This window comes from Rhinolophus hipposideros, assembly GCF_964194185.1.
Source record: "Rhinolophus hipposideros genome assembly, chromosome: 6".
Classification (NCBI taxonomy): Eukaryota; Metazoa; Chordata; class Mammalia; order Chiroptera; family Rhinolophidae; genus Rhinolophus; species Rhinolophus hipposideros.
Window position 1 is genome coordinate 96,923,463 of NC_138052.1, and position 829,505 is coordinate 97,752,967.

The 829,505-nt window shown below is 48.9% G+C and overlaps 4 protein-coding genes and 1 pseudogene across 12 annotated transcripts in view; 2 read left to right on the forward strand and 3 right to left on the reverse strand.

Moving 5' to 3' along the window:
* The first annotated feature begins 37,841 nt into the window (after positions 1-37,841).
* On the forward strand, positions 37,842-38,072 carry LOC308499069 (heat shock factor-binding protein 1-like; annotated as a pseudogene). Its single transcript has one exon. The product of its transcript is annotated as a heat shock factor-binding protein 1-like (transcript).
* A 130,099-nt stretch (positions 38,073-168,171) lies between these two features.
* AGAP1 (ArfGAP with GTPase domain, ankyrin repeat and PH domain 1) lies at positions 168,172-689,611 on the forward strand. 6 transcript variants are annotated; one of them, XM_081051870.1, is made up of 20 exons: positions 168,172-168,669; positions 344,546-344,604; positions 351,985-352,072; positions 352,763-352,774; positions 373,221-373,306; positions 375,926-376,067; positions 380,657-380,791; positions 421,089-421,216; positions 422,379-422,534; positions 429,386-429,478; positions 491,997-492,101; positions 511,948-512,116; positions 530,382-530,540; positions 565,666-565,827; positions 599,453-599,527; positions 616,520-616,674; positions 620,222-620,312; positions 623,700-623,922; positions 678,817-679,072; positions 681,702-689,611. In XM_081051870.1, the coding sequence occupies exons 1-20, from the start codon at positions 168,507-168,509 to the stop codon at positions 681,903-681,905; spliced, it is 2,661 nt and encodes an 886-aa protein (XP_080907996.1). In that variant the 5' UTR covers positions 168,172-168,506; the 3' UTR covers positions 681,906-689,611. The 6 variants fall into 6 exon arrangements, with proteins under 6 accessions (XP_080907996.1, XP_080907997.1, XP_080907998.1 ...); XM_081051871.1 differs by lacking the exon at positions 352,763-352,774; XM_081051872.1 differs by lacking the exons at positions 352,763-352,774; positions 599,453-599,527.
* Positions 689,612-714,409: 24,798 nt separating this feature from the next.
* On the reverse strand, positions 714,410-717,506 carry GBX2 (gastrulation brain homeobox 2). 2 transcript variants are annotated; one of them, XM_081051925.1, is made up of 2 exons: positions 716,607-717,506; positions 714,410-715,587 (listed from the first exon to the last, which is right to left on the reverse strand). In XM_081051925.1, the coding sequence occupies exons 1-2, from the start codon at positions 717,124-717,126 to the stop codon at positions 715,064-715,066; spliced, it is 1,044 nt and encodes a 347-aa protein (XP_080908051.1). In that variant the 5' UTR covers positions 717,127-717,506; the 3' UTR covers positions 714,410-715,063. The 2 variants fall into 2 exon arrangements, with proteins under 2 accessions (XP_080908051.1, XP_080908052.1); XM_081051926.1 differs by having other exon boundaries at positions 715,343-715,633.
* A 17,007-nt stretch (positions 717,507-734,513) lies between these two features.
* Positions 734,514-790,998, reverse strand: ASB18 (ankyrin repeat and SOCS box containing 18; the record flags this gene model as incomplete). The annotated part of the gene is given in 8 exon segments (XM_081051927.1): positions 734,514-735,836; positions 736,600-736,713; positions 753,277-753,364; positions 753,366-753,677; positions 771,330-771,462; positions 771,465-771,596; positions 775,023-775,145; positions 790,794-790,998. Coding segments are annotated over 8 exon segments (1,293 nt in total). The 3' UTR covers positions 734,514-735,650.
* A 32,020-nt stretch (positions 790,999-823,018) lies between these two features.
* The window catches only part of DRC11 (dynein regulatory complex subunit 11), a 133,028-nt gene continuing 126,541 nt past the window's right edge, over positions 823,019-829,505 (reverse strand). For both annotated transcript variants that reach the window (XM_081051929.1, XM_081051928.1), the window contains 2 exons: positions 826,703-826,941; positions 823,019-823,644 (listed from right to left, as the gene is read on the reverse strand). In XM_081051929.1, the coding sequence (XP_080908055.1) occupies positions 823,516-823,644; positions 826,703-826,941 (368 nt within the window). In that variant the 3' untranslated portion in view covers positions 823,019-823,515. The remainder of the gene's footprint in view (positions 823,645-826,702; positions 826,942-829,505) is intronic.

An 829,505-nucleotide genomic window follows, 5' to 3' on the forward strand; every position in this document is an offset into this window, starting at 1 on the left:
AGCTCACAGGATCCCTGTGGAAAGAAGAGAGCGTGTGAGGTACCTCTTACACAGCTCGAGCACAGTGAGGGCTCAGTGGCCTGGGCTCCTGTTCTTAGAATGTTCCTGCGGCCACGTGTCTCTCTTTACTATACATAGTAGCCTCTCAGCCAGCTACCATTGTGTGGAGAGAAACTATATCTTTATCCTATCGTACAAACTATATTTTACAAAAGCCTTTTTTTAAAAATTTTGCAATCAGGTCATGGACCCCCGAGGCCTGCTCCTGTTCTCTGGGTGTCTGTGTGACCCAGTAAAAAGCCCCTTCTTCAAGGAGTTAACCAGATCTGAGTAGGCCAACTACAAGCAGATGTACCCTGAATCTCCCCTCTACCTGCTTCCCCAGGGAAGGAAATAACGTCGTTTGCACGATTGCTCATTGTGTCTGTCATGAGGCTCTGAGAGGTCACGTGACTTGTTTTAAGCAGCAGAGCCAGAGATGATGAGCCTGGATCTGGGGCTCCGGGTTTGAAAGTTGGTACCATTTCATCGCTGGCAGCACACAATTAGCAGGATATTTCAGACACTGTGTGTGGGGGTTGGTGGAGGGGAGACAATTAGGGGGAAGCGTGCTTTCATGCACAAAGAATGGGATCATAAACTGGTGTGTTTTTTGGTGAAAAGTGATTAGGCAATATGCTACACGGGCCTTAAGAATGGCCACGATCTTTGTCTAATTTCACTTGCAAGGATCTGTAAAGGGACTCAATCAGAGATACAGTCAAAGCTTTAAATGTAAGGTTGTTTATTTCAGCTTTATTTATAAAAGCCGAAATTTAAAAGAATTTAAACTTAAAGGGTGGAACTTACTGAAAAATTATAATACATCCCTTTATGAAGCCATCAAAATCCATGTTTCAGTGGCACGAGAAATTGCTCAGGAGGTAATGTTAAGTGAAAAAAAGGACATAAAACTATACTCAGTATATCATATATATATATATATATATATATATATATATATATATATATATATATCAGGTATATGGAAATAGTATATTATAAATAAGGAAACAAAAATTTTAAGAATAATTCTATCTGGCTAAAAACATCATTGGTGATTTACAGTATTTACTAAAATCTCTACAATGAGATTTTGTACAAATATCTGCAATATTCTCTAGTGCACATTTTATTTTATTTAGTTTAATATTTATTTCCCCCCAGCTTCTGTGAGATATATTTGACATATAAATTATGCAAGTTTAAGGTGTACAACATGATAAATTGATACATATGTGTTTCAAAATGATTACAGCATAAGGTTAATTGACACATCCATCACCTCACATAGCTTCTATTTTTTTTTCCCAGTGAGAACATTTCAGATTTACTTTCTTACCAACTTTCAAGTACACAATTCAGTATTGTTAACTATAGTAACCATGCTGTATATATTAGACCCCAGAATGTACTCATCTTCTAACTGGCAATTTGTGCCCTCTGACCAATATTTCCCCCATTTGCCCCACCCCCTGCCCCCACCAACCACTATTCTACTCTGGGTTCCAGTACATATTAATGTATTGAATAAAAATGAACATATATAGCAATGAATCTAAATGGTTTGGGGGATTCCAAGAATAAAAAGAAAATGGTCTAATAAGATTAGATGAGAAGCAAAACTAAATAAATAAATCTGATGGACTCACAACAAAATGACCACAGAGGATGGAAAAGAGCAGGAAAGCAAAAATAAAAAAGGCAGCCCTCTAATATTAATATAAGACAACGCTGACACCTACTCAGATGCACTGTGAGAAACCTTGTCATTTAACACGAATGAATTATGGAATTAATCAGGGAAGGCTGGCTGTCCTCAGACCTGTACTTAGGTCAGTGTGGTGGACAGAACCTAGAGTCCCGGAAAATTAGTTGTGAATTTGAGTTTCTGCCATTAAACTGCTGTTGGTCATAGGAGTTTGGGAACCGCGGTCTCTCTCTCTGCGCCATTTTCTTCATCCCTAACAGCAGAAATACCATGAGGGACCTCACCATGCTGCCGTGGAATTCAATGAAGTGTTCGTGAACACTAGCATAATAATGTGTATAAATAGCTGCTCGATCAATTTCCTTTTCATTTCCTGTGCTGAATAGCATAGCAACAAAATATGCAAAGGAAAATTTATTAGACATACAAGGAAAATTGACAGCGATACAATTGTTGTGTGAGATTGTAACTCACTGTTGTCCAAATTCAGACAACGGCAGGCACCACAAACTGTTATCTTGGGATCATGAGTGACACAAAGGGTTTTGGAAACCATACAGCAGCACAAGAGTGTTGGTTATTTTCAAGACGTAAAATAATGTTTGTGGGAAGTGATTATATTTTTTCCAAGGTCATAAAGAAAGTCTCAATGCATTTTAAAGAAGTATAAATCTTACAATCCATATTTATGACTGCAACATAATATCTAGTATTAGTCATTTATATTTACGCCAGAGAAGCTCCATGCCCTGTAACATTTTCAGGAGCTCTCCTGAATAGTACTTATCTATAACAAATGACATAAAGAACTTGATTTGGAAAATAAAACACTACATATTGAAATAAAATTATAATGATAAATGAAAATGCCTTCAAAATGTAATTGCCTGTACATTTTGGATGCAGGATTAATTGATGGGCTCTGATGTATCAGGTTGGTGCAAAAGTAAGTGCGGTTTAAAAGGTCAAAAACAATTGCAAAAACAGCAATTACTTTTGCACCAACCTAATAATAAAAAAATAGGGGAGGGGGAGGATGGTAGATGAGGGTAAAGGAGATACAATATATGGTGATGGAAGGAGAACTGACTCTGGGTGGTGAACACACAGTGGGATTTATAGATGATGTCATACAGAATTGTACACCTGAAATCTATGTAACTTTACTAACAATTGTCACCCCAATAAACTTTAATTTTAGGAAAAGTCACAAAAGAGACATTCAAAAGATTTGGTAATTAAAATTGTTTAAAATGTATAATGAGGACAGGGTGAAATAAAATATCCCCAGAAAATATCCAGGGTCTAATCACAGAAACTGATTAGACAAAAATGTTAAATCCCACAGATAAGTGGACAAAGGATTTCAACCCACAGAGCATATTTTATTATTGGCTTGTATGTATTAGGTGGGAAGCTAAATAGGAATATTTAATGAAATACCAATATGTCCTCCTATGTCCTCCATATATGCTGGACGTCGCTCTCAGTAAGCATGGACATATTAACTTGTTTCACCCTCACAATCACCCTCGGAGACAGAATGTTGGGAATGAGTCACCCGGAGGTGAAAGAGCTCACCCCCAGTCACAGCCAGGAAGGGGCAAAGCCAGGGTGTCCTCTCCCTTGGTCACGGTACTACCTACAGCTCCAGGGTCCAGCGAGAAGCAGAAGCTGAGCGCATGCAGATGTGGACGTGGCGGGATTCATCGTGGTGAAAATACAGAAACCACCGACAATGTGGGAATGCTGAAATGACTCCACGACACCTGAAGAATGTTATACCGTCCTTAAATTTGTAATTGAACCAACTTTGGGCAACTTGAAATATATAATGTTAAGTGAAAAGAACATAAATTTCATGCATGCTACTTTGCCATGATGTAAAACACCCACGCAGGTAGACTAGGAGGGAAGGATGCGTAGAAAGTGGAAACCGGTTACAAATAGTCCCCATGGAACGTCAAATGAGAGTAGGGGTGGGAGAGGACGAGTTCACGTCGTTGGAGAACTGTGCATGTCCCCCAATACAGCAGCCCCCTCACTGGAGGGGCGCTCCGGGCCCATCCACGCCTTTGCAGCCGCCTGTACTCCATGCTTCAGTCTCCTCACTCCTTCTGGGAGGACATCTGGGCACCACATGGCCATGCTCCATGTCTCCACAGCAGCCCACTTCCCCCACTTTGCGAGGCAGACTTCTTCTCTCGCTTGCAACTCCCAGAAGACCCTTGAGGGTGTGGACGGACCTTCTGCGACATGCAGCCCTAGATCCTGACAGGCAGCCGGGCTCAGGGCATGTTTGGTGAAGAACTCAAAGTTGTAATAGAGCCATCGCGTCTCTCAGAAAATGCCAATTTTCCTCCTGAGAATACCAATGCCGGATTTCTTAAGTTTGGCATTCCAAAGCATCATAAATGGGAAGATCGTTGGGGAATCTTCCCTATTGGAAGGGACTGTAAGACCGTGTGTGCCTGTTCAACTGAGATGTCACATAATTAATTTTTCATCTTCATTCCAAGAGCTCCATTATAATGACAACACCTTTAAAACTTGCATGTTCTTCTGAATGACAAATTTCAATATAAAACACTGAAGAAAATTTGTGTGTTCTTTCAAATGGCCCCGAGAGTGAGGTATTTATTTATCCCACTGACCCAGGCGGGATGGAGGTGCCGTTGCCCGGGGTTGCCTAAGACGGTCCAGCGATAAAGTCCCCTCTTTAGGGTCCACTGAATGACATTTAGGAAGAACATGGAAGGGCGAATTTAGCACAATCCTGAGATGCTCCTCGCTCCCAGGAGAGCAACCAAATCAGTGCTTTGTCATTTTCACAGCGCTGCCGCTGGTCAGCTCGTTGTCTGTTCCCACCCTCTGAAGTCTTAGAGCTGCGTTCACCTTATTTGATTTGGGCTCTAAGGATGCTGAGAGCGGCAGACACCGATCTCGGCTCACCCACCCCCCCTCCTCTCTTTTCCTCTCAGCGTGTGTGGAGAAGAGGCTTCCACGATGTCACTGTCGCCTGTCCGGCCAGCTGGGCCTGGGCCAGAATGCAGGTTGCTTCCTGCAAACCCCCTTGGGGTCTGTCTGATCCGAACAGACGTTCACTCTGCCCTAAGCCAGCACCCCTCCCAGCTTCTGCTACGTGCCAGGTCCTGGAACAGGTTGTCCTGACCTGGTCAAGCATGTAAGCAATGTCCATACCTGGAAGCGTTCACGTACCTACCTGTGACTATGCCCCCCTCACCCTGTGCCTGCCAAGCCGTGCAGGGCTCCCTTTCATCTTGTAGTCGTGCAAGGCACGCCTGGATGGAAGTTTCCCCGAAGAAACTCCATTGATTACCAGACTGGGGTGACCGGCCTCTTTCTCCAGTCTTTCCCTGCCCTCCGCGTGCAGGGGTAGACTTTCAGAGTCGGGGCTTTTCCCTGGGTCTGCACAAACAGCATATCTCCTAAGCTGAGTGTGTATGAGGATGGCAATTTTATAGACGGAGGAAATGAAGGTGAGGAAGTTTAAGGAAGATTCTTAAGATGACACAACAGTGAATGGGAAAGCCGGGGCTTGAAATCAGCAGCCCTTAGCACGACCACTAAGGACACTGAGCCCCTAAGGCAGCGGGTCTCAAAGTGGGGTCCCCGGACAAGCGGCATCCAGTCATTGCGGAGCTGGTCAGGGATGAGACTCTCCGCCCCTCCTCTCGGTTCTGCACCAGAACCTCTGGGCGGAACCCAGCCATCTGTATTCATGCAAGCCCTGGGGTGATTTTGGTGCTCTCACCCCCACGTGTGCGTACACACACGTACACGTACACACACGTACACATATGAACAGGGCTGGCAACTGGTGACGGGAGGGCTCAAAGCCACCTTCTATTTCCATACCATGCTCTCAATCCCTCCCTAACATCGAATCGCTTGGAGAGTTAAAAGCAATTAGTCAACAACAAAAGACACAAAGAAACACACAAAAAACACACTGTCCTGAGCCCACCCCAGAACAATTGGTAAGACTCTTGGGGGGAGGGATGCCAGGCAGTGTCTTTGTTCAGAGCTTTCCAGATGCCAAACAGCTGCTTCCCAGACTGTCTTATCATCCTTGGCAATCGGTTTGTATCCAAGAGCCAGGCCCTAAGAAGTGAACTGGAGGTTGGGGCGGGGAAGATGTTGGCGGTGGGGGCACTGTAGGGCTCAGCCTTCACTGTCAGGGGATTTCCACGTTTGTCCTCTACGTGTTGGAGCCCTAAGATAACAGGAAGTGCTCACCTCTAGGCTGCACCTCGGCTGATCAGTGCCTCCAGGAGGATCTGCTGGTCTCCTCCCCCAGGGACGTGGCAGTGGTCACGTGCGGAATAAGCCTGGTGTCCCAGTTCCTGCCGACACCTGCCCTAGGGCATGGGGCTGTGGTGTAAGTCAGGCGGCTCCCCGCTGCTCCTGTTCTCTCTTCCTTCAAGCTATCTTTGGGGGTTTATGCCACTTTTCTTGTTTCAGTGGTATTTTAGGAAAAAGGGTTACTCCCTGCTGTGTTACGCCTGACACTTCTAACCAGGACTCAGTACAAAACTTCCTAACAGCACCCTCCTTCGTCGCGGTTTCGTGTCCACACACACTCCTCCAACTCTTCCGAGAAGCGGCCCCCTCTTTTAAACGGGGCCCTTCTTTTGTTCTGTTTTCCCCAAACACTGAAGAGTTATTTCTAAGTTCAAGTGAAATTCACATAACATAGTTAAACATTTAAACGTGAACAACTCAGTGACGTTTAGTCCATTCACAATGTTATGAAACCATGACCTCTATCTAGTCCCAAAACATTTTCATCTCCCTAAAAGGGAACTCTGTACCCACTAAACATTTGCTCCCCATCCCTCTGCCCCAGCCCCCGGCCACCACCAAGCTAGGCCTTAGGTCTTTAAGGGATTATTTTAAGAATACTGAGCTTACTCTGTTTTCTCTAGTTTTCACCTGAGTGTAGTCAGAGCTCACTGCACTCCGGGAGGTGAGTAATACTATTGTGTTAGAGAGAGAGAGACATTTATTTTAAGCAATTGCCACATGTGATAGTGGAGCTTGGCAAGTCCACAGCCTGATGGGTAGGCCAGCCAGCTGACTCCGGGTAGAGTTCTAGTTCAAGTTCAAAGGCCGTCTGCTGACAGAATTCTTCCCTGATCAGGGGAGGTCAATGTTTGTTCTACTCAGGCCTTCAACTGATTGCACACGGCCCAGCTACATGACAGAGGATGATTTGCTTTACTCATATCCCACAAACTTAAATATGATTGTCATCCAAAAAACATCCTCACAGAAAGATCCAGATCAATGTTTGACCAAATATCTAGAGACCCTGGCCCAGTCATACAATTAACCATCGTGACTGCGAATCGTGACGATGCAGAAGTGAGAAAACAGAGTTACAGGGAGGGTAAGTCGCCAGCCCCTGGGAGATGGAGGCTGTCTGAGCCCAGGCTCTCACCCCACGCTCCGCCATCTGTCGCTGCACCAATCTTAAGGACACTGCAAGGCTAGGACCTCAGCTGACACCTCTCCCTGATGGCTCCTCCCTGGGAAAGACGTGTGCCAGTGGAGGTGTGCTGTCCCTCCATCTTCATGGTCTCGCTCTGCCTCCCTTCCTTTCTGTCTCTGTCATGGAGGATTTCTTCCAGGCTGTTGGGCAGCCGGGAACTTGTGGGAGCTCCTCTGAGAGTAGCTGGGGGCCTCCCGTCAGAGGCGTTTCTGGGTTCTACCTGTCCTCACAGGCTCCTCCTGTCAGCACTGCGTGGCCCCTGCCTGCCTGCCCTTCTGGCTGCCTCCCTCGGCCTGTGCTCTACCACTCGGCCGTGGCTCTTCTCTCCCCACACATCTATGCATGTACGGGCCTCAAAATGTTCCACGGAATTTGCTAGAATAAACACGTGCTAACCTTCCAGGCTGCTGGAAATTACTGTGGAAGGAAGACCCTGAGGCTGTTTATTCGAGTATGCAAGAAAAGTCACTTTTATTTCCTAACAGTAAGCACTGGGACAATGCGAGGTGTGTGGGGGGGAGGGTGGGGGGTACCACAGTACCATGGCAAGGTGAGGGCCTCGCAGTCATCTCATTGTGTCCAGTAACTCTCCCAGGCCTACAGTGCCTTCTTTGCCAAATCCCAGCCAGGCAGCCTCGCACCCACGTGCCCTCACCACCCGCCTCTGAGGTCAGCCACATCTGAGTCACTGATGAGGAACCCAGCCTACACTTCCTGGCTAACAGAGCCTGGGACCTCGGTCCCCTCTCCCCAGTCTCTTGGTATTGCCTCTGGTCTGGACAACCCTCTCTCTGCATCTCCCCCAAGGCACATGGTGTCCCTTCATGTCCTGCAGGACGCCCACCCTCAATGTCCATCACTGCCAAAGCATTTGGACATAATCATCAGGACATCCTGCCCCCAGCCTGCTCTGAGGCTGGGACACTCCACAGCTGCCGTCGGCTAAAAGGGCAGAGGGTCTAAAGAAATCCGGGGGAGGAAAGACCGCAGTGTGCATCTCAAAAAAATTTCTGCCGACCTGAGAAATGCCCTTATGGAACTTTCCTGGGATCTTTTCACAACGGCCTCTAGAACCAAGAAGAATTTCGATGGGACCCACCACTACGACTTAAACTCCATTTCCCAAAACCTTGATGTCTCACTTTGAAAACAACACGAGGCAACTGTCACAAGGACTCAGTTTGTCACATGCTTCCTCTACAGTTCAGGGCATTTCCCAATTAATAAAAGCAACGGTGGCGAGAAGGAAACAAAACTAAAAATGGAGAGCTAAACGGAGCCTTGGAGATCCTCGAGCCTGATTTCCTGTTATGGGTGAAATCAAGGGCCTGAAAAATGACATTATTTGTCCGGGCCATCAGTAAGTTAGAAGACACGCCCCAGCTGGCAGCCCACTCCTGTCCCAGGCACCAGCCTTCTCAGTGGGCCCAACGCCCAGGCCTCAGGGAGAAGCTGTCTCATCAAGCACAGCGGCTGTCTGCACGCCCGCTGGTGACAAGAAGCAGAGAAGAGCCCATGCTGGTGGAACAAACAGCAACTTTTTCCGGTGCCCAACAGCAAGTGTTACAGAAGGACATTTCCAGACATGAATATAAGCGTTCACAACATAGAATGCTTTTCAAAATCAAATTTTACAAATGCCAGTCCATGAGGCGATAATACTGGGTTTTCAGAAAAAGAGGAAACCATAATGGCTGAGCATTCCTGCTCTCTTTGAAAAACCACAAAAACTTCAACAGGAACAAATGTGACAGAAGACGGCTTCCTGCCAAACATGGGAAGGGAGAGCTGCGGGTCTTCCTTCCATAACTGGACAGATCCTTCACCGGAAGTGAAAGATGCCTCACTGGAGAACAGGCTGTTCCCACGGTCACAAAACACACGCATTTCCAAGAGACATGGGGTGACCCGTCAGCCTTCAGCTTATGTAATAACGCAACTCAGTGTTGATGGGGACTTTGCAACAAAGGGTAATCAAAAATGAGAACACAGTTGAATATAATGGCAGCCCAAGAACAACACACTTAGTTTTGACAATAAACAAATGACAACAAGAAATGACATTTATTTATTAAAAACTAAATAGAGTTTGGTTTTCTCTTATTTTTTAAATTAAATTTAGTCTAGTAGGAGATTTAAAATATCTCAGAAGCCACAAATGTACTTCTAGCTCCTTACTGGGTTGGTTTCGATTGCAGCCAAGCTGTCTCTGCCACCATCTCAGCCATGGTTTTAGCTGCTGTTGGAGACAGGAACCTATGTCACAGTCCTCGTGGCTGAGTAGCACCAGCTTCCTCCATCCCTACAGCTGATGAGCTCAATTTACAACCTCCTTACAATGGCCAAAGGAGACCCAAAGGAGTTTTTGGTAACTGGCTTATAAAACGGGTCAGATAAATTAGAAATAAACACAAAGACTGACTCCAGGAACCACAACTTTTGGACAAAAGGAAGGAAAGATGCCATATTGCATGGACACTCTAATTATATCTCACTTTTTTTTTCTCTGCACTCCTTTTTTTCACATCAACAGTAAGTATGATTGCTAAAATGTTCTGGAAATACAGTGATAACAACGCAGCTTTTAAATAATGACAATAGTTAAGAGAATTTCAAGGGCATTCAGGTTGGACTATAATCTTAAAGAGCCCTCTTCTGAGCACAGGGTTTAATGTTCCACCCTTGGGAAAAAATAAATAAAAACAGGTTAGACCAGTTCACCAAATCGAGTGTCTAAATCTTTATTGAAGGAAGAATGCCATCATATAGCCATTCAACATGGAACAATACTAGATTAAAGAAGAAAAACGATTATCTGAACTGATATAGAAAAAGTATTCAGTGGTGCTCAATAACTATTAATGAAAAAATAGTTGTTAGCAAACTGGGAGGAGTGAAATTCCACAGCTTGATAAAGTTTAATACCCAATACTTGCAGCCAATCTTATAGTCCAGATGGAGAAACTGACACATACCTTGTAAGACTGGGAACAACACAAGAATACCCATTATTACGAGTACTGTTGAAGATACTGTCAGACATCCTGGCCAACAGTAAAAGGAAAGAAAATGAATAAAGAATATAGGAATTAAAGAGGAAGAGACAAAACCATCATCATTTACAAACTGAACGATAACTTACCTAGAAAAACTAATGAGCTCCACAGACAACGTATTAAAACTCAAAACTATTATTCATCAAGTTTTCGGTTACAAGATCAACCTACAGTAGCATTTCTCTACGTCAGTACTAATAACAAAAAATGTCATAAAAGTAATAACCCATTCACCAGAACAATACATTCTTAAGTATGTGGAAATTAGCTTACCCAGTAATACAAAAGTTTTCTGTGGTGAAACTTCAAAGTTATGATGAAGGACATAAGCAGATCTGACTAAATGGAGGTGCTGTATACTTTTGGAAGAAATGATTCAGTATTATGAGGATGTCAATTATTACCAAACTATTACATAAATTTACTACAATCCCAATCAAAACTTAATTTTTTTTTTTTTTTAGAAACTCAGTAACTTACTCAAAAATATACGGAGAAAAATGAAACTCCACAAATATTTACAGAAAAACAAATAGAGGATTTGCCTCACCAGATAGTAGGACATACTTCAAGGTCTTAGGAAAGTGGCCTTGGCCATAGACTGGACAAACAGATGAGTGGGACAGAAGGGAGAGCTCAGAAAAACAGTGCATTGTGGGAATTTAATGTGTGTTAATGGCATATGTCCATGGAGAAAGGACAAATCAGTAGCAGATATTTTGAGAAAACTGGCTCTCTATATGAAGAAAACTCAATTTGATGCTTACACCAAACCACGTGAAAATGGGTTCTATTCAGATGAAAAACCAAATGTGACAGGTAAAATTATACAGTTATTAGAATAAAGTGTAGCAGAACATTAGTGTGATCTGGGTTAGGAAATTACTTATGAGACAAAATTCCAAGAGTCCAAGTCACATGGCAAACCTGACAAATTTGTGTACATTAAAATGAAGGGTTTCTATTCAAGGGTACAATGGGCAAAGTTATTAGACAGATGACATAATTGTAATGCCTAAAACTGACAAAGGATAGAATATACACAGAATTCTTACAAATCCACCAGGAATATGTGGCAATAAACAACTAAATGGCAAAAATATATGAACAAGCAAATTATGGGGAGAAAACTCAGAATCAAACAAGCATATGAGTATGGTTGCTCAGATTCATTAACCTGAGTCAGAAAAATGCAAGCGAAAACAACTGTACGAAATCACTCTACAATTATAGATGAGCACAACCTAAAGACTGAAAAACATAGAGTCCCTTATATACCGCTGAAGGGCGGTAGGTGGATAGGCCATTGCAAATAATCTGTCATTATATGGTCAAATTAGACGAGAGCAGAAATGAGGCAGAAATCCTGTGCCTCAAGGAAACCCTGACATGGGCATAAGGACGCATGCATAAAGATGTTTATTATGTTGTTGTTTATGGGGTGGAGAATTGGAGACACCCCAGTGTCCATGACCAGGAGAGAGAAATAAAAAATGTGGTGTATGTACCCTCTGGCATATTATGGAGCAGCTAGAAGAATGTTTACTAATACAGGTGGATCTCAAAAACACTGTTCTTAGTGAAAAGTTAATAAGCACAATGAAATGTGTATGAACTATATCACATTTACATACATTACATGTAATATTTTACATATGTTAGTTTTGAATACCATTTAAATACCTTTAAATGTATTAAAATACACTCACAGAGTCCATCTTCTAGTATATTCTGATTAGATGGTTTCACATTACACACCAGCACCTTCATCCCACTTAGTAAAACTAAATAAGTTGAACAAAATATTAAAAGTGTTTATTTGAAGAACAATCAGAAGAATGGAACGAAGAGAGGTGAACCCAGCATTTGGGTTGCATTTGCTCTTTTCCAAAAGGAAAGAATGAGGGACCACTCCTTTTCAGTGAGAGCTGGAAGCTGAGAATCCAAGCAAAGCTTCTAGCTGTCTCTCTTGCTTGGATGGATAAAAAGTGGTGTTCTGGACCTAACAACAGGGTGGGGCCCTTGTAAACACACAAAGCTTTCAATGGGACCCTGAGGACAGCACGCTAGGAAACAGACTGGCCCACAGAAGTCCTGCCAGCCAGCAGTGAACCAGCCTAACGCTGCAACCAGCTGAGGTGACCTGCCTGCAGTGAAGCCCCGGCCTTCCAGAGACAGAAAAAGCACTCTTAGAAGATAACAGCACTCACTAGGAGCTTAAGAATACTATTTATTTTTCCCCTAGAAAAGGTCTGCCTACAATCCTTTCTCTCCGATTTGATTATCGGAATACATCTTTATTTTGTCATTATTTTTCAAGGATTTTTATAATCATATTTGAAGAGACTCTACTTACACTTGACCTTGACACCATGTCCTTTATGTTTGGTGACAATAGTTAACAATAATGTATTGTATCCTTGAAATTTGCTGAGAGACTAGATATTAGGTGTTCTTAAAACACACACACACACATTAGTAACTATGTGAAGCAATGGATATATTAATTAGCTTGATTGTGAGGATCATTCCACAATGTTTATGTATATCAAAACATCACATTGGACACTTTAAATATATACTTTTATTTGTTATTTATACCAGATAAAGATGGGGAAAAATTCATTCAGCTACACACTCAGGATGGTTGCAACAACAGACAGGAGGAAGATAACACAATCTGCACACAGACATTGGAGCAGTATCTAGAATATATTAATACATTTTAAATAGCTCTAACTACTCAATTTGAAAATAAATCAAAAACTCAAGAGCAAAAAGGAATAAAATAGAAACACATTTCATGGGAGGGAAAATGCAGTCAAGTACAAGACTATAAAAGCATAAAAAGATGTTCAACTTTATTTAAAAAAAATGCACCCAAACAAAATCGTACCTTTTTCAGGAATTTAAATCGTTATGGGTTGAATTGTGTCCCTTACAATCCGTATGTTGAAATTGTAATCCCCCAGTGCCTCCGAGGGCGACTATATGTGGAGATAGAGTCTTTGAGGAGGTGATTAAGTTAAAAATGAGGTCACTAGCGTGGGCCCCAATCTGCTGTGACTGGTTTGCTTGTAAGAAGAGATGAGGACACAGCCACACAGAGAAAGATGACATAACAAGAGGGAAGAGATGGCCATTACAGGCCAACGGAGAGACCGCAGAAGTCACCACTTCTGCCACCTCTTGATCTCAGACTTACAGCCTCAAAAACATAACTTTTTGTTCTTTACACCCCTGTGTCTGTGGTGCTTTATTCCAGGAGGCCTAGCACACCAACAGACATATGAACAAGAACATAGACATTAAACACATTACCATGGTTGCCGTTCAGAGGATGGAAATTCAAAATAGACATAAAAGAATGATGAAAGAGGCACCTTGCATATGGATTGATATACAAAACGTGCCCTGAGCTGAGAAGGGTTATTAACTCGACCCTCTTGCTGTGAGGTTAAAAACCAAAAAGAAATGAAATGATAAACCGAAGCCCTCACAGTATTCACACAAAACAATGCCAGACATGACATTTTTTGCCATGGCAAGTCTGGCGAAATGTTGATACTTGTCGAAGGTAAATGATGGGTGCATTTTTGGCTTTCGTATTTGCACGTTTTCAGCTCTACTGAGGTACGAATGACAGATAAAATGGTAGATGTTTAAAGTGTACAACGTGGACTGTCCTCCAGTCCTGGCCCTGAGGCCACACACCTCAGTCTGCCCCCCCACGTGCCTCCAACGGCCCCGGAGTCACCGTCCCTCCACCGGAGCCCAGGGAAGGAAGCAAAACGTAATGACAGCTGTTCATGAAAACATTCTCCTGAGGTTCCAGTGTGTACCGGCATCACAGAATCAGAGGCAGGCTCGGCAGTCACTGGGCCACAGAGCTCACAACGTCCCCTGGAGGGACATCTGGGCCACTTCTTCCCACTGAGGGCTTTGGTCAGGGGAGTTCAGCTGTCCTACACAGTCACCATACCTGTTCTCACTACACAGGGCACACCGAAGGTGAGCTTCTTAAACACAAAGTAAATGAGAACCAAGAACCCCGTCCTAATAAAGCTTTCTAAAATAGTTCAAATAAATAAATACATAAATAAAGTGTACAACGTGATGATTTGATACCTGTGCACCCTGCATTGAATTACACACCAGCACCTCAAATATTTACTTTTTTTTTTTTTTTGGTGAGAACATTTAAGTTGTACTCTCTTAGTAAATTTCAATTATACAATGCAGTGTTAACAGCTATGGTCACCACCGTAATTATGCTTTTTTTTTTTTAATGTCCAGAACAAGATTTTTTAAAAAGAAAAATCAATTCGTTAAAACTAGAGCCAGAGTTCCAGGGCTGCCTCCTCAGGGAAGCCATCTCTGATTTGTAGGCCCGGTCAGGGCCTCCGAAAAGGCTCTCATCTCACGCTGCACTCACCCTTTGGGGCAGAGACCTGAAGAACAATCAGTTAGGAAGCAAAGGTCAGAGCTCTCAATGTTCTGGAGTGTTCCAAAAGGTGATCCCCACTGACACAGAGGGTGCACCCATGTGGACATGGCACAGGGCTGGGAAGCGGGTGGGAGATGCTCAAACACAAGGCAGAGAAGCCATGGGCATGGGAGAGGTGAGCCAGGGGAGTCAGGGCACTGCCCTGAGGAGGGGCACAGCCACCAGTAAGCCAAGTGGGCCCACTGCCCTTGGGGTCCCAAACAGGTGTGTGCACAGAAGCCCAAGCAGACACTCTTGAGAGGCAAAAGCAGAGGCTGGCAGAAGAGGCAGGAGTTACTGCTGTTCCTGTACAGGTTCTGGAAAGAAAGCAAAGCATATTTATTTCCCATGCTTAAAATAGCAGCTGCACAGTTTACAAAAGTTTAACAATACAGGAAAAGAATAAAGGAGAACACTCTCCTCCAAGTTACCCGCAGACAAGGCTGGCCAGAACATTCCCTCCAGTCTTACGTGTGCTCCTGGGAACCTATGGGTGATCCTGCAGGCTATTCTGTAACCCTACTTTAAACACATAAAACAGCAACATAAGCATCTTTCCAAATCCTTGTCATTCTAAGATCAACATGTGAGAAAACCAAGGTTTGCTTTGGGAAAAAAAAAAGAGGCTGATGAACAGAACTAGACACTAATTTTAAATATAACCCGTAGGCTTCTTCAGTGGAGGCACGCATGAATCTCAAAGGTCAAACCCAACAACAAGGACACTGAGCGCCGTGGGACATTCTATGTTTGCAAAAAGGGAATGGCAAATATATCCACTAAATTAAGAGGTAATGTTAAGGCTAGAGGAGACCTTTTAAAAATCCCAAATTTTCCATTTATATGTGTTCAAATCTTTCAGAACTCCTTAAGAAAATGAAATAAATAAAATTCTATTTAAAAAGTAAATTTGGAAGTTTGAGAATAAAGGCAGACAATTTTCTTGGGATAAAGAAAGCAGTTTCTCAGATACTGAACATTGAGCCTTAGAATCAGAATTTCAAAGAGCAGAGACTCAGAGAATGACTTATGCATGAAGGAAAAGTGCTGTGAAAATGCAAATTATGTTTCAATATTAACCTGCTCGTATCAGTCTCTTATTTACTTGTCAAAATATCTTCCACAAGGAAGAGGTTTGATGCATTGGCGGGTTAAATGTGACAGAATTGGTGAAGGTGAAGTCAGTGCTTTAATCACGCTACAGCCGTTGAGTAAATTTACTCTCTTATGACAGATGGAATTTACAACTGGAAGTTAATCAATGCAATTCCTCACATCAAGTCTCTTAACAAATGCAGTTTCTAGAATATTCCTACACAGCCTTAAGTTTATAATTGCTCTCCTTTAGAAGACAAGGATTAATGCAAACCTCAAACTACGACACAGAGTTCCTTGCCCCTTTTGTTAAGCAGACTCAGAAATGTTTTTAAAGACAGAGAACAAAAGTACTCATTTCATTTAAATTTCACGGTTTATTTTTATGTTCTCTCGCTTCCCTTATTTGCTAAGCCAGGCAATGTTGCCAACCAAAAGCTCCACATTCTCCGAAGCATACGTGTAAATAGGTCATGAGCAGCTTCTTCTTAAGTTCTGTGGACACTCACGGCTGTGTTTATACAACTTTTTGACGAGGGTCAAGTACAGTTTTGGGGGCTGATGAGCGTCTCACCCATGGACAAATATGACGCTGACATCCAAAGGCAATGGAACAAGCCCACTGAGCCTTTGATTCTACCATTTCATCTCTTAGCTGGTCACTTCTCTGCTTACTCAACTTCTCTCTTTCCCTCTTCTTTCCCCTCAGTCTTTTGCAAATTTTTGCTTCATTTTCTCTTCCTCATCTACTCTGCCATTTCCTTCTCTTCCTCCCCTGTGTGTCTCTGGCGGGAGAGCAATCAGTGGACTGGCCCAGTCAGTGACACTAAATGTCTAGAAAGGTTACAGTCAGTTCTCATTATGCGTAATAGTTATGGTCCATGACGTGGCCACAAACACGGAGTCAGTGACTCTTGAACCGTTGCTCCTGGGGAAAATACAGGATTAGCTTCCGGTGAGCCTCTGGCCACAACTTTTTTGTCAACCGATCAATACACGACCTTGTTATGTGTGTTTCTGTTGAAAGACACCTTATTTAACGATACGTTGATTCCTTAACGTTGCACTCACAGCCTGCAGTGCTGTAACTCACGCCTGAGCAAGGCTCATCTAACACGTATTTTCTCCATGAGACACATGACTGCCTCCTTGCACTCAGGAACACTAGACAGCTGTTCAGCGTGACATGCGGGGCCACTTAAAACAGAAAGCACCACCAGAAAGCACCAAAATGTGTCACCTTGTTCTACCTCAGCTGGGACGGTGGCAATTGGGGTCACAAAGAAATTTTAACAGGTCAGCAAATTTGCAAATCCGGAATCTTCAAATAATGAGAATCAGCTGTATTTTATTTTTCCTCTTTGGTCTCAGCCATTTTATTCGCAAAACATCTTGGGAGAGAAGGTAGCAGGGGAGGTATTGGCTGGTTTTCCACTGCACGAGGGGTTGGGACGGGGCGTCCGAGCTGGGAGCAGGGAGAGCAGTGTCGCCCACCCCTTCCCTCTCTTCCTGTGGCAGCCCCCCTTCGTGACAGAACTGGTTTTCCCCACTCCAACCCCATGTTTCCATTGAGCATAGATTTGCTGCACACAAGGCCAGCCCAGAGGGGGGCGCCTGATGGCCCCAGGGAAGGAAAGCCACTGTTTTGTCAGGACAATAAGGACATTGTGAGCCTGCATCCCTATCAGCCGTCACCCAGGAAAATGGAGCCAGGAGATGGGAGAGCGAGAAGAACAAAGAAAGCCACCTAGCCTGATACCTAGCAGGGCTGAGCCTCTGACTGTGTCTGAGGTCAGTTAACTCTTAGACGCCCCAATAAATGCATGTTTCTTTCTTGAAGTAAATTTGAGTTGGATTTCTGCCACTTGGGATAAACCAAAACGCCCTCATTTGCACGCAGGGCTGGACAAATTGGAATTCACTGGGTTAGATGGTCCTTATGATTCTCTTTATACTTTTATTTTCTTTCTCTTTTTTCTCATAGTCGCCTTCTCTCTTTTACACCTTCATGACATGCAGAATTTAATTCATTCTTTGCCATGTTTCTTCAACCGTTTCATGTTTTTTTTCTTATTTTGAAAAGCAGAAGGATAAATGATTTCTTAAAGCATTAAAATATGAAACTGATTTCTCCTTATAAGTGATAATTGATCCCCCTCCCCTACCCTGCCATAGGTGACTGGCCTCTAATTTTTAAACAGGCTTATGGCAGATAGCTACCCAACTGATTTAAAAAGAACAACAATATCAAGCTCTAAGGTGCAATTAGGGTGGGCTCCAGGCACGCCCGGGGCCCCTCCAGGGAAAGCTTGACTTCAGGGCTGCTTTCCTGGTTGGCTGCTGACGCACTTCCTGCAACTTTCATTCCGAGGTGCCGCTGCCACAGCCTCTGTGTGTCTCTCTGATATGGGAGCCCTGACCCAACCCTCAGAACTTGGCAGCGCCTGGCAGCTCCTGTTTCCCCCTGAGCCGTCGAGAGATTGCTCCTCTGTCGGAGTGGAGAGTCACTGTCATGCAGGGTCTCAGCTCCCGCTCCCCGCACAAGAACGCAGGACACGGTGAGGCCAAAAAGGAACACCCTCGGAACCACAGGTAGGGAAGTCATACCACTATGGTCTCACTGGAGGCTGGGTTGGAGACACAGGGAGCAGAAGCCACACGATCCGCAATCCGCCCTCCGCTTCTCTGCCAACCAACCCACCAACCCCTTGCTAACTGTAATCCACGACTGCTTGCTCAGCCACTGCTGTTATATCAGTGGCCAATGGGTAACTAGTCACACCTGATGGCCATTTACTACCTGAGCCAGCACTTTCCACGTGAGGCCGACAGCCTGGAAACTGCTCTTTGGGACTCTGTCCCCATAGCCATCTCTTTCAAATCGCTCCATCATTTTTAAAATGAGACTTTTTCTCATCCACAGAGGCTACTTGACATCATCATTTTGACCTGGAAGGCTCTGTGCTTCTCAGAAGGTGCAAGCAGTGAGCCTGACTTACACTTTTCCTTTTTTATTCTCTGATCTGCTCCTCACCAACGGAGAACAATAGCAACCACTTGCTGAGTTCAAACTCCGTATGTGGCATTTTAGATACATTAACCCAGTTAATTATCACAAAACCCATAAGGAGCAGGTATGTCTTTCATCCTTGACAGACTAAGACCCTGAAACTCAGAGAGGTTAAGTGCCTTGCCCAGGGTCACACTGCTCAGAGATGCTGGAGCCAGGATTCAGCCTGTCGGGCTGCACAGCGTACAGGTTCCGACCAGCCGCTGCTGTGGAGTCCGGGGAGAGCGACTGCGCCCCTGCCTTGAGAGAAGCGGATGGAGCAGTTTTAGAAGGCTGCAAAGAATTATTCTCCCAGTTGCAAGTTTCCTCTCAAAGAGGGAGGGTCCTGAACTCTCCCCAGAAAAAGCAAGTGGTCCTTGTTTTCCCCCCAACTCGGCAGCCTGGATCACTGTTCCAGAAGCCAAAGCCACGTGTTCACGTGCTCAGAGAGGTCTGTTTTCACTTTGTGCAGCAGGCAGAGATGGGACTTATGGGCACGAGCAAGGGGGCTTGGGAGGCAGGGGAGCGGGAAGAGCGTGTGAACCTGGGCTGTCTGGCACAGATGCCACTGGCCACAGGGGCTACAGAGCACATGACAGGTGGCAAGTCCAAGTTGAGCTGTGCTGTCAGTGTGACACACACACCAGGTCTCAAAGACAGCGTGAAAACGAGAGTGTCACATAGCTCACGGATCATTTCTGTGTAGTGACTATATGCTGAAATGGTAACACATCAGGTACATTGGATTAAATAAAATACATTATTAAGGTGAATTCCACCTGTTTTAATGTGGCTATAAATAAATTTTAAACGACATATGTGGCCCCACTTGTGGCTCACGTTTCTAGTGGACAGACCGGACCAGACAGGTGAACGTACTAAAGCAAGTTAGCATGGCCACTGCCAGAACCTGACAAGCCTGAGAGGGTTACGCTCAGTAGGAAGAGAAAAATGCAGAAGAAAAAAATCCCTCAGGATAGAATGGATGTTGTAAGGAAATCCTTACATTTCCTAGTGTTAAATTTATGATGCTCAATTATAAATAATATAACGATTAAGAATCTGTCGCAAGTTAGAACGAAATGCATGATTGACTTTGGGGCCTAATTAGAGCTATAAGATAATTGGATCGGTGCAGTAGCCTTGAAGCTGGCACTCCGAGACGGTCCCTGTGGGTCAGGCCTCCAGCAGGCAGAGCGGGCCTGGCCTCCGTGGGCCGGTGGGTTTGGCCAGCGGGAGACACTGCAGGGGCAAAGGGCAGGAGGAGAGAGAGTCCCTGCTTCTCTCGGCCCCGCCTGCTGGCCTGTGGGTTGGAGTGGCTGTGTCCCCCTCCCCAACACTCCAGATGGCCAGACAGCCAAAGCCTTCATACAGAAGGCTGATGTACCCCTTTATGCCCAACCAAGCCCCTGCTCCATGACCCCCACTAGTGCCCTCTCTCCACCCCAGATTCTCCCTCCCTCTCACCGTCAAAACTGTGCTATCTCTTCCTCCGTATCATCTTTATGTGTTCAAATATCATCACAACGAAGACAGTGTTTCCGAATCCAAGTAGATGTCTTATTCTGCGGAATCAGTATATTTTATTTCAACCAACAGAATTCTACATTATATATATTCTCAACTAGGCATGAATTCATCCCAAATCTCAGAACCATAATGTAACCTAATGTATTTTACGCAACACACGTCTCTCCTTGTCAGTAGCTGGGAGCGGGATAGGGTGGAGCGTGTGACAGGGAGAGCTAGGAGGGGAACATTTTGACATGTCTGGCCCCCCTCCAACCCCGGAACAGCCCCTGATAGCTGCGGCTCTTCTGTGAGCTTCATGGAGCCCTGTCTAACCCAGTACCTTGTACCAGTCATTTCAACCCAACAAGAATGGAACATTGGACACATATGGATGTGTCCACATATGGATGACTTCTTTTATATCAGATATCGTATTAGTTTGATCAGGCTGTCAGAACAAAACACCACAGACCGGGTGACTTAAACAACAGAAATTGATTTTCTCACAGATCTGAGGCTGAAAGTCCAAGATCAAGGTGCCCACCAGGTTGGTTTCTGTCAAGACCTCTCCCTGGGCATGCAGCCTTCTCACTGTGTCCTCACACGGGCTTTCCTCTGTGCCCACGTGCCTGGTGTCTCTGTCCAAATCTCCTCTTCTTGTAAGGACACCAGTCAGAATGGATTGGGGCCCACTCTAACAGCCTCATTTTAACTTAATTCGTCCCCAAAAGACCCTCTCTCCAAATACAGTCATGTTCTGAGGTCCTGGGGGACTTCAATGCATGAATTTTGTGCGGACCCAATTCTGTCCGTGATAGATATGATGTCATCGTCCGCTGTGGCTTCCAATACTGCTTGTGCTCCCTTCTAATTGTATTTCCATGGGCAAATGGACTCCTCTCCCTGAACCTCAGACCCCTCCTCTTCCAAATGCAAGCAGTGACCGCCCTCCCTCAAGGTCTGGAGAGAATTAAATGACTCGTGGGCGAGGTGACCAGCACAGTGAGTGGCACACAGTAAGTGCTCAGGTCACGTAAGTTCCAGTCCCTTCGACACTTTCCTCCCCTTCTCTGCACCTGCAGATGGGAGCCCCGCCTTGAACTTGGTGAGCGTTCGCTGTAATGACCGTGGCAGGCTGCTGTGGTGCACACACTCTCCTCCAGCTCTCTGGGTACCCGATGACCCCGTCAGCTTCTGAGATCCCGCTCCAGGACTGCGGAACTTGAGAGGCAGGTCGCTACACTTTGTTATGGTAGGAAACCTACAGATGCATTCTGGGTTTAAGGAGGAAAAGATAGGCATTATTTTAATGTCAAGTTACAAAATGCTGGATACTAAAACTTTTGCCTACTCAGAAGGCACTGAAGGGTCACAGAGATATTTCTAGTTGCTTTTTTTCTTTTCTTTTTTTGATTTTCCATTTCTCAGCTCCTATTTTTAAGGTGACTTTTCTATGTTTTAATTTTGTTCTTTTTTTCTTGGCTAAATATATTTCCACAAATAACATATTTTCACTTAGCAGTTAATGTTTATCATCATTATTTGCATCCATCCCCTGCTTTTGTAAATTGAGAAATGAGATTTTTTTTTTCCAACTGGTTAAAAATCACTTTAAAACTTCATTTCAACTACAATTTTTTTCATTGTTGCCCTATTTTCTCCATCCTCCTCTTTGCTTTCAGTTTACTTCAAATGGACAGAGGACGTGGAGAAAAAGCAAAATAGCATTTGACAAATACCACTTTCTCCTCTACCCTTAACTAGTGAATGGCATCATCGACAAAGGTGTGTTCGCTTCTCAGATCTTGTTACTCCATTTGGGGTATTCCACCTCACTGCCTCACTTTAACAAATCCATTCTGCCTGCGCTCATGAGAGCTTCGTGTTCAATGCACTTCTTTTTAAGTGTCCCACTCGCAGGTGCGTCAGCCTTCTTGTTCCTGCATATGTGAACCCAATTTTGGTGATTGCTAAATGGATCCATCTGCTAAATGACCCCCCAGTCTCTCCAGTGGCACCCACGAAAGACGCACTAGTAACACTTATACGAGGGAATGCTGATTCACGCATCTGGTGGAGTTTTGTTCTAGTTGTCTACAAAATGCCTCACTCTCCAACTTAAACTGATGTTTTTCTTTACCACAGAGTCTATCAATAACCCATTCTGCTTTCACGATCAAATATTCTCAACGTTTTAAGGTGTATGGCACCTTACTTTTCCTTCAGAAAGAGAGAGAAAACAGTATTAGACTAAGAATGGAAAAACTCAGCTTGGAAATCAAAATCTCTTTGTAGGACTGGGTAAATCCACACAAGAGAACTGAAAAATCGGATATTGGGAATTTTGCCCGCGACTTGAACCGTTTTGTGTCTGCTAATGTGGAATTTGGAGGATGTGGTACCAAGTTCATAGGTAGTTTATGTTGGGCCACTAGGCAAGATGGGGGAGTGTCCTCACAATATCCAACGTGGATCTATACACTGCATGCCAAAGATTTGCACTATATTTGGGACAGTCAAAATTCATTAAGTGGATGGATGGATGAATGAATGAATGAATGAATGAATGAATGAATAACATGGTACAACAAGAATGATTATATTCTCTTATGTATGTGGCCTGCGCCTCCATCTGACAGTATCCTGTCTTATCTCTCTTTGAGAAGTGAAGAAACTGAGACCCAAAGAGGTTATATGGATTGGCTAATATCCCCCTGTGGTAAGGCTCTATTTCTGACCCCCTGATGTTCTTTTTCAACAACATTCCCATGTAATACAGAATTGTACACCTGAAATCTATGTAACTTGACTAACAATTGTCACCCCAATAAACTTTAATTAAAAAAAACACACAACAACACCATTCCGTTCCAAGTTGCCTTGCATGATGGATGGGGTGTTAACAGAACATATACCCCTAGATCTCTCATTGAGTGACACATCTGGGACAGAGACTCTTACTCCATCTGTACTGACTTTTTCTCATCCATACAATGGAAAAAGGAAGACTGCTGTACAAGCTACCCCACTAAAGACGGGGAGAGGGGTCCTCAGATGAAACTGTGGGTAGGATTTGAAAAAGTAAACTGACATTAAATACCAGTGACGGACATTTTACTAACCCTTTCTTCTTTTGTGTCAACTGAAAGCTACTTAAGATGATCTTTCTTTCATAACTTTGGTATAATTGGGTATTTGTTAGGAAAACTTTCTCCTGGATGTCTCTGAATTCTTCGTTTCATGTTAAAAATCCTGGGTGATGGAAAGAATGTGGGTTGACCAAGAATATTGATTCTAAAAGGGATCGTAGCATAACCTGGCACACCAGAGAAATTACAAAACAAAAAATGTGGGTGGCCGTGACATCACCACAACCCCAGTGGCCAGCCACAGAGACATAAAGAATCTCAGAGGAAGTTATATTTTGGTTACAGGCAACCACAAGGAACTTGCTATCACAAGTTGCCACATGGTTGTAATTCATCTGCTAAGAACCAGGTTTTCTTCCGGCCTGTCCAAAATCTATGTTCTCCTTTGAGTGTGTGTGAAATGAGATTATCTATTTATGCATTATTCTTACAATTCTAGAAGAATGGAGTACATGAGAGGCATATGCTTTACTTCATTCCCAAGCCTTTAGATTCCTTTGTCTTGGCTCACTGCTGTCAACTTCTCAGCTTAAAAAGCTTAAATCCTTCCATGAGAATTGGGTGGCCCCTGCACCCACTCCTCACCCATTTGATTGGCAAAATTTCACAAGTTGGACAATACCTTCTTTTGGCAAAGTCACAGGAGATAGACATTCTCTCATACATTGCTGGTGGGAATGCAAACATGGTGTGATCTTTTAAAGGAATTTAGTGATATCCAAAAAAATCTACCCGTGAATGTATCCCTAGACCCCACAATCCCTAGGAATTTATCCTAAGGATATTAGGAACTTACCCTAATTTACCTCCAACAATATGAAAATACAAATGTACAAGATTACTTCCTCCTCAAAGCATTGCTTATAATTGCAAGCTACTGGAAACTACCAAAATACCCAAGCAAGGGAATCTACTGACCAAGGAAATTTATTCAGTGAACTCTGGCACATACATACAATGGAATATTATGCAGCTGTAAAAAGAATGAGGTACATGCAGCTATTTCCTTGCTTTGTCAGCTGAGAGGGCCTAGAAGCGATGCCACTCCAGGAGCTATGAGCACAGTTATTGCCCAGATCTGGGTTTCTGATGTCATTCTCCAATAAAGGGAACCAGGGCTCCTTGCAGAAATGGCTGATTCTAGGGCTGGAGCAGGAAACACACAAGGCAAATCTGGAACATCTTATAGTGCTAGAAAGTAATGAACTACTTGAAAAAACCACATACAACCTTATGTCAAAGGGACAATGGAGCCACTGAAAGAGCTCCCAATGAGCAAAGCTGGAGCAATTTGAACAATAAAATATAGTACTATTGGATTATAACCCAGTATAAAATTAATATCCATGAATCTATACTGGTATAAATAAATGATTCAATAAATAAATAAATTGGAGAGAATAGACAAATTTCCCATAGAGATGAATTCTAAATAATTATGTAATTAAATACTCTGTCCTTAAGGTGGGGGGCTCATAATCCCCCACTCCTTAAGTACGGATCATGCAGGTGACTTCCTTCTAAAGAGTGCACTATTAAGAGGGGGGAAAGAGTAATTGTGCAGTGGAGAAACCTGAAACACTACTGCAAGCCAGGAAATCAAGGTCAACATCATCAATAACAAGTCATGTTGATGGCGTGTAGCTTTGATTTGATGTGAAAAGAATAGCACTTTGTCTCCAGTTTCCTCCCACTCGTAACCCCAGCCTACTCATGAGAAAAACATCAGAAAAATGACAATTGGGATATTCTATAAAATACCTGACCAGTACTTCTCAACACTGTCATGCTCACCCCAGCCAAGAGGATCATAAAGAGACATGATAAGTAAATGTAATATGGTGTCCTAGATGGGACCGTGGAGAAGAAAAAGGACAGCAAATAAAAACTCAGGAAGTCTGAATCAAATATGTACATTAGTTAATAACAAATATCAATATTGGGTCATTAATTATAATGAATGTACTATTCTAATGTAAAATGTTAATAATAATAGAGGAAATTGGGTGTGAGATATATGGGAACTCTCTGTATTATCTTTATAATTTTTATGTAAATCTACACAATTCTAAAGCATAAAGTTTATTTTTTTAAAAAAGTCCAAAATCTTAAAAAATAATAATAACGAGGAAGCTCTCTATGAACTGATATGGAGGGATTTCTGGAAGATGGGTGGGGGAGAGGGAAATTTACAACACTAAACACCAACATTCGAAAAGAAAAACGTTTCAAATCACGCTCAGCCTCCAGCTTAAGAAAGTAAAAATACGAAAAAGAACAAATTAAACAACCCTAGTAATAAATATCAGAGAGAAATCAAAGAAACAAACAAACAAAAACAGAAAAAAATAGAGAAAAATCAATTACATCAAAGCTGCTTCTTCAACAATATCAATAAAATTGCTAAACCTCTCGACAGATTGCTCAGAGGAAAAAAGAGAGAAGCCACAATTTACCAATAATAGTAATGAGCAAGGTGACACCACTACAGATTTTACAGATATTAAACGCATAATGATGGAATATTACGAACAGATTTATTTCCTATTAAATATTCTACGCAAAATTACCCTCCCCTCATCCCTCAGTTCTATCTCCAAATGAAACAAGTAAGGCTGAAAATACAGGAGAGTGTGAAGGAATTGCTAACACTGTTTTCAGACGTGGCCCTTATGCCTTTAGGCTCTGAGTTACCAGGTAGACTAACTCCGCCTCTTTCTGTGCTGGTGAAAATCCAGAATGATGGACCGCCTTTCACACATGACAGGGTGGCAGAGACGGTGGGTGGGCCCACCTGACATCCATACCCGCCCCCTTCTCCCCGCCTGCCTTTCCTATAGAGGCCACACGCAAGGCTGGCTTCACAGGAGTTGGATCACAGAGGGATGTGCTCTCAGAAGGGGGCCCAGCCTGGGGTTTAATTCTCTGTGGTCGTCAACGTAAAATTCTCAATCATTATTCTCTTTGAATTTGTATTGTATGAGTGAAGTCCCTTGGGACAACGGAGCATGCATACACTGGAGGACTTAGAGCCTGGGCTCACCTCCCCTACCCTCCATGGCAACGAGTTCTCAGCCACCTTCTCCCCTGACCTCAGTGTCTGCAACGGGGGTGGGGGGGGGGCAGGGGGAGGGTCAGCAGGTATGCCTCATGCGCTGAGTCAGGAGAGAGCCTGGGCACTGGGGGATGTCAGCACTTTCTTCCTCATCATCCCCATCTCACAACATTAAATAGCAAATAAAGAACACCATGGCAGATAGAAACTGCAGAAGAAAGGAAAAGCTTTCCTTTTGCTTTTTGAACAAGAGGCTCCGGATTTTCATTTGACGTGGGGTCCTGCAAATCATGTGACAAGCCCTGGCCCTGAGCGCCAGGAACTCTATGTCCTAGCCCCCCTCACAACTCAGAGGCGACTGTCAGATGAAACACAGCCAACTCACGGGTCTAGCTCCCTAGGAGCTAGAAATGTTTGTCTTACCCATTGTTCATTTCCCAATATAGAACAAAAGGCAGGTGTTCAGTAAAACTGGATAAAATTAACTAATTAAAACACCTGATATACATCATTATGTGCTGATTGTATTATTCAAGTGCTTGCATTGTTTTTTCTATTTGATCCATCGAATCATGGGGATGATGTGCAATTATCTTCTAGTAAAGTTTGCTTCAGGCTGTCCTTTTCATTTTCATAACACTTTCTGTATTAGATAGCTGTTTCCAGTACATACAGGTTTACAAGACAGATGCTTTGGTTATCTTTCATTAATATAAAATCTCTAATCTTTTTTTTTTTTTAATTAATTTCATTGGGGTGACAATTGTTAGTAAATTTACATAGATTTCAGGTGTACAATTCTGTATTACATCGTCTATAAATCCCATTGTGTGTTCACCACCCAGAGTCAGTTCTCCTTCCATCACCATATATTTGATCCCCCTTACCCTCATCACCCACCCCCGACCCCCTTACCCTCTGGTAACCACTAAATTATTGTCTGTGTCTATGAGTTTTTGTTTCTCATTTGTTTGTCTTGTTCTTTTTGGTTTATATACCACATATCAGTGAAGTCATAGGGTTCTCTGCTTTTTCTGTCTGACTTGTTTCACTTAGCATTATTCTCTCGAGATCCATCCATGTTGTCACAAATGTTCCTATATCATCTTTCCTTAACGCCAAATAGTATTCCATTGTGTATATGTACCACAACTTCTTTATCCATTCATCTATCGAAGGACATTTTGGTTGTTTCCATGTCTTGGCCACCATAAACAAAGCTGCAATGAACATTGGCGTACACGTGTCTCTATAGAGAAATGCTTTTATATTTTTGGGGTAGATACCCAGGAGAGCGATTGCTGGGTCATATGGTAATTCTATTCGTAATTTTTTGAGGAACCTCCACACTGCCCTCCATAGCGGCTGCACCAGTCTGCATTCCCACCAACAGTGTATGAGAGTTCCTTTTTCTCCACAGCCTCTCCAACACTTGTTACTATTTGTTTTGTTGATGAAAGCCATTCTGACTGGGGTGAGGTGATATCTCATTGTGGTTTTCATTTGCATTTCTCTGATGAAAATCTCTAATCTTTTAATTATTTTTACATCAAATTCTGCTTGATACTAATATTGCACTTTATATTTACATACACATACACGTCCTCGTGTATGTATTTAGTTCATATATATTTGCCCGTTCATTATTGGTGACTTCTTGTGACTTTGCTGAATCTCTTATTAATATTGTATAGCTGATGGATCCCTTGTTAATATTATATAGCTGAATTTTAGTTTTTTTGTACCCAGTGTGAAAATCTTTGTCTTTCAACAACGCAATTTATCTAATTTGGATTTATTATGGACACACTTTTGTGTATTTCCTGTTCACCAGATTTAAAAAATTTTTCTTTTTCTTTTTTTTCTGACTTTTGATGAATTGTTCAAGTTTTTATATGGAACTTTGTTTGTTGTTTCTATAGTTCTATGAAAGTGTTAGGTCCTATATGTGTTCTCTGACTTAATTTTTTACAAATTTGTATATAAAATCCATCTTTTTCTTTTACGTCAATAATTAAATATCAACAACTTCCTCTCTTCAAACAAGAGACCTTTATCATACTTTTGCTCCCTCATTTTCTCCTCCTACCACCCTCTTTGCCTGCTCTATCCCCAGGTTCTATGGAAATCATGTGATTTTTTTTTTTTTACTTCAGGACTGACATTTCTTTATTAAGAACCCTTTTTTAAACATTGAATTAACTGTCATCATTATAATATTGAAAATTTTAAAGATATTTATCAATTAGATCAGTGTCTTTGTTCTCACTGATTCTTTTATAGTCTATCTCCCCTTTGTGGTATTTTTATTCCGATTTATTTTTCATTCTGCTTTACTACTTACTTGAAGAATATTTTTATAATGAGCAACTGTGGTATTATTTTCTGAGTCCTTAAATATTTCAAAATAACTGTGCCTTTTATGTGAACAATAATGAGTTTGGGAATAAAATTCCAAGGTCACAACTTTTTCCTTAAAACCCTATAAAAATCACTGTCTTTTCATTTTGAATTACAATTGAGAAGCTTAACAAAATTTTACATCTTTCAGTCTAAATAATCTCTTTTCCCCCCCTAACTGAAATCAAGTAGGATTATCTGTCCATATTTGAAAGGCACACATGTCACAAAGATATGGCAAAGTGGATGGCTTAGTCATTCTTTGATGATTGTTATTATTTTTTTAATGTTTTGAGAGACTTTTCCCACTTATTCTCCTAATCATTAATTTGAATAGTACCCTACACTCTATTGATTTTCTCCTGCTTTCATTGGAAGAATGTGCACCCACAATCTCTCCCTGTTTTCTCATCTTCCTCCGTGAAAGACTAAATGGATCTGTATAGGTTACCTGCGTAGACGTCATCCGCAGTGCTGCAGATCAATGTACAATCTTACTCGGCAGTGAGGCAGATGGTTAGGGCTCACCTGTGGGGATGCCCTGTAAGGGGTCAGTTGGAAGAGATCGGCCAAGAGAAAGCTTACCTTTCTGAATGCGTGGGTGGGCTGGGGAGAGAATATCAAAATGTGCTGCTATGGAACAAAAAGGTAGGTGTTTCTCAGGCGCAGACGGGGTATCAAGGTCCCAGCTGCTACTTATGCCAAGTTGGCGAAGTCTAGGAGGTGAATGGAAATATCAGCAGCTTATTTTATGCAGGGATTTTGAGGAACTCTAGAAAACTTTTTCCTATTCTTGGCCACCCATTCTTGCAGCCTCCAATGGTGGCTGTATAGGTGTCTGGTCCACTTACAGCTAGATTTTCAGGAGACTGAGTTAAGATGGTGCCCATCCTTTTCTCTCCCTTGGGTGTGCTTATGGAAACCATGGTCAGCAGAAGCAACTGCGCTTCTTTTCCTCCTGACCCCACTTCCCCTTCCGTTATTGAGCGAAATGTTCACAGAAAAATAGTAACAATATTGTCTGTCTCCAGTGTGGGACTTTGAACTTGTTCTCAAACTGAATCTCAGTCTCCCCATCGAACCTCCACCGCCTCATCCTTGCTAATAGGCTTGGTGCTCCTGGACTGGAGGTTCTCTAAGGATATGTCCCTCCATTTTTAGGCAGGTCCTACTTGGTTTGGGTGCCTTCTGTCTTTTCAGAACACATTTATTTTTCCATGTCACTCATTTCATCATTGGGTAACTGATGGATGCTTCCAATCTGATGACAAGTGTCTAGCACATATGCTGCAACCCTCCAGTCCTGTACCTTTGACAGACATCACTAATCAATCAAAGCTTGTTTGGCCTAAATCTAAATGTGGACCTGACGCTATTCTCCGTCTTCCATTGCTGAGATAAATTACCACAAACTTAATAGTTTAAACAGCATCAATATCTTAGCTTATAATTCTGTAGGTCTGAAATCCAACCCAGGTCTCATTGGACTAAAATCTCGGTGGCGTCAGGGCTGTGTTTCATTTGGAGACTGTAGGGTGGCTCCTTGCTTATTGTGATTGTTGGCAGAATTCAGTTCCATGCTGTTGTAAGGCTGAAGCTTCCACTTCCCAGCTGTTAGCTGGGGGCCACCTTTAGCAACTAGAGGTCTCTCTCAACGTCTTGCACATAACCCCCTACATCTTGGAACCCACATCAAGATGTCATGTGCTTCTTATGCTGACCCAACTTTCTTCCACTTTTAAGGACTCATATGATCACATCGGGCCCACAGGGATAATCTGGAATATTCTGTCCATCTCGTCTTCATTTTAATCACATCTGTAAAACAGCTGTTGCTCTATTCACAGGTTCCAGGGGACTAGGATGTAGACAACTTTTGGGAACCATTATTCTGTTTACTACACAGACCAAATCCATATCCTTTTTTTTCATTCCCTTTTTATTTTTCATCTTTATTGAAGGATTGCCTTTGTCCATTTGGACCGCTGTCGCAAAATACTGGACACCTTATAAACAATACAAATTTATTCCTCAGAGTTCTAGAGGCTGGAAGGCTGAGGCCAGGGTGCCAGCACAGTCAGGTGAGGGCCATCTTGCAGGTCACAGACTTCTCCTTGTGTCCTCACATGGCAGAAGGAGGCAGGAGAGCTCTCTCTGTGTCTTCTCCTAAGGGCACTAATCCCATTCACGAGGGCTCCACCCTCGTGATACCCTCCTAATACCATCACCTGGGCAGTTAGGATCTCAACTTTTGATTTTTGGCGGGGACACATTCAGACTATAGCAGGTATAACTGACAAATAAAGACGTATATATTTAAGGCATATGATGCAATGTTTTACCATACGTATACTTTGTGAAATAATCACCAGCATCAAGCTAATTAACATATCCACCACCTCACAAACTTACCACGTTTGCTTTTGTGGTCAGAGCACTTCAGATCAAATTTCAAATGTACAATACAGTGTTGTTACCTGTATTCGCAGGGTTGAACAGGGTTGATCTCTAGGACTAACTCATTCTGCGTAACTGAACTTTGTACCCCTTGGCCAACACCTCCCATTTCCCTGGCCCCCCATCTCTAACAACCATTGTTCCACTCTCTGCTTCTGTGCATTTGGATTCCATGGAGAAGTGACATCGTGCAGTATTTCTCTTTCTACAAGGAATGTTATTCAGCCTTAAACAAAGAAGGAAATCCTTCGTCAAAGGGTACAAAGTTGCAGTCGTGAGGGATGAATAAGTCTAGCGAGCTACGTACCGTACGACGACTACAGCTAATAATGCTGGACTGAAGACTGGCAATTTGCTAAGAGAGTAGATTTCCACTCGTCACACACACACAAATGGTAACAGTGAGGTGCTATGTTAATTAGCTTGACTGTAGTACTCATTTCACGGTGCAGATGTGTGTGTATATCAAATCAGGGTGTACACTTGGAGTAGATACAATTTTTATTTAAAAAATAAAACAAAAAGAAGGAAATCCTGGCACTTGCAACAGTATAGATGGACTTGGGGGACGCTGTGCTAAGTGAAATAAGTGAAATTAGTCAATCCTTTTCAAATTGCACACCAGGCGGTCCCTGCAAATTAACTGATGCTGGAGCTTCAAATAAGTCCATTGGACACTTTGGGAACACAGAGATGGGTACCTTCTCACCAGCACCCCCCATCCAGCGTGAACTTTCAGATGTTGATCCTTTCTGGAGCAAATTGTAGGAAGATTGGCACCACCAAGAAAGAGGATGGTTCTTAAACGGCCGTGGTGGCCTGCACAGTGTCTTTCCACGTGATGTCTGAGCCTCCCTGATTATTCCCACTGTGACTGGCAGCATCCGACTCCCACAGCGCCAGCTGCAGCTGCCCAGCTCCACTGACACCGCGTGACTCTAAGCCATCTGGGGATTCAGAGACCGCAACTACCTGACATCGAAATAACCCATCAGCTTCAAACAATAACAAGCATAACAATTATAAACAAAGCAGCTGTTTGAACCAACGATGCGTTTTTTTATCCTTTAACTGGTGTTGCATCCACTGACAACTCTAGAAAGAGGCTTCACACATAAAGGACGCGAGTCAAATAATGGATTTTTTGTGCTGGGAACGACTCCATGGGTCAGGGTGATTGACGCCTCCATGGGTCTCGGGTAGGCAAGGATGTAATTAAGAAGCCAGCTCATGCGGGCTGACAAATCCCCCTCTGACTTTAGAACATTGATGCATGGAATACATTTCATTCTTGGCATTTTAACCAACTTCCGAATTAACCATTTCCTTCAGTTGCCCTCTTTTTCAGTGTTTGCATTTTCCTTGCATTTCTAGACATGAGTTCCAGCAGTGCTATTACTTAGGCCTTAATGGGTTATCTATTAAGGGATTACCTGTAACCGTTATTAATCTGTTTGAAAATTTATGTCTTTAATTTATTTGTTGTTTAACAAAACAAAACCTGGGCAGGATTTAGACAAATCAAAAAATTCAGGAAGTTGCAGTGAAAGGCAACAAATTCCTGCTGTGCTCCTCTCTCCCTAACCCTTGCTCCAGAGGCAACACCATTTAACTATTTGCCCTTTTCTTCTGGATGGTTGTCCCATGGATCCAAATACTATGTGCGTGCTGCGCAGTTACCTGCTTTTCATTTGCTGTTGGCTTTCTGTTACAATGTATCTCATTTAGTCAACACCCCCCTCCCTCCACCCAGTATCATCACATCACTATTTTTAGTCACTTTCACAACGTTACCCCCCAATAAACTTCTTCCACTCCTCATTCTGTTTCAATGTCTGCTTCCCAAGGACCCAATTAATACAGTGACACCAAGAGTATCTGAGGAAACAGGCAGTAAGGTGGGGTCTGAAGAGGATGATTCAATATCGCAAAGATCTCAGTTCTCCCAACTTTCATTTATAAATATCAAAATTCCAATACAACTATCAACAAGTAGTTTTAGGAGCCTAGAAAAGTTGACACTGATGTTCAAGTAGAAAATAAAACATGCAAGAATAGCTAAGGAAACAGGGAAGAAAAAAATCTACGACAGGGTCTAGCTGTTCCAGATATGAAAACGTTCTACAAGGCCTCTGTAAGGAAAACAGTGTAGACTAGATCATGACTAGGTAGACAGACAGGTGGAATAGAATAAAACATCCAGAAACAGTCTCAAGTACATACGGAAATTTAGTGTGTGGTAAAGATAGAATTTCAAATCACCAGAGCAAAGACAAACTTTTTAATGGTGCTAGGGCAATAGGTGACCATTTGGGAAAAGATAAAATTAGGTCCACACCTCACATAGTACACAAGAATCAACTCCAAAGGGATCAGATATTTAAATGTAAAAACTCAAAGCCATTAGATGTGAACATGGGTGAATTCTCTTTAACCTTAGGGTAGAGAAAGGCTTTCCAATTATGACACAGTGGAAAAGCAATAAAAGTAAGGAGTGATAAACTTGATTCCATATTTAAAAAAAATCTTTTGCACAGAAAAAAATCACCATAAATAAAGCTAATAGACAAATGACAATTGAGGGATATATTCACAACTTATATCAGGGACAAAGGAAAAGATCACTAATATAAAGAATTCTAAAAATGAGAGGAAAGTGACCAAAAATCAGGTAGAAAAATGGGCAAAAAACATGAGCAGACAATTTACAAGAAGACAAAAGTGGTCAACAAATATAAAAATATTTTCAATTTCACTCATAATAAGAGAAATGCAAATTAAAACTACATTGAGATCCAATTTCTCACCTGTTAGATTGACAGAAATTCAATGACAAAGTATAACAGTACACTGAATTGTCAAAACTATGAGAAAACAGTCTTCTCCCACGTTGCTGCTCAGAATGCAATTAGGTATAACCCTTAGGAGAGGAATTTGGCAATTTCTAACAACACTGCATATGTGTTTACCTTGCAATCTATTGAGCTGACATATGAAGACAAGTTTGTTCATTCCACTGTTTGTAATGAGAATCTAGACGCCCGACCTAAGAGAGTGGATGAATGAACGATGGTACACCTACATCATAGAGCACTGGCAGCTATACAAAAAAAATGACAGAGCTCTCCACAAAATGGAGAGGGACTTCTGGGAGACATTATTCAGGTTAAAATGTTGGGGGACAAAGTGCATAAGGGGGCTATGCTACCATCTGTGTAGGAAAGAAAGGGGAGAATAAGAGAATATACATGTATCTGTGCATTTGTGCAAAAAAAGACACAGAAAGGATAGACCAGAAACTAATGGTGTTCATTGCCTCCAGACAACAGGGTGGAAAGGATGGGGAAGAAAATATGCCTTAAGTTATTTCTGACTTTTGGAACCATATTAATGCTTCATATACTTAAAATCTATTATAATGGGAAAAGCAAAACTAACAATGAAGGACAAACAGAAACAAATGAACTTAAGTATTATGTGATTTCAAATGAATAATGTAACCACAACGAAGGATGAGGAGGGAGAACAAACCCAAATAACATTTCAACACAGGATTTGACTCTATATCCTTGGGCTAGAAACAGAAAGAACAGTAAACAAATATTGAACTCTAGCTATGAGGTGTGTTTTGCTCAGTAGTATGGGTTAGCACTTCTGAAATTATATGTTCTAGCATTGAGGGAATAAGTAAATACATGTTGAATCATAAGAGACAGACTTCTCATTATCTGAACAGGAAATTTAAAATATGGAAAGAAGAAAAGTTAGAGTGAAACCTGAAGTGATGTATTGGAGGTATCATATGGACACATGGTTTTAAAGATGATAGATGATAGATAGATAGATAGATAGATAGATAGATAGATAGATAGATAGATAGATAGGAGATGATAGATAGATAGATAGATAGATAGATAGATAGATAGATAGATAGATAGATAGATAGATGATAGATATGATAGATATAGATAGATGGTAAATAGAGAATAAATAGATAGATAAGTGGATGGATGGATGAGTAGATATTGATATGTATTTGTTTTCTGCTCAGTCAGTCTGCTGAAATAATGTAGAAGCAATGATACCAAGTGGTAATAAATCAAACCTATTACTCAAATCTTGGGTTCTAAACACCATTCCCCAATAAAAAGAACCAAAGATTTGTTTGTTTGTTTGTTTGTTTGTTTGATTGAGAAATGACTGGTTTCCGTTCTGAAGATGAAAAACACCTTGGAAAAGAACCTGGAACATCTTTAGTCTGAAGACAAAGATTGCTCAAAGAATAATGGGAACATGCCAAAAGGACATAGGACCATCTTGAAAGCACTCTCACTAGCTAAATACTGGACAATTTGGGCATCAAAACAAATAATAATAAAATACTGACAGATACAAACAAAGGGAGAAAAAAGATATCTTCCTTACAGTGAAATACCAACTAATACATGTAAAAGGCATCATGAAATTAGAAAAATCACCATTTGGCAACCATCAGAATAAATACTGATTCAAGATGGAACTGGTGACTTGATTAAGCATTTATCATGGTAGCGATGGTATGGGAACACTGCCTAACCCGATGAGAGAGAAGATGACTCATAGGGCAGCTACAAGATCAGGAAGTCTCCTTCACTGTGAAAACCCAAATTGGGGTAGAGCGTAGGCCCAATGGCTGATCAGACAACAGGAGGTTTATTTGTTCCCTGCACAATCCATTTCTCTTTAGGCTTATCGTCAGGCAAAGAGGATACTGATACCCTCCAGGTCAGAGGGAGCTGTGGGGAGGTGCTTGGCTGGGAGCTACCAGGCCAGTAGAAACGTTTTGCTGCTTTATGTGACAGCCTGGGTAGCAAGCTGACACAGAGTGGGGCAGTGTTTTCTGCAAACCAGTGGGTCGCTGGTGCTTAAGCAGTCCCCGGATTATTATGCTCCCACCCCTTGGAAATAGCCGCTGGGATTCATTAGCTCCAACAGCATCGCCTCTGCAAGAAGCAGGCAATCATAATTCTCAAATGGCAGGCTGTGATGCAAGTCCCTGCCTGCAGAGGGTCTCCTGTGAATTGCAGCATTTTTATTACATTGAATGCTGCTTGTCACCGTTCAAATGAAACATATCGAGACAGTCCTTGGGGTGAGCACCATATGGTGAGGCCTCCCTGTCCCCGAGTGACACTAGGAGAATAATGACATTCTTCCAGATCTGACTCGATCATTTTAATCACGGACCGTAAGTGCCCCTGCTGCTAATCTCAGCTCTGGGCTTCCCGGTTCCTGAAGTCGGCCTAGTAGGGAATTCAATTAATGAGCCACCCGGCAGAATAAGTTACTCAGTCGTTACAACTGGGAAAACAGATTCGCAGCAAAGAGAAATGGAAATTGTAGGTTTCCACTCAACCCCTTTGTGTAGGGAGAATGGGGCTTTTGTTTTGTTTCGATTGTCAAGTCAAAATTTCCACTTTCTTGTCTATTCACTGGTTACCATCTGTTTAGCTAAAGGGCTGTGAAGATGCTAATCCCATGTTTAGTTTTAGGGAATGTTTATGTGCCTGCCTCGCCATCCAGAGTTTTCTTGGCGTGCTTTTCAGAGAGGAGAGAAAACCACATAAGACATGTGCGACAACAATGCTTTCTTTCTGGACTGTAGAAACAAAAGTAATTCAAAATTCAAACTTTGTGCTTTAATTTAATATTAATATAATTTAGAGGTAGCCTCCAAACAGATTTTCTATTATTTAATGTTCGGAACCCCTTTATCTCAATATTGGTTCAAACTGCTTATTTTACAAGTGTGATTGATTTCAGTAAAAGCAAAAATGCTCTGTTTTTCTTCGTCTCTCTTTTAGATGAACATGTACACTTCTTGGAAGAGTTACATAACCACATTGGAGAAAACAGAAAATACTGTCTACAGCCCCCACGTCAGAAAACAAAGGTTTGGTGTCTCTTAGAACTATTTTGCCCCAGTCTGTTGTTTGCCTTTTTATTTTTGCATTTTTCTCTGCTCACAATTTTCCATTTCTATCATACAGATATGTTGGTTTCTTTTATCACTTGTAAGCTTAAGAAGTCATTCCTCCTTTACAGTAGTCAATTTTAATTTCTTATCGCTTTTTTATTATTTTTTAACTCTTTAATCCATTTAGAAGTTACTTTGGTGAAAGGTGAGTTCTGTTGTTTTGTTTTGCTTTGTTTTGTTTTGTTTTCCCCTGAAAGGAAGCAGGGGAATCACCCGGTTCCATACATGTCCCCCCCTGCCCTGATGGAGTGTAAGTGATAGTCTCATCTGAGACATCACTGCCGAGCAGGAAACCTGGGAGATGGCTGAGACTGACGCCAGGACGATGCAGAATCTCCCTTCGGTGTGACAGATATTCCTGCAAGCGATGCAGGATAAGCTTCAGACCACGTCTGACCAGATCACAGGAAGAACTGGTGACAAGAGCAGTGGCATCGATGACCTGGAGAAAAACATTGCAGACCTCGCGGCACAGGCAGGGGAGGGAGAACTGGAAGGTGACAACAAGACACCGGCCACACAGAAGAGTTGAAGATTGCTAATTTACACTGAAATCTGGAACACCATTTTTACAAGCCCAGAGAAGACAGAATGGCTTTTTGCAATGAATTACTCTTTACAGACAGGTTTTATGTATAAAGCACGCATTCTTCTTATCACATTTCACTACTTTATAGATGATGTTTCTCCTTCCAGTTTCTTAAACACAGCAACTTCACATCTTGGACCTTGGTCAGTTGTACTATTAAAAATTAAACATGAAAACTTTGGTGGTTCCTGCATAAAGTTGTGAAATTTTTTGGTGTGTTTTTGTAGTCATTTTTTTCTACCATTCCTTTTGTAATAGTTGCTGTTTGATAAAAGTTGCTGTGTAATTTTTTTATTAGACAAATAGCAAATACTTTAATTATTTTTCAAAAATCCTCCATGTCACCTAGAATACAGACCAAAGCAGTGTTTTTAGGTATGGGATATGTTGTCTCCAGAACCAGAAGCTTACCAGGTGTTACGCTTCCTTCTTTTTGAAAAAGAATGCAAGATGTAGCAATTTGCTTCCTGCTTTGGAGGGGATTCTGAATGTGCCCCTGACTACTGAAGCCCTAAAACCTATCCCGAAGTACCAGGTCCCTGCACCTTCCCTGCACCTTCACAGCGTTTCCCTGCCACCCCTGGAGCCCACGCATCTTACCAAGGCGTCCAGCACACCAGCCACCTCTTGCTCATTGGCCCATCATGCCCGACGGAATGGATTGATGTGATGTGCTCCAGGAGGGGCAGAGGGGACAAAGCTCTTTGATCCAAGTTGTGATAGTGGTCAGGAGAGTCACTACAGCTCCTGGGAAAACCTGTGAATGCATATTATTGTCCCTCACAGGTGAATAGGAATGGCATGGATCCTTTTCCTGACTGAGACAGAGAAGAACACATTCGCCAAATCGGTGGTTGTATGTCACGTACCAACTGTTTAACCTACTCCAGCAACAATGCCATGTCTAACCAGCAGCTGAACTGGGCCTATGATTGGGTGAAATGGCAGGAGTCTGGGGTTACCCTCCAGGTCCATCGGTACCCACATCCATGCTGCAGGAGCCAGACTGGTAAATGAAATGGGATTATGATTGGGATCAGTACCTGCATTCTCGGTCTCTGATGGCGGCACTAATGGCCCCTATTCTTCCCCCCACACCCCAGAGGATGTGATGTTATTTCTTATTTATTATCTTGGGCTGGAGAGAGAAGGCATTTTCAGGGGCTTCCTCTTAACCATCTCACTATGATAACAATCGTTCCATGAACCAGTGAACCAATATGGAGGTTCTTCCAACTATGAAATATATAAGTCCCAATTATATAATGGGGAACTTGGGAGGTGACCACCAGATGGATTCACCAAACCACTTGACACATTCTAAGTAGGACTTTGGCCAGGATGTCATTTTTTATTCTGTCCCCCCATATGCCCTCATTATAACAGGGATCATGGGGACACTTTGGGTCTCTGAGTATGCATGTCAACACAAACTCTTTTACTGAAAATACTGAAAAAGTCCTGGTATTCTCCTTTCTGCAGTATCTAGACACTTGAATAAATGGCCATATTCCCTCTGGGGAAAGACGGAGGGAATTGTTAAAGCATATAGTTGTAATAATGTTGGGGGGTCCTTATTTCTGGGAACCTGGGGAAGTCTTCAATCAATGGGTTCCAAGTCTGAACCCTGGTTCAGGTCCAAGGGTTTTGACTTCTTATTGGAGTGACCTCCCTTAGCCTCCTGCTCATTTGTTCCCGCTTTTGATTTTATATGTGAAACACACCACTGTTGGAGGCCCATCTGTTTTTCCCCTAGGGTGCCATGTTTTATTAAATATTAAATACAATTCTTTGCAGGTCGTGTCCCTTGCTGTCACTCCAACTTTGCTGGTTGTTTTCATAATCGTGGCCATCTGGCTTCTCATGGTTAGGAGCTGGCCCCTGGTGTCCATTGCTTTAGGGCCTCCAGTGACCCTAAAATCACTATCAATGAGTCAAGCTCGGTGACAGCCTCTCCTACTACTAGGCTTGGCTTAAGGTGGCTTCAAAGAGAAACCAATGGCCCACATGGGACAAAGGGGAAATGCCTAAATTGTCCTGACAGGTGGCAAACGAAGGGATTAGAAGGCTCAGGACAGTGGAAATGCTGGAGTGGAGCAACCTGGGACTTGAACTTCTTAGGATGTTCAAGGGATATGGGGCCCCTCTCACCACACGCTCCTGATGGCTGTAATGAACAGCATGTCCCCAGCCCTTCCCGTGGAACATGGAACATATCCTCTCGTGAATCTTCTGGCCTTTGCCAACCCAATAGGAAACTCTGGAGCAAGGACTGCCCATTAGGCAAGTCCTAGCTTGGGCAGGACTCATGTCGGCCAGGTTCTTATATCCGGATCATGCTCTCTCAATGGCTGGAGGCTGGTCAAGAATGTGGTCTCTTCTCCAATGCGGAGGCAGGTCCAGAAAGCACCAACTGCTGGAGGCCAGCAGCTACATGGCAAGTTTTTTCCTGAAGGAAGATTAAAGCAACACACCTCCACGGTTCATATACCCTGGTACTATTATAGGTGTTTTCATAATTATCTGTATGCTTTTTATGATTTTCTTCTGTTTCAAAGAACTGCATTACTTTCATAGTCACAAAAACATAAATATATTTTATAAACATTAATTGATCGATTTGACACTTTTCTCACTATACCTCGTGGTCGTTGATGACCTTTTAAAAGGCAGAGTTGCAATAATGGAAGGCAGGTGAAAGGAAATTAGGCAGTATTGTGTATCAATTCCCTGATCAGTAACATGGCTACTAAATCGCTTCCTCATAGAGTTTTTATGATGACTCATGAGACACCCTGCATTACCTTCCAGTGCCACGACTAACACATGGGGGTTTTGCAGTGTGGGGGTCACAGCACTTGGGCATCTGAACGAGAGGAGATTGGGGCATTGTGTAGGAGGCATCCACCATGACAACAGGCAAAGATGAAAGGGAGGGCACATGAACGGAGCTGAGTTCATGAGGAATTGAAGTTGGATTAAGAATGATCTCTGCAGGAACCTCTAGAAAAATGAAAACATATGAACTGCAGAAAATAATCATTATTATCACAGAACCAAATTTCCCTGGTGGTGGGGTGGTGAAGCCTCTAAAATTCTCATTACTGTCCATCCTGCTCTCCCTGGGAAGGGACATCAGCCATTACTACCCTGGTTCTATAAACAGGTCAACCATGGGAGAAATGCCAAGTTATTTGCTTAAGAACACATGGTAAATAAGCTCCTGTATTTCTTCTATGGAAAAATGGAAATAATACTAGTTTGTCTTGGGAAAATGAATGAAAAATAGAAGCTATGTTTCCTTTCTGCCTGTGTAGCCAGGAATCTTAATGCCAAATTCAGCGCCCAGTTATAGTAAATGATTCATCTCAGATCCTTTTCCTCCTGTTAGATATATTTCCTGATTTATTTCTAGGTATTTTGTTTTGCTTTATGAGTTTTAACTCTTAAGATGCCATGAATTTAATGGAAGTAGAAGTATAATTTTTAAATATTAAGAAAAAAAATCCTGTCTTGTGGAACCAACGTGAAGATTGATGAGTTAATATTTACACAGAGCTTTAAGAACATTGGTGAGTAGTATTTCTTTAATACAGAGTCATAACCAGAAGCATTATAATAACCTCTTCCATTCTGGAAGCTAGAATGCTCTTATTTACTCATTAATTCCCAGTTAAGGAAAGCATGGCTTACAGCTGTCACATTTTTCTGAAGCAAATTACGTTTCCTTAGAAACCTACCAATGGGCTCTACACAAAGCACAACAGTGAGGGAAGAGCAATCGGGGACTTTGGAGAGTTTGTTTCTCATCTAAGCTTTGTGGTGACCTACCCACGGGAGTATCACCAAGGCTCTCCTCTCCCCAGGCCTGTCTCCTCACCTGAAACAAGTTGGATGGTGAGTCTTAACCAGTTTGGGGTCACGAGTTCTGAGACAACCTGATGAAAGCCATGGACCTCCTCCCAAAAAGAATGTAATATACATTTATGGACAGTTTCAGGGGGTTGTGGAATGAGGGAAACCCACTCTAGAGTCCTTGCTAAAGAGCCCCTCTTAGATCTCTGCCAGCTCTTAACTTTTATATGGTGAAGGTGCCTCTTAGGAAGAGGGAAAAAATGAGGACGTACTAAGCTGCCATATTCCCCTAAAGTGCAGCTGTCCTTTCCACACCTCTCCTGGGTCTCTGATCAGATAAGACTATGGGAAAAGAACGGCTACAGTGCCAGTAGAAAAAAGGCTGTTGGGTATGGCCAGATACTGGGCATACTTTACATTTTTTTCTGAGACCACAAATATTTCCATGCTTTGAAATTGTTTTTCCTTTTTCCTGATGTGAGCTTAAATTTTTTCCCCCATAACTCATGCCCACTTAACATTCTAATCACTTTGATCTTCATATCTAAGACTTTCCGGTGATCATCAACCCTGGTTCTATGATTGAGTCATTAACTCAATGAATCCAAAAGGTGCTTATTGGGGAAATTTTAGCCCATTGATTTATGTCCATTCTTTACGTATAGCAATGTAATTCCTTTTATGCAGTTCACACAAGGACACCTTGATTCTCTAAGGGAACGTGTCTAATTAGACACTCCTGCACCAAAACACAAAACACTGGAACCCAAGGGCTGTGCTCTGGGCTGAGGCTCCCCTCATTGGTGAGATCCTGAGATTTGTTCTCCTAACCTCCTCTCTAGGCAAGATGGACGACCCATTCCTGGCCTCCTGTGCCCTCTGTGGGACGTTCCCTCTCCAATTTTGCTGTTTCACCATCAATAATTCAGAGGCAGAGGCCCCTCCCTCTGCCGTGTGTCCTGGCTCAGCCGTGTTTACATTAGTTGGGCTAGCGTTATACCCTGGACAGACATGACCCTAAATCTCTTGAGGTTTCAACAGTGAGAATTCTGTGGGTTTCAAATATCAGAAACCCAACCCAAAGTAGTATAAGCAAAAAGGGGGATATATTTAAAGAATTCTAAGGTGTCTCAAGGACTCAAAAGGAAGAGTCTATCTAGACTTCAGAAACGAATCTTGGGGGGAAAACTGCAGTCTCAGAGTCTCTCTCCATCTCTTGTCACTCTACCCAGCTCCCTTCTCCTCTTTAGTCCACATGACAGAAACCACAGTTGCATGTCTGAACACCAGACACCTGAAGAAGGCTGAATTCTCTGTCTCAGTCCCAGGTCCAAAACCCCACAACGCACTCTTGCCCATGTTGAGCCAGGTGCCCGGAGAAGATCCAGCCCACGGCAGCCAGTGGGCGGGGTCATGGAGTTCCATCAGGGCAGCTCCCGTGGGGAGCAGGAAGTGCAATGGAAGACAGATGAGCAAAGTTCCCACAGAGGTGGGGATTGTGCTGGGGGGGGGGGGAACTCCTCTCTCCTTTCCTCCTGCTCTTCAGGTCCTATAATCACTAACTCTGCGTTCTAAAGAACGCAGGGTTATAAATATTATTTATAAATATATATATATAACTATCTTAAAAGAGGCTTAATTCTCCCCAAAACTTTTTTTTTTTTATTAGGGCATCCCCATACAGACTACGTAACAGGCACTACTTGGAAAATTGAAGTTTCAATACCTCTTGGCAATAATACTTTTGCCTGTGTTCACAACCAGAGCGCCCCAAGGACTGGACCCTGCCACCTGGGCCCATTCTTCTCCCCCCAGCTCACCACGCTCACCTGGAAGTAGCAGTTTGGCAAAGATCGGGAATGATGGAATGATGGAATTCACAAAATCGGTGAAAGGAACAACTTCAAAGGATACACTCAGAAACTGGCACAGGTAGGGCCTTCCCGGCAGTCGTTCATGCTGAGTAGATCCTGCACTTCATGTTGTCCCCGCTCCTGTCCCAGTGCATATATTAGCTGATGGCCATCTGTACCTATGGCCACCATCACCATCACTCAGTGAGCAGCATTGTCCTAAAAACGGAAACATGTTCAATGCCACTCCAACTTCTGCTCTAGAAAACCAAGTTGCTTAAGGCCATCTACGATTGCTCTCAGTCATGCCCTTGAGAAGTCTGATCAAGAGAGTTTCCACACACTCTCAGTCATGCCCTTGAAAAGTCTGATCAAGAGAGTTTCCACACACAGCCTTCTCTAATCCTTCTGGAAAAGACCTTCGAGGAAGGTAGACCTTCCCCTGGCATCTCTGGCCCCCAGGAGACCTCCGGGTGGTGGTCAGGGGAACCATGATGCTGCTGATGTTATGTATGACCATTTGCATGTATTTCTCTATGAAGTGCTTTGCTTTCTGCAGATTCTCAGTGATTCGGAAGTCGAGAGAGATTTCAAATGGCTATTTTCTGGAAAGAGCTAAACCTGATCCTGCCTTGGCTTTCTTCTGATTTCACCGAAACCATCGAGACTTCATGTTGCCAGCCAGGGCCAGAGGCGGGGGACTCACTGAAGAGCCAAGCTGTGGGGGCAGTTCTCTGAGGGAAACAAGGCCATCCACACACTTCGGCCTTGAAGAGCTATGAAGAGTGGACCGGGAGCCCAAGAAACTTGGCAACCTTTTCCAGTCTGTACCCTCTCCCCTAGTGTCCTCATCAACGCCAGCCCACAGATTCAACCACGACTTCTAGGTAAGCTGAATCCAAAGCCTGGATCCGCCCCTTCCTCCTGCCTGACCTGCATTTGAACTTGGGCAGTCAGTAGTTACCACAAACCCATATGAGTTAGAGAGAGCAGGAAACGCCACACACTTTGGGGAGGAGCGTGTGCTACTGGTTCCTGCCTGTATCACCTGGTCACCAGCACACCTGGCAAGCCGGAATCTTCCCGAGCCTCTGTGTCCTTACGCAGGGATGGGGGTGAGGGCACTGCCCTGCCAGCTTGTGTGAGTACCGAAGACCATGGCCAGTGCTTTGCTCAAAACTGAAATCAGACTCTTCCCCTTCAAAATAGACTCCACCCAGGATCCTCATTTGTAAAAATCTCATCTCTTCACGAATTCATTCGCCAGGCCCTGTGCTCAGTGCTATGGATAGGGTGTTGGACCAACAACCATGGCGACCCTGGCCAAGTGTAGGGACAAAGCCCCCAAAAAGCAGTTTCCAGGCTCTCGGCCTCACATAGAAAGGTGCTGGCTCGGGTAGTAAATGGCCATCAACTGTGATCAGATGCCAGCAGCTGTGGCTAGTTGGCCGTCAGCTGTAACCCGTAAGCCACTGGCCACTAATATAACGGCTGTGGCTCCGCTAGCAGAAGAATGGGGGCTGGCAAGTACGGACTGCTGTTAGGCAGATTATGCAGATCCTGCTTCCTGTGTCTCCAGCCCAGCCGCCAGCGAGAATATATTGGTTTGACTCCCCTATCTATGGATCCGTGGGTGTTCCTTTTTGGCCTCACCATGTCCTGCGTTCTTATGTGGGGAGCGGGAGAAGAGACCCTGCCGGACGCCCTGCACGACACCAAGCTTCAGTTGTACGAGAACAACTACAAATGAGTAACAGACTCACAAATGAAATAACACAAATGGAGTGAAGTGTTTTAAAGGAAGCAAGGGCCTAAAATAGGGGAGCACGGGAATACCTCTTCAGGAAGACTGGCTGGGAAGCCTCTCTAAGGGAACAGGCATGATATTGAGTTGAGTTAAAGACGGGAGTGAAGCAGCCATTGGAAGAGAAAGAGACAGTCCAGAGGAAACAGCAGGGACCTGAGAGGCAGGAAGAAATAAACACTTTTAAGAAACTGAAAAAGACCCATGTAGGCAAAGAGAAAGTGCCATGAGACGAAGCTGCAAGCAGGTGTGCAGATCCGGCCAGGCCCCATCCAGGTGCAAGGGGAAAGCCCTCCGGGAGGGCAGTGCCACGGGGAGGAGTCAGTTTTCAGTTCCTTCTGTGTTCAGTTCCCTTTGCACTGGGTGGAAAATGATTGGCACAAGCCAGCGTGGCAGCAGGGAGACAGGCTGCTGAAGTGGTCCAGGTGACAAACAGGGGCAGCTGGGCTTGTCCAGGGGTGAGGCTGGGCAGAAAGCCTGGCTCCCACCCCTCTTTCCTCCCTCACATCCTATTACCTTTCCTTTAAAACGTATCTCCTGATGATACTTTCTTCCCAGTCCCACAGCTGCCAGCCTGCTCTCAATGAGAGAAAAAGAGAGAGAGAGATGAGAGATGATGATAGAAGATGATAGATGATAGAAAGAGAGAGAGAGAGAGGGAGAAAGAGAGAGAGAGAGAGAGAGAGAGAGATAACTTTGGGGAGCATAATCTAGTTTCAAAGGCATCTTTCCACCGTGCAAAACTTTCTCGAACCCACTGCTCTCAGCATTTCACTGCACACCACTGCCAAACTCCTTTTCTCCAAAGATGACATCTGCAGGGGTTCTATGGGATAAGTGAAGAGGATTTCCTTCCTTCTCTTTTATTCTTCAGTTCCGGTGTGAAGCCCTGAGATATTATATAGCAGATAAGAAAATAAACAGAACTACTTGCTTGTTCCCAGTGTGGAAAGCTGCTAATAAAACAGTAATCTCTCAGTTCCACAGCAGAAAGCAGCGGGAGGAAAAGTCAGCATTATTAGCTGAAGCCACCTTTCCTCAGCCCGGAAGTGGGAAGCTTGAAAGGTTTTCAGCTGACGGTCGGCTCTTTCAGCATTCCAAAGAAATACCCAACACTCTGACTTGTCCATTCCCACGATGGATAAATAGTCTTGTGGCACAAGTATGTGAGTTACATTAAAAACTTAGGCTCAAACAAAAGCCCACGTTCTTTAATTATAAAACTTTCTTGGTGAATCTCCAAAAGTAACTTCTCACAGCATCCTAAATTTAGGTATTTTTTAAATATCTCCCAACCCAATTTGCTCCACTCAATCTACATTTTCCTGGAGTTCTAGTGAAACACCAATTTAGAAAATTAGTTAACTAATTTAAATGTAATTAGTCAACTAATTTAACTACAACCCTACAAGTTAAATTAGGTTGAACATGAAGTTTTCCAGAGTTTTCACTTCCTGTCTTCTTGGCTACACAAGGCCAGTCTCTCTGGTAACGGGCGCTTGTCTTTAGCTCCATTAGCTGTCCCCCCAAACACTGGGCTCTGTGCAATACTCAAAAATTAGCTTGGTTTTCTTAAGAAGTGATGTATGAAGAGTGAGTGTGTGATTACCAAACTCAGGTCATGTTCATGTAAAGTGAGACTTGGGCACCTCCACCAGGGTGTGCTAATCAAAACAGAGAACACTGGACTCTGTCAACTCCAAAGGTAAGCCCAGAACAGTAAGCGCAGCCTTTTAGCCTGATGAGGGCGCCCTGTTGCTGTTGGCCTTGCTGGTCAGTAACAGCCATCTTCCCAACTCTCATCTTCCACCTTCCCTTGGGTCCAGGGCTGGCAAGGGTCTGTGCAGGGCTGCTGTGCGGTCTGCTCCCTTTAGCAGAGGGACATGGGTCAGCTACTGCTTTCCTGTGGACCCTGCAGAGCTGGTATCATCCGTGCTGTTGAAGCTCCTGGCAGGATTTGCAGAGACTGGCTTTGGACCACAAGTGTCTAGGACAGAAGTGGCTCCCTGTGGCTGCAGTGTGCTTCATCCAGCTTATAACTGCTCACAGGAGCCAATTAGTGAAATTTCAGGACTTTTGCAAGTCAGTTGTTAAACCACTGGTAGCTTGAAATCAGCCACAGTGTGATATTTACACCACAGAAATGGGCAAATGTTTAAAATATGGGCTTTGGATTTTTGTTTTGCTTGTTTTGTTTTCCCATAGAGCCAGTTGTTATATTTATGAGCATGCCACTGGGGCTGGGTCATTTCTTGGCTACCAGGAGAACCAGACACATAGTTCTTGATTGCTTTCCAGGTTACTGGAGAGCCCATGAAGATGATGCTGACGGGGATCAGATTTCCCAGAAGAAAGCGTGGTTGAAGCCAGAGGTTAATCAGAGATATTCCTCCACTTGGCCTCAAAAACATGAGTCACTTCTGTTGCCTTTCACGGAGTCAAATTGCATAACAGATGTCTGGGACAGCTTGGGAGAGTGCATCTTAGTTTTCTTTCATCTTCAATATTGCTTCTCTGGGAATCTGTGGGATGACCTTGGAAGAAAAGGTAAAGTTGAAGTAAGTGGCTAATAAGCCCACTCTGTATTCCATTTCCTGGGAAAGAGGTGAGTTTCTGGGTAAATGTTCAATGACTTCCAACATTTATAGCAGGACAGGATGGTGTGAAAATGCATTAAAGGTAGATACACTGTGCAGTAAATACTTTCTCCGTAGCAGATGCTGTCAGTGATCTCCCCACCCCCACCCATGCCCTTAAGCCTTACCATTGCAATAAAGGCTGTTCTGCTTCCAACCCGAGCCACTGCATCTCTTTGCCTAAGGGCTTTCTGCTGGAGAATTAAAGCCCCCAGGAGACAACCCTTAATGAAAGACTGAGGAGTAAGTTTTTCAATACTCCACAGGAGTTAGTGTGTCAATAACCCAGCACCTAGATTGGAATGACTCTGAGGCATGTTTCATGATGTCGTCCAAAGTTCCTCAGTGATTTAAGGTCCAGTGTCCTGTGCAGTATTTGGCTTAATAATGCACTGTTTCTTGGGTTTCCTCCCTTCCCCATCTCACTTCTCCATTTGCTACTAGGTGCCTAGCGTTACCTCTCAAGTAAACCAGAGGCTGAAGTCCTTGCCCCACCCAGAGCCTGCATCCAGGGAAGATGGACTAGACAGTCCTCTCTTTCAAAGGAACTTTAGTCACCCGGGGCCTGATCAGGTGTGTACCCTGATCTCGCAAAGGAACCAGACCTACTCCAAGACCCAGTGACCAGAGATGCTCCTCCGGCATCAGAACATAGAGCTGGACATCTGCTCCATCACTTACATGGGAATTAAATCCAACTGAGCCTTCCTCCTATTCTAGAGCCCTTAACCAATTATCATAGGGAGCTGAAGACTGAGTAGAGAGTGTGTGTCTGATGGACTTTTTCAAAGGTTTCATTATGGATATTTTCAAGCATATACAAAATTTGAGCAAATAGGATAATGAACTCTTTTGTTCTCATCACCTAACTTCAATAATTATCGAAATAATGGCTAATCCCCTTTCATTTATACCCTTTTTGCGGGAATTATTCTAAGAATAATTCCCTTTTTGCGGGATTATTCTAAGATTAATCATAGATATCACGTTATTTCATCTGTATATATTTCAGTAGGTATCTGATAAACAGATAAAGTCTCATAAAAGGTAGCAACGTAAGAGCATCTACTGAAACATACTATAAACATCATACTTAATGACAAAGGACTGAAATTTTTCTTTAAGATCAGGAACAAGACAAGGATTTCTCTTTTGACACTTCTACTCAACATGATACTGGAGGTTCTAGACAGGGCAGTTAAGCAAGAAAAAGAAACAAAAATCATACAGATTGGAAAGAAAGAAGTAAAATTATCTTTATTTAAGGTAAATAATATGATCTTGTATATAGAAAAATCATAAGGAATTGACCCAAAAACTGTTAGAGCTAATAAATAAATTCAGCAATGTTTCAGGATACAAGATCGATATTAAAAACCAATTCTATTTCTCTACACTGGTAATTCTAAAATGAAATTATGGAAGGCAATCCCATTTACAAAGCAGCAAAAAACTAAAATGCTCAAGAATAAATTTAATAAAATAAGTGCAAAACTTGAACATCAAAAACTATAAAACAGTATTGCAAGAAATTAAAGAGACTGAAATAAATAGAAAAACATCTCATGTTCATGGATTGTAAGACTTAATATTATTTAGATGGCAACACTCCCCAAATGATCTACAGATTCAATGAAATCCTTATTAAAATCCCAAATTCCTCCTTGGCAAAAATAGACAAGTTGATCCTAAAGTTCATATGGAAACACAAGGACCCAGGGTACCCAAAACAATCTTTAACAATAAGGACAAAGTTAAAGGACACTTACTTCCCATTTTTAAAACTTACTACAAAATAATCAAAACAGTGTGGTACTGGCATAAAGATAGACATAACGATCAATAGAGTAGAAATGAGAATCTGGGGGGAAAAAGTTCCATATGCACATGGTTTATTGAATTTTTTTTTTTACAAGGGTGTCAACACAATTCAATGAGGAAAGAGTGGCCTTTTCAACAAATGATGCTGGAAAAACTGGATATCTACATGCGAAAGAGTGAAGTTGGTCTCCTATCTCATACATACCGTGTTTCCCCGAAAATACGACCTAGCCAGAAAATCAGCCAGACAATGATGAATCTTTTGGAGCAAAAATTAATGTAAGACCCAGTATTATATTTATATTATATTATATTATATTATATTATATTATATTATATTATATTATACCCGGTCTTATATTATAATAAAATAAGATAGGGTCTTATATTAATTTTTGCTCCAAAAGACGCATTAGAGCTGGTTGTCCAGCCAGGTCTTATTTTCAGGGAAACCTGGTATAAAAATATTAACTCAAAATATGCGTAGATTATAGACTACTTATAATATTTATAATGTAAGAGCTAAAACTATAAAACTCTTAGAAGAAAGTACAGGAGTAAATCTTCTTGACTTTCAGGCAGGCAAAGTCTTCTTAGATATGACACCAAACACATACTCAACCAAAGAAAAAAGCAGATAAATTGGACTTTATCAAAATTAAAAATTTGCATGCTTCAAAGCGCACTATCAAGAAAGAGAAAAGACAGCCCACAGAATAGGAGAAAATATCAGCAAATCAAATATCTGTAAAAGGTCTAATCTCCAGAATATATATATATATGTATACATATATATAAAGAACTCTTACAACACTAGTAAAAATGGACAAAGAATTTGAATAGACAAGTTTCCGAGGAAGATATACAACCGGCCAATAAGCACTTGAAAAAAAAAATGCTCAATTTCATTAGTCATTAAGAAAATGCCTGTCAAAAATAAGATGCCACTTCACATCCACTAGATGGCTATAATCAAAAAGGTAAATAATAACAAGTGTTGGTAAAAAGTGGAGAAATTAGAACGCTCATACATTGTTGGAGAGACTATCAAATGGTGACGCTGCGGTGGAAAACATTTTGGAAGTTTCTTATAAGGTTCGGCATAGAGTTATCATTTGACCCAGCAATTCCATTGCGAGGTCTACACCTGTGAGAATAGCAAACACTCATCCACGCAGAAACTTGTGCACGGATGTTCACAACATCATTACTTATAACAGCTACAATATGGAAACAACCCAAATATCCACCAAATGATGAGTGAAGGAACAAAATGTGGTATGCTCACACAATGGAATATTCTTCAGCCACAGAAAAGAACGAAATACTGACAGAAGCTACAAAATCAATGAACTTCGTTATGTTAAGTGAAAGAAACCAATCAAAAAGATCAAATCGTATGGTATTCCAGTTATACGAAATGTCCAGAATAGGCAAATCCACAGAAATGGAAAGTAGACTGTTGGGACGGGGGAAGTGGGGGGATGGAGAGTGACTGGAAATGGGCTGTGGGGTTTTTTTGGTGGTGGGGGAATGATAAAAATGTTCTATAATTAGATTGTGGTGATGGTTACACAATTGTGTGAATTTACTGAAAAACATTAAATTGTACACTTTAAATGGGTGGATCTTATGGTACGTGATTATATATCAATAAAACTGTTTCAAACAGTTTTGAATGGTTTTAAACAACCTACTTGGAATGAGGCTCTTCCTGGAAAGAGGGTCAAAGAATGACGGATTCATGGCTGGCTCTGAAGACAGAGGAGGCTGTGTGAGGAGGCACAGGGCAGCCTCCAGGAACAGAAATCAGACAGCAAAGAAACGGAACTCAGTCCTACAACCACAGGAATTAAATGTGGCCAGCAACCTGAATGATCCTAGGAGTGGATTCTTCTCCGGAGCCTCTGGAGAGGAACACAGCTGGAACGGCATCTTGATTTCAGCCTTGCAAGCACCCAGCCAGGCCACTCCCAGACCTCTGACCTACAAAGCTAGAAGCTGATAAATGAGTGTGTTTTAAGCTGCTAAGTTTGTGACAAGTTGTCCTGCAGCAATAGAAAACGAACACCACCTTCTGTTTATGGCATGGATTTTTTCTTCTTCTTCAAATATGTCCCTGCTCTTTGCCCATAAACTTGTAAACTGAAAATTTTTACAAAGGTGAAGCAGATCAGCTCAAAAAAAAGAAAAATGAAGAGATGTTGAGGGGTTATCTACAACATTTAATACTTCGAAAAGCTATAAAAGGACGCTAAAGAGAAATAGAATTGATTTCAAAAGCAAAAATATTAATGATTAGAAGTTTTATAATTAAATGGTAAAGGACAAGGTAGTAAAATGCAATTTAAATATTTTACTGGCCAATATAAAAATAGTAAATCTATGTTATGATAAAAATCAAATAGGAAATATTCTCAAGAGTAATGTAACAAACCAAAAGGCCATTTAAAAAATTGTTTTAAAACTTTGAAAAGTAATTTTTAAAACTTTAAAGGCTCAAAAATGGGCATTAAACATTATAAGAGAAAAGAAATGATTAAAATTTAAAAGCAGGACCATTTTAAAGGGAAGAACAGAAATTCTAAAACTTCTTCATTCAAAAACAATCAGAAGTGAAGTGAAAGAAACAAGCCTGTATACTCAAAATCATGAAATAGCAATAAAATAGTACAACATGCTCCCGAGACCATGTAAGACTCAGGTCATCGAAACCTAAAATTCCAGGAAGGTGCAGGAAGCAGATGAAGGGATGAGGCACCTGGCAGGGAGCCCCAGGCTATCACGAGTGACGGCCGGCAGGACACTGAGTCCCAAAGCCTTGCCCATTGCTCGGGACCCAACACAGCGTGGCTTCCCTGAAGCCTTCCCGGGCTCATGACCTCTCTCTGCCCTACCACCCTGGTGCTGGTAGTGGGCTGAGTCATGTCCGCCCCAAAGTTCAGGGACATCCGTAACCTCGGAATGTGACCTTATTCAGAATTAGAGTCTGCGCAGTTCTCGTTAGTAAGTGAGGGTATACGGGACTAGGGTTAGGCCCATATAGCCTGCCGTCCTTACAAGAAGAGAGGACACACACACACACACACACACACACACACACACACACACACACACGGAAGAAGGCCATGTGAAGACAGAGGCTGAGGTGAGAGTGACGTATCCACACGCCAAGGAACGCCATGCGGTTGCTGGCAGCCCCCAGGAGCTGGACGAGGCATGGAGGGGATTCTCCCGCAGAGCTCCAGAAGGATCCAGCGCTGCCAACATCTTGATTTCAGACTTCTGCCCCCAGGGCTATGAGAGAATAAATGTCTGTTGTATTAAGTCACCCCGTTTGTGGCCCTTGGTCGGGGCAGCCCTGAGAGGCTAATAGGGTACTTATTACCTAATTTCCCCTATGAACTATCCACAGTGCCTGATTCATTTTTGGGGGGAGGAGAGGGTCATTTGAGGACTATCAAATGCCGCATGTTTAGGGATGCCCTGGGCCCCGTGCCAGGACCACAGCAGTCAGTGAAGACATTCTGAGCCTCCCCGGGCCTCCAGCAAGCTCCTCATGCGGTCCCTGCCACCATTCGGTGCCCCAGGAGGCTCTGGGCAATGAGCAAGCAGATAACATGAGTTTCCAGGTGGGCTCCAGGGTCTTCTCCATGACCAGTGTGGGCCAGGGTCTCAGAGCAGACGTCCTTCCTCTGTTAGCGCCTCCAGGGCAGGAGGTTGTGACCCCACTCGGGCACCTGAGGCCTCTTCCCAAGAACCTTCAGGTCAGAGCTCGACAATCTGCAGGAGAGAAGGTAATACAGCAAGAAAAATTAACAATTTCTGAAGTGAGTCCAACATCTCAAACTTAACCCTAACCAAAGCACTAGCCAGCCCACATGACTGTATATCGCCTTGCTTTTTGAGAGGAAAAGTGCCACGAGTCACAGGTACAGTTCCATGTCCCAGGGGACCAGGGGGTTGTCAGCACTCACACAGTGTGCTCGTGCCTGTCCCCCAAGACAGGTGCTGCGGTGCTTAGAGCAGTGCTCTTGGCAACAAATTCCAGACGGACAACTCTAGACAGGAGTGCTTAACGGCTGTGACGGGAACAGGAGGACGTGTTTAATTCTTGGTGGCAGACCACAAATCTTGTCCCTCGGTGAAACCCGCAACCTTCTGAGGTTTCACTCAATTACGGTGACTTGCTGCCTGGTTGGTTCACTGACATTTCCACCTAAGAATATGAGTGCTGGAAATATGAGGGCTTGGAGGGCATCTCATCCAGGCCACACATCCCGCAGACATTCTAGAAGAGCACTCTTTTCTTTCTGTGGTGGGACTTCCTTCCCTGAAAAGACATATGCCTCAGACTCAGCAAATCCTATCTGTCAAGTACTGTCATTCATAGACAGAAAACAAATTCCTCTCATGTGGATGTCTGTGGTAGATCCAAGGTGACGACAGATTCTCTGACGCTTCTCCCATTGAGAAAGAGGAGGAGGAGGAGATGTACATCCCCTCCCTTGAATCTAGGTGGACACCATGACTGCTTGACCGATAGACTGTTGTGACAGAAGTCGCCCTGTGTCATTTTCAGGGCTCAGGCTTTAAGAGATTGATGGCTTCCACTTCCTGTCTCTTACAACACCTACTGCTGGATTCCAGCCTCCTGGCTGTGAGAAGCTTGAGCCACATGGAGAGGCCATATATAGACCCTCTGGGACAGCCCCAGCCTAACTATCAGGTGACAACCAGCATCAACTGCCAACTATGTGAATGCGCCATCTTGGATGTACAGTTGAGCTTTTACATACTTCCAGCTCCAGCCACGAAGACAGCAACTTCATGAGAGAACCCCACCACGAACTGCCCCGTTGAACCCAGTCAGCCCACAGAAACACAGTAGATAATAACAGCTCGGCATTTGGAGCCACTAAGTTTTGGGGTGGGTTGTCATGTAGCAACAGGTAACCAGAACAAGGGCTGGTCTGTACGCCCTTCATCCTAGACTCTCAGTACTCGAAACAGTCTTGGGAGCCTCACTTCATTCAACAAATATTCATTGAGTATTTTCTGTGGTCCAAGAAATGTTCCAGGCACTCAAGATTCAGCAATGAACAGAATAAACAAGGTCCCTGTTCTCATGGAATTTATCGTCTAGCATGGAGGAGAGGGGGAGAGAAAATATCAGGTAAAGTGCTGTACGGGGAATTAAAATAAAGAAACAAATGTGACCTAGAATTTTTTTTCTTTTATGATATTAATATTGCTACTTTCCAGCTATAAGCTACTAGCTTCTTTCTGTTAATATTCATCTGGTGTATCTTTTGCGATCTCTTTAATTTTAACCTTTTTTTGTCAGCTTATGTTTCCCTCTTGTAAACATTACATATTTATTTGGATTACGCATCTTTTAATAGTTGCATTCATGCGTTTATGTTTGTTGTAATTATTTACATATTTCGTCCATATTGTTTTCTCTTTTTTTTAACAGCTTTTTCTTTTACCCTCAATAAGTGAATCACCTCTACAACACCTTTTCTAAATTTTTCTCCAAGCCCAGTTTCTGCTTAAACATCTTCAGCCTCTGATGTACCTGTTAGATACTAGATTGGTAAATAACAAAATTCCCCTTAATTTCCACCCAGTGGTCTTCATGTTCTATCCACACAGAGCATATCTTTGAGCTATCTTTGACCTGACTACATTGCAAATACTCTACCGTGTTTCCCCAAAAATAAGACCTACCCGGACAATCAGCTCTAATGCGTCTTTTAGAGAAAAAATTAATGTAAGACCCGGTCTTATTTTACTATAATATAAGACCAGGTATAATATAATATAAATATAAATAATATAATATAATATAAATATAAATAATATAAAGAATAGAATAGAATAGAATAGAATAGAATAGAATAGAATAGAATAGAATAGAATAGAATAGAATAGAATAGAATAGAATACTGGGTTTTATATTAATTTTTGCTCCAAAAGATGCATTAGAGCTGATTGTCTGGCTAGATCTTATTTTCGGGGAAACACAGTAATATGTCCAGCATGCAAGGGATACCTTCCAGGACACCCATGGATGCCTGAGACCATGGATAGTATCAAATCCCAAGTCCTCTGTTTGTCATACCCCTGTTCTTCCACCCTTTCCCCAGGACATAATTTCAAGAACCAGTGTGGTTCCATTGTGCTAAAGCGTGGTGCCCACATCTGACGGAATTAGTCCTAGAGTAATCTGATACATCTCAAGAAAAACAAGACCATTTCATCCCTCATTTAGACAAAACACTCTCATTGCAGGTTTGCACTGACCCTTGGGAGCTGAGGTATGTGGTCGACCCCCAGCAAACTCACTGCCAACCAAAGTTTCTACGTCATTTCCCTGCTGTGAGGCCACATCTCCTCCGTCTTATGTTTTATGGCTGAATTGTCTTAATGTAAGTACCAGGCTGCACAATTATTCCCAATCAGATGTACGTTGTTTGAGTCAGGCCACTGGGCTGTCAAGATATTTTTGGATTTCTCCCAACATCGTAGCACCCACAGAAGATGTTTTCTTTGTTCAGATTTTTCTCTCTGCAATTCCCAGCCCTGGTCCAATAAGTCTTTATTTTCCTTGTCTTATTTACTGGAAATACAGTCATACCTGTCGGCAGTTTGTGGAGGACAGTTGAGGCAGAGGATAGAAAGCTACCCCCAAAGAACTTGCTCCTAAACTCTCTCTCTGAGCTCAGGTAGTAAAACTCTCATGTAATGGGTGTGATCAGCCATCTGTGGGAATGAACTGACAGGGTGCTAATGTGTGACAGAAAAGTTTAAGGACAGTAAAAAGGCAAACCATGGGAAATCTCAGGAAGGCAGAATTGCATTGTGATTGGCGTGTAATGAGCAGAAATCTACTCATTTGTATCATTGTCTGTTTGTGTAAAGGGTGGGTCAACAGTGGTAGTATTCAAAAAAATAGAGACTCTTAGGAGCAAATGTGACAGGCATCCTGGATTTGACCATGTACGGGCTAAATTTAGTTCCTTCAAAATTCATATGTTGAAGTCCTATAACCCCTAGCATCTCAGATGGGACTTTAGATGAAGATAGGGTCTTTAAAGTTGTTAAGTTGAAATGAGGTTATTAGAATGGATCCTAATCCAGTATGATTTGTGTCCTTATGAGAAAAGGAAATTTGGACACACACACACACAAAGGGAAAACCATGTGAAAATACAGGGAGAAGATGGCCATCTACGCACCACGGAGAGAGGCCTCAAAAGAAACACTTGCCGACACCTTGATCTCAGACCTCCAGCCTCCACAACTGTGAGACAGTAAATTTCTGTTTTAAGCCACCCAGTCCATGGTACTTTGTTACAGCAGCCCAAGCTGACTAATACAACTGATAACAATGGTTGGCAAGGCCACCCCATGCAGCAGAGACCCGGGCCACCTTTCTAAGATCAACCAGCTTTCTTGTGCTGACTCTGTGCTCCCAAGGAAACGTGTTCTGTGACTTGCCTGTGGTCTCAAGCATGTACTTCACGGGCACATTTCTCCTGACACTTAGCAAACCAGCAGATGGTTTGTTAACATATGCATGCATGCGTACATATATGTCACACTGCACACCTACACACTATAGCTCCGCAGAGAAACATGGGCCAAATCGAGTTTCTGAAAATGCAACGTTAAAAACCAGGCCCTTGGAACAAGACAAGATTCTGCCATTTTGTGGGACTGGCCAGGTAGCCAATGGTAATGCTCATGTAATACTTCTCTCTTATCACCTACGTCCTTGGAAATGCAACACCAATGCAATCTAGAAGTTTTGTTTGTTTACTTTTCAACAGCAGAAAGATGTAACAATTTAAAAATTCGGACAGGCCTAGAGGAAGCTGACAGGGAGGGTCTGTGACAGGTGAAATGTGAAGAGTCAGCCTCAACATCGGGGCCCAGACTGAATCCTCCCAAGGACGGCATATAATGGGCCCAGTCTTGTAGTCACAAGACTTCTGGGGAGGGGGACAGTCTCAGACATTTGGATTCTTTGTTTTGCACAATGAGTTATGGATACATTTGAGATCGGAATGGAGGTCTGACACTTTCCCACTGGCTTCTCTTGGCCTCTAGGTGCTAGCAAGAAAGGTCATATGACCAGGAAGTTGCCACCGCCAGCTCAGGGCCTGGTGTCAGAGCCCTCAAGAAACTTAAGGTACTCTGTAAAACTTTGGGGTCCCCATCTGGGCTCCTTCCCCCCAAGACCATTCAAGGGTTTTCAGCTCTCCCCCATGGTCCGTAGGGCCCCACAGGATCTGGCTCTGACACCGCACCACCTCACCTCACAGCGCTTTCCCTGCAGGCCCAGCCACATGGCCTCCACCCCACCATGGACCGTTCCCCTGAGGGCCTGCAGGTGGCTGCCCACCTCCAGCGTCCTTCTCAGGGTAATTCCTCCTGCCTACGGAAGCCTTCCTGGTGAGATCAGGTTCCTCAGTCACAGGCTGAGGGAGGCCCCAAGCTCCATTCTGTCAGAACTAGCTCCACACTCTGTCTTTAAATACTCATCTGGGTGACAGGTCAATGACCAGCTCCCTCACTAGACACTGAAAACGGGGACAAAATCAGAGTCACACTCCACCAACACTGGCTGAATGACAGAACCAAAAAATCATTCCTCACTGTAGGCTCTGGAGTAAAAGAATTGGAAGCAGACATTTGACACTTACTTTAGATGCAATTCTCACAGGATTCTTCTCTTTTTCCCCCAGACGACTGTGGTTAGCGGCATCAAACTCGCCATCCAACAGTAGGGGTAGGACATTCAGAGGCAGGGGTAAGTGACAGCTGCAAAACTCATGCTAATAGCCTGACAGAAACAAATATATATATATTCAAATGAACCAAAAGAGACAAAATGATTCTTTTGAGGGTTTAAGATTATCACTGGAAACACAGCACAATTTGGGTGAAGTAAAGGTGCTCGTCCTTGCACTGAATGGCCAGTGGCGGCCATTTTTCTTGAAGGTCAAATTATTGTCCATGTATTCTCATCTTAAAGACAAAGACAACCTATGCAGTGCATTCTGGGTGGATTTCCACCTCGAAGCATCACTGTGCTTTGGTGCTTTAGTGATCTAGTACAAGAATTGGCAGACTCTTTCTTTTAGGGCTGTACCACCTCTATTATAATAACTCAACTCTACCATTGTGGCACGAAAGCAGCCATAAACAACACTCAGCAAATGACCATGGTTGTGTTCCAATAAAACTCTGTTTACAAAATTCATCTGTGGGCCAGATTGGGCCCCTGGCTATGCAGATTTCATATCTATATATGAATATTCATATTATGGGACATGTCATTTACCAGCAATGTCAGTTGAGAGAGAAAAGGGATATCTTAGACTCGGACCTTCAAGTGTTAAATGGTTGAACTGTCATCTCATCGTAGCCTTGGGATGGCCCCTGAACCTCTGCACTCTGCTGGAGTTGGGGTGAGATCGGCAGATTCCCCTCTGTGCCCCGGATCGCACCCCTGTCCAGAACTACCAGGTCATTGTGGGGTCTTCCCCAGTCATGCAGATGAGAATGTACGCACTGCCCTGTCTGTCCCCTCCCGGAGGAAGCCCTGGAACAATGAATGGTGTTATTAATGAGTCTCGCTGCCTAAAGAGCACTTCTTATTAAAGCCAATACCCTCCGTCAAACAAAAGAAACTTGTTTAGCCACTCTAACTGTGGGCATTAATCTAAGTGAAACCTCATTGCACAGAAGTAGTGACATAAAATACTCCTGCACAAATTCTTCATATTTATCTTTGCATCCTCCAGCTAAGTTTTTGTCATCTGCCGGGCTAAGCCCTCCTCCTCTTCCATTTTTCCCCTCTTTAAACTTCGAGAGCATTGCCAAGACTAAACTTAACACCAGTTAATTAACCATAAATTAATTGCCACCCTAAGTAGTCAGTGCTGGAAATGACTCCAGTGGCCATTAAATTTACACTTTAGTAAAGCTCATCGAAGGCTGTGTTTACAAGAGGCTGAGACTTGAACTGCCATGAGCACAGGAGAGCTGTTAGGTGGGGCTCTCCTCTCATGCTCCCAGCGTGAAGAGGCAGAGGAGAAATCTGGGCCATGACAACAGAGAAAACATCACCCAGGGAAAAGTGCAAGGAGGAGAGATTTTCTCTTAAAGAACACAGACCATAGCTTTGGGATTCCAGAATAGCTAGGTCATTGAGTCCTCACTGCACTGTGATTTCTGAGTAGTTAATCTTGGTCTGGGTTTTCCTGAATATCTATACTTCCAAAAGGACATATGGAGAAAAGAAAAGTAGGACTATTTGGTGCAATGTGGGGAATGGTACGGAGGAGAACAATTTCACATGCTCGTTAATCAGCTCTTGTCACAATGAGGCAATAAAATAGGTCAAGCCTATGTGTTTAAAAGAAATTTTGGGTCATCCTAAGGCCTTTAATTATGAGGTTAAATATGTTATAAATTTAAAAATTAAAATGAAATCCAATCACTGGGGCCTCTCTGAAGCACGAAGACTCAGAGGGCTTGCAAAACGAAAGCTGCTTCTGCCGGTTTCATTAACCCCAGCATCACATTTGGAAAGAAATCAAGATTTTTTACCCCAGAAATATTTAGAGGAAAATCCCAAAGAAAGACTAAAGTTGAAAAGAGGAAAAAAATGTAACGTTTCGCTTCCATCTGGGAAGTAGAACGCTGGAAAAAGCATTACTCCTACCATAAGGATGAGAAAAAGCAGAATAAATTACATCATAACATGTTTTGACTTATCAGAGATCTGAGGTTGCAGCAACCAGGTATCCTGAAATCCAAAGAAATGAAGGTAGCTAGCTCCAAGGTGGGGCGCAAGCAGCTGCTCGCCTGGAGCATGAAAGGGGAGCTGAGACCATGTAAGCAGGCAAGGTGAATTCAGCTACAATTCTAAGGAATTGCAAAAGGTTGAGTATGGGCTTGCATTAGAAGATAGAGCCTCAGCAGACACAAGGAGAATTAGCACTCACTTACAGGATCTTTTCCATAGACTTCTGGAAAATGCTTACAAAAAGAGCCAGGGATTGGGGAAAAGATAGAGATAAGCTTCCTCAGTGGTACAGGCCTAGAGGAAGGGAGCGGCCACAAATGCAGAAAAAGCACGTGGACCCTACTCCACTGGGACCCCACCTGGACCCTACTCCCCTGGGAACAAAAGTCTTACACCTCTGGGGGACAGACAGCAAGCCCTACCTCCCACCGAGCACAAGAGAAAACCCACTGGGAGTTTTCTCTAGGAGCAGGGTAAAAATACAAACCCTCTCCTCCTGGGGTGGGGAAGAGAACAGGTCTAGGTCCAGAGTCCTATACAAATACCACTGAAGGACTTTCCGACAAACATTGCACCAAAGACAGAAGGCAGAGTTTGGCTACTCTAGGGAGGAGGGACTATATCACTTAGAAAGCCACAGACTAAAGACAGTGGCACATAGGCCAGCCTGAGACTGAGGCTTGACCAGGCCAACAGAAAACACAAGCACTCCAACCACCCAGCTACCAAGCACCAAGTAACAAGAAGCAAGAGTCTACCACTGAGAGAGGGGCAAGAGCACAGAGAGAGACCCTGTCTGTAACAGAGGCACGCAGAGAAAGCCTAAAGCTGAATGTGAAGAAGGAACATTGAGAAATATCCTCTAGCACCCCAGGTCCCTCCATAAGTATAAGGTAGCACAAGAGGAATTCAGTGAGGGTGGTGGTGCACCGAACATAGCCACAGCAGCAAGAAAACCCAAACCCAGTGCAGCTCCTGACAAGGGACTCAACCCCACCCTCACAGAGCAGGTAAGAGAAAGAACTTGTTCACTCCAGGCATAATAGTATTTACTTCAACCTCTAGTGTTCTACTCATGATGTCCAGAATTAACACAAAAATTCTGAGATACCAAAAATCAAGAAGAAGCAATCTTCTTCCAAGAGGCAAAGAAATCAACAAAACTAGACCCAAAGGTGACCCATGTGTCATTAGTATTGGACAGGGAATTTAAAATAAGTATGATTATTAAATCAAATCTTTAGTGGAAAAGGTTGACAAAAAGTATGAACAGATGAAGATTTCAACAGAAAGATGGAAATTATAATCCCCCCCCCACCAAAAAGAAAAATAAAAAGGTAGGAAAAAATATACCATGGTAGCAGAAATAAAGAATGCCTTTGCCAGGCTCATCAGTAAACCTGACACAGCTAAGTACAGAATCAGCAAATTTAAAGACAGATCAATAGAAACTATCTATTTGGCATACAAGAAGAAAATAAAATGTAGGAAAATAAAAAGAACAGATTATTGAAGAGTTATGAAACAATATACAGTGTGCTTACATATATGTAATTGCAATCCCAGCAGGGTAAAAGAGAGAAAACAAGGCAAAAGGAATATATGAAGAGAAAATAGCAGATAATTTTCCAAAAATAATTAGATTTTAAACCACAAGAATTTTAGAGAGCCCCAAGCAGTCTCACTTTCTTCTCTCATAAACTACTGGATCATATTTATGGAATAATGCAGAAGGGAGGATATGCTGATACTCAAGCTGCTTAGTGTATGGGCTGAAGCCCAGGACCCAAAACAGGGAGCCTGGAAGTCCACAACTGTTACTGGAAATGCCTGAATGTTAAACAAGTCTTTTCATGAAACATATAAAAACAACTCAAGGGAAATTTCAAGGGTAAAAGACATTATCTTTCAACCAGTAAGTGCTGGGTCAAAACTCTGGAAAAAGTTCATAACTGCAAAACATAAGTGTTTATACATTCAACAATTATTTTCTGTTTTTTCTGTGTCAGATTTGATAAGTTGTCTCATTATAATAATTTCTCCATTTCATTTAAAGCTGTTGAACTTATTATTTAGAAAAATGTAATAAAAATATGGTATCATAATATCTTCTTATTATCCAATAAATAACAGGATATGTAGTAATTTCCCCCTTTGTTATTTTTAATATGGGTAATGATATTTTATTTCTTTTTATGCTCAGTCTTGCTACAAGTATATCAATTTATAAATATTTCCAAATATCTAACATTTGACTTTGTTGTTTTTTTTCTCAGTTATGAGTCTATGTTCTATTTCACTGATTTCTATCTTTACCCCTATTATTCCCTTCCTTCTTTCTTTCTTTGGTTTTAATTTGCTCTTATGTTTACATTTTCTTATGATGAAAGCTTAGAAAATTGATTTTTAAATATTCTTCTAAATTTACTTATACCGTGTTTCCCTCAAAATAAGACCTAACTGGAAAATAAGCATGATTTTTCAGGATGACATCCCCTGAACATAAGCCCTAATGTATCTTCTGGAGCAAAAATTAATATAAGACCCAGTCTTATTTTGGGGGAAACATGGTACTGTGCTATAAAATTCCCTCTTCTTTAGTTGTATCTCACAAATTTGATATGCTGTATTTTCATTATTATTCATTTTGAAATGTATATATTTAAAAATTTCCGTGACAATTTCTTTTTCAATCCATGGTTTATATAAGTGTGTTGATGAATTTACAAATTTTTAGAAAATTATTAGTTTTGTTATTGATAACATTCTATTCTACTTCAATCCTTGAATATTTATGGATATCTATTTTGTGTCAAAGCATATGGTTTATTTTGGTGAGTGTTCCATCTGCATTTGAAAAAAATCTTTATTCTGTAGTTATTGAACGCAGAGTTCTATAAATATAAACCAGGTAAAATTGGTTAATAGTGTTGTTCAAATCTTTCATATTCATAATGAGTTTTTTTCAGCTTATTCCATAAGTTACTGAGTGGTGTTTTAGTATCTTTAACTATCATTTCTGATGTATCCGTTTTTTCTTGAAGTTACATAAATTTTCTTACATATTTTGTAGCAGTTATTAAGCGCATACATGTTTTTATTACTATGCCTTAAATTGACCCTTTTTCATTAAGTAATGTCCTTTATTTCTGCTGATACTCATTGTCTTGAAATTGACCTTGATATTAATATACCCACTCTAGCTTTTTTGTGCTTAGTGACTGCATATGATCTTTTTCCATCCTTTTTGTCCCCATGTATCTCTCTTCACATCTAAAGTAATTTGTTTTTTAAAACATATAAATGGGTCTTCATTTTGTTCCAATTTGATAATCTCCATCTTTTATTTGATTATTTGCCTTATATATACTTGATGTAATGATTGATATAACTGGGTTGAAATCTATAATCTTGCTTTCTATTTCATACTTTTCTTTCTCTTTTTGTGCATTATTTTGTGTTAAGTATTTTCTGAAAGTTATTCCACCTTATCTTCCCTCTTTAGGAGGTTCTGTTGCTTCTCCAACTTTCTACCACCAGCCCCTCACTTTCCAGCCCATCCCTCAATTTCTGCAGACTAGGCACTCAGCAGTCCCATGAGAGTGAATAAGTGGGCAAGGAGAATTAACCTGCATTTGGGTCTCCTCCTGATTTCTATCCACGTGACCAGCCCACATGGCCCTAAAAATGCCTCTGGGTTCTTCCCACCCCAGAAAATGTCCTCTGTCTGCTTTGCTCAGACAATCGCCCTCAGAGCGGGAAGTGTCTGCTGATCGCACTTCCCTCAGGAGCGAGTTGTCCTTGTGTGGAATTTGTTTCTTTGCACTTCTTTGCATGACAGTTCTTAGATGGTGCAAGAGATACTCTGTTATGATATCTTTATCCTAACTTGAAAAACAAACTCCCACTTAACAAACCTATGTCAATAAATTATGTACCAGACCTTATGCCCCTTGTTCAGGACACAGTGGTGAATAAGAGATATGATCAAAACTCCAGACCAGAATGTCAGAATGCCACAGCAGTGTTTCCAGAAGACCTGAAAACAGTAAGAAGAACTGTTAGTTTCCAGAGCACCGAGTGATTTGTGCTAGAAGTGTGGGTAATTTTTAACATGCATTCAATGCTATTTTTATTATTTCCTTCCTAATTACCTATTCTTTGTCAACCTTAATCTTACCACCTGTGCAAGAGTGTAAAACTTTGCATACTTCTCCACTTTATTTTACCCATACCCCTGTTGCCCTTAAAAACCACAATTAAAGCCAACCCAACAATCTTACTCTTTATAACATTCAGATTGATGTTGAAAATAATAAACAGTAAATTTGTAAAATATTAACAACAAACCCCATTTCTGGGCAATTTTGCCTCTCTAAACCTATCATTCAACTGGCTTTGCATTTCTTCACTGTCAAATAAAATAAGACAGATCAACTGACAGCTAATATTTACATCATTGCCACTAAATAATTTGTAGGAGGGTAGAAATGCCCAGTGGCTTACACATTAAGTAAAACTCCTCACAGCAGTGCCTACACAATGCTAAGCATGCAGCTGTAAATTGAAAGCTTCAGTCTGTTTGCTTTGTGGGACCTAACTATGCAAATGCTTTGGCTGTTTCTGTAGAATCAATGGAACCTTCTGTCGTAGTCAATTACCCAGAAAACCCTCCCAGACCAGTAGTACCCAACACCGCTTTCACGGCTCCCACAGAGCACTCGATTTGGCATTGCGAATCTCGTTTTCATCTAGGTCTGCCGTTAATGAGTCATACGTCCTGGGCAAGCTACTTCCCCTCACTCAGGTTTCCATTCCTCATCTGTAAAACAAGGAGGTTGGGCTAGTGAAATATCTTGGTACCTGCCACCTATCACATCCCACATCCTTGGTAAGTGGCCATTAGTTGTTTTGGAAATATGCATGCTCATTCTGGGGGGGCTCAAGGCCAAGTTGTGAAACGGGAGAGCTTGTCTCTGGCTTTTCCAGCTCAGCGACTCTCCCCTGTCTCCACCCTGGAGCCTCTTTCCCACCATAACCTCTTCGATCATTTGCACCAAGGTCAAAGCACTGGCAACAATTAAACCTTCACCCAGCCTCAGGTTTGAAAAGGAAAGTAGAAGAAACTAGTGAGCAGTGTTAGACTTGGGCTGGGAAACCAGAAGTACCTGGGGTTCACATCCTGTTTCCAGCTGACTCAGGAAAATGGCACGCATGTTGTGCATACGTCCTAGGACTTCTATGAGGATTAACTGAGAAAATGTTTAAAGAGTCCACAGAACTACAGTTGACATTTAATAAGGACTCCGCAAATGTTAAATATTGGTATTGTTGTCCCTCCTGAGCAGGAATTGATCAAAATACTAAGATAATAAAATTATTAATATTTCTAATTACTAACAGAAATATTAAGATAATAAAATTCAGTTATTTGATAGTTTGAACTGTAATTCAGAAAATATTCATTGTTTTCCTTCACTCTGTAGATGGAATATAGTGCCCTGCCCAGCTGGGGTTGAACTTGGTTATGGGACTTCCTGTGGCCAATAAAATTTTAATGGATCCATGTTTTCTTGATCTGGCTTCATCTCTAGGCCTATGATCTCTGCCAGAAGAACATGCCATGGGTAGCCATTACCCATTTAGCCGGCGAACCAGAATGGCACGTGTGGAACCGACCTGAGCTCAGCTTACAATCTGAAGCCCAGTTATGTTGCAATGAACCCATGAGGGTAAAGGTAAATTATTGCTGTTTTAAGCTGCTGTGTTCTGGGGTTGTTTATTACACAGCATTATTATGGAAATAGCTGACTGATACATGCTGCAATGATGTCATTGGGGGTCAAAGCCTGGAAATAAGGGAAACCTTTCAGATGTCAATCATGCTTCCTGTGCTGCTTGTTTCCATGCAGTCACTTCCTTCTAGTGCTCTGTGCTTGGGGTTCCCCGACCCTGCTCTGAAAAATCTTCACAGAGTACCTCTCTGCCAGGTCCTAGGAATACAATACAAACAACATTATCCTTGCCTTCTTGCTGTCTAATGAGGGCCATGGATAGGTTAACAACAAATAACAATTTCATGGGCTGAGGACTCTGATGGAAAAATGTCAGACTGCTGTGGAACTGAAAAGAAGGGACAGTTGACCCAGGTTATGGGATCAGAGAAGGTGGCAAAGTACAAACTGAAACCAAAAGATTGAGTAGGAGTGACTAGGCAAACAGTGGACAAACGATGATGTAACAGGGCCCCATCCAGCGAAAGCCCGTGTTTCAAAATGGGGTTCTTGTCCCAAGTCCCTGTTTTTCTTCCCTGGTGGGCTGGGTGAAACCACAGAGAAGCCTCAAGATAGGGTTTGTCTCAGTCTCCCTGGGGAGCTGTTTGGAAATACCCATGCTGGGGCCCACTTCTGGAAATCCTGACTTAGCAATCTTGGAAATGGCTTGCTCTGTAAATAAGTTCTCAGACCGCTAATGCTCACCCAGTTTGGGAATCACAGAGGAGCTGTTTTCTCCATCTTTCCTTTCTCCTGGGTGCCACCCTGCTGCCACGTGCCAGGATGCCTAGAAGAGGCACCCCTTAACACCTATCACACCAGGGCAGCTCCAGGGGAAGAAAGAGCCTCCTGGAGGGCCGTGGGGGCAGCGGGCAGTGACCTCTGCTCTTCCCACTGAGAAGTCCCAGCAGCAATGACTAGAAGTTTCCATAGCTGTTGAATTCCGTGTCCACAAGATGATTTGTAGCTGGGGCCTGTGGGCCCTGCACACAGAATCTAGCAACAGAGAGTCTGCACAGAAATGACCTTGGTTTGCACTGAGGGTGTGGAAGATTCTGAATCTAGAAATTTGATATCCTGCTGCTTCTGAGTGTTTAAACCCAGATTTTCAAATGGAACATAAATTGTGGCAATTTACTCAAACATATTCCTAGAAGCCAAAGAGTTTAACTAAATCTTTATGAAGCTGACGGTACTGGGCTCTGTCCCACCTGTGTGAGAACTGTCTCTCCCCACCCCACCCTCAGGCCACACACTCCCACTCACACACATGCGTACACACACTCATACTCACACATCCACACACTTTCCCATCCACACAGCTGCGGAATCGGAGGAAGCAGTGCAGGCCAGGGCCACGACTGGGCTCCAGCAAATGCAGCATTGGTTCAGACTGTTGCCCTGTCACAACGGACCATCTGGCAGGGCTGCACAGGGACACAGAGTTTCTGACCCAGCGCCAGCTCACACAGCCTCCTCTGTGATCATCTTTTCTCTCGAAGAGAAAATCATTCGACTCTGTATTGAAAATCTAATTTCCTGTCAGAGCAGTCTGACTTCCGGGAGAAGCAAGGGAGGTGAGGGAGGTGCTGGCTGTACGTGGTGTGTTGTGATGTGCAGTGTGCGTGTGCTTAGCTTGGTGCGTGTGTGGTGGTGTGTGTCTTGTGCCATGTGTGTGCTGGGTGGTGTGGTATGAAGTGTGTGTGTCCTTGTGGTGTGGTGTGTGCAGGGGTGTGTGTGTGTGTGCATGGGGTGTGTGTGTGAGTGTGTGTGGACACATGGTCACAACAGCATCCTGAGCAGCAGTGCAATGACTAAGAAGGAAATTTCCCCCTAAATTCCTAGTTTCCAGGTTTCCCCCACTTTTCAAGTCTTCTGAATGAATACCATTTTCCCAGCTTGGACCTGACTCAAAGGTAAATTTCTTTTTTGGAAATAGAGCTTATCCAATCAATCCACTTCTGAGCAACATCAGCAAATTCAGTTTTAGAGCAGAAGAAAGTTCAAGATTTCCCATCAGCTTCTATGAACAATTAGATTCCGAAAGTCACAACAGCTCCCTTTCACACAAGGAGCCCCCTTCCTTCCCTGGAGAGGAACTGCATAACTGGGCTGGTCGGGGCATGCCCGGACCCTCAAGCGCTCTTGCTTCAGACCTTCCTGTGGGTCAAAGAGCCAGTGCAGAATATTCCTCCTCCCCGACAAACTGGTTTCCTTGGCAGGTTGTCTTCGGAGGCCCATAATCAGAAGACCCTTGAAAGCAAAGTCCAGAAATGGAGACGAGGCGTGAATGCGCTCCCCGGCCTGGGGCCAGAGGCAGCGGACATGAAGGCCGTGCCCCAGGGACCAACGACCGTGGAGCCACCAGCCTTTCCCTTCTGAGTGTCCCTTTGCACCTGCTCCCCTTTGGGCAGAGCAAGGAGGGGGCAGGTAGAAGCAGGGGTGATGGTGGCCTCTTTATTGGGGTCTCCTCCAAGAAAGAAAAAGCAGAGCTGTCTCTGGGCAAAATGTCTGGGGAGGTGGCTGATGATGGTTGACAGCCCCCCAAACAGCCCAGCAGCTACCTCATCGCCTCTGCTGCAGTTTGCTGAGCCCTCCAGATCCACTCTCTACCTTTCCTTTCCCTCCCTCTGCCTCAGAGGTGGGCCAGTGTGGACCACCTGAACAGGACCATTGCTTCTGGATTCTGGTGGGCTTGGCCAGCGGAGAGCCCAGGCAGGAGGGGCAGAGTGAGTTGGGGTGGTCCCCCTGCTCCCTTGAATGGAGTCTCCACTGGCTGGCTGCCTGCCCCATCTGCTGACCCAAGACCTGAACTTATGGAAAGGGTCCTGTCCCACTCCTGTCCTCTGCCCCTCAGGCGTGGGAGAGATCACAGCACCCAGACAGACACACCCTGTATCTTTCCCAAACCTTGTGCAATGTCCCTCATTCAACTCTCCTCAAACGACCTGTGTGCGCCATCTAGGTCTTCTCAGGACTCCACGGATACCCCCAGGTTAGACAAACACCTCCTCTGTCAGTTCTCCACCATTACATTTTTGTGTCATCCAAGCTTAGGAAAAACATGCTTAGTGAACGAAGTCACACGTGCACCACCTACTAAATCTTCAAGGTGGCTTGTCGTATCATACCTCTCACCCTGGCTGCCACCTCCCCAGCTAACATCAGTGCTAGTGTCTCCAGGCAGTTGTGCCCAGAGGCCACATTTCCTTTCTGCTTTGTCCTTGGTCCCCTGACCATCCTCCTCCAGGACCTTACTGCTCTGCCTTCTGGAATCTTTGTTCCATTAAAACATCATCAGAGCTCGTCGGAAGTAACTCCCGCCCTGACCTACACAACAGGGACCAAAACCCCAATGTCCCCTCTCGTAAGGCCAACTCCCAAACTTCTAGTGGTCTCCCCAATTCTAGACTTCATCACTAAGCTTCAATCCTTTTCCCACAAAGTCTCACTTTTCCATTTATTGTTTGGGAAACCTGAACAAGGTAAGCTCTTGAGGGTGGTGGGTCACCCTCCCTTTCACTCCGACCAGGTGACTCAGACACCCCAACCAGGGAGCTCCAAAATAGTCATCATTCTGCTTCTAAAGGACTAGCCAGGACACGAGGAAGGAATAATGAAAAGAAAGTATGTCATCAACAGATTCTAGACAGTGTCAGTTCCGCCAAGAACAGGGAACGAGACAGATACTTCAGTTTGAGAAAGAGATTGGTGGCTTCAACTAACCATCTTGTGCTGATTCTAGACCGTCCTTATGAATTTGATTCCAAGCAAATACATTTCTTTTTATTTAGGATGGTGTTGCATTGAAGAACATCTGAAAATAAGAGAAAAGAACAAAAGTTTCTGGCTTTGTTACCATGACTGAAACCTGCTATGACTTATTGTACTATTATCGATAAAATAAGGCCTTGCCGTAGGTCACCTGTTTTTCTCCATTTTGTAGAAAGTTGATACCTAGGAAGATAAGATTGTAATGTAGAGAAATACAGGGGATGACCTTGCCCCTGGCCATCTGGACTCGGTCATCAGAAGACCGCTAACGAGTAAGGGCAGACATGGGACCTAAGATCATGTCACATGTGTTAGTGGCTCCAGCCTGATGGGGCGCTCAGTGGTCAGCATGTGTCATGGGCTCATCTGCTCCCTCTGTCTGCCCAGCTTGGTCCTGATGGACTCTATTCAATTTCAGATACTCCTGAGTGGCTCCAGAGGTCCAGGGCACGTGAGTAAGCACCATTCGGGCAAGGACGGGGCATCCTGAAAATCATGGCGGGGAGGTCACTTGACCAGTGAGGAAACCTAGCTGTCTGCCCAACGTTGACCTCTCATCCCCACTTCCTCCTCTGCTCATCATTAGATTTAGAGCTACAGGGTCACTTTTCTAGTACTGTTTTTCTGTTTGGGTGGAAGGAGAAGCAAGTAATATTAATAGTTACCACTTGTGAGCACTTGTTACAGGCCAGAGACTGTGTGAGGGCCTTGCCTCCGCAGCTCACAGAAATCCCATGAGAGAGGTATCTTGGGAAGTTGATACTCACACAAGGTATGGGACTCTTACAAGATCACACAGCTAGTGACACAGCTGGAAACCACACGAAGGTCTTCACCACTTACAGGTCTACAGACACAATCCCCAGGAATTTTAAGGGTGTCCTGTAGCATTCACTTGGTCATTGCTCATTTGACAAATATTTCTTTCAGCCCTGCACTCTGTACTGCATGGTGCACATAAGTACACAGGTCGTGTGTGGTAAGCGTGTGGGTCGAGAGGCAGGACAGACCACTGCAGCTGGGTGATTAGGGAGCAGGGATAGAGGAGATAGAAAGTAGACGTGCAAGCAGAAGATCACGGGCCTCCCCCATGGCGGGGATACTGAGCCACATGGTGGGGGGGGAGGCGCATCCAGGAGCTCTCAGCTCCCAGCGTGGCCAGAGGCGGTGTGTGTGGAGCAGGACACTGAATAGACTGGGGAGAAGTAAACCATCATCGGATCCCTACTAACCTGAGAAATGTGAATTTTGTTGTGCTGGCAAGAAATTTTTGAGCCAAGGAAATGACATAATCTGAGCAATGATTTAGGTGTGTGAGTCAGACGGGAGAGGGGTCAGAGAGGGGCAGGTAGATGGGTAAAAGAAGACGCAACTGCCCAGAAGAGACATAGTAAGCATCCTATCCACAGCCAGCCACAGCAGGGCAACTGAAAAGGAGGAAGAACTTCTGTACCGATGGAAAGGATTTGAGAGGATACGGGACTCCCAGAAGTGGGAGGGAGGCAGAGGGGGTACAAGCAGAGCCCACTAAGAGAGGAGGAGTGTCATCAAAGTTTCTTGAGGTGGAGGGGGCCACAGGCAGAAGGAACTGCAGAATAAATAGAAAAACCATTCGACCTAGACATGGAGTCCTATGACAGGTGCGACTCCACTGATGGTAGAACCAGAAAGGTAAATGAGAGGTCCATGGATGGGAATAAGCAGCATGGAGCATAGCTGCCTGACAATGGGACACAATGCTTAGGAAGCATGAGGGGGTAAAGGGGTCCAAGAAATTGGAAAGTGACAAGGGTTGCACATTGTCTGTCACGGAGGCAAAAGGAAAGGAGGAGCTCAAGAAAAGGGGCTGGAAACTGAGTCAAGTGCTATAAAGAAGCCGAGAGGACAGGCGCTAATCATAGACTGTTGGCTTCCATAGATGTGTTTTCTGTGCCAATCAGGTCATGGCTTTCTTGAGTGTAGAAACCATGTGTTAGTCTCCTTGGTAACCTGCCATACACAATAAGTTTATGCAGGGTAGTTACTAAGTAAAACATGTAGGATCAGAAAGTCATCGCCCATTCTCTTATATTCTCCCATCCAGCCAGCATAACAGAAGAAACACTAAAATACTGCTGGAAATGAAAGGACTCACAATTACTTTCCTGAAAAGTCAAGATCATGTGGCCAACAGACACCAGAGAGTGGAATGACGTGGGGGGGAGGGCCAATCACCTGCCTCCATGCAACACATAGGGTGGCAAAGTCTGTGGGAAGAGCAAGTGAGGGCCATCCCCACCTCCCCACTCTTATCCTAGAAAACTCAAATCATTTGGACCTGAAGGGGCGATAAGGACAGATGGACAGTTAAGGGTGAAAAGATGGCAACGTGAGGGACATGCTGATCCAGCCCCACAGCCAACCCAAGCACCTGGAAACAGCCTAAAGCCTGCTCCCCGAGGCTGCAAGAGGCAGGGATGACCCTCAGGAGACAGCAGAGACATAGTGGGGTGCCCACCAGGCACATTTGGAGGAGGCTCCAACCTCTGCCTCCGGGAGGGCAGGTTCCCAGGAGCACAGCTGCCCCTCTCTCCTGTGGCTCTGCCCCTTCCTTAGAAAACACGATTGGCAGCTTATTCAGTCAAGGAGAAATGCAGTCTAAATATTTCCCTTTCCCTCTTGACAGTCGTAAGTAAACGATGAGAACAGTGACCTAAACAGTTTCCGATGGAGCCCATCTCAGCCACAAATCCCAAACAAGTGTCAACAGAGAGAAAATGATCACTGAGCATATTAAAAGATTTGCCAGTTCCTAAGGGAAGATCAAATCAATCAAATTCAAGCCCAGTAGAGGAGTTACCGTAAGTAGAACGAAATATTTTAAACTCTATAGTCTCAGGATGATCAGAAAGGAATTTACGTCCTTAAAAAATCAAAGCAGGCTATGGTGGGGAAAAAAAAACTTTTTTTTTTTTTAAAGACCCACTGCAAATCCAGAGGAGACCAAGGTGGAAAATACAATAATAGAACATTTACTTCGTGTCCATAAAGGGTGGCTGGTCTATTGCAGGAAGAAAATGGTGACCTAACAGAGCAGAGGAAAACAATGCTTCCAGAACTATAAAGAAAATACAAGATGGGAACTGAGAGATTAATTCGTGCCTGTACACTCATGTCACAAATTCTCACTGAGCACCTGTTCTGTACCCAACTCTGAGCTGGGTGCTGTCATGCATCAGGGAGCGAAGGAGACGCAGACCCCTGTCACTGAGGGGCTAGCATCCCCGCTGACAGACCAGAGAGAGGCTGGAAGACACTGAATGCTACAGAAAAGGGGAAAGTGGGGCAGGTAAAAGGGAGGGGAGTCTGGGGATGAGGGAGGCAGTCGTCTAAAGAGTGGCCGGAGTGCGCCCAATGGAGAAGCTGCTATTTGAGCAAAGACTGGCAGGAGGGTCCCAGCATAGGGATATTTGGGCAGGGGCATCCCAGGCAGAGGGGACAGGTGCAGAGGCCCCAGGATGGCATGCCAAGGCACACAAAGGGGAGCATGGTGGCTGATCAGGCCCGGAGGTAATGGGTGGGCACGTATGTTGGGCCTTAAAGGCCATTATGAGAGTTTTGGCTCCTATTCTAATGAGATGGGAAATGGGAAACCACATCTCTGAGATAATTTTTGAGCAGAGGAGTGACATGGCCACATTTAACTTTAAAAGGATCACTCTGTCTACTCTGTTGGGACAGGCAGGAGATGGGGACTCAGGGATGTGGTGGCAAGGAGCTCAGTCACAGAGGAGAAAGAGCCATAACATAAAATAACAAAGGGGTCCTGAAAGAGGGTCAGTTTCTGGATAAATTCTGAAGCTAATCCAGTGCCAATAGGATTTCCTCCTGGTTTTGATGTGGGGAGCGACAGAAAGAGAGAAAGGAAGGCAGATTCTAAGATTTTTGGCAGGAGCTACTGGAAGCCTGACATTGCCATCAGCTGAGACAGGAGGGAGCCCGGGGAGCAGGCCTGGGAAGGGCCCAGGAAGTCAGACTGAAACAACAGCTTGGAAATGTCTGCTGGATGTCCGCGTGGGAAAGTCAAGTTAGACGCCTGGAATTCAGGAGGGAAGTCAAGACTAAAGCTGTACCTCTGAGAGTCTTGGCCTCAAGATAAAGCTCAGCAAAGACACACCTGGGCTGCGTCAGGAAGGCTGCATTCTGAACGGAGCTGCGTGGCTCTGTTCTCCTCAGTCATGACACAGAACCCACAAATGTGTCATGTGCAACCTGGTGGGCTCTGGGGAATTTCATTTACAGTCTCCTTTGAATCACATACTGCCACGTGCTTACAAAAACAATTATATACTATGTAAAATGTGTAAAATACCCACAGCATCACCTCACTGCAAGCGTGACCCCTGCGATCTACCCCCCTAACTGCATCTCAGATCAATCTGTGTCCAGACGTCTGGTGTCCTGGGAACAAAGAAGTTAGTTCTTCATTTTAGTCAGCCAACCAGCTGTTGAAACCGCAGAAAATTTCAGAAAAATCTATCAGTTAGTGATTAGTGACAAAGAGAACTACAAAAATATCAGGATGTGGGAAGGAAGGTGCTAAAAATGGAACACTGCTATCAAGTTATACAAGACATGATACATGCTGGGTGGTTTTTCTCCAAGGCCCTTTGTTTGTGAACGAGGATGGACACCCCTGTGAGGGTCAGGAGGGACACCACTACTGCTGGGTAAGGACGTGTTCTGGATGAAATTTATGCAAACGCAACTCAGGCCCAGGAGATGGGCCAAGCTTGAGCACCCACCACATGCTGGAAACTGTGGAGCACTACAGACATGAAATAAAACCTGGCCCCTGTTCTCCCATTTCCACCCCCCACCCTTCCACCCCCAGCTGCCCTCTGATCTTTTATCAACTTCTCCAAGAGGAGTCCTACCCATCCCCTGTTACCCCTTCCAGTGGGGGAAGAAAGGCAAAAAGGAGAATTACACAGACCCTCCTTCTGCACTTCGCCCTTCCTCCCTCCCACTTCTCCCATATAAATCCCGCAAAAAAAGGAACCACTGGATGGCCCTATTGACCTTGAAGCCTACTCACTCTCAGGGGAAGGTAAGTGACAGTGTCCTCCAAGAGCAGTGCAAGCCATTACGAACAAAAGCAGGGGGTCTGTACCCTCCCGCCCCACCGGGGGGACATTTGGCAACGTCCGGAGACATTGTCCGTTATCTCAACAGTGGGTACAGAGTGCTACTAGTGGGTCATCTAGTGGACGGAGGCCAGAGATGCTGCTAAACCTCCTACAATACACGGAACAGTTACCACAACAAAGATGACTCAGTCCAAAATGTCAATACGTGGTACCACAGGTGAGAAACTTGGGTCCAAAGGGATGAAGCCAGATGACATGGCGAGATCAAGGCAAAGCCTTCACTATCTCTGGGGGGAAATTTAAACAAATGCTGTATTTACTCATGGTGTAGTCAGCAGCACTGCTTCTATGTGTTTTATTTCCTTCTACCTTGATAGTTTGACATTGGGAAAGCAGAGGTTAATGTGAATGGAAGACACGAGGGGCTGGCAGGTGTGTGTGTGTGTTTCTTAACCTCGCTGCACGACTGCTCTAAATTTTTACACAGATCTTCTGCCTGATCAACTTCCGTATCATCTCCTCTCACACCAGAACTGGAAATGATTCTGCTACCAGAACACAGCACTTTCTGAGATTGGTACCTTGAGGGTATTTAAAAGGAAAACGGTAATGAAAGCTAGCCAATGGCATGCCTTAAAGGATTAGTAGAAATATAGCCTCGCGTTGTACATAGAGTAATGGGTAAAGAAATTGGCTGGACATTTTAATCAGATGTCAAGCTTGGTTTTTTGTTGAGTGTTTTATTACTTCCTTAATAAATGAAAATCTAAACTGAAGTAGATATAAAGTCAGAATTAATTGTTACACTGAAACTGCCTTCTAGGTTCAAAGGGCGGGTCTCTGTGAAGCCCCTCCCTGCCAAGCCATGAATAACGTAGTAAAATGTTAAGAGAGCCTTTGACTGTGGACTTTGTTTCTCCTTGTTCTTCTTGCGGCCACCAGAGCAGCTCAGTGTCATTGTTCAGACTCTAAGGGTTACACCACACGCCTGGTGGTTTGAGGATTTTTTTTTAGCCTTGTGGGTTGTGTGCATTTGGTGTTTGTTTCTTGATTTTGCCGGCCTGTAGGAAAAGGCATGACTAGAAACACGAAAGGAAATGATTTCCTTTTGCGTTGTCGGTGTAAGTGCAATGTCTCCATAAGCTTTACTTAATTTATTTTCCATGGCTCTCTCTTACAAAGAAGTTGGAATGAGGTCCCACAAGGAGACTGCTTTAACCTCATGCAGGTGGATATAACACCATCCCAGACACACAGTAAGTGCTGGAGGAGACACCCCACTGAGATAATGTGGTCTGGCTTCCAGAAGCTCTGTGCTTCTTCTTTCAGACTTGTATCTCTGAGTCCCTGAGTAATTGACAGCTTTCCACTTCATCTTAAACCCGGTGGGTCTGAAGCAGGCCGAGGAAATCAGCAGGGCATCCAGACGCAGAAAAGATTGAAGATGACTCACTCATTGGTCATGAGCGACACAGACAGGTGCTTCACAGAGAGAAATTTTACTAGTAAGAGTCCTAATTTCACAACGCACGAGACAAATTCGTTGTAATTTAATGTTTGTCTTTGGCATTGCCTTAAGGGGCTGAGACTATATTGTTGGCAATGGAAGTGGTAAAGGGGGACTCAACATTTCCTACTTGGCAGAATGGGAACTCCCGAGGGAAAAGAGGAAAAAGACTGCTGCTGAGTCTATTGGGTGGCAGACCCTATAGAAAGCACCTCACAGATGTGCCCCCTCTGGCCCCAACAGCGGTCTGCGGTGTGCACTGTCTGTAAATTAAGAGCACGAGGCTCAGAGAGGCCATGCAGCCTGAAAACCCTGATTAATACACCTGGCTTGGGGCAATACAAACATAGGAGACCCTCCAATCTTTCAGGTTCAGCTCAGCTGGAAATATCTGTCCCGTTACTGGACCTACAAGAGACAGAATCCGACACCGAAAAGGATTTAGCTTTCTGATAAGCTGCTTCACCTCATTCACTGTTCTTCGAAAACATAATATGGCCAGCCAGAAGTGTTTTAAAAATAAATCTTAAATAGGCTGTCATAGGGAGCAAAACAGGCTGCCCTGAGCCGGCAGGTCTAAAGACCTCCGTTTAGCATTTAAGTGGCTGTGCAGGCTGGGCACGCCCACAGACAGGAAACGTCTAGTCTCTTCCCAAATCTTGAGACTTGCTCTCGAAATCTGTGCATCTGAGAAGTGGAAAGAACACTTCTGCATCAGAGTCCATCCATTTCCTTACTCCGACATCACGCCTGACAATGATTTCCACCCTCAGGCGTGCATGCACTCAGTTCAACCCTCCTCATTTAGTTCACCCATAAACGCAATAAGAATAAGAATAACAAACATCAAAAAATTTCTTTTAAGCTTGGGGCTGCCATGATTAACTGTAAGGATGGACCAGTCTGCCCAAAGCTGCCTTGTTTTCCTAGCATTTATTCTAAACAATAGGACCAATTTGCATGGCAGTTGCACGATATTTGCATTAGTGGGCAAGTGTATTTGCAATCTATAGACCAGACCGTCAGGAGCCAGCAGTGATACAAGTGGGTTTCGTCCTTCCTCTCCCCTCTCAAGTAAATGTGGCAAATACCTGTTTCCAAACCTCCAATCCTTTGCCCCAATTCTTCTCGTTCTTTTGTTAACTAGGTTTTTGGAAGGATTTGTTTGGTTGGTGTTTGTTGGGGACGGCTATTTGATGGTTTGGGCTTGTTTTATTTCGTTTTGTAAGAGTACAATGACAAAAAATACCAAAAGATATAAAGTAGGAAGGTCAAGTTCCCATCCCCCCTGCCTCTGGTCCTAGTAGCTACCAACTCCCCTTCACCTCCTCGCCTGGTGCGTGCGGCTCATGTCCCTATTCACCTAGGAGTGATGCCTGGTCTTCCTGAAGTTCCTCCAAGCCCTGGGCTTCAGGACTTCAGTTGCCTCAGAATCACCTAGAACAACCCACACTGGTGATTTTAAATTTTCTGGCAGCCATGCTGAAAGAGTAAAAGGAAGGAGGTACAAACTTTAATAATGTATTTTAGTTAACTCAGTATATTCAAAATATTATTACTTCAACTACTTTCATATGAGCGATATGAAAATAAGGTAACGCAGCCTCTGACCTCGTTTTTTTTTTTTCTCTCTCATTTTTTCATACTAGGTGCAAGTGTATCCTACCAGCCACATTTAAAGTGTTCAACTGACACAGTGACAATAGTTGCTGCCACTGCCACTCAGGACAGTGCAGGCCTGGAAGGCTTATTCAAACACAGGTCACTGGCCCCACCCTAGAGTTTCTGGGTCGGGGGGTCTGCGTGGGGTCTGAGAACCTGAGTATCTGTCCAGCTCTCGGGTGACACTGGCCCAGGGACTACTCAATGCTGCATTAGAGACAACACAAGGAGGAAAAACAATTCTGTGAAACCAGGAGCATTTGCTATCATTATCCACAAATGAGATGAGGCTCCTAGAATCACTAAGCTTCAGTGGACAGAGGCCAGGTGGACGGGGGTGCCGACGCCAATGCCCGTGGCTGGCACCCCCCCCCAATGCAGGGCCCCCCCCCTCATGCCCTGTGCTGTCTGGGCCACCACATGGGGTGATGTGATGACTCTCAGCTCTGGCTCCAGGGTGAGGCTTCTTTACAAGACAAGACAGCTATTTCCGCGCTGTCTCGGGACAAGAAGTGCTTTTGAGAGTAACAAGTCCTGGTCGCCATGAACAGGGGACCAGCATCCTATGCCAGCCACATGTCTGGGCGCCTGCTCAAGACATACACACTTCCGTCTGCGTGACACCACGGCTACCTTTGGGCCAGGGGTGAGACAAGTGCTCCCACGCCATGGAAAGAGGTGTCTGTGCAGGTCTATGTTCTAGATACGGCGGCCGTTGCTGTCAGTGTTAAAGAAAGGTGGGCAGGGGAAATCGGGTGGCAGCTGTCTGTTCTTTGAGTGATTTCCTCTCTCCAAATAAGGAGATGAAAACCACTCTGCATGAGAGAAAACTGTAGGAAAGGCCTGATGGGGTTTCGAACACTCGAAGCCTTGTCTTTTGTGAGAGGCCTTAGCCCTGGCCTGTGTGCCCGAAGCTGAGCGAAGAGACGGGGGCAGTTAAAGGGGAGAGCGGTTTCAGCATGACCTCCAAAGTCGGACAGCGGGAATGGACGTTGCCCCCACTTCCCAGCTGTCGGCCCTGAGCCACGTCCTTGGCTGCTCTCTAAGTCTTAGTGACTGTCTGCAACCTGAGGAGAGTGGTAGCATTTACCTCCAACCTTTGCTGTAGGCTAAGTGGAATAATCCCTGCTGGGTGCTGCGCGAGCATACGACTGGGCCAGAGGGGAGCTATGTACGGAGGCATGTGGGGTCCGTAAGAGCTGAAAGTTGGACAGAAGGAGGTGTCCTGCAAGCTACACGTTGTGACCCCAAGCTCTTCCCACTCCTCAGACAGGCATGTGTGTAACCGAGGGCATCCAAAGCAGACCCAGAAGACACGGGAGGTCCAGATGAGTCAGAGGATGACAGGACCAGGATCACAGAACCAGGGTAAGGCCTCCTGGGGAAGAAGGGAGGGGATCGTCATGGCCCCTCCTCCTTCTCTCACCCCCACTTCCCTCCCAAGTGGTGCTATGGAGAGTGGGGCTGAAGCCCAGGGGCAGCCTTTGTCTGAGGAGGAAGGGTAGGGTCAGGGGCTAAGGAGGAAAATCCCCAAGGGCTGGAAGCGCCAGGCTCCAGACCCAAGGTCAAGGTGTCCTTTACATTGAGGTTTCCTTCTGGCTTGTCTGCTTGGCCTCGCCAGCCAGGACCGGAGATCAGATTCTGGGCAGAAACCTGCCCTACAACAAAACAAACGTGTTTGGTTCTAGCGATCTCGTGGCAGATTTCCCAGATCCTAGTGGGGCATTAGGCAGATGGCCGGGCCGTGTGGAGGAGACGAAGGCAGCATAAGCCCCTGTTGGCACCAAACCCCCACCACTGGGCCTCTTCAGGGGTTTCACCAAGTCTGTGTGTCCTCTGACAGGTGCTGCATGGTGGCTGGAGCCTGCAGCGGACGAGGGATGGACTAGAGCTGCGCTGTCCAGTACGGCGACCACTAGCCCTAGGGGGCTGTGGAGCCCTGGCAGATGGCTCGGCCACCATGTGCTGCAAGAGTCAAAGGCAAACCAGATTTGGTGATTTGGTAGGAAGAAAAGGATGTCAACGTTAATACTTTTATATTGATTACCTTCTCAAATGATGACATTTTTGATATATAATGTGTTACCTATGTAATACATAATTGTATATTATCTATAATACGATATAATTTTATTATACATTATAATATATAATAAATGTGTTGTATTATATAATTATATATAAAGTATATAAAAGTATATAATAAAGAAATGAATTTCACCTGTTTAGATTTCTTTGGGACTGTGGCTATCGGAAACTGAAAACGACCAACCGACGTGGCTCACATTTGAAGTTCATGTGATGTTGCTATTGGACGACGCTGGCCTGGAAGATAGTTAAACGTGATCATTGCTCTTATGGCAGCATGTCCCCAAAATCTGTTTCTGAGACTGTGGGTCCCAGAGGGTGTTCCCCCAAAAAGTCAGGTAAGTTTGGCAAGTGCCATCTCTGCTTCTTCCCTCCTTCGAGGACAACACGTGCACATATGTCATAGGTCAGGACCCTGACGTCCTGGAAGGAGAAGACCCGTTTAGCCCAGCACCTCCTGAATAATAAATTGAATTTTCCGTTCTGTGCATGGACATCCACAGAACCAGTGTTCCCTGGGACAGACTTTGAGAACGTTTTGCCAACACAGCACAGGGAACACACCCACTTAGCAGGACAGCAGCTGAAGACTGGGTGCCAAAGCCATGTCAGAACTTAGGAGGCTCTGAGGGAAAGATGTGGAGACACTAAAAATTCTGCGTTCTGGGTCAGAGTGGAATTGAGGTCCGCAGAAGGACTGAGGAGAGGAGGGCAGGGACTCCATCTCGTCAATCCTGACTGAGTCATCTGTGTCTTAATCTCAGCCTGCTTTTTCACAGACAAGAAAATCACGTTAGGAGGGAGCGAGAATAAAATTCTATGCTAAAAACATTCACCTATGTGTTCACAGGGCTCCCAAGTGTGAATATTTTCACTAACTTAGTAAAATATTTGCCCTCAGAGGCCAAGAATCTGCAGTTCAGATGGTTTGCCTCTGAAATCGTCAACCAGCTGTAGGAAAGTTAGCAACATTCCACTCTCCACTGTCCTTGTGATGGGGGCTTGTTTGGGGGAGGGGACTTTAAAAGGATCAGCAAGAGGCCTGCCATTAACACCACCAGCTGCTTCCCTGACAGAGGGACAGCAGCCACCTCCATCCCGGTCACCCTGTAGTGGCTTTTTTGTCCTGGGAAGAATCACTTGAGTGACCTTTCTTACACCCTGGAAATAATGTCATTAGCCAGCCATGGCCTTGGGGAAGGGGTGGCCGGCAGGACCATTTCTGGTGGCTCTTAAGGTCCTGAGACCTGGGCCTCTTCTCTCTGACACGAAGACAGTCGCCTGTCACAGCATCTGCCGGACCAGGTGCTGCCTCCTCTCAGGAGCCCCTGTCACACTGACAGTGCTGATTTCAATGACACCTTCCGGACACCATGGACAGAAACCAGTTAGGGATGTCCTCTGCCCACCATGGTCTGTCCACAAGCTGCCACAGCACCCGACCTCTGCCTGAATAGGAGACTCGGCAATGCTGGGAGTGGCTGAGACCCAGGGAGTGTCCCAGAGAGTCAGAGTGGCTGTCACCCAGTGACTGAGAGTGGATGACCCAGGCCTCCCTGTGACCCCCTGTGAGTCCTGCCAAGACCACCAGGCTGGGGGAGGTTCTGAAGCTTTCTCCATGCCGTGGAACAAAAGTTACAAGGCCATAGTTAAAGTCCAACTTTAACATCCTCCTTCCCTCTTTGGGATGCCAAACATAAGTTCTTCATAACGTGTCCATGGAGACATGGGGTGGGAGGAAAAGGGGACAGGGGAGAGCGGGAGGGAAGTAGGACATCTAAATAAATTTTCCCGTTTGAAGCACCCGAATTCTGGGATGTACTATTTGACCTCAGTTCGGATCTACAGTATATAATCGGAAACACATGACAAGCTAGAGATTACTTGCTTAAGAACAATGTTCCTGATTTATTAGTCTCATTGGTCCTGTTAGAAGGTGAAAGCGTATACCCCAGGGTCTCCCTTAGCACCCACCAGAGGCTCACCAGCAGGAAGAAGTTCCAAGGGTTTGGGGTGTCCTTGGGGGGGGTGTCACGGTGGGGAAGGGGTCTGGGCTAGCAGGGAAGAGCTGACCCTGGAAGATTCCCCCCCCTACCGCCCCAGAGCAGGGCGTGGGAGTGTAAAATAAAGCCAGCTGGACCCACCAAGCAGGGCAGGGCCTGGGATGTGGGGGCCCTGCTGGGCCAGGGCCAGGCACGCCACAGGAGGCAGGCCCACTTCCTCCACCTATACGGGGTGGCAGGAGCACCGGCAGCCGAAAGCAGGGTCCCCTGGGAGGGCTGGCTTCTCAGCTTCCCTCTCCAAGGTCTAGAAGCAGAACCGGCCACTCAGCAAAGGAAGCCCCGACATTCTCGGACAACACGGTGGGGGTAGGGGTGGGGGTGCAGTAGAAGACTTCCTCAATCTTCAGGGCGAGTAGGACTATAATTATTTGCCTTGACTGATGTCCCTGGGCAGATAATACAGGACGTTCCCTTTAATTCAAGGAGGTTCCCCCAGGCGGCGGCCTGTGTCCACTTTCCCCCACAATGCCCTCTTCTCTTGCTGTCCATCAGCCGTTGGCCTGAGCAGTGGGAGCGTTGGCCGTTGGCTGATGGAAGCTGCAGCATTTTCCTCCTGAACCACAGCCCTGTCTGTGGCCTGAGCTCCCAGTGGGTGACAAAGTCCAGGAGGGTCTCAGTGGTCAGAGAGCTGGCCAGGCTGCTCAAGTGAAAGTTGTGCCTGAGCACTTAGGGCCAACACCCACGCACCCACCCACCGAGGCATGGTCAGCCTGGCCTGCACAGCCCTGCACTGGGGCAGCCACCCCCAAATGCACTTAGAACCCCTTGCTTTAGAACCAGATGAGAGTGCAACTGAATGAATGAAAGTTTAAACCCAGCACCAAGTCTACCTTTGGTGTGATTAGGATTGATGGCCAGGTTGGGAATGGGGAGGGAGCAGGGAAGGGCTGGAATACAGCAAAGCACGCTCACACCTGTGCTTCCAGGTAGAGCCTTTCGCTCCACCCCACTTCCCACTGCACAGTCCTCCTGGATGCCTTATCTGCTCCAACCAGGCCCCACGCTCTTGCTCCTGTGCCCAGAAGGGTGAGGCGCTCCTCACTGCCTGGGTACGGACGGCTTCCTGGCCACCTAGCCAGGAGCCGACCTGGGACAGGGGCCATTCCGCGGCCTGCGGAGCTACCAGCAAGCTGGCCGTGGAGGCCGGGACCTGGCTCTGCGAACCCAGGGCTCTGCACGTTCTCTGTGTGCTACCAGGACCTCAGCGTTTCCTCACCTCGCAGCTCTCCTCGCCGTGGGAGGGGCTACATAAACAGAATCATTAGCACAAAGAGCTAATTAGCCAGCCAAGTGCTGGGTAAGGGTTCCGCCGTGTTGTTATTTTCAGTCAGGGGGTTTCCATCGTGATGCCAGGCGTCATTAGAGCAGGCTGTGTCAGCTTTAACGAGGCAGCTCATTCTGTCCAAGGCTGCACATTAGCACCTGTCCTAGGTGGGGTTTCCGTGGGCGGGAGTCATTACGCTCACGGGAGGGAATGGGGGCAGGTCCGCAGGGGCCAAGATCTTACAACTCGTCCACACAGGCCCGGTACCGCCTCCCCCCACATCCACCCGCAGCCCATTTTCCTGCTCTTTGTAACAAAGCTCTTGCCAAGAGTTGTCCATATGCCTCAGGGCCTTACCCTCCATTCACTCTTCACCCCACTCCACCAAGGTCTTCTCCCCACCACTCACCCAACCTGCTCCAGGTCACCTACCACGTCCCATTGCCAAGTCCACTGGCCAGTTGACTCCTAAATGTGTTTGTCCTGCCCCAGTGTCATCCCTGAGCTTTCTTCTATGTGTGTCCAAAGCCCACTCCTGATCTCTGCTTGGATGTCTCATAACCCTCTCAAACTTACCCTGTCTGAGCTGAAGTCTTGTTTTAGCTCCTCACAATCACTCCTCCACCAGCCCAGCTGGAGCCATCAGGACAAACCCATCCAGCAGCCCAGAGCCATCAGGACAAAGCCATCTAGCAGCCCAGCCAGAGCCATCAGGACAAACCCATCAATTAGTTGGATCAGACCAAAGCAACCACCTCTGTCTAGACTCTCTTCCCTCACTCCCCTCGTCCAACCCATCAGCATATCGTGTCAGCTCCACCTTCAAAATACATCCAGAATAGGGCCAATCCTCACCTCCACCACCAGCATCCCCGTCCAGAGCACCCTACCCTCCCCAGGACTGGCAATACCTTCAAGTGGATTCACTCTCTCTCTGCACTGCCCCTGCCATCTCTTTTCAACTTAAATTGGACCTGGCCCTTCCCCGCTCAAAAGTTGGTCTCCTCATCTGTAAAACGGCTTTGTCTGTGTCAGCTCTGAAAAGTCTGAAGCTTCTCATTCCATGCCTGGGTCCTGTCCCTTCAAAGTGTCGGGGGAAAGTAGGCGGCAGAGACTACAGAGGGACCTCAAGATTTCTAAGTTTCGGCTTGACAAGCTGGTGACAGCAGCACACCCGCATGGAAACACACGGGTGCGCGTTGGTTATAAAACCACGAGATGTCTTAGTGAGGACATGGCGAGAGAGAGAGAGAGAGAGAGAGAGAGAGAGAGAGAGAGAGAGAGAGAGAGAGGGAGAGAGAGAGAGAGAGAGAGATGAGCGGGTCCCCTGGGGAAACATTCATTCTCCTCTTTGTATGTCTGCCAGAAGGTGAGGCGTGCCAAGAGAGTTGAGGTGTGGATAATGGGCTGGGATTCTTACGTATTTACCATTTATGAAGGCATTTGGAATAAGACAACTGACGAAGGAAAACGTGCTTGATGACATGTCAGAGGAAACATCTCGGGAAAATCTAGATACCACCACAAGGAAAGGCATCTGTCAATATCCACCGCTAAATCAGAAAATCCTGTTTCCATTTTTGGAGCTCTGTAATAGATGCGTTTCTCAGGCTTCACCATCACTTGTTGGCTTTGGTTTTTGCAAAGAAAAGGAGCAGCAAACTCAATCTGTAAGAATTTGCATGAAAGCAAGAGAAAATGAATTTCGCTAACATAGGTCCTTGCTCATTTCATGAAGAAGAGACAGACTGTTGTCATGAAGAGCTCCAAAATCATGGTTTAAACATCCCGGGAGCTCCGGTGTGGGTTCCAAGTAAAGTGAATTATCACGTTTTCAAGAGTCATCAGCTATGGGAACCAGAGGGAGGCTGACACAAGGTGAATAGTTTACAACAAGCCACTCGCCTGTCAGCTCAAACGTTTGTAAATAAAGATGGGAAATAAAATCTGGCTGTGCCTTTTCACACGTACGCAGAGCCCAGGGGCCGAGACCAAGTCCGTGATGTCTCTTAGGGACACATAATCAGCCCTGTAAAAGTTAGGAAGCTCTTCCCAACCTCCCTTTACAGAGGCCCAGTCTCACCAAGCATGCACCTTCCCCATCCTGCTCAGCTTCCTGTGCTGCCCTCATGCACCTGGTAGTGACTTTTCCCATCCGTCTTGGGCCAGCGTCTCCAGAGCCCCTGCCATCTCCCAGGCAGCATTCAGTAGCCACTGCAGAAGTGGTACCATGCCCTCCTACCCTCCCATCCCCACCCCCAAGGAAGAAGGAGGTATAGTCTCTAGAGTTGGGGAGCTCACCCCAGACCAGGAGTGGAGGCAGGGCAGCCTGTGTTTCTCGTGGCAGAAAGGGCTGAGATACAAAAGAAGAACCAACAGAATACAACGGGGGGGTGGGGGAGGGCTAGAGGAAGGGAAGTTTCCATTCCATTCCTGCGAGGCAGAGGTGACTTGTGGGAGACGGCCTCGGGACTGTGCAGGGGTGTGAATGCAGGGAGAAGGAGGGGCTCCCAGGAAGCTGGCCAACATGTGCAGCAGCAAGGGGCGGGGAAGCACTTTCAGGGAGCACCGGGTGTCTGGTCTGGCTGCTGGGCAGCGCAAGGCGCAGGACAAGACAGGAGAGGAGGAAGCGTTTCGAGCAGGCCTGTACCAGAGCAGGGAAGGCCCTGAAGGGCTCGCGTAGAGCTTGAACTTGATTCAGAGTCGAAAGGCCTTGTCGTCTTGGAGACGCCTATCCGAGCTTCACACAGCTGCTGTCCCCAGGGAGGGAAACCCAGACACTCCAGAGAACCCAGCCTTTTGGCTTCAGTGTTATTGTCACACTTGGGGGTTCACCCTGACCCCAGCTTGGGGGCATGGAGTTGCTTCTTCGAGCCCAAATGAGCAGAGATGGGTCTCTGTCCTCCAGGCTGTAAACGGAACGTATTTTACGAGTTCACCAAACCCTTTGGCCTTTTTATGTCTCATGTCAGACTCAAGGGGAAGCTACAGTCCCTCACTCTCCTCAGTAACTGCACATTCTCACAAAAGGGTGGGTCCAGCCATGGGTGTCCTATGTCCCTCCTAATTCCCCAGGACTCTAGGTCGGGGCACGACCCCGGGAATGGGAGCGGATACTATCATAAGCGATTTATCTTCCCCAACAGCAAATTGTTAGCTTGTACTCGACTAACCTGTGCTACTCGGTCAAAATAATCAAGTAAGTAAAGGTAGCAATTTAGAGATTCTGTTGCCATTGCTATGCTTCATATTGTCACTGAAATGAAACCCAAAGCAAGAAGCAGTTGCAGAGCATGCCGTGGTAGGCACAGGTGGCCACCGTGAGGTGTAACGGCGGTGCCACCCGCAGATCCCCTTGGCCCTGCTCACTGCGTCTAACGCCCTGACTCTGGGTCCTTTGCTTCCAAACTTGTTGACTGACCAGTTTCCTCTTGTTCCACTCAGTTTCGCCGGCAGGATGGATGGCTCCCTCATGAACATCTCAGCTCTAGCAGAACTCCAACCTGGTTTCCACAGTTCTACCTCCCAGAGTTCCAGGGGAGGATAAAACAGCCCCAGGTCAGAGCTTACCAGAGGCCCACTTGGGCCTCTCCTGCAGACTCTAAACTGCCTCCCCGCGCACCTGCAAAGGCTTTCTTTGTCCTCTGCCAGCCCCAGCCAGCTCAGCACAGCACCTGCTCTGCCCAGGGCTTCCCAGAGGCAGCTCTTTACACCTCACCTGGTGTGGCAGCCTCGTTCTCACCTGCAGAAGGAGTTTAAAATGCAGATCTCCAGGCCCATAAGTTGTATGCGTTGGAGGCTGGGAATCATTTCATTCAGAAGCAGCCCCGCGGATTCTGATGACAGGCCAATCCTGTGAGCACCAGCCATGCCGTGGGTCCTGCTCCACGTTCCGTGCCCTGCGGCATCCCTACCAAACACCAGTCACCCCATCCTCACGTCTTCAGCACACGTGTCCTGTGGACAGGGGCTGTGCTCCGTGCAGAGGGCGTGGGGGGGAATTTATGAGAAATTAACAAGACACACCTTCTACAAAGAAGCTCATTGTCAACTTCAAATAACAGAAATATGAATGAATCATTGCCATACACAGTGAACAGGTCTCCGTCAAAACGATTATCAAAGTGCCACTGGAGCAGAGCAAAGGAGAGAGAGGCTAATTCTGCCTGAAGGTCAAGGTGACGCCCAGGGCTGCATCTTGAAGGTCCAGAGAACCAAGCAGGTAAAGAGAGGAGTCACTCACCACGCCGACCCATTCTCTGCTGTACTATCATGTTTCTGGGTTACAAGGAAAGCCACTTTAAGGACGCCCCACAGCCTTAAAATGGCTTATAAATTCAATCTCCTATTTTTGCATATTTAGGTTGCTTCTGATTTTTTCCTATTCTAAACATATAGCAATCTTGCAGAATTAAAAATAGTGTTTCCCGCAGGAAAATTCCACAACATGCAACTACCCGGTCAGAATGTTTAACATTTAACTTTTAACCTGTTTTTTCTTAATCTGTATCAATTGGAAGGTAAAAATATAATGATTACTTTCATTTTCATTATTAAAAATATTAATAAGGATGCGCTTTTAAAAATATTGGCACGTTTTAATTCTGTATTTGAGAATTGTTCTTGTCCTTTGATCATTTGTTTATTGAAGTATTTGTCTTTTTCTTATTGATTTCAAAGAATTTTAAAATCTTGTAGGAAGTTATTGACCCTTTACTACATATAACACATAATATATAGTTAACACTTTTTTAAATTTGTTATTTATCTCTTACTTTTGAATATAATGTGTTTGGGGATGCCAAAGTCTTCTTTTGGATAGTAAAGTCTACGAATATTTGGCTTTATGAGTTCTGCTTTGCACAGGCGTATCTCATTGCGAAATTATCTTCTAATTGCCATGTATTTAATAGCTTCTGCCATGTTTTCCCATATAGTATGTCCATCATTGCATATTGTAATCAAATACTGACTGACTCTACTCCTAGTAGGCCCTTTTTAGTGCGCCCAATTTTTTGTCGCTATGTAGGAAGCTCGAGTTGCTCCCAGGGACCCTTTCTCCTACAAATAGGAGAAACCGGCTCCTGACTTACAAATAGGTTCAAGTGCAAGTCAAATTCAAACGTGCCTTCTACTGGCAACGACAACTGTCATCAGAGAGCACGTGCTTCTACCAGTCGAGTAGACATCTGTTTTCTTTCTGTGATGAAGTCTTGCCGTTTAGTCACTGTTCAGGTCAAAGCAGCAAGAAATCAAGAAAATGTCATGAAATCAGGGACGAGTCCTTGTTTGATACCTAACCAAAAAGGCCACGGTCGTCAGAGCAGCCTCCCCTTCCTTCTTAACTAAGCGTCGGTTTCTTTCACTCTCAGTTCCCAAGTCACTGAAAGAGCTTTCCCGAAGGTCCCAATGACCAAATGTGGCCAAGGCGTCTCTGCAGGAGTATTGACTTCTGCTGTCCCATCGTACCTCCTTGAGACCCTGTGTGGACAGAGTGAGGAGTGCAGTTTCCAAGCTCTCGGCCTCACAATAGAAAGGTGCTGGCTCAGGTAGTAAATGGCCATCAACTGTGATTGGATGGCCATCAGCTGTGGCTAGTTGGCCGTCAGCTGTAACCAGTGAGCCATTGGCCACTAATATAACTGCCGTGGCTACGCTAGCAGGAAATGGGGGCTAGCAAGAAGATGGTGGCTGAGCTGGCAAGCGTGGATTGCAGTTAGGACGGCGGATTGCAGCTAGCAAGTGGGATTGGTTGGCAGAGAAGCGGATGGCGCGTTGCGGATCGTGTGGCCCCTGCTTCCTGTGTCTCCAACCCACTCGCCAGTGAGACTATAGTGGTATGACTCCCCTATCTATGGCTCCGTGAGTGTTCCTTTTTGGCCTCACCATATCCTGTGTTCTTGTGTGGGGAGTGGGACTAGAGACCTCGCATGCCATCCTGCATGACAGACCCTCTCCCTCTTAGATTTTGAGACCTGCTCCTGCTGGATTACCCACTGCCCCTTGGACCCCTCTTTGAAGGCCTTCTTCATCCATTTTCCCAGTTGTCCTCAAAGGGTGCTCCCTGAGCCAGCAGCACCCACTGGTAGCTTGCTAGAAATGCAAATCCTTAGGCCCCACACCAGACACGGAGTCAGAAATTCCCGGTTTGGAGTCCACACATAGTAACGTTTAGAAACCATTGCTCTCCATGATGTCATCCAAACCTCCAACCATTTTCTCCAGGCCAAACGTGTCTCGTGAGCTCTAGATCCACAAACTCAATGCCCCGCAGGACGCCTCCTTTTCTGACGTCTACCAGGCCCCTGGACGCCACATGTCAAAATCATATCATCCTTTTCTGCTCCCAGCCCTCCCCTGCGGCTCCCACCTCCATCACTGCTTTTCTCCATGAACAGCACCTGCGTACACCTCACTTCCTTCCAGTCTCTGCTCAGAGCTCACCTTCTCAGGACTCCTGCCCATCACTGCTCCTGAATGCCACCTGCCACTCCCCTCGCTCCCCGGCCCCCTTCCCCTGCCTACTGTTTTTCCCTGTAGCACTTACCACTGTCTACATATGTTCTTATTCATTATGTTTACTGTTTATTGTCTGTCTAGAATGGAGAGATCTTTGCATGTCTTGTTCACTGCTTATCCCACGCATCCAGAACAATGCCTGACATATGGGAGCCACTCGTTAAATATTTAAACAAATGAATCCGTCCGATTCAGTCCACTTCCACCAAATTTTTATTGTTGTTAAGTCAGATTTAGAAAGATGAGTAAGACATGACTTCGTGAGTTTCACAATATACAACTGAATGGAAAAGGCAGATGTAGAACACTGTGCTTAGTATGACTGCCTTTATTTGCAACGTGTGTACACAGACGCTACCTGGGCACAGCCAGAGGGTGGTGTCCTGGAGCAAAGTCACCAAGTCATCGGAACTAGCTGTCTCTGGTGATCTCATTCACACCTCTACCTCGTGCCTTCAGGTGTCAAACTCCACCTCCCCACTGGGCACCATGGATTCCTCATGGATTCCTAACTGCCAGACTCCGACGAAATGTTCAGTTATTTCCAGAATCTCAGTGCTTGTTCTTGCTGCCTGTTTTGGAAACGCTGCACACTGGGTTTCTGGGGTATTCTCTCTCAGTTCTCTTCCTTCCCCTTGGTGTTTCCACCCCATCCCGCCTTCATCATCACTCACCTGCAGCAACCTCGAATGCTTATCTTTCCTGGGACTCACCCACTCCTTATGATCTCCCTGGAAAAGCCCACCCATTCCCCAGGGAAAGTCCACTCTCAGGGGCCCTCCTGGCTTCACCCCACCCAACTGGGTCATCCTGGGACTTTGGAGCTGCAGCCTTACACACCAAATTCCTGGTTGCACCTTCCCACCTGACACCCCCAATCCACAGGCACTTAAGAAAAACATCACAAAGATGAAAATAATCCTTTTCAGGGTTTTCCCGACTATTCTAGCTCATTTGTTCTCCCAATGAACTTTATAATCAACTAGTTTGACTCCAGGAAAGAAAATATAGTTGTTTTAATTGAGATTATATTACATGTATCAATGAATATATAAAATTTTCACGTTTAAGTTGTTGAATTTTCTAGTGAAGCACACGTGTATCTTTCCATTTACTGAAGTTCAGTTTCTGTCTTTTTCAGGAGGGTTTTATATCTTTCTTCAGGCAGGTTTTAGGCATATCTTAAGCTTATTCTGCTATTTTATTTACTTTTTTTGCTGTCATAAATTGGGTCTTCTTCTGATTATATCTCTTGTATTGTTTGCATATAGAAAGGGATTGATATTTATACAGTAATTGCATAAGTGAAGGCTTTACTCAGTTCTCTTTTTCACAGCTTTTCCATCAAGTAGTCTGTGTTTTCCAGATATATAAGCATATCATTTACAAATAGAGATAGCATAGTTTTCTCTTCCAGCACTAATGCCTTTTATTGCTTTCCTTTGTCAAAGTGCCACAGTCAATAATTTCAACACATTGTTAATAGTGATAGTGAGTATCTTGTCTTATGGGTCCATTTTAATGCGAAATCCTCTAGTGTTTTCTGATTAAGTAAGGTGCCAGCTTGGGGGCTGAGATATATACATTTTTAACACATTAAGAAAGTATCCACCAATTCCTGTTTTATTGAATGTGTATTGCCTTTTGTCAAATGCTTTGTTTTTGTTTTGTGCTCCTTTGGAGATGATACATTTGCTTTTCAACCATCTGAACACGTCATTTTCTTCTCCCCTGAGCTGCTGCTTTTCTTTTTTATGCAAATGATGGTTTTGTTATTAAATGTATTGGGGTGACATTGGTTAATAAAATTATATAGGTTTCGAGTGTGCAATTCTATAATACATCATCTAAACAGTGCATTGTGTGTTCACCACCCAAAGTCAAATCTCCTTCTGTCACCAAATATTTGACCCCCTTTACCCTCTTCTACTTCCCCCCTGCCCTCTTGCCCTCTGGTAACCACTAAACTATTGTCTGTGTCTATGAGCTGCTCCTTTCCGGAAAAGTCTTATTTCAGTGAATGGCATCACCTTACACCCAGGTACCTAAACCAGAATATACCCAATTCTCCCCCTTCTCCCTCCCTTTACAGAGTCTGTCACATCCTGTGTCCTGGTGTTTTCTATCTCCTCAATTTTTTTCATTGAAGTGAAATTCACATACCCATTTTGAAGTGTACAATTCAGTGGCATTTAGCACATTCACTTGTTGTGCACCCACCGCCTCTCTCTAGCCTCTAAGCTTTTCCACCACACCAGAAAACACTGGGTACCCACAAAGGAATCGCTCCTCATTCCCCCTTCTCCATTCCCTGGTAACCGCTCATCAGCTTTCTGTCTCCATGGATTTGCCTGTTCTGGAAATATCATATAAAAAGAATGATGCGACCTGTGGTTTTTTGTGACTGGCTTCTTTCACACAGCATAATGTTTGCAATACCCGTCCAAGCTGTGGAATGTCTCAGTACTTCTGAATTTTTATTGTTCCCTGTCTTTCCCTCCTTACCACCACTGCTCGACTTTCAGGCTCTATTGTCTCTTCTGTTTGAACAGCCTCCCACGTGAGCTCCCTGCCTCTCCAACCATCTTTTCTTCTGCAGCCAAAGTGATCACGCCTGATACCAACACATACTGCTCCCCACTTCAGCCAACCATCCTTCCTTCAAGCTTCCCACCTAGGTCTACTCAAGTTAAAACGCTTCCTCCGCTGCTCTTTCTCCTCTCCCTTATTTCCTTGTTCACATTCATTCTAATTACTCTAACATTTAAAACACCACTCCTCACGGGCATTGCAGCCAAACAGGGAACCACCTCGAAGCCCATCCACGAGGCAGGCTTGGTGTAATGATGTCACATCCACAGGATGGAATATGATCATCGTGCTGTTGTTAAAAGGAATGAGGCAAAGAGAAACTGACCTCAGGACCTTCCTGGTATGGTGCGCCGAGAACAACACAGCGTCACTTACACAGTGTTCCTGCCAGAAATGAACTTTCTGGTACCAATCCGACAAACTCCTACTGAGGGACGTGCTACCAGACAGCTGGCCTGTACCCCTCAGAAGACGTCCGTGCCGTGGAATACAGAGAAAGGGTGAGCAACGATTCCAGATTAAAGAGCTTAAAGAGACGTGACAGCCAAATGAAAGGAGTGACCCTGGACTGATTCCTGAGTCAGAAAAATAAATTGCAGTTAAGAACATTGTTGGGGCAGCTGGTGGGATGTGAATATGCATGGTGTGTTAGACAGTGTTGTGACACAGAGGCTGAATTCCCTTAAAGTGTTTTGTACACTACGTGTGTAAGGGAATGCCCTTTGTCCGGAGTTACACACTGAAGTATTTAGTGGTAAAAGATGATGACGTCCCTAACTTAGTCCAAATATCTGCAATAACGACTGAGAGAGAGAGAGAGAGAGAGAGAGAGAGAGAGAGAGAGAGAGAGAGAGCAAAGGTGGTGAAATGGTAACAATCGGTGAAACTGGGTAATGGGAATATAGAAATGCCTGGCATTGTTTTTACAACTTTTCTGTAACCTTGAAATTTTTCAAAATACAAAGTGAAGAAAACTTAAGTAAGTCACCATAAGCTGGCATGGGAATGCCCTGGCACCCTAATGCCCTGTTACCTCTCAGAATACATTTATGAACTCAACACGGAAGTCTGGGAAGCTGCACAAAACCCACACAGTGGACACAGCGACCACTGCCCGGGACAGTCCTGGCTTCCACCACGTGTCCTGGGACGCAACGCTTTCCCTGTCACGCATGTCCCTTTATGAATGACAAATCACATGGTCACCAACCTGTAGGAATGAGTTGAAGGGAATGGAGGGTTTTGCTTTTTCACTTCATTCCAGTCTGGAGAATTTCAATTTTTAAAGAGTTAACATCCATTATTTTTTACTGAAATATTCTTTTAAAAACTCTAAATAATTCATCTCTTTCAAATTCTCCCTATCTGTAGGACTGTGCTAAGTTATTCATCAAAAAATATCAAACCTACAAAATACATGCAGTTTCAATAATCATTAATGCAACCTGAAAATTAAACCAGCAAGATATCGTTTTCATCAGTCAGGCTGATAAAAATTAGGTACACTCGAGATGGCATTAGCAAAAAACGGGAGGGGGCCTGGCCTTCTCACACACTGCTGCTGGGAAAACAAATTAGCTCAGCCATTTGGGAGAGTAGTTGTAATATCTATCCTAATGAATGTGTGCACATTACAATGCAACAATTTACCTTCAGTCCTATTTCCTAGAGAACCTCTAGGCACAAAGAGACAAGGACGAGAGTGTTTGTTGTCGCTTTGTCTGCAGCAGAGAATGGTGGAAGCAGTACCCATCAGGGCAGGAACAGGTGAACGAAATAAATGCAGCTCTGGAAGGTTCAGCTGCTAAAAGACCTCTACAAGCACCAGGCCTCTATATGGCAAGACGCATAGATTCAAAACTTAAGACTGAGTGAGAAAAACAAGATACAGAGTGACAAGAACAAGTTTATGCCATGTGTATGAATTGTTTAAAAACACAGAAACTATACTAGATGCTCTCCCTATATGCACATATGTATTTAAATTGTTTTTAAATGGAACAGAGGAATATGTACCAAGCTCGTGAGAGTATTGGCTTTGGGGAAAATGAGAAGGAGGTGAAATTAAAGTGGGGAGCGGGAAAATGTGATAGGTATATAGACATTAGCTGTCTCTGTCATGTTTTAATTTTTAAATTAAAAATTGGAAAATATGTCAAGATATTAACAGTTGTTAATTCTAGATGGTGCAAAAATGAGGGCATAATTCTAAAATGTTCAGTTTTTTCTCAAAATAATATGAAGATTTAAAGATATGTAAAAGAATAAGTATTTTCACAATATTCTTACACCACCAGGGTGGTGGAGGTGGGGGGTGAGGGGCTGTCCTTGACAACATGGGAATAAAGCTCATGCCCCCAGAAAAAACTCAGTAACTCAACAGCCACTTGATTCGAAGGCATAACATGTAACTGGAGTATTGAAGAGTCTAGACAGAGCAGCCCACAGACGTGGAGGGGATCTGAACTAGCCAGACACACAACCCATATGTGGGATTGATTCATGCTGTCATTTTTTCACTTGCCAACACGATCTGGAGAGAAATCAGGGCAGCCACACAAATGCATCGCTTTGGATCCCAACTTCCTCTTTGCATTAGTGAATAATGAAGTGGGAAGGAAGAAGTAAGTCTTGTCTCTGTGATGGAAAAGCCAATCTACTTATTTCACGTGAGAGGGACAAAATCCAATAAAGCTTCATGCTGCGGGCCAGCAAAGCTCTAGGTATATGCAGTGTACACTAGGCAGTAATAGCTCTCGGACTAGTGTTCATCAGAATCACCTGGGAAATATTGAAAATTCACATTCCTGGGCACCACCCTCAGCAGTTCTGATTCAACAGGAATGAGGTGAGGCTTACCACCTGTGTCTTTAACAAACTTCCCCCAAATGATTCAGATTTATGCCATCGGTGGAACACAATGTGAAGAAGCATGGAAAAGATTTCTGATTAGGGATTAGCATCCTCCACTCAACAACAGCTGTCGTTGGTTAGTTGGTTGGTTGGTGCTTGGTTGGTTGGCGAGTGGATGGTTAGTTGGTTGATTAGTGGTTGATTGCTTGGTTGTTGGTTGGCTGGTTGGTTGGTTGGTTGGTTAGTTTGGTGATTGGTATGATGTTTGGTGGACTAGAGTGTTTGTTTTCTCAAGACTATGGCCAGAATTTCTGCCCATTCTCTCCCATTTGGTTCCTGCTCACCACATTACAAATTTGGGATTTTCAGTGGACACTCCATTCTACCCTTGTCTTTTACATCAGAATAAGGTCTCAGATAGTTAACACCGGAGGAGCAGCTTAAAGTCAGATCTTTTCCTCAAATCCATCTGTTCTAGAAACCTGTCCCGAGTTATCTTAGGACCAAAGAACAAGCCTAGCACTTCAATCTTTGTCTTTTGAGTGAAATTCCTCCTAAGTTGCTAGAAAGATGATGTGTGTAATTGCAGTGTAAAGAATACTTCTTGGGCAAAGTCTTTGTGATGGTTAGTTTTATGTATCAACTTGACTGGGCCACAAGTGCCCAGACACTTGGTCAAACATTGAATGTGTCTGTAAGAGTGTTTCTGGATTCGATTAACATTTGAATCAGCAGACAGAGTAAGCGATTGCCTCCCCTAGTGGGTGGACCCCATCCAATCAGTTGAAGGTCTGAACAGAACAAAAAGATTTTGTCCTCCCATGAGTAAGGGGGAATTCCTCCTGCATGACTGCCTTTGAGTTGGGACATCATGTTTTTTTGGTTTTTGTTTTTTTTTTTTTCCTTTGGACTTGAACTGGAACATTGGTTCTTTCTGGATTTCAAGTTTGCCAGCCTTTGGACAGGAACCATCAGCTCTCTTGGTTCTCAGACTTTCAGACTCAGACCAGAACCACACCATCCGCTCTCCTGGGTCTCCAGCTTGTTGATTGCAAATCCTGGGACTTGTCAGCCTCCGTGATCATGTGAGCCAATTTCTTATGATAGATGATATAGATATAGATATATAGGTGCATATAGATAAATATAAAGATATATATAAAGATATGTATCTATTAATAGATGATAGATAGATAGATAGATAGATAGATAGATAGATAGGTGATAGATAGATCCTATCATGGTTTTTCTGGAGAACCCTCACTGATACAAGGAGCAATACAAACGAATACGCTCAGTTTACAGACCAGAGATCCGTGGTCTAGAGAAGCGAACTTGGCAAAGCGCACACAGGTTGTGTCGGGGCCAGGATTCAGGACCCGAACGCCTCCAACAGACCACGGACTGGTACCTGCATGCCCACCAGCATGCCATGCTGCGCTCCTTCCCTCATCTGCTTGTTTCCTTTGTCATGGCTATGAGCTCAGGTGATCACTGAAACAATTGACTAAAAATGCCAGCCGCCCTGGGGACAGCATGTAAATTTATTAAATGGCAAAGAGGGCCCCACACATGGAGATTGCCTGATGTTCTCCAGCTGTCAGTGGCTTCTCCCACTGTGTACAACTCTGGGGCTTCTGGAAGCACATGCCAGGGATCTCCTGCCTTATGTAGACACTTGGTTCCCATGTCTTCTTCCATTGCCTGTGTGTCCTTCTGCCAGTCAACCACCTTTCACAGTGACCATTATGCACCGGCTATTTAGTTAGAAAAGAAAAGGTCCCCAAGTCTCGATGATGAGGGGCTGAGTTTCTACCACGTGGATCTCTGCAAGATGTGTCATGCTAAAGCCCAGGAGAAGGGTTCGGAGCCGGGGCCATTATACTGAGACCCACTTCCTGTCACATCCCAACAAAAGTTACTGAGGAGTCCCCAGGGCCACGGAAAAGCTAGCATTTGTCCTTTGAAGCTGCTGGCTGCACACATGTCCAGGTGCCAGTTGATTTGCATGGCTAGGGCTGGACACCTGGCTGACATGGGCTGGCGGTGCTGGGTGGACACCATAGAAGACCCAGACCGTTCAGAACAGGCCATGTGAGGAGTGACAGATCACAAAGAGGAACCACAGCTGGGAAGAGGGAGGGTGAAGGAGGCCAGGCCAGACAAGGTGTAGGGCTGTCCGCGGACGGTAATCTGGAAAGCAATCTCTTTCGTGTTGTGTGCGGAACCAGATCGAACTCCCCAAAGGGGCAGAATTTCCAGGTGGGTAAACACTTAGGACACAGAACAGAGAAGGGACATTGTCGGCCAGGGGAACAACCATGGAACTTGGAAAAAAGATTTGCCAAGTGCTGCAGCTTGGCTGGCACGTTGCTTGAACTATTCAAGTTTTGATTTCTTCATCTGTGGAATGGGCTAATGGTACCTATCCATGTCATGGTTGTCAGAATGAAATAAGAACATTTGTTTTGTAAACTAGTGTCACATTGTATCCACTGATGTCAGAGTCTGATTGTCTGGGCCATGGTAGTGTTTGGGAAGAGTTTGTTGATTCCTGACATTTTTTTAGCGAGGGCTATTATGTACTTGATGTAACTTAATCCTGTAACCATCCCATGAGGTGAACGATGGGTCTCCTGTTACAGTGGAAGGGTCTCTGAGAGCTTTGGGAACACTTCATGTAAACTCTGGTCCTCACCAGGACACAATCAGTGCTGGCAGGTTCCCACTCTTACCCCTCGCTATGGAGCTCTGCTTAGAATCCTGTTTTCTGTCTCAACCTCCCCCTTGGGGAGGTGTGAAAGGAAACCAGCCCTGGCCCCAGGGGATCTGCACACAGAGGGCATTTTTGTGCATGGTCGAGACTGGACATGACCAGCGTGACAATCAGGGCTCAGGACATGCGACTCTCCCTCTCCCACCTGATCCTCTCGCCTAATCTTGGCCAGGGCCTGCTCTGTGTTCCCTTCTCTGCTTTCCCAGCCATTGTGCCAGGCCTGGCGGAAGAGAGGCTGCCCGAGGCGTCCCGCAGCCTGGAATGTATAATGAAGTCACCAGCCTGCGAAAGAAAAGGCCTCTGTTTCTATGGGTGATGGGGCTCGATTCCGGGATCTGCATTATGCAGCTCTGATCCTCAGAAAGAAAGTGGTGACTGTTAGGGGTGTCATCTGGCCTGGCAGCGCTGAGAGGGGAGAGGGGATGTTTCATTTCTGCTCTGTGAGTTCCCTTATGCCCTCTGAATGGCTCTGTGGCGACATGACCACACGATGCCCCATTGCTTTTCTGCCAGGATGGTATATGCCACCCGGAAGGAAGAGCCCCAACTTGCACTGTACCCCCAGCCATGCAAACCACTAGCGGCAGGGCAGAGGGGCTGTGGGCAGAGGGGCTCCTGGAGGCCACCCAGCCCACGGTGTCTCTCACTTCAGACCCAGACGACATGCTGTCATCTGCAGTGAAGACCAGAGACATCACCCTGTCTCTGGTCTTGGAGATGAGGCCACAGGAGCTGGCGCAGTAAGTTGGGGTGATGACCATTATGACAGCCAGTGAGGATCCAATGCCACATCCACCAGGCGAAGCCAGAGTCGGGGCCAGGCCCGCTATCCGGTTAGCACAGAGCAGACGGCCATCCCGGCAGGCAAGAGGGACTGAGAACCCACGCACCAAACCAAGGCCAGCCCACAGCAGCGGCACAAAGCAGAGGTGTCCGGCCAAGGAGCACGAGGTCTGCCTTGTTCAGTTTCTCAAATGGACCAACGTGAGTCTGTTCCATTTGTCAGAATCATAGCATGAGTCTGTTCCTTCAGAATCCTGGTTCTCGCCCTAACCAATCGAAAAAGAAGCTCCAAAGCTCTGGCCCAGGAACCTGCATTGTGAGAAGCACTCCTGCACACACACGCACTGCCAACCATCTCCTACCTGTCCATCAGGGCATAGCCGAGTTGTGGGCGTATATTTCTCTAATTGTTGCAAGTCTAATAGATTTCAAGTGAGGTCTCACTGTGGTTTTATTAATAATTTGAATTTCTCCTTTTACAAAGGAGTCGGAGTATCTCTTCATATGACTGTTGTTCTTTGAGTTTTCTCTTCTATAAATGACGAGCTCCTTTCTTATACTTGTTGATTTGCAGTATTTCTTCATGTATTTGCTTTTCAGTTTTAGACATTATAAATGTCTTCTCTGACCTTTATATATTGTTAACTTTACAGTGCATTTTTAACAACTTAATTGAGATATAAATCACTATACTATACAATCCACCCAATTAAAGTATACAATCCAATGTTTTTTAGTACATTCAGAGTTGTGTAACCATCATCCCCATCAGTTTTAGTAACATATCCATCATCCCCAAAAGAAGCCATATACCTAAGAGTGGTCCCCCCCCATTACCCATCTCCACACTCTCCCCAGGCACACCAGCTACAAGCAACCTACTTTCTGTATCTATTTTGGACATTTCATATAAAGAGAATCACACAATATGTGGTCTTTTGTGACTGGTTCCTTTCACTTAGCCGAATGTTTTCAGGGTTTACTTGTGTTGTTGCTGGTTTCAGTACTTCATTCTTTATTGCCGAATAATATCCCATTGTGTGGCTATGTCACGTGTGTTTATCCATTCATTAGGTAATGGACATTTGGGTTGTTTCCACTTACTGGCTATTTTGAGTAATGCTGCTATGAACATTTATGTGTGCAAATTGTGTGTGGTCATATGTTTTTACTTCTCTTGGATGTATACCTAAGAGTGGAATAGAGTGGTAATTCTATGTTTAACCTTTTCAGGAACTGCTAAACGGTTTTCCACAGTGGCTGCCTCATTTTACATTCCTACTAGCAATGCCTGACGGTTCCAGTTTCTCCACATTCTTACCCACAGTTACATCTCTCCTTTCCATTACATCTATTCTGGTAGGTGTGAAGTGGTACCTCATTGTTTTATTTGCCTTTCCCGAAGGGCGAATGGTGTTGAGCGTCTTTGCATGTACTTGGCCATTTGTGTCTCTTTTTTGGAAAAATGTCTATTCAGCTCTGTTGTCATTTTTACGTCCCGTGATTTATCTTTTTAATCATTGAATTGTACCAGTTCAGTGTACTTTTTGAACAACAAAAGATAAACCCTTAATTTGATGTAATCACATCAGGTTTGGTTTTGTTTTGGCTTTGTTTTCGCTTGCAGTTTGTGGTGTTCATGTTTTGTTTAAGAAGTGCTTCCCCTCCCTAGGCCACAGGGATGGACACACACACACACACACACCTTAATAGTTTACCTTCCACGTTTAGGCCCCACTAGATTCCATCTTCGCATGTGGTGTGCATGGTAATCTCTCATTGTTCTCCAGAGTTAGCTGGCCCGGTTTCCCAGCACCATTTATGAAACAACCTGTACTTCCCCGATGAGTTATGGTGCCACCTTTCTCATAGATTAGGTTTCCATATACACCCACGTCTGTCTCTGAGCTCCTTATCTTGTTTCTTTGGTCTATTCTGCTCCTTTTGTCTCTTTGTTCTCGCGCTAATTCCACACTGTTTTAACCAGCCAGGCCTCTTTTGAAGGCTGCAGGGCTCTGTCCCCATGACAGGTGGGGGAAATCCCTGAAAAGTATCCCCTCTTCTCCATCAGTACCTCCATAATTATTTGCGTTGGAGTGCCTGTAGGACTTTGATCATTTGGGCACCCTCCAATTTTCTAGGTACCCCATAATATAGCCCAGGAGAAACCGCTGCAAGTTCAGGGTTGATGTTCTCCTAATAAGAGCCCTTTTGACTGGGCTCCTGGTTTTCATGAGCCACATCTGCCATCAAACTGCCAGGTTCCTGAGTCATTTCTTAGGGACTCTGTAAAGCATGACTGTACTAACTACAGCCTTGAGAGAGCAACCCTGGTTTCAGCATATCTATGTCCATGCCCTTCTCCCATGAACCTGACACCTGAGGTCCTGGGGCCCCAGCACTGTGGATAATGAAAGGGTAGGGCCACGTACGCAGAGTCTGGATGCCGATGGATGCTTGGGAGCGAGCTGCCATCGTCTGTCTTTTCTAGATGAGATATCCAGGTACGAGGACGTACCTGCCTGGGCAGTTCGGCATAACTCACTACCTCTCAGGCCTCAAGCTGCTAAACTATTGCACACTACGATTGTCCAACATTGTACAATTTCAGAAGAACATTTCCTTCTGTGCCTTCTGATAAAGTATTCAAGACCCCACAGTGTTTGCTCCATTTTGAAGATGGAGAAACTGAGGTGCAGAGGTGACCTGTGGTCAATCGTCCATGATCCCACAGCCCATGAGTGTGGACGGACCGGGAAAAGACCTCAGCTCTGCTCACCTACACAGCATGATTGTTAGTCTGCTGTGGCAGCCATGACAAAATACCGCAGGTGTGTGGCTTAAACAACAGAAGTGTATTTCTCACAGTTCTGGAGGCTCAAAATTCTAGCTCAAGGTCCAAATGAGACCCTATTCCTGACTTGCAGGTGGCCACTTGGGCCTCACATGGCTTTTCCTCTGAGGGTGCATGGAGAGGAAGAGAACACGCACTCCTGGGTCTCCTCTTATACGGACGCACCCTATCCAATCAGGGACCCACCCTTATGGCGTCGTTTCACCTAAATTACCTCTAAGAGTCCATCTTCAAATACAGTCACCCGGGTGGTGAGGGCTTCACATTTGAATTTTGGAGAGGGGACACAATTCTGTCCACAGCTCTGCTGTAACAAATTACCACAAACTTGGTGGCTTAAAACAGCCCTGCAGTTCTGGGCCGCCGAAGTCTACAATCAAGCTTTCAACAGCACTGCAATCCTTCTGGAAGCTTCAAGATCAACTCCGTTTCCTTGCGTTTTCCAGCTTCTGGGGGCTGCCGGTGTTCCTTGGCTCATGGCTCCTTCCTTGCTTCATCCCAACACTCAATCCGTCATCACGTCTCCCACTCCTGACTCTGATTTCCTGCCTCCCTCGTATAAAGACCTTGTCATGACATTGAGCATTCAGATAATCCAAGATAATATTCTCCTCATTAGATCCTTAACGTAATCATACCGGCAAAGCCCTTTTGCCATGTAAGGTGACAGGATTACGGTGAGGACCTCTTTGGGGGCCATTGCTCAGTTTCCCCCATTGACTTTACCCCTCTGGACCACAGATGTCTCTTCTGTAACATGAGGAAGTAGAACGAGAAAACCTCTAAGACCTTCTCCCGCTGTGGCGTGTGGTCAGCCGCGCTCAGAAGAGCATTTCTGATTTGCTGCACGTAATGTCTCCTGCCAGCCATGCTTCACTAGCGTGGTGCACAAATGAGGTTACATCCCTGTTAGGTCACAGTTTTTCCTTGCACAATCTCCGTACTGTCTTACAATACTTCTGTGTCAACACTTTTGCTCATCAATGTTATTTTTCCAATTTTAGGAAAACTTCATAATGAATACATTTTACTCAAATATTTGACAATAATCCACATTTTTGGAATGTATGATTTTCCCCCCCCGCAGGCATTGATTAGAATGTATGTGCATTCATTAATTCACTCCACAAATGCTTGCTCCCATTTGTGCACCAAGCACTATGCCAGGTTGTGCAGACGCCCACCAGTCAACATGGGGATGTAAGGAAACACTGGGTAAGGATTTAGGACACTGGCTGTGCCCGTCAGGGACCTGGCAGGAGACAGTTCAAATGAAGAGACTCTGGTGAAAGGGTTTCTTGCCTAGCCCAGAGGTGTGGGCAGGGCTACAGGACCACACAAGAGATGGTGGAGGACCCAGGGACGTGCCACGGTGGGCACTGTTACCATCCCCAAGGCCACAGGGACAAGGGGAGACAGGTGAGAGCTGGAACCCAGAGGAGGGAGCTGTCGTCGTGAAAGGCCAGAGCTACTGTCAGAGACAGGATGTCATAATAGGGAGTGGGTGGCCACAAACACCCAAGTCTCTCCATCCTGCCCTCTCATCTTAGGCCATTGCCTCCCATTGGCCAAACCCAACCAGAAGCCAGCGGGAAGGGCGTTCAGGAGATGCAACTATGGGGGTCGGTCTCCAGGGCCACAGAGAGAGCAGAGAAATGCAGAGAATGGATCCCGCTTGGGCGGGGGCGGGGGGGGGGGGGGAACCGGGAGGAGCCAGCCTTCCTGCTTCTTGCCTAGTTCTGCCACCAAATAATTTGCTTCCTGGGGAAGTCCTTCACTCATTCTAGGTTTTATTTTCCTCACCTAAAAATGAACCAGAGAACCAAAATGCACCTGTTAAAGGGTGATCTCTGCCATCTACTTCAACTATAAAAGTCTATGGTTTAACATACAGACATAAAAATAGCAATATATCGATACATGGTATATATTCAACACACCACCGAGTCATATGTTTGTTTTCTGTAAATAGATGAAGTAGTGTGATGACGTGGTTTTCTAGGCACCCCACATATAAACATATCGACCGGCTTTCCCTCGGTACACATAATTCAAAGCTGGCTTCCACAGAGTTCGGAGGAAAATCAACAGACGAGAGTGGATCCTAGCATTTGGCCTGATTTCTTTGGGGGTGAAGGGAGTGTGATGCTTCAACTTCCTTGAGATTTGAATCTTTACATGGACAGCTGTCATAAAAAATAATGAAACGCGTGAAGCCAACATACTCTAACACAGCCTTCTCTCCTTCCTGGCTATAAATTCCCTGACAAGACAGACAGTTAGTAATGCCCACACAGCTTTGCCAAGCACGAAGGCTGTATCAGTAGCTTGTGCCTCCCAGGGGAGAGGGGATGAAATGAAGCAAGCCTCTCCATTCGTGTCCCAGATATGGCAGTGACTGACGGTCACTAGCACAAAGCTATTTCAATCTGGGTTGTCATCTAATAATACCTTTGAACAGAAAGAGACAGCCATCAGCAACTAATAAAAATACTGTGAGGCATTCAGAGAGCGTAACGGAAACCAGCTTTCCGCTGTTTGATGACATCCTTAGTTGTTAACCCTCTGGCCCTTCGCTCAGAACTGCTGCCCTTGAAAAAAGCCATCTCCCAGCCTCGTGCCATTGGGACATCTTCCCTGTCATAGCAACAGCGATTCTTCATGCCGCCCCTGGTGCCATGGCCAGGTTTTGAGATAGAGTTACCAGAGCAAAAAAATAGCAAGTGCTTGAAAGAGGTTGGTTGTTCGTTCAAAAATGAATGCGTGCACAGAAATTTCTGGAAGGACGCATGGGCAACAGTCTATTCCCCTGGGAGATAGCAGAAGTTCCGCTGGGAAGGCGAATCAAAGCCCTGGGGTAGGAGGACAAGTTGTACCTCATCATATATCCTTTAGTTCTGTCTAAATTTGTGACATGTGCGTTTACTAGGTTTTTTTATTAGAAACACTCCCCTAAGACTCCCCTAAGACTTTCAGCCTCTCTACAAACTCTGATCCTCAGATTTCAATGAGGATTATTTGCCACCAAATGGTTTCCAGAGAATCTGTGATGTGTTTGCACATATCGCACCACCCTGGAGAAGGTCTGATGAATGAGTTCACTTAGGATTCATAGAATCAAAATAAATAAAGGCAAAAGGCTGTAAAACACCCTAGAAGGGCCATGCTGAAGTGCACTGACAGGCACAGCTAAAGGGATCTCAGATTGCTTAGCTTAGAGTGGTAACTGATGCCATCCAAGTAAGTGGGCAGCTCCTGCAATCAGTTCGCCGAATGGGTGAATGGGTGCTTCTCCTGCAAGAGAGAATGTTATTGTGGGCAACCTGGCTGCAGCCAGTTCTTCCTACCTAATGTGACATTTCTGCTGGTAGAGTCCTTTCAGTCTCAAGGCCTCCTATCAGCCCCTAATTTTTCCCCACAGAGTGGAAAGACAGCAGAGGCAGCCTTTGAAAGCCTGCACTAGTCTTAGGTTTAAATATGTCAGGCACTCACTCCACTGTATTATTCCTCAGGGGTGCGCCCCATGGGTGGAATTTAAGCGTGCAGAAAGCCACAAATTTGGAGCTATTCCACCCTGACCATTTAACGTGTGGACCTAAGGCCCTGACGACATGGGCTCTGAGGTCCTTCTTGATCTTAAGTTTCAGGTTCCAGTGGCTCTCTCTGTTTCATTCCCGCACCAACAGCCTGAGTCCATCCTCTTTTCCAAGCTCTCCGACTCCAGCTCCTGTCCTAACTCTGGAATTTGACCATGTTCTCTCCCCAGTTTCAGATGCTGCCACTCCTTGGAGCAAAAGGTCTGGGCCACTTGTGTCCCCCGAGCTCCAGCTAAGCTGACCATGAAAAATTTAGTGGAAGTAAATCTGAATTTTTAAGTAAATCCAATGAGCAATGACATTTGGGGGTGGGGGGAATGACCAAAAAACTGTTGCAAAACCATCTTTGTGGTACACAAAAATTACCAACACTCAACATATCATGGATTATCGACAGAACTAGTGTGTCAACCAAATGATCGTATTGACCAATTTTCTTTCTCCCGAACTGCTCTCAGACAAACTGTGCTGTACTCTATCGTTTGCTACCCTGTCCCAAACAGGTCTTCACTCAACTTTGTCATGTCACGCTGCCATCCGGGACACTGCCTCCCCGACCAACCCAGTATCTCCTTCCACACCTTTCCCACGAAGCACCATGGAGGGCAACATGAACCAGTAATAGGGAACACTCCATTCGTTTCAGGAGAACCTGCAGGCCACTTGGTAAAGGGTCAAAGCCTTCCATAAACTCATGGCCACTGAACTCCATTAACAGAAGACCACGTGAGCAAAACACCTGGAATGGCTCCCCTCCTAACCCATCTATGCCCATCCCACCTCACGCTGGTGTAAGAATACCTGAATCCATTCCTTCCCGGGGTCTACTTCTTCCTGCAACTCTTTTCCAGCCCCTTAATAAAAGCTCTGTTTAAGCCAACACTCAGTTCCTCTATGCCCAACACCCAAACTCCCCCACTGTTCAATGAGTTACTTAATTCCTCTCATTTGGGAACTTTAACCAAACTCTCTCTTTTAGAGTTCTAAAGGTGGCCACTGAGGTACCACGAGACCTGGGACATACCTCCCATGCAAGGTCACACAAAGAACACCTTCAAAGGTCACTACAAACCTTTCCCAATTTGGAGGGCAGGTCTCAGATTCAGGATTTTTCTGGAATCACATGAAGAACAGCCCCATAGATCATTGCCATCTAATACAGTGCTCTTCCCCTCTGGTTTGTGGTTTCTATCTAGGTTTGGAATCTCTCTATATAAATTGAAAGCTAGAGAGTAAATGTCATAGAGAAAGAGAGAAAGGGAGACAGAAAATGACATTATTGGAGTATCTGTGTCATAGAATTTCAGACATATAAATAAAACATCATCGTCCAACTGCTGCCAGATGGGCAAATTCTCTCTCCAGCAGCCTCTGCTTGAAGATCTGGGAAGGCAGGCACCCCTTTCCCGTTTTAACACTACCTCTGCTTTGATTCTTCATGTCTTCCTTGCTTTTTTCTTTTAACATTCAAAATGCCAGCATTTTCCATTGCAGTGTTTTCCCTCCTCCCTTTAACAGACATCTTTTTTTATTAACTATTGATCCCTTTTATACCCTTACTGTTTATTTCTACATCTAAGTGGAATTACTGGAGAGTATTTTACTGGTTAGCTACAAAAGCCTCCTAGCTTAGGCAGAGGGGAGAATTCTGGGAAGAGGGATAATTCATGTACTGGCAGGAGGGACTCACCAACCCAGGCATGGAAGAGTCAGGGAGCAGCTGAAACCATAGAAACCAGGACTTGGGTGCCATGTGTCTTTCTCAGTCTTCTCGCATCTCGGCCTCTTTCTGTTTCTCAGCCTTATGCCCTCTTACTCTGGCTGCTTTCCCCATGTGGCTGGAAATATGGAAACAGCACCGATCAAGCTGGACATCTTGTGTCGCCCATGGGTGCAGTGTGGAAAGTCCTAGGGTGCTATGCTGCACGGCCTGGATTGGGTCAGGTGCTCATGTGGGGCTCAGACTGTGAGTCAGTGCTTGTTAGCTCTTGGACCTGACTCCTCCAACCTTAGGAACTCAAACCCACCCACACAGTGGAAGGAAGTGCTATCACCGGGACAGAGCTGGATGGGCAGAACAAACCCGTAGGATGTCCCCGACAGACGTGCACATTTTCTGTAACAGCAGGAATAGCTATGACCACACTAGGAAACATTGGCTGGCTAAGATTCCTGCTGTAGACAACAATCACTTCCACCTGAATTGTCTGCATCTAGAATTATGCACGGAGGCTTTTTATAGGGTAGGAGGCAGAAGAATGGCCCTCAAAGATGTCCACATTCTAATCCCTAGAAGCTGGCACTGTCACCATGCAAGGCAAAAGGGAATTAAGATTGCTTATCAATTGACCTTAAAATAGGAAGGTTATCCTGGATTATCTGAGTAGGTCTGATAGGATCACCAGGATTCTTAAATGTGAAAGAAGGAAGCGAGAGAGTCAGGGTCAGAGCGATGTGATCCTATGAGACATACGCCCCTGGACACTGCTGGCTTTGAAGACAGAAGACGACGCCAGCGGCCTCCAGGACCTGGAAAGGGCAAGAAAGTGGGTTTTCCTCTAGAGGCTTCAGGAGGAACTCAGTCCCGCCAACCCCTGATTTTATCCAGTGAGACCTGTTTTGCACTCCTGACCTCTGGAAATGTAAGATTGAAAAAACAAATAAAAACCATGTTGTTTTAAACCACTGAGTCTGTGATCGTTTGTTACAGCAGCTATAGGAAACGAATACAGCAACACAGCAAATAAAAGAGAAGGAAAAGTAGTGGGATCGCTGTTCCCTTCTTGTAGCCCATGCCCCTTGAACTAGGTTTGAGGCCCTGTGTTTAGAGAGTTGGGCTGGTTGCTGATAGAACTGCTTTTATGAAAGAACCCTGTGAGCCTCAAAACTTAGGGACCACATGACAAAGGGTGGCAATGACCTTTGGGAATGCAATTCCACGCTTGGTGCACAAAGAACCATCAGCTTTGGAAACGTCTAGAGGCGGCAGCCTTGGCATAGGTATGTCTCTTACCATGAGGAAAACCATCAGCTAAGGGAGTGGAGACCTCACTAGAGAAGAAGCCAACAGGTGGCGGTCAGAGCAGAACAAATTCTCAGGGAGCCCTTCTATGAAGCCAGTCCAAGCATCCAGATTAGAACCAGTGGAACCATCTTTTCTTTGTACGGTCCCATTGGATCTGCTCAGCTCAATAGGACACAGACACCAGCCAGACAGGAAGCTGGGGGTATCCCAAGACAGTCTTGACCCTCGCCCTGGCTTTCTGTCCTTATTAGGACCCCGATCTCATGCTGGACTCCTACACCCCTGTTGTCATCATCTCGGTTTCAATGCTGTCTCCCCACATTGACACATGGAGTTGAAGTGCTTGCACACCCTATCTTTGGGTTCTAGGCTTTCTCCAGTGTTGTCTCAAGTGAGAATCTCTCCCCTCCCCGATACAGTTCCCGGTCCTCGGACACTTGATTGGTCGCCTAGGCTGACAAGTTCAGACCTCCCATAAAACAGGTATTTGGAGTAACGAGTGGGCTTTGACCCAAGTACTGGCCTTGTTCCTGAAGCCAGTAATGGAGAAGAATTCCCTCAAATCCAAAACAATCCATTCTTTTTCTCCTTCTCTAGCAATGATTGAAATCATAAAAATGGCTGATTTTAATTTGGTACATTCATCAGTATTTCTAAACTGTCGTGAACTAATTCCAACCCTCTCCTGCAGAGACATAGATTAAAATATATCTCTGTCATTTACAACAGTTAATCCTTTCTTGAATCCAATGCTCCAAAGCTAAACCTGGCTTTGTCCCATCAGCACCAATTACTGACAAAAAAATTTGATGCTGGCTGAGAATAAATATTTCAGTTCATTTTTGCAACTGCTCTCCTCTGCCATTTTTAATGGAGGTCGTCGCCCAACGATTTCCATTTTGATGGTGAGACTTAAAGATTCGTGAGCGTCTGCCTTGTGTCAACCTCTGTGCCACCTGTGTTCCTATGTGATATTTATTTCCCACCTCCATTGTTGCTAACCCCTCTCACTGACTTTCCAAAAGACAAAGTAGACATTCTCTCCTGGTAGGGTACCATGAACTTTGCCTGGATCACTTCCAATCTGAAGGAAAGAGTGTTCTCCTAGTCATTATAGTAGTGTGACATTTTCTTCCACCCATCAATCACTGCTCAGTAGATTTCTATTAGAAACTTGACGTTTCTTAGCAACTCCCTAGCAACAAAAGCTTACCTGAAATTGTATACCGGCTTTCCAGAAATTGTTTTCTAAAAGGACTCATTCCTTCCCAACATTTTTACCCTCAAGGAAATTATTTCTCTTTATTACTTTTCCTGATCACAAAAGCAATACAAACTTGCTTTAGAAATTTCAAGCAGTACACAGATAATGAAAGTAAAAATTTCTGGCTGATACTACTCTCCTCCCTGTCCCCAACCTCATCAAGGAAAATCTGCCAACAAACATTATTAAACAAGGTTGGTTTATTGTTGGTTTTGTTGGTATTCAATAGAGTTTAAGTTATTTTCATGGGCAATAAGTAGCAAAACAACTTTTAGGTGTCAAAAATAGAAAATGGCTTCCCTTTCTTGTTAAGAAGGTTACTATGGGAATGCCTGAGTTCTAGGCCGTTTTGTTGTTGTTTTCTTTACTCTCCTAAACAATAAATGTTCCCTTTACCCTCAATTTCAACTTTTTTACCCACCAGAAATTTTACTTAATGAGAATAGATCAGAATGAGACTGATGAAGGCATAGACTGCATTGAAAGACTGAATTAGTTTGCTCAATCCAATAAGCGTTACAGAGTGAGGCATAAAGACTAAAATAAATTAATGTGAAGGACAAAGATGGTGTGGGTGTGCAACAGCTCTCATGCCCAGAAGATGAGCTGGAATCTTCTGTACCTGCAATTAGCAAGCTGCTTTTTAAATATGATTGAGGATCTAACCTGTGCAATTCAAGTTAGAAGGAAAATTAAGTTATGGCAACCTCGCACGCATCCTAAAACAGTGCAGAGTTGTTCGCTTTCTAACTGTGGGAAGCCTGAGCTAGAACAATTTCATACTGACTGGCACTGAGGGAATTTGTATAACATATGAGAGTCTGGTCTTTGTCTTTAGGAGAGCTGAGCGTTTTAACTCCCGTTCTCCATATCTCAAATAAGTCAATGTCGTAAAATAATGTCCTTTATCCTGCATGGCAGACAAAAGATTGAAATAATGCTTAAATTATCATCGATTTCTCAAAAGAAAGAAAAAAACCTGCATTGTTATAGCTATTCATTTATTCAAGAAATATTATTAAGAACAAATTCTTGTATTAAATCTGTCACCCAGATGTGTGAGAATAATATATCCATAAAGCATGAATCTTACACAAAAAAAGAAAAGAAGAATAAATTCTTGATCAAACCTTTTGCTAGACTTTGAAGATTCCAAGATTAATAAGAGCCAAGTAAACAGTAATACCACCATGCTATAATGATTGAGAGTATTTGCAAGGGCAGTGAATATATAGTAAAAAGGGTATGTATACAAATGTCAAGTATATTAAGGAACATTTTCTCATTGGGAACAGCTACAAGTTCCTCTTCAAATTACCCACTTAACAATTTTTTCATTTAAAAACAAAACAAAACAAAAAAAACCTTGATTTGTGTGTTAGTTTCCCAGGGCTGCTGTAACAAACGACCACAAACTAAGTGACTGAAACAACAGTAGTTTCTTCTCTCACGGTTCTGAAAGATGACGTCCAAAGTCAAGGCGTCAGTGAGGCCCTGCTCTCGCCAACGTTTCTGGGGAAGAATGCTTCCTCGCCTCTTCTAGAAATCCTGGCATTCCTTGACTTGTACAGGTGTCACTCCACTCTCTGTCTCCTTCACATGGCTTTCTCTCCTGTGTGTCGAAATCCCCCTCTTCTTATAGGTAAAACAGTCAAACTGGAGTTAGGGCCCACCCTAATCCAAAATAACCTCATTTTAGCTTAATAACAGCTGCAAACACCCTATTTCCAAATAAGGTCACATTCACAGGTTCCGGTGGACATTAATTTGGGGGGAACACCATTCAACCCAGTACAATTTGTAGCTGTTTAGAAGGGAGCATTTGTTTCAAATTGCCACCTGAACTTCATATTCAAATAATCCTGAGATCCCTTTTTGACTGGCTGTTTAATTGGGAGCCTTTCTCACACACATAAATACCTCCAGAGTAAAGAGCATCCATTCAAAGTCAACTAGTTCTTAGAAGGAACCTACGCTCTGAAAATAGGATGTTGGAAGAGAGGCGACCTCTCCTCCCAAGCTTCGTTTTGATCTTAGGGTGACCAACCATCTCATTCGTCTGGGATGTTCCAGTTTTAGTACCGAGAGTCCTGCATCCCAGGAACCCCACACTCAGTTTCCTGAGCTGTAAGATGAGAAAAATAATCTATGACTCCTGGAGTCACAGGATGGCTATGAAGTATGTTTACTACGGGCAAATTGGGACATCAAGCCTACGCAAAGGCAACACAACTTTGAGAAAATCAAGACATTTCTGGAATGTGAGCAGCACTGCGAAATACCCACCCTACATACGTCTCTGTTCCTGAAGCATGCTTATGTCCAGTTAGCTAACTAACCGGGTGGACTGGGACCTTGGTGCGAGTATCAACACGTAGTCCACCCTCAATAGGTCTGTGTTTACTGGGTGCCCGGATGCCTGTGACAGCAGTGTCATATGACTGCAGCATGTCTAACTGCCCAAGAAACCAAAGCTCTGGGGCCCTGTCTTTACAGGCAACAAGCACCGTCTCAGGCCTAGAATGTTCCCATATCTAAGCTTCTTTTCCTTGGGATCTTAAAGGCAAAGTTTGAAACTCCCCTCAGTGCAAAGCCCGCAGGAGGAAGGAGCCCTCTAATTATAACCTGTTGGCTTGGAAGACTTGCCCGGGGCTCGTTACCATGAAAGGTGCCGAGGGAGCGGAGCAGAGGAGGACTGAGGGCCACCAGCCCCGAGCCACACAACTTATTTACACAGAGTCTTTCAGTACAGAGTCTAATATGATACGTGAAGCATGTAAACATGGCCTGCTCGCCTTGAAGGAGGCGCAACAGTCTAGGTCCCAGGGACGAAAGAGAATAAATGGGATTTTTACCTCAAATCCTGGCTCCGGCCCTCATTTTATACCTTGAGACAGACAAGTCACTTAATCTCTTTAGGCCTCAGTGTCCTGAGCTGTAAGATGAGAAAAATAATCCATGCCTCCCGGAGTCACAGGATGGCTATGAAGTATGTTTAGTGCCGCAAGTCTTGAAAGCACAATTTAAATACAGCGTATTATTATGAGAAAAGCATGGAAGGGACTTTATTCACTCTGCAGCCTGCCTGGGATGGCATATCAGCATCACGATGTAAGAAATTCAATTGCACGGCTTCCAACCTGCATTACAGTTCTGAAATTGTAGATTCCTTCTTTAGATTAAAATCACCCTTGTAATACCTATACCGTGTTTAAGACTGGATCCACACGCAGTTTTATATTAAGAAAGAAATACCCCTGTATGCTTTTTGTAAACATTTCAGGTAGGATACACTACAGATAAACTTTGACCAAAAAAAGAAATCTTTTCCTGTTCTCACCCTGTGCCCACCCCAAAACTACATTATTACTCTTAGTAGCCGGATATGTACTGCTGGCAACTCGAACAATTTTTTAAGTAATGTGCAGGATTCCTTATGTGAGGGGCCATGGGCACTGCAACGCCTTCTCTAGCTACCTCGTGTTCGAGGAGCTGTGGGGTTTGGACATGAAATTACAGACATCCTCATACAACCTCTCTGGGTTTTGTTGCTTTTTCTGCAAGTCGTGGCAGTGTGAGATGAAGGGACTGTGAGCCACGGCCCTCGGTGTGGTTGTGAGGACACATGTGACACCTAACGGTCTGGGCCTGGGACTCATTATTCTCTGAGGGACAGAGTTGAGGATGCCGGTGTGTCCTCCCCATGCCCTAAACATGCAGTGTGTTTATGCTGAAATTGTGTGGAAAACAGCGTGGGACTTCTCAACATGCAGAGGTCATCACTCCCAAGAAAGAACCTCCTGGCTAAAAGACGCCACAAAAAAAAAAAAAAGAAAGAAAGAAAAAAAAGAGACTCACACAAATGCTCTATCCCAGCCTCCAGAAAGATAAAGCAGGGCTCCCAAATGGACCATATACTAGAAACCCCATAACACGGTCCTAAGTCACCCCTCTCCTAGCTGGACCCCTGACCAGGAGTGAGCGGCTTCAGACATTGCTTTTCAATGTACCTATTCTCTCCCTCTCCCTCACTCCCTCCTTTCCTTCCTTCCTTCCTTCCTTCCTTCCTTCTGAACCAGTAGCACTTCCTTTAAACAAAATGTTATATGGGAGCCCGCTATTGCATTCTTCCTTCCCAATCCCCCGTCTGGGAAGCTCTCTTTCTTAAGAACAGAAATCTTGTTGGCTTCACTCACCAACTTGAAGTTGAGAGTTGGCCAATATTTATAAGAAAAAGGGCTGTTTGCCTTGGAAATATTTCAGTCCATAGAACCTGAGGGACCCAAAGTCTCTGCCAGGGACCCATGAGATCTGGGGACCAGACACCGCTGCGACAAAGACAGAGGGGAGGAGTGGCAATGGGGATATGGAGAGGAGCTGACGCAGGGAAACGAAGAGGACGGCAGGTCCCTGGGAGGCTGCATCTGGGTCTGGGGCCCCAAGCCCCTGGGAGAAGCCATGCTTCCACTCGCCTCTCTCTGCCACATGTGCCCATGGTCAGCTTACAGTCAGATTTTCTTTCTGGGAGTGAATTAAAACCACATGCCTTTCCAGATTTAGGGCATAACCAAGGGCTTACTGGTGAAAACTGAGAAGCCCAATTGCTCTGTGAACACCCAGGGGACACAGTTTTCAAACCACTAACTGGGGCCTCCAGGCCCCAAATCCCGCACAGCTCCCCACTCCAGAGGCCAGGGCACAGTGAGAATCAGGGGTCCCACCTGGTGGACCAGAGTCCCCTAGGAGACTTTTGTGAAGGATACTACGAAAGGAAGGGAGAAGTGGAGGCCCCGGTGGCACAGCTAGGGGGAGGATTACTTCTGCTTATCAGGTTATGCCCTCCTACGCTCTGAATTTTTTTTTTTACCATAAGCAGGTATTATTAATTTTATAATATAAAGATTAGCGTAAAACAATTCTCTCGCCTAGACATTAAATTGTAGGAACTAAATCCACTGAGAGTTAGGATGCTGTAATCGGCTATGTATGCCTTGCTTGCTCAGAGGGTTCTCTGTAAGTAAGAAGCCACTTTAGAGTCACCTGAGTGCCAAGCTGGCCATGCAATGAAAACCAAGCCTTTGGATATTGGCCATCAGCCCTCCAAGGTCACATTAGTGAAACGTGATATGAAGAGTTTACAATCTTCATTGCATTGGAGGTAATGTCTTGCTTGGGGGAGGAGGGATTTGGAGGGTGGGGGGTGGATAACCCTTGAGGAATATCAAAGTCCCTGAATTTGTCAGGATAGGCTCAGCTATGCTGCAATAACAAATAACCCTCAAGGAAGGTGGATTTCTCACAAAGCAGGTTGGGCAGCCCACTGACTTCTGTGGCTTCCAAGGTTGCTATGGCAGGGGGAGAAAGAACTGGAGAATCTGGAGGGAGGTTCTGAAAGTCACCCTTGGAGTAGCTCACACTTGTGCCCACATCCTGAGCTGGAACTCAATTATAGCTTAACTTCCAGGAAAGGCAGAGGAGAAGAGGAGCGTCTGGCAGTCACTAACTGTCACAGCCCAGGTCCCCTGATGTGTGTTATGACATTTGTACCTGCTAATGTCCTTGTGAAGTAAAAAGGGAAGGCGTTGTTATCCCCTTTAGGAGACAAAGAGATGGACTGTTTTTCAGCATCACAAAGCCAAGGGGAGGGACTTTCGTGATACTTAAGCTGCACCATGAGCGCAGCTTGGTGCCGGGGGCTTGAGGTGTGTGACCTTATGTAAGCCTCATAGGTAGGCACTGTTCTCCCCATCTTACAGCTGGGGATGCATGGTCCGAGGTGGGTAGGTCCTCCAGGTCAACAACTGCCGAGGACAGAGTTCTCAGGTGAGCCCAGGTCCTCAGAGTCCAAGAGGCAGCCTCTCCCCTCTCAGTCACCTTGGGTGGCCTGTGCAGCCCTCAGCCCCAGTTCCCAGCCAATCCTCATAGAGAAGAAGGAAGGCCCAGCCCTACCCATGGGAGGGCCAGCATTGTTTTCCTTCTCCCAGGTTATCTGTCCCTGGCCCCCTTCCTTCATCACTGAGCAGGAGCTGGCCCCAGTTTCTAATTCAAACTCAAGTTCCCGGGCTCATCTCTGGATCCCATCCAGCCTCAGGGCCTGAAAGCCTATAGAGATCTACCAGACCACCCCACTCCACACCCCTTGCCCCCTCCCCCAGATCCTGGGCCCTGCAGGCCCATCCTCCAGCTCCAAGTACCAAAGCCTCGTCTCCCTCAGACTCAGCCCTGCAGAACAGCAGGGCTGGCGTTCTATATCGTGGGTGTGGTTTATACCTCATAACCGCCTCAGCCCGGGGTTCCAGGGAACCAGCCGCAGACACATGTGGACATGGTCAAAGGACCCCTTCTCCTCCTGCTCTCTTGCTGACTAGATATCGCACCCAACTCCTGCCCCCCACCCAGTCCTCTGTGGGTGATGCAGGCCACCTCGCACATTGTCAGGAGGTCTGAGGTCCTAACACCCCTGTCTTTCCCAGGACCCTGCCTACGGTACTGCACCTGCTAGAGCCCACCACCTCCACATGTCGGGGGAACCTCCACTTTTCCAAGTATTGCCTACAAAATATTTCATATGCAATGCAGGGGGTTATAAATTGCTAGGGAAACAAAGTACCTTTTTTCAGGAAATGCAGCTGAGTATAAAAGAGTTTAGGGACATTCTGGTGTGCTTGTGGGGAGGGGCTAAAACTGTCTGCATGGAGAGGACCCTACTGTTTTGTCTGCCCAGCAGCCCCTTCCATCTGCTGGAACGAAACCTCCCCCACTTTGTCCACCTGCATGGCCCAGTGGGAACACCCAGGTTCCTATATCGCGATTCGGGGAAGCTGACCCACGCCAGGCCGAGGAGCTCCTGGTGAGGGAGGGAGACCCTGACAACCCATCAGTGCGCTTCACTTCTGATATTGAAGAGGATACTTTTAACCTGAAGCCTACTGTGATTAAGTCTAGTGTATAATGTAGTTTGGAAGTGAGACTTTCCACGTCAGCCTGCCTCTTGTCTTAAATGGAGCCGAGGCCAATGTGGGAGCTGTTGGGGTGCCATTTTGAACATGTGTTGAGTAGGACACAGAGATGGCCCTTCCACAGCAGAGGGAAGACTGACGCAAAAACTGGGGCAAGGAGAGACCGGCGTGCTCGGGAGTGGTCCTTGAGGGTCCCACCGATCTCCTGGGTCTGCTTCCACGCTACGCCGAGACACAATAGCCTCCAGATCTTGAATTCACACAGGCCTCTATGTCTTTAAAATGAATTTCACTTTGTGCGTAAGCAGCTCACATGACTTTCTGCGCTTTGCAGCCAAAATTCCTAAGTAATACAAACTATAATTGAGAAAGACTAGCATTGATCAGTTAGCAATCAGAATTTTCCATTGATACACTCAAGAATATGTATAGAATGCATCTAAATTGTGAACAAATTAATTTGGCAGCCAGGCGAAACTTCCTTCAAATTATTTACTATTCTGACCACGCTTTCTTGGAATTGGCAAACAAATTATTAAATCAATTTTCTTTATTGTTGGCAAGTCAAAATACACTGGTAGCACAAGGTAAGTTGCTACTTTTAAGGTAATTGCCTTTGACTTTCTGGCATTCTTGATTTCTAGCAGAATCTGTCAGTTTTTCTCAGCTCTGGGTGGCCAAGTCTCCAGTTTCCTAAATTTCAAACCAGGGTGTGTTTGTTTTTTTAAGCACAATGGGAACATGTGTACCTGATCACTTGCCGAAAATATAACAGGAAGGAGAAAATTGGCTACAAAGAAACTCAGTAAATAACCCCTTTGCTTCCCCTCCCCTCCACTCCCCCTGCCATGTGTGTTTATGGAAGCTGTTTGTGTGGGCACCTGCAGCTCCACTCCACTTACATTCACCGCCCCCCTGCTGTCTGCCAGGCCTATGCCAGCTACTGGGAACTCGGCTCCCCGAGAGCCTCATGGGGTCATCGTGCAGACGGACAGGAAGCCAGGAACCACAATACCACATGACAGGTCCAAAAGGAACACAGTCTTTGGGTTCACAGAGGAGAGAGAGTAAGGTGACTGCCAGGTTGATCAGGAAAACCACAGAGAAGTGTAGGCATGGGGAGCAGAGCCCTGATGGTAGAAGAGTAGGTCTGCCAAGCAGACAGGCGTAGGCAGAGCATTCCATGAAGAGAAAGGGGTAAGTAGAGGCATGGAGCTGAGGGGCACCTGGTGACAAGAAACTGGTAGGAGACCCGTCCCCTCAATGAAATAGCGCCCATGTTCTACGAGGACAGGAAGTAGAAATACCTTTCCTCATTTTTTTCTTATTTTCTTTCTCTCATTTTCTTTCATTCATCTTCCTTTTTTGTTTAATAACAGCTTTATTGATATATAATTTATGTACCATACAATTCACCTATTTACATGTGCGGTTCAATGGGTTTAGTACCTTCACAATGTTGCATAACCATCTCCACTAATTTTAAAATACTCGGTCATCTCCATAAGAAATTCCATGCTCATTAGAAGTCACTCCCTCTCCTGCCCAGCACCTGGAAACCACTAACCTACTCCTGTCTGTATAGATTTGCTTTTCGGGACATTTTGTAAAAACGGAATTATACAATATGTAGTCTTTTGTGACTGGCTTGTTTCACTTTGCATAATGCTGTCGAAGTTTACCCCTGTTGTAGCATGAATCAGTACTTAATTCCCTTTTATTGTTAATCAATACTCCATTGTATGAATGTACACAGTTTTTATCCGTCCATCTGTTGATGGACATTTAGATTATTTTCACTTTCTGGCTGTTATGAATAATACTTCTATGAACACTCACATACAAGTTTTTGTGTGGACATACTTTTTTATTTCTCTTGGGCATACACCTAGAAGTAGAAATGCTGGGTCCTATGGTTAACATTTTGAGGAACTGTCAGATTCCTTTCCAAAGCAGAGGTTCCACTTTGCATTCACAGTTTTTTTCTTTTTTTTACATTCCCTTAAGTTTTTTCCATGTATTTGCCAACAGTTATTATTTTCTGTCTTTTTGATTGCAGCCATCCCAGTGGGTATAAAATGCTCTCTCACCTGGTTTGTGCTTGTATTCCCCTAAAGATTAATGATATTGTGTATCTTCTCTGTTTTTATTTTATTTTTTTTAGAGTTCTTACTTAAAGCTCAGTAAATGCCTGACTGCTTGACTTAAGAAGTGACATGAGGGCAGTCAGTTTGCTCAGTGGTTAGAGCACAGCGCTCATAACACTAAGGTTGCCGGTTCGATTTCGACATGGGCCAGTGAGCTGCGCCCTCCACTAGATTTAAGACAATGACTTAAATCTGCGCCCCCGCCCCCCACAACTAGATTGAAAACGACTTGGAGCTGATGGGCCCTGGAGAGACACACTGTTCCCCAATATTCCCCAATAAAAATTTAAAAAAAAAAGTGATAAGAAGAAGCCGAGGGATATCACTTTAGATTGGCTGGATAAAGTGCTGCCTGACCCAGAAAGAACGTAGGCATCGATCACAGCTATCAGGTGGGAAAGGAGCCACTTCCGCCATGGACAGGTGGAAGCTCTGAAAACCCATCGTTGGTTAAGTCCTGGTGTTGAAGAGGGTATTTTAATCTGAATTTTACCATGATTAAATACATTTGTATATGTGCAATGTGTTGGAAGGCTCTTTAATGTATGACTTAGAAATCAGATAAACCCATTTTATTCTCTGTTCTGTCACTCATTAATTGTGTGGCTCTGGGCAAGTTCTATACCCTCAGCTTCCTGAATCCAGAATCTAGAATCCAGCTTCTAGTCAGGCAAATTATATGAGGCTCAGCTTCCTTGTATGTCATATGGGAAAACAAATACCTACCTTCTAGGCTTAGCATGAAAATTAAGTTAAATAATATATTAAAAGAACCCGTCACCTAATGCGTTGGTGGTCACCTAATAAATTTTGCTTCCTTTCTCTTTCTCCTAATACTTGACTGGGGGCAGTTTCTCAGTAGGACATTGTCATGAATTCCATAACTGTTCATGTTTCATAACAACGACAAAATGCTCCCTGGGTCTAGGAGAGGAGTTTCTCACTGCATTTGCTCTGTTGTTTGGCAAGGGATCTGGGCGCCTGATGCCATCAGCTAACACTCCTGCACCTCCTCCTAGCCTGGTTCTCAGCAGCTGGGCAAGTTCAAAGAAACATCTGATTATATTTTCCCCTGACCTTAAGGACCTCAAACTCTCAGTGTTGACAACACAAGGAATTGGCAAGATGGTTCAAATGGTACAGAGAAAATGTGCTGCGTACCCAGGAGAGAGATTCCAGGAGGCTGAGTTCTCTGGAAGGTCATAAAGAAGTTGGTCCCTAATCAAAGGTGGAAAGAGGAGCAAGACTTGGTTGGTTGAAGAGGACGGGCATCACTTTCTCCAAAGAGGAACTGGTACGTGAGCCAGGCCTAGGCTGAAAGGGTATCTGGGGAGTGACGGGAAGGGAGTGAAATTTTGGTTGAGCAGAATTCACATGGAACTGAGTATAAAATCTAGTGGTGAGAAAGGGACTCTTGGAATTCCTGCTATTCCACACATATGACTTTGGTTAATTAAATGTGATCATTAGAGATCCTTCCATGGCTGCTGTCAGCATTCCCAATGACTGTCTCATGGTTTGAATAAGTTTTTTCATCTTTAGTCAACTCACAGACAAATGGAATCAGCACTGTGTTACCAATACATCAACTCCTCCCTACCCCAGGCATACTGAGCAGGGTGAGGGGATAAGGCAGAGTCCCCACAGAGTTGGTCATGGATTCAGGGCCTGCCAATATCCTTTATCCTGCCAGGGCAGGCTCCTTGTTGAGAACTATGTCCCTTTTGTTCCACTCACCTCCTCTCTGGCAGCCCCCTGGCACTAGCTGGGTGTTTCTTACTTTCCTGGCTGCTGGCTGTCAAATAACAGTCTAAAAGATGTATACCTTTAGGGGCGGCTGGATAGCTCAGTGGGTTAGAGCACGAGTTCTGAACAACAGGGTTGCCAGTTTGATTCCCACATGGGCCAGTGAGCTGCGCCCTCCACAACAAGATTGAAGGACAACGACTTGGAGCTGATGGGCCATGGAGAAACACAGTGTTCCCCAGTATTCCCCAATAAAATATTTTTTTAAAAAAAAAAGATGTGGCTCTCATACTAATGCCACATCTCTCTTTGGCCCTATAAAAATAAATAAATAAAAGATGTATACCTTTTGAGCAAGATGGCAGAGTAGAAAATGCTGTGCTCACCTCCTACAATGACCACCTCAAAAGTACAACTAACCTATAAACTAACCATCGAGAATCACCTGAAATCTTGCTGAAGCCCTACAACTAAGGGCACACAAAAGAAGCCACCCAGAGACTAGTAGGAGGGGCAGAAACGTGTGTGACCATTAAAAATTGGGAGGGAGATCTCGGTTGTAGAGGTCCCCCACACGACACCAGGCTCCCCGACCCAGAGTTCCAGTGTGGGCAAGAGAAGTCCCCATAGTTTCTGGCTGTGAAACCCAGCAGAGATTGTGACGGAGTAGGACAGAGGGCAGCTACAGTCCCAGGTGTTCCTTTTAAAGAGCCCATGCATGGATTTATTTGCTGATGGACTGGCTGGGGCAGCAGCTTGGAAGGCGAAATGGACGTACAGGGAGGAACTGAGTTGTCAGGCTTCAGGATGAGGGCTGGAGGGGCAGCTCTCTCCCAGACGGAGGAGCTGGTGGGAGCCACTGTTTCTTTGTTGAGCCCTCCCCCCTTTCCAGTGTACAGATGCAGGCAGCCACCATATCTGAGTCTCTGATTATTTGCCACGCTCTGGTGATTCTGGAACCCTGCCTCCCCCCCCCCAACTTTCAGGCACACCTAAACCATTTGCAGCGGCTTTTTCATACAAACCACCTGCCGTGGTTCATGCTGCAGACTTTCCTACAGACCAAATACAAGTATATGTACACAAGTCTATATATTTATACTACACACACACACACACACACACACACAATATGTGTAATGAACTGAATGCTTGTGTCCCTTCCCCCTCCCCCAAATTCATATGTTGAAGCCCTAATCCCCCGTGTGATGGTATTTGGAGATGAGGCCTTTGGGAGGTGATTAGGAATAAGTGAGGTCATGGGGGTGGGACCCCCATGGTGCAATTATAGACACCAGAGTTCTCAATCCCTCCCCACTTTCACAAGAAGAGGACATGTGAGCTCACAGCGAGGTGGCACCTACCCACGAGCCAAAGAAAAGGCTTCAGAATGAAACCCACCTTGTGGGCACCTTGATCCTGGACTTCCAGACTCCAGAACTGTGAGAAATCTCAATGTTTAAAGCCACCCTGTCTATGGCATCGTGTTATGACAGCCCCAGATGACTAAGATAATATACATACAAAAATATTTACTTCTTGGCAGAACTCCTGACGTAGTTCTCCATTACAATTATGCAAAACACAGAATGTTGCTCTTTATAAATAGTTTATTGGCTTTTAAAGCCACAGTTCATTTTTTTAATTGTTTTCCAAGAAACCCATTTGCCATATGGTAAAGACCCCTCCTGACAGTGCAGCATCAAGTGAACTAATTTCAACATTATCATCTTGGCTCCCTGTTTCTGGAGTCTTCCAGGTTTTCCAAGGTGTGAGAGAACACAAATGCCTTACAAATTTTTGTTGAGCTCTTACTCTGTGTAAAGCACTGTGCTTATACTTATCTATATGTACGACTACTTTAATATTTAATGTTTTTCATTTTGGTATTTTTCAATATTAAGCTAACATCCAAAATACAATCTTAATGTTGTAACTTAGGATGCACACTTTTCCAAATAGCATAAATGTTTGAGTCTCTTTGCTGCCCAACAGATCAGAGAAATGTTGAGCAGGACCAGCTTATTTCCTGTGGGGAAATTTGACATCAGGTAGGAAGGAGGGGTGGTAGAACCAAGTGTCCTCTTTAAAGCTATTGATGTAAAAGATCATTGTTCCACAGGCACTGCATGTTATTCCAGTGTGCACGACATTATTTGCCAACATCGAACATGCCTTATTGTTTGGCTCCATTTTGAACGTAAGCCACTTTATCAGGCTACACACAGGTCACATGTTACTTTTCCAAGACACAAGTGTGTTAGCAGATATGCTTGTCTGTGAGGTGTGCGACACTGAACCTCAATAGAAAACTCTTCAGCCTAACGTGTTGCACATAAGAGATTCATAAATGGCCTCCATAGCTGTGTTATTGAAAAACTGAAAAATTACATAATTAAGCACTCCAGTGGCTTGAGAATTTTAGGGTACCGAGCACTGGTCAAACCTTCCCTTTCACATACGTGCTGGGCCAAGACAGTCTCACTAAGGCCCATGGGACCTGGGCCTCATCAGGGCCGCCCTTCACCCTGCCTGACTTCAGAATCTCTGTCTTGTTCCCTCACTACTCTGCCCTCTCCACCAGAGTGTTAGAACCCAGAGGAAATGAGAGACTCAAAATGTCAGCAGTGAAAGGGACCTCCGGGTCACTCATCCAACCCTTTTATGGATGAGGATATTGAATTGCACAGGCATAAAGTGACCTGCCAAGGTCATTCAGTGAGATAGAGGCAGAGCCCGGGATTGCATCCAGTCTCCGGACTTCTAGGCTATTGCCCTTCCCCCATCCCAGGTGGCCTCGTAGCAACTGGCATCGTTCCCTTCGTGGTGTGTCACAGGAGATGGGAGGCCATCGGGCTAAGCCCAGGCTGCCCTCCGTGTCCCAGCGCTTGTGCTACTGTCACTTCTGACTGCAGCCGACCTGGCTGGGGCATCTACTGCGTGAAGCTCCCTTTAGCCAAGAACTGTGTTAGTCACTTAATTAAATGGGAGGACAGGCGTCACCCTTGCCCCTCAATTATTTTAATGCATCCTGTTCCCAGGGCGTGTGAACACCTCCTCCCGCCCCCTGTTCCACCCAGCGCCCGCCCACACCCACCTCTCCAGAGAGGAATTACTGTACAAATTTGAGCTGCTTGCCCAGTAAGAAGGCAAGTTTCAGAACAGGGGTGGGGCGGGAGGGTGCAGCAATTGAAGAAAAAAAAAGAAAAGAAAGAAAAAGAGAAAGATGCTTTTGCTGCATCACAGGAGCTGGCACTCACAGATGCGTGGTCTGGGCAACCATCGCAGTGCCGCCCTTGAAGGAGGTGTTGAAAGAGAAATGAGAACATTTCCCTCTGGCTCTCTAGGTTCATCAAACACTCAATTAGCACCTACTGGGTGCAAGTCCCCAGCTCTGAGCTCTGAGGAGAAAATAAAAGATAAAGGCACATGATGGCTGGCTTCAAAAGAGCATGCAGTTTGGAAGAGGAAGAAAACATGTATTCAAGTAAGGTGTGTTAAGTCATGGGAGACAGAAAGCATCCCCGTGCCAGACCAGCGACAGGGCCCACATTTTACCTGCAGGGTGGGGGGGTCCCATGTCTGTGAGAGCAGGACAAGGTCCCGTGTCCCCGGAACACACAGAACCCACATGGGGTGCTGGGCTGTGTGCTGTGCCCTCACCAAAATGCTCTCTTGTGGGGCTGGTATAGCTGAGGGCTCTCTTTTGGGGTCAGATTCAGGGTCTCTGGGATGTCCTAAAGCCCCGTCTGCATAGGAAGCCTTAATTCCATGAAGAGGACCTCTTGGAAGGACTCAGAGCTCAGGTTAGATCACCTGCCTTTAGGTGGAGACGCTCCCAGTCTAGACAGCAGCAGGAGGAGGAGACAGGTACCTCACAGTAAGTCCTGGGTCGGACACTTCAGGAAAGAAGGGAGCTCACTGCCCACAGGAAGTCAGAAGGTGGCCTGGTGTCCTACCAGCCAACCTGGCGTCCAGGGCTCTTTGCAGACACCCAGTCTGCCCTGCCCACCCAGTGCCCAGTGCCCAGGGAAATGGCTTCTGATGGCCCCTCCCACTCACAGACTTGTCTTTGTCCTCCTTTGCTGACTCGAACGGCACACCTGACTTACTCCAAATCCCTCCGACGACCTGGTGATTCACTTCCCCACATGTGCCCTCCTCCCCCCTCCCTAATCTGGCTCCTGGTGCCTTCCCTTCCCGACCAGGATTCCCCGAAGAGGCACCACCTGGGCCACCACCGTGGAGCTCTCACCCCATCTGGCCCAGGTCTCAGGGTCCCAGCCTCTAAAAACGCCCATTGGATTGAGCCAGCAGCAAGCCAGAGTGGCCAAATGGAGCTGAACAGAGGAGTGGCAGCAGCTGCCAAGCAGGAGTGGAGACCACAGAGTCTTAGAAGAGCAGATGTGGCTGCACCATCGGGGGAAGGGCAGGGGGGTCCTGATGACAGCAGCTGTGGCAATGGGGTGATGGGGTCTGGACCAAGGCGGGACCATTGCAGCAGAGTTCTAATGACCTGGGCCCGACCCGCAGGACAGCCTGCTCTGTCCTGAGGATGAGCGGGGGACACAGAACATCCCACAGGGAAGGAGGGGTCATCCCAGAGAGGACTCTCCCACGACAGCTAGAAGACACACCTTGGACCCATGTCTGCAGCCAGAATCGCCTCAGCACAAGAGGAAGCGAGAGATTCTGGGCCTCGTCCAGACCATTGTTTCTCAAACATTATTTTTGTCCCTGACCCATAAATAAAAAATACATTTTACACTGACCCATTATATATACATATTCACACACACACACACACACACACACACACACGAAACAAGAGTTCCATAAAACGTTAGTTATTCTTAGTACAATGCACTCTGACATTTTCTCTATTCTATTTCATTGTTTTAAAGCAGATCGTAACCCTCCAAATTGGTGTCATGCCCCCCTAGCAGGTCAGGGCCCATAATGTGAACAGTAGAGCCGAGTGTCAGGTGCCTTGTGAGGTAGGAGAACCAATAACTGGAGGCCAGATGGAGGTGGGGGTTTAGGGGGTTGTAGACCTGGAAGGGGGCTCAGGCCAAACCCAGCTTTTATGGCGTGGAGGTTCTTGATGGCCCAGAAAGAATGCAATTCAAAAACCAAGGGTGACGGCTTTTCCTCCAGGGTTTCCATCTAGAGGAGAGACAGAGACAGACAGAGAGACAGAGACAGAGAGTCAGAGAGAGAAGGTAACCACTGTTGCTAACAAACCAGAGAAGAATGTGGGCATATATCCTCACATATGACTTTCCATGTATCAAATAATGGCCTGTAAACTAAACACGACGAAGACATTTTAGTACATTCACCTTGTAAGGGCACTGCAAATTATTTAAGTGTCACACATTCATGAATACTTGCAGAATATGAACACATTTGGCTTAGCAATAGGGGTAGGGATAATTCACACATACTGCAATGCATGCATGTTTACAATTATTCAAAAACTTTCAGGCCAAAAAGAAAGGCTGAGGAAACATATACCACACACAGAAAGAATAACCAAACAGCCGACAACTTTCTAAATGTATAAGGACAAAGCTCAAATAACGAATGCATAATGCAAAAGTGTGAATAACTGTAATTACAATGAGAAAGAATAAACTGAGAACCTCAACAACCTGAATGTCTATCACAGGTATCAAGCTGAGGGAAAGAAGTCATGTAACCAGATTACGTACTGGATGGCCCATTTATATGAAATCTGGGGTAGCCAAAATGAACCAGCAGTGATGGAAACCGGCTCAATGGTTACCAGGAGGGGTGGGGGTGCTGGGGTGGAGACTGATCGCAAAATGGTACAATGGAATTTTTTGGGTGATAGAAATAGTCCACAGTTTGATTGGGATGGTGGTTATATGGATAATACACTTATCAAAATTCATAAAATTGTACATTAAAAATGAATGCATTTTGTTCTATGTAAATTAGACCTTAACAAAGTTGATTTTTAAAAAAAAATAGCTAAAATTAGTCAGCATGCCCAGTTGCAGATAACATTATAATGTACTGATACGAAAAAAGAAAAGGAAAACCTGCCTCCAAATAGGAATCTTGATAATCCACACGTACATGGGCTGGGTAGAAATTGCCAACTCCCCATGGCAGCCAGTTTTCTGAGAAACCAGCTCAGTGAAGTAACCAACACATGCTAGTAACATCAGTTCCAGCTTATGAACACTGACTTGGAGAAGCTGGTGACAACTCACTAGCAAGAACACTCGGTCACAAGTGAAATGTCAGAGCCTGGATTTGTGCACCGCAGCCCACAAGATAACAGAGGAACTATCCTCTGGGGGTCCATCTGAGGCCCACAGTGGACCCTCCCACCCTCCAGGGTTGAGAACCACTAGGCACCCATGATCCTCCACTGTGAAGATGGTGTTTCAGGCCAGTCACACGTGCCGTCAGTCTCCGTGACGCATGACAGAGCAAATGGTTTTCTGTACGGCCTCTTCACGTACCTCCAGTCCATACTGAGCTGTCCTCAGCAGACACCCACTAACCTGCGTGTGACCGGTCTTTATGTAACCTGGCAGGCACACAACTTTCTATCTCACCTGAAGGCTGTCTGCTCTGCCTCACAGAGGAGAAGGGCAAGGGGACCAGTGTCCAGCGGGATGTTCTCTCCCAGATAGGCGCTGCCATCCTATTTCTCCACCAGGAAAGTGCAGCCCAGGCCAACAGATGGCCCCAGCCTTCCCCTGTTTTCTCTCTGCACATAATTAACCCTGGATCACAATGGAGACTGGAGTGGGTGGCCCAAGTCAGTGCAGTCAGACAGAGAAGGGGAAGAAAGTGTATGTGGAAAATCAGGTGACTTGTGCCCAGGTTCCTCCTTTACTATGTTTGGACACACAGGTAGAAAGGGAGGGCCACAAACTGGAGGTCTAAACACTTACAAGTTATACTTTAAGCTGTATTTAAAATATGGCCTCATCCCTTGCCCCCCAGAAACTTCAGCTTGCTCCCCTAGAATTGACCTTGTGACCTGGAAGTGAAACGAGGCCTAAGTCAGAGTATGGATCAGCTGGGCTGAGCCCAGGACTCCTGGGTGATGACAGGACCTGCGCAGTCACATGCCCTAGCAAATTAATCGAACTCAAGGAGGATGACGTTGGAACCTCCAATATACAAGCCAGCCTGTCAGACGCAGAGGTGCCAACCCAGATTTGCGATTGGTGCCTGAAATTGGGGGGTGGGAGAAGGACAGTCTTGTGGGGCTGAGCCCTCAAGCTGTGGAATTGGATGCTATCTCCAGGTAGAGCACATCAGAATTCAGTTAAATTGTAGGACACCCTGCTGGTGTCTGAGAATTGCTTGAATGTGTAGGGGGAAATCCACACACTGGAACTGGAGTCAGAATAGTAACTGTAGAAGTAAATTAACTGATATGAAAATTAATCATGATGTGTTGATAAGGAAAAAAGCAGATTATAAAATAGTATGAATGGAGGACAGATCCTAGATGGTGGAGTAGATAAACGCTATGTCTGCTTCTTTCCGTGAACACATTAAAATTACAACTAAATTATAGAACAATCAACCTGGAGAACCATCTGAAGTCTAGCTGAACAGAAATTTTATAACAAAGGATATAAAGAAGCCACGTTGAGACTGGTAGGAGGGGCAGAGACGCAAAACGGGTCGAAAACCTCCGTGTGGCAGTTGAGAATAAGGAGGGATCCATCAGCCATGGACGTTTCCCCCCAGAGGAGCAAGGGACCCCAGCCCCACACCAGCCTCCTCAGCCCAGAGTATTGGTGCCAGGAAGAGGAGCCCTCACAACATTTGGCTGTGAAAAACAGTGGGGATTCCAACCATCTGAGTGGCACGGAAGGCTGCAGGAAACTCAGACATCCTCTTAAACAGCCCAAGCACAGACTGACTTCTAGGCACTGACCTTGGGCTCCAACGGAGGGACGGTGACTCGGGGGGCATCAGAGACACATGGGGGGCAGGCTGAAGTGCATGGCTTCAGGTAATGGCTGGAGGACAGTCGCCATTTTCCATGTGGGGTTCTCCTTCCAGGTTGCTAGCAGGCAGGTGCCATCTTTGCTGTGTTGAGCCCGGCCTCACAGGCCAAATCTGAATCTGATTGGTCTGGTGAGCTCCACTGCTCCACTCTGCTAACTCACTGAGATCCCACCCCATCCAATTCCCTCAACACCTGAGCCACTTTCTCACCAAGCAGCCAGCACCACCCACATTGCACTTTCTTGGAAAACTATCAGAGTCTCCGGGCCCCAGGTGGGTGGTGATTGGCCTAAGTGTGCTCTAAGACTTTTGCTTAGTAGCTTCAAGCTCAGCGCTTGCACCAAACCAGAGTCTACATTAACCTGGTGACCACAATGCTTCCCACTGTAGTGACTCCCTGAGACTCTGCTTCATCCAACTCGCATACTGCATGAGGCTCTATCGGTGGCTGAACTTTAAGGGAACTGGCAACTGGCAGCAGACCTCCGTGAATGGTGGCAGCTGTCCTCAGTACACAGTGTGGCCTCTCCCACATGCCTCCAACTTTAGCACAGGCAGCGAACAACTGTGGATCACTTTGTATCAGGTAGCCCCTGGCCAGTTACAGGCAGTGGGTGACCTGGGCCTGCACCAGAGCCCCTCCCAAGAGACCCAGACCAAAATACTTGGAGATTGGCTTCAGGCCACAACAGAGCACTACCCAATTAGCCACACAAGTGGCACACACAAAGCGTGGTTTCAACAGGCACCAGAGCCCACTGGGGCAAACCCCACTCTGCACAGCAGCCTGTAAGCTGTGGACATGGTGAAAACACAAAGCAAATCGACTTGAAGGCCAATCCCACCCACAGAAGAGCCAGAGCAATCAAGGCTCAACTATAACAGGAGGACACATACAACCCACACCTGGGACACTCCTGGAGCACCCAGAGCAGGTGACCAGGGAGACAGTGCCAGGGCACCACAGGGCACCTACTACACAAGGCCACCCAGCCGAGACTGGGAGAAATAGAAGATCTACCATATACACAGAAACAAACACAGAGAGACAGCCAAAATGAGGAAACAAAGAAATCCATCCCAAATAAAAGAACAGGAAAAAAACTCCAGAAAAAGAACTAAATGAAATGGAGGCAAGCAACCTACCAGAGTTCAAAACAATGGTTATAAGGATACTCAAGGAACTTAGTGAGAACTTCAACAGAGAGATAGCAAACATAAAAAAGGACATAGAAACCATGAAAAAAAAGTCAGAAGTGACGAATACAATAACTGAAATGAATGAACTAGAGGGAATCACCAGCAGACTAGATGAAACAGAGGATCAAATCAGTGATTTGGAAGACAAAGTAGCAGAAAACACCCAATCAGAACAGCAAAAATATTCCAAAAAACGAGGAGTTTGAGACCTCTGGGACAATATCAAGCATAACAACATTTGCAGTATAGGGGTACCAGAAAGAGAAGAGACAAAGCAGGGTATTAAAACACTATTTAAAGAAATAATGACTGAAAACTTTCCTAACCTGGAAAAGGAAATAGACATACAAGTCCAGGAAACACAGTATCCCGAACAAGATGAACCCAAAGAGGCCCGCACCAAAACACATTATAATTAGAATGGCAAAAGTTAAAGACAAAGAGAGAGTCCTGAAAGCAGCAAGAGAAAGGCGACTAGTAATTTATAAGGGAACTCCCATAAGATTGTCAGCTGATTTCTTAACAGAGACTTTGCAGATCAGAAGGGATTGTCACAAAATATTCAAAATGATGAAAAGCAAGGACCTACATCCAAGACTACTCTACCCAGCAAGGCTATCATTTAGAATCGGAGGACAGATAAAGAGCTTCTCAGACAAGAAAAAGCTAAAGGAGTTGATCACCATCACACCAGTATTACAAGGAATGCAAGAGGACTTCTTTAAGATGGAAAAAAAAAAGATCAAAATTATGAATAACAAAATTGCAATAGCTACATATCTGCCAATAATTACTTTCAATGTCAATGGAGTAAGTGCTCCAATCAAAAGACATAGGGTGGCTGAATGGATAAGAAAAGAAAACCCTTACAATATGCTGCCTTCAAGTGACTCACTTCAGATCGAAAGACACACAGATGGAAAGTAAAAGGATGGAAAAAGTTATTTCATGAAAATGGAAACGAAAAACACAAACAAACGACAATACTTATACCAGACAAAATAGACTTTAAAACGGAGGCTATAACAAGAGACAAAAAAAGACCCAGTAATCCCACTTCTGGGTATGTATCTGAAGAAACCAAAATGCCACTTTGAGGGGACATGTGCACCCATATGTTCATTGCAGCATTGTTTACAACGGCCAAGATGTGGAGGCAGCCTGGGTGTCTGTCGATGGAGGAATGGATAAAGAGGAGGTGGTACATATATGCAACGGAATATTGCTCAGCGATGGAAGGGAATGGGTCCTTGCCATCTGCGGCAGCATGGATGGAGGAGGGTATGTGCTGAGTGGAGTGTCCAGACAGAGAAAGACAGATGCAATGTGATTTCGCTTACATATGGACTCTAAAGAAGAAAATAAGCAAACAAAGCAGAAACAAACTCGTAGATACAGAGAACATTTTGATGGTTGCCCGAAGGGGTTGGAGATATAGGTGAGAAAAGGTGAAGGGATTAAGAAGTACAGATTGGTAGTTATAAAATAGTCATGGGGATATAAAGAACAGGGACTATAGTCAATGATATGGTAATAACTATGTATCGTGCCAGGTGGGCACTAGACTAGTCAGGGTGGGTATTAGACTAGTAACTTCTTAAATTATCTAAATGTCTAACCACTATGTCGTCCACCTGAAAGTAATATAAAATAATGCTGAATGTCAATTGTAATTAAAATGTAATTGTATGTATGATTGATTCATACAAAACGTAGAGAAAATTCTGAAAGGATACATAGCAAATCCTTCAGTGTGGTTACTTTTGGGATTTACAAGTATTTTTCCCACTTTTTCTCCTGGTTTATCTGTAGCTTCTGATAGCTCAGTAATTAACATACATTACTGGTATAAAAAAGAAATACAAAATTTTCAAATTGAGCTTTCATTTAGTAAGAAATTCTGGCTTATGAGCCAACTCTCAAGCATGACTCCTCCAGGCTCCTTCAACACACTTGAGTGGTTGCAAGCGTCTGACTATTTTTGTGTTATGATAGCATATCAACTTCTAGATGTGTTGATTTCTGAAGAAAGAAAACAGATCAGTACCTTGAGATAGACGACGAGTGACCAGCAGGTGTTTCCCTCCACAAAGGAAAAGCCTAAATATAGAAAATTCGACTGTGAGAATGGACTCATGCAGTTCCGTGATGTGAATGTCAGCAGGTTTTCTTCCTGTGCTTCAAGCATGCTGCATGTGGAGTGGAGCTGTTTGCTGGATGTCCGGATATAAAGTCGTTTCCCACTCTGGACTCAGCTGGCTGCCTGTTTCTGGGTCATTTGGCACTCGTTTGCCCACACCAGCCTGTTGGAAGGAGCCCAAGGCAAAGACCACAGTGGTTCAGGGCACAAAAGCAACCTTTGCCAGGAACAACACGCAGGCCACTGTGACTTCACAGGATGGAACTCGACCCAAGGAGGCAGTCTCTCTCCCCTGAGACATAGAGAACACAACGGAGAAAAAGGAAACTTGCCCAGGACCCATGAAGACTTTCCTGGAACTTATAAAACAACTTCCAAAGTTAGAAGGGACATACTTCAACTGTGTGTCGTACTCCCAAATGAAAATCGAATCACAGCCCAGAATACAATCTCCAATGTGACTTTGAAATGCTTCCTTGTACATTCTTGAGTTTTTTAGCAGGTTTAAGTGTTTATAGGGGAAATAATTTTGTAATTATAAAAAAAAAAGGTTGAAGTTCAGCCCTAAATAGTACACCATTGTTTAATTAAGAAGAATTTTCAGTTTCCATTCCAAAGGGAAATGTTCTAAGCTTTGCGCTAAACCCTGTTGGCTAAGTTAGGCAGAATCTGAAGCACTTAGGTTTGCCTATAGAGAAGGAATAGAAACTAATTTCTATTAGTTTCTAGGAAAGGAGGAAGGAGGGAGAAGACTGATTCCAGGCAGAGAAACCCGTTGGGTAAACGCCCTAAGGTGGAAGGTCATATGGCCTTTCAGAGGAAATGCATGATTCCATCCTACATCAAAAACCTCTGTTACAAAAGCAAAGTGTGGTGTGAAATACACAACGGAACTCGGTGTCCACTGGATGTCTCATTTGGCTAAAAGCAGAGCCTCTGAAAATGTCTCAGCGTGCTTTAATACCCAGCTCGCGGCCTAGATAGTAACCAGGCTCTAAGAAGAACTGACACTGCTAATAACAAGCTACAAGGAGGAGCTCATGGGTGCTGTGGACCCAATGGGCCCCGGGAGACAGGCCATCATGGCCTTCGTGACAACCAGGCAGGGGACAGTGTACTAAGCCAGGTCCACGGCTGAGCTAAGCTTCGGGACTGTAGCAAGGACAAATGGGTAAGGCACTTCAGAGGTTTTTTAATGTTGACCAGGACAAGATAAAGCACTGTAGGAAACCATCCCCCATATTGACATTGGTCAATTAATCAACAGTCTTGGGGTGTAATTTTTCAACAGCCAGACATGATGTATGAACTATAATCCAGGACATATTGTGAGCTTTTCACCCCACTGATATCATGAAAATTTTAAGAACCTCGAGGAATGTCCACGGAATTCCATGTTCTACTCCTCTGCTCCTCCAAACTCCCAACCAAAAAGGCCTTCTTGTGTAAGTGACACGACCTGTTTGAAGTGAACCCTTGCTGGTTTCCAGTGACCACCTCACAAACAACCCTTTAACAGTGAGATCTTCCATTTTTCAGGAAACATAGTAAATTCTCCATAATCATAGAGCCCTTCTCTTTTTATTTACCACTTGGTAAACAGCCACTGTCATCTCTTTGTCTGAACACTGCCTGTCAACTCTCCCTGCCTCTCCCCCAGGGCTGTCCCCCCATTCTCTCACAACTAAAGGGTTTGTGCTTGGCACCTCGGAGAATCTCCAGGACCCTGCTTTATCGCTGTGGCAAGTCTATTTTTGATCGATCATGTCTCCTGCCCTAACAAGGTTGAAATAGTTGAATAATTGGAACAGCCTGTCTCGTCTGGAGTCATTGGGAATATTCAGCGGGATAATGCTCGAGAGTCGCCTGGCACCTAGTATGACTAAGCATCAGGCATAAATGATGGCTGCAACAGAAACCAAACTGCTAGTGTAGAACCGAGACAAGCAATGCCAGCTCAGGACCATGCTTCCTCTCTCCCACTCCCTCACCCCCAGCTTCCGCAAGGGAAGGACTCTTGTTTGCAGTGTCTTGAAGAGAAAAACAAAGGAAGCCAATGAGACAAAACTGATTCCACAATGTGGGACTAGAAAAAGAGGGGGACGAGAAATGGAGACAGAAAAGGCCAACTGTCTGAAAGGAGCCAATTTGGAAATTAGGAATCGAACATAGGAGAAAGCCAAGATTTTAGGAAAGATCCATCTTCACTTGAGGGGGACAGCTTGCAGGGGCCAAGGAAAGTGTTGACAAGGTCATCCATGCTTTCGAAAACTTTGTGGAAGTAGGATGTCTTAAGAGCAGTTGGTTACGACCACTTTCTCTCCACTCTCCTTCCTCTCCATCTGCTTCTGCTCGTGCCTATGGCATTAGAGTGGAATGGGCACTTTGGAGATCTGACGGAAAGGAAGTTTCCTCATTGGGGTTTAATGGACATCTTTATCTGGTTCGTGGTTACATAGTTTGTGGTATGTCTAGCCAGCTCAGCATAGGAATGGCTGTCAGGAATAGTCCTATAGCCTGCCCCGCGACTCCCCTGATGAAAGGACCTGGTGGCCACCTTGTGACGTAAAGCTATCCTTGGGTTCCCAGCATCACAAGTATGTGTGTAGAGAAGCAAAAATAAGTTGAAAGGAAGAAGCCAGTAGCTAGACTGTGGGAAATCCTCCCAATCAGTACATGTATAACATTGGAAGCTAAGGATTCAGTTCTCGCAGATTCCTAGTGACGTGGAATTCCTCTCCCACCAGGAATGCACCCAGAATGCAGCACATACAGCTCTCAGTGGGCCGTATTTTTTTATTTTGCTATGGGAATTGTGTAAACAGAATTGATCAGAATAAGGTGCACTAACCTGTAGCACTAATACAAACAGATATTCTGGTTAAGTTGGTGTCTCCTGGGTTTCTCCATTTAAATTCTTGGTAGTGGATAAGAAGACTAGGGGAGGTACTCTGAGACTATGCAAACTTTATTTTTCCTCAGATTCCTTCCCAGCATCAGTGCTCTTGCCTGCAACAATTATTACTAAGGTGTTTGCTTAATGGGCGTTCTCCATTTCCCTCCTTTTGTCTTTATTTAGTATTTAAAATTCTATTTTGAGGAAGGGCTATCTTTCTCCCCCATGTATTTTCTTATTTATTTATTCGATTATTTACTTAATACCAGTATGAACTCAGGATGGCTTTTTGTTTTGTTCTATGTGTTAAAATTTAATACTATCATTACTTAGTTTGTTGCTCAAACATTTCAGATTTGGCCACTTGGGGTTCCTTCACGGTCGTTTCCTGTGTTCTTTAGACAAGCTCCCATCTTTTTTTGAGCATTTCCTTACTTTCTGGCACCACAAGATATTCTAGGCTCATCTTGTATTTTTGCTGCCCCGGTGCTGGGATCAGCCCGTTTCCCTGGTTACTTTCATTGGAGAATGGTGTTTAGAGACCAAGATATGGGCACAGGTGTACTCATGGTTCCTGGGGTGTTATTGCTTCTAGGCTCTCAGCTAAGAAATATATGTATATATAGTAACCCATGTGTATACACACATTTATGTTTCTCTATACCTATCTTCTCTCTCTTTCTGTCTCTCTGTCTCTCTCTCTCTCTCGCTCTAAAATCATGAGTTTATACTAATACCTCTAATCCCAATTCAAGACCACAGGGCTCATTTTAGCCTTCTCTAGGTAAATACATGGGAAAGGCTACCAGCATCATGGAAATGACAGCAAAACCAATTTTCCAGAACCACCCCCCAGTTCATCCTGTACCCCTGAGGCTCATGGAGGTACCTCAGGGGTACACATCACGAGAACCTTCTGCAGTGTCATAGCTTAAAATGGATGTAGGGGCTCAGCCTTCAGGACCAATAAGTAAACCACACTTGCCCTGTGTTTTGATCGCAAAGCCAAGGACACAAAAGAGAATTAAAATGGTCTAATGACTATTGTCCTTTCTCCAAGTGTTATGGCTACCGAAGGTTCCGATAAATTAAGACGTTTATACTATGCTGAATTTTATTTCTAAAATTACCCTTGTTGACATTGGACCTCTGCCAATGTCACAGCAAGTAACTGCATTTCGGGTGAAAGAGATGCATGTCATTTGAGTTAACACTTAAGGGCATGTGGGAATCCCAGCGCTCAGATACTCACGTAATGTGGTGTCTCTTGCGTATTGTGAACCAATGTAGGCTTCGCAGTGACGACCCCAAGGCAGAGGGGAAACTCCAAAAGGCAGCCCACTTCTCTTCCTCCTTAATAGTAGTCACATTTAGAAGCTTTTCCATTGCTGCACTCGTTCCCGTGAGAGGAATTTTCCCTAAACACTCTGCTTCCTTGTCCTACCTCTTACTTTTCCCAAGGGAACTGGAGGCAGTGACCCACTTGGGAAGTCAGGGAAAGAACAGGCATGCACGGTCAGCCCACCCCCGCCTGGCAGCACAAAGCAGAGGTTCTGATGGACTCCTCCCAGCCCCAAGTTTTCCGGGTCCAGAATCACACCTGTGCACATGTGCTGTTCCGTGCCGTTGCCTGTGTTTGAGCTGGTAGGTCTCATTCTAAGCCTGCTGTTGCTGCACACCTAAGCCATGATCTGGCCCGGGAGAGCTTGGGGGTGGCAAAAGACACAAGTCCCTCGAGGCTTCAGTGAGAACAGGCCTTGCAGGTTTGGATATTGACAGTTTCATGCAGATTTAAGACAGTCCAGGTGAGATTTGACCTCGGTCAAATCGTTGGTCAAAACAGCTCTGGGCTGTTTTGTTTTTCAGTAGGAAGGACAGCAGGCCCTGACCTTGAGCAAGCACATATTACCACACCTTAGCAAGTGCTCCCAGGCTGTGACAACCTTAGCAAACCTGGGGTCAGGGAGGGGTAATGAGCCACAGAGAGCAGCCCAGGGCCTGAGAAGGGGCCTTAGGAAAGGTGCGCCCCACCAGGACAAGCAGGTGCATTAGCCAAACATAAGCTGCACGGGAGACTGTGGGCTGCCCGCTGCTATGGCTTAACCTTGAGCTATACAGACGAAGCTGACATTTAAACTTGTAGAACAGCGTGACTAGTGAGGCCACGGCTGGAGGAGACCTCCTTGACCTTGATTTTGTGTTTTTAAGCTGCAAGGCAGCTGAGTTCTGCACCCACCGTGAGAATTAGCTCTTGCTTTAGCACATGGGGGCCAAGCCTGGCGAGATGGGCAGTGATAGATTCATGTCACATGCCCGGCCAACAAGAAAGCCAGAGGGACTAAGCCTTAATCACGTGGCTCCACACAGGGCCGACGGGGGCTCTGGACATGTTCATTACAAAAAAAATAAGTTTTCGATTTCAGAGACCTGAACCGGCTCACCTTCAGGTGGATTTCTAGTAATAAACACGTAAAAACAAATAGGAATCTTTAGGCTTATAGCAGAACAGGGGTGTGGAAAAATAAAAATAAATAAGGCAGATTGGGAGGATTACACTGGACAGCGAGAGATTTCTTAAAGAGACAGGAGAAAGGGTAGGGGTGTAGCAGACCTCCAAAGCAGTATGGAAGGAATAACAACAGATCTAAGATCCAAGAAAGACAGATAGAAACAGGAAAGAAGACACACCCAGGTCTAACGCTCTTAGAATGAGGAAGACGTTGTGCAACACAAACTTGGTTGTTAACAGATCAGAAAGTGAGGGAGTCCGAAACCTAACAGGTCTGCCCTCTCAGAAGCTCTGCTGGGAAGACCTCTTTTCCTGGGGGGTGGGGAGGGGATCACCATTAATTGTTGGACAGATATTCTAAGCGGTTACAGAAAGTTTGAACGATTCAAGAGAGGGCCACCCAGACCTGCGTGAAACACTCCACGCAGCTTCCCGAGGTGTGTTTCAAGGTGACACAGTTGATGTGGTACCAGTACATCCTGCACTGTGAGAAGAAGCCTCAGGAACGAGGATTCTACGAGAAGGTCCCGCCAACATGCCCCGAGCCGGGAGGACAGTAATAGATCGAGTCCAGGCCTGGCTGAAAAGCCCGTCTGCTGGAAGAATGTCCCGTGGTGGAATGATCCCCCTTAAGAAGGGAGATGAGGACCCTTTGAATAGTGGATGGTTGTCACAGGCCTAGAGCATTTTAATTTCGTTTTCCTCACTCCGGCAGCTTCACAAGGCAGCGTGTGGAGCAATATGTTTGCAAAACAAAAGCCATGAGGAAATAGAAGAGAAAGCACCCAGAGTAACCCAACACGCGTGAGTGAAGGAGAAGGTGGCTTTCAGAAAGGGCTCAAACTACTAGAAACTCGAGAGCCCTCAGGGGGAGTAGGACAGCAGAAGGGAGCCCAGCACCAAACGCTGCGAGGCCAGGCCCCTAAAGGGACTCTCAGTGGAGCAGCCCAGAACGGGGGCTAAAGTACCAAATCCCCAAAGCAGAGGTTTCCTTACGTCGAATGGGCCCAGGAAAGTGTCTTACACAATCAAAGTCTGAGCTCTTCCAGAAGGCAACGATGGGCGTCTCATGTGTGCAGGTGGAGTCCCCTGACGAGGGGAACACAGCACCATGATAACGTCATGATGGCAGGTTTCTCTCAGTCAAGTTTAAGTCAGAGGTCAAGGACTTGAGCCAAGTGTCCCAGACTGGTGGGCATAGGGGGGTGGTGAAAGCCAGGTTGTCTCCACCCTCACCCTTTGTTTGCGTGCAAGGCTGGGCACTGGCCTACCTCACTAAGGTGGGGGTGTGACCAGGGTGCTCTGACATCCCTATCTTGTTAAGTCTTGGACTCTTCCAAAGAGGCACACCCAGAGACCCAGGCAACCTGCTGAGGCCTAAGCCAGCCTCTCAGCTTGGCTGCACATTTGAATCTCCAAAGGATTCTTGAAAAAGTACTGATGCCCGGGTCTCCAGAGATGCTGAAGGAACAGGTGTGGGCGGTGGCTTGGGTGCTGGGAGTTATACACACTTTCCCGGTGTCGTGGGACAAAAATCTCTGTCCACCCAGAACCCCAGAAAGTAACCTATTTGAGAATGGGATCTTTGCAGACGAAATTAGTGAAAAATCAAGATGAGAGCACACTGGATGAGGGTGGGCCCTAAGTCCAATGGGAGTGTCCTTGTAAGAGACAAAAAAGGAGCACAGAGAAGTCAGTGTGAAGTCAGAGGCAGAGATTGGAGGGACGGGTTCACAAGGAACAGCCCAGCTTTCCAGCAAGAGCCAGAAGCTCGGAGAAGGCCTGGGATGGGCTCCCCTCCAGAGCCTCCTGAAGGAACCAACCCCAACAACACCTTGATTTTCAACTTCTAGCCTCCAAAGCTGCGAGAGGATCCATTTCTGTGGTTTTCAGGCCCTCAATTTGAGGTACTTTGTTACGGCAGCCGCAGGAAACTAACGCACCAGCTGACTGTGCTGTGTGGTGAGGCTGGCGACCCTCACACTTTCCAGTGGGAGACAGGCCGGTGGCACAAAGAACCCTTGGTCTGCCCACACACCCCGTCAAGAATGTCTGTGGCTGAGCCCGGAGGTCTCAGAAACCCCGGAACTTGATTTTCGGTCTTTAATTTCTTTGACTTTTAACTCACAAAGGCAAGAAAAAATGTAATTCCAACTTAGATTCCTTTGGACTTGCACTTCTTTGAAGTGTAACTTGCAAGGGACCTAATTGTTCTGATTTTATTTTATCCCCAGAAACTTCTTAACGAAGAAAGGATTTCTATTCAAATATGTGGCAACTTACTACTGTCTCTTCATTTTGGGAGGATTTTTAGGATGTCATTTGATCCCACTGCAGAACCTCTGCGAGACAACGCCAAATAATATGGCCAGGTATAATTTGAGAGGGGAAACAGAAGACGGAGTGAGTGTGTGTGTGGCCTTGGGGAAAGCATGACCTTGAGTTGATTTAACTCTGTGTTCCTACTGATGTCGGAGCTGTTTGGGAGCAGAGTCTGCACCGTTCTCCAAGTTCCTGAGAGAATCCATAAAAGACGATGCCTGGGGCCGGCCCGGTGACTCAGGCAGTTGGAGCTCCATGCTCCTAACTCCGAAGGCTGCCGGTTCGATTCCCACATGGGCCAGTGGGCTCTCAACCACGAGGTTGCCGGTTCGATTCCTTGAGTCCCGCAAGGGATGGTGGGCTGCACCCCCTGCAACTAAGATTGAACACGGCACCTTGAGCTAAGCTGCCGCTGAGCTCCTAGATGGCTCAGTTGGTTGGAGCACGTCCTCTCAACCACAAGGTTGCCGGTTCCTGCTGCAACTAGCAGCGGCAACTGGACCTGGAGCTGAGCTGCGCCCTCCACAACTAAGACTAAAAGGACAACAACTTGACTTGGAAAAAAAAGGCCTGGAAGTACACACTGTTCCCCAATATAGTCCTATTTCCCTTATCCAATAAAATCTTATAAAAAAAAAAAAGATGATGTCTGGCTTGGGGACAACATTGTGCTAACGTGGGGGAAAACCTGCCCTGACAAACTGCTGATCTCCTCCTCTGAGACCTGGGGCTTGCCCATGGTTGCCCGTTGGCCCAACAGGTAAGCCCCGTGGGGGAAAAGGACAGTAAGCTGGGAGCACAGCAGCCACCCCTCTGGCCTATTAAAGAGGGGTTTCCCCAGAACACTCCAGACCTCAGCCTTAGAGCAAGCTCTCTGTAGCCAATGGCACCAGTCGTTGCTGCTCCACTGCATGTGACGGATGAAGCCGCCCACCAGGAGTCTGTGCCCTGAGAGCCTGCCTTCCCCCGCTCTCCCCACCCAGACCAGCGTGGTAGGATGGTAAAACGTGCCAGCTGGGCACAGACTCTGTCCCTCTCCAGCCTGTGCCAAGTCTCTACTGCAGGCAGAGAGCTGGCAGACCGTGTCCTGAACCTGGCTTAGTCCGTCATCAAGGTGATATGAGCTCTCTATCTGCTGGTTGTTTTGTCTTAGTTTACTGTTATTGAGAAATCAGGACAGAGAGAAGTGCCATTTACGGACCCTAAAAACAAATACTACCGACCTTCACTGAGGGCTGGCCCTGTGCTCGGCTCTGTGCTGGGACATTGCAAGACTGTCAGCATTGCGTTGAGCTGAGTTTTCACTACTGCTCTGGGAGGGAGGCAATCTGTCATCACCATTGCGCAGATAAGTACACTGAGGCACAGAGAGGCGAGCTGATACCCCCCCATGGCGAATGGGAGAGCCGAGCTGGGAACCCAGTAGTCTGACCCCAGTTGATGAGCGAAAAGCACATGTGGAGAGTACTAACACTATTTTAGTGTATGTATTGTAGCTCTCTAACACATGAGAGTGTGACATACACACCCATAAGTATGTACAAGTACGTATATTCACTCACATGTGAGTATATATGAATATATGTATATCAGCATATGTACGCTCACAAGTCTTTTGATACATATATACCATCTTTAGTAAATATATGCGTGCATATATGTGTGTGTCTGGCAATTTCCCTTGCAAGAATTTATTCTAAGAAATGGTCAAAGAGCTGTAGAAACATATACATAAAAGGCTGTTTAATGCAGCGTCGTTATAATAACAGAAAATGAAAACAACTTGAATATCCAAAACAATAGTGGATTGATTACATACATTACAACAGAGTCATCCAACAGTGAAAGGGTTGTTTAAAGGAAAACAAATAAGACAAACAGCAGTCGTAAGATTTGGAATTTGGAAAGCAGGCTGATGAGTTGATAATGCCCTCGCAGAGCTGAGAAAACTTAAGCAGGGAATGAGAAGGCTAAGAACCAAAGTGTACAATCCCCAAAAGGTTTGGGAATTGGGGGCACCAGGTGTATCTAGAAGTGGGGTGAGTTGGGAGTATAGAGCTCAAACGACGAGAAACAGGTAAGGAAATATTTCTTCCCCACGCTGCAAAGCCCAGAAGTAGACCCTCTGAAGAGAGAAAAGCAAAAGAGCCCAGGCTTCATGCAGGGCAGGGCCCCTACTGAGGACCGGAAGTTAAGTGTGTGTTTACATTCTGGGCGTGGAAACCCTAGTGTCGTTTCTCTGACAGCTCTCAGGGGCCACAGGCACTCAGCTCCAGGAAGGACGCTGGAGCCGGCTCCCTGGAAAAGGCCTAACGGTATCAGTATGGGGAACACCCCACCTAATGTCCAGCCACTGGAGGAGATGGACAAGGCCGGGAGACTGGGATCTGGTTTTGCAAAGGGAATAAAGAGGTGACTCTGGAAGAAAAGCTACTGGCGCTTGTGTGGCTCTTGGTTCACATCTGCCACCCTGACCACCAACATGGGCCCGTGTGAAGTTCCCAAAATGAACATGATGAGAGCCAGGAGGAGATGGGACAGATGGAATGTTCCATAAACACTGGTGGAAATTACCCCATATCTAGAGACACAGCCCAGAGTCATGCTGCCAGGGAGCAAAGACAAGAGCAAAGCCGTTGGTCTGTCAGCACAGGAAACAGCATGGGTATTGGTGACAAAGCATCAGAATTAAAGGGACCAGAATTCAGAAGAAACGTGGCCGGTGAGTGCTTTCACAGGAACATTCCTTTCAGATCGCAGAAGGAAATGAATACACCAAGGGGACATGTCCCATAACTCAAGTGGACCAAAGGTCAATGGATTGGAAGAAATTGAGATTTGTGCAGAAGAGATTTTTAAAGAGATTCTTACTAGTTCAATTACTATTTGTGACCCCCTGCTTTTGTTTTCTATGCATCAGTTTGGGGGTTTTGTGACCAAATGAAGACAACAGATTATAATCACTGGTCTGCCATTAGTACCCACGAGTGTTTTCCTAGTGCACTGGGGAAGAGGTGGTTATGCATGAGCCAGCTAGCATCACCAGGAAAGCTGGCCAAGCAGCGCTTAGCTTCAGAGATTTCCCCAGGACTCTCACAGTAAGAATTCAACCAGCGGAAGCCAGGGTTAGGGGGTGCCGGGGATGGAATCGTGTCCCCCCAAAAGATAGACTGATAGTCCTAAGCCCTGTACCTGTGAATGTGACTTTATTTGGAAACAGGGTCTTTGTAAATGTGATGAAGAAGTAAGTTAAGATGAGCTCATCCTAGAGTAAAGCTACATAGACCCTTTACCCAATGTGACTGGTGTCCTTATAAGAAGAGGACAAGAGATACAGAGAGACACACAGGAGAACACATGGTGTCGAGAAGCTGAAATGGGAGCAGTGCGTCCACAAACCAAGGGACACCAAGGATTGCTGGCAGTGCTAAGAGACGCTTGGGACAAATTTAACCTCTGAGTCCCCCTATTCCCCCCCCCCCCACCAAGAAGGAACCAACCCTGCTGACTGCTGTCCTCCATAACTGCAAGAGAACGAATTTCTATTGTTTGAAGACCTCCAGTTTGTGGCACTCTGCTTCAGCTCAGAGGTACACCCAACACTGGACGAAAATCCCCATCTGCTGACCCTCTTCCTTCCACCTACCTCTCTTCACTTGGGGGCTTGTTATCAATGTTCTTCAAGGGATGTGGGCCACGCCAAACAATTGCTCTACTTGAGAGAAAATGCAGAAACACGTGGATTTAGAGAATTTAATATAAATGGAGCCATGCTCAGGTGTTCCAGCATTGACGAAGCGGTCTGGACATCTCCAGGCATAGATGATGATGATGATGATGATGATGATGATGATGATGATGATGATGATGATTGATACTTAAATACAAGACCAAAAGCCCTCTGACCTGATTTTCAAAGCTCAATATCGGCACAGAGGAAAATAAGCCTTTGTTTTTCATTCGTGAGGAAAATGTCTCTGTTCACAAGCAGCGGAAGAATATGAATGTGGAACCTGATGATACCTATTTCCCAAAGCCCTAGCTCTGACTCTCAGCGGCGTTCTACTGGTTTTCAATAAATGACATTTAGGCCCATCATGGACATGTGGTCCCTAAATAGCCACAGCTCTGTGGAATTTGTGCACCGGGGAGCACAAATTGGGTCCTCCTTAAATTTCTTCTTAATTGGATGCCTCTTATCTGGACGCAGCACAAGTTCTGCCTGTTCCCCTGGGGAGACCCTATAGCTATGCAGACATTGAGGCGACCATCTCTGCTGCCTGTACCCGGACTCCTCAGGCTGGCTCCCACCCAGCTGCCGATCCACAGGTCGCACTCCTGCCGTCACCTGCTCACAGCACACAGGGAACTGGACTGGAGGGGGCTAAGTCAGCTTCCCAGTAGCTGAAAAGAACTTCAAAATAGGTCTGAGTACCTGCCAACCTTTTCTTATTTCTCTTTTTATTTTACTGTTTTCCTAGTAGGTTGTTCTAAAGAAAATCTTAGAAGCTCTGAGAAAAGAACTAGGATATGATAAAAGGATGAGACGGAGAAGAAAAAGGAATTGGAGCAGATACCCAAACAGTGGAAGGAGGTGTTCTGTGCCATGCATGTGATTTCTTTTCTCTGTTGTCTGAGCCTTTCAGGGACAGGCCCATTCCTGAGAACAATAGGAAATAAATAAGTTCAGGGTCAAATGCAGAGCTTGGAGACATGTCCATGGGACTTCTCCTGCGTTGCTGAGTAGGCCCTGCCATCCTCAAGGCTTCTCCATAAGCAGGCTGTCTAGGCAAAGATGAGAGCTTATTGAAGATAACTGACAGGAATCGTCAACTGTGGGGGCAGGGTAGGGGGCCTAGGTGTTTTCCACAATTCCCACCGCCAGCCTCAACAGGCTCCAGGAGCACTCGCCCTAGAGACTGTGAGTGCCTGTGCTTATTCCCACCTGAATGGTGGCTGAGCTGCAGAACCTTGGCAATCCTGCGGCACTGGGCTAGAGCTTCGATGGGAGGGCTTCGGGGAACTGTGATCTGCTCCCCCATGGAGGGCTGTGACGGTGGGGATTTCTGGGGCCTAGCAATGGCAGGGCTAGGACAGAGGGCAGCCATACTGTTGCACAGACCCCCAATTTGGTGTGACACAAATGCATGAGTTTTCTTAGGGTAAAGTGGATGTTGAAACGATGGCCGGAAAGAGTCAACTTTATGGGCACCCACCCTTCGAGGCCTTGGAGACCTCAGCTGTGAGAGGCTGTGGGGTGGAGCCCTGGGGCAGGAGCTGAGGAAAGTTGCAATAAATCAGCAAAGAGCAGGTTCTCCAAAGAGCTGATACCTGGAGTGCGGCAAAGAACCAGCATTTGGACGCCTGTCATGACCAAGAGCTTCCACAGACAAGAGAGAGCTGAAAAGAACACCTGCAACCTGGAAGCATGTTTGCTCCTTTCTGCTCGTCCCTTCTGCCCTGACCAGGAAGTCTCAGACAGGAGGGGTGAGTAGAAGAATCTCTCCCCTCCAGGCTTGAGCTGGAGGAAATCGGCAAACCCTGGATATGAGATGGAAGCTTTGATCATTTAATTCTCGGCAGGGAATCACTATTACCTACACGAGCCTGTGACAGCTGAGAAGACCAAACAGCGGTGCTCTGCCCGGAAGGGTCAAGGGGGGATGGGGGGGTGGGGGGGAGCAGCGTGGGCTGGCCAGACCGTGCAATAGGACTGGAAGCACCACAGTGAAGACCGTTCGACGGATGCTCTTAGGGTTCACCCACTCCACATACTGTAGTTACAAACCTAAGAAATCATATGTCTTGGGTGAGCTAACTCCCAACTACTGGCCCCTTCTCAATGGTGGTACCAGAAATTCCACAACAATTTGTCTTTATTATTATAAAGCCAGAGAGCTTCTCTCCTGGGAAATGCACATCACTCTGGAAAGGACCCCTCCTGCTCTCATGTGGGAGGCTTTGACCCAGTCCTTCCTGTGAGTGAGATGGGGAGGGTGTGGGGAAGCTCAGGCTCGGTGAGGAGTAACTGCGGCTGAGATGGAAAGGCCTGGAATAGGTGCCGGTGCCCACACTGAACCTCTGCCCCACTGGCCTCCAGCTGGCTCCCATGAAACCCTGGAAAAATCTGTGTGTGTGCATTTCAGTTCTTAAAAATCACACATGTCCATCCTCCCACTGTTTTTCTACGTTTTCAGCCATCACTGTTAGCTTGGATATTAAATGTTAACTATTGAAGTGAAAAATAGAATGCGATAGAGAAATGTAGGAAATAACAAGGAAAGAATCTTCTGTGCAAAAGCGAAGGAGGGGAAGCTTCTGTTAAGTAACCCTAAGGCGCTGACCTACTGTAACTAGAGGAGCTCTAAAAGCTCTTTGCAGATGTGAAGCTTCCGGATAATCAATGGAACCCAGCAGAGTGTCCAAAAATAGACTCCAGTGCATACAGGAATGGAGCATATGACAACGGGGTCATTTCAACCCCAGGGGAAAAGACAGGTTTAGGGGAGAATATTGGGACAACTGGTTAGGCATTTAGAGGGAAGAGGAGAAGTGGTCCTTACTGTCGTCTTAATACCAAAATAAATTCTAGACGTGTGGTTTACAACACAGTAGCCGCTAGCCCATGTGTGGCTATTTAACCTGAGCTACTTAAAGTTAAATAAAAGTAAGTACTCATCAGCCACATTTCAAGGGCTCAAAAACCACCTGTAGCTGGTGATTACCATATTGGACAACACAAAACACATCCATCATCACAGAAAATTCTATTGAACAAAGCTGCTCTAAATGGTTCAAATGTTTAAATGTAACAACTTACCCTATTAAAGCACCAGGAGAAAACTAAACACAAATGTAAAAGTTTTGGAATGGAGAAGTATCTAAAATCAACTTTAAAACCTAGAAACCAGAGAAAAATTGTTCAAATCATGAAGTAAAAATTAAAATTTTCTCTGTATGAAAAATAACCTCATAACCAAAGTTTCACATTGTGAAAACCCAGGGGAGGACTTATAACCCATAAGCAGATAAAGAACTAAGTTCCTTAACAAAATAAGAGAAAGACAAATACCCTACAGAAAAAAATGTGCCAGGTGGCAGGCTTTTCATAGAACCAAAGATATAAATGGCGCACAAATATATGAAAAGATGCTTGACTTCACTTATAATTAAGGAAATGCAAATTAAATGATGATATCATTATTAAACAATGAAAGAAGCTACTTTTCAAACATCATTGGCAAAAATTTTAAAGTGTGCATGCATCATGAGCTAGAGTGTGGAAAATTTGGTGGGTTCATACAGTGTTGGTAGAAGAATAAACTAGGACCACCTCTGGAAGCAGTTTGTCAGCAGAAATCTAAATCTATAATGCATATTACTTTTGACCCAGTATTTTCATCATTAAGAATTTATCCTACCAATAACCTTGCAAATGTGCACAAAGTTATGTGCATAAAGTAGCCACTTGTAGCATTATTTGTTTCAGCAAAACAAATGAAAAAATCTGCATGTCTATTAAAAGACCTAGTTAAATAAATCATGTTATAGTCATATGGTGTGATACCATGCACCCATTCCAAACATATATGCTGATAAATAAAGATCCCCAAGACATACAATTAAGTGGAAAATGTAAGGCTAGAATAGTGCACGGTATGATCCTAGCTTGGTTTCATTTTAAGATGTAGAGCATATACACATAGATTCTGCATATATCCAGATATGTGTACACACAGGGGTCACACATGGCTCCTTATAATTAGTCCCAATGAGTACCCTGGTGGGTGGGGGCATAGTTTTGTTTTTCTCTTTAGAACTTTTGTGCTTTTTGTTCTTCACACATGCATTCACTTGTTTACATTAGAAAGGAAATATTTTCAAAAATTGATAAGGTGCTGTATAAACGGAAAATGGTCATCACTTCCTGCCTAAATTTAATGCCAAAAGGATAGCACACGCCGAGTCAGGTAGACAAAGGGACTAGAATGAGCTTAGGTGCTAGAAGATGAAACTCGGCCCAACACACATTGAAAGCAGGACGGGGGAAGCCGCAGCACCCTGTCCTGATGTCTCGATGTCAAAACGCCAGGCCAGGTATCACCTAACTCCAGCCACTAGATACTTGGTGAGAGGACCCAGCTCTGACTCATAGAAAGATCTGGTTCCAGGGAATTTTGTCATCAAGAACAAATCATGTGACACCCCTGTGAGAGAAACAGCTGGCCAGTGTAAAGCAGTGGTAAACTGACGCTGGTCTTGGCTTAGGGCTTCTCAGAGGTTTTCCTATTAACCAGAGGTGAACTCAGGTGCGAGGCTCATGGAAAGGTGCAGAGCAGGCTGTCAGAGACGGCTGTGACAGTTTACCCCGCTGTGGAGGGCGCGGTTCCGGTGACAAGTGGGTGTTCCCTTCTGTTATAGAATACAGCCCCCGGGACCTTGTCACAGAAGACCTCTTGAGGTCTGAAAACTCAGCTCAGAGCAGACACACACGCCGAAAGGAGGCGCTGCTCAGGGTGTAAGCTGACAAGTGCAAGCCTTGTTTTGGGCCCCGTAGAAACAATGGAACTTCAAGGATCAGGGAAAATGTTTACATTTTTCAAATTCCCTAACATCCCACTACCCAAAGTCAACTCATTTTATTTTGGCATTTTCTCTTCCTATCTTCCTTCACATAGATACGCATTTTTCACGTTTCTAACTAACACATACACAAAATGTAGCATTTTGCCTTTTTAAACCATATAAAAGAAAACATGTTTTCCACATCTCTACGTAGTGGTCCTGCATATGATTTCAATGCCCCATAGTTCACCCAATTGACACGCTGCTTCTGTTGTTGGCTAACTCCACATCATCGGGGACTTCTGATACAATGACCTGAAAGCTATTACTCCAACGAGCATCTTCAGGGTATAGAGTATTTTCCTCCTGTTAAATTACTTCCTAAAAATACTCAGGTCTGAAGTTACAAGACCGAAGACATAAACATTTTTGTAACAGACTGCCACGTTGCTTTCTAGCCGGTGATAATAGTATTCAGTGCCTACGAGTTGCAGAGATGAATGGATCTGACAAGAGTAGACACACAAAGCCAGGAAAATAGGAGCTGTCTTTGTGAGCTGGGCTGCTATACCAAAATACGATGGACTGGGTGGCTTAAAGAACAGGAACTTATTTCTTACTTGTCCAGCGGCTGGAAGTCCAAGGTCAGAGTGCCAGCATTGTTGGGTCCTGGTGTGAGCTCTCTTCCTAGCTTAAGGATGGCTGCCTTCTCACTGTGACCTCACATGACAAGAGACAGAGAGAGAGAGAGAGAGAGAGAGAGAGAGAGAGAGAGAGAGAGAGCAACCTCTTCTCATAAGGCCCCCAATCCTATCAGATTAGGACCCCATCCTTATGGCCTTATTTAACCTTAATTACTTCCTAAAAGCCCCATCTCTAAACACAGTCACACTAGGGGTTAGGGCTTCAACATATGAATTTAGGGGACACAGCTCAGTCCATACAGCAGCCTTGCCCACTAGGGAAGGTCCTGGACCACCTGAGCCCAAGGACCACCTCAGCCACTTCTCTGGGAAAAATCAGAATGTGATGTGTGAAAAAGGAATATGAGTTTGGGGGGAAGTCAACAAATCAGAGGGGTGGCAAAGGCCAGATTTCCATATTGAAACCTGGAAACTGCCCCCAACCTGGTTTGTTTGTAATCGACAACCTTCCCTAAGTATGAGCTCAGCCAAAACAAATTGGGAATGAGGCTCTTACTCTCTAGATCTGAACCTGCCACTCAACAATCCGCTCTCAGGTTCGCCTACCTCCAATCTTGTCAGCCCTTCAGTTGACCTGATGCCACCGCCAGGACCTCCCCAGCTTCCATGGGATCCCGGGGAAGGTCATGAAGACAGGTACATTTGGTTAGAGAACCTGTGAAAGCATTTCTGCCTCCAGACATCTTCAGCAGCTTGGTGACAGGTGACACAAGAGCTCAGGCTGAGCTCAAAGGAGTGACTTTCAAAGAGATGGGTACATATTGCATCACTTTTCCAAAATCCTCCCAGTTCAGCCCCCATTCCCCATCCCATCACCACGACGAGACATCCCATGTAAGCAGGGGCGGGTCCTTTGGAGGCAAGATGGAGAAGCGTGCCTATAATTGTGTTCCTTCCCACATCGTGTTCCCTGTAGGACCTTTGCTATACCCTGGCCAGTCGGCACTGGACAGCCCCACGTGGTTCAACACTTAGGCCATAGGGCTTCTTCCTGAAAGGACCTGGGTTCCCTCAAGACCAGAACTGGCAGATGGGGTTGCTGAGCAAGCATGGCGAGACTAGGAGCCCTGTTCTTACTCCACCTACACACGTGTACCTGTGGGCGGACCCGCGAGTATTGCTGCTTGTTTCCCCCTCCCCCGCACTAGTCTGAGCACCTCCCATCTGAAATGTAAAAAACCCACGTCCGGATTCAGTGCATGTGCAAGTCAGGTAGGTTTTCCCGATTTCCCGTGGAAAGAAAAGAACGCCACATACTTTTTAAACATCACATGTCATGTAGTAAAATTTCATGAAACGTCCCCATTAGTCATGTTGTTTTTCTCTCTAGGCTTTATACCAGTCTACCTATCACTGGATCTCTCCCTCTCCCCATCTCTTGCCACAGAGCCTCAAAAAATCACCATTATCGGCCGAGGCTTTTCAGCTCTCTGCTTCTATAAACATTTACTCACTCTCTTCAAAGCAAATAAACGACCCTGTCATTTGCTAAAACTTGATCAGCTTCTTCCCCTCAAGCCTGTCCCTGGAGCTTCAGTTCATCGTGCCCACGAAGGTCAAGGTCACAGGGCCGTTCAGGTAATGAACACCTGAAAGGAAGGGGGAAAGGAAGACGGAAATCTGGCCCAAACCCTTGGGCCAAAGACACTGAAGCCGCCGTGAAGTGTAACTTACCTTAAGTCCGCTGGAGCACACACTTTAAGTGAATTAGTGATGAGAAAGTATTTACTTACCTCTGTTCCCTCTGACTGCTCAGAAGGAAGTGACTTTCCTATTTCATTTACTGTGGTGTCCCAAATCTGTGGGTGCTCAGTAAACATTTGTTGACAGATTAACTGGCCCCATTTTTAAGCTAACCCCCAACTTAGCCTATGAATGTATATGAGGACACAAGACAATTAAGTTCTGGAGCTTATCCTAGAAAAAGTGCTACGTACCTCATTGCTGAATATCACTACGGTCACCTTTGAAGTGCTCCACTTGAGAAGCTATGCACCGATGCCAGCACTTAGTCCATCCTTCAAAGCAATTTTGAAACTTTTTCTGGAATGGCCGTCAGCGCTGTCATCGTATTACCCTTGATGTCCTGAATGTCATTCAATGTCTTCCTTTCAATATTTCCTGTATCTTCGGATAAAGAAAGAAGTCACTGGGGGCCAGGTAAGGTAAGTAAGTAAGGAGGGTATTCCAATACAGTTATTTGTTTACTGGCTAAAAACTCCCTCATAGTGCCTTGTGAGCTGGTGCCGTATTTTGATGCAAGAGCCATGAATTGTTGGCAAAATATTCAGGCTGTTTTTATCTAACTTTATCACGCAGCCTTTTCAGCACTTCCAAATAGTAAACTTGGTGAACTGTTTGTCCAGTTGGTACAAATTCATAATGAATAATCCCTCTGATATCAGAAAACGTTAGCAACATCATTGCAACAAGTTTGCAAACTTAACTGTCAGACCTGGTAGTTTTGGAAAATAAAAAGATTGCAAAGCACATATTTAACCTAAATTCAGGTGTATTTTGAGTTTGAGAACAAATGTAATTTTTTTTTACAAGCAAACATTGTAATTGCAGGTGTGTCAACAAAATTAGTAACTGATGGTACTGATAAGATTGCTGGTGGGGTCAATATCCGGGAACATAATCATAAAACTGTGTACTAGGTGTTGGGGGGGGGGGCTCCGTTTTACAGGAGAGGAAACCAGGGGCTGAAGAGGAGGACGAACGCACCCATACAGCTGCAATGGCAGGGGCAGAATTTGAATCAAGTGGACTGGTCCCTGAAAGTTCTGCTTCTGGTTAGATCTCGTGGGTCTTGGCAGAGGGCAGTGGACCAGACAATTTGCACTACGGCTGCCTCTGCCATTGACCTGTGGGTGACTGGAGGCTAGCTTTACGCCTGTTTTAGCTCATCCGTAAACAAGAGCCACCTGAAGGCGCTGTGCACAGGTGTGGCGTGCTGACATCACACGCAAGGGCTGGTCGGGCCCATCGTTGTTTCCAGGAAGGGAGGTGTGGCCGAGAGCGAGCCAGGCTGTGGTCCCATCCGCTGGCAAACAGAGGCGGGTGACCTGCCAAGGCGCAGAATTGCTGCCAGAAGTCAAGGAGCATGAAGTTCTCCTCCAGGTCTGGGGAAAAGCAGTGGCTAGAATGCCCACCTCGACCCACCTGGGGCATTTGCCCAATAAACCGGGGAGTAACTTTGTGCTTGCAATAACCAGGGAAGGCAGTGCAGGATCACGGCACACACTGGGCCTCAGAGTCCCGGAGAAATGCCTTTTCAGCAAAAGAAATGGGGATTGCATTCATTTCTAAGAAACTTTTAGAAACTGCTTTGGTTTGCAGGAATACGTTGGGCTTCCTAAACTAGCGCTGTGGTCCAAAATGTTTTAGAGAGAAATTTCATAGCAAGGATTAAAAAAGCAACAACAAAAATATTTCCACTAACAGCTACGTAAGTTGTAAGGCCGAATTCCTGTACCATCCTGGTTAACCAGAGATTTTCGGTGGGCAGGTCCCGTGCAGCCCGGCTATTCAACCTGCGATGGGCAGATGAGACCAATGGCTTCCCCTGGAACTTGTAGGAGGTGCCGCATCTCAGGCTCTACCTGAGACCTCCTGAGTTGGAACCTGCATTTTTAATGAATTCCAGGTGATTAGTGTTCACATGAGAGTTTGAGAACGCTAACCTACAGGCGCTCTGGTCCATCTGACATTTTTCAAGTTAGGAAACAGAAGTCCAGGGAAGGAAGTCCTACTCCAGGTGACAGGAAGTTGGTGCCAGGGGAGCCCCACCTGAGGCACCACTGCTATTCCTTCTTCTACCTGGACACCTCCTCCCCAGTGCTGAGACCCTCTTCCCTTCCTGTAGCCCCAGAGATGGTCGGAGGCTGGACAGCTGAGGGGCCTCCTGCAGCAGCAAACTGCCGGGGACACAAAACACCCCTGCAGAAGAACCGAGGTGGGGAACACAGGTCCCAGAATCCCTGCAGGGGCTGCACAGTGTCTGGAGAAGGATGTGGAGAACGTGGCGGGTGCATTTCCCTTCGCTGTAGCCTCACCTCCCACACACACAGATGGATTTTCTCTGTGGGAACCTTGGGTTCTTTGGTTTCCCTGTGAGAACCTGAGGGCTTCCTGGAGCACAGGAATGTGCTAAGTTTGAAATGTCAGGGAACTGACGCCTCCGAGAACAGCCCTTAACCAATGAATTGGTGGACAAATACCTCGCTTCCCTGCTGGTTGGGGGCAGGGACCACTGTGGGCTAAATCTTATGCAGTCTCTTAGCAGACCCTGGGGGGCTGAGCCCCAGCTGCCAACAGCAGAACCCTTCTCAGGAGCCCGCCCTAAATGGGCTTCCTCTTCCTTATCTCGCTTCCCAACATGCCTTCTGAAGTTTCCTCGGGCACCTCCCAAATCAAGTCCTCATCTCAAAGTTGGCTTCTGAAGAAATCCAACTGAACTGGGGAGCGAGAAGCCCAGAGACGGTCATCACACTGCATTCTAAGGAAGGTGGTTTCCAGCTCCTTCCAGAGCTTTAGTTTTGCTGAGTGGGTGTTGCAGGTTTGGGACAGAGCTGAACTGCCATAAAGAATAGAGACAAGGGCTGGCTCAAGATATCCCCAAGGCACCTATTTAAATAAAAAATTTTTTTTACCCTCCTAGGGAAGCCTAGCTTTGCATCTACATACGTTAAATATTTAGCAAATATTGGTTTGGAGGGGGGTCAAATTGTTATCCTTCCAAGCCACTCACCAAGCTCTGTCCAGCTTTGTGTGATGATCAGTAAGCTCATCTTTGTTCCTGTCACGCAGGGGACCCTGCTCGCTGCGCCATTTGTCGTGCAAGGTCTCTGCTCCCGTTCCCCGCCCAAGAACGCAGGACACGGTAAGGCCAAAAAGGCACACCCACGGAGCCATAAGTAGGGGAGTCAAACCAATATATTCTCGCTGGCGGCTGGACTGGAGACACAGGAAGCAGGATCTACATAATCTGCCTAACAGCAGTCCGCGCTTGCCAGCCACCATCTTCTTGCTAGCCCCCATTCCTTTCCTGCTAGCGTAGCCACAGCAGTTATATTAGTGGCCAATGGCTTACGGGTTACAGCTGACGGCCAACTAGCCACAGATGCTGGCCATCTGATCACAGTTGATGGCCATTTACTACCCGAGCCAGCACCTTTCTATTGTGAGGCCGAGAGCCTGGAAACTGCTTTTTGGGGCTTTGTCCCCACAGTTCCATAACTGCTTCAAATATTTGGTTGCTACAACATAACCAATAAAATTTAGAAATGAGTTGCCAAACGTTGATGTATACTGTTGGCATAGTCATAAAACTCCTATTTCTTTGCTCCCGTGGGGGTCAAAATAAAAGGCTCTGTATTTACATTGTTGCCCCTTTACTATGTCCTCGGAGGTCGCCCACAGGGCCAGCTGTCGCTACCAGCAGGATTAAGGACTCCCTGACTTTGGTCCAGACCTTTCCTGTGATTTCCCATGTTCTGGTATTACTAGAGGTTTGCTGTTACAGCAACATCTTCTAGAGGCCCCACCCAACCTAGGCAGACCCCTCCAACACTAATGCAGGGCTCTGCACACTCTCTGCAAAGGGCCTGGCAGTCAACAGTTTGGGCTTCACAGACCAGTGTGGTCTCTGCCATAACTACTCAACTCTGTAGCGTGAGAGCAGCCAGAGATGACACACACACCAATGGGCGTGGGAGTGTTCTGATAACATTTTATGGAGACACTGAAATTTGAATTTTGTATAACTTCCACATGTTGTGAAATAGTCATCTTTTAACTTTTCAAAAAACAGTTAAAATGTAAAAAATAATTCTTATCTCAGAGACCACACAGAAACAGGCCATGGGGAAGGTTTGATGAACAGATTGTAGTTTGCCAGCTGCCAATCTCGTGTTCTGATAGGCTCTCTGGATTCTGGGTGAAGGGAAGGAGGGAAAAGAAATAGAATTGGAGAGAGGTGTCAAAGAGAAAAGCAAAGGAGGGTCTTATTCACCAATCCCCCCTCTGCCCACATCCTCCCTTTGCTCTGCTTCTTGCTATGGTGAGCAGAGCAAAAAGTCCCCCAGTATATGATAAGGAAGGAGTGTCATGGGCCTAGAAAATATTTAAATACCTGGAAAGTGTTTGGAAGCCCTATACCTACACTTGCGTTTCAATTTCTCCCAAAATGAAGCTATTATAATAGGAAACCTCATATACAGAGGATGCCAAAAAAATGTACACACATTTTAAGAAAGGAAAAAACTCTATTAAAATTACGCTGATGGTAACCACTTTGAGCACCTCTTGTAATTGCAGAAGTCAAACGTGACTTGTATTCATCTTCTGTTATCGGTATATATTGAGCATTACAATTTTAATACAGTTTTTTCCTTTCTTAAAATATGTATACATTTTTGGGGGCACCCTCTGTGTTAAGAGAAAAGGGGAGCTTTTATGCAAAGGGAACCAAGGTGAGGGGGCAGAGATGGGAAAGCCCAGTGAAGTGATGCCCCAGCCCAGTGCTAGTGGGTTTGGGGGGAGGGGTGGCTTCAAGGAACACCGTTTGACAACCTCTGTTCTAAGGAAAGGAGGAGGCTAGTCCAAACAATTGGCGGCTGTTCCTTTTCCAAAAGCGGTTTCTGTTCCTGGCACATCTGCGGAAAGTTGGCCAGTGTGCTGTATACCAAGTGTGCCCTGGGTCCCAGCCGGGCTCGTGCCAGGGCCTCCTCTGCAGGGCACGCTCTCACTCTGGGCAGAGTGTGACGGAAACCACACACGGGAAGGGAAGGCATTCTTGTTAGCCAGCACGTTTTGCTGGGTGGGTTACAGCTTAGCAAAGCATCCATTCACAGTCCAAAAGCAGTACCTAAGTGAGAACAGGAGAGGAGAGCAAGGTTGGGACTGGGGAAAATGATCTTCAGTTACACAGGAAACTGTACAGTGACCACGCACATGGGTCCAGATATGTAATGGGCTTGTCTTCCATATCACAGAAGACGTCCCTGTGATCGCGCTGATGAATCATTCCATTGTGTTTTTAGAAGTAGAAGGGACCCCCGCTTAGGATGAAAGGCAGTTGTGATTACACTTAGAAAATCGACAATGGAGCTTTAAATCCTGGGTGTGTCACTTCTGGCTGCAACCTTGGACAAATCACCTCCCTTACCTGCTGAGCAAGGTCTTTGAAGGTTAAATGAGATAAGGTTGAAAGGTGTTGGGCTAAGTGTGGGGACAGAGCCAGGTGTGCTCTCGGCCTCATGTGGAAAGATGCTGGCTCAGGTAGTAAATGGCCATCAACTGTGATTGGATGGCCATCAGCTGTGGCTAGTTGGCCATCGGCTGTGACCAGTGAGCCATTGGCCACTAATATAACTGCTGTGGCTACACTAGCAGAAAAATGGGTGCTAGCAAGAAGATGGTGGCTGAGCTAGCAAGAGCGGATTGCAGTTAGCAAGTGGGTTGGTTGGTTGGCAGAAAAGCGGATGGCAGATTGTAAATCGTGTGGCTCCTGCTTCCTGTGTCTCCAACCCAGCCGCCAGTGAGACTAGTGGTGTGACTCTTCTACCTATGGCTCCGTGGGTGTTCCTTTTTGGCCTAGCCATATCCTGCGTTCCTATGTGGGGAGCGGGACCACAGACTCCGCATGCTGCCCCGCATGACACTAAGTACTTCACAATTTGATAAATATTTACACTAAATCTATATTTGGAAACCAAGTGACAATTGAAGAATAGAACAGCAATATTTTTTGGTTGTTGTCTGTACATTCAGAGGGTACATCAAAAGGAACAGTTTACCAAATGTAGTAAATCTGAAAGTTTAACAAAACCCCGAAAGATATTGTAGCAGATAATCTAATAAACAAACAAAAAGCTCAGGGCATAGATGTTTTCAAAACTATATGATAACTATGATGAGAAAACAATAAACTCAGTAAACATTACAGAGACCCTCCTTTTAGCGGCCTTATTCTAATTAATTAAACCAAGTTCTAATTATTACTTGGTTTTGTCATGATCTGGGAGGTGATTGTGTGGACAAAACCCCAAAAAACAGTTTCCAGGCTCTCGGCCTCACATAGAAAGGTGCTGGCTCGGGTAGTAAATGGCCATCAACTGTGATCAGATGCCAGCAGCTGTGGCTAGTTGGCCGTCAGCTGTAACCCGTAGGCCATTGGCCACTAATATAACGGCTGTGGCTACGCTAGCAGAAAAGGAATGGGGGCTAGCAAGAAGATGGTGGCTGGCAAGCGCGGACTGCTGCTAGGCAGATTATGTAGATCCTGCTTCCTGTGTCTCCAGCCCAGCCGCCAGCGAGAATATATTGGTTTGACTCCCCTATCTATGGCTCCGTGGGTGTTCCTTTTTGGCCTTACCGTGTCCTGCGTTCTTGGGCGGGGAGCGGGAGCTGAGACCCTGCACGACAAATGGCGCAGCGAGCAGGGTCTCCCGCGTGACACATGGCGTAGTCGGCAGGATACAGTGCTGGCCAAAGCTTTCCGAAGGGCAGTGGAGCAGTTTGTGCCTATGAAAGCTCAGTCTGAGGAAGACCAGGAGGAGCAGCTGCCGGAGAGCTCGATTCCCGTGGAGGGGTGGAAAGATGTGGATGGTTCCCCAACCAGCAGAGGCCGGAGAAAGTGGAGAAAGCGGAGAAAGCGAAGGTTGTTGCCGCCCTGTGGGCCGGGAACTGCTTGCTGAGGCAGCCCAGATGCAGGACTTTTAGTCCAAGGAGGAAACGCTTGCTGAGTCCTCCATGGGAGATGAGGGTGAGGTCAAGGTCTTCCCTCACCCCCAGGACAGCCCTGGCGAATGACTATGGACTATGGGGAATTGCCTTCTATCCCTAATTTATTGGACGCTTGACTGTTTGGGAACATACCACCATGTAGTGGGACTGGTTTGATGTTTGCTTTTGTGTCTTGACTGGCCGCCATTGATAATATGTAAGCACCTTGATGTGAGCCGCTGTTGTTCCAGCACGGTACCCCGAGAGGCCCAGAGAGAGAGTGGCAGTGCCCTGAGAGCCCTGGCTGAGTCCAGGAAGTCTGGCTGTGTCCAGAGAGAGTGGCAGTGCCCTGAGAGCCCTGGCTGTGTCCAGGAAGTCTGGCTGTGTCCAGAGAGAGTGGCAGTGCCCTGAGGCCCTGGCTGTGTCCAGGAAGTCTGGCTGTGTCCAGAGAGAGTGGCAGTGCCCTGAAGCCCTGGCTGTGTCCAGGAAGGCTGGCTGTGTCCAGAGAGAGTGGCAGTGCCCTGAGAAACTCTGGCTGTGCCCGGGGAGACTGGTGGTACCCTAAGAAGCCCAGGAAGTCTGGCTGTGCCCAGAAGTACTGTGGTGGTGCCCTGAGAAAACCTGGCTGTGCCCGGGGAGACTGGTGGTACCCTAAGAAGCCCAGGAAGTCTGGCTGTGCCCAGAAGTACTGGGGTGGTGCCCTGAGAAACCCTGGCTGTGCCCGGGGAGACTGGTGGTACCCTAAGAAGCCCAGGAAGTCTGGCTGTGCCCAGAAGTACTGGGGTGGTGCCCTGAGAAACCCTGGCTGTGCCCGGGGAGACTGGTGGTACCTTAAGAAGCCCAGGAAGTCTGGCTGTGCCCAGAAGTACTGGTGGTGTCCTGAGAAACCCTGGCTGTGCCCAGAGAGCCTGGCTGTGTTCAGGATAGTGCATTCACCTCCAGGCTCCTTGCACAGGGCCCCTCGCAGAAGACGCTTGTTGCGTAGATTGTGAGGCGAGACCCTGTAGGGGTGGAGTGTGTGGACAAAACCCCAAAAAACAGTTTCCAGGCTCTCGGCCTCACATAGAAAGGTGCTGGCTCGGGTAGTAAATGGCCATCAACTGTGATCAGATGCCAGCAGCTGTGGCTAGTTGGCCGTCAGCTGTAACCCGTAGGCCATTGGCCACTAATATAACGGCTGTGGCTACGCTAGCAGAAAAGGAATGGGGGCTAGCAAGAAGATGGTGGCTGGCAAGCGCGGACTGCTGCTAGGCAGATTATGTAGCTCCTGCTTCCTGTGTCTCCAGCCCAGACGCCAGCGAGAATATATTGGTTTGACTCCCCTATCTATGGCTCCGTGGGTGTTCCTTTTTGGCCTTACCGTGTCCTGCGTTCTTGGGCGGGGAGCGGGAGCTGAGACCCTGCACGACAGTGATTATAAAATTTCAGAAGTCTCTGGAAACTACTCATTTGCATCTGATTTCTCACTGTCTAATTTGTTCATCAGCCAAAGCTATGTGTATGAAACCAGCTTTTTCATCAGCTCACAGAATGTGTAGAAGCAAATTAATCTTCCATTTTATGAGAGAAGGATTCATACACTCAGAATTATCCTGCATTTTGTCCTTGCTACACAGAGGAAATGATTTACGCAATTGTGTTAGTGTGTGTCTCTCGAAACACCCACTTTAAAAACAGCTGCCAATCCCAGGTCTGTGTGCAAATGACAGATGCATTTCACACCCCAGTAGCTGACGTGAACATGGGCCAGTGTTCTCATGGCACGTGCAGAAGAAGGCTCGAGGAGGTTGCTAGGACTGTAGGAGTCTCTGCCTTTTACCTTCATTTGGAAAAGAGAAAGGAACAGCACCTGGCTCCGCAGAAACGTTCTAAGGCTACAGCTGTTGTGTGGCCATTCCCACCAGGCAAGGGGCGGGGTGTGTCCACTACACAGCACTGGGGCGTGCGCCACCCTCTGCTCTGGGTTGCCTGACACCTCCAGCCTGCGGGGTCTGCAGCCATGTTGAGTCCCCCACCCCCGGCCCCCGTGTGGGTTCAGGACTTGGTAGCTTTCACAGGCTCAGTTCTGCTCCTGGATTGTTTCAAACAAATAGTGCAGGTTGGGAAAGTGACTTCATCGGTAGGGCTTCAGTTTTCTCGTTGGTATATGAAAGGACTCTGAAGTCCCTCCATAGCATCAATTCTGTGACACTCTGGGACGACAGCCTTCTCTCCAGCACAAATCTTAGGAGCCTAACCCTGGCCTGAAAGCCGACTGACCTCAGTGGAACAGAGCGTCCCTCTGACGTGCCACTAAAAGGACTTGCTTGGTCCAGCAATCCCACCTCTGGGTATAAGCCCCCAAAGAACCGAAAGCAGCGTCTCCAGGAGACATTGGTACACCCGTTGTGGGGACAGAGCCCCAGAAAGCAGTTTCCAGGCTCTCGGCCTCATGTGGAGAGGTGCTGGCTCGGATAGTGGATGGCTGTCAGCTGTGGCTGGTTTAGCCATCAGCTGTAGCCATCAAGCCATTGGTCACTGATATAACTGCCTCGGCTATGGAGGGGAGCCGAGGAGAGTGAAGGAGGAGACTGAAGGAGAGTAAGGAGAGTCGAGGACAGTTGGTCGGTTGGCAGCAAAGCGGACAGCAGATCGCACGTCGTGTAAACCCAGCCTCCAGTGAGACCATAGCGGTATGACTTCCCTACCTATGGCTCCGTGGGTGTTCCTTTTTGGCCTCACCATGTCCTGCGTTCTTATGTGGGGAGCGGGAACAGAGACCCCGCAGGCCGCCCCGCCGGACACCCCGCACGACACCCGTGTTCGAAACATCCTAAGTGTCCATCAACAGATGGATGGGTAAACAAAATGTGTCATATGTGAAATCTAATTCAGCCCTGAAAATAAAGGAAATTCTGACACATGCCGCAACATTGATAAACCTAGAGGACATTATGCCAAGCGAATAAGCCAGTCAAAAAAGACAAATACTGTATGATTCCACTTGCAGGAGGTCCCTAGAATGATCAAATTTGTAGAGACAGAAAGTCCGAGGGGGATTGCCAGAAGCTGCTGGAAGGGGGAATGGGTGTTGTTGATTAATGGGTATATTGTTTCAGTTTTGCAAGATGGGAAGAGTTCTGGAGTTTGGATGCACAACAATGTGAATATACTTAATACTATTGAACTATACACTTAAAAATGGTTAATGTGGTTGTGGGGACAGAGCCAGGAGAGCAGTTTCCAGGCTCTCGGCCTCATGTGGAAAGGTGCTGGCTCAGGTAGTAAATGGCCATCAACTGTGACTGCATGGCCATCAGCTGTGGCTAGTTGGCCGTCAGCTGTAACCAGTGAGCCATTGGCCACTAATATAACTGCTGTGGCTACGCTAGCAGAGAATGGGGGCTAGCAAGAAGATGGTGGCTGATCTGGCAAGAGCGGATTGCAGTTAGCACGGCGGATTGCAGCTAGTAAGTGAGGTTGGTTGGCAGAGAAGTGGATGGCGGGTTGTGGATTTTGTGGCTCCTGCTTCCTGTGTCTCCAACCCAGCCACCAGCGAGACTATAGTGGTATGACTCCCCTACCTATGGCTCCATGGGTGTTCCTTTTTGGCCTCACCATATCCTGTGTTCTTATGTGGGAAGCGGGAGCTGAGACCCCGCAAGCCGCCTGTGGGGACAGAGCCCCAGAGAGCAGTTTCCAGGCTCTCAGCCTCATGTGGAGAGGTGCTGGCTCGGATAGTACATGGCCGTCAGCTGTGGCTGGTTGGCCATCAGCTGTAGCCATTGAGCCATTGGCCACTGATATAACTGCCGTGGCTACGGAGGGGAGCCGAGGAGAGTGAAGGAGGAGACTGGAGGAGAGTCGAGGAGAGTTGGACAGCAGGTCGTACGTCGTGTAAACCCAGCTGCCAGCGAGACTATAGTGGTGTGACTCCCCTACCTATGGCTCCGTGGGTGTTCCTTTTTGGCCTCACCATGTCCTGCGTTCTTATGTGGGGAGCAGGAGCTGAGACCCCGCCGGACGGACGCCCCGCACGACACCGCCCCACATGACAATGATACATTTTGTGTCATGTGTATTTTTTTTTTTTTACAGTTTTTAAAAAAGGACTTGCCTTAGAAGACCCTAACCCTCTCCCTGGGCTGGACACCCAATCTTGCCAGCTCTGTCTTGGCCTTAAAATGGGGATGGGTTTGGGGGGGCGGGGCTGTGTCTGTGACCTTGGATAGGAAAACATTTACATCTTTAATGTATTTGAAGCTCTAATTCAAATGCAGTATTTCCTTCCTTCATGAATGTAAACAACAGACCACAGAAGTATTAGCAGCATCTGAGGCTTTGTCACCAAGAGAAATCAGACAAGTTCCCATCACATTCCAATTACAAATATCTTAAAATATTGTTTATAAGTAATCCAAAATTATGGTAGTGAGTAGACCGACTACCTGTGAAAACGCTACCTTACATGGCAAAAGGGGTTCGGTAGGTGCGATTAAATTAAAAATCCTGAGTTGGGGAGATGATCCTGGATCACCCAGGTGGGCTCAATGACATCACAAGGTCCTTTTAAGAGGCAGGCAGGAGGGTCCAAGAGAGCTTTGAAGATGCTGTGCTGCTGGCTTTGAAAATGGAGGAAAAGGCCCCAAGCCGAGGGATCCAATTAGCCTCTAGAAATTTGAAAGCAAGGAAACAGATTCCCTTCTAGAGCCTCCAGAATGAACACAGCCCTGCTGACACCTCGATTTTAGCCCCCTGAGACCCATGTCAGACTTCTGTCTTCCAGAACTGTGAGATAAAGAGTTGTTGTGAGCCACTAAATTTGTGTTAATTTGTTACAGCAGCTCTAGGAAGTTGATACAACCGGGAGGTTCAGAATAGTTTTGCTGAGTAAAGACTCCCAGAGGAAAGGCAGGATGAGGGTTTTGCTTCTATGCTTGTCTTCTGAGAAATAGTAACTCTTCTCTGTCTTTATTCAACAACAAAGCTCACAGAACAGAACTCACTCCACCTATACAGTGATATCTATTCTGTTCTATCCTATCCTATTTATTGATAAGATTGAACGCAACCTATTCAAGTTTCATGGCCCATAGAATTCATCTCTGCGTAACCATTCCTCTTTAATAAGAAAATATGGCGATGGACATTTTTTGGCCCCTTGGGTTTTTATCCAAAGCGGTAAAGTGAGCGTTATAAAGCATCATGGTTTGGGGCAAATTTCATCCTGGCAATTCAAGATTGCTGAGACTGTGAGGGGAAGTGCAATTGTCTGCAGGAGAAAAGAAGGGCCTGTGAGGAAAGACGAGTGAGGGCTCTCCAGGCAGCCATTAACCGAGGAATTTCTGAGAAAAGTCCAGTCCAGTGTTCAGTGTTAATTTGCCTCCATCTCTTCTGAGCCCTGACATCCGCTGCCCCACCTTCTGTTACCCCTAAAGCTTTGTAAGTGTCTTTAAGAAACACTCTCATTTTAGTGACACTTGGCAAAATAAAACTTGGAGTCCATACAGAAATCTTCCGCATTTTCAGTGGGATAGTGAAAATCTTGGTTGAAGCTCATATGTAGTCCATTAATTTTAAGGATATTCAATAAATGTGAAAACCTTTTAAAAATGACCTTAAGCTAACAACAGTACTACCGCTCATTTTGTTTACTTTGCACATGAAGATATTCCTTTAATCTTACAAATGAACACTGGCTGACCTAAAAGTATAAGTGGAAAGGAAGCATTTAGAAATTGTGTTCACCTGTTTCTGTCTTTCATCACTTTGGGTCATGTCTGTGGGGCACTGTGGTGAGATTCTGAACATGTTAGTGAGAGGTGACTTATCACTTTACACAAAGCTCGTGAGTTCCCAATGGATACCCGGCCCCAGGGCGTGTGGGTGGGTCCAAGGCTGATTCTGGTAACCCAATGTTTCCTTTGAAGATTCTTCTCCTTACAAGTGTAGGTTCAAATGCAACTACCATTATATTAACACCCCCAAAGAGTAAACGGTAAGTGCATATCGGACAATGGCAGCATTTATTAATGTGTTATAGGCAGAATAGTGTCCCCTAGCCCTCAAAGATGTCCATGTCCCAATACCTGGAACCTGTGGATGCATTACCTTCCATAGCAAAGGGGAATTAAAATTGCAGATGGAATAAAGGTTACTAATCAGATGAGCTTGAAATGGGAAAATCATCCTGGATTATCTGGGTGGGGTCAATATGATCACAAAGGTTCTGAAAAGTGGGGAAAGCAACTGCAGGAAGGGTCAGAGTGATGTGATGTGAGAAAAAACTCACCTCACCTTTGCAGGCTGTGAAATAGGAGAAAAGTGTCACAAGTCAAGGAGAGCAGGTGGCCTCAAGAAGCTGAAAAAGGCAAGGGAAGGGATCTTACACAGAGCTTACAAAAAGGAATGCGTCTGTCTCCTGATCCTGGAGAGACCCGTGTCAGACTTCTGACCCACACAACTACAGGGTAATACATTTGTGCTATTAACACCACTAAGTTTATGGCAGCAAAAGTAATAATAGGGTCTCAGGAAGAAGATGAGTCATGGCCATCAGATAAAGGCTCCCTGGAGAAGACCAGCAAAGCCAGTGTGGGAACTGGGCTGTCTCTCAAGGGGTCTCTTATTCATGGTAAACGCTCGATAAATGATGAATCAAGAAACAAAGATGTCTCTCTCACACATAGCACGACTCTCATGTTTTCACAAGGTTCAAGGATCCCCTCTCTATTAGTACCTATTACTGTAGAACAAATTATTACAAAACACAGTGACTTAAAACATTAATCATTTACTATCATTCATAGTTTCTATGAGTCAGGAAGTCAGATAAGGCACAGAGGGGACAGTGTGGCTCACTCTACTATGTGCAGGGCTCCAGCTCTTAAGACTTGAAGCTTGGAATCTGGAATCATCTGCAGGATCTTTTATTCACACACAGTCTGCCCCAGAGGCTTGCGCTTCCTCACAACGTGGTGGTCAAGAGACTCTTGGTAGGTGTGTGAGAAGGAGCTTGAGACATGTTGGATTTAAATTGCCAGGGGCATAGAAGAGATGCTGAGGAGGCCGTTACATATGTTATCCGGGGGTGAGGCCTGGGCTGGAGATATAAATTTGAGTTCCATTAACCTGTGTATGATATCCAAAGCCAAAAAACAGAGATATGGCATATAAAAAAGAGAAGAGGCCCAAGGAGTCCCCTGGGGCTTTCCATATTTAGAGATTATGGAAGTAAGAAGGAATCACTCAAGGGACTGAGAAGCCAGGAAGGTAGGAGGAAAGCCTGGAGAGCACATTGTCACAGCAGCCAAGAGGAGGGTTCTCAGGGAGGGGGAATGATGGAGGGCTGCGGATAGGCTAAGGAAAACGAGGCCACTTGCAGACATCTCAGTTATTGCAATTACTTATGACCATTGAAAGCCAGAAGCATCTCGCGGATGGAGTGAAGAACTCGGCCTAATTGTGCCAGGGACTCTGCTGGGAGCTGGGCGTGGGGAGCAGGGTGTGACAAGGCCCACAGTACTGAAGATGGTGGGCACATTCACCTGGAGAATTGGGAACGCAGAAACTGTAACCCAGCCAGGCCGGCTACCTGGTGCATACGCCAGACACAGGCTGCACGGGACCAGGTGGAGCCTCAGGTGGCTTTACTCAGGGTTGCCAGGCCCGGGACTTCTGTTTCTTACAGATGGGTGGGGGCGGGGCTCGGCGGTGCGCGCAGACCAGGCACGTGGGCGACCGGTCCCGGCCTCAGAACTGTGCGGGGAGCCCTCCGCGCGGGGGTTGTGCGGTGCGGGGCAGCTGCGCGGGGCCTGTGCGGTGCGGGGAGCCCTCCGCGCGGGGCTGTGCGGTGCGGAGCAGCTGCGCGGGGCTGTGCGGTGCGGGGCAGCTGCGCGGGGCCTGTGCGGTGCGGGCAGCTGCGCGGGGCCTGTGCGGTGCGGGGCAGCTGCGCGGGGCCTGTGCGGTGCGGGGAGCCCTCCGCGCGGGGGTTGTGCGGTGCGGGGCAGCTGCGCGGGGCCTGTGCGGTGCGGGGAGCCCTCCGCGCGGGGCTGTGCGGTGCGGGGCAGCTGCGCGGGGCCTGTGCGGTGCGGGGCAGCTGCGCGGGGCTGTGCGGTGCGGGGCAGCTGCGCGGGGCCTGTGCGGTGCGGGGCAGCTGCGCGGGGCTGTGCGGTGCGGGGCAGCTGCGCGGGGCCTGTGCGGTGCGGTGCGGGGCAGCTGCGCGGGGCCTGTGCGGTGCGGGGCAGCTGCGCGGGGCTGTGCGGTGCGGGGCAGCTGCGCGGGGCCTGTGCGGTGCGGTGCGGGGCAGCTGCGCGGGGCCTGTGCGGTGCGGGGCAGCTGCGCGGGGCCTGTGCGGTGCGGGGCAGCTGCGCGGGGCTGTGCGGTGCGGGGCAGCTGCGCGGGGCCTGTGCGGTGCGGTGCGGGGCAGCTGCGCGGGGCCTGTGCGGTGCGGGGCAGCTGCGCGGGGCTGTGCGGTGCGGGGCAGCTGCGCGGGGCCTGTGCGGTGCGGTGCGGGGCAGCTGCGCGGGGCCTGTGCGGTGCGGGGCAGCTGCGCGGGGCTGTGCGGTGCGGGGCAGCTGCGCGGGGCCTGTGCGGTGCGGTGCGGGGCAGCTGCGCGGGGCCTGTGCGGTGCGGGGCAGCTGCGCGGGGCCTGTGCGGTGCGGGGCAGCTGCGCGGGGCTGTGCGGTGCGGGGCAGCTGCGCGGGGCCTGTGCGGTGCGGTGCGGGGCAGCTGCGCGGGGCCTGTGCGGTGCGGGGCAGCTGCGCGGGGCTGTGCGGTGCGGGGCAGCTGCGCGGGGCCTGTGCGGTGCGGTGCGGGGCAGCTGCGCGGGGCCTGTGCGGTGCGGGGCAGCTGCGCGGGGCCTGTGCGGTGCGGGGCAGCTGCGCGGGGCTGTGCGGTGCGGGGCAGCTGCGCGGGGCCCCGGGGCTGCCAGGGGCCACGCCGCGCTCGGGCAGCGCTCGGGAGGCTACGGCCTGAGGGCCACCTCTGTCCCCCCCCGGACCCCCCCTTTAAGGAGGATGATGCTCGGGAAACCTCCGTGGTACTTCATCGCACCGAGCGCGCATCCTTATCTAAACTTCACTTTACTCGTGGACTCAACACCCACGCCCCCGAGGGAGCACGCAGGTCACTGTCGGAAAAGGAGGCTGAAAGTTAAAAATGGTGGGGAGGGAAGCCAACCAAGTGCCATCGGGGGACACTGGCGAGTCGCCGTCTCACGCCAGCCACTTGGAAACCACAAAACCGCGGGCCGGCGGGGTCGCGCAGCGCCTCCCGGGCCCGAGGGGCGGCGCGGGGGCCGGCGGAGAGGACGGGGGCAGGCGCCCCAACGCGCCGGAGGCGGGCGGGCGGGCGGACAGTCCTGCTCCCCGGTCCCCCGGCCCCGGCTGCGCGCCTGGCCACGAGCCCGCGCGCCCGCACAGCGTCGTCCCCGCGGGGAGCCGACGCGGCGCGGACTACAAGTCCCAGGAAGCCCCGCGGCCGGCGGGGCGGGGCCTGGCGCCATTCCCCGGGATCCGGCGCGCTGGGAAGCGCCGCGGAGCACGCAGCGGCCGGAGGGCGGGCAGCGCACGGGGGGCGGGGCGAGGCGGGGGCGGGGCCGACGTGGGCCGGAGTGCTGCGTGCCGGGGAGGGGGCCGGCCGGGCTGGCGGCGCGGGGAGCGGGCTCGGCGGCTGGCGCGGCGCCTGCGGCTCGGTCCCGGCTCGGCGGGCGGCGCTCGGCAGGCTCAGCGCGGGGCCCCGGCGCGCCGGGCAGGCAGCTCGCAGCGCGCGGACCCACAGCGCGGCCGGGCGCCCGGAGCGGCGCGGCCACTGCCCGGGGGCCGGCCCTGGGCCCCGGAGCTCGGAGCGCGGCGGCCGCCGGGGCGTTAATGGCTGCTCGCAGGGGCAGCGCCTAGGCTGGACGCGGCTGCGGCGCGGGGAGGCGCCCGGGCGAGCCTCCGGGGGGCCGGGCGGCGCGCTCCATGGGGGCCCGCTGAGCCGGCGCGCGTCCCGGCCATGCACTGAGCCCGCGGGCCGCCCGCGCCCGCTCCGCCCGCTCCTTTCTTCTCGCGCCCCCTCCGCCCGCAGCCGCGGGCCCGGCTCCCCGGGGGCTGCGGCGCCCCGGGCTCGGCGGCCCGCGGGCCCCGGGGCGCTGGGCGGCGGGCGGCGCACCATGAACTACCAGCAGCAGCTGGCCAACTCGGCGGCCATCCGGGCCGAGATCCAGCGCTTCGAGTCGGTGCACCCCAACATCTACTCCATCTACGAGCTGCTGGAGCGCGTGGAGGAGCCGGCGCTGCAGAACCAGATCCGAGAGCACGTCATCGCCATCGAAGGTGAGGCCCGGGCCCCGCGGGCTGGCGGAGCTCGCGGGGCAGCTCGGCCGTGCGCGCGTGCGTGCGTGGGGCCCCCCGCGCCGGGCGGGCGCTGCGGGCGGGAACCCGGGCGGGAACCCGGGCGGGAACCCGGGCGGGAACCCGGGCGGGGGGCGGCCGAGCCTGTCCTGCGAGACGGCGCTGTGCTGCGCTCGTGGCCTGGGCCGCCCGAGGGACCCGGCCCAGCCCGGGCCCGGGGGCAGCTGCAAAGGCTGGCGCCGCCGGAGCCGTGACAGGTCACCAGGCCGGGCCGAGCGTCCCGCTGGACGTGGGAGACGGGGTTTGAGACGTGCTGCTGCTGCGCCCAGGCTCTGGCCGGCCGGTGTGGGCGGGGCGCGGCCCCCGCGGCGTGACTTTGCTCGGTGCTGGGCGCAGTGCGGGCCGCCAGCTGAGCCCGTGCAGAGGGGGAGCTCCTGCTGCGGGTCGCGTGGTGCAGGTCCACCTGCTCCGTGCAAAGGCTGGCCCCCGTAGAGTGCTTTCCAGCAAAAGTCCCGGGCGAACTAGAATCACTCTGCCGGGAGGGCGGGGGCCCCGGCGGCCTCGGGGGCTCCCTTTCGCTCGCCTGGAGGCCACCCCCTCTTCCTGCGCGTTGGATGAGATTGTGAGCCCGCAGGAAAGGGGCAGCGCCGTGTCTCCGCTGGGCTGCTGTTCTCTCGGGATTGCCGGTGGCTCTTACTGTTCTGCTCCTGGGCTCCCGCATCGTCTCCCTGCTGTATCCATTTGGTCCTGCCAAGATTCACCTGGGTGACCAGGTGGGCTGCAACCTGGAACGTGGAGTTACACTCAGCCCCAGTCAGTCAGCAAGCAGTCTTTCCCCTCTCGTCACTGTTGGCCAGGGATGGCGGAAGGCTCACGGGTGGCTTGTCTGTAATGCAGAGCCGCCCTAACCAAAGGCCACTAGGGCCGCTGTTGAGGAACATTGAGAACATTCCAAGGCCTGGCAGGAGCGTGTCCAAAAGCCCGGCCGTAGGCAGTCGCCCACCTCCTCTCCATCTGTGAGTGACGGGGCATTGGCCACAGGAAGGCTTTGCTCTGGCGCCCTGCAATCTGCACTTCTAACCCCAGAGTGTCTTGCTTTGACGCTTGGCCAGTCAGGTGGAGACGGTGAATGTTTGGTACTGATGGTGCTCTCGGCAGCCCCGTGGACTTGACCAGTGGCCTGGCCAGGCTGCCGACTGGCCACTGTATCCGTAGGGGGCTGTTCATTCCCGGGCAGGGTATGAACAGCGCTCCAGCCGTCTGTGGGGCTTGGCTCTCAGGGCACCAGGCGCCCTCTTGGCAACTGAAGATGCTTCCAGACTTCTTGAGAGGCAGGGGCTCTGGTGTGCCTCTGACAAGACGAGAGGGAGACCATGACGGTGGGGTGGTGCTGCAGGAAAGTTCTCTGGGGCCTGAGCTCAGCCCTGTTGCCATCAAAGTGGAGGGGCGCTGTGCCTGTCTCACTGTCTGCAGCTCTCTGGCAGCACCCGCAGGAGTCTGATGAAACACTTCGAAAGCCAGTGCCAGGTATTGAACACACCTGGCTGAGAGCACCTCGTTGCTGTGCAGAGACCGCTGGCTGAGGGTGATTCATGAGGCACCTGGCATTCATTTCCCATTCTGGAAGTCCAGCTCTGGGGTCTCGAGCACTTCCAGCAAAGCAATTTGACTTTCTAGCAAGAGGATGTGGTTTTTGTGTTTCTTTAAAAAAAAAAAATGTGGTTCCCAGAGGATGGTTTTTGGTAGCTTGTTGTCTACCTTTATGATGGGAGACTTCTTGCTGGAATCCTTGTTATTTTTAGTAAGACTGAGAATCAGCGGAGGAATCCTGCTTGGTACTTTGATGATGTTATGATTTTTCTGTTAAAAAAAAAGGGATGTCTATAGTATTATTACATCAGAGCTGTTCATTTAACCAGGCTTAAGAATCATTCACGTGTGCTTCTGTTTGCAGTATCAACAATGATACCACTTTTCATTTGTGTAGAACTTCAGAAACACGCTTGCGTGCGTCAATCTCATTGTGTGGCTGTACCAGCCCTGTGAGAGAGTGTGAGCGAGCTTCATTTCCATTTTGCAGAAGATGAAGGTTCTGGGAGGGAAATGACCTCCTGAACGTTCCTGAGGTGGTTCCGAGTTTGGTCTGAACCGAAGGATCATTTGCATGGAGAGCCCAGCTCTGCAGCCTCCCAGAGCACCCCACACTGGCCCTTTTCGTGAACTGTAGGTTCCTGTGTTCCACGGAAGTGTTCTCCCCCCCGGTGCCCGTTCTCAGATATGGTGAGGAAATGGAGAGCTTTGCTCTATGGTGACATGGCAACATTTTTTTGTATGAGGAGAGAGAACCATGCAGAAACAATGTGGTGTGTTGTGTGGGGTGTCCACTCACGCTGAACCCAAGCGCATGCGGGGGAACACGACTGCAGATGTATTGGGGGGGACCCAGTGGGACAAAGAGGCGCGGGGGAGCATCACAGTGACTTAAGAAACACGTATCTGCCCTGCCTGTGCGCCACGGGGGTCAGGTGCCACAGCGGCAAAATGTCAGTCATTCCAAACTATAAATAGAACCACTTCCAATCAGGAAAGGATGTGCACCTCAGGGCACGTAGTTTAAAAATCACCTGTCCCACCAAACGGAGACAACAGTGTGCATTTTGGAGACTGTTCCCGCTGGGCTCCGCCCCTCCCCCCACGTGGGCATCCGAGACAGTGAAGTGAAACTTACAAAGCTTTGTGATCGCGTCACGGGAGCGCCTTTCCGTGTTATGAGAAAGTCTGAAGATGCGTTTTCTCATGTTGGCATGCTGTGCCAGCCAGCATTTGGCTGTGCTGTAGTTTATTTAACATTTCCCTCTTGTCCGGGAGCTCCAGGAGCTTTTGCTGTTGGAAGGAGTGACCTTGTGAGACGACGCTGTTCAGGCTGATGCTCAGCGGCAGAGGGATTTGGGGTGGGCCTGGCTGGGAAACATCTCTAATGACATGGACTCGGCAGTGTATGTTTCGGTTGAAAGAGCTCACTGAGACCCTCACTGAGAAATACGCGTGGGTCTGTGACCGTTTCTAATGTGATTTGGTTCTCAGTCTTGTTTTAAAACGTTACCTTGTGCCCCCCCCCAAAAAAAAATCTTTTTAAATCTTGATTTCAGATTTCGGTAGATTTATTTTTCTCCCCAAATCTCTCGAGTTTGAGGAAGCATTGCTGATGGTTTTCAGATTGCTGGAGTGTCCCATGGGGGTGTGGCATGCTGTGACATGCAGCCCCCTGGCACGGGTGTTCTTCGTGCCCTGAAAAGAGGCTGGGAGTGGCCTGCCTCCAGTGCGAACAGCTTGGCTAGGTTTCCCCTTCAGTTCTCCTTGAAAAAGCCTGTCTGGGGTTGATGGGGTTGAGGAAAATGAGTCAACTGCCTTATTAAATAAAGCTGTTCTTTTAGGGGCAAAGCCTCTGTTGGCAATTGCACATTGCGATTCCACTTGGCAGTGGCAGAACTGTGGTGCCAGTGATAACCCGGCCAGCAGGGCAGCGCTTGAGCCCCCAGCCGGCTTTTGTGCTAACACCCTCACCAGGCGGCCGGTCAGCAGGATCGAAGCTCCCCACTGGCCCCACCCGTGGTTTGTATGGCTTCCTCTGAGGGCTCCAGGTAGGTCACAATGGTCTGGTCCTTGGCAGGAGAGGTCTGCCCGGCACCCCTGGTAAGGGCCGTTTCACAGAGGTTCCAGGGCTGGGCCCCCCATTTGGGGGACCTGGGCAGATGAGGCAGGGGGCCCACACTTCCTCCCATGATGTAGCTCCTTTGTTCAGCATTTGTGCTCTGTAGAGTGCTCAGTTCATTCTGTGGCAGTCCCGTGACCTAGATGCCACCTCTGACATCCGGAAGGCATAGGACATGCCCGAGAGAGGTGGGCTGGGCAGATCCGACCTCGGTGATGGCTCTCTAGCTCGGTTGGAGATAGAAATAGAGCTTGTGGTTATTCATAGTCCCCACAAGCCCTGCGTGCGTGCCGTCCTAAGCATGTGTCATGTGTTCCCTTCATCCAAGATGGGAAGGGTTTGAAAACTGCAAATACCCGGAAGTATCATGTTCTCTATGGAGTCCTTGTCACGGCAGGACTTTTGCAGGACTTTTGCAAGTGTGTTCCCGCTCGGAAATGTATCTCCTCTGGGAGTTGCAGGTGCGTGTGTTCAGGGAGCACATTTCTTCTGCCACAGATGAGCTCAGTTTCCCTTTGCCACTACCGACTGTAGGCGTGATATTTCAAAGTGTAATCAACAGTGTATCAAAAGGTAGGGGCCTGTTTGTTATTGATACAGATGCCACAGTCTCCTTCTGCAAGACAATTCTCACTTGGCTGCTCATCGCTTCCAGGTTGGATCTCACGCCTTAATGGCCGTGTCTGACCCAGGGACAGTCCTGGTGTCCCTTCCAGTCTGGCTGATGTCAGCATCTTTCCCGGCCTCTCGCAGTCAAAACGAAGGTCTGCCTCCCCCGTGCCCTCCGCTGCCTGCAGCTCCTGTCCTTCCACCACTCCAGCCTGGAAGGCCGGGAGCTCTTGGAGGGCACAAGTTACGTCCTGGTCATTGCTCATCTCCTCTGTGATTCCAGGGGTCCTGTCTGGTCCTTGCAGGATGGCCAGGAGTTGTTTGTTGACTTGCCAGAGACGCGAACATTTTTCTCTGGAGTTTGGGTGCTTTTGCGCCTCCTGGGGTCGTGTAAAGTGTCGCTCCTCTGGCAGGTGTCAGGGCATTTGACACCTGTCACAGAGCACAGGTTTAGGGCTGCGCACCTTTTGGGGCTGGTGGGTTAGTTAGGGGGGAGACCTAATGCCGTGTGGTGCCTGTGGTGCAAAGGAGATTTTCTTTCGTGTACGTAGTGGAAGACAACGACGATCTGCTTGCTGACTCCTGGCGAAGTTTTCAACCCGACTGTGTGCAGAACCGTGCTTCTTTATGCTGCGCGTCAGCGAATTTCAGACAGGATCGGTTTCGTTGATGGAGACGAATGAGTGACAGACTGGGTGGCCGACATAGTGTCCTCAGTACTACTGAGAGCACTGGTTCTCAGATCACATGGGGGTGGGGGATATGGGGAAGCACATGCTGACCCCGACCCCCGAGAACGTGCTGTGCTACCAGGTTTCCAGCGGCTGCCAATGCTCTGGTCCAGGGAAGCACTTGGAGAAGCCTGGCCGTGGGTGGCCGGAGCCCCCTGACCGGGGCGGGTCCTCTGGGCCAGTGCTCTCATGCAGGCGGCCTGCTCTCACCTGGCCGGCCTGCAGGCTGCAGGGGAGGGCCAGCAGCCCAGGGAGTTGCTCGGGGTCACACAGTGTAAACGTAGTACAGGAGGGATTTAAACCCAGGTCCCAGTGGGTTCCTGTTAGTGTTCGCTCTACCTCCACGCCACTGAGCGCCCTGTGAGGGGAAGTGGTCAGCGCCTTGGGGAGCCCGAGGGAGTAGGACCAGCGGATGTCCCGTTTCCTTCTCGGGGACCTTCCTCCTTTCCGTTGGAGATGGTTGATTCTTAGTGTGGTCTCCGGTACAGTTCGACGGGGCTCTGCACAATTCACTTGGTCGCATAGTTGAGCAGATGATGCAGTTGGAAGTTACGTTGCTGTTTTAGAGCTGAAGGAGCATTTCTGCGAGTGGGGAGCTGGGTGTCACTGGCAGCTTGAAAGGGCTGTGAGAGGAGCCAGGAGGGAGAAGCAGTGACGGGAACCTGCAAAACAAAACCTGTGGCCCTGTTACTACCACCGCTGTTTTCTGTCTAAACCAGACTTTTTATTTTGTTAAGACTAAGATCCCTTATTTTGCAGCCTTTTTTCCTGTGTACCCTGCAGGTGTTTATAGTTTGTGAGTCTGGCTCTGGCTTGTTTTAACTACTGATTTGGTCTTGTTTCGTGTTTCTCAACTTTCAAACAAACCCGTGCCCCCACCCTCACCCCCTCCCTCAGCTCCACCCCCTTCCCAACACACCAGATCCCTTGAGTCTTTCGCTTAAGTGATTGACTTTGGCAAAGCAGATCAGGCTTAGTTATTTTTAAAGTCCAGGGTTCGGGGTTCTGATCTGGTGCTTAGCTACATAATTCCTTCCTTTTGTTAAGTACCTTTTTCTCTGAGAAGCAGAATGCACTCTGCAGATGTCAGCCTCTAATCTCTGCAGCATCTGCTATTTCGGTACGGGGTATGAGTGCGAGGCTTTGTGGGTGCTGTAGTGAGCTGGCCTCCCAGGGGCCTGGAGGGGCCGGCAGGGATAGTGCAGAAAGTCTGCCACACGGCTGCGTGGTGTGACTTTCCCGACGCAGTCAGGACCCACCCAGGGCGAGGCTGGCACCTCCTGTGGTCCTCCATCTCGCTGACCAGGGCCAAGAGGGGTGTCTTGGTTGCTTCTGGGGCCTGGGGAGGGAAGGAGAACAAATACCACCCCTGCCAGAAGAGGCTCTTAATGGACCCTTTGAATAACCAGCCAAATAGCTTGTCTGTGTGCGAGGCTGGGAGATATTCCATAAAGAGCAGACTAAATATAGGCTTGAGGGTGGGGCCCCGGGACCCGAGGGGGCTGTCATCGCTCCGATATTGTTTCTTCCAGGGGTAGTCAGAACTTGCCACCAGCCCGGAACAGGTGGCCACCCTGAGCTCTCTGGGAACAGATTGGTGTTTTGTTTAACCAGGGGCTCATTTGCAAATTTCACACTTCTCCCGCTGTTTGATGGGGACTGTCTTTTTTGGGCTGCAGTGTTGGAGTATTTGTACAGTGTTTCTACACAAGCAACTGTCTAATCTTTAAAACTGCTCATGCCGTCTGGTTGTCATTAGCATCATGGTTAGAAGCTGCTTTCTTTTCTTTTTTCTTTCTTTTTTTTAGAGGGTGGGAAATGCTTTTCATGGTTCTGGGAGAAGAATTCCAAATAATTCTGGGCCATGCTCACAAACGATTTATGTTTGGTCTTAGAAATGTCAACATCGAGCAGGCTCTGGCATATAGAAGCATGTTGATTTCAGCTTCGGATCAGGGCTTCCCCAAAGCGACTGTTACCGTGTTCTTAGGTAATAGTCCTAAGGGAGAACAGCACCTTTAGGATGTGAAGTTGGTTTTAATTCAGTGAGGTGTAGTTGGTACTGGGTGTACTAACCATACTGAGGACACTTGAAGGGATGAGACTGTTTTGTGATGAACGCCTAGGCAAGATCCACCTTAGTTTTCTGAGTTTTTGCTTCTTACATACTCTCCCTGCCAGGGCAGACGGTGGGCTTCACAAGGTTTGTTGTCACGGGGAAGGATACTTGCAAGCTGTTGCAATGCAGTAGAAATTTGGGGGGAGCTGGTTGCCCTGATATTCTGCTGCATGTTTCCAGTTGTCCTTTTCTGTGAGGGGAGAATTGGTATATTTTCCAGGGAGGGCACTTCTGGAAACCCGTCCACCCACCCTTTGCTGTTTTGATAGATGTGCGGTGCTGCTGTGGGCAGTGATTTCAGTCTCCTCTTCTGACATGCTCCTGTGAGTGCAGGCTGGCAACCTGATTTCAAGCAAACAAACAAACAAACAAGCAAACACGCGAACAAAGGATCATTGTTTTGATTTTAGCTTTGCCTGCATCTCTGATTTTCCATGTATTCTTATTTGGAGTTTGGGATTGGTGGGAATGAGACCACTTAACTTGCTCATTTTTGTGAACACCCTTTTTGGCCATAGAACTTAAATACAGGCAGACAGGACGTTTCCACAGGCTGAGGGCTGTGTGTGAGCAGTGTCCAGATCAAGAACCAGAAGGGGCTGCGCGGGGAGACCCATCACAGTGCGTTCATTAGAGGTGGTTGCCTTTGTTTACCCAGCTGTTTGACCGTTGATGGGCGTTTGGGTCATGTGTGCGGCAGTGTACCTACTGCGGCTGTGCATGGTCCCGTCTGTGCCTTTTTGTTTTTTGCTGCCCAGGTGTCCCCGTCGTGTTGCGTGTCCGCCGGGGAGCGCAGTGCTTGCTGCGTCTTGTTAACCTTTCCTCCCTGGGCTTGACTCAACTATCCTAACACTGCCATCAGGCTGGCGCCGTGTGGAGAGACCTTGCCCTGCTGTTCAAGGTCTAGTTCCTGCCACTCACGTGGCTCTGTCACTGCTTCCTCCTTCCTTTGATTTACATTCTTTCCATTATTTGTTAACAAATGTTTAAGTGGCTAATACACACATATTTCCCCTGCACTGTTTTAGACATTAGGTTTTCCAAATGCAGGATTTTCTACAGACGGTTAATTCCTTGTTAGTTGAATAATTCCAGCTTTCTAGGTGGAGCTAGGTGAGTGAAGTCCTTTACCAGGAAGTACTTCCCTTCACAACGGGGAGGGTTCCCTTCCCCGGGATCAGGCCGGTCCCTTCTCTCCTGGCTCCTGGGAGACCTCCTTCCCCGATGGGATACTCTTTCTGGCACCGCCTGGAGTCCTTCTCACCACCTGGGGCCTGGGTTTTAGGCAGCCTTTCCACCTGGGTGGGTATTTGAAAGGAAACTCATTTGCTACTTTTGGCCTGAACTGTTCTGTGGTCTTAATAGTTACATATTAGCGCAGTTCAGTTTCTGTTGTTTGTAGCAATTATGCGAAGACACAAAAGAAAAAAGAAGCTAAGTGCTGCCAACTCTGTTATTCTCAACGGGGGGTTATTTTCTTTGTTGGTTCTGTAGAGTCCTGGGAACGGCCTGTCCCCTCCACAAAGGCCACGCTGGCTCGGAGGCCAGGAGCTTATAGGGACCCCACCAAGGGGGGGAGGGGAGTGTGCATGTGCCAACTTCTCCAGTGGCTTTACAAAACGCAAATATTTACTTTGAGGGATGGGAGTAGGCGGGCCATGTTTATCTTTACTTTGTTTAGTATGGGAAGTGGTTCACATGAGAATCCCTAGGCAAGATGTTATCAGGACCGTCCCCAGGCGAAGCCGGTGTTGGGGCGGGGGCGGGCAGATGTGGCCACCTGCGCCTTTCTCCCAGCTAGCGCCCTGCAGGTCTAGCCCAGGACCCCACAGCCTTAGAGACAACTGGGCGCTGCTGGGGACCTGGGCGGCAAGCAGTAGTGGGGGCTTTCCAGGCCCCTGGGTAGCAGGAGTGCAGCCTCCAGACTGAATCTCTCCAGTCGGCTGAGAACGGGAGGGAGGGGAGGATGGGAGGAGGGAGTAGAGCCTGTGGGCCCCAGAGAGCAGCCGGGCGCTCGGTATTGGGCAGGGGCAGGTTCTTGAGGATGGACCCTCATTTAGGGAGGGAGGGGCAGTGTGCTCAGCTGTTGCCAATGGGCTAGGAATGGGGGGGCTGTGGTCATGGGGAGCTTCAGCTCAGAGCATTGTGAGGGCAGGCGGGGGACCAGGCAGTGCGAAAGCAGACGCGCCTCTAAGGGGGACACAGGGCAGCCTGAGGTTGCCTGTGAGTCTCAGGGTGGAGGAGTGCGCGAGGGACGGAGGTTTGGTACTGGGAACGCAGGAGTGGGCGGCTTGTGGGGACGGTCCCATCGCAGATGCCCCAGGTTTAGGTGGGCGGGAGTGCCAGCCACACGGGGTGGTCACGGCAGTGGTAAAGGTGGGCCCTGTCCTTGAAGCACAGGCTTGGATGTGGAGGTTCAGGGCCACGCCCGCTGGCACAGGGGCGGAGAGGCAGGCATCTGGAATGTGCTGCAGCCTCTTCCTCTGCGGGGTCTGTGACAGTGTCTGAGGTACACAGCCGTCTTGGCAGTCGGGCGGGTGTGCTTCACTCCCCAGGGGCTGAATCTGTCCGCGGGGCGCGAAGGTGATCCAGCCGCTCCCAGACCCTGTGCTGTGGTGGCCCCCGCGGGCCCCCTTGCCTGGCCGGGTGGTCTCCTGGGTGCTGTGCCTTTTGCAGAGCAATGCAGAGCACAGGCCAATGATGCTTGGTTGACGTCTGTGTATTTGTCTCTGTATCTGTAGTTACCTGTCTGTCTATTGGGGGTGTGTACTTTTTACTCAGGGAGTTTAATCCATGGGCTGGTAGGGCCAGGTGCTGGACCACAGAGGTGAGCTGGCCATTGGCTGTGCGAGGCCAGGGCCGGTGGGCGAGCAGAGGAGAGGGTGTACACAGAAGGCCCAGGAGGAAGCCCTGTCCGAGCTCCCGAAGATGGGGAGCTGACGACATTTAGGGGGTCACTGGCAGGCGCCATGTCGTCTTGCCTCAGCAGGAGGCCTTGGAAAACTCATTTCTGCTCAAAGAAATCCCACTGTCTTCACACAAAAAAGTCAGTTTCCAGTTTTCACTAAGGTAATTTCATTTTTACCCAGATGTCTCAGTCTGTACTTGCCTTTCTGGTCATCCTGTGCTGGGGAGTAAGAAAGTTATAGATCTTTTTCTGCCTGCAGCCTTAATCTCGAGTCCCTCCCTCCCCATCAGCGCCACCAGTGCTGTCCTTAACCTCCCAGCTTACCCAAAGACCCGGGCACTGGGTTCCGTGCTTTTCTCCAGAGTCTGGAGGCCCCGTGGGGCCCGTGAGCTGGGTCAGGACTTCATGGCACTGCTGCTTTTCCTGGGAGCGGTTCCGAGCTCCACACTTAGGAGGGAGCCTGCGTTTTTCCCTAGGATCCCAGCTTCTCCTTCTGGTGGAATGCAGGTTGAAGTGGCACTCTCGGACTTTTCAGTCTGTCTGCGGATTGCCTGCTTGGAGATCAAAGGCACTCTGGTTTGTCTGTCTGTGAAGGCCTGGCTGGCCTTCCCCCACGGGACAGAAGCTTTGGGACAGAAGCTTTGGGGCACTGTGTGTTGGGCGGGTGGGGTGGGGCAACAACGGACTGCTCCCCTGAGGGAACCCCCACCCACCTGTGGGCTTGGGGGCCCTTCTAGTTCTGCCCAGGGGAGGGGGTGTCCCACAGTCTAGGGCCTGGGTTTAGTGAAGCAAGACGTCTCACTACTAAAAGATGACATTTGGCTCCAACTTGAGGTCGATCTTTTTCTCAACATTTTCTGATAAAATTGTCAAACACAGAAGAGTTGAAAGAATGTTTAGAGCGAACCCTTCTACACCCATCGGCTTGACTCTCCACTCGACAGCGTTTGGTCTCTCTCCATCCACCCAGAGGAACATTGAGCCAGCACTTTCTATAGAATGCGAAGTTTCCCAAGGCCGCTGTGACTTTGGCATGGAATCCAGTGGATTTCTGGAAACAGCATCGTGGCTTCAGGTTCCAGGTGCAGTGTTGGCACAGCGGGGCACGTGCTTATTAAGTGGGGGTCGAATGCAAGGGTGCCTCGTTCTGCAGGGGGAGCGGCTAACTTGTGCTTTGGAAGACAGCTTTCTGTCGTGTTAATCTTGATGCAGTTCAAACTTGGACGCAAAGGGAGACTTTGAATTGAACTCTGGCTGGAATAATGTAGCGGAGCTCGCATGTGTGTATGTCGGGGGGAGGGCAGCCCCTCTTTGGGCCGCAGTAGTTTTGGGGTGAGGGGGTGGCACAATGTCCTCTGTGTCCCAGGACTTTGGTGTTAGGAGCAGCCGATGTACTGAGACAGAATTCAGGCATTTTCTTGTTGGACTGTGTTATATACGGTGACAGCTGCCTGGAAGCAGAATGGTGGAGGACCCCCGCCTCGACTACTGTGTGTCCTGTAGGGGGCAGACAACCCTGGCCTGGGGAGCCAAGACAGGCTGCTGCCATGCAACCTTTGAGAAATGCGGGTGTCCCTCTGGGCCTCAGTTTCAGAGGCTCGAATCCATGGGGTTAAACTTTGATCTCAGGGTTCCTCCTGTCTCCAGAGTGACTGCCATTGTCCCATCCATTGCTCCTCAATCCCTGAACTGACTTGATCTGGCGAAGGTGCGGATGGGAGGGTGAGGAGAAGTCTTGGTCCAACGAGGACAGATTGTCTTAGGGCATTGTGTTCAGTTGCTTCACCCACAGTCCTCTTCCCCCAACAAACTGAAATTCTGCTCGATAGAGTAATATCCAAAAAAGGGAAGGAAACGTGTTGTATGTGTGTACGTAACCCACGTAGTAGGTGGGTGGTCTAGCACTTGTGTGCCGGTGTGACATGTGCACACGTGTCCCAGGCCTCACCTGAGTGTGGGCAGCGTCTGCAGAAGGACCATCTTCTCTGCCATATCCTGCCCCGTCCGGGCTCAGTGACAGACAGTAAAAAGCAGGTGTGAACTGTGCGTAACCCCGGTGGTGGAGTGCCATTGTCACTGTGTGGGCACATGGTGGGCGCTCAGGGACAAAGCAGGAGTCTGTACCTGTGGATGGAAGGTGTTCAGGCAACCCTACAAGTCTAGTTCAGCTGTCAGTCATGAGGTGCAGGGAGGAGCCTCCAAATTGGACTCATCTGCAGGCTGCCCCGGGAGCCGAGTTAGGCATGATGCCGGGCTCTGCGGTGTTCACTACAGCGTTCTCTACAGCGTTCACTACAGTGTTCTCTACAGCGTTCACTACAGCGTTCACTACAGCGTTCTCTACAGCGTTCACTACAGCGTTCTCTACAGCGTTCTCTACAGCGTTCACTACAGCGTTCACTACAGCGTTCTCTACAGCGTTCACTACAGTGTTCTCTACAGCGTTCACTACAGCGTTCACTACAGCGTTCTCTACAGCGTTCACTACAGCGTTCTCTACAGCGTTCACTACAGCGTTCACTACAGCGTTCTCTACAGCGTTCTCTACAGCGTTCTCTACAGTCTTCTCTACTGCGTTCACTACAGCGTTCACTACAGCGTTCTCTACAGCGTTCACTACAGCGTTCTCTGCAGCGTTCACTACAGCGTTCACTACAGCGTTCACTACAGCGTTCTCTACAGCGTTCACTACAGCGTTCTCTACAGTGTTCACTACAGCGTTCACTACAGCGTTCTCTACAGCGTTCACTACAGCGTTCACTACAGCGTTCTCTACAGCGTTCACTACAGCGTTCACTACAGCGTTCTCTACAGCGTTCACTACAGCGTTCTCTACAGCGTTCACTACAGCGTTCACTACAGCGTTCTCTACAGCGTTCACTACAGCGTTCACTACAGCGTTCTCTACAGCGTTCACTACAGCGTTCACTACAGCGTTCTCTACAGCGTTCACTACAGCGTTCTCTACAGCGTTCACTAGTGTTCACTACAGTGTTCACTACAGCGTTCACTACAGCGTTCTCTACAGCGTTCACTACAGTGTTCTCTACAGCGTTCACTACAGCGTTCTCTACAGCGTTCACTACAGCGTTCACTACAGCGTTCACTACAGCGTTCACTACAGCGTTCTCTACAGCGTTCACTACAGCGTTCACTACAGCGTTCTCTACAGCGTTCACTACAGCGTTCACTACAGCGTTCTCTACAGCGTTCACTACAGCGTTCACTACAGCGTTCACTACAGCGTTCACTACAGCGTTCACTACAGCGTTCTCTACAGCGTTCTCTACAGCGTTCTCTACAGCGTTCACTACAGCGTTCTCTACAGCGTTCTCTACAGCGTTCACTACAGCGTTCACTACAGCGTTCTCTACAGCGTTCACTACAGCGTTCTCTACAGCGTTCACTACAGCGTTCACTACAGCGTTCTCTACAGCGTTCTCTACAGCGTTCACTACAGCGTTCACTAGAGCATTCACTACAGCGTTCACGACAGCGTTCTCTACAGCGTTCACGACAGTGTTCTCTACAGCGTTCACGACAGTGTTCACTACAGCGTTCACGACAGTGTTCTCTACAGCGTTCACGACAGTGTTCTCTACAGCGTTCACTACAGTGTTCTCTACAGCGTTCACTACAGTGTTCTCTACAGTGTTCACTACAGTGTTCTCTACAGCGTTCACTACAGTGTTCTCTACAGCGTTCACTACAGCGTTCTCTACAGCGTTCACTACAGTGTTCTCTACAGCGCCCAACTAGGCCCCAAGGGGGCACGTCTTCTGGGTTGTGCTGTGCCAGCGAGCACCTCCCCTTGCCCTGGCCTTAGTCCCAGCCTCCTGCTCATCCGACCCCCTGCAGCTCTCCCCACATCCTGCCCGGAGCTGGCCTGTGAGCACAGGGCATTGGCAGGGACTGAATCAGCAGTTTCCTTCCCCCATCGTCTCTGCAGTCTTCACCACAGCACTGTGCTGCTGTCCCTTGTCTCGGAGGGCATCTCTGTGACGCGCAGGCTGTCACGGGCCAGCGGGACCGCATAGTCTCCTGGACGGCAGGGCGCTAGCTTCCAGCCCATATTTCCATTTTAATGAGCCAATGGGTCTAAAATCTCCTGCCAGAGCCCTGGCCTTCATCTCCATTTTGTGGGGAGGCTTTTAGGTGAGGGGAATTTATGTCCAAATATAGTGCAGTTGTCACCTCTTTAAATGCAGCTGGGGATTGAATTTCTAAAAGGTTGGTGAGTCTTTCTCCCACAGACTCACTGCCTCACGATTACCCATCCTCCCCGGAGGAGAAAGTTTAACTTTTTGGCTTTCTCTAAGTATTAAAAGGCCTCTTACTCCCGAGCCTTGTCTTTAATGCCACTTCCGAGGGACGCAGGGCGTCTGTCGTGGCCACCCCACCTGGCCGACTCCCTGTTCATCACCCACCCACCTACCCACCCAGCCCTGCCACTTCTCTCTTTCCATCATAGAAGCTTAATGCGATTTATAGATACGTGTGTTTGGATGTGTTTGGATGTCTTTTCCCCCAAGGGCAGGAGCTTGGGGGTCTTCTGTTTTATCCCTAAAGCAGCAGCCTTTGCAGTTGTTTGTTAACAGGGTGGAGGCGGGTGGTGGGTGGGGTTTATGCCTGCTAGTGCCGGGGGGACACAGTTCTCACACTTCTCTATCCTGTTGCACACACATGTTCCTTCTTAAAACGAGCCCTACCTAAGAATTTTGTAGGAAGGTACAGTGCAAAGCTAATTGCAGTGAACTTTTCCAGAAACTTGTGTTGGGAAGATATATTTTCCATGGTTACTCTTACCTTGGCTCTTGTTACATAACTCCTGTTAGATTCATATTCCGGGTTTTTAAAGCTTTGGTTCCAATATTTAAACACACATAACTAAAACTGTGGTGACTACGACGTTGCCTTTTGGGGTTTTCTGGACATAAAACAGGACTTTTAATCAGAAACTTGAGTTTACTCATATTTGACCACGAGTTTGTCTGTTGGTTTGAAAATATGATGTCCCTGGGAACATTCTTGCTTAGGAGCTGTCAGAAGTCGTGTCCACAGGAGCAGGGCCACCGAGACTGGAAGCCACCGATGGAAGCCCAGCCTTTCCTCTTGTTTTCCTCGACCAAGCCTGTGCTGATGTTAACTCTGCAAAGATGGGAAGAAGTGAGGTTTGGGGTGGGCAGGGAGCTGAATGGGCAGAGACCTTGGCCATCTGCTGAGGGAGCTGCTAGAGTCTGTTTTCTTGCTTTTTTCTCGACGTGTTATCATCTCGGTGCGATTCCAGCCTTTTGTCTGAGCGGGAAGGAAGCTGGAGCAGCCTCTTGCTGATTCTCTGCCTAAAGCCGCCGGGCAGCCGGGTCACACTCACCAGGCCACACTCACACACGCCGACTGACACTTTGGGGCCGAGTCCTTCCTCTGGTCTCCCTGCCCTTTCCTTGGGGTTATTGCCATCATGTGTGGTGGTGGTTTTTTCTGTGGAGCTTCTGTTTCTGGAGAGCCCCCGGGAAGCAGCTGTCCGGACCATGTCACGTGGTCGGGAGGTGGCCAGCTACTGGGCGGGCCTGTGTGCCCGCTGCCTCAGGAGCCATAGCACCCTGCGCCCTGCTGTGGTTCTGTCTCATATTTGGTTATGAATTTTAGGAAGAGCGGATGTCAGCGGATACCTTAAATGCCACGTGCTGTGAGGGCCAGTCAGCGAGAGGCAGTGGGGCCAGGTGAGGCGCGCAGAGGAGTCTGGGTGGGCCTGGGCAGGCTTGGGTTTGCCTTGTAAATGGCACCATTGCCTGGAGGCATCTCTGACAGCTGCTCCTGCTCCAAATTCCAGAAATTTCTATTGAACATTTCATGAACACTCTCCTAGATTCTTCCCTTCCCCTCACTTAATAAAATAAGAATAGCACCAACTGTTTATTGTGTGTGTGCCATCTGTGGGACCCTGTGTCAAGGGCTTAATATGCTTTCTGTCATTTTATCCCGGTCACCCTAGGACAGAGGACGTAGAACCCCCATTTCACAGGTCGAGAGCTAGAGATTAAAGCCTTGCCCAAATCCACCCACACCTGGAGGTGGCTGAGCCAGGATTCAGACTCGGGAGTTGCTCACACAGGCCACTGGGTTTGAAGTTTCAGTAAAGGAGAAAGGACCCTCTCAGGTCAGCCCAAGTTCAGCAGAGGTGCCGAGGGAATTCTCTGTTGTGCGCACCGCTCCTGCACATTGCGATTTGTGATTCGTGGCTCCCATCGACACTCAGCCTTTTACTCACCGAGGGTGTAAAGAACCTAACGGCTGCTGGTTCCCTGCTGCCCCACAGCGGAGGCTGGGTGGTCCTGGGACGCTCCATCTGGCGGCGGTGATTCCGTGAGGAGGACACTCGGGGGCAAGCTGGCGGCCTATGATTACAGGCTCACGGCTGGGAGGAGGGAGAATTTCCAGAGTGTGCCTTTGAAAATCCCCCCTCCCCCTAGTTCAGAAAATCTGCAATACCTTTATCTGGGCTGGCTGAAAGGATAGCTCTTAAATGTAAGCCACGTGAATCATGTGACATTTTAATACTGGAGATACTCGCAAGCAGTTAATTTTTAACATGTATAAATAGAAATTACTTTTCCTCTGAGCTGTCATTAGCGTAATAGGGAGACATTGATGCCCTGGGAATCACAGTGATCCGCCTGAGGTCACGCCAAGCACAGTGGCAGGGCCGCAAGTGGCAGAGTCCAGGGCACAGCAGCAGAGCCAGCTTTCCTCTTGGGGAGCTCGGAAGGTGCTGTGCTTTCTGTCACAGGCGTGGGGCGGTGGGTCAGATGGCACTGTCCGTCTTTCAGATGGGGGCACCAGGGATGGAGAGAACGGCCGAGCCACCCAGAGTCGCCCTGTACTTGACTTTGCAGGACGGTGCCTCTGCTTCCTGTCCAGTGCTGTGTCCACTGCATTCTTTCCAATGGCGTTGGGTGGCAGTCTGGATTCTTCCTCCGTTTTAGGCCAGCCTGGCCTTGCAGGCGTGGCTTAGTCACGCTGCCCCACCTGTGCAGGGAGCTGACCACAGCACCTGCCGGTGGCCCCGGGCTCAGGGCGGGACGATGGGCCTGGGACCTGGGTGGTGGAGAAGGAGTGGCGCTGGCCATGTTCCTCTCTGGCTCCAGGCACTGGCACAGTGTACAGGTGTGTGCAGCGCTACCTGAGAGCCCCCACCCGAGCAGTCCTCACCTGCTTAGGCAGGACTCACCTGTGTAGTCGTCTGTGACCCTCCGGTGACAACCCGTGCTGTTACCATCAGAATAGTTGGTGAATGTGACAGCTGCTGTGTTCTTTCTGCTGTCATTTTATTCTACAACTTTGCAGAGGTACGATTATGTAGAGAAACTGCGTGTTGAAAGTTGATGGTTTGATGATTTTGGCAGAGGTGTACACTGAACGTGCCCGTCTCCCAGATGTGTCCTACCCGCTCTGTGACCCACCCCGCCTGCCGCCCCGTCTGCTGTCTGGCGCTGTGGATGAGCTCACATTTTCTGGAATCTGAGAGAGACAGAGTCACGCAGCGACGGACCCTTGCTCTGGCTCCGCTCAGCCTGTGCGATGCTTTGACTCTCCGGCACGGCCTCGTGTGCTCTGCTCCCTGCCGAGCCGTGTTCCGCCGTGGGCGCTGCCTTACATGTTCTCCTGTGGGTGGATACCCACCGAGTTGTGTCCAGGGCGTGGCTTGTATTAGCTGCTGGGAGCACCCACGCGCGGTGCTTCCTGTGGGCGGTGCTTCCATTTCCCTCGGGTAAGTGCCTAGGAGTGGCTGAGGTGCGCTGGTGTACAGTCAGCTGTATGAAAACCTGCCAGGCTGTTTTCCACGTTGGTCGCCTGGTTTTCCCCTCCTGCCTGCAGTGTGCGAGGCTCTGCTTTGGGTTCCAGCCCACAGGCTGCTGGCAGTGACTGGGGAGGGGTGGGGGGTAGCTCCTGTCCTTAGAAAGAGGGTTTGGTGTCCATGTCTCGTGGGCTGGGAGGCGTTTTGTACTGATGGGGGCAGGGGTGGGAAAGAGGTGACCCCTGTTCTGGCCTTGACGAGCCCACGGGAGAAGGAGCTGTGATTACACTCGTCCACGTTGGTGAATATCACACCTGTTCTGACTCTTACAAAGTGACTGAAAATTACAGCTCTCTGGGTGACCTCAGAGCGTCGGTGAGGAGCTCCTCCGCGCAGGTGCGGGCAGGAGGTGGCAGGAGGACGTTCCTCCACGGTGCTGGTGACCGCTGGCCTTAGGTCCCCGCTCGTAAATCCCCGCGTTTGGCCAAGATCAGTGGTTCTGAACAAACGGATTGGGCCAGTTTTGCTCCCAGAGGACGTTGGGCAGTGTCTGGAGAAATTGGTGTTTGTCACCACTTTGGGGAGGGAGGTGTAACTGGCACGTGGTAGGAGGGGACCGGGGACCCTGCTGAAGAGCCCGCAGTGCCCAGGTCTGACCAGGCCCTCAGGATGGGGGCCGTGGGGGCTGCAGGAGCCTGTCAGCAACCTTTCCCAGTTGTCTGGGAAACTGGCTCCGCAGTGGGGCGGTGACTCTCTGTCTGGCCTCCTCCAGTTGCTGCAGGAGACACGCTGCACCCAGCTCTGTGTGACTGGCAGCCGGGCAGCCTGTGCCCAGGCCCGTCTTAACGAGCTGCTTTGATTCTTAACCTCGGCGAGGCTCAGTGAATCTACTCACTGTTCTCTGGCTGAGAGGAAACCTCCGCAAAACTTGGCTGTGTGAATCCTTTTGACAACTCCACTTTCTGGAGCGTTCCCCTGGCAGTTCTTTTACTTATGGGGTGGGGAGAAAACCTCTTGTAAATCGTGGATTTTGCTCCTCAAAGCTGCTCATAGATGTGCTCATGGCGCAGTTCGGTGTGTGGAGAGACAGCGGTCCACGTCCACGCCCACGCCCGCGATCACTTCCTACCCACACGCCCTATCAGCGAAGTGTTGGAGAGCTGCCTTTTTCTTGGTCGGGAGTTGGGGAACCAGTTTTCTTTTGGGGGAAGAATACCAAGGGTGGGAATTGCTGGTTTTGCTGACGTGGAACAAGAAGGTAACCGTGTGCTTCCCCATTCCTGCCTCGCTTTCTCTGTCAGGCTGGGCCACGTGAGTGCTGTTGGCAGAGAGCTCTGAACTGGAGGGAGACCCTGGCCCCCCGGGTCCCTCGAGGGCCACAGAACTTTCACGCAGCCAGAGGACCTTTGCCTCCCTGTCCAGGAGGTTCAGATACACGAGTGAAATATTACTAAGTACTGGTCAAAGGAAAAATATTACCAGAAAAACGCGCTGTGCTGGTAACGAGAGGGGCAGCTGGCTGGCCCGGGCCCTCGGCCGAGCTGTAAGGTTCTCGGTGATAGCACTGCTTAGAGCGGGGCGCTCCTGGCTCGGCTCAGTGTCATCCCAGGTCAGCTGTGGTCCCTTCTCTTCAAATCTCGTTTGCAGTTTTATTGGGCCTGTTTATGCTTTTCTAGTTCCGGTGTGGTGTCACTAGCTTTTTCTTGATACCAAACTGTCTTAAAGGTTTGGAATCACGAAATTGACCATATGTCCTGTGTCACCTCGTCCCCACCCCCGCGTTCACAACAGTGCATTGCTGCTGTATTACTGGAGCTGTTTGCGAGTGTGACCGTCCCTCGTACACACTGACGCGGTGGGGTCAAAAGGTGCGGTGAATGTTTAAATTAAAAAATATGTTACAGTAAATGACGCACTAATCCACCAATCCCCCTCAGAATACTCCCCCTCGCTTCAAACGCACGTATCCCATCGTTCTGGCCACTTTCTGAAGCAGCTCTGGAAGTCCTCTTTCCTGAGTGTCTTTACTTCATCCTCCATCATGACGGCGCTCCGTGTCACACGTCGCTTCTGGTTTTTGGCAATTTCTGTCAAAACATTACAGTGTGTCCTCATCCACCTTACTCACTGGATCTGGCACCATGTGACTTCTGTCTCTCCCCCAAAGTCAAAATGACTCAGGACATCGAGGCAGCCATGACAGCACAACTAAAGACAGTCACAAAAGAGGACTTCCAGAACTGCTTCAGAAAGCAGCAAGAACGATGGGATAAGTGTGTTTGAAGCGAGGGGGAGGATTTTGAGGGGGATTAATGGCATTGTATCCTCTACTGTAGTAAATTTTTAAAAATTTAAACACTCGCCGTGTGTTTTAGTCAGACGTCATACGCAGGTGTGTTCTCGCCTCCCCAGCACCTCTCTGGCTGGTGGCCTACCTGGGGGCCTGACCTTAGGGCCGGAAGCCTCGAGAGCAGTGGGTCTCAAACCTCAGCCTGCCTCAGAGTCCTGTGGTCAGTGTGACGACAGGTTGGGCAGTTAGGAGGTTCGCGTGGCTTGGGGCTTGTCTCTGAGAAGCTCCCAGGTGCAGCTGCTGCTCCCACGGCTGGGTTGGGTGCCACACGTTGGCGACGGCTGCTCCAGGGTCTCCCAAACCTGGGGTCATGACATGAGCCGTGAGGGAAGGAATCTGAGATGTGGGCACTTCCTGTGGGCACATCTGTGTTGGTGGCCGAGGACCTAATAGGGCCGGGAAGCCTCAGTGCGGATTTGCTGTCATGTGACATCCGTGAGTTAGGTCCATTCACTAGGCCTTTCTCAGGCAAAAAAAACCAAAAGGCCCAATGACGTACAACCGCCCGCCTTAATCCTTCCTGAGAGTTACTGAGCTCTTCCAAGTAAGTGGTTTTACAGCAACTCAGCTTTTAATGGTGGGAGCGCCGCTAGGATCCCGTCAGGGTGTTTTATGCTCAGCGCCCAGGCTGTGCCCTTCCCCTGCCTCTTTGCCGTGTGTAACAAGCATGTGTTTATATTTACGTGATTCAGCACAAGCAGTCCTGACACGTCTCTGCCAGGTGTGTGCCAGCAGGCTGTGCACCTGTGCACACGCCTGTCCCAGGACGCTGACGTGGGAATTCGTGTTTGGCAGCTTGGCTCACCTACAAGTAGATTCCAGAACAAATCTGGCCAGGCCTTGCCCTGCTGGAAAGCTGTAATGGCTCAGCAGGGTTTCAGGACGGAGTTGAAATTCCAGGCCTCACCCCTGAACCTTTTTAGAAGAAGTCACGGGGCAAATAAAGAAACAGAAATGGCCTTCCTTCGCCGAGCACCCAGGGCCCTTTGCGGTGGGCCTGCCTGATCACGGCCCTCCCTATGGGGACCTTCACTGCTGGTTGTGCCCTGGTGGTCTGGGCCTGCCTGGAGCTGTGCCTCTCTTTCCTTAACCCCACTGATACCTGCACTACTCATCTCAGGTGTCACCGCTCCCTGGAGGCCATTCAGACAGTGCCTGATGGCGATGCCAGGCATGTGGCTGGTTTGTCTAGTTGTGGGCTCACCCATCTCTCCAGCCTGGGCTCAAGGTGCTCAGGGACTGTGGTCTGGGCACCAGACCCCGTATCTTAGGACCACGGGTGGTGAGAGAGTGGAAGGACCAAGCTGGGGCCTTGGAGACACGGTCCCTCGATGGGCCTGTGTGTCGCAAGAAGGACCATGTCTGGTGCGCCACACATTCAGGGATTCAGGCATGCCCCAGGAGAGACCCAGGGCCATGGTGATCGGTCGGCGAGGCTGTGTGCCCAGGAGTTTGAGGTTGCCATGGCTGCCATTTTGGGAATTGTCTTCAGAGGTTAGGGCACTAAAAAATACCCTCCTAAATGTAGGTAGTCTTTGCCCTAAGCAGGCGGTCTTTGCCCTCAGAACACTCAGGATTTGCTTGCTCTTAGAGTTGGGAGGATGGTTGTTACATTGGTCTGTTTGGATTGTTGGTTGAAAACGTTAGAATCCCATCCTAGCTTAAGTCAACATGGAATTTGCCAGAAGGGTGTCTGATGACTGCGTGGCCAGCCTGAGAACCAGGCAGGGGGAATGGATGGAGTCAGGGCCTCTGGAGGGTCCAGGGAGCAGGCCATGCATGTCACTGTGTCGGCAGGGCGCCACCCTTCTCTCCACGGACACCACTGGGGTTTCCTGTTTTCCAGAGCGTCTCAGTGGCTCAGAGCCAGACACCCCTTGGTCACATTGATTGACAGCTCCATCAGGGTTTCAGGACAGAAGAGGAGCGGGCCCTCAAGGGCTAATGAGACGCTGTCTCCAAAAGGCAGGGCGTTGATGCCGAGCAGGCAGGAGCAGTGCCCGTCCAGCCCCCTGGAGAACAGGCACTGGCTGTCCTGTCAGCACGAGACGCTCCTGGTGAGTCATGGGCACGGTTTCGTGCGTCTGCCCAAGTCCACTGTTTCCTGTAATTCTGCAGGAAAGCCTCTGGTTGCACCAGACATTTTGCAGTGTTTGAAAGAGGAGGTGACAGGTTCATTGCTGACTTTTGACACAGGTGCTAACCTTTAAGATGCGCAAATAAGCAGCTTCAAACATTTTGAATTACTCTTTGCGAATGTGAAGGATGGAGATGAAGCGTACAGGGAGCTGGGGAATGCCAGAGGACAGGGTTGCCTCGTCCGTCGCCGTGGAAGTGAGATGCTCCTTAAGTGGGGTGTCTGAGTGTCCCGGCGGCTTGGGGGCCTCCCGGAGCTGGCCACGTTGCTGGGCTGCGTGTGGGCTTGGTGGACAGTCGTCCTGTGGGGCCTGGGGGGGGGCTGGGTTCTTGCCGCTGCTCCCACAGACCAGGTGGTTCCCACGGTTACATCTTCCCTCCCCCAGGACTCACGGCACCCCATTTACGAGCATGTCTGGCAGTAATCCATGCTCAGGGAACCCTTGGGGAAGGAATGCCCTTCCTGAATGTTCTCTGCTCCCCACTCCTGGAAACAGACAAAGCAGAGATGCTGTGCTCTTCCCATCTGTCATGCATGGGGTAGGCTGTTTAAACCCTCCTTGTGGCAGTTTCTGCTCGTTGTGTCACCGTTGATCGAGGGGCATACACTGTAGTGTTTAAGGAGCATTTTTGAATGAAATGTGGTGCTGCTGCTTTCATCCGAGCTCTGTGCCATCGGGAGGTCATTTGAATGCTGAGCCTGAGTGTCCTACGTCACTCGGAGGGAGGACTCCACGTGTCAGCGCTGGCACCCTCCGGCCAGTGCGAGGTCCTGCTCTTCCCGCTGGCCTTACACTGGCCTCCTGTCACACCGGGAGACCTTAGGGCGGGTGTTTGTCTGGCGGACGCACATTCCTTCTGCTCCCTCAGGAGATTTGATCTTCACCATATTCTGGGGTTCAGTGGAGTGGGTGCTCAGCTTGTGAAGTAACTGTGTGGGGCTGCCCCCCACCTTTGTGTCGCTGCAGTGGCTTCACCCTCTGGAACGTGGTTCACCCCAAAGTCGGCCATGCAGGTGCTGTTGATGGACAGCTGCAGGCTGAGCACCCTTGGTGCTGCAGGGTAAGACCCGACTGGCCGAGGACGCAGTGGGTGCTGGAGGGGTTTGGCGTCTGCATCAGTCTGCTGAGCTGTCCTAACAATCTGCCGCAGCCCGGGGAGCTTAAGCAACATTTACTCTCACCGCTCTGGAGGCAGTAAGTCCGACATCGGGTGTCGGCAGGCTCGGTTTCTCCCTGATTGTGGACGGACCCTGTCCCCCTATGGTCTCAGGGCCTCGTCTGTGTGTGCACCCCTGGTGTCTGTCGTCGTAGAGGGGTGCCAGGCCTATTGGATTAGGGGCCCACCTAATGACTTCAACTTTGATTTCCTTCTTAAAGACCCTGTGACAGATACAGCCACATTGGGGGTTAGGACTTGAGTGTATAAATTTTGGGGTGACACAACTCAGTCCATCGCAGTGCCCTTCCCGGCCCCTGTGTCCCCCGCACATGATTCCCGAGGATTTGCTGTTGATGGGGCATGAGGGTGTTTACCCGCTCGGCTCTGGGCTCTGGGCAGGGCTGTGTCAGGCAGACGCCGCTGTGTGGTGGTGCTTCAGCCGCGACATCCAGAGTGAGTGGAACCAGGGGACAGTGAGTTTCTGAACTCGAACCGATTTATTTCCTATCTTTATTATAATTTACTCTTATGGTATATTTTATAATATCTTTACATTAGGCATAACGTATATAATTATACTTATAATATCTATGTTTTTATACGTTTAATTTTATCTTAATTGAGGTGGAGACTTAAGTTTTGCTGGGAAAAAGTAATGAGGTTATTGTTTTATAAAACTATGAAAAAAAGTGTGTTTAGAGCAAAGCATTGTTTTTCTTTTAAATTATGAAAAATCAGAAGATTTGGTTACAAAGAGAAACCAAATGAAAAGCAGAAACGATTGCTGGCAGTGAGGCCGCCTCCCGGGTCCGCATGGTCCTGTCCCGTCAGCGGATGTGTAGATGCAGGGCCAGCCGGGCCTGCCATCCGGGGCCGGAGCAGGGAGCCCACCCGTCGCCCATGCCAACCGCCCGCTCGGCCCAGAAATGACGTCAAAAGAAGAGGGAAGGGCTGACCGTCTTTGCCTTGCCTGAAGACCTGTGTCCTGCCGCATTCCTGTCACCACATTTCTTTTTGTGGCTCTGGTATTTGATCCGGGCAGAAACAACCTAAATGTATATACCGGTCAGTTGATTGAGTTGTATTAGGAGTCCTCAGACCCAGCTTTGGGCAGTCTGAAGACTCTGGCTCTTCCTTCACCTAATGACAGTGATCTTTGAATGCTTTTTAAAACGGGTTTCAATACAGAATGTTAAAGGTGACAGAAGTGCAGTGAGCTCTCAGCCCAAACCGCTCGCCTCCAATGGTGTCTGGTGTCTGTCAAGACTGTCTCTGGCCGCCCCTCCCCCCCACTGGCTTCCTGGACTTGACTTTGACCTCCCGTCTGACACAGAAGGCAGGGCGGCCCTTGCGGGTCAGCCTGTGTCAGCTGCCCTGCAGTTTTCTTTGGGAGTGGTGCTCAGTTTTCAGAATGTCTCTTCCGCTGGTGTCCCTGCTCTAGCACAGTGACAACGTCCAGTGCTGAGCGCTTTGATGGGAAAGCAACACACACAAGCCAAGAACAAAAATGAGTGATGATGTTTTTGAATCTTCAAAATAATGTGATTTCTGTATCTTAAACCTGCCTACCGGTAACCATACTCCTTCAGTTCATCTCGTTTCCGGGCTGCTGACTCTGGTAGCACCTTTTAAGTCTTATTTATTTTTTTAAATAATTTTTGAAAATTAGTTTCAGGTATACAAAAAAGTAATGATGAGACATTTACCCCCTCACAAAGTGATCACCCCAACAAGTGTGCTACCCCTCTGCCACCGCACGTGGCTGTTACAGTACCGCTGACTGTTCCCTAGGCCGTACTTCACGTCCTGTGCGTATATATACTGGGGGTGCCGAAGAATGTAGACACATGACTTGTATTCGTCTTTTGTTATCGGTATATATTATTATAATTTTAATACAGTTTTAATCTTTTTTAAAATGTGTCTACATTTTTTTGGCACCCTCTATATATATCGGGGGTGCCAAAAAAATGTATACAGTGGACACTTTGGTCAACGTTGCTCAAGCAGTAGTCGCTGTCATCAGAAGTGTCTGGACGCTGATGGGAACCACTTTGAGCACCTCTTGTAATTGCAGAAGTCAAACGTGACTTGCATTCATCTTCTGTTATCGGTCTATATTGAGTATTACAATTTTAATAGTTTTTCTTTCTTAAAATTGTATACATTTTTTTGGCACCCTCTGTACTTTAATTGTAGTTGACATTCAATATTATTTTATATTAGTTTCAGGTCTATAGTATGATAAAACTTTTTTTTTTTTTAATATTATGAACTGCCCTCCTCATCTTTTTAAAATATTTTTTATTTTATTGGGGAATGTTGGGGAACAGTGTGTCTCTCCAGGGCCCGTCAGCTCCAAGCCATTGTCCTTCAATCTATTTGTGGAGGGCGCAGCTCAGCTCCAAGTCCAGTCGCCGTTTTCAATCTTTAGTTGCAGGGGGCGCAGCCCACCATCCCATGTGGGAATTGAACCGGCAACCCTGTTCTTGAGAGCTCGCGCTCTAACCAACGGAGCCATCCGGCCGCCCCTGGTAGCACCTTTTTAATGCATGCTTCTCTTGCAGCTGAGGGGTCTCCTGCCCTTGGGAAGGTCCCCTGCCTTCGGGCCCCATCTGCAGCCGTAGCAGCGGGAGGCCATGGCCAGGTGGCCCCCTGCCGTTGCTGCTCAGAACAACAGAATTGTCAGAGCAGAAACCTTGACGTGTTTGAAACTGGTACTGTTAATGATAGCAATGTGTAGATTATGTGATGTGAACTGTGTTAATTAGCTTACGTTTATTAATTGGCTTCATCCTCACAGCAACTCAAAGATAGAAATATAATTCCTAATGTACAGATGTGGAAACTTGGGACTAAGAGTGCTGAATGCTGAGCAGTTCATCCCTCCGCTCCCCCACACCCCCCAGGAGAAGGTCTGATGATATCGAATTAGGGGTGTGTGTGTGTGTGTTCCATGTGTGTCTGTGTTGTGTGTATGGTGAGTGAAGGCAGAAACAGTTTAAGCTTGATCTTCTTGAGGTATTAGTTTCTAAAACTTAACAAAAAATGCAAATATGTAAGACGTATACAGAGTAGCATAATTACTTCCCAGACCCCGGTCAGCCAGCTTCAGTAATGATCCGCCCTGGCCAGTCTCGTTTCCCGGGTGCACCCTGCCTCCTGCCAACATATTGAAACAAGTCCAAGGCACCCGGTCGTTTCATCCGCAAGCGTGTCGGTCTCTGTCTCCAAAGGATGAGGATTCGGAACTAAAAGCACACGTGACCACATGACCACATCACGCTGAGACCACGGCAGTTCCTTCTTATCACCACATCCCAACTCGCCATGGTCTCAGGAGTGTCACAGTTAGCTTTTCTTCAGTGTGTTTGAATCAGGACCCAGGTAACGTCCACACATTGCAGTTGGTTGGTACGTCTTCTGACTCTCACTGTGTTGGCTCCGTAGCCGTCTTCTCGTCTCCCCAGGGAATGCGTTTGTTACTGAAGCGGGGCTGGTGTCTTGTGCCATTTCCTCCGTCTGGATGTTTTTGACTGCCTCCTGTGGCATTATCTGACATGCTCCTGTCTGCCTCTGGGTTTCCCTGTAAGCTGGTGGTTCGGGGGGCTTGTTTCGGTTCCGGGTCTGGTTTGGTTTGGCTGGGTGTCCTCAGGAGGACATGCGTCTGGTTGTCTTTCTGTGGGCGTCAGCAGCCACTGGTGATGTTGTCTGGAGCGTGTGTGCTTGGGAGCTGCCAGACGAAGCCTGCGATGCTGCCCCCCATTCTTTCTGGGCTGCTGGGAGGCTCTCAGGAAGAAGGCGTTTCTTTCTCTGTGCAGGTCTAGTCTTGGCCCAGCCCTGGGGCATGGTGATTGCCAGTGCACGTCGGGGAGAGAGCAGTTTCCCGTGAGCCCGATTTTCCAGTGCCTGAGCCGCGCTGTGGACGTGCGGTGGTATTGCTGGGAGCGGTTCCTGGGAGCCGTGTCCCGGGTCCTGCCGCCACACCAGGATCTGAGGAGCATTTCATGCCACCCGAGGAAGAACAGCAGTTGTTTCTCCAGGCGCAGAGCAGGCCCTCCTGGGTGTCTGCAGGGAAGGGGCCCCGTGGTGCAGACCGGGAAGTGGCAGACAGTGGCTGCAGGGCCCCCGCCCCCCGCAGTGTCACCTCAGCAGGCTGTGGGCTTGTGTCCCGCTTTCCCCATCCTCCATCCAGGTGATGCCGCCCATTGCCTGAGCTGTGTGGTGAGTGTTGAAAGGGGCGTCACACAAGCAAGGGCCTGGCTCCGTGTAGACACTGATTAATCAGTGTTTCCAATTTACACCGTTACCATAGTTGTCATGGAGACACCATTGTCACATTACTGTTGGCTGAACTCGACATCCCTACGGCCAGTGCTGCAGACCTGGACCCACGACACCCACGGATGCTGGTTCTGATTAGAAGAGTGGGCTGCGCGCTGCGCGCTGGTGTGAGGCCGGGCGGCATTGGCTGGCAATGTAACCTTCCGTCTTGTCTTTGGCTGTCCAGTTTGGCAATAAAAGTTCAGGGTGGTTAGGAAACTACAGGCTTGTGGAAATAAAAGTATACATTTGTATCAAGGCTCGGGCAGTGGTGGAAAATCTTGAGCCTTTCAGCCGAGCACTAGCGCGAGGAGAGGATGCAGGGGGACAGTGGCTCGTCGCCGAGGGCACCACCGAATTCCGACCACGTGTCTCACCCCACCCACCCGCTGTATGGTGAGACCTTCTCCCAGGGGATTAGAGGCTGTGCACGTTCCCTATCCCTTCCAGTACACGTTCTCCTCACCCTAAGCCTGGAAATGGAGGGTTGTACCTGAGAGCCGGCCGAGCAAGGTCCCGCTCTGAGGGAGGAGAGATCGTGCCTCCAGAAGAGATGGCCGCACGTCAGCCTCATCTGGCTCGTCCTGGACTCAGCGTAATGGGAGGGAGGACCTCTTCAGGGAACCAGGCATCTCTTGGGCTCTCGAGTCTTGGATTTTGCTGGCTCACTGAGTATCAAATCCTAGATAAACAAATTCTGTGCGCACGTTTTAGGTAAACGGTCTCTGTTGCAAGGTAGGGTTTTTCATAAAAAAAAACACACAAAAGCTTTAAACTGTATCATGTCTTCCTCCTTAGTCTGCATATTGTGAAAGTCACCTGAAAACGTCAGGGTTAAATTTCTTACGGTGGGTAGATGGAGCGGACGTGAAATGCCGCAAAGAAAATTGAGATTGCTCATTCTCACTTTCCTTTTGGGGGGGTAACTGTTGAATGTTAAATTTGTATTTTACGTCGTCTCCTTTGGACTTGAGATACTGATGAGATAGCTCTTCAGCAAATGTCTGCAGTACATGGTGGAGAGCTGGCTTATCAGGTGGGTGGACGGAGTGGGGCCTGTGTCACGGTGGCTGGGGAGCGCCCGTGAGTGCAGAGGCATACCTGCCTCCTCTCAGTAGGGGTGCACCTGTGCACCCTCTGTGATGGGTGTTCATGGCGCGGGAGCACCCGGGAAGGAGGGCCTCCTGGAGCACAGGTGTCCTGGCCGTCTTCTCCCAGGGGATGGTTTGGGCAGGGCTGCTGCCTTTTCTTATAATTCATCTTTGTTGACTTGGAAACTGGGAGTTAGATGTGTATTTTTGCAGCAAGAAAATCGTTTGACAATGTAGAATGTCCCTCTTATAATCCTGTTACATAAAACGATTTACATTTTTAAAAAAGCGTCTTGTGAGTAAGTTAGGGTAACAAGGAATGAATTATTTGGAGAAGGGGAAAAAAAACCCTAAAAATAAAAGAAGCTTACAAGCAGTAGGAGTTTTACAAGGTTGACTGTGCATAAATTAAAATCAAAAGGAGATACCAGGAGGGCGTGAACTGCGGGATGATGGGCAAAAGGCCATCACCATCCTCAGGCTGGAAATTGGAGGCACTGTTGCGCCTTTAGATTGCGAATAAGTATGATACACAATAAACCTAGAAGTTAAAGGGACACTTTTTCTCTCAAATCGTAAGTGAATGTGGGTGAATTCTGGTAGCAATTGTCAAAAAAAAAAAAGAAAAGAAAAAGAAAAAAATGCAGGCAACTTCCACTTGTGAAATGAAACGCTGGAACTGAGACAGTGGATTTGGGGAAGCAGTTCTCTGCAAACCTTTGGGGTGGTGGTGGGCTCCTCTTGGGTTTCTTCTGAAATGGAAACACTTTCCAACTTGGAGTCTTCCATGAAACTCTATCAAGTAAAAGTGAAACAGTAGTTCTTCTGTATCAACTTAGTACTTTGTTCATGGCTGTAACTGTCACTAGGAATAGACATGGGAGGGGAGGTTGTAAAATCCCCATCAAACAGGAAATGGCGTGTGGTGTGCGATTAGAGGAGGAGGGTGCAAGTTGTCAGTAAGCCATCTCCCCGGCACGAGTGTCAGCGGGGCCTGTGGCTTGTTTCGCATTTAAAGTGACCGTAATCGGGAAATTACCACATCGGGAAATGCCTGAAAAATAGCCGTCCTATTATTTTTTTCTGACTCTTGCTTTAAACATCTATAATTTGTGTTCATTGTAGGGTTCGTTAGAGACAGGGAAAAAAGCCCATAACCTACCACTTCAGCGGGCACCGTTTACCTGTGTGTCATTTTTGCATGTGTTGTTCGGATGTTCTTTGCTTGCTCCTGTTCACGTCTTAGAACAGAGGCTCGCATGATGCGGAAAGCGCGTAGTACCCTGCTCTTCACAGCTCACCATGGAACTGGAATTCTTCACCAGTTTGCACCTCCATCACCGTGCAAGGGAGTGGCTATTTTGTAACCAGCCACACTTTGTTGGGCATTTAAGTTGCTCCTGAGTTTGCACTATCCTAAATAAAGCAATAAAGGATGTTTTCATAATAACCACACTGAGTGCTTCTTCGTGATGTTGTCCTGGGTAGGTAATTGATCTGGCAAAATTTTCTTCAATGAAAGCAACATATTGATTCATCGACTCCAGAAAGTTTGTACCAGTTTACTCTCCAGCATGGAGAACAGACCCCCATCCTCCGCCCCCCTGGCAAGACCCCCCTCTCAGGGGCATCGCATGTTTGAGGGAAGTGTCGCAATGGGGTCGCCTTTCCCAGTCGCCCGCCTGCTGACTTAATTCTTTCACGCCAGCAAGCCCCAGGGACAAACTGCCACCTGCGCTTTCAGGACCCCTCCCCTGGCCACCTGCCCCCTCCACTGGTGCTTTTTATTTCTTAGGCTCATAAGAATAGTAATTATGGGCTCTTGGCTGACTGCAGGTCTGGAATTAGATTGTGAGGTGGAGAAGTGCCCCCCACACTGGGGAAAGTAGCAGCAGAGTATGTGTGGGAGTTGCCTAGGGAGGGATGGCTGAGCTTGTCATTGTCGTGTCATCGGTGAAAGATTGGCTTCTCCACACACACTGTTTGCCCCGCTTACTTCCCACAGGAACTCCGGGAGAACATGCCTTGCCGCCCTCTTCCTGTGAGCTGCGGTGTGTACAGACGTGCTCATGTGTGATCGCTGGCTTGGATCACACAGTTTGGCTGTTGGTTACTGGATTGTCCTTCCTACTCTGTATTTTTCCCTTTCCTTCCTTGTCTGCAGACCGATTGCTTCCGAGGGCTACAAAACACCCAGTTCTCTTGTCAGGGAATGGAGAGTGGCCCCAGGCCTTCTGTGGCCTCGTAAGATTTCTAGTGGCATTGTGAGAAAGCCTCTGTCACCGTCCATTGTCACAAAGTGCCTTGTCATAATTGGCAACGTCAGAAGTAGAGGTTGCGTGGTGAAGGAGAGAAGTGAGGCTGGGCTGGCCCCCACTCCCACTCCCACTCCCGCTCCTGCATGGCCGTTCCGCGGTAATTGGGCCGCGCAAAGGCTGAGTGCGCCTTCCTGGGTGATGGGCTGGGGCTGGTAATACTTGTCTGTCCGGGCCGGGACACTTCAAGTAAGGGGCAGCCTCTCAGCCCTAAGCCTCAGTGTGGCCTTGGGCTCAAGTAGGGCAGGGGAGGCAGAAATCAGCACCCAGGTACTAGGAAGAGGGGGTCTGGGCAGCCCGTGTCTCATGCCTCTTACCTGTGTCCAGACGTTTATCAGCCACCCCCTGATGTGGACAGAGCGGGAGGTCTTGAAGGTTTTGTTGAAGGAAGGGTGGTAAGTGGGCGTTAGTTATAAAGTCCCTGTGATAGTAAACCCACCCGTGCTGCAGGGGGTGTGGGGGTCCCAAAGATGCAGTGACATAAAACCCGGTTGTTGCCAGGTGGCTGACTGACCCTGGTTCTCTGCCCAGTGTCGCCTCTGAACTGTGAGCAGGGGCCTCAACCCCGAGAAGGCTGGGCTCCAGGCAGGTACTTGTCTAGGTTTTAGGCTTTCAAACAGGAAAGAGAAAACAGGAGGAACAGGCGCGCTGATCACAAAAAGCAGAATTTGCAGAAAATGAATTCAGTGCTCTTTTTTGAATATCAATGTGTTACCATGCTCAATATAGAAAATGTGGGAGACTAGAGAGAAGAAGAAGAAAAATCACCCATAAGTCTTCCATCTGGAGGCAGCTACCCTTTCTTTGGGGCGGTTTTCTGTTTTTCCCACCTAAGTGTTTTATGAGGGTTGGTATACAAGGTCGGACAAGTTCACAAACTTGTTGCAACAATGTTGCTCACCTTTTTTGATATCAGAGGGATTATTCATTATGAATTTGTACCAACTGGACAAACAGTAACCAAGTTTACTATTTGGAAGTGCTGAAAAGGCTGCATGAAAAAGTTAGACAACCTGAACTTTTCACCAACAATTCATGGTTCTTGCATCACGACAATGCACCAGCTCACACGGCTCTGTCTGTGAGGGAGTTTTTAGCCAGTAAACAAATAACTGTATTGGAACATCCTCCCTCCTCACCTGATCTGGCCCCCAATGACTTCTTTCTTTACCTGAAGATAAAGGAAATATTGAAAGGAAGACATTTTGATGACATTCAGGACATCAAGGGTAATACGACGACAGCTCTGAGGGCCATTCCAGAAAAAGAGTTCCAAAATTGCTTTGAAGGGTGGACTAGGTGCTGGCGTCAGTGCATAACTTCCCAAGGGGAGTACTTTGGGGTGACCATAGTGATATTCAGCAATGAGGTACGTAGCACTTTATCTAGGGTGAGTTCGCGAACGTAATTGTCAGGCCTTGTGTGTGACATACACAATTTTTTCTTAAATCTTTGTGACAGTGACGTTTTCCTGGGTTTTCACCTTTCCATCAATGGTCTTTTTTTTTTTGTGGCTGCAGGATATGTAATCATATGGATGTATTGGAATTGACTCATCCCAAACTAGATGATTTTAATAAAAGCAAAAACTTCTTTACATGAGAGGGTGGCTTCAAATAGAGAAAAAAATGACGAAAGTTGATGTTTTAAACCAGATGAAAAGAGAACCAAGAACCCCTGCCTCAGTTTACCTGTGCACAGTATGTCCTCCGGCCGTTCCCTCCTGGAGCTGCTGAATGACAGTCATGACCCTTGGCATCAATTTTGAGCAGCCTGGTCCCCCTGCCACCCATTGCCTGTTTTACAAGTTGGCAAACATGGGGGTGACGCTCCTTGGTTTGGTGGTGTCATTGGGGCTTCACACGTCACGGTGGTGTTTGCAGGGAACGAAGGAAGAAGCATGTACTGCTATTGATTTTAGAAAGGAAGAAAGTGTATGCGGTGCCAGTGTGGGGAGAGTGGGGGGACACAAAGGGTCGTGACCAGGCTCATAACCGTCCAGGATGAGTGGGGTTACAGCCCGACTCGGGATGTTTTTGTTTAAAAAGAATTAGTTTTCAGTCTAGTAATAGTCCATTAAAACCCAGAAATGGTCCAGTTCATTAAAAACCACAGTCAAGCACGTTCTGATGAAAGAGGTCTTGACTTTCTTTTTAGAATTAATGACAATCCAAATGTTTGTGGCAGGCAGGAAATCCAGCGGATTTTAATCAGAAATTATGTAAGAAAGCTTAATGACTAATTTTTCTGGATCAGACAAATGGAGAGTGGTCTTAGGGAAATGTGTACCTCCATCACTCATTAGTTTACTGTATTATCACTACCATTGTGTAGAAGCCTCACGGATAATTAGAAATTGGGTGACATTTTGTTCTTAGGACCAAAACGAAGATTGTGCTTGGCACATTGAGCGAAATTATGTTCTGGCTGAGGTTAAACACGTGGCAAGTATCCTCTAGTTTTTAAAATCATCAGCCAGGCTTTATTATGTTTTGTGGTCTTTGTTCTTTTCTCTTTTGCTCCAAAGAACAGGAACACTCAGAAAATGGTCCTGGGAAGCCAGCGCGAGCTCGGCGTTGGGATTTTCTCACGTGCGGGAACTGTTAGCTCTGTCCCACGGCTTCACGACCCATCAGGCTGGCATTTTTGTCTCCATACTGTGTCAGTGTCAAGGCCATTTGCCTTTTTCGATGAATGCTTGAGACGTAATCTAATCAGAAGTTGATTTGTGCACACACATTCATGTTTAAATTCTGTTACTTAGTCTGATTTTGCATGCCCACTGCAGATGGTTTCCTTAACCCCCTGGGATGCCCTGTGCCTGTTTCCTGATCCAGTAACACGGGGACAGTGCTGGGACGTCCTCAGAGCAGTCCTGGGAAATTCCTCTCTGGCCGTGCTCGCAGCGGCCCCCGGCACGGGTCACTGCCCAGCGATGGTGGCGGCTTCTCTTCCTCTCATTTGTCAGGCGCCAGGACATTTTGTTTTAACCTCATGCTGCCTAGTGCTGGGTTCCTCGGGTGAGTCATCATTTGTAGCATTGACCTTTTCTCCAAAACAGTATGCTGAAAGCCTGGCAGTGACGTTGGGAAGCAGATGCCAGCCTCCGGGGAGCAACCCACGGATACCTTTCCCTGCCCAATTCCCCATCCTCCTCCGCTAGGATTCGGGCAGCGAGTCTGGAGATGGAGAAGGACCAGCCTCCCAGGTGAACACATTTCCACCCTGGCAGATGGCTTTTGGGGCAGGGCGGCAGGGGGACGAGGCCACTGCGTCCGAATCCTGGTCCTGGCTGGAGGGCGTGCATGTGGGGGAGGGTGTGTGGGCCCACTTCTTCTGCACCAGTCATTGCACCACGTGCACAGGCACGTGAACTTCCAGGTAGGACTGCGTTCAAGACACAGACAGACTGTGTGACGAGCAAGTGCACTGAAGAGGGTGTGCGGGTCGCGGGCGCTCGCCCTCCCTTGTCAGTTACTCCTGAGTGCAATTTGAAGTTGGCCGCCCAGCCCCAGTCCAGGCGCGGCTGGAATTGATCTCAGGACAGCGTTGTGCGTTTAAACGGCACATGAAATGACTGCCTCTGCTCTTGATCTTCCCCTCCTTCTGTTCTTCGCTGCTGGTAGTGAGGCGAGGTGTCCTGGAAAAAGGTTTGCTCAAAGACCCCGGGGGCTGGGGCCGGGCTGGGCCTGGCGCCCCTTGGTGAGGCCTCGGCCCGGAGCTCTAGGCCTTTCATGCGTTTTGCTGCCTGAGGCTCACACTTTCATTCCAACAGAAAAGGCTTTTTTCTGCCTCTAACAAAACTTGCATTTTCATGCCTAATAAGTGAGCGTGTGTGACACACAGTGAACTCAGAGAGTTGAATGTGGAGACAGGTTCCGTGGGGGGACGTTGCCTGTCTGCACATCCGGCAGGCAGCGGGGCCGGGTTCCAGAACCTTCTCCGCGTGGGGCCGTGTTCGGAGCCCCAGGCCCTGGCCTCTGGGAGCCCTCCAGGATCTGACCGCAGTGGCCTTCCTGGCTTGCCCTGCTGCACTCAGGGCTCTGATCCCCGTCGCTGGCTTGTTTGGAAGGAGCTTCACCGTTTAAAGCCTGAGTTTGTACATCACTTGGCATTTCCCCTTGTTGGTGATTTTTGTCCCTTGAAGAAGAATTCACCTGCGTTTCCATTAGTGGATGTCCTAATAATCTTTCAAGGACAGATGAAACATTCACTTTTCTATTAAAATGCTTTCCTTTTGGCCCCCCGGGGGTGGGGGTGTCTCCCTTCTTTAGGGCTCTGTGTTGTTTTTTTATGGCACAAACACATGGTATTCGGTGTATATGTGTGCGCATGAGCGGGTGTGCACAGGCGTGCACGTGGGTACATGTGAGTGTGTGTTAGTGTGCACACGTGGGCATGGGTGTGTGTGTGGGTGTGCACGTGGGTTCGTGTCCCCAGGGCACCTGCACCACCCTGGCCCTCCTGGCCCCCTGCACTGAGCACCTCGGTGCTTGGTACTGAGCAGACGTGTGTGATGAACAGCTGAGCTCCACCCGAGAGGAGAGGAGAGCGTCACACATGTGGTTTTAGACGGTGTGGCCGGTTGATGCAGTGTGTCAGCTTCTCTCCGCCCCCAGTGGCTTTGTTTTCCTCCCTGTTCTGCGCTCGTCTATCCCTGCCAACAAGACAGACTCATAGCTCCCTGCTTGTCCGATGCGGGCAGGGACCACAGCCTAACTCGTTCGTTTGTTCACTCACTCGCTCGCTCACTCACTCGCTTGCTCGCTCGCTCGCTCACTCACTCACTCATTCATCGTTCAGCAGGTTGAGTGGTTCCCAGGTGCCAGACCCCTGCCAGGCAGTGAGGAGCCAACAGTGAACAAAACGGGCACAAGCTCACCTTCCTGGCGCCAGCACACGTGGGGAGATGGAGGGTACAGACCAGCAGGATCAAGTGAAACACTAGTGAAACGTGACAAGGAATGAGTTCAGCGGGGAAAGGGTGTGAGTGTGTGGGGTGGGGGTGGGGAAGGTGGGGAAGGCAGGGCTGAGAAGGGGCATCTGACCGCACACCTGCTGACCGCAGAGCTGGAGGAAGGAGTGGAAGGGTGGACATGTCCGGATGGGGTGGCGGGAGCTTCGGGGCAGCGCCCCGTGGTGGGAGGGCCCTGCGGGTTTTAGGGGGGGGGCGGGGCAGAGGCCGGAGGGGGGCCTGTGAGGCTGAGTGGGAGCAGGGAGCCGATGGCCTCTGACCTTCGGAGCATGGAAGAGGGTAGCACTGCAGTTACGTCCAGCTCAGGCACATCTCAGCTCCCCCGTTTGTGGCCACGTGTAAAACAGGAGAAACCTTAGGAACGCACAGCTCTCCGTCTGAATACTACCGTTTGATTCTGACGGTCATTTCCAATATTGACATGGCTGAACCTGCAGGGGCTTTCAGGTTCAAATTATTGAACTCTGAATCCAGTCCAATAATTCTCAGCAACTGCGATACCATTGGCTGCGAGTCATGGATGCTTTAAGGCCAGTGTCACTCACTGAGTGACCTGGGGACTCACGGCTAGGAGTCACTAGTATGTTTTGGTTTTTCTTTTGCCCTCCTTTTTCTTACATTACATCCGCCACATTGAAAATTTTGCACCTCTGTCACCAGGAAAACGGGCATGCTTTCCCCTTAAATAGCAGGCCCGAAGACTTTTCTAATATTTTGTACTGGCCACACTCAGTGGTTCAGGTTTGCTCTTAATTCATGTTTTCTGTGGCTGCTAACACACCCAATATAGTCATAATTGTTGCACATTCAAGATAAAAGCCAAGTGTCCAGCTTATATCTTGTTCTCCCAGGACAAATCAGAGGCAACTCTAAAGCCTAATCCACATTGTGGTGTTGTTGAAAAGAAAAGAGGGTTATAGGCTTGTTTGGAGCCTTTCAGAGTTTGTGGTCGTACAGATTGGGTGTTCCTTACTTATAATGTAAAGTCTGAATCTCCAGGGCAGGGACAAGATCAGTTTTTGGCGGAAGCACATTGTTCCTTATTTTTATGTGACAAGCATTGCTTGTTCCCAGAATGCAGTGGGTTATACTCACACAGTCTGAGGATGAGCAGTCTCTCTCCCAGGCTTTAGAGGAAGAGCTTCAGCGTGTGTGTGTGTGCACGCACCTCTGCACAGAGGGTGGGGAGGGGTTGCTCCTGAGCCCGGGGTCCCATTCTCTGGAAGTTCTCTGCGCACAGGATTCCATATGCCTTGCCGTCTGTCACCTTGTTGAGCGCACGGCGCAGATTGTCACGTGGGGTCCTTAACACTGCAGGAGCCGCCCTCTGCCTCTGGTCCAGACTGAACCATCTCAGGCCATTGGGTTTTCTTTCCCACCTTCTCATCAGACGGTTCCCTCTTCTGGACGCCTTTTCCCTGGGAAGGACATTTTTGGAGTGTGTTGTCCGAGGTAGGACTTAGAATTCCAGAGCAGGACAGAATACCCAGTGGGAGAGAATTGAGTTACCATAAGGAGAAAACAAGAGGAAAGATGTTTTTAAAGCTTACTATTACTTTATTGCAGCATTTTATACCATTTATTTTCCTGGTGGGAAGAGAGGCAGAAAGCAAAACCTGGTCTTGGTTGTGTGTCGCCTACTTTGTACATTGTTTTTTGTTCACCGCAAAGCAGCTGCATTTTTTTTTTAAGTTTCAGGTGTACAAAGCAATATAATAGTTAGACATTTACCCCGCTCACAAAGTGATAAGCCCCCTCCCCCATGCAGCTGCATTCTTACGAGCCCTTTCTTACACGCCATAAACTTCCAGGCGATGTAAGGAAGGGCAGTGAGCTGGTGCGTCCATCCGCCTTTTTCTCGTTGGAAGTGCTGACCTGTGGTCTGGAGGCCCTGGGGCCTTGCCACCCGTGTACCTGCTCCTGGGGAACCGTATTAGGAATGGCTCCCTGTGTCTGAAATAGACGGTGCGTTGGATGGTCTCTGCTTAAGTGAAACCACTGAGCATAAGCACTAACAGTGCTTTGGGATCCTAGAATGTGCTCCGTAGCTGATGTCCTAGGGATTTTTCTAACCTACCCCCACACTCATCCTGAGATACGGGGTGGGTCCCGATCTCGTTCCTGCCCGGAGCTACCTGCCTCGCGGGCTCTGTCCTTGTAAGGATGCCATGCTACCTCCTTCTTGGAGAGAGGTTAGTTTTTGTGCTGCACGTAGATTTGTACTTTTCCCCTCCACCCTCCATCCCATGTTTCCTCTATCAGGCGGCAGGGAGGACACTTAGAGGGGAGGTGGCCCCAGAGGTACTCAGCTGTGGGGCAAAAGGAATTGAAATACACCTCATCTTCAGTTCTCCTTCCATGAGTCATTTGTTTCTGTGAAGGGAAGCTGAGGTCAGAGATGCCTCGCGTGCTGTGGGGCCTGGGTGGGGTGCGTGTGAGCGTTCTGGGTGCCCGAGGTGGGGATGTGAGACAGTGGCGAGGAGAGAAAATGAAAAGGAAAGTGGGTTTCCTTTCCATTAGGGCTTGGGCACTGGAAATAGGGCTTTTAGTGCGGGCAGAGAAGCACCTGCCGCCTGCACTGGGGGTCCCCCTGGTCCTCCCGGGGCCCCATTCAGACTGACAGGGCTGGGGCCCTGCAGTCCTGCCGGGAGAGTGGGGAGCAGGCAGGGGACAAATGGAAGCAGGTGAGGACACTTCCTTTCGCACTGTCCTCCCTCTCTGTCCTTTTCTCTATCTTTGTTGAGGAGAAAATATTTTTATTTCATAAGACCAAAAGAGAAAAGAGCCCGGTTATCAGGAAAACAAAAGAAGTGATGTTTTCTCAAGATCCCAGAAAGCCTCTGCTTATTCTCCTGGGGGCACTTTCTTTGGAGGGGAGGAGCAGAGCGGAAATCTCTGCAGAACCTGCTTAGGGTGTCCGGGAGAGAGCAGGTGGTGAGCAAATCTTTGATGAATTAAAATGGGGCGAAGAGAGCATAATGAAGGGACGAACGAAAGTCCAGGAGGACACGGAGTTATCTACGAAGACAGTTTATCCACGTCACGCCCCAAGCCGGGGCAGCATAGAAAGTGAGGAGGCGGCCCTTCAGGGCTGGTGGGTAGAGTTCATGGTGAAGTAAACGACTTCTGGTATTTCAGGGGCATAGAAGTCAAAAGTTGCAGATTTGGAGGGAGGCTGGCTACCATTTTTCACCCAACGTGGTTCTTTATATTGTCATTCAGTTGCTTGGGCAAAGCCTGGATACATACAGACTTGAAGAGAATTTATTTTTTAAAAAAGTGATATTAATATTTGCTTATGGGCAAAAAAAGGAGTATAAATACCAACGTAATTATAGTTAATGTTCTTTGGAATATTCCAGAAAATCGCTGCGCTTGTAGAGGCGTGTACCTCTTATCGTTCTCTGTTTAACAGGAACTGCTGGACAGGCTCCTGCATCCAGGGACTCCCCACAAGGAACATGCACAGGGTCAGGGATCGCACGGTGGTGGCAGCAGCGCCCCCCACACAGGCCCGGCTGCAGACACACAGGGACCTTTCAACTCGCCCACATGCCTCTTCTCGTCTGAACACCCCCCCACCCCCGCACACACATGTAACTACTGTCCTCTATTTCCTGTTCATGATTCCCTTTTATTTACAGTTTTACCATTTAATATATGTATCCCTAAAATATGTGTTGCTCCATTTTGCCTGTTTTTGTAAATTGTACGTGAATGGAACTTATCTGTCTGTGAGTCTGGGACTTGCTTTTGTGGCTACACGTCATTTTGGTTATTGAGTTGTGATAATATGTGTCCGTGGTGTGTTTGTTTTCACTGGTGCATAGTAGTCCGTTTTACGAATCACACAGTATGACCCGTAGTGGTTTAATGGATGCCTCATTCCCCCCTGCAGACGCTGGGTATTAGCTGACATTTAAAGTGGATGAGGACCCAGGTTATGAATGAGCAGTCTGTCCTAGGGATGAAGGCCATACCCTCTGTGGAAGCCGAGGTACTGCTGCTCGCCAGGCTGCAGCTACCGATTTGCAGGCCTTGTATCTTCCACTTTCAGGCCCGACGTGCCGCACGGCCAGTCTGCAGAGCAGGGCCCAGGCAGTGAGTGCACTTCGCGCAGTGGGTCCCTGCAGGCCAGCTGTCAGAGAGCCCGAGGTCCGGCGTTGGAAGCCAGAGCTCAGGGCTCCATCCTGAGCAGAAGGATCAGGACTCGGTTCACGGCCCTGACCTTCAGGGAGCCCTTCTCTGTGTGGACACGTGGGAGCGGAAGTGAATCCTTAGATGGAAAGGAAGCAATTGATGGAGCACGTTTCCTCCTGGGTCTGAGCCGGTGCTGCGGCTCTCAGATCAAAAGCGGCCGTCAGCTCCCAGCCTCTACCACTAAGAAGCAAAATCTCCTTTTCTTTCTGATAATACCCGGTCGCTCTTAAAAAAAAAAAAAAAAAAAAAGCACAAAAAAAGAAAACCAAACAAAAAAAATACCTAAAACAAAGAAACAAGCAAAACATCAAACAATACCAGGGAAACCCCCATCCGCGAGTCCTCCTCACCTGCCTGGTACTGATACATGACTTGGATGTGTCCATTCAGATTTTTAAAAATGCTTATAAAACTGTCTAGATTTTATACATGAGACGGTCTTAGAAAGAAAACTGATTTTCTTTGAAACTGTTACAAAACAGTTTGCCCCTGTGCTGTACCTTCCTATGCACATGTGAATGCACGTGCACCTTTTTTGCTGAACCATCTGAGGACACACACGATTGCTTCAGCACTAAATACTGCCACAGCCTCTCCTGAAAACGAGGGCGTTCTCCTCGGTGACCACTGACTGCGGACCGTTAATTCAGTACCGCTCTCTACTGTGCTGCTCTCATTGACAACTCCCAGTTGTCCCAATAATAGCCAAAGTGGCTTTTAAAAAAGGCCCAGACTTTTATTTTCCCCTGTGTGAGCTGGGCCACCAGAATAGGGGAAGCAAAATACAGTTGGGATTCTATTCTTCATATTCGAGATGTGGGGAGGTTCTGATGGAGGCCTCCCTGTTTACCAGTTGGCTGAGGGCTGCCTTTTCTCCGGGACCTGGTGGGCAAGTTGAGGCACTGTCGTTCCCTGGCCAGTATGGCCCTTCCCTGGCGCCATGTGGGGCAGGCTGGACGCTGAGGGGGAGGGCCACGAGCTCAGTGTCACCGGCAGGTTCTGTGTGAGGAGGTGACCGAGCAGGGGCAGCGTGTACTGTAAGAAATACAGTAAGAAATACAGGCCGGCCTGAGGTACTGGGTGTTCAGTTCCCGACAGCAATAAAACGATTATCATATTGCAATAAAGCGAATCCCACGAGTGTTTTGGTTTCCCAGTGCATATAAAAGTTATGTTTATACTATACTGTAGTCTGTTAAGTGTGCAATAGCACTGTCTTAACAAAAATGTACCTGCCTTAATTAAAAAGTACTTTATTGCTAAAAAAGGCTAACCATCATCTGAACCTGTTGGAAAAATGGCACTGATAGCCTTTCTCAAAGCAGGGTTGCCACAAACCATCAATTTGTTACAAAAACGACAATGCAGTATCTGATCTGAGAAGCACAGTAAAGCCAAGTGCAGTAAAGGAAGTTGCCCCGGTGCCTCCAGGCGGGAAATGGCTATTCTTTGGGACACAAAGTGTCCACTGGATTGCTATTGTGTTTCTAGTCCTGCGGAGCATGCTTAGTAGGATTTGGTTAAATCCCAGTCTGGATTTTTGGTCGGCATGTCCTGTCACGGTGTGTGGGAAGATTATTGGTGTCCCATCGTAACTAGGAGGTGAAGGGCCTGTCCGAGCACCCGGGGGAGAAGTTGGCCGCAGGAGGTTGGACTGGGCTCCTGGGCAAGGGCTCTGGCTGCCTGCGGGTGTTTTGGGGTGTCACTCAGGCCTGGAGCTCTGCCCTGGGGCCTTGACGGCATGAAGGCACCAGCAAGCCTGTCCTTTTGCGGGTGTTTGTACCTCCTGGAGCTCTGCCCTGCAGGCCCGGAGGCCGGGGTGAAACCATACCCTTTAGCAAGAAGCCGTCTCCGAGACTGACCTGGCGCTGGGCTGCCCTCTTTCTGCTTTCCCTTGAAAGTTGAACCCCTCCCGTCTGAAGTGCCTCCCAGGCTTTGCTTGGAAAGGTCGCTTTTCCTGCTTTGGAAACAAAGTATATCTCTTAACTACCAACCATCTGCAGAGGGTGTAGACCAGGTTACAACAGAGAAGGACCCAGAACAGGGCCACCCTGGAGAGAAGGCACAGCCAGGCTGTGCCCCAGGATGGGCGCACCTAACTCCTGCCACACCTCCCACGGAGAGGCACCCGTTCTGGGCCGTGGCTTCCTCTTGGGTGGGGTCAGTTGGCACTATTTGACATTTTGTTTCCAAACAGATTGAGCAAGAGAAGATAGCCATTTTCCGTAACTTTTTCAGAAGTTTCTGGAGCACTTTCCAGCCGGCTGGGTGCTCCTGGGAAGAGAGAGAACTCTCCTCAGGGAAGCATCCATCAGTTCTGTCTGTGATGGCAGAACCTATTTTTCTGACCAGCTCCTATTTGGATCCGTCAGTTCCTGTGACAACTATGGTTAATTCATTTTCCTGCCGCCACCCCTGGCCGAATAATCGCAGATGTGACCACAGCTGCGGGCGCCCGCAGGGAGCTGGGTCTCCTGCATTTGCGGGCACGGCAGTGGGAGCTGGGGTGGGGGGGCCTCCGAGCCCTCACCTGTCCTAACAGGTGGACCTTGGGGCGTCCAGTGGCAGCGCTACCCTCTGAAGTGTAGACTCAGGCGGGACATCACAGGACAGATCTCAAGACGGTGCCCCTCCGAGGGCTTGGCACTGTTTCTCCCTGCTGCCTGGACGTGGCCGTTCCTGTGTCTACCGCCCATGCTGGTGACACTGCGGCTTAAATTAGGCTGGCGCCCCGGTCCTGCTCCGCTCCTCGTGTGCTGGCTGCCCTGTCACTTCCCCCTCCCCCATCCAAGGAAGCACGTTTGAATGCAGAGTGACTGGGAGTGACTTTTTATAAGACCAACCACCTGCAATGTGCTTGGATGCTCACAGACATTTAACTTGTGAAGGGCCGTCCTTCACTGCTAGCATTCCTGCACACTGGCACTGTTTTCGGCGTGAGAAGGAAGTGAGAGCCGAAATGACTTTAACCAACAGCGCTGTTATTAAGACGCCCTTTGAACCCAGGTGGGTCGCTGGGATGGGGTTTGGGAGTGTCCGTGCCGTTGAGAGGAGAGTCATGTTTCCCCCTAACAGACCGTGGTCTAAACAAACAAGACAGGGGCCATAATCAGTGTGAGCAAGGGACTGGGGACTGGTGTCTTCTCAGAGGACTGATTGCTCCGATGGGGCTTTCTCTGGCTTTAGGAACTTGACGGGAGTGGGTGCAGAGATCTCCGGTCCAGGGGTCCAGGCGGTGGCCCCGCAGGCAGACCTGGTGGACAGAACAAAGCCAGCAGGGATGACTGCAGTGCTTTTGTGAAAAATGTGTGAGCACCGTGGGGGACTTGTGTTTTCTTACAGGTTCCCCGTTCCACAGGGACCCACTTTCCCCTCTGGAGGGGTCTGTTCAGTTTCTATTATGTAAGCAGTGGAAGGAAAGGCTGCTCATTGGGGCTTACCCAGCCTCCTTGGGGGTAGAAACAGGGCTTCTTCCTGTAGTCAGGGAGGCTGGAAATAGGCTTTGTTCCCTGGAAGTCAACTTTCAAGCGTGGAGGTTGACCACATGAGTCCCTCCCCCAGCAATTACTGGTGAGGTAACCCAGACTCTGTCACCCACCAGAGAGGGACAGTGTGTGCCTAGCTGGGTGGGGGTGGCGGGGCCTGCTGGACACCCCCTGCGAGCGTGCACACACACACGTGTGTGCACACACGCTCACACACGGACACGCCCATGCACACATGTGCACACGCGCACACACACATGCACACACACATGCACACACGTGTGCACACACACACGTGCACACACGCACACGCGCAGTGGATACCTAAACAACAAATGCTCCTTCTCACAGGAGGCCCTCCACTCGAGGCCCTCTCACCATGTTAACTGTCAAACTTGAATTTCCAGTTGATTCAACTGTAGAATGTATCTTCCCGCTGGAATGTTGACTTTAGGGAACTGTTTGTCCCAGGTTTCAGAATTGCTTTGTTTCCTCCTGGGTAACACTGGTCCAGGGTCGTATTACCTCTTCTCAATGGGCTTGTATTCTGTGGGTGGAAGTTTTTAATAGTTTCCTTTTCAGATGTTGGCTTGTGTTAAGCAATATTCTAATGAGGTGAGCTGTCATGTGAACATTGGATGTGTCTTTCATACCCTACGTGGTAGAATTCGACTTTTCCTCCCCAGCCCCTTGCTCACGCTGGTTATGGCCGCTGTCTTGTTTGTTTAGACCACGGTCTGTTAGGGGGAAACATGACTCTCTCCTCCCAAAGGCGCGGACACTCCCAAACCTGATCCCAGTGACCCACCTGGGTTCAAAGGGCGTGTTAGTAACAGCGCTGTTGGTTAAAGTCATTTCGGTTCTTACTTCCTTCTCACGCCGAAAACAGTGTCAGTGTGCAAGAATGCTAGTGAAACACACCTTAGTACAACTGTACAACCTAAGGGTGAATATTTGGCTTTTGAAAGCAGGGGATGCTTAGAGCCGGGCTCTGAGCTCCAGGAGAAACAGTGTCCGTGGAGCTGCCATCCTGCAGGGCCAACGATGAAACCTTAGAAGCTTATTCAGAGGAAATTTGAGTCTGGGCTGAAACCTACCTGGGTCTCTTGCAACTGCAGATAATGAAGGGGGGAAATAGTAGCTGGTTTACTGCGTCTGACACATGGTCAGATTTCGTCAGACTCAGTAGCTGTTCCCTGAAGCCCCCGACTCCCTGAAGGTGTTGTGCTGTTAGGCTGCAGCTGGGCGTGTGCCCCTGCTGGTTGGTGCGCTGCCTGCGGCTCTCCCTGAGGAGTGTGTGTACCAGCCCACCTGCCCCTCCAGGAGGTGGGCCCTGACCGCCCTGGCCTCCTCTCCCTCAGTGACACTCTTTTAGGGCCCTGTTGCATGTCTCTTAATGATGGACAGACTGGACTCTACTTTGGCTCCACGGGTCTGAAGGTACTTGGGGTCCAGGCCCACCTTTTCCACACCCTGTTATTTGCCAAAGCACCAAGTGTTGGCTGGCATTTGCTGAATACTTGTGGGACACAGAACATGACGGCAGTAGGTCTTCTGATAGGGGGGGTCAGGCAGGGCCCAGAAGGAGACCCACCAACCCGGGAGGATGGGGTGGGCACAGATGGCAGAGCAAACCCGTGCCTGTTGCTTCAACGACACGAGCTGCCTGTAATCCCTTTACACCATGCATTTTATTTCCACAGGGGTACAGAGGGGTTTTGGGGAGGTGACAGAAACCCTAGATATTACAAAAAATCCTAGATTTTGTCACAAGGCTGCAGCACATAAACAAATACACAGTAATCCTGTGTTATTAAAATTTCATAGGGGAGAACGATTAGGAAAAAAATTCTGAAAAGGTCTTTTCAGATGGGTAATAGTGAAAACTACCTTGGGAAACACTGCCGTATTTCAGGTGAGATTCTCACTTCCAGACCCTTGTTCATGGGTCCTCTCCGCCTGGAGGTCCACCTCCCACCCCCAGGGCTTGGCTGGCCCCTCCTCGTTCTTTAAGATCAAGGCCCGTCTTTGCCTTCTGGAGGGAACAGTTTCCACACGGATGTCTGTGACGGGAGGGGTCAGAGGGCAGAGACTCAGGGTCGTGGGATTACCGTGTTTCCCTGAAAATAACTTTTGGAGCATTAAGTTTTGCTCCAAAAGACGCATTCGGGCTTATTTTCAGGGGATGTCGTCCTGAAAAATCATGCTAGGGCTTATTTTCCGGTGAGGTCTATTTTCGGGGAAACACGGTAGCCGTCACCAGCGCAGGCCCAGCCAGTCCAGGCTGTCCCCCAACAAGTCAGTTGATTTCATGCCCTCATGTGTGGCTATCACTCATCCCAGCCATGCAGTCTGCTGCACGGCGCCTCGTCCCAGGATTCCTGACAGCGCCCTGGGCAGCCACCACCGGGGGGTAAGGTGGGGTGGGGCGTCCCCTTCCCAGGGAGGCCCGTGTTCACTATTCACATCTGGCACCGCAGCAGGACCGTTGGGTGGGCGGCCAGCTTTCCAGGGTGTGGATTTGGAGGGAGTAAAGGTCAGGACCTTTAGCAGGTGTGGCTGCAGGGGGAGGAGCCATTCAGGGTACCTGTAAGCACAGGTGACATTTCTAAGTGGAGTCCTCTGTGCTCCGCAACAGAAGTAGTGTTTCCTCTTGAAAATGGCTTAACTGAGGTCCCCTTGAAGTATGAAAAGACCTCAGCTTAGGGTTCAGGAGCCGCTGTGCTTTCCACCTCCCACCCCAACGGGTGGGGCCCCAGCCAAGGTCGAACCCCTGGGCACACAGAGGCTTTTCTCCACTGAGTCACTTCTGGCCAGAAACTCGGGGAAACCTATTTGTAACATCAAGTCACTGCAGCAGACCTGCAGAAGGACTCCAGGGGAGTGGTCTTGAAAAATAGAAAGGTGTAGTGAAGATAGTAGGCTTTGGGGAGAAGGAAGAGGGAGCCTGTCAAGAAGCACATCAGTTGGCAGGTAATTAGAACCTGGTCAGCATCTCGTTCTCATGAGCATGGTCTGCCCGCTGCTGTTTATGCAGAAGCAGACTGGCCTGTTTAGCTGCTTCTCAGCATCTGTTCGAGTTCTTATGTGAAGTTTGCATGCAGCTGGGGCCCTTGATTAGCTCTGGGGTGGGGGGAGCGGGGCTCCATCTGTAGGGCACCCTGGGTCCACTTGGAGCTTTCCTGGTAAGGAAAGAACACCAAGGCCAGGCTGCCATAGCACCGCCCTTTCACCAGAAGCCCCTTGCCGTGGCACGTGGCCTGCTGCTTCCGGGCCTCTGAGGACCCCACCAGGTAGCGAGGGAGAGAAGAGCGGTCCATTTATTGGCCTCTGGTTGGAGGTTCCAGGGGCCTCGCAAAGGCCTTGATGCCACTTGGAGCTGTTGAGTTTGTCAAACAAACTTTCTCTCCAGCCACTAAAACTGTGGAGAGATCTGGGGAGGAGGTTTCCCACAGGGAGCAGTTGCTTTCTCAGCAGCTGAAACCCAGCACGAGTCCTGGCGAGGTCAGATGGCATGAAGTGGTCCAGGGCCCCTGGTGCCCCCAGGCAGACCTACCGGGCTCTGTGGTTCTTTTTTCCAGATGGATCCTTTCCATAGGGCTCTGGGTTAGGGAGCAAAGCATTTCTTAAAGGAGCCAGAGGTTTGTCTGCTCTGTCCTGACCCCTGGCTGTCCCCATCCGTCTGTGATGGATGCAGAGAGCCTGCTGCTGTCCTCTGTGGGCCCTTCTGCCTGCACGGCAGGTCTGCCCGGCTGAGAACCAGGGGGGCAGGGGCCCGAGGAACGGGCTCCCCGGGCACTTGTGCTTTGGGTCTCCGTCTCACGCCTCTCTGCATGAAGCAACCCCCAGTCCAGTGCCTGAGGCCTGGCTGCGTGCACAGGGAGACGCTTGTATGTTCCCAGGTGGCCTGTGTCTTCTGGGGGGGGGGGCACACAAGCGCCCTGGCGCATGCTACAGGCGCAGCCAGGGCTGGACGGGGGCCAGCGGGCTCGCCGCCGCAAGCGGAAGAGGCTTTTTCCATGTGTCCCCGTCCATCAGCCCCAGTTGTTGTGCAGCAGGAAGACAGCCGTGTCCGGGGGCTGCGCTGTGCAAGCGCGGCTCAGTGCTCGCATCTCGTCATCGGGTCACCTGCACAGCTCAGGAGGAAGCTGGCCCACAGCACGTGTTGGAACTCCTGCTCGTGTCTTGGCAGCCTGGCTCTGTGTGAAGCCACGGTTGGCTGAAGAGCTCAGGAGAAGAGAACTGGGGGTCGCCGCCCGTGTCTTGAGTGTCTGAGGGTAAAAGCTACTTGGCACGTGGCATGCCCTGTGTCTGAGGCTGTCCTGTGGCTGATGTCACTGCAGGTTTAGACAGGTGACTGGCCGCGTGGTTGATGGGTTGTGTTATTGCATATTTGGGCACCTACTCTGTGCGACATACCAGCGTGAGGCTAGGTCCGCAGACTGAGGAGCAAGCCTGGCCCCCACCTTCCTTGAGTTCTGTCTGTGGGCTGAGTGTGCCGGCTCATTGTCAGAGCTCTGAGGGGATGGTGACAGGTGACAGGCTGCAGCCTTGTGCTGGAAGGAGACAGGTGGACTGAGAATGAAGGGGCGGTACGTGCTGGTGGGAGACGGCCTGGGGGCCGGGCCTGTCACCGGCTGCCGCCCAGCAGAGGTGGCCCTGGCTCCCCAGTCGCCTCCTGGTGAGGTTGGCGTCCTAGGGGGCTCTTTCTGGCAGCCCATCCATTGGCCTCCCACTGCAGGAACAGGACTGTATCCCCTAGTCGCTGTGTCCTTGGCCTACACGTCCTGCATCCTGGGACTTAGCTGCCCACAGCCCGCACCAATCTCTCCCCGGCTGCCCAACCTTCCTGGATGGGACATGCTCAGGGGGCCGCCCTCAGCCCCTCACATAGATGAGCCACGTGGGAAACTGAGGTGACACAGCTCTGGGAAAGGCTTCAGCAGAGAGGCCATGAGTGCCCACAGCCTGCCCTCGGCACTCAGACTGTGCCTGGGCCCGAGAGTGACAGCTGCCCTGGGGGGCAGAGCCTTCTGCAAAGCTCAGGGGGAGCCTGTTCTCAGTGCGGGTGGCTCCTCCCTCCCTGTGCTTGCGTGGCCGTGCGTGTGTGCGTTCCTGCGAGTGTGGAAGCTGACGTAAATGGATACAAACCCAAGGTGTTAATTTATCACCTGCCTTAGAAAGTGCAGGAGGCTGAACATCAACGTTGTTCTCTACCGGGCCACAGGTGAGGCGTCTAGAAATGGATTTTGGTTGTCTGACTGAGCACTGCTGCCTAATGTCTCAATACACTTACCGCCCTGTGAGTGAGTTTCCAGAAGTTCTCTTTGGCTGACTCCCCGACACCCGCTTGTGTGCCGCTTTGCTGTACCGTGGGGGGAACATAGAAGTCAGCTATTGAACCGAAGGGTTTGTTTTGGATCTGGGTTTGATAATTTTCCAGGGACACTGAGCATTTAGCAGGTACTATTATCACATCACGCCTGGGCTTTCTGGAGATTGAGGGTGGACGTAGAAGGGCCATCCTGGGTGTCCCAGCCAGTGGGGATGGGAGGCGGCGGGGATCTGGGATCTGTCTGCCTCTGGGTGGGAAGGACCAACCCGGAGCCTGCTGGTCTGGTTGCCTGGTCAGCGAGGTCTGCTTTTTTCCTGGCTGTGAGCAGAGGTGGAAGGCCAAGGGGCCCATGCGTTCCTGGGCCTGTGAGGGGGAGCACTGAAGACGTCTCCTGCTCAGGGATGAGGGGAAGGTGGGCACGCACACCGGGCCTCCGCCCCTCCTGGTCATTCACTAATGTTTTTTTTTATTTTGGGAGCTTGTTGTTTGCAGGGTGGCCACTTTTCTTCAGGGCTGCAAAGCCTTTCTGTTGACTGTAGTTGGGAAGACCCATGATGGAATTGTTGGAATGAGCAGGTCACCCCTCAGAAACAGGGTACAGGGAGAGGCGTGGGGCCATTCTGACTTGGAGAATGGAATGGAGCCTGAACTCAAGCCAAAGGTTCTGTCTTTAGAGAACTAATGGAAAATGGAAAACGAGAAATGATGGTGATGATGGTGGTGATGATGGTGATGGTCATGGTGACGGTGATGGTGATGATGGTGGTGATGGTTATGGAGACGGTGATGGTAACGGTCATGGTGCTGATGGTGGTGATGGTGATGTCAGTGAGCATTTATTGGCTTTTTCTCTGTGCCAAGAACTCTAAATGCTTAAGCTGAAGGAGCCCACTTTATCCTCTGATCCTATACTAGAATTTTCCTTGCTTTCCAGATGAGGAAGCTGAGGCACAGAGGCTTCTCAAACTTGCCATAAGCCACAGGATAATGGGGGAGACCAGAGCCCACCCGGACTGTCTGACCCCAGAGTGCCACCTAACGGCCTGCTCCCACGTGCCATGTGCACTGGGGTGTGTGTGTGTGTTGGGGTCCCCACCGTAGCTGTAGCTGCAGTCACCACTGTCGCTCTGATTTGCAGTTGACTAGTGATGCCTGAGTGACATCTGAGGTCCACGTTGGGCTTCCTTGAGCCCTTCCTCCTGCGAATGAGAGTTGGTCCTGGCCGGGTTAGCTCACCTGCTGGAGAGATGCTAGGTGTGGCCTGAGGGCCTGTAGAGGCAGACGTGCTTGGTGCCGAGTCCTAGCCTCACCCCTTTGCTGACCTTGGACTTGGTGTTTGGCCGATCTGATCCTCAGACCCCGTCTGTGTGTGGAGGGAGAGCTGTGTGTACCCAGTAGGGCTGCCTCGCGGAGGCATGAGGCTGTGTGTGTGAGCGTGCGTGGTATGTGCGTGTGCGTGTGCGCTGATGGCCCAGGACTGCCCCCCCTCCCCGGCTCTGCCCTCCTCTCACTGGGAACACAGCCCTTTAGACACAGGTTGTCTTATTCCCCACTTGAGGACTTACCTCTTACTTAGTTCTGTGTTGTCCTCATTGCCTGTTTACGTCAGATGACTTTAGCTTCTTGTCTCCTTATGGAAATCACTTTCCATCCCCTGAAAATCCTTTCTGTAACTCTTCTTTGTTCCCCATGAAAACATGTCTCCTGCTGGTCTGACAGGTTCTGTACTTCGTGGGCCCTCTGTGTGTCTCCCTCTCGGCCTCGGTTTCCCTCCTTCTCAGTGCCTGTAATGCCTGTGATGGAGTCTAACAATAAACAAGACCAGGAAAACCATGTGTTGAAATCTGACCTCTCCAGCCCTTGAAAACACTCAGAGCCCTTCCAGAAAGTTTTCACGTCTCCACCGACTTCCTTTCTCTTTCTGCGTCACGTCACCGCAGCTCCCCTCTGCCTTAGTCCTGCGGAGAGCCCGGCCCGCTGTCCTCACACCGAGTTCCAGGAAGCTCGTCTGGTTTCCCCATAGGAACGAGGCTACGTCCCGAGGATCAGGGCTGCATTCCTCACAGCACAGGCAGCTGCCGAAGCTCTGCGGAGAGAGGCGGCAGCTTTCACCCCTGTGGTTTGTAATCATGACGTGACGCTCTCGGCCACGAATACACTGTGCAGGGGGGTTCCCCAGGTTCCCCAGCGTACGGCAGGTTCGGCACATACAGAACTGAGCTCCGGGAAACCCTTACCGACTATAGCCTCAAACAGATCTGCTCGTAATTGGAAAACAGTTTAGTACACGTTTCATTGAAGCTGGGTTTTCTTTGTTCGTTTGTTTTGTTTTGTTTTTTTAATTATTTGCCAGTTTAGAATTGGTGAGAGTCGGATTACGGGGTGATTTGCGTGTCCTGTGACTGAAAGTTGTCCGGGGAAGTGAGCACTGTTGTCTTGTTTTGCGTCCTTGCGCCCTCCCTCTGTGTGGCGAGCAAACGTTCCTGTGCAGCGAGCTGCCGTCAGATGGATGGGCGTTCTCGGGTCACGCTGGGTGGTTATGCCGGGCCAGCGTCTCTCATTGTAGTGTTATTCTCTAATAAGATTTTACATCCGTTTTTCATTATGAGTGCTATGTGCTCACTGTACACAGAATTAGGTAGCACAGAACTTACAGAGGTAAGTCCCCAGGTAGCTTACCTTTCTTGGAGAGCCTTCCAGAAATGTCCTGTGCCCATGGAATCCAATATATAACTTTTTACTTAAAAAACAACAACCACTTTATTGAAATATAATTCACGTACCATAAAATTCAGCCCTTTAAAGTGTACAGTTCCGTGGTTTTTAGTTATCAGTCACAGGGTCTGTGACCATCACCACTATCTCATCTCAGAACATTTTTGTCACCCCAGAAAGAACGTTGTACCCATTAGCAGATTCTCTTAATTTCTCCTCCTCCCCGACCCCAGCAACCTTTAGTTTCTGTCTCCATGGATTTGCTTATTCTGGACATTTCATGTAAATACAATATGGTGGCCTTTTGTGTCTGGCTTCTCTCTCTTAGCATAATGCTTTCAAGGTCCATCCCCGCTGTGCCCTGTGTCAGTCCCTTTTTAAGACTGAATTCCTATCTACCTGTATGATCTCTACGTGTGCATCTCGGTATCTGTTTTCCATGCTTCACATGTTGGTGACCCAGGCATCGGAGGGTGGACTCTTGCGTTGCCCCCACATTTTGGCTTTTGTAAGTTCCCACCAACAACGCCTGAGGGTTCCAGTTTCTCACGTCCTGTCACTCCTCCTCACTGTGTTTTTGATTTTAGCCGTCTTAGTGGGTGTGAAGTGGTATCTCATTTGTGTTTGGATTCGCATTTCCCTTATGACTAGTGGGTGGAGCAGTTTTCATGTGTGCATTAGCCACTTTCGTATCTTCTTAGGAGAAGTGCCTCTCCAGATCTTTTGCCCATATTTTAATTGGGTTGTCTTTTTATTGAGTTGTAAGAGTTACTTTTATATTCCGGATAGGAGGCTCTTATCAGGTCTACGAATTGCAAATATATTCTCCCATTTTATGGGTTGTCTTTTATGGTAGAGTTCTTTGATGTACAGAAGTTTTTAGTGAAGTTCAGTTGATCCGATTTTGGGTGGGCTTTTGGTGTCGTATGTCAGAAAGCCCTGCCCACTCCAAGGTCATGAAGACTTACCGCTATGTTTTTTTTTTTTTTTTAATTAATTTTATTGTGGTGACAATTGTTAGTAAATTTACATAGATTTCAGGTGTACAATTCTGTATTATATCGTCTATAAATCCCATTGTGTGTTCACCACCCAGAGTCAGTTCTCCTTCCATCACCATATATTTGATCCCCTTTACCCTCATCACCCACCCCCCACCCCCTTACCCTCTGGTAACCACTGAATTATTGTCTGTGTCTATGAGTTTTTGTTTCTCATTTGTTTGTCTTGTTCTTTTTGGTTTATATACCACATATCAGTGAAATCATAGGGTTCTCTGCTTTTTCTGTCTGACTTATTTCACTTAGCATTATTCTCTCGAGATCCATCCATGTTGTCACAAATGCTCCTATATCATCTTTCCTTAACGCCGAATAGTATTCCATTGTGTATATGTACCACAACTTCTTTATCCATTCATCTATCGAAGGACATTTTGGTTGTTTCCATGTCTTGGCCACCGTAAACAAAGCTGCAATGAACATTGGCGTACACGTGTCTCTATAGAGAAATGCTTTTATATTTTTGGGGTAGATACCCAGGAGAGCGATTGCTGGGTCATATGGTAATTCTATTCGTAATTTCTTGAGGAACCTCCACACTGCCTTCCATAGCGGCTGCACCAGTCTGCATTCCCACCAACAGTGTATGAGGGTTCCTTTTTCTCCACAGCCTCTCCAACACTTGTTACTATTTGTCTTGTTGATGAAAGCCATTCTGACTGGGGTGAGGTGATATCTCATTGTGGTTTTCATTTGCATTTCTCTGATGATTAGCGATGTTGAGCATTTTTTTATATGTCTATTTGCCATTTGTATATCCTCTTTGGAGAAATGTCTCTTCAGGTCCTCTGTCCATTTTTCAATTGGGTTGTTTGTTTTTTTGTTGTTGAGTTTCATGAGTTCCTTGTATATTTTGGATATTAGCCCCTTATCAGAGGAACTGTTTGCGAAAATCTTCTCCCATTCAGTTGGTTGCCTCATTATTTTGTCAATAGTTTCTTTTGCTGTGCAGAAGCTTTTCAGTTTCATATAATCCCATTTGTTTATTTTAGTTTTTACTTCCATTGCCTTTGGAGTCAAATTCATAAAATGCTCTTTGAACCCAAGGTCCATAAGTTTAGTACCTATGTTTTCTTCAATGCAGTTTATTGTGTCAGGTCTTATGCTTAAGTCTTTGATCCATTTTGAATTAATTTTGGTACATGGTGACAGATAGCAGTCCAGTTTCATTCTTTTGCACGTAGCTATCCAATTCTGCCAGCACCATTTATTGAAGAGGCTGTCTTTCGTCCATTGTATGTTTTTAGCTTCTTTGTCAAAAATTATCTGTCCATATTTATGTGGTTTTATTTCTGGGTTCTCAATTCTATTCCATTGGTCTATGTGTCTGTTTTTCTGCCAATACCAAGCTGTTTTGATTATTGTAGCCCTGTAGTACAAGGAAAAATCAGGGAGTGTGATACCTCCAGTATTGTTCTTTTTTTTTAATATTGCTTTGGCTATTCGGGGTCTTTTGTGGTTCCAAACAAATCTGATGATTTTTTGTTCTATTTCTTTAAAAAATGTCATTGGGATTTTGATGGGGATTGCATTAAATCTGTATATGGCTTTGGGTAATATGGCCATTTTAACTATGTTGATTCTTCCAATCCATGAGCACGGAATGTCTTTCCATTTCTTTGTGTCTTCTTCAATTTCTTTCAAAAATGTCTTATAGTTTTCAGCATATAGGTCCTTCACATCCTTGGTTAAGTTTATTCCTAGGTATTTTATTCTTTTTGCTGCAATTGCAAAAGGAATTGTTTTTTCTATCTCTTTTTCTGAGATTTCATTGTTGGTATATAGGAAAGCAATGGACTTTTGTACGTTGATTTTGTAGCCAGCAACTTTACTGTATTCATTGATTGTTTCTAATAGCTTTTTGGTGGAGTCTTTAGGGTTTTCTATATATAGCATCATGTCATCTGCAAAGAGTGACAATTTAACTTCTTCATTCCCAATTTGGATGCCTTTTATTTCTTTCTCTTGCCTGATAGCTCTGGCGAGGACTTCCAACACTATGTTGAAAAGCAGAGGTGATAGGGGACAACCTTGTCGTGTTCCTGAACGTAGAGCAAAGGGCTTCAGCTTTTCACCATTAATTATGAGATTAGCTGAGGGCTTGTCGTATATGGCCTTTATTATGTTGAGGTATTTTCCTTCTATACCAATTTTATTAAGTGTTTTAATCATAAATGGATGTTGTATCTTATCAAATGCTTTTTCTGCATCAATTGATAGAATCATATGATTTTTGTCCTTTATTTTGTTTATGTGCTGTATCACATTGATGGATTTGCGAATGTTGAACCATCCTTGTGCCCCGGGGATGAACCCCACTTGGTCGTGATGAATAATCTTTTTAATGCATTGTTGTATTCGATTTGCTAGAATTTTGTTTAGGATTTTAGCATCTGTATTCATCAGAGATATAGGTCTGTAGTTTTCTTTTTTTGTGTTGTCCTTACCAGGTTTTGGTATCAGGGTAATGTTGGCCTCATAAAATGAGTTAGGGAGTACTGACTCTTCTTCAATTTTTTGGAAGAGTTTGAGCAGGATTGGTATTAGATCCTCTTTGAAGGTTTGGTAGAATTCACTGGTGAAGCCATCTGGTCCAGGACTTTTGATTTTGGGAAGGTTTTTGATGACTGATTCAATTTCGTTACTGGTGATCGGCCTGTTAAGATTTTCCAGTTCTTCATGATTCAGCCTTGGAAGGCTATATGTTTCTAAGAACTTGTCCATTTCTTCTAAGTTATTAAATTTGGTGGCATATAGTCCTTCATAGTATTCTTGGATAATCCTTTGTATTTCTGTGGTGTCCGTGATAACTTCCCCTTTTTCATTTCTGATTTTGTTAATTAGTGTCTTCTCTCTTTTTATCTTAGTGAGTCTAGCCAAGGGTTTGTCGATTTTGTTAATCTTTTCAAAGAACCAGCTTTTTGTCACATTAATTTTTTCTATTGTCTTTTTGTTCTCTATTTCATTTAGTTCTGCTCTGATTTTTGTTATTTCCTTTCTTCTGCTGACCTTGGGTTTCGCTTGTTCTTCTTTTTCTAGTTTTTTAAGGTGTAACATGAGATTATTTATTTGGGATTTTTCTTGTTTCTTGAGATAGGCCTGTAATGATATAAATTTCCCTCTTAAAACTGCTTTCGCGGCATCCCAAAAATTTTGGTAGGATGTATTTTCATTGTCATTTGTTTCTATGTATCTTTTGAGCTCTCCTCTAATTTCTTCTTTGACCCAGTCGTTCTTTAAAAGTATGTTGTTTAATCTCCATGTATTTGTGTTTTTTCCTGCTTTCTTTTTGCAGTTGATATCCAATTTCAAAGCTTTGTGATCAGAGAATATGCTTGGTATGATTTCAATCTTCTTAAATTTGCTGAGGCTGATTTTGTGTCCCAATATATGGTCTATCCTTGAGAATGTTCCATGTACACTAGAAAAGAATGTATAGTCTGATGTTTTAGGACGAAGTGCTCTATATATGTCAATTATGTCCAATTCATCTAATGTGTCATTTAGGGCTGCGATTTCGTTATTTATCTTCTGTTTGGATGATCTATCCATAGCTGTCAATGATGTATTTAAGTCCCCTAGTATAATTGTGTTTTGGTCAATTTCTCCCTTTAGTTCTGTTAGTAGTTGCTTGGTATATTTCGGTGCTCCCTGATTGGGGGCATAAATATTGATGACTGTTATGTCTTCTTGTTGTATAGTCCCCTTTACCATTATGAAATGTCCATCTTTGTCTCTTGTTATCTTTTTCACCCTGAAGTCTGTTTCATCGGAAATCATTATGGCTACGCCTGATTTTCTCTGGGTACCATTTGCTTGGAGTGTCAATTTCCACCCTTTCACTTTGAGTCTATGCTTGTCCTTGTGGCTGAGATGTGTCTCTTGTAGGCAGCATATGGTTGGGTTTAGTTTTTTGATCCAATCTGCTACTCTGTGTCTCTTTATTGGTGAGTTCAGTCCATTTACATTTAGGGTGATTATTGATATGTGAGGATTTCCTGTCATTCTGTCTTTAGTTTTCTGGTAAGGCTGTGTCTCCATTGTTTCTTTGCCTTTTTGTTGTTGCCTGTTATTTCTGTGTGGTGGTATTCTATGATGTTTCCCTCTGTTTCTTCTTTTATTACAGTATATATTTCAGATTTGGATATTTTTTGAGTGGTTACCCTTGAGTTTATGTAAAAGAAAGTTTGATATTTAGAGTATTCCAGTTTCTTCAGTACGCTTACTTTCTCTATTCCCATATTCCAGTTCAGGCCTTTACGCTCCCCCTTTTTATGTTTCGGTTGCCACAAGTTGTCCCTGTTGATGGTGGTCTAATAGCCTCCTTTAGCATTTCTTGTAGTGCAGGTCGTGTATTAGAAAATTCCCTCAGCTTCTGGATGTCTGGAAAGGTCTTTATTCCTGCTTCATATCTAAAGGAGATCTTTGCTGGATATATTATTCTTGGCTCATGATTTCTCTCTTTCAATAGTTTGAATATTTGGTTCCATTCCCTCCTAGCTTGTAGAGTTTCTGCTGAAAAATCTGATGATAATCTAATGGGCTTTCCTTTGTAAGTTACCGTCTTCTTTTCCCTGGCTGCCTTGAGGATTCTTTCTTTGTCATTGATTTTAGACAGCTTCAATACAATGTGCCTTGGTGAAGGCCTGTTGGGATTGAGGTAATTAGGTGTTCTATTTGCTTCTTGGATTCGAGGATCCAGTTCTGTCCACAAGTTTGGGAAGTTCTCATCGACGATTTGTTTGAATATATTCTCTGTTCCCTTCCCTCTTTCTTCTCCTTCTGGTATGCCCATTATTCTTATATTGCTCTTTCTGATGGAGTCAGAAAGTTCTTGTAGAGTTCTTTCATTTTTTTGAAGTCTCAAGTCTCTTTCTTCTTCCCTCTGTGTAAATTCCAGGTTCCTATCTTCGATGTCACTGATTCTTTCCTCCATCTGGTCCACTCTACTACCTAAGCTGGATATTTTATTGTTAATTTCTTCTATTGAGTTCTTAATCTCCAGAAATTCTATTTGGTTCTTTTTCAAGATTTCAATCTCTTTTGTAAAATGCTCATGGTGTTCTTTGATTGTGTTTCTGAGTTCATTAAACTGCCTTTCTGTGTTTTCTTGCATCTCGTTCAGTTTTTTCAGAATTGCGATCTTGAATTCTCTGTCATTTAAATCACAAAGGTCCATATCTCTAAGTTCCTTTTCTGGAGACTTTTCACTTTCTTTCTGAGCTATCTTGTTGCCTTGGTTATTCATGGCAATCACTGATTTACTATTTCTCTTCCTAGACATCTACAGGAGTGTCTTCTGCAACAGGTTGATAGGTATGCGAAGAGCTTTTGGCGTTCCAAAGCTCTTTCTGCACCAGATTCAGAGCCCGTTTGTTTCAGCAGTTCTGTTTACTCCTGCAGGGATCCGCCCAGATAGGTGGGGCCAGGGGCGGGGTGAGTTGTGAGAGGTGGCCCAGAGCAATGGCGGCGACCACCACCACAGCCAGTCCTGCTTCCACAGCTCCCTCCCCTTTGCTGGAACTAGTTGAGCTGCGAATCTGTGTCTGCGGTCCACAGTTCTCAGAGCAGCAAATATTCTGTCCTTTGGTCCGACACTGCTACTTTATCGCTTCTAGCACCGGGCAGGTGGGGGCGGGGCGAGCTCTGGGAGGGTAGGGAGGGGGCGGCTAGTCTCCGTGCCTAAGGCTTCCGTTCTCCGCTCGGCAGTGAGGGCTTAAACCACCGACTTCAGCCCTCTTCCCTCAGTCTTTGCTCCGAGGTCTGCCGTGAGCTAGCGTTGGGTTCAGCGGTTTAGTATGCTGCCCCCTCCGCCCTGTGGGCCGTAAGCGGAGCCCTAGCAGTCCGAGTCCTTCCCTCTCCCGCAGCGGCGGTAGTTCCGGGAGCAGCGGGCTCCCAGCACTGAGCTAGGTCTGTGTCCTGCGCCCGCGCGGCTCCGTCTCCGCACTTCTCCTCTCCCTCCTCCCCCGCTCGCGCGATTCACCCACCTGGAGGTGAATTCAGTAGTCGGCCTCTTCGTCTTGCCTGTCTGCTGTGCAAGGAGTCCTTTGTGGAGTTATTGTTGTCCGATTCGTTGTAAATTCCAGGGGAGCGTTACAGAGGCTCACCTCACGCCGCCATTTTTCTCCTCTCTCTGACCGCTATGTTTTCTTCTGAGAGTCTTGTGACTCTACTGCTTACATGTAGGCGTCTGACCTATTTTGAGTTACTTTTTGCATGTGGTGTGAGAAAGGGGTAATACTTCACTTTCAAAAAGAAAAATGGAATCCTGGAAGTACTGTTGTGCAGTTTGCTGCTATCCCGTGACGCTGTGTGTTTCTCCAACAAACTGGCTAATACTGTGACATTGTCAAAACTCAATCATGATGAAATATTTGAGCTTAAAGACTGGGGTGTGTATAGTGTTAAATTTTTGCATGTAAAAATGATGTCAGGTGTTCTCTCTCCTTAAAGGAAATTGTGTTAATTTAAGGCTGTTGTTCACCATGATGGAAAGTGAATCCTTTACGTGTCTGTTATACTAGTTGGAATCAAAACGCTTCCTTTATTTCCTCGGACCATAACAGGCAAGCAGTGGTCACATCGCAGCGTAGTATGGCCACCACGGTGACTACAGTGGTGACTACAGTGCATGAGTGTTTCGTTGCTGTGGGGTTGAAGGGATGGTGGGTTTCTTATTCCACGGCTACTCACTCACCGTGGGGAGGGCCAGTTGAAACTGCATCTTTTTGTGCATTTTGGAGTGGATCACCTCGTTCTTGAGTGGCATGGATCCCACGGGCCCCCACCCCCATCCCCAGCACGGTGGGGGTGTTTTCAGTCCTGCTTTTTTTCCTAGAAACCCTCCTTGCCTGCAGCTTCTGTTGTGAAAATCATCAGTCCTGCTCGGGGTCCAATCTGGCTTTGCTTCTTCTTAACTGGTGACCTTGCACAAGTCACCGTGCCTCTACTTTCCCACCTGTAAAGTGGGGAGGGCAGTCGTGCACTTTGTTAGCTCCCGGGGCTGCTGTGGAGATGCCCCACGTGAGTGCATGTACAGAGCCTGGTGGCTCCTGCCTGCCCTCGCCGTGCTTCCCAGCTCCAGACCCTGCAGTGTCCCCGGCCTCAGGGTGGCAGTTCTTTCTGTCCTGCCCCTTTTTCCTCTGTGTCTGGTTATGTTGTTGCCCCCCACCCCCCAGCCCTCCCCTCCCCCCGGAATCTGTCCCCTGCCCTCATCCTCTGGGCAGTGGCCTCCGTCCACACGTGCCCTGACTCTAGCCCAGGCGACCTCAGGGGCCCCCGAGAAGGGTCCCCAGCCCTGCCAGTCCTTCCGATTTCCTCTTCCACGTGAGCACAGACTGGGATACACCAGCTCCCGTGGAGGAAATTAATGCATTAATTGGATCCAGGGTCTTCGACAAACACTGTTGTATTTTTGCAGTTGGATGGGAAGTTGTAGTGTGTAAGTCTCTGTGTGAATTATAACCCTGAGGACTGAGATGGGTATAATCAAGTCCTCATCCTGTTCTTGGGAAGGCGATGTTTTGGTTTCTGGGTAACTTCTAGAAATGTGCTGTATTCTCTTGATTCTAGATTCTTTTCTGTATGGCTTGGGATGGGGGTCCTGCATGGAGAGAGGGTGTAGGAAACTAGCATTTATTGTCTGGTGTCAGGCACTGGGCCAGCTGCTGAAAAGTGTTATATGATTTAATCCTTGTCACGGCCCCTGTGAGTGGGAGGTGGATCCCTCTCTTATAGATAAGGAAACTGAGGCTGGGACGTGTTGGGGAGCTCGCTCCAGGTCACAGGGCTGTAAGGAGAAGTGGGTGGTCTTCTGGGTCTCTGGCTCCCAAACCCATGCTCTGTGGGTTTGAATGTGCCCATGGGTGTGTCACTGCTGGAGCGTGGGACTCCCGTTAGGGCAGGTGATACCCTGAGAAGCCAGGAGGTCTCTCTGGGCGACTGCCTTTCATCCTGCAAACTTTTGTCAGCCCACCTGACCTTTGAAAATGTATTGATGATCATGGCTCTGGCCCGTATCCATTGAATCTAAAAGTGGTCCAGCTACTAATGACCAAGGTGTGACATAAGATGCTTTTTTTTGAACCAATGAACCAGGTTTAAATTACCAGGTTTAAGCCTTGCTCTGAGCAGTCAGACTTTTGGGGGGCGGGGGATGCTGTTTCTATTCCTGAGCATTATTTTCCACCGAAATTGATCTTGTCTGACGCGCAGTAGTCCGAGGAGACCTCCTGGTGCCTCACATGGGCAAAGCGTTTTAGTCCATTTGCACAGGCTGAATACCTGAGACCAGCTTTCTGCAAATTCTGCACAAGTATGAGTGCTTTTGAGGACACCTTCAAGTGCTGCTCCTGAACTTGGGGTTCCTGCCTCATTCATCCAGTTAGCACGTTCAGGGCCTGCCTGCTCAGCCAGACTGGGGCCGGGTGTCAGCCTGGACCCTCACCCAGCGCGTGGCGTTAGCCCTGCCAGGCCCCGTGTGCCCTTTCCCAGTATTTTAAACGGAGGTGGTGGAGCCCCACTGAGCTTGGCCATAACTGTTGTAAGGAGTTAAGGACGTGCGTTGAACAGGTTCATCTTTTTACTGCTTTTTGGCGTTTTTTTCGTGTGCCCAACTCGTGCCTCTCTAACGTAACTGATGGTGTGACACGTGGGAGGGATTCTTCAAAGGAACTAATAACCAGGCATTCGTGTATGCAAATGCTATTGCAAAGCCACCCTTTTCTTAATTGTTTGTGATGAAAATGTTCTTAAAACGCCTTTGTTAAGTGTAACTGTCAAAGTTTCCCGTGGTACTGATTATTTATAAATGTTCCAAGGATCTGTTGCCACAGGACTATTTATTGTAATGCTTTATTATGAAAAATTTCAAGCCCACACAAAGCTTGAAGGGGTTTTACAGTGACGGCTCTTACACCCACTTCCCGGAATCCCACGGTGAACCCGGCTTTATCCCGTATGTGTCCGTCCCTGACTTATTCTGATCCCTCACGCTGTCAGTTGCCGACTGCCGGACCTGCGCCTGCGCGGCACCCGTTAGAAACTCGAGCTCCGTGTTGGCTCCCGGTTGATTTTTCTTTTGAGATAAGTGTTCACAGACAACGAAATGCACAGATCGTACGGCTGCCATTCAATGAGTTTTGACAACCTTTTCATTGTGTGAAATAGAGGACAAGGTGGGGAGTGTGGCAGGAGCAGGCGCCTCGCCCCCGTGTCTCCCATTTGTGTTTTGCCAGCTGTACCCAGCTGCTCGCAGCGCGTCTGCTGGAGGGGACACGAGTGGACCTAGAATGCCCCCGAGAGGGCCCTGGGGCAGCCGTAGCTGAGTACCACGCACTGGGTGGCTTCAAACACGTGAGATGTGTCCTCCCACAGTTCTGTGCTCAGACGTGTAAACCCACGGGGTCGGCAGGGCCAGGCTCCCGGAAGCTCTAGGAGACGCTCCTTCCTCCTCCTCCCGTGTCCGGCGTCCCTCGGCTGGTCGCTGCATCTCCAGTCTCTGGCCTTCTTCCCCGGGTGTATCTTCCAGGTGGAGGTGGATTTTGGGGGCAGAGTAGGAAACGAGCATTTATTGTCTGGTGTCAGGCCCTCGGCCAGCTGCTTAAAAGTGTTACATGCTTTAATCCTTGTCACGGCCCCTGTGAGTGGGTGGCGGTATCCCTCTCTTACAGATCAGGAAACTGAGGTTGGGACGAGCTGGGGAGCTCACTCCAGGTCACAGGGCTGTAAAGAGAAGTGGGCAGTCCGTACAGGTCTCGGGCTCTCAAACCCATGCTCCGTGGCCCTCATAAACCTCTTCATGGGGCACAACGTGTGTTGCTGCTGGTGCGCGCCCCCCAAAAGCATTCTATGTCACATCTTGGTCATGAGATTCGATGGATACGGGCCAGGGCCCGCTCATCAATACATTTTAAAAGGTCATGTGGGCTGACCACAGTTTGCAGGATGAAAGGCAGTCGCCCAGGGGAAGAGCTCCTGAATTCTCGGGGAATCACCTGCCCCGCAGGCCCGAGCCTGGTTTTGTGGGCGGCCTGGACCTCCCCTTCAGATTCCCCCTAAGGGGAGGAGGGGTCCCTGCTGCCAGTGTGCCCACCTCCGGCCATCCCGCAGCTGTGCCGAGGGTGTGCACAGAGCTGAATGTGGGGGCTGGAATCTCTGCTGGAAGGATGTGTGGAAGTGGAGATCCTGGAAAAGGGGGGAAACGGTCTATTTCTTGGGAGAAGGCCTGCCTTGCTGTCAGTCTGTCTGTCCCAAGAGCAGTTGTGAGCCGTGGCTCCCTCCCTTGGTGGGCGGCCAGGCGCTGGGTACCGTTTAGCCAGGTCATCTGCCCTTTGTCTTGTCTTTGGTCTTTATCTCTGAGCGCTGCCCTCCCTCTAGTCGGCTGGCGCTACGGGAGGTCCCACGTCCCTCTGTCTGCGCCTTTGCTTGGCCTGTGCTCTCCTGCTGCCTCCTTCTGCCTGGGCCTCTTGCCGGCAGGGACCTCGCTCTCTTGTACCGGAGCCACGTGTCCTCGGGTCGGTCTTCCGCCAGTAAACAGCCTGGGAGCTCTCCACGCTGTTTGCAAACTTATAGCCATAGCCTCCTCCCCCCATAGCATACTGTGGGACTGTTAAACTGTTCGAGTTGTCCTCCAGAAATGCGGGGTTGGGGAGAAGGGGGCCCTCAGGGAGGGAGGAGAGGAGAGGTACATCCCATGGGGCAGGCCAGAGGACGCCTGCCTGGGGCGTGGTGGAGGGTGCAAGTTGTTGACGTGGGGGTGACTGAGGAAGCTGTGAGGAAGGGGAAAAGAGAAGGCCAGTGATGGGGCTGGGCGGGGACAGGGAGGGTGACAGTGGTCTCCAAGTGGGGGGAGTTGTGCAGAGAAGGGATGTGTACATTCTTTGTTACTACGGGGAGGCCTTGGGCCAAGAGCTGAAAAATTTCCGGAAGGTGGTTTTGCAGCCAGTGTCCTTGCTGGTATTCTAGAAATGCTGGCTGGACGCCCTCTGGGAGGTTGTCCCAGCGTGTGTTGGGGGTGGGGGTGGATGACATAGCCCATGCCGTTCCATCTCTGGTGCTCTGACTCAGTGGGGATTTTCATATTGACCTGGCAGTGGTTCTAGTGCCATCGGGGCCCCCAGACGGTGTCCTGAAAGGGGCCATTCAAAGGCACAAGCTGTCACATCGAGGCCCATGTAGAATTCACCCCTGACTGGGTCTGTGGAGTTCCACCCACTTCAGTGAGGGTGAAGGGGTTACAGATGACACGCAGGTCTGCGCTTACGGAATCAGAGCTGCTGTCCATTGGCTGCCTGCAGCGCTGTGTGCTGGGCGCGCTGCTGAGCCTGCCCCGCTCTCTGTGTGGTTGGCACAGCAGCCCACGGAGAGCGAGTTCATCTTGTTTTTGCTGCCAGGGAAGCTGAGGCTCACGGGCAAGGTTAAGGCTGTTGGTGCTGGGCACGGGCTGGGCACCCAGGGCATGTATGTGGTGAGGGCTGGCACGGCGTGGCGGAGCCGGAGATAGGAGTTCCGTGTGTCCACTGCGGAAGAGCATGTGCATTCTTCCACTGTCACTGAGCAGACACGGGAGCAAACCGTGTGTCCACGTGTGCGTTTCCTGTGGCTCCTATAACAAACTGTGCTGCATGCATGGCTGTAAACCACCCACGGTTCTTCTCAGAGTTCTGGGGGTCAGAAGTCTTACGTGTGTCCACGAGGCTGCATTCTTTCTGGAAGCTCTGTGGGAGCACCCATTTCCATGCCTTTTCCAGTTTCTAGAGGCTGCCCACGTTCCGTGGCTCCTGGCGCTTCCTCCAGCGTCAGCCTCTCTGACCCTCGGCTCCATCGTCACACTACCCTCCGTCTGACTCTGACTCTGCCGCTTCCCTCATATCAGGACCTTGCGCTGCACTGGGTGAACCAGACTACCTGTGCTCAGCTACTTGCTCACACCTGCAAAGCCCCACTTGCTATCTGTGTAAGGTGACATGTCCGCCGGTTCAGGGGACCAGGAAGTCCATTGCAGTGTCCGTCACACGGTGAGAAGGCTCTCAGAGCAGTAACATGACCGCTCTGGATGTTGTCTTGGGCCAAGCACCCCTTCAGGTATGTTCTCATTTAATCTCCACAGCAACCTTCCAAAGTCGACTGTTACTCAGTTTTACCGATGGGGAAACTGAGGCTGGGATTGTCTGGGGCCTGCACGTAGTAATGGGGAGAATGGAAAGAGAGCCCAGTGTCTATGCGTCTGAGCCCAGGGTTCCGCCCCCCTCCATCAGAGCAGTCTGCGAGGAAGCCCTGTGCCCGCGTTCAGGAAACCTGAAGGAGGGAGGGCCACCAGAACGGGTGTACCTGCGTAGCAGGTGTGTGCCAGGTGAGAGGTGTACTCGCGTAGCAGGTGTGTGCTCAGGTGAGAGGTGTACCCGCGTAGCAGGTGTGTGCCAGGTGAGAGGTGTCCCACATAGCAGGTGTGTGCCAGGTGAGAGGTGTCCCACATAGCAGGTGTGTGCCAGGTGAGAGGTGTACCCGCGTAGCAGGTGTGTGCTCAGGTGAGAGGTGTACCCGCGTAGCAGGTGTGTGCTCAGGTGAGAGGTGTACCCGCGTAGCAGGTGTGTGCCAGGTGAGAGGTGTACCCGCGTAGCAGGTGTGTGCCAGGTGAGAGGTGTACCCGCGTAGCAGGTGTGTGCCAGGTGAGAGGTGTACCCGCGTAGCAGGTGTGTGCCAGGTGAGAGGTGTACCCGCGTAGCAGGTGTGTGCCAGGTGAGAGGTGTACCCGCGTAGCAGGTGTGTGCCAGGTGAGAGGTGTACCCGCGTAGCAGGTGTGTGCCAGGTGAGAGGTGTACCCGCGTAGCAGGTGTGTGCTCAGGTGAGAGGTGTACCCGCGTAGCAGGTGTGTGCTCAGGTGAGAGGTGTACCCGCGTAGCAGGTGTGTGCCAGGTGAGAGGTGTCCCACATAGCAGGTGTGTGCCAGGTGAGAGGTGTACCCGCGTAGCAGGTGTGTGCCAGGTGAGAGGTGTACCCGCGTAGCAGGTGTGTGCCAGGTGAGAGGTGTACCCGCGTAGCAGGTGTGTGCCAGGTGAGAAGTGTACCCGCGTAGGTAGCAGGTGTGTGCCAGGTGAGAGGTGTACCCGCGTAGCAGGTGTGTGCCAGGTGAGAGGTGTACCCGCGTAGCAGGTGTGTGCCAGGTGAGAGGTGTACCCGCGTAGCAGGTGTGTGCCAGGTGAGAGGTGTACCCGCGTAGCAGGTGTGTGCCAGGTGAGAGGTGTACCCGCGTAGCAGGTGTGTGCCAGGTGAGAGGTGTACCCGCGTAGCAGGTGTGTGCTCAGGTGAGAGGTGTACCCGCGTAGATAGCAGGTGTGTGCCAGGTGAGAGGTGTACCCGCGTAGCAGGTGTGTGCCAGGTGAGAGGTGTACCCGCGTAGCAGGTGTGTGCTCAGGTGAGAGGTGTACCCGCGTAGCAGGTGTGTGCCAGGTGAGAGGTGTACCCGCGTAGCAGGTGTGTGCCAGGTGAGAGGTGTACCCGCGTAGCAGGTGTGTGCCAGGTGAGAGGTGTACCCGCGTAGCAGGTGTGTGCCAGGTGAGAGGTGTACCCGCGTAACAGGTGTGTGCCAGGTGAGAGGTGTACCCGCGTAGCAGGTGTGTGCCAGGTGAGAGGTGTACCCGCGTAGCAGGTGTGTGCCAGGTGAGAGGTGTACCCGCGTAGCAGGTGTGTGCCAGGTGAGAGGTGTACCCGCGTAGCAGGTGTGTGCTCAGGTGAGAGGTGTACCCGCGTAGCAGGTGTGTGCCAGGTGAGAGGTGTACCCGCGTAGCAGGTGTGTGCCAGGTGAGAGGTGTACCCGCGTAGCAGGTGTGTGCCAGGTGAGAGGTGTACCCGCGTAGCAGGTGTGTGCCAGGTGAGAGGTGTACCCGCGTAGCAGGTGTGTGCTCAGGTGAGAGGTGTACCCGCGTAGCAGGTGTGTGCTCAGGTGAGAGGTGTACCCGCGTAGCAGGTGTGTGCCAGGTGAGAGGTGTACCCGCGTAGCAGGTGTGTGCCAGGTGAGAGGTGTACCCGCGTAGCAGGTGTGTGCTCAGGTGAGAGGTGTACCCGCGTAGCAGGTGTGTGCCAGGTGAGAGGTGTACCCGTGTAGCAGGTGTGTGCTCAGGTGAGAGGTGTACCCACGTAGCAGGTGTGTGCCAGGTGAGAGGTGTACCCGCGTAGCAGGTGTGTGCCAGGTGAGAGGTGTACCCGCGTAGCAGGTGTGTGCCAGGTGAGAGGTGTACCCGCGTAGCAGGTGTGTGCCAGGTGAGAGGTGTACCTGCATTGCAGGTGTGTGCTCAGGTGAGAGGTGTACCCGCGTAGCAGGTGTGTGCTGTGCTCAGGTGAGAGGGTTTGCAGTCTCCCCTTAGCTGGGCTCTTCTCGGCCTCACTGGTCAGGGGACATGCAGGTCTCCCTCCTCTTGTTGGTTCAGAGACTGACCCATGTGTAATGTTCATTACTCAGGCCACTGGGGGCCAGAATTTCCATTGATAATCAGCATCCAAAAGTGGACACTCATTTTTCAGTGCTCTCTTTACCTCCTCAATGGGAACAGTATAAATTTAAAGTGTTTATACAATGAAACATTCAAACCAAAACTGTGTATCTACGGGAAACAATGCTGTTTGTGGCTTATGATGAAAAATGTTTAGGGAACCTGGCTTCTTGTCTTTGCTTCTCTCTGTACCTTTTCCCTTTCCCTCCTTCTGTCTGTTTCTTTCATATTTTCGCTCTTTAGAGAGAAAGCCAGTGGGCGCTCCTTGTCATTTCGTGCAGAAAGTGTCTGCAGGCCCCCCTGCCCCCAGCCTGGGCTTTACCTGCTGGGCTGAGCCTGCTTCGGAGGGGTTGTTAGGCTCCGATTCTTCCTGGAGCAGCAGTGGGTGCCCTTGTGCTGGTGGAGAAGGCGCATCTGCCCCCACAGGCAACTGCCCCGCATACCAGCCCACCCCATCTGGGAGCCATGGGTGTCTGGGGCCTCCTTCCAAAGCAAGAGCAGCTTTATTAAGCCTGGTGTCCCTCTTACTGGCCAACAGAATGTCAAAGCCACATCTCTATCTTAAAATGTACAAGAAAGTCTTTTTTAAAAAAATTTTTATTTATTCAAGTGTGTTTTTCCAGGACCCATCAGCTCCAAGTCAAGTAGTTGTTTCAAGAGTCTCAAAAAGGGGACAAAGACTTGCAAATAAACTCGGGACCCTTTCATGTGGGAAGCACGATACATATATGTAAGCAACCCCCTCGTTCCTGCCTGTCTTTGCAAAGCCTTACGATGTCTATACCTTCTGTCTATACCTGCATCCTCCTGTAGCCAGCCTCCGGGGGCTACATTTAAATTACATGAGAAATTCAGTTCCTCGGTCGCACCACTCAGTTTAGTGTCCAGTGGCCCCGTGTTACTGGTGGCTGCCGTCTTGGAAAGAGAAGGTAAGAAACGTTTCCATTCTTGCACAGTTCTGTTGGCCGGTCTGGCCGAGGTTAACATCTTAGCCACCTGTACTTCCTTTCTATATAAACCAATTTCCTGGGCCCTCTTCCAATATTTATTTTACTTGGAAAACTCGTGTGTGTTACAGGGAAATTGTGAATCTTTGTTTTAAAGGCAGCTCTTCTAAAAGACAGAAGGACAGATTGGCCTAAAGGAAGGAGGCCGAGCCAGCCCTGTGGTAGTGAGAGTGTCAGCGCTCAGGCAAGGAGAAGGGACCCCTCTTCTTACCCCCACCCCGTCCTGGGAGTCCAGACGTCCATGGTCTGCTCTGCACAGACACCTGTCACTTCACTGATTTCAGGCATGCTAACAAGGACCTACTGTGTGCCAACAATGTGCCAGAGGCTGAGGCTTCGTAGGTGAACGAGACCCAAGGCCAGCTCCGTGGGGGCTCCCAGGGCTTGGAGGCGGGCGGCGAGCTGAGGCTCTTCCCAGTATTCCTTTGGGAGCAGGAACAGAGACAGAATAAATACGCAACGAGAAAGTGCTGGCTGCCTGTAGAGTCTTATCTACCCTCCTTCCTCCCCCCCCTACCAGTCCCCGTCTTTAAAGTGGTCTCGCACACGTTTACTTGAACGGCATACTTTTAAAAAGGAACTTGTCTTCATCGAGTCGTCCAAAAACATTCAACTTAATTTCCATAGGAAAAAAAACGCCTTATTTAAATTCCTGTTTAATCAATTTGTGTAATGTTTAATCAAATGATGTTATTACAGGTCCTCTTATTAAAACGCCCATTTAATTGATTTGTGTAATATTTAATTAAGTGATGTAATTACCGTTGTGAGTGCAGCTGTGGGTACAAGGAGGCTGGAAACCACGCTGCAGGCTCCCGTCTTGTCTGCGGGTGGGTGGAGTGCGCCCCGCCTTAGCCCCGCGTGGGTGGATGCGGCAGGTGTGTTTCAGCAGGGAGACAAGGCCCACTTCAGCTGGAGGGTCGGCTCGCGTGGTTGGACCAGGTAGCTGTTACTGTACGGAAACTGCATTTCTGAAGTCCAGATTCTTCCTTGGGCCCCCTCAGTGGGACCGGCCAGCTCGGAGGCTGGGGGCACTGTGTCACACAGCCGAAGCCATCTCCAGGCAGGGTCATCTGGCCGGTCGGCATTCTGTGCAGCTTTCCTCCACGCTGGTGTCGCCTCTTCATTGAGCCCAGCCCTTCCCACATTGGCCAGGAGTCCCCTGGCTTCCCCAGACCTTGACTCTGGCTTCCCATGAACACAGGCCCCAGGCCCCTTGGCTTTCTGCTCACTGTTGAGCACGGGGAGCCAGGCCTCCAGGGACATCTCCCAGCCGTCATAGTCCACTTGATAACGCTGAGCCCCCTGTTCAGTCCGTGTGTCAATGAGTGCGGAAGCCCGACGCGTGCGGGGCTGCAGAGCCTCTTTCCGTTTCTTAGACATGACTGATGATCGATCATTTGGATAATCTGGAAACACCTGTTAAATCTCCAACCCCGCACCAGGCATTAAAATCTGAACAGAAAGTTAAAAATGTTTCCTCACCTTAATGGAAGGACCTCATTGTATGTGTTAAACATAACAAAAAAAATTTTTTTTCTTTGCTAAACACATAAATTGTTTAACAAAATATAATTAGCGAAAGTATATTTGATGGAGTAAATTACAGCCACTCACGAAAAGCCCTTCGTGGCAGTGTACTTTCTCATTTTAATAGCAGATTATATACCTTGAAATCTCTTTAAAAACTTCCCACCACTGAAGACTTTGGTTTCCTTGATTTGGAAGTTCTCATCGGGCTATTCAGAAGTGAAGAATCATTCTTTTAGGTCCATTTTGGTGCAGCAGTGGCCAAACAGCCATGCACGTGGCCCTTGTAGGGGCAGGCCTTGTATCAGGAGCAGCAGTGGGCCAAGGGGGCAGGAGGAAAAGGACAAGCAGAAGAAAAGGAATGAAATCAAACAAGACCAAATGACGAATTTAGAATGTTTTCTGAGATCTTTACTTTAGAATTTCAGTATTTGGTAAGTGACTTAGAGAGTGGAGTTGGATTCAGTGTTTGTGTTTTCCCAATTGCTCAGTAGTTGCCCGGTTGTAGCGAGCTGTAATCGAGTGTTTCCTAAATTGGTGTTACATGCGATGTTTGTTGATTACGGTTGTTTATGTTTCAGTGCGTGTTAGAAGGAAATCAACAGCTTGAGCTCATCAGTAATACTGCTTTGGATAAACCTAAGGTATAAAAGATGTGACGTTGATTGAAAGAGAGTAAGTGATGGATGGCATCGGTGGTAACTGAAGGTAGCAGAAACGAGGGTGGAACGTGATGCTGGACGTTTGCAAAGCAGATCCTAGGACACAGTCAAGGCGGAACCTTGTAAGAGCCAATTTGATTATAAGCTGTTGAAGAAAATAGTAGCAAAAATACCACCTAGTCCTAAAGCTCTGTCGTCCCCTTGTCACGTCTCTGGCTTAGTGAGCAGTGCGCCCACCGCGCCGGCAGCCCCGGTGTGCGGCCACGGTGGTCCACACGCCGGTTGCAGCCTCAGCTCCGCTCCGTCATCCCCGAGAAAGAGCTGCCTTGGGGAGGGGGCATAAATGCACAGATGTGCATATTTAATGTTACAGAATTTCCCTTTGTTGAAAAGGTTCTTTTCAGTTTTTTCTTTTAAATGTAGATTTATCTTGATTTTGCTGTGTTTCTGGTGTCCTTTTTCTTCCTGTAAAAAAAAAATAAAAATAACTTCTTTCCTGAGATTGGGGCGGAAAGTCTTTTGAATGATCTCCTGTTGATTTCAGAGAAAGCATTCCCTCCCTTATTTCTGTTTTCTTGTCAGAAGCACAGATGTGGAAGAGTAGCATTTTTTATTAGGCAGCCGTACCCTCACAGGGCTTCTCGGGAGCCTTTCTTCTGTCCTGGGGACCCAGACTTCCTGGGTTGTTGCTGCCCAGCCCGCGGTCGCCCTGGAACGGCAGGGATGAGCTGCGGGTGACAGCGTCTCCCTAAGGCTTGCTGCGTGGCCGTCTGGGTGCCACTAGGGCTCCTGGGACCCAGCCACCCTGCTTGACCTTGGCTGTGGCTGTTTCTGATGGACGGTGCTCCCAGCCACACCCCACTGTGGGGAGAGGCCAGGCAGGCACAGTCCTCGGGACTAAGCGGGGATGCAGGAGTGGTGGCCCTGGAGAATGTGAGTGGGCAGCTGGGCCAGGGGTGACAGTGGTGGCGAGCTGGGTGACCGGAAGGTGTTCTGCAAGGGCCCAGCCAGTGCTAGGGACAGGGTTGGTTGCCACCTTCGAGCGCTCGGTGCTTAGATGCAAAAGGCCTTCAGGCGAGGGTTCTATAAAGGAAACAAGTAGAAAAACTGGTCAAGGCTGGCAGAATAGGGAAAGGTTGAGTGAAGCCAGAAGACTTTCTGGTTCTTGCCTTGTGCTGGTCGGAGGGCCAGTAGCCCACCGCTGCCCATTCCAGAGGATCTGAGAGATGCGTCATGAGCCTTCGAGAAATGAGCCGGTGAAACCCACCCCAGGGACCTGTTCGCAGCCAGTGGTGCATGTGTGTAGGTGGGGGCCAGAAGGGTCACTCACCCATGTAGGGTGGGCCCTTTCGTCTGAAAGAACGGAGACTTTAAAGTTCTGCAGCTGGTAGCACCTCTCTGTGGGCAAGGCTGCACCGCTTTTAACATTTTGTGCGCTCGCACACGCGCTCCTGGTCATCGGAGATTCAAGAGAGAGAAAAGGAGCTGGGAATTCGCTAAGGGAGAAACACACGGGTGAGAGCATTCTTCCCTCCCTGTTGAAAGCTGTCTTGTTCCCCAGGGGTGGAGGGGTGTAATTGGGGAGCTGGCTCCCCTCTCCCACGAAAGCACACACTGTGGCAGCCAGGTGTGGGGTGCGCGGGGCCGGGGCTGGGTGCAGACAAGCAGAACCCCGTATCCAGCTCAGGTGCAGTCGCGGGGGGTCAAGAACTTAAACACATGTCCTGGATGAGACAGAGGATGTGGCTTCTGGGGTTAGCATTTTTGTGTTTTAGGAATACACAGGAGATAATGGGTTGAGATGATTAAATTGTTGATGGAGTGAGGTGGGTGGAGAGACCCGAGGGGCCACCTGTCCAGAATTCTACTAGTATTTCTCCCTCTTCGTGTTGATTTTTTGTCTCTTTAGTGGTTGTCACTTATGGATTCCTTATTGTTCCTGATGAAATAGAGCAAAAGGGCTTCTGACGAAAATCAAGAATTCCTGCCCTCCCCTCACTTCCCCGATTCTGTTCCCCTGAAACAGACTTATACCTGTCCTGCTCGTTGCTCTTCTGGTGGCTGACCGCTGTGAGAATCCTTCCAGAAAACATCAGTTCCTTCAGGGCCAAGGAGTAAACAAGTGGGCCCTGACAGCTCTCAGGGCTAATTACATTAGTGGGTACAAGAAGAAATATATCTGGTCTTTGTCCCGAGTTCCTGGCACAGAGCTCCTAAGATGCTGGGAATTCCCTGAGTGACAGGAGTCACTTTTGTTGTTCATGATGAGCTCCTTTGGATCGCACTTGAGTTCGTGCTGACAAGGTGACTTGGTGTGGGCCCCTGCATAGCCCCAGGATGGGGATGGTCACCCAAAGACCAAGTAATTAGAGCTGGAACCTTCACCCGGACCCCTGAGCTCCAGGAGGGGAGGGGGCTGGAGATGGAGGCTGAGGTCTGTACAGACTCCTGAGCAGTGAGCCTCCAGGTTGCCGAGCAGCCTGTGGTGCTGGGAGGGGGGTATGCCCAGAGGGCGCGGAAGCCCCACGTACCCCATCCCCTGCCCTGCACATCTGTGTGGCCGGCTGTCAGTACCTTCATCATAAACTGGTCAGAGTAAGGAAGCTGCTCCTGAGCTCTGTGGGCCGTTCTCGCAAATTATCAAACCCATGGCGGGGGAGATGAGACCCCCAATTTCCGTGTGTTTGGTCAGGAGGATGGGAGGCGTCTGACGGGTTCGTACTGGTGTCTGAGGTGGGGGCGCTCTTGTGAGACGGGACCCCTAACCTGTGTGGTCTGATGCTCAGTCCGTGAGGGTAGTTAGCGTCAGATTTCAGGGGAATCGTGGACACTTGGTGTCCGAGGAGATGGAGAAATGGTTGCTGATGTGGAAGAAACCCACACATTTGATGTCAGAGCTGTTGTGTGGAGGCAAAACGTCTCAGTGAGTGATGCCTAGACAGGGAAGACCGGGAACTCGGGATCAGGACATTGCCTTGTGCCTCAGTGTGACCGTCGGGTCCTATGAAGCTCTCCTGGTGGAGCCGTGCGCCCCTACAGGTGGCTAACTCAGCCCCTTAGGTGACAGGTAGAGACACTGACCCACAGCACTTGAAGGACTTGTTCAGGCCGCAGAGCTGGCCCTGGTCCCCAGACAGCTCTAATGGACTGTCATGTTACTCCTTCCCCTGCACGCATGAATGTAACAGAAGAAAAGGAAACGGGCACGGGAGGAAAGTCAAGGTCAAATGGTATTCATGGACCAGCTTAATTTTACCGGAAAATAAGACCGAGCCCGACCATGAGCTCTAATGTGTCTTTTGGAGCAAAAATTAATATAAGATCCAGTCTTATTTTACTATAAGACCAGGTATAATATAATATAATACAGTATAATATAATACATTATAATACAATATAATGTAACATAAGACCAGGTCTTATATTAATTTTTGCTCCAAAAGACGCATTAGAGCTGATGGTCCAGCTAGGTCTTTTTTTCAGGGAAACACGGTAGAAGGTTTTAAATACATTTTTATATGTATTTATTATTTAATAGGGTCATATACATTTAGGGGTGACTTCCTGTCCATTCTGTGCCATCCTGCCAAGTGCAGGAGAAACCACTGTACATGGACCCCTCCTCCTTTTTAGGTTTGGGAATGCCACTTAAATCTGTGTCTTAGCAGACAGCCCGCTTTATTCCTGTGGGTGCGCGAGGGTCTTCTCGGAAGCTTTGTAGCTGAATCTACCTCATTTCCCTCTTGACTTCCAGTCTTTTAAAACAATGTTCCCTGAAAAGAGTGTTTTGCTCTTGATGTGTTAAAAAAGGAAAATCCACAACTGAAAGGCCTCAGGAGCACTTCTCCTTTGTAATTCAGTCTTCATGGCATTCATGTAAAAATAGAAACGGGCGTTTTGTTTCCCAACGTGCCTGACTCAGCCAGGGGCATTACCAAGGCCAAAGTTAAGACATGACATGTAGTTAATGTCCATGTCACTGGGTTTTCCTGCCCGACTCCTCCCCCTACCCCGCACCCCAACAACTGATGGAAGTTCTTTACCTTTTGGGGTCTGAGCTACAGAAAGATTCACAGGCCTGAACCCAGCAGCTTGCAGACGATTCTGGGGCCTTCATAGACCCCAGGGACCTCTGAGTCAAGACGCTTGTCCCGTTGTGTCTCACGTGTCAGCTTGGCTGTGGACGCAGAAGGCAAGGCAGCCTTCCAGGATCCCGTCTGCGGGGAAGGCACCGCTCGCACCCTGAGGGTCCGACGTGGTCAGCGTCCAGAATCGCTCCGCAGTGACGATGCAGCATTCGGGGCAGGGAGGATGGACAGTGTTCACACAGCAGTTTCCCGGCACTCCGCTCCCACTTCCGAGCTGGTGGATTCCGGCTGGAACCAAACATGGTTCTGAGCCAGATAGAGGCAATTCGAGGTCACACTCACAATTTCACCGAAGAGGTTTCTCCTGTAGCTGCATGAAGGCCGGCGGACGACGGAGGTTTGGTGTACCCCGCTGTGGACTGAGGTGTGTCCCCCCAAAGCCATATGTTGAAGCCCTGACCTCCAGCGTGAGGGTATTAGGAGGTGGGGCATTTGGGAGGCGATTCGGGTTAGCCGATGTCAAGAGGGTGGGGCCCCCATGATGGAATTAGCGCCCTCACAAGGAAAGACTCTGGGGATCGCTTTTTCTCCATCATGTGAGGACCCAGCATGAAGGCGTGTGTCCTCTAGCCAGGTAGCGACTGTCACCAGGAAGCAAATTGGCCGTCACCTTGATCGAGGACTTCCAGCCTCAAGAGCTGTGAGAAGTAAATGTCTGTTATTTAAGCCAGAGGAGGAGGCAGAGGAGAGAGGGCCGCTGGGTGCTGGGGCTCCCCTCCCCCCCAGAGGACTGCCAGCCCTGCTGCGGGAGCACTGTCAGTTGTGGCCCCTTCAGGAAGATGCGCCTCCTCAAGGGCCAGTCCTTCTGGGCCCTCTGCCCTTGACGACTCTGCCTGGGCATGAAGGTTGGGCCGTTTCAGCCCCTCCTGGATGACACCGACAGGACTCCCCCTGGGGCTGACCAAGCCGTCCTTGGGCCTCTTTCTTCTCTCCCCTTGCTGCTTCCTGCTATCCGTCCACAGATCTCCTCTCCCATTTGTACCCTGAATGCAGACTCCACCTCCGTGTCTTCCCTGAGGAAAGAATTGATACTGTGTTGAAATCTGGGACTTTCTTGAGATCCCTTACCACCTCTGTCCAGTGGAAACAGAAGGCTTTCAAGCTCTCTAGTAGCCACAGAAAGCCGTGAAAAGAAACAGGTGAAATTAATTTTACTGATACGTTTTGTTTACTGCAGCACGTCCATTACGGAGGGATGTCATGCTTGCATTGCTGTGGGATTGTTTGGTCACCGCGCGTTGCACATTCGAAGTGCCACATTCGAAGTGCCTCCTAATCCCCGTGGCCGGTGGCCTCCGTGCCGAACAGCATGGCCTTGGACTTCTGATTTGGACTTTAGATTTGGCCCAGAGCCTTTGCCAGAAGAGACGCTGCCGCTCGCTATATGCCTACCTGGAGCGGAGTCTGTTTGTTCGGAAATCATCTGAAGCTCTCGTGTCACTTGCTGGGGTCGGTGGTGGCCTAGGGTCCTTGCCGCTGACAGCGTGGCTATGTGGCTGGGGGGCAGGCAGGCGATTGGCTCCCCTGCCCCCCACCCCTTTATTTCTGTGTGGCAGTTAACTTGAGCACTCTGAACACTCACTGAGTGGGGAGTGTGTGGCGAGTGTATTGTCACCCTGCGATGGCTCGATGGCTCGGCCAGCTGAACCATAAACAAAAGGGCCTTCAGCAGGGGCACATCTACCCCGCCTCTAGGAGGGCGCGTGGGCTGGCTATTTCTGAAATGCAACTCCCTTTCAGGCCTGCACAAAGCCTCATGTCTGCAGGCCTGAGACCTGACTGATTGCCTTTGTACTGACTGAAAAACCGAAACCCAGGCCTGCTCTGAATAGGGCTGTTTGCTGAGGCTTCTTTTGCAGAGGGGACAGATTCGCAGGGGCCTGGCCCGCACCTGAGACCATCGCGGGCTTCTGCCGTGGTGGTGACCTTGTGAGCGGCAGGTCACTGTTGTGTGGGCTGGGGCTCTGCAGGACTCCTGGGGCCTGGGGCCTGCTGGGCAGCACCCCCACGTCGTACTCTCCTGTCCTCACTCCTGGGGTCTTAGTGAGAAATCAGTGACCTGGGGAGACCTTGAAATGGCTGATGAGCACAGAACATGAATGCGCTACTGCCACTGAAGTCTACACTTAGAAAGGGTCGCAGTGGTCAGTTTTATGGATGTTTTTACCACAATTTGAAGATTAGCATGTACTGTTTAAATAAGTATTTGTGTTCAAGCCCAATTCGTTTTCAGTGTAGGGTCAAAATTATACATATGTAGTCTATTTATATTTGTCATCATTCAAAAAATTCAAATCACGCATCTATTTATGTTTACATATAGGTATGTAAGTTACTTCCGTTTCTTGTCCTCTGATAGTCTGAGTCTTAGAAGAACGAAGGCTTTTATTACTACTGGCTAAAGTCAAAAGGCCCCCAATTTAATACTCTTGGAAAGGATATCAGAAAACAAAGTGGTCACCGTGGCACAGCTTTCCTCTTGTCACGGTGGCGTGGTCATTCTCACGTCGTTTCCGTAATGAAGCTTCTATGTGAGGGCCAGTCTGCTCAGCGAGGACATCAGAAATGAAAGGTGTCCTCTAGTCCCACTCGCTGGCCTGTGGTGGCCCGGCCCCATTTCTCCTTGCGGGAAGCATCTTGGAAGCCCCTGAACGTCTTACTGGGATGTCAGACAGGGAGCGTTTGGGACAGTCGGACCGCTGTCTCTCGAGGCAGCCCTGGTCACTTCCTGAAGGGCTGTCAGCGAAGCCTTTGCCCATTGGTTGGTCCCTCCTGGTGAGACGCGCCCCCCTCCCCATCTCACGTCACAAACCTTTTCCTTTAAAAGCCTTCTTCCTTGGGCACGTCACTCCTCTTGGGACTCGGGACAGCCTTAGGTGTCGGTTGTCAGGCTCCCAGCCCGTGAAGTGGCCTGTTGTGTTTTTAATTATTGAGGTACACAGAACACACATACTTAAAAAGGAAGCATTTTAAAGTGAATACTTCAGTGGCATTTAGTACATTCTCAGTATTGTACCATCAGCACCTCTGTCTAGTTCCACAGCAATTTCTTTGACCCCAAGGAAACCCCGTGCCCACTAGCTGTCACTCCTCTCCCCCCACTCCCCCCAGCTCTTAGCAGCCGCCACACTTCTCTCTGTGGTTTTGCCTGTTCCGGTCGTCTCATGTAAGTGGACTCGTACAACCTGTAGACCTCTGCGTCTGGCTTCTGTCAGCATCACGTGGTTGAGGCTCCTCCATGTCGTGGCGAGGGTCAGCGCTTCGTTCGTTCTTGTCCACTCAGCTGTTGCTGAGCATGGGTGGTTTCCACCTTCTGGCTGTTGTGAATAGAGCTGCTGGGTTACACATTTGTATTTGTATTTGCTCGCGTTACCTGTTTTCAGTTCCTCCGGGAATATACTTAGGAGCTGAATTGTTGGGTCATATGGTAATTCTTCATCTAACTTTTCATGACACCACCAAACTTCTCCCCCAGCCCCCACCCCTTTTTTTAAATCAGTGGTGAGAATGTCTGCATGCTGGCCGCTGGCCGTTGTGGGTTGGTCTGTTTCCTCCTTTTTTGCCTCCGTCGCAGTGGCTTTTCGGAGGTGCCAGGTAGAGACGGTCATTAGGCAGGTGTTCTCTTGGGCACCATCAGATGAATGCAGGGTGCTTTCACTCTTAGACTAAATGACTCTTGCGTATAAAGAAGAGGTACTTGTGTGCGCATGTTTCTGGGCATCCTCTGGTCCCAGAATCCTTTCGGTGTGTCGTTCATCTAGGATTGTTTTATTACCAGTGAAGGCTGTCTCTTTGTGTTTACTTCTTTTTGCCTTCTTTGGCCTCTGATGTTTTAACAGTCGTATTTCGGTGGTACCCAACAGTGAATAAAACCAGACAGTTCACGTACGGGGTGGAAGGACAGCATCCAGAGAGAACCTTTGCTTCAGCCTCTGTGTGAGAGGTATCTCCCCGTGTCTGAGCAATGGGTTCTCTGCTGTGATCTCCGGGTAATGGGGCCCCGATTACGGTGAATAATAGGCACTAACTGCTGTGTTCCCGTGACTGTCCAGTTCACACAGCACTTGTACACGTATTGGTACATGATCTGATCCTTATAACGGAGTGAGCTTTCCTTACCAAGAAACTCAGACAGCTTGGGACTTTGGGTTGCACACCGTAAGCAGAGGTGCCGAGACTTTACAGCATATTTTTTGAGCGCAGATTTATACAGAATTTGATTGTGAAGTTCAATGGTTGTGCCATTCTGTTTCTAATGGACTGAGTGTGGAATTGATGGACATATATTAATTGAAGCCATTTAAAAAGAAAGAAACCCAGTGAGGGTATCACGTGATATCCTGAAGTCAGAGGGACATCCTGAAGCTTGACGATTGGTGTCAGAACTTGAAATACGAAGGAAACCGTGGGACGTGGTTGTTTGAAGAGCTCACAGGAAGGTTTTACTTTTCCCTGTTCACCCTGGGGGAGTGCCACGGCCTCGGTGTTGATGTTCTTCAAGAACCTGGTATACTAATGCAGAGAAGCCTCTAGAAGACGTGAGCTGTTCGTCCCGTCCAGGGAGACAGCCCAGCAGCGGGCGGCGTGGTGGGTGTGACGCTGAATTTCGAGGCAGGAGTCGGGAGATGATGCCAGGGGTGCCCACCCTGTAGGAGGAGAACAGACACCTGGTCCCCAGATGTGGCCCCAGAGCTCCTGTCTGTGGTTTCAGCACATTGTGGTCTCAGCGTGAGCCTGACGTTTGGCGGGCACTTTCCACGCCTGGGTGGTGCTGTTCCCAGAGGCACTGTGATTGGTGGCAGGTGGGGATGTCACACCATGGCCCTCCGTGCCCGAGGCCAGGATTGCCACATGTTCCCTGTGTGCTGGACAGGCCCGTACAGTGCAGAACCGACTTGCCCCAGATGCCAGTTGTGGCCCTTTGGGAAACAGCTGTCTCCTTAGACATCACGGCAGCTCGTGGACTGACAAAGCCCTCAGAGGTCAGGCATGGGGATGGGTGTGCAACCAGTGCTCGGTTTCAGGGGGCAAGCTGAGATTAAAGGGACACCGGCGTTGGGGCTTCTCAGATACAAGCGGCGACGCCTTTTGGAAGGACGTATAAATTTCCCCACGTGATGGCCTGACTGCGCCCAGGGTGAGTCAGAGGTGACGGGGAGCCTGAGTTTGTCTCACCCGTTCCTGTCAGCAGGGGCCTGGGGTCCCGTCCTTCCGCCCAGCTTCTCAGGAGTTGCAGCATTCTGTTTCGGTCCTGATTTTCCTTTCTAACACGAAATGACCTCAGGCAGCAGCTTCGGCAAGAATTGAAAGAACTTTTTTTTTGATAGGATGTGTTTCTGGAATGGGGCGGGACATTTAAAAGAGGTTTCCATTCATTTATAATGGTTGCTAGGATTTGGCTCAGAACCTGTTGGGTGCCCTTATTTTTTTTTAAAGTTGAAATGAGTCCCTAGTAAACTGGCCATCTCCAGACTCACTTGTGCATTTTCCAGAATAATCCTCATTTCCCCTTGATTCATACAGGTAAAAGGCCAAAGCTAAGGGCCCTGCGACCACTGCAGGGGCCAGAGTTAGGGGGGCCGCCTGCCCCAGCCTGGGCACCCGACGTTCACCCTGAGCCTCAACATTACAAGGCGACGGCCATGGCGATCTTGCTGAAGAAATGTGTTTGGACCCTTGTGACTTTTTTTCAGGCCGTGGTTTTCTGCCATGAAGAGGGCAGAGCAGGGTGTCATGCTGACTTCCGGTCTGTGAAAGGAGAGAGGATGGCTCATGCCATCCTGGGGAGGCTGGGGGATCATAGGTAGGATTGCAGGAAGGACTTAAAGCGATCTGATAGAAATGTGGGTGCATTTTTGCTGAATATATTTTTTCCTTCCTGAAAACTCAATGTTAAAAGCAACAGGTACATTCAGATCTATGACACACCAGGTTTTCACCACTGGCTTCCACCGCTGTCTCAAGCTCTGCTGTGGGGTCAGCTCTTCGTTTTGTGCAGACCCCAAGCCTGTCTCATCGTTTCTGTTTAATTGGAGAGTAAGTATCTTGCGATTGCAAGGTGAGCGGCTGGAAGCTGGAACCCTGCTGCATGGGTTTGTACAAACCAAAGCTAAGTGGAGACAGTTACATTCTAAGGTTACCAGTTGCAGTGACACTGAAGGCTGCATGTGCTTAGACAGGTTCTTGAGCACAGATTAGATGTGGGGCAGGAGGGAAGGGGGCTCAGGAGCTTAGCTAATCAGCTACTCAGATAACAGGCTGGGGAAGTGGGGCTGGAAAGAAATGCCTCCTGGAAAAACTAGTCAGGATTTTAGCTGACTTTCAGTTCAGTGTGCGTCAGCATACAGCGTGCGGGCGTACGTACACACACACACACTCATGAGCTGGGGTGGGCTGAACCCTCATGCCATCTATAGGGGCGCATTATCTGGAAGGGAGAGCTGACCACTGCTCTCACTGCAGGCTGCACAACCTGTTAACCTCTGCTTGACCTCTGCACATGTAACCAGAAGGGCACCGAGCAGTGGGCTTAGCTGATCCGCCCCACGGCTGTGCACTGGAAGGGAGAAGGGAGTCAGCTTGGGGAGAGGCTGTGTGCAGGGTGGACAGTGGACAGTGACGTCCCCAGTGTTGAGATTGTCCTGTGGGAGAGACTTGGAGGGCAGGTTCTGTGTGACGCGTGAGACAGGCCACGATTCAGAAGAGAATGGGCTCCAGCAGGCACAGCCCTGACGTTGGCATGGAGCCAGCTCTCCACGAGTCCTGGCTGAGGCCGACTCCCGAGGATGCTGTGCCCGGGACCGCAGGCCCCAAGCCCTCCCAGGCTGGGGGTAGCCCATGCGTCTCCCGTCCTAGCCTCAGAGCCTTCCGCTTTGTTGTCACGTGGGGTATGAAGGACCCGTGTACACGTTTATCCTCTTCCTGTAGAGGACGGGTTTTATAGGTGAATAAAACATCACTAGGAGACGTGACAGACTTGTTCCATCAGAGAACACGTGGCTTGGGGGCAGGTCACGTCCTTCCCATGCCCTGAGGACAGGAGGGGATGGCCAGCAAGGGAGGGCCTGCGACGGCGGCTTCTTGGACACGTGTTTCGCTGGAGCTCCTCCGTGTGCAACGTGAAGAATTCCCGCGAGAGGGATTGCGTGTGCTGACCGCCCGCTGGTGTTAGCAGGGCGAGGCTGTAGTCCTGTGACTGAGATTAGGACACATGCACGCTGCTTAGCTTATCATCAGTTAAGTGGCGTGCAGGTTACGGAGGAAAGGGTCACTAAATCCTCATGGAATGGATGAGTCGCTGGCTTGAATGGAGTAATTTCTGAACTGTTCAAAGACCAGGAGAAGGTCTTCCCCCGGTGTAAACATGGTGGTAATAATAGAACCACTTTTATTTCACTTGTTGACTGAGCAAACAACCTTTTATCTCATTGTGGGCAGAGTGCTGGACTAGGGACCAGTGGGTGGAAAAGTAGGAAAGAGTTTTCAGTTGAAGGAGGAGCCGAGTCTTGCCTTTTAAAACAGATGGAGCTCCAGACAGCTGGAGAAAGGAAGAAAATCGGAGACAGCAGCTTTCTTTTAGGTCTGCAGCTTCTTTGTAATCATCATACGTGTAAGGTTGGGGTTCTGAGCTCACCCCGCGCCTGGCCTTCTTTGAAGGAGTGGAAAGCCGTCGTTTCCTTTGTGGCACCGTGATCTGTTTCACTGAAGAGGGTGCAGGAGTCTGGGGGCTTGTCAGTGAACCTGCCCGAGGCCACTGTGGTGGGGGTGGGAAGCCAGCAGGAAACACCTGGTCCTGCCCCCCACCCCTCCCCAGCCTCCCGGGACTGGAGGTTTGGTCATTTTTCGGTGGCATCAGGAACTTTCATTCGGCTGGGCAAGTTCTGTCCCACCACTGTTTAATGAAAATTGTTACGGCCAAGGGATGTTGTCAAGATTCTCAAGTTACGGATAAAATATAGATGAAAGTGAGAACTAGGGTTTCTTCTCCTGCCGCCTCTTGTCTACGATCGACCCCCCTGCCCCAGTTCTTTAATACCAGGCCCACCCCTCTCCCAGCACCTTCCCCGTCCCTGAGGCCGAGATGTGCAAACCTCTTTAGAACCCACGACTCATGTGAGTATTGGTCTCGCCTGGCCTCTGATCTGGTCTTGTCTGGCCTCTGACACTTAATTCCTCCGTGTATTAAACTGATTAAATAATCATTGGCTTTTAGTAGAACTGTTAACAGTCTTCAAGCAGTCGATTTAAGGAGTTAATACTCCATTCAAATTCCTAAATTCCTTTTGGGGAAAATTTCTGGATTTCCTCAAATTCACAGTGACACCGTAGTTATTTTTCTGTTCCGTTTAAATCCGTTTTTACTTGGAGATTATTAGTGTAAATTATAGATCAGGAATACCACAAATGTCATTACTGAAATTTATCAACGGGCTCTGCAGACACAGCTGGACTCCTTTACAGAGTATGTTGTTATTACTGTCGGGACCCTTTAAAGAACCTTCCAGCGGGGGGTAGGGTGGGAGGGGAGGGTCCCAAGTGGCTTGTTTTCCCAGCTTATTTCCGAATTTTCACCAGCCCCTAAGTTATCAGCACTTTGGATTTTGTGCTGTTCTTTTTGTTGAGCTTATGTGTTTGTTCCCATGTTGAAGTACATCTGTGTTTCCTTTACCTTGAATGTATCTGTCTTGGTCTGTACGGGCTGCTGTGCCAAAAATACCATAGACTGGATGGCTTAAACAATAAATATCTCTTTTTCATGATTCTGGAGTCTGGAAGGCCAAGGTCAGGGCACCAGCAGACTCAGTGTCTGCAGGGAGCCTGCTTCCTGCTGTCTCCTCATTGTGTCCTGGCACAGGTGGTGGCAGAGGCCGGGGAGCTCCCTGGCGCCACCTGTATAAGGTCACTAACCCCGTTCATCAGGGCTCCACCCTCACGACCCTGTCACCTCCCACAGGCCCCCCCCCCACCACTGCCTTGGGGTTAGGTTTCAACATAGGAGCTTTTCTGGGACACAGTTCTGTCTGTAGCAATACCTCTGCCCGGTGATCCAAGTGTACCTTTTTCTCTAGGAGGACCCAGAAGTGCCCTTCCTGGGCCCCCCGTGGCCCCAGGCCTCAAGGCTTCTGGAAGGAGGAGGAAGGCACAGGCGGGGTACACTCCCGGGGGAGTGACACTGAGTTCCAGGGAGTCCAGGGAATGAGAGAAGTGTGACCTCTTAGGAGGAGGTTTTTGGAAAGATTAGGAACTATCTTTCCTTTTCTCTTACTGTTACCATCTACCCCAGTTTTCACTCAAACGTAACCTTTTTTTAAAACTAGTTATTACAGTTTTTCTTATTATACAAACATAAGTAGGAAGCGCCCCGAACCTCTGCTCCCAAAGGTCAGTGTTCCTACCTTTTCGGTGCACATCCTTTACGCTTTTCCGGGGGTGTGCTGCTTCCTGCGTGTTTGCGCACACCGGCGGTGAGGTCCCTGGGGTCCAGGTTGGGCGTTGGAGCTGGTGACAAATGACCATGGGCAAGATGGGGCATGAGGCTGGTCGTGGAAGAAGACGAGAGGTGAGCTGAGAGAGGAGTGTGGGGAACACAGAGCCTGGCCAAGAAGCTAAGTATGACTTTAATAAAAGGACCTATCTTATTTTGGGGTAAAATGCGAAGAAAGGGGCAGACCCCGCATGGGATGGCATCCGAGTGCTGTCTCGTCCCCCCCGGGGATGTTGTGCCCCCTCTGGCTCCCTGGGAGGTGATGCTGGAGACAGTGGTCAGGTCACGTAGGGTCTCCCTGAAGGTCATCGGAAAAGCCACACACAGCACCCACCGCCACCACCACAGCCCGTCCATCAAATCTAAACGTAACGAAACGCACCCCCATAGGCCACGCCTTCGGAGATCAGATTAAACTTTCCATACAGAGCAGAAGGAAGGGACTAACTTGATGAGATGGAATTGAGTAGGAAGTAACGTGAGGTTTGGGCTCAGAGTTCTTCACTAGTTTTTCCTTAGTCGCTGTGGGTCGGGAAGAGCACAGGAGCCTCATTTGTGCACCATATGTTTACGTCAGGTCTGAGGTGGGAATCTAGTTCCCTGACCACCTGGTGAATTGACGTGGCTTTGATTGTGAGGGGTCCAGGCCCAGCAGGATGGATAGCTGTCCCCAGGGAGGGTCAGTGAGATGGCCAGGAGCTGTGCTGGTCATCTGTGCCTGGGAGCAAAGGAAGTGTCGTCCTCCACAGCTCAGAGCCCTGGGAGGGGACATTTAGTGTGGACACCACACTCTTGCAGGAGACAAAGCATACCTTCTAGAATGAGCAGGATGGTGAAGGAAGGGGCCTTGCCACTGTGTCGCAGAGCGAGGGGACCTTAATCTGGGCGAAGACCCTGTCTCCCAGTGATTTTGGAGAAGAGGCCGGTTCTAGGCTGATGGGGCGGAGTGAACACAATGGTGGGTTTCTGGCTGGGGGCGCCGATTCGCAGAGGGTTCTCCAGATGAAGGAGTCTTGGATCTTGTCCATGAAGAGTGTGGTCAGTGATTCCAAGCGGACCCCTCCTGTTACGGGTGAGACCTGCTGGGAGGGGTGGGGATGGGTGGGCGTTGAATTCCAGTGGCCGTATCAGAGTTGTGAGATGATGGGAAAGGAGAACCTCGGCTCTCCTAGGAGCCCTGGTGGCCACAGGTGGACCACAGAGCAAGTGTGGGTCGGGTGACCATGCGAAGTCTGAATTTGGCTGAGGTTGCTCAGGGGCGATGGCCAGAAAACTGTGCCTCTCGGGGTCGAAGACACTCGGTGGACTGTTTTCCTGGACAAGAGAAGACCAGGTGGGAAATAGAAGATAGAGTGGGTGTAACTTATTCTGCACTACCTCCAAGAATATCAGTGTCCCGGAAGGGAATCGTTTATCTCTACATAAGGACAGGCTCTCTGACCACCCCAACCAATGATGACCAGATGAACAGGTGTTGGGACTATGGCAGGGAAAGTGGCCTTGAGGACCTCTGAGCTTCCATAACAGGCCTTAGGTGACCCATCCTGCTTCAGGGCCCTCTTCACCTGGCCAGGTGTGTGATGGCTGGAAAATGATGGAGTACAGGTTGGGGTCTGCAGTGTGTTGATGTCAGCGGCTCGCAGCCCGCGGGGTGCATTGGAACTACCTGCTTGTGGCTCCTGAGCAGGGTCCAGAATGGCCGCCTTCACAGGGCTCTCGCTGACGGAGGCGACTCAGTGGGTGAACGTGGGCCGTCCTTGGACGTGGAGGATGGTGTCCCCTCTCCAGCCCCTCCAGACAGGCCCTGGGATGAGACCGGTCAGACTCAAAGAAATAGCTGCATTTCAAAAGCAAGGTTTAAAATTAGTTTGAGAATGAGTTACAGGGACATTCATGAACTTCCACAGGGGCCGGGGAGAATTTGTTTTTAATTGTTTTATAGCATTTTTCCAACTGGACTTACATTTTTAATGTTTCTGATGAACTTTGAATTTTGAAGACTTTTGCTGTGTTTTAGTGGATGATGTCTGCTACCTGGATCCCATAAATACGTTTTCCTGTGTATATAGTGATATATTTTATATATACACCATGTGTTCTTGACTTTGAATTTTTCAGAAAATGTATATTCAAATAATGTAAGACAGCATGATCGCTAAATAGGAAAAATGATGGACTGATAGCTAGGTTAATTTATAAAACATTATAAATAGATAAAAATTATTAAAAATTTAGTTTTATTTGTAGAATCACATGCAGTAAAAACATACATTTTAAAACGATGTGAAGGAAATGCAGATTGAGATACTTAAATGGAAACCTGGGATTTTTTGGTTCTCCAGTGTGCTTTTAGTATTTGAGATTCTTCCTGGAGACAGAATCAATTACACATTCTTACATATGCTTTAAGATGGTGCCCCCTTCTGGTGAATAAAATGATTCTAATGCTATCCGAGCATGTTCTCAATAGCCAGTAGGCATTCTGATTTTTTTCCCCCTGCCTGTTTAAATATTATTTTTATTATTAAACCTGTAAAAGAAAGCTGGGATCAGCAGTGGTTTCTCTTCCTCTATCTCCCTCCTGCTCCATGAGATGCAGGAATAACTTCCCGATGTCTCCACTGTTCTGATATTTTAAATGAGCATATTTCCCTTTAGCTCACTGTTCACTGGCCTTCCTTCCGCCGATACCGGAGCACTTCTGTGTCCTGACATTGTATGAGATTTAGCACTTTGGCTAGTTTAAAGAAAACTGAGACTACGAGGCGGAGTTTTCCAGATTACTGTTTTCTAAATGATATCAACGTAACTATAAGAACATTGAAAGACTGTTTAAAGAAATTCACTCTCATCGTATCCAGAGGAGGTGGCTAGCGTCAGGACACCCAAGGTGAGCAGTGATGATGAGAAAGAGAGACACCTGTGTGCCGGGACCCCTACGGGGGAATGGCCCAGGTGACACAGGTGTGGAGCCCGGGGGACTCTATTCAGGCCTGAAGCGCCTGCTCTGATTTCCCCAGGCAGGGGGTCTCGGGGAGTAGGGGGCAGCCCTGAGCAAGTGCCCGGAAGAGGGGTGAAGGGGGCTGTGCCGTCAGAAGGCTGGGGGGCCCTCAGCATGGTTATGACGCCTTGTAAACAGCTGCTGAACTAACTCAAGTATTTTTTTTCAGCATCAGAAAACCCCACACACAACTGTGGGTCTCTTCACGAATTCCAACAGCAGACACGTCTTAGAAAAGCAGGCTTCCCGGGAGGGAGCGTGCCCTGGGGAAGGCCAGAAAAGGTGAAATTAACCTGCAGCACGCATGTCCAGTGTAAACACGGACATCTCAGAACGAAATGTTACTGAAGTCCAGAATTCAGGTTCGCTGTTGTCTTAATTTGCCTGCTCAAATTCTTTCAGTTTGGTTAAATACATGGAGCATTTTATATTATGTTGTTACTTGTAAGAAAGGAAGGAAGCAATGCTGTGAAGATCCCTCCGTGCCAGTAGTTTTAACACAGAAGCCTGGACTTTTCTGTCACTCGTTTTCAGCAGCCACCAGTAGGTGGAGTGAGAAGTGTAAACAGAGGAGAGGGACCATCCTGCCGCGTGGTGTTGGTGTACACCCATTGCTCCGTGGAGCTCAGGAATAAATGCCCTGCTGACACAGCTGAGATGGGGACAGCCGAGGGAGTATGTGAAACTGACCAAACCTAGCTGTGGTCCGCAATGTGAATTGTCTATTTTAGAATGTTTCTGTTGTCCTTGAAAATGAAGAAAAACTTATCCATGTATTTGCCTTGCTAAGAAGAACTATTTAAGAATAAATCAACACAAACTAGGGTGGCTTAAAACATTACGGCGAACACCAGGTCAAAATGTTTTCTTTTCAGAAGGAAGCGATGGTGTGCGGCCTTGCGTACGTCGTACACTGGTTGACAGGCATTTGTCACACGAGCTCTGTCACTGGAGACCGTCGCTCATGTAAATGCAGTGCTTTGCCCCAGTGGCTTGCTGCGCTCTCGTCGGGAGAGGGCTGCCTGTGTTCCTTGGGAATTGCCCATAATCACGCTTTGCTCTCATGTCAAACCTACCGCGAGTAGCACAGCCCTCCATGGACACTGTAAACAATCCCAGGTCTATGCGAGGGGCTTAAACAGGAAGTCGGAGGACCCAGCCTCAAGTGTTTATTCACGCTTATTCAACAGGTGCTCACACTGGAAGGGGGGAGAGGAGGCTCATTCCAATGGCCACGGATGGGCTTGCAGTCTGGAAACAGCCTCCTGGGGATCCCGGACTAGAACCACGGGCCTGGAGGGGGCAGCAGGGAGAGCTGCTCGAACACCAGTGCTAGGGTCACCTGGCACCTTGGCCCCTGCAGGTTCAGAGTCAGCGGGTCTGGGCGGGGCCTGAGAGTCTCTTTCTGATGGGCTCCCAGGTAATGCCTCTGCTGTAGGTGCCTGGTCCGGGAGAGGCAGGAGAGGCAGAGGTGGTGTGTGCCCCTCTGAAGCCCTTGGCTAGCAGGAGTGCCGTGTCATCATCGTATGGCTGCATTTGACGGGATTGTAGAAGTAGTTATTAATTGTTAAATTGATTTTTAGAATTTTAGATCTTGAGGAAACTTTGGAGATCAGCTCTAACTCTTCCCCTGCCCACTCCAGTCCTAGAGACAGGAAAAGCAGTGTTTCGTAAGAGCAGAGCTATGAACAGAATCATGTCTCTCCCAGAATCCATATGTGGAGGCCCTGCCCCACACTGTGATGGCAGCTGGAGGTGGGCCTGAGGTTAGGAGGGCGATGCCCCCATCATGGGATTTGTGCTCATCAGTGTGAGACCAGAGAGCTTGCTCCCTTCCTCCCTCCACCTGTGAGGACACAGCGAGATGGTGGCCATGTGGAAGACAGAAAGAAAGCTCTCCCCTCAAACAGAACCGCTGGCACCTTGATCTTGGGCTTCCAGCCTCCAGAACTGTGACTTTCTCTTGTCCCGGCCAAGTCTGTGGGATTTTGCTGTAGTTGCCCGAGCTGAGGAGCCCAGCAGACAGAGGGCATGGGGAGTGAGAGAATCAGGGCTGGAGGCCTTCTGTTGGGAATGACGCCCCTCCCGACCCCGTGCGTCAGGGCCAGGGGCCACTCCCACGGTTGGCCACCAGCCCAGAGCTGGGACACAATGTAGTGGCATTGGAGGGAGCGCAGCAACCAGAGATGAAGGTGGGGCTCGCTTCCTCCAGGGACTTGGCCCCGGCCCTGCCCCTGAGAATGGTCCAGGCGTCTGGCGTTTATCCTGACCACCCGGCTGGCAGGTGCCCCTTAGTTTGCTGCTGTTTTGGTTCCTCTTCCTTTCCTCCTTGTGGGGTGGTGACTCCGTCTCTGGGATGAGGGCCCGAACCCCAGAACAGTCGGTCCTGCTTCAGCTCTGAACCACGTACAGACTGCTCGCAGAGGGAATGTTCCTGCGCTCCCACAGTGGTGGCTGGACAGTGCGCTGCCCAAAACGACTCTTCACTTGATACTCATCACTCTTGGATAATACGACTAGCTAGTCAAAATTACTAAGCTAAATGCAGGGACGTGACAAGGAACCACTTTCAGTGTGCCAGGTGGCGTGCTTTTTCTGTCACCCAGTCGCCCCGGGTCTGACTGCTGCAGGTAGTGGGGTGGCCCGGGGCTATGCATTTGATTGTGTCCCCTTCGGCTGCGAGACATCTTAGTTCCTCACCTATGTCTGTGGGCCTCGTGGCAAAGTCTAGTTTTTTTAGGATCATTAAGTTTTGTAGATTTTAATCAAAAAGAAAGCACACGTATGCCCTGAACGCCGCTGAGACCCAGCCCGCTAGTGGCGTTCTGGGAAACGGTTCAGGTGCAGTCCGTGCTGGCCAATCCATTGGCTGGTAAGATAAAGGCACCATGTTTGGAAGGGAAAGTTGTGGGGAACTTGGATTTGTCAGAGACCTTGCATTTGAGCAGACAGAGCTGCACGCAGGTGAGGCCCTTGGCTAGTGATGTCCGAAACCCCAGCAGGTGATGGGGGCCTTGAGGGGAGGTGTCACCCTGGCGGACGTGACGTCGGGAGCCCTCTGCCTTGTTCAGGGAGTACAGAGCTTCGCTGTTGGGTGGCCCTTAAGGCAGGCAGGTCTGGTGGCCCAGGGAGGGGGGGTGACACTCGTCAGAGCACCCTCCTGGACCCTAGAGAGTTATTCTCCCTTTGTGAGCCTCAGCCCCCCCAAGGGGGGCGGTTGGTTATTTCTCATCTACGGGCAGACATGAGCTCGGGCCCATTCCTCTCACTTGCTGTGGGCACCAGCATCGCGCCTTTATTTAAAAAGCACGCAGAAGACAAATTCTTCATTCACTGGTCTAAACATTTGGGGCTGCGGATGGGCTCAGCGGTGTGGCTGGTGGGTACAGTGAGTGGGAGCCTCTCCTTTTGTGACCTCTCCCCGAGTGCTGGCATACGCAGCTGAACTCATTGTTTTCTTCGAGGCAGGTAAACGTGTTTATTGGATGCCTGTAGTAAATCAGTTTGAAATGCTTCCTCTCCGTTTTTCTTGTGGATAACATAAAGCCCAAATGGAAACTTCCAGCCACTTCTCGAGAGCACCCCCGTTTGCTGTAGCCGGTTATGCCGAGAGCCCGCGCCGGTGTATGTTTTGTGCAGGGGTGTGAATTGGAGTTGCAGTGTGGTGGCGGCCGGTATGTGTATTTTCTCTCTCCTTGTCCCAACTTTGCCCGGGAGGAATTGGGTGACAGGGAAGGAGGGGGTGGGGGCCAGGAGGCAGGGAGGTGGTCTCTGCCTTTTGCCCTGGAGGGGTGGGCAGGGAGGTGGCACTGCTGGTGCACTGGAGACGACCACAGGGGCGTGTGCTTGCATTGGTCAGCCAGAGTGAAGGGTGGCAGTTGGTGATACCATCGCCAGTGTAGGCGGTGACAGCAGAGCCCCACGAGGCTTTGCTCCATGGCTACAAGACTAAATAGAAACAACATTCTCTGCAAGTCAGGCTTTGTACATTCTGGTCCCTCGGCTTTGGAAAACTGCCCATAACTCTGAGCCCTTGCTCACGTGCCTCCGGAACCTTCTGGAAATGGCTTTGAGAGCCACTCACCAGCTCCAAGACAGAAACCTGCAAAAAACCCCCAAACAATCCCATTAGAAAATGGGCAAAGGACTTGAATAGGCATTTTCCCAAAGAAGGCATGCACAAGGCTCCGAGGTGGATGAAGAGATACTCAGTGTCACTCGTCACCAGGAAAGTGCCCGTCAGCATTTTATTGGATCACAGCCACCCCCTTTGCTCCCGCGTCCTCCATGGCTGCTTTCAGGCCATACTGGCTGAGTTGAGAGGTTGTGGCAGAGACCTGCCCACACCGTCGGTTGTGTCTCTTGGTCCGAGAAACCTAAAGCTGGCGCTTGCCAGGGCTACTGCAGCCCCGTCCCCCGACCTTCTCGCCTGCCGCCCCCGGCTCCCTCTGCAAGCCCCTGACCTCTTGGCCCTCCCTCCCACCTGCCAGCCTCGGGGCCTTCGGTGCAGCTGTGTCCTCTGCCTGGCGTGCCCTCCCTCTCCAGTTTTTCACTTCCCTCAAGTCCTAGCTCAGATCTCAGCTTCTCAGTGGGGCCCCCCTGGTCAGCGCCGCGATGGGGCCTCCACCCGCCCTACAGGCCGTCAGGCCCTCTTGTTCCATTTTTGTCTTCCAGAGCAGTAATCAGCGTCTGACATGCTTCTGATCCCTGTCTTTATTTCTAGCCTGTCCTCCACCACTGACTGGACGCCCCGAGGATAGGGGTCTGTGTCTCTCTGGGCTCTGAGGAGGACCCAGCAGTTTGTAGTGCTCAGGTCGTGTTTGTCGAATGACTGCATGTGAAACAGACATTGTGCAACTTAGGTGCTCAGGACAGGAGGTGCATGTCAGAGAGAGAATGAATGCTCTGGCCTGTAGCATAGCGTAGGCCAGAGAAGGCAGTTTGGGTGGGCGGCCTCTTTTGTGTATAAAACACACACTGGATTCTGTAAGTATGAAACTCGCAATGATTTTGTCTTAAACGAGTAAAACTATGTTTATTTATTTTACTTCACAGTGAAAGAAAATATCATTTCCTCTTCACAGTGAGAGTCTCTCCGCATGTGTGACATATTTTCTCAGAGCTGCAAAGTCCAGGTGTAAACATTTTGCCTGTTTGGGGGTGAGGTAGGGGTAGGGCGGAATCTGAGCACTGGAATTCTTGAGGGTGAACCAGCTTAGTTTGATCCCAGTTTGTGAGAAGGGTTTCCCAGCTGCAGGTCAGATGCAGCTGCCCCCGCCCAGCACACGTTCCCATCGGATGGCGCGCTGTGGTTCTGCTGGCTGCTTGCAGCGTTCCCCAGGTCACGGCCACGTGCCAGCGCTCGTTCCCCATGTTCATTTTTCTGTTGCTTTTGGAAAGTTTACTATTAATAGATCCCTTATCTAAGAGTCTAGATAAAAAAACTGCTGCATAGCAGTTGGATCTTGTTAAAAAGCTCTCTAGCCGTGCAATTCGTTTGTTCATGTTTGTATTTTAAGATAAATATAATCATTGCCCTCAGAATTGAGGCCCCCTCCAGCTATATAACTTGGCATCAGGAATAGAATTTTAAAAATTTGTTTGGGACTTATCATTCTTTCTCAAATTAGTATATTGCTCATCACTTTACCCTTTATGCCTTTTTTTTTCCCCGCTTGTTTCGGGTAGCACATTTATATTTCTTCTGACAAATAATATTAAGTAATAATGAAAAATGATAAGCGTGGCTAACATTGGTTGAGTGCTTTCCATGTTCCAGGAACCACGCTGTACATTTCAGGTTCATCTTCATTAATATGTGTTAACCCCATTTTAAAGATGAGGAAAGTTGAGCTCGGGGAATTTATAGCTAGCTGACCCATGGCTGCACCACTCATTCCCAATGGAGCTGAATTTTGCCGCAAGCGCTCTCTCATCCTAAGTCTGCTCTTAACCTTGCCACTCATCATTTAGCACGATAGCATTTCGCACCATCTTGTTTGTACCACTGTTCGTCGTGTTCTCCCTGCCTTGCTGCCAAGTGACATGTGGGTGTGTAACAGGTGGAAGCACCAGTCAGGACAGCCTGAGGGAAAACATAAGGAGACCAACCTTTGAGAAAGAGTAAGTACATTTAAAAACGGGTTTTCTGCGTTTGAAATGGGGGGGCTCTGAAGAGGCTGCTCTCTGCAAATGACCAGCTCTACCTGCTCACACATTTTTGTCGTGCAACAGTTCTCCTTAACCAGCAATGAGTTGATGACTCTAGGATTTCAGCCACAGATCTGCCTGGTGGAGGAAGTGGTGCCTGTCCGCCGTCGCCTGTGTTACCATGGCAACACGCACACTGCATCCTCTTCCTCCCACAGCTTCAGTTTGGTGGTTCCTGGAACGCCGCTTGTTTCAGACGTGAAGATGTGTTTGCCGGCTGGAGTTCTGATCTTTTCCACTTTTGAGAATTTTCTAGACTTCCTGTAATAAGCATGCGTTTCATAAAGAAAACAATCAAGCAAGCAAATGTGTTTATATGTCTGCAGAGAAGAATTCTCTAGATACTGGCAACTATTCATAGTTTCCCCAAATTGACCATTGTCCAGGCCTTTTTAGGTGTAAACTGAGGCTTCTGCTGCGGCCAGTCGCCCGCTTGCTGTCAGTCACGCTGGGCATTACTGCCCTGATGTGTTTGCAGCTGCCCGAGCACGCCCCGTCTGTTAACCTCTGGTGCGGGAGGCAGGATGGAGGTTTGCTGTTCTCCGCCACACCCACGCTCGCTCGAGCCCGAGAGCTGATGATGCGCTCGTTTTCAGTGGAGGCAAAACTGGTTTGCACCAGGCGAACATAATTCCCCCCTCGGCCCTCCGTCCTCCAGCACACTGGGCGTGGGCGCAGAGCAGCCGTACTGCTGGGGACGCGGCTCCCCACGGTTCTGAGTCCAGGCCTGCTCTGAGGAAACTGTCTGCGGGGCTGATGTCTCGTATCCAGAAGGAGGTGTTTTTTTCAAAACACGTAATTGGGTATCCCAGTGAATCCTGCATATCGCCAAAGCAATCGGGGAATCATGGCAGAAGCAGATGTTGGTGCCATGCGGTTTGTAAGCAAGAAGCAGCACTTCCTCTGGGAGATGATAGTGATTCACTAACCTCTTCCACACGTGTCATCTCATTCGCCCACCGAGGCTGGGGTGGGTACTCAATTCTGTTTGCATGCTGTGGGTGACGAAACAGGGTCAGGTGGCTGAGGGACTTTTCCCAGGTTCCCAAGGAGCAGAGTTGGAGCCAAAATGAGTTCCTGTGTCTGCAAGCCTAGAGCCACCTCTCCCCAATCCCAGGCTGTCCCCAGCCATGCAGGGGAGGGTCCCGTGTGGAGATTTTATAGAAGACCAAAGCATGACTCAGCCAATTGATGCTTGGGTTCCAGTTGTTCCGCTTTGTTCTGAAAGCGGTGTGCATGGTCAGCTGTACCTTCTTACTCCTGAAACCCAGTAGTTCTGTGGCAAGCCGGCTGCTGTTACATGCAGCTGTATTTTCCCTTCAGTGCTCTCGCAGGAATAAGGTGACACACAGAGCCCAGGGCAGGAGAGACACGGTCTGGGGTCGGGAGCACTCACTGGGAGCCTGCCTGTTCACCCCAGGGCCACTGAGAACGCTCCAGGGCCCCTCTCATCCAGCACACTGGGGTGGGGGACAGCTTGGAGGCTCCCCAGAATGCTGCGAAGATCGGGGGCGGGGGGTATTGGGGAGGGGCTGCTGCTGTGCTCCTGGGGCTGGGATCGCAGGCTCCAGGACACCGTGGGGGGACATTCTTTCAGGTTGTGTTAGTATTTTAGAATCTTTAAAGGACAGATAATACCTAGATGTTGTGTTTTACCAAAACAAATATTGTTCTTTTGAAAATATGTTGGACAAAAACTCACCCAGACCTCCTCCTCAGACTCAGAAATGCACTGAGTGGGCGCCATGGACTCCCAGATGCGCTTTGCAGGGCGCCCTGGTGTGGAGGGTGGCAGTGGGGGTCGGGGCTGAGACTCCGCCTCCTGCACACCCACTGGGTAGCTCTTATTTCTGGTGTCACAGCAGACTGCTCCAGAATGCCGCCTTGTTGGGCCTCGGTTACTCCTCTGCCTGGTGCACATCTGGGTCCCTTCTTACACTCACAGGGAAACAGTGCTGGCCAGCAGTGCTGGAGACTGTCGGAACCAGAGCTGGCTGACTGTATTCTGGAAAATTCCATGTGTGTGTTTTTCCCTTGTAATCTGACTCTGGGAAGAGACTCGCTGATTGGAGTTGCCAGCTGAGAGGGCTTGGCAGGGATTCCGCAGGGTGTGGTCCTCGGGAGGTGGCACTGTCCCAGGCAGGGCACCAGAGATGCTCAGGGAGGGGCAGTCAGGCCCACCGCCTTGCCCGCCGCCCAGGGTGGGGCTGGGCCTTATGCGCCTGTCCCTGTGTGTCCGGTCCTGCCATCTGGATGAATGGGGAGGGCATGGGGGACTTAATGGTTAGATGGCTCCTTCCTCCAAGGTCACAGACCCAGAAACAGTGGAGCCGGAATAGGAATGAGGGTCCCTGATTCCTTGGACTCTGCTGCCTCGCAGCTGCCAAACAAAAAGCTATTTTCATTTTGCTTACTTATTTTTAGTGGGAGAGAGAGGAGCAATTTTCCATGAGCTGTAACTGATGGAAGACCTTGAGGTCAGTCTGACGGAGGCCTGGGGGAAGCAGGGGACAACAGGAAAGGCAGTGTTAGAACCTACGGGAAGGTTTGCTCTGGCATGACCCATCCTGAGTCATTAAACCTCTTCTTCTCTTTGCTTTCTGGGTAACCCTCTGACTACTCACATTGAGAGTAATAATAGTAGAGGTAGTAGTAAGGGTAATAATAATAATAATAAGAATAAGAATAAGAATAGAAATAGAAGAGCAATTTAAGGGACCAACTGCAGAGAAAGGAAGCAATGGTTAAGTCCTGCGTAGAAGTGATTCAGCGCAGAACTTTGTCATTTTGAAGTATGCTTATTACCCAGGGCTTGGTGGTTTCTTTTCCTTCGTTCTTCTGGTGGTTTTCTTTCTTGATGTGTGGGGAGATTCGTGGCCAGGTCTCGGTGAAGCAGCTGTCTAAGCACTTTTTTCTTGATCACTGATTGTAATCCTAAAACAGGCTGTGGGAACATAGGAGAGGAAGAGAAAAGTTGAAGTGCCCAGTGGTGCTTGGAAGAACACAATGACGTGCCCAAGGGGGCAGTAAAGCAGAGAGTGAAGGGGGATTAGGGCCGGGGAATGAGCAGGAGCCCCCAGGGGCTGATTGGTTTACTGTTATGTGAGGTTTAGCAAAACGACAATAAGTAGAGGCTGGGGGCTGGCGAGGGCGGTGGAGAAAGAAAGCACGAAGGGGATCAGTAGGGATGGGCCAGGCCATGCTGCGGTGACGAGCAGTCCCGGGCAGCCCAGATGTGCACGTGCAGTGTGGCCAGGCACAGGGGCTGTGGTCCATCTCAGTCAGGCGGGGGCCCAGGCTGGTAGAGGCGTCCTCTGTGGGCCACAGAACATTCCTAGTTCTGTGCCGGGGAAAGAGCTCTTGGGGGTGAGGGTGGGGGGTGGGGGGATCTGTTTGCAGTTAGATATTCTTGCTCAGAAGTGACACGGGTCACTTTTTCTCAGAACTCGTTGGCCAGGACTGGTCAGTGTTCCCACAGGCCCACAGCGGGCCAGGAAGTACGGTGGGAGGGTGTGCAAGTGTTTGGGGCTGCAGCAGGATTGCAGATGCCACTACTGGCTCCGTGTTTCAGAGGTGGGTAGGTGGAGTCTTGCCAGCGAGGTGCATGAGTCAGGTCACTGGGCTGGGGACAGGAATTGATTGGCCGACCACCTTAGAGGAACTGAATATCTGTTTCAGGGACAGTTCGGCACTATTTATAAGGATGGTCCGCACCTCCTTATAAATTATAAAACATTAATCTAGGGTTTTCATATGACCTGGAGACTCATGGGTACATGGTAGCAGGCTCCAAAGTCTGGACTGTCAGCTCTTCAGCTTTGGCCTGGTGTTGGGGTGAACAGGTGAGTGGATTTCAACTTGCAGCCACCTGATTACTTCACAGCCATTCTTACCTGACAGTGCTCTGAAGTCAGGAGGCGTGTCTTCTTGCAGTATGATCTTCCACATTACAAAAACGAGTTGTGGACATGCTTTGCCTGTGTGTTTAGAGTTCCTTAGTGTAGTTTCCTGGCTGCATTACTCAGGTACCGACATTTTGAAATTGTTGGCTAAGGGTAGTGGGAATAATTCTTCCAGCCAACTGCTCTCCGCTCATCCAGTTGTTCACCCAACAGCTCCTGCTGGTGCTGTGCCAAACCCTGAGGGTGCATGAGCTGCACAAGCCCACACGTGGTCCTCCGAGAACCCGCAGGGGCGGGCCGTGGGCGCTGGTCCTCAGAGAACCTGCAGGGGCGGGCCGTGGGCATTGGTCCTCGGAGAACCCGCAGGGGCGGGCCGTGGGCGCTGGTCCTCGGAGAACCCGCAGGGGCGGGCCGTGGGCGCTGGTCCTCGGAGAACCCGCAGGGGCGGGCCGTGGGCGCTGGTCCTCGGAGAACCCGCAGGGGCGGGCCGTGGGCGCTGGTCCTCCGAGAACCCGCAGGGGCGGGCCGTGGGCGCTGGTCCTCGGAGAACCCGCAGGGGCGGGCCGTGGGCGCTGGTCCTCGGAGAACCCGCAGGGGCGGGCCGTGGGCGCTGGTCCTCGGAGAACCCGCAGGGGCGGGCCGTGGGCGCTGGTCCTCGGAGAACCCGCAGGGGCGGGCCGTGGGCGCTGGTCCTCGGAGAACCCGCAGGGGCGGGCCGTGGGCGCTGGTCCTCGGAGAACCCGCAGGGGCGGGCCGTGGGCGCTGGTCCTCGGAGAACCCGCAGGGGCGGGCCGTGGGCGCTGGTCCTCGGAGAACCCGCAGGGGCGGGCCGTGGGCGCTGGTCCTCGGAGAACCCGCAGGGGCGGGCCGTGGGCGCTGGTCCTCGGAGAACCCGCAGGGGCGGGCCGTGGGCGCTGGTCCTCCGAGAACCCGCAGGGGCGGCCGTGGTACAGGTAGACCAGCAGGCGGGGAAGGGAGTGTTACACCAGCAGTTCATTATCATTCCTGCCTGTGCGTCGTTCCCATCGGATCCCCTCCTTTGTTCCGTGGCCTGATGGTTTGGAGCTGGACATGGAGCTCGCCGAGTACATGATTCTCATGAGGGTTGGATGGATCAGCAAGGGAGAGGCCGGTTTGGGCTGAACTCCATGGGACCACTGGTTGGTTTCCCCAGTAGCCTGACAATGGTACTGACACTCCCCGTGCCCTGCTCTGCTGCGTGACTCATGCACATTGCGCTAGATGTCTCTGTGCCCCACGTCCTGTCATGGAAAAGCGGGAGTGATCCAGGGCTTCAGAGTCGGGAAGAGTAACGGCAGGAACTGAAATGCCCTCAGTTCTTAGGCGGGAAGAGGCCTGACAACGTGTCACTGTAGCTGGCTGGGCAGCAGGGCTGGGAAAGGAAGCTTGAACGCTCACACTTTCTTGCTTTTTGGGAAAAGAAAACAGAAAAAGCAATGCCCAAGAACCAGTCTCTTTGCAAGATGAGGGGTCTCTGAGCCCTGCTGTGTCCCCAGGGGGCTTTGAGGGGAGCAGTGGCCGCTCTGGGCCCTCTGGTCTCCAGTGGGAACTTGAGAGGTGAACACTGTATCAGCATCAGAGATGAAAACATTGGCCTATAGTAATGTATTTAAGAACAACTCACTCATGTAGAAATGTTGGCATAGCCTAATTCTGGGTTAGGAAGGAAGTTGCTTTTCATTTAAAGACAGTTGCAAATGCTCAGTTGTGTCAGCATCGGTGACATTCGGGAGGCGTGGCCCTGGCCACCGGACCCACGTGGGCTGCGTCTGCCCCTCCTTCCCAAGCCTGCTGCTCTCCTGCTCGGACCCAGGGCAGGCCCCAGGCCTGGTCTCAGGCCCGTCTCTGCAGCTGGAGGGCTGGCCCAGGGAGGCCCACACTCCCTCCGCTGTGGGTCTGGCGGTTCCTGATGCCTCTTCTGTTTACCACTCTGTTTCTAAACCGTGGTTTCCTCTGTCTCCACCGATGGTGTCCGCTTCTTACATGACATAAAGAGCCGTCTTCCGTGTTACAAAATGCTCTGTAATCAGAATTGAAACAGACTTGTAAACATACAGGCTCCTCCGGCCAGGTGTCATCACTGCGAAGGCCTTCGCCCCGCGGTGCCCCTCCTGCATTCTGGGCTCCCTGACCCCGTGCAAGGCTGACGCGTGGCGTTCATGGTCACAGACCGACAGGGTGGCCAGCTTGTCCCCACGTTTGGCAGAAGCTCCAACCAGGCTCCCGCTCCTGCTCTGTGCCACACTAGCCGATAAACCAGTCGTGCTCTGTGCTCCGCTTCCCAGCCTTTCTGGTCCATCACGCAGGGCCTGCTGTGTCTCGGCGCAGGCTGCAGTAACAGGGTACCGCACACAGAGGGCTTCACCCACGCAGATTTCTCAGGGTGCCAGCTGGGCACATGCTCGTGCGGCCTCTCTCCCTGGCCTGCAGAGGGCGCCCTCTCGCTTTGTCCTCCCTCACCTGGTGGGGAGAGGAGCAGGCACCTGGTGGCTCGCTTTATAAGGGCATGGATGCCATCGTGGGGCCCACCCTCGTGACCTCACGTAACCCTAACCCCCTGCCAAAGGCCCCACCTCCAGATACCCTTACACTGAGGGTTAGGGCTCCAACTCAGTGGATTTTGGAAGCACATTTCGATCCTTGTCACATGCTCCACTCACATGCTCTCTGAGATGCACATTGTGTTCCTGGGGTTCCCTGCCCTGGAGCGGGGGCCTCAGGGGTGCTCTGAAACAGGGCTGCAGGTGTACGGTGGTTCAGAAAATGCTTGTGGGCCCCCCTTCCTGCCATGACCCCCTACCCCTCCCACCCTTCTCATCCTTCTGCTGCTGCCCAGTTTCTTTTCAGCTATCTCCTGCCTGGAATCTTTCTCTCCCAGCATCTCAGAGGACTGCTTGGTGGGATGGTTGACTGACTAGCGAGGGTTTCTTCCCAAGGACTGTATTATGGATGGAAACCCAGCATCGCCCTCTGCTGCCAGCAGGCCACTTCCTTCCCTGTGGCCCTGTGGCCCTGTCAGCTCCCCCATGCTGGGCCCCTGCTGGGTTGATGCTGACCTTCCACTGCTCTGAGGGCCGGGCTCTGGCTCTTGCTTCATTTTGCCAGCTCAGGGGCCACCTCTTCCATGCTGCTCCCAGAGCACCTTCTCAGCAGCTGACATGTCACTTTGGTTTGGTGCCCTGATGACCCATGAAACGCTCTCGGGTCAAAGAGTGCCCCTTTCCAATTGCAACCCCTTTGAGGTCAGGATGCTTCCACTGATTGAAAGTCCAAAACCGTGATCCTGTTTCCATGTCACGGTCATTCTCACTACAGCCTTGGTGTTGCCATGATGCCTAAGTATCTCTAAGGAACTGACCTTTGCAGGAGCGGTTTGTCAGGAGCTGGCGGCATGTGCACGTGATAACCCTGGCGTGCGTGGGGTGTTTTGAAGCCGTGATTTTTGTGCCTGTGTAGAAAACTGGGGTGCTCAGGCCTCAAATACGGACGGGGTAATCCGAGAATCCCTCTGTGAATGTGTTCTCTGAACAAGAGTCCAAGGCTGGCTGGGTCTCCCCACGGATAAGCAGGGGACAGCCTGTTAAAGAGGACGACTGTGCGTACGTCACAGTTAGAGTAAAGAATGCACAATTGAGTTTGTGCCACAGTGTAGAGTTGGTGTAAATGTCTTCATGGTTTTAAAGAGCACTCACTAATTGTGATTTGAACTTCATCGCAGGAATTTTCACACCAGTATGTTGACACGTTAGGCAAAGAAATCCGTCAGTGTTCTGGCCCAGTGTTAGAAGGTTCTGTAGCATGTTTGTGGGTCCGTCCTTCGGAAACCACGCCTCAGGCCTCTGCTGAGGAACCCCGGGCACAGCGGCTCTGCTCGCAGCGCTTCGGCGGTGTGGGTGTGAATAAACGATGTAAAATGATTCTGGCCTGCAGCCTGCAGTCTCTCTGGAGGACAGACACACTTTCTTTTCTCATCGTCATCGTAAGCCGAGCCCCATTTCAGGAGATGGTTTTCCAGATTGCTGTTGTTTCGTGCTCTCTCTTTTCCCACGGAGGCCCATGGCCTTGCTGCTCCAGTGTGTGTGGGGCGGGCTCGCTGTGCTGGAGGGAGGCTTGTACAGCTTGATCCCCGGCACTGGGTCCTGCCCCCCGGGTCGGCAAATGCTTGTTCATTGATCGCACCTTTCACGGCTGGAGCGGGTGCCGCTGGACAGAGGTCTGTTTCAAGCGGGGTCCAGATGCACCTTCTTCCACAAGCGGCCTGTGCGTAATCCCGGGCCAGGGCTACAGTCAATAATGCCTGTCAGCTGGGGCTCGTGCCGCTGGTAATGAGCTCTCAGGGGCCATACGTCGGGGACCTGCCTGCGCCCCTCCAGATGATCTGTGCACTGGGCTTGGCCCCTGTGTGCATTCACACTGACAAACATGCTCAGTCGCTAATTGCGCTCAGGTGCTGAGGGAATGAGCAGGGCTCTTTGTGGCTTTCCCTCCACTCTTGAGAACTTGCCACTCGGTGACATCAGTGTAAGAAGAGTTGCGGTTTCGGGGGACAGAATTTGGGAGTTCCCGGCCAGCACATCCAGGGGCACGTGGGGTCTGGTGGCCGTTGTGCGTTGGGTGCCAGAGAGCCAGGCTCAGTGACCTCTCCGGGTGTGTGTGCGTGGCAGGTGCCTGCCTCCACATGGTCCTTCCAGCCACACCGAGCTTGTGTGGACGCACACGCCAGCATCTCTGGGTTCCAGCTTCTGCCTCCACGCGAGACTTAGCGCGGTGGTTGTGGTGTCCTTCCCTCTTTCAAGTGTCGCGCTTCGCGGAGTATGGCTGGGGTGTCACATACCTGTTCATGTGCAGTTAGGTGGCACTGGCCCCATTTCCCAAGGGGTGGTGAGCAAATAAATGTAAGCTGCATTGAAATAGTTTTACACTTAATATTCTTCATATGAGATTTTGAGGCCAACTGTCCTAGGGACGTACGTGCTTGAATAATTGGGCAACTTATTTTATAAGAAAACGGATTCTGCCTTGTGATCTGAACTTGTTCACGTTTAATGCGTAAGTTGAAATCCCTTTCCTCCAGGCCTCTCAGCTTCCCTTAATGAGAAGTGTTACGTCACTTGATAGAAACGGTGCCTCCGGAAACTACCAGAACACCCTGTTTCTCCTGAACGAGATGGCGGCCGGGGAAAGAATTTTATCTGAACACAAACGCTGTCTCGGTCCTGGACGGTCCCTTGTCTCCTGCTCTCCTGTAAAAACTACTAGAAACTATAAGGAAAAGGAAAAAAGAGGAAACTGTATCACAAGTAAATAGAACCACTTTATTGCTTATTACTCCAGGTGACCTACTGATGAAGTTGTTTAGAATAGCTGGTAATTACTTTAAAATCCCGCTTTGTGAACATGCCCCATTGGCACAGCCCTCCCCGAGCTGCTTCTCCTGCGGTGGGGACAGGCGATAATTAATAGCGAATTAGCATATTTCAGCACTGGCCTAGTCCTCTGGCGTCCTTGCCCGTCTGCTGTGTAGGGAGCCCCGGTGACACCTGGTCTGCGGTGGCCCATAAGTGTTCTTTGTCATTTAGGAATGTATGGAAGAGTTCCAATCTTTGGTATGATTTTCTTCTTACATTTACCTTCCTCGTGTGTGTGTGTGTGTGTGTGTGTGTGTGTGTGTGTGTATGTGTGTACACACACGTGTATATATATAAATATACACACATATATAGTGATCAAGCAATAGGGTGAATGTTTAAGTAAAAAAAACTCATTACAGTAAAAGACACGTTGCCATTAATCCCCCTCAAAATCCTCCCCCTCACTTCGAACACACTTATCCCATCATTCTTGCCACTTTCTGAAGCAGTTCTGGAAGTCCTCTTTCGTGAGTGTCTTTAGTTGTGCTGTCATGGCTGCCTCGATGTCCTGAGTCATTTTGACTTTGACTCTGAGTCATTTTGAGAGCCAGAAGTCATAGTGCCAAATCCAGTGAATAAGGTGGATGAGGACACACCTTAATGGTTTTATTTGACAGAAATTGCCAAAAACCAGAAGTGATGTGTGACACGGAGTGTTGTCCTGATGGAGGATGATTTACAGCACACTTTAAAATACACCTTCTCTCAACTGTAGCTCACACCCGACTGCACCGAGCTGAAACTTGTCACTCACTGTTACTAAGGTTTGATGCGCCTCTTCCCATATTGAAGATCCCTGCCTTTCCGTGGGATGGCACTCGGCAGCAGCATTCACCGTATGTTTTGTTCACAACGAAAAAGGCTCCATGTCACCCATCGCTTCTGATACGGCAACTTTTGTGAAATAAAAACATTACGGTGTGTCCTCCTCCCCCTTATTCACCAGATCTGGCGCCGTGAGACTTCTGGCTCTTCCCCAAAGTCAAAATGACCATGAAAGGTAAACATTTTGAATCAATTCAGGCTGGAGTCACCCCAGTAACCGTGAAATTAGCAGTGTGATCAGTGCTGCTAGAGAGAAGGTGGCTGGTGCTGGGCTCAGGCGCCAGGGCAGGGCTTCTGACGAGGAGGTAGTTTGCTCGCCAGCTGCTGCTTGCTCTGCGCTCTCCGGGGTGGGGGTGGGTGGCGGTGGGCATGAGTCTCATCCCAGAATGGGTACAGCATGTGCCAAGGCCCTGTGGTGGGAGGGGTGCATTTGAGGAAGTAGGAGAAGGCTGCTGCAGCCCAGAGAAGAGAGGATGGAAGAAGCATGGAGCAGAGGGTAGGGGTTTTGCTCTTCGTAACGTCTGGGAACAGTGAGGGCCCTTTCACTTACAGCAGAAGTAGTGAGGGTCCTTACAGGAATGTGGGTCCCCCGTCCTCCCCTCCTGGGCAGCCTGGCTTGGGATTCGGGATGTGTCAGGCCCGGGGGCAGACATAGGTGTCCCGGAGGCTGGGGAAGGGTCGAGATCAGCTTCGTCAGTGTTCACCGTGAGCTCTTTTGTGCGGAATAGAACAAAACACTGCGTGCCGTGACTAGCTGTCTTTCTCCATTTTCTTTTCCTCTTAGGAATAAATTCGAGTGTGTCGCTGTTAATTGTTGAGCTCAGATGTTTTCTGTTAGAGCACGTGCCGTATGTGATACTCTTACCACCGACTCCGTTCACCCGGCCGCAGTCATCCAGGCCAGCTCCCAGAGCCCCACAGCCAAGTACCTTCTGCCTAACGGGCAGTGTGCTCGAATCGAGAATCCCACGCGAGCGAGGCGAGTGGTTCTTTTGTTGGGTTGTTTTTCTCATGAAGCGCGAATGGTTGTAGCATTCTCTGTGAGGAGCACGAGATGTGTGGCCTGTGCTACTTCATCTGTCAGAGGCAGGCGGTGTCACCTCCATGGTCCAGCTGTGGAGAGCAGTGTCCAGGGCTCAGTTTAGTCAACCAGGGTCACGTGACTGGGCCTCAGCCAACAGACGTCACAGGGCGTCTTGACCACAACGTCCATCCTTTTCCTGCTTGTCCTGTCTTTTAACTGACCCTGCAGAGCTTGCCAGTACCCTTAAAATTGGAGCCATCTAAAGTGACCTAAAATTGGAACGATTCTATTCTTTACTCATAGCCTGAGAAATGTTGTCAAAGCATTCTCTCTCTAGTGGTTCTCGGCAGAGAATTTATTCCATTTTGCCTAAATGTATCTGTAAACTTGGATCAAATGTATGTTTGGCATGGCTCTCATGTCTGAGCCACTGTAGCCTATTTTTTATGCCAACGGAAGGTATTTCAAGGCAGTGGGGTTAGCTGTGCCCTGGTCCCCCGATAACACAGGATAACTGTGCAAGCTGCCTCCCTCCGGGAGCTGCGTTATTGTGAAACTAGGTCAAGTTAGGGTTTTTCTGTTTTTGCCTATAGCCATTCCAAAGGCAGAATCCTTTCCTCAAAAAGCAAATCTTGAAAGTCGTATAGTCTTGGGATGGCCATCAGAAAAAAATGAAAAGAAATGGAAAGAAAGAGGTTTGCCCTGACCATATCTTCTGAACATCACAAACACTTTAAGCAAAATTAAAAGGCAAATAAGTAAACTGGGGGAAATATTTACAGCATATGACAAAGGATTGCCTTTTATATGTAGAGTTCTTACAAAACAGTAAGAAAAAGAAATTCCTCAACAAAAGGAACCAGATACAGATTCACAAAAAAAGAAATAAAGGGGCAAATAAGATGTAAATATATTTAGTTTTATCAATTAAAGAAGAACAATGAAACTGATGAGGTGACCTTTTCAAACCTCGTTAAGTATAATCATAAACACAGGTAGAGACCCCGTGTTGACAAACGGATGTGGAAATGGGTCCCTGTCAGTCTGTCCTGGTGGCCGTAACAAAATACCACAGGCTGGGTGGCTCCTGAACAACAGAAATGTACTGCACACATTTCTGGAGGCTGGCGGGCTGAGATCGGTGCTGGCGTGGTTGGGTGAGGGCTGTCCACAGGCCTCAGACTTCTCATATCCTCATGTGACGCGGGGGCGAGGGGTTGCTCCGAGGTCTCCCTCACAAGGGCACTAACCCTGTTCCCTGAGGGCGCTGCCCTCATGACCTAATCACCCTGCACAGGCCCCATCTTTTAATGCCTCCACCCTGGGGCTTAGATGTCAACCTACAAATTTGGGGGATACATATTCAGACCATAGCGGCCCTCTTTTTCATTAGTGGAAGGAATGTCAAGTGGAACAGCCCTTCTGGAAAAAAAATTGACAAAATGTAATAAAAGCCTTAAAATTGTATGTGGCCTTTGACCTAGCAATTTCACTTCTGCCTATCAACCCTCAACCCTGGGTGAATTCAACCCATTAAATAGAACACACATGTGAGGGCTTATGGCTTCTACTTGGGGGTCTCACCCTGCCCATCTGTGGTTAACTTGGGTAGACCTTTCATAAATGTTTCTGCCCTGAGCAGGTTTTTAAAAATTAATAGTAAAAAGAACAATTCTGAACATATAACTTAAAAAAAACAACCCTTTGCAGCTTAACAAAAGCTTGAGAAAGAAGCCTTTCTTGTTGCATCATTGAGGCGGGGGGAGGGGGGAATCATATTGTGTAAGTTTTAAATTATGTTATTATTAACTTCCCTAGAGATGCTTGTAACATGAACAAATGTGAATCTTTATTTTTTTTTTTAACTTCGAATGAATTAAAAAGTCAGAGTCCCAGCAGTTCTCCAGGGATTGGGCAGGGCTCCCATTTACAAATTTGTAATGAAGGGAAACATTTGTTGTCATTTTTGGCGTGCTGAAGAGGCCTTTGCAGGGGATGGCAACTTTAATTTTAGGGATTAATTGTAATGTAGGAAAAAATTTTGTCATGTGAATAGATGAGGAACACCCGTCAAAAGAATCATTTGTAAAAACTAGGTTAAAATGTCCAGAGACTTGGATTTTGTTCTGTCTAAGGCACAGAGTGACTCTCTGTACAGGCATTATTGAAACGCTAGCGTTTAAGAGGAAGGGTAGGACAGTGGTGGAAATAATGAGCCCTCCTCCCCAATCCATTGGCCGTGTGCTCACCGCTGCTTTCGTGGTTGTTAAGAACATTAGCTTTGAGTTACAGTTTCTGATCTGTGACCCAGCTGAAGGTTTGGGCAGAAACATTTTTTTTTCCATTCCCATAAAATTAACTTATTTTCCAATTACAGTTGACATACAATATTATATTAGTTTCAGGTGTACAACAGCGATTGCACTTTTATATACCACATGAAGGGATCACCCCCATAAGTCTTGTACCCATCTGACACGATACATGGTTATTATGATATTATTGACTGTATTTCCTGTGCAATACTCTACACTCCCGAGATTTTTTTTTGTATTTTTGTATTTTTTATTGGTTTCAGGGGTACAAAGCAACGTAATAGACATTTACCCTCCTCACAAAGTGATAACCCCCCAATCTAGCCCTGTGACATTCTGCATGGCTGTTATAGTTCCATTGACTCTACTCCCTGTGCTGTCCTCCACATCCTGTGAATATATGTAATAGTTGACACTCAGTATTATTCCATGTCAGCTTCATCTACATGGTCCATGAAGTGGTCTCCCTAATAAGACAAGTGCCCTTCCTGCATGGTCTTTACAACGTTGTTGGTTACATTCCCCATACTGTATGTCCCATCTCTGTGACCATTTTATGACTACTAATTTGTACTTTCTAATCCCTTCATCTTCTCCCCCTTCCCCACCCCACTCATATTTACCTTCAAGAAGTTTGTGGGGTTTTTTAACTCTGTGGAGTCAGACTTTTATTAAGTGAGTGGATACAGTGACCAGTTGTAGGATATGAATGAGTTCACTTTTATGTTTAAATACTGAGGCAGTGGTTTGGGGAATTGACTCTCCTTTGTGGTGGTGGGGGGCTGGGAGTGGGGGAAGGGAGTTCAGTGACAGGAGATAAGTAGCCACCATTTCGTGACCTGTCTAATTTTGAGAAAGCGCTTGGAAAGTTCGAGTCGTTATCTAACCCCCAACGCACCGTTCGGGCTTGTGTAAATTCGGTCTCGTGGAAGCACACAAGTTTTGCTCCCCCACCATTACTGCAGTTGTGACCTGTGACCCGTGGGTACCTGGGACTATTGACTGCAGTTTGGTCGCCACCCAGAGCTCCAGACTCACAGGGTCTAATAATTTCTGTCTCGTCACTGCTGCACCAGGGGGCTGAAAGCTTCCAGTAGGTTCCGTGGGTGATTGTTTTGGGGCAGTTGGCCTTTGTGGGCTCCACACCTATGCGGAGGAGCCAGTACATTTTGTTGTGGGGTACCTGGTCTGCTCTTGTCCTTTAAGCCCCTATCTGTCCTGTTTAATTGGATTTCCTGCCGTCCTTTCCGAACTTTTACTTTCCTGTAGATTTATTTTACGTCGATGCACAAATATTCAGGCACAAATGAACAAGTTTCCAATTAAGGATTTATAGACTAACAGGGCTTAAATTATCTTAGCTTTCTTTTTCATTAATAAGATCCATCACGGAGCTTATATTTAGTTGACATACCATAAAAGCTTGAAATTAGAAGACTTTTAATAGTGACTATTAGTCACTATTATTAATAAGCTTTTGATAGTAATATTTACATTTTATCAAGGCTTGGTTAAGTGGCATGTATGGCCTCATTTAATCCTATTCAAAAAAAAAAAAAGAAACTTGGGACAGTAAGCTTAAATATGATAGAATAATGGTCCCCAAAGACGTCCATGTCCTAATCCTGAAACCTGTGACTACGTGACTTTAGACAGTAAGTTGAACTTTGCAGGTGAGATGAAGTTAGGGCCCTGCAGTGGGGAAATGATCCGGGGTGACCCAGGCGGGACCATTGTAATCACAAGGGTCTTTGCAAGAGGGAAGCAGAAGGGTCAGAGTCAGAATAGGAGATGTGAGGAGAAAAGCGAAGTGGGGTGATGGAGCTAGGGTTTCCAGGCGGGAATTCCCGCTCGTCCTCAGGAATTGTTTTCGCTTTCCTGTTCCCGAATCCTGAGAAAAGTTGGTCGGGAAATCGGGAAAATTGGCTCCTTGAACCCACTAATACCACAATGGGACATAAACGTACTACTCACAGTGTGTCTCTTAGACATTTTTCCTATTTATCGCTAGGGTTTCTGGGTGGGAATTTCCACCCGTTCTAGGGAATTTTTTTGCTTTTCTGTTCCCGAATCACGAGAAAATTTAGTCAGGAAATTGGGAAAATCGGCTCCTTGAACCCAGGTGGTTGGTAGTATCGGTCGTCACTTTGTGGCAACGATTCATCGTGTTGAACAGAAATCTCGGGATTGGGGAATGGGAAAGCGAAAAAAATTCCTGAGAATGGGCGGGAATTCCTGCCTGGAAACCTTAGATGGAGCCACAAGCCAAGAAACAGGGGCGGCCTCTAGATGCTGGAAAGGCAGGGAAATGGGTTCTCCCCGAGCGCTTCCAGACAGCACACAGCCCTGCCAACACCTTGATTTCAGGCAAAACTGAGTTTGGATGTAACGTATGAAACCTGTGTTGCTTTAAGCCACTAAGTTTGTTCTGCCTTTTGCACTGAAAGAAACCTAGGCTCAGAGAAGTTAAGTAATTTGCTCAGGGTCATGCAGCTAGTCGCGTGGTGTAGGGGACTCCAACCTGGGACTGTTTGACCCTGGGATGTAGAGCTCAGTCTCCATAGCCCTCTGCTGCCCGCGGCCTGGATGAGAGGAAAGGCGCTGTGCGGACGCAGTCTTCACTCAGTTACCTGTCCTCCTCTCTGCCAGCCCGTGCTCTGTAGCACCCTCCTTCTCCAGCGCGCCCTGGGCTGCGTGATGGATGCGCTCCTCTCACCTGTGTGCCCGCATGCGCCCAGGGTGCTGACCTTGTGCCTGGGCTCATGGCACAGAGCCAGGTAAGCGTGATCGGAGGCGGCTGTGGGACAGCTCAGTGCTGGTCCCTGCTGTGCCTTCTCTAACTCATCTGCGGTGGCTCCTGCATGTGGACTCACCAGAGTCAGCCTTGACCCCTTGGAAACCAGGCCTGTAACACTGGGAGCTGCGGCCAGGACACGCGGGCAGTTCCGTGACCACTCACATCAGCCTTAGGGCTTGTTTGGACCGTGACAGTCAATGCTTATTGAGCACATGCATGGACCAGGCTCTGTTCTTAGCGCTAACTCTTCTACCCCGAACCTGGTACACGTGTGATCCAGGAAGGGCACACATGTTGCTTCTTGCACACACATACTGGAGAATCATTGCAGGAAGTAAATTGTGATGTTTCTAGTGTCTTATGCCAGTCAGCTTTGCTTCAAGGAAGAGGGCACCGGTCTCGGTGGGCCGGGCCTCATGCTCCCGGGTCTTCCCACTGCACCCCGGGGGAGGGGGGATACCGTGTTTCCCCGAAAATAAGACCTACCTGGACAATCAGCTCTGATGCATCTTTTGGAGTAAAACTTGATATAAGACCCAGACTTATTTCAATATAAGACCGGGTCTTATGACATGACATGACATAACACCGGGTCTTAATATTAAGCTTTGCTCCAAAAGACGCATGAGAGCTGATCGTCTGGCTAGGTCTTATTTTCGGGGAAACATGGTATGAGCCTTTAGCAAGTCATAAACGTTTTGCTGGTAAAGGGTCTTCCCTTCAATTTATAAAAAGCACAGTATCTGCAGACACAGGAAAGTGAGGTCTGTCATGTATTGTAGGGTTGAGCTCATTTTCCTGTTGCTCGCTCCATGTTCTCTGGGCGCCAGAGCGCTGTGTGGTGTTTTCACACCAATGGGCCTTTCCTTTGGACTTTCTATACAGCTGCAGCAACAATGCATCTGGACGGATGGCCGGCTCTGGGGAGCTGGGTGCTTCTGCAGGCTGACCTCTGCTTGTTGATGCTGGATGCTGGACACACACATCACAGAAATAGGCCCGTGGGTGGAGCCATGCACACAGCCAGCTTTGCTTTGCCTCGTGCCAGCTTGTGTCAACGTTAGCAAAACATGTTTGGGGATGGAAAATTAGTTAATTTGGAAATGACGGGTAATTAGACTTCGCTTGTGCTGCACGTGGGAGCTTTGAGAGTTTCTGCTTCAAAGGCTCGGGGTGTCATGAGCCATCCTCCTGGGTCAGGACCTTGGTCTCAGCCCCTAGTTGGTGGCTTTTGTGTTCCCATCCCAGTCATGCTGGGCCCCCACACTGGTGTCCACGGGCCAGCGAGGGACCGGGGCCTTCCCACAGGGCTGGGCGGGAATGGGAGGCTGGGATGCCGTGCTGTAGGCCTGTGATGGACGAGCTTGCACTTCTGGAAGCCTCCCAGCGACACATTTGGGGCATATTTCTTGACTTCTGGCTCTTCACCCCGCCCCTCGCTTTAGGCATTTTCTCTGAATGGATGACAGCTTTCTGCCACCCTAAGTCAGTACTTTCTACATTCAATTTTTTTTAAAGTATTGTACTGTTTTCAGTATTTATGAAACACTTAGTATTTGTAATATGACAAAAGGTCATAGCTAATAAGGTAGAGTACCCAAGAGGAATATTTTGTTTCCGTTTGGAAGATGATTCCAGTGGGAGCTGCCTCATGGCTAAGTGAGGTCACACCAAGTGTGTCCATAAGCGGGACACCGTCGCTAATTACTAACAGAAGAACACGGAGACGTGGCCAGCCCACTCGGGAACTCGTGGCCAAATACCAGTTCTGCAGCTGCCACCCCACGGGAATTTTTGCTGAAAGGAAACCTCTTAACCATTGAGAGAGCCTTGTATCTTAATTGTTGGAAGTATTAGATGGTTCAAATACTAAAGTCCTGAGACAAGGCCATATGGATGTCATTACACATCTCCCTGATTTCCAGCGTTACCACATTTGCCTGTTTTATATTGTGTGTGTTTATGCGCCCACACAGGTCCGTACTGGGCACCACTATGGCGTCATCTCCCGTCCTTGCAAAGAGGAGGAGGGGGCGGGGACCCTTCACGCGGCCTCACTCCTGCTGCCTGTGTGAAGCTGCTGTTGGACAGAGGACGTGAGGCCAGACCACTGCCATGGGCTGTGCCTGGTGTCGGGTGACACTGGGCAGGGAGCCCCCGGGCACCGGGGCTGGAGAGCAGGTGCGCTGTGGCAGACAGGGAGCCTGGGGGCGCGGTCTGGGCAGAGGGGCCAGAAGGTGGATGTGCCCAGGGGCTTGAAAGTTCAGGACCTCTGAGGGAAGCCGGACCCAGGCTGGGCTGGGCGGATGGACGAGCCTCCTCGGATCTGCTAAGCGACATACGGTTCGAGCAGACTTGGGGAGGAAGGCGGGACACAGCCGGTGAGAGTGCTGTGGCCGCAGCCAGACGACGTGGCCCATGAGAAGAACAGGAGGGACACACAGGAGGAACGTCTCCAGGCGTGGGGACCAACTGGCGAGAGTGGGGACCGCGGTTGCGGATCTGACGTGAGAAGACTTTATGGAAGGCAGGAAATGACCATCACTTGGCGGAATGTAATGACACCTTATTAATCAAAACCACCTTCTGAAGCAGATACTAACTATCTCATCACTTTCTGTGGGATATTTCATTGAGTTTTTTATTAGGAAAGTAACATGAATATGAAACTTCAAAGCAGAGAACCTCAGAGAGACTTTGTGCCAATAAAACACATGTTGGAAGAAAAGTTATTTTTTGAATACCCAGAGTCCTGTCACATGCCCTCGTTAATATTTTGGTGGAATTTCTCCTAAACATTTTTCTGTACGCTATTATTTCTTAAAGACGTTCGCGGTCGGGTTTTGTAGCCTGACGGCGTAAGCGGTCCCCATGTCACGTGACAACACATCAGCGCCATGCGTGTGACTGTGAACTGGGTAACAGATTAGGGCATGTCTGGGGGAGTCGCACCTGGTTGTGCCTCGATTTTCACAGTCATTCGTGATGCTCGTGCCCTGTCACTGCCCTGGGGCACCACCGCTCAGGTGCGGGTCCCTGTGTCCTTCTTCCCAGCACCGCCGCCTTCCCCTGCTGCTGCCATGGCAACGCTCGCCCCCACCCCGTCTCCTCTCTGGTTCCTCCTCCCTCCTCCTAATTATTGGAACCGAGGCCTGAGCCTGCCCCAGCTTGGTGCTGGGCTGCATAATGCATGAACCGAGTGACAGCCCATGCGGAGCCTGATGAAAACAAAGAGCCCGCCTCTGCGAGATGGGCAGATTGTGGAAACATATTGTGAACACGGTCTCTGCTAACTCAGGCTCGTGTCATAAACTGTGTCTTTGGCCTGTCATAAAATATTTTGACAGGGCCCACAGTCTTGCTCCTTCCTATGCAAATGTGTCGGCAGTGCCTTGATACCAGGGTGACGCTCCAGGAAAAACCCACCCACGGGGCGACTGTCGTCAGGGCTCATCACTCCTGCAAATAAACACGCTGAGGAGATGCTGTGTTTCGTTCTGATGTGTAAATAGCCGACTTGATGGTTCTGATGCTGTCACACTGGGGGCAGCGAAAGGGTGTCCCCGAGAGACTCGCAGAGGTTGCTTTAAGAGCGTTAAACTGAAAAATCCGTGCATGGAGCAAGGGCAGATGATGGACTGGCCAACTGACCAGCCAGGCTGTGGGACGTAGCCAGGGAAGGCTGGGTGAGGGAGAGCTGCCCGCCGCCACTGCTGGCCGAGTGTGCCCGAGGACCAAACCCTGTGCCTGTCGTGGCAGGCCTGCCCGCCAAAGGTTTGAGGCCTCCTGGAGCACCCTTCCTGGGGGATATGTGCCCCCATCCTGCGTCCTTCAGGAGGGGCAGTGATCCTGGGGTGACAGCAAAGCCTCGGGGGCAGCCTCCCTGCGCCTGGCTTCTTTGTGAACCTGGGCAAGTGACTTAACCTCTCTGTGCCTCAGTGTCCTCAGCAGGAAGGGGTGGGGGTGGTACTATCTATAAAACATGGTTGTAGGGAACATTCAGTGAGGGGCGCATGGAAGAACGCTGGGAGATAATGTGGCAGATGGGAAATGCTAATGAAGTTCAGGTGGTCGTTAGTCGGGCCCTGAACTGTGGTGCCCAAATAAAGTGCCCTCGCTGTTGGGTGTGGCCAGGCCCCTGAGGTGCAGCAGGAGGTGTGTGGCAGCTTCTGGAGGACCTCATTACAAGGGAGCAGGTGGGTGCCTGGGCCCCCTCCTGCTGCTCCCCCTGTGTCGCCTGCATGCATTCTTACCGGGCGACGAGGGCTGCATGGAATTGGAAGGGGTCCAGGTTTATGGAGTCCCCAGCCCCCTGGGACAGCCCAGCTGGAGATTTCGTTCATGTGAGAAGGAAATTACCTTTCTGTCTTGTTTAAGCCATTGTTATTTGAGGTTTTCAGTTATGTGTGGCCAAATGATCTGAATTCATGCATGGTGAAAATATGTTACCTACCAGACCCGAGAGATTAGCCACCCCTGCAGTAAAAGGTCTTAGGGTGAATTAAACTGGCTTTCCGGCTTCAGATCTCTCCGCCTGACCTGTGTTCCCAGGAAGACTGCCTGGCTGCAGCAAGCCCCACCACAGGCTGTGCCCTGGATGTGGGGAATTGTTCGGGGCGCCCCCAGCTTGCCTCTGTGCCCCTGAGGAGAGCCTCCCTAACCATCTCCATGACAGTTGCAACAGCTTGACCTTGGCTGACGTGATGGGCTGTGGTGAACTGGCAAATCCTAAATACACATGGGGCTGTCCGGTGACCATCTGCCAAGGGCCGCATTTCACGGGGTTGGTTTTCCGAGCTAGAATCGGACAGGCATATCCAGGTCTTGGCTGCTTCCGTTTTCCTAGTTCTACCAACCTTCTCTCGGGGGTCAAGGCTCTGTTGTCTCTCCTGCTGCTTAGGTGCTGTCGTTTCTGCTGCTGGACAGCACCTGCCATTTAATGAGGAGACAGGAAAGCCAGCAGTCGCCTGCTTGTCTGCCCACTCTTGCTTTGGTGGTGCCCGGTGGCATGTTGGTGTCGGTTCATAAAGCGTGCTCTGGTGCTTTGATTTTCCTCTTTACATGGGACACAGTTGTTTCAGAGAAAGGTGCTGAAGCTTAGCTGCTGGAAAACAAACACGGCGACACAGCAGCATTGGAAGTCCTCGCTGACCCTAGCCCGGCAGGAGGGTGTCTCTGTTTCCTTAAAAATCTGAAGTGTGCAGGCTTAGCCCCTCACCCTGGGTCGGCGTGGTGGGCTCCTGGGTTCTGCTTTGGATGAGTCCCTCCCTCCAAAGCTTCAGCCTGGTTTCCTGATTTTCTCAAAGCCTGGACTTGCTGGACCCACGCGTATGGGCCGACCGGTGGGGCCCAGGGCAGCCTCTGTGGCTTTAAGACGAATGTGGGGCTTTTCACTCTATTTTTCCCACAATTACATCTCTCTCTCTTGAATTTCTTCTTTGAGTCCTGGTAATAATGGATTGTATGTGTTCCGAAATCCATGCCTGAGGTTTGCATGGGTGCATTGCTGGATGAAAGTTGGACTTTTGAGAGCGCTGGGTGTAAACAAGGTAACTTTGTGTTTACATTTCATCTCCGCAGCCTTAGGGGCCTTAAGCCAGCAGCACTGGCGACATCATTGTGATAATTACATACCTCGGGCCTAGTGCCATTTGAAGCCCCCGAGAGCCTGGACTTGGGAAGGTTCCCTCGAGCTCGTTTACAACTTCTCACGGGAATGGAAGGCCCAGACCCTGCCCCTCAGAAAGTTATTTCTTCTGTCAAAACCGAATCTCAGCCTAAGAATTAAACCCATTTTATTCGATTCGCCACCTTGAGCCCACTTCTGCCCAGGACGCTGTGGGTCGTCAGAGAAAAGCGGACACTTGGTGGGGGGGCGTCTGGGGACTCATCTCTCTTGTATTTGTGTCAGCGAGGCCTTCTTTCAGCATTTCTATTCGGGGAGGTTTGAGTCCCCTCTTTCGGTGGCTTTCCCCTCGTCAGTTTCTCTACATTCCCACTTCAGTTGTGCAATCGAAACTGAGAGAGCTGGTTTTTATTTTGGTCAAAATAAAGTCTCTTCAAAGTGTTGAAAAGAGCATTGGCTTTTCAGGGAGGGTTGCCTTTACGTTCCACGAGGGAGCCTGCGTTTTGGCTGCGTTCTGGCTCGTCGCTGGGGGCACTGCACCTACTGGTTGGATAAGAGAGTGGATGGAGCAGACAGCCCCCTGCCCACCCCACCGCCTCGGCCCACATCCCTCTGAATTGGCAGTGACAGTGGCCGCTGTGTGTTGTGAGGTCTGCATGGGTGATCTCTGGCACTTCCTCAGCCTCTGAAGCAGGGACGTTTCTTTCCCGAGGGGGAATCTTGTACCACCTGCTCCCCCAGGATCTGTGGCCGGGAGGCTCCTGTCCTGAGTTTGAATCCTCACGTCACAGCCCAGCTGTGTGGCCGTGGGGACGTCCTTGAACTTCTCTGAGCCTCTGCTTCCTGGTCTGTAAGTGGGAATGAGGACACCTGCCCACGGTTTTCTGAGGAAGGAGGTGACATATAGTAAGTTCTCAAGTAAAGTTGATGGGGTCTGCGACTCTAAGTGGAGCTAGCGTAACGAAACCAGTGTTACCGCAGGCTCGTTCATATAAACAAGTCGAGCTCCTCCGGCATCTCATGGACCATGTAACGAAACCACGCTATTCGAGGCCCTGCTGTGCTCCCCTGACCAGGCTGTGTCACCGCCAAGCTCCCTGTAAATGCGGGGTGTTTCTTCATTTCTCCTTCTGTCTAACAGGACTCCACTCTCACCCTGCGTGGTAACAGGCCCACCCAGGACAATAAGGTGCTCTGAAAATTTGGTAGAGCTTTTAGATACGTACATAGGTTTCTTTCTTTCTCCCATCATTCAGAGAATTCCAATTTCTCTGGAATTTAACTTAAAATGTTTTGGCAACAGTGAGTTAAGTCACTGAGAAATAAGGAGGCAGACACTTGGGTTTTATTTTTGAAAGAACTGACTTATCCACGGTAGGTGTAGAAGTTAGTTACCTGTGGACCCCTTCCGGGAGCTGTCTCCCTTCACCAAAGCCGTGTGGGCCCCAGGGAGCCGCTGTTCCCTGGAAGTGTAGTGTGTGAGGCGGGGAAGCCCCAAGCACGTTGTCCTGGGTATGACACCCGTTTTCCATGCTGGGTTTTAACATCTCTTCTTGCAGAGAATAAGGCTGGTGCTGAAATTTTCCTCCACTTCAGTGAGCGCCTTGGGTCTTTTCCCCCTGGGTCATCTTTCTAGGACTTGGGCCATGTGCAGAGGGACAGGGTGGATCCTGTGCGCCGTGGTTTCTGGGGTGACTGCTAACGAAGGAGCACCCACCTTGCCGAGGTTCTCTGGGCTCGCTGTACTGGAAAGGGATGTAATGTCCGCTTGCGAGCCCTCCGGGTACGTTGTCAGGGATGAAAGAGGACTTGTCCGTCCTCACGGAGGCCCAGGCACCCACTCCTCGACAGCCCTGGCCTCTAGGACCCCCCACATCAGGACTCAGCCAGACCAAATGAATCCTTGTATCACCACTTGCTGTGGGTTGAATTGTGCCCCCTCAAAATCCTCATGTTGAAGTCCTAGCTCCCGGGACCCAAGGATGTGACCTTATTTGGAAATGGGGGTGCTGGAGATATAATTAGTTAGGCTGAGGTTACGCTGGAGTAGGGTGCACCCCACTCCAGTGTGACTGGGGTCCTCATGAAGAGGGGACGTTTGGAGACCAACCTGCACACAGAGAGAAGGCTGTGTGAGGATGAAGGCAGGCCTCTCCAATCTCTCCAGCCAGAAGCTGGGAGAGGCTGGGAGCAGATTCTCCCTCCTGGCCTCAGAAGGACCAGCCCTGCCGGAACTTTGAGTTTACATTTCTGGTCTCCAGGACTTTAAGACCATACATTTCTGCTGCTTCAGCCGCCCGGCCTGTGGCTTAAACACAGCAGCCCTAGGAAACTAAAACGCCAGCTGACTCCCTGTGTGACCCAGGGCGTTGTGTGAGGCATTTGCGCTTGAGCTCAGTTTCTTTGTCTGTAAAGTGAGCGAGAGACCTGCGTGTAGGGCTGTCTGGTGCACTGCACATGGTGGCTGTTCCGAAAGTACACAGGGACTCAAACAATGAAGAAAACTGGAGCGGGGGCCGCGAAAAGTAGTCACTAGTGTACAGTGAACGTCAGCACGATGTGTGGAGATGTTCACATTACTGTGTTCAGTCAAAACAAGTTACGAAGTAGTAGGTTGGCTATTATCTCAATTTGGTTAAAAAAAAAAAAGTTAAAATCTCCTCTGTTTTCCCAGATAAGAGAGCAGAAGGAAAACACCAGCGTTACTTCAGCTGCCTGTGAGGGCAGAGTAGTGTCACTAGCTCTGATTTCCAGGGCTGGGGGAAGAAGAGCGTTATGCTCAGCGTGTCCTGGAGGCCAGCGCTTCTCTCTCTCCCTGGTAGAGAACAGGCTGGGCAAGCAGAGACTGGAAGAGGGGAGACCACTCGGGAAGCTTGGAACAATCCCAGAGAAGGAAGGGGTCGGCCTAGGGCAGCGTTTTCCAACTTCAGCACTGCTGGCATTTTGAGCTGCATAACTTTGTTCTGGGGGAGCAGGGGGGACGCTGCCCTGTGCATGGTGGGGTGTCTCATAGCCTCCCTGGCCTTGTGACCCAGTAGATGCCAGCAGTAACCCCTGGCCAAACAACAAAAGCGTGTCCAGACAGTTCAGATCAGATGGCCCCTGTGGGGCGAAATGGCTCCTTGAGACCATTGCCTGAGGGCGTGGCAGTGGGGATGACGGGAAGGAGACAGGCTGCAGAGGCTTAGGGGCTTGACTGCATTTGCTGGGTGCAGGTCTGCAGGGTGGGAGTAAGGCTTGGGGAAGGAACTGGGCAGATCATGGGGGCGCTCAGGCTGGAGGCACGGGGATGAGTTCCGCTTCAGTTCTGTCGTTGTCGTGGGGATAGTGAGCGGTGTTGTCCAGAAAGTCGTTCGCCCGTGGCCCTCAAGCTCCGATGTGAGCAGGGGTGTCCACTAGAAGGTTATCCAGAGACAAGCAGCAGCCTTGGGTGCTTGGGTGGTCCGGGAGGTTGGCCCGGGATGGCGCTCTGGGGAGCCCCAGTGTTCCCAGTGTGGGGAGAGGAAGAGGAGGCCCAGAGGGGATTTATTTTTCCAGCCAGAGCTGTTGCTCAGGGGCCGCTGGGCGGTGAGGAGGAGGCCTCGGGCAGCTGTGGGAACATCGTGGGTGGGACTTTCCCCGTCATCCACTTAGTCCCCCCAGACGATTGGTCAGGCGGCTGCTGTGTGTCTGGGTGTCCAGGGGGTGCGTTTCTGTCTGAGGAAGAATCACGGGGAGTCTCTGTCACTCTTAGAGGACAGCAGAGCTTGGCTGGCTGCATCTCTGCCTGTCAGACCACAAGCAGTGTGTCTTGTCCTGCATTGGCCGGCCATCCATTTCTGCCTCTCAGAGCGGTGGGAAACACTCAAGGGCAGGTCAGACTGTCCTAGGACTTGGTTTTTGGATTATTTGCAAGGTCTCGTGGGATCTAGGAATGGATCGTGTCCTCAGGAGTAGACAGTTTGCCCTCTTGGAAACTGGCATCTTTATAGTTGTGATTTGTCCATTACGGGGTTCAGACACTCCTAGTCGCCCAAGAGCATTTCTAGTTTTCTTTGATCCGAGGATCAGCACTGGTTTGTGGTGTCCCCTTAGTGGGTCGTTACCAGCCTCCAGGGCCACCTGATTCCGTTTCTCTGGTCACATGCACTTCTTCCCTCCCATGGGGTACTAACCCCCACCCCCGCCCCCACCAGGTGGCCGGTTGTAGGCAGCCATGGCAGCCAGGGACTCCCAGGGGGACAGGGACATCATGCTGTGAGAGCCTGAGATACTGGGACATTTTCTGCCTCTGTTGGATTCAGGCTGGCCGGTGTCCCGAGTCTGCCTACTGTGCGCTTACAAAGGAAAAATGATTCCTAATGGCCAGTATGGCCCCAGGCCAGGAGGGAAGGTGCTGTTCTCCCCCGAGAGTTCAGGGGTCAGGAGAGGCCAGCTCTACGCAGGGCCCAGGGTTGTCTTCCAGAAATGGAACACACCGCATGTTACCTCCCAAATCCTGAGTCCCCCATCCCAGAACTCAGAAGCAAGGAGACCCTAAACTCCACATATCATTTTCCCCAGTGGTGGGCGACAGGCTCAGCCTAATCAGAGACGGTAAGGAGTTCCTGTTTCCTGGTTGTGTGCTGGCTGTTCCAGTCCATAAACAGCCGTGGTCTGTAATTAAGCTTCTAATGGAATGACTGCACCAGCGGCGGAAGTGGAACAGGCTGCTGCTATCTTTCACCCTCGTGTCAGCTCTCTCCTACCTGCCGCTGGTTTATTGCCCTGTTGTCTTTTGAGAATGCCTTGGGGGCAAATTGTAAAGAGCAGTGGCAGGCGAACCCTTTGAACATCATGGTTGGTTAGCCTGTCCGTACAGTGAGGCTGGGGGCCGATTCTTTCCTTCCCACTTGAAGGAGACTTGTCAGAAGTTTGGTGGATTGGAGACACGGGTGCTGGTCAGTTTCCACAAAGCAGTTCTGTCTGCCTCTGTGTTTTCCTGCCCAGTGACAATGTCTCCAGCTCGGCCTTTTTGTCACAACCGCCTGTCTCCCGTGCCTACACTAGTTCTTTGGACCTCTGGGAGTTTCATTCCGGTTTGTGATTGGAGGGTATTTCCCATAATCCACCCAAACCACACACTCTGCCCACCAGCCAGTTGCAGACATCGAGTCAGGCAGACCTACACATGACCCACAGCAGTGAATGATGGGCGTTTTGAACTTCAGAAAAAAACGAAATAAACAAAAAAACCCTCTAATCTTATACATACAGTTCAGGCAAGTGGAACTATACAGAGATATGTGTATGTCCCCAAAATGTGGAATCCTTTTTTTCTTTTTTTAAATATGCCCTGGTTGTGTTTTAGGGAAACTTGTAATTAGAAAAGAAATGCGTGTGTGTGTGCGCGTGTGCGTGTGTGATACCTGCCTTTGTATTCCAAGGTAGCAATGGAAGCAGCACTTTGGTAAACGTCAGAAATTTGGAGGCGCCGAGCCGGCTGTGTCACTGGTTCTCTGGACCCCTCCATTCCTGCACTCCTGGCAACAGACTTGTCCCCTCACAAAGCTGCTTCTACTGTTTGTCCAAAGGCTTTACTTCACTCTCATACTTTCCATGACATTGTCTTCTAAATGGAAAAGCTACACATTTCACAAGGGACGTTATTGCTCCACTCTGATGTTACTGCACTGCAGGAAATACTCGCAAACGGACCGTTCCCCAAGTCTGATGTCACCAGCCTGACACCCTACCTGTGTTCATTTCCCGTGTCCTCCAAACCTGCTCTTCTGTGCAGAGATGAGCTTCATGCCGTGCTTCTGAGCAGCTGGCATCAGTGTCCCTACCCTACACTGCCACTCACCTTCAGGCCGTCCGAGCAGTGCTGCGAAGTCCTCCCAGCCGCACCTCCGTCTGTCTGTCCGTCCTCGTGCCCTGTACGGGAGCGTTTGGTGGTTCACCACTGATGGGCCGTTTCTTCAGTCGTCTTCCAGCACCTTGTGTTTTACCTCAGCCCGAAGCCCTCCTGAAGTGGCTTCACGCGTGTCCCTGTGTTTTCACGTGAATCCCAGAGGTTCCTCCCAACGTGCCCCCTGCTCTGTGCTCCTTCCCTCCCAGCTCAGCCTTCCTCTTACCAGCCGACCATCTCCTGAGTCCTGGGAGCTCCTTGCATATGAAATGGGACTTCTTTCTGTGTGTCCCTCTCCTCACTGAGGGTGGGGGCGCATTCAGTGGGGAGGGGCGCTTTACAGGGAATCGGGAGGCTGGGCCTTGGGCAGCCCACATACACTGACTGACCGAAGAGAGGCTGGCCTCAAGCTCCTGAGACGCCTTCCGCGTCTGTCTGCGGGGACTGTCCCCAGTAGGCCCGCCGGGAGAGCCTTCGCACAGCCGAGGCATCTGGACAGACATTTGCTGTTGCTTTTGCCAAGTCTGCAGTGGACGGTCGTGCCCGAACTTGTCCTCCCCTCCCTCCATGTGTCCTAACAGCTGTCGGCAGCGCGTCCGCAGGGGCCAGCTGTCCAAAGGCAGACCCGCCCTGGAACAGGCGGGCTCGGGCCTCCGGGTGGCTGGCCCAGTGGGAGGTGAGCTGGTGGTGTTGCAGCAGTGGGTCCTCCGCTTCAGGACGTCACGGGTGGTGGATGGCTCCCGTTAGCAGGACGCACAGACATAGCTCTTGCTTTTAGAAGAGAAAAGGGATGTGAGGGTCAGATGTGGCTTCACAGCGATTCCCTCGGGAGGATGGGGAGGACAGAGTTGGATCAGTCTGTAGCGACCATCTTCCCACTGCCTCCTGCTGCAGAAGGGGAAACTGAGGCATGAGGAATTGGTGCTGCGGACTTGTGGTTTCTTGGAACTTTGAAAGATTTCCCCCGCGTTATCCTTTAATTGTGTTTGTCAGGGTGGAGTGATGGTGGTGACACGGAGGAAAGGAAGAACCTGGAAAAGGCTGTGTGGCAGATACCCAGAACATCTCCCCGGGAATGCTAAGACTACCTGACCCGGAAGGGGTCCTGGAGGGCACGTTATCCTGCGCATCCGTCGGAGCACAACTCAGTTTCCGTTTGGACTAAGAAGCCAGACGCTGAGAAGCACAGTGTGGAAACGTAACTTAGAAACAGACTCTGTACAAAACGACTGATCTTCCCTGTTATGCCATCTCTTAGTAAGGTCCCCGGTTTCTGAGTCAGCTGATGCCCAGTGGGTTTTCCTGCGTCCCATGGTCTTCCTCTGAGAGAGAACTGATTATCTAATCGAAGGAAGCAGACGGCAGAGCCTGTGGTGTGTGCGGCCCTCGCTTTGTGCCTGTGGTGAAGGAGGCCTGGAGGTCTGGAATGAGCAGGAAGGTGGCCCCCGCCAGCCCGAGGGGGTGCACTCTGTGGCACAGCAGCCTCCACGCTCGGGAAGCGGGGTGCTCATTGAGCCTTGGAAGGGCAGCCTTGGAGATGTCATCGGATTACTTGAGCTGCTTCTGCTGCAGGTGGGTGGGAAGGACCGGATGAATCCTGGGAGGCCAGACAAGAGGTTCGGAGAAGACAGTCTGGAAGGACCCTTGCATTTCTTCCTGATGAAGTAATTCCGAGGAGCAGTGGGAAGGAGGGAGTGAGCACACTGCCAAGGCGTGTCATTCCCACTCCGCTGTCATGTGGCGGCCTCACGGACCCGTGTGTCCCCGTGGGGACTTCTCAGAGAGTTCATTGTTGATGTTTATCTCTTGTCTGTGCCGGTGCTTACTCAGGCGTTTCCAAGGAGTCTACACTCTGAAACCACAGAGGACACCCATTTAGTGGAGAGGAGCTCATCATCACTGTCTGCTCTGGAGTAAACAGGCTGCTTGTACAATCTTAATCCCCCGCATTGGGGATCAGTTGCAGTCTGTCACGTGGAGGGGATCGTTCATACGGCCACGTTGAATAAGCACGAGGCACCGCGGGGTCAGACCTGCAGACACGCGAGGTGATCGAGGAGCAGGGGTGGCTAACGGGCTCTGGGATTGGAGACAGGACAGAAATGCAGCACAGCAAGCGGTGGTGGTGAGGTTCCGCCACGTGCTGTCACAAGCACTGGTTCACAGCTGTCTGCTGACTGAGAACCCAACGTTTGGTGTTTTGACTTATACAGAAGTATTTCTGAGAGTGTTTCAGCATTGCTGTCTTTTAAGAAGGAACCCGTGTGAGTGTCATGGGGCAGCGCCGAGCACGGGAGGAGACCCCTGATCTTAGACCCTTCTGCTGCCTCTGTGCAAATTACAGTTGGAAAACAACGACCTGTTTGTACAACGAAAGGGAGGCTCACATGACTGTTTAGGAGTACGCTCACGAAGAGAGATTTATTAGCCAGCGGAAGAGAGGTTAGGTGGGCAAGGTCGTCCTGGACCTGGAAGGTGAATTCTGACAATGAACCGCGGCCCACGACACCGAGGGCAGCCTTTCATTCGCTTGTTAAGGTGCTCGGGCTGCGTTTGGTCACTGCTGCATGCAAATGAGTTTTGTAATTTATCATCTTGACAATAGATTGCAGTCTGTCCTGCCGTTAGAGGGTTTACATGGGTTGCTGAGCTGGGAGAAATCTTTCCCTGAGGGCACCTGAGGAACAGGAAGTCTCAGCACCCACAGAGGCCTTTGAACTTGCTTTACAGATGTTTTCTGTTGAGAAATCACCTTTAGAGAAATCCTAGTATTAACATGATAGAATTTTAGTTCTGGAATGAACTTCCACCATGGTTTTAATTCCATCTCACCACTTTTCTTATTGTCCAGGCTTGAGGCTGACCAGTGCGGGGTGAGGAGGCAAGTGGAGCCTGCGGGTCCCCCTTTCTTATCCTTACGGGGACCACACAGCCACTCACGTCCCCGTCCGTCTGGATTATAGTAGACTCTTGCCAGTTCAGACAAATTTGAGTTTTTAGTTAATGTGCCCTCCCCCTCAATACAGTCAGAAAAGGTCAGCAGTACTGGGGTGACTTACATTAACACAGGTGACTTTTCATCTAGAGAACCCCCCGCCCCTTAGAAAGCTGCACAGGGTTGTGGGCTAGTATGGAAAAGGCTTTGGCTGTGGGTGTGTTGTCATGTCTGTGCGATGCCACTGCCATCTCTGTCTCTGTCTTCTAGCAACTTCTAGTTAGCCTCCAGGCCCCGTCCCCTGCCCCCCGCATCGATCCTGGCTTGGTTTCTTTTCTTTCCTCTGGTTGGCTGTTGTTTAGGTTGGGTCCTGAAATTGACAGTGCACTTGTCCCTGCCTCAAGGCCAGTGACAGGCCGCTGGTGGGACAGCTCCAGCCCCTTGTCCCATGGAGAGCCGCGTAATAAGGACCTGTGAAGAGCTGGCAGAAGACAATTTCAAACTTGCTAAAATTAACGTGCCTGAAGTCAGAGGTTCCAGAGGCGGGTGGTGAGGTGATCTCTCCCTCTGGGTGATTCTTCCCGTGGAAAGGTTTTCCCCTTATAATATGATTTCAGCCACAGCTTGAAAAGTGCTCCCTCCTGGTCGGGATCATGCCCTCTTGTCACTGTGATTGCCATAAAGCTTAAGCCACACCAGGGCAGGAACAAAGGCCACTCACTCAGTGCTGGAGCTGTGGGGCATTAGCTGGGCTCCGGGGATGTGAGAAGCAGAGCACCCCATGCTAAAGCCGGAAGGAAGAAAGAACGTGTTGGTTTGTGCCCAGCAGCTCCGTTCAGAACACCCCTCCCTCTTAACTGGTTTTCCTTCTCTTCTGTCAAGAGCAGGGTTTGGGAGTCAGTCTGACCTGGCTCCAGATTTCTGCCGCCCCACCCCAAACCCCCACTGTGACTGAGCGCCTCCCCTCTAAGCCTCTAGATTTTTATTTGGAAAAAGGAGAGGGAAACTTGCTGGGAACTAAATGCAATCACACCTAACATGTACGCGTCCAGATGTCTGCTGTGTTCTGAGCACCTGACCACCATTAACTTTGATTAGGGTTGTTTTCGATCCCAGCTGTGATCTTGGAGGACAGAAGGATGGTGTGACTTTTGTGAGGGCCCCAAAGGAGGGTGTTAGACATTTCTCAGAGGCTTTTTAAAAAAGCCCTGAACTTGACATGCCTTGGAATTTAGTTGTATTGCTGTTTAGCGGGGATGGTGGGCGCCTTGGTGGAGGTGGGTATGGTCACGGGGCCAAGAGCTGGGGTGGGGGCGGGACCTTCGTGGGGCTGAGGGAATGTCTGTCTAATCTAAGTTGGGTAGTGAGTCTAGCGATGTTTATTTTTCTATTACAAAATAAGGCTTCGTGACATTTTGGGTGCAGCTCTGACTTTGCTTCCAGAAGACTGTAAATTTTCCATTATTCCATCGTTGACTTGTCATACTTTAAAAGCCTCTCACACTTGTATAAGTCTTTTAAACATGTGTTACTTTGATGATTTTTTAATGTGAGGCACTGTTCTTCCAAAATTGGGGGGAAAAAAGGAAGGGTGGGGAAAAAGAGACCATTTGGTTTTTTCCTAGAGCAGTCATTTGGAGACATTTGAGGAAAGTGTTTAAACGTCGCTGTTATACCCAAAATGTCAGACAAGATACTGACACTCTTGTGCCCCAGAACATTGTTTTGGCTACTTGTGTACAAATGCATGGAGGCATCTAGAAGTTTCTGGAGACAGTTTCCTGGGCCCAGGAAATCCCTGGACCCAGGGATTCTGATTCAGTGGGTCAGGGGTGGAGCTGGAGAGTCTGCATTTCTACCCCCCAGGCCTAGTTCTGTGGGGGTGTTGCCGGGCCACATGGGAGGAGTGCTGCCCTGGTGGGGGGGGCACATGTATTTAAAGGCTGCTGTGCCACGCACAGTGTGGCAGGTGTCACTGATTGTAGGATCTGGGCAGAACCAAGAGGTCGATGAAAATGAAATAGATTAGATTTCTAATGCTTCCTTCCTAAGCATTAGAAATACTTTGACTCTTCTGTTAGATCGTGGGCTGGCTCCACTTATTATTTATTCTGGAGTGCCTTTACATCACAGTAGTAGCCTTTTAATTCCCAGTTCCGGTTAATTTATGGAGTTTCTGAGGCAACATAATTCAGTAAATCAAACTGGATAACTATGCTGGTGGGCAATGAGAAAGATGTCATTTTGATTGGAAGGTGATGTTTGGATGGAAAGATGAAAATATGCACCGAAAAAGATGAAAATATCAGACCTAGGTGGAGTGAAGAGATTGTGAAGAAGCCCCTTGCTGCTCTGAGTGCTGTGTGGCTTTGTGGGTTTGGGGGTTTATGCATTCACTTACCTTCCCTGTGCTATTTCCCCACCCATCCATCCATTCTTCCTTCCACTCATCCATCCTATCCATCCATCCATCCATCCATCCATCTTCCTTCCTTCCATCCATCCATCCATCCATCCATCCATCCATCTTCCTTCCATCCATCCATCCATCCATCCATCCGTCCGTCCATCCATCCATCCATTTTCCATCCATCCATCCATCCATCCATCCATCCATCTTCCATCCATCCATCCATCCATCCATCCTTCCACCCATCCATCCATCCATCCACCATTCATCTATCTCCATTCACCCATCCATCCATCCATCCATCCATCCATCCATCCATCCATCCATCCATTGTATGCTAGTTTTCCATGGCACTGCTAGGCACTGGCGATACAGCAGAAAAGAACAACATAAAACTCTGTGCACTCATGCTGGGTGTTCTTGCAAGTGGGCTTGTCCTCCCTTCCTCCTGCCTCCTGCTCTGAATTATCCCTGGCAGATTTCAAGTTGAGCAAACTCAATTTGAAAAAAGGTACCAGTTCTCAGAATAGAAAAAGAGTGGTTCCTGTGTATGACAAACCTGTGAGCTTGGCTTCCATTGGAGTTAAAAGTCTAGAAAGACTTATTAGAGGAATGTTTTGTGGAAAGAGCCTCAGAAGGGTCCCACCCTCTGTGGCTGTTGGCAGTGTGAAGAGTCAGTCACGACAGACACCTCTTGTCTGTGGATAAGATGGGAACCCACTCCGTGGGTCATAGCAAGTGGGAGGGAAATCTGCTACCATTCAGAAAACTATGCTCCAAAATCTACATCAACAGTACTCTTAAAAGTCTTTGTTTTTGATGTATTCTGACCCCCATTTTGACAAGTCAAAGGAAACATATTTGCTGTGAATGATGCAGACAACTGGCTATCCCTGCTGTCTAAAAAGCTCATAGAAATTGATTACAAAAACATAAAGATTCCCACAGGTAAATGGATAAAAACCAATAAATCTGAGATGCCATTATTTGAACAAATAAGCAAAGATTAAAACCACTGATGACAGTGACATTGAAGTATCCATTCCTGTGACCATAACATGGATGTGGGGTGGCTGTTATCAGAGGAAGGCTGTGTGTCCATGTAGGGAGGGGCGGGCAGCAGGGAACCCTCCACATGGTGATGGTGGGAATTGAACGCATTCATTCTCTCTAGAAAGCATTTTGGAAGTATGACTGGATAAAGGGCTCGTACACTGTGACCCAGAAATTATGCTTCTAGGAATGTCAGCTAAAGAAATAGTTTTACAGTGATTGATGGGTTGATGTATATTTCTACCCTGTCTTCTCCAGAAAGGATATAAAGCAGCCTACAGTGACAGGCGGGTGTTGAAAGGCAAGACACCATCTGAGGAAAGGTCTTCTGTCCATGAAAGGCAGAGTTGCATTACAGTGGCTTCTAGTATGAAATCCTTAGCGTTTGGGGGGCACCATTTTTTGTTTTTTGAACTCAGATTTTTAATGGTTATTTAACTGGGAGAGAAATACAGAATGGTGCTAAACATGGATCAAAGGAAGTATGCTTACCTTCATTTTAAAATGTACCTGGGCTGGGCTAGAGACGAGCTGACCAGCTTTCCAGATGGCAGTAGGAAAAGATCTGTGCTGCGTTCCCTAACTGACATGTTATTAGCTTGTGGCTCGAGGACCAGCCCGCTCTACCCCCAGCGGCCAGGCCCTGGCTTCCGTGTTAATCAGAGGACAGCATCCAGGCCCTCTGGCCACCCTGCAGCCTCTGTGCGTCAGGGGCCGAGGTTCTGCCCTCCCAGTCCAAGGCCCTCCCTGGGCCCCTCTGTGTGCCCTGAGACCCACACTCCTGCACTCTCCTCATTGGTTCATGCAACCTCAACAGACTGCCCTCAGCAAGTTACCTGGTCACGTGCCTGTGAGGTGACCACAGGCTTGCACTTGGAGCGGAGAGTGCTCTACTGGGGGCTGGGCGGGAATGTGCGTGGGCGGGGGTGTGCGTGTGGACGGGTATTGCAGGGTATTGCGTGTGGGCAGGAGTATGCATGTGAACGAACGCGGGAGACCCCAGGCATTGCTGAAACCTCAGGGAAGAGGGAGTTGAGTGCTGGAGATGAAAAGTATTAGAGAGATCTATATCCATTGTTCCACTGATCAGCAAGTGTGCAGGCGGCACCGCACAGAGAGGGAAAAGGGTGGCTTTGCAGTCAGCTGACCTGGCTCCAGGTCCCTCACGGCCACTCGCCAGCTCGCTGGCCGTGGGCAAGTCACGTGACCGCTCAAAGCCAGTTTCCTCCTATGAAAAGAAAATAATACCCAACTGCTATGTGGGTCACCCTCTTACTTTTCTACTTAAGGGAGAGGGGTACAGATTCACTGGGCTCTTCTCCCTGACTTGCCCCAACTTTGTTTATTATTAGATGGATTAAGTAGTGAAGGGGAAACTCTCCAAGAAAGATTTGAAGGCAGTCGGCTTGAGCAGACCACAGGCCGATATAAGGATAGATTTTAAATATCATTTATATTTTGCTCAGAGCACCAACAAACTTGTTGAAAACCAGCCTAAATCAAAGTTTAAGAATTAAACATAGCCTTCCTATTTAAAGCAATACATGTCAGTTTTAGAAAATACAGATAAAGAACCAGAAGAAAAAAATCGTACAGTTACTGAGAGAGTATCATCAGTTTCTTAGCTGCTTATTTCATTCTGGGCTGTGATGAGTGATGAAAGGCAGTGGAGGGATTTTATTCATAACTGTATATTTAGTGTAATGCGCCCCTCCCCCCTCTCTTTGTAGCCTGTGAAATGTGACAGGAACGCCAATTGATTCTTCTCTGCTCAATAATGTGTTCATTGCGGTGGTATTTCCTGGACAGCTGAGGTTGCTTAACTGTGGAACTACAATAGCGAGATGAAGGAAGCAGATTTTCCAAGTGAATATTTTAACACATGATGGATTGAAAAGGGACACCATATTCTCCGTCACGGACAGAGCTGCCTGAATGATGACAAGAGGAGTTCTAATAGGTACATCACTGTCCCGACATGGAGACTAGAGAAGAGTGGTTTGCCCAATGGAAGGTCATCCGCAGAGGTCCTTGTGTGGGTTTAATGGAGATGAAGTGATCTCAGGACTGTGACACATTTAAAGTGACATGAACTAGATATCGGTAGTCGGTAGTACCCCTGGCCGGCCCTGGAACTGACATGCTCTAATCTTAGCCCATAGGACTTTTTAAAGACCTCTTCTCTTCCCATATGACAGGGCATGATAATTTCATCTAAAACGTCTCCATCTGGGTCTGTGCTTTATTTTCATGGAGGCAAGTGGGCTCAAGAAAATTAGAATAAACATTTCCGACACACTCTATCAGAATCTCCAAAGTACTTCTCAGGGCTAAATGTAGACCAAGTTTAAACATTTATAAGGAGTAAGAAGTGCATTTTCAATCCGAACGTGCTCTCTTTGTCACTATAATTTGCATTCTTGTAGGAAGCCCAGCAAAGTTGGAAAGAGAATGACTTTCGGATTGAATCATACAGTTTCAAACAAAGCTCTCTCATGAATAAAGAATATTAATTACTGTACCCAGAGTAATTCCCCAGCTTTTGTTGTTGTTGTTGTTGAGCTGTGTGTTAACAGAAACATTTGTTATTCCATACAAGGTCAGCATAGATTTAAAAGCAGACATGCGCTTTGAAAATTTATTCATGCTGGAATTGAGAACGTGGAATTAATTACATGTACAGAAGCTGGAAGGTGGCAGGGTCATTGCCTCCATTTCTCTTCCTTAAAGCACTTCCTTCCATTGGGGTGTCACGCTTTGCTGTGGGTGGGGCACATGCATTCTTCAGGGGCGTGTTAATAAACCGAGGAGGTGGAAATGGTAATAGGCATAAAACTAGAAGGTGACGTCCTGAATTTGTTCCAGGTCATTTTACTGCTAATGACGCCCAGGGACCGTTTTCAGAGTCTCTGCATCAAACCTGACCAGCTCAGGCTCCTGGCCCATCTTCACGTCAGGGCCTCTCTCCTGTGCTCCTTTTCCCTTTATCTTCCTTTATTTACCCTCACACACAGGATTTACACACACAGGATTGTACCCCCTCACCCCCAATTTCCAAAGTGCAGCTGGTAAGAAAAACAGACCAGTGCCGAGTGCTTTTCTCTGACCAACCGGTAATAATTAAAGTGTTTCTCAGGCCAGGCCGTGTGTGACTCCGCCCCAAGCAGAGCAGGGACAGGTGCGAGAGACCGTGTCAGGTGCCACTGTACAGTGGGGCAGGTTGTCTCCAGTAAGCACATACGTATGACGGACATTTTAACACATTTCAGAAAGTATGCTGTATTCATGCTGGAGTGTATTCGGTGGGGATTGCCAGGCTCCCTTCTTTACCCCAGTGAGGCTCGTCCTGGGTGCCGTGGGGGCGTCGCTGTGGGAATGAGATCCCGGTGTTTGATCTGAACGTTTAGAGATGAGGGGGGACCATGCCGACTGCGGCCAGGCAGGTGCTGCTTTGACACTTTGGATGACAAGGAGCAGGGCTGGCTCTCGCGGGCACGTGGAGAAGCAGCCTGCCCCGGAAGGCCGTCCACTTCCCTGAAGTCCTTCTCTGCCAGGATGGGTGCGCTGTCCGTTACCCCAAGACTGTGGCCCCCATACCCCGCCCTGGGGCACGGGTGGGGCGGGGCGCTCCTGCGATGATTGCTGAAGAGGAGACTATTGCTGTCATTTACCCGGGTGCCTTATTGCCACCGTGGGACGGACATTTGGGTTTAAAGAAGATACACCTTTTCTGTTTTTAGGGCTGTATTAAAAAACAACAAAGAGGAGCAAGAAACCATGGCTTCAAGCCTCACATCTTGATTTCCATGAGGTTAAGCATGCAGATTTTACCGTAACAGCCACACAGAAGAAGCAGATACACTCCATCCAGCTCCGTGCTGGGGGTCTTTCATTGAAATTGCTGACCACAAACACGGATTCTGGTTTAAATTTGAGCGAGACACTCCTGGCTTTAAATGAATCCCATGACAGATTCCATTGACAGGCAGGAAGGAGCGAGTCCAGGGTCACCCCCGACACGTGTGCGGTGACTTTTCCTAGTTTCCCGCAGAAGGTGCCCCGGAGACTCTAAGGGGAAGGGACTCTTCTTCTTCCAGGGGGGAGAGGCCCAGTTTCACCCTCAGGCCCGGGAGCTGGTCTCTCTCAGACCTGCTTTTCTCACCAGCTGGTGACTTACTCCATGAGGGGCCCAGGGGCCCAGCTGTGCTTTGCAGGGCCTAGTGGGTATCCAGCTTGCTTTGCGTTTGCACTGAGAACAGTGCCTTTCGTAAATCCCAGTGTGACTGGTACACACTGAATGCTCCCTGACTTTAAGAAGTATTTGCTGCCCATGGTGGCAGCTGTGTTGAGCTGAGTTGTGTCCCCCAGAATTCATCTGTTGAAGTCCTAGCTCCCAGCACCTCAGAACGTGACTGTGTTGGGCGGTGCTGTCTTTACAGAGGTCAGGAAGTTCACATTAGGTCGCTGGGATGGACCCTGATCCAGTCTGACTGGTGTCCTTAGGAGAGGAGGAGGTCAGGACACACACACACACGGGGGGTGACCACGTGAGGACACGGAGAGGACACATCTACACGCCACGGAGCGAGGCCTCAGAAGAAACCAGCCCTGCCGGCACCTTGATCTCAGTGAGAAAAGAAACTGCTGGTTAAGCGCCCCAGTTTGAGGTACATGGTCGTGGAACCCCCGCTGGGTTTCGAACATTATAATGAACTTGAAAATGTTGGTCTTGATAGTCAAGGTCATCAGATCTGGGTGTACCCAGTTAAATAGTTACGGAAACGTTTCCTTTACACTTTTCTTTAGCTCTTTTGTGGTGGTTTTTGCTGCTTCGTGCACACTTTTTTCTATTAGTGAAATGCCTTGTTACAAGAGATGTGATTTTGCTTTAGAAATAACGCTGCTAACGTTCCCCTTTGGGGTTTGAGTCGATCAACCTGCAGAGAATCTGAGAAATGCGCGATTCCCTAATGGCCAAGCCTAGGTACTGGTCTCTTCCGATCTGGAATGTGTCTGATGGGAAGAATTTATGGCTTTATCAGTGAGTATTCCGCTTTAGGGAAGGAGGGGTACAATTGACTGACTTCCCTGCTGCCCTCCAGGGTCAAGGGCCAGGGTTGTGGTAGAGGACAGGTGAGAGGGCACTGGGGTCACACTGGGTGGTGGCAGGGGTGAGCTCCCAGGAGGAGGTGGGCTCAACATAGTCTGGGCAGTGGGTGTGGCATCTGGGGCCACGTTGGTTTTTGGGGAGAGCTGTCCTGGAGTCTCACGTGGAGGCTGAAGCCAGCTTGTAGCCAGTGGGGGGTGGGGTCGGGGTGGGCGTGAGGGGAGGCTTTTGCTCAGCCTTTCCAGGGACTCTAGAAGGAAAGGGGAGTCTAGAGGGTGGCTTTGGGGGATAATCCTAACCTCAGGGCTGCTACCTTGTGCTTTGAGATTCGAATGAAATGGGAGCCTGTTTTATCCCATCTGCCTCGAATGTTCAGTGCCCCATCCCTTGGATTTGGGGTGAGTGGGGTGTATATGTGTTTAACTACCTTTTTTGCTTACCTGCTCCCAAGTCCTGACCACTTGCTCTCCTCCTTTTCCCTCCCCACCCTCCCCCCAACCCCCTACTGGATCAGCAGCTGGGGTAAGTGAGGCTGTCTTGCAAAGGTCTTGCATTGTTTTCTCCCTTTCACCCAACTTCCACACAGGCCTCCTTCTGCAAATCCCCGCAGGGCTCCCCATGGTGCTTTGCTGAGAGTCGGATGAGGTTGGCGCTGGGGCGGGGGGCAAGGATTGCTGGGCTCCGTCCAGCTCCACCCTCTACTGGGAGACCCAGGGCACCTGTTCAGCCTCCCTGTGACTTGCTTTCCCTAACTTTAAAACAGGGGTAATAATAGTGTCTGCCTCACGGGTTTTGGGGGAAGGAAGTGGATGAACTGAACTAACATCTGTGAGGTGCTCCATCCAGCTGAGCCCCCGTGGTGCCGTCCTGGAGCCTTGGCCTGCGTCTCTGTTGGTGGGGGTGGGTGGGTGGGCCTGTGCTGCAAGTCTTGGCAGAGGGGCTGGAAGGGCTGGCTTGGGGTGGACCTGCCTCCTGCTCATGGCCTGGTGTCTTTTAAGTCCAGGTAAAGCTGCCGAGTAGGTGGTGGCCCCACAGGGCTAGGGCGTTTGAGTCCTGGGAGTCTTCAGTGTACCTTCTTAGATCCTGTCCGACAGGGAATGGGTGAACTGCAAGTGCGTTGCATGCACGGCTCTCACAGAATGGCTGCACCATGACTGTCACAGCGAGATCTGCCTCTGCCAGGCTGCGGAGGGGGTGGGAGGGGGTGGGAGCAGCCCCGGGCCCTGCCTGGCCCCTTGCCTTGGTGTTTGACGACAGCCTGTGAGTGCAGGAAAGTCGCAGGGGACTGGTGTGCGACTACGGGGAGTCTCCAGAGCTTCCTTTCCTGGAAGGCCTTCTCAGGGGTTCGATTTCCTTGGGCTTGAACTCTTCATTCCCCAGAGCAGTCTTCCTGGGAAAAAGTCCTTCTGCATGAACATTCTGTTGCCAAGTGTTACCTTTTTCACCTCGGTTTCCAATGACAGCTGTTCCTTCTCCGGAATTCTTTGCAGGTGGGGCAGAGGGGGGTGGGCGTGGCGGGGTGGGGGCTTTGCACACACAGTGCCCAGCAGCCACGTGTGGCTTCATCTGACTGTGACGTCTGCACAGGGTCCCACTGCAGCTCCTGACAGCTACCCTGAATGTGCCCTTTGAAGAATGAAAACCATTATTTTGAGAACTTCTGAAGTACCAGGCACTAAGCTATTTGCATTATCTCTGGGGTAGGGCCCATTGTTACCCTCCCTTTAACTGGTTCTAAGTTATTTCAAGTGTTCTGTTTCTTCCTGGGTATTCTAAGCACCTGGACCAAGGGCATTTCGTCCTATCTCAGTACTCTGCCGGGAGCCCTGGCCCACTAAAGCTTGGTGAACACCTCATCCCGGGTCAGCTGGGAGCTCGCCAATCAGCACCTGTCGCCTTTCCCACAGTGGGCGTGGCCCAGGTCCAGGCCAGAGGGGTGGGCGGGGAAGGAGCTGCCCTGCCAGGGACCCCTCCGGAGAGGGCTTTCCTGAGGTTCCAGACACTCTCCACCCTCCCACCCCCTTCCCTGAAATGAAGCAACTGCTGTAGGGCAGGTTCTCCGCAGGCAGTCACACTGTGGGAACCCCCAGCTCCCCAGGCATCTTTTCCACCGAGGGAGGGGCATGCTTTCCCGGGGGTGGGGTGGGGGGGCGCCACCCAAGATCAGCTGCAGCTGAGGTGCTTTGTGGCCTGGGAAGAAATGAATCACCTTCTTCTCAGTGTCTTTCCCTAACCACTGGAGACTTCACAGATAAACTTGAAGAGGGTAGGGGACCGATGTGTGGTGTAGCAGTGTAAATGTGTGTGGGGGGGGAGCATGTCAAGCAAGTCAGCTGAACCCTGCTGTTACTTGTAACGTGACGGAGGCACTGCTGCTGCCTTCCAGAATTAATTTTGGGTCAGCCACCTGGATTGATAAAGTTAACCATCTGGCAGCATGTGTTAAGGAGAACACGGGCAAGGCTGGATTTAGAGATAAAGTTGGGTCCTGTGTGAAGGACCTTGGTCTTCTGGGGGAGGTGCTTATGTAAATTGCAGGCAGCAGAAGAGCTGGATGATTGACACTGATAAGGGAAAGGCCCAGGTGTTCACAGGCAGGTGTGTGGCCCGCGGGAATTCCCGAGCCCAGGTCCCTGTGACAAGTAGGATTTAGCTGCTGCTGCAGTGTCCCCAGCAGGAGGCAGTGGTGACACTGAGCGTGGTGTGTTGGGTGACAAGTGGGGTGCAGAACCCTGGGACACAGCAGACAACACACGTTCGTTCTGAGCACTGGGGCAGAAGCTTCATAAACATCATCAGATATTTTAGCTGCCACGCTTTATTTAGGTTTATTTAGATAACATATAACCTATCCCCCCCCCCCCGCCCTCTGCAGTCCCAGACGATCAAGGTTACTTTGGTGAAGTCACGTGTGTTTCCATCATTCTGGCCTAGGAGCCCAGTCCCTTAGCCCCTCCGTGCAGCAGGGCTGGGTGGGGGCTGGGTGGGGCTGGGATGCCAGCAAAGGAGTGGTGGGGTTCTCTGGGGGTCTGAGCGGAACTGTGACCCCCCCCCCCATTGCTCTGGGAGTCCACGGAAGGATGAAGAGGTGGGAATAGAGGCAGGAAGGAGACTGGCCTGTCCCGGAGTTGGGAGGTGAGTGGTAGAGGCCGGAGGGCATGCAGGTGGAGGAGACGCTTTGGTTTCCTGGTTTTCCTGTTTTTGTTTTCATTAAATGGGAGATGATGGAGTATTTTCTGTGCTGGTCCCAGGAGAGGCGCTGACTGTGACTGGTGGCACCAGCTCTGTAAGGGAGAGAGGGGTGCTGTTGGGAGGCCCCCGTGAAGCCGCCCCCAATGCACTTTCCTCGGAGGACATGGTGCTGTGCTGTTTTCAGGGATGGCAGCCAGCCTGGATCGCTGGAGTGGGCTAGCGGGTGCCCAGGGCTGCTGTGAGGCCTGCGGGATGCAGGTGTGGGGCTCGGGGAGCAGATGGGGTGCTCCGGCACACACGTGCGTCTCCTGGAGGCGTGGACGGCCGGGTGGGGCCCGGTTCCCAGCTGGTGCTGCTGGTCCCCGGACCCAGGGTGAGGTCTCAGGTGGCAGGGGCAGTCAGAGTAGTGGATGGAGGAGACAGTGAGATGCCCAGTGGCCTTTCCTGCATAGAGAAGGGTCTGGAGGATTGGGCAGGAGAGGGTGTGTTAAAATGAGCCTCCGGACAGCTGCAGTGGAAGTTCTGGAAAGGAAGGATGGCCAGTGCGCACGTAAGAAACGTCTAGACCTGTAAAGAATTTTTATAAGATTTTATTTGAGCCAAACTGACAACAATTGCTGGGAAGCAAGCTCTCACATTCTCTTGAGAAGGACAGTTCTGCAGTTTCTTTATGCATTAGAAGTTGGGGGTGGGGTGGGGAGGAAGAATCCATGAAGGTGGGAGAAAGCAAGGTGGGGATTAGATTATAGGATAATTAACAAGATTATGTGCTCTCTCCAGGGTAGTTTTGCTTTGAGGGGTCTGAAAGGTATTGCAAAGGTCAACCTTTTACTAAAGAAGTTACCTGCCCGGGCGTGACTGCCCACCATGACCCGCCCAGTTAGGGATTTGTGATCTGGTCACCCTCTGAGGTCACTTTCCTTAGAACCCCTTTTTCATCCGCACCAGCATGGAAGGTTGTGGGTAGAGAATGGGTGGTTGGAGGCCAGGATGGCAGTGCTGGGTTAGGTCAAGGGCGTGGCCATGGGGGGGCCTAGGAGCCAGGTGAAGGAGGACACCCCTGGAGTGGGCCAGGCGGGGGACCTGGCCCCACAGGGGCGCTGAACTCCCCTTGTCCCCTCCTTTGGGTGGAGTGGCTGTGAGGGAGTGATGACAGGAAACACGGGACCCAAGGGGATGGCACAGGAATCCAGAGCCAGGTCAGAAGTAATACCTTAGATGGTCAGGAACTTCGTCGTTTAAAAGTTTCCAGGGAGCCTTTGATGCGCTGCCAGGCGTGCCCAGAGCCAGGTGGGTGAGGTGTCATGAGCCTTTATTTTCCAGACTGGGGAAGTTTTATGTTGGTTTGTAACCGGCCAGCTCGTCTTCAGCAGCCCTCCTGGAAACAGAGGTGACGTTGGAGGGGAGTGAAGACTCTGAGTGCTGGAAATTCTGTGGCAAGTTTATCTGCTTCCACTTCCATCCTGGGTGATTCTGTCATTGGTGGTGATTCTTTTAAAGGAGGCAGGCAGAGCACAGCAGGTGACCAGGTGAAGGAGCCCAGCAGCTGCCCAGCCCACGTCCTCACCCGTCCTCTTCTGCCGCGGGACCCCTCCCCATGCTCCTTGCTTGCTGGTTGCTGATGACCAGTGCGGGGCCAGCGGATGAGAATACACAGCTGTTTTATTTCATTTTATTGTGTCAGAACTGATTCTCATGACCCACTTCTCTCCCCAGAGCTCTAATGGCGATTGTGACTGCCCGGGGAAGGGGGTGACTGCTGCCACCAGCCACCACCCGTGCTGTGTCCATCCTCCCAGCCTAGGGCACACTGAGCTGGTGACATAGTGGTTCAGAAAGGCTGGAGGTGGTCACGTGTCTCCCACTGCTAATGGGTGGGGGCAGGGGGCTTTGGGCTTTGAACAGGCTTCTTAGTCCTGTTGCTTTCGACATTGAGAGAAAAAAATCTATCAAACCTTCAAGTTCCCTGAGCACAGATAAAAGATTTCCAGTTATCTCTGCAGCTAAGTCCCACATGGGCTGCACAGGCGATAACTCTGATAAAGCAGGCTTTCCTTGATGGTGATGTTTGCGACAGTACTGATCAAAATTCCCAGGGACTCCATTCTTATTTTCATGGAAGTCTTGGATTTGACAAATCATTGGGGTCAGTGGCTCTGAAAACAAGCTCGGCAAGCACCCGATGTTGTCACACATCTTTAGGTAGCTGTGTGGATGTGGAGCTCTGGGGGGCAGCTGGGGGAGGGGTGTCCAGAGCAGACTTCCCTGCGTTTCGCGGCAGCGTCTGTATGGAGACAGTCGTGCAGGTGTTACTATTTGAGGGGTCCCTTCCGGGGAGTCCTGCAGAGGAAAACGTTACCAGGTGGGCCTGGCCGGGGTGCACTTGAAGGCTGGGAAGATTAGCCACTTGGTAGGAGTGTTTTGGTTTTTCTCCTCCCAAATTCCAGAGCTTCCTTGCAGCTGTCCCGGGACAGGTGCAAAGTGTGTGTTGCCCGTAAATCCTTCTGATTCCTCAACTCAGTGTCCACAGAGAGCTGGAGGCTGGATGGAGGAAAAGGGGAGGGAGCCGGGGACCGCTGCCTTTGTCCCACCAAGGCAGTCGTGTTTGTATTTGTGTCCCTAAAGTGACCGTTAATAGATGTGGTTTTAATGTTATCTGTAGTCAGCTTTGCCTGACATGGAGCAAGCAAGAAACAAGAAACGTCGGACATTTTCCTGTGTTTCCGAGTGAGGCTCTACTGTATCTGACACTTACTGGGTCAGCTTAAAAATCAGGACTTCTTCTCACTGGGCTACTGCCGGATCTGCAGTTTCAGTTTGGGTTTAGATACTTCCTTTTGGCTCACTGTAGCATGGCTGTGCGGAGGAGAGAACAGCGGCGGGACCCTCTCTCCTGTCCCCACGGTGGCCTCAGGCAGGTGGCGTCCCTTGGAGGCAGCATCTTTACTGAAAAAATGGGTTGGGTTAAGGTCACCTTGTTGCTATAGTTTAAACCGCTGTTGCCATTTGCAGAGGATGGAGTGATGTCCCCCTGACCTCGTGCAAGCGTGACATAGGAGGGGACAGTGTGATAGGACAGCTGCAGCCCGGGGTCCATGGGCCTGTCCAGTCCTGGGCTCAGTCCCTGCAGGGGCTCCTGGTGGCACTCATGGAAGGCCACAGTGAGCTTAGCTGAGGACACCTGCACGTTCTCTGGGCTCTGTTTCCCACCAGGGGCTCATGGTCACCGCCTTCACACATCTTCCTTAGGCTGTTTTCTAATGAAAAATAATCCGCTGCTGTAGATTTTAAGTAATCAGTTGTTGGCAAAAGTTAACCTTTTTCTTCCTAGCGTTTTAATCACGTCCATGGTACTTATTGAAACTCATTGTAACTGATGATGTGTCAATCACAGAATGAGGCCCTATAATGGCCTGATCGATAACTACTGCTGTTCTCCCTATTTGGGGAGGAATTCCTGGAAACAGTTGCTTCTCTTCTTATAGGGAGACCTTCTGGAGCTTTTTGTTAAGATATTTAGTGGCAGGATTCAAGGAATGGTTGAATTAATAAAACGGTAAAATGAAAACTTGGTAAGACATAGGAACACGCAGCCCCTTTCCATCTGTGTCTTGCCTGTCCCTTTGCAGCAGTGCTTCTCCACTGGTGGCATTTTGCCCCCCAGGAGACAGCTGGCAACATCTGCCCCTTTTTTGGTTGTCATGACTGAGGGAGGGGTCTACCGGCATCTGAACATTCTCTGTGCACGGGACCAAGCCCACAACGAGGCCTCAGCGCTGAGCTGGAGACACTGCTCCGGGTGGAAGCCTGATACCACCTCCCTTGTGGAAGCCTTGTGGTTTTTGTGTGTGTGTGTGTGTGTGTGTGTGTTTCGATGGGAAATAATAATTTTCTGCCTTCCTCTTACCTGCCTTTTTTATATAACACTTTTTTCTGGGTGTTGCTTATTTGTGACCCTTGTCGATCTCTGGCCATTACCCCCTTCCCCCCCCCCCCCCCCCCCCGCACTCCCCACCAGTGAGCAGAGTGCTCTGGGCGTGGTTACCGCACTCCATGCCACTGTTTACCTGTGGACAATGGAAGACACGAAAGCAGGGGGGCCTCTTGCTGAAATGTTGGAGGTCCGCCAAATGTCAGGCCGCTTTCCTGATAGGCCCTGTGCATGAAATGCTCTGCAAGGAAAGGGGGTCAGCATCAGCCATTGTCAGCATCTGCCATTGATCGGGCCTGCGACCTCTGTGGGCGGGACACTGAGCTGGACTCAGGGTACCCCTGGGGGTGGGTCTCCCCCTCCTCGTCTGCCCAGCGCCCCACCGCAGAGGCGCCCAGCTCCCCTGGCAGACCTGCCCGACTCAGATCCGTGGATGCCTCTGGACGAAGGCAGACTGCGGACAGCTTTCTGAGTTTGGGTCACACAAACTGGGCTTTGATAAGCAGTACTGGCCGGTGTCCTAACCTCGTGGCTGGCGCGTGCTGGTGTTACCCGTGGAGGTTACAACTGAAGAGTGTGCAGCACAGGTGCTGCCTTACGGGCCTGCGTGTCCACACACATCACCCTGTCCCCCGGCCCCGTGGGCAGCGATTGCACTGTGTCCCCCCTGAGGACAAGCAGGCAGGCTGTGGGTGCTCAGAGGGCCTGCAGGGGTGTTTCCTCCCGCTGGCTCCCCACGCCCTGCACCAGAACGCACACTCGTCCTCCTGTGGGTCCGAGGTGAGGGTCAGGGTCTTAGCTCGTTCACTGTTCCACTTTTAACCTTCAGCTTCTGAAATGAGCGAGAAGGGCCCCTGGTGAGTTCAGCCCGGGCAGGGTTGATGGCAGACTTGTCTGTCTGTGGGGGTTCAGCGGCCTGGTGGCTCTGAGACCAGAGACCATTCCTCCTGGAATGATCTTACTTGGGCCTCACGCCAAAAGGTAAAACATGAAATTGTTAGTAAAACATAAATGTCTTTCTTGGCTGCTTGCACGTATCTGTCTGTCAACCTGCTGCCAGAAAATAGCCTTTAAGTGGCTGTGATCTGGTGGGGGGCTCAGGGGCCGGGGCAAACTCAGGGGCTGGCCGCTTTCTGTTGCCCACAGATGTGGTTCTGCTAAGATCCTCTAAACGTGATTACTAACTGGCGAGTTCTGTTATTTGGAAAGTCAGCTTGTGTAGCAGATGGCTCTGCTGATGACCAGCGGTTTCCTGCTTTCCTTAAATAAGGCTTATCAGCTCTAGTAACGCTTGCGAAATAATATTCTCGTGGAGGATGTTTAATGTGTAGGCAGCTAGAAATGGCACAGGACAGGGAAGTGGTGGGAGGGTGGCCAGAGCTCATAGACTCGGAGCTGGGAGAGCCCAGCCAGCTGCCAGGGTGATGACGGGCAGAGGTAGGGCTGTCCCCCTTTCCTGGACCCCTCTGCCCTCCTGCCCTCTCAGAGGCCCTGCACCACGGAAGCTTTGCTTGCCTGCTCTTGGGTTTGCATGTGGTGAGATCAACACCAGGCATTTTTTTTAAAGCCAAAATGGTGATAGGTCATGGAAAAATTCAAGAAAGATGGTCCAGAGGGGCCAGTTTAAAAGGCAACAGGAAAATAAAGCATAATGCCACCTGAACATACGTAGGACGATTATTTAAAGGCAGGTCTGGATTTGTAAAGGGATTTCGATTTCGGAGTGACAGGTTCTGTCTGAGCCGGATTCTTTGCATCGGAAGAGCCCACGTATCCAGGGCAGCGGGGAGAGGCGAGTCTCCAGGTTTTTCAGCCCAAACAGTCGCGGCTACTGTGAAATCATTGTGTTTCACGTGGAAGATCAATGCTTCCTTGCCAGGCAGAAGGCACTGAAATACAGTGAACACACTGGGCTCTGGCTGGAAGAGGTTCCCTCTTTCAGCATCTTCTAAGATTCAGAGTCATCTAAGGTGGATTGAATGGAATCGTCTACTCTGCAGGCGGCATCCTCCGGTGGCTAAGTGTAAAACCTGGGCTGGATTCTCGACAACCAAGCAGTCGTTGGAAGACACCAACAGTAATATTTGAGCTCTATAGGAATGCCTTTTTTTTTTTTTTTTTTTACCTTGGTTGCTATGAATGCCTCAGATAACAGGATATATGTATATATCACTTACGGGCCAGCTAATTTCATATTAAAATTCATCTCAATATTTGGAAGTTGTCATGGTCTCAAATAGTGGGAACGGCCCCCAAGCCAAGTTAGGAACGAACTGGGTTCTGGTCTCACCATTGCTGAGTGGGAGTTTCTCCACGTACAAGCGGGGTTGACCTGTAAGGCTGTCTAGCTGCAGCTGTGAATTGTTAGACTTTTGCCAAATCTGAGTGGTGCTGATCTGTCCGCGGGCTAGGCCCTGCTTTGTCACCAATGCAGTGTCTCCTGGTGTTTTTATGTTAAGTCATTTGGCCTTGAAAACGGCATCATTTTTTATGAGTGTTTCAATTTTTTGAGGATGGAGACCCTACCTTCTCACTGCTTAGTGTTGCAGTGGGTGCCCAATATATCTGATGGATAAACGAACACATAGAAAAATGAATGAATGCAAACTTACTGAGATGTTGAACGATCAGTTTTGTCTGATGGATGTCAGTTCACTACTTGTCACACATTTGTTTCTCTCTTCGTAGCCAACAAAGCAGAATGCTGACACTAAGACAAAGGAATGACATTGTAGCCTGGGAATGAGTGCATGCAGTGACCCCATCAATGAGCTGTGTAACCTTGGGGAAAGCATCCCCCCCCCACACACACACACGTCCCCTAAGCTGATGGGCGCTGGAAACCTCATTCTGTTAAGATGCTTATAGCCTGGCTACCATTCTAGAAGTTGATCAGAAGTTGGGTCTTATCAGATGGCTTTTTATTGAAACTCAGAAGGTGAGTCCCATCTGTCCTGGGGTCCCCATTTTTGCAGTGCGGGTGTATCAGACGCACTGCTCCCGAAATCTTGGGTGCCGCAGCAAGTGGATAGAGCTTCAGGCTCTATTGGTGGCGGAGAGCCAATGAGGCTGCTCAAATGTGTTTTCAAGTGTTTTTTAAAATAGTTTAATTTTCAGAGGCTTTTTAGGTTCTTTCTAGGTTCATAGCGGTGCTGAACAGGAGGCATTATACAAAGATTTCCGTGTCCCCTCACCCCATACATGCAGAGCCCACCCTACTGACAGCATCCCCACCAGGGGGCTACATTTGTTACAGTTGATGAACCCATATTGACACGTCAGTATCCCCCCAAGTCCATAATTTACATTAGGGTTCATTCTTGGTGTTGTACATTCTGTGGGTTTAGACAAACGTATCCATCGTTACAGGATCACACAGTGTTTTTCCTACCCTAAAAATCCTCTGTGCTTTAAAGTAGCTTTAAAACAAATAAATTGAAGCAACTAGCAGTTTTTCTGATGTACCTCATTACATCTGAATGTGTAGTTTCGCTCTGAGGTATAAGTGCAGGTTTTTGAGGTCATAACCTCCTTCATAAGACACCTCAGGACTCATCTTTATATCCTTTCAGTGCGATGAACACACTAGGTGCCCATAATTACTTGTTAAAAGATGAGCGAAGGGGAAAGTGTCACTTGCAGACAGTCCTGGAATCCCAGGGCCCGCCAGGCCAGGAGGGCTGTGCCTGGAGGGCTGTCCCTGGAGGGCTGTGCCTGGAGGGCTGTCCCTGGAGTGGCCTGTGCACCACGTCTAGGCCTCTGCCAGGTCGTGTGAGCATCGCGTTTGATTAGTGGATGTTGTATTAATGACATTTTCCTTTTGAAACTGAAACATCTCTGTTCAGGACTGATAGTCTGATCAGCTACGTATGGGCACTGCTGCGGCAGGCAGGTAAGCACGATCTGCAAAGCCAAGAGATGGCAAGTGGGGGGTGTGATGAAAGAGAAACTCAGCCATCGGTACCCACCATGACTACTTAGTGCTTACACAGAATGCCTGGCGCTCGGTCGCGTAGCTACTTTAGTTCTCACAAGAGTACTGAGAGTTTAGGTAGTTTTCTTCATCCCCTTTTTACAGGTGTAAAAACCGAGGTGGCTAGGAAGTGCACAGACCTCACTGGGACAGGCATGATTTCTTCCTTCCTTCTCTTAACCACTGTGTTCTCCTGCCTCTTGTTCAGGGAGCAAGGGCCTACCTGTCCCAAGCCTTTCCCCACACATTGGGAAAATCTTTAGGAGTGAAACTGCAAGTCCTTCAGTTGGAGGGCCGGGGTGCAAACCACATGGCCATGTCCCTGAGTTGCCATCCTCCTCCCTTGTTCCTCTGTGTTCCCTCCTTCCTGGGAGTGCCAGTGTTCCTGTGTGAAGTTAGTGGGTAACAAGTCCCTAAGATATCTTTTTTTGAACAAGTCATTTGTTTCAGTCCTGCTCCCCTTCAAACGCCATGGTTAGAAGAGGTGCTTCATAAACCCACAGCAGGTGGAGGGGCCCCTTCTTTTGCTCGTTTTTGCAGTAAAAGTCCGGAGCCTTGGTGCCTGATTAGGGTTCAGACAGGGACCAGGCTGTCCCGCGGAGCCTCCAATCCGCGCACCGGCGATCCAACCCGGCGCTTCGGCCTGCCCGCCGGCCGCGCTCCCGCGGCCCTGCGCTCCCGGGACTCGGCCGCGGGGCTGGGCGCGCCCCCGTGGTCCCCGCGTCGCCCTCTCCTGCCCGCCCCGCCCCGCCCCGGCGCGCATTTCCATTTTAAACCGCCGCCCGCCGGTCCCACAGCCCAGGCCGGCGCTGCTGCCCGCGCGTCCCGGGCCCGGACTGAGCAGAAAAGGCCCGAAGATGCGCGCGGGCCGGCGCCGTAGACAATGAGGCCGCGGGCGCCGCCGCCCGCCCCGGGCCCTGCGCGCCCCCTCGGCCGCACCTGCCGGCGAGACCCCGCCTGCGCCTGACGGCCCTCCGCCCCCGCCGCCGGGCGCCCGGGCCCGCACCCCGCACTCGGGCCCGCACCCCGCACTCGGGCTGGAGCTGAGGCGGGGCCGCCGCGGCGCGCGGGGGGCGTGGGCCCCCTCCCGGCGCGCTCGCCCTCGCCCTCGCCGCCTCGCCCTCGCCCTCGCCCGGCGACCGCCCGAGCACGCGGCCCGCCGGATGCGGCGTGGCCCCAGCGGGCGGCGCTGCGGCCGCGGCCCCGGACGCCATGTACCTGCTGGACGGCGGCGGCGAGCCCGCCTCTCCGCCTGCGGACGCGATGCCGCGCGGGACGCCCCCGCGGAGGACAGTCTACCGCATTTCCGTGACCATGGTCAGGAAGGAGCAGCTGGCAGCCCCGGGCGGCGCCGAGCTGCGCCCCGCGCGGAGGCTCCGGCCCGCGCGCTCCCGGGACGCGCCGGGGCGCCTGGCGGAGGAGGCGGCGGAGGAGGCGGGCGCTGAGGCCCCGGAGGGCCCCCGGCCGCGCGCCGGCCACGTCCGCACCTTCCGCACCCGCAGCACCGGGCAGCTGGAGCTCGGGCGCTTTCGGCCGTGCGCACGCGGCCCGCCGCCCGCGGACCTGGCCGGCAGCTCCCCGGCCGTGCAGCCGGAGCCCAGCTCGCCCGCGCCGCGCAGCCCCGACGTGGAGGGCGCCCGGGCCGCACCCCTGCGGCGGAGCCTCAGCTTCAGGCACTGGAGTGGGTCGGAGGCGCCGCGGGACCGGGGCCTGGGCCGCGGGCGGCGGCACAGCAGCTCCGGGAACCTGGCCTGCGCGCCGGCTGGCGAGGCCACGGCCGGCCCCTGCGCCCTCCCCGAGCCCGCGGCCGCCGCGCAGCCCGCCTCGGAGAAGCGCAACACCCTGGATGTGGGCGAGGTGCTGAGCAAGAGCGACGCGCTCTCGGACCTGGAGCGCTGGGCGCGCAGCAAGAGCAAGAACCGCACGCTGGACAACAGCGACCTGCAGCGGCTGGAGCGCGCGCGGGCTGCGGCCGCCGGCCCCGGCCCCGGCCCGGCCTCCGAGCGCCGGCTGCTGCGCTTTTTCAGCGGCATCTTCGCGCGCAGGGACGGCGCGCTCCCCGGAGGGCCCTCCCCGCGGAGCGGCCCCTTGTGGCCACGCGGCTACTTCAGCCTGCGGCGCGCCCCGACCGACGCGCACTCCTCCAGCGCGGAGAGCATCGACGGGTCCCCGCGCAGAGGTGGGCGGCGCGGGCGAGGTGCGCGGGGCCATGGTGGGAGCCGGTCCGCCGCGCCGCGCAGCGGGTCGGCCCTGCAGAGCGCGCTGGGACTGGGGGCCAGCTAGGGGACCTGCCTTCCCAAGTCCCCAGCCACGCTGGATGTGGACTCGGGTACTGCGGGCGGTGCCCCCGGTAGTACTGCGGCGCTGTGCGCGTCGTGGACCGCCCGTTCCTGGGTGTGTGTGGCCTCAGCCATTGTGAGCCTGTGGGGGAGAGAGGACCTCGCAAGGGTGCCTTTCTCCTGCCGGTGCCGGCGCAGCCTTCGCCATCGGCAGGCCCCGGAGCTGGTCTCCGCGCCCCACTGGCAGTAATAGCGGTGGGCCGCTCCGGGGAGCCAGGCCGCGGGCCCGAAGCCCTCCAGCAGGTGGTTGGTGCAGGGCTGGCGGGGAGAAGCAGCGTTCATCCCCGCTCATTTCTTCCTCCACCCCCAAGCCTCGTCTCGCTGTAGGCGCCACCGTGATACGGTACTGTGGGTGCTGTGATGTGGCCTCGGCTGATTTGCTCCGGTCACCTATTGCAGTCCTGGTAAGGACCACTCATCCGAGTAGTCAGGGCTGTAGGCCGCTGTCCCCAGGCGTCACGGCCAAGTGGCATCTTTTGAGGAGAGGGTTGTTTCCTGGTCGTGTGTCCTAGCACACGGGCAGGGAAGTCACAACCCGCAGGCTGTGCTGACATCTTGGTTCTCTGTTCTCTTTTGCCTTCTGACACGGACCTTGCAGGGCAGGTTCCCCAGGCAGATGTCATAGTATTCTCTTGCACAGATCAGGTAGCTTCTGGGGCTATTTGGGGCTCAGAATCCCCTGGAACCTGCACAGCACAGACTCCATCTCCCCACTTGCCTGGGCAGCGCCAAAGGAAGAGGCTGGGGTGGGCGGTGAGGCCAGAATGTTACACCTTCCTGGAGGGGCCAGGAGAGGATGTGTAAGGATGTCGTCCCCATGCATTTCACCACTGAAAAATCATTCGTGATGTCCCTTATGCTGCTGACCACAACTCTGGTGGAACTGCTAGAGATGAGAGTGGTTGCAGTGTGGCCTTTGATTAGACTGTCAACTGCTGATTGCCGCCCCTGGAGAGAGAGGATCCCGCCCCGCCCTCCCCTGGTTACCTGACTGCCTGGGGTACACATTAAAACCACCCAACTCAGAGAAATTGCTCTCGCTTTACTTTTAAGGTGAACTGAAGACAAACGATGTCATGTTCTGATAGGCTTCTCCCGATTCTCCAAATGTGAGAGAATATTTGAAACCAAGCAATTGTATGTGCAGTCGTGTTAGAATCTGATTTTTTTTTCTTAGTGAGGATGCAATATAAAGTTACCTGTTGCCAGGCGGGCATCAGTTTAACTTGCTGTACACATCTTGTGTTTCGGCCTGCCTTGGAATCCTTGCTTTAGAAGACACCATGTTTGACTCCAGCCATTAACCCATCCCTTTCTGCATTCTCTGAAAATATTAACGATGTGAATTACGTGGTTAAAACAGTTGGTTTGTGTGAAGTTGCTACTTCCGTCATTTGCGTTCAGTGGAAGTTCCGATACGCGGGTCCTAGTTCTCCCTCTAATAGCAGGCTTGCATCTTTGTTCTCATGAGCTTTGTAGAAAGTAATAATTAGCCGCCCCTTCCAGACAAGTACGCATCATGGGGGTGGGGAGGACTGTCCATTGTGGGACCTACTAAAAGCATTTGGCATTTTGGGTTTCCTGGCAGTCAAGTGGATTGATAGGTTTGGAATAGTAAAGGTGTGGAGTGCGTTGGAATTTTTATCAATAGGGCAGAAGATCATACTAATAGTAATGATTGCAGTAGTGCTTGGTTGGTTTGTCCCTGGCGGCCATTCCGTCTCAGGGTGGGGTTGCTTCTGTCTGAGACATAGCACCAGCATTTGGGTTGTGCAGAAACACTGCATGTTACTGACCTACCTGAGTTACGGCGCTCAGCCAGAACTGCAGGCCGCTATTCCCAGGCTCTAGGTAATCACAAAACGCGCTGCCTCTTACACCTGCCTTTGGTTAAAATGCCCGACATATCATGGTTCTAAGATATTTCTAAGGCCAGTGTCCTTACAAGTAAAAGGCGAAGCCCCCTGTGGCTTTTAGATCTTCTCATTTTATTATATACTTTCCCACTTTATATACATTTGCTTCCTGTGACATAGATTTTTCAGAATTTAGGTGCTGTTTAAATAAGGTTTTGAATTTAGGGTAAAATTCTCTAAAGTAACACTCTGACGTGGTGGAACATGGGCTCAGTTTCCCTGTAAATGTCCGTAGGGCGAAGGCCCACAAGCCTTGCCCAAAGCGAGGGGCCAGGTGGGTGCGCAGAACCCCCACGCGTGTACCTGAACACGGCCTGTGAGGTCCCACAGCTCCCTATAATCAGACACCAGTACTATGTAGCCAAGTCCGAGCTACTCACACTCAGTGCGATAAATACATTTTGTCACCAATAGTCTGCTAGACATTTGAGAATAAAGCTTCCATTTTTGGCTTTTATAAGTGCAGATAAGCTATGGTGAACCTGTGGCACGATATATAGTGAGGAGCAGCACAAGCTTTCTTTAAATCTTGGCTGCAGTGTATTCAAATTTGAAGTTGATTTCAAGTCTACAGGAAATTAGAAAAGACTTATCATCGGGCAGGCTTTCCTTTTGTTAACATGCTTTCAGCTATTACATTTTTGAATTAACGATAGAAAAATAACTTTAAAGGACTGTCTAAGTAATTACTCCTTAAATAGTTGAAATGGTTTACTTGGCCTCTTAGAGTTACGTGTTTAGTCTTAGACAAAGTACCGATGCTATGGTTAGAGCCTTATTTTAAAACACACACAGGCTCCCACATCACGGCGCTGTGGTTTTCCTGTATTCTTAACTCAAGGCGTCGTGGTGGAAGGCTTGAGGCACCCGCCTTTGTGGGATGACGCTCATGTACTTTGTAATCCCTGTCGGTTCTCATCTGTTTAGGCTCTGCCTCTCCCCGCTCACCCCCCTCCACAGTCACTTCCTAGAGACCCCTGGCAACTCCCTCCCTGTAAGGTTCGTAACTATTACAGAGCCCCAGAACAGTTCAGGGAAGCCCTGTGTCAGCTCAAGGGCATGTTCCTGTCACCTGATGTATATGTATTAGGGCAGTCTGTTGACACAAGTATAATTTAATACAAAGAAAGATCAAATAATAAAAGATTAATGCCATTGGAGGTGTCACTTTCTGGCACCTGCTGTCTGCATCTCAGCCAGCCTAACACTCCTTGGACCCAGCCATTGGCAGTGCCAGGCCACAGCGGCCCTGTCTCCAGGGGGTTCTGTTGCTGTTGGGAGGATTGATTACAGCAATAAAGTGATTCCTTCATCGCCCTGACTGAGGTTACTAGCTTTTTAGATTAGTAATTTACAACTGATTTTCGATAGCACGGTTTTATGAGTGCCTTTGTTCTTTAATGTCTGATTCCTTTGATTTGTATCACTCAATTTTTGTAGCATGATAGACTTTTATATAGTTTTAAAAATTTCAAGTGGAGGAAGCAGCAATTAAATAAAATTACTGAAATAACTTGATACTTTATTTTTTGAACTTGATTTGTTACTGAAAAGGACATACTGAGTTTTAAAGAAACAATGTAACTCAGCTTCTCCTCTGAAACATTTTGAACTAATTACATACTCAGTGTTTAGGAATTCACTTGCTTTTTATAAGTGACTCCAGATAACAATTTAGGACACCCAGTTGTTTTGGAAGGAGGTTGAATTGCCGTCCTGGAGACAGAGCAGATCATTTGGGCTTCCGGGTACCTGCAGAGCTGCCCCAAGGTCAGCTACGGCCCCTCCATGTTTCATTTTCTCAAGTTGGAGCCCATGTTTCAGCGGGATCACCTGTTAGTATCTTTCTTCGTGTCAGCCTGGGTCTGGAATACCCTGTTGCCAAAAGAATGTCCAGAAATGCATGCGCTAGGGGGTCCTCCACTTTTAACATAGGCCCGTTGCAGCAATCTGGCTGGTTATACAATTAACAGGTAGCTTTCGTTTGGAAGTGTAAGACCCAGCTATAAAGCGGTGATACTTCTCCCCTCCCCTTCTTTCCCCTCCTTTCCCCTCCTTTCCTTCCCCCCCTCCTTTCTGTCTGTTCTCTTGTTTTTCTATTGCATTAGCAAGCCTTCATTCAGTTTCCATGATGGGCTCTGCCCTGGGAGTGAGGAGCAGAGCGCAGTTCCTGTATTCCGAGGCCAGTGACGAAGTTCCTGGGACACTTAAGGGAAGGAAGGGCTGAGTGTGTTTCTCCACACAGCACATCTGCACGAGCAGTAATCTCAGTGTGTGATAATCACCTCGTTTCCATGTCTGCCACTTCTGATTGGAAGTCCCTCCCGGACGTGAAACCTGTGTTACTCCTCTTTATACTGCCGTTAAGAGCGCTGTGCTTGGCATGTAGACTTTGGATAAATGTTTGTGGAGGGAATGGATGAGAGGACGAGGGGATACAAAAGGCAGCAGATGTCCATGAGCAGGAGAAGAAGTTAACGAAGGATTCACAGAGGGATAAAACAGTTTGGGTCTTGCAGGATCAGTAGGAGTTTACCAGGTGGCATAGAGAAGATTCTCTACCAGCAAGGTTTCTGTAGCCAACTCTCAAGACATCATTCCCGTCCCCAGATCTATATGATTCATGCCAACATCAGCATTGAAAAGGGTGTTAGGTTTACTTAATGAGCTTTCTGAAAAAATATTTTTTGGAGCGAGGTTTCTTCTGTTTTTGATAGTAAATCTCCTTTAGGCTTTTTTTCCCCCTATAATGATCTGAAATCATTATATCAATTTAAAATGATGTTGCAATGGGCAAAATCATGAAAAAAGGAAAGGTTTTGTTTATTGAGGATGGTGATTGAGATGAAGTACGTATGGCCGCAGTTAAACCCCCAAGTGACGGGTAGAAGCGGAATTAAGATCAGCCGGTGAGCGGAAAGAAGGGAGATGTTTGTCTTTGCATCGTTCCCAGAGAAGTGCCATCTGCCCGCCACTGTTTGTTCTAGGTTTTGTTCTGCCCCAATTGGTGTTGATGGTGGCTGTTTCTGGGAGCCAGCCTTGGAAGTCTTTCTTGTGTGTTTCACCTGATACAGGCATTCGCATCTGTCTGTTCCCTTTTCTCCTGTTAATTTACTTAGGACGTTTACTGTAGATGCTCCTAAAAATTTAAAAAAGAAGAAGAAAGGAAATGTTAGTGCATGCCTATTCATTTGGCTGGTTTTAATTGAAACTTGGCCCTTGGCCCTTTGTTTTCTTATAATTTCCTGTTATTTTCATTTTTGTGTTTGGCTTTTGGTTCCAACATCACTAATGGATGTGAAGACTGAGAAAGTTTATGAAAAAATGCTTTCGTGGGTTAGAAGATGGGAAGACCTCACTCATTCGGTACCACGGTGGGCCAGCCAGAGGCGTGTGAAGGGGTCACCTTATCCAAGCAATGAAGATAGTTTTAAGAGGTGCATTTCTGATGGTGGGAGTGAAAGGGAAAATGAGGGTTATGTTCTCCAACAGCCCTTGTTGGGGATAGTACACGGCGAGGAATCTGTTGGTGGTGTGATCATTAGCTGTAAGGTTTTACAGGACGTAGGGAGCCGGTCTGGGTCAGCACGCAGGGCCTCTCCGTTTATTCAGTGGATGGTCTTTGGGTACCAGTAGGATACAAGTTCCTTTGAGTGGATGTCCATTCGTGTGAGATGGTTGTCAAAAGGAATTTTACTCCCCCTCATGCTCTGTGCCTGTCGTTGCAAGGGCGTCTTTCCGCCGTTCTGCTGCCTGGCGGACACTTGAGAATTGACTCCGTAAACAATGCCTCCAGCTTTTCTGAAGCAGCCCCTGCTCTCTCGTTCTGACACCAGATCAGAATTACTCAGATGCCACTTTTTCAGTTGATGGAGGTGGGAAGGTGGCGGGAATTTATCTCCTGTGTACCTTCCTGCTCCAATTAGCAAGGGCTTTAAAAACCACACAAAAACCAGACGGTCTGTGACATACGAGAAGCAGGACGTGGACTTAGGTATGCAGGTTTGTCACTTGCCTTCCTGCACCCTGAGTCGTGCTACCTTAGAAACCGGCAGAGTTGGTAACCTGTGGTGTGGCAGACCCGGTAAACTGGTCTTGCTGTCACACAGCTCATGGATTGCTCCAGGATCTGCATTGTTCGGGTTATTTTAGTTCCTGAGCTGGAATCCCAATCCTCTGAAGAGCAGATGCCTAATCTGCTCTGGGGGGGATTCCAGAAGCCAAGTTCGTTCAAGGCACTGGGGACTTTTCAGGAGAAGTAGAAGAAGGAGAAGGCTGGAAGCACGGAGGCTTGCTCCCCACGGTTGGAGAAGTAGACGTAAGGAGGACCCAGTACTGCTTAGTGAGATGCGTAGAGAGGGATTTTGACTCAAAATTCGGAAGTCACTCCTCACGAGCTGCGCCACACTTCGGAGTCGCCCGCCTCCTTATACGGAGACTACGTCGCTGGAGGCTTTCAGGCAAGGCTAGTCGGGATTGTGGGAGGGACGCTGTGTGTGTCATCTGGGGCATAGAAGGGATGGTCTTTACGTTCCATCCTGGTGTTTAAGTTCGAGAGTCCTTTCAGGATCCAGCACGTGGATGGTTTTGCACCAGTGTGCAGCCCCTCTCAGTATGCAGCTTTCTCCCGGACTCAGGAAGGGGAGCTGCTTCCGTCTGTCATTCCTTTGGCCTGTCCTCTTGCCTGTTCCACTTGTGGCTCCTGCTTTCTCCTGCCGGCCAATCTGAGACTCAGTGAGAGTTCTGCCCGCCAGCAGAAGCCATCTGCTGCCTTCCCCACTGCCACCCCAGGAGCTGCCCCATAGCTGCTGCTCCGGGCTCGTCTGGGGCCATGGAGCCTCTCACAGTCCTGAGGCCATTTGTCCTTTTGGCATCAAGGTGGGCGATGTCCGAGAGTGATCTTACTCTGATTCTCTCGCAGCCTGTGCTGCTTTCTTGCTTTCTCTTAGTGCCTTCACTCAAAACTGACTGCAGGTGTGAGAGGAGCACAGTGATGGTGGCAGGAAAGAACGTTCTGTGTGTGGCGGGAGGCTTGCACGTTGCCACGGGGAGGGAGCGCAGTGTCTTCAGTCAGTGGAGGAGGGCGCGTCTTGGCTGAGACACTCAGTCAGGCTAGCTAGCGAGGCTGCCGCGTCCTTGCAGTGCCCTGGGCCCGCCTCTGCCTCGTTTGTTTGAAAAGCCTTCCAGTACCGCTAGCTGCCACCTTTCTGATTCTCAGGAAGGCCAGAAAGGACTGAACGCAGGTACTGAACTCTGCCACCCACCAGCAGGTCTTTGCTTTGGAGTGATTACTGTCATGTGTTGCAAAAGATCCAAAGACAGAAAAGGTAAACTGTGTGGACGTGCTTGAGTTGATGTGCTGTGAGCTGGACGTCTGCCCCGGTGGGGCAGAGCCACTCCTGAAGCTACAAGTTTTAAGTTCACCCCGTACTTTGTTTTTCCTGCGTCGCCCTATATTTTCCCGTGATCTTCAGCGTACTGCTTCTCTTTTAGTTTTCAATTGCAGTTGACGTTCAATGTTACCTTAGTTTCAGGTGTACAGCATAGTGATGAGACGTTTGTATAACTTAACGAAGTGATGCCCTGATGAGTCTAGTGCCCACCGGGCAGCACCCGTCATTATTGCAGCATTATTTACTGTATTCCCCTGCATCCCGGGACTGTTTCGTAACTACCAAAAACCACACATTTTTGCTCCTTTGACTCTCACTCTTTTGAAATTGTTGACCACTGTACCTTAAAATTATACATAGAGAAACAGTCATCTTTTTTCTTTGGTCTAATTCCTCCTCCCTTCTTTAATGTAACAAGAAGAGTGACTGTTCCTTGCAACGTATGGATTCCCCGCATTCCTGATAGCAGCCATTTATTTCAGAACATATTCTGAGGGCTGCGTGCGAACACTGCCCTTCGTAGCCCCTGCTCGCGCTTCCCTCCTGGATGGACAGCAGCCAGGGCGGGGCCTGGAAAGCAGCGGTGTGTCCCGGGACAGCGGGCTGCTGTAGGGAACAGTGACGAGCACTCCTGGGGATGCCTTGCAGCCTCCAGAGCAATCAGCATCGACACGGCCTATTGACCACATTGATTCAGCGAAGTCAGTTAATAAAGGTCCTTGGGGCACCCCACATTGTCTCCAAATATTTAGGGTTTCTAGAAGATGATACAGATGATAGAATTGTACCTGCGTTGGTCTCAACACAACACTTTGACTCTTGAATATAAAGTACAGTGGTTCCCCCTTATCTGCAGGGGGTACGTTCCAAGACCCCCAGTCAATGCCTGACACCTCAAATAGTACCTTGCCCTACATGTACTATGTTTTTCCTCTACATACATACCTAGAATAAAGTTCAGTTTACAAACTAGGCACAGTAAGACATGAGCAACAGTAACTAATAATAAAGTAGAACAGTTGTAACAATCCGCTGTAATCAAGTTATCTGACTGGAGTCTGTCTGTCCGTCTTTCTCTTATAACCTGTCTGATGACCCAGACGCCTACAAAGTGGCTGATGGGCAGGGAGCATGAACAGCGTGGAGACGTGGTACAAAGGGAGGATTCATGTCCTCGGCAGGCAAGAGATTTCATTACGCTACTCAGAACGCCGTGCAATTTAAAACTTAGGAAGTGTTTACTTCTGGGATTTTCTATTTAATATTTTCAGAGTGGGGTTGACCTTGGTATCTGAAGCCGGGGTAAGTGAAACCGTGGATAAGGGGGATGACGTTTGGATAAAAGTGCTGGGGTTTGACTGTTTAAGATTATGTCACAGAACTTGTCCCTCACTGGTGCCAGGAAGTAACTAGTGAGAGGCATGTCAGGTTTACATGCAAGAGGTCAGAGGGCGGGGAGCTGGCCCCAAGGCCAGACTTCCTCTTGGGGGCCCTCACCCCAAGACCGAGGAGTGGAAATTAAATATCTACTCACATAAGATTGAGAAAACCCGCTGTGTCACTGGAAAGGGGCTTACGTATTTAAGGAACTGGGCAACTCTGAGCAGGATTTGAGGCTTTGCTCTGGCTGTGGGGGGAGCGTCGGGCCTGAGCCCGCGGGAGTCTGAGCATGAATGCTGGTGTGCAGAGCGGTCTCCTCCGGAAGCGGCAGGTGAGGAATTGCCTTTGGGCCTGGCCATTCGGACGGGCCCCCCACCCCTACCCTCCGCCCCCATGCTTGTTCTGTGGTTCTCTCCCTCGGCCAGTGAAAGAGGATCCGTGTAGAGAGGCCACGAGGGGAAGGCTCTCCCTGTGTCTGCATGGGAGCAGGGAGCTGGCGCCCAGCACAGGCGCCCACGGCCCACGTCTCACGGTGCCGGAAATGTTTGTTCCGGCGGCTCTGCCGTCTTTAGGAAGAGCACGTGGCCTAGTGGGAAGTGTGGCCCCTACAGGCCCTGCTTGGAAGCCGATCCTGCCAGTTACGGGGTCCCCCTGGGGGGCTTCCCTGCGCCCACTTGGGCTGACATTGGGCTGGAGCACCAGGGGAGATGCCGCGTCCACGGCCACGATCCCAATGCAGCCAGCTAGGCTTTCGGTCCTTTCAGCCGGTAGCTGAAAATGTGTGCTCCCTTTACACTCACTTGACCCTTCCAGGTGCCTGCCCGGGTAGAAGGCACACGGAGCGGAAGAGTTATTTCAAACGTAGTGCTTTTGTCCTAAGCTCACTTCCGCCCCGCAGCTTAACTGCCCTGGCCGTCCCTCCCCCAAGACTGACCCACAGACACATAGGTCTCAAGGTTCCGACGCAAGCGGGTGTTGAGAGCTCTGGAGCCTGAAAGTGTAACATAGTTACCCGCCTGTTGGCGTGGACCAGTGCTCAGTTAGTGGTGCGTCCTGACTGATGAGTGACTGGCTTTTAAGAGGAGACCATGAATAGGTAGGTGAGCTGGTGCAGAATGAAGAGTGCGGGTGCACTGTGTTGTTCTCCACAGAGGGGCACATCACATCATCGCGTCCGACAGAGGGTCTAGCTTAGTTTGCACGTTTCCACCAGGCTGTTACTTGTTTTCATATAGGAAGAGCAGTAAACACGGGTGAGGGCCCTCGAGGGGCCACGGTTTCAAGCGCTCACAGCCGACCGCTTCTTTCCAGGGTGGTCACACAGCCCCTGCTCTGTGGCTGAGAAGAAGGCGTTTTGAATAACCACCTTCTTGATGCTTTCCCGGCTCGCTCCCTTCTTCCTGATGAGTCCCGTCTACCTCAGGTGGGTGGGCTGGTACCAGCCTCTCCGGGCCTCAGTCTCCCCTGTGTCTGATGAAGGGATGAACCTTCGCCCTAGAAGTGAACACAGTTCTCAACACAAGAATCTGGAGGTGTTTGCTCTCAAATACCCCGAGTATTGGCATTCCCAGGGCAGTTAGTTTTGCACACTGTGGGTGATTTTCATGGCATTTTCCTTTTCTTTAAAGTCTTAAGATAGATATTGGTCCCCAGAAGGAAACTGAGTTCTCAAGTTCCTCAGGTCATGATCTCGGGTTTACTGTCCTTAGGTGGCACATGGTGACAATACCTTTTACGTATACTCAGGGATTTCATCCCCAGGCCAGCCTTTGAAACGTGACTTTGATTCCTCGTAAATGTACCTTTGGGGCAGTCATAGGATGTGTATAACTAATACCACATAAATCCTAAAAACGTCATTCATGTAGGTACCAGGTTAAAATGGTCAAGGTAAGAAACGCCCAAACCTGTAGAGAATTTTGTAAGAGTTCGCTTGAACCAAACTGACGCCATGCTGGTGAGCCAGATCTCAAAATGCTCTGGAGAATGAGTTTCCCAGTTTCTTTTATGTATTTGCGACTAAGGAGGGAACATAAAGTAAGGAAGATAGCCTGAAGGTGGGAGAAGCCAGGCGGGGGTTGGATTCCAGGATAGTTAACCAGAGTGCGTGCTCTCCGGAGGGTGGTGGTGGCTTATTTCTAAGGTGTGTTAACCTGCGTGCACAGGAACAATAGACCGACTTGCTTAAGGCAAAGATAACCTTTTACTAAAGAACTTCTGTGCCTGGGGTGTGAGTACCGTCCGTGACCCGTGACCCGCCCAGTTAGGAGCTGATGATCGGAGCGCCCTGTGGTGAGGTGACTTTCCACAGGACCCCCCCTTTTTTTTTTTTTTTTTTTTCTTTTACAGAGTCCATTTCGGGTGAGTTTCCAAACTGAGATGTGCTTCGTGCCTGTCAGTTATGATGGAATAAAACAGGCAGATAAAACTGTCTTTTATGCCTGCTCACCAGCGTTTGAAACAGATTGTTTACATGACCTGTCAGCTTTGCGTTTTGTCTGTTTCCAAAACGAACAGGAGTGTTCTCTCCATTCACAGGTCGTGCTGAAGGATTTACTGGGCTATTCGCAGGCTCTGAGGGAAGTCAGGACACTTTAAATCCTTAAGCATCTCTTGAGGGGAGAGCACACGTGCTGGGAGCCCCGGCTCTCGGAGGTGGGGGGATGGACCAGGATTTCCCCTCCGAACCTCAGGTCTGACCTGTCAGTCTAGTCGTAGCCAATGTGCTCCGCACGTGTCAGGCTCCTCTGTGGTTTGTGGGCGTGTGGGAGCACGTTCCCTCCAGTCTCCCATTCTTCCGGGCATCAGTGGGGGTGTCATCAGTGCAACGGCCTTTCACGTCGCCAGCCCCTGTGCTTCCAGAATGCTTCTGGAACTTTCTGCTTCCCTCTGGAGCCCTGCAGGTGCGGCCTGTTTTCAGGAAGAGCAGGTCCCAGCTCACCAGACGCCAGGCCCTGCTGGTGCCTGTTGTTGGAGCGTTTCCAGTTTCCGGGCAGTGTGGAAGTGGGGGTTGGGGGTGCTTCCTTGGTGGAGATTGTTGTCATGCTCATGGGCACACTCGTGCCCATTCTGACCGACACAGGGAGCCCCTGCTGCTGAAATGAAATTGTCCTTCATCTCAGGGGACACCCTTCCTCCTCAGCGCCCAGCAGCCAGTCACAGCCTTCCCCGTGGACAGAAGGAGCTCGGGGCGCAGGGTGATCGCCAGCTCCAGGAGCCGAGGGCTGAGTGGTCCCGAGGTCCTGGGAGCCCCTTCCACCACACTGCTATTTGAGGAAAAGACGGTGCCTGCTTTTAGACTGGCTGTGTCGCTGGGTCACAGTAAGGCCGCCCCACCACCTTTGCTTGTCAGGCGGGGTGCTGCTGGGAGCCCCTGCCTATGTCCATTCCTTGGTTCCAGCAACAACCTGTGAAGTAAATTACTGTCCCATAAGTCAGCTGGATGAGTCTGCTCTCCATAGAGATACCTACTGGAGAGCTAGAGACCCAGTGATAGAGGGACGAGGGGGTGAGCTCCAGGGCCCCTGTCGGCCCCCGCCACCTGGCAAGTCCCAGGTGGGGTCTCCCCTAACCTGCAGCCTCCCTTTCAAACCCCGGTAATGGAAGGCCTGCAGCATTTCCCCTGGGCTGCGGTGTCCGTTTCAGAGCAGTCATAGACTTAGGACGTTGGTGCGTGCTGCCGGCATGCGTGTGTCGGGTCCTGCGTGCGAGACTCGCAGGCAGGGCTGAGGCCGGGCTGTCTGAGCAGGTGGGCAGTGAGCTGCTGCCTTGTACCCGGCCTGGGGGCTCCGGAGTCAGGTACCAGCTGCCAGCTTTGGTCCTTTGCTTCCGGGCTGTGTCGAGCTCTTAAGGACATTAAGTGCCACTGACACTGTTTTTAAAAAATGCTTCTTTGATTTATTTTCCCTGGAATAATTTTATCTGACGGTAAACTTATCTGACGGCTGCGTATGTTTGACGAAAATCCGATTACAGTAAGTGCATGGGAGCCACTGCCTGTCATTTGTCACTGGACACATGTCCCTTTCCCAGTCACCATGGGTCCAAAGGTGCTTCTCTTACCCCTTTCTTGTGTGGGGAGGGGCCTGACTCACACATGGGGCCACTTTCACTGAAATGTGTTCAGAGGACACATTTCTAAAACGAATGAGCCTGGAAATTTAGACTAGAAGGGACTTTGACCCCCCCCCCCCCCCCATCCACCCTTTTGAAGGTGAAAGCAGCACGGGGGATGGCCAGGGACCTCCCTCCCTCTCAGCCTGCAGGCCTGGCTTAACGGTTACATTTTCTTACAAAGCCCAAATTGGAGAGTTTGATATTGTATCGTTTGAAACACTTAGGTTGGGGGGGTTAGTTTAAAATAAAAGTGATACCCAAGAAGCAAAATGTGGCTTATTCTTAGGTCCTTGACTTGGACGGTGAGCAGCGTCAAGGCACATCCTCAGTTGTCGCTTCTGTCCCAGGAGTGGTGCTTGGCTGGGCAGCCGTTCCCGCTGGGCAGACGCAGGTCCGCTTGGGGTGGTACCTGGGTCTTGGATTTTTGTTGCTCCTGCAGTATCTTTGGTTGAAGTGATGGTGTTTGTCTTTGCTCGTGATTTTTTTCCCCTCCAGTCCCGTCTTGTATTGGTTTTGAGAAGTTCAAGTCAGTGGTTTTATTTTCCGAGTTCTAAATCTAGCCGTGCAAGCTCATGAAGTCTGGGCCTGAGGGTTTGGCACAGATTCCTGGCTGCTATTTTAAATATGCCAGAAGCCTCCTTGGAAGGCATTCCCGGTTTTTCTCTGATTAGGCTCTGGGCTTGGGATCTCAGAGCACCCACTTACAGTGCCAGAGTATTAGGGTGGGGTTGTTCTGAGAGGTTCTGCCCCTCCCGCCAGATTTTACTGCTGAGGCCCAGGGCCGTCCACCCCTTTCTGAGGAGCCTGGGCTCTGGGGCGCTAGACTGGTGCCGTCTTTCCTCCTGGCACGTGCTGCTGGTCCACGTGCCCGCCTGGCCAAGGGTGCGTCGTGGAAAGGCCAGCCTTTACAGATGGACGCTGTCCATCTAGGGAGGGGAAGGGGGTCCCTTTTAAATGCTGTGGTGCCAGTGACATACTCTCAGAGGTGGGACTGTTTACGCACTTCCATTGTAATAAGCAAAAGTAAACCCATCTTCAAAAGCTGCTTAGACCACAACTCAAAGATAATCATGTGAGATGTGGCACATCCCGCTGGGGCTCGGAGGGGTCTGATCACCTTTGAGTCACCCCTTCCTCCTCCCTGCCCTGCCACGCAGCAGCCACACCGGGTCTCAAGCAGATAAGCGTGGTCATTCGTGGGGGTGACCCCAGCAAGGTCACCTGTGGGCAGGACTCCAGGGGACGGCAGAGGAAGGCCGTTACCTGTCGCTGGGGGCTCACATCTGCGGAGCCCTCAAGGGGAGGGGGGCGCCTTGCCCTGGGACCCGTGTCTCACTTCCCTCCCGTGTCCTCAGTGTGGCCTCAGTTGTGGTGCCCCTGCCCCACCTGCCCTCAGTCGCTCGCTGGCATGCATCACTAACCGCGCTTGGGGACAGCGGCCGATGACATCCAGGGAACTCAGAGGCAAGGCGGAGATGCGAAAGTCAGTTTCCTAGAAATAAACACGCAGTGTATGTGAGAATTTTCAAAGCGGTGAGCACCCTCAGGATAGCTAGGCAGCCAGCTATCTAGCTGCGAGATAGACTGGGTTTCCAGCGTCCGTATAGCTTTCCTCAGAGGGTGTACACCGGTGACACAGAGTCAGGTCAGACAGCGGGCCAGCAGAATGAGCCCGGCAGTGGGTATCCCTCCCGGGGCCTTCTGTAGAAGACGTTCTGTGTGTGCAGAGCCAGAACCTGCGGGCCCGCCTGGCAGGCCCCACATCAGGCGCCACGTGGGGTCTGGTCCCCTTGTGCCCACTGATCATTAGGGTAGGTGTGGACACCGCGTGGAGGTGACCACGCCCCCACCTGCTCTTCTGCCCCCCCCCCCCATACCTGACCATGACATCCGACATCCACCTTCCACCTGCCCCTCAGCGGGGTACCTGTCGTTCTCTTCCAGCATCTGGTCCCTCAGCTGTACCGGGAATGCCCACCTGACCTGGGCTCCAAGCCACACCCTTCCCCCCCAAGTTCTTCCCAGCTGCTCGGGGTCCAGGTCCCAGAACTTGAATGGCAGCACTGCAGAGACCCCTTCCTGAGGGACACTCCCCCCAGGCAGCCTTCCCGCTCACCCTTGACCACAGTACCCTGTGCTTCCTGCCCAGCGTAATCAGTCTGTCCTTAGGAACCTCTCGTGGGCTCATTCCCTTTAGTCCTGTGCTTCTCGAGGGTGAGAATCAGGTTGGTGTTGGTGGTGGATGATTTGTGGTGCGGGGCCTGACTCCAGAGCTCCGGGTGAATTACTGAGTCAGGGAGTGAACTGTAGGCACTGCTGTGGCGGGGGTGTCAGGGAACGGGCAGGGTGCCGTGAAGGGGACACGTACCGGGATGTGGGGCTCAGATGTACACGCTCAGCAGGTGGGCGGGGCCTTGTGGTCTGGGCGCCTTCCTGGTGGGGGCTCTGAGCAATCACTCCCGGGTGTGGGGGGGAGAGAGCACCTCAACTGTGTGTGGGGGAGAGCATCTCACCTGTGTGTGTGTGGGGGGAGAGAGCGCCTCACCTGTGTGTGGGGGGGGGTTGAGAGTGCCTCACCTGTGTATATAAATCCCATGTCTATCATTTTACTATTACCCGGACCTTGTAATTTCAGAATCAAGTAAGATTTTCTGACATTCGTAGTCTGGGGAATAAGAAATACAGAAATAACGGGGACCTTTTTCTTGTGTTTCCTCCCTAATTATGCTTTTTGATGCTTAGACATTGAGACTGGTCTCTAAAAGCTTCTTAGTTTGTCACCTTGGTCACCGCATGGGTGGGTCATCTCACAGTAGTACTCCTATCTGAGGAAGTAGTTTTATCACCTTCCGTGTACCTGCCCATGGTAAAGAATTAAAACAGGACCGAAGTCAGTGTAAGAGGGAAGAAGAACCACCCCCACCCCAACGCCGCTCCCCATCCCCCCACACACACCTGAGAGCTAGGCACCGCCCGCACATTAGTTGCAGGAGTCCAGATGACCTTCTTTGCAGCTGTTTACATGCTGTCTGACTAATTAATTAATTACCTGGTATACAGCTGTGGGCTCAGGTGACACGTTCTGTAACCCAGTGTATTATACGTAATTCAGAACGGGGCTTTTCCACACACAGCCAGATTTTGTTCAGGGTGTGGTATTTTACGGGGTGTCGATTTGAGCTGATCAGGGCACAGGGTCAGGTGCAGTAGGGGGTACCGCGCAGCGGGAAGGAGATAAGAGGTAGGTCATACCTCAGGCAGGTGGCACCAAGAGAGCCCGTGTGGGCGTAGGACTGAGGGAGCACCAAGCCCAGGGGCCATAGGAGACAGCAGGGAATGGTGGTCCTGCCCGGAGCTGCAGGAGAAGTGACCGGGTGGTTCTCAGAGGCCATGGGCATCGTGGGGCTGCGGTGCCCACGGTATTTGTGACAGTCCCCTGCACCTCCACGTGGACTTCAGGTTTTAGTCCCTTTCTCTGCAACCACTGGAAATTCTTTCATGCTGGGAACGGGGGCTGAGCGGTGCTTGCATGCAGGGGGGGGGGGCGGGTGCCAGGACTACAGTGCGGTGATGGGCGCTGCCCTGACCAGAGGGGAGGGAGTTTGCACACTTGTTTTGTTTTGAACTTTGGAATCCATTGCTCAGACCCATGCTAACCCTGAATGACAGTGACAGTGGGGGACCTACAGTCACGTGAGGTCCTGGAGTGGACAGTGGACATTTAGGTATGACGACGAGGCAGGCCCTTCCCTTTGCAGCCTGCCTGGCCGTCTCCTGGACATGAGGCCAGGCCCACGCCCACAGAGAGGGGAGGTGGGTCCATGATACCAGGACCGTAATTGTGATTAGATTTGCTGGGCATTACAAGCTAATGGGCAGTATTACTCTCATCATGTAATGCAGCCACAAAATTGGCAGTGGCACCGTGAAATCTGCCCATTTCCTGTGCACGGGCTGCAGACCTATTTGTGGGGCGATATTGCTCTCGCTAACTCCCAAGATGAGCCCTGCCCCAACCCTACATAGAGAATTACCCCAACTTCTTTTTCTTTTGATTTGTTGTTACCTCCATTAAGCCAAGGGCTGTTTACCTGAAGGTCATTATGAAGCCCCGGGTGGGACCCAGGGCTTTTGAAACTTCCCTCTGGGTCAGCCTGGGCCTGTTCAGTTGGGAGAAGCTGAGACTGCCCCAGGCCCCAGCCGGCTGCCGTCTGCATGGGAGGGTGTTCATAGAAGAGAAGATTCTGGGTCGTGAGAGCCAGAAGGGACCAGGTTTTAGAGATAAAGGGAGTGGGGTCCAAAGAGCCCAAGCGCCGTGCTCACAGTTGCCTGCTGCGCAGAGCGTGGACTTGAAGCAGGCCTTCCCACCTGCAGCCTCGGGGGGCTGGTTATTAACTGTCTCTGTTTCCCGTCGTGAGTCCTCACGAAGCACCTTGAGGAGAGGCCGACCACGGGAGCACTCACCTGCCACCACGACTCCTTGCAGTCCCGGTGGAGAGATGGACAGGTGCTGGTGGCACACACTGGGCTCCTGTGCTTTCCGCCCTGCTGTTGGGGGAGCGTGACCCTGGCGCGAGGACCACGCGCCTCCCCTTCCCCACCCACCTCTTGCTGGCTGTTCTGGCTGAAATTCAGGGGCGGTAGGGAAAGAGTTACTTCTGATTGCTTGTTCTGTAGTCTTCTGGATTCATCATCCTCTGGTATCAGGCCATCTCTTATTATAAACATTAATTGCACCATGAATTTAAAATATTACCAACTGTTGACAATTCTTTATGGAATTAAAACTGTCAGGTCCAATTATATCCAGCACAGGACTGACAGAAATTCAGCAAATGAATTGTAAATATCTAAGTCTTCTCTCCTGTTTAATTCAGTGTTTCTTTTAATCAGGAGATTTTGTTCTTGATTCTTTCACTCTGTCTTAACTTCCACAAATAAAGTGGTTGTCGCCTTACCTTCAGCATCTAGGCTGCACAGTAGAAATGACCTTTTAATATATACGGCCACTCAGACTGCAAAAGGAAGAACAGCTGTCCACTCTTTCATTTCAGAATCATGGCTGTGAATTTAACCTATCGATTTGTTTTCTCTGGCAATGTCTGATTCGGACGTTTTCATAAACTGTCCTTACTTCTTCAGCTTTTCACTTTCAAGGACTCTGCAATTTGGTGTTAGATGTTACAGCGTTTTAAAGAATCCTTCAAGTCTGTTTACAGTTTTACGTCACGTAACATGTAGGGTTCTGCTGTTGGTCTGAGACGACCACATTCTTTAGTTTCTTAGAAGTTCCAGGAGCCACCGGCAGGAGCCCGTGGGTCCCTGGCCATGGCAAGTGGCTCTTTAGTGGTGGAGCCACGACGCGGTGTGTTCCTAGGGTCATTGTCTCAAGGACATTTCCGTGTAGCAGCTCGGTGTGGAAGGTGGCTTTATTAGCCCATAATTAGTAATCACACCAGCCATGATTTTAAATACTCGTGCATTGTCCCACTTTATAGAAACTTTCCAAGGCCCAGCCGTTCAGTCGAATGTGCACTCTGTGTTCAGTCCCTGTGCTGGGTCTCTAACAGGCTCCCGCTGGCAGTGCCCTGGGGCGCAGACCGGAGAGTGACATGCGCCTGTCCCCGAGGCTGGTCTGGAGGCCGGTCTGGAGGCCGGGGGGGATGGAGGCAGTCTGGGCATCCCACAAGCCCTGACCCCTGGCTTCTACGGGAAGGAAGGAGAGAGAGGACCCTGGGCAGGTGAGGCTCGCCAGGACTCCGCGCTCAGAACTGTGCCCTCCTTTCCCCCATAGCTTTCCTCACTTTGTGGGGGGGCAGGTGGCAGGTGTTGGGGTGAGGCTGTGGGGAGGCGTCCTGCGTACTCAAGCAGTGTCTTTGGTTTGGGATGTCTTGGTGTGTGTAGAAAGCTGAAATAGAAAATACGGTTTCGGTCGCAGTGGTTTAGCAGGGGAAATTGGGGCGGAATTTTCATAGCACGGTAGCTTTCAATTCTACTACAGTATATTTAAAGGTGAATGTACTTTTCCCCAAAAGTTTTGTTACCCCCTTTGAATGCCCATTGCCCATGGGATCCCCAAGCACTTGATTGAGTCTTTCCTTCTTTGTAAACCCCCTAGAGCATTTCTTGGCCAAAATCTACTCTTTAGAGCCATGAAATGTCCTTCCGGAAGTGAATGACCACGTCCAGGTTGCATTCTGCCACCATAAGGGTTAACACAATAGAAATGCAGTCTTTGTTTTAATGCTGGTGCTTTCATCACATGAAAGGCGCGCGTTCTGTCTCCTTTACCGTAGTGAGCAGACAAGGCTTTATGAGGACTGCAGTTCAGTTCCTCCGTCATCTCCAAATGGTGGTGTCCAAACTCACCCCCAGGCTCTGGAGGTTTGGGAGCTAAAACTGGAGGTGACACCCTGGTGAAGGAAGGAAGCAGCAAGATGTGAGGCTTTGCGCCAGGTGCCACGGGAGCAGCGGGGAGTAGCTTAGCGGTCTGCCCACGCTCTGCCCACGCTGGTCTTCTCAGGGCTTCAGTGGTGAGAGAGGGCCCCCGGTTGGCACTTGGAGATGGAGCTGTGCCCTGTGCACGTGAAAATGCTCGTGTCCTGTCTCTTAGGTTATAAGAGCTGGGGTCTTAGGGTTCTCCTGCCTGGGGGTCCAAAGCCTGCCCTGGAAAGACATTTGCAGCAAGACCCATTATCACCCTGGCTTTACGAGCCAGGAAACAGAAAGCAGATGGAACCAGGCCGCAGGTTTTGGGAGTGCTGCGTTATTTATGGATTAATTATACTGAAGCAGCACCAGCTAACGACATGCACATCCTCCTGAAGGAAACAACAGAAGCTGTCAGCGCTGCTGGAAGAGGCCTTTGAAGGTACTTGTCCTGTGCCCCTCCAGGCTGGAGGCAGGCCCCTGCATTTGTTACCATGCAGAAGGTCCGGCTGCTCGCCCCACGAAAGCCAAAATTCGAGAGGCGACTTTGGTGGAAAGGAAAACAGGTTTATTCCAAAATGCCAGCATTAAGGGAAGACAGTGGACTCCCTGTCACAAAGGCTGCCTTCCCCTCTCAATACCGCCAAAGGTTTTATAGACATACAGGGAGGGGCAAAGGAAGGAGAAATTGGCCAGGCCACCTCAGGAAAAGGCCCTTCCTAGAGGCTGGTCGGCCCCAGAGTCAGGAATGAACCCCACACAGATACAAAAAAGCCCCCCAAGTTACTGGACTAGGTGTGTACACTGGTCCGAAGTAAACAGAACCCGTGGGACTGGTGCAGAGGAAATGCACAGTGAGCAGTCCTCGAGGTTTGGTGGGAGGGGAGGGAAACAAAACGGGGTGGGGGAATCTTTCAAAAAGTCCCAAGTCAAATCAAATTTCATCAGAGGTTTAAATTTCAAAAAGAGAAGCTATAGGGTCACCGTTACATTTTCACATTTTGAAGGAGGAAAGGAAAATCATGCTCTCTCTCCATTCTCATTCTCAAATCCTCTACCCCTACTTTCCTTATCCTCAGACCCATGTCTTTTTCACACACCCAGCACAGCAGTGGTGTTCTCGGAGAGGTCTGGAACCAGGTGTGGTGTGAAGCATTTGGGGACACTGTTAAGGAAAATGTAGGGAAAAGGGGTCACCCATCCTCTAAAAGCTTAAATCCCCCAGAGCTCGCCTGCGCTGGCCACACTTGCTGAGTGTGGGGGGTGGGGTGGAGAATTCTTTTGGGGAGAAGAGAATGCTCTGCTTAGAGCTGGTAGTGTTGAGAAGGACTCTGAGTCGCGTCAGGATTCGGGAACGGTGCTTGGCATTTAGGCCCTGGCGTGGTGTTTGGCGCACGTCCCCCTGTACCCCTGTACGCGCACCTTGTGAATGGCGGCGGGCGGGGCTGTGGGGATGTCAGGGTGGGAAACTGTCTTGTTTGTGGATCTTTGAGGCCCCTGAAAAACAACTTGAACTTCCAGGGAAGCCTAAAACAAATCTGGTATCCCAAGGGTTTATGCTTTATTCCATTTGTTTTAGAGATTTGAGGATTTTTAAGTAAGAAATTAAATTATACCGTGGCAGACTGTGCCAGTGAGCTTCTGTTGAGTCCTGCAGTTGAGAGTCATCAACTTATTATGTCTGAACCAGCTTGCGGGGTGGCTCTTTCCTGCTGCCTCGAAATGGATTTCTTTATTTTATTAGGACATGCATTTCCTGCCGCAGCACAGAAACGGAGCCGCAGCAGGAGTCGCGGTCTCCGCTCTGTGGACGCGCTTTCTGTTTCCCATCGTGGTTTTCGTTTATATTTTGGGATTACGGATGCTTTAAACTGAAAATAAATGCTCCTGCTTTTGTTGCTAAAAAGAATTTTTTAAAGAAAATGCTTGTGAAATGTAAGGTTTCACGTAAACGTCTCAATCCCCAAGATAATAGGTTCTTTTAAAAATTTCACCTGCAATTTCAGGCTCCCTTTTTTACCCTCGTGTATAATTTCGTGAGGTTTGTCTGGAACCTGTATTTGTGGTCACTGGAGCCAAACGGGATTGGGAAGGAAAGACCGGAAAGCCATTCTAATTGTGGCCACATGCTGTGCTCCTGGTTGCTAATTTGGAAGTCCATCGCCCCGCTGGGGAGTGAGCCCAGGAGCCAGAGGACGGCTGGCTTCATATCCTGAAGATGAGCTTGGGCTCCCTTGTCTGATGAAGGGCGCTGAGTCCCTGAGGAAGGGACGCGGTGCCAGCTGTGGAAGTGGAGGCCTGTCCTGTGCAGACGCTGAGCTGCCCTGGCTGGTCCCCAGGTGCCACTGGCTCACAGGTGGTGCAGGTGCAGGAGGGGGCACGCCGTCGTCTCCGTTCAAGTCCCTGGGAGGTTTCTCGGTTTACCCGAGTCCTCTTCTCAGTCCCTTTGATCTTGTTGGTTTTTGCTAAGATAGAATGGACAGAGGTGTTTCCAAGGATTATTTTGGAACTCTGCAGAATTTCTGACACACGCCTGTCATCACGCCATGATCCTGTTTTCAGTGCACACGCATGTCCTTCAGTGCGCACTTTGACCTACAAAACAGCAGTTCCCTGGGGTTCAGTGACTATAAATTGGCCTGGGATTGAAACCTACCGATGTTACTTTTTGGGGGTTTCATTCCCTTTGAAGTCCATGGGTTGCTTTGAACTGCAGTAGCTGACAGTTGGGGTTTGATTGCTTAATCAAGGCTTTTCGGGTCACATGTTGTTTTGTACTCACCTGTGGCCCATTGTCCCCTGTGGCCCCGGTACAGGCAGTGAACTCAGTAGCGTGTGTGCACCCCAGTGGCTGCAGCACCCAGGAAATGGATTTCCAGAAGCCTTGCTCTTTAATCACTCCCCAGAAGCAATGGAGGGCTCCCATAGCAGGTGGGTGGGCCGTTTGCAGGTGATGTGCGACACCATCCATCCCGCGTGTCCTCTCTGAGTAGGAGGGAAATACAGGTACTTGCGTTTTACCAGCACAGAAACTGAGTGTCAAGAGACCCGGAAATTTACTGAGGTCGCGGTCAGCCTGTGACTCCCGGCTCCCGGCATCGAGTTCCCTCTGCCTCCTCTGGGTCTCTGTGGGGACAGAGCCCTGGAGAGCAGTTTCCAGGCTCTCGGCCTCACGTGGAAAGGTGCTGGCTCGGGTAGTAGATGGCTGTCGGCTGTGGCTGGTTGGCCGTCAGCTGTAGCCGGTTGTCCAATTGGCCACTAATATAACTGCCGCAGCTGCACTGGGGAGGGGGAGTCGGTCGGTTAGCAGCAAAGCAGACAGCAGGTCGCACGTTGTGTAAACCCAGCCTCCAGTGAGACCATAGTGGTGTGACTCCCCTACCTATGGCTCTGTGGCTGTTCCTTTTTGGCCTCACCATGTCCTGCGTTCTTATGTGCGGAGCGGGAGCAGAGACCCCGCCGGACACTCCTCACGACACATGGTGCAGCGAGCAGGGTCTCCCGCATGACAGTCTCCCTCTGCTGTGGGCCGCGACGTCAGGACGAGTCGGGCCAGGTGGGAGAAGCGGAGCTCCCATCATCCCCGGTCTGAATCCCTGATGTCGTCAGAATTTTACATTTTGCAACATCTGCTTAGCAAATTTTGAAACATGGAAGGAATAAGGGAGGGTAAAGAAATCCTTCGGGGAGCTTGTTAGAAATGCAGGCTCTGCAGTTCTAAGAGGGTGAGTGTGGGCAGCCAATTTCCCCAAGTGTCCCAGGTGAGCACACTGTGAGAAACACACAGGTAAAGAGGGAGGGGTTAAAAGCTGCCTTGCTTGCAGGACCTTCTGGAAGTGACCCCCCTCTCTAGCCATACTTGGGGAGGGTGGGGGCAGTGAGAGCCTGGAACGCAGCAGGTGATTGATCAGGAGATGTGTGTCCCCAGTATGACAAGTTCAATCACAAGACTCCAAAGAAATGTTGTATCGTTTTCTCTGCCTGCCTCATTCCGTAGGTCCAGGGTCACCGTTCCTCGTTACATAGACAATCGGAAAGTCATGTGACGTGGGTGGTGTTCTGTCCAAGGCACTTTTCTTTGTTACCGAAATCATTGTCTGTAAACCAAATTACTTGGGATGGAGACGTTGTGTTGTTTGCCTGCATTGTGCAGACTTGATTGCATCTTATAAAGAAGACTTGTGCTTTTACTCATTGTAATTTCTGTGCTCCTGCAAAGTCTTTCACAGTCTTGTTTGGAGAGAAGGGATGTTAGTGTCTACGGAAGGGTCAGGACAGGCAGATCAGGAGAAAAGAAAACATCCCCTTTTATTGGAGTTTTAATACCAGAGATGCTAATAAAATTGTCCATCCAACTAATTAGTTTAACTGAAAGGGACTCTTCTGCCAGGAGTTCCTGATTGTCCTTCCCTGGTGCTTGTTTTTCTCCTGAAATGAGCAACAAGGAAGTCACTACGGCTTTGATGCTTTTCTGCGTGTCACAGTCCAGGCTCTGGGGAGAGGGACATAATGAAGGGGTGATGTCACTGCTGGATCTCAACCCCAGCGTTGCTGGTTATTTCTGGAACCAGGAGGTTATTGTCGTCTGTAGTTGTCTTCATGCTCGCCAGTTTAAATAAACTCGGAGATTCTGGAGGAAAATGCTTCAAGGACAGGGGACAATTTTTTCAGCTACTTTGCAAAATCCTATTGGTTTCATGACTTGAATTTTGGGCTTTTGATACTTCAGGTGAAGAGAGTGGAAGAGTCAGTGCTGTGATAATGTTATACAAAATGATACAGGAGCGCAGAGGGTAAAGCGGAGCCTTGCTATCTCGCATGGAATTAACTATTTTGTCTGCAGGCTGGACTGTTTCTTCACTGGGCTTCGTAGTAATTAGGCATTAGGTGATTAATCCACGGTCCCTGGAGGCAGTAGGAGCTAATTAAGCAGCTAGCAGTCAGGCCTGTGTCCCCCACCCACCCCAGGCCTCCTGGCTTCTGCTCTTTGGTCCAAGAGGCTTTTGCAGAAAGGAACATTTCCGGCTTTCAAATTGGAGCGCATATTTTGTGTGGCGTCTAATGAGGATCTTAACTTTCCTGGGTAGATTTGTGGTTCTGCATGCGAGTGTTTTTGAAAATGGACCTAGAGCGGCATCCCTATGTTTATTAGCAAGTGGAGAATGAAGGGACTTTATGGTCGGGATGGGTTTTAAGGAAGTCTGGGATAAGAAATGAAACCGTTTACCCAGGAGTGGACACACAAACAACCAGCCGATGGCTCTGTTTTGGTTTTGTTGTGTTTTGGTTTTGTTCCGCAGCCCGCTGCCCCAGCTGGTCTCAGGTCTGGGCTCCTGTCATCTGTCAGTGTCAGTGGGTAATTGTGTTCCTTGGGGTCCAGAGTCTTGTCCTTGTGGCCGAGACGTGGCTGGTCTGGGGCTGATGGTGGCCCTGGAAGGGGAGGTTCAGAGAAGCAGCTTGTGTGCTGGGAGAGGGTCTTCCCTCTGACATAAGCCTGGAGTCCTTTGTAGCTGTGTCTCTTTTGAAAAAGAGCAGGAAAGGGACTTGGGCAAAGTCTGGGGGCAAGAGCTTGAGACGCTTTCAAGAGACCTGTGAAGCGTTCGGTCTGCGTGTCCTCTGGAGCGCGTCCACTCTGTTTCAAAGACAGCCGAGTGCAGGCGATTGTGTTAGAATTCTGGGGTGCCATTGGGCGACAGACCAGGGCCGGGGGCCGGGAGGGCGGGGCAGCTTTGGAGGCCAGGCTCCTTTCGGACCGTGGCTCTTAGTTACGAGTCTTAGCCCGTCTCATGGGAAGCTGGCTGCCTTGCCCACGCCCTGCGATCAGCAGACCCCAGCCCAGCTCGCTGGCTCGCCCTGCCCCTTAACAGGAGGGAGCGGAGTGAGGCAGGTGGGTGCAGGGTGCCTTGGCCGCCATACACCTTTCTGAGGTTGTAGAAGAAGGGCGTGGGGGACAGCAGCAAGTGGGGCAGAGGGCGTCTACGTGGAGGAGAGCGGGGACGTCTGCAGAGTGTGGTGAAGGGGTTTTCCACTGTTTGTCTTTTGTTTCCAAAGCAGACATGTTCAGAATTCTTTTAAGAAGTCCAAAGTCACACCCACTACTCGACGTAAGAGCACGAGTGTTTGGGGGTGAACACAGCACGACAGCCCCGTGGGCCTGCTTAGGTGTGCCACCTGCAGGGAACCGGGTGCCAGGCCCTGGCCACGCTCACCGTATCCTCCTCACCCGGCAGGGCAGGAACTGGCTTCATTCCGGCAGTGTTGTCTGTCTCCATGTGTATTAACGTATTCGTCAACCCAGGAACCCATTCGGTCAAGAGTATCAGACACCAAAATGGGAGTGAAACGTTGTGGTGTGAACACGTCCACGTCTCAGCTGTCCTCCCCAGCCTGGAATAACAGAGGCCAGCGACCTCCCCACCCGGCAGTGCTGGGGGAGGGCCACGCAAAGCACACACTTACTTTTATTTAATTGCATATTTAAAAAGACTGTTAGGACTAACGAAAGCTGATGATAAAAATAGACAGATCAGCAAAAGCAAACAAACACAACCTGCTCAAGGCACCATAAAGGGATGACCCAGACGTGTGGAATTGCGCTTTTCTTACTGCTCGGCACCCTTTGTCCAGACCCTGGCAGCTGGACCTCGCAAGTGCCATCTTGGTGGCTTCGTGATCCCGCGTCAGGACAGTGGCGTTTGTGGTCACAAAGCATTTCCATACGCTGGGGCTCGCTGGACTTACGTTAACACGGGGTAAGATTAGGAAGGTTTACTGCTGGCATCACATTTCATGATTTAGAATTCCTTTTCTTAAGAACCCAAATAATGATAATACGCCACGATTATGAACGGTGGGCCCTTAGCAGGTGACAGCGGGGGTAGGTGCGTTTTCCTTAAACTCCAGATGCTTTGGTCATCGCCTCCCAATAAGTAGGGCTAAGAAAGAATCCCCATCTAATTGCTCGCCTTTTCCTTTCCACCCCCGTGTGCAGTGACTGGTTTTCCACTTCTTGGAGTCACCGCCCCCTGTGTCCTCATGCCTCGTCCCTGTGGGTCTGTTTTGACCATTGCCTGCAGGGTCATGTGTTTCCTCTGACCGCCTTCAGATTCCTGTTCAAGAAGCTAGGAGTTTGGGAGAGTTAGTCCTGCTAAACGTTCCTCATTGCTTTATGTTCCCTGACCTTGGGGTTCTTTGAGAGGTTTTTTTTTCATATTATTTCAAGCTAAATAATAGAATGTCATTTGAAATGGTGCCATGTCAATGGTAAGAAATGATGAAGTGGGTTCTTTTCCTAAACTGTGTTAGGACTCGTGCGCGGCCGCAGCAGCCAGGCCCTGCTGACCGGCCCGCAGGGAGGACGGCGGAAGGAGCTGCAGTGTCTTGGCAGGCCAGATGCCATCGATGGCGGCCGGCTGTGTGTGACGTGAGCATCTCAAGTTCAGTGGCGTGGAGCCAGTGCGTGGATGCGTCTGCTCACTGTCCTGCTCCAAGTGGGGGAGTTGGGTGGGGCGCAGAATGGCCTCTTCTGAAATGACACCCATCTTCTGTGGCTTCTGGTTCTCACTGGTGCAGGGACATACACGTGTGCACACACACTCCCAGGGGGGTTCCGAAGCGTGTTTATTCTTCACGCGTGGCTGCACGGTGAACGTGAAATGGGGCGGCCAGCCTGTTCTGGCCCCCGCCCCGTTCACCCTGCGATGAACTCTTCCAGGTACGGGCTGCGCCTCGTTTGTCTCTGTGGCCCCACTTAGCATCGTGTCCAGCCCACAGAGGTCCCGATAGAAGAGTTGGATAAAGGAGTGTCCTGGATGGACGTCTTCTGCTAATCTTGCGTCGTTTTTCATTTAGCCTCGTCTGAGGCAGCATTCCATTCTGACGGGGGCAGCAACGGAGGTAATGAAAGGTTTTTAAACAAATGGCTTTGAATGGGAGAGGAGTTTTTTTTGTCAGTTAAGTCAGGCATTTATTTTATTAATCTAGTTGCCATGAACACCAATGTGTTCTATTTGAGTAAGGAAATATTTGCAAGTAAAAAGGTGCTACACACGCTTCCAGTGTTTATATAATCAGGCGTCCTTGTTTAATGGAGACCTGCTTAATTTATAATGAACTTTTAATATTTGTTGTGATAAACATCAGCTTTTGGTGGTGTGTGTTTAAAAAGCAGCATTGCCTTAATGAATTGAGCTGATTTTAATTCCTACTTTACCCGTTTTGTTTCACCACTAAGGTTCATATTAAAGAACTGTATTAAGTTTTTACGTGCCAAATAGTATAAAGTTTGAAAGGTACTGAAAGACCATGAAAAGAAAGTCTGAGTACCCTTATCCCTAAGCCGCCTGGTTCCCTAACCCCACATCAGCAACTGTTAAGTGTTTGATCCTGCCCCAGATGTTCTCAGCCTGCCAGCTCACGTGTGTATTTTATCCACGTGCACGTGCACACAGACACGCACACCCTCACATACCTTGGGGATAGTGGTTATCGCTTCGGAAGTTGAGACTTCACGTGTTGTTTTTCTGGCCTGTAGGATTCCGTGATGGGGACGTGTGCACATCCACACACCACCAGTGTTGGGTGTCACACATACAGCCATCTCGGGGCATTTCGTGTCGAGGGGATCACTGTCATTTATTCTCCTGTCTTCCCTAGATCATTGGGGTCACGCCACAGGTCCTATAAGCCACATTCTCAGTTCCTGAGAGAGCAGTGGATGACAGGAAATAAGTGTTTTGCAACTTAATTAGTGATGCTGTTTCTGGTAACGATGTTACTTACATTTGCCGTGGTCAGGCTCCCTGCTCGTGCCAGCCACATTTATCTGTTTGCTGGTGATGTCCTGTCTTGAGCACGTTAGGGTGGTGCTTGGCTGACCAAAGAGGGGGTGTTCAGGTGCACAACGCCACGTGCACCCCAATGTTGAGCCCCAGCGTGCTCACTTCAGTAGGAGCAGTGGCTCGGATCGTCACGTTTGCGAACGTCTTCTGAGCTCCTGCAGGTGCACGTCTGCCCACCTGCCGGGCGTTCGGTTCCCCCGGGTCCAGCCTGTGATGCCGAGCGCTGACCCCCACTCTTTCAGCGCAGGTGTCAGGTTCCCCGAGGCGTCTCTATCAGCCTTGCCTCTCTCCGCTCCGCTATGGCCACCGTGTTGTCCTGACCCCTCGTCCCATCCTTTCCTCCAGCACCAGAGCCCCTGGTGGCCCGTCCCACCCGAGCGTCGGTGGACCTCTGCCTCTGTCCTTGCAGGGCCAGCGGTGTCCGCTTTGTCACGTGGCTGCCCGCCCACCCGCCCCCGTGTGACCGTGGGTCGCGTGCCCCCTGCGTCTGTCTACGTTTCTTGGCTTCCCTCGCCCTACCCCAGCGGAACTGCACGGCCCTGGCTGCCATTCCCACAGCCGTCCACGTGAATACCATGCATCTGTGTGAAACTGATGGCGTTTCTTGACTTTTAGGCATTTTGTGAGTCACTTACTTATGTGTGGACATAACGTAGAGTGGTCAAATTCCTGAATTTGTGGAAAATACAGAGCACGTATGTCCCATTAGGCAGGAGAGGTGTTTACTGTCCACTCATGGTGGCTGCCACAGCTGTCACACTCTGGTGTTGTGGGGGCCTCTTGATGAGAAGTGGCACACGTGGAAGTCAGGCCATTGGGTCGTCTGTGTCGAGTGGGCCCACGTCCCCCTGCGCACACGGGGGTGAGAGGCACAGACGGCTGGGCAGGGGAGTGTGCAGACCAGGTGGGGGCTGGGCTCCCCAGTGGCTGGGGACCCCTTGTCTGTGTGATATCCTAAAGGGTGCTGACGGGATCTTCAGTGTCTGATATGTTTGTGTGGAACCAAACTCCAACAAAACTCTGAACCATAGACTGCGGTGTTGTCAACATTTGGATTTCCAAAATCCAGCCGTCATCTACCATCACTTGGTTGGTGTGATTTCAGACAAGTGACTGTTTCAGTGAAAAACCGAAAGGCGAAAAGTTGACGGGCTGGCTGAGGGTCATTCCTGGGAAAGCCAGGAGCCGCCTGAATCTTCACACTTGCAAACGTGTGCAGTCAGAAGGGTCTCCACGCCCCTGGGGAGGGACCTGTGGGGCTGGCAGGAGCCTGGCTCTCCAGGCAGCGTGTGCCATAAGGTCAGGGGACAGAACACAGACTAGGAATCAGAACCGCCCCGTGAACCCAGGCAGCCTCAGCTTCTGTGGGGGGGAGGTGACAGGAGGAGGTGGCCTGCGCCGTCTGCAGTGAGCTTGTGTGTGGAAAGCCGCACGCGTGGGCCCTTTGACCGCGCATGGCAGCCACTCCTCGTCTAACTCTCTGTTCCCTTCCTGTGTTGCAGACGCCTTTGTGAACAGCCAGGAATGGACGTTAAGTCGGTCTGTCCCGGAGCTCAAAGTGGTGAGTGCTTCCCGTGGCCTTGGCACGTGTCTTTCCTCCCCTGCAGGACCTGGGGCGGGAGAGGGGTGGCCTGGGCTCCGTGGCCGGCAGGGTGGCCTGTGAGACACCCAGGCCTGCATCCCGAAGGGCTTGCTCATCCCTGGGGACCAGAGGTGGAGCCTGCCTCTGGGTGTCCCTGGAAGGGCCAGGTGTAGCTGGCAGTTTGGGGCCCACGCGTGCTGGAGCCCTGAGCGTGCCTGTGGTGGTGACATTGGATGGCCAGCCAGAGCCGTGTGTGTGCAGGGCAGAACCCACCCTTTGCTGGCTCTGTCTGTTTCTGATTCTCACTCACCCGTGTGCACACACACACACACACACAGAGAACCATGGCTTTATTTATTCTTTATGGAATATCATGGAAGGTTTCTATAATGATCCATCAAGGTTTGGAATTCATCATTAAAAAATGTGACTATTTTTATTGCATTACAAATTAGTGGCATAAAATTAAAAGAACTTTGTTTTTATTATAAACCTTAAATATTCTTTCAGTGGGATTATTTGAAGCTTCAAATCAGCTTCTAAAAACTGACTTGGGTCTCGAGCACCAGCCCACTACGCGCCCACACCACACTCAGGATGAAGGAAGGTGACACGTAACTTTCAAGTAGACATGTTCTTTGTTAGGAAGTCAGGGGCGTTTGAGGGATGTATTTGTATATGTGTGTGTATGGTTACACGTGCGCGTGTATGTGTGTGTAAACTTCTGAAATGATGGGCTCCGACTGGAAGATGAAAGCGGTCCAAGGCTCCGCTGAGGAGGTTTGGCTGCAGCCTGGGCCTGCTCAGGTCTCCCGAGCTCCGTACCGGTCAGCAGCTGCAGCCTGTCTGCCCAGTGATCCCACGCGCCCGTGGACCCCTCTTCCCACTGGTTGGACATGGGACAGGCTTCTCATTCCTGAGCTGCCCAGCTTGCACACTAAGGAACACCCAGATTCCGAAGAGAGCGTATACAATTTCTGAGGATGTGACTTTTGTCACCAGGAAAAGGGATGCTTTTTTAAAACCAGGACCATACGTGGGAAGGCCTCCTGACATTGGGAGGCGTGGCCCCTCCTGGTCCTGCCCTGTCACGTCTGGCACGCCTGTCCCCGCTGCCATCACGGGGTGTTGCCGGCTGGGCCTTCTCCTCCCCCCTCGTTCTTCCCACCAGAGTGCTGAGCCTGCTCCGGGCCCCTGCCAGCGGGTTTCTTCTCTCACGGGTGACAGAGGCTCCGTCAGTCCCCGTGCCTGTTTCAGAAGCCTGGGTTCTGCAGGATTGATGTTGAAATTGCCACCTTCCGCTGTCTGTACTGTCACCACTGTGCCTGGCATGGTGTGAACCCGGCAGGACACATTCCTGTGAAACGGCTGCTGCCAAGCTGGCTCTGTCATCACCAGGAATGTTTCACAAAGGTTGGCCAGTTTCACATACGCCCTCGTGAGACCAACGTGCCATGTGGTTTCCGCAGTCGGCCTAAAGCACCGGAATGCTGTTCGGGGACCGCGAGGACGGACTACGCTTTGAAAGCGCTTGCTCTGGACAGGGCGTGTTGGGAGTGTCTCATTCAGTCCTGACAGCCTCCCCAGGAGCTGGGTACTGTTACTGTCCCCACTCCATGGGCAGGAGCTGGAGCTGCTGATGCATGAAGACGTTGCCCAGGGAGCTGCAGCCGGACGCGCGGAGCGGGGATTCAGACCCAGACCGTGTCTTCTGTCTACACCAGCACTGCCTGGAGGACTTCCACACACGCTCTGCGTCTTCGCTGTCCAGTGTGGTGGCCACTGGCCCCTGTGCCTGGAGCACTGAAGTGTGGCTGGTGGGAATAAAGGGCTGAATTTGAACATTGTGTTTAATTAATTTAAATTGAAGTAGCCACCGCCGCCATGCTTCTGACCGTGCTACAGACTGACTGTGCTCACCGAGTGTATTGAACCGTCTGGCATAGACCGGGTTGGGTGGTTAAAGGTGTGGGGCTCCTGCCAGAGCCCGTGTGTGCACGCCAGCGTGGCCGAGGACACCCGTACCGGAGCCTTGTTTTGTGCTGGCGTTCCAGCGGCCTGTAGTCGCCTGCACTGACTGCCCGGGTTGTCGGAGGTCATGACCTTCAAAGGCGGCGTGGGCTCCTGTTCCCAAATACACTCCCTGAACGTGGGCTGGAGTTTGCCACGGGGGCTGACTCAGAAGTGTGAGAGACTGCAGGTGTGTGGAAGGAGCTCCCTTCTTCTCTCCGTGCTGTCCCCTCACCTGCGTGTGGACAGCCCAGCAGGACCGCTGGCTCCTCCCGAAGTGCAGGCCGCCGGCCGCTCATCCCCTCGGCCACTTCAGCAGCTGCTTTCCTGGCTAAGGAGCTGTCAGCGTGCACAGAAAGTGTCCCTTGTCCAGCCTCTGTGTGTCCATAGGCCTGCAATTGTCTCCTGCCCTCGTCCGAAGCCCGCACAGGTGGCCCGTTAGGTCAGTGCCTGCGGAAGCCCTGACTGTTTCACAAACGCAGCGATGAAGTGACATAATGGCAAGGCTCTAATGGGCTCTTTATGTCCTATTTTGCAAGAAAGCTTCTGGAGTCTGTCCAAGGAAAGAAATGTCAATGTTTGCTTTCTTGTCACGAGTGGTGGTACCATGCCTTGTGCATTCTGTGGTGGTGTTACGGTCGGGCAGTCGGTGACCAGTAGCTTTTGGTGCCACAGTGGCTGCCAGCGGCGGCTGCTCTCATTGTGCCCAGCAGGCAGCACACGCTCAGTGCTGCTCTCTGGGCAGAAAGAACAGATACCTTCGCCTTCTTGCCTGGAGACAGGGGCTTAGGCAGCTACTAGTCACATCCTATTTGTGGGGTTCCATTGCATTCCCACCTGGGATTTTTACTGTGAGCCTTGATTTCCTTTTCAGCAAATCACATGTTTAGCAGGTAAGTGGTGGAGTTTAGGGACGGTCAGGAAGTCAGTTTAAAAAGATCCGGTGCTCTTTCTCCTCTCGTCATGTGGTGACGTCAGGTTCTGACTGTGACCACTCGTGGCCCTGCCCAGAGGGTGAAGGGCCGGTGGTGACGACGTGTGTCCACCTCAAATCCAGGGGTCTGTAGATTTCAGGACACCCTCAGCCATGTTGCCTTGTTTCCCCCAACAAAGCCTGGAGACCCAGCCTGAGCAGTTCAGGGGGCCTCATGGGGCTTTCCCTCTTCCTAAGTTGTTTTATTTCCTCTGCGCAGGTGCCTGTGTTTCAAGTTAAAATAATGCCCCTCATGTGCGAAAACAAACCCGGCAAAACCCCACCCCGCCCCTCCTCATCCCGTCCCCGGGATTGATTGACTTGCCCTTTCTAAGGGCTGAGCTCTGCTTTGCACAGCGTTGGTGTGAGAAGGAAGGGACGCTGCCAGGCGGAACAGTGTTTGATTTTGAGCATTTGCCTCCTCGGGAAAGAGAAAGTCTAATCTTAATTAAAAATTTCATTCTGTGCCATGATGTTTTGGATTTTCTCAGCATGAAGCTGACAAACAGCAGGTGCCCTTGAGCAAAAGAATAATTAATAGGTGAAAATTCTCGCCTACAGAGGCCCAAGGTAAAAAGCAGACAGAAGTCAAATCAGGAAGGGAAACAACTTTATTTGGGGCCTGTCCACAGTCTGGCTTTGAGCCGTAGTAGTGAAGCTTCTCGTTTATACTCACTAGCTTTGGAGTTGTGCATTCACACATTCTTTCATTTAACCACTGTTGCTGAGAGTCTGCCTTGTGCTGGGTGCCGTGCTGGGACACACAGGTCCCAGGGACAAATGGCACACAGTCCCGGCTCTTGGAGAGTCAGACCCACACAGTGATGTTGGTCAGATAAAGAGGGAAGTCATGAGACAGCATTGGAAGGAGGAGGCTCAGGCGCGTTGACGAGAGGCCCCCAGTGGGAGCTGTGGTTTTAGGAGGTCTTCTTGGAGGAGGTGACAGCTCATTGCTGACCCATGAGTAGGAGTAGTATGTCGGGCAGTGAGTGATGTGGAAAGATCTAGGTGTCTGGAGACAGCAAGACCTGTTAGGATATGGTCTGGGTGAGAGCAGGATGGGTTAGGAGATACAGAAAGGTCAAATTTTAACTTATTTTTTAGTTTTGTGCGAAATTTGTTCTCTCCCATGTTTGCTCCAATTACTGATGTCATCATCCGTTTATCCAACTAGCCAGTCTCCTTCCCTCACACCCTCCCATCCATCAATTTACACATACAAAATATTTTGGGGGGTCCTCAAATTTTAAGAGTATAAAGGGGTCCTGAAACCAAAACGCTTGCGAATCAGTGATCTGGAGTATTCCACAAACTGTAATAGCGGTCGTCCCTGGGGGTAGAATTGTAAGGAACTTTCACTTTCTAGGTTCAAGATATAGTGAATAAAAAAGCTGGTCATGTTCTTTATATTGTCTCATGTTCTCAGGCATATTTTACTTATTACAAATAATTTTAGAGATTTATAACATACACTGTAATTACATTTTTTAAAATTTAAGCATAGGAAAGTCTTAAAGAATATACCCCAACCATTAATTAACTAATGGTGAGTCCATGACTGCAGATAATGGGGGGTTTTTCCTCTGTGCTTTTTAGTATTTTACACTTTTATTTACAAAGCAAATATAATAATAATAAATACTTTCCCCAAAAGTCGAATAAAACATTCATGTCCAAAAATCAAAGCAAGCTCACCCCTCCAAAAAAATAAAAGAAGTGCGTAGCCATAAGAACGCAGGCACAAACTGTTCCGTCTGTTCTCCAGCCCCGCCCACTGAGACACACAGGCTGAGGGAAGGCTGTGGCCCCCTGTACAGAGCCAGGCCGCGCGCCCTCACAGAAGTCCGCCAGGATGAAGAGATGTCCCCCCGACTAAGCTCCGCCTTCCCTCCCCATCCCAGGTTGTCGCCCTGCCAGGGTGTAATGTTCAAGCCACATGTTGGCGTACTTGGCGTTTCCTTTGGTCTTGATGCTCCTGAGCTTTCTGCATATTACTGCACAGTTGAGACTAAGAAGCATTAAAAGGTTCAGTTAGGAAGGGACCTGAACCTTCGTGACATTTTTACCCATTACAAAACATACTTCAAACAGACACGCCTGAAAAGCCACCCCTAAGTGCGGAAATCCCTGGATGTTCCCCAGGCTGCCCTCCATGGTAACAAGCCCATTCCAACCACGTCAGTCTTTCTGCAGTGACAAGCTTCAAGTTGTCGGCCTACTCCCTTCATCTATCTATCCATCATCCATCCATCCATCTATCCATCCTCCCTCCGTCCCTCTGTCATCCATCCATCCATCCATCCTCCCTCCCTCCATCATCCATCCATCCGTCTATCCATCCTCCCTTCCTCCCTCCCTCCATCATCCATCCATCCATCCATCCATCCATCCTCCCTCCCCTCCATCATTCATCCATCCATCTATCCATCCTCCCTCTTTTCCTCCATCCTTCCATCCGTCATCCATCCATCCTCCATCCATTTATCCATCTATCCTCCCTCCCTCCCTCCATCCATACCCCCATATTCACCAGGCACTTTGTTGGGGTAGGAACCTGGTAAGTGTAGGGATTCAGAGGTGTGTCCTTGCTGGCCTTGTGAGGAAGGGAGGGGTGCCCAGCTGAAAGAGTGGGTGAGCATTAGTGTTGTGACCTGTGTGTCGACAGACAAGCTGTGTGCCCGGATTGGGAGGGAGGCAATTCCATATAGTTCTTCAAACACTTGGGCTTTGGCCTGGGCAGTGGAAGTGGTCTCAGGAGCATGAAATAAGGCAGTAAGCATGAAGAAGGTAATGTCAGAGTCCCTCTGGTTTTCTCGGGGTGAAGCGGGGGAGCTCACCAACAGGGACATGAACTAACAACCTCCCACGCCCCAGCAGACAACACAGGCTACCCCTGTGTTTGTGAAGGTGCTTCAAAGTGCGAGCCAGGGTCCCTGACATCTGGGAATGGAGGGAAATGGGGACGGCTTCTGGTATCTGGTGTGAGGGGCGGGTGGGGTCATAGAGGCTGGTAAGCAGGTTGGGGAGAGAATGGCAAGAACTGGCCAGGCTAAGGTGCCAGTACCGGTCGCTGTAGCTGCTGCATTGTACCTGGAAGAGTGGCGGGGTTGAGGGCGCTGGAGAACAAGATTCTGGAATTAGCAGCTTCCTGGGCGTAGGTGGGATGTGACCAGGCATACATGGGGGCGTTAGAGTTGAGGAACTAGCAGAAGATCTAGGAGAATCTGAGCTCTAGGGAAGGAGCCCACGTACACTGAGGGGGTTTGGGGAGGACAGAAAGTTTGAAGGAAGAGAACCTCGTCTACAGCTTCTGTTGCTGGGGCTGGGTCAGGAGCAAGAGAAAGGCTAGGGGTTGCAGCGATAGAAGTCATTGGTGACCTTGGGGGCAGTGTCCTTGTAGCGACCGGAAGCAGGTTCAGCCTCGAGCCTGAGGCTGGTGGCCAAGCACAGAGGGCAGGCTCCTCCTTGGGTGGACCTATACCCAGGGCGGGTCTCTTGTTTTCTTAAAGAATTGATCTGACGGCACCCACACAGACAGGAAAGTTCTAGTGGGGAAGGAAGAGATTAAAATAGAGGGAGACGTTCTTTATAAGCAGCTTCTCAGAGAAGATAAAGGGGGAATGAGCCCAGGTGAGGGACGCTTCCTGAGGGGCCTCACGTCCAGGTGTCTCAGCCATGGTGACGGGAGCCTTTTCTGAGCAAGTGCCCACCCGTTCAGCCTCCTCTCACTGGTGAGGGCTGTGCCCCTCTCATCACCCTGACTCTTCGCGGTCATTTTTAACATGGCTCTGTCCCTTTCTCAGCCCTGCTGCATGGAGCCTGCGTTCCAGAGAAGCAGCTTACTCTCCTCCTCCGGCCACTACCGGCCTCACCCTCAGTCCCTCCCCCACACCGTCGCCTCCCGGTACAGTTGTGTTCACACAGTCCAGCCGGCTCCAGACTCCTACCCAAAGCCCCAAAGGAATGCACCGGAATGTCCTCTGCATTTCCATATTACCCTCCAGCCACCGTGTCCCATTTAACCCACTGTACCTTGCTAGGGTATGAGGGGTTCATGATAAATGATGGGCTGGCTGACACACCCTTTCCTGATGTCCCCACTGCACACGGTGTCTGGAAGAATGCCATCACTGCTGTGTGTGGGGACAGTGTCCACCCCCTCAGAGCCGTAGAGGCTTATGAGAAGGGGAGGCGGTAATGAAGGTGCTGGGGTCCCGTTTCCTCCAGCAGGAGGATCCCATGAGCCCAGTTTTGACCGTCCAGCTAATGTGTAGTTGTGATTTTGTTGGGACTCACTGAATGTTTTGCCTGCTTTTGCACATCGATGAGTAGCCTGACGTCGTGATATGTAACGGCCGTCCATTGCTTTGTTTCAGGGGATCGTGGGCAATCTGGCCAGCGGCAAGTCGGCGCTGGTGCACCGCTACCTGACCGGCACGTACGTCCAGGAAGAGTCTCCCGAAGGTACGTCGGGGGGCGGGCAGCCTCGGGCCTTAGCATTTCAGATTTGTGCTGTAGCCTATTCTAAATCGTTACTGTGATGTGTCACATGTCTAAGTACTAAACTAGCAGGCCGTAGAAATCCTAAGGGATAGTGTTTCCTGCATAGTGTTTTAGCCGACCGATTATATGCCATGTGCCTTTGGGAGCAGCAGTAGAACCATGAAATGAGGTTGAACTTAGTTCTTCCCCGATAGTTCTGGCCTGTCACATGTTAATCCAGTGTTAGTCCTTGAAATACGGCTCAGACATTGATCTCGATATTGAGTTTATACCTAATTTGTATGTCCTGTGACTCAGTCATACATACGAGCCTTTCAGATCACCGACCGCTCTATGCTTGAGTATGTTTTCCCCTTATATTGCATTATAAACATTTGATAATCATTTTGCGTGAGAAGACATTTCATGTGCCATTAGGTTTTCACTTCTTCAGTTAACATATCCATAATGTTGTGGGTTTTTTTCTGCTTTAAGTAAAATTATGATAGTAATACCCATTCAGCCCCCTCCCCGTGTTCCCTAATTCAGGTATAGTTCACACGCAATTTTTCTAAATTATATTTTCTCTCCGTATAACCTTTCAAAATCCAACTCTGAGACACTGAATTTCTGGTTCCTTCTTTTTCTTACTGGCTGTTCCATTCTTTGCAGATATGGATGCAGGTAACTATACATTTCCTTCATGGCAGCGCTTGTCTTGTTTGAAGAGAAGAGGCACAGCTTCGTACTGTACTGTCGTCCCTTCCCTCGGTGTTCTGTGTCTCATCCTCTTTTGTTTCATTTTATCTTTTTTTGTAAGTTAAACATTTCACCCTGTTGTGTCCCTTAGACGTGTTTTTAGAAGTAGTCCTAAGTAGCTTCCTGTGTTTCCTGTAACACCTGTTCTAGTGTTTAACTTTTGTCCCGGATACTGTGGAACTGTTCAGAAAAGTACAGAGGGATGAAATTCTGTGGCATCTTTGCTTGGGCTCTGCCATTAATTTGCAGACGTTTCCACACATATAACAGCCCTGTGGTGGTCACGTCAGGGAGAGGCCTACGTTTTGCATTACCCATCCTGAGAGGGCAACCTTGGAAGATCAGAGGTTAATGCAAAGTCTTGAGTGGGGTCCAGTGAGCTGGCGCCTGGCCATCCAATGGAAAGTGTGTGCAGGTGCTAGAACGTTGTGTGGTTTAGACAGGTGAGGAAGTGAAGAGTCTCTCTAACTTCTTTCCTGGGATCTGTACCTGGGCCATTGCTGGTGTATTTGTCTCTTTGTGTCTGAGCGTGGCTTTTAGCCATAGTCATTTTGATTTCCCTAGAGGGTCCTTTAGAGATTTTTTTCTTGAGTTTTCTACTGATTCCTCAGGACTAGCTATTATATAGCTTGATGCCATGAGCTGTTGAGGACCTGGGTAACGTGACTGCAGGTGAAGTGATCACCTCTTCAAGTAATCTGCCTGCATCCTTCCCCCACCCCCCGTGGACTTTCCGATTCCAGTTGGGTCCTGAGGTTCTGTGGTCTGGGCCCCAGATTTTGTCGCAAGGCTCTGCCTTCTCTCACGTTTGGTTCCGCTGTGTGGTGTGGTTGGTGCGGGATTCGCTGGTTGTCTCACTCAGGGGCACCTCTCCCTCCTTCTCTAGTGCCATCTGCCATTTTCCCTTTGCGTCTTCAGTTTGTCCCATCGCATTTGGACCTGACTGATGTCTTTGCAACCGGCCTTATATTTTGATTAGCACGAAGGCATTTCTCTTGAATGTTCGTTCATACAACAGCGTAAAAATTACACCCTGTGGGGGGACCTAAACTGTGGTCTCTAATAGCCCAACTTCTCTGATTTTTTCAAATAACCCATTTTACGCCACCGAATTTTGTGGTATCGCATTACAGTTTTAAAAATTTGTGATTTTTTTTTTTTAAGTGCAGAAAAGCCAACACAAGTACCCGCCTTTATCTGCAGAGTGGAGACATGTCCTCCCTCTGTGGGTCTGTCCCAAGGCCTCCTGGGTCAGGGGAATGACTGTCCAGTCTTTGTCTCAACTTCAGGAGCTCAGCTGGCCACCTGTCCTCTCACCGATTGCAGGTCAAGGGGACTGGGTGCCGGGAGCTCAGAGCGGCACCCCACCCAGGTGCCTCCCATGGGCTCCAGGTGCTAAAAGAATCGTGAATACAGGTAGTGCCTTGTACCTGGAAGCCCGTCAGCCCCTCGAATCCCTGTTTCCTGGGGTCAGCCACCCATGCCTGCCTAGAACGGGCAGGTGTCCACATCTTAAGGAGAGCAGGGAACTGATCCCCACATCCTGTCTCAAAACACCAGTAGGGAGGAATCGTCGTTGGTTGTTTATGAAAGAAAAGGAATTTACAGCGGGATTGCTCGCTGTCTTGCTACGCTGAAGTGTTTTCTCACTGTCAGGGAGCCTATAGCAACAAGTGATTTCCATTCTTGTCGAATGTGTTCATGCCAGTCGCCTACGTGTGCTTTATCGAGAAGCTTTACATACAGAATGCTCTGGAGTTAAGTTTACGCTCTGTGTGGTGGCCCAGGTTTATGGAGAGCGTGGGGCAGTGGGACTCCTGTCCTGGTCGTGGAGGCAGGAGGTGAAGACATGATTGTACAACCCCCCCCCCATCACTGTGTAGACAGAAGGTCAGGTTAGACCACAGGTGACGGAAGCCTGTGGGTGCCAGGCCGAGGGGATTGGACTTTGAGTGAGCTGTGCACCCTTCCCATTTCTTGGTGTTGCTACCTTATAATTTTTCCTCCTTTCCTCTTACAACTGCTGGAGTGATCGGCTGCCTCTGGCTCCAGGAGGGCAGCGGCTTTCAGTGAAAGGCATGTTGTCGCTGGCGAGGCTGTGTGACCGCCCGCCACACCGCTCATTGGAGCTCCCTGCTCTCCTCACGTCTGTATGGGTCTTTTGATTTAGTTAATGTGTAAATGTCCCTTAGCGTTCCTCTGACTCATGGCAGGGATCTTTAGATTGCTGGGAGGGTTAAGGTGGCAAGGGACTTCCTGTGTCCAGAAGAGTTCATTCTCGTTGCCCCCCCCTCCTGACCCCCCCTCCTGACCCCCCCCCCGACCCCCAGTAGAAAACTCTGATGCAGGATGGTCTCCCAGCCTTCACCTGAGCGCACTTTCCATCAGATGGGCTTTAGCTGGATCTTAGAGGATAACATTTGTTGTGTTTCAGTGGTGTGATACATTTTGGTGGATATTCTTATAGGAAAAAGAGCTGACTCACACAATTTAGATAATTTTAAACATGCAGTTTAAAGGAGGGATGGATGTAAATATTATGTGTGTTTTTGAATGAGTGAATTAGCAATGCAAAAGTGGGTAACTCAGCAGGGAGCCTGGGATGCAATGAGAGTGACCCAAAGAGTAAAATTCTTGTGCCGGCCAATACCCTCTCCAGGGAGTGAGAGAGAGAGTGACGTATATGCATTTTCAGTCGTAGGACTGCAGTAACAAATTGCCACAAACTTGGTGGCTTGTAACAACAGATGGAGGCCAGAGGTGGCACAGGGTGGTGACAGGGCTGTTCCGTGCCTCTTCTCGCTGCTGGTGGCGACTGGAGCCCAGCCTCTGACTCTGTCATCCCGGAAGGACACAGAAACCCCCTTGGCCTTCTCCTGTGCCTGTGTCCCGAGTTCCCTCTCCTCACGAGGGCACCGGTCACTGGGTCAGGGCCCACCTGCTCCAGTGCGACCTCATCTTAACTTGATTGTATCTGCAAAGACCCTGTTTCCAAACGAGGCCACCTCAGGTACTGGCGTGTCTTTTGTGGGACAGAATTCAGCCCACAGCCGTGTGTATAGGATACGCACACGATGCTGAAACAGTAGCTGTACTCAGAACTGGTGACGGTGCCCCGGGACTTCTGGTGACAAAAGTGCAATGGGCTGCTCCACACCTCCCTGTGATGTTAACGGCCGATATTCTAGAACTTCACAAAGATGAATTGGTTTACATGTGACCTTCACAGGTCTGATGGGAATTTCACAGCTGTCACTTACTCTCAGTAAAGAGAATCAGATGAAAATGACTGCTTGGCCATTAGTGTCCTATTAATGGCTGCTAATTAGAATTGTGAATGACGTTTGGTGTATAATTTGAGTTTCTACCTCATGTGTTTCGGGTCTTAATAGTCACTGCATCTCATCACATCCTGTGTGACCGCCACTTAATTTTTAACTCTCTCCCTTCAGAAAAAGGAGACAAAAGCAGGCCATCCAGTATTATGTGAGAATTTGAAACAAGGACCTGCCCTGAGACACATCACCCCTTGCGGGCCAGGATTTATGTGTCCTGCAGAGAGTTTCGAGTCATTGCTTGAAACCTCGTTCCTGTGACATTGCTCTCGGCTGTTCCTCTCCGCCCTCACACCGCGGGCCATGCTGAGCTGTGCAGAGCAGCTCACAGGAAAGGACCTTGGGCCCAGAAAAGCCAAAACCCAGCAGTGCCTTCCTGTTGGCAGTAACGGGGAAGGAACCACTTGCTCTCTGAGATGAACCTAAACCATCTGGTGCAGTGAGCGGAAGATTGTAAGGTTGGTGGCAACAAACGTAGAAATATCCAGAGATCTTCCTTCCTCTGATTATAAAACTAACTGCTCTCAGCTAATTTTTATAAGAACTTTAGGCTTCTGAATAAGGTCAAAGTGCCTGGATGAAGTCATGCTGAGAGCCTCTTTCATTTAAATCGGGAATAAACCCTCGTTCTGGTGTGGAAGGGGTGGAAGCCGGGCTGGCACCTGCCTCCCAGGGAGCAAGGGTCAGCGGTGTCATTACCTGTTGCAGCCACAGGAAGGGATTTGCTGAGAAGGGCCTTCGCCTGTGTGACTTAGGAGCCACTGCAAGTGACATTCCTGGTTCCTCATGAGCTGTAGTTCTCAGGGACTCATTCCTTAGGTGGAAGAATCCTCAGCCTCTCGCAGGCTCTTAATCAACTCACATTTGTGGGCAGAAAGCTCTCAGGCCATGGCCATGCCGAACCTGTGTCGGCCGGCAGCCAGCCAGTGAGTGTCTGGCCGAGAGCCTGGTAGTGGGGGACATGCCGCCTCTCACCTCCAGGAGGCTGGTACCGTCCTCTCAGCAGTGACGTGAGAGCCGTCCCTGTGCTTTCCCGTTACTCCCTGTGACTGAACATGTATGGCCACACCAGCAGCTTCCCACAGCTGGCTCTTCACTCCTTCTCCCCAAAATGGAGAATATGGATTTACTGCTAGGAATTCTGGCCCTGCATCACTGGACAGATACAACAAGTGAAGACAGTCCGAGGAGCACAGGCAAAGAATTAAAGGTGGGTCTTCCAGTAGGAATTGGTTGGAGGAGAGATAGAGGAAGCCAGCGTCCTCCCAGAGGGGAATTTCTCCTTTTGGAATCATCTGAAACAGATAAGGGATATGGAAGAAACCTGAATGTTTCCTAATTAAGAAAAGTTCCAGGAGAAAATATTAGATACTAGGAGTGATTATAACTATTAGGCAAGGAAAGAGAAAATGGTTGAGATAATAAGGCTGACAGTTTATATCACTGAAGATAGGAAATTAGACTCTTTGAACATAAGTAATAGGAAATTCCAAAATGTGCTTTTGTTTTGTGTCTGAGTAGTAGGAAAGTATACTGGGTGCCTTCCAGCTCTTAAATCTCCGCAGTCTTGTTTCTGGGGTTATATCAGATACATGGAGTTTGGTAAAGACCTGGAGCTTTCCTCAGAAGGAGTGAACAGGTCCCCATTCCAGGGAGAGATCTGGAAATGCATGGCATGTTCCTTAATGATCCAGGGAAGTGATGATGGATGGTGTGGAAGGTGGAGTGGTCTCAGGCTTGGAGGCCGGCGATGACAAGATGAAGCAAGGGGGTGTATGGGGAGCTGGGGCGTCTTGCCAAGTGGAGCCTGGCATGTGGGACTTCAGGGTTGGAGGGGCCACCTCCCCTACACCACGGCCCCAGTCCCCGTCCTGCCTGGACTCTTGAGGGTCCCCAAGAACTACCTTGTGGGGACAGAGCCAGGAGTGCAGCTTCCAGGCTCTCGGCCTCACGTGGAAAGGTGCTGGCTCAGGTAGTAAATGGCCATTAACTGTGATTGGATGGTCATCAGCTGTGGCTAGTTGGCCATCGGCTGTAACCAGTGAGCCATTGGCCACTAATATAACTGTTGTGGCTATGCTAGCAACAAATGGAAGCTAGCAAGAAGATGGTGGCTGAGCCTGCAAGAGCGGATTGCAGTTAGGACAGCGGGTTGCAGGTTGTGTGGCTCCAGCCTCCAGTGAGACTATAGTGGCACTACTCCCCTACTTATGGCTCCGTGGGTGTTCCTTTTTGGCCTCACCATATCCTGTGTTCTTGTGCGGGGAGTGGGAGCAGAGAGCCCTCCTGCCACCCTGCATGACATACCTTCTGGAAGCTTTGAGCCCAGGGACATTGAAACGTGGGCTTCTGTCATGCAGGGACTCTGGTCCCGCTCCCCACAGAAGAACGCAGGACATGGTGAAGCCAAAAAGGAACACCCACGGAGCCATAGATAGGGGAGTCACACCACTATAGTCTCGCTGGCGGCTGGGTTGGAGACACAGGAAGCAGGAACCACACTGTCCGCAACCCGCAATCCGCCATGCTAACTGTAGTCTGCTCTTGCAGGCTCAGCCACCATCTTCTTGCTAGACCCCATTTTCTGCTAGCGTAGCCACAGCAGTTATATTAGTGGCCAATGGCTCACTGGTTACAGCTGACGGCCAACTAGCCACAGCTGATGGCCATCCAATCACAGTTGATGGCTGTTTACTTCCTGAGCCAGCACCTTTCCACGTGAGGCCGAGAGCCTGGAAACCACTCCTGGCTCCGTCCCCACAGCTTCCCAACGTGTCTCAGCAGCTCATTGCTCTTGTAATCTTGGGCAGGTTGCCATCCTCGTGAACTTAAGCATATTCTTCTCTGCTTCACAATTGGTGCAGGGCCCATAGAAGGGTGTGGAAGCCTCTGCGTTAACCCCTGGCTCAGTGACTCATACCTGGGCACTGTGGGTCCCTGCTCCTTCACCTTCCTGCGCCAAGTGGTCAGCCCAGCCCCCTCAGCTGTTCCCAGGAGTGAAGTCCGGTGCTCGCATCCTGCTCTCTGATCAGGCTCCAGTCTTCTGTTCCTTGATCACGCCCAGGCCAGGCTGTGCAGTGCCTGAGGCTTTCCGTCACCAGTGCTCTCACTTGGAGCTCAGAGGCGGTGTCATCGAAACTAGAGTCCTGTGCGAGTGGCCTGGGACCCAATGATGTGATTTGGAAACTAGAGAAAAGAGGAGAATTGAAAGTGGGCTGACCACCCCGCTCAGGTTTTTCTGGATTGGGCTGAGTTCTGTGAGGTCTTTCTCACACGTGGACGCATGTCAGGAGCTTCTCTGGTGGTAGGAACAGGCTCTATGCACAGTGACAGTTCCCGTGGGTGGGCCAGCAGGTGACCACGCCTTGTCCTGCCGGTGTTCTGAGTCTCACTGCTGTCCTGCCTGATTGAATGGCCCTGGGGTTTCCACTGTGGACCTGCCCTGCTTGTTCCTAGCTGCCGATGTCACGTGCTGGTGGACAGTTCTGGTGGTCACATCTGCTGGCTGTCAGGTCAGCTGGCTGCCCCTACGTTAGTCTTGCCTTTTCCCTTCAGGCCTCGGCCTGGAATTGCTTTCTAACAGATGTATCTGTCTCAGGCAGTAAGTGTGTTCTCAGGAGCACATGTCTCTTAAATAGTTTTTTAATGAATGTTTACTTCGTTTCTTAGAAACAGACCATGTGGTAAACTTTACTTGGGCCCGTTTTCTGGGACACATGAAATGCATTTAAGCTGTCAGTTCCAGAAACCCTTTCCAAATCAAATAAAAAAAATGTTTGTCAGCTACCACTGCTCAGCAGATGTTAGGGCTTATTTCTAAACACGTTCATGGGTGCTGTTTAATGTTCCAATGGAAAAAAAATTTGTAAACTCTAATAGAATTTGAGTAGTTTTGAAATCCAGCCATTTAAATTTTTCAACATAATTTTACTGTTACTTGCAACCAAATGATTATAAATATGTGATAATTTTTTTAACGAGTATTATCTGGAAGCCTTATATTGGGAGCCAACTGGTAGGTTGGTTTAATAGATAAAACAGACATCATTTCAGCCATCTCCAATTATCTCAGATACTAAGCCAGTGTCTAACCATGGAAATGTCATTGGCCCATCTCATGTAGTCATATTGATAACAGTGAGCGAAGTCTGCCGTCCTCACACGGCAGCCGTGCAGGAACAGGTGGTACCGTCTACACAAGGTGAAGTACTGAAATATTACCAGCACTCCCAAGGAATGAAAGAGAAGCACGTGGTACCTTATTTTGAACCAGAAAAAGAAAGCTGTAAAATTCGAATAAGGAGGTTGTCATGTTATTGGCATTGATGAAATTGGCAGTACAAAATGTGTTTTTGAGTTGGTTGGAACTCAGAACACATATTCGTCCCATATTGTTCTAATTAAGTCGACAAGAAACCGTGGACCCACTGCGCCCTGGGCACTGGGCCTGCGGTTGGGCGTGCATTCCAGAGAGAGGAGGCTGCTGGGTACATAACTGATTCATGGCAGTGATTTACACCTGGCCAAGTGAGACTCTGAGCGCTCGGAAGAGGACGTGCTGGTCTCTGCTGGGAAGAGCCCAGGTCCCCGCGGCAGCCCACAGGCGCTCGCCGATGTCCTTGGACTCACAGAGTCCCCAAAATAGCATGTGCGTGCTGTAGGCACCACTGCTTCCCTGACGCCTCGTGACACTGGAAGTTGTTTCAAAAGCCATGTCTTTCATCGGAAGAAGGAGACGAGGGTCTGACACGTTTCACATCTGCAATTACCACATCATTTTTCCTAGAGAAATTGTTAACCCCTAAGGTGTGCTTTAAAACTTGAAATGCTTGACCTTTTCATTGCAAGTTAGAAAATCGCCATTGGCTCTGTCACAGCTGGGTCACCATCGGGCGTGGACCCGTTGGTCCATGGCTGCTCCGCCCCACGACCTCTGGCCCTGACGCCGCCATCTTGTGGCAGCCGGCCCCAGTCCAGGGACCCAGATGGCAGCCGGCCAGACCCCCGCTCACCCGGGCCGCGGCTGCCTCTGATCTGATCGGGGTCAGTGTTCGTTGCAAGACTAGCCTTTCTTGGTTGGAAAGGATAGAGGACTTACTTAAATGAGCTTAGCTAGAAAAGAGGGGTGTCGTTAACTGGCATGCTGGGAGCAGCTAAGGGGATGGATTTCGCTGTGGAAAGACCCTAATCTGCTGATCCGTGTAGCTCAGGAGGACGCTGCCTCTCCCACTTCCTGGCCCTGCTGGGCGTCCTGCTCTCAGCTAGGTCTCCCTGCCTGGTGGCAATGGTCCTTAGTGCCCACAGGAGATGGGAGGAAGAACTGAAGGTTTTTCCTTTTAAAAACAGCGCCACCACATACAAAAGAAAAACCAGCTCTTGTGCTGTTTGGGGACTTGAATGGGCCGGGTGTGTAGAAAGTGTGAAGAGTGTGTGTGGGAGATTGCGGGGGGATTGGTAACAGAAACCAGGTCACAGCATGTCTTCACCTCTGTACACGAACACGAGGGGACCAGCGTTTAGGTGAATGAGGAAGGGAGGTGTGCAGCCTGGTCAGGAAGGAGGGATGTGTGTGGGGCCTGTCCAGACCCAGGTGTGGTGTCACTGCACAATCTGAGTGGATCAGGCTGGCTGGCGTGCGTGTCTCCCACCAGGGCCCAGGGGCGGGGACAGCAGCCCCCAGGGGGAATGGCTGACAGAAGGATTCTGGAGGGAGTCAGGGCCGCCGCACCTCTGGGCTCCTGCCAGGTCATTCCACGAGTGCTGGCTTTGGAGAAGGGACACCAGAGGACAAGTGGGAAGAGCCCTCACACCCTCTGGGTGTTGGAACTAACTCGCATGGTGGTGGGAACCCACCCACCACTGAACCATCCTCAGCCCCACAGGAGTGGTGCTGCTTGTTAGGTCTGAGAAACTCCGGTGCAAGGCGTGTTCAGGGCCATAGGCCCTGGCACCTTGTTCCACTTGGGTGGGAGCCTGGCAGTGCACAGGTGGCAGATGCCAGCTAAGCTGCTTCTAAGATGTTCCAGATGCAGGAGCTCCTGGGCCTTCCAGGGTCGGCTTCTGCCTGAGAGGCAGTGATACATGTATGTGCACACACACACACACACAGGAGGACACCCTGGGCAGTCCTGTCTCTGGCTCGCACTGGACGCCAGGCTTTGCTCCAGGGCTTGGTGGTTCCCGCTCAGAGGGTGCCAGTTCTCCAGGGTGTGCTTGGGAACCAAAGTCTTCTCTAGGATGGAGGCAGAAACCTAGAGACAAAACCTGCTGAACTCCCATTAAAGTACTTACACTGTTTCCATCGGAAAGGACCAGAGTCCCCCGACAGAAAGTGGACAGGGACGGGCTGATGCTTGCATCAGCCAGAGAAATGTCAAAGGGGACACTGCCTGTCCCACCGGGATGTCACCTGCCTGGGCTATGACTGCCCAGGAGTGAAGAAGGGTTGTTGGCATTTCTAAAGGTTTGTAAAAACAAATAAACAAAAACCCAACAGAAACAAAGAAGAATGCGGCCCCCAGTGCCCAGCATGTTGATTACCTGGTCCTTCGCAGAGATGGTTGGCTGACCGGCCTCTGCAGCCTGTGAAAACAGCATGGGGGGCTGAGATGCGTAGGATTTCTTGGTTTCTCCGTACGGTCAATTCTACCAGCAACCACCCTTTTCTAGTTTCTTGAAACAAACAACCTGATTTATATTTAGAGATTTTGTGTGAACGATTTCTAGGTAGTACTTTCATGTGTTCAGTTCTAAAATTGCACACGAGAATAAGTTTACATGACAAATTTGTTTTTTAATAAAAGGTTATTTTCACATGGGAAACACTAGCTTAGAGCAGTGACATATGAGGGACCCAGAAACCATTTGCCCGAGTGTTGGTAGCGGGATAACCCTCCCTCCGGCTTCTGTTTGGTGCTTACCTGCTCACTCCCACACGTTTGCACACTCCTGCCCGTGACTGGACATCTCAGGCCCCGGGGGGTGTGACTTGCCAGGAAGCCTTGTTTAAATACTCGAGGTGAGGAGGGAAGCTCTCTCTCCCGAATCTGCAGTGCTTCTTGTAATTGTACCTTTTTTTAGTGCTTAAAATAAATGTGCAGAATACTAAAAATAAAACCAACAAATAAGCTTAGGTACATTTTCTCCCAGAGAAACAAATATGCGTGACTAAATATATTTTATTAATTTACCACCCAAGCTGTTTCCAGATAGTAGTAGATGCTGGAACATCAAAGTACAAACTCAGCAGTGGGTGTTGGAATATTTCCAGTAAACAACTTGCTTCTCTGGCTGTAAATTAGATTTTCTTGGGGGAGGGCATCATTATATGACTATTTTCTCCTTCTGAGTGGTGACTGAAACCCAGCCCCCACTGCCCCGTCCTCTCAGGGTTGCAGGGCACAGGCTGCGTCTGCGCATGGTGCCAGCCCCTGGTCCCCCGCCCAGCCAGCTCGCCTTATCAGCTTCCTTTTCCGCCCACTGCCCTTGACAATAATAAGCTCCATGAGGGCAGAGGTTCTGTCGTGTTCATTCTGTTGGTGGCACCAGCACTGTGCTTGGCACATAAGGGGACTTGCTACTGTGTTTCCCCGAAAATAAGACCTAGCTGGACCATTAGCTCTAATGCGTCTTTTGGATCAAAAATTAATATAAGACCCGGTCTTATGTAAGACCTGGTATTATTATATTACATTATGTTACATCACGTTACGTTACATTACATTACATTACATTACATTACATTACATTACATTACATCATATCCGGTCTTGTAAAGACCGGGTCTCTATTAAAATGGGACCGGGTCTTATTTTAATTTTTGCTCCAAAAAACACATTAGAGCTGATGGTCTGGCTAGGTCTTATTTTTGGGGGAACACAGTAAATACTGGTTGAGCAGTGGTTCAGAATCCCAGGATTTTGTTGGGAGGTAACACGGGGAAATTGGCGGTGAGGCCCTTACAGTTGAAGAAAAGGAAGAAAAGGAAGAAGGCACATGGGAATACTCGTACAAATACAAAGTGTGTCATTAGTTGGGTATAAATTCCCTTGGGTTATTTTATCACTCGCTTACACGGGGGTCCCCGCTCTGAGACCGAAAGCATGTGCACCTGGGTAAGATAGTGGGGCTCTGCCACAGGGGACGTCCCTGTATTGTCTTCCTGGGGTGCCCTGCGCAGCTCGGCCACGACTTGCTATTTCATAAGCTGCTCTGACTTGGGGAAAAGGAAGTGTTATCCTGAATCTTCCAGAAAACGTGGAATTAGGATAAAAGCCTGGAGATGTGGGCCTGAGGTTGACCCTTGGAAAGGTCGTTGAGTTATGGGGGAAAGTACTGAGTTGTGTGGAGGGCAGTGTGTTAGCTTTGTGGGGGTTTGGTTCTAACTTCCAAACACTGCTTCGCAGGAAAGTCTGAGTGTGTGGAGCCAGGACCACGTAGTGGGTCTGGGGACTCCGAGCCCAAGGCCAAGTACCTGAGATTCTGCAGCCTTTGCTACAGGCATCATTTTGTTGGGGGTAAGGTTAGTTTACTGCAATTTTAGTGTTTTTTTCTAGGGGGGTGTAATAAAACAGAAAAGTGACATTAGATGCTGATGACTAAAGACTGTCCAGGTAAACCAGCCTGCACACCTGGCCAGTTCTGTCTTTATTTCAGCCTTCAAATGACATTACGTGGAGGAGAGAGCTCTTAATAGGTTTTGTGTGTTAAACTGCTCATTTTACTACTCGCGTTATTATTCTGTATAACTATTGAACTGTCATGCTGAGACGTAAGGAAATTGAATGTAACTATTGGTAAACAAACCACTTCCTCTAACATTAGTTTCCAACTTCTTTTTGAGCAGCGATATCATATTTGTAAAGACGGCTTATGTAGGTCCCTAGAACAGGACAGCGCTTCATTCATAAAACCTGTGCACCTTCTAGTTTGTAAATGTCTGCCCCATTGCTTACGGAAGACCACACTGGCGCTGTTTCTGAGGACACGCAGTAGGGCCTTAGGCTCTCCCACTTCAGTGTCATCTGCTGTTTCAGCCTGTTAATTTCGGTTTTGTTTGCTTGACGTCAAAAGTGCTTGAGCTACACAAGTTAGTGATGCTTTTAAAATAAATGCACAAGCTGTTTTCAATTTCAAGGTACTCTTCCAGTAAATAGTAGGTTGGTCCAAAGGTAATCACGGTTTTTACAATTATTTTTAACCTTTTAAACCGCAGTTACTTTTGCACCAACCTAATAGCTCCAACAGTGTTCAAGTAGTAAGAATAATGGGACTTTGAAAATTGCAAGTTGAATTCTTAAAAGCAGCTGCTCTCACTCTGCAAACAGTTTCAGATAGTAGTTCCCCTAAGGCTAAGAGGGGACCATTGAATGTGCTGTGGGGACCCTCGGTGTGCTTGATTTTGCTTCCCAGACTTGTGTCACGCACAGAAAGCCACCACCACGCATGTGCCGGCTGGTCACTCCTGGGAAGGGGGGACGTCGCGGGGTGCTTGTCTGCAGTTTGTGGGGTTTTTAAAAGGCCAGTGCGAAGTGGTACGTTTCGCAGCGTTCCAGAAGGTGGGTTCTGTGTTTGCATAAGAGTGTACCTGACACGGCCCCGTCCGTGTGTTCTTGGTCTCTTTGTTGAGTGTATAACTTACTCTCCAGGGCAGGCTGGTTGGTTACTGCGATACAGTTTCCAAAACAGTGACACACGTGTAAGAACTGCTTACATCAGCCATTTCCAGAATCCCTGGAGGTGCGCCCCCTGGAAGCCCCTTTGCACCCCTGCTGTGTGGTGAGGCCTGCAGCCTTGGCGGGCTCGCCGTTTGTCTCCAGGGCCGCAGTTTGCTCACCATGAAAGTGATGAGAGTTTCTGTCACCTTTTCGGGAATATCGTGTTGATCAGCAGATTCAGATCTTTTCTGCGTTTCAGGAAACTTCCTTTGTGTTTTTACCCCTGAATAGTCTTTTCGTTCTTGTGTGGGGGATTTGTTGTCAGGCATCCCATTTGTCCTTTTGTTCCGTTCATTTGTCTGTCTTCCTGTCAATTAGCTTCTCTCTAAATACTTCATCCCTGTCTCTTCCATCTCATTGACTGTTTATTTCCAGCCATTCCTCAGTGTCAGAAACTCGGCTTTCAACAGTGTCTCTTCGGTTCCATTTTTCACCTTGTATTCATTCCCTCCAAAATGTTCTGGGTCCGCCGTTCTAGAGGTTTCCATCTCATCTCACACTGTTGGCAAGTTCTCATCCCTGGAGTTCTTGTCTTTCTGAATGACTGTGCTTGAGTCTGGGAGGGGATCAGTGGGAAGGGGTTTCCTTCTGCTTTTTGAGTTTTGTTTTCTTCTCCACCAGCTGTGTTTCCGCATGCTCCCTTCCTGCCGCCGCCTCCTCACTTCCGCTTTTTCCCCCTGGTGGTATCTGTGCATGATGTTCTTATCGTTTCTCCAGCTTTTCTCTCCTTGGGCATCTGCCCAGACCTTTGTCTGCTGAGACGGATGCTGTCTGGGCTGTGCCCTGGGACCCCTGCACGGCTCGGGTCGGGTCACTCACACTGGCTGGGGCCACAGGCAGATCTTAGCGGCTGGCTCTGGCCAAGGCTTCTGTCTCACTCAGTCCCAGTCAGAAATGGGGTGTGGGGAGCTCCCCATCACCCGGTTTCCTGTGGCAGGAGAAAGGGGTGGAGGCGACGCCCTAACCTTGAGTGTGCTGGACCAGATGATGGGACAGACCCCTCCGCCCACATTCGCGTTTGCCAGACCTCAGTCACCCATCGCAGTCACCCACGCAGGGAAGGGCTGGGGCCCCAGGACCTGAGGCTGGGTGCGCTTTTCCTGAATCCCAGCACCAAATGAGTCCATCGAGCCCTACCCCTGACCCTGTCCTCCGAGGGGTCACTTCTTCCAGTTCTTCCTCCACACTTTGTTGTCTACTACGGGGTGTGGTCTTAGGAGCCCCTCTTCCTTTCTAAGGCCAGTGTTTATGAAGCTATGCCCCTTTTCTGGGTGGATGGGGAAATTTTCTTCCGTTTTGGTTTTTACTTTTCCCCTCATTTTACTAGGAAAGAAGGAAAGGAAATTCAATTATTAGTGACATGCAAATCTGCTGCCTCAACCTGGAACTTGGACCTGTTTCCTCATCTTCCTTTTTTACTTGGATGAGGATGAAATGAAATCATCAGAGGTCCTGGCCGGTACATTGAGACCTCACTTCACCCCCGTCACAGCCCCGCATGTTTCACCCGTGGAAATACTCAGCAGTCACCAATAGGTCCTTACCGTTAGTACTTTTTTATAGCAGTTACTTTATTTAAAAGAAACATTAAATTAAATTTTTTTAAAAAGAATTGGCAGAGCAAATGAAATCTGATTCGGTTAACTTTTGTAAACTGACATGTTACAAATAAAACTTTTTTCCCAGTTTAAAAATAATATGTGGCCCAGAATTCCTTTTAAATGTCACAATACAAAAACTTCTTCAAACCCTCAATGTTAATAAGTTACTGACCTCAGTATTTTTATCAACGTTAAAAGAACAAAATTAATTTTTAAAATGTCTGGAACATTTGTGATTAAACATTTTTTGTATCCTCCTAAGGAGAAATAAGAATCACAGACCTTTTCACTGTGCCCCCCTCATTCCACTTGTGTTAAACAATTAGGAAACAATAAAATCTGCAGCTCCTCTTTCTATTTTATCATGAGGCTGAGTGAGGAAGAAGAAACTTTTAGGCAAATATTCAAAACGTTTTCACGGCCGAGACTCTCTAAACTGTGACTGTAGGAGACACAGAACCCTGGTGCGGGCAGGCCTGAGGCCAGCAGGGCTGATTGACAGATCAGAGGCTAGAATAACGCCCCGCCCCTTTTCTTAGGGAAAAGGGAAATCGTTCGCTGTGCAAATGCAGTTTGAAACTCAAGGCTAATTTTCATCCCTTTGTTTATGCATGGAAGAGTAAAGATGAATATCAACAGTAAAAAAAAACAGAAACAAAGGGATAGGCAAGTGCGTTTCTTTTTAGTTTCCTAACAACTGGGATGAGTTTTGGAGCTGAAGACAACCCCTTGTGGAGCGGAGAGTGGGGTGAGGAAAAGTCAGGGCCCCCAGTGTTCTCCATGTCGGCCCCGTGGGCGCCAGGCGATGACGCGGAGGCTGCGTGGCTCATGTGTGGCCGTGGGTGTGAAGGTAGAGCTTGTCTTCGCAGAAACTCACCCCGAGGAGCGGAGGGTAAGAGTCAGCACACCTGGATTTGCGTCTGAGCCCTGCCGCGTGCTGGCTGTGGGAGTCATGGTCGGCGTTGGGACTTGCTGTCCTCCCAGTAGATTTGGACGTTGGTGGTGGTCATTGCATCACACGGCGGAGTGAGGAATGATGGAGATGGTGGAAGGAAAGTGCTGTGTTACCCGTAAAGTACTGTAAGGCTGCGGCTGTTACTTTCTATTGCTTCGAGAACTGTTACTACGTTCGTAGCTTTCAGTCCAATTAGCCGAAATGTTAGAAACAAAAATGTCAAACATCTGTGGCAATGTTGACTCCCAATAAAACTTTTTTATATTTTTTTATTTTTGGAATAGGAAAATTTAGTTTGCTCTCCCTGCCCCCCGCCCCACCCCCAAAGCAGAAATGATAACACAGGTGGGACACTGATTCCTCTCTGTGTGTGGACTGCCCTGGTATTTAAGAGGGCTCCGTCGTAGCTGTAGCCTACCTAGCTGGGGTTTAAATAGTAGAAGGAACTTGGCTGTTTTACTAACTCAGCATCCCAAGTTTAAAACTGGTTCCCATGGCAGGAGACCAGGACTCAGGATAGTGACCTGGAAACCTTTAGAATAATTGGTTATGGAGTGTAAAGGATAGTAGTACCCTTTAGTCTTTATAAAAGATGTTTTAAAAAACCAACAAAAAAGGAAGTACCCTTTTCCTGCTGGGTACTGTTCCCCACGCATGTGTGTCTGCACCCCTGTTCTAAATGGATATATTCAGTGCCACCTCTCACCCAGTTTTGGAAGAAATGACTCACTGAAGAGTAACCGGGGCAGCCCTCTCGGAACCCTGAAAGCTGGGAACGTGCCTTTGCGTGAACCAGAGATGTACTAAATTGCACATGCGGTTGAGTTCAGACAGGAAGAGCCGACCTCAGGTGAGGTGAAAGCACTTGCTTCTGCTGTCCCGTGAAACGCAAGGAAATCAAGCCCGGGAGTGATGCTTAGCTCTTTCCAGCACCTTTCTCTACCTGTTGGCTGAATTGTTAACATGGTATCTGTTGTCCACCTTCAGTGACCTCACCACACCTTTGGGAGGCATAGATTTAGTGAGAGGGGGGCCTCCGTTTTCCCTTCTCATCTAAGGGACAGAGCCCTGGTGTCACCATAGCCAACGAACAGGCAGCTGTGTGCGGGGCTCTGGCTCCAGAGTCGGCTTGTCCCCGTCTGCCGTGCCCCCTGCACACCTGTATGCAGGTGTGCTGAGCTGAGCACAGGTTGATGGCTTCTAGGATAGAGGTCAGGGGACACTTTCTAAAAATAAAATGATCCCTGAATTTAATGTTATGTAATAATAATTGGCAGCCAGAGAAGGATGGACACCATTCATGTAACAAATTTATCGTGTGCCCTGGGCCAGGCTGCTAGGGATCCAAAGTTGGGTGAAATAGACCTACAGGGAAATAATTGGAAATCGGATTATAAAATAGGCATTTTCAAAACCTACGTTAAAAATGAAACTGGATGTAGAGTTTGGTGGTGCCCTCTAAGATTTTGGTTGAAAATGATGTTAGCTGGGGGGAGATGAAGGGTCTGACTTAAAAATAGCCTGAGCGGTGGCCCTGCTGCATGTGAGGCCAGCTGGGTGCCACGCACGCTTTCATCCTAAGGCTTCCCCTTGGTGTCTCTAAAGTTAACTGCAGAAAACGAATTTTAAAGTCTTATTTTACTGACCTGCTGGCCGATGTTTCTCCGGTCCCCAACTGTCACATTCCAGTTGAACGTGTGGCAGTCAGCAGGACTTTATTTTTTATATATAACTCTCACAACCTGGGGCTTAAGCAGCTGGCTGAATTTTATCTAATTATTAAACCTCTGGGTTCATGGCAAGTAGATATGAGTATTTAATTTTGTTTCCTGATGTACGTATACTACCAGACAAAAAACACACAAGCCAATTGCAATTGCCTGATGTTTGCATTAGTGTAAAATATTGAAAGTACATACTAATTCTGTATGGGGGTGGAGGGGAGATGTAAAGTGATTTTAGAATGGGAAGGGGCCTTCCAGATGGAGGTGATGAAAAGGAGGTCTGGAGGCCTTGCTTTGGGTTGCAAAGCCTGAGACCATAGCAGGGCAAAAGGAGATGGGCAGGGGAGGAGGTAGGGTTCAGGGAGCCCAGTGCTTCCCCAGGAAACCTTTCTTGACTTCAGTCTTGTGGTCCAATCATTCAGAAGCATAGCTTGCTGACGTGACTACAGAAACATACTAAAGGAAGTGAGTGAAAGAATAGATGTGGAAGTCACCCAACGAGTGCTTACCATGTTAGGACGTGCCAAGGCACAGATGCTTGACAGGAGAATGGTCATGAGCCCAGTGTCATTCCAGGAGAGCTAGGGGGTGCTGCCCACCAGGCTCTGTTCCCCAGAGAGGTCTGGGGGACTAGAACTCCTGTGGGCCCAGGGACAGGCTCTGCTCTCCCCTCCTGCTTAGGAGACCACCCAGACTAGTGAGCAGTCACACGCGTGTGAGCAGTGTGCCCGGGTGGACCCTCGTGGAGGTTCAGTCTGAGTCCACCTAGCAAGGGCCTCCGTGTGCACTCGGGGCCTGACATGTCCCATGAGTGTGTTTGGGAAGCCGCTGGTGTCATAGGGCTGAGCAGGGGCTGGGGAGTGAGAGGGGAGTGTTGGCTCAAGAAGAGTGTGTATCATACCAGCATGGTGGCAGGATCCCTCTAGTTGTGGGGTGCCTTGGAGGAAGGTGGGGCTGGGGCTGGACGCAGGGGTGGCAGGAAACTTAATAATGACAAACTCAGTGAATAATGACAGCAGGGACGGAGAGGGAAAGGCGATTTGAGAACGTTGTTTTGGAGGTAAGCTAAACGCAGAGGGAGGGCAAGAGGTGGAGGAGGGAGGGAGAGGAGCGAGCGCACACACTCTAGGTGAATGTACCGAGCAAGAACAGGAACTTGTAATCAGAGGTTGTGTTAATTTCCAGGGCTGCAAACACCACAGACTGGTGGCTCAAACCATAGACATGTATTGTCTCTTAGTCCTGGAGGCCAGACGCCCAAGAATCAGGTCTTGGCAGGGCTGGTCAGGGCAGCACCAGGGTCTGCATGGAGCTGGCCCAGCGTCCTAGTGGGGCTGGGTCACCGGGGGGCGGGTGAGGGCTTCTGTTGTGCGCTGGCTGTTTCCTCGCTCGCAGTTACCACAGCCCCACCAGAAGGGGTGTTATCGCCTCTTACCTACGAGGAGCCAGCGATTTGGGGACCAAAAGGCATTTTCCGTGGCTGGAAGTGGCAGGTGTTGTCTGAATTCGGTGGGCAGGCAGTCTGTGAGGTTCCCGTTGGATGGATGTGTTTTCTTCTGACCTTCTCTGCAGGCTGTGCCCTTTTTTTGGTGTTGGCGAAGGGGATCGAAATGCGAGTTTGTTTTGTTTCAATGTTAGAAAGTTTTCTTCGGTTTTTATTATTGAGCAGACAGTACCCAATAAAGCAGGTGCATTTTACGTGTCACATCATGCCCAGGAAGAAGCGTGAGAGTGGGAGTGGGTGTGTGTGCACTCAGGTCACTTCCCCACTGCCCACTCCGGCCTCACACAGCCGCACCCCATCTTCAGGCCTCGGACACTGCTCAGGGTTGGGGTGGGACCCCAGTTTCTACCTCACCGGTGCTGGAATGACCCAGACCCCCGACTTTGGGATGGAAGGTCCCTAGCGGCAGGGAGGCCACAGGTGGGAACCAGATGTGGCTCCGGGTGGCAGAGTGCTGACACGCAGGCTCTGAGCCGGTGGGGAGCTCCGCCAGCGTGGTTCTCCACCGTCCGCTTAATTGAGGTTTAGATGGCGTTTCTGGAAGGCGTCTGTGCCAAGGAGCTGAAAATGAGGGCAGGTACTGATGCGTTCCTCGCTCAGAAACGGAATTCAGAAGCCCAGTGCGCGTTACCTGGAGTGGACTCAGAGCCCAGACGATTGGACGGTGGTTTGTCTTTGGAGACACACAGGAGCCCAGAGTGGCCATCTGTCCCGCATCCGGGAGAGGCGGGCGGCATGCACAGGGCGGTCGCGTGCCCCTTCCCCCCCTCCCCAGCGTGCGAGGGGCCCAGATGTCCAAGGACAGCCCTGGCCCCCTCCGGTGGCACTCCCGGCCCTCTGTCCAGCAGGGGTCCCTGGTGGCTTCTCACTAACCGAACATGGTTCTAACGCCTCTCAGCCAGCTGCACTGCTCTGTCTCTCGTGCGCGGAGACGCCATCCAGTAGTTTGTCTAACCGTGTGTAGTAGTTCCGCATCCTTCCCTCACCTGTGAACTGTGACTGCGGAAACACCATCCCCATGATGTTCTGTGTTCCCACCAAGAACTGGGTTTCTCTTGAGGAGGATACAGGTCCTCGACCCTTGAATTTGTCTGCGTGCTGCAGACTAGGCACCGGCAGGCCTGAGAAATTCGTTTCACTTTTGCAAACTGAACTAGAGAATGACAATTTCCGTGTTCTCTGTTTCTGAACTCTGTGGATCAGTGTTCCCAGTGAGTGAGAATTCCTCAATTGATGCACAAAGCCGACATTAAAATTCCACCTTCTCAGCCATAAGTCGTCCTGGCATTGCATGGGAGGCTGTGTATTCTAGAAATGAGCATGGGTTCTTAAAGATACATACTTAAGTCTGAGTTCAGTAGTTCTTTTCAAATCCAGTGGTTGCTGGAGGCAGATCCGAAACCTGCTCCTAAATGCTCAGAGCTGCCTCCAGGGCGACAGCTTAGGGTGTATTTTTCCACAAGCGAAGCCCACGTCTGTCTGCCCTCCTCACACTCTGTCTTTCTTGTGTAACGAGATTTTTTGTGTGTGTGGCAGGTGGCAGATTCAAGAAAGAGATTGTTGTTGACGGACAAAGTTACCTGCTGCTGATTAGAGATGAAGGGGGTCCCCCAGAGGCACAGGTGAGTATTACATGCCAACAACGAGGAGCCTTTCACCTTCTTTCCTGGTTAGGGTTCTTTCTGATTCCTCAAGTTCGATGTGGCTTTAGAAGTCTGTCAAGTAGGCTCAAGAAAAGGTGATAGAGGAGCCCCATGACAGCGTTTTCTGTGGTTGAGGCTTTTCTCATCTCTAAGATACTAAATGTGTTGCTCCTTCTGACCAAATCCCAGAGGAAGTACGGGCTGTGGGACTTTTCACTTTCCATGTTTTTAAGAAGGAAGGGAAAGTAGAATCTGCACCAGTTTGTCAACTCAGTGGAATCGACATCTGGAAATTTCTGTAGTCTTCCCCACCACCCTCACGCCACACCACCATGCTGCTCACCGGGGTTCTCGACTCAAGTCCGTCCCCCCTGAAAACCAGTAGGCAGCATACATAGTGTGATTTCTTTGAAAGTTCCTTGAAAGATACACGATCTGGAAATAAAAAACCATGAGTGTGATTTACTTACTCTCCTGTTTAGTATTTTACTCACATACTTTATTAGCTAAACACCTAATTGTGAGCTGAATCTAGTAACACGGGGTGAGTGCCCACCCTCCGTGAGTCAGCTCGTTTGCATAATTCTCCAGATGCCCCCGGGGGAGGGTCCTTCCAGCATTCCTCTCAGATGCCCTAAGGTCTCACCCAAGGTTGCACGAGGTGATGGGGCACAAACCCAGGTGGTCTGCCTGCCGATGACACCAACACTGGGGGCAGGTAGAGCCAGGACCCCAGAAGGTGTCCGTCTGGGCCTCTGGCCATGAGAAAGTGTTCACCCCATTTCTTTGAGGACCAGTCCTTCATTCAGGCCACACTTCCTTCAGAAGCCTTTAGCCTAGACCTTACCCTGAAGATTCCTACTTTGGAGGGTACCAAGATGGAGCCTTTCAAAATGGTGGACAGGGTTTTATACAAAATCAGGCAGAGTGATTTTTTTTTTTTCAAAGAAAAACAGTTTTCAAGTTACCTTTCCTAGACGTGTGTGAGCACGATCTCTGTTCTCATTATTTCAGATCATTTCATGTAGTCTACTCAAAGATAATAGCTTCATGGATGAAATCACAAGACTTTGTGTGGCCACTAGTGTCATTTTAGGGTACTGCGAAAATTCTGCTAATTAACAGGATGTTTTTGGTGGAGGGCAATTGGTGGGGAAGCCATTGGGGTGGGGGTATTTTATGGAACGCACCGCCCCCCGCCCCTGCTAGGTGCTGGGCAGACAGGGTGCACCCTTGGGAGAATGAGGCATGGTTTACATTTCCTCTGCAGGAGGTTCGGACGGTCGTCAGCTTCAGTGTAGGGCGATAAGGGTTGGTCCTGGGGGCCAGGCGTTCTTGAGGGGCTCACCCGCTGAGGAAGCTGACTTCTCCCCACTTCTTGGAAGAGAAAGGGAAAACATACCTCATGGTAGAGAAGGAAAGATGCCTCTGTTGGCCTGGGTCCCTGGGCTCTCTGGAGGGACATCAGGTTTTCCCTGTCCCGTCTCAGGGTTCTTTTACCCTCAGTTCTTGTTCTCACTTTATTTTATATTTAACATTTGAACTTTGGGTTTATTTGCATTTTATCATATCAGATTTTCACATGTAACTGAATACACTCTTCATATCTGTGGAAGTCAGCTTACCCCACCCAAAATTTCCCCAGATATATCAGAGCTGAGGCCTTGTTATCTAGGAGCTGCTGCCTCTTTTAGAGACAGCAAACAGGGTATTATTATTATTATTACTATTATTGTTGAATCATTCATCTTCATTTGGAAAGAGAAGCGTGTTTGGTGCCAGAATGACCCAGCCTTGATTCTACTGTTGGAATTCGTGTGACCCTGGGGAGCAGGTGAGCTCCAGGGACCCTCCGCTCCCTAGATGGTTCTGAGTGTTACATGAGATAATAATGCCTGACTGCATGGGGTTATCTGCCAGAAAGTGGATTTGGTGTAGGTTCAACTGGATGTAGGTGAAACAAGAATGAAATGGCAAGAGTCAGGCCGATGTGAGGTTTTAATGTTTCCCCCTAATTTTTGCTAATTTTGTTAATTCCGCTAACTAAGTGATGATACCCTCGCGGGGCACTGTAGGAATTCAGTGGCAGCTGATCTTTGCAAACACCTCTTCTGACAGGGGACTCGGCCGTCGGGGGTTGGGGGACAGAAGGACTTCTGAGCTGGCTGTGGGAGCCCAGGGGAGGAGCCCCGATCTCAGAGGCTCCGGCAAGCCTTCCTGGGAGGCTGTGCAGGGGAGTGTAGTGTGAAGCAGAAAGCTTCAGGCTCCCTCAGTCTCCAGACTGGCCCTGTACCTCCTGTTGGCAGGACTGCACTTGGCTCCCATGGGGAAGTGTGGACAGTGAGCGTCCTCTGGAGACAGCAGTGGCCCGGTGGGAAGTGGGGGTGGTCCCAGTCCAGCTGAGTTGTGCTCGGGATGGGGAGGATGTTAGCGATGCCTCAGCACCAGCACCGTGTGACGACAGACGTCAGCCGTCACTTGCCTGACTGAAGGGCGTCGGCCAGCGCGCGGCCTGTGCTCGTGAAGATGCCGCAGCCCTTCTCCCCGTGGGTCTCCTCACCCGCTTCCCTCCTCTCTCTGCCCTGCTTGTCTCCCCAGTTTGCCATGTGGGTGGACGCTGTCATATTTGTCTTCAGCTTGGAGGACGAGATTAGTTTCCAGACCGTCTACCACTACTACAGTCGGATGGCCAACTACCGGAACACGAGCGAGATTCCTCTGGTTCTCGTGGGCACCCAGGGTGAGTGGTGTCTGCCTGCGGACTGTCAAGGGCTCCAGCGGTGCAGCCCTGAGCACATTCGTGGCCCCTGTTTTCGGTGGGGAGGAATTTGAAAGTGGTTGACAGAAGAAATCATTTCCTACTGAAGGCTCACTTTTTACAGTGAAAATCTGTGAAAATTGAAATTGCCGCATTTCCTGAGTTGATGCTACGGAGAAATCACTTGTCAGCCACCTTAAAACCTCTCTCTCTCCCTCTCTCTCTCACACACACACACGTGCACCCTAAGTGCTTTAGAAAATATAACATCTATTTTCTATATAGGACATCTTAATTTCTCTGTTATGTAAAACAATTTATAAGTATCTAAAAGGTTGTTTAACTTTCATTGCACCTTTAAAACAATACTGATTTCTGACATGTAGCAGTTTTGCTTTATTCTGCTGTGTTTGTTAATGTCTTATGACCTATGTCTTATGTTTAATCTAGCAGGTCCCTCCAAGAGTGTAGAATCATACCCTATGAGCACATTTCTTATTTTTCTTGGTCACTTAAAACTTGGTCTCTTAGCAAAGTGTCATCACTTAGTACCCTTGTTCTTGTTCACAGACCCACTGATGTCTTCCACTGGGGTCTAACTAAGTGTCACATAGAACATTTTAAAAATCAGGTGAAGGTTAACCTTCAAACTGCTTTGTCAGAGATATAGGTAACTTGAAAAATAATCATGTCAAGAAAAATTGGATTATACTATTTTGTTGTTGTTCATCTGCTGTTTTTTGTTAATTCTTTTAGAATTAGCACATCGTGTGCCCTTCCATGCCTGGCTAAGACTTTTCTAAATGAGGAATTAGCTGTGTTGAACAGCCAGGAACAGTCAGCTGTATGTACTGTATGTACAACGCCTGGTAGAACACAGCTCGGGCAGGGAGGAAACCCTGGGAAGCCCAGTTCATGGAGTGGGTATGAGTGTTGGGAGGAACAAAGCTGCATGGCATAAACTAAACACATTTTCTCATTGTGCTAGATGTGAAATGTTAGAGTTGGGTTTTCATGGAGAGCATGACACACACACACACACACACACACACACACATATACACACACACACACACACACACACAGCCACACACAGCCACACACAGCCACCCCCTCTCCCACCTCCCGTGTTTTTAGCACACATGGAATGGCCAGTGATCTCCAGAGGGACACGTAGCCCTAAAACCAAATAGAAGAGATTCTTTGTGCCTAGAGCACCCTCTGGTGGTTTCCAGAAACAAGGGCACACCAGTAGAAAGTGCTAGGTCTTGTTCTAATGCATAGAATGGGCATGTTTGAGCTGGGGTCTTGAAAGTAATGTTTTCGAGCGGGTCGCTCCCCCGGAGCAGACCTGCTTAGAGCTTCCTCAGTAGGAAGCGATTCATCTGCAGTGAGTGCCCCTTCCTGCCGGCCCGTCCAAGGTGGTTCTGAGCAAAGTCAGAGGCCGCGCGTGTCGGCGTCTCCTGATGAGCTGCTTATGAGTTGAGTTCAGGGCTTTGTATTTGGGACGCGGAATGCCTTTGTGCTGTAGACTCACTGTGCTAAGGAGCAGGTCAGTTTTAGTCAGGCCAGAAGGTTGTTTTGAGCAATTTGTTATCTTGCATACCAGGGTTCTGGGTAGTCAGGAGTGGAGTGGAGTGTCCGAGGCCCAGGCATCGGGGCCATGCAGACCGGCCAGCGTCACTGCCTCCTGGCTGTGTGACCTTGACTGCTGCCTCCTGGCTCTGGCCGGGGTTAAACAGAGAATCTGTGCAAGGCACTCAGTGTCCATGGGCTAACAGTGGCGATGACGTGGCAGCTGTGTTCCTTGTATTTCAGTAAACGGGCAGTTTTAGTGGAGTCCTGCTTGGGATGCTGGAAGCAGGTCTCTGTGCTTCGGCCCTGGCAGAGAAGCCTGGCCCTGAGTGTTTCCCGCCCCGGCTTAAAGAGGGCTCGCCCACGCCTCCCACTGGACGGTGTGCATGTCAGCCCAGGAGGGCTGTGGACAGCCCCAGAGAGGCTTGCGGAAGCCCCGAGTGGAAGACCCCACCCCTTTTCATTTCCCGGGAAGCATCCCGGGAAGGAGCACGGTGGGAGGAGGTGTCCTGAGATGCTCTTCATACTCAGCACAGCCACGCCCCGAATGTACAGGGCAGGAAGGAGCATTACCAGGTAGGGACGTGCATCAGCAGAGGGCAGCCCCGTGCTTAGCCAGACCTCGACTTCCCAGAGTGCCCTAGACGCCCCGATGGCAGGAAGGTGGGGTAAGGGGAGGCTTCTGCAGGGTTCCACTCTTAGCTGCGGGAGGCCTCCCCATGTGAGGCCTGCGTGTTTGTCATGCTTTCTTTTTTGCACGGGTTTGGTGGAATGCCAGGAGGAGTCAGGTCCCAGACCGGAATCTGAAGTTCCCGCCCAGGTGGCTGGTATGTGACCTCAAGGTAGGAAGTGAGGGATAAGAAAAGAGGAAGAATTAACGGCATTCCTTAAGATCCCGGCGGGTGGTAGGACCTCAACCAGAAGTGGGCGGACACTCTGAGGACATGTCCCCTCTCTGGGGACAGTCAGGGAGCTCTGAGTATTCCTAAGTAGAGAAGACATTTGTGAACGAGGTGACTGAGACATTTGCTTAAACAGTTCTGTTTTTGAGGCTTGTGGAGTAAATGGATTTGAGGGAGAAGTACGAGCTCTAACAGTTACGTGTCGTTACGATAGAATGAAAAATGACACAGGATAGACTGAAATGCAGAGCTCGAGTCGACCAGGCCCGTTTCTGGCAGTGATGGTGCAGATGAGATGGAACGAAAACAGCGTGGGCATCCCTCCCAAGGATGGAGGGGCTGTGCAATGTTTGGGGGCCCCAGGGCAGGATAATTTTAAAGCTGGATTCATGCTCTGTGGCCTGTATTTTCCAAATTATTCAAGAGCACTGAAAACTTAAGGATTTCTAACTTTATTTTCTTAAAAGATGCTTACACCTGAAAAAAATACTTCTTTTCCTTCAGTGTGGTGAAATCCAAGTCATATTTATTAATCTGTAAGACAAGAACGCAGGATGAGCCATTCTTTGAAAAAAGCCTCTACTAGTAGGCCTTGGCAGCGAAGCTCCTGGAACTAGTCCTGAATCAGTTGGTTTCCCTCGGAGTAATTAAGGCTATCAGGTCAAACTTATTCCATAGAGTGAAAAAAATAAAATAGGGATCAAGGAAAGAAAAAGAGAAAGAGGGGGAGAAAATGACTAATTTTCATTTATTTTTATATATCATTTAAAATTATTTCATTATAAAAATTTCATTAAATTATATTTATTGAAATATATTTCAATATATAGTTATAAATTTTATTATTTATGATTCCCTCAAGATACCACTTTTTTATTTTAAAAGAACGGGTGTCAGATGCACTTCCTGTGCAGACATAGAACTGGAAAGGCTGCCGCTGTCTGGTGTCACTTATGTTATGCGACTGTGAGAGGAGCAGAGGGCATCCCACTGGTGGGTTTTGGTTTAAAGAGCTGTTGGGAGTTTTCTGTAGCAGAAGAGCTTTCAAACTCCCTGAGAAGATTTCACGTTAGGAAACGTCCTTGAAAATGCCCGCTGGCTCACACGTAAGCACAGCGGCCGTTGACATCTTGGCCCTTTCTCCATTCGTGTGCCGGGCACGAGGGTGGCACTCGTAACTCATCGGTAACGGAATGAGTGGAGTGTGGTATCATCAAGGCTCAGCTGAAAGGGGCTGATGGATTGAGACTAATGACTGGTGCCTGACACCCCGTCCTTGCTGCTCAAAAGCCCCCATCAGTACCCAGCTCCTGTGGGAGGCGGGGGCTTCTGTGAGGACTGGGGTTGGCTCGCTCACCTCCGGCTCCTGCCCACGCCCTTCGCCCTTCCTAAATACACCAGGCACTCGCTTGCGCAGCCGCTCACCCCAGCACCCCACCTCCCACAGGCGAGGCTCCCCTGCAAACCACACCGAGTACACCGACCTCCTCACCGCACCCCTGCTGGACTCTGCTCCCATCACCATCCTAAATTCATAGCCATCTCTCGTTTCTGTTCTTGATTTTCTGCCTCCCTCCTCAGCCGACCTGCTGTCCCCCATGAGAACTCGGATTTTCACCTGTCGTGTTTGCTGGGGTGTCTGTGCCTAGACCTGGACCAGACCCAAGGGGGCTCGTGAACGAGTACTGAGCGGGTACATGGCCACCCCTGGAGGAGTCATGCTGCAGAGTAGGATACACTTAGTAGGGTGCTTTGTGCACCCAAGGTCGCCTGCAAACAGTGACCCTGGGGTTTGTTTCCCTTCTTAAAATATCTTCTTCTGGGGCCACATCTAACTCTTACTTCTTCCTCTGGTCTTTCTGGGCGTCCTATTCCATTTCAGAAACGAGATCCTCTGAAACATTTCTACTAATGAAGACCATTCCAGCATTTGAGGTTATGATTTTGGGGGTAGACTGTGTTTTCAAAACTCCAGGTTCTCAAAAGAATTACGTCAGTGCCAGTAGGATTTAAGCTCCTCGGAGATCTTTGGGGGGGGAGGAATCAGCGTGGCTCGTGGTCACCCCGTGGTGCCTCTGCGTTTGTCTGTTCCAGATGCCATCAGCTCCACGAACCCACGGGTCATCGACGACGCCAGGGCGAGGAAGCTGTCCAGCGACCTGAAGAGGTGCACCTACTATGAGACGTGTGCCACATACGGGCTGAATGTGGAGAGGGTCTTTCAGGACGGTAAATACTCGCTGCTGTGAACGGCGCGGCTTTCCCACTGCAGGGCCCTTGCCCCACGCAGGGCGGGCGCGTCGCTTATGCGAGGCGTGGCTGTCAAAGCCGAGCACTGCGTGCGAGAGGTGACTCGGTGCCACTCAGAACAGCGTGTTCACAGGCTGCCACTGCTCTCCTGCAGCAGCTCTGGGTCCCGTGTGACCTCTGGGTACAGCATGAAAAGTTTCTCAAACCGTTGCTTTCGCACCCGATGTGTCACATTTAAAACACGTGCGCCATTTCTTCTACGCTGTGGGTGACCGTTCCTAATTCAAGCCCATCTCTTTAAAAAGGTTTAAATAGTTCACCTTAGACTTTGAGGAGAATAAGCTGAAAGAAGAGAGAGACTCAAGTTTGCGGGGGGAAGTCATCACACACTGGGACACACAGCTGGGAGCTGGCACGGGCACGTGGGCTTGTCTTTATGTGAGTTCGTTCCTTATTGAACACCCACTGCAGGAACAGCCACACGTCACATGGGAAGTTCTCCTGGAGGAGCGTGAGGTTCCCCGGGGGCGGGGGCGGGGATGAAACGTTCACACAGGTAACCGTAATGCCACATGTCGGTCGGGGAGAGGGGCGGTGACGGCAGTGGAGAGCTGGGAGGGAAGGTGGTCTCTAGCCTGGCGGGGTCAGCACTGTCTGGGGTAAAGTGACTCTCATAGCATTGACCTGGGACGAAGGTGCTGCGGGCAGCAGGTCCCGTTTCTGATGGGCATCGTGGGGAGTCAACCCCAGGCCCCTCCCCTGCTGGGTTAGACCCGCAGCGACACGCCCACGTCTGGCCTTGGTGCCACCCGGGTGATGGGGCAGAGCAGGCGGCCAGGCGGCCCCGAGGTCCTGCAGACCTGCTGCGCCCCGGCCATGGCGAACACTCGCTAATATTGTTATAGTGGGAGCAGTCATCAGAGGGCTGTTGTACCCCTCAAACCGGGGGATGGAGCTTTTCTTTTAAATATCCACATTAGTTCTCTGATGAAATGGTTAAGAAGTCCACACTGTAGCATTTTATTAAATTTCAAGGACCGTCCCTCACCTCTCCGTGGGCCTTCTCGGGCCACCCCATGGACCGGTGGGTGGCAACCCCCACTTAAATCCAGTGGTTACAGCTCCACGAACGTTAGTGAGACGGAAGAACCAGGCCAGGAGGCATGTGGCGTCTTCAGAGTTCTGTCAGGGCAAGGTCGCCGTTTGCCATTGAGTAGCCCCGACGCCCCTGAAAGTTAAAGCGAAGGCTGAGCGATGAAGCGTCCCCACACTAGAGCCCACCGGCCAGAGCTGGCCAGCCGCCTGTTTCTGTGGACAGGCTTCTCTGGCCACAGCCGTGCTGCTCACAGGCTGCAGGACATGCAGGCTGGGCCGCTCTTGGATTTCACCGCAGAGCTGAGTCGTCACACTAGGGACCCTGTGGGCCCCAAGGGCGAGAGTGTGGCTCTCTGGCCTTCACAGAAAGTTCACTGATCCCTGAGGTACACGTTCAGTGGCACAGAGGCATCTATTCTCCGCAATTATCGTGTTACTCATCCATTTATAACTAAATGAACTCGTCTTACCGAGTTGGTTCATACAGGCATGCCATGGTTACGATGCCCAGCGTCCAGAATGGGGCAGGCGGTGGTCAGGTGATGGCCACGTGCCGGAAGCACTCCTGCCACCCCCAGGTCGGAGCCCTGGCCCAGGCACATGGGAGGGGCCTTTCTGAATGTCACCATGTTAATATAAACTATTGAAGTGTGGGCGTTGCTGTGGGCGTTCACAGGCTACCGCCTCAGTGATTGACAGGTGAAGCTCATTACACTGTTCGTGTGGTTTCCACAGGGTTGGGAGGTTCTTGGTCCGTCTCACTTCTTATTTTAGAAGCAGCACGCTCCCAGTAAGTATTTGGATTGTATAGACTCCGCACAGGAAATAATCCCCGCGGCACACAGTTGTGACTGTTACCGAATCCTGCACACTTTCGTTGTTAGTGGTCAGAGCAGTTGCTAACCGCGTGGGAACTGTATACTCAGTACTTAGAAGTCATTCGCGAGGCTACTCCATGTTAATCCCCAGGGGAAGGAAATGAACATGTCAGCTTGAGAGTGAAAGACAGCGAGGCTCAGAGAAGCCCGTAACTTGGCCAAAGGCGCCGCAGCTGCCCTGGGCCCCCGTCGGGACACCCTGGAGCCTGGGTCCTGAGCACCCCCCCGGGGCACGCCGGGCAGACGGCACGTCCAGCATGCAGGCCCCCCCCCACCACCACCATGGACTCAGTTTATTCTGATCTCTTTGCACGTCCTGGCTTCCTTCATGCCCTTGCACTTTCCTTTATTCCCCTGCAGTTGGCTTTGGAAGTTGTGAACTCAAGTCTCTTCTCAAGTACTTCTGAACTTCTCACCTTACGGTGTCCATGTCTGGGGCTTGTTTTGCGGTGACAGTGGCGTCTGCTGGCCGTATGATGAGCACAGTGACCTGTGTCAGAGCACAGGCTCATGCAGCCTGAGGAGGAGGGAGAGTCAGTTCTTTGTTTTCACATTTTATGGAATCGAGCCAAGGGAGCCCCTAAGTATTTTGGGGGGGTATAGTTTATGATTTTTTTAAACTATGGTATCTGACTTGTATGTGATAAGACTGTAAAGGTCCTGGGTACCTAAGGAAGCGTCGTTTCCCTTCACACAGAATGAGGAGTGGGACCTCATGGAGGGAGAACAATTGCTTTAATTTTCCCCGATTGGACTCTGTCTGCTCCTTCACTCTGTCCCTCTCTCTCGTAGAAAGAGCTGATACAGATTGATCTGAATTGTAAGCAGTTTCATTTTGTAGATGGGTTCTCTTATGCACCGCGGTGTCAGTTGTTTTGTGTGCAGAATTTAATACTCTTGTACGTATATCCTAAACCGTAGTCATTTGTTGAATTCCTAAAGTGTCCTGTTACGAATATTAAGGCAGACTCCCCAATAAAGTTTTGACCTCTTACCTTCTTAAGCTTCTGTTTATAGGACAGTAGGAAACCCTACGTACAAGACCCATAAAGACCAAGATGCAGCTAAGTTACAAATAACAGATCTGTCCCTTTCATTCTCTGCTGATTTCTGCCATGTGTTATTTGTCGAGGATAATTGGATACTTGCGTGATTTCATATGGGAGACCTTTCATTCTACGATAGAGCTGCATTATTTATACTAACAGAAACAATTTAGTTTTAGGTACATGTGGGTGGGAAAGCTGGGCGTTGAAAGGCTGTGTCTGTCGGTTACCAGTGCTGCGAGTATGTCCTGTCCTGGAGGGTGGGCGTCTGTCTGACAGCACCCCCAGTTCTAGGAAGCTCCATGTCACACACCCCCCCCACACCTGCCTGGGGATGGCTCACCGGGGCCGGGATACCCCGTGTGAAGGGCTGAGCCGGGAGGGAGAGGTCCCATGACTTGTCCAAGGTCATGCAGTACGCCCGGCGCCTTAGTTTGCTTTCCATCCTTTGCTTCCACAGATGGAAATCCTGATGGACAAAGAGTCCATTGCACGTGAAACGTCTGCGCCCCTTGGTCCTCGGTACAGGAGTGTCCAGCTCAAGGGTGGCAGTACAGTGAGGCCAGGCGGTACAGCCTGACTGCGTGCATTAGAGCATTGTGAAGTGAAGCAGTCTTGTGGGCTTTCTCTCCTGAGGGCGCCATCACCTTGAACCATTTGGTCTTGCTGATGCCACAGTCTTTTGTTTGTGCTGTTAAAGGTGTGTCAGTCTGGCCGAGTTCATTCTTTCCTGGAACAGCTTAATTTTTATCGTGGGGTGGCCTATTATTTTTGTTCTTGTTTTTTTCCGTTATTATGTTAGAGATTAGATTGGAGCCAATTTATTTTTATTTTTTTCCCCTAAGGGTGTGCCTTCAAAAATAAAATTTTTCACATTTAAAAGCAATCCAAATATATGTGTGCGTTTGGCATTTAATACATGTCGAAAGGTGAACTGAGGAGTCATTGAGTGTCTGTTATACACGAGGTCTGACAATTAAGTTTGCGAACTTGTTGTACTAACCTTTTTTTTCTAATATCAGAGGGATTATTCATTATGAATTTGTACCAACTGGACAAACAGTTAACCAAGTTTACTACTTGGCAGTGCTGAAAAGGCTGCGTGAAAAAGTCAGACGACCTGTGCTTTTCACCAACAATTCATGGCTCTTACGTCACGACAACGCACCAGCTCACAGCACTGTCTGCGAGGGAGTTTTTAGCCAGTAAAATAACTATGGGAACACCCTCCCTACTCACCCGATCTGGCCCCCAATGACTTCTTTCTTTACCCAAAGATAAAGGAAATATGGAAAGGAAGACATTTTGATGACATTCAGGACATCAAGGGTAATACGACAACAGCTCTGATGGCTATTCCAGAAAAAGAGTTCCAACATTGCTTTGAAGGGTGGACTAGGCGCTGGCGTCGGTGCATAGCTTCCCAAGGGGAGTGCTTTTGGGTGACCGTAGTGACATTCAGCAATGAGGGATGCAGCACTTTGTCTAGGATGAGTTTGCGAACTTAATTGTCAAGCCTTGTGTATTTTTAATCATTTGTGACGATTAATTTATTTCACAGTTTAAAGGCTTACGATGGGAGACAGTAGGTCTTTACTAGGCCGGAATGACAGACAGCCGGGAGCCACCTTCGCAAAGTCCCATCATGCAGCTGGTGTCAGGCCAGTGGGTTCTTTTCTGCCCCTGGTTTCACTGTACATCCCGTCACGGTGCCCGTCACGGTCACTGCATCCATCCCCCCCCACTGCCCTCTGCACGGGAAGGTTGTCCATGCGCGCACCCCCAGGACTGATGGGCAGTTTGCGTTAAGACGGGGCGGCAAGAAAGGTTTAGCTGCTTAAATTACACTTTATTATGGGGTTTAGTATTTTAAAGCTTTCTAAGAACAGTGCCTGTGTAAGGATTGAGTAGCACTTCCATGGAGCTGCTACGGTGGGGAGATGAAGAGAAATGCTCAAGTTCATTGGTGAGCCCCACACGGCCGGCTCGTTCCTGGTTGGGCAGCTGCCCTGCTGTCATCAGTAACCACAGTGTCATTGCTTGGTGGCTTCTAACACGGTCTCGTCCCATTGGAATGACCATCTGCACGTTGCCTCCACTGGCCCATGGCGCGTCGTCTCTCACTAAATTGGAGAAGCATGCCTGGTGTTCACAGGATGTAGGCTTTGGATTGAGTCTGTAGGGGGCAGGGTGTGTAGTTTGCTGGGTCTTTCTCTTTGTGCTGTAGCCCTGGTTTGTGTTTGGGTGGGAACGTGCATAACTGATTTATAATGATTATTTTTATACACAAACATGCCAATACCCTTTGTTATGTGCCTTTGCAAATTGAGCTTATTTCTTAACCAAAGAAGCTTTTTTACCTGTAACAAAGTTAAACCACAAATTGAAATAATGATTTAATACCAGAACGAAAAGACAGACTTTCAGTGTAGGAAACCGTATTTTTAGAGGTTAAAGGAAAAAAAAGCCAAAAAGAAAAACAAAGCTTGAGTTAATATTTTTAGGGGAAAAATTAGTTTGAGGTAAAAAATTCTTACCCTTGAGAAGCTGCAGTCGTGTTACGAAGGGAGCCCAGCGTCCGGCACGTTGACCTGTGCCCAGCCAGACCTTCGGAACACATGTAACAATCAGCAGCGTGTTCAGCTGACGTGGAACTGGGAAGTGACGACAGCAGGCGTTTCCAGCGCTGATTGGAGGATTTGATTGTGGAATCCAAGTGTTTTTCAATATTATTATTATTTAGTCACAAGTAAAAAACCCGCTTCTTTCTTGTTTGCAGACCTTTGTGAAGAAGTTGCGCTCTGTAAGAGTTTATTTCTTGTCCTTTGAGCTGTTCAGTGGACATGGAGGCCAGACTTTTAAAGAGGCGATGATCTCCTTAGAGTATCAGTTGAGCTGCTGAAAATCACCCATACGAAACGGAAATTGTTGCAGGGGTACTGGGTACATGGCCAGTGTGGTCCCTTCTCCGCAGACGGCAGCTGCCGGCCCTAAGGAGCGTGGACTCGGTGTGAGAGTTGATAACCCCGCCTCCAGGTGATGCCCCCGGTAGAAGGAGCGGTTTCAAGGAAAGGCGTTTCTGTTCTTTGAAAACTAACCTGAGAAGAAGTCACCTTAGTCTTCATCAAGACTGCTGTTATTACAAATGGCGCGGACAACAAACAGCCTCACCTCATAAGGCTGGGGAGCAGTGTGTTCCTGGAGGCTTTGCTCTCTGCCAGTCTCTTACCCCAAGTCCGCAATCTTTCGCGCTGTGCTTCTCCTACTGGAGATGGTAAGTGGGCGCCAATGCTCGTGTTGCCTGGAAATGCCCGAACTAAGTCTCACGCCACCGACACGAGACCATTAAGCAGTGAGGGAAGGCGCTCGGTTCTGATTTCTGTGTGGAGGCGCCTATCTTTTGCTCGCGGAATTACTTTTATCAATGACATAGAAAATGGTTATTTTAATACTTTCCTGCACTGCGGCAGCGAGGCTGTGTTTTGCCCCAGGATTCCTCCTAATGACCTTAGCCAGCTTGAATTAGCTTGATGTATCATTAACGCATACAAATAAATGGCTTTTCTTTTTGTTCAGAGTGCCGCGGCATTCTATGCTTTCTAACGTTCTTTAAAATGATTAAGCAGCGATGTACTGTTTGACCTCTGTCACCCTCCGCAGAGCCTCTGATCAAAAGAATACGGAAACGTTACTTAACTGGGTTGTGAGACGTCGTTAGGCTCCGTAGCTGATGTTTCCAAGTTCTTTGTCACTTTTTTCCCTTATAGAACATGGATGTGGCTAGATCTTAACCTTCCCTCATCGAAGAACTATCCACTAACTGCTAGGTTAGCAGCCCCCAAATGTTCAGTGCATGAAACATAAGGAAAAGGTATCCTCCAGGAGGCTGACTTTTTAGCCTTGAAATCTTTGACACGAGAAAAGGATAGCTTTACCCCAGGGACTGTTTTGTTGTTGCTGCTATTTACGGGGTGGGCCTGGCCTGCTGTTGGCTCCACGAGTATGTGGGGAGTCAGGCTTGGAGCAGGTGGTAGACATCCCCAAAGGACAGGCCCCAGAATCGGGAGGTGGTTTGTGTATTGAGTGTGGAGCCATTGGAGGTTTTGTGAAGAAGACTGTGACACAGTGACAGCCTTCTCTCTCTTCCCTGATTCAGGCTAAAGTAAACGATGAGGAGCGGAGTGCAAACGTGTTTGTCTAAAAGAAAACTAGACTGTAAAAGCCTTGATGAGGAAGTCGGAATTTGTGAGATTTGCCAAAGAAAAGAGAGGTGACTTTTTTAAAGGATGTGAAATGTGGAAATAAAAACCACCCATAGCGTCTCCACCCAGTGGCTGTTACTGTTGAGGCCTGGGTGTGTGTGTGTGTAAATGGATTATCGGGCATTGTAACATTTTATATCTTGCCTGCTGACATGGATACGTTTTGTACAATATAATTTCCGATTAGACATTTAATGTTTTTTCCCCTGTATTTATTTATTTGTTTTAGGATCAGTGGGAGACTCTTGACCTGAAGCTTATCTCCATCCTTAATCATTTCTTTAGGATACGCTGTAGCACTCTGACTGCTGGGCCAATGAGCTGCGTCGCTTTTCCACTTTTGGTCCTTGCTGTCCTGTGGCCTCCAAGGGAGTCTGTCCCGACTCATGTTTCCTCCACAGGTGTCCCTTTTCTGCACTCTGGCCGCACTGGACATTTTCATTTTAAAAACTTTTCACATACAGACAAAATAGTCATAACTTCTAGTGTGCTAAATATTATTCTCAGTCGATCTGTCCCTTACTATGAAAATAAGCCCATCTTACACAGACAGTTGTTTTGTTAAGAGGTAGCAGTCAGCCTCTTGGGCGGGAAGAGTTCTGGCATGTTGAAGGTGACATGGGGACCAGGTGGCCCCTGCTACGTTTGCAGATGTGCCCTGTCGGGTGTGTCAGGCAGGTCCTCTGAGGCTGGAGCACCCCAGCTCCCCAGAGGGCAGACGGCACAGAGGCCGGTCCCCAGTCCCTATGTGGCTGTGACCTTGGCGGTTAGCTCGGTGCCAAAATGGCCTGTCCTCGAGCTTTTGTCAGTCCCTTCAAGAAACGGTGTTATCAGCATGCTGCCCGTGTCACATGGATCTAGGTACCTTCTGAGGGGCACAGAGAGGAAGTGACCCTCCCAGGTCCTTGAGTCTGGACCTCCCCTTGGCTTTGTGTCATGGCAGCACTGAAGGGCCCGAGAAGCCCAGCAGACCAGTGGGAGCTCCAGGGAAGGGCTGTGCCTCCCTGCTCGCAGAACAGGTGTGTGGTGGCTGCAGCTTAGGTGTGTCTTTTCTCTGCTGTGTTCTGTCCTAGAAGGGGATCCTGGAGTTGGTCAGGACTAGTGTCTTCCAGACGCTCAAAGCTCACCCCCCACTTTTGATGTCATAAATATCTTATTTTACTATTAAATGTTTAAAATGTCACAATTTGGGAAACTCACACAAATCACTCCTGTGAAAATTAAGGAATTAAATCCTGAGCATTTGTTCATTTTTTTTCCACCATGTCCCGAGTTTGCTTGCTGCACAGGCGTCTGTACCCTGGAAGGTGTGAAATTCTGAACACTGATGTGTCATCTAACTGCTAGGAGGTGCTCCCGTCCCTGCACCAAGATTCCGTTATTAAATGAGACACCCAGGTGTCTTCTGCATTTACATTCATTTCTTGCCTGACCTACAGACTTGCGGAGTTTCCGATGGGGAGGACGCGAGGCCCTGGCCAGCTGTGCCCCGCAGTGCAGATGAGCTGGCAGGGCCGCGAGGCCGTCCCCTGAGTCTTATCAGTAGCAAGTGAGAAGCCAGAAGTTAGGACTGTGTCTCTTAGCAGTACATGTTTACCTTTGTTCTGTAAATGGTATACTTAAAAGCCGTTGCTTGCATTTTAAAACCTGGTAGTAAACAAAAATGCTCCATTAAGTTATAATTACGTTTAATAAAATGTAAGCCGTCTCAGTACTCACGGTTTGGAGGTGAAATGCAATACTGTAATCAACATATAAATTACTTCCCAAAAGCTGTTTGATAGAAACTCACCCAGGCTGTTTTCTCCATGTAACAGACTGTGGATAACAGAACACTGTGACACGGTCTCTGAGATTCAGTGAAAATAGTATGAAAAGGAAGGAGGGTTTGCTTTCAAGAACTCGGTTTTGTAGTTTAGTAAAACGCCACTAGGGGGCACCAATGGCGTGCATAAGGATAATTCTCTCTGGCCTAGTTTTCCCTTTTGCTGTTACTGTGGAGAATACAGACGGACTAAAACCACTGGTTTGAGAGATCATTTAGACCTGTAATAAGATGCACTCCGTAAAGCGTAAGTTACCGGGTCAGCAGCACACGAATGCAGAAGTAAAAAACTTCAGCTCATTGGAATGGGGAGATCAAAATTAAAAAGATGAAATGATACATTCTATTTAACTACCAATCCCTTCTACCTTTTTGCCGTGCATGTAACTTTAGAGAAGAAACAAAATTTGGCAAAAGATATGCTTTTCTTAGAACGGAGTAACCAAATTTATTATTTAATCTTTTGTTTTTAATAATTTTTTATTTTTCAATTACAGTGGACATGCACTATACTGGGGGTGCCAAAAAATGTGTACACGTGACTTGTATTCATCTTTTGTTATTGGTATATATTGAGTATTACAACTTTAATACAGTTTTTTCCTTTCTGAAAATATGTATATACATATATTTTGGCACCCTTTATTATTTTTAGGTGTACAACATAGGGATTAGACATTTGTATAACTTAGAAGTGCTCAATCCAATAAATTTAGTACCCACCTGACACTATACATAGTTATTACCATCTCATTGACTATATTCCCTATGCTGCACTTTACATCCCCATGACTGTTTTGTAACTACCACTTTGTACTTCTTAATCCCTCCCCCATTTTCACCTAACCCCCTAAAGCTCCTCCCATCAGACAACCATTACTTATCAATGAGTCTATTTTTATTCTGCTTGTTCGTTTATTTTGTTCTTTAGATTCCACATATAAGTGAAATCATACGCTATTTGTCTTTCTCTGTTTAACTTACTTCACTCAGCATAATACTCCCTAGGTCCATCCATGTTGTTGCAAGATGACAAGATTTCATTCTTTTTTATGGCTGAGTAATATTCCATTGTATGTGTGTATTACCTCTTCTTCATCCAGTCGTCTACTGATGGACACTGAGGTTGCTTCCCCATCTTGGCCATTGTAAATAATGCTGCAATGAACATATATATGCATAGTCATGTGTCTTTTCAAATTAGTGTTTAGGATTTCTATGTATAAATACCCAGGAGTGGAATCACTGAGTGGTTCTTTGTATCTTGTTATAGCCTTTGTTTTAAAGTCTATTTTGTCTGGTATAAATATTACTAACCCAGCTTTTTTTTTTTTTTTCTCATTTTCATGGAATATTTTTATCCATTCGTTTACTTTTCAGTCTGTGTGTGTTTTTTTGTCTGAAGTGAGTCTCTTGTAGGCAGAATATGTAAGAGTCTTGTTTTCCTATCCTTTCAGCCATCCTATGTCTTTTGATTGGAGTATTTCACCCATTTGCATTTAAAGTAATTGTTGATTGATATGTAGTTATTGCCATTTTATTACTCATATTTTTTACTTTTTTCTTAAAGAAGTCCCTTTAACATTTCTTGTAATACTGGTTTGGTGGTGATGAACTCCTTTAGCTTTTTCTTGTCTGGGACGCTCTTAATCTGTCCTTCGGTTCTAAATCGTAGCTTAGCTGTAGAATAATCTTGGTTGTAGGTCCTTCCTTTTCATTACTGAATATTTTGTGCCAATCCCTTCTGGCCTGCAAAGTTTCTGTTGAGAAATCAGATGATAGTCCTACGGGGGCTCCCTTGTAGGTAACTGCTTTTTCTCTTGCTGCTTTTAAGATTCTCCCTTTATCTTTAACCTTTGGCATTTTAATTATGATGTGTCTTGGTGTGAGCCTCTTTGGGTTCATCTTGTTTGGGACTCTCTGCACTTCCTGGGCTTGTATGTCTGTTTCCTTTGCCAGGTTAGGGAAGTTTTCAGTCATTATTTCTTCAGATAGGTTGTCACAGTTCCTTGCTCTCCCTCTCCTCCTCTGGTCCCCTATGATGCAAATGGTGTTATGTTTGATGTTGTTCCAGAGGCCCCTTAACTATCCTCCTTTGGGGATTCTTTTTCTTTTTGCTGTTCTGATTGGGTGTTTTCTGCTTCTTGCTAAATCGCTGATTTGAGCCTCTCCTTCATCTAATCTGTTGATTCCCTCTAATATATCTTTCATTTCAGTTGTTGTAGTCTTTATTTCTAACTGGTTCTTTTTATGTTTTCTTCCTCCATTTTTATGTTTCTCATCTCTTTGTTGAAGTTCTCCCTGAGATCATTGAGCATCTTTATAACCAGTGTTTTGAACTCCACATCTGGTAGATTGCTTGTCTCCATTTTGCTTAGTTCTTTTTCTGGAGGTTTGTTTTGTTCTTTTATTTGGGGCATATTTCTTTGTCTCCCCATTTTGGCTGCTTCCTTCCTTGTGTTTGTTTTTCTGTATTAGGTAGGGCTGCTGTGTATTCTGGTCTTAGTAGAGTAGCCCTGTGTAGTAGGTGTGCTGTGGGACCCAGTGGTACAGTCTCCCTGGTCACCAGATCCAGGTGCTCCAGCTGTGTCCCTTGTGTGGGTTGTGTGTGCCCTCCTATTGTAGTCGAATCTTGGTTGCTGTTTGCATGTCATTTGGAGGGATTGACCCTCAGGCTGACTGGTTATGAGGACTGGCCGTGTCTACAGAGGAGGAGCTGTGGTGCAGGGGCCGACCCTATGGAGCAGAATTTGCTTTAGCAGGGCTCTGCTGCCTGCCCTGTCAGCCCTTTGGGTGTGTCATTTGTGGAGGTGGTTAGGTGGTGCTCTGGTGTGGTCTGAAGCTGGCCACCGAGTGTGTTGGTTCTGGGTCCTCGTGGCGGGGGGGCCAAGGTCAACCACTGCCTGTGCCCTGCCTAGAGCCACTTGGTCTGAGCTACAAAGGGATCTTCAGATAGTTGCCATTTGTGCTGAGCCTGGAGCCAAGGCTGGCTGCTGCTGGTGCCAGGCTTGGAGGATCTTTAGCAAGAGGTACGGGGTATGATGCTATTTGGGGTGTGTGAAACTGCGAGATTTTAGGAAATTTCTCAGCATGAACCAGAACAGACTGTTTGAATGGAAAAGCCACTGGAAGCAGCTTAGGTTGGCCTGCAAGTTGGATGGGGTGGGGTCTCCGCTAATCATCCAGGGCAGGGAGAACAGTGTTAACCAGGTTGGTGGAGACTCACATATGCGCCGACCTTTGCCTGCACGTGCACACTATGGGGGAAGGTGTCAAACAAAGGAACAGTGTCTTCTGTCAGCACTTCTATCTGGGGGAAAGCTGCCCTTCCAGCCCTTGCTCTGAAGCCAGACAATTCATTTCTTCCCTGGATGTCCCTGGCACCTTTCGAGCTGCTGTCCCAGCACTGGACCTCAGAGCAAGTGAGTCCGTCAGTGAGTAAATCTGTGCACGGGCCCTTTAAGAGGAGCCCCTGGGACTGCAGCCGCCCTTGTCTCACTCAGCTGCAATCTGCTGGTTTTCACAGCCAGAAGTCGTGGGGACTTCTCTCCCAGCACTGGGACCCTGGGCTGGGGGGCCTGGTGTGGGGCTGGGACCCCTCACTACTCGGGGAGACCTCTGCAGCTGAGCTATCCCTCCCAATTTTTAATGGTCAGCAAGTGGGTTTGGGACCAGCTCATTCTGCATCTCTGCCCCTCCTACCAGTCTCCACTTGGCTTTTTACACGTATGTCTACAGTTCATATATGTTCTGTTCAGCAGGAGTTCAGGTGATTCTCAGTGATGGTGGTTCTGTAGTTTAGTTGTAGTTTTGAAGTGGTCGTAGGTTGTAGTTGGTGGGCACAGCGTTTACCTACATCACCATCTTGACTGGAAGCCTGTTGTTCTGTGTCAAGTGACCAAGAGCTCCGTTGGCCTGCGCGACAGCCCAGGCTTCTCACGTGAGCACCTGCACCCTCGGCAGGTAGAGCACAGGCCTCTCCTGACACGAGGCTGCGCAGCGTGGCTGTGTGGCCTTGCGGTGGAGACACGACCACCAGCCTCTGTGTCCAGCTGTCGCCCCTTCCTGTAGGGGGACCCCTGGGCTCCTCTCTGCAGCCTGGTGGTAGTTGGAAACGAGGAGGCAGATGACAGAGTCTGGCCGACGTTCCTGGGCACGGGGAAGGGGTCTGATCCGTGTTTGGGAATGGAGATGCTGTTTCTGCAGAGGCGCAGCGTGACTGAGAGTGGTGAGGTGCTCACGGTGCCCGGTCACCTGCTGGTGCAGAGCGCCCTTTGGAGAGTCAGCGGTGCTTGTTCTCCATGTGCTCAGGTGGGTGGGGGCCGTGGGGGACGGAGGAGCCTGTGGTGCGTACGTTTGCCTGCGTTCAGTCTTCTAGTTTCTTGAGGGTTTTGTGGTAACTTTCTCCTTTATTCGTCCATTTTACCCCTCAGGTTGAGTGAGGACTTCTCACTGCTTTTGTTCCCATCTACTTATTTCTTGCTTTTACGCTGCATTTTCTCTCCCTACGTAATTTCCATTAGAAATTATAGCATCTCCAATCAGACAGTTCTCAATTTCTTTATTTGGAAAATGGGCCTGGTTACGCATGTGTAACAAATGAGAAACATCAAATCACAGGCTCTTCTGTACAAATGAAGTTTCCTTTATCAGATTCCTTACAGACAGTGCTTAGGATTCATAAGGAAGCACCTATAGTTTGGAGCATTCTACAGTTTTCAGTCCTCGGAATAGTGGAAACATGGCAGAGGATTGTGAGCGAGGACTGCGGTTAGGTAATTTCATCGGAATGAAGAGGAACGTCTGCCGTGGGAGGGCAGCTTCCATAGACTAGTCTTTCGGTGCCAAAGAAGAATGTTTTCCCAGCCCCTGCGAAGGAGAACTTCAGCAAGGGACCCCCTGCAGGTAGAGCTGTGGCCTAAGTTCTGGGTGTTTCCGTTGAATTCAGTAACCACTTAGCCGCATTAAGCTACTGGCAAGGCACCGAGGTGAGTCCACAGGACGCGCAGAAAGTGAGGACTGCTCTGGTGAGGCTCGGGGCAGCCGCTGCGGATGGGTCTGTGTTGTCAGAGCTGCACGAGCAAGTTGTTAGGGAAGAAGAAAAGCACGCTGTGAAAATACAGTACGAGAAACACCTCATAGGTATGACCCTGATTACAGACCTCAGCGCGTAGCCTCAGGATCAAGTACTTCAGAATCAATGTGAGTGAAAATTTCCCCAAAATCAGATTAGGATCGTAATGCTGGATCGCTTCCTGGATATTTTTTCTCCTGGGCACGTCCCACCTCTGGGCTCTCTGTGTTGGCCTCTTGGGGTTCCCGCCTGTGCCTTTAGGTGCTACGAGGAGGCCCCCCTGCCTTTGTTTTCTGCCCTTTCTCCTTGGCAGCCTCTTTCCCCAAGTAGTTATTAAAGAAATGTACAGTTGTTCTAGTTCACGCTGTTGTGTCATGTGAGGACACTGAGGAAGCCCTTGAAGAAATGCTACACAAAGGACATCTTTGAACATAAGATACAATTGACGTAATCACTATAAATTATGATGGCTAAAATAAGGAGGCAGCGTTCAGGAAAGCCAGTCAAATGACTAAAGGGACAGCTCCGTGTGCCACCGCTGACCTGGTCAGGTACTAGTGGGGAAGTGCGAGCAGAAGCTCAGTGGTGGTGCTTTTTCTGTAGTTTTGATAACTGGTCAGGGTGTATGAAGCAGAGGCAACTTGGTTTGTACTTGAGTCCTGCACTGGGAGGCCTTACCCTCAGCGGCTAAAATGTTGTCATATCCTTTCCATGGAGTTTTGCTTCTCACAGTTATGGTTCACGTCCGTTTCTGTTAAAATATACATTTATGTATATTTCATATACCGGGGAGCCAAAACATTGTATACAAGTGGACACTTTGGTCAACGTTGCTCAAGCAGTAGTTCGCGGTAATCAGAAGTGTCTGGACGCTGATGGGAACCACTTTGAGCACCTCTTGTAATTGCAGGAGTCATACATGACTTGTATTCTTCTTTTGTTATCAGTATATATTGAGTATTACAATTTTAATAGTTTTCCTTTCTTAAAATGTGTATACATTGTTTTGGCACACTCTGCCTTATCTACTTACATATACTTAAACAAATACATTTCTCCTAATTAGAATAAAACCCATTTGTAAAAATACAGAAAACGATAAAGAAGCCAATTAAAATCAGCTGTGATCCCACCTTCTCGTAAACTTTTTATCGGGCTGATAATTGGCTTCCAGGTAGACTTTGCCGCAAGACGACAGGTCCATCCTCAGAAGGCAATCTGTCTTCTTGATGTGTAGTTTCTCATGGGAAATACAGGGATTGACATCATTTAATACATACGCTGCACAAAAATTACAAAGGACCAAAGATGCTCTTTTCAACCCCCTGCCCCCTTTTCTTGGCAAATTACCAAACTAAGCCAGATTTTATAGAGATTCATTCCCAAATCTCATGTCAATTTACCCAAATATAAGCTCTTCTAAAAGATTAAATAGAAACTTAAAGAACAAGTCTTAGGACACTCACCATCATTCAGAATCGTATTAAAACTAGTACATTGAAAAGCTGGTAGATATGCGGGAAAAATGCCTTTGGTGGGTTATCACAGTGCTGGGAAAATCAGTCTCCAAGTGACAGATTCCAAAGCTGAGGAACGTGAGCCATGGCTGAGGTGGTGTGGGGGGCTGGGAAGTGGGCCCCCAAACACATGCACGTCCTAATCCCTGGGACCTGCAAGTAGTACCTTACATGGCAAATGGGGGTCTTTGCAGCTGTGATGAGGTTCAGACGGGCAGATGGTTTTGGGTGCCCTGGGTGACCTGCCTGCAGTCACCTGTGTCCTTATATGAGGGGCAGAGATGTGACCCCACATGGAGGAGAGGGCGATGTGAAGAGGGGCAGAGAGATCTGCAGATTGGCTGCAAGCCAGGGGATGCTGGCGGCCACCGGCGGCCAGGCCACGCAAGACTCGGATGTCCCCTAGAGCTCCTGGAGAGTGCACTGTGATGTCAGCCCCGTGACAGATCTTGGACTCAGCCTCTAGAATCGTGAGAGAATAAATTCCTGTTGTGTCAGGCCGCCAGGTTTGTGGGAACTTGTTAGAGCAGCCCCAGGAAGCTTCTGTGTAGGGAAAGGGGCGAGGTGACTCAGGGAGGTCCCAGGAGAAACCCCGTCCCCCGTTGTGCCCAAGGTGGAGAAGGGCGAGGAGAGGGAGCCCAGACTCCCACTGTGCACTGCAGGCCTGAAAGCTGCTGCACCGCCAGGAGCCCAGGGGACCCGCCACACGCCAGCAGCCAGGGTGACCGCAGGCTTATAAGGGGTGTATGACAGCAGAAGCAGCTTTTCAAGTCTGGCCGAGGGTAAGGAGAAAGCAGGTCTCTGATCAGTGGCAGCGGAAGGTGGGGGGAAGGAGGGTAGGCGGCAGCTGGAGAGCTGGGATCTGCACCGCCTTCTTTGTCTGCCCAGAGGAGTGAGCCCGGGCCCATCAAGGTCAGGGCTGGAGGAGGGGCGGTCAGACTGCTGGCCGTCTTCCTGCAGTTCTGGTCCCTCATCTGAGGACTTAAATCTTGTGCGGTCCTGCACCCCCACTCCATCTTCCTGCCTCTCACCAGTGACCTTTCCTAAATCTAGTGCTCCCCTGTTGACCTTGACATGCGCCCTTCCTGGAAACTGTCACACCTGTGCGTTCCCCACTCCACCACCACAGCACACCTGCTCTTCCTCCTCTGGGTTTCTCCTGCCCAGCCTTCCAGTGATGGAATTTACTGACTGCCAATGGCCTCCGCATTTCTCCCTCTGCAGTCATCACAAACAGAATCCAAATTCATGTCACTGATTCAATATTTATATTTTATGCGTGAGGAACCGAGTTAGGTGCTTTTGCTATGCAGCGGTGAGAAGCACGGCGGGCAGACCAACCCCCAGTGTTGGCACGTGATGACCTACCCCCCCCCCCAGCAAGGATTCGCTGAGTACCGCGTGACACGGGGTTCTTATGCACAGCCCAGAGGTGACCACCAGAGTATGTACCCTCCAGCCCACGTGTCCCTGACCATCTAGTGTGGGTGCTGGCCTTGCATTACATGTCCAAGCCTCTCACCTGGGTACCTGCCCCAACTCGCCTTTTCAGAGCACGAAAAAAAAACATTTAAAATCATGCAGCTGATTCGACAAAGTGTGTAGACCATTAGAAAAATATTTGAGTATGACTAGCAGTCAGAATTTGTTCTCATTTTAGCTCTGTTGTGTTTTGTATTTTCTTATTCAGCCTTTCTGAAAATAAGTGCAATGGAAATGAAAGCAGATTCAACACAAACTGCAAAACTCCGGTGGAATTATTTAACGGTTCTATTTAGAAGGTAGTTGAAGTAAATGTAATGCCCCAGAACCCAGATGTTTCTTATAAGTTTGCTAATGACAAGACAAGCTGAGCCATTGCAAATGACGTGACACACTGAGAGAATGCCATTTCTCTTGATGCACTTGTGATTTAATTCTGTAAAGACAGCTGCTATTGAACAGCTACTGGCTGATAGGCACGTGAGTCCAATAGATATTGAATCGTAATCTCAGCTGTTGCTGAGTCAGTTACCAGGACACCATCACTCCTGGGTGGCCCGTGGATAAAGGCTGGGCCGGAGGGCAGAGCTCTGGGCCCACCTCTGTCTTATACGTGGATCAGCATCTCGCTTCCTCAGTTTACCCAGCTGGGAATGGAGTACCCTCCCATTATTACCGACTTCTAGTACTGCCCTTAGTAAGCGGACGCATCTATAGCTTGCTGGGAGGGCTTAGGGCTTCGCACGAAATCCCCACCTGTTAGGAAAGCCGCGGGAGGCCTCGGGGTGGCGTGATGCCAGCAAAGAGCAGAGCGGTCGCCCTGCGTTGTCCGTTGGCAGAGACTAGAGACAGCCGCGAGCAGAGCCGCAGCGGCCTCCCTCAGGAGCTGGCCTCCCAGAGCTGTGGACTCTGCCCTCTGGGAGGCCGCACAGCCCACTGGCCCGTGAGCCCCTCACCTGCCCTGTAGCAGTGTTGAAATGGCTCTGTCCTATCCGGTGCCATCCAGATGTGGGACAAAAGCACTAAGTCTTCTGTAGCCACCTTTTCCCTCTGTTCTGGAAGGAGATGATTAACACTAACTCATTAAAAATGGTTCTCAAGGACCCATTCAGTGCGGTGTGTGACTAATCGCGTCTCCCCGTCACAGTGCCCCTGAGAGCACCGGGTGGGTCTCCTGGGGGAGTTTACTTACTAATTAGCCGAGTTCTGGTTTATTTTTCTGTCTTCACACCTCAAAACATATTAATGCCGTCTTGAAAACATGACTAAAATTCATTGAAGAGACTCTCTTCCTGTTTGGAGATGAACACCTCTTGAATCTCACTTGCCGGTCAGTTCAGTCGGTGTCCTTTTCTCTAGAACCCTTCGCGAAACTAGACGGCGTCAGTAGCTAGTAGTCACTACTCCAAAGCTGAGCTCCTTCGTCTTGCTCACCTGGATACACTGTCCTGCAATGAAACACCAGATCCTGGAACTGCTTCGCAGTGAGTCCTGAAGAGGCAATTCCGGTAACAGACAGCTTTTCTCTAGACATGACTCTTTCCCCTCAGAATGTGGCTAATGAAGAAGCCCCGTCTGCAAAATCGTAGAACAGAACCAGCAGCTGCCTCGTCCCCCACAGCCCGTCGGCGTGCTTGGTGTGGTCCCCGTTCCGTGGATGAGAAGGGAGGTGTCTGCAGGGGACAGGGGGTCCTGTGACGACTGTGGATGGTGCTGACGAGGTGAACACACTTGCGGTTTTACAAGAGGACAGTGTCTGCGGGATGAAATGCTTCCGTCCCATCCCTTCAGTCCCTCTCCCGAAATCAGCTTGGATTTGGACACACGTAGGCTCATGGGAAACGAAGAGTCACCAATGAAAAGCTTCAAGGCTGCAGCCTGAACACTGCTGATGGTGAAGCGATCAGGTTTGAGAAATGCAGCGTTTAAAATGGAAATAACGCCAGTGCTCCGAAGTCAAACCTGGTTTAAATGCAGTAATTAAAACAGTCGTTAGGCAGCTCCCAATTACCTTCGTTACAGCGGCCGCCATTGTCTCTGGAGGTGCTTAGATTCCAATCAGCTTTCAAATGAACTTATTTTGGTATTTTCAGTGAAGTCTCAGAGTTGAAAACAGATGTAGTTCTGGAGTAATTACTAGCCGTTTTTCATCCTGTGAGAGAGAATTCAGGTGAGAGCTGTGTGCAGCAGGAGAGAAACCCCAGTGAGTGCTGGACCCTTAGCGCACTGCCCGTTCACCCACATCTCCCAGCTCGCCACGGGGCCACCAAAGCGAGGTCACTGTGCATGGAACAGTGTCACCCTGGGGAAGTCTGCTGAGAGTCCAGCTTGTCTTTTCGTAACGGGATTGCCTTTGTGTAGATTCTGGGAAAGACTGAGAGGAAGCCGAAGCCGTCGTGATAAGAATAAGACGGCTGGGTACAACGCCAGTGTTGGGAGGGGGCTGCGGGCTGTGTCGTCTGCCGGCAGAGCGGGTGTGGGAGCCCACAGGTGCTGCCAGCTGTGCAGGCCCGGGCCGTGACGGGCAGTGACCCAGCATGAATGCGGCCCGGCCCACACTGACCAACCCGCTGGGCAGAGCTGTAGGGGGAGGGCGGTCACTCTCTGTGGGAGGGGATTTGCATTGATGTCCCTTCATTTGAGGTGCCCTGATGTGGTATGTCATGAGAGCGCTTTAAACCACTAAGATGTAATTTTATAGGAGAGTAGAAACTGTTCTCGATAATCACAGATGTAATGACATTCTTTCTGTTGAGACAAGGAAATTGTCATCTTCAGGGGCTCATGGCAGAACAGGACTCATTTGCATAGAAAGCTTCACACTGTCCTTTCCTCTGTCACCGTCCGCCTGGATTTCTCCGTGGCCAGGAAGGAAATGCCTAATGAATTTCCGACGCTGAGAAGTGTCGAGACTGAAGGGTTAAAGCCGGCGTGCTCACCGGCTGCTCCGCCAAGGTTTCTGGGGGTGAGGCGCCTGTCAGAGCCTGCACGGTCTTGCGTTCTAGTCTATGCGATTCATTGAGACGCTAGTGTCCGGGAAGTGTTTCACAGATAAGAAAACGTGGAGAACGAGTTTTAGGAATTTGCGGCAGTTTTCTTCAAGGAGGCTTTTATGCTCTCCTGCCAACACAGCTTCATTTGCAGGCAGCCTGTTGGTTCATTTGAAGCCTAAGTTTCCCGGGCCGGGCGCGCCGCGTGCGTGGACTAAATGCCATCCTCTGCAAGTCCTGCAGTGTCTCTTCAGTGCCGTGGGGAAGCATGGCCACGGGCATCACGTTGCTGAGCGCACTGAGCCTTTTGGTTTGAATCCGTCCCAGACGTGAGACGTGCAAGCTTTACAAGGGCAGGGAGTGGCGATGTGTCTAAATTCTGGTCCCGGTGCCGGGTGTAGTGAGGTCGGGGAAGAAGGAGCGCGACACAGGGGGAAGCGGGGGCTGGTTTGTAAGCAGCGTACGGTGAGGGTCTCCATCCAGCCCATCGGCCTCGCCCCCACTGCCCTCTCCGAAGCCCAGGCCTCCGAGCGTCTCACCAAGACCGCTGGCAGCTTCCTGCCTTCTCCTCCGAGCAGCGACGGGGTCCTGCTCCGGGCTCTGTTCCACTGTGTTCCAGGCTCTTCTAGAACAGCCACGTACGTTCTTTCCTGCTCCAAGTCTTTGGCGATCACCATGGTGGTTTCCAAACTTGACTGTAGCTGTGGGCCCCTGCCCAGGAAGGGTTCCTGAGATGAAGGCTGGGATGAGGTATGTAGGGGGCAGTGAGGGGAGCCTGGGTTCCTGACCACTGATGGCTGCATGCTCAGGCCTCTCCCGCACTCAGGCACAGACACACAGGCCCCTCCCTGAGTGTCACCGTCACCAGTGTCACGGGCTGTGTGGGAAAAGCCTGTTCCAAAAAGGAACATGGCGAAGTATTTAGGTCTGGGTGAAATGGTACCCGCGGCTTAGTTGGTTCATTTAACAAATACAGAAGTCAAACAGATCTGACAAAGTGTTTGCATTCGTTGGAGGTAGTATGTGGCTTTATAGGTGTTCATTGTACTAGTTGTCACCTGTCTCCATGTGCTTGAAAATGTTCGTAATAAAGTGGGGTTTTGTGAGGGGGGAGGGGAGGCTTGACTCCGCCCTGGGCTGGTTTTCCTCCTTACCTGTCCCCTCTGATGGGGACTTCGTGTTTAACCGAAGCTTCTCGTTTCTGCCAGCGGAGCGTTCTTTTCTGAGCTCGAGACGGGGTCATCAGCTATCTTCTTGACATGTCCTATTGGGTGTTGTAGAGGCACGTGTTGCTCAGCTCGTGCCCTGTCCAGCCCGGGGCCAGTGCGTCTGTCCGCCACTCGGGTCAGACAGCTGAGGCCCGATCTGACCTCTCCGCCTTCCTCCCCGAGTCCAGTAGCCACCAAGTTTTGTTGGTGTGACCACTGCCCCCAGTGCTGTGGCCGAGCCACCCCGCCTCCCACCATGGGTACTGTCTCTAGTTTCCACTGTGTAGGTGTCTCCCGATTTCCCCCTCCAGCCCTTCTCCCAGTGCACCCAGGGTGCCCGGTCAGCCAGCTGAACCGCCGACTGCCGTCCTGCCTCGTGACCTGGGGGAGTGCCCGGCTCCTCAGCTGGTAAACGGAGTGACACGTTAGTCACGGCCCAGTGCTCAGCACGGGTCCTGACAGAGGAAGGGCTCCGAGCTCCACAGTGGTGCTCTCGCTGGCGTGCGTGCCGCCCACCTGGCCTGCACGCCCCAGGACCGCGGCCCCGCGTCGGCTCAAATCAGTGTCCCCAGCACGCGTTACCTCCATCATCCTCATCACCAGCACGTCAGGGGCCCTCACTGCGTGAGTCAAGCACGTTCCGATGGCTCCACGTTCATCAAATGACTTAACGTATACCTTTTTTAAAATTGCGTTTCGCTTTATTGCCTCACAGATGAGGCTTTTTTTGTTTTTTTGTGTGTTTTATAACTTGAAGGCAAGACCCTCCACCAGCAAAAAGATTACAGCGCACGGTGTTCTGGAACTTAACCCCCAGTGTCTCCGAGTCTGCCTGCCTTGCGACCTGCCCCCCAGCCCTGCTCCCCCTTAAGCTTATGGAGATAAGGAAACTGAGGCTCATAATGGCCAGGTCACTGTCAACAGGCCATAAAGTGCAGAGCTGAGAAGGGAACCCCGGCAGTCTTGCTCCTGCACCCATGCCCTTCCCTGTGGCACTTACCACCTCTGTTGTGGCAAATATTTACCGCAATTCTAAATGGAGCAAAGAACTCAGGGACCTGAGAAGTCGTCACTAGAGGACTTGAAAAAGGAAACTCTTTAGGAACTGATGAACTGAGTGGTTTATTTTCAGATAACCGCTCCGCGGGGATACAGTTCACGTACCATCCAAGTTACCTATCAGACTGTTTTTCATTTTGAGCTTTGTGTCTTGGCTTGGCTTTCTGCCTCGGCTCTTGGGGGCTTTGCAGTCTGAAAACAATTTGTGATTAATGTCGTCTCCTCTTCCTATCGTGGAGTAAATCGTTCTCATCATAGCGCATTCTCCCGAACCTCCTTCAGTAGCATGTTTGGCTGCCCTGGAATGTATCAAACCGCAGCCGTTCCTGAGGTTCTCGCTCAGAAATGCTCAGGACGGAGCCCAAGCTGCTCGGAAAGGTCGGGTAAGTTGCAGCAGCGCCCACTGGACACTAGAGGGCAGGGCCGTCACGGCCAGGTTTCCTTCAGGTGAGATAATCAACGTGGGAGCCTTGCGGACTGAATGTGGGAAGTTAATGTGCCGCATCAATTTTAATTTGAGAGCTACAATTAATTAAATTAGCATACAGTGGCTGTGGTCGGAAGCCAGAAGCTCACGGCAGAAGCATGGTCAGCTATTGAAACAGCACTATCCAAAGGTGCGAGCCCTTGAGCGGCTGGCTTTGCAACAAATGGGGCCAAAGTGGCAGCGCTACTCTGTTCATAAAGGTTGTTCCTTGCAGACGAATAGCTTCACTGGTCTCGTGTCCTTAAGGAGTGGACTACACAGTCCCATTAGAGAAAACGTGACAAAGCTCTTCATCTGAGGCTCGGAACGTTGGTATCCCCCTGTCAGCCTTTTTAAGGTCTCAGCAAAGCAGGTGACAGGTGCCTCTGGAGGGGCTGTGCCTCCCAACGCCTGTGGCTGCCGCCTCTTAACAGTTGTGCCCAATTTTATTTCTAGAAGATAGTTTTGTGGGTTTTTTTCCCTTTTACAGCTTTAAAAAATAAGTTGAGGAATTTAGGTCTTAAAAAAAAAAATTAATCGCTATAGGTAACCGCCACGGATATTATTGGCAGATGCAGCAAAAAATATATTTCCCCAGAAAATTGGATTTTGCCCATAAAACTTAGTAATACTAATAAAGACAGCTCATTACCAGTTTTAAGCCAAATAAGCAAACCCAAAGAGATGAGCTGCCAGTGTGGATGTTGGTGGTTTTTTCTGGTTTTGAGACGTGTAAATGAGCTTCAGTGTAGCGAGCGTACCCCACGTTTTCTCACCTTACTCCTGCCCCTCCGACGGTGGGTCGAGCTGCCCGTGCCACATAATTTACAGTCGTGTGGCAAGGTATGTTTATGTTTAAGCTGCGCGACGGTGTAGCTAATGAGAAAGAAGAAATTTATGGTCCTGGGTGATTGACAGAATTACTGCCCCGGCATTAATTGAAATCTGAGGGATCACAGCTGCGTGGGCCTAAGTTGGTGGGGGGGGGAATGACTTCAAGTCAAGGAAAAGTTTCCGATTTGCTTCTGAGTGTCTTTAAGATCACTTCCCTGCTGACAGTATGATCGGCATAGAGCCCTGTTCCTGCCAGGGCTCAGGCAATCCCACGGAGATGACGACGGTATTTGCTTTGTCACCTCCCTATGGTAGGTGGTTCTAAGTGCGGGGGGGCGGGTGGGGGGAGAATGGAACACTGTGGCGTTTCTTAAATGGCTTTAAAATTTTACATGTATGATAATAAAATTCTGTGGCTTCTCTCTGCTAAATAGCCTCTAGACTATTTAAGATGGGGGGTCAGGGGTTGGGGTGATAATGGCGGAGCCAAGCTTATGGTATTCGTGATTTTCGTAAAATTTCCACTGGCTGTACTTAATCTGGGATGTCTAAAGTCATCTCGTGGGCCTTTCCTTACCTGTCATCTTTAAATGTACCATTCTTATGGAAGCTCAGTCTTGGGAAAATGTCTAAATTTTCCCATTAAGTGCTTAAAAAGTAATAAAACTAAAGTCATTAGGCTTCACTCATCAGAGCTCTATCAGGAGGGATATTCTTTGGTGCAATAAATCTGACCGAGGGTCCGACATTCATACCCCTGGATTCATTCCCTGGAAATGGACGTTTGAAGGTAAATTGCTTAAGTAGGGCCGTTTAAATTTTTAATACAATCTTATTGTAACTGTTAGCACATGATTAAAGTGCAAAGGGGCCTTGTATGTTTGGTAAGATTTATCATAAACGCTCTGTGATGCCTTTTCTGGGCTGAGTTACAGATGTTATGACAGTAAGACGCGTGTAAGGCCAGAGAGGCACAAAGGAAGAGCCGAGTCCTTACGGGAGACTGAGCCCTGCTCTCCGGAGGCAGCCGTCTTTGCAGTGGACGCTTGGCCATTCCTGTGCTCACAGAAGCTTCATTACGCCAGGCAGTGGGTCCAGCGCTCCCTTGAGCCGCGACACAGCCACCCGAACAGTCGTGAAAATACACAGAGCACTTTTCTGTTCCCATCACCAGTTTGCTTTGGAGGGGTGTACATTGGTCTTCTCGTGGATGTGTCTTTCCCTCGTGGAATGCCTCTCGTTTGTAAGGACTTCCTTTTGGAGGCTCGGGGAGGCTTCACGCCACAGGTTGGTGAATCCTGGCAGCTGTGACACTTCCCTTACTTTCTAGCCAGTGACACAGTGCGATCCCTTGGACTGCCACTGTTCGGCTGTTGTGGATTTGTTGTTGTGAGGCCTGGGACTGGCGTGCAGGGCAGCTCTGCAGTGCAGGGCACAGGGGGAGCTGGGCAGGGTGCCCTCCGGACGGGGCTGGAGCTCAGGGTGCGTCATCATCATCTGCGCCGTGAGCGTTGACTCCCACGGTGGAAGGCCAGCTGCAGCTACCACACAGGCACCCTCGTTTTGTCGCACCCCCCTTTTTCTCGCGCTTCACGGATGTGGTTTTCACAAACTGAAGGCACGACCCTCCACCAGCAAAAGACTGTGAGTCGCGTTATGGCAGGTTCTGGAATCCGCGTCCGCGGTAGCTCCCAGCTCTGCCCCGTCCGCAACCTCGGTTTTTCTAGTTTTGCCCATCAAAAGGGGAATCTGTTGTAAGGACAAAGGCCATACGTACCTTTATTACCTTTCTCATTTATATTGTTATTTTTATTTTTATGTTTTAATTTTTTTTGGAGGAAGGAAATAAATGCCCGGATTTTCTAAACTTTCTTTGACAATGTCCTCACTTAGCGTACTAAATCTCCTGGGCTGTCACTTGCCCTTTCCTTATCGTGTCTCATCCACAGATGTACTTTGAGTGTCCTCAGTGAACCCAGAGTGTCCTTTTCGAGTTACTTTCCCTAATTCTTGAGATAGATGCTGATGATTTAGGTTATTAGCCAGCAGAACCTGAGTTCCTCTGTCTGTCTATGTTGGGTTTTTTTCCTCAAGATGAATTTCCAAAGGCTTCACTAGAAAAGCATATGTAGACAGATATGGTGTGTGTAAATTAAATGTGGTAGAAGTTAATAAAAGTCACAACCAGTTCCTTCTTTCTCTTTATCGCCCTGGCATGATGTTGGAACACAGTCCTGCATGATTTTCAGTTTTCCACGTTGCAGTAGCCGAAAGGTGTGGGCTTGGAGCTGGGTCTTCTCCTTGTGGTCTTAAGAGCAGCTATGCGCTGGCAGGGATGGAAGAGGCTGTCTTCAGCTGCTACCTGCAGAAAATTGTGTGGGTTTTTTTAGTTTTTAACCTTTATTGAGGTACAAACGGTAACTTGCTGTGACCTGCTGGGTGTGTGTGTGTATGTGTGTGGCTTGAGGTGTGAGTAGTCTGTGATTCTGTGGCTTGTTTCCAAAGTATGCACCATGGATTTGAGTTTGGACAGTGGTATCACCAAGGGCAGCATTCCTCAGGTCTCTGTTAATGAAGGATATTTTTCTTCGAATGGATGAAAGTGAGACTTGTGGGTAAAGACGGAAGGGTTTTGAACTTAAGGTGTAAAGAGTCATTGTAACCTTTTATTTACAGCTAACGTGTATACCCCAGGTCCAATAACTTTAGAAATAGGTTTAGTGTTCTACAGCTGTGGGTCCTTTGTTCTTTCTCACCCTTGGCAGGTCAGGGACAGTACGTACCTAGGAGAGCGCCATCTTCTCCTAGGGCCTGTGAAGTGGCAGCAGAGGACTGATGGGTTCACGGAGAGAGAGAGAGAAACTGCTGTCCCTCTCACCATGTGATTGTGTCTCTCTGCCGGTGATGAAGTGAGTTTGAAAACTCGTTGCGGGTGTGTCTGCAGAACACGGTGTTGAGTGAAAAGAGGCGTATGTCTAGAAGAGTAAAAAATGAATGACTCCGTGTACATGCAGTTCTACAACAGGCAAAGGTCATCAGGTTTAAGAAAGAACGGAGAATGGTTTTGAGGGAGTGAGAGCGAGAGAATGATGGGGGAGGGGTGGGGACACAAGGGACTCCTTAAAGGATGGATATGTTTCGAACTCTCGTAAGGGATTTCGGGTACATGACATTTGTCAGAACTCATGGAAGGGTGCAGCTGAGATTTTGGCATTTCACAGTATGGACATTTGTTCCCAAAAAAGGACCCTTAAACAGCTAACGAGTGAACATTAATTATGCCCATGCTGAGATGTGTAGGGGTGAACTAATGTCTGCAACGTATTTAAAATGCAACAAAAATGAGATGATGGATGGGTGGATATGTAATAAAGCAAGTTTAGCAACATGTTACAATGATAAAATCTGAGGGTCTCTCAGATTCTTTCAACTTCTTGCGCACGTTTAAAAATTTGCATTATAATAATTCAGGAAGAAATCAGAACAGTTGTTAATCCCTTTAAAATATCACTGTAGGTATTTTACACTAGATAGGTCTATGTAAACTAAATTTAATGCCGAGTACTTTCTCACTAACAGGTGGAGGTGTGCAGTATTGTTATGAGCGCTAACTTTTTTTTAAATGAGGCTTTCCGGGATTAAAATGCATGCATGCTGCTTTTTAAGAATTTCAGTAATTCATAGACACTGGCAGGAACAGATAGGGGCAGTTTGACTTCGTCACCATTACTAAACTACAGCTGATTACACATTGAAAATCAATCAGTATTCTCTACTGTATTCTCATTAACACTTACACATTATTAGTCACTAACGTGAAATCTTGATCGCCATGACCTCAGGTATTCTAAATGTAAATAAAATTAGATTTGGATCTCGTTTAATTACCCAAGGTGCTGTAGTCATTACCATGGCAATTGATAAACTTAATTTCTTGATAAAGAAAAAAACATCAGAAAGCTTCTCTGCACTATATGCTTAACTCTTTAGTAGCCATGATGTATGGAAAAGAATGATCTCAAATTCTATATTAATTACCTAGAATGATGTATCATTTTTGTATTTGGGCCCTCAAATTGATATAACTTAAATGTCTAATATCGCTATAATATCACAAAAGGTGACACTTACTCAAAGGACTTTTATATAATTTGAAGAGGTGGGTTTCTGGGTGGTGGTGCTGCTTAAATAATAATAATTGGTGGGTGGCGGGGACAGCATTACAGTGGCTTACTGCACAAAGGCCTGCAGAAGACCAAGTGGAAATCTGTTTTGTCATCTCATCCTTCTTCCTAATTGCATCACAATACATTGTATAATTCACCCTGTGTGTCACTGTCACTTCTTCAGAGGCCTCTCATACCAGGGGCCACCGCTGCTGACTCGTTATCAGCAGAACCCGGGAACAGAGGGATAATTTTCTCAGGTTCCAGCCAAGACGTCTTCTCCCCACCTGAAGAAGAAAATGTCTTTTTTATGGAGATTGTTGTAAGAATAATTATTTCTGGATATGGGGAAACAGCTATGATAGATAAGTCCATTTTTCTTGAAAGTTACAAGCTGTCTGAAGGAGATGGTGCTTGTGACAAATGGGATTAGAGAAGCTTCTCCCTTTTTTCTGTACGCATGTGTGTATAATGGTAAACTAGAAGCAAATCGTTCCTGGTAAATTTGGTTAACCAGTATTAATCAAACTATTAATTTTTTTAAAAAGAAGACCAATGATTGTCCTTGCCTGTATTTGTCTCGAGGTTCCTGATTTCATAATCTACCGTGGCCTTTTTATGTCTTATATAGTCTCTTATTTTGGGCCCTTTTCGTCTCCGAGTCCTCATTTCTCTGCATCTCCTGTGTTTAAATTCTCGTGCGGTTTCTTTAGCTTCGGTAATTTACCTCGGTCACTCTCGTGCGCTTCTCCTCTTTGTGTGGTATCTTTTCCGTGTTTTAAAATCCTCGCTGCAGGTCCTTTTTTCCTGTCAGTTCTTCCTTTGTGGCGGATGAGTCGTCTTGCGCCGGCATCACCACATTAATTGGGTTTATCCTTGGTCTTTCTTTCACGTCACTGGTACACTGTGTTAGTGTATTTTGTGACCCGTAATGGGCCCTTTTAAAAAAAACACCATGGGTCCAAAAGGTGAATCCTCTGGCCTTCCTGGTGCAGACAGACTGGGGGAGCCTCCCCGTTATACATGCAAGAGTTCCGGAGTGAGCATCACCTTCAGGGGGTGTCAGAAACACTTCTGCTCCGGAATCATCAGCTTCCTCTGCAAGACAGCCTGACGACGTGAGAAGAAGTGACAGGCTCATTTTTCCCTTCTTTGTTTAAGCCATTTATCTTTCAGACCCTCGCCTGCCATCTAAATTGTATTGCCAATTTATTGGGATAGGCACCAGCCTCATCTTGAAAGATGCTGATTTGCATCCAACTTGAGAATAAGTGAGAGAGAAAGTTAATCACGTCTGGGCCTCTTGAGCAGATCTGCGCTGGGTCTAATTGTAGCAGCGGAAATGCCTTCTAATCAGAGTCCGTCGTCAGCTCCGTGCTACCCGGGACCTGGGTGAGAATGTCATGGTTCCGTCCTCCAGAACGCGTCCCTCTTTGAAAGGTCTTAAATGTATGCTTTTGGCACATTTTCTACCTTTCTGATGACCCGAAGCCATGTTAGCTGCTTTTAAACTTTGCTGACTTGTATTAATGATTATTTATTCAATTAAGTGGAATCATAATAACGAATGCTAGGTGGGCATTGGATGAAATGATGGATACTCAGCCTGAAAATCTGATTGTAGCATTGTAAGAGAAGAGTAAATCTCCCTCACTGCCGAGCTGGCCAGGTCCTGAAGGAGAAGTCCTTTGTCCATAAGCCTCAGGTGACCAGCGGGCACTCTGGCTCCTGTCCGGATCTCAGCACCTGTCAGAGGCACCGCTCCTGCCACCTTGAGCCTTGCTCTGGTGATGCCCGGAGGTCAGCTGCTCCGGACCCCGAGCTCCTCAGCCTTCCGGCCGGTGGTCAGCAGCAGCCTTCTCACTTGGAGTTTTCACCTTCTCAGACGCCTCACCTTCTCCTGCTTCCGAACTGAGCTGACGGGTCACGGGAGCCCTTTGCTGCTGCTTCTGTGCCACACAAACACACCCCCCACCCCACCCCCACCCCCGGTTCCCGTGTCCTGAGAACCTGCACTCACCCTGCAGTCAGCACTGCCTGCCCGCCCCTCACACGCTTCACACGTTTTATGCCTCACTAGCCATGCTCCTACATTTCTCCTGCTTTTATTGATTCTTCAGTATCTGGGCAGTATTCGTAATTTCTCCATATTTCCCTCTTGAAAATGAGTCCTGTTTCATTTGTATCATAAATACGTGCTTTCTTCAGGGCACTGTTAATATACCCACCACTTGTCACTCAGTGGGCACACCGGGTGCTGAGGAGCCGAGAGGTTTGGGGGTTCTAGGCCAAGATGGACGGGTGCTTGGGACCTTGGTAAAGGAGGTCATGGGAATTGTGTGGAGCGTCTTCCACGGGCGCTCTGACAGGGAGGCCATGAGGTGTGCTTCGCTTCCCAGGCACTCCGGCCACGCTTTCTCAGTGGCAGGGCCATAGGTGTGTCTGGCTCCCACGATGCCCCGTGGCACATGTTCCATGCTCCATGATGAGAGGAAAGAATAAATAGCGAGTGAGTGAGAGGTACCATAAAGCCTGGTAAAGGTGGACGCTGACACATGAAAGGAGAGCAGCCAACTCCACACAGTAAATAGCATGGGCAGACTTGTGGTGTGGCCGTGGACGTCCTGGGGCCCTCCTGGGTCATTGTCATCGATGCTGTACCCTCGGGGGCCTCCTGACCTCACCTGTGCCCGAGGGGTGAGGTTCACTCTTGCGTGTGAGTGATTGGGCAGAGGGGTGGCCGGGTGCCTCCTTCCTCCCCTTTGTTCCCCGCGAGAGTCACCACTCAGGATCCAGGCAGTGTAGGCTGGCACAAGTGTATCCCGGCGGGGATAGGGGTGCGGGCTGGGACTTGTCAGCAATGCAAGGCTGTCCCAGAGGGTGCCCTGTTATCTGGGCACTCACCAAGCATGATGCCACATGATTGTGTCCCTTCTAACCCTCTCGTCCTAAGGTCCTGGACAGCCAGCCAGAGACAGAATACGTCCTTCAGGCAGCAGGTGGACCTGGGTGGAGAAACCCCTCATCCCTGAGCATAGTGAAGGCTGGAGGAGTGGAAGGTTTTAAATGAGCGAAGTGTGCCGGCAGGAAAACCAGCCAGCTGCCCGCACAGTGAGGGCGGGGGAGGGGCAAGGTCCTGAACGAGGACGCTGGTGGGATGTGAGGTGGAGAAGGCATGGCTGTGCGTGTCGTGCTGAGGGGAGACCGACAGCACGTGTGAGCGGAGGGTCCCCCAGGATGTCCAAGCTGACCCTCCATGGGGCATCCTCTGGGTGCCCGGGCCAGTGGAGCCTGTGCTGCCATCCTAGAGGGGACTCTGGGCCGTTTGGGACACCTTCCTTTTTCCCTAGGGGAGAAATGCTGATTGAAGCTGTGTGGAGCCCCAGCAGCCATGGTCAGACAGGTAGAGGACACCTGACAGTGTGCTGTTGGTGTAGACAGACCTGTTTGTCAGAGGAGTGAGTGTTTGCAGCCCTGGGGGTCTGGACACAGGGTCCCCGTGTCCTTCAGGGGCCCAGAACCCCAGCAGGCGCCCAGCTTCATGGCTCCCATTCCCTCCAGCCCCTGTTGGGAGCAGCTCTGGCACTCACACACCCGCGTGGCAGCTCCACTTTGGAACATAATTTTAAGAGACAACCATCCTGTGAAGAAACATGTAAGAGACGGACATGCATTTTTCACCGGATGACTTGGTGTCCTCCTTGCCACAAATAATAACTTGATACCAGCATTGGGTACACGTGTAAAAAATGTCAACTAGACCATATTTATTTCAGCATGAGGGTGTTTTTTTAATTTTACTTTCTTTTACTTTCTCTGAAAGGGAAAGGGAAATCCAGCTGCCTTGGACATGGTACAAATTTCCCCTCACTCTCAAATTCTGAAATGAATGTCAGTAGCCATGACTTTGCTCCCGTCCTGAAGGTAACTGTTTATTACAGTCGGCATTTAAGCCCCCAATTAATAGGAGCAATTAAGCAATAGCTTCATTTCCTGCAAATTAACAACCCTAATAGGTAACTGTGACATAAATGAAGATAAATTTGTTTTAATACAACGAGATAAAAAGAATACAGACAAGAACAGAATCTCAGATGAAGAATTCAGACTTCGTCACTTGGTAGAAAACTTGAAAGCTTCACTGAAAGTAAAGCAAGTTTGGGTTTTTAACCAAAGCAAGTTTGGATTTTTAACCATGGCCTGTCTTGGTTTCGAGGTGTTGTTGTTTTTCTTGGCCAGAGCCCGTCGTTAGGTTTTCACCGACCGAGAACCCAAAAGCCAGCACACAGAAGAGTGTTTCCTTTTTACCCCCCACGCCCCAAAGTAATTGTCTGACCTGCTCGGTTAGAGGAGACCTTTTCTTTCTTGTTAATATTTCTTATAATGAGCAAACTAACATGATGGCTTGTAGTTTGTTTCATTGAAACATGGACGGATCAGGCTAGACCTGTTTACAACGATGAACGCTGTGTCCGAGGGAAGGATGGCGTGGAGTGGGACAGGTCGGCTTCTGAGCGGACCCTTGAGTGATTTTGAAGGGGGTGGCAAGCCCGGTGGAAGCCTCGTTAGAACAAGGATTGCGTGTGCCTCATGGTGGCCATTGTTCTGACGGGAACGTCTAACATAGTTGGAGATCGGGGTCCACGCTGTCTTTTGGTGGCTTTGAATCCTCAGACGACACATAGTCAGCCTAGAATTCTGTGCCTTGCGGAAATAGTAATGAGTTCTAAGGGCGGAGTCACAGGTTGTAGATAGGAGAGGCTCAAACAGAATAGCTCGGTGCCTCTTTAAGCATGGGAGCCGCCTGAGGCCCGACCCTGCAGCTCTGTCACAGCACCCCCACCCCCGTCTCCAGTGTCCAGACAGGTGCCCTGCGTTCTCCAGGCCACACTGGGTGTCCTTCCAAAGGTGGGTCTTGTCACTTGCCGTTGAATAGGTTTGATGACCTTCTGTCGCCTGAAGGATAAAGTCCACACTTGTCACTCTTCTTTGCATGAGATCCTTAAAATGTGTTGCCACTTGTCCTTTTCAGCTTCTTCTCCCCTCACCTTCTCATGACGTCCTCACCCATCCCCACTGTTGATTTTCCTGTTTAATCATTCAGCCATTTGGCCCGTGCTTGTTGAGTGTCAGGTACACGTCCGCCCTAGGAAGGTGAATAAAACATGGTATGTGTCGTTTCCGGAATAGACTGGAGGTCCATGGGATTGGCGCGTCGTCTGGAACGTGAGCTGACTCTGCTTTCCCGCTGGCAGCACCGTTTGGCAGGGTCTCCACAGGCTCGTAGGTGTCAGGCCGGGCTGTGGGTGGGTCCCTGTAGTTCCCTAATTGTCATTGAGCTTCAAACAACCCAGGAGACCTTCAAGAATGTCTCTTTTTTCATTTTATTAGTTTTTTCTGACAGAGCTTCCTCTATTCTCAGAACTTAAGATCAGACGAAAACAAATCTGGGGGATGGGTATAGGTCAACACCAGGCACAGAATATATCCCCTTTCACTACATTAACTTGGAGATTTTCATGGTGAGATAATCTCCACTTCTGATTTCCTTTCATTCCTGAGTCACAGATTCAGAACTACATAGATAATTTGGTAATTAATTTCTTCTTAATTAGTAAGATAGTTTAATGATCACTCAACTGTAATTTAAAACTGAGTTGAGACATTAGGGGATCTTTTATTTGTTGCTGGGAGATTTACAGTCCCTGGTGGCTTCCATTATTTATGGGCATTCTGGGGCCAAGCCCCCCCCCCCCCCCCCCCCAGTGCTAAGGGCGCAGCCTTTCAGGGAATGGTGCAGAAATGCTCCTCTGGGCGACAGCACCGGGGGAAGGTGAAACATGCCAGGACTCCCAGCCTGAGGCTGTGCTTCTAAAATATTTTTGTGGAGTAAACTGAGAGTCTCAAGCTAGTTGCTGTTTATAAATGTGTCTGTTATAAACAGACATGAGCCTAACACGTTATTAGATGTGCCGTGCATATTCACATGCATCTCTCTCCCTGCCTACCCAGAATTGTGCCTCTTCCACCCGACCCTGTGCTCGCCTCAGCGTGCTCTGCACAGCTTGTTGCAGTAGCTGAAGAATGATCTGCTTTTCTCCAGTGTGGCTTGGTTTATACCAAGTGGCTATTTGGCGTCTCATGCTGGCTCTTCAATGCCAGTGAGGTCTCCACACTTCCACAGTGCCACCCTTAGCTGCGGCCCCCGTTTCTCCCCTCTCCCGTGAGTCCTCTGCCCCCAACACAGCCTGAGCTGTGCGTGGGGCTCAGCGAGAGCTCTGCTCGTTCCAGAGGATGCTGGGCTGCTCCCAGTCGTGCTAGCATAGCGGACGTTGATACTGTAAAGGATGGAGAAACATAGAATGTCAGAAAGCAGGTCATTGATTACATAAGTCTCCTCCATCTGCAGCGAACTGGGGTGAGGGGAGGGAACGCGCAGGCCAGTTTGGGGCCTGGTCAGAAAGCCTCTGGTCCCAGCAGCCCTGCACAGAGAGGGCTGGGTTGCAGGATCTGATGAGTAAATGATGAGTGAAGACAGGAGGGTGGGGGAAGAGGGGCCATTCCGTGGCCTTGTCTCTGCTGTGGAAATCAACCCTATGGGTGGGGGGGTGTGGGCTGCAGAGGAATTGGCTCCTGGAGCTTCTGGATGCTGCTGAGGTTAGAGACCAGGTGGTACCTCTCTTCCCCTGCCGCCTTCCCTACCTTTGCTGGGCTCACAGGTGGCACTGCAAAAGTTCTTGTTAATTGATTAATTGAAGTAAATCATTTCAACCACAGAGGATGTTTTTGCTGATTAAATTTAATAGCATTTTTTGGACTGTGCCCAAAATGTCATAATCATTAATGAAATTAACAGGCTTAATGTAAGTGCTTCATTTTGGATGTTGCGGATCCCAGGTGTTATAACGCAAGAGAAGGCCCAGAGACAGCCCCTGGCCGCCCGCAGAGAGCAGGGGGCCCAGAACCTGGCGTGGGGGATCGCGTGTCTGGTTTGGGCTGTTTATTACACAGCCGTTTATTGAGCAGTTTCTATACTAGGGATTCAGGGTAGAGCTGCCACCTTCACGAAGGCCCTGGCTGCGTGTGTGTGTGCACATGTGTGCATGTGTGTAGACGTGTCCTTGCACACACAGTAGTGTTTAGTCAAGGTGTGGATGGGACACGGGGCTGAGCACCTTGAGCCTGTGGGTATGGGGTGCGGGGCCCCCAGGGAAGAATCTGGATGGTTAGCAGGGGAGAGGGGGTGCCCAGATGGGGGCTCTGAGAAGGGGCTGGCCGCGGGGAGACGGCGAGGCCTGTCGGTGCCGTGACCACCGCGCTGAGTCCCGCCTGGCGGAGGTGGGGCGGTGAGTGCCCGGGGGTGACGAGGCCCCGGAAGTGAAGTGTTGGGTTCAGAAGAGGCATCTTAGTCCTGCCTGGGGCTCTGGACCAGTAAAGAAGTAAGACCAGAGGCCCTGGAAGGTCAAATGATTACTTTTTTATTAGTAGACCTGCACTGGAAAATGAAGCTTGTCCGGGCTTCCTTTTGCGGAAACCAGAATCACACAGACGAGCCCGCCAGGTTCCAGGTGGCAAGGGAGCCCGCACTCTCGCTGTGCCCTGGACACCCAGGCCCCCAGTGAGGGATTCAGCAGGGACAGACAGCTTCTCCTAAACTCCCAGGCAGATGAGCCGCTTCTCAGTGGGTCGGCCCACTTCCAGGAGGCCCTGTGGGGAGGCCCGGCGTGGGAGGGCACGGGCAGGCGTGGAGAGCCCCGCCATCGCCAACGAAAGAGCCCGTTTTGCTGAAGAATTTTAGCTTGGGTGTCTGGATGGCAACAGGAGCTCGTGAATAAGTGGAACGATTTGCCTGGAAAAGGTCTCCCTGCATTGTTCCTTGGGCTGCAGTGAACGGAACTGCTGTGGGAGCCATTTCTGTCACCGGCCATGGAAGCGTGAGGTCTTGGATTTAAGGCCGTGGCAGTGAAGGTGAGGTTAAGAGAAATTCTGGTGGTACAATCGGTAATCTGTTCTGTCTCCGTTCTCCATGCGTGGGGGTGGGGTACAGTCGAGAGTTAGAAGATCTGGAGAAGCAGGTTTGCTGGGAGAGGGCGAGGCTCGGGTCGGGCCACGTGGACGTCTCTCTCGCATCATGGGGAGATGGCAGGTGCCACTTGGAGACATGCTTCTAGAACACGAAGGCTCAGGCTGTGTATATGAGGGGAGCCATCGGCACTGAGGGGGAGAGATTGCCCAGGGGGAGCGTGTGGAGATAAAAGAGGGCCAAAGAAGGAAGCCAGGAGCGCCCATACTAAGGGCCAGTGAAGGAGGAAGAGAGAGAAGTTCCAAACGGGAGGAAACCAGGGAAGTGGTTGAGGATTAAACGGAACCGCATGCTGCCCACAGGTCAGCTGAGATACGATCTGGCTGCTAGACGGTCACCAGGGACCTCGGCAAGGGTGGCTTCTGCCGGGGGGCGGAGGTGGGGGCCATGCTGCAGTGCTCAGGAGAACGCGAAGGCATGGCGGGGAAAGTCTCCCTGCTTTCAAGAAGGCTGATGGTGACAGTGGAGTTAGAAGCGGCATTGGCCGAGCATCTCCTGGTGCCCGTCACAGGCCGGGCCCTTTTATGTGGAGAAGGTGAGTACAGCAGAGGGACACACAGCCCTTCCTGGGGGAGGGAGGGTGGAGCTCCGTGGGGGTAGCTGGCAGGGAGGGTGTTTCGCGGACCCAGGCTGACTGCTGGAATCCCCTCTGCTTTGTGTCCTCATCTGTGAGGGCTGGGTTAACGGATGGGGCCTGTTGTCACATGTAAGCAACACACAGGAAGAGGAGGGAGCCCGCCCAGCACACGGTCCAGACGCGTGTGACAGGCGGGGCCTGGCTCTCCTGTCGAGCCCAGGTGATACTCTCTTCCTCGTCTAAAGCGGGTGATGGGAAAACAACAGAAATCGGGCATTAGGCCAGGATTTAGTGAGATCTTATTTAGGAGCTGAGAGTCTTCTTTTTACCATTAATTAAATGGTGCCACTTAATCATCTATCCAAGAGAAAACTTGAAATTTGTGGAGAAAGTAAAAATATAACTTACTTTTCCTGTTGCTTAATTGCTTAAATAAACTTCTTTTTCATTGAAGAATGGGAATACCTATATGAAAGTATACTTACGGGTTCGGCTTTAAAAATGATCTGACTCATCACCCAGGTCAAGAAGAGGCCCTTACCAGCCTCCAGGAGCCGCCATGCCCTCCCGCGGGCACTGCTGATTGGCTTGCGTGGTTGTGAAGTTTATACAGTGTAATTACAGATCCAGTAGAAAGGGCTAATTAAAGGGTATTTGTTATGTATTATCCTAATAACATTTCAAAATTGGGGAGGAAGTGACTTTCAAAACAACAGGGAGCATTAGTATTGAACTATCAGGAGGTGAAATTGGTGAGTGTCTGGGGAAAGAGTAGACGTGGTCAGTCTCTGCTGAAGACCCCATTTCAGACTGAGGTGTGTAATAGCTCAGGGGCTACTCTAAAGGCAAGTATGAGAAATCATCACAGCTCAGTGATAAAGATTTTATATTCTTTTAAGTAACCTCAAGCACTTGTGTTTCTGTTTTATTTCTTCCTTCACGTGTATTTTTATAAAATATGTAACATTCATTTGTTGAATGATCAAATGTAGACAAAAATCAGTGGTTGTAAAAATTGTCCTGCCAGTTAGGGTAATATTCTGGGGTAATATTCGTGTTTTAAATCTATTAACATTTAAATGTTCTAATATCATGAGTAGTTCATGATTATAGTTACAAGAGAACAGTGCCTTCCCCGTCTCCCCCCCATTCTATTTCCTTTGAGCTATTTTTGAGGAGGGGGCTCATCCACTCGGGGCACCCCAGCTCTTCCGCCTAGAGGCCCTTGTGAATTCACCCTGACTTTTCACAAGTCATTTGAGAGATGGACCGAGCTACTCTTAGATGGCAGTGGTCACTTCAGCTTGGGCACACCCAAGCAGTTCATCTAGAAAAGTCTTAAAATGAGGCAGCTCGAAACACTGCCGCTCCCACACCCCTGGCTCCCAGGACTTACAGCAGTGACAACAGCAGCATTAGCAACTTGTGCCTCACAGGGCCAATAAGTTTCATCTTCCCTGTGGAGAAGGTGGCCCAAATTTACAAAACAGTCACGTGGTCTCCCCCTTTTCCTCTCCTGGTCTTCTTCCTGATTAAGTCACATACTGTGGTCGTCCCTCACTAAGCTTTCCCTACTTTTGTGGGTCATCCTTTCATCATAAAGCAGTCTGTATATTTTAGACAACATTTTCCTAAATCATTTCCTTTCTTCTATTTGTGTGTAGACAGAACAATATCACGGGGAAATAAAACAAATGTGAAGAAAGTTCTAATAAGGTTTTAAAAAATGCTACCATTTATTAGAAGTTGTGACTTCAATTTTTGGAAGTAAATGTGGTAGAAGAATAATTCCATGGACAGAATTTTAGTACTTAACATGTGGGCCATGCTTTGTACAACGCTGCCTGTTGTTCAGCGAGAGGCTTTTAATGCAAAAGTGTTCTTTTTGCACTTGAACTTGCTTTCTGGCCTCCAAGAAGGAAGGATGGAACGTTCATTCTCATCTACAGTTTCATAAAGTGATTTCAATAATGTATTTGACTTAGTTTCTCATATCTCCTCTTTGTGTAGAAAACATTTATAGGAAATGTCTGCCGAGCTCTCCAAACAGCCTAGCCCTGTTTAATTCTGACATTTGTGCTTTTCCAATGAGCTTTAAGATCAAAGTCAGTCTGGTCGTCCAAATGAATAGTAATTTTGAGGCTGGCAGTAAAATAAAAGTGCATTAGAGTTGATAATCAAACACGCCCTTTTGCACTCTTCCCCCCCCAAAAAAAACAAGTAAATTGGCAATCACCCAAAAAATCATGATTTTAAGTAAATTTACTTTTGGTCTTTGGTATTTCAGTTCACCCCCATGACACATGTTTTGCAGCTGTTGGAATCTGATCTTAAATTTTATATTTGCGTTCACATAATGATTTATAAAATATTCTAATACACGTCTTCAAAGACCCTAGATCAATACGCCAATGGTTTCGAGATGACAGAGTGCCGCGATATTCCTCTGTAATTTAAACATGATTAGCTGATGAAGGTTATGATCGATACACTACGGGAAGATAAATTAATTGATACCATCCTTTCAGGATGATAAGAGGCCTCGTGGAGGTGGGCTGTAGCTAATGAAGCTGCGGCTTCCACTCTGGGAGCCGTTTTTTATAGATTGCATTTTCACTTCATCATATTTATACTATCATTCATTTACATGAAAGCCATCAGCTGTGGACAGGCCAGTTCCTTATTAAAATTGTGTTCATTTGGAAAAGAAACTCCGTGGACGCTCCTTCTATATTATAACCTATTGGTGGGGACAGTGATGTGTTCCTTTGCATGGGTGTCGAAAAATAACAACTCTGTGGGCAAAAGACAAGGATTGAATATCATTGGGCTTAATTACAGCTGGTCCCCAAAGACACACATCTAGTCAAATAAAAGCTGTAGTTATTCTGTAGTGACACCTACCGGTGTAGGAAGAGCTTTCTAATTGTTGACTTCCTTTCCAATTAAATCCAATATGCTTTATCAGCTAGACTGGTTGCCAAGGGAGGTTATGGCTGGTTGAATTTAGATTTGTATTGATTAAGAAACTTCTAATGTGTGTAGCAATATATTTAAATAAAAAAAGTCTTTGATATAATTACATGTCCTTGAATATAATTCTATGCAGTAGCTTGTAAAGTTAAGAGTAATTCTTTAGGCTTTGCAAAAAAAAAAAAATAAATAGATTTTTAATTTTCAGAGGGATTTGGTTAAATTACCCTGTCTTATTTAGGATTATTTTTGCTGGAAGTAACTGGAAAAGTATATTATTAGAATGATTTAAACAAGATAGGTGCATATTTTCTGTTTTACATTCAAGGCTTCTGAGGGGGTCTGTGCAGGGCTGTTGAGCCAGAGGCTGGGATCCCTCTCGCTCATGTCCCACCAGGACGGCATCTGTCCCCAGGGTGACGTGCGCTTTGTAAGCTGCAAGAGGGACTGAGACTTCGGAAAACATGGCCGCAGGGTCCTGTCTCCAGGAAGAGCCCTGGGCAATGCAGCATGCCCTCCTGCTGTCACCCCCTCGGCCAGGGCTTACTGGCGGGGCCACATTCTGGCACATTTAAACGGAGCAGAGGAGGCTCCATTCTGGTTGTCCCGTGCCCAGCTAACAACCAGGAAATCTGTTTCTGTGGGGATGGTGGAATAGAGGGACAAGCAGGGGTCCCTGCCACGTTCTCTGCACCTGGGAACCAGCTTCACGTTGATGTCTTTTGTCTCCCTGTCCACTAGTTGCTCAGAAGATTGTTGCCACAAGGAAGAAGCAGCAGCTGTCCATCGGGCCCTGCAAGTCGCTCCCCAACTCTCCCAGCCACTCGTCCGTCTGCTCCGCCCAGGTGTCTGCCGTGCACATTAGCCAGGTACGCTGGGCTCAGGACAGGGGAGACTGAAAGGCACGGCAGAGCCAAGGAGGACGTGCCGGTCCAACACGTGTCCTCCGCCTGGTTTAAGGTGGATTTTCTTCTTCTTTTCCAAAACTTGATAAAGAACAGCATGTTGGCAACTGCCTTAACATTTCCTTCACAAACCGCTGTGGCCCGTGGTTTTGGGCACTGGTTAACGTTGCCCATCGTCGGGCTGCCTGTGTGAGGAGGCATGCTGGCTCGAGCCGGGCGGTGAGGTGTGCGCTTCTGCCTTGGCTGTTGATTTACAGGAGCTGCCTTGGTGTCTGTTCTGTGTGCTCGCAGGCTGACCAGTGCTGGGTGGCTCTCGGCAGCGCGTCCCCAGGATGCTGACACCTGGTAGCAGCCCTCCGTTATAATCACCATGACCCTTAGGCCCTCTCAGAACTGTCTTACCGTAGAAACACTTGGCCAATTATTTACTTGGAAGCAAACAACATAATTGTCACTTTGAAGAACCTATCCTAAAAAAACCCATTAAGAAAACCATAGGCTTGTTTTTCCTGCGCTTGTATTTTGATTAACATTCCCTGGACAGGCGTTATATTGGCACTTTTTGAAAGGATACAGGAAGGTTTGGTGCCATGCTTCCCGTTTCCTTGGGGGGTCGGGAAATAGCGCCTGTACAGTGGAGGCCTGTAGGCTGTTCCTGTCACTGAGGCATCTGTGGTTTCCTGAGAGTCTTGAAATGCCTTCCAGATGCATTCACATTTGCAAAACATCCTTTTCAAAATGGGGGTTGTGGTCCGACTGCACAAAACAGTGGCCTTTCTGCGTCAAATCGAGAGCAATGAAGGAGCCATAGGACCAGTGTAGTTCCGCCAGCTCCTTCATTTTCAGAGAAGATACAAACAGTGACATGGTCACTCAGAAGAATTTTTAAGTGAAATGATGGAGACTTCTCTTTCTTAAGTCACTTTTCATAGACAAAGTGACTCTGAGGGGACCGGTATGTCCTAGAATCCACGTGTACTCGGTACCAGTACAGCCGGCAGAACCAGAGCAGCTGCCTGGCCTGTCGTGCAGACACCTCTTTGGGGTGACTGTGACCCCGCCCACAGCGTAGCCTTAGGTTCCTGGAGTGTGTCCTTAATGAAATCGTGGTTTTCCGTCGTTACAGACAAGCAACGGAGGTGGGAGTTTAAGCGACTACTCCTCCTCCGTCCCCTCGACGCCAAGCACCAGCCAGAAAGAACTGCGAATCGACGTGCCCCCCACTGCCAACACGCCCACGCCCGTCCGCAAGCAGTCCAAGCGCCGCTCCAACCTTTTCACCGTGAGTGTCCACCCCGGAAAGAAATCAGTGTGATTTCGAAGAATTTCACGTCTTCGCGATCTGGCCACCAGATGGTTTGGTGATATTTATAGAATCCAAACTAAATTAATGAGAACAGTATTGCTTTCTGTGAAAGTCTGAGACAGTTGTGAGATGCAAAGATTTGGATGTTGAGTAAAATGGGAATTTTTCAGTGTGCGGGGAGTTCTGAGAAATGTGTCAAAAATGAAGAGTGAGGGGTCTACATAAAGCTGTCTATTGTCTTGTGACTTTTTTTGGTCTCTAGCTAGAGACTGGTCACATTTGGGTACAAGGAGATGACAAAACTCTGCCCAAATCCCCAGACATGTGCCTCTGGCCGTTCCGATGAGATGCGGGAGCCACGTCCACCCACAGACCCTCTATCCCCAGCCTGGTGCCTGAGGACTTACCACGAGGGTTTCAGAGGCTCGCTGGCTCAGGGTTCTCTACCTGGGCTTTTCTTCAGAGTCATCTGTGGAGCGTTTTAAAACCAGGTCAGCCCTCGGCACTCAGGCTTATGAACTTGGACTCTGCATGGGGCCCAGGCATGGGTGGTTTTCCAAACCTCCCTGGGATGCAGAGGCCCCCTGAACCACAGAGGACACGGACGTGTGTGTCCTCACCCGGCCCTTGCGCACAGCAGACACATTACCAATCAATCGTGGAAAGCGGTGCAGTTGAGCCCAGAACTCCAGGCAGAGTGACTGGAGTCATTTGACTGAAGAACATTTTCCCTTCCGGGACTAGGTCTGCGCATTACAAAATATGCTTTTAAACCAGTAGTTCTCAGTCTGTGTTTTTGCTCCCCTGGGGATGTTTGGAAATTTCTGGAGAAATTCTGACTTGTGACCACTGGGGGGTGGGGGAGTGGTACTACAGGCACCCAGTCGTGGGTGGCAGACAGAGATGCTGGCAAACATCTGCAGTGCACAGGGCGGCCCCACGCAAAGAATGGGCAGCTCTGATGCCAGTGAGGCCCTGTTTGAAGCAATTCGACTTCCCTTTTGGTTGATGACTGCTGACTGGGATGCGAAACGGTCCAAGCTCAGTAGTTCTGGTCTTGAGCTAAAGGAGGACACTACAGGGGAGGCCGGGAGTCTGTGATCTGATCTGTGGCCCTCGTGCGGGGATGGCGTTCATGATGTATGCGCTGCCAAGGGCCCGACCCCTGTCCCTGCCCCACCGTGTTCGTGGCGGTTTTCCCACTGGGCACTCATGACTGCCAAGTCTGTAGCCCACAGCACAGCCCCTGCTCCAGTGTCCCCCTTCATTTACTGTTTGCCCTGCACCACCAGAGTCCTGGCAGACACTGCTGCTGGGGGCACAGAGTGAGGACCAGACAGAGCGGCCTCAGACCCCCGCCTCCACTGCCAGCGGCTGTTTGACTTTGGGCGTGTTACTTAACCTCTCTGAGCTGAAAACAGCAGCTGTTGCAGTGGGGCTGCTGGGAAGATTTCCTGTGGGGGCAGAGTCTTTGTGGCATTGCTTTCATTTCTTTCCCACCACCGCTGACGTTATGAAATTATTTCTGACAACACAAAGGAGAAGAATTTGTAGGGCACTGGATAGACTGGGAGGGAGGCATTTAGGTTTCTGCAGAACACAGGTGAATATCTGAGATGCTTCAATTTGGTACATGAATAGGGGGTCTTGCTGTGACACTTCTTCACACGTAGCAAGAGTAGTGACCGTCACCTAAATAAATAGCACTGCCTGGCTGTGTCCAACCCGGCAGCACTTCCATACACTGGTTCGGGGACTTTGGGTTGAGGAAGTATCAGCTCGCCGAACAGCCGCACCTCACTCCTGACTCAGCGTACTTGAGAAACCAGTTGTCAGGTGCCGGGGGAGGGAACACCAGCGTGGTGGGGAGGAGTGACGGCTTTGGACATGGACCAGAGTCTTTTGCATTTTTGCCACTTCTGCCGGGGCATGGTGAGAGGAGAGGGCACCCAGGCTTGGGACACTGTCCCGGGGCTGCGTTTACTGCTCACTGGCTTTGGTTTCTGTTCTAAGGCAGGAGATGAGAAGTTGGGAAGTACTTTGAAAAGCAAGGCTTTTCCTAAGGAGAGCCCCAGCGTGTGCCCACCCCACAGGTGCAGGGCAGTGCTGGCCTTGGGTTGTGACAGAAATGGTATCCCAGACTCCGCCCCGGGGGAAACTGACAATGGAGAAAACCTGAAGGCAGGAAGAATCAAACTAATAGTAGCTCAGTAACAGTATTCCCTTACCCTGTGCTGTCTCCGATCTGGTCATGCTTCATGTCCGTCAGGAGTCGTCATTGCCAAAGTCAGCCACATTCAAGGGAAAATGGGTTAGAGAGAAAACGGTGGGGGGGGGGGGTTCTGCGTGCTCAGAGGAGAGCAGAGAATGCAGGGATGGGGCCTCGTCCCACGTTTTCACACCACACACACGTGTGCGAGCTGGCACAGGTCTTCTGGAAGAGCAGGGAACCCCAGCTGCCCAGGCCAGGTGCGGCGGGGGCCGGAGCCAATAAAAACATCCTTCTGGCGACTGAATTATGGTGTCGACTATGTCATAATTAATGTACCTGATAATACGATAGCCTGCCTATTAATAGCCTGCCTATTAAGCTGTGTATGATCATGCTTGTTCTTTCTCTTTAAATGTTGGAAAACAGTTGGAGAGTGAACCATTTTAGAAATTGAATCCAGCTGCACAACTGTTACTAGCGGGAAAAGAAATTTGGGGTCACAGAAGGAAACATAATGGGTTTCCTTCATGTCGTTTAAGGAGAAGACAGTGAAAATCCCAGGAAGGACCTGTGTGTTGGTCATTACTGGGTTTGACAATGAACAAAACGGTGGTGGTGGTGGTGGTGGTGGTGGCAGCAGGAATGCGCAAGTATTTTTAAGTTGAAGATCTTGGAAACAGCAACTCCACTAGATGTCAGTGTCATCCAGGGAATGGAAAGAAGGCAAATTAATTTTGAAATTGTAGCAATTAAGAAACTAAACTCTCATTGTTACCAATTTACACCTATTCTGATAGAGGTAACATTTCATAGCTTCTTCATCCCTGGCGATTGTTGGTAATTATGGGCTTCAGTTGGCTGAAAGTGTGTAGCAGGAGCACAGATATGCCGTGTGCCGGACAGTCTTCATGAATAAAGGTCCATGCTGACTGGGGCTGTAACACCCTGGTGAAGGCACACTGTCCACCGCTTTCATTAGACCACCCCACAGGCCAGTTAATTAAATAGTACACCATCGTTTTTCAAATACCATGCTTATAAATATGATAAAGTAGACCTGTAATGTACATTTTACAGTCATGTTTTACTGTCCTGGATGTTTGTGTTTGCATATATACATATTTTTAAACAGAAATAAATCACATGCACTTTTTACAAAATTATACAAACTTAAAATCTCTTCCGTAGGAGCAAATTATGCGTTATGTGTATGTTATAGGGATTATACTTTACTAATCAAAAAGTAAATTGTATTTTATTTTGCTTATTTCTTTGGGGGGAAAATCATTATTTTGAGAAGAGAAATATTAAAAGGCTACATCCATTCAGTTCTTGGTTTCGTAACGTGGGTTCTTGGAACAGTTAGTTTAGTAGCCACGATTTACATGTGGCTACAATGTTTCGTTAGAAGGTATATCCAAACATAGGGGAATAAAAAGCACTTGGATCTACTCACCATGCAGCTCGTCAAGCAAGCATTCTGTGGCTACTGCCGCTGCTGCTGCTTCAAGAAACAAACACACCCCAGGTAACAGCTGGAGCCTGCTCGGTGTGTCTCCCCGGGACACCCCCTTCCTCCCTGTCCAGGGTCCAGCACTGCCTTCACTTTGGGGCTTGTCGTCTGTGTCCGTTTCAGTCGTACTCTGCTGGGTGTCCGTAATTGGACATCGCATTGCTTTGCCTTGCTTCAGGCTTTATCGTAACAGTGTCCCTTACGTGGGATTTTGCCAAGCTGACCGTATAACGCTGACACCGCTGAACAGAGCCGAACCTGCCCTGTAACCAGAGACTGTGAAGACACTCCCCAGCTCATCACAGCCTGCTGTAAAAGGAAGGCATCAGCACTGACAGTGTGAAAAGAACGGGCTGAATGGGGTTTTGTGTTTTGTAGAGGAGGAGAGTGTGGGTCCTATTGCAGCCTCTGACTTACTCACTGGTCACGGGGGGGTGGGGGTAGCAGGTGTCGCTTGATAGTGAGGGCTCTTGGCAGCGACGCTTCCTGTCCCTGGAGCAGGTAGTCGGGGGGGGGCTCCTTTCGTGGCTTCCTTCGTCACACAGGAGAAAGTGAAACATTTTTGTGCAGAAGGAGGTGGTCCTTAGATCCTCCTAACCGCCCTTTCCTCATATTCAGTGTTGGCGGAGGCTAAGCAGCCCTTCTTCCGGCTTGCCACCGACCTTCTGGGGTGGGTGTGATACAGTCTCGTTAGGTTTCTTGTTGTGCGTGTCAGGCGGGACATGGCAGAGTCACTGCTGACACATGCAGCGGGGACCAGGAGCTGCTTTGTATGTGGTGGTTTCACGGAGCCATCCCCGTAGCAACACGAGCATGTGCTCCCACTGATGTGGTCTCGGCGTCTGCAGAAACATTGGAGCCCTTCCTGGGAATTGATGTGTGCTGCAGTGTTTTCTGTGCAACGGGTTTGTTTCCGTTTCGTGGTTGGATTTCGATCTTACTGAGCATAGTACAGCCTGTTGTAGAAAGAGGAATCGTGGGAATCAGAGAGAGCAAGCCCCTTTGCCGTCCAGCTTGCTGCTGCTGCTCTTTTTGACGTCTTAGTTGTAAGAGGACTCTCACCAAGATGGTAGCGTCGGGGAATTTTTGTTTCTACATTGGCAGTGATTCAGTCTTGTTCATCTAAGAGTGTGTGATCAAACACTGAGTTTACCGGGTTTCCCTCAAAATAAGACCTAACCGGAAAATAAGCCCTAGCATGATTTTTTAGGAGGACATCCCCGGAACATAAGCCCTAATGCGTCTTTTGGAGCAAACATTAATATAAGGCCCGGCCTTATTTTCAGGGAAACACGGTAGTTCCTTCCTAATAGTCCTGCTTCTCCCAGAATCTGGAAATTCTGCTCAGAGTGACTCTGGGGACAGATGTGCAGCCTTGAGGAAGATGTTAATTTTTTGTGTGTTTGTTTTGTTAATTATTCTGGTTAATAGAGACTAATGAAGATGGGTTTCCAAATTCAGAAATTTAGAATTCATGAAATTCCCAGAGTCCCTTTAATGATCTCTGTGGATTTAAATTTTTTTAAAACGTTATCACTGTGCGCTTTGAATCTTATTTAACAAATAGAAACCTCAAGTTCCAGCTTTCCCATGAGCTGAGATGTGGAAAAAAGAGAATTTAGGATTATCACATGGCTCTTACTATACATTATTAATTAAAGAACTAATTAGAGAAAAGTGAATCCCTAACCCCTAGCTAAAATTCATGACGAAGAATTGATAAATATTCCCATTTCCCTTCTAGCCCACGGGGTAACCCTGACGTGTTGTATTCTTCTGCAACTTTCTATTTGGTGCTTGTTTTCTCTTCTAAGGTCTCATTACAAGCTTCTACGTCCTAAAGGAAAAAAGTGTGCAGTGCCTGGTATAAGTGTTCCCTGTGTCAGCTCTTATAATCGCCGCGGAAGATTCTAAGGGCCCATTGAAGTGTCGCCTCAGAGTATATCGTGGGAACTTTTCTATGATATTGCCCCCTTTAATACTGACAAATAAAATAAAATCAGCTGCTCCGTCTCACACCCCTTTGAAACTGGATTTCATTAGCTTTTCATCGCAGCACTGGACACCACAAAGTCTGTTCATTTCATATATCATCTCAGATTTGAAAAGCACATGAAAATGTTTCTCCATTTTCAATATTGCGTGAGTAATGTTCCCATTGAAAAGTAATGGAGTGAAGTTGTCACTTGTCAGCACAGTTATTAAGGAGGACGAGTCTCAGATCTTTCTCTCATAATAAAATAAATCTGTCAGAAAATCATTGTGCTCACACTTCCTCATGCCATCAAGAGATGGAGACTCGAGCTGCGGTGCTCCTTCAATGTCCCCAGGTCCTGGTGGCCTTCAGGTGTGGCTTCCCGGCTGGGGCATCCCCAGCTCCTGGGCCGTGCACGTAATGTCAGCAGTACGGCCGGGAAAACTCTTCCAGAAACTTGACAAACCTAGCTGCTCATTTTCCCGAGTCCTGACGTTTTGTCAAAAAAGATATTCTCAGCTTTTTTCCCCCCGCTGCTTGTTTTTTGCGGTATTGTACACAGTTTGAATTGGTACAGTTTGAATTTGCTGTTTTCTAATCATCTAGCAGCAATAAAAAGAAACATCAACAACACCTTGCTAGGAAACAAGGGTGTAGCGTTACATCACACAGCTGAGTCGGTAATAGAATTTTTTAAATCCTTCAGACGTTAATTAAATATATACGTTTATGTCGCAGGTTTCCCAAACAGGCATCCGAGAGCCCTTTTCTCCTCGGCTGGATTAACTGCAGCTTTAGAATGTGTTTTCCTGTTGGGCGTTACTTTCCTATATGGTCCATTGGTTCCTAGTAATTGAATTTTGAACTCTGTGAAAAAGAATGAAAAGATAATTTTGCGGGGGAAAAGTGTAGAAGATTCTTTGTGAGGTGACAGGTCTGTGGCAGTGAACAGCCCCAGGGCCTGCCCGGGGAGGCGGGGAGGTGCGTGTGGCTTTGTGTACACGTGCACTGGCCGTGGCCGCGGCCTTGCCATAACGTGTTTGCAGAAGCAGTGCCCGTCAGGCAGACCCCCTGCCATCTGTAAGCTGCAGCCCTTACCAAATGCTAACTTTGTTTTCGTTTTGCAGTCTCGGAAAGGGAGTGACCCAGACAAAGAGAAGAAAGGCCTGGAGAGCCGAGCGGACAGCATCGGGAGCGGTCGAGCCATCCCAATTAAGCAGGTACACGCTGCCCCCCTTCCCCCGTCCCTGTGCTGGAGACACACCTCGCTCTCCGTGCTCTGATGCCGCTCGTGCGCCAAGGTTTGTTTGATGTGCTGTGTTGATGAATGGAGAAGTCACTCACTTGACATCAATTAGAAGAGGGTCCTGTGTGTATTAAAATAGGATCATTAGAATAAGAAGAGGGAAATGTGGCAACAGGTCTAATGAAGTAGTCTGCCCGCCTGCATATGGAGTGCGCTTCGAGGCTGAGCTGGCTTCAAAGGCTGCTTTTGTCGCTTGGCTTTGATTGGGCCGCTGGCCGCCAGTCGACAGGGGTAAATCAGATCTCCGTACAAGAGCCCCTTGTGATCACAGGAACAGCCCGACGTGGCCCTAATTTGCTCGCACAGACGGACCTCTGAACACTGTTTCAGGCTCGTTTGTAACAACGAGGCAATTAGTTGTGATAATCATAGCCGGTGTGTCAGCTGTGTGCTCTTGTTTGTAATTTGCTAATGAAGGAATTGTAACTTTGATTAGGTTCAGTTTCATTTAGGCCTTATTATATAAAGGAACATTTACAGCTGTAATGTGGGGCCTTAATTAAACTTCCTCATTACACAACGGGACTTGAATCCCAGCATTTGTTTTGGCCTGGGTTGCCAGCCCGAGGTAGCTTTGCATTAGCCCAGGATCCAGACACCAGATTATTTGCTGTCGCAAGTAAAACGGGCATTCACGTGACATTTTTTGCTGTTATATTTACAAGAAAAAAATAAAAGTAACGAGTTCGACCTGGCACCGTGGTTTCTGGAAATGTCGTCTTCTAGTTCGTAAAAGAAGGCCATTTCATTTAGAGTGCATTCTGCTTCAGAGATGGAAATAAAACCTGTGGGCAGGATAACCGCTCTCCCTCTTGTGGGCACCGCTGTGACTGATTTGTCCCTCTGGGTGATCACTCTTTGCCATCTTCTGTGGGTACCGAGATGGTTTTACACATCCTTCAGGCACTTGTGTTGGCACTGGCCACCCTTAAAGAGCTAGAGTCTTTCTGCAGATACAGTTGACCCACTGAAACAAGCAGGAATGCAGCTGTAGCTGGGGGTCCCAGCTTTCGCTTGGCAGCATGGGGAGGGACGGGTCAGAGAGTGTGCTTAGAAGGGCATCAAGTGGGCACCAGAGCAGGGAGCCCACAGGGTTTCTTACACAACACGTCGAGATACTGCGTGCACTTGCCTGGGCACCCTTTAGAGAAATCCTCTTCCATCCTCTGCTGGTGGGCGATGTCTTCACTAACCGTGTCTTTACTGGCGAGGTCCACGCACATAGTGGCTTATTCTTTCTTTGTGCATTTATTTATAAGGCAACTCTCTACATCAGGTAATTTTAACATGTAATTTTTATGCTATTGATGCTGTTTCTACTAGAATTATAGAAATTATTTTACTCTTCCTTTCATTTAAAAAATCGGTCCTGGGACATTTCCTTTTGGGGAATATATTAATACTAGACTGTTTCCTTAATTCTCATCTACTGTTGACAAGAGTCGGGGTGCTGGAGTTGGGCGGGCCCTGGTGTAATTGGAGCCTTGCCTCGGTGTGCACTTGCTCACACGGGGAAGGGACTCACTGCACAGGCGAGGTGTCCCGTCTGTGTGCAGACGGGAGTGCCCTCAGGCGGAAAATGAGCTTCGTCCAGTCCGTAGAAGGCTTTTCGTTGTGAACATGCAGCCGAATCTTGTCGAAACCTTAGTGAAGGTCTGATGTCCTGGTGAGACGTCGCAGGGGACACGCACAGCTCCTGTCCGTCTCTGTCCTCACGTGTGTGTGGCCACACATGAGCTCCTTCCACGCCTGGCACGTACGTCCCCCTGTGGCCGGATGTTCCAGGCCTCAGATGCCGCATCTGTCAAATGGGGCGGATGCGAGTCCCGCGAAACCCTGGGATGTGGAGATTCCAGAGAGATTTATTTACTTACTTGTTTTTAAATTCCGGGAAATCTGGATTTTCCAATTAGTCATGCTCAGCACCTTTGTCGCTCAGATCGATGTGGATTTATAGACAGTTGTATGGATTTATCTCACACACACGTGTGCCCATGTTTATAAAGGAGCTGAGATCGTTAGAGACAGTCTGAGTTCTTAACCCTCCCAGTGTGATGACTTCAACTCAGAGAAATAAATGAGAGGATTGCGAAGAAGGAGCCCGATGGGGCAGGGCTTGCCCGGCACGCCCGAGACACTTGGCAGACCTGTGCCGAAGAAACCAACAATTAAATGAGTGCTTGTTACTTGTTCAGTGCTTCTCATGTAAGTATCCCATTGCTTCCCCAGCGTCGCCAGCTGTGTTTTCCTCATTGCAAATTAAACCCGGGTAGGCTGAGTGATCCAGGCAGCTTAGGAGGCCGTGGAGCCAGACATGAGACCCAGGCCCTTCTCGCTCGGCCGGCACCCTTGTGCTCCACTATCTTGGCAAAAAGCCTTCAGAAGGCTTAGAGGGCAAAGTTACGTGTTTAAGATGCGTGAACCCTGACCTCAGGCAAAAGACCTTCCGCGCGGTGTCGAGAAACTTCTAAGACCGAACCTGTGGCACGTTTCTCCAGGGAAACCTTACGCATGTGCTCTCGTGGGGGAGGAGTCATTTCCTCCCATGGGGACTCACCAGCAGCGGACACTCAGCCCGTGGTCACAGCCTGGTCTGCGTGTTGGGGCCCCTCAGCCGCGCTCATGGGCCCTTTGCCTAACTGCCGGGGAACCTTAGGCCGCTGGCCATGCACTGGGCTGGGGCTGGCCGGTGAGTGTGACTGCTGCAGTCTCTTCCCCCCTCCCAGGGACCCTGTAAGGGATGGTTTAGGACTCAGGCGAGGCCGTCTTCAGTGCGCTCTGCGACCTGACTCGCCGTTTTACAGATTGTACATGTTCCCGTGAGTTATGATAACCATGTTTCACTCACATTTTACAGCTCGTTCCTTGTAAGGACAGATGCTTCTTCCCGCAGCGTGGGAGCGAGTCCCGTCGCAACAGGCAGTGGTTTCATCTCTTCCCTTTTTTCCCCCCGTTAAAGACTTTTCATCAAGCATATGACTTATTTTCTGCAAAATAACTTCATTTCTTGAGGACCTGGGCCCACCTCCCCTTTTTCTGTCCTTTCTGCGGCCTTAGAGGAGATTTGGTTCAGACAGTTTTGCTGCTGCTTTTGTTACTAATAAGATGAGGTCTATTCGAATAAAAATTAAAAAGCAGAGCAAGAAAAATAGAAAGCCAGAGGCCCGGCTCAGTGGCGAGTGGGCTTGTCATGTATTAATTTTTCATTGCTGTGGAGAGTTGTACACACATAATCACTTGATTGCAGTGGGAGTTAGGGAGCTCCTACGGTGTCATTTGCATAAATCTTGTTAAGTCAATGGCAGTTAATGAAGTACAAATGAGCCCGGAGAAGGTGACATGCAAATCGTTGGTGGCAGATGGGAGGTCTGTTTGGGGGACGGCAGCTGTGTGCTCTCCTTTCTTTCTTTCCCCTCCGCGTGTGTTAATCTCTATATTATGGTACAGCTCGGCAGCCCTGGCCCTGGCCCGGCCCCCTTCCCCACAGACTGCTGGCCGGAGGGGGCCCTCTCCTCTCCTCCCGGTGTCCCCGCTCGCTCACTCTGCAGAAACGGGCCGAATGGCCTTCCCTCCCAAGCCTCACAGTCTAACATACACTAGGGTGTATTGGAAATTTTTAAATCTTGATCAGTGTGTCTTGTCTTGCTTACACAATTGAAAATACATACGTATTTTTTTATTTGGTGAGGACAAATAAGAAAACTCATTGAATCTTTCCAGGCAGGATGTTGTCTCCTGGAAGATTCCAAAGAGTGAAAATGAGTCCAAAAAAAAAAATACTGTCTTTGCTTTAGTGTGCTTGTTTGGGAGTCTGTTCCTCCCCTCCAGACAGGCCAGCGGCATTGATCCAGTCATTTCCCCCCGTCCCACCTTCCTAGTTGGGCCATAGGGTCACTAAGGAATGGGAGACCCAGGAAGTGTCGGGGACCACCGTGTAAGTCAGCTGCAGCACAGACCCCTCACCGACCATGCAGCCCCCTCAGAAGGACCCCCACAGGCTGTCTCAGTCACGACGGATGTGTCCCTTGCCCGGCGGTTTGTTTTTTAAAGATGCAAGAGCTAGCAGGACTCCCAGTGAGCTTTCAGAGTCTTATGGGCACAGCACTGCCCCCGCTTACTGCTTTTGGAAGTTTTTTTATTTGTTTCATCAAGTGGTTGCTCATTTCAGAGAAACAAGTCTCCATCAACATTGAAGAAATTCAGGCAAAGAGCTGTGTGCGGGCAGATGTGAGCTGTGGTGACATCTGCGTTGGGCACTGGGGGTCGTCCACTCTGGGTTTACTCTGCCTCATCGAGCCAGGGCACGCTTTCTGGGAACTTGGGCCCACGCGGTGCTGCTGGAGGCCTGCTTGCTTTCGTGGTGCTCCATGAGGTACCGCGTGGCTTCACTAGACTTCAAAAAATCTTAATTTTGACCATGAACTGTATGTCGTGGTCACCCCTAAAGTAGACAGCCAGTCAGAGTAGAGATACTTCAGCAGCCACCTGGACTGCAGGAAAACCTTCCCCAAGGCGTCAGAGGAAGAGCCAGCTGAGTAGAACCTTCCGGTAGCACGCCGCCATCAGGCCTAAGAGCTGTTTGGGAGCAGTGCGCAGTTTTGATTCTCAGTTGGGTAGAAAGAAGCAGCTGTCAATGAAGTGAAAGGAACCTCTGGTATTAACCCCCTTGGCCAGCCTGCCACGGGCCCCGACCTGTGGTGTCTGGTACCTGGGATCCACACGAGAGGGTGGGCTGTGTGGTGTAGACAGAATGAAAACCACCTAAGGACACTTCAACATCTGAAAGTTGGCACCGTTCACAGCCAGTTGCTTGATTGCTCAGCCGTCGTGTGCTTTCATGGAGGAAACAAAATCGAAGACTCGATTGAAACTTGAGAGAGATGGGAAGAAAAAGAAAGGGCTGCCATGCCCTTCCGCTCAGAACACAGGAAGAGTGAATTCTGCAGGTTCCTGCATCTGCAGAGATATCGTGGCTATGTGTGACCACAGAGGAAACAAGGTGAGCAGAAGGTGCCCTGAGAATATGCTGTTCACCCATGTGGCAAATCTGCCCGGCCCGGGCATTGGGAGCCCATTTACTTCCCCAGAAGCGGATAATTGACTGACATGGCCCCAGTGCCCTGAAAGCTAATTTACCTCACTTGGGTGAACAACTTTCTGAGAGCATTGAGTCCAGCCTGCTGCACGCCAGGCTCAGCCAGTTACAGTTACTCATTTAATGGGTCAGGTGGGTGCGTCACGTGCTTTTAATTTGACTCCTCACATCTCCTACGGTGGTTGGCAGAACAGTTCAGATTATCGGGATGCCTATGTAGTAATTCAGTCATCTGTCTTTGAATGAATAGGGCACCCCCTCCCCCACCCCTGACCCTATGGCAGTGTAAGTGGATGGCCATATGATCTGTGCAAAATGCTTAAAGAGACTGTGTGAACCACAATGCAAAATCCATCACTTATATGTAAGTCTGAAACAGTTTAAAATAATACTACTTTCCTTGGGCCATTCCCTAGGGCTGCAGGAGGTGATACAAAGTAACATAATGCTGAAGAGCTTGATACAATGTAAACTGCCAGCAACATCGTATTTTTCCAAGAGGGGAAGTTCACTTTAAGATACAGTGTGTCCCTCTGACTAAGTGATGCATTTCAGCAAAATGTTGTTCATTTTCTTTAAAAGTTCAACAGTGATGGCGAAACGCAATTCCTTATGAGCTCAGAAACATAAACTCATGTACAAATAGAGGAATGTTTTTCAAAGCTAACGTTGGCATGTGTCACCAGAATTTAGTTTTGTCTTGATGAATAAGAAGATACTTGGTTTGGGCATTATTTCCTGTCAGACTCAGACAGCTTGTAACAATCATATGCTCATTCTGTGTAGACACACCTTGGGGGTTGGGGAAACAGAAGATGTCTACCACCCAGGCCACGCTTAGATGAGCAGTGACGACCCCAACCTGTGGCCTCCAGCACTAGTGGGTGAGGGTTGCAAAGGAGCCCCAGGAGCAACAGAATGGTGGATTCTACTAAGCTGGAAAGGTGATGACAAGGGACAGGGACATGAAGTAGAGGGACAATCCCACTGGACTTTGAGGTAGAGTAGGAGGTAGCCAGAGGCGGAAGGGGTGTGGAATGATCACAGCAATGGGAAGGAGGGGTGCGGGAGGGGAACCTGAAAATACGGCAGTGTCCAGGTGCCAAGGACTGTGGCTGCCCTTTGAAGAGATATAGAGGGGGTGGTGATGTCCCCCCTCAGCTGAGGGGGCTCATGATGTTTCCACAAGGCGACAGTGTGAGGGTGTGAGGTTTATGGTAGCACTGAGCTGCTCTGTGTGTCCTCACAATGTCCTTTCCTCTGTGTGTTCACTCCTGGTGTCTTCCTGTTCTTATGAGACCACCATTTATCAGATTGGGGCCCCACCCATATGACCTCACTTAACCTTAATTACCACCTTAAAGGCCCTACCTCTAAAGCCCCATTGGGGGTTAGAGCTTAAACATGAATTTGGGGGGAACACAGTTCAGCCCATGACACATAGCTGGTGAAGAATAGCAGAGCTGGGGGGGGGGGTCTGTGACCCCCGGGGCCATCTGTGACCTTTGTTCCCTCTAGGTGTTCTTCTGCCTTAGGCCTTTCGGGTGTTAACAAGGGAAAGCCAATTTATTCCTTTGATTCCTACTGAGAATCAAAAGAACCTATTTTACGAGGCCCTGTGTATAGGATAGGAAACATACAAGATTCAAACCATTCTGATTTGAGAATTTTCAACTTAAATCCTCCTAAGTTGCACTACATTAATACTTGAAATAAGACTGTTTCTAGAATGTATCCTACGAAGCATCTAACTCCCCTATGCAGTATGATACATAACTGTTAAGATATTTTACTCCTGGTCAGTGAAGACCCTTCAGATTGGTTTTGAAAAGAAAAACGAAGCACCGGTAATCAGCCACCGTGATTTCATTGGGTCCTTTCCTGTGGTAAAATTATCCTAAACAATTGTGTCACTTTAATCACATGAACTCCTTTAATTGTCCGCCAACCTATAACAGCCTACTGCTGACCACAGAGGAGGAGTCTGAGGCTGGGGGAGGTTAAGTCATGTGGTGAAGGTTCCAGAGCTAATAAATGGTAGAGCTGGAATTCAAACCCAGCAGTGCTCTAGAACATGTTTCTAGAACAGTCTTGCCTGTCCCATTTGTCCTTGATTTAATCTTTGCTTAGGTTACCATCTTTTCTAAAACAGATAAAAAAAACCAAGTGAGTGCTGTACTTACTTCTCATCGGGTTCCAGCACGACAGTGTTTTATGTGGGGACCATCCTTGAAAGCACGTGCTATCTGGCACGTAGACTGGCCGTGGTCCTCATGCTACAGCCTGTGTCAGGGTCACCTACAGGCACAGGGGTTGACCATGAGGTCAGGGCTGGCTCACATGGGGTCATTTTGGGCTCCTTCCCTCTTTACATACATGTGGCTCCCAACTTTGGGTGGTTCTGGTCCTTTTCATCTGTGCTTGTCACAGTCTGCCCATCTTCAGGGCCCATGTCACATGCCTTCTGTTCCAGGAACATTTACCTGGTCCCCAAGGAGATGTGGTGTCTTCCCCTCCTCCCTGCCCTGACCCCTCATCAGGTCTTGGGCGCTTGCTGCCATCTTCTCTGTATGGACATATGTGTCCTCCACACGACTCCTTGTCCACTTGCTTCCAGAGAGTACACACTCTCAGGTGGTGGTTCTCTCCTGCAGGGTCTACAGGGCAGGGCAGGAAGCTAGGCTAGTAGTGGTAGTTGTGGTCGTCGTGGTAGTAGTAGTGGTAGTGGTAGTAATGGTGTAGTAGTAATGGTGCAGTAGTAATGGTGGTATAGTAGTAATGGTGCAGTAGTAATGGTGGTATAGTAGTAATGGTGCAGTAGTAATGGTGGTATAGTAGTAATGGTGCAGTAGTAATGGTGCAGTAGTAATGGTGGTATAGTAGTAATGGTGCAGTAGTAATGGTGGTATAGTAGTAATGGTGCAGTAGTAATGGTGGTATAGTAGTAATGGTGGTATAGTAGTAATGGTGCAGTAGTAATGGTGGTATAGTAGTAATGGTGCAGTAGTAATGGTGCAGTAGTAATGGTGCAGTAGTAATGGTGGTATAGTAGTAATGGTGCAGTAGTAATGGTGGTATAGTAGTAATGGTGCAGTAGTAATGGTGGTATAGTAGTAATGGTGGTATAGTAGTAATGGTGCAGTAGTAATGGTGGTATAGTAGTAATGGTGCAGTAGTAATGGTGGTATAGTAGTAATGGTGCAGTAGTAATGGTGGTATAGTAGTAATGGTGCAGTAGTAATGGTGCAGTAGTAATGGTGCAGTAGTAATGGTGGTATAGTAGTAATGGTGCAGTAGTAATGGTGGTATAGTAGTAATGGTGCAGTAGTAATGGTGGTATAGTAGTAATGGTGCAGTAGTAATGGTGGTATAGTAGTAATGGTGCAGTAGTAATGGTGGTATAGTAGTAATGGTGCAGTAGTAATGGTGTAGTAGTAGTAGTTGTTGTAGTAATAGTCTATTTAGTAGGGCAATAGTATAAAATGTTTTTCTTTCCCCAAAACAAATTTTATGTTTAAAAATATGTGTGTGTGTGTGTATGAAGTTGCACTCTATATTAACTTATATTTTAATGTACAGAATACTAATTAAGTCAACATTTTTCAAATTTACCTCTTTCGTGTCGACCCCCTATTTACGTGAAACACAAAAGGTATGTCTTTTAATCTTCAAAGAATAAAGCCTTTGTCAATGAACAAAATCATTTCAGAAAACTGGTTTCTTCTAAAACTGCTCTTCAATATTCATGCAGAAGAAATTTCATCTAAACAAATGTCTTCATTATGTCATTTTGTTTATAGGAATTGTTTATATCAAACCCGCAAATTTTAGTAATGCTGGACTGTGTTTGTAATTGCCAAATTTCTACCCCACTAGTCAATCCATGTCAGCCAAAGTCATGAATGCAATTAGTGCCAAAAAAAAAAGAATGCTTGTCATCAAGAAGTTCTTGTATAGAAAAATAATTTATATTTTTTTTGGTATGCATAAAAATTAATTTCATAGAGAAGTATGAATATACAGGTTTACAAACACACAAGTGGGGACAGGAGTAACACAGCAGAGGTTGGAAATGAGAATCAAAAGAAGTCGATAGACATGGATGGATGTTTGGCCTTCCTTTGTTCACATCTCAAGTATTGGAAAATTAAAACAAGGAGTTACCCTTTTATACTTAGGTTTATAATTAACAAAAGATGATAAAATTCTACTCTTACCTAAAATTAGGGGGTAACACTTTTAGAAATGCCTTGCCGTGTTGCTAAAAGATGGCCCAGTCCTCCCCAGGGGATAATAGCAGTAGGTAAAAGACATAAAAAATTTTATTCACTTTGTCCCAATAATCTCTCGCCTAGCAATTTATCCCAAGGGAATAATTCTTTAGGAGAATGGGGAAAAAACCTTCAGTGTACAAAAACGTTCATAGCCGAGTTATTTATAATATTAAAACCGTGGGACTGCCAGTTTCCAGCAAGCAAGGAGTTAAATTAGTGATTGTCAAGTGAGCAGTATTAGGACACAGACGTGGCCAGGTGGGAGACTTGCAGAGGTGTGAAGCGTGTCTGTAAAATAAGTGGAAGCACAAAACACATCATTAGAACCTGAAACTATGTGTACGTTGGGTCTCTGAAACTGGATGAATAGGACACAGACAAGTGTAACTGGGGTGGGAGTAATGGAGAATTTAAAAATGTTAACTTGTGTTGTGAAATAATTTTAAACTTGAGGAAAAGTTGCACAAAGTTCCCATATGCCCTTTACCTGGCTCCCCCTGGTGTGATCAGTTGACAACACCGTGGTACAGCCATCAGACCAGAAATGGGCAGGGGGTGACACAGCTCTCATGCAGACCCTGTCCCACGTCCATTGGGATCCAGTCTAGTTTCCCTCTGGGCGCTGAGTCGCGTCAGCTCCACCCCGAGACGGTTCCTTGGTCTTTGTATGTCCAGTGACCTTGACAATGTGTAGAAACACTGATGTGTCTCTCAGTTTACACTGTCTTCTCCGGAATAGTCTGAGGTTATGCCTTTGGGGCAGGAACCCCCCAGAAGTGTTGTGTCCTTCTCAGTGTCCTCAGCAGGGAGCACATGGCACCCACATTGTCTTATTATTGGCGACATCAGCCTTGGTCATTTGGTGGAGGTGGGGTCTGCCGGGTTGCTCCACGGGAAGTTATTTTTCCCCTTGGAAGGTATCACTGGATATCTGGGGGAGATACCTGGCCACTGCTGATATTCTGTAACAACATTTTATTGACACAAATTGTATTCAGCAATACGTAAGTTTTTAAAAATGATGAGAGTTTCCTTTTGACAAATGTGCATAGTCTGAAAGTCCCCTGGGTACTGTGTGTGCGTGTGTATGTGCACACGTGTGTGTGCATAGAAGTAGAGAGAAGCGTATATTTCCCTCTTATATTAGGTGAGTCAGAAGTCTAAGTACGTTGAAATGTCTCTTCTGGTCAAGGGAATTTCAAGAGCAGTTCTTACATGTTAACTAGTGACATTGAAGTACTCCTCAGCCTTTGGACACAGTATTAGGTGCAACTCAGAAGTATTTCATAGTCAGAAGACAACTAAGATTGCTCCAGTGTTACTTTTCTGTTCGCTCTGCATTGATCTGCTGGGTGAAAACAGGCACTTAAATGCCTGTTTAGCTCCTCCTGTGTTGGAGGGAAGGGACACCCGGGGACCGTTTTGAAACTTGCTGGGAAGAAGCTGGAGGAGATGGGTGAGGAGGAGCTGTGAGTGTGGGGGGGATGAGTGAACCTGGTGAGAGCGGGTGGCGGTTCCCAAACTCAGCTGACCGGAAGCTGTGGGCCTTGGTGGTGGGCACACGGTGTCTTCTCAGCAAACCCCAAGGAATGAAGAATAGATGTCGGTTTCTTTCACTTAAAAGCACTTTGGTCTGTTTATCAAACAGCACATGTGCAATGAGTGCCGCTGTCGTCCAGCTATTGCACTCGGTGTAAAGTAGGAAGGAAGCTTCCGGAAGGCCCTGCCATACTCCACAGTCTCGTTTGGATTTGGTCTCAGATCTTTTTTTTTTTTTGCATGAAAATTGAAATTCTACTCAGGAGCTTGCTTTTTTTTTTTCTTAATTTATCTCAGAATAAAAAATATATATGTATGTATTTATGTAATAGTGACATATACTAATTCAATATATTATCAATAAGACTTATTTTTTCCTGTGAGCTTTCCATTTTGCCCCAGTAACCACATGCTGTCGTTGTGTCCATTACAGAATTACAGTGTAATGGACACAAAACACAGTTTTAAAGCTGGAAGGGACCCTGACATATAGGGAAGTCCCGGGAAGGTTAATGACTTGCCCAGGGTCACAGGAACCAGGACCATCGTTTTTACTCCAGTGCTTTACTACTTTCAACATCAAGGGCATTTTCTTCTTCCTTGGGTTTTTTAAAAAAACAGAAATAACAAATAATGTTTGAAGATGTTCTGATCGTATTATAACCAGACCTCTTTTCCTAAGTGAAATCCTTACGTTGCATACTGTTTGGTCTAGTTACAAAATGAGGGAGAGAATGAATAAAAACCATTACGTTTGAAAAGACCTGGTTCCCGAGGGTGAAGAAACAGCGTGGGGCATTCCTTTGCCCAGCGGGCTCCCTGATCCCCCAGCAAACCCTGTGAGCCTCATGGCGTCATTCTTTCCATTTTAGAGATGAGAACGCTGAGGCTCTCATTGCCTGACTTCAGGAAGCCAGTAACAGGCAGAGATAAGATTCAAACCCAAGTCTGTCCCTTTCCAAAACCCGTGGTCTTCATTCACTTTGCTGTTCTTTCAGTGTAACTTCATTGGTTATCTGAAAAATGTAGGCACAGGTCCACCCCAGGGACTGCTCAGAGCAGACGTGTTTCCAAAATAGCCCCAGTGCTGAGGGGTCTTCAGTTGGTGGCATCTGCGCTCCGTGGTACAGCCAGACCTGCGAGGTCGCCGTCCCTGGAATGCAGGACCCCTCAAGTGTATTATTCCACAGCAGTTGTTTGTAATTGCAGTATCTGGAGTTCACTGTGGTTTTAATTAGTTGATTACTAGTTCTTTAAAATGTACTGTACTCACTGTGGGTCTTGCAAATTGGTAACTGGTAGCTACCAGTCTAATTAAATATTTTAGAGCACTTGGCTGCTGTAGCACTGAAGTGTGAAGAAATAATGTTGTATAGCCAATCGAAAAGAGGTCCTTGTAAACTCATTTACAGCGGCAGTGTTAGGACCATCAGAGATGCTTATTGCAGGAGAAATTAAAGACACAATTTTGTGCTAAGAGGCAATGTAGAAATTAGTTCCTGAATTACTTGTTAATTGATTTGGTAATTCCCTCGGGTCTGCATGCTCTTTTTCTCCCCCCTTTTTGTTGTTGCATTCAGTTAACAGTGACTCTTCCCGGAGCAATAAAAATATTTTTCACACTTAGATTAGGTCCGCTCTTACATCAGACTGCCCCCATTCATATTTGCAGAATCAAATATGTGTATGTGTCGGCCTTAGATACAGCACGTACATTGTTGCTTTATGAGCGCTCATCAAGCTATCCAGTTGGTTCATGGGACTGGATCGTTTCAGCAAAAGGAAAGCATGTTTCTATGTCTCTGTCTGACAGAGGTGCCCTGATTTTTATTTTTTTTTGTCATAATGGAAACCCTCCTTTTATTATCAACCGAGGAGGAGATTCGGGTGGCTTGATTTATGAAAGTCTTTTCTTTTTGTTTGCAATTCAGCAAGAATAACCATGCAAAAGACCATTTGTAGAAACGTGCAAATTGCTCCTAGAAATGATAATGGAAGAAAATGAGACCGGGTCCTCCGCCTTGAAATTGAGTGTGGATCAGAGAGGAGCGCTGAGAGCCAGGGGCTGATGGGAGCCTCTGGGGCCTGCTTGCTTGTCCCTTCCCTTCCTGCTGGCTGACAAACGGGAAGTGACATTGGGCTTGTCGCGTGTTTGTGCTGCAGAGCAGGAGGAGGCAGAAACTGCTGTCCTTCTGGATTTTCGAAAGGAGAGCTGACTGTCATTTTGGACAGCTGCTTGCATGGTGTCGTCGGAGTCATTGCACAGAACACATTTTCAGTATTTTGTGGACTGTGCTTATGGCCCCAAAAGCAATTTAAAAGACTTTTTAAAAAATAGTATCATTACATTAATTTTAGGTCAATCTGTCATTTTTTTCTGTTGCCCTCCCCCACGATTACCTAGTGTATAAATATCATGACGCTTTTGCTACGTTCAGGGCAACTGTTGTTTATTTCAATGGCAACAAAAATGGTAATGTATGGTAATGCTTCATGTTCCCTTAGGAAAAGCTTGCAATTAGCATTGTCTCTATTACAAAGTATAAGTTAGGGCGAGAACTGCTTCTTCATAGACTTGACACAATTATCCTCCTAGTTACCAAGTTAAGTGTGTTTGCATGTTGGCCAGTGTATAGAGAAGCGTAATGTTGAATCGGAAATGCAGAAGCCAGGCCAGTTTTCGGTGCTTGCTCCCGGGAAGAGAGCGTTTGCTAAGGTGTGCTGACGCGGTGTGCCGCCCTTGAGGAAAACGAGCAGGTGTGGGAATGGTTGGCTCAAGGACCCGGAGAAGGAACCCGCCACGTGTTCCTTACTCCAGGTACAGTCCTTCCAGCTGCCCCCAAATGGCATTGCTGGCAGTTTCTTCATTATCTGGGTTTGTTAGGGACCCGTAAAGCCCAGCCACTGTCTGCTGAGAGATGTGCTCGGGCAGACGTGGTATAAGAGAAAGCTGTGTGTGTCCCAGGTCTCATCATCATAAACTTTGGGTTTATTATTTGTAAATCCACCTCCTCCGCTCGCTTCCCCGTTCCTTATTTCAAGTATCTTGTCACAGTAGGCTGCCCTGAAAGTTGTGTCACACAAGTTCCTGTGGAGACAGGTACCTACGTGTCTTTCACAGCACTTTCCTCTGCCTGTTAATTCGGAAAGACCAAAATTTAGCTTAGCCTGGGAAGCAAACCCTGACAGATCAATCTGCCTTCAGTTTGCGGATAACTCAGGTGGTGGGTCCCTGGTTGGAGAATTCAGCACCCATCCCATTACTGGCCTAAGGGAGGGGTGAGAGGAGGTGGGTTTTACAGCCCTGGGCGGGTTTATAGTCTTGCTTATGCTTCTCCCCAAATTGCAGAGGACAGGAAATATGTCCCCTTGAGGGATTAGAAGGACATAGCCGTAAACATTTTATTTTAACAATATATGTGACTTTCATCTACTGCTCCATGAGCATATCAGGTATCAGTTAAATTACTGACTGTGTCCCTAAGTGTCTGATGGAGATTGGCCCCCACCAGGGCTCACCTGGCCTGTGCTATGGTTGTGAGTGCTTTGCGAATGCCCGCCCCTGTTGCTGAGGGCTCTGTCCTGCCCCCCGCCCCTCTGGGCTGAGACCCAAGGGTGCGTCTCCTGGCACACAAGGCTGAGGGTGTCGGAGCAGGAGGTGACAGCTGGCAGTGAGACCCAAGGTGATGAATATTTCTCTTTGATATTTCTCATATTTCTGCACTTTAATGACTATTTCTCCTAATACTTGTACTAATAATTTTTAATGGATCACACTGAGTAGGTGACATTTTGATACATTAATGAGCCTTATCAATGACTTTTAAAAGTTCTTTAGTCTGCCAGGATACTTTGCCACGGCCCCTGCTGGAGGGGCAGTGGCCAGAGCCGTGAGCCCTCCCTCTGCCCTCTGAGCAGTAAACAGCGGGTGTCCCGCCGGCTGCAAGGATACTGTTCCTCCCTCACTAAATCATGTCCGCGCGTTGGATCACACTTTCAAGGTGTGCCATGGAGGGCCAGCTGGGAACTACCGTGTGTGGGGGAGGACAGGCCACAAAGACACTTCCAGGGGTTGGAAATGCTGGAGGTTTGCAGCAAGGAGGCCTGGCAGATTCCTGCTGCATGCGGGCGGCTCAGACACTGAAGCTCGAGCCGCCCCTGTGGGTGCTGACGACTCGCACAGGAAGGTGGCACGTTTCGACAGAACTGACACAAGTATCCCAAGGAAAGCTTAGCGTCCACAGCAATCCTGCATTTTGCTTTCCTGGGGACGTATTTTCTGGTTTGTCCTCAGCTTTCTGGAAAATAATGGGCTCAACATGGACTCTTTCTTGGGCACAAGGCTTGATAGAAGAGGAAATCTTTTGACAACAACAAAGTAAGAGCTAGCCTATGTTGACTATTGCTGTGTACCCGAGCCCTAACATGTAAACCCCTTGAAGTCAGGACTTTTTTCTTTTTTAATTTCTTTGGCCGCTGGTGTGTCCCAAGCCCCTGGAGCAGTGGACTCTCAATAAATATGTATTGAGTGAAAAAAAATCTCAGTTCTCACACCCACCTTATGGGGATATTAGTGTAATCCCCATTTTACAGACAGAACAAATACTCAGAGAAGTTAATCCACTTGCTCAATGTCACACAGCTTAGGAGAATGCTGAGGTTTATGCCTTAGGTAGGACTCGCCATGAGTCACATTTCTTCGGGAAGAATCCAGGGAGGTGCTGTGAAGAATTTCCCAGTGGGGTGTGTGCCTTAACTGATAAACTTCTGGTGCTGGAAGTCTAGAGGACAATCCAGGGTAGAATTTAGGCACAAATTTACTTTGACCACATGTTGCCCCAAGAGTGGAAGGTCAAAGAGAGAATCCTAGGAGCATTCCATCACCTGGCGTTTCCCAAAGTGCATTCCAAGACTGTCAATTCCATTCATTATGTAGGTGTCACCAGGTGTCACTGGGTGACACGTTGACTTGCTGGGTCACACAAGGATTGCAGGTTTCATGGCACCTTTACTGTTCTGCTAAGTGGTGGAACCTCCAAGAAAGAGCATGTGTCCTCTCTTGTGAAAGACGTCTCGCGGGACACTGTCACTCTTCAATTTGGGGACCAGGTGTCCAAGGAAATGGAGTGGGTAGGGCCTACATGGCATCTCTCTTTTGTTCCTGTCGCCTCTTGACCCTGGAGCACAGGGTGGGCAGGGAGGGGTGGCACCAGGACTGTCTCTGCAACCTGAGTTCAAGGGCTTGTTGTGCCACGTGGCCTGAAGCAGAATCTGGCCATCCTTGGCTAATGTCCCAGGACCTGTGCCCTCTGCAGCACCCCTGCTGCTGGCCTGGCTGTCACCGATGGTGGGTTTTATTCCCTGGAGAGGGAGAATGGACCTCCATGATCTGCGTCCGAATTCCATTTATTGGTCAAGGATTTATTTTCTCTGTGTCCATTATATCATGGAGGCCGCATTAGCAAGTCTGTTACCTTGATTTCCAAAAGCAGAAGTCTTTTCACGATGGAAACATTATGCCGTGTTCACCAAGGTTGCACTTGAATAAGAACTCTGAGACCTTGTGAGCAAGAAAGGGCCACAGTTGGACGTCTGAGTTAATTTGAACCCAATAGGTATTTGATTGTTTCTGGAGAATTCATCAACATTCCAGGTGGACCCAGTTTTGTAGTTTTTCTACATTTCTGAGAAAATTAATCACGACGTTAGCTTTTTATATATTGCGAAGAGATTTTTGTAATGTTGATGAAAAGTGTTTTTTAATATTTCTGACTGTATTTCTGCATCTTTTTTTTTGCGGGAAAGTGTTTCACTTACATGAGGGTTTGGTCTGCTAGCACGAGGGGAAGTCCTAGCGCTTAGTAGCCGCCTGCGCTGGGCTGTGGAGCAGGCGCAGGGTGCACAGGGGCTCCCGTGGGCCCTGAGGCGTCTCAGTGCAGTGGGCGGGAAGGCCTGAGCTGGAAAGTGCTGGCAGAGAGCCGGGACACCCTCTTGTAGGAGGGGAGGGCAGAGGAGGAGGGCACCATGGGCAGGGGTGGGGGCAGGCAGAGGGCTTTGGGAAAAGACAGGCGGTGTAAAGTGCCAGGCACACCTGGTGTGAAGTGCCAGGCACCCCTGGTGTGAAGTGCCAGGCACCCCTGGTGTGAACTGCCAGGCACCCCTGGTGTGAACTGCCAGGCACCCCTGGACACTGTCTGGAGACAGGAAGACGGACTGGAGACAGGACTGTATGATGCCGAGCCCGGACGGCAGGCAGGGGACTTCCTGGTTCTGACGACACAGGCAGAGGGCCGAGGCGAGAAGGGGTTCCCACTGGTCCGACTCCGGAAACAGCAGTGAGAATGGAGCAGGGAGACTTGGGGCGGGAAGGACGTGGCCCTGGAGCGTTTCTCGATGACACCTGGTGGGCGGGACTGGAGTTGGCCATTTTGGTGGCCATGGCAGCTCGGTTTACTCGGTATAAATAAACTTTATTTAGCACAGTTATTAATACTTAATATTTAGCAGTTTAAATTTTTCTTTACACTTCGGTAACGTCTGTAAAGCAATCCACGCTGTCAGTCAGTGAGCCGTAACTCGGGTCAGAGCAAGCCCGGTGGGTTTTCTGATGAGAAGGTGTGTGGAAGCAGTCAGATGTGTTATCACCTTTCTCTCAAAGTGGTCATTTCAGTGGCATCTGCCAGTTCAGAAAGCCACTGAGAAGGAGTGTCCTTTCCTTGGGGACGTTCCCAGGTCAGCAGCTGTTATGCCGAAAGTGCTTTATTGGAGACCTTGGGGGTCGAGGGGACAGGGGTTCCTGGATGGAGAGAGCGGGTGGTGATGAGGGTTCGCCCAGGAAGTGCCACTGGCCCCCAGCAGGCTCACCTCAGCCTCCCACGCTGCTCCCCAAACGACTTACCTCACAGCAGGTTGTAAAGGCGTTGACAAAACGTGCTCCTTGGAAATTTTTAGTCGCTTCTCTTACATCCGGTGTTGTGTAACAGTCTGGTCCTGTCCGCCTCTCAGTGAGGGCAGCAGCCGGCGCTTAAGGGGTCAGTCCTAGCTGTGCACAGATTAATAGGAGAGGTGGGGCGCTGTGTCCTCACGGGCGGGTCCCCGCTAGTGAGTCGTGAAGTGTTTCCCTGCGGGTGGATCTCTCTCACTTACAGGATGTCCCTTGGCGCAGCAACAGCCCCCCAGGACTCCCGGCGGGGTGCCACCAAGACACTCCTTGTGGTGATGGAAGCGCTGCTTCACACCCAGGACTTGAACGCGCTGGGCCCTCTGCGTTCTCTCTTCTTCCTCCTCTTCCTGGTACATTTGTTACAGTCGACGAACCAAATCGACACGTTAATCGCCCAAGTCCCTAGTTTACCTGGGCTTTCCGTCTCGGAGTTACACATCCTGTGGGTTAGGACAGATGTAGACTGGCAGGCACCCATCATTCGTATCATACCGAACAGTTCCACTGCCCCCAAATCCTCGGTGCTGCCCACTCACCCCTCCTTTCTACTGTTGCCATACTTTTGCCTTTTCCAGGCTGTCATACAGTTGGAATCATGAAATCTGGCCTGCTTAGTTGGCTTCTTCCTCTGAGTGGTGTGCATGTCACATTCCCCCATGTCTTTTCATGACTTACTAGTTCATGTCTTTTTCGCATTAATCAATATCCCACTGTATGGACGTACCGCAGTGAATCCATCACCTATGGAAGCACGTCTTGGTTGCTTCCAACTTTGGGCATTTCGAATAAAGCTGCCATAAACATTTCTGTGCAGGTTTTTATGTGAACATAAATTTTTCAGTTTCTTTGGGTAAATACCAAGAAGCGTGACTGCTAGGTGGTATGATGAGAATAGTTTTACTTTTGTCAGAAACCGCCAAACCGTCTCCCACAAAGGCTGCTCCCTGTTGCACCCCCCCAGCCGTGCCTGAGTGTTCCTGCTCCTCCTCGTCCTCACCAGCATTGGGTGTTGTCAGTGCCCCAGATTTGGGCCTTTCGGACAGCTGTGTAGTGGCGCCTTGTTGTCATTTGCTATTCCCTAGTGACCTGCGATGCCGGGCGTCTTTCCACATACTTGCCTACCATCTGTACGTCATCTTCAGTGAGGTTTCTGTTCAAATTTTTCACTGTGGTTGTTTCCTTAGTGTTGATTTTAAGAGTTCTTTCTCTGTTTTAGATAAGAGTCATTTGTCAGATGTGTCCTTTGCAAATGCCTTCTCCCAGCCTGTGGCTCATCTTCTCAGTGTCTTCATCTCCCCTCTTTCCACTTCTAATGATTGTCCTTTCGTGCTCGCCGTGGCATTTTTAATGCGCCCTTCCATTTTGATCTTGGGCTTGTTTAGTTTGCCTGTAATGTTTCGTTAGCATTTTCTTTGCAGTTTGGTAGAATTCCTGCATGCATTTCAACCATCATATGTTGTAGGTAAATGCGTCCTCAAAATCATTAACTCTTGATTACATAATTGCTCAGAAGCATCTCTAATTCTTACAGGTACTTTATACACTGTATTAATTAAGAATGGGTGACACATTTTACAGGTCACATATTGTAGACAATTCCAGTTAATAAGCATTCAGAGATGTGTAAAGTTCTTATGGATAATAATCCTCCCTGTCCTGTGTCAGTGTGGACATCTGTGATTAACAGCTGGGGAAGTGGTCAATCACCTGTTTGCTTCTGGGGTCATCGGCTGGAGTAACCATGGGCAGACTAAGCCCTGCAGGGCCTTGGGCTAGGGTATCCACCTCCTGGATAAGAAGGCCTGGGAGCAGCCAGCCCACAACTCAGGTCAGTTGCGGGTGGGGCCGCGTGGGCTGCTCTCCCCCATCTCATGGGCATAGGAAGGGAAGCTGCCCTCTGCACAAGGCATCGAGCACCCACCCTGCCCCCAGCACTGACCCAGACTGCCTCTGGCTCTGAGACCATGTCACATCTAACTCCCGAGGCACTTACTTCATCACTGGAAGCGAGGACTGGAGGGGCGAATGGGCCGGGGAACATAGCAGTGAGAACAAGGGAGCCAGAGAGCAGGTGTCGGGAGGAAGGATGGAAGGGCTGCTGCAGGACCCGCGAGAAGTCAGCAGGCAGGCTGCTGGGTGCAGGGTTCTTAAATGGGGCAGTGCTGCAAGAGGACCCTCGGCCTGCAGCCAGGGCGAAGGTGCTGGCAGGAGCACAGCATGAGGCGCGCTGAGTCCTGGGAGGCCAGAAAATGTCAGCTGGGGTGCGGTGGTTGCTGGGCAGGGCTTGGTGCTTTAAGGAAGACCAGGGGTGCCTGGGGGAGGGGAGGAGAAGAGCTCCCGAACATGGTGAGGGGAGCTGCAAGTGGCCAGAATGGGAAGGAAGGAAAGGGCTAAATGGAATTGTTTTCTAAACTACCAAAAAAAAAATAATGCTCATTGTAGCAAAAAGAGAAAAAAGTCAGCCATTGTGTAATTGTAGTTGCATTTTCTAGGATTCCTGTTCAAGTTCCCTTTCTCTGGAACCCTTTTCTAACCCACCTCCCCTCCCTGAGGTCCCCCTCACACCCCATCGCCTGTGCTCACAGGCCCTGTCCTCTCACCCTGGCCCCCTCAGAGCACTGATGTCATCCTGGTTGGTCCCCCGGCTCTGGGTTCCGTGAGGGAAGAAATCTTGACTCTTGGTTACAGTTAATGTCATAATAGATTTACAATAAATATTTCTTGAGTGAAAGAACAACTAAATGGAAAAATAGCTGGTGTGTCTTTAAATCTATTTATAAAGTGAGACCGCACTGCACAGGCCATTGGGAAGTGCTCTGGTTGCAGCCCTTGAGCCCCCGGGGCGTCACGGTTGGCGCTGTCTGCACAGGTGCCTTGGAACTCCGAGTTACTGTCTGGGGGGTGGGGGCAGCGGGCGCGGGGCCTCAGGGAGCCAGACCTGCTGTGTCCCCCTCCCTGGTTTCCCAGGGTACCTTTCTAGTCGAAGATTTGCTTAATCGAAGGGCACAGGAATTTTAAGGCTTTGGAGGTATATTTCCAAGTGGTTTTCTACACAAAATATTGAAATTCACTCTTTTACAAGTGATATTTCTACACACTTTAGTCTACATTTGGGTATTGTGTGTGTGTGTGTGTGTGTGTGTGTGTGTGTGTGTACACACACATATGTACGTGTTTTTTAATCTTAGTGAGTTTTATAGGTTAGAATTGCATCCTATTTTTAAAAAACAAACTGCCTTTACTATTACCAGTTTTTAAAAATATTTTTATTGGCTCCTTGCATTTTCTGTGTGAAGCGTCTGTTTAAATGTGGCTCAGGTTTCTGTTGACATCTTCATTCCTGGCCTGTTAATCTCATCATCAAGCTTATTAGCCACTTGCTTTTATATACGTGACGCAGTTCCCTCAGTGACGTTTTGCCGTCATTGTCATTTACCATCATTGTTTGCATTCAGAAATTCAAAAAATGCTGTAGTTGAATCTTATGCATTTTGAATTTTCCTCCTTCGTTAATTGTGCCTTCAGGGTCGCCTCTCCTTCCAGCTCCTCAGTAACTTCATCCTTTTACTGTTTAGCTGTTGGAGTCTTCCAGGCTGCTAACCTTTCGCAGATCGGGGAGTGTATCCATTCCCTACCGACCTGAAGGCCAGCGCCACCACGTCCTGTCAGCGGCGGTGTCTCGGGACGCAGCTGCCCAGGCCACACCCCATCAAGTTCTTTGTGCAGGTTTGGGCGAAGCTTTGAAATCCCGCAGGAGAGGTCCCGCAGGAGGAGGCACTCTTACGGGGTGGGGAGGAGTGGCTTGACCCTGGGGAGGGATGCCTGTGCTGCGCCCCCCCTTCCTTCTGTCCCCAGTTACCAGGGAAGGCTATTGGTTTTCCATAGGGGTGAGATGAAGAGCACGTTCAGTAGAGAATGTGAGACAATAAAAATGACACTAACAGCCAGCGGTGATGGAGAGCTTGTGATAGGCCAGACACTGTTGACAATTTGCTTATACTGTCCTGTGGTCCTTGAGGCCTGTGGTAGAGAGAAGCCCTAGGTCCTGGGCGGAGGTGGTGTCACTTGCCCAGGGTCCCCCAGCTCATAAGCACTGGGCCAGGGCACCCAGGGGGCCAGACTGTGAGCACACGCTGTGCAAGTGGCCACGGTGACAGGGACATATGAAGCCAGGGATTAGACCACAGGGTGATCTAGGCTCCTGGCCAGGACCCCGTCCCTGGGACCATGACCTTCTAGTGTCTTCACAGCTTGATTGAAATGATCACGTCTGGGCCAGGCCCCGAAACCTGGTGTCTAGGAGTCTGGTGGCTGAGCTCTGCGGCTCTCCAGGCGGGGGTGAGAGTGGCCTTGTCCACGGAGGCAGCAGCCTGTGCCCCCAGGGTCCCTGAAGGCCTCGTCCCCAGGGGCAGTGGAGAGAGGCCCCAAGTGCTGACCTCCCCAGGCAGCCTGCCTGGGCACCCCTCCTGGTGGTACCTGCGTGTGAGACGAGTGGTCGCTGTGTCCTGAGGGGCAGATACTAGTCGGTCCAGCCGAAGGAGGAGGCCCTGCTGATGCCTGGATGTTGAGGCTTCAGAAAGGACTGGTTTTTTAAACACATCCCTTTGCTTTTTAAAATGAGTTCATTCCAGAGACATCAGCAGTTTGATTCTCACATTACGCTTCTGTCCGTGTTTAACATGCCAGGATGTAGTTAGAGCAAGTACCTACGTAAGTTCACTTTGGCCACATCTGAATGTTGTGATGGTCATAAACGTCCCCACAAACCTTTTCCCAGCTGTTTGAACATGTTTCGGACTCTGCTGGCCACAACACATAGTAAGAAATATGTCTTATGTTGCGACACAGTTTGTGTACAGATGTGCGCACATATGTGTGTACACACACGTGTGTAATTGAAATGAAAGTTCTGTGCAGGAATACTTACTAAAGTGTGTTGCACTCCCTCCTAGTCTCTTCTCTCTTTTCTTTAAGTGCTCGTTGCAACCCACCAACGTGATTTCACCCGCTAATTGTCATGACTCCCATTTTGTAAAGCGCCTTCCTGGGAACACTGGCTGCTGCACCACTGTTTGTGTGTTACCTGTCATCCCAGGTCGGCTGTGAAGTCGGAGAGCCCTGGGGAAGCCCTGAGGCGTCGGCGAGGTAGCCATGCTCACAGCGACGTCTGACTGGCGTTTGGCACAGCCCCAGACGAGCTGCCGAGCTGGGTAAGGGCGCTGAGCGGAGCCAGGCCACCGAGCCCCAGAGGATGGAGTCCCCACATTTCTCCAGGCCGAACCCATCACGACAACTCCAGATACAGTTGTCGTAGATACAACTGTAGTTGTCCAGATACACACGTTCTGCCGGCCTTGAAAAAATGTTTGACCTGGAATGCCAGTTTGGCGGGGGGCGGCGGGAGGGGGGAGGGGTTCCTGTCTGCTCGCGTTGGCATTCGTTCTTGCCTGTTATTCATCTCACAGACTATTAAGGAGGAGGTCCCCACGAGAGGATAGGAAAATGCCATGTAAATGAAAGGTCACCCCAGAACGAAAGCTCTGAAATCAGGCAGGCCGTTGGCGAGAAGGCTGGTGTGGAGGGATGTTCCACTCTCGGGACGTGGGCTGAAAGCTGAGGGTCTGCTTCAGGGACGGGCGCGGCTCCTCCATCATCAGAGAGCCCGTCGGAATCCCTCCCGGCACCTTCAGAATCGTTTGTGTGCTGTTGTGAGAGTGTTTGATTCACTAATTGTGAGGGGCAGCAGTTTTTCAGAAAATACATCAGGAAGAGACCCGCTCAGAACCTTGGTGTCACCTACCTGCCACCTCCCACGTCCCCACCCTCCAACCATGGCCATTCTTCAGTCCTCAACTGGAAATGCCTCACACATCCATCCCGCCCAGCCCTTCTTCTCACGCCCCCTCGCTCCTGGATGGCAGGACAGCCTCCCTGAAGGGACAGCCGACCCCCACCCCCGAAATGTTCCCCCTCCACCCATGTCCCTCAGTGAGGCCAGAGGCAGCTTTCAGAAAATGCCAGTTAGCTTGTGTCATCCCTGAGCTTAGACTCTTCAATGGCTCCCCACTGCCTGCTCCAAGATGTCCAGAGCCCTTGGCAGGCCGGGAGCCCTCCCCCACCCCCGCCCTGGTCTGGCTTCAGTCAGACTCGTAGTACCCAGCCACCCCTGAAAGGTTTTTGGTTTCCAAACACAGTGTGTGTGGTGACTCCTCCTCTTCCACAGATGTTCTTCAGCTCATGGCGTGCCGTCTTCTTCTACCCTCTCTGTCTCCTAAACGTCTCGCCTTAAAATGCTGCTCATACGCCGGCCCGGTGGCTCAGGCGGTGGGAGCCCCAGGCTCCTAACTCCGAAGGCTGCCGGTTCGATTCCCACATGGGCCACTGGGCTCTCAACCACAAGGTTGCCAGTTCAATTCCTCGAGTCCCACAAGGGATGGTGGGCAGCAGCCCCTGCAACTAAGATTGAACACGGCACCTTGAGCTGAGCTGCCTCCTGGATGGCTCAGGTGGTTGGAGCGCGTCCTCTCAACCACAAGGTTGCCGGTTCGACTCCCACAAGGGATGGTGGGCTGTGCCCCCTGCAACTAGGGCAACTGGACCTGGAGCTGAGCTGCGCCCTCCACAACTAAGACTGAAAGGACAACAACTCGACTTGGGAAAAAGTCCTGGAAATACACACTGTTCCCCAATAAAGTCCTGTTCCCCTTCCCCAATAAAAATAAATCTTTTAAAAATGCTGCCCTTAGAAGCCGCTCTCCCTTGAGTTGTCTGAAGCAGGGCTGCCTCCTCCCCAGGGTCCTCGTAGCACTTTGTCGGCTTCTCTATTACGTCACCTGGCATGTTCTGTCAGCCTTGTCTCGTGGGAGAGGGGAAGTCGTGCATATGCGGCCCTGCCGATGGACAGTGAGTTCCTGGAGACTCCGGGTCCTCGGCTTCTCGCCCTGCTGGCCCGTTGAAAAGTCACTTCTCATTGGCGGAAAGTGAAACGTTGTTAGTAACCAGTCTGTGTGGGGGATACGGTAGAAAGCAATGACCAAGCTGCCACATCTCAGGAAGAGAGAGGAGGGGCTGAGGCCGCGGCTGTCACTGCGATTAGTGATACATTGTAAAGAAAGACATTTTGGGGATTCCGCCATATTTTGTGTGGCTGCCAACAAAACGTTGACAGTTGTATTGTGGTTAATAAATTCATTTAGATTTATAAGCATTGTTTACAGAACCTGTTTGCCTGCTGAAACTCTAACAGCATCTGTTCCTTCTTACTAATTAACTGCTAATTACGAATGAGCTTTGTGTGTTTGTCAGTGTAACTGGCTCATGCATTTTGTAAGGAACATTAACAAATTGATTTACATAGTAGTGGCAGAGCAATCAGAAGAGTAAACTGAACAGCAAGCCGCGAAAGCCCTTTAGCCGCTTTCCTTCGGAAAGCCAACTTTTGACACTGTAAATATTGTCAGTTTCCTGTTACCCTCCTTGGTTGGTGAAGGTACAGTGATTAAAAGTAGTATCGAATGAGTAGTAGTCCAATTAGAGTGCTGGGGACGGAGACCCCAAAGAGTCCAGTGTGCAGCCGTTGGGGAGAAGACCCAAATAAGTGGTCCCATGGGAAACATGTCCTGGGGGGGGGGGGTTAGTGGGAATGCTGAGATTGCCTCAAAACGCTGTCACTTACGTAATGCTTCCCGGGATAATAGCACAGTAAACGTTTCAGCCTGCAGGCTGCAGGGCACTTGGCCAGAAATTTGAAATCTGTTGTCCATCACCCTTTTGTCTCCTCTTGGTTTCTCAGATTTCGAACTCCGTTGACGCTTGTCATGTTTTTAAGAGCAGGCATTTAAAATTAACCAGTTTCCATGGGTGATTCCAGAAGTTCAGGGCTCATCGACTTTGCAGGGAGATGATGAAGGCAGCCAGCCCCCTGCCTCGCGAGGCAGCCTCTTTGCGTCCTAACAGCTCCCGAAGAATCAAGCCCCTGGGGTTTCCTCTAAAGCTGCCTCCTGGGTTAGGACTAAGGGACAGAGAAATAGAACCAGGCAGGAGAGATATGAGCACAAAAAGAAGGGAAGGAATGTGGTACCCGGTGAACGTTTATTTTCATGGTTACCTCTACAAATATTTCAGATTGCGTCTGTTAAACTGCAGGTCATGAACTGACGGGCAGATGGAGACTGAGTTCAAGGGTTTTGAGAATGGGTTAAATATGGTGACAGTGTTACATTAAAAAAACGTGCTAGTAAGTGTTTACTGAAATGGAACGTCTAATATGAAGGACCAAAGCACAGTGCTGGCACAAGCCTTGAAACGGGCCTTCAGAAGCTGGACTGCAGGAAGGTGCAGAGATCTGAGCTTTTCAGAATGAGACCGTATGAACCCGTTGTGCACCTGGGGCAAACCCCCAACCCTCTTTGAACCTCAGTTAACTCATTTGTAGAATGGGAATGATCCACCAGTCCTCCAGGGTTGTTGGGTGGATTCATGAGATCATAGATAGCCTCTGTCCAGCAAGTGGCACATAATAACAGCTCAGGAAATGGTGGTTATCATCTCTGAATTTGTATAAAAGTAAACATATGTCAACACCATATATTCAACTTTATTAGATCATAGTAATTGCCTCTGGGAGGAGAGTTTCCTTTTTCACCAATAAATGTATTACTCTTAATTGTAGATAAATTTTAAAGATTTTAGCGAGCATGAAAATGGTAGCTGGGAGTGGCGTACAAGCATATAGAGACTTTTAGGATGGAGCAGCAAAGTTCTTACAAAGCTTAATGTGTGTGTCACACGTTTAAGTGTCACTGAGACACCTGATGAATGTCATTTAAATAGCACTCCTTATGAAGACCAAGCTGCCGCTGGTGACGGTTTGCCTCCAAACTAATTTTGCTAAAAAGGGAGGAAGACATGATTTGCTGTGACATTTCATACAGTAGAAGGAAGAATTGGAGCCAAGCTTTCTGAAGTATTCTTTCTTTCTTTCTTGCAATTTTTCCCGTGCATGAGTATTTAGAAAACTAACGTAATTCAAAATAGTTGGCTCCAAAATATTATGAGATGATTAAAGTAACTACAAATGATTTCAGGCAGCAGTTGCTGACCATGTATGTGTTCACCTCCATCACTAGTTACAAAAAGAAACTGGTTTGAATGAGATACAGTCTATCCTCCGAAACTCACAAAGTAGCAAGAAAGCCAGGCTTGTCTCTGTGACCATCGTAGGTATCAGACTCTGCTAGTTGCTGCAACAGAAAGTTCCAGGGGAACCAGAGGGGAGCATTCAGCCTGGCTCTGCGTTCTTCCTGCTCAGTGTTTAGCTTTTCAGTGTTTGCCATAGATGACCTTTTGTGAACAGAAAGTCTTTTGCTCTGAGAGGCTAAAATTGGTTAAATATTTAAAAAAAAAACAAAAAAAAACATAAATTAGAAGCAAACATAATTTTCTGGAGACTTACAATGAAAATCCAGTTTCTTAGACTTTCTGATAAAATTTGCCATTCAGAAATGTAAGTTTGAAATAGAAAGCCATTCTTGAAGCTACCGACAACAAACAACATTTATTCAAGAGACACGTTGTTGATATTTTAGTATTTAGCAAATTAACCGTGTTGAATATTTAATGTGACAGGTCTAGCTGTCAAAAGACATGCATATGGCTTTTCTCTCCCCAAGGGACTGACGTCTGCATTTAGTGTGAAGCAACCTTTTGTGGGAAAAGCTTATACACAATAGGCTGAGTTTGAAATAAAGTGTCTGAGAACGCAGACACTTGTAAATATTGTACAAGGGACTGCAGAAGGCCTTTGGGCCGTGGTCCTCAGTCTTGGAAGGACATTTGTGCACGTCTGTGCACACACGTGCAGACACGTCCCCTCCATCCGCCGAGAGTCAGATCCATTTGGGTTGAGTCTGGTTCCCGATCTCTTGGTGATTGTCAGCCAAAGATTGTTCCTTAGAGTTACCTGGAGACCTCACACACCCAGCACAGCCTAATGTTGGAGGAGCCACAGCCCAGCGTTGTGAACGGGCTCTCGTGAGGAGGGGAGGCTTGTTTCCAGTCAGTTCTCCCAGCTCACCTCCACCCCCATTAGGAATCAATACTTTAGGGGAGCCTTAGGGGAAGATAAAGTAGGCTGCTGTTGCCTCCTGTTCGGGAGTCCTAGGAAAGGCGTATCTGTACCTTCACACATGAAATGGTTCCTTATTTGCAGATTCTCATCATTTGAAAGATATTTTTGTAGTTTGATTTCCACTCAGAAATAGATGTCACCAGCACAGGATGAGAGAAACTTATAAAGAATTATGAACTTCTTTTTTAAATGAGAAAGTCAATGAAGGGCGGCAGCATAACCAGAAAAGGGGAAAATTAAAATCTGAAATAATTTATGAGCAAAATAATTTTCCAGCCAAGACTGTATTAGCTGTTTACTCAGAACGTTGGAGAGGAATGTTTGTAATCAGAGCCTCTTGTGATCTTTGGGGACTCGCTGTCTCCCTGCAGCCTGAGGTTTCAGGTTTCTCCCTCCTGGACTTAGGTCAACATCAGGCACATTCCCAGAGGTGACACACCTGTTGACGACCAGCTTTTCGTGACAGTAAGCTATCCAGTGGCAATGATTCTGATGGCTTTCACCATTGTGATACCACTTAAGGAAACAAATGGCTTAGAGACACAGCACCTGCTACTTACGTGGGGAGAGAGGAAACACAGCTGTTCTTCTGCCATATTGTCACCTTTGCCAGAAGGAGTTGGGAACACTCCCTCTCTCTGGTCTCTTTCTCAGCTCCTTTTCTAGCTCCTGCCTTTGGAAGCTTTGCCACGTGATGGGTCAAAACTCAACATTCATCGGCCCAGGTGTTACTTGCAGTATGCAGACTTGGTGGACTTAAGCGTTGTCATTCGGGCTGCAGGATGGAGTCTGTTAGAGGGCACAGGAGCCCTGTGAGGGAAAGGCAGGCACAGCAGTGCTCCAAGTGAGAACCTGGTGGAGTCATGAAGGTCATGGCTGCAGGAGTGGAGGGGAAAGGCCACGTCTGGGAGGCTTGATGGGAATAGAATCGACAGGACTCTGGTTGGTTGGCTGTAGAGGGTGAGGGAGAAAGAAGAGGAGGGACTGACACTGAGATTTCTGGCTTGGCCACCCTCATAGAAGTCGCTCCAGGCCCGAGGGCACGCATGGGGCAGGAGGCATGGGACCACGGGAAAAGCAGCAAGTGTGGATTTTCGACGCCCTAAATTTTAGGAACCAGTGGAATAGCCAGAGCAAGCATGTCGTGGACGTTCTTATAGATGAGGGCAGTCTGCCTAACGGTGTATGTTTGGGGATCATCAAGACAGAAATGGCGATTGGAGACACAAGTTTATCTGAGGTCAAAGAATCTCAGGTGAGAACAGAGGGCTAGGATGGCATCTGAGGGACACGGGTGTTACAAGAAAGGGCAGGGAAAGAAGAGCCCTTAGAGAAAACTAAAAATAGCACCAGAACAGCGAGGAAAAAACTGAGAGACTGCTCTTGTACGGGAAAAAGAAGTTGGCTTTTTAAAGAGGGAGATAGGATAGGAAAAGGACTAGGAAATATCCGTTGGCTTGGGGGCAAGGTCTTCAATGACCTCGTACGTGATGGAGAGGAAGCCGATGACGGGCTGTGGAATAACGAGCAGGGGGGGAAGGTGCTGGATGGTGAGTGTGCGTAACACTTCCAGGGAGCCTGCCTATGCGGGAAAAGAGGTCCTGAAGTTACCGGTGAATGTGTAATAATACACGATGCGGTAACGCTGTGTTCCTGCTCAGAAGAGAAGTTACCACCAGTCTCACTCGTCAAGAAACCTTGACTAGATATGCACTGATTTTCAGAACAGTCACTTGCTTACCATTTAGCAGTTTATAAGTAATTCCCCGTGTTTACCAAGGACTGATGCCATGCTAGGGTCTGTGAGGTGGCTTCACGTGTGTGAACGCCTGGGCCTTCCCGCAGGCCCGGTCCTTCCACACGACGCTGGATTTCTGTCGTCTTCTACCGTTGCTGAAAGAATAAATTATTTCCAGCATCCAGCCCTGCTCACAGACTCATCCTGGTATCATTTCCTCATGATCTCCTGTCTCCTCACCCCATACCCACCCTTCTCAAAGAGCTGTGGGTGCCACTTCCTTCTGTTAACCATCTGTGAAGTCTTACCTTCACATTCATCCGTGTGGTGAAGAACTTGGAGCCAGCATTAGGAAATGGCTCTGTATCTAAGAGGAATCTGGGGTCACCACTCGAGGATGAGAACACCTACTTGTTCCTCCTCCTACAAGGTGCCACTTGTGTGGCTGAGGTCCCCTCCCGGAAGCACGCTCTCACACCTCCGCGGGGCCTGGAGTTGGGCTTTCCTCCCGTTCTCTAACGTCCGGAGCAAAGACTACCTACCTGTCCTAGAGCACAGAATCCACGCCCACTCGCGGGCCACGGCAGCTTGACCATGTCTTAGCCCAGAGAATCGCTTGCTCCATGGCCCAGACCACGTGCTGTGGCGACAGCTCTTTAGAGGTCGATTCGGGGGTTGAGAATGTGGGTGGGGAGATGCCTCTTATTCCTACCAACCCCGAATGAAATCTGATGTCGCCTCCAGGTATGTGCGTAGGCAACAGCCCTCCTGTGACTTGTCACCCACATTTCACCTCCCGTGGCAGTTGTCACTGATCATGTGATGGGTTGCTTTCCACTCTCACTGTTTGGGAGTGTGGGAGGTTTGCCACGTGCCGCTGGATCTCACGTGGGTGTTAAAGACACATTGTTTACCACAGACTTTTTTAAAAACATATTTTGGTTACTGTACTTCAGTTTAGTCAGTTGTTTTGTGTTCCTGTGAATTTAAAAAGACATCGTTCTTAGAAGGGATTGTTTGGGAAGCACCAAGGACTCACCCTGGCAAACCTCCCTGTGGATTCGTGTTTTCCTAGCCTGTCAGTTCTGTAAACTGAAAATGTTCTCATCACATGCGTAGGCTTCTGTATAAAATTGAGGATACAGGTCTTCAAAATTCACGGGAATGCTTGTTGCCTGATATCCCTCCCCCTTCCCGGTTGTCACCTTGGAGCCCCACGAGTAGGAATCTGTCATGTGCGAGTAGGAATCTGTCATGTGCGTGCTAATGCCCCGGTCCCCACACCCACCCCCACCCCAGCACCAGTCAGCTCCCTCCGTCCTGTTGCAGCAGCGTCGCCGGGAGACTTGTGCTCTCCGCTCCATCCTCCCAGGCTCCAGGGTCTCACGGCCCCACTGTCCCCTCTTTCTCACCCAGACTTTCTCCCTCGGGCTCCTCTCCGTCCACTCTTCCTGTCCCCACTGGACTCTCTCCCTCCTCTCCCTGGGGACTCTGTACAGTCGCTCCTCCTGCCCTCGCCAGCACTTCCTCATGCTCTGCTGCTCGGGCCCCACTCTCCTCGTGGAACTGTACTGTCTACGCCCGGAGTGACTGCCATTTCCACAGAGCCACGCCCCCTTCTGCTCTGGGTTCCTGCACCTCGCGCCTCCCCCCCTTGTACAACCTCTGGGTCCCTGCCTGTGCCAGAGTCACGTCCCGCGCGCTGTGGCTCAGCACACTTATCGTCCCTGGGCTTCCAGCTCTTGCGCCTCTCGGCTCTGGTTTTAGGCCGACCAGCTCCATAGCTGTCTGGGACCTTTTCGATCTCGTAAGTACACTTCCGGGTGGGACCTCCCCGCCCGACCTCAAGATGTCAGTGGACTTGGGCTGCCTGTGGCCAAATGAATAAAAATGTTCAATGCAGGAGTTGCAAGCAGAGCGCGGTGGGGCCAAGCAGGCACTTCTTATGAGTGTGTTCGGGGAGTGGGGCTGTGGGTTTGCTTCACCAGGAAGGCAGCTCCCTCTGCCAGAGGCAGCCGTCACTTCCACGCCACTCTTACTCTGTGAGCCGCATTCCCAGATGGTGCTGGGTTTTAAAGGAAGCCAGGAGTTGGGGTTTGCATCTCAAATCTTGTCATTTTCAAATGGTGGCAGCTGATTTCAGAAAGCATTAAGTACTTGTCACACTAACGTGACCACATCTGGGAGCTGGAAGTGGGGCCCTCACCCCACCTTCCCAGGACGCATCTCAGCTCAGGTTCCAGGCCTGGCTTGCCCTGCCTCTGTCCCAGCCGGTGTCCCACCCACGCCACCACCATGTCACCTGCCTGTGTGCTGTCTCCCCTGCCCCCCCATCTTTGCACACAGTGTTCCCTGACCATCCCTCCTCCCCCTGGCTCGTCCTGCTGGCCCATGACCCGTCAGCGCTGCCTCCCCTCAGCAGCCCTCCTGGCTTTCCTCTCCCCAGCCTGGGCGGGGGCCTCTTTCTGTGCACACGCACGTCATCACACCTGTCACACCGGGTCCGGATGACTGACGGTTATCCTTTCCACCCCACCCACCCTACATGGTGCTTCTTGTGTGGGAGTCAATTACAGCCTATTGTTTGGGGTGTCCCCAGGCCTGGCAGCTGGGCTCTGCTGTCCAGCAGTTGACAAGGCAAGTTACCTGGACAGGAGCAGAAACGTGCCCCGGGAGCGAGTGCAGGGGTGACCCCACGCCCCCAGCCACACCCTGAGTCAGAGATGTTCATGATGTTTCACCCGGAGCCAAACCAGGCTCGGCATCCACTCCCCGAAGGCAGGTGTTCACAGACGCGGACACAGAAACAGGCTGCACCCCCGTCCTTAGCCATGGGGTCACCTCCAGCCCTACAATCTACAATGACCGTTTCTTCTTACTCTTCCTTCCCTGAGCCCTGAGTCTGCTTGTCTGTCTGAGGGACAGTCATGGCATCACCATGTGGGAGCGTGGGACTGCCCCAGGCCCTTCCCTGCCGGCTGCTGGATAGTCGCCCTGTCCTGCCCACGTTTCGTCCTGAATACCTGGCCAGTCTGCCCTCTTCAGGGCGCTGCTCCCTTGTCCTGGCCCAGCCCTCGTGCTCCTGGGGACCTGGTCTGAGCACTCACCCTGCGCCTTCACGTGGCTTCCTGCCCACTCACCTGCCCACCTGGCCAACTGCAGAAGAGAGTTCCCGCGGCAGGCCTGCCTGCTGTCCTTGGAAAGCCTGCTTGCGAGGTGGCCCTTGGTTGGCATCTGGAACTTGCATTTGGGGAGGGTTCCCAGCATTCACTGGCTGATAAAAGCGGCTCAGTGTGCCTAAACTGTACGAACAGTGCGGTATAGCCTGAACACCTGCTCTCCTCCTGGGAGTCTGGGATTTGGGTACGTGCCGGGCAGAGCGTGACCACGTGACCAGCCCCCAGTAAGCCCCTGGGTGCTGAGCCCTTTGTGAGCTTCCCCGGTAGACAGCACTTCACACGTGTTGTCACAGCTCCCTGGGGGAGGACTTCAGCATGTTCTCCGTGACACCACTGGGCGAGGACTCCTGGAAGCTTGTCCCTGGCGCCCCCCGGCCTTCATCCCACGGACCCTTTCCCTTGGCTGACTGTGATTTGTGTCCTTTCGCTGCAACAAACCACAGCTGTGAATACGACTGTGCCGCTTCTTGAGTCCTAGCGAGTCATCTACCTGGGGGTGGCTGGGGGCCCCCAGCACTCCACGTCTGTTCTAGAAATCCTTCTTTCAGTGTGTGCTCTTACTTCCCATCAGACTTACTTCCCATCACACCTGCCACGTTTGGTTGAGATTGTGTAGGTGTGTTTCTCTCCAGAAGCCGATGAGCTTGAAAGAGGCACCCTCCGAAACGGTTTACTGGACAGTGGGAAGACAGGGTCTAGGACTCAGGAGAAAGGAGATTGGAAGAAAGCCATTTGTTTGTAAGTTCTTACCCCGGAGTTTATAGACGCCCCTGAAACCGCGATGGAGTGTAGAGTTGGCAGGTCCTTCTCCTCAGAAAAGGGTCCACACGTTTCCAAGGGCCGTGCCCCCCCCCCACCCCACTGGTAAGAGCTACAGAACGGTCGACATCCCCTTTGAACATGATGAGCAAAGTGGAGAAGGTGGCAGAGGCCTCCGTGTGGGTCACACAGGCAGACCGAGGGCCCGGGCTCGGCAGAGTCTGAACCCAGAGGCTGAAACCAGGAGCATCTCGTGGACATTGGGGTTTGCAAGTGGGTGTAAGAAGGGGGCTGGTGTAGACAGAATCGGAAACTAGGGAAGAAAAGACAGTTCCGATCAGAAAAAAAAAAAAACAAAAAAAAACGTTGCTTTAGAAAGGAAACTAGAGCTGAGGGAGACTTGGTCGTGTTTTTTGTTTGTTTTTCTCACGAGTTTGGCCATTCTGGCTTTTTATACTGTCCCCAAATTCAGAGCCCTTTTTCCATCCATGTGATTCTTGCTTTGGGTTTTGTCAAAGAAGATTGGTCCCCGGCAGAAACAGCCTTGTTGGAGTATGTATACATACTCTGTGTTAAATTCGTAAGTAATGTGAACTCTTCATAAATTATTTAACTTGAAGCTCATTCTCTATAGAAAATTACATCTCTGAAAAGCTATGACAGGGTTAAAATGAATCAAATTTATCGTAAAACTGTTTTAGTCACAGTAATTTAAGCTGTCATTTTATCAAACAAGAAACATTCCCAGTGTTTTTGAGCATTCATAACTTAAGTAGCACAGCCAGCACCCCTAAAGAGATGGTTTCTGCCATTCCAGTTAGGTCCCTGTGTCCTAAGATGGGTGCCTGTCGGGGGTTCGTTTGCCACGACAGTGACTTTTCTCCACGGCACCTGACCTGTGGTGTCTCGTCTGAAGGTGCAGCCTGCGCCGACCTCCCTACAGCTCTCCTTCTCGTTTCTTCTTTTACACCATCAAAACGAGCAGTTGGACTTTATGGGGTGTCCTGGAAAGTTACTGCCCATTGCAGGCGTTTACAGCCCTGCAGTTTCATAGTCTGGTCAGTACCCTGGGGGTCGGGGTGAGGGGCTAAAACCTTTGACATAAAATAATTTCTGGCCGATCCTCCGACCTGCCCGTTTCTGTTCCTCTCTCAGAGTTGCCCACCGGTGTTGGGCTTCTTCAGGGTAGGACCACATCATCACACTCAGACGTCCCTCCGCGGCACAGCACCGGATGGAGTCTGCACCTGGTGAGTGGATAAGGGACAAAGTCACCCTCACAGGCAAGTAGCGTCCTTCTAATACTGGAGCTGTCGCCCTGCCTGGGCTGTATTAGGATGCAGCTCAGACAAAGAGGAAAGGCATGGTTGACTCAACAGAGATTTGGATTTAGCAGCGAGGGGAGATAATTGACCCTGAAAAGCAGACTCCATTGATTGTGATGGCCATGGTGACATCATTACTGGTGAGAATAGCACTGAGTAGGTAGTTCACCTGTAAGGTGCTCTTTTGTGTGTTGAAATGTACCATCAGCCCGCAGCACGCAGGTAACGTTTTCTTGGCCCTCATAACAACAAGGGTGAGGGAGACCGAGATGCACCTTGACCATTTATTTCTTTAACTTTCTCCCCCAGCCTGTAAATATTTGGAGGGCTTTCTCTCGTCTGGCTCTTGGTGCTTTTCCAGTGTTGGGGAAGGCTTTTGAAGTTGTGTCCTCAGCTGCTTTCTCCCCTGGAGTCCAGGGCCTTTCCCCCACAGCGCCTGGGGCCTTTCTCCCCCAGTGGACCCAGCTCTCCATTCATGTGTGTGCTGTGGAGGTATCCTGGCTGTGTTGTTCCTTAAAGCTCTAAGTAAAAATGACTTTGTTCCGTGGCGGTATGTTAAATTGGCTGGTTAATTCTGGTGTTATTTACCCTGTAATTCATTAGTTTCACCCCACCATTGGCAGCTGACAGGCTGTAATTTCACGCCTTGCAATAAAAGATGTCTCATAATCTGCTTCATTTAGCAGCAAGAGAATTTAATGAAATTAACTGCAGTCCTAATTATGCCGGTGAATACTAAAGACCGCTATCAAGTTTCCTCAGAAAAAGGACGAGGTCCACCTCGAGGAGTCAGAATATCGTTTTCTGGGAAAAGTTGCCAATGTCTTCCTTCTGTTGGCCAACCCGGGCCCCTTGTGACGCCACGTATGACTATAATTAACTGGTTTTGTCCTGTCTCCCCCAGTCTTCATTGTTTGCAATTGAATTTGAAAGCGATTCCTCCCGTGGAGGGGTGCTGATGGTGTAAATAAGCTGACAAGCAGCTTTCCATCCGCGGCCCTTCCTCCTGTGCTGGTCCGCGGCTTAGGTATGTGTGACGTCACAGCTGGGGGGCATGTTTTCAGTGTGTAGCTCTGCAAGGGTTCCTGAGGACCCCCAACCAGCACCCTCCTCTACCCTGCCTGAGCAAAGCTCAGCCTCTGTACCTGGGACTTATCTCTGCTCCCAGGATGCCAGCCAGGAAGGAGAGACGCTGCCCACCGCAGGCTCTTACCTGTCGCCACCCCCCCCTTCTCCAGCACCAGTGTCTTTCCCCCCTCCCTGCCCCTGGGGGAGAAGATGTGCTGTTGGCCCCCATGCAGGCCGTGTCACTCCGTGAAGTACTCTGCCTCTCTGAGTACCTCTCCTTTCTTGCCTTGCCTCTCACTCCCCCCCTTCTTCCCTGGCACTTCCTCTTGGGTCCAGGACAACAAAGGGAAAGGAAGTGAGTTGTGCTAATGCTCTGGGAAATCTGGGCTCCCTCATCCCCACCTGCCGTCTCGTGCCGGCAGCAGCACCTCTTTCCAATGCGCGGATGATGCAGGCATGGGGCGGGTTAGTGACGTGGTCTGAAGGAAACACTGTGCGCAGGAGCCAAAGGGGCAGAGTCTGAGGGAGGAGGAAGCCCTTCTGACCTGCACAGAGCTATTTGCATTCATCCATGAGAAAGTCGGTTTTATTTAAATACAATAGAAATATCAGTGGCCGCAAGAGATTAACTGCTGCCTCTTTTCCTAATCTTACTTTACAAATTGGTGACGTTTCTCCAGTTCTAAAAATTACTACATGCCCCGGGGCCGTGACCTGGCTTCCTAGGGCCCCCAGCACCTGTGTGTTGTGAGCTCTGCAGAAGTCTCCACGTCACAGATTAGCATGTGTAGCCGTTGGCAGAGAAGTTGTTCTCAACAGCTTTCATTTCAGAGTCCACATGTGGAAAATGATGGTGCAGTGTTTCTTTTTTACTTGAAGCCGCTGGCGGGGAGGGCTTTGTAAGGAAACACTGGGACAACTGTGAATAGCTGCTGTGTATTCTTGAAAAGACAGTTGCTTGGCAAAGAATATTCGTGTTCGTGATCACGCTGAGTCTCCACGCTGCCCGTACACGATTGGCCTTAGTCCACCACGGACGTTCTAGCCTTGAACAGATGACGGTGGCCCTGCAGAGTCAGGCAGCCCCATGGCCTGCACATAGCCCGCTCGTGTCACACCCCTTCCAGGGCATCTTTGTGTTTTCAGGTCTGCACCCATCTGGGGGTCCGTGGTCTGCTATGGACAGTGGGTAACTGACCTGCCTGCGCCTGTTTAGCGAGTCTGTACTTAGTATCGCTGGGCCCGCAGCCCAGCTCTTCCACCTCGCGCTGTGACACTCCCAGGCAGGTTTTGGCTGGATTGGCCTTTACAGGAATCTCCCCTGTCCAGCCTACCTGGTCACTAGGTGTCCTCCCACCTGGCTAGCCTTGGGCCTGCCTGCCTCTGCAGCGTCACTGAGCTCGCGGCCTGGCCTGGAGCCAGTGGGGACTCTGGATGTGTCGTCAGCGTCCTCTGGGTGCTCCTGCTGTCCTTCTCAGCCCGGCGTGGGGGAAGGGGCTTTGCAAACTGGGGTTTGGGCTGGGAGGTGGCAGCGGTGAGCCAGCACCCACGCGGGGCCAACTCCTGGGAGTTGCAGGGGAAGCTCCACCCACACCCACACCCACACCCACACCCCAACACCGTCCACACATGCACCACATGGGACCCCGGGGACAAAGCTCGTTTTGGAGATGTTTGAGGCCAGGTGTGCTGTCTGCTCTCATCCCTGCCTTGCCAGCAGCAGCCTTCAGTTCCCACACCTCGGGGCATTGGCACCTGGGGCCAGGACGCCGGGGCCAGGGTACGGTGCTCTGACCTGCGTGCAGCACCGGAGCCGCCTGAGAGGCCTCCGGGAAATACCGGTGCAGGAGCATGTGAACAGATGAAAGGAGGAAGGGGCTGAGCAATGCCTCCTGATGGCGCTCCAAAAAATCATCCCTGTGATGCGAAAGCCCGGGGCTCAAACAGGAGCCTCCTGGTAAGAAAAGAAAGCGCCCCGAGTGTTTGGGTGCACAGCCAGCACGTGTCATCTGCAGTCGCCAGAGGTAATTTTGGCGACGAGCAGTAAGGAAACCTGAAGTATTTCTCTCCCAGACCCTCCCAGCTTATTAAAAGAACTTATAGACATGAAAATACATTAAAGTGGGCAAAGCAGAGAGGGTGAAAGAGATTAACAACCTCCGCTGAATAGAGCCTACTGATGAGACGGGTCTGCGGCTGCCGCCGGCTCTGAAACAAGGTGTCGGGGACGGAAAAGAAGGTCAGGCCTGTCCAGGATTTCGGGGGGAAATGGGAATTTAAATTTAAAAATCATCAATGCCTGCGCGTGTTCGTTTCCTCCCTTTTCCCGATTGGGGAGATTTGACTCGGAAAGAAGGAAAACTGTTTTGCAGCCAATTACCCAATTTCTGCACCCAAATTAAAAGACCCACTTAACATGCAGCAGAGGCGAGAGAAGCTGTGGATGGGGCGTGTGTACGTAATATCTATTGTCTGCTGTCTGCGTGTTGCGTATTAATGCCAGGGCCCAGGGTGGTGGGCTGCAGCGGCCTGGGCTGGAAGGCGGGGACACTCGGACCCTCCCAGCCTTTGACAAGCACCTGACAGGTATGGGTGCCTTTGGGGAGATCCTTTTAGGAAATAGGGTGTTGGAGAGTCTTAAATTGAAGCAAGTATGCTTTGTGTGTGTGTGTCTGCGAGGGAAAGTTAACCGTCAGTCAAGTTTTATCTCTTAATGAATAGAGACTGCTGAAGTAAGGGTTAGGTAATTGAGTTTATAATTAATTAGCCATAACCCTCATCAGATAAAGCAGTTGTGAGGAGTTTTTTGTTTTTTTTTTATCTCCTTTCTCTCCCCAGGGCCTGCCCTTCTTTGTCCTTGCACTGACAACCAGCACTTATCGCAGCCCAGGCCAGCGAAGCCCCGGCCGTCAGCCCTCCCCCGGCCGGCCAGCGCCAAGGGGTGGTCAGCCTGGCTTGCATTGTGCTGGAGGCCCGCAGTCAGCCCAGCTGTCTGGGCCGTGATGAATTAGCGGTGGGAGTGAACGCAGAGGTGCACTGCAGATCGGCCAATAGCTCGCAGGCCGCTGCTGTCTGTCCCCACTTCACCGCAGCTCTGATCTTTGACACTTCCCAACAAAGAGGTTACAGAAGGCAGAGAAGGAAAATGGAGTGCTCCCCGGAAAGTTGGGCCACTTACAAAAGAGCCGTAATTTCTATAGCGGGCGATTCACTCCACAAAAGAAAGAAATCGATGAGAGCGAATACTCTTTCTTTGATTTAAAAAAATAAAATAAAAACCCTGTTTTGGAGCTTTGCATGTTTGGGGGGCGGGGCGGGTACAAGCCACGGTGAAAATGGAAGGCGTCAAAATCAGAGGTCGTGTAAAGGACCTGTTTTCACTGCATTTCACAGACTGCGTGGGGAGGAAAATCTGCCCCCTTCTCTGTTTAAAGATTGAAGCCCCTGTGATTTGCCCAGGTGAAGCGGCGAACTTTTTAAGGAACATAGCGTGACTTGTGGCCGCTTATGGTACGGAGTCAGAAAAGTTCTGGACTTGGATTGTCAAGTTCCTTCTGATTTGAGCTGTCTCTCTAATTAACCCCCAGGCAGGTACAGATAAATCTCTCCATACTGCTGGGATGACGCAAATACGAGGATGGACTCTTTCATTCTGCAGTTGCTCTGTTTTCGACAGACTAGGCCACAGTTCTGTGTTTCTTTGTTAGCAAGACCAGGTATCACGTTTCAAGACCTAATGGCAATTATTTGGGACTCCAAAGCCAGAATGTTTTATCAGGCAATATGACTGGATAATGATTTTGAACGTTAATGAAAATTTAATCAGACCGAATATATTATTCAGCCTCATTTAGGGAGTAAAGTACGATAAGTGCATTTACAAGTGCTGAAATTTATAGAACAAACGAGTTCAGTTTTGAGCGGAGTGAAACAAGAAAGCCACAGACTGATGTATTGTGATGGGAGAAAGGATGATTGGCAGTTTGTGTTGACTTTGGTTAGAAATAAATGTAGAGTGCTTTCAGAATTAATTTGGGAAATAACATTATTAATAAAAATTCCTAGTAAGTGCCATCTGCCTTCATCAGCTTCCACTATGGAAATACTACCTAATGACTCCATTTTTTTAATGAAGCAAATAGAGTAAATATGCCAGTTGTGGGCTTTCTTTGGAAAAGAAGAAGGAGTTAGATGAGTGGGCTCATGGAATGATTGAGACTGAGCTGTGGAACTCAAGTCACTCCGCTAGAGAAAGTGGTACCGCCCGATTTATCGAGCAGGCACTCCCCCCACTTAGCCTTGCCTTATCTTCCAGAAGTCTTGGGGTCATCTCCAGCAAACCTGTGAAGACCAATATGACCAAGTCTTTCCAAGTCCTGTCACAGCTGAGATGGTTTAGGCCGTCTGTTGTTCGAGGCCGACAGATCGAGATTGTGGCATGGAGCAGACCACGTGCCCCCTTCTGCTTCCAGTGGACTTATCCCCGGGGCCCCATCGGCAAACCACGGGGCACGGAGCTGAGAGGGTGCACCCACCCCCTTTTCTCCCGTCCTCCTCTCCCCTCAGGAGGAAGCTGAGGTCTGTACTCTGAGTGGTGTCAGGTGGGCCATTCCTGTCGATCTCACAGAACGGGGCCCAATGAATTCCTGTCCCACCTTCAGCGGCCGTTGTGCTGCAGAATGACACCCAGCTGAATCTGCAACAGCTGGTTCAGGTGTGGGCACAGCCCCAGGTAGGTCCCCGGGATTAGCTCAGGGCCTGGACATGTGGTGGGCACAAGGGGTTTTGTGACTCCAGTCCACCTCGTGCCTGCTCCAGCCACTTCCACTCAGTGGCCACAGTTTAGGGCAGTTTCTTACCTGTCGAAGCTTTACTTGTGTCAGCAGTTAAGCTGTGGGTTACCAGGCTGAACAGGTGGAATCTGATGGTAGGGTCTAAAAATGGCTCGTTTTTCTCCCGCTTTACTTATTATTTTTTTCATATGAAAGTTAATAGAGCAAATTACAAGAAAGTTCTTTGATCATCCTTATTTTTGAAGCCAGTATTTTGTAAAGTACCCCCAACCCCTGCCCCAAAAGTGTAGATCATGTTCACGGCCGTAGCCAGGGACGTTTGGTCCAAGCTCTCACTTTGTGACACGTTCATCCTGGTAGGATGCTACAGAGGAAAACCTTTCAGGTTTTCTTTCTATATTTGTTACTTCTAAAATCCCAACATCAGGTATTTTAAACTCGAGTGACTCATGGATCCTCACCTAATTGTGTGAAGGGCAAGAAAAGCAGAAAATGTTTAAAGGAAGAAAAGATGAAGGTATCCGTGTGTGATGGTCCCCAAACCAGCGTCCTCCCACGTAGGAACTTGGGGTTGCTGATGTGTGGGGGTGCCGGGCATTGCAGTGACCCGAGGAAATGGCCAGAAGGTGGCCGGTAGCGTATGTCTACCTGGGAAAGGGTGAGCTGGATCTATGAGGGCGTTAGGAGTTCAGTCGTGTGGCAGGCATTTCAAATCCAGCCATTTATACGTTTATTCAAAAAGTGAATGTCTCCTGCAGTTCTCTTTGCTCTCCTTTACTTAAATATCATCACTACTTTGTACTTATCGTTACTAAGCCAGTTACAGATTTGTCATTCTTCAAACCTAATGCTGAGCTTATTTTGCCCGGTATATATTTTGAAGTTATAAAACTGAAATTTTACTAAATTATACATGGAATGATTCCAGGTTTAAATAAAAATAGAGCATCAGTCTTCCTTTCCTTTGCATTCATTGCCCCGAGCTTCCAGTTTTTATGTTGTAAATACACATCTACTCAGACCTCGTCCTCCACGGTGCTGGAAAACCGGGGACCTGGGCAGCTCCACTTAAGTCAAGGCCGTCTGACTGAATTGGAGACGGGGTGACGGGGCGTCTGGGAGGGAGGAGACATCCGTGACCCCCGTACTGCAGAGACATGGGCTGTGTGCTCTTGGTGGCCTTGCGATGTGTACAGGCTGCTGTGTTCCCAGGGGTCGGCCTGGGGTCAGAAGGACCGAGCGTGTGTTACGTTTTCATCGTGATTTAGCGTCACAGAGGCTGTAGCTTGTTCCCTTGGGTCTGTCCCAGTCCCTAGTCTCGCCGACAGCAGACAGTGCTGCCTGCTCAGGGCCAAACCCCAAAGACCTCGTGCCATGAGCTCTGGTGTCTGGGAAGCCACTCGGCTTCCATAGTGTGGAGTCTGGTCAGGCATGGTCATTGTGAGAGCAGAGTCTGAAAGGACAGCTGTAGATAAGCAGAAAGATACACAAACTCAATGCCACCGTCTTTACTGGGTACAGATGTATTTATGAGGGAGCCATGCGTTCCGTGTGGAGTGCCCTCATTGGAGCCCCCCCAGATTCTGAGTCAGCATCTCAGTTGTTCTCAGTGGACGGGTGGTTCATTCCTGGGGTGCTGCTCTTGGCGCCTTCCCTGCACCTGCAAGGAGACCTCAGACACAGTTCCCTCCCCTCGTGTCCCCACTTTCCTGGGTCTCCAGCTCAAAGCACATCCAGTGGAAAAAGCATGCTACCCTTCGTATGGCCATTGCTGTTAAAACAGGAACTACAAAAGTGGTTACGCACAAACACATTGTTGCATATCACACACACATGGTCTGGTTTTCCACCGGGCACCCTGCCTGAGTGACACAAAGAGCATCTCCTGTGTGTCAACGAGCTTGGGATAGTAGCAAGTACAAGGTCAGTTTGTGACAAGGAACGACTAACAGACAAGCATTTTCTATGCATGCCTGTAACTGATTTTCAAAAAGCCAGCACACGAGTCATTTAGGTATAAAGAAAGGTTTTCCAGTTAAAAGCCCTGAAGAACCCCGAAGTCTGCTGAAGTTCATCCTCAGATATGCCTTTTGATCTGTGCCATGTTTTTTTGCTATTGAATGTGTTGTTAGGTGACTATATCTCCACTCGGCGCTGCTGCCTAGGGGTCTCGGGGAATTCTCATTGTTCTGGCCGAGGACTGGGGATAACTGACAGGACCCTGGTTGTACGTCATTGAATTTAGTTTTTCCATTTTGGGAGAATGCTTATTTTGATTGCTAAAACCTTTACCTTTGTATGAATTTGAACATAATCCAGGCTGGATAGCAATCTTCACCAAATTCCATCATCAATGTTACTGCAGAAAGGAAACTTAAGGTGGACATATAAAATTGTAACTCATTTAATTTTTCTTTAGTTGATAAGCAAATAACTATGCATGGCCACAACACATTGCATCCAGGGTTTCGGTAACATTAGTTAAAAAACAAAAAGATAGTGCTGTAGAATATGAACCCAACATCTCTAAAGAAGTGTGTTCATCACACTTTCAGCAGCCGAGTTCTAGAGGGCTTTGTCTACCAATTAAAAGTAGTTAACCCTGTAAAAGATAAGGCTTAGGGGTTTTTTGTTTTGTTTTTTTAAAGACGCTGAGCCTTCAAGTTGGCAGATTGGGCAGAATATATACCTTTATTTGAATTTGTTTAATGGTTATTTAGGGGGAAATTATTTTACAACTACAAAATTAAGAAAGTAGTTTCACTCTTATCTAGACATGATAAAAAGTAACAAATTGGAATTATTTCACAGTGAATTATATTTTGTGTGCACAATTAAATGTACTCATTACTTGATGTGTACTTTCCTTTGTCAGAAGTTACAATGTATCCATCTACCATGAAAGCTCCATATAACATGAAAGGTGGGTTCCCTCCGTGCCTATGAAATTGATGAGCTGATGAGCTGGGAGAGACTTCCTCATATTTTAATGCCAGCAGTAGCAGTCCTCACACCCAAAGAACAGGAGCATCAAAGTTGGTGGGAGCAAGGAGTATTTGCTGCTGTAATTGACAAATAATACCCCTCATAAATACTGCCAGTCTTTTCAATTAGTTTTCATCTAAAATTCGGGCTACAAAATGATGGCCTGTCAAGTGACAATGAATGGCAAAAATTAATAAATTGTCTTCTAAATAGAATGGACACTTAAGAAAAATTGGGCAGCCAATTTAGCACAGCATGAAGCGAGGGGAACCTTTTGTACTGGAGCTGGGCACTAATGTCGTCTCCAGCTTTATTAATGGTGCTCGGTGGCTGCTGACAGTTTTGTTGCTAGTGGCAACTTTGTTCATTAAAATTAAAGCCAGCGTCAGATTCCATTAGCCATACTCTGGGCACCTTGCATTTTCTTATCCATATTGTTTCTTTTATTAACTCCCTCTCCACCCACGAGAAGTTTTAAAAGAAGTTAAACAGGAGGAATTATTCGCCGTGGCCAGAGAACCGTTCTCTGTTCTTGGGGAAGAATGGCTGTGACTTGCCATGATGGAGCCACATCCTAAAACCTCCAAAGCTTCCTTTTTGTTCCCTCCCCTTTCAGAATGGGAGCCCCCCAATAAATTCTCACTTTGCGGGTCGGCCAGCTTTCAGAGAAGAATGACTAATTAGCTTCGGACCTAGTTTCTTACTCTTTCTGCGCCATTTTTTTGTTTTGTTTTTTAAGTTCTGGCTTCCTGTTTCTACCTGCATGTCCATAGCTGATTGTGCCTTGGCCCTCGCTGGGAGACACTTGCATTTGTCAAGAAGGCCTTAGCGTTATTTTCCCCAAAGGCATTTCTTTTATCTGTAGGACAAATTTCAGCCTTTGAAGGAAATAAAATCTGAGCTTTGCTGAACAAGTTCTGAACGATTGTCTGAAAAGCCGTGGTCTGCCCTTCGCAGTGCTGGAAGCACTTCAGAGGCCTGACATGCCTCTGACCCCGAGCAGCATCTCTTGGGGCAGCTGGAAGTAACCAACAGGCCGGATTCTAGCACAGCTCAGGTCTGGCCTGTGTGCTGACTCACCGGGAGCCGGGGTTGCAGGGCTGCCTCGGATGCCCTTCCAGAAGGAACTAGTCTGGGATCACCATCCACACAGGTTACCTGCCCCTCCTAAACCAGTCTCTTAATTGCTTCCTTATGCTCTGAGTAATGCTACGTTTAGGGGCTAACCTTCCTTTGATTGTTCGTCTTTCAGCTTATACCTTACACCAAAAGAAACCCAGATACTCATTCAAACAATAGAAAGTTAGGTGCCAGGCAACAGAGGAAAAGGCACTTACACCAGAAAACCGACACTCAGGAAAACTGATCTTGAGCGTCCTGGCTGTCAAGGCAAAAGGAAAATATAGTTTGAGCTTTGCTGGAGTCCCTATGGTAGTGCTTACTTCCTTTCCTTTACCCCATTTTGACTGACTCGAAACCATGAATTGCAATTGCCTTTTTTGGCTTTTCCTTCATGGAGACAGTTTACGGCATCATGATATAAGCGTTAGACTTTTCTAATCCCACAGGTTTCCAGTCACCACTGCCTCCCCTACATTCTGCTCTCACATCATAGATAAATATGAGTAGCATCGCACATTGTGTGAAGGAGAATCCAACAAGTGAAACATGCTTGTCTGTTGAGTCTCAAGTTCGGACTCTTTTTGTTTATTTATTTATTTTTAACATAAAAAGTGGCTGAGGTTCCAAACAGTTCATAATTAAAGACTGCAAATCTTGCTTTGAGAAGGGTGGTCATTGTCGCTGCCTGTTGTTTTTCTAAATACTGTTTCTGGCATTTCAATAGTGAAGTGAATCAATCGAGTAATTGCTGGAAGGCTCTGCTTGCTAGTCTTGTTAAAGAATCTTAAACAGTTACACAAGGACCAACCTGTCAGGCCGTCCTTCAGTTAGTTGTGTTTGGAAACAAAGTCTTCACCGTGACTTTCTATTTGCTGAAATGTGGATGTGTGGTTCTGTAATATGCTTGATGGGCCCATAAAGTGAACGGAGAGCCACATCTCTGCACACACATCCGGCCCTTGGCGTCTCCGAGGGCTGTGCTCCCCCTGCGACCCCTCCCCAGCAGCTGAACCCGGCAAGGAGACAATTGTTACTTGCTGACTGAACCCACTAATATGTTACAGGAAATGGGGCATGAAATACAATACTTTCTATATAGTATATACTAAGTGATTCTTACATTGAAACAACCAGGCGATTTTTAACTTGCTGACACAATATTTGCAGTGTTTCATCATTAAACTGTCCTGATTAACAGTCAACTTCTACAGTGAGGCCATTGGAGTAATTTTTTTTAATGCGATTAAATAGGATTTGGCTTTTTTTTTTTTTTTTTTGAACACCATTCTGTCCTCTTTCCTATCTTAGATTTTGGCATTTGAAGACTTTGGAGGGAAATAAGGGATAGACTCTTTTATGCGCTCACCTCCACGGTGCATTTTGGACTGCTGTGGGGAATGTCATCCAGATGTTTTCTATTAGTGAGGTATCGTAGGTGCCGCTTGATTGTACCCAATAATTAGGGAATACAGTTCTTGTTGATGGTGACAGCAGCCTGCCCCTGCCTCTAAGTTGGAGCAGAGAAGACACTGATGTTTGGTAGAAAGGGACACATCCAAGCTGTCACCATCACCCACAGGGCTGTGTCCGTTCCCAGGGTAGCCCCTGCCTGTGATGTGGGGTGTGCATGCCGACGGCTGGATTCCATTCCTTGGTTCCAGATAAGTTCAGACAAAGAAGCTGATTGTTGTCTGTCATCAGGCTCCCTGGTAGCCTGGTAGGTAGGTACATGGGTTCCTGCTCACCAGGGGAATGGTTCCGGGGCTAAGCCTTCACCTTCCTTAGGCATATCTGTTGATAAGCACGGATACCCATGTGATCGCAATTTGCAGCACCCTGACATTTCCTCAGATGAAACTGATGGGGCAGATGCTGGAATCTATAGAAAAGTTCTCCTGACAGCTTAGGTGTAATACAACTTAAAAGGGGCCATTTAGGAGGAAGAGAACCATTTTGGTCCCAGCCCCATGGGGTCCTAAGTGTCCCAGGTTCCTTGACTTGAGCTCACTGCTTTCGTCAAAGAGCAAGAACAAGGGTGTGTCCCTCCAGGTCGGACTGTCCGGGGCCTGAGCACCTGGCAGGTGACCCTCTCAGAAAGAAAACTAAAGCGTTCAGAGATAGCTGCACACGCGCGCACACACACACACACACACACACCACACACACCCAGAAAGTGGCACTGACCAGAACTCACTTTGTTTTTCCAGAAGCACAATCTTATTTTCTTAATTTCTAGTCTGTTCATGATGGTGTTCAGATTCCAAGAAATTCAGTAGCACTGGTGGTCGTCGTCATCAGATGGATAGTGGCAGAAGGACATATTTGTGCTGCTCATAAAAAATCGCCCGTGGCATGTTCCTGCCGGCGCGGGCCTGGCCTCCCGTGGATAGCTGCGCGATGCATTTCTGTGCCCACTGTAATCCGTAGTCGAGGCTGCCTGGAGGGCTGTGTTAAGAAGGCTTCTGAGGCTCAGGTTGCAAGTGCCATCTGCTGTCAGCACAGGATAAAGACAGGGCGAACCCCTTGCCGAGTAGGTGTCATCCCTGGTTTATGTCTTGGCCTAGAATTGAAACATGGCTGTTTGCACATACCTTCTTTTTTTTAACCAGAAGGCAAGTGAGTGATCATTTCCTCCAGGTTTGCACTGCCCTCCCCTACGCCTGCCACGTTTTCCATCACAGATGGAGGAATCTGGGGCCAGACCCTGAGTGCGTTGTTGTTGTTGTTTTTTAGGCCTCCTGTTTCCAGAGTAGCGAATGGCATGTATAACAGTAAAAGTGCACGTATTGATTTGGCCTCTGCTGAGATCTCTTTATGAACATGCTATTTCCAGTCCGTTTGCCGTGTGGGGACAGTACGATCAGAGCCCTACAGACAGCCTGGATTTCAGTTCAGTTTTCCCTCCTCACTCACTGGCCATACTGCCTTGCACAATTATTTCATCTCTGTGGTATCTTTTACCATTCATGGTCATGTTTCTAGCCATTCGGTCGTTTGTTCATTCAACAAGCGTGTTTTGCACACATGTTATTTGCCACATTACAGGAAACAAACATGGGCAAGAGGAGAAGGTCCCGACCAGTGTTTAGCTGGTGACGCAGAGGGGAAGGGGCCAGACGGGAGGGCCTGACGGGGCCTGGATGTCTGCACGCACCGTCAGATAGAAACAACGTGAACCGCAGCTACGGTTTCTGTTTTCTTTTGGTAGCCACGTTAGAAAGAGTTTAAAAGTACTCACCAAAGAAACAAGTAAAATTAATTTTAATAACATGGTTTATTGAAGCTAGTATATCTAAAATTTAATCACTTCAGCCTGTAATCAATATAAAAAGTTACCCTTTTTCCTACTGACACTGTCAGATCTGGTGTGTAGTTTACATTTACAGCCCGTGTCAGAACAGACCACAGGCTGCATCGTCAGTTGTCACACAGGGCTGGTGGTGACCCTCGTGCTGACGAGGAGACCAAGCTGGGGTAGCAGGGGAGGGGGTCCCGGGCCACCGAGGCACCTGGGTGGGCACACGACAGCACTGCAGCTGTCACCACGTGGTACAGCAGTGCCGGAGGAAGCGGGTGTGGGCGTGACGGGGCGTCCCTGCTGGACAGGTTGACAGCAAGTGAGGCACGAGGGGGTGGAGTCCACAGCTGTGGGCGACATTCTCTACAGGAAGAGCGTCCCTTGAAACGGGCTCTGAGCAAGGGCAGCACTCAGGAGCCAGTGGGAGGCCAGAGAGGAGCGAGAACAGAATGTATTTCGAGGAGAACACATGTACTGAAGCCAGCGAGGGGAGAGGAGGCAAACCTCCATGCAGAAAACATCTCGTAGTTTAGGAAGGGATGATAAGCTCCTCCACAGCTGGCCCCATGTTTCAGCTTCGACCCTCATGAGACCGATGCCCTGCACGTACTTCAATGAGCAGCGGTCGTGGCCACGTGACCTCTGTGGTGATGACTGGCTTTCAGATTCATTTGCCTCTGAGGCAGCAGCTGCAGGTTTGCTGTGGTTGCTGTTACAGGGACTCCTCTCTGCCACGTGCCTATGTCACTGTGGCGTGGCTCGGAGTGTTGGCACTTGATGTGCCCACCGTCGCAGGAAGAGGTCTGGCCCGCCATCCCTGCCCTCTCTCTCTGACCCGCCCGGACGCCTGGGTGTGCCAGCTTCCTGGGCAGCATTGAGTTCGGTTTCATTTTCTCTGGCTAAACGGGGAATCTGCTGGACTCCGAGTGAAGTCCGTTTCCAGACCTGGGTGAGCCCATTGCTTACATCTGTGTGGACGGGGTGGGAGGACAGGATGGGCCCCCGGGAAGCGGCAGAGCAGCTCTGCTCCGCTGAGCGGCCCCAGCCGCCCGGGACGATGGTCACTATTAAGGGGCGGCCTGCGGAGGTGTCACCTGCAGCCGTTCTGTGCAGATGCCGTCATCCCTCCCTGCCGCTGAAAGTCTTGTGACAAGAGGAGGCAGGTGGAAGAGAAGAAAAACGAGACAATCAAGAGATACTATTAACTGGAAAAATCAAGAAGGGATCTGTCAGTCCAGCTGGAAAAATGCTTTTTCTTAGTTTCCTTCTACTTTCTTCTCTTTGGATAAGGGAGGGTTTTTATAATTATTGTTGTTCTTTTTGTATCCCAATGTATCGCAGCTTTGTTGTTTCCTTCCGCCCCTGTTCTCAATTCACTTGGCTCTTGTTGGGACTCCATAGCCAGCCAGACCCAATGTGAAGTAACGTCTCCTCAGTGTTACTCAGACTCAGCGTGGTTTACTAAAGGGGGGTGGTGGTGCGACAAACTTTCTTCCCTTCCCCCTCCTTGTTCTCGGTCTCGTTAATCAGGTGACAAGGTATCAAATTGGATTCCGTGTCCATCATTATTAAAATGTGAAGTGTGTTGGCCACAAAGCATACATTTCGGGGCAGTTAGCTGAATAATTCTTTTCTTTATTATCCCAAATTACTGCTGAGCTCTGGAGAGGGGAGCAGTTTAGCCAATTATTGCCATTTGAGCTGGATTTGTGGGTGATTAGCTCCTGGTCGAATCCAGTCCCGGCCGGTGCTTTGAAGCCTGTGCCGTGTGGTTTTCTCAGCAGTGAGGTAGGAACAGACGCAGCTAATGACAGGAAGGTCACACGGGTGAGCTGACCTGTGTGTGGCGCAGGTTTGGGTTTCGCAAATAGGGCACCCACAATAACAAGTGTGTCACTAACCCCGCCGTGCATAATCGGGGCTTTATAGGATTGTTGGAGATGCTGACAGCTCAATTAAAGTGTAACCCTTTGTACCCTACAACCTGGCAGAATGACAGAAATATTACTAACCAGAAAGGGGAGGGGGTCACGAGGGAGCTGGTTAAAGATCCAGAATCGTCTCCTCCTGTCTTTGCCCCTCCCCCACCTCCCTCCCGGTGCAGCGCAAGCTGGGAGAAAAGCCTCCATTTGTGGTATAATGGACCCTCCGGAGGAGGGCTAGGGAGGCAGATATTACCGTTTAAAAAAAAAAAAGAGTTCAGTTAAGGGGGTTTCCTGCTGTTTCTGTGGAATCCCTTTAAACTAGATAGAAAATTGGAATGGTGTGGTGGTGACAGAGCTCGTGTGTACTGGCCCTCTGGCCGTCTCTTTTTACCAAAATATCTATCCAAGCATCACGTGTGTAAGTTTGCTACAAGTGTTCTGTTTCGGGAGGATCTGGGGAGACCAGTTATTCTGGATGAGTTTTTAGCCCGCCGTGAATGCTGGAGACTGACTGTTTTCACTTACGAGTATTTTCTACACCTTGAACCACAAGCTGCTTTGATCCATGGTGTTTCTGTCGTCTTGTCATTTTGTCACACTTGCTTTTTTCTGCTAAGTTCTGCTCCCCATAATGTATGGCTCATGCACCCAGATGTGACTCGATGGCATTTTAATTGATTGACAGGACATTACCCCTTCCCCACTTCAGGTTTTCAGTGGATTGCTTTGATATTTGGAGACTGGATTTTTGGAGACATTTTAGAAGTAGGACTGTCTCTGTAAATTGGGATAATGGTTTCAGGACTAACCCTCTGCCGGGTACTGATAGGGGCATCTGGGAGCCAGAGCCCACTCAGACTCTCCTGGCTCCCCACAAGTCCCAGCCCACGGGGGAGAAAGGTCATGTGTCTGTCTGAGGTATGCTGGACTTGAGGCGCCTACAGATACTTAGGGAAGGACATCCCTAAGTATGTCCTTCTCCCTTTTCGTCCCCCGTCGGGAATGAAAAGCGAGGACTCAAACAGTGGGAAAGTGACAGCTGAAGATACAAGTGTGACACAGGGACCTCTAGGGCGTGGGTGGCGAGACCCAGCATTATACAACTCCTGTCCTGGGTGCCGCAGGGACGCTGAGGGAGACGAGCGCTTCTCTGCTACAGCGATTTACGTCCTGTTCATACACCACGTGTTGGTCTTAGGGTTGCCATGACAAAGCCCCACAGACTGGGGGGCTCAAGCAACAGAAACAGAACTCCTCACCATCCTGGAGGCTGGGAGTCGAGAGTGAGGTGTCTACAGGGCTGGTTTCTGCTGAGGTTTGTAGACGGCCGTCTTCTCGCTGTCTTCTCGTCGTCTTCCTCTCTGCCTGTGTTCTAATCTCTTCTTGTAAGGACACAGTCATCCTGGATTTGGGCCCATCCTAATGGCCTCGTTTAACCAGAATCACCACTTTAAAGACCCACCTCCCAATCCAGCCACATTCTGAGGTCCTGGGGGTCGTGTGAATTCAGAGAGCATGTGACTCAGTCACAGCTCAGACAACAGCCCTTATCTCAGGGTCTGGGTGATGCTCATTCACTCGGCAAAGATGGTGGAAGCCCAGAGCTCCTGACCCTGCAGCTCAGGACGAAAGGGCAGCGTGTCTACCAGGATGGTGGGGACTCAGGCATGTCAGGGAGAAAGAAGAGAATTGCCAGTTTTAAAGAAAGTTGATGGCTGCTGATTCTTTCTGCATAGTTTCACGTCCTATAGCAGCGCTGTCTTCTGAAAGCAAAGCAAGCACTCTAGCTTTGCGAGTCATGGCCCTTCCTGGAACCGCTGGCCCCTGCCATTGGCAGACAGAAAACAGCCACGTGCACAAGTGAGCGTGGCTGTGTCCTGATGAAACTTTATTTACAGAAAGAGGCAGGAGATGAGATTCGGCCCACGGGCTAGACTGCTCCAGCTTCAGATCCCAACTAACAGTGTGTCTCAGAGGACACTGGCCCGGGCCTTGGTGAACTGGGAATGAGGGAGACGTTCGGAACTAGACCTCTGCCCCCCATGACAGGAGCTTGCTGACATCAGCACTAGGCCCGTGTTTGAGTGATGGAGGTGTGCCAGGAGGCAGCCTGAGTAGACTGCCCCCCACAACAGACACTTCCGTGCATGAATTTCCACTCCCGTGGGTCTAGGCATGTTCTTGGAAAACTGTGTTATCTGCCAGGGACAGCTCAGCATTGTGAGAGGGCAGGGACAGGGTACATATGTTCTCATTCTGTGCAGTGGGGTATTAGAGGCCCAGCAGGAGCGACGCCCAGAAGGACCCTTTCCACAGGAGCCCATGACACGGGAGAAGGCCCACACGGGAGAATCTCCACACGGGAGAATGTCCCCACAGGAGAATGTCCCCACGGGAGAAGGCCCACACGGGAGAATGTCCCCACAGGAGAATGTCCCCACGGGAGAAGGCCCCCACGGGAGAAGGCCCCCACGGGAGAATGTCCCCACGGGTGAAGGCCACCACGGGAGAATGTCCCCACGGGAGAAGGCCCACACGGGAGAAGGCCCACACGGGAGAAGGCCCCCACGGGAGAAGGCCACCACGGGAGAATGTCCCCACGGGAGAAGGCCACCACGGGAGAAGGCCCCCACGGGAGAAGGCCCCCACGGGAGAATGTCCCCACGGGTGAAGGCCACCACGGGAGAATGTCCCCACGGGAGAAGGCCCACACAGGAGAAGGCCCACACGGGAGAAGGCCCCCACGGGAGAAGGCCACCACGGGAGAATGTCCCCACGGGTGAAGGCCACCACGGGAGAATGTCCCCACGGGAGAAGGCCCACACGGGAGAAGGCCCACACAGGAGAATGTCCCCACGGGAGAAGGCCCCCACGGGAGAAGCTCCCCACGGGAGAAGGCCTCCATGGGAGAAGGCCCCCACGGGAGAAGGCCCCCACGGGAGAAGGCCCCCCCGGGAGAAGGCCCCCCCCCCCAGGAGAAGGCCCAGGCTCCTTGGACCAACAACCCCTCTGCTTCCCCAGTTGCCAGTGATGAGTTTCCATCCACCTACCACCCCCTGAAATTTTCTAGTTTTTTGTTTTGTGTTGTTTATAAACCAGAAGTTTAGTACATGTTACAGGAAAAATTTTGATTAGAATAAAAGTAATAACTGCTCGTGTGAAAATTGAGTGACTAGTGTTCACACTCTTTGGGTCTCAGTTAAAGATGCCAGCTTTCCGCTTTTTCCTGTGGGGGCCATGGGGCTGAGAGAAGCCTGGCCGTCTCCTGTCCCCACCATGGCCTGTGCTCGTCCGCTGACCCCAGCGTACTCCAAAAAGGGGGATCATCTAGCAAAATGTCGCTCTGCCTGCTGTGTTCCGGGCTTCCTCTCACATGACCACATAGAGTAAACTCTGTTCCCACCAACTTGCGCAGAAACAACAAGCAGCCCTGTGCTGTCCGAGGATTAGCTGGTCACCAAACCATTGCTGAGCCGTGGGTCCTGGCAGGGCTGTGGTTCGGGTTCCCACGTCCCCGGAGGCAAGACGCATCGTTCTGGCCGGGGTGCTTCGGCAGCATGTGTCATGGGGCCACATGGGTGCACGAACCAAAACCTGGCACTGTTGGCACCGCAGAGTGAACACAGCACAGCAGCGATATGCCACCTGCTCTGCCCTCCGCCTGGGGACGTGTTAGGTCATCGTATCGAGGAAGTTCCTGAAATTCCTTTGGTGGCAGAAGCTAAAGTTGCAGGCTACATGAAAACCACGGAAGCTCTTTTGCTCTTACAAACTTAAGGCCTGGAATGATATCAGAAAGGTCCGTGCCTCTCAGCGAATGAGAGCTGGCAAGGGCAAAGTGAGAAAATGTCGTCATGTCTGGGAGGAGACCTTGCGTCACCTGTAATGAGGAAACCCCATCATCAAAGCCTTCGGAAACATCCCTGGGATCACTGCATTCTGTATGCAAACCCAGCCTTTTGAAAGTTGCCCCTGATAGGCATGAGGGCCGTTTCTGCATTGGTGGCCTGTGTGGCACTTGGCATAAAGCTGCCTCCTTTAAGAGTCATTGCAACCTTCCCAGGCACGAGACACCCAGCACAGACCTCAGCAGAATCTCCGTGAAGCCAAACCCACATGCAAAGACCAGGCGCTGGAACGCTCCTGTCCGCCAGGCCAAGAACTGCCGGCTCCAGTGAGTATAGTGGCGGCAACAGCGCTAAAAGCCAAACCCGATGGGCAGGGGGTTCCAGGCGAGCAGCCTACAGTAGGGAAGAAAGGAGAGAAGGCTGGTGGTGCCACGAAGCAGCAGAAGCCTTTGGTGGGGAAAAGGCTGCAGCGACCAAGAAACCAGAAGCTGAGAAGCCCACAGAAAAGAACCCCACCAGACAAGGAAAGAAGCCGGCGGCCGAAACTTACACGTGTTTATTCCTAAGGTCAGATCATGTGGACAGCTCATGTAGAATGAAAACCTGATGAAAGAGGCAAAAAAAAAAAAAAAAAAAAAGACGGCAGCTTTTCTCTCCAACAGTTTAAAATTCATAGACCCCTGTATCCTGAGAATCTACTCAGAAGGATTAAGGACGCGAATCCTAAGGTACTGAGACACCGTTCACAAGTGTTCACTACAGAACCAAAGAAAAGGACTCAAACCTCCCCCCTCCCCGCCTTTTTTTTTTTTTTTAGAAGTAGAAACATTAAACATTTCTGAACTTGTGTGCATGTTTTAAAGCATAGAAAAACTATTGTCTTTTTAAACTTGGTAATTAGGCAGCTGTTGGCACCCCCTCGGGTGCAGCAGGATAATTTAATTTGTATCACTGCTAAGTCACACACGTACTCTCCTCTCCTCACAGTCAGATGCATGCACAGCCTCCAGCGGCTGTTAACGCAGATGAGAAATGCCGCCCCGAGAAACGAGATCAGTACTTCGTGGATGTGCCTGTTGGTGATCTGATCTTTCCGGGCAGCCGCCTGCGGCCGGCCAGGCTCCCTTGCCATGTAGGACCCTGGCCATTAAATGTCCCCCGTGTCATGACAATCTCTGTGCTAGCAGATGCCGACGCCACCCGGTCCCTCCAACCCGAAACAAAGACTGATTTGCCTGCTTAAGACCCCCAGTCTTGAATGCGGTCAGTAAATCTTTGTTGGTAAATAATTGCTATCGAGCAGAGTTTTAATATAAATTTATGAGTGGTGTTTTATCACAGCTTGGGGCTGCGGCAAGCACTGAGTGATGGATTTCAGATAGCATTTTCATTCATTACATTAACTTTGTAAGTTATTTAAAGCTTCTACACTTAACATTGCTTTTGGCTTTCAGTGACCTCTTGGGACTAGGCAAAGAATACCCATGACTAATAAAGAGATGGCAATCAGAAGACAATTCCACTATTTACTCCCCCATAGAAAAAGTTCCTTGGGCAAAAAAGCATGAAGCACCTGCCTGGAATCTGATATTTTGGTTGTAGGTCATTAAAATCACAGTCTTTCTGATGCATCAGTGAATTAACTAGGTGGTAGCAATTAGATCAACATTTGCCATTTCCAAGTAAGATAAGAGGAATGTTTGAGATGTCACAAAGCCCTTAAATTTCTTACTATACATACAAGTAAAAGATGTGTTAACGCTTTACAATTGGTGTGGTGGTGAGATGACTCCCGGGGAGGCAGCGTGTCATCAGGGTGACAAGCATAGATTGTCGCTTCTGGCTCCCCCTGCCAGGCTGGGTACCTGGTAGTTAACCCAAATCACATGGTTTGAAACAATAACCATTTCATTATTTCTCATCATTCAGTGGGTCAGGAATTTGGGCCAGGCACAGTGGGGACAGCTCGTTTCTACTCCCCAGGCTGCCTTGGAGGGCTGGAGCGCCCAGGGTCATTCCTTGACCCTCGTTTGGTACCTGGACTCAGAGGCGGAAGTGGACGCCGTCGGTCCGCCGCAGTGGTGTGTCTGAGACCTGGCGTCTCCTCCATGGGTCAGGGCCTGTCCCTCCTCAGTCTCCACAGCACAATCCCCGGATCTCTGACAAGGCTGCAAGGGCTCCGTGCGTAAAACCAGGAGCTGCCAGGCCTTCCTCAGGCTTCAGCCCGAGTGGGCACAGCGTAATTTCCAGCACGTTCCATTGGTTACACTGAGTCAGAGGGCCCGGGCCACACAGGAGCTGGTGGTTTTTGAGGGTCTTCGCTGGAGACCAGCCTCGTTCGTCTGCCCTCCCGCACGCAGGACGCCCTCAGCCTGTCCCCAGAGCCGCAGCCTCATCCTGTCGTGGTATGTGGCTCCGGCTGTCACGTGCATCAGGCTTCTCAGATAGGGTCCTTGCCATGTGAAGACCAGGGTGCTCAACAGACAAGCGCGCTCTCTCTCTCTCTCTCTCTCTCTCACACACACACACACACACACACACACACACAGTGCTGACATACAGGAAGCTGGCAGCAGGCACCCTTACTCCATGAGGAGGAGAGGGACACGTGGCAGTGACTGGTCCACAGCACCTCGGAGCCCAGCGGGGCCGTGTTCCAACCCTCTGTGCTCTGGGCGCGGGGAGTGTGTTCTCCCAGGGGCACCCTCCTTGGCCCTGGGCTCTGTTGTCTGAGCCGACCCTCCTTTTCCATAAGACATGGCCTGTTTTCACAGCCTGCTTCCTCTTGCATTTAGGTTGAGGGCCCAGGTGCCTCTTTTCCTGTTGCACTTTGTGCCTTTTAGTGCTAGTGGTGTATAGAACTCCTTTAAACATCTTGTGGGTGTCCTTTGTAGCAAATGACCGTCCATTCCATGAGACAGAAGCCACTCCACAGCTCCGTATCTCTAACCCACAAATCTCTAACTGGAAGGTCCGTGAGGCCCTGCCTTCGATCTTCCTGAGTTCTCAGGAAGAGGGGGTGACCACCACACCCTTGATGGGGGCCTGTATTCTGAGGTCACGTCGCTGACATCCCCTGGATTGGGTCTTTGTTCTGAGGCCACTTCTTACTTGAAAGTTTTCTACTGGCAGGAGACGCTTTAGGGGGTGGAGGTGAGGACCAGGTTTTCTCGTGGCCCAGTGCAGCGAGGTTTTTAAACTGCAAACGTTGCTTGCAGTACTGCTTGCAAACTCCGTCCTGCCAGATGTATCAGAGCCGGTAGCAAGCCCAGCGTTCTTCCTGTGCTCCCCTCAGCCAGGTGGTGGGTCACTCGGCACGTGCTACATGTGCCACAGGCAGCAGGACTGCGGCCCCCGCTGCCAGTGCACAACTGGGGCCCGTCTCCAGCCTCACGGAGCATTTCCCTCACTGTCCTTCCAGCCTCCACTACAGCTGCGACGTCCCCACCAGCGTCAGCCAGTGCACGTGCTTTTTATTTTTGTTACAGCGGTACAAGATGCTGGTTCTGTTTTTCTTACCTGTTGTTGCATGAGGATTTACCCCCAAAGCTTAGTGATTTTAGAGAACTGGCGTTTTATTATTTTTCGCCATTTGGTGGTTCAGGACTCTGGACAGAGCCCAGCATGGCTTCTCTGTCAGAGGTCCCTAACCCGGAAGCTGCCAGGATTTCTTAAGGTTTAAACCCAGTGTAGATTGTGTCACTCACACTGATTCTGTTGGTTAAAGTGAGTCTCGGGCCTCTCCCAGTCGGTGTGGGATGATTTACACAGACACAATACCGCGACGCGTGGTACATTGGGAGCTGTCTTCAGACCTGCTTCCAGGCTGGATGTGCAAGTTGAGCAAGTTACAAACCTCTGCGTGCCTCAGTGGTCTCATCTGTAAAATGGGGGTAATCCATCAGGTCCGTTGTAAGCTTTCAGTTGGTTAATACTTGTAAGGCTGTTAGAGTAGCTCCCGGCTCATGCTGAGCCCAATATTGTTTTGAAATAAAATTTTTTAAAAAATAGATGCGTAGGCCATTTGAAAGTCAAATAAAGCATTAATTATAATTGATGTCTACACTGTGATAGCGGGTCAGTGAGAAACAGTCTTGAGCCAGAGATCGATTTTACATGTACAAAGGTGGCATCTGAAGGCTAGACCAAGTACGCATTTTGACATTCTGCCGTGTGGCTTTGCCCTGGGTTACACAGGATCAAAGAGACTTAGAATCATAACGGCCATTTTCACTCGCACATGGGAACTGCCCGCCTGTGTGTCTCAGGCTGAGAGCCTTCTGGCCTCTGTCATCTTCTGGCCAGTGGGATCGTGGCTTCATGTCCTTTAAAAGTTTAAAACGAGCTATTTTTAGGCCTTTCCATTTTCTTGGTAGAGTAGAAAGTGTGTAAGTTCAGGATGACAGAAGCATGGAGGGCTCAGCCGGATGCAGTGAGTGGCGGCCAGGACGTATTCTGGTCGCATCAGTAGAAATTTGTGCCAAAGGGAGACGATGGGTTCACTCTCTTCTGTTGGCACTTTGGGGGATCCCGTGTTCAGCAGAGTCGCACCTTGGCAGAGATCTGGAACCTTTTGCTTTGGGAAGAGTCTGGGACTACGGGACTTGGCTGTGTGCTGTGTGACGAGCCGTCTCCTTGGTCCCGCAGAGTAAGGGCTCCATCTCTGCAGCGCCAGAGCTGGGAACCAGGCTTGCCCCTCGGCGGGCAGTAGATGCCTGTGCAGGTGTTCTAGCTGTCAGGAGCCACGGACTGCCTCTCCACAGGGAGTGACCCTGCGCAGGGATCGTGTAGACGTAGCAGTCTAGCGGATCAGGACTGAATGGTTTCACAACTTCTGGGGTCTCTTTAGACTCTGAAATTCTGTGCTTTTCACTTGATACAAATACTCATAAAAAAAATAAGTGTTTGGAATTAATTTAAGTGAGGAAAAAAAAAAGGAAAGAAAGAAAACATGTTTTTGGTCCACAGAAGCTATTTCCTGAGTCTCCTCATTTTCAGGCAACTGAAGCTCTGATTACAAAAATCCATCTTGTTTGCTGTCCCGGAAGCACTAGTCACGTACCGTAACTCATCAGAGAGCTCGTGTCCATCGTGCTTTCGCTTTTTAGGATGGGCTCTTTTTATTATTATAAAAAGACAGTACAGTTTGCTGGCTTCTCCCAGTGAGTCAGCTTGCCTTGCTTGCCTTTTGTAAAGGTGAACACATATAAGTGCAGACGTGGACCCTGAATTCAGAGAGCTGTGTGCATAGCCTCCAGCCCTGGGCTTCCTGGGGACCACCCCTGCAGGATGCGCAGGTCTGTGGATGGCTGCTGTCTGGGAGAGGACAGAGGTCCCAGGTGGCCCTGCCGTGGGAGGTCCAGCGCCTGCGTCCATCCCCCTCTGCCTACCTCTGGTGACCCGGCCAGAGGTCACAAGCAAAGCCTGCCTGTGTGTGACGTGCACACTTGTTTGGTTTGACCTCTGCTACATGCAAACAGTGTATAATCTGTTGCCAGTATTTTAACATAAGGAGCCATCACATAAAAACTCCAGTTTTTCTCCTTCTCTTGGATAATTGGGAAATCTGGTGACAGACACAAAGACCCTGCACCCCCAGAGGAGACACCCTATTGTCTAGTCCAGGGGGCTGCTCCTGGGCACGTGTGGCCCAGTTGTGTCCCAGGTGAAGGACCCCACCGTTAAGCAGGTCTGGCTCCTCCAGTTTGCAACAGCCCGATCACCCCATTCCTGGAAGTCTTTCCTAGAGTCCAGGGCATGCCCGGGGTACTTGACTTAGCAAACAGAAACCCCTTGCTCTGGGTCGACGGGCAATGTATTCTAAGGGATGTATTTGGATTTGTGTGTGTCAGAGCGGTGCTTGTCTGTTCTCTCGCTGGCTGAGTGCAGAGTACAGTGTGGTTGGCTCACAGCAGTCTGCAATCTCTGGATTCTCACTGTCCCCTCGGGGAGATAGGGCTGCAGGCACCTGCCAGGACCCTACGTGACTGCCCCTTCAGGTCCGGTATCAGCCCTGGGAGGAGGTGCTGCTGGTTCAGCACTGCGGGCTGGAGGCCAGGCCGTGGAGGGGCCCCTGGGAGGTCTGACCGCTGCTCGTGGTGCCCACAAGTAGGGCTTAGCAGCCAGCGCCGTGGCAGGAATGAAGGGGGCAGGCAGCTAGCTGGTCCTGGCACTTCCGTCAGCTAACACGTGACCTCGCGTCTGTGACTGAGCCTTGTCTGTCCGTAACAAGGAGCCGGATGACACTGTGGCCCTCATCTGTTGCTTATGGGGAGTAAGGGAGAGTGCACGTGACATGCTCAGAAATGCGTCAGCGCAAGTCCGCACTCAGGCCACTTAAGGAACAGTCACCTTACCTGGTACAGCAGCACCACAGACCCGCAGCTGGGCGGGCCTGGGCTTGGGTGCAGCTGTGAGGTGGGGAGCAGGGAGGCCGAGCTCAGTGTCGCCGGAAATCCGGCTCCTAGGACAGGTGTCCTTCCTGCCCCCCTGACTTGCCGCGTTTGAATAGTACAGGTGATGTGAGATTACCCTCCAGGGTGAACCATACATTTACTTAAGATGGTCAAGATTTGGACTTCCTTTCACCAGACATCACTACGCTCTCCTGGCCCCAAAACAAATCAGCCGAGGTTCATGCCCCGCGCGTGTCATGTTGTCCGTGGCCTCCCTTTGGAACGTCTCCCTGCGTCTCAGAAGCGAGTCCTCGGCCCACGCCGGGGTGCGGAGAGGCGGGCTGTGGGGAGCTCAGGGCGGCGGCCCGCGGTGTGACCTGCGGCGGAGGCACCGAGCTCCCCGTGCTGGTGTCGTGGGAATTCCCCCTGACGGGGGTGGGACCTGTGACCCCCAGCAGGACTTGGCGGTGCCGCTCGGGAGGGACGTCTGAAGACTTTAAGTGGCTGCTTATCTGTCCTCACGACGCAGCAGGGACCGCCCGTCCCACCCGCTCTTCCCGGTTCTTGCGCATGGCGTGGGTCACCTGCGTTTCTACTGGCGTTTTCCTCTGGGCCTGCCTCCCTCTGCTGGTGTCAGTGCCCAGTTTGGCATTTATTGGTTAAGAAGGAAGGGATGCTGTGTTATGCCACATGTTTGTTTGGTTTCTTTAAATAATAAGAACTTAAAAGAATCCTTCCAAGATCCCACTGTGAGTTGCTTCAAACTTTGAAGTCCTTTCTCCCAGCAGCAATCTGTAAGTGGTGGTCAGAGTGTGTGTGCAGTTTGGTATAAAAAGCAGTGTCGTCACAATATTGGTAATTAACTGGAACTTGGACTTAATGATCACACAAAAATGCTTCCTTCAGTTTGGTTCCTGGGGTATAGCAGAATTTGGAGGTCGGTGGAGGCTGGTAGCACTCCCCAAGGGACTCAAGGGCACCTCTGCTTCTTCAAGGTGTCGAATCGTATTTCAAACTTACAACTTGCCTTCTGCCTTAACCTGGGTGAATTAACCAGCATTCATTCGTCTTATGCTTTCTCGGTCCTAATTGTGACCACGTGAGTTTATAAATGGGCAGTAAGAGGAAGAGGAGGGAAGGAGGGTCTTCCATTGTCCTTATTTCATGTGGACAGGAGTTGGAAGAATGCAGAGATGAAAGCTTAAGTTGGCATCTCCTGAGCCCGGAGCCCCAGCGGGTAGGAGAAGTGCGGGTCAAGGTTATGGGCTAGGTGGAGCCCAGCCCTGGCCGTCGGTTTTCATAGCCCAGGAAGGTCTAGGCGAGGCAGAAGGTTTGCTGGGAATTGGTAGTTAAAACAAGAATAAATTCTCATTAGTCATCTCAGGAAAATTGGATTACACATGCTTCAGTAGTGTGTTAGTTTCACATTTTGAATGCTTTTCAAGAAGCCCTAATATGATTTCATTAAAAATGGATTAAAGTAAATTATACACAATTCATCTGTTAAATGCTGTTGCTGACTTTGCAAATGGAATTTCGTTTTTAATAAATTGAAAATCTGATATGAAAAACTGTGAAATAAAATGTTCCTATTTGCAAATATCAGAAGGTAAGAATACAGTTAATGTCTTATTTTTAGAAAAGAAAAGTTAGGTTTCCTCTTCTAACATACTATGCCCACAGGCGCTGGCGTGTGCGCTCCCAGCTCAGCATAAGGAAAGTTGTGTTACGTTTGTTGAACTGATGGCACGTCTTTCAGCACTCGTTAGTATCACAAAGTTAAGTTCTACACACATCCACACAAAAGGAAATTGGTTGAATGTATGTGTTGTATAGAAAAAGGAAGAGAAAACCAAATTACCAAGCTGCAAATAGGTATGACTTCCATTTAAGATTGCAAGACTAAAATGATAGTTTAAAAATTTAAAACTTAGCAATGTGCCTACTTTAAGAAAAATTTACACAAGACTTTCTAATTTGTATCTGTTAATTTATATTTGGCTCCTGTTTCCTATAGGGCATGCTGCTGAAGCGAAGTGGCAAATCATTGAACAAAGAGTGGAAGAAGAAGTATGTCACCCTTTGTGACAATGGCGTGCTGACCTATCATCCCAGCTTACATGTGAGTGTTGTCCCCTGGGAGCTGTTAGCAGGCGCAGACCTCATGTAATCACTGTGCATGGGGGGTGGGGATACGGGGTGGGTGCTGGAGCTGTCAGGCCTCTCCTCTCAGAAGTTAGGGTCGGATTGGGTCTCCTGCTCCATCATGAGATAAATGCTATGCCCCTCACACTTCATTAGACCCTGGGTCTTCCCCTCCAGGTCTGTCTGTTGCTCTCTAATTAATTCTATAAAGAATCACAATGAAATGCACAGAGGAAGTAAAATTTTCAATGAGTGTAAAAAGACAGAAGCAAGTAGTAACAGAGAAATGAGGAAAGAGAGCCATCTATCTGATAATCTATAAAAGGGGACCCAAATGCATTAGCACCCAGGATTCGCTCTGAGCAGCTGAGAACAAAAGCAAGAGGTTAAAACATATCATTCGTGACTCGGTTTTTATTGTCAAATAACAACACACACCAGTTCTTAAAGCAAGAGAAGTTTTCTCTGTGCGTCCATAAAATTTGTTACATTAGTAATTTATGTAAGACAGGTGAAAAGCAGAATTCATTTTATTTTGGGAGGGGAATGCAGACATTCTACCCTTGGTGCATTATTTCAGAAAGCCTCGATAAACTCCGAAAATGGGGTGTTAGTGATAGATTCAGATCTTTCAATCTCGTTGAATCTGTCCTAATGTAGATAAATGTATAGATTAGACTACATGGTGTCAGCTGTTGTATCACTGTGTTAAGCTTTGTATTTCAAATTTCAAATACTTTTAAAATTGCACAGTTATTGACAAAACGTTAGAAATAGGCGTATTGAAGAGAATGAAAATCACTCCCAAAATACCTTCTGGAGAACATGACTGCCAGTATTTGGGGTGTTTGCTCCCAGCCGTTGTGTGCTGTGTCCTTCCACAAGCACACGGTCAGTCGGCCTGTGTATTCTGCCTCTGATCCGCTTTCCTAGCTAATGACAGATCTGTGCACCGTCCCGTGTCAGCCAATAAATACGGTTCTACGCACCTTTTTTTTTTTAAGATTTTATTGGGGAATGTTGGAGAACAGTGTGTTTCTCCAGGGCCCATCATCAGCTCAAGGTTGTTGTCCTTCCGTCTAGTTGTGGAGGTTGCAGCTCAGCTCCAGGTCCAGTTGCCGTTTTCAGTCTAAGTTGCAGGGGGCACAGCCCACCATCCCATGCGGGAATTGAACCAACCTTGTTGTTGAGAGCTGGTGCTCTAACCACCTGCGCCATCCGGCTGCCCCTCCAGGGGCTCAGCGGCAGCTCGTTGTCTTCAATCTAGTTGTGGAGGGCGCAGCTCACTGGCCCCTGTGGGAATCGAACCAGCAACCTTGTTGCTCAGAGCTTGTGCTCTAACCAGCTGAGCCATTTAGCCGCCATCTATGCCACCATTTTTAATGGTTATGTAATACTCATCATGTAGACATGCCCGAGTTGATTTCACACCATCTCCAAAAGGGATATTTGGCAAATATATTTACTTTGAATTATTTTCACAAGTGACTCTAATCAGCATCCTCTGTTTGCATTTCTGTGCCCTTGTCCATTTCCCCTGACAAGTTCCTAGCGATCGGCTTTCTGAGTTGGACAGTATTCATGCTGTTAGGGCTTCTGATGTGTGTTGGTGAAGCCCCGGAAAGAGTGTCTCGGCTTCTCTCCGCTGGCAGTATACCGAGGGCTGGTCCTCACTGCACCCTCGGGAACATTTACTTCAAAAGAGTAAATTTACGTACATTCCAACATGAGGGGTAACGATGTTGTGCTTGCTGGGGAGAATTGCCCTTCACCCCCTTGTCTTACAGCAGTGGCCCCGCCTTCAGAGCCATGTGGAAAGCCAGGTTTTATGAGGCGCCGCTGACCTGTTCCTCATGTTGGCGGGACTATCGCCCACGCCTCCCCAGGAAGGAGACTTCTGAGATATCAGTGCTTTACTGTGCTCAGGAAATTCCTGTGTGCTTGCTTGCGTTTGGGTTATTTGCGGGATAGTCAGGTTGCTTCTCCAGGTGACCTCCACGTTCAGGACGGAACGCCAGTCCTGCCCCACCCAGGTCTCCTGGGCCACGCAGCGCCCTGCACCCCCAGCCCCTGCCCAGCAGAGCCCCAGAGTCCTGCCGGGTCTCACTGGCTGAGTTCGTCCTATGACCCCGTCAGACAGCAAAGATCTAATTATTGACCCAGTTGCTTTGTGTTATTTAGAGAGGAAAGTGTAATCAGGATACTCTTCTTACTGGGACTGCTGAGCAGTAAAAGTGAGCTCTGCTTGACAATGCAGCTCAGGGCACCTGACACTACCCTGCTAAGCCCAGGTCCGGTCACAGGGGCTTTGCTGCTTCTTGCCAAGGGAGGAGACGGCCACAACACTATGCAGCCGAACATTCCCGCAGGAGGGCTCATGCCTGCTCACTCTTCATCCCCACCTCTGATTATATAATCACAGTCGGGTCTTCAGAAATTCTCCCACACAGGCTCCATCGTGTGATGCCCCTCCGTGTTTGTCAGTTCCATCCTTTTGTTTCTTTTTTAAATGTGTGTGCATGGATATTATTGGAATACAGAAAAGGAGCACAGTGGGACTTTGTTACATAATTATGTGGCCGGCAGGAGCCAGTGTCATTTGAAAGTGCTGTTCAGTGAGTGTTCATCGCCTGGGAACTGAAATTGCTCACGCAGGTACGTAGTTCCCTCCGTCAGGGAGTGGCTGAACCCAGGAATGGGGGGCAATTCTAGGCCATGGAGCGATGGCATGACCTTTACTGTGATCCTTCTCCCACTTTATTTTCACATCCGAGCTTTGGGTGAAAGTTTGGAGGGACAGTGAGTTCCCGGTAGATTGTCTGGCAGAATAGAGCAGAGGTTCTATCTGAGCGGTTGGGGAGCTGAATTAGGCTGGCAGTCCGGTTCAGACTGGGAGGAGGCGTGGGCAGAGTCCAGACTCTCCTTGATAAGAAATTTGGGAGTATGCAGATGGTTGCAAATTCAAGGGCCAGAGTTCTGTACCATGAAGAATGGCCCGGTTGGTTTAGCCTGGAAAATTTCAAAAGGTGACAGAACCCAATGCGCTCCAACCCCGACGGCCCTGTAACAGCCACTTTCCAGGTCATCCCTGAGACACAGTGTGGCAGAAAGACCACTAAGTGCGTTTGTTGGCCATGTGTGATGCTGGATAAGTGATTAAATACTGGGGACATCTGCCCAGGTTGGTGGCTTTGGGTTCCATCCCTGTTGGTCACCTCCCTGTCACTGGCCCCGCAGGGGTGTGCCTGATGTGAACTAGTGCAGCCCGTAGCTCACAACTCCCCAGAGAAGGGGCCACGGAAACCGGCATGGCTGAACAGCAAGAGCTTTCTAGTTCCAGCTTTCTGCAGACAGCCAGTGTCCGTCAGTGGTGGAGTGGTGGTGCGGGATCACTAATTTTCGGTGATTAAGTGATTTATTTACCAAAAGCGAAACTGGCTTGCTTTTTGAGGGTGGGTTCTAATGAGGTAATACTTTTATAATGGGACGAGCGCTGGGGGCTTGAGAGCAGCAGGCCTGAGGGTGCACCAAACACAGACGACTCGAGCAGACCTTCGGCGGGGCCCTGCGGCCGCCCCTTCAGCCCCAGCGTGTACGAGCTGCCCGGGGCCCTGTGGTGCGGGCACAGACATGTGCTGTCCCTGTGCACACGTGTGCTGCTCACTCGCCCCCCAGCCGGACGCTGACTATCACTAGCCACCTTCGACAGGTCGATCACGGTAAACCCAGGGAGCTGGGCCGGGTCTCACACACATCGAAGGGCGGAGCAAGAGTAAATGGTGGAATCGAGTTTCGATGGAAATACAAGGGCTGGCGTGGCTTCCCTTAATGTCATCCCTTCGTTATGGTCCCTTCACGGGAAGGCCAGAGTGCTCAGGATTGGGGGCCGCCATCAGGGTGTTCCTGTCACCTGTATCAGAGACCTGGTCTGTAAGGCTGCTCTCCCGCCCGGGGCTGCTCTAGGCGGCCCTGCGTTCGTTGGCCGAATTCAGGTGCCCGGTGAGCATCCCAGCCAGTGCTTGTGGACAGACAGGCAGGCAGCGGCCCAAATGCCTCAGCCGGACAGTGTTTGCTGCCGGAGGACAGAGCCGTGCCCGCCCCAGCCTCGCTGCATCGCTCCTGGCAGTGCCGAAGCGATTGGAAAAGGTGCTCGATGAGCAGGGGGCTGCAGCTCTAGCTCGCTCAGGGCACCGTTCCCGAATCTTGCTGAGAACCCTGGGAAGTGTTTTTCAGTACCTTGATTGGATGCCCTTAAAGAAACGATCTCCGAGAGGAGATCAGTTCCATTCCTTAGGGAACAGATTGCTTTCCTTATTCCACAGATGTCCTCGGGAGGGTTGATGTTAAAGGTCATCCTGGGGACATGAACCACGTCTCGATCCCAAGCAGATGTTGTGCAGATACGGGTGTGGCAGAAAAGAACCCCGTCCTCTTAGCAAAACAGTCGGGGTGTGGGCCACTGTGCCCTGTGCCGTGGAAGCCCCGTAACTTCAGAAACAGGCTGCCAGCCATGAGGTGGGGACATTGGGCTTTGCAGCACCGGTGGGCTTGGCATGCGGCTGGCAGGCTCCCCGTGTGCCTGGAATGGGTCAGCGCCAGGAAGTGCCCCAGTGCTGGCATCCGTGGACCGCCCGGCCTCTGAACTCAGGCAGGCTCCTCCATGCACAAGAGTACGAGCAAGGGACCTCAGCTGGGTGGTGGCTCCACGTTGTCACTTCCCACTGGTCACCGTTGCTTCAGATTTCCCTTTCCTTGTTCACATCTTTTCCCTGAGTTGCATCTCTTTCCCAGGCCCTCAAGGTCAGCCCAGTCCTGTGGCATCATTCCCCCTCCCCTACCCCAGCCACAGACTCGGCTCATGCATGGATTATTCAGGAGACCACAGCCCTGGGTCCCTCTGAGCTGCAGTCTGGCCTCTGTCATTCGTTTGGCACACGTTTTCCCTGTACCTCCCCCGCCCCAAAGAGAGAAGTTGTTGAGGGGACCTTTTGGCCCCAGGCATGTTTCCTGTTGCAGAAAACCTCCAAGGGTTCTCTTGCCGAGGAGAGAGCCTCTGTCTCTAAGCACAACAGAATTGCCTTTGCGTGCTGAGATCCTAGGAAGAGGTAGTTTTTCTGGAAATTGGAGGGAAAATGGGCAAAGCATTGATCCAACCCCGACTGAGAAAGTTCCCTAAAAGTTGATATTAGCAATACTGCCAGACTCCTCTGTGCTCGGCGAAGCCGTCACCCCACCTTCCCCACGGCCACTCGTCCTGCCGGCTTCAGCGCTTCCCCGAGGTTTAGGTGCCTCTGCAGTGGCTGCCTTGGCCCCACGGGGGCCCTGCACCTCCTGCATTGTAGCGCGAGAGGAAGACATGACAGTGGATCTCAGCCCCGTGTCCTAAAGATCAGTGGTGCCCACAAGAGCCACGGGGCCTGGCGGCAGGGGCAGGGTGACAGACGAGTGGGGAGCGCTCCAAGGACCTGCAGCCAGCCCTCAGCGGCTAGTATAGCATGGCCCTGGGACGCCCACCTCCTCAGAATCTGGGGCAGCCCGGAAACCTCCGATCTTACTTCCATGCCCTTCTGCGTAGTCGGGCCCCCTTCCTTCGACGTGCCGCATTTTAAGGGCGGCACTGAGAACTGGCTGGATGGTGTCTGTAAATCTGGGGCAAGAATCCTTTTACCGGCTGGGAAGGGAGATGATACTGTCTTCTAAGGTCGCTTCAGGCTTAAGAGTCTGTGACTGAAATTCTCACCAAAAACTCTTAACAAACTGAGGCTAAAGGAGTCTGTTTGGATTTCTAAGGAAAGGCCCATCCTGAGATGGGAGCTGCTGGCTGGGATCAGTTACATGGGAAGGCAAAGACGGGGCGCAGAAACACCCAGTTCACGATTCATCTTTCTCTCTCAAAATGCTGGTAGTCAATGAAATAAAACCTATAACCCACTTTAGGACCGATGGAAAGTGCAACCAAAACAATGAAGCTGCTTTTGTTCTGGAGATGCTTCAAGTGACCAACAGCCCTGTGTGCCCAGGAACAAGTGGGTTCCCAGGACGCAGGGCTGCCAGCGCTGTGTCCCAGGCAACCAGGGGCAAATTGGTCACCCTCCCTCTGGGCCTGATTAGCTTAACTGCTCCTTCAACTTCAACTGACATTTTGCTAAGACAACCCAAAACATGTCAGTAAGACTAAAACAGTGAAGAGCAAGACTTCTGAAGCTGCTCCGTGGTCTGTGTTTTTGTTGCTCTAAAAGTCATCCATGTGCAAGACCTTTCAGAAGCCCTGACCGCTTGACTTCCTTGGGGGAGATACGTCTGAGTATCTCATGGTTTTGTGACGCTTTGCTGGAGCAGTCGGGCTGGGCGAAGGGCGGCCTGTTCTGTGGACTTCAATATCAGCCTCAGGGAGCACCGTGATAGAAAAATGGAGGGGCTAATGAGAAAGCACTGGGACCGCGGGGCTTCACCGTTCAGCGTCACCCATTCATCTTCCTTGTCGAGACAGCGCCATCGAGGGCACGGCTGAAATTCCTGCTGACAAAGGGTGTGCGGTGGGATTCCTGAGAGGACCTGGAAGGATTGGCTCGTGGCCGCACGGTCGAGCCAAGCCAAGGACCTCAGGGCGCCCTGGCCATGAAGGCTCTCCTGGGCTTCCTGTGAGGACAGTGGGGGCTGGCAAGGCCCCCCCCCCCCCGCCCCGGGCTGACCTGGGCTTGAAGAGCTCACACTTTTGGAAACCTCCTCTGGGATTTCTTTCCCGTTCTGTGTGTGTGGTCTGAGTTGGAAACAGCCATGATGCTGTCCTTTCTCCCTGACTTTCCTTCTTACCGGACAGTCCTCCCGAGATAGGCCCATTGCGGCCACACGAAGCCTTTGATTCTGCAGGTGGTTGACCTGTGTTTCGTTTCCACATCAGCAGAGTCAAGCTGGGCCTATGTTGTCATCGGGAGGCTGATTTCAGGAAGTTTCTCGTTTCAAAATCGAACAAAATCCACTTCATTGGTGGTGCAAAAACAACAGAAAGAATGATTTCCTAAGTAGGTATTCTTCTCAAAGGAGAAAATTCAAGGAAAAAAGGGAGAGGTACTTACGGTATGTTGTGAGAACAACAGCCCTTGCCTACACCCACCGCTGGTGATGGTCATTCAGAGTACACACAACCGTCACATAAAATGAGGACGTTTTACCTGCAGAGTGAGGCGTCACTAAGCGTCTGTGACGAGTCAGTCCCTTGGACCAGGTTCACACACCTGCTAAGGTCGACCTCACGTTTCTCGAAGTGGTGAACACTGAGTTAAAGCGGAGAAACTCTTCGATGGTTCCCCAAAACATGGCAGAAGTCAGACTAGCTTGAGTCTAGACAACGAGACAGACAAGTTCACAGTCCAGATGTCCAGGTGTAGAACCTTTGGGGTCCCAGAATGACGATAACCGTGAGAAGACAGACCTTCTTTCCCTCCCGAGAATGATGTCAGATGTGTCACGTGTGTGACCGCCTGCAGTAAGCACAATTCATTTTGTGATGACCTTGTTTCCCTTGATAAACCTCAGTGCTGGAAGCTGTGTTCTGGTCTGTATGTTCCTTTCCAGTCTGGCTTCTAGAATTTCCAGGCTGCTGTCCAGGTAGGCCTTTGTGTTCTTCCGTGAGAGTGCTCCCAGCTGTTCTGGCAGGTTCCGTGTCTCTGTACTGCCCCTTCCAGAGTAGCCTAATCGAGGGCAAGCACTGTGCCTGTTCCTGCTGTTTGCCCAGGGCTAGTGTGCACATGACACACAGGTGAGGACTTGTGGGTCGCACAGAATCGAGTCACGTGGGCCCCGCAGTGTCTTTGCTCCCGGACTGCCCTGGCTTGGAACCTCACCAGTGACGATCCCGGCTCTGCTTTAAAAATTTTGGTGAGATTGGGAGCAAGAAAACTAATCACGTCGCACAAGTTGACCTATCTAAGTGTAGCTTAGCTTACATCAGGGAGGGGAGGGACACACACGTGACATTGTACAAATGCCACAAAATCTGAAAACACAGCTGGAATTTAAAAAGAGAAAATCCTTTAAAATCTGTGTATTAGGAAAATACATAGCTAGCCAAGAGCAAAGGTCTTGAGCTCTCTGGCAACAAGCAAACCTTTCTATTCTGTCTGCCTGCCTCTTTCAGGCCAGTGGGAATGAGTTTGTAAACTGTGAAGCCACGGCTCGTGTTTCTGCGAGACTTTCTAAACTGGCGGGAGTCAGCTCTGGGAAAGGCAGAAAAACCCCAAGTTTGTCTACTATTACTGGGACAAAGGGGATAAACGCTCGGTGTCTGAGCTTTGTTGAGTTTGGGGCAGCAGGTCGAGTCCTCGGGTCTACGAGCGTCTCTGCTTTCCCGAAACAACCACTGTCAGTTACCCAAACGGGTCCGTGTCATGGGCAGACCTGGCCCTTCCAGCCCGCGTGTGGCACGACCTTGTGTCGGTTTGTCTGCTTCAAGGCCCCTTAAACCTCTGCCTCTTTCCAAGAAAGGCTTTGAGGCCGCTTACGACGCCAGTTGATGTGAATGTGCACACCTGTGTAGTCACGTGGGCACGTAGGCCCACACGTGTACACATGGAGCTCCGGGCTTGACTGCGTGTTCCCTTGTGTCCTGCAGAGAAGGAAATCAAGGTGTGTGTGGGATCGCCATGCCGTCACCTCCAGCCATCTGAAATTCCTTCCTTCCTTGCTTTCCAAGGTGTTTCATCCACTCCTCTAGGTCGATTCTTTGTCGTGTGCAGGTGGAAAGAGCCCTGGACTGGGAACCTGTGGTGGGTTCCCTCCTGGCGTGGCCCCTCCCCACCTTGGTGGCCTGGAGGTGGCCCTGTGAAGCGCTGGCACTCGGTTTTGGTGGTGGACTGTGAACATCACCACGCCCCTTCAAGGCCGTTACTGTGTGGCTCCTCCTTCCACTGTCATCGTGGTGTCCACCTTCCCTCCTCCCGGGGATTCCTCCAGGAAGACCTTGGGAGTCACACGGACCCAATGGCTACCCAAGCCCAGCATGTCCTGAACTCGCAGACCTGCATGTCTGCTGGTGCAACCAGCCGCTGGCCCATCGGGTTTTCCAAAACCCATCCCTGTACAGGAAACAGTGTTCTGCCTTTCATTCTTCTTTTTCACCTTGTAATTCTCATTATATGAAGAAAAGATCTCCAAGTAGGAGAGGAGCTTGAGTTTTGGAGTTTATCTTTGTTTTAGTTTTAGTTTGTTTTTTAATTGTGCTAAGTAGACGTGAACATGAAATTTACCATCTTACCCATTTTTAAGTGTACACGAGTGTTAAGTCTATTCACATTGTTGTTCAATCACTCTCCAGAAGTTTCTCATCTTGCAAAACTGAAACTCCCTACCATGAAACACTCACTGCCCACTCCCCCTCCCTCGGCCTCTGCACCCACCGTTCTGCTGTCTCTCTCTGATTTGTGATGACTCTTGAGGACCTCGTATGAGTGGAATCATGCACATGCAGTGTTTGTTTTTCTGTGACTGGCTTATTTCACATAGCACAGTGCCCTCAATTTTCATGCACGTTGTAGCCTATTACAGGGTTTTCTTTTTTGTTGTTGTTTGGGCTGAATAATATCCCGTTGTATGTATAGACCGTGTTGTGTTACCCATTCATCTGTGGATGCACATTTGGGTTGTTTCCTCCTTTGGCTATTGTGAACGGTGCTATGTCGACGTGGGTGTGCAGATATGTCTTTGGAGTGTGAGGTTTTAGTGTAAGAACTACGACCTGGGAGAACTACGGAGGAAGGACATCCACCCTGAAGCAGGGCCCTGGTTGAAGGAAACTGTTGGGAAAGTTGCTGGCCCGGCCGTGAATGTAGTGGATTATGAAGGTTTAATAACCTGGATGATGGCCTGTGACCCATACGGCATGAAAATACCCACCCAACCCTACTCACAGGGGCTCCTGTGTTTGCCAAGTGCCGGGTGTGGCAGGGGGTACCTGGGAAATGTTTTTGGTGTTGATCCAACCAGTTTCAGATACTATGAGAAATTGTTTCTCCCACATATCAATGCTTTCAAACTCATGGAATGGGTCTGCCATGGTGGTAGAAACCTTTTCAGGGAACATCTATAACTTTCTTAGAAAAAAAGGACTACTGAAAACCTCAGACTATTATTGCACGTACCAAAAAGTTAGATTCTTTATCAAAGTCTTATTTCTGCCTGAGGAATTCCTTGGTTATTTTAGATAGCTAACCCTCAGGGTTTGGAAAGTGTTTAGGATGTACGGACGAAAGGGCCAATGTGTGTGGTCACTATGGTACAGCTTATCCTGATGACACAGTAGGATGAGAGCAGACAAAATAAAGACTTCATATTTCAATAACTAAACCACCAAATACCCTCGATCTTACTGAATCTATTTTTTCTACATTGACAAATTCTTCTTCCCTCTTGATTTTCTAAATTAAAAACAAAACAAAAACAAAGTATACGTGTATATGTATGTTTTTGTGAGTACACAGATTTAACCATGTATCTTGTAGATCTGAGTCGTTGTGCTTCTTTCTAGTAGAGCCCACTGGACGTTGTCTTATCCACACACAGAGGCCGTTTCATCCAGTCTGTGTCATTTTGTTTCTCCTTTTTCTGGTCTTTTTCGTGTTACTAATTATGGCTGGCAATTCTTAGCCAGCCATAATAAGGTAAATAAATCAAAACCATCCATTTTCTTCACCGACAGTGAGTCGCAACCGAGAACTCAGTGGGAGCGGAGGATGGACGTGGGACGTAGTGAGGAAACAGTCCTCCACGTCTCCTAAGAAATTGCATTTCATTATGGTATTTTATAAATATTTTCCTCCATGGCTCGTAACCTGATTGCTGGCTTGTTGCTAAGGCCTTGCAAGGAAGGGAGAGGTGGAGGTGGAGAGGCCTGCTTCTCAGGTGTGCCTGTGGCCCCAAACGGAAACCAATCAAGGTGCGATTTATGTTCATTAAGTGCTTGTCAAAACTGAAAAATTTTCTAATCAACAGCAATCTCGCCGCAGCCCCCTCGATGGCTGGGAGTGCCGCCTCCCCAAGCGGCTACTTGCCTGTTACAACTCTAGGCTAAAAATCCGCTGATGATTACATTAGGCTAAGCTGCGAAGTAAATGAACCATGTCTTATTTAGGTGCCGGGAGCTTCAGTGTAGTCCTGCCCCGCAGGGCACTTGATAGCGTTTTATGGCTTTAAAATTAGTGTGGCTTCCCATTTGCTGCCGGGCGCAGCATGTTATGCCTTTGGACTCAATAAGCAAGGGGAAGGGGGCCTTTTGTTTTCCCCCTTATTTTTCTCCCTTGCATTTCAGCAATTTTGTTTTGCATCTTTTCCAGACGGCATTTTGCAATAAAAATGTCTGACTACCATCCACATGCCTCCCCCACCAAAGAAAGAAAGAAAAAGGAGGAGGGGGAGAAAAGGAAGAAAAAGTGGAAAATGTCACGCGTTTGCAGAGGACAATTTTTTTCCTTATGCTGCAAAGTGAAAAATCGCTTTGCAGGGCACCTCTAATGGCTTATCGTGTCCGAATTGCTACTTCAAGTGGGAACAGCACCTTTATCTCAGGAAATGCCCACATAAAATCAGAGGGCAGCTATTTCAGTGTTTTTATTGGACGAAAGTCATAAGAGTTAACATTTGTCGAGGGTTTGGCATTCTTTCCAGCACTTCATACATTATCTCAGTTCATCGTCACCACCTTCCCGTGAGGCAGGAACTGTTATGATCCCCATTTTCAGGGGTGTGGAAATGGGGACCCAGAATGGTGAGGTGGCGTGCCCCGAGAGCCCTGCTCCTGACGGATCGAGGTTGGAGCCTAGGCGCTGTGACCCTGCGGCCATGCTCTGGCAAGGAGGAAGCTGTGTCTTCTGCAGACTTACTTAGTGTATGAAACCAGAAAATTCTATTACTCAGAGAATTGACTGCTATTCATTTGTAATGAATCTGATTATATTCCTGTAAACCTCCTTGGCGGGCAGTAGCATTAGGGAAATAGAAAAATGCCTATTAAAGCAACATAGAGGGAAAAATAAACAATGAGACTTCTGAACAGGCCTAATGAAGGTTTAAAAATCAGGAGAAGGACTTAAATCTTGTGACTGGCAAAGACTGAAGTGGGGCTTTTGCTGTCCCAGGTTGGGTGACACAGCAGAAGGAAAGGCCTCGAGATAATTAATGCCCTGAGGACAGAGGTGTGTGCTCTTCTGCTTTAAAAACCTGTGTCTGTTAAGTACTGCATCTTCTAGCAAATTCATCCCACCAAGTCTCAAGTTTTAAAGAACTTCCAGGATAGACCCGATATCCTTACGGTGACGATTCCTACATAACTGGAAATGTGAAGGGTCTAACTCCTGGTCCAGGGGTTTGAAGCCATGTCTGATTATGAAAACAGTCACAGAGTCAAGGAATGGTGCTGGCTCCCTGCAGTTCCTTATTGTGACGTGCACTCATACCTGCCTTGGGAAGAGACCTACAGTGGCTGAGAAACAACAGGAAGCCATTTTCATATCCGACACATGCATTTCGTACAGGCTAGGTTTGAACACACGTGGGTTACAACTGGGTAATACTCAACCGAACACAAGAAAAATCTTGCTTTGGGAAGTTCAGGACACTAGGTCAATCCAGACAGATACAGTCGGGAAGCCTAAGGTGTTCATAACTCAGTTTGGAATTCTCTGCCGTTTTGATTTATACTAACCTGTCCCCCGGCTATTGTCGCGCTGTAACCCACAGTGTTGGGTGCTGGCTGCTGGAGCGCGTGGGCTAGAGAGCTTGGTCCTCGTGGGGGGGTCCGAGCTTTGTCTCCACTGTCTGTGAAGCCTGCTGCCCCGGATCCCCCACAACACTTTTCTCTACCAGGCCCGATAAGGCATTTGTTAAGTAAAGGGTCAGGACCTAACTGGTACTTTAGCCTGTCCCCGGGAGACATCAGTCTGCCATGTACCTTCCTTCTTCCTGTAGTGGTCCCATGTCACACTGACATGCCTTTGCAAGCCTTAGTCAAGTGGTCTTTACAAAGGCAGCTCCGAAAGTGAAACCCTGGAATTCTGTTGGCAGTTTGGGGAAACAAAATGCTTTCTCATACAGTGGTTCACTTTGAAGCTGCCTCCTACCTTGTTATTGTGACGACAACCCTTGGAGAGAAGGAGAAATTGTCTTCTTAGAGATATGTGATCCGGGAGGACATGCCCAGAAGATTTTTCATAGTAATTTCAGGGTATCACTTTCCTCTGCCCGTGATTGTGCATGAGGCTCCGGCTTGTTATTCTGAAATGTTGCACTAATAGAACGTTTGCTTGGTCTCTTTGAATGGATGGTGTTACCTATGTCTTTATAGATTAGTTTTCCTTGAAAACAGTGTTAAGTGGAGTTCGGGAATGGCAGCGCATTGAACCGTGTTTCTCTTATATACTGCTTTTTGAGTCCAGAAGTAATGGTTTATAAAAATAAAACTCATGCAAATTACTGTTTCCTCTTTGAACCACGGACAGTTCGTGAAGTGCAGTGAAAATAGGGATAATGAGTCATTCCTTTCCTCCAGGACAAGACAGACAAATCTGAAGACCATTTCTGATTTCTTCGTGTAGGTCCAGCTCTTGAGCACCCCGGCTGTGTGCATGAAATCCTGTGCACAGAGCCCTTGGCTGTTTCGTGAACGTGGAGCTATAACGGTGGTTCTGAAACCTGCTGGCCTCTGGACCCTTTACTTTCTGAAAAATTGAGGAGGCCTGAAAGAGCTTTTGTTTCTGTGCATTATATCTATGGATATTTATCGTGTTAGTAATTAAAACAGAAAATTTTGAAATATTCATATAATTCATTTAAAATAATAATAAGCCATCAGTTACATAATATTATCTCATGAGTAAGATTTTTATGAAAACTATATTCTCCAAAAGAAAAGCGTGAGAATAGCATCATTTTACATTGTTTTCCAAGCTCTTTGATACCTGGTTTCATAAAAGAGCGCTGCAGTGTCATGGCTGTTTCTGTCTTCGATCTGTTGCACTATGTTGTTTTGGTGAAGAAACTCTCACCTTATACACATATGTTTTTGGAAACAGGAGTCACTGAATAGCCATTTCAGACAATTGTGGATGTTCTTCTTGGATACACATCAAAACTCAACCTGGGACACGTTCTTAAAGCTCAGGGACACGATGTGGGATTTGAAACGACACGACTACATTTTCCTTCTCTGCTCCTTTAGACTCCATCCGTCTGTCTGGAACTTTGAGTGATGTTTCCTCCATGCATCACTCATTTCAAAGGTGGTGTTTCACCAAGGCACACAGATTTCCAGATGCCGATACTTCATTATGTAATATCCCCAAATCACACTTACATCACCACCAGTCTTGCCAGAAAAGTCTTAAGTATTTGGCAGGCATCAAGCTTATGGTGAAAAATAGAAGTTTTCAAAATTCTCACTGTTACTGGAAAGCTCAAATTGTATCATGCATAAGTACTGTCAGCTGTTTCTTTGCAGCGTTCACTTCGTTCATTTCCCAGAAAGTATCTACATAATACTCAAGACTATAATTTGTGTCTGACAGAGTCATTCTTTCAAGTAAAAATGTCCCAGTAAAAAGTGGCTAGTTCAGCTTGTAACTCAAACAATTGCGGGAGTGCTTTCCCACAAGATAACCTCAGCCTTCAGGACACAGCAGGAGTGCAGTCTGTATGCTTTTAGGTCACCACCCAGAACATTAAAGAGACATTTACTCAAGGGTTGACAGTTTTTAAAAACTGGGGTGCGTTGGGAGCGTTATTAAGACCACTCTTAAGTGAAACTGTTCTTGTTTATATTTAGAGAGCATGGCAATGAATAAAATAATGACTCGACTAGTTCATTTTCCTGCCACTGCCTTGATTCCTGCTAAGGAGCCAGCAGTTTCAGCCACCATCACCGTTGCACCACGCAGGCAAATTTCAACACAGTGAAAAAGGCAGACAGTGTCTCGGAAATAGTTTTGAAAACAGTATTGACCTTGTTCTCCTGCGCCCCCTCCCCCCATAGGGTGAAGGACCACTGTTGGAGCTAAGCTAGATCATGCAAAGAGAAAAAACCCAATTAGATTGACCATGGCACAAAGACCAAAGCAAATATCAGCATGTCCTAACAGTTATCTTAGACAAAATATTACATATTAATGTAAAGTACTAAATTTCTCAACGTTTATGTACAGGTAGAAACCAGAACTTTTTGGGAAAACCAAATTGGAACAAAAATTTCAATTTTTCCATCATTTAACTGGAAATGAAGAGTCTGAATACTTTTTTAAAGTATGTGTGAAATTGGGGTGGTTTTGATTGCCTCATCTATACCTGAAGAGAGTAGACTTTCAAAGTGTTTTTAACTTTGAGGTGCCAGTCATACCATTTACGCATTTTAGTTTAGTTTTAAAAGCTTGTTAACTGCTTTTGGTACCTCTGAACACATCAAACAAACCATCTTTCACCAGACAGCCAAAGGTACCGTCCAGATGGGAGGCACTGAGAATCAATACAGTCAGAGTATTTTTCGGGACTGTTGATGGATTGCTGTATTTTGAGCTTAACGTGAAGTGCCGAATGCCCCAGAGCTGACTAAGATGAACTCACCATTCACTGAGACCTCGATCGGCCATCACGCACATGGAGGGTTCTGGGATCGCCAAGACGAGACATACACGTGTTTCCCTTGGTAGTTTTGGAGAGAATCCCTGTGGTTTTTTGGAAGTAGCCTCCTGTGGTGCTGTGAGGAGACTGTGCCACTCTCCTTGCTGGAGCAGAGTGTTACCCGGTTAATGATCTCCCCGGTCCTCGTGACCGTACTGAGATTCTCGGCCATTGTATAGCAGCCAATCAATTAGTTCTCCGTATCGGGGGATCGGGTAACCGAGGCACTAATGACTCCACGGCGCTCTCAGAAGGCAGCCCCACAGAAGGTGGGAGCCATGTACGCTATGCTGCTGTCAGCAAACTGAAAGCTGTGGGTCTCTGACGCCTCTCAATTGCTAGCAGGTTTCTCTCATTGCACCTCATTTGCATCTGGGACATCAATTAGCATGTTTGTTGAGGCTAATTGAATGAAACTCAATCATAGCTCTTAATTGCTTGACTATGTGAAAAGAAATCACATTAATGCAGCTAATTAAGTGTACGGCAATAGATGCAACATAATTAGGAGCAAAATATAAAAAACAAGGGACGGCAAAGGTGGAGGAGCAGGGTGGCAGGGGGACATGCGGCGGGTGCAAGTCTATCCACGCGTGCCGTGCGGGACGGGTCCCTTTGCTCTGGCGCCGGCTTGTAAAAAATAATCCGCACACCGAGCATGGACAACTTGAGAAGGAAAATGCAAATCGGTTTGCAATTACTACTTTTTCAAGCTGGTGAGGGGCAGGGGATGGCACCTCTGGGGGGGCCTGGCTCTTGAGTGGGCCCCAGGGACTTGTTAAGTGCTGTTTAAAAGTACTTGGCTTTGAATTACCCTCATGCCTTGTTAAAGGGTTTCTTCCCCTTTTATCTTAGATCAGCGTTTTCTGCAAGGAACCGACATGGGTAGTATCTGTGACATTTGCATATCAAAATCAAGTTTGCTGCCTTTATTTTACCCAGGGAGGTCCCGTCTCAGACCCATCCGGCTGCATCATCCCACTTCTGAGGAGGCCATGTTGCTTCGTGCTTGTAGCTTTAATTCCTCCCGTACCGGGCTGGCGAGGCGAGGCAGGGAAAGGATGAGTTCTTTCAGCAACGGGAAACTCAGCATCCTTTCTCTTAGGAGAAGCTGGAAGCCCCAGACTTGGCGTCATTGGCCCACCTATTCCTGGAGTGCCACCCGGACGGGCTTTTAGGGATCGGGACATGCACTTTGTGACGTTTTAAAAAAATTGTAGTGGCTTGAAATTTAAAAGTTGCCAAATTTATATTCTGATCTTTTTAGGACTAGGTGTGGTGAAACTTCAGCGCCTAAATAACTCAGGCAAGAGAACAGATCGTTGCTTGGCCCATGCTGGGCCAGGGGTAAATGGGATCCCTTGGTGCGTTCAAACCCTAAGCGCAGACACTTGGTAGATTTCCATCATAATTTTAAATAAAATGTCCTGGTTATTGTATGTTAAAACGTGCCTATTAAAAGAGCACACGCTGAGGCTTAGTCACTATCTGATTAGCCTCATTTTAGAGCCCATAAGCAATAAATGCTCAATTACACTCCTGTTATTGTATTTTAATTTGTTAAGAATTGGCATTAAAGAAGAAAGTTATGGCAAGTTGATATTTTTAAAGGAGTATGCAAGAAGGAGTTCATTATTTACAAGCCTTCACTTTGGTTTGGAACTGGGATTTGCATCTTTTCAATGTATGTCACTGGAAGTAAATGAAAGATGCTCAGGAAGGATCATTTCATTAAATAACCTTGACCCTTAGCTCTACACTAACCAACATCCCGTTTCATCTTTGCTGTGCTGCTCATACCCCATGCTCAGCACACTGAGTCTGCCGGTCTGCCTTGTCCTGCAGTCTGATAATAACTTTCTTTACATCTTTGGTCCACATCCTTTCAAAACCACAGCTGGTTTTTCAGTCGGTTATACTTGGCGGAGTTTTCCAAGCATCTTGACGTCCATGTGGAGTCTTTAGTCTATCCCGAATTGTATCCAGCCCTTCCCTCCCCGAAAGTCGCAACTCTCCTCCATCATGGCCAGGGCTGAGCCCAGCCAGCCTGCCTGGTGGACGTCAGGGCAACTCCCTTCCAGCCGCCCCTGGGAGAGGGAAATCTCACTGCTCTGGCTCACGGTGGGTCCGGCCTCTGCTACCAGCGTCTAAAGCTGCCATCTGCTGTGGAGGGCGCAGCCTCGCCCCTCCCTCTGAAGAGCACGGCTGAATTTGTCCATCGTGTGGCTGGTTTCCATCCTGTCTCCATCTGTTCCTCCGGGCCTGGCGCTGGCTTTCTGAGCTTCTGTTCTGCCCTAAGATTGGCCATCTGAGGCCTGTCCTTAGGAAGTCACCAGCAACCCTGAAGCGTCTTTCCTCGGGGATAGTGCTTGGTGAACCTTGTAGGATTCTGTCCTCCCCAGCAGAAGTCTCCCCACCGTGGCCCCACCGTGTAGTTTCTCTGCCTGCCCTTCCTCCTCCTGTTGAGAATTCTTCCACCCTCTCTCCTGAGTCTGGGTAGGCTCCCATGCTGTAGCACCTCTAATCACGTCGGTTTCTGGGTGAGGTCTCCTCTCTGGACATCAAGACTGGCCCTCCCTCCCACAGACAGCAGAGAGAGGCCAGCTGTTCCACACTCTCAGTCCAAGGAACCACGCTGGGTTCCTTCCTCCGTGTTGGAATCTTGTACTTTCGGTCCTTTCTGTGTCACTCCTGCTTTCAGCTAACTTCCTGCCTCTTGATAAACCAATGGCTGCTTCTCAGCTACTTCAGCTATGAGAATGTCGTCCTACAAGTAAAAGCCCGACGGCCAATTTCCCGGAGGCCACTGGGATCCTTCTCTTGGCTTCCATGCCGCTCTCTGGGTCCCCTGAAGCTTCCTCCACACACTTTGGCCGACTTCCCTCATTCCTCAGGCTGGGGTGTCCACCTTTTGTACTGTGCTTCTAGAACTTCATCGGGTTCTCTCTCTGCATCAGTTAGCTAGCTGGTCGGCAGTTATGAGCAAACAGCCAACTTTTCGAACCTCCCTGGGTCCCTTGCAGCCCACACACCGGTTGATTCGGCAGTTCTTCTAAAATTACATTGACATGAACTTAATTGCTTATACTAAATATGAATTAATTGGTTTTTCCCTTTATATTCTAAAAGGAATTCACAAAGATTCTGTAAGAATGGACCTGTTTATTCCATTCCCGCTTAGTCTTAGAACACTTGAAATGTTATTTACACACGAGTGATTTAGACTATATCCTTGTGTAACATACAATTTCAACTTAATAACGTATCTGTGGGGACAAGGGGATCATTACAAAAATGCATGGAGGGGACGATAACTCCTAATTTGTCAGCAGGCCCCTCACCCTGGCTCTGAGTTGCCTTCTCTTGCCCCGCCCACCCACCCTCCTTTAGGTAACGTTTTACCCCACACTAAGCTGTTTGGTAGTTGTTGAGTGACTGCACAAAGAAGTCACTGTCTCCCTGTGGCTCTCTGATAATTGCTACTCATTCGCCTCCAAAGCATAGAGAAAGCAAGATACTTTGAGTACAGTGAACCCCTTGAGGAAAGAATACTTGAGTGCCAAGCAATGTCCTTACTGTTTTAACACCCAGCTATTATATAGCCAGCCGTGACTCCATGGTTTTTGAACACCATACCACCAATCCCTCACCCATCTTTCTGGTCTGAATAAAAGGCTTGAGTTTTCACCTGACTTCCCTCCAGACAGCCTCAGTCTTCTCTAGATGTGTCATCGTGTTGCCATTTGAGAAAGAAAGGTTATTGCAGAATAATTCCTGCTCCATGGAATTATAGCAAAAACGTACAGAAAGAGCCCCAGTGTCCGATGTGCCAGGTAATAAGCATCAGTTACAACAACTATGATTTCGTGTCTGTACTTGTTTTCTCCAGCTGGTTTCTAATGCCCTTTGATGGAAGCCTCTCCTGTGTCTCCTCGTATTTCCAGGGCCTGGGTTAGTTCAAGACTCAGAGGCAGAGCTCTGACTGCAGTATAATGTTGGTGCCACCAGTACTGTAATAGACAGATCCAGACCCCATTATTTTTGAGGCGCTTGCCACCATGGAAAGGACATAGGATTACAACACGTAATGTGTGCTAGAACGTCTTGTCCTAGATTGGAAAAGGTCTTATTTTTAATGTCTCTTGGATGTTTAACATTTTGAACAGGATTACATGCAGAATGTTCACGGTAAAGAGATTGATCTCCTGAGAACCACTGTGAAAGTCCCGGGCAAGAGGCCCCCGCGAGCCACCTCGGCCTGCGCGCCCATCTCCAGCCCCAAAGCCAACGGCCTGTCCAAGGACATGAGCAGTTTACACATCTCACCAAATTCAGGTAAGCTTACGGCGAACACCTCAGGTACGACAGCGGCCGTGGGCGGTGCTGGCTGGAGGGCGCAGTTGAGCTTTTTGGGGGTTCCATGGAGACTCGAACCGTTACGGTGTAGGTGAAGGTTTAGAAGCCTCATCTCTTCTGTGGAAGGTCCTTTTCCTCTATACCTGCAGGTGCCGTGCCTGCCAATAAGCAAACGGTGGAACTTTGAGTCACAGCTGCACAAACCAAACCACTGGGTTTTCCCAGGCCTGGGCAGTTCAAGTAGAGTTTTACATGTGGTTGAGGATCTTAGGGCCGTCTGAAAGCACCTGAATTAACTGTTAAGGTGACAAGGATTCGTATGAACTGATTGGTAGTGAACAAGGGTATAAAAGTGGAAAAGCCATGTGGAGCAAGATAACCACTGGGCCTATGTGAAATTTATATTCTGTCCGCTTTGTATTGTAACTGTTAAATCGTTCTTTAACACAGCATTTGTTTTCTTTATTCTCTTTTGAGGGAGAATTTGCTTTTTAATTCCGCATCAGAGAAAGTTAGTGGGTTTTTTGGGGGGTTTTTTGGTGTTTTATTTTTTTCCCCAAAAAGAGATGTGCATAGAAATTCCTGGCCTTTGTGTGCAATTCAAGATGACGTGTTCATATTTGGTGAAGAGTCTTTGCAAATGCTGCTGCTTTGGCTTTAAGCTTCCATGGTTACTCACCAGAGAACAGGTGTGGAGAACTACTTGAGCCCTCCCCGTGACACACTCAGGCTCCTCCATCATGTACAGTCTCTTCATGTGTTTCTCCAGCAAAAAGTCTGTTCTCTCCGACCGACATCCAATCTTTCCGTAATGAATTTCTGTTCACAGTGGTTTCTAGCATACGTCTCTGCTTCTTAAAGATGCTGCTTTTTTCCCCTTTTTGAAATGTTAAGTGCTCTTGAAAAGGGAAGCTGCTGACCCCACGGTTCTGTGGCATAAATGACATTGGGTGGAGAAAGTGGGGTCTTAAAAAGGAGCAAAACACTGGGGTCCGGCAGCCTGATGCCAAGGAGCATTGGGCAGGTGACTGGCCTGCCTGTGTCAGAGATGGCAGGTGGGGTAACACGTGTGAAAGTGCTGGAGAGCTCGTAAAGGACAAGACAAACATCAGCTGTGTTACTAATCAAAATAAAACCAGGCTTTCTGCTAACGGAGACATCAGTTCCTTCCAGAAAGGTGGTGAGGTTATTTTGCCTGGTCTCTTATGACCTGCTGACATATCCAAGGCATCTGAGGTACACAAAGCATCCTTTTCGGGATGGTGTGCTGACTCTGGGACAAGAAGTGCCCAAGAAACAAGTGTGCTCATAGTGAGGACAAAGCTGATGTCTTTATTTACTGTGTATTCATATATTCAAAATATGTTTACTGAGCACTTACTCTGTGCCAGGAATTGTATGTGCTGTGGATACTGGCCTCCACAATTTATATATGAGGCCGTCACTTTATAACCAGCTAATTGTCCACTTCCCCTTCTAACCCATCATGTCACATGTAGCTATTTATTTATTCAAGTCAGCCAACATTCATGGAATTTCTGAGGTATGCTGGGCACAGTTGTGGGCCCTGGGGACATAGGAGAATAAGACAGAATCCCTGGCCTCAAGAGTCTCACCCTCTGATGGGGACAACAGCTCATAGTAAGGCTACGTGCAGGGTCAGCTCTGCCCCAGGCTGAGCTGGGTGTGAAGAAAGGATGGGCGTTCGCCAGGCACCCAGGCTGAGGGACGAGCTCCAATGTTTTGAAGTGTTGGACACGTAAGATTGGGAGTTTGAGCCTCATTTTGAGACTTGTGATCTTTAGTGCTCAATTGCCACTTGTCATGCTAAGGAAAATATAATGTTTGATAACAAATCGAAAATCCAAAATGCTATGTAAACTGTATAATTATTCCATGGAATGGGTTATGCCATGGGCCTCTGCTAAGGGAGTGAGTTTGTGTGCGCTGAAGGCTTGTTTTTCAATGCCATTTTCATTTTCTTAAAGACTTGCTGTTGGGCATATGGGAGAGTTTGGAACACAGTTGAAATTCCTTTTCCATGGTCACACACACCCTCAGTTTATCACAACACAGCCTTTCAACCCCACGCCAAGACAATCCCCACACAGGGAGCCCGGCCAGTTTCCCTCTTTGGGTCACAGGTAGAGGTGCGGAAGTAAGGGTGTGACATTCGCTGGAGCAGATACCACAGCTGTTTCAGAGTTCTGTATTACCTGGAAGCGTTTGTTTCTTTTTATGCTTTCTTTTCTTTTTTATTTGTTTTCCTACATCAATGTTACTGAGTTAGATCAGTGTTTCATGCCTTCCCTTCTAGTACCTTTTCCACTCGCATAGACCTGATACGTGCATGTGACGGAATCTTTGTACATGACACTAATTATTGTCTTACAAGTCCATACGTGAAGTGAGTCCGTCAGTGGGCATAAACGTTTATAAGACTTTCGATCCACATTTCCAAATGAATTTCTAGAGAGGTTTTATATACCGTACCCTTCCATCCATAAAGTGAGTGCCTGTTTCACCCACACACACTTGCTAGCATTGCTTTAAGTAGCATTTTTAGACTCTGTGCTAATCTGACAAGCAATGAAAATACCTCGTACTTTGTTTATTTGGATTTCTTCAATTATTGTGAGGGTGAACATATGACATGTTTATTGATCCTACCTATTTCTTACGTCATAGTTGTTTAGCGATATCTTTTGTCTGTTTTTGCTTGTTTTTTTCTTACTGATATGTGAGAACTCTTTGTATATTGAGAATGTTAACCTTTTATAATATATTTTGCAGAATTTTCCTGTTTCTCATTTACTCTTTATACTTTATGGTCTTTTTTACATATAGAGGCTTTCCCTTTTGAATATATAATCAAATCACAAGTCTCTTTACTTCCGTGGTTTCTACTTTAGACATTTAGAAAGCCTTGAATAATTTTGAAATCAGATCACAATTCATATACTGTATATATATATATATATATATATATATATATATATATATGTATTTCTGAGTTTTACCATTTTATTATTTTTTCCTTTTTAAAAATTTAACCTCTAATTCACCTTTAATTTGTGTCCATTACATGTGATCTAATTAAACCTTTTATTCAAGTAGGTAACTAATGGTCCTTTCTCTCTTTGCTGAATTGTTTCCTCTCCCTGTTGATTCTGTTGGTCCCACTATTGTGCAGCTAAGTCTCACATAATCAAATCAGCTGTGTTTCTGGGCTCAAGAATCTCTGCCCTTGGCCTGCCATGTCCACATGGTCTTACCTGACGTGGACCTACCGCACTGTCTTAGATGTGTGACCCACTTTATATCTGGTAGTCTAGTACAGTTTAACATTACTCTCTTCTCCTCCGGTTTTCCTTGGCAATTGCTACCCATTTCTTGTTTCCAGTAAATTGTAGAATAACTTGAAATTTCCTCCTTCCCCATCAAAATTGTGACTCTGATTGTCATGGTTTTTACCAATTAATTGTGGAGGAACGGAAATTTTACCATATTGAGTTTCTCACCATGGAACACAATTCTTTCCCAATTTATTCAAATTTGTTTATATCCCTCAGAAGAGTTTAACACGGTTCTTCATTTTGCTCCTTTATCTGTCTTGTTAATCTCTTCTGTTTATATCTCTTGGTGAATTGTGAGGCTAATCTTTGGGGGGTTTGTGGGGGTTCTATATTATATCATCTAATTGGTATGAAATAAGAAGACTGCTAATTTGTGTATCTTCTGAGTGCAGGCATCTTGCTGAGCTCTGGTTAGTTGGAATAGCTGTTTGGATATTTCTCTTCATTTTCTAGTATACAGTCATAATGCAGTCCATATTTCAAATATTATAGTGCCGAACTGTGTGACAACGTTGACTTTGTTTCTACCAACCAAGTAAGGATTTGGGTATCTTCCTGCGCTGCTTCCTGTGTCATTCGCTTCTCGTTATGAGTCTGCTGTGTGCCCAGGCCCGATTAGTGCTCTGGAGATGCAGGGGAGCAGTACAGCACCCTCCCTCCAGGGGCCTCCCACTCCAGCGCAGGTGAAGGAGTCAGAACATAAACACACAAATAAGACCACTGAAGCTGGGGATGAGTGCTGACAGGACCAAGGACACAACTGGATAGAAAATCACTGGTGGGAAAGGGTCTTACATTATTTCTGGTTGGGGGGGGTGGGGGTTGGTTTGCCAGTATTGGAATGTCGACTGTCTTCCATACAATAATAAACTGTTGGGAATCTGATGCTCTTAATGTCATATTTGGCCTTGGGTGAGGAGGAGAAGAAAACACATTGTCCGAGTAGGAACTGAATCTTTACGATATTGCGTGACCTTACATGCTGATGACCGAGCCCAGGTCTCACTTTTGGGGGGATTGCAGCTTAACTAGAGCAGGAGAGCCGCTGTGAAGATGGGGTTGTTCTAAGCTCCCCAGCTGTGGACCTACATGCAGAGCTGGCCAGTGGCGTCCCCTCGTGGGAGGGCGGGGCCTCCTGATGGAATTGCTGATGCCTGAATGAGATGGGGAAACCCAGACCTCTGCACAATCACAGACAAAAATAAGTGAAAGGCAAGGAAAGGCGGCTCTGACCATGAGGGATGTCACTAAAGTGTGCCAGTCTGCCCTGCCCATGGACCCCACACGGTCGGGCTTAACCAGAACCCACCAGTCAACTTGTGCCCCACAGCTGCTCTGCTCCAAGGCAGCAGAGAAAACCCTTTCCTCTGTCTGATGAGCCCACATGGCCCCTTTCATAGGGGTGGACGAACAACCAACACATTTATGGAAAATGATAGTAAAAAATGGGAAGGGACCAGGTGAACAAAATGACAATGGATCCTGGAAGAGATACTTGGGGAAAGTATTTAAGAGGAAATTCTAACTGCTATCATCAGAAAGTTACTGTATCCACAAAATGAAACAAACAAAAGATTGTATGAAAAGTCACTGTATCCATAAAATGAAACAAACAAAAGATTGTATGAAAAACATGGGGAGTTTTAAAAAAACAAAGAGCTATTGGAAATTCAAGAAAAAGGTTTGCAAAAAAATTTAATAGAAAAATACTATAAAGAACACAGCTAAAGACACTGTTGGTAATCAAAGATATAACAGAAAAAAATATGCTGGAGGTGGTGAGTGACATGCCAGCGTCTTCCCATCTAAAAAGTCAAGTATCGAGATGGGGAAGAGAAGAAGCGCTGTAAACATGGAGAAAGTCCTGAAAAGCAGCCAAGATAGGAGAAGAGCAAGGTTATCTACCAGGGAAGAGAATTCTGATGGACTGTGGACCCTCGAGAACAACACCCCGTGCTTAAAGATAAGAGAAGAATTCCCTTCTAAGGGCAAATAATTTTGAACCCAGAAGCCTATGCCAAGCCAAATTATTATTAATTAAGTGTGAAGGTAGGAAAAAATGACAATCTTAGATAACACATAGAGAGATATAAATTTCCCTCTCAATGGCTTTTTGAAAAAATGACTTCAGCATCTACTCCAGCAAAAAAAAGAAAACAAAAGAAAGAGGAGAAAAAGAAGAGTCCAAAAGATATTATTGCAGCCTGTTTAATTCCCCCTTCCTCCAAGGTTGCATTCTCAGGGTACCCATGGCGTAGTCTGCCATTTCCATTGCTTTAGCTTGGAACTTACATTGCCTTAAATTGCCATTCTCTTGGGAATCTATCAGAAGTCATATTTTAGAAAATCTACCTAACTGTAATTTCAGGGTTGCTTCCAGAGAAGACAGTCAAATGTCCAAAGGTATTTTCTGACATGAGTTTTTGTCAAGCTGCTTTGGTAAAATTATATCCACATGTGATGGAAGGCAGAGTTGTATTAGCTCTGACAATCATTTTGACATTTAAGTAGAGAGCAGGAAAACATAATTGCAACAGTGGGGGCTTGGGAGCCAGAAACACTACATTGAATCCCACCTCCCCCATCTTAGGGCCTTGTGCAGATGTCAGTCGCTAAACCTTAGCTTCCTGGTCTTTAAAATGGAAAAATGGTTCCCACATCTATTCTTATGAGGATAACTGGCTACCTGCCTTTCCCAAGCTTCACCCAAGGTGAGTCTTCAGAATTGTACCAGGAATGGAATCCATCACAGTTGTGCTCAGCACTGATGAAGGAAAGGAAGAGGGGAGAGAAATTATGTGTTTGAATTAATATGTTAAATGCCATACAGTGTTTCCATAGCCTTTGAGTAGACGGAATGGATTAGGTTTAACAAGCCCGGGCCCCCAACAGACAGTGTCCCCCGCCTGATGGTAGCCAGCCGGCAGGCGGGAGGGAAGGAGGGGTGCTCTCCGGGACTTTGCAGGATTTCCACAGAGTACGCTGTCCCATCATCCCTATTCTGGCTTTCTTCTTAACTCCTGATTGTGACATTTTGTTCTGAGATGACAGATATCTTCTTGTCCCTAAAGTGTGTCTTTGTTGGGTTGTTGCGACTGTGAATGTGTTTTTATCCTAACCAGATTGATGCTTAGACCTTTGTCACAGGAAACCTTTCCTCCTCCTCTACCTCCCCTCACTTCAAGCCCCCGGTGGTTTCAAAATATTAAAGCCCTCGGAGGGTTGAGGCTGCATTTCCGGGGATGGGGGGGCGGGGATCTCAGTGTGTTTTGAGTATTGAACTGCCGTTGACATCTAAAGTCTCAACCATGCTGTTTCCCTCTACACTTCAGTAATCAGGACATCCACCAAACCCATAAAAAACCAAACTAATAGCATGAATATTCAGTGACCTAGAATACTAATTATTGTCATGAATATTAATGTGATCGGACTTGCTTTTTCCTCTCCTCTTTCTCTCCCGTCCCCTTTCTCCCTCTCTCCCTCTCTCTTTTTTTCCACTTAGCCGGCTCTAAAGATGGGTCATAATGAGAGCATTTAAGAGGGAGCGCGCTCTCCGCCGTGACAGGGACGGGGGTAATAAGGAGAGCCTGATTAACGCGGTGCACTTGGGGGAGAGATGAGAGGCTTCACGTGGGCCTGTTCGGGGGAGGCAATGAGACACTGGCGGCTCTGTTGCTGCTCCCGGAGATTAATGAGGCCTAAGAGTGCATTAGGAACAGTGACAAAGGTTTCATCTAATGGGCTCAGTCATTTTTCCTTTGAGTGACAGACGCACAGAAGTAATTGGCTGTGCAGAATGGCAGCTCATTGGCGGTACTTAAGGATACATTATCCCCGTTGTGTGGCCCGCAGAGGCTGTTTATCAAAACTGCTCACACTGCAGACGCCGAGTTGCTGAGCTGCTGTTACAGTGGTAATAGCTATTAAAAAAAACAACGCCACGTCAAAACTACATCCGTTGTCTCACAGAAGCAAAGTTTTTCTTTGTTTAGTTTCAAATGGTCTAGAAAACATTTTAATAACTCCGGAGTCTGTTCCGTGTGCCAAATGAGCTGTGCGTGTCCCCATGTGTCCCCTCCCGGTTTGTTGCATCGCACGCCGCGTGCTGGAACCTCCGAACCTGGGGTGTCACCCCTGTCTGCCCTTGTCACCCGTTCATTGCCCACACTTGGGGCTTTGTTTACAACACTGAATCTGATGAGGTAGCCATGGGCCACACTTGCTAGAACTTGGGGAACACTTCTCTAGAACTTGGGGAACACTTGCAAGGGAAGCCTTCTTAGTCGAGAATTATTTTGCTGAAAGGTAATCCAAAAATCAGTACTATGTGATGATACCTGCTTCCTCAAACTGGGTTTTACTGGAGTAGGTTGACACGGCTGTTCAATAATTTATTATTTTTAGGGGGTAAAAATAAGCGATTTATGGAGTTTCTCAGACTAAAATTTCAGGAAGTTAGCTACCTCTGAAGTCAAGACAGAGAGTTGTGGTATCTTCAGCTTTTATGAGAAATGCATTCTTATTGTTAGTTATTTCTGTTTATACGTTTCTCCCACTGAGACTCTGGCAAATTTGTGTTACATTGTTTCCATCATTAAATTGTAAGCTCTTTGAGGCATAGGCCATTATTTCTCTTCCTTTGTCTCCCTCTCCTAGTTTTGTGACCTAGCAATTATTTTTTCATTAAGTAAATATTACTGAGTGTCACCCATTATATGAGATGTAAGTGATAAATATTGAGAAGTATTGTTTGCTTTCTCTCAGATAACAGTGCCTTCATTGTGGCGTTCTGTGGTCAAGATCATTGGGGTTACAGTTCGAGTACAAATCAGGATCATGCTTTCCAGTTTAAGGAAACCTTCAGTTATTTGAACTCTGACTGGGAGTGTACTTTTCTGTAAAAACAGATGAAAACAACTTGATCCTTAATGATTTTAGTTAAAAACATTAGAGGGATGGCAGAGTACATCTCTATGGGAATAGAGAGCCCTATAAGTAAATAAAAATTTGCTTTAGAACTTTTTTCTTCCCCCTCTCAAAAATGTGTGTTTGGTGAAGAAATAGTGTTTCAGTTGTTGACATGATGCTTTCCAGACCAACAAAAGCAGCACAATAGTCAGCGTGGGAAGGGCTGTAGGAGAGGAAGGTGCTGAGACGGTCTCTGTGAATTGTCCCAACAGCCTGCAGGGAGGCAGCTGACGGCTGGCCTGGGCCTTGGTGGAGCTGAGGCCTCGGGAAAGAGCTTCCTGTGCTAGAGGCAAGTGTGTGATTGGCCTGCGTGCTACGTTTTCATTCCCACATTGGCAGAGGAGAGGTTTTCAGTAAACTACGCTAGTCATGGCATGTTGCTGTCTCCAAGCCTTGTGGCCTGTTGTTTTGCAGTTAACCACTCTGATAGAGAACGATCGACTTTCTAGAATACTTCTAATGAGAGGTAAAACCCACAGATATCCTGACCTACGAACAAGCAGCCCACCTACACCTCATCAGGGTCGCTTGCTCCCTACGTGGTTTCTCTATTCGCTTCCAAGACAATTTTGAAGGGAGAAAATGAAGCTGATGTGAGCGCTTCTGAGGGTAGAGCCTGTGACCACCTGGGCCTCTTCCCTGAAAAGGATTAGAAAATTCAGTGGTAGCCAGAGAAATCGCCCCTCCAAACAGTGCTGTCAAATCAAAGTGAATTTTGTGCAAAGCATTTGTCCCATAATTGCATTTGTCACATAAAGGAGAAAGGATATTTTAAAGATGGAACTGTTATGCTTGGCAAAAGAAGAAACTGAACAATTGAATTAGATGGTTGGGGGTATACTGCCAAATAAGAACCTAGACGACAGTATATGGGCATCTTGGACTTCATGTTTTATAAAACATTATCACTTGAATGCTGTAACTACATTTTATTACTTACAAGAAAATCCTTAGTGTTATCCTCCTTTTGTGTCGTGTTGCCACGCCTTATTATTACCATATTGCGTATGAATTCATTCATGGAACCCCTACTAAGAAATGGATTGTTGCTAAGTAAGCATTACAGAGCCATTGCGTTAAGTGAACGTAAGTAAACATCACGGTCTCTCCAGGCACCTGAGAATCTGTAGGCAAGTGTCCTCTACACAGATAAAAATGGGCCAGGTGAGAAGTGGAAGCGTTGTCTTGCAGTGGTGAGTGTTGTCTGTAGCCAGAAAAAGCAGATTCTGTGTTTGGAATAAATACTCAAACTTATTTCTAAATACAATCACTTAAATGAGAACTTACCTTCTGATGTGCTTCGTAGTTTCATCTTGAATTATACCAAACATCAAAGCGCATCCGTCCCCAAGGTGGAACAGTCACCAGAGATGGGATGTAGATGGGGGCCCTGGCCTCTCGCTCACCTCTCCGCACATCACGTTGTCCTTCATCCCTTGCCTGCATTGTGTCCCAAGCACATGATTTCCTTTCTTTGTCTCTGGCCTTTTATCAACTGTAGCTCTGACAGCGTGGGCACACCTGGTCATCATGCCTTAGGAATTTTGGAAAACTGAGTGGTAAGAGTGTCACTGAGCTGTCCCTATGCTGAGCACTGTACAGTCCATGTGTTCAGAAAATGCCATCGAGTGAATGAGTGTTTGGGCTCATGCAAAGGGATGGTGGCTACAACACTAAAACACAGATATGAGGCAAACAACATGAGCAGCTGATGCATGAAGAGACACCACCAGGAGAGAAACATGAGTGAAATACTCAGACATTTTAGGTTATAAAGTCAAACAAAATTAGCAACGGTACCATTTTAAGCTTTTACTAAAAAAATAAACTCTCAAGAAAAGAAAAACCCACTCTTGGTACAATTCATAACTAACACCTGCAGAAGCTTTGCAGTTTACAAAGTATTTTATGTAATTTAAGCCATATGGACATATTATGTAATATTATGTAATTGAACCATATGGGCATATTATTATCATTATTATCAACATTTTGTTATTAGTATTATTATTATATCCATTTTACAAATGATGGAGTGAATTGTTTTCAAGATACCCAGGTTCCATGTTCTTTTAGCCCTCTGGTCATTAAGAAAATTAATTGGAAACACATATATAATGAGTCAGAAAGACGTTAATGCTGTTTGACCCAGTAATAACTCTTCTGGGATTTTATCCTAAGAAAAACATCTAACAGTAGATGTCCTTTGCAGTATTGTTCATAATAGTGAGAAACTGGAAACAACTGAAACTATCCAAAAGTAGAAAAAACTATAATAATAGAGATTATCTACATTAAATTAGTAAGATGTCATATATTTAAAATTATTGTGAAGATTATGGGACAACTTGGAAAATGGAAGGAAATCATAGTAAAGGAGTATAATGTAAAATTACATCTTTTCTATGGTCATAACTAAGAACAATTTATGCTGTGTTGATATAGAGATGGTCTGTTAGATGGGATTTTTGTAGATCTCTAACTTATATTATGTTTATATCTTTATAATTTTGCAAGAGAACCTCTAAGAAATTTGTATGGCAAAATAGGCTCCCATTTTTTCCCTTGGCATCATAATTAGAATAGGGAGAAAATAACAGCGAACTGTCCAATTCCAGGATTTTAATTCTGAACACAGTGTTGTGTTTAGCAGTAATTACATTTATCATTACACTGGTTCTGGACTCGGTACATTCTTTTTTTCCTCTGGTAAACATGCTGTGGAAAATATCTAACAAAAAAATCATAGTCGTCTGAGGAAGACAAGATTTTTATCTCAACAGTAGACATGTCGAATGGCACACTTTCACAAAACAGGTGTCATGTCATGCAGAGGCCTGGACACCTGTACCTTTAGAAGAAAAGGTACTGAATGTGTCCTAGGACCACATCCTCTCGGCCTGAAACCCTGGTTGCCAAATGAAAGGCCGATTTCCAATGCAGTGAGGCAAAGGGGCCCTGCTCACAGGTACTTAAATCATCGTATCTCACTTTTTATGGCAGTGTTGTGAATTGTATGCTTTTGGCGGTTACAGTTAGAGGACGGAACAGATGGTGAAGGCCCAGTTTGAAGTGACATGGCCGTTGGGAAGGCTCCCATCATCCAGTCCTGATACCAGCAAACCTGCTTTTCCCAGGAGCATTGCAGGTGTCCTCACACTCTGAGCTTTCATAACTGTGGGTTGGAGAAGCATAAGGACAGAGTGGACTCTCAAAAGGAGTCATCTCTATGTTTCTAAGGGCGAGGCCTCCGAGGGGAAGAACTATCACTCCTATTCCTGTAATCACGATTTCTTAAGTTATAAAGCTCCACAATAGGAGTAAATATTTCTTATCAACTCACTTGCTCGTAGAATACTGTTTGGGTTTTTCTCTCCCCCTCTAAGGACATGACACTTCAGTATGACTTACCACCGAGACTTGCTGCTTTTCAGGCAATTGAACCAACAAGTCAAATGCCGAGGATCGTTTTCCTCTGTAAAGCCCGAAGGAAGGTCAAGTCTTGTTTGTACGGACGAAACTCAGGAAGTGCAGCGGGCACAGTTTTGTATCTTAAAAGACAGGATTGTTGATGAATCTTTATTTGAATGCAGTGAAAAGCCTATTTCAGAGTATATTTTTAAAAATCAGAACAGGCTATTTTTAATATAATAAGCCTATAGCTTGAAAGAGGAATTGTGTCTTTGATGTCATTTGGGGGATGAAAACATTCTTGCTCAATAGAAAACCAGCATCTTTTTCATGCGTTTGAGATCAGTTCAGGCAACATACTGATGCTCATTCGAAGAAAAATGCCGTATTCACTTTGAAATGCAAATTGTTTAAAGAAAAAGAGCTTAGGGTAGAGGTAAGTACCTTTTCAAATCAACTCTGACACTCTAGGGCTGTAAGTAGAGCTGAAATGATTCTTTGCGAAGAATCTGGCGCTTCTGACACATGGAAGCGTGTGCTTGTCAGGGCGCCCAGTAAGCACACATGCCAGGGAGATGGCACAGGCTCCGGGGATTAGCATGCTAATGGAGCCGCCCCCTGCTAACCAGGCCGGCAGCCCCCAATCCCTCGGGGGTCTTTTTTTGTTTTTTAGTTTCAGGCGTACAAAACAATGCAGTAGTTAGACATTTCACCCCTCACAAAGTAATAGCTCCCCTCCCCCCATCTGTTGCCCCTCTGGCATCGGATATATCTATTACAATTCCAATGACTGTGTTCCCTATGCTGCACTCTAAATCCCAGTGGGGTCCTTGAGGAAACACTTTTGCTGAGTTCAGAATGGGCCAGGAAGTTGACTGTGTATTTCACTGTCATGCAGATAATATTTGGGGGGGAAATACTGAGACGGCACCAAAGCGGTCCTGTTATGACCTGCTTCCAACGGACACCAGTGTTCCCTGCTTTGGAGGGCTGGCCACTCTTTGGGACTTAATGCTGCTGAAACTATCTCCTGCCCGACCCGACTCTGTCACTCGGACTTCCTGACCTGACGTCTGCATTCACAAACCATTCCGATGACCTTGGGTGGGAGGGGGTAAAGAATTACTGATGTCATGTACACATAGAAAGTGCAAAGTCCTAAGTTATAGCTGAGTGTACAGGCGACCCGCACAGATCGAGCAGCAGGTGGCCAGCAGCCCAGGAAGCGCCATCCTGTGGGCGCCACCCTGTCATTGCCCACCTGTATCCACGCCACACACGCGAGCGCGCGCCCGATCACCATGTGATTTCTCACATCGGTCCGTGGGGTTGACTTTGAACTGTTGGATGGGATCAGAACACTTGGTGCTCTCTCGTTTGTCTCCTTTGGCCCCACGTCATCTGTGATATATCTGTGATATTTGTCTTCTTGTGGCTCGTGTTGGTAGTTCTTCCGTTCTTCCTGCTGTGTAATATCCCATCGTGTGGATAGACCACGTGGTCCCCCTGGGGGTGGACATTCCTGACATCTCCAGTTGGGGCTGTTCTGCAGATGCCGCCATGAACATTCTTGCACATGTCCTCTGGGGTGTGTGTGTGTGTGTGTGTGTGTGTGTGTGATTTCAGTTTGGAGGATAAGAGAAAACAAGGAATCTTGAAAGAAAGAGAGAAAAAAACCCATGGGCCGTTCTGTGAAGGCCTCACATTGGGTGAGTCAGAATAGCTTTTGGGGTTGTCCTGGGAGACACGTCCTCAGAACCCCAAGCTTAGCAAACCCCAGTCTTTTACGATGGGACTCAAGCCCGCCTGCCCTCCTCTGAAGGAAGTCTGGTCCTGAAAAGACCATGCGAACAAAAGGGTGCGGCGTCCGTGCCAGCAGACGTGAAGAAGCACTTACCCCGTGGAGCTGTTGTCAGCAGTGGGTGGGGTATTCTGGTAGGTCAGGGAGAGTGGAAGCCGGGGATGAGGACGATGAGGGGAAGGAGAGCATGGAAAGTACCCCCGTCCCACCCTCCGGGAGTCCACAGCCCAGCCCCACCCCGGGGGAGGCGTGGGTGCCATTGGTTTCCTCCTCAGACCTACGTCTGCCTGTTGAGCCTGGCTTAGCGCTGGCTGAGTGAGAACCAGCTGCTAGGTCTGCCGCCTCTGCTCCAGGAGAGAAGACGTTCCCGTCTGGCTTTTAGAATCTCCTCCCTCTAGGAAAACACAGACATGCCTGCAAAGAAAGGGGTTTCCAGCTGTGTGCTGAGAGTCCTTCACCCCTTCTGCCAGACCCCCGCTTCCTACCTTCTCAGCCGCACTAACAGATACGTGTTTAGGTGGTCACCTGCTGGGGAAGGAAACAGGAGTCTCTCTCCTGGGCCTTACTATGGCCATGGGTCAGGTCGTGTCGGGGCTTCTCTCCGACCATGCGCCCCTTGCTTGTCTCAGGGCATGCCCACGCCCTGCCCTGCGTGTTTGGGGTTGTGACTCCAGTCCTACTGGTGTTTGGGGTTGTGACTCCAGTCCTACTGGCTGTCTTGCACCTGGGATTCTAATGGCTGACTAGCTAGAGCTCAGGGCTTTTCTTGAACACACTTTTAATCAGGTACAGGTGTCAGTTTGATTAAACTAATTAATATAGTGACCCCAGAGCTTTCTTTCTTTACTGACTGTCGGTGGCCGACTGGGTTGCAGGTCCCATTCGTCCCTGCCGGCTGCGGAGAGAGAAGCCAAGCCCGGGCAGGCTGCTCCAAGCGGCTCAAGGACCCATGGCATTTAGAACTGCGTTTAGCCACCACTTGCATCACACGTGGTCTTGACCTTAAGGTCCTTAGCTCTTAGGAAATCAGACAAGTCGTGTTCTCCTTTCACAAATGAGAACTCCACATTCTCAGCCTTGCTTAATTACTTGTTAATGAATTACCATTCAAGGATGAATTACCATTCAAGGAAAGAGTAGCCCTGGAGTACTTAGAGAATAAAGTGATTTTAGATTTGCTTGGAGGTATTTTCAAAAGGGGCAACTCCCTGTGCGCTCACGTATCGGGCAGATATTATTGGATGCCTCCATATTTTAAAAAATGGAAAAACTGGAGGCAGGGACAGTGTTACTTAACCAGTTAATTAGTGACCTTCATTCAGGAACAGAAATGAAATTCCGCGTTAGCCTTTGCAGGGGTGTGTGTAAAACTAAGCATCAGAAATAGTAACGTAAAATACTGTCATTAGATTTTAAGTCTGTCTAGTTATTAAAAATATTCACGAAATATTTGGAGGTAGTTGGTTTCTTTGACTGATGCATTGACTCAAGTATATAGAAATGCCTCCAAGTGTGACCACTGGCCCCAGACTGTCCACCGTGGAGGGACATGCTTCAGGGGCCACACCAAGCCAGCACGGTGTTATGGCCCGGCCCACAGACCACCGGTTTGCCTGGAAGTTAAAACTTATGTCTTTGCATTGAGTGAGAGGCAAAACCTGTTTCTGGATCTGCAAACTGTATGTTTAAGGCAGAAACAATATTTCTTCCCCTTCACAATTTTTTTGTTTGTTTTCAGTTCAGTAAGCGTATTTCTGTATCATCCCAGAAAATGTTATTGTTTCTTTATGTCCCACTTAGTCTTTTATTATTTGATTGTCAGGAAAGTTTCAACTGAAATTAAAATAAAGTGAATGAGTAAATAAAAAAGATTTACTCTCCCGAGAGAAAATCGGAAATGTTTTACTTCTGAAATGTGTTACTTCCACGCATATTTTTAGAGATTTTGTAATTTACATTAACCAAAGACCAGGAACCCGGCGGGTGGGTAATGAGTGAAGTGCCGTGGGCAGGGGGGCAGTGTGTATCTTGGATTTCGCGGTGTAGGCTACAGTCCTACAGACGTTCAGAGGTAGACAGACAGTCCCTGACGAACGATGGTTTGACTGACAAGTTTTCGACTTTAAGACCATCCAAAAATGATCCACTTTCAGTAGAAGTTGTACAGTTGACCCTTGAACAACATGGGTTTGACCTGCATGCATCCACTTACATGTAGGTTTTTTCAATAAATACAGTAAATGGATTATATCTTCCTCATGACTTAACCTTTTCTGTAGCTTACTTTAAGAATACTGTCTATAATAATATGACATACAAAGTGGGTGTTAATCGACACTTTATGTTATCGGTAAGGCTTCCAATTGACAGTGGGCTATTACTAGTTACGTTTTGGGGGGAGTCAAAAGTTATATGCAGATTTTTGACTGCATGGGGGTCGGCGTCTCCAGCCCTCACATTGTTCAAGGGTCAACTGTACTTTGAATTTGAAATTTGATCTTCTCCCAGGCCAGTGACGTGTGGGCCAGCCAGTAGTCTCGTGTCAGTCACATGGCGCTGCGCAGCTTCCGTGAGATGATTTTGCCCAAGGGTAGGCTGATGTGTTTGAGGGGCAAGGAGAAGCTTGATGTTCAAGTGAGGTGATTAAATGCATTTTTGACATAATATTTTCTATTTACGATGAATTTATCAGGACACAACCCCATTGGAAGTCGGGGAACATCTGTAGTCGGCACAAATACAGGCCCATGGCTGCCAGATATTGTCATTTTCCAAGTGATGCCAGAAACCACAGATTCTTTAGATGAACTCTCCCAAATTAATTCTACTTTTCAAAAGAGGTCATTATCCACTAAGTGAAAACGCATCTGTGAGCTCAACCTGGACTCCCGGACACATGTCTCTGGCTCTGTTTTAAAATTATACTTTCATAAATCTGTATTCGTATGCACACGCTCATTTGGCCAGAATTGAATCATGTCGTTTCTCTTCAGTGCAACAGTTGGGAATTGAGCGTGGTTGGGATAAGAAGACCCTCACGAGCCGAAGAGCCCTAAGAATCGCCTTTCTGAAGGATTCCGCACAGCTGTCTGGGGTTGGGGATGCATTCTGCAATCAGACAGCAGGGCATGCAGCCTGGACTGGCGTTTCTGCACCCCAGAGATCCCACTTTGCTTCCTTGGGGACCCCCTGAGGAGCCAAACCCCAGAGCTGCTCAATGGCACGTTAACGTGTGGACTTGTGCTTGGAATGTCATGTGACGGACAAACCACCAGAAGTCTGAAAACCAGAGGACCAGCCCCCGATCCCCGGTCAGCAGTGCTACATGGTGTTGCATGGGCGTGTACATTAGGGAGGCGGTTTTCCTTTTCCTGCAGTGGATATTTGGCCTTGACACGCGGAACTTGTCAGCTTAAGACCACTTGAAAATGTCACGGGGTCCTGAGCCAGGGTTCAGGGTGCCGGGTTGTCCTGTGTGCGTGTGGACATTGGTTTCCGGATTTTGCCTCAGGCAGTCGGGGATAGGCACGCTAGGATAGCGCTCTGCCTTTGAAGGGCCGGAGGTCAGGTTTGTACACTGGTCACCCTCTGGGAGGGCGCCCCCCCCAGAGGGCACGGACAAGGGGCGAGGCACAGTGGGCCCCAGCAGTCTGGCATGGTCCACTCAACCACAGACAGTGAATTTATTTTTGTTTCCTGAGGCGTTTTGGCCTTCTGTGCCTAAGCTGGTATAGAATGAGGTTTTGTGGACAGATTTCCACACTTACTGACTGGCCAGAGGTCCGAATGGGCACTGTCGGCAGGAAAGATTCGTCTCCTTGACATTTCACTCTACGGAGGTGTCCCCTGGGCAGTTCCGGCTTGGGGCACGGCTTAGCAGTGGGTCACCGCTTCGAGTATCTTCTCGTTTTCCATTGGTCTCTGTCCTTCCGTTTTCCTTTCATCCACCCTGAACGTGTTAGCAGCACTAAATCCTGTGTCGCCTAGGGGTCCACGGGATGGAATGGGGCAGGAGCCTCGTCCCAGAATCAGCTCTGATGGGCGGGTGTGGCGGATCAGGGTCCCCACTGGGAAGAAAAGGGCCAGGCTGACAGCCTTTCAGAAGGATTTCTTTCCAAAACAATTTAGAACTTAATTGGCTCTAAACTAAAACAATGGGAGGAAAGTTAAAAAAAAACCTAATACTTTGAGGTGCTGCATGGAGCTCTATGGAACTAATTCACTAGCAGCCAGGTACGTTCGGTTGAGCTTCAGACAAATGCACGTAATCATGTTTCTGAGTCGACAGTTGGTGTGCCCAGATAATGCTTCATTTTGATGTTGAGCAGCTGATTCGAGTCCTTGCGTGCCCCGTGGAGTCGTGTTTCCCCCCGGCGCGCGCCCCGGACGGCCGAGGTCTCGTGTCCTGCGGCCTCCGCCAGGCTAAGGGTGGACCTCGGGTGTGAGCGCCCGCCTTGCCTCCGATGCCGCCCGGGGACCGGGCGCGTCTCACCGTGGAAACAGGCCTCTGGCGCACACGCCGCCTCCCACCCGGGACCCGCGTCCGCCCCGGACGCGCTGACACGCGGGGCCCCGCGGGGGCCGTTCCCGAAAGTGGGTCCGTGTCCGCCCCGCTCCCCGCGCGGATGTTCGCGCGCGCTCGTCGCGCCGCGTGGGGCTGGCGCGTCCGCGTCGCCGCGGTGTTCACGTGCTTGTTTGTTCCTAGGGAATGTCACTAGTGCGTCTGGGTGTCAGATGGCGAGCGGCGTCGGCCTGGGCCCCTTCGGCAGCCGAGCGGACGGCGGGCAGCAGCGCTCCTACTCCGTCTCCAGCGCGGACCAGTGGACCGAGCCCGTGGCCACCGCGAACTCGGCCGTCAGCAGCGGTAAGAGGCGCGGCCCGCGGCCCCGGCCGCCTCGGGGTCCGCAGGCGGAGGCCACGGCTGCTCGCGCCCCGAGCGCGCCGGCTCCACGTGCCCTCGCGTCTCACCTGCCCTCCGTGGAGCGCCGTGTCCTCCACGCGCTGGGTCGCCCACGCCAGCTCTCGTGTTCCTCTTTGGTGCAGGGAGGAGTCGCTGTCCCCCCACCTGACACCTTGGGAAACTGAGGCCACAGACAGGACAAGGGCTGACCGGCCCAGGGTCCCGTGCCGGGGAAGGCAGGGCCGAGAGCACGGCAGGCTCATTCCCCGATCGCACGTCCTTCCCGCGGGGGCCGCCCTCCCCCTTAGTGCGCAGTGTATGCTGTTTGGGGGTTTTCCACCAAAGGAAAATGCATCATTCTTTCTCATCCATTTTCCAAGGTTCCTGGGCACATCCTCTAAATTTTGGGTGGTCTCACACCCCCATTTTCTTGGCAAGTGGGGGCGGCCCCTTGGGAAGCACACGTGCACGCCAGAAACTGTTGACATACATGTGCAAACATGAATTATGCAGCGTCGGGGCTACCCGGCTCCCTGCAACACGCTTTGCCTGTGGTATTTTGTCTGTGGCCTGTTCACCGGTATTTAAAGGAATTCCCACTGTTGTCATCTATCAGACAGGGTTTTAGAGTAATTTTAGCATAATTTGTTCTAATTAAAAGATTCAGCATCAGGTCTTCCCTGTAGACCCACCAGCTGCTGCTCAGGACGTTTGCGTTGGGTAAACACCATCCGTATTTCTCGTACTGCACGCTCCTCCCGTCCTCCAGCAAACGCTGCCACGCGGAGGCCTTCAGGAAAGCCAGCCCCAGACCGCAGGAGGGGGAGGCGTTGGGGCCATAGCAGCGGGGTCCCGGGAGGCTGGTGGCTCGGAGCACACGAGGATGGTGCCCAGCACGCTCCAGCTCCAGGACGCCTTCCTCATTCTGAAGATGCTCCAGTACAGTGAAGGTCTGCCTGCATCCTCTTCAGACGCGTCAAGGCTTTCCACCTTTCATCTGAAATCATGACGATCCTGTGAGAAGCCCAGAGAAGGGAGTTCTACGTCACTGGAAATGAACCACCCACCGCTGACTCCCTTGTGATGGGACATACGCGCATTCACAGCCATGGCCGGCCCCAGAGGCCCGGTGGTGGGCCTTCTCATCCCTCATTCAGAGGCCCCCACCTGCCACCCAGGAGGCTTTGGGCAGGCAACCTTACCTCCCTGAGCCTCTGTGTTCTCACCTGTTCAATGGGTGTGTTCTTCCCTCCTAGGTGTGTAGCACTACGCCTGTTCTGTGTCTTCCGTACTGAATATCTACTATTTTTACCATAGTTACTTTCTTTAGGAGCAAGCAATTAATACATTTCATCATCGCATTATCAAATACTTTGAAATGCTTTGATTTTTCCATTAGCATCAGTATTGCTAGCCGATTGGGTTTATTCTGTCACCACCATGCTGTGAAGATGTGCGCCGGTGTTTGAGGGTGGGAGGAACCCAAGCTGGCCTTCCCAGAGCCTGGTGCATGCCCCGCCTTGGCCCTGCCTTGTCAGATAGCGACCTTCTAAAGCCTTTCTCCTCTGAGACTTGCTGTGTCACGAACACAGCCTGGTTAGAGGGTTAGTTTTTAGGTTTGTTCCTCATGTGCTGCAAGAATTATAGTTGGGGAGGAAGAAGGGGGTTAGAAGAAAAAATTCCTGAAAGAAACCATCACCCTCAATCTTTGCCTTCCCTATGCTCAGGATATTTTTATAGAGAAGGCTTTGGAATCAGCATATTAATCTACAATCCCTCTCTACTGGCTTCCCTTCTGAACAGTTAAGTCTTTGGTAAAGGTTCGCTAGCTAGCTTTCCCTGTACTTCGTAGCTCTTTGTGTCCGGTTACGCGTGTCTGGTTATACATGTACAAGGTAGGCGTCGCCACAACACCAGATTCTAAAAAGACGTGACTTCCAGACCCTCGCTTTGGTTGGACATGTCTTCCCACAGAAGTTGTTTGCATTGGTCTACACCCCCATTTCTATGAAGTACCTGTGTGAGACAGGTCGCCTATGTACGAATGCCGTTTTTGAATGTCCAAACTGATTTCTCATCCATGAACGCCCTCAGCCATCCGTTCTTCATTCATATAGCATGTTTGTCACAGCTTTGAACCCTGACCACAGGAGAAAAGAAACAGGTCTGTGCCCCTGTATAAATCTGCTGTGGGATCTGGATGGAGAAATTTAGAGAAAGCCAGGACGAACTTGTGCGTGTCGCTTAAGGAGTGATGGAGTTAATCAAGGCAAACTTCCCAGAGAGACTCAAACTTGAGCGATACTTAAAGAACCAGATGGACTTTTTTTGTGCAAAACCGCAGGAGGAGGTTATTATAAGCATTGAGGCAATTTGGACAAAGACTTGGAAAGGAGGTGAGGGAAAATGGGACCACCGAGGAGCTACAATTAAGTGAAAGGTGTTCGTTGGAGTGCCATAAAATGAGAGCTGGAGAGAAGGAATGAGTATAAGAGGCCAAAATTGCAAAATTAATTAGCATATTTTAAAACATACAGCTGACATTTTAAATAGCAAAATCCAGAATCACTACAAAATGTTACCCAGAAGTATGATTCCTGCAGTTTTTCGGGGTTCTTCCTTCATGCCTGTATTTTGTAAGGATTGATGGAATATCATACACAAGATATTGTTGGAAAGGAAAGCAGTCGTAGTAATAATAGTAAGCTAATATTTATTGAGGACTTCCTGTGGATTATATCACTTGATCCTCAGGGAGTAGGCACTGTTATTGGTCCCATTTCACAGATGGGCAGACTGGTACATAGGATTCAATATCACTTGTCCAAAGCCACAATCTGATAAGGCCAGGGATAAAACTCAGGTGGCCTGATTCCGGCCTTAGGTCTCCTTGGGTGCTTCTGAAGGTGCGCCGCCCGTATGGCCCCAACAGCACCTCCTGGGACCTGGCTAGAAATGCAGAGTCTTAGGTCCTATCCCAGAGCCACTGAATCTAAAACAGCACGGGCCCAGGGACCCGTTTGGTAACAAGCCCCTCCATGGAATGATGCTGCCTGCTGAAGTCTGCAACCACCCCTCTTAATCCGGTGCATGGACCAAGCAGTGTCGGACAGCCCGTGGAAGTTAGCAGAGTCCCAGGCTCCACCAAGACTTACTGGCTGGCTCAGAGCTGCATGTTCCCAAGATCCCCGGGCGACTCAGTGTTGAGAAGTCTTCTCTGCTTGCGGTGAGGGTAACATCCTGGCCACCATCCCTGCCACCACCTCTGATTTGTCAAGTAGCCAGACCGGAGCCCTTTTTAATGACCATCAGGGCACAGGATCTGTCGAACGACTTCAAGAAAACGCGTTTATGAGTGGATTTCAGGACTTCGACTTGGGCATCAGCATTCCCTTCTGTACTTGGAAGACAACCACAAAAGAAACCAATAGGGTTAGGAGCTTTCTGCTATGCTTTTTCTTTTCCTTTTTTGGGTGCAGTTGGTACAAACCCCACCCTCTTTTTCTTTATCTTTTTTTTTTTTTTTTTTTGGTCATTTTTATCTTTTCCCCTGAGTCTCCAGTGTGGATATGGAAGTCATAAAAAGCTGACACTGTGCTCGCAGCAGGGATGGGAGAAGCGAGGCAGCGTTTGAATTCAGATGCCCATGGATGGGAGAATATGCCTTCCCATTGTCACATGCCTTTGTTGTACAGCATAATAATAATAACAACATTGGGGTTCCATTTTTCTCTGCCCCCTTTTCCACACTAAATTAAGACTTGGGCTCCAGAGAACTTTTCAAAGTCTTCCCCTCTAGACGTACAGGTACCGTGGGGGTTTCTGTCTTTCAAGCATGTGTGAGCAACTCCTAATTAGATAGATCACTTTGTAGTGTGCAAAACTACAAAACAGGAGGTTCTCGTTAAATTAACGGGGGAAGAAAGGAAGAACCCATTCTGTGCAGTGCAGTGCCCCACTGCTTTATGACTATTACTGTTGTGAGGTTTTACATTTAAGTACCTGAGGTTTAAAATGAAATGTCTAATATAATTTGGCGTTGCTAACATGAGACCCGCATCTGCCCTCAGAGAAAATCCAGACAGCTCCGTTCAGGGTTTTAAATGGCCGTCTGCCGGCCTGCAGGCAGCGCAGAGGGTTGGTCCCTCTTTGACTGAAGCACCATGGGCAGCTTAGCGTAATTTTTTAAATGCAGAAACATATTCATCTTGGGCTTCTGCATGGAAAAAGGCTGTTCCCGTAGTACATGAAAAATTAATTTTTTTACATTTTTTCTCACTCTCCTAAGTGTTTGACAGAAGTAATTTTTGCAGCAAGAGAGAATAAAAACTGGTGGCTGTAAATTCCTGTCCTGGAACCCCTTGTGTAGATTCTTTATGGACCCGGAATTGATCTACATGTCAGAGCCTGTTGTGGTTTAAACTGTTTATCACCTCGATGGCAGCGGTGAGCTCGTGAACACCAACTTATAATCCTGGCTGAAAGAAATTGGTGTTTGCAGTCAATGAAGGGGCAGCTTAGCGTTATTGATAGATTCAGAACAATTATCTCTGCAGCAACCATTGGCTGAGGGTTTTCTTGAATCTTGTTGGGAGGCTGTGAATTCTTTTTTTTTCTATTAGTGAATCATTTTTTCCGTAGGTGTTTCTCTAGAAGTCCTAGCCAAGAGTTAGCCTTGCTCTAGGTAGGAGGGGACCCCAGGGGGTCATCTGTAGCACACTTGCTTGTCATATCTCACTCCAAGGCCGAGTGCGTTTTCAGACACATCACACCTGGGCCAACAGCGCAGCCCAGGCCAGAGCCCCCGCACATCTGTCTGCATGCATTGCCCAGCGTCTCAGCAAGCCTTGCAGGCCGTCTCCTGTCTCCCGTCTCCCAAGAGCGCCAGCCTTGGCCCCACGGCCTCAACTGTTGCTGTTGCCATGACAGCCACGCTCCCCGCCCCTTGACTGTCAGGTTGTTCCACGGGCTCCACCCCGTCCCCGATTGCTTCATTCCAACTGTTAATCTCCTGGTGCACTGACTGGCCATCACCGTCAATATTGCGGTGCTTGAGATGGCTCTCGAGCATGTCACTTCAACCCGCCTCCAGCAGGCCACCGTCCAGCCTTGTCAGCACCGAGTATAAAACTACATCCATCTTTTGCTCCTCTGTGTAGAAGGAGCGTGTGCACACATTTCCTTCTAACCATTTCATTGCGTGTCTTCCTGTCAGAGTCTATGGTTGGCAGGCCGTGGAGCGTGAGTCCGAAGTGTTGGAGTTGTTCCTGACTTTTATGTATTATTTCCCATTATGGGCATTTTTTTGCTGTGGCTGTTTTAATGACAGAGGTTAGAAAGACACGTTTCGGCTTTGGTGCTTCTTTTTGTTTCTCGTTCCCCGTAGAGCCGGCTCCAGCAGGGTCAGAACCCAGGATTGAGGGTACAGAGCACGTGCTTCAGCGGTGGGTTCCCTGGCTGTTTACTGTCGGTTGGTCAATTCTAATTTTTGCAGTTGGAGCCCTTTTGTCTCCTCTTGGAGAATATGCTGACAATTGTAGCATGTGGCCAGCCGGTGGTGGTAGTGTGACACTGTCGCACCGGGAGGCTTACCCTGTAGGGGGTTAGTGAGGAGGAAACAGGACTGCATCTGTTTCAGGAGCTTGACGTCCCACTGCCATTTCCTGAGACTCATTCTCCCTGTTTGACAACTGAGGTTCTAAAAGGTGGAGACGCTTACAACCACACCCTTAACAAGTAGCCAGAATTCAAACCAGGTCTTTCTGATTCCAAAGCTTATAGTTTTCCCCTCTGCTGCTTTATTTTCCACAGGAGAAATGAATACTATCAAAACGTTGTGTCATAAAATTTGTTTCTCTTTTTCTACAGCTTGCTTTTTAAGTCAATATAATTAGGTGCACATTTCCCCTTCTCTCACTTTCCTGAACTTTCTCTTTATCGTTGGTTCCTCCCAAATCTTGGCTGGCATTCAAAAGCCGTTCGCTGGGGTTTGTCATCAACCTTCGGCATAGCTCAGAAGGGCCCGTGGGCTCTCATCTCTCAGAGCTGGGCGGGCACTCCCTGTCTCAGCCGCCCGTCTGCTCCCCTCGCCAGCTAGTCGCCTAATTAAAGGGATGACCCGGCTCGCTTCCCTGCTCAGAGCCGCTTCCTTTCTCCGCACGCCGCCAGGAGAAAGCAGGCACTTCCTAGGGTAACTGGCCACAGGGGGTAAAGGTATGTTTTCTTCCTCCCAGCCAGAACTTTGTACTTTGTACTTTATCTCCTTAGTCTCTTCCGATCCTCTATTTCTAGCAGCAGGAGCTGACCAGGATGAGATGCTGCCCCAGCATCAGAACGGGGAGCTGTGGATTTCATGCCTGGAGGCTAGCGGTTCTCATTTCGCCTGGCAAAAGTCTAGACATCCTTTTAAACAGCAGGTTGAGAGGGATACAGTTGCCAGTTGCTACAGCACCTGGGTCAGGTCCCTCAGGCCCTGTGGCCTCAGTATCTTCATCTAGACCAGTGGTTCTGAACTGGGGATGGTGGTGTCCCCCAGGGGACATGTGGTGATGTCTAGAGACATTTGGGGTCGTGACATGGAGGGGCTGGCTACTGGAATCTAATGGGTAGAAGCCAGAAATGCTAGTAAGTAATCTGCAGTGCACAGGGCAGCCCCCCACAGCAAAAGGATCCGGCCCCAAATCTCACGAGTGCCGAGATCGAGAAACCGGGAGCGAGGCGACGAAGGCTTCAGCTCTATGGTCCCTTGCAGCCTCCGTTACTATATTCTACCATGAATTCGTATCCTTCCCGAGGAAAAGGAAGCCTGTCCCCTCTCTCAAGAGGGTCCCTGCAGCCAACCCATGGTGGAGTCCTGCTCACAGTGAGACGTCAACTCAGCTTCTCAGACCATCCCCCAAGGCGAAGGACTGGGACACGGTGGGCTCAACGGCAGTCCTGCCCCCACTGCCGATGTTCCGGGACATCCATCAGCTGCTCGCTGCTCCAGGCACAAGGACCCAGCGGGGTGAGGACGGGTGTGGTCCCCTTTCAGACGAAGAGACACTTACCTGAACACCGCATGCCGGCTCCATCTCAGGCTGTGTTTTAAGGTGCCTGTGCCATTCTCGTAACCGCCACACTTGCTGTCCCCAAGACCCCTGCGTGAGGGCGGCCCCGCGTGGCAGGCGGGATGGCCGTGGCTGTCAGGCGGGTCTGCCTGCTGCCTGTGTGAGGCCGTGTGGACGACACGCATTCACAGGTATCATCTTGACCCCCTCCAGAGGTAGGGGCCACACAGTGGGTTAAGCTGACAAAGTGAAACTTGGACATAAATAGCCTGAATTCAGGTTCAGCAAACCAGTAGGACGAATATAGAACGGACTGCCGACCTTGGTGGGCAGAGCGGGTGCAGCTGGTCGCCAAAGTGCGGAGACTCCCTCGGCCCTGAGCAGTGAGAGGCCCCTGGTCTCCCAAACCACACCTGCAGGGTTCTTTTGTGGGGCCATGTTTCCAGAATGATTTTGGCAAATTGGGAAGTGTCCAAAGCAGTAGGTGGGGGGGTAGAGAAGGATCTGAAATCCACTTCATATGGGGAGGGACTGAAGAACGAGGGGTGGGCCCCTGGGCAGGGTTCTCAGACTGGGGTGCACGTCTTACTCTCGAGAGTTCCTGGGGCCGCGGACTGGGGATGTGCTTCATATGGGGGTTGGGGGTTGGACTAGACTGTTCTCTGGAGTTTCTGATGTGCAGCCAGGGTTCAGATCCACTCTCCTGGGGGGGGGGGGGAGCGGTGATCATGAGGAAGGAATGTGAGCCTTATGCTGTTTATATTCAGAGACTTGAACTGGGAGCTACGGGTTCAAGTTTCCAGAAGTACAGTTTGACACAAGGTAGCATAAAGTAATATGCTGCCATGTAATGTTTCAAACTGGCTATTTCAGATGTTTTCCTCTGGCATCTTCTACTGTCTACAGCACCTGAGGACCCTCTGTGCTTCACCAGTAAAATAGGGCAGGGATTCACTCATCTCCCCACCCCACCCCCACCGAGAGCTACAGCATCTGATCTCTTCCTGCGTGTACAAGGGACAAGGTGTCCCTGCCCTTGTGAAAGGTCATCCCTTTCTCATCTGGACCCATCACCTCGTTTCCAAAGGGCTCTGCTTCTCCGGTTACCTGTCTCCTTCCTGCCCCATCAGTCTCCCCGGCGGCCGGGTCACGCCTGCGGCAGACAGACCTGCCCTAGCATTGCTCCTCCTGCCCCATGGCCTCTGCCGCTGCCGTCCTGTCTCAGCTTTCCTGCTTCCCACGCTTTCCCAGACAGCTGTCTGTCCTCACCGTCTCCTGCTGCTCACTGGCCACTTGTTCTCTGACCCATCCCGGCCTCTCCGCCCAGTACTGAGCGAGCACCGGTGTCATCCAGGTGACCAGACGTCCACCTGTCAGTCCGGCTGCTTGGCTCCCTTTGGCATCGGCTGCTGAGCAGTGGCGAGCCCACTGACCACTGCCTCCTGCTTGGAACTCTCTCCCCTGTTAGCTCTTCTGCCGACATGTTCTCTGGGCTTCCCTGCTGTCCTCTGGCTGCTGCTCAGTCACCTGTCTCCACTGCTAGTGACGATGCTCAGGACTCAGCCTTTTCTCCCTGGCCATCTACTGAGCACGAGAGCCTCCTGAGTTCATACGCCAGCCTGACCACTGTCTCCCCCATTGAACTTGGGAGGCTGTTGACCAGCTCACACTCCGTATATTCCAAGTGGAACTCCAGATTTCACTCTGAAAGTCTGTGTTCTCCCCAGCCTTTCCACCATCTCGTCCTCCCGGTAGCTCAGGCCACAGACACAGTTGCCTAAGTGTTCTCTCCGCCGCACCTCACAGAAGCAGCGCGTGGGCTTGGTTCTCTCCCCTTGACTTCCCAGCATACCTGCTGGGCTGCCCGCTCCCTCCCTCGCCTCCGTGCCCAGCAGGTGCCACCGCTGTGCCTCTTACTTTTGCTTCCCTAAGACGCCAACCTCATCCTTAAAAAAACAAAGATGCATCGGATTGCCAGTCCACCCACATGGCACTCTGGTGGCTTCTCCCCGCACGTGAATTGTATTCCTGGTATTTTACCCTGGCCGACAAGACCCAGCCATCCTGGCCCCTGATGTTTCTTTGGTCTCTCCCACCCCCTCGTCCAGTCTCCCTCTCTTTGGCTCCAGTTCTGGTGAGTGGTCCACGTCCCTCGGGGCTCAGCTCCTGGTGTCCACGTCGTCGCAGATGGCCTACCCGCTTCCCCTCCTACCCACTTCCCAAGAAATCCTGTGCTCCATGCTTTGATTGAGATCTGGCTCATTTGTCTCCTACCTAATCAGAAGTGGTCACCCCGCCACCTCTCTTCGTCCCATTACCATGTGGTTTTGCCTGAAGTTATCCTGCCTTGTTTTCTTGTGGGTCTTTACCAGAATACCCCCAAAGAAGAATGGGCCACGTGGTGACAGGGTGGCACGGTGGCTTTGCAAAATGAGCCCCAAGACCCCTGCCAGTTTTACGTGATAAAATTCTTTAAATTTTGAAGATCAAGTTTTGGGTTTTTTGTTTTTAAGTAAAATGCTTTGCGTGGTGCTCCAAGAGCTGCTTCCTGACGTACCTGGTGCCCCTTGGTAGAGCAGAGAGTATTGCTGACAATGTCTACAGTCAGTTTCTCATGGTCGCCAGGGCCCGTCCGAAGCACGTCGTACATGTTCTTTTTTATAATAGTAAATAGAGTTCCAAACTGAGTGTTCTGCCTTCGATGATCTCAACCCATTTCAGAATCATAAGTAAAACCGGTGCTAAATTAAGTAGAGGAGATCTAGTTAGGAGCATTGCACAGCTTTATTTCATATTTAACTCTTTATTCCACAAACGTTTCTTGACCACTTACTGTGTGTTACCCACTACCTGGCCAGGGATCAAAACAATTCCCAGGACTCTGGAGGGGGAGCGGAGGACAGACAAATAATCACCAAGTAACCAAACTGAAATATCCTTTGTCAAGTGAGCAGACGTAAAAAGAGGGGAAGGAGTGGCTGAGACGTCTGGTTTGCGTTCTGATCGAGTCTTGCATGAATGTGGGAATTACTGAGCGTTCAGCTGAGACTTTTATAAAAACAGTTTATCTATTCATTCACTCACTCATTCACTCACTCACTCGCCAAGTTCCTAGGGAGCACTTCATCAGGTGTACTCGTGCCCTGGGTTTGCAAGTGGCCCCAGGTAGACAGCTCTGGGTTAACTGGACCATAAATGCCACCAGAACTCAGCAGGCCGGAGGACGTGGCCATCCCATGAAGATGCCGCGAGTGGCAGGACTCATCCAGGGAGCTCTGTGGGTGGGTAACAAGGAAAAATAGCTGGAGGCGAGGCCTGGAGACAGGAAGGGAGGGGTCACGCCAGATCCGGAAGGATGAGAGAGAGGACCCTGGAAAGCTTTGGATTGGAGCCTGGGCAGGAGGGTGCCTTGTGGCTTTCTGGGAGGAGAGTGATGTGATGGTACGAGGTAGCTCTTGAGTCAGCGTAGGCTGTCATCTAACGGACAGAAGTAATGCAGACGTGTGCTAGGAGAGAGGAGTGTGGTCCAGCCCACGCATGACTCTCAGCAAGTTTTGAGGGGATCTTTTTTGGGGATGGGCAGAGGGGTTGGTACCTACAAGTTTTAATTGAAAACTGTCAATTTTAGTGTTTGTTTGTTTTTAAGATAGAAAGCACCATTTACTACCCTACATCAAATACCTATATCAAATCACATAGAGGTAGCGGAGTACAAAAAGATTCGTCAAAAGGATTTGATGTTTCTCCAACTGGAAAGAAAATTTCAAGTGACCTTTTGTATTTGTAACATTAAACCATCTTATTTTATAACAGTGTCTATTTTAAAGTAACATAGGACTTTTTCTCATACTTTTATGCCACTCTTGGTCCAGGAAATATTTACTTTGTATTTCTGTGCTTTGCTCAGGCCCTCAACCTAGGGATCAAGTAGCTTTAGAAACTTCATGGCACTGTCTCCCTGGTGACTTGGTCAATTACAAAATATAATTTGGTCAGATCTGTTCAGTCCCTCCCTGGCTTCCTATTACAAATAAATGCATGCAAAAAGGGAAAGGCCTAAAGGGCTTAAAAAAGAAGAAAGGAATGGAAGTAATGGTGGTAGAGGAATGGTTCTTAAAATGCAAGTAGTTGTAAGATGGTTAAAAAAATGGATGGATGGTGCCTGGATGGATATAGCTATGTGTTGGTTGATCAAGGTCATTCTCAAACCCTCTGTATTTTCTTCATTAGTATTTATATATTGCATTGGTTTTGCATTCTTAAACTTCTTTCCATGAATATATCTTTCATTACTTCTTTGCTTTATTATCTGACAGATAAGATTATTAACAGAAAGCGATATTAATATTAATTATACAATGATACTAAAAATTTTATATCATGGGGAAACCGATGGTTATTTTAAATGACTTAAAATTTTACTCTTTTATATGAAGAAACATTTAAACATATTTAGTTATAAATGTTATTTTAATTGCTACATTATTTCTGCAGTGGGATTTTAAAATCTTACTACATTTGCGGGACAGTGTTTCTGTGTATATTTCAGAGTCTCTTAAAATATATGCTTATTTACAGGAACACAGTGATAATTACATTTAAAGCACAGTTTGGGGGCTTAATATTATTATTGATGAACACATTGTACGGTTCCCACACCTGACCTTTCCATCAGGCTGGAGCTCAAGAAGTCATCTCTAATACGAGGCTTGCTCTCTGCAGTATTAGGGCAAGTCAGCTTTGTCAGTTACCTTTTTCGATGGGCACTCCATTTTTCATAGTGTTTGTAAATAAGTAGTCCCTCGCTGGACTCTGAAATTATAACTGAGATAAGCATTGCTACTTTTGAAATATTTTCTATGTATAATATAGAGAACAGACTTGCTTCACGTATTTCAAAATTTTGAGCTTACTTGTCCAAGATTGGAAACTCGATTTTGAACCAGCTGTTGACCCTTCCTTCATTTCACATCACGATTTGCATTCATGTGAAAGGTGAAATAAGCATCTTGGCTCCCCAAAACGGCACCTCGGCAGTCTTCTGTCTGACTGTCACTTTTCTTTGACATCAGAATCCGGGAAAGCCAGGTCTAGAAAGCACCACTCACCGTGCTTTCCCTCGATGCAAGATGCTTTTATGGTGGGGGTACAGAGGGAAATTGAAGTCTGGGGGCACGTCAGGCCCCATCAATCAGAAACAGTGGCAGCGCCAACGAGACACACGGGTCAGGCCCCCGGTAAGATTTGTAAGGCTGTTCATCCATACAGGGCACACGCTCGGGGAAATGACTGTCACGTGGTGCCATCGGAAGCAGTGAAGGTGTGGGTCCTTCCTGGTGCCAGCAGCACCTGGCTGTCACACAGGCCTGTCGTCTGGGTGCTGTGGCAGGCAAGTCTGAGCACCGCGTGTTAGCAGTCACATCCCGGATACAAGTTCCTGGACAATTCATTTTTTTTAAAAAGGGAAGTATTTGTCCTTTCAAACAATATTCCTTTTTTCCTTAAAAGTGTGTTAATTACGCTCTTTTTCAGTTTTGAAATGCTTTACACTTCTAGAAGTGGGGGCCATACATGTGCTGGGGTAAAGGTGCTACCAGGAAATGGATGTGGCGTCCACCATGTGGCTAGGACGCAGTATGGCCAGGGTGTCAGTCGTGCATATTTCGTCCTGTTTTAGTAAGCCTGCCTTCTTCTTGCTAGCAAGTGGCTTAACTACCATTTCCCTTCCTTAATTTTTGCAATAATAACTTTGCAATTTTCCCTGATTATAAAACACTGCCTTTTAGGAAAATTAAAAACACAGAGAAGCTTTTTGCTTTCAAAAAAGCTCATACACCGAGGTTTTAGTTTGGGGGGTACATACCCTTCCAGTTCATGCGTCTGTGTTCTTACTTATTTCCAAAAATTGGATTGTGTCATAACTGGCTTTCTGTTAATATGCTGTTTCCAATGTGTCTGAAAACAGTTCAGAAATTGGAAACAACCTCGATGATCAGCAGGAGAGGATTAGTTAAATAATTTATGGTAAACCCCTCCCAGGGGATGCCGTGTAGCCATTAGAAGGTTGCTTTCTGTGTACTAACGTAGGAATATAAGATGTTCATGTAAATGCTAGATGTTACTGTCCTGTGAACCTGCTTCGGGGTCACTCTCAGCTGATCCCACCCCAGACTGGCCTTTCACGTGCTGTGTCGGGGAGCCGCTCCCCAAACACATGAGCCTTCTGTGACCACAGCCCTCTAACCGCTTGACTTTCTCCATACCACTTACCACCTTCCAACAACCTTTGTGATCTACTCATTGACTGTATTATCTGTCATCTTCCCCAACTAGACGTTCAGTTTCTTAAGGGTGAGGACTCTGGTCTCTGTTCCTAAGGCCTAGAACAGGGTCTGCCTCAGCAGTACTGCCCTGAGAACAACCCCTCTGGTTTTATGTGAGCTGAATGTCATTATGTGGAAGTCCTGGCTTGGATGAAGCACCTGGTCCGTAATCTCAGTGAGGAGCTCCTCTTATCCTTATTTTAAATGCCACAATTGAGTCTTAGAGAATTTGAGTCACTTGCACAAGGTTGCACAGCTGGCCCAGTTCCGCTGTGTGACGCACAGATGGAAACCCAAATCGTGGGCTGGACTGGGGTGCCTGTGTACCCGCCTGCACACGTGTGTGCGTGGAAGTCACGTGGATGGAAGCGGGGGAAGAGACACAAGGTTTTAACTGTTTTTACCTGGTTCAGCAATGATTACACGTTATTCATGAAAAGATGTTTCTAAAATAAATTTGTTTTCAAAAATGGATTCTGTAGTTAGAAAGAAGCCAAATTAAGCAGTGAATACGAGAATTTCCACTTGCACTTCACAGTGGACATGGTCAATTTGACACTTTGATTTATCAAGAAAGGGAGGGCAGGGAGTCTTTGTGGTGAAAGAAAGTGGACCTCGCAAAGCTGCTCCCTACAGCCCTTCCCTGCTGGGAACTGCAGGGTGAGGTGTTTGCTGGAGACCGTGGAAAACGAGGTGCGTGTGAGTGTCTGACCGGGGTTACAGCCCCCGGCAGCCTGGAAGGCCCTCCCTCCTGATGGGGACTCGGAGTTTCCTCCACCCCAGCAGGCGATGGAGTCCCCAAAACGCAGGACACAGCCATCAGTGGGATGTGACAGGGTGTGTGGCGGGAGCAGTTGGCAAGAGTGTGTTCTAGATAGCATTAGGGACGGATGGTAGTGGAAAGCTTCTGCAGGAATGGGGGGAGAAGAGAAAAAGAAATCCTGAGGGAAGGGGAGGGGGTCTGGCAGCGCAGGGGGGTTGGGAGGCCCCCATCCAGGTTGGGGAGGCTGGTGGGCAGTCGTTTCTTTTAACCTCACCCCAGGGGATAAGGGGCGCAGTCGGGAAGAATGGGAATGAGGAATGCTTTGATGAACAGGAGGCTGCAGTTGCCTCTTCTGGGCGGGGCTGTCGCACCCTCCACTGACCCTTCCGTCAGCCACAGGGGGCTGGCTTCCTGCCTAAGGAAAAAGAGAAAAATGTCAGTTATTATGTTGGGGAACACAATCTTATCTTTCATTTTATTTTACAGCAGTTTCCCCAAAGATCCACCATAGTATCTGATTGAACTATATTGACAAAATTTTAGCCGTGATAAAGAAAATGCTTTCAATTCAAAGCAAATACAACTCAGGGTCGCCACGCACTTTATTTTATTGTATTTTATTGTATTATTGTATTTTTTGCCAGGACAAAGCCCAAATTCCAAGATCGTGGTACAAGTAATATGATAAAACTGTTGTGATACAAAGGAAGTCAGTTCCCTTTTTAAAAGAATGTTCTAGAATGAACGCTGAATTATTAATTGCTTTTTGTCCGAAGTAAGTTTAATTTTCGTTTTTAAACACCATCATTAATTTTAGAGATTACACTCTGAATGATTTCTCATTCAGAAAAATGGAAAAGACGAAATAAAAGCTACTCATTTGGCCAATATTATTAAACTATTGGAAAAAGCGATACTTTAATCAGCACTTCAGAGATGAAATGATAGTTGGTCTACGGTTTTGAATGAAGATATTATCCATGGTGTCTTTATGGCGGTATTGGTGGAGACAGTTACCTCAGGTATAATATTTGACAGATTTTCAGGCAAGTTAAAATGACCTGTCATGTTACAAACTTTCCTGGCATTTACCAGACCCAGGTATGTTTTTCCGTTTGAGACTGACATGAGATTCCGCAGCATAGAACACTTTCGGTCAGGTTTTCAGAGTGGCTTTTCCATTTTCATGAAACTTCTTACTTGACCCAAGCTTAATCGTCCTAATTATGGCACTTCTTGGAACTTGGTTCCTTCTGTCACTTCTGGAAATGACTGCAGTATGGGACTAAGATCGTAATGTCCGTGTGAAAACAGTTATGCTGGGGAACGGGCCTAAAGTGGGATTGCCCCAGACAAAGCAGCCCAGTGTCCCCCTAATTGAGGTGGTGCATCTAAGTCGCTTAGATGGAGCTTTTGATTCTCCTGGACAGCACCCACAGGAATCACTCGTGTGTGCCAGGACAAAACCAACAATATCCCCGCCCCAGGGCTTTGCGTGCCTCCCACCACGCCAGCCTGCCAGAGCTTCATGCCCAGGGTGGTTTTCATGCCCTCAGAACTCAGGCAGCTAAATGTCGGCAACTGTCAGGCTCCTTTGAAAGAAAGAGAAGTCTTAACTACAGATTTTTGGTGGAAACAAAACAGTTCACTCTGATCTACTCATTGGCCATCTGATTTGGGGAACCTGCTGTCATTCTACCCCCCACATATTTGTGGCGTGCTAGATATTTTAAATGCAGTGTTCTAGTAGTGTCGTCAAGGGTCGAAGGTCGGTGGAATCTTCCCATGAACGCCCCACCAGATTGCGTCCAGCACTCAGTGCGCAGACAACCTGCACGTGTCGACCTCTGCACTCCAGTGAGTGTGCGGCAGCAGGGCTCACGGCCACCACGTGGGGGACGCGTGCGTTGATGACGTCTGGTTTTCAGGCAGGGAAAGTTAGAGGTTAACCCCAGCCTTAGAATCTGCGTAAAATGTGTAGCACGATCGTTAGTCATTAGCAGCAGTTCATGAAAATTCTCGAACAGCAGGAAACAGAACTACTCTTTTTAGGGGCTGTTAAGGAAGCCATCCCCCACTTTGAAAAAAAAGCGTAGGCCGAAACCTCACATTTAGGTGTGGGGGCTTTTTTTCTATAATCTTATCAAAAATGTTTATTTTGCTGAAAGGTTATGCAGGTGTAAAACAGGTGGCCAAGGCAGCTCATGATGCCACTTTAGGTAAATGTATTTCGAGCACCTCTTGTGACTTTAATACACACTTACAATTAGATTGGTCTGTTGGGTTTTCACACTGTTAATTGTGTCTGTGTTTTAAACCCGAAATACCTTTCTGTTTTGTTTGCTGCTCTTTCCCCAGACCCGAAAGCAGTGCTGGGTAGTTTGTCCGGTGGTGCGTGTACTCGCACACCTTCCCACGCTCCCTGGGAGTGTACTGCAGGTCATGCTCCTGAGTGATGAGCTTCGTCCCCTGTAGGCCTGAGTGGTTGCCAGCCCCTCTGTTCAGTTCCAGGGCTTTCTGTGCGAGACCACTGTGGGTGGGTCACCCAGCCCTGCAAAGCTTCCCTATGGTGCAGGGACTCAGGGCGTCCCACCCCTAACCTCACGGCCACTGACTGGGGCGATTGTTAGGACCCAGGTGTGGCGGAAAGGAGTGGCGTTCCTGAGACCTGGGGGTTCCTCTTTCAAGTGACCGGGCCTTCCGTTTGAGGCACCTGATACCACAGGCTGTCCCTCGCTTCTCTGATTGGCGTGCCACCCACATGAGTAAGGGCTTGGGAACCACAAAGGACCCCTTTCATAAGCAGACCTCCTGTCCCATGGCTTAGGAAGGACTACTAGTGAAATTACACAGAACCAGAAGTTTTTCCAGTATTAAATGTTCACAAGATATTATTTCTGTGACCTTGTAAATTAGCATTTGATTTCATCCAAAAAAAAAAAAAAACCGCTGTTGACTTCCAACATAACAAAAGATCATATGTGATGCCTGAGGGAAATTAAGATCTTTTTAAGAAGAAGATACAATTTATCATCTTCATGTGGTAATTTATTCTCCCAAGTGCCCCAAACTGTGAGGATATTTAATACAGATGTTTTTTAAAGCTGGTATTTAAATAATATTTAAAACCTCCATTAGGTCTTATATATACTCGTACATTGTAGATATACTGACTTTTTGTTTCCTGACAGTCAACAACTCTACTCAAATTTATGTTATTTCCTTTGTGCTGCAGTTTGTATCTTGGAGGATTCTTTACTGGAGAGACCTTTTTACTGAGCAACTGTCTTGGTGTTTGGTGCCTACTGGCCACTGGGCACACGTAATAAATAACCTTACAAATCAAAGGGGCACTGCCGCATAAGTGGCGGGAGCGGAGAGAGCCGCGGCCTCCTTAGCGGCCGGGAGGACATCTCAGTGCAGGTCTTCGGGCCCTGATGTCCCCACCACTGCAGGCATGTCAGGCAGGCTGTCAGTTGGCACTGTCATTTGTCCAGCTTTAATCGTGGCACATAGAGATTTCCCGAGATCCTCTCTAACAGTTACCAAAACTTTTCCCTTTAAATTTAGAATCCTTTGTATCAGGAATGGATGCCTTGGTAGTGTGGTTCTGCGTTGGGAGTCTTTCGTTTTAACTTACTGGGTGATGATTGTTTTAAACGACTTGATCGCCCTTTGCTTCTGTGTTCACATGGTGTTAAGGATTCAGGGAGGCTCCAACCTGCGCTGACCCCCACCCCAACCCAGATCCCCCCTCCGCCCTCTGTGCTTCCGCTTCAGACCCCAGCACTTACCATCATCCCTCTGATGAGCGTGTGCATGTGTGTTAGTATTTGGGTGGGAGTGTGTGTGTGTGTTAGAGTACGTGATGTGAGTGGATGAGCCTGAGTGTGTGCGTACCCATGGACGGTACCTCCTCTCCTGAGTATAAGCCATGTAGGACAGGAGCTGGTTCTGTTTACTCCCGTTGTTACGAGTGTAGAAGAGAGCCTGACGCTGGTGCCCGGGTGGGGGAGGAAGCTGGGGGCCCAGGGCGGCGGCCTGTGCCCTGAGAGGGTGGAGTTGCTGTGACCAAGATGGAGAGGAGAGCAGGTGGTCAGGAGGGCTCTTCTGCCCGTTTACCTGTGAAGAAATGGAGGCTAAAAGAGATGAATTATCCAGGGTCGCGTAGGTGGCTGGCCAGGCTGGGATTTTGAGCTTCCCTTCCGATGCCACGGCCGGGCTGGTTCCTCTTCACGGAGCGCATTGTGTAGTTCCCTCCCCTGCTCTCGCTGTGCTGTCTTTTGGTGCCACGTGATGTGGCCGTGCTGGGGACAGGCCACTTCTGCATTAGGTAGCCCTAACGGAGGAGCTGAGATTGCAGTCAGCCAGCCGCCTGCAGACTTCAGGGACCCGACGCTGGGCTGCCCTCACGCGCGCTGATGGGAGAAGCACAGAACTTCCAGAAGCAGTTGAGCAGCATGTATCCAGTGCCCCACAAATACTCATTTTCTTGGACCCACACCTTGAAAGCTGCCCTTCTGTAACAATTCCAAATATTAAAAAGCGTTCAAAGGTATTCATTTATGGTCAAAAAATTGAAATCCATCTGAACAGTAGGGAAATAAGCCAAGTAAGGTACATTATAATGTCAAAGAAAAATGTATTATGTACCGTGTTGACATGTAACCTTAGATCAGTGGGTCAAAATCAAATTACCTCCCTTTTTTGTGTTTCTGTATATCAGGTTTTCTTAAAGCTGGGGACACCATTGCTCTCCTTTTTCAAACCACATGATGTCGGTAGATTAGGAACAGGGACGTGCCATGAAGAAGCGGCCTTGTTTTGGTGTTTCTTTACATTGAGCAGAATTGTACACTTTAAATATATGAAGTGGAGTATGTTATGTTTTGTCTCACATAAAACGTTCAGGACCCTGGACAGAGCCCTCAGTGGCCTTGGCCTGACTGAACAGGACACTTTGTGTAGCGGCCAGTAATTTGACTCCATGCGACTTGTAATACAAACAGCTAAGTTTCTAAAGACAGGAAATGTATGTTATCAATGAGGGATCGTACATTTAATGAACATCTCTGTTTAATTGAGTTTTCTTCTAGACACGCTCAGTCGTTCCCCAGCCTGCTCAGGCAGAGGAGCTCCCACGTGAAACAGAATCCCTTTGTAATTTCGCAGCTGTAAGCACCAAACTTGAGAAATGGTTGTGGCTGATTATGTAAAAAGAGATGAGACTGGAGAGAAACAGGAATCTCTTGAAATGGTTTCATTTCCACCTCACAGTCCTGCTCAGAATGCCTTTACATTTTTCGGAGTACACCAGATTAATTTACACTGTGTGCAGCTGGCATGCAGTTAAAATTCAACCAGAGAACAATTTGATTTTTGACCCTTAAATATAAAATCTGACTTGCATTCCCTTACACGTTCCTCTCTGGCATGTTCCCACATGGACTTCCTCGGGTTTCTGCCTCACTGGACCACTACACGGTCATCATTTCACCCCCCAAAATCAGATGACGGTATTTGGTGCGAGCTGGCCGTCGGGCGTGAGGAAAATCCTAAGGGATTTGAGGGTGCCTGCCGTAACGGGTGCCACGGGCGAGATGACAAGGTGATGACAGGGGCAAAGACAATGTGTGTGCCAGGAGGTGGGCGAGTACAGGCGTGTGACTTGGGAGGGAGGGGACACGAAGAAACTCGAGAGGAACGCAGGCATGTGCCCTGCTCTGTCAGACGGAGGGGAGGCAGGGACAGCTCCCTCAGGAGCCAGAAGATTCCAGGGCCTGCCATTGGTCTGAAGCACTGAGCCAGGTCCCGGCCGGTGGCTGGAGGCCCAGGCGGCCACATCAGTCCCCTCAAACTCAGCTCGGAGGCCCAAGTCTCGTGAGTGGCCCTCAGCTCTGGGTTCTGAGTGTCCCAGGCCCCTCCTGACTCTCTACTCTGACCCCAGCACTGCTTCTCACTGACTGTCCAGCTGCCCCTTTTGTCTTCTCATTTGATTGCTTTGTGGTGTGAAACACAATGACCACTCTAGTCTTTTTTAAAAAACAGCTTCATTGAGATAAAACTCATATAACGTACACTCCACCTATTTAAAGTGTACAATGCCATAGACTTTTAGTGTATTCACAGATACGGGCAGCCATCGCCACAGTGGGTTTTAAAGCCCTCTCACTGCCTCAGAAAGAAACCCTGCACCTTAACCAGTGACCAGCATTTGTGCTGGTTTCTTTTCGAGGCTTTGTCAAACAGACTCCGCAAGGGCTTCATTTAAATGAAGGTCGGATTCCCTAAATTTCAGCTTCTTCAGCCTCATTTATGGAAGCGCCTTATCGCCCAGGTAGGACATGCTTCTCCCTAGATTTGTCTCTCCGTTCTCCCCCTCCTATTGTGTCCCTTTCCTCCCCACTTTTGTAACTCAGCCTAACACTGTGTTGTCGCTTCCTTTCCCCCAACACCTGTCATCTTCCCCGACCCCCCGTGGTGTGCCCGCTGCCCCGTCTTCTGACACCGTGAACCTCTGCGTGAGCGCCGTGACAATGTGCCGTCTCTGAACCTGTGCACAGATGGGGAAGCAAGTCGTCCTCCCCCTGCTGAACGCGGCCGTCAAAAGGACTGTGGGAAGGGCGAGGTTTTGAACTTGGCTTCACACTCGCCTTCTAAGGGAGGCCGGGCTGTTGTGATTTCCTTGGATGGCAGAGGTGGCCTATCCTTTATTTACCAGCCTGCACGTCTCTCTCGGCTTCAGAAGGAGCAGAGCCCGTGTTAAAGATCCAAATTAGCTTTGTATTGTTGGCCTTGTCTCAGAGGAAGCGGGTTTTAATTTGCTAGAGCCTGCAATGAAAGACTTCATCTTGAGTTTCTAGAAGGTCTTAGCCCTCAACTGATCCCCCCCCCACCCCGGCACTGACAAGTAGTCCTATCTTTCATCATCTTGAATTCTTTTAATATAAAAAATAAAAATAGATTTTTGGTAATACATTGTTCCTAATGCTGGTAAATGAGTAAGTTAAGGTATGTGTGCAGGAGAGGAGTGCTAAGAAGGCATACACCTTGCCCCTTTTTCTTTTCCTTTTTTGTAGCGATGCACACTTCTTGTGCCCGTGCATTTTAAGGCATTTTCTATCTTTAATCGACACATAGGAAATTCGCAGTCGACCAGCCCTCGGGACCGTTAGCAAGCTCCTCCCGACACTGTGAATAGTTCCCGGCAGCCAATTGTTGGTGCCCTGCTCCAGATCGAGCCCACGAAGGAAGAGGGTTGGCAGGCATTTCTCCAGAGGGCCCACGGCTCCCTGAAATAGACTCCACATCTGGGGAAGGGCCTGACCTGACCTTGGTGGGGACCAGGGACGTGCGCTGGGAAGGCCACTGGCCGTGGTGACGGCGCTCATTGTTGTAGTCACCACGTGCAGTGGCAGGGACGGTGCAGGAGGGTACGTCCCCTGCAGACGCATTTCTAGGCCATGGGAACCGCAGGCTCGCAGCCAGGCTGTGTGAGTGTCAGCCGGGCAGTCAACGCGGAGCGCACACCTGGCCGTGACAGCGATGGCCGAGGCACGCACCCTGCTACAGGTCATCGAAAATGGCCCCGCTAATGATCGGCTGGGCAGATAATCGGAGGAGAGTTAATTGTAAGGTTCGATATGGCATCTTGTCAGCAGAGATAAGTTGTCACGTTTTCCACTTGAGCTGAAACTAAATGATTGTAAAATAAGTTATGAGTGTCCTTGGGCCTGTCTGGCGGAATGATAGCTGAGAATCCATCGCTGGCCCATCAGTCTGGAGCAGGCTGCCTGATATTTATGCGAACGGAGTGTTATTTTATCCCCCTCTAGTCATGCTTGTCAGCTCCCCGAGTGAAGAGCGAAACTGCTTCTTTGACTCATACTTCACGTCCCGAAGCTCGGAGAGACTGCAGAGTGTTAGCGTTATTGCTCAGATTATATATTTTTTGGGGTGTGCGTTGAACATTGATGCCCGATTGGGAAGAACTAATGGCTGACACTGAACTTACAGGATGGCGGTGGACCAGCCCATCCGGCTCTGTGCCACGCACGCGGCTCAGGGACTTCGCCGCGTGTGTGTGTGTGTGTGTGTGTGTGTGTGTGTGTGTGTGTGTGTGTGTGTTCGTTCGTGCCTCCCCCCCCCCAATCAAAGCCGCTTTAGACGTGGAGTAATGAGGCGCCTGCTTTTTTAATCTGGCATGCCTTTTCTCTCGTCGCCTCTCCCCTCCCACATTTAACGCTTGCGACAGTTGTCGTCTGTCGCAGGGCCCGGTAATTGATACCAAATAAAATGCATTATTCGTATGCAGTCAGGAGGCGCGGGCGGCATTCCCAGGGCTGTGGCTAGACCTCATTTACTGTGTGTGAGGCTGGGCTTTCGGGGCCTCTTCACTTTGAGGGATACCTTGTCAGGCAGGAGGAACCGTCACTGCGTGGACGCCTCGTGCGTCTGGGTGGCCCATATGTTAAACCAGGGGCGTGTTAAACATCTGCTCTTGGAAGGAAGTTCTGAAGACCTGGCAGCCAGGGCCATTAGCATCCCGGCCGCGGGACTGGGGCCCAGGTCACTAGAAACCGTGGCTTTGTCCGCATGAGCCCTGGTCCTGTCTGGTCTCGCCCCGACTGCCCTCCCTGACAGACCGCCGCCCTCGCCACGGCCGCCCTGACCACAGGCCCTACCCCTGCTTGACCTGCCGTAATTTGCCTCCGCAATCACCTTCTCTGGGCTGTCGTATAATAGTTGTGCCCCTGGCCACCAGGTCCTGGAACGTGGAGCCCCTGCTGGGTGACTCCTGCTCTCACCCCCCCCCCCCTCCCCCCCCCCCCCCCCCCCCCCCCCCCGGTGCCCCAAGCATCTGTGTTTCCTCGGTGCCCCGCCCTTAGCCTGACCACCATGAATGCCCTACTCTAAGTGGTCCCCGCTCTTTAGGGAGCGCTGACGGGGAGGGCAGAAGACCCTCACCCGCAGGCTGCCCGGGAAAGTCAGTTCCCCTCTTGTTGTCTCCACGTGGGGCCCCAGATGGTTTTTCTCAGCACCCACCTTAGGGGGACCTCGGCCCTGTGAGCAGCAAATCACACAATGGACATTTCCTTCGCGGACCCCAGGGGCCTTTGCACACATCAGTTATGTTATTCACGCTCCTCCTTGTCTGAGAAGGAATAATGGGGCTTCCACATGCTGCTTTCTGTTTTCATTATTGTGATTAGTTATTCTTATTATATGACAACCCTGTGTCATCATAAAGCCCCCTCCCTCCAGTCACAGAACACGGCTCCTGTTTTCCTGTCTCTAACTCCCCCAACCCCACTCCTGAGCCCACTCAGTGGTACCTCTGTCTCCCTGTCCGTCCTGTTCTCTGGGTCCTCACTTCCCAGCCAGCGGTCCCAGACTCACACCCGTTTCTTAGGGGAGCCTGCAGGGTGGCCAGCGTGGCTCGGCCGTCAGACACCCCTCACGCGACTCCCCTGCAGGCAGCTCGCTCACACGCGTCCAGAGCCGTGCAGTGGACATGTTCGCCACAATAAGGCTCCCCGTCTTCATCGTCTGTTCGAGAAAGACAGTCCCTCAGGACATCAAGCACGAGCGTAGCCAGGTGTTCTTTCCCGGGGGCTCCGTGCACGCGGGGTCTCGCCTTTGTTCTCTGAGGCGTCCCAGGTCCCTGGACAGAGCTGGCTCAGGAGAGCATGTTCGAGAGGCGTGCGCGGTCACTGTGAGGCGTGTTTTACGGGCGATGCCTCTGCAGTGTAAACAGACTTCATTCCGGGCCTTGGCTGCTCACCAGAACTAGACTGCACACGGACGGCACCTTACACAGCGGCGGTGTGACCGCAGCTTGTGGTCAGCTTGGCCGTTGGTAGTTCTTCTGGATTCGCCCCCCAACAGCAGCCCGTCCACCTGTGTGAGCACCTCTCGAAGAGCGGTCAACTCATAGAACTTAGTTGCACAGATACACATGGAACGCCCATTATTCCCCCAAAAATGTTTCAGGCTGTGTCCTGGTGAAGGCCCTGCCTCCGTCAGGCTCACGCTTTCACGGCAAAAGTGTCCAGTAAACCAGGAAACAGGCGCACAGGTGCGGTGGTGTCACCAGTAGTGAGGGCCACCTGGAACATAAGGGGGTGGGCAGCTTCTTTGCCCCCCCTCCGACCCAGCTTCCTGGCTTCCCTGCTACCCGACCAGCATTGAGCCTCTGCACAGCAGGGGGCAGGGGTGATCCCTGTGGCCCGTCCCTGAGGCTGACTCCTTCCCGTCGGGCCACCCGACCCACGGAGGACGCCGTGGGGACGCTGGCGTCCTCAGCAAGGGCATGTCAGCGGCCAGTGGAGCGTGAGCGGACAGGAGTGGCGTCAGGCGTGGACAGCCGTGAGCAGGCACAGGTGATAATACAGCAGGTTAGATGTGGCCAGAGGTGTCTGTGCTGGAGGCAAAGTCCCTGTGTGAGCAAGAAGGGGCAGGATGGTGGGGGCAGGGTGAGGGACGCCCCACAGCTCCTGAGGACGGGGGACCAGGGACAGGAAGGGGGTGCCGTCTTCTGATGGCTGCTTTTACTGTTTTGCGCTTTGTTTTCAGTGACATGGGAAGTGAGGTCCTCGTGGGGATGGGGGGAGGTGTGGAATGTTTGAGGAGAGTAGGAGTGGACTTAGTCCATAATGTGGTAGGTTGAAGGGCCGGCCAGGAGTAGGTCCCCTGCCCACCCACCCCAGGAATGTTGGGGTCACAAATGTAAAGGAGGCCGGGCAGCACGGCGCTGTTTTCCTCCAGTCAGGCCTGAGGACAGACACGGCGGTCCTGGCATAGTGAGCTGGGGAGACGGGGTAGAGGGCGTCACCAGACCAGAGGAGCTGGTTCCTGTTGGTGGCGGGGCTGGGTCAGGGCCATGACGGCGGGGGTGGCAGAGAGAGAAGGAAGGAAAGTTTCACAGGGAAAGGGGTGGCGGCCCTGAGGCCCGAGCAGCCAGGACCCTAGGGAAGCTGGACACCATCACAAGTGAGGCGGGTGAGAAGGGACGTTTCCTGGAGGTCAGTGGGGAGCTCGGGGTACTCAAAGGCCTAGCGTCAGAGGGCCTGGGCTGGAGGCAGGAGTGGTCTGAAAGCAGCACGGGGGCAAGACGGACTCCTCACCCACCCGTGTGCTTTGAGGGATGGGGCTTAACATGCTCTCACCTGGGAGGCGTGCGCCCAGGAGAGAGCCTTCTGAGAAGGCGACCGGTCCCCGGGGTGGGGAGTTTGCACTGATAGGCCATCATGCCAGCAGAGGACTTTAAGAGGGTGAAGAATAGAAGAGCAGTTGGTTCTGTGGGCTTCTCACTCTTAACTCTTTCAGCCGGATAATTCTTCATGTGGGGGGGGGGGCTGTCCTGTGTTGTAGGATATTTTTCAGCATCTCGGGCTCCTGCCCACTCGATGCCAGGAGCCCCTCCACCCGCTCAGTTTGATAACCAAACATATATCCAGACTTTGGCGGATGTCCCAGAGCAGGGCTTCCACTAGTGAGCCGTGGATTAGTGGCAATCCAGAGCCGCGTAGGGGCAGATACACGGGCGGTGAAGGAAACACCCCTGAGGAAAGAAGGCTGTCAGGGTGCTGATGGGCCTGGCTGTCATGGCCCTTAGGGGAAGGTGGGTGTCACTGCTCCCAAGGATTTCCTCCTCTAGATGCCACTTAGCTACTCCCTGCCTTACAAGTATTCCAGGAGACTCAGAGAACGTGGAAAGGAGATTGCCAGGCCCCTGTCAATTACTTTGGGGAAAGTTGTCCGCAGATGGAAGGGAGGGGGGCCTCGTACACACACGTCATTCTGGTTTCCAGAAGGGTGAATTCTGAGCCCTGTTCCCCTGAGATTCAGGTCAGCCCAGGGGGGCTGCTGAGTAGATTGTTGAAGGAGTGCTAAGTGTGCACAGGAAAGGAAACAGTTTAATTGAACAGAGACCATTCATTAAGGAGAGAAACTCTTACGTGGGTTTCCCTTTGTTGCTTTTAAGGTCTGACTCAGGCGTCCGTCTAGCCTGCAGCGAAGTATGTATTTGTCCAGATTGTTCCATAGTTTCTTTATAGGCTGGATGCAGAGGCAGCATGATGGCTCTCAAAGACTTCCAGGTGTGGTGGGAGTGTCTGCAGAGTTAAGGCTCCACCTTGACCCCACCCTATTCAATACCTTTTTTTAAAAAAAGACTTTATTGGGGAAGGGGAACAGGACTTTATTGGGGAACAGTGTGTACTTCCAGGACTTTTTTCCTAGTCAAGTTGTTGTCCTTTCAATCTTAGTTGTGGAGGGCGCAGCTCAGCTCCAGGTCCCGTTGCCGTTGCTAGTTGCAGGGGACACAGCCCACCATCCCTTGTGGGACTCAAGGAGTTGAACCGGCAACCTTGTGGTTGAGAGCCCACTGGCCCATGTGGGAATCGAACTGGCAGCCTTCGGAGTTAGGAGGATGGAGCTCTAACTGCCTGAGACACGGGGCCGCCCCCCCCTTTTTTTAATTAAAAGTTTATTGGGTTGACAATGGTTAGTAACATCTATAAATCCCATTGTGTGTTCACCACCCAGAGTCAGTTCTCCTTCCATCACCATATATTTGATCCCCTTTACCCTCATCTCCCACCCCCCACCCCCCTTACCCTCTGGTAACCACTAAACTATTGTCTGTGTCTATGAGTTTTTGTTCCTTCATTTGTTTGTTTTGTTCTTTTGTTGTTTTCAGTTTTATATACTACATATCAGTAAAATCATACGGTTCTCTTCTTTTTCTATCTGATTTATTTCACTTAGCATTATAATCTCAAGATCCATCCATGTTGTCACAAATGGTCCTATTTCATCTTTTCTTACTGCCGAATAGTATTCCATTGTGTATATATACCACAACTTCTTTATCCATCCATCTATCAAAGGACATTTGGGCTGTTTCCATGTCTTGGCCACCGTAAATAAAGCTGCAATGAACATTGGAGCACACGTGTCTTTATGGGTAAATGTTTTCAGATGTTTTGGGTAGATACCCAGGAGAGGGCTTCCTGGGTCATATATTAATTCTATTCGTAATTTTTTGAGGAACCCCCACACTGCCTTGCATAAAGGCTGCACCAGTCTGCATTCCCACCAACAGTGGATGAGAGTTCCTTTTTCTCCACAGCCTCTCCAACACTTGTTACTATTTGTCTTGTTGATGAAAGCCATTCTGACTGGGGTGAGGTGATATCTCATTGTGGTTTTATTTGCATTTCTCTGATGATTAGTGATGTTGAGCAATTTTTTTCATATGTGTATTCGCCATTTGTAAGTCCTCTTTGGAGAAATGTCTCTTCATGTCCTCTGTCCATTTTTCAATTGGGTTGTTTGTTTTTTTGTTGTTGAGTTTCATGAGTTCCTTGTATATTATATTTTGGATATTAGCCCCTAATCAGAGACACTGTTTGCAAAAATCTTCTCCCATTTCAGTTGGTTTCCTCTTTCTTTTGTCAAGGGTTTCTTTTGCTGTTCAGAATCTTTTAAGTTTGATATAGTCCCATTCGTTTATTTTAGCTTTTACTTCCATTGCCTTTGGAGTCAAATTCAAGTCAAATTCATAAAATGCTCTTTGAACCCAAGGTTCATAAGTTTAGGACCTGTGTTTTCTTCTATGCAGTTTATTGTTTCAGGTCTTATTCTTAGGTCTTTGATCCATTTTGAATTAATTTTGGTACATGGTGACAGATAGCAGTCCAGTTTCATTCTTTTGCAAGTGGTTTTCCAATTCTGCCAGCACCATTTATTGAAGAGGCTGTTTTTTTCTCCCTTGTATGTTTTTTGCTTCTTTGTCAAAAATTTTCTGTCCATATTTATGTGGGTTTATTTTTGGGTTCTCAGTTCTATCCCATTGGTCTGTGTGTATGTGTGTTTCTGTCAGTACCAAGCTGTTTTGATTATTGTAGCCCTGTAGTACAAGCTAAAGTCAGGGAGTGCGATACCTCCAGTATTGTTGTTTTTTCTTAAGATTGCTTTGGCTATTCGGGGTCTTTTGTGGTTCCATACAAATCGATCTTTTGTTCTATTTCTTTAAAAAATGCCATTGGGATTTTGATGGGGATTGCATTAAATCTGTATATTGCCTTGGGTAATATGGCCATTTTAACTATGTTGATTCTTCTAATCCATGAGCACGGAATATCTTTCCATTTCTTTGTGTCTTCTTCAGTTTCTTTTAAAAATGTCTTATAGTTTTCAGCATATAGGTCTTTCACATCTTTGGTTAAGTTTATTCCTAGATATTTTATTCTTTTTATTGCAATTGCAAAAGGAATTTTTTTTGTATTTCTTTATCTGAGATTTCATTGTTAGTATATAGGAATGCAATGGACTTTTGTATGTTGATTTTGTAGCCGGCAACTTTACTGTATTTGTTTATTGTTTCTAGTAGCTTTTTGGTGGAGTCTTTAGGGTTTTATATATATATATATATATATATATATATATATATATATATATATATATATATACATACATATATATATGTATATATATACCATCATGTCATCTACAGAGAGTGACAGTTTAATTTCTTCATTCCCAATTTGGATGCCTTTTATTTCTTTCTCTTGCCTGGTTCCTCTGGCGAGTACTTCCAACACTATATTGAAAAGCAGAGGTGATAGGGGCAGTCTGTCGTGTTCCTGAACATAGAGCAAAGGGCTTCAGTTTTTCACCATTAGTTATGATATTAGCTGAGGGTTTCTCACACAACAAAAAGACAAAGAAACAATGGAGACACAGTCTTACCAGTAAATCAAAGATAGAATGATAGGAAATCTTCACATATCAATAATCACCCTAAATGTGAATGTACTGAACTCACCAATAAAAAGGCACATAGTAGCAGACTGGATCAAAAAACTAAACCCAACCATATGCTGTCTCCAAGAGACACACCTCAGCTACTAGGACAAGCATAGACTCAAAGTGAAAGGGTGGAAATTGACACTCCAAGCAAATGGTATTCAGAGAAAATCAGTTGTAGCCATATTGATATCAGATAAAACAGACATCAGGATAAAAAAGGTAACAGGAGACAAAGAAGGACATTTCATAATGGTAAAGGGGACTATACAACAAGAAGACATAACAGTCATCAATATTTATGCCCCCAATCAGGGAGCACCGAAATATACCAAGCAACTACTAACAGAACTAAAGGGAGAAACTGACCAAAAACAATTATACTAGGGGACTTAAATACATCATTGACAGCTATGGATAGATCATCCAAACAGAAAATAAATAACGAAATAGCAGCCATAAATGACACATTAGATGAAATGGACATCATTGACATATGTAGAGTGCTTCATCCTAAAACAGCAGACTATACATTTTTTTCTAGTGTACATGGAACATTCTCAAAGATAGACCATATATTGGGATATAAAACTAGCCTCAGCAAATTTAAGAAGATTGAAATCATACGAAGCATATTTTCTGATCACAAGGCTTTGAAATTGGATATCAACTGAAAAAAGAAAGCAGAAAAAAACGCAAATATGTGGAGATAAAATGACATACTTTTAATGAACGACCGGGTCAAAGAAGAAATAAGAAGAGAGATAAAAAGATACATAGAAACAAATGAGAATGAAAATACATTCTACCAAAAGTTTTAGGATGCAGCAAAGCAGTTTTAAGAGGGAAATTTGTATCATTACAGCCTATCTCAAGACACAAGAAAATCCCAGATAAATAACCTCACTTTACACCTCAAAGAACTAGAAAAAGAAGAACAAATGAAACCTAAGATCAGCAGAAGAAAGGAAATAATAAAAATCAGAGCAGAACTAAATGAAATAGAGAACAAAAAGACAACAGAAAAATTAACATGACAAAGAACTGGTTCTTTGAAAAGATTAATAAAATCGACAAACCCTTGGCTAGACTCACTAAGATAAAAAGAGAGAAGACACTAATTAACAAAATCAGAAATGAGAAAGGGGAAGTTATCACGGACACCACAGAAATACAAAGGATCATCCAAGAATACTATGAAGGACTATATGCCACCAAATTCAATAACCTAGAAGAAATGGACAAGTTCTTAGAAACGTATAGCCTTCCAAGGCTGAACTATGAAGAACTGGAAAATCTAAACAGACCGATCACCAGTTAAGGAAATTGAGTCAGTCATCCAAAACCTTCCCAAAAGCAAAAGTCCTGGACCAGATGGCTTCACTAGTGAATTCTACCAAACCTTCAAAGAGGATTTAATACGTCTCCTAATCAAACTCTTCCAAAAAAATTGAAGAAAAGACAATACTCCCTAACTCATATTATGAGGCCACCATTACCCTGGTAAGGATAACACACACACACACACACATACACACACAAACTACAGACCAGTATCTCTCATGTATACAGATGCAAAAATCCTAAACAAAATTCTAGCAAATCGAGTGTAACAATTTATTAAAAAGATTATTCATCACGACCAGGTGGGGTTCATCCCAGGGGCACAAGGATGGTTCAACATCTGCAAATCCATCAATGTGATACATCACATAAATAAAATAAAGGACAAAAATCATATGATTATGTCAACTGATGCAGAAAAAGCATTTGACAAGACACATCATCCATTTATGATTAAGACACTTAATAAAATAGGTATAGAAGGAAAATACCTATTCAATACCTTTGTCATTGATGTAGAAGGAGAAGTACAAAGCTACATGCTCACAACAGCCAAGAATAGCTAAGACACTTGGGAAGGATAACAGTGTGGAGACTTGCCCTGCCATAGGAGGTCCCCAGATGACTCAGACAGCCACAGCTTTCCAGACCGCGTGCTGTTAGAACACAGCCGGGAGGACCGCGTGCTGTTAGAACACAGGCGGGAGGACCGCGTGTTGTCAGAACACAGCCGGGAGGACCACGTGTTATCAGAACACAGCCGGGAGGACCGCGTGCTGTTAGAACACAGGCGGGAGGACCGCGTGTTGTCAGAACACAGCCGGGAGGACCGCGTGCTGTTAGAACACAGCCGGGAGGACCACGTGTTATCAGAACACAGACAGGAGGACCACGTGCTGTTAGAACACAGCCGGGAGGACCACGTGTTATCAGAACACAGGCGGGAGGACCGCGTGCTGTTAGAACACAGGCGGGAGGACCGCGTGCTGTTAGAACACAGGCGGGAGGACCGCGTGCTGTCAGAACACAGGCGGGAGGACCGCGTGCTGTCAGAACACAGCCGGGAGGACCGCGTGCTGTTAGAACACAGGCGGGAGGACCGCGTGTTGTCAGAACACAGCCGGGAGGACCGCGTGCTGTCAGAACACAGCCGGGAGGACCGCGTGCTGTCAGAACACAGCCGGGAGGACCGCGTGCTGTCAGAACACAGGCGGGAGGACCGCGTGCTGTCAGAACACAGGCGGGAGGACCGCGTGCTGTTAGAACACAGCCGGGAGGACCACATGTTATCAGAACACAGACAGGAGGACCGCGTGCTGTTAGAACACAGCCGGGAGGACCGCGTGCTGTTAGAACACAGCCGGGAGGACCGCGTGCTGTCAGAACACAGCCGGGAGGACCGCGTGTTGTCAGAACACAGACGGGAGGACCACGTGTTGTCAGAACACAGGCGGGAGGACCGCGTGCTGTTAGAACACAGGCGGGAGGACCACGTGTTATCAGAACACAGCCGGGAGGACCGCGTGCTGTTAGAACACAGCCGGGAGGACCAGGTGTTATCAGCACACAGACAGGAAGGGCAGAGGAAAAGAACAGACGGCCCAAATGGAGCCACCCCACATATGGACTGTGTCGCATGTGCATATATTCGAAGTACCTTAGAAAGACTTATTGGCACACACCTTAGAAAAGAACCGCTGGATGATGTAAGGGACTCCAGGCTGTTCTGTTAAAATGTCGCGGCCACTGTGTGCTCAGTGTCGCACAGCTCACCACGGGGGGAATGAGCCCCTTTAGCTGCCCTGGGGAACGGGCGTGATGGTTTAATTCAGATAAGTGACAGAAAACCCAAACTTTAGTACCAGTTCCAAGGTGAGAAATGTTAGGTTGGGAGAGAGCATTACAGTGGTGGAGTGCCATAAGGATTAGGACTCGTCGGTGGCAGTGAGCAGGGTGCACTGCCCTGAGTGGATGCCCAGGGGACAGAGAGGAGAGAAAACACCAGTGTCGTGGAGCAGGTGGCAGCCATTCTCCTTGTCTGCCTCCGTGGTTGGAGTGCAGCCCAAGGAGAGCAGGTCGGTCCTTGTGAAAACTGTCTTCCCGCGGCCTGTCACCCTCCTGACACGGGGGGTCCTTAACACTTAATTGTCCCAGAGGATGGGGACAGAGGGTGGAGACTTTGGGAACCTGGGCAGGAAATGTTTGAAATGAAACAAAACATTCATTGTAAGGTTGGTGCATGAAATAACAGCATTGCTTTAAAGACAGTTAACGTCTTCGGGTCTCTAGACCCTTTAGCAATGAACCCTCTGAAATTGTATGCAAATATTAATTAGACTAGCCTCTTTTCCTGGGATATCTACAGCTTAACTGATAGTGGGCTCTAGTATTTTAAAAATATGTATAAGGAACAGTACTGTTAGAAGGTCAGTGTCATAAAAACCTGAGACAACTTAAAAGGGGAGAAGCTGGAAGGCGAGGGGCCTCCTAGACTTGGCCACACAGTCGAGGTGGGGGTGGGGCATTGATTAGGACAGGACCAAGGGTGCATGTGGCTTCAATGGAGAGCGGGTGGCTCGTTGGAGAGGCTGCGCAAAACAAGTGACTTTGTGAAAAAGACTGACTTAGAACCCTCAAGGCAAGGGCCGTGTCTTAGTTAAGCCTGCCTTTCCCACCCAGACCCAGCCGAGAGGGGACTCAGCACGCTTCTGCACCTTGGGTCGTTACCCAGAGAGGTTTACCAGGTGGGAGGATGGGAAGATGGGAGTGTGGCACCTCATGCCTCCCCGGCGGGGCTCCGAAGACTTGCCTCTGCGTGTGATGGGTAGAAGGTGGACCCTTCCCATAATTCCGACACGGCCATGTGATCCCTGGTGTTGGCACATCTAGGAAACTGCATCCTAGGGCATTTTTGGGGAAACATTTATATATCTAAAAAGATATCTTAAGTTGTATATTTTAACATTTCTCAATGTGTGATAAAATTTTCTAGAACTTCGCAAAATGAAAATATTTGAAAGTTTGACTCCAAGTATCTTTATCTTTGAAATCATGTCACCCTTCTCAAAACCATTTCCCGTGGAGTAAAAGCCAGGGTCCTCACAGTGGCCCACAAGCCCCCTGAAGCTGAGCCCCTTCCCGTCTCTGATGCCATTCCCTTCGTGTCGCTCCTTTCCTCCCCTGCCCCAGCCACTCAGTGCCTTCTGTCTGTCAGGGGAACACACCAGGCGTGCTTCCATCTTAGGGCCAGGTTCTGGCTTTTCCTCCACCCCCAGTGACCCACCTTCTCACTCATTTAAGACCTCCCTGACCACCTGGGCAACCCCCCTCCCCACCTCTGCCATCACCTTCCAGCTGCCAGTCGTCCACACGCCCCTTTTCTCTCCTAACACTTACCACCACTTGGTGTACTCTGGGTTGTGGCCCAGCCACAGTGTCAGTGCCACTGCATTGGGCATCTTTATCTGTTTTTCTCAGTGATGGGTCCCAAGCATCTAGAAAAGGGGCTGGCCCACAGTAGGTGCTCAAAAACATTAGTTGAACGACTGAAATATACTGCATTTCTGCCTTTTGAATTACGGAGATGCTGAGTCATGAAATAAACACCTGGTAAGACATTGGCGGCGTTTAGATGGTGTTTCTCCATCACTTTCTCAGTGTCCTCTTTTCTTGTGGTTGAATTACATGTTCATTGCTGGTCTTCTAGCACGACTTTGGTGTTCTCTTTAATAAAGATAAAAATAGACAATAAATTGAGAGTTCCCCGTACAGAGAATTATCACATTTGTGCATTGGTTGTAAAAGTTTATAAATAGCTTCAGTGAATCCAAAGTGGGAAGGTCTGCTATATCGACTTCCAAACGCAATAGGTGGACATTGGTGAGAGAGAGAAATGCGGTGCTGCTTGCCACTGAATAAGCTGACGTTCCAGTCACATGGGGTGTTGGGGGAACAGAGAGACATTTAGGATCACCTTGATTCTGTGAGTACGCACAGAGAACCGCGTCCACTCAAGGTGACACTTGCGTATGTGTTTCTAAGGGTCTTAATTTCCTTTCTAACATATCAAGGTAATTATGGGAAGAGAAAAAGGAGCACGTGGAAAGCATGACCTCCCACTTTCCTTTTCCAGAACGCTAGTCATGCACAGTAGAGGACATTTAACTCTCTGCGGCACAAAGAGGGTGCAGAACTAAATGACTGGTTTTGGGTGGCGGGTGGTACATCTGCACAGAGAACACTGTGATCTGTTTTGTCTACTTTTGCCTTTCTTTCTTGATATGTAATGGACATACCACACTATAATGGTTTCAGGTGTGTAACACTGATTCAGTGTGCGTGTGTGTGCGTGTGTGTGTGATGACCACAGGAAGTCTAGCTGACATTCATCACCACACAGTTCTGACATTTTTTTCTTATGATGAGAACTTGTAAAATCTATTCTCTTAGCAACTTTAAAATATACACTATGGTATTATAAACTATATGTTATGTTACATACGTAGCTATATTATGTAGACTAATTACAGTAACTATTCTGCTTTGTAACTGGAAGTTTGTACCTTTGGAGCCCCTTGGTGATCCTTGAGTACTGGCCGCTCTGGGCCTGCCACCCAGCAGTCTCGTCCTGTATTCTGTGTGTTACATATCCTGCAGTGTATGCATGTTATAGCTCAATAGTATATTGTCTGTAGGTCTTGTCATGCTCTTGGAAGAACGTTACTTCAGTACTTTTGCAGAGTCTGCTTTTTAAGTGTTAACCTTGCGTTCTTCTGCCTTTTCCGGTCCCATGGCAGACACGGGGCTAGGTGACTCCGTGTGTTCCAGCCCAAGTGTCTCCAGCACCACCAGCCCCAAGCTCGACCCGCCCCCCTCCCCTCACGCCAACAGAAAGAAGCACCGAAGGAAGAAAAGCACCAGCAACTTCAAAGCCGATGGTCTCTCGGGCACTGCCGAAGGTAAGGATTCCTGGCCATCAGGGTGAGAGTCTGCATTTTGGAAAATTAGCTTGTGTTTTTCAGATCGGTGAAATCACGTGCCCTTAGTGTGATTCTGTTTCCAACCTTGTAATCACTCACTGATTCTCGAGATGATTCCACCAAATTGGTTGTCTTCCCTTCGGGTAGAGGCTCCCTGCCTGGCGGGTGGTAATGCTGGCTTCCCCGCCACGGGCCGGGTGGGTTCTTTGGTTTTGCCCTACCCCTAGGAAACCGGACCCACAGTGTCCACTCCCACTGAGGAGTGCTGTGTGTATCGCCCTAATAAAGACCGTCGCCTCTCCTGATGTAGGAATCTTCTCTGACGTGGGCTGGGCCTAATTCTAATCAGCTGCCTCAGGGCTGGCATTCAGCGGCCGGTGACGATGGAGCCCTCCTACAGAGGCTGTCGCTCATCCTGTTTTGTGGCCCCGGGAATTCTCCAATGCTCACGGCTTGTCCAGTCCTTAGTTCTCACTCTATGATGGCTGGACGTGATCTCTGAAGTGGCTCTTTCAACTGGATTGACATTTTTTTTTTTTATCCTGCGCATGCAAGTGGAGATCCACACAGGCTCGCGTGCCCACATCAGTCACGTTAGCAGAGGTGGGATTAATGCCGCCGTAGTCAACAAGTTAAAGAGACACTTCAAAGGGAAGTTAAAACTGTTGTGGGACGTGGATGATTATTCGGGAGGCCAGCAGCAGTAAGAGGGTCTGTTCCCAGCAAGGGCCCCACATACCCAGAACTGCCTTTGGAACTTACATGTTCTTTCTCGGTTTCTGCCACACTTTTTCTACGTTTGCCTGTTCCAGATAAGGAGCATTGTTAGATGTGGCTGTGTTGCCAAAGTGGACTGTTCCATCCTCGTAGCCAGAGATGAACTCAGGAGATTTCGTGGTGCATGTGTGAATGTGGGACTTACCGTAATTCTGTGAGTTGGGCCGCCACTTGTTTCATGTATAATGAACGAGACCGAGGTTCAGAGTGTCAAGCAGTTTGCTGGGACTCTCACAGTCGCCGAGTAGGGAAGTGACTGGAAGCCCTGCTTCTTCCCCACCCACGTTTCTTATCACTTTGCCTCCCATAGGCTTCCTGCTAACAAGTTTAGCCAGTAAAAAAAAAAAAAAAAAAAAAACGGGACAGTAAAAACTGTCCTGTTACGATAAATGAGAATAAGCCCGTTCTATCAGCAGTAAACAGTAATGACCGTGGATCACAGCACCCAGACAGACACACTGCGTGTCCCACTGGGAAGGATGTGGCCACAGGTGCTGAGCGTTGACGAGACTCCTTCCTGCAAGTGTTCAGGAAAGAGCATGAGCCATGCACGAGGGGTTACACCCCACCCACCCTGACGCAGGTTTGGGGTAAAAACAGGATGAAGAGGGGCCTGTCACGTGAGTAACGTGTGTCACACATACCTGGGGGGAGAGAGAGATTTGCTTTAGGGAAGGCCCCTGGCCCATTTCACAGCTAAACACCTTGTTGTGTTTGTCGTGCGTTTCCAACCAATGCCTTTCTTCCAAAAGCACCTTTGGCAGAAACAGATTATCGAGTCCACCTATAACTACATTATACCTATCATATCTTACCTTACACATTTTAATTATCCCACCCACCTGCTGACATGGTGAAAACTGTGAGAATACATACAGCCTGAAAGTCAGATAGTAGTGGTGGCGTGTTGAATTAGGTAGACTGCTGTTTCCAGCCAGTGTCCCAGTCAGCCAGTGAGCGGTAAGTCGGAAGGAAGTTTGAGAAGTGACCATGAGGTTGCTAGATGCCCAGAATGTTTCCTCAGGAAGTGTCGTGAGTTACTGAGACTGTACTGTGTGCTAAGAACAATAGCCTGTGACAAGGCTGAAACAGAGCATCAACCCCAGAACAACTGTGGTGTAAATGGAAAGTTCCCCGGGCACCCTAGAAACACCCAAAGCAGAAGTCACGGTGGTATCTCAGGCACGGATGATGAGCACAGGTCGACGTGTGTTCAGAAGTTCAACGCCAGTGATCAGAGAGGAAAGCGCCCTGCACTTTCTAGTTAAGAGAGTGTCATCTCCATATAATACCAACGGCCATGACATCTTTCCACAGAAAATAAGACAATAAGTTCTCTAAAACGAAATGTTCTCTAAACGAAAATGTGTAACTAGGAAAAGATACTTACCAAACTATAAATTAGTTATTTTTGTGAGACAGGCTATATTTCATCATTAAGGCACATTTCCCCACCTCCATTTTAACGTCTCTGAAGTCATCATGCACCCTACACTTGAGGTCATTGTAGATTCAATGATAGACAGTATTTTTATTAGTCTCAACAGCTTTTAACTCCTTGAAGTCTATTGTGCAAACCATGAAAATTTAAGCATTCTGTTTTTGATTTTATACCATTCATGCAAGTTTGCACCAAGCGTTCATTTCCCTGTTTCCCCTGCAAAGGTAGTAGAAAGAGCTTCAGTGGCCTTCTTGCGCAGGGTCAGGTTGTATTTTATTCTTAGAGGATACCGTTTAATTTCAATTGTAAGAAAATATTCCTGTTTCTCTTTCCTGCGGGGACACTATGCCTGGTATTGTCTATTGCCTGACCTCATGCTGAAGAGTCGTGATTGCAGGTATAAAATGTTTTATAGACGATATCGTAAAGTAGTTGAATTTTATGGGTTTTGACATACCCCGTTGGAACAAATGACTAGATTTAATTCTCTTTAGCATGTAAGAAAAATTCAGTCAGAGTCCTGGAGAACACAGGGCTCCCTCAAGCTGGCATTGAGGGCAGTTGACCCCGGGACTGCGTACTGAGGTGTGGGGCGAGCTATAGGGGTGGTGCAGAGCCCCAGGGACTGAAACAGAGCATCAACCCCAAAACACCTGTGACGTTGGGAATGGGGAAAGATGAGCAGCGGTTGTTAGGATGCAGAGAGCTGTCTGGGGAGGGCCTTCGGTCACGAGCTGTGGTCTTCAACCAGGGACATGTCCACCCCGTGGTGACCCAGGGGAAGCACTGCAAGCTCACTCTCCTCTCGCCTCTGGTCTTCTACCTGCCCCGCTGCTTGACCAAACCCAACCAGAAGCCAAAGGGTGTGAGAATTGCCGCTGCTGCCACACACATCTGCCTCCAGGGCAAAGAAGGTGGAGACTGCCTGGCACAGGGCCTCTCGCAAATCCCAGGGTTGTCTGGCCCTCACCCAACTGCTGGTATTTCATTAGCACAGTACACCAGAAGCTTCCTAAGGGCAGGACTATGTACTGTCCGCCATCCCCTGGAGCCTGGCCAGAGCCCAGCTGACGGAGTGGCAGAGCCTCAAGGATGTACCTCAGGGCCCTTCCCCAGCCAGGTGTGAGAAGGAGCCACCGCACGGCTTTTAGACACTCAGCCGAGTGCCAAGGGTCTGCCACCGTGTATGCCTACCTTGTGGCACGCTTGTTCAGAAATTAGAGGCTAGGTGGGTCTCATCAGCTTCATGCTGCCTCGAAAGCCAGAAACCCTCTGTCCCCAAGGGGGCTCTTGGTGCGGCTGATGGGAATGGAGACATTCCTGTCACCACGTGCCTTGCTGCACCCGTACCCATTCTGCTTGAGCACAGTACTCATTTTCTGCTGGAGAACAATAACTAAATTCTGCGCCCTGTGGCAGAGGGTGCTGTAACCTAGCTTAAGTAGAACAATCATTTTCTTACATTTACAATTTTAAATGAATGGAAGAAATCTAGTTAATTATAGGAGCAAAACGGGCTGAAGAATTCCTTTGTAAGTATTTTGAGTCCCGGTGTGGTGACTTGATTGGCCGATGTGCATGACGAGTCAGAGAGAAGGAGTTTGGATGATCAAGCCCATCACTGGGCTCATATATAATAACTACTGGTCTCATTTAAGGAGTCCAAAATTTAAGAGGAAAAGTAGTCTTGCCCCCGCCTGAAGGAAGTGTGAGCTACAACCTAGGGCGGACAACGCTCACTTTGTGACCGTGGCTTCTGTCCCTTTAGCAGAAGTGCCCATACAGGTAGATGGATACCTCGCTGTGCCCAGATTGCGACCTGAGGCTGCCGCCTCTGGCCAGGGGAGGGGTGCTGCCATGAAAGGACCCCTGTGTCCCGCCAGCGTCCTCTGCATTCACGGGGCGTTGGCATACCTCTGCCTCAGGAGCCTCCCCGAGGGTTAGAGCTGTTCTTAGTCCCTAAAAGTCGGAGGGTTTTTCAAAGACTGTGGCCCCGTTTGTAATATTGTGTGACTTTGTAATATTGTGTGACTTGGTGATGTTTTTATCCAAGCAAACTAGACTGTGGAGAATGTCAGAACTAGGACACTTAGGGTCGAGCTTCATCTTGAGAGAGAGCGCTTCTTAGAACCCACGTCCTGTCGACTTAGCGTGAAAATGTGAAGGTGGTATGAAGCTTTTAAAAAAAGGAAAAGGAAAAAAACCTCACCTATCCTGTTTCTACTTTATTCCTATTTAATAGACCTTTGGGGACACTGGATATTAAAATATCTGTGATTTTTTTTTAAATAAATTTCATTGGGGAATATTGGGGAACGGTGTGTTTCTCCAGGGCGCAGCTCAGCCCAAGTCCAGGCGCTGTTTTCAGTCTTTAGCTGCAGGGGGCACAGCCCAGCATCCCACGCAGGAATGGAACCAGCAACCTTGTTGAGAACTCGCGCTCTAACCAACTGAGCCATCCAGCCGCCCCTATCCGTGATATTCTTGATGTCAAGTTGGATTTGATTTGCTCAGAATTTTTAAATATTTTTAAGAAAATGTATGTTCAGATGTGGATGCTGTACTCTAGGATGATTGTCAACCAACAAAAGTAAATACAGATGTGGGTCAAAAGCATGGTGATGGGGACACCTTTGAAGTGGGGGAAGTGGGGAGCCGAGTGGTGACGGGCGTGGAGGCATGGTGACTGTTCAGAGGATGGACACAGACCTGCCTCGTCCTGGGTGGCCCCAGGGCGTCTCACTGGGACCGCTGGGTGGAAGCCTCAAGGCGATAGATTTTGGTTCTGGTATTAAAAGGAAGACTGTAAGAGCCCGGGTTGCCCAGGGAGGCAGGACTTCCTTTTCCCCTGCAGTGGACACAGCACTGGTTGGACCCTGGTCGTGGAATTTGGGCTCTGGAAGGATGATGGCACCAGGGACCCCATATTTTTTACCACAACCAAGTTTTAGGGCAAGTGCCTGGAAAGCTCCGGGCACTGGGGATTTTGGAGCTCTTAAACAACTTACCATCTTTTTCTGGCATTTTCTTTGAATTGTGATGCTTTCTCGGCATCTTCTTATCTGGGGTCCGGTGGTGAGGTTAACGTTGGCAAAATGAAACAGTGGTGTCTGCAGTCCTGTCCTGTGGACCCGAATCCAGTGGTTCTCGTTAGTTTTATAACATTCATGCAAGTTTGCATCAAGTGTTAATTTCCGTGTTTCCCCAGTGAAAAGGCGGAAGTAGAGAGAGGTTAAGTGGCTTTCTTGTCCAAGGTCACGTTGCTGGTAGGTGACAGAACTGTCTCTTGATTCTCTGCCTCAAACTCTTTCCACCAGGCAAAAAGCAAGTCTTTGAGGTATATGAAGCGGCTTTTGAATGTAGGAGTGGGGCAGACGGAGTAGCTTCCTTGATATTTTCAGATTCCATGTAAAGACACTGGCTTTTATATGGCTCATAACACCTAGAAGTTGTGTAGCATAGACCTTTCTTTTAAATTGCAGGCTCACTCTGGATTTACCCAAGCTTGTTATACAAGATGGTATGCAGAAATCCTGGTGTCTGTTTTTTTCTCCCTTGGGTTCACGGTGCTTTGTTCTAAAGGTCTCAGAAGGGAGTTGATTTTATCCTTCTCATCATCCACAATCCCTCGGTGGTTCATTCTGGGTCTTTATAGAACCATTGTATGGTGGATCCTGGATGGATATTGAAATATTATCTGATAGAGGGAAAGTCACAAACTGGCCTCTCTCCGTTGCGGTAGAAAATGAATTGCCCATCACAGCTGCTCTCACAGCAATCAGAGGTGAGGCCCGAGCCTGTTTACAAATTTCATTAACTCCAAGTTGCAAAGGTCAGCCTGGACTGGGTTTTCCTTCATTCTTCGAAAGGAGAACCTGACATTGTGAATCATTTTATTCTTTCATCAAATCGCCATCAGCCAGCACAGAGGAAGCCCTGTATGTTTGGCTCCGTGGGAGACCCAAGAAATGAAACTCGCTTCCTCTCTCACTCGAGGCCCTCAGAGCCTCGAGACGAGAAACACCCTGGAAAGTACACCCAGATTTCAGGCAGAACATCCGAAAGGCCTGGGCAGGAGAAAACCGCGTTAGCTGTGTAAGTTCAGGAAAACTAACCTGTTGTAGAACTTAATTGCATATTCTGCAGACTTACTACATACCGGTAATCTTATTTAAGAAAACGCTGCAGGAAAAAGCATCACATTTTCATTAAATGTCATCTATTTACAACCTAAAACCCCAGTACTGATGAAATTAGTCACAAAAGGAAATTTTCTAAGAAACCAACGGTGCTGTTCTTTATTTACTTTAGGGGGAAAAAAACAACAGTGCTTATTCTTTTTTTACTTTAGGAAAAAAATTTTTATTATCTGATATTTAGGAAGACACTATGGAGAGAAAATAAAGAATTATTCATGAGGCATTGTACAGGTCTTTTTTCCTTATTTACATTACAATACTTATAAGAAAGCAATACGCAGGTCTGTGGAAGCTCTGTTCATCTGTGACGGTTGGGTTGTGTTAACATGTGCAATTTGGGGCGTCATAGGGTAAGTTGGGGAGTTTGCACATCATGACAGGTAGGGCAGTGGCCTCTTCTGTTATTTAAAGTGTCTTATCACCGGGCTGTTCTCATCTTTTCTCTCTCTTGGGCCACGAGTAACACGCTGGTTACTCCGTGTTACATGTGACGGCATATGACACAAGACTGGCAAGAAGTCAAGGCCAAGGGGGTGCCCATCGTGGTTTCTTGTTTCATTTTGTGTTACTGGAGGCGTGGCTGGAGGGGCGAGGGGGGGAAGCTGTGTGGGTGCTACCACCATGTGTCACTCTTGGATTTCCTCCTTTTAATCTTCGCACACAAAGGAGCAGTGCTCTGTGTGTCCTTCCTTCCTTTAACTTTGGCAGCTACCTTGAGTGAAAGGAGAGGGAAAGAGAAGTCTCCATAAGGGACGCTAAACTCCAGAGTCAATAGTTTTTGATAACAATAAGGACTTCTTAATTGAACTTCTTTGTTATTCATTGAGTTGGTTAGTGCCTCTGAATAGTTGAGCTCAGCAGTTAATTATAGTGAATGTGAAAAACCAAGAATCGGAGCATCTTACTGGAAGACACCACTAAAGTACAGTGTCCTTGCCTCTGAGAAGGGAGCCAGAGATTGGCTGGGTGCCTGCCCTTGAGCCGGAAGTCGTAGGAGGCACCATGTGTTCTGATGGACGGGCCTCCTCACTACAAACCTGGTCGCGTTGCCAAAGACAGTGCTCCGGTTATAACTGCAGCCTCCGTGAGAACGAACTTGCTGAAATTGAGTAGGCCTGGGTTTACTTAGACATTCACATTGTAGACAGGGCACAGTTGACTCAAAAGCCATCCTGCAGGGTACAGTCCCTCCAACACAAACACACACAAGCCGTAATTGCACACAGATCCTTTGTGGGAGTCAGCAGGTTGCAAATAAACAAAGATGAGTCAATCACAGCAAGAGAAGCCAGAACACAGGACTCCCATCATGACGAACTGACCACAAGAGAAGGATTTCAGGTACTTCTTCTTTCTTTTAAAGTACACGCAAACTAAAGAGTTAGCTTCAGTTCCGTGAAAGTGCATCGATCACGTACTGCGTGCCACGAGCTGTGCCTGGCACTGGATGTAAAAGTGACCGAGTGGCCCCTGCCTTCAGGACGCCCACCATCCAGTGGAGAAAGCAGATTTATAAATAGGCCGTGGCCACCCAGGCAGCCTGTGCAGGGAGCACCCCAGGATCCTGACAGCCCCTCGGGGAGGTTTAGCAGAGGACACGAGCTGTTCACGTCCCATTTCATAGAGAATGAAACATCTGTTATTTAAAAAACAAAAAACAAAACAAAACAAGAAACAATATGAAGAGTGAATATGTGGTAAACCTTGTTACCAGGTGACTCGGGACTTCTAGGGGGGCTTGGGGAGACTCCTGATGAAACGGAACACGCTCATCCTCCTTGGTCTTCTGTCACAGCACGGTGGCCTCACCTTTGGGAAATGCCAGCTACTCTCAAGGTTCCCCTCTAAAAGCACACCCATGCAATGGGCCTGTGTGCTTTTCCTTTTCCCTAAACTTAGGGATGCTTTTTCTGCCAGCGGGCTCAGTCAGCCCGAGCCGCTCACGTCCTCCGTGTCCGGACGATGTCAGGACGCCACATTTTCCTCTGGGCAGCCTGGGATTGGCATCCTGCCTAGCTGGGGGGACCCCCACAGAGGCCGCCTTGCAGGGATTCCGAGATAACCTCTCGCAGTCATTTTATGCATGTTCTCACAGTGTCACAGCTGTCAGGCCCCTTTGAGATATCACTTAAATCAGCGATGACATCGAGACCCAGGATGTGATGCGGCCTGCTCAAACAGGGTCCCCCAGCCGGCGCAGGCAGGGCGTGGCCTCAACTGGTGTGTCCTTTACTGTCCCATCTGCTGCGCATGCTTCTACTTGCCACCTGTGTTCTATGACAAAAAGTGCAGGGATGCAAATTGAAACTAACGTTCAGAAGAAAGACGTGATGTGTCTGCGTCTCAGCTTCTCCCCCTCCGGCAGCCCCAGACGTTTGCACTCTCCACATTAGACACACGTGTCCCGGGCTTCAGGACAGGAAGGCACCTGGGAGGTTTGCACATCCCAGCCGAGCACACGCCTTCTCCCAGGCCTGGCCATACTAACGCTCAGCAATGTTTTAGTTCACACGTACAGGAGACCTCATTCCTCGTCCTAAGGATGTAAAAACAAATAAAAAAGATAGCGACTAAATGCAAAGTGTACTCGATGTAAAAGCAGCTTGGCAAATGGAAAGTGTCAAACACCTGTGTCTCAGTCAGCTCGGGTGGCCGTACCAGCACCACAGAACAGAGGTCTAAACAGCAGGGATGTATTTCCCACCGTTCTGGAGGCTGGAAATCCAAGGTCAAGGTGCAGACCCATTCAGCCCCCGGTGAGCTCCCAGTGCCTCGCTTGCAGACACCGTCTCACTGTGTCCTGGAATGGCCTTTTCTTAGTATGAAGAGAGAGAGAGAGACCTGTTCCTCTCCTACTAAGGCCACTAACTGCACCCCAACGGCCCACCCGCACGAGTTGAACCCTAATCTCCTCGTGCCATCACATTGGAGTCAGGGCTTCAGCAGATGAGTTTAGGGGGTACACATTCAGCCCAGAAAGCCTTGTAACTTTCTATTCCTGTCTGGGATTGGATGTGCCCGCCCGAGGGAAGAAGATGAGGAAGAGCCTTCCTGGGTTCAGTTACTCGAGTGCACAGCAGCTCTGCAGATCATGTATGTTCTCTCCACCCCACTTCTCCCTCCCCACGGTCTCTGGTCCCTTGTTAGGATACGTGCTTAAGCACAAAGGAAGGAAGCCACGGTTGGTTCAATGCTCTTAAACCTGTGTTACCTCATTGCGTTCTCCAGACCACTCCGTCGTATTGGCAAGTGGGTGGTGTTCTCTCCATTTTCACAAACAAGGAAAAAAGGTTCAATGATGCTGAGTGACTGGCCCAGGACCAGCAGGTGAGTGCACATTTGGGGCCTACATCCGGCCTGTAAGACGTGGAAGGTACGCACCTCACTTTGCACCTGTGCCATCCCCTTGGAGAGGGCTTCGGGGGCCTTGCCATGGAGAGGGGCCTCCTGCAGGCCCTGGCTCCCCGCCGCCAGCCGCCGGCTGTGGTTCCCCTCTGCCTTCCATTTCCCCTGAGTGCAGCCTGCTGGGGTCACACCCGCCGGTCCCCAGCATCGCTGGAAGGACTGGGAAGCAGTCGTTCCTTTGCCGGTTTTGACTGTAGCCTCTGTTTTCAGGATCCATGTGGTGTCATGGCTTCTCTGCAAACAGTGTTTCTTCTGGTACGTGGGTGGGTGTGCAGTCTGGTCCATTCCAGAGAAAGAGGGCACCACCACCTCCACTCCTGTGCAGTTAGACCCTGCTGGGTCAGAGCTCAGGCCCCCTTCGCTCTGTGTGACGGTGTGACAGGGGACGGAGCTCTGGAAACTTTTTTGAACTACAGATGCTTAATTCAGATGGAACGACAGTTTGTTTGTTTGTTTGTTTGTTTGTTTGTTTGTTTGTTTTGGACGAGCAGAGTGAAGCCATTTGATGGTGCAGGGAGGAGGGGAGTGATGAAGTCCCCCCGCCCCTCATCCCCCATCATTCACTTGAATCCCTCGTGGCTGATTTAAGTATCAAATGTCTGCCTCACCCTGGTGGCCAGGTCTGGTCGTGGCATACTTGCTGTTCCTGGATGTGTTATGAGTGCTCTGGAGCGGGCGTGGTTGGAGATAAACTCTGTGTTTGTTTAGTTATCTTTCCTAATGCCGCCTGCTTTCCGCGCCACCCGTTTCTCGTCTCAGACCCATAATAGGCACCAGGGTGTTGTCACCAATGAAACAAGTGTGTCCAGCGAGGCAGTCAGCAGGTATGGTCCTTTACACACACACGCAACACACCAGGGCTGTTTTTGTACACGGGACATGGAGAAAATTGGCCACTTGTCTTGGGGTAATGGGCTTTGCTGCAATATGAACATCTCTCACATGTTTAAGTTCAATGACATTGTATCATAGTTCATGAAAAGCGACCAGGACAGTTTAATTCCATTTAATTTTTTTTTAAGGGGGGAGAAAAGCAAAGGGACAATGTTTCAGTTTCTCTTAAGCTGATTTCTCTCCGCTTTTTCTTAAAAGTGCCTTTCTAGTTGCCACACAGTGATGTGATCATTATCTGCTACCTCCTCGCCTTGCTGCCTCTGCGTGCAGTAAAATACAAAAAAAAAGAGAGAGAGAGAGAGAAACCAGGGGAGCTTGTGAAGTATGACTTCCTATCCCAAGACTCATTGCCTGCGATTTGTACCGCTTGACAGTAATGATCTTATTACAGTACTCTGGACCTTGAAGAGATTTCGTGAGGAGAGTGAAAGGACGAGGCTCCGTGTAATCAAGTGGTGCTGAATATTCCACGCGTTTTTGATCACACACTGATTGGGCACAGTTTTAGCCCATCTTCTAGTCAATTATGCATGGCCCCTCTGCTCCCCGGATAGGCAGAAACATTGATGGCTGTTGTCTGGGTTTGGCAGGCAGCCAAGGGTTTGAAGTGCTGTGCACACCGTCCTCCCAGGATAAGTGCCTTTTAGTTGGAATTGATTACCTTTCTTTGGGTTTTGCTTAATAGCAAAACTGCATTTGGAGAGGGCTTCAGGTGAAAAATGGACGGATTAGCCATTTAGAGCATCTGAACTCCTAGTCAATTCTTAGGCTTCCCTTGTCTCCATCTAATTTCTGCTTCACGATACATCTGATAATGTTTAAGATATTTCATCGCGTTTGCCGCCGAGCACACATGTCGAGTGTCAAGGACAGGTATGATGACATGACCACCGTGGCCAGGTTCCCAGATTCCAGGTGAGGCTCCAGGCTTCGAGGAGATGGACCTCTGTTGGGTCATTTCCATCTTCGCAAAAAAGCATTCATTGTCTCAAGATCTTTTGTCGGCAGGAAAGAGGCAATGAATGCTTCCTCCAGCTGACCGCTGGTCTGAGTAGCTGAGGAGCAGACGTAGACATAGCTGGGTTTCGCACACTCTGCTGCCTTGTGCCCAGAAGGTTGTCACTCGGAGTTTTATCCATTTGTTTCCCTCCCATTTTGATTGATTGCCAAGCCTAGTGATATTTGAAAGGATGGGATTTTTTCCTACCAAAAGGATTGCTTGATATTGCCCATTATGGAGCTCGTCCAGTTAAGCAAATGATAATATATACCTAAGAGAAAACTCTGCTAGATCAAGATCGGTTCCTCCTCATGTTACACTCTTTTAGGCACATTCTCGGTGTATAGACTGGCTCAGGATCCTCACATAGGAGAACTTCAGAGCCCTTCTCCACGCTGGTGTACAAAGCGGAGGGTTTTGAACACGCCCAAGCACAAGTGTTCAGTATGAGATGTTTCCAGAAAGCCATTTTCAATCCACCAAGAGCTTAGTGTTCAGTGACCTCCAGTTACTGAGGTGACATAAGGGGCAGTAACCCTGGCCGTCTGCCAGCAGGTTCCTCGATAACCTGACGTGATTCTCCCTAATTAAACGGTAGCTGTGTTCTTTCACTTGGTTTGCGTCTGGATACTGCTTGCTTTCTGCAGGTGGGAGTAATTTTCCTCTTCAGTTTGCTCTCTGCAGAAGCTGTGATGTGTTGAACGCAGAGTTATGGAACACTCTTCGGAGAATTGATCCCAAGCCCTAACTCTATGTTCTATGCGCGCACACGCACATGTGCACACACACACACACACACACACACAAGTCTTTTTTTCCATTCTCAATTTCATGGAAATATTTTCTGTCTCAGTTTAGATTTAGTAGCGAGTCTTTAAAAGAGAAAATCAATCACAACAAAAAATCAGGTTGACCATCTATTCGCAATAGTAACTGCAACCAATGATTGGCTCCTTGCTACGAGCCGGCACTGTGACTAACCCTCTCTGTGTGTCCTTGTGTAACCTCGCAGGAGCCTGGGCCTCTCACGCTGTCTCCACAGGAAGGAGGGACTGGCCTCCTTCCCTCTGGAAGGTCGCGTGTGTCTTTTCAGTGGCCTTCCCTCACACCACATCTTGGCTCCTCTAAGACGTTTCCTAAGGATCAGGTTGATGTAAAATGAAGAATTTTATAATAAGCTATCAAAAGGATATTTCTTAATTTTAATAATATTCAAGCCGTTAAAAACATCCGTCACTTGACCCATGGCTATGTGTCAATAGGCTGACAAAATGTACCTTCACAACAATTGGAAAATATCACAGCTACAACCCAGCAAATGATTCAAGCTGTAAAGGCCGTGATTTTCCAAGGCTGGCGTGCGTTACAATGATCTGTACAGCCTGGTGATTTGCCTGAGCAAGTGGATCCAGTGGTCATGTTTAAAGGCAAAGAGTCAATAAACTTGAAGGAATAATTTCATCAGTGAATGCAGAATACCTCCTGTCATTAACATGTAATTACCCTGAACAGGCCAATTAATTAATGCAAACAGCTTATGATCAGCGAGTACTTTCTTTTTTTGTTTCTCCCCTGAATATTAGTTCACTCCTCACACGCTTACAGCTAGGGGGCGAGGAGGGAGGAATTCATCTGCCGGCAGTAACCTGGGTACGTAGTATGCCTGGGTCAGCAGGAGCCACCACTGTGGTTGGCAGTTTGGGACAGTTTTCTTGAATACCTTGTAAACAGTGACTGTTACCTGTATTGTCATTGGCTGTTGGGGGACATTGAAGAAAAGTCCCTGCAGCCTCCCTCCTTGTTCTGCCAGACTGGGGCAAGGGACATAGGCATGGTTAGTCAGCTCAGTTCACCCAGGAGGCTTACTTTTTTCCAAGGTCTTGAAGAATTCAAAGCCAGGATTTGCTAGCCATTCATTGATAGGTAAAATCTAGTTCTTGGTGTAAGTTTTGTTCGAACCCCAACAGTATTTCAGGTTACCCCTCCACACTGTCATGGTGGACACATGCTGCGAATCTCATGGAACGTTCCATGAGTGCACCATGCTCACGGCTGCCAGTCCAGTGTGGGTGGTCTTCATGGAAGGAAGCTGGGAGAGAAAGCCTGCCGCAGGAGACTCAGCTCTTTCCTGGGAAGCTGGGGCCAGGTGGTGACCCCCAGGAGAGGTGGGGTAGGGGCCTGGGGCCTGCAGACAGTGGCTGGAGTAGGGGCTCAGGTGTTGCAGAAGGACCAGGGCTGCTGCAGGGGTACAGGCGGGAGGGTCCGTCTATGCAGGCGTGCTGCGCGGGTAGGCTGTGGCCTGCGCTCACCTCGCCCTTCCTGGGCTCTGTCTCTCGATTCCTCAGCTCTTCACCCCCAGTGCTTTCCCCTCCTTTCTTTCCTTCCTGCCTCCATCCAAGGCTTCCTTGCTTTTTTCTCTCCTCTCTTATTTTCTGGTTTTCTCTTTCCCACCCATACCTTAATCTGCTTCTTTTTCTCCCTTACATTCTTATTCTCTTTCCTTCCTTCCTTTTCTCATTTTGAACTTTCTTTTTATTGTGGCAAAATATATAACATAAAACTTAGCATTTTTACGTGGCATTCATTACATTCAGAAGCCATCACCACTAGCTCTTTCCAAAATGTTTTCGTCACTTCAAACCGAAACTCCAGGGACTCCCCAGGTCCCCTCTCCAGCTCTGGGAACCACTGATCTACTTTCTGTCTCTGTGGACTTGCCTGTTCTGGACCTGTCCTATGAGTGGCCTGGGGTGTGGCCGCTTTCACTTAGCGTGTTATCAGGGTGCATTCGTGCAAAGCACGTGTTGGCTGAGGAAGATTACACTGTGTGCACAGACCACGTTGTTTACCTGCTCGTCTGTCCACGGGCACAGAGTTGCCGCCATCTTTGGGCACTGTGTAGTGTGTCACCATGGCCACTGGCACATGGGTACCTGTTTGAGTCCATTGCCTATTGTTTGTCCTGTGTATACAAGGTCCGATGACAAGTTCGCAAACTTGTTGCAACAATGTTACTGACGTTTTTTTGATATCAGAGGGATTATTCATTATGAATTTGTACCAACTGGACAAACAGTTGACCAAGTTTACTATATGGAAGTGCTGAAAAGGCTGCGTGAAAAAGTTAGACGACCTGAACTTTTCGCCAACAATTCATGGCTCTTGCATCACAACAATGCACCAGCTCACAGGGCACTGTCTGTGAGGGAGTTTTTAGCCAGTAAACAAATAACTGTATTGGAACACCCTCCCTCCTCACCTGATCTGGCCCCCAATGACTTCTTTCTTTACCCGAAGATAAAGGAAATATTGAAAGGAAGACATTTTGATGACATTCAGGACATCAAGGGTAATACGATGACAGCTCAGATGGCCATTCCTGATAAAGAGTTCCAAAGTTGCTTTGAAGGGTGGACTAGGTGCTGGTGTTGGTGCACAGCTTCCCAAGGGGAGTACTTCAAAGGTGACCGTGGGATATTCAGCAATGAGGTGTGGAGCACTTTTTCTAGGATGAGTTCATGAACTTAATTGTCCTGCCTCATATATACCAAGGAGTATGTTCAGCTTGTCGTGGAACCCCTGAATTCCCTTTTTTTAAATAGTAACTTCCCTGTTTTCCTCATCCATCCTATGGACTTGAAGAAGCTCCTACAATTGACTGAGTCAACTTTTTGGCTGCCTCTTAATTACAAAAATGTATGACTTGAACGTGTTTTAAATACGTCCTGGTTTTCTTTGGAAGAGTCCTAAATATTTGTAGTTATTTTTAGTTCCCTTCATTGGCCTGTGAGTGGCAGTTGCACCCCCAGTCCCGCCCCCACGAGTCAGCTGCACCCTGCCTAAAATGCTCCTTGGAATTTCCCATCATGCTCTTCCCGATCAGGAAACTATTTCTAAACTTGAGGGTCCGAGTTCCCTGGAGACCAGGGCTCTCTTTCCCAAGCAGCAGTTACTTAGTTGAGGCAGGCGGGCATTTCTCACTGCTTCAATTTGTCTCCAGAGGTCAGCTTTTCCCATCATCTCTGAAACGCTTGCATTTTTTCTATAACTTTCCAGTAATGACGGGACAGTGGGTAAATAGGATCCTAAAGACAGGAGATTATTTCTTTCTCCTTCCGACTTCACTCTAGCCAAGATTACCTAGCTTTTACATTTCACTGCAGAATTAGTGGCTCAGCGTCCAGTCCCCTTCATTCACCACTCACTTTGCTGTGGTCAGCACATAGTTCCAAGGCTGGGTGACACTGTCACCGCCTTAATTCTCATCATTTGGAGAATTTTCCACTGGATGACTTCTGATACCTGGTACTAGTCTCCTCATTTTGTGTAAGACCATTCTGGGCATGGCAGTGGAATCAATTTTTGTGCCTTTCTGTCGTTACCGATTTGGGTTCGGGCTTTTGGGGAGCACACCAGATGGCTATGAACTCTGTGTTCTCATAGTTCCCTTTACAGTTAAACAGTTTGGGGGTTTTCTGTTTTGCAGAGTTACATCCCCTGACGCGTCCTCCCCAATAGCCTTCAAATGAAGTCTTGGGGTTGTTAGCATTAGTAGTAGTAGTAACACTGACCTCAGGACGTAGACAACACCAGATCTTTACAACCCGCAGTGCCCTCCTTCTGCCCTTCTTGGAATGTAAGTATCTTCAATTCTGATTAATCACAAATCCTGTTGGCCACTTGCTGCCTGAGGACACTGTCCTGCGTTGCTTCTAAAACACGGAAGGGAGCTAGAGGCAGCTCAGGGGCAGGAGCATGGTGTGTGGCCTTCTAGGAACTGTAGAAGGTCACAGTGTCCCAAATCCTAAAGCCACACCTCAGCTGTGCCGTGGGCAGGAGACAGAACAGCAGAGGGTGACACGGGAGGGTGGTGCTTGGTGGTGACGTCAGACACACTTTTTCTGGGGAGGAGGTCCCCGCATGAGTGTGGGGACAGGGACCATGCGAGAAGCTGCGGGCCCTGGGGGGGCGATGCGAGAGAAGCTGGAGAAGGGACAGGAGAGTTAAGGACCGGCCAGCCCTGGGGTGTGGCAAAGGAAGGAGCGAGTCAAGGAGACCCTGAGGATGAGGCCATGTGATGGGAAAGGAGGGCTGGAGACCCTGCATGACAGGCAGTCTGTTTGGGAAAAGTCCGGAGGAATGGAAGGGCCAGACCAGTCCACAGCTGGGGACACCACAGACAGGGAGCCCTGGGACCCCCTCAGCCCGGAGGAGACCGAGGGAGTGGCCAGAGGCCAGCTCTGGCTTTTAGATGCTAATTTAAAACCGAGCTCTAGATTCAGCTGGCCTCGGGGAGCCTGGATGGCAGATGATTCAAACACTCAGCCAGGTTGAGAACTAACGGGTTAGCTTAAGATCATCTAAGATTACGGCAAGGTTCTAGCACATGGACCCAAAATATTGCTCTTGTCATTATGGGAAACTTGCCACAGATAGCAAATAAGTAGTATGTTGGGTTTTGTTTTATTTTTAAAGAATTGTTATATGTTTCTTATTTTTCCATCCTTCCATTTAGTAGGGGAGCCGATATAAAAAATTTTCAGTATCTTCTAGTTTGTTCCCTACGTACAATTATATTCCAATATTTATAGGATTTATTCTCTCCAAGCAGCACTCTGAATCAGAAAATTGTGCGGTTTTCCAAAAGCAGCCCAGAGAACCACCAAATACAGAGTATGCTCAAGAAAAATGGATCGATTTTTATGCATATCACTCTAACCGTTTAAAATAAAGAAGATGAAATACAAAAAAAGTTTTCAAATAGTTTTGTTCTGTCCAGGAGTGTTCTCAGGTTGGTGAATGGTATCAGAAGTTTTCCAACAATTGGAAAAAGGCATAAGCATTTAATGCAGTAGTCTCTTTTCTAGTGCTCTTAAAATGAAGGCAATTGCATGCGGTTCTCTCGCTTCATGGGTAATTAAGGCATTTCACTCTGCAGTTCCTTATTCTAATGAAGAAGAAATTTCTCTTTGACTGAAATATTTCTTGTTAGGGCTTTATTTCTACTCATTGCTCCAACTTTGGAAAATGTTCCTTTTACTTCTGATTGTCTCCTGTAATATCTTTTTGAATTGTGAGTCAGAAAAAAAAAAAAAAAGGAAAGATTCTCCACAGTGTCAAATTTTGGAAAAAGTGCTTAGAATCTCGCTGGCCATGAAAGTGACTCAGCCAGTGTTGCACGTGTCCAGGCTGTTCTCTTCTGTCTTGGTGGCTAGTGACACTGCTCCCTTGGTGTGTCCCCTTCCACGGGGCACGGCAAGTCCAGACAGCCAGGTGGCTGTGCGTGGAAAATGGTTGTGATGGTGGTGGCAGGAATGACGCCAAGAAAATAGTGGTGGTTAAGAACTGGACTGAGGAGCCAAGTCTCCTGGGTTTGAATTCCAGCTCCACCTCTTACTGGTGGAATGACCTGGGCAGGTTTGTATTTCCTCCTGCCTCGGTGCTCTGAGCTGTAAAATGGGACGACCTCACTGTCTGGCTCCTAGGGCTGAAATAGGAGCCCAGACAATGCCGTGAGCTCAGACATTGTGAGTGCATACACAGCCTACCCCTGCTTCCTTCCTTGGGATTCACTTTGTAGATACCAGAATATGACTTTGAAGAGCCAGATTATGTGCAGTGTATTTGGAGATTAAACCAGTTCACCCAAGAAAGGCTCGGGGATATCGTTATGCTCTGACTTAAGTGAGCACTTGTTAAACTGTTCTTTTCAAAGGTTGTAGATGGTTAACACACAGAGATGATCCACTAAGTAGCACTACCAACATTTTAAAGCTGATTCTTCAGCTAGTCCAGAGCGCCCAACCCACTAACGTTCTAGCCACCCGTGGAGCATAGGGGCACCAGCGACAGTGGACAGTCCTGTTGCTATTTGCGCTGGACGAGAGCTGTTTCCACACAGCAGTGGCGAGTGGCTACAGGGTCCCACTCATCAGGCTCTTCTCGACGCCTTGACGGTGGGTCTCTGGTGTGACTTACCCATCATCCTTCGTCTGCCGCTGCAGGGGCTGCAGAGCCCATCCAGCTACAGTCACCGAAGAATGCCAGCACTGTCAGGACTGCCGTTAGCAGGAGAAGCCTCCTGGTGAAACAGGAGGAAGGGTTATCCTGAATGGCAAAGAAAAATGATTTCAAGGCATGGATTTTCATATGCGGCAGGGCCTGAAAATGCCTAACAAAGACGCTGCGTCTTAGGGACGACTTCACACGTGGAGTTCTCCCTCGCATTGACAGACGCTCTGTAGAATGTCCGCGGTTTCTACTTGTACAACTAAAAAGCCTGGTCCTTTGTGGGGAGTCCAGGGGACACTGGTCTCATCCTCAACTCATACTGGTCTAGACAAATCAGTCGGTAATTGCCTACTGCCGGGGGGCAGCCTTGTACACTGTACGTGGTACAATTGTTTGAAACATTTCACGTGGATTAGTTATATCCATTCAACTAGATAGAAAGCCCGGGGAGGCAGGAGGCACATCTCGTACTTGCCAGTGTCCCCACAAGGCCAGCAGTGTGCGCGCATGTGACGTGCACCTGATGAATGCAGGTGCCCAGGCAGAGGACCTCTGTGGGCCCGCGTGGAGGTGCTAGGTGGGCTTCCTGGGTGCACGTATGGCTTTGTGTGGTACACACCAGTGGTTCCCAAAGTCTATATTGTGGATCCTGAGTGCAGCAAGATGCTCTGAAAGGAAAGGTTTGGAGAGAGTCCCCTTGGAGTGTTAGGTGCGCATGAGCACCTGGAGGCCCTGAGAAGGCCTGCATGCACACCAGGTGAGGAAACCTTGTCTAACTATCTAGCTCCCCGCCACCAAGTGTGCATGGGCACCCTTGCTTTCGCTCTGGCCTGGCTAGAGTCTGGCTCGGTGCTCAGAATCGTTGCCCTGCTCTGGAACGCATCTGGGGAGACGGGATGACCACAGAGACTTGCTTTTCCAGCAGCAGCACTCAGAAAGTCCTGGAACCTCCTCCCTTCTAACTTGGGAAACACTCGGTGAGCACACGGGGGGTCACTCGTGTGAAAACCCGGAACGTTCCAACAGGCCCTGCGTGTTTGTGCAGCGTTGGCCGGTCGCAATGACCATCGGGGCTCACTCCCAGGACAGCCGTCTTCAGACGTCTGCCCCCCGGGTGCCCAGGCCACTGCCTTTAGCACTTTTTCCGTGCCTGTGTCTTTACACACGTTCCTAAACGTTAGTTACATTTAGGGGTGTCGCTGTATAATAACGTACTTGATAAAGTGCACCTCGAACCCTTTCTTTTCATGTAGCTGAAGTCTTTTAGAGCGTATACTTATGTCCGTCTGGAATTTGCCTGTTGGTACAGTAGGTGATAATATAGATCGATGGAGGCTTGTTCCTTTCTGTTTTGAAAGTTGAGGAGTAGCTCTTCATCATCATCGTCGTCGTAGCTAGTATTTTTTATTTACACTCTGCCGAGCTACCGTGTTTCCCCGAAAATAAGACCTAGCTGGACCATCAGCTTTAATGCATCTTTTGGAGCAAAAATTCATAAGACCTGGTCTTATTTGAATATAATATAAGACCGGGTCTGATATAATATAACTCCTATAATAATATAATATAATTAATGTGATATATAATATATAAATATAATATAATACCGGGTCTTATATTAATTTTTGCTCCAAAAGAGGCATTAAAGCTGATGGTCCAACGAGGTCTTATCTTCAGGGAAACACGGTACGTACTAATCGCCTTCTGTACCTTATCGTTTGTACTCTGGCCTTTCCCCAACCTGACGACACAGCAGCAATAGAGGGCGCAAAACCCTGAACTGCATTGGTTCCCACGTTATGTGGGTTTATCGGGGAAGAAGAGCATGTTGAACTGATTGGATTTTCACCAAAATGAGAATAAACATCAACCCCAGAGTACCAGAGAAATAAACGTGTTATTTTGAGCATTGTTTATGAATAACACCTTTAATTTACGTAAAGCCAGATTACCTACCACCCTCCCGTAGAAAAAAAGGAAAAATAAATAAATCTACTTAAAGAAGAAACATACTCTGAGCATCCGTGGGAGGAAGGCAGTTTGGCCGTGCACAGCAGCCCAGCACTATTGGATGACAAACAAGCTTGATAGGTCACTTTGGTGCCACAGCTCAGATTTTGCCATCCAGAAAATCTGAGCTACCCAGAGTCTCCAGAAGTCGTTTATGCTTTGATCCTACGACAGTTCCATCTCTGTGTGTTAGGACCACGCTTTCTAGCTGGGCTTATCTGTCTTTGTTGTTGTTGGGTCCTTTCTTTTATTCGTCTGTCTCCTCTCTCCCTCACCCATCACCAAAAAAAAAAAATCCATTGTGCAAATTGATTCAAAGACCAGCCTTGATAAAATACCAGTGTGGCGCCCGCACGGCCTCCGCACAGGGCGTTATTAGCTATTCCTGATTATCTGGGTACGCAAGCCGAAGCTGCCACTTCAGGCTTGGAGGTGTGCAGAGATTAACGGGGGGCTTTCCAACCGTTTGTCACACAAATGGCAGTGCCAGGAAACTGAACAGCGATCAGTCATTTTTCTCAAGATGGAAACCTTTTATCAGTTGTGTCAGTTTCATTATTCAGTAAACGATTAGTAGCGGCCGTCATCATTTAGTCATCCAGAGCTAAGAACTAGCGCTTCTGCCGACGGGGCAGCCGCCCAGCACCTGCACCTGAGGCCTGAGACGCAAACACCTTCAGTGCCCACCTCTCTGGCGGGAATTATGCCAGACTCACCGGTCCCTGCCGCTTGGCCCGTGAGAGATAGTGAGTGTCTGATGTTCATCTTCTCATTGTTTCAAGTCATGCTGTGGCACAGTTAATTTCCACTGTCGTTGTGAGAAGAGTCCATGGGTGGGCATGTTTCTCTTACCTCCCACTGGGCCTTTATGCAAAATAGTGTCGCCCTTTGGTTTGAACGGCAGCCATCTCGATTAGATGGTGTTATACTTGCACCTCAGTCAGTGACGTCAGCTTGAACGTGCGGAGGAGCCTGGCACGCTGGCCCTTTGGCTGCCCATCGGGGACTTGCTGCTGGCCTGAAGCCCCAGGCATCTGGAGGACAGAAAGGGGGAGATGGAGCCGGGGCTCCGAGCCTGCGGTAAGGGGCCTCTGGAGATGCCAAGGGCCTTGGGTGCAGGTGTCGCTGTGTAGACGCCAGTGAGTGTGCTGACATAGGGGCTAAGGCAGGCAGAGTCGTTTCAGAGTGCTGCCACGTCAGGGTCGTCCAAAGGGCCTGCGTATTTTAAAAAAATTGGGAGCCACAGAGAGATTGTTTTTTGCTAATTTTTTTACTTTTTCACCCAAGTTTAGTGTATCAGAAAATATGATTCAACCACTAGCTAACAGTAGGAGAGGGAAAAACATCACTGAGTTTATTTATATATCATTGAGACTGTAATTTGATTATTCTACCAGAGCTCTGTGTGGCCAGTCATGGAGACAGAGAGAGAGAAGATAGTCACACGTGTTGCCTTTGATGCAGACCTTTTAAATGTTACCATTCCAGAAGTCATTCTGAATTGTATTCCTACTGCCGAAAATATGTCCATACTACCTTCAGGTTAATCTTCTGTGTTCTGTCTGGTCAGCAGCACATTTCTGTGAGGGGGGGGGCCGTATCTTGTTCCTCCGAGCCCCATGGCGTCTGTGGCCAGGGACTCACACTACATGTGGGTAGTAGCTTCTCATCTGTTGACCCCTGTTAAGGGGTCTGGCGTATCGTTGAAGAAGACATAGTTTTGAGAAGTTCTGAGCGGTTGCCCCAGTGCCATCAGTCTCCAGGGCGACTAATACAAACCTGTCTTCTTGTTATCGGAAAAGTTCAAAGTCCTCTCAGATGGACAGTTCTGGTTTACCCTCTTAATTCCAGCCGTTTCTTCTGTTGGAATTCCTGTCCTCCACCTGTACTGACTTTCTCCCTAGTGTGTATGCATCATAAGCTGCTTCGAATTCAGCTTTTCTGACAAAAGAGACACGAAAACACGTTAACAGGTAGTATCAGCACCACCCCCACCACCCTGTGAGGCTGTTGTCAGAGTTTCTTCGTGAGAAAGAATTTCCATTTGTTTCTTTTCATCAGACGTTCTTGGCCATTGATGGTGGAGCTCATTGCATGCTCTGCCCCTTCCAGATGGGACATTCAAACATAAAAAGGAGGGACATAGATTAGAGATGGACGAGCCATAAGAGCCATCCTGAATGGCTGCATTTCATAAAATTATTGAACTTCATCAAAAGTTATAGAAACCTGTTTTGTAACACTATTTTATTCCATTTCTATCATCTCTTGCCTTGAATTCAGTATGTTCTGAAATTAAGTCTATTTTTTAAATGACAACGCTTCCTGATAATGAAATCTGTATGTGCATGAGTAGGAGGCCCCGAGGGTCTGGACTGAAACCCAACCACGACACACTCTCCCTATTTCCAACTCTTCTTGTATTTTGCTAACGGAAAAAAGGAGCATGGAGGGGCTAGAGAACTAACCCGGAAGTTCCTTAGAAAAGTTTTTTTCATACAGCGCTTTTCAACCAGTGTTCCCCTCACTGGCGTCTTTCATGCTGATTGTGGTTTTCTCTCCATGGGTCAATGTGGTTTGCGTGGTTCTGACCTTGCGTGCAGTATGGGGGGACGATGGAGGCCCAGACTTGGCGCCCCTCTCGGTGTGTTGTCTGCATTACTCTCGTCACGGCCCTAGTATGGAGGCGATCCTTGTGTACAGACAAAGGGACCACAGCGCAGATCCCCACGTCCCCCACCCGCCCCAGCCACCTGCCGGGCGGGGCAGCATTGGTGCCTGAGCACCAGCTTTCCCACCCCTCCACTCTCCTTCGCGTTTTTCACCTGTCTTTATCTTACCTTGCACCTTGTGCTGCTGGTGCAGTAGACATTCGTCACACTGGTCAAATTCGGTCATCAACCCACGGAAAGCCGACACGCCCTGCAGCCAGGTCTCCTCGGCGAGGGGCCGGCTCCCAGCTGTCCTGATTCTGCCCTGATACTTTCTTCTTGGCAGTTTGCGCATTCTACCCACTCTGTAAAATATCACCATTCTCCCAAAAAAGAATCGGAAAATAAATAATGAAAGAAAACTCCCAAGTAACGGACATGTGGTTACAGATGCCTGTGTCCATACCCCGTTCATGAGAAGGATGGTTGACAAGCTGTGAGCGTAGTACTTCTGTGGAATGAGGCAGTGTAGGACTTCTTTTTCTTGCCGTAGACTGTGGGGGTTTATATGTGAAATGGCCTTTGGTGAGAACAGCCAATGGGCACCTCGTGGCTTGTGCCCAAGCAACACACGTATCTACTTTGGTCAGGATTTTCTTGACGTACTTGTGATGACAAACTTGTTCTTCGCATAGAATTTGATCACCGGTCCTCTCTAAGAAAGGCACTGATTTTGTCTCCTGACCCTAGCCCTTGAGCCGTGGGGTCATTATGGCCGAGTTCAAACCTTCCCAGAGCAGGTAAGTCAGTGAATTTCATGAAGCCAGCTTAGCACCCATCTTTAATTTTATTAAATTTCATGAAGCCAGATGACACCCATCTTTAATTTTATTAAACTCCGTCACTTTTATTACAAATGTGGTATTTATTGTGCTGATGAGAATCTGAGAGCTAAAGTCACCATGAGCACAGACTTTTTTCCCCAGTGGGCCAAAGCTCATTTTCTAATCATGAAAAGCTAATCCTGCAAGTTACCTAGAAAATTGTTCAAACCTGGTACATTCTAGTCAAATGCACACTGCAGTCCCCTACAGGAAAAAAACATAATACTTTCAAGGTCAACAATTCGAGATGAAATCCGAGGAGACAGCATGGTATCCTGAAGAATGTCGTGGGGCAATCATTGCCTCTAAAGGATATTAGTTAGCAAACATACTTGGTAACCCATCCTCACAATCATAAATTAAGACCATGTCTTTCAGCACAACTGCCTTTGGGGGGTGGGCGTTTAGGATGTTGGGAATTTCAGCAGCACGTGTGACCCACACTAAGATTTCAAATTGTCTTTAATTTGTAAAAGTTGATTTAATGAGTGGAATAAATGGTATCTTGTGATGAGACAGTAGTTCTCCCTGTATATATTCCAAGCTACAAAATATTCCTTTCATTTGACAGTATTACTCCTGGCATTTTATTCTAAGGAAACAGAATGATTGGGAGAAAAAAAACCATATTCCTGCCCAAAGATGCTCATAATAGTATTTTAATAGACTTTATACTCTGGAAGACTTTAAGACTTAACTGAAAGATTGAGACGGTACAGATAACTCCCATATACACCCCCCCACCCCCCACCCCACACACACACACACTTGCACATGTGCAAAATTTCCCCTATTATTTATACCTTTTATTAGTGTGGTATATTTCTTACAATTAATGAACCAGTATTGATACATTATTATTTGCTGAAGTCTGTGTTTCATTTGGATTTCCTTGGTTTTTACCTAACACGACATTTAGTTGCCGTGTCTCCTTAGGCTCCTCTCGGCTGGGACATCTTCTCAGACTTTCCTTGTTTTTGATGACCTTGACAATTTTGAGGAGTATTGGTCAGGTATATTGTACGATGTCCCTCTATTGGAATTTGTCTGTTGTTTTCTTCAGAATTTTTCTGGGCTTATGGGATTTGGAGAGGAACACCACAGAGATAAAAGTGCCGTTTTCATCACGTCATGTCAAGGGAACACACCATCAATATGACTTATGACTACCAGTGTTGACCTTGATCACCTGGCTTGTCAGGTTTCTCCTCTAAGAAGTTACTCCCTCCCCACTTCCATCCACATGGCCCTCTGGGGGGACGTCTCTGCGCAGCCCCCACTTCGGGAGTATGGGGTTGTGCTCCACTTCTTTAGGGTGGGATAGCCACATAAGTTGGAATTCTTCTGCATGGAAGATTTGTCTCTTCTCCCCATGTATTAATTTATTTACTCATTTATTGGTATCAGTAAGGACTCTTGGATATTTATTTTATACTTCAGGTTATAACCCATTACTACTTTGTTTTCTTGCTCAAATTGTTCCAGTTTCGGCCATCGGCAGCTCTTTAAGTTGGCTCCTATGCCTTTTTGTCATATTCCCATCAGTGTGGGGTTTGTTCATTGTTTGTTTTAGCCTTTGCTTACTTTCTGGCACTACAGGATGGTCCAGGCTCATCTTTTGGTTTCCTGCCCCCGTCCTAGCATCAGCCATGTCTCCAGGGAGCCCTGGTTCTTGTATTCGCGAGAGGTATTAAAAACCAAGATCTGGGGGCTGGGTGTGCTTGTTGATCGTGGGGTATCATGACTTCTCCACCTTCTCAGCAGAAATAGCAAAGAAATATATGTGTGTATATTAACATGTATATACACCGTATGTATACATATCTCCATGTAACCATCTGTATCTACATGAAGTTAAGCAGAATATAGTATTTTTAATAGCGTAATATTGGAAATAAATAAATGTGTAACAGCAAAGAATGGTGACAGCTGTGATGTGCTAACTCAACAATGTAACTGTCCAAAGGGACAGTTTTGAAAGCCGTGGTACCATAACACCTTACATTCAAAAGTAGATCAGGTCTCTATCGGAGCTGTACTTAGAAATGTGATAATTATGCACGTATGTGGATAACAACTTTAAAAGGAAAATGGAAAGGATAGTTAGGTTGGTCATAGTTTATTCTTCACATTAATCTAACATGAAATTCACTCTGCTTTTGCAATATTAAGGTAGTCTTCCAGTGTGTTCTTGCTTGAAACTGAATAACGTTAGTATACTTAAATTATTTTTAAATAGAAGAAATGAAACGTTTGTTATATTTTGTGATGTCTGCACTTGCAGTACTTTTGCAGTCCCTCCTAGGATGATAATGTGTAATCCTGGACAGTAACCAAGGAATGTGCTAAAAGCTGTATAGTCGAAGTAGTTTTATGGGACGAAATCTGTTAGTGGTTAAAGGAATGTATTTCCATAATAGCAAGAAGAATCAAAAGCTTAGAATTCTTCTTTTGTTTTCCCACTCTGCTCTTTGTACTTGATTTACTAAATAAATACCACATATCTTATGGCTTCCATGGTTTCTCAAGCCAGAAATCAGAATACTATTGGGAGTTTCCAGGCAAGCCCTTCTGAAATGCAAAAGGTTAAAAATGTTTTCTCGAAGGTATTTTCACTAGTCTTCTCAGATTCAGATGGCCACATAGAAGGGGAGCGTGATTGACTGCATAACCCTAAAGTGTATCATTTCACTTGGGCGTTTGTAGGACGTCCGCCACAAAGATGGCAGATCAAATGCAGTGTCTGCCATTGTTACGGGTGGTGGTCCAATGATCACAGCCCCTCAATTACAGCCCTGCCAGGAGCACGAGCAGCAGTCATTTAATAATTATGCCTTTGATTAGTTGCTCTAACTGGTCATTGCCTTTGAAATACGATAGCACAATTTGAAGTTTTATTAAGAAACTTTTTTTCTGGAATTGTTGAGAAAGATTTTGTGTTTTAAAAAAAGCCTGCAGTATGTTCTGTTGGAGAAGATTGAGAAGAAATAAGAGAAGAAAGAAAAGAGGGGGAAAAGAGGAGACAAGTGGTTCCCATTATCACTCATTTCTGTGTCGGGGAGCCTGAGGTGGTCCCCGGGCCCCAGCCTCCCCCGCCCACACGGCCGGCCCTGCGCCTGCCGTCCACTTCACAGAGCAGTGAACAGCCCTGGCAGAGGGGGCGTGGGATGGGGCCAGGGCAGGAGACCCACCACCACTTTCAGACACTGCCCCTGCTTGCCTGTGTATGAACACAACTGAACAAACCTCGTAAAAGGTACATTTCGGGCACACCCTCCAGCTTGAAGAAACTGACTTGAACCTCCCTTTTTCTTAAGTGAGATTTTGGGTTGCCTTTTGCTTCTGTTCTGAATGTCAAGTGTCTGATCCTATCCTGTGCAGTGTAAGGGGACATAGGACAGTGTTCACTGAGGAACTAGGCCTTGAAAAAGCAGAGGATTATTCCTGGTGATGCTGGGAAGCCAGCCATCCACGTCGTGGTCAGTTTCTGTTCTCACCCTCCTCCTAAACCCAGAAGAGAATGAAGCCAAGAGGTCAAGGAGTCCCAGTTTCTATTTCCTAATAAGCCGTCCCCCCCCCACTCCAAAAAAAGAGCCTCCCTTCTCAAAATGAAGAGCTATTCCATGAAGACATGCAGAGACGTTTCCATTACCTAGTGATGTATTCTGATTTCCATCTGAGAACGTATCGTGAAGGGTATATTCCATGAAACCCACTTCTCGTTTTAGTCCCTCTAAAAAGGTACACTCGTGGTGTCAGAACGAAATACCCAATTAATTCTGGATACACTTGAACCCATGCTCTGCTCTCAGTAGGTTTCTAGGCCGAAAGGAAAACCAACTCTCTACCTAATTGGAACTTCAGGTTTTATGGCGTATCCTGGAGTTTTTGCTCAGTTTTTATTTTCGCTGTTTTCCAGGGTTAATGGTATTTTCTGTGTACATCTGCATTAGCCCACTATGCAGAAGCCCTCGGCAGTTTTCAGATGGTAAGAAGTCACCAACATGGAAATTGTGTGTGCTGTAAAGAAAGCCATTATGAGTTACTAGGAATGGAATTAAAATTTTCTAATTAAAGATCGATTGCTTATTTCAGAGTTTTATTTAGTTACATATTGTACCTTCCTCAAATTCTGTGGCTTCACATTCCGAAGGGGACCCTAGTCTTGCTGGAAGCTGATAATGACGCAGTTATTTTGCTTCCCGAACATATGTCCTATATATATTGGCCTCGGGTTGTTTTTTTTTTTTTTTTAATCCTCTCAAAGGCCCTTTTAATGGACGTTTCAACATGACTACTTCTCTGTGTGGGAGCCCCTAGGAAATGACCATTATGTCAAGCCCCTTCACAGCTAAAGTAGTGCGTTCATAGTGTAAGAATCTTCGGGGTTGCATCTTATGAAATGAAAAACCCCACCGCCTTTTTATAAGAGAACAGAGCGTTTACACAGTCTTGTTGAGCAAACGAACATTCACATGGCCAGCACAAAAGAAATCTCCCATCTCTAACCCCACAATGAAATCGCTACCAACAAAAGATCCTGGGGATACCGGGCTCACTAAATTTGAAGTGACACAAAATCACAGCGGCATCCATTCCCGCGTGGGGCGGTCCCTGGGGGTGGTCTTTACAGAAAGTGTCCTGGTGCCTCAGTCAGCCTGAAATGCACAAGTGGCATTTATGCCCATGGCATCTTGAAAGATAGTGTTGTCAGGAGTAGTGTTGTCAGACTTGGTTGTCATGTGGCTTCTGTAAGAGGTCCAGGTTACCCTCTCTGGTATGAACGGAGAGGGTTATTTGTTTCGTTCTGAGACAGGGCTTCTTAGAAGTGAATGGCACACCCTCCACCCAGGCTCTTCTCCGTGGAGGTAAAAAGATCCTATTAGTTCTCATAATTGATTCTGAGGGCTGCGGCGTGCCTCATTTAGCCAGCCCTGTTCAGTTCACGCCAAGGATGTAATTCATGCACCCTGAAATATCCAGCATGGCTGACGCGGCTTGGACACCCAACGTCACGGCTGCACCATTTTTTAATCAGCTATCTGAGGAATATTTATCTAATCAACAAAGAGCGCTGTCAGAAGGAGACCAGCGGCGACATTAATATAAGTCTGTGGTCTCCTATTACAACAATAGAGGAAGAGTTTAAGATAAAACCCTGCTCTTTTGAGCATGCCAACAGACTAAGGAATATTGTTATTCCACGTATGAAGAGCTAGTCAGAAGATTCTCGTGTCGGAAATGCCTGCGATTCGTTAGTTCTCAGGCGTTCACATGCTGTAGTAAGAAGAAAAATTTTTTTCGCTTAGAGAAACAAAATAACAGATACTTTGTTTTAAAATAAAATTTTAAGTCCCTTGTGATTGTTGCATGAACTCATATGAAAAGCTGTAGCTTCCACAAAATAAGGCCGTGTGTAATAATTGGGAGTCGTTAACTCTAAGTGATCCCAGCTACTCTTACTTAGTACGTAGCCATAATTTGCACATTTTTCCCTTTTTCTATGTCTCCTTTGAAAACGCTGTGACTGTTAGTAATTATGAGCTGAGTGTCTTATGCCACATCTTGTGTCGTCTTCCGGACACAAAAGTCATCGTTTGTAACTATCAGACACCTTAAAGAAATGTTCTGTGAGTTAGAGTGCACACCAGTCTCTCTTCTTTGGATATGTGACTCAGGATGGGCAGCAGTTGAGAACCGGATGAGGTGGGTGACAGCCACCCCACCTGCCAATCTGGTGACCCAGTACCAGAAAAACCAGGCGGCCATCACAGCAGGGCTGCTTCTAAGAAGGGGCGTGTCATTTGACATCCCTTAGGATTTGGGTGCCAGTACTGCAGTGCAAAGATTGCCTTACAAACTCAGCTTCCTAATAACACCTTCAATGTGCATAACCAAGAGTGTCTGTGTTAATTTTACGGGTAAATTAACAATACCATTGTGGTTACATGGCGGTCAAGTGTTTAACTTCTTACAGTTTGGGGTAAGTCTCTGTACTGTCTTACCTGCCTTTTTCAAAGTTTTGATCCTTTTAATCCTTGGAAAGTACATTCCAACTCGGATAATGATGAGTCTCACGACCTTGTCTACTTCTACTTCTCGACCTTGCGCTGTGTCCCCTGTGCCATGTCTTACTGTCATATCCGCAGCAGCCTTGTGTTAGACGAGTTCTCCATTCACGCTTTGGCGCCGTTGTGGGGACAGGGCATCCTGCTCATGGCTTCCTTTCCCCAGGCCTGCTGACTTTTCTGCCCACTCAGATTGGGGTTCAGAAAGTTCCACGGAATGTGCAGGCTGAAGTGAGACGAGAGGAGTCTCACCGTCTCCATTCAGGCTGCCACTTAGTTTGCACTAGGTCTGACGTGGTATGTTGTGGGGCTTTGTGTCCACTGCGACTTGCATGTATTTGTGTTCTCAGACATGTGACAGTGCTGAGAAAGTGTGCCATGGCAGGCAGTAGCTGCACCAGGCACTGTGACGGACTGACAGGAGAGACTTGCTTATCCAGTCCGCAGACTGCAGAATGGAAAACACTCACAAAGCTCGCACTAGGCTTCCTTTGCTTTCCATGCGATAAAAGGTGAGATTCTGATACAAAAAGAACAGTTTTTGTGAGAAATAACATTAGTGACAACATCAAAGTAAGTTTGCCTATGTTTAAATGGAAGAAACTACATTCCTAAAAAGAATTTTTTTTTTAAACTGCATGTCTTAATTCAAATAAAGATGACCCAGAAAAGGTAGTCTTTTGAGTGAGTCCATATGATGCCCTCAGGAAAAGCCTGAGAGCAAGGGGCCGGCGTGATGTCCGTGGAGTACAATGCTGAGAGGGAGCCAGGCATCCAGCCAGCGCGTCATGCGTCCTTTTGCTGCAGTGTCTCTCCATTTCCCTTGGAAGTGAGTCCAGGCAGCCGCACCACACATGGCCCGAGATTTTATCCATGATAATATGATTGTATTTTCTTGTTGAAGCTTCTGAACAAGTGGACTTTGGGCAATCAATGCCCCAGGAGACAAATGCACATATCAGGACCTTGGTAGCAGCCAGAAAAAGTCCATTTGTTTAAGGAGAAGAAAAAGGCATGACATTTTACACATTAAAATTGATTATTTCATCAATAGGTTAATAGAAAACCAGGCTGCGAGTTCACTTCCTGCTTATACATCCCTACGGTAATGGGAACCCAGAGTTTGAAAAATGCAAGGGCGAGAAAAGAGATTTTCTGCACAGGGGCTTCCCCCCCTTCCGGAGGGGGGCCCTGCCTAGATTCTGCCTATTTATATGTAAATGTTTTATAAAGAGGTCAGTGTACCACTGAGGAGGGCAGATTCTGGCTTCTACTTTCTGGGACTTGTGAAACACACGCCAAGATGGCACAGCTTCGGCTATTGAAAAAATGAAACACATGCTTAATTCTGAGAAAATCCGTTACACTTAAGGAACCTGGTAATTATTCATTGAATATTTCTAAAGTAAACATTTGAAAACTCACTAGTTTTGTTTTTTGTCTCTAACACAAGACGTTTGTACTGGTGGACACACCTGGGAAGCCCCCTTTCCCAGGTGTGCTGTTACCTGACAGGTACTTAGGTGTTACCTGGGACAGGTACCTTATAGATAGTGAAGGTGCCTTGAGAATGTAGAGATTCGGGACTCTTCTCTACCCGTGGAAAGTTAAATTTAGACCCATACAGTGTCAGAGGGCCTCAGTCACCAAAGTTAGATGCGCACTAGTTCAGAGATTATATTTCGTACTGTTAAGTGATGTGTCTTTCTCAAGGTACAAAGTAATTCTTAGGTGTTTCGTTATAACTTAGCTGCTCCTTGTTTTAAATCAAGGGGCAACTAAATTACAGCTAGTTCTTACTCGTCATTAATATGATTCGCATCCTGGGTATGCAGGACTGCACAGTTTCAGACTCGCACTTACTTCCTCAAATGCCCGTTTCGTGCATGAAGTGTATATTGTCACTCCAAAGAAATCCAATATGCCCCAAAGGACTTGACATTCACTTCAGCAGCAGAACTGCTCGTGGAGACCTGGTCATCCCCCTGGGTGACCAGCGCCCAGAGCCCACACTGCACCATTGGAGGTAGAGTATTTGAGCTCTAGCCCTACAGCAGGCGAGAACAGCCCACCCTCCTGAGTCCGGAGTGGGTGGGGGTGAGGGAGCTGACCACTGGCCAGTGCCGGGGGCTGCCCACTTCCCCTTGTGAGCTTCAGACACACCTGTAGAAATGCAAGCACCTGCCTTCCCCAGGGGAGCGCTTCTCACCTACATTAATCAAACGGGTATCAGAGAGCCTCATGGGAGGTTTGGCTGGTTTCTCTTCCTGGCTGTGGGAGTTGAGAGAGACAGGTGGTCCAGTTGTGGCCCTTCTTCAGGAACACGGGTGGTCGTGGCCATCAGTGACCATGGACACGCGTGATGTGTGGCAGGCCTTAGCAACTTTTGTGCAGCGACTTGCTCCACAAAAGCCACCTGGCCACAGGTGTCTGCATTCCTGAGTCAGGGGAGGGTTGAGAGGGTGGGGGCTGATGAGGTGAGAATGTCCCCCCAGCCAGTGACTGCACGCTGTGTGAGGTGGGCATTCTCACCTGTTAAATTGGTTCTGCATTTGACTCTCACACCCAGGGTACCTCTGTGGGTAACTCGGCATTTGTCTTCTTGTTTTTTGGGTGCTCACTTTGGGGGTCCTTGGAGCTCCATCCAGAGCCTCCAAGGGCCCTGTAGGAAGGGGACTCCACCCTTTGACCACAGCCAGAAGGGAGTTGAGTTTTGCTGGTGTAGCTTACTGTCCAGATCCAAATATGTTGGGGGGGAAACTTCCTTTTTTTGACAGCCTTGGGTGTTATGACCTCCTTTCTGCTGCATACACTGGAGCTAGTCACCAGGGTCTCTGGCTTTCACGTGCTGCCAGTATGTTGCCAAATCAAAGGGCTACTGGCTACCCTAGCTCCTTCAAAAGATGCCACCAGCCCCCAAGGAAAAGGCCAGCTTTGCAGTGCGTGGAGTCACCACGTGTAAAACCCAGCACGGGCACGGGAGCATGGACTCCGTGTTTGGGCAGCTGCTGCATTTTGTGCAAACCTAATGACTCTGGTTGGCATGCACGCCTCCGCCCTCCCGAGTGCTTGTTCTAACCGCGGAAGCCGAGCCGGTGGGGGGTGGGGAGGCCCACGAGTCAGCCCGCCCCGCCCCTCGGGAGCTGATGGAGGTGACATCACGGGCTACTTTGACATTTTCTTTTCTCCCCTTTTCATTTGTTTTCTTCTCCTTTTTGTTTTCTCTCTTCTTCCCCCTCTCCCCTTTCTGCTCTCGGGATGCAGCCAAACGCAAAGCATGGAAACTAAACCGTGTTGGTAGCCTGCGAAATATATACAGCAGCAGCACCAACACCGAAGGTAACGCGCTCCCTCCGCCCGCCCCCCCCCCCCCCCGCCCCTCCAGGCTCCCCCCCACCTGCCTTCCCCAAGCAGACATGGAAATGCGAGTCCCAAAGCCGCATGCACCCTTATTGTGTTTGCAGACTCATTCCTGTGGTCTTTCCATCTTTTTGTTTGTGTGTTTTATTTTACCATTCATGTTCCTTTCAGCTTACTTAAATTTTGACCTTTCCCTTCAGTCGTAGAGTAGTGATGTTTAAATTACTTCAGAAACCTATTTTCTCCTCTTTTTTTCTTTTCCTTTATACATGTGGGCACTCAGTGTAATATTTCCCAAGTTATTACAGTTTTTAAAAGTGTTAGTATCAGGTGTAATGATCTGTAGCCAAATACAATAGTGTGCCGTGACATTTAAGTAACAGTCTTAATTTGTTTTGTGGATGCGTTCTCCATAATGCTCTCTGCAGCTCTAATCCAGAGGCAGCCAGGCCCGGGTCATTTGCATGGGGCGCTGCTGCTTGTAAATTCAGCATATTGTTGTGTTTCTAAAGGTCGTCCAGTGCCAAAGTTCACAAATTGACTTGCGTAGCTTTCTTCACCGAAGACAGCCGTCATTGCTTTTGTATAATAGCAGATTGAATTTTTTCCCCCACCTTCATTTGAACAACACAATTATAAATTGCCTTTTTTTATGATTACAAATGTCAGGGGTCAGAATTATTTTGATGCCAGGCAAAGGAAAACCACCACCAGGCAGCCCCAGCCCCAGTAAAGGAGGGTGGTGCACAATCTGTGCAATGCAAAACAGGTCGCAACCCAGCGATCTTGGTCTAATAGGGGGACATTTTTTTTCACTTAAGTGCAAGCCAAATGGGTCAAGTAATCGCAAGCTCATGCCCTAACACTAATTGACTTATTTGGGGATGATTATAACTGTAATATTTTTCTTAATGTCACTGTTTTCTGGGCTGTTGATTTTAGTGATTGCCAAGCAGTGGCATTAAATCTCTTGTAAATTTTAAATTGCACGGTATTTCTGTAAACAAGTCCCTCTCTTCACATCTGATCATTAACCTTTGCTGATTTATATCACCATCCTTTTTTTCTTCCTTTCACAATTACTCCTGTCTCGCTGCTGGAAGCCCTGCTCTCAGCCAGGAAGAAAAAAAAAAAAAGAATCTGGAAAACAAAACTACATTTTCATGATGCCTTGTTAAAGACCTGTTTTTTAATCATAATTTTTTTTTCCCCATTCTTCAAGGGGAGATTGTCGTCTGTTAAGTTACCAATGGAGCTTGACCCCTTTGGTGCCTTCTTTCAAAGCACTCGTTGGAGGAAGCAAAATGAAAGGGAAACATAGTAGAATTTTAGGAACAGTCACATGCAATCTCATTTTTGTTGTATTTCAAAAGGTATTAAAATACTGTTTTTGATACAGTATGTTTTTTCAACATAAGGTGCATTATCATTTCTCTTCCCTGTGACCTAATCAGATATGGTGGTTTTTTTGTATGCGCATCTGTCACAACAAATTTGTTTATTTGCTTACGGCCTTAAAAAAACAGAATGAGTTCTATGACATCCAGTTTTCCGTGAGATGAGGCTGTACACAAAGCTGGGGGGCAGTAAGGAGGCAGACAGTTCCCCCCGAGACTTGCTGATGGGGCCTTCCTGGAGGTGTGACGATTTGCAGAAGAGGGAACTTCTCACCTTGACCGATCAGGTAACCCACAGTGCCGAGGGCGCTGGGCAGGGAGGGGCAGTGCCACTGTCTGAAATCTGTCAATACCTGGTAACGCTGCCAGCTCAGGGTCCCTCACTCGATTGCCAGCAACTACCAAAGGCTATTCCGGGGTACTGGAGTAAATAATGACCACACAGCCAATTCTTCCTCAGTGCTTTCTGTCATTTCTGTTCAGTGTTCAGTTACATTTATGAATCTTCAATTAAGCGACACGACCATTCTTCATTTACTTTGGGTTTCTTTTAAGATGGATATCTGTACGTACCCGCTCTCATTTCATACAGCTTTTAATAGTATATTGCTGGATTCATATAATTACATAAAATAAATCACCAAAATGCATGTCTGATTGCCAGTATTTCAATACAGGATGTCATCACATAGTCTGTTTATAACATGAGGCTTTATGAAAATTCATATCCTGAATTTTGTCTACCTTTTGTTGTAACCTGAGGCCTTGAGTGTTACACTAAATGTACCCATCCCCAAATGGAGTACTTTTTAAAGTGGTCCACTTGAGTAATTTGTTCACAAAATACAGTTGACTCCAGAGTCTCCTGTGGAGCTGGAACTCGAGTTTCAGTAGTCAGGGGAGGGTGCCTGCTACAAGCCCGGCCTGCCCAGGGAGCCTGTGCCCTCATCTGTGGCTCCTCGTTGCAGTTGGGGAGTGGTGGGGGTCTGCATTCCCCTTTCTGGCTCTGGAGCGTCCAGCTCAGACATGGCACTCACCTGGGGGGGACTCGGGTTGGTGAGAGCCAGGCACGACCAAGACTGGACCCGATGGTCCTGCTCTGAAGCCTTTTTTCTCTTACGACAACTCTTTCCAGGCGCTGGATTCCATTATCATTTAGATGCCAGAGTAATCTGCCCCGTTGGTACAATGGGAAATCTGAGTGTAGACAAATCAAGTGATTTTCTGCAGGACAAACAGCTAACCCATTCTGGAGACAGGACATGTGCCCAGATGTCTCAACTCCAGGACTTATTCCCGGGTGCACAATGCATAGATGTTAGAAGTGGATAAGAACAAATGAAACAGAACTAATTAGGGAAACACATGCAAGAGTAAAAAACAAACAGAAACATGTTCTTTTGCTTCTTTTTTGTCCATTCAAGCTCATGGTCTCTGATACCAAGATGGAAACCTAATTTGTGTGTGTTACATTGCACTAATTTTTAAATCTTTGTTACTTTATAAAAATTCAACTCTCTCCTAAGGTTGGTGAAATCTGAGTCCCTCCAACAAGACCGCAGCTTTCCTTTTTCCATCTCAGGAGCCTGTAAAGTAGAATGGAAGGTATATTTATGATGGGATTCCCCAGTCTGTAGCAGCCTCCGCACCTGAGGAGAAGCCTCCTACACGGCAGGTGTGGAGACGGCTTGGGGAGGCTCCACGGAAAACCTTCTCTGAGAAAGAGCCCAGAGCACTGGGCGGGAGGAATCAGCCCTGTGGGGCTGTGTGTGAGTGGCACTCCACCCCCAGCAGCCGTGGGAGGCCACAGAATCCACGGGCCTGTCTGTGGGCCTCACCGTCCCCTGGACACCTGGAGACAGGCGATGTCCGTCCACTGTGAGTTAGGTGAGCAGATGGACTCTGTCAGGGAGGGTCGAGCCCTCTTTGCTTTTACAAAGAAAGCACTTTCAGTGCATTTACAAAGCAGAAAGGGTAAAGGAAAAGTGTAGTGGGGAGCAAGCGGTGTTCCTTAGGGTGTCAGGTCACCCACAGTATCTGAGCTGAACCGACCACGTCATACTGCAGACAGCGTGTACGTGCAGGTCACAGCTGCGGCACTACCTGAAGCCCCGGCTCAGCCTCTGCACAGACGTCCTTTCCTGGGGGCCTGGAACTGCCCTGCAGAGAGACCTGGGACTCCTATGGTTGCGTGCCTTCGGCAGCCACATGAATGGACTCAGAGAGCCCGACGCTGTGGCTCCAAGCAGGCCCTGCTCCGGTCACCGCCCTGTCCACTACCGGGGGTCCCGGCTCTGAGGCGTCCACCGCACTCAACGTGACTTGAACAAACTACTGGTCGTGATCACGCTGGCACCTGAGAGTGACGTGTTCCTGCTGCCCTGCAGACGGCCTGTGCTAGGTCCCGGGACGAGGACAGCGGGAGGGCTGGCGGGCAGCCCAGCGGGTGTCGGCCAGAGACCCTGACGTGGGGGGAGGGACGGTATGTTCCGAATGAGGCCCGGGGGGCTTACTGGACAGCGAAGCTGCGTTTCAAGTAGGGGCTCAGGAAGGGAGGGCCTCACGGGCTACGAGGCTTGACGGGGGGCCGTGACTGGAGCTCTGTGATCGCCTGGCATCCTGTCCTGTCTCCCCAGCAACCTCTTGGGGGGGTCGCGTCCTTCACCTTTTACAGGAGGAGAAACTGAGGCATAGAGAACAGCAGCCAGGAGCCCCGGGAAAGCACACCCACACGTGGAGACGAGGCTGGCATCAGGGTCAGCTGCCACCTGAGCCCTGGACGTGGGCTTGGTCACAAGTGGGGAGCACAATGAGGCTTGAGCGGCGAGGGGCCAGGGGGTGACGCCCAGCAGACAGCAGCCCCGCCATAGGGTGTGACCAGGCCTGCGTCTTGAGAGGCTCCCTACAGGGTCTGAACCCCGCCCACACCCCCGACGCCCCCCCCAGGCCACACATGCCCCCTCCCCTCCAGGCTGCCCCCACGCTAGGCGGGGGTCCTCTTCACTCTTAACGCATTTCACGCACTTTCAATCCTACTGATTCTCGATTGGAAATTTGCAAACCTTGTGTTGCTAAGTGCGCTGTGGACACTGGTTTCAGCCCAGACTCGAGCAGGGTGGTTGTGGTCCAGTTCTCAACCGTGGGTCCTTGACTCTTGCTCTCTGTGCCTCAGTTTCCCCACCTGTAAACTGGGAGATGGAGCCTCCTACAGAGGCTGTGAGGACATGTCAGTGAGGTGCAGCCACAGTTCCCCCGTCGTTACTGTTAGTACTTGCCTCTTGTCAGGAGTGACACACATCCCATCATTCAAAGAAAATTCACACGCCTGAGCGGCATTTATGTAGTAAGGGGCAGAGAGAGTCAACAGGAAATGTCCCAAAAGTGTAAAGGGGGATTTAAAATCGAGCTTTCCCCACCCCAGACTTTTAAATCTACCCATCCCAGTTCCATTTACTGTCGTCCTCTAAAGAAGCAACAAAAGTAGACATTGGGCTCTGGAATCGGACACGCCTGGAACCGATCCCAGCTGCGTGAATTCAGATGGGTTACTGGGTATCGCCTTCTCCCGCTTAGGGTTCTCTAAAGTGGACACAGTAAAACCTACCTCAAAGCGTAATTGAAGAAGTTGACTGCAGCCTGCGAAGCCCTTACCCAGAGTGGGGCACATATGACAGTGACCACAGCGGGCCTTGCTAATTGTTGTGAAGACCTCACTAATAGAAAAATAATTCCACAAACTCACTCTGAAGAGAGTGTCCATGGAACGATTGTTCAGGGCAGAATCGGCCAAAACCAGCACTGGGGGTTGATGGGAACAGTCTAAACGAACATCTCATGCAGATAAATTCAGATATGAGAAACCCTTTCATGGGAAGGCACTGATTTTTGGGGCAGAGAAGCAAGATTGCTGGTGTCTTCAGTTCTTGACTTTTGAAGGATGGTCCTGGAGGTCCTTTGAGCATCGGGCAGCTCCTGGCAGAGGACACGTGTGGGCAGTGAAGGGCCACGCACAGGTCTGGTGACCCTGCACAGCCAGGTCTCTGGGAAGGAGCCTGTGCCCGCCCAGTGTGGCCAAGCCCATGTGGTCCACCGTCAGGAGAGCGGGCCCCTGAAAAGTGACGAATACAGTTCGAATGAGTCACAAATAGTGAGCACTGCTCAGTGACAAGGACAGATTCCAACAGACGCCTCTAGTTTTTCTTTCTAAACCAAAAGCGTGGGTGGGCCTTGAGCTTTCACGGGGTGCCCGGGCCACGAGCCAGCGAGTGCCAGAGAACGTGTTACCACGTCCGTCTACTGCATTCTGAAATGTTTTCAGTTGGGATCCGATCATTTATTTTCTTAGGAGCTTTGTGTGAGACACTCTCCTTAATTTACGAAATGCGTGGCACCCTATGATTCTGGAAGCCAAAGCTCACAGAAGGGTGTTTCTGGCCCCTGGCTCTCAGCCGGCTCTCCCAGCTCTTGCTATCCAATGTGCTGAGAGAATACACACCTTAGTGTTTTGTGAGAGTCTTCCTGGGGTAACACCTAGCAGCAAACACCCCTAGCGTTGTGACCTCCCTGAGGGGGCTCACTTTTTCACCGCATTAATTCTGCTCTTCTAAATGAAGCACAGTGCAGCCCCTCTGTTGGACGCTGGACTAAACAAAGATATTTACCAAATTCAGAGCTTCCAAAAATATTTACCTGAGGACCATGTATGTCTTTACAGTGACCAGAAAAAAAATTGTCTTTTGTTGGTTGGTTTTTTAAAAGGATCAACTTCATTGGGAAGAGGTTGTGATGTTATGGTTTTCGTTTTGGTTTGGTTTAGGGGTTTTTTTGCCATTGGTCTTCGTTTTGCACAGATCTGCACCGTATTCTTCAGGTGTCCTTCACATTCATCTTTTCCCACAAAAATGAGAGAAAAAATTTAAAGAGAACTGAGTTTTTATGTTATGGTGGGTTTGGGTTAGATGCCTAAATGTGTGTGGTTTTCCTCAGAAGTGCATAAACTATGTTATACAGGCTTTGAAAGCAGAAATAGAGAAGGCTTTTTGCAAGCTGTATGGCTCAAAAAATTAGCATAAAAGCCTGGGGCTCCGGATGACTTTGCCTCGTGTACTCTCAGGGCTAGATTGTGGCAGACCTGGCAGACACATGCCATTACAGTTTCTGACGTGAGTAAACTGATAGCAGCTACCTGGCGAGTTGGGTTAAGAAGGCTTCTGAGGCTGCATCAGCCTCTTTGAGATCAGTTACGAGTGTCTTTCCTGGCAGACGGAAGGGGGGCAGCAGGCCTGTGTCGTCCCAGTTCAGCCCGGGGTGTCCCTTGCCAATCAACCTGACATTGAAAGGGTGGACTGGCCTGCTCCTGGGTCCCCAGTTAGTAGATGTTAGAGCGGGGAGGGCACGGAGGGAAGTGCATTGCAGGAGAAAGGAGCCCAAAATAGGAGGGAGCCCAAGACCTAAAGGATGTGAAGAAAAAGACGACGTGGAGAGTCAGGCAGAAACTGGGAGAAACCCGTTGCTAATACTCGCCTGTTAATGAGGAAAACATGGCGTGGCCAAAGGTTTGCACTGCTGTTAACACGCTAATCAGAACTCTGTCGTGTTTCCTAAAACAAATGCCCTAACTCTGCGACAGCAAAGGTCAAAAGTGGAGAGCTCAGCTATGTCCCTGCCAGCCTTGGCAGTTTTTATCTTCAGATCATTTTTAAACGGTGACCACCTGGAAGCCTGGGCTCTGCCCATCCTAGGCTCCTATTGGCCACCTCTGCACGTGGACATGTCCTCCCTCCGTGCTAAAAGTTGTCCTGTCAGCATAGGTTAGATGACACTGTTCATCATATGTTCGTCCTTAAATATGTCAGGAAGGACACTTAGCCTTGTGGATAGAAACGGGCCTGGGGTCTGGGTTCCAGGTTTGTAGGGGAGCCCGAGAGAATGCACGGAGACCCCTCAACTGCTGAGTGAAGACCTTGGAGTGAATGGTCATGAAGACACACTGCATTCTTCTCAATTCAGAAGAGACAGGAATCGACGGAGCAACATCACACCACACCTGCCTCGCGGGGACATTTCTGAGCCATCCTGCGTCATTTTTGCATAGAGGTCTGGGTCCTCTCAGCCTTGGCAAAAGCATGGGGCGGTTATTCCCCCAAGACAGACGGCTGCATCTGCCCGTCTCTTCTCCCATTTTACCCACCCCCCCAAATGCTGCTTTGTCAGATGTCTCCTGTTGCAAACAACTTCCAAATGTAAAACAGTTGCAGCTGCTTTTAGCCCTTTAACCCTTTGTCTGCTAGGATTCCGCAGAAATAATTGATGACTGATTGGCCCATTAACCTTTAAAAAAAAAAAAGTTTGACAGCCTGGACTTGTGTAATGAGGAGGGATTCCTTGTGAAATCAGTCTGATGGCTGAGTTGCTTGCCCCTGAGGAGGCAAAATTAGCCCCACGGGGCCTCGTCTGCATAGAAACTGGACGCAATTAGTGTAATATCCGGTGTTATTAATGTCGTTGGGAATAATTGGGAAGGTTGATTTCGACAGGTTCATGGTGCTAAAATACTATTATAGTGGACCTTTCCACAGCTAACCGTTAAACACGGAAAACTGTTTAAATCCCTAGGAGCCCAATGACAAACTTTATGAAACAGCTAAGCCCTGGCATGTCACGCTGGGAAACAACAGGCTTGCTTTCAGGCTTCGGGCGTGGCGAGGCTTTGATTTGTCATTATGGGGCAGGGAGTGGGGGACTAAGGGATGGAACTTTGCTGATCCCCTGTGTATCGTAAAACAGAAACATACTTTTAATGGAGACGCAATCAGGAATGTCTACAACCAGAGTTCAGTTTTACAGAATGAATTAAATATAAGCAACTATAATTGTCCCTACGAGCAGGTTTGTGTTAGGGAAATGAAGCTGCTCGAAATGAAACGGCGATGGTATGTTGTCACTCTCCGAGCGTTCATTCTTCACGTTTTAAATGAGTGTGACAGTGAAGAGTAATGCTCCGTCTGTCTTTCTGACTGATTGGCCTCACACTGCCAATTACTATTTTTATCATTTTTTATCTGGTTGCCGATAACTAAAATCGCGTCACCTTGTCACTTCAGAATGGGATGTACTCTCCCTGGTCCATCAGTGATTTGAAGAGGCTGCGTCATCTGATAAAAATTCTACTTTGAACACGTTATGTTCTGTCTGTACAGAAGAAGGAAAAATATTTGGGTAGAGCATCTACTCAGCGCTTAGTGAGTGTGATGGTCGCTGCAGTGATACTGAAATGTGAGCAGGGATGAAACCCAGAGGTGCAGCAGGCGTTGACCTGCTGACCACACAGCAGCCTGGACCCCCACCCCCACCAGGCGCAGGACTTTTCTCCACTGGAGCTCTCAGGACTGGGTTTGGAAGTGACAGGAGCCCACTTAAAGGGGTTTAAAGAAAAAAAAATGGAGGGGGAAAGGGAAAATGGATTGATTGGTTCAGGCACCACCTGTAGGTCAGGTGGCTGGAGCTGAGAGCGGGGTCCCCACTGTACTCTGATCAGTAGCATGTCACCTTGCACAGCTAGTGGCCTGGATAGCAGAGGTTTCCCTTCCCGTGGAGGGACAAAGGCTCCTGAACCTGTTGGGACATGTCTTGACAGGTCCCAGATAAGACAGGGCTCTGTGGCCCCCACCCAGATCTGACAGCCTGGGGAAGGAAATGTGGATCGTGTGTCCCCTGCCAGAACAGAGCCGAGCGGCCAGGAGCACCACGTGCTCTGATTTTCCTGGTGCAGATGGGACTGTCCTCCACGTGCTGACCTCCTCCAGTCGCTGTCAGGGAGCCATTGCCTAGGAAGATAGGAGCTGGAACGTCTCGGCCTATGACTGCCACGTCCACGTCACAGGAACCATGATGACAACAGCGGAAATGCTTTCCCACAGCCACTCGTCACGTCCCCTGCATCCTCCAGACGATACCAGTTAAAAAGAAATATGACAGTAGTGACAGCTGGGCAGAGATTTCTGGGACAGCTGGTCTTAAAGGGCCACCACCTTGCTCTTGCTTCAGCAATAAGGGGGAAACAACGTCCCTGGGAACTGGGGACACTCTGCCAACTCCCACTGGACCCCCTAGGAGAGCTCCTTTTAGTGTTCGTTTGTTTTTAGGAAGTGGAGAAAACACACTGCTGGCCACTCCGAGAGAGAAAAAGAATTAACTGAGATGATGCCTCTAAAGCCCTAGCATTTTTCCTGGCACAAGTGCCTCCCAGGAGAATTGTTTTTTGTATTTATTATTCTGTTGCAGTGGATTCATTACAAAGAAACAAAGTATCCCTTCATGGGAGTCACATGTAACACGATTCAATATGCCACTGCTCTGTAATCCTCGATCTTATTTTTTAATCTTGGGAGGCAGACAAAAGTCGTGTGGCAGATATAATTCAATTCTGCAATTCTAACTGTATCTGTAGGTGTTAACGTATTACTCTCTCAAAAAAAAAAAAAGCCACATAAAGACAGTACCCTGGGAAACAGGGTGCCCTGTGCACAGCTGGATTCCATGTGGTGGCAGTGGGGTCACGTGGTTGCAACCAGATTCCGAGCAGTTTTTTTAATCTCAGCAAGCGAGGCCACCCCACTGCCAGGCTCCTTGTACAGACACCTTTGCCAGGGCCTGAAGTCCCAAACAAGGCTCCGAGTAGCACCCCAGTGGGGTCCCCTCTGCACTGAGACGGCGTGGGGCTTCCGTCTCCCTCGTCCCGTCTTGTCCACAGTGAGCTGGACCCCTTTCCTGCAGGTGGTCCAGGGGTTTGCATGCACAGTTGGGCAAGGAGCCCCTCAGCCTGTCCCACCTGAGAGAGGAAGTATCGCCTCCTTATTTGGGAGTGTCTGCCAGACACTGGGGGCAAGACCGCATGTGAGCCAAGCCGTTCAAACAAAGAAATTGCCCAGCGAACTCTTCATCAGTGTTTCACTGCATATTCAGCCACTACTGGGACTGAACAGCCTTGAATACAAGGCTTGACCTTCGTACCTGTGCTGTGTCCATACGGGCCTTCACATGTGCGTCACACCTGAAAAAGGGACGACTCGCGTAGCGTCGCAGTGACTACAGAATTTACTGTAGCCCCATGCTTTGTCACAGCATTTTTCTTCATGTCTTTGGTATTTCTGTACTTGTGTGCCTTTCCAGATTTGCAGTTACCCCACAGGACTCCTCCCCCACTCCCACCATAGAAAGAGAAAAACCGTCTCAGATGAATGGAGTGTTGTGTGTTTGCGCAGTTGCGCAGTCGGTTCTTACCTGGGACGTGAGACGTAGTGGCACTTTCCAGGGTCCTTCAGGCCTGTTCTTCGGGCTCAGCCATCCTCCTGAGCTGAGGGCCCCAGGCTGGGATTACACAATGTCCCGCGTCCGTTTGCTCCTGGCTCTCCTGAGCCCCGTTGGCATTTCATTATAATTAGCAGACGACCCAGCCAGGGGTTCCTGTTCTGGGAGAAGAGGCATGAAACCTGCTCTGGCGCCTGTCACCCTCTTTGGTTTATCCGTCACCTCCAAACGCCGTATGGGGTCTTCTCTTCACCACCTGTTAAGGGACTGCCGTTCTGAGTGAGCCTTGATATTGGGACTTCAGGGGAATTATTTGGCTTATTCACAGTTCTTTGTATCTCTCCTTCCCTGCCTCACAAATGGAGAGGAGATGTCTGTAAACATGTATTTAAGCATTATTTCTGTTTGATCCTAGTGTTCAGAAATGCAATTAACATTTCATCCTATTGGTCTTATATCTCGCCCATTTACTCACAGCTATTGTTTCTCATAATTTGTGGATTATTTGGGGCTTCCTGTGCGAACAACCATGTAATCCGTGAATGACGGTTTTCTGTGTTGGTTATTGCTCTAGCCCTTAGCTCTTTCCTCTCTCTGTTCTGACTCACTACGCTGGGCAGCGGGCCTGACGAAGGCTGTTAGACCGCGTCATCTGCCCTGAGCACCCTCTAACCGATGCGAAACAATTCTCACATTTCATCATTAGGAGTGATGAGTGGGGTTTGGATGGGTGAAGGGGTTCCCTTCTACTCCTAGTTTGATAAAAGATGTTAGTATTTATTTTTCTTATTAATTTCTTTCCCATCTTCTGATTGGAAGTCACACATTCTACTTTTCTTGAAGAGGTCAACCCTGACATTCTATCCTATGTACCTAATTTACCAAAACATAAAGTTAGTTTTGTATTCCTCCTGGGGACCAGTGCAGAGTCCTGGGATGTTTTAACTCATGTCCTCACCTCCATTTTCATTTCTCTAGTATTTACACCTACCCAAATTAGACATTATTATGAGAAGTAGTATTTGATATAATTTTGGTTTTGTTGTAGCTCTATGCTTAATCGTTTGTTCAACAACCCTTCTAGCTCTGACCTTCTTTCTAGAATCTTCTGAAGTGTACCTTTTGCTAGTTTCTTTAGTGAAGTTCTGTTGGTAATAGGCTCTTTCTGATGTTTTGCATGAAAATATCTTCATTCCACTCTTTACTTGAAAGTGGGTTTTCCTGGATCCCGATATTAAAATGGCATCACTTTCTCTGGGCACTTTGAGGGTGTTATTCTCTGTCCTGCACGTATGACTTTGCCCTTGAGAAGTCCGTCATCTATATTACTGACATGGGTGTAAGAGCAATCTGCCTTTTCCTGCGTCATTCTCAAGAGCCTCTTTTGTCTCTGGTTGTCCACAGTGGCGTGAACGTTTGGGGTGGATTTCCTTGTTGCAGTCCTTCTCGGTAAATGTGCTGCCTGTGGCTAGAACTCTGTCGTCCAACGGTCCAGTAACATTCTCGCTGTTTGTCCGGCAAGCAGACGTAGCTGTACTTCTGGCACTCGTCTGCACACCACAGGGTCCCTCTCACAGGGTCCACTTTCCTCGTCTTCTGTGATTTAGCCCATTTCTCCAGATCTGTCATCCAGCCCAACCATTCTCACTAGTTCCTCTGGGAACCCCGCCATGGAGGATTTTGGGGTGTTTTTAACGATTATAATTTGTATTTCCAAAAGATCTTTTTTTGTCTGAGCTGCCTGGTCCATTTTCATGGTCTTTTACTTGAAAATTTGGGGGATTCCACTTTTTATTTCTTTGAACGTTTCAGTTGTAGTTATTTTAAATTCTGTATCCGTCATACTTTGGATCTAACTCTGTTGTCCTATTTCCTGTGTGTTCGGTGTCTTCCATTTTGAGTTCACACATGGGAGATCTTTATGGAATGCTTTCTTTCCGAGAAGATGCTAGGAGCCAGGCTGGCTCTGCAGGCCTGTGGCCCCTGCAGCCCCCGCAGCCCCTTTCCTTCCAGGATTGCTGGATGCGGGGCTCGGGATTCTCTCCCACGCCTCATGATGACCTCGTCGCTGTGCCACCAAAGTGTCTGCCCCTTGGGTAGTGTTCACTTTTGCAGGTGTTTGGAACTTCATGCTCACCGTTCTGCCTTTTGACACATGGATTTGGTTTGGGTGGGGAGACGAGGGTGGGCTGGGGCTTGGAGATGATGCCTGTGCTATTCCATCAGCACAATGAGAAGTGTGTTTTAGAGCGAAGACCCTGCCACGTGTGTTATCCACCATGTTGTGGGGCAGTCTGGTTGGAAGGAGAGGCTGGGTCACAGCACCCGTAGCCCTGGAAGCTGGGCCAGGGCTGATGGAAACATGCTCACATGTTGGTGTGAGGAGTGAGATCAGAAACCTGTTCCACGGGAAACTCAGAGGGACATGGTCGGGCTGAGCCGGGGCCAGGGAACAGCCAGGCAAGGGCTGAAGGTACGAGGAAATGGAGAGAAAGGTACAGATTGGGGGACGTTGGTGAGCAGTGTTGTGAGTGACCAGGTGGCAGCGGGAAGAGGGTGGAGTCTGGGTGATTCTGAAGTTCCATCACTAGAAATAGCACTGTTACCATGAACAGACCGTAAAAGGAGCATTTGAAAGTTATCGCAGGTCTATGTTATTCATGTTCATTTGATGTGAGGACCAAATAAGTGAAGAGTATCTGTACACATTTTTTAAATCCTCAAATGATTGCATTTGGGGGTCACAGATACAGATTTGAGAATTGCCCACGTATATGGAAGTGACTGTCTGAGCTTTGGAAGTAAATGAACCCTAGGAAGGCGTGAGGGCGTGGGGAGGACCGGGACGAAGCCTGGATTGGACCTGCACTGACGCCACCTGCAGAGGAGCCAACGGGGAAAGGAAGCAATGGTTTCAAAAGCTAGAAAGAAAACGCGAGGTGGGTGTGGGAGACAGATGGCAGGCACGCTAGGTGAGCCCGTCCTTGCTCCAGGGCAGACGTTGCTAACTGATCACAGCACTCACCCTCCCGGAGCTGGGAGCCCACCGTGGAATCCTCAATACGGGTGTCCTGGAGCTGCTCAAAGCTCTGGGACTTAGGGACTGTCGAAGGAGTGGAGACCTGCCGTGCAGCTCTCTCCCATGGGATCTCAGAGTTGAAAAGGCCCCACTGGGCCTCTTTGAGATGCTCAGTTTCCTCCCGGCTCTCTCTGAGAAGGCCATGCAACAAGGGCTGTACCCCTCAAGGGGGTACAATCCAACAGTAGTTGGCTGTTCCATCTGTGTATAGCGGCGGCGGGGGGGCAGTGGAGAGAATCGACTGAAAGTCGAGCCAGAAAAGGTTAGTGACATAGAAGATACTAGAAAAGGAAACTTGTGTCCAGGATGAGTAGAAGATAGGTGGTGGAGTTGATTTTTAAGGTAATTGATTGGGAAGCTACAGAATAGATATTGTAGAACAAGTACGTTTGGAAATTGGCAAGAAAGGAATTCTGATGGTCCTGTGAACACGTCCATATGTTCATTCCCTTAAGAAGATTTTGCATGCACAGGTAAATTTTGTTTACATAATTAGTAGGGCAAAGCCAGGCTGTATGTTAGCACTTGAATTTGGAAGTTTGGTCTTAGCGTGAAGCATTGAGTATTTCAGTGGAGGGCACCCAGTACAGCCACTGCGGTAGTGGGGGAATGAGACAAAAACTACAGACGGCCCGTGCTACAGACCTCCATGTTTTCAGTGCTTTACATTCTGTCATCTGAGGATGTGTGTGCTCCCGTCCCTGTCACTTAGAGACAGAGCAGACTGTCTCCTGCTTTCTGGAAGCCTCGCACATCTGGCAGGGGCTGACAGCCACTGGCTGAGCCCTGCATCAGAGCAAAGCAAGCTTAGGTCTTTCGCTTTCGTCCCACTGTATGTAGCTCAGGATTATGGCGAGGAATTTGCACAGAAAAGCTTTACAGCAGCCTTACAGAACAGGAAGCTCCTGGTTGTAATTTTTTTCACTGAAAGATCCAGCAAATTCGGGGAGCTTTTCAATGTGCATTTGAACTTCACAGATTAGCACAGGCCGGAGCCTGTTCAGCAGGTGCCACTTCCCAGCCCTGAATGAGCAAGTTTACCTGATGGCCTAGCTGTGACTTCTGCAGTGCTTTCTTGCCTTGGCTGTCCATTCACTGGGACAGTTTTGCCTCAAATGCATGAGCTGGAGAACACTGTCTTACAGGAAGCCATGTAGAAAAGATTGTCATTCATAGTATTGGGACATAAAAGTCACTGAGTCAAGAAGCTGGACCTCTTAAAATCCACAGATACAGTGCCCTAGCCAGTCATTGCGGGTCAGCCATGGGGACACCTCTTTGTAAGTCACAGCCAATTTTTAAGTGGAAATCCCAACAACTGCCCAGTGTCCGAAGGCATTACTGGGGTGCAGAGGGGCCTGCAGACACCCCTCCCCCAGGTTTCCTCCCACCTCCCTTTGCCATAGCAGGTGGGGTGTTCTGCATAATCCCAGGGGTTATTTGTTGACTGAGTTCCCTGGGACGCCCTCACTTTCTGCGCTTCCCGAGCCTGGCCCCTCTCCCGGGGGGCCTGACCTGTGCTTTCCCACAGCCCCCGTAGACCCTCAGAGAAGCCTGGGCACAGATAGAAGCCCTCCACCAGTGGCTTTGCAAAGGGATGTGCCCCCCTTCGCTGTGTCCCGGCTCCCTTCAGAGGTACCTCCATAGAATTAAGCACAACTCCCCAGGACGTTCAATTCTAAAAAAGCAGTGATGCTGATTTTGCATAGAACACAAGACCGTAATTATCAGAGCATGTAAAGATTTTGTGCAAAAGTGGCGTGGCCCCATTTCCATGGCCATGGGTGGTGGGTTAGAGAAGCTGTTCCCTCCACCTGGCTGTGTCTTAGGAAGGACAAGTGTCCCCTTCCTGCCCTGTCCCCACCCCCTGCGATCCATGGGATCGGGTGGGAGGTCTCAGCCACAGAGTGGGGGCTGCTTCTCTCCTGACACTGAAGGGGAGGAGGCAAGGGCTGCTGGACATGGCTGGAGATGAGCCCTGAGCGTCCTTGTGTGGAGGTCGAAAGGCTCCTGCTGGGACGGCATGACAGCCCTAGAGAAGGGACAGGGCCAACCTGAGCAGCAGAGGTCGGGGGCAGGGGGGCAGGGGCCGTGAGGGGTGCTTGGCGCTCGGGAGATAGGCTAGAGGAAGGTGGGAGGGTCGTGAAGTAGATGAGTGAGATGGTAATTACCTGAAGCAGTGGTCAGCTAGGTAGGTCGGCAGTTATCATCATTGTTAATAACACGTGCTCACCAGGTGCTGTAATGAAGCACGTTCACGGGCCTGTGGTTGCAAACTATGAATCAGACGAGATGTGACGCCTGAACCTCCAGCTGGAGGTTTCCTAGTGGTTATTTGTGACAGTTCTGCTGCTTCTAGTGGTCCCTCCTGTCCCTTTTGTTTCTGTGGCAGGACCAGGGGGTAGATGAGAAATAGGACAACTGCCGACATTTGTGGACATGGCCCAGGCCCTGTGTCCACCTGAGTTCATACATGTCATTTAGCCAGTGGGACACGCGATGAAGCAGGTGGCCTTTTCCCCCACAGTAAGGGTGACAGACGGCCTCGGAGGGGTCTGGCCGTGTCCAAAGCGCCCAACGTGGCCAGCAGAGCAGCAGGATTTGAGGCAAGTCTAATTCTTCCCAGTCCGGTCGCCCCACAGCAGCTGTGAAGTCCCTTGAAGTCTCCTGGGATCCCACTCGCTCTCCCCTTCTGAAGACAAAAGTATTAAAGCCTTCCGCACTGTAACAGGGTCTTCTGCCGACAGTGAACAGAAACCCCAGGCACCCCTCTTTGCAGGTATATCTATGGATGTACAAAGAGGCCAACAGAGAAATCAAAACTATACCCTGAGATTCGCAGTATTAACTTACTTTGCGTCCCACAGGTATCAGTGGTCAGCAGTAAGTTACAATGTTGTTTTCCTAAGTTGCTCCTGTGTCGCTCGGTGGGTTCCTAACACAGAAACATCACACGCTGCTTTTCTTTCCCTCACCCCCTGGGCACTGCTCCAAAGCTAGCTGAGCCGGGCTGGCTGTAGGAACCAGATCTGGAGTGTTTGCAGGTCTGTGGATCAACTCTGTGCTCTGCCGGCAGCCCCCTGCGGGCACGATTGAACCCAAAAGCACTTTTGTGACCGAGGGCTGGCAGAGGGGCCGCGGTCGCATGAAAGCTAAACCCTTCATCCCCGCCACTCTGTGTTTCAGAGCAAGAAGAAAACTTTGAGTTTATCATTGTGTCCCTCACTGGCCAGACGTGGCACTTTGAAGCCACCACGTATGAAGAGCGAGATGCATGGGTCCAAGCCATCGAGAGCCAGATCCTAGCCAGCTTACAGTCGTGTGAAAGCAGCAAGAATAAGGTAAGGCCCTTAGCAGGCTGCCCCCCGAAATCAAGGGCCGCTGATCATGAAAGGGAAATGGAGGCCGAGAGAGATGCCCAAGGGAGGGAAGCATCATGTGATACGTGTGAGTGACAAGACCCTGGTATGCTTTCTGAGCAAGAAGCCAAGTAGTGGAAAAGATAAGAAACACTTTGTGTCGATTTGTGTCAGATATCATACACTCGTATCCTGGCTTCACCATTTTCGGACAACAGATAAATCCCCTTTTAAATATTTACTCTCCCCTAATCCCAAATGTAAACCGTGGGCCTTTTCATTGTATGTGATGGCATCCTGCAGCTCTTGTCACTTATGTATCCACACTGAGTTTTGTTTCAGGCACAATACACTCAGGAGAAGGGAGGCAGACTAAAAGGGGCACTGTTCTGTTCTCATAAACGCACAAAATTCAAGTCCATGTCAAGTGAGAAACTGACTTGTTACAGAAAAGTAGACACACAGCTGTGAGATGCAGGGAGTCAGAGAAGGTACAGTGAGCATTTTCAGAACGCTGCTGATAAAATCTGGTATGCGTTTCAGTCAATAATTAGAGGTAATTAGTTTACACTTGTTTGGGGGCGGGGAAGACGTTATTTTTAACCTGCATTTTCTAGATTCCTGCCCAGTGATAATCCTTATACAAAAGTCTTTTTTTTCCGCTTTTCCTTTTCGCCATTAAAGATTCCTTCAAATGTTAATGCTTGGATGTTTTTAACCCCTTTTCTGGGATATTTTAGAGTCTTGGAGAACATTTTGATTTTTCAAACTATGATCAACTAGAAACTAAGAGAAAGGACATTGCCCAGCGACCTGCAGTTTCATTTGAAACAATTTAAAGAAATTTCTGCCGATGATTTATGTCCAGCTTTGTCATTAAGAAGAGAGTCTATCTTTCAGAAAGATGGAGTGTCTTATTTTATTACCCTCTTTAACCAGGGTAAACCAGACCACAGTCATTATTATTATAATGTAATTTGCTTCTCTTTTTTAAAGCTGTTTTATACCCAAGGTGGGGAGAGTCACTGCCTTTCATTTCTGAGCATCTTGGCTTAATGAGTCCCGCAGCCACAGACGATGCTCTTGCGTCTCCTCGCCGATGGGGAGCGATGCCACGTGTCACCCGCACAGCACGGGACTTGAGTCTCAGGAGTAGGAAGGGCCGGTGTTGCCAAGCAGACAGATGTGTCTCAAATTTTATATGAAGTCACCATGCCTCACCCGGGTCAGGCTCCACGCCATGTCAGCCTGACGCAGGAGGACCTGGGAGAGCCACGGCCTTTCTCACACCTGGCCAGGCTCTTCCCTCTCTGTGAAAACAGACGGCATCGCCTTGGCCTGCTGCACACGCACCAGCCTTAAAATGCTGCCCCCTTTCTCCTGCTAGCCGTGTGCACTCTTAGGAAGGTGCTGTTCCTGGGTGGCCTCAGGAAGGCAGAGTCACACCTGTTCACTGTGGGTGCTTGTGGAACAGGTGTGAAAGTGTACAGCGTGGAAGTAATACCCACAGGGACAGCTTGAGGGCAAAATGTAGACTCGGCTGAGAATGAGCTTTAAGTAATGTTAGCTCCTGTGGATAATTCAGAGTGCGTAGCAGGTGCAGACCTCCATACACATCCATACGTCACAGAAATTTTACAGGTAGGCAGAGACAGACAGACATATCCCTGTATGTGTACACACACACACTCACACACACACACTCCAGATGCCAATATAAATTGTTTAACATTCTTAGAATACTTGGGTATCTAACCAAAGGGAATAAACCCCCAATAATGCATTGTGCTATTAGGCAGTAGCAATTAATAAATTATAATTTATTGTTAGGTGGTAAGCAGTAAATTGTTTCATGGCAAACAATTTGACGGGAGATGGTTCAATTTATGAAGAATTTTTATACAAAAATGAAGCTTATTCTAAGTGCCCTCTGAAATTTATTTGGCTTTACCCATTATATTAAATGTATGCAGCATAAGCCTTAAAAACGGTATATGTATATTGCTTTACCTAACACCTCAGCTCCAGGAATTTATTCTTAGTAAGTAATCACAAATATATGCAAAGACTTAGCATTGTTTACAAGAGAGAAAAATTGGAAACAACTTAAATGTCAATCAAAGTGAACGTCATAATAAGTCATCATGAGGGGGAATATTAAGCAGCCATTTAAAACGATGGTATTGGAGAGCAAGTGGTGGCAATGAAAGCTAACAATATGTAATTAGACTAGAAAGGCAGATTTCAAAACAGTAGATAGTGTGTTGGCTTGAAACATACTAACGTGTGCGTACATGTGCTTAGGAAAAGGCTACAGGAGCAGATATCAAAATGTTAATTAAACTGAACTGTGATAATCATATAGCTTACAGATTTTCATGTCATTCTTTTCCCCTTCTGTGTTTTCTAAACTTGCTTAGAGAAGGCATTCAAGTGTAAGTGTAAGACTAAATGGCCCCAGCTGTACTCCTACTCCTCCCTGCCCCATACCTGTTAGTGACTTTGTTACTGTAGCCACTGAGATAGTCTTAAAAATGAAACTTGAAGTGTGGTGTGGACATGGTCTCCTGACAAGGAATCGTGATATATGAGGTGTGATCAAAACATACGGTGAGTGTTTAAATAAAAAAAGTTTATTACAGTAAAAGACACATTGCCATTAATCCCTCTCAGAATACTGCCCCTCGCTTAGAACACACTTACCCATCGTTCTTGCCACTTTCTGAAGCAGTTCTGGAAGTCCTCTTTTGTGAGTGCCCTTAGCTGTGCTGTCATGGCTGCCTCGATGTCCTGAATCATTTTGACTTTGGGGAAGAGCCAGAAGTCGTGTGGTGCCAGATCTGATAAGTAAGGTGGATGAGGACACACAGTAATGTTTTTATTTGACAGACATTGCCGTATACCAGAAGCAATGTGTGACACGGAGTGTTGTCCTGATGGAGGATGATTTATGGCAGGCTTTAAAACACACCTTCTCTCAACCGTAGCTCACACCCAACTGACTGCACCGAACACGTTGAAACTTATTACTATGGTTCAGCGCGCCACTTTCCATATTGAAGATCTTGCCTTTCTGTTGGATGGCACTCGGCAGCAGCATTCACCGTAGTTTCTGATCACACCTCATTTATCTTAACAGTGCCGATGAAACCTCACCCTTTGCTTATAAGCAGTTTATTTCTTTCTCATTTTCTACTCTTCATACCTAGTAGACACACAACAGTGAAAGCACATTAACCAATTACATGCTTTGTCCACGTTCATTCACAAATGGTCCCGAACTTCTCTTTGTTCTCAGGTCTGGAAGAGTCGGTCTCATGTGATAAATCTTCACATGGAAGCTTCCTCCCAATGCGTAATGCATTCCCCATCACTTACTCTTTTTCATTAGCAGACGCGTAATTGTTTGAAATCGCCCTCATCCTATATTTGCTCATGATCTGTTTGTTTTTCCCTGACGTTATTAGTAGATATGAGCATTTCTCTGAATTCTTATAGCTTGCGTTTGTGTGTCTTCCTCTATGTCCAGTCCCGGCTGACGAGCCAGAGTGAGGCCATGGCCTTGCAGTCGATACGAAACATCCGAGGGAATTCCCACTGTGTGGACTGCGAGACCCAGAGTAAGTGAGCCTTGGGACAGTGGGCCTGGGCTCCACAGTGGACGGTGGGTGGTCTGACCGAGCCGGAGTGGCAGGGGTCCCATGTCTGTCTTCTTCAGTTCCTACAGCTCCAGTGGGCCCTGGTTACAGGGAAGGAAATGCAGAGTCTGACAGTCAATACTATTTCCCAGGTTATAAAAACAGGGTTTTTATAACAGGATTTGAATCCTCTCCACCGCCTGCTGTAGGGACGGAGACTAAGGACACGAGTAGATGACACATTGACAGAGGCTGTTTTATTTTTAAGTGAGACCATCCAGTTGGGGTGAAAGTGCTAGAAAACATACTGTCCACACACAGACAGGAAACTGGAAAGACCTCACAGGACGGTATGGCTGCATACACAAGAAGCGCTCATCGAGTGGTTGTCCCCTCACTCTGGCCGTGTACCTCCGGGAACTAAGCCGGGGACACGGGCGGCAAAGACTAGCCCCAAATGTCCATCACAGCCCAGTTCACAGAGCAGAATGCCACAGCTTCCCAACGGTGAATCCCAATTATGCACAAGTTAACGGGGTAACTGTTCTCGTAGAGAAACACACACAAACCTAAAAAGTCAGGTAAAAACGTCTTCACGGAGATGGAGGAACTTCATGATGCCTTGTGACTTGAGACAGTATTTAGGGCAGTACGTCATGGAGAGCCCAGTGAAGCTTTTCGGTATTTGTGGAGTAAAGATCTGTAAGGATGCGTTCTAGTTTTAACCCCAGGTATCTGACTGACAGGGTCTTCAGGGATCAGGCTTGTCTAATTTTTCTATAGAACACAGATGTCTTAGGAAATTGCCCTGTCTGCATCTCCCCCGAGACCCACTCTGCAGTTTCTTCATGGAGTTCCACTGCAGCTGCCTCAGACATCGCAGCCAGGAGGCACTCCTGCTGCCCCCCGGGCGTCTGGCAGGCAAGATGGGTCTCAGCCAAGGTCGGCCTGGAGGGCGGGCCCGATGACCACGGGGTTTTTATAACAGGGTGTGACAGACACCGCGGGACTCGGGCTTCCACAGCCGTGCCTCAGGAAAGTGCAGTCACACTCTCGGCTGTCAGCCCTGGGGACCAAGCCGAGGGCCTCCCACTGGGGTAGAGCCTGGGAGTCACAACGCTGGCAAGTGAGGGAACTGATGCCGGAGATGGAGGCAGGAGACTATTCAGAGCTTTGAGGCCCCGGGGTTCTCACACCAGTGTTCTGGTCCTGCTGATAGAGATTTGGGACTTGGTCGGAATGGCAAATGGTAGCCCCTGGCAGGTTTTGAGTCCCCGGGGCTGTCACACGATAGGACTCTCCGTGTAGACCCCGGGTGGATGTGTGGAGTGTGGGCTGCAGGAAGTGGAAGGGGAGGCCTCAGACAGGCTGGGGCACCTCGCATTGTGACAGTGGCATGGACCAGGTGGGGACCAGGAGGGGTGGGAACGAGAAGGGGTGGGATTTGAGAGAGACTGAAGCCTTGCTGGTTGCCTGGAGGAATGATGGAAGAATCAGGGTGGGCTCCCAGGATCCTGACACAATAACGGTGCATGCCGGAGCCGTTTGCTGCAGCAGAAAGGCCCCTTTCGGGAGACGACACTTACAGGGTGCAAGATGATGGGAGGTACCTGCAAGATACCAAATGGAAATGTGCAGTGGTAGCTACATGGGGGCCCTGGTGAGGAGCAGGTGGAGGATATCGGTGGGCGATTGATAGCATTGGGTGGTTAGCAAGGCCCTGGGTTGGGTTGAGTTTGCGTGGAAGAGAACATACTAGATAGAAGAGACGCCTGCAAGACCCCCTGAGGTAAGGGGCAGATACAGGTGGGAAAGCTGGGAAGGAAATCAAGGTGGAGAAATGAAGGTGGGAGAAAATTCCAGGGAGGGTCTTGACCAAAAAGGCATCAGAAGGCAGTGTTGTCAGAAGCATCAGAAGTAAGTAAAATGGTGGCCAAACAGGATCCTTTGAGTTTTGCCCACAGTGGTGGCTGACGACTCTGGCTGCCCTGTTCCAGGGGAAGGGTGGGGATGGAGGCCAGGTTGCAACGTTTGGGAGGCACAGAAGTAGAGGCAGCCAGTTAGAAGCTGGGCCGTGAAGGGGAGTGGAGACAAGGGGAGAGCCGGGGGTGGAGGGATGCTGAGTTTCCGCAAACTGTTCGCCACGCCACCCCCTTCCCTAAACACCCCGCAAGGCCCGGGCCAAACCCTCCTCCATGCAGCCTGTGCGTTTCTTCTTTTGGCTGTACTCTTCAACATTTAGTCTGCATTTCCTCACTCATTTTTTAAAACTTAACTATTCTTTGGGGCATTTGTTTTCTCTTCCCAATTGGAACGTCTCTGAGGTCGCAGACTTCACGTGTATTCCCCATGGCCTCTGTCACCGCCTTCCTGAGTACCACTTAGGCATTAAATAAATGGCTGGCTGATTTCTGATGAATTAGCGTACAGCCATTCCTGGTCATTTGTCATCTGTAGAATGACTCGAAATAAATATGATGTCAGCTGCCTGGGTTTTTGTTGTTATTGTGGACTCTTCAAGTGCACCTCAAGTAAACATTGATTGTTCCTAAGTGATGTGAAAGCCATCGACTGTCAAGGCCAGCCGCATCTCTACAGACCCGCTGTAGATTCCAGCATGGAGCCAGCCCTGGGCCCGAGGACTCAGTCTTGTGATGTGAGCCCGTGTCACACAGGGAGGGATCCACTGTGGCGCAGTATCAGAAAAGCACGTTGCCGTTCACTCTGAGCCCCGGCTGGCTGATGGAGCTGGGTAGTGACCTCAGCAGAGGACTGACCGTGCCCGCCATCTTGTCACCATGGAGAATGGAAAACGGGGAGTTGCTTCACTGGGAACCTTTAAAGTCACTGAAAATCATATTTTTTCATGTTAGTGTGCCTCTCTTTCGTCTCTGAAATTTGCAAACACGCCCGTCATGTGACTATTGACAACTGGCATATGCCGTGGTGGCAGAGGCAGTTGTGAGGGACATTCTGGCTTTGGGAATAACCAGCTGTCCATCACCATCCCTGTCAGCACCTTTCCCTCTGTCAGCTGCCATCCGCAGTGGACACCAAATCACGCATGAATTTTTTCATGTGCATTTGCCCTCTCGAGGGGAATACTGCTGTGAAAATATCGGAAAGTGTAGGAAGTTCCAAGGCTTTATCCAAAGCCAGAGATTTAAGAGTTGCCACCAGCATGTCCAATCTTTTGAGACCCTTCAACCAGGACCAAGTACTGGCAGGGACGTGCTTTCAAACCGTGTGATTCTAGGGAGGAACTCTGCGTGCAGTCTCACTGACTGGCTGTTTTGTTGCTAAGAGCCTAAGTGCAGGGGTGAGTGAGGGTGGTGTGACCGCATGTGGTGCCTGTCCCTCTTCCCACAGACCCGAACTGGGCCAGTTTGAACCTGGGAGCCCTCATGTGCATCGAGTGCTCAGGGATCCACCGGAATCTTGGCACCCACCTTTCTCGAGTCCGGTCTCTGGACCTAGACGACTGGCCCATCGAGCTTATCAAGGTGATGTCGTCCATTGGGAACGAGCTGGCCAACAGCGTCTGGGAAGAGAACAGCCAGGGGCGGACGAAGCCTTCACTGGACTCCACAAGGTAGGAACGTGGGAAGGGGGGTGGCTACGGGGCATCTTGCCAGCAGACGACTGGAAATGACCTTAATGACAGCCACAATTGCAACTGCCCTGGCAACCTGTAGGAACGCTAATTAGACCAGCATGGAAATGCCTGTATTTAAAATTGGTCTTCAGCAGACGTGGATAATTCAACCTCTTTCATTTTTATGTTTGTTTTACACCTTGGGGATTCCTCTCTCCCTCTTAGAAATGTGTTAAGCTTATAACCTTATGAATATATCACTTTAATTAATACATTTCTAATAGGCATAAGCTGTGCTGTTAACACTAATTATGAATTTTTGATTCTTTAATTTTGTCATTCTTACATCTTTGATAAGCATCTACTCAGTTGGCTGGCACGCGCACATACAAAATGAGTGTTTATGGAAACAAAATATACTTTATTTTCTAAACACTTAATCAGCCAAGTATGGCATAATGTATGGTGACTCCTCATTACTGTTAATTGTTACCCAGTGTAAAAAACGCATTTATTTTGAGGCCATTTAGTTTCCCATTTTTCATTTACAGCTATTATAAACCGTTTTTGAGTACACATACATATTTAATGTACCTGAGAGGTGATGAAATGGCATGCCTTCTGGGGAAGCCTGTTTCCTAGCAGCAGAGAGGACTGCTCCATCTCTGCGGTGTTTGAGGAAGGGGCTTCTGGGCTTGCATCTCCCACGTCTGAAGTAGGCGTGGGGTTCCCTTTCCACATTCCCGTCTCAGGTGTGCGGAGAAATGAAGGGAGAGGAGGCCTCCCCACGTGAGCACTCTTTAAATTTCTCTGATTGGTTTTGCTGGTAGTCAGACAACAAGAAGTCCAAGCACAGCCTGTGGTTGGTCCACGCGTGAAGGATAAGAAATCGGTTTGTCCCGCTAAGTGATGTTAAGTGCTGACAGTGGGCGGACTGTTTCCTCAACCCTGACAAATGAATTTGTGGTGTCACCTTCGCTTCACTTTAGAGAAGGAAGTTGGTGTGTTATTAGTTCCGCTCTTCACGTTAGATATTCTGTGGGGGCAGAGAGAGGCGGGACGCAAGGAAGGTGCCCAAAGTGTATCTGTTTACAGCGACGGGTTTGTTAGTATGCGACTTGTAGCATGTGATGTAAATGTGGGCAACTTCCTTCCAAACTGAAGGACTGATACACTTTTAAAAACTGTTTATCTCGATATGTTTAACATTGACATGGAAATCAGCCAGGCCACAAATGAGCGACATTCTTAAAAGATTGATTCTTGTTTTAATAAACATTTTTTCGTAGATATAGTTTCCCTGGAGGATATTTAGGTCTGAAAATGAAAAACAAGTAGAAATTGGATTGTGTATGAGTGCAGAAAATTAAAATAAGTTGGAAAAATGAACTTCATGCACTTTCCTGTTTATGTGTAAAAGGAGCATATGTACTATTGTTAGTATCATGAATTAGAAAAGTTTATTTTTTCATCTGTCCTAATTGGGAGCATTTAGAATGATTGGAAACGAAGTCGTGGGTTAGTTTTTTCTTTTTTTCTCTATTTATTTATTTATTTATTGATGGCTTAGGTGCATTTTACTGGTTTTCTTTTAGAAAGATGTAGGTTAATGTTTTAACTGGTAAATATTTTGTATTCGTGTTCTCTTCATTCCTAAGTGAAGACTGTGTGTATAGGTGTGCTTTAGTTCTCATTTGCTCTAGAGTGTGTGACGTTGTCTCCAATCTAGTGTTATATACATGACATCTCTATAGTTTACAGCCATTTCAATCTTCCTTTTTCATAAATGGAGTGACTGCCGTTAAACCCCACCTATCCTTCCGTCACACATACTTCCCTAAAGAGCAGTGCTGAGTTGTAATTCCTCTCCAAGGTGATGGGGATGGGTGTGGTCAACCCGGTGACTCCAAAGGTAGCTGTGGAACTTGTGAAATCCGTCCATCTCTAAGGAGATAAACCCGTCTGAGAATTGAATACCACTCTGTACCTTTAACGAATTCTCCCAGGAAGTTCTGTTTTTAATTAAATTCAGCCAATATTCATTGAGTGCCCTCTCACAGAAAAGGATAATTATACCCCTGCAGTGGTTGGCGGATGGTCTCAGGGCCAGCTGACGGTACCAGGACTGGGGAAAAATCACACAATGCAGGGATTCTGACCACCACTGTGCTCCAGGGAACTTTCAATGGAGAGATGACGTCTAAGCTGAACTTTGAAATCTGGGGCGATTTCCAGGCCTCAGGGGCTGGGGTATGTACTGGAGGTTGGGAGTGGCCTGAGCAAGGACAAGCGTGTGAAGCCTTGGGGGGTAAGTGTGGACGTCAGTGGGGTGGTCACCCATGGGGCTATTCCCTTGAGTAAATAAGAAGTGGGATAAGTGGGACCAAACCAGAGCCGAGGCTGGGAGAGCCCCTGAGCCACCAGGGTGGTGGTATAACAGCAACGCTGGGGGTGGGGGGAGTTGTTGGGTCTGTTTACATGTTCGTGTATGTTCCGCCTGTGGCCAGGAGGTCTGAAGGCAGCTAGCGGCATCCTTGGAAGGGGTGGAGACAGCCCGTCGGAAGGCTGTGGTCCTGGTGGCACATATGCCAACCTTAGATACACTGTGAAAAAATGAAAACCAACATGGGGTCATAGTGGAATCATACAGTAACTCAGACACCGGCCACCTTTCCTACCTCTGCAGTTTCCTCAAATAGAAATGAAAAACTCAAGGTGTGGGCTAGCATTCCCGTGTGGACTTCCGTGTGGGCTGTGAGAACGCATATCTAGTCAGGATCAGAAGGAAAGACACCCCCTCCCACCCACCCCACTTTGGTCTCTGCAAAACCTGTCGTTGTTGGTAGAAACAGCTGGAGGGTTCTTGTAATGTGGCCCTAAGGTAATACTAAAAAGAAATGTTTTAATAAATTTCTATCTCTATCCAAGGAAAAGTCAAGTGCAACATATGCAGTCTAATTCTCTGAAAAAGGGCCCAGCTGTGTTCCTGAGATGCTCTAGTCCATTCCGTCTTGTTTAGAAGATTCATTCTGACAGTGAAATATAATTAGAAATGTGTTGTTCCTCACACACACACACACACACACACACACACACACACACACACACACACACCAGCACCATGGGGACGTGGAACAAGGCAGATCCTTCTCCAGAGAAACAACCAGTCGGTCCTTGGAAACCGCTGCCCACGGGAGTCACCCAGACCGGCGGGCGAGTTAGGAGAGCAGGCGCCTCTGACCAGCTGGCTGGCTTTCGGCTTGTTGTCCCCACTCCCTGATTAGGGCAGCTTCGGACGGCTCATAATTGGTTCCAGCCATGCTCAGCCACCCTGAGAACTGCCGTTCAAACTTGAACAGTATTGTGATCAATGGAAGCTGACGGCGGCACAGCCGTATTGACTTCCCATTCCGAAACCGGCCATCATTAGTCAAGAAAAGCATCTTTTAATTACTCCCAGGAAGAAAAAAAAAATCTTTTTGGATGGATTCTGCAACAACTGCCATTTTTTCCAGTGCATTCGATATTAAATGTATTGTCACAGGAGGGAAGAGGCTGCCCTGCCCTCCCCCATCTGTAATGGAGGTTTAATTTGGAGAAAGGAGCGTGTACGGGAGATCAATGCTATAACAATTAACCACATCTGGGGTGGAATCAGAGTCCCCGTTCTAATTGCTATTGATACCATTTAAGCACACGCTTAAAATACTGACTTTAAACGGGGGTGCCGACGTAGGGTAGAGATACTGACAGCAGACAGAATTGGCTAGAATTTAGGGGCTTGAGGAGGGGCCGTTTGCTGGGCCTGAGGACACAGCCTGTGCGTTTGTGCTTGAGACTGTGTAGTTTGTTGTCCACACGTGGACACTGGTCGGGAGCAGCCAAACACGGCTCTGCTGCCAGTGTGACGACACACATTGTGACCCAAGGGAGAAGTCACCAAGCTCCTCAGTGACCCTTTCAGATGAAAGAATAATAAGCTCAGAGGTCAAGATGTTAAAACAGTCAAGTGCCTGCTTCTTGAGTGAATGAATGAACAAATGAATAGGTGATAGAACTGGTTAGCTTGGGATACGCCTGTCAGGTGGTGTTGCCACCTCGGGGCCTCGGAATTCCTCGTGTGTCTGAATAAGATTGGGACTTTGACATTTCCAGCGCACAGCAAAGCCATCTCAACAAACCTGCGTGAACACCCTCTCACCCGCGGCCATGCAGGGGTACTTGAGGGGCCGATCTTCATCCTAGTGGTGGGTCATCTTCTACTCTCAGCCCCGCTTCACTCAGGAGCGGTTAGGATCAACAGCGGTGAAAATCGCTCCCTGCCAGAACCGGGCACAGAGCCCTCTGCCGCATTTGCCCCTTCATCTCCCTCCCATCTTTGTGTCTCAGTGTCCGGGCGTTTGGCCCATGCAGTTCTGCAGGGACCAGCTGCTAGGGCATGTGAGCGCAGACAGCTTATTTACATGGTGGTTCGGGAGTCTGCCGATTTAGTCTAGGAAATCCAAGGAACCTGGAAGTGGAGATCTGTGTTCCACGAAGAGCCCTTGAGAGAAGCTCTAAGCCCAGCTGAAATCACCCTTTCCCACGTGGAGTCTGCTGGTTTAGCATACACACTTGTCCCTCTTTCAGCATCCTTTCTCTTCCTGTCACTACTTGTCAGTTTGCCTGCGCACCTAAACTCCCCTCTCGCCTTTAACTTATAAAAAGATACCACTTCGGGAGGAAGACTTGGGGCCGGACGCCAGAAATCTGCGTGGGAGAGACCGGCTGGACACTTCCAGACGGGCCAAGTCCGCCCGCCCCGGGATCCGAGTTCCGGCTCTTTTTGATTCTGCAATGCCACTTTCATCTTATTTATGCACAGGGAGGTATTGATAAAGGGGAAATGGATCCAAACTGAAAATAATTGGAGCCCCACCGCTAACTCTGAGATATTAAAAGCAGTACCACTTGGCCACGTCTTTGTCTCGTTGGGTTTGATCATGAGATCACAAAATAGTAATCTCAGGCTCAAATTTCTGGCAGAGAGACGCCCTGTTCCACACGGGCCTCAGGAAGCACTGGTACCCACCGCCGTAGGACTGTCTCATCTTACTATTTTTCAACAGTTCTTGGCCCGCCGAGGTCAATGTTTTGTCTCTTTTGCGTGCTCCTCTGTGCTTGAAACCTTCTCCTATTTTCTTTCTTTAAAAAAAAAAAAAGAAAGAAAGGAAAGAAAAGAAAAGAAAATGGGCAGGGGGAGAAATAGAAGGGGAAAAAAAAGGACTTTGCGGTGATGACCAGACCCATCTGCAGTTGGTGGCGTCTGCTCCCCACATGTCACTTCCCTCATTAACAAGCAATTGAATTAATTAAATGCTACTCAGAACACGCATAACAAGCTACCGGCAGTGTCCAAATTAGCACTGATAATCAAGGATGATTTCCTTTATTATCCTCCTAAGTGGTGTGCAGACTCTGGTCTCCCTGCCTGCCCTCATCTATTTACATACCCCCGGCTCCTGCCTTTGGAAGCGGAGGTTGTCTTACCTGGGTAATTTGCCACAATCACCGAGCGTGGCCGATAAATGCCCTGCCCTGCGCCACCGCCACCGCGTGTCCCCCTCCCCGCCTGCCCTCCCCCAGCCCCAGCCTTTGTATCTCAAGCTCCCTGATAAATTAAAGGCCACCCCTGTGGTCTCTCAAGTGAGTAATAGAGGCAGAAATTTCATTTTGCAACTGGCTGATTTAATGATCCAAAGGGTAATTAATGGCCTGATTATCTTAATGTTAAGTATGTCCGGCAGCGATTACTGTGACCTCCCGCTTGTCAAGGTCCGGGCTGTGCTCTCCTTTCAATTAAGTTCTCTGGGGCTTAATGGTATGAATAAACTCCTCTGATTCTATCATCCCGGACGGACGCCGAGGGTTCAGGGAGCTGGGGGCTCGTTTGGAGTTTTAATCAGCCTGTCTTCTACTCCTGCGATCAGAGTTACAGCCATACAAGGGCAGCTTCACTTTCTTCTTCCCCGCGCAGACTGCCCCCACCCCCACACACATCTTTTTGTTGTGTTGTTTTATTTAGTTTCTCTTATTTATTCCAGCGCTCTGAGGGAGTATTGTGTTAGTGGAGAAGCCGCTGTGCTCCGTGAGGCTCGTCTCTTCTAATATAAATTATCATGTGAGCGCTGTGGTTTCCCTGTTTGACAGGCTTAATTAATTGGCAGGAGCCCCCGAAAATGACAGTGCCACTGATTGCAACTCAGAGTGACTTTCTGTCATCGTGATCGCCCGTCAGCAGGCCTGCCCCGGCCCGAGCCTGCAGAGCGGGCCCAGCCTCCTGTCTCCCGGCTCGGCAGAGATGGTGTCCTGAGCAAGGGGCGACAGTGGCAGGTGCCGAGGAGCCGGGGATTTGCAGGCACGCCAGTCTGTGTGCAGGAGTGATATTTACTGCCAGTAAAGTTTATGCAGCCACGGCTCTGCAAATGCAACAGCTGCTTGGGGACCGTGGGTTTTACTTAAGATATTTTAGTGATTCCTCGTAGCAGGCCGGCTTGGAATCAGACTCCAAGAGCCACAGCTCACTTAGGGACCCTTCGTGACTGAATGGTCCTCATTAGCACGTTGCTAAACGTGCTCTAGTTTACCAGAGCTCTGAGCCCAGATCAGAAATATTCCACTATAAATATTAAGCCAATTAGGAAAATGTATAAATGAGAAGTGCAAGTGCATTAACACTGCCTCAAAAATAATACCTATAGATTACAGCTGACAACGGATACAGCAATTCATCTAGTCAGCCGTGGCCAGGGAGCTTGGCGGGATTCCATGCTCAGCCGCACTGCTCTCCGAAGAAGCGCTCAGCGTAGACTAGCTCTAATCATAAGAAAGGCGAATTTAAGAAGATTCTCCATAAGGTCGAGCAAAATGGGATCACTTTTTAAAGGATAACCGCACCGTCCGTTTGCCTTTGAATCGGATGGACAAATATGCTGTCAGTTCACTACGGCCTCCTGCTGCACACAGACCCCAGGTACTTATTTGATCTTGCAAGAGACCAAATGTGTACTGGGAGCCAGCCTTGCGACCAGGGGTCTGTCGTGGGTTAAAAAAATCCCGATCATTTACTCTCTGAAATGTAGCCATGGAGACAATTAAGGAGTTGTTTTATTTGTTGTTTTTTAAGAAATTTTACTGTCACTGGTAGATGAAAATGTGAGTCGTCAGCAAGCATCAGCTGTCTTTTAGGTGCCCGGACCACGTGTAAGCCTCTGTCCTTTTGTGAGCGTCTGTAAAGGAACATAAGGTATAGGTGAAACTGTTTAGACTTGAATTACATATCATGGAAGACATTCTAAACGTGGACCTATAAATACTCTGGAAGACAGCTGCCTGTTTTGAGTCCTCCAACAGAAGAGCATTTCCACGGGGTCATTGCTTTTGGTGGTGTTTTGATCATTTTGCCCTAGAAACTTTCTCTCTTCTGAGGACCTGTTCTGCTTTCTTCTTCCTAATAATGAAGGAGACAGAAACAAACCTGCGTCCAGGGTTCACAGTGCACTGTGTGCTTCTCCTTAGCATGGAGCCATCCTGTCACGGGATGATGCCCATTTTTTAGATGAAGAATGTGCAGTTCAGGTCCTTGTCATTTGTCCAGGGTCACATGGGACAAGGGAACAAATCACTTCATCCCCGGATCCGACTCCTGAAACCCAGCCTGGGTCCTTCTGCTCCTGTGCTTGTCATGTCCCACGTCACGTGGCCAAATCCAGTGGTCCGTTGCACCATCTAGCGATGCCGTTGTGTTTGCCAGTATCCTTTCCTTCTCCTCCCCGTGGCCCCAGCTCAGACTCTTGTTAACCATTGTGTGTCTGTGTATAAAACTAGTATAAATTTATTATGTATGATAACATAACTACAACATTTTTCCACTTACAAAATCTAGTCGCCTCAATCATGGTAACTTAAGTAAGAGTAATAAAGCCTCATACATTTTAGTTTGCATTCATGTGGCAAATCTGATCTTGTAAGTCACACAGTCATGATTCCAAAGTCTTAATTCTCTATAGTTGATCTTAAGAGCTTCTGTGGAAAACCGTGCTGAGACCTCTAAATAGCTGGCCGACATAGGCATGGGGTTCGAGCCCCAGCTTTTTGTGTAACCACGTCCTCCCACCTGAACTGCCCTCTGTGCGTGTCCCTGACCCGACACTGCCAGTTGAAAACGTTCAGTTTGTATTTCAGACAGCCTCGCACCTAACATTATCTGCCTGATGAAATGTAGAGCTGGGCCAGAGGATTTCTACTTCAGTTGCATGGCCAGCATCTTCTGCAATTTTAATTTTTTAAAAACCAGGGCATTTTCTTATTTGTAAGATGAGACTAGCCGTTATTTCCACCCAGTTAATCATGTAGATTTAATGCTAAAAGAAAACTTTATGAAGTTTTCTGGGATCCTTTTTATCTGGAAAACGCAATCAGCTTTGTACCTGGGTCCTACATGCTGGCAGTGAGAGAAACAAGTGGCCCATGCCCTCCCAAGTTCTAGGGAGGGTCTGTTGATATACAAGAATTATGTGGGTTGTGCTTGGTATCTGTAGAGTAGTTTATTACAGCATCGCCTAGAAATTCACATTCTCAGGCCCCACGCCAAGCCTACCCAGTCATATCCCTGGGGTGGGGCCCAGTGATGAGTTATACCTTCTCTACGTGATTCTTATGCACATTAAAGTTTGGGAAGCACTGGTCTGCACCAAGTAGTATAAACAAATGTCCACAATCCTTCCTGGAGTCCCCCTCCCTCTCTTAGCCCAAATCCTTGAACTTATTCCTGATTTCTTGAGAAATCAGGTGTGTGTCCTCTTTCTTTACTGACTTTGGCGTGGCCTGGCATCTCCAGTGTGCCATCCCAGCAAGTGCTCCAACACATAGAGCATCTCGGTGTCTGGCCCCAGGAAGATGATTAGACACTGTGATCGAATGTCATTTTCCCCAGGAATGCAAGCTTGGTTCAATACACAAAAATCAATCAATGTCATATAACACATTCATAGAATAAAAGACAAAAGCTGGGGCTGGCCCGGTGGCTCAGGTGGTTGGAGCTCCATGCTCCTAACTCCGAAGGCTGCCGGTTCGATTCCCACGTGGGCCAGTGGGCTCTCAACCACAAGGTTGCCGGTTCAATTTCTCGAGTCCTGCAAGGGATGGTGGGCAGCGCCCCCTGCAACTAGAAATGGCAACTGGACCTGGAGCTAAGCTTCGCCCTCCACAACTAAGACTGGAAGGACAACTTGAAGCTGAACGGCACCCTCTATAACTAAGACTGAAAGGACAACAACTTGACTTGGAAAAAAGTCCTGGAGGTACACACTGTTCCCCAATAAAGTCCTGTTCCCCTTCCCCAATGAAATCTTTAAAAAAAGACAAAAGCTACATAATCATCTCAAGATGCAGGAGATACATTTGGCGAAAATCTGTACCCTTTCCTGGTACAAACACTCAGCAAACCAGGAATAAAAGGGCACTGCCGCACCTTGGTAAAGGGCATCTATGAGGGTCCCACCGCTGACATCATACTCAATGGGAAAGCACTAAAAGCATTCTCCCTAAGATCAGGAATAAGACCAGATGTCCACTGTCACCACGTCTGTTCAGTGCTGGTTCAAGCTAGGGAGTTAGGCAAGAAAAAGAAATCAGAGGCATCCAGGTTAGAAAGGAAGAGGTAAAACTATTTGCAAATGATATTTTTTGTATCTAGAAAATCTGAAGGAATCCACAATAAACTATTAGAGCTAATAAATGAGTTCACCAAGATGGAAAGATACAGGATCAATATACAAAACTCAGTTGTGCTTCTCTACATGACCAATGGACAATTCTAAATAAAACTAAGGACACAATTTCAATTATAAGAGCATCAGAAAGAATAATATGCTGAGAAATAAATTTAAGCTGTATACTGAAAACCACAAGGCATCATTGAAAGAAATGAAAGACCTAAATAATTGGCAAAACATGTGTGTTCATGGATTGGAAGCCTTAAAATTGTTAAGATAGTAAAACTCCACAAACTGATGTATAGATTCAACACAATCCCTTTCAGAATCACAAATGCGGTTGTATTTTTGCAGAAATGGACAAGCTGATTCTCCATTTATATAGAAATTCAAGAGGCCCCTCAGATGGACAAAACAATCTTGAAGAAAAATAACAAAATTGGAGGATTCATACATCCTGATTTCAAAACTTACTAGAAAACTACGGTAATCCGAGACTGCGGTACTGGCATAAGAACAGACTTATAAATCAGTGGGATAGAATTGACAGTCCTAAAGTAAGCCCGTACATCTAGGGTTAATTGATTTCCAACGGAGATGCTAAGACAAGTCAGTGGGGAAAGAATAGTCTTTTCAACAAGTGGTGCTGGGACAACTGGATATCATGAAGGTAGACCCCTTTTGTATACCATGCCATATACAAAAGTTAACTCCAAATGAATCAAAGACCTAAATATAAAAACTGAAACTATGAAACTTTTCGAAGAAAACCGAGAGGTAAATCTTGATGATAGCTACAGTACAAGCAGCAGAAGAAAAAGATAAATTGTACTTCATCAAAGTTAGAAATTTTAGTGCTTCAAAGGACAGTATCAAGATAGTAATGAGTGAAATTTTCACACAGAATGAGTGAAAATATTTGAAAACCATATATCTAGTAGGTTAGTAGCAAAATATATTTTTAAATGTGTACAGCTCAGCAATAGAAGACAAATAACTCAATTTTAAAATGTGCAAGGAATCTAAATAGACATTTTTCTCAAGATTTACCAATAGCCAACGAGCACATGAAAGATACCAAACATATTACTTATTAGGGAAATGTAAATCAAACTCGCTAGGATGGATATAATAATAAAGAAAGACAGTGGCAGGTGTTGGTACCAATGTGGAAACACTGGCATCCTCCTGTACTTCCAGCGAGAACATTAAATGACACAGCCACTCTGGAAAATGCTGATGGTTCCTCCAAAAGTTAGACATAGAGTTACCATATGGCCCAGAAATTCTTCTAAGTATATACCTAAGAGAAATGAAAACATATTAATATGTCCATACAAAAATTTGTACATACATGTTCACGGAGCGTTATTTATAATAGCCAAAAAGTGAAAACAAACCAAATGTCCACCAAATGAAAATGGATGAACGCAGGGTGGTCTATCCATACAGTGGAATATTACTCAGACACAAAAAGGAATGAAGTATCACCCGCGCTACGAGAGTGAGCCCTGACAGCATGCTCAGTGAATGGGGTCCTCGCGTGCACGAGTAGGCAATGGAGAAGTTAGTCCAGCGTGATGTCCTGAGCAGGATTTGCACTGTAGCCACAATTCCTGCTCTTGAGGGGACAGACCTTGTGAGAGTGAAGCCCAGTAGAAGATGGTGCCTCGTGTCTCTACTGATGAGTCTGAAGGAATAATAATCACCCCCGACATTGAGGACCCTCAGGGAACCTGTGAGCGTCCCAGCACATGACAGCCATGGCTTCTTGGAAGCCACAGGACAGACCAACGTCATTCCCCGCCTTGACAGAGAAGGAAACTGGCCCAAGTAACTCGGTCTGTGCGTGCAGGAGCCAGAGTACAGCCCGTCTTGCTGGCTGCACAGCCCTCCTAGGAGGCAGCCAAAGGGGTCCAGAGGCATAACGCCATCACGCCCCCCCAAACTGGGTGGCCCGGGGGAAGACAAGTACCCAGGTGATGTTTACCGTTCTTCTTTAGGCCCCTGGCAGATGGCAAGGCCTTTAAATGACCAGCAGGACAAAAGGGTAATTTCAGTCGTAGAATCCTGATGGTTTGGTTGCGTGCTCATAAAGGTGCACACGGTCATGCCCAGCAGTGTGAACAGGTGGTGAAGCAGCCCGGCCGGCCAGGGCCCCGCCTTGCCTCCCCAGTTGTGGCTTTGGAGCGGGATCTCTGGGCTTGGGGCACACCATCCAAAGCCAGAGGGACAAAGCCAGCCTTCCCCCCAGCTGCAGACTCCCCGTTTCTCTGAGAAATTGCTTGGGGCCCCAGAGAGTGGGGACAGCAGTCGCAACTCCATTAAAGCTTCAAATAATTAAATGTCATTTGTAACTAATACAAAATTTCGTCAGCCTGGGGTCCAGAAGACAGACGTTACCTGGAGCACACATCACTTAGTCTTAGGGACCCACTCAGACAGAAAGCATCGCTCATGTGCATGGTCTCAGACAAATGACCCTGGAGAATGAAGACATATTCACGATGATTTGCATGACTTTCTCCTCAAGGGCTGCCCTGGTTTCACACCAATCCTGATGATCTTAGGGAAATTAGGAGGTAACTGTTTAAACCAGAGAAGAGGGCACCAGACAGGAAACATGCCTGCCTGTAGTGTAACCCAGTGCCTCGGACCAGCCTGAGTAGCTAGCAGACTCGTCATCCCGAGGCGCCTCAGGGAAGGTGACTGCATGGCTGATGAGCATGGAATTGGGCCTGCCGATGGCACGGCCCTTGTGCCAGGCCTTCTCACACCTGCACTGGTTTTCAGCTCAGGGAGCATTTGAAAATGAGCGTGGGGCAAAGGGTACGACTGGCATTTAGTCCTGGGGCCTGGGGTGCTAAAACCCCTGACACGCCTTTGAAAGGGAGAATCGCTTTGCCCAAAATATCAGCAGCACCCCTGCTGAGGAGTGGGCCAAAAACCAAAGCTACGCCACTGCCGCGCGAGCAGGACCTCTGTCCTGCAGACCTGACCCCCTGTAAACGACTCCCGCGGAGGCCTCCAGGAAGTCAGGAACTTCCCCGGGAGATTGCTTCTGGGGCCATGCAATGGACAACCCGAGAAAGATACATGTTTTCATTCTGGAATGCCAAACTCTAGCTTTCTAAATGTATTAAATGAAACTAAGAATAATGACATATTTCATAAATTTCCAGAGGAACCATAGTAGGTGCTCAATAAGTATTTGAGAGATTGTGTTTCCCTCAAAACTGAAGTTTGAGCCATGACACATGATTGACGTGGAAGGAAGTTGTTGGCTGAAGGCTCCGTGGGGTATCAATCCAGTGGCAGGCTCCACGCACAATAGAGGGGACCTTGGTCCTCAGAAAGGGGACACGACATCACATGGAAAGACAAATGCACCAGCTACTTAGTGCTGTTAGAGCCGGAAGGCAGCGTGGAGAACTGCAAGGCATGGGGCATCCTGAGACTCGGGTACGAAGCAGTGTCCCTGGGACCGTGGGTATACAAGCGGATCCGGGTTCTATCAACACAGCTCTGAGCTAGTGGGAACAGTGGACCCCACGCAGCTTAAAAAACAAAGTAAGACTGAAGCAAAAATATAAACGAACACAAAATTGCTTAAAATCTTAATAAAAACTAGCTTTGGCATCAGGAAAGCAAGGGATACGATGTCATTTTCTGTCTCAGGTCCCCTTATCCTGGTTATAAAAAGTACTTGTGATTCTAAAATCCTCATGTTTTCCATTACAGTCCTGTCTCCAGACAGTTTGGTTTTGTTTTTTAACGATCCTGTTCCATCTTGACAACGGGTCTGTGAGATTCTTCTAATCCCCTGGGATCAACTCTGTTTCCCAAAGAGCAAAAACCAGTGGCTGTGCCATGTGGGAAGATGGCTGCCAGGGAAGGGCTTCCCTGACAGTCTTGGGAGAGGTGACAGAAGTGACACTGCCACCGGCACCCAGCAGGGATTCCTGTCCCTGGACACAGCGGTAACGAAGCATAGCGCCCTTTTCCAGTGAACTAAATGCCAGGGGGGTGAGTGTCCCTGTGACCGGGAAGGTCGTGCTAAGGGATTGGATGCAGTCCTGGCTCTGTTGGGGACAGAGCACTGAGGGCCAGGAGGAAGCAGCACTATGGGTGAGAGGAGCCGGAATGTTCTGTGAAGTCACGTGAGGTCCCGCAAGTGGAAGATTTAAAATGCCCCTTGAGAGGCCCCCGTGTGTAGTAACAGCCATGAATGTGCCGTAATATGTGAAGGCCACTGCTTCTTAAGCGGTCACTGGGCTTATAGGAGGCCTTTCCCACCAAGGATCCTGACCCCAAAGCAAGGTAGCTTCAAGGGTGGGTGCGTACACACATGCACACGCAGACACACACATACACACACATGCACGCCCCACGTCCACTGCACTAAAGGGATCAAGGCCAGCAACAAGCTGAGCAGGTCCCGAGGGCCTGTAGCGTAAAAGGCTGGTGTTCCCGGCCCTGCCGCAGAGCGCACTCTAGGAACGGTGTGACCGTCGGTGCTGTCGCAGCCAGCTGTGCCCCGCCGTCGCAGCCCGCCCACCTGCCGTGGCACCTGGAGCAGGTGGCTCCCTCCAGCCCTCACAGCAGCACCTGGCACCCTGGACGGCCACAAAGCACAGCCCCTGTGCCCAGTTTTCGTCCCTATGTTGTAGCTGAGGACACGGCGGCCGTACAGCTGATACCTGGTGACATGGAGTTTGTCTCTGGGAGTTCATCTCCAAAGCCCATGCTCTGAGCCTCGGTCTTTGCTCGGGGCTATTGTGGTTCCACAGTAACCCCCCAGAGGGTTAGTGGGTGTGACACCAGAGGACAGTGCGACACTGCAAAGGCCGTCCGGTCAGCGGATTGTAGGATGTCTGGGTGGCCGCGTGTCCATGTCTGTGCCCTGGCTTCCTGCCCATGTGAGATGGGCAGTTGAGGGCAAGCGTCACCCTCTCCTGTGTTTACCCTGCCATGTGACACGTTGTCTCCCGGATACTTAGGGACCACTGTGGAGAACGGATGGCCGAGATTTGCATTTCACTTTGCAGGCTTAGCAAACAGACCGGTCAGTCTCATAGGCGTCGACCAGGCAGGGTAGGTTCTTGTTCTCCCCAGGCACACATGGGTCCTTCCACCTTCGTCCTCGAGGAGGAAACGCAGAGATCAGCTTTACAAAATGGACCGCCTGCCTACTGCTTGTGGAGGAGGGCCCTTTGAGCACGTTTTTTGAGGAAAGTTGGCAAAGGGGAGCCTTTTGTGGCTTATTGAAAGTATTGATTTCACTCAGACCTGCAGCCCGCGAGACAAAGGCAGGGAGCCAGGCAGAGAGGCCTGCAGGCTGTGCGTGGTGCTAGGAGAGGCTCCTGGAAGGTGCTAAGTAAACTCCCAGGCTCCGTGTTGTGGCTGTCACTTAAGGAACACCACTTCCTAAAAAGGTTAGTCTCTTAAAGTATCGAGATCAGGAAAGGTGCTTTCCCAATTTTATTCTAAAGATAAAACCAAGATAACAAGCGCAGTGGCTTTTCTCCTGGGTCTGTTATGGCAGCTCGGGAGAGGACAAAGGCAGCAGCTTTGGAAACAGCCCGAACTGGCTTCTGGTCATCACTCTGCCCCCACGAGCAGGCTACATCTCACCCGGGCCTCAGTCTTGTCATCTGTAAAGTGGGGAATATAGCGCCTGCTTTCTGGGGTGCTTGTGGCATTCATGTGAGAGACAAAGCAAGGAAGCACACAGAGGTCCTGGCTCCTCTTTCGTGCTGCAAGAGGGTTGTCGAGGTCAAGATGAGGGGTGACCAGGCGCCTTCATCTGTTCTTCCAGCCCGTTTCTCTCCCTGCTTTGCTCCTGACTCCAGCCTCTAACTGGTCAACTGATGGGTGGGAGTTGCTTTCAGCTTTTCACCGCCCCTCACCCCAGGTGTGAGTTCAGACCATCAGGCTCCCTGGAGCTCTCTGCCCCGTCTCCCAAGATGCTGCGGGGTCTGGGGGCCTCTGGTGGGTGGCACTCAGGGAAGGTTGGCCCGTTCAGAGAGGCCTGCATTTCCGAGACTGGCTAACGTCTCTCTACCTGCCCCTCAGGTTCTGAGGGGCCAGGAGGGGGAAGGCTGCTCCCAGGTCAAAGGCCAAGCTCAAGGGGAGTTGCTGTGCCCGGGTGTAGATGGGACACGTGGAAGAGGGTTGTTCTCCTGTGAGAGGAAGGGCCAGCCTTGCTCCAGAGGCATTTTCCATCCTCCTAAAAAGCCTTCTTTAATCCTCTTTAACCAGGGGGGTTAGGAAGCTGTGATTAGGTCAGGACGTCCCCGTCCGTCTGTGTCGCCTGCACCCGGGCCACCCCAGGGGACAGACGAAACCCTGGTTTTCCATCTGTAGGGAATCACTAGACTCGTGGCAAAGTACCCCTCGCTGGGCTGATCTTCCTGCCTCTGCCAGCTCTGGGGACCAAGAGGCGTTTGTGCCACTTCCAGCCTCCAGAGGCATTTTTCTTCCTCCTTAAAAAGTGCTCTTTAACCTGTAGCCACTTCTGTTACGCGAATAGCAGGTCCTAAGGGCACACTTGGAGTTTGGCTCTGCACCCTTCTCCCCTGATCCTCCAGGCGGCACTTCTTCTTCTGCCCCCCCAGCCTGCCGTGTGCACTGGGCAGGGCGAGCTTGGCAGGCAGAGCCACGGGAGGCCCAAGGCAGAGAGGGCCCTGCAGCTGGGGCAGGGGAGGCTTTCGCTCGTCCCGGCTCCCGGCTGACCGCCTGCAGTGTCAGATGGCCACCCGGGGCTCTCAGGTGGGTGTGCGGCCGCAGAACAGGACAGCTATCGTTGCCACTGTTGGCATGAAGGACCTGACCCCTGGGCCTTGCTGGCCCTCGTCTGAGTGCTAACACTGTTTCCTGTACCAGTTCCCTTCACCTGACCACGCGTGTCGGCCACAGGGAAGGACCTCAGGTAAAGCCAGCAAAGTGTTCATCCCAACTCGTCCCTCAGGGTGGCCGACCTCAATGCAGGAAATGAGGCAGTGGACAGAGGTCAGCTGCCTCGGGCTCCAGGGAGGCTGGAAATGACACAAACCACTCTCAGCCCCCAGAGCTGGCAGAGGCAGGGAGATCAGCCCAGCGGTGGGGGGTACTTTGCCACAAGTCTAGTGATTCCCAACAGATGGAAAACCAGGTGTTTCATCTGTCCCCTGGGGTGGCCAGGGTGCAGGCGACACCTCCTGACCTGATCACAGCGTCCTAACCCCCCTGGTTTGCTCTGTCCCAAGGTCTGCACGTGTGGTTTGGAAATCAGTGAGCTTGGGGGGGCGGGGGCTGCATGACATCCCAGGGGACACATCCGCTGCTTTGAGTTAGCAGTGTGGGCGCCTTCCTCCCGCGTGGGACACCCTGTTGCCGCACCTGCTTGTTACTGCGATTTCGCAGGCCGCCGTTCCTCTCCGAAATGCACTCCCCTCGTGGCTGGTTTTCATCTGGGAGTGAAGCAGCCGTCAAAGAGCTACCCTACATGTTCCGTTCGCAGGCGGCCTGCCAGCCTCTGCGGACACGCTGCTGACCCCCATCAGGCTCTCTGCAGAATAGGCGGGCGTTTAGCCAGCCTGTGGGTGCGGGGCGATTATGGAAAGGGGGGGCCACAGGAGCCGGAGGACACGTAGGAAAAGGAACCACTCTTAACATGCACATTTACAGCAAAATCCTGTGCCCCAGGGCACGAGAGTGGGTCCAACTGTTGCCGGAACGGCTCCTGTCACTAGGCCCTTTAAAAGGAGGCATCTTTTGAGGCTTGCCTGGTGTTGAGTTTGAGAGCCGGGTGATGGCCAGCTGGGCTGCGTGTTAAATGAAGGACCTGGGGCCCACATTCTGACACTGGTGTGAGGGAGGCCTTGCAAAGCCCCGATACTTACTGTCCAACAAGCTCCTCATCTGCTGGGGAGCCCCTGGTGCCACGGAACGTGAACTTGCACGTCACCATGGCTTTTCCCCACGGCGCTTCCGCTGAGGTTCTGTGGCGTAGCCGTCGCGTAGCCAGGGTGGCCCTGCACTCCGCATGTCGGGCGGTGCCTGTGTCACTGCTGGTGGCGTGGGTGGGATGTGCTTCCGAGCGTGGTTTGGCCGTGCGTGCTGGGAAACCCCGCCCCCCGCCTCGTCTCCCTGCCCAAGAACGGTCCCACTGTCTGAGGGTCAGTCCACTGTCTTCCCCTTCGCATGCGATGGCCACCCTTCCCCAGCTCAGGAGTGACCACCCGATTTGCAGATCCACTTCCTGCAGGCTTTAACCTGCAAGCTGTCGTGAGTGTGCAGAAGCCGTTGCCAGAATGTGAATGCCTTATTCTGGAATTCCAAATACGAACCAGAGTCAGAAGCCATCTTTCCTAAAGTATTGAGATAAATCATTGTCCTATTTAGTGAAGAGGAGGAAGGGTCATTGTAAAAAAATTATTTCAAGGTATTAGGTGGGTGCAAAAGTAATTGTGGTTTTGGCAGTTATTTTTAACCTTTGAAACTGCAATTACTTTGGCACCAACCTAATACCATTTGCACACAGTGCGTTCACACGTCTTGAGGGTGCGATCAGTTCCACCAGCTTTGACAAGCGCACGTACCTGTGTGACCCATCCCTTATCGGTATATTTCTGTCCCCCGGGAAGTCCCCTTGAACCCCCGCAGTTAATCTCCCTGTTAAGAAGCAGGCATGGATTTGGTCTCCATCAGAACAGATGAGTTCTGCCTCCTGTAGAAATATCTATAAACAGCATTGTGTGGTCTGTCCTGTTTTTGTGACTGCTATCCCTCAAAAATATATTGGAAAGGATATTTTCTACCAATGGCATATTTTTGCATACTTTGTTGTTTCAGAGGAATATGTGAAATAGTAGGTTCTCATCAACCTTTGTTTTTTAAACCTTTTAAATTTTTTGATCACTAAGACCTTAATGCTTTGTCTATATCAAATGAACTCCAGGGAGACCTGGTTTTGAAGTTGAGATTCAAGTTCAGACTCACGTCCCACTGACCAGGGTCAAATCTTACTTCACCACTGACTTGCTGTATATCCTGGGTTGTTTGAGCTGTGTGTGCCTCAGTTGCCCCATCTGCAAAGTAGGGGTAATTGTAGTACCTGCCCCCCTAGAATGATTCTGAGAATTAAATGAGTATTATATGGAACACAGTGCTGAATACCTAATCTTCTAGATAAAGGTCTGAATTCTAAATAAATGTCATCTATTAGTCTCTTAAGGAAAAATCACCTAGCTCTTAAAGGAGAAAAATTTCTAAGAGTTCAGATACTATGGGGTCAAGTTCAACAAGCTCATGAAGAAATTGCGCCATACACACATCACATTTGCTACATTGTCCTAAATCGAGTGATCAGAACATTTCATCAGTATCTATGGTCACAGTGGGCCAACCCCCTTGAGACAGACTAGAAGGAATGTCTGGAAAGACACTTCAATTGTTTTCTTACGACATGGTGTAAGGTAATATATGTTACTGTGCGCTACGTCCTGTCGCTAAGCCTGAGAATAGCAACAGCTGAAGAAGAGAAGCAAGTGCTATCTCTTCTCCAGTTCTGGGGAAGCCCTCATCTCTTAGGGGGCGTCCTTCGCGTCCTTTGCAATATATATATTATGTATGTATGGGGTGAGACTCAGGAATCACCGGGGATTTTCCTGGGTGGTCACAGAAGCCCAAGAGCAGCTACCATCCCTGGGGTGTTTTGCACTGTGTCCTAAATCATTTTCATGGTCAGCTGGTGGTCTTGTACTGGCTGGTCAGACACAGAGAAAGGCATGTTGTGGATAGTCCTGTAAAGTGCAGAGGTACTTACTGAAGTCAGATACTCAGCTGCAAATCCGTGTGCAACATCTGTTGGGTGAAAAAGATAGTTCTGTTTCTTAAAGTCATGCTGCTTCATGTTGGCCACGGTTTCAGGGAAGGGTGCCCCTGTCTCTTCCCTTCCCCCACTCCCACCACCACCAACACTGCTGGTTAGAGTAAACATTGGGAAAATCTTCCTGGAAGGAACTTGCCAATATGTATAAGCAGCCCTTAAAACAACATGCTTTTTGACCCAGCAGTTCTTCACATAACATTTATCCTAAAAAATGAAGGATCTGTGAAAAGATCGCAAAGGTATTTAGTCGCAAAGGTATTCATTGCATCATTGTCAGAATGGCTAAAAATTTTAAATAAAGCAAGAAGCCAAAATAGGTGATTAAATAAGTTATTTATTTTAGTTTACAAACATGTACTGACGTAATATAAAATGTAAATATGATTATAGGACATAGTGCATACAGTGAAATATTTTGAAGGCTTTAAAATGATACAGTTGAAAATGTATTAACAGGGAGAGGTGGTCACAGTATATTAGGTTAAAAGCATCTTATAAATTAGAATGTACCCCCAAATAATTAACATAGAATTTCTGGAGGATGGGGGTTATGATTTATTCTTACTTATTGCTTATTCTTATTTTCTAATTTTCTACCATTTAAAAAAAATTTTTTTAAAGATTTTTTTGTTGTTGTTGGGGAAGGGGAACAGGACTTTATTGGGGAACATTGTGTACTTCCAGGACTTTTTCCAAGTCAAGTTGTTGTCCTTTCAGTCTTAGTTGTGGAGGGCGCAGCTCAGCTCCAGGTCCAGTTGCCATTGCTAGTTGCAGGGGGCACAGCCCACCATCTGTTGTGGGAATCAAACTGGCAACCTTGTGGTTGACAGGACGCGCTCCAACCAACTGAGCCATCCGGAGTTCAGCTCAGCTCAAGGTGCCGTGTTCAATCTTAGTTGCAGGGGGCGCTGCCCACCATCCCTTGCGGGACTCGAGGAGTCGAACCATCAACCTTGTGGTTGAGAGCCCACTGGCCCATGTGGGATTCAAACTGGCAGCCTTCAGTGTTGGGAGCACAGAGCTCCAACCGCCTGAGCCATCGGGCTGGTCCCCATTTAAAAATTGTGATTGGCTTTTTTATAAGATGTCTGTGAGGCTGAAGCCCCAGAAGGACTGGGGTGTGTCTATGGCATCAAGGACGCCAGTGACCACGCTTTTGGGGCATTATGAGAATGGCAGCTTGGCATCACCCAAGGGTGCCCTTGCCAGGAGCCCTGGCACCCACTGGCTGTGGCTCTGGCCTAAGAGCATGGAAGCTGGAGGAGGCGTAGTACTTGGACTTGAGCCGTATAGTCTTGAAATAGGCCCTTCCGATGCCTCGGTTTATTGTTTTTTAACAGAACCTGGGTCTCTTTTTTGTCGCCAGAGTCTGGGTTGGTGGGGGACAGTGGTGGGGAGGGACCACGTCCAGAATGCCACGTTTACCCACCTGTTGATAAATAATGAGAATAAGCTGTATTTAAATAGACTAATTCTGAAGAACTATTGGCAGGTGAGGAACACCTGTAAAACTGAGTCCTTAAAAGGTTAAAGAGAGTCACCATAAGGCCGCAGGTCCACGCCGGGGTGTATGTGTGCACAAGGGGAATGACAACACACGTCCATGGAGAAGCTTGTACAGTAATGTTCAAAGCAGCCTCGTTGCTCGTGGCCAAACAGCGGAGACGAGCCAAAGCTCTGTCACCTGATGAACAGATTCTTTTAAATGTCGTCTAGCCATACCACGGAATATTGCTGAGCACAATGCAAAGGAATGAAATGCTGGTTCATGCTACAACATGAATGACCTTGAAAACACTGGGCTAAGTGGAAGAAGCCAGGCACAGGAGAGCCCGTGTTGTACGATGAAAACACCCAGAACAGGCAATTCCATAGAGAACGTAGGTATTGGTCGCCAGGCCTGGGGCAGCGTTCCGGTGCCGTGGGGGTGTGGGAGGCATTAGGGAAGTGGGCAGTGACTGCTAAGGGCACGGGGTTGCTTTGGGGATGATGACAAGGCTCGAAAATTGTGGTAGCGGTTGCACAGCTGTGAAAATGCTAAAGCCATTAAACTACACACTTTGAATGAGTGGATTGTATGGAATGGGAATTCTATTTCAGTTAACCAGTTAAAGGGGAAAAAATGCCACACATTTTCAGTGGTGAGAAAAATCAAAGAGAGCGTGTTCTCAAGTGTTAAGCAAAGCTGCAGAAAATCGTGTTTCCGAGGCGCGTGGTGACCCTCAGGAAGCACGAGGCGTGGCGGCCAGCACGGAGGGGACGAGGCAAGGACGCCTGGCACCGCTGGGCTCGGAAGGCAGTGCTGGTCCATGTCTTTGATGAACAATCCTTCCCAGAAGATGAAGGACTCTCTCGAGCTAAGCTGCAGGATTTCTGATGTCCCAGAGGGTTTGTCTTGAGACAGCCGGAGGCACTTGTGCACTTGTCTGGGGCGGTCATGGCCCGAGTCACGGTGGCTTTCTGCGAGCACGTCTGCTGCCCTGGCCTCCGCGGGAGGGAGGGGCCCAGCACCAGGGCCAGGCTGAGGCTGCCCACGGACGGGGTCGATGGCCCACCGGTGGGGAAGGCCGGACGGCAGAGTGTGGGTGTAACCGTGAGTCTTCCAGACCACACTGCAGCCATGTTACCTGCAGACCCTGCATGTGTCGTGTTTGCAAACACTTGAGACTGTGTTTGCAGTGGGCCGGGGATTCGTGAGCCACCGTGGATGAAACGGGAAGTGCCACCGTGTCTGTAGCGAACTGACGCTGAGCAGCTCCCCGAGGCCATTTGGACTTATTACCCGGAAGAGACCAGTTAAAGGTGAATGTTTTAATAACAGAGTAAAAAAGAAAAACATGACACAGAGTTGGGACCATGTTTCCTGATGTTGCCGCTGCCCCACCCTTTTTGGGGTCTCCTCAGTGCCCCTGGCAACCTCCTTGGCAAAGCAGGATGGTGTCCCACCCCTGTGCACAGCTGGCACACAACGTCGGAGGTTTTCTCAGCTTTCAGAGCCAAGCCAGGTTTCAGAATTATCCACTGTCGTCGTCGAGAACAGAAGTGTCCATAGATGGCATGTCAATGGCTTGGTCGTTCTCCTTCCCATGGTTGTTCCTGGCCGTCTCTAGGAGCAAACTAACGCATGATACCCGCAGGAGGGAAAAAATGGTTTCTTCTCTACAAGAGCAGCCTCACATTTTCCCGTCACATTTTTCATCCTCTCACCACTGTCAGCTCCAGGACTACCCAGAAGAGTACTGGAAGCCCCATGTATCATTTGAAGTTCTAGTAGCCACATGTTAAAATGTCAGAAGAACCTGGGAAGTAATTTTAATATGATGACGAATTAACCCAGTATAGCTAAACCATTATTTCAACACAGTAAAATATCAGAAAGTATGAACGAGAGATTTACATGCTTCTTCTATACCAAGCCTTTGAAATCAGGCACGTGATTGCCCACGGTGCATCTCCAATTCAGACTAGCCACATCTCAAGTGTCCTGTAGCCACGTGTGGCCAGTGACTATGTTTTCAACACTGTGGGTCTAGACGGCATGTTGGGATGGAAGTGGTGTTTGCCCTCAACCTGCCGACCAGCTGTGGAGTTGGGAGGTCAGACGTCGACACGCTTGCTTTTACACCTCGCAGAGGCAGTGTAAGCTAGTCGCCTGCACAGACCTTACAGTGATGTTCGCATGTGATAAGGTAGCCTGGGAACGGTTACTAAGTAACCTGGTCTCAATGCCAGGGTCCCCGGCAGCAGCCTGGAGCAAGGCAGCCTCTGAGTGCTTGGGAGCATGTCTGCCTTGGTCAGCAGTGGAGCAGGTGACCGGGCCTTGGACACGGCCTTGCCTCACGATCCCCATGCGCCTTCTCGCGCTCCGGTGCTCGGCCCTGTCTCCACATGGCAGTGTGCTAGGCGACCTGCAGCCTCTCTCCAGGCCCCCGGAAGCAGATTCTGCCGGTCGAGCCTGGGCTCTGGCGTTTTGTAAAGTCCCCTCCCCCCTTCCCCCCCCCCCCACAAGGCAATCTCACTGTGCACCGCAGGTCACCAGCCTCCACTCTGCCTGCTGGGGCCTCACCTGCACGTGGTTCTCACCGGGGGCTGGTTTTGCCCCCAGGGGACATTTGGCCATGTCTGGAGACATTTTGGATTGTCGCAGCCTGGAGAGGGGGGATGTTGCTGGCATCTAGTGGGTGGGGGCCAGGGGTGCTGCCAGGTAGCCTGCAGTGCACAGACAGCCCCCACCACAAAGAATCATCCAGACAAACCTCCGTAGCGCCAAGTTTAAGCCACGGGCCCTGACGCCGCGGTTTTCAAACGTGGGTGGGTGTCAGGATCCTGGAGATCCCACCCAGAGTTTGATGCGTAGACCCGGGGTCCCATGGGGACGTTTGCTTTCCTAACAAGGTCCCGGGCAAGACTGGTGCTGCTGGGCCAGGAATCACACTTAGAATGGCTGTTCTAGGACCGTCTCAGCCCTGGCTTTTCATTAGAATCGCCCAGGAGCTCTAAAACTACCAGTGCGGGGCCCACCCCAGAGGTAGCAATCGGACAGGGGTGAGGGTTGCCCTTGGAGGAGTTTTCGAAGTTCCCCAGCGGGTTGGGACGGGGAGCAAAGTCTAGAAGCTTTGCCTGATGCCCACGGAATTGAGGTGTGGTGGGGGAGGGCATGCAAAGAGCCCACGTCCAGAAAGAAGCTGCACAGGTGACACATAAGCCGTCACCTGGCTAAGAAACAGCGGGAAAGTGCCTGCAGCCCTCACAGAGATGGCCCTGCGGGTTTCACTAAGCCTTCACCACGTTCCCTGGACAAACCAACCTGCTTTTGCAAGCAGGCAAAGCAGGTGTGAAAGGGGGGAAAGCAAAACTTAGGGGGGGCTGGCTGTGGTTTCTATGCTTGTCCCATGGGGCCCTCTCAGGCTCTGCCACCTGCTTTTGCCCGTCAGAGCCGTCCAGTGCCATGTTATGAAGAATTCTGACTCTGCAGAGAACCTGGGTTTGGAAGCTGGCTCCCTTGCCTGCTAGCTTGTGGCTTTGGGCAAATCCTTTAGCCTCTGTGGACGTTGGTGTCCCCTCTGTGCCCTGGAGAGAATGTCCACTGCATATAGCTGTCCTAAGCCCAGAAGTGTAAAGCCCCTCCCGGAACAGCTGAGCAGTGAACGGTACGTTCTGGGCTTCCTGTGCCACGGTCTCCTGGATGTCTGCCTCCTCCCTGTTCTGGTGAAATGCCTTCTACCTGATCGCCTTCCTGGCGCCAGGGGTCCTGCCTCCCAGGCCCTACAGACAGACCTGAGGTGTGAACTTCCTGTCCCCTAGCCTTGTGAGGAGGGTCCACATCTCAGGCTGTCCCAAGAACGTGTACATCAATGCCACCTGCCTGGACTCAAAGTCCTGTGTGGCCACCGCTCTCCTGGGCCAGCAGAGCCTTCCTCTCTCTCTCTGCCTCCTCCAGCCTGCCTGCCCCTGACAACCACCAGCTTCATACCTAGCCTTTTCTCAAACAGGCCTGGTAAGACAGACCCTGGCTGGCCAGGTGTTGCGCGTATCTGCTGACCCATTTCCAGAAAAGTCAGAGCCACCAGCTTCCTAAAGTAACTCCAGGCTGCTGTCAAGGGGGTGGCATTGTGAAGAAGGTCATGGGCTTCCCCAGAAACAGATAGCCCATGATTTCTGACTCCCAGACAGTCCTGTGGAGACAACCCTCCTCTCGGTAAAAGCCCAGTGACGCGTATTGCCGCTTTGCCGTCAGTAAAGCCTGTACAAATATACGTATAAAAAAAAAACAACCCAGTGATGGTTTTCATTAGAGATTTGTCCTGGTGTCCTTGGTCACAGGTCCTTTCCGACCTAGTGCTTATCTCCAGCTGCCTGGGAGAAGGAGCAGCTGGGTGAAGTAGCGATCCCAGTGAGAAACCAAGGATGTTTGGCCCACTGGGTCACAGGTCACAGCAGGTCATGTACTTTCTCCTAACAGTGTCCTCTGCAAATGGAAAGCTTGAGCAGAAAACCCCAAAGAGCCCCTTGTAGCTTGAAGTCTGTGATCGGCTCTTTTCTTCCTCCCCATTTATAATCAAGTGTAAGAGGTTCGGACATTTCTTTGGTGTGAGTTAGACGGAGTATAGACTGAAGACGTCATCTAAGATACTTCTTTGACCCTCCATTTAATCACCCAAATGGTGATTCTTCAGAATGGGGCAACTTTATCAGCGGGTTAACGGATAAAGACACCGAGGTGTTAATTCACATTAAGCTCTCCAGGAAATTAATGATCAGATTTTATCTGGCACACACAGGCTGTTCTTAATTTCCAAAAGTTTAAACTCAGCGATTTCAAGTTCATTTGCTCTTACTAAATAGTAGTCTGCATAAAACCTAACCCCTAAATACAGTAGGTATTTCTGAATCCCACTGAACCAAAATAGACGTGTGAAAATGTTGTGAGAATGTCATTGAATTAGTTGAACAGTGACCAAAAATTGCTTTGATGCAAAGCACTCCCTCAGATGAATTTTTTTTATTTGCAAGTCCCGTTTTCATTTACCTAACAGTCCTCTGTGGAGCAAACATGAAAGACTTGAGTGTTAGTGAAAAGAGTCAGATGGAAAAGACCTGCGTGGTATGTGACTTCACTTCTGTGAAATGCACAGAAAAGGCAAATCTAAGAGACCAAAGATTAGAGCGGTTTGGGGCTGGAAATGAGAATGACTTCAGGTGGGCACGAGGGATCTTTTGGGAAATGAAAATGTTCTAAAACCTAATTGTGGTGATGGTTGCACAGCTCTGTTGATTTACAAAAAAATCCTTGAATTGTATACTTTAAGCAGGTGAATTTTATGGTATGTAAATTATACTTCAATAAAGCTGTTAGGAAGACAAAAGGACTTAGTACCAGCCACCCCCACCCCAGGAGCTCCTGGTTTATTAACAAAACTGAAGAAAACACAAGACAAAAAGCGGCAACATCAATGGGGGTGGAAGCCACAAAGGGTCCCCTGCTGCAGTTGTCATAGTGAACGGTATTCCAGCCTGGGATGAGGATGACGAAACCGGCCCACATCTCTTTTCCTTGGTTTTCAAAGACTTTGGGTAAATATGGAACCTGCTGGGGCCTCTTCAGTACTGGAAATGGCCTTTACTCCCCAGCGTGGACCCCCAGTAAGAAGGGACGCTTCTCCTCAGGCCTGTCACCTCATCACGCTCTTCCCAGACCTCCGAGACATCCCTACGTCTCTGACAGGTTCTGAGGGACAATGAGAACAGCTGTGCCAATTGCCCGGCATGTCATAAAGGTACCGCCATTGGTTGTAGATTTGAAAGCTTGTGTCGGGGTAAATGGCTTAGAATCTGAAATTTATTTGGAGAAGAAAACCATTCAGAAGAACCCCAAGGAAAAAGCACAGCAGCAGCCCGTGGGGCACAGGAAGTTAGTAACGTGGCGGACGACGATGTCCGCACACAGGCCTCGGGGACCGTGGAGGCCACTGCACTCTTCTCCACGACCCCTTTACCGGGTCACAGGCCTCCGTCACACATCCTTCTCAGTAAGATCTAGAAAAGGAACCTAGGCTTGTTTTCACAATCGGGAGACTGTATGTTTTTTTTCCTTTAAGTCTCGGGAGTATTTCCTGAATGTCCTAAACATGGGACATAAACCATCCAGACCTCCTCAGCCTTTGACCGGGCATGCCGTGTCACAGCTGTGACTTCCAAAATGTACAGCTGTGAATTTTAATTTCAGCAAATGATCATAAGTGTCTCTGGGAAAAGACACGTTTGAGAACTGAAGTAAACAGAATTAAAGTGGCTTCTTTCTAGAATGTACAACTTCCCAAACGAGTCAGAGGCAAAGATTGCTGGGAACATCCCAGCTCAGCTCAGTGTTTCCCAAACTTATTTGACACCGAGCCCTTCCTGAAGAAGTACCTACTTAGGAGCAAGGGCCGCCTTTGGGGTGGGGAGTGTCTGTACCCCGTGCACAGATGAAATATGTACATCCACACATAACTGTGATTCCACCCCCACTTAGTGTGATGTATTACGTAGAGTCTTCCTACACAAAATTTTGAAAAGAAATAATGCTTTAAAACAATTTTAAGGGGTGACCGGTTCGCTCAGTTGGTTAGAGTGTGGTGCTGATAACAAGGTTGCCGGTTCAATCCCCGCATGGGCCACTGACAGCTGCGCCCTCCTTTTTAAAAAGAGGGAAAAAAAGAAAAAAATTTCTTAAACTTGTTTTTTTTTTTGCCTAGCATTGTAGCACAAACCTCCCTGTGTATTTCTATATGTATTTCTCTTACAGCATTATTTTTAACAGAATCACAGTAATCCTTCCGAGGAGTAAGCCATCATTTAATCACTCACCTTTGGATATTGGGAATAATTGCAATACTGAAAGAATGCTGGAACGAGCACTTTGTGTATTCATCTTTGAGGGGATCAGGACAAAATTGTTTTCTAAGGACGTGTTCCTAGAAGGAGCCACTAGATCAAAGCTTGTGGACTTTTTAAGGAATTTAATTCGTGTTATTGCCATGCTATGCAGAAAGGTGCTGCCCCCCTCTTCCCCCAAGAATCCTTCCTTTCTCTTCCGTCTTCACTCTGCGCCACTCGCCTCCTTGAAGCCCGTCCATATGTCGCCTCCAGGCTCAGGACTGGACAGCAGCACTTGGATAGGGTCACTTCTATACTCACGAATCTGCTCTGTCAGTCAGGCTTCTCCAGAGCAGCTGAACCAAAAGTGCACGTGTGTGTGTGTCTGTGTGTGTGTTTTGTGCACAGAAAGATTTATTTTAAGGAATTGGCTCACATGATTGTGCTGGCCAATCTGAAATCAGCAGGGCAGGCCAGCAGGCTGGAAACTCAGGCTAAGAGTTGATGCCCCAGTCTAGTAGCACAATTCCTTCTTCTTTAGGAAACCTCAGGTTTTTCTTCTTAAGGCCTTCAACAATTGGATGTGGCCCACCTACACTGTCAAGGGTGATCTCCGTTACTTAAAGACACCTGATTGTAGGTGATGGTCACCATTCACAACAACACCTAGATCACTGTTTGCTTAAATCACCGGGCACCACTCCTGCTCACGTGGACACATGAAATTGACCATCACACCTGCCATGGCTCCAATTGCCCACATAATTCTATCCCAACAGGCTGTCCATTCTGGGGACGTATTTTATTGGGCCCTTTTGCCTTTTAAAGAATAATCTCCCTGGATAAGTATTGCTAGCTACCAAATGACATCTTGAACAACTTAGTGGTATTTCCCAACACCGGATGGGTTTCAAACATTTCTGGCCCTTCCTGGCTCTTGTAACTTGGTACTTTCACAAACTGGACCCAGTCTGCCCTTGGCCCCCAGCCGTATAGGAATCTTATACTTAACTGATCACTCTGCAGTGGCACCTGCCCTTCTCATGTCTTTGACCTTGCTTACACCCTTCTCACCACCGAGAGCACCCCTCAATCCCATGTGGTTACATGAGTGACCACACCCACTCCCGTTCCTTCCTTACCACCAGCTTTTACCTTTGTTCCAGCAGAAGGTCTGGCCCCACACAGTGGCCCCAGGGCTTCAGCAGCGAGGTTCCAGTCCTTTTTTCATGAGGGGCCCTGGCATCCGGCATCCACACCCCTGCCTGCTGTTTGCGGGGTCTCCCCTACTCTACCAGGTCTGGCATCCACACAGCAAAGGGTACCCTCCTCCTCCTTGTGCCAAGCACCGTGGCAGCCCCTGCGACCCCAATGCTACCCTTGGGTCCCAGAGCCCACAGGGAGACAGACACACTGAAAATTGCTTGATCATGTGATACATGCAAAGCTGCAGGCGGGGAGACTTTAGGCAGGAAATGGGGGGGCAGGGAGGGGTGCTGCTGAAAGACGTGTCAGTGAAGGACCAACATATGTTAACATGTATCTCACTGCTGCCGAAAACTAGCATCCGATGCAGGGATTAGCAGGGAGTGAGAAACTGACGGCTCTCAGGTGGTTCTGATGCCAAGTTCGCCTGCCACCATTTCATGGAGCAGGTCGAAGACATGCAACTCCTGGGTCAGAGACAAAGAAAAGCTTCTTACAGCAATACCGGTAGCAGCAGCTAAAGCACTGGTAGCTGTGTCTGTTCCCGAAACCCTGTTCCCCCATGGTGGTACCGCTAGGGCCAGTGACAGCTGCACACAGCTGCATTGCAGGGAAGGAGCCCTGAGCTTAGGGAACCACAACCTTTAAAAATGGGCAGAAAGCATATTTGCCTCTTCTCCAAGGGAGATGCTGTGTCTGGTTCAAAGCGGCTTGCTGTGCAAACATTCTTGGAAAGACAGTGGAAACGAAGGCCGTCCAGCAAGATGCAAGGACCACTGAAGGGTTGTTTCCCCACAGGAGGGAGGGACACGGGTCAGACGCCTCTTCTATCTGCGTTCCTGTCAAAATTCTGCGAGAGTCCAGAACCCTCCCTTCTCAGGCTGGGAGGGGCCTGGGGGGAAACAAGGAGGCCAGTGTGCAGCCCGGCAAGTGGCGGCCTGTCCATTTCCCCGGCCAAAGGCAGAGGAGGTTCCCTAGAGACCACACGGCCACGTGGCACGGGTGCTGCCAGATGAGTTCAGTAGCCCTTTGGCTGCCACGCCACCGAGGCAGCCCCCACTCCTCGTCACGTTTCAATCCAGTCCTCTTCCTGAGACTGTGGTCATGAGTTTTCTACTTCTCCTGGAACAAATGACCACAAATTCATTATCGTACTGTCCGGAGGTCAGATCAGAAGTCTAACATGGGTGGACATGGCTGCGTTCTTTCTTGAGGCCCTGGGCGTGGGGGCTCCGTTTGCCTGTGGAGGCCGCCCACTTACCCTGGCTGGTGGCTCTGCAACACTGCTCTCTGCTCCTGTGGTCACATCTGACTCTAACCCTCCTGCCTCCTGGTTAGGTTGCCACGTGAGGGGACATAGTTGCAGGGTCTAGGGAGTAGGACATGGCCATCCTTGGGGACCCACATTACTCTGTCCTCTCTAGACGCTATGGCCCCACCAGTGTCGTGGCCCTGCCTGCACGTCTCTCCGTCCAGCTGTGCTGCTTGAGGGCACATCTGAGTCGGAACTGCCGGTGGGGCTGTGTCTTAGCCGGCAGATCATGTAGAATCCGGAAGAAGAAGGTCCGAGGCTAGAAAGAGGGGGCTTGCCAGGGGGCTGGTCATACTCTGCCACCACCCAGAGCCTCAACTTTCCTATTTCGAAAAAGGAAATAAAATGAAAATAACAAATAATTCTTGCCCTACCTTCCCAGATGCCTAGGTGTACGCTTCTGAACCATGCTCCATTTAAAGTTCAGCCACGGCGTATGTCACATTCTCATACCTATAGCGGTCCCTCCATTTGACTGAAGAGTTTCTCTGGGTCAAGAATGGGGTAAAATGTTGACCAATTGCCCGACAAATGACATACCTTGTGGTCAAAAACCACCAAGTCATTAGTGAAAGCTCCTCCAGTCAAGATGCATGACTTCTGCCTCAAAATAACTTCCTGGTGGAAATATGTGGATGGTAGAAAATGTGTTTCTGTCTGCTTCAAGTTCTGCAGTTTTTTGCAGGGCAATTATCTGTATAAAATACTTTTTTTCTTTTTTTCTTTTAAGTAGAATCCTGTTGCTAATGAAGCCATATTTTGAACATGAAATTGTTACAAAGGAGAAAAAATGTCATTATCCAGAAAAGCAGCAATAGCTCACGCATTTGTCGGTCTAAATAGAATATTCCTCTTTTAGGGGAGATGAAAGTGGTCCCCTCTCATCAGCCTATGAAATTATTTTAGAATTGAGTTTTAATCCCTGGCCTGAGGAAGGGAAATGGAACCCTAACACACGGGTTCCAGGCATGGGAAATCAAATCTGAAATTTAGAGACAGGCTGTGTTGGAGAGCCCGCCTAGTCAGTAACCCAAAAGAAATATGAAAAAAGAGGTGTTTGAATGTTGGTAAAAGGCAGCTTGAAAGGTAAGGCTTCCTTCCTGCCGGTTCCCCCATGCCCTTTTCCCCTGATCACATTTGCTAGATGTCCATTTCTGTAAGTTTTCCCTCTAGAACAAACCTATCATTTTTCACCACAGGATATTTACAGCTTCAATCAGTGCCAAATTCAATTGGCTTCTGATCTCATTGCTGGAAGTTATAGATGCAGATATTATTTGCACTGCGGTTAATTATGGGGCAATCAAACTTTGGCTTTTCCACTGTAATTTCCTCTGCCAGCTAATTTAATTAATCACCCCCAGCTCAGCTCTTCCAGCTGCGACCAGCAGGGTCATTAATTAGGCATGTGGCAGTGGCCGGGACCAGGTCCTGCTTCCAGACTGCCGCCCATTTGATCTCAGGGAGAGAGAGCTTTTCCTAAGCACCCAGGATTAGGGGTGGGGAAGCAGGGCTCCAGCCCCTCCAGAAGGAAGATGGTCCCCAAGAGGCCTCTCCCAGGCCGATAACTTACCTGCAGCGGTGATGGGTTTATGACGGCTCTGGATTTACTGAAGAATCAGCCCGTGCGTTCCCAGTAATGCAGTTGTCAGTGTGGGGAGCGGAGTTAGTTCTGTGCAACTGCTGCGGCTCACCGTGTGGGCAACAGTCCTGCAGGCTGACTTTTCCCCTCAGAGAAGCGGTACAGGATTCTTGTAGGATTTTGTCATAAAGAAGTGACTTTTTTGGTCTGCACCCATCAAAATGATGTCGAAATGCTACGAGTGACTCTTACTTTACTCTGAAGAGCCTTTTTTCAAGCAGTTACCAGCTTACCTTTGTTGCATAGAAAATACCCATTACTAAGAAATTATTATCGAAACTCCGTGTGTGTACACGAATACCTAGAGAAATGATCACCCAAATTTGGGAGGTTTTGTTATGATTATTCTTAAATAGTTTCTGTTCTTATAATTACGTGGGGTTATTTTAACTTAATATATTACATGGGATGATTTTTGTAAATACCTGAAAGAAACTAGATATTAAGTCTAATTTTTGTGTGTATTTTTTTATATATAAAAGGGTAAATTGATGAACAGGTGTTTTCAAGAGCTGTAATAAATCATCCTATAACAAGGAATGCCTCTTCTGAGATCCTGTCCAGTCTCTGCCCGCAATTAAATGAATCAGAGAGATAAATGTGAATGTGTGTGTGTGCGCGTGCGTACAGGCACACACAAAGCTTCTAGTTGAGAGGGAACAGGCAGGCCAGCTCAGTAATTAAAGGGGTAAAAAGGAGGCATTGTGTGCCAGGTGGAAGAAAACGTACGGTAGAACTCACAAAGTTGAGGGCTGGACCTGTCTGTTCGGTTTGGCCGGCAGCACCCCCCATCATAAACCCCCATGGCCTGTAAACACCACATTTCCCTCTCACTGGCAGTGGGGCTGGGGAGGCCCCCGTGGGGAATGGCTGATCAGTGGCTCACTTTAGCAGTACCTTCCTGAACCGGAGGGAGGGGTCTGCTCGGCACCCCCAACTTACACAAGTGTTCTTGACCACCAGCCCCGTGACCCGCTGGCATATGAAGATTTCAGTGCACGGTACATTCACTCTCTTCACTCTGTAAGGGTCCTTCTGGAATGCATTGTAAGTGGAGGTTTCTCTCTAACGTTTCTCCTCTGTTGTTGGGTATGTGGGAGATTCTTGAGCATTGCAAAGCAACCGTAATGCAAAGGATTTCTATATATTCTGTTTTAAAAAAAAAAATGTAGCTGGCAAAAAAAAGTAACCTTTTACTCATTTTTATCTAGAGAAACCTCTGTTTTGGATTTAAATACTTGGAAACCCTGAAACAAATCTGTCTTGTCATCCCTGACTTAGAAAACAATTGTAAGAATGTGTTTACACAATTCCATTAGTGCCTGAACCGGCCTGTGCAAATGGAGGGGGAGGGGGAACACTTGATCTTTGGGGGTGCTTTCCAAGACTTAACATCCAGATCAGAAAGTTCTTTTATTCCTGCAGCTCCCCCCCACCTGTGTGGATGGGTCTGTTTGGCAGAGCAGCACTCGGCCAGGCTGCCTTTGTCCTTGCTTCGATGTCTCTAATGCCAGCCTCAGTTTCCCCACCCATAGAACAACAACAGCCCCCATCCCAGAGGTTCTGCATGCTCACTCGTGACTGCCTCTGTTTTTTGTTTCATTTCTCTCTGCCTCATCTCCTGACAGCCTTTACTGTCCATAAAAAGAAATGCAGCCCTAAAGACAGCTGGGGGTAGGGGGACAGGTGCTGCCGGAAGAGGGTGAGGCAGGCCCAGGGCGGGACCAGGCCCCTGCAGTAGCCCCTGACAGGCACCCTGTGGTTCCAGGCCTGGGGAGCTACCCTGCTCCTTGAGCCACCCCAGGATGTGGCCCAGCCGGTGTCCTTTGTGAGGGTTTGCCAGCCCTCGGACAGGGGCTGCTGGTGGGGACAATGGCTGTCCATCAGGGATAACAAATCCCGTGTCCTGGCCTTGGGTTCACTGGGCCCCGTGGGGTGGGGTGATGACAACCCTGATCCCAGTTGTCATTTCTCTGCTCCTGCAGCCTTGGAGCAGAAGAGGAGTCATTCCATTCACTGCGTCTTTAAAACCTGCCCTCATATTCCCCATTTTTTCCTCCTGCTTAGAAACCGGGCTCTGACAGTCCAAATGTTGGAAATAATTGGATTCTAAATTCTAATTCATCTGTAAAGTATTCGGTGATTAAATTAGCCTAATAGATATAATTTCTTATGTGGCTGCATAATTTTACCCTGATCGCATCTCAGGGGCACTCACGCACCCCGCAATTTACTATTGACGTGAAATTCTCAGAAGGTGAGATGTGACTGTCTGCCTTCCTCAGTCTGTTTTCCCAGGTTAAAAGTTAAGCTGATTTACGCTCACTGGATCTCGCCTTCCTGCCCAAGTATGGTTGCTCAGTGTATATTACTCTACAAAGAGCAGTAGAAGAAAAATATTATTTTATGTAATTTGGAGTCCTCTTTTTCTATTCAGAAACCAAGGTAGACTGACCTCAGACTCTGTGGGCCCACTTTTTTTGTGGGTCGCATGGTTGTGTTTTTTCTTTTTTCATAGTTGGAAATTTTATCACAGGAAAATTGTCACTCGTCCCATAGATTTTATAAGTGTAAATACAGTGAAAAAAATTTTAATGTCTGTCAGATGCAATTTCAGCTGGGGCATCTTGAACTACTTTTTATAGAGCTGGTTAAATTCTTGGTCAGGAATAAGGGAGAGAGGGAAGGCACGGACCCGGAGTTACACATAAGGAGGCGGCATTCATGCTTCAGCCTCATTTCTTTATTTCTTGGCGTGAATTTAATTTCTTCAACTATGTGCCCCTCCGCTCCCCTCCTCCACCCTTGCCCTGCCTCCCTCCAAAAATCTGCAAATAAAATTCTTGGCTCCCTCTCTGGTTCAGTAGCTGGAAACAGCTGGTGGGTTTTGTGTAGCCACTGAACAGTGGGGGAAAAAAGTTTTGGCAAACACTCGGGAAACCCAGGACAGAGGAGGTAGGTAAACTCAGGAAACTGTTTTCATGAGTAAATGAAGGAAACAAAGGCGGCTCAGCAGGAACAGAAGGGACACACACTCCCTCTGAATAGCTCCCTAAAAAACAGGGCTGAAAAGGAAGAAGGCCCATTTGCTTCTGGGAATCCAATAAATTGTTTCAGGAAGTGAAAGTCTGTCCAGGCTAATGGAGCCCTGATTGACAGCGCTTCTCATTATGGAGCCCATCAGGGGACGGAGCTTTCAGAGCTATTGAGGGGCGAGGTGGGAGTGAGGGAGCAAAGCCCAAGGCGGGCTGTTCTGTGTTCTCCAAGAAAAGAGAACGTCACTATCCAGGAGCCCTTACCTTTCACACTGTGACACATCTGCTTGTATATGTCACGAATCTACTCCACCGTCTCCCTGAGGGAGCCTGCCCCCGCCCCAGGGTTCCTGCTGACATGATGGGTGTAGGATCGGACCCCAAAGCATACTTGTCCAGGAGTGGCCACGACGTGGCTCGAGCCCACCTGGGATGTGCTGGACAGCGACCCATCCTCCTGTAACGTGCTAACACAATCACTGCCATTTTTAAAAGCTTTTGTATGGACGTGTGATGCTATGGGTAGTTCATTAAGGCCAGTTACAGGGACATTCTCTGTTAGGTGACGACCAGAGATATGCCGATTTCTTTGTCCATGAAGGACCAAGTCAGGGGTCGCGACTTCAGTTAACCAAGGTTGGTGAATCGTTACACAAGACTCTAGAATGGGCTCTGGCGAGAGGTGGGAGACCAGTCACCTCTGTGGAGAGGGGGCAGTAAGACTGTCCTCTGTGGTTAAGACCCCCCGAGGACACAAGGGGGGTTGTATTGTTGGCAGTAAATATTCTATTTTGAGATCCAAATCCAAATCTCAAAATAGAAGATTTAGTGCCACCATCACAACCCCCTCTGTCTCATCACCCCCCACCTGCTCTAAAGTGTGGGGGGACCTTGAGGGGTGGTCCACCTTTCACAGAAGGAAAGTAAGCAGATGTGGGAAGTTGTATTAAACATCAGCACCAAGCTCAGGCCAGGGTCAGGGAAAGTGTATGAGACACACTCGGTGTCCCCTCACCCGAGGGGCAGGTTACAAGGGCCTAGTTGTCCAGTTTGTTCATGTGCTGATCTGATAAGACCCCCCTCTGGGGCAGGAGAGACCCTCGGTCTCTCCTGTGACAACATACAGAATGAAAGTCAGTCCAGCCCATTGCTTTAATGCAGAGTTTCCAGGACCTCCAGCCATGCTCCCTCTCCTGGTTCCCAGCCTTGCCAGGTCTCAGAGATGCCCCCCACCCCAGCAGTGGGGCGGGGGTGGGGGGCTCCTGGAGCTGGGGGCCTGTGAATTCATCTGACAACAGGCAGATTAACAGGAGACAAGCTATATACAGAAGGTGCCCAAAAAATGTATACACATTCTAAGAAAGGAAAAAACTGTATTCATTGTAATACTCAATATACACCGATAACAAAAGAGGAAGACAAGTCACGTTTGGCTTCTGCAATTACAAAAGGTGCTCAAAGTGGTTCCCATCAGCGTCCAGACCATTCTGATTACAGCGAACTGCTGCTTGAGCATAGATAACATCTCTTAAAATATGTATACACTTTTTGGTATATATTTTCATTTTATGTGCCCAGGAGGATCAGAGAAAGAAGTACCAAAATAATGGTGAGACTTGGCAGCTCATAGAGCAGCAGCATAGGGAAAGACGGGGGACAAAGGTCATTATGGGGGAACAAATGTTTTTTAGGAAAGATAAACGGGCCCATAGAAGGGTAGATGGGAGACAGAGTAGCTTGTGACAAAGTCTGCCTGCCTGCGTGTAGTGCCGACTTCTCATCTCTCTGGGACCCTTTCCGATCTTCCCTGATTAATGAAACTCCCAGGGAGGGAATTGATGATGATTGAGTTCTGAGTTATGGAGAACCTGTTTGCAGGCAGGTAAGCGTTGTCCAGAGGAAGCCTCTTCCTGCATCTGAGGGTCTGCATGGGGCATTGGGTGTCCTTGGATGCTGGTCTTCATTAGACTTACTGAGTGAGTCTTCAGTATTTTCACTTTGAAATTGGCCAGAGATGTTCCGTCTTCATGTTGGAGTTTGGGTGCTTCCCGAAGGAGACACTGGCGATGCCAGCTCTGCTGGAAAATGGAGAGAGCGTTGAGCAGCCAGCACACACGGTGTTTGGGTCTGGTGCTGCCACGCTCTGTGGCCACCATCTCACACATTATACGCTTTTGGCACACGGGTTAGTTGGCTGGCATGTCCAAAAAGGCTGCCTTTCCCCCTGAGTTAGTGGGTGGCAGGTATAGCCTGAGCTTGATGCCTCGGTGAACTTAAGTGCTTGTTTCAGTGCTCCACGGGCTAGCTGCAAACCGTCGCTGCTCTCAGTTTCCTGATGCGTCCATTGTGTGTTCTTCAGCTGCAGGAAAGCATGTTCACTTTTTATCTGGGTTTGGCTACGATCTAAGTTTTGTAAATTCAATCCAGGGCTGCCCACGTAGTAAAGACCAAGAGATGAATCCTCTCTCTGACTCAGTATGTTTTATTCCTGTGAACTATACCAGCTTAGGCCACCAATGGAGTCCTTTCCCCGTGGTGATGCATTTCCTTATCCATCTGCCTCTACTCACCTGCAGCCCAGACCTGACGCAGCACGCTGCCTAACTCCTAGTGAGTGCACCATTGATGTTTCTTGAAAGAATGAATGCTTAATAGGGCATTAGATGATGATGGTAATCGAACCAAATTCAAAACACTCATTTCAACTAAAAAAAAAGAAAAATGATGTTTCAAAGTACAGAGGTGGGAGGGATGTCGACACCCTTCACTTGGAGGAGTGGAAAGAGAAGGGGTGGGGGCCGTGCTGGGGGTGCTGCGGAGAGCGGGAGGGACCAGCAGCCAAGGGCGCAAGTCCACGTTGCACATTTCTACACGGCTGACTTTCTCAGGGAGCGTGCACTTCTTCTGTGACAACATACAGAATGAAAGTCAGTCCAGCCCATTGCTTTAATGCAGAGTTTCCTGGGCAGATTTGCAGATTTCCTCTCTGTTCCAAAAAGGGCAAAACAAGCTCTGTGCTTCTCGGTCTCCCAGTCGCCAGGATGCTGAGTCTTCAAGCAGTGGTACTTTCCAGTGACCTTGGGACAAGACAAGTGCCTGCTGGGTTGCAGGTATTAGCAGAAGAGTATGGAGTGACACGACTAAGTCAAAGGTTCCCTGACGGCCTCTGTCTGGACGGGAAGCTGGAAGTCCAAATGAATCTTGCTCCTTAGAGACTTCACACTCATCTCGAGTCCCTGTTTACCGCTGGAGAACAAAGGGAAGTTTGCACAGAAAAAAAGGGAGGTTGTGTAACCAGAAAAGCCCTCTGAAAATTACAGATTCCTGTACAGTCAGCATTAATATGCCGCTTTTCAAACATATAAATGGGGGATTGAATTGCAAGGATGTTGGCAATAAAGAGCGTTTGTGGAGGGACAGGAGGATAACCTGATTGGCACCCATGCCTTCTGAATGGCTGATGCGGCCTAATTGACATATAACGCCCTATAAATTTATTAGCGGGCTTCGCCTCTCATTGGTGGACCTTCTACTGTTAACCACCAAGAAATTACCAATTTTCAGGAGTTAGTCACTCAAGTCGCACTATAAGTAGGTTAAAAAAAAAAAAATCCATGTTGCCCATGTTGTAAATCAGACTGCTGCCCTGTACGGCAGCTCTCCAGCTGCAAATGAGCCGCTCGGATAGGGACGTGTGGGGTGAGGGGAGCTGCCGGGAAGAGCCACTGTTGACCAGGAAGCCCACCGCTTCTCCTCACCCCTGCTCTCCGCTCCCCTCCGGCTCTTCACAAAGACCACTGGTGCTGTTGTCTGCCAGCCCCTGGGCTCCAGCTGCTCAAGCCATGGATGAGCCGGGTAGAAATTGCACTTTTGTGGCCGTTCCCATCCAGGCTTTGAAGTTCTTAATGCTACATTCAACCCTCGGGCATAGCACACACACAGGACACCTCCACCCTCTTATTTCAAGAGCATAATAGAAATATTCAGGAGCAGACATAATTATTTCAATTACTTCTCTCTGGTGTTGGAGACACAGTCAAGAGTCACAAATTAGAAAATAATATTCACATGTTTCTTCTAATTGGTAACAGATTAAAGGCATTTTATCTTTTTAAATAATTTCCAAATGTGCCCCAAAGAGACTCAGGAAGAACAGGAGGAAAGCATGGAAAAGCAAACACTGCTTTGCTAGGCCAGTGCGGCGGGGGCCCCGTTTTGGCCCAAACCTCGCAACACTGAGGTGTGGGAGGCCCTTCTCCTGCAACGTGTTTTCAGTTGTTCAGATTTTTGTTTCTTTTGTCACTTTTTTTCTATTGAAAGCTAACAGACATGAGGCTTCACAGTTTCTTTCTGACCAACTTGTAAACTGAAGCCTCACTTGTAAATATATTGGTGAACAATTTTTTGATCCCTACACACTGTCCCTTCAACCGCATGGTTTTTACACTCACACACGCGTGTGCACACACTGGCATATTTGCTCATTTTTATATCCCATCTACTCCCAGAAGCAAATTGCAGGTCAGCGGTGCCTCTTTCTACCCTGGGCTTTTGGAGAGACCGAGATGGAGGGTGTAGTGGCTCCAGGTCCCCCAGTGTCCCACGCTGTCCTTCAAAGGCAGATGTCACATTCCTCTAAATTACAAGGGCCCTGAGCACAAATCCATTTCGATAATGGAGTTTGGTTTTTATCAAGTATTGTTTTAAAAATCGGTTGCTTCTACTCTGTAAAGCATTTTGGTAGTTTCTTAGTACACTAAATGTGCACGTCCCATATGCACATTTGCACATTCAGGCAGCTGAACTCTTGGGCACGTATCCCAGGGAAAGAAAAACTCAAGTTCACACAAAAACCTGTTTGCTAAGGTTCATAGCAGCTGTATTTGCAATGGCCCAAAACAGGAAACAACCCAGATGTCCCCCAGTGGGGACTGGTCAGACAAGCTGTGGCCCATCCTTAGCACAGAATACTAAGTGTTGAAAAAGAATGGAATGTTGATACACACAACAGCTTCATTTTAGGTTAGTGACGAAGCCAGTCCCCAAAGATTACATGCTGTGTGAGCCTATTACAGCACATTCTTGAAATGACAGAATTACAGAGATGAACAACAAATCGTGGTTGCCGGGGTTGGGGATGGAGAGAATGGACAGGAGGGAGGTGGGTGTGGTTATAAAAGGGCAGCGGAGGGGGTGGGGGGACACTTGTAATGGAGCTGTGCCGAGTCTGGCCTGTGCTGCGGGGGAGGGGAACCTATTGTGAGAAGATTGCATGGAGCATACACACACAAACCCAAGTGACTGCAAGTAAACCTGGGGGCATCGGACTGAGGGGGTGGGGTGCGTCGATATCAGGGTATGTTGATTGTTATATTGTACTTTGGTTTCTCAAGATGTTACCCTTGGGGGAGACTAGGTAAAGGGCACGTGGGATCTCTCTGTATTGTTTCCTTCAAGTACATGTGAATCTACAATTATCTCAAAATTTAAGTAAAGCAAAGTGAATGGTGACTTTAATAAAAAGAATCAGGACTCCTTAGGGAAATGGCTCACTCCAGATCTGAGAAAGTACAGGGCAGGTCCGGAACATGCTGCTGGACCAGAAAGCACGAAATTGGCAGGAACTAAGGGTGATGGCTCAGAGAGACCAGGAGGCAATGCAGACGGGCTCTGCTGGCCAAACCTAGAATGACATAAGCATCAAAAAGACGCTAACCCATCTATTCGTTGGTAATAGATTGCATGACGCGTTTAATTTTTTTTAAGTCTGTGGGTCTACAGTGATACTCCTAAAAGGAGACTGGGGGTGAGGGACTCTTCTTTACAGAAAATGCCAGCTAATAAACACTGAAGGAAGGAGAGGTTTGCAAAATCTTTGTCTTGCATCCGAGAATGCAGTAATTGACTGAGCAGGATCGTCAACCCAACTGCAACGCTTAGGGAAAGGTCTTAGAGAAACAGGAGATTCAACGTCTCAAGGGACCAGCCCCCAGATCACTTGTTAGTTATAAAGGGGAGAAGGTTCTGGACAGAGGATGGGTCTGGGGGCCACTGCGTAAACCATGTGCTCAGGCTCGGGAGCAGGACCACCCCGAGCCTGTACCGCCTGGTGTGATGTGAGGAAAGCACGTGGTGCCTTGTAGTTTTCCTTCAAAAATATGTGACCAGGCCGTGGCCAGATGGCTCAGTGGGTTAGAGCGCGAGCTCTCAACAGCAAGGTTGCCGGTTCAATTCCCGCATGGGATGGTGGGCTGCACCCCCTGCAACTAAAGATTGAAAACGGCGACTGTACTTCGAGCTGAGCTGCGCCCTCCACAACTAGATTGAAGGACAATGCCTTGACTTTGAGCTGACGAGTCCTGGAAAAACAATTCCCCAACATTCCCCAATAAAATGAAGAAGAAAAAATATATATAACCCGAATTGAATCAGATCTGATAGGATTGGGGGACATTCTACTATAGAAATAGCTTGGACTCCTCAAAATATCCATGTAATGAAAGACCAAAAAGAGAGGGGGGCCTTAGGAAGGGTGTTCGATTAAAGGAAATGAAAGAGGGGGGCGTGACCAAATGCATCACGTCCTCACTGAGGGACTCCTGGGTTGGAAGGAAAATTCATCTGTAGAGGATATTTGGGAACTGGATGGGGAAAACTGAATATGGCCCACATACTATTGATAATCAGTTACGTTAATTTTAAGTTCCTTGGGTATGCGCCATCAGGATGGGGTGAGAAGCACGCAGTGGTGTCTGTGTAAGGGAGCACGAGAGCACTCAATTCTGGAGTTTTTTTAATTGCGGTGAAATATATATAACATAGCACTTACCATTTTAATCCATTTTAAGTGTAGAGTCGGTGGCATTAGGTCCATTCACATTGCTGTGCTGCCATCAGCTCCCCAAATTCAAACTCTACGCATTAAACACTAACTCCCATTCCCTAGCCCCAGCCGCTGGCACCCGCGTTCTACTTCCTGTCTCCATGAACATGACTCCGAGGGACCCCATGTAAGAGGAATCATGCCATGCTGGTTCTTTTGTGACTGGCTTGTTCCACTTAGCATAATGTCGTTGAGTTTCATGTATGTAGTCCGTGTCAAATGTCCTTCCTTTTTAAGGCTGAGTACTATTTCTTCATATAGATGGACCATGTGGTATTCATGTGCATGGATTCTTGGCCTGTGTCCTCCCCTGGCTACTGTGACTAATGCTGCTATTTCTGAACATGGGTGTCTAAATACCTGTTCAGTATCCGGCTTTCAGTTCTCCCGGCGTATATCCTGGAGGGCAATTGCTGGATCACACAGCAATTCTGTGTTTCATTTTTTGAGGAACCTTCATACTGTTTTCCCAGATTCTGGATTTTTGACACATTTAAATAATGAGTGTCGGCTGTCTCGATGGAATCCTTCTTTCTTTCTTTCTTTCTTTTTCTTGTTTCAACTGTCAGTTTATTGCAAGATGGTAAAATTAATTACAAATTTAAACCATAACTTGGTAGTCTTTAGTCAGGTAACAAATTTTATTGGGAGCAAACTGCTTATTCAAAAGTGATTATGGAACATCTCAAAATACAGAGCAAGAACGATAAGAAACATTTCACTGGCCAATAGACTGTTTGTTTTAATTCTTTCACTATATGAAACTCAAGCATTTCATTTTTAAGTAGGGTAAAGTGTAGGAATCCTTTTTTCTAAAAGCCTGTTTTAAAGGCCTTCCTGGAGCCGGCCCGGTGGCTCAGGCGGTTGGAGCTCCATGCTCCTAACTCCGAAGGCTGCCGGTTCGATTCCCACATGGGCCAGTGGGCTCTCAACCACAAGGTTGCCAGTTCAATTCCTCGAGTCCCGCAAGGGAGGGATGATGGGCTGCGCCCCCTGCAACTAAGATTGAACACGGCACCTTGAGCTGAGCTGCCACTGACCTCCCGGATGGCTCAGTTGGTTGGAGCGTGTCCTCTCAACCACAAGGTTGCCGGTTCGACTCCTGGATGGGATAGTGGGCTGTGCCCCCTGCAACTAGCAACGGCAACTGGACCTGCAGCTGAGCTGTGCCCTCCACAACTAAGACTGAAAGGACAACAACTAGAAGCTAAATGGCACCCTCCACAACTAAGATTGAAAGGACAACATCTTGACTTGGAAAAAAGGCCTGAAAGTACACACTGTTCCCCAATAAAGTCGTGTTCCCCTTCCCCAATAAAATCTTTAAAAAAAAAAAAAAAAAGCCTTCCGACATCCTAATGCAAGAGGGTAGAGAGGGACCATCTCCCCAGCAGCAGTGACCAGGGTGACCTGGGGCAAGACCCTCTGCAGGGAGGGCCTTCCCAGGTAAGTCAGTTTTAAAGTATATTTGGGGGATAGATGGAGAGTGGCTGGTTCTGACCTCTGCTGAGTTAGGACATAAAATAAGTTATTTGCTATCTCCATCATTTCATGAAAGGACATGTAAGCATCCAGAAGACAGGAAGGGCATAACATCAGAAAAGAACCATCCTACAAATTCATAAATTTAGCTTTGCAGAAACCTCCCTACATCGTTCATATGTTGCCGTTTGTCAGCGGACTGGCAGTAGTTTTACCACCAAATGATACGTGAAAGCAACTGAACTATGTAAGACCCGGGAGAGAATTTGTGGGACCCAGGTAAGAATCACATGCCCTTGTTCGGTAGTTATTAGGAATTTCAAGACCGCGACAGAACATGAAGGCAGGTGTGGTCCAGGGGCCTGTGCAGCTGCGGAGGTCACACACCCGTGACGCCGGCCCTGGGTTAGTGAACCCCTAGGGTCTTCCTGGGCCACTGTTCTAGGATTCCCTCTCCAGGAAAAAGCTGACCAGACAGAATTTTAATGTTTTATTATCAAAGACAGTGACATTGGGCAAGTTAAACTGTGTGTCAATTGTGGGAAATAAAACAGCTGACCAGCTTCTGCCTCTTGGTCCCATTAGTTACATAGACGAAGTGATTTTTAATTAAAGTTCGCTTGTTAAATAATAACGCTTTCCTCACTCTAGGACAGTTTGTGTGTACCTCACGATGAATCGTTCTCAGGATCAGTTCCACCACTGCATGACCAAACTTAGGAAACACAGTATCCATGGATGTACAGATTTGGGTCTGATATTTTTAACATTTAAGATTCATTGGGAAAGAAAACCCAGCTGTTACTCTTGAGTTTTCTCTAAGAGAGGTATCTAGTCCGTAGGTTTTCAGATGTCATTGCACTGGCGTGGAATCCGTCCCAGCGCGTGTGAATGCGAGTTGGCATCCCCCCTGTAAAGAAAGTGAGGGCCAGTCAGGCAGACCCTAATCCTGTCCGTGCCTGTCAGCATGTTTCTGTGTTTTCCTATTTGGAAAAAGTGAACATGCAAATTCGTTTTAAATGCCTTTTTCATTAGCATCCTTCCGGAATGCTTTTCCTCTTTTAAAATCTATTTCATTATTGTCATTATTGTTTTGTTTTCTGGCCATGGTGGAACCATGTGACTTTTCCAACCTCCTTCTCCCCCCAAACTTGAAAGGGAAAACAACATTAAAAAGACTCTTTGTTGTGCAAAATCAGTAGTCTCATGTGTTTCAAAAAACAGTATTACTAAGGACAGTAGTTCTCAGGCAGTTTTTACTAGGAACCTGCTCAGAGCTCTCCTCTCCCTCATTTTCCAAGTGTTGCCACTCTAACCTGCAGCCTTTCTCTCTCTCTCTCTCTCTCTCTCTCTCTCTCTCTCTCTCTCTCTCTCTCTCTCTGCCTCTCCCTCTCCATGTTTAACGACCACTTAGCCAACCACAGGTCTTTGAGAAGCCACCAGGTAGGTCAGGCTTGGCCCTCTGCAGTCACCCCACCACGTCCCTTGATTTTTCCCTTACGCAGAGCCTCAGCATTTCTACTCCCTGATGTTTAAAGGGCACTGGTGCTCATACAGTGAAGGCTATATCCATTTTATAGTATTCCGAGTGGAGGCAAAGGGCCATTTCTCTTCCTTCATCTGTTTATGATGCGATATGTTCCAAAGCCAATCCCATCAGCCACTGTTATGGTGAACTTAATTCGCTGTGATGGGGTCCTACCACAAGGGCTGCGGCGAGGGCCGCCCAGGTACGTCCCGTTTCATGCCACATTACGTGGGATCTGGGCCCGCTTCACAGGACTGGCTCGGCCCCCTGTCACTTGGCACAAATTTATCGGAGTTAATGCTCTAACACAGTTGCTCGCGTTTTTCTCTAACACTCAAGTACAGAAACACCCAGTGTGTGAGTGGATGCCGTCTCTTAGCTGTGATTACTAGGTAAAAACACACTCAGTTTGCAGATTAATTCACAAACTCAATTTGTCAAACTCGGTTTGCATAGAATAATAAAGGTGTCTGTGCTACAATTCCAACAAGATAACATAGTCTGTGAGTGGAAAATGACACGGGAACGCAGAGGCGATAAGAAAGTGTGTGAATTGAGATAGAGTACCTACGGTGCTTTTTTCCTTTTAACTTTCTATGTTTCACTGTGTTGTTTTATATTAGATTAGAAAATGGCGGAGGAGGGAATATTGAAAATAAAAGTATCTCGTTTGCTGCTGGAACAATCTGGATGTTTTGCCATTTTCTAATAGTACAACGTGTTTTCAAAAGTGATTTTCTTAAGAGATAGACTTTCTCTACTTTGTTCTCAGGGCCCCACTCTCTGCCTTCTCCCCACCTTCCCCCTGCACCTGGCCTCCCTCCGTTACCCACCCCCAGCTCCGTCCATCACTGGGAAAGACACCCCCCCACCTCCCCTGGCCCACACCCACCCTTTCTAACATGGTACCCTCCCAAGTGAGCAGTTACAGGTCGGAGAGGGATGAGCCCTGGAGCCAAAGGATAAACGTCATCAGACTCTTTCATTCTGGGATTCACGTCCCATGAAAGGCTCTGAGGACGCAGTCCCATCAACCTGGTGCTCACAGCAGGGTGGTGGCTGAGACTCTTGGCGGCTATGTGCTGGGACAGTGATTCCACTTTCGTTTGCCCCGTGCTGGTGGCAGCAGGATGGCATCTACAGGTCATGCAGGAGCAGGCCGGAAGAGCTGTCAGGGTCAGGCTTGAAGACTTGGACCAGGGGAGGGCCCCCCAGCTGCTTCCTTTGCGCTGTCTGCACATGGCAGTGAGACTGTGCTGGGTCCCAAACAGAGGGGAGCCTGCCCTGGGGTGTCATGCGCTTTATAGATTTATTTGTCCAAACGGAAAGTTCGGCTGAGTCATTCCTTTGAGTGGACCCGGGGAGGGGAAGGCCGGGTGGACGTCTGGCCCAACAGTGCAGGCTGTCCCATCCCTTCCGTTTTGTCATTTACAACTGCCTCCCAATAGATGCTATTGTGGGGCCATCCATCACCCAGACTCCCCAGAGGGGAAACCGAGGCCCAGATAGGATGGCTTTTAGTCTTGCCCAAAGCCCAGAGTCAGCCATGGCCTCCCAGAGAGGCCTGGGTGTTATTCCCTCTGAGCCCCAGGCACATGAGCAACACCCACCAAGGTGTGGCTTTCCAGCTGGTTTTGTTCATGAATCAGCCTAGTGTTTCCTCTCCCTGGCCAGTCAAGCCGGTGCCCAGCCTCACGTCTCCCTCAGGCCCGCTCTGTGGTTTGGAAGTAAAACCCCCATAGATGTCGCAAAACTTGAGAGGAATGAGCTTGTGTTTGTATTGTTGCTTATATCCTGGCATATTTTCGCACTCAACCTGGTCAGATTCTGAACAGCCAGGTGTTGGGAGATGCCCGGTGCTAATGATACAAAAGCCACAAAGGTCCCTAGTCTCAACCTGAACCTCAGATTAAGGTACGGGGACAGGACCCAGCTCTGCTCACAGTGACCTGTGCTCTCAGCTACTGCCTTCTGGGACAGTGCAGAGCCCGCGTGCACCTGGGCACACGCTGTCACCCTCCTGGGCTGCCCGGGGTGGCACCTGCCCACGGGTTCACCGCCCCAACACCTGCAGTCCGACACTTGTAACTGTGATTCACAGAAATAATAAGCCTAATACAGTTGACTTTATTTAATTAACAATGATCCTGTTCTGTTTCTCTGAGCTCATAAAACACCCTGCAGGTTGGCAAAAACACTCATAATATTGATCAGAAGTCAGGCGGGATATTTATTCTGTCTTTGCCCCATGAACATAAATCCTCGCCCATTGCCTCCTCTCTGTGGGGGGATTTACAGTGGCCAGTTTCTTAAAAGCTTTCGGTAATTAAGGAGTAAATAAATATCCATTAGACTTTGTTGGCCTTCCTCGTCCGAGGCCTGTCCCCGAGGCCGGCCCCCTTAGCAACGCGGTCAGGGGAGAAGGCATGCGTGCCAGGGGCAGCCAACTGGGCCAGGTCTCCCCCTGCAGACAGGAAACCCCCTCTGTTTTCCTACCATATTGTTCCAGCCCCCTCTTCCATGCCTCCCCTCCCAGTTCCTGTTTTGCTGGAGGCAGAAAGACACTTTGCAAATTCCTTGCTGCTAGCTAGCCCTTTCTTCCCTCTTCCTCTCCTCTCCGTTACTGTGTCACTGTGTCACCCTCACCGGTAAAACGGTGCAGGGCTCCTCCAGTTTCTTCTTTCCCCTAAGGACAGCCTTCCACTGTGATGTACTTTGCTAGAGAGTCCTTTAAAATCAGTGTTGAAAAATCTTCTCCCACCCAGTGAGGAGGGGAGAAAAAAGATGTTTTGTAAAGGAGCAGTGTGACAAATGACGGGTGCACACACAAAACATTCTTGGCCTTTCAACATTTAGGGGGAAGGCCTCTCATAAAAATGAACACATTAGACTTGACAAAGAGGTGTTTTCGGGAAAGGCTGCTGCTCAGTATTTTATAGAAGCGTCCAGTGAAAACCTCACTTGTGGTGATTGGGAGGGAGCCTGAAGCCAAAGCCACCCCAAAAGATCATCAGTCCTGCCTTAGCGATGGGCCCCCGTGAGGACAGGCAGGGCATCTGGTCACCACTCCAATGTCTGGGTTTCTAATGACTCGTCTCCTAGAACACCACAGAGCAGTGTTGAAAGCCAATGAGAAGCTTTGTGGTTATTTGTTAAAAACGTTCTGTTCTGGGAGTCCAAGCCATTAACCTCGTTACCCCTTGGCTGTGTGCTGAGCCCTCCCTGCCAGACCCAAAATGCAGCTGATGGCAGTTGTGACAGTATCCTCGCAGCTCCCCATACATAAGCAGCAGAGAAAGGGTACTGAGTCAAGTCTAGGGACGAGGCCTGGGCCTGGACGTGGCTCTTCCTCAGCTCCTCGGGTTTTCCGAAGGGTCTTTTGAGTAGGACATACCTCACCAGGAGTCGTCAGAACTAAACCAGGTAATTGTACAAAAAACCTGATGACTGACACATCGTAAGTACTTAACCATAGCTATGACGCTGCTGATGGTTTCGAGTCTGTGTACCAGAGCCCAGCTATTTCCATCATGACTCTTTACTTGTATATAAACACATGTCCATGGATTGATTGCCAAAAACCCACCACTTGACTCATGCAGAATTGTAAGGAAAGATAGAGGAATGATGAGAAAAGCATAAAGTTTATCATAAAAAGGCAGAAGTTTCTGAGGGCAGTGTCCTGATAAATTCCCATCTGAAAAGGCATCCCGCTGCCGCCTCTCCACTTCCTGGGGTCAGAGGGGCCGGTTCTCATACTGAGTAGCTTGAGGTGCTGGGGACACGAACGCTTCCCACGTCGCCCCTTGTCGCCCCTTCAGTTCCCTGCGGGCAACTGGTTGCCTTTGTCACCATAATCATCAACAGTGTTGTCATGTGACTTGTATTGCCCTGACGGCATTCTTGGCTTCCAATTCCGCCATCCCAGACCACCTCTTCTGGCACATCAGTGACCCCATATGTCCCCTAGAACCAAGCACAGTGGCCCTTAACGCTAGGACTGCACCCAGTGACCCAACACGGAACCCTGTGCGGCCCACACATGCAGACAGGCCCATCCCTAGGTCCTTGCCACAGGAATTGGGACAAAGCTCTACTTCCCCACAACCCTCACCTCACACTTTCTTCTGCAAAAGTAAGTGCTCATTTCCATCCCTGGCCCCACCCCTTCCTGGTCGTCCGTGCTCTAACCTTGATTCTGTCATGTGCTGAGTTAGCTTCCTTGCTTTCTGAGTGCCACCTGGTTTATCTTAATAGTTCCTGGGAGTTGTTGGCACCTCCTGCCCCCCTGAGCCAAGCCGGTCCCCGGTCCCTGTGCAGGTTGATTTTCCCCAGATTCCCTCCTCCGGCGAGGAGAACGGCGGCCCAGCCAAGCTGCAAGCCACAGCACATCCCCAGCCCGTCTCGAAGGGCAGCCCCAGTCTGGAGTGTCTCCATCCACAGCCCTGTCCTTCCTGGATGCTTCACAGCCCAGCCACCCCGTTTCACAAAAGGCAAAGCCAGGTCTATCAATTCTAGACTCCCCGCCCCGCCCTTTCCCCTCTTCTAAACTTGGAACAAAATCGACCCATCTCCTTTTCACCTGAGACCTTTCCCTTTTGTCACTGTTTCTCAAAATCTGGCCACACACACATGCCTTTTGCCCAGCATTTGATATGAAAAAACATGCAGTGTGCTCCAGGGTCCCTGGAAGAGCCCAGTGTTGTCAGAAATTGTCAGTTACTGTCATCAGCATCATCACAGGAAGTGCTCCTGTGGTGTAGAGACCCCCTCACCAGCGGGGCCACACTGTGTGTCCTGAGGCTGACAGTTGACTCCATTTGGCAGGCACTAAAACTACAGGCTGCAGGTGGGACGTGTCCTAGGGATCCTCTTTGGGGGACACACAGCGCTTTGGCCATGTCAGCAACCCTCAAGGCCAAGTGTGGCAAAGCCTGGTGTGTCAGGCGGCAGGACCGGAGTGCCAGTGGAGCCTGGCTGACCCCCAGAAGCCTCGGTGGACACACAGCTCCCGTGGCTTTGGTCTTACCTGCCATCTGATCCAGGGTGGGGGCCGGAGATGAGGGCCACCTACGGAAGGGGCTTCAGTTTAGGCAGACAGAGAAGAAAATAGGTACTGCTGTCTTCAACTATATCTTTTACTTTTGGGGGATTGGGTCAGTGTCTTCTGATTAGTTGCCCGTTCTCTCATTTTCTCTCACTCCCGTTCGGTTGATTTATTTAAAGGTGTGTCAGCAAGGGGCTCAAATGAGGGGCCGAGCCTCCTCCTTTCTGCTGACGGCCGGCCGTGCCAATAATTCATGTTTTAGCTCATTAGCTAACAGAGCCTGTGAGCAGTGGCCCTCCAGGGGGTTACAATGAGGTGAGGTGATGTACCGCCCGCTGCACTGCTCTTGAACTGGCCTTCCTTAGGGAAATGAAAGCTCAGCCAACACCAGGTGGGGCCCCAGAAGTACGACTAAGACCTCAGAGTGACGGTGAGTCTTTGTGCTTTGGCGTCATACTGTCTTAGGGCAGATGGCTTTAGACAAAATATTTGGGTTTCGGCAGAAAAGGGGATCGTTGTCAGAGTGTGTGCCTTTCACGTGTTAACTGTTGGCTCAGAAACCCAATGAGAATGACGGAGAACTGGTGGGGCTTAAATAGCAGACACTTCCTTTCTCACCGTCCCGGAGGCCGGAAGTGTAAGGTCAAGGTGTCGGCACGCTTGGGTTCTGGTGAGGCCTCTTCTGGCTGGTGCATGGCGCCTACTCACCGTGTCCTCCATCGTCTCTCCTCTGTGTGGAGAGAGACAGATAGACAGACCGACCCACCTGGTGTCTCTTCCTCCTATAAAGCACCAGTCCCATCCGATTGGGTCCCACCCTTAAGGCTTCATTCAGCCTTGATTACCTCCAACACATTCTGCCTCCAACTACGGTTTCCTTGGGGCTTAGGGCATCAACATACGCGTTTGCGGGGGCACAATTCAGTCCAAACATCCAGGTAGACTTTAGACTTCTCAAGGCTGTCGACGGGCTGGCCATACATGGGGTTACTTAAACCAACTGAGCCTCTGTCCCAGAGTCTCAGGCCCGCCTGCACCCTGGGGGGTGAGAGGTGGCCCACAAGACACTGATGGGTTTGTCAAGGCCCCTGGCCGAGCACACTGACCATACGAAGCTCATGTCCACAGACAGATTGAGAAGCCTAAAGTGTCCAGCAGGTGTTTCCCCTCACCCCACCCCCGGGCCACCTCCTTGTCACACACACCACCCCCATGTGCTTGACAGCAGTGTGAATCACTGCCGATGTCATGCTCTTCAGTCTAAAACCCCAGCCGCTGCCGTCTGCCGTGACTGCTGTAGCCAGCACATCATCCAAACATGTGACCTTGCGTCTCCACACCACCCCGCCTCCTGCAGACATCACTGTGCCCATTTTACAGGTGAGGAAAGGAGGTCCAAGGCATTACTGAAGGTGCGGAAATCCGCACTACTCAGATCGAAGCAGACACACAAACCCCAGTTTCTCAGCTGCTGAAAATGCAGCCACTGCAGAGAGCATGGGCTTCAGCTTTGTCCTAGACTGTCGGGGTGGGCAGCAAGCACCGGAAGGGGTCCGAGTCATAGTAGTGGACATGCATGGATGGGGGTTGCTGAATTAGTACCCACACCCCCAAATGTTCATGTCTGGGTCCGCTGACCCTACTGGCTAGATTGCAGCTGCTCCAAGAAGCCCACCTGACAGACACGGAGCTCGTGGCCTGCTGCCGTTCGCTTTCTGGCCACCTCCTGGACTCTGAGAAAATGCTACAGTCATACAGGACCGAGATTCGGGCACTGAGAGCTTGTTTCTAAATAGCACAAACAGTGTTGGTGAAGAGCCGAGGTTCCGTCAAGTAATAGAAGCCACACATCTGGGGGGCGTCCTAAGGGGGCCAAGGGGCCATGTGGACATAGGGCTGGGCGAGGAAGACCCCACTGAGAGGCCGTCTGGAAGCCCTGGACCCGTATTGCTCAGACGGGCTTAGCATCGGGTCTGTCTGCTGTCCCTGAGTTGTTGGAGGTGCTGAAGCCCTTGTCAGTAACAGTCACCCTGCCCCCGAGTGCTGCATGTCACAGGCGGAGCAGCCAGGGAGCTCATGGACGCTCTCCGAGACCCTGTCCCTGATTTCACACCCGTGATATTAGTCTCTCTCTTGAAGAAGGTTCCCCAAAGAGCAGGCGTTTTCAGCCCCTCCAAACCTGGGCCCCCTGTAAACACTGATGTTTTAAAGCAAAGAATCGTTTGAACAGGGTCATCCTCCAGACACATGGTGAGTTCCGTGAAATCAGGAGAGCTTGTTTGTGGGGTGACCACATCCGTGGGCACAGGTCACCCCACACGTCCCCATGAGAACACACGACAACAAGACTGGATTCAGAAGCTGTGGGCTCGTCCTCACTCTTCGGGGTATTCATATGTTAAAAAGAAAATTGAATCATTGCGGTCAGAGCTCTAGTGCAGTCCTCTAGTTCATTCCTGGATGATTTGGCTGTGAGGATTAAAATCAACCAGAGCAGAATAAAACCGTTCTGATTTTAATGCCGACCAAAAAAATTAGAGTTAGCAAATCGGAACTTGAAACCCTGGACGTGTCCTTCACACTGTCCGTTTCCATTTAATTCACGTTTTGCTCTTTCTCTTTGGTGATTTATGAAACGCATCAACATGTGTTTAATACATTTTCAATAAGGTTTTTAAAGAACAAGAACACATGGTTTATTTGGGGGTTTTCTGTCTCTCATCCTAGCTGGTATTTCTGAGACCCTGCCACTTCTGTTGTGGCCCGAGTGGGGACAGTGTCTCCTGCCCCCTCCCGTGGTGCAGCCACTTCTGCAGGTGCTGGGGTGGACCAGCCGCAGCCAAGTGTTTGGCCTGGAAATCTCCTCGTAAAAAGGTCGGGGGTCACTCTGGGGTCACTCGCATGTACCAGGAAGTGAAGCAAAACTAATCCAGATTTACTCCTGGAAGAATCTGTTTGCCTAAGTCTTTAAAACCAGATTAGGGCTCAGCGGACACCACTTCACTAGGAGCTGTGTCAACACGGGGAAAAGGTGTAAACAAGGCCTTTCTTCTGTACTTCAGAGGAAACAGTGTCACAGGTAATGAGTTTTCTTTCTCGAGCATCAGGACAGCCCTAAGTGATTTCTCCGTGTCGTTGGTAGCTATGGACCCTGATTATTCTCCTGGAGAAAAGGCTGGATTTTCGGAGAGGGCGATTGTGAATCAGTGTGTTATTTAAGTCTCTGTGGGTAATTATAGTCCCTCCTTATCTGTAGGGCTTTTCCTCCCTCATCACCCTCATCAAACAGCGTCTATCTGATGACACAAGCCCCGGCCCCTCTGTGCCCCTGCCCCTCCCATTTCACCAGCGACTTGCTTCCATCTCCTGCCTTTTCTTGCTCTTTTCTTTTTCCTAGCAGTGCTGCCAAGTTCTGAGCATTGCTGAGTTATTTTCAATGTCTCTTACCCCCTTTTTTGAGAAACCAAAACGAAAATCCACCATGAGTAGCCACGGAGTGTAGGAGTCAGTATGAACACTCCTTGCTGTTGGTTTCTTTCTTTCTCTTTCTTTAGCTCTCCTTTTCATCCTGCCAGGCAGTGTCCTCTCCCCTTTGGAGCCTGGGGGGTTGTGGGGGTCGGCTGTCATCACACCCACCCAGCTCCTCAGACTCATTCTCAGCAGGCTGTGCCATTGGGGGAGGGGCGCCAGCTGCCATCATTGCTCTCTGCACCCCCAGCTCAGCTCTGGTCTTGGGACCACATGCCTTGTCTCCTAAGCTGGGCCCTACACACTTTCCCTCAGAAAATCCAGCTGCTTTTTGTCATTGAAGGAATTCGTAACATTCCACGTAAGCCTTCCCCAAGTATCCGGAGAGATTACACACTTGCCCAGGGTAACTGAGAATATAGCTTGTGTCTCTTTTCTAAACCTCCCCATCAGTCTCTGCCCTTTCATATGTGGGTCTAGAGCAGGGGTGTCCAAACTTTTTTCAACGTTTTTCACCAAGGGCCATATGCGGTAAAATACACAAACAGCTGGGCCACTCACTCGAGGTGAAGTACGTATTGCCTCACCTGGTTTATTTAAGTAAACTAAATATATTTTTGGAATTTGCTGCTGACCAATTAACAATGGATTGTGGACCGCAGTTGGCCCGCGGGCCGCAGTTGGGACACCCCTGGTCTATAGCAATATTTTCTTCAATGGTAAGTGTTTAGAGACCCAAAGAGTTCACACACCCCGTCCCGGGGGGCATGGGTCCTGAGCTAAGAGCAAGCTACACCCAGGTGGGATGGCCCACCGGTGTCCTGCCCCGACTCCAGCCGAGGGGCTTCAGTCTCTACTGACAATTGTGGAATGGACCTCAGGGCCCATGGCGCGCATGCGGCATTGTGCCATATGGATGCCGGCAGGCGTCGGTTCTCCCTGGACTCAGCTCTGTACTGAAAACGAAAGCCATCAAGTGACAGGTCAAGTGGTTCTCACACCTCAGGCTGTCAGAATCCCCTGCAGGGTTCGTTAAAACACCCTGGTAGTTCTGATTCAGGGGCCTGAGAGCCTGCCTTTCTAACAGGTTGCCAGGTGGTGGCGATGCTGCTGCCGGGGGCCCACTTTGTGAACCACAAGGGAGCCTTTCCCCAGAGGCTTCCCCGCCCTGTGATGACACTTGTCTCCTGCTGTTCCGCTTCCTCCTTGATGCCTTTGGGCCACACGGTGGTGGAACACAGGGGTTGCAGCCTCAGTGGTCCCACCTGATTGTGACCGTGCCTGTCTGATGGCTCTTGCAGGGAAGAGAAGGAGCGCTGGATCCGGGCCAAGTACGAGCAGAAACTCTTCCTGGCCCCATTGCCATGCACCGAGCTGTCCCTGGGCCAGCACCTGCTGCGGGCCACCGCCGATGAGGACCTACGGGCAGTCATCCTGCTGCTGGCGCACGGCTCCCGGGACGAGGTGAACGAGACGTGCGGGGAAGTGGACGGCCGCACGGCGCTGCACCTGGCCTGCCGGAAGGGGAACGTGGTCCTGGCACAGCTCCTCATCTGGGTAGGTTGCCCATGTGCCCAGCGGGGAACCGGGTCACTGAGGGCGCTGTGGGGACCGGCCTGACCGTGGGAAGCACCAGGAATGCAGAGTTGAGGGTTCGTATGGAGGCCCCTGTCTTCCCGGCTCACCTGTGGGAGGGCCCCACTCGATGGACTGATAAAAGGGAGGCGTGAGGGCAGTGGGACGTGCTCCTCATATGGGGACAGCGTCCTCTGCACAGCATTTGCCAGAGTTTCTGCAAAAGGCAGCTTTCTGATTACCCTTCTGCGTCAAACAGCGTCGGTGGTGTTCCGCTTGTTTATCCTAGAAAACAGCCTCCCATCATCTGCTTTTGTGGGATAGGGTGATAAGGGGGGATAAAAACTGAATGGTTTATACGGGTTTCCAAACCTTGGGGTTTTTCATTCACATGACATAAGAATACTAGATCCTAAACTTTGAGATTTGATGTGCCAGCAGTTTGTCAGGCTTCGTCTGGGCTATTCTGATGAATTTCTACTGGGGAAAGTTATTTTTTTAAATTCCTATGCATGTGTGATGAAGCTTGAATGGGGAAAAAAAGGGGGTGATCGTGGCTGTGAAAAGACATGCTGCCCAAGCTGGCCAGGAGCTGCTTTTTTTTTTTTTTAAAGATTTTACTGGGGAAGGGGATCAGGACTTTATTGGGGAACAGTGTGTACTTCCAGGCCTTTTTTCCAAGTCAAGTTGTTGTCCTTTCAATCTTAGTTGTAGAGGGCGCAGCTCAGCTCCAGGTCCAGTTGCCATTGTTAGTTGCAGGGGGTGCAGCCCACCATCCGTTGTGGGAGTAGAACTGGCAACCTTGTGGTTGAGAGGACATGCTCCAAACAATTGAACCATCCGGGAGCTCAGTGGCAGCTCAGCTCAAGGTGCCGTGTTCAATCTTAGTTGCAGAGGGCGGAGCCTGGCAACCTTGTGGTTGGGAGCCCACTGGCCCATGTGGGACTTGAACCGCAGGCTTTGGCGTTAGGAGCACGGAGCTCTAACCGCCTATGCCACCGGGCTGGCCCAGGAGCTGCTTTTGAGAAGCTCCGCCCCCCACATGGTCGCTTCGGGCACACCTTTGGGGTCTTCAGCCCTTTGGTGGGGGGGCAGAAAACTGCCTGCCAAGAGAGTACCTGAATGCGAGGGGGTTCCCCAATACTGGGACACTGCCCAGAGGTGGGTCACCCTGTTGGGGCTGTGCTGTTCCCATCCCCCGGGCAGGAGATGGGTCTGGCAAACACAGCTGAGCTTCAGGCCACTTTCTACATGTTTGCATTGACTTTTGTGATGGGTGCAACAGGAGAAGTACATGCCCAGATATCAAACACACTCAGATGTTCAGCTTCACTTTAAAAACTGTTCAAGTGTTGTCAGCTCAGGCCGCCCTACTAGAGCACCACAGACTGGGGGATTTAAACAACCAACATTTATTTTCTCACAGTTTTGGAAGCCCGAAGTCCAGGATCAAGGTGAGGGCAAGGTCTCTGCCTCTGGAGGCCTCTCTGCTTAGGTTGCAGACGGCCGTCTTCTCCGTGTCCTCACATGTCCTTTCTTCTGTGCGACTCCCTGGTGTCCCTTCCTCTCTAAAGGACACCAGTCCCGTTGGATTAGGGTCCCATGCATATGACCTCATTTAACCTTAATTGCCTCTCTGAAGGTCCCACCTCCAAATACAGTCACATTCTAAAGTACTGGGCCTTAGGACTCCATCATATAGATTTGGGGGGCCACAGTTAGCTCCATAGCAAACTGAATGCCATCTTCCCCTCCCACATTGGCCAAAAATGCCTTTGATTGCCATGCCCCATGCTGATGAGATTCCCAAATACTGTGGTGGAAGTGGAAGCCAGTCCACCCTTTTTGAAGAGCAAGCAACTTAAAAGTGTGCAATTTAACCTACTGTTCCCCCTTCTCCTCACTCTAATAATCAGAGATCCTAAGAAAGATTCGATGGGAGGGTGCATGTCACAGCACTGTTTATACCAGTGACAATTTTAAACACAATGTGTAGCAACCAAGGACAGACAGAATCCCCGGATTATGTCCACTTGGAGAAATACTGGATGGCTATTGAGTGGCATGCTTTTGAATAATTTTTAATGATGCAAGAAAGTGCTCATAGTACAGTGCTCAGTGAAAAAAAAAAGAATGAAAGAAACAAATTGTGTAAGTTTCTCAATTATGCATATCTGCATTTAGACTCAGAGGAAATACACTGAGCTTTAACCAAGATTATCTGTGAATAGCAAGATTATTGAATTTTTCTTGTGCTCCGATGTATGAGCTATGTACTTCCTACAATGACAATGAATTGCCTCTGAGATCAAAAAAAGTGATCATTTTTTGTATTTACAATTATTGGAAGGTCAAAATTGAAATAGCGGAACCAGAGTTATCTTTGCTCCCTTTCTGTCGCACAAAGGAGGGCCTTTCAGTTGCAGAAAGCATCTTCTTTCCTGAAAAGAATGCAGCGCAGGGCCAGGTTGTACCACGGATTCTGGACAGTTAGCCCCCCCCCCCTGCCAGCTGCCCATCTCTGCGGAGCCCGGTCCCCGCCCGCCCCCACCCCGCAGCGGTGCCCCGCCCCCGTCCCGGTGTCGCTAACGTGGCTGTGTTGCCTCTGCAGTACGGCGTGGACGTCATGGCCCGCGACGCCCACGGGAACACGGCGCTGGCCTACGCCCGGCAGGCCGCCAGCCAGGAGTGCATTGACGTCCTGCTGCAGTACGGCTGCCCGGACGAGCGCTTCGTGCTCATGGCCACCCCCAACCTGTCGCGGAAGAACAATAACCGGAACAACAGCAGTGGGAGAGTGCCCACCATCATCTGAGGGTTGTCGCACCCACCTGCCCAACGCCCCGGGCGACCGCAGCCGCCAGCATCCTCTGTCGGAAGTGACAACACGTGAGTCCCGCTGCGTCCCCTCACTCTCCCTGGTGGTCACCTCCACTGCACCTGCCACCCACCTACCCTCCCTCACCCCAGCGAAACCACAAAACCTGGACAGCCCTCGAGGGCCGAAGAGGAGGCCAGCAGGCAGCAGGAGCGAGTTTTTGTTGTTGTTTTTTCCATAAACTCCCCTAATCGACAAGTAGGAGCAACCGACGGGCCTTGGTTGGTTGACGATAGCACACGGCAGCACGGGACCCTCGTCCCGGGGGCCTGTAGACAGAGCACGGCACAAGGGACAAGGGACAAGGGACAGGGGACGGGGGACGGGGACGAGAGGGGGAGGGGAGGCAGGAGCAAGGAGAGGGGTAACTCTCCTTAACTGGCAGTTAAGCACATCAGTACATTTCACCTCTACCAAACGGAACACTTGGATTTCATCTCTTCTCCGAGGAGCTTGACGGCATAAATCAGAAGCAAGCAGAGTTTGTCAGGTTTGAAGCCCCTATGATGGTCTGTGTCAAATCAGTTGTAGCTAATCTGTCCAGGGGGAATACTGGCTTCATTACACTTGTATAGTTGACTTCTTCCAGCATTGCCGCTGTTTAATAGAACATGATTAGTCATCACCGGGAAGAAAGCATATTAGCTGAGGAGGTAGTCAGGCAGCTCGCTCTGGTGATTGCCGCCGTGTGATTGCAATACTCGGAGAAGCACCGTATTATCCCAGGCCCTCGGAGCCCTCCTTTCTAAATTCACTGTCATAATTTAGTATCTGTTTAATTTTTCAGTCCAAAGAGAGGAAATCAGTTGCTGAGTCTTATTTGACTGCAGTCTCCTTGGTGCAAAAACAAAATGGAAAAAAATAAATAAGAATAACCTGGAAATTCACAAGGCAATCACGAATTCAGCTAATAATAACATTTCACGTGCATTTAGTAACCTAAGTAAATGCATAAAAGGCTGTTGCCCCCCCCAAACGTGAGAAATGTGTTATGTCCTTTTGCCAAGGGGGACGTGTTGGGTCTCAGTCATTCCTGGGCCGCATTGCCCAAGTCACACACACAGGCTTCTGTATCATGTGTTTAGATGTGTGGAAATCTATTTGAATAAAAGAAGCATAAATATGCATTGATTTTTGTACAGACAAATGGCACCTCTGTTAATTTATAAATTGAACTGGATGTGAACTAATAATGTACAACTAGTTGAGATAAGAGGGTTACAGATCACTGTACATGGAAAATATTCACAGCGGTAAATACTCCCATTAATGTGATATACAGCTTTTAAAAAGGAGCACATCAGAATACAATGGTGGTACAATTTGCTTATTAAAATCAAGAAAGGGAAAAAAAAAAGACACTGCAGCATGTTAGCGGGGGAAAGAGGCATGTGGTTCCTTGTCACTGAAAGTATGGCTTAGATCTGACACCGTTTCTGGCGAGCGAGGCAAGGGGTGATTTCCCAAATATCAGACCCGGCTGCTGGGCCGTGGCAGATCATGACTGCTGCCGGCAGTTCTGTGGCTCAGACTGTCCCAGGAGAACCCCTAAGACTGACTTGGCAGCCAGGCTCTCCATTGTAATGTGTCACCTGATTTGTCACCGTCAGAGTATTGGCCTGCTGTATTCAGCCACCTCCAGCATGGTGGCTAAACATAGTCAACCAAATCAAGACACCGTAGGCTCAAAAGGAAAGGGGGGGGGGGGGACTATGCCTGGAGTCCTTTGGCAGCGTGGTGGGGACAGAGGCTGTCACATGGCAGCACAGGAACACAGGGCCACCTTCTCCCAGCAGCCTCGGAAAGTTCCTGGCTTTCATATATTAAACCTTCTGTTTTGTAAGAATTTGTCCTCTTCTTTCCCTTTCACTGAAAAAAAAATAAAAAGTAGATGGGAAAAAATAAAGCTTTACACAGAATTTAGATGTAGGTCAGTGTTTCATGGACGTTGCTAACCTTCATTCAGCTCAGTGGCACTTAGCGATTCCCAGGAGTCACAGGGACAGAAGCCACGAGTCAGAGAATCTTGACAACAGGTCCATCACCCTCCACCTGGTTTTTTATTCTGTGTGTCATCACTGTAGTTATTTTAAATGTGAATGGGGGGAGAAAAGTCAGGGCCCATTTTTGAAGAAGCGTTACTGTTCTAACCCAGCTAGACACATCACCCCACACAGACTTTCTGTGGTGAACACAGATACAGCATAAATGAAGTTCTTAAATTCTTTCATTGTAGTAAATTCCCACTCTAGGAATGCACTATCATAGCAGAGCCTTCTTAGGAAGAGGAGGTACACTCTTAGTAAGGCCTCTCGTTGAGATGTGTATGAGTGTGTACCTATGATTGTATGTGTTCATAAGTAGTATTTTCCCAAATGATGTTTTAGTCACTTCGCCTTTCACGGCCTGGACGCTAGATTGTTTTGTTTCCCCCTCCCTCCGGCAGCGGGACTTCACTGACTCCTTAGAAAACTCGACCTCTCTTCTCTTTTTAGCGCTGATCTGCTCTAGGGGGCAGCCTGCTTTCTGGAGTTTGAGCACCAGAGGAAAGGCGGTGGGGGGTTTCAAGTAAAGGTGACTGGTGGCTAACCTGTGTGTATTTCAGTGTCAGACAAGAAGTCCTGCTTTGCTGACAGGGCTCTCGTTCCCATCTTAAAGCCTGACTCACACCAAGGCCGGAGAAGCGAGGACCCAGGGTCAGGGTTAGAAATCACCAGTTTGTGAAAGGGATTGAGTTTTCATTGTTTCTTCCCATGTACGTTCCATGAAGTGACAGTGACACAAGAAGCCACCACTGCAGAAACCACATAACCTTCTATTCAGAATTAGCATTTTTCCCTTTGAGGAGAAACTACCCACTAGGGAAGGCACGTGATGAACAGGCAGTCGGTCACACGAGAGGGTGGAGGGTGTCCCCTCAGGTGATCTGAACATATTGTGACCACGCTGGGTTCCTTCTGTGGCCAAGAAAACCCTGTGGAAAAAGGAGCCTTGGTTCTGAGCCCTCATGAGCGGACCTTGAGCACTGGGTTAGACAGATGGTTTACCAAGCCCACGGCCCAGGGGTGGTCCCTGGTCCCTTCCATCTCCTGTCGTCCCAGGAGATGAGCCGCTCAAGGTGTGAGCCAGTGACCAGCCATGAGTCTTGCGTCCCACAAGCCGGTGCAGTTTCCTCCCTCCCGGCAAGCATACACCAAGCGTAGTTACCCCAGAGAGCAGGTGCAAGCAGTGGGGTGCTTGCTGATCACAGGGCTGTCGGGTGCCGAGAGTGCACCTCGTACTCATGAGTCGGGACGGAAACCCTTGGAGCAGCACCTTCTGTGCAGGGCCGTGAGGCCGCCCCCACTTCTGAGGTGCTGTCCAGCCTGATGAGGTCCGCTCGGACCCAGCCTCTGCCAGCCAGCAGGCCCCCGTCCTTCCCAGTTTGGAGAGAACCTGCACATCCCCCACATTTGCGAAGGAGCTGCCACTGACTCATTAGGGAAAAACACGTCTAACAAGAAAGCCAGCCCAGGGACCACACAGACCTGGGTCACAGGCTTTGCTGTCGCACTGTGCAGCTGTGGGCAAGCATCGAGCTTCTCAGACGCTTTTTCCTCGTCTGTGACCTGGGGTGGCGTTTCAGCGCAGTGTAATCAGTGCCAGCCTGATGGCCCGCCCGGAGCTAGCTGCTCAGGAGAGGGGCGTGGTTATTCAGAACAGGAGCTTGGAGAGGGCCAGAGCTGGAGCCCTCTCAGACAGCTGCCTCTGAGCTGGCAGCGCCTCCTCAGCCCGTGTCCTGGGCATTGGCGATGGCCCCTCCTCTCTGCTGAGCCTGGTGGTGCTCTGAGGGCCCCTGCCCCCGACAGCCACCTTCCCCAGAGGGATGAGCCCAAACCGCTCAAGTACCATCTCCCCACTTACACTCCATCATTTTAGTCTGAGATGGATTTTCCAGAGGCAAAGAAAGCGTTGGGTCTCGCCTCATGCCGTTCACCAATGTTGTCTCAGGCCCAAGACGACCACTTCTCTCTCCTACACCGTGTTGTGTTGGCTCTGACAGGCCTGCCCCCGTTCAGACACCACCTTCCAGGCACCGAGAAGCTGCAGTGACATGATTGTTGGTCCTCGTTTCCATGTTTTTTGCCTACTTCCTTTCAAAGTTGGAGCTTGTCGGAAGGCCCCTGGCTGATAGAGTGTGGTTTTAGGCTCTACTGCACCTCTCTGTGTCCTTCTCTTTCTCTCCCTCACTAAGCTACACGATTAGACAGTGAGTCCACCTCGCTGCAGCTGTCGTCCCTTTCAAGGTGACCTTTGACTTATACCTGTACGTGGTGGTCACACCTTGCCCCTCAAGACTGTCATCAGGTCTGCCCAACCCCCCCACCTGAGCAGCACTCACGAGTGACCTGGGTCCCCATGGCTCCAACTCTGCCAACCCTTCCTCCTTGCATTTAGAATGTTCTGGAAATGAGGGAGAAATCCATATTTCTGCCTAGGGAGGTTCAGAAGCCTTGCAACAATATAGATCCTCTAAAAGAAAGTAAGATGAGGTCTCAAAAACTTCCGAAAAGGCAAAGATAATTGGAAAGCAGATCTGTCACCCCAGTGGGCTGCTTCCCTCCCCCACCTCTGGTCTGTTTCTTCCCCCACAAACCCACAAGGTCAGCACAACTGTTCTAGAACTCCCCTGGATGGTATTTATGTCCTTCAAGCAAACAAATTGAAAAGCAGTCAGGAAAGAATTCAAATAGAAATGTGCTGAAGATACACATCTTTCTTTCCCAGGAAATAGAATTTATTTCTAACCGCCTCCTCACACGTGGGTTTCACATGCTGTAAAGTCACATCTCCAAGTGATTTTCACCCTCATGCTTCATCCAAAAGCAAATAAGGGCCTTTGTACCCCTTAGCCATTATTGACATTTTTGGGTTTGGGTGTGGTTTTTTTTGCATTCCCAGGTGGCTTTCTTCAGGAAGCCCTGTGGTCAGTGAGCCTGGTGTGGGCCCCACCCCTGTGCGGCCAGCCCAGGGCCCCCAGGTGTGCTACTCCCGTGGGCAGGGGCCCAGCTACCCACCAGGCCTGCCGAAGGGTGGGGTCTGCCCTGCTGGGGCCTTACCCACCGGTGGGGCCTTTGTCACTCAGGCATCTAAGTCAGGCTGCCTTTCAGTCAGCTGCCTTCCAGTTACGCAGGAGAGAGAAGGGGGCGGGTTAGCCACTTGGGGTGAATGCATACAGCCTTCAGACTTTTCCTTCCATCACTGCCTAGAAGCCAAGATGCCATGACATCCGTGCTTAGAGAGAAGTGGTGCCACTCTGAGTCAGCACACTCCTGGGAGACCCCTTACCTCTCACCTCACGAGGAAAAACTGATGTGGAACAGCTCAGACGTTAGTACTTCAAAAACACAAGCATCCTTCCTCTTAGAGAGGAAATGTTCTTAAATAGATTTTCCAAACAATATCCATAGATTCCTTGTTTAATTTTGGATGTCTGCTGCTTTTTAAACATAGATTGATACTTTTTTTTTCCAGTTTGGGTTTTTCAGTTTGGGTCAAAGTTGAAATTAGAGAATATCTCATCAGTAGCGGATTCTGTAAAACCAAAAAGTCTGTTTTTAATCTGTGACTTTCAAAACTCCCAGATTCTAGCAGTACTTCACTTTCACTGGTGTAGCCGACACCCACCCCTAAGCGAGCGTTCAACAACCACACGATTGAAACTGTCTCCTTACCTCGTTTGGGTTGTGAGGGGCTGGTTTTACTGTCCGGTGGCAGCATTTGGCTCTGGGTCTCCACCTGGGGCTAGAATGGCCTTGTCTGAGGCCCTCAGCCCATCCCCAGGGTTGCGGGCAGTGCCCGGAGGTGGCAGGGCCAGGCAGCGTACCCCGCAGAGCCCCGCGTGGGTGTGAAAGCGGCAGGCGTTCAGGTGTGAACTGCACTGGTTACATGGACAGACAGGCTCCGGCCTCTGGCCAGGTGGCGCTGCGCTGGCAGCCACTTGATGTGCGTGAGGCAAGGTGCTTTTGTGCGTGGGCAAGACACCAGCTCAGGGCTGATGTGTTATGTTGGCCAGGCATGTGGCGTCTGTCAAGAAGAAACCGCTGAGGGTGGCAATCGAGCCATGTGATGGCAACACGCCCTTTGGGACTGAGGAGACTTTAGTGTCAGTGGGAAGGGATGGCATGACCTTTGTCCCGAGAGGCAGGTGGGAAAAAGGAACCAAACAAGGTGCGACGGTCTTGGCAAATCTTCCGATGGAGCAGGCCCCTTCACACCCCAGCTGTCGGGGACAGTGGCCCCCGAATCAGATGATGCCCTCATCGCCCCAGTGCCAGGCGTGTCCACACCAGCCCGGGAAGCTAAGGACTGAGCTGGTTGGAAAACTCGGGAGAGAAGACCTCACCCCAAGTCCTGGAAACTCACTGGGTGAGGGGTTGCACGCGTAAAATGAAAGGAGTGTTGGGGGCTGACTGAAGACGTCTGCGTCTTTGCACTCCTGATGGGACACCTGGAGGCAGACACCCCGAGTGACAGGCCTCGTGCAAAGACACCGCCCGGCAGCTGCCTTTCCAGTCGTCGGGGAAGATGTCTGCCCTGCCTGGGTTCTGTGGGGGTGGGAGGTCAGAGGCTAGACCAGGCGTGCGTGAGCCGGGGCCAGGCTGGGAGGTAGGGCTCCCTGCTCCCCTGAGCACCTCACGCACCTCCCAGCCCCACCCACAGGGGTCCCCGCTGCTCTCCCCAGGACAGACGGGGTGCACGTGCGGACTTGACTGAGGGTTGGGGCTACTCCATAGCGGCCAGGCAACGGGTACGTTTAGAAACTGCTGTGTGACCGCTCACACATCTTGATATTAAAAATGATGCCTTCTGTGAACCTTGAAAAGCGTCACGGTTTCCCTCCTCCCCCACCTGGGTTTTTGTGTCTGAAATGTATCAAATTCTGGAGGTAGCTGCGCCTGCTGGGGCCTGAGCACCTGATTCGGGGAAGGGGGTGGTGTGGGGAGGGGTCCTGCACACGACCAAGGGCTCAGCACTGAGCCCGCAGGGAGGGGGGCGAGCCCACCGTGCCCCTCTGACCACAAGAACGTTCCAGGAATGGCTCCTGCCCCACACGCCCGGTCCTGCCTGTGACTCTGACTTGGGTTCCCATTCAGCCGCAGGGTGTGTTTCTGAAAGGGGCCCCCGGAGCTAGTCAAAGGCGACCACCAAGAGGCATTTGTTTCTAGGAGGGAGCCGCGAAGGCCCAGCCTCGGCCCCCTCATAGCACATTTTTCTCTTTCTGTAAATAGACGTGTATTGAAGATGGAAGCACAGCCTGGGGTCTGTCAGAGGTGGGTTGGTTTTTTGTTTTGCTTTGGTTTTTTTGGTTGTTTTTATATTACCTCATTCAGCAAGTTTATGTTTCACAATGACTCAATGATGCTTTATTTATATTGTTTGTACTGTAATTAAAACCATTGACAGACATTTCACTTGTTATTTCATATGATCTTGTTTTGATTCAGTATGCCAGTTTGTATTTCCCTGCCCTGGGAGTTTTTGTGTCAGCTGTACAGTATTCTAAGGGGGAAAATGAAGAAAAAGAAAAATGTGTAAAGTAACGGAGAGAGGTGGCTATAGTGTAGAGGCCTCTTTCTAATAAAGAACTGAAAATATGTCTATACCACTTCCCTGGAGGTTTTTGTTGGGGTTTGGGGGGGTTCACTTGTCGTGAGAATTGGGTTTGTTCCAGGCACACGAAATAGGAGAGAAGACAGACTTCGACTGCTTGTGGAAGGGTTGTGAGACCCTGCAGCCCAAGGGCAAAGATAAGGAGCATCTTGTCCGACTTATTCATTTATAAGAAACTCTGAGGCCTTGGTTTCCCCGGCCTGCGAGTTGGACGGGCCCTGGAGTTCCAGATGCTTCTGCTGTATCTTTGCAATAAGCTGCACTTGCCCCAGACATGTGATGACAACTCAGCAGGGTGGCTAGGAAATAAATCCGGGAAGGATGCTATTACAAATACTGTTTCTATTAATATTATTTACATTTCCTCATGCAAAATACATCATATCTTTACCACCAACCGCCCCCCAAATTAGAAAAGAATAAAGAGGGTAAAACTCAACCAAAGTGCCCACCAGACATCCCTGTGATCAGCGATTTGAACATCTTACAGCTGCTTCTCCCGGCAGTTCAGCAGATGCCCTTTTACCCCAACTCTCCCACGTCAGTAGATACAGAGCCATGTGATTTCATGACATGTTACTATTTACGTCTTCTGTTGAGATTGTCCCGTTGCCTGGGGAGCCTACACACCAAGGGCTGAATGTGGTGCCACACGGGTGGGTGGCAGCCCCCCTCCCAGCCACGTGGTCACAGGAGCCACACGACATGGTTACACCACAGCCAGCAAGCCAAATGCAAAATGTTACAAGGGGAACTTGTCCTCCAGAACATGAGTGGAAGAAGGACAAGAAAGCGGTCTAGGAAGAACCGGTTCCATTTGAACACATTGGCCATCTATTGTATTTGGTAACATTTACAAAACCGTGGCTTAAATAAGTTAAGGGATTGTTTTTCCTCAGAGAAGATACTTGGAGGTCTGCCGGCCAGGGCTGGCATGGAGAGTGCTAGAAGACTCCAAGCCCAACCTCCTGCGGACCATCTGGTCAACCATTGTTCACGGGTGCCACAGAGGGCTGTTCCACCTCCAGCGTCTGCTTAGACGAGAAGAGGCAGCTGAATGGGTCACTCGGGCTGCAAGGGAGGCTGGGAAACGTAGCTGTGGGGGGCGAGGGGTTTGGACTCTGGAGGTAAGGAAGAGTTGGTATTGATTGAATAGACAACACACCGTCTCTGCCTGCCCCCACTTTGGCTCCCCAACATTCAAACACACCCTCTGTCAATACACAACAACTCTTGCTCGCCCAGCGAGATGCCCAGTGGGCAGGCTGCCCCAGCCTCACCGCTCTCCACTCCAAGAAAATCATAGCTTCTCTCACCCCCAGAGCGTAGAACTGACTCCCTGAGGCGAAGTCTGAGAACCCAGCACCCTGGGAAACTCTGTCAGGTCGTAGGGATAGAAAAGCAAGACTGAAAGTTTAGCTTGTATAATAAGCCAGGATTTTTAAAGTGAACAGACACAGTGCTGGCCTGGCCACCAGGGGACTGTCACTGACAAGCCAATGCCCGAAATGAAAAGCATTTCTGCAAAGCAGTACGGAGTCGTATCCAATGCCGTGTGAATCCTCCGGCCCAGGAATCGAGGGTGCAGACACATCTTCACTGCAGTACGGGCTCCATAAGCATGTTGATTGCATGGATGAATTCAATGCCTGGGAAGCGGACCAAGGAGCGATGTGAAACACGCATTTGCCTAAAAGATGTTCGGTTCGTCCATGGTATTTCTAATAAGAAAATATGGGGAACAAGCTCCAAGTCCAACAGTAGGGAGATGGTTAGGTAAATTACAGGGGAGAGGGAAGACGAGTCATTTCAGATCATGTTCATCACATAAGGAAATGACACAATGGAAGTAAAAAGTTAGGGTAAAGAGTGTATGTAAGATTGATCTCTATTAAATAAAAATATTTTTATATCCTCACTTTATACTCAGGAAAAAAAATCCAAAATGTTCACAGTGCTGTCTCTCTATTGGCCGTTCTGGATAGTTTACTCTTTGTCCTTTCTGTCCATCTCTACTCCATAAATGTATGTTTCAAAAATTATTTTGAGGTACGTATTAAAGCTCACAGTTAGCCACTGACTTTGAAGAAAGTGGTTGGGTTTTTTTGTCAAAACATTTTTCATTCGTTCATACTAAAAAACGGAGACAGGATTGGTTAATTGATTAATATACTACTGAAACAAATTGATTAGAAATTGGGAAGCATTCAGCATAGGAGCAAACCGCAATTTATAGAATCTGAAGGAACAAAGTTCAAACAGACCCCTCACAGAGCTGGGAACCATCCGGAAGGCCAGGCCAGCCCTTCCCATGTACTCTCCTTTTGTTCTTCTCCCTCCTCCCAGCTCCCTCCTCTCCCACTAGGACCCTGGCTGCTTCCCTGCCCTGACAGCTCTTGTACCCTCCAAACCCCCATCTTGCAGCCAACAGTCTTTCTTGAAATCTGCTCTTGCTGTTCCTGCTTGGAACCCCTTCCCAGCTCCCCATTGTTCTGACTAGAAGTCCAGCCCTAAGATTGTCCCCAGGGTTTGCTTGCTCTGCCCCCCACCCCACTTACCTGCCTCTCCTTGCCCCTGGACACCTCCCTCTCAGCACCAGCCATACCCCGACATCCTGGCCTCTTTCCTGCTCTGGACTTTTGTCCACCTTTTCCACCTCCTGAGAGACCCCCGTCTTTGTGTCTCGCTCCTCATCCTTGCGGCTCAGATGAGATGAGCTCCCTTCCTCCACGAGGCCTTCCCCACCCCACCCCAGCTCAGTCAAGCCCTGGGCCCTTGCAGGCTCCGTGACCTGTGCGTTTCTGCCTGAGATAATTCACCCCCTCCCGCACCACACTTTGGTTCCATGGCCCGGGGTCTGCCTGGGTCACCCCTGGAGCCCCAGGGCCGGCCCAAATATCCATTGAATGAAGGATTCGGGAAAAGGGAAAATTCAGGCCTGCCGTTGCCTGCGGGGCCACGTGGGTACCGAGGGTCGGGTTGCACTAATCGTTTTCTTTGGGTGGTTCTGCTTTTCAGGAAACCAAACCTCGTAATAACTGTGACAGGGCTGAGAGGGAAAATGGTCTGGAGAAATGCCAACAGGTGAGCACCCAGGGTACCACTTCCTGCCAGGCCTGTCACGTCCCCCCAGCCATCCCAAAGCACTTTGGTGGGACCTCAGTGGTGGCCGGTGTTCTAGGGTTGGAATCCACTTGGTGTGCACTCTCAGGCCGCCCCCACAAGAGTCCCCAGCTGGGCCCCACAGGGTCCCCTGGTGCTCCCACCCTGCCCCGCCTGCAGGTAAGTGGGGCACACAAGGCCACATGCAGCTGTGCGGGGACAAAGGCCTCGCCGTGCTCACCAGCGGCGGGGGTGCCACCGGCCCCAGCACATCCTGAGAAGCTGCTAAGCCACAATTTATCACCGCTCAAGTCCGGTAAGGCGCCTAATTGGCCCATAAATGTGGTCCGATAACCGCACCTGACACCCAAAGACACTGCAGGCAATTAGCACTTATTTATTTGCATATGGTATTGACCAATCGCTAGCGACACTCACTTTCAAGATTTGTTTATTTCCAAAGCTGGAGGAAAAAGACTCATTTACTGCGCTGCAAGGATACACTGCCACCACACACACACACATCACACATACACCGCACCACACACCACACATATACCACACCACACACCACACACCACACACGTACACCACACATATACACCACACACATACACCACACCACACACATACACCACACCACACACCACACACATACACCACACACTACACACACACCACACACACATCACACACACACCACACACACCACACACCACACACACACACCACACACATATACCACAACACACACAACACACACACACCACACATACCACATACACACTGCACACACCACACACACCACACACACCACACATACACCACACGTACACCACACACACACATACACCACACACCACACACACACACCACACATACACACCACACACACAGCACACAACACACACACCTCACACACACCACACACACCATACACACCACACATACCACACACACACTGCACACACCACACACACCACACACACACCGCACACACCACATACACCACACACCACACACACACACCACACATACACACCACACATACACCACACACACACCACACACACATCACACACACACCACACACACCACACACACACCGCACACACCACACATACACCACACACACACCACACACACATCACACACACACCACACATACCACACACACACCACACACACCACACATACACCACACACACACCACACACACATCACACACACACCACACATACCACACACACACCACACACACCACACATACACCACACACACACCACACACACATCACACACACACCACACACACCACACACACACCGCACACACCACATACACCACACACACACCACACACCACACACACACACCACACACATATACCACAACACACACAACACACACACACCACACATACCACATACACACTGCACACACCACACACACCACACACACCACACATACACCACACATACACCACACACACACCACACACACATCACACACACACCACACATACACCACACCATACCACCCACCACACACACACCACACGTACACCACACACACACATACACCACACACCACACACACACACCACACATACACACCACACATACACCACACCACACACACACCACACACACCACACATATACCACACACACCACACCACACATACCATACACATACACCACACCACATACCACACACACGTACACTACACAATGTACACACCACACACACATCACATACACATACATGTCACTTGTGTGCACACATTACACATGCCACACATACATACATACCACACACCACATACACACATGCATACCACATGCATGCGCACACACGACACATGCTATACCACATACATACCACATACAGGCACACACTAGCAGGTATGATGGGAACTTGGCATTGCGCTGCTCCTGGCTGAGGAATTCAGTGATTAACGTGTGTGCAGGGCCCTCTCTTGTGAAATACTTAATGGATCAGGCACCCGAGTGGCTGCTTGCACCTGTGCTACCTGTCCAGGTGACTCTGACCAGGCAGGTGGGGTCTGGGAGGGGGGTCTGGCCCAGGACCTTGCCCTGGTTATGTGGGCTTTCAAAATGCGCAGAGACCTGGTCTCTTTCCTTCCACTCTGGTCATTATGGCTTTGCCAAATCACTCCCCGTAAATACAGTGTTGCCTGCAAGCCGAGTTCTCCAGAGAGCTGGGGCTGTGGCTTCTCCAGCGCCTGAGCCATTTGGCCTTGAAGATGTCATACTATCTTTTACCAACATGATGTCGTGCTCAGAGCCAGGGCCATGTGTCGGCTTGTGTAAGGCGCCAACTGTGTACCCAGACAGCCTGGATTTCCCCCTGTGAATGGATGTGATGATAACACTTAACCTTGGAGGGCTGTGAAGATTAAATGAGTTAATACATGGAAAGAACATGGCGCATCCCCCTTAATGAGCCCACAGTATTAAAAATCATCATCACCATCATCATCACAGAAAATGTGGACACCCGAATAACACGGTATGTAGCATTAAGAGCCTCCCCAACCCCTGTGCAAGCAGTGAATATTCATAGGATATGGAAAGGTGTTTATAAAGCAGAGTGATAGTGTGCAAAGAGCAAGTTATCAAGCCGCATGTCCGCCATAAGTTCTGTTTTGGCAGGAAAAGTACCACACGGGATTACAAAGATGTGTATGTGTGCATAGAAGCACCCCAAAAGAACATGAAGCAAGTGTCAGCAGGCATTCTCTCTGAAATTAATCTTGATTTTAACTTGTTCTCTGCTTATTTGAATTTTCTGATTCAACTGAATATTTATTACTCCTGTAACTATTTTTAAGATAAGGAAAGAAAATGAATGATCAATTACCAGCCCCCCAGAGCTAGGCACACTGAACATTTGAACATGTGTCCTTTCAGCTTTTTAAACAATATACGTGTATTAAGTAACATTCTTCAAACTACTTTGTAGCCTAGTCTTTCCTTTAAATGTTTGGAAACTTTTAAAGCTTTCAGAAAAGTTGAAGAATAGAATATTTCAGTGAACACTCAGAGATACTTCATTTATATTCACCAGTTGTTAACATTTTAACATACTGGTGATCTCTAGATAGGTAGATTAGATGATGGATGGATGGATGGATTGATGGATGGATGGATGGATGGATGGATGATACATAGATAATACTAGGCAGGCAGGCAGGTAGGTAGGTAGGTAGGTAGGTAGGTAGAATGATAGGGATGGATGGATGGATGGATGGATGGATGGATGGATAGATAGATAGATAGATAAATGATAGATATAGATAATACAGGTAGATAAGGCACACAGGCACACACACACACACACACACACACACTATGCTGAACCATTTGAAAGTAAACACCAGCACCATGATTTTTCACCCTTAAATAAATAAGCACAAGGACTTTCAGTGTGGTAACTACGAGACTATTATCACTCCCAAGACGGTTCTCATGGATGTGATATAATATGCAGGCCATATTCAAATCTCCTCAATTGTCCCAATAATGTCTTTTATAGCTGATTTTCCTCTCATCCAAGATCCAATCAATAATCACACAGAGCCCTTAATTGTCATGATAACCGACTTCTTTAAACTTAAATGAGCATGAACAACTTTTCATGTAAAAAAAAATAGCTAATATGATTTAAACACTCACCAGCCAGGAATGAGGTTGCCGGGTTTCCAGCACTGCTCCAACATGGTGCTAACGTTTTATTTTATTCCAATTTGAAAAGCAAAAATAAAATCTCTTAGCTGCTCTGCATTTTAACACTATTGGAGTAGAAATTTTTTATGCTTAATGACAATTTGCATTTCGTTGTGGTTACCCGTCCATGTTTTTTGCTTACTTTTCTTTTGGAGGACTGTACCTTTTTCTTAATGATGTGTGGACTTGAAGGGTATTTACCCTTTCCATATCATATGTTATAAATTTGTTCTCATTGTTTCATTTTCTTTTTAATTTTATGAGTTTTTTTGTCCAGCATTTTAACCCTGTCATCAAATCAGTTTTACCTTAATCATTCTTACCCATAGTGTTATGCTTAGAAAGTCTTTCCTCACCGAGATTACACAAAACTCAATTCCTCTTCTCGTACACATCTATTATTTTATGGCACTTTGTTATCTTGAAACTTTTCATTCATCTTCCATTTGTGAAAATTTTATTTTTTCCAAAAATTTAACTTAGCGTACCAATTCCATTAAAAAATAGGATGTAATTTGTTTTCAATGTATGACACATAAATTATGAAATATCCATATAATAGACAAATACTGGCATTAAAAAGAACAAGGTAGATTACATATACTGACATGGGAAGGTGTCCAGGATATACTGTCAAATAAAAAATTCAAGTGGCAGTGTAGTGTGTAGACATACAGCATGTGAGCCCAAAGCCAAGGTCGTGTGTGCGCGTGTGTGTCTCAGTGTGCGTGTGCATGTGTCTATGTGTCTGTGGGTGTCCGCATTGGTGTGCGTGTGTCTGTGTGTGTATCTGTGTGTGTCTGTGTGTGCGTGTATGTGTGTGTGTCTGTGTGTGCATGTGTGTGTCTGAGTGTGCGTGTGCGTGTGTCTATGTGTCTGTGGGTGTCCGTATCTGTGTGCATGTGTCTGTGTGTGCGTGTATGTGCGTGTGTCTGTGTGTGTGTGTCTATGTGTCTGTGTGTGTATGTGTGTGTCTGTGTGTGTGTATGTTTGTCTGTGTGTGCGTGTGAGTGTGTCTATGTGTCTGTGTGTGTCTGTATCTGTGTGTGTGTCTGTGTGTGTGTGTGAGTGTGTCTATGTGTCTGTGTGTGTCTGTATCTGTGTGTGTGTCTGTGTGTGCGTGTATGTGCGTGTGTCTGTGTGTGTGTGTGTCTATGTGTCTGTGTGTGTCCGTATCTGTGTGTGTCTGTGTGTGTATGTGTGTGTGTCTGTGTGTGCGTGTGCGTGCGTCTATGTGTCTGCGTGTCCGTATCTGTGTGCGTGTGTCTGTGTGTGTATGTGTGTGTGCACATATGTGTCTGTGTGTGCATGTGTGTGCGTCTATGTGTCTGCGTGTGTCCGTATCTGTGTGTGTCTGTGTGTGCGCGTGTGTCTGTATGTGTGTGCGTGTGTCTGTGTGTGCACGTGTGTGTGTACACAGAACATACTCTGGCATGCCTCTTGGCTCCTCTGCTGGCTGCTGCTTCTCCTCTTTTGACTTCCAAATGTTGGAAGTCCCAGAACTCAGTCCTGGACCTATTATATTCTCTTCCCCCTGGGTCTTGCTAAATGATCTCATCTAGGCCCAGGGTTTTCAAAATTTGCCATTGACTTCCAAATTTAATTATCTAGCCTTGCCTCTCCTTTGAGTTCTAGACTCGCCTGTCCACTACTGAATAGGTATTTGGAAGTTACAGAGTTGGGAATGCTTTGGCTGCAAATAATAGAATACTCAAGTAACAGGGTTAAGCATTAAAGACATTTCAGTGTATCACAGATCAAAACATTTTGTGTCAGACAGTCCAGGGCTGGTGCTGTGGCTCTGCAGTGTTATTCACCCCCTACTCCCACCTCCCCCCCACACTCCGATTCAAGCCATTGCTTTTCAGTCTAGTTGTGTAGGACACAGCTCCCTGGCCCATGCTGGTATTATGAGCCTTGTGTTCCCCCTGGATGAGGCAGTCGGTCGCTGGTCATCGGTCGGCCACTCACAGCAGCCCGCGCGCGGCAGCTCTCGCCAACTGCCGGCCGCTCACGATGGCTGCTGGCCACTCACGCTGGCCACTGGCCACTCATGGCAGCACACACTAGCCGCCGGCCACTTACAGCAGCACACAGCAGCCCACAGCAGCACTCGGCAGCCCAGCTCCAGGGAGAGCCGTTGTTCACAATCTTAGCTGTAGAGGGTGCAGCTCACTGGCTCATGTGGGAATCGAACCGATGAAGGAGCATGGCGCTTCAACCACCTGAGCCACCAGGCCGGTCCTGCAGTGTTATTTTAAAAAAATAATAAGTTTCTTTTATGCTACTCTTTTTATTGTTAGCAAGCCCCCTCAAAGTAAAAATATGGCTGCCACAGCTCCAGATATCGCATTCCTGTCCATTGGAACCTGCCTGAGGCCATGCAACTTGTATGAGAAAGCAAAGCTAGCGTTTGAGCTGAGGCCTGAGCACCCTTAAAATGTGATGGCTATTGTCCCTAGGGGAGTGATGTAAGCTCTGCCTGTGGGGGTGGGCCTGTGCCAACACGTGCTACATTTCAACCTGACCCAGCAACAGATGAACAACTGAAGGGAAGCATTCCCATGAAAGTCAGGAAGAAATCAAATACGCACATTATCAACACTACGATCTGTTATTATAGTAGAGGGTCTAGCCAGAGCAATAAGACAAGAAAGAAAAGGGGTATGAATGTTGGGAAAGGAGAGGCAAAGCCTACGTAAGATGTCAATTGATGCTGACAATATCGCCATTAAGCAGCTAGAAATGTTCATGTAAAAAAAAAAAAGCTCTCATTTATAATAGCAACCAATATTTCTCAATACCTAGGAATAAACCTATATGAGGTATGCGTAAGGTCTATATAAAAAAATTCTAAATCTTTATGGAAGGATGGCAAGATATGAGTGACTGGAGAGACAGCCGTGATCTGCATTACAAGACTCAGTATTGTAAAGCCCTTACCCTCCCCAATACCCCATAAATTTAATGCGTGTGCCATCAAAACTCCAGAAGGATTTTTCAAAATAACTGGAAGAGATTATTCTGGAATGAGCTAATAAAAAAATGAAAATGAAGAAGTTACCATACCAGATATCAAAATAACTACAGAAATTAAAGAGATATTATGTTAGACTAGAAAGTATCAGATAGACCAGTTATATCTAGACGCTAGAAAATAGACCATAGATGTATGAGTATTGAGAATATAAAAGAAGCAGTTCACATCAGTGGAAAAAATCAAGTAATAAATGGGAGCGACAACTGGCTATCCATTTGAGGATAAGTATGCTTCGACTCTTACCCCACCATATGCAAAAAGAAATTCCAAATAGATTAAAGCAAAATGTAAAAACAAACAGTACAAAAATACAAGGAAAATATGGACTATTTTTAGAACCCTGGGCTGGAGAAGGCTTGCCTTGTCAAGATATAAAAACCAAAAGCTTAGAAAAATGGACAGATTTGACTACATAAAAATGTAACACTCTTATACAATAAAACGCATTGTTTTTCTTTTCTTAGAGGTTTCCTTCCTACCCAGCACTTTAATCACCCATAGGAAATATAGAGGATAGAGGAAGAAAAAATATTTCAACAAATATAGTCAAGAGGGCATTCTACAAGAATATTCACCTGAAGCCTTACAAAAGTCAATGTCATAAAAAGGTGTATTATTCTAGAACAAGAGAGACTAAAATTCATAATAAACAAATGCAATTTATGAACCTTCATTCGGTGCTGGTCTTTTCAAAAGCTATCAAATGAGAGACAATTGAGGAAATCAAGATATGACTTCATGTTGGATACCACTGGGGAATTAATTAGGTGGGTGACAGTTTTAGAATAATGTAGCAAATGTCTGTATTCTCAGAAGATACAAGAAGGATTTAGAGTAGTTCAACAATAAATAATAATAAAATATTAACAACTGGTGAATGTAGGCAAAGGGTATATGAGTGATTACTTGCTATTCATTTTTCCCATATGTTTGAAAACTTGCAAAATAAAAATTTGGGAAAATATTTAATAAGACAAAATGTGACAATAGAATGGCATTTTCGTAAGCTGTGGAAGTGAATGATAAAATCCACCATCCCATTTTGAGAACTAGAAAATCACCAGGGCCCCCTGGGTGTTTCTTCCACAGGCGGCAAACACTATCTCGAATTCTGTGTTAATTGTTCCGTTGCTTTTTGAAAAACGGTTTAGCCACATAGCACCTTGGTTTTGCTTGTTTCTGAACTATATAAAACTGGAGTCAGATTTTCCACGGTTTGTCCATGTTGTGTGTCTATAATTCACTGTAGTTCATGCGTTGGTACAGTTCCAGAATGTAACTGTCACAATATATTCACTTTTCTCCTCTCTCGATTCGAATTTCGACAGTTTTTGCTGTCACCAACTAAGCTACCAAGAATATTCTCGTTCCCTTTTCCCACACACGTGTTCAAGAGTTTCTCTAGGTCCTTCCAACTTTCCCTTCAAGCACGCTGTAACAGCATTTAAAAAACTCTATCCTCTTGCATCTTTTAAAGTTGAGATCTCAATTTTTGTATCATAACTATAAGAACTGAAGAGGATATAATTTTTTTAAAATAACATTTTAAAATAAAATAGTTACAGTATCTTTTAATTTTTAAAGATAAAGTAGTTTTATTTCATTGTATTCCAAATTCACTACACTTAACATCATTCCTATTTTATAAGGAATATAGAAAAATAAGAAATTTTGACAATGATAGAAAGCAGGACGAGGCCTAATCTGATGATTAAAGGCTAATAAATACATTATTATTTGCCTCACTTCACGATAGCTCCTAGAGTTCTTCAAGGTATAGTATTTTTAAAAAACGTGACCAATGGCGTACAAGCGACATGGCAATTCAATATATCCATCACCATCCTACTTAAAACCACGTGAACAGGCTCCTCAGCATTACGAAATCTTACAACACTCCATTTTTCCCCCCTTGAAACTGTACTTTGATTCCGTTCTCCCCACAAAAGTTTGTCCTATTACATGTATCTTTAAAGGTCACCTATTCATCGCTCTGTTGTATTTCTCTGCGATACAAAAATGTGTATAACATGGATTTTTCGTTTACTTTAACTTCCCGGGAATGACCTTATTTCTCTAATTGTTAAACATTGTTTTTAACAACATACCAGCTGATAACTGGATTAGTTCCTCTTCCACATCACAGAAAACAATAAATTAGAAAAGATTCATTAGACGCCAGTTAGCTATTCACTTTTTCAACCTCAATGTCAGCATCTCTCATTGTACCTTTGTCTGGCACCCTAGAATAGTTTTTACAACCTGGGGCAATGCACCAAAGAGAGGGTTTGGGTGTGGTGAAGGGAAAGTGGAAGAAGGGTGACTTGCAAAAGGAGAAAATGTAGAAAGGAGGACATTTGGAAGTTTGTCTGAATAGATCCCCTTCAAACCATCAGTTTTCTCATTACTCCTGGGAAAGTCTCTTACGCGCCCCCCATTTGAGATCTCTGTTCTAGAATACATACCGAAAAGTAAACTTTCTGTGTGGCAAAATATGCTGGTGTTTGGCTTCACAATGTCACAGGCAAATTGTTTTTCAACTTGGTTGTTCAAATTTACGTTCCCACTGACTGTGTATGGGAGTTCCAGCTACTCCACGTCTCTGCTTCCACTTGGTATAGTCAGACTTTAAAATTGTTCCCAAGCTGCTGGATGTAAAATGGTAGTTCGTTGTGGCCTGAATTAAATGACATTGGGCATAGGCTCCTAGATTTACTTGTCAATCATATTTCTCATCTATGAAATGCCTGCTCATAGATTTTTTTTCCTTTTTTTTTTTTGCTGATTAATTTCTGTTTTTTTTTCCCACCAGTAACAGTTCTTTTATTGTTCTTTATACCAATTCCTTGCAAAGATTTTCTTATAGTTGGTGGCTTTTTTTAGTGCTCTGATTTGTTGAACAGTGCATTTTGCTATCTGTTGAAGAAATTCTCTCCCTTACGAAACAAAATATTCTTTTATGTTTGCTTCTAAGAGTTTTTAAATTTTGTCTTAGACATCCACATCTTTAATCTATTTATAATTCGTGTGTGTGTGTGTGTGTGTGTGTGTGTGTGTGCAGTGAGGGAAGCATTCAGTTTCATTTTTTCTAGAGACATAATTGCTTCAGCACTATTTATAGAGAACTGTGTGATAAACCGAGTTTATGTGTGTGCATGGGGTATATGCACTGGGCTTTGAGTTCTGTTTCACTATTCAATTTGTCTATTCCCATGTCAATACTACACTGCCTTGATTATCAGAACCTTGTAAGGCATGATATCTTGTAGGATACATCCCCTCACCTTATTTCCTTCTTCACATATGTCATGTTTATTCTTAACCCAAGTTCTTCAAAAAATCCTCGTGGGGATTTGAATGAATCTTCTCAACCATTTGGGGATAACTGACACCTTTATGACATTGACTATTTCTATCCATAACCATGGTGTCTCTCTGTATTCTAATGTTCTTTAATGTCTCTCAAAAACATTTCATCATTTTTCCTAAGGACCTTATATTTTTGTTGTTCCTAAATATATCTTTCGTAAATATGCTTTCATTTCCCACCTCGTCATCCTTATGTCTTTTATTTATTTTTCTTATCTTACTGCTTTGGTTAGGAACTCTAGCTACAATGCTGAATACAAGTAGTAATGGTGCTTATCCCATTCATTTTGTATAGTAAGTAAAATTGTTGATTGCTCAACAAATTTAAAGTAGACTGAAAGAGGGATTTTGCCCTCCCTCCTGAGCATGGATCCCCGTCTGTCTGATTCACAGCTGCCTCCCCAGCCGCCCAGAGATGGCCTGGTTCACAGTGGCTGCTCTTTCATTATTTATCGAATGGGTGTGCTTTTTACAGCCATGGGGGAGTGCCCGTCCACTGTACCATCTCAGTGTCTTTTAAAGTTGAAATCTCACAAATTGTTTATATTATAAATTCTTATATTATTTTTATATTATAGACGTACTAACTTGTAGAGTTACATTGGCACTTCATTTTGGCTTTAACTTGTATCTCTTTGAACAATTCTATATATTTATTAGCAATTAAAGAAGTATGTACAAGTATGCACTCGTCTGCTCTAAGCCTGCCAGTTGCTTCCTACATTACTTGAAATAAAATCCAAACTTCTTCCCAGAGCCTCCAGGCCTTCCACGGTCAAGTGTCTGGCTCCCGCTGTGGCCCTGCTGTCCCACCACTCTCCTCCCTGCCTGTTCGCTCCAGTCACACGTCACATTAGTCTCATTGCAGGTCCCTCTACCTGGAACCCACTTCCCCTGTGTAGTTCTTGCTCCTTTGCTTCTTTCTACGAGTTACTCAACTGTCACCTCATCAGCAAGGTTGTCTCTGACCTCCCGTCTAAATAGCACCTCCTACTCCCTAACTCCTACTCTGCCCGACTCTCCTTCCTGTCACTTACGTGTCTTCATAACACCTCACATTGTATCACATTCATTTACTGGTTTGTTTCATGTCCATCTCACTCCATAGAATGCAAGCTCCTTTTCAAGACCAGAAAAGTGTCGAGCTGGTAATAAGTGCCCAGTAAATATTTGTGGAATCGATGCATTTGCTTTTTACCCTCCATGAATTGTCCATCCATACCCTTTCCCAATTCCCTTTCCCTTTTATTCAAGTCCGTTAGGTGGAAACATACTAATCTACCTTGTCATGTTTTAACAAGTATTATCCCCAATTGTTCCTTATCTTTTTAACTGTTATGTGACCTCTTTAATGAACAGGAGGTTAAGTTTTTTATGTAGACAGCTTTGCTATGCTTTCCTTGTGTGCTCCCCACTCAGCAGATAATTATTCAGCTAATCCTCTTTCCTAGGTTTTGAAGGTTTCCTTTCATACATTGAACTCTTTAATCCATCTATAATTGATCTGTGGTAAGTTGGGAGGTGAAGATCTGTTCTCTTTCCCTCCAATTAGCCAGTTTTTTCTAAATACCACATATGCAACAATTCTTCCTTTTCTACGAATTTGTGAAGATTTCTTCATCATAGATTTGATTTTCATATTTTCTAGAGTCTATTTCTGAGTAACATTATCTGTCGATTATATAATGTAATCTTATAGGCACTAACTATCCCTGCAGCCAGCCTTTCTGGGTTTAAATCTTGGATCTACTAATTGCTAGCTGTGTGACCTTGGGACAGTACTTAACCTCTCTGTGCCTCCGTTTTCTCATTTGCAAACATGTGGATGACAATAATACAAAATTGCCACTTTGGGGGTCTAAAAATGCTACCAAATACCAGCAATTTTGTATGGTTAAATGTACTACCTAGCTCATAGAGTTGCAATGAGAATTCAACTAATTAGTAAATGTCAAGTGCTCAGAAGAGGACTCATCACCCTCTAATGGACATTAGATGTTTGCCCTTATTAATGCAAGTGCCCCTCCTCATTGTGCTTCTATTTTAAACCCCCCAGCTACGTCCATTTCTTCTTCCAGATGTGCTTGAGTGTCATTTGGTCCAGTTTTAGATGCTCTTCTGGGATTCGGATTGGGATTGCACTGAAGCAATCAGTGAATTTGGGAAACAGACGTCTTTCCAACCCTTGTCCTTTCACGGCCGCACACCAGTCTCCCACTGCCTCGTCTCGCTGATGTCTCTCTGCAGAGTTACAGGGAAAAGGGGTCAAAAGAGGGAGGTGCCCCATGAAGCATCCGGGAACTCCCAGTCCTGTCTGGAGGGTCTGACCCAGGGCTGGAGGGGGACAGGGGTTCATTTTACTAAGTCATCATGTCAAGACCAAGGCAGTCCTGCCCAAAAGAAAGAATGTCGGTGAGAAAATGTCCCGCAAGCATCACTGAATTCCTCCAGCTGCAGCAATGGGGGCGCCGGGATGTTGGCAGGCGAGGCTCCGCGTGCTCAGTGACTCAGAAGTTGTGGACGTGGCTAAAATGTCTCCAAATTAGAGTGTAACCCCCCCCCCTGCCACTTCCTTGGTGGTCACGTGGCTGGGGCTGCCTCAGGTGGAAGGACTAGTTATTATTATTTATGATGATTAGTCATTTATTCGTGTTGAGAAAGCATTCCAAAGGCACAAGTGGTCAGGTGGAGACTGAAGTCAGCTCAGCCCCTCAAGAGCTCGGAGCTGCCAGAGAAGACCCCTGCCGTGCCCCCAAAACACACCGGGGGTCATTTTGGCCCTGAGACCAAGGGCATGGGGTGTTAAACCCAGTAAGTGCTGTGCAGCCTTTGCAAAGAGAGGTGCCTTGGGAAGACAGAGCGAACCCCTGAGGTGGGCTTGCCCCACACCCATTGTCAGCTCTACGCCCAGGTGCCCACAACTCTGGGGTCCCATTAGCAGCGGCCAGTGATGTCTGGCTGTGACTGCTGAGCTCGAATGGGCAAGATGGCTCCTCCAGCTTCTGAAGCAGGATGAAGCTTACCTGGGAGCAGGAACCCTGGAGCCAAGAGGGCATCTGAGTAGAAGAACAGGTGATTTCTGGGGGCACCGAGCTGGAGGCAGCTGGTCTGGGGTGCAAGCACTGCTATGTTGGGGCCCGGAGCTGCTCCAGAGCAGAGTCGTTGCCTGGGGCGTGGCAGAGGCCCTGGTGAATGTCGCTCATCCAGGGGCCCCCACCAGGCACCTCTGCCCCGTGCACTTCCTTGCCCACACTGGCTGGTAAACCTTGCCGTGAACCTCAGTGCACAGTGATCTCCCACACTGGAACAAGGTGCCTTCCCCATTGGCTCTGCACGCCCCAAGGTGTATCCTGCACCTGTTGGGCCCCCATGCCTAGCAGTGACAACAGAAGCATTTGGAATTGAGGGCAGTTCCACCCTCCTTGAGGACACTTTTGGCTGACATGTGATGGGTCACAGCTCCGGCTTTCATGGGACAGTCCTACCACCAATGCTGACCAACCCTGGGGGAGAAGTTCTGCAGATGGGTGGCATGGCCTAAGGAGAGGGAAACCTCGACAGGTGCTCTGGAACCCAGGACACACGACAGTCCCCTCATCTCATCCCGGTGGACTCTACTTGGCTACAGAACTGCCTTCTGGAGGGAGAGACTCATCAGAGGGAAGAATGGGAAGTCCTGGCTTTACAAATGTGACTTTGCAAAATGAGGCAGAAAGATGAATCTGTGTTCACTATTATTCATTAAGAAAGGTCCTTTATAAATCCCAAATTAACAATTTCTCATTTAGAGATGGGCGATTATCATTCTTTTCTGGCAATTTATAGCTTTCAAAATGCTGAAATATGAAAATTATGGGGGAGAAAAAACTCCAGCTGTGGCCATGGAAAATGGAAATCCACTTTGAAACTATTGATAAACGTTTTTTAAATGATCAATACTCTACGTCCAAAAGTAATCGCGTCCATACGAGTATGTAGTAAATGACACGTGCTCCGAATAGTCACATGAAGGTGGACATTCTGGGTTCGGGAGGCGCAGGGACCTGCACGTAGAAAACCACATGGTTAGTCTGGCCAGATTTCACACAACTCAGAGATTCTTTGACTAAGGACAGTGATGGCACAGCCGTGAAATTCTTAGTTTTGACAGTGCTCGTGCTCCTGCCAGCTTTCTAAATAGCCCCCACAAGCACCTCTGGAGGGAGGTGGGTGTCTGTGCAGAGGGGGATTGTGCAAATCCTAGGAGTGAAGAAGCCCTTTCTGAAACGCGCCTTCACGTCACCTCTCATGATTTACACGTTCACTGAGACCTCCCCTGCCAGCAAAACCGACCACAGTCCTGCCTCTGGGTCTCAGATACCACAGCGGGTCCCAGGAGTTAGTGCATGTGGATAACTGAGGCCGTTTAGTTTCACGGGGAGAAACGGTTGAGATGGTCTTCCTGGGTTGAAGAGGCGAGGAGCCATCCTACCGAGGCATCTCTCGGCATCTCTCTGCTATCACCAGCACATGTGACTGTCACGCTCCCCCCCCACCCCCCGCTTGGGGCAGGGGAGCAGCGGAGCAGGCCCGGAACCCTGTTTGCTGAGTGTAGAGGGTCATGCTCACTCCGGCCTGTCTCCACAAAGGACACACTTGGAGGACAATGGCCTGAGCTCTGGCAGGACAGACCTGGGCTGGGCAGGTGGACAGGCTGTCAATGAGGAACTTGAACTACACACAACAGACCTAACCCACAGAAGTGCTGTGGAGGAGGGGCAGGTGAGGGTCTTTTCTGGTCCATCCCTTGGAAGGGGAGCCTGCCCAGCTGCGGATAAGGATGGAGAACATGGCTGATGTTGGCTCACCGTGTGCCCAGCTCGGCTTGGTGACCTTTGCCCGCATCAGCTTGGATCAGCCCTGCTGGTGCTGACAGGGAAACTGAGGTTGGAGACTTAGTCATCCAAGGATGGGAAGCCAGTTGGTCTACTCGCCAGCTGTGCACTGAGGCCCTAAGCCAGCGGCTGCGGTAGCCCTCCCTGGCCGTGCACTTAGTGGTGTCCCATCACTGACCTCCCAGAAACCCGCTTGTCTTGAAGGCTGGACCCGTGCCTGGTCATCAGGTGAAGAAACAAAGGTTCAGACGGGGCACTGGTGTGGGCAAGGCTGCTAAGGGGAGTCCCTGCGAGACTGCGTCCCCCTCCAGTGCTTTCTCCTACAAGACCTATCCAATTTTAAATAAATATATGACTCTGCTAAGAAGAGAGGAAAAAAGGGAAATGTGAAACAGGGCCAAGCCATCCCAGGCCCCCAAACCATCACCCCACGTCCGCCAGCAAGAGCAGTCAAAGGTCTTTCCCACCAGCCTCCATCTCCCACCGTTTCCCCAGCCGGCCAATGGCTTCTCCCGACTCCTGACCGCAGGGCCTGGTATGTGCCCATGACCTTAGCCTCAGCCTCCAAGGCTAGTGGTGAGAGGATGATGGAGGCCAGGCCCCCGTCTCGGTGGAGGCCGCTTGCCTGCGCCCAGGCTGTGAGGCAGGAGGGAGCAGTAAAGCGCTGGGTACAGGCTTGCGCCTTTTCTAGTTCTGCTTGTAGCGTGGGCCCCCACCACCTAGATGGCAGGTAGGAAAGGTGCCCTGGCAGCTGCGAGGGAAACGGCCCACGTGGGTCTGACAGTCTGGGCCGCACCCACAGCTGCGCACAGGGAGGCCTGTCCAGGTGGGGTGGGGTCGGGTCAGTCCCTCCCCAGTTTCCTTCCGCTGAGCGGCAGGGCTCGGCTTTTGTCATTCAGAGCCGGGGCTTGAATGACTCCGTCCCCGGAGTCAAGCGGCCACTTCCAAACCCCCAAGGCGCGCAGCTCCCCATGGAGCCCAGGCCCAGCCAGGTGCGCCCGCCGGAGTGGGGCTGGGGCGGGGAGAGGGGCAGAGGGTGGGAGCGGAGGGGTTTGAGTCAGCCCGCGCCGGGCAGGGGGCTTAATGGGGTCGGGTCTGTGTAATCCCATTGCAGCCTTTGTCACCCGGGCGGCGGCAGAACCCACGCCGGGGAGCCGGGTCCTTTAAGATGACGCGCGGCCACACCAGAGACGAACCCGCATGACAAAGGCCGCGAGGGGCCCAACAGCGGGAAATAAAGAGATGAAGGCTTGGGGGGGGGGGACGCCCAGCGTGACGTCCGCATGCAAGGCCGGTCCTGCCCTAGGCTTTAGCCGGGACCGTAGGCCGCTGTCCCGTCGTGGGCGCGCTAACTGCAGGCAGGGCGCCAATTTCAGGCTCAGCGCCCGGGAGCGTCACCCCAGCAAGGCCGCGCGGGGCCGGGACTCGTGCGTGGGATGAGCGCGCGCCCCCGACGGCCTCCCGGCCTCCCTCGAGTTGGGAGTCTGCGGTGTGAACTGACCTCCTCCCTCCCTCCCTGGAGGCCCACGCCGGCGCACGACGGTCCGGCAGGACCACGGTCCCCTCCGGGTCGGGCATCCTCTCCCTGAGCGGCGCGGGCCTGTTTCCTCTCCCTGGCCCAGCGCGTGGCGCGGGCGATTCGGGGCCTGTCCCAGGAAGGGGCTGGAGGCTGGGCCCCACCACGTCATGAAAGGGGGTAGTCCAGGGTCCACACGCACCCGTGTGCTTTGGGGGAGCTGCTCGCCGTGCAGCACCCCAGACCCAGCGAGAGCTCAAAGGCCTGGTTTGTGGGGAGGGGACTGCGGATGGGGGTTATCCCGGACACCAGAAGGGGATGGCTCGGCCGCCACGGAGAGTGGGGCTTGTGGGGGAAGCTGAGGCCAAACGGGAGGGACGCGGGCTGAGGAGTGAGGTGTGGGAGCCAGAGACCAGGCCAGGGGCCTCCCCGCAGTGGGAAAGGAATGGAGGTAGAGCTCAAAGGCGTAGGCCCGGGGAAGGGGAAGGGGCTTCCCGAGGGGCGGAGGCCTAGTCCGAGGTCGGGGAAGCCCAGAGGCGCTGATTCGCGTGCACAGTGGGCGCTCCAGGCGCTGGGGTCGTGGGGACGGCGTTTCCGGCTCCTCCGGTGGGGTCCTGTTCTTGGCTATGCCGGACCCAAGAAAGCAGAGAAACTGGACCAAGCAGGGTGAGATGCCAGGGGCATGGCACACATACCAACACTCTGACGCGCTCACACTCACACCCCTGCTCGGCACCAAGCCAACTCCGTGGGGAGGGAGGCCCTCGCAGGGACCTGTGGTCCAAGCTAGAAATGTGAGCGGCACCGGGGCCGCAGCACCACACAGACCCGAGCGAGCAGGCGCCAGTCCTTCCGATCTGGGACTGGGGGTTCCTAGTCCCCAGACTGGGACTCGACCAGCAGCAGCTCAGTGGCACCTTTCACCCAGCTGGTACCAGGCCTGGGAGGCCTTCCTCACGTGCTGGCACGCCCCTCCCGGGGCGCGGAACCAGCTCCCGGGGCGAAGTGCGCTTCCCGCGGCCAGCACGGCCACGCGGGGCTGCAGTCGTGGCCCCAGACTCTGGGCCCAGTGTCCGTGGCCCGAGGCCATTGGAAGGGGATGTGCCCCCTGACATTTCCCCAAAGTCACGGAGGGCGGAAGTCAGCTTAGGCCTTTCACTTCTGAACTGTTCAAATAGCCAATCAATTTTTATGATGTAATTTATGATGTATGCAGGTTGTCTTCATACATATGGTGTTGCTTTTGTGTGGAGAGGTTTCAGGTGCTTTATTACTCAGACGGTGTGATTTGCATTCATGTTGGGTTACGAAGATCATATTTCTTCTGTTTACACCACAAGGCCCGGAAATGAAGATGAATGCGGCCTCCCTTCGCCCAGGCCGCTGGCGGCAGACCCCCAGCTGCGGATCCCCCAGAACCCAGAGCCGGACCACTCCAGATCACCGGCACCGAGCTTGGGGGAAGCAGGCGGCCGCGTGGTGGCCATCCGGGAAGCCAGAGGGTCCAAGCAGGCCACCTGCTCGGGCTGTGCGCCCCTGAACAGAGGCCTACGGTCTCCCGGGGGACAAATAGGGGCACATGCATAGGCGTCCCCTTTCCAGGGAGGCCGTAGCTGGGCGCGGGCAGGCCACTCTGTCGCCACGACGCCCAAGTCTCCCGCAGGCCAGAAGAGACGATGCGGAGGCCCAATCTGCCGCAGAACCGCCACAAGGAGCAGGGAAGGCCCCGAGGCGAGAACCAGGTGGTGACCAGATCCCGAGGCCGCCAGAGTGTCCCTGGCTTCCCCCGCACCCAGAACGCCCTGCCAAGGGGGACAGCGTGGTTCCACTTGGGACAGGCGTGGGGCTGGAGGGGGCAGCCTCAGGAGGCCCTCTGCTAGGCTTGCCAGACGCAGCTGAAATGATTAAGCCAATTAAGCTGGAACAAACAGAACAAGCAGACGCAAGACAGAATGGACTCAGACCTGGAGAGAAGGGGCATCGTGGAATGCAGGTGCTCAACTCAGCTACACGCTGGATGGGGAGGCCTGGCCCGCAGACAAGCAGATTCTAATCCGGATGGTCCAACGAGTCAAAGCCGGTCTCGACAGGGCATGGAGAGCCTCCACCCACTTCATTTAGCTGAAAAGGCCCTGAGAAAGAACCCCACCCGGGGGAGGGGCGGAAGACTGGGGGGGTGAAAGCTGGGAGCTGAAGCGCGCGCTAAGTCTCCTGACTGCAGCCTGGATTGGGGTTGGGGAAGGTCCAAGCACTGGTGGCCCAGGCCACTCCCAACCTCTGCAGAGTGCTGGCCGAAGAGGTTGCTTGAGGCCCATGACCCATCTAAAGAGGGCCCTACCCCGGGAACAGGAAGATGTGGCTGTTGGTTTTCAAAGTGCCCTGTATTCTCCAAAGCGGGTGAGGGGCGCGCCCAGAGGAGCCAGGGCTGGGATAGCCTGGTCGAGTGGCTGTTGAGGGGGGGCCTTGGACCCCTTCCCGGGGTTGGTAAACACGGTGGAAGCATCCCAGAGGGCCTTAGTACACGACAGGGACGCAGGTCCATGGTGCTCCCAAGTGTAATTATTTGATCTGCAGATGTAAGTGGAATTTAGTGTAACAACAAATATAGTGATGTCAAAACCCAACCTTGGATTAAAGCCGGCAGCCAAAGGGGAAGTGTATTAATTTCCAACAGCATCTCAGGCCAGAGCCTATTAGAACAAGCTATTCTTCAGGCCCCCCCATCAGAATTAATCATTGGGAGTTAATTTGAAGCTCAGACAAGTTGCTGTTAATTTAGTGCAGGGAGGAAGGGATGGAATAAAAAGCTGAGGTGCCGGCCGAGCCTCGTGGGTCTCATTAATCAGCCAGCTGAGACGGCCTGGCTTGATTACAATTTGCAAAAAAATTCATTAGGGCCCGGGCGATTGACAATTTTTCTCTCTGCCTGTGATGTGACTCATTAGGCAGCCAAATGAAAGCCATGATGACGGCCATGATGACAGCGGCCATCAAGCCGGCTTGTTTATCTTCCTCCCCTCGGCCTGTCGCTAGGGCCTCGGCCTCGGCGCCGGGCTCTCGGGGGCGCCCCCGCGGTCAGGGATTCGGGAAGAGAGGGAAGGCGCCCCGAGAGGGCAGGGGGACCCGCGCAGTGCCCTCCTCTCATCCTCGTGCTTCCAAATGGCGAGGATCGCGCCGCGGGGGAGGGCCAAGGAGATTGGGCCCTGGGGTGGGGCTCCCTGAAGGCGGCCCCCCATCCCCAGGGAGCTTCACTTCCCCGCGGTGTTTGTGCAGCTAAGGGTTCGGGCCTCCTTGTGCCTCCCGTGGTTGCCACCGGCTTTTGGAGGACCTGTTATGGTGGAAGGATATATAGGGCAGCGGGGGTACGGGGAAAGTGGGGGACGGACCCCAGGATGGAGTTCTGGGTACTCAGGGTTCCTCCCTAGGACCCCGAGTGTTGGGTGGAGGCGCCCCCGCCAGGGAGGCCGCAGCTCCCCACGCCCCCAGCCGCGGACTGCGCGCGCCATCAGCCACAGTTTCGCAGGTGGCACATATCCGGCCCGGGAACTGACTGGCCCGGTTGTGTGGGGTGGGGGTGGGGGTGAATGTGGGCGGCGTCTCCTCCAGCCTCGACTGCCGCGGCAGTGGCGTGGGGCTAGTGGACACCTGCCCCGAGAAGGCGACGCCAACCCGCTACCCGAGTGCGCAGAGCGGCGCGCCCCCCGCGGGAATGGGGGAGCGGCCCGGCCTTGAGGGGCTTGCGCCGGGGCAGGAAAGCGCTGGGCGCGCCACCCCGCCGGCCGGCACAGCAAAGAGCCTCCGCAGCTCCCGGTACACCGAAGAGGAGGCGGAGGCCCTCGGAGGCCAGGCCAGGCCATTTTATTGTGCTCAACAACAAGCCTGGGCCATTGGCCGCTACGGGAAATCTTGGAAACGCGGCAGGAAACTGTGACTCGGTTGCGCCAGGCCCACACCTTGCACCTGGGCCCCCAGGCACCTACGCTGCGGAGAGGTGACGGGTTGTAAACCGTATCAATTAAGTCAATATTAATACTGACCCGCGGCGACGCGTTTCCCCTTCTTGGGCTGAGAACCGCGGTGGGTGCGGTGCGCGACTGACAGCTTAGCTACCGGTTCCACGGCCTCCACTCGGGAGGCTGAGGTCGGCGAAGCCACCAGCTTCTCTTCGCTTTTCGGTTTGGTGGCCGCAAGGGCTCTGCCACTGCGCTCCCCCTCGCTCGCCCGCGTGCCGGCACGCCCCTGGGTCACCTCTGGCCTGTCCGCGGCGATCTCCGGTGGGCCTGCATGCTCGAGTCGGGTGGGGTGCTCCCGGGTCGTGAAGGGAGCGGGCACAATGGCCTGGCTCGCGGGACACGGTACCCGGGCTGGGGGTGGGGGTGGGATTGGGGAGGCGGACACGCCCCTCCAAGCGGGGTTCTCAAGCCCCCGCACAGATCAGCTCCAATCGGCCCGCGTTCCCCCCCCCCCGCCCTTTGTGCTGCTCGGCATCTGGGCGCCCTCGCGGTGGGACGGTGGTCGGGTCCCGCCCCCTCGGACCCCGCCCGGAGAGGGAGGTGCCCGGCCCGCGGGAGCCCACCGCCCGCCCCCGCCCCCGCCCCGAGCAGAGCGCTGCCGGGAAGCCCAGTTCTGCCCGCGGAGTCTCGACTCCTGTCGGAAGATAAAGCCGCGGCCTGATTTATGGGCGCTCGGCCCCGCCGGGCGAGCGAGCACCGCTTCTTCTCGGGTCGCCGATGGTTGTGAGGAAACGCGTTTCCTCCGTGGCTGTGGCCTGTTTAGAACATCAGGAGTTTGTGCAAAGCCACCAGAACTGCACTCGCCTTCCCTCCTCCGCTGGCCTAAGTCTGCCGGCCTCTTAGGTGCTGATTAGGCGGTGCGAGGGGCTCGGGGTTAGGCCATGGTAGGTTTCTAAAGTGAAAATTAGGTTTCCTTCCGTTTAGCCCAATCGGAGCTCTTGCTCTCCCATTTAAAACCTGGTAAGGTGCCGTGTGGCTCGTGTCCAGCCAGCCTGAGACCTGGCCAGGGGATGTTTATCCCGTTCTGGTCCCAGACCGGCTGCCCAACCACGCGCTGGCGGTGCCCCCAAACCAGTCGACTCTGGACACACTCATGAGAACCAGGCATTGGTCGATTTACCCCCCTCTCCTTTTTATTATTCACAAGACTGAGATTGTTTAAATGTCATAACTTATAAGAAAATAAGCTACATTGAAATAAATTAAACACAACAGAGACGTGCTTCAGACTTGGCTCAGATAGGATATGCAACCCCAGGAAAGAAAGCCAGGCAAAACCAGTAAGCAAAGCAAATTTCCAGGCTGTCCCAAAACGTCTGCTTTTCAGTCAACTAAAAAAGCCAGAACAGAAACAAAAAGAAGTGGCAACCCCAGTGTGTGTTCCTGTATGTCATGTTTTACCTTTGGAAAAGTATGGAAAGGTGGCTGCTATAGGTGACCGATTACGGCAGAAGTTTTGTTTTCTTCTGGAATGTGAGTGGAGAATATTACTGGGTGGTTTGGTCCTAGACCTTTCAAAATACTGCAGCCGAGATCCAGTCTCTATAGATATCTATGTACAAAGTAGGGTAATATAATAAATATTCAGTGTGTCTTCAGCTGTAGCCCCTTCAAAAGCAGTCTTTTAAGCCTGTTAAATGGATATACTCTCAATTTACTCGGGATGTCCCAAGTTGGGTCGCTGCTGAGTCTTGCTTCCGACGTGCGGAGTCCGCCCCGGGTCCCACGTGGTGGCTGTGGTTTCCCCACGGTGGTCAGGCCCTGGCCCTCCCAGAGCCCTCAGGGCCGGGCCTGCTCCAGCTGCTGGTGCTGACTTCTGATGGCGAATCTGCTGACGTGGACGGGAATGGGGACGACGATCTTGGGGTTCCGGGAGGGCTCCCCTGTCTTGGAATTGGCATTGCCGGCCTTCACGCGTTTCCACTTGGCCCGGCGGTTCTGGAACCAGATTTTCACCTGCACCTCGCTGAGTTTGAGGGCGTGGGCGATCTGCGAGCGCTCGGTCAGAGAGAGGTACTTTTTGCAGTGAAACTCCTTCTCCAGCTCCAGGAGCTGCTCGCTGGTGAAGGCAGTCCGCCGCCGCCGGTTCTTGCCGGTGGACGTGGTGCTGCCTGCGGCACCGCCGCTCGGCGGGGGCTCCTCCAGCGCGTGGCCGGGGTCTTCCTCCTTGTGAGCCGCCGGGCCGGGAAGATTGTCATCCGAGCTGTAGTCCAGATCGCTCTCCAGCGAGAAACTCTCCTCCTTGCCCTTCGGGTCGTCTTCCACTTTTGACTCGTCTTTCCCTTGCCCTCTGACAGCCCCGACTGAAAGCAAAACCAAACGGCGTTTTATTACATTTCGCACACTGGCCTGCCTTTCCCCTTCCCACCGTCACTTGGGCATTTTTCCCCCTTAGCGAATTGTCTCTCTATGACATTAACACATTGTGGTTTCCTGGCCTTTGAGGGGTGGGGGGTGGGGGCGTGAGAAAGCTCAAAGGAGAGGAGGGGACAGGACAGGCGAAGGCCCTTTGCCTAGATCCATCACTCAAGGGCCCGCCGAGGCTCCTCTGCACCCTCCCAGCCTCCAGGAGCTGAAGGCCGAAGTAAGAGCAGGCGTCAGGCCCAAGAGAACGTCCTCTTTGTTCCAGGGATGGGGGCTCGGGGAGGACTAAGTGGGAGTTCACGATCCCCCCCCCCAGTGAAAATTTGGTGAACCTCAATTTTCGTCGCAGCCAGAGTGGAGACGTAGGAAGGTGCGGATCCCAGACCGTGTCTTATTATTATTATTATTATTATTTGGAGACAGAAAATGTTGGTCGAAGGGAAGTTTGATAGCCTTAGGAGAAGTTCCCACCAGGCACCCCAACATACACATGCAGACCACAGCCCCCAGGAACCCGATTATCCCAGGCGAGCAGTGAGGGGGTTCCTTGAGGCTGGGCACCCCTGAGCACACGCACTGGGTGCCGCCCAACCCGCCTCCCCTTAAGGCTGAAACCTAGCGGGGACCCCAGGCCACCGCACGGGAAAGGGCAGGGGTAGAGTCGGCCAAACTCCCCACCAGACAGCTATGCCGCCGGGTCCAGCGGCTGGCCAGAGGCGCTAAAGGCCACCCCACCCCCCGGCCCAGCTTGCTGCTTGGCTCTGAACGCCCGCCCCCGCCCCTCCCCCCGGCCCCGCGGCGCAGCTGGGCGCAGACTACGCTCCGCAGGCGGGGGTAACCTGGGCGGGGGTCGGGCGAGGGCTCGGCCTCGCCCCCTGTGCAAGGCTGGTGGCCCGGAGCTGGCTCGCCCCCGCCTCCTCGCGCCCCTGCGCCCGGGTCGCGCGCGCCAGCAACTCACCGAGCGACGCCTGCACCGCGTCCGCCGCCGAGAAGGCGAGCAGCGAGCCCTCCTTGGCCAGGAAGGCTTTGCCATCCTCGGCGTCGGCTTGCAGCCCCTCCGCCTTGTCGAAGTTGCCGCCGCCGGGCAGCGGCTGCGGCGCGAACTTGCGGGCGGCCGCCGCCTCCTGGTGCTGGGGAGACGCGGAGAAGCCGCCGGGCAGCGTGGCCATGAGCGTGGAGGTGAGCGCCATGCCCTGCGCCAAGCTGGAGCAGAAGCCGGTGGGCAGGCTGGGGATCTGGTGGTGAGGGTGCGCGGGCGGCAGCGCCGGCTGCAGCGCGGCCTGGGGCAGCGCGGGCGGCGGCGGCGGCGGCGGGAGCACCACCGGCCGGTAGGGCATGAACATGGGGTAGCCCGTGTACACGAAATGGCCGGGGCTGGGCTGCGGCGGGCTGCCGATCAGCGAGTCTATGCTGAAGGCGGTGCTACTCCCCAGCGGGCGCTGCATCATCATCAGCGACGGCGGGAACGCTGCGCTCATAGACGCGCTCGGGAGAGGCCACCGACAGGCGAAGAGTCCCCGCGCCGCGCCGCCACCAGGACGCCTGCGGGGCGCGGGCTGCACCGCCGGGCGTGTGGGGCAGGGGCGGAGCGGGACCCGGAGAGCGCACGCCGCCGCCCCTCAGTGCTGGGCCCGCTGCATGCCCGGCGGGTGGCACGCGCGGTGAGGCCGTGCACCCCGGACTGGAGAGGCCGCCCGGGCCCCGCAGGCGCGCTGGAGCCGCTGCCCGCCGCTTGCCCGGCGGAGCCCGCGCGCGTCGCGTCCGCGGCCCCTGGCCCCGGCTCACAGCCGTCGGTGCGTCCGTCTGTCCGTCCCGCAGTCCGTTGCCTCCCGCGGGTCGCTGGGGAGCGCGCGAAGCCGGCGCACTTGTCTTCCGCGGGCGCCGCCAGCGCCTTTAAATCGCGCTCCTCTTTCTCATTCACATTTTGCCTGCTGCCCGTCCCGGCTCGCGTCACGTGGCGCCGAGCGCCGCCCCCTATTGGCTGCGCCCGGAGGGGCGGGGGGAAGGCGAGGCTCCTCCCCTTCCACCCGGGCAGGCCGCGAGCTGGGCTCCCCGGCCGCAGGCGCCACCAGCCGAGCGCGCGGGCCCGAGAGCCCGAGTCTGCGCGCCCTGGCCGCGCCGCGCAAACTTGAAAGGGGCCGCTGGCACCCCCAAGGCTCGAATCCCGAGGCCCAGCAGCCCCGTCGAGGCCGCCTCCGAGGCCCGCTTCCCGGCCGAGGGCGTGATACTTCTTTCCTATTTCTTTTGCGTTGGAATACACCTGCCCGCGGCTACCCAGGTTCTGGGAGCTACTGCCGCGCCAGGGGTCCCGACGAGGTTCCCGGAGTTCGGGGCGCGATCCCGCCGCTTCAGATCCGCCTCTAGGGCGCCGACTAGGAGCCGACGGCCCCGGCCGGCCTCGGGCACCCGCGGGGCTGCGCGTGGCGCCCCCTGCGCTCCCGGCGGGGCGGGGAGGCTGCCGGGTCCCCCGTGCCGAGCGGGGCTCTCCTGTAAGAAGAGATCCCTTCTCATTTGTCCTGACATTCGTAATCATCGCACCTATGGACACACTTTGCCTGCGCGCACCAAAATAACAGCCACGACAATTATGCTAATAAAGCGAGTCCTTTATCTGCTCCATCCTCGGGGAGGAAGGGGGGAGTTGCGGTGCCTCCAGATTGCATAACGTGAGATTATCCTGATGAAAGCTTTATGATGTTTGCTCAAATAAAAGCTGCGTTTTGTAAATAGGCGCTAAGGAAGCACGTTGAGAACGGAGGGAGCGCTCACCCCGGCGCCGCCGCCCGGTTTCCAGCGCGCGGACTCGAGGGCTGGCGGCTCCGCGTTACGTCCTGCGGGATGGAGCCACTTCCCTCGCGACGCTGGCCCCGTCCGGACCCTGGTAAAACCCCAGGATTTGGGAGCGCGGGAATTGGCGGGGGAGACGCGACGAGGACAAAACTTTCAGCTCTTGTGTTCCCTTTAAAGATGGAAGCATTCCCTCGCAAGGGCGGACGGCGCAAAGCGCGCCAGCGCGCGCGGGGCTTCCACGCGCTGCCGGGGCCTCGGCTCCGACTTCCCGGGTCTAGACGTTCGCCCCCAACCGCCGCCAAGCACCAGGCTCGGGAGCAGAGGCGCGAAGGGCATTGTTACGTCGGTCATTAAACACCAGCGCACGCCAAGAAGCTAGTGGCTGGGGAGTTGGCCCGTGTTGGACGTGTGTTATGTATCACTTACAAGCACATTTAATTGGGAGATAAAGATAAATCGATCTTTATGAATTTATCGACCCGATTCTTTGGAGCCTTTCTTTTTCCCTCTTACTCTTTCTCGAGCTCTCACCCCAAGGCCCTCCGGGGAACGTCTTAATCCCGGACCACCTTCCCATCCAAACGTCTGGCCGGGGACCCACTGCCCACCCAAAGGGCCCTGCCCGGGAAAGGGGAGGGCGCTGAGAGAACTGGCGGGCCCTGTCGCCAGCCGCCCTCCTCCTCACTTCCTCCCCCGCCCCACCATCACCCGGACAAAGACGTCTGGAGCGCGGCTCCCCACTCCAGGCCGCAGTAATAGATGGCTCCGGCAGCAGGCGGGCTGAAAGGAATTCATTAGGACTCGCTGCCTCCAGTCGGCTCCCGCCCAGACCCCGAGGTGGCTCAGGCGGTGTAGGGGAAATGAATTCCCCGTTGGGATCCACGGGGAAGGAGGTGTCTGTGGGGTCTCTGAGCTCTATCCCTCTTTCTCCACTCCTACAAAAGAAGAAGGGGGGGGAAGGAAAAGAGAAAATAATCGAAGCCCAGGGCAAAAGGCTGATTTCTTTATGAGCGTAATAAAGACTCCCTCTCATTACGAGACAGTCACAGTCCCACAGGCTCGGGGCTGGTTAACCTGTGTTTTTTGAATACTAAGGCAAAACGCTGCACTCCTGGCTTGGTTTACGTTGCGACAGGCGGGTCCCTCCGCCGTGTGACGCTGGCACGCGGCTGTTGGCGGTTACTCATTTTTCCCAGGCAGACTTGCCATTCCCTTTGCTATTTCTCCGTAAAAATGTCGTTCCAGGGACTTCCGTCGCCTGATTGCCCTCCGAGAGCCAGTCATGCCTTTGATTATTTTGGTGATAATCCTACATTTAAAGTTCAGCAAGAAGAGAGAGGTCTGTTGAATTAGAGCTACACTTGAAATAATTCGATGGCTTATTATTTGCACCCATAAATTGCTGTGGAAAGTGTTGACTGCGGGGGTTAGAGTACTAATCTTCTTTTATTAGTGAGTTCAGAGAACGCTCATCAATATGAATTTTATTTACTCGTGTGCTTTTTCTCGAATGCAAAGCAGTAACGTTTTCTCATCTAATGCTTAACTGCTTAGAAAACGACTGTTCGCGTCCTAAAAGGACCCTGGTGTTTCGCCGTGAGTAACAAGAGTCATTGGGGCACCTCAGCCACCTGCAAAGCGTACAGAGCGCGGGGACTGCGGATAATAAACGCCTGTGGAGTCTTTCCTGGGCTCTTCGGAGAGATTTATGGGCAGCGAGCGACAGGTCCATGGCTTAGCCAGCCTTGGGATTCTTACCTGCCGAGGTCGCAACTGCCTCCCACTGCAGAGCCCCGCGTGGCTCAGCTGGCCCCGGCTGCGCGGGAAAACCGCCCCACACAGATCTGCGCAACTTTGCTTGAAGAATCCCTCCTTCCCTCCCTCCGATGAGGAAAACTGACGGACGCACCCGAGGGGAGAAGTGGGTCCTCCAACTCCATGTAACTTCCGCTAACTTTTCCCCCGGGGAACTGCCCTCCGGGTGGAAGTTGGCCCAGCCCCTGGGCACTGGCCTCGGCCGGTGACAAGCCGGTGTCAGGATCGTATTAAGCCCCTTAAAACCTCAGGCTTCAGTAAAAGGGATGGTAATTAAGTTGTCTCCACGCTTCGGGGCTGTCCCAGTCAGCGTTTGCCTGCACGTGTGTGCGGGCTGCGTGTAAGTGCTAACCGCACAAGTAAGTGAATATTCATGCAACAAACTTGCGTGGGCCTGCGGGCTCCAGCCCAGACGAGGGAGCAGTGCGAACCGCACGCTTCGGTGCTGCCGCCAGGGGCGAGGTCGCCGGTGCTGGTGGAAAGGGGGCCAGCGTGGGAACCCCGGGTCTCCGAGGAGGGTGCGGAGCAACCCGGGGCCTCGCGGGCCGCGCGCTCCCGCCTGCCGCCCAGTCCCAGGCCGCAGGCTGGTTTCTCCGGCAACCGTGTTGTTTTTATTGATAGGGACTTTGAGTGGCCTGATCATTCGGTCATTGCCGCGGCTCTTGCTCCTGGCAGTAGTTGGGAAATAGCTTGGGATGGGTTTTATTTATGGAAGGGCAATTGGGATTCACACCCAGCTAACCCAGAACAGTCTTTCCCCAGCCCAAGATGCACTTACAAAGGGGTGCTTGTGTAAAATTCCCCATCAGACACACCAATTTGCAAGTAGCAGAAAGCATTGAAGCCTCATCTTTTTAAACTATTTTATTCAGCTTTTTTTTTTTTTTAAATCTGAAAGCCCAAAATAGACTCCATGTGGTTCTAAGTGAAGTCAGCCCTTGGCTGGCTTTGAAATAGCTCCTGCAATTATGTAAAAGAGCCATTCACCAACAGGACAGAATTAAAAGGGATCTCGCCCGCTTCCCTTTCATTGCCAACCTCTCATGTTTGGCTTTTCAAAGCACTTCCAACACGATGTCTTTCTCCAGGACAAAAGGCCGAACAAAAAAAGTCCCCAAACTTGTAAATTGAACGTCAAGGGAACTTTAAACAATTTAAAGCCCATAAATAATGATAAAGGGAACTGGCAAAAAAGGCAAACCCATTCAATTAATAGAGTTTCCCAAGCAAAGATCAGTGGTTTATAAAATAAAAGTCTTTGGTCTCATTATTCTGCTCCTTGACCAGGCAGAAAGCAGGACAGGGGGGGTTTCTAAAGTGCCCTGAAACAGAAACACTTCGCGGGACTGTGTGTCCTGAGACGTTCTTATGTAGAAAGTTTTGCTTTGTGTCCCCCGCCCTCAAAGTAGCAGAAACAAAACCGGCAACCAGAGAGGTGATGGGGAGGAGACTTTTTTTTTTTTTTGGCTTTTCCTCGGGGGAATTGGAAAATGTTCCCTGCAGGCCTTAGGCGGGGAAACGTGACCCTTCACACCTGCGCCGCCCTCCCCACCCCGTCGCCAGCAGCAGGCAGGGCCACAGCCGCGTGGCCCTGCAGCCGAACCCTCTTGGTACCGTATCTGGGGGCCCAGGTGGGGGTGGGGTTTCTGCACCGCGCAGGAGCCGGAGGGACTGCTGGCGTGGACGCGGCGACCGCGCACCCAGGCGCCCGCCGCGAGCTCTGGGACCCGGGGTTCCCCTGCACCCCGCGCGGGGCTCCGCGGGCGTCCGAGGGCTCGGGTTGGGTGTGTGTGGGGGGACGTCCCCATCCCTTTCGGGAACCGCCCTAACGGTTGGAGAGCGGAGTTCCTGACCATTGGAGTTACTGGACCGCCCGGCGCGGTCGCCCTGGAAGCCCCGCGACCGCGCTCGCCGCGCGTCTCCCCGGGAGAACCAGCCCGGCCAGGCGGGATCCTCAGCCAGGACCGAGCGGCCCGCCCGCCCCCGGCGCCCAGCCTGGGCAGCGGGAGCATCGAGCGGAGGAGCGGCCCGAGGGCTGCAGCTGGGGCGTCGGCCTGGAAGGCCGCGGTGTGGGTGGCCGCGCCCGTCCGCGAACCGCAGGCCTTGGGGCTCCAAGAGGGAGGCGCGGGCCGCGGCGCTGCTCACCTGGCTTTATCTCCTCCCATCTGCCCCCCCCCCCGGATTCCCCGGCCCCACCTTTCGGGGACTTCAGACGCGCCCTGCCACCCCGCACCCGACTTTCATCTCCCCGCACAGCGGGATTGTTTGCAGGACTTCACAGAGATGCTAATCCCGGGCCGCTGGAGCGGAGGCCCTGGAGGAGGGCAGAGGGCACGGAGAGGTGAGGGGGAGCGCCGACCTGGGCGAGGCCTCTCGGCAGCCCTCCCCGCGTCCCGCCCCCCCGCCTTATCTCGGAAGGCGGCGGGCAGGTGGTGAGGGACCCGGCTGGTACAGCCCGTGTCCAGTAGATGCTGAAGGAGGAAGCGTCGAGCCGATGACCGATGGCCAGGGCCCAACTGTGCGCCCTCCACACTCCAGCTCTCGAGGGGACACTGTGTGTCGGGAAGAGCCCGGCCAGGGACTGGACCCGGAGCCTTTCGGACTCCAGGGCCCTCCCCAAACAGGGCCCCAGCTGCCCCCTCGACGGCCCCGACTCGCTGCAGGGTGCTGTCTTTTAACCAGGACGCGCTTCATCGTTTTAACCCTTTAGAAACCACACGAGGGAGCAAGAGGATGTTAGGACCCACAGCCACTCCCATCAGGACGCCGCTCGCACTCCACCTTCTGCGGACGAATCAGCAGCAGCCAGTGCTCTTGGGCAGAGCTCCGTTTCTCCTTCCTAGAGAAATACTTGCCAGGCAGAGCCGGCGTTTCCTGTGACCACTGGCCCCTCTGATAGGAAACCATGCCCCAGAAAGGATGTCACATAGACGGGGGCAGGGCATTGGGTGTAAACAGAGTGGAGAGATGTTGGCTAAACAGGGAGGGAGAACTGGAATGACAGAGGCCCTCCCTGGACGGGGGTGGGGGTGGGGGTGGGGATGGAAGGTCATTGTAAAAAGTTCACCTACCAATAAGCTCTTCTGGGAAACGCAAGAGTAGGTAGGTATGTCTGTAACTGACCAACCAGTCCCTTGAGGTTTCCCCAAGGGGCAGCTTTGACTAGTAGGGAAACCTCAGGGAGTATTGCCTTAAATGACTGCCTGTTCCAAGGAGAGGACAGGAGGCAATGTGTACTGAGGGGGTGGGGGTGGGGAAGCAGAAAGCCACCCCATTCATCAACAATTTAGTGAAGATAACAGTAGATGCTGACCCCCTCTGAAAAGGTAAACAAGAACACCTGACCTACAATACAGCTGACTCCCACACCACCGGGTGGACACATTCCACCTTGGAGGAAACCCGCCATGTAGCTCTGGCTCTTGTTTGAAAGCCACTGAGAACCAGAGCCAACGGGAAGGCAGTCAGTAGAGGCTGGTCACCGGACCCAACTCAACCTCCCCCACGCCATTCAGACTCTGAACCCTCAGCTACTCCGTGCTCCTTTGCACACTGACCTGAGGATGGGTGTAGGTCATGGGCCACCAAGGAGTGAGCCAGTGTCCTTCAGTGAGGCTTGAGAAATGACATGTAGTGAGCACCTGCGTTTGCCAGGCTGGGACAATCTAAAACTGTCCCCTAGTTAAATCATACACATCCACCGTCCTTATGCTCCCCGCCCCTGCTTGAGATGGTTGAAATGGCACAGGAAGGAGGGCATCCTTGTTTTAGGTCTCTTAATTGTCCTTGCGCCTCAGGTCCCCTAAATATACAGCCCCTTCTTGGAGCCGATCTCAGAAAAAGTTGGAAACGGTGGCTTTCTAGGCCTTTGAAACAGAAGAGCCTTTGAATTTGCTCCATTTATCATCTGGAAAACTACGAAGGACTGTTTGCATGACTTTGCTGCCAGCGATTATACTGTTAATTGTGCAGCCTGATGTCCCCAAACTTTAGAGAAATAAGGAACCAAAGGCAAGGATAGAGAGCAAACCCTCTTATCTCAAAGGATTTTCATCGAGGGGCCAACCTGCTAAAGCAGATACAGATCACATAGTAGAAAGAAGAAAGAATGAAGAAAGGAGATCTTTGAGGTGCAGTAGGAAAAGTCCAGAAAACTTCAGAATGGAGGCTCCATGCCTCCCCACGGGGTACTCCTGGGTTTTGTAGGAAGAGAACACTGCATGGGATGAGTTGCCACGCCTGCATGTGTTGAGTGTTTTCCTTTGTTTTTTGAATGGGCAGAGATTCAAAGAAAGGGTGTTCATAGCCCCCTATGGAGGATTCTGCACAGTGAGTTTAAAACAGGAAGTTTCTCCTATAGTTTCTTCACACCGTATACTGAGGCCGTTGGTGCTGGGGCGAGTGGTACCCTCAGGAGACATTGCCATTGACACTAGAAGTGGGGCTCCCATGGGTGTCGGATGCCTGTTCCAACCAGGACACAGCAGAGCAGCCATTGAGGACGGTGACAAACCCTAGAGCAGGCCAGCGGTGAGGGCTTGGTGAATGGGCCTCTTCCAGACCGGCTGTGACCTCAGCTCCCTTTCTCCTGGGCATGTGGGAAAAACTAATCTCTGCTGGGAAATGAACCAAAGCCAGAAGCAGTTCTGTGCATCTCTACCCAGACAGACCTTCTGTTCCCTGAAGTCTGTGACAATAATGAACCTGAAGCTTCAGAAGGAGCAGAAGTTGGTCATGATGGCTCAGAAAAGGAAGGTGACTGGACATCGTGTGACCAACAGGATGCCTTAGGGACCTTCCTTCTCCCCTCCTCATTGACTGACTGACTTTGAGAAGATGAGTATTTTAAAATCTATTTGTTGCTGGATAGTCCTAGCTTATCTCTTGGTTATTATGTTAAGAAGTCCTCCCCCTATTCTCAAGTTTCAGACCCACTTAAACTGCAAACGAAACAAAACAAGAAAACCCTGGAAAATTTAAGAGGTGAAAGATTTCTTAAAATTCAACTTCATTCTAACCCAAACTAGCTTCAAATTTAGTTCATTCAGCGTAGTGTAAGTTATTTTGATATTTATACTTTAAAATGTAATGAACGGAATAATCTATTGTACAAGCGAAATTTTACATCGCACATTTTTGTTTTAACCTAATGAGGTTGTTTCATGTGTGTAAGCAGAACTCAGATAAGTATTGTATATTTTAATAAATTAATGAGGACGTAGCAGGAAACGGTTTTATTGAAGGCTTCACAATTTCACAAGTATTACCCTGAAAAGCCACAGAGGTGTGCAGAGCGCCCCCTATGGGCCGTGTGACGAATGGCACCTGTTGTAGGGCCTGTTCCGGGCTCTGTGGTTCCAGAGAGTAGCAGTAGGTGTCTGCCCGGCTCCCCTTCTCGAGGAATTAGAAGGGTCGAGACGCCTTTTTCATGTCTACAACCACACAAAAAAGATTCCCAATTTCTTTTCATTGTATATGTCTAGGACACAAGAGAAGCAAGCCTTTGTTACAAATGAGGGGAGTAGGGAATCAGACTTCCACGATGGCACAAGGTGTTAAGAAATAGCGATCAGATTTGGACATGATAATAGAAACCCCACCTCGGTTCTCTTTAAAACACTGACGCTGAGCAGGGCCTGGAGGAGGATGGATAAGAAACCTTCTGGCATCTGGGCCTGAGCGGCCTGGGCTCACCAAGGCCTCTACTGGTCCATCTGCGAAATGGGTGGGAATCCCGGCTGTCTCCCCCCAGCGGCCTGATGGCGTCCCGAACTCGCGAATAATGAATCTTATATTACGGGTTGTGGCAGGGACTGAACTCGCTCACGTAGCACGCCGGCCGGGCTTCTGGCCCAGAGCGAATGCTCAGTGGGGTAGCTCAACTGCGATCACGCCCGCCCGCGCTGGGCGTTAGGGTGCTGGGTGCTCGCGAGGCCGCCAGGGGCGCCAGCGCGTGCGCTCAGAGTGAGAGCATCAATTTGAGGCAGCTTCTAACCACACGACTTTGGAGCCCTGGAAAACAGACCGCAGGCCACCAGTGCTTCAGGATGCAGTCCAGTATTTCACAAGGCACGACACCTGCCGGGAAGAGGGGCCCAAAGCGCAGCCCCTGGGTCGGCACAGCGTCCTCCTCTTTGCACAACCCGCGACTGAGGCACAGACGGACAGCCCTGGTCCTGGGGCGGCTCTCTGCAGTCGCCCTGGTCACCCAGTTACGCAGTCGGAGGGCGTGAGGCACTGCCTTTCCAGGGAAATGGCTTCTTTGTCGTTTTAGATTATTTTATTTTAAATAAAAGCTCTATTTGGGTGCTAAGCCAACAAACCTCAGATACAGTCCTCCTTTGGGGAGGAGATAGGCACTCCGTGCACTGTGGCCTCTTGTCTCCCCAGGGCCCCCACCCCGACCCCCCCGTCTGAGTTTTGAACACGGCGGAGGCGCGGGGTGGGAGGGCGGACGAAGCTGGGGGACCCGAGCAGAGCTGCGGCCAAGGACCCCGGAGCGACCCTCCCCCTCGGCTCCCCTCGGCTCCGTTCTCCCCGTCGGACCCTGGCTCAAGGGTGCCCCCTGCGGGCCGCTGTCGGGATCGGCCTCTCGGAGCCGGGGAGCCGAGCTGCCCCGACTCCAGAGGAAAGGCGCGGTGCGAAGATCCTCGCGGGGACAGGTCCCGCGCACTCCCGGACTTCTGGTCTCTGAGCAGTTGGGGCCACGTTTCCTTATTTCTGGTGTGGGTGGGGGCGCGCTTTTCACCACCGCAGCTTTTTTTGAGAAGAGTAAACATCTCCAGTTTTAATGTGGCCCAATTATGTCGTTTGCACGACTTAAAATGTTTCTCTTTAACTCATTTCAATCCAGTAAATATGCTTCAGCAAGTAGCTAATTTCTCAGGGATGGCTTCGCCTCGGTATTTGCATATAAAGCGCGTCGGGGCCGGCCCCATCTTCGGGTGCTCGGGGTCGCCGGCAACTGCGCCTCCTCCTCCGGGGGGTACGCCTGGGTTTGTCCGAGGAGGCGGAGGCCGCGGTCCGCGATGGGGCCCTGGGAGGCGAATAGCAGGGGGAGGGGGACCTGGCCCCAGGGAGGGGACAACTCCTCCTCTGAGCAGCCCCTTTGCGTCCTCGGCCCCTGCACCTCCCTGAGACCCCTCCCGCTCTTATCCTGGGGAGGGGGCGCCCCCGGTGCCACAGGCGCGCAAGGGTCGGGCTCGCATTTATCCCCAAGTGCGTTTATTAAATCGTGTCTGGAGGTGGATGGACATGGATAGAAGAGAGGAAACCGTAGCGCTCAGTTGAGCAATCGCCTGGCTTTAAATTCCGAATAAAAGTCTCAAATATCCCGGGTCAGGGGGGCACTGTCTCATTAAAACCACTCTCGTCCTGAAACTGCAATGCAGACATTAAAGTGCAGTATTTTTCAATTAGAGCTGACGAATTCAATCAAAATTCCATAGATTAGGATGAAATGAGGCATGGGTCATTTACAGGGGAATTTAATTGCCGAGCCATTAGACAAATAGTATATTTGCCATTCCCGCGTTATCCATCATTTTCGACATCAATACCGGGCCGCATCTCCCCATCCCGCAGCCGCGCGGCATCGGCTGTAAACACTGCCTTCCCTGTATCTTCTGATTACATCTGATTTCATTTAGGGCCATGGGGGATTATAAATGTTCACGCAATCAAGTTCATTAGGACTTCAAATCGCATTTCTGATTGGGATCGCTCTGCCGCCGTCCTCGGTGCGCCTTTCAAACCCCAGGACGAGGCTTTGAAAACATCTTTTTGAATTTAAAGCTTCACATCCTTTTGTCTTCCAAAGCGCCCCCCCCAGCTGCCTCCCCGCACCCCACCCGCGGCCCGGGGCACCTTGGCCTCTTTGGTGGGGGAGTGAGTGGCCCTGAACTCTTTGCTCTGGGAGCGGGGGCTGGGGGAGGGTGGGCCTGGACCCCCGCGCCCCCCAGGCCCGCCCGAAATGGAACCCCCCTGGCCCCCGAGAGGCCCCTCGAAGCTGGGCCGAGAGCCCCTGAGGGGCAGTCGGGATGGACAGAGCCGAGCCGGCCCGGGGAGCAGGCCCGCGTGTTACCGGATCGCGGGTGGGTTCCAGCCCCACATCTCCCGCCGCTGCCCCCACCCCCGCCTTTGATTCGCTTGGCCGCGGGCCTGGGCCGGGATGGGGCCGGGCTCTGGGGACTGAAGTTGGGAGCCCCTCCCGGGACCCGAGCGGGCGTCACCCGGCGGAGCCAGGCTCTCTCCTGTCTGCAAACCCAAGAAACAAAGGACGGACTCTTCTGGGGCGCGCTGAAAGGAAAGGCTCAAGACATCCCTTCCAGCGCCGTGGAAAATAATAGCTTAATATTAACTGCTTCTCATAAAAATATACTTTCACAGAGATAGTTACAAGAAGAAAACCCTCATTTTACCCCCGTACTTTCTGCTCGTCGCTGTTAGCTGCCTCAGTAATTTAATTGGAATGAAACGTGAGCGATGTGTCATTTTTGAAGAATTTATGCATCACTTCCTAGAAATCTCATTGTGTTAACTAGGAGCCTACTGCGTTCTGTTTAGAACCCGTAATCACATTTTTATGTGTCTGTATTACGAGTTAATGTGACCTCCTGTCTTTAGCAGATAAAAAAAAAACAAGAAAAAAAAAAAAAAACCCGAAACGGTCTCTTTCCGTAACGTCCGCGTCAAACTCCGGACGCGTCTCCCAACGCACCAACTTTCTTTCGAGCAGGGAGAGGGGACGTGAACGGAAAAGTGCCCGCCGAGTGAATCATTGCACACCGAATTAAAACCCTGCGTTCGCAGTGCTCGACAGCAAACACTGCGTCCTCAATCATGTTTATTGCTTACAAATTGCCTTACAAAGAAATCCACTCTTTTTATTGGAGTGATTAGGCAGAGCGTCCGGGCTGCAGAAGGACCGTTCTGCAAGAGGGGATGGAGGCGGAACCCCCGGCTGCTTACCCTGCAGTGGGGAAGGTGGATAATCTGGGTAAAGAACGCGTTTAGCGCGCAAATGAGCGTTCGGCTGTCATGACGGCGTCATAAAAGAGTCAACTGAAAATTACATTTACTTATAAACACATGGCGTATAAAACGTGCATATGTAAGACGAAGGAAGTAGGCAATTCCGTAACCAATATTTTAATTACTGGATTTTTATCGTAGGGGCACAATTCCATATGACGCGTCACCATTCTATAGTTTCTGTATCCTCTCCTCCTCTTTATCCTGTGAGCTAAAATCTTGTTTCCCTTAAAGCCCGGAGAGCAGGTTGGGGGACCAAGGACAAGACCGTTTGCTTATGGCGCCACCTGCAGGGCTCTATGAAAATAAGTGTCAGCACTGCAACCCCCCCGTCGGGCTCTAGAAACTAACCCCAGGCTTGTTTTAGCCATTTAATGAAATTAATTTTTGTTTTAACACAAAAAGATGTGGACAATGTTAAGGCAAATCCTGGAGCTTGAAAGCTTACTTACATCCAAAAATAAGACGAAGTATGGATCACAGTTGAAATTGGGGATTCTGAATATCCCTAGTGCACATAGCAAATTTGTCTAAGGAATAATTTATTCTTGAAACAATGGAATAAACGATGCCATATTCCTGGTTTATCACCTGGTCCTTGGGCAGCCCTTAAGAGATGCGAAGCACTTGGCAGGCTAATGACATCCCAATTGCAGTAATTAAGCTTCCTCTCCGATGCCCTGCATTAGGACCGGTCACTGGAGCAAACCAGCTCATTCTCCAGGCCTATATTTTATATCATTTTGGTAGAGGGTTAAGTGTTCTCTGCCAAAGTTCAACAGCCTGCCCCATCAATGTGTGTCTGAAGGGTGATTTTGGAGACTGGAAGTGTGATGATTATACACGGTGACTGGAATTAGCAAATGCTTCCGAGAGAGGCAGTGGTTTTGATTTTCTTCCAAACATGCCGAATTGATGATTCTCATGTAACTTAACATTAACTGGGCACAGATACGCTAAAAAGAGAGGCCCAGTGCTGTGTTCAGAATTTTAAACATGATACGTCCCACCGTGCCACCTCTGTGTACCGATTGCCTGCTGGCTGCCCTGCTGTGCTGGGGCCATTCCGTCCTGCCCAGGGTAGAGTCAGGACGCAAAGAGGCGGATCTCCTCAAGACCAGTGTTGGTGGAAGACCTCACTTGTGCATTTTAGAATTCTCTGGGCCAGATGACAGGTAGTATAGCCAGATACCCGCTGAGGGTTGGAGGGAAATATTCCTCTGTTTTTCAGTAGAAACAACATTTACTCCTGTTACCTTCTGGATTTTGAACCATGTGAATGCAGCATTAAAAACTAAATTTGAAGTTAAAGAAAACAATTTAGGTCTTGTGGAATTGAGTTTATGTAATACACTCAAGGAGAGAAGTAAAGAGGTTCAATGTTAAAGAACAGAAAACATTTTTAGACCTTTAATAAAAGAAACTCCAGGGCATATGTTGTTTCCTGGAAAAGAAGTCAGCCAGGGTAGTTCTGGCTTCAAAGGACAATGTCTTTTGGATGTTTATCTCAAGTACCTTGCTTCTCTCCCTCCCTCCCACCGTTTCTCCTCCCTTCCCCCCCTTCCACCCTTTTCCTGGTCTTGTCCTTCTCTTCCCCCTCCCCCACTCCCCACTCTTATCCATGTGGAAATATACAAGTCCCTTAATTTTAGAACTTCCTAATACATGTAGCATGAGCATAGTTAGACATAGCCATTGAAACAATTGACAGTCACTTTATTTTAACAAAGCAAATTGCTAGCGGTAATTAATTTCTTTTGTTTTATTCACAATAAGCCTCCAAACTCTTTTATTTTCTGAAATTCTTGTTTTGTTTGTTTTTTTTCTTTTTTCTTAATTTCAGATGTACCAAACAATGTAATAGTTAGACATTTATCATTTATAGCCCTCACACTGTGTCAACCCCCCTCCCCCCATCCACTACCCCTCTGACATTGCACACAGCCATTACATTTCCACTGTCTCTATTCCTAATGCTGCACTCCGCTTCTTGTAACCATATATATATATATAAACTTGTAGTTGGCATTCATTATTGTTCAGCTTCAGCTTCAGGTGCACAGTGCAGTGACCAGGCATCTTCATCATCCCTGAGGTGGTCTCCCTAATGAGACAAGTGTCCATCGGATACCCTACAGTATCTTTACATTATTGATTACATTCCCCAAATTGACTTTCGTATCCTGTGGCCATCTTGTGGTTACTGATTGTGTTTTCTAATCCCCTCACCTTCCCCCTTATTCCCACCCCCCCATCTAGCAACCCTCAGTTTTTCCTCTATGTCTCTGAGACTGTTTCTGATTAGTTCATTCACTTATTCTTTTCTTTAGATTCCACATATAAGTGAGATCATATGGTATTTGTCTTTCTCTGTCTGACTTATTTCACTTAGCGTGATGTTTTCTAGGTCCATCCATATTGTTGCTAATGGTAAGATTTCATTCTTCTTTATGGCTGCGTAATACTCCATTGTATAAATGTACCACAGCTTCTTAATCTAGTCATCTACCGATGGGCATTTTGGTTGTTTCCATGTCTTGGCTATTGTGTATAGTGCTACAATAAACATAGGGGTGCATAATTTTTTTTCAAATTAGAGTTTTGGGTTTCTCCAGATAGATACCTAGAAGTGGAATTGTTGGGTCATAAGGTAGTTCCATTTTCAGATTTTTGAGATACCTCCATACTGTTTTCCATAGTGGCTGCGCCAATCTGCAATCCCACCAACAGTGCACAAGGTTCCCTTTTCTCCACATCCTTACCAGCATTTGTTGTTTGTTGATTTATTGATGATAGCCATTTTGATTGGAGTGAGGTGGTATCCCATTGTGGTTTTTATTTGCATTTGTCTAATGATTAGTGAGGTTGAACATTTTTTCATATGTCTGTTTGCCATCTGCATGTCCCCCTTAGAAAAATGTTTCTTCATGTCCTCTGCCCATTTTTTAATTGGGTTCTTTGTTTTTTGGAGTCGAGTTGAGTGAGTTTTTAAATAAATTTTGGATATTAACCCCTTATCGAATATATAATTGGCAAATATCTTCTCCCATCCGGTAGGATCCCTTTTTGTTTTATTGATGTTTTTCTTTGCTGTGAAAAAACTTTTTAGTTTGATGTAATCCCACATGTTTATTTTTTCTCTTACTTTCCTTGCCCGAGGGGGTATATCAGTACAAATCTTACTCCGGGTAATGTCTGTAAACTTTCTTCCTCTATTTTCTCCTAGGAGTTTTATGGTTTCAGATCTTACATTTAAGTCTTAAATCCATTTTGAATTTATTCTTGTATGTGGTGTAAGGAGGTGGTCCAGCTTCATTTTTTTGCATGTGTCTGTCCAGGTTTCCCAGCACCATGTATTAAATAGACTGTCTTTACCCCACTGTAAATTCTTGCTTCCATTATTGTAGATTAAAAGACCACACAGGCATGGATTTATTCCTGGGCTCTCTATTATGTTCCATTGATCTATGCCAGTACCGTGCTGTTTTTATGCCAGTACCATGCTGTTTTGATTACTGTAGCCCTGTAGTATAGTTTGATGTCAGGTATCGTTATACCTCCCACTTTGTTCTTATTTCTCAAGATTGCTGAGGCTAGCAGTAATTAATTTCTGAAAACCCACGAATGAAATCCATCCCATTTGCTGATCAGATAGCCCCAAACAAGCACACTAGCCATTTTTGTCCCATATTGTCAGGACCGTAGTTTCGGAACAGTATTCCGTATATGTGGACAGCCGCTAGAACCCAGGTGATTCAGAACCAATTTCTAGTGCCGGTTTATTTCCTATTTATCCTGGTACAGCTGTGATGTCATGTTCCTGATGAGTTGGGATCAGGGTAAAGGGCTCCTGAAATCTTCGAGGCTCAGTTCGTTGCCATGTTTCTGTTGTGTATGGGTCCATGTTGCCCAAGAGTGCTAGACTGGAGGTATGGATACATGTCATGTTATACTGATGGGCTGGGGAGGGTACAGGGTGTATTCATCATGGAAGTCACCTGATTGCCTGTAGGACACAGTGATGACATGATGGTGAGGGACTCTGTGAAGTATCCAAACTGCCACCTGCCTTGGGCCTAGGCAGGCAGGGGCTCATTCACTGCAGAGATGGAACCAAAAAGAAGGTGGCAAGAGCCCTTCCTGTCCACGCGTCCGCTGAGGTGCCCACGTCTCTCCAACAGCCTTGCTGACAAGTTGCTCTCTTCGCTTGACCATGAGCTCCATGGGGCGCCTGACTGGATGAGGGGTCCTCAGCCCCACGCAGTGGGCTCCGGCTCTAGCAGGCTCCGTCAGGATTGGATGAAGGAATGAACAAATGGCTGAATGGATGAGTGAATGGTTTATCCCCAAGGAACTTCATGGATTAGCTCTTCCTAGGAGCCTCTGAATTTTAAAAGAAAATTCTTGGGGGTGAAAGTAATAAAAAAAGAGAATTTTTCCACAACGGCAGACTTTCAGGCAGCTCTGGGGAGATGTCTGGGGCTCACTGGGAAAATCATGCTGTCATTTTAAGCTGTAATTTGGAGAAAAACATGTTTTTGGAGACCTCATAATTGGCCGTTATTCATCAGAGTTTTAGAAATGTAAAGTCCACATGTCTTAAAAGAGTTGTACTTGGCCCCCACGCCACCTCTGCCTTTGCTCCAGTTTGCCTTTTGCTACATGTGACTCCTGACTGTCTGTTAGGAGGGGCTTGGGAGAGCCATCTCCTGGGGTGGAGGTGTGAGGGCTGCTGCAGCTGCGTTTACATAGACTTTTCTAGGTCAGCTGAGTTGTCTGTCACAAAGGGTGACTCTGGGGGGTCAGCTGAAGGCTCTCGGGGATGCTATCCTGTCACTCCCTGGCAGATCCACTGTATTGAAATCTGACCATCTGCCAAGGCTCAGCCTGGCTGCCCCCTTCATGATGCCCACCTTAGCTGGCCCCTTGCCTGGCCCCCTTCTCACCCCCACAGCGGGCTTCACTCATGTCGCACAAAACACCCCCCCCCCCTTATACTGCAGTATTTGCTAGGCTGTGAGCTCCCTTCTAGATTGTGGGAGAGCATGCCCTGCCTTTCCTGAGGGTCATCCCAGAAGCGGCTTGCACTGGTCCAAACTGGGGGGAGGGAAGAAAGGGGGAGAGCCATTGCTTGTCTTCAGAGGAGAACCATAAAGAGTCCTTGTTTTAAAATATCATTCACTAGAAAACTTGAGTTCAAGTAAGGCCAACAGATCAGGAGACAGTTGTCATTGAAAAGGTAGTTTATTACTCAGCATTCTTAAGAGAAGAGACATGCCACGCCATGGGGGCCACACAGGGAAGAACCAGCGTTGGCCAGGAGGTGGGGGGATGTGGGCAAGAGCCTGTTGTGGTTTCTATGGGGAGGTGGGGCAAGATAGACAGGCTTAAGATCAGCTAATCTGGAGTTCACTGGGCTCTGGTGCGAAGCGGCTGTCCCCAGTAGTCTGGTACCTGGCCCTGGGGCGGCTAGTGGCCTGGGGTATGAGCGCCCAATAAAGGGGTGGCTGGCGGTGTGAGATCTGGATTGGTTGGCTTGCGTTAGAAAAGTGTGCTTGGTGGCAAGTTGTTTATTATCCCTAGGAATTGGCTAACCCTGGGGGGTGGGGGAGAAGGCGAGTAGTCCCCCCAGGGTCAGCAAGGCCCCAGATGTCAAAGCACCAGGATACAGAAAATAAAAGCCTGGTGAATACAGTCCTAGACCTTTGGAACATGTTTCTTGTTAGGGATGCCCAGGGTGAGCTCTCAGCCGCCTGACCAGCCTGTGTCTATTCCCTGCGTCTGGCTTCCTGGACTGTTCATTAGAGCTGGACCAGGTGGGGTTTGGTGGGGATGTCAGACAGAAGACTCAAATAGGATCAAAATTTCCAGTGTCTTTCTGGGGAGCTCTGGATGCCCTGGCTGGGAAGGGGGGTGGGGTTCCTGGGAAAGCGCTCTTGTTATGGAAGCAAGTGTCCTCCCTCAATCTGTCATGTTTTGGGGACAGTCTTTCTAGGTAGCTGGGCTCCAGGAGGGGTGGGGCATTTCCCAGGAGGCAGAGAGTCTGAAGGCTGCAGGCTGCTAAACAAATCTTGGAAAAATATGTGCACCTTTTAGTTCAACTTCTGTGGACAGGTACTTTCTGATACAAGTACTGTGATATTCACAATTCTCATCCTCACAAACAAGCGTGAGAGGCGGAAAGGCCTCTTATTACCAATTCCATCCCCTCGTGACCCAGAAGCTCAGGTAGGTCTGCGCATCTACCCGGGGGAGTGGGAGGTCCAGCCGGGTCTGTCTGTCCCCATCTAGGGCGCTCTCACCACCTATCCGCCGCGGAAGGGCGAAGACGAGGCCAAGACTCTTAGTCCAAATGCTCTGGTTTTCAGTGCAAAACACCCTCTGGCTCCAACAGGAGATAATTTTGCAGGGACTTCAGCAAAGGTAACAGAGGGACCAGGTGAAAGCACTTTTTGCCAAACCATTTGCGAATGGCACAGCGGCAGAGATGCTGCAGACAGCGGGGGCGATGGGCCACAGCAAAGAGAGACTGGTAGAAAGGCCGGTGCATCTGGAAAGGAAGGCAGGCGGGCATCAGCTGGTGCACGTGGCACCCACACTCATTCTTCTCCTAGCCGGAAGTCACAGCAGGCCCTTTCCAGGCCACCGACAGCTGGAAGCCACATGAAAGGGAGAAGCTCCCCTTAGCATGAAGGGTCCTCCAGTAGGAGGGTCTGCACACTTTCCTGCGGAGTCCCAGGGAACTCTGTCTTGGCAGATTTCAGAAAACACACGTCATCTCCTTCAATTCTGCTCTGCCTGCTTCTTTGCACAGTTGCTGATCAGCAATGTGCCCAGGGCTCCAGTCAATGAAATATGAAGAGGAATTTTCTAGAGGCTTCTGGAAAAAAATGCTTTCACTCTTTCTTAACGGAGTCATCTATAGACCTCGTTGGGTATGGCAGTCGTGCCCACAGGGCCTCGGTCATATCTGACACACGGGAGCCACAACCTGTGGATCCAGGAGGCCCCATTGCCAACCCTGCTGTGGACACTGGGTCCTCCAGCCCTGCCATTCCTCACGTCAGCCTGGGTCGGTTTCTGCTCCTTGCAGCCAAAAGCACCCCAACTATATATACTATAGGCTCTGAGCTGTGTGATTACTGAGCCTCCAGGAGAAAAACCGAAATCCTCAAACACGCCCCTAATGGCCCTTTCTTGTTCCTTCTTCAGATGCTTATTTTCACGTGGATATTAGCGCAGAACGCCTCACGCTGGGTGAGCAGAAACAGACAATTCTGCACTCACGGGGGAAGGAAGGGCAGCCCCCTTACCTGAAATACTTCTTCTGGAATCACCTCCTTCCAGGATTCCGACACGCAGAGCTGAGGGTAAGAGTTGAAAAGGACCTCAATGACCGCAGGGGCTGCCGCGCAGGTTTTCAGCACCTGGTCAGACATGGGGAGACCAAGTTTAGGTTGACTGGGTTTGGGGTCTAAGTGGGGACAGGGTGGGGAGATATGGAGGTGTGTTTGGATCCCCACTTCTGCCACTTCCTGGCTGTGTGACCTCCCTGACACAGGGAACAGTGGCAATCACAGGAATAGTACAGTGGGATTGTTGTAGGGCCACATGAGGTGGGTCACAGATAAGCACAGACAGCACTGGTCAAGGGGACCTGTCCTATCACCAAGAAAAGTCTGGGCAAAGGGCTTCCCAGGGGGCTATCCTAATGGCTCTGGAGAGCTGCCCAGAGGTAGACATGAGGTGCTGCCCACAGGACGGACGTCTGGCCCGAGGACGGTGTTCCCAACTTCTCACCCCAATTTTCTAATAGGACATTGGGGGAGAAGAAGTGCTCTGCTGTTGGGTTTCCTCTTAACTCGGCCTTTCCGTTTTATTTTCACAGTCCCGACTGTCAAAGGATTCCTCTTTTCTTTGCAAATTTAGAATTCAAATCCATCAGCTTCATCATAAAGATGGGAACACTTTGCTTTTTGAAAATAAATGCTTTTGTTGTTGTTAAGGAGAAATTTGCACACAAAACTAGACCCAATAGTATGATAAACCCCCATGTACCCACCATCAACCCATGGCCAACCTGCTCCATCCACACTCTCAGCCCCTCTAATATTATTTTAAAGCAAATTCAATGTATTCTATCATTTCATCTGTAAATATTTCAGTGTGTCTCTTAAAGGACCCCTTAGAAGAAACACAAACACAACATCACTGTAATAGTTTCTCAGTGTCACGTAATATCTAGCCACTGTTTAAATTCACAAATTTCTCTTAAATGCCATTATATTAAAACATAATTTGTTTCTTTGAATAAGAATCGACATAAGTGAGATTAGTTGGTATGATGTATTTTTAGATCTCTCGTGTTTCACATGAGTTATTTGTTGAAGAAACTAGGTATTTGTCCTGTAGAGTTTCTCACTGTTGGGATTTTGCGGATTGTATCCCTGTGGGGTGTTTTGAACACGCTGCTCTCCCTTGGCTTTCTGTAAATGAGCAGTTGGGCGTGGAAGCTTGATCAAGTCACTTTTGATTTTGGGGAGGGACAGGGCAACTTCACAGTTCTCTATTTCTGAGGTTTAAGATTTACTGAGTGTTGTAAAATTGTTCTTCATATTTTTTGGTTGAGCACATTGAGTTTAAGCAGTTTTTCGAAGACCAGGCACCAAATACGTACAGCAGGTAAGAGTCCGAACCTACAGCTAAGCCCAGCCTACACCATGTCACTGGGGCTCCCTGAACACAAATCGAAAAAGGTATTTAAATCACTCAGTATGTTTGCTCCCTTTATAACTTCCCCAGATTCTTTCACATCTACAATCCCTCTAAAATGCAGGAAAAAACCCCAAATTTAAAAAATTCATATTTCTTTGTTCAGAAATAAACCCTATTAACATTTTGTGTATAATAATGTTTTATGCAGTTAGACAAAATATTCATATATGTAACAGAAATGGGATAATACTTTGCATATTTTTGAAACTTGATTTTTGTCCCCTCAAAATAGATTGTGAACAGAAATTACAAATCGTGTTAGTGGCCATCTAATATTTTATTGTATGAATGGATCATAAGGTATTTAGTAAATTAGCTATGTACAATGAACACCCTTGAACACGCTGCTATCTCTTTCTGTCCCCAACCATTCTTAGGTAATAAGATAATTCCATCCCTGGCTTACATTGAATTCCTAGAAGTAGAAATGCAGAGTCAAAGGGTATGTACATTTAAAGTTTTTAAGACATAGTGTCAAATCACGAGTGTGTAACTGGTACACTTTTTGAAGAATTGAGTATGAGAGTGCCTCTTTCTCCCTACCCAAACCATCTTGTTGTTTAATTTGATAGGTGCAATATAGAATATTTGCTTTTGTTTTGGTTGACCATTTGTCTTCTTTTGTGAATTGCTACATGATGTCTTTTGCTCACATTCTCTATAGTGTTTCCATTTTTTTTTCATTGATTTGTAAGTACACGTTATTTATTAAGTTTATTTTTCAGGTAGACAATCATTTTGGCAAGTAATGATATTTTCTCCTCCTCAATACTAGTTATTTCTTATTTATTTTTCTTGACTTCTTACATTGGCTAGAGCTTTAAAGTTCAATGTAAAACAACAGTGTTGATAGCAGGCACCATCATCTTATCCCTAAGTTTTATAGGATGGTTTCAAATGTTTCACCATAAATATAATCTTGGATATTAGTTTCAAATAGATAGTCTGTTCTAAGTTAAGGAAATATCTTTCTATTCCTAGATTACTACACATTTCAGGATTTAATTTTATTTTTTGCCTTTTTTAAACTAAGTTAGTACAAAAAGATTTTCCAACATTGACCCATTCTTGCCCTCACAAAGCAGACTCTATTTGGCTAAATATAATGGCAGGTTCAATTTACTAAGATTTTGCATCATGTTTAATAACTGAACTTAGTTTATAGTTTTAGGCTTTTTGAGCTATTTTTTCAGGTTTTAATATCACTTTATGTTAACTTTAGTAGAACTATCTGAGGAAAGTTCTATCTTTTTAATACTGCAGAAGATTTTAAAAAGTAGGTAATTATTGGAATTAAGAAGGCATGACTGATCTTGCATTGACATTGTCTACAGCTGTCTTTTAATGGCAGGTAATAATTTGATATTTTCAATTTCTTCTTTGGTTACCGGCATATTTTGTTTTGAACTCTTCTTGAATCAATTTCATTAATCCATATTCTCCTGGAAAACAATCTTCATTTCAAAGAAACTTAGCATTGCCTATGTGTCAGTCAGGGTTCCAGAATGAAGCAGATGACATATTTGATTCAGGATTATTTCAGGAAGGTTTACTGATGCAGGGCTGTTTAGCCAGGTGTACTCCAAGGGGTAGTGCCTTATTGTAGAGTTGGTAACAGTGCTATTTCGACTCCTGGGCCTGAGGGTGGAGAGTGGGGTGGGGTGGGCTATCTTACGGGAGACAGTGATTCTTGGTGGGGTACACACAGCCAGCCTGAAGCAGGGGGCGGAGACCAAGCAAATACATCCTCTGACCTCACTCTCTTTTTCCCTCCTGTTCCTGGGAGACTGTACTGGCCAAACCCAGCAAGATGGAGGCCAGTGGCCTCATAGGTGTGTCCATCTGTCTCTGATATCTTCACCATATTTAGGAATAAACACCTTTTCTCATTTGAAATTAACTGTACTTGTATTTTCAATGTTTTTTCTGGTTTAGTCTTGTTGGAATTTCATCTCATTGTTTTTTGTTTCAAGAAATCAGCTACTGGATTTTTAAAAAAGCTTTTTATTAAAAATATAGTTAACATCCAATATTATATTAGTTGCAGGGGTACACCATAGTTATTCAACATGTGTATACCTAAAGAAGTGATCACCATGGTAAGTCCAGCAACCATCTGACACTGTTCCATGCTGTCACAATATTATTGACTATATTCCCCATTCTGTACATTACATCCCCATGACCTATTGTTTTATACCTGAAATTTGGACCACTTATTACCCTTCACCTTTCCCACTCCTTTTTAAAGTTTCAATTATAGTTGACATTCCATATTATTTTATATTATTTTCAGGTGGACAGCATAGTGGTTAGACATTTATATAATTTAAGAAATGATCCCCCTGACTAGTCTAGTACCCACCTGGAACTATACATAGTTGTTACCATATTACTGACTATATTCTTTATGTTTACCTTATATCTCCATGATTGTTTTGTAACTACCAATCTGTACTTCTTAATCCATTTACCTTTTTCACTCTGCCCCCAAAACCATCTATCACCCCAATAAATCTAGTACCCATCTGACACCATACATCTATTACAATATTATTGACTACATTATTTATGATGAATCCTACATCCCCATAACTACTTTGTAACAACCAACTTGGACTTCTTAATCCCTTCCCCTTTTTCACCCACCTACCCATCTGGCAACCATCAAAATGTTTTCTGTATTTATGAGTTTGTTAATTTTGTTCTTTAGATTCCACATATAAGCGAAATCACATTGTATCTGTCTCTGCCTGACACTCCACTCAGCACAGTACCCACCAGGTCCATCCATGCCACCGCAGATGGCAAGAACCCATTTCCTTCCAAAGCCAAGCAATATTCCATTGAATATATGTACCAATTCTCTTTATCCATCCTTCCATCAGTGGACACCCAGGCTGCCTCCACATCTTGGCCATTGTAAACAATGCTGCAATGAACATATGGGTGCACAAATCCTCTTGAAGTAGCATTTTGGATTTCTTTGGATAAAGACCCAGAAGTACGATTATTGGATCCTTCTTTGTCTCTTGTTATAGCCTTTTTTTTAAAGTCTATTTTGTCTGATGTGAGTATTGCTGCTACAGATTTTTTTTTTCCATTTCCATTTCCATGAAATATCTTTTCCATTCCTTTACTTTCTGTGTGTGTCTTTTAATTTGAAGTGAGTCTCTTCTAGGCATCATATGTAAGGGTTTTGTTTTCTTATCCATTCAGCCATCCTATGTTTTTTAATTAACTTACATTGAAAGTAATTGTTGATAGAGATGTAGTTATTGACATTTTATTATTTATAATTTTGAGTTTTGTTTTTCCATCTTAAAGAAGTTCCTGTAACCTTCCTTGTAATACTAGTTTGGTGGTGAGGAAGTCCTTTAGCTTTTTCTTGTCTGGGAAGCTCTTTATCTGTCCTTTGTTTTTAAATGATAGCCTTGCTGGGTAGAGTAATCCTGGTTGTAGGTCCTTGTTTTTCATCACGTTGAATATTTTGTGCCAATTCCTTCTGGTCTGCAAAGTTTCTGTTGAGAAATCAGCTGACAATCTTGTGGGGGCTCCCTTATAAGTTATCAGTTGCCTTTCTCTTGCTGCTTTCAGGATTCTCTCTGTGTGTTTAACCTTTGCCATTCTAATTATAATGTGTCTTGGTGTGGGCCTGTTTGGGTTCATCCTGTTTGGGACTCTCTGTGCTTCGTGGACCTGTATGTTTATTTCCTTTGCCAGGTTACAAAAGTTTTCAGTCATTATTTCTTCAGATACGTTTTCAATCCCTTGCTTTCTCTCTTCTCCTTCTGGTACCCCCATAATGGCAATGTTGTTACACTTTTGATGTTGGCCCAGGGGCCCCTTAAACTATCCTCATTGTTTTGGGTTCTTTTTTCTTTTTGCTGTTGTGATTGGGTGTTTTCTGCTACCTTCTCTTCCTAATTGCTGATTAGATCCTTTACTTCATCTAGTCTGCTGGTGATTCCTTCCAGTTCATTCTTCATTGCAGTTATAGTATCTTCACTTCTGACTGTTCTTTTTTATGGTTTCTATGTCTTTTTTTATGCTTGCTACCTCTCTGTTGAAGTTCTCACTACGTTCCTTAGTTCTTTAGTTCTTAGTTCCTTTAGTTCCTTAGTTCCCATTAAGTTCCTTGAGCATTCTTATAACCATTGTTTTGCACCCTGTATCTGGTAGGTTGCTTGCCTCCATTTTGTTTGGTTCTTTTTCTGGAGTTTTCTACTCTTCTTTCATTTGGGTTGCGTTTTTTTGTTTACTCATTTTGGCTGCCTCTCTGTGTTTGTTTCTATACATTAGGTAGATCTGCTATGTCTCCCAGTCTTGGTCCAGTGGCCTTATGTAGTAGGTGCCCGGTGGGGCTCTGGCAGTCTCCGCGGTCACCTGCTCCGGGTGCTCCAGGAGTGTCCCTTGTGTGGGTTGTGTGTGCCCTCCTATTATAGTTGAGCTTTGATTGGTATTGGTACATCATGGGTGGGATTGACCCTCAGGGGTGTGGCCATGTCCACAGCTTATGGGCTGCTGTGAAGGGGGCTTACCCCACTGAGTGGGATTTGTCCCAGTGGGCTCTGGTGCCTGTTAAGACTGCCCTTTGTATGTGCCATTTGTGGGAGTAATTGGATGGTGCTCTGCTGTATTCTGAAGCCAATCTCTAAGTATGTTCATTCTCAGGCCTCTTGGGAGGGGTTCTGGTGCAGGCCCAGGTCACTCTTTGTCTGTGACCAGCCAAGGACTACCTGGTAAAAGCTACAGTGAACTTCAGTTGTTTGCTGCCTGTGCTAAATCTGAAGGTGGGTGGGAGAGGCCACACTGAGAACCGAGGACGTCTACCACCAGTACTGGGCCTGTGGTAGCTCCACAAAAAGCCAGGATACCCTAGGGCCTGTGGCCACCTGCCGGCTCTCTTAAGGTTCAGCCACTGATAGAGCCTCGTACAATAAGCAAGTTGGGTGAGGCAGGGTCTCAGGGACTCAGGGAGTCACTAGAGTGGGAAGAATTGTGGTCACCAGGTTAATGTGGACTCTGGTGTGGTGCCAGTGCTGAGCCTGGAGCTACTCAGCAAGTCTCAGAGCACACGTGGGTGTGTAGGACTGATAGTTTTCCAAGAAAGAGTGGATGCAGCTGGGCTGGCTGCTCTTGGAGAAAGTGCCTCCAGCCCTACGGCAATTGAGTGGGGCAGGATCCCAGTGAGTTAGCAGGGTGGGGCTGCAGAGTTCACTAGACCAATCAGATTCAGGTTTGGACATCAGTGTGGGGGTTGGGCTCAACACAGCGAAGATGGTGCCCACCTGACGGCTGCATGGGAGGAGGACTTCCTCACAGGGAAAATGCCAATTGTCTACCAGCTCTCGCCTGGAGCCGCATACCTCAGTCTGCCCCCACTACGTGTCCAGCACCCCCACGAGTCACCATCCCTCCACTGGAGTACAAGGTCAGTGCCTGAAAGCAAATGAGTCTGTGTGCAGGCCGTTTAAAAGACGTCTGGGTTTCCCGCTGCCTTCTGTCCCACCCGGATGCTCGGACTCTCCACTGTTTTTCACAGCCATTTGTAGTGGGAGCTCCTCTTCCCGGCACCAGTACTCCGGGCTGGGGGGCTTAGTGTGGGGCTTGGGGTCCCTCGCTCCTCCAGGGGGAAGCTCCACAGCTGTGATGTCCCTCCTGATTCTCAACCACTATATGCAGATGTGGGACCCGTTCCGTATCTCTGTCCCTCCTACCAGTCTCGTCGTGGCTTCTTCTTTATAGTTATAGGACTCCTGTTTGGCTAGATTTCAGATGGCTCTCCAGGTTGACCGTTCTATAATTTAGTTGTAATTTTAATGTGTTCACGGAAGGAAACAGGCACGGTGTTTATCTATTCCGGCATCTTGGATCTCCCTAGCTACTGGATTTTTAAAAATCAGTTTTCTTTTAAAATATTCTAATCCATAAGTTTTTGCCTTCATTGTTATTGATACCTTTCTCTGTTTCTCTTTCGCACTCCTTGGATTGACTGCTCAGTTGATTTAGTAACATTTTCCCCCCCTCAAGTCATCATAAAAGCAACTTTTTAAATGGTGTGGATTTTCCTTTGAACAGACGTATGGTCATTGCCATCAGTTTTGAGGTACAGTGTTCTCCCTGTCTTTCTTTTTAGAATAGTGTGCAATTAAATAACTATTGATGCAGTGGTCATTTGGGAATGTGCTATGCAATTTTCGAAAGGTTAAGTTATTTTTTCAAATGAACTTTTTGCTATTAATTTTCTAGTGTGTTGTAATATAGCTTTAAACAATGTTTGCTTTCGGAGTCTTAGAAGTTGTACTGTTTGCTGGTTTCAAAGTTCAACATGCATTTGTCACATTTATGATTTACAGCTTCTACACTTGATTTTGCCCACTTGATTTGTAAAAGACTGAGATATGAATTAAAAATCACCTAGAATTATTACTTTTTCAGTCAGTTTCTTCATTTTAACATAATCTTTTTTTGGCACGTAAGGTTTATAATAGTTATCTCTTCATTATGGACTGTATCCTTTATCAGTATCATAGGAATCTCTTCTTCCCTGCATTTTGTGTATTTCCCCAGAATTCTTCTATGTTGTATATTGATATCAAAATATACCTTTTTGTTTTTTTAGTTTGTTTTCGTTACAATTATCTCTGCTCACTCTTTGATTTTAACCTTCTGTTTTAAAGTGTTTCAGAGTCTCTGTACTGGCAATAGGGTAGTTTAAGAAATTTATATTTATTATTATAAATAATTTATTTAGTCCTCCTTCCATCTCATTTTATTCTTTATAATTTTTTACACCTCTTGTTTCCTTTGTTGTCTGATTTCTATTATACAGGTTTGTATTTATCTTTTATATTTTGAAAGTATGTATTTTAAAATTCTACTAGTGGTTACTTTAAAAATAAAAATTAACCTATATTTATCTAAATATCTAAATAGTATCTTTTGTGTTCTAGATGTGCCATTCATCCCTTCTTTCACCTCTCTCTTAACCAATTCCTTTCCCTCCTTAATAACATGTAGCGTTTTGGTTCCAGATCATGATTATTACAAAATCATATTTTGTTTATATCTCCTTTGGAATTAATTTTGGTGTTTGCATTTAGTTTTACAACATGACTTACAATTATTTAAGTTGTTTCTATGTTAACTGGGTTGTACACTCACCACCTGTCCATTAAGCATTCACTCCATAGATATTTACCGAGCTCCTACTAGAAGGAATTGTGTTAGGTCTGTGTGATGTGGATAGATATTTACCAAGCTCCTACTAGAAGCCAGGAATTGTGTTAGGTCTGTGTGATGTGGATAGATATTTACCAAGCTCCTACTAGAAACCAGGAATTGTGTTAGGTCTGTGTGATGTGGATAGATATTTACCAAGCTCCTACTAGAAACCAGGAATTGTGTTAGGTCTGTGTGATGTGGATAGATATTTACCGAGCTCCTACTAGAAGGAATTGTGTTAGGTCTGTGTGATGTGGTGCCAAACCCCACCTTCAGAGAATTTTACAGTCCCAACAATATGGTCCCAAACATGAATAATAATATAAAGGTGCCATGGTCCTGTGCTGGGGGAATCACAAGGTGCTAGAAATGGCATCTAACTCAGACCTGGGTTTACAATGGGGTGGTGAGTTGGTCAGGGAAAGATTTCTGGAAGAAGTGATATTCAAGCTAAGTCCTGAGTATGGCATAGGAGTTACAAGGTATGGAGAGTTCTGAGGACAAGAGTGTTCTAGGTGGAGAAAACATTGACCAAACTTAGAAGGTGTGAAGGACCAAAACCTGTTGGTGAGGGCATGGAATTTGACATGAGTTGGAGTGAGATCTGAGACTGGAGAGGAAAGCAGTGTCAGATCATGAAGAGTGTTGTCTGCCGTGACCACAAGGCTGGACTTTATCTTGAGGGCACAGGGAGACCTTGAGAGGTTATGGATGGATGAGTGACAGGGTCCGGTTTTAATTTTAGAAATATCGCCATGGCTGCAAGGTTGAGAATAGCTTCCAGGCACCATTTTGGAGTCAGAGAGCCCAGTTAGGAGAATGTGTCTGCAATTTAGGGGATAGATGGTGGTGGCCTACACTCAGCAGGTAGCAGTCAGGGTGGGAAAAGGAGAGAGTGTGAGAGCTATTTAGGAGGTGGAGAGAGTGAGAGAATCTGTAGATTGAGTTTCCCATTCCTGAGACAGACTTTCCCATCATCCCTTTGTCAGTTGGAGAACATCCATCATTTACAGTACAGTCTCGCCAAACTGCCCTTTCCCAGAGCACAACGATCTGGCTACATCCAGTGGTCAGCACTCTTCCTCACCTGGGTGCTATCAGCTACATGTGACACAGTTAATCATGGGCTCCACTTTGATACGTTCTTCACTTGCCTTCCAGGAAGCCACGCTCTTATTTCCACCCTTGACCAAGAGTGGAGCCATTTTGAGGGCAAAGCTGAGTCACTGAGGCTGGAAAGCATATGGGTCCGTGATGACGTCACTGAGACACAGGAACAGCCAGTGCGGAAGCCTGCTCTTCCTCTGTGCTTCTTGTTACGTGAGGTATGAGGGAGGCTGGAACCACATCAGGGGCTGCCCTGAGGGGGCCGTGACTATGAAGAGAGGCCATATGGGGGTGTTGGAGCCATGGAGATGCAGGTGCTGCCGAGGAAGCTACTCGAGACAGAGGAAGAGGAGGCGAGATACTTTGGCTTCTTTTCCCGCCACATTCAGTTCCACATGGTGTCTCCCTTGGCTGAGCCCAGCCAGAAGCCAGCTGATACGGGACTGTGTTAGCTTGAAGGTGAGAATTGCACTGGCCCACGCCCTCGGGACACAGGGACAGCAGGACAGATGTGAGGACACACAGGCAAACGGTGCAGCCCCCTTGTTTCTGTCACTGAGTTGATTCTTTTTCTTATGAATCAGTTCTGTCTTTCACTTCCTTGATTGTGTGATCTGTTCTACCCAGTGCTCTTGCTTTCTTCGTCTAAATTTATCTACTCCATTTTCCCTTTCATGTCATTCTAGTGACTCCTCATCATAACCTGTGCTGTTTTAGGGACTTAAAGACTATGTCTTGTTGTACTCCATAGAGGATGGCACACACAGCACACAATTTCTCAGATTTTCTTCCGGATCTTTTGATGAGAAGTACAGACTTCCCATTTTCTGGATGCTGTCCTATTTTCTTTTTCTGCCCCTTTCCTCCCTCATAAACCCATTTATTTTTCTCTTTAATCATCTTTGATTAAGGGGAGATCCAGACACGAGGTTTGTCAACACGTAAGGGGGAGTCCATGGTCCCATTCTCTGCCGACTGGCGAGAATGTGGAGGGGCAGGTGAAGTGCAGGAAGGCTGGAGGGTGTGTTTCCAGTTTGTACATTCACCCCGGGGACCTGCGCTCTGCCAGGATGCCTTTTCCTCTGACCTTCCTCCCAGACGTTCGCTGCTCTGCACCCGGGCTCCTCCTTGTCCCCCTTTACACTTCACCGCACCCCCCAGAATGCAGTGCCTCTCCACAAGTGCCCCCTGCTGCCTGGTTGACTCAAAACATTTCTTTGTAATGTCTGCCTGGTTGCCTTAAAACTTAGGGCCCTGAGCAGAGGAGCCTGGCTCTTCCAGACTCAGACATGAGGTCACCTGTTCTTGGTGCTGTGGATTTGTTTTCTCTCTTTCCCTTCCTCTCTCCCTTCCTCCCTTCCTCCTTTTCTCCCCTCCTATTGTCTTTGCAGATATTTTAGTACAAAGGCTGGAACAGAAGACCTTTTAAAATTGGTAATCATATTCCTATTGTACGAATTCCCTCTCTACCCCAAATTTGTTTTTCCCCCAATCCACTACTGTCACAAAGTCAGCCTTAAGTGGGCTTTAGAGGAAGAGGGAGACAGAGTGGACACAGGAGACTGAGCTGCAGAGGGAGAGCCAGGCAGGCACGCATCTTCCCGCCCCTGCCTCGTCCAGCCTTGGCTGCTCCCTACACAGTGTGCTCTTGACATGTTGAAATGTCTGACTTACACCAGCCGCCATTAACACGCCATTTCCTAGAGCACAGCAGTCTCTGATTTCAATCATTCTCCTGTGATGGGAGAAAACCACGCTGTTAAGTGAGGGTTCGTACTGGACCCCCCAGATCTAGTCTGGTTACATGTAGATGGTCTCCTAGGTGGTGCTTGCTTCCCCAGGCCTTCCTCAGGCTATCCCTGACCCTCCAGGGACCCTCCCACTGGCCCTCTCACTTCTCTCTACAAAATGTTAAATGGTTCCCAGCGACTGCCTGCAACACGGAGGACTCCCTGCCCCCTCCCCCCGAAGAGCTGCCCTCCATCAGCAAAAGCACCCGTCCTCAGGGGCCCCTCCTCCCTGGGTCACAGACTGTGACAAAGCCTTATTGCCTGTCTCTGGGAATTCATTTCCTGTCTCTCTTCTGTTCCACCTCTCTGGGGCTCCCTGGCCCTCCCCAATTCCTCAGCTCTGTGCCCCCTCATGTTTGCCAGGCAGCTGGCTGCCTCCATTATTTTTACGCCAACACAGTTTAAAAATCTCCGCTCCTCCTTGCTGTCTGTGGAGGAGCGGCTGCCACATTATTCTGACATGCTGATGTCATTAGAGTTCACGAGCACTCTCTTCAGCTAATGAGGCGGCAGAAAGAAAATTAAGGGGAAAAATCACACAGGCACATTGCTCTGTATGTAGATGGAGAAATAAAACAAGAGCAAGAAAAAGAGGCATGCTATTTAGGAGAGCCCCCTCCTCCTCCCACTGGGGACAGGGTGCACATGGCTCTGTGAAGACAGGAAATGGAGACCTGGTTTTTGACTACTGCTATCCCAGGATTTACCCACTTAGAATCTGGTTTTACTGGGGTAGTTTACCTAATTCTTTAATTAGGTGAAAAGAAAACACAAAAACTTTACATCCGTCCATATTTTCAGCACGGTCAATGCCCAGAAGGTGAGGCAAGACCAGAACTTTGCAGATGTTTCTAGAGTAATCTGCCATTCTTGCCATCAGCCTGCATTGCCCCTCCACCTGCATTCCTCACCTGGATTGCCAGCCGTCTGTGGTTTTCCACTAGTGCCTACCCCAACATGTTCTCTGCACTTGAGCAGAGAAATCATCCCGAAACTCTCCTTTGATTATGTCACCTCTCCTGCTTACAATGATGTAATAGAGTCCCCTTGTTCTCAAGACAAAGGCTCAAACCCTTAACAAGGGCCCTGCCTAGCAGTCCAGCCTCAACTGGCCTCCTCTTGCTGTTTCCTTTTCAGCTACTGGGTCACCTTTCTCACTACACTTGTCGCAATGCTGCTTCTGCCCCAAGACATTTGCCCGTACCTGTTCCTTCTGCCTCGGGTGGTTTCTCTTCCCCTCTTCACACAGCTAAGGCTTCGGCCTTCAGACCTGGGCTCACTAAGCCCATGCTTGGGGGAGTCTGTGACCACCCCCCGAAGCCAGGTGGGTCCCCCTTATGTAGCACTTTCAAGAAGGTGACGGTCTTGGCTCTGCAGCTCTCTCACCACAGCAATTTCACCTTGGTGTCTTTGGTTGTCTTACCGCCTGACCAGCAGCTCCATGAGGCAGGCAACATGCACAATCCCGTTCAACCCTAACTGCAGCACTGAGCACAGCAGAAACGTTTGTTGAATGAATAAGTGCTTAAGGGACACTCGCAGGAAGCACAGCCTATGTGCTGTCCACTGCTGGTGTTGTTCCTGCACCTCCCCAGTCTTGGGCAGTGAGTTGGAACATTTACAGCTGCCAGCATGTGCATTTCCACTGGTTGCCGCTGGCCTCTGCCCAGTAGGTAACAGAAGTGTCTCTGGGAAAGGGCACAGAACAAGGGTTGGAGGAGCTAGAATGTGTTAACCATACCAGCTGACTACAAATGAGAAATGCTCATGGAAGGGGGTCCCTTTATACACCAAGGGACAAATAAAGCTGGCCCCTTAATCTGAGCGGTGAGGCAGGGTGGCCCCCTAATGGACACGCATAGAGAAGGCAAAAGAGAGCAGGGTCTGAGTCCCGGGATGTGGGGATCTGGCCTGGTGCTACTGCTTTCCAGCTCTGTGACTTTGCGTAGATCCTGTCCCATCTCAGAGTGGGGCGGGACTTAACCCTTTGCAGTGCCAGCATTGCATTCTGGGGTCCAGGCAGGAATACGCTCTTCAAAGACGTGGGCTGAGAAAAGTTGTAAAAAGATAACATGGGGCTTCATTCTTGTTTCCTGAATCCATCTTCCAGGTGCGGGGCAGAAGGAGAGAGACCAGTGCGCAAAGCCCTTTCTTCCAGGCCAAGCATCCAACCCACAACGTGAGTTATTTCTGTGTGTGTTCCTCTGCCCTCCTGCCTGCTCCCCTCCAGGCGGCTCTCTTCCACCTGACCTCACAAGCTCCAGAATTCAACCCTGGCCGCAGCCTGCCACGCTGCTTGCCCCTGCCCTGGCGCCCCTATATCTGACTCCGATGTTAACTAGAGGTCAGCCGGGCACAAAGGCCTGGGTTGTCAACACGCTTGCTTCCCAAGCCGTGCCCTCGCTTTGATGTTTGCTGCAGAGCACTGTGCATGGCGCTTGGCGTCGCCGCTGCCTTTGTCCGGGCCTGGGGGACTGCGATTTATGTCATGCGCTCGCTGTGAAACCTTTTGCCTCAGTAATTTTGAGCTCCGTGGGTGTCTCTTTACATCTATTTAAAGCGTGGCTGCTGCCCACGGACGGCGTGCTCTGTGACACTCCCCGGTGCCCCTGTGTACGCCTCGCCAGGGCGCAGAACCTCGCCTGCCCTGCGTCTCTGTGGCCCGGTTCACTGTGTTTGCTGCCTGCTCCACGGGGCTGCTGCGCAGAGTTGGCCTGTCCCTTTGATGTCGTGTGTGGTGATTAGACCCCTTCCCTGGTGGAACACTTGCAGGGGGCCTGGGTGGGGGAAGATGCTCGGGCCGGGTTTCCAGAGAGTTTGTCCCGGTTGTCCTGGGGTCAGGCTAGAACATCACGGGCACTTGTGCTTTTGCTCAGAGGACGCCCAGTGCGGGTCATGCGCTCCCCACCGCATCCTGCTCGGGGCCAGGCGGCCGTGGGCTAGTGGCTGCGACAAGGCTCGGCGGGGCGCCCCCCAGCGCTGTGGTCCTGCTCAGCACCAAGAGCCGGGATCCGGCCTCCAGGGATTGGACGGCAGGCGGCGCGCCCTGGATTTGCTGGAACCCCCTTCATACCTTCCCCGCGGACAGGTGTGCCGGTGCGACTGCTCTGTGCGGGGAAGGCGACAACCGGCAGTGTGTTTGGTGACAGCCTCAGAGTATTAAGATTTCTCAGGGAAACTCCAATTCCTTCCACAACTGCTGGGAGATGCAGTTACTTCTCATGGCCTCTCGCCCCTTCCCCCCCATAACAAACTGCCCCCAAACCTAAACCGAACTCGCACCCCCACTGACCAGGCTCCCTTCCTGTGTGGCTGACACGGGCAGGGCCCCTGAAGGGCAGGCACTGTGCCTTGTCCTGCCGTCAAGGTCAAGGTCGGCGAATTCCCGCAGCTCTGGAGACAGGGCTCCGGTGCTAGAGGTCCTGTCCCCAGGGAGGGTGCCCATGGGCTGTGCCTCGGGCACTAGGGCAAAGATCACTCAACTGATTGACTTCAAGGATCATAAGGGTTATTTCTAGTCACTACTGACATATATCGACTCTTTTTCTTTAAAGGAATTTGCCGGGGGTATTTTTCACTTGTGGCCCATCTTGTAAAGCCTCGTTTATGTTTTTATTCTTCATGCCGTTTCACATGATGAGGGCTGACGTGTGCACCTTGGTTTAAAGCACACCGTGGGAACGGCAGCAGCACTGGGTGGGTCTTGTTTCCATGTTATGGGTCGATAAACCAAGGCTGCTAATACTGGGAAATGTTAAAATGCAAATTACGGCTATCAAAGGTGAGTGTTACAGAATATAAAATTGCTGGCATTTCTTCCCTTTTGAGAGCCCACCAAATTGAAATGACTGCATTGGGAGGGTGCCGTGAGAGAATTGCTCAAAGCTGGTGTGAGAGTTATCTCAAGACACTTTGTCACAATGTTTGTCAAGTAAAGAAACAGGGAGTTGTCTGGGTGGATTTCCCACTTTTCAGCTCTGTTTATACAGACACAAATGTTACTCTGCATGCATCTGTAATACAGACTTAGCATTTGAGAGAAATGTGTGAATCTCACTGCATCAGACCACCTCGAATACGGTCCTTTTTGGATAACAGCCTTTCAACTATTTGTTCAAAACTTATCAGGTCAAAGTATGTCTCTTGCCTATGACTGGTGAGGGGGATCATTTTAAAACTAAGCACACCCAATTTTACATCTAACGGAGTGACTCCCTTTCAGCAAATTCTTTTGGGAAGAAAAATCTCTTACTCCAACCATTATTTTCGGAACTTTTCGTTTGGAAATGTTTTCCGTCTTTTGAGTGTTTTCTCTGATGAGAAATCGTTCTTCTTCCTCTTTATTATCTCAGGCTAGATCTGACTCTGTGGAAAAGCGACAAGTTGCTCAGAGTCAAGTCTGCAGAGAGGGGCTGAGGTCCCTGCACTCCCTGACCTTGGACAGAGCACCGCCCTTGGCTGAAACCCAGGGAGAATGAGAACATTACCTGCCTGGTGTTTCACAGGAGTGCCGGGAGGGCCGAACGAGGGAAATGTGCAGACCTGTAACGTGCTGTAATTAACCTCATTATTGAGATTGCGGATTGGGATTGGGTAACCAGAAACTGATTTTCATTGTTCTGAAACTTACAGCAAAAGATGAGCTGCCGAAATAATTTTAGCCATGACAGGTGCGCAGGGGCAACCGTGCCATGTGCAGGCGAGGCGACGGCGGGCAGGCCTTTTGGTGGCAGCTTCAGAGTAGTCATCAGCATCACTGCCTGGCGTCCCCAGGTGACTACGTTGAAAGCACACACTCAGCCATGCCTGTTGACACCCCAACCCCTTAACTTTCTAGTGACTGCAGCGGGAGGCTTCCGGGCGCTGGCTCCTCAAAGTGTAGTCCCACGACTGCAGGCTCGTCTTCGCCTGGGAGCGGTTACAAATACAGACGCTCCCACTTAGACCCTGGGCATCAGACTGTGCAGTTTCGCCAGTCCCCAGGGGGGTCCCGGGACCCTGGGAGTTTGAGAGGCGCTGCATGCCACCACGCGGCGGGCCAGGTCCCTGTCCGGCAAAGCCCAGTGGCAGAGGTCCCTCGGCCGCGCTTACCTGGAGGAAGGCGCCCGGCCACACGGTGGGGGAGCCGTGGTTGAGCAGCTCCCGCAGGGTGAGCTGCGGCGCGGCCGGGGGCGGGCAGGTGGCCGCAGGCCTTGTGCAGTGGGCTGCGCTCGTCCTCGTCACGCGCGTCCGCCGCCGCCCCGTGTCGCAGCAGCAGCGCGCACAGGCGCAGGCAGCGCGCGGACTCGTCGGGCCGCCTCGCCACGCCGCACGCGGCGCTCAGAGCCGTCTCGCCACGGGCGTTCCTCGCGTCCACGCGCGCCCCGCGGCCCAGGTAGAGGCTGGCGTGCTCGTCCAGGCCGCGCTGTGCCGCCACGTGCAGCGGCGTGTCCCGGTCCGTGCCGCCCGCGCGGTGCACCCACGCGCCGCGCTCCAGCAGTGCCCGCGCGCACCTGTGGGGAGGCCAACGCTGGTCACCGGCCCACGCGGGGGCGGACACTCGGTGCCCACATCCTGCCACCCCGCCCACCACGCCCTGGCTGCCGTTCCTGGGCCTGTGGACACCCCACGGGGGACCCGGCTCCCTGAAAGAGCAAGGTGGCCGGAGAGGAAGGACTTAAGCTCGGATCTGTCTTGCTCCAGATACAGGAGTTTAAACTGAGCTGAAAAAAAGAAAATGAGATTATGGCGAGTGGTGAACAGAGCTAGGGACATTTCCTAAGAACCCACGTGCACAGTAGTAAAACTTATGAGTCATTCGTAACCGCCTGGTGCTACTTTGGCAGGTAATGTGGTTCAAATGACAGTGCTTGAAGCGCTAATTACTTGGGTTGTTTGTCACAGGTGGCGGTTAAGGGACGGCCTGGGAATCACCATTCTAAGGAGGGTCCCTTAGACTGGCGCATTCTTTCTCAGCCGGCATGTACCGTGTCTGTAAACTGCTCAGCTTTGGCGACGGTGTGACAAGGTTTGCTTTGGTCCCACGGAGGGAATCAACCCAGCCCTCATGGCACTGACAGACTGGCACTGGCTTGCCCCTCAGAGCGGGAAGCATGGGTGGGACACACAGCCATGCCTAACTGTGGGAGGACCTTGCTTTCAACCAGACCCTTCCAGAACAGACTGTGGATTTTGGCTGTACCCACATTCCCCAGTGGTCTCCTGGGGGTTCTGGGCTCCCATGGAAGACACCCATTGATGAGTGTCTTCTTTTGTGTCTAGACCTAGTTCCACCAACTGGGTCTCAAGACTGTCCTCTCCTCAGGGCCTTGTCCACACCTGGGAGAATTCTAAACACCTCAGCCTGCCACAGCAGGCTGCTGGCCAAGCTGCGGGACCTTAGGGCCTCAGACACCAGTGGGAAACTCGGTCTGCCCCAGCCTAACTGTGGGAGGTCCGTCACACAGACACGCCTCCATTCCGCTGGCCCCTGTCCTTTGGGCGCAGTCAAAACACCAGCCCCAGGTTAGTCACCCACTCCCGGGTCACCTCCTGGACATCACAGTGCGTCCACGTGGTCGTTCCACCTTTGGAGTCTGATGTGCACAGTAAGACTTCAGGCCACACCCTCTGGTCCCTGTAGCTCACGCACGCCTGTTGGGACCCTTCTCATCTCTGCTCTATTGAGACTTGAGTCCTTGACCCCTCATTCTCTCAGCCCTTCCTACCTTCACTCCCTTCCCTGGGCTGCACTCCAGTGCTTCTGTTCTCAGCATCCTCAGTTCCCTTGAATCGAGGGGACGTGGCCACCCCCTATGCCAGGTGGCCAAGTCACCCACTTGGGACCTATTCATCATCCACCCTCTCTCCCACCTTGGCTGCTGAGTGCCTCTGGGGGAAACCTCGTTGGTGGATTCGCTTCCGGTTTTAGCTAGGCCTCAGGGACCTTCGGTGCACATCTCCCAATGGTAGAAGGCCAGCTCCCCATGCCTTGCCTTTTAGTACAGACTCCAAATGTCATTGCCATCGTCAAGTGAGCCTACTTCTATTCTCCTCCCTCTGGGCAATCTTCTCCTATGCCATTCAAAAAGTGTGGGCTCTCCCAGGAACCGCCATCCCTTCTGCCTCTGCCAATGAATCTGCTCCCACACCTGTTAGAATCTGTTCCCACCACGATTGTTCCCACCTTCCTCCATGTTCTAAGGAACGGAGTCCCTCTTGATCAGCTTGCCCCAGATGTCGTCCTCTCCTGCTTCCTGGGGGTCCTGCTCTGTCAGTGACTTGCTCTTTGTTCTTTTCCTGTCCTCCTACCTCCTCCTCCCCCATTTCAGTGGTCACCACCCCTGTTAATTCCATCTCTTTAATAATCACTTAGACTGCTTCTTCCCTCCATTCCCACTGCCACTGGCTTTTGTTGAGGCCCAAATCCTTTTATGCCTGAACATTAACGAGTCTCCTAATTTGTCTCCTGCTCCAATCTCACAAGCTCCATACTACCCGGAAAGAGCCTTTCTGTGTGAATCAGACATGTGCCTGCTACAAACCCAGCTTCTCCTGCTTCCGGCTGGAGAAAGCCGTGCTCCTGTCTCCCGGACACAGGACGTGGAGCCATCCAGCACCTGTGGACCTCTCCAGTCTCCTTTCCTGAGGCTCCGTCCTGTGCTTCACTCCTGGCCAGGTGTGGTTCTGAGAACACACCCTGACGCTTCATGCCCCTGTGATTTTGCACATTGCTCCTCCGGGTATGCCCTGCCTGCGTGATGGCAGACACAGTCCCATGTTTCCTTCCTCTGCCGCTCGGGCGCCTGCCTTCCCAGGGCCTCCAGCAGAGGGTTGCACGCCTGTGTTGTCATATGCCTCGTACATCGGTGCTAGCTTGGGCACAGCGTTTATCACACCATGCTTCAAATGTTCCTTAGCCTGTGCTACTCCTCTCCTAGACTGTTGGCTCCCTGAGTGTAGAAACGGAGGTTTATTTACCTCTGCTCGTCGGTGCCTAGTGCAGAACCCACTGTTGCGGTTCCCTAAGAGCATGTTACATAAAGACATTTCCTTAATGAGCATCATTCAGCTTTCCGTCATGTTGTTCCTGTCTGTCGTGTTATTTCCCTCTCTGGGGCTCTGAACGACATCATCCATTGAGGGTTTCCAGGCTAAAGCGACTGCCGTAAATCTGTTTATATTTCTACCTAGGGACTCCCAGTGGTTTTCATTCTCTCTCTGCATTGCTCTCGTCTCCATATCAGCAGTATCTCGAGAAGTGGTCTGTCTTGGGTGAAAGATATTACAAACAAGTACAATTTGATGTGAGATGTCCTTTGGGACAATAACCAGCTCAGAGAGGATGCAAATTTCGCAATCAGAGTGCTTCAGATCTGCTTCCTCCTTGCCTCTCTGGGAGGAATTTTGAACAGTGTAGCAGGAGGTTAGGATTCAAGGGTTCCGTGTCATTTTGCCACCGAGCCTGTGTGCACTCTCAAGCAATTGCAAAACGTGTCTTCTACCTTTTTTTTTTTTTTTCAAAGCATCCTATCCTCTCCAAAGACATCCATAGGGAAGTTCGAGTGGTCCTCTTGTTCACGTCCACAGCCGACCTGGCTGATGGCCAGGCTGCTATTTGTGACTAAGATACCTTCAGAAGAAGGAGGATACTGGCCCACCCTCTGGAGGGCTGTAGGTGCCGTTTCCATTTTTAATGAAGAGCTTTTAATTGGCTAAACCTTGGCACTTTCTTAGAGCAGGTCATGATGTAAGTTTTGTTCTCAGACCACAGGCATGAGAAAAAACAGCACAACAACTTGACTGGGGCACCGCTGTGCTGGTGTACCCTGGACAGTCATTAAAAATGAAGGTGTGGGGGCCTGTTTAATGACATGGAAAGCTATTTGCAATGGTTATGTGAAAAGATCAGGTTACAAAACAGCACTGAGCAGTGTTATTAAAAACAAACAAACCCACAGACATGTATATGCACAGAAAGCAAGCCTAGAAATCTACACGCCAACGTGTGCATGATGGGGCAACGGGTGCTTTTATTTCCTTTTTGCCTGTCTATATTTTCAAAATTTCTTAAAGGAATCAGTTTGAAAGGGGAATAGCAACAGAGGTTGTTGATAACAAAACCACCCCCACCAGCCACAGCCATAGCCCATGGGTTCTAAGAACGTCAGCTTTGCTGTCCAGGTTCCCAGAATGCTCTCAGATTTTCCATTTATCTGTCCAGGCATAAGCAGCCAACTTGGAAAGGATGAATGGCAGTGCCAATGAGAAACTGAGTGGAGAGGAGAGGGCTGGGGCAGGTTGGAGGTGCTCAGGGATAAGCAGAGACATGGTAACAGTCTTGGGGACCTCCTGGACCCGACCTTGTATATGTCTCCAGTGGGGAAAGCACGACCCAAGTCTGTGCAGGACTGCGGGTAACCCAGCTGTGCCCGAGCCCTTCCCTCCTGGGAGAGATTTTGTCAGGTGGTTTCCTGCTATAGGCGGTTTCCTGCTACCCCTATAGACAGATGAGTCAGAAAGGTCTGGAGCTGCTGTGGGAGGTCACTGTCAGGAACCAAGGGGGGAGAATCCCATCTGAGGACGTCTGAGTGGGTTGTGTCTGCCTTACAGGGTATTGAAGAGACACCGTGCTGTCTGAACAGCTTCTGATACAAAGCGACTTGGGCAGACACATACCCTCTAATCCCTCATCCCTATCTTCGATAATGAGCACGGTGACAGGCTGTTATAGGGAGGGGCCCAAGGTTGATAATACACTTTAGCTCGAGCAAAAAGGCAGGAGTTAGTAGAGATGAGCCACCAAGGACTGTTGAATTGGAGTCATTTTACTTATTTCCAAAGGGGAAGAAATACTCTGCGCCCACATCCTGCACGCCGTGCCCAGCCACCTCTAGCATGTTCCTGAAGAACCAGTCACCTCCCGAGCGCAGAGGGCCTTTGTAGTGACAGCCTCAGCGTGGCTTTCCCACCGTTCACCTCTTCCTTGGCCCTTTCACACCACCTGCCACGTCTTCCTGCCTCCCGGGAGACAGAGCCTGTTCCAGGCTCTCCTTCTTCGTCTTCCCTCCTCCCCTTCACTGTTGCTACAAAGCCCGCAGAGTGGGATTTCACAGCCTCTGGTCCTGAGCCAGGAGGTCACTGCATCCCCCAACTACTTAGTTTTTCATTTATTATTATTTTTAATGTTACCTTTAGTTTTTGCAACAAATCTGCATTGTGCGTAGAATTTACACGTAGGGAAATTGAAGCTTAAAAGAAGACCAGTGACTTGCATAAGGCCAGAAAGCCAGGACGTGACAAAACAGTGACCTTGGTGGCTGTGATTGGCTTCAAAGTTCTCAGTCCCCACCACCCACGCTGCTGCCTCTCCCCATCAGCATTATTTGTGGGGTGCCTTCTATGAGTCAGGCACTACACTAGGTATTTCCCATAAGTTATCTCTAAACTTTTCATTCATCCATCCATCCAGCCATCCACTCATCCATCCATCCATCCATCCATCCATCCATCCATCCATCCATCCATCATCCATCCATCCATCCATCCATCCATCCATCCATCCATCCATCATCCATCCATCCATCCATCCATCCATCCATCATCCATCCATCCATCCATCCATCCATCCATCCATCCATCATCCATCCATCCATCCATCCATCTGCCCATCATTCGTCCATCCATCCATCCATCCATCCACCCATCCATCATCCATCCATCCGCCCATCATTCGTCCATCCATCCATCCATCCATCCATCCATCATCTATCCATCCATCCATCCATCATCCATCCATCCATCCATCCATCCACCCATCCATCATCCATCCATCCATCATCCATCCATCCATTCATCCATCCACCCATCCATCATCCATCCATCCATCCATCCATCCATCCATCCCATCCATCCATCCATTCATCCACCCATCCATCATCCATCCATCCACCCATCCATCATCCATCCATCCATCCATCCATCCATCCATCCATCCACCCATCCATCATCCATCCATCCACCCATACATCATCCATCCATCCATCCATCCACCATCCATCCATCCATCCACCCATCCATCATCCATCCATCCACCCATCCATCATCCATCCATCCATCCATCCATCCATCCATCCATCCATCCATCCAACCACCCATCCACCCATCTGTCATCCATCCATACATACATCCATCCATCCAGTAGAGAACATGGTCTGTGCTTCGTACAACAACAGTCTTTCAAGGCAGGGGAAGTGCTTCTTCTCTGAGCCCTCCACAAAAGTTTCTGGACAGACTTGCTAACAGGACCCTGAAGGCATGGAACATGACCAATGGGGCTGGCAGAGGTCACCCACTGCTTGCCCAGTCCTGCCAGCAACCCTACATGATAGATTTCATTCTCCCCAATTTTCGGTGAGGATTCAGTTTTTGAGGTTTGAGCAGTGACCTCAAGGGTTGGGACCAGGGAGACGACAGTGACCCCACAGCCGGCACATCCTGCTTGAAGGGACAAGAAGGCCAGCTATCACTGGATGACAGCACAGCTCAACAACCACCAAAAGCTGATACTGAGCAAGCAGGATAATGACAGTGACAAAGTACCATAAGGTTCTTTGGCTGAATTCAAGATTCAAAAAAATCACTTAATGTTTCCGAGGGGAGACAGACCTTGCTTACAAGCGCTTTGTTGGATGTCTTAAGTACCTGTCTCCTGAGCAGCGTTTTCTGTCTCCGGAAGTCACTGGGTCCTTGGACAATCCAGATGGCCCTTCACTGTTCCCCTCATGCGTTTGCTGCCCCCCACCCCGCCCCCGACAGACAGAAGGGTTTCATGTAGACAGTGTGTTCAGTGACAGTAACAGGTGTTAGGAGCCAGTCTTGTCAAATCTCATTGCCGCTGCTTTTCCTTCTCATATTTGACATGGAGGCAGATGGGCTGCAGACTCGTCTCTGGGGCAGGGTGGCTAGAGCCCTAAGGCTGGGTCCGTGGGTGGGGGCAAAAGCAGCTGGATGCTGGGCAAGTGCCAGCTGGTGGCCGTTTTGCTGAGCCTCTCTTTTGGGGATGTGTCACCCATCCCTTTCTTTCTGTTCTGTATTTTCTTCTCTCTGCCTTTCCCCTGGATGCTAAGCTCTGAGACTATTGAGCACAAATGTTTACAGTTGAAATGGCTGATGTGAACAGACAAATCCTTAAGTGTAGAAAGGAGTGTGAGAGAGAAACTGGTTGGCCATTTCTATCCTTATGATTTCCCGTGAAGCAATGGCTGCCATTTAATTTTGGGGCAAATTCTCCCCAGATTGCAAATGGAACCCTGCATTTTGGTGAACTGAAAAATGATTTAGGGAACAAACTTTGAGAAATCAGCTTCACAGTTTGCCTCACTTGCCCATGAAGTAGTATGTGACTTTCTGGAAACTTCACTCAACAGAAATGGGCAAACTTTTTCTCCTTCCCTGGTCCCAATGGATGAAGAGGGAGGCCCAGAAGCTTCAGAGAAGGGGAGAAGAATCAGAAAAAGTGAAAGAAAAGACTCTACCCACTTCTTGGGCCAGGGTGGGGGTGAGGTCGGGGGAGCTTTGAACTGGACCAGAGAAAAGTTTTATGTCTATTTATATTTATGTATTTTTAAAGTGAGGTAAAATGTGCACACAGATAAATGCATAGATCTTAAGAGTACAGCTGTATGAATTTCTACAAAGCATACACCTGTGTAATTGACATCCCATTCAACACCTAGACTATTTCCATCTCTCCAAGAAGTTCCCTTGCCTTTGCAACCACCCCCATAAGCTACAACGGTTTTGTCTTTTCTAGAACTTTTATTGTGTCCGGCTCCTTTCGCTCAATATAATGTCTGACATTCATCCATAAACTCATTCTTTTTTATTCAAGTCATTCTTAATTATATAGATATACCACAATTTAAAAATTCATTCTCCTATTTTTATTTTAAAAGATTTTATTGGGGAAGGGGAACAGGACTTTATTGGGGAACAGTGTGTACTTCCAGGACTTTTTCCAAGTCAAGTTGTTGTCCTTTCAATCTTAGTTGTGGAGGGCATAGTTCAGTTCCAGGTCCAGTTGCCATTGTTAGTTGCAGGGGGTGGAGCCCACCATCCCTTGTGGGAGTCGAGGAATCAAACTGGCAACCTCGTGTTCGAGAGCCCACTGGCCCATGTGGGAATCGAACCGGCAGCCTTTGGAGTTAAGAGCATGGAGTTCTAACTGCCTGAGCCACCGGGCTGGCGCAATTCATTCTCCTATTGGTATTGGTGGACATTTGGGTATTTCTGTATTTCTATTATGAACAGCCAAAAAGCTGCTATGAACATCTTTGTATAAGTCTTCTTGTGGACTTATATGTTCTTGTTTCTCTAAGGTAAATATCTAAAAGTGGAATTGCAGTAGGTGTATATTTAACTTTAAAATAATCTACCAAACAGTTTTCCACAGTCATTATATCATTACACACTCCCAATGACAACAAACGGGGGTTTCAATTGCTCCACATTCTTGCAAATGTTTGCTGTTGTCATTCTTTATGACTTAGCCCTTCGAATGGGTGTGGACTAGTGAATATTTCTTTGTGGTTTGAATTTGCATTTCCCTGATGAGAAATGATGTTAAATACCTTGTCATTTGCTTATTGGCCATTAGTACGTCTTTCCTGAAGTGTCTGATGAAGACTTTTGCCCAGAAGATAAAGGTTTGATTTGGCCTGGATTACCTGACAGTGAGTCCTAGGTATTCAAATGGGACTTGGCAAGTGACCAGAAAACTGAGCAATCTACCTGAGATGCTTGCTCTGAAGGGGCAGGAAGGGGGAAACCCAGTGACAGGACATGTTTGAAAGGTGGTGATTAGAGGTGAGCTGAGCTACTTCCTAACTCTACACAACTTTTGAAACAAATTAGGTTAACAAAGGAGAGATCTTTCAGCATCCATCTCTCTAATAACACTTGGCTTTAGAGCCTGGTTCTGACAATTTTCACTGTGTGCCACCTAACTGACAAAACATGGGCCGTCGATGATGAGATTCAGTTTTCGAATCTGTAGACTGGGGATAATCATGCCTTGTAGGCTTGCTGGGAGAAGCGTAGCAAGTAAGACACTTCCCAGTACAAGTGCTTTGGCATGAGTGAAGTTCTAGGAATATCAAAGCATCCAATGAGGCAGCCGCTCTCTGACACCGTGTTCTTTAAAATTCCTTACGATACCTCAAGTTCCCGTTGATTCAGACCAGGTTTTCTCCCCTTTGGTTGAACAATGAATCAATCACTCATCTGGGAGGTGGAAAAGTAGACTGTTTTATGGATTACGTATCAATGCATGTGGCCCTGGCACCTCATGCAGGTAAACTTCCTGCTACCAGGTGGAGACTTCTGGCTTTGGGGTGAGGACTCTGACAGTTATCCCCACTCGATCCATCCTTTCCTGCCAGGGAGTGCCTTTCTTGCCTCAGGAAAAGCAATCCTTCCTTTCTGCCCAGATTTTAAACTGCCGGGTCTGAACTAGAAAAGAATTGCCCAATGATTTTCTTCAATGATTCCCCCTGCCCCCTCCGCCTCCCCTCCTCCCCAAGATAACTAGTTGCTCTCATAGATCCAACTCTGGTTTGTGAATTATTTGTTATTTAGTTGAATTGACACAACTAGGACAAAAAAGGAAAATTGCATGCTTTGTACTAATATGTCCATGAAGGAAACAAGCCCTCTTCACTTCTATTTAAATCAAGACAGCTTTGGATGAGAAAAAGAATCAGAACTCTGGCAATTCTTTGCTCATTTTAATCATCTCAGAGTTTGAAAAAAGGTCAAGGAGAGGAATCTGATAATACATAGGGCGAGGCTGGCATGCAGGCTACTAATGTGAAGAGAGTAACTTTACTGCAACTTTTCTTTTTGGGAAAAATCTCTTCAAAAGTCTCCTAGATTAAAGGTCCAATCTCCTTTTTTTGTGTGTTGAATTCTGAATTCTGAAGCTTGCTGGTTGGAAGGAAGCACAGACATCTTTTTTTTTATTTTTAAATCCCAGGAACTCAGAGACTCAAAGGTTTGAAAGTCCTACACCCATGGTGAATTGCCGACTAAAAGGGGGAAGGAGCAGAACTGGGTCCCTAGGTGCAGAGACCATTGTCACCAACAGTAAGAAAATGAAATGGCTCTGTATGTAGGTCAACGACCCCCTCTCTACTGTAAGGTAAAAAAATTAAGGATGACCTAAAATCTACTATGTATAAAGAGATTCTAGAGAAAGTAGCTTGTCAAAGTTATAATGTTTATACTACCTGAAGCTAGACCTCCTCGGAGTGTAACTTTAGGGGAACTCTTTAAGCTGAAAAGCGGTGGTCAAAACCTCAAGCCCTTTCTGACATCTATTAACTTTTTATTCTTCAAGGAGGTTGGCTGTGTTATTGTAGAGGTGTTCAATGGATCTGCCAGCCTTTTCCATTATAATCATTGATAGTGGAGGGATTCTAAGTCAGCAACGCATAGTTCTTCCTGAACTTCTGCTGTATTCATCACTTATCTTAAACTTTTCCCCAGTAACCAGGATTTAAATAAGTCAAAACTGTCAAATTAAATTGGCAGGGAGAAAGACTCACATAGAGACACACATAGAGACACAAGAGAAAATGAGAAGAAAAAGAAGAAAGAGGAGGAGGAAGACAAAAGAAAAGAGATTTCATAGAGCCCCACTTTAATACAAAGACATTTTAAAAGTCCTCATTAAACAATGTGCTAGACCTGTATGATTTCTGAAAACCAACTGAGCTAGGAAATTAGTTTCTATTGTACAGTAGAGAAGCCAAGTCACTCTAATGTCCCATGTATACCTCAGACCCTTATGAGGTCCAAATGGAAGCTTGTTGGCCTGCGTTAGGGATATTATCAGGATTCACAAAATTTTGTACTCTGATAGGTGTTGCATTCTCATTTCTTAGTAAAAAGCAGTATTTTTTTCTGATACAATTTCAATGGGAGGTGGGAACCCAAGGCGTGAAGCAAACTTGTGGTTTAAAACTCTTTTTATTTTTTAAATTATTTTAGATTTACAGAAGAATTGCAAAGATAATATGGAGAGTTCCCAAATACCCATCACCCAGCTTCCCCTAAAGTTAATATCTTATAATATTCTGGTCCATTTCTCAAAATTAAGAAATTAAGATCAGTACAATTCTATTAACTGAACAGCAGACTTTGTTTGGATTTCACCAGTTTTCCCACAATGCCTATGTTGCGTTCCAGGGTACCATGTTGGATTTAGAGAAATTAATTCTGAACAAAGGAAAGGAAATATATGCCTTCTTTTTGAGGGAGGCATGGTGTATTCTTAGACTTGGAACATCATCAAATGGGTTATATTTTCCACAGGAGCCTGTTATAATTGGGAACAATGTTCCTGACTAAGGGTATCACAGCAAATAACTCACAGATAACCAACAGATATGGAGGTAAAGGAAAGAAACAACACCCCCACAGTAATTTAAAGTAGAGAAATACTGTTTCAATACCCTTTAAAGAAACACAATGACTATACAAGAGACTCCCAGCAATTGCATTCAGCACCTACATAATTCTTACTATATGCCAGGCTCTTCTAAATATTTTTTGAAACATTTTACCTACATTAACTCATTTAATTCTCATAAGCATTCTATGTAGTAAGCTCAAGTATCATCCCTATTTCACAGATGAGAACACTGAGACAGAAATATAAAATAACTTGCCCAAGGTTGCACAGCTAATTAGTGTTGGAATTGGGGTTCAGTCAAGGCCTCAAATGTAAAATATGTACTTGTAGCATATAAAATTGTATAGTATAAAAATATGATAAAAACTGAATGCAATTAACATATAATTGATTAATTATTTTGCCTGCTTTCTTAGTACATAGAAAGACTTTTGCTTTGATTTGGTCGGCTTCTGTCCTTTGATAAAGCTGATGTATATTTCTGTGCTAGAAAATTTTCAACTGGTGAATACCAGCCCACATCATATATTCTACACATTTCTGGTCCCAGCATCTAGTACACTGCTTTTCATTACCTTCCTCTCCCCTGACACTGAAAGCATCCTGAGGGTACAGACCATCTAATGCAGTCCCAGCATCTCACAGAATTCATAGACAATTGAATGCTTGTAGGAACGGAGTCATTACGGGTTGACCTTGGGGCTGTGCTTTTCAGAAATAGATGGGTTTTCTATAATGTTATCACCAGATGGCAACAACTTTGTGCAACAGCAAATCATCTACCAAATGAGTCAAGAATAGAAATAGGAAGTTAAAACCAGGTAGAAATTAATCCCATATTGAGAGAGAGAGAGAACGCCAAATCCTAACCACTAGATGACCCCATGTTGAATAATTAGAAATAATTAGAAATTGAATAATTAGAAAGAAGCTCCCTGTAGAAAGCAGAGAAGGCCTGCAGCTGAGGACAGAAATGGGTCACAAGGTTTGAGTGCACTCTGCAACATGATTGGCAAACACTCAATTTCTTGACCTCCCAAAAGGCCTCTGGGCTCCCAGACTGAGGCTCAGTGAAGGTGATCCAGGCAGAGCCCAGTGGATTCTTAGAGTTGAGGAGATGGAGCTGGGAGTCTGGGGAAGCCAAGGCAGCTAGACTTTGCAGGGCAGACTTCTGGGAGAAAGAACTTTGCAGAGCGTCCCCTTGAGTATTCAGTTGAGTAGTGATGTGTGTGTGTGTGTGTGTGTGTGTGTGTGTATAAACTACCTGAGGCTGGGGAAATAACCACCTGAAATGAGTAGAGAGAATCAAGCCCAAAGCATGCACCAGTCCAGGAATAGTGCCTGTTCTCAACAACCAGAGTGCAAGACCTCATAAATGATGAGGCATGGATTTGAGTACTACGCAGGGTGTTGTCTCAGTACTGGGGAGAAAAATTAACCTGAGGCTGAATAGTGCACTGATCCTGCCTAGCAAAGCTTAAAAGCAAAACTCAAAAGGATGAAACTATTTTCAAGTTACTTTACGTCCCGGAGCAGAGATCAAGAGTATTGACAGGAACACAAAAATACCCAGCACCCAATAAGATAAATAAAGAGAAAAAAACCCCAATCAATTAAAACTGACCTAGGTGGTAGAAATAGTAGACAGGAACATTAAAACAGTTATAACTGTATTCCATATGTTTGAGAAACCAGAGCAAAGATTGAACATGTGAAGTAGACATGGAAGATGTAAATTGGAAGACTGTACATTTAAAGTTGAAAACTATCATGTCTGAGATGAAAAACACACTGAATAGGATTAATGGCAAATCAGATGTTTCAGAACACAAGATAAATCAATTACAGAGAAAAAATGAACGCAGCATCAATGAACTGTGGACCAACTTCAAGTGATGTAAAATACGTGCAACAGGAGTCGCTGAAAAAGAGTCGGGGATTGTAGGAAAAAATGTGAAGAAATAATTGCCCCACATTTTCCAAATTTCATGAGAAGTATAATCCCACAGTTCCAAGAAACTCAATGAATCTCAAGGACAAGAAACATGAAGAAAACTACTACATCAAAGCTCATCATTATCAAGTTGCTTAAAATCAATGATAAGGAGAAAATCTTAAAACCAGAAAAAAAGGACTTTATGTATAAAAGAACAAAGAGAGAAGGACAGATTTTCCATAAAAAAATGCAAGTTAGAAGACCGTGGAGTCATGTATCTAACGTACTGAGAGTAAAGTACCTTTCAAACACTCAAACAGAAATAAAGACTTTTTCAAACAAACATGAAAGAATTCATCACCAGAAGACCTTCTCTGTAAGAAATGTTAAAGAAAACCCTTCAAGCAGAAGATAAAACCAGATGGAATCTTTGATCTATACAAAGGAATGAAGGAATCTGGAAATGGAACTACATAGGTAAACATAAAAACTCTTTTTCTTATTATTTCACTATATTTAAAAGATAATTGACTGTTTGAAAAAAATAATAACTGTATCGTGGGACTTTTGTGCAGAAGTAAAATGTATGATACCAATAGCATAAATGCCAAGAGGAGAGAAATGGAAGTAAACTGTTATAGGGTTTTTATATTATATGTGAAGTTGTATGATATTACTTGAGGACACACTGTGATAAAGTAAAGATGATTCTATAAACCCTAAAGCAACAACTAAAATGACACAACAAAAAGTTATATATAATAAGCCGTAAAGGAGATAAAATGGAATCATGAAAAAATGCTCAATCAATGCAGAAGAAGGATAAAAAGAAGAAGAAGAAAAGGGAACAAAAAATGGATGCAAATAAAAAATAGCAAGATGTTTGATTTAAATCTTACCATATCAAAATCATATTAAATGTAAATGATCTAAACATACAATTAAAAGGCAGAGACTAGCATGTTGGATTAAAAAAAAAAGACCCAATTATAATCTGCCTACAACAAATCTACTTTAAAAATAAAGACACAAACTGAGGATTGCCTTCAATCAGTAGTTGGCAAGGAACTGAGACCTTCAGTCCAATGGTTCCTGAGGAAATGAATTCTGCCTATAACCATAAGAATTCAGCAGCGGATTTTTCCCTAGTTGACCCTTCAATTGAAACTCTAGCCCTTGTTGACATGTTGATTGCAGTCTTGTGAGGACCCAGCCATGGTACGCCCAACCTCCTCACCCACAGAAACCATGAGATAATGTGTGTTGTAAATTTTGAAGTTTGTGGTAATTTGTACTTGCAGCAAACTATGAATAGAAGGGAACTCTCTTAGTCTGAAAAAGATCATCTACAAGAAAAAATACATATAATATCATACTTAATGGTGAAAGATTTAATCTTTTCCTCTAAGATCAGGAATAAACTAGTTGTCTGCTCTCATTACTTCTATTCAACATTGCACTGAAGGTTCCACCCAGTGCAATAAAGCAAGAAAAAGTAATCCAAGACATCCAGATTGAAAAAAAGTAAAATTGTGTTTATTTACAGATGACGTGATTGCCTACATAGAAATCCTATGGAATTTACAATAGGCCACTAGAAAAATTAGTGAGCTTAGCAAGGTTGCAGGATACATTATTAATACACAAAAATAAATTATCAATTTTATATAGTAGCTACACACAATCAGAAATTTAAATAAAAAATACCACTTACAAAAGCATCAAAAATATGAAATACGTAGGGATAAATCTGACAAAATATATGCAAGCCCTATACACTGAAAACTGAAAAAACATGGCTGGGAGAAATTAAAGACCTAAATAAATGGAGAGCTTTACTGAGTTCATGGGTTGGAGGATTTAGTATATTTATGATGTCAGTTCTCCCCAAATGGATTCACAGCAACCCGAGTCAAAACCCAGCAGCAGCCTTTGTGTAGAAATTGACAAACTGATTTTTAAGGTGCATATGGAAACGCAAAGAGGCTAGAATAGCCAAAACAACTTCAAAAAAGAAGAAGCATGCTCACTATTGCTAACGGACTTCAAGATTTTCCATTGAGCCACAGTGTTCAATCTGATGTGTTACTGGTGTCAGAACAGACAAACACATCGGTGGCACAGAACAGAGTTAGGGTCACTGGCTTTGCCACGGAGCCCTGGTGGCCTTGCATGTATCCACGTCGGCTACACAAACAGAGGTTTGAACCACTGCTGATCGTAAGTCTCGGCAGAACATGCTGTGATCCTCCCGGATGGGAGGCTTGTAAGGAGCTGCTAAAGTCCCCTTGGGAGGCTTTCATGAGACAATTTTTCTTTGCCTCCTTGGTTCTCATGAGGTTTGAGACGTCCTGCCGTACCACCTCCCCACGCTTCCCTAGCACCAAGGCTCCCAATACGGCTGCAGAGTATAAAACTGCTCAGCTGAAGTCTAGATTTGGCTGTTCAGCAACAGGGTAACCTACAACTCATACTGCCACCACCTGGCCCCTTTTGTTTGTTGTTTTTTGTGGTGTGTGGAACAAGGACAGTGAGGAATTGGCACCTTTGGCTATTTTCTTTCACTGTGTATGTAAGTGATAAATGGTCTGAATCTAAGAATGGCTCCTTGGGTCTTTATCAATTGAGTCAGTCAGACCTTGCCCTGTCTTGCGTGTACTTGACAAGAGAGTCCAGGAATGAACCCACACATATGTAGTCAGTTGTTTTCAACAAAGGTGCAAAGTCAATTTAGTGGAGAAAGGAAAGGCTTTTTGACAAATGGCGCTGGAACAACTGGCTATCTACATGCCAAAAAAAAAAAAAATGCTTTCAGCCATACCTCACCTCACACCATATTCAGAACTTAACTCAAAATGGGTTATGGACTTAAATGTAAAATATAAAATTATTCAATTTATAGAGGAAACCATAGGGGAAAATCTTTGTGACCCTGGGTTAGGCAAAGACTTATTTTTAGATACAATAACCCAACACAATCCCTAAAATAAAAAAAAATAAAAAATTGACAAGCTGGGTCCCACAAAAATTAGGAATTTCTGTTCTTCAAAAGATACTTTTAACAGAAGAAAATACGCCAGAGACTGGGAGATAATATTTATAAATCACACGTCTGACAAGAAACTCGTATCCAGACTACATAAAGAAATCTCAAAATTTAAGAGGAAAACCAGCAACCCAATTTTTACCACCGGCCCATCCCCAAAGAAAATATACGGAGGGCAAATACATACATGACAAGATGCTCAACCATCACTTGTCTAGGGAAGTGCAAACCGTTTCTCACATATACTTGTACACACCTGCAGAACGTGTACAATTAAAGTGGCCACACCACATGTTGGTGAGGATGGAGCAACTGGTCCCCCAGACTCTGCTGGTGGGAATGGGAAACGGATCAGCCACTTGGGGAGCCAGGGGGGTAGTTTCTTAAATGGTTCTCTCTCACCCATGCGAAGGCCGGCACACAAATGTCCACAGCAGCATTATGTGTAATAGCCCCAGGCTGGAAACCGCCAAATGTCTTTCAACATATATGAGTGGAGAACACAGACCGGAGCCTCCATGCCACGGATTACCACTCAGCAGGGCACAGGAGCGACGCCCAGACACACAGCATGGTCGCTCAGAGTGGTGGCGGTGACTAGCCAGGCAGAAGAGAACGCACGCCGTTTAAATAAAACTCTAGCAAATTCAGGCTGAACAGCGGCGGGCGGAGACAGCGATGGGGCCAGGGAAGCTTTGGCCGGGGATGGCGGTGCTGTGTTCGCTCCCTTGATAAATGGGGGTGCTGTCATGAGTGCATCTGTGTCCGCGCCAATTTATCAAGTTGTACGTTTCACACACATGCAGCTTATTGTATGCAGCTAGGCTTAGTGAAGCTGTTTCTAAACCACATTGTTGTAACATTGTTCCTTCAGTCACTGAGGACCTGGGGGGGTCTGGCGTGCCTCCCTGGGTCCCCACTCTGAACTCGGGTGACATGTGGAGGTGATGCCCCGGCCCGGGTCCCTGAGAGCCCAGTGGGCCTGCCAGCCTGCGCCTACCGTGGTGATTTTATTTGATCCTAGCTACAGAGATAGAAGGCCAAGAAATTACAACCCCGAGGGCAGGGACTGGAACATTTTGACTAAAAGAAATGTCAGGATGACACACTGCCAGCTGAGACCCCGAACATAAATCCCGTGCAATGACACGGTGGCCCCGCCGCCTCTCCCGGACCTACCGGCCCCGTGGGGACAGACACTCTGCAAGGACAAATGCGCGGCTGGAAGGGGTGGTGGCAGAACCTCCAGAACCCCAGCCCCTGGGTGGGCTCCGGGTGTCTCGGGGGCCGCTGCACCCCTCAAAATGCCCGGCCAGCTCGGCTCCTGGGGGCACTCTGAAGCCCCGCCTGAGGAGCTAACCATTTATGTCACACTGTGACAATTATTCTGCATAAAATTATCATTAAAAACCCTAATTTTTCAGCCTCCAAGCCCGCCAGTGGCCTTTTAGCATTCCTCAGCGCGGGTCTGCGGCCTGATCAGCCGTCATTACCTCGGCGTGGCGCCTCCCGCCGCACACGCGCAATCAAGGCTAATGACACCCTCCTGGGGCCGGGCCACAGCCAGGTCCGGGTCCGGGGTGGGGTCCGGGCGGAGCAGGCCGTGAGGGGGCGGGTCCGGGGGCGGGGCGGGGCCGCTGGGCCTGGGGGCGGGGACGGGGGCGGGGGCCGGGTGGGGGCCCGGGGCGTGGGCCGCGCGCGTGGCTTACCCCAGCGAAGCGGGGGTGCGGCAGAGGTGCAGGGGCGCCAGGCCCTCGGCGCTGAGCAGGTCGGGGTGGGCACCGTGCAGCAGCAGCAGCTGGGCACAGGCCGTGTGCCCCCCCACGCAGGCCTCGTGCAGGGGCCGCGGCCGCCGGGACTGGCGTCGGGGTCCGCGCCGCGGCTGAGCAGGCGGTGCAGGCAGTCCGCGTGGCCGTGGGCCGCCGCGATGCCCAGGGGCGTGGTGAGCTCGCGCTGGTACTCCAGGGTCCAGAGGCCTGGGGGGAGGGCAAGAAGTAAGGTGAGTGGGGCCGGGGGGGGGGGGGTCCATCAGGGCTGAAATAGGGTGAAGCCATCTCTCAAAAGTAGGTGCCAGGTGAGCGTGTGGGGAGGTGTGCAAGGATGCCGAGCGTTGGGTCAGAGAAACCCAGCGACACGCAGCTAGGCACACGGATGGGGGTGAGGGCTGGGGAGACAGAGCGGCGAAGACAAACGCAGAGACGGGCAGAGAGAGAGTATCAAGGGAAAACAGAGTGTGGGGAGATGACGGGGACACACACACACAGAAACTGAGCAGAGACATAATGACAAGGGGGCAGAGATGGAGACACAGGGGAGAAAGGGAATAACGAGGTTGGAAAGGCCAAAATGGAACCAGAGAGAATGGGGGAGGGTGTATGGAGATAGGACTGTTTTGCCAAATATGGGGGTGACTGCGGACTCCGGTGCCATTGAAGGTGTGAAAAGCTGACCAAGCAGGGTGGACAGTGAGGGACTGACATTCTCCAGGCTCTGAATTAGGGGCAGTTGAAAGGAGGAAAGTCAGTTGTGGATTTTTCTAGAATCCAGCTCTCTCATTCAGCCCCAAACGTACCCTTTATCATCAAGAGCAGAAGGCAACAGACAAAACAAACTGACCCACAGCACCAGCACTGCTCAAGAAAAGGACTCAGAAAGTTTAGTGCTCTTGGAAGTGGCCGGGTTTCAGAAGCAACTTTGATGTGACGAGCCACATTGAGCGTGATGGTGGTTTGTTTCTTTGCGCTTTTTAGGGGTGTGTGTGTGTGTGTGTGTGTGTGTGTGTGTGTAGGGTTGCTCTTTCTTGCAGGATGAATGGAGCAGGTGACATGCATTTTACTTCTCTGAAAACTTTGGGCTTTCAAAAGGCCCGTGGAAGGTTGTTAGCGTCCAGGAGCGCTCGTGGAAATGGCGGAAGCAGCCCCTGGTGAATACACTTCAAGGGACAGGATTTCACATGGCAGGAATGCCTTCTGATAATGATGGAAGAATCGATCCCGTGGCTGTAATGAGCTGCTGAGGAGACCCTTTTCACAGGCCACCTCCTTCCTGGGACCCATGCTGTGCAGTTGTGAAAGACCACTCCTAATTACCTCCCTGCAGAGTTCCGGCCTGCCCCGTCCCCACGGCCCAGCCTGGAGGTTGTTACACACCCCGTGGGGGTGTGTGGGGGCCTGTCATCTTGATGGCCAGAGGCCCCGGGGGGGACACAGGCCTGCATGGGCTTGGGCTGCTTTCCCAGGGAAGACCTGGTCTCATGTGGAGCAGGGAGGGTGCGTATAGTCCTAGATGATAACAGTGACCTACATTCCAGCAGGCCCAGCTCCTGGCTCTTGATTCTACTCATTTTCCTGCGATAGGAAGTCTACGCACTGCGGGCAAAGAAGAGGGTGCTGCGTTCTCTAGGGCCTGCTGAGTTCCCAGCCCCACTCCACCCACTGGCAGCTCTGTTCACCCATCCTGGATTCCCAAGTCTTCCCATGGACTGACGGGAAGCGGCCACGATGGGCATGTAGCTCAGCCCTCGCTTAGGGCAGGCACCCTTGTCCAGGTCCCAGGAGATGGCACCAAGCTTCCAGCCTTCAGGAGAACCCGGGCTCTGAGGCAGCTCTCTGGATCAGGAAGCCTGAATCAGCTTCCTAGAATCCCACCCCGTGGTCCAGGCTCTGCCACAGGACCCCACATGGGGCTTCTCTGTAACATCACGCCTCCGTGCCAGTGCTGTCCTCGGACTGTGAGCTGTACCAAGGGGCTGGTCCCTGTGACCCTGAGAGATGTACCGCATTCCCCATGGCTTCTTTCAGGGGGAGCTGGAGTTGGCCACCAGAGTCCTCATATGAGAGAGGGCAGAGCGTGTGGGGCCGCTGTTCTCAAAACAGCGTTTGGTCATTTCTGCTGCTGAAGGGAAGGCAGGTGGCTGAGCCTGGGAGTCCAGCTGCCCTGAGCGCTGCCCACCCTCTCCCTTCCCCCCTCCCTCCACCTTCCCCCATCAAGGCCAGGATCAGTACTAGCTCTCTGGGAGCTGTTCCTCCCTAATAGCTCACGTCCCTCCGCGTGCCCTAGCTCCCTGTGGTACAGGGGTGCCATAGGAAAAACAGCACAACTGAGCAGGGAAAAAGGAAAAAGCCTGTTGGTTACCCTAATGTTACCCAGACTATGGGGTATTATTATCTATTTGAAATTGCAACATTTGAGCTTTTCTGAATGTGCAAGCCTGGGAGGCATGTGATTAGAAAACAGATATTCCGTTGAGCATCTGAGCATTTGGCACCCTTGGTTGACTCTCCAAGGGACCCTTGCGGACTGTGTGTGCCCATCTGGGCCAGGTGAAGGAGAGGAAGCCCCGAAGGGGTCCGGACTCCCTCACTGGGGGGTGGGGAGGCCCCGACTGGACGCATTTGTCTTCCCACAGCCCCTGCCTCTCACTGGGTGCTGGGAGCTGCTCTGACAGTGTTTTGGTTTATTCCCTTCTCCCGTGGGAGGTAGAAACAGAACTGTGTCAGTTCTTTGGAGTCCGACCTTCCGCATTGACCTTCCACATTCTTTGCCTGCCAGAGCTCACGAGTCGGGGACACAGGACACTGGCCTTTGGCCCACTGACCACAGAGTCTCGAATCCTCTTGGTCTGGCAGAGCTGCTGTGGATTCCGACACGTGACCCTCTTGGTTAAATGTATTGCCTCTGGACGCATGGGGAAAGGGTGCGCAATGCAGAGTGCCAGTCAAGAGAGCCCACGGCAGCCTGGTGCTCAGCAAATCTGTTCATCCCCGGGTGGGGCTGAGGGGGGAATCTCCCCACATGTGGGGTCTCTTGCCTGCCCAGCTCATAGTGGTGTTCAGGAAGCAACAGTGCTCCCAGGGTCTGACTTACGTAGGGACCCCTGGTTTCTTCACCCTTCTCCCATTTCAGGCTCCCTTGGTTCCAGGAGGAGCCAATGCTGAGAGCGCTCCCTCTGCTGATGTTGGCTGTGCCCCAGGCAGCCCACTGAGGCCGTGGTGTTCACGGGGTCATGGAAGGACCTGGCACCGGCAGAGCTCACGCCAGGGCCCTGCTCCGGGCACACGCGAAGAAGAAGGGGTTTCTTCTCCATTCCCCGCCTCCCTGGCTGCCCAGAGCAGGCACTGGCAGATAACACCCAAAATGATGCTCTGTTTTTAAAGACAAGCGGCGCCTGGTGGGCACTTCACACCAGCATCTTGGCCTTTCTAGCTTGACCTCTCGCATCCCTCTGCCTAAAGCCTACATCTTAAAACTCATGCGAACCCAATTTCATTTATAGGTATCCTCTGCTCACGTGTGTTAAATGCAGCGCCTATGTAAGCAGTCTGCAGACTGGAGCTGTACGTTCAGAGGATGTTAGTAGCTCCTCAAGACTAAATAACTCAGCTTTAAAGGAGCACGGGTACCTGAGAGGCCAAACGTGGCGGGGGATTTCGCCTGCCACTCCATGTCATTTTTCTTGATCTCTAACACCACGTTGGTGTCCTGGAAGAATTGGTCGCAGAGAGGCTCGAGGCGCTGCAGGTCTCCTGTGACCAAGGCGGCGTGGTCCTCAATTTCTGGGGACGCAGCATGAGCCTGAAGCCCTTTGTGTGTCTTCTCAGAGGTTAGAAGCTCCCCTCTAACTGGCTCCGGCCACCTCTCCATGGCAATGCCATTGTTTTCGGACAGTTCTTCAGGAAGAGGAAAGATGGTCTTATGGAGTGTGAGCTGTTTGTATTGTCATTACTCAATTGTCATCCACGTAGGCCTCAGTGGTGGTGTATTTATAACTCCTGTGGGATCTGATGTGACCATGGTCACTTGATATGACCAGTGTCATATGACCATTGAGACATCACAGAGCCCAGCCACCCCTTGTGATTATAGAGATGTGAACTCCACACACAGGTACATCTGTATGTCTCCAAAACAGCTCTCTACACCAGCGCAGACACCATAAAATGGGCGGCCCTTCTCTTTCTTGCTTTAGAGGATGTCTTCTCGCTTTTGTCCCACGGCTTTCTTTGCTGCTGTGACCATGGTGAGTGGATGTGTGTTCTGAGGGCGTGTCACGTCTGAGGATATGTGAGGGAGGCCCAGCTGGACGCTGCGAGTGACCCAGCTCTACAGGGGTGTCCCCGGGTGGGAGGCTCCAGAGGGCAGACGGGGTTTCCAAAGGTGTCAACTGGGGTCCCTGGTGGACTGTTTCTTTCAGTTGTTGAGAACTGATCCCAAAATGCGCATCCTTTGCTGAACATGAGAAATGCCACAACTTTTTTTTTTTGAATTAATGAATGGTAACAGCGCTCTATTTGTAACTTACTTGCTACAGTTTAGTGCAGGGCTTTGTTTTATAGTCTAAACTTTAATAAGGCCATTTTTTTCTTGTAGATAATACACAATTCGCATACCTTTTTTCTCAATTGTTTTCCTTCTACTAGGAAGTTGGAATGGGCCAATGTAGTTGAGCTACGGGACCCTTTGCCATGTCCATATGAGTTACAGTTAAAACGCTTGTGACCAGAGGCTGCAGGAGGAAGGAGCGGGCACTGCCTGTGTGGGCACAGGAGAGACATGTGGAGACTCCGAGGGTGGATAACAGTAGCCACCATCCATCAGTGCCAGCATTAGACTTGGGGACCTGTGGGGTCCCATCATTATGTGCTGTTGCAATCAAAACAGCAGGAAAAAAGTCTTCAAGTCAAGGAGTAGGGTTCATGGATCCTTAGTCACAGCCGAACTTCTAAAGCACCCCTTTTCCCTGTCCCTCTGTCTCAATCTCTTCTGTACCCCAAAGTCGCCCCGTGGCTTGCCGCTCCTCTGTCTGAGCTCCCCAAAGCCTAAGCAGGTTCCTTGGGCCTTTGTTTTGAAGAGTGACCTGGCCCCTGGGGTGCTCCTTTCACCAAGATTTTCCACAACTAAAGGGGGTCCAGCAGAGCTCCCTTGGCCTTCCTTAGAAAGGGGCAAAGGTGGAGGCGAGCTGAATACATTTATAATTTAATAGAGATTTGTTTGATTGTGGCAGACCTGATTGGCAGGCATGCACAGCCTGACCCACAGCCTGGGGGGTCCCCAGTGGTTAAACCCACCTCTTGTCTGCAGAAGAGGACTGTGGGGGTGCTGGCATGGGACAGGTGTGGCCTCCTGCCCATCTCTGCTGCTGAAGGGAGCGACGTGCAGGAAACTCGGTCACTCCCTGAGCTGGCTGCCATGGGCTGTGGGTCTGTCTTCACCACGCTTGTCTGGTGCCTGGGCTGAGGCTCAGTGCAGAGGAGGCGGAAGGGCCCAGGGGCTTCAGCTCTCGGAGCTCAGAGAGAGCTGCAGGAGGAGGCTGTGCTACCCCGCCATCCCCTGTAAGTGGCTCTCTGCCCAGGGGACCCTGAACGTGGGTGGCCTTCGTGCCATTGGCAGAAGACGAAGCTGGGACTCAGAGTCAGGCAGCTCACCCAAGGTTTCTACATCCTGAGATGGTCAACGATCAAACACATCACTTTGAGTTCGAGGGCTTCCCGCCTCGTCCCTCACCCCTGTCTTTGAGCACGTGACACTGCAGCACAGGGATGTGCAGTCAGTCCCCTGACGGCGCCTTGGGGTGCCCATGCTGTCCCCTCTGCTTGGCTTTCTTCTTTTCCCCTCGTCACCTGGCCGGCCCCGCTCATTTTCCCTCACCACTCAACGTAGCCTCTCTCCTCCTCCCTGGAGGTACCTCTCCCTGGTACCTGGCACAACGCTGGTACCGAGGGTCACGTGTCTTCGCTGGTTGCTCCACTTGACCGCGAGCTTCCTGACCACAACCTTGTGCTTCCTCGTCTCCGTGGGGTTCTCAGTGTCCAGCATGGTGAGGACAACAGGTCCTCACGCAAATGGTTGAAAGGACGAATAGGTCTGTCTCTCTGAAACTGGCTCCACTGCGTTTAATTTCCTCTCATTCTTGGCCATCTGCTACCTTTCCCCCTTTGGACTCTTGGTGCGTCACGGGCAGGCATTCCGATGCCGGGGGTGGGGTTCCATCTCAGCGGTGTGGGCTGCCCTGCACAGCCCACCTTTCCCTGTGTGTAAAGGCACCGAGTCTCCTAAGAAGACCTTGTCTCTTGTATGTGCCGTAAGGGCTCCTTAAAACGTCATTTCCCGTTTTAAAGTTTATCTCCTTTGTCTCCATCAGCAGCAGCAAAGGCAGAATCAGTATTGTCAATGGGAACAGCAGAGATTATTTTCGAGGGTCCCTACGTGCCTTAAGCACTGCTGAGTGTTGGAGAAAATGCAGAGGTAAGGAGTCCACAGACCATGTCCTCAAGGAATGTACGGCCTCGTGGGACATAAGAGGCAGGTGCGTACAGAAGACGATGGACAGACACACTGTGGAGGCCACTGCCCTTGTCATCGTACCTTAGAATGTGAAGTCCTCTACTCTTCGCCCTTCACTTACGTATTTGGCAGGCGCTCTATTCATTTCATTGGCAACATTAATTCCTCAGCTATTTCATTTCTCTAAGCAGCGCCATGTTGGCACCTTATCTTTCTCAGACTGTTTGTAACTAGCTACATTTCTGAAGGACTTACGAGCATTCACACACAGCTATCCTACCGTCCAGCCTGAGCTTGTATTTCACTGCAGACTGGAGAATTCTTTTGTACCTGATATATTTTGACATGGGTTATTTTTAAAAGGGGTGGGACACTGGAGTGAGTCCAGGGATAAGAGCCATTCTGCCTACGTTCTATGCTAAATTTAGCTTTTCAAATGTTATATTTGTCAACAGCGCCCAAAATATGCAGGCTGGATTTTGGTGGGTGGGGAGTAGTAGCTAAGAAACAGACTCGGTTCTTTGTGAAAGTGTTAAAAACAGCTCGTGGTAGACAACATTGGTCTCACAAGTAAGACTTGGAGGTTACTCAGAGGCATGGCAGAGGTGTCCTTTGTTTTAACGAACAAGCATAGCTATATGTGTGACATTAATGTGTATATTAAAAAAACACCCCCAAAACACTAGAAACCAAACAAGAACAAAATCAAAAGCCCCCACAAATACCTGAAAACAATCTATTCATCTATTCTCAATAGGCATTCATGGAATATTATGTTCTAAGGTATTTTTATAGGTTTTCAGGATTCGGAGGTAAAAATTACAGTAATCCTGCCCTCCAGGACCGTACCAGAGGACCCCCAAACACAGGAGTTCTTTAGGGTTCTCTCCCGCCCGCCGAATGATGTCCTTTAGGGGTGAGTGAATCACCTGCTTCCTGACCCATCACTCTCGCCTGCGGCTCACCAGTTCTGCCCATCCATATGTGGCTTGGGTCAAGCCCTTTTCACCTCATTTTTACCCTCCTCATCCTTCTCTGCTTAGCGAAAGCCAATGCATAGGTTTCATCATGCAACTCCAATCTTCCCTTCTCTGACTGCTTCAGTCCACATTAAAACCTCAACTTCTTCTCAGAGTGAATTTGTGTCTGAACTTGCTGAGCCCCTGTCAAAATCTTTGAGAAATGGTGATAAAACAGAAGAAGGACCCGAAGATGGGGGTTTTCATTGTCATATAGGAAAAGAACTTGATTATTCCAAATCTGAATTGACATTAGTCCTGGGCAAGGTGCCTCAGTGGATGGCAAAAAAGTTGGGTTGCGCATATTTAGAAAAAGGGTTGGGGGCACTTGCCGCTTCGTGGGTCACTAGGGGAAGTCACTAGGGTCACGGTGGGCTGAAAGAATTTTCCTTTGTGACATGGTTATCTCATAAATGTACAGAGGGGATGTAAGCATTTGTCTTTTAACCCATGATGGAAGGTTTCATGAGAACTTTTAGCAAAGATGGGAAAAGTATGGGCCTTTTTTTAGGTAACTCTTGCTACAAAACTCAAACTGGAGAAACAGTAGACGTGGTGCGTGTGGCATAGCGGCTCGGACCTTGGCAGTAACTTGGATCAGCTGGAGCTTCTGGTGTGGAGGGCTGCAGGGTGCAGCCTGACCATCAGGACTGCTAGAAACTGCCCAGGTGTTTCTAATGTGCAGTCCAGGCTGAGAGCCACAGCTCAAAAGGGAGGCGCGGAATCTGCTGTCAGCCTGATTCTGTCCAATATGCTTATCGATGACGAGAGCGAGTATACAGAAGGGTGCGTGTCACACTGGTGGGTGATGTGGAGCACGACACAATCGGATGTCAAAAGATCTCAGCAAATGGTCGTGTTCAAATGGTCATTAGTATTTTCACAATCTCAAGGGCTTTGTATCCTGCCATTGACTTGGCAAAGGATTTTCTTTTCCTCAGAGAATCTGAGGACGAGCTCGGCTGGTCTCTGTGGAATAATTCAGCTGAGGCTGGCTTGTGGGGCAGGCGGGCTTTCCTGCAGAGCCAGGCTCTCTGTCCACGGCAGGAACTTGCCGTGCGTTTGGGCCACAAGATAGAGGCGGCAGGACGCCCACCATTCCCTTGTGTTCTCGGGGAAGGGCGCATGTGTGGATTCTTTCCTAGGCTGTTGGATAACTGTCTGGTTTCCTTTTGGTTCAAATATCCAAGTAAATGGACAGGCTAGGGCAGGAAGCCATTCCCTTGTGGATATCATGAGACTGTGCGTTTTCTCAAATATGCCAACGTACACTGTCATTCTGGTCCATTGTGTGCTTCCTACCCGAGGTGCCTCTATGAATGGCCAGGTACTAAACCCGCCGGACACGAATATTACAACCATCTGCCACAATGGCCCCAGGTCGTACAGTGCACTTACTTTCACGCCTTTTTGTTTTTTTTTGATTCTCACTCTCCCACTTAATTTCTAAAGGCTGTTTGTCCTTCATCTCTGCTCCCTTCAGCTTTTTTAATTAAAAATTTAAAAAAGGTATAGTAAGCTGGCGGGTGTGTAAGGCTCTCTGTTTACAGGCTCCAGGACACATCTGCCCAGCCCCCTGAGTTTGTCACACGCACAGACAATAGTCCCGAGAATGTCAGAGCATGTCCGCCTTCTTTCTGAGCCACGAGGTTAGCACAGCACACCTCATTTAACGCAACATTCAGACATTGCACGTCCTCAGATCTAGTGCATCTAGTAATGATGACTTAAATTGTCTGTACTCGTGTCATGTGATCAAGGAACCTCATTCCCGTCGCAGGGAAGAACACAACGTGGGGACACAAACCCCTCATGAACTTGTTTTCCTGACAAGGCTACCCCGTCCAGTGCTGAGCCTGCAAAACGACAAAGTCACGTCCCATTACGAATGCCGTCTTATCCGAAGGTCAGGAGCTGCTGTCACCTGCAGCCCCGGAAGGCACAAAGGTGCCCTTGAGCCGGCAGATGGCAGGGGCTGCATGTGGGGCAGAGCTGCAGACCCTTTGCGCTCACAGCCTGGAGTACACAGCCATCGGAGGACTTTCACAGGCTCTGGGGACAGTACTGGGAAGCGTGTCACTGATGCTTTCCCTGATAAAGGTGACGAAGTTCCTTTACAACTGCCATGGGGATTTAATTACATAGTACAATTGCATCTCCTGCCTCTCGAGACAAATTGCATGTGCAGACTGGTTGTTTTTTATGAATGTCACACAGGGAGCAAAATACCCTCTTGAAGTTGGATTGGTCTGATTGCTGCGTCCTATCATTCTCTATGTGCCCTCTGGAAGTGAGACGTTTACTGGTCCTGCAGTGAAGGAGGGTGGGCTCCTGGTGGAGTCTCTTGGCAGCTTTGCAAAGTGAGGTGTGTTGTCTGGTGGATTCTGAGTTCATTCTACCTGTTTTTCTGTTGGCAAAACACCCAAAAAGTTGGCACATCCAACAGGATAGGAAAAAGAGACATCATAAGAAGTAGAAATGACTATTAAACATATGCACAATTTCTAATTTTACTACTTTAAAATGCAAGTTAAAATAATGAGATTTCTGCCTATGAAAGATTTTTTTTTTTAATTTAAAAATCAGGTTTTGGAAGAGTTTGGTGATGCTGGGGCTCTCATGGTTTTCGGGTGGAAGCGCAAATTTCTACGCAACGCGGAAATATTCTCTACTGAGTTTGCACATCCGGGGTGCTTTTCAGGTGCTAGCGGCTCGTGGGATAAGGAGTGGAATCCTTGCCCTTAAGAAGTGTTACCATGTTTGTGAGGAGACAGGCGAGCGAATCGTGAACTCGCGAGTGGAGGAAACGATTGCTCAGTGGAGGGCAGGTGTGATGATGAGAATGCGCGTAAGTGTTAGAGTGACAGGCAGCAGGGGTAGGAGAGGCTTCTCTGAAGGTGGCATCTGAACAAAGCACAGAGGGAGCCGCAGGGCAAGGACGGCTCGTGTCCTCCAGGGGTGTCTGTTCCCTCCTCTTGACCTGTGGCGCGGGAATCTGTGTCCTGTCGTTCTGGGCTGAGCCTCAAGGCTGTGTTGCTTGGGGTCTGGAAAGTGGGGGGGTCTGGAAAGTGGGGGGTCTGGAAAGTGGGGGTCTGGAAAGTGGGGGTTCAGGAAAGCAGGCAGAGTCAGGCAAAGGGGGACCTGGGTAGGAAACAAGCCGCAGAGAGCAGCCCGAGGGTGCAGAGCCCAGGTGAGCAGCAGGACCTAGACCCGTGGGCGGATGGGGAGATGTGCACCCCACAGTTAGGCAGGATTTGTCACCCAGCTGTCGGCAACTTCAGGGTTTGTCTCAGCTGCAGAGAGCTGCCTCGCCCAAGAATACCCTTCCTGAGACGGCACGTTTTATGGGTAGTCAGGTGAGGGTGGAGAGGTCCTGCCATTCTGACCCACTGAGGGAAAATGGTGACACGTGTACCAGCTCCAAAGCTCCCATAGAGGCTAGTCAAGGCACTGGAGGACTTGTGTGCCAATCACAGGTGCCCTTCACAGGCGTTTATCCCCAGCAAATGTCCTGGCAAGTGAACTCCACTCAGCCACAAACTGTGACCCTCTGAGATCTACGGGCCCCCTGGAAGGACGGCTGGGATGGCTGGGTGTGTTGTCAAGCAGGTGAGGAGATGAGAGTGGAGAGACAGTCTCCCCAAAGGCCAAGAGAAGTCCTGCCAGGTACCCACAGATGACACTGATGGCATGCTGAGGTGTGATTTGGACCAGAGTTTCTCAACCACCGGATGTCAAAGACCAGGGTGTTTTGTTTTTTGTTTTTGGTTCGACTTTGTCACAGACTGATTCTATTTCAAAATACAATTAAAATTTATTACAAGAAAGAAATAAAATGGGGGAAGAGGACGTACAATTACAAGTCAGTAATCACATACGTGGATGTTGTGTTAATTGTCAAATTGCTGTCAGTGTTTCTCAAGGCATCCCGTCAGTCTCCATGACAAAGCTCGGCAGAGCAATGCCTGAACTCCCTCCATGCTCTGAGTGGCACCTTTGTCCATCAGTCTGGGCAGACTTTGGGCAGGCCACCTCTCTGCTATCCTGTCTTCACGTGCTCTAACAACACACCCAACCATCCTTCTAGGTGGCCCAGGGACCTCCAGGGGTCAAGAGTGGGTGAAGGGACGCCGGGAGACATGGCAGGCTTAGTTAGCCCACGAAGCATCTCTTAGGCACTGAGTCCCAGCTGAAAAATTAGAACTGTACGCTGTTGGACGGTAGTCACCAGACTTTTTCTATAAACTGCCAGGTGGTAAATATTTTGGGTGTTGTAGGTCATATGGGCTTTGTGGCAACTACTCCCCTCTGCCGTTGTAACAAGAAAGCAGCCATGGACAATAGGCAAATGAATGAGCATGGCTGTGTTCCACTAAAACTTTATTTACGAAAACAGGCAGCAGGCCCTCCGCCCATAGTTTGCTGGCCTTCTGTGAGGGCAGTAGGGAACCATTGCAGGTTCGCAGGACGGAGACTTACACGTCCCTCCACATGTGAAGCTATTACTGCCTCCTCTCTGCATACCTCTCCCACCATTCACTTCAGGGAGGTCTGCTCATCATTCTCAAGGCAAACTTGATATCAGTAAAGCAGCCAGCTACCCAGGCATATATTTAACTCCTTTCTCTCGTGTCTATGCTGCTCCTGGTTTGCTGAACTTGAATCTGTAAACCTATATCTTTCATCAAATTAGGGAAGTGTTTGGTGATTATTTCTTGAAATATTTTTCGGCTCCATTTGCTTTCTTGAGCTCCGGTTGAGTACGTCAGATCTCCTATACTGTCCCGTAGTCCCTGCTCATCTGACTTTCAGTCATTTTATTTTCTGTTCTTCAGATTGGATACTTTCTAGTGATCTGTTTTCAGATTCCCTGACGCTTTCTTTTCTGTCATCTTTGATCTGCTGTTAAGCTCACTGTCGATGAGGAGTTAAGGCCAGCCCTAACTTGAGGTGGACACCACAGTGTGGCCACAGGGTCTCTATTAGTAAAGAAAAAGGGGAGAGTAGGTGTGAGTAGATAGCTAGCCATGTCTCCTGGCACCGGTCTCTCCACCTCTATCCTTCCTACACATGTGAAAGAGTTTCTGTTTTTTTCCATATTAGATGATCTCATTTCATTGCTGAATGATTCTCACTGTCCCTCCACACAGCAGTGTCTAGAATTTGTGGCCTCACACAATACGGTCCCCACTTACTTGCCTGGTTTTTCCTTCCTCTCCTCTGATTTGCACACCCCGTTTCCAAGCAGGTCCTACTTCTCTGTCAAGTGTGTCATGCCCCTGTGTGCCCCACGTGGGCTCATTCTGCTCCTTTTATTTGCAGCCCCTTCCTTTCGATCATATAGCCTGTTGGGAACATGTTCCTCTTTCAAGGGTCAACCCAGGAGATCTTTCGTGCCCCCCATATGTTATTTGGTTATTATATACCTACTGTGTGCCAGTAGATGACTAGGACAAACCCAGTCCCTGTCCAATATCCAGCTGCTGAATTCGGTGTTAGCAGATGATGGGAAATGGGATTGGCAAGTAGAACCAGGCTATTAGTAGTGTGTTTGCCATTTCTAAGTAGCTCCTTCAGGGTGTTATTCTCAGCAAAGCATGCCGTTGCAGGAACCATCAGCATCCTGGAAAGGTATAAAGCCTCTTCACTATATATACTCATTTCTTTTTGTTCTTTCAAAACTCTCCAGTATGCTTGGCAGTGATGCTAATAGAGGTATGTCATCAGCATACATTATTTATTAACTTGTTTCTCAATTTTGATTCTGAAAATATCCTGATTTAGTCTAATTGCAATTTCACTGTGTTCCACAGGCAGTGAGTGTTCATACTGGGGGGAGCTGAGACGCGACCCTGTACGATTTCTTTTCCTGCTCACATGCTCTGAAGCTGACCACTTTGCTCTAAGACATGCATGTCATCTCATCACAAGGATTCAACCTGCTTCTGGGGAGAGAAGAGCCTAGGGGGTGGTGTCTGGTAGAAAGCAAAGGAATATCTTCATTCTAGGTGGTGGGAGATATTTTTCTGTATCTACAGCAAGGGCTGCTGCTGGAGCCATTTTATTCCTAAATAATTTAACTATATTCAAAGATAATCTGATGTTATTGTAGGAAACTGTATTTCTAATAAATTCCACTTGATCTGGGTGAATCAATTCAGGCAGCACATAATTGAGTCTGTTAGCAAGGACTTTAGCAAGAATTTTGCAATCAGCGTTAATTAAGAAGATGGGACAATAATTTGTGCATAATTCCGGATCTTTTCCTGGCTTGTGAATCAAAGTAATAAGAGCAGTGCTCTGACTGGTGGTGGGATGGTGTCATTAGGTGCTGATTTATAAGTACTTAGGAAGGTTTAATTTCATTTTGCTTCGAGCAGGGTCTCCCTGCCCCCATGCTCTTTGCTCAGGGTGTGCAGTCGAGATGGCAGAGAGCTTTCCTTTCTACCCTTGCCTGTCATCGGTGACCTCCTGCTTCCCATTTCTGGTTTTATTCTGTAGCCAAGCACCCTATTCATCCATCCACATTTTTCTTGATACTCTTATTTGAATTATTTGAAGTCAGGGACTCCATGTTATTGATGGTGTGTGGTGTGTGTGTAGTGTGTGTGGATGGTGTGGGGTGTGTATGTGGTGTGTAGTGTGTGTGCGTAGTGTGTGTGGGTGGTGTGTGGTGTGTGGTGTGTATGTGATATGTAGTGTGTGTGTGTGTGTGTGGTGTGTGTGTGTAGTGTGTGTGTAGTGTGTGTGGGTGGTGTGTGCGTATAATATAAAGCCAAAGGGTTGTACACAGCATCAATGGGGACATTTTTCCTGGATCTTCCTTCAACATGTCACAGGGTGGGTAAGCATCGGGAACCCTGGACAACAAGTCAGGAAACACAGCTGGTTTGTACACTGTTCCTAACTGGCTACTGACCAGTGAGGGGACACATGTGAGCCTGAAAGTCCCATCTGTAAAACCGCGGGCATCACGGCACATGGGAAGGGCACTGGATTTCTACCTCCTTCCAGCGGTGCGACCTCGGGGTGAACTCACCCTCTCTGTGCCTCATTTTCCTCAGCCGGGAAGGTGGGAAAGACAGCTGGCCTTGGGAAATGCAGTCCTCACCGTGGAATGATCCTTAGGGCTGGTTCCAGTTCTCACAGGCTCTGGTCTGCGGACCTATTCTCCCTGTCATGACCAGGCTGTGCCCTACCGTATTTCCCTGAAAATAAGACCAGGTCTTATACTAATTTTTGCACCAAAAGACGCATTAGGGTGTATTTTCAGGGGATGTCTTATTTTTTCATGTACAACAATCTACATTTATCAAATACAGTCATGTCATCTTCCTCTGGAACATCATCATAAGGTATTAAATGCGTCGTCTGGCTGACGATCTTAACTGGGGCTTATTTCCGGGGAAACACGGTATCTGGTGCCTTTGAGCTCATGAACCAGTCTCAGCAGCCTTCCAGGTGACGCTTTCCCCGCACACCTGGCCTGGAGCCCGCCATCCCTGTGAAGGCGGGGCCGTCTACACAGACCTCTGTTCAGTGCACCACAGCTGCAAAGGCAGCGGAGTTTTGAGAATCTCCTCCACACACAGGCTGTTGGTCTTAGGACCCTAGTTACTTCAACCTCTAAAGACCCTGAGAAAGTGGCCCGACTGATACCATTATTTTTTTTAAATGGGGAAATGAAGGTTCAGAGATGGACTGACAGGTTCAAGACCACACAGGTAGCTAGTCGTAGCACCCACGCAAGAACCCAGGTCACCTCACTGTGAGCTCCCGATTCCCCTCATGTCTCAGAGCTGCCCGCAAGGCTCACGCTCTTGTCATTGGTTTGGATATGAGTCCTTTGAGGCAAGAGTTGTGCTCGTGTACCTGACATCTGTTTGCTCTGCCCTGGGGCCAGTCCTCTCTGCCAAAGGGGACGGAGCAGTGGCTGTGCCCCGCCACGAATTCACCACGTGCTCAGCGTCTAGCCTGCTGGGGCGCCTGTTGAACGAGAAGTCTTAACGTGCATGCACAGGCCCCTCACGTGTTCACCGGGTTCATTCCCCAGCTATCCGCGCTGCTGGGTGAGATCTCTTAATAAAAGCCCAATTAGTATTTCTTTAACTTGCCTCCAAATGCTCAAATACCGTTACCCCAAACACAACATAATGCCCCTAGTTTTCTATTTCAATCAAGAATTCAAGTAGCATCTTGACTTGTATACGTCAGCAGCAAAATCATGAAATGCTGACATCTTTAATAATAGCAATTAGTAATCAGTTGTTTCTTAAGTAGTTTGATTACACCAGTTACCAAATTGTGCAGTCGATGCATTTGGGGGCAAGAAGGGTCTCCTCCCCCAGAGGTCCTTTCTCCCTCCCTGTGTTCTTGGTGGTTGGTGAACTGATAGGCATTGAAAAGAGGCAAGGACAAATAATGCAACTGTCACAATAGTAAACAGTAGAGATAGACTTGACTTTAGCAGAAAGGAGAATTAGATATTTCTTGCCAGGAAGACTAACCCCAGTAGTGTCTGTGGAAAAGCAGTCTGTGCCCACCCAGCTAACGTTAACAAAGGAGCTTGGCTCACCCATGCCAGACGTGGTACCCAGACTTGGTACCCAGACTTGGAGCTCCTTCTTGGGGCTTCTTGGTAGGCTCTGGATACCAACAAGGGTTAGGCAAGGATCTTGACCTTGAGTAGGTCGTGTTTGACTTTGAAATATTCAGTGGACATAACAATGAGCAAGGCTATGTGTTTCAGTAACTCACGGAGACTGAGGGCTCTATGCTCTCATGGGTGGAGGAGGTGAATGTGCGGTCGGGATGGGCAGGGGGTGGGCTTCCAATGGGGCGAGCCTGTGTGCGGGGGCTGGAAGGACAGGCGGCCTGGGTGAGTTGGGGAGGTGCTCACACAGCCTGGGATTGGGTGTCCTCCTGGTGGGGAGGTTCCAGTTGGGACGGGGAGGGTGGCACAGACGGGAGAGCTGATTATGGGTGAGTGTTGGGGTGCCTCACAGCAGGGGAAGTCCAGAGCTAGGGAGCGATGAGGAGCCTGAGAGGGGGCTGAGTGCTCAGAGCTGTTTCCACGCCCTCCCAAGTCTACCCACAGGAAAGCAGGTGAGTTGCGTCTTTCTGGGAATCCTGGTTGTGGACCGTCCTCCTGCCTCATGCTTGCCGCTGGCTGGCCACGTAGGGACACTGCGTTTCTGCATTTTATCTCATTATCTGCTGCGGCTAAAGTGTTAAGTTCCACAGGGATACCTGAGGGAATTCTCCAGAAAAAGACGTTGACACCATTGTCTCGCCCAGTGCCTTCTTTTCTTTATGCTTGTATTGTGAGGCTGACATGCATGCACTGAAATGTGTAAATTATTATTATTTTTTTCGTTCTATTTGGTGGGAGTAATATGTTCACAGACCAGTGAGCACGGACATTTCACTCTCCTGTGTGTTCATGTTGAGAAGCAGAGAGAATTGTTACTTTCCTTTTTCTTCTTTTTGTAAATTGCCATCTTTTGAACAATACCAAGAATTCTGTCAGCCAGGTTGCCCTCGGGCTGGACCACTTTCCCCTCTCCGTTCGCCAGGACGCTTTTGCCAGCACGACCCTTGGGTCCTGCCTCTCCTGGCCGGGGTAGCCCCTCCCAGCTCTGGCCCCTCACTTGGCCCAGCCCTGTTTTCTTGCGAGTCACATTCCTTCCCCTTCATAACCCTCCTTCCAGGATTTAAGTTCTTTACAGTGTCCATTCCTAACACGGGCTGCATTTCAAGGTGTTGCCCAAAGTTCGGACCACTCTTCAAATGTTCTAATGAGGCCACATGCATATTTGAATCCCAACAGCTCTTGTCCGGAATCAGGGATGTTCCCCAAGGACTCAGTGAGGCCTCGGGCCTATGTGGGCAGAGCTAAGGTCCCAACAAAGGCTCAGGGCTCCAGGGCCCTTGTCCAGATATTAGGAAAACCAAGGCAAAGAAGAAGCAGGAGATGGTTTTTCCCTAAAGTCTAAAGCAACTTGCAAATCCCAGGTGGGAGGCAGCCCAGGGAAGGCACCCAGACCACAGGCAGGAGAGGGACGGTCAGCCCCTGAAGCTCCAATCTCTGCTTTCTCTCTTCATCACATTAGAGCTTCACTCGCTAGTCCCAGTGTCCCATGCATGTCCTTTTGGGTGCACTTCCTGCATGTGTGAGCATGTCTTCCTGCATGTATGTGTGAGCATGTATTTGTGCATGCATGTGTGTGTGAGCATGTGTTCTTGCATGTGTGTATGCATATGAGCGTGTTTTCCTGCATGTGTACATATATGCACGTGAGCATGTGTGTGCATGTGTGAGTGTGCATATATGCATGTGTGCACATGTGTACACGTGCACATACACATACGTGTATTGGGAGGGAGTCTGTCTAGTGGATGGAGAGAAGCCCTGAGCATCCCTGAGGGTCAAGACGTCAAGACTAACACTGTGGAGGGCACATCTGACCAGCTGGATAATAATAGCACAATTCAATGAAAAGTAAATCTCAGGTCAGGGAAAATATTGTCAGCAAATATGACAAAGAGATTATATATATGTTATGTGAAGAAGTCTTACAAAGGGGCGGCTGGATGGCTCAGTTGGTTAGAGCGCGAGCTCTGAACAACAGGGTTGCCATTTTGATTCCCTCATGGGCCAGTGAGCTGCGCCCTCCACAACTAGGCTGAAGACAATGAGCTGCTGCTGAGTTGCTAGAGGGGCGGCCGGATGGCTCCGTTGGTTAGAACGTGAGCTCTCAACAACAAGGTTGCTGGTGCAATTCCTCCATGGGATGGTGGGCTGCGCCCCCTGCAACTAAAGGCGGCTGGACCTGGAGCTGAGCTGCGCCCTCCACTTCTAAGACTGAAGGACAACAACTTGACTTGGAGCTGATGGGTCCTGGGAAAAACACACTGTTCCCCAATAAAGTCCTGGAGATACACACTGTTCCCCTTCCCCAATAAAATCTTTTTTGAAAAAAAGAAGTCTTACAAAAATGACAAAAAAGATACAAAGAAATGGAGAGGTACTTCCCAAGGACCCAGATAGACAAGTCACCTGTGAAGAGGTCTACGTGAAAAAACAAAACCCCGTGGACAAGACTTTGTCGTGAGCAGTCCAGGAAGGAATGATGAGCAGGCAGCAGAGAGGACGACCAGGACACACTTATTAAACTGGCGATTTAAAGACGAGTGTAGTGAGACACTGGCACTCATTGTCAGAATAAAAGTCCTTTCAGAAAACAATTTGGAGAACTTTCTATCCCGGTTCAGATATACAGCTCCCAGGAATTCATCCTGAGGACATGACCCAAATAAGATAAAAGCCCTGTGCATGCTAATAAAGATGATAATCACGGCATTACTGATCGTGGCCGCACAGGCAGCAAAGGGTTCCCTCTTGTAGAAATTTGGTTGAAGTGTTTTGTGGTCAGTCACCTCAACAGGTGATTGAAATTCCGACAGCAACATGTAACTTACTCTACATGTATTAACTTGTCGGAGCAGGACACCAAATTCTATCTAGGACCTGGGTGTAAGGAGGGGTCGTTTACACATGCAAACGGGCTAGCTGGGAAAAATGCGGAGAAATCCAGCCACACTGTGCTAGGATGGTGGTACCATGGATTGATTTTTCTCTTTTAAATTTTTTGTGTCGCACTCTAATTGTTGCCTACGCGACATACACAGTATATACAGCATGTGTGCGTACAGATACAAGCATCAGAGTCCAGCACATAGCGTTCTCCTTTTCAGCCAGAGGCAGTGCTCTCACCCCCCGCAGTGGCCCACTGGTCACACACACACGCGCATGCACACACGCCATGGGTGTTTAGTTTCAAACACAGCAGATTCATCCTGGCTGGTTACCTAGGAGCACCGCGGGGGGCAGCTGCGCTGAGGGGTCTTTCATCCAATCGTCGTTTGCCAGTTCGATCACAGCGTCCACGTACCTGACTTCGGTGCAGAGCAGGTTGCTGACTCTCTCCTCATCCTTGGCGTCCAGGGCGGACTTTAATCTGGTCACTAAGTCTGAGCTGAGGGGGTAGTCGGGACAGCGGTCAGAGCCGGACATCGCGACGCTGTGTGTGTGTTGACCAGACTTTTCTTCTCAACTGAGTCCAACGTTAGCAGCTGTGCCCTAGGGTGGTGTGGGTGTTGCTATAAATAGAAGAAACAGGGCTAGTGTTACAGCCAGTGGGGAGGGCCACCTGCCAGCAGCCCTCCCCACCCCCTGCTTCACAGGAGATGGGAGTTAACCTCCCCTGAGGCCTCAGTTAGGGATTTTTCTAGTGATTGGGCAGAAGATGTGCTTGTGGTAGGGGATGGGGAGGAAGGGGGGACAATATGTAACAGAAAGCTCTCAGACATGCTGTTGAACAATGTCCTCGAATCAAACGTGAGACTCTGCCCTGAAACTTGAAAAGCCTCTTCCTGAGACTGGGCTTGGAGCCTCTGTTCTGTTGAAAGGAACATTTTGTGACGTTCTACAGGACACACTTCTTCGTTTCATCTAAAAAGGGAGACTGGCTGACTGTAAATTGGACATGTTTTGAACTGAACGGAATGGAGTGGAATCTTTGGTTTCCAAATCTAGAGATGGACCGGCTAGTCCCAAGGAGACAAAAGCATCACATAAGTGAACAAGGAAAAGCAACCTAAGTGTTCGTGGCAGCTTCCGCACCCCTTAGGGCTGGTAAACTCTGCTTAAAGCACATGATTCCGCCACCCATGGGAGTGGAAACACCTCACGTTGCTTTCTGTGCATTCCTGGGGGGTGGGAGGGCTTTTTTCCTCATGATCTCTGTCTCTGGTGCCCCTGGACTTCCCACGGCAACCTGGGCCCAGAACACAGCTGCTCCAGCAGTTAGCCTGTGTTTGACCAGCTGAGGGGCCCAGGCTGTGCCATATAGCTTTTAAAAAATTCACTAGTTTTTTGATTTTTTTTGAATGGAAATATGAGGTGTGATCAAACAATGCAGTGAATGTTTAAATAAAAAAAATTTATAATCGTAAAAGACACATTGCCATTAATCCCCCTCAAAATACTCCCCCTCGCTTAGAACACACTTTCCCATCGTTCTTGCCACTTTCTGAAGCAGTTCTGGAAGTCCTGTTTTGTGAGTGTCTTTAGGTGCGCTGTCATGGCTGCCTCGATGTCCTGAATCATTTTGACTTTGGGGAAGAGCCAGAAGTCACACGGTGCCAGAGCCACTGAATAGGTGGATAAGGACACATCGTAATGTTTTTATTTGACAGAAATTGCCATAACGGAAGCGATGTGTGACACGGAGCGTTGTCCTGATGGAGGATGGTTTACGGCACACTTTAAAACACACCTACTCTCAACCGTAGCTCACACCCGACTGACTGCACCGAACAAGTTGAAGCTTGTCCCACACTGTTACTAAGGTTCTATGCCCCAGTTCTGATGTTGAAGATCCCTGCCTTTCCGTGGGATGGCACTCGGCAGCAGCATTCACCGTATTTTATGATCACAACAGAAAGATTCGTTGTCACACATCGCTTCTGGTACGGCAATTTCTGTCAAATAAAAACATTATGGTGTCCTCATCTGCCTTATTCACTGGATGTAGCACTGTGAGACTTCTGGCTCGTCCCCAAAGTGAAAATGACCACGAAAGGTAAATGTTTTGAATTGATTCAGGACATCGAGGGACCCACGACAGCACAACTAAAGGCACTCACGAAAGAGGACGTCCAGAAGTGCTTCAGAAAGTGGCAAGAACGGTGGGATAAGTGTGTTCTAAGAGAGGGGGAGTATTTTGAGAGGCCTTAATGGCAATGTGTCTTTTATGACAATACGTTTTTTAAATTTAAACATTCACTATATTGTTTGCTCACACCGCGTGTATTTGCCAAGTGCCGCGGTGTTAGGTGAAGGTGTGCACCGTGCTGACCTGATGCATTTATACGTCGCAATATGGTTGCCATTGTCGTGTTAGCTCACGCCTCTGTCACCTCACTCGACTGTCATTTCTTTTTTTGTGGTGGGAATAATTACGATCTGGTATCTTACCAAGTTTAGTGTTTCTAACACAACACTGTCCATAATTACTATGCGGTGCATTATATTTCAGCACTTGTTTGTCTACGAGGTGCATGTTTTGCCCTTAAACCACACCTCTCCTAGTCCCTGAGGAGCTTTTATGCAGCCTTCTCCACCTTGCACCCCATCTTACCACCTGTTCCCTGTCTCACTTTCTCTCGTCTCCTCTTGTCATGGTTCATTTTATGTGTCAGCTTAGGTAGGCCATGGTGCCCAGATAGTTGGTCAAACATTATTCCGGATGTTCCTGCAAAGGTGTTTTTTCTTTTGGATGGAACTAATGCCGAAGTCGGTGGACTTTGAGTAAAGCAGATTACCCTTCGTAATGTAGGTGGGCCTCGTCCAATCAGTTGAAGGCCTGAGTAGGACAAAGACTGATGTCCTCTGAGCAAGAGGGAGTGCTGCCAGCAGATGGCCTTTGGACTCGAACTGCAACTTTTTCTGGGTCTCCAGCCTGCTGGGCTTCCCCGCTAATTTTGGACTTGCCAGTCTCTGTAATTGCATGAGCCAATTCCTTAAAATAAATCTCTCTCATGCACACACACACACACACACACACACACACACACACTTTCTGTTGGTTCTGTGTCTCTGGAGAACGCTGACTGACATGGCCTCCTCTCAGCTCCCATGTATGACTTTGCAGGTTCTGTTCCAGGTACTGACACTTTTCCCAACACGCGTGGCATCTGCATTCAAGCAGCCAGCCCTGGGTTCCCGTCCAGTGTCCGCTGTCCTCTCTTCCACCTAACAGAGCCTGCGTTTTCTTTGCTGTGACTCTGCCTGGCCCCTGGTGATGAATCTTGTTGACGGAGGTCAGTCTCATTAGTCCTGTCTCCTTTGCCAGCTCCTCAATGTGTCAGACTCACTGGCAACCAGTTCTGGTCAAGTAGTGGCTGGCACCTCCTTTTCCTTTCTTCTTTCCTTGGACACAGACAGGATGTGTGGAGCTGTGGCAGCCATATTCCAGCCATGAGGTGACAGACAGATGAACGGCCAACATACGAAGGAGACTGGGACAGAAAGAGGGGGAGAGATGGTGCTGCGATGGCTCCTCTTTGTCCCTGCTCTGGGCTGCCAACCCCCAGGCTTCTTGTCTTTATTCCTGCAGCACTGTCCCTGTGTTTTCTGTGACTTGCAGCTGAAAGTTGATATAGGTAGTGTGTTCCCTCTGCCTTGAAAACCATGGAAATGTCCTGGCTTCAGTCTAAAGAGAGACAGCAGCAATGGCCCAGCCTGTGGTAAAGACCATGAGTTAATTCCCCCCATGTTTTCTATTCTTTGGTTACTGGACTCCTGCTTTCCATGATAAGCCCTCACAGGTGCTGCCAGGACAGCAGCCAATCCCAGACACCCCGAGTCAAGAGCAGGGCCATCAGCAAGCAGGCAGCCAGGGCCACATGGGACTGAAAAGAAACCCTGACAGAGACATTCTTGGAATTACTGGCAACGGGCTCCCCCAGGAAGGGAGATGTGAGCTCAGTGGGTCAGTCTTCAGTTCGGAGGTGTGAGCGGTGTGCTGACAGTGTCGTCGGCCCCTCGTCCTTTCTTCGGCCAAAGAATTAGGAGTTTTGAAAGAAAATTTGGAACCCGAATTCCCAAGCGCAGAGACTTTGCAGCGCCAGATGCCTTACATCAGAAAGACACGTGACAGCAGCACATTTGTGTAAATAGAAAAAGAGGGAGGGTAGTGGCCACAGGACAATTATCGGAATCTGGGTAAGGTAATGTAAAGACATAAACCGAGAATGATTAGAGATTGCTATCAGACTTCAAATCAGAAGGGAGGTAAGACGAAGCAGTTGGTAGGCAGATAATAAGATGACAAAGCCTCAGAATACGGCCCTCGCTGGTCTTAATTACGGGGCTGTCTGCTGGGTGTTCAATCAGAGGCACATACTCTATGCTAATGATTCTGGCTAATTTTGTTACAATGTAATTCTTTATCAACCCCGCTATGTATAAATTAGGAATTTAAATGTAACTAACACAAATTATATTGAAGGCAACATGAATATTTTTTATTTCGGTGTGACACCTTCTAATCTCTATTTCTTTACCTTTCTTTTTCGATTATTAGCTCATGTGACCCCTGCCCCGCCCCCCTCTCCCCCCCCCAGTCTCAGCCACAGGCTGAACTATATCACCCGAGGAGGAAGGAAACCAGCACCAGTGTTTCCCCCCTAACTTCTTGGAAATCTTATATTTGACTTTTTCCTTCTGTGACCGACCTTGCCTCTATCTAAGCAATCAGTGGAGACAGAGCCGGCTTTCTCCGAATCAGATAGAGGTCGGTCCCTTCATTGTTCTACCTTAATTTTCAAATAATCCTCGGAAGGCACCATCATTCACATATTTTCAGTGATATATTGTATGTGACTTACGTCAAGTTATGTTTACAAATGTGTTTAGATGAGGACTAATAGCACAGATCCTCACAGAGAAGCCTAAATATTTTCTAGAATTTTCAGTGTCACACGGTCTGTCTTCAGTGAGGTCAGGCTGGTGTAAAAGTTTGGTGTAGCTGTGCAGAGCCCACAGGCAGGCCTTCAGAGACTGCCAATTGGAACAGTTTCTCCATCAGTGCTCAGGCTTGTGAACTATTTTGCAGGAAAATAACTGCCTGAACGGGTACAGTGTGGGTCTAGCTTAGTCTCAGCACCGTGTCAGGACTTAACATCAGCGAGTCAGTCACAGTCTGGGAGAAATGGTCGGTCCTAAATACTCAGACCCCGTTCTGACTTCAGGGTAAGGGACATGCCCTGTACATATCCAGATAAACTCAAAGTAACCGTGGCATGGTTCCAGGAAATGCATCTGCTCCTGAGACCATTTCTTCTTTGAGCCTGAAATGCCCCTGTGTTTCCTGAGGTCCTGGAGAGCTGCTCCTTCAACGCAGGCTCCTGGTCAGTCGGCCCCTGGGCACTCTTGGCTCATGTCTCTCTTCCAAATCCAGCTGCGCACCTACCAGGTTGGTGTTCCATGGTGGCTACCTTCCCAGGCCTCGGCGCTTCCATCATCTCTCCCCCCACTCCTGTCTCCGTTACTGTTGTCTGATTTGCGGCTCACCTGGCTCCCAGCTCCAGCAACACACTTGTCTCTCTGTGGTCAGTAGCTCTCCAGTTTGGCTGAAGATTTCCCTAAATTCCTTTTTAAAGCATCTCTCATACATGTCCAGCTTGACGGTTATCACCAAGACATTTGTGTGACTGTATTTACCGTTGTGCGGAGGGACTGGCTTGCCCAACAACCAGCCGGGCTGCGGGAGGCCACTTTGTAAAGTGGCATTGTTCTGTGGCCTTAGCGGGCGACTCTTTGTGCACTGAGAAAACAGGGCCCCTTTCATTTCCTTTGTGTTGTAGAAGGCTTGAAGCAACGTGATGGGATGTGGGCACAAACTGGGTGTGATGAAAGCCGTTCCTGCTCTTGTACTGTCTTTTCTTCTCTGTAGGGACATGCTTTAGGATGGCACAAAGATGGAGTTGTATGATTGGAGATGTGGACGTTTTCCATTCATATAACCATCAAAGACAAAATGACAAACAAATGAGTTTCAGTCACTAAGCACTTTTCGAGCCCTGGAATATACCAAGCTCTTCTCAGTGTGCTGAAAATATAGGACCACATGCTACAGGCTGATTCTGTCTTCCGTAATACACACAGCAGTCTTCTGCAGGTGTTGCCTGTACAAACTTGTTCCTTCTCAACGATCCTGCGGGGCAGGTGCTGTTGTGATCACTGATGGTGGAACAGTTCGCTCCAGGTCACACCGCTGCCAAGAGGCGGAGCGAAGATAGAAAGGGGGCGGTCCGTGCTCGTCAGAACTGGGTGGTCCTGTTCCTCTGCTGTCCAAACCCTCATGGCCCGCTTCGGCTCTCTCACAATCGGTGTTTTCCTCTTCCTTCCTTTCTGCTATTTGGGTCTTTTTTGAGATGCATTATTGTGATACAAGATGGAGGCAGGGTGGGAGGGAAGAAAAAAGGTCTAAGGTAAGGACCAGGGGTGTTTGGGAGACAAGGCTGGGAGCAGCTGTCATGAGTGTGGGAATTAGATAAAGAAAGAGCGGCAACTACTTTGAAACAGTCTTCGGCAGCTAGATGGTGTCCCCTAATCAAGACGCTGTGTGGAGGCTGGACCACCAGGGTCACAGCTTTTTAAGAGTTATACAGCTAATTACGGGCAGTCCTGCAGTCGATTGGGGTGATAGTAAAGCATCCAGAAAGCCCAGTGATGTAAGGGGACAAGCTTGCCTTCTGAGAATTCAAGTTAAAACCAACCTGAAGGATCAAAGTAGATTGTACAAAGTCACTTCAAGGATGCCGAAGAAAGTCTGAGACAGTAATCTGCTTTCAAATTTGTAACTCCTCCCGTCTCAGATAATCATGGCAATAAAGGAAAAGGAGAAAAATAGAGAAAGTCTGTGTCAGTGGTTGAACCGAGGGCAGAGCACATCACTGACAGAAATCTTGAGGAATTTTTGTGAGAACTAGAGCTGTTTGATTGAGAAAGGGCTGACCAGGTCACGGTAGGTGTGGGCAGAAGGAAGCACAGAGGGGTCCTAGGGGCCTGTGGGGCAGATCCTGCCTCATCAGCAGGTTTGGGAAGGGGCTCTGAGACTCCCAGTGCTCCCAGAAGAGCAGCATCGTATGTCACACTCCACTCCTGATGCCCGGCACACACAGGCAGGGACAGCAGTGGCCTCCCAGGAGGACAGTCATGCTTGTTTCAGGAAGGGGCATCACAATCAGTCCTCTTGGATGGTCATGTATTAAAAAGCAAAACCAAACAAATCAATGAACAAACAAAAAACTTGGGAGAGGACTTCCACTCCAGTGATGAAGCTCCTGGCCATCTCTGTAGCTAATTCTTTCCATTTTCTACCCTTCCGTTATAGGAAAGTAAAATGTCTGTAATGTTAAACTCCATTCTCTTCTCTTAGTGTCGGTCTAAAAACATTTGGCCACAGACACACACAACCTGTAATCCTCTGAGATGACCCCAATGACCCCACGCCCTGATGTTCACACCTGTGTAATGTCCTCTCCTCGAGAGTGGGCTTTGGGACTTGCTTCTAACAGATATGGTACAGCAGAGGTGAGGGATTGTCACCTTGGAGAGTAGGTTATAAAAAGACTGCAGCTGCTATCTTGGGTGCTTTCTTTTGTTCTCTTTCGCATTGTGCACCCTGGGGGAAGCCAGCTGCCATGTTGTGAGGCAGCCCTGTGGAGTGACCCACATGAGAGAACCTGAAAGTGGACATTCTGAGGCTGTGGACGCTCACAGAGGGGGCTTGACTGTGGAACCGTCAGCCCTAGTGGAGTCTTGAGCTAACGGAGATAATCCTTATGAGAGACTTTAAGCTAGAACCACCCGCCTACGCTATGCCTGGATTCCTGATCCACAGACACTGAAAAATTACAAATGTCTCTTATTTTAAGCCATTAGATTTTGGGGGTAGTTTGTGATGCCACAATACGTAATTAATATACCATCTGAACTACCATTTTAAGAAAGCTGTAAACCTCATCGTTTTCTCTCTCCTTCCACACTCAGGGAAAAGCAAACAGTGAACTCTGATTCAGTACTGCAAAGAATGAATTATTTTGAGTCATTGGAGCCCATGTCCTTTTATGAGAGAGTTGCTGCAAGAAATGAGAAAATGTGAGAAAATCCCCAATTCACATTACCACTGAGAATCTAGATGGACATTATAGTCATGACAAAGGAATGATCGAAGATCCAGAAAGCTTGCTCTGAGATGGAAACTCTTATTTCAGATTTCAAAATGAAATTGATGCAGTGATTGGAGATTGGGGAAATCAACTCAGGGAAAGATCAGACAGAGACATTTTCTCGTACTCAGCGTGTAAAAGGGACAAAAAGATACGTATAAAGGAAAGTAACATTGAAGACAGATTAAGGAAATTCATTATGTTGTAGGAGAAACAAGACACAGAGAATATACTAAATAAAGAAATAATACAAAGTTAGTTTGGCTGTGGACTGAATTGTGTCCCCATCCCCCCAATCCACATGTTGAAGTCCTGACCCCATGTGACTGAAATTGGAGATGGGGTCTTTGTAAAGGTTGAATGAGGGCATAGAGATGGGGGTACTGAACTGATAAAACAGGTGTCTTTATAAAAGAGGAAGACACGCGAAAGTTCTCTCTCCCCAGATGCAAAGAGGAAAGGCCACGTGAGGACACGCAAGATCAAGGCCGCCTATAATTCAAGGGAGAGGCCTCAGAATGGAACCTGCCCTGCTGGCACCTTGATCCTGGACTTCCAGCTTCCAGAAGAGTGAGAAATAAAATTCTTTTGTTTAAGCCCCTCATTCTATGCTCTTTTGTTATAGCAGTTCCAGCAGACTCAGGATGACTTCCTTGAGTGAAAGAATGTCTTGTCTCCAAATTAAAAACTCCCTTTTCCCACGTTCAGAAATCAAAGTTTGTCTTTAAATTTAGTGTATCCTTCAGGAGATCTATGAAAAGATATAAACATCCCTGAATATACTTTGATGACATTTTGGTATTTCAAGGATAAAGGAACAACTCTTAAAGTTGACGTTAGAAAAACCAGATTACGTCATTAGTAGCAGATTTCTTCATAACCAAAGTGGCACAAGGTAACAGAGAAATGTTTGCAAAGTTTTGAGGGGAAAGGATTGTAACGGGAGAACTCCATTCTTAGCCAGTCTAATAATGGCCATGTGTGGGGCATCGGAAAGAGACCTTCTGTCATGCAAGGACTCAGAAGGTTTCTTGTACATATCATCTCCTGAGAGAAATTATTTTAAGAATTATTTCAGTTCATTGAGTAAAAATGAAAATTAAGCACTCAAGAATAGAGGTGTGGTTAAAGAAAAGCTGGTAAAAACAATGGTAAACAATGAAAACTACAGTAGAAAAGGAAGTGCAGTGGGAAAGCTGTAGCCATGGAGAGAAATGTCCCACAGTTACTGGCACAAGTGCTTGAACCTCTCAAACATAGTGGTGACTAAACAGAAGCTACCCAACAGCAAAGAATAAATTCCGTATGTCACCATTTACGTAAAGATTAAAGAGCAGGCAAGAGCAAACTATCGTGATCGAAGTCAGGACAGTGATTGCATTTCAGGACAGAGAGTACCTGGGAAGGGATGTGAGGGGACCTTCAGGTAGCGTTTTACTTCTTGAGCTGGTTGGTGGTTACAGGGCTGTATGTGATAATTCATTGAGTAGTTACTTTGTGTGTGTGAGAACTTTTCTGTATGCATATCGTACTTCATAATATAAAAAAGATAAAAATAGACAATCTTAAAGAAAAAAAGCAGCAGAATAGATACTAGACAAATATTCAAAGGAGCTTTTGTTGAGAGCTTTTTCCTACTTTGAAACAAAGAAAAAGATTGGGGTTGGGGGTGAAAGGGAACAGGACTTGACATTGTGAATGCCAGGAAGCTCCATGGGGACTGACTTAGGGCTGAAGTGTCCCTTAGCTCACCTGCTAGACCCCATATGTCAAAGGTCAACCTACAGTCCAAGGAGCATCTGGCTTGGTGACATTTGGTGTCCCAGAATTGTCCAATCCTTCTCCTCTCCCTCTTCTTGATTAAAGCCTTGTGGGAACCTCACTCTTAGTGGTCTGGGTCCTCAAAAGCCCACTGAAAAGAGAACCCCTACAAGTCAATTAGAAAAATGTAGGCAGCCCAGCAGAAAAACGGGAAAGACACTTGTAGTGAGGTACAGGTATGAAGAAAAACACGTCTTGACTGAGATAAGACTGGACAGAAACGAGCTGGAATGTGCTGTGCATTGTAGATGTGTTGCGCACTAGTCTATAATAAATAAACAGCTGTAGTAGATACATACTGCACTTTGTAGTATGGAAATCAAGAACACACAATCTTTTCAAATGTCCGTGCAACGTTTATTGTTGCATGGACATTTGTTCATATCCTAGGCCATACAGAAAATATTAGTACATTTTTTCGGAAATGTAGTTATGTTTTCTACCTGCAAATGAGTCAAATGAAAATATAACAATATCTATAGATAAGCAAAATCATAGAAGCTCTTGGATATCGAAAACAAATAAACAAAAGCACTTTTTATTAATAACTCATAGGTTAGAGGAGAAATAAAATCAGTGATCAGAAATTATTTCAAATGAATGTCAATGAAGGCACTAAATAACAGAGTTATGGGAGGTGGACAAAGTTATTTTCAGAAGAAAATTCATGACCTTCAATCCTTTTGTTATGAACTCAGAAAGGAAAGAAACAAAGGAACTGAACATTGACCTCAAAAAACAGAGAAAGTAATATAAACATAAAACGAAGAAAGCATGAAAATAGAGCTAATAAAGTTAGAACATAACAAAATAGAACAATAGAAAAATAGCCAAGGTGAGTTAAAAACTCAATGATATTTTGAAAAAAAGGAAAACTCTAGCAAGATCAATAAAAAAACCAAGATATTAAGCACAAACACTTATCCTCGGGGAAAAAGGAGCTATACCTAGATAGAGAATGGAATTTTAAATCTTTCAGAAAATATATTTTAATTCATCTGAAAATCTTAATGAAATGGGTAATTTTTCAGGAAAAAAACCTCAAAAACTAAATAATGAAGGCGTAGAAAACCATAATATATCAATTTTGTCAATGAAACCAGAATACTCTGCCCAAGAAATATTCACAAAAAGCCAAAATAAAATACAACAAGCATAACAGCAATCATAGCAATAAAAAAAAACAAAGCTAGACCAACATCAATTGTAAACAAAATTGCAAGAATCTTATGTAAAATATCAACAAATCAAACCCAGCAATGCGTTGAAAGAATCAAACATGGTCCAATAGAGTTTATTATAGGATTACACATTTGTTCGGCTTTAAAAATCTACTAATATATTTTATCTCATAATATGTCCAAGAAGAAAACAATATGATCCTCTTAATAGATGCTAAAATAATATTTTATAACATCCAACATCCATTTCTTATTAAAACTTCTAGGAGGCTAGAACAAAAGAATGGTTTCTTACATGATAGAGATTGTCTTTCTAAAAGTAACAACCAACCTCATGTTTAATGCTGAAACAGATATCTTTGCTATGGGCAAACACAAAACAGGCAAGCTGACTATTACCACTTCTTCCCTGTTTCAGTTTGGAATCAACTGAGAGGAGGAATCAGACAGATGGGGCTCAAAATGTCAGCTTCATGACTGAGAAAGTCAGCTGAGGAAGGTGGCTTAGGATCAGAAGCCACAGGAGCTTGGTAACAATCCTTGAATTCTGAGCTCTGACCCACCCACACCCAGCTACGACTGACCCTTCTCAGGAAGCAGAGAAACCAAAGGATACCCTCTCCTCAGAGAGGCAGACCCAAAACGAATCCAGAAGGGGCTAAGCCAAGCAAGCAAATGCTCTCTCCAGAGATACCTACCAGGAAAGTGCTCCCGAGGAGAAAGACATGACATTAGAAGGAGGCCAGAAGCATCACAGAAGTTTTTGCATATGGAGGCATGAGGCCAAGGAGACTGCTGACCGTGTTCTACACTCTTCGAGAAGTTTCAGCCAGCATAAAGTCAGGAAAAGAAATAAGAACAAGAAATCACTTTAAAAAAATCAAAATGGTCAACCATTATTATCTGCAGACGATACAGCTATAAGATCCAAGTGAGTCAACTGAAAAAATATTGGCTAGAACCTATGGAAATGTTCTAGCTTATTGCCCTTCCAAATTAGCAAAATTAATAGTTTTTCTATATACCGGCAAAGTTACGAAACTGGGCCAGGTGGAGAGGAGAGAAACCTGGAAAAATAAGTTCACAACAATGTTCAGGAAATTCAATAAAAGAAGACTGTTGAGATAAGAAGACTGAAGTCTGCCTTAGCAGGTGGCAAAATACGTGACTGAGCTACACTAGTTCTTAGTGTGGTAGCAGCCAAAGAGTCTGTGGGAGATCAGTGGGAGAGAATAGAAAGTTAAGAAACACAAACAGTAAACATGAGGTCTGACAATTAAGTTTGCAAACTTGTTGCACCAATGTCACTAACTTTATTTTTTTTTCAAGGAGGGCACAGCTCACAGTGGCCCATGTGGGGATCGAACTGGCAACCTTGGTGTTATGAGCATTGCACTATAACCAACTGAGCTAACTGGCCACCCTTGCTAAACTTTTTTGATATCAGAGGGATTATTCATTATGAATTTGTATCAACTGGACAAACAGTTAACCAAGTTTACTATTTGGAAGTGCTGAAAAGCTTATGTGAAAAAGTTAGACGACCTGAACTTTTCACCAATTCATGGCTCTTGCATCACGACAATGCACCAGCTCACAGGGCACTGTCTGTGAGGGAGTGTTTAGCCAGTAAACAAATCACTGTATTGGAACACCCTCCCTACTCACCTGATCCGGCCCCCAATGACTTCTTTCTTTATCTGAAGATAAAGGAAATATTGAAAGGAAGACATTTTGATGATGTTCAGGAAATCAAGGGTAATACAACGACAACTCTATGGCCATTCCAGGAAAAGAGTTCCAAAATTGCTTTGAAGGGTGGACTAGGTGCTGGCATCGGTGCATAGCTTCTCAAGGGGAGTACTTCAAAGGTGACTGTAGTGATATTCAGCAATGAGGTATGTACCCTGTTTCCCCGAAAATAAGATCTAGCCGGACAATCAGCTCTAATGCGTCTTTTGGAGCAAAAATTAATATAAGACCAGATCTTATATAATATAATATAAGATATTATTATTATAAGATATAATATAAGATATTAATATTATAAGATAATATATTATATAAGATTCGGTATTATATTGTACCCAGTATTATGTTATATTATGTTATATTATATTATATTACATTATGTTGCATTATATTATATTAAGACCTGGTTGTATAGTAAAATAAGACCGGGTCTTATATTAATTTTTGCTCCAAAAGATGCATTAGAGCTGATTGTCTGGCTAGATCTTATTTTTGGGGAAACAAGTTAGCACTTTTTCTAGGATGAGTTTGTGAATGTAATTGTCTTACCTCGTACGTTTAGATTATGAAGTTGTGCCATTGGAGTCACCAGGAATGACAGGATTTTCAATAAATTGAGTTGGGATAACTGTAAAAATAAAAGTTTGTCATACTTTGCACCAAAAGAAGTCCCAGGTGATTAAAAATGTTAAACAATGAAAATGAAATCATATAACCACATATTTTATTACCTTGGGGTGAAGAAGGGCTCCCTGAATTAAAACAAAGATGAAATCTAGAAGATTGATTAGCCCAAGCAAGCAATTTTAAACTTCTAAATATCAAAATGCCCTAAAAACAAATGGTCAGAACACTTGTGAGAAATATGACAGGATCCAACCTTCACATGTGAAGGGCTTCCTAATACTTAATAAGCACAACTCCAAGTGTCCAGGGACAAAAGGGACCAGGGACATTTACAGCCATTTCACAAAGAAAAAGTTCAAATGCCAATAAGTCTCTGAAAGTAATGCTGAACTTCACTGATATTCAGAGAAAATGCAAATTAAAACAAGATATTAAATTGACAAAGCTTTAAAAATGTGTGTGTGTGTGTGTGTGTGTGTGTGTGTGTGTGTGTTGAGGTGACTCCAGGGAAAGGTGCATTTTCATGCACTTCTGGCGGGTGTAACATTTCTGGAAGTCAGGGTTTTATTTTTGGTAAAGTATATATGAAATTATGCTTAAAGAAAGATTGGAAGGATGAATTCCAAATTTAACAGTGGTTATCTCTAAACGGGTATATTTAAAAACCTGTATTGTCTCAGTTTTCTACAATAAAAGGATTACTTGAGTAATCATGCTGAAAAAGCTATTTTTTTTTAAAAGAATACATATGTGAGAATAGTTCAGAAAAGTTTGAGGAGTGTGTCAAAGAAGGGAACTTCCCCAGAAGGTACAGAGCGACAGTGATCGGAAGTGTGGTATGGATGTGGGAATTACCAATGGAGCAGAGGAGACGGTGGAGAAACGGTTCTCAGCGGACACTGGATCTTAAAATTGTTGAAGCTGAAAAGCTGTCATTTGGAGGCTTGCGTGTCTTTCTGGAGAGAAATTTTTCTTTGGTGGGGCACTGCTTGATAACCCCTATAAATTGGAAACAACCCAAATATCCAACTACAGGGAACTGCTAACTAAAGGACGGCACACGGATTCAGCGGAGTTCTATCTGCATAGCCCGACAAATCTGTGATGGCAGAGTAGTTAATGGCTTGGAGATTTGTCCACAGTTTGCTGTGGAGTGAAAACCTGATTTCAAAACTGAATGCATATTGTGACCCAATATTTATAAAAAAGTATTTGTTTAGAGACTTGAAGGATACATTTTATTTTCTTCTGTTTCTTCTTCTCCCTCCTCCTCCTCCTCCTCCTCCTCCTCCTCCTCCTCCTCCTCCTCCTCCTCCTCCTCCTCCTTCTGTTTTCTAATTAATTTTACTGGGGAATATTAGGGAACAGTGTGTTTCTCCAGAGCCCATCAGCTCCAAGTCGTTGTCCTTCAGTCTAGCTGTGGAGGGCGCAGCTCAGCTCCAAGTCCAGTCGCCGTTTTCAATCTTTAGCTGCAGGGGGCATAGCCCACCATCCCATGTGGGAACCAAACCGGCAACCTTGTTGTTGAGAGCTCGCGCTCTAACCAACTGAGCTATCCGTCCGCCCCTCCAGCAGCTCAGTGGCAGCTCGTTGTCTTCAATCTAGTTGTGGAGGGTGCAGCTCACTGGCCTATGAGGGAATCGAACCAGCAACTCTATTAAGAGCTCCCCCTCTATCCAACTGAGCCATTTGGCCTCCCCTATTCTGTTTATTTATCTGCATTACATTTTTTTCTATAATGAGCGTCTGTTTCTTTTATAAGAGAACACATAATAGATGTAGTTTACATATAGTTTATATAAAAATGGAAAAGTAGAAAGAATGGTTTTGAGGTCAGCGAGTCAGCTCTAAAATGACTGAATGAATCAATACATTCAAGAAAGCGTCAATTAGATGGGGGCTGGTCAGCAAAAGACCAGAGAGGCTAAATGCTAATAGATGCCTCCTGATACTGCCCAGGGGAGACGACCTCTGACCTCCGGACAAATGGTAGAGACCCACGGGCAAAACCATCTATTTTGTGAGATAGAAGCTTGATAGAGCACGCACCTTGCCAGGTGCATGAGACATTTGAATCATCTCACCAGCTCTCCAGATTGATTGCATGGAATTGGCTCACGTAATATGGAGGCTGAGAAGTCCCATGGTCAGTTGTCGGCCCCTGGAGACCCAGGAAAGCTGGTGGCATGACTCCAGTCTGAGTCCAAAGGCCTGAGAAGTGGAGACCCAGGAGGAGGACACTGCTGTCCTAGCTTAAGCAGTCTGGCAGAAAAACAAACTCTCCTTTCTCTGCCCTTTGTTCGAGTCAGGCCCTCAACGGATTGGCCGAGGCCCACCCACACCGGCTCAAATGCTAATCTCCTCCAGAAACACCCTCACAGACACACCCAGAAATCATGTTTAACAGATGCTATTTGCTTAATATAATATCTTCACATAAAATGCGCCATCATTGGGATGGACATTGTGGGGACAGAGCCCCAGAGAGCAGTTTCCAGGCTCTCAGCCTCACGTGGAAAGGTGCTGGCTCGGGTAGCAGATGGTCATCAGCTGTGACTAGTTGGCCATCAGCTGTTACCGGTTAGCCATTGGCCACTGATATAACTACTGTGGCTGAGCTGGCACGCACGGACTGCAGTTAGCAAGTGGGGTTAGAGGGCAGAGAAGCGGATGGCAGGTTGTGGATAATGGGGCTCCTGCTCCCTGTGTCTCCAGCACAGCCGCCAGCGAGAATATAGTGGTATGTCTCCCCTATCTATGGCTCCGTGGGTGTTCCCTTTTGGCCTCATCATGTCCTGCGTTCTTATGTGGGGAGCAGGAGCTGAGACCTTGCATGACAGACGTGTAATTGAGTGAGACTGCAGAGATTTGAGCTTCGATTCTAAGAGGTAAACGCTTATATAGAGAGAAATATTGGGAGTATTGTTGAGCAAGGAAATATACGATGGAGCAGAAGGGCTGGTGATTAGAGAGAGTTAGGGGTGTGGCCTCCAGCAGAAGCAGAAACATACCTGATGCTGGAGGGAAAGAGAAGGGCCAGATGCCCGAAGACAGAGGGAAACGTGTCCCAGGGTCCAGAAGAGCGAGGGAGGAAGCCCAGTGGCGTCTTTTGTTTGGGTGAAATAAGAATCAAAGTCATTTGCTGAGAGACGGGGAGAGAAGATTGGGTGGAGAGCTCGAAGGCAGCAGTGAAAATGAGAAATATCTGTTGTGGTTAATGGGAGCGGTAGCTGATTGGAGCAAAGAGGAAATTGGTGGAGAACGCCCAGAGCCTGTCGTTTTAGCAGCACCTACCGGAGGGGAAGCTTCCTGCTCTGAGCCCATCACAGGCCTCACTCTCTGATCTATCGGAGGGTTGAGCAGAGACACGACCTACCTTTCAGTTCCCCTTAATCCGAAGGGATGATGCAGTGAGGCCCTGGGATGGGCGGCCGGGGCCGGTAGAAAAGGTCTCTGGTTCCAGGGCCAAGTAGCTAAGAATCGCGAGTGAGGATGTTGATCAGTGTGGGCAGTGAGGTGGCGGCGGGGAGATGCCTTCTTGTCACCAGACACTTCGTGGGCAGGTGGCTTTGGGCTTGAGTCTTCAGGAAAGGGCAGCATTATGGTCGGTAGACAGGTTCCCTCTCAGAGGAGGGAAGAGAGTGAGCAAAAGGATGTGGAGGGACCACCAGGTGTGTAGGCCAGGCCTGTGGGCGTGGGCGTGGGCGTGGCGTGGGCGTGGGTGTGGTCATGGTCCTGAGTGTGGGTGTGAGCGTGGGCGTGGCGTGGGCGTGGGCATGAGCGTGCGCATGGGCTGGTGCTGTGGAAGGGAAGGTGGGTTGGCATGTAGGGTCCTGATGCCAGGAACTGGCTGTTGATGCCCAACTATTCAATTTTTTTAGAGGAAGCTTGTGGGATGACCAGGTGGCATTTTAGAAAGATTAATTTGGCATAATTTGTAAAAAAAGACGAAGGGGTACCTGGGAATAGGGAGAAGGCTCCAGTGTCACAGACATTGAGGAAGAGTGTTTAATGAGAGTAATGAGTGGCAACACAATGGGATTAAACAATCCATGTGATTATGCGTTTAAACTTCTAATTTTAAATCCAGCACCCTAATTAAGCATAAATTATTTTGCCATTCAAATGTATTCTGGCTTGAAGCTCCCTCTCTGTTGGTGGTGAGAGGGGAGGAGGACGGAGGGGAAGGAACCACAAATCAGAATTCTCTGTAGTTTCCACCGAAGAGTTCTGAAGGCATGCAGCCACCCCAGGGATCTTACCTTCCCAACTGCTCCCCATTTGCCATCCTGACTTCTGCTTCCTTTGAGAAGCTGACATTTTGGATGTGGACTGTGTTCAAGGGCTGTGACTTGTTCTCAGTTTAGCTCCGTCAGTCTTCTTCAAGCCTTCAGCCTGCAAGGGACAGCTGGCGTAGAGCATGGCGGGACAGCATGGAAGGGTTCGGTGGCCTCTGTGCCACAGAGAAGAATCTCCAGTCACCAAAGCCACCGAGGACATATTACAACCAAGGAGGGCGGGGACATCTCCGTGGGTGGTTCCGACTGCCCCACGGGAAAGTCAGGAGGGATCAAAAGAGGGATGACAGAAGGTGGGGCTGTTGGTTTCATATAGATGTGTGAGCAGCACGTGTGTTTGAGGATGTGCTTCCTGTCAGACTGATGGGCCCATGAGGCTGGTGGGCCATGCAGTGGTGATCCCATCGTCTCCCCTGTTCTACCAGCCACATGATGCCATTGTTGGCGGGAGGATTGTGTGTCTGAGAAGAAGAGGGGACTCACTCTCCTGGTCCCTTGCCAGGTGGCCTGGAGTTGCAGGGACCTGGGCCACCCACAGCTGAAGATAACTCTCCCCGAGTGAGAGTCCATTGCCCAGAGTTTGGGACCACCCAAGTGTGGCGGTCAGGGCAGACTAAAGAGTGATCACATTTAACAATCTGCTCAATGCTCTCTGTTCCCATGACTGTAAGAAGGTGGAGAGTGGAGACAGAACACATAATCCCTCCTCCCTAGGCTTTATAATGTGGTTGACAAGGCAACCAGACAACTAGTCATAAATCTAGGGAATGTTTTTCAGACAGTGCGTCAAAGGCAGGGGAGCCAGCACCAAGGGAAGGGAGAGGAGCAGTCACGCAGGTATCAGAGAGAAGAGCATCCCAGGCTAACAGAACAGCAGGTACAAAGGCACAGCAGCGAGGAGCAGGCCAGGCGTGTCCAGGGGACATCTGGGATGCCACTAGGCTGGAGTGCAGTGAGATAGAGAATGAATAGGAGCTAAGCCACAGAGGGGCTTAAGGGTCCTTATGAGGATGCTGGCTCTTCTGCTGGGAGAGATGGGAAGGTATTGGAAGGTCTTCAGCAGAGAGGTGACTCATCTGCCTTAGTTGCTGAGTTCAGGGTGGGCCCCCAGGGACAAGGGTAGAACCAGGGAGATTCTTAAGAAGCCATTGCAGTGATTTGGGTGAGAGCTGATGGCTTGGACCAGGGGGGTGGCAATGGCTGAGATGAGGCAAATTTGGAATGTGAGTATATTCTGAAGACAGAATAGCCAGGATTTCTTGATGGAACAGCTGTGTGAGTGACAGGAAGGGGAGTCGAGGATGACTCGAGGGGTTTCAGATGGAACTGCTAGACGGTAGAGTTTCTCTGTACTAAACTGGGGAAGACTAGGGGTAAAGCAGGAGTTTGATTTGAGACTTGCTGAGTTGCTTATTGGATATCCAAGGAAGGCATGGAGTTGGCCTCTGGGCCAAGCCACCAGCTCTCACCCGAATTACTGCAATAACAGTGTCTCCCTTGTTCTATCCTGGTCCATCTTTAGTCTGAGTAAAAGGTCTGGGGTGGGGGAGATGGGAACTGGGGGTCACCAGCATTTGGATTATATTTGAGACCTTTAGACAGGATATGATCCAGGGAGCGGATGTTAATGGAGAAGAGAGGTTGTCAAGGGTTAGGATCTGGGCCGAGAGGAGCAGGAGGGGGAACAGGGAGACGAGGCTGCCTGGCGGGAAAGCCGCGCTGGGAGTGGTGGGAGAGAGGGGGCTGCCTGCTGACGGACAGCTGTGAGCCCCGGGCTGAGGGGTGTTTCTTGATTTAGCCATGTTACTCTTTGGAGCACTTTGCTGTCTGGAAGCCAGTAAGCTCACCACGAACGTTGCCACTGGACTGAAGCACAAAAGATGGTGCCATTTAGGCAGTTTTCCTCGTGAGGAAGCACCCCTAACCAGTGGAAGTAAATCGGTCAACCTCCCGCTAAAGAAAAAACTACCCTCAAGTGGATATTTAAAAAAAACAAAAAAACAAAAAATGCGACTTAACTTTATTGAGGTATAATTCACATACAATAAAATTCCCTCAATTTAAGAGTACCATTAAGTTTTGACAAATGTATTCAGTCATGTAACCACACCACCATTGAGAGATATTTTTTCATCGCCCAAAACCATAGGCGGAAATGAAAAAGCCCCACCCGCCAGCCCTGTACGATGCCTTAGCAACTTGGGTGGTGTTACTTCTAGGCCACGGGGCCTAAAGCCAGTAGTTGGCTGAAGACAGCTTAGCAGTTCACAAAAATTCTGACTCTAAATCATACAGAAACAAGCGATGGATTTTATCATCTAAATCTTACCCGGATCTGTTCTGGCTTCCCGTCTGCTTCAGGACAGCAGCCTTATTGTAAACAGATGGAGGGCTACGACTTTTGTGAAAGGACGAGGCTGTCTCCTTTGGACTAAGTACACTTCAGACCAGTACAGTTCAAGGAACATAGGTGAGCTGGGGCCGCAGCGTACTGTCTGCCCCAGGTACTCGGCTCTGTTTGTGACTGGCCTGGGCTCTGTCCCCACTAGGAGCCTGGAGAGGGAAAGCTCCTGGCCAGGGGTCCCTAACAAGGGCGGGGCACCCCAGGGGATGGGGGAGGCTTTCTTTGGGACGTTGAGAAATAAATCCACTCAGAGCTCTTCCATGCATTCCCTTGCAGGACACATTCCCACACATTCCCAGCAGTGGGGAGAGGCATGGCAGAGACCACCTCCCACCACTGTCCCCTCATAGAACTGCCTACAGGGGCTTTCTCTCAGCTGTAGCCCCAGGAAGTGGCTGCTGAGCTCAGGCTGGCCAGCAGGGGCCACATGTGTCCTCCTAACCCATAGCCAGCTAACTGGCTGGTTCATGGCTGCCGGGCCCGGGCTCACACCCACACTCAACCCTCAGAACAAAGGCCAGAGGCATTCCCAGTGCAGAGGACAAGCGCTCCATTAAGCTGACAGCTCATGGGCACAGCAGCAGGGAGCACTTAGCCCTGGGCGGCCACAGGTAAGAGGTGGGGGTGTTAATCTCTGGGGTGTGGGGGAGGGGGTGGCTGCAGGGGGACGGTGCCTTTGACTGTGTCAACACCTTCACTGTGACCCGACCTGCTGTGACAAGAGAAGCACAAAGGCCCAAGGCTGGGTGTGGGACAGAGGGCGGTGGCCCGGGTGTGTTCTTCCTGCCGTACTGTGTGCTCTGTTTCCCCAGGGGGGCTGAGATGAAATTATCTCCTGGCTCCATTCTAGCTCAGAAGCTCTCGAGACCCAGACTAAGTCACGCTTAGAACCCCCAGGCAGTGCATCTCCTGTGCCAACAAGACCTGAATTTCCGTCAAGCGCCTGTTCCGAAGCCAGCTTCTCCCTCCCGCTGCTCAGCAGGGCCGGGAGTGATGCCACGTGGAGCTGATGAAGCTGGAACAGCTCCCCGCAGACGGAGAGTCGTCTTTGCATCACGAGGTGACGGTAATCGGTTGCCAGGTTCGCTTTTTCCTGAGGGTTTGGGAAATGAAGACAAGGCTGCTGCTGAGCACACCTGGGTTATTACCTGGAAGACCAGATCAAGGTATCTGAAGGGAAAGAGCCCATTGAAAACTGTGGTAAGATATGCGGAACATGAAAGCTGCCATTTTAACCTTTTTTTCCTTTTAAGTGTGTTTTTCCAGGACCCATGAGCTGTCAGTCAAGTAACTGTTTCCATCTAGTTGTGGAGGGCGCAGCTCACAGTGGCCCATGTGGGGATCGTACTGATGACCTTGATGTTATGAGCACCACACTCTAACCACCGAGCTAATCGGCCGGCCCCCATTTTAACCATTTTTAAGTGCACAGTTCAGGGGCTTTAAGCACATTCACACCGTGCCACCATCACCACCACCGTCCCTAGAACTCTTTTTATTTTGTCAAACTGACACTCTGTCCCCATTAGATACTCACTCGCTGCACCCCTCCCCAGCCCCTGGCTCCTGGCTCCCAGCCCCTGGCTCCCAGCACCTGCTTTCTGTCTCTGTGACTTTGTTTCCTCTACGGGCTCCATATAAGTGGAATCACACAGTATCTGTCCTTTCGTGACTGACTTATTTGACTCAGCATACTGTCCTCAAGCTTCATGCGTGCGATAGCCTTGCAGTCGGGCGTCCTTCCTTTTAAAAATGGAGTAATATCTCACTGTACGTATGGACCACATTTTGTGTATTCCTTCATCCATAGCCGGGCACTTTGGGTTGCTCCCAGCTCTGGGCCACTATGAACATGGGTGTGTCCACGCACAGAGCCCATACCCCCCCGTGGGCCCCTTACCCCGGCTCAGAGGGGCTGCAGAAGTCCTGTTCCCAGGGCTGGGAACAGGATTTAAAGAAAGCAACTTCAGTGTCCTTTCTCAAATACCAGGCATCATCCAGAATGCTGGAACACAGAGCAGAAATGATTGTGGTCGGGAAAACTGTAAGCCAGGAGCTCCTTAATGCCCATTTCTACCCAAAAAGGCTTGTGCAGTAGAGTCAGCACGGGGTGTGAGAATGGGACCACATCCTAACGGACTTTCCAGGACACAGCCACCGATGAACACGCCCATCCCACCTCCTTCAAATACCTACAGATAGGAGCAACCTGTTCATTATACGCAAATATTCTTCTGGAAACTTCAGGAATCTGGCAAACAATTGAGGCTTTGGCTGAAGTGTTTGGATGCTCTTCCTGACAATAATTGGTTAATAAATTCAGCTAAATTGTTATGGCCATTTCTGTGGGTCATTTCATGAGCTTTGGAGGCTTCACATCTCCCTGGCAGGGACGCATGCTGCCTATTTCTCTAAAAACAGCACAGAGATTTTTAGTTCATTAAACTTAGTTAAAAAGAGGGAAAGTGGGCAAAAGATATGAACAGCTTTTTCACCGAAGAGGAGACACAGATGGCAAATAAACACATGAAAAGATGTTCAATATCATGAACCATCAGGGACATGGAAATTAAAATGACATTGAGAAATCACTCCACACCTATCAGAATGGCTAAAACAAGAAATAGTGACAACACCAAATGCTGACGAGGATGCAGAGAAATGATCACTCGTCCGTTGTTGCTGAGAATGTAAAATAGTGCAGCCATGCTGGAAAACACTTTGGCAATTTCTTATAAAAGTGAACATGCAATTTCCATAGACCCAGAAATTTCACTCCTGAACATTTATCCCAGAGAAATGAAAACAGGTTCACGCAAAAACCTGTATGTGAGTAGTCATAGCAGCATTACTTGTAATCATCCCAAACTGAAAATAACCCAGATGTTCTTTACCGGACAAGTGTTCTTTCCCTGTCCACACAAGGGGCACTATTCAACAATGAAAAGGAAGGACATGTGGTACATGTAACAGCTCTGCCCTCTTTCAGATCACGAGTGCCTAAGGGGTGCCTAGAACAGAACTTCTGAAATTTTATGTGCGTGTGAGTCTTATGGGGATGGAATAAACAGCAGATTTGGATTCCGTAGGTCGGGGGTGGGTTCCAGACTCTAATAACGTTTGCAGGGACCAGCTGCACCAGTCTCACCCACTAGTTTGTCAGAAGTGCCAAATCGTGGGTCCCAGTCCTGACCCACTGATGAAGAACTGCAGAGTAACAGGATCCTGATTCAGGGAAATGTCCCACAAGGGGGTGCTGCTCAGGGAAGTGGCAGTGAGGCCTCCGTGGGAGGCCATAGCGGCAGGCGAACATCTCAGTCAGCTGCCGTGTCAGGTCCTGCCAGGAACCCCCGGCTGCCCGGGCAGCTTCTTAACAACCAATCTGGATCATTCATTCTTTCTCCTTTGGGCGACCTTGAGGATCCAGCCCTCCTGCCTCCTTCCTTTCCGCTCTTTGGTGGTCTGTTTTCTGATCGCATAAACACTTCCCCACTCTGCCATGCCCCCCTATGAACTCTTCCTACTTAATAGGTGTCTGTTTTGTGCAGTGAGCCTGCTCCCTCTCTTACTAGCTGTGTCCTCTCTGAAATTCCAGGGACCTCAGGCACAGATCAGGCCTGCAGGGCAGGGTCTGAGGACATTTTATTGACCCCCAAGGCATTCTGGAGGTGACCATGTGACACCAGCATCTGTTTCAGCTGCCAGCACCCCTCCCCTTCACGGAGGTTGGGCCCTGGGCTCTGGGGGTGATGTGCAGGGAGAGAGACCATTTGGCTCATAGAATCTTAGAGAGTTTATTGGCCTAATAATGCCAGCAGGACACCTGGGTGAAAGCACTGTGGTGTCCCCAATTTGTCTCTAAGAAACCAACTTTCAAGAAGATTTATTGGCCCCAATATACGAATATCTCCTCCATTCTCCTGGTTGGGCTCCCTCTTATCATCACGGCAATCTCCATTCCAGGGAGTCACCAAAGCAACCGGGTGAAGGCTTTGAAAATTTAACCCTATTAAAGGGGCCCTGGCTCTCCCTTCCACAGTCAGTGGCAGTCATTAGGACGCAACATTTCCGCACATGTGACTGGATATGGCAGTGAGGATGATTTGATGAGGGTCTCCCAGAATTGGCCAAGGCAAAAAGGAAACCATGGGCAATCACAGAATTCTGTAGCTCTGGGGAAGGCACGTCTCATCCCTCATCCTGGTAAGGAGAGAAGGAGAAGGGGCCAATGTCAAGTTTTCTACTCGTTTTGATTTCTTCCAAATTGACTATTAAGCCTGTCTGGTGAGTATCACACCTCTTAAAACACCTGGTCTTCATAGCCTTAACTCACTAATATTACCTTGTAAACAGAGGTTAAAGTAGGTCACACGCCCCTCGTCACCGCATAACCCTTTTGCTCCACTATTCCAGCTCATACCCCTGTAATAAAGTGGGGACATCTTTAGGAGGGACGGGGTAGTGAGCTTGCATCAGAGCCTTCCCTTGGCCATCAGAAGTGGCAGCGTGGGGAGCCTCTGAAGGCAGACCTCAGCGGCCCAGAAAGTCTCCACCAAGTCTTGCTGTCCCGATGCGGCTCCTACTTCCCTTGACCAGCTTCTAGGAAGGCAGATGTTTTTGACAGGCATCCTCCATGACCCAGGAGATCCTGCCCTAAAGCCCACAGCCCTGCGGAGTGTGGCTTTCACTCCCCACTCTACTTTCTGTGTGCACTAAACTTTGCGCCACTCTTGGGAAGTCTGTCTAGCAGAAATGGACAAAACAAGGAACAAAGCTATGCGTGACAGGGTGGTTGCTGTGGCATGACTGGCTGTGGCCCAGATGGCCAGCTGGCCGGTCAGCTGATGCTAACACAGCTGTGAGATTAGGGTCCCCGCAGCTGCCATGGAGGTTCACCTGGACCTTCCTTCACGAAACAGTATGTCCTTCGGTTGCAAGGGAAACCGCCATTGTAGACTCCAAGGGTTGGTGCTGTCATGCGGGGTCTCAGCTCCCGCCCCCCACATAAGAACACAGGACATGACGAGGCCAAAAAGGAACACCCACGGAGCCATATATAGGGGAGTCATACCACTACAGTCTCACTGGCGGCTGGGTTGGAGATACAGGAAGCAGGAGCCACACGATCCGCAATCCGCCATCCGCTAGTCTGGCAACCAACCAACCCCTTGCTAACTGCAATCCGCTCTTGCTAGCTCAGCCACCATCTGCTGCTAGCCCCCATTTTTCTGCTAGCGTAGCCACGGCAGTTATATTAGTGGCCAATGTCTCACTGGTTACAGCTGACGGCCAACTAGCCACAGCGGATGGCCATCCAATCACAGTTGATGGCCATTTACTACCCGAGCCAGCACCTTTCAATGTGAGGCTGAGAGCCTGGAAACTGCTCTCTGGGACTCTGTCCCCACACTCTCTTCACATTCTACGTGACAAGCGTCTTCTGCGAGGGGCCCTGTGTCAGGAAGCCAGCTCAAGAGAAAAAGTTTGAGTCCAGTTTAAGTAACGTCCCAGGGGTGTCCCTCGATGTCCACCTTTTTAGGCACAGCCATCGTTTCTCAGGGCACAGCCAGACCTCCTGGGCACAGCCAAGGTTTTCCAGGGTACCGTGCTGGAACAACAGTGGCTCACAGCCAAGTTACTTACATATTCTCGACAGCGGCCGGGTGAGACACAGGAAGCAAACACCCACCGGTTCCACTACATGGTGGTATGTTCCCAAGCAAACAGTCAAGCGGTCCATCAAATCAGGGATGGAAGGCAATTCCCCGTAGTCCCCAGTCATTCGCCAGGGTTGTCTGTTGGCCTCACATGTGCCCTCCCCGCAGGGCGAGGGCTCCAAGTCCTCCCCAACCTGGGGATGAGGGACGACCTTGACCTCACTCTTATCTCCCACCAAGGACTCAGCAAGCATTTCCTCCTGGGACTACAAGTCCCGCATCCAGGCTGCCTCAGCAAACATTGCCCAGCCCACACGGCTGCAATGACCTTCACTTTCTCCGGCCTGTGCTGGTTGGAGAACCGTCCACATCTTCTACAGTGGATGGACCCCTCCACGGGGGTCCAGCTCTCCAGCAGCTGCTCCTCCTGGTCTTCCTGGGACTGAGTGTTCATACGCACAAACTGCTCCACCGCCCTTCGGAGAGCTTTGGCCAGCACAGTACCCTGTTCGCTGCGCCGTTTGTCATGCAACGTCTCTGGTCCCTCTCCCCACATAAGAACGCAGGATATGGTGAGGCCAAAAAGGAACACCCACGGAGCCATAGGTAGGGGAGTCATACCACAATAGTCTCACTGGCGGCTGGGTTGGAGACACAGAAAGCAGCCGCCACATGATCTGCAACCCGCCTTCCGTTTCTCTGCCAACCAACCAACCAACCAACCAACCCTATTTGCTAGCTGCAACCCATGCTTGCTAGTTCAGCCATGGAAGTTATATTAGTGGCTAATGGCTAACCGGTAACAGGTGATGACCATCTACTACCCGAGCCAGCACCTCCCCACGTGAGGCCGAGAGCGTGGAGACTGCACTCCTGGCTCTTCCCCACAGGTGCCTTCACGAATCATCTTCTAAGCCAAGGTCATGCTCTTCCTGGGCAGCCCTTGGCCAGTGATAGTAACCCAATAGAAGTAAATCAGTGGTTGGTGACCAGATGGGACACCCCAAGGAGGAGCCTGAAATCTTCCTTGCACTGCGGCATTTCCCATCGGACGGGTCAGGCCTGGGCTGGGACAACAGTCGCGTGCGCAGTTGGCTGAGACCTTCCATTCTGCAGGCTCTCCTCAGGGGCCATGGCCTGGGCCAAAGTCTACCTGGTACTCAGTCAGCTCACACTTCATCACGAGGTCCACAGGTAACTGTGCCTTGCACAAAATAGGTCCGAAGGAATTGCTTATTTCATGAATCTTTTCTCACTCTTGGTCACCCTTCCCTCCCCCTCTGCTTGTACTTGTCCATCTCCCAGATGTCACACAGTCCCAAGGGAGAGACATCACTCTGATGGACACTTCCTGTGAGCACACGTAGGTTGAGACATGGAGTCCCCCAGGCCGGCTAACAACGAACGTTCTGTAACCATTTACATCCTGGACAAGGGGAATAGCTGATTTTCTAATAGTAAAGAAACATACTTATTCATAAAATGACGTGCTTCCATCTTAACATTTAGAACACGAGATTCCTGACGAGTCTGGGGCATGACAGAGCAAGAGCAGTGCCTGAAAACCTCCACTGGAGGGCACTGTGGTCCCAGCCTTGTTTTGGAGTCCCTTTCAACTGGACCCCTGGGCAGGTGCCAGGCTGGTCCACCTCTTCCCGAAACTCTCCATGTTCTCCTTGAGGAACGAGAGAAGTTTCCATCCTCATCAAGGATGGTGGCCTTGAGCCCAGTGACTGGGGTGTCTTTGCCAGCAGATGGAGTATCTGATGTCCTTGGCCACTGGAGGAGCCATCCTAGTGAGAAGATGGTGCGACCTCTGCAGGCGTTGTCAGCTCTCTGGGGTTGCCCATGTGTGGTGCTGAGCCCCCACGTGACACATATGTTCACATGCATACACAGTACACATACTACACACACACCTCCCACAGCCCCCATTTCCCCAGTAGGGCTCATGGCAGATGCCCATGGCCCCCCGTGCCCCTGAGCTTCAGGCCTCCCCTGGGGCCACAGGCCAGAGCAGCAGATGGGGAGAGGCCCAGGCAGGTGCTTCTGGGCCGCGGGGAGCGGTGGTGGTGTGTTTACTGTCTACACTGAGTGGGTATGCCATGAAAACATCCGCTTCCTGCTCTTCGGGGACTTGGTGGGGACCCCAGCTGTGGCAGGAAAGGCTGACGTGGACCCCCAGGGCCTCAGCTGCACGTGGGGGTGGGGGTGGCAGGAAGGGACACTGCACCTGCCCCGGAGAGCATGGTCACCAAGCTGGAAGTGCCTCTCTACCAGAAACCGGAACCAATATCCCTGCTTTACAAGCAGGGCTCAGAGAAGTCAGCCAGAGGTCTTCCCAATGTCACAGGGCAGCTCCGACACCACGAGACCACACGTGTCATTGGGCAGTGCAAGAAGGGGGCCGAGTACCTGGTGACCTGCAGCCCACCCCGTGGGCCCCCAGGGAGCAGCCACGTGTGTTTTCTCGTCCGTAAAAGACCTGAAAGAACTCCATAAAGAACCTTCTAGCTCCGAGTTCCAGTTTTTTTAGGACAAAGCACCCAGACATGAAGGGTCTGTGAACCCTTCACCCTCAAATCATGAAAGTTGTCACAGTCACTGGTGACAACAGGACTGTGGCCAGGTTTGCCACGCCTCCCAATAACGGGGCTCTGATACATCCTTGAGAAGGCACCCACGTCCTTCACATGCCACCAAATGTACACAACAAATGGCGCGAGAGTGCCGAGGGTTTTACCCTGAGAGCTGTAGGACCCCGGGCTTGTGGGGAGCATAAGCAGCTGGCCCCCCAAGCCCGCGTGCTCTCACCTTGTTTTATGTCCCACAGCTTTAGAGCTGGCGCCCTGTCTGGTCAGAGGACGCCTCGTCTTCAGGGCAGGGACAGTCTGTGTCTTTGATTACTGGCCTGTGACACCTCTCGGGGCCCCGGGGAGGTCGGCTGCCCCGCCTGCATCCTCCAGGAGCCAAGTGGGCTCTTTGCACCAGCCTATCATCCATCTTGCTGGCTCTGCTTCATTAGTTAGAATAAAACATTAAAAAACAAAAGAAAAGCTATGACAAGCAAGTATACATCAAAAGAAAAGAAAAGAAATCACCATGTACAAAAGGAGGCCTGGGCCATGGGAACGCGGTGTGTGCACGCCTGCTAGAGGAGAGTGGCTTTAAATGTTCCAGATTTCAAAGCTGTAGTACCTCAGGTTCTATACCCCCTGTGCCCTGCTGGCAGTTTTAATGGCAATTTTGGTCCTAAAACCTTTGTCTCTGCATGTCCTCAGGGAGCTCACCTAGGGTGAGTTTTCAGAAAGTGGATAACGTGGTAAACAGTGAAAAGGGCGAGTTTTAAGGAATCGATTAATGATGAAAAATATCATAGGAAATGACCACATTTTACGTGGCTAAATAAAGGCCCAGAAGTAAGAGGACATTATCACCTTAAAATACCCGTAGCGTGGAAACTCTAGAAGAGAAAAAACAGGTGAAAAGAGAGACTACACAGTTTGCTCACTGGAAACCGCCATCTGCATCCCCAGTCAACAGCCACTGTCCCCTCCGGGCCTGGCGTGGTGTCCTGTCACACTACAAGGCCTGTGATGGGTGTCCAAGTGTGAGCTTCTTTCAAAGACGAGACCCAGTGAGCCAAACAGCCACCCCAGGAACCCCACACACGTCCCTACCCAGCCTTAGATCCCTCAGTCTTGCTGATCCCTCTTTCATCCTTTGTGTTCTCTTGACTCTGAGCCCAGGACCCCAGTATCTACTTCACTGTGACCACCTTCTCCTGCCACGGCAGCCCTTAGGCCCCCAGGACTCCCAGGAAGGTGGGAACCCTGGACACAAAGCAGAGCCAGTTCCGGTCTGGTCTGGGGAAATGTGACCAGAATGGTGTGAAATGGAGGGCAAGGCTCATCCATGACAAGAAGGTCAGAGGAGAGGGGCAACCGAGAGGCTGGGGTGCAAGGTAGGGTCCCCTGCTGAAGCCTCTGGCGTGGGGCAGGGGGAAACCGGTGGACACAGACTCCAGGCAGTTCCTCCAGCCACAGAGAGCTTGCACAGCTCCCACTGTGACACTTCGATGCTGGGGGTGGAGGACAGGCCACTTCCAGTGCCATCTAAGCCGTGAGATGTGGCACTTTACCTGCCAGCCAAGCTCCAGTGCTTACGGGACTCAGTGGTTGGGGACATCTCATTAGGTGGCACTCCAGCAGGATGAGACCTGAACAGACGCTGATACCAACCAGAAACCAAGGTCGCCCATGGCACACACACAGCTGTGCTCAGCAGCCCTGTCCCGCGGGGGGCCTTGGACTTTCTCTGCTCACTGAGCACATTCAGCATCTCCAGTGAGCTGGGTGCTTGACTCAAACAGCCAGCGCAAGGTGACGTCTTCCCTCTTGAAAGACAGATTTTACTCCCAGTGGAAACGAATTGATTCTGCCTCAGCAACTTTCCCAATTTGCGAGAGTTCTACAACTGGCAGATGAGCTGATGGGGAGGGTTACCTTTATATAAAACAGTTAGCCACAGACTTCAAAGGGTTCGCCAAGGTAAATTTAATTACATCCTCCCCAACAAGACATCCAAAATACCCTCACTTAGCTTTTGTGTGTATATTTATATGAAGCACAATGCCCACGTGCTGTGACATTAGTATTTCTCCCCACTCTATTGAAAATATGGTCCCTTGGAACTGGTTGGAGCAAATTATAATGCACCCATCCGGGGCCTTTTGTTACCCAGTCCTTCAAAGGGGGTGCCTGGCTGGTCCTCTGAAAGCTGTGGGACCACTGGAGTTCATTTGCGAACACTCTACCCCAAGTTGGTCTTGCAAATTATTTCTGCCCTATGCAGAGAGCCTTTTCATTTTCCTCATGGCATCAAGTGACTTTGAATCTTGCATAATACATACACGTACACAGGGAATGGATTACTGTGCCGCCGGGATGAAATGACGCTCATGATAATGAGCCCACGGAAAGCGGAATGACTGAGGTTTTGTGTTGGGCCCCAGAGCGTGGCGGTGCCATGCCCGTGGGGAAGAGCGGCAGGACTGCCAGGGCTCAGCGTGCCCCTACAGAGACTCTCCTTGCGATCCTCCAGATGCCTGGAATCGGGACCGGGCTACCTCTGGCCTTGGTGAAGCCTGTCCCTGCCTTTTGTATGTGTGTATGCATGAAACATGTGTGTTTATCATGTATGTGTGGGATGTGTGTATACATGTGTATTTGTGTATGTGTGCTTACATGTCTCTATGTGTGTTCCTGTGAATATGTATGTGTGCGGAGTGGGCCATGTGTGTTTCTGTGTGTAGTATGTATATGTGTTGGGTGTGTACGTATATGTATGTGCGGCTGGACTGGCCGAAGGTCACTCAGCTGGTTTGTGAATTTGGACCCAGTGCGGCCCAGCCTAGTAGAGCCTCCAGTGCTTTCCAAGAAGCCTTGACCGTCTTCCCAGATGGCTGGCTGGTCTTCCTTCCCAGACAGGCTGGGGTGAGGCCTGAGGATGGGGAGCAGCAAGGCCAGCCAGGGGCTCTAGGGATGGAGCCAGGGTACCCCAGAAGCAACGTATGGGGATTTATCAGATCCCCAGACTGGCTCTAACAAGGGAAATAGAGCTGAGTGAAAGTGCTGAAGATGGAGGGTGGTGGGGGGACCCCGCAGAGACCCCAGCTCCTGCAGGGCCTCACCTTGGCTTCTCACGGGACCCTGCTGACCTGGCCCTCAGGAGGCAGGAGCTTCCCACTCCCCTGTCTACCCCCTCCTTCAATGCAGTATTACGCTGCATGGCCATCTCACGACGGTGGAGGCCTCCCTCATAGCACCTGTTCCATTGGACAGGGTCACGCTGGGCAGCAGAAGTCATCGGGCAGCCAGAGCTTTTCCCTGAGAACTCGGGGCCGGGCATTGGTCGTAGCCGGGTTTCTCTCACACACCAGCCAGTGAGGCAGAGAGGAAATGCATGAGTCAGCAAGGGCGGCGAGAGTTGGGGCGAGAACGGCTTGGGTCCGTCCAGGCCTTTGCTCTAAACCACTAGAACTGACCGCAGAGACTGAATTTCTAAGAGGCTTAACCCCTAGGCCAAGAGAAAACTTACTGTCAGATAGGGTGGTCATAAATTTGAAATTAAATTAATCGCACCTCCATTTAAGTCTCCTTTCTCTGAATGTGTTCTCATCACAATTTAGAAGTGGGTTACTTACTATCTCCCACCAAGTCACCTTCCATATTCGCACAGAATTTTAATTTCTCTTTTGACTCTTTTCTATCCCGTAATCATTTTCTTATTTAGCATTTCTTTTTCATTTAGACTTTCTCTTCTCTATATTTACCCTATTCTTCTGTTGCAGCTTTCATCCGGCTGCTGGCCTGCCAATGTCCCAGTGCTTTGCATGAGCAGAGAACTGGGAATTAAAAGGCAATGACTTTGGTCCGATGTCCCAAATGTTATCTGTTGGATCCTCGGTCTTACTTTCCCATCTTCAAAGTCAGAAGGTTGACACGGCTCATTTTCAAGGTCTCTGTTAGCTCCAGGAACCAAACGACTGAGTCAGTTCAAGGACAACAGAATTTTATTCCATTATATAAAATATATTAATAGAGCAAAGAATTAATTCATTAAAATATGTGCAAGATAATATACAGTCTATAGGGGTTAGTAAAAAGCTAGTGTGCTGGTGATAGACTCAAGTCACTTACCAGTTGTCGAACAAGAGTTATTTTCTAGCTATCAAGTTTTAAATTCGGCAACTAGGACAGATGAGATGACGTGTCAAACTTGAAAATATTGTGGAGTGTGTGAAGAGTGAATTTCGGGTATGTACAAATTTTACATAGACTGAAAACCAATTACAAGCTCTAGAAACAATTGTGTGGACAACTAACTTGATGTACAGCCTGCAAAGGTCTAGCTGAGTAAATTCAGAGGCTGAGGAGTTGGCGGCATCAGCTTGGGTCTTCTTCAGAGAGGCAATGGTGGATCTTTTCCCTGGAGACACGTGCCATCTCCATCCCCGAGAGAGACTCAAGGACGCTCCTCAGAAAGGCATTACTTTTTCTTTTCCTCCCTTTTCCCTTTCTTTTCCTTCTTTTTCCCCTTATCCCTTTCCTTTTCTGCGTTCCCTTCTGTTAATGCCAAGTTGCGCTTTTTACCCATAGGGGTTTTGGCATACCAGTTCTGAAATAAAGCAGATGATTAGGAAATCATCAAAATGGTATGAATTCACTTGAATACTCTTACAAATAAAGAAGAGCTTGCTAAGAAGGAAGGGGCATAAGGCCATTAAACTCTGGGCATTTAACACATGTTTAAATACAAATTCTTACTCACCCTTGTTTCTACACAATTTGAAGCTTCTACTCAAGAAGTTAACAGTTTCAGAGAATCACAAGCCAAGTCTAACTATTGACCCTTCCCAACTAAATCCCCTATTTTCCTGGGTGTTTTACTCAATCCTGAGGGTGTGGGATTTCTTGGTAATGTGAATGGGCCCCCATGGGGTACACAGGGCCACTAGAAGCTGGACTGGTGGCCCTGTGTGCACCATGGGAGGCCATACAAACACTCTGAGGAACACTGTTGAAACATGGCAGAAATATTGAATCCGAAATACCAACAAAGCACTTGGATGCTCTTGGATGCCAGTTTAGTTGGACATAAATTTTAGGTAGACAGTTATTTTCCCTCAGCACTCGGCAGACAGGACCTCACTGTCTTTTGTCATCTATTGTGGTCAAACAGATGTCTAATTTCCTAATTGTTGTTTCTTTGTAGGTAACCTGATGTCTTTTAAAACTGGTTTATGGTCTTCTCCTAGGTTCACAAACATGCATGTATGTGGGGATTTGTGTTTATTTGTTCTGCTGGTCCCTTGGAGTTTGTTTTTAATCTGAGAACTTATGTCTTAATTCAGAAACATTCTCAGGAAGTATTTCTTCAAATTATTGTTTTACTGATCGTTCTATTTTCTTCTAGAACTTCTCTTAGTTGGGTGTCAATATCTTTAAAGATTCTTAATCGCAGTTTGTAGATTTTATCTTTTTGTTTTTCAGTGCTGCCTTCTGGGGAGCTCCCCAGGGCCATCCTCTGGTTCACTAATTTGTTCTCTGTCCATGTCTATTCTAGAGTTCATATCCTTTTTATTTTTACTATTTAATGTTAATTACTATATTTTGAATTTCTAAACTTTCAGTGATTTTTTTCATAAGTAGCGCCTTGCTCTATTTCTGCCTGTGTTTGTTTTATAACTTTGTGTAGTCATGCCTTCATTTATTTTTTGGACTTCTTCATCATATTAATTTCAAAATTTTTGTCAGCCTGTACTTAGATTAGCACTAGATGTCCTAAAATGTTTGGAAGTTTGATTTTCAGATTCGTTTTGAGTACAGGCTTTGTTTTGGTCTCTACTTCTCTTACTATTTCTCCCTCCCTAGTAGTATTGCAGTTGCTTCTACATGGATCTCTAAACCCAAATCCAGAACTTACCATGATTATAATGATGTCTAGAAGTGAATGCTCCCTGGTGATATTGGGATATCAGAAATCCAGTCAGAGAAGCAGCAGGTATAACTATTGTATCTTCCATGACTCAATCTCTTTTGGTTTTCTCTCCCTTATTTTTCTCTTTGCTACATGCCAGGCATATGGCTATCCCTGTGTCTGAGATTTATCTTTGTTTTGACACTTGGGGTTTTCTCATCCTTCTTTTAGCGTTGGCTGTGCTTTCAGTGTAAGGCGAGGTGGCCAAGTACTTTAGGTGATGAACTTTTAATATTGAGACACAGCACAGAATATGGTTAATAAAATTGACTTTTGGCTCTGGAGTAAGGATTGGATTTCAGCTCTGCCCTTTTATAGCTGTGTGACCCGGAACAAGTCACTTTGCCTCTTTTTTTTCCTTTCTATTATTTTCTTTTTTGGGGATTTCAGAAATGAGTATGATATATTACTTACAAAGGATAAATATTTGTAATTAATACTAGCAAGGTTTAAAAGGTTAACAAGACTATTGATTCAAATGCTTGGCAAATAGTTAGCTTGGAGTTGGAAATATTTTTTTTCTGTTTCGTTGGAGCAGAGGTCGGCAAACTATGGCAGATGAGCCACATCTTAGACTGCTGTCTGTTTCTGCAAATAAAAGCTGGACGGTTGTGACAGAGACCGCACAGCTTTCAAAGCCTAAAACACAGTTTCTCTTTGGCCCTTTATGGAAAAAGTTTGCCAACCCCAGTGCTGGGTCATTACTGCAGGGCTCAATAGTCTGACTGTTTTCCACCTTTCCCCTCAGCATTAGCAAAGCTGGAAGCAAATACAGTTTTTCCGAGTTGGTGGAAAAGTGACACAGTATGGAGGGAAATTTTCCCGATCTCAGGCAGGCTTCCAGAGCTGAGGCTGGTGATTGCGTGGCTGATATTAAGGTGGGTGTCATTGTATGGGCGTAATTTTCCTCCCTTGTCTTCCCTGTGGGCCAAGGAAACTACATCCAGGCACAGAAAGAGAACCCAAGTGCATTCATTTTGATTGAAAGGATTCTGAGGAGGGGTTGCTGGCCTGGGCGTGGGGGTCAGGGCACTAACGCTGATTGTACTTGGATGAGAACGTAAGTCTCTGCAACTTCTTTTCCTCCTAGAAAGGACAGGTTGGGAAGAGCTGATTCTCAAAGTTTCCTCCAGATCTAAAACATCCTGTGAACATCTCAGAATGCATTCAAATTAACAAACTAAGTTTTGGTGTGTTCTATGATTTCTTATCGCAGGTGGCGCGCTGAAAATGGAAAGGACCATGGCAAAATCGGGACAAAAACATCATTGGCTTGAAATATGCTACTTGGGGAATGCAAAAACTTCTCTATGCAAAACTTGTTCCATTACTTGAGATCTGAAGTGAAAACCAGTGAGAACCAAGAGACGGGTGTGTGCGTGCGTGCGTGTGTATGTGTGTGTGTGTGTGTGTGTGAATCCAGTGGTTTTGAAGCTGTTACGCAATTCTACAACCCGGCTGTTATTTATAAGGTCATATGGACCATGATTTTTCTAAAATTTGGAATGAATGATAAAATTTGGAAGATACAGGCTTTACTGCTAAGGCTGGAAACATTTTGTGATCCAATCATTTCGAGCTTCTAAATTTCACTGCATATGGCAGAGTTCAAATTCGTGAACCTCAGGAGACCAGAGGGAGGAGGCGGTGGACACGTGCTCACCGCTGAGATCCGGCCACACGGGCGCTTGCTTACCTTAAAGCTCTCTTCTTCCTCCTGGTACACCGGGTTCATGCTGCTTAGAGCTGCGACAAACTCCAGGGCGACCAGCGGCTTTTGAGCCTGCTGCCGGATCCTCCGGTCTGTGAGCACACCCTTAACCACTTCCACTATGTGTCCCTGGGTGAAGCCATCGGTGACCTTAGCCAGACAACTCACATTCAAGGCGTTTGTAATGACTCCCCCACTGCGCTGAATGATCTGCTTCCACAGAACTGTTGTATGGACATGGTGGGAAAGACACAGAAAACTAGGGTCACCACAGAGAAGGCGCTATTTATCAGTCTAGCTCTCAGTACGAACATGCATCTCAAGGAAGGAGTACATGGGAGGTTACTCCAGATTGTCTGAAATTCAAATGAGCAGAAAGTCACATAACGAAATGCTTCTGTCCGAGTGATTTTCAACCATAGGACATATATATCGATGCCCTTGGGGTCTATAGACCCACAAATCCCCTTGGGAATTGACAAGGAAAAAAAATTAAACCACGGTCAATATAGTACCTTGAAAGATGTCCAACATGGAAATTCCCATACAGTGTCGATATATGGGGTCTCTGCTTATTAGAAGAGTATGTTTACCAGAGTTTGGATAAATAGGAATATGACTTTTCTTAAAGTTCATTTCTTACGTAATTTTTATATACAGATTTCAATTTCCACTAGCCACTGATGGGCTCACTTCCCTTTGGGTGTGAGACACTGTATGACACATTGTGTGAAACAGAGCACTTGGTCCTTCCTTTCTCCCCCTAACAACTGTAAACACGCATAGCTGGGCTCATCTACTGGCTGGGTATCCGGCTGTTCTTTGGGTTTGTGGGATCTGCAGAAACTGAGAGATTCACTCAGAACACAGGGATGTTGTGAAGATGAATGATGAAGTTATTCCTGATGTTCACGTGACTTCAGACATAAAAGGGACGACCACACTACACTAAGAGAACATCACACTTAGAGAACCACATCCATTCTGTAAAGAGAGGGGAGTAAACGTCACTTGTTTAGTTGTATCCAGAAGGGTGAGGGCACTGCCCAGGCCATCTCTCTCAGGGCCAGTCTCTGCTTGGGGAGGATCTGGCCAAATGTCTCTAAAGCATCTTGACTTCCTTTGAGGAATATTGGGAACATGAAAAAAAGTGACCATTACTACATGATTGGACTACATCATCCAAATACATTGATCCAAAAATGCGAGAGAAGTGAAAAGTTCTAATGACTGTCCAGGCACAGAATAACTTGCCATCTACGAGCCGCATCAGAGTGTCTGGCTTTTGGGCCCTGAGCTATTCCAACAGTCCACCTCCACTGTCCTCTTTCGTGGAAGGTCCTTGGCCTTGTGATGAAATGAGTGCTAGGAAAAGGTCCATTTCTCATGAGGCCTGCTGGTGTCTCCAAAATGTGGAACATTAGGCTTCAAGGACTGAGAGCTGCAGGGAGGCACCATTCTCACACATGATGGGCACTTTATTTTTGTCGCTGTGTAACTGCGTTTTTGTGATAATTATTACTCTTTGTCATTCTACTTTGTATTGAAGTTTCCTGATGCTCATTGAAACATCAATTACAGACGATGACACAAAATCAAGTACAAAATATTTTGAAGCTATTTGTATAAAGATAGATTGAAGTAGGTGAGGAGGACCCTTATCTAAATACAACAGCTGTAGGGTTAGAAATCAGAAGACAAAGCAATGCAAAAATAAGCAGATACCACCAGAACCAGACAGTGTCATCCGTTGGGATCTAGTATGTCTGCTGCCCAAATTTATAACATCTAAAAAAAAGTGCAAACAGTTCTGAGTAGTGACTCTGGAAGGTGAGAAGGGAACACATTTTATGGGAGAATCTCAAGGGACCACCCCTACGGCTGAGGACCTGGTCAATACCCCAGGTTGGGAACCTAGCACAGATTCAGCCGTGGGTGCCCACGGGCCAAATTCCTACCTGCAGCGTGGAGTGGACCAGTCAGAGGGTAACCATGAGGGCCAAGGGCGCCCCAGCAACAAATACTCAGCTCTCCCCACTGCCTCCCTGTTAAGCCACGGTACTCACAGCCATCCAAGATTCCAACATAAGGAATCTCTACAAGATTCATCCATAGTGGAGTAAAAAAAAAAAAGACAATTACTCTGGTCTAGCACGTACATATAAACACACTATTGACCATGTAAGTGTATACTTGATGTTCATGTAGAGTTTTGGTTACGATTCCTCAAGATACCTAAGTCATTGATTACTTCCCCACGCTCGCCATTTTGTAATGGAGGTGCAGTAAGGAGCTCTGTGGGGGACAGTCACAGCTACGGTGGGACTGCCCACTTGCCCAGAGGCATGTCAACCTCCAGAGAAGGGACAGACAATCAGGCTTGACTTCCATTTCATGTGTGATGGACTGGACTTATTAGGTTTTAAAAGAATAGCCTCTCCTGCCTTTACAAAGCAAAAGGCTCATTCTTGACATTTAACTAAAGGGGCTAAAAGGGGAGTCAGGTGCCGAGTGAGTCAGCCTGGTAGGCTCACTGAGGGAGCCCCGCAGCCAGTACTGAGGCCGCCCGCAGGCTGCCAAGTCTGTGGCCCAGTGGTGTACATGGAGAACATAAACGGGAGGGCCAGCAATGGGTGTGGCGGTAAGGCCCGGGGGCCAGGAGCCCGAGGCAGATGATGGCCGTGGATGTGCTTTCTGGACCGAGTGCTGTGTTTTATTTCCTCTCTGAGATGCAAAGGGCACCTCAGTTCTTCACACTAATCTTCACCCTCTTCCCTTTCTTGAGACC

Coding starts and splice junctions, on each gene's coding strand:
- AGAP1 (XM_081051870.1), top strand. CDS start 168,507: ATGAACTACCAGCAGCAGCTGGCCAACTCGGCGGCCATCCGGGCCGAG. Junction 344,605..351,984: donor CTGTCCCGGAGCTCAAAGTG/GTGAGTGCTTCC, acceptor GCTTTGTTTCAG/GGGATCGTGGGCAATCTGGC. Junction 530,541..565,665: donor GAACTCGGCCGTCAGCAGCG/GTAAGAGGCGCG, acceptor GTCCCATGGCAG/ACACGGGGCTAGGTGACTCC.
- GBX2 (XM_081051925.1), bottom strand. CDS start 717,126: ATGAGCGCAGCGTTCCCGCCGTCGCTGATGATGATGCAGCGCCCGCTG. Junction 715,588..716,606: donor CGCGGTGCAGGCGTCGCTCG/GTGAGTTGCTGG, acceptor TTTTGCTTTCAG/TCGGGGCTGTCAGAGGGCAA.